Source organism: Dermochelys coriacea, chromosome 7 (assembly GCF_009764565.3).
Source record: "Dermochelys coriacea isolate rDerCor1 chromosome 7, rDerCor1.pri.v4, whole genome shotgun sequence".
In the NCBI taxonomy this organism is placed as follows: domain Eukaryota; kingdom Metazoa; phylum Chordata; order Testudines; family Dermochelyidae; genus Dermochelys; species Dermochelys coriacea.
In genome coordinates, this window is record NC_050074.1 from 83,294,235 (window position 1) to 84,209,923 (window position 915,689).

At 44.1% G+C, this 915,689-nt stretch overlaps 9 protein-coding genes and 1 long non-coding RNA gene across 51 annotated transcripts; 7 read left to right on the forward strand and 3 right to left on the reverse strand.

The window, feature by feature from the left end:
• The first annotated feature begins 41,240 nt into the window (after positions 1–41,240).
• Positions 41,241–76,829, forward strand: LOC119858935 (core histone macro-H2A.2). Of its 6 annotated transcripts, none has more exons than XM_043518577.1 (11): positions 41,241–41,581; positions 43,407–43,532; positions 47,836–47,947; positions 50,460–50,696; positions 56,481–56,587; positions 57,345–57,542; positions 60,307–60,417; positions 62,292–62,391; positions 68,139–68,228; positions 71,701–71,875; positions 75,093–75,540. In XM_043518577.1, exons 4-11 carry the CDS (start codon positions 50,525–50,527, stop codon positions 75,325–75,327), a joined length of 1,188 nt encoding a protein of 395 aa, XP_043374512.1. In that variant the 5' UTR covers positions 41,241–41,581; positions 43,407–43,532; positions 47,836–47,947; positions 50,460–50,524; the 3' UTR covers positions 75,328–75,540. The 6 variants fall into 6 exon arrangements, 5 of the variants coding, with proteins under 5 accessions (XP_043374512.1, XP_043374511.1, XP_038266425.1 ...); XM_043518579.1 differs by lacking the exon at positions 75,093–75,540 and adding an exon at positions 76,187–76,829 and having other exon boundaries at positions 41,403–41,581; XM_043518576.1 differs by lacking the exon at positions 43,407–43,532.
• A 792-nt stretch (positions 76,830–77,621) lies between these two features.
• Positions 77,622–98,063, reverse strand: AIFM2 (apoptosis inducing factor mitochondria associated 2). Of its 4 annotated transcripts, none has more exons than XM_038410489.2 (9): positions 97,750–98,063; positions 96,204–96,398; positions 93,515–93,630; positions 91,188–91,307; positions 85,098–85,190; positions 84,503–84,611; positions 82,096–82,248; positions 79,749–79,949; positions 77,622–77,872 (listed from the first exon to the last, which is right to left on the reverse strand). In XM_038410489.2, the coding sequence occupies exons 2-9, from the start codon at positions 96,376–96,378 to the stop codon at positions 77,718–77,720; spliced, it is 1,122 nt and encodes a 373-aa protein (XP_038266417.1). In that variant the 5' UTR covers positions 96,379–96,398; positions 97,750–98,063; the 3' UTR covers positions 77,622–77,717. The 4 variants fall into 4 exon arrangements, with proteins under 4 accessions (XP_038266417.1, XP_038266420.1, XP_043374515.1 ...); XM_038410492.2 differs by having other exon boundaries at positions 96,204–96,392; positions 97,750–97,873; XM_043518580.1 differs by having other exon boundaries at positions 96,204–96,395; positions 97,750–97,802.
• A 54,300-nt stretch (positions 98,064–152,363) lies between these two features.
• CHST3 (carbohydrate sulfotransferase 3) lies at positions 152,364–201,154 on the reverse strand. The gene is made up of 3 exons (XM_038411562.2): positions 201,027–201,154; positions 161,555–161,845; positions 152,364–160,337 (listed from the first exon to the last, which is right to left on the reverse strand). The coding sequence occupies exons 2-3, from the start codon at positions 161,689–161,691 to the stop codon at positions 159,095–159,097; spliced, it is 1,380 nt and encodes a 459-aa protein (XP_038267490.1). The 5' UTR covers positions 161,692–161,845; positions 201,027–201,154; the 3' UTR covers positions 152,364–159,094.
• On the forward strand, positions 199,088–203,263 carry LOC119859429 (myosin IC heavy chain-like). The gene is made up of 3 exons (XM_043519368.1): positions 199,088–199,214; positions 200,902–201,399; positions 202,118–203,263. The coding sequence occupies exons 1-3, from the start codon at positions 199,088–199,090 to the stop codon at positions 202,132–202,134; spliced, it is 642 nt and encodes a 213-aa protein (XP_043375303.1). The 3' UTR covers positions 202,135–203,263.
• Positions 203,264–260,151: 56,888 nt separating this feature from the next.
• Positions 260,152–294,685, forward strand: LOC119858395 (prosaposin). 5 transcript variants are annotated; one of them, XM_038408926.2, is made up of 15 exons: positions 260,152–260,305; positions 274,062–274,195; positions 275,534–275,608; positions 275,924–276,049; positions 276,645–276,839; positions 278,118–278,261; positions 278,875–278,931; positions 280,205–280,213; positions 283,194–283,310; positions 286,036–286,137; positions 286,432–286,615; positions 286,839–287,002; positions 290,721–290,801; positions 291,451–291,558; positions 292,246–294,685. In XM_038408926.2, exons 1-15 carry the CDS (start codon positions 260,266–260,268, stop codon positions 292,279–292,281), a joined length of 1,572 nt encoding a protein of 523 aa, XP_038264854.1. In that variant the 5' UTR covers positions 260,152–260,265; the 3' UTR covers positions 292,282–294,685. The 5 variants fall into 5 exon arrangements, with proteins under 5 accessions (XP_038264854.1, XP_038264856.1, XP_038264853.1 ...); XM_038408925.2 differs by having other exon boundaries at positions 260,156–260,305; positions 274,059–274,195; XM_043518185.1 differs by having other exon boundaries at positions 260,156–260,305; positions 274,059–274,195; positions 280,208–280,213.
• Positions 294,686–295,645: 960 nt separating this feature from the next.
• On the forward strand, positions 295,646–343,593 carry LOC119858396 (prosaposin-like). Of its 4 annotated transcripts, none has more exons than XM_043518183.1 (14): positions 295,646–295,729; positions 320,715–320,848; positions 324,115–324,189; positions 325,786–325,911; positions 327,700–327,894; positions 329,264–329,407; positions 330,564–330,620; positions 334,301–334,417; positions 336,073–336,171; positions 336,599–336,782; positions 337,017–337,186; positions 339,330–339,410; positions 340,097–340,204; positions 342,026–343,593. In XM_043518183.1, the coding sequence occupies exons 1-14, from the start codon at positions 295,660–295,662 to the stop codon at positions 342,059–342,061; spliced, it is 1,596 nt and encodes a 531-aa protein (XP_043374118.1). In that variant the 5' UTR covers positions 295,646–295,659; the 3' UTR covers positions 342,062–343,593. The 4 variants fall into 4 exon arrangements, with proteins under 4 accessions (XP_043374118.1, XP_043374119.1, XP_038264858.1 ...); XM_043518184.1 differs by having other exon boundaries at positions 336,076–336,171; XM_038408930.2 differs by lacking the exon at positions 295,646–295,729 and adding an exon at positions 298,590–298,775.
• Positions 343,594–351,553: 7,960 nt separating this feature from the next.
• On the reverse strand, positions 351,554–907,134 carry CDH23 (cadherin related 23). 16 transcript variants are annotated; one of them, XM_038408394.2, is made up of 70 exons: positions 901,321–901,340; positions 900,252–900,514; positions 879,818–879,889; positions 864,253–864,330; positions 766,939–767,081; positions 755,641–755,688; positions 754,988–755,080; positions 673,425–673,619; positions 662,116–662,244; positions 653,278–653,356; positions 624,827–624,939; positions 622,263–622,451; positions 597,678–597,827; positions 595,282–595,440; positions 547,433–547,497; positions 544,274–544,511; positions 541,388–541,493; positions 540,385–540,512; positions 528,815–528,887; positions 527,248–527,364; positions 524,974–525,086; positions 521,027–521,134; positions 517,156–517,345; positions 513,268–513,413; positions 512,150–512,369; positions 507,932–508,084; positions 505,237–505,350; positions 503,564–503,712; positions 483,529–483,589; positions 482,369–482,517; positions 480,643–480,778; positions 479,599–479,987; positions 479,396–479,497; positions 477,136–477,138; positions 473,230–473,379; positions 471,446–471,574; positions 470,257–470,385; positions 468,049–468,276; positions 396,791–397,012; positions 396,567–396,686; positions 392,524–392,704; positions 390,398–390,531; positions 389,026–389,235; positions 386,234–386,341; positions 384,557–384,659; positions 383,126–383,251; positions 382,708–382,911; positions 381,190–381,648; positions 379,879–379,995; positions 377,203–377,427; positions 376,438–376,607; positions 375,531–375,668; positions 375,078–375,197; positions 373,391–373,568; positions 372,141–372,352; positions 370,432–370,626; positions 368,285–368,395; positions 367,439–367,568; positions 364,956–365,219; positions 363,303–363,464; positions 362,473–362,729; positions 361,121–361,218; positions 360,287–360,407; positions 359,762–359,841; positions 359,135–359,175; positions 358,653–358,713; positions 356,531–356,660; positions 355,533–355,655; positions 354,890–355,003; positions 351,554–352,680 (listed from the first exon to the last, which is right to left on the reverse strand). In XM_038408394.2, the coding sequence occupies exons 2-70, from the start codon at positions 900,337–900,339 to the stop codon at positions 352,357–352,359; spliced, it is 10,170 nt and encodes a 3,389-aa protein (XP_038264322.1). In that variant the 5' UTR covers positions 900,340–900,514; positions 901,321–901,340; the 3' UTR covers positions 351,554–352,356. The 16 variants fall into 16 exon arrangements, with proteins under 16 accessions (XP_038264322.1, XP_043375427.1, XP_043375437.1 ...); XM_043519492.1 differs by lacking the exons at positions 900,252–900,514; positions 901,321–901,340 and adding an exon at positions 906,578–907,134; XM_043519502.1 differs by lacking the exons at positions 354,890–355,003; positions 468,049–468,276; positions 470,257–470,385; ... (34 more) ...; positions 900,252–900,514; positions 901,321–901,340 and adding exons at positions 420,700–420,750; positions 421,218–421,419; positions 422,902–422,960.
• On the forward strand, positions 409,779–480,649 carry VSIR (V-set immunoregulatory receptor). Of its 5 annotated transcripts, XM_043519508.1 has the most exons (9): positions 409,779–409,992; positions 424,334–424,780; positions 426,253–426,309; positions 431,261–431,368; positions 447,436–447,463; positions 454,856–455,043; positions 471,932–471,997; positions 472,482–472,560; positions 473,193–473,324. In XM_043519508.1, the coding sequence occupies exons 1-8, from the start codon at positions 409,908–409,910 to the stop codon at positions 472,556–472,558; spliced, it is 1,056 nt and encodes a 351-aa protein (XP_043375443.1). In that variant the 5' UTR covers positions 409,779–409,907; the 3' UTR covers positions 472,559–472,560; positions 473,193–473,324. The 5 variants fall into 5 exon arrangements, with proteins under 5 accessions (XP_043375443.1, XP_043375442.1, XP_043375444.1 ...); XM_043519507.1 differs by lacking the exons at positions 472,482–472,560; positions 473,193–473,324 and adding an exon at positions 480,493–480,649 and having other exon boundaries at positions 471,932–472,003; XM_043519509.1 differs by lacking the exon at positions 473,193–473,324 and having other exon boundaries at positions 409,780–409,992; positions 471,932–472,003; positions 472,483–472,505.
• Positions 431,376–437,520, forward strand: LOC122461154. The gene is made up of 2 exons (XR_006282924.1): positions 431,376–433,287; positions 435,127–437,520. It is a non-coding gene; the product is annotated as an uncharacterized LOC122461154 (long non-coding RNA).
• C7H10orf105 (chromosome 7 C10orf105 homolog) lies at positions 488,248–497,369 on the forward strand. 8 transcript variants are annotated; one of them, XR_006282923.1, is made up of 4 exons: positions 488,248–489,440; positions 489,872–490,030; positions 492,107–492,204; positions 496,149–497,369. XR_006282923.1 is itself a non-coding variant. In XM_038408398.2 (4 exons), the coding sequence occupies exon 4, from the start codon at positions 496,154–496,156 to the stop codon at positions 496,571–496,573; it is 420 nt and encodes a 139-aa protein (XP_038264326.1). In that variant the 5' UTR covers positions 488,248–489,440; positions 489,872–490,092; positions 492,107–492,295; positions 496,149–496,153; the 3' UTR covers positions 496,574–497,369. The 8 variants fall into 8 exon arrangements, 7 of the variants coding, with proteins under 7 accessions (XP_038264326.1, XP_043375449.1, XP_043375447.1 ...); XM_038408398.2 differs by having other exon boundaries at positions 489,872–490,092; positions 492,107–492,295; XM_043519514.1 differs by having other exon boundaries at positions 489,872–490,092; positions 492,107–492,208.
• Positions 907,135–915,689: the final 8,555 nt, after the last annotated feature.

Here is a 915,689-nt window from a genome sequence, read left to right on the forward strand (position 1 = left end):
GTTAAGTAGCTGCTTGAATGCCTTGATGAATAGAGACGTATATGAATACTTAGTGTACATACGAATACACATTTAGTGTCAATCATAGGGTTACATGCAAATTTGCAGAAGAAAATAATCTTAATTTGCATATGCACATCTTAAATACTCTTCTTGGTTTACCTATATTAATTTCTCAATTCCAAGGTGCCCACTCAGATTAAACTATGTTAGTAGGTTAAAGAGAACATCACAGTGTATGTTACAGAAGCAGTAAAGTAAAGAAGTATGGACTGGATGACTGGACTATAAGGTGGATAGAAAGCTGCCTAGATTGTCAGGCTCAAAGTGTAGTGATCAATGGCTCCATGTCTAGCTGGCAGCCGGTATCAAGCGGAGTGCACCAAGGGTCGGTCCTGGGGCCAGTTTTGTTCAATATCTTCATTAATGATCTGGAGGATGGCGAGGATTGCATCCTCAGCAAGTTTGCAGATGATTCTAAACTGGGAGGAGAGGTAGATACGCTGGAGGGTAGGGATAGGATACAGAAGGACCTAGACAAATTAGAGGATTGGGCCAAAATAAATCTGATGAGGTTCAACAAGGACAAGTGCAGAGTCCTGCACTTAGGATGGAAGAATCCCATGCACTGCTACAGACTAGGGACCGAATGGCTAGGCAGCAGTTCTGCAGAAAAGGACCTAGGGGTTACCGTGGACGAGAAGCTAGATATGAGTCAACAATATGCCCTTGTTGCCAAGAAGACCAATGGCATTTTGGGATGTATAAGTAGGGGCATTGCCAGCAGATCGAGGGACGTGATCGTTCCCCTCTATTCGACATTGGTGAGGCCTCATCTGGAGTAGTGTGTCCAGTTTTGGGCCCCACACTACAAGAAGGATGTGAAAAAATTGGAAAGTGTCCAGCGGAGGGCAACAAAAATGATTAGGGGACTGGAACACATGGTTTATGAGGAGAGGCTGAGGGAACTGGGATTGTTTAGTCTGCGGAAGAGAAGAATGAGGGGGGGATTTGATAGCTGCTTTCAACTACCTGAAAGGGGGTTCCAAAGAGGATGGATCTAGACTGTTCTCAATGATAGCAGATGACAGAAAAAGGAGTAATGGTCTCAAGTTGCAGTGGGGATGGTTTAAGTTGGATATTCGGAAAAACCTTTTCACTAAGAGGGTGGTGAAGCAGTGGAATGCGTTACCTAGGGAGGTGGTGGAATCTCCTTCCTTTGAGGTTTTTACGGTCAGGCTTGACAAAGCCCTGGCTGGGATGATTTAGTTGGGGATCGGTCCTGCTTTGAGCAGGGGGTTGGACTAAATGACCTCCTGAGGTCCCTTCCAATCCTGATATTCTATGATTCTAAAAGAACACAATGGGTGCCACACTAATGTAGCAACTGACCTCCATATGTAAAGACCACTTGAAAGAGATTGCTAAACCATCAATCTTAATTTGATATAATTATGCACAAGCCAAACTGTGATTCTAATAACATACAAACTCCATTCGTGCTTGTGCATTTCATGTTGTACACAACAGACCAAATTCAGTCACAACATAATTGCAATTCCCACTGAAATAAATCCATTTATGCCTTGGTTGAATGTTGCCCACTGTGTGTATTATGTATTGGAAAGAAAGGGATGATGTGAAATTTCTAAAACTTGTGCACCTTTTGTAGCCCATGTCTGAAAGGTGAAATACTAGGAGTAAAGTTTGCCATTCAGAATTCTCAGGGGATAGAAGGGAAGCTAATAGTGTCAAAAAATCACAGTGGAGATGAACAAAGAGTACTCAATCAATTAAACTAAACAGAGGCACTGAAATCAATCTGCTTAATGCAATACTGCAGGTCTCTTTTACAATTGTGCTATATATTCCCTACCTCCAATGTACTTGCAATACTGTATGTATCAGTCTTACATAAAAAGAATCTCATATCTATGCAGTATAAGGAGGGTGAACACCTGGTTTGACAAACTGCAAGTTAAAAAAGCCCCAGTATACAGCATGTATCGTATCCAGAGAGCTCCCAATTTGTTATCTTAGTCAACAGATTCCTCTTTATTGCCAAATGGAGCTACAATATAAACAGAACTGCCATTGCCCTGGGTTAAGAGCACTTTGTCTGAAACGGTGTAGCATGAGAACTGAACTGACAACTATATAGCACTATTTTTTCATAAAAACATTGATATCAAATCCAGCTACCTGTTACAAGGTTGTGGAGCGTGGCTGGTATCGGCAGCAGTTATCTGAACACTAACTGGTACTACCCAATTCTAGTCTTATAATTGGATCAGACACAAAAAGGTCAGCACATACGAAAGTCAAAATAAATCCCTGCCCTAGTAGTAACCCTATAACTGAGTCCTTGTAGGGTTGTTACAGCATTAGAGAGGAATCCTTTTGCTAACCTCATACCAAGAAACAACCAAGATGAATCAGTCCAACCCTTTCTAAAAATGGTGGCTGTCCTTAAACAGCAGGCATTGACAAAATCCTAAGAAAATTCACAACTGTCTGCTTTTTGTCTGCCCCTATCCTGTTTTCTGAATGTGTTCTTCTTTTTTGCATGGCATGGATTAGTCACGGTAAGAATTTTTTTTTAATCTAAAAGAAAACAAAACAAAACTTACATCTGTAACATTGTTTTACATGGCAATTGAAAGTTAATGCATGTGCTCAGAGGAGTATGATATTCCTTTATTATTTCTCAGGCTGTTTTTCAGCTGATAAATTTATGGGGAAGGAACCTGTTGTTTGAGGCATCAGGGAGCTTGAAACACAGTTACCAGAGCTCTTGGAAGCCACTAAATCATGACAGTGAAATACGGTTGCCAACTTTCTACTCGCACAAAACCGAACACCCTTGCCCCGCCCCCTACGCCACCCCTCCTCCAAGGCACCACCCCTATCCTACCCCTTCTTCAAGGCCCAGCCCATTGCTCACTCCATCCCCCCTCTCTCTGTCACTCACTCTCCCCATCCTCATTCACTCGCTCATTTTCACCAGGCTGGCTCAGGGGGTCGGGGTGCAGGAGGGGGCTCCGTGCTGAGGCAGGGAGTTGGGGTGCGGAAGGGGGTGAGGACTCCGGCTGGGGGTGCGGGCTCTGGTGTGGGGCCAGGGTTGAGGGATTTGGGATGCAGAAGGGGGCTCTGGGCAGGGACTGAGGGGTTCGGAGTGCAAAAGGGGCCTCTGGTTTGGGGCAGAGGGTTGAGGTAGGGGATGTGAGGGCTCTGGGATGTGGCTGGGAATGAGGGGTTTGGGGTGCAGGAGGGTGCTCCAGGCTGGGATCGAGGAGGTTGGAGGATGGGAGGGGGGTCAGGAGTGCAGGCTCCAGGCAGCACTTACCCCAAGCAGCTCCCGGAAGCAGTAGCACGTCCCCCCTCTGGCTCCTATGTAGTGGCTCTGCATGCTGCCCCGTTCACAGGTACCACCCCCGCAGCTCCTATTGGCCGTGGTTCCCAGCCAGTAGGAGCTGCAGAGTTGGGGCTTGGAGTGGGAGCAGCGTGCGGAGCCCCATGGCAGTCCCTACGTGTAGGAGCCAGAGGAGGAACATGCTGCTGCTTCTGGGAGCTGCGCAGAGCCATGGCAGGCAAGGAGCCTGCCTTAGGTCTGCTGCGCCACTGACCAGGCTTTTAACAGCCCGGTCAGCAGTGCTGACTGAAGCCCTCAAGGTCCCTTTTCGACTGGGCATTCCGGTCAAAAACTGGACACATGGCAACCCTACAGAAAAAAGAGAGGTTTTGGGAGCTCTAGACAAAATGGGCTTGATGTTCCTGTTACTTACTCCTTTATTGCACCAGTATAATTCCAGTGTCTTCAGTAGAGTTGCTACTGCTTTACACCAGTGTACGTGAATCAAAGACCAATAGCTGCAGCTAAAACCCACTTCCTTTTAGTCAGCAATGTGCAAGTACACACACCTAGCAAGTATCAGTTCATGCTCCTCTCACCACTTTGTTCAGCTTTACTTCAAACAATTCCATTCAGAGTTTTGGGTTGGCCTGTTCTCTAAATAATTTCCAATATATCACTGGGCTGTGAATTGCTGAGTCTGGATATCAGATCTTAAGCCTTTCAGGGGTTTGTTTAACATTCCCTCTGTGGTTTCCTAAAAAAGTCACTGCACATTTTAAAAATGTCACTGCAGTTTGACCCACACCCATCTTCAGTGGCAGTGATGGAGTAAAATATCAAAGAGATCAGCACATCCAGAGCCCATGCACTGAAGGGGTCCCCCCAAATAATTATTTTCCAATAGCAACAATTAGTCTCCCCCTTTGGTCCCCTCCAATAGTAACAATTAGTCTCCTTCCTAGTAATGCCTCTAGCCCTATGCAGAGAGTGGTTTGGGATTTCTGTTTTTTCTACTGACCTGCCCCATCTTTAGCCTTCCTTCCCTACCCATTTGGAAACTAACTTTGTGTGCTGCTCTTCCTCCATATCAGGACCTCCTCAGTTCAGTCCTCTATTCCCTGGTATAGTTCAGTTTTCCTTCTTCCCCACAATGTTCCCCCTGCAACACATAAACATCCTCTGAAAGCTTACGTTCAGGTCTAAGCATTTTAAATCTAAAAGCATGTATTTTTCAAGACTGAGGGCAGGTTTACACTTAAAACGCTGCTTTGGCTGCACCGCTGTAGCGCTTTAGTGAAGACGCTCTACGCTGACGGAAGAAGCTTTCCCGGCGACACAGCACTGTCTACACTGGTGCTTCAGTTGGTATAACTACATTGCTCGGGGTTGGGATATTTCACACCCCTGAGCAATGTATTTATACCAAAGTAATTCCGTAGTGTAGACTGGGTGTGGTTTTGCTCGGAGTAGATTCCACCGACTTTACAAATTAGTTTTATTTTTATCTTTACATGAAAAATAGCAAATATTTAGAGGCAAAGGGGATTCGTAGACTTCAGTTTAAAAGAAAACTTGGCTCTTAAATACTAAATACTTATTTTAAGGGAGTTTGGCACTTAACTCGCTTAGGTTCTTTAAGGAGCCATAACATCTTTGAAAATCTGTCCCTGAGAGAGTCTGACAGAGTTAACAACAAAGAAGCTACAGGAAAAGTAGAAGAGTGTTACAAGGTATACAGAAATCTGAGAGTGCGAGAAGCGAGTGTTCTTTTCAAGAGGAGGAGGCAATGATACATAGATAGCAGGCAATTCACAAAGTAAAAAAGGGGAATTGACTTCTGTTAAGGAAAAAAAATTGAATTTTCTCCTTTGGTTACCCTAGAAAAATTTGGGCCCGTCAACAGAAACTTAAAAATGCTATTATGTCTTCACAAGATAAAGCTCTGCTAGTGATGAGGGGAAGATTCAAAGGGCCACACTGCACTACTGGAAGTTCCTGAACACGCCTTCTCTCAGTTCCTAGGCCTCCTTCCTCTTGGGTGGCTAGCAGCTGATAGAAAGGCACAGGGCATGGTCTAACTCCATTCAGAGTACTTCACATTGCTGGCAGCACTAACACTCCTGCTGCCTTTGCATTCAGGAATTGCAGAAACCGGTACTGTGGTCCACCCCGTGCTCTCCTTGTGCACCAATACAGGGCCAGCCATGATCTAGTCCTGCTTTATTAGTGCTGCAGTGAGATATCGGGTACACGATATTTCCACCTTCTTAGTCTAAAATTTTGGTTGAACAGCTATTCTTACAAGATTTCAGACCCTTACAGTTTTGGATTAGAACTAGAACTCAGATCGTAGAGGCATTTTGTCATCAGTGGAATCAAATTTGAACCACCCTGAAATTTGAAGGTTTGGATTCAAGGTTCAGATTTTGGTCTATTTCTACTAAAACCTAGAGCAATAAAAAGCAGTGCTAGTATTAGGTATTACCTTTGATAGGACATTTTCATATTAAATCATTTGTCTACCACTTCAAGGGTCAAACTCCTTGGTTGATAGCCAAAAAGTGAGACAAGCTTGGGGGATGACTGCAACAATGAAAGGAGAAGAACATCCTGCCTGAAGATGTTTGCAAATTACCAACCAGGAGTTTGAAGGAATTCTTCAGTCACGCACACCAGAGTATTGTCCTTGACCAACATGCATGGTGTGGCTACTGGAGATAGGCATACCAACAGTTTTTGCTTTGTTTTTTTTTTGACCCCTCCTTCCAGAGGCCAGCAGCAGAGCTAGAAAATTACATTTTTTTGGATCATTTTCCCAAATTCTATTTTCAGCATCAGACTCTTCACATGAAGAATTAGGTTTGTTTTCCAGCAGCCAATATGTAAAGTAAGTGTAACATACAGATACAGACAATAATTCTGTGGGACTCTCAGTACAAGAAGGAAACTCTTGAACAATCATCTCTTTAAAGAAAAATGTGTATATTCATTTTGGAGAGCAGCTCCAAGAGGACATGATAAAAGCTTTGCTACCTTTCCTGGTTACAAGATGACAAACTTCCGTCTATTCCCTTTGATGATTCCATCTTTAATCCTTTCATAGCCTTTGTTCTCCCCACAAGCAATACATTAATGAATCTTTTGCACACACACAAACAAAAGTTCTATCAAATTTGTACAGTCACATTATATCCTGGCATGATAGACAAAAATTCTGCTGTTTGATGAAAGTCTGTTTTCATTAAGAAGTTGCTTTGGATACTGGAGTTCCATTCAGTTTCAGTCTTTCATGATGCAAATTGGAAGTATTAGTTGGCACTTCACACCAGAACAAAATAATGTTTATGATGTCTTTAGATGTCCAGAAATGTTTCTTATGTCCTGATAAAGCACTTAAGTAAACTTTTCTGTGGGTACATTTTAACAGAAGTATTCCAAGACTGAAAGGAAGAATCACAGTGGTACAATTTCTAACAGTTATGAGATACTAAGGGTTTCAAGCAGATTTACTGGAGAGAAGAAAAGATTAGGCAAGGAGTTAAATGTCACAGACTACATTTCCCTCTTCATATGAAAGTCTGAGTGTACAACACTGGAACCTCAAGTGCCTCACAACGCATCCGATGAAGTGAGCTGTAGCTCATGAAAGCTTATGCTCTAATAAATTTGTTAGTCTCTAAGGTGCCACAAGTACTCCTTTTCTTCACACAAATACAGCATCCCCTATTTTATTCCTATTACTGAGAGTGAAAGAAACTCTAATAATATATATATTTGTATGGAGTAACACTACTATAGAGTTCTTGCAATAAAACAATCAGCTACAATTTATAAAATAAGTACAAATATTGCATTGAGTGCACTAATGCCCCAATTCAGTAAAGCACTTGTGTGTGAGTAGTTCAATTAAACTCAATGGGATTACTCATATGCTTAAAGTTAAGCATGTTCTTGAGTGCTTTGCTGAATGCATTACATTATTTTAATCACTAGAGAAATCAGGCTTATTTGGATAATGGGCTAGCAATTCATGTTGTAGTTCAGCTACGAGGGCTTATCTTCAGAAATCAAATCCAACGTGATTTATTTTTTATCAGAACAAATCCCAGAAATAAGATACTTTTATATATACCCATATTAAGCATCTCTCACTTCAGCTGGCACTATCATGCCTACTTTGGGGTTTATTTGTTTTTAATCAGTGTTTTACTAACTGCTTTTTAGCTAAAATGCACCTTTTGTTATCATCTATCTCCATGAACAAGCTTGTGATTGGCTGCTAAGACCGGACATTGAGAGATGTGGTGGACTTAATTCACCAGGAAAATGAATGATCCCATTTCACAGGTTTAGGAATCATGATTAGTGTTAAAAAGCCCACTTCAGAGTTCCATAATCTAGTGGCACTATTCTTACAAAGTGGCAGTACAGCATTTTGGAGTTGCTGAGACTTCAAGTTACTAAATGATCCAGGATATTTTGAAAGCAATATTCCAGTGCTTTTTCAATAAGGGGAATACAGAACACTTACTTGTAATTTGAAGGGTAGAAGAAGACGCTTCCTGCTTTGGTCCTAACTCTAACTACTATGTATCAGGGTAGCTTCATAAACAGGGATGTACCAAGTATGGCAATATTAGTCTGAACAGAGAGCAGGCCCTGAAATAACTAATGAGAACACAAACCTATCAAAGTTTGTCATTGTAGGGGAAATTGTATGGGATACTGGAATGCCCACAGGAAAGGCACACTTGTGATTATCCTAATTTGCCTCTAGGCACTCCGAGTGCATTAAACCCATCCGATGAAGAGCCTTTATCAGGCAGCAAAAGCTTTAAACAGATGATACCTTATACAGTATCCACCTCTTCTCATCCTTATGCAGAACCTTTTCAGAGAAAGTCTACTTTCAAAATAATTCAAGGATGAAGGGGACAGGAAATATCTTCATTTAAAGAATATGGGATGTAAAATTCCCTTAAATAGTGTGTCAGACACACAGATTATGCAATAAATGTATTGACAAAGGGGAGAAATATCTTCAGGTTAATGAAGGGGTTAATTTCTTTTATTTGTAATTTTTACTTTTCGGGGTGTAAGATCCTGACCAGAACTGCAGGCGGTATGCCTTTTGTTTTTTAATGAAAAAAGTTATATTTATAGTTTGATAATGTTAATATCACTTTTCTTTCTGTTATTAATAATATTATTATGGCAATACATTTGCTCTTTTTTATTTCATTGTGTTTTCTTTTAGGAGTACTTTACATGGGACTTTGGAATACAAGGATTATAAATACTCCCCACCCCAAAGTTCCTAATGACATTTTTGCCCTGTTTTTCCCCAGTTCATTAGCAAACTGGTGCTTTTTACTGACAAGTTAATTTTCAGTGCAAAGAAATATATCCACACAGACCACCCATGGGGACCAGGTAACAGTGACCTCTCATACATATGGTCTCTCTAAAACACTGTATTTACATTTTCAAAAAAAAAACAAAACAAGAACATATTAGGGACCAGATGACAAAAAGTGGTCTCCTCTCATACCAGGTGGTCTATCTTAAAGAAGGTTGTCTTGAAAGTTTCTCTGTGTTATTTTTGCTAGTGTTCTATGGAATCTCAGACTCATTAGGAATATCTGAAATGCTGATTAAAAAGAAACAAATTTTCAGTTATGACTTGAAAACAGTAGGATGTTGGTAGTTACCTTCTAAAATTATCCTGTTTTCTCCCCTGGTTCTCCCTGGCCCCAATAAAGCAAAGCACTTAAATTGATGCTTAACTTTAATCCAGTGGGTCTACTCACATGTTTAAAGTCAAGCGCATGGTTACATGCTTTGCTGGATCAGGGACTCTGTCTCTTTTCTATTTCTTTGTTCTCTGAATCGTTTTCCTATATTGTCCCTTACTGTTTCCTTCTGTTTGTCTCTCATGATTTTCTTTCTTTCTTTCCATTTCATCTTTCATACCATCTTTTCTTGCAACATCTTGTTCATTGTTTTATCCCCCCCCTTTTATTACCTTATCCTTTCTGCTACATTGTTTTCCAACCATTACCTCTCTCAAATCAGATATTTTGAACTGATGAAAGTATCAAACCAAAACATCAATAAAGATGGTACAGTTTTTATAGTTTTTTTTATTTAGTATTTAAAATACTAGAGAACAAAGACCATTTTAGTTTTACAACTAGTTTCTGATTTTTGTTGTTGGTCACAATTAAATAATTGTACAAATTTGGTTCTTTGTGAAACAGACTTGCTTAGAATCATTTAAAATTTCACTTGAAAAGTACTTTCACCACAGATCATTATATTTTTTAATTTATGTCGTTTTGAGATTTCAGTAGGTCAGATGGTGGTGGTATATGTGACAGTTTGGTGGTGAAACTTCTAGAGATTATATTGGATTTTTCCTTTCTTTTGCATGGCTCTGTGTGCAAATACAGTGTCCCTGGCTTGGGGCATGCTGGGGAGTGTGGAATTCCATTTTGCGATAATTCCATTGTTTTCTCACAGTAACATCTCAACAACTGCTTCAATAAATCCTCCCCTCTCCTGCAAGTGCTCATGTTTTCCCTGCTGTTACATATAATGAACAGAGCAATGACCAAGCAGTGCATCCCTCTCATGTGATGAGACTTTCAAAACAAAGCACATTTTTATTTAAAATCCATAGCCCTTACTGCAATTGCTAGATTATCTATTGCCTCCCTATCTTCAGTATGGGACAAGTGTCTAGTCTTACTATGACAATGATCCTGAGACCACAAATAGAATGTACTTCTGCCATCCCAGTCACTGATAACAGGGTAAGAGTCTGTGCTTCATGTCTAACAGGTGTATTACAGAACTTGAGATCTCTGGGGGGAATGCTTATGGTGATTTTTGGTCACCTTTGCACTCTTTTGCTCAGCTTGTAGCTCTGCAGCCACCCCACTCCTGCCTCAGCCCGACCCCAGCATACCCCTATGCCCAAGCTGGTGAGAGGGTCCTCAGAAGACAGCTTGCTGGGCTTTTAGAGCTCTTTTATGCCACTCTGGCCAGTTTATCCTGCGTAAAGGTGCTGGAGGGGGTGTGAGAATTTCGCCCCTGGACTCTCAGTCACTTCTGACTCCTTTTGGAGTACACGCATGCCATAATATTATGGACCTTCAGAACTAGTATGTAGCAATGCTAAATCAATGAAGATGAAAATTTGAGGCACATTTGGAGCTCAGTCCTTCAAGGTGCTGAGCACTCTGGCCCCATTCCATCAAAGAACTAAGGATATGCTTAAGGATAACTATGGACTGCAGCCAAAGTGCCCCAGAGTGCCCAACACCTTGCAGGATTGAGCCCTATGTAACATGCATTACAGAATGACAGATTCTTTCCATCATTCTTCTCATTTGTCTAGCCAAATGGATGTTGTTTCATCTTGCCCCACCATTTACTTTGAATTTAAATTGCCATGTTTAAACAGGGTAAGTTAAGACAGATCTTTGTCCTATACACAAAGAAATAATGTAGCCACCTCTGTGATGAAGAATAGGAATCAGTGGCCTGATCCAGCAAAATTCTCATTGACTTCACTTGTGCAGGATAAACCCTCAGATTAGCAACTGGTAGACAAGACTCTGCACAATAGTGTATGGAGGGGATATTTTGGCCAAGAAAAATGGGGAAAATCCACCTGCCATGGAATTTTTTATGTCCATGCAGAACCGACAGGGCCTTGGTTTTTAAGGTCTCATCCACCTAATGACATACTTTAGTCTGTACAGTCCCAGAAGCAATAGAAAAAAAAAATCACAGTATTTTTCAGTAGTATAGATTATATTCACATCATTTGCATTGCTGCAGTTTATTATTTCTATATCTTTTGGGTGCCAAATTCATCTAATTTGGGTATCTTGCAATTAAAAGTCAGTAATTTCCTTTCAACCCACTAATGTCAGTCAAATGTTAATTATGGAATTAATCTGTGCAGGAGAATTATTTATTGAAGCAATTTGTTGTTATATATCTAGTTTTCTTGACTCTTACAAGAGATGTTTCACCTTTTTTTAATAGAATGTACAATATTTAAATGTACCTGTATTAAAATGATGAATTATGGATATGTTGTGATGGGGCATTGTTTCTACACATTTCTTGTACACATCAATTGATTTCTAAGACATTTAAATCTTTATATACTTTTTACATTTGGTACGCTGAAGTTTTCAGCTTGTATGTTAGATGTTCAACATAATTACTTGGAATACACTGGCGTTGTAAGTGCTGTAATATACTTTTTATTAATAATAATCTTTATTATAATTATGATGATTAGAGAGGTGTTTTTCGCTCCTTTTGAATTAGTTCAGATAGCTAGAAATGTTTAAGCTTTAATACAGATTCTTTACTTAAATTATAGCTAGTAGGAGGAGAGCAAAAGTTTATTTTTTCTATATCCTTTACTACTTTATTATGTGCTTTTTCAGCCAAATCAAGCCTTTGATTTTCTTCTTGATGATGTAAGAGCACTGATTTATGTTTTGCTTTTAATCTCAATAATGCAGAACATTATTCAGAATTATTATTATGCCAGTCTGAACATTTTTAAGAGTGCTTTCTAGACGAGTACAGATGACATTTTGGAGGAATAGACACTGAACTACACCTCTAGGAGTTGACCTTGGCCATGGAATTTGAAATATTGTATTTTTAAAATCTCCCAGTATATTTAAGTGTTGATACGTAAGACAGGGTTTGTTTATTTTTTAATAAATAGATACTTTTTTACCGATTCACATTTAACAAAGTCAGTAACCTAGTCAGGAAAAGAACCCAGAGTCACAGTCCAGTAGTCCATCTACTAGTTGATGTATAGTCAAAATTAGAGACTAAAGGTTTAAATATTCAGCATGTATGGGGGAATAAAGATTTAGTCAAAGGACTTCCATCCATGAAGTGGGGATAATGGTACTTACCTCCTTGTAAAATGCTATGGGATCTATGAATGAAAAGTACTATACAAGAGCTAGATAATATTATTATTATTGTTATTATAAATGGCTTGGCCATTTCACTTAATTTTAAGAATAAATATGAGAATTTTCAGGACAAAGGAGATTTTTCTGAAAATTTTCAGTACAAGGTGTCAACAACAGGACTTAGAATGGATTGCTGGTCGCAGCCTTAAATATGGAGCCATGACTATGACTTCATACCTGGAGAAGTCCAATTCATTCCCATGAATCATGCTGAAACTTTACTGCCAAGTGTCTGAGCAGCAGTGGGGATTTCCATTTCAATTAGTGCGCTGTATGTATTCCTGTACTATTTGTGTTTGGTACATATGTTGTAAATACTTTCCTTTTTCCTTTTATAAAGTAAATGTAAATGTTTACTCATATTTTTTCCTGTCATTTGTAAACAACAGCTGATCTAACCAAGAAATCATAAAACAATTTACATGTCTTGTTTCAATTTTGGGATGAGTTTTTCTTTTTAATTACTTTTTAAATTATGTAATTATTATGTGTTGTTTAGAAGGACTTTCAAGTAGTTTAGGCCCATCACTTTTTACTGTTCATAAGGGCAAGCAATGGGGGAAGAAGGGGTGGAGAGGAGCGAGTGGGGTCTTAGGGGGGGAAGAGGAGATGCAAAGGCAGAGGCATGGAGAGAAGAGGTAGCGCAAAGGCAGGGGCTCGGGGAGAAGGGGCAGTGCAGGGGGGAGGCATGGTTCAGGCACCAGTGACCCCTCAATTTTGGGGAGCTTCTGCCGCTCCTGATGGTGGGCAAGCTGCAACTTAAGCAAACTTGAAATGACTGGCTTAAAATTGAAGGTTAAATTGTGCAAACTACCTGCTACCCCAAGAAATATAAGTCTCATGTTTTCACCCCCAAATTATTAACAATACATTGTTTTTTGTGTAAATCAAATATACCATGAATAATATGTCTTTCACCCCAAATGAGAAGCTGCCATTTCTTTGCCTTGTGAGTCAGCTCTACATCCTTCTATATATGGATAATGTCTCTTGTTCCATTGTAAGTCCCAAATAAATGTGAAATGCTTATGTATAGTACAATCAAAAAATGTATGGCGTATGTCTGCCAAATTTAAAAGATACAAGGGAGTTTGCTGGTTTTCATTGCATATAATTGTTGCGCTCTGGAAATAATAGGAATTGTCGAGCACAAGAAAAAAGGAATGTAGAAAGATATAAACCAGTATATAACTTTGGAATAAACAAAATTGCTTAAATTGTTAGTAGCATTAATACTGAAATGCAATCCTTGAAATGAATCAAACATAAAAAGCCTCCGATAAGAAAAGGATTGAAGAAATTGGTTATACACCATCGCCATCTACTGAATGGAAGCAACAGAGAAAGTGAGCTAAAATCTGAGCGCTCACTTGACAAGTGTCCTATAGAAATCAGAGAGTGGTTCCCTGCAATAAGCCCTGAGACAATCACGTGCAACTTGAGAGCTGACTGAATTCAGCAACCAGCTGCAGAATCCTAAATGTGACCATCACCAGGACTATCTGTGTGGAAAGGACTCTCCCCCAACCCAGGGTTCAGAGGATAAGATGTGGTAAGATTTCATGTAAATATTTTATTTCCCCTTCTATTCTTTAATACAAATAACTATAGGTTACCTTGCTAAGTCTACATCTTCCAGTGAGACATCACATAGCCATATTTTAGATTTTAACTCCTTTATAAATCCAAGCAAATTGACCTAACAGAGCTTGAAAACAACAACTTTAAGCAATTGGCTTTGAAATTCTCAATGTGTCTCTTTTGGACCAATCCATTCAAACAATGGTAATCACACTCTTAAAAGTGCCTTAAAGACAAGTGCATCCTTGGAAATGTGATAGATGTGTTAGGTACTAAAGAATTGATGATCATAAGTAAATGTCATACGAAATCTTGGTAATTTGCATTGTTCTTTAGTACAACTACCAAGCCTCAACTCCATTCTGTGATAATTGCTTTGCAGTACACACCTAGAACGTTGGTTGTGTCTATACTGCAGTGGTGAACTGTTGATTGTATACTAATGTGGTTCTGGGTGAATTAATAAATTGTTGGTTGATTAAGAATAAGAAAGTGTCCTGATTTGAGATATACTGTTCAAGATAAAAGTTGACCTGAAAAGAACCCAGAGTTAGAATTAGAAAGCAATGCTCCCTGAACTCAATAAAAAGGGATTATCCTATTAGATTCCATTCTATATTGGCTATAAACTCTTATTCAATTGGCAAACCTAGTTTGTTAGATTTCAGCTTTAAAATCTAACTGGCACTTCAGCAAAATGCATAAAAATTGACCCCCTTTCATGCTTACACCAGGGAGAAGGTTGGTGCTAAGATGCCCAAATAGGAAACCTCTTCAATTTAGCCTTTTAAGTCAGTCTGCCTGAAGATTTCCTGCTTTAGAACGGAATGTCTGAACCTCAACTGAATAGCTTTGTTTGGTGTACATCATCCAGGCTGTTACATGTAACAAAGCTTGGTCTGGGTGTTGAATCTGACCATTTTTCTGTCAAACTATGTCAGGCAGGGCCAGTAGGGTGATAAGTTTTGTTGGACATATGACCAGGGAAGAGTATAAAAATATTGCTCGGGCATGTAGGAAAGATATCAGGAGGGCCAAATCGCACCTGGAGCTGCAGCTAGCAAGAGATGTCAAGAGTAACAAGAAGGGTTTCTTCAGGTATGTTGGCAACAAGAAGAAAGCCAAGGAAAGTGTGGGCCCCTTACTGAATGAGGGAGGCAAGCTAGTGACAGAGGATGTGGAAAAAGCTAATGTACTCAATGCTTTTTTTGCCTCTGTTTTCACTAACAAGGTCAGCTCCCAGACTGCTGTGCTGGGCATCACAAAATGGGGAAGAGATGGCCAGCCCTCTGTAGAGATAGAGGTGGTTAGGGACTATTTAGAAAAGCTGGACGTGCACAAGTCCATGGGGCCGGACGAATTGCATCCGAGAGTGCTGAGGGAATTGGCGGCTGTGATTGCAGAGCCCTTGGCCATTATCTTTGAAAACTCGTGGCGAACGGGGGAAGTCCCGGATGACTGGAAAAAGGCTAATGTAGTGCCCATCTTTAAAAAAGGGAAGAAGGAGGATCCTGGGAACTACAGGCCGGTCAGCCTCACCTCAGTCCCTGGAAAAATCATGGAGCAGGTCCTCAAAGAATCAATCCTGAAGCACTTAGAGGAGAGGAAAGTGATCAGGAACAGTCAGCATGGATTCACCAAGGGAAGGTCATGCCTGACTAATCTAATCGCCTTTTATGATGAGATTACTGGTTCTGTGGATGAAGGGAAAGCAGTGGATGTATTGTTTCTTGACTTTAGCAAAGCTTTTGACACGGTCTCCCACAGCATTCTTGTCAGCAAGTTAAGGAAGTTTGGGCTGGATGAATGCACTATAAGGTGGGTAGAAAGCTGGCTAGATTGTCGGGCTCAACGGGTAGTGATCAATGGCTCCATGTCTAGTTGGCAGCCGGTGTCAAGTGGAGTGCCCCAGGGGTCGGTCCTGGGGCCCGTTTTGTTCAATATCTTCATAAATGATCTGGAGGATGGTGTGGATTGCACTCTCAGCAAATTTGCGGATGATACTAAACTGGGAGGAGTGGTAGATATGCTGGAGGGGAGGGATAGGATACAGAAGGACCTAGACAAATTGGAAGATTGGGCCAAAAGAAATCTAATGAGGTTCAATAAGGATAAGTGCAGGGTCCTGCACTTAGGATGGAAGAATCCAATGCACCGCTACAGACTAGGGACCGAATGGCTCGGCAGCAGTTCTGCGGAAAAGGACCTAGGGGTGACAGTGGACGAGAAGCTGGATATGAGTCAGCAGTGTGCCCTTGTTGCCAAGAAGGCCAATGGCATTTTGGGATGTATAAGTAGGGGCATAGCGAGCAGATCGAGGGACGTGATCGTTCCCCTCTATTCGACACTGGTGAGGCCTCATCTGGAGTACTGTGTCCAGTTTTGGGCCCCACACTACAAGAAAGATGTGGATAAATTGGAAAGAGTACAGCGAAGGGCAACAAAAATGATTAGGGGTCTAGAGCACATGACTTATGAGGAGAGGCTGAGGGAGCTGGGATTGTTTAGTCTGCAGAAGAGAAGAATGAGGGGGGATTTGATAGCTGCTTTCAACTACCTGAAAGGGGGTTTCAAAGAGGATGGCTCTAGACTGTTCTCAATGGTAGCAGATGACAGAACAAGGAGTAATGGTCTCAAGTTGCAATGGGGGAGGTTTAGATTGGATATTAGGAAAAACTTTTTCACTAAGAGGGTGGTGAAACACTGGAATGCGTTACCTAGGGAGGTGGTAGAATCTCCTTCCTTAGAGGTTTTTAAGGTCAGGCTTGACAAAGCCCTGGCTAAGATGATTTAACTGGGACTTGGTCCTGCTTTGAGCAGGGGGTTGGACTAGATGACCTTCTGGGGTCCCTTCCAACCCTGATATTCTATGATTCTATGATAAGGGGGCTGAGTAATCTATCAGATTCGAATACCAGAACTGTCTGGCTCATGCTGGGGCTATCATAATTACCAGTCCTACATCTTGTCTCAGTTTCCTCGGTATCATGGGAATTGGTGGAAAGACATGCATCAGTCCTGGTGTCCAGGGAAGGAGGAAGACATCTGTCAGGGAGTCTGGGTAGAAACCCTCTGGAGCAACATGTCCAGCACTTCTTGTTCTGGCCTCTGACAGGTCTATTTCTGGGAATTCCTACTTGCAAAAGACTGGGTAGGACCGGGTCTTTGACAGACCATTTTGTGATTGTCTGAGAACTGCTTGCTGAGTTGTTCTGCCAACTGAAGGTAGGGGGAGTCTCTCTGGATACCAGCTGAAATTGGAGCTAGGAGCTGGGGCAAACAGGAGAAACTTCCCCAGGATTCTGAGTCATGTTGGGTAAACACCCTGAGGAGACATGACCTGGACCAGTCCGAGCTAGTTGTACCTGCCCTCTGCCTCCCAGCTCTGCCCTGGCCCTTAGCCCCCTGCACCAGACTCTGGTAGCCTAAGACCTAGGCAGGCCCTAAGTCTCTACGCCCCAGACGTATAATCTCCCCTTCTTCTCTCTGTCCCCCCCCAGCCTCATCCCTCACTTTCTGCCCCTTTTAGTCAGTGGCATTCTGGTACCTTCAGATTTAGGACTACACCAAGTGCTCCTTTCTGCCCCTGTCAGAAGAGGTCAGCACCAATGTAGTGGAAGGCAAATGGGGCCTTTGAATAAATGTAGCTCCGGAGCTTGGGGTGGAATCGTGACTCACTGGGGCACTAATAGAGAGAGACTGACCAGAGGGCTGAGACCTGGCTACAGCCTTCCTCTCTGTATGAGAGAAGGCTTGCTTGGTCTCCTGAGGAGGAACAGCTTCATGTGGGCTTTCCTTGCTCTCCAACTGTGCTTGGAGAAAGAGCGACATGCCCTCTTTTCTCAGCTTACATGTTGCTAGAGTCAGCATTGTGGGACTGCTATAATGAAAATGATGTCGTTGAACCTATAAAGGGGTGAGAGGTGCATTCTAACTGCGTGAAATAAAGGTTACTTACTTGTAACTATCAGAGGGGTAGCCGTGTTAGTCTGGAATGCCCCTCTGCTATGTACAGCGGCCAAACTGGAAGTCCCTACATAAAAGGATAAATGGACACAAATCAGATATTAGGAATGGCAATATACAATAACCTGTAGGAGAACACTTCAACCTTCCTGTACACACAATAGCAGATTTAAAGCTAGCCATCCTGCAGCAAAAAAACTTCAGGACCAGACTTCAAGGAGAAACTGCTGAGCTTCAGTTCATTTGCAAAGTTGACACCATCAGCTCAGGATTAAACAAAGACTGTCAATAGCTAGCCAACTACAAAAGCAGTTTCTACTCCCTTGGTGTTAAGATCTCAGCTGCTGGAAGAACGCCTCATCCTCCCTGGTTGAACTAACCTCGTTATCCCTAGCCTGATTCTTGTTTGCATATTTATACCTGCCTCTGGAAATTTCCATTACATGCATCCGACGAAGTGGATATTCAGCCATGAAAGCCTATGCTCCAATATGTCTGTTAGTCTATAATAGGGGTTGGCAACCTATGACAAGCGTGCCAAAGACGGCACGCAAACCGATTTTTAATGGCACGCTGCTGCCTGCCGGGTCCCAGCCGCCAGTCCAGCTCAGCCTGCTGCCGAACCCAGGCCGGCAGTGGCCTGAGTGGGGCCGGTGGCCAGGACCCCGGTAGGCAGCAGCATGCCATTAAAAATCCTGCCCGCCCCGACCTGCTCTTCTCCACTCCCCGCCACACACCCCCACCCGTGGGGGCACAGTGAAGAAGCTTGGTCCTGCCAGCTGCTACTGCAGGGCAGATAAAATCCCCCATCCCCCAGCCGTGCTGGGTTCCTGCCCCTCCTCCTCTCCCTCCCTGCTGCCGATCAGCTGACGGCCCTTGCGGGGGAGGGGAGAAGTGGAGCCACAGCAGGCTTGCTGCTCCAGGGAGGAGGTGGAGACTGGGCCTTGGGTAAGGGGGATGGAATCAGGGCATATCCCCTCCAGCCCCCTGCCATGAGCCGCTCTGGGCAGGGGGTTTGGAGCACCCCCATGACCCTAGCCCACACCCCCAGCCCTCTGCCCTGACCCCTACACCCCCCCCCAACACCCCAGCCTCCTACCCTGACCCCTGCACCTCCTCACACACACCCAGCCTTCTGCCCTGACCCCCACACCCCAGCCCCCTGCCCTGACCTGACCCCTGCACCCCCCTCACACACCCCCAGCCCTCTGCCCTGACCCCACACATGCCCTCAGCCCTGACTCTTGCACCATCCTCACACACCCCCAGCCCCCTCACACCCCATGCCCTGATTTTTGCACCCCCACATTCCCACACCCATCCTAAGCACCAAGCGGGCGCTCCTGCACACACACCCCCATTCCCACCAGCACCCCTTGCAACAAATGGGTGCTGCCCTGGTAAGCACTCCACACCCAAACCTCCTGCCCCAACTCTGAGCTCCCTCCCTCATTCTAGCTCCTGGCCAGACCCTACACCCCAACCCCCAGCCCTGTGCTCAGCATGCTTCTGCCCTCATCTCAGTGCAGAGAGGAAGAGGAAGAGAATGGGCTAGAACCAGGGAGAAGGTATGTACCCACTCTATGTGGGCAGAGCCGGGATCCCAGACAGGCAGCAGGCTGAGCAGGGCCGGCAGCCAGGACCCTGGCTGGCAGGAGCCAGCAGACAGAACCCCAGACCGGCAGCAGGCTGAGTGGCAGCGGGCTGAGCTGCCCAGCCCACTGCCGGTCTGGGGTCCCAGCCGTCAGCCCCGCTCAGCCCGCTGCCAGTCTGGGGTTCTGGCTGCCGGCCCCTTGCCAGCCGGAGTCCCGGCCACAGGCCCCGCTCAGCCTGCTGCCGGCCTAGGTGAACAGAACCCCAGGCTGGCAGCAGGCTGAGAGGGCCGGCGGTGTAAGATCAGCATTTTAATTTAATTTTAAATTAAGCTTCTTCAACATTTTGAAAGCCTTGCTTACTTTACATACGACAATAGTTTAGTTATATAATATAGAGACTTATAGAGAGAGACCTTCTAAAAACGTTAAAATGCATTACTGGCACGCGAAACCTTAAATTAAAGCGAATAAATGAAGACTTGGCACACCACTTCTGAAAGGGTGCCGACCCCTGGTCTATAAAGGTGCCACAGGACTCTTTGATGCTTTTACTTGTAACTGAGGTTCTTCAAGATGGACTGAGCATGTTCAATCTCTTGGGATATGTGACTGGTGCAGCTGAACGGTGGAACCGCTGTAAGCAGTGCCTGTTAATAGCCTTAGTACTTGAGTGCCCCTTCCTGTCCCTCCCCTCAGCGTTCCAGCACATTCAGAGCATGTGACGGTGGTTACATCCCCAGTTCCTTCCACCACTAATGTGGAGCCTGGCTTAATTTGGACTCTGCAGAAGAGGGGAAGGCAGGCTGGGAGCATGAATATGCAGAGTCCACCTCGAAGTAACCTTCTTCTTTGAGCGTCCTCTGCATATTCCCACTCTTGCGACAGTTTGGTCAACCATATACTGACATGGTACCCTAATTAAACAGATACTGGAGAACAGCTCTGCCAAACTGTGCATTAGACCTAGTAGTCGTATCTAATGCATAATCTTTAGTAAAAGTATGCATCCCGGGCCGTCCTTAGGCATATGCGGCTAAGGTATAGGGCACCCAAAAATTTGGGGAACCACCCTCGCTGGCTGTGGTGCGAACTCCTCTCCAACCCCTCCCCACGCTGGGCCCACAGGCTTCTCCCCAACCCCACGCCCTGGTCCTTCCCCTCCGCCCACTCACTCCTCAGGCAGGTGGCTAAGGCCTGCAGCTTGGGCAGGGCCTCACAGGGCCAGGAATGAAAGTTTGCATGTGAGTGAGCAGGGGGAGCCGGGCAAGGCTGGGAACAGAGCTGGGGGGATACCCGGAGTCTGGGAAGAGAGAAGGGGAGCCAAGGTTGGGGGCGTAGAGGTAGGCATGGTACTTTATGGGGTGGGGAGGTGGAAAAGGAACTAGGCTGGGATAGGCTGTAGGGAGCCAGGCTGGGAAAGGAAAAGAGCAGGGGGGATTCTTTGTCTGGCTTAGTGAGTGAGCAGTGAATGTGCTAGGGGCTCCTGGGGAGCAGGCTGGTGGCCCCAGGGGGGAGCAGCTGTTCCAAACAGCCCCACACTGTACCTTCACCTCTCCCCTTCTCTGCCCATGTGCCCTGCCCCGCCGGCAACTCCCTGCAATCTCTCTCCTAGTCTCCTTTTCTCTTTGCCTCCCTCTTCGCTGAAGGTTAAGCCCAGATGCCAAGAATCCCTATGGACTGTCACCTTTTCCTCTCCTCCCTTCCCCAGCCAGGATCAGCAGCAGATGGGGCTGGGAGAAAGGAGATGCACACACACAACCGGGCTGGGGAGGAGGGAAAGTTAAAGAAAAATAAAAGAAGGTGGCCTTTGCTTTTCCTGCCCATTCACAATATTCTGGTGTCAACAGGAGGAAACTGACACAAACAAAAAGGAGGGGGATGTACCTGGAGCAGAAAAGCAACAATCAGGGCTGCAGAATGCAAGGGAGGGAGTGACCTCTTAGCTGGGGAGGAAGAAGAACTCGCACTTGACAAGGCTGGAGTAGCTGAAAACTTTTATTTAGGAAAAAGGGACATGATTTTTTTTTCCCTTGTGGATCCAAGTTACTCCAGGGCTCTCTCTCAAGCTGGTAGCATTTTGATCGAGGGAGAGTTGTAAACAGTGCAGAGTTGCATGGGATTTTAAAGATCCCTTCAAGAATGCAGCACCCCTTCTTCCTCACCCATGGGAAAGACCTTTAAAAACTGCCTTAAATAATCCAAAACAAGAGCCACTATTCAAATGAGACTTGGCTGGTTATGGCTCCAGCACCACTGTTGAAACAGCATGTTGAGTTATACACAGTACAATCTCACTGAGCCATGTGTGGCAACAGGAATGTAAATCAGGGCAGAAAAGACTGGTACCTGAATATAATTCCTTTTCTTATTAAACTGCACATCCCAAGCACCTCTTTACTTTTCTGGATTAGAGGGAAATGCTCTAATTTAGGGAGAATAAAAGGCCATTTGGTAGTTGATGGTCCAGAGCGGTGACAGGCAAGGGCCAGGATGAAGGCGGGACTCAGCAACTGGTATCAGCCATTTCCTTTTTGTCATTCAAATGGATTTTGGGTCATGACTGACATCCCAGCCATCATGTAAAATGCTTCCCTTTGGCCTTTTGACGTGCACACAGAGGCATCTCACTGCCAAGTCCCTATCCTAGCAGGGGAGGGGAGGGGAAGGCTGCAGGGTGATCTACCTCCATGCAGCCAGTGGCCTCTGTTTGCCACTGTCATGCTGGAGCCTCCACATTTATTTATTTACAAAATTTGCAGAATTTTAAAATATTGTGCATAGAATTTAATCTTTTGGTGCTGAATTCCCTCAGGAATATGGGGTGCTGGGCAGTTGGAGCTGTGAGAGGGGTGCTGGGCAATAGAGGAGGTCTGTAGGTAGGAGATCGCTGGGCATAGGGATGGGTGGTAGAGATCTCTGGGTGAGGGGCCACTGGGCATAAAGGGGGTGGGGGTAGTGGGCGGTGTGGTGGGGCATGCTAGCAGTGCAGGGCTGGGATTGGAGGCGCAGGTGGGAGGGAAGTGTAGGGGTTAGGGGTGAAGGCAGCACTGTGCAGAGGTTAGGGGTGAAGGCGGCACAATTAAACTGTTTTTAATAAAGTGTATGTGGCAAGTTTTCCAATACTGTAAGCTTATGGTTGTGTTGCTAAGAGCAAGAAGGGCATAGGGGCACCAGTTTAATAATACTGCATAGGGCCCCATAAATCCTAAGGACGGCCCTATATGTATCGAGCTCCATGTGGTTGTTTTAGATTTCAGTTAATGGAACATGTGTAAAGCATACTGCTGAAGACACCGACTGTCCTGGTAGAATGTGTTTTAATGCACAAGGACTGTTTCAAACAAACATTCTTATATCTCTCTCCTATGCACTGTCTGACCCATCTCAGGTAAAGTCTGAGCAGAAACACCTTTTCCTTTACAATTATCTACATAGGAAACAAACAGTTTGTGAGGTCTTGAATATTTCAGATCTATCCAAGTAATAAGATGTGGTGTTTAGATGTTGCTTGTAATTATTAGAATTGGGAGCACTAGCTGTTGGGAGTCTGAAAGGACAGGAAACAGGAAGGAGCGGGGAGGAGTTGAAGAGGCTGAGGGAGAGCTACTGAGGGTGCAAGCAGCAGCTTGGAAAAGAAGTTTCCACTTTAAAAAATAAAGTCCCGTTGAAGTTTGTTAGTACCTTGCCTGGCTACTACAAAATATTGGCGACGACGATGGATCTTCTGCCTCTGAACCCACCTGCACGCTTTCTACAAAGCCCAGGTGAGCCTCCAATGGCTTTTACTGCTTGGATCCATATGTTTGAGACTTATCTGCTTGCAATCAGTGCTACAGAGATTTCTGATGTAAGAAACAGGTTTCAGAGTAGCAGCCGTGTTAGTCTGTATTCGCAAAAAGAAAAGGAGTACTTGTGGCACCTTAGAGACTAACAAATTTATTAGAGCATAAGCTTTCGTGAGCATCCGATGAAGTGAGCTGTAGCTCACGAAAGCTTATGCTCTAATAAATTTGTTAGTCTCTAAGGTGCCACAAGTACTCCTTTTCTTGATGTAAGAAAGCGTGCTCTGCTAATCCACTGACTTGGAGCAGAAGGGCAGTGTATATTTTACACTTTTGCCCTTGCAGACGATAAATATGAGACTGCACTCACTGCATTAAAGAACTTTTTTGTACCAAAAGTGAATATAGTAGCTAATCGCTACAGATTTTGCCAGTGTGAGCAGAAACCAGGGGAGACTATAATGCAGTATATTGCTTCCCTGAGGAGCCTGATTATAACTTGTGACTTTGGGAATATGGGAGATGAGATGATTAAAGACCAGCTCATTGAGAAAACAACCATACTTCATGTAAGAGAATGTTTACTTCTAGAACCACAACTTACACTAGAAAAAGCAATAACCACTGCTAACCAGATTGAGTCAGCTACAGCTGAAGCCAAAATAATGAGCATGGACACAGGAGGCACAGTCCAGGCTGTGAGCCCTTTGCAGAAAAGTTCACTATCACTGCAGACAAACAACTACAGGAGGAAAACTAATGAAAAACCACCAAATCAGCACATTCAAAATACTGTAAAAGCATGCTTTCACTGTGGATCCCCAAAACACCTTGCAAGCTACACAGGATGACCGGCAAAAGTAGCTCAGTGCAATCATTGCAAAAAGATTGGGCATTTTGCTAAAGTATGTCGCAGCAGCCAGTTTAATCAACAGGTGCATGCAGTTACAATACCAGATGTTACTGTGCTGAGCATGGACAAAAAAAATCACTACTGCACATATTCCAGAACAAATAAAGTGCACGGTAAACGTTTCCACCATACCCTCAGGCAAATCACACTCTATTCAGCTAATGTTGGACACTGGCTCAGCAGTATCTATACTACCTAATTCCATCTATTTGTATTACTTTAAAGATGTGCCTCTTACTGAGCCCAAGCTTGACTTGGTGTGCTATTTGCAAAACCATATTCCAGTACATGGCTGCCTGCCAGCAATAGTTACTTTTGGTGATTGCTGTGTAACTGTAGAGTTCTACGTTGTCCACAAAGGCACCCCTATCCTTGGCAGAGATTTATTGGCTCCTTTAAATCTCAGGGTAATTAATGGACGAATTGATCTTCCTCAGCAAAGCACTCTTGCGGTACACACACCAATTTCAGCTGGGTTCCAACACCAGGTTGAGGAGAAACTCAGCTGTGCTTATGGGTTTCTGCATAAAGTTAAAATGCAGAATAATGTGATGCCTGTACAACAGAAATTACAGCGCTTACCATTTTCAGTCAGGGAAGTTGTTTCAGAGGAACTTAAAAAACTTGTTCAAGAGGACATTATTGAAGAGATTGACTCCTTGGAATGGGTTTCACCTATAGTAGTGAGGCAGAAGAAGGGTGGAGGCATTCGCCTTTGTGTGGACTTAAGGGAGCCAAATAAAGCTATTGTGATTGACAGCCATCCTCTTCCTCACATAGAGGAAGTATTTGCAGATCTCCGTGGAGCAAAGATGTTTACTACTCTTAATTTGCAGAGCACATGCCACCAGGTTATGTTGCATGAAGATAGCAGAGACCTCACAGCATTTATTACACATAAGGAACTATTCCATTTTAAACTTGTTCTTTACGGTCTTGCATCAGCCCCAAGTGCCTTCCAAAAAATGTCATTGATTTTGAAGAATCAACATGGAGTTCAGTGCTATTTGGATGATATTATCGTGTTTGGAAATACTTCAGAGGAGCATGACAATAACCTGCAGTCTGTACTAAACTGCATCAGCAAGAGCAGGCCTCATGCTCAATAGGTCCAAATGCAAATTCAGACAAACTGAACTCTCCTTTCTGGGGCATACAATTTCACAGGCTGGACTAAAACCTAATCTGGCTCATATCCTGGCAATTTCAAATGCTCCTCCTCCAACAGATTTGCAAACCTTACATTCCTTCTTGGGTCTTACCTCCTGGAATGCAAAATTCATTCCCAATTATGCTTCTGTCATTGAACCGTTATGAGAATTACTATGGGGAAGTTCAACCTTAGCATGGACAACGGATGCACAAGCTAGTTTCGAAACGGTGAAAGACTTGATTAGTGCAAGAACTGGACTATGTACATTCAGTCCTGCATTGCCCACAATTGTAACTACTGATGCTTCTGATTATGGACTTGGGGCTGTCCTCACACAACTTCATGAGGACAACACAGAGAGGACTGTTGCATTTGCTTCAAGGACACTAAGTAATGCTGAGAGAAAATATTCTACAGTCGAAAAAGAAGCACTTGCTTGTGTCTGGGCTACTGAAAAATGGAGAACTTACCTGTGGGGCCGCACGTTCAAGTTGCGCACAGACCACAGCCCTTTGATGACATTGCTCACCACAAAAGGACTGGGAAGAGCATGATATCGTATTGCTAGATGGTCTGTAAGACTACTCTCTTTCAATTATGAACTGGAATATAAGCCTGGAAACCAAAATATGGTAGCCGATTGCCTTTCTCGCCTGCCTTTGCCTTCACCAGATTGTCCACTGGAGGATGAGGATGTAGTAGTTGCGCTTATTACAAGCGCTCTTACTGCAGTTAGAAGAGAACAATTTCAAGCTGCTTGTTCAGCATGTCCAATTCAACAAAAACTATGGGAATTGCTGACAAAGAGATGGCCCAGTAACCCTAAAAACCTTGACCCAGTTTTGCTGCCTTATTTTAGAGTTCGGGATAAAGTTTCTTTGCTCCATGGCTGTGTGCTATAAGGTACACACTGGCTACTAGTGCCAGAAGAATTACAGTCAAAACTCATATACCAGGCACACGATACTCATCAAGGAATTGTCAGAACCAAACAATGACTACGGGATCTGTATTGGTGGCCAGGGATGGACTCTCAAACTGAAGCACTCATAAAATCCTGTGTCACTTGTCACTGCTGTCTTATGCATTTGGCATGTACCCCTCCATTACAGCCTGTTCCTCTTCCTGAATCTGCATGGGAAAAGTGGCGATTGAAATTGTAGGACCCTCCAACTGACTGTCGTTATGCCATCACCTTAATAGACTATTTCAGTAAATGGCCTGAGGTAGCGTTTACATCGCAAATCTCTTCTGCTCCAGTAATGAAGTTCCTCTCTTCAGTTTTTAGTAGGGAAGGTAATCCCAAAGAACTGGTTTCAGATAATGGTAGTCAATTTACTTCCCTGGAGTTTGAAACTTTTCTAGCAGAGAGGAACATTTTACACAGAAGATCATCCCTATACTACCCTCAAGCCAATGGGGAAATCAAACGGTTTAACAGAAGTTTGAAAGAGTTTGCAAATGGCTAAACTGGAAGGGCAATTGTGGATAACCTTCACTACTGATTTCTTGTAAGCATACCGGGCTACACGACATGCCACAATGCAAAGATCACCAGCAGAATTACTGCATGGGAATAGATGAATACTAAACTGAACATTGCTGGATTGTTAAAGGCACGACCTGAGGCCCCAGCCGAGAATGATGTGAGAAAACAGTTGAACAGAACCAAGCAAAGTATAAGGCTTTCACAGACAAGCGGTGGGGTGCTAAGGAACCAAAGTTTCAGTGTGGTTCTTTTGTTAGAATACGAAAACCTGGAATTTTACGCAAAGGGACCATAAATTCACAGCTCCTCTTAAAATCTTAGAGAAGAAGGGACTTTATACCTATCGACTTTCTGATGGGTGGGTATGGAATGCTTCTTACCTTGCACCTGCCTATGCACCAAGAGGAGACTATGCCAACACGCAGTCTGCATTGGATGACTTCACCGTAGTATCAACACAACAAGACATTGCACTGGAACCGGAGCTTGAGAGACGGCCTGTCAGACCCAGAGGACCACCTGTCTGGACTAGAGACTATGTTATGTAGTATCTATAGTGTTTTTAGTGTAATAATTCTGTCAACAGTATAGTGCCTTGTTTCCTATTTGTTCCTGTGGTTAGAACGTTTATTGTAATTGGGAGAGTTTCTTAAGAGAGGAGGGCATGTGGTGTATAGATGTTGCTTGTAATTATTAGAATTGGGAGCACTGGCTGTTGGGAGTCTGAAAGGACAGGAAACAGGAAGGAGGAGTAGGAGTTGAAGAGGCTGAGGGAGAGCTACTGAGAGTGCAAGCAGCAGCTTGGAAAAGAGGTTTCCACTTTAAAAAAATAAAGTCCTGTTGAAGTTTGTTAGTACCTTGTCTGGCTACTACAACATAAGATAAAACTCTTTTCATATACAAACAATGTAACTTTGATTCACTCTTGAGTATGAAGTTTTGGAAAGAATACCGGAAGGTTAAGTTGGCACATTGATTAACATGAAAATCATAAATTACTTTAGGTAAAAACTAAGGGTGCAGTGAGAGCACTATTTTGTCTTTATAAAAAGACTATAAAGGGAGGGTCTGCCAGTAAAGCATGCAGTTTGCTAATCCTTCTAGTTTATGTAATTGCAATAATAAAAGCTGTTTTAACAGAAAGATGAAATAAAGAGCTAGTTAATAAAAGTTTGAATGGCAGAGACATGAGTTGTGTTAATACTACATTAAAGTCTCATAGAGAAACTGGGTCCCTTATGGACAAGTAACAGTTTAACAGACCTCTTAAAAACCTTTCTACAATATAATAAGAGGAAAAAAGATTTCCCCTTTGAATAGGGTTTGCTGAGTCAGGAGCTGACTCAGTGCCTTATCACTCAAATTCCCACCAGTATATGTTAATTGGGATCTGATTGAAAGACAGGCAGTGGGCAAAAGTTGCCTATTAACTGAGTGGAGATACAACTGAGGGGCTAACTGAGTGGAAGTAATCCCCCAGCAGCTGGTACTATATAAGTAGACAGGAAGGAAGTGCTAGAGAGGAGAGTAGGGAGCCTGAAGGAAAGGAAGAATTGATGGGACTGGTGGCTGCTACTACTGTACCCTTCCCCAGAAACATGTGGGGGAAGCTGGATACTGACAGTAAATAGTAGCTGTGGCCTGTTGAAGTGATAATAAAGTATGATGGTTAAGAACACCTGGAGTTTTGGTGGTAAGTTACAGAGCCTGGAAAAGACTCTCATGGGACCCCATGACCTCCTCCACAGGACTATGAAAAGCCTCCATTGTAGCTATATGGGCTGTAAAGAATCAAAAAGAATCTCTGTTTCTTTAGGAACAGCAAGTACTCTTTAAAAAAAAAAAAAAAAAAAAACAACAAACAGCCACTTGCATAGGAGTGGATACTGGATCAAAACCGGATACTGGATCAAAACCCTTATCCGATACCCACAGTAGAAACTGCCTCCATTTTTAATCAGTATTTTCTAGTAATTGTTTTCTAGAATTAATCAATACATGCTGCATTTCAAGAGAAAAAGAGTTCTCAAAATCTGAGTCCTACCACTTATGCCATAAGGTGCAGTGAATGAGAGTCTGGATGGTACAAACTCGTTCCCCTTGTTATGATAGTAGATCTGGTGATAGAAGTAAGCACTTGTGTGATGTTATATGACTAAAATATGACCATGTAGATTATTGCTACCACTGTTATATAATCACAAAAAATCTTGTACAAAGTGTGTCAAGTGAGGTGTCACTGCAAAAGTTATGGTTTGCTGAATATGATTATCCTATTTGTAGGCATGTATTTTTTTATTTGAAGTTCTGAATATTGCTATGTACCTGTATTTCAAATTTGTTTGCTCCTGTGGTATCACCCCCAGGGTAATTTGCATTCAGTCTGACCAGCACATTGTGAAGGGACTGTTCAAGCTGAATGGCTCATTAAAGAACACTTAACTCACAATGGACCATAGAAGAGGCTTATCCACACCTGATGGACTTTCATGAGAACCTCCTAACTAGAGTATGGGTAATGACCTCTGCTGTGACTTAGCGAAACATACAAGGGCATATGACTAGATCATGTGACCCTAAACTCCATCTTGTTACCTGTATTCTTCCACAAACTGGGCTGAGGGCTTTGTTTGGAACAATGGGTTTCCCTCCACAGGACAGAAGCTATAAAAGGCCCTGGAAACATCTCCATTTTGGCTCTTTCCTGCTTTGATCTCTGGACTATGAGCTTATATTAATCGGAGCATTCTAACCAAGGGACTGAGGACCTTCCAATTAATTGGGAGCAACAAGAGACTTAACCAGTTAGCAGTTTGTGCCAGCACTGCTTCAAGTCTGATCCAAGAATTCTTTGCAACATGAAATCTCACCATCTCTACTATGAAATTGACCCCCAAACTGTATTCATTTAACCATTTTTTTTTTAATTTTTAGTTTAATAAGAATTGGCTGTAAATGTGTATTTGGGTAAGATCTGAAATATTCATTAACCTGGGAGGTAATGTGTCTAATTCTTTGGGATTCGTAGGACTTTTTTTTTTAATATGATCAAGATTTTCAGTAATCCTTGTCATATTTGACTGGGTTATCTGGGTGGAAGTCCAAGGCTGGGTTACTTTAAGGGAACTGTGTTTTGGCTTCTGGGTAACCAGTAAGATTATAGAAGCGGTTTTGTGGCTAGCAGATGGATCCAAGTATTGAAATGACCACCAGCTTTGGGGATTGTCTGCCCCATTCCTTGCCGTTTGCCATAATGTCAGTGTGGCCCCCTGGGACCTCAGTCACAGCTCGAATTTCCCCTTGGAGAAGAGAAGCAAGTCCTGGGTACTCTCTTGCTCCCTCTACCATGCTAGAGTAACAAGTATCATTTTGGCAGAGTCCTGCCTGATTTTCTTTACAGCTTTCAATATTAACAGAAAAAGTGGGAAAGCATCCATCAAATCTATTCCCCAATTGAGGAGAAACATAACTGTCAAGAACTGAGCATCTCCCCTATTCTCAAAAAATGTTTGCATTTGTGCATTGGGCATAAAGGAAAAAGCGTTTGGAGAACATCTAGCATCGATGGATGCTACCACAAATTAATAAGATCAGCAGTATGCATTCTTATCTGATTATTCCTTGATTTATTTAAAGATCACAATTATTTCTCTGAAAAAAAAGCCTTCAAGGATTTTAATGCAGGCTATTTGATTAATTAGTAATTGTGTATCACAAGGATAGTGCAATTATTATAGCTGGAAAAATCAGAGCGGTCAACACACTGCACTGCAAAGTTTCTCTGCAGGAGATTTTTATGGCACACTGTTCCTTTCAGGCAAGGTAATGTGCCTGTAAATTTCATCAGAGAGAAAAAACATCACTGCATCAGCAGTACCAGAATATAACAAACAGTGCAACTACAGAGTGACTGTCCAAATAACTACCACCATTCAGAGACTTTACCAAGAAGAAAAAAAAAAAAAAAGCAAGAAAACAAATATAGTTTCAGAGGGAGTGAGTGAAACCACTATCACTCGTGCTACGGACTCGTCTACACTTGAGCCACTACAATGGCATTGTAGAACTTAAATGTGGAGACTACATACGCCAACAGGAGGAGTTCTCCCATAAGTGTAGGTTATTCACTTCCCTGACAGGCAGTAGATAGCGCTATGTCAACGGAAACATTCTTCCATCAGCTTATCTACACAGGGACCTAAGTCTGTGTTACTACATCACTCAGAGGTATGGATTGTTCACGCCCAAGTGACATAGCTGAGTATCTAACTTTTTAGTTTAGACCAGGCCTAAGAGTGGGATATAAACTGGAAAAAAAAAAAGTACCTATCATCTTCTCCCCTCCCCATGGCAGAGCAATAAAGCACTTGTCCTGTACCAGAAGACCCAAGAGACATATTTTGGATGCACAGAACTCTGCATCACTCCCCATATGCTCTCTAATCTGTACTGAAAACACCTAGAGGTCCCCAGCAGAAGGGCAGGCTCAAGTAACTTGTTGAGAAAGGGTTGATTGGATTCTCTGGCACAGCTCCACACAGAGATATAGATGATGTAATGCTGAGTATCATGTCACTGCACCTGACTTTTAGCAACTAGAAAAATTACATGAGTACACTATGAGCCACAAAGACTTGAGTTAGAGACCTAAGTCCCTATACAATGAATGGGGAACAACAGGAACCTTATAAAACGATCCATAAAGCCAGCATGGCAGGTCCAGAGGCACCTAAGCTAGCTAATGGGAGATGCCAACAAGAGGGTTATGTTCTGTGCCCTGCCCCTCTCAAAGATATTCACCTATGACCAGGCTACAGGGAGGCACCTAACTGTTTAGCAATCCATGAACCGGAATTCATCTCCTGTAGTCAGGTGGCTTAGGCACCTAAGTAATTTCTTACAGGAATGAGTTGGATGCCTGTCTCATTCTACATAAAATGGCCAAAGGAGAACAAGCCCACCTCCTTTTTTAGCCCAGTGATTAGTTCGCTTATCTGGGATGTGGAACACACAGGTTCAATTCCTCATCTCTGACAGAGGGGAGAAAGATGGGAAGATCGCTGATGAAATCCTCTCAAGAGAGTGCTCTAACCACTGAGCTATGGGACATTCTGATGTGGGGCTCCCTCACTCTTTCCTGTTGAAGCCATTCCATGGTGAATAAATAATGAGTAGTTGGAGCAGGGGGACTGGAGCCACAGGCTCCCACCAACCAGCTAGGTGGTGGACCTAGCCACTGGATTAGTCATTTTGTGTCAGTGACTATTTAAGTATTTATCCACAGTGGATCAGACATTGGGCCAATGAAAGAAAGACTATGACTCTATCGAACGGTTAGGATACCACCTGGGAAATGGGAGACCCTGGGTCCAACACCCTGCTCCAATCACTTTATTTATCCACAGTGGAACAGCTCCAAAAGGAAACACTGAGGAAACGCCACATCAGAATATCCCCTAGCTCAGTGGTTAGAACGCTCTCCTGAGAGGTGGGAAACCCTTTTCTAAATCCATTCTTGCCCTCAGACTGGGGAAGAGGGGGAGGGGAGAGATAGGGAAGAAATTTAACCAGGGCATATTCTAAGACCACCTCCCAGATCAGGCCCTGCATGCAACTTAGGCTGCTGAACACCTATTTTTCCTAGTTCATGAATCACACTGGGGCTTAAGTGGGAGATAGGCATTTGGATGCCTATTGGGAGGCAGCAGCATGCATGATCAGAGTGCCAGAAATATTGATGCCACAGGAACTTTTACCCTCAAAACATAAGTGCTGAATGAGTTTAGGCACCTACAGGGTTCAAGTGAGAGTTTTGTTGATCACAGTGGAGCCAAAATTCGGACTTTGTGTCTCTACCTTGCTTGTCACCATGAAAGGTTTTCCTCCTTTCCCCCCCCTGCTGCTGTTGATGGCTTATCTTAAGTGATCACTCTCCTTACAGCGTGTATGATAAACCCATTGTTTCATGTTCTCTGTGTGTGTGTATATAAATCTCTCCTCTGTTTTTTCCACCAAATGCATCCGATGAAGTGAGCTGTAGCTCACGAAAGCTTATGCTCTAATAAATTCGTTAGTCTCTAAGGTGCCACAAGTACTCCTTTTCTTTTTGCGAATACAGACTAACACGGCTGCTACTCTGAAACCTGAAACATAGGCACCTAAGTACTTTTGTAGATCTAGACCTCTGCCTCTTTGAGTGGCAATGGCTGTTCATCTAATCTATGTGATCACATGTATCACTCACAAATTAGCCATTTTATCCAATTAACTTTGCTTGAGCCAGCCTGTCCTTTCATTAGGGATGCATGTTTTTTTTTTTATTCAGTTTTTTAAATCCACAATTTATATAATTTTTTTATTGCAGACTAGGAACTCCTTTTGCAGCAGCATAGGGCAATAAGCCACAGGAACCAATTGTGGCATCACTTCCTTTGAGAAGTCATAATAAAAACATATTGTGATTTCTATGAGCAATTTCTATAGAAATCGTAGATAGTACCAAATGAAATAGCTGACGTAATTACATGTCTTAGCTATCTTGAGAGAGAAGTATATAAGGATACTCTCTAGAAGTAGTATCTAGCCAACTATCCACAATACCCCCACAATCAAGAACCTTCTACAGTCATAAGAAATTGTATGCAGTGTCCAGTATCCCACAAAATCATTTTTCTGCATGCTTGTCATAAACATACAGCTAAGGGTCACATAAAATCTCTCCTTTACCTGTAAAGGGTTAACAAACTCAGATAACCTGGTTGGCACCGGACCAAAAAGACCAATAAGGGGAGAAGATACTTTCAAATCTGTGGGGGAAGGTTTTTATTGTGTGTTCTCTCTAGGTCAGCAAGGAACCAGGGCAGGGAAAATACATCTCCTAAAGCCATATCTGAACTAAGCATCTAAGATTACAAATTGTAGGCAATAGGAAGGAAATGCGTTAGATTATCTTTTGTTTTAGCTTGTGAATTTTCCCTGTGCTAAGAGGGAGGTTTATTCCTGATGGCTGTTTTTTTTTGTAACTTTAAAGTTTTGCCTAGATGGGAATCCTGTTTTGAATCTGATTACCCTGCAAAATTACCTTCCAGCCTGATTTTAGAGAGGTGCTTCTTTCATTTTGTTTTTATAATAAAATTCTGTTTTTAAGAACCTGATTGGTTTTTAGTGTCCTAAAAACCCAAGGGGCTGGTCAGTGCACACCTTGTTTACCTAATTGGTTGATATTATTCTCAAGCCTCCCCAGGAAAGGGGGTGAAGGGGCTTGGGGGGGATATTTTAGGGAAACAGGAATTCCAAGTGGTCTGTTTCCTGAATCTTTGTCTAACTCACTTGGTGGTGGCAGCATTACCCATCCAAGGGCAAGGAAGGATTTGTGCCTTGGGGAAGTTTTTAACCTAAGCTGGTAGAAATAAGCTTGGGAGTCTTTCATACAGGTCCCCACATCTGTGCCCTAGAGTTCAGAGTGGGGAGGGAACCCCGACAACGCTGAATAGAGCAGCCACCGTTTAGCAGGAAAGAAAATAGATGAACCGGTATTCAAAAGCACTCTACTATCCACACCTGTCCTACGTCTGATTTCCTTTCTTGCTGAGCAGTGGTCATAGCATCTGCTTTGAAAAGATATAGGTTTCAAAAAGTTCTTAAGCAAATTCTAAACTGTGCCACTTTCTTCTGGCTAACCATAAATATTACCCCTCTGATGCATTTTGTCATGTATAATTAAAGCCATTGTTCCAACAGCAATCAAGGATATACAAAGATGGACAGAAAATGATCCATAAGACATTATGTATCATCCATGAATAGTATAGAAATGATCCCATATATGTACACAAATAAATTAATTATAGATGAGATTTTTCACCCCTCTCTAACCCCTTCATGCTGGATAAAAGGGCAGGAGTTGCATAAAGGGGCTCTAAAACTTCCTGATCCACCCAAGAGAGAATTAATTACTCGAACACAAGAACTGATGACAGCCACAGGCTGCCTTCAAAGGACCCCCTTGCAAGCCCTAGCATATACACTGTGCATTGAGATGTGGCTCAAGATAGACGGCATGTTAGGGGTGAGGCCAGTGCTGCTACCAATAGGGAAGTCCCAGGGCTGTCTATATAAAACCAGGAGCTTGGGCATCCAAGATTTGGGAGGATGCAAAAGTGGCTTAAATCCACCTTAGCACCCACACCCCTGGGCTGTGAGTTCTGTGTGCTATGCCTCTTAGGTCATCTATACCGAAGCTGGAAGCGTACTTCCCAGCTCAGAGACAGACACACACAAGGTCTGCTTCAGCTAGTGCACTAAAAACAGCAGTGTAGCTGGGGGAAGCACAGGCAGTGGCTTGGGCTAGCAGCCTGAGTATGTACCCAAAGGGTGAGGGCAGGTTTGTACTCAGGCACCTAGCCTGAGCCACTGCCAGTGCTAACCCCAGCCACTCTTCTATTTTTATAGTGCTAGCACAAGAAGATCTAACACATCGGTCTACCTGAGCTGGGAAGCATACTCATAGCTACAGTGTAGATGTACCCTGAGAGGAGTGGCACAATCTTACTCTATGTATCTTGAAATGCTCTGGGGAGCACCTCTGACTTTGTGATAGGTTGGTTTTAATCTGTCCTCAATTCAAACTTGATATAAAGCAGAATTAATATCAAGAATGAATTATCAGAATTATATAAACCCATTATCTTTAAAAACAAACAGACCCTGTAAACACTGTGGGCATTTGAGGGCATTGCACTGATGTAGTTATACTGATGTAGCTGCACCAGTGCAAACCCCTCATATAAACACACCATGCCAGTGTAAACCATGACTTGCAGTGGTGCCGCTGACCCAAGCATAGATAAAGCTTCAACTGGCTTCACGTTGATGTTCTAACCAACACCAAAACTTGCAAAATGAGACGAAGTGCAGATAGTCCTTGGAAGGGGTGAAAAAGGTAAAAAGATGCAAAAGTGGACTGGGCACATACCTTCAAGGAACATTTTCAGTTATGGAATTAGTAAGAAAAAGAGGATCCTAAATTGTTTGTTAACATGAAAATTACAGTGATGAATGACTGATAAAAGGATGTGAAGCAGACTAGTATGGCCCTCTGCAAAAACACTTGGGGATGCTGGTAAATTAATAAGCTAGCAAAATCAAAGAAACATAAGAAGTGTAACAGTGTTACAAGCTGAGTCAGAGTGGAGAGGGATAAACTGAGAGGAGTCTCTTATATGCTTAGTGCAAAAAGAATCAGCGAAGGAAAGGATTCAAATTTAAACTGATGAAAGGAAATACCTTTTTTGCATAATCTATGGAATTCATTGCCACAATATATCATTGTAGCCAACATCTTAGTAGGATTCAAAAGATTAGATATGCACATGAATAATACTAAAAAAAAATATATATATATAAAGGGAAAGATATAACCATTCATGCTTCAGGGCTCTAACTACTGTGTGTTAGGAAACACAGGAAAGTCAAATACTCACCTGCAACTACACACACCACAGAAACACTAACCCAGGAACCAATCCCTGTAGCAAACCTCATATGCCTACTCTGTCCCCATATCTAATCTAGCGACTCCATCAGAGGACCCAACCACATCAGCCACACCATCAGGGGCTCATTCACCTGTATGTCTATTAATATTATATATGCCATCATGTGCCAGCAATGCCTCTCTGCCATGTACATTGGCCAAACTAGACAGTCTCTACGTAAAAGAATAAATGGACATAAATCGGACATCAGGAATGGTAACATATAAAAGCCAGTAGGGGAACACTTCAATCTTCCTGGACATTCTATAACAGATTTAAAAGTAGCCATACTTGAACAAAAAAGCTTCAAAAACAGACTTCAAAGAAAAACAGCGTAACTAAAATTCATTTGCAAATTTCACACCATTAATTTGGGCTTGAATAGGGACTGGGAGTGGCTGGTTCACTACAAAAGTAGCTTTGCCTCTCCTAGACTTGACACCTCCTCATCAATTAGTGGGAGCGGACTACATCCACCCTGATCAAATTGGCCCTGTCAACACTGGTTCTCCACTTGTGAGGTAAATCCCTTCTCTTCATGTGTCAGTATATAATGCCTGCATCTGTAATTTTACTCCATGCATCTGAAGAAGTGTTTTTTTACCCACGAAAGGTTATGCTCAGATAAATGTGTTAGTCTTTAAGGTGCCACTGGACTCATTGTTTTTGTGGATACAGACTAACACAGCTACCCTCTGATACTGGACAGGAAAGTTATGGAATTACTGCATCCGATGAAGTGAGCTGTAGCTCACAAAAGCTTATGCTCCAATAAATTCGTTAGTCTCTAAGGTGCCACAAGTACTCCTTTTCTTTTTGCGAATACAGACTAACATGGCTGTTACTCTGAAACCTGCCTACTGCAGGGTTTCTTACAACTTTCTCTGAACTATCTGGTATTAGCCACTGAACTAGATGGACCACTGGTCTAATCCAAGTCCACTATGGGATTTCCTATATTCCTATAACCAGCTGGGGGAAAGAATATGTTCTCTAGAAACAAAAGGCTTTGGTTTCTTTACTGCAGCTAGCCCTCCTGAACCTATCTAGTTGAGCTCTTGTAGTTTATGACTAGATATTTTATACAAACCATTTATTTTGTTTTAATCTGAACTTGCTATTGCTAATAAATTCTATTTTTAAGTAGACTATTTGAATCTTAGATTGCTTTGAGGTATGGTCACTGCACTCAGGATAAACGGAAGCAACCTAAACACATGTGGGGGGAGGTGCAGTTGCCCAAACAGTGGCCCCACCCCATCCCATGCCCCTCTTCCTGAGGCCCCACCCTTTGCTTGCTCCTCTCCAACCCCTCCCCCAGTCACTCACCCTTACAACCTCTAAAAAGTGGGAGGGCCATGGCTCCCAGTCTCCCCTCCTTCTGGTGCCCCTGACTGCAGTATGTGTTGTTAGGACCACTTATGAGAGGCAGTTGGGAAGAAAACAGTCCCTTGTCTTGACCAGTCAGTTGACTCAGCCTTCACCAAGAAATGAACCCCATATCAGATGCAGATAGTAGGAACAAGGGAAAGCCAGCTGACCACAAGAAATAGGAGAATGGAAGACAAGACTCCTCTAAATGCCTTATCTTGATCAGAGCCAGGGAACAAAATTAGCATTTTGGCCTCAACAGAAAACTAAAACTGGGCCTCATCCAAAAGCTGGCAGTCTGTGCTCAGGAAAATCCTGGGAAAAGGATTAGCATTAGCATACTTTTGTTGGGTATATTGATAACAGCACTTGCCTACATTATGTCTGGATCTAGATGCTTCACGTGTGCTGATAGAGATTTGATTATACTGAAATATAAAAAAACCAGACATGCACACAAAGTATAGTACAGATGTGCTACCCCTTCTGCCTTCCCTTTATAATTCCTATTGTTGCCATAAATTAAAGAAAAAAGATTAAAACTTCAGGTCAGATCTCCAAGGTAGTCTGATTTTTAGGCTAGTCATATCTGAGTATTCTTTTTTGGTGAGCTATATTTCAGTGGCCTCTTTTATTCTTTACCTTATAAAGGTCAAGCAAAGTTCACCTATCCTTTTGGTTGAGAAAGGCTATAACAGAACTCCCTCAGGAGTGTTAACAGTACCCTTGGAACAGCTGAACAGTGTCATTCAAGTCATGTACCATGCTCCCTCCCACCTAAAGGAGAAAGATCCAGATCCTCAATGGAATTTAAGCCCCTAACTCCCATTTATTTCAATGGGAGTTAGGGGCTTAAATTCCATTGAGGATCTGGACCTAAGTCACCAAATTCAGATCCCAACTTGCATTTCCTGCATAACAGTGCACCAAGCTATCATAAATCCACTGTGATGGTCAAAACTGTAGTTTAATTGAAAAAAAGTCTTCAACTACTATTTTAAAAAGTCTACAAAAAATTGTACTGGGTTTTAAAAGGAAAAAACTCATAATAATGAAGTAATTTTAATAGTTAATAAGACTCTGAAGTTATGAAATAGTCAGTACAATTCTTTAGGAGTAACAATTTCTATTCACCAGTAAGTGTGCCATATACAAACACTGTGACTCCAATAGATTGGGAGCTAGGCAATCAGCAATTCAAACACCCCCTTCAATAGATATGTTATTTATTTTTACAAAGAAACAAATCTGTTTTGTAGTAGGAAGTCAACTGGCACATGGTCTTTGTAGAAACAAACAGGACTAACTCCATTTGTGTGAATAAATTTCTATTATCCAAAATTTGTAAATTTTAATCTTAAAAGATTGCTGAACAGTAATACCATCTTTCCCTAAGACAGAGATAACTGACAAGGAACATTTGTTTGGGTGGAGAGCCAAATGTTGTGTTTTGTCTGCCTCTCTTCCTTGTACTATAGCTGTTGTCAAGAAAACCCTGGATGCTTGATAACACGCTGCATAATAGCAAATGTGAAACTATACACCAAGACTCCAGGATCATTGCCTAGAGCAATCCATCACCAAAAAACTATTAAGCCATCAAATGTCATTTTTCCTATTGTTGATGTATAATGAAATGCAGTTTGCTTTTAACTCAGTTGGTTATCCACTAATAACTTTTCTAGTCACTCTATTCTAGTCATGTTTTTATACCACACGCATCACTGTAGTATCTGAATGCCTTCCCGAAATGCATTCAGGGATGTGAGTAACAGTTGTAACTTTGTTAATGCACATTTAAGAATAAGAATGTGTTCTACCTAAAAAAAAATTATAGTATGGTACAGTCGTTGATAATTTAAACACTAAAAAAAGAAAAAAATTCTCAATTAAGATTTCCACACCTAGGACAAGTTCAAGAATACCAGGAGCACACACTGTAAAGCTCTTTCAATTTCATACCCTCTCCAGATTCCTATACTATGCTAGGGCCTGCATTATCCCTTTTCATAGAAAGGAAAGAACCAGGCTTCTCGGAGAGGTTGCTAGCTCTTCTCGAAAGACCCTTGCAAATATTATACTATTTTATTCCAGGTTTCTGCTGTAACATTTGTTAATTGATACCAGAGGAGCTTGGAAACTGCTTCTAGATACGTAACATTCATAAATGCCTAACAAACTAATCTCTGCTATCCCCAATTCGCACATAGATTATAAATCTTTGAGTGAAATTCTGCCCCTACTGAAGTTAATGGGAGTGTTATCATTTACTTCAATAGGATCATAATTTCACCATTACTTCTTATATGATGCTTTATATACATCACACTGCTGTTCAAACATTAAGCAATTGACAGGTTTTACTGAGACTGAGAAATTGTCCTGTGCCCTTGTTCTCGTGAAGGTGTCCATAACAGAACAAGCAGTTTCTTGAGTTGAGAAAAGTATTCATTTTCCACAACCCTTTAACTCGAAAATAGTTTGTTCAATTATCCCCTATTATGCTCCTTTAAAATCTTATATATGGAAATACTACTGATGACTCCATATTCATACAAAGACTAATAATTATAACTGCAATCCAGCATGATTTTTGTTTATATAATCCATTTGAATGACATTTTTACGATAGCATACACTGCATCTATAGTTTGTTCATAATTCAAAATACAAAAATATGTATATAAATGAAATAAGGTGAAGAAAATAATTTGATACAAATAAAATGGCTCAGCCTAATTACAGAAGTTTCTGGTGCTACACAGGAGCCCTAGATTTTTCTGTTCTAGTCTCCCCCTCTTTTTGCATTGTTACTGCATAGCACCTACCTGTGCTAATCTAGAGTAGTTAGGAAACATTTTCAAATAATGTTGTATTTTCTTGTCTCAAAATAGTATTTTTTAATCCGTCTTGTTTATTTACAAAAGGTGTGTATTGTATTATGGTTAAACAATGCTATCAACTCTTGTGACGGCAGCACCGGTCTCACAATATTTGTTGCTTTCTGAAAGCCCCAACTCCTCAATTGATATAACTGAACAGCTCTGCTTTCATTTTGAAAAAAGGCAAGTCTGTAGCTTTTGTGGTTATGGCAACAAGCTTGAAAATACTAAATCCTAAACACTTCCAACACCATAGGACAAATAAAAAGAACTCCAAAGATTTATTTTTAAAGCCAGTTTTGTGAAGTTTGAACATATAGGGTTGACAATACTGCATACTGACTTCATGCAATGCCCAAAATACTCTACTGGCTGGCTGATCACTCCCCCACATTTTGGGAGGAGTGGCTCCATTAATGCCAATTGGGGCATCAAACCCATCCCTGGATCTGGATGCTATGAACCAGCCCTGGATATGATTTAATGTCGAACCAAAGATGTCATTTAAAGGACCCCTAAGCCTCACAATGGCGCCAACTCTCCCTGCCCCCCCCCCTTGCCAGGCCAGACTGTTCCTGCACTCAGGAAAGCCGCTTTTACTGATGCACTGACCCCCGGCACCCCCGCAGCCAAGGCCGGGGAGCCCTTTCATCATCAGCGGGTCGGTTTTGGAAGACAGGAGCCAGCGGGCCCGGCCAGGGGAGGCAGCGCGCTGTGTGAGGGCGGCAGGGGCTGTTGCAGGCAAGCTGCAGTGACTCCTCCTAGAGGCGGTATGTGGAGAAGAAGGAGCCCCCCCTCCGTCCCCCTCCAGAGCTGCCGCCGCCATTGAAACATACAATACAAGAGAAAGCTAGCGGCAGGCGAGAGCAGCCCAGGGGAGTCAGCGGCAGCAGGAGCTTCCCGAGGCGGGGAAGGCGGCGGCGACCCCCGGGCAGGTGAGGAGAGAGGCCCGGCGGGGGTGCGGAGCATTGCGGGGGCATGGCGAGGAGAGCGAACGATCGCGCGCTCCGTCTACCCAGGCTCGCCACCCGCGGCGGAGGCAGGGCAGCTGCCCCAACCCGCTAGCCCGGGGGGGAGGGGGGGAAGGAATCCTCCGAGCCCCAGGGGCAGGCCGGCGCGGGGGCCGGCACCAGCCGGGGGCTGACCCGAGGGAAAGGCCTGGCCGTGGGCGCGGAGGGCCGAGGCGGCTCCCAGCTGTGGGAGGTCTGGGCGCAGGGTGGTGACCGGAGCCCGGGGACGCGGAGCCGGCGTTCTGCAGGCTGCGCTGTGCGGCGCCAGGAGCGAGTCCCAGCGGCGCGGTCCGGAGGGGGTGTGCGCTCTCGCTCCCTCCCTGTGTGACTCTCCCCGGGGGAGTGGGGCGAGGCGAGGGCACTCCCCCTCCGCTTCCCTTTCCGGGACGCCCTTTCGGTCAGAGCCCGGTTAATGGCAGCCCCCATCGAGCTAAGCTTACAGCCCCCCGCTGGAGCCGTGCTTTGGGGGCGGGGCTGGCAGCCGACCGGCACCGGAGACTCGATCTTTGGGGGGTTTGCGCGGGAAGATTCCTTCCCTCCGGCGGGCGCGCGCCCTTTCCCAGCTCCTCTCCTCTGGTGCGCGCCCCACTGGGTCGCTTGTGCGGCCCCGAGCCGTTCGGAGCGCGCCTCATACCTAGGGCCCCCTTATACCCTAGTCGGCGCGCGACTGTCACCACCCACGTCAGAGACGATGTCCTTCGCGTGTCCGAGGCGCTAGCGCTCCGGCCAATCACTTCACGCCCCCCCTAGCTCTCCCGCGGTGCGCGCCGGTGCTTTAATCTCAAGCGCGGCCAATGAGCGCGCGCACCATGCGTTGGGGGGGGGGCGGGTCTGTTGTCTGGCGTAGAGCGCCGGCCGCCGAGTCGCGCGGGAGGTGCCGGGGAAGGGGCCTTGGCAGTTTGCATTTGAAAAAAAAGGCGGGTTCAGATTTGACAAAAGGCGGCTGTTGGACTAGAAGCCCGGCCCCTTAAAGAGACAAGCCTCGCAGAGGCTACCGCGGGGAAAACAAAACAATCTCAGCCCGACACTGCGGCGGGGAGACGGCAGGGCCTGCTCTAGTTCGCTGGGCCGGGTCCCCGCCTGCGCTGAGCTCGGACCCTGCGTGGGGTCGCTAATCGAAACATGTCCCTGTGCAGAGGCACATTCGGAGCCGCGCCGAGAGAGCACCCCAAGGATCCGCCTGCGCTGGGCTGCCCTTTCCACCAGGGCAGCGTGTGGGGCGCCCGCGTGGGCTGAAGACGATCCCTCTATTCAGTTGCCCTTTGTGGCAGAGCTGCGGCGGCTGCTCTCTTGTCTAATGTCTGTATTAGCCTGTGGCACAAACTGCTGCCAGCCTCCTACAAACTCACCTGGGGAAAGGGAGACCTCATTGCTGGCTGCTGATTATCCATCCTCTGGTCAACCACATTCATCAACTCCTATTTCTTTTCCACCACCCCTCAACTCCCACATTGCACTTCATCTCCATCATTGGGGGCAGAAATTTGCCTGCCATCAACTTCAAACCATCTCAAACAGTCACAGTTACTCTTGTGCTGAAGCTCCTACTGACTCCATATTTTCTTATCGTTACTCTCATTTTGGGCCACAAATAATTTCACACAAATATTTATTCCACTGTGAATAAATAATGAGTTATGAGAGCAGTGGGACTGGACCCAGGTCTCCCACCTCCCAGGTGAGTGGCCTAACTACCAGGCTACGGAGGCCTTCTCTCCTGATGGCAAAATGTCCCTATATTTATCCACAGTGGAACAGCTTCCACAGGAGAGACTGAGGGAGCCACACATCAGAATATTTGATTCAGACTCCTGTTCAAATCCTTTCTCCCCCTGAGTCTGAGGTGGGAATTGAATCTGGGTCTCCCACATTCCAGGTGAGTGCTCTAACCACTGGGATAAAAGTTAGGTGGAGGTGCCAGTGCCCATCTTCTCTGGCCATTTTCTGTGGAGTGATGCAGATGCTTTGCAAAACCCTTACTCATTCTCACAGCAAATGCCTCCCTGCAGCCTAGACTCAGATGCCTATCTCCATGAAAAGTAAGGTGCTTAGGACACACCTAAGTATCTCACATTAGCTAGCTTAGCTACTGTTGTGCCTTTTGTGTATTTTTAGGCACCTGTCTCTCCCCATTCATTGCATAGGGAGCCTAGGTACCTAAAAGTCAGGCATGGCGACACTGAGCACAACACTAAGCGTTGCAACCCCTAGGTCCCTTTGTGCATCCGGGCCATACTGCCAACTCTAAAAATTATGAAGTGGAACGAAAAGATATCTGGAATAGTATAAAAAATTGACTGGAGAATAGGAAAGAGTAAAGTGGAGAAGGGGAAAAGTTCAAAGTGTATCTTGAATAGGAGTGAGATTTTTTAGTAGATTCTACAACAGACAAGAAACCTGTGAAAAATTAACAGAAAGGGAAGTTATTTTTCATTTTGTAGACACCAGTAAGAAAAAAAGTTATTGCATGTACAGGCAGGGGCTTGAAAGTTAGGACAACTAAAACCATTATTTGTCAGAAAAAATGTTTACCTACTATTGCCAAGATTACCATATCTAAAAGTGATTCAAAAATATTGTTTTCATTTTGCTTAATTTGTGTACTTGGTTTTTTTATACTGACAAAAGTTTTGCTGACAGAAGTCCTAGTGTAGACATAGCCTAAGTCATAGATTTAGGCGCCTGAGTCCCTTTGTGGATTGGTGTCTACATCCTCATTTGACACTGTAGTCACTGCCTGGGACAACCTTTCTATACCCAGTTTGACTTCCTGAATGACTTCTTGATTTAGTTGGGGATTGGTCCTGCTTTGAGCAAGGGGTTGGACTAGATGACCTCCTGCGGTCCCTTCCAACCCTGATATTCTATGATTCTAATGTTTTTCATATTCATCCCTAAGTAGGTGAAATATGGCAGTATATTCTTAGAGGCAACTTTTGGCTGTGATGTTGGATGTTGCAATGCATCAATAGCATATGTAAAGAGAGGAATGTAATAGGAAAATGCTTCTTTTGGGATGACGCGGTAGGAGTCCTATAAACTCAACTCATGCTGGCAAAACGGCTTGAGAAACAGCAACTCAGAGCTCACTTAAATTAATATACTTTGATTGGGACTGGATGAAATAAAGGGAAGTCCTACTTTTATAACTGAAGCTTTGGTGCCACAAACATATGTGCACGCACATGCAAATCAGGTTGATTTGTTTTAGTGATCATGATTTTGAGGGGTAACATCACTCGCTAGAGCCAGGCACAGGTAGATATGTTTAAACTTTCTTTACTCCATTTAGCCAATGAAGCTCAATCCTGACCTCTAACACCTCTTTCATGTTCAGGTTCTCACATGAAAAAAAATTCTTTTGAATAAGAAGGAAAGACTGTTGTAATCCGAAAGTTCCGTGACAGTTGGGAAACAGCAGTTGGGGAGAAGTGCAAGGAACTGTTGCACAGAAGTGTATGACAGTTGTGGGAGAATTAGGAAAAAGAATGATCACGAAAAGGGAGAGGATGGAAAATTAGACACAGTGAGGGAAGAGGGAGTCAGGGAAATGATTTAATTGCACAATGAGAGAACATATATAATGTAATAATTTCTCTCATTACTTTGTAGTCAAGTACTTTTTCTTATCCACAGCTCTACCAATGTGCTTTGATCTTTTAACACAGATGCTGAATGCAACCACAACATTTCTGATGGGCCAAATCCTGCTCCTATTGCAATTTTGTCATTGACTTAGAAAGAAGCAGGATTTTGTCCTGCAAAAACAATGGCAGAGAGATTAATGTATTGTGAGTTTGAACTAGATAGATAGGTTTCAGAGTAGCAGCCGTAGTCATTTGAATGGCAATTATCACAAAAACTGAAAGGATGTGTTAGAGAGATTATTCAATGTTATAAAACAAAGTGCTGAGTTTAAGATTGGCTTGTCACAAAATAAATAAGTTTGGCAGTTTCATTTTAGTTTTTATTACAGTATGCTATCTCATGTCCTCTTTTGGTCAACATAATTTGTAAAGTAGCTTATGTAATACTCCTTCCATCTTGTCGGGAACTTGCTTTCAGCATTATTTTGTAAAATGCAAAAGTTTACTGAACAGTCACTGGACCTGAAAACACAGAACAATTACCGAGGGGAAATTCTGTTAAAATGTTGTGAAATAAAATTGCAAACCTTTGTGCAGCACTGCTAAAGTTCAGGATTGAGGTGCAGTGGCACAGTTGTGTGGCAGTATATGGATGTTTCCTGAAGCCTGGCATAGTGTTTATCACAGTATTGCATCCATCACCAAGATATCCCTAATGCAATTCATCTTTTGCTGCCAGAGGGTTAAATTCAGCCACAGAATTAAAAAGGGGCAGGAGGGGAAAAAATCAGTTAATGACATAATAAAATAGCATTGTTGTGGGTTTTTTTATTTTTTTCATTTGGTAGCCTCACTACTGACTTTTTAGTGCAAATATTTATCCAGTAGATTAGATTAGAATTTAGATCAAATGGCAATTTTATTAGATCCCATACTACAGCACTTGATTCAAAATTGGTAATTATTTAGGAACTCATAATGAGGTCATGGCTATCTTAAATTCTTAGTATGTGTGTCTTTCAGGCTATTAGTTTATTCTCCTTTAGTTTTCGTTACTCTACCTATATAATAAACACATTGAGAAAGGAAAATCAGCAGCATGGTAGACGAGGACAAACCGGGAGTATTTTAGACCACTGTTGACTGTCTGGTGTTTTTCTTTCTTAAATGTGGCGTAAGTGTAGCTAGTATTCAGTTTAGATTCTCAAAGAAAGTGTACTTGATTTCCCGATGAGCAGTTTTTTTGAACATCTAGACCAGTATTGGACGGGTGGACTTTTTCATATAGTCACTCGCTTGGAATAAACAGAACAACTAGACCTGGATTTCACTGTTCTCAAATGGATTTTGAATGTGTCTTTGTGGTGCAGTGATATCAAAAAGAAAAGGAGTACTTTAAATAAATAAATAAATAAATGAATTTGTTAGTCTCTAAGGTGCCACAAGTACTCCTTTTCTTTTTGCGAATACAGACTAACATGGCTGCTACTCTGAAACCTGTCATTAGTGATATCAAAGGCTGTTAAGATCCTGATCGCAGTAGCACAATATATTATGTTGTTATTCCCGGTTATAGTTTTGTCCTTCACTCCCAATCTGTCAGGGATTGCAAGAGCTGTTGAGGCAACAAGCTTAGCTCCTGCAATGAGTGAACAGCACATGTTGCAAAACAGTGCCCTCTCATCAATTCAAGAGGTCTGGGGTTTCATATGTATCCCTCCTCAGCAAGTTTGGTCATGATAATGTAGGACCTTAAATTACACATGTAAAATTGGAAAAGATCAGTGTGTCTGTGGCAACCCCCCTTTTAGGGCATAAAAACTGAAAGCAGGCTGAAAAATGTGGGTGTTAAAAAGTAAAAAGATTTGAAGGGAATGGGGAGAGAGTTCTGTGTTATGTCTTCATCGTGCTTTGGAACTCAGAAATGCTCTTATCTCCAGCCATAGAATAGATTTCCCACAGTGCCTCACTTCATGTCACCACAATCCTTTTCAGCTTAACTTTTTTCTTGTTCCATTGTTGTGAATGCATATAAGAGAAATTCTATGCATATGCCTTCATCAGCAGAAGCATCAGGTGCTGCAGCCAGATTCTTCATATACTTCAGTAGAGTGGCACTGCACTTACTGCGGTATAACTGGGATCAGACTTAGGGCAGGTCTACACACAATGGCAGGGATCGACGCTCTGAGATCGATCCACCAGCGGTCGATTTAGCGGGTCTAGTAAAGATCCGCCAAATCGACTGCAGATTGCTCTCCAGTCGATCCCTGTACTTTACTCCCAACGAGAAGAGTAAGGTAAGTCGACGGGAGATTTTCTCCCATTGACCCCCTGAGGGGTAACTCAGTCTAAGGTACGTCAACTCCAGCTACGTTAATCACATTAATCGACTTACCGCGGTAGTATAGACATAGCCTTAGGCAGTAAGGTGGACAGCTATCTTTACAAAATTAAAATGTAGCAATTACTTGACTAAAAGCTGAAGCTGTATCTGAAGCTAAAAGCCTTTTATACTGTTTTAAGTAAAATGGCTGACTCCAGAGCTGTTATAACATTTACCTGTGAAACTTTATTGTTTCCACAAAACAGGAAGAAGCAAGGAGGGAGCTAGATTTTATTTTCTTTGCTCCTAAACCTAGCCTAGATTGGCTCTTCCCATGGAAAACTTCTGCAGAAGGAAGCCAGAGGGGCAGAAAAACTGGTAATCCTTCCCTTTAGGGCAAGAGATGAGAGACCTCCTCCCAGGTCCATGGAGGTTGTGGCTGCTCAGTAGCAGCTGTGAAGACGACCCAGAGGAGAGTGTTAATATACCTCTGACCCATATAATTTGCCTCCCAGAGTTCCAGCTGAAAAAGCAGCAGCAGAACAAGGAGGGGGTGGTTCTGTGGAGTACAGCCTGTTTCCTGTTTCTCCCTATCTCACCTCAGTTCTACCTCCTGAACTTAATGGGCCTCCATTCACATACGACACAGGAAGAAGGATAGTGTTACAGAGGTTGCTCTCACTCTCTGCCTCATGTAAGGGAGGAACGCTAAATATAACCTTGGCAGAATTTGATTTTTTTAATATCATTTCAGTGGATAAAAATCAATGCTTATTTATAACTTATTTTTATCAATTTAAATTTTCACAGTTGCAGGAAATTAAGGGGGGGAGGTGTCAGGCAATATTTATGAGGTGACAGTAGACGATGAGATTCAAAAGGTTATAGCTTTATAACTGTTAAAAGACAAATTGTCAATATCACGTCAAAACATACATGGTAAATATCCTTAAATGAAACTAATATGTTCTCAGCATCATATTTCTTACTTTGCCTATCTGTAAATTATGGATGGAAATATTTTTCATTGGCTTGCATATGTATGTTGAAATCAATGTTTGCCAACATTCACTGATAAAAATCGAATTCTTTCAAGTTTAACTATGTACACATTCACAAGGGATGTCCAGCTCCCTGTAGTTATTATAGGCAGAACAGACAGTGATGCCTGTAGTTCAGCTTGCCTTCCACCCTAACACCCTGCTTTTGTTTGCCTTTAACTGCCAAACTTAATCACTGGGGCTGCAATTTTCCATGCTGGTGTCTACCTCATTTAACAAAAATGGTTCAGCCATTTTAGAGAATGAGGTTGGGGAGAAATATGTTGCTTTGTGCATGTTAAAAAAATGCTTACAGACTTTTAATTGAGAAACTCTAGTTCCTCCATGCTTTGAGGTGTGGCAGGAGGATTGCTGTGGTGCCAGGAGACCTTTGAAAATCCACCCAGCTTTGACCGAACCCTGCCTGATTTAGTGCACAAGGTAGATGGAGTTCAAGGAATGAATCAGGGTTGAGTAGTGAATGAGGCTGTTGTCTGTAGGACCCTGCCTCATTTGTTATCATAGTGGGAAGGTGTGTAGTGAATGAAGCAGGGAATTGCAAGAAGAGGAAGGATGGTTTCATGGTTAAGATAGTTGAATGCCATTTTTGAGAACTGGATTTTATCTGTATCTGCCAGAGTTCCTATGGAATGCAGGGCAGGTCACTAAAATCAAAATTTTCCACAGGTGGCCACTTGTGTGTTCCTCGCGATCTGAGTACCCAACTTGATTGAGAAACTGGGGGCCTCTTTTGCAAAAGTGCTGAGCACTCACCACTGCAAGTAAAGTTAATGGCATCTATGCTTTGAACATATGAAGTACTATAAAAATACCAACTACTCTGAAAAATCAGATTTTAAGCATCTAAATTTGGGCACCAAAATTAGTGGACATATTTGACAACATCAGCATTAATCTCTCAGTTCCCCATCTATTAAATGGGAATATTACCACCCCATCTGATATGTGTGTTATAAAGAAATTCATTAATGTTTGTGAATCACTCAGATGTAATGACAAGTGCCATAAAAAAGCCCATACAGAGGTTTTGAATGGTATACAGTAATTAAAGCATGTATCCATACACTAAATGGTGAGGATAAAAAGAAATATGAATAGCTACCCATTCAGTAAGCATTGCCTTTTTTGAGTACTAATGAGACAGGGGCCCTAAAGGAAAAAAAAAATATGTGGTCATTTAATGCAAGACTATATAAGAATGTATCTACATAAGGCAGCTGAATTAAGGTTGCATGGGCAACCTTACTTCTGGCATTTCCTAATTTTTGAGTGTTTTACTTTGCAACTGTAACATTCTTTTAATGTAGTTTATTTTTATGTAGTTTTATTTACCATAACAAACAGAACCAAATGAAACTTTCTTAAATAATGATGAGTGTTACATGCCTATCTCCCACCACGGTATGCTGAAAATATCCCTCTCACTTTGTAAATTGATTTTAAGACATTTAGCAAGAATGAAATCCTTCCACTGCAGATGCATCATCACCTGCTATGCACAACAAAGAGATGTTTACAGATATATTGAATAGCAACAATTTTTTTCTATATTATAATTAGTTAATGTGCATTCAGTTTTCTTCTATTCCCCAAACTGCTCTTTCTGATCTATTTCTGTCTTAATATATAGCATTCAAAAGAACACAGATTATAGTGTTTTTAGTGCTCAGATTGTATGCTGTTTGATAAATGATGCTTCTGCTTTAATATCTGTATTTATTGAGGCCAGATCAATGGCTCTATGAGAAGGCGCAAGCTGGTCTATATTGATACTGTTCTGTAGAAGTTTCTGCTCTACTCACCATCAATCCATCTCTTTTCCCTTGCAGCTTTTGTGTAGGTGCAAGTAAATAAAAACTTTCTGTCAGCAATTTGAAAGGAATATAGCAGCAAGATGTCTGCCCGAAGTGGGAAAAAGAAAATGTCCAAAATGTCACGCTCAAGCAGGGCAGGTGTTATTTTCCCTGTGGGGAGGATGATGCGCTACTTGAGGAAAGGAACATACAAGTACCGGATAGGTGTTGGAGCGCCAGTCTACATGGCAGCTGTCATAGAATACCTAGCAGGTAAATTAAGAGCCTCATTTTAGAAGTGCTGATCATGTACAGAGCCAAGTGAAGTTAATGGGCTATGCACACTTCCGGGACGGGGGAGGTGGAGGCAAACAAGCTGTAAAACAGTATAGATATACCAAAATGCATTTAATGGGTTGAGGTGGATTCCTTCACATATTGGAGCTGCAGGGGCAACATGCTTGATCTCTATGTGGAAGGATTGTGTTACTGTTCTGCAATGATCTCTGCCTGGTCTAAAAGTGTGATGGGCCATAAAGGGAGTTGCATTCAGTACTTTTTTCACAAAAGAGAGACCAATGTGATGATGTAGGACTTTGAGAGAGTTGGATGAGTATAACAGAAGAGAAAAAATATTTCACATGTTACTCTAATAGCATGTTCTAGTTAAATTCTCTTTAACTCCATCTACCCTTACAAAAAAAAAGTCCACAAACAAAACCCAAAACAAACAAACAAAAAACTTGTTAAAGTGGCTGTGAAATTTGGTTGTGGTTCAACTTTGTTATGAAACAGTTTCTGCTTGCTTATATGGCCAGAAAACAAACAAAAACCCAACCACCATCACCACCCCTACCACTCACCACCATCATCACCATCTTTAATGATGTTAGAGAATGTGTTTTAACTTTAGTAAATAACTAAGCTTTATGTCGTGCCATGAAATTGAACATAATGCACCAAGGCTAGGGGTGGGGCAGGTGACACAGGTTGCTGTTGCTGCACTAGGTTTCTGCTATGAAGACATTCAAGTTCATATTCTTATTAAGACCTAGAAGAATTTAGTCTCAGTTTCACCATAATATAAATTTGTCCATATCACAAAATAGCCCCTCAGCATAATGTCATTGTACCTATTGTGGGGAGGTTCTCAGGTTGGAATTACAGGGATGTCACAGTTGAAGACTGAGGTGTATTCGGAGATCTGTGAGGAATCTGAGGCCTGGACTAGTTGAGTGTGCTGCAATTCACAATTACAGTTTATTGCAAGAGCTACATGGGGGAAACTTGCATGAAGCCTGCCCTCCCACAGTATATGTGTCTGTAGCAATGGCTATCTAGTCCCTTTTACACATATTTGATGCACCCTCTGCTACAACTCCGCTCTTTGTCAAACAAATCATAAGGAATAAGTTTCCTTTTCAATGCATAATACAGAAGGATTATTTTGAGACATTGAAGAAATAAGTAAGTCTAGATTTCAGGTTTTTGATTATGTATAACAGGAGGGAGCAAAGTGCTGGTGACACTTAGTATTCGCCATAAAGCAATTCTGGAATCAGAATTCACCTTTATCTGACACCGTTTTTGATCATGTGCTACATCATGTGCCAATCTCTCCCCTGATGCCTAGCAGCTGCCTTGGGCCTTCTGAAGTTGCTGTAGTCATTAGGCTGGAATAACTGCTCCACAGTGGCTCTGCTGACTCCCTACAGCCTGGGAAGGATTCCTTGACCATCCCCTTCTCTATAGAGATCCCCAACACTCAGATTAGTTTTTTGGCTTGGCACTTGGGGATTTTCTCCTAAAGACTTAATCCTGCCCTGATCTATGGCAGCCATTACAAGGAAGTAGGAGTATGACATACCTTGCACAAGGGGCTTCCAGCCTTGCAAGGCAGAGTGGCTTATGGTGAGCTGTGATCATGTGCTACTAGGTACTGTTTACTTGTCCTTTGAGCTAGAGCAATTGACATACTGGCTCTGTTGATGGCTAGTAAGCTCAACATAATAATTTTAAATAAAAAGAAAAGGAGGACTTGTGCTCAAATAAATTTGTTAGTCTCTAAGGTGCTACAAGTCCTCCTTTTCTTTTTGCGAATACAGACTAACACAGCTGCTACTCTGAAACCTATAATTTTAAATATTCACTTGAGAGTGGTTGATATACATGGGTCTATTACATTTTGGAAAACATTATAATCAATTAGTCAAGTAAATCGATAGATTATAATTTATTTGATACTCAAAAATATACAAAGGAACGTTTTCAGAAGGTTGATTAGACTGAGATTAAATAAACAGTAATTAAGAGATAATATATCTGTCAAACAGAGAGGAGTAGCATTTCAGCATGTTGTTTAGGGCATTAAACAAACATCTACTCTTTATTGATACTGGCATTTCCAAACCTAAATTCCTGCACACTGTATTAGGGAGTTTTATTAGACAATCTTATGAAAAGGGGTAGTTTAGTTGAAAAAGGATACTGTAATTTCTAATGCTGTTATTGTGGTAACTCTTAATACTCAGACATGAAATCCTATATATGTTTTCAGGATGTCTTTGGAAACTAGATACTTCTCTATGAACCTGTCATGAAATAAGTAATTATAGATGAGGCTGGTATTATTATTAAGACTGTCTGATACTTCCCAAAGTTATAAGCAAATGAAAACAAGGACTTCTAACAGGAAGCTAACTGTTTAGGATGAAGTTTTCCATGCTGGCTGCTGCCTCTAACTGAATTGGTTTTTTTTATTTCAGCCAAAATAATTTATCCATTTCCAAGGGGGGAAAAAAGTGTTATTTTGCCCATGTTAAAAATCATGAGACCTTTTTTTTTTTTTTAAATGCTCCAGTGCTTTGCGGCAGGTACTTGAGATTTGGCAGAGGATGACCTTTCTGTCAGGAATGTGCCTTTTGCTCTCCCTGTGAAAATTTGTCCAAATTTGGCCAAGTTGTAAGTAAGCCTTTGAAAAAACTGAAGTTTGCTTATACTCAGTAGAAAGGTCTTTGATTTTTAACAGTTAAAATCCTTGTAGAGTCCATCCTCACTGAGCATGCTCCAGCCTCACAGCTCCTGCATGTGACTGTACAACGCATGCACCATCCCCACACTGTCCCTGAGCCTGCTACTGCCCAGGGCTCAGAAGGACTTTCCCTGTCATTGCTGCTTCTGACCAGGGTGAAGCTGGGTACTGGAACTGAGAACAAGGAGCCTGTCTCTCCTGTGCTCGCAATGATCCCTCTGCTGGTACCCAGGCTGTGGAGGAGGAAGTCATCTGAGCTGAATATAGAAGGGACAAAAGCTGGACTGAAGGAAGGAGGGGGAAGAAGTACAGCAGAACCCTGTCTATCTGATCCAATTGGTACCAGAGCCAGGTCAGATAATCAAAAATTCAGATAGTCCAGAGAATGGGAAAGTGCAAGGCTGCAGCACCGTCTAGCAGCCAAAGGAGAGATCTCCCACTTCTGGACCTGTGTGCACTGGTTGTTCAGTTAATAAGGAGAGCCGGATAATGGAAGGTCGGATAAACGGGGTTCTACTGTATATTGGGACAAGTAATCTGGTGAGATTGGGACTGTGGGGGTAGATTGGGACTGGTTAGGATAGGAGACTAGGAGCCGGGAGAGTGAAGGCAGACTGGGAATAGCTGGGCAAAAAGATTGGGACTGGAAGTTGCGGGAAGGGAGGTTTGGACTGATTGAACCAGGAGATGAACTATAAGTAATGGTGGGCAGTTTGGGATGAGGAGCCATTTGGCTGGGGAGGGAGGAGCATTGAGATTGAACAGAAGACACTGGAACTGGCTGGACAAGGAGACTGCAGCTAGGAACTAGTAAGGAAGATTGGGCAGGTGGGGGAAAGAGACAGAACTGACAAGGAGATGGAGTGCTGGGGGAAAAATAAGACTGCTGGGCAGAGCTACTGGGACAAGGAGCCGGGGGAGATTGGGATTGGATGAGGAGCCTAGTGAGAGAGACTGGCAGCCAGTGTTTAAAAGAACATTATTAAAGTTGCAAAGTCAAGCAATCAGAAGTTAGGAAACACCAGAATGAAGGTTGCGTGTGCAAACTAAACATTCCACAGGTCCCCTGCCTCCTTCCATCCACAGGATGAACCTGCACTGGGATGAATGTATATGCATAAGGGGGCCAGATTAAGGTCCCACCAGCAGTCTTAATTCTAGCATCTAATTCTTGAGTGCTTGATTCTGCAACTTTAATAATGTTCTTTTAACATAGAGTGTGTTTAATAGTTTATATATTAAACAGTTGTTAATAATGTTTCACATAACTCATTACTAATAATTCCAAACAACTTTTAGAGCTTTAACATTCATATTTTGCTGCTTAGGGTTTATTTTGTGTACTAAGAAGTAGTAAAAACTGGAGGACAGGCTTGCAGTATTGAAGACCTCTTTTCCTCCTTTGGAGTTAAACCTCCTGTCAGGGGTGCTGGAATAATTTTTACAGTGGGGTGCTGAGAGCAATTCACCGAACAGTAAACCTGTATATGATGGAAACCACTTCAAGCCAGGAGGTATGGCAGCACCCCTAGTTCCAGCACCTATGCTTTCTGCTGTTTTCCCTGGATTATAAAACAACTAGTTTTCTATAGATTTCCAGTGAGTTTGCCTTGGAGATTTTTGTATTTGTACCTCTTGCAGTTATTTTTTTTTCTATGAGAAAAAAGTACAATGTCACAAATGAAGGACTGATGCAAATTGAGATTTGAACCCCAGTTAACAAAAAAAAAAAAAAAAGCAAGAGAAGAGCGGGACATTGGACATTCTTAAAATGAATCAGTGCTCCAATATTTTTATGCTTGCTTAATGCAAAAAGATACCCAACCAAACAACCCCCCCATTAATATACTAGTAGAGGTATCTGCCCAAGGAACAGGTTCTTCCTGTTTTTCACTATATACAAGGTTAAATTTGAGAAGTTAATGAGTCCCACTGATTGAATTGAACATCATTTTGTAAATGTAGCTAAAAATCACATCTGCCTGTGTGTTACATCTAGATAAATCACAAAAAAGGTAACTGAGGTTGTAGGTCACAGCTGAAACCTTATTGCAAATCTAGAGAAACTACTTTTCACATGAATTGTGGCATGACCATCAATCCCTGAAGTTTCAGGAAGGGATTCGCAACCAACAGTTCATGCAGCCCGAATCTCTAAGTTACCTACTTGCATCCAAACCAAAACTCTTCCTTATGTAAAATGAATCTTCACACAGCTTTGTTAGTGCCCCTCAATCTAGACTTGTAGCATTTCCTTTCTGTTCTATTCTACTGGCCTTCAACATAATTCTATCAATGCATCTCAGTCCTTGTCAGCAGCACTTTTACTTGTCTAGTCCTAAGAATCCTCACTATCAAGACTCTCTTTACTATATTTTTGTTTTTTCCATTGGATGCGCACACTGCTTTGTTGTTGTAGGATTACTTGTGAATTTTGGCTGCTGACATTTTTTGAAAGAGCATTTTAACTTGAGATTTGAAGAAAGCAATATAGAATTACATGAACCAATTTTTAGCACCCTAGCTTTTTACAGTGTCTGTTTAGAAAAGTAGGAAAGGATCACAAAATATTTTTGTAATTTTACATAAACATTGACTATTGTTTTGTTTCTATGTTTTTCAGTAAGGAGTGGTGGATTTTCAATAAAAAGATTTTTAGCCCGATTTTCCTTTACATTAAGACCACTTTACACTGCTTTGGCAGTGTAAAGTGACCTTAGTGTAAATGAAAGTCAGGCTGTTTTTATCTTGAGAACATTTGCCACCATAATAGGATAATTTCTAAATAGATCAAACCTAGGATTACAGTTATTTGCCATTGTGCCTTTAAAGCCAAACCCCCTCCCCCCACATCTGGAAATGATACCTTACAGGAAAAGTTAGTCAGAAAAATGCTGTGATACTGCACATCAGATTCTGGGGTAGGGAACAAGATGCTTGATTATTCTCTGAAGAAAGTTTGCGCTGCAATTTTGCTAGATTTGTTGCTTTTCTGTTGCTGATTTTTACCCCCAATGTGTTTGCAGCTGAAATACTAGAGCTAGCGGGGAATGCAGCGAGAGATAACAAAAAGGGAAGAATTGCCCCCAGACACATCCTCCTGGCAGTTGCTAATGATGAGGAACTGAACCAGGTATGCTTTCAGTCTTTTAGTGTATGGTTGTCTGTACACTGTAGCTCAAGTACAGCTGCCATACTTAAAGTTTAGAAACAGTCCAGTGTGGTATTCAGATGAGTCCAAGATGGTTCCCACAACAGAATATGAAACAAGAATCTGTCTGCCAACATAAGAACAAAAATGACTTTTATGCCATGGACTCTTATTTGTGTAAGGAATGGAAAAGGACACTGTAGCTAATCCCTTGTTCTTTATGTCTTAAATGGCCACCTGCATGTTCTGTCAAGTGATTTGCCAGCAATATATGAATGCGTAGTTGACTTTATGGGCGAGATTTTATTGGGTGTACTTTAGGACCCCATTCGTTCAGTGGTCCCATAAATAATGCCAGAATCTATCATTGTCACTTAGAGTTTCAGCAGTACTCTATTTCTAGTTTATTAATCTGATCCGTAGCTGAGTTATTTTTTATACTAGGCTTGCCAGATGGAGAATTCCTTAATTGCTTTTAGGTCTGTAATTCTGTATCCCTAGCCAGCATCCTTTAATTTCAGGCTGTTTACCTTTGCTATTAAATAATTATTGTGAAGTGCATTGTTACTTTTGTATGAGCATTACAGTACAAATTCAACAAATAGAATAAAATGCGTGTTTTAAATATTGTATACTCTGCTTGTGTATAGTGCAGTGTAGTCTATGAGGACAATTCTAGTCAAGAATGAGGGATTTTAATCAGATAAGTCATGCTTCTTTATACTGCCTCTCCCTGCAGTTGCTAAAAGGAGTGACCATTGCAAGTGGAGGGGTCCTGCCCAGAATTCAACCAGAGCTTCTTGCCAAAAAACGAGGTGCCAAAGGAAAATCTGAAACTATCCTTTCCCCGTCTCCTGAAAAGAGAGGGAGGAAATCCTTGGTGAGCAAGAAGAGTGGAAAAAAAGCAAAGGCTACCAAAGCCAGGGCACCCAAAAAGGTAAGCAGGAACTAGGTTTGGTGTTTTGGAAGGTGGGAGAGACTGGTTCAATGAAGAATGATACAGGGGAATAGGAGAAGTTAGATGGTTGCCTTCCCATTGCTTATTAGTTGATTGGTATCTTGTTTGTGACAACAGGAAGTGGGAGGTAGGGGTTGATAATGAGTGAGAAGTACATGGTCTAGGATTTTCTCTCAAATTAGCAAAAGTGAGTGGAGAAATGAGCCATCAGGTTATTTCTGTAATGAGCTTCCAGAATCGTGGCAGACAGTGTTTAGAGGATACTTTTCAGGTACATTCACATTACCTTCTATGATACCTTCACAAAAACCTATACAGTCACTAGGATCCTGCAACAGCTTTGTGGAAAGGATACTCTAGCATGTAAAATACACTTCCTCATCACCCACCCTTATTTTTTCCACCCTCGTTCCCAAGAAGCCCAACAACAAAGCAGCAGACCATCACTACTCTTTAGCTGACAACTGTAAAGTTTTCAGCCATACTACCATGACAGGATTTCTGGTTAAGATTTCCAGTGGTCAGAGAACTTGTCCTGACATGGGATCTATACTTGGTGCTGAACAGGATGCATTATTTCAGCCTTTTGTAATTCTCTCAGAGTAATGTCTCTGCGTATTCACATCAGTCTCCATCTTCTCCTCTTACCTTTTGATCTCTTGCTGGAGACACGATTTCAATGCTTTTTTTTTTTTTTTTTAAATTTAATTGCAATTACATCTGTGAGAAGAATGAATGGGTTGGAGGTTTGACTGCTAAACTTTCCTTCACTCTCTAGGCCATGGGGACAAAGCTGTCCTGTATCCCCACCCAAAGTTTTTACCAAAAGTAGTCACCATGAGTGCACCCCTTTGTGTTAGAGTACAGTGCTGCCAGAGATGCTTATTTCTAGCACTCCTTGCAGACCACTAGTCTTTGCACACTGGTCATCTCTAGGGTCTTCTTTGGCTTGGTCTTCTCATCAAGTCACTTAGAAATTTAAAACTCATTCCATGGTAGCAAAAGGGTGCAACAAGGGCCAAGTAAATCTTTAATAACTTTTCCACCCCTCTCAGGGTCCATTGAAGTGCTCTTGCTGGACCTACCTCAGGGCCTCCCCCACAGAACCCTAATCTGCTTCTGCAGAGTTTTGTCTTTGTTGCTTTTTGTCTAGCAAGTTTTTCCCTCCACTGACTCCCCTCTCTGGGGACTCTAGTTGCTTCCCTTAAGGATCTCCCTGCCAAGGCCCTAGTTTAAGTCTCTCCACCACAGGAGCCTACCCCGCTCCCTGTATGTCTCACAGCCTGCAGGAGAGTCCTGCCTTCTCTACCCTCTTGAGCTTCCTTTGTCTGTTTATAAGGTCCAGGTATCTAGTGGATCATCACCTACCTCTGTCCCTGTCTAGCAGGAGGCCATCACCCCACAAGCGGAGCACATATGTAATTGGGTTTTTTTCCCCATCGCTAGCAGCTGAAGGGGATTCTGAGTTCCACCTAACTCAAAACATTACTCTTGTAGTCTCATTTGGTTTTTCTTTCCAAAATCTAATGAGATTACATATTCTGCATGTTAAGAGGTGTATGAGATTTTGTTTGGATAGGACTAAGTCATTTAGGTCATCACCTAGACTTTTTGAAGCCTTGGGGGATAAATGTAAAGATAATGCCATTTCTGTACATCATCCATTGAAATGGATGAGATTATGCATTTACATTTTAGCCATAGTAACAGTACCTAAGAACTTTAGGGCTCCCTCTACAAAGGCTACAGTGGTATCAATTCATCCTTCTTTTATGTTTTCATCATAGAAAACTACTAGAGCTGCTCCCTGGAGTTCTGTTCACACCTTTATGCAGCACTGTGTTCTTGACTTGGCACTTAGATCCAACACTTACTTTGCAATCCTTGTTTAATTAGGATTGCTCAGCTCATCTTTGGGTTTGTACTGCTTGCCATACTGCCAGAGCTGGGAACATGCAAAGACCACCTCTAAGAAGAAAATAGAATTACTTAACAATAATTGTAGGTCTCTGAGAGTAATACCTCTACATATTCACATCACTAGCCACCTTCCCCTCTTACTCTGAATTCTACATTCTCAAAACTCTGGGGTTTAGCAGGAGGAGTTGAGGTGTTGATCTACTTGGCCTCTTACATCCTTTGGTCTGAATGTTCAGAACCATGAAGGGCATGGTTTTTTTCCTAGAAGACACCTGAAGCTAGGCTGCACCAAGGGGTGCATCCCACAGGTGTGAATTTGCAGGTGCAACCCTCTTCAAAAACTACAGTTACTGGTGAGTAATTTTTCATCTAGGTCATCGGTTGTGTGATGGGTAATTGTGTGATAGAAGTGCCATTGGATTATGATTTATTTTCAAATTCTAGTGGCTGCTCCCAGTTTGTTTTTCCATATAAATTAGAGCATTTAACTATGTTATTTAGTTTGAATATTCATAAATTAATGCAGCATAAGTAAAATAACAAAAACAAAAATCCTCAATATGCTACAGATATATATGTGTACTACTAAACCTTAAAGTACCACAAACCTCCACTGTGCTCCATCTTTAACTTTTACTGTGTTTAGTAAATAGTAGAGAACTCTTCTAATACATAACTTTTGGGTAGTAAAAAGCTATGGTTTGGTTGTCATCCTGTGAAGTTTAGATGAAAAGGCTGTTGCTTTTATCTTTTGAAAGATTATAATCACAGACTTCTTTTTCCTGATTGTTATTTCTTCATTTTGCCTTCTGCCCCCCAATAGAGCAAGCAGAAGGAGAATGAAAAAGAAGGGGCCTCAAATTCAACATCTGAGGATGGACCTGGGGATGGATTCACCATCCTGTCTTCTAAGAGCCTCGTTCCAGGACAGAAGGTAATAGAAGTCAGAGAACAGATGTTATATAGTAAAATATGATGGCACCATGGAGTCTAAAATCAGCAAAAGTATATTTCCCATCCTGCATGAACACAAACTCTCGCCCAGCATTCTGGCTCAGTTGTTTGGAATTTAAAGATGGATCCAAACCCCACTGAAGTCAGTCGGTTTTGGATTAGGCCCTTATAAAATTTGTCTGCAGACTGAAGGATTACAAGATCAAGACTGGATATTCTTTCTTCCTGGTGAGAGTGAAATGATGATTTGGGTCTCCCAGTATAGCTATGGGGAAAGAGGGGGGCCATGTTTAGTTAAGGCCTGGCTACGTTGCTTCTGGTTATGTTAACAAACCATGTTTAATCTTCTAGCTAAAATGATTTCTAACAGTTTGGCTGCCCAGAATTCTAAAATGTTTCTAACAGGATTTTACCATGTCCACATTGTCCAGCTAAAATGTCTAACAAAACTCTCTCCTTCCTCTTTTTTTCGCATAGTGGGCAGGATTTTTTTTAGCTTCCTTAACCTCTTATTATCATTCTATTTGAAAGATACTGCATAATTTCTTACAGACTTAACTATGGAGATATCCTTCAAGCTTTTTCATTTTAAAGGGTAGGATCTTTCAAAGAAAAATATATTTCATGAAATTTCTTCTGCAAATCTCCCCCTCCCCCCCGGAGGAGTTGCATGCCTGCCTTATGAATCTCAGAACCTTTTAAAAATATTCAATCATTGGAGCCATATGTATGCTTTGTCAGGCCCTCTTTGTCACTGACTCCATTTGAGATCAGCACCTACGGCTGTTGGCCTGGACCCCTTAGGCACAGGGACCATATGCAAGTTGGCACCAAGCCAGTAGCACCTATTTCAGGTTTCAGTACTCCAGTGTCAATTTGGTTTGATTCACCAGAAACTGGACATGTTGGCTCCCACTCCTTCAGGTTCGTCAGTTCCTGCTAATCCAGTGCTTTAGCATATGAAGGGATAGCCCCAATTTACAGATTGCATACCACAGCATATATATCTGACAGGTTCTTTTGGAGCAATAGTGTAGCTAAGTGGATGAGCCTTGGGTCTGCTCTGTTTGACATATGAGTCCTGTTCCCAATTCCACCAGATGTGACTTTGTGCAGCCTCCCATTTACTTCTCTAAAATGGGGAAGTCTGATACTTACCCTGCTACTAGAGTAGAGTTATTAGGCCTTGCTCAATAATAACAGTTGTGAAGTGCACAGAATTCCACTCAGTGGAATTGGTAAAACTCACTGTTTTCTGGCTACCAGCCCCGCATATCTTCCCCAGACCAAAGGGCGTTTTCAACAGAAGAAAAATCCATTGTGTATCATCCAGAATTCAGGTCTGTGTTTCTTCTTCAGAATGAAGTAGGGAGACTCAGTGAGGTTAGGGAGCATGCTCACTGCAAATGAAGTAGTCACAGAATTTAAGAGCAAGTCTCCAGCAAACTCTACTTAACATGTGCAAATGGTGAGTTTCCAAAGCTTATAGAGCTGTGATGTCATTTTTTGTGTGATAATCTCAATATTTCTGTCTTCTTTTTTGTTGTTGAGATTGAACAAAGAGAGAAATGAGACTGTAGAATCTGTAGAAGGGCTTTTTAAACTCTCATTAAGGCTTCAATTATTGGTTGTTTCCAGTTCTGTGATTGATGTGTGGGTGGGAATTAGGCCTGGTCTACTCTAAGAGCATATAAAAGAAAAGTTTAAAAGTTGGAATCAGACAACATGACTACAGTAAAATGAATGACCCATGAATAGTCATCTGTCTTCTCTTGTAGTAATTTGGTATGAAAATGATTTCACAGTTAAAATTATTAGTTTAATTCTTTCTACATTCTCATTCTCATCTTGCAGCTTTCTCTGACACAAAGTGATGTCAGCCATATTGGCTCCATGAAAGTAGAAGGCATTGTTCACCCAACAACTGCTGAAATAGACCTCAAGGAGGAAATAGGTAAGGCTCAGCTCGAAGCAGCAAAGGCAAATCTAGCATTGGACTGATACCTGGTCTACTGGCTGACTACTGAAATTGAATACTCTTTCATTTCTGTCCTGAAAACCAGGCTGGAACTGAGCAGATATTTGCAGCTAATCAATGACTTGCTAATAATAGCCTATATACAGATGAGATGACAAATGCCATGATCAAAATAGTATAGGTGTGATATCTTATCATTCTCCCTTCCAAGTCAAGGCTTATTAAATCTTCTGTGGTTCATAGTATTAAGACTAAGGGTATGTCTATACATACAGTGCTGTAGTGGTGCAGGTGTATCGGGTCGGATGAAGACGCTCTATGCTGATGGGAGTGAGCTCTCCCGTTGGCATAAAAAACCCACCTCTGCGAGTCGTATAAGCTACATTGGCAAGAGAAGTTCTTCCACCAGCATAGGGCTGTGCACATGAATGCTTATGTTGGTGTAACTTATGTCGCTCAAGGGGGAGGAATATTTACACCCCTGAGCGACATAAGTTATGCCAACATAGGCTGTAGTATAGATAGCCTAGCTGGTCCTTTTTTACTGCCTTTCTTTCTCCTTTATTATTGCTTTTTAAAAGTTTTCATCTTTTTAGAATCCATGGTCGCTAATGCAGTTAAATAATCAATTGTTCTTCAAGTATTTTTCCTATGGGTGCTCCACCTCAAGTGTGCATGCACCTCTGTAGCCCTTGATCAGAGATTTTCAGTTAGCCGGGCCTGTCCAGCCCATGCACCCTATGCCTCCTCATGTTGACAACGAGGCTATAAAGGAGTGCGCAGATGAACTGCCCTCAGTTCCTTCTCAACTGCCTTGGTCTGAGATGTAGCCTTGATGTGTGCCCCTTGAGCATGCCTCACTTTATCTTTCTTAGAATACTTAGTGTAGTTAGTTGTTAGTTTCTGTGTTATTATAATTAGTTAGTACAGTTAAGTAGGAAGAGGATCATTTCTCCTCTCTTTCCCTCTAGGGGACTTGTTTCCTCCTGGCAGGGCATTCCTGGCTTCTCTGGGCTTCAAACGCTGCCTCTCCTGCTCAGAGACCATACCGGTGAGCAATGGCCCCTCTAAATACTTCCATTGCTTGGGGGAGTCGTACATTGCCAAGAAGTACAACTTCCATCTCAAGCCCAGGGCAAGGAAGAACAGGGAGATTAAGATCAGACTGTTTATCATGGAGCGCTCCCTTCAACCATTGTCTGAGCCAGGTCAGGAGACTCCCAACCCCTCCCCCTCGGCACCTAGATCCAGTGCCTCTTCTAACTTGGCACAACCTTCTCCTAAGAAAGGAGAGATGTTGGAAGTGTCAGGGAAAACTTCCAAAAACAGGAGCACAGACTCTCATCTTAAGGAGCCAGCTCTGAAAAAGACCAGGTTTCTGGAGAGATCTACAGTCTCTGAAGCCTCAGCTTCTTGGCTTGGTACCATTGACTCAAGGGACTCCTCCTCCGGTACCAGCGGGTCCGTGAAGCCCTGGACCTCCAAGGAATAAGACATTGTTCTGAGAAGACCTCATTACCATCTTTGAGCAAGGAGGGCGAGCATAGACACTTGGGATGGGAACCATTGGGTTTGGTCCCAGCCACTGGTACCTTTGCGTTCATCCCAGCTGTTACCTGTGTATTCTGTCCAGCCGTTGGTACCTATGCATTCGGCACCCTTGGCACCAAGCATGTAATATAGAGTCAGGTATCATTATCATCAACTTTTGTACGCCCACCAATGGTACCATCAGCAGCTCTGTCAATGCAGCTACTGCATTGGTACCGATCTCTTACTCAGTACCACAGGGGGAGGTATACAAGGGACCTCTCAATAACGGATGAGCGAGAGTCCCCACTCGTCCTGGGTACTGAGCACCTGTAGGTGCTGAGACTCTGATCTCTGGATTACCGCCTCCAGTACTGCAGGACTTTACACCATTTTCTGTGGGTGTTACCCTATGGGACTTGATGGAGGAAGATAAGGAAGACTTTCAGTCGGTCTCTTCTATTTCTGTTCAGGATTCTCAGACATGTCTCTCCAGGAAGCCCTTGTCTGATAGTTACAGAGAGGATTGCGCTTGCTATCAAGGGTGGTGGAACCAATCCTGCATGCCACACCCACTTCTATATGGGACCCGCAGTGGGGCATATTGGGCTGCCTTTTAACAGCAATTTGCCAGACCACTGGTATCATCTCATACAGAGGCCAGAGTTGTTCAGCTCTCCCATCCCCAACCTGTCCCCCCCACAGGAAGAGACAATTGAGGAACAGGAGGCTAAGGTGAACAAGGAGGTTACCCCTCAAACATATATTTCATCCTTGTCCTCAGACGAGGCCACCAGTCCTTGGGAGATGTTTTTCTTCTATTCTGGAGGAGGGGACTGTTCTATGCATTCCCTCCAGTGCCACTGATATTAAGGGTGATGAACAAGATCAGATAGGACAGGGTTATCCTTAGAGTGCTGACCTGGCTGAGACAAGCTTGGTACTCTTACCTGCTTCACCCATGTGCTCTACCGTCATTCAAGCTCCCAGTCATTCCTCATCTCCTGTCACAGGATGTGGGTCATGTGCTTCTTCCCACCCTAGAGGTTCTCTGCCTCAGAGCATGGCTCCTAGATGGTTCACAGGATTATAATCCTCCTGCTCTTCGGAAGTACAGCAGGTATTACTGAATAGTAGAAAGACATTAATCTGTACTACTTACCTGCAGAAATGGAAGACACTCTTCCATTTATGTTGCTGCCTTCTGCTTGAATCTGTGTCAGTTTCAGTCATCCTGGATTACCAGTTGGATCTAAAGAAATCAGGGTTATCAGTTAGCTCAATTAAGGACCATTTGGCCTTAATATCAGCCTTTTAACCTCCAGTAGAAGGGTTCTCCATATTTGCTCACCCTGTGTCATCTTAAGTTTGTAAGGATTTGGGGAATTTCTATTCCCAGATTCAAGACCCCATCTCAACATGGGACCTCAACCTGGTACTTAAATACCTTATGAGATCTTCATTTGATCAACCTATGGCAACCTGTTCGCTCTTGCATTTGTCTATGAAGACGGTCTTTTTAGTAGCCGTCACGTTAGCCTGAAGGGTCAGGGAGACTGGAGTTTTGATGGCAGGCCCCCTGCCATCTCATGGCGTTCTTTAAGGACAAGGTCTCTTAATGTCTATTAATTCTTGCTTGAAGTTCTACTGGAGTTCCATCTCCATCAGTCCATTCATCTGCCTGTGTTTTTCCCAAAGCCACGTAGTTCCCTATAGGAATCCTGCTTACATACCTGGACGTTAGAAGGGCATTGGTGTTTTACTTAGATAGGACCAAGCAATTTAGAAAGTCATCATTTCCTTTGGAGATAGCTTCAAGGAATCCTCAATTTCCAGTCAAGGACTATTGAAGTGGATTTCTGGATGTATAATTGCTTGTTATAAGATTGCCGGTGTTCATCCCCCCAGAGGGTTATAGCACATTCAACCAGATCACAAGCAACTTCTATGGCACTACTGAAGAATGTACCAATATCTGAAATATGTAAAGCCACTACACGGGCCTCAATACATACATTTTAGAAACATTAGGCCCTGATCCAAGCTGTCAGATTCGAGACAGCACTTGGTTCTGCAGTCCTGTCTTCAGTTCTGGACTCTATTCTGAAATTCACTCCTCCATTTGGGGATACTGCTCAGAAGTGGAGGACTGATAGGGACGTTACTTGAGGATGAGGTTACTCACTGTGGTTCTTCAAGATGTGTCCCCCTATGGATGCTCTACTGCCTGCCCTCCACTCCCTCTTCTTCAGACTGTTCCTTAAGGGATGTTTGGGTGGAGAAAGAACTCAGTATGGTTTGCCTACACACTCCTATATAGCCTTGGTGCTCAGCACGAGGACACATTGGGTGCCTATGCATGCTGAACGGATGCTGTTAACTAAAAATCTCTGATCAAGGGCATGAAAGGCATATGCACACCTGAAGTGAAACACCCATAAGAACACGCATCTTGAAGAACCGCGGTTACTGCACAAGGTGAGTAACCTCTTTATATATCCCTTTCTGTGTTACAATTATTTTGTATTTGTATTTTAAAAAACTCAGAAGGAAATGAAATGTATTCATAATACTTCTTATCATGTCTTTCACTGTAGATCTCACATGCTTTGTAAACATCAGTGTCTTAAGCCTTACACCACTCCTGTGAGATAAGGAAGTACCATTTTATAAGTGTGGAATCTGAGGCACAGGGCAGTGAAGTTACTTGCCCGAGATCAGTTGCAGTCAGGATCCCAGAAATAGGCACAGGGTCAGGGCTTCATATAATCATTCAGCAAGGATTTCATCCCCACTGGCATCTCAACTGTTTGTTTATTTTATAAATTATTGCAGAAAAGTAATTGGATCAGTTACCTCAGCTTATTCTGGAAGTCCAATAAAATATAATTTCTGCTGGCACAGTTTTCCTGATTGTCCACTTTCTCCACCAGGGAACTGAAGTTACACAGTAGAGATAACTCTGCCAGTAACCACTGTATCATCTTCTAAATTACTGAACCTGACTTTTAGGTTAGCAGTTTTGGGGTATTCTTGGAAAATTCTTGCAAGGCACATTTTGTATTTTCATTAGAATTTTTTCATATACTGTGCACATCTCATTTATGATAGTTTCTAGTATGAGAGATCTGGTTCCCATGTTTTCATCCTTCTCAGGGCTATCTGAGGAGCAAGTACCGCAAACTCTACTATGCACTTTTCTTTAAACCTCTACGACAAAAAAGGTGGCATATTTTATAGAGAACTAAAGTTCAGGTACTTCAAATAATGAAATACTAACTAACTCACTGTACCAAAACCAATAAAAAAAAAAGTGTTACATGCAGTGTTATTTTCAAGAACTCAAATAATAAGCAGCCATGTTGGACAGTACAAAAAAGGGAAAGGAGTATTTGTGACACCTTGGAGAGAGACTAAGGTGCCGCAAGTTCTTCTTTTCTTTCTGCAGATACAGACTAATACGGCTGCTACTCTGAAACCAGTACAAAAAAGCATACCTTAACTTCAAGATTTTAACAATAAGTTCATTCTGCTGGTATCTCATATTATCGAGAGATGATTTAATTTAATTATGCATATTAAGAACCATGATGGTCAAATGTAACTGGCATTTAGAAAAATTTAGCACATTTAAACCTTTTCAATTTTCTATTCATGTATATTCTCTTACTTTTTCTTTATTATCATATCAGGAAAAAAAATAGAGATGGCTTTCTGTTTGTGATGTCAGAATCTCATTTTTACGATATATCCGGAGAACTGAACAGGCTTCACTTACAAAAATGCATTTTTAAAAAATTAAATACAACATTATTTCCTCTTGGTTGTTTATATACCAACCTCTTTTTGCTGAGTGTAGTAGGAAAGAGGAAATGTTTTAGTTTGTGCAAGGTGAAGAATACATGATCATTCCACATGGTTTAAACATACAGTATTTATTTCATACATTTTTAGTTCACACATGTTAACAAACATTTATTCATTTGGTTTTTGTACAATGCATAAATGTTAATAAAAATAAGTATTAATAAAAACAAGCAGTTTAGGATTGATAAATAAATCCTGTTGATTAAGAGTGAATCAAGATAATACATGTATAATTTTTGTTCTTGAAACAATTTGCAGTTGTATTTTATTTTTAAAAGAAATACAGTTTGTTTCAAATAAAAGCCTTTTGCTTTGTTTCCTTGCAGGCAAGGCTTTGGAAAAGGCTGGAGGGAAAGAATTTTTAGAAACAGTAAAGGAGCTCCGCAAATCACAAGGACCTTTGGAAGTTGCTGAAGGTAAAAAGGGTGCTGTATTATCTTTTTGTGTAGATCAGCTTTTCCTCCTCCCAAATATTCATTCCTTTCTCCTGCCACTCTGATCTGTTCTTGGGTTAATCTAGGGCTTTGTCTACACTAGGAAATATTTTTTAAAAAATCTCTCTGGTAATGTAGAGGCTCCTATGCCTTCTTTCTAACTGGTGGTAGTATAGGGGACATACTTGGATGAAAGAGAGGGGGCTAGGATGCCCCTGTTCTATGCCCATCATATGGCTTTGTTTTTTAGCCCCTTGGCAGTAGTTAGGCTGCCTTAACTTACACCAGGGGACCATTTCTGCCCATGTCAGCCCCAAGATTGGGGGAATGCAAAGGTGAGCTTTATGACCTTTGACCTATCCTGCACCCTCAGACTTGCACATTGTGGGTTCCTCAGCCATAGCTAAGGATCTAGCTCACAGTATAATATATTAAATATAAAAAGAGCAGTAGTTCATAAGTTACCTTGTGTTAAACCAATTTTATTAGAACTAATAATCAAAGCAGAAGTTTTCCCTTACTGTACTTTAATTCTTTGAATATAATATAGATGTAAATCTTGTGATTATCTTTTTCCTTAAATTGCTATTCTCCCACCCCTGGCACAATGGCTATATTATAAAAAATATAATTCTGAAAGAAATACTTGTTGAAATTTTAAAATATCTGTGGCAATATATAGCTTTGGGCTTACTTTGTGGAGGTTGCATCTTACTTGTGAACAAAATTAACTGATTTATAGGGGTTGAAGATGGAAAAAAGATTATATACAATGTTCCCTATAGTACATTTTCTAATACACTGTCCAGTCTAGTGTCTCAAAACCACAGAGACTGGATGCTTTAAATAGTCTAATTTTAAAATTTTCCCAAATAAATAGCCTAGTTTTAAAAGTCCCAAGCAAAGGGCATCCACAACTACCCTAGAGAGACTTGCTACAACTTATTTTACCTCACTGTCACACTGAGTCTTAAACACTTTTGGAGTAAACTACTTTTTTACCCATTAACATCAATGGAAAATAAATGGTCTTCATTCAGGTAACCTGTTGCCAGGGAAGATAACAACCCCAATGAAATGAATGTATTTTACCATTTGTGTTGTCACATGCTATGTTGGTATTTTTAAAATTGCCACTTTCATTATTTTAGATGCTACTGTACAATACTAAAAGTTTTTTAAATGGCTGGAGCTCTCCTGTAAATACTGTGCTCCATCCCAAAGGTGACTGACTGTTTGTTAAGTAGTGGATCAGAAAATTCTTGTGTATATTTTAAGTAGCACCACTCATAGGTCACGTTTCTCAACATTTTCCATTATAATATGAGTAAGGAGTAGAGATGTTATTTTACCTCTGTTTTTGGCACTGTTGTGAATACTGTGTCTAGTTCTGGTGTCTGCAATTCAAGGATGTCGATAAATTGGAGGATTTAGAGAAGAGCCATGAGAATAATTAAAAGATTAGCAAATGTGCCTTATATTGATACACTCAAGGAGCTCAATGTATTTAGCTTAACAAAGAGAAAGTTTTAGGGGGTGACTTGATTACAGTGTATAAGTACCTGCATGGGGAACAAATATTTAATAATGGGATCTCTAATCTAGCAGAGATGGGAATAACACAATCCAATGGTTTGAAGTTGAAGCTGTACGAATTCAGACTGGAAATAAGGTGTACATTTTTAACAGTGAGAGTAATTAACCATTGAAACATCTTACCAAGGATCTTTGTGGATTCTCCATCACTGACCATTTTTAAATCCAGATTGGATGTTTTTCTAAAATATAGTCAAAGAATTATTTTGGGAAAGATTCATAGCCTGTGTTATAAAGGAGATCAGACTAGGTGATAACAGTGGTTTCATCTGGCCTTCTAATCTACGAATAAGACTCTGTTTTCAGTTGCTTACAACTTTTCCAAACTTTATCCATTTCCTTGAAGTTGAGTGGGACCCTGGAGAACTGGATTCTATCGCAGCCTCTGCCACAAAGTTCCTATGTGATCCTGGGCGAGTCACTTAAACCAGACTTTTCATAGTTGGGCACTAATTGTATATTCCTCGTTTTCTGGGTGGACAATGTGAGATACCTGGTGACAGATTTGAAGAAGTACTAAGCACTCACAACTGCAACTGAAGTTGATTGGAACTGTACTTTCAACATATAAAGTGCTATCAAAATATTAAGTACTCTGAAAAATCACCTCCTAGGTGTCTCAAGTGGACATGCAAAACTGTTGGACGCTTTTGACACTTTTGGCCTTAATCTCTTTGTGCCTCTATTTCCCATATGTGAAATGGGAATAATAAAACTATCTAATCTCAGAGGGATGCTGTGAAGATAAATTCATTAAAAATCTATGAAGCATTCAGATATAATTGAGAGAGCACCATAGAAATGCCCATCAGAAAATTAGTAATACTGAATTCAGTACAGAGTTTGAATGATGTGTGTTAAATAAGGCCTGAGACCACAGACTGAATGAGGATAAAGACAAATATTAAATAACTAATCACTCACTGAATGAGGCCCAGATCCTGTGGGAAAAGTATCTGATCATGTAATTAAACAACTGTATCTTAACATATAGCACAAGGGGGGCAATTAAGGTTGCAAGTGCAACCTTAATTCTGAAACATATCCTGATTTTTGAGTGCTTGATTTTGCAGCCTTAATGTTCTTGTAACAGTTTTCTGGAGTGAACAATAATTAGTGTTGTGAGTGAAGTGCTTTGGGATGGAAGGTGTGATAATTATAAAATGATTATATTAGAACAGGGGTGGGCAAACTTTTTGGCCTGAGGGGTTGCAAAACTATATGGAGGGACAGATAGGGAAGGCTGTGCCTCCCCAAACAGCCTGGCCCCTGCTCCCTATCCGTCCCCTCCCACTTTCCGCCCCCTGACTGTCCCCATCAGAACCCCAACCCATCCAACCTCCCCCTGCTCTTGTCCCCTGACTGCCCCTTCCTGCGACCCCTACCCTGAACCGCACCCTGGGACTCCACCCCCATCCAACCCCCTCCCCCTCCGCTCCCTGTCCCCTGACTGCCCCAACCACCTATCCACACCCCCATCCCTAACCGCCCCCCAGGATCCCACCCCCTATCCAACCTCCCCGTCTCCTGACCGCCCCCCGCCCCATCCAACTGCTCCCTGTCCACTGACTGCCCCCTGGAACTCCCTGCCCCTTATCCAACCTCCCCACCCCCTTACCATGCCGCTCAGAGCGGCAGGAGCTCACAGCCACACCGCCGCACTCCCTGGCAGGAGCAGTGAGCCAGAGTGCTGGCGGCACAGCAAGCTGAGTCTGTGGGGGAGTGGGGACAGCGGGGGAGGGGTTGGGGGCTATCCTACCTGGCTGAGAGCTCAAAGGCCAGGCAGGATGGTCCTGTGGGCCGTAGTTTGCCCACCTCTGTATTAGAAACTAATCATCGCTTTTTCTTTATGTGTTAGCTGCCCTCAGCCAGTCCAGTGGACTAGCAGCAAAGTTTGTGATCCATTGTCACATCCCACAGTGGGGTTCAGACAAATGTGAAGAGCAACTTGAGGAGACTATTAAGAACTGCTTAACAGCTGCAGAAGACAAGAAGTTGAAGTCTGTGGCTTTCCCCCCTCTTCCCAGTGGCAGGTATGAATCTTTATCCAGAAGAGGCCAATATATTATTGCAAATTGACAGCATCCATGGCAGGAAGGGGGATTATTATAGAAGCCAGATTCTACTTCCATTGAAGTCAGTGGCGAAACTCCAGTTGACTTCAGTGGTGCAGGTCCAGACACAAAGTGCTCTTCTTGAGTAAAATGGAATGAAGTGTCATTTTTGCATGAAGTTATCAATAAAAAAATCTTTATAATAAATTATGTAGAACATAATCTAATAAAAAGGAGATTCAAATCTGGTAGATCAAAAATTGGGCCTACCAACTATGCTTTGTGTTGTTGGTGAATAATTCTTTCTCTCTGGGCCTAATTTACGACTGCGTTACTTCAGTTTTATGCTACCTAATCTCACAATGGTGTTTCTCACTATAAAACTGTTAGCTTCAATGCCAGCAAAACATTAGACATAAATAATAGTGAACCAAGCACCTAGTCTACTTGAGCATCCTGTGCCTGAGCAGTTTGATAGAAGAAGGTAAATTTTGGTTTGTTTATATAGGTTTTCCCAAGAGCACCCATTAAACCAGATAGTGGTTCAAAATCTTTTCTTTTAGATAAAAATTGTTTTGTTTTTAGAGTGTGATTCTGCTCTGAAAAGCAACTTAAAAATCATTGTGGGATTGCAGGTTTGTCTCCCAATAATTTGTAGATCAAATATGCTTGGTTGACAAGTAAAAACACTGTTTTGTTATTTTTTTAACTGCCTACCCACTAACCCACTTTGGACTCTGTCAGTAACAAAGCTTATGCAAGCCGATTTAAGCCTTCATTTACACTTATGCAACGCTGCTGGCTACAGCAGATGCCTTTAGTTACACTTGCACTATCTTTTATGTTTGAGTTTGTAGAGTTTTAAATGATTGGACCGAAATAAACGATTTTGTTGGTTACTTACAAGAAGGAGTAGACATTAGCCTACTCTTTCTCATTAAGTTGGCTCTACTGTGTTAATAGGGAAAAAAAAGTAAAGAAAACCTTATTTTTACTCCTAAAATGAGCAGATGTGTGTCTGAATGCACAGAAAGAGCTGATCTGATAAGTAATATGCTATTTTTACAAAATCACTTTTCAAACTAGAATCATATTTTTAAGGGCTCAGGATATAAGTGTAAATGGAAATGGAATAAAATTTTAATGCATGTGTTGTTTCATTCGCTGTTTCCGTCCTTGGTTTGACTGTGTTTTAGTCCGAATCAGGTTTGATAGGTCAATAGTGTTCTCTCTTTTTATTATTAAATTGTAGCTTTTAAAATAAATTTGATTTATAGTTTTCAAAATAGTGTAATCTCCATTGTGACCCTCTTCTTTAGAGTGCTTGTTCATTATATTCCATGCTTAGTGCACATGCACCCCATGCACTCAAGATTGGAGTTTTTGGCCAGTAGTGTCCGTTGGGGCTGCACATGTGCCGACTGTCCTTGTGCTTCTGTCCTAAAGACATAAGGGGCGGAAGGACCCAACTGCCACTTCTCACCATTCATGACTGTGAGATGGAGCCCCCAGTATCTCCCTCTCAATGTATCACTTGTTTCATAATCTCTAAATGTAATAGATATTTATTAGTGTTCATTAGGATAGTTAATGTTAGTTGGATAATTATCTGTTGGAACATTCTGAATAGGCTTTCTTTTGTTGATAGTTTAGGAAGTTTTTATGTTCCTTCTTTATTATTTTCCTCACTGAGATCTTTTTCCTGTTAGTGGCACTTAGGGATGTCTCATCCTAAATCACATGATTTTAAATATTGCCTCTTTTGTGAGACAGCAATTCCTGTCTCTGCCGATGTCTTTTTTGTTTGGGGAATCCCATATCGCCAGTAAATGCTTGGTATACAAATCTTTTTCTAAAAGGACTTTAAAGTCTAGGGAGGCAAATCTAAAAATGATTTTATTAGACTGCTCCATGGGACCAGCCTCTGATTTGGGCACAGTTGGACAAGTTCCACCATAATCCAGAAGTGCTCCAGTGAATTATGGATCCACTAGATTCGAGGCTCCATCTTCAGATTCCAGTAGGATGATTATTAAGTCCTCAGAGGAAAAGGAGCATTGCTGCTTTGCTAAAGTGAAAGGTAGATCCTCTCCGGAAACTTCTAAAAAGATGTCTAAGTCTACGTACTGCTCCCATTCAGAAGAGGCTCCATAGCCCAAATTGGGTACTGTGGGAGCTTAGAGGGAAAATGGTGAGAGACTTTGGTATTGTATGGCAGCCCAAAGTTAGCTGCCTCAGGTACTCAGACTAGAGCATCAGAGGTTACTTGAGCATCGAGTGTCAACCGAGAATTGCTCCAAGTGAAAAGGACCCAAAATTCCTTGACTTATTTGGTCATGAGTGTTTCTCTACCATCTTACAATTCAGAAATTTGAATTATCAAGCATTGTTGGTTATGGTTTTTTGAACTAAAACAATTTTTTGGATTTTACTGATAAACTACATCAGGAAAGCAGAGAGGAATTTAAATCTTTAGTTACAAAAGGAGACTTAATAGCTAGAACATCCTTACAGGCACCTCTAGGCGCTTCTGACCCTGTTTTGCAAGCCACAGCAACACCAGAAATTATGGGATGGGCACCCTGGCTCCAAAGTTCTGGCAGACAACTGTGGAGAATCTTCTTTTTGAGGGCTCAGACCTTCTTAGCTTTAAGACTGTTGATGGGCTCCACACGTGAAGAGATTCCCAAATCACACTTCACTGTCTTAGGGTTCATATACCTGGTACTAAGAGAAAACGATTTCCTGAGTTCCCACCCAAGGTAGTTTCAGACTTCCATTTGAATCAAATGATCTGTCTGCCAGTTTTCTTTCCCAAACCGCATTCTAATCAAGGAGTGTCTAGGTTGCACACTTTACACGTTTGCATGTTCTCAGCGATTTGCTTTCAAAGGACCACGGCCTTCAGAGCTTTCCCAAAATCATTTATAGCATTAGCTGAAAGAATGAAAAGGTCAACTGATTTCAGGCCAGTGTATGGGTTTCAGGGTGTGTTAAGCTTTGTTATGAGTTAACTAGTTTAGAACTCCCAATTATATTAGAGCCCACTCTACTAGGGCACAGCCAGCCTCTGCAATTCCTTGTAAATCATTCTCATTTTGGACATCTTTAAGGCAGCTACTTGGGATTTAGTACATAATTTTACCAAGCATTACTCCATAGTGGAAGCATTGAGGTCTGATGCTTCCTTTGGCAGAGCTGTGCTGCAATCTTTAATTAAATGGACTCTGAGCACCCACCTCCACGCATCAGATCACTGCTTGGAAGTCAACAAGAATGGAATATACATGGACAAGCATTCGAAGAAGAAAAGTTACTTACCTTTACAGGTAACTGGAGTTCAAGATGTATTATTCATATGTATTTTGCGTGACCCACCCTCCTTTCCCACTACTATGGAGTCCTATTGCACTGGGATTCTGCAGTGGTGAAAGAACTCAGTGGCGAAGGAACTGAGTGACCGTTGGGCCCACACCATCCTTTATGTCCTCCGTATGGGAGCATGAGAACATGCAGGGCACAGGCGCAGCCCCCACAGACACTGCTGGCCAAGACACCAATCTCACCTGCATAGGGAGCATGCACACCAAGAGTGGAATATATATGGACAAACCATCTCAAATGAACTTCAGTTACTGAAAAAGGTAAGTAACTTTTACTTTCACTTACTCTTAAATTTGAGAATACATCCTGCTAAACAAGCAAAGGAACTAGTCCTGAGAATTATATCCATGCCAAGTTCCAGATTTCAAACATTTTTGCTGTAGTTTTGTTCAAAGGAATGTTAGGGATTTTTGCTGGCATTTTTTTTAAAGGAGGAGAGGGAGGATGTTTGGGTTTGTTGTGTTACAGCGAGAAAATATTTTTTCCATTCCCCTTTGAGTGGGAGAGGAAAAGTTGCTTGAACTTCTATGCCTGGGGAAAAAAAATGTAGGCATAGACCATTGATGGAAAAGGTCAACCCTAAAAATGAACATTTCAGAAAGATGTGTGAAAACAAGTGATAATTGAAACTGTTTTGCAACATTATAGTAACTGCTGCTGGTGAGTATAATAGTATAATTGAGTTCATGTTGCTATGAGAACCTAGAGTTTTATTTCTTGACTTGTGTGTTTTATATTTGCAACTAGTGTTGCCTTAATGCAGGATTTCTCATGTAATAGTATATATACACTCATTTTGAAAATGCATTTTGTTCTTTTCAGTGTCATGAGTAGTGTTTCCATGAACAATTAGAATGACTGAATTTGAGACTAACTTCCATCTTTTCCTTTGCTTCTGCTGCATAGAAACTGCTTCCCAAAACAGACCGCAGCCCAGGTGACTCTCAAAGCCATTTCCACCCATTTTGATGACGCTAGTTCTTCCTCCTTGAAGAACATTTACTTTCTGCTCTTTGACAGTGAGAGCATCGGAATCTACGTGCAAGAAATGGCCAAGCTAGACACCAAGTAGCTATGACAGCCAAATGAAGCTTTATTTTTCAACATAAATTTGAGTAGCATTAAAGAATTAGAGGTGGGTTTTATTTTTAAAATGTGGTGAAGAGGGGGAATGTTAGTAGTTTGATGTTTTGTGACTTAATGGAGAGCTTTGCTATGGAGGAGAGGGTTTAGTCTGTGATTAATTCTTGCTATAGATACCCCCTACCATTTTATATCACCTTAAAGAAATCTTGAGTAGTTAATTTGACAGCTCTCTTCAAAAGTTTGTTTAAATGTGTCTTGCTTTTTTTCGTTTAGGACTCATTTTAGATTTGTAGCTTTGAATTTTACACACACACAATTCTTTGTTCCCCTTCCTTTTTTTGAGGGTGGATGGCAAAATGTTAATTTTTTTTGTCTACATTCCATGTTGGAGAGAGAATTTTAAAGATGTACTAGGACCTTCTATTTTGTTTTACCCCATAATAATCTCTGTAATTACTGAGAATATTTCATCTTTGTTTTTTGTTTTATAAGAAAAAAGAAAAGAAAATGTGTCCAGTGTATTTATTATAAACAGTACCCTAATTGCATACACTTTTGCCTTAAAATGAAAGTCAACAATACCTCCAGTGTGTGGAAATATTTGACATGTGAATACTTAGGGTACAGATAGTACCAAATCTATGGCCACAAGATACTTCCATATAAAAGACACTGAATTAAACCCTGTGTGGAATTTTTGCCAGGTAATGGATGCAATGCTGTGGATCGATTCAGGATGGCAGCCATCTGTTCTGAGTGTGTCTCAGGGCCAGACTCAGAGTATTACTGTCTTGAAGACTTAGGCAAACCAAGCCCTTCCCTTGAACTACAAATTCTGCAAAAGCAGCTCTCTATGTTGTGAAGAGATAGGATTTGCTGTTGGCCTGAACCAAACCGAGCAAAAATAGCAAATGAGGACAGTGAACTTGCAGAGATAACGTATCACACATTTCACTCAAAAAGAGGACTGGTAGACAAAAATGAATGGACTTTTGAAAACAGCATATTCTGCTACTTATTTTATTTTAAAATCCATTTAAATTGAATTCCTTTCTCAGCTCCATCTTAGCATGTGAACTGAGTGTTGAAAAAGTTTCAGCAAGAAATACAGTTTCTGTGCAGATCCACTTAACAGAGCCACTTTAAAAAGAGTGTGCTTTATATTATTATAATGCACCATGCTAAAGAATGGGATTCGTAATACATGATGTTTTGGTGCAGTATTGTTATCAGTCAAAGAGCCATATAGCTTGTGTCATTTTGGTAATGATGAACCTTTTATTCTTTTCCAGCTTCGTTAATGCCAGTCAATACATGTATTCCCTTGCTACTTCATCATTGTCCTTTCTATCTAGCAGGGCATAGTCTGTCCCATAGTCTTCCAGCTCTTAGAAACAAAAAGGTCCCGGCTCTTTGCAATAGTCACTAACAGACGTCCCACGTAGCATCCATTAATCTGGCCTACCCCATCATTCCGGCCCATCGACAGCAGGAAGGTTAGTGATCCTAGAAGTGAGAAACATACACAGTTAGCTGTCAAAAAAGTTGCAAATGTGATCAAACAGCATGATCAGCACCTGTGTGCTTCACAGCACAATGGGACCAAATTACATGGCAAGAAATAAAAGATTTTTTTTTTTTTTTTTTTGCTGATTCTCTAGAACGCCCAGCTCTGTGGGATTCAGTTATAGTGTTTTCTGGGCAGCCTGGCTTAGAATCTCCTCCCCCCATGTATGCCAGGAAAGTGGGAAGCTTGTCAGCTTCAGCAGTTTATCTTCTCACCTCCGTGGACCTCAGCCACTGCTCTGTTCTCTGGGTAGTCTAGCTGCCCAGCCAGCATTTCTGGCTCCCAGACCCTGCACAGGCTGGTTCTACATAACAATGAAGCATGCACTGCTATCCAGTTGCTTCCCCCTTGTACAGAGCACGGACTTCCAAACAGGTCCTTCGGGGCCAGGAGAGAGAAAACAAAATGTTTGGTACCAGGCTCCAGCAAAATGAATTAATTCTGTAGTATCTTGGACAAATGCTAAATTCCACAGCTGTGGAATCACAAACTCCATGGAGCCCTGCACTAGCTAAATTGGTCAATTCACAACCTCACAATCAGAGTCTCAGGCTCCTTTCAGACTTAAATGGGCATCAGTTGCACTCGATTCACATTTTTAATGTTTTCGCCCCACAGAGGGTAGACACCTATTTTTATTATTATAGGTATTTATTATGAAAGCTGAGATTCTGGAGCATAGTTCTCCAACAAAGGGAAAATTCTGCTGCAAATGCCAAGGAAACATAGAATACACAGGACTCTGATGATGCTTTTGCACAGCTATATCCTTTATTCTTATAATTTGGAAATAAGGGTGGGAGGTGAAACAAGAGAACCTTGTTTTCTCCCTCTCTCCTAAACCAGAGTTAACCTTCAGATAACATATTTCCATTTATAGAGGACTGATTCTTATCTTTTATGCTGCGGTAACTCCATGAACTCTGAAATTATTCCTGATTTAGAGTAATATAAATCAGAGGAAAATTAGGCTCATGGCATTGTGACATGTATGCACCTCTTGTCTTAAGCCTTAGCATTAGAGTGGGTCAATCCAAGCCCCTGAAATGTAATTTAAGAAGATCTGGAAAGCTATTCCAGAGTGCCTGGAGAAATATGTACACAGACTGGCATCAAAAGCAAGTGGGCAATGCACTGTGGATGTCCTATTATCCCACTGCTACAGCAACTAGCAAGGAAAGGTACTGACTTAAATGGAACTAATTGCACAATAAAAGACTATGCGATTAAGATTTTTCAGGTTCAGGTCGTAAGAGTTTTAAGTCATGACATTTTGCTGTTCCAAGGATTTAGTATCATAGTTTGATAAACAACTCATTAAGATAATGGTTTCCTTTATAAACTGTGCCTTGCATAATGACAGGTTTCAGAGTAGCAGCCGTGTTAGTCTGTATTCGCAAAAAAGAAAAGGAGTACTTGTGGCACCTTAGAGACTAACAAATTTATTAGTTAGTCTCTAAGGTGCCACAAGTACTCCTTTTCTTTTTATAAACTGTAACCACCATATCCTCCCACCAATATAACAGTAATCAATCAGCAGCGAAAGGGAAGAACATTTCTAAGTACAGAATAATCAAATTGTGTACTTGTTTTGTTTGTGTGTCAAAAGGATTGCTGAAGAGTTGGCAAGAATCTTTTTTTTAAGAGGAAGAAAGTAAGAATAATGTCAAATATATAATATTCAAATCCAAATTATTTCCTTCAGCTCTAAATACAGTCCTGTGCAAGTTATGGATTTCTTACAAAGAATTCTATATAGAGATGAAGAAAGGATCTCATCAGCTAAGACTTGTTATGAGCAGAGCCCAGTTTTACCTGGCTGGTAGGTTTTAAGAGGTTTCTGTGTCAGACTGTTGATGATGTTTGTCACCACAATATTGGCATGGAGCCCAGCATGGTATGCCATCTTCGGTTCCTTTACATCAGCACAATCACCAATAGCATAGATATTATCATACCCTTCCACCTGGAGGTACTGGTTGACCTTTAAAGCACCATTACTCGCCAGCTTGTCCTCTGTTTAAAAAAAAAAAAAAAGTGCACTACTTTAAGGCCTGAGGAGTTGAACAACAATGCATATTCAGTGACACAAAGCATTCAGGTGAATCACTACCAACAGCTATATCATTAAGTATTCAGTAGAGTAGTTGTGTAGCTTACCTTTGCCACTGCAAGAGAATGACACTTGCCTTGCAAGAAGTCACTCCTACGTGATGCATGATAAATCATGTTTAATTGATACTTCAGCTGGTACTATCATCTGAGAGCCAACAGTGTATGTAAACCAGGAAAAGAATGGCCAAGTCTTCAGCTACCGTAAATAGTTATAGCTCCATTGAAGTCAGTGGAGCTATGGCAATTTATACAAGTCAAGAACCTGATCTGAAAATGCTAACTTTTAGTTCTCAGTATCAGGCTCTCTGAATTGACTTTCAGGGCTAGAGTCAAAGGATGGCCTGAATAGATTTGGTTGTTGAGAAATAACAACACTCCCAGCTTTGTCTAATGGTAACAAGTGATTCTAGTGAGAATTACAGAATTTCAAATCTATATTGTAGCACATTAATTCTAACACACACGCACATCCCTGCTCCGATTTTCAGGCACTTATATTTTTTTCTGGGTGATAAGTTACACTTTGGACTTGAAATTTTTTTATGAATTTTCTCAGCCAAAATTAAGTTTTGGTGGAAATTTTAGTATCTTTTCCATGAACAAATGGTGATTTTCACTGGTTTAAAAAAAAAATCTGAATTTTTTTCCACCTGGATGACTCAATTACCCTTTTAAAACAGTAGATAATGCATGGTTTTCATCCTCTGAGGACTAGTGCCTTTCAGATGCTTGAAGGTATTTCCTTTGAAAGTTGTTCATTGTATGTGTACAGTATACTAGTTTCTATTTTAACCACATAAGATACAATTCTGCAGATATACAACTGAAATACAGTTTGAGCCAGACTATTCTCCCTTCATTTGCTCCCCTCAAATCCCTTTTACCATTTCTATTAGAAGGTGATCATTTGAATGTGCAGCTGGTATAATATAAAATTACTACGCCCTTTCTAATGCTGTCTAAAGGAAGAGTGGGTTAAGGATGTGCAAAATTTGCAAAATTGCAAAATTTTGAATTAGATGTGCACTTGTTAAATCACACGTTTAAGAAAATGCTCATTCTCACATTTTGCACTAATTGCAAAATTCTTGCATTAATTCTCACATTTTATTGGTCTTCCCCTTGAAAACACGGAAGACAGATGAGTGATATTTACTATAAAATATAATTGGCTTTTAATTTTAAAATGTAAAATACTTTAATTGAAATATAATATCCTGGGAAATATTTTGTTGCATAGGTTTTTAAATAATTCACCAAGTAGGATTAGCTGAACACCAGGGCGCAGATCCTCAAATAGTTTAAAGTATCCTAGCTCCATGACTTCAGTGACAGTGTTACAACAGCAGAGGATCTGCACCCAGCATTTTAATAGGGGTTAACCATTTGCATTTACGTGGAGAGTCCTAAAAGTGTTACAGGCCCACTGCTAAGTGCACGAGCTACTAAAGTTCCTTCCTAATTTCCCCCATTCGGCTCCAAATGCTTTGTTTCTAGAGCACTGTATTACCGGCACATTGATGGATTCATCACACTCATAGACAATACTTGTTCTTATGCTACCAATCACAATTTAGCACATTTGGCATTTCTATATAGGATAGCTCCAGGATTGGAACAATGGGTGTGCGGGCTCAGTTACCATAGTGCACTGACAGACGAGTTTAGCAGCAGGATTGAAATCCTGGCCTCACTGAAGTCAGTGGGAGTTTTGCCGTTGACTTCAGTGAGACCAGGATTTCACCCAAGACCACAACAATAGGATATATTGGGAGTCTACCTAAAGTTAATGGTAGGGGAAGGTGAAGAAATAATACAAACCACTTAGTGCATAAATATATGCCCTCTTCCACAAACTTCCACCGAAGGGCCACTTTCTTTTTTTGAAGAGTAATTAAGAGACTAAATGTGCTCTAACTGTACCAAGTTAAATGTCAATACCACTTGCATATGGTCTCTAAAATACTGAATTGGAATAAAGTTTAAAACATTTTATTGCTTGTGCTGAAGAATCTTATCCCCACCCTGTCCTATGGTTTTAACTTACCAAATGCATTGCTGTATGCTGATGAATTGATCTTTATACCAGTGCAGAGAATCACCATGTCAGCAGCAACCTCCGTGCCCTTTTCCGTCTTGACTGCCATATTCTCTTGGAATCGGTTTAAAGTCAGCATATGCAAGTTGCTGACTCTGTCACCTGTCATAAGAAGCAGCATAGAGGTCTTTGTGATCATTAGCAGGGATGCTGCTACCCTCTAAGTCAGTGACTCATCCTTTTCAGACTACTGTACCCCTTTCAGGAGTCTGGTTTGTCTTGCGTATCCTCAAGTTTCACCTCACTTAAAATCTACTTGCTTACAAAGTCAGATATAAAAATACAAAAGGGTCACAGCACACTATTACTGAAAAATTGCTTACTTCCTCATTTTTACCATATAATTATAAATCAATTGGAATATTTTACTTACATTTCAGTGTATAGTATATAGAGCAGTATAAACAGGTCGTTGTCTGCATGAAATTTTAATTTGTACTGACTTTGCTAGTGCTTTTTCTGTAGCTTGTTGTAAAACTAGGCAAATATCTAGATGAGCTGATATACTCCTTGGAAAACCTGTGTACTCTAGGGGTACGTGTACCCCTGGTTGAAAACCACTGTTCTAAGCAGCATAAGCTGCTTCCTTAGGCACCGAAGCCTAAGGAGTGCAAAGTGTGTTATTTTTAACAAAAATGCTTATAAAGCTTGTACATTTAGAACAGAGATTACAATATCTGTTCTACGCAAGACATACTAAAATATCTCCCAAAGTTTCATTTCAGAGAATCATGTTTAGTTTCCTCCATTTGTTCCTTTCCTGGAGTTTACCGTGTTTTCATCCTGAATTCCCACTGTCCCTTTTATCTTCTGTGAAGTGCCTTCACATCCAATGGCAAAGCCTCTTGTCTCTGCAGATAGTCCAGTCACTTTTCCATTGCCCAGAAAAGCCTGATCCTGTAGCATGCTGACTACCTCTTGGGTGATGCTGAGTGCCCTTCCATTGAAGTCAATGAAAACTGCCAATGCTCAGAACCTCTGAAAATCACTTTGGTGTTGAAATGTGAATTTCAGAACTTAACTTTAGGACCTAATGTTTAAAAATATTGGCCAATATATATTACAGTCAGAGCTGGTAGCCTGACTATTTTAAGACCCTCTTTTCAATTCCTTATATATAGCTTTGCCAAACTGTTTAGGCTGAAATTTTCCATGCCAGGTGCCTCCATCAAACTGATTTTTCCCCCTCCCCAAAGCTTCAGCTAAAATTGTTCATGCAATTTCAGAAAATAAGACTCGGGCGGGGGGGGGGGGGGGGGAAGAACAGGGACAACATTGTTTTGTCCGTGTTAAAAATAAAATTCTCAATCTGTTTTGTTGAGACACTCTAGACCCTCCATGCTTTGGAGCAAAGACATGAAATTAGGCAGGAGGGCTGGCTTTTTGTCAGATATGCCTTTTGCCATTCCTGTGTACATCCAGTGAAATGTATCCAAGTTATAAGCCTCTGAAAAACTCAGTTTGCATATGTTCAGTAGAGGCTTAAGAGTGTGTCAGCTAAATTCTCTGAAGATGCATCTGCTCTGGGCATGCTCCATTCCAGGCCTGCAGGGGCTGAGCAGGACTCTCCTGTAATTGCTCCTCCCAGCTGTCATGGTATACTGTGCTGCCAGACAGAAACTGAGCAAGGAGACTGTCCCTCCTGTGCTCTCAATTCTTCTGCTAGTGTCCAGGCAGAAAGGAAAAGGAGGAGGAAGCAGCGGATTTGAATGCAGAGATGAGAAATGGGGAAGGCATGCATGGCTCACAGGACCAGTTCTGCCAGTGCAAAAAATGTTTTCTCCTGCACTGCCTGTGGCAACAACTCCTTTTTCCAACATAAGATCTCTCGGGTATTTTGGAGGTGTTTATCCCCACCTTAGCTGCTTCTCACCCCCAAGACTAGGCTGAGCCCTGGTCTACACTAGGAGTAGTGCATGTACTTCATCTCTACATTTTGTTTCCATACTGCTAGTTTTTTCCAACTGACATGGCATGTTCAGGCCCTCACTTCTCATGAGCATGAAATCACTCTAGAAAGGCATTTTATGCTGGTTTACCTAATGTGACTCCAGAAAAGCTATCAAAGGGAATGTGTATTGTATCCCATTACAGGAGCAATTGATGGGTCTTCTGCTTTGCCCTGGGAAGCAAGGGAAAGTCCAGTGAACCCTGATTCACTCAGCAGCTACCTTATAGCAGGTATTGAAGAGAGCCCTGTTCAGTCTTTCTCACCAGAAACAAGCATCAGAGACAAAGGCTCCTTATAGGAGGAGGAGTTAGAGATGGGGGAGTGGGGCAGGAAGCTTTGAGGATTTGTAGAGACTCAATCTGAGTTAGTGAGTTAAATATTAAGTGAAATTGGTTAAGAACATACTTAACAAGAGATGCACTTCTTTCCTGAGAAGAATCTCCTTCACCACCTGCCGGACACTTGGTAGGAGCTCCACATCAGCCAGTGCAATTTTTGAGTGAATGAGGGTGACCTGTGGACAAATGCAAAAGAACTACAGCCAACTGGGGGAAAACAAAAAAGAAAACAAAAACAAACCTGAGACAGCCAGGAACAAATACTACTTAAACAGGATTGCATCTTACTGCTGTCCCAGCAAACATGCAAAAGCAATAGCCAAGCCTTAGGTTTCTGGCTTTCAGCATGCATTTCTTGGCAACAAAGGCAGAGTAGGGTGGATGGGTGAGTGGAGGATCTTGGGAAGAACACTAAGCTATTCTGCTTCCAGCCAACCCCAGCAGCAGGATGCACTGCATGAATGCTGGCTGTGAGGGCGTTCACAACTGCTCACTTCCAGCCTTGCTGAATTTGAGGCTCTATGGAAAATGGTTGTGAGGGAGTTTAGCTACGGCAAACCCAAACTGCTCTATCAGGGGCAATGTGGAAGAACACATTTAAGTCACCAGATGAAGGAAGCAGCTGGTGGAGCATTAATTATTGTGTAGGTAGTTTCTTGTACCTCTTTGGCTGGATATTCTGTTTTGATCTCTGCAGCCATTTCCACTCCAGCAGCACCACCGCCTACTATCACAATACGTGGAGATTTCTGGAGCTTGCAAAACCAAAAGAAAACAAACAAAATTGTATCTCCTTGTTGCATTATTTCATACATACAGTAACCTAGAGTGAAGCATTCAGCCAGAACACTCATTCTGGCAGCATCAGCCGTGCACCTTCCCAACTTGTAGGAAGACCTTCTTATTAAAGCAGAGTCCACACAGAAACTGTTATCAATAGATTAACTGTTATCATTGCTGATCAAATTCTCAGGCCTGGGTCTGCTCCCAAAGGCTGTTTCTTCTGTTGTCTTAAGTGAAAAAGAGATTTATAGGAAAAGATATCTTGGGGTGTTTTGCCCCTCACTTTGTAGTCCTGTTCCCCTCTGAAATGCATTTTCCTGAGGTGTACCCCGAGATAAAGTTCATTACTGCTGTGAGGCTGGAGTTATGGAGTCTCTTGGTGAAAGGTTTCATGCTGTTTTCTAAGATGCAGATCTGTTTGTTCCTGCTTCCCCTTTCTTGCCATACAATGGCCACTTGTCACGAGATTGCACATCAACTTTGATACTCATCTAGAGTCATTAGCTTGTCCTTTGTCTTTGAGAAACTGGTTTACCCAAACTTGTCTGATAAATACATTTCAAACCTTATTTTAGTTCGTTACTACACACATTTCATCATGATATTACCGAAGTTGAGTGAGTTAGTTCAGATGATACTCAGCCCTGGTCTACACTACGAGTTTAGGTCAAATTTAGCAGCATTAGACTGATTTAACCCTGGACCCGTCCACACGACAAAGCCATTTTTGTCAACTTAAAGGGCTCTTAAAATCAATTTCTGTACTCCTGCCCGACAAGGGGATTAGCATTGAAATCGACATCGCTGGGTCAAATTTGGGGTAGTGTGGACGCAATTCGACAGTATTGGCCTCTGGGAGCTATCCCAGAGTGCTCCAATGTGACTGTTCTGGACAGCACTTTCAACTCAGATGCACTAGCCAGGTACATAGGAAAAGCACCAGGAACTTTTGAATTTCATTTCCTGGTTGGCCAGCGTGGCAAGCTCATCAGCACAGGTGACCATACAGTCCCAGAATCGCAAAAGAGCTCCAGCACAGACCGAACGGGAGGTACTCGATCTGATTGCTGTATGGGGAGACAAATCCATGCTATCAGAACTCCGTTCCAAAAGATGAAATGCCAACATATTTGAAAAAATCTCCAAGGGCATGATGGACGGGGACCCGCAGCAGTGCCACATGAAAATTAAGGAGCTCAGGCAAGCCTACCAAAAAACCAAAGAGGCAAATGGCTGCTCCGGGTTAGAGCCCCAGACATGCCGCTTCTATGATGAGCTGCATGCAATTCTAGGGGTTGCCCCTACCACTACCCCACCCCTGTCCGTGGACACCTGCAAGGGGGGAGTCTCACGCAACAGGCATGAGGATTTTGGGGAGGAGAAGGAGAACAGGCAACAGGCAAGCGGAGAAACCGTTCTCCCCGACAGCCAGGAACTGTTTATCACCTTGGAACCAATACCCTTTCAACCCTCCCAAGGCGAGCTCCCGGACCATGAAGCTGGAGAAGGCACCTCTGGTGAGTGTATTTTTGTAAATATAATACATGGTTTAAAAGCAAACGTGTTTAATGATTAATTTGCCCTGAAGACTTGGGATGCATTCGCGGCCAGTACAGCTACTGGAAGTCTGTTAACATGTCTGGGGATGGAGCGGAAATCCTCCAGGGACATTATTAAGGGGACATTCAGAGGTGGCCGTTCCTGCTGGGCTGTTTGCCTGTGGCTGAAAAGAAATCATCCCTGCTGTTAGCCACGCAGTGCGGGGGGGCCATTCACGCTGAGCTGTTCACATTTGGCTGGCAGGGATCTTCCCTGATACTGGTCATGCGATGGGAGGAGGAGTGAAGCGATCATCCCAGAGAATTGGGTGTGGGGGAGGGGGTGGGGAGGTTAGTTGGGTTTGTGCTGCATGTTCCCGAAAACCGCAGCCCCTCCTTTTAAATGGCCAACCCAACGGGTAAGGGAAAGGAAGGTGCTGCTTTTTGGAACCATTCCCATATGTTATGAAGGTTGAAGAAGCTGAAAGACTGTGGCTTACCATGGCTGCATGCAAGCCGAATTCTGTTGCTCGGCCCTGCATGTTTGATCTCTCACACCAAACCGGCAGGCCCTCAATATAAGAGGCAAAATGCAACCTTGTATCAAAAGCATGTGCTATGTAATGTTAACAGCTTGGTTCACAGTGAAAGAGCCTACCCATTGTTCTCTAAAATGTGTCTTTTTAAATACTACTTTCTCTTTTTTTTCCCTCCCGCAGCTGCACGTTTCAACACTTCCCCTATCATCTCCGTCCCAGAGGCTACCACAGATAAGAAGGCAAAAAAACCACACTTGCAATGAAATGTTCTGAGCTCATGCAGTCCTTCCGCACTGAAAGAGCTCAGCAGAATGCGTGGAGGCAAACAGTGGCAGAGTCCAGGAAAGAAGAAAATGAATGCGAGGACAAGAGGGACGAGCAAGATGAGAGGTGGCAGGAGCAAGAGGAGAGGTGGCGGCAACGTGATGAGAGGAGGCAGGATGCAATGCTGAGGCTACTAGGGGATCAAACTGATATGCTCCAGCGTCTGGTGGAGCTGCAGGAAAGGCAGCAGGAGCACAGACCATAGACCTGTGTAACCACCCGCCCTTCTCCCCAAGTTCCATAGCCTCCTCACCCAGATGCCCAAGATCGCAGTGGGGGGGCCCCCCTCCGGGCACCCAACCACTCCACCCCAGAGGACTGCCGAAGCAACAGAAGGCTGGCATTCAATAAGTTTTGAAGTGCAGTGTGGCCTTGTCCTTCCTTCCTCCCCTCATCCACCACCCTATCTGGTGCTTCCCTCCTCCCCCACTCCTCCTGGGCTACCTTGGCAGTTATTCCACTATTTGTGTGATGAATTAATAAAGAATGCATGATTTTGAAACAACAATGACTTTATCGCCTCTGCAAGAGGTGATCGAAGGGGGGAGGGCGGTTGGCTTACAGGAAAGTAGAGTGAACCAAGGGGGCGGGTTTTCATCAAGGAGAAACAAACAGAACTGTCACACTGAAGCCTGGCCAGTCATGAAACTGGTTTTCAAAGCTTCTCTGATGCGCAGCTCGCCCTGCTGTGCTCTTCTAATCACCCTGGTGTCTGGCTGCGCATAATCATCGGCCAGGCAATTTGCCTCAACCTCCCACCCCGCCATAAACGTCTCCCCCTTACTCTCACCGATATCGTGGCACACACAGCAAGCAGCAATAACAATGGGAATATTGGTTTCGCTGAGGTCTAACCGAGTCAGTAAACTGCGCCAATGCGCTTTTAAAGGTCCAAATGCACATTCTACCACCATTCTGCACTTGCTCAGCCTATAGTTGCACAGCTCCTGATTACTGTCCAGGGTGCCTGTGTATGGCTTCATGAGCCATGGCATTAAGGGGTAGGCTGGGTCCCCAAGGATAACTATAGGCATTTCAACATCACCAACAGTTATTTTCTGGTCTGTGAAGTAAGTCCCTTCCTGCAGCTATTCAAACAGACCAGAGTTCCTGAAGATGGGAGCTTCGCGTACCTTTCCCGGCCATCCCACATTGATGTTGGTGAAGCATCCCTTGTGATCCACCAGTGCTTGCAGCACCATTGTAAAGTACCCCTTGCAGTTTACGTACTGGCTGCCAAGATGGTCTGGTCCCAAGATAGGGATATGCGTTCTGTCTATTGCCCCACCAGTTAGGGAATCCCAAAGCCATCCACTATGACCTGCACATTTCCCAGAGTCACTACCCTTGATAGCAGCAGCTCAGTGATTGCACTGGCTACTTGGATCACAGCAGCCCCCACAGTAGCTTTGCCCCCTCCAAATTGATTCCCGACTGACGAGTAGCTGTCTGGCGTTGCAAGCTTCCAGAGGGCTATCGCCACTCGCTTGTGAACTGTGAGGGCCGCTCTCATCTTGGTATTCTTGTGCTTCAGGGTAAGGGAAAGCAAGTCACGAAGTTCCATGGAAGTGCCCTTACGCATCCAAAAGTTTCTCAGCCACTAGGAATCATCCCAGACCTGCAACACTATGCGGTCCCACCAGTCTGTGCTTGTTTCCCGGGCCCAGAATTAGCATTCCCCGGCATGAGCCTGCCCCATTGCCACCAGGATGTCCAAATTGATGGGGCCCATACTTTGAGAGAAGTCTGTGTCCATGTCCTCATCACTCTCGTCACTGTGCTACCGTCGCCTCCTCACCTGCTTTTGCAGGTTCTGATTCTGCACATACTGCAGGATAATGCATGAGGTGTTTACAATGCCCTTAACTGCCGCGGTGATCTGAGCGGGCTCCATGCTTGCCGTGGTATGGCATCTGCAGGAGAGCAGAGTTGCAGCAGAAGCAGTGGCTGACAACGGATGCCACGAGAATAGATATTTATAGAGAACGACGAGAGGACTGCGAGGTGGATTCATGAGAGCAGAGTTGCAGCAGAACCAGTGGAGGACAACGGTTAGCACATTTTCCGAGGAAGAACACAAGTACCGAGAACCCATGACAGACAACATGGAGAAATTTGCTATTGAGACTATAGCAGCAAAGCAGAGTTGCAGCGGAAGCGGTGGATGATGACGGTTAGCAGTCCTACTGCACCGTCTGCTGAAAGTAGTATGGCGTCCGCACGGAAAAAAGGCGCGAAACGATTGTCTGCCATTGCTTTCACAGAGGGAGGGGCAACTGATGACATGTATCCAAAACCACCTGTGACAATGTTTTTGCCCCATCAGGCATTGGGAGCTTAACCCAGAATTCCAATGGGAGGAGGAGACTGTGGGATAGCTGCCCACAGTGCACCACTCCATAAGTCGATGCTAGCCAATGTAGTGAGGATGCACTCCACCGACTTAACGCGCTTAGTGCAGACCTACGCAATCGACTGTATAAAATCGATTTCTAAAAATCGACTTCTATAATATCCACCTAATTTTGTAGTGTAGACATACCCTCAGAAGGCATATTTTGTACAAAGATTACTACAATAGCGCGTAGGGTGTGAATGCAGGGTTGCATTCTCCACACTCTGGCCCCATCCCCATACAAACCAAAGAATTTACAATCTGAGACTTCTGCTTGTGTAACCCCTATATCTTTTGCACTCCAATATTTTATTTGTTTAGAGACAGAAGGAGGCAGTTGAGAAATTAATGGATTTATATCAGTCTGCATATATAAGCAAGGAGATTGAACAAGCCCATTTACTTGAAGTGCCCAGAACCATGCAGAAGCAAGGGCTGGTAGTTACTGGGCAAATCCATGTTTTTCCATAAGCTGGAAAGTTTTGATGGTGGGTGGAGTCAGAAGCATTCCTCATTTGAGATCGGATCTTATCAGCACTGAGGTAGGGAGACACTATAAATAAGAGTAGAAGACCACCCAGGTGGGCTTAGCTGATGATCCTGATGAGATACATGATGGCATCTCCTTGAGAGTGAGTGAGGCAGGCTGTGATGACTTTACCAGTCTCTCACATCCATCAGCACAGCCACAGGGTCCCTCACAAGATCGATCCCTTAATACACTACATGGACCACTGTGCCATATTTATAGTTTGATCTCAAAAGTTAGAATGTTTTCCCCTGATTCCCTCTAGAAAAGCAGCTTTTAACTCAGTTTTTGATGGAGGCTCATGGATTCAGCATTTATTTAAAAGTTTTGAGATTAATGCAAAATGTGCTAAGGTCTAAAATTATAATAATTCAAATTTCATTTTTAAAAAGAAAAAACCCTTCAATTTGATTTAAATAAAATATATCCATTTTGCTAGCCCTCTCTCTGATCCAAGCACCACTGCACTATAACATCCCACTCACCCCTGAACTCCAAATTTGGATGTTGCCAGCACTCGTTAGTTTCATCCTCCCTCATCTGGATACCAACAAGAGCTCTCACCATAACTATAATTTCTTATATCTTTCTCAAAAAGGACAGAGCCACCCACCACTTTTTCCACTGATGGTTTTCAATCTCACCTCCTTGACCATGTCTTCATATGTCTGAATGGCAGTTTTCATGTCAATGATCTGGTTAAACTTCCCAGGGAAAGGCCCATCACTGCCTGTAGCAAGGATGAGGTGAGAGTAGAAAAGCTCCTACAAGGGGAGAGAGTGGGATCAGACATCACTTTGAGAAGTCCAAGGTAAAGGATACCGAACACTGAAGTCGTTTTGCAGGTGGTGGTCTGACCGCTCCCCCTGCCCTGGAACTAAATAGCAACACTCAATTCAAAAGCAAACACCTTTTGCGGAACTAAATGATTCATATAATTGTTTACCTGCATTCAATCTGAAGATATTAATGAGGACTGGGTGAGTCTAAGTTTGTAATGGGATATCACAGCCTCTTTTCTAGGTGCAATTGCTATGCAAAATGGGTATTGTGGCTACAGTCCAAGTTGAGACAGACAAATGTGTACATGACAAGTTACCAGCAGAGCTGGCCCTTGTACTGGCCATCTCTACAGAGTCTAGAACCTGAATGGAAATAGTGCAGACATAGCTACGCTCTCCTTTTAAAGGTGGTCCCTCCAGAACAGGGTTAAAAAGCTTTGGAAGAGCAGTCCTGGGAAGTTTACACTGTTGATGTCCATACATTTATCCTGTGATTGAGAGACTTCTGGACTATTAATTTAGCAGTTCTTACCAGCAACAAGGAAGGGAACAGCTTGTCTGAGGGCCTGACTGGAGCTGTGGTGCAGCATTCAGTCCTGGCTTACTGCGTAGTTGCTGTGCTCCGCTTCCCAGCTCAACCCTACGCCCTGTCACTTTGATAAGTAGGAAGCTGCCACATGAGGCATGTTTTGGGAATGAAGGGATGCAGAGGTCTCCCTGGTGAAACACTAAAATTAAAGCTGGGCGACTACTCTGAACTATTCTCTAATCATTGGCTTGAGCTGTAAACTGAGTTTGCTTGGGTCATGCCTTGCCCTCTTTTGTATGGTCACTTTGCACAACAAGTGAATTATTTGCAGAGACTCACATAAAGTGAGTTTTTAGCTTGAACATCTGAGTACTCATAGGCTCTGACTCCATGGGTGCTCTGGGGCTGGAGCACCTACAGAAAAAAAAAACAGTGGGTGCTCAGCATCCACTGGCAGCCCTGCAGGTCAGCACCTCCCTGTCCGCCCCCCGCCTGCCCCGGAATAGCTGTTCTGCAGTATGTAGGAGGCACTGGGGAAGAGAGGGAGTAGTGGGAGTGTAAAGAGGTGGGAGGGTATAACCATGAGGGGGCCGCAGCCCACCCACTTAGCATCCAACTAGGCCCACCCAAATCAGGGCCGGAGCCCCCCAAATCCACAGGCTGTGACTCCTGACTCTGGTTCGGTGTCCGTCCGCCTGGCCATGTCCCTTTCCTGCCAGTGCTGCACGCTGCTGCCCCAGTCTCTGGCCCCAGTGCATTGAGTGTGCCTCATGGGGGCAGGTCTGGGTGGGGCTAATGCTGGGGCCGAAGACCAGGGCAGCAACGCATGGCTGCCAGCAAGAGAGGGATGTGGCTAGGCAGCTGGAAACCAAGCTGGGGTTGTGAGGGGCAGGCAGAGCTCAAGCCCCGGCGGGGCTCCCCTCAGCCCCATGGGTGCATCCCACAGCCTATATGCCCCGGGCAGCCTCATTTTCAGGTGCCTGCTGAGCAATAAGGGCCGGCTAGAGGGGTAGGGGGAGGTGGCCCCCCACTTCCTCCTGCCACCCCGTCATTGCCCTCCCAACCCAGTTTTTCTGTCCTAGATACGCCGAGGCGGGAAGAGGCAGGGTGGGGTAAGGGCTTGGAGGAAGGGGTGGGGTGGGACCTGGGGCAGAGCGGGGCAGGAAGAGACAGGGTGGGATTTGAAGGAAAAGGGGTGGAGCAGGGGCGGAGCCTGGGGCAGAGCCAAGTTCGAGCACACACCCCTGGCAACTCGGTAAGTCTGATTGGGAAGGAGGGAACCAGTGCAGCACACAAAGCCCCCCTCCACCTCTCTGCCTAGGGGCCGCCCGCACTGCGGGCTCCTGCCAGCAGGTGGGTGCCAGGAGCTGCCTCAGGAAGCACCGCCAGCCCCAGGACTTTGGTGCGCGCAGTGACTCATGGTGAGCGGTCCCAGATATCGGGACAAAGGGTGTCCCGACCGATGTGCAGTCGGGACGCGGGACAGATGTCTTAAAATCGGGACTGTCCCAATAATATCAGGAGGTCTGGTCACCCTAGTAAAGAAACAGAGTAAATCTGAACATGAGAGTGAGAAGAAAATCATCTGCTCACTGCTGCATTTGCAGAGTAAAATTATTCATCGGAAGTCATTAAGTCAGTCTGTCTCCAATGCACTCACCTCATTATCATTCAGCAAGACTTTCTGCCTCAGTAAGTCTATTCCAACCACCTTAGCTTGTCGGAAGCTCTCCTCAAAGGTCACAGAGTAAGAGATGAAGGTTTTCTTGGCAAATCCTGCAATGAAAGAAGGTTAATGCCACCTATATACTGGTTAAGAAAAAAGGAAAGTAGGGGGACTAGAAAGCCAATTTTCAACTGTGTTTCCAGAAGTCCTATTCAAATGGCCCTCCTTTGGTTATAAGAATTTTGCTTTCTTGTTACATAGAATAAAGACCTGCTCCAGGACTAGTGTCCTGACATTTATTCTCTCTGCCACACAGTAGGACCCAGAAAGTTTTTGCTTCAGTTGACAAGAACTGAAAAAGGCAGGCATACAATTAAGGGTGTCTCTACACAGCGACATCTTGGAAAACTAATCAAATTAAGTGAAGTGTGAATTTGAAATGGATTAGTTAAACCACATTAAATACCTGTGTGCATACTATTATTAACGTACCTTTAATTCAGTTTAATTCACTTTCAAAGTGAATTAAACTAAAAGGAATTAAGGCAACTTTAATTCAGAGGGCTTCTTTTCACATACAGTGGTGTAATTGCACTGGTTCAGCTGTAGCGCTGTACATGAAGATGTCCCTATGCTGACAGGAGAGCTTCTCCCATCAGCATAGTTAATCAACCTCCCTCAGAGACGGTAGCTACGTTCACAGGAGAAACTCTCCCATTGACATAATGCAATCTATACAGGGAAGGGAGTTTGGTCGGTATAACTATGTTGCTCAGGAGTCTGGATTTTTCTTCCATTTTATAATCGAAAATGGTCTGTAGTGTAGACCTGGCCTCAATGACAATGTTCACCCAGAGGTTTAATGCTGTTTAACTAATCCACTTCAAATTCATATCTTTACTTAATTTGCATTAGTTTTCCTGGAAGTCTTCATGTAGCCAAGCCAGAAACCTCATTTGGAATCAAGTGATTGAGGGAAGAAGTGTTTCATAAGAAAACCACAACTTAAGCCAACAAGGCAAAGCCATCTTAACTTTGGGGATAGGTCAGCAATTTTCAGACTATGGTCCATGGACCTCTAGTAGAGCCCTGTGCAGTGAAACACAGAATGAATATTGACACCAGACTACTGGAAGGTTATGGGGCTGGATGGGAGGTGGGTCCCTGAAAGTCTCTCTCTTATGGTATGAAGTCAGATTTAGAATGAAAGAGTTGGAGAACCACCATGCTATTCCTTGCAGGGTAATCATGGGCCACAACAGGAGCTATTTTCCCTTAAACTGTCTCAGCTGCATGTATTAGACAAAGATATTAGATGTTGGGAGTCATACCATTTAAATATAGATCTAAATTTGGTCTCATGCTATTTGAGAGCATTTCTTTTATGACTTTTTACATTAAGTCCAGGACCAGGATACGTACTGGAACACTGAGGCAGGCTGAGAAGAAGGGAGGTTTTTTTAAACTAACTAATCACTATTGAGAAGCGAAAGTCAGTAAATTACCAGTCATATTTCACACCCGGGCAGCATGTCTTCAGTAGGGGATTGAACTGGAGTAGCTATATCAGTATTGCCAGCCCCAAACATTCTCTCACACTCACTCACAGAAAGCTACACAAGTCAGCTGCCACCCTACCCTCTCCTTCCTCCCCTTCCCCCCCACCTCCCCCCCAAAAAAACCAACTAAAGATGAATGGCTTTTAAATCATTTGATTTTTTTAGAAGCTGAAAGTTCTTATTTGCCTTCAGGATGTTGAGCTTTTGGTGTCACATTGTCAAGCCTCTCTCCAACCTTAAGGGCTAAAACTCAATGTAATTAAAGCTGAGATTCTCAAGTAATTCCATTACTACTGGAGCTGGGGCTCTAAAGGAAAAAACATAATATTGCAAGGCCCTCAGCAAAACCATGTCACTAAAACCTCAGTGCAGATGAGCCCTAAGATCCTGAGGAATCTCAGCTACCGGGCTCATGCCCCCGCTATTAGAGTAACATTCTAAGTATCAAAGAGGCTTAAGATAGCAATTTAGAGTAGCAGTCATCTTTCAAGTTCTTGTTTATGGTAGAAAGAAAAGGAGTACTTGTGGCACCTTAGAGACTAACAAATTTATTAGAGCATAAGCTTTCGTGAGCTACAGCTCACTTCATCGGATGCATCCGATGAAGTGAGCTGTAGCTCACGAAAGCTTATGCTCTAATAAATTTGTTAGTCTCTAAGGTGCCACAAGTACTCCTTTTCTTTTTGCGAATACAGACTAACACGGCTGCTACTCTGAAACCTGTTTATGGTAGAGTGATCATCTTTAAATCTTCACAAATGCCTGTGCGAACAGTGTTCCCTATTCCTGGGGAAACTCACAGCTGGCATAACTTTACAAATTTGCCTTTGCAGATAACTATTAGTGGGAACAACTGCATTTGTGCTGTCACTGTGTAGGTGAATCAGAAGTCTGCAGCTCAGGTTTCTCAGAAGGCAGTAGTGGTCTCAAGTTTTATCAGAATACAGAAATAATTTAGTTTAACCACAGCTAGAGATATTTTTCTATTTTGGAATCTTACAAGAGTTTTTTAAAACCTGTGCAGTTCCTCTTTCAGAAAGAAGCTCCACATACCCCAGTGGGGTAAACAGATCACAAGGGACCAGAGATGGTCTACAGACTTTAGGAAAAAGCACGTAAGTTACCGCTCTCTACAGAGGCCCGGAGAGCACCCACATTGTGGTGGAATGCATCTCTCATGTCCACAAGAACAAAGGGGATTCCCCAGGACTTTAGTTGTCTGGCAGCTGCGATTCCCCCGAAACCTCCTCCAACGATCACAACATGCACCGAGTCGTCCACTGAAAGCTTGGATCCCATCCTAGATAGCAGAGCTGCTTCTTCAGGAAAAAAAGAAAAAAAAAGAAAAAACACCACACTAAAAAGAGGGGAAACAATAAGGGTGTCACAAGAGCTCCTTACCTGTGGAAAGTAAGGACTTGATCCTGCAAAGACTTAAGTAGTCCCACTGAAGTCACTGTGACAAATCATGTACTTAAAGTACCAACAATGAGTAAAATAGAAGCCAGGATATGTATGGTCTGAAGACTAACTTTCGAAACAGTTTGAAGCAGGCACTACTACAGCTCAGCTTCTTACAGACTCTCTCTTGCCTCCCAGATAGCTGACAGGAGTGCAGCAAGGAACATGTAGATGGAAACAACAACACAGACATTTTAAGCAACAGGAATAGTTGCTTGAGATACTGAGTTTTATTCTTCCTCCAAAAAGCCATCACTTTGCATCTTGTGAAAAGGCAGAGGGGAATCAGGCCCTACCAGCTAGAGTTTTGTTGTCAACAGAAATCTGTTTTGAGATGGATATGATGTTTGTAGAAAATATTTTAATTGAATGTACCAATATCTCCCACAACAGGGGTTCTCAACCTTTTTCTTTCTGAGCCCCCAATATGCTATAAAAACTCCACGGCCCAGCAGTGCCACAACAACTGGCGTTAGAGGGTAGCAAGGAGAGCAATTGCCCATGGCCCCATGTCACTGTGAAGCTAAGTTGCTCAGGCTTTGGCTTTAGCCCTGGGTGGTGGGGCTTGAGGGTCCCAGGGCTGCAATCCTGTGAGGTGGGGCTTTGGCTTTCTGCCCTGGGTCCTAGCAAGTCTAGCACCAGCTACGCTTGGCGGAGCCCCGGAAAGCTGCTCGTGGCCCCACAGGGGGCTCCAGACCCCTGCTTCAGAACCACTGCCCTAGAAGAGCACAGCCTGTTTCCTGTCTAGGTCAGTGGTTTTCAACCTGTGGTCCGCAGACCCCCCCCCCCCCGAGGGGGGGGGGGGGAAGCTCAGACTATGTCTAAGCTTTCCAAGGGATCTGCATCTCCATTCAAAATACGGGAGTCCGCACACTTTTAGGAGCTGGAGGAGACTTTTTTTTTTTTTTTTTTTATAAAAACAAAAACATGCCCGCTTGGCTGCCATCCCTTCCCTTACTCTGCAGGGCGTATTGGAGAAGGCACGGCTCGGCCAGCACCGAATTCAGCGTCAAACCGAACCCCAGACCCCGGGGGGGGGGTCCACAGGCAGCCCCTTGGAGCACAGCGAGTCCACGGGCCAGCCCCAAAGCGCGGTGGCTGCCTCCGCTTTTAAGAAGCGAGGGGGGGCGGGGCCTGCCCGGCCCGCCGCCTGCCGGAGCCCGGGCGTGCAGAGGCCGGCTGGCTCCGGCGTCCGCCGGCCGCGCTCACCCCGCTCCTCGCACCACTGCAGACCCGCGGCGGGGGAAACGCAGCGAGGGTCCGCGCACGCCAGTCCCCACGGCTGGGGAGACCGCGGGGCTACGGCGCAGCCGCCGCGGGGCCCGGAGGCGAGCGTGGGCTGAGCCCCGTCGTTACCGCTCGTGGCCACTCGGCACAGGCGGCTCGGATCCTCCGGACGGAAGAGCCGCTCCCGCCCTGCCTGAGCCGACCCCTGCCGCTCTCTGCTGGAGCCCCGGGCGCGGTGCAGGGCCTCAGGGGACAGCTGGGGCCGCCGCGGCTCCCAGTCTCCTGTAAAAGCAGCAAGGAGCCCGGTGGCCCCTTGACGTCTAACACCTTTATCCGAGCATCAGCTTTCGTGGGTAAAAACCCCACGTCTTCAGGTGCGTGGAGTGAAAATGACAGATGCAGGCATTATATACTGACGCATGAAGAGAGGGGAGTTACCCCACAAGTGGAGAACCAGCGCTGACAGGGGCCAATTCCATCCGGGTGGATGTAGTCCGCTCCCACTAATAGATGAGGAGGTGTCAATTCCAGGAGAGGCAAAACTGCTTTTGTAATGAGCCAGCCACTCCCAGTCCCTATTGAAGGCCAGATTAATGGTGTGAAATTTGCAAATGAACTTTAGTTCTGCCGTTTCTCTTTGAAGTCTGTTTGTGAAGGTTTTTTGTTCAAGTATGGCTACTTTCAAGCCTGTTATAGATTGTCCAGGAAGATGGAAGTGTTCCCCTACTGGCTTTTGTATGTTACCGTTCCTGATGTCCGATTTGTGTCCCTTTATTCTTTTACGTAGGGACTGTCCGGTTTGGCCAATGTATATGGCAGAGGGGTATTGCTGGCACATAATGGGATATGTAACATTAGTAAAAAGAAGAAAAGGAGTACTTGCGGCACCTTAGAGACTAACAAATTTATTAGAGCATAAGCTTTCGTGAGCTACAGCTCCGATGAAGTGAGCTGTAGCTCACGAAAGTTTATGCTCTAATAAATTTGTTAGTCTCTAAGGTGCCACAAGTCCTCCTTTTCTTTTTGCGAATACAGACTAACACGGCTGCTACTCTGAAACATAACATTAGTAGACGTGCAGGTGAATGAGCCTCTGAGGGTGTGGCTGATGTGGCTGGGTCCTCTGATGGTGTCGCTAGAGTAGATATGGGGACAGACTAGGCAACAAGCTTTGCTACAGGGATTGGTTCCTGGATTAGTGTTTCTAACAGACACAGACAGACATCATCTTCCTCTCCAAGTGCAAACAGATGGACATCATACCATATGGACTGAAGGTAAAAAAATCCATTGCAATCAACATACTACACTGACTGTAGTGAGAGACTGCCAAACACTCTCAAAGAAACTGAGGAACCACCTGATCAGCATCCTGTAAAACAGATAGGAGAAGATCAAGAATGAGCTCTCAAAACTGAAGACTCTCATACAAAACCAACCTTCCACACAAACTTCCACGTGGCTGGACTTTACAAAAACAAGACAAGCCATTTACAACGCACACTTCACTTCTCTACTAGAGGAAAAAGGACAGTAAAGTATCTAAACTCTAACAGGCCAGAGGGGGCTACAACAGTGGTACCCTCAACTCATCTAACAATATTGTTAATCTATCCAACCACACACTTAGCCTGGCGGAAGAGTCTATCCTATCTCGGGGACTCTTTCTACCCCACCACCCCCACAAACATGATACAGTTCTGCGGTGATCTAGAAGCCTACTTTCGTCATCTCCGACTTAAGGAATATTTTCAGCACACTACTGAACAGTGCACTGACCCACAGGAACCCTCCTACCAACAATACAAGAAGAAGAATTCCGCGTGGACTCCTTCTGTCGGTCGAAATGACAGACTGGACTTCTACATAGAGTGCTTCAGCAGACGTGCACAGGCTGAAATTGTGAACAAACAGCATCATTTGCCCCATAACCTCAGCCTTACAGAACGCAATGCTATCCACAGCCTCAGAAACAACTCTGGCATTATAATCAAAGGGGCTGACAAAGGAGGTGCTGTAGTCATAATGAATAGGTTGGATTATGAACAGGAGGCTGCCAGGCAACTATCCTCTGACCCCACTGAGGAGTACCAAAAGAAACTACATCATCTGCTCAAGAAATTCCCTGCTACAGCACGGGAACAAATCTACACTGACACACCCCCAGAGCCCCAACCAGGGGTATTCTATCTGCTACCCAAGATCCATAAACCTGGAAATCCTGGACGCCCCATCATCTCGGGCATCGGCACTCTTACAGCAGGATTATCTGGCTATTTGAACTCTCCTGAGACCTTACACTACCAGCACTCCTAGCTATCTTCAAGACACCACTGACTTTCTGAGCAAACTAAAATGCATTGATAATCTTCCTGAAAACACCATCCTGGCCACCATGGATGTAGAAGCTCTTTATACCAGTATTCCACATGAGGATGGACTACAAGCTGTCAAGAACAGTATCCCTGATGAGGCCATGGCACACCTGGTGGCTGAGCTTTGTGACTTTGTCCTCACCCACAACCATTTCAGATTTGGAGACAACTTACACCTTCAAGTCAGTGGCACTGCTATGGGTACCCGCATAGCTCCACAGTTTGCCAACATTTTTATGGCTGACTTAGAACAATGCTTCCTCAGTTCTCGTCCCCTAATGCCCCTCCTCTACTTGCGCTACATTTATGACATCTTCATCATATGGACCCAAAGGAAGGAAGCCCTTGAAGAATTCCACCTGGATTTCAACAATTTCCATCCCACCATCAACCTCAGTCCACACGAGATCCACTTCTGGACACTACAGTGCAAATAAGTGATGGTCATATAAACACCACCCTATACCGGAAACCTACTGACCGCTACACTTACCTACATGCCTCCAGCGTCCATCCAGGACACATCACACGATCCATTGTCTGCAGCCAAGCCCTAAAATACAACTGAATTTGCTCCAATCCCACAAACACCTACAAGATCTTTATCAAGCATTCTTAAAACTACAATACCCACCTGGGGAAGCGAAGAAACAGATTGGCAGAGCGAGATGGGTACCCAGAAATCACCTACTACAGAAACAAGAAAAATAACAGAACACCACTGGCCATCACGTACAGCCCCCAGCTAAAACCTCTCCAGCACATTATCAACGATCTACAACCTGGAAAACGATCCCTCACTCTCCCAGACCTTGGGAGGCAGGCCAGTCCTCACTTACAGACAGCCCCGCAACCTGAAGCGAATACTCACCAGCAACTACACACCACAGAAACACTAATCCAGGAACCAATCCCTGTAGCAAACCTCGTTGCCTACTCTGTCCCCATATCTACTCTAGCGACACCATCAGAGGACCCAACCACATCAGCCGCACCATCAGAGGCTCACCTGTACGTCTACTAATGTGATATATGCCATCATGTCCCAGCAATGCCTCTCTGCCATGTACATTGGCCAAACTGGACAGTCCCTACGTAAAAGAATAAACGGACACAAATTGGACATCAGGAATGGTAACATACAAAAGCCAGTAGGGGAACACTTCAACCTTCCTGGACAATATATAACAGATTTGAAAGTAGCCATACTTGAACAAAAAAACTTCACAAACAGACTTCAAAGAGAAACAGCATAATTAAAATTCATTTGCAAATTTCACACCATTAATTTGGGCTTCAATAGGGACTGGGAGTGGCTGGCTCATTACAAAAGCAGTTTTGCCTCTCCTGGAATTGACACCTCCTCATCTATTATTGGGAGTGGACTACATCCACCCGGATGGAATTGGCCCTGTCAACACTGGTTCTCCACTTGTGAGGTAACTCCCCTCTCTTCATGTGTCAGTATATTTATGTCTGCATCTGTCATTTTCACTCCATGCACCTGAAGAAGTGGGGTTTTTACCCACGAAAGCTTATGCTCAAATAAATGTGTTAGTCTTCAAGGTGCCACCGGACTCCTTGTTGTTTTTGTGGATACAGACTAACACGGCTACCCCCGATACAGTCTCCTGTGTTAGAGGCCATGAGGGAAAACAACCCTCCTACACACACAGAAGAGACAGAGTTCAGCTGAGCTGCTCTGCCCCTGGCTGCCTGTTGGTCAGGCACGTGAGAGTCATGAGTTCCACCCAGGATTATTCGTGGGCTGCTTGGCTAGCTGCCCAACACTAGTCTAAGGTAGGGTGACCAGATGTCCTGATTTTATAGGGACAGTCCCTATTTTGGGGTCTTCTTCTTATATAGGCACCTGTTACCCCCCATCCCTTCCCAATTTTTCACATTTGCTATCTGGTCACTAGTCTAAGCTAGCTGGTTACTTTTGCATGGGGATGAGGTAGCAAACAACTGAACCAGCTGCTGAATTATAGCTATGTGGGGGTGTCTGAGTCCAGCTGGTGATTTGTCACATGTCAGTGGGATTAGGCTGTACACTCTTTGGGTTCAAGGGGGAAGTCACAGTGCTCACAAGGCTCGTGCAGCATGGCCTTGCACCTTGCAAAGGCCGCTGAGGCAGGAAAGTAGCACTGACGTAAAAGCAGCTGCCTCCATCTCCTGCATAGCTGCTGGGGGCTAAACCCATTGGCACCAGTCTGAAGTGATTTTATGCTGCTAACTGGATGCCAGTACATGCATCTATGCTGTGCTGTTTCATTGCAAATAAAGGATATTTTCATTAAAATAATTCAGTCAGTGACTAATGGTAATTTACTCTGAATGTGTGACTTTTGCCTGTTACCATGCCCAAGTTTTAGCTTTGCCCTGATAAAGCACTGCCCAAAACTCAGCATTCAGAATGTCCACAGGTTAAATTGCCTGTGTGTGGAAAGCATTTGGCCCAAACCACTGGGAGGTATTTGGTGTCCATCAGCATTCTGATCTGTATCACACTAATGATACTTCTCGTAGGTAAAAGTGCAAGAAGAATATATTGGAAGACTTCAGGGACCATAATAAACATTTTAAAACAGCTGCCTTTTTAATAGATCTTGGTGAGCAAATGGAAAGTAAACTTAAATTGTGAGTTGTAAAACCACCACCACCAGGGCTGAATTGGGCCCCTAAGTTTCCTTTGACAGAGGCAATGCACAGAGGCCATTTGTGCAGTTAGCAGTTGTATTTAAGAGCAAGTAATTTCGGCTTCGGCAAAACAAGCTATTCCAGAAGAGCAGTTGTTACATGACACATACAGTCTTGTGAATAGAAAAGGAGTACTTATGGCACCTTAGAGACTAACAAATTTATTAAAGCATAAGCTTTCGTGAGCTACAGCTCACTTCATCGGATGCATTTGGTGGAAAAAACAGAGGAGAGATTTATATACACACACAGAGAACATGAAACAATGGGTTTATCATACATACTCTAAGGAGAGTGATCACTTAAGATAAGCAAAAAGAAAAGGAGTACTTGTGGCACCTTAGAGACTAACAAATTTATTAGAGCATAAGCTTTCGTGAGCTACAGCTCACTTCATCGGATGCATTTGGTGGAAAAAACAGAGGAGAGATTTATATACACACGCACAGAGAACATGAAACAATGGGTTTATCATACACACTGTAAGGAGAGTGATCACTTAAGATAAGCCATCACCAACAGCAGGGGGGGGAAAGGAGGAAAACCTTTCATGGTGACAAGCAGGTAGGCTAATTCCAGCAGTTAACAAGAATATCAGAGGAACAGTGGGGGGTGGGGTGGGAGGGAGAAATACCATGGGGAAATAGTTTTACTTTGTGTAATGACTCATCCATTCCCAGTCTCTATTCAAGCCTAAATTAATTGTATCCAGTTTGCAAATTAATTCCAATTCAGCAGTCTCTCGTTGGAGTCTGTTTTTGAAGCTTTTTTGTTGAAGTATAGCCACTCTTAGGTCTGTGATCGAGTGACCAGAGAGATTGAAGTGTTCTCCAACTGGTTTTTGAATGTTATAATTCTTGACGTCTGATTTGTGTCCATTCATTCTTTTACGTAGAGACTGTCCAGTTTGGCCAATGTACATGGCAGAGGGGCATTGCTGGCACATGATGGCATATATCACATTGGTAGATGCGCAGGTGAACGATTAGATTAATTGCAAATTAATTCCAATTCAGCAGTCTCTCGTTGGAGTCTGTTTTTGAAGCTTTTTTGTTGAAGGATAGCCCCTGCTGCTGGTGATGGCTTATCTTAAGTGATCACTCTCCTTACAGTATGTATGATAAACCCATTGTTTCATGTTCTCTGTGTGTGTATATAAATCTCTCCTCTGTTTTTTCCACCAAATGCATCCGATGAAGTGAGCTGTAGCTCACGAAAGCTTATGCTCTAATAAATTTGTTAGTCTCTAAGGTGCCACAAGTACTCCTTTTCTTTTTGCGAATACAGACTAACACGGCTGCTACTCTGAAACCAGTCTTGTGAATGGCATCCTATCTAACAGATAGGCAGGAAGAGCTCTGGGCCTGCCTAGGAAGGCAGCAGGTCAAACAGCAAGCCAGCTCATGCACTTTCCTCCACAGCTCTGTACAGATTAATTGTATTTGATTGGATTTGTTGGTTTTTCTTTCCCACGTTGTATTTGCCACATCTTGTGCTATTGTCACATTCCCAGGGTTAGCCAGCTGGCATAGCAGTTCTTTTACAATGCTAAAGGCTAGAGCAGACTTAATTCTCCAGCTGTGAGGCTGGCCTTCAAAGAGAAACTGACCTCTATCAAGGAAGACAGGATAACCTGAGATAAGGAACTTTAACAGATGCTTCGCTCTTGCTTTCAGTGAAAACAAAACCATCTGGGGAATATTTCTCCAGACAGTTTGGCCTTTTTGAGTCCCCTCTGGAAAGGCCCTGAGGAAAATAGAAAGTGAACAGGCTGCCCCATGTCATGGCCTTTCAGGATGCCCTGAGTGTAATCTTTATCTCACAATCTCTGCTTTTTAAAATGCTAGCATGTTAGAGAGGCCAAATCATACAGCTGTGGGCTTTGCCATCTCCTCTATAGTAGAGTCATTAGGCTAGTTGACAGATTTCAGAATAGCAGCCGTGTTAGTCTGTATTCGCAAAAAGAAAAGGAGTACTTGTGGCACCTTTGAGACTAACAAATTTATTTAAGCATAAGCTTTCGTGAGCTACAGCTCACTTCATCGGATACATTAAGTGGAAAATACAGTGGGGAAATTTATATACATAGAGAACATGAAACAATGGGTGTTACCATACACACTGTTTCTTGGGCCTGTCCTGTAGTAGGTGACTTCTGGGTACTCTTCTGGCTCTGTCAATCTGTTTCTTCACTTCAGCAGGTGGGTATTGTAGTTGTATGAATGCTTGATAGAGATCTTGTAGGTCTTTGTCTCTGTCTGAGGGGTTGGAGCAAATGCGATTGTATCGTAGAGCTTGGCTGTAGACAATGGATCGTGTGGTGTGATCTGGATGAAAGTTGGAGGCATGTAGGTAGGAATAGCGGTCAGTAGGTTTCCGGTATAGGGTGGTGTTTATGTGACCATCGCTTATTAGCACTGTAATGTCCAGGAAGTGGATCTCTTGTGTGGACTGGTCCAGGCTGAAGTTGATGGTGGGATGGAAATTGTTGAACTCATGGTGGAATTCCTCAAGGGCTTTTTTTCCATGGGTCCAGATGATGAAGATGTCATCAGTGTAGCGCAAGTAGAGGAGGGGCATTAGGGGACGAGAGCTGAGGAAGCGTTGTTCTAAGTCAGCCATAAAAATGTTGGCATACTGTGGGGCCATGTGGGTACCCATAGCAGTGCCATTGATTTGAAGGTATACATTGTCCCCAGACGTGAAATAGTTTTGGGTGAGGACAAAGTCACAAAGTTCACCTACCAGGTTTGCCATGATATTATTGGGGATACTGTTCCTGACAGCTTGTAGTCCATCTTTGTGTGGAATGTTGGTGTAGAGGGCTTCTACATCCATAGTGGCCAGGATGGTGTTTTCAGGAAGATAACCGATGGATTGTAGTTTCCTCAGGAAGTCAGTGGTGTCTTGAAGATAGCTGGGAATGCGGGTAGCGTAGGACCTGAGGAGGGAGTCTACATAGCCAGACAATCCTGCTGTCAGGGTGCCAATGCCTGAGATGATGGGGCATCCAGGATTTCAGGTTTATGGATCTTGGGTAGTAGATAGAATACCCCTGGTTGGGGCTCTGAGGGTGTGTCAGTATAGATTTGTTCCTGTGCTGTAGCAGGGAATTTCTTGAGCAGATGATGTAGTTTCTTTTGGTACTCCTCAGTGGGGTCAGAGGATAGTTGCCTGGCAGCCTCCTGTTCATAATCCAACCTGTTCATTATGACTACAGCACCTCCTTTGTCAGCCCCTTTGATTATAACGCCAGAGTTGTTTCTGAGGCTGTGGATGGCGTTGCATTCGGTAAGGAGGAGGTTATGGGGCAAGTGATGCTGTTTGGTCACAATTTCAGCCCGTGCACGTCGGCGGAAGCACTCTCTATGTAGAAGTCCAATCTGTTGTTTCGACCCTCAGGAGGAGTCCACCCAGAATCCTTCAAAAAGAAGGACTTCTACATAGAGTGCTTTTGCCGACGTGCACAGGCTGAAATTGTGGAAAAGCAGCATCACTTGCCCCATAACCTCAGCCGTGCAGAACACAATGCCATCCACAGCCTCAGAAACAACTCTGACATCATAGTCAAAAAGGCCGACAAAGGAGGTGCTGTCGTCATCATGAATAGGTCGGAATATGAATAAGAGGCTGCTACGCGGCTCTCCAACACCACTTTCTACAAGCCATTACCCTCTGATCCCACTGAGGGTTACCAAAAGAAACTACACCATTTGCTCAAGAAACTCCCTAAAAAAGCACAAGAACAAATCCGCACAGACACACCCCTGGACCAGCTCAGGAAAGGCCTGTCAAGCATAGGGGAGTTAGGGGACTTAGGGAAGAAAGCAGAGGGAGAGTTGTGGAAGAAACTGGCAAACAGGGCAGTCAGGCTGATATCATTGACAGAATGGAGGGGATGTGGTTTTATAATAAGAAACAAGGGTGGATAAGGAGGAAAGGCCAGAGTTCTGCAGAGCCTTGAAGGCATTCAGTGTTGACAGGGAACTCAGTCCTCTGGAGAGGAGGTGGCAGGAGCAGAGAGAGAAATTTACAATAAAAGGGCACAGTCAGATCCTGAAGGGGTAAATGTGAGTCTTCAATGTTGTTCTGCAGCACAGAAATTATCCTTAAGAGATCCAGGTCTTGTGGCATTCCAGATAAATGTAACCAGGGCCGGCTCCAGGCACCAGCTTTCCAAGCAGGTGCTTGGGGCGGCATTCAGAATGGGGCGGCAGTCCGTGTCCCGCAGCGGCAATTCAGCGGCAGCTCCGCTGCTCTTCCCACCATGGCGGCTTTTGGGTACCAGTTCCGCCGCTCTTCCAGGCGCAGTGGGCAATTCGGCGGCAGCTATGCCGCTGTTGCAGGGCGGCAATTCGGCGACAACTGCTTGGGGCAGCAAAATTGGTAGAGCCTCACCTGAATGTAACCAGTCACTTGGATAAACATAGTTTTCCTCCACACTGCAGTTATTGTGGGCTGATAATTCTATATGAATCACTCTACAGAGGCACTCTCTCTCCAATTTCTAAGAGCCAATTTCTGCTCTTACACCTTGTGCAAACCCACTAACTTTGGGCCAAATGGTCACCATTGAGGCAACAGCAAAATTCTTATAGATTACAATGGGGCTAGGATTTGACCCTTTATCTTCAAGAAGGCTGCACAAAGTCTAAATCAGTACAGAATTTGGCTGTTCCTCCTGCTCCTATTTCTCCTCTTTTCTGTCCCCTTCCTCCTCATTTGTGAAGCGCGGCAGTGGATTGATAGGGCCCTCGGAACAGAAGTTCTTTTGCCACAAAGAAGGGACAATGTGGAAGAAGCGTCCTAACTTTAGGCCTCAACCCTATTGTTAGGGGGCCCCTTTTAGCCAGAGAGCTGTTTGTTTTCTGGGCTTATGGTCTAAGGAGTCTGGAATCAAAAGTCAGCTAGTGAAACTGTGGATCCTGACTTGCTCCTTTCCTTCTGGAGAGGTGACAGGAGTAATGTCTTTCTTTAGGTTCCTATGTTCCCTTACGTGGGCTGCACCTGTATAAAGGGCTGGCGGCAACTAAGCTTGCACCTCATTCTGTCAGGGGATAGGGTTGTCCCTGCATCCTTGGTGTAACAGAGTTCCCGTCCCCCCTTCCCCAAACCATAAAACTCGCATGGATATTGGGGGAATATATTAGAGGCCAAGGCCTGTCACATGGAGACCCAATGCCTCTGCACAAGGTCATAGCCGCATATGGTCCCTTGGGAGTTCTGCAGCCCTCTTCTGACAGCTACAGCTCATGGAGAAGTGAGTTCTACTGCAGAAGAGGAACCTGAGTATCACAAGAGTCCCTAGGAGTTGTGGGAGGGTGAAGGGGAGAATAACAAGAGAAAATGCCAGGAGCCTTACAATACAAGGAGGCTTATGCTGCCAGGAGAGCTGTAGGAACATGGCCACCAGGGGGCATAACTGACCCATCAGCAGCAAAGTCATCACACTCTTGGCCCGTCCAGCCTAGGAAGGAGAGTTGAGGGCAGCTCAGGTCTGTGTTTGTCAGTCAAAAATAAAAATCTGGTATATATAGGGTGGCCAGTTGTTCCGATTTTATAGGGACAGTCCCTATTTTTGGGTCTTTTTCTTATATAGGCTCCTATTACCCCCCAACCCCTGTCCTGATTTTTCACACTTGCTGTCTGGTTACCCTAGGGTGTATATCTGGTGTCCAGGCTCAGTGGAGTTGTTTTTTAAATACAAAGATGTAGAATTGGAGGCAATGCCCGTGTTAGAACTGCAGAGCAAATGAAAGCCTTTGAATTCAATTTCCTAAATCTCCTTGTTAGCCACTGAGTGAGCAAGGCACCTCAAGCCCTCTCCTCTCCCCACTTTCCCTTTCACTCTCCTTATCTTTCCCCTGTATTCTTCTCCACCCTGCTCTACCCCTCCCCCCCTTTGAAGTGAGCTGTAGCTCACGAAAGCTTATGCTCAAATAAATTTGTTAGTCTCTAAGGTGCCACAAGTACTCCTTTTCTTTTTTGCGAATACAGACTAACATGGCTGCTACTCTGAAACCTCCCCCCCTTTGTAAGTGCATGGTCTTGGTTCATCATTGGCACTCCTGAGCCACCAAGAGCAGGCTTTATAGGAACAAGGTTGCTTTGGAAATGTTCCATCACTCCGCCCACCTCCTCCCTCTCTCAACAAAGCCCTTGGGCCCTGGGGCAGCGTGTTCCCATGTGGAGGGTGATAGGTTGTGTTTTCTGTAAGCAAGGGTATTTGCAGGAGTGGGTTGTGCTGTGTCTCAGAGGGGAGTCACTGCTGGTGGAAGCTCCCAGGTGTAGCACTGTGGCCATTTAGTGAGTGCTCCTCATGGCTAAGGGTCACTTAACAGGTACCCTGTCCCTGTTAGCCCATTATTGGAGGCCCCTTAAGCACTCCATATACTCTTTGTTGCTCACAGCACTCCATGCTGGGGCTGGTTTAATATCAAATAAAGCTCTAACCTCAGAGTCCTGAATCACAAAATAATCCAACAAATCCTCAATGAGTCCTCAACATAAAATCCATAATCATAAATCAACAGTTCAGAGCTAACTCCAGTTCTTCAGCCACACCCAGAGATTTCTCCATCAGCCTGCTCTGCCTGAAGCTGTGAGTCCCCAGCCCTTTCTGGCTAAAGAGCTCAGCTGTCTGACCTTGCTTCCTTCTCCTCTATCTTCCAATTCCTGAGCTTCTCTCAACCACACCCTCCCCATCGTTTTCTGCAGCCTTTTATATTTGAATTACCTTATTCCCTTCAAAGGGGGCTCATGGTGTAATCAGGGTTGGCTTAGCCTCAGGCCATGGGGCATGCCACCCTGCTACAATTGGCAATAACAGATTCATCCTAAAAAGAAAAGGAGTACTTGTGGCACCTTAGAGACTAACAAGTACTCCTTTTCTTTTTGCGAATACAGACTAACACGGCCGCTACTCTGAAAGATTCATCCTAGAATTTCTCCTGAGTGCAAAAGGGATTTGACATGACCAGGAAAACACCGCTACAAATACCTCTATTATCTGTCTATCTGTTTAGTATGATCCATGGTTTATGTGAAGGGAGGCTTTTGGAGTACTGTAGTCTTAAAAAATACTGGTATACAACAGGTTTCAGAATAGCAGCCGTGTTAGTCTGTGTTTGCAAAAAGAAAAGGAGTACTTGTGGCACCTTAGAGACTAACAAATCTATTTGAGCATAAGCTTTCGTGAGCTACAGTTCAAATGTCAAGAAGCACTGAAAGCAAAGATTTGGTTCTGATTTTTACTGAATAATTGAAAAAACCCAACACTAACTATTTTTTAAGCATTTCAGAGCTTTGAAAGAGTAGCTTAACATCTTACACATGATATAGTCATTTCCTGCAAAGAGACTAAATACATTTGTTTTTCCACCCTGTGTTTTTTAACCCATCCCTTTTAACAATAGGTTTGTCCTTTACCCTCAAAACACCCATCTAACCTTTCACCCTGCTATAATCTTTCCAGGCTGGAGAAACTGGTTAGGTCATGACATCCTAAAGCTTGGCCAGTAAGGATGACAGAATTTGGGATGAAGTGAGCTGTAGCTCACGAAAGCTTATGCTCTAATAAATTTGTTAGTCTCTAAGGTGCCACAAGTACTCCTTTTCTTTTTGCGAATACAGACTAACACGGCTGCTACTCTGAAACCTGAGAATTTGGGAAGAAGCTACAGTTTCTTGACAGCTAACTATTCCCCTTATCCTAATATGTGCCCACATGCTCAGCACTTGTCATTATGTCCATTCTCCTGGCAGGAACACCGAAGCGAGTACTGTTCAGCATTCTGCTAATGGCTCTCCTACTCAAGAACGGCACCTACAAATTGAGGTATGCCAACTCACTGGCTACTTTAAAGACTTTGATCTTAATATTTATATAGCTCCATGTGTGACATGGCACTTTACAGGGCAGATCTTCAGCTGGTTTAAATTATCATAGTTCCATATGACAATGTACACTAGCTAAGAGGATCTGACTTTACATAAAGATATAATCCCTGCCCCACAGAGTTTTCAAATCTAATTCAATTGTATCCCTGTAATCCTATTAACTAAACTCATGGCAGACTTCTCCAACCTGGGAACACTTATGCAAGCCAATAATCAACTCTCACTAAGGTAAAAATGTGCTTGTATATTGACAATGCTTTTTTCTTAACCTACCTTTAAAGTCAATACAATATAAGTGAAAATAAATAAATCTTTAGCACCCAGAAGGCATTTCTCCAACTAGATAATAAATATTTTTAAGGTAGATAAAATTTTAAACCAAAGCTACTCTACAGTGTGCTTTTTCAGCACTTGGCAAAGGTCAACTTTTGCTGCATCAAAACAACCTTATGAAACTTGCATGCTGTAGGTCTGGAGCACAACCAACAAGGGAGACAGGGCCAATGTCAAAAAATGAGCCCAAACACAACAGCTGATATAAAAGGAGCCTTTATGAAAGGAATAGGAACCCCAGATTCTGAGGCAAAGCATCAAACTACAGAAAAATGGTAAGAAACTCAGAATGCAGAAACCAGAGTGGTCGGATTGGAGACTTATGTGCACTCTGCAGGTTTGTTTCCATGCTTTTCAAATATGGTTGCATACCTCCTTGTTTTGATGTTATTTTTCCTACAGTTGGCAAACAAGACACCATAAGTAATGGCCAGTCTGCTTCAGAGAGAGATTTGTCTTATTTCAATGGTCTGTAGTACTGTAAAAATACATTTTTGGACTTCAAGTGAGATCAGGAACAGTCTGGGGGAAATGGGTAGCCATCTATTTTTGACTCACATTTGCCATGCTCAGAATCCCAGACTGGTCACGCCCACAAAGTAAAATATGGGAATCCCTGCTTCCTCTCCCCCCTGCTCCCCATTGCACTGATGCGAACCAGAGATAAAGAGCGGGGCAAAGGGAAGGGCTATATCTGGAGCACTCCTGTCCCCTTCTTTGTTGACATTGAGAGCAATGGTGCAGCGGGGCTGCATAGTATCTCTGCTTCCATGCTGAGCTCTGGTGAAAGGAGGAAGAATGTTGTGCCACCCCACTCCCTTCAAGGTGTAAGTGTGATGCAGATTGCTGAGAGTACAAGCGTATGATGTATGCTGGAGTGTGAACACTGTATGAGACCGTGAGCTGGCCCCAACCCTTAACTTAGCCTGGGACAGTGAACTGGCCCCAGCCTCAACCCTCACCTGAGTGATAACCCTAAACGCTAGCCGGGCTCTCCAGCCAGGCCCAGTGCTAACACTTGCCCAGGACCACAAATGGGCTCCAACTGTAACCACAGCCAATGCCCACAATTCGTTCAAACCCAAGCTGGAAGCACAAATTGACCCCACCATCACCCTCGCCTGAGTCCACGAGCGAGACCCAACCCTAAAAGTCACCTAAGCTAACAATCTGGTCCAAACTCTATACCTCGCCCTGCCTTTCAAATTGGCCAATCCTTATCTTAGCTTGACCACACAAGATGGTCTCAATCTTCACCCTAACTTGAGCTTTCAGACTAGCTCCAATTTAGCCAGATCCACAATCCTGTCCCCACTCTATGATTAGATCTGCCCCTCAAACTAGCCCAAGCCCATGAACTGGCATTAACCCTACTCCAGGTTCCCAAGTCAGCTCCAATTTAACCATAGCCTGAATTTATGAACTGGCACAAAACGAGTAGACATGCAAATGATGCCTGTGTTATGAGCTTGATGCAGAAATTACTGGGTAAGTTACTGTGATATACAAGAGTTCAGATTATATTATTTTAGTGGTCTCTTCTGTCTTTATAATCTACAAATCAATGAAAATATCTGACTAGCAATCTAATAAAATAGCATATTCTGCAGCAAGCAGTGTCTGCTTCATTCTTTTTACAAGGTTCAGCCCCGGTAACATATGAACATGCACACACAGGAATACACTGTAGCTGGTATAGTAGGATGGTTACCCCACTTTTGCCCCTTCCCACCCTTTTCTGTCACACTCATCCTTGTTTTCACTCTGGTTGTTAAACGCCATATTTTCTGTAACTGCTCATTGTTAGATAAACATATTTCTGTCTGTTTCTTTTACACAAACTCCATCTGTAAAATGGGGATAATGATGCTGAATTCCTATTATTAATAATAATAACAACAACATAGTACCTACCTTTTAAAAATGGGGAACAAAGAGGATCTGGGGATTTATAGACCCGTCATCTTAACTTAGATACCTGGAAAGATACTGGAACAAATGATTAAACAATCAATTTCTAAGCACCTAGAGGATAGTAGGGTGATAAGGAATAGTCAACACAGATTTGTCAAGAACAAATTGTGACAAACCAACCTAATTTCTGTCTTCCATAGGGTTACTGGCCTAATGGAAGTAGGAAAGATGTAGATGTAATATCTTGATTTTAATAAAGCTTTTGACACAGTTCCAGATGACAGTCTCATAAGCAAACTAGGGAAATGAGGTCTAAATGTAATGACAATAAAGTAGGTGCACAACTAGTTGTAAAATCATACTCAGAGTAGTTGTCAATGATTTTCTGTCAAACTGGGAGGATGTATCTTGTGGGATCCCACAGGGCTCTGTCTTGGGTCTAGTACTATTCAATATTTTCATAAATGACTGGGATAAAGGACTGGAGAGTATGCTTATAAAATCTGAGGATGACACCAAGCTGAGTGCGGTTGCAATCCTTTGGAGGACAGGATTAGAATTAAAATGACTTGATAAATTGCAGAATTGGTCTGAAATCAACAAAATGAAATTCAATAATGAGAAGTGCAAAGTTCTACATTTAGGAAGAAAAAAATCAAATGCACAACTATAAGATAGGGAATAACTGGCTAGGCAGTAGTACTTCAGAAAAGGATCTGGATCACAAATTGCGTATCAGTCAACAATGTGATGCAATTGTGAAAAAGGCTAATATCAGTCTGGAATGTATTTACAAAAATGTTGCATGTAAGACATGGGAGGTACTTGTTCTACTCAGCACTGGTGAGGCCTCAACTGGAGTACCATGTCCAGTTTTGGGCACCACACTTTAGGAAAGATGGGAACAAAATGGTGAGAGTTCAGAGGAGAGTAACAAAAATGATAAAAGGTTTAGAAAACTTGACTGACTAGGAAAGGTTTTTATTAAAAAATGGTTATGTTTAGTTTTGAGAAGACTGAGTGGGGACCTCATAACAGTCTTCAAATATGTTAAGGGCTGTTATAAAGAGGATGGTGATCAAATGTTCTTCATTTAGATATTATTTCTAAAAAAATATTTCTAAATACTGGGGAGTTGTGGAATCCTCATCACTGGAGGGTTTTAAGAACATTTTGGACAAATAGCTGTCAGGGATGGTCTCGAGGTTTATTTGGTCCTGCCTCTGCTCAGGGGGATGGACTACATGGCTTTTCAAGGTCCCTTCCAGCCTTATGTTCCTTGATTCTTTTCCTAGTATTGAAATGAGCTACCACTTTTGTATGGCGTTGTTAACAATGTTCAAGGGATTGGGCTCCCTCACAGCCTGAATCCCTATAATGCCACATCCTAGGATTGGCTAAGACTGAACCATCACAGTCCATGCTTGGTGACTTATAGACCTCACTGCAGCAAAAACAAAAGGTTCTTCTTCAAATGCACATCATTTCCAGTCTCGAAGAAGGAAAGGAAAAAAAGCCCACTCACCAGTATAGAGTACAAATGTTTGACCTGTTTCTAGGGATCAATTCGTTAATGATCTACAACGTAAGGTTCATCACAACAGGAGACTGTGTGATAGTCCAGCTATGCTTTTTGTGGCATGTAGATTCCTTTGGGGAAATGGAGCAAGGAGCGTTTATGTGTCTGGGGATGGAGATCACCCAAGTAGTAATTAATTTTGTTTGACCGGCTGCGTCGTTTTTTCTTGGCCTATTAGCTATGATCACGGATAATGTCTGATACAACTGTCAGGTGACTATATCCTGCTTTTGCCTGGGAATAGATGTGATGATCTAATAAGTCTTTGCTATTCCTGGCATCTGTGCTCATATTCTGGGGGATCAAATCAGGTTAAAGCAGAACAGAAAAGTCTCTGGAAAAAAACAAGTTCAGCCTAGTTTCTGATTGTTCTCTCAGAATCAACACTGGCTATTTTTACTTTATAAATAAATCCCACTTTTAACAAAAACCAACTAACTTCATTTATTTATTCTTTTTCCAAACAACTCACTTCTCATTTCCATTTTTTCTATGACATCAGCCAGAGAGCCCTAGTCATAGGCTCATTTCCACATCCCACACTCCTAGGCCAAAATCGTCCTATATTTGTTGGGCGAGGTTAGAATGGTACATCTATTTATAGATAGCATGTGTGTCTGTGTGAGATCATATGGGGTTGTAGAAATCCCACTGGAAAAGGAATTCTGACACAGAAAAACCCAAAGGGTGAATTAAGCCCCTTCTAAAATATTGAACTAATCTTTGTGTCTAATATGCAATGAAAAAAAATGGCATGGGTTATTTGCCAACAGGGGGTCTGGTTTGTCGTCAGTTTTACCACAAGACTATTCTCCCTGTTCCAGTGTTATGAAAAAGGCTTTGTGCAGCAGGATGGATGTAGGAAGGAGCTCACTGTATGCTCTGTGGCTGGCCTAGACAGAAGGGCTCTTAAGAAGTCCCTCCACTCTTTCTGCCTCCCCCACCCCACTCTATATTGCAAAACACATGCTATAAAATCAAACACCCCTCCCTAGTCTGGCCCTTCAGCTCCTATTTTCTGTTTCCCCTACATAAAACAGGAGAGAGCAGATAGCTTTTGTGGGTATTAACTTTCCTTGTGCTGTGACTGAGCATCTGAGTTCTAATCCAACCCACTGTTACAAATGATGAGTTTTCCGAACTCAGCTGAACCCTGTGTGTGTGGCCATCTGCATTAGAAACAGAATAGGACTGCCCTCTTTTGTTTATATCCTGATATTATGCTGAATCAAAGCAGATGCCTAGTCCTTCCCAGTCCCCAAAGAAAGGCTGGTGTTTCTGAAAAGTGCTGAAAAAGTGAGGAAGCTGAAGATGGAATGAACATGGAGATTGGAGAGTGAATCCCGTTGTCACTCCAGCAAGAGCAGGTTTCTCCTGGCTTTCGTTAAAGTATCATGTTAAGGAAACCCAGAAGTATAAAACCATGGAGTAGAATTTCCCTCCCATGTATGAGAAGGACACATCCTCTGTGGGAACATTCCCAGAGCTTACTGCAGCAACATACAATTTCACAGAATCATAAAAACGTAGGACTGAAAAGGAACCTCGAGAAATCCTCAGGTCCAGCCCCTGCACTGAGGCAGGATCACATAAACCTAGGCGACCCCAGACAGGCGTTTGTCCAACCTGTTAGAAATGTCCAGTGATGGGGATTCTACAACCTCCCCTGGAAGCCTAGTCCAGAGCTTAACTACCTTTAGAATTAGAAAGTTTTTCCTAATATCTAACCTCAATTCCCTTGCTGCAGATGAAGCCCAGTACTTATTGTGGTCCTACACTGCATAGTATGGAAGGGAGGAAATAATTTCAGGGGCCTGCAAAATGCGAGTAGGTCATATGTACCCACACCCATGCCATGTGGTGTTCTGTCTCCCTCTAGTGGTGCTGCTGAACTCGTATATAAGTTGATGAGCCTGCTACAGCTTTGGCAAACAGACCTGGGTCTTTTAGTTCAGGTGAGAGCAGCTCGTGCTTTAAGATGCAGAAGGACATGGCATAACTCATGCAGATGGAGAGCACAGAGGAGGGACTCTGTGCCAACATACTGCATGTGTGTGTGCACACACCCACAATCCTACAGAATCTTCTTTACCCAAATACAATGATTTTCAGAAGTGCTGATCCCCTGCAGTTCCCACTGACTTCAAATGGAGATTTGGTGCTTGACATGGCTGAACATCAGACCCCATATGACTGGGATACACAGGGAGGTGAGCCAATTTTCCTTATGAGGTGAAGGACTAGGAGCAGGGTTGAGAGTGGGGGTGGGAAGAAATTCTGACCATGGTTCTACTTAAGGAGTGAAGAACTAGAAGGTAGACTAGTTAGCTGATGTTTCTCCTTAAGGGACAGAGAACAGACTGGGGTTGCAAGATAATATTGGCCATTAATTATCCTTAAGAAGTAGAGAGCGAGAAGGTGTGGTGGGGGGTGCTTTTCTCTAAGGAGTAGAGAAGTGGGAGGAGGTGGGACTGGATACCTGCTGCACTTTCTTCTCCACATGCGGAAAGTTTCCAATGAGAGCAAGTTTCACTCCCTTGTTAAGGGATCACTTTTTTTTTAGCATTTCATTACAGCAAAAACAGGGCATATAATAAAACTGTGTCCTTAAATAAAAAGTCAGCCTCACAGACAGATGGCCTTTGTCTGAAGATGTAATTACAAGATAAATATGGGATGCTGACCAAGAAACATGGTCTGGTGAGGCATGCAGTCTTTTTAAATAGATACATTTTCTATTTAATTCTGGCATATTCCTGTGTGCTGCAGCCACTAGTCTCTCTTTGGCCCAAAGGGCCTATCTCTGGCCCACAGGAGGAAGCAAAAGTCCAGTGGGTTAGGTGTTACTATATAAATAAATGAACTCTAGTCAGGGATAATGCATATTTAAAGTGTTTTCTACCCAGGAATGCCTAGCTATTCCCAAGAGTGAATGAGCCAATTTATGCTCCTCTTTCAGGCATTGCTTACATGCTCTTTATGTTTCTAAACCAAAAGGAATAGAAAATATAGCTCAGTAGGGCAGTGCATGTCCCAAGTGCCAACATACAATGGTTCTTCTCCTTGTTCCCACACTGAGTAATGGGGAAAAAGTGATTTCTCTGTGGACTGGATGGGAAACAAAGAGATACTCCAGCCCAGATAGACTGTAACTTGTTAACTAGGAACAGTTGGCATTGAAGTTGGGCAAACAGTTTTCTCTCATCACATGGTGTTCAATATTCCTTACTTCTTGTGCCTCCAAGGTCACTTCCTGTGTGTGGCAGCCAAAGCAGGATGAGTGTTGGAAATGAAAAGGCTCAGGCTAAACCTCCATCTTCCCCGGCTTCGTGCCAGCACTTGAGCTGAGGTCCTCAGGACTGGATTTGTATATGGATCTGACATGTCTGCTGCTTCAGGCAGATGCTAATCAATAAATTGCTTCTCAGAAGTGTTTCTCAAACTGCCCGATATAGAAACCCACCTTGATAATGTTGAGAGGGACCTAGAATTAAACTAGGCCATCCTTCTTAATCAAGTGGGAGGGGGTGGAAGTGCTGGTGGGGTGGGAAGTGGAGTGCTTCTTTCTCTGAAAGCTTATCTCATAGAAGTTTGGCGAAATCCCCCACTTGTCCAGATCAGCCTCTTTTTGACCTTCTAGTATGTCAAACACAAAAACACTTAATTGTAAAAATTCATCATTTAAAAGTTAAAAACTTTACCACACCTTCAATGAAATAATCTTCTTCGGCATTTGCCATGCATCTTCGTATATCATCGGCACATGCAATCACTGTTGTATTTATGTACTCCTTCATGCTGTGGTGAATAATATCCACAGCCAAATCCCTATGAACTATGACATCTTCCTTTTTTGAAGTGATACCATTAATAATCCAGTATAACTGAGTCAACTAGCTATTTTGACCCATTGTCCGGACAATATTCTCTACCTGTTGACCTAGAGTGGTCCATGTAGGTCTTTCATCTTACATAGTTAATGTTGGCACCTTCTAATGTTTTTTTCCCTATGCGCTTGCATAACTCCTTTATGCACAGTTGTTGCTTTTGGCAGAATGCATCCCACACATTATTTGCCCTCTGCCTAAAGAAGCTTGTCCTGAATTCCTTTCCTGATCAAGGCTTACTTAGCTTTTACCTAAACTGTTTTGGTTCTGACCCTGTTCCCCTCTCACAGTGTTGTTCATCATCCACCTTCCCTATACAGCTCAGAATCTCCCTAACTGCTCTTTTCAGCTCCTCTAGTCTAAAAGACAGAAAAGCGTGATTTTTTTCTAACTTCTCACCATGACTATAGCTCCCAAGCTCCTGAATCACCTCTAACATAAACTGTACCTTTCAGTTCTCCAATATCCTTCCCTTGATAAGAATCCCCAAACTGTACACAATATGCCTGTCTCCACTTCTTTTTCTTTCTGTCCATTTACTCTTATGTCTTTGTATACATTTGTATTCTGTATTTTTCTATGTGTCTAGACAGTTGTCTGGCTGACTTGCTGTTAGCTAGCTGTTTGTCTGTGCCTGCTGACCTCCCTACCGTGTACTTACTTTACCTGAGTGTGTAGACTGGAGTCCTGGCTCATCTTATTTGTTTCAGACCCTTGTGAAAAGGGATTCAAACAATAACATGAGTGAAATAAATATCCTCCTAGTTTAAAGCCAGGAGGAAACTGGACTTGGATTTGAAAGGAAAATGCTAATGTTCTCCAAGCTGCTTGGTCTCATTAAATTGTTTAACAAGGGTTTTTTTTTAAATGGCTGTTGATATTTTTCCTGCAGGTGAAGGATCCTTGGAATTTTCTCCAGAACCTGCTGTTGGAGCCAACTTAAACAAGAATAGTCCACTTTATGGCAAACCTAGCAATGCCAGGACAGCTCCGGAACAAACCCTGAGTGTCTTAGAGAAAGAAGGAGGGAGGAAAAAGGCAGGGCATATTTGCTGGTCCAATGTCAAGTTTGAATTAGATGGGTAAGGGGAAAACACCAGTCAGACAGGTTACATTTAGTCTGGAACGAGGGTATTTGTAAACTCCCCTCAGCTAGCAATCCTACACCATCTCCCACAGCAACTTCTTCTGGACAGGGATGGCACTGGAATAATTGTGAACACCATCACTCCTATTACATAGATTCCAGTTAGGAGACATTAGGATTTGTATAGCTGCATACAGCCCCCCTAAATCTTCTACAGCTACAGCACAGCCACTGCTCTTACACCACCCCCTAAGGGGTGATAAAGGGAACATGGTTCTCTAGCTTTGGACTGTTTTGTTGAAGTATTGGCTGAAGCACTCATGAATTCTCACATTCACCCACCCCAAACTATTTCTTTTTAGATTGCACCTATACCTACTCCTTCCCCACCACTAATGTTCATGTACCATCCTCCAGAGCTCCTCCACAATCGGTACTCCCATACTATCCTGAACATTTCCCCCAGAGCTCCTATACCATCCTGTACAGCCCTCCCAGAGCCCATGCTCTTAAATTATTCCCTACAGCTCCCCATAGCCAGTGCTCCTATACCACTGTGTATAGCTTCCCCAATGCTCCTATACCTCTCTGTATAGCTTCCCCACAGTCACTACTTCTGCATTATTCCTAACAGTAAAAAACTAACTTCTTATTGACATAAATAGTTTCCTTTATTAGGCAAAAACTCTCTGTGAGTGGAACAGTGAGATAAATGATATCATGGAGATATGCTATTTGCATTCAGATGTTTGGAGAATCCATGTCCATTGCCTTAACTATCTGCCTCTATTTTACAGCCTAACTATATCTGCTTCTAACATGTGCATGTGTATCTGTTGTGGGGCCTGTATACTCTGTCACCCTTTGGGGTGGTGGCTGTGGAGAAGGGCATTGGGCCCCACGATCACATCACTAGGGCTGTCTTTAGCCTGAAGGCTGCGGGGCCTAGTGGCCAGAGTCAATAGGGCTTTGGTGGGCTGTCACCCCAAACAGTCTGGAGGGGACGGGGGTGAAGAGACCCCGGCCTGCGGTCCGGGCAGAACCATAATCCATCTAGGGAGATCAGTTCTCTGGCGGGGCAGAATGCAAACAGCCTGCCATCCTATCTCTGAGGGGTGGCAGACCAATGCAGGCATCTCAGTCTCAGGGGTGGGATAACAAGGGATAGGGGAACACGGACCCCCCCATCCAACTCCACCAACGCCCAGGGCCCTGATAGTGGTGAATGGGTTTGCTACTGAGTTGGCGGCGGGGGTCCGACCAAAACACACCACTCCTCAGGGGACAATGCCTAGTCTCCCCATGGCTACTTTCTACCATGAGTCCTGTCATCGTGCTTTGGGTGTCAGTGTCTCTGGGCTCAGCTGGCTGCGCTGCTCCTGGTGACTGCAACCTCCCTGGGGCATCTGCAGACACTTGGGCATCAGTCTGGGGTGTGGCACCTCTGGCTCTTGCAATCCAGGCGTCCTGCTGTTCCTCAGCTGGAGCCAGTGAGGTGCATCCTTCCTCCTCAGCAGTCAGCCCTAACTGGGCTTCTCCCCTTTATACTGCTAGAGCAGTTGGCGCATGCTCAGCAGGGATGAGAAGGCATGGCTTCCGCTGCCAAGAGTGCTGCCTTAACCCCTTCATCTCTGGTACAGGGCCTGTATACCCCATCATAGTATCATTCATCCATCCTGCCATCGGCGCCAACTTTTCCTGGTGCTGGTGGGTGTTTGTGCCCCCCCCGCCCCAGCCTGACTCCACCCCGTCCCTGCCTCTGTCCTGCCCCCATTCCAATCCCTTCCCCAAAGTCCCCGCCCCAACTCCCCCTCCCTGCCCCTATTGGACTCCTTCCCCAAATCCCCACCCCTACCCCGCGTCTTCCCTGAGCACGCTGTGTCCCCCTCCTCCCCCTTCCCTCCCAGCACTTGCCGCTGTGAAACAGCTGTTTCGCGGCGGGAAGCACTGAGAGCTAGAGGGAGAAGCGGCGCGCTCAGGGGAGGAGACGGAGGTGGAGCGGAGGTGAGCTGGGGTGGGGAACTGCCAGTGGGTGCAGAACACCCACCAATTTTTCCCCGTGGGTGCTCCAACCCCGGAGCACCCATGGAGTTGGCGCCTATGCATCCTGCCATCTGTTGTGGTGTATTTACTTCCCAGCGAACACCAACACTTCCATTTCAACCTCTTCTGCACTATCTGGCAGTCCTTACCATAGTAATGGGTAGCATAGCATATACAGTAATAATGATTGTCTGAGCGAGACTGGTATGCTAAGACAAGCCTAACATATTTGATATACATAGTCTCATCACAGAAAATCACTGCAGGGGACCAAAGATTTTCTGGTTGAAGCACAGGCCTAAGAGTCAGGAGATCTGGGTTCTGTTCCCACTTCTTCCAGAGACATTCTGTGCGACCTTGAACAAGTCACTCAGCCTTTGATTCATCCCTCTTTCGGGGTGGTAATACTGTCCTGCCCTACTGGTGGTATTGTAGGGCTTAATCCATTAATGTGTGTAAAAATGAATGAAGTTCCTCAGCCAGGTTCCAATTCTGCTCCCATTGAAGTGGCAAAGAATTAGACCTATGAAAGGTGCTATATACGTGCAAAGTATTTTCTTAACCCTGGATACCACGCTGGACTCTGTCAAATTCTCTGTCAAAGTGTGTATTTTAGTTTGAGAGCAGCTGTTTTATCATTTTCGTGGGTGTTTTTTCTTTTTGCCGCAGTTAAAATAAATACCAAGTGTCCTTAGAAGCACTAATCACATGTTATTAGTGAAATTACTCATCTGAACGATGATGAGAGGTTTAGAGGAGACTAAACATCCGTGTGCCTTCTTCATCCTGGGATCGCTGCCTCTTGCTGTGGCTTTTGTAATTCACCATATGAAAGCAGCCCTCTGTTGGTCCTCTCCAGGTAACTGATATAATCATTGTTGATGTTGGATATAATCGTCATCCTCCAAACTGTGTATGCTTGGGCAGGTTGCAGCCATCTCAGAAAAACAAGCTACTGCTTCTTATTCACATACATGACAGTGGAGATTGTGTTACTAATTATTCTTGCTGCTCAGTATTATAGTCTTAAGACATCTTAAGCTTTCTTCTAAGACAGCTCTGCTCCTTGATTTGAACCCAGCATTTGGAAAGATCAGAAGGTACAAGTGAAAAATGCTTCACGCCCTGGGTGGCGTGTGAATGGGAACTGCCAACAAAACAAATCGGACTGGAGTTCTTGAACACTCTGTTGGCAGTTTCCATCTTGCTGAAAAATTACACCCTTTGTGACAACTCCATTTTAAATCAGGTTTCAGAGTAGCAGCTGTGTTAGTCTGTATCCGCAAAAAGAAAAGGAGGACTTGTGGCACCTTAGAGACTAACAAATGTATTTGAGCATAAGCTTTCGTGAGCTACAACTCATCCGATGAAGTGAGCTGTAGCTCACGAAAGCTTATGCTCAAATACATTTGTTAGTCTCTAAGGTGCCACACGTACTCCTTTTCATTTTAAATCAGTTTCTCTTTGACCTTACTGCTGACTCCCAAGAACTGTTTTACTGTCACCTTTTAAGCAAACAGTTTTGTATTGGATTAGGGCTGTAGTTCTTGCGATTGTGAATATGAGAGTAAAGCTAGATGGAACCTGGCTTGGTTTCCCTGGACCACTGAGCCTGGGTTCCCTTTGAAGGCTTCCAACTTCCTTTTAAGTTCCTAGTGCAAATCACTCATCCTGAATTGTAATGAAGGCTATATATTTTTTTGGTTTTGACACCTGTTGTATCCCTTTCTAATGTATAAAAACCATAAGTATGCCGAATAAAGCTTCGTTATATTAGCCATGAGATCAGGCACATACCACTGCTGCTCTCGCTATGGGACACTGACAGCTGGAATTCACTTTTGATGGCTCATTACACATCCATTAGCAACTTCTGTTCTGTCCAGTGAGAATCAACCTTGGAAGCCTTTAGTGATTATACCACACACTGGCAATTTACCTTTTGATTGCCTCACAGAAAACCCTCACCTTCTGCTAATCTCTCTCTCTCTCTCCATCATATGCAGAAGCTGCAGTTTCAATTTCATTCTGAAATAACAAAAGAACACAAGAATGGCCATACTGGGTCAGACCAATGGTCCATCTAGCTCAATATCCTGTCTTTCCCCACTGGTCAATGCCAGATGCTTTGAATGGAATGAATAGAACAGGGCAATTATCAAGTGATTCATCCCCTGTTGTCCAGTCCCAGCATCTGGAAGTCAAGGCTTAGGAAAACACAGAGCATGGGGCTGCTGACTAACAGCAGAGGTTACCTGTGGAGGGACATGCAGTGAGTGTCACACATCCCACCAGATTTGCTGCTTGGCTTGTATCGAGCATGCTAACTTGACCATGCTCAGGAACACTGATGCTCAGGAACACTGACCATGCTCAGGAACACTGATGCAGTTGGCTGCCCTCACTCTGTCCCGCCACTATTGACAGTCACAGGATAACTCTGGGTAATAGCCATTGATAAACCTATCCTTCAGGAACTTATCTAATTCTTTTTGGAACCAAATTATAGCTTTTGGCATTCACAACATCCCCTGGCAATGAGTTCCATAGATTGATTGTACATTGTGCAAAGAAGTATTTCTTTAACCTGCTGCCTATTAATTTCATTGGGTGACCCCCTGATTCTTGTGTTGTGATGTGGTAAATAACATTTCCTTATTTCCTTGCTTTACCTTATTCATAATTTTACAGACTGTGATGGTGCCCCCCATATGGCTTTTTGAAAATATGCTTATGAATATATATGACATAACTGGAATATGTTCAATGCTACACATGCCATGTAACATATCTATGTAAAGGTTATGATCTACTGAATATATTAATCCTATTTGTATGCATGTATCATTTTTGTATTTGAAGTTATGAATATTGGCCCTGTACTGGCTTGATTTCTAAATAACCTTAGTAGAGCATTTGGTCAGTTCCTGGAGAAAGGAATTTGCAGTTAAGTGCCCAGTCAAGAAGCACTTAAGGAACAATTTCAGAGTAGCAGCTGTGTTAATCTGTATTCGCAAAAAGAAAAGGAGTACTTGTGGCACCTTAGAGACTAACAAATTTATTTGAGCATAAGCTTTCGTGAGCTACAGCTCACTTCATCGGAATGCTGTAGCTCACAAAAGCTTATGCTCAAATAAATGTGTTAGTCTCTAAGGTGCCACAAGTACTCCTTTTCTTTTTAAGGAACAATGCATCTTGGAATGCTCCAATCCACATAAGAAGTCTTCCTGGAGATATTCAAGATGCCAGGTCCCCAGTGGCTTCTGTCTGTAAAAACTGTGAGTCATGCATGGACATGTGACTTGCCCAGGTGACTCCAGAACTCCATCTTGCAGCTGGACTTTGCAAAGGAGAGAGGACCACCCACAAGAGAAAATCTATTTAAGCCCGGGGGGAGACCCCTCCATTTTGTCTTCACCTGGCTAAGGAGATAGCCTCTCCACCTCCAAGGATACCTGAAAGAAACTGGAACAAAGGACAGTATCTACAGGGGGTGTGAGTGCTTGCTGGACCCAGACTAGAAGGAGGCTAGTCTGTAAAAGAGAGCTTACTGGAACTGGTGAAGTTTTTATCTGTATTTAATTTGATTAGACATAGACTTGCGTGTTTTATTTTATTTTGCTTGGTAATTCACTTTGTTCTCTCTGTTACTACTTGGAACCACTTAAATCCTACTTTCTGTATTTAATAAAATCACTTTTTATTTATTAATTAACCCTGAGTATGTATTAATACCTGGGGGTAGGGGAGAAATAGCTGTGCATACCTCTGCATCAGTGTTATAGAGGGCAAACAATTTATGAGTTTACCCTGTATAAGCTTTATACAGAGTAAAACGGATTTATTTAGGGTTTGGACCCCATTGGGAATTCGACATCTGAGTGTTGAAGACAGGAACACTTCTGTAAGCTGCTTTCAGTTAAGCCCACAGCTGTTAGGGGACGTGGTTCAGACCTGGGTCTGGGTTTGCAGCAGGCTAGTGGGTCTGGCTCAAATCAGGCAGGGCACTGAAATCCTAAGCTACCAGGACAGGAAAGCAGTAGTAGAAGGAGTCTTGGCACATCAGGTGGCAACTCCTAAGGGGGTTTCTGTGATCCAACCTGTCACACAGACCTCTAGCATATCCCCCCTTAGTCATCTCTGTATGGTCCCAGTCTTTTTAATTTGTGTTTATATGGAAGCTGTTCAATAACCTTAATCATTTTTATTGCCCTTCTCTGTATTTTTTCCATTTCTAAAATATCTTTTTTTAGATGGGGTGAGCAGAACTGCACACAGTATTCCAGCTGTGGTGTATCGTAAATTTATATAATGGCATTATGATATTTAATGTCTTATTATCAATCCCTTTCCTAATGGTTCCTAACATTCTGTTCACATTTTTGACAGCTGCTGCACATCGAGTGGATGTTTTCAGAGAACTATTCACAAGGACTCCAACATCTCTTTCTTGAGAGGTAACAGCTAATTTAAATCCTATCATTTTATATGTATAGTTGCGATTGTTTTTCAATGTGCATTACTTTGCATTTATCAACATTGAATTTCATCTGCCATTTTGTTGACCAGGCACCCAGTTTTGTGAGATCCCTTTGTAATGCTTCACAGTCTGCTTTGGACTTAACTATCTTGAGTAATTTTGTATCTACAAACTTTGCCACCTCACTATTTACCTTTGCCACCTCACCTTTTTTCCTGATCATTTATGAATATGGTGAACAGCAGCACGGGTCCCAGTATAGATTGCTGGGGAATGCTGCTATTTACCTCTCCATACTAAAAACTGATCATTTATTCCTATCCTTTGTTTCCTGTATTTTAACCAGTTATTGATCCACGAGAGGACCTTCCCTCTCATTCCATGACTGCTTAGTTTGCTTAAAAACCTTTGGTGAAGGACCTTGTCAAAGGCTTTCTGAAAGACCAAGTACACTATATCCTTGGGATCACCCTTATCCACTGTCGTGAAGCAGAGAAACTGCCTGCCAGCACACTGGCGGTTAAAGAGAGCCTGTGGGCCCAGCTAGCCCAACCTTATATTTGCAGCTATCATAAATATAAAGGGAAGGGTAACCACCTTTCTGTATAGAGTGCTATAAAATCCCTCCTGGCCAGAGGCAAAACCCTTTCACCTGTAAAGGGTTAAGAAGCTAAGGTAACCTCACTGGCACCTGACCCAAAATGACCAATGAGGGGACAAGATACTTTCAAATCTGGAGGGGGTGGGGAACAAAGGGTTTGGTGTGTCTATGTGCTGCTTTTGCAGGGAACGGATCAGGAATGTAAGCCTTCCAACTCCTGTAAAATTAGTAAGTAATCTAGCTAGAAAATGCGTTAGATTTTCTTTTGTTTAATGGCTTGTAAAATAAGCTGTGCTGGAGGGAATGTATATTCCTGTTTTTGTGTCTTTTTGTAACTTAAGGTTTTGCCTAGAGGGATTCTCTGTTTTGAATCTGATTACTCTGTAAGGTATTTACCATCCTGATTTTACAGAGGTGATTCTTTTACCTTTTCTTTAATTACAATTCTTCTTTTAAGAACCTGATTGATTTTTCATTGTTCTTAAGATCCAAAGGTTTGGGTCTGTGTTCACCTGTACAAATTGGTGAGGATTCTTAACAAGCCTTCCCCAGGAAAGGTGGTGTAGGGCTCGGAGGGATATTTTTGGGAAAGATGTCTCTAAGTGGGCTCTTTCTCAGTTCTTTGTTTAAAACGCTTGGTGGTGGCAGCATACGGTCAAGGACAAGGCAAAGTTTGTTCTTTGGGAAAGTTTTAACCTAAGCTGGTAAGAATAAGCTTAGGGGGTCTTGCATGCAGGTCCCCACATCTGTACCCTAGAGTTCAGAGTGGGGAAGGAACCTTGACAGCAGCAATGCCAGATCTGGATGGGAGAGAAAAGTATGGAGCCTGGCTCAGTATGAGGCTGACTGGTAAAGAGGCAGGAGCTAGCTGCCTCCCTACCTGAGGGATGGATCACCAGCCTAGCCAAGGAAGCCACCAGGAAACAAACAGTGTCTTCCCGGACAACAGAGACTGAGAAAGATTCTTAGGAGCACCCGGCCTAAGAGGAAGCTGGGTGATAGAAGTGCAGAGACCTTACTGGGGGGGTCCAACCCTGTCAAACTTATGGCTGGAGGAATCTAGGACCACAGCAGGATGCTGCCCAGTGCCCACTACTAGAGACAGCAACTTAGACTATAGTGGCCATGCCCCAAACTGAATAGACAACGGTAGGAAGTAGCCCAGGGCAGTGGGCATAGACTTGCCGCTGGAAGGTCCCCTACCCAGAGGTTGGCTTACTCAGGGCCCTGGGCTGGGACACAGTGGAGTGGGAGGGTCTGGGTCCCCCTACCCTCCCTGCCTTAAAAGCTGAGGTATCTTGACCAGGGGACTAGAAGTGAAGTATTCCAACAACTAGCTCCACCTGACCTTCCAAGCCTCCTGTTACCTCCGCATGTTCTTTGGCCCCCTCAAAGAATTCTAATAGATTGGTGAGGCATTATTTCCTTTTAAAAAAGCCATGTTGACTCTTCAACATGTCATGTTCACTTGTATATCTGATAATTATGTTCCTTACCATAGTGTCAACCAATTTGCCTGGTACTGAAGTTAGGCTTACCAGCCTGTAATTGCCAGGATTGCTATTGGGCCTTTTTTAAAAATTAGCATCACATTAGCTATCCTCCGGTCATCAGTTACAGAATTGGATTTAAATGATAGGTTACATACCAAAGTTAGTATTTGTGCTATTTCATATTTGAGTTCCTTCAGAACTCTTGGGTGAATACCATCTGGTATTAGTGACTTCTTATGGTTTAATTTATCAATTTGTTCCCAAACCTCCCTTAGTGACACTGCAATAGGGACAGTTCCTTAGATTTGTCAACTAAAAAGAATGGCTCAGGTGTGGGAAGTTCCCTCACATCCTCTGCAGTGAGGATCAAAGCATAAAATTAATTTAGGTTCTCCACAATGGCCTTTTCTTCCTTCTCAATTGTCCATGGTCCCACTGATTGTTTGGTAGGCTTTCTGCTTCTGATGTACTTAACATTTTTTTTGCTGTTAGTTTCTGAATCTTTTACTAGTTATTCTTTTCAGCCTGCCAATTATACTTTTACCCATGACTTGCCAGAGTTTGTTCCTTTCTATTTTCTTCAGTAGGATATAACTTCCAGTTTTTAAAGGAAGTGGTTTTGCCTCTTACAGCCTGTTTTACTCTGTTTAGCCATGGTGGCATTTTTTGGTCCTCTAACTTTTTATTTTTTTTAATATTTGGGATATATATTTAATTTGAGTCTCTTATGGTGTTAAAATGTTTCAATGCAGCTTGCAGGCATTTAACTCTTATAACTTGTGACAAAATGGCCAATGTTGGTATGGTGGGTGTCTCACTTTTCTTGGTGGGTGGGGGCTAATGCACCACTCCTTGCCCCTGCTCTTGAGGCACCAAGGGCCGCACTAGTGGCCCAGGAAGATGGTAGGGTAGGGAAGGGAAGGGGGTCTGGGTTTGCTCCTCACCCCAGCCACTCTCAACCCCAGCAGGATTCTTACCCTCTTCCCCTTGGGGAGGGTTACCCTCAGTCTTTGAGGCTGCGGGAGGGAGTCTCCCTACTCTGCTGGAGTAGGGTCTCGCATCCTCCGGTTCTCTGGTCTTTCAATTCTCAGCAATACACCTTCAAACTCCAGTCCTCTCTCTCCTTCCTCACTCCACCCTGTCTGCCTGAAGCAGGGGGGGGTTTATTAGGTTCCTGACAGGGCCTTAAGTGGCTACAGGTGCTCCAATTAACCTGTAGTAATCTTCCCTAGTCTACAGGGAACCATGCCTTAATTAGCCTAGGGATTATATATCTCCCCTCTCCCACTCTCCCTGATCTTTCTGTATCATAGACTGTTTCTTTTAATGTCTATTTAGCTAGCTTCCTCATTTTTGTGTAGTTCCTCTTTTTGATGTTAAATGCTATTGTGTTGGGCTTCTTTGGTATTCCCCACTCCCTGCCCCCCAACACAAGGATGTTAAATTTAATTACATTATGGTCACCAAAACCAAGTGGTTCAGCTATATTCACCTCTTGGACCAGATCCTGTGCTCCACTTAGGACTAAATCAAGAATTGTGTCTTCCCCTGTAGGTTCCAGGACTAGCTGCTCCAAGTAGTATCATTAATGGTGTCTAGAACAGGAGATCTCAAACTGGGGATTGGGACCCCGCAGGGGGTCATGAGTTTATTACCTGGGGGGGGGATTGTGAACTATCAGCCTCCACACCAAACCCTGCTTTGCCTCCAGCATTTATAATGGTGTTTTTATATATATATATATATAAATAAGTGTTTTTAATTTATTAGGGGGGTTGCACTCAGAGGCTTGCTATATGAAAGGGGTCACCAGTACAAAAGCTTGAGAACCACTGGTCTAGGAACTTTACCTCTGCATCCCATCCTGAGGTGACATGCACCCAGTCAATATGGGGATAGTTGGAATCCCACATTATTATGGAGTTTTCTATTTTTATAGCTTCTGTAATCTCTCTGAGCATTTCACAATCACCTATCCATCCTGGTCAGGTGGTTGGTAGTGTATTTCCTATTGCTATACTCTTATTATTCAAGTATAGCATTTCTATCCATAGAGGTGCTATGGTACAGTTTGATTCATTTAAGATTTTTACTATATTTAACTCTGCTTTCTTTCACATATAGTGCCACTCTCCCACTAGCATGACTGAAGTTAAACTAAAGCAATGCCATTGATCAGTGTCTCCTGATCAGCAAAATATTAGCTCTTCCTTTAATAGTGTTACTATTATTTACAGTGCCCAGAAATCTGATAGGGACCTTGTAGAACAGATAATTAGACATGGTCCTTATATCTGATAGTCTCAGACTGGAAATACCAAGCGGAGGGATTGGACAAGGTTACATAAATATGATCATGCGGTCCATTGTAATACAAGTTTGTTTTTATACAGCACATGGCAGGATCTCAGCGTGCTTTGCAAACATCGATTTAATGCAAGCTGTGAACATCCCCTGTGAGATAAGGGAAGTGTCACTCTCTTCAAGTGGTTAAATGACTTGCTCAAAGCCACACACTAAGTGGGGAGCAGAGCCAAGAGCAGAACCCAGGTGTCCTACTACTCTCAGACCTTCCCCATCCTTCCTCCCCACAAGCCAGCCAAGATTTGAGCCCGCTTTTGTTGGAAAACAAGGGGAATTTTGCCATTGACTTCAATGTGAGATTGGGCTCAAAATGTGGTGTTAGACATTAAAAGGAAATTAATTGTAGTTCATACATGTATTGTTCTCCCTTCAGAAACAGCAATAAATTTGTAAATTTATAAATGGAGTAGGGCAGTATCACACCAACACTGGCTAGTCGTAGTATATACTATATTAGAAGCTAGTTTCCTCCAAGCAGAGAAGGTCACAAGGTTCCTGAGAAAGTCATCTCCTCCGGATCCATGAGGGGGGTCCTGTCCTCAGCCAGGAGGCAGGTGACGTGCTTTTTGGCCCCCCTCCTTTTTCCAGGGCGTAGAAGAAGCGGGAGCCGTGATCCATCTCCCGAAGGAGGCGGATGCAGGATCGAACAAAAGCGCCCCGGACTTGATGGTCCTCCATGGCCTGGAGCTCCTCCCGGTACACTGCGAGGAGGGGTGGATCCCCGGGGCTGGAGGCGAGACGCCTCTCTAGCTCTAAAACCTCCCGCTCCAACTGCCCTATCACCGCATCCCTCCGCTGGGTGGCGCCCCGGGTGTAGTCGCAGCAGAAGAGCCGTGCACCCACCTTTCCCACATCCCACCATGGCCTCGCCGAGGGAAAGGCACACCGCTGCCCCCGCCAGGCCAGCCAGAATTAAAATGCCAATAGGCCGGCCCCGGCCTCTCCGAACTGAGAGAGGCTGTCACGGCCACCAAGTGGTGATCTGAGAACGGGGCCGGCCGGATGCCAGAAGCGTAGGCTTGTGCCAGATGGAAACTCGAAATATAAATGCTGTCCAATTGGGAGTGGCGCGACCGATCCCCTTCCACCCAGACATAAGTAAAGGTAACATCGTCGTCCGGGTGGTGGTCACGCCAGACGTCCACCAGGGAGTGATGATCCACGATCTCCCTGAGGAAGCCCGTGGCTGCCTGGGATGTCTCGACTCCTGAGCAGTCCCGGTCCTCGATGGTGGTGTTGAAGTCCCTGCCCAGGACCAGGCACTTGTGAGGATCCAGAGTGCTGAGGAAGGCCGACACCTGCCAATAGAAACACACTCATTCCAGGCCCACGTTCGGGGCGTAAACGTTGACCAGGTTTTATATCAGCCCCTCCATGCATGCCCGGACGTGCAGCAGGCGACCCAGCATGACCTCGGCTACCCCCAGCACCTCGGGCCATAGCTCGGGGGAGAACAGGGTAGCCACCCCAGCCCAATGGGCGCCGAGGTGGCTAAAGTAAACCTCGTCCCTCCACTCCAGCCTATAGCTAGCCTCGATGGCTGGAGCCGTGTGGGTCTCCTGCAGGAAGATCAGAGTATCCCCCCTTCCAAAGGAAGGAGAGCACCTGGCTCCTGTGAGACTCATGCTACAGCCCCTGGTGTTCAGCGTAGCAAAGATGGTGTCCTACATGGGGAGGGCTGGGACGAATCCTCACGGGCAGGGAGATCAACGGCCTCCAGCGGGCCCCGCAACAACCTATGTTCGACCCCAAAGGTCATCAGGGAGTCGCGGAACTTACGGGCCCACTGGTAGGCCGCGGGGCTCTGCCTCCTGGTCCCTCTCCCCTCCCCCAAAATGCCCTTCATGGCCCGGAGGACGTGGTAGAAGTCCCCCCAGCACTGGAGGGCGAGCTGCACCTTGCCCTTTGAGCCAGGAGTGTCCAGCAGGAAATGGCGCAGCTCTTCCCTTGGCGCAGAGGGGGATGTGGCAGCCAACCCACTGCCATCCTCCAGTGAGGCCCCTAAAAGATGAGCAAGCATGGACCGGAACCCCGGCGCAGTTGCGCCGGGCAGCCTGTCCCCACCCCGGCATGGGAGGAGGGGGCATAGGGAATAGTGCAGCCCCCATGATGTTGGGAAGAGGGGACATGAAAACCGCCCCCTCAGAATTGTCTGTAGACAGAGGAAATGAGACAACCTAGGGGGCGGCAATAACCTAGGAGGTGGCAGGGAAAGGGGCAAGCGACTCATTGGGGATGGAAATAGGATCAGGGCAGGGACGGGCCAGGGACGAGGACAGAAGAAGGGACGGGAGCAGGGACAAGGGCTAATATTGGAACCGGGGCAGGAGAGGGGCCGGGACCAGGGGTAGGAACAGGAGCGGGGACACTGATGGGTTCACGGTCCCCGGCAGCCGGGCTATTGGGGTGTGGCTCCTCTCGGCAAGGATTGGGGGGCAAAAGGACCAGGGTTAGAGAGGGGCCTTCACTGACGTCGGGCACAGCCACGGCGTCAGGCACTACGGAAACTTCAGTGGGGTCCCCTCCGGAGGAGAAGCCAACCGCTCCGTCCAGATGGTGGAGGGCACGCCCACAGGCTCGGGACCCGAATGCTCGGCATCGGCCGTCGCCTCTGGGGACTTGGCAGCCTCAGGTGAGGTGCCATCTGCGGTCGTGGAAATAGGGAGAACCAGAGGCGCCCCCAGGACCAGAGCGGGGGCTACAGCTGGGAGTGAGGGGCAGGGAGAAGGAGGAGGGGGCGGTGGAACTGAGCCACCGCCCAGATCGAGGCCTGCTGGGTGACTGGGGTCAGACCCAGGGCCTCGATCTCCTCAAATATGGAAGTAAATTCAGTCCCTGCAGCCCCAGAGGCCTCCCCGCCAGGAACCGGGGCAATAATAGCCCTGCTATCGACAGTGGCGGGGGGCACAGATGGCAAAGGAGCCAGGGGAACTCCTACAGAGGCCTCCTCGGGAGGGGACTTAACAAGGGGGGCGGTGACACCTCCGTCTGCTGCCGTGACCGGCGTCTCCTGCTGGGCTCTATCCGGGGGCACGGCAGAAGATGTAACAACGTCAGCCCCCCGCAGAATTTTTTGGGGGGCCTCCTCTCTCTCATCGTCGGAGGGGAGGGATCGAGCCCGCGATTTACGGGCGCTGCACTTCCCCCGGACGAGCACCCAGCCCTCCGAAGTGGAGGTGGAGGGCCAGTCAACAGGGGCAGGGCCAGGGGGCAAGGGCGACTATTTTGGGGATCGGGGTGGCAAGGGTGGGACAACAGGAGGGGAAACCTCCCTCTGGGGGGGGCGGGCCCTCTCCCTCAGCTGGCAGAGGTCTTGCCGTCCTCTCCTTCAAGGGAGTGGCAGCCGGGCTGCCAGGGATGCCGGCAATGACAGGGCCGGCGTCCTCTCGGGGGTGCAGTGGACACCGTGCTTCCTGGTCAGCAAGGGAAAGGGGTCCTGGCCACCAGGAATGGTACTGGAGGCAGCAATCGGGGTAGATGGCGTGGCGGCATGCGGAGGGGGGGGCGGCAGCCACCTGGGTGTACACTCTGGGGGATAGGGATGGAGCGCCACCAGGGCTGGTGGAGGGAATGGCTGGGGAGGAAGGGGCCACGGCAGATGTTGGGGCTGCGGCAGGGAGGGCAGCCCCGCCAACAGGAGGTTTAGTTTTCCAGGCAGAGCCTTTGCCGTTTTTATTCCCCGACCCTTTTTGCCGGTGGAAGAGGCAGCCATGGCAGCGGCGGAATCTAGGCTAGTGGTGGCCAAGAGGGTAGCCACTGGGGTGGGCAAGGGTGGTGGCAAGGGAGGACCTATGGGAGCAGTAGGGGCAGGAGCCGGGCCAGGGGCAGGGCCAGGGTCCTCCTCCATAGTGGAAAGAGGCAGGAGGAGGCCCTAAATCGGGGGTGGGACAATGGACAACTGCTCCACCCCACTAGACAACAGGCAGGGGAGGAGGGTCCAGCAAACATGGTATTGGGAATAGGGAAAGTGGGACAGGGCCAACCACTCCTCCCTGCTAGACTGTATGCAGAAAGGAGGGCACCAGCATGGACGGGGGGAACTGTAGGGGGGCACCGGGGGAAGGGAAGAAGCAACCACTCCTCCCCGCTAGGCTGCAGGCAGGGGAGGAGGGTGCTAACAGCAGGAGGACAACAAAGGAGAGGGGGACAATCACGGGCGGGGGGCCGGCTCCTCCAGCTGCACTCGGTTGAGGAGGGACTACAATTGCATCAGGGGAGGTGCAGTGATCAGGGTAAATAACTTAAAAAATGGAGGGGGGCACAAGTGCTCCGAAAGGGGACATGGGCACATCAAACTGTGGGTTGGACGGGGCAGGGGTCAGTGGGAGACAGGGGGAACAGCAAACAACTGAGGGCAGGGCAGCTAGAGCACAAGGGGGGGAACCAAACTCCTGGGGAAGGGCGGGGCAGGCAAAGTAACAAACTTGCAAGGGTTGGGACGGGGCAGGCACACTAACAAACCCAGGAACCTAGGATGGGATCAAGGTGGGACAGGCAAACCACCAGGGAAAAACCTTCCGGGGAACTACAGTAGGAAGGGAGGACAAAAACTGGGCTGGGGGGTAGCAGGGAGGCCCCCCACCCAAATGCAACTAAGGGAGGGGGGCCAAGTCCAAAAAAAAGGAGGGGAGTGCACCCACGAGCGCTTGTGGGGCTCACTCCAGTCCTTGCCTGCTGCTAGAAACAGTCCCAGATGGTGCTGGGCGAAGAAGCAAGCAGCCCCATGAAGGGGTGAGCAACAGGTGTTGATGGTCAGCTGGGTTGGTGGAGGGGGCGGTAGCAAAAAGGGATGGTGGTGGTGAAGGAAGATGTGGCGGGGGGCAGCAGGACTGGGGTATGGCTCTACGCCTCTCCCCTGGCCCCCCACAGCAGGAAAAGGCTACCACCACCCCAGGAGCACAGCTGTTAAAGCTGTAAAATTCGCAAAAAGAAAAGGAGTACTTGTGGCACCTTAGAGACTAAGAAATTTATTGGAGCATAAGCTTTCGTGAGCTACAGCTCACTTCATCGGATGCATTTGGTGGAAAAAACAGGAGAGATTTATATACACACACACAGAGAACATGAAACAATGGGTTTATCATATACACTGTAAGGAGAGTGATCACTTAAGATAAGCCATCACCAGCAGCAGGGGGGGAAAGGAGGAAAACCTTTCATGGTGACAAGCAAGGTAGGCTAATTCCAGCAGTTAACAAGAATATGAGAGGAACAGTGGGGGGTGGGGTGGGAGGGAGAAATACCATGGGGAAATAGGTTTCAGAGTAGCAGCCGTGTTAGTCTGTATTCGCAAAAAGAAAAGGAGTACTTGTGGCACCTTAGAGACTAACAAATTATGCTCTAATAAATTTGTTAGTCTCTAAGGTGCCACAAGTACTCCTTTTCTTTTCATGGGGAAATAGTTTTACTTTGTGTAATGACTCATCCATTCCCAGTCTCTATTCAAGCCTAAATTAATTGTATCCAGTTTGCAAATTAATTCCAATTCAGCAGTCTCTCGTTGGAGTCTGTTTTTGAAGCTTTTTTGTTGAAGTATAGCCACTCTTAGGTCTGTGATCGAGTGACCAGAGAGATTGAAGTGTTCTCCAACTGGTTTTTGAATGTTATAATTCGTGACGTCTGATTTGTGTCCATTCATTCTTTTACGTAGAGACTGTCCAGTTTGGCCAATGTACATGGCAGAGGGGCATTGCTGGCACATGATGGCATATATCACATTGGTAGATGCGCAGGTGAAGGAGCCTCTGATAGTGTGGCTGATGTGATTAGGCCCTATGATGGTATCCCCTGAATAGTATATTCACCCCACCCCACCCCCCACTGTTCCTCTGATATTCTTGTTAACTGCTGGAATTAGACTACCTTGGTTGTCACCATGAAAGGTTTTCCTCCTTTTTCCCCCCCCTGCTGCTGGTGATGACTTATCTTAAGTGATCACTCTCCTTACAGTGTGTATGATAAACCCATTGTTTCATGTTCTCTGTGTGTGTGTATATAAATCTCTCCTCTGTTTTTTCCACCAAATGCATCCGATGAAGTGAGCTGTAGCTCACGAAAGCTTATGCTCTAATAAATGTTAGTCTCTAAGGTGCCACAAGTACTCCTTTTCTTTTTGCGAATACAGACTAACACGGCTGCTACTCTGAAAACTCTCCTTACAGTGTGTATAATAAAACCCATGGTTTCATGTTCTCTGTGCGTGTTTATAAATCTCCCTACTGTATTTTCCACTGAATGCATCTGATGAAGTGAGCTGTAGCTCACGAAAGCTTATGCTCTAATAAATTTGTTAGTCTCTAAGGTGCCACAAGTACTCCTTTTCTTTAAACAGTGGATGTAAGGAACATGGCCCAGAATTAACCCTTGGTTTCCTATATCTTGGAAAAATTAGAACAATAGAATCAATTGCCAAGCTCCACTCTGTAAAAGAATAAAAATAAAGCATTTGCTGTACTCCTGTGGCTCTTAACCTTTCCAGACTAGTCTCTACCCCTTTCAGGAGTCTGAGTTGTCTTGTGTACCCCCAAGTTTCACCTCACTTATAAACTACTTGCTCACAGAAATCAGACATAAAAATACAGAAGTGTCACTGCACACTGTTACAGAAAAATTGCTTACTTTCTCATTTTTTCCGTATAATTATAAAATAAATCAACTGGAATATAAATATTGTACTTACATTTCAGTGTATAGTATATAGAGCAGTATAAACGTCATTGTATGAAATTTTAGTTTGTACTGACTTCGCTAGTGCTTTTTACGTAGACTGTTGTAAAACTAGGCAAATATCTAGATGAATACCCCCCTTGGAAGATCTCTGGATACCCCCAAGGACACGCATACGCCTACGCCTGGTTGAGAACCATTGCTATATGCTAGTCCGAGTTGCTTTTCACAATTAAATCCTATAGCCTCGTGCACAGAGGAGGTTGATCAAGATGTCAGTCGATACATTTTGCTTTGCTAATTGACCATAACTACCAGCATAGAGATAGGTCACAGTAATGATTCAAACCACAACAGCCCGCAAAAGTGTGTAAGTGTCACTATAGTGTTTGAGGCCATTGCTGTAAATACTATGTGTAGTGGCAGTTGTAACAGCACCAAGGATTACAATACTTAATTTATTAAAGGAAGTAGTGTCTGGTGGGTTAAGTGCAGGACTGGGATTCAGGTGATCTGGGTTTGTTCTTGGCTCTTCCACAGACCTTGGGCAAGTCAATGAATCTGTCTGTGTCTCAGTTTCTCCATGTGTAAGGTTAGGAAAATGATACTTCCCATTCTTAGAGGGGGTCGTGAGGCTCAATTCATTAGTGTGTGTAAAGTGCTTTATAGTCTGTGGATGGAAGGGGCTCTGGAAGTGCACACAGTATTGTTGCATTATCACAGTTAACAAATGTTAGTGCACCTGTGAGAATTTCCCCTTATTTTAAAAGCAGCTGCTAGTGATGTCTGCAATGTGGAGCACCGGTCTGTGTGGGCTCCCTATGTCTCAGTGTGGAGTAGACATCTGGGGTGAGATGTGGCTGTGGATCTGTGCCTAACCCTGTGGTTAGGAGTGAAGCAATCATTCCCTTCACAGAAGGGAGAGTAGCTGACACTGATCCATTTCCCTGTGGATGTTCAAGTGGCTCTAATGGTATGCCACAGCCTGGGATTCCTTCCCCTTTTATTCTTCCATCAGATTCTTCACTGTTTCATGTCTTTTATTCTTAGAACAATAAAGAATATGTCAAAACCCCATGGGTACAACTGGGCCCCAAATAACTGTTTCTTAAATGTACACAAATACACAAGGCCTAGCCACATATATATTGCTGCTCCAACTAGTTTCTAGTGGCTTCTAAAACACAGAACACAGTCAGCACACTAGAGGGCACTATTTAAAGAGATACTATGCAGTACCTTTACACTACCTATCCTTACAACAAAGCCTGATGCCAACTCTGTCCACATATTTATTCAAGTGAAACCATCGTAGGACCTAATCACATTAGCCATGCCATCAGGGGCTCGTTCACCTGCACATCTACCAATGTGATATATGCCATCATGTGCCAGCAATGTCCCTCTGCCATGTACATTGGCCAAACTGGACAGTCTCTACGCAAAAGAATAAATGGACACAAATCTGACATAAGGAATCATAACATTCAAAAACCGGTAGGAGAACACTTCAACCTCTCTGGCCACTCAATAAAAGATTTAAGGGTGGCAATTTTGCAACAGAAAAGCTTCAAAAACAGACTTCAATGAGAAACTGATGATCTTGAATTAATATGCAAACTAGATACCATTAACTTGGGTTTGAATAGAGACTGGGAGTGGCTGGGTCATTACACATACTGAATCTATTACCCTATGTTAAGTGTCCTCACCTTCTTGTCAACTGTCTAAATGGGCCCTCTTGATTATCACTACAGAAGTTTTTTTCTCCTGCTGATAATAGCTCATCTTAATTAATTAGCCTCTTACAGTTTGTATGGCAACTTCCACCTTCTCTGTATGTATATACATCTTCTTACTATATGTTCCATTCTATGCATCCGATGAAGTGGGCTATAGCCCACGCTCTAATAAATTTGTTAGTCTCTAAGGTGCCACAAGTACTCCTCTTCTTTTTACATTACAGTTACACAGCCCAGTCACTGCCGCCTCTCACGGAGGTGGAGTAATTATGCCAATGGGAGAGCTCTCTCACGTTGGCATAGAGTGTCTTCACCAGATGCGCTACAGCTGCATTGGTGCAGTTGCACCAATGTAGTGCTTCTAGTGTAGACTAGCCCTCAGTTTCAGACTACAGATATAAGGACAGTAGGACACACTGTCAATTTCCAGCATTTTGAACAGAGTGACAAAGCTGCACTTGGCTTTTCAGTAAAGAATGTCAGTGGAATTGGAATCACTGGCATGACTAGCAAGTCTTATTGGAAATATCCCAGGGGTGAATTTGGCATAGTGTCAGCACTCAAATCTTCCACAACTTGAAAGTGAGTTGCCCCTGCTCATGTGGCAGTAGGGTCACAGGGTACATTGTTCACTCATTTGCATAAGTGAAAAGTGGGTATAAAATGCTACCATTTGTTTTGGTGGGATTTTTGCCCTCATTTTGCACAGGTGTAAATGACTACCCATGATGCAAGGCAATGCAGGGCTGGATTTAGACTTTTAGAGGCCCTAAGCACTGAAAAGATTATAGTGACCCCCCATATGTAATTCAAAATAAAAACAATACTATACCGTAAAATAAAATTTTATTTTTTGAAATGACACAAAAAACTTACATGTATGCTGATATTAAAATAGGTTCTTTCTAGATTTTCTGATTGCAAAATTCTGGATAAGTTCATCGAAGCTCACTCAACGAAGCATGTCCGCTTCCATACACAATAGGGAAAGTGAATCAAGTCTGTCCTGACACACTGTTGTTCTCTGAGGGTTTTTTATTCTTTCCAGCTGAGAAAAAAAGCATTCTGCGGAGCAGCTAGTAATCATCAATGTTAGAAAAATACATAGTGCGATATCTGCATTTGGAAATACACATTGTATTCCGTCTTTCAGTATTGTGTCATGAAGATCAATGTGACTGAATTTCATTTTTCCTGTTTCATTAAACTTTGTGTGCATATAACAGTGGAACTGCCATACTTCTCCACAGAGATTCATGTTCAAGTCAACAGGGTATGAGTCAATTAGCTTTTGGGAACCTTGTGAATATTGTGAGTCAGATAGGTCCATATCGTTTAGAAAAGAAAATCTTTTTCTTTAGAAAAGAAAATCTACTTGATACTTCTTTAAAAGAAAAGGAGTACCGGTGGCACCTTAGAGACTAACAAATTTATTAGAGCATAAGCTTTCGTGAGCTACAGCTCACTTCATCGGATGCATCCGATGAAGTGAGCTGTAGCTCACGAAAGCTTATGCTCTAATAAATTTGTTAGTCTCTAAGGTGCCACCGGTACTCCTTTTCTTTTTGCGAATACAGACTAACACGGCTGCTACTCTGAAACCTGTTGATACTTCTTTGTACACTTCACCTCTCTTCATATGAGCTTCAAGTGTATCAATTATAGCGTAGTAAGTAGATACGCAAAATTTGTCTCTAGAATTCAATGCTGTTTCTGTTGCACTGCTATCATTTGCTTGTTTTTCCTGATTCGCTTGCGGGACTGGGCTTCTTTGTAGTTAGTATCAGGCAAAATATCTTTTGATATGTCTTCAAATCTTTCGAAATCATTCATCAAAGCGTGTAAGTGGTCTGCTAATGATCGACAGAAGTCTGCACATGTTTTCAAATCCAATTCTTTTTCTTGGTGGGCTTGACTTGTGTGGTAAAAGTATTGTAAAATTTCATTCCACGTGGTCAACATGAATACAAACTCTAGTTCTTGCATCTTATTTGCAACGTTTTCTGCCTCTCGTATAGTTTCTCCCTTTTGTGATTGGTCTTCAGCTATACTTTCTAATGCATCCACAATCTTTGAGTAGGACTCCAGAATTGCAGTTGTTGCCACTGCATGTGCCTGCCAGCGAGTATTAGAAAGAGATTTCAACACACGATCATTGCCCAAATATGTTTTAAGAACTGCCCATCGGTGTGTTGAGGCAGAGAAAAATGTATAAAGTAACTGGACTGTTGAGAAAAAACTTACTGCCACCGGACAACAATCAACAGCACTTCAGCCAACAAGACTGAGAGAGTGTGCAGCACAAGGTATGAATATGGCATATTTGTTCTGTTCTAAAAGCTTCTTCTGCATTTCTTGATAATGCCCTAACATGTTGGCAGCGTTGTCATAAGAAAGAAAAAAAACCGAATCAAGTACATATAACTTGGAAGAATATATCAATAATAAAACAAATTTATTGCAATACATGACAGGATCTGATTTCCTCGCATTATTTCAATCTATGTTAATAGGATGCCCCCCTGCTTTAGGTGGGGAAAAGTAATAAAAAGAGAACAGAAAAACGAGGAAAGAGTGCGTAGTGGAGTGTAAGGAAGTCTTACAAAGTTCTGATTTTTTCCATGATGACTACTTTGATGCTTTTTTTGAAATACCAAATTTAAAAAAAAAAAAATCTCAGGTTTTTTCGTGCCCCCTGCTTTGCTGGTGCCCTAAGCAAGTGCTTAGTCTGCCTATTGGGTAATCCAGCCCAGAGGCAATCATAGAATATCAGAGTTGGAAGGGACCTCAGGAGATCATCTAGTCCAACCCCCTGCTCAAACCAGGCACAATCCCCAATTTTTTTTGCCCCAGATCTCTAAATGGCCCCCTCAAGGATTGAACTCACAACCCTGGGTTTAGCAAGCCAATGCTCAAACCACCAAGCTATCCCTCCCAAATGGCATGTCTGACCCAGAATCTCCATGTTACAAGGATCATGGCAGAGAGCAGGACTTTGCTTAAGCATTTAGTCTCCAGGAATTTTAGATACACCGCAATATCGAACTAGATAAGTTAAAATTTTATTCTATGCTTGGTTCATCACATGACTGGAATTAGTCCAAACAGCATCAGGAAGAAGATAAGGACTCTTTAAAAGGTCTCAGAAGTGATTCACCATTGGAGTTGGCTGCACTGTTGAGGAAGGGAGTTGTGTTCTTGACAGACATTTTATTAATCCAAGTGCTGATCTGTCTAAACTGGTTTCCAAGGGAAATTATAGTTCATGTATTTGTCTTGCTGCATCGTGCACAGACAAGAACTTCCAAGATAGTGATACTGTCTGTTGCAAACACTACACAACTGAAAGTATTCTCCCCATCTACATGTACACAGCCACCCCACCCCAGGAACAAATATATATTACAGTAACATATAACTCTAAGGCTAGGTGTAAAATAAGACGTGACAAGCCAGAAGCCATTCCAGCAATTAAGAAATAATTTCAGGCCCTCAAGTAGCTGCCCCTGGTACCGTCACTTTACAGTTTGCTGGAAGGAAGCTCTCTTTTATTTGCTTGTGGTCTTCCAGGGTATGCCTACACTGCAGTAGGGAGTGAGCCCCCAGCACGACTCAGTCTACTCCAGCTAGTGTGCTAAAAATAGCAGTGTGGATGCTGCACTTCAGGCTTTCAAGCCCGGGGCTCTTGAAAGCCTAAGCAACAACCTGAGCTGCAATGTCCATGCTCCTATTTTTATCGCATTAGCTCGAGCACAGTTCAACAGCTGGATGGAAGATGAAGCTAAACAAATCCAAACTAGAAATAAAGTACATATTTTTAACAGTGAGGGGAATAACAACTGGAACAGCTTATGTAGGGAAGTGGTGGGTTCTCCATCACTTAAAATCAAGATTGGAGTATTTCTAAAAGAGATGCTCTAGCTCAACCAGAAGTTATGGACTGGATGAAGGAATTACTGGCCATAATATCTCCACAGTCTATTCATCTATTTAATTTTATTGCCAGCTACTCTCTTTGTATTTCCTTTTTCTGTCTGTTTTCTCCATTTTTTGTTTTTTTATTTTACAATCGCTTCCCCTACATGTCTCCCCTTTTCCTTTCCTTGTAGGATGCAGTCCCCTCCACACTAAATGCCCTTTTTCTCCTTGTCTCCTTCAGATCCCTTTGTAACTCTCATGCTTAGATACCCTCACATCAGGAGTTATGCAGGAGCCATTGGAGTGCGAAGGACACTGTAAGAGCTTCTGCCCATTGGTGATGTGAGATGAGGGGGGACACTAAAGGTAGGTCAGTGGCTCCAGCGACCCCTCTGCCTTACTTTATGTGAGGCTTAGGTGTGTCTGTGCTAGGGCCTGATATGCAGCTGCCATTTCTACCGTCCAACTGAGCTGTTTTCGTGCGCCCTAGAGTGCATAGCCATGACATGATTGGTTCTGCTTCTGGATGGAGCTATCCAGAAATCATAGCAAGGAGCGCAACTGAACTGTAAAGGCAGCAACACAAAGGGATCCAGCCATGCAGCTCATGGCTGGGCCCTGCAATATCCATTAAGGTAAGGAAGGGATGTGAGAGCAGAGGTGGCCCCCAAAACCCACCTATCCCAATCTGCCCCTACACACTTGCATAACTCAGATCCTGGCTCTACTTCTACATCCTCCCTGAGTCCATGTGAAGCGGACAGTACATTTTCCCTAAAACCTCACAAAGCTTCTTACAGCATCCAGTTCCAGACCAGTGCAGGCTGCAGGAATAGCTGGCTTCCAACAGATTTAAGTTAAAGTGTTTGGCCAGGGCAGACTAATTAGGGTTGAATTTCAGCTGAATTCAAAGCTAAATGCTGGTACAGCATGCAAAGCCAACTGAACTCTTTTAAAGGGAGGGAGACCCAGACTGGGAAACATTTCATGACAAATGCAGTTTACAGTTGCGTAAACCAGTGATAATGTGATGCAGTTCTCCAATTTACACACACATCTTGAATGTGTGCTTCCAGACCACATTGACAGGGTGCACAGCATACACTCAGCAATGCAAAGCAAGGTTGTGCAGCTTGGGTTAATATCAGATTTATATTAATGTTTATTTTAATCTTTCCATTTGCTTGTTTAACATAATACAAACTAAAATAGGAATTCCTGAGAGAGACACACTAGCATGGAGAAGGTGGTGTTCTTCAGCCTAAAAGAAAAGGAGTACTTGTGGCACCTTAGAAACTAACAAATTTATTTGAGCATAAGCATTCACTGAATGCATCCAATGAAGTGAGCTGTAGCTCACGAAGACTTATGCTCAAATAAATTTGTTAGTCTCTAAGGTGCCACAAGTACTCCTTTTCTTTTTGCGAATACAGACTAACATGGTTGCTACTCTGAAACCTGTCATTATTCTTCAGCCTAAACATCCTTTTCCTCCTCTTTACTGTTGGGTGGTTTGTTTAGTCTTTTATGTCAATGGCCTAAATATGTCAATCAGCTCAGACATCTAATCCTCCATTTTCCTGCCCACCAGGCATTTCAAATTAGCTGGAAAATATAGGGTCCTTCTCCCTAATCTCCATATGAGGAAAGAGATCTTCAGAATGATCTGTTACTTTGGAAAGCAAAGAAATTAGTGAGCTTTCTGGGAAAGAAGAATTCTACAGATAGATTCACACTTTTTAACTGTTCTAATTGGACTGGTCCTACGCCTATTGTATTGTAAATCCTATTGTAAATGTAACAATAGTATCGTGTAATTGCCCACAGAAAAAGCCTCTGTCTTGAGAAGCAAAGGAAATAATTCTCCGTTCTCTTGACTGACAGTGAAATGGAGTCATGTATTAGAATTCTGAAGTCAGACCCCAGGGAATTTAGTCTTTCTTGGAACAGACCAAAGTGCAGTGAAAGCTCCCAGTTATGAAGTGTTTCCTCTTTAATAGGGCACAAGTGCTTTAGAACAGTGTTTCTCAGCCTTTTTGATAACAGGACAATCAGTAGCAAGAGCAGCCTTCTAGTTCTGTTTGGCAGATCTGGTGTGGAGGGCTCCAGGTTTCAGGTGAGGCAGTCAAGAAAGGACTGTGAGGTATCACAACAGGGTCTTTTTCATGTTGGCAGCACTTAGAGCATGGGGAAGAAGAGGAGAACCAGCTAAGCTGAGGAAATCTCCACCCCCATCCTATTAAAAAAAAAAAAAAAAGTGAAACCAAATGTAGCTTTTCCTTGCACCCCTTTCCATTTGTGTCTACTGTAGGTCTCTGCAGTCATGCTCCCCTAAGACCAAAGCAACCCCATAATGGCACCAGTGGTCGCCTTGATGCCCGAGGTCTTGCTCCATGTACAGCCGCAAAACAAATGTTTTTTGGTTATTAACCTGGCTAATTGCTTTTTTGCCTTGTCCCTTACCCCTGCCTCTCAGGACCGCTTTGTGTTTCAGTTTAGGGGAAAACAGTTCACCTTCATGCAAGTCCCCATGGAATTTCACAATGCCCCCTCAATTGGCCACAAGCATGTGGTGGCCATGATGGACAAATTGCCCCCGAGGTTCGTTGCCACATCATTTCGTACGTGGATAATTTGTTGGTGCATGGGGAAACAGAACCCCAGGTGCAAAATATCACCAGGATGGTTCTAACTAAAATTAAAAAGACACGATTCAAGATGTCGTTAAAAAAGGTGCAATTGGTCCAGTAGTCAGTCATCTACTTGGGTATCACACTGGGGGAAAAGGGTAGGCTACTAAATGTTTGTAGGCAAACAGATTCGTGCATTGTGTAAGATGAAAAAGCCCACCAATTAAAAACAATTGTGCACCATGGGGGGCTTTAATTTTATTCAAAATCACATTCCCAGCTTTGACTCCCTTGCTCACCCCTTATGGGCGTTGCTCAAAAAAAAGGCGCGGTGATGCTGGAAAAAGCCGCAAAAAAACACCTTTAAAGCACTGAAGCGAGCGGCCTTGCGAGCCCCGGCCCTTGCTTTTCCAGACACTGCCAAGCCCTTTTACCTTCGGCTGTCATGCGGTCTGGAGGCACTGGGGGCTGTCCTCCTCCAAAAAAATGCAAAGGGCTGGCTAATCCTGGTTGCATATAATTCCCAAGCGCTGCAACATCCGGAGGTAAAATATATCCCCTATAAAAAGGAGCACTTGGTGGCAGTGTGAGTGGTGCAGGCTTTCCAAGTATACACCAAAGGGCCGCCAGTAATACTGCAAACCTCATACACACCCCTGAAATATATCATAGTCGTGTTCAAAATAAGTTCAGTCTCGAATACCTGCTTGGCACAGTGAACGCTGTTCCTCGCCCAAAGGGTGGTGGCATTGAAGACTGTGCAGTCCCCGGACCTGCTCAGCACAGTGCTGGTGGAGCAGGGCGCCGAGCATTCCTGTAAGGTAGCAGAGCGGAAACACACAGCTGCCCGAGAATGGGACCTCCTTTTAATCCTTCAAAACCAAACCCAAACTAACCACTTATGGTTTACAGATAAATCCTGCTTTTTCCACTAAGAAAATCGGTACGTCCAGTGGGCAGCCTTGAGTGGCGGGGGGGGGGAAGTAAGCCTTACCAAAAACTTGGCGCATGGTTCAGCACAAAATAAAGGCAGTGCTCCAGGTTCTAAAATATAAGTCAGCTGGGGAAGAACTTCATGATATATCTAGTAGCAAACAATAAGTATGTGGTATAGGGGGTATCAATGTACGTGTTCTATTAAAAAAAATAATTAAAACACTGCAAACCGTAAGCCCATCAAACATCAAAAAAGTGGCAAAAAATAATGGCGTTGTATAAAGCACAAAAGGGGTCTACATTGCTTGGGTAAAATCGCATGCCCATAAAAACAATAAATAACTCCATAAATAAAACAAACAAGTAAATAAACTAACTCAAAATCTTTCAAGTAAGGTAGCGGCATTGGTCACAAAACTAGCACTGCCAAACAGAAAAACATTGTTCAAAAATTGCATAAGTGGGCACATAAGGGGGTTAAAAAAACCCTGTTCAAAGTGAAGCAGGTGGCACAGTGGCCAAAACAAAAATAAATAATGCAACAAATCGTGAAGAAATGTCTTCAGTGCACCCAGGTAAAACAAGGAGCTCAGTTCCCCATTTTACAGAGGCAAAAAACCCAAGGGGTATGGCACCATCTGCAAATAAATTTTATTAATCTGCTACAAACAACAGAAAAGGGTATAAATACCTCCTACTAATCATTAATATGTTTTCAGCCTAAACAAAAGCATCCCAACCTGGGTTAATATGGCAGTCGTGGCGGCCAAAAAACTCTATAAAAAAATCTTCTGCCAATATGGCACAGCCCAAATTATTGGCTTGGGCCAGGGGTGGGGCCTTTTGTGGAAGAGGTTCTTAAATCCTTGCTTGCTGCCCTAAACATCAAGCAACAAATACACATCAGTTATCAGCCACAAAGCAGTGGCACTGTGAAAAAGCAAAACCAAAACCTTAAAAATGCCCTCTGTAAAATGTGCTCTGCTTTGGGAATGAATTGGCCCCAAAAGCTGCCGAGTATTTTGGCAGATTTACGCAATTCTAACCGCCTAGGTACCCCTACCATATCCTTTTTGCTCATCCAATAATGTGGGGTAATCTGTGAAAATGGGAGGGAAATTTACTTGCCAATTCACCAAACATTCGGTATATCGCCCAGCTAAGGAAAAAGCTCTGTAAAACTCGCAAAGCCGTAAAGGCTGCTTTAAATAAGAAAAAGGCCAGACACAAAGGGCTCGTCGTTAAAGACACCAGGGGATGGCAAATTAAAAACAAGGTAATGTTGCAAAAACTGGGAAAATCGGCCCACACCCTAAACGTTAAGTGGGTGGGTCCGTACTCCATTGTAAACCGCATCTCCCCAGTAGTGTACCAGCTTCAGCTACCCGGTAAACTAAAATGGGCGCATTCCAATCAGCTCAAAACATATGTTTCTTCCTAGGTTTCTGGTCGTGGCATCATGGGCCACAGTTGTGAACCAGCCACCTGCCTGGACCATCCAGGTTTCCATCTGTCAATGAAATTATCTGGATAATTACAATTATGGGGAGAGAAAGTACCTCCAAAGGCTCTCCAGGGTTCAAGCTACTGATGGGGCCCAAGCCACAGTGTGGCGCAAGGCTGAATAAAAGAAGCCGTGGGGGTAATGCATAGTCCAAATAAACGCCATAGAGCCTACAGCAAAATATCTGGTGGGTGACCCCAAACCTTCCATAAATCCCCCAAAAAACAAATCCTGTTCCTCATGTGGTGACCTCGAGCGAAATGAAAAGCCCTTTGGCGAGCAATAATAGTCCCTAATCCCTGGACAAAATATTGCCGTTGTAACCTCCTAAACCAGGCAAACAATCTCCATGACAAAAACCAGAAAGGGCTGTAAGAAAACAACTAATAACGTTAAAAGTTTTTATATGTGCCTCAGTTTCCCCAATAAATGCATTTATGTTGTTCTTTTTCTTTCCATTTTGCTTTGTTAACAAAACAGGCAGTAATAGCAAGAGCCCCAAAACACCCTAAACAGAAGTGGTGAAACCGCTCTTGCTGCTTCAGGTCTGCAAAATTTGCCAGTGTAATACAATGTATGTATGGTGATACATATCTGTAAAAATCCTCAGGTATCTGACACTTTTGTCATCCTTTGTTAACTTTAATACTGTTCAAAATTGGCCATTCTGAAAAAAAAGGTCAATTATCCATTGGCAGGGGGGCAATTGTAGCTTAGCATCCTAAAAGTGTGGCATCACGTATTACTTGGATATTTTTCCAGGGGCTGCCCTCTGCCAAGAGTCCCACATCCCCTGGCCCTGCATAGCCCTCCCAAATTGAATCCCAGATGGGATTAACCCAAAAGGGCCCTCTCGCCAGGCAACACCACATGGGGCAACACCACGTCCCATCGCTACCTAAACCTCCCTCCCAAAAAGTTTGTGTCTACCTAAAAACAATAGCCCCTACCTCTGAAAAAGAAAAATCTCCATCCATACTGCCAACATTTACAGCTCCACAAAAAAGGAAAAATCTAAAAAAAATTGCTCAAGTAAACTACCAATGGGAGGGTACATGGAAAGGTGTTCAATGTCATAAAAAAGTTCAATATGCCATCTGAGTCAATGCTCCACATTGACAGCTGGCATCAAAATGTGGTTGCAGTATTAGTCCCCAAATGGTGTAGGGTTCAATCTAACCCCCACAGTTCCAAATGTTGGTATCTCACGCATATCACCCACTCATCCACACACATGACTCACCAGTGTGGGGAGGTAAATATTACATGCCCCAAACAATTTCCAGCATCCCTTCTAAATTGTAGCCTCCTCTGCTCAGCCCCTGGTTTTAGTCTTCAAAAAACAGCCTGCCCCTGGAACTGAGTGGTCCATCACAACGTATGGAAGGTGGTGCCCCCCAATAACACAACTAAGTGGTTTGTGCTGACTACATCTTCTAACTATCAGTACATATGGATTGCAAAGGGCAACACTTGGCAACTGTGGCCTCTAAAGCCTCCTCAAATAATGTGTTAAAAAAAAAAAAAAAAGGCAATGCCAGGCCGCTTTTATAAGGTGGGTCAGCACATCTGCTGGGAAGGGGAGGCATCGGGATACACCCCCACTAAAGCCCATGCGTTTGATTGCTCTAGACACCCTGGCATTTTCTTAGCCATCATCAACTGCTCTGCCACTCCTTGCTGGTCTGACCTGTCTTAATGGGGAGAATTACTTGCCCTATGCCTCGACTGAACCATTTGGCCTGCTAACACCAGTCTTCTGCAGCTTTTTGGATCACATGACAAGTTACTTTTGCTGCTTAGCTGTGGCATTACCAGGCAGTGAGGAGATGGCCTGTAGGATCAGTTTGTGATTTTTGGAGCTAGGTGTTGAATGAAGTGTTAGTGTACACACTGCAGACATCTTCCTTTGTCACAGTGGAAGGAATTCATAGTGCCCCAGTGCATAGGATATGCATGAATCACTACAGACATTTTTTCTGTTGCGAGGCCCATAATGTGTACACGCACCCTGCCATTTGCTTGCTTATGCATATTCCCAATTGCTCACAGTCACACACAGATATACACACAGACTTTTGTGCATGCACATACAAACGATCATGAATTTGCATATTTGCAGACGCACATGTTGACATACATCTGCCTGCAGATATGCATACATGTTCACAGACAGATACATACACTTTCATACAAAGACAGACACAAACAGGCATGCATGCACATGAACAAACGGGCAAGTCCATATCTTTCAAGGAGTATAGCCATCCCTTGTCCACCTGTCCCAGTGAATGAGACCTGCTCGTCCTTTCTTCTCCAAGCTCTGAGCACTTGGGTAAACCTTGTCCTGCTGAGCTTTTACTACCTGCCTGTTCTCTCAATAAACTGCAGGGCTGCATTTAGCAAGTCTTTTACTAGCTATTAAAAGATTACACCTCCAGGGGACCTCTTTACTATTTGGAGCCTGTGTCCAGCCATTTTGAAATTTATACCTTTTACGAGCATTTGTATACAAGCTCATTAATAGATCTGTGTGAAATTCACAATTGTTGTTTCACAAAGTTTGGCACAAACACTTTCACTGATGTCTTCTTGTGGCTCAGTTTTATTGACAATGTTTGTAAAGTGGCTATTTTAGCAATGGAAAGACAGGAACATGTAAATTTTCCCATTCTCTGGGCAAAATCACCCTTTCTCTAAAAAACGGGTCCATTTCTTTTGTGTTTGCTGTTGCATTCATGAGGTGAGGACAAAGTACGCTGGAGACAAGAGCCCTTGTTACCCTTTCTGCTGATCCCTAACAACAAGGAGTCCTTGTGACACCTTAGAGACTAACAAATGTATTTGGGCATAAGCTTTTGTGGGCTAGAACCCACTTCATCAGATGTATAGAGTGGAAAATACAGTAGGCAGGTATAAATACACAGCACATGAAAAGATGGGAGTTGCATCACTGGGGGAGGGGTCAGTGCTAACAGGGCCAATTCAATTGGGGTGGATGTGCCCCATTTCCAACAGTTGACAAGAAGGGGTGAATATCAACAGAGGGAAAATTACTTTTTGTAGTGCTAACGTGGCCAATTCAATCATGGTAGATGTGGCCCATTCTCAACCGTTGACAAGGCGTGAGCTAGATGCTTGCTAGGGATGGGTAGGTTCCAACACTTCACTACAGCATCTTCCTGCACTGGTTCCAGGGCTGGTCATAGGTATGCAAAGCCCTGAGCAAAGTGAGACAGAGCCAGTGGCTGTCTCCATCCCATCAATTATCCAGAATAACCCAGGATGCCTTCCTCCCACTGCCTCTGAGCTGCAGCTAGTCCCACCATAGATGCTTGATTATGGGTGAGGAAAAGAAACAGGATGGAGCGAAATGATTCCCTCTGGTTTGTAAAGTCCTCTTGGGTACCTGAAGATGATATTTCCCATATTCATTTTAGCCTTTTCTTTTCCCTTTGATGGGTGGTAACATTCCTCTCTATATTTCTGATGGATTTGAAACCAACTCTTCTCTCCATCTCTGCAGTATTGGAGATAGCACCAGCCCTTGCGCACACAGCTCTGCTACCAAGGTTTGCTAAACAGCTGCCGCACCGCCCTCCTGTCTGGAAATGAGCACTTGCAACTTCCATTAGAGTAAATGGCAGTTGAGTGCTTAGTACCACTGGGGTTGAGGAGGGCGACTAGCTCATGTTTAAATTCTTGTCAGCAAAGCAGTTTCTTTTTTCATGCCCAGGTCTTATTTTCCTGAGTGTCTTCCAATGTGTTGACTCTAGAGCGCTGTTGCTGCTGCTACATGGATAAGGAGAGCAAGTCACTGCCCCAGGGGAGCATGTTACACAGAGACTCTTACCAGCTGCTGCATCTGCTGTTGTTAATGTCTACACTTCTCCCGCTGCCAAAAATAACAAGTGAATAAATGCCAGACACAGGAGATGCCTTTCTGGATTCTGCTCCATTGTGTTTTTAATTAAATAAGTCAAGTCAACCATCTTCTAACCGGTTACAAGGTTCACATTCATTTCTGTGCACAGAAGATTCAAACTAGAGTACTGAGTACTCTCCTCAGAGGACGTGTGTGTCAGTGCTTCCAGCGGCTGGCAGACCACAGTGGCTCCGGGAGTATAACAAACCCTGTGTAATGTCACTGCTATGGAGCCAGGCAGGCCTTTAAGCTAAACCCTTGATACAGGGCCAGTAAGAAAATAGCTGGACATTGGTTTAGCTAAAAAGAAAAGGAGTACTTGTGGCACCTTAGAGACTAACAAATTTATTAGAGCATAAGCTTTCGTGAGCTACAGCTCACTTCATCGGAAGCTTATGCTCTAATAAATTTGTTAGTCTCTAAGGTGCCACAAGTACTCCTTTTCTTTTTGCGAATACAGACTAACACGGCTGCTACTCTGAAACCTGTGATTATGCATTGGTTTAGCTGTTAATTTAGTTTTGTAAAACCCCCTAGGTGGCAGCACAGAGTTGTTCGCATGGAGATAAATAAACGAGGGATGCTGGACTCTCTTAGGTGCACACTTTCAGCTGCCCAAGGAGCCCCATCCCAGTGCATTTCCCTTTGAAGCCTGTCTGATGCCCTGGACAACCCTCCCTTGCCTCCTGTCCCCTTGGATTTCCCCCCACAATGTGGAGAGCCCCTGCAGGTAAAGTTACGTCTGCTTTCCCGGAGGCAGGCGTTCTGATTTAAACACATGGGACAGCTCTCCTGGGCTGTGTGATGTCAGCCATTGGAGAAGGCCAGGCGCCTGAGATTCCTCCCTTTGAGTTGACAAGCAAAGACGGATGAGAGGAGGAAGAAGGGAAGGAAGAAAACAAATGAAGTAACAAAGCAGCTCTTCATTTTACAGCCTTAGGAGCACAGATGGCAGTTGTGAGCCTTCCTCTCTCTACCCTGCTAGGCTGACACGCAGCATAGCAGCAAGTCAAAGGCTCCATTCAGACCCTGCTGCCAGCTCCTTCTCTTTCTCCATGCCTCTCCCCACCCGAAATGTTAGTGAGTGAAGGGCCCTCCCCCCATGAACTAGCCTGATAGCTGGAGGTTGCAATGCTGCAGTAGGGCAAGGCAGCTGGGGTTCAGGAGAGTACGACAGACTGGCTGCATGCAGTGCTTTCTTCTAGCACCTGAGCCTGGTCCCTGTCCTATAGGACAGAGAAGGGGAGAGAATGTGTAGCTCTATGGAACACAGCAGAGAACAAATGTGGTGTTAGAAACTTCCCTTTTCATATCTAATAACTGGAACACAGAGGAATAGTCCTTTTATGTGCCAAGGTCAGAGACTGTCTCGCTCCCCCAGCCTGAAGATACGTTCATGGAATGAGAGAGAAAAAAAACCTTTAAATAAACAAATAACTGGTGAATGACTCTCTTGTGCTTGGGACGGTCAAGTGACTGGCTGAGCAGAGAACTGACTCCTTCTGTCTATCCCGGGGCTACGTACAGAGAAGGTAGCCATCCAGCGTGATTCCCATGAGCTGCTAATGAATTCAGCCCAGCCCTGAGGGACTGCTCCTGCAATGAGACAGAATTCCTGTCTCTAGGCCAAATCCTACCCGGATTTAAGAACCACTGAAGTCAAGTGGGATTGCAATAGGTGTAAATCATGGCAGGATTTGGCCTTCCATATCTAGTCATATATCCCACTTTCATCTACCAAATAAGCTCAGCTCTGACTATTGCAACCTTCCTCCCCATCTCTTAAGATGTGAGGACCTGGTATCAGTTCCCAACTCTGTGTGTGGGGGGGTAATGGATGAAACCCCCATATTTACTTCTCATTATGCATAGGTCTGATTCCAGATGGGCTCCCCAGAGGCCAACAGCCACTCTTTTATGCCACTGTGGCATGTATCCTTTCACTTCCTGTGTATTTCTGTTTTCCCTGGCCATAAAATTATATCCAAAGCTTTTGTCCTGTCTGGGATTTATTGTGTGTCTCAGAGCTAGTCTACACTAGAACGCTACAGCTGCACTGATGCAGCTGTGCCACTGTAGTGTGTCTGGCGAAGATGCTCTCCCGTCAGCACAATAAAACCCTCTCCACAAGGGGTGGTACCTATGTCGACCCAGCGCTGTCCACACCGGCGCTTAGGTCAGTGGAAGTTATATCGTGCAGGAGGTGGCTTATTCACACCCCTGAGCAACATATACCGACATAACGCTGTGTCAACAAGTTCTCAGCTTGTGAAATGGGCCATTTGAAAGGCTGTAATTTTAAAAGTGCTACAAATAGTTTCATGTCCTACACAGCCTGAGTTCGCCAATTTTTGAGATTTTTTTCAACCATGCTTTCCTTAAAAAATAAAAGATTTTGCTCCCTCCTGTTGCTGTGTGAAGCCCCCTGACTCCCCCAACAACAGGGAACAGTGAACCTAATCTGGTTCAGTTATAGAGTGTGTAGGTGTTAACTTGTAACAACAGCAGTTAGCAGTTTCGAGACAGAAGTGTGATTTTTGTTTGTTTCTAGGTGTTAAGAAAACAAACTTCTCAAAACAACAGCATTTTGTTTGAAATCATAACTGTGCTGCTCTGAGTTTAATTGTTTACCTTATTTCCATTTCTTGGGATATTTGTTGTCTGCCTGTTTTCGAGTGTAGCCTCAGACTCCCTGCTAATAAAATATTTCCCCTCTTTTCATATAATAAATAAATAAATTCCCCTTGCAGTTTACAATATTAAACCCTCCATTCTCTGAACGGTTCCACACGTTGCAGGAAGTGGCAGCCTCTTTCCTGCCAGATTGCAGCCGTTGTAAACAAACAAAATAAAAATAAACTTTTGAAAAGCACAAACAAAACAAACAACAGCAATAATAATGCCTTATTTCATCAGAACCAAAGTGCTGGTTGGAGCCCCAAGTAAACACTCTCTCTCCTACCGACTGCACCAGGACCGTTTCCACTGGGGGCTCCCTCCTGGAGTTGGCAAAGTAAGTTTGATCAAGAAGCGGTGTGGATCTGATTCACGGTTACCCTGCACCTTGGTGCTGATCCAAAACCTGCCAAAGTCAATCTTTCCATTGATTTAAATGGGCCTTAGCTCAGGTCCACTGGGTGGTCATATTGTATAAATCATAACTATTTTGTTTTGGGGACCTTTTACAGCCACTTTATACTGATGCAAATGATGACACAAGGTAGAGGGCAGCTGCAAATAGGGCCCCTCGTGCTGTACCTATAGCTCTTGTTGTCTTGATTATATTGAAGAAATGCTCCAGTATGCATTAAGGCCCTTTTTCTGGAAAGCACCTCTATTCAGGCCAGCTCTTATGCACACGCTTAATATTAAGGTATGCTTAAAGTTATGCCATGCTTAAGTGCTTTCCTGAATTGAGGCCTAAGTCTGCTACCTTTCCAAAGATAAACAAATTATAATACAGGATGTGGCAGTTAGAGGACAGATTGTGAATATTAAAGAGAGAGAAGTCAAAACTGATTGTGTGCATCAGGGGGTCTGTGAGCTTGAAGGAGGAAGCTGTTGTATATTTGCCCTTTATGGTTTATATACCTATAGGTAGTAATTTAAATGTGCTCTTCAGTGGGTGCAGAGTTTGGGTTTCACAAACAACTCCACATGTGAGTTGCAAGGGCATATACAGAAAAGCCCCCATTGAAGCATGTATTTGTTAATTTCTTTTCACTTCTCTAAGCTTCATTAGCCATAAGTAATTCCTTGAAAAACTGTAAAGATGTAAAGGTAGTTTAGGCTGAAAATTTAGGGATAGAAATTTTTTTATTTATTTATTTTTTTACAAAACCTGCTATCAGTCAATGTTTTCATGATGATTTTTAAACTCCATTGGAAACAGTTTCCACCTTTTTGTATCAACATTCTCTTTGCAATATCTGCAACCCAAACACTGCAGAATTGTGCTAGTACAAGGGAGCTGAAAAGTGAAACTGCCTGGCATAGGTGCTGGAACTGGGAGTGCTGCTGCAACTCCTGGCTTGAAGAGGTTTCCATCATTTACAGTTTGGTTCAATGGCTTTCAGCAGCCCCATTATAAAAAATTGTTCCAGCACCCCTGCTGCCTGGTCTGTTTTCACTGGTTACTTTCTGCCTCACAGTTTGGACAAACTGCATAACTAGTGTAAAATAAATTCATATCTTTAAAAAACTATTTTAGTTTAACAATATAAGGTGTTGTTAGTAACCCTGGGAGGGAGATGTGGATTGTTGCTTTTTTTAAAAAGAGAACTGTGATGTGGTGTGTACGCCACACAGGCCCTGAAAGGGTTAATGTGGGCCTGAGGAACCAATTACGGTACCTGGAGGGAAAGCCAGGCTTAACTGAACAAGAGACTCTGCTGGGCTGGAGCAGGCTAAATTATAAAGCCAGGAAGTTTGCTGCCCAACGGGCCTGCAGGGAGACTGTCTGACGTTTCTCTCTGGGAGCAGAGAGGAGGGGAGGTTAAAACCCAAGAGGGAGAAGCAGCACCAGGGTTCTAACCCTAAAACAATGGTTAACTTCAGAGGAGCTGTGGGGAAAGGAAGCCCGAGAGAGCTAGGTGGGAAGAAGCCCAGGGAAAACAGCAGCAAGGGGTAGGACCATGCAGACCGTGGCTGCTTGTTACAGGGTTCCTGGGCTGGAACCCAGTGCAGAGGGCAGGCCTGGGTTCTCCTACCAGTGGCTTGGAAGCGGCACAGAAGCACTGGAGAGGACCTCTAGACAGCTGGTTTGGAGATTTATTTTGTTACCCTGGAAGGGAAGGACTATGGTGATCTGGTTGGAGGGCCAAACCACAAAAACAGAGCTCCTTGAGTCAGACAGTGAGAGACAGCAGGGCATGCAGTGAGCAGCGGAAGGGGGCACTGGAGTTGGACAGAGCTGTTCCCCCAGAGTGACCAGGAGGAGGTGCCACCTCACTCTCCCTGTGACAGGGATACACTGTCCATTTTTTTCTTTTTTTACATGGGTGAAGGTTAGGGGCATACACTATGTTAAAATACACTGAGGACTGAGAATTTCAGCCATTACCCTGCATTTATTTTTGCATGTTTTTCTTTCCCTTGCCGATTTCATATCGGTTGCTCAAACTGGGGTGTGCTCTGGCACAACAATGGCCATAAACAGGATGTGCCTGGATCCCTCTCCTGCATTAGCGTCTCCCCTATGCTGATCACCCATGTCAGCAACAGCTTACTCCGTCTACCTGCTGTCCAGCTCCAGTTTACCAGTGCTCCCAGGCCATGTCCATGGATCCATGGGAGATTAGGGGAACTGCTCCCCTGCCCAGCTGTGCCCGCCCCCACCCTTGTGTATGAGAATTCTGATATTCTCTCATGCTAGTGCATGAGATTAGGAAGTGAATCCGACCATGGATGAAACTGCCTAAAATATTGATAAATGCACACAGTAAACACACTGAAAAACAGAGAAATGTCTCTTGCAATCTCTCTAAATTTGAATAATTTGTGACAATAGGAAGTAAAGATAAGTTCAGAGAGAAGTTTGTGTTGACAGTATCCCTTTAAATGTGATTTAAAACAAAACCCTGATGCTGTCCCATGAAAAATTACTTAAAAAAAAAAATCACTTCCTGCTCAGATCTTGTTCCATGTTTCTTCCCTGAGGATGTATTTAAGGGTGAGGGGACCCAATGGGGGCATCAGAATAATGATGGGACTGAAAAGGAGTCTGAAGACCTCTTCTGGAGTAGCCTCTGGGTTGCCCCGGGAAGAGATCAAACTCCAGGAAGCAAAAACCAAACCTAACTGTGGATTGGACAAGGGGTGAAACAGGCTAGGAATTTGTCTGTTGCAATCTGAGACCATCTCTTTCTCTTATGGAAACTATTCCTATTGCCTAATTTTGGACGAGTTCCTACTTGCCTGCATCCCAGTCTCTCTTCTCCCCACTCTCCGGCCACAAAAAGCTAATTGGTACAAACTATTTCCCTCTGCTTTGGGCAGGAGAATTGCTGGCAGTCTCCAACCAGCACTTCCAAAGATATACAAACAATAGCAAGGACAAAATATAAATACAATTACAGAAACACCCTGCCGCCCCCAGCCAAGAAATCTTTCAGTATCGATCTCTAGACACCAGCAAATGATCATTGAGGTACCCAGCCTCTGTGGTGGTGGTGGAAGACAAAACAGCTGATGGCACCTTGGAAGGAGACCAGTTGAATCCCCAGGGATAGAGAGCATTGCTTTCACTTTCTCTCTCTCTCTCTCTCTCTTAAATAATGTTTTCATTGTCTCCCTGCCATCTCTCAGCTGCTGGTTTTGGTACACTTGATAACAAGCAGCTGAGGTTGAAAATGCTGCACCAGTGCCAGTGATCATGGTGTGGCTGTTTGCTGGCTCTGCTACATGTTTTCCCGATGTCCTGGCATTTTGCTCTTCCGAGAGCATGGTCTGAGGGAGTGTGCTCACCCTGGTATGATTCAGTCACATCTCTCAAGGTTTAACAGGGTGTTGGTAGATTTAAAGGTCCGTAGACATGCACAAAGTGTCCTAGACATGAGTGTTTGTCAGCGTAAGGTGGCAGCAGTCAGGATGGGAGAAAAGAGTTCCCCCAACTCCTCTCCCTGGGATTTACTAAGAGGTTTCTTGGCAACAAACCCCAACCAAGTCCCTTTCTGACAGTTCCATCAACCCAACCAAACACAGCTTAGCGAGGTCTTTAAGTTTGCCCAAGGCAGTATCAGTGCAACCCTCGGCTCCTCTCACCTCCTCGCTCATGCTTGGCGAGATGAGGGATTTTAAAGTGTACGAATATTTTTAAAACATACAATTCTCTCTTTGGATGTTTAGTGCAGAAATGCCCTTTGAAAGAAGGGTGGTGCTTGTGCAGAGAAGAAAGCTAAGAGGTGAGGTATAGAAGCTAGTACCTATTGCTTTGGTTCTCCCCACTGCCAGCTTCTGAGCTCCATTTAGTTTCAAAGGATGGCCACATTATAATCCATCTAGATGAGCCAGAGCTCCTGGATATTACTGCGTTCCCCCTGCTGTCCACAGAGAATCAAAAAGCACCTCGCTAGAATGAGGAGTGCATGGCAAACACAAGCCTTATAAACGAGGATGTGATACACGTCAGCAAGGGACAGTGGCCCCTTTCCACTTGCCCTTTTCTTGCTTCCCCAGCTGTTCTTGTGCTCAGGTTTTTCTTTTTTCAGTCTAACCATATGTTTCTGTATGGAAACCCAGTGATGAGGGATCTTACGTGATCCAGAAGGCCCTCCTTTCCTCTAGCAAACTGATGGATCTGTTTGTGAGGGTCTCTTGGTCGCTAGCCAGTTTGTAGCCAAACAAACTCATGGCTGGGCCGCAGACGCTCTGCACCACCTGGGCCAACTTGAAGGGGATGCTGAAGCGCCACTTTTCGAACTGCTCCGAGGAGTTCTTCTGGGTGGAGTAGATGCCATTGCTGTCCTGAGGTGCCTGGGTGTTCTTCTGGATCCATTCCTCCACCTGTTGAGTGAGGCTGATGCCAGCAAACTTGTACATCTCCTTGGCGTTTTGGAGGGGTGACCTGGCAATATCTTCATAGCGGATCAGCATGTAGCGGCCCCGCAGCCACGCTGGCTGCCTCAGGCCAAGTTCAGCTGAGAGGCGGATGCTCTCACAGTTCCCCCGCAGCCTCTGCACCTCATCCTCCTTGAGGGGAGCTGCTCCTTCTGAAGCCCATTTTTTCCAGGTTTCATATTTGCCTGAGAAGGCCACAATGCGAGAGGCCAGCACCGCTCGGGGGTCCCGCACCAGCTGGATGATCCTCATGTCTAGACGAGGGTCTTCGAGCAGGGGTCGTAAGAACTCCAGCTGCCGAATTCGCACTGTCTTGAGTGTCATGTGATTCTTGTGCAGGCAGGCTTCTGCAGCAAGGGTCATGTTGAGGGGGCCACAGCGGCGGTTTTTGCAATGGTACTTCTCGAAGACCTTCTTGACGAAAGGGGTGCAAACGGGGTCCTCGCACAGGGAGCGGCTTGAGCCCCTCCGGAACATATACGGGGTCAGATGGTCCTCAGGGAGCGGGGTGATGAAGTTCTCCAGGATGTAGAGGTCACAGAGGAACAGCTGCTTCAAGACATCTCGGTAGACGAGGGCCGACCCCACTGCATTTGCTCCGCCTGGCTCGAATGACACTGTCCTCTCAATGTGCCACAGTGGCTCGAAGAGATAGAAAATGTTGCCCTGTTGGTTGAAGAACTCTCCCACGAAGGAGGAACCTGTGCGGGTGGTGGCCATCAGGAGCACATGTCTGCGGGGTCCCTGTGCCAGAGCAGGCTCCCTGGTCCCTCCCAGCTGCAGGGTGACATTCTGAAGCCGGCTCTTGAGTTGAGAGAAGGCAGAGTCCAGCTCGCTGAGGGACAAGAGGGACCCATTTTCTGACAGCACTAGGCCAGGGTCTGTGCTGTTGACTTCCATCAGTGATTGTGGGGCTTGCTTCAGCTTGTCTGATACCCTGCCAACAAAGAGAACAAAACCACAAACAATGAGGCAGTGGTTAAAAAGGGGGACATTTAGATTTTCACCTCTAAGCACCTGAATTCATCTTATTTCACCTGAGGCCTAACGCGTTCAGTAGTTTCAATTTACTCTCTTGTGCCCCTCTGTCCATACTGCAAAGCCAACACAGACTGGCACAACTGGCAGTCTCTTCAGGAGAGGTACAGTTTTGGAGTAGCGTACGAGCTGCAGGTCAGGATTAATTGGCAGTGGCAGAGCTGTAAGGGAACCCAGGAGTAGAACAGCAGGACATGCTGCAGGTCAGGACTGAGGTACTTTTGGTGTAACTGTTTAAGGGAAGTTTGCACAGCATACATCCCCTCTATTCATCCTTCGTTTTCTCAACTGCTAACATTTATCAGCTTTTAAAAAAGAAAAGCCCTAGGGCAGGTCTTCACAGGAAACTTACATCGGCATAGCAACATCTCACCCGGATGAGAAAAATCCACACTTCTGAGAGATGTAGTTAAGCTGACCGAATACAGTATAGACAGCACTGTGGCCAGAAAAAGTCTTCCATTTACCTAGCTACTGCCTCTCAGGGACGTGGATTAACTGGAGTGAAGGGAGAACCCTCCTGTCACTATAGTGAGTGTCTGCACTGAAACGCTGTTGCAGCTGCACTACTGCAGGTGTGCCACGGTAGCATTTTAAGTGTAGACACAGCCTAAATAAAAACCCTCCCCATTCCCTCAGTATGGGCAAGTTGGCAGCTTCAGCTAGACACTTTGGCATCTCCTCACTTGCCATAGTCTACCTGGCTGTGATCTTCTATGATGCCCCTCTCCAGTGTTATTTGTTTTGCGCACTCTCAAAGCATGAGTAATCCAACTATCCTGGGGGTCACTGGAGAGAACCAGAAAACTAAGGCATAAAAATGTTTGAGTTGATGGGGGCAGGCTTTTTACTGAAAGCGGGGAAAGACCTGGAGGAACCAATGCGAAGCACTGCTGGGAAGAAGAACTTTCATTGTGAGCAGTTCTAGTGACTGACTGAGATTGTAATGGAAAGAAGATGATAGGCATTAATGGGCTTCACATTCCAGGAGGGAGAAATGTACCTAGTTGTAAATGGCTGGAAGGCTGGCTGCAGAAAGGTGAGGTGAAGGCTACATCAAGGATGAAGAGAAATCCCCTCCCAGTATAGCAAGAGCTTGCTCTCCTTTTTTCCTACCTCGATATGATGTTGTTTTCCTTCTCGATAATGACAAGAGCTACAACAAACACCAGGAGAATGGCATACTTGCTCTTCATTCTCAGGCAGTGCCGCAGGTCCCGGATATCCTGGGGTAAAGCGTGTCCTTTGTCCATGGGGAGAGACTGGGGAGTCCACGGTTTTGCCTCAAAGTCTCTCCCCCTCCAAGGAGAATAAAGGAGCACGTCCCCGGCTCCTAGTGCTCTGCGGCTACCTAGAAGGCATCATCCAGTTTTAATACTTCCTGATCAAGCAGGTGACACCCTTGCCCTGCACAGAGAGAGAAAAGGGGAAGTGTTAGCGCTGGTAATGAGAAGATGGGTTGCCTGGAAAAAAACAATTTAAGAACTTAACTATTGCAGGGTCAGCACCTTTCATATGGTGGATGCTTTAGTTAGATTTCAAGAGTTACACAAAATGCCAGCCCAGGGAAATCTCCATCGAGATTGATCCCCCCCCGAATCAGTGTGATATTTTCTCCAGTATCTGCTCAGAGGCTTTAATAGGACTGCACCACACAAACATAAAGCACTTTTCCTCCCTCTCACCCACTGCTGACTCAGAGAGTCAATAAAGCATCTCTTTACTCTCTCGGGAATTTAAGAGCGAGAGAGCAAGGCTCTATATCACGGGCCTGGTCAGGATCCCATTGCACTGTAAGAATAGGATTTCAAGTAACACTGATGATGATAATTGGCAATTCTCAATTTAAATCAAAACTCACTCCTGCCAAGCCCACAAATGCTACCCACTGCAGTCAAAAATAGTTTCACACCCCTCCCCAAGGCAGTAAAGCATCCCTAATGTTGTGTCTCTCTGTTTACAGTAGACTGTGTGCTCCTCAGGACAGCAACTGTGGGCTTGATTCTGATCTTACACTTGTGTAAATCAGAGCAATTCCACTGAAGTCAATGAACTGGGGTGAAACTGGGGTGAGGTCAGAATCAGGCCAACAGGTCATCTTCTGTGCCTTGTAGAGCGGTAAGCAAATGGTCAGTGCTTAGGCATAATGATAAAATGTAATACACTTTAGATAGTCAAGAGGGGCACAGGATTCATATTCACTATTTCTAGAAGCTTTGCCTGGCATCAAGCTGTCAATTCAAAGATACAGACTTTAGCTATTAGAGCTCTTGTCCTCACTTTCATTTCTCCTGCCCTGACTGTTTCTCAGTAGTTTTAAATAGAAGTAGGACTAGCTGGCCCAGGTGACTGAGTATCCACCTGGGGGAAAATTTGGATCAGGTCAGTAATGTCAGAAATCACTGCACCAGCGCAGCTGCTTAGCTTTTCTGGATAACAACTGGCAGTATCCCATCGGTGAGGGTGGGTTTTCGATGCAGACCCCCCCAAACACAGCTTGCAGTAAGTAGCACACTTCCAGACAGTCTCAGCAGAGGAGCCAAGGATTCTAAATAATTCACCCTCCCCATGGCCACTCTCTCAGGCCTGAACACAGGCCTTTCAGGTCAGGTTTGAGGCACCTTGGCCAACCCATGAGTGACAGCTTGCACTACTGGGGCTATGCAGTGTCTCTAGCCATGACACCTTTCCTGAGAAACATCAAGTCCTTCCAGTGCAACTGTAATGCTTGTTCCCAGTGGATTTACTTTACTTTCGCAGTTCGGCATTTATCAAATGCAGCCTCATCTTTTCCCTCTAGGGACTGGCCTTTCTCTAAACACAGACCTTAAAAGCAAGGGGCCAAATTAACTCTTGCTGTATCTTCACTGAATTGCAGGGATGGATTGATTGAAGTAGTCTACACATCTCACATAGATAGATAGAAAGCAGAGGTCAGGGAAATGAAAAGCATCTCTAGGCCTTAGATATGGGGAAGCAGAGACAGCATTGCAGTGCACCGATAATGCTTCCTGTCACCTGACGACTATCATACTGTAGTAAGAGAAGAAGGTGGGGAGGGGGATTCCCTAATTATAAGTGAATCAAAAATGTCAGGACTTGATGTTTTGGAAACATACTGCTCTGACTAGTCCCTGGAAAGAACTGCTCCAACAACCATGCAAACATCTGCTGCTCTCAACATCTGGAGAGTTGGTGTTAAGGGCCTGTAAACAATTCCCTTCTGCTGGATGAACAAAATTTCAACTTACAATAAGAACAATAAAAACATGAGTGGCCTCCTTCTCTTTATAGCCTCCATCCTGCTTGGGAGGAACAGCTGTTGAGAGCCTCTACCAACCTCTGCCCCTCATATCTCTGTTCCCAAAATAAATCTTGTGGAAGAAACCCCTTGCTGCACTTCCCCTCTGGCAGCATCCCTCCCCTGCCCCCATCAGAGTCTCAGTTCCCAGAACTGAATACAAGCACCTACATTTTAGGAGCACAGCTTTCCACCCCTCCAGCTGTTCATGTGTTGTGCCCTATAGGCTTCCTTGTGAACCCCAATCAAGTGCTGGAGAAGGAGGGCAGGATGACACAAAAGGGGAATCCCAGAATGGAACAGGCAAAGGAAGGCAGCCATGTTTTCCTTCATCCTGCCAATGGACAACAGCCTTTGCTCACTCTGATTTGTTGGAACAGTTCCAGATCCAACAAATTTTGTGTTTGAGTAAAGGCCCTGTTCCTTTCACACTTGCCTGTCAGGACTAGCCCTGGGAAAGAGAGAACACCTGAAAGTGCCATCTCTTGGCAGCTTGGTGCAAATGAAATTCCTGTTACATTAGTCACCATTCCAGCCTGATGCTGTTGTTTTATGCTCAAGTCCCAGCCTGGGGGCAATATATTTTTGGAAGGGAGTTTTATAGATTTTCAGCTATTAAAAGGAAACAGTGTGGAGAATCAAAGTTTTCTGTTCTCCTATCCTTCCCACTTGATTTCCTAGAACACAAACAGCATTCTCATTTCCCAAGAAATTTCACCAGTTCTTTGCCTGTTGTATAGACAAGTTCCTTTTGGGTTTTTAAGTGATCATTTAAAAATGCTTTGTTGCTAATTTAGAACTCAGTACCTGTACAGGGACTGTAATTCGTACACATGCCCAAATGTATACTGTTTTGAAGAGCTGCGTATGACTTTTCTCTGTTGCCAAGACTTCAGAGACCTTTTCTATGGCTTCACTCTGCATAGGCTCACCAAGAGGTTTGTGAGATGCAGCAAACTTTTCAGTGAACGCTGGACCAAGTACTCGTTTAGTAATGAAACCCCCATACTTGGCAGATTTGGCTTGAGTTTAACGGGTTTCAGTACAAACGTGTGCGCAGCTCCAATTGTGATTCCAAGCTACAGATCCATATGATCACAAATATGAAGTTACACAGTACATGGTTCTTCCTTTGGATTAAAAGTACTTCTTAAAAAGTTACAAACACAGGCTGTGGATGCAGCATATTCTTCCCCTGGGGACAAGGCATATTGTAGAGTAGGCCCAACACACGTGTTTATCTTGCAAGTCATAGCAATGTGCTCAGCAGATTTAAAGGGGACTTTTTCTTAACTAACGGCAGCTTCTTGTTTTGGTGATACGAATATAACAATAGTTATACAGTGTTTTTCCATTTTAATTATGTGGAAGCCATCTAATATTTTCTTATGCCCAGAGATTATGCTGTTCCCCAAACGTTCCTAATGATATTGTCACATTTACAAAAGGCAAATATACAGGCAAGCTGTGAACTGTCCAGTCTCTCATATGGCTTAAGTAAATGGGAGTCTTGCCACTGACATGAATAGCAGTTAAATCTTTGCAGTGCTGTGTTGTCCTGTGCTCAGGCCCTTTGACAGGGAACCAGGAACTTCTGCATGTTAATCTTGGCTTTAACAATGATTCCATTTGTTGCCATGGGCAAGTCACTTAACCTTGCTGCCTCAGTTTTCTCCACTATAAAATGGGGATAATAATTCTTAGCTACCACAAAGGAGATTTTAGATTACACTATATCTGTAAACCACTTTGAAGATGAAAGGTACTACATGATGTAGGCGCAAAGTATCCTTATTACGAGAACGTGAGGAAGAAGGAGTAAAGATAGTCTTGTGATTAAGGCATGGGACTGGAATGCAGGAGATCAAAATTCAGTTCCTTGCTTTCCCACAGACTTTCTACATGACCTGAGTAAGTAATGTAATCACTCTATGCCTCAGTTTAACAATAAATGGGGATAATACGTCCCTGTGTTACAATGGCATTGGGAGGTTACATTTGTTGATGTCTGTGAGGTGTTCAAATACTATAGGGATGAGAGCATGTAAATTTCTATATGGATAGTTAGGGACAATTACAATTTATAGACATGATCCTCTTACATCAATAAAACACACTGCTGCTCTCTTTAAAACTGGCACCTAAATTACGGTTTCTTTGCAGTTCCCTGATGTGTACTTGCAGATTTAATCCACCCTCCTTTTGTCTTTGCTTGTACATTGCCTGTCAGTGTGAATACAGAACAATTAAAGTGAGAATCTCAGTCACCAAACCAATGTAGAGCAGCCTGGGGCATTTTCTCCTTGGCTTTTGTGTGGGGGTGTCTGATTTGTTATTTGCACTCAGTCTCTCTCCATTAGGTGAGAGCAGGAGAGACTCGTGAAAAGCACAGCGCAGAAATGTGCATTTGTATCACTGTCCCTACAGAGGAGATTATGAAACTGATACCTGGGAAGATCACACACACTGCTTTGTAGAGACTCTGCTTTGTCCTGCTACACAACTGCACAGAACAGGGAGGCCCCTGCACTTAGTGTCACAAAAACTTTTGTTTTGCTGTTGGTCTTTGAATATCATTTTGTTTCTTTTTATTTATATATGGGTGCCTGTTTCCACAGTACAAAGCCATCTGCCTGCAACACTCTTTCAATTCCCCACTAGTTAGAGCACTGCCCCCCCCCCCGCCACACACATAGAGTGCTATAGATTTCTGTCAGTTTCTCAGATTGTGTGGCTATAATGAGAAACCTCAGTCATTTCCTCAGTCATAGGAAATGTTTCTATTTGAGTAGTGTCTAAGAGCAAAGGCACTTAGTTTTCTGCAGCAGCTTTGGTTGTGGTGGAGGAGGGGTATACACAGATTCAAAATCTCACAGTACATTTTATATTTGGTACTGTTTTTCACATAGTACTTTTATTCCCCTTTCTACTCCATAAATAATTAATAAAATAATTATGGACAGTACAGGGAAAAACCATTTGCCCCTCTGTATGTACTGGGGGCAAACTTCACCTAGATTTTTTTTCTTTTTTTGGTTTGATTCTCCATTGCCCTGCATCTTGTGCAGTTGTTCACACCAGTGCAACATAAATGAAAAATGGATATAAAATGTTGCCATATTGGAATGGTCAGTATTTTGCACCCACCTTTGCACTGGTGTAAATGCCTGCACAGAGCAACTGAGAATCACACACTCAGTATTTAAAACCAAAAGAAAAGGAGTCAATGTGTCAGGGCCAGAGAGTGGAACAGTTTGCCTAAGAGAGTCAATCACTAGCTATCTTTAAATAAGAGTTAGATATGTTTGTTGGAGAAAATGATACATATTCATAGACTTCAAGGTCAGAAGGGACTATTCATGATCATCTAGTCTGGCCTGCACATCACCGGCCACAGAACCTCACCCATCCACTCCTGTAATAGACTCACAACCTCTGACTGAGTTACTGAAGTCCTCAAATCACGGTTTAAAGATTTCAAGTTACAGCAAATCCACCATTTACACTTGTTTAAACCTGCAAGTGGCCCACACCCTATGCTGCAGAGGAAGGCAAAAAAACTCTAACATATGTTCTGAGGCAGGGGGTTGCAGTAGATAATAAAAGAAATTCATAGATTCATAGATACTAAGGTCAGAAGGGACCATTCTGATCATCTAGTCCGACCTCCTGCACAGCGCAGGCCACAGAATCTCACCCACCCACTCCTATGAAAAACCTCACCTATATCTGAGCTATTGAAGTCCTCAAATCATGGTTTAAAGACTTCAAGGAGCAGAGAAGCCTCCCTCAAGTCACCCATGCCCCATGCTACAGAGGAAGGCGAAAAACCTCTAGGTCCTCTCCAATCTGCCCTGGAGGAAAATTCCTTCCCGACCCCAAATATGGCGATCAGCTAAACCCTGAGCATATGGGCAAGATTCACCAGCCAGATACTATAGAAAATTCTTTCCTGGGTAACTCAGATCCCATCCATCTAGTAAAAAGAAAAGGAGTACTTGTGGCACCTTAGAGACTAACAAATTTATTAGAGCATAAGCTTTCGTGAGCTACAGTGAGCTGTAGCTCACGAAAGCTTATGCTCTAATAAATTTGTTAGTCTCTAAGGTGCCACAAGTACTCCTTTTCTTTTTGCAAATACAGACTAACACAGCTGCTACTCTAAAACATCCATCTAGTATCGCATCTCAGGGGATTAGTCCTATTTACCCTGAATATTTAAAGATCAATTACTTACCAAAATCCCATTATCCCATCATACCATCTCCTCCATAAACTTATCGAGTAGAATCTTAAAACCAGATAGATCTTTTGCCCCCACTGCTTCCCTTGGAAGGCTATTCCAAAACTTCACTCCTCTGATGGTTAGAAACCTTCGTCTAATTTCAAGTCTAAACTTCCTGGTGGCCAGTTTATACCCATTTGTTCTTGTGTCCACATTGGTGCTGAGCTGAAATAATTCCTCTCCCTCTCCTGTATTTATCCTCTGATATATTTATAGAGAGCAATCATATCTCCCCTCAACCTTCTTTTAGTTAGGCTAAACAAGCCAAGCTCCTTAAGTCTCCTTTCGTAAGACAAGTTTTCCATTCCTTGGATCATCCTAGTAGCCCTTCTCTGTACCTGCTCCAGTTTGAATTCATCCTTTTTAAACATGGGAGTTATTTGGGTATAAAGTTTAAGTTTGGGAGCTATTTGTAGGTATAAACAAATCCTAACCTGAAATTGTTTTATTTGTACTGTGATGCTTTGACATGTGAAAATTTAACAGAAATTCATAATGGAAACACTGCCAGTCTCTCTCTCCAATGCCTTTCCTCCATCTACAGTCCAGCAAAGCTCAGGACAGAGACTGGTTTTGGCACTATCACTGCTCTCCTCCCTCTAGGATTTTAGAACCAGTTCCTGGCCCATCCCAAGTCTCCTTTGTCCTGCTTTGACAGCACAAAGGGAGGTAAAGATGCCCTCAAAGGGCAGGTGAGGATGCACATGGGAACCTGGCTACTTTTCAGCCAGGGTAGCAACAACGTAAACAGTGACTGTTTCAGAGCAATAAGTCTAGCTAGGATCTTATGACACTATCGCCCTTCTAACCATTTCAGCTATGATTATGTGAGGTTTAAATAATGTCATTTCAATTATTTTTTCAAATGAACTATATATTAATTAAAATGGCAGGAGGCTGGTAGCACCTTCTCTATAATGAAGACATTTTTCAGTCCGTTTGGATTCTGTAAACTGCTGGAAACTGTTTTTGGTAACACTCGTCTGGAATTTATTTCCAAAGCTACAGAAAGTTTATCACTCTCTATTAATCTGATAGAATTTAACAGAGAATTACATCCCTGCTATAAAATTTTATACAAGATGGTTTAAAAACCTATGGGAAGAATATTGTTCTCTATTAAAGTCTATTTTGCATTATTGATTTTTATGCCTATTACATTCTATAGCCCTTTTCAGTAAGGGCTGAATGTGGACTGAGATAGGGCCAAGGCTGGTTTACTTAAAAGCTGAAGGATCTGCTTGCAAGTGACTGAAATTCTAGAGCAAGGCACCTGATTACTAATGCATAGTTATTTCTGCTATAGCTAGTGAGTGAATGCTACACTTGCTATTACAGCATCTCAGGAGTTGTGCTATAGTTATGAGTGCAATGGCACTTCCATTCTAAATCCCATCTTTCCAGTCACCTACAACTTTCTCAGAAACTTATCTTTAGGCTGAAATTGCTAATGTTTAAAACAGCCTTGTCTGCCTCTTCCCACACCGGACACTGGTTGTCTTCAGAGGCCGGACACTGCCTTTCTCCTCCTGGATGCTACTCTGATCTCCTGCCCCAGGTATAATCAGAACTGTATTATTCCAGCCTCTGCCTCAACCATCGAGCAGAGATAGGGCTGGGAAATTCATTTTCAATCTAAAATAAAGTTACTTATTTAAAAAACAAAAACAAAAACACAATGGGGTCTTAGCCTAAAGGCTCCTCTGTATTCTGCTAAGCATGATTTTCAATGAGAACCAACTTTTAGCTTTCCATCTAGTCACCCAGCCTGTGACTGATGACATAACCAACTCCAGGAGTGAAAGAGCCTGTTGTATAGAACATAAGCAAGGATGCAGAGTTCCACTTGTTGTGAAAACCATGGCTCTGACTATGCTGGCTATTGTGCTACTAAGATCTCAACTGTAATGTTGTGGTAACAGTTTTGTGCATGAACTTTAAATGAATTCCAGGTGTTCCTGAGGAAAAGGCAAAACAAACCCAGGTGAAACCCACAATGAAGTCAAAACCCACTATTTGGAATCACAAGCATAATGGGTTTAATTTCATCTCTAAAATAGGAACTTTTACAGGAGAGTAAAACTCTTAAGGGGGTGTGTCAAACATCCTCAATTGTCTAGAAAGAGGTCTTTGTCTTTTAATCCCTTCATTATGTTTTTCAAACTGACAATGAACACCACCTTTGCAATCTTCACCCATACAATGCATAGCTCCTCCTTACTAATTATGCACACATGTCCTGTACATTGTGCTGGTACTCCCTCTCCTGGGCTGAGCTTTTGCTTTTGATAACATGACACATCCTGGCCCTAGAACAAACATCTAGGAAGTAGCACAGAGACATCAAATTCAGCAGTCTCTTTTGGTGACTTGCTTCGCTTTGAACTATCTTGTGTGTCAGAGACAATGTTACACACAACAGCCATGAATACAAAGTCATTTAAAAAGCAAAAGAGAGAGACTCAAATGTGACGTTTCTTATTTCAGATCGTCACTTGTACAACATGCTCTGTGTTGCCGTGTGTTCTGCCGTTTATCACAGAAAAATAGAGAGCAAGTTTCCCTAGTGCCCCATATCTCTCTCTCTCATGAACCCATCCCCCTTTTCAATACTCTCCAGGTTCACTCAAAATATCTAGTTTCAGAGTAGCAGCCGTGTTAGTCTGTATTCGCAAAAAGAAAAGGAGTACTTGTGGCACCTTAGAGACTAACAAATTTATTAAAGCATAAGCTTTCGTGAGCTACAGCTCACTTCATCGGATGCATTTGGTGGAAAAAACAGAGGAGAGATTTATATACACACACACAGAGAACATGAAACAATGGGTTTATCATACACACTGTAAGGAGAGTGATCACTTAAGATAAGCCATCACCAGCAGCAGGGGGGGGAAAGGAGGAAAACCTTTCATGGTGACAAGCAAGGTAGGCTAATTCCAGCAGTTAACAAGAATATCAGAGGAACAGTGGGGGGTGGGGTGGGAGGGAGAAATACCATGGGGAAATTGTTTTACTTTGTGTAATGACTCATCCATTCCCAGTCTCTATTCAAGCCTAAATTAATTGTATCCAGTTTGCAAATTAATTCCAATTCAGCAGTCTCTCATTGGAGTCTGTTTTTGAAGCTTTTTTGTTGAAGTATAGCCACTCTTAGGTCTGTGATCGAGTGACCAGAGAGATTGAAGTGTTCTCCAACTGGTTTTTGAATGTTATAATTCTTGACGTCTGATTTGTGTCCATTCATTCTTTTATGTAGAGACTGTCCAATTTGGCCAATGTACATGGCAGAGGGGTATTGCTGGCACATGATGGCATATATCACATTGGTAGATGTGCAGGTGAATGAGCCTCTGATAGTGTGGCTGATGTGATTAGGCCCTATGATGGTATCCCCTGAATAGATATGTGGACAGAGTTGGCAACGGGCTTTGTTGCAAGGATAGGTTCCTGGGTTAGTGGTTCTGTTGTGTGGTGTGTGGTTGCTGGTGAGTATTTGCTTCAGATTGGGGGGCTGTCTGTAAGCAAGGACTGGTCTGTCTCCCAAGATCTGTGAGAGTGATGGGTCGTCCTTCAGGATAGGTTGTAGATCCTTGATGATGCGTTGGAGAGGTTTTAGTTGGGGGCTGAAGGTGATGGCTAGTGGTGTTCTGTTGTTTTCTTTGTTGGGCCTGTCCTGTAGTAGGTGACTTCTGGGTACTCTTCTGGCTCTGTCAATCTGTTTCTTCACTTCAGCAGGTGGGTATTGTAGTTGTAGGAATGCATGATAGAGATCTTGTAGGTGTTTGTCTCTGTCTGAGGGGTTGGAGCAAATGCGGTTATATCGTAGCGCTTGGCTGTAGACAATGGATCGAGTGGTATGATCTGGATGAAAGCTAGAGGCATGTAGGTAGGAATAGCGGTCAGTAGGTTTCCGATATAGGGTGGTGTTTATGTGACCATTGCTTATTAGCACTGTAGTGTCCAGGAAGTGGATCTCTTGTGTGGACTGGTCCAGGCTGAGGTTGATGGTGGGATGGAAATTGTTGAAATCATGGTGGAATTCCTCAAGAGCTTCTTTTCCATGGGTCCAGATGATGAAGATGTCATCAATGTAGCGCAAGTAGAGTAGGGGCATTAGGGGACGAGAGCTGAGGAAGCGTTGTTCTAAGTCAGCCATAAAAATGTTGGCATACTGTGGAGCCATGCGGGTACCCATCGCAGTGCCGCTGATTTGAAGGTATACATTGTCACCAAATGTGAAATAGTTATGGGTGAGGACTTAGGCTTGAATAGAGACTGGGAATGGATGAGTCATTACACAAAGTAAAACTATTTCTCTCCCCCACCCCACCCCCCACTGTTCCTCTGATATTCTTGTTAACTGCTGGAATTAGCCTACCTTGCTTGTCACCATGAAAGGTTTTCCTCCTTTCCCCCCCCCCGCTGCTGGTGATGGCTTATCTTAAGTGATCACTCTCCTTACAGTGTGTATGATAAACCCATTGTTTCATGTTCTCTGTATGTGTGTATATAAATCTCTCCTCTGTTTTTTCCACCAAATGCATCTGATGAAGTGAGCTGTAGCTCACGAAAGCTTATGCTCTAATAAATTTGTTAGTCTCTAAGGTGCCACAAGTACTCCTTTTCTTTTTTCAAAATATCTAATGAATCAATAAAAATATTGTCCTTCCTTTATCCTAACACTGACCTGGTAAACAGCTTATTGCAAGAGATCAACCAAAAAGACTAGAAAAGTGTGACAGTCACTGTTTGCCTTGACTGTGCTGATTTTCAGAGAGAAGTGTTTTGTGACAGAGTTGGGGAAAGGCTCAGAGGACAGTGGCTTGGTTGTAGCATGAGAAGTTCAGGGATATGTTAGGGTAAAGATCAAATCCCCACCAGCAGGGGCTGGGGAGAACACCAGGACTGAATGAACATGGAGACTCAATTTCCCTCTAATGCAGGTAGAGGGGCTAGTTAACATCCCATGTGCCAGGGTTGAAATGAGGACAAATTTAAGGTGAGACAGGTTGTTCATAGTGAGTGATTTTAATTAACTCTGGCCTTCCGCTTTGCTTCAGAGGAACAGCTCTAAGGATGGAACAAAAAACAAACTAGCAAGAGTATTTTGCTTCTTTCCGTTTACAGTCTTGCCGGAACATGTCTAACGTGGATAGCCAATAAAAAGTCTAACCCAGGTAACATATAAAAAGTGCCATGGCTAGAAGATTAATTTCAAACTCAGGTCTCCTTCACAATCAGAGAGATAACAAATATCTTACTCAGTTTGGGAAAGCAATTGCTGTGATTAGCTGTGAAGTTTGCAAGTCGGAAGTGAAGTACTGAGCTCCAGAGAGCAAAGAATACATCATGAGGAAATCGGCTACCCCTCACCTTGCCAAAGCTTTTAAACTGGACTAGCCTCTCTACCCTCACATCCTTCTGGCCTGGTCTGTTGTTCCAGGGCAGGGTTTCATAGACAAACGGCCTCCCTGACCTCTGTCTCACCACAAGCCTCCTTTTAAAAGTCATATTTCTGTTTATGAGCATTACTCTGGATTGTTAAACGTCTGCAGTGGCTCACAAAGCAACATGAGCTGCAGTTCAATTTGACGCTCTGCTTGAGGATGTGCCTCCAAACAGATTTTCTCCCAGGAAAAAGAGAAAGTCAAGGGCAAGTGACCAGACAGAACCTTCCCTAGGCCCTTGTTCCTCTGACTGTATCTTAAAATATTTGGAGTCAGAGAGGAGTGGCAGCTGAAAAAATTCCCAGTTCTGTCAGCAGTTCTGTGTCCAGAATTCCTATCCTCCCCAAATAGGCAAATTCCAGCGTGACTCTGAGAATCCCTAGTGTCTTTGCATGTCCTAGCCAGGGACCCCACAATTCAGTAGCTATCCTCTGCTGTGGTCAGAGGAGATTCATTTTCCATGTTATTTCAGTTCTGCTCACGTTGCTCCTCCTATGGCCCTGAACTATAACTTTACCTTTCTGGGAGGAGTCTGCACACAGATTCTCCAGTTCCTTTTCACCACTCCACCAATGTATCACCCCCAACATGCCCAGAAGGAGATACTGTATCTCTGCACTCCCCTGATTAACCATGCTTCTCTGTATCACAATCTGACCGTTTTGAAGAGATGCAGACGAAATGCCAGGATACAGCAGCTGCTGCCAGGTGGGACAAAGCTAAGTCTCAGCTAACAATCCGTGTGAAGCAAAATAGCAACAGTTGCAAAGTAACAAGGAACTGATTTATCAGGCAGGATTTCAGCAATACACAGTAAAGTCATACACTGTGACAATCTAACACATATCCAAGAAGTTATTTACAGAGTCCAGTTTCTATGACTACAAAACCCCATGAAATCTATATCTATACAAGTAGATTTAAGTGATACTCTTGCAGCTTGATGTCACAAACTGCAACAGAGCAACAAATTGTTATAGAAAAGGATGTCATAATTAGCACATCATGTAGTTCTGAACAGTATTCTACATGAGAATCAGAAATTCTAGAAACGGGAAAGACCATCTATTTCATCCTTTTCCAAGGCAGGATTTCTCCCTACTGTACTTGTAGTGCTCTGTTCAGTCTAGTTTCAAATGTCCCAAGCAACAGGTCTTTCCTAAGGACATTAATAGTTACTAATTTCAATCACTCTGCCTCAGTAAAATATCCCTTCCCACCCCAGAGGCAGGTGGAGTTCACTGTGCTTTGTTTCTGGTTTGTAAAGTGCTTTGGGATCGCTGATATTAAAAGTGCTATATATGTGTGCACTGTTAGTTTTTATGGAACATCTTTGAATATCTCCAGATTTAGCACTTTTTCTCAAGAGGAGGAAGATAGATTGGGGGGTGGGGAGGGGAAAGATGTGTAGATGAGCAAATAAATATAAATACACTAAGATACCATATTATATAAATGATGAGATTTTCCAGAGCTCCTAACTCCCTTACGTGCTTAAGTCCCAATGATTTGTAATGGGACTTGCGCTCCCATTACATGTTTGAAAATCTTCCCTTAACTTCTCTAAATAAAAAACAAATTACATTTTACTTTGTGTCTGTTTTTTGTTTGCCCCAAAATATCATAAACAAGTTTACACACACAAACTGAATATAACATGTGGCTTCAATTTCATCTCAAGGTTCCAATGATTTGAGCTTTCCCCTGTGGTTTATATTGTCACCACTGATGAAATAGTACAATTGGATATAAGTTATTCCCTTCGTCTTGTAGGGGAAGGACCAAGCCTGTATAGTAGTTATTGTTTGACTGTGACCTGCAGCAGAATGTGAACTAAAAAAAAAACTCTAGTAGACATTGCATCAGGCCAGAAAATTCTTGTACTTGGTCTTAAAGCCAAAAAATTTCTGGTGTTGTATATCAGCTGTCGCTCGCTATATACCCTTCCTGCTGTGAAGGAGAAACAACAGAGAAAGAAAACAATGCAGAGAACAAAGAGCAAAGGGTTAGATGGAGAGGGATGAAAGAAGAGAGCGAAAACTGACTCAGGCCTTGTCTACACTGCCATTTTACAGCACTGAAACTGTCTCGCTCTGGGCTGTGAAAAAACACCCCCCCTAAGTGCTACAAGTTTCAGCACTGTAAAGCTCACCAGTGCAGCTCCCAGCACTGGTGAGCTACTACCCTCATGGGGGTCGTTTTTTTACAGCCGCGACTGACAGTCTGGTGCCACGACTACACAGCCACGTTAAAGCGCTGCCACAGCAGCACTTTAACGTTGATAGTGAAGACATGCCCTTAGGTTAGGGACTGGTGCAAAAGAGCTATTCCTAGAAGACAGCAATATTTTTTTAATGTCACAAAAAAGGCAACAGAAAGACAGGTATGTTTTGAGCTGCTGGAGAAAGAACAAAGGTTCATTCACCAATTGCAATTCTCCAGAACAGTGGAGATTCCTTGTTCTCTGCAGAAGAATCTTCAAAGACAGACATGAGAATTTACTGTGTTAGAGCCTCAGTTCAGCATGAGTGAAGTCAATGGGAGATTTCCCACTGAAGTGAATAGAAAGCAGGAACAGGCCCCCACTCAATAATGAAGTAGTAAACAGGAAGCTGAGGATGGTAAGCAGAACAAAACAAAAACACATAGATGCTTTCCTCTCAAAATAAACTCAGTGGTGGAAAAGTCCTTTGTAACATAAGAAAATTCACATCATAATAGTCAGTCTGCTTTTAGTCAAAAGAAAAAGATTTGCATGGCAAGTGAGATAAGATGTTCCCCCTTCTGAGAGCAACTTTTCTTAAACCAGATGTGTGATGGCTGGTAAAGCATTTGTTTTCCATTGTGCAAAAGGATTGTCTACTAAATAACTTAGGGGAAGGCAAATAACTATTTTTGTGGACATTTTTTCCCACCTGGTTCAACAAGTTTTGCCCCATCCTTTCCCCATCACTGTACAGTTCTATGCACAAGGCATAATATCCTGTGGAAGCAGAGCCAAGTAACTGTCTTTCTACCCAGTTCCAAAACCATTCTTTTCTTGTGCCAGTGTAAAACAGGCATAACTCCACTAAAGTCACTGGTGCAGGTGAAAGGAGAATTGACCCCTTGGATTCCCAACCCATTCCTTGCTTTCTGTTTCTCTTTCAATAGCTGTCACTCGTCACTGAAAGGCGCAAAATCAATCAATGAATCAGTGTCATCATGAAGTGATGCTCTAATGCCATGGAAAGTCTGGCTGTTCCAAAGAAATGAGTCGTGTACACAATGTATTTTGTAACCTTTGGGAAAACTGACTGATGGGTATTCTGTAACTACCTGAACTAAACAGATGGTTGTTACTGGGTTTAAAGTTTATATTTACATACAGACTTTTGAATATCAATTGGCTCAGAGGGAGTTGCTTGCTTATATTATGCTCAGATTAGTGTAAAAACAAAACTGCTATAAGTGGAGGATCCGTGTACTGCAATTGTAGTTTTACACATTGCAATGCATGGGAACAATTCAGGATTTTTGCTGTGCATCAGAGCTATAACTGGGTTGAGTGTATTTCAGTTAATGGAATGAGCTTGGCACAAATATATTTAGCTTTATATACACATATTTTGGAGATATTCTTGGAGATTTGCACATTTGACAAAGATGTGTATATGTGTGCAAAGTTTAATACTATCACTGACAAAGGAACTATTTCCATTGGTGGTAAAAGCCCATTAATTCAATTACTTTTGTTTGAAATGCAAATCTGCCCTTGTGGCTCTAATTCTTAGTATAGAGGCACCCGATATAGGCACAAGATCTCTATACACCCACATGATTTATGGAAATCACATTCTAGTTTTCAAATGTAAGACTACAGCACAACTACCCAATAATAAATCCACAAATCTTGGTCAAGTGTGATACATGGCCCTTTCAAGAAACACTTCATCTAAGAGCTGCAGTAGAAACAACTATACACAGTTAGAAAAGGAGTACTTGTGGCACCTTAGAGTGCACACATAACTATACACAGTTATTTCACTTTGGGTCATACTAGTCAATTGAACACAACTGGATCCAAATGTTGTTCGAGTGCTTCCACTTTCTGGCTCCATGTGTATAAAGCAGCCTATTGAGAAGCTCAGTACGTCTGCCACTTAGTTCTGAAATTTTGGTTGCTTTACCTTTGCAGTGATCAGTAGTGAAAGAATCATGCATCAGTTTGTATATTTAAAGCTTTTGTTAGTTTAATTTGTCAGCAAACCATTCAGAGGGAGTGTGTGTTTGGGACAGCTGCCTTTTGGTTTACTAGACTCTAGGGTTGCCACCAGTCAGTTTCAGCCAGACAGTAAAACTTTCAATGTTCTGCTCAGTGTCGAGTGATGACAGAACTTGTCAGAATATTTGAGCAACTAAAAAAGGAATAAAATATATAAAACCCTTCTAAATATCCCCTCAACTCCATTTTTGCTTCTAAATTTAGTAAGGCTTAAAAATCTCTTCTGAGCCTCTGATTTTTTTGTTGTGAGAGAAATGTTGTTTTCCCTTCCATTACATTATTAAAAATAAAAATAGCTCATTGTGGAGTTAAGGAGCCCAATGCAGTCAAGAAGACAGGGCAAAAGTGCACTGTGCTTTATTCCTTCTGTCTTTCTCATGTAGGGTTGGGAGGGCAGGCCAAGGGGCAGAGTGGGGAGTATCACATTGGTTGAGCTGAGCAATTACAAAAGCATTTTTTGCAAATAGTTGCTCAAATAAATAATCAAATTTGCTGTGACTGTGTTTATGGTACTTTTTTGTTTGCTTGTGGAGGATATTGCTGCAAATGCGTTTATTGGCAGAGCATTCACTGTTTTTGTGGGCATTCTAAGTGTATATGGGAGAATATTTAAAGAAAATGAATTTCAAACCCATAATCACAGATATCTGCATCAGAAACTTGATTCTAAGGGTCAAACTCATCCAGTCAGGGAACTGAACATTACTATAAATCCAGGGTGGCTGGTCAAAACTAATTAATGATGCTTCAACTTCTGATACTCACAGCAAATGCCCTGCAACTAAGGCATTGCCAGAAATTATTCACTGGAATTATTCAGTGAATTATTTCAAATAATGACTATGTTTGAGAAAACTGATCTATTCACAGACAAGTCACAAACTGAAAAAGAGGCCACAGTAATTAAATTATTTGTTACAAAATATGCACCCAGTTCTATCCATCGGGAGGAAGATTATGCTGATACCCCAGAAAAGGAATGAGTCTTCAGCTATTGTGGGGGAGAAAAGTTATGTAGACTATTGCCCTCTCGTTTTAACTGTACAGAGAAATGTGAGATAGTTGATGATTAGACAGAACAGGAAGCAGTGCTATGCCTCCGGACCAACCTCACTTCACTCTAGAATGGAACTGCTGACCCTCTCATTTTCTGTATATGCAGCAAAAGAAGTTTTTGAAGCTCAGGCCATTCCAGACACACACAAAGCTTGTTTTCAGGAAAAAATCCCCACTCTCAATCCCTCAGTTACACAGCCGTCCAAGTGCATTATGGTTTGTGCCTGACCCTGAAACATCAGATGTCCACCACTTCTGGAGACAGGCTACAAGCTTGGATGGGCCAATGATCTAGTAAAGTAGAGTATATAGTGACTGGTAGCATTCTGGTGTGTGTGTGTGTGTGTGTGTGTAATTTTGATGGATGAGACCATTTTATACTTTGTGTGCAAAATATTAAGTGACAGTTGAGCCACCTTCTTCCAGATGAGATGTAAAGTGAGAGTCATGACTTCTTGTATTCATTTAGCTCCCATGTCACTTCTGCCAGGAGTAGGGATTGTGATAGATAATGAAACTACATGCAATATATCTTTGGGGACCATATTGTATATAGCTTATGAATGGTTTATGTATGATTGTGTTCTACTCTATGGGGGAGAGCTACCACAGTTCCTAAAGGAACTAAAGAACTGCATGGGGTTGAGAGAGCAGTGATTAACGCAAATCACTCTTAGGTTTCATATACTGATTCAAACTGGACTGTCCAGAGACCAACAGACAAAGAGCTTTTAGCATAAACAGACTGTGTTCTTTCTGATCCAGCATGTCACATTATCCCTTTTGGCCACAGCATCGCATTGGGAGCTCACGTTCAGCTGATTGTCCACCACAGTCTCCAAATCTTCTTCAGAATCATTGCTTCCCAGGATAGAGTGCCCCATCATGTAAGTAGAAACAAAGACTACAAGTCATAGATGTACACATTTACATTTAGTCATATTAAAAGCATATTTTTTGCTTGAGCCCAGCATACCAATTGATCTAGATTGCTCTGTATCGGTGATCTGTCTTCTTCATTATTTACCATTCCCTCAATTTTTGCATCATCTGCAAACTTTATCAGTGATGGTCTTATGTTTTCTTCCAGATCATAAATACCAATGTTAAATAGCAAAAGATCAAGAACTGATGCTGTGGCACCTCACTAGAAACATACCCATTAGATGATAATTCCCCATTTGCAATGACATTTTGAGACCTATCAGTTAGCCAGCTTTTAATAAACTGTATATATGACGTGTTAATTTTATCTTTTCAGTTTTTAAATCAAAATGTCCTACAGCACCAAGTCATACACCGTACATAAGCCTATTATGTTGACATTATTACCTGTTATCAATCAAATTTGTAACTTCATCAATAAAAAAATCTCAAGATCTATTTCCATTAATCCATGTTGACTGGCATTAATTATATTACCCTCTTTTCATTTGTTATTAATTGAGTCCCGTATCAGTTTTTGCATTATCTTGACCGGGATTGATGTCAGACTGACAGGTCTATAATGACCCAGGTCATTCCATTTACCCTTTTAAAAATATTAATACAACATTAGCTTTTTTCCAGTCTTCTGGAAATTCCCAGAAGGTTCCAAGGGGTTCCAAGACTTATTGAAAATCAACATTAACAGTCCAGCGAGCTCCACGGCCACCTCTTTTAAAATTCTTCGATGCAAGTTATCTGGACCTACTGATTTTTAAAATATCTAATGTTAGTAGTCACTGTTTAATATCATTCTGAAACACTAGTGGAATGGAAAGACTGGTATCATATAATATGTCTACATCATCACCTATTTCTAGGAAACTGAAAATGGTATGTCAAAGTATATGAGATTTGAGCCCTAATGCACCACAAGTCTCTACTGACAGCCACAGCAACAAGGCACCGAGAGGTCAGCCCTCTATCACCACAGTGATGATCATTCAGAAACTGAGCCTTGCTGTTCCTGTGATTGCAGGGGAGAGGCAAAAGAGTAACAATTTGCTTTCCTGCTCTTCTCCCCTAATCAGCATAGCAAAAATACCTATGTAGATAGTATGCAAAGGGCAGGCAAAGGAGAGTGAAATTCTAACTGGGCAACACATGAGTATGTAGTCAGGTTGGAAAAACTGGTGAAAAGAAGTGTGTGCTCATTGCTGGCATACCGGGACCTCATTACAGAGCAGAGAACCTGGGGACAAGAGGAAATTCTAGGTAAAAGAGACAGATGGTCTCCCTAACAGTCATCCTCAGTAGAGAATGCAAGGCCCAACTCTGTCCCTCCCACTTATTTCCTCTTCTTCAGTACTGGAAGTAAATCCTGAGCATGTGTGCCTGCCTGCCGGCTGGGTGACGAAACAGAATGAAAAGTCATCAATGGCCCATTGTTAGCTGAAACAGAGAGGGTCTCTGTGCACATTTAATACTTCCCTCTTGGATAAATTACTCCAGCTGACATTCAATCTCCTAACTCAGTTAGTTTTATCCAAGAGACTTAAGTTTTATGGGTGGAGGAGGATTGTTTTCTTGCAAATCGAACTCAGTTCGTGTTGCTGATGAAGGTTTTGGATTTGGTACTTCGGGAGTGGGAGCGGCAGGCTTGGAAGCTCAATCAGGTTGGAGGACCGATGCAACAAACCTGTGAATCTGTAAAAACCCAATGCTGGCTAGCCTGGGATCACAGGAAAAGGAAAACGATGGGCACCAGCATGGCTGTATCTAACCTGATTAAATGCTTCTGTTGTTAACCCAAATCTGTCTGAGAGATATCAAACTGCACCCAAAAGGGGAAAATAAATGGGATGAATTGTGCTTTTCTTCTTTTTCAAGGTACAAACTGATCTCAGTGTACCCAATTTCTAAACTATTTTCATCATCTTCCAAGAGGCATGAATATAATTATATTTGTTGCTATATTAAAAATACATGAAAAATTGCTATCATCTGCTTGCATGGAAAAGAGAGGCCACTGATATTTTGTTTCTTGCCATTTTTAATACTACCTTGGGCTCACTGGATATCCTGGCATCTGGCAAGATGAACTGATTTCAGCAAACAAAGTCATTTCTTCACCTTGTATTTGGCCCTGTTGCTGCTGAAAGCAGAGAGATTTCAAAAGCTCTAGGCAACAAACTATACATGGACTCTATATTCTGTACAAGCAGATGACAGGAATTTTTCATGTTTTGAAAACAGAAGTAAAAGCGTGTTCACACTCCTGGAAGGTAACAGAAATAACTAGCATTGTCTAGCCCTGTTAAATGCTTCTGCCACATAATCTACACCCCTGGACAGTCTTTATTTTAATAGCTCAAATATCCAGCGATTGTTAGCTTTCCTCAGCCACATACTATGTTGTTCGAGGTGTCTCAGAGCAAACAAAAGGAGCATAGAACATTAGAAACAGAAAGAAAACCCCTATCACTAAGTACCGGTGGTTTGGTGAGCTTTCCCCCTGCTTGTGATGGTCCTGTGCTTGACCCATCTACTGCCTACTGCTCTCTCCACAACTAGAGCTGGAAATGTTTTTCAGTTATGGCCCAGGTTGTTACAACTGATACTGACAAGAAAGTCAAGACTTAAACTTCCAGATAAAAAAGGGTTAATAAATACTAGTCAAAGAAATGCAGTTCTTAAAAGGAAACCTGTGGATAGGGATATACACAGCTATATATCCTCAGGCTAAAAGGACAGGCTGGTACAGTGGCATTGTGGAAAATTACTGATACTTGATACTAAAGATGTAACCAAATCATCACAAAAGCCCATGAAATGGGTTACTAGGAGTTGGCGTGAGAAGGGTTACATCAGGCACCAGAACATACAATCTTTCATAGGTCTCTGGGGTTTAGAAAGCTGTCGGCCAGAGTTGACATTGAACATAACACTGATGATAGTAAGAAACAGATGTAACTGGTTTTAGCCACATCTGGGGCGGTGGGGGGGAGAATGTTAGAATGAAACCTTTTTTCCTCCCTAGATCACCTCTTATATCTCCAAGTATCTGGGCATGCAGTGACTGTACAGGCACAACCAGCGCCCATCATTATGTGCTCAGCAGTAGCTCACGTGCTGCCTTGAATATGAAAACTAGTTTAAGGGACTGATCCTGAGAGGTGCCCAGAGATGCTTAGTTGTGCAGGCCCTTAACAAGACAGGTTTCAGAGTAGCAGCTGTGTTAGTCTGTATTCACAAAAAGAAAAGGAGTACTTGTGGCACCTTGGAGACTAACAAATTTATTTGAGCATAAGCTTTCGTGAGCTACAGCTCACTTCAATGGATGCATTCAGTGGAAAATACAGTGGGGAGATTTATATACATAGAGAACAATGGGTGTTACCATACACACTGTAACCCGAGTGATCACTTAAGGTGAGCTATTACCAGCAGGAGAGCGGGGGGGCGGGAGTGGAGGAATCTTTTGTAGTGATAATCAAGATGGGCCATATCCAGCAGTTGACAAGAATGGCTGAGGAACAGTGAGGGGTGGGGTGGGATAAACATGGGGAAATAGTTATACTTTGTGTAATGAGCCATCCACTCCCAGTCTCTATTCAAGCCTAAGTTAATTGTATCCAGTTTGCAAATTAATTCCAATTCAGCAGTCTCTCGTTGGAGTCTGTTTTTGAAGTTTTTTTGTTGAAGCACTGCCACTTTTAGGTCTGTAATCGAGTGACCAGAGAGATTGAAGTGTTCTCCAACTGGTTTTTGAATGTTATAATTCTTGACGTCTGATTTGTGTACGTTTATTCTTTTACATAGAGACTGTCCAGTTTGACCAATGTACATGGCAGAGGAGCATTGCTGGCACATGATGATGGCATATATCACATTGGTAGATGCGCAGGTGAACGAGCCTCTGATAGTTTGACTGATGTGATTAGGCCCTATGATGGTGTCCCCTGAATAGTTATGTGGACACAGCTGGCAACGGGCTTTGCTGCAAGGATAGGTTCCTGGGTTAGTGGTTCTGTTGTGTGGTGTGTGGTTGCTGGTGAGTATCTGCTTCAGGTTGGGGGGCTGTCTGTAAGCAAGGACTGGCCTGTCTCCCAAGATCTGTGAGAGTGATGGGTCGTCCTTCAGGATAGGTTGTAAATCTTTGATGATGCGTTGGAGAGGTTTTAGTTGGGGGCTGAAGGTGATGGCTAGTGGCGTTCTGTTATTTTCTTTGTTGGGCCTGTCCTGTAGTAGGTGACTTCTGGGTACTCTTCTGGCTCTGTCAATCTGTTTCTTCACTTCAGCAGGTGGGTATTGTAGTTGTAAGAATGCTTGATAGAGATCTTGTAGGTGTTTGTCTCTGTCTGAGGGGTTGGAGCAAATGCTGTTGTATCATAGAGCTTGGCTGTAGACAATGGATCATGTGGTGTGGTCTGGATGAAAGCTGGAGGCATGTAGGTAGGCATAGCGGTCAGTAGGTTTCCAGTAAGGGTGGTTATGTGACCATCGCTTATTAGTACCATAGTGTCCAGGAAGTGGATCTCTTGTGTGGACTGGTCCAGGCTGAGGTTGATGGTGGGATGGAAATTGTTGAAATCATGGTGGAATTCCTCAAAGGCTGCTTTTCCATGGGTCCAGATGATGAAGATGTCATCAATGTAGCGCAAGTAGAGTAGGGGCATTAGGGGACGAGAGCTGAGGAAGCGTTGTTCTAAGTCAGCCATAAAAATGTTGGCCCACCTTGATTATCACTACAAAAGGTCCCCCCACCCCGGCTCTCCTGCTGGTAATAGCTCACCTTAAGTGATCACTCGGGTTACAGTGTGTATGGTAACACCCATTGTTTCATGTTCTCTATGTATGTAAATCTCCCCACTTTATTTTCCACTGAATGCATCCGCTGAAGTGAGCTATAGCTCACGAAAGCTTATGCTCAAATAAATTTGTTAGTCTCTAAGGTGCCACAAGTCCTCCTTTTCTCTTAACAAGAGAGAATTTTGGCCAGGCTTTCCCACAAAGATTATGCCTCTACTTTCTGAAAAGTGCTGGGAATTCTTCAACTTCCACCTGCACAGCAGCTGGAGCCAATGTCTTGAGAAAAGGTTTGCCAAACATCTGATCTGAACGACCACACCTCCAATTTGTCCACACCCTGCTTGTCCAGACCCCACCCTTATACTTCATTGCAGTGTTTACACTAGGAATAAGCTGAATTCCTGATATGGGAACATGAAGCCAAAAGCCAAAATGGTACCAGATGAGAATTCCTGCCACCGTATTAGGGGAAACTTCCTCTAGAGAGAATGGCATCTGCATGATAGGGCATCTAAGAGTATGTCTACACTGTATTTTAAAACCCATGGCAGCAAGTCTCAAAGTGCAGTTCTACAGAGTTGGGTTTGTGGGGCTCATGCTACGGTGCTAAAATTGTGTATACATTCAAGCGTGGGCTGGAGCTTGGGTTCTGTAGCCTGGGGGAGTTCACAGCCCTAACTGCAATGTCTACACTGGTCCCCACTCCACTGAATCAACACGGCTGAGAAGAGTTTACTTTTGCAGACAGGCCTACAGAACTGTTCTGAGCAGCCTACACAGAGTAATGATTTGTAGAAATTCTTTTTTTGTCTACTTTTTATTTCTTTTAAATAGTTAAGCTGTGCCAATCCCAAGCCTGGATAAAAAAGAGAAGGGTTCTGCAGTTGTGTCTGCAACCCGCTCAGGTAAAATCATACTGTAACCCAAACTTGAGAATGGTAGGTGCAGATGAAGCACAAAACCAAGTATCCTGGCAACCAAATTTGTAACAAGAGTAGGCACAGGGAATGTACACACTTTGTATAGTACACGAAAGCCAGCACAGGTTACACAAGAAATGAAAAAATACCATCTTAATATAGTTGGTGTTGGTGATACAAAACGGGCAGGGAGTGGCATGGTGATGTCTGATGGTGCTACAATCTTACACTCGGGTGGAACAATGCATGAAAGAAGTGAAGGAATTATATTTGATAACTTCACAATCAAGACTCTGCTGCCTTAGGAGCCAATGAACAACAGAATCATAAGTCATGCTGCAAACAAGACATGACAAGTGTACAATAATTCAAGTATATGCACCATAAATGCAGCAGGTGACAGTGAAAAGGATACATTCTATGAGCAGGTGCAGCAAGTACTGGATGACATGCCTAACTGGGAGTCTTCAATGCACAAATCGTCAACAACTCTACTAGCTGGGAAGGAGTCATGGGCACAGTAGTTGGAAGGCGTCCAAGCTGATAATGGCAAACGGTTCTTGAATCTCTGTGACACAAGCACCCCAGAGATAGGAGAAAGGCTCTTGCAGCACAAGAGGACTCACAAGCTCACATGGAGATCACAGACAATGCAACTCTCAACAAGATAGGTATACACACAGACTAAGAGTTGGGCATCTTCTTTGAGAGACATCAGAATCAGCAGAGGAGTAGATGTTGCCTCCGATCATTTTCTTTTAGTGGCCATGTTTCAATTTAAACTTAAAAAGATCACAAAGACAGACAAAAAGAGTGTTTATAGCAATAGAGATGTTCAAGGACAAAGAAATGCAGATCAGATTGCATTTAGCAACCATTCCAGTGATTTACAGGGTCAGTTGATGAAAGTTTAGAAGACAGCTGGTCAAACTACAAGAAGACAGTAGTTTAGACAGCTACCACTGAGGGCACAAGAAAGATGCTTGGACATGGATTATATGTGGAACATAAGCAGTGACTGATGAGTGGAAAGCTCTGAAGGCAAAAAAGGAACAGTGCATGATGAAGGCAGAACAATTAGAGGTGGATGCAAGATACAGAGAAAAGGACAAAGAAATAAAGAAGGGATGCAGTCCAGATAGAAATGCCTGAGTTCAGGAGAAGGCTGCAGGGGCAGAAGCAGCGGAACAGAGGAGAGATTACAAGCAATCCTAAAGAATAATGAAAGACTTCTCAGGAAGAACCTGACTGTCACAGGTGATCCCCATCAGGGACTCTCACAAACAAATGTTGAAAACGCATGAAGAACAAGCCAGACAATGAAAAGAACATTTCCATTCCACATTAAACTGCCTAGAGCTGACACTTATGTACTGGTTTGAGAGAAATTACAACACTAAGGTAGAAATAGAAGAGGCACCAATAAGACCAATGAAATGAAAGCAGCCATTAGCGGCCTTAAACAGGGGAAAAGCTCCTTGGGTTGACAGAATTCAAGCACAGGTACTAAATGCAGGAGGCAAAATTCTAACTGAGTAGCTAATAAAACTCTGTAAAAAAAAAAAAAAAAAAAAAAAAAAAAGAGTGAAAGAACAAGTGTCACAAGACTGAAAGATGGTATCATCATGGCATTGCCAAAAAAGGGTGACATCATCAGTGCGTGAACTAGAGAGACACTGTACTGCTATCAATCCCAGGCAAAGTATTGGCTACCATCATACTGAATGGAATGAAGAAGGCAGTGGATGGAATATTACAAGAAGAACAGGCTGGGTTCTGTCCAGGTAGATCACATTGTGGACAGATATTCACTCTTTAACAGGTCATTGAAATAGCTACTGCTTGGCAAAATCCTATCTTAATTAACTTTATTGACTTTATGAAAGCGTTCGATAATATCCACAGATGCACGCTGTGGAATACTGCTAGACACTATGGGACACCAAACAAGCTGATCAACAAAATAAGGAGTATATGATGTCAACAGATGCATAGTAAGATCAGATACAGGCCTGGGTGAGTGGTTCAATATTGGGACTGGAGTTAGACACGTGTTGTGTTACCACCAATCCTCTTTGGATTAGCAATAGACAGGGTGATGAAGCAGGCAACAAATGGCATAATGGACACTGTAAAATGGGTTAGTGGAGACAAGTTACACAAGATTGACTTTGCTGATGAAACTGCTTTACTAAGTATGACCTGAAACAGAATCACTGCTCTTACACAGGAGAATAGGAAGCAGGAAAAACTGGATTGAAAGTAAATGCAAAGAAACCCAAGATAAGGTAGGAAACTGGACAACCGATGCAAAGGTCTACATGGATGGAAAACAAATGAAACAGGTAAAAAAGTGCTGCTCTCTTGAGAGTGTGATGACATTTGAAGATGGCTGTGATATAGATATTCATACAAGATGAAGGAAAGCAAACACCACATTTGGAAGGATGAACAAACAGAGATCTCCACATCAAACTAAGGTCAGACTATACCATGTGATTATACTGAGCAGGCTATTGTGTAGAGCAGAGACTTGGCCAATGACAGTGGCTAATAAAAAGAGATTGGAGGCTGCCTGTGACAGTTGGCTGAGGAAGACACTAGACATTTAATGGGAAGACAATAACAAATGTGAAAATAAAGGAGCTGACAAGAGCAGGACATGTTAGAAAAGATCATCAAAGAAAGCAGGCTCAGGTGGCTGGGACATGTACACCCTATTGAAGGTGGGAGACTTGCTAAGCAAGCACTGACTGGATACTCAAAGGAGGAAAGAGAAAGCAAGGAAGGCCCAGGAATAACTGGCAGAAGACAGTGACAGAGGATACTGAATGTACTGGCATCACCTGGGATGCACCACAATTTGGTCAGAAGTGAAAATGAGTCCCCAGTGCACGGCTGTCCCATCACAGAAGGTGGCAAATGATTTTGTACAACTGAGGAGGGACACCGGACTGCAGGGCATGCTGCAAGTCAGGACTGAGGTGCATTGGTACAGTTGAGCAGCAGAGGCCAGAACTGGAACAGTGGCATGCAACAAAGAAAGGACTGAGGTGTGTGGGCTGCCCTGGATGGGAATTGCAGCAGGGCTCCAGAAGAGGATTCTCTGCCTTCTCTCTCCCAGTTGTGCACACATTCACACATCTCACTTACTACTCTGCAGCTGCACACTCATGGTCACATACTCCATCTACCCCAGCTGATGGACCCTTGAACAGCATAGTCTGCCCCTTGAGGGGCCTGGGGCCATCCAGCCCTGCTGGAGTGTCAGACCCCACTTTGAAGGGGTCACGTGATGCCTGTAAATGGCTGAGAGAGCTGAGGAGGAAGGTTGGCACCTGTGAGAAAGGGGAACAGAATGAAAGGCCCCTGTAAACTGTGTCAGTCAGGGGAATAGCTTTGGTTTGGGTTATTTTACTAGTTTTGTGTGTGAATTAATAAAGTGTGCCTGAAAGAGACTGGTATGGTTAGTCCTTCCTGGGCTGGGGAAACAAGCCAGCAGCACTACAGATCCTATCTGTGCAACCATCAGTGTCAGCTCACTTCTAACTCCCCCTGTTCTGAGTATCTGGGGTGGGGGGGGGGAAGGAGGAGTACAACAGTAAATAAAAAGTCCCCAAACCAAGTAGTCAGAACAGTTTGGTGAGTTCTCCCTGCTCTTTTGATGGTTCAAAGCAGCACTTTCCAGCAAGGCCCATCTGCGGTTCTTCCTACAGCCAGAACTGCAAATGGTTGCATCAATAGTACAATTACAGCCCTGAAGAATTCATTTCTTCTTTCCTGAAGCTGTCTGCTGTCACCATCTCACCTAACTGAGCATAATTATATACTAGCATCACTTGCAATTCTCTGTAAGCACAAAACGCACAGATGGAATTGCTGTCTTATATAGGGAAAGGGAGGGAAATGAAGGTGTCAAGGAGAAAAGTATGGAACAAGAGACTAGGTGGACCAGGTACCTGCCAAAGTCAGTCGAAGGGAGTTTGCTCATGTCCATCCGTTCCTCCGTGTTGCAGACTATGGGCAGCAATAAATGGGAGACATCATATAGGAAAGGAAATAAATTTAACAGTTCAGATTACTAGGGCAAACCAGTGGAAGATGTGAATAAATGGAGTGACATTTTTCCCAAATGACTCAATGGTCAGTGAAAGAGCTCCTGAAGTGTGAACTGTGAGCATCTAGTTCTAGGTCCCATCCCCTTCTTTCTGGGATTCCTTAATTAATCCATCCTTTCTTTCACCTCCAACCCCTGCTTTTATCACTGTCCTCGGAGACAAAAATCTCAGTGGAAATGAACCTGTAGCATTAATTACTCCTCTCCAATGCCCTGGTGCTACTTCTTTGAACTTGATTGCGGTGCCAGCTGGTTAATGCTGCTGTAGAGTATTAATGTTCTAGAATCAGAGTACTCCAGCGTCAGACAGGGCGAAGGCTCCCGTTGTCTTGGAGTAATGGAGTCTGCGTTGGTGTCAGTTGGGACGAGGATCACCTTAGAATGGAAATTCATCTAGCACAAGAAATCTTGAACTGGTTTCTATGTGTTCATTTTGCATAGACTCTGCATCTCCTCTGCTGTGCACATCGCCATCCTTCTATTCTCCATCCCCAGCACTCCTCTCATACACACTCTCCAGGGATAAGCGGCACTCAATGGCTAAATAGTCAATGATGTTTTATAGCTTGATTAGTGCAGGGTAGAGATGTTTCTTCAAACCCACATCTGAACTGGCTGACTACAGACTACATTGGTCAAATTCAGACCCACGTAAGAGGGTGTAACTCCAGAGAAACTGCAGCCTGCTTTAACCAACTCTGAATTTCATCCCATCATTCAAACTGGAACTGTGACTACAGCTCCTGGAAATATTTACAGTATATATAAGTTCACAGACAATCTGGAGTGACTGCAAGAGCATAGATCACTTGAGAGGCTCTCCTAATGCCATAAATGGCAAAAAAGCAGTCCACTTAATGGATGGATTGGCTGTGTACTATTTATACTTGTGTGGACTGCATGTGATTCACTGCCTATAACAAAGACCTGAAGCAAGAATATCCTTGAATAGGAGTATACTGGAGAGCTTACTAGGACACATGCCCAATCACAAAGGGAACTGATGCCCCAGCCCAAAAGTCTTGCCTTCAGCATGTAGTTTTTGAGGGGGCTACTGCAGGACTTAGTGGCAGCCAGAGCCAGGCAGAATGCAAGTAACTCCCATGTAGCTCAATCCTTTTTCCAGCATTCCTGCTATTTCATACCTGGGCCTCCACCAAACAGACCACCAGACCTGATGTACAGTGCTTAACTGGATGGCAGTTTTGTGATGCGAGCAAACATTCACTGAAATCAGCAAACATTTAATTTGTAAGCCTAAATAGGATTCAAACCTTGCACACCAACAGGGAAGTCTTACACACTAATGCACTGTGCTACTTATTCCCACTTCAAAGAATCGTATGGAACAAAATACATAGACTAGGATATTCCTGCCAAGTTGGAGTTGCTTTGTTTCTAATTTCTGGCTGTACATTATAAGTGCTGCAGGTAGCACTGCAATAATTAAGGCTGACCAACTCCTTCCACTATAATACTCTGTTTTCAGTGGCTTATAATACATATATTTCATCTTTTTACTTTGTCGGCTTAAAAAAAATAACTGAGAGCTAATGAGAAAAAAACACTGTGAAAATAGCAGTGGGATAAGAAGTATAGTCTTAGTTGTGGTTTCTGATGCTATTTTTGTTCACTGTCTGAAGAAAACCTTGTAGCCTATAAGTCGCTTCTAACTTGACTGTCTCTTCAGACTATATTGTATTAACCACTATAGTGGTTGTTCAAACTCTTACGCCTCCTTCGGAAACATATGACAAATTCTTCCTGCTCCCTTTCTCTAAGTGAAACTTTGATGCTGTCTCTGGACTTTCTCAAGTTATGATGTTACTAATGTAAAAATAAAATAAAGTCTGGGTGGATTGCACAGCTTGTTTTCAAAACATATCCTCGGAAATATCAGCTTGACTTAGGGATTCTAAGCATGTAAATGTGGCTACATGCCCTCGAAATAGGAACACTAGATAAAGAGGGTGGTGTGTGTGAATTTATATTCACTAGGCCATTCTCACTGTAGGCAGACAATCTACTACTCTGTAGCCACCATCTTGCCAGTTAAGATGGGAGCAGCCATGCAAGAAGGAGTCCCATTAACAAATGCATAACATGAAGCAGCATGAACATGGGACCAGTGTTGCTTGATCACAGGGTGAAAGCCTTGGCTGGGTTTGACTGACAAAGCCGTTTTGTTTTGTTTAAGATGATGGCCAAGCAGAATTTTATTTAAAAATTAAAATCAAAGAGTATCTATGTGAGTAAAAAAGTTGTCGCACTGTACATTTTTAAAGCTTCCTGAAATGGGACCAACTCCCATCCAAATAAAGTAGCCAGTGTTCTCCTGGAAAGCCTCAGTAAGAGCAGAAAGGTTGGGGCTAGTGAATGTACAAGTAACTGCTGCACCACCCTACCTATGACTCTTCAGCATGGATATAGGGGACTGACTTTCAGTGATTTTCAAGGTGGCATCCCTGGAAAACTCCCAGAACTCTGTAACTTTAGGTTAAGAGCATTTTTACTCTCTCTCCTACTTGATTCTGATGCAGTCTCTTGATGCAAGGAAGAGAAACTGGATGGGTTTATACCATCTCTCCTCTAAGCAAAAAAGAATTCTGGCGTCTCTGTTTCAGCCAGTGCAAGCAAACAAGACTCCCCCACACCTCTTCCACGCATTATTTACAGTATTGATTCCATAAGCAAAGAGTCAGGGAATCCAGTCTCAGTAGGTCCTCAGACTCTCAATAACTCCTCTGTTTTGACACAGCTTTGGCATGAGTTAAACTTGGATCTCCCTAGCTGCCAGCTATCTAGATGGTTAGATGGCAACATGTATGCTTAGGAGAGGAATATAGGGAAGGAGTACATAGGTGGGTATATATGTGGATGGGATGGGTTTGAGTGGAAATGTACAAGTTGTGTGGATGCTGCCACATGGCAGTGGCCTTGCATAAAGGATGATCAAAGGCAGTCTTGTTAGTAGAAATATATAAGTGACAGCATATGTGCACCCAGTGTTGAGAGCACAGCAGATATCCGATATGGGCAGACTTTTGTCACTTCTGAATTGTTATTAGCAAGTTCAGAAAAAGAAACTGAACCTTTAAAACTCCTTCTTCCCTCCCTATGTTTCCTACACCAGTCTATCTTCCTCTGTCTATGCTGCTAATTTTCTTAAAGCTTAACAATTCTCCTGAGTTCTAGGTTCTCTGTCATCTGGGGCAGTTCAGGTTTTTTTCTTTCTTTCATTGTTTTTGATTTTGTTTTCAAATAAAAGTAGTCCATGCAAGGCCACAAAGAGAAGAATGGACCATTGCTTCCTCTTTATTCTCTGTAGTACTCTGGAGGACAGAAGCAAACTATGGAGACAGAACATTCACTGCTCTACAAGTCACTCATGTTGCAGTCTATTTATTCATACATTTTGTAATTAGATTTTTTTAAAAGCTACTAATTCCTTGATATTGCTTGCCCTGTTCTTCTCATTTGCTCATTTTCCCATCATCCACTACAGGCTAACAGCTGTTTCTCTCTCTTTTAATATTTGTTTCATTATTTTGCTAGGGTACATGTATCAGATATTATTTGTATTATGGTAACAGCTAGAGGCCCCTGTTTAGATCAGAGCCCCGCTGTGCTAGAACCCATACATACACACAGCAAAAGACAGTCCATGCCTCACAGACATTACACGAAGACTACTTTGAATAGGTTTTCCATAGCCCTGTTAAACTAAATGTGCTGGACACTGCAGCAGTCATTGTTAAAAGAAAAATACAAGTGAGAGAAGGGGCGTGTTCTGGCTTTTGTTTCACAGGTGGTTGCTGAGGCCCAGAGAGATTGGGATTTGCCCATGGTCAGGCAGGAAGTCTGTGGCAGAGCTGGGGATTGAACCCTGATCTCCTGAGGCCAGACCAGTCCAATATTCATGTCTATTCTTCTTTTTCTTCTATCAATTTATAGTAATTAGTTGCTTTAAAACTCCATGGTAGTGGTTTTTACATCCTATAGCTTGGTACATGGTCTGTGGCCAGCAGACAATTTCTGTCCAAACTTGAGATGATTTAAGTAATTAGTTTTTGAGATACAGAACTCAGACAATCAATTTTTAATCCTGCTTTTAAAAATTTGTCTAATTCCCCCCCCCCCCATCTTATCTCAGAAACAGATTCTTCTAGAAACTTCAGATGAAGTTTATTGAGAAGCTTTGGGCAAGGTCTAGTGTGTGTGAACAAATCTGACACAGGGAAAGGCATATTTGTAAGCTATTCACTGGCAAAATAAGGACCATCAGCATGAGGTGTCAGGCTCCAGCAGAATGTAAAGGGCTATCAGTTGACTGGTGCAGACTTAAGCTTTCTTTATTAGTTTTCAGTACATTTCCAACCCTTCTGCTTGTGGAGAGAGCCTTCCAAGTGGAAACTCTTTGCTTGTGAGTTCTGTAATGGATTCTTCTGAAACATCAGAGATGGCCATGGCAGGAGATGGGACACTGGGTGGGATGGGCCAAGGCTTTAAGGTGGTACTGAGCTTTCGCTCTCTCTCAGGTGCTTGGCTGGCTGGTTCTTGGTCACATGCTCAGGGTCTAACTTGATCGCCGAATGTGGAGTCAAAAAGAAATTTCCCAGGTCAGATTGGCAGAAACCTTGGGGTCTTTTCACCAGCCTCTGCAGCATGCTGGTCATTCGCCAGGATTATCTGGGTGTATCTTGCTTAATTGTTTCCCTGCCATTGTGGGAGCCTCAGGCCCTGATGCACCTTGGTCCACCCTATTCTCTGCCTATGGGATATAATTGTCTATTCTCCTGGCAACAGTAAAACTTTGGTCTAATGTCAGTTGCTGGGTTATTGTGTGGCTGCTGAGCGGGGTTGGTGGCCTGTGCTATACAGGGAGGTCAGACTACAGGATCTGGTGTTCCATTCAGGCTTTAAACTTTATGACAGTAAAAGAACAGAAAAATTCTGGTCCACTCCCCCTTGTTAGCTATGGCCTTGCCCAGGCTCCTCACTCACTCATTTGCTACTGACATCTTCTCCTTCCAGGTGCACCCCACGCCAGGCCAAAGGCGACAGGCACCATCAGAGTCTTCATTACCCACCCACTCCTCTCTGATAGCTGCTTTTTTCTTCAGTGGCTCTACTAGCAGTACTACCAGGAGAAACTGTCCACTCCTCTCCCCTACTACAGTACATGAGCCAGCCCAGCACCTCCCTTGCCCTTATAGAGACTGAAGACTTCTTAAAAGCCTATGGAAAAATCTGACAACAGAACATCACAAGTCCCACTCTCAGGAGCCTTACGTTTGCAGTGGAAATCCCCTCCCAACAGGACTGGAGAAGGGCTTAGAGACATGTCAGGAAAGAAAAATGAAATATTTTCCTGTCTTGGTTAAGCTCCCAACCTCTATCAACTGCTGTTTGAAGAGAAAGTTGGTATTACCCTGCAGAGAGAGAGAGAGAGAGGGAACACACATCCCAAGGTTCCTCAGAACTAAAATAATCCAATTGTACCTTTCACACCACAAGAAATGAAGCTCACAAATAAAGCCATGAACCAACCATATTCTATAACAGCATCTGACTCTTTACAGTTTTCCCAGAAAACTGCATGGGCATTCTGTGGCCCACTCCTTATCCCACTTCCTCCCTCCCTCAATTCTAACACATCTGGCCCTGGTGAGTTTAGAAAGAGAAAAGGAAGGACTTGTTTCTGACTCACATACCAAAATTTCAGGATAGAGCACTGGACTGGGACTCAGGAGGCCTGGGTTCTATTTCCAGCTCTGCCACTGGCCTGCTGGGTGACCTGGGGCAAGTCACTTCCTCCTTCTTTGTGGCTCAGTTTCTCCATCTGTAAAACTCAGGGATAATGGTATTGACCTTCTTTGTAAATCCCTTTGAGACCTACTAATGAAAACTGCTATTTAAGAGCTAGTTATTATTTATTATATGTTGTGGGTTACATAAAGAATCAAATCCTGCAGGTAAAACTCCTATTGACTTCAGTGCCTAAGTAAGGACTCCAGAATTTCTGTGTCTCGTGTGTGTGTGTATGTGTGTAAAGAGAGAGAGACCGTGCAAGGGTTATACTTAAGTTTAAAATAGATGCCAGTAGTTTTCTTCTCAGCCTGTTTACTCACTGGGGTTCATGGGAGGTCAAGCTGGGGACTTGCTTATTTATTTTCCTCACTTTGCCTCACAGTCCTCCTCCAGACCGCTCTGGATAGGTTTTCCACTGCCCTGATAAACTGACTAAGTGTGCTGGGTACAGTAGCATACACTCGGAAGAAAAAAGCAAATGAGATGAGCATTTGTAAGAAAAGAAGCTGCATTCTGGCTCCCAACGCAGCCCAGACTGGGGAAACAGGAAAAAGTGCTGGTAAAAGCCAGCAGATCTGTACTGGTATTTTTATAAAAATCTTTTTATGTATTTACTTCAAAATTCTGGATACAGATGGACTTTCTAGGCCCATTATTTATTATTGTGTCTGCCTTGAAATAGGAACTGATCGGTGATAACCAGAATGGGATTTGCTTTTCTGTCATGCCTTTTATACTCATGGAATCCCAAAGGGCTCTACTAAGCAATGACTTGGGCGTGAGGGGCTTTATTAATAATGGTAGTGCTGCCATGACTCTGTAGTTCAGATGGATCACTGTGTGTTCTTTTTCCTCTAGAGCAGAAGCACACCAGCCTGATAAGGTGCTGTGCTATGGCAGGATGCTGGCCCTTTCTCCAGGGACAACAGACCTGGGCTAGCACAGCTCGCACTAACACTCTAAAAAAAGCTGCATAGACAGAGCTGTGAAGTTGCAGCTGGGGCTGGAGCTCAGGCACTGAAGACTAAGGAAGGACTTCCAAGCTCTGTCTCCAGCCCAACCCACAAGTTCAAAGAGCTGTCTATACTGCTCTAAACACTAGTGTGAGCCCCACTAAGTCTGTTAACCCGGGCTGGCAGGCTTGCTCCAAAATGTGTGTTGACATACCCATAGTGCACACCTGAGAAGGAGAACTGTCTCTTCTTTCTTTCTCTAGCAGTTTTGCCTTTCTCTAGCAATTTTGTTTGACTTGTCATCTGCCCCCCCCTTTCTGGTTGCCTCCACTGGGCTTTGTGCCAGGGAAGTCTGTTGAAATGAAGCAGAACCCTGTTATTGTTTGCTGGATCTGACTATAAGTGAAAAGTGCCTCACTGGATATTTTTGCTGCCTCCAAAAATACTCCATTGACTCAACTACAGTTAAATGAAGATGGACTTTTCAGGGAAAGACATCAACACTAGACAGAGGGCTTGTTCCAGGTAGCATTTAGATAGCTGCTCTCCAATCCTCCATCCCCGTCATGGCTCTGTAAATACCTTCCAACTGGTGTCTTGTAAAGGAGGAAGCCCTTAGCAGATTGTGCTCTAGTTTTGTCTTCATTAGCATTACTAATTAACTCAAGTTAGCGAACACATTTGTGCATGTCAGCCTGGACACCACAAATATTTGTGGTTTATCCTAGAACAAATGTTTGTGTCCTGGAGCAAAGGTTTGGGGCGTGTCCAGACTGGTAGCTAACTTAAGGTAACTGATATAATCAACCCTTTGGAGTTAAAAATCCTCTGGTGTAGACATACACTATGTTGCTATGTTATAACCCTGGTATAAAGGGGAACTAAAAATGTAGTGGCCAAGTGCCTCATGTTCAGGAAGCTCTGACAAAGAACTGCAATTGTGGAAGAGCTTGCAATGTCTCAAATCCACTCCAGAACAAACGAAACACTAAAACACAGTGTGCCATACCAGCTCATTACATGCATTGGCCAGGTCATTTCATGTTATAACATTACAAGTCCAGGCAATGTAATAATGCCCTCAGAAACCCTTTACTCAGAAGGAAGAAGAGTAAGGAGGGCTGGGAAACAATTTTAATAGGAGAAAAACTGATGAGGGAGACAGAGTTAGGAGCTTTGGGTTCTGCTTGTTTTACAAATATGAAAGGCTAGACCCTACCTCACCTCTTCAGTGTCCTGGACACATTCAAGCTAAGGGTTCTGCCATCAGACAGTTTTTAAGCAGGAGAAATGAAAACCACACAAGTAACAGAGAATGTAACTCCCTACAACTGTGAGGTCTTTGTGGGGCAGATGGAACAGTAGGGACGGACAGGGAATGAGATGGCAAGTTATTGGGAGTCTTGAGGAATGTTTCAATTTCTACTCTTCTATCTATTAAAAAGCAAGGGTAGCAGGAGACTGCTTCTCCTGATCACCTCTTGGGCCATATGCCCTTGAAGAAATTATGTAGGTATGTGATTTCTATAAAAAGGTGTGATACAGGAAATGGTTTGGGAAGGGGAAAGAACAATACAGCATATAATTTACTAGTTATTCTGTAGACTATTTAGTAAGAGAGATCATCTCCTGGACCCATCTCCCCTCCCAGCCCAACCCTCAATCACTGCCTCCTTAGTTCCCAAAGTGGTTCACTGTGCAGACTGCCAAAAAGGGCTAAGAGGGGCACTGCTGAGCCATGAGTAGGCAGGCCTGAGAACTACTGGTTTACACCCCATCATATGTGCAGGTAAAGAGGGAATGAGTTGCGCCTGGCTGCTGCTGTTTCTCTGTAGCACAAGATACAATGTTGACTGGTGTGTGCACGCTCTTCCCACTCCGTCCCCAGAGCACATTTGGAACAATGAATGTATGTCTTTGTCTCAGTAAGTTCTCTCTCAAGGATATGTATTTTATGTATTGCTTTCAAACCCTCCTACAACTCAGGTTCCCTCTCTCCCACTCTGGGAAAATGCCCTTCTAGACAGTCACCCAATTTCTATGGGAATGGAATGTCCTTTTCTATTTCTCATAATCCCCCTGACCCATTCCTGCACTAAGAGAACAGAGAAACTGCTAAGCACTGTGCCTGTTCAATAGGCTAGTCTGAGACCCGCATTGCTCCAGTTTTATTGTGTAAACAAAGCAGTATGTTATGCAGTATGATCCCACTATCCAAGCTCCTGCAGATAGGACAGGAAGCAAGAAGTAGTGTTAAGAAATAGAGCATTCCAGCTAGTAAATATATCTGTTGTTGTGCTCCTGGGGAATTGGAATGAATATCCCAGAATGCATCTGTGTGCATATAGCACATTTCCAGGAAACATAGTGTCCCCCCCAAAAGCAACAAGTCAGGTGTGTGTGTTACTGACTAACATCATTATCTCTTCATCACCCTGCTCTGGACCCATAAATCACCCCACTTAGTAGTGGAAAAGGACAAGTAATGCAAAAAGGGACTTAGATCCCTTGGGGAAAAGAGGTAAGTCAAGATGAAATCCTGTGGTTTATACATATAGGGATCTATTCTCCCACTGATGAATGAGGGATTTATGTGGATAAGTTCTCTGAATATTAAAAGGAATTATTCACAGAAAGCCTCACATGCTCCGACAGAAGAATACACCCATGTGTCTGTTTCTCCATCTCAGAGTTTGGCTACAGCAATCAGCTAAGTCAACAGGAGTCAGTGCTTCCGATAACTGTGGCTGAAGTCTAAAATGGAGGAATTAGCAAGATTTGCAGTGGACCTGCCGATGCCAACTCTGCATCAGAACTCTCTGGATGGAACTTTCAGACATGGACTGGTGCTTAGCCCCAGTCTGCATCATGGAGAAAGAGAAATAAGTGAGGAGAAGTTTCCACACCTCTGAGAAAGAAAACAGGGTTGACAAGAAAGATGATGCAATTCCAAGATACTTATGAGTAAGTTCCCTTTTCTAGACCCAGACACATTGCTCTTTTTGGACAGAAGCTCACAGAGGGGGACTGCCTGTCCTTAATTTTTAACAAAGTAACCAAAAGAACTACATGGTGTGGGAGGTTCCATTGCTAGCAAGATCTTCTCTCCTGAAGAACTGCATTCAGATCTAGCTAACTACAGTAGTGAAACGAAGTCCTCAAGGGGCATTTGTCCCCAAAACCAAGACGTGGTTTAGGGTAGTTGACATTCTCTGCCCATGAGAAGCCCAGGAATTATCAGAGGCTGCTGCATGCCAGGCCTGCCTGAGGTGGATTGTCAGAGGTGGATTCTCAAAACTGTCTATAGTAGCCAAGGCCAGGAAAGATGCTGCAGCTAAAGTCTGAAGTGAATTGGTAGAGGTGGGTGGGTGAGCCCATGATAGAAACTGAAGAAAGTAAAGAGCTAAGGGGGAACATACAACATTTTAGCTATTAATATTAAACAGGAATAGCATCTGCAGCTACCCTAGCTAGGATACTGTTACAAAGATCATCAACCTTTCTGCTTCAGAGTTGATACTGATCATCAGCTGGGATCAGGAAGAAATCCCTCCTTCCTCTCCCTGTATAGCACTATGTGGTGCATTAAAGAGATTTTAAACCTTCCTCTAAAGCATATGACCATTGTCAAAAACAGGATATTGTACTACTTTAGATAAAGGGACTGCCAGGTTTCTGATATAGTTGCACTTCCCTATTCTTCATGTCATGGAAAAAGAAACCATACCTAGCACCGGTCCCTTTGTTTCCACCTACCTGGATGTGTGAGTCTTCCTTAATTCCAATGAATATATTTTTATTTAGTAGGTTACATATAGTTAACTGGCCAGATCCTCAGCTGGTGTAACTAGCATAGCTCTGTGCTGGCCCAGCATATTCAAGGCAAGCATTTTAGCCTGTGCTTTGAACTGCCTTTCACGCCCAACAATGCTGCTTCATTTTAAATCTGGTGGCAATTTACATTCTGGAAGGAGGTTCCATGAATCATTCCCTAAAACCGTCCATCTGAACAGGCCGCGTTGCACGGCACACACACAAGTTTTCCCGAATTGAATCCCAAAGTTGGAAGGACAATCAGTGCAATGATTCCTGCCCGGGGAGAGCTGCAACCGCTGCTCCCGGCTTTGCAGGAGAGCCTGACCCTACAACTCGCAGCCTGGCTTTGGGCTGAACGGCTTTTTATCTTCTCCTCTTTCTGCTTCATGCCGCTTATTCCTTTTTTGCAGCGTGGCCTTCGCAAAGCCAAAATCCGGCTAGTTGCTCCCAGGGACCCACCGTGTCTAGCTTGTTCTTGGGCTCTCTTCTCTCCCTGCCTTCTGGCCGCCCCGGTTCGTCCCTGGGGGAGCGCTAGGAGCACGCGGGGTGCTGCGGGACAGACAGACCGACCGACCGACCAGGGGCCGCGCGCCCGCCGGCGCAGCCCGGCTCTCCCCGCCCCACCGCGCCCGGCCTGTGCTCGCTCTTCTCTTCTGGGCGTGTCGGGGGGGGGGGGGGCAGGGGTCCCAGCCGCGCTCCTCGGGGCACGTTTCCTGCCCCCCTCAGGGAGCAGCTGGACGGCGCCTCCCCCGCGCAGGGTCCCCGCCGAGGCTGAGCGCGCCGCGGGCATCCGCGCACGAAGGGCCCCCCCCCGCCCCGCCCCACCAAGGAACAAAAGCGGCAGCGAGGCGTCGGGACCGTGCACGCGAGCGGCTGCCTTACCCGGCCCGCCTCGCTCCTCCCGGGGACGGCCGCGGGGCGCTCTGCCCGGCGGGACGGGCTGCGGCCGGGGGACCATCCGCGCTCGCTCCTCCAGCGGTGCAGCGCCCTTGCTCCTGCGGAAAGCGCCGCTGCTTCCCCGTGCCAGCCTGGGGCTCGCTCCCTCCCGCAGCCGGCGGCTGGGCTCTCGCCCCGGGCTGGATGCCGCGGGGGGCGGGACGAGAGGGTCGCTCTCAGAGCAGCCCCCGGGGGCGGAGGAGCGAGCTGGCCTCCCCCCAGGCGCAGGCACAGGAGCCTCACGCCGCCGCCTGGAGCCCGGAGCGGCTCCCGGCCCCTCGGAAACTCGCTGCGACGGGCGGCGCAGGAGAGTTCTCAAGTGAGCCAGAGTCACCAGCGGGTCCCCCGGGCTAGAGGAGGAGACAGGGGAAGGGAGAGGCGCCTGCTCCGCCCCGCCGCGCCCCGCCGCGCCGCGCCGCTCGCCCCCTCCTGGGAGCAGCCCGCTAACAAGGACCCTTCTGTTGGCTTTGTTCGAGACCTGCCGCGCCACGCCGCCCTTCGCGTCTCCGCCGCCGGCCGGCTCTCCAGGCGCAAAGCTGCGGCGGAGGCGGCCGGGTGCGCCTCTGGCCAGACGTGCAGAGGCGTACAGTGGCGGCGGGAAAAGAAACTTGGCGGGAGGGGGGGGGAGGCGTGAGACAAGGTGTGTGTGTGTGTGTGTGTGTGTGTGTGGGCGGGGGGGGGATGGAGCGAAAGGACAGGACACACTAGTGAGCTGTAGCTCACGAAAGCTTATGCTCTAATAAAAAGAAAAGGAGGACTTGTGGCACCTTAGAGACTAACACATTTATTAGAGCATAAGCTTTCGTGAGCTACAGCTCACTTCATCGGATGCATTTGGTTGAAAAAAAAAAAAACAAGTTTTTCCGATGAAGTGAGCTGTAGCTCCCGAAAGCGTATGCTCTAATAAATGTGTTAGTCTCTAAGGTGCCACAAGTCCTCCTTTTCTTTTTGCGGATACAGACTAACGCGGCTGCTGCTCTGAAACTTCATCTGTGTTATCTCCGCACTTCTGATTGCATTATCCCTCCCCTCTGCAGGCGAGGAGATAACTTAGGAGGGAATCGCCCGTCTGTGAGAGCCAAAGCTCTGAAGTCACTCGGATCCTGACTTCCCACTTTAGTAGGAGGGATTTCAAGCGCCTTTTCAATCGGACTATTCCAAGGCCGTTGTCGACCCCATTTATTACGATTGTATCAATGGTAATTTTGCACATGGATCATGGGTGGGACAGGACGCCCTTCTCCTCGCTGTAGTATGCACAAAGGGAAAGAGATTACACAGAAGGAAAAGCGGGAAAGCGTGCATATCCTCTCTCTTTTTGAAGGAAAGCGCCTTTGTGACTAAACAGTTTCCATATTAGTGTGGCCGGGTTGTATTTCATATTTTCATTATTGTGTATTTTCTGTTGCTCCAGGGCTCTTCAGATTATAGATGATGGACTAAATTTGTAACCCTTCTTGCTCAGCTTGTGGCAATAATGCTTCCACTGTGTTTCCATTCCAGAGCAAGGGATCTGATACAGTACTGTGAAAGCTTTTTTCCAGTGGAGAGTGTTGATCTCAGATCAGCAGCTGCTCTTGGGAGAGGACACTTCCTTGCACTCAGGTGTTGTGGTTTTAGTGTAATACCTGGATGGAGCAGATGCAGGATGCAGATCTGAATTTCAAACATCCCAGAGTTTATGGATATTTAGAGACAGGGTTTAGATTTGGGGCCATTTTTAGTTGTTACTGATGTGGTGACCCAAAACCTGCAGTTATTAAAAATATCCTTCATTGTCACATTTATACTTCTAGCACTATAAGGTGTATATGCACCCCATGTATTGAAATACTTTAAGGGATAACAGTAATAGGTATATAAGCATGTATACACAACTTTAATTCCACTTGAGCATTCAGATTACATTATAAACCACAAAGCAGCATTCAGATCACCAGAACCTGTGAGATGGAATTTATTTGTGTGACATTGCAGCAAGTCAGTTATTTTGGAACAGCTGGGTGTATATCAAAGATTCAGCAAACACATGAGCCTCAGATCCTTGTATTTTTTTGTAAAAACCCTTCAGAGCTTGTAAACTTGCTCCCACTCTCCCCTCCTTTCACCGTAAACCTCAGTCTGCAAGCCCACAATGAGTGAGATCCTCAAATAAATAATAAATAAACCACATGGAAAACTGCTCCACCAAGAGGTCAGGAAATTCAATTTATCTCCCTAAAGCTCCTATTTAAATTGGCTTCTGGCTCCAAATGCAGAAGCTAAGCAAGCTGCTGAAACATTGTAATGGTAATGTTTTTTCTAAAATTGCTTTATCAATTTCTCACTATAAATGAGATTGTGTGAGAATTTGTGTGGGCATTAATGCATATGCAGCTTTATATGTGTACACCACTTTGTATATGTTCACATTTATGCACATGGAATGTGTGTGAATGTATGTGTGAGCATATTTTTGTGTTATGGTGTGTGTGTACATAAGCGAGTTTGTAACCGCATATGTATGTGTGCATGAGTATGCAAGTGTGTGTGTTTGTAAAAAGAAAAGGATTTGTGGCACCTAGAGACTAACAATTTTATTTGAGCATAAGCTTTCGTGAGCTACAGCTCACTTCAGCGGATGCATACAGTGGAAAATATAGTGGGGAGATTTTATATACACAGAGAACATGAAATAATGGGTGTTAATATACAGACTGTAACTAGAGTGATCAGGAAAGGTGAGCTATTACCAGCAGGAGAGTGGTGGTGGTGGTGGAGGGAACCTATTGTAGTGATAATCAAGGTGGGCCATTTCCAGCAGTCTACAAGAACAGTAGGGGAAAGAAATAAAGAAAGAAATAAGTAAAGAATGGGGGGGGCACAGCACTCATAAATAAATAAAGAAGGGGAAATAATTTTACTTTGTGTAATGACACATCCACTCCCAGTCTTTATTCAAGCCTAAATTAATTGTATCCAGTTTACAAATTAATTCCAATTCAGCAGTCTCTCATTGGAGTCTGTTTCTGAAGGTTTTTTTGTTGAAGGATTGCCACTTTTAGGTCTGTAATCGAGTGACCAAAGAGATTGAAGTGTTCTCCAACTGTTTTTTGAATGTTATAATTCTTGACATCTGATTTGTGTCCATTGATTCTTTTATGTAGAGACTGTCCAGTTTGGCCAATATACATGGCAGAGGGGCATTGCTGGCACATGATGGCATATATCACATTGGTAGATGCGCAGGTGAACAAGCCTCTGATAAGAAAAGGAGTACTTGTGGCACCTTAGAGACTAACAAATTTATTAGAGCATAAGCTTTCGTGAGCTACAGCTCACTTCATCGGATGCATTTGGTGGAAAAAGCAGAGGAGAGATTTATATACACATGTTCTCTGTGTGTGTGTGTGTGTGTGTATATAAATCTCTCCTCTGCTTTTTCCACCAAATGCATCCGATGAAGTGAGCTGTAGCTCACGAAAGCTTATGCTCTAATAAATTTGTTAGTCTCTAAGGTGCCACAAGTACTCCTTTTCTTTTTGCGAATACAGACTAACACGGCTGCTACTCTGAAACAAGCCTCTGATAGTGTGGCTGATGTGATTAGGCCCTATGATGGTGTCCCCTGAATAGATATGTGGACACAGTTGGCAACGGGCTTTGTTGCAAGGATTGTGAATATGTGTTTTTGATACAATATATACCATAAATGTGAAGATGCCCTCCATGTGATAAACAGCATAGATGTGATAAATGTAGTTATCATTCACCTAGGACTGCATTATCTGCTATCTGTCTCCCCAGGATTTATTCTAACATCTAACCCCTTGTACAGTTGCCAACAACTTCTTTTTTAAAAACATCCATGTGCCACAAGAATGTTCTCTGCTTCCTCCACCCAAAGTACTCCAGCCTGAGGCCTAGGACAGGCTAGATTAAGGCCTGAGCCAGTGACAGCTTTTCTGTACATATAAATGTTGCTGCCCCACAGGGCTTGAAATGTGAGCTATTTATCTCTGTGAAAGGGAGATTCCCAGCGTACTAATGGGGGGCACAGCACTCATTTCTAGCCTTGCAGAGCCACAAAGTATCAGACTTTAAAGCTGCAATGTTTCTCTGTATAAAAAAAGGCATTTTAGATCTTGTTTAACGAGCTCCCTCTGAGCCCTGTATGGTTGGACTCATGGTAACTAAGGCATCTGGCTTTATAGAGAGAGGGATACAACAAATAGTCCCAATAAAAAGTTTAAGCATTCTTTAACAGTCCCAAAATATTTTTTTCTGTAACACACATGGGGTTTTACTGGCATTCATTTGGGATGACCAGCATAATTTACTAGTGGCTTTGCTACTCCTGGGTAGACCACCCATCTCAAACTCAGGCTGATAAAATCTTTTATATAAAATCTATATATGTGTGTTTGTTTAATGTAAGCATGTGTGCCTTTAGGAACAGTTTTCAGAGTGGTAGCCCTGTTACTCTGTATCAGCAAAAACAATGAGGAGTCCTTGCATATGAAGGTTTGTCTTTAGGTATGTGTTTGTTTGTACATGGAGGTGTACATGGGTGTCTGTATAAAGGGTTGGTGAGTGCATACACATGAATGTGTGTTTATTGCAGCCTCAGCATACTGTGTGTCAGGTTACAGCCTCCACCTATCAGTGCTGGTTGGTTATTAGCAGCTCACTACCCTTGTCTTCCACAAAGAAGGCTGTTTAGTGGATTCAGGTAACGAGGTGCATGTTAGGAAAAGGGCTTGTTGTAGTAGATGGAAAGCATCAAGATATTTCCACATCCTCCAGCAACCACCGGGTGCTCCTTAGCTTGGCTTGTTTACCCTTCCTGTCTACATTACAGCCAGTGCTGTTTTATTAGACGTTGCCTCTTCATTCGTGTCACACCCACCTTGTTGGACCAGTGAACCTACTACTGGTTGTATTGTTTGGCTTCCTTCATCTTCAGTTCATACCAAGGAGCCAAAATGTTGGTATTGAATGACATTGCAGTTAGATATGGTAGCCCAAATAAAATTCTGGTACTGTAATTGTGTGGCTGGACACTATGCAGTCATGAGAGTCTTGTATAGAATGCTGGTGGGGAGGGTGAGAGGGATGGACTATATCTCTATGGGTTTATATTTAAAGAATGAAAGACATTTGTTGCCTGATCCTGTAAGCCTTTTATGTATAGTGTTCCCATTGAAGCAAGTGGTAGTTATGCAGAGGGCTTGCAGGATTGGGTCTACGTAGATAATGAGATTAGACATATGTGAAAAATGATGGTTATCTGGATTGATTGTGCACCATTGGGATTTATATGTGATTTCTAGACATAGTTAAGTTGCAGGATTTTTGAACTTCTCACTTATTGTTTCCATTGTAACAAGGGGCTATGTCGTATATGTTGTGGTTAAAGAAGATTCTAATCAAAATATATACTGTTACTTTAAAATTATAATAATGTTGAAATGAATGCAGAAGGAAGAGGGTCTGTAATTGGCTATGCATGTTATCTGAGAGTGATGACCTGTGTAGGCTTTTAGTACTCTATCAACAGGAGTAGCAGTATACTTGGGGAGTTGAAGGAGAACCAAAATCTTTTGGCGCTCAGGTTCTGTAAAGTCAGAATGTATGCCCTTGCTTTATTTCACTTTTAAATCTGTATGATTCTTGCCAGATTTCAACTCACTTAACATGGAAATACTGAGAGCAAGCCTCTTCTCAATATATTTTCAGTCACAAAAATAACAACAATTCTCTTCCCATTTATTGAACCCGCCTTCTGAGGATCTCATAATGCTTTACAAACGTATGTTAAGTCTAACAATCCCCCCTGTGACATAAGGATAATTTCCCCCATTTTACTGATGAGTAAACTGAAGCCCAGGAAGCTTAAGTGGTTTTTCCAAAAAGTAGATTAGGGCTAGTGCTGGGAAAAGAGCCCAGGAGTTTGGATTTGTACTGTCCTATTCTAGCCACTACATCATACTCCTTTCCTAAACTACTCGGCCTCCAGATGACAACAACAGCTCTCCACTCCGCTGGACAAGTGTTCAGTGTCCCTGACAAAGTGATCACCTTTGAGTTCCTGCAGGAATTGCTTTCTTGGAGTCTGGATTCAAACATAATATCTCCCCAAAGCCCAGAGAGCGGGTTTATGGTCTGTATTTCCAGGCATCACACCTCCTTATTCCAGCTGCTGTCCCTACTACATTCCAAAGCAATGCCCTCCAAGAATGACATCAGAAGGGAGGCATGGGGAACGAGTTGTTAAAGCAACCAAAATGCTTGGGTCTTGTTGGGGGAGGGACCCCATCTGATTCCAATTATCTAGCTGGAGCTCTGGATACCTGCACTTAGTCCAAGCTGATGATGTGTCTGCAACATCACTCAGTTTTATTTTAAAAAGTGCTGGCTGTTCTTAAATTAACCCTTACCCAATTGGTTTTTAATCCTATCAAAGATACTGCACGAATTTGTCCAGATACAGGAACCTGTATTCCCTACCAATTGCATAGGATAGCACAGCAGACTATAAACATCCAAATAGTCTTCACTCTGTAATTTCTTTAAAAGACGTTTTGGTGTCACATGATAGTACAGGGTTGTCATAAAACTAAAGGGAAGGGTAACCACCTTTCTGTATACAGTGCTATAAAATCACTCCTGGCCAGAGGCAAAACCCTTTCACCTGTAAAGGGTTAAGAAGCTAAGATAACCTCGCTGGCACCTGACCAAAATGACCAATGAGGAGATAAGATACTTTCAAAGCTGGCAGGGGGGGACAAAGGGTCTGTCTGTCTGTGTGATGCTTTTGCAGGAAACAGATCAGGAATGCAGTCTCAGAAACTCTGTTAAGTTAGTAAGTAATCTAGCTAGAAATGCGTTAGATTTCCTTTTGTTTAATGGCTGATAAAATAAGCTGTGCTGAATGGAATGTATATTCCTGTTTTTGTGTCTTTTTGTAACTTAAGGTTTTGCCTAGAGGGATTCTCTATGTTTTGAATCTGATTACCCTGTAAGGTATTTACCATCCTGATTTTACAGAGGTGATTCTTTTATCTTTTCTTTTATTAAAATTCTTCTTTTAAGAACCGGATTGATTTTTCATTGTTCTTAAGATCCAAGGGTTTGAGTCTGTGTTCACCTGTACAAATTGGTGAGGATTTTTATTAAGCCTTCCCCACGAAAGGGGGTGTAGGGCTTGGGGGGATATTTTTGGGGAAGACGTCTCCAAGTGGACTCTTTTCCTGTTCTCCGTTTAACACCCTTGGTGGTGGCAGCATATGGTTCAAGGACAAGGCAAAGTTTGTACCTTGGGGAAGTTTTTAACCTAAGCTAGTAAGAATAAGCTTAGGGGGGTCTTGCATGCAGGTCCCCACATCTGTACCCTAGAGTTCAGAATGGGGAAGGAACCTTGACAAAGGTTAATATATTGCATTTGTAAATAATGTATACATAAAAATGCAGTATAGATAAATTTGGTTCTTTCCCACTTTTTCATTCACTTTAAAGTCATAAGAACATAAGAATGGCCATACTGGGTCAGACCAATGGTCCATCTAGCCCAGTATCCTGTCTCCGACAGTGGCCAATGCCAGAACTTCAGGGTAATGTATAGAACAGGGCAGTTGGAGTAATCCACCCAGCTTCCCTCCTGGCTTCTGTCACTGAAGTTTATGGTTGTCCTGAGCATGTGGTCACTTATGGCTTTTATATTTATGGTGGGTGGTAGTCTAGATGTGGAGACAGCCACTTGGAGGAAGTCAGGCCAGAAAGCTGGGATTTGGTAACGAGCTATAGGACCTGTCACTAGTCCAGACTCAGCCCAAATTAGTAGTGACAGCAAATCATTTAGCATTTCATGGCTGCTCAGTGGCCTGTTTAAAATTAGTTGGTGGTCTCCGTTCTTCTCCATGAGCTGTCTATATCACAGCTGGCTGGCTCATTGGCAGTTTCATCAAAGAGGTCAAAAAGTGAATGAAGACAGGAGGGAACTATTGTCTTGTCCTTAGGGGAGTTCTGTCCAGATCAGGGCTGAAGCAGGTTTGAAGACTTGAAGTGTAGGGTCATTCTCCATGGTTGTTCCCTGTACTATACATTTTGGTGGATAAACAGAGGATTTCAGAGCTGCCAGTTGGGTACTTAATGTTTTCAATATATTCACTGAAAATTCATTGAATTTTTTTACTCCGTATCCGCTCCCCTAGTTTGCATCAGTGGTTGACCGTTTAACAGCTCATCAGGAACACTGGAAAACCATGTGACACAGAAGCAAACCCACCATGGCTGTGAGTCAGTCAGTGGGGAAAAACTCAGCTAGGCTCAAAATTACATGGTTGAAAACAACCTGATGATTTAGGTGAGTAAAAATAACACTAACCCGGTGTTTCTGAAACTTAATTTTGTGAGCAAGGTTTGCTTGCATTCCACACACACAACGGAATTTGTGGCATTCACACAGAAGAAAGTATAAGACTCACACATCATAGGCTCACAGCAGTTCAGAAGGATGGCTACCACATCAACTAAAGGTAGACACATACACAGTTCTGATGAAACAGTGCAATGTTCCTCGTCATGGACACAGGTGTCTGCAGCAAACATCGCAGAGTGGTGTGTCAGAGTTTAGGACATATTGGTGATGGAAAAAATAACTGGGACCAAATGGTACAAATATGTCAATTTTCTTCTGATTTATAGCCTTTCATAATATGCACTGAAAATTGAAATTCATTAGTGGCTTAACCAGGACACATTACTGGATTTCATAAGTTCAGCAGCAAAGAGCTGATTACCACAAATCCATGTGCAAATGACCAATTAGATACCTAATTCACCGTTTGTGTGCATAACTGTGATAATGGCAGGAACAAACTAGACAAGTATATTATTGTGCACAGCCCATGATAGCTATCTTTGAATGCTGATCAGTTCTCAGTAATATGATGAAGACTTGTATTTCTGTGTATGGTGTAGAAGCTTATGGATAGGGAAATGATAGACTCAATTTCAATTCTGGTCAGAATGAAGGAAAAGAAGAACTTAACATGTTGAAGTTGAAGTTTAAAGTGCAGTTCTGCTCTGAAAAGTGACTCAAAAGTACCATCATGGGGTTCCAGGTTTACTGTCTTTCAATAATTTCCATATCAAATGTTCTCAGTTTACAATAAAATACTTTTTCCTTTTATAATTGCTAACCCTACAAATTCACCCTGGGATCTGAGAGCCAAGCAGCTTCTTTTATTCTTATATATCATCACCAGTAATAAAGGTTTCGGAGGCCAACTGATATCTATGCACCCCCATTATCTTTAGATTATACCTTCATAGACAACTGTGCAATCTCTGTTTGCCTTCTTTGGGGCTACACCGGGGTAACTGTTTATATCTGTAACTGGAATTTAGCACCCAGTTTTGTTGATAATGCACAGATGGAACAGAATCCAGTTTACTCTTTCTTAGCTATGCAGGGCTAACTAAAGGTACTAAAAATGTATGTTTTAAACTGGAATCAGCAGATATGACTCTGAATTGATACACAAGGAGCAGATTCAGTGAGTAAAGAGGTACCATTTTCATTCAGATGCTTTTCAGAATAAAGTCATGTGTGTAATTTGAGGATTGTTCACACACCACAGAAAGGGTAGTGTGTCAGTTGTTGGGGCACCCAGGACTGTGAGTCACAATGTTATCCCCTATCTCCAATGAGAGTGAGTCTTTCTTGTGGTATTTGGGTGTCAGCTCCCTGACACTGCCAGTGCTTTGGCCACTCAAGCACCCTCCTCTGGGCTTATGCCAGCCCGTTCTTTGTCAGGAAGGTTAACACTAGGTGCGTGCCAATTCTTGAATCCCTTTGAATAGTTCCCCTGTGATATGCAGCCCCTGACATTGGCTGCTCACAGAACCTCTACACCCAAAGGTGCAGCATACCCCAGTTCACCAGTTTTACCTTAAATCCCCATTCCTGTAAACCACACAGCACTTGTGAGCACTTAAAATAAAACAAAAGAAGGTTTATTTAAGAAAGAGAATAAAAATTAATGAAAGAGTGGTGGAAACAAGTAGTTACAATACAAATTAAAAACATAAAACATGAACCTGGGTCTACACTTATCAATAGTTATCTTTCCTGTCTAATAAATAGATTTTCCCCCCAAAGTTCAATCTGTTGCAGAGCTGGCTGGTTTCTCGAGAACAAGGAGCAAAATGTTCAGGAAAGCACCCCGTTCAACCGGGGGTTTCCTCAGTGAATGCATCCAGAGTGCTTTTCCCTATGCTCTGTGTCAAGGTTCCTTCCCCACTCTGAACGCTAGGGTACAGATGTGGGGACCTGCATGAAAACCTCCTAAGCTTACTTTTACTAGCTTAGGTTAAAACTTCCCCAAGGTACAAACTATTTTACCCTTTGCCCTTGGACTTTTGCTGCCACCACCAAACGTCTAACACCAGTATTATTATTATTATTATTAGGAAAGAGTTTGTTTGGAAACGTCTTTCCCCCCAAAATCCCCCCAAATCTTACCCCCTTTTTTCTGGGGAAGGTTTGAAAAAATCTTCTCCAATTTGCATAGGTGACCACAGACCCAAACCCTTGGATCTTAAGAACAATGAAAAAAGCATTCAGTTTCTTAAAAGAAGAATTTTAATAGAAAAAAAAGTAAAAAAGAATCACCTCTGTAAAATCAGGATGGTAAATACCTTACGGGGTAATTAGATTCAAAACATAGAGAATCTCTCTAGGCAAAACCTTAAGTTACAAAAAGACACAAAAACAGGAATATCCATTCCATTCAGCACAGCTTATCTTCTCAGCCATTTAAACAAACAGAATCTAACGCATATCTAATCTAACTAGATTACTTATTAAGTTCTAAGACTCCATTCCTGTTCTGTCCCCAGCAAAAGCATCACACAGACAGACCCAGACCCTTTGTTCTTCCCCCCCTCCAGCTTTGAAAGTATCTTGTTTCCTCATTGGTCATTGTGATCAGGTGCCAGCAAGGTTATTCTAGCTTCTTAACCCTTTACAGGTGAAAGAGTTTTTCCTCTGGCCAGGAGGGATTTTAAAGGTGTTTACCCTTCCCTTTATATTTATGGCACTCTATTATACTGAAAACCGTTTTTTGTTTCTATTCACAGACAGGGAGAACCCCTGCCTTGTTGTAGCGTTTCTTTCCTACCTTTAGGAATTGGGATTGTTTCACATTTTCTCTGATGGTTTTCCCTTAGCTGTGGCAAGAGTAGACAATAGAATCTTGCATTACCTCTCCAGCTGATTTGGGAGGGGTGACAATGGACTTTTGCTTGAATTGGTCATCACAGAGGCACATCGTCTCCTAGTGACTAATTTCTACTGCAAGTCCATAAAGCATGCTTTTAATATAAATACATTATTCCTTAAATATTATCCATACATATATCTCACAATGATTATGAGTCTTGAAAAGTTCTGAGCTTTCTGTAGATACCTTATGTGTTACGCTTTATGGATAAGTATCTTGTAAGACGTGTGTTTGGTGTAGTGAGTATATCAGGTCTTAGATGAGAGCTGTGTGCAAGGAACAGGGGACCCTTTGCCAAGGGATCTCTGTTTTACAGATAGTCTAGCAGGGTGAGCTCTCTGGAACCTATCCTTTCAGTGTAGACAAAATGAGTGCCACCCAGTTTACTGTGAGAGGTTTTTCAGGATGATATTCTTAAGACTCAGGTCCTGTCTGCTGTGTGTGGATATTAAAGATCCCACAGCACTTTTTGTAGGAATAGAAGTTTGCCCAGGTGTTTTTGCCTAAATTGTCTTCTTTCTTCACTGTTGTGTGTTATACTATTGTCTAATACCTTCCATACCAGAGATGTCTGCATTTCAGTGGTTCTGGATGTTCACAGCCCAATATTTCAGACCCAAGTTCCTAAACTTAGGTTTCAGCTGGATCTGTGAATGCCCAAGCCCTGAAAATCAGGCCTCACACTTAGGTACTTCTCTATAGATTTAGGTGCCAAACCTTAGGCCTCGACCTCTAAAAATGTTTGCCATAGTTTGTAAAGCACTTTGGTAATCTTTGAGATGAAATGCATTATAGACAAGAAAGTATTATTATTAGATTCAGTTTCTTTGCTTTTTTTCTAAAGAAAGTTAATATAATCTATTTAGTCCTTATGTGTACAGTTTCCATTGAAGTCACAGCAGTTTTGCATTTAAAAAGTCTAACAGATCAGTTGTTATTTTTACTTAGTTTAATATATATTGGTATTAGAAGGCCTGTCTCATGTATGTATGGCTAAGTATATATTTTCAAGCTAAATTAAGAGGAACGATAGTCATATGTTAAGGTCCTGGACTGGAGACTTGAGAAATCTGGGTTTGGTTCCTAACTATGCCAAAATTTCTGAATGACCTCAGGCAAGTCACTTAATCTTGCTCAGTTTTACATTGGCAAAATGGTGTTAATCCTCCTTTGTCTGTCTTGTCCATTTAGTTTTGAAGACCCTTGAGGCAGAGCTGTTTCTTGCAGTATGTATGTACTGTGCCTAGCACAATGGAGCTTTGATCTCAGCTGGGAGTCTAGCTGCTATTATGCTACTAATAATATACATTTATTTTTAAATCGCTACTAAATCCTAATTCTTGTTATGGAAGTATATAGTATACTTTGCCCCGACATTTATATTCAGCATATGAAAATACACTTTTCATACATATTCTTAAATACACACTTTAAATGTATGTATTTTCAAATATTTAATGTGTGTGTGTGTATGTATATATATATATGTATGTGTATATATATATATATATATATATATATATATATATATATATAGTCATAGGTATAGCTTTATATTTATTTATTTATATATATAAAGTGTTGGGGTATGTAAGGGTTAAGTAAAAACCTGGGGAACTGCTATAGGGAGGAAGGCACAGGCAGGCACTGTCTCTTCACTTCACAAAGTTGCTACCCTTCTCCCCCTTCCCCTGCCTGCTTGTTAAGGATAGATAAGCGTTGCAGTTGCATAAGGAATGTGGTTGTCTGAGGGATACCCTTAAGTGAAGAAGTGTTATCTCCCCCCTCCCTTCCTTTCCCAGCTACATAAACAAGCTCAGGGTCATGGCCCCTTCCTCCCTCCCCTGTGAACTACTGATTAAGGAAACCTGTAGCTACAATTACTGCAAAGAAATGTATCTTCAAGGTAAAAATGTCTGTATAATATGCATAATGCTGTAAACAGTAAACAGAGGCGGGTATAATTATATTCAGTATATAGCTATTAATATTCATTATATGGGTGTTTATATTACTAAATAAGGGTTTTGGGGGTGTTGTAGTAAATGTGGGTATTTACATATTAACTTAGATAAAAGAGCTTGATGTGATTAACTCAGTGCTTACTTGACAATCGGGTCTAGGGGAACAAGTACCACAATAAAGAAGCCCATTTACTCAATCCATCTCTGGGTCCCCCTGCTCATTCTTCTCATCTCCAACAATAAGATGCCAACAGTGTGGCAAAATTAGAACCAATTTTGAAGCTGCTATAATCCTGTGACGTTGTACCCCATAATGCTTTATGGAAATATGCTTATGAATGTAAATATGACATAACTGGAATATGTTTTATGCTACATATGCCATGTAACATATCTCTGCAAAGGCTATGATCTACTGAATATATTCATCCTATTTGTATGCATGTATCATTTTTGTATTCAAAGTTATGAATATTGGCTGTGTAATTGTTCGATTTTAAGTAGCCTTAGTAAGGCATTTGCACAGCTTCTTTAGAAAGGAATTTGCAAGTTAAGTGCCCAATCAAGAAACACTTAATGGACAATGGATCTTGGAAGGCTCCAATCTACATAAGAAGTCTACCTGAGTTCATTCAAGGTAGCATGTGAACAATGGCTTCTACCTGTAAGTTCTGAGTCATGCATGGACATGTGACTTGCCCATGTGACTCCAAAACTCCATCTTGGAGCTGGGATTCTACACAGGGAGAGGGAGGGGTGTCCACCCACAAGAGAAAGTCTATTTAAACCCCTGGGAGACCCCTCCATTTTGTCTTCAACTGGCTCAAGAGATAGTCTCTCCACCCCCAAAGGATACCTGAAAGAAACTGGAACAAAGGACAGTAACCACAGGGGAGTGAGTGATTGCTGGACCCAGACTAGAAGGAGACTAGTCTGTAAAAGGAAGCTTACTGGAACATCTCTGAGGGTGAGGTTTCATCCGTAATCACTTTCTTATTGTATTAGGCATAGGCTTGCATGTTTTATTTTATTTTGCTTGGTAATTCACTTTTATTCTGTCTGTTACTACTTGGAACCACTTAAATCCTACTTTTTGTATTTAATAAAATCACTTTTTACTCATTAATTAACCCAAAGTACATATTCATATCTGTTTGTGTGTGGGGGGCTTTATACAGGATAAAATGGATTTATTTGGGGTTTGGACCCCGTTGAGAGCTGGGCATCTGAGTGCTGGAGACAGGAACACTTCTTAAGCCATTTTCAGTTAAGCCTGCAGATGTTAGGGGACATGTTTCAGACCTGGGTCTGGGTTTGCAGCAGGCAAGTGTGTCTGGCTCAAACCAGGCAAGGCAGTGAAGTCCCAAGCTGCCTGGGGAAACGGGCTCAGGGGTAGTCTCAGCACATCAGTTGGCAGTTCCCAAGGGGTTTACTGTGATCCAACCTGTCACACCCCCATGCCATTCTTGAGCTTTTCTGTCTCTAAGAACATCAAGAATTCTCTATGAATAGCAAATATTTAAGAACATCAAAAGAGTATAAATTCTATAAAAGGCCATATATTTGTCCAGAATATCTCAGTAGAATTTTTCCAATCTCTTCACCACCACCACCACTAACCATACCTGCCATCACCAGACTTTCTCTATAGTGGAAGAATTGTTTTCATATTGTGATTTATAGCATACTGACTCTACCCACCAGGAGGAAGTCATTAATAAGTTTTCTTAATGATCCAGAAAAGTTGGTTTGGATTATCTCACCAGAGACTGATGGAGAAACCTCTGACTGAAAAGATACTTTTCCACCTAGTCCAGTCTCCTTCCCTGTCTATTATCTATACTTAGCACTCTGGAAGAAGGCAATTGTGGAAGTTTATTTAAGACAGTCAATATGACTGACTCTATCTGGGGGATTATACAGCTGAGATAAAATCTGAAAATATCATTTTGTTAGATTGCAGGTCACAATGCCATATTTCATACTTTATTCAAAACATGAGCTCAGTTGTCCTGAGAGAATTCATCTTGGAAGTTTCTTTCCCACATCATCTGATTGTTTTGCCTCATTTGCCAATGGTAGTCTACTTGCCAATCTAGTATAAAAATATAAACTTAAACTTTTACAACAACTCATCATGACCTTAAAATAGATCTATTATGTCATCACTTTAAGAATGCAAATCTCATGCATGGGCCTAGTCCTGGGGACCAACAGAGTTGTGCTTGGCACAACTGGTGGCAATGATGGTGAGGAACCGGACAAAGATGGCTGGATGCCATCTCTATGCTCACTTGATCCCTAAGGTTTCTAGGGACCAGTTTTTCATGCCCCCTCGTGCAATTTAAAAAAGCCTCAGGGTTGCTCTAAATTTTGCCAGCTGATAATGTGCCTCAAGGGGTTATTATATCAGTGTGGAAGACAGGGCTAACAGGGGTAGGGTGCTGTAAAATTATCCCTGACCATGAGGGGGTGCTCTGTAAGTGCCACACTGTGCTTGGTGACAGAGTTGGCTATGCTGGCTTTTACACCACAGTAGGGGAATTCTCAGCTGCTTGGTTAAGGGAGCTTCATGGCCACATTGCACAGGCAAAATAGCACACGGGGCTGTATTGGGGATGAGATGTGGCCTCTCACCTATGGATCACTTCATCCAAAGCAGCATAGAAAGGCTGAATAGTAAAGGACTAAAACAGACAACAGAAGAAACTGGGCTGGGTGCAAGACTGGAATTGCAGTGACAGACTGTACCTAATCGGAGAGATAAGACTGAAATCAAGCAAGTGCAGCTTCTGTCACACCAAAAAGAAAAGGAGTACTTGTGGCACCTTAGAGACTAACAAATTTATTAGAGCATAAGCTTTCGTGAGCTACAGCTCACTTCATCGGATGCATTTGGAGAAGTGAGCTGTAGCTCACGAAAGCTTATGCTCTAATAAATTTGTTAGTCTCTAAGGTGCCACAAGTCCTCCTTTTCTTTTTGCGAATACAGACTAGCACGGCTGCTACTCTGAAACCTGTCACACCAAAAGATTGCAAAAGCTACCATTTGACTTTACGATCAATGGTATGAAATGGACCTGGAGACTGTTCCCTTAAAACCATAAACTAATTTAGTGCTTTTGAAAGTGCCTTGCTGGTGGCCCCAGAGTAAACGGCTAGTCCACAAATCAAGCACAGTACATGCTACAGCAGTGCAGGCTTCCTTATACAGTGCTGTCAATGTGCCTTAACTCTGGGCAGGAGGGGCCACCTGTTGGTCAAAGAAGAGTTTAGTCTCCGTGGCCTGTTAGTCCACAGCCTCTCTGCAGAGCGGCAGTTATTGCCAGTTCAACTAATGTTTCTAAATCAACTCACTCTCATGCAGAGACCAAGCATGGAAAACATCCACTCCAAAGGAGAAACATTTCAGATGTTATGACCAACTGGAATATGGGATAAGAATGGAAATAGTCACAACCACTTCCCCCACTGCAACGTTGCCAAACTGGCCACTATCAGATTAAATGGCCAAAACTTGCTTGCCTGTATCTGTAGGGGAGGGGGAATTCACCCTGTGCTTCAGGGTCCAATATAAAGTCTATGTACCACTTATGTCTCACGTGATTTTGGGAACTCAAATGGTGCTTGGGCCTGGTGCTGGACTCTGCATGGGTCGAATTTCACCCGAGGAATAATAATTGCACTTAGATCAGTGGGACCATTTGCTTGAGTATTGTGAGCAGGATTTGTTCCAAAAGTAAGATGTGTAGCAAGACACTTGAAACATGTCTCCTGAAATATATTTACCCTGTTTGATTTTAACATTTATTTTGGCTACATTGATATTAGCCAGCGATGTAACATTGTAAATATGAGCCACTCATATAAAATATACAGGTTTTTATTTGCCCTGTGGGTATGTAACTACACAAGTGCGGGGGATGATGTGAGGGATAAACACAACTCAGATAGTCCAAGCAGAGATGACAAGTCACAACAGGTGACTCAAGTGATGAGCTTTTGCAAAACTAGAGTTTTGTGTTTGCAAAACCCACAAGGGTGCCAGATACAGGTTTCATTTTATCTGGACCCCCCAAAAACTTGGGGAGTGAGGTGGGTAGTGACTCTTGTTGGCTTCCATCCATCCAGATGCCTGTTACAGTATCTGGGTTCCTCCCAGAAGTAAAAAAATGCCGGCAATAACATTTTGGAACACAATGGCATTTTGTTTCAGAGTAGCAGCCGTGTTAGTCTGTATTCGCAAAAAGAAAAGGAGTACTTGTGGCACCTTAGAGACTAACAAATTTATTAGAGCATAAGCTGTAGCTCACGAAAGCTTATGCTCTAATAAATTTGTTAGTCTCTAAGGTGCCACAATGGCATTTTGATCCGTCTCTAACTCCAAGCTATGTGAGTTAGCGACAAGGCAGATAATCATATGATAGATGGCTCATCCTTGTATGCTGATCACTGGGGACTGCTCCCCTGACTCATTACATTGTCCTTCCACACATCAGCACTCTTATTCCTTTCTCCTGGCTTGTGACTCCACTACTGGAGACCCACTTCTTTAGGATCCATTTACTCTTTGGCTAGCCCTGCTGCTTCCGCCAGGCTGTCATCTGACACCAGGGGAAGTTGTGGTGCCTGCAAAAAGCTGAATGCAAGGAAACAATGCCTTATGATCCTTTATGGATACACATTGTAAGCTGCTGTCTTGGCTGGTGTGGGAAAAATAAATATTATGCCTTAGCTAAGGTCTATCAGATTACAATAGCTGAGAAGCTCCCATGGCCAGCCTGGCTAAGTGACTGTCTAGGTTGACTCCTGCTGGGAATGCTGTTGCTCCTACATCTCAGAAGACTGACTTCTGATGTGGCCAGTATGGAAAGACTGGAGAGCGAGTGTTCCTTCATCATTCTCCACAGTGGCTCCTGCTGCGGGAGGATGGGCAGCAGTGACCTCTGCCCTCCACCCCACCACAGTGCACAGCCCACTTCCTTCAATGAGTACTGCTGGGGAAGGCTGGGGTGGGTGGCTGTTCTCTTCTTACAGGCTGTAGCCAGAGCTGGTACACCATTCTCTGGACTAGAACAACAATCTTTAATAATACTTTGCACTTACATAGGTGCTTTTGCTCTAAGGATCTCCAAGTGCTTTACAGACAGTAATGAATGAAGCCTCACAACACCACTGTGAGACAGAGAAGTTGTATTATCCTTCAGCTGAGGCTCCAAGATGTGGTGACTTGTACTGAATTGTGAGCTTGGACTATGTTACTGGCATGGCAAGCAAACGTAAAAAGACAGGGGGAATGCTCAAGTGTATGTCAAAGATAGATACAATCTGCCCAGGATTGGGCAGGCTTTATGGGGTGCTTGGTTGGGGACTTATCCCCTATGTCCTTTTATTATTGTTATCCAGGCCTGATTTGGAGGCAGGTTCTACCTAGCCTGATGCTCTTTCACAGTCAGTTGGTAAAGCTAATATAGCAGCAGCAGCCATGACACCCAGTGCCAGGCTTTAACCACTAGACTAATGCTTCCCAAACCTAATCAAATCTTTCTACTAAGGGGGGAACTACAGTTCTACGCTGAGCATAAAATCAGTCCCGGTTATCGAATACAATTGTGCTCTGCTGCCGTCTGGTGGCTGATGCAAGCACCAGGAAATGACACAATTCTTGACTTAGGGTATAAATAAAGTGAGGCTGCCTAGGAGGTTTCAATGTCCATCTTCTGGTACTGGGGCCGCCCTTGTTTTGAACACGGGCTTCTTCTCCGTTTCTATCACTGTACATCAGTTCAGAGGCTAACAGAAGAAATTACCCGGAGTGCGTTTATCCATAATGGATTGGTCAACTAGAACATGCTTATTGTATTTAAAAATAAATAAAAAAATCAATCCAGTATGAATAAAAAGTGCCTTTCCAGGACTCTTGCAGTCTTTGCCAAAAGTTAACAGTGTAATCAGAACAAGAGTAAAGACCAGCAGCTTCCACATACCCCTCCCAAAATATAACCAGGCATGAGAGACCCTGAACCCCACCTCCCCTCACAAAGAACCCTCGTCAGGGCCCTCCCTCTTCAGCAGTCTTGGTAGACAGAGAGAGGCATTGCAGTGCATCCCAAGGGGAAATACATTAGGGCTATCTTGGACCTGGGGGGAAAGGAGGAGATTCCAAAGCGCCTCACAAAGAATGCCCTGCTGAGAGATGACCCTCTGTTTAATCAAAGGATCTCCAGCCTGTCAGAAAGCAGGGCTGGCAGCACAGCCAGTCTCCAAGTATCCTAATGAGAACACCTGGCCTGTAATAGGCTGCCTGGAAGAATCAGCAGATGGGCTCTTAGACCCAGCAGCAATTAAGTGGCTGCTCAAAACACATGCCCATGGCTGTGAAAACTCCTGTCTGTGTGTTCTCAGCCCTGCTCCTGCTTTACCTCATTCCAGGTAGCCTGGCTCTGGCAGCCAGCCTCTGACTGTGCGTTCCAATTCCTGGCTGCTGACTTCTGCTCTGACCACTCAGAATGACTGCCCACATCCTGGTCACTGACGTTACCTCCACTCATTTATAACTGTGACAAATGCATCCGATGAAGTGAGCTGTAGCTCAGGAAAGCTTATGCTCTAATAAATTTGTTAGTCTCTAAGGTGCCACAAGTACTCCTTTTCTTTTTGCCAATACAGACTAACACGGCTGCTACTCTGAAAACTGTGACAGTAAATGGATGCACTGTGTTCAGTCTAGCTGGGGTGGGGGCAACCTCCCAGATTTCAGGTTGGATGGAAACAGCCACATTACCTCCCCTCTGCACCACCACACTCTCTGAGGGTCATGTTGCACTGAATACCCTGTCAGTACCAACTGTGCCAAAACCGACCCAGTGAAATCATCCTATCAGGTTTTATATGCAAAGTCCAGGGCCTTGCCCTTAAATAAATCATGGGCAACTGGAACATTATTAACCAATGATATTACATTTAATAGTAAAAAGAAAAGGAGTACTTGTGGCACCTTAGAGACTAACAAATTTATTAGAGCATAAGCTTTCGTGAGCTACAGCTCACTTCATCGGATGCATTTGGTGGAAAAAACAGAGGAGAGATTTATATACACACACAGAGAACATGAAACAATGGGTTTATCATACACACTGTAAGGAGAGTGATCACTTAAGATAAGCCATCACCAGCAGCGGGGAGCGGGGGGGGAGGGGGGAAGGAGGAAAACCTTTCATGGTGACAAGCAAGGTAGGCTAATTCCAGCAGTTAACAAGAATATCAGAGGAACAGTGGGGGGTGGGGTGGGGGGGAGAAATACCATGGGGAAATAGTTTTACTTTTGTAATGACTCATCCATTCCCAGTCTCTATTCAAGCCTAAGTTAATTGTATCCAGTTTGCAAATTAATTCCAATTCAGCAGTCTCTCGTTGGAGTCTGTTTTTGAAGCTTTTTTGTTGAAGGATAGCCACTCTTAGGTCTGTAATCGAGTGACCGGACAGATTGAAGTGTTCTCCAACTGGTTTTTGAATGTTATAATTCTTGACGTCTGATTTGTGTGCATTCATTCTTTTACGTAGAAACTGTCCAGTTTGGCCAATGTACATGGCAGAGGGGCATTGCTGGCACATGATGGCATATATCACATTGGTAGATGCACAGGTGAACGAGCCTCTGATAGTGTGGCTGATGTGATTAGGCCCTATGATGGTATCCCCTGAATAGATATGTGGACAGAGTTGGCAACGGGCTTTGTTGCAAGGATAGGTTCCTGGGTTAGTGGTTCTGTTTTGTGGTGAGTGGTTGCTGGTGAGTATTTGCTTCTGATTGGGGGGCTGTCTGTAAGCAAGGACTGGCCTGTCTCCCAAGAACCTCTCCAACGCATCATCAAGGATCTACAACCTATCCTGAAGGACGACCCATCACTCTCACAGATCTTGGGAGACAGGCCAGTCCTTGCTTCTACCTGCGCATCTACCAATGTGATATATGCCATCATGTGCCATCAGACCTAAGAGTGGCTATCCTTCAACAAAAAAGCTTCAAAAAGACTCCAACGAGAGACTGCTGAATTGGAATTAATTTGCAAACTGGATACAATTAAACTTAGGCTTGAATAGAGACTGGGAATGGATGAGTCATTACACAAAGTAAAACTATTTCCCCATGGTATTTCTCCCCCCCACCCCACCCCTCACTGTTCCTCTGATATTCTTGTTAACTGCTGGAATTAGCCTACCTTGCTTGTCACCATGAAAGGTTTCCCCCCCCCCCCCGCTGGTGATGGCTTATCTTAAGTGATCACTCTCCTTACGGTGTGTATGATAAACCCATTGTTTCATGTTCTCTGTGTGTGTGTGTGTGTGTATATATAAATCTCTCCTCTGTTTTTTCCACCAAATGCATCCGATGAAGTGAGCTGTAGCTCACGAAAGCTTATGCTCTAATAAATTTGTTAGTCTCTAAGGTGCCACAAGTACTCCTTTTCTTTTTGCGAATACAGACTAACATGGCTGCTACTCTTACATTTGATAGTGTGAGCCCGAAACTGGGATCTTCTCAGGTAATACCCAAATTCTTGAGTTTACTCTACAGGCCAAAACCAGTGGTTGTGAGATTATGCAGCTCAGTTCTGATGTTATGCTTATAAGAAGCACACGTGGTCTTTTTCAGGGGAAAAGGCAAGACACCACATTTATTGAAGATACAACAATTGGCATATCCATTCAATTACACCACACACACACACACACACACACACACACAGAGTCCCGCCAATCAATGTTATAGTTACCAGTTCAGAGTCCAGATCAATCTAGTGACCAGCTAGGTTGATCACAGGTAGGGAGGAGCCGGGTTCCATCGGTTGCGACACTATGCTCCAGGGAAGTCTTGGCAGGACGAACCCAAAGTTTCATGGCAAGGCACCCTGTTTATATAGTGATTTTCCTTCATTTCCTTCCAATGAGTTTTGCACTGTTATGCTGTAATTAATTGTTGTTTGATGAGTGCTTGTTTTCTTAAATTGTACTTCTCATCTTTTATCTTGTTCTTTTATTAAGTTCCTCAGTGAGTTAGCCCATGCTGGTTTTGATCACAGCTATTTTGTCCCCATTGATAGGTGCCTGTCTCTTTTTAGAGTCCTCAATCTGCCCTCTTCTGACATTTCAATGGGGGCATTGTAGTAAGGTGGTCACCTGCTCAAGCCCTGACAGGGTTAAAGCCAGCCCTGGGAGAGGGCTAGGGACTGGGAGAAAAGCCCAGGCTGATTAAGGGAGCAGCCACAGCTGTGGCCAGCTCAATCAGGGCCCAGCTGGCCCTTATAAGAAGGTGGTGGGCCAGGAGCAAGCAGTCTCTCTCTGACTGCAGAGAGGAAAGGACCTGGCTGCCTGGGAGCTAAACAGAAACCTGAGGTGGGGCAGCACTGGGGGAAGGCAAGAGGAGCTGGGGAGCTCCTGTCTGGAAACCCCCCAGGATGCAGGGCTTTCTGCGGGGCCTAAACAGGTTCTGGGGCTGCAAAGGGGCAGCCCGAGGCTGGGTAGAGGCAGTAGGTCCTACCCCCCACCCCTTGCCTATGATGACTGGCTTATACAGACTGCAGTCGGCCACAGTGAAAGGGGGCTAGATGGTGACTGAATCATAGAATATCAGGATTGGAAGGGACCTCTGGAGGTCATCTAGCCCAACCCCCTGCTCAAAGCAGGACCGATCCCCAACTAAATCATCCCAGCCAGGGCTTTGTCAAGCCTGACCTTAAAAACCTCAAAGGAAGGAGATTTCACCACCTCCCTAGGTAACACATTCCAGTGCTTCACCATCCTCCTAGTGAAAAAGTTTTTCCTAATATCCAACCTAAGGACCCCCCCCCACTGCAACTTGAGACCATTACTCCTTGTTCTGTTATCTGCTACCACTGAGAACAATCTAGATCCATCCTCTTTGGAACCCCCTTTCAGGTAGATGAAAGCAGCTATCAAATCCCCCTTCATTCTTCTCTTCTGCAGACTAAACAATCCCAGTTCCCTCAGCCTCTCCTCATAAGTCATGTGTTCCAGTCCCTTAATCATTTTTGTTGCCCTCCACTGGACGCTTTCCAATTTTTCCACATCCTTCTTGCAGTGTGGGGCCCAAAACTGGACACAGTACTCCAGATGAGGCCTCACCAGTATCAAATAGAGGGGAATGATCACGTCCCTCGATCTACTGGCAATGCCCCTACTTATACAGCCCAAAATGCTAGCCTTCTTGGCAACAAGGACACACTGCTGACTCATATCCAGCTTCTTGTCCACTGTAACCCCTAGGTCTTTTTCTGCAGAACTACTGCCTATCCATTCGGTCCCTAGTCTGTAGCGGTGCATGGGATTCTTCCGTCCTAAGTGCAGGACTCTGCACTTGTCCTTGTTGAACCTCATCAGATTTCTTTTGGCCCAATACTCTAATTTGTCTAGGTCCCTCTGTATCCTATCCCTACTCTCCAGCGTATCTACCTCTCCTCCCAGTTTAGTGTCAGCTGCAAACTTGCTGAGGGTGCAGTCCACGCCATCCTCCAGATCATTAATGAAGATATTGAACAAAACCGGCCCCAGGACCAACCCTTGGGGCACTCCACTTGATACCGGCTGCCAACTAGACTTGAAGCCATTGATCCCGACAATCTAGCCAGCTTTTTATCCACCTTATAGTCCATTCATCCAGCCCATACTTCTTTAACTTGCTGGCAAGAATACTGTGGGAGACCGTGTCAAAAGTTTTGCTAAAGTCAAGGAATAACAAGTCCACTGCTTTCCCCTCATCCACAGAGCCAGTTATCTTGTCATAGAAGGCAATTAGATTAGTGAGGCATGACTTGCCTTTGGTGAATCCATGCTGACTGTTCCTGATCACTTTCCTCTCCTCTCAGTGCTTCAGAATTGATTCCTTGAGGACCTGCTCCGTGATTTTTCCAGGGACTAAGGTGAGGCTGACTGACCTGTAGTTCCCCGAATCCCCCTTCTTCCCTTTTTTAAAGATGGGGACTACATTAGCCTTTTTCCAGTCGTCCGGGACCTCCCCGATCGCCATGAGTTTTCAAAGATAATTGCCAATGGCTCTGCAATCACGTCTGCCAACTCCTTTAGCACTGTCAGGTGCAGCGCATCCAGCCCCATGAACTTGTGCTCATCCAGCTTTTCTAAATAGTCCCGAACCACTTCTTTCTCCACAGGGGGCTGGTCACCTCCTCCCCATGCTGTGCTGCCCAGTTCAGTAGTCTGGGAGCTGACTTTGTTCGTGAAGACAGAGGCAAAAAAAGCACTGAGTACATTAGCTTTTTCCACATCCTCTGTCACTAGGCTGCCTCCCTCATTCAGTAAGGGGCTCACATTTTCCTTGGCTTTCTTCTTGTTGATAACATACCTGAAGAAACCCTTCTTGTTACTCTTAACAACATCTCTTGCTAGCTGCAACTCCAAGTGTGATTTGGCCTTCCTGATTTCACTCCTGCATGCCTGAGCAATATTTTTATACTCTTCCCTGGTCATTTGTCCAATCTTCCACTTCTTGTAAACTTCTTTTTTGTGTTTAAGATCAGCAAGGATTTCACTGTTAAGCCAAACTGGTTGCCTGCCATATTTACTATTCTTTCTATACATCGGGATGGTTTGTCCCTGTAACCTCAATAAGGATTCTTTAAAATACAGCCAGCTCTCCTGGACTCCTTTTCCCCTCATGTTATTCTCCCAGGGGATCCTGCCCATCAGTTCCCTGAGGAAGTCAAAGTCTGCTTTTCTGAAATCCAGGGACCATATTCTGTCAGTAGCCCATAGGCTGAGGCAAGGTGGGATTAGGGGGTTTGGGGGTTCCCCATGGAGGGGAGACCCAGAGACTGGGGGGGATACAGCTGGGGCAGAACCCCCAGATAAAGGGGCACCTGAGTCCGGAAGGGACACGGGGGGCTAGTGACAGGCGAGACATCGGCTGGCAGGGGCCGCTCCGGAGGCTGGTGAGCTAATTCCCTGGACGACCAGCAGGAGGCGCCACAGGCATGTTGCAGCCTCCTGGCACCATTGCATCTGTTTCTGGTTCCTCCCTCATACATTTGATTCAGCAATCGCCTTCACACTTATCTCTTAACACATACATTCCAAATTCAGACACAAAACAGAATTAATTTACAAAACATTTTGAACAGGAACATCAAATTGCAATGCAAAAGAAAACAATCATGGCATTCTTTTACTTATTTTAAAATGCTAAACCTACAACAAATTGGTGACCCTCAAAGGTCTGTTACTGCTCTGAAATCAGCCCAGACACAGATTCTGACTGATGTGTCTACCCACTGGCCCATTAGGCCATTCCTTTCTGTTATTCAGAAAGGGTGGCTGGCAGGATATGATCAAATCATACACCAATACATCTAATACATGCTACATTATTATTATTTATTTAAAATTATATTTATACATGCTACATTATTTTTTATGCTAAATTACATAAAATACAAACATAAAATCCTACTACTACACTGATTTGTGCCAAACCACTGACTTCCACCCACCTGTCTTCCGTGCCTGTTTCCAGAGGGACCAAGGAACACAAGCCTCATAACTCTTTCCCCACTGGGCCTCCAGAGCCACCATTTTGGGATACAGTGCCCAAAGCTAGGTGCTAGCATGAGAATCCCCAGGACAAGATGCAAAAGACTTCCATACAAAATGCCTCACACCTAATCAGGAAGGGGAGCAATCCTGACTGTGTGGGGTGCAGTGGGCCATTCTTGAGCTGCACCAGTATTGTGGCCTCTAGACCTGGCTGCCTTGCTGCTGCTAATAGTGTTAGGGGCTCATATGAAATCTGCAATGACTGAGAACTGGGGGTAGTACAGAGAGGATTCGGGCTGCATTTTTTTTTTTTTTTTTTTTTTTTTTTTACTGTAGGGGCTGGAACACTGTATCGAAAATGCAATCTCTTGAGCAGTGGTTCCCAAACTGGGGTTCCCGAACAGGGGGTTTGCCAGAAAAATTTCACAAATGGCAGCCAGAGGACCCCAGGCATTGGAGGCAGCAGGTGGGATCTGTTTGCAGGGCAGATAGCCTGAGCCCCAGGAAGAGTAGGGCCAGGCAGTTGGGGCTGGCAGCCTGAGCCGTGCCCCCATCAGTGAGGAAGCCAGCAGCCCGAATCCCAGCTCTCCACGCAGGACTGGCAGCCTGAGCCCCAGGGAGAGTGGAGCCAGGCAGTTGGGACTGGCGGCCTGAGCCTCGCCGGTCAGCAGGACCTGCAGCCCGAGCTCAGTGGAGCTCACTTGACCAGGGCGGTCAACGTGGTCCAGCAGCAGGAGCCCCACGGAGTGTGGCGCCAGCAGCCCAGATCCCGGCGCGAGGCCAGTAGCCTGAGCTCTGTGGTGAGCAGGGTAGCAGCTGAGACCCCAGTTGCACAGATGGCAGCTCGGACTCCGGTCCTTGTCAGACAGGGGAAGTTGGCATTGAGGGCAGAGTGAGCTGGGGCTGCGCTGTACGTGGGGGTGGTCCAAGCTAATTTGTCCCTCACAGGGCACCCTCGTAAGGACAGACCTCTTGACAGAAGAAAAGCTGTTTGTGAGCCAAACCAGCAAGAAGCACATTGTAGCCAGTGTAGCAGTCTTCAGGTGCCTCAGTAATTGTCATTCTCTCTGGAACGCTGTTTTGCTTCAGTGAGACTTGAGTGAATCTTCTCATTTTCTGGTTTGTTGGTTGTTAGCAGTGTTATTTTATTAAATTTTTTGTACACAAGTTCAATGGATAAGTGGCGGAAAAAGGAAAGTGTAGAGACGCAAGAATCAGCTAGTGTTTCCTCAAGTCCACACTGTGGAAAAACTAAGTCTAATGATCATGATGGTCCTGGAAAGTCACTTACAAAGAAAAGAAAATATGACGATGATTATATAAAATATGGCTTTACATGCATTGGTGATCAAGAACGTCCAAAACCACTGTGTGTGATTTGTGGTGATGTTCTAGCAAACAGCAACCTCAAACCTTCTCTACTTCGGCGCCATTTAGAAACTAGACATCCTGCACAACTCGACAAGCCTGTTGATTTTTTCAAGCGAAAATTAGCTGAGGGGAAAAGTGACTTGACCAGTTTTATATCCAAAGCAAGTACTGATAATGAAAATGCATTTGAAGCATCATACCACGTGAGCTACCAAGTAGCAAAAGCATCAGAAGCCCGTACCATAGCAGAGAGCTTGATTGGTCCATGTATAAAAGACGTAGTTCATTGCATGCTCGGAGAAAAGGCTGCAAAAAGGATTGACACGATACCTTTGTCCAATAATATGTTGTCACGAAGAATTAATGACATGTCAAATAATGTAGAGACCACAATTGTACATAGAGTGAAAAATAGTCCATATTATGCTATACAGTTGGATGAATCAACTGATGTAGCTAATCTAGCTATTTTGCTACTGTTTGTACGTTATGTGAATGAAGGTATGGTTGAAGAAGACTTCAGTTGTACATTCTTCCAATGGTTGGCAAAACAACAAGAAGATATCTTCAATCTGACTAATGAATATTTTCAAGAAAAGGAAATAGATTGGTCTCGTTGCCTAGGCATTTGCACTGATGGGGCCACATCAATGACGGGGAAGTATACTGGATTTGTAGCTTGAACAAAAAAGGTTGCATCAAAAGTCTCTTGGACTCATTACAGCGTCCATAGACAAACCCTTGCAACAAAATGCATGCCCGAGGGACTGAAGGAAATGCTGGACAATGCAGTGAAAATAGTGAATTTCATAAAATCACAGCCAACAAATTCGAGAATATTTCACGTACTTTGTGAAGAAATGGGTAGTATACAAAATTGTCTGTTGACCCATACTGAAGTTAGATGGCTCTCACGGGGTAAAATCCTTGTGCGCTTGTTTGACCTTAGAATGAAATCCTAGTTTTTTTTTTTTTTCCCCCCCCCAACAGCCACTCTTTCCACCTTGTCAGCTGTATGGAAAATAATGTCTGGCTCCAGAGCCTAGCTTATTCACTAGATATTTTCTCAAGAATTAATGACCTAAATTTATCTCTTCAAGGCCTCAGTATAACAGTTTTCAATGTGCAAGAGCGAGTTGAATCCATGATAAGTAAGTTGCAGTTCTGGGGAAATTGTTTGGAAAACAATCAAACTGAGTGTTTCAGTAATCTTCATGACTTCCTGGCAAAACACAAACTTCAGTTGGATCAGTGCACTAAAACCAATATAATTGCACACCTAAAAAGACTTTGCACAACTTTCAGGGAATACTTTCCAGCTATGTCAGACAATAATGACTGGATTCACAACCCTTTTGATGATACCACTTTCTCAACACAGATATTGAACACTGAGGAAAAAGAGAAATTGATTGAGAACTCCTGTGATTACGAACTGAAAAGGAGTTTCAGAAATCTGTCATTGATCAACTTTTGGCTGAGTTTAAGAAACAAGTACCCCCTTCTGGCAGAAAAAGTTGCTTAAGTTTTGTTACCATTTTCAACAACATAACTTCTGCAAGAAAGCATTTTCCTTCTATGCACATCTGAAAACCGAATACAGAAACAGACTTGATGCCGAACCAGACCTGAGACCTTATCTGTCTCCAGTGGTTCCGGACTTCCAAGAGCTATGCAGAAGAAAGCAAGCACATCCATCACACTGAGGAAATTTAAACTTAAATCCCTGGAAATATTCATTTTTAGGAGGGGGTTCACGAGATTTCACAATTTAGTAAAAGGGGTTCGAGGGCTGTTAAAGTTTGGGAACCACTACTCTTGAGGCAGCTTTTTCTTCCAAGTGAACTTCCCCTCAGCTAAAAGAAAATGAGTACTTGTGATACCTTAGAGACTAACAAATTTATTTGAGCATAAGCTTTCGTGAGCTACAGCTCACTTCATCGAATGCATTCAGTGGAAAATACAGTGAGGATATTTATATACACACACAGAGAACATGAATCAATGTGTTTTATCATACACACTGTAAGGAGAGTGATCACTTAAGATGAGCTATTATCAGTGGAGGAGGAAGAAAACCTTTTGTGGTGATAATCAAGGTGGGCCATTTCCAGCAGTTAACAAGAATGCCTGAGGAACAGTGGGGGGTGGGGTGGGGGGGGGAGAAATAACATGGGGAAATAGTTTTACCCCTCAGCTGTGTAGGTTTAATATTTCATCCAGCCTCATGCAGTTTGGTATAGTCCAGTGAAGCCTGATGCAGCAAGATTCAATTTCCTTTATTTGAGCATAAGCTTTCGTGAGCTACAGCTCACTTCATCGGATGCATATCCACCAAATGTTAGTCTCTAAGGTGCCACAAGACTCCTTTTCTTTTTGTTGTGAAAGTGCAACTTATAAATGTAGATTTTTTTTGTTACTTAACTGAACTCAGAACCTAAACAGTGTAAAACTTTAGAGCCTACAAGTCCAATCAGTCCTACTTCTTGTTCAGCCAATCGCTCAGACAAACAAGTTCATTTACATTTACAGGAGATAATGCTGCCCTCTTCTTATTTACAATGCCACCAGAAAGTGAGAACAGGCATTTGCATGGCACTTTTGTAGCCGGCATTGCAAGGTATTTACGTTCCAGATATACTAAACAGTCATATGCCCCTTCATGCTTCGACCACCATTCTAGAGGACATGCTTCCATGCAGATGATGCTCATTAAAAAAATAATGCATTAATTAAATTTGTGACTGAACTTCTTTGGGGAGAGTTGTATGTCCCCATCTCTGTTTTACCCGCATTCTGCCATATATTTCATGTTATATCAGTCTTGGATGATGACCCAGCATGTTCACTGCAGATTTGACAAAACGCAAAGAAGGTACCAATGTGAGATTTCTAAAGATAGCTACAATACTTTACCCAAGGTTTAAGAGTCTGAAGTGCCTTCCAAAATCTGATCGGGACGAGGTGTGGAGCATGCTTTCAGAAGTCTTAAAAGAGAGAACCGGAACCACCAAAAAAGAAAATCAACCTTCTGCTAGTGGCATCTGACTCAGATAATGAAAATGAACATGCGTCTATCCGCGCTGCTTTCGATCGTTATCAAGTAGAACCCACCATCAGTATGGACGCATGTCCCCTGGAATGCTGGTTGAAGCATGAAGGGACATATGAATCTTTAGTGCATCTGGCACGTAAATATCTTGCAACGCCAGCTACAACAGTGCCATGCAAACATCTGTTCTCACTTTCAGATGACATTGTAAACAAGAAGCATGCAGCATTATCTCCTGCAAATGTAAACAAACTTGTTTGTCTGAGCAATTGGCTGAACAAGAAGTAGGACTGAGTGGACTTGCAGGCTCTAAAATTTTACATTGTTTTATTTTTGAATGCAGGGTTTTTTTGTACATAATTCTACATTTGTAAGTTCAACTTTCATAATAAAGAGATTGCACTACAGTACTTGTATTAGGTGAATTGAAAAATACTATTTTTTTACAGAGCAAATATTTGTAATCAAAAATAAATATAAAGTGAGCACTGTACATTTTGTCTTCTGTGTTGTAATTGAAATCAATATATTTGAAAATGTAGAAAACATCCAAAAATATTTAAATAAATGGTATTCTATTATTTAACAGTGCGATTAATTTGCGCTATTAAAGTTTTTTTACTTGCTTGACATCCCTAGTTTATACTGTTTGTGTTGAACTCCCTTTTTCTTGTGGACTTTATTCCTACTTGTAAGACCAAATAATAATTTTGTTTGACTGTTTTTATGTCACTGTATTCACCACTGGTCATAGCTCCCTGTAGTGGAGTGGCTGCCCCACTCCCACAGAAAAAGGGGTTAAAAGCAGCCCTGTAGAGGGCTGCTGCTGGAAATAAGGGGAGTGAGAACAGCTGGGGGAAGCTGACAGTGTAGCTGACCACTGCTGTGGCCAACTCAATTAGGGCCCAGCTAGCCCTATAAGAGGGCTGTGGGCCAGAAGCTGGAAGGAGTCTCACTCTAGCCCTGGAGTGGAAAGGGCTAGCTGCCTGGGAGCAAGGTACCTGAGTTGGAGCAGTGCTGAGGAAGGGCAAAGGGAGATGGGGGCCTCCATCCTGGTAAACCCCCCAGGCTGCAGGCCTTGGTAAAGGCCCAGAAAGGTACTGGGGCTTCAGAGGAGCAGCCTGGGAATAGGCAGAGGCAGCTGGTCCTACCCCTTTGCCTGTGATGAGTGGCCATTACGGACTGCAATCTGCCCCAGTGAACGGGGGCTAGAGGATGACTGGCAGTAACCACTGAGGCAAGGTGGGTTTAGAGGGTTGCTTGGGAATTCACTTTGTTCTGTCTGTTATTACTTGGAACCAATTAAATCCTACTTTTTGTATTAAAATCACTTTTTACTTATTATTTAACTCAGAGTATGTATTAATACCTGAGGGGGAGGCAAACAGCTGTGCATATCTCTCTATCAGTGTTACAGAGGGTGAATAATTTATGAGTTTACCCTTTATAAGTTTCATACAGGGTAAAATGGATTTATTTAGGGTTTGGACCCCTTTGGGAGCTGGGCATCTGAGTGTTGGGGACAGGAACACTTAAGCTGTTTTTAATTAAGCCTGCAGCTTTTGGGGGATGTTGATCAGATCTGGGTCTGGATTTGTAGCAGGCTAGCGTGTCTGGCTCAAACTGGGCAAGGTTCTGAAGTCCCAAGCTGCCAGGGAAGTCAGGCTCAGAGGTAGTCTCAGCACATCAGTTGGCAGTCTCAAGGGGATTTCTGTGATCCAACCCATCACAGTTAGTACACAGGGTACCATGGGACCCAGACTGAAGAGTGGGAGAATTAGGGTTGCCAGGAATCTGGTTTTTGAGCGGAATGCCCAGTTGAAAAGGGATCCTGGTGGCTCTGGTCAGCATTACAGATTGGGCAGTTAAAAGTCCAGTCGGTGCTCCCTGCCTGCCATGGCTCAGCACAGCTCTTGGAAGTGACCAGCACGTCCCTGCAGCCCCTAGATGCAGGTGTGATCAGGGAAGATCTGCACACTGTCTCCGCCCCAATGCTGTCTCCACAGCTCCCATTGACTGGCAACCATGGCCAATGGGAGCTGAAGGGGTGGCGCCTGCGGCAGAGCCGCCTGGCTATGCTTCCACCTAGGAACCAGACATGCTTCTGGGAGCAGTATGGAGCCAGGGCAGGCAGGGAGCCTGCCTTACCCCCTGTAACTGTGCCTTTGTGGATTACAACTGAGAAAAATGAAATTCAAGGCAAACTCTGAGAAATAGGGCAGACACACCCTAAACTGGTGGTTATTTCGCCATAAGATATACCAAACCAGCAACAAAATTAAACTTCTGTCTCAACACACTGGCTAACAAGAAGTCATAAAGGCAGTTCCTAAGTATTCCAGTCCTTGTATCACCCGCAAAAACACTGGATTTAAAGACGAGTGGTTCTTTACAACCAGTCTCATCAAATAAAAGGTTCTTCTGATTCCAAAGGACCAGCCATACACCCAGGTCAATATATAACTTAGATCTTACCCAAAAATCACGCTGATGCCAATCCTTTAGTATTTAAAATCTAAAGGTTTATTCATAAAAAGAAAGAAAGGTGAGAGTTAAAATTGGTTAAAGGAATCAAATACATACAATAAATCAAAGTTCTTGGTTCAGGCTTGTAGCAGTGATGGAATAAACTGCTGGTTTAATCAGCCTCTGGTTGCTTCCAAATCACTGGAAGGTCCTCAGTCTCTGGGTTAGAATGCTCCCATTAGTATAAGTCCATAGTCCAGAGGTTTGAGCAGGAAAGAGGTAAAATGGAGGTGTTTCCAGGGCCTTTTATAGCTTCTGCCATGTGGTGGGAAACCCATTGTGGCAAACAAAGCTCTCAGCACAGCTAGTGGAAAATTACGGGTAAAAGATGGGGCTTGGAATCACATAGGCAGGTCCATGTCCATGCATAATTTTGCTTAGTCACAGCAGGAAATCGTTACCTGTACCCCAAGACAGTATTTGCAGGACAGTCCATTCAGTGTAGATGGGTATCCCCTATGGTCCATTGTTAGTTACGTGTTTTTTGATGAGCCACTTAATTTGAATAGTCCCTCCAAGAAGTGCAGGCTAAATACCTTGTGGGCATTACCCCAGGAGCAAACATTTGAAATACAGATATAGAGCCAAAAAGAAAAGGAGGACTTGTGGCACCTTAGAGACTAACAAATTTATTAGAGCATAAGCTTTCGTGAGCTACAGCTCACTTCATCGGCGAGCTGTAGCTCACGAAAGCTTATGCTCTAATAAATTTGTTAGTCTCTAAGGTGCCACAAGTCCTCCTTTTCTTTTTGCGAATACAGACTAACACGGCTGCTACTCTGAAACCTGTCATTAGGTATAGAGCCAATACGCCTAACTTCAATTAAAAAATGATACATGCATACAAATAGCATAATCATATGCAGCAAATCATAACCTTTCCATAGATATCTTACATGTCACATTTTGTACAAGATTTATTGCAAATATGTAACAGTGTTTGCAACAATGATTTATATGGTTATATTTTAATCAGATAATGTCATACCCCTGCTGAGCCCCAGACTGTGAGCCGGCTGAGGTAAGCGCCGCCTGGCTGGAGCCCGCACCCTGAACTGCCTGCCCTAGGTCAGAAACTCTTCCCACACCCCCACTCCCTCCCAGAGCCCACACCCCAACCCCCTGCCCCAGCCCTGAGCCCCCTCCGGCATCCCAATCCCCTGCCCCAGCCTGGAGCCGCCTCCTGCACCTTGAACCCTTCATTTCTGGCCCCACCCCAGAGCCTGCATGCCCAACTAGAGCCCTCACCCCCTCCTGCATCCCAACCCCCTGCCCCAGCCCAGTGAAAGTGAGTGAAGTTTTGGGAGAGCAAGTGACAGAGTGATGCGGGCTGCAGTGAGTGGAGGTCGGGGTCTCAGAGAAGGAGCGGGGCAGGGGGCAGGGCAAAGGTGTTCAGTTTTGTGCAATTAGAAAGTTGGGATCCCTAGGGAGAATCCACCCTGAGAGGTGAAGGCAGGAGGCCAGTCACCTGGAGGGACTTGCACTCATACAAACTGAGAAGGGGGGTCACAGGTGCAGATAACATATGTGCCACAGTTCAGGGCTAATACCCACATTATTGTGAAAAGCTCAGTGGGATGCTTGATTACCTTGAGTTGTCAGGGCCTAGATTTTATGTCTTATACAAAAGACAGGATTTTCACCAGGACACTTGTTCAGGTCAGCTTCCCTCTCTTCAGAATATGAAACAAGTAAATAATAGCTGCTGTCCACAATGCAATCAGGCTGGGATATCCTATATCAAGTCTCTGGTTATTGCCATCCATATCCGCAATCCCAACAAATCCCATCATCTCCAGTTCATCAGCAAGATTTTTAGTTGAAATTTTTCAGCAAGTCTTGCTTTTTTAAAAAAAAAAAATTTAAATGTACATTTTAGGGTAGGATAGCTTCAACATCTGTGATCAACACTAACTGTGTCTCTAACGAACCTTGCAAATTGTCCTCTCCTAGCTGTACACACCCACACACTCACATATCTGCTCTTGAAATAATTCAGCAATAGAGTTTCTGTTCCGTTTTCATTTCTGCTTCTTTAAGGCTGCTGCGGGAAAATAAAGAAGTCACTGCACCACTTTTTCTTCTTTCACAATACACATTCCCCAAACCACAGCTGAGAAGAAAAATCAGAAACTATGCAAGAATACAAGGACAAAGGCAATGCCTCCTACACAACTTGCTTTTTCTCTTTGACCTTTCCTTGCTGTAGTCTTTTAACATAGAAAATATGAAGAACTAGATTTGTAAAGGTTAGGATAAATCAATCTGGATAAAATGTCCCTTGATGCCCCAGATGCCATGTGGGTCAGTGGGAAAAGCTAGAAGAACCAAGATACTTTTTCATATACTGACTGCATGTGCCCTCAGTTTGTCAAATACAAATATCTTTGATTCTGAAGATCTCCTCAGTGGAGTTGTGTGAGACCAGAGACTTGCTTCAAGGAACATTAACATCAGTGGAAGTTTTCCTATCTCCCTTAATTGGAGTTGGGCTGGCCTCCAGGAGCACAGTTCAGCAATAGACAGTACAAAGGATAATCTTTGTTGCTTCTCTGTGATGCTCCATTCCTCATATTGGGCAGAAAGGTGCCTAAAACATGGTCCCTACTTCAGATATAACCATATAGTCCTAACGAGGCACATGGCTATGATCTTCAAACCAGAGTCATGAACTATGGGGGCAGTTGTCTCTAACATGCTATGTCCAAAGCCCTGAGGACAGGGAAGCATGCACCGCAGGACCTAAATGTTGCAGCAAGGTTCTTGGGTTTGCAGCACTCCAGTGCTGGAAGGCAGGCACTGACTTTAGATAACGCAGTACTTAAAAGACAATGCCATTAAAGCATTATGTCAGGCAATGCTGGGCCAACATCCTTGGCTTGGGACAGGGGAGGTGGCCTGCAGGAAAACTGAAAACAAGAAAATTGAAACAAATTTCTCACAGAAAGGAACCTCTGAAATTTTTCATTTTGGAAAAATTGAACTGTTCCACTTTGACACCACCATTCCCCCGCCAAACAAAATGGAGCAGCAAGCTGCTCCCAAATCCCCAGGGGCAGCTAAGGCATTCTCTTAGAATTGGGGGCAGCCCAGCTCCAATTGGGCCTCCCACGGTTTCCAGGACTAGTGTCCAATCCCTGACCTTGGGGCTGTCTACATGGTGGGGCTGCCACAGAGCTGCAGATCCTGGAAGCCCAGGCTCCCCAGCAGCCTGCCAAGTGAGCTGACAGAAAACCAGCCAGGTTCCCCTGAAAACCTGCCTGTGGTTCATAGGAAATTCATCAAACCTGTCTTGTGAGTGGGAATATTATGGGATTCTGCCCTGAGAGGAATGATAGCACAACACTTGTCACTTGAAAGAGTGCACTCTACAGAGACTTAGGGCTCACAGGTACAGCTAACCATGACATGGGACAAGACTGGTGGCTTATAAAACTGATGGTCCACTGGGACAGGACTTGAAAACAGGGGCATGTGGTCATCACAGGGAAGCCATTTGAGGTATGGGGGAAATGTCAGTCTGCTACGATCCCTGAATGTAGTAGTAGAAAGACGGGAACTGATGGAGGTGAAGGAAGTTAATTTTAAGTGAACGTGGAACACCTAGAACAGAGGTTTGAAAGAGAAAAGAGTGCGTCTCCACAGTTCCTTTATTGGCCAAAGGGGAAAAATAAAGTGCTTATCGGAGTTGCTCTGTGAAGAGTCTGGATTATCCTAGCTAAGAGGTACCAATTCCATCCTTACTGTCATGCACAAGCACCTATTTGGGGCAACCCAGACTTGCAAATTGGGAACAAACCTGTAATTTGGGAGAACTTGGTCCCTTTTCTAACACTGAAGCAATGCTATGACCTGCCATCCTGAGCAGAGTAGCAGTACTTAACAGCTAAGGGCTTGTCTACACTGGCAAGTTTTGTTGCCAAAAAATACCTTTTGGCGACAAAACAGCGATAGCGTGCACACTGCAGTGTGACTTATTTTTTTAAAAAAGCCCAGTTTTGGTGACAAAAAACTTCCACCCCTGCGAGAGACTTTTGTCTTTCCCCCTCCCTTTATTGACAAACAGCCAGTGTAGATACCACAGCTTTTTTTTCCGATTTTATCGGCCTCCAGAAAGTGTCCCACAATTCCCCTGCTGCCGCTCTAGTCTGCGGTTTGAACTCCGCTGCCCTGTAGCAAACCCGCCCCCTCCCCCTTGCGAGCCCTGGGAATTTTAAATCTCATTTTCTGCTTGCTGGCTTCTTTGATGAGCTTCCCAGGTGGCTTCCCAGGTGAGCATGGCTGACTGTCGCACCAAACGCGCTCCCACTAGGACCACCCCTGAGTTGTTGGATCTGATCAGCATACGGGGAGAGGAGCCTGTTCAGTCGCAGCTGTGATTGACCAGTAGGAATTGGGACACATATGGGCAAACTTCTCGAGGCTTGTGTGAAAAGGGCTAAGATCAGGACACGCAACAGTGCAGAGCGAAGATAAAGGAGCTGAGGCAGGTGTACCATAAGGCACGGGAGACAAACAGTTGCTCCGGTGGTGCACCTAAGACCTGCCGCTTCTATAAAGAGCTGAATGCTATCCTTGGTGGTGACCCTGCCTCCATCGCCAGTAGCCCCATGGATACTTCGCAGGCAGCAGAAAAAAGGGGTAACCTGAAGGCTGAAATTCTGGATGAAGAAGTCGAGCTAGAAGAGGATGTGGAGCTCCCACAGGCTCACCCGGTGGGAGAGGCAGCCAGGAACTTTACTCCACTTCAGAAATGATCAACGGGGAGCAGGAAGCAGATGAGATTCCCGGTAATTTGCTGTGGCTTGTGTAGGGAATTGAAAAGTGGAAGGCAGGTAGTATTTTCTGTGAGCTGGACATTGCCCTGTGTAGCTAATCTGCATGGCCAAGCAGGATGTTGATGGACATCGAGACCTGCAGGGAATCCTCCAGAGAGAGGCTCTGGAAAGTTTCCAACAGGTACTTGTTAATTCTCTGCTGCAGATTCCAAGGGATTGCAGCCTTGTTAGTTCCCTCATTGTAGGAAATTGTACCATGCTATTTAGCAATCACTGGAGCTGGGATCAAAGCAGCACATAGCTGAGCTGCATATAGACCTGGGTGAAAGCCGCAAGCATGCAGTAGTTGTGCCCTGATTTACCCTGGTTATCCACAGCAGCAAGATGTCAGCCAGCAGGTTGGCTGCCTGTGAAAAAGTGTGTGATAATTTTAGAATGAGTTCCCTGCAAAGCTGCCCTGCAAGCCGTGACTGTTTTGTCCATACACACAACTACCTTCCCCCCACTCCCAGAACTCACCATGACTGGGGTGCTTGCGGAGCTGTGCGCCTCCCTAGAGTCTCAGAGAGAAAGTGATTTCTACTAGTAAAAGGCCCGTTACTAAAATGTTTCAGTCGTTTGCTGGAATGTAACAATCCCTCTTCTGTTCAGCACAGACCTTGAGGAACACACCCCTGCCGACTGGCTTCGGCAGATAAGGGGGAACCCTAGGCGCAGCAAAGAAGACCTGTTCCGGGAGATGCTGCAGCGCAAGGAGAGACAGACCAGGGAACGCAAAGAGTGCTGGGAAGCCAAAAGTCAGGACAGAAAAGAGAATGCAGCATTTGCTAGGCAAGTGACAGAGCTGATGATAAAAGTGATGGAGGATCAGACAGAGCTGCTCAAGTCTTTGATACAACTGCAGACTGAGCAGATCCGTGGTAAACCTCCACTGCAGCACCAATGTACAATTCTTTGCCAAGCCCACCCCCCTCTATGCCCACTCATTCCTTTTCACTTCACAGCCCTCCTGAGTTTCCCCATCACTCCATCCCCTCTCACAGCTCGCACAATGATAGCTGGAGCTACACACAGTTGTGAGGTTTTACCCTTTTTATCAATAAATAAAGGCTAAGGTATTTAATGGTACACCGCTTTTATTGTGTTCTACAAAGCGTATAGCCATCAATTCACTCTTGGGAACAGGCTTTTAAAGCATTTTGTTGCATGGATCTTGGGCCCCAAAATTGTACATGGATGCACCAGGGAAGCAACTCCAAAGCAGACGTGTTACTGCCCCTCATTTTCAAAGTGGTTCCTCAAAGCCTCTCTGATGTTAATAAAAAGAAAAGGAGTACTTGTGGCACCTTAGAGACTAACAAATTTATTAGAGCATAAGCTTTCGTGAGCTACACGAAAGCTTATGCTCTAATAAATTTGTTAGTCTCTAAGGTGCCACAAGTACTCCTTTTCTTTTTGCGAATACAGACTAACACGGCTGCTACTCTGAAACCTGATGTTAATAGCAGCCCTCTGGGCTCCTCTGATAGCCCTAGCATGTGGTTGTTCAAATTGTGCAGCCAAGCACTCTGCCTCAGTGCTCCACGCCTGAGCAAACATTTCACCTTTAGATTCACACAGATTATGCAAAGTACAGCACACAGCTATGACCACAGGTATATTATCCTCTGTAAGGTCTAGCCTGCCATACAGACACCTCCAGCGACCTTTCAAAAGGCCAAAGCCACATTCTACTACCATGTGGCAACTGCTCAGCCTGTTGTTAAAATGCTCCTTACTGCTGTCCAGGTGCCCTGTGTAAGGTTTCATGAGCCAGGGCTATAAGGGGTAAGCCGGGTCTCCCAGGATTACTATGGTCATTTCCACATCCTCCACTGTGATCTTGTGGTCTGGAAAGAAAGTCCCCAGCTGCAGCTTTCTGTGCAAGCCACTGTTCCTGAAGATGCGTGTGTCATGCACCTTTCCAGACCAGCCTGCATTGATGTCTGTGAAATGCCCCTGGTGATCCACAAGTGTCTGCCACACCATGGAGAAGTACCCCTTCCTATTGATGTATTCAGAGACAAGGTGGTCTGGCACTAAAATGTGTGTGCCATCAATCACCTCCCTGCCCCCCGTTAGGGAAACCCATCTCTGCAAAGCCATCCGCTATTTCATGCAGAGTCATGGTCCTCCACAGCAGGATGCGATTTATTGCCCTGCACACTTGGAGTAATAAAGCCCCAACAGGGGACTTCCCTACTCCAAATTGATTTGCAACTGACCGGCAGCAGTCTAGATTCGCCAGCTTCCACACAGCGATTGCAACAGGCTTCTCTATTGAAAGGACAGCTCTCAATCTGGTGTCCTTGCGCCACAGGTTGGGGCCAGCTCAGCACATAGCTTCATGAAGGGTGCTTTACACATCCTGTAATGTTCTGTACCCACTGGTCTTCACCCCACACCTGCATGACAATGCGATCCCACCAATCTGTGCTTGTTTCCCTAGCCCAAAAGTGACTGACTACCGTATGCAGCTGCCCTGTGAATGCACAAAGCACTGATAAATAGCTGCTGTCCATATCATACTCGGGTGCCTGTGATTCATCCTCTGTCAGTAACTTCGCGAGTAACTCTGCGAGGAACTGTACTGCCATGTCCTCAAGACAGTTAACAGCGCATAGGAGAGAAGTGCAGGATCTATCCTCTCTCACTGCAGATGCTGGCGCACACTACAAAAGACTGATGCTTGGAAAAATGGCACGAAAGGAAGCCAGAAACCATTGGAGGGCTGGTACACAAAGTGATGCGTGACAGTACATTTTGCATATCCCAGGGTGCGCCGCGCTCTGTTTCTGCATTCCCACAGTCCATTGCTGTCACAGTCGACAATGGTACCCCAAATGTGGACACAAGCTGTCGACAGAGGGAGCAAATGTAGACATGCTTTGGCGACTTTGCTTTTGAAGATTTTTCCTTGCTGACATTAGTTTCATTGACAAAACTTGCCAGTGTAGACAAGCCCTAAGACATTGCTAAGATAACATATCAGTTTAATCTGGATTCCCTAGGAATGCCAGAGGACCCAGAACTACTGGGCACCTTAGAAATGCTTCATAAACTCTGCAGGCCTATGTCCATTATGTATACTTTGCTAATGAAGAAGAGCTCCATTAGTTTGGAATTCATCACAATCCCTAATAGAATCCCAGTGGCAGAACATATTCCATAATGTTAAAAGTTCTTTTCTGGATCTCAGGTTCTGCTTGATACACTAAAAGATTGTATTCAAAATGCGTTGGGTGCCACAGAGGTTGCACAAAAGCTAGGCTTTACCCTTTGAAGTTTGTTGGCCTTGCAACAAAGGAAAAGGTACCCTGATGTGTATGCTATGGGATTGGCCAATGGTCAGACAGCAGTGGAAAGAGGTGGGCACAAGAATTAAAACAGTGTTCAGCCTCAGCAGCCAAACGTCAGCCAGAAATTATATCCTAGATTATTTACCTGCTAACCTGGGAATAACTCTGCTGCAAAGACTTTGGTTTTTTGAGGACTGCAATGATCACTAAGTGGTGGTGGTAGGGGAAGTTTTTTTTACAATGGTGGGAGAAGCTTTTTTTTTTTTTTTTTTTTTTGCAGTGATCACTAAATGCTGGTGGGGGAAGGGTTGGTTTATCCCTGGAATAGGGCACTGGTATTCAGACCTGTCTGAGTTAGCAAAGAAAAACTAGCTTATTGACTTTTAGAGCAATTACAAGAAATTTAGTCCCCATTTCTAGATACACTTGGATACAAAATGTTGAGGTGGCTCAAAGAATAGCAGACCTCTATTCCACCTAACCCCTCCTCCTCCCCCGTTCATGTAGGTCTTGCTTTATTGGTTACCCTCTCTCTAACATGTTATGTGTATGTAGTATTGTCTGGTCTTGCAGCTTTGACAAGTTGTAAAACTGTAATTTTATTGGAGAAATGTATACAAGCTGTAAATTTACCTTTTTGTACTCTTTACTGTCTTTATGAAAATTAATCACACACACAAAATAAATAAAATGGAGCATGGGAGAAAAATCTATAAATGTCTGTAGAATCCGATGCATTTAAAATTGGTGAAATGTTCCAAGGAACTTTCTGACTGCTATACAGCGTCAGGAGAACCAAATCTGGGCAGAATACACTCGCATTCTGAGGGTGCCCACTAAACAGGAGAGGTTAAGCCCAATAACGTTTGTTTCTATGGAAAAGTGTTCCCTAAATCACTCATTAACCCCCACCTGCAGATCTGGTAATGAGGTGGGGTCAAAACTCTGCTGCACCTTATCTAATAAAGCATATGAAGAGAGAGCATTTGCAGCTGGATAATCCAAGGTACAGACTGGGGGAAGATTTACAGCAGTGGTTCTCAAACTTTTGTACTGGTGACCCCTTTCACATAGCAAGACTCTGAGTGCAACCCCCCCTTATCAATTAAAAACACTTTTTTGTATATTTAACACCATTATAAATGCTGGAGGCAAAGCAGGGTTTAGGGTGGAGGTTGACAGCTCAGGACCCCCCCCCCCCCATGTAATCACCTCATGACCCTGGGAGGGGTCCTGATCCCCAGTTTGAGAACCCCTGATTTACAGAGTGGATTCAGTGCAACAAACAGAGGTCACTGACAGAGAGTGCTCTGTTTTCCATGTGTTTGATACCAGTCTGATTTGAAATACTGGGCCATTTTTATCTCACTATAGTTTAATTAGCAGCAACTTTGGCTTAATGCATCCAGCTGATCAGATAGAAAAATGTAGTGTTTTATTGCCAAAATTGATATTTATGATTCGTCAAGTTGCACCTTCTTGTGTTTATCTGTTTCCGTTTTAGGCCTTTATCCTGCAAAAGTTTTTGTTGGGGTGGGACCATAGTGTCTGGAGCTGGCAATGTGACTCTCTACACCTCTGTCCCTGTACCAGGGATGGACAGAGCTTTCAAGTTTCCTTTCTGATATTCTTTCCTGGTGGTTAATACCTAAATATTTACTGAGTATAAACGAACGTTCCATGGGTGGTGTATGTTGAGTTTTCTCAGATCTGATTTTTATTTGTATTTATATATTTTAACCATACATATTCTCCACATACATTCACTTTTTGGGACAGTTTTTTTCATCCTTCATCTCTTCCCAGAACATATCTTTGGAAAGTTACTACAGCTATTGAAAAGAAGATCTTAGGATGGTATTGTCTCATCTCATCAGCCATAACACTTGCATTTCTGGTATGAATCTATATTGAGTTAGCATCAAGTCTGATGGTCTTAATATAAGAAGGTGCCTTGGTACCTCTCCTGAGTCATTGTCAGACTAAATGAAAAAAGACCCCTTTGAATTCTGCCAGCTGAATACCAACATTGGTTAAATTGTAAATCTACATACTAAAGACTTGGCTTGCATAGTGTATATGACTTTACGGCTATTGCACGTTCAGTTGCTGTATTATTGGACATTCTCATACGAAATGCAAACAGAAGAGTATTGAATTATAACTGTCTGGCTTCCTTATTTGTGGTGCAACTGAGCAACTTTCTTCCTGATTTTTTTTTGCACTGCAGAACTGAAAATTGAAAATCAGCCTGATAGAAACACCCTATGTTGCAGATTTAGAGGGGAAAACCCCACAATGTTGTGTGGTCCTACTTGTTTTTAAAATGGATTTCCTTGAAACACAGTACTGGACAAAGCAGATAGACTTATTTGAGCTCTGTCCCAATTCCAGAAGAATTTGCGGGGGAGGGGTGTTGAGCTCTCTAGCCTAAAAGGCCAGATTCAATTGTGACAATCTTGGCTTCTGACACATTTGTATTTTTAGACTTTCCTGCAGAAATGCTGAGTTTGACTCCTCAGACCCTTAAGGCATAGATCGCAGCAGTGTTTATTCTGTCATGTGACATGGTGAAATAATTATCAGCGAGAAAATATGTTAAAGTTTGTGGTGAGTATCTAGACTCATCAGTTCCTCCATTTTACCCATGTAGCTTTGAGTCAATCAATTTATTTTCATAGGCTCCAGTGGACATTGTTATCTGGATCAAAGTCTTTGATTTACAATGTTTGAGTATGGTTTGATGGCATGGCATTGCTTTTCTGAGTAACTCCTGCTTACATCTTTGCTTAACCCTGACCTAATTGATTGCAGGTTTCACAAGTCTAGGAGCCAAAAAGGAATTTGTTTGACCTCCCACTCCTTCATTGGGACCTCTTATTTTTAAAATCTCAGACCATATGATTACCTTGTCCTAACCCTGCAAACCAGCTCAATTCGCTATACTTGTTCGGTTTTTTTGCTCTTTTGTTTTAGGGATACAGGGGAATTATTTGGTATTGACATAGCCTTCAAAATAAAACCAAAAGACTTTACTGCAGTACAGCTGTACTAATGTAACTCTGTCAGGTCTCCCATGTAGCTGCTTTATGCAGACAGGAGAGAGCTCTCCTGCTGGCATAATTAAACCACCCCCAACAAATGGCAGTAGCTATATCGGCGGGAGAAGCTCTCCTACCGCCATAACACTGTGCCCACTACCACTTATGCTGGTGAAACTGTCACTCAGGGTTCCCCCCGGAGCAGCAAAAGTTCTCCAACAAAACTTTGCTAGTACAGACATAGGAATTAGGCTCTCTCAGGTCCCCTGGTTTGGATCATCCTCTTCATAGCAAAATTTCTTACCCTTCCTTTCTTGGCAATGGGGAAGCAGAAAGCAAAGGTTTCTGTGGGGGAGGAAACTCACATGGATGAAAGGAGAGCAGTGTTAGCTTCTGTCCTTTAGACGGTCTTGGTAAAGATACTACTGATCATAGCTTTTTCCAGCAGTGTTGCCAACTCTTTTTTTGATTTTTATTGCAAATCTTCCAATATTTGTCGTGGTATTTTTTTGTAAAGCCTCAGTTCCTAGAGTCACGTGAAAGTCTTATGTTCACTTAACTTTCATTATTTTAAAAAGTGAGTTTTTAGCCTACATTGTCAAGATTTGAGACACTTGCAACAACGTAACCCCAAAAGGCTACAACACCAGAAGGAAAATAAAAATCTAAAATATATTTTTAATTGAGATAGGGAGCTGTGTCTGACTCTCAATTTTTGAAAGCTGGGGTTGGCAGGACTGATAGTGCAAAGCAGTGCTGTGGCAGGTGATACATTGTCAAAAGCTAAAAGAAAAGGAGTACTTGTAGCACCTAGAGACTAACAAATTTATTTGAGCATAAGCTTTCGTAAGCTACAGCTCACTTCATCGGATGCATTCAGTGGAAAATACAGTGGGGAGATTTATATACACAAACAGAGACCATGAAACAATGGGTTTTATTATACACACTGTAAGGAGAGTGATCACTTAAGATGAGCTATTACCAGCAGGAGAGCGGGGGGGCGGGGGGGAGAAAACCTTTTGTAGTGATAATTAAAGTGGGCTATTTGCAGCAGTTGACAAGAACATCTGAGGAACGGGGCGGGGGGGGGGGGAGGCTGTAGACAATGGATCGTGTGGTGTGATCTGGGTGAAAGCTGGAGGCATATAGGTAGGAATAGCGGTCAGTAGGTTTCCAGTATAGGGTGGTGTTTATGTGACCATCGCTTATTAGCACCGTAGTATCCAGGAAGCGGATCTCTTGTGTGGACTGGCCAGTCCTTGCTTACAGACAGCCCCCCAACCTGAAGCAAATACTCACCAGCAACCACACACCAGGCAACAGAACCACTAACCCAGGAACCTATTCTTGCAACAAAGCCTGTTGCCAACTCTGTCCACATATCTATTCAGGGGACACCATCATAGGACCTAATCACATGAGCCACACTATCAGAGGCTCATTTACCTGCGCATCTACCAATGTGATATATGTCATCATGTGCCAGCAATGCCCCTCTGCCATGTACATTGGCCAAACTGGACAGTCTCTATGTAAAAGAATAAATGGACACAAATCAGATGTCAAGAATTATAACATTCAAAAACCAGTTGGAGAACACTTCAATCTCTTTGGTCACTCGATTACAGACCTAAGAGTGGCAATCCTTCAACAAAAAAACTTCAAAAACAGACTCCAACGAGAGACTGCTGAATTGGAATTAATTTGCAAACTGGATACAATTAACTTAGGCTTGAATAGAGACTGGGAATGGATGGGTCATTACACAAAGTAAAACTATTTCCCCATGTTATTTCTCCCCTCCCACCCCCGCCCCCCACTGTTCCTAGACGTTCTTGTTAACTGCTGGAAATGGCCCACCTTGCTTGTCACCATGAAAGGTTTTCCTCCTCCCCCCCCTGCTGGTAATAGCTCATCTTAAGTGATCACTCTCCTTACAGTGTTTATGATAAAACCCATTGTTTCATGTTCTCTGTGTGTGTATATAAATCTCCCCACTGTATTTTCCACTGAATGCATCCGATGAAGTGAGCTGTAGCTCACGAAAGCTTATGCTCAAATAAATTTGTTAGTCTCTAAGGTGCCACAAGTACTCCTTTTCTTTTTGTGAATACAGACTAACACGGCTGCTACTCTGAAACTTGTCAAAAGCTGTAAATGAGGGCAGTGCCAGAGGAGGGCTGTAAAAGGTGACAGCAGAAGCAATATTAAAATAAAAAAAACTTGTATGTCTGATGCACTTTTACGAGGAAGAACAAAGGGATGGAGAATATTGGGCTGGTGATAGTGGTTAATCCTCTGCTCAGTCACACAAAAATCCAAGATTCAGTCTCTCATCCACAGGGTAGAGAGGCCTGTGGAGATAAAGCAACTTGTTTTTAAAACAGATTTCCTTCAAGGTGAAATACATAATGGAACAAATCCCCTGGAGGTTGGGAGTGCCTCAAATAAATTGCTCTGCGCTGATCCAGAAGCATTATTGATTAGCTCTGAAGAGAGACCCCTGCAGCCCTACTCATCCAAAAAATGACAACAGAGCCTTCAGGAAGAATGAAATTCTCCTGCATAGAGAACTTTCCACTAGGTTTCCACCAAAACAGACACACACATGCCACAGAAAAAGCTTTTAATTTATCTCTTCCGCTGTTTCCTGCTGTCTTTCAGCTATGAATTCCCCGCCCCAAGAGCAGAACAGTGTAGTGAAAGAAGCACATATACCCTTCTTTCCCCTCACCCCCCCACTCCCAACTTGGTCCGATCATGCAGGCTTTACTCTCTTGAAATTCCCATGGGAGTTAATGAGAGAGACTGCAGGACTGATTCTTTTTAATTTCATTTGTAAAACTTTTAAAATACAAAATACACATGTTCTGTTAGCCACAATGTTCTCTGCGGCATATGTTAATACTCTATTAATACCTTTCAGGGGCAGTTCCAAGCTCTTTCAGTTTTGGCTCTGTGCCTCAAAATACAGCTGTATGCATTAAGGGCCCTTTAATGTTCTCCATGTCCTGAGATATTGATTAAGTAGTACTTTTTCCATAAATGACAGTTATCTTGCTGTTGAACCCTCAGCAAATAATGATGAAAGGCCAGGCTAAGCAGAAATGTAACTAGCAGACAGTTCCTTTTGAAAGTGAAGGAGCCCTGCTGCACTGCAAAACCAGCCATTTGAAAAATGACTTTAAAAAAAAAAATAGATTTTATATACCGGGGCGGCCAACCTGAGCCTGAGAAGGAGCCAGAATTTACCAATGTACATTGCCAAAGAGCCACAGTAATAAGTCAAAAGAAAAGGAGTACAAGTCAGCAGCCCCCCCATCAGCCCCGCCCCCAGCACCTCTGACCCACCGGCTGCAACGCCGATCAGCACCTCCCCCCCTCTCCGCGCACCTCCCAGTCAGCTGTTTCTTGGCGTGCAGGAGGTTGGGGGTGGGGAAAGAGGAGGAGCAAGGGCATAGCAGGCTCAGGGGAGGGGGAAGGAAGGGTTGGAGTGGGGGCAGAGCCTGTGGCAGTGCCAGGGATTGAGCAGCGAGCACCCCCTGGCACACTGGAAAGTTGGCAGTTGTAACTCCAGCCCTGTAGTTGGTGCCTATACAAGGAGCCGCATATTAAACTTCTGAAGAGCTGCATGTGGCTCCAGGGCCACAGGTTGGCCACCCCTGTTAAATACAGTTTCAGATGACATGGCTGTGATGCTTCTGGTCATAGGGTCTAACTTGGTTACAAATGACATTGAGATGGCTTAAACCAAGGGCTGGTCTAAACTGAAAAGTTACATAAGCATAGCTAATGTCAAATCCTCTCTTAAGGATTTGAAAAAATCCGCACTGCTGAGAGATGTAACCGTGCCCCCCCATAAGGTTTTAGGGAAATATGCTTCTAAATATATAACATAACTGGAATATGTTTTATGCTACATATGCCACGTAACATATCTATGCAAAGGTTATACCCTACTGACTCTATTAATCCTATTAGTATGCATGTATCATTTTTGTATTCAAAGTTATAAATATTGGCTGTGTACTGGCTTAATTGTTAAGTAACCTTTGTAAAATGTTTGGTCAGTTTCTTGAAAGAAAAATGTGCCAATTAGGTGCCCAGTGAAGAAGCACCTAGCAAACAATGGATCTTGGAATGTTCCAATCCACATAAGAAGTCTACCTAAGGACGTTCAAGGAAGCATGTAAACCATGGCTGCTACCTGTAAGTTCTGAGTCCTGCATGAACATGTGACTTGCCCACGTGACTCCAAAACTTCACCTTGGAGCTGAACTTTGCATAGGAGAAAGGAGGGGGTCTCCACCCACAAGAGAAAGTCTATTTAAGCCCATGGGAGACCCCTCCATTTTGTCTTCAGCTGGCTAAAGAGAGAGAGTGCCTCTCCACCCCCAAGAATACCTGAAGAAACTGGAACAAAGGACAGTAACTACAGGGGGTGTGAGTGATTGCTGGACCCAGACTAGAAGGAGACTAGTCTGTAAAAGGGAGCTTACTAAAATTGGTGAGGTGTTTATCTGTATTCAGTTTTATTACTGCACTAAACTTAGACTTGCATGTTTTATTTTATTTTGCTTGGTAATTCACTTTCTTCTGTCTATTACTTGGGACCACTTAAATCCTACTTTCTGTATTTAATAAAATCACTTTTTATTTATTAATTAACCCAAAGTATGTATTAATACCTGGGGGGCAAACAGCTGTGCATCTCTCTATCAGTGGTATAGAGGGCAAACATTTTATAAGTTTACCCTGTATAAACTTTATACAGGTCAAAACAAATTTGGGGTTTAAACCCCATTAAAAGTCAGGCATCTAAGTGTTAAAAACAAAAACACTTCTTACGTTGCTTTCAATTCAGCCTACAGCTTCTTAGGGGATGTAGTTCAGACCTGGGTCTGGGTTTGCAGCAGGCTAGTGGGGCTGGCTCAAACTACTAAGCAGGGCACTAAAGTCCTAAGCTGCCAAGACAGAAATAGTCTTGGCACTTCAGTTGGCAGCCCCAAGGGAGTTTCTGTGATCCAACCAGTCACAGATGTAACTAAGCTGACCTGACCCCCAGTGTAAATAGTGCTAGGTTGATGGAAGAATTCTTCTGTTGACCTTGGTATTGCCTCTCTGAGAGGTGGATTAATCACACTGATGAACACCTCATGTCACTAGAGTTAATGCCTACATTTAAAGCAGCTGTGCCACTGTGACATTTTAAGTGTAGACCTAGCCCAAATTACACCTTGTCTACAGAGATTATACAGGTGTGATAGCAGAGGCATGTACTGAAAATCAGCTTTTTGTAGGAGCCTGAAAAGAAGCAGTGCTGTTCCATTGTATGTTGGCCACTCCAGAAATTCAGGATGGAGCTTCAAACTAACAATGTTGGCTGCTTTAAAAGTGGCTTGCAATGGGGAAAATTAGGCCTGTTCCATCTTCTGCCTTTTAAATGATCTACTATGAAGGCCTGAAAGCTGGTGGGTTTTAAGGTAATTTTTTCTGCTTGTATTTCACCTTAAGAATTTCAAGAATGATAAAAGGGAAGACTTGTCTTTCAAGTCCTCTGTCTCAATATGTTTTAGAAGTTTCCTTAACTCCTGACTGAAGAGGCGGGAGTGCCGACTCCTTCAGGGAAAATTATTTTTCTTCCAATTGTATGAACAAAACTAAGGATAGAGAGTATTAATAAAAATTTCTTCCCTCAATTGCTCAGGCTTCAGTTCTTTGGCACTGTGATGTCACAGTACCACTACCTGTCCAATCATCTATAAGATCTCCCAGAATAAACAAATCTAAACTTGTAATGGAAAAAAAAATGCAGTTGTCACAAATAGGCAATGATAAGCAGAAACTTTTTTTTCTTTTGCAGATCATCTTTAAAGGCTGGTTAAGAGCCAATCATTGAGGCTTGTTCTCAAGACTTCTTTTCTTTGCAGACACACAATTTGGTTGCTAAAATGCAGGATTGGAAAAAAAAAGGGGGGGGACTTTGTACTACATGCTCCTGAACTTGTCAAGGGTGTATTGGTTCCAGGCTATCTTCCTCTTGCTTAAACAGCAAATGCTTTGAGCTGGAATAGGATTCACCCAGCACTTTGCTGACACTATTGTTACCCTCTAGGTAACATGTTAAACTCAACTATTCTGACATCAGTTGCCAAATCTAATCACTAGAGATGAAAATATTGCTAGTTTAGCATATTTACTTTGATATTGTTTACTCATGTTTGAAAGTCCAGTACTGCATTGATGGTGCCCTTTCCAGTTATTAAACCTTGATTTCTTGTTTGTGCATAATGTTAATTTGGAAGCAGCGTGGTCCAGTGGACACGGCACTTGGCCAGGAGTTGAGACCTCTATTCTATTACAGGCTCTCCCATTGACCAGATACATGAGAGTGGGTAAGCCACTTCACCTTGCCTCTGTTTCCCCATCTGTAAAAAAGGGAAATTATACTTCCCTTCTTAGATAAAGCCTCAAATGCTTCTGAGGTATCGGCTTCTAGTTTTGCAGTTCTTTCACGTTCTCCCCTGCTGGCTCAGGGCGGTCACCACAGAACCCTTACTTATTAGTGTTGTTAGAGAAGCCAGTCCATTGCATTAAGTGAAGGTGCTTTTTAAAGCGCTTACAGCATAGAGCTTGTTCAGACAGACTGCAACACCTGAGGCTGCAAGGGCCCTTGGATGGGTTCCCAGAGTTTCCAAATTGCAGTGTCATGCTGCTGCATATGCAAATGTAGGAGATCACCAGGAGGAGCTTGAGGAGGCAGCAAAGGCAATTTGTGTGCCCTAGGGCAGCACATGAAGTCTCAGCACAGAGCATACTCTCTTTAGTTTTTCATGCCAGCGGGGATCTCTTGTATTGGATCTGTCAGTCTAGGTAGGAAATTACATCAGAAGCTGTGCTGCTGAATTCATCCCATGAGAATGAGTCATGTTCCAAACTGGGGACTCCCTTGACACTCATCCACCCGCCTACAGTTGGAAAAGGAGCTTTGGATCAAAACAAGGGCTCCTCCTGTTTTGCTGCAAGGCTTCTGAGCCTGTGAGGTGTTTCACTTGCATCTCTTCTCTACACTAGTTGAGAGTGTTATTTTCCTGCTTATCTCGAAAAGGAAATGTCCCATGGAGAGCATCCCACCATCTGCAAGTCGGGCCTCAAGTCAGAGAGATCAAAGCAGGCCCTTACATTTGAGGGATGTGAAAAAGAGGCCAGGAGGGAGAGAAATCTTGGTGTGGGTCAAGAGGCTAACTGATGCTTCAGCAGTGGGTTGCTAAATTTGTCCCTGTGAGGACAAGCCCTCAGGCTGTCCTTTGCTGTAATGGTGGCACAGAAGATTACCGTATGGCTAGTTTGATAAATTGGTAAGGGATCAGGTACCATACTTCAGTGATGGGTGCAGAGTAATTCTCTAGACGTCTGCTCCAAAACTTGTGTGTGTTGAGTCGAACCATATACGTAGTCACTTTCATGAAGTACCATCTGACCAATAAACTTAATTAAACAAACTAAAGCACAACTTAGTTCCAAGTTGGAGAATATTTGAACATATTTTTGATTTGTGTGTGTTGTTTGTAAGGCTGGCTGGATACATGTTTGTGATTTTTAAGTGACAGATGAGGCAACTTATATCATGGAACCTGATGTTTGTAGATGTTCCTGTAAGGGTGATAAAGGGACATTGCTAGGCTTTGGAAGACAGTTCTGATTTTATTTTAAAATAAATAAAAAATAAAGCAACAAGTCCAGGAAAACTGCAAGATAGAGAAGGACAATAGCACAGGGTATCTCCAGCTGTTTTTTTTTTTTTTTTTTTTTTTTTAAAAAGGAATGCAGGAGGGGCAGAAATTTGCTTGAATTGGCATAGTTCCAAGTCATCTTCACTATCATTAGTCACCTCATTCTTATTGCTGACCCTGGACTATGAAATTGTGGAACTGCACTGAGTAGCTCTGTCCTGATGTACAATAGGGAACAAGATATTCTTAGATTCCAAAAGCAGCAAGTATAGTAAACACCACATAAACTTACCATACTGTTGACTTTGTATCATTTCTCAGCTTGACTCCTAGAATATTCTGCTACTTCCTGTGTTCCAAACACTGTCTTCCTTCAAATTCTTCCCCAAAACCTTTCTTCTCTTTTCTGTATTAGCTGGGGGAAATGGCTTTGTAACAAATTGCAAGTTCAAGGTATTGTAATCAGCAATATCTATATATCACACATATATATGTGTCCACACACATCAGCTGTCCTTGGCCTTTTACAAGCATTAGCTGTATTAGAGTGCTGTAATGCCAAGATGGAGGTCTTTTGGTTTAGTCTGGCTAAACCCATGCAGTCTGCAATGGTTTTGCCCCTTTGTAGACAAGAATTTACAAGTATGTGATTGCACCTGTTCAGCAAGATCTAACTCACATTGCAGTGCCTTGGGTTTGGAAAGCACCTAAAAGCTCCAGCTGTCAGCAACACCTACTGAATTCCTGGGGGGGGGGGGGGTCTGCTTCCAGCAACAGGTGAGCACAATGGAAGTGTAATGATGCTGCCCTTGTTGGGACACAACCGTGAGTGCCAATTCAGGAGAAATTGCTTAAAGCAGGGCAGTTACAGCCCAAGGCCGTGGTTCTTTTGCACACTAAGGGAAACCCAAACCAGTCAAACAGAGAAGACTTAAGTTTTACCCCACTGGCTAACCACGAATCACACAAGCAATTCCCTTAGACACTCCACTTTCCCTGTATCACTACTAGTGCCACGAATGGTTATGAAAACCAATACCCCAGTAAAAGAAAAAAGGTTCTCCCGATCACAAAGGACCAAGCCCCAGACCTAGGTCACTATACAAATTAGATCTTACCCACAAATCACACGGTTGCCAATCCTTTATAATCTAAAATCTAAACATTTATTCATAAAAAGAAAGAAATATAGATGAGAGCTAGAATTGATTAAATGGAATCAATTACACATAGTAATGGCAAAGTTCTTGGTTCAGGCCTGTAGCAGTGGTGGAATAAACTGCAGGTTCAAATCAAGTCTTTGGAGTACATCCACAACTGGGATGGATCATTCAGTCCTTTGTTCAGAACTTCAGTTTGTAGCAAAGTTCCTTCAGAGGCAAGAAGCAGGATTGAAGACAAGATGGAGATAAGACAGCTGCCTTTTATAGTCTCTTCCAGGTGTAAGGACACCTTTTTGTTCTTACAGTGGAAAATTAAAGCAAGATGGAGTTTGGAGTTACATGGGCAAGTCACACGTCCATGCATGACTCAGTTCTTTACAGGTTTCAGAGTAGCAGCCGTGTGAGTCTGAATTCGCAAAAAGAAAAGGAGTACTTGTGGTCCCTTAGAGACTAACAAATTTATTTGAGCATAAGCTTTTATGAGCTACAGCTCACTTCATCGGATGCATTCAGTGGAAAATACAATGGGGAGATTTATATACACACACGCAGAGAACATGAAACAATGGGTGTTACCATACACACTGTAAGGAGAGTGATCACTTAAGATGAGCTATTACCAGCAGGAGAGCGGGGGGTGGGGCGGGGAAGAAAACCTTTTGTAGTGATAATCAAGGTGGGCCATTTCCAGCACACAAATCAGATGTCAATTATTATAACATTTAAAAACCAGTTGAAGAAAACTGCAGTCTCTCTGGTCACTCGATTACAGATCTAAGAGTGGCTATCCTTCAACAAAAAAGCTTCAAAAACAGACTCCAACGAGAGACTGCTGAATTGGAATTAATTTGCAAACTGGATACAATTAACTTAGGCTTGAATAGAGACTGGGAATGGATGAGTCATTACACAAAGTAAAACTATTTCCCCATGTTATTTCTCCCCCCCACCCCACTCCACCCCCCACTGTTCCTCAGATATTCTTAGAGACTAACAAATTTATTAGAGCATAAGCTTTCGTGAGCTACATCCGATGAAGTGAGCTGTAGCTCACGAAAGCTTATGCTCTAATAAATTTGTTAGTCTCTAAGGTGCCACAAGTACTCCTTTTCTTTTTGCGAATACAGACTAACACGGCTGCTACTCTGAAACCTCAGATATTCTTGTTAACTGCTGGAAATAGCCTACCTTCCTTGTCACCATGAAAGGTTTTCCTCCTTTCCCCCCCCTGCTGCTGGTGATGGCTTATCTTAAGTGATCACTCTCCTTACAGTGTGTATGATAAACCCATTGTTTCATGTTCTCTGTGTGTGTGTGTATATAAATCTCTCCTCTGTTTTTTCCACCAAATGCATCCGATGAAGTGAGCTGTAGCTCACGAAAGCTTATGCTCTAATAAATTTGTTAGTCTCTAAGGTGCCACAAGTACTCCTTTTCTTTTTGTGGATACAATTAACTTAGACTTGAATAGAGACTGGGAGTGGATGGGTCATTACACAAAGTAAAACTATTTCCCCATGTTTATTCCCCCCCCCCCCCCCCCCCCCGTTCCTCAGAGGTTCTTGTCAACTGCTAGAAATGGCCCACCTTGATTTTCACTACAAAAGGTTCCTCCGCCCCGCCCTCCTGCTGGTAATAGCTCATCTTAAGTGATCACTCTCCTTACAGTGTGTATGGTAACACCCATTGTTTTATGTTTTCTGTGTATATAAATCTCTCCACTGTATTTTCCACTGAATGCATCCGATGAAGTGAGCTGTAGCTCACAAAAATCTTATGTTCAAATAAATTTGTTAGTCTCTAACATGCTACAAGTACTCCTTTTCTTTTTCAGTTCTTTACAGGTGGCAGCCATTACCCACATGTTATGTTGAACTCCCCAGGAAGACTTCTTATGTGGATTGGAGTCTCCCAAGGTCCATTGTCCATTAAGTGTTTCTTGACTGGGCACTTAACTTGCAAATTCCTTTCTCAAGAAACTGACCAAATGCTTTACTAAGGCTGATTCAGAATCAAAACACACTGATATACAGGTACATAGCCAATATTCATAACTTCAGCTACAAAGATGATACACACAGACAGCATAATCATAATTAGCAAATCATAACCTTTCCATAGACACCTTACATGACAACCTTTGTACAATATTTGCTGCAAATATATAAGAGTGGTTGCACCAATGATCTATACAGTCACAGGTTATATTAATAACGTCACAGGAAGATAATGTGCTTCTTCATTCTCAACAATTGTAAGCAGAGTTGTATGTGAATGCATCAAAGTGTTTTTGTCAAAACCAGAGTTGCTTTGTGGACTTGCTATATCCTGCAAAGACAAGGAAGGCAGCCACCTATTTCTGCAACTGATATCCCTGCAAGGGTTTCCATTATTAGAATGGACACTAGCTGAAGAGAACTTTCACAATGCAAACATGTGTAGTGTTGACCTTGTGAGTCTGCTTCAGGGTGGATTGATTTTAAATCAAGGTGATTTTTAAATCAGCAAGTGGAAACCTCAGTTTAAATAATTGATTTTAATCAAAAAGAAAAGGAGTACTTGTGGCAACTTAGAGACTAACAAATTTACTCCTTTTCTTTTTGTGAATACAGACTAACATGGCTGCTACTCTGAAACCTGATTTTAATCAACTTTTCCATCTTCATTTACCCTATTGTCTAAAGAAAGGTGCATTCTCATTGGTTGATTAACAAATAGAGCCTTTATATTAAATTTTGTACATATCTTTTTGATATGTAGGAGGGTACACTGTAACTATATACATTTAAGCAAGCAATTATTTAGCTAAATATTTTCAGATTCTTAACTGTACACTTTTACAAGCTTAGAAAATGGTGAATGATATATTTCTTAAGTAGATAACATTTTGTTCACGAATTACTGTCAATCTGCATTAGGAAAGTAACTGGAATTTAATTACACACCATTATATACAATTTATTTTTGTTAAACAAAACAACCTTAAATGTTTTGGAAACAAACTTATCAAAACATGTTTCACATTCAGAATTGTCTTATTAATCCCACAGTTCCTTTAACTGTAGTTGTGAATTAAATTGATTATTTCAGGTCATCCTGGGAAGATATTCAAATATGCCTAAGTGAAAGTATCTTGGAGCTTAAGTTCTTACTAACCTAAGTCTCTTGAAAATGATACTCTCCTAAATTACTTAGGCTGATTTATTGAGCCATATTTATAAAGCTTGACCTCAAAAGTTGGAATCATGGGGAAATATTTTTATATCTTTTATTTTTTTAATGAAAGTAGGTTTTTTTTTAAACCTCCCCCCCCCCCATGTATTTAAATCTCAGGTCAGTTTTGTTTTAAAATGTTGCAGAGTAAAGGTTGAAAACATAGCTCTTAGGCTCAAGAATGAGAAGACACATACAACCCAATTTTCTTTTTGAAATCTCTATTTTTAAGCCACTGTGTTTAGGGATGGGAGCAAAAAAGAGGGCTGACACAATTTTGGATTCTGCTGAGATATTTTTCAAGGTTTCTGTTTAATATTCAGAGCCTCTACAAGGTTGTCTGCCTGCCTATACTCCCATGGCAGTTATATGCTGCTAACACAATGAAACTGATGACTCACAGGCAGAGATTTATAAGGGCAGGAGGGGAGGCAGAACTTTCAAAAGAGCCAGCCCATGAAAGAAGTAAGAATGAGCATGGACCTCTGAGTGTTCAGAACCAAATGCTGAATTGATCTTTGATTTACCTTTCTCATAAGCAGCTCACTACTTGATTCTGTGCTTATCTGGAACAAAACAACCCCTCTTCTTTCTTTCTCCATGGAGTGCAGAGAGAGACTTGTGGTTGTTTATTTCCATAGGAGGCATTTGGAGGCTAGCGATGGCGGCCACATTAGCACTTACTAAAAGAAAAGGAGTACTTGTGGCACCTTAGAGACTAACACATTTATTAGAGCATAAGCTTTCGTGAGCTACAGCTCACTTCATCGGATGCATTTGGTGGAAAAAACAGAGGGGAGATGGATATACACACACAGAGAATGTGAAACAATGGGTTTATCATACACACTGTATGGAGAGGTTTCAGAGTAGCAGCTGTGTTAGTCTGTATTCGCAAAAAGAAAAGGAGTACTTGTGGCACCTTAGAGACTAACAAATTTATTAGAGCATAAGCTTTCGTGAGCTACAGCTCACTTCATCGGATGCATTTGGTGGAAAAAACAGAGGAGAGATTTATATACACACACACACAGAGAACATGAAACAATGGGTTTATCATACACACTGTAAGGAGAGTGATCACTTAAGATAAGCCATCACCAGCAGCAGGGGGGGGAAAGGAGGAAAACCTTTCATGGTGACAAGGAAGGTAGGCTATTTCCAGCAGTTAACAAGAATATCTGAGGTTTCAGAGTAGCAGCCGTGTTAGTCTGTATTCGCAAAAAGAAAAGGAGTACTTGTGGCACCTTAGAGACTAACAAATTTATTAGAGCATAAGCTTTCGTGAGCTACAGCTCACTTCATCGGATGTAGCTCACGAAAGCTTATGCTCTAATAAATTTGTTAGTCTCTAAGAATATCTGAGGAACAGTGGGGGGTGGAGTGGGGTGGGGGGGAGAAATAACATGGGGAAATAGTTTTACTTTGTGTAATGACTCATCCATTCCCAGTCTCTATTCAAGCCTAAGTTAATTGTATCCAGTTTGCAAATTAATTCCAATTCAGCAGTCGCTCATTGGAGTCTGTTTTTGAAGTTTTTTTGTTGAAGGATAGCCACCCTCAGGTCTGTAATTGAGTGACCAGAGAGATTGAAGAGTTCTCCAACTGGTTTTTGAATGTTATAATTCCTGACATCTGATTTGTGTCCATTTATTCTTTTATGTAGAGACTGTCCAGTTTGGCCAATGTACATGGCAGAGGGGCATTGCTGGCACATGATGGCATATATCACATTGGTAGATGCGCAGGTGAACGAGCCTCTGATAGTGTGGCTGATGTGATTAGGCCCTATGATGGTGTCCCCTGAATAGGTATGTGAACATGTTGGCAACAGGCTTTGTTGCAAGGATAGGTTCCTGGGTTAGTGGTTCTGTTGTGTGGTGTGTGGTCTCTAAGGTGCCACAAGTCCTCCTTTTCTTTTTGCGAATACAGACTAACACGGCTACTACTCTGAAAATTAGCACTTACTGAAACCTATAGTCAAGCGTGGTCAACTACAGCAACCCTGACAGGTAGAGGTAGTCAAGCTTAGAAAACTTCCGCTTGTTAATCTTAGAAGTAGGTCTACACTGCAGGGCTGGCTTCTGTCAGCTGACTGGGCTTATGGGGCGGTTTAATTGCAGGGTAGATGATGCGAGTCTGGGCTCTCGGGAGGGTTAGGTTTGAGCCCCAATGTTTACACGTTTCAGAGCAGCAGCCGTGTTAGTCTGTATTCGCAAAAAGGAAAGGAGGACTTGTGGCACCTTAGAGACTAACACATTTATTTGAGCATCAGCTTTCGTGAGCTACAGCTCACTTCATCGGATGCATTCGGTGGGGAAAAAAAAATGTTTACAGGGCAATTAAAGAGCGCCTTAGCCTGAGGCAGCGGCAGGGGCGAGGTGTGGGGCGCCGAAGCGCCGCGCAGGCGGAGAGCCAAGGCGGGGATGGACCAAGGTCTGTTTTCCAGCGACTCCAGTTGTTCCTCTTCAGGTCTCCTTCCCGCGGCAGGACCGCAGCCCCGCGGGGGGGGGACCGCTCTGGGCTCTCCCCACTCAGAGGCGGGAGGGAGGCCGGGCTCAGCAGCCCTTAGGAGCTGAGGCATGACGAGGAGCTGACACCCCCCCCCACACCGCGTGGGACTCGGCCCCGGCTAGCCCCGCCCAGCCCGAGCTAGCCCCGCCCACCCCGAGCTAGCCCCGCCGCACGGGTCACGCGGCCGCTGAACGCTCCGACGCGGCTCCCTCCCTCCCGCCGCGCCGGCGGCCGCTGCTGGCTGCGGGGCCAGGCGTCACTGGCAGGAGCCGCCCGGGGGTGGGTGCTCCCAGCCGGCCGCCTGCAGCCCCAGGGGACGTCCCTGTACAGAGATAACGGGCCCGGCGGGGCAGCGCGGCCTGAGCCAACCGCCCCTGCCTACGCCCCTCGGCTTGCCCGTCACGTGGTGTCTGAGCACCCCCCCTCAAGAATCCCCGCATCTGCTCCCTCCTGCGCATGCGCCTTCTCCCCGCTCCGGGGGAGATGATTCAGCGTCAGACGAGCGGGGCAAAAGGAGCATGCGCAATGGTGGGAGGAGGCGGTCTCCCGAGCGGGGTGGGCAAAGCATGCGCAGTGGCGGCCTCGGGCTGGCCTTATATAGGCTGCGGTCAGCTGATCGGCTCCGCATTGCAGAAGGTGGAGTTCCGGAGGCGCAATGATGCAGCTGCTGCTTCTCCCGTGTCTGCTGGCCGCCGGTAAGCCGGGCCGGGCCGGGCCACTGTTGGGAGCCACTCGCGGGGTGGTGGCAGCTGTAGGGTAGACTCTGGCTTGGGAGAGTCCCCGGTTTCCTTGGTGCCCGGGGCTCGCCCCTGCGGGTGGAGGAAGGGCGGGGAGCGGCTCCAGCACCGGGAGCTGCCCGGGGCAGCGGGGCTGGTGTGTGTATGTATAGGGGGCTGAGCGGAGCCACCCCGGTCTGGCGCCCGGGAGCGCTGGGCCAGGTCCCCTTCCCGCCGCGGTGCGAGTGGGTCGGGGGCGGGCTCAGAGGTGTGTGATCCAGGCCAAAGCCCGCACTATCTCGTGCAGCCGGTGCTACACAAAGAGACTAGGTAAATACTGTCCTCGGAGCTTCGTCAGATTCAGCAAATGCAACCTGGGTCATGACCCCGTAAACGCCAGAGACTGGAGCTAATTAATCAGACCTGCCGTGGAGTGAGAGGCACAGCCAGTGTCCCCCATCTAACACTAGAATCTTTAGCTTTCTATCTTAAAGGTTCTTTTGTCTACACAAATTTTTGGTATCAAGTTTATGGGCACGTTCTTCAACAGATAAAGCCGACTCTTGCTATAAATGATACAGCAGTGTAAAACGATGCTGACTGCCAAAGCCCTGAAGAAAAGAAAAAAGCATACAAGAGAATGTTGTAGGTGGAGAGTTGGGAGAAAATAAATCTTGCCTGGAGCCTTACTGTTGTACTAATGACACTGCATTACTCACCATGATGTAATTTAGTTTGATATTCAATGCTTCCACAGTGCTGTGGGTTTAGTATTTTACTTAGTAAGTAAGTAAATGTTCTGTGCCCCAAATAGTCTGTTTTCCTAATAAAACAGAGTACTGGGGGGAGTTGACAAACAAGGTGATAGATGAAGAAAGGAATAAAAGATTTTTTTCGGGGGGGGGGGTTCTTGAGGTATAGTGTTCATCATCACAGGTCTTTCATAAAGTCATATCTTAAATCTACCAAAAAAGCTAACAGATCTTGAAAAATTAACCTGGTACCTAATTCAAAAACACATACCCTAAATAGGAGAGCATCGTCTGGGGACAAAGTGCAGATGAGGAGAGGCCAACCTCCACACCCATCTGAAGCAAATACTCACCGCCAATTACACACCACAGAAACGCTAACCCAGGAACCAATCCCTGTGGTAAACCTCGTTGTCTACTCTGTCCCCATATCTATTCTAGCAACACCATCAGAGGACCCAGCCACATCATCAGAGGCTCATTCACCTGCATGTCTACTAATGTTATGTATGCCATCATGTGCCAGCAATGTCCCTCTGCCATGTACATTGGCCAAACAGGACAGTCCCTATGTTTAAAAAAAAAAAAAAAAAAAAAAATCTGGACACATCTGACATCAGGAATGGTAACATACAAAAGCCAGTAGGAGAACACTTCCATCTTCCTGGATATTCTAGAACAGATTTAAAAGTAGCTATACTTGAACAAACTTCACAAACAGACTTCAAAGAGAAACAGCATAACTAAAATTCATTTGCAAATTTCACACCATTAATTTGGGCCTGATTAGGGACTGGGAGTGGCTGACTCATTACAAAAGCAGCTTTGCCTCTCCTGGAATTGACACCACCTCATCAATTATTGGGAGTGGACTACATCCCCCCTGATTGAGTCAGCCCCCTCAACACTGGTTTTCTACTTGTGAGGTAACTCCCTTCTCTTCATTTGTCAGTATAATAATGCCTGCATCTGTAACTTTCACTCCATGCATCCAATGAAGTGGGTTCTAGCCCCTGAAAGCTTATGTCCAAATAAATGTTAGTCTTTAAGGTGCCAGTGGACTCCTTGTTAGTCTATATCCACAAAAACAGCACGGCTACGCCCCGATACTTGACCTCCACACCCGTAACTGAAAAATAGGATTGTGCTAAGACTTCTGGCAGGATACTGTATCTCATCAGGGATTCTATGCTACAGGTTGGAGGCAGATATACTTAAAGTTTGGAAATCCTACAAACTTTTTTTTTCCTAACTGTAAAGGCAAAGAACCCTTCTTTGTTCTTCCACTTGCCAACCCAGACTCCTGCTAATGGCTGTGTCCATTACCCTGTTCCTCTGACAGCCTCTTTGCTGCGGATGATGATGAGGTGTTTCTAATCTACCCTTCAACGGGTCTCTATGGCTTAGTTCCCCCCCCCCCCCTTCAGTGAGGAACTCTGCTGCCTTTGTTGGCTACTGTTCATAGCCTTGCCAAGTGTTGGGAAAATGAAAATGACATTATTTTTGTCCGTTTCATAGCTACCCACAGGGTTATGAATGGTAGAAGTGAAAATTAACAGTACTCAGTGAATCCTCACTCTGTAGCTCTGAACAGTGGCAGAAATATTGCAGTTGTCTGTAGACTAACTAGGGAGACACAGCACAGCATCACTCTGACTGGAAAAGTATTTTTTGCGACCAGTGGCTAAAAACTCTTGTCAAGGTTCCTTCCCCACTCTGAACTCTAGGGTACAGATGTGAAGACCTGCATGCAAGACCCCCTAAGCTTATTCTTACCAGCTTAGGTTAAAACTTTTTCCCAAAGTCCAAACTTTGCCTTGTCCTTGAACGATATGCTGCCACCAGGTTTTAAACAAAGAACAGGGAAACAGCACACTTGGAGATGTCTTCCTTCCCCCAGCTCTACACCCCCTTTCCTGGAGAAGGCTTGATAAGAACCCTCACCAGTTTGTACAGGTGAACACAGACCCAAACCCTTGGATCTTAAGAACAATACAAAATCAATCAGGTTCTTAGAAGAAGAATTGTAATTAAAGAAAAGGTAAAAGAATCGCCTCTGTTAAATGGTAAATACCTTACAGGGTAATCAGATTCAAAACATAGAGAATCCCTCCAGGCAAAACCTTAAGTTACAAAAGACACAAAAACAGGAATATACATTCCATCCAGCATAGTTTATTTTACCAGCCATTAAACAAAGGAAATCTAATGCATTTCTAGGTAGATTACTTACTAACTTAACAGGAGTTGTAAGGCTACATTCCTGATCCGTGCCCAACAAAAGCATTGCACAGACAAACCCTTTGTGGCCCCCCCCCCCCCCCCCAATTTGAAAGTATCTTGTTCCCTCATTGGTGATTTTTGGGTCAGGTGCCAGTGAGGTTATCTTAGCTTCTTAACCCTTTACAGGTGAAAGGGTTTTGCCTCTGGCCAGGAGGGATTTTTCTAGCACTCTATACAGAACAGTGGTTACCCTTCCCTTTATATTTATGACAACTCTTCTAAACTATAGTCTGCAGAAACTGATGGTATTGGTGTCCCCCCCCCCCCCCCACGCATCCAAAAGCTTCTCCCTTGTAAATGAGCAAATAGATTTTTAACCCTTGAGTACAAAGGAGGTTTTAAGCCATAACTCGGTCACAAATTGTTCTTTAGGTGACTTTCTGGCTGTTTAGAAAGCCATAGAAATAACTGATTAGGAGACCGCAGCAAGTCATGCTGAAAAGATAAAGTGCATAGTTGGCCAGTGGTATGAGACAGCTTTTTTTGTTTTAATATGCAACTATGTTCTGAGAAACGCTTTCAGAAAAGCTTCAGACTTTATGTACAGTATTTAGGTAAACTATGATAGTGAGGGTGAATTAGTCTGGTTATAAAAGGTAGGTGTGTGTGGGGGGCGGGTGAGGGGGCTGCTACAGGCTAGGAAGGGGTAGCTTGTTAGTTCCTGTTGCCGTTTCTTGATGCCCAGCTTCTGGTGCCCTTTCCCCCACCTCTGTGCATGCTCCTGCCCTTCCCCTGGGTTGGGTGTCTGGCTACAGTGGCTGGAAGGTGGGGAAAGGAGAGCTGTTTCAACCTGCTCCCCAGTAGCTGGCCTGATGTCAAGCTCCGCTGGCCCTGTATATGTGTTATATAAAAACATTGCTGTGTCCTGTTCTCCTCTGAGCTATTGTGGGGCTGGAAAACTTTTTTTTTTTTTTTTTCAGGGGAGAGAATGTAGATCAGCCTCCCATGCTTCAATTGGGGTGGTGGGGGAGGTGTGCTGCAGTGGGCCCTGCCTGGTTCAGCTGCCTCTGTGAAACAATTGAGCACAAGAGAGGACTCTTGTTAGACCTCTTTGTTCTATAAATATTGTTCTGACACCATTCAGTGCTCTGTGGTTGCTCACATGAGTCTTGCTATGGTCACTAATTGACTTCTCCATGACAGAATCATGCAGATTCAAATGTTGCAGCGTAGTTTGACTTCATGAGCTAGTTTTATTAAAGTCTAGCTTTGGTTGTCATATCTCAAAGGAATTGTTTGGAAGCTCATTTTAATGTGGCTGATAGACTTAAATTTTTACCTTCCGTTATTCATACCCATGCATTCATCATGCTAATTTTAAAAAAGACACTATAGAAATCCAACTGGAATTTTAAGACCTTCTTATATTACAAGGCAAGTACTCTTCTCAGATACAGATGCCTTTAAAAATATACTTGCTAAACTGGGTGCCCCATGAATCATCTTGGTCTTTTGGTGTGGAGCTCTGACAGCTGCTGCTCTTCTTCCTCAATCCTTGAGCTATCCCTTTCTGCTGTGTTTTTTTTTTTTTTTGGATGCAGTTGGTAGGTATCAGTTGGCATGCAGTAAATGGAGTATATGAGGTGGACCTATAACTGAAGAGAGTCAGTCAGAAGACTGAGGCCAAGTCTACACTATAGACCTATATTGGTATAATTACGTCACATAGGGGTGTGAAAAATAAACCCTCCTGTAGACAGCACTATGTCAAGGGAGGGCTTCTCCAGCTGACACAGGTACCGTAGGAAGGTGGATTAACTACATCTGCATAGTAGTTTATTATCTTTATTAAAGTGCTACAGCAGTGTAGCTGCACCAATGCAGCTGAAGCACTGTATGTGAAGACAAGCCCTGAAGAACTGGGCATCTGGGTGAGGCATAACAAATGTATGTTGCTTTACCTATAAGACTTTTACTCAACAAGATAAAATGGCAGGTAATGTAGAATGAAGAAGCTTTTAAGAATGTTTAGACTTGGATTGAGCAAACCTTTTGGCCTGAGGGCCATATCTGCATGGGCCATTGTATGGCGGGCCATGAATGCTCACAAAATTGGGGTTGCGGTGCAGCAGGGGGTGACTGCTTCAGCTGGGGGATGGGGCTCTCAGATGGGGCCAGAAATGAGGAGTTCAGGGTGTGGGAGGGGGCTCTGAGCAAGGGGTTGGGGTGCTGGGGAGGGAGGGGGAGGTTCTGGGGGGCGGGTTTGGGATGCAGGAGGATGCTCTGGGCTGGGATCTAGGGGTTTGGAGTGGGGAGGAGGAGCAGGAGGGGATCGGGGCTGGAGCAGGAAAGGGCTCACGGGTTCAGGCTCCAGGCAACGCTTGCCTCAAGCAGCTCTTGGAAACAGTAGCATGTCCTGCCTCTAGCTCCTATGCAGAGGCATGTCTGGGTGGCTTTGCATGCTGCCCCGTCTGCAGGCGCTGCCCTTGCAGCTCCTATTGACTGCAGTTACCGGCCAATGGGAGCTGCGGGGGTGGCGCTTGGGGTGGTGCAGCATGTGTATATATAGGAGCTAGAGTGGGGACACGCTGCTGCTTCTGGGAGCCATGACATCCACATGTGGAGTGGCCTCAACCCCGTTTCCTGGCTATAGCATGGAAGCGGGGCAAGCCCCAGATCCCACTCCCCAGCAGGAGCTCGGGGGCCAGATTAAATTGGCTGATGGGCTGGATGCAGCCCACGGGCCGTAGTTTTCCCATCCCTGGTCTAGACAGACTGTACTTCCTCTAGATTCTCGCATAATACATGAACTATCAAACAGCACAAGTGAATTCATTTGTGGGAGGAAGGAAAGGGGCAATAGTTGAAGACAACATAATGGGTCTTGAGCATTCTTTCCAATGTAATAATTAGGACCCTACCAAATGCATGTCTATTTTGGTCAATTTCATGGTCCTAGGATTTTAAAAATTGTAAATTTTTATGATTTCAGGTACTTAAATCTGAAATTTCACATTATAATTGTAGGGGTCCTGACCCAAAAACGACACGTGTGGGGGGGGAGGGGAGGGTCACAAGGTTATCATAGGGGGAATTGGGGTACAGCTACCCGTACTTCTGTGCTGCTGCTGGTGGCAGCCCAGCCTTCAGAGCTGGAGAGCGATGGTTGCTGCCCAGCAGTTCAGCTCTGAAGGCAGAATCGCCACCAGCGGCAGCACAGAAGTAAGGGTAGCATGGGATGGTATTGCCACCCTTACTCCTGTGCTGCTGCTGGCGGGGCGCTGCCTTCAGAGCTGAGTTCCTGGCCAATAGCCACCACTCTCGGCTGCCTAGCTCTGAAGGCAGCACAGAAGTAAGGGTGGGAATATTATGATGCCCTCCCCCCAATAACCTTGTGACCCCTGCAACTTTTTGGACCAAGATCCCCAATTTGAGAAACACTGATCTCCCCCCATGAGATCTGTATAGTATAGGGTAAAAGCACATAAAACCAGATTTCATGGTCCATAACCTGTGTTTCATGGCTGTGAATTTGTTAGGGTCCTAGTAATAATCTGTTGGAGGATGTTGCTTTTAAGTCACACTTCTGTTTATACCAGGCCTAATTACCTGGCTTTTGTACAGATTCCTCTATTTTGGTCAGGGTGTGACTTTTTTTTACCAAAATAGTTGTATTGATACAATCTCGCCCCTTAGGCTAGATGCAATTACCTTATTATAAAGATGTCATATACCTAATGTATCGCATAGTTCCATAAGGGAAGGGGGAGTAAACTGTACTGGTATAAGCACCTTATACCAGGATAACAGCATCTGTGCAGGGGGGATGTACTCCAATCATGCTGGCATAATTAAAATGGTACAACTTGCGTGTAGACAAGGCTTCAAAATGTCTTTTTTGTTTAAAATGGTAGGTCTAGGGCTAAAGAACTGTTCTTTCTGAGGGTAGTTCAGAAACATGAAAATAAACAATACATGGTTTCAGAGTAGCAGCCGTGTTAGTCTGTATTCGCAAAAAGAAAAGCAGTACTTGTGGCACCGTAGAGACTAACAAATTTATTGGAGCATAAGCTTTCGTGAGCTACAGCTCACTTCATCGGATGCATTACATGTTGACTGTTGAGTTCTTGGAGAGCAAAGTTGCCCTGCAACTTGTTGACTGCTTATGTGTAGTGAACAGTTGCCACTTGTACAGAATTATTTGACTCTGTAGGCTCTTCTGCTTGGTTTATACAAAAGCTAGCTGAAGTTGTGTACATAGAATTAAAATAACAGTTTTATAAACTTGTGCTGAGTACTCCTAAAGCACAGGGGGTGGGAGCATTAAGCAAACAACTGATTAGAAGCTTAACAAAAAGCTTGTCTTCCTCCATCAAGTAGTGTTGACCTCTTTGATATTATAGTTAGTTAGTAAGAACTCTCTAGGAACAGTGGAGTCTGGTCTGTGGTGGCTCAGATAATGAGGGTTTTTAGCATGTGTATGCTGAAAGTTCTTGCTTTACCCATTGGGATATATGAACTATTACTACAGCCTGTCTTTGGTCCCAAGGATTGTTCCTGTTTCAGCAAATTTTATACTAGCTGTGACACACAGTATATATAATTTTGAACACCTGCAATAGAATCAGAGGGTATGATGGACAGGAATTCTGAAAAGATCAATTTACAACTAGTTTCTCAGTCCATTCTGGTTAGGGAACAGTTAGCACATTATTGTACAACTGTCTTGTTTTTCTTCTAGAGACAAGGTGGGTGAGGTGATGTCTTTAACCAACAAAAGTTGGGCCATTAAAAGATAAGTTTTCAAACTTACACAGAGCTCTTCTTCAGGTCTGGGCATGTCTACACTACAAAATGAAGTCAACGTAAGTTAGTTCAACCTACAGCCATTGCAGGTTAAATCAGTGGGAGGAACATTGTAGTGTAGATGCTTACACAGTTAGGTCAGTGTAAGCTGCTTTATGTCAGCCTAACTCTGTGGTGTAGACCAGGCCTATGAATGTCACCGCTCAGTACAAGGTGGAACAGATAAGGAGTTAACACACATTGCGGTAGACCATTCAGGGTGAAGCAGCAGTTAACACCTCTACAGTCAGAGGACAGATAGTTATTATGATTCATAAATCTAGTGTCTTTATTAAAGCCATGATATTTGGTGTCTGACAGAGTTCTGAATTGAAGATCCCAGGCTCATTTTTTGAAGGTGGTGTTGTGGAGTGGTCATCTTGTGAAAAGCATTTGCCCATGCATGAGGGGTGTGTTTTGTCTTATCACTTTTCTGTGAGGGTTGATTCTTCCAGAACATTTTTGTAGTTAACTATCTGTTTAGAAACCAGTGTAGTAAAGAGTTTCTAAACATTGCTAAATTGAAGCAGTTCTTATGTGTAGGTAAGGCCAAAGAGCAAAGCTTAACTTTCTGCATCAGATAGCAGCTTAAAGGTAACATCCTTTCATTCCAATATGAAGGGACACTTGAGTGTTTGCACGTTTTGCTCCTTTAACTTTTTTTTTTTAATCTTTCTGATTTTGTTTTGCATTAGGAATTCTGGTCTCTAAGTACTCCTTTTCTTTTTGCAAATACAGACTAACATGGCTGCTACTCTGAAACCTGTCACATTTCTCTAGAAGATCATGCATAACTGGAGAGCTAGCAGGCTTGGAGAACTACCAGCCTCAGATTTTGGGAGTCTTTGTTTCTTTCTTTCTTTTCTTTTTTTTTTTTTTTTTAAACCAAAAAAAAAAAAACCCACAGAACTTTTATCATTGTAAGTCTCCTGACACTTTCAGCATTAGGATGAAAACTCTCTTAAATGTGCACACAAATTTCCTTCCTCCTGTTATGGGCTACTTCATACACCCTTTCCTCACTCCCATGGCAGAACATTCTCTCATTCTCACTCCTTAGTCCACATTACTTGATAGTCTCCAGCAATTTGCCCTAGTCTCATTCCTCTTCCTATAGTTATTTTCTCCCCCACCCCACTACTCCCCTCTCTAGTCTTTGGCCTTAAAGTTTTCCTCTTCCCTTGGCATGCTGTATTCCTGACCCTGCTCCCAGACCTCATGCTATTCTTCCCCTATGGCAGGTTTGAGCATGTCTGCCTACCCTGTAGGGGGAAGCTGCTCTCATGGTGGCGGTGTGAAAAGGGGAGCTGCACTACTGGGGTTCCATCTGCTCTCCCTTCTTTCTGTGCTCATACCTGGAATACATGCCCTGCTCTGTGGTTCTGGGAACACAGAGGTGGTGGATCCCTAGTGCTCAACTTGCCACACTAGGACTCTTAGTCTGCAGTTACTGGCCTAAAATCTCAGCTCTTCTGTGAATCGGTGACTAGCCTTGATGCAAGGGAAATCCAAATGCTTTGTGTTCAAACATCTTTCTTCTGCAGCCACTGATTTTTGGGGAGGTGGAGTGGGGGAGGAAGGAGGCATGGCCAAAATGCAGCATATTTTAGTTAGACATTTCAGCAGTCACTCCTCCTGCTTGCACTATTCTGTAGTGTAGAGTTGGGGAATGTGAGTTTGGCTAGATGAGGTAGTCATTGCTACCAGCTAAAGGCTGATTACTGTGCCAGAGTGAGATTGGTGGAACTAGAATAAACCAATGATCTGTGTCCACAAAACTCATTTGGTTAGTCACCATCACTATAGCCACTGCGAGCAACTGATTCTGTAGTTCATATCTCTATTATTAATCTTGCCTCCCATACTGTGCTTTCCTGTTTCTTGGTTCTTTACAGCTGAAAGGATACTGTTAGTCAGCTGACTGTCCACCTGCCTCAGCTTCCCCACATGAATGTCTTGTTCATTCACCTTCTAAAGCTTGTGGCTTCTCCTGATACCTGACAGAAGAACAATCCCTAGCAGAAAAGTCCTGTGTGCCATGATTGACTTGACTGGCACTTGATATACCTCCTCTTGTATTGCATTGCATTGCTCTGCTGCTGAATTCAGGAGTGTAAAGCGGACACTAAACCAAGTTCACTTCTTTTAAAGCTACTGGTGAAAAGCTGTGTGGGGATGCTTTGTTGTGACCTAGAGGCTCAATCTGAGTGTCCATACAGACTATTGTTAAAAGCACTGCAGAAAACTCATAATCTACACAACTTCAGAAAATGAGTTAAATGTATTTTTGGATACTTTACCTACCAGTTTCTGTGGTTTTTACAATCATATTTCCAAATTTTGTGTCTTTCCAAGCAAACAGGGGAACTCGCTAAAAAGGAAGTAGTGCTGTCAAATGCGTAGGATACAATAATACACTGAAAGCCATATTTTATAAGTCTTCTGTTTTTTACTTTCACCATAAAATTATTGGATGATGTTCCTTAAATCTTATTACAGCTGGGTCTTGCTTTCTGTAAGAAGTACAAGAGACTTGCATCACTCTTAGTGTTCTTTATATCAGCCTGGTAACCTGAAAAAAGCTGCTTATTCCCACCCTTTCTAATCAAAGGATGCTCATTACTTGCATACCTTGCTGGCATATAGAGCAATCCATAGCTGCTCCCGTTTTATGACCCCCTGTCCAATATAGAGCCAAGGAGCAGAAATTTGTATTAAAGGTATGCAGCTGAAAGCTGCTGCATGTGTGGTTAACAAATGTTTGTTCTGTCAAAAGGCTGTAGTGGCCACTTAAACAACTAGGCACAAAAAGAATAGGACTGACTCTTAACCAGAAAGAGAAGTTTGTAGAAAAGATCTGATGGACTTGTCTCTGAGTTATACCTAAGTTCTTATCTAAACACAATTATCTGGTTTAACAAAAGGTGGTTTTAAAAAAACAAACCTGTTAAACCAGTGCAAACCCCTCTGACTTATATTTGGTTTAAAGCAGGCTCATTGCACTTTAGTTTAAAAAAGAAAAAAATCAAAAGCCTGGTTTTAATATAAAAATCTGCACAGAAGATTGCACTGACATAAGACAATAGGTTTAATACCCCATTTAATCTAGTGCTCTTATTCACTGTATTGCCATCATCCCTATCTAGTTAAACTGATCCACTGCTACACTTGTGCTTTTTCAAAAAACTTCTGAATTCATTACTTCAAATGTTTCAGTAGTATAGGCCAGTAGACTGCCTTGTTTGTAACCCAGCCTCTGTGCGAATGGAATTTTTCTTGCTATGGAAGGATCCCCAAATACAAGCTGTACTTCAGTTCCAAAGGATTAGGGGAGCCTTTTTGCAATGTCTGTGGCTGAGACTTGGTAAATGCAATAATGGTTAGGGCCAACTAAAGTTTAGGGAATGAGGATTGTCAGAAAAAAATAAGAACAGCCATACTGGGTCAGCCCAAAGGTCCATCAAGCCCAGTGTCCTGTCTTCCAACAGTGGCCAATGCCAGCTGCCCCAGAGGGAAAGAACAGAACAGGTAATAGTCAAGTGATCCATACCCTGTTGCCTGTTCTGGCAAACAGAGGCTAATGACACTGTCCCTACCCATCCTGTCTAATAGCCATTGATGGACCTATTGTCCATCAATGTATCTAGTAATAACTTTATAATATCTCAAAAGGTGATTCTGCCATTAAAATAACATGCCATCTAATAGTTCCTGAAGCTACTCTGAAGGGTGCTGGTCTCCTACCCATCTTCATATTACCCTCCTCATATTTTCCTCACTAAACCTACATCCATCATAATGAAGAATTAGTAAAATATCTGTAACAGATATTACTTGTCTTGTCATGCTCCATAGTAGCAGTTGCTATGCTTTACCTTGTACTAAGACTGACTTCCTCAAAAAACATAAACCACACAAGCGAGGAAGAGGGATGTCATAATTAACCATTCCCTTGCAATATATTCACATCGAGGAGCTGATGCCTCTACCAAAGCAGCTGCCAAATCAAAGGTTTTACTAAGCAAATGGGAGGGGAAAAAAATGCCTCTGTAGATTATTATCCTATAAACCACCTGAGATGGTCTCCCAAGGAAACTTACCACCTAGTAGAAGTATACTGCAGTTGAATGATTTTTTTTTTAAGTCAAGTTCAATCAAAATTTCATTAGACATGTAAATTGGACACTATATGCTAAACCTGACTCTCATAATAAATGAATGAGGGAACATCAGACTGTTGATAAAATCATTAGAAGGAAAACTAGTCAGGTCTGTGTCAAAGAAAAGGCTGTAGCTTTAGAGGAAGATTGTATCAATTTGAGAGTATAGTTTGACTAGATGGGAGCAGTCTAGGGCCTGAGTTTTAATAGCCCATTATGCCAATTTGACTAAATGCAAATAGAAATTTGACAAGTAGCGTTCTGCAAACAAATATATACAGGGGCTTTAGAAACAATGACTGCAGAGCAAAATGAGGACAGCTCCCCTTACTAATCAGTGGGCAGAAAAGAACATTCATCTTCTGATATCTCTTCTATAGAAGTCAGTAACTATTCACTAGTGAATCAAAAAGTAAATTTCAACCAGAAACGTAATCCACTCTTATTCCCAAATCTCAACAATATGAATCTCCTGATGCATGGAGCAAGCAGCTTCACAAGACTTTCTTAGTAAGTCTTGTGACTGTCTTACTGATCTTAAAGATGCTCTGATCCAAACAGTTTGCCTATAAGTAAGGGCCTGTGGATGGATTACATAATGCTATGAACTTCTGCAGAATCGTACTCTGAATATAAGCTTTTGTTTTTCCAAAAACTTGTTTTTTAGATTTTATGGTTGTGAACGTAATCTTCCAGACAGTCACTGGGGTAAAGTTATTTAAAATTGTTTTTCTGAGTCTATAGACAGCCTTAAACTATAGTGATAGGTGTGAACTGTTCTCCATCCTACTCAAGGGAATGTCCATTCTGAAATCTAATGCAAACATTGCTTTTAAAAAAAAAAATCACAGTTGCAGTATCGCAGCCCAGGAGGCTGTGGCCGCAGGAAAAGTCTGCAAATTCTAATCCCTGATGGCACTGTGGCAACATTTGAGAAACGTTGATTTAGGTTATGTCTACGCAAGAGACCTTATAGCAGCACCGTGGTACAGATGTAGCTGTGATTCTGAAACATCTCTCACGTAGCCACCGCTTTATGTGGGTGGCAGAAGCTCTGTACTGATGCAGCACTGTGCACCGTATCCCTTATGCCAGCAAAACTGTTGTTTGGGTGGGAAATGATGTTTTCACACTGCTGAGCGACCTAAGTTTTGCCATCGTAAGTGGCAATGTAGACATTGCCTTAGTATGACACTAGCTTGTTTGCATTGGTGTCATGGTCTCCTTATGAGAAGACTATAATCTCACAGGTTAAGTATTGGGGCAGCTGCCCAAATGTTAATACTGCCCCTAACTAGTTCAATGTTCAAAAGGATCATCGCTTTTCCATACCAGTTTTCCAAGTTTAATTCACTTTGAGGAAAGGTGGGGGAGTAGGGGAAATAAAGCGGCCTAGTTGGAGCACTGTGGTTCTTCAGAAACCCACACTTTAGAAATCTGGTTCAAGAAGTGCTTAATTGATCTGATGGCATATTAAACATACAAAAATATGTATGCATTAGAACTTGGCATTTATTTTGTGTTGAAGGTATGTGTAGGGACTGGTAGTAGGTGGGAAGTAGAGGGTGATATCTGTGTATAAACCTGACTACAATCTGCATAAGTTTCTACCCTAAAACGTAAAGGCATCAATATCTTAAATCTATTTTAAAAAGCTAATTGAACTTCTCTAGAAGTTCATGTGGAGTAACTATTTACTTAGGGTATGAGAGACCTTCAGATGTGCAATTTTGCAAATTTACTTCTCTTCAGCAGCTGTGGCAAGCCCCCTCTTGTGGGAGAAAAACTGCGTGAAGGGTCCTGAGATATGGTGTCAGAATTTGCGGACTGCGTCACAATGTGGAGCTGTGAAACACTGTCAGCAAACTGTCTGGAACAAGCCTTCTGTGGTGAGTGTAATTGAGACTTGTTCCACTCTACTGTTCAGTTCATCGGTATTTTCATGTGCTGCTTAACTGTTTCTAAAGTTTGTGTCTGACTTGGAGGAGGAAGGTGCCATTTGAATCACACTTTTTTTCTAGATGTTCAGGCCATCCAAAATTGTTGCATCAAAGACTTGGTTACAATGTGTTAACTCTGATCCTAAAAAGAAATAGGATTGTCTTATGCAAGCTATGGAGGGAAAGGAAGACCACTCTGCTAACTTCTACCTATGTCAGTCCAATCACTGTTTTGTAAGTGATTACAGGACGGGGAAGAATAACCTAGAGACCATCCTGGGACAGAGACCAAATGAGCTATGAAAACTTATTCCTTTTATGCTTCCAGGAGTGAATCCTATAAACTAACACCAGTTGTCTAACATCCATTATGGCTGCAGAGATCACATTGAGTCACGCTAAATTTAACGCTATCACAATGGAAAAATAAGTAAAATTGTAATTGTATATATGCCTGCAGTGTGTCCTAAAACTTACCATGTACTGCATTTTCTGTGGAATCTTATATTGTGGCCATGGCCTTCATCTCCATAATGGCACAATCAGTATGCTTCCAAATCTGTATGCTTGAGAAAGTATATCTTAATTGGTTAACATTTTGTGTATAAATGCATCAGGAAATGTGTTGAGTAAAAGATCGGCTAGTTTTACTAGACCATCTGTTCCCACCTCCTACCCCCTCGTTTTACTCATTGCTACAGACAGGACCAAAAATTGATTGACTTTCGTGCCCCCAGAGACAGCATATTAGGTTGATTAAAAAAAAATTGGATATGGGAAAATTTGTCCATAACACTAGTTTTGGCCTATTGTTTTTGTCACCCTGATCTTATTTCTATTCTTCTTCCTCAACATAAAGCATTAAAATCAAATGATATGCTTTCCACCTAATTCCTAAACCGAGCAGTCAAAAACAATCTCAAGAGTCTGAATGCCTTGAAGGGGAAGGTGGAACAGGAAAGTCCCTCTAAGATGGGCATATCAAAAGCAAATTTTCACAGAGTTGTATGTGAAAGAGAACATGTTGTATTAGTGATATTTCTTACTGCAGTAGATGTGCTATTGTTTTGCTTTCTTCCACCAACGTATGTTGCTTTTGTATCTTTGACATCAGTCTATCCTAGAAACTGGAACTTGATACATTTTTGAAATGGCATTAACTTTGGGATCAAACAGGAAGAGAATTAAAGCACAAGACTTGAAAAATGCGATGTGCAAGGAAAGCTTAGTATATTTATTAACTGTTAGGTCCCTCTGAAGTAACTTTTGTTTCCTCTTCTTCCTCAGAAAAGCATCCCATGTGACTTATGTAAAGACGTTGTAACAGTGGCTGGGAATCTCTTGAAGGACAATAGCACCGAGGTAAGCTTAAAGGCACTATGTGACTTCCTTTTAGTAGTGGTGATGCTCCAGGGAGGGGGAGTGATCTCCAAATGGGGCTTAACAGTTTTTAAAAACTAGTGTTGAAAGAAGTGTTAGTGCAGTGAGTGTCAACACTGGCATCTCTGAAAAGATCTGGTACTAGAGAGCAAAGACCTCTACCATCACACCCCACTCCACTTCAGAGTTCAAGTGTTTCCAGATTGTGTATAGTCATTCTCTGAGAATGAAGAACTGGCTCATCTCTCTGCTGCTGCATGCATGAACATAGCCAATAACCCCCCTCTTATCTCATAGGGTGAGATCCGTTCTTATATAGAGAAAATATGTGAGTTCCTTCCTGACCAAGACCTGGTATCTGAGTGCAAGGAGACCGTGGATGCCTACTTACCAATTGTCATGGACCTGATCAAAGAAGAGTTAGTAAGTTGACTGTAAATAACTTTTGAAAACCTTAAATTGAAAAATTATGCCATGAGTTTTGTCCCTTGTAGTATAAGTGGTGAGTGGGCTTAATCCTTTAAGCAAATATGAATGAGATTTATGGACTCCCCTAATGTGCAGACGGTTAAAAATCATTACAATAAAATAAAATCTAAGTAGTGGTGTAGGTTCAGATCTTATCTTTGAACCCCTGTTATCCAAAACTCCCTGTTCTTAAATTTTGTTCTCAATATCTCATAATTTCACTGCTGCTGATAATAATAATATAAATGTTCCCAATGTTCTGAAATGTCTTTGATATAAATTGGGTAAATCCAATAATAGAAATTTAGAACTTTTCTGGCTGCATTCACTTGCCCAGACAATGTCACATTATAAATCCAATGGAAGAGTTTCCATTTCACGAAGGTGCAGATTAGGGATTACAAGGAAACAATTAACAGGCTTAAATCCTAAAACCACTTTTTTGCAGTGAATCTTAGCTCACTTTTAATGTGCATGTAACCTGTGAGATTGAATATGGCATCAGACTGGTGCTTTGTCCATCTTTCTAATTTTTTTCTCTTGTGTTCAGGATGATCCTGAAGTAGTGTGCAGTGCCCTCTGCTTGTGCCAATCCCTTCAGAAGCACCTTGCTCCAATGAAACTTCAGAAACCGCTCCAGTCCAACAAGATACCTGAACTGGACTTCTCAGAACTGGCATCTCCCTTCATGGCTAATGTGCCTCTTCTCCTTTATCCTCAAGACAAGCCCAAGCAAGAGTCTCAGGTAAGGATGCAGAGTATCTCTAGGCACAGGAAAAGTGCACATGTTCCATTCAAGTATCAGTGGTTTTTATAACAGTTTATTGATTATTTAGGTTAACAGGCAACTTTAGGAGTTTGGAAACCAACAGGCATTTAAGTGGATGCCACACTATAAATAAATTCTGTTATACATATGAGGATGATATAGCCCTTTTGCTGGCTATGCAATATTTGTTATGATTTGTCTTCTGCATTGTTACAGTACGAGGTAATGATACTGCCTAAAATTAGGATTGCCTGACACTTTCCATTATAGGATCCTACTTTTTAGTTGCTTATAACTTTTTGCCAAACTAACTCTTTGGGGTGAAAGTCTTCCAGGCCAGGTGTCTGCCTCCAGCAGAATTGTTCTCTCTGAAAATTTCAACAAAAAAGGCCCAGCTGTTTCAGAGAATGGGATGAAGGGAAAATGTTTTGCCTATTTTTTAAAAAAAAAAAAAAAACCACTAAAAACTGATGTTTAGTACCTCTTCAGGCTTTCAGACAAAGGCTTGAACTTTGGCAGGGAAGTGCTTTATTGCTGTTAGTGAAAAAACACCCATACCTGGCCAAGTTATAAGCCCCTGAAAAATCTTAAGTTTGCAATGCTCAGTACAAACTCGTTAGAGTTTAGCAACTAAATTTGCTGAAGGTTCTGTCTGTACTGAGCATGCTGCAGCCTGGGGCTGGAGGGGCTGAGCAGGTCTTTCCCTACAACTGCTTCTCCCAGTGGCACTAGACCTGAAAGCAAGGAGATTACTGAGACCCCAGGAAAGAATCTCCCTGCTGATGCCTTGTTGCTTCCTCTTCCACCTCAGTCTAGTGCTGAGGCAACAAGAACTGGCTTGCAGGGAAGGAACAAGGTATGTTGTATAGGGAGTAGACGGAGACAAGGAGCTGCAGAGGACAGACTGGAAGGATCTGAGGCAGAATGGCCTGTGACTATATCAGAACGTTCCCCTCCAGAGGCAGGAGTGTCAGTATTCCTGTGCTGTCAGCAAATAGCTATGACACCTGCTGACAATGTGTATACCTCATCTCTCCTCAAATGGCTGGCACACACAGTGATGACAGACTATTCCTGTCAGTTACTCCATTAGCTCAAGTGTATTAGTAGAACTTATGATTTTATAAAGTACTTTTTAGAAGAAGTGTTAAAGTTCTTAACATAGAAGTGGTAATTGATACCAGTGACACAAGTCTGGCAGATATTCCTGCATAAGAAGCTTTAAGGTAGTATTTTCCTTTTCTCCCTTTTCAGGGGGCTGGGGATGTATGCAAAGACTGTGTTCAGCTAGTCACTGATGTTCAGGAAGCTGTAAGGACCAACTCATCTTTTGTGAATTCCTTAATTGCTCATGCCAAGCAGGAGTGTGAACGCTTGGGACCTGCTGCAGCTGACCTGGTAACAAAATCTTGTTGATTTGATTAAGGAAATTGTCCATAGTGGAGACATGAAATGGCCTCTGTAAATGTCAGTTTTCAATGAGATTTATATTTGGTAGAAACAAGGTAGATAACGTTAGGTGCAGCTCTTGAATTTCATTTGCTGGCCCAGCACTTACAAACCATAGCTTTTTTGGATCAGAAAGCTTTTCTACTTCTTTCCTCCTCCCAAAATTAAATCCTCACTAAAGTAAGCATCTTAATGTTTTGAAAAGCCTGGAGGATTGTGGCAAGTAATCTTGGAGCTAATAGCAATTATCAGGTGAGGTAATGCTGCAATAGTTAATATTTTTTTTCATTTAAATAACAAAATGGGGTGATGGGGAACACGTGGTGTACACAAGTCAAGAAATTTTGTTTCCTATGTCCAAAAGTGCCACATTGTGTACTTAGTTTCTTGAAAGATAACTGCTTACTTAATGTGGCAAAATATGTTGGGGACAAATTAATTTTTGTGGGAAACATTACTTTGGATTTTCCAAGATGTATGTAATCTCACCCTAATATGGCATTAGCAGTTGCATGTATGGGTAAAGTGGTTTTGTTTACTAGCCTGTATTTCTCTCCCACAGTGCAAGGACTACATCTCCCAGTATTCAGACTTGGCTATTCAAATGATGATGCACATGGTAAGAGCATATGACCTCAAACCTCCTCTTGGTATAACTTCTGTTTTGTGTATCTTCCTCTTACATTGTTCTGGAGAATTGTTAATATCCTAAGCCTGCTAAAGGTCATCGGGACTCCTCCAGATTCATTTTGAAGTGCATAAACTTCATAGCTGATGTCTTGAGATCCTTAATCAAGTCATATTGGTATACTTGGCAACTAAAGTCTGAATTCATTCTTTAGCTGTTTCCCCTATGTATCTGTCTCAGCCATTCTCAGGATACATAGACATCTTTGTTCTTGCAGACCTCAGAGTGCATGTAATAAGTGGCTTTTAAATCTTCCATTGTTTATACTTTCTCTCGAATCTGGCTACTTTTTTCTCCTCTATTCCAAAAATGCTGCTTACGGATACCAGAGCTGGTCCTTCCCAGGGGCCTGACTTGATAACAAAACCTGGTTGATGGAATGGATGTGACACATCTACACAGTAGTAAGCATTGTCAGAAGAGTGAGGCTTCAGATAGCTGAAGTTCTAATGCATCTGAGGTTGGGATGTATGCAGTGGAGAAGAACTTTGTTGTTCCATTGATACGGGTATTGTGTACAAAAACACATACATTTTGTTTGCAACAGCTTACATAGCACTTTACAAGTGGTAAAGCCTTATTATCTCTGCTCTAAAAATAGAGGAACTGAGATACTGGGATGTGTCCAAAGTGACATGTTCACTGGCAAAGTAGATCTCTGAATGGAGCCCATGACTGACTTGATCACTTGTTCTAAGCAATAGACATGCTATCTCGCTTTAAATAACCTTACTTAAATTGTGTTCAGCGTGTCTCAACAGTATATTGTGGGCCTCTTATTTCGGAGTTTGTTAGTTAGAAGTGACTTTCAGGAGTTAAGGGCACACACTATGCAAGAAAGAAAATTAAAATGCTCATTCCAATTAAAATTGGCTTCCAATTTTAAATTCAAAATTGGAACATGAATGCATTTTAACATTCTGGTTTGCCCAGAGCAGTGTTTACATTTTGTCTGGATGTAGCCTTTCCCAGGGTGCTTTATAAATGTGATAGCTTGAAAAATGTCTAATGTGCTACGAGCTATTCTGGAGTGAGCAATTAACTAAATGAAGGGTCGTCCTTGCACTGCCTACCTCATGCATAGAGGTAGGGGCACTAGCAAGATTTTGTAAAAACCATATATACACCGCTCAACTGCTTTAATCAAACTGTTATGTCTTTCATTTCTTTTTTTTCTTTCTCTGTCTCCAATCTCTATCAACAGCAGGACCAGGTATGTGAGAAACTTGCCTATGGTGTTGCCTTGCTTTTCAGCTATAGGGCTGTAGTTCACCTCTTGCTAATTAGTTGTTATGTGGTGTGACTGCAGTCAGCTTTGACAGATACAAGGGATGTTTGGGGGTGGAGTGAAAAAGAAGGGGGAGAGATCATGGTTCCTGCTTCTGATATCCGCTCTTCATTAAGATTTCAACCTAATGGTGAAACCACCAGTGGAGTGGATTGCTTTCTCTGGGGTAGAGGTGAAGATGTAGGAAAATCTTGATGCTGCCTCTAATCAGTTTCTGGTTTCACTCTTGAGTCCTTGAGCTCTAAGATGAAGTCAGCGCTGTGACAGGTTTTCTTCTACGATCACCTTTATAGGTCAGGGCAATAGTTGTAGAGAGCCACAGTATGTGCGTTGGGAAGAAAATACAGGGGGCCTTCAAATTTCCACTCCTCCAGTGCCTCTTAGTTTCCTGTTTTCAGAAAAGTCCTGGGGGAGACCTTGTGTCTGTCATGTTTCAACAAGAACATGTTGCATGTATGTGGTGATGCTGTAGCATTAATACCTTGAAACGCTTATTATAGTGCATGAACCAGGGAACTCAACTAAAAGCAGTGCCTGGCTGACCTGAATCTGTGTAATCTGAAGTGGTGCTTTCTGCATGAGGTATTGCTTCTACCTGTGCATGGAAGTCTTATGGGCGAGAGGCATGATAAATAAAACTGTGTGGCACTGAAGCAGTAAACCTCCATTGCCTGAAGTTGTTTGACTTGGTAGAGGATAGAGATGGCAAAACACTTTTATCTCCCTTTCTATTACTACTTGATAGTCAGACTGCCTGTGTAGTGCGGGGGGAAAAGGGGCAGTCTGTGAGTGTGACCACATCTAAACTAGACTGCTTTTTCTGCTAGCCTATAGTGCTGACAAGAGTTTGCCAAAAACCTATTTGGAAACAAAACCCTCTCGCTTTGTACCCTGTGCTGTTTTCACTGTGTTGGCATGAGGTATCCTATTTGAACAATTTGTTCCCTGTTTCACATGTCTGGCATTAGTCTTTTTTTTTTTAATAGTTAGTTAGTAGTACCACCAGTTTCAAAGGACTTCTAGTGACATCTGCGGGTATTAAACAGGAAATCAGCTTATAAAAACCTCCCCTTCTAAAGGGGGAAAATATTTTGGACATGTTTCTAACACACTTTTATGGCATCATGAAGTGCACTTACGGCTATGAGTGTTCGAGTACTGCAGGTCATAGGGTCCTGGGTTCTACAAAAGTTTAGATAGCACTTCCTCCAACCCTTCCCTAGTCCTCTCTTAACCATACACAGGATGGAGCAAACGGTAGTAAACCTAACTTGGGAGAAGAGTGAGGCAGGAAGTGTCTTAGTTCAGAGAATAAACTAGTCTTTTAAGAATTTCAGACCAGTTCATTATGGACATCGGCCTAAGAAGCCCCTTCATCCTTCTTCCACTCTCATCTCACTGCTTCCTCCCCAATCCTTCACAAACTCTTCTTTCTGGATTCCAGGTATGTGGGAAATGCCCATGAAGGGTGTGGGTGGGAGAGAATGCAGTCCCTTTTACACAGTAAGCTCTCCAGTTTTGGTGTATATTAGTTCATTGCCTGTGGCGGGTAGAACTACAGATACAATAGCTCCAGTCTTGCTGACTTGTTCCCCACCAGTCGTGGTCTGAGCACGAAGGTCACAGAATCAGCTAAACGATGTTCAGTCACTTGGTTACTGTCATGTAGGCACAAGTTCTTAAGTGGGCAACATCACTTTAAAATGTAGTCAGTGTAAAGAAAAAATGTTGTCCTTTATTGCTTTATGAAGAATTAACACAAATGGGATCTTGGTAAGAGTTGTAAAATGCACAAAATAAACAGAAGAAATAATTCCCCCCCCCCAAATCTTTGGTATAGGCATATTAAGTGTCCACTATAATACCTAATTAACATTTAGGTAGGGGAGTTGTTGGTGTACCCATTTGAATACCTTTGCTGCCCTGTGCTGTAGCAAGATTGGAGCAGATAGCTGTAATCCATTCACCATCATAGGGATTGCTGAGCTGGAATAGTTGCACTGTTGCAAAGAGCTGTAGCAGAATGGCTTCTGTACCACAGGGAGGGGCTCAATACAAGAACCTACATTTGCAGAGCCATGTTTGCCAGTGATCAAGAGCTTTTGCTTCTATTTGGTTTGCTCCATCCTCTTTACGATTTGATTAGTAACTTGGGTTTTATAGTATAAATATTGCAGATACTCAAAGCCTTGTGTACAAATAACTGGTTTCTGCCTAGCTTTTTTGTGTTTTGCATTTCTTGATAAATTAGAGAAGTATGGGCTATGTTCCCTGCTACTTTAGAGATAGTATATTATAACTGCATAAAAGTGATCTTGTTGGAAGCATCTCTTCATGCCAACACTTTATTTACAGAATTAATCACATGACACGGCATCTAGTGAAAGTAACAGATACTTTTACAGAAAATAGTTGATTTTCCTGGATGTCAATCAATATTGAACTTCCCAGCATTTCTTGGATCTTGCACAGAGTCCAGATAAAATGTGTTCTTCACTCAAACCTTCATAAGATTAATGGAGAAATAACAGAATATCCTCTCTCCTGTGATCACATTGGCCACTGAAGAAGATACATGTCTGTTTTAAGGGGTTGGTCATTTGCAGATGCCTAAGAACTAGCCCATAATCCCAAGTAGTTTCAGATTAAAAATTACTAAACCTGATCAGTTTGTCCTGCCTATAACAGTAATGGCCAAAACTTTTGTTTCCTTCCACAGTACTTGAATCTGAGAACAATCTTCTTGCACTTTTAAAGCTCCTTTGTTGTATTGCTGCTTTTTCAATTCTGGCCTATCTTCTCCCCCCCCCCCCCCCTTTTTTATGGAATCTGAGGTTAAATAGAATCTGTGTGGAATCTCTTAAATTCTCTCTTTAGCTGATGTGTGTGTCTATCTCTCTCCCAGCAACCAAAGGATATTTGTGTCATGGTTGGATTCTGTTCTTCCCTGAAATCTGTGCCCCTCCTGACTCTGGTGCCTGCAAAAGTGATGCATGAAGTGAAGATGGAGTCTGTGGAGGAGGTAAGATATGGCTTTCAACACCACCTGCTGCTTTCTTGTAAAAGGATCAAGGCTACTTGAGCTAGATGATGATGATGAAGTAAAGCTATATAGATGAATGCAGACTTCCAGATTTCCATTTCAGTGCACAGAACTAGTCTCCTAGCACATTAAACTATTGACCATCGCTGGTTAGTGTTTTAGTTTAAGAAGCTGCTTCCTTTCGGAGAGTTGCATTTTGGGGCAGGCACAGAACAAAGCTATGAGGTACCATTTTAATCTTTAGTCAAATATGAATTATAGTACAGTACTAGACTATGTCCAGGACGTCTTTCAGTTGCTTATAGCTTGAATTTTGAACAACCGTTTTTTTTTTTTTTCAAGCATTATTAGAGGCACTAGGCCTTATTGAGGACTAAATCTTTGATAAAATTGAAGTTTAACCTATGTTTGGTGTTGGATGCTTTTGATGATTTTACCTTCTTTAAAAAAAAGACCATATTCATACATATAACTCAATCAGCTCAGTTATATTTATTTTGTTCAAACTTTCTGATAATTGGTTCCCCATCACCTTTTGTCTGAGGTGAAGGATGAGAAACTTTAGCCCAAAAGAGAAGTCTTTTCAGATAGTTACAATGCACTGGAAATAGGGACTTTGAGAAGAATGTCTTTTACAGTAGACTCTCTGGTACAGGAAACTGGAGGATGCTTGTAGTTCAAATTGATTTGGTCCTGAAGATCTGAGTGAGCTCTGTAGCTTTTTAAAAATCAATGCAGATAATAGAATCCAAGTTTCAGAGTAGCAGCCGTGTTAGTCTGTATTCGCAAAAAGAAAAGGAGTACTTGTGGCACCTTAGAGACTAACAAATTTATTAGAGCATAAGCTTTCGTGAGCATCCGATGAAGTGAGCTGTAGCTCACGAAAGCTTATGCTCTAATAAATTTGTTAGTCTCTAAGGTGCCACAAGTACTCCTTTTCTTTTAATAGAATCCAAGTAATTGGAGTGGGGAAAAATTGCCTCCATCAATCGATGGTTATCAAACTGTGGGTCAGGACCCCAAAATGGGTCATGACCCCATTTTAATGTGGTTGCTTGGCCTGGCTTAGACTTGCTGGTGCCCCAGGGCTGAAGGCTAAGGTCCTCGGCCCTGGTTGGCAGGGCTCAGGTTATGGCCGTCCTGCCCATGCCTGTGCCTTCTCTCCTTCCCCCCCTCCCCCCCTCCACTGGAGCAGTGGGGCTCTGGCTTTGCCCCACCTCCCTGAAGGGCAGCAGGGCTTGGATTGGCTCAGGCTTCTGTTCTCTTCCCGCCCCGCCCCGCCCCCTTCCCTCCCCCCCCCCCCGGTAATGTAGTAATATTTTTGTCAGAAGGGGGGTTGCAGTGCAATTAAGTAATTAAGTTTGAGAACCCCTGCACTAGATAAACACATATCCTCCTGCCTTTGCAAGTTTCAGTCCACTTCACATAAACTTTTCATTCAGTGTTAAACTGGGCAAGAAGTGACCTTTCCAAGAGCCATTCCTTTCTTTGTAAGACCTTTTTGGAACTTACAAATAGACTTTACATTTCAGTTCACCCATGGCTTTTTGTCCATACTGGCTCCATCATATGCAACTCACTTTTTTCAGCAATTTATCAGTGGTAATTTAGTGTTTTACTTTGTCAGCTCATGAGTCAACAGTGTGCCCTTGTTGACAAGAAGGCTAACGGCAATGCTCCTACTTATACAGCCCAAAATGCTAACAGTTCGAGGGACGTGATCATTCCTCTCTGTTTGGCATTGGTGAGGCCTCATCTGAAGTACTGTGTCCAGTTTTGGGCCCCACACTACAAGAGGGATGTGGAAAAATTTGGAAAGAGTCCAGTGGAGGGCAACAACAATGATTAGGGGGCTGGAACACATGACTTGTGAGGAGAGGCTGAGGGAACTGGGATTATTTAGTCTGCAGAAGAGAATGAGGAGGAATTTTTGATAGCTGCTTTCATCTACCTAAAAGGGGGTTCCAAAGAGGATGGATCTAGACCAGGGGTAGGCAACCTATAGCACACGTGCCAAAGGCAGTACACAAGCTGATTTTTTCAGGCACTCACACTGCCTGGGTCCTGGCTACTGGTCCAGGGGGCTCTACATTTTAATTTTAAATGAAGCTTATTTACTTTACATACAATAGTTTAGTTATATATTATAGACTTCTAGAAAGAGACCTTCTAAAAATGTTAAAATGTATTACTGGCAAACGAAACCTTAAATTAGAGTGAATAAACGAAAACTTGGCACACCACTTCTGAAAGGTTGCTGACCCCTGATCTAGACTGTTCTCAGTGGCAGCAAATGACAGAACAAGGAACAATGGTCTCAAGTTGCAGTGGGGGAGGTTTAGGTTGGATATTAGGAAAAACTTTTTCATTAGGAGGGTGGTGAAGCACTGGAATGTGTTACCTAAGGAGATGGTGGAATCTCCTTCCTTAGAGGTTTTTAAGGTCAGGCTTGACAAAGCCGTGGCTGGGATGATTTAGTTTGGGATTGATCCTGCTTTGAGCAGGGCACTGGACTAGATGACCTCCCGAGGTCCCTTCCAACCCTCATATTCTATGATTCTAAGTCTAATATGGGGAAGCAAGCTGTCATGCTGCCCCTGAACAAATTTCATATTTGGTGGGTGATGTTGGTGTTTTCTGGATCCATTTAACTTTAAAATATTGATACCATAATCATCTTCTATAAATATTGCCTTATACTCAGATGCAGAAAAACCTGGTGCAAGCGGAAACCATCTCTGTCTGCAATATATGTGAGACAATGGTGAAAGAGGTGACCAACCTGCTGGAGAACAACAGGACAGAGGTGTGGTTTTGGTCCAAAGGACAACTCTTGTACTGTGACGTTTTGAAATAGAACGTGCTGAAATGATGCAGCTCCTTGCTTGTAGCGTGTACCGCTGCTGTGTTAGGGATGGGGGGGGAGAGCTGATATGTGGTAACTTTGTATTGTCCTAATAGTGCTCTCTGGGTTCCTCATGCTCCTGGAACAGTGAGATCTGTCCCCCTCCTAAGTGGGATCAAGGGCATAAATGGGTACTAATGGGATTGATTCCATGGATTCTTCCTTCTCACCATGTCTCCCACTCTCTCTTTCCAGGAGGAAATAGTGTATGAAATGGAGAAGCTCTGCTCTGTGTTCCCTCAAAGTATCAAAGACCAGTGTAAGGACTTTGTGGAAATCTATGGCAAAGCTGTCATTGATATGTTGTTGGAGGCAACTAGTCCTGAAACTGTGTGCATCATGCTGAAATGCTGCAGAAGCCGCAAGCCTTCTCATGAAGGTAAGCACTGGGTAACCAATATTGAGTATAAAACACACACTTGTTTAATGTGTGATCAGATTCCCCTGTAGAGACTATCTTTTACTATACTATTTACCTGGACTTCAATTGTTAGCCTCTTGGCTATTCTTTAGTCTAAGAACTGGACCAGCTGCAAGATAGAGGTTTTCAATATAATCGCTCTAACAAAAAATACTAATTGTCGGTCTCTCTCTTTGATCAGTGAGAATTGCTCCAGAGCCGTTGCAGGCTGGTGGCTTCTGTGACGTGTGCAAGCTGGTTGTAAGTTACTTAGATAAGAAACTGGAGTCGAATGCTACAGGAGCTGAAATTGAGGCTGCACTTGAAAAAATCTGTCACTTTGTACCAAAACCTATCCTCGAGGAGGTAAAGTACCTCATCTGGGGAGGGTAAATAGACGTAAAAGTGGTGATTTAGCCATTATGAGGCTAGAGGATCTGAGTGTCAAAATCTAGACCCTATCACCTATCGGAGTGCTTTTTCTCTACCCTGATCCTTAACCCTTCAATAGATTATCCTTTCTAAAATGTAGCTGGGACCAAATGCTTGTGCCCTGTGACTGGATATTAACATCCAAGTCTTCACAGTGACTTCTTCTGTGCTTGAGATGGCTCACTGCCTCCATCTGTGGCAGGTGATATTTGAAATATTATGGAAGGGCTCATGGGCTGTTGACTGCTTTGAAACTAGCCACAGTACAACTAAGTCTCTGGGGAGAGTGTGTGTGGTTCTAAATTGCCCCCAATTGGCAGCCTGATCCTTGATGGGATTTCTGATGCTTGATTCAAAGGATATAAGCTTCCTTTTTGTTCGCAGTACACTGCACAAGTGAAGAGGAAACTTGATCTCTGGCAGATCAGATGGCAGCACCTGCCTCTGGATGTGTGGCAACCTGACTTGTACCAGAAAAAGAGCAATACGAATTGGATAAATGTATAAACCAACTAGCCCAGCAAAATAGTATAAAGACAGACAAGTCACACATTGACTAGTATGAAAATACTGTCTGTCATGCTAAAGCAATTATTGATCAGTCAATTGCAGAAAGTATAATGGTCACAGTGAAGGAATTTGTCCCTTCTCTGGACAGTAAAGGAACTGGGCAGTTGTCTCCTGTCCCATCTTGAACTGAGAGCAGTTTAAAAATCCACCTTTTATACTGAGGCACAAGTTGCTGGATTGTTTCTCTATTAGCTTTCTTGAGAAACTTTTGTAATGACTAGTTTGTGATGCCCTATATCTGAGGTGGAGGGGTTGGAACAGATCACATGTTAAACTGCAGCTGCCCTTTGGTACAGTTTAGGGGATTAACAAAGTTGTCTATAGTATACTGGCTCGTGAGTTAGCAAAAGGCAATGTGATAGTACACCGCTGAAGATATTCTGGTAAACCTTGATTGGGTGGCTGAAGAGTGCTAATGGGCTATAAAAACGAGGAGTCCGGTGACACCTTTAAAGACTAACAGATTTATTTGGCCATAAGCTTTTGTGGGTTAAAAAAAACCCCACTTCAGATGCATAGACCCTGTATTGGATTTGGACTGGTAACCCAACTAAAAGCAGTTATAAGTTGTTGGAGTCACTGGACCGCCTGTAAAGTGAGCTGGTAATCACAATTGGCAATCTTGTTGCAATTCCTCGGCAGAAATCCTAGACTTAATGGTCGTGGAGACTGACAGTCTTCTTGCCTTTAAAGATGGCATCTCCAGCAGAGAGCTGAGGGGTATTGGTGCAGTGGAGTTTGCCCTGCTGCTGCCTGTGCTCAACCTGTTGAGTTTCCATTTCAGATACTTGTCTAATCTCATCAATTTCACTAAATTTTGCTTTAAAAATGTTGAGTTGACTTTTTCTCTCCATAGTACTGTGATTGTCCTTAGAATACTTGTGTGTACTCTGCCTTTCCTCCACCCCTCTGTTCTTTCATGCTTGTGATTGTATTCTAAGCTACTGCTCCTTGAGTTTTAGTTTCAGTGGCAGGTCCGATTTGACGCTCCTTCGAAATTGTATTCAGATATCTAATGGCAAACACTATGATGGTAAAACTTATTGCCTCAGTGAATGCTGTTTGGAGGAAGGAAAGGAGTGTCTTGTAAATTTTTTTTTTTTTCCAATAAATCCCTTCACATATCACAATCTAAGACAACAAATGTTAGTGTAAAAAGGGGAGGGGAAAAAAAAAGAAAAGGTTGGGGGTGGGGGAAGACTTTAAATTAGACCAAAAATAAAGGCCTATTAATATAACACAAGGACCGTGTTAAAATCACAATTAATAAACAAAAGTCAAGCAGAAATTTAATACACCAATGTTGGTGTGTCAAATGAGGCCTGATTGGTAGACAAATTTGGTAGGCAAAAGGATGGGCTAATCTTCACATCACTCCACATTTGGGTCCTAAAGAAAAAGATTTTGGGAGAAAATCTGGCTAAAAGTGCAAGCTTCACCATCCTAATTGCCTCTGCCATATCTCCTGAACCCCCAGCATTTATTCCAATCCCAAGAGGTGTCCTGCCCAGACCAGGTCAAAGTGAGGGACCAGATCTCATTGCTGCCTCCACTAACTCTGGCTGAATCATGAATACCACCTGGGATGTGAAACTTTTTTGGCTTTGTCTCAACTACGCCGTTTTTTAATCAACAAAAGTCAGCTTTCATTGACAAAACAGTGGAGGTGTACACGCTGAAATTCCATTGCAACTCCCCTGCTATGCCAACATCATAAAATGACCTCAACGTTAGGCATAGGACTTATGCCTGTATAGTTAGGGCAATGCAGTGTCTTTGTAGAAACAATATTCCCTAGGTTGGCTATCATTCTTGTCAATTTCACAGTGAGCTGTGAAATTGACAAGAAAGCCAGCAGCTAGAGTCCAGCAGCCCTCTGCTCCCAGTGGGGATCCCCAGGGTTGCTGGATCCCGCCCCTAGAGGGGCACATTGGTTGTCTTGTCAATTTTGTGGCTCTAGAGGGGGCAGCCAAGCTCCTGGTAAGGAGCTGCCAGCAGAGCTGAGACCAGGCTCCCACACTGCTCCTCTTGGGTCAGCTGAAGCTCTCCTGGTGAGGACCCACACCACTGACCCATAGAGGATAGATTGCACATCAGCTACTGCAGTAATTAATGCGGTGGCTGTAAATCAACCTAAATAGGTCAACTTATCTTTGTCATGTAGATGTAACCTTTGTCTCTTTCCACTGACCCCGTGTATCCTTTTCCTTCCCTGCCTTGTTTCTTCTGTTTCCTATCTCTCTCCTTTTTTTCCTTCTGTCTAAGTCTGGCTTTAGGCCTCTAAACAAAAAAGATAAAATGCAATGCCCCAAACAGCCTGATGCCGGTATGAGTTTCTCAGGTCTCAGGGTGACTGATAAGACTGTGGTACATGTGTCTTTGAGCAGTGAGGCTGAAAGTTAGCATCAGAGACAAGCTGCATTTTTTCTTTTCTCTTTTCTTTTGGCTTCATCTTATAGCGAGTGGATTGGACTTTAGCAACAACAGCTCCAGCCCATCTCGACTAATTTCTTCCCCTTTTCTCAAAAAGACAGTTATTGCCATCTTAGTACTCTCTAAACGACAGTCTAACAAGGGGAGACTTCCTTCTGTAAACTCTCTCCAGCTGAAGGGAAAGGAACAACCAGCAATGTTACAATAAAAGCCTTACTTAATACTTTGCATTTCAGATGCTTTAACCATTTTTCCTTCTTTTCTGTAACTTAAGATATTTACCATGGTAGTAAGGCTAAAACAAGGGTTCTCAAACTGTGGGTTGGGACCCCTCAGGGTTGTGAGGTTCTTGCATTGCTGGGGGGGGGTCGTGAGCTGTCAGCCTCCATCCCAAACTCTGCTTTGTCTCAGCAGTTATAATGGGGGGGGTGCTTTTAATTGATAAGGGGTGGTCATACTTACAGGCTTGCTATATGAAAGGGGTCACCAGTACAAAAGTTTGAGAACCACTGGGCTAAAGTCTCTCTATATATCAAACCCCTTGTTTAACACAACTGAATGTTACAGTGACAGGGTCTTAACACCTTTAGCCCACATATTCCATCTAAATTTAATACAAAATGTCTCAATAACCTATGTCTTGTTACAGTGTGTTCAGTTTGTGGACCAGTATGAGCCGATACTTCTGACAATCTTGACAGAGATAATGGACCCAACTTTTGTATGCATTGTAAGTAATTCATGTAGCGAACAAAATTTCTGTGTAGAATAAACTCTCCAAGGCAGGGACTGGGCTGGACCTTTGTGTGTATGTACACAGTGCCTAACATGCACAGGCTCCGCTCTAATGTACATAATAAGTACACCATCAGCAGAGTGCATTAGGCCTTGCAAGACTAGTCTTCTGGTCTTTGGCAAGGCTGAAGGAGAGCAGGGGGGTTACAGTATCTCTCCCCTTTGCATAAGTGAAATGATCAGATCTGTATTTCCAAAATCTTAAGTACAAGGATTTTACCTTTCGTGACTAACTCAGACTCTCTCCCATGTGAGGTCTCCTGCTTCTGGTAGGATCTTGTGTATTAAGTCGAGACCAGAAAACAGCATATAAGCTGAAATTGTCTAATGTCTGAGACCTGGTGCCCTCTGAAGGGGTGTCTCAGAAGTCTGTTAATTCAGTCTGTAGCTGAATGGTCAGTAGCAGTCTGGCATTGCAGGTGTGGAAGCTCCTAGCACTGCCTCTGCTTTGGCTACATCTTCCAACCCCTGTTGGCAACAGTCATAGCTGTACAAGCGGGACTGAATCATGAGGGAGGAAGTGAGATTACTGAATGTAAATGGAAGACACCACTTACCTTTCTCTCCTCTCTTTCACTGCTCAGAAACTAGGAGTCTGTGTGTCAACTAAACAGCATCTCTTAGGGTCAGAAGAATGTGTGTGGGGCCCAGGCTACTGGTGTAAGAACTTGGAGACTGCAGCTCAGTGCAATGTAAGTCATTAGGGATTTCCTCTTCAATATCCACTCTGAGGTGGTGCTGCAAAAATAATGCTCAAAGCTGAAGAGAAATACAACAGCTTTTGTTAGAACTCCTACAAATACTATGTTCTGGCTTCTGTAACATCCTTCAAATTCTAAATTCCAGTTTCAGAAAGCAAACAAGTGGGTCCCATTAGACAAGGGTGTCCTGGGATTAATTATAGGCTCTTTCTTACCTGTTGTTGACTTGCAGCAAGAATGTTTCCCATCACCTTAATTTCCTATCCCCAACCTTTCATATGGTACAAAACAAGCCCTGTATTTAGCCATGTATTTTTAGCCAAGGAGGATTTAACATGGCTCCTTAATGGATGGATTCAACTGGCAACAAAAACAAGCTGGAGGAATTGCAGTTAATTGGTGGGGGATGTTTCCTCTGGCAGGATGCAATCTCTAGGCCCTGATAAGAAAATGACAGATTTCAGCTGCTGATTCAGAGGCCTCTAATGTTTGAGTTCCTGTCCTCTTGTCTTTCCTTGTGAAGCCCCTCACAATGAATTTGATTCAATAAAAAAAAACTTTGCCCACGGAGTCCTGGGTGTTGTGGAGAGGCCACAAGCTGTTCATGTTGGTGGTTTCACTTAAAGCTAGCAAGCTGTCTTTTGCCCTTCTTCTACTACTCCTTTCTCTCTTTCCTAGGCTGTCGAGCACTGCAAACGTCACGTGTGGAACTAGAAGAAATCTTTAATTCTGAAAATGCGCAGGGTGTTTGTGTGTGTTTAAATTGTGGGGTAAGGTTGGCAGGAGAGCTGAATCTCCCTCCTCTCCTTGCCTTCTTAACTTCCCAATCCTGAAGTTCCTTTGTCATTCTTTTATAGTAGTGCTGCAGAAGGTTCTGATCTGCAACATTGACATAACAGAGGCTATTTTTGATCATACAGTTTAGTTGATTATACGCTAAAAGAATATGCATTATACTGTGGATTTTGACCAGTAGGGTGGAGTATTTACAATCCTGGAAGGAGTGGCATACAGTGAAAGTGAAACGAAGACAAAACCTTCTTGTGTCAGTTCTAAAAAGAATCGGGATAGTGTCTAAACTTTAAATGTTTTTGTAGTCACTGGTTGGGAAGACCTCCATATGCTCTCGAGTGCTCTGCATAAACATCTGGCAAGAATATTAAATTATACAGTAATTGTAAAGTTAAATTTTCCTTGTGTAATCTGCGGAGGGAACAGTGTTAGGGTAAATAAGTCCACAAATCCCTTGGGCTGGAATTTTCAAAGTTTTTTTTATAGTTATGTAAAGAATATGCACCTAGAAAATATTTAGGGGTGGGTGGGTGGGGGTGTGTGTGTGTGTGTGTGTGTGGTCTTTGTGTGGGGTGGAGCAGCTCTTGTGTTGAGCTCATGGCCAAGGTTTAAAGGTGTGATCCAGTGTAAATAGATCGTTGATTTCAGTAGACTTGGGGCCTGATCCAAACAAGTTGTTGGGAGTGGGATTGTGCCACATAAGGCTTTATGAAGTGAAAAGTTAGAAATCCCAGAGCATGCCTGGGCAGTGCATTCTCCTTGGACCTGGCCAGTGCTACAGAGACTACTTGTGGGGAATTTCAAATATATCTTATGATCTGTTGGGGGGGAGGGGAGGGTTAATGTAGATCAAAAAAGCAAAGCTGTGTGCTATGAAAATGAGCTCTAGCTAAAAATGTATGAGGGAAGAAAGAGGAGGGATTGAGGTTAGGTCTCCAGACACAAATGCCCTGCAGATGAGCCGTGCTCATGTTTGCTTCCTTGGATCCATGATGTGGGCCTTGGTACCTAAGAAGCTCTCCTCATCTGCTGGGCAACCAGAGGTGTCTACTCACCTCATGAAGTCTGGAAATGGTAATGATCTGGGGCATTGTGGTGCCATCACTACCAAGAGGAGGACTTGCTGCGCTACTCGGGAGTGCCTCGGGAGTACTCGGGAGTACATGTCTGCCTCCTTTATAGAGCCTCCAAGCTGCCTGATGGTAAGGTGCTGGACCCTGTTCGGGTGGAAAATCCAGACTGCAGGAGCTTTGAGCATCCTGGCCATTTCCTCTGGACCTCATTCTAGAGGCTCTAGTCCAGTGTCCCACGCCACAGGCAATAGGCAAACATTTAAGGCACAGGTCATCCCACTCCCATTGAAAGACTCTAAACTAGTTTGTTGTTGCTGCTGCTTTTCACCAGCCTCATAGCACCCATATCGATGTACAAAATGGTCCCAGTAAGCTAAATCAGTGGATCTAGCACACTTTGGTCAAGGGAGTGTATGAAAGAGGGATAAGAAGAAGGCAGTGATTAATCTAAAGGGTGGGAACAGAGTGGTAAGGTTTTATTTCAGAAGGGCACTGATCCTTGTTTTGAGGTTCACCCAGACAGCTGGTGTTAAGATGGTATGTTTTTCAGTGATCCAGGACTCTAGAACAGCTACCAGGCTCCCTGGCTTTGCCCAGAGCTGCCACCCACTTTCATCCACCCCTCAATCTGTCAGCATCACCAGTGCTCCAGGAGAAACCCTGCAGGACACCCATTAATATACAGAAGTGCTCCGCCTGTGGAAGGCGCACTGAAAATAATAAACACTTGTACTATAGATCTGTTTCTGGCAGCTCTGTTAGCCTGCAAGGGGGGGGGAAATCTTGTTAATGCTGAGCCTATGCAGCGGACCGCATCCCTGCCTAGATTCATGCAACACCGAGCCTGGATAATGTAATAGTACCATATTAGAGCAGTGGTTCTTTGCGCACCAAAGAAATGGGGTCCTTTCTATAGCCTGAGCATTAGAATAATGGAAGACACATTTCAAGAATGTCAAGGTACATTAAACCCTAGCAAAATATGGTAATACATTCCTTTATTTGTAACCTTTCATGAGCATTTTTTTCATATTCATTTCTTTAGAGCACATTAAACCCAATGGCATACGTTCCCTTAGCACGCGGTGAGGAACAAACAGGCACAGAACACCTCAGCCTTCTGTTTTTCTAGAGAATAGAAAACTGTCAAACCATTGGCAAAATTCCATTTATGTGGACATTGACTAGCTCCCCAAACTGGCTTTGCACCACACAACTAATTACCAGTGCATAGTTCTGAACAGAATTTGTTTGTTTTTTTTCTTTTTTTTTTAAAAAAAGACACCTAAAATAAACGTTGAAAATGTCTCTGGAGAAGAGAATATGTATGGCTGAGCACATAACTCTCAAAGTAGGCATAGCTAGAACTTTGAAAATTCCAGTTTCAGCTTATTCAGAGAGCTGCCCGTGATGGTCTGCTTCTCTGTCTGGGCATTCTTTTGGGGTGGGAGTGTGGAGCGGAGGGCAGTTCTAGCAGCACACTTCAGGAACAAGCAAACTAATGCTTTGAGTTAACTTAAAACCACTCAGTTGCAGCTTTACTTTCTCTAGCTGTACATCCTAGTTGACTGAGATCAGTGATTTTATGTTTTTTTTTTTTTTTGTTTGTTTGGATCTGTATACAACTCTGGAAGTTTTTAATCAAAAAAAGGCTGTACAAATACTAAGCATTTGCAGTTTTTCTCCATGATTGCAGGTTTGTGCAGTGGCTTCTGTCTCATCAGGGGTTTTCCTACCCAGAACTGGGGGGAGAGATGTTTTCAGGAAATAGTGAGTTCTCCTTAACAGTAGCATCTCTGCCCTAGAATTATAGGATGTACGATACTGCAACCTTAAATCTTTTAAACTACATGGCATCCTTTTTATTGTGGCAGGGGATAACATGTTGGTTTTCTATAGGTGACAAGGTTTTAATTGTCTCCCTTTTTTTTGGGAAGCAAATGATTAACATAGTCACATTTGGTGAAAGGTGAATTGGAAGCTGTTCTGTGTAGTGTTTCAATACTGGTGTTAGGAACTTTTTTCTTTCTCCTGTAGAACAATAGCATTGTCTTCCTCTAGACTGGAGGGGAAAAATATGCAGTTGCTTTCTGTAGAACATTGTCTTGATTTTGCACTAAAGCTTCTGTAATTAACAATAAAGACTTCCTGAAAACCTGACCTCTTGTGCTTTTTTGCTTTCCTGAAATCTTTTACTGGCTTTGGTCTGTTGATCCAAACATTGTGCATGTTCCTCTGCTGGAAGTTCCCAGGAAGGCCTGAATTTAGAGATCAGATCTTGCCATATGCCTCTAAGGGTTAGATGTCTTGCTAGAGATCCCTTAGCATGTGCTCCCCTTCATGCAATAGCTTCTCACAAAACTGTTGGAACATAGAACAGCACTGACTTTTTGATGGGGTTTCCATCCTTGTCGGAAGAAGGATACATATCGACCTATTTGAGTGGTATCATGGTTTAGAGATCAAAATTTTCTTGTGACTTCATGTGGAACACAAGGCCTGTGGAATGGGAATTTATGCACTGTGAGTGGAGGAACTCGGTGTGGCTGGACTTGTTTCAAGTGATTACCTAATAACTTAAAGCCACTGAGGCTGCTTCTTTGGTAACTAAGCATCGTATACTTGGACAACAAAGGATTGAGAGCCATGCAAATTCCACACCTTCCCTGCTGGAGTACCATGTGGCAATATAAAGAAAGGTCACATGGCCGTGGTAGCTTAACTATTCCAAGCGTATCTACCATGCCAGTGAGCAAACAGACCCGGGGGCATGATGCTTCCTTTTGTGAACTCTGTAGCTGTTCTCTACATTACATCTCCCAGTGATAGAAGTATTTTCTAAGAGGAGACATGGCACAGTAACTGATGTGCACCAGTAAAAGTGCCAACTATCCAGTCGCTGTCTTAATTCAGCTTAAGAGAGACATAGGGCACTGAGGTAGGGAGAGGAAGGACAGAAACTGAGCCCAAATCTTGGGTGGGAGGTATTCAAAGCTATAGCTGAATTGAAAGCGTTTATGGTATAAATCAGGGGTCAGCAACTTTTCAGAAGTGGTGTGCCAAGTCTTCATTTATTTACTCTAACTTAAGGTTTCACATGCCAGTAATACATTTTAAAATTTTTAGAAGGTCTCTCTCTACAAGTCTATATTAAGTAACTAAACTATTGTATGTAAAGTAAACAAGGTTTTTAAACAGTTTAAGAAGCTTCATTTAAAATTAAAATGCAGATTATATCAGTTTAGTGCAGTGGTTCTTAATCTGGGGTGCATGCACCCCCTGGGGGTGCAAGATGCCCTTTCTGGGGGTGCGAGACATGAGGCTTTTTTAAGAAGGTAAATCAAAAGTGCAAATTAAGCACTGGCACATAGGTTTGATGAAACAAAATAGTTGTACTTATGTGTTAACATTATGAGTTTTTTTAATTATTACTGTAATATACAAAGTTTTTAAGCTAATTGTAGTGTAATTTTTGATAAGGAGTGAGAGAACATATTTTGAGAACTCCAGACCGTCAGTGGGCAGAGCAGGATTGGGTGTAGTGTATTAAATTGCTCCCCATAGGAATGTGCTACTTCCAGTATACTACTTATGGCTGCCAGTCCTGATGCTCTGTGCGGCATGGTAAGGGGACAGGGAACAGGGGTGATTGGATGGGCATGGGAGTCCCATGGGGCTGGTTGGGGTGTGGATAGGGGTTAGGGCAATCGGGGGACAGGGAGCAGGGGGGCTTGGATGGGGGAGGTAGGCGTGGGGGGGATCCCGGGAGGGGGCAATCAGGAGACAAGGAGCAGGGAGGATTGGATGAGTAGAGGGTTCTGAGAGGGGTGGGCAGGGGGTCCCAGGAGGGGGTCATCAGGGGACAAGGTGCTGTGTGTGTGTGGGGGGGGGGGGGTTGGGTGGGTCAGGGGTTATGAGGGGGGTGGGAAGTGGACCGGCTGTTTGGGCAAACAAAGCCTTCCCTACCCTGGTGTAGTGTTTAAATTTCCCCCTGTAGGAATGTGCTACTTACTTACAGCTGTCAGTCCTGGTGCTCCACAAGTAGCGCATTTCTACGGGGAGAAATTTAATACACTACACCAGCAGACCAAACCCCAGACCAGCAGCAGGCTGAGCGGCTCAGTCTGCTGCCAGTCTGGGGTTCTGTCCACCGGCTCCTGCCAGCTGGGGTCCCGGCCCCGCTCAACCCGCTGCTAGCCTGGGGTTCTGTTCACTTGGGCTGAGCAGGGGCGGCGGCTGGGCCCTGCGCTGGCAGCAGTGTGCCAGTAAAAATCAGCAGCACACATGCTGCAGGTTGCCGACCCTTGGTATAAATCCTCTTCTTGAGATCTCAAACTATGAACCTTTTCTCCAGGGACAAAAGTAGTGAGGAGTCCATATATGCTGGCCTTTCCTCCATGCTCCAGTACCAGGATTCCAGGCACTGCAATTGGCTGGCAGGAGTCCACTGTATCATCCATACTGAGCAGGAGAAGCCTGTAGATTAGCAGGCTCAACCATTCTTGCCAACACAGATCCCCTCTCTGGGCTAGTGCACGTTGTGTCACAGGACCCCAAAGCAACATTAAGGTGGTGCAATGCCATGGCTGTGCTCTGGAGACACAAGGCAATATCCGTCTACAAGCTTGACTTGCATTTCAAATGACTTCCCTCTCTGTTCTCTACCCTTGCTGTCTCTTACCTGGATGTGTCCTGGTCAGAGGGATGCTCTTAGTCTCAAATATATGAACTGGGTTTTCATAGGTGGGGGGTGGGGAAATGTCTTTAGTCATCTGGGAAGTAGCAAGTTGGCTGCCTCTAAGCATAACATTTCACCACCAAGAATCTGCTTGCTCTATACTCAACTACAAAAATAGTATGGAAAGTGACCTATCAATATGGGGTGAGGCAGGGGAGGCTTGTGTGCTGCTGTGTTCAGTATGAAATAGCCAGTCGGTTTTAGCCACCACTTCTCCACACCCCCACTGATTGCAGGAACCAAGACAGGAGTAGGACAGTCTCCTTCCACCTGCAGGGAACAGGTCATTGTGCTGAGCAGTATCGGGTTGTTCTTCAGCTGTCCTGGGGACGCACTCAGTTCTCGCTCCTTCCTCAGCATAATTTTGGTAATTATTACAATGATGTGCAGGGGAATGGGTGTGGCGATGATCTTGTGGGTGTCAGCTCACTCCTCGCTGCCTGTCTCTGAGCTGCTCAGTGTTGGAGAGGCACAGCAGAGGGTAAAGCCCTGGAGAAGTTAGCTCTGATTCCAGCCACTGAAGGATTTTTAACCAAGAAACAGCATGAACCACATGTGGAAGGGCTGGGTGCTGCTAATCGCTCTCTACTTGGCTTCCTACCAAGGTAAGGTCAGGCTGGTTTTTCCTCTCCTTAAAAGAGGGCACCAAAACAACCACCACTCTTATTGTATCTGCTGTTGTCTGATCTTAGAAAGATGAGTGTTTGCTTTCTGGCCCCTCCCCAGCCCCCCCAAATCATGTTCCGAGAGATTGAGGATGTGCAGTATTCTATAGCTTTTATTTGTGGGTTAACCCTTGCCCAGCTAGGAAGCAGGCACAGCACATTTGTCCTGCATTCTAGGGGAAGGATGTACTTGGTTTGTTCCCATGCAGCAGAGCAGGGACAATTGCATCTGAGTTCATAGCAGACTTTTCCTGCAGTCTAGAGAGATGCTCTATTTGCGTCTCATTTCTGCAGAGGTGCTATGTACATAGGAGTGTTAGATGTCCCTTCTGATTGATTCTGTGAGTGGGTAGAACGCTATTCAGAGCTGCCTTTGCATTGATTCATGAACGGTCTGCTCCCGTTTTTATTTATTTAAAAAAAAAAATGCTGGCTGACCAGCTCTGAAGCTTTTCATAACCTGATCAGAAGAATACTTGCATATAAGCTAATGCTGGTCATGGCGCCAAACTTCAGCGGGTCTTTGGGTGAGTTCTTGTTAGGGTTACCATCTCATGTGGAATCTCCAGAACTTCACTGGCTATAGAGAAATCTCACAACTGCAGCTTTGGATATTTGCTAGTCAAAGTCATGCACTGAAAATTAAAGCTGTGACTTACCAGTAAATAGATTTGGATTGAGAACCCAAAGTCCACCAGACTCCTTGTAATACTAGAAAACTGATTGTGAGATACGTTCAGATCGGATAAGTATGTGATCCCTGTTGCAGCATTAGGGAGAGGCAAAGAAACACCAAATTCCCCAAGGGAAAATCGCATGCAGTCCCAAAGCTGGCAATCGGTTTTACTCTGTGTAGGCAGAAATACTTGTTTAAAATGGAGATGAAAATTCTTTCCCAGTCCACCTACAACTACCTTGGTTCTACCTGTCAGTTTGCCTGGTATCTGGGGTGTGCTGTTTGGGTGTGGTGATCTGCCAAAACACTGACCTTTAGAGCAGGACAAGTGCCAAGAGCACCTCCCTTGATTTGAGGAACCGGGAATAAAAATATTCAAAGCAGAGTGAGAAGTAGCTAGCTGGGAAACTCAGGAAAGTTTGTCAGCAGCTAGCATGTCAGTGCCTGCAAAGCCAACAGCCAGAGCTAGAGTGCTTTTCAACCTCCTGTGCTAGTCTGGCCAATGAAGTGATGTAAGGTGGCAGGGTGTGTAACACACAACTATGCAGGATACGCCAAATCAGGAAGTGAGTTAAGCTAAACCAAATTTAAGGCCATTCTAATTCTGACTGAGAGGATCTACACAGGTGTTTAATTCAGTTTAACTAATCCACTTTAAAATCACTCCTTTTAGTTTTGATTTTTTTTATTGTCCATGTGTAGACCAGTCCCATAAGTTTGCACGGGAAGATATTGCACTCCAAATTTACACCCTATTTTACTCTAGAATAGTGGTGTGTGTGTGTGTGTGTGTGTGTGTGGACAAGATTTAGCTGGCACCTTTACAAACTCATAGGTAGATTAGGTTATCTGCATGTGCAGCTCTTCCTGAGTACCTACGTAAAGAATACTGGGGAGCTAGGCACTTGGTGCAGTATAAATGCTAGACATGGCATTAAGGAAAGGGGGAGGTGTTTGATTCCCCTGGAAATCCTTGTGGATTTATATGAGCTCTTGAGAACCCATCTCCATATACTGGGCAAATGCCAGACTATGGGGTAGTGGTAGGTCAAACAAGGTATTGGGTATATCTTATGTTTGGGTACCTGGTGTTTCTGTTAGATCCTAAGCATCAGGTCTGTAACCCAAAGAAATCTGAGCTCACAGGTTTATTCTGTACTGTAGGGATTTGCACTGATCTGCCATTTAAGGTAATATAGATAAACTTTGAGTTCTCTGTAATTTGAGGTCTGATCAGCTGTGCCCTCCCACCCAGCTTTTGTAGCAGGGAGTCAGGCTTACTCCTGTTAAGTGAGAGAACCTAAAGATCTCATCTCTGCCCCCAACATCACCCCCATATGGGGCTGTTTTGGGATCATTTTACAACATGTAGTTGGGATAACGGGAAGCATGGCTCTAGGTGCATGGATTGATTTGGGATGGGTGTCTGTGGAGGGAGTTTATACAGAGCTATCTGTGGGGTGTGATCTGATTATCCATATGCATAGATTCTAAGGCCAGAGGGAACCACTGATCATCTAGTCTGACCTCCTGTGTCACACAGGCCATAGGACTCTTCCTTCCCCCCACACCCCAATAATTCCTAGAGCAGATTTAAAAAAAAAAATCCAATCTTGATTTAAACATTGTCTGTGATGGAGAATCCATCATGACCCCCAGTAAGTTGTCCCAATGATTAATTACCCTTACTGTCAAATATTTACACCTTTATTGGGTGTAGCTTCAACTTCCAGCCATTAGATCATGTTATCTAGTAGCCAATATTTGTTCCCCATCTAGTTTATGTATAGACCAGGGTCTCAAAGTCCCAGCCTGCAGCCCATCTGCAGCCTGAGAACCTCCCCACTGCAGCCGTGGAGGAGAGATGCATGCAGTCATGCTGCCTGATGTCTGCTGTAGGCGCTGCTGCCTGCAGCTCCCATTGGCTGGGGGAGAGGGACAGAGATACCATCACTAGTCACTGGGCAGAGTCAGCCACGGAGATGGCATCACTTTTTTCCACAATGAATATAAACAAGTCAAAATACCGAGCACAACTGTCTGATGCACCCCTTGCTGCAATCCTGAAGGTTTCAACTGCTCGGTCTCTGAGGCCAAACACCAACACGCTGACAGAACCGAATCATTGCCAGGTGCTGGGCAAACGCTGAAAACTCTCTGGTAGGTGAAAAATTGTACAAAGTTGTATGACAGTTTTATTTCTAAGAAATTTGAAATAAAAAATGCACTATAAATATTTTCTTTTCTGAACACCATCTTCAGTGACATTATTGGCCCACGGGGAGGATTTGAGGACTGGCACTGGCCCTAACTGAGTTTGAGACTCCTGGTTTAGACTGTAATTAAGCCACTCCTGGAACATCTCTTTGAAAAGCTAAATATATTGAGCTCCTTGAGTCCATAAGGCTGAAGGTTTAGTTTGAGATTAGCTGAAGATTCTGAATTGCATAAACCACACTGCCACTTGCATGAGATTGCATCATACATGCCTACGATTTTGCAAGCTGAACAGACGCAACCTTGCCTCCAGGAACCTAGTATTATTTAGTCAAATACAATACCAAACACAAGATCAGAAGAGCGGTGTTGAGACCTCACTAAAATCAAAACTGCTCTCAAAGCACAATTGTATGGGTTGATGTAACTGCAGTGTTCCAGGCACCCATGCTGTGTGGAGGAAGCATATACTCAGATCAGGTCTACACTACAGACTTCTGCCAGCATAGGTATGTGGGTCAGGGATATGAAGAGATGTGATCCCCAACAGTCATAAGCTGTGCGGGCAGAAGTCCCTAGTGTAGATGCAGATATACTAGCAAAACTGCGCCTTTCCCAATATAGCTTACTCTGCTCATGAGCTGAGGTTTTACTAGACCAGTACAAAGCATAGCTTTGCTGGTCTTGCTATGCCCACACTAGGAACACTTTTTGCTGGTATGGACTACTGGCATTTCTATTCTGGTAAAGCAATGCTGGTGCGGACACAGCCTGAGTCATGTCTGAATGCTGCTCTGAGCGCCTGTCTTATTCAGGGAGCTGAATTTTGCCCTCACTGCTTTGACTGAAAATAGCTTTGGCTTTTGTCCTCCTTCTGAAATGCTTTATTTCGGATCCCTTAGTTTGAGGGTGGTTTGTGGGTTGTATTATTCACCTTCTCAAATCTTTCAGAGCAAATACTTACTTTATTTGGAAGGGCCAGATCCTTGGCTGATGTAAAATTGACACAGCTCCATTGATTTACTGACCAGCAAATGCAGACTCACTGCCAGGACTGAAGCAGGATTGTAAAACTACTTTGGCTACCAAATGCTAAGGGCTTGTCTAAGCGACTCTAGAAAGCTACGCTGCTTTAACTACTAATGTGGATGCAGTTTATGCCTGCAGCAGGAGTGGCCGGAAGCTCCCTAAAAGTGTGGATGCCAATGGCACCTGAATTGTGGCCCTGCCCTTGTCAAGCTTCTCCCCCTCCCCCCCAAGACCCCACCCTCCACTTGCTCCTCTCCACCCACTTCCTCCTGTCACTCATCCTTACAGCCCATAAAAAGTTACGGCCATGCCACCTTTGCCACTCCCCACCCCCCCGATCCCATTCCGGTGCCCCTGGCCAGCATAAAGGTTCTAATACTGTATAGCTGTTCCCATGTGAGAATAAGCTACACTGGTATGTCATCTTCATACTGATCTAACTGCGTCCATGCTAGGACTTGTACCAATATAACTATTTTTGGTTTTAAAAATTTTTTTTACTGGTGTGATTTTTTTTTTTTTTATTTGTTACAGGGTAAGTCTTTTAAATGCAGACCAGGCCTAAGTGTCACAGGTGTGGTGAGAGGGGAGGAAAAAAGTACCGATGAACCCACAGATTGGTGGGAGGTCGATGTGGTTGGGGGGGCAATACAAATTCCTGGTGGCAGAGCATGTTCTCCCCAATAATGTTGCTGATGGATCATGTAGCCTGATAAACTGGGCTGTGCTCTGTTGTTGGTGTAAGATCAATTTGTCCATGTTGGCTAATACTGCGGAGGCAGGGTGTTGCTTGAGGCATCCCACTTAAATGCACAGTAATATCAGAGTAGGGGTGTGCTCAATTTATTTGAACTAGGGTAAGAAGGCTTGGTTTGCTCACCAATCACATGATTAAATCTGTAATAGCACACACCCAGTTGCTATTAACTATACAGTTTCCACTGTATAAAATAAATTACCAGGTGGTTGATGGTGCTTTGCTCCATTGAAGAGACAGTGGTTAAGGCTTTGTTGGATAATGTTACAGCGATCTCCTACCTCAACAGGCAAGGAGATGCCATGGGCCTGACTTTCATAATTACTGAGTACCTACAACTCCATTGGAAGTGAATGGCAGCTCTGAATGACTGGCAAATCTGAAAGTCAGTGCCCAGAAATCTGGGAATGACTAAGGAGGTCAGCTGTCTTCCTAAATCCTCCTCGGCATGTAGCGTTAAATACCAGGGAGATATGTTGTGAGGACAATTGGGCAAAGGAACAAACTGCCAGTGGAGACTGGAATCTCCACTATTGGAGGAAAGTTAGGCTTATGCTTGGCACCATGTATTACACTGTTCCTATCCTAACCAGGCCAATTAGATCTCCCCACAGTACAGAGGGAGGAATGCAATGATATGCTTGATGTTCCTTCCAACCCAAATGATTCTGAGTGGGGGCAGGGGGAAGGAATGACTTCAAATCTTCTTCAGAGGAGTTTGGACCAATGGCCTAGTTAATACTTGCTACTTCCTCATTTTGACTACAGACCATTGGCTTTATAACAAATCTATAGACAAGGCTTGGAAAATCCATTCACGAGTGGGAACTTTCCCTGGTGAGTGCAGGCCCTGAACTGAGGAATTGAAATTTCATTTAAAAAAAAAAAATGGTATATAGGTTTTATGGCTGCAAAGAGAACCTTCCCAATGGTAACTTCAGCATTATTTGTACTGGGGCCTCCAGGCGCTAGGCAGCAGGGCCTCCTTATGCTAGGTGCTATGCACCTAAATAATGAAAAAAATGGTTCCTGACCCCAAGAGCCGTATCTCTGGTTTGTGCATAATAAAGTTACACAGGGAGACAACAGGTGGATATGATAAACAGGGAGCACAAGGGAACAGGGAGAGGGTTATGAGTAGCGTTATAAGCAGTGGACTCAGCACACTTAGCTGCATAACTGAGGCTATACTCTCTTCCAGTGCTGGACCTAGTCATAGCAGAGGAAGTCCCAACAAATAGAGGCGAGGCATAGAGCACTGGAGATTCCCCTCTCTCTTAGCCAGAAAGGGTAGAGTAGCAGAGACCTGTGAACTGCCAGGGGGCTCTAGGTAAGGAAGTAAGAGTAAAGGGTGTGAGAGAGAGAAAGAGAGCAGCTTGGAAGAGAAGGGAAATCAAATGTCACTCACCAAGAAGAGGCTGATGTACAAGATGTTAGCTCTTTAGCAGGTGTCAGGATCATTACCCAGGCAGGAGGGTGGATTAATTTGAATCAAAGCAATTTAAATCGGCAAGCAGGAAACCTTGATTAAAATCAGCAATTTTAACGGTGTTTTGCATTCATACTTTCTCCTTATTTTTCTAAAGAAAGGTTGATTCTTATTGTTGATTTGCAACTAAATATAATCTTTACACTAAATGTGGTGCTGCTTTTTAACCATGAGGATACACCATAGCTATATGCATTTATTTAAGCAATTATATAGTTTAACCTAATTTTTTGTTTTCTCTCTATTATGTAAGAAAATGGTGAATGAGATATTTCTTATTTACTAGATTATTAATTTTTACTTGTGATTTCTGTCAAGCTCTCTTTGGGTGGAAATTTGAATTGTTAAAATGTACAAAACCAGCGTTTTAATTTTTTTTATTCAAACTATCTTAAATGTGCTGGATACATAAGAAAAAAGTTTATCAAATTCCCCAAAACAGGTTCAGCATTTAAAATTAACTTATTTACTAGACAAAAGGAATGTTATCTGTAGTTAGTGAACTGAACTGATTATTTCTGGTCACTGTCCTTCAAGATTTTAGAATGAGCAGATCTCATCCTCTTACCTAGTGTTTATTCCTAGATTGGAAGAGGAAAACAAGCTTCGCTGCTTTTTCAGCTCCCAATTGGCGTCTTATCATTGAACTAAGGTTGTCACTGAACTGAACTAATTGAATAAACTCAAATGAAGGAATTATTCTCTCTGCACCTTCAGAAGAGGCTACTGCTGTCCAAAGCTTGGTTAGCACTTCAACAAACTCTGATTCCAGGAGCTTAGCCAGTGACTTCCGCCAGTCCAGTGGTCTGACTAGCTTTAAAACTTGGTGCCAAACATTCTTCTCAATATTAGTTTTTTGCATTTGTGATTTTAATGGATTGTAGTAAGTTTAGGCTTTAACATAGGTTGTCATTTTTTGAATTTAATTTTAAGTATTTTTATTTAAAAAAATTTAAATAAAACCCATTTAAATAAAAAATCCAATTTTTGTTTTTTAAATCATAGATTTTTATCCACCCTGCCTGGCAGGAATCCCAGCACCCTCATCCTTCCCAGCAGCTGGAAGTGAGTGGAGGGGCAGGTTTCTCATCAGGGAAATGGCCCTGAATTTCTATGGCCTTGCCATAGGGCTAGTATGTGATAGCTTGTTGCCAGGACAAGGCTTTGAAACCTAGAACAAAGGCATCAATTTTAGAATGAGACTTGTATAGCTTCCCTATGTGTAAGATGCAATACATCCTTCCCTGTAATGTAGCAACACGAACAATTGCTTTATTGAAAGAGTGGGTGTACAGCATGAAATTCAGAGCCAAGGCTTCAAAAAAGGTATGACACTTACAAAACTGAGGGGTAACCCTGCTGAGGCTAAGGTAAAAGATGAGAGAAAGGCCCCATTAGTAATGCTCTGGTGAGAATCCCATCTCCACTACCTCCTCCATCTGCTGGAAGGTGAGGATACTGGCATTCCAGCAATGGTGCTGTCCTTATCCCCAGATCAGATTCAATCTTTCATATCCATCTCTGGCTACTAGATATCTGATCCATGTAAGACTTCACCCTGCCTACTGTAAGGGACAAGGGGCTTTTAGTTCAGCAGCTACTCAGATCAACCTTGCTTTAGAGTGCATATGAGGTTGTATTTTTTGTGTGGATTCTGTATTGCAAAGCCATATACTTTAAGAATCAGCCTGATCACGTTACCACAGTTGAGCATGTTGAAATTTCATCGCACCTTCACCACTCCCACCCATAATCAAGGCAGAAGAGTTCTAATACATGAAATGCATATATTAAAGGTTTGCAACATCAATCAATCAAAATGATACATATTTGAATAGGGGTATATGAGGAGGAGGGTTTGGGGTATAGCACAGACCTCAATTTTCATTTGATAGCGACCACTATTTTTAATGTGAAATAATTCAACAAATCATAAGTATATAGATTCAACAAAGTTATAATTTTTAACAAAGTGCTTCATTCTGGAATCATTATAAATGATTACTAGTGTTTTTTTTCCCATTCAAACTAAGTTGAGTGTCTTACTATATGAGTAATACAGGTTGCTGCTTGTCATTGCTGTTTTCATCTGCAAATGCTAAAGCTGATTTTTGTCACGTCATCGCAACACAACACACCTTAGCATGCACACAATATGGTACATGGCAGTTTGGCACTCTTGCATTCACAGTTCATAGATTTACAAGATGCATTGCAAGAGTACTTGATTAACTTCCAAGTCTCCCTTTCCAAAAACTTTACCATACTTGCTCCTCCAGATATTTGGAACGGTCATTGTATATCCATTCATACTGCAGTTGATCAACTGGGGGGCAGGGGTGGATCCAAAGCACTTTTTCCACACATACATCTGAAGATGTGCTCATTTTACATTTGCTAGAAGTGCTTCAGTTGGTGGTGGTAAGAATTGAGCTTTGGTGTTGATGTGGCACCTTTGCCATTTTTTTGCTGACTATGATTTCTGCTGTGCTTCTGACTTGGTGGAACAATTTGTAATTGTTCATCGATGCAGCCATGAATTTGGTTGCCTTTTCAATGACATCAGGCATTGCTGCATTGATGTCACTTGGCAGAGAGAGGCAGTTTCCAGCTAACAGAATCTTCAACACTGTGTCTTTGCGGAGACCAAAATAGGAAGCTACTGTATCACAGCTTGAGAGTCCAGGGGCAGCTAACGGTCCTGCTACAATGTTCCTGTGCTTCTCTGCAGCAGCATGATGTCTATTACAATTCTCTCTCGGACTGAGGGTTCTATAATCACTAAAGATGTTAAGCCGTGTTCAAGGTAATGGTGCAAGAGTAAGACTAATGTCAGTGTTGTCTGATAATACCGATACTCCGACCGGTTTCTATTTTGCAACCCTCACCATTTACTGTACAAGGATGTTGGCTTGCTCATTCGAGGTGGCCATATCTTTGATCACCACATCTCTCAGGTTCATTTCAGCTGGGGTGTTGTCTGTGTGTGGTCAGTGCTGTAGTGCCTGTTGATAGGGGAAACTTCTTGCCTTGAATGAGTGCTGGACAAATGACATCAATTGACTGTTTCTTATTTTCGGTAACTGTCAAGACAACTTTATACAGAGGCAGCTGTGTACATATCTTCAACTGATGCACTCTGCTTGCCATTGTATCTCTGCTAAATATTGTGGCACTCTTTGTGTTTAAAGTCTTTGTATCTGTCTGACAAGGAATTCATCACGTGCTGCTAACTTTTGTGTTCCGTGTAGACTCTGAAATTGGTCACAAAGTCCTTGATATCATTTGTTGGCTAGCGTACTACCCAAAGAACTGTGGAACCATCAATGACTGTGCAGATGACTTTCTGTGAAGTATCTCAAGTTGATACCTCTGTCTGCAGCTGTTGCCTTGGCAATCCTCATGTCACCAGAGTCAGTGAACACTGGCTGGTACAGGAGCCAACGTGTGGCAAAGTATTTTTGATTTCAATTTATCAGACTACCAGTATTCTTGATGTCAACCAAAATATTCTTGATGACGAGAGGCAGTGCTGTAGGAAGATGAAGTCAGAGATGACAGAACGCCATTGCTTGTTTGATGGGATGGGACTCTTCTTGTCCCTGTCTTTTGGGGTGTGTCTCTACTTTTAAGGGCGATGTCAGTGGACACGTTTTCTGTGACATCATATTGTGAGAGTGCTATCTATCTGCATCAAGTCATGCTTGGAGTTGCTCACATATACCATCACCAAAGTCCTTACATTTAATGTTTTGTCTGTCGTCTTATTGTACCAGTGTCAGTCATGTTTTGTGGATCAGGCTGGCAGTTGAATATCCATTTGGAAAACCACTCTCAGCTTTCAAATCTTATGATTGATTTTTTTCAGAAACTTAAAGTGCATCTCAGTAAACACTATATCATATTTTTGTAAATATAGATCACAAAAACAGGTTCAGCATGTCCATATTATGCTAATCAAATTCTTGTCAAAGATAAATCGAACACGCATACTAAGTGAGGCATAAACAAGCTGCAAATTGCAAGCAGGTAGTGAGAGCTGTCATGGAAAGTTTAAAAAAAAAAAAAAAAAAAAAGAGAAGCATAAAAAGAAAACAAAAGGTAAAAACACTGCTGTCCATGTATGTGGTTTATAATCTGTTACTGTCTATAATTGTCCAATATTTGAAAATTAATTCTCATGAGTGAATATGTAAGAATTTTGTCAAGAGCATGCTCTGAGAGTATAAGAAAAATATACCTTGTGTCTTGGTTTGGGAGAGGTGGGAGGGGAAGATGAGAGGGGGTACTAGCAGGGTATACCGCTAATACAAACCTAACATATATACTTCCTAGCTAATTATGTTCCCTAACAAAATATTAGCATGAAGCTTTCATTGAAATATAATTGAAATTCAATGAAATTGCTTTCACTGTCACTTCACTTAAAAATCTGAATGGGGTTGATAACTGGCACATATTTCAAAATGTTCAGTAGTAACAAGGTGTTGTTGTCAGGCAGTTTCTCTGAATTTATGGTCTTGACATTCAGAATCTAAAAAGAAAATTCTGTGAACACTAAAACAAGATATTGTTGAAAACTTGCATTTGGCCACTGGACTATTTCTCTCTCTTCTCATGGTCTCCCTCACCCTGAGGTTTCTGTTACTCCCCAGCCTCCATATTTTTGGATCCTGCTCCACTGCAAAGTTTCCCCAATGTCTCTGCTGTGTAGCTCAGAGCCTTCCCCTGGGCACTAGATTGACAAGGATCATGTTGGTATCAGTCGTGAGCCATCTTTCAGCTTCTTGCAGAATATTAACTAGAGCTGGTCAAAGTTTTTTGCACAATATTTTTGTAGAAACCTGCCTTTTCCAATATAACTCTCTGTGGAAAAATTGCCAACACTACTGAAATGTTTTTTGGGAATTCTTCTATCATTTTTACTGCATTCATGCTCAATTTTTTGTTTACCAATAGCTGCATTTTCTTACAAAAATTGAGTTTCCAAGTAAAAGAGAAATTTTAAATAAATCAATCTCAGAAAATTTCATGGAAAATGGGTCCATTCCATAGCCTGTGAAATTGGAGCTTGATGTTTCTAAAACTTTTGCCCAAAGGTGGTTCTGTATTTTGACTAGCTCTAACATTAACCTGTGTCTTTAACAAATGGAATGGAAGTACCCCCGCCTTCCTGCAGACACTTCCTACTAAGTTTACTCAGGGTTGCCCCCATGAGTAAGGCATTTCCAGGTCTAGGACCTCTGACAGGTAGGAAGCACAACAAACAGAGCAGGGTTTGAAGCATGAAGCCCTAAACCATTAGAAGCCATAGAACATACATAGTATGGATGAAATAATAGCCCCTTTGAAGTCCATTGGAGTTTTGCCACTGACCTAAGTGGAACCAGAATACACCATACAGATCTTTAAAAATAACTCACTCCCACAAAGGCAGACATGGATACTCCATAGAGGTGTAACAAAAGCATGATCTAAGACCAGATTCTGGCTGCTACTTTGCTAGTGCAAAGATGGCTGGAAAAGTGCCCTAGCAGGGCAGGTTGAGAATTCCTCTGGTGTGGGGGAATCCCAGCTACTATAAAGCCACCCCTCAGCTTCCTCCTGACCTCAACCCAAAGCAAAGGGGATGTGCCTGGAGAGTGCAGTGCTCTGGTGATACTCAGTTGGCTTAAGGGCCTGTAGAGTTGTTCTAAATAACTCGGAGGCCAAACTGGCCATGGTGACCAAGAGAGCACAAAGGTGGCTTAAATTGGCCTTTGCTCAACCCTCTTTCCCCCCCAACTGTGGCTCTGACACGGCTAAAAGTCTGGCCCTCCATCTGTAAAAGTAACAGACCATTGGTACTAATGCACAGCTTGTTGATTAGCTGTTGTGGAACTGTCAAATGGCACAGGTACTTCCAAACAAAATACAAGATGAGAGCCAGAGGCTAGGGTGACCAGAGTGAGTGGGTGAGATTCTGTGGCCTGGGATGTGCAAGAGGTCAGACTAGGTGATCATGGTGGTCCATTCTGGCCTTAAAGTCTGAGCCTATGACCATAGGACTAGACCTGGATTACTGTTTCCATCCCAGCTAGAAATCTTGGCTGTTCTAGGCAAAATGAGCCCCATTAAGAATACACAGTGAGCAAGTGACTGAGTGCATTTTGAAAACACGGACTGCTTAGGTAACCCATGGCAGACTTGTGATTAGTCTTTAAGGAGAACAACTTGATCATGGGACAGATTGCAGCACCCGGTTTGTAGGACTGGCTGGGCTGAAAACAAATGGACAACAATGATTAGCTGCTTTGCCCTTCGCTTGTATAACTGATAGAGAAAGAGATGAATAAGGGTGTCAACCTTGCAGATGAATATTTGTAACCAAACTGAACAGTGGTATAGCTCATTGATCGGTCTGAGACCTCAATTAAAAAATAAATGGTGGCTTTTTTTTCCCCCCTCTCCTCCCTCCTGCAGTTTACTCTTTTTTTCTTCTTCCAGGTGTTCTAAAATAGTTAACCTTTTCACTGTTACTGCCATTTTTCCACCCCAGCACTGGGGCCCTGGCAGAAGGCTCAGTTGATTAGTCTTAAATACACCACTCTTAGGAAAAGTGTGTGGGAGGTTTTCTGTGGGAAACCTGAATTACTAATTCCAGCCTGGAGCCTTAATCCTACCATTGATGCTTCATTATGAGCTATGGTGCAATTCATTCTGATTTAAAATCTACCAGAGGTTAGAGAATAAAAGTAGTGAAGAAACCATTTACAACATGGTGCTAAAGTTAGGTGCTTACAGGCCTGGTAAATGACTTGGTTTTTCAAAGGTGCTCACAAATCTGACTTCTATAGGGCTTGTGGGTGTTCAGCGCCTCTTAAAGATCAAGTCACAAATGTAGATTCCTAAATTTGGGTCACTTTTGGCATCCAAAGCCTGAACATTTTGGCTAGTATTTCTAGCTTGTGGTTTATGGTTAATATTATCAAACTATTTTAATTGTATTTACAGTAGTATCTTGAGGCTTCATCCCAGAACCCAGGTCTCATTGTGCTAGGCACTGTTAAAACTAATCCAAAGCCAATTTCCACAATGCAGCATTTTGAACATAAACATTGGGAAGTTTTAAAATTGCTATTGGGAGTTTTTTCTCCCTCCTGCCCCACTCTTGACTTTTTCTGTTTTTGGATTTGTCTTCTGATTTTGTTTTTGAGAAGCTAAATAATACATTAAGAGCAGGAGAGAGCTATTTCTAAGGAAATGTGTGTGTGTGTGTGTGTGTGTGTGTGTGTGTGTGTGTGTGTAAATTATAGGCAGCATGAATATTTGAACTGTCCAGAGAGATTGAGGTGTTCGCCTACTGGTTTTTGAATGTTCTAATTCCTGATGTCAGATTTGTGTCCATTTATTCTTTTTCATAGAGACTGTCTGGTCTGGCCAATGTACATGGCAGAGGGGCATCGCTGGCACATGATGGCATATATCACATTGGTGATGTGCACACTCAATAACAGACCGAAAAGTGGCAATTCTTCAACAAAAAACTTCAAAAACAGACTTCAACATGAAACTGCAGAACTGAAATTAATTTGCAAACTGGACACCATCAAATTAGGCCTGAATAATGACTGGGAGTGGTTGGGTCATTACAAAACCTAATCTTCCCCCATACTAATTTTCCCCTACTGTTACTCACACCTTCTTGTCAACTGTTTGAAATGAGCCACTCTCATTACCACTACAAAAGTGATTTTTTTTTTTTTCCTCCCTTGGTATCCTGTTAATTGAATTCTCTTTAGACTGACCTCCCACTTGTCAAGGCAACTCGCATCTTTTCATGTGCTGTGTATTTACACCTGCTACTATATTACCCACTCCATGCATCTGATGAAGTGGATTTTAGCCCACAAAAGCTTATGCCCTAATAAATTTGTTAGTCTCCAAGGTGCCACAAGGACTCTTCATTTTTGCTGATACAGACTAACACAGCTACCACTCTGAAACTCATTTTTGAGGGTTTGTCACTTTGCAGCCATCAGGCAACTACAGATAAATTCATGTTTTGTATGGTGCCCCTTTGTAACTAGACCAGTGGCTGACTCTAAAAGCTCAGGGCGTATGCTCCCATCTAGGACAGCAAGGGAGTCTTGTTGCTAAACCTGTTTTTCTCCAAGGTGTGGCATGTCAGTATCAGTCAGAGCTCTAGGCTAACACATGAGTCTTGCTGAAGCCATTAATTGCAATCTGCACCATCCTGTCCAGGATAGATCCATCTGGGTTTAGTTCATTGTTGCATCATCTGATAGGTAGTCTCTGACAGTCTGCCCACTCCTATGGGTGGTGTTGGGTGACGGCTTTTAAAAAATGTTGCATCTGTTGCTTACTTGGAAAATTATTTAATGGCCCTGGTAGTGGACTGTAAAGTAATCGGGTGGACTGTTTGAACTACACATACTGCAATCCTTGGGTGCACACCAGCCATTTTAAAGAGAACCAAATAAAATTAGAGCAAGGCTTGAAATTCCTATTGCATGTCCCAGGGCAGGTCTGCAATGCAAATATCGCTGCTCTTAAAATATTAGCAGTAGGGTACCTAACTCAATACATCTGTCCTCTACCTCATGTACAGAATTACTCTTGCAGCTCTGCTGAGATTTTCTTCTGCTCTCTCTCCTGCTCCTGTTCTGCTTTATGAATGTCACTGGTAGGTTTCTCTTGGAAGTATCCAAAAAGCAGAACAGATTGAGAAGTGACGGAACAGTGAGACAAGTGGAGGACACGGATGAAAATCACAAGAATGGAAGGGGAGCTATGGGGGATCATGGAAGAGAAGAGGAGCATTCAGGAGAGAGAAACAAACAGAGGGGGTTGCTGCTCCCTCAGTAAGAGACTGAGGGAAACTTATAGGAGTGAGCAAGACATGAATGAAACTTAAACCAAGGCAGTGTCTATAAATGAAAATCAGGTCCTAAAATGAATCAAACAGACATTTCTGGCAAATTCTTGGCAACCCTGTGGGGGAGAGAGGAGGTGATGGCAGAATGTTAACGGCACTTTACTGTGGCTTTACTATGAAAAGTGGCCATATAAAAACACCACCATCTGACTCAACATATCTGCTATCAGCACACCTAATGCAGAGTGATCTGGACTTTTCTCATCTTTGTGTGTCATCAACAGAATTATTTACTAAGTACCAGTTACAGGGCCAACCTGTGCAAACCAAATGCAGGCAATAGGTTTGCATAATGTAACTGAGGGTTTTGCTTGGCCAGCAGACTCTTTTAGTAATGGTGATAGATAAAATGTGAGCGATGAAAAGAACCCAGCTTGACTTTCAGAGCCCAGCATGAGTTGGCAAGACCACCAGAAACAATATATATTTACTATACACTGCACGTATCTTATAAGGAAGCTATTGGGGGAGACATGGAGGCCTATGATAGCATTCTTACAGCATTCCTTTTAGATTACTTTTAGCATGCTTTAATTTCAAGACCTATGGAAGGACATTGTCTTTATTTCACAGCATTTTTGTTTCCAATTATTGGTTGATCTGAGCCTCCTCTTTCTGAGAGGTTTATGGGGATTGCATCAATAATAGGCAATTGACCACTTGATACTCAAGTCTCAGGAGCGTAAATGTTTCCCAGGAACAGGCTCGTTGCTCTACACAGAGGCATGTGTTGTGTACACAGCACAGTTGATTCCCTGAGATCTTTGTAAACAAGCTCACTGATTTTGTGTAGCTTTTGATCTAGTTATGGACAGTTAACTGTGTATGGTACACAACAGGGGATCTCCATAATGTCGTGGTGGAGAAATGACAGCTGTGAATTGTATGCTGAGAGCCCCTGAAAGCAAAAGGTGGAGGTCACTGAGTAAATAACTCATGAACAAAAAGGTGTCACCTTTGTCACCCTATGCACTGGCTTGGCCGCCTTTTGCTGTTATCACAATTACTAGGAACTCTGCTGGAGCCATGGTAATGGCCCACAGAGGCTCCAGGGAAAAGGTTTATTTTCACAGGCGTTTAAGATTTTTTTTTCATATTTCACTCATGGGAACAACATAATTAAATCTTTTTTTTTTTTTTTTTTTCAAATTACGCTGTAAACTAAAACCACCTCTGGCCTTTGGCCCCTTTGGTCAACTACTGCTGCATTAGACTTCACAGTAGCCTGGCATCACAAAAATGCATATGGGCTATCACAATAGAGCCAGCTGGTGAGATTTGGTTGGGAATGTGACATGACCTTCTTAAATGTCGGTTTACAATCATTTGTTCCGTGCATTCTGCCCCTTGCTGTCAGAATTTAGCACACAGCTATACTTACTATTTATTTACTTGTAATGTGGTAGCACCTAGGGACCCAGCCAGAGATGGGGGCATCATTGTGTTAGGCGATGCACAAATACAGAGCAAAAAGATAGTCCCTGTCCCAATGAGCTTACCAGATAAGTAAAAGATACAAGGCACTGAGTGGATACAGCCAGGCAGATGTGGGGAGCCAAGGAAAACAATGAGACATTACTGATTAGCATGATGGGCAGTGGTCTCAGCACACCGGCTGCCTTAACCATTGTCAAGTCTTTTGTAGAGATCACAGCAAAGGAGACAGCCTGGGACTAGCTCTGACCTGAATTCCCGAATCTCTCTTTTCCTGGCAATGTGAAGAGCTGGGTTCTGCAAAGAGTACTGGAGCTACTTTCCAAATGCTCTGCTACTTCTCTGCTCTCAGTTGTCTTCTCAGTCAGTTGGTGCCGCTGTTTCAGGTGCTCGTGTTGCTGGTGCCAGTGGAATAATTAAGGAGGCAGGTTAAATGTTGCAGGCCAAATTTATCCTTAGTGGAAGCCCATTAGAGTCAGTAGAGTGAAACTAGGGATGAATTTGGCTTTATGAGGGTTACTTACATGACCCTCTCTCTTCAAAATGGCATATGCAATTCCTACATCAGATCAGCACAAGCAGCAGTTGGAGGAAGCTTTATCAGGCCGTAAAGAGTGAGGCCTAGCTATGTCCATTTCTGAAGACCTGGGAAGCCGTACCAATTTCATTGAGTCTTTGGGTTAAGATGCAGGGGCTGGCTGTGTGCCCAGCCTTCACTCCAATTGCTACACAGGAGATTGGAAAACCAAGGTGGGGCAAATGACACACACATGTGCAGGCCTGTAATCTCTTTGCCAGCATTGCCATTGTGAAAGGAAATGATTTACTACGGAGAATAAGTCACCAAAAAAAGCCTTCTGTTGAGCAAAACACAAGGGTATGGAAAAGAGCCTGGAGGCCGTTAAAGTTCCATGCATTAGCACATTGCAAGGGTCCTAACTAGGCTTGTGAGGTGACACTTTATTGAGGCAAAGGACCTGCTGAGTGTAGGGAGTAGAGCTGATGCTTTTCCTGCTGCTGTGCAGATCAATATGGTTTTATTGTCGGCTACGTTAGCAAGGTAATGGCTTAAACTGGGAAGGTGATCACTGGAGTATCAGAGATTTTAATAAATTAGAATTGCTTCTGTGGAAAGAAGCAAAAATTTCTGCAGATGTTAAAATTGTGGGATTTTCCCCCGCCCCCCACTACTTGCCTCCTGACAGTAATGCACATTGGGTGGATTTAATTAAAGCTAGATGCGGGAAGTATGTTTTCTTCACATGCAACCTTTTACGTGCTCACTGGATTGTAAACTCTCAGGGCAGGGTCTTTGTCTCCTTCCCATTCTGTACAGCACTGAGCATCCTGTCAGAGCTTAGCACAGAGTAAATACAGGACAACGGGTGAAATTCTGGCCCCAATGAAATCAATTTTTGGCCACTATGAAGTCAATGGCAAAATTCCCATTGTTTTCAATGGGGCTGGGACTTCACGCCATGTTTTCAATTTCTGTCTTGTTTATGTGAATGTGGGTGGGACACAGAGGAATCTCTAGGGATGGTGCTAAACTGGCAGCAATTCCAATGGGGTGAACCAGTGACTGAATGACTATTATCGACATTAAACACAACTTGCTTCCCATAGTTCTCTGAACCCAGGACCTGGTTGTGTTGGCTTGTGATATCAATTTGTTTCCTCCTGAGTTTCACTCTCTAAATCTTCCTTCTTTACCTAATTTTTTGTCTTTGTCCCAACTCACATTTAACTTTCTCACTGGGCCTAAATGAATCGGGCTATTTCTAGACAGAAGTTAACACTTCCTTTGGCTTTTAAAGTAGATTCAGCATCCAGTCTCTAAGATAGAAAGCTAACCAGTAACCATCACTAGTTCTTGGGCAGACAAACTAGTGAGGCTGGAGTTGGTATAAGAATGAGACTGAAACCAGAAGTAACCAGCAGCACATTTGGTGTGACAGTCTAGCCAATTGAAGTCACTGGGAGTTTTGCCCTTGACTTCAGTGGGGCCAGGATTTTTAACTTGGTTCTCCACAGTCCACTTAATCTTTCTTTAGACAGCGATGCCCTCTGAACAGATTATTCAGTGATGTGCAATGGGGTATCTTATACGTTGGTAAGATCTGGGGAACTGGGACTGATCTAGGGAACAGGGACTCGTGCTACGGCCACTATCACAGTAGATCAAGAAGACTCTCCATTAGATACCTACAAAATCTGGTACCTAAGGATTTGAGTCATTGTCTTGCACTCCTAAAATAAAGGAATAAAACAATAACTAGACTGTCATTCACTCTAGCCTGGAAGATTTATAGCTTATCATACCCTCCATTTTGGAATAAACTCACAATTCTGTTCCTCCCATTATATTTAATAAAAGCAGGAGTAGTAGTTATAATAATAATAATAATAATTAATATCTAGCTCATCTAGAACTCCCCTGTATGAATTACTGCTCGGGTGAGGGCTCAGTAATGTGTCAATAGCTCTGACCCTCTTCGCTTTCCGCAAGGAAGTTGCGGTGTGGACCAAACCCTGCTAAGTGAACTCTAGCATATATGTGGGTCAAGTGGAATTTTCTTCTTGAGTTGTTGTCACTGTTGTGTTTAACATGAAATTTGCTATGTGCCAGTCCCACTCTGGCTTTAGCAAACCTCACTTTGTATATTCTGGACTTCCTGTTCTTGGCCAACAGCATAGGTTGAGTTGTAATATTAAAACAGGTCATGAATGTTGAGAGGGCCAGGGAAAACAAGATGTGACTAAGAGGAGGAACAAGTTAGTTGAGTAGTTTTATTTGACAATTATTTATAATACCACCACAGAAGAGCCAAGAGGCAGGATGGGAGGTATCTTCTGTCCTCCATCACCTTCTCTCCTTGGAGTATGGGAGAGTCTGGGAAGAATAGTAGCAAAAGTGCTTAAATTCTCCAATTTCCTGTAACTTCTGATTTTTCCAGTTCCTGTTCTTTGCCTCTTGCAAAGCCTAGGTCAAAGCCTATGCTACTGGCTTAGTACAGCTCATCTACCGAGCACTTCCATTGTTCTATGCACATGTTCCATACAAATAAAGTATATTACAAGAACATTTTTAAGGTTGGAAAGGCAATCACTCAAGCTAGGAATTGCCAGATTTGTGGTTGCCTACACAATTTTAGTTCTGCCCCTTTGCGTATATGCCTTATAAGAGAGTCTTCATGATCATAGTGTTTTTATCTACAGGAGCCATGCCTCATTCAGTGCACAGGATGGACAGTGCTCAGAGAATGAGGTTGTTAAATATTTTTTTATCCTCACTCAATGAATGGCCCCATGTGTTACTTACTGGACACCATCCACAGTATACATTGAATATGTAATTATTAATTTCTTCATGGGCTTTTCTGTGTGTTCACCATTGTCCAGGAATACTTCACAAACATTAATGGATTTATCTTTACAACACTCCTGCGAGCTAGGAGTTATTATTCTCAATTTACAGATTGGGACCTGAGGCACAGTAAGATTAAGGTAAAATTTTGCAAAACTGGATGCAGTGATATCTTCCTGTGTCTGCAGAAAGTCTGAATCAAGAGCTCCGAGATGGTGATCACCCTGAAGCTTCATGACTATTTAAATGAAAAATTTGTTCACGGTTTCACTGCTGATCACTTATCCAAAACTTCCAGCTCACAGGCTTATTCCACTGTCGTGAACGGCTTCCCACTACATCTTGGCTGCAAAAAGCTCCAACTGTTCTGTCCTCTACCTAGCTGTAAAAATCTCCTGGCTCTCCCCAGCAACTTCTGCAATGAATTTATAGATTGCCAATACAAAAATGTCTGGAGAGCATAAAGTATGCTGGATGCAATCAAATGAATAACTCAGGGACCGTGGCCTGGCTCTCATTATTCATTTAATTCATTAAAAAACTCCTTTTTAAAATGAAACTTTAATAGATTTTCCAATGTGCTGCAGCAGAGTGCGTAGGACCTAGAGATCCCACCACAGCATTTGGTACACACTTTTGGTATTTGTGTTAAAACTGGTTTGGTAATTCCTCAGCAGACTTAATGAGAGACGCCCTAAAGGGGCCAATTGTTAATAAACATTCCTCACTAGCCTTTTGTGAATAACACATTTAGGTGCTAATTGTGAGTGAGAGGAGATGGGTTTTTTAACTGGAAGGGAAGGTAAGAAGTAAGTTTGAGGCATCAAAGTGTGGGTTTTCCTTAGCCAGTAGGACTCGGAGGTTAAGATTCTGTGTACAGGGGAAACATCTTACTGCAGTAAATGAGGCCTTTGTTCTGGTTATGTCTTCCTGAGTCTGCAGAAAGTCTGAACCAAGAGCTACGAGAGGGTGATCGCCCTGAAGCTTAAAGATGCCTATTTAAACAAAATTTTTTCAGTTTCATTGCTGATCGCTTATGTGAACTTCTTGCTAACATGCATATCCACAGTCCTGAACTGCTTCCCATGGCAAAACTTGATTTCAAGTCACCCTGAGGGAGTGGAAGCCTTGTCTGGTAGGGTTTGGTTGCTAATGGGCTTTGGCTAAACCCTAAAGAGGTTAAAGAGCAGTTTTCTGAAGGCAAGTGCTCAAGTTTGTTCTTATACAATGGCTGAGTTTTCACACACTGCTGTTCAGATGCTATCCACATGCAATGTGCACTCTTTGTCCTGAAATGAACTAGCCTGCATTGATTTAATTCCCCCCTTATGAGAAAATTATACATTGCACAGGAAAATATAAGGGAAACTTCCCTGAAGTTACTCTAGTACTAGTACTCCAGTTAGCTAGTTTAGTGCTGAAATGCATATCAGCCAGGAATGTTAGCCCTTCAATAATAGTGAAAATACTTTTAATATTCTTCCTTTTCAAGGCATACTTTGTGTGAAGGAAGGCAGTGGCAGGGAATCCTGGGAGACTGAGATCTAATGGAGGAATGTTGGGGCTTAAGTTTCTGGAATCCTCTTCCTAAAGTTCATCTAATTTCTCTCTGATGCTTCTAAATTCTTTTGGGTAGACTCTTACATGGTTTTTAGCATATTGGAACCAGGGGTTTCTTGTGTGCTGGAGGTATAATTTAACATAGTAATTGGAGAAGGAAACAAATCAGTGTTTGGGGTTGGGGGGTTATTAGGACCTACAGAGTTATGTGGGGCAGCCTACGTAATACATGCTGAATTGGCCTACACTGCTGTCTAACACCTCAGGGTAAAATATAATATAGATGTCTTAGAATGGAGACATATGGGCAAGGCCTCCACATGGAACAGTGTGTGGTAACTCCTCTTCAAAGGTTGAATATCCTCTTAATTATGCAGTTTGAAAATGGACTCTCTCTCTCTCTCATTGGCAGCTGTGGCGAGCCCCCTCTCCTGGCAGAAAGAGTGCACGGAGGGTCCTGAGAACTGGTGTCAGGATTTGCAGACGGCTTTGCGGTGTGGGGCTGTGGAGCACTGCCAGCAGACTGTTTGGAACAAGCTTCCCATGGTGAGCATGTAGTCTGAATAGGGTTGTTATCTTCTGCCATAGCCCTTGTATTCCCATGTGCAGCTCTCTGGAAAGTTCAGGCCCTACTTACAGGAATGAGCTGACATCTGAATTGCACTTTTCTGTAACTGTTTGTGTCCTCCAGAAATTTTGTATCTTGTCTTTCTTTGATACCATTAGGACTGCATGAGGTGAATGAACTAAAGGGAGAGAGTGACTGGCTGACTTCTCTGTCTTTCAGTCCCTTTGCCTTGCGTGGTTCATACCCTTTCTACAACAGGCTGCCACCAATCTAACAGACAGCCCTATTTCTTTGAAGTTTACAGGAATGAACATGTAACTCTCACACCTATCAGAAACAATGCATAATTCCAGAGGTCACATTAGGCCACTGTAAAACTTATGCTGGCGAATTTGCAGGCCTTCCAATAAAAATAAAAAGCTTGTGACTATGTACAGATGCCTATGCATTTTCCCAAGAGTTCCCATGTATGGAACTTTTCTGTAGAAACTGAAGATAATTGTTTGGACTAGCCTAGATCTCTCTAACTACACAATTGTCACTGTGTGTACTGGAAAAACTGCAACTTGCTATGGCCAATAAAACTTATTGGCTTCTGTGCACATAATGAGTGAGGGTCTGATTCTCAGTTGCTCCATCCTTGCACTTGGGACAGGAACAGGGTGGATGGTTAAGGTGTCTTTTAAGCTACTTGTATGTCCTCCATATTGTGGGGATGCTCAGGGCACTGCTCAGTCTCTGATGTAAGCTAGAATTAGCCTTGGGGCTGCTCTAAGTTACACTCTATTTCCCATGGCCCCTTTTCTCTACCTCCCAAAGATTAGCTGAAAAGCAGTACACTCCAGTCATTCCCCCGGCCTGCACTGACATGCCCCCAAAGTTCCCCTACACTGCGGGCTGGGAACAGGGCTGGCAAAGAGTCGTTAGACCAGTTCTGTCAGTGAGGAGCCCCTGTCTCAGTCTCCTGGCTCCTTTAAAGTCTCTTTCTGCTGCTAGAGTAATGTCAAGAGGCCTTGGTGTAAGTGGGAATTGGGCCCTGTGTATGTCAAAGAGGAACGGGGATATCAGCTGGCTAAGCGTGAGGAAACTGGCAACAAGTGTAAAGGTCACTTTGAACTATAAAAATTGTTTTGCACAGAGTGATGACCCCCCCCCCCCCCCACACAACACCAGATGTTCTCTTCCCTCAGCCCGGTGTGGGGAAAATCTGCTTTTCTATGACCTCATGACTCATCCTGACTTTGTGTTTAATTCCCTCCTTCCTCTTTCCATGCCCTATGTCACATTGCACACCAATCAGTCAGGCCAAGAGACAGTTTCTTTTTCACTTCCTTCCTAAATGGGAAATGCACTGACCCCCCCCATCCCCCAATTCTCCCATAGAAACAGTTAGCACTGGCTGGAAGCCTTACCGGGTCATTGCTAGACTTGTTAACATATTGGGCTGTATTTTGTGAAGGTGTAGGTCTTTAGTAAAGGAAGTCTGATACCATTTTGGAGGGTTAGCATGCTTCTTTTGAGGTGCACTTTCGTCCTTTGCTCTTTTAAATATGAGCCTTTTTGATTCAGAGTTTCTCTGTGGGTTGTTGGGGTTTTTTGTATTAGTGCCAGAAGTGCAAGCTAGGTTGGTGTATAAAGTCTGCCGGCAGGATCCCTGTTCTGACAGATTTCACAAAGCCCATCAGAGATAGGCTCCCCCTTGCAGGTGTTAGCTAGTCCCGGGAAATTATGTGGAGGGGGGGGGGGGGTGTGTGACACCTGGGTGGGGTCTGGGAGTGGTAGAAAGCTGGGAGCATTGGGATGGCAGATGAGATGAGATCCATTCTATAAAACTTAAGTGCTTGAAGTTTTCTACATCTAAAATGTCTAGTTTCAGAGTAGCAGCCATGTTAGTCTGTATTCACAAAAAGAAAAGGAGGACTTGTGGCACCTTAGAGACTAACATATTTATTTGAGCATAAGCTTTCGTGAGCTACAGCTCACTTCATCGGACGCAAGCAAGACATTACACAAAGTAAAACTATTTCCCCATGTTTATTTCCCCCCCCCCCACTGTTCCTCACATGTTCTTGTCAACTGCTGGAAATGGCCCATCTTGATTATCACTACAAAAGGTTTCCCCGCCTCCTGCTCTCCTGCTGGTAATAGCTCACCTTACCTGATCACTCTTGTTACAGTGTGTATGGTAACACCCATTGTTTCATGTTCTCTGTGTATATAAAATCTCCCCACTGTATTTTCCACTGAATGCATCCGATGAAGTGAGCTGTAGCTCAGGAAAGCTTATGCTCTAATAAATTTGTTAGTCTCTAAGGTGCCACAAGTACTCCTTTTCTTTTTGCTAAAATGTCTAGGAATTCAAAGTGTTTAATGGGATAAAACTCCATCTTTCTGTCTCCTGCAGTCACCTAGGCCCACTCCATGCCACTTGTTTTCTGCCCCTGTTTCATTCTCCCTCTCCTAGCCCCATCACCAGGTACCTTATACCCCTTTATATTTCCCCCCCTTTCAGTCTTCTGTCCCATCTCCATGAAGCTCCTCTTCCCTGCCCATACCCCATTTGAGATCGAGAAACATGGCTCCACATGCCACCCCTCTATCTCCAGTCCCCAATCTCTCTACTCTGTGCTTCCATCTCTTTACCCCACCCAATCTCCTGCCCCTTCTTATTTACCCTTTCTCCTCTCTCCATGCCCATCTCTGCCTTCACACCTCTGCCAGCAGCAGGTCAGTGTACTGTAAAGGGTTTTATATTTATAAATTTTCATGTTATATAACATACATCTCTGTATGGAGATGAATCCAGTTCTTGTCATCTTCCCCCCCCCCCATTGGACCCCTACTCCAAAGACCCCACTAACAGGCAAAGTAAATATGAGTTTGGAGATTGGAGGACAAAAAAGTGTTAAGAAAACTTTCTTGGAATAATGATAACAGGAATTTTTGGAAGCAAGCTAGCTTTAAAACTCCTTTCTGTCCATCCCCCCCCGTCTGTCCCTCCCGCCCACAAAAAAAAACCTTCCCAGAAAAATTCTGTCCTGGGATGAGATGGGGCATGTGAGATTTCAGGGGAATTGGGTTTCTTAGAAGTTTGGGGGAGCAGAGATTGAAACTTGGGCTTATGTGAAGCTAGTTTCCTCCTTCACTATATGATACAGAGACAAGAAAGGGAAAGGAAATTTTTCATTATATACCAACATTCAGGTCCCTCTCAAGTAACTTTTTTCTCTTTTCTATCCCCCAGAAAAGCATCCCTTGCCATTTGTGTAAAATAGTGGTATCGATGGTTGGAAAGATCTTGCAGGACAATCGCACAGCTGTAAGTAGCTTGAAGAACCCAGCAACCTTTTTTGGCTTTGGGCACCAGATGCCTTTACACTATAGCGGTGACCCAGGGAGGGGCAAGGAAGGGGGAGAATATCATGAATGGCTTTTGTTATGAGAGACTGCTGAATTGGAATTAATTTGCAAACTGGGCACTATTAAATATGACTTGAATAAAGACTGGGAGTGGATGTGTCATTACACAAAGTAAAACTATTTCCCCTTGTTTATTTTCACCCCCTTCTGTTCCTCACATGTTTCCTGCCAATTGCTAGAAATGGCCCATCTTGATTATCACTACAAAAGTTTTTTTTCTCTCCTGCTGGTAATACTCGCCTTAGCTGATCACTCTTGTTATGATGTATATGGTAACACCCATTGTTTCATGTTCTCTGTGTATATAAAATCGTCCTACTGTATTTTCCACTGCATGCATCCAATCAAGTGGGCTGTAGTCCACGAAAGCTTATGCTCAAATAAATTTGTTAGTCTCTAAGGTGCTACAAGTACTCCTGTTCTTTTTGTTACCTGAGTTTCACAAAGGGAGGAAAAGGAAAGCAACTGTAAGATCTTCTATCCGGTGTAAGATCAGGATGTTCACAAAACCTGAGACTGACTTGGGGGTTGGAAGTAGATTAACACTATTATTACCTACCTGCTAGTCAGGAATTTCCATGCAGACGTTGGTCGAGAGTGTCATGTACGTTAAGGCCCCTTTACACTGTGCTGTCTCTGGCAGTGCAAATGGTTACACTGCAGTGCAAAGGTGCCTAAAAAGGGAATTGGTATAAGTGAGAATCATGGGATAGAGGGAGGGGTTGGGCTTCAGCATCTCTAGCAAAGGGGGTCTCTTTCCCTGCCTCTCCCATGGGGAGATTCAGAGCTCTTACTTCTGATATGCCACTGACTTGCTGTAAAACACTGTTATTTGAATGTTTTTGTGCTTTCCTCCCTTACCGTCTTGGAGTACTCATTTAGCTTTGGGTAGGATGGTGTGTTAATGTGCAGTCCTCTGAAGAAGCTACAAAGATCTGGTGTGTGATATGGCAAGGGGATTCTGGAGCAGCTATGTGTCTCTCTCCCTCTTTCCCTTTGATGCAAATGCCATTCCATCCGGTCAGCAGTCCATCCATGTAGTCAAGTGTTTTTTTAGCCTCCTTTCTTATCTCTATTTGGAATTTGGGTGTCTATGAAACAGAGAGAACAGATAGTGGATCTCCTGGATTGTATTTTATAAACTAGAGAGCTTACTTCTTATGAAGCCTTTAAACCTACAGGAATTCTTTCTCACAGTGACAGGTCTTGCAAGAAATCTTTCTCTTGCCACAATGTAGTAGGTGCCAGCACTGGCATTCTTTCATCCCCCAAAAGATCTGGGATTGTCTGTTTTTAAATTTGGGACTGGAGAAATAAACATATTTCACCCATCCATACTCCAGTTCTGCTAAAAGTCTGTCTTCCCCCAAAGTGGAGCTTAAGAATTTGCCCAGATTTTCCAGTCTCTCCTAAGAATGTGAAGAACTTACACATCTTTTTGTCATGGTGTATGTGAACACAACCCATAACACTCCCCTATTCTCTTGTCTCCTAGGAAAGGATCCGTGCTTTCTTGGATAAGTCATGCCAGTACCTTCCTTTCCAGGACTGGTCAGTCAAGTGCAAGAAGATGGTGGACACTGGCATGATAATGATCATAGAGCTGAGCAAACAAGTATTGGTAATTGGTTGGGGGAAAAACAATGGTACAGATTTATGATGTAAAACTACTAGGTTGACTTTCTGCATTTTTGTCCCTTTTAGGACATAATAATGTATAATATGGTAATAGGCTTCTGAAAGAGCATATAAGCAAATTCCAGACCAATACATTAATTTCTGTAATAAAAAAAACCAAAATCTTTAGATAGCTGATAAACAAATTCTTCATTACCTGCCAAGATTTGAATTCAGGGCCCTATTGACCTGCAGCAATTGATGACACCATTAAACCTAATTATTTAAGGAATGGAGCCTTAAAACAAAATAATTTCTGCTTGTTTTTAACACTAGAAATATGAGGAGTGTCAAGGCCTTCTCTGATTTTGCAGGAAGACATGTTGGAGGTCTCAGGAATGTAGATGCAGGACCGGCTCTAGGCACCAGCAAAGCAAGCACATGCTTGGGGTGTCACAATTCCAGGGGTGGCATTCTGGCCACCTTTTTTATTTTATTTTTTTTTGCTTGGGCAGTTGTACTCTCAGAGCTTGGGGCGGCAAAAAAACCTAGAGCCGGCCCTGTGTAGATGTAGAACTTTCTTGGACCTTAGCTGGAGGGTAGAGGGGTTTTGAGTTTTCCAAACTTCCTTCTCAAAGGGCTTCTCAGTCATTTAAGTTTTTTAACAGTCTGAAGAAACTCCCCCTCTCAGTTAGTCAGGTTTCATGTCTTTGTTACTTCTGATATCACTATGTTCTCCAGCTACCATGGAGACTTCCAGGGTAGACAACACCAGCATTTCTAATATTAAAAAACAAACTTCCCAGGCCTCTTCATACGTCATAATGAAGAAAAAAGGGGCACAAATGCCTCATTTCCCTCTTTGAAGGTTCCTTTTATGTGTTAGTGAGGTATTTACCATTAGAGCTGGTCAAAAAGTTTTGTGATGAAAAATGACCTTTTGTAGGAAATGGATATTTCTGATTCCTTCAAAATCTTTCATTTTTCCTCCAGTGAAACAAAAATGTTCATTTAGTTTAATTTCAATTTGAAATTTTCTTTTTTTATTTCCCAGCCTGCTCCACCCCAAAAAACCCAAAACAAAAAAATTCAATATGAAACAAAATTAACATTTTCATTTTGTTTAGTTAAACAAAAAGCCACTAGAACATTTAGTAAAGTTTCAGTTGAAATCAATTTTTGGTTCAAAATTTCCATAGAAAATACTTGCCATTTTTCTACCAGCCCACTGCAAGAGCAACACAGAGACCAGATGTCCTGACTCAGGGTCTAGTGATAAGTCTTTACTTAATTTTCCCTCTGTCTCCAATGTTATTTCTGGATAACAATTTGATGCCTGCTCCAGCCTTCTACCACTGTATGGTGTTTTAAAATTTCATTTCCGTTCATCTTTAAAGCACTTAGCTTGGCTGGCTGCATGTCTTCTAGTTGTCACTTTTTATTCAGAGGGTTTAAACCTATAGGTTTAAAGGCTTCATAAGAAGTAAGCTAGAGGGTTGTATGGGACTGCACCAGGACTACAATGGAATAATGAAACAGGTTCCAGTGCACAAAAGTGTGGGGGGGGGGGGAAGATTGCCAGGGGAAAATAAACCTTTCCATTCTGTAAACAATTTCCTTGCTGGTTATCTTAGTAACTGTTGCTTTGTTCACTTTGCTGCTCTGCGGGCACTAAGTAGCTGGGACGGGTGCTGCTTTTTATTTGTATCTATCTCCTTCCCCAAGATGTAACTTTGATTAGGACTGTGGATATCAACAGAGCGATGACTTGGCCTTCCTTTGTTCTTTTTAGTCCAACCCTGACGTGGTATGCCGTGCCATCACCTTGTGCAAATCCATGGAGACTCATGAGGATGCTCTGAAGATTCAGAAGCCAGTGCAGTCCAATGAGAGACCTGTGATGGACTTCCCTGAAATGATGTCTCCCTTCCTTGCTAATGTCCCTCTTCTCCTTTACCCCCAGGACAAACCCCAGCAAGAGAGCTTGGTGAGGATGCAATACGGGCAGATTAGCTTCCTCAGTTAATCAGCTGCACACAAAGGCAGCATGCTGTGTTCTGTTCTATTTCAGTGTCACAATGCTTCTCAATAACACATACCAAACTGATTACACTTGGGAGCACAAACACATGGCTTTAGAATGCAAGACAGCAGGAAGCCCACTTAGGTTTCAAGTTGCCAACTGGACTTCAGAAACATATTGGGCCAGTTCCTGAGCTGCTGTACATTGGCATAGTCTCACTGAAGGCAATGGAGCCACACTGATTGATGTTGGCTGAAATACTGTTCCAGTTTTGGCTTAGAATGAACAGCAGCCCTTTGAATTAATGGGGTCTCTTTCCTTCCCTTTGCGGTGACCAGCGGTAGAGTATGTGACTCTCCACAAACACACTTTAAAATGCATGTTAGTGGGTATTTAAAAATAAATAATATCAACAACTAAGGTGGTGTCAATAAAAGAGAAAATTTAACAGCATTGTTGGTCATACAATAATTTGTATTGTTTCTGAATTTTTCATCACATGTAAACAACAAGAATTATCTCAGAGTCTAGTAGAGCTAAATGAGCAGCAGTGGCAAACAACCAATTTTAAGACCTTGGCAATAAAATTCAAAGTGTCGTGTGTATGAGCAGATTACATCATTAAGTGAAACAGCTTTATATTTGGGAGAGTAATGTTCATTGGAGCGGGGATTGTCATTTACTATATGTTTATGCAGGGCCTAGCACAATAGTTGGTCTCTATGTGCTGCCATGATATCAATGTTAAACAGTAACAATGTACAGATTAGCAAGTAACAAGGGACAGTTTGATTAGATATGGAACCATTCCTGGCTTATGCTAATGTGTTTTTATTCTTTCTCCTCCACTGCTAGAACTTGTACCCTGCTTTCTGTCTCTGACTTTCTTATTCCCTCCCAGTGTATAATTACACAGTACCTTTTACTAACTCTTTTGTGTTGCACATACCTCTATTTTTTTATCGACGGGAGCGCGGCTCCCGTCAATAAAGTACTGTCTATGCTGGCACTTTTCATTTGTCACTCGGGTGTTTTTTCACACCCCTGAATCACAAAAGTTTTAGCATTGAAAGTGGCAGTGTAGACACAGCCTTAATGCTCTGACAGGGCCTCTCTCTGTTTCCTGGACAAATGACTTAACCTCTCTTCCTGGGTTTCTTCATTTGTGAAATGGGATAATACCTCCCTCCTTGTAGTGCTGTGAAGATTAGCTACGTTATAAAGAGTGTTGACGACAGAACTGCTGTGAATGCTTCCTCTGTTAGTAGTGAGGACAAAGCATTAGTGTATGGCCGTGTATCTTAATTTTTGGCTCTCCCTTATCTTTCATCAGGAGGGAGGACGCTTGTGTGAAGACTGTGTTCAGCTGGTTGCTGACATTCAGGAAAAAGTGAGAACAGGGCCTTTCTTCACTGAGTCCTTAGTTGCTACCACCAAGCAGCTGTGTGAACACCTGGGACCTAACATGGCTGATGGGGTAACAGAATTTTGATTTCACTAAGATAATTGAACTGCCTCCAGTGGTGGCCAGGGTGGTTCACGGTACTGAACAGTTGTTTGCTTGGTAGAGGCCAAAAGGGCTTTGCTGTGGAATCTTTCTTCACAGTCTGCACCCATTCGCTTCCTGCTCTTCCATGTGGGCAGAATGTTTGTGGCTGGATTTGTCCTTAATGAAAATGCTGAACAGTGTTCCTGATGAAACGTCTGTAAGGCCTCTATCCTCTCCTCCTTCAAATCCTTCCTCCACCCACTTCTGCCAAGATCCCGACAAGAAGTTCACCAATTAACATTAGCTAGGCTGAAGACGAACTGGGGAGAGACAAAAATGATTGGTTTTAAAGTAATTGAGGATACACTAACTGTGTGTTATCCCTCTCCACTGTCCTGCCTACTTGCTTATGTTCATAGATTCGGGCTCTCTGGGATAGAGGCTGTGTGTCTTTGTGGGTGAGGACAGTGCCTTGCACAAGGTGCTACTGAAATACAAATAAATAATAATGCTGTTGAGGGCGTAGGTAACATGATATCATTTTATTTACTGAGCCAACTTATCAAACACAAGGCTTTGGGTTCTAAATGGTTAAGACTGGGCTCTTCAAAGGCATCTGGGGGAGCTAGTGCCCAACTCCTTTGGTCCTTGGTAAGAGGTCAACACTGTCAGTATTGGTCACCTGACTCCCGTAGGCTCTTAAAGGTCTTAGTTTCCTGTTCCTTCTCTCTCCCCACTCCTAAAATATCATCATTTCTGTACATGGAAAGCATCCCAAAATGCTGGATACATTTTAGAGGGGAGTGGCAATTAATTCCAGAGCCAGGTGAGGTAACACTAGGGATTCTTTAAAAAGCTAGGCCCAAAAATGCAACATTACATGCAGAAGTTCATTTCTGATCGCCCCCCCCCCCCCCCCCCGGGTGACTGTGTGTCTTCCACACTGCACACTTCTGATAAGGTTTGAAAGGTAACACATAGAATAATTCAAAAAAATGTGCATTGAGGTCATGCTAACATCTGTGGGAACCATTGCTTTGAATTTCCAACACTGGTGTAATCACCTTCCTAATGTGGCATTAACAGTGATGTTTGGCAAAAAACGGTTTGTCGGTATTTACTGGGATGTTTCTCTCTCCCACAGTGCAAGAGCTATGTTTTTGAATATTCAGAGTTTGCTATCCAGTTTATGAAGCGCATGGTAAGCTGACTATGATGTTAAATACATCTTCTTTCTATCTTTTCTATTCTTGGTACTGGTTCTTCATCAGAGCTCATTCTGGAAAAAGTTATCTTATTACCTTTAAGCCTTCAGAATGAACCTTGAGGAATCCTAAGGCAGTGTGAAAACTACATGGTTAATGTCCTACGGATCTTTTTAGGCCATGCAGGAATGATAGAGAATTTTGGAAAGAATAACAGCTGAAAGTTTTTTATTTAGGCTTTTTTAAAAAAGAGTCTAGTTTTGCCAGGTCTCAATTCTAGGTGGCTCTGTCACTCTGGGTGCAGAAGGCCCCCTCTTGTGTTGTTAGAGTTCCATCTAGCGTGGCTCTGAAATTTTCCCGCTCTGTAGATTTCGCCTATATTTTACACACTTTCAGCTCTCTAGGCAAACAGAGAGTTTCACACATGTACCTGAGTATGTCCCTCCCAATGGAACAAATGATAAATGCTGCTGTGGCACATCCCAAAAATACTTCACTTTGTGGAGGCTTTGAGACAGCTGAAATCTGTATGTGGGTGGTATGGGTTGGATTGAAAGCTATGGAGAAAAGAAGAGAAATGTCATGGCAGTGATGGTGAGGCCCTGCCGTACACTGCGAGATGAAAATCATTGTTCAAAGTAGCACTTTGCACTTACATAGCACTTTTCATCCAAGGTCTCAAAGTGCTCCAGAAATGTGGCTAAGCATTATATACCCATTGGGGTTGGGGAAACTGAGGCACAGTGGTTGACTTGCCCAGTGTCACTTTGAATCAGTGGGGAACAAAACCCACTTTGACTTTCATTCCAGCTCTAACTGCTAGACAGCATGCTGTCTTTAAAGTAAAGAATTTTATTTTTTTAAAGAATAATCCAGATTTAAATTTACATGAACATAACCCTTTTCAAATTTGAAAGGATGTTATGAGGTCCTGTTTGGGATTTGTTCTTTCAGTGCCATTTGGGGATGTGGAAACATTATTCTATATAGTAACAAGAACATTCAAATATTTATATATTTGGTCCAATTAAATGTGGATTGTAGCTAGTACTTGGGGGTAATATTTTAAGGTGAGGAAAAGAACACGTGGAAAATTTTGGGTTTGCCCTTGTCAGTGCTCAACTTCTGTCCTGAGTTAGTGACTGAGGGATGTCCCTGTTTTAATCGCATGAAAATTGGCTGTTAGCGTGTTGGGAACTAATCTGGAATGGACAATGCCAATGAAACCATTGCTTTATGTTTCTAATAAAGATGACTGGGATCCAGGTGGACTGGTGGGGAGGGGGTGTCTTCCTTAGCAGGTTCCCATTTTATTTGTGGAATTTCTATAGATATTGTGACTGCTTGGTTTCTTCTGAATTCTAATTGTTGTTTCATCTTTTCTTTCAACAACCCAGCTTCTCCACCAGCAGAACAATAAGTTATTTGTTAGACTTGCCTGCGGTGGTGCATTTCTTTTGCTTTTCATCTAAAAGATTCACAGAAATGTAGGATTGGAAGGGACCTTGAGAGGTCATGAAGTACAGCCCCCTGTGCTGAGGCAGGACCAAATAAACCTAGACCATCCCTGACAGGGGTTTGTCCAACCTATTCTAAAAACCTCCAGTGAGGGGGATTCCACAACCCCCCATTCCAGAACTTAACTACCCCTTATAGTTAGAAAACTTTTCCTAATATCTAACCTAAATTGCTCTTGCTGCAAAATAAGCCCATTACTTCTTGTCCTACCTTCAGCAGACATGGAGAACAATTGATCCCCATCCTGTTTATAACACCTCTCAACATATTTGAAGACTTATCGGGTCCCCCACCATCTTCTTTTCTCAAAACTAAACATGCCCAGTTTTTTAACCTTTCCTCACGGGTCAGGTTTTCTAAACCTTTTATCAGTTTTATTGCTCTCCTCTGGACTCTCACCAACTTGTCCACATCTTTCCAAAAGTGTGCCGCCAAGAATAGGACACAGTACTCCAAATGAGGCATCAGCAATGCTGAATAGAGGAGGACAGTTACCTCCTGTGTCTTACATATAACATTCCTGTTAATACACCCCAGAATGATATTAGCCTTTTTTGCAACTGCATCACATTGTTGACTCATACTCAATTTACGACCCACTATAAACCCTAGATCCTCTCCAGCAGTACGACCACTAGCCAGTTATTCCCCATTTTGTAGTTGTGCATTTGATTTTTTCCTTCCTTGCATCCGATGAAGTGAGCTGTAGCTCACGAAAGCTTATGCTCAAATAAATTTGTTAGTCTCTAAGGTGCCACAAGTACTCCTTTTCTTTTTTCCTTCCTAAGTGTAGTTCAACTCTTGCTAATTAGTTGTAGGTGTGGTGTGGCTGCAGTCAGCTTTGACAGATACAAGGGATGTTTGGAGGATTAGGGAGAGATCTCCTATGAGTAGATCTTGGTTCCTGCTCCCAGCTCAAATGTCAGTTAAGATTTCAACCTAATGGGGAGGAGGTGAGCTGGGAAGCAGGTATGAAGGCCTTCCTGTGATAAAGGTGAGAACATAGGGTAATCTCCCTGCTGGCTCTAATCAGTTCCTTGCTTTAACTCTGAAGTCAAGAAGGGCCCAAACTATATCTGATTTAAATTTTCCAACTCACTCTTTTCATCCAAAATAAATAAATAAATAAAAGTGCTGTTTTCCTGAAACTGAAATGTTTTGCTAATACAGTTCTACTTTGACTTGTCAGTGAAAAATATCTGAAATGAAACATGAATTTTTGTTTGCTTTGGAGTTGACATTTTTGTTTCATTTTCGTGTTTGAAAGCTCTGACCAGCTCTCCTCTAGGGTAACCTTTATGGGTCAGAGCACTAAAATGGGTAGCGTGAGAGTCCGAATTGGGAATTAAAAATGGGGCCTTCAGGTTCCAGCTTTCCCAGTGCCTTTCTGTTTTATAACTAGTCATTTCCTGGGAGACCTTGGGTTTGTTCTGCTCTCACTTACAATGACTAAATGAGGAATAACTCCATGGAAATTAATGGGGTTACACTAGGGTAAAACCAGGGTGAGATTAGCATTATGCATCCTGTGTCTGTCATGGTGCAGTGTGAGATCATGTTGCAGGGACATGGGGCTGCTGCTGCAGAATTAAGTCTTGAAATGCTTATCCCAGTGTGTGATCCAGGGAAAGACAATGTCTGGCCATGTAGTCAGAAATTTGGCTACATCTTGGAGGCATTGTTTCTCTCTATGCACAGTCTATGGAGTCTGGGTAACTTGTCTATTATTTATCTGAGGTTGCACAAACTTCTGTCAAGGATATCTTATACTTTGAGAAATAAGGTATTAATTGGGAGGATGCAACAGGGATTACACAGCTCTGCTGGCACACTTGTGTGGGGTACTGAAAACAAGACATTTTACAAAGCTGCACATAGTACCTAAGAGCTAGCCTTAAATCCAGACTATCTAAAGATCCAGTGTCATCTTGACAGTCAGTATATTACAAAGGAAATCTGATCAGACTGCTGGCCTAGTAACCTACCTTCAACCACCCAATTCCTCCAAGAATGTATAGAAAGTACAGTTGCCAGGTGTATTGAAACCTTTATAACACTGGTTTGGGTTGTCTCCTCCCTCTTTAGGGAATTCTTCATAGAGCAGATATAACCGCATAGAGCTTGTCCTTACTTGATTTGTGTATCTCTCTCTCTCCAGCACCCGAAGGATATTTGTGGCAGAGTTGGATTCTGTCCTTCCATGAAATCTGTGCCCCTCCAGTCTCTGGGTCCAGCTAAAGTGATGCATATGTCCAATATGAAGGAGCCTGTGGAGGTAAAATGAGTCTTTCAGCACCCTCTGTTGTTTTGCTGAAGAAATAGCAAGGCTTGCATATTACCCACATGAGGTGGAGCAGGGGTTCTCAAGCTGGGCAGTCATGACCCCTCAGGAGGTCATGAGGTTATGTGAGGGCTCGCAATCTGTCAGCCTCCACCCCCAAATCCTGCTTTAACTCCAGCATTTATAATAGTGTTAAATATAAAAAAGGTTTGCAGTGTGAAAGGGGTCACCAATACAAAAATTTGAGAACCACTGAGCTGGAGGAAGGGTCAAAGTCAGGCAATAAATACAGACTTCCTTGTGTACTGAACAGCCTGAATCTCTGATATAAAGTACCGATCTCACTATTCTGGGGTTAGATTGTGAAACGGCTTCCCTTTGTAGAGGTGGTATGAAATGCACTACAGAACTAGGGCCTGGTCAGGATTAGAACTGATCAAAACTTTCAAATTTTGATCTTTTGGTTTGTTTTGCCAAAATGTTTTCACTTAACCCCTCCTTCCCCAGCTCTAGTCAGGACATCACTTTCAGTTGCTTCAAACGTTATCTGTGATGTACAATTCTACATCATCATCAGAGGAACTAGCCCTTAGTGAGGGCTAATCTCTGGTAAGGTTGAAGTTTAGTCTGAGTTTTCAGTTGTCAGAATCCCAGAAGCACCTTTTTTTAAATGTACAGTGTTCACATGCACATAACTCAGTCAGATCAGCTTATATGTTAGAATAATAGAAAAATAAGGCTGGAAGGAACCCTGAGAAGTCCTCTGGCCCAGCCCCTTGCAATGAGGCATGGCCAAGTAACCTAAACCATCCCAATGACGGGGATTCCATAACCTCCCTTGGAAGACTCTTCCAGTACTTAACTATCCTTATAGCTAGAAAGTTTTCCCTAATATCTAACCTAAATCTCCCTTGAAGATTAAGCCCATTACTTCTTGTTCTACCCTCAGTCGACGTGGAGAACAAATGATCACAGTTCTCTTTGTAACAGCCCTTAACATAATTGAAGATTGTTCTCATGTCTCCTGAGCCTTCTCTTCTCTAGATTAAACGTACCCAGTTTTTTTAACCTTTCCTCATTGACCAGGTTTTCTAAAGCTTTTATCATTTTTGTTGCTGTCCTCTGGACTCTCACCTATTTGTCCACATCTTTCCTGAACTGTGGGGCCCAAAACTGGACACAGTACTCCCCCTGAGACCTCACTGGTGCTGAGTAGAGTAAGACAATTACCTCCCATGTCTTAGAGATGACACTCCTGTTAACACACCCCAGTATGCTATTAGTCTTTTTCACAGCTGCATCATGTTGTTGAATCATATTCAGTTTGTGATCAACTGTCATCCCCGATCCGTTTCACCTGTACCGCCTACCCAGTTGTTTCCTACTTTGTAGTTGTACATTTGATTTTCCCTCCTACATGTAGTACTTTGCACTTGTCTGTATTGAATTTCATTCCATTGATGCAAGACCAATTCTCCAATTTATCTTTTGAGAGATTTCAGTGCAAAAGCAGTGTCTTTCAGATCACTGGGGAAAACACCATATGGACTTTAATAGAGATGAAAGCAATAGGGTTCTCTAGAAATGACTGTATTCCCTACCCCGTATGATTATTGTTTTACATGAACTTTCTGTTGTGCTGTAATAAGCAGGAAAACCTGGGACCAGAAAATAAAACTCCCCTGTGCGATATGTGTGAGATTGCAGTAAAGGCAGCAGAGAGCCTGCTGAACAACAACATGACAGAGGTATGTGGCCTTTTGTTCAGTGACGCAGAACTTGCATAGACTATTTATGGGTGCAGCTCCCATCTTAGAGCATGTCCTGCTGCTGCTATGGGGGTGTAAGAAAACTGGTATGTAGCCCTGGCAATAGCCCTAGCTGTGTCCTGTATTCTCATTTCCGTCGCTTAGGGGTTTTTAGGGGGAGAGGGAATTCTGTGAAAGGCTAAATGCTGCTTGCAAGCTCCTCCCAAAGACTGGTGCAGGAGAGGCCTTGGCTTAGACACTTTTTAGGGTTAGTGGGTGAATCAACACAGTAAAACTTCTGTCTGCAGCAGAGGGAAGAATTGCACAGAAGATTGAGATCTATCTACCCCCTACAGAGGTACTATAGAGGATAGATTGCATAGATTTATTCTCTCTTCTCCTGACACCTGCTGCTTTTGTGTTCCAGAAGCAAATAGTCCAAGAAATGGAGAAGGTCTGCTACATGCTACCTCATAGTGTCTTAGGGCAGTGTAAGGACTTTGTGGACTCCTATGGCAAGGCTGTCGTCATCATGTTGTTGGAAGCGACTAATCCTGAAGTTGTATGCATCATGCTGAAATGCTGCCCCAAGAGTAGCCCTTCATACATTGGTAAGCACTGGGTGACCAGTATCCTGTCCAAAGCATGCTTGTTTACTTGTGAAGAGTCCAGTCTCTGGATATATATATGGCACTAGTGCAATATTCATCTGAGGCCCCTTGCTGGGGTTGGAGGAAAGGAGCCTTTCACTGGTTCCTAGGTCTGGGACTAGAGCACACTAAGCTGCTGAGAACTCTCACTAGAAAGGTGGCTATCTAACATTCTATGTTCTGTGTGTCTGCTAGAGAGAAGTGCTCTGGAGCCGTTACCGGTAAATGCTGGCGAGTTCTGCAACGTGTGTCAGATTGTTGTAACTTATATTGACAATGAGTTGGAGGAGAATGAGACACAGGCTGAAATTGGGACTCTGCTTGTGAAGGGCTGTCATTTACTGCCAAAACCCTTGACAAACAAGGTAACTGCAAATAGCTGTTGTGGGGATGGAAGATCTGATGTCTCCTACCCATCTGGCTAAAACGTACGTCTTGTACCCCAGTGGCTCTCAACCTTTCCAGACTACTGTACCCCTTTCAGGAGTCTGATTTGTCTTGTGTATCCCCAAGGTTCACCTCACTTAAACCTGCTTGCAAAATCAAGCATAAAAATACAGAAGTGTCACAGCACACTGTTACTGAAAAATTGCTTCCTTTCTCATTTTTGCCATATAATTATAAAATAAATCAATTGGAATATACATTTTGTATTTACATTTCAGTGTATGGTATATAGAGCAGTATAAACAAGTCATTGTCTGCATGAAATTTTAGTGTGTACTGACTTGGCTAGTGCTTTTTATGTAGCCTGTTGTAAAACTAGGCAAATATCTAGATGAGTTGATGTACCCCCTGGAAGACCTTTGCATACCCTCAGGTACCCCTTGTACCACTGGTTGAGAACCACTGTTGTACCCCATCCGCAGTGCCTGTCACCTATCTGCTGCTCCCCCCCCCCTTAATGCTTTACACCTATATATTTTAGATTATCCTTTCTAAAATCCAACTGAGAACAAATTCACATGCACTGAGGCTGGGCATTAATATCCGAGTCTTCGCAGTTGCTTCTATGCTTGAAATGGCTGACTGCCTCCGTCTCCAGCAGATGATTGGAGAATCATGAAAAGGTTCATGGGCTGGTGACTTTGCTTTGAAACTGGCCACAGTGCAACTGAGACTCTGGAATGTGTATTAGTTCTAAATCCCTGCTGGGATCTCTCTCCTCTTACTCAGCACCAAATAATATAGACTTTCTTTTTGTTCAAAATAAACTGCGTGCATACAGAGCAAGTTGATCTCTGGCAGATCAGATGTCAGCACCTGTCCCTAGATATGTGGCAGCCTGCCTCCCAATCAGAATCAGAGCACAATACAAAATGGACAAATGTATAAAGCCACCTAGTCCAGCATCACTGCAGAACTGTTCTAGAGATAAGGAGGACTTGTGGCACCTTAGAGACTAACAAATTTATTTGAGCATAAGCTTTCGTCAACTACAGCTTGTGCTCAAATAAATTTGTTAGTCTCTAAGGTGCCACAAGTCCTCCTTTTCTTTTTGCGAATACAGACTAACACGGCTACTACTCTGAAACCTGTTCTAGAGATAGACGCCTCATGTGGTAACTCAAGTGTGCATCGTCCTGCCCAGGAAATGTATCCTGTACGGTCCTTTATTGTCATTGCACCGTATCTGAGTTGTTCAGTCATTGCAATAACAGTCAGAGGGACGTGAGGAGGAGGGTAAAAGGAGTTGGCACCTATCCTGAACTGTCAGTCTAAAAGGTTTCAGAGTAGCAGCCGTGTTAGTCTGTATTCGCAAAAAGAAAAGGAGTACCCATGGCACCTTAGAGACTAACAAATTTATTAGAGCATAAGCTTTCGTGAGCTACAGCGATGAAGTGAGCTGTAGCTCACGAAAGCTTATGCTCTAATAAATTTGTTAGTCTCTAAGGTGCCACGGGTACTCCTTTTCTTTTTGTCAGTCTAAAAATCCACATTTATATAGCAATATGAGTCTGTGGATCCTTTTGCTGTCTGGGTAAAAGCTGTCATGGCTGCAGTCTTGGTGCCGCCCTTTTGCATCTTGGGGGGGAAAAGGTCATACCAGAACTACAGACTAGCTGCCTAAGAGCATTTGGTTGTCTCAGTACTTTGGCACTGCTGCTCAGAGTAACTGACACATTTATAGCATGTGAGTGCAGGGCAGGGCCAGCTCCTGCACAGGAGTGCAAGTTTTGTGTTTCAACATAAGGTCATAGGAGCTCCCTCTCTTCCTCCCTTTCTCCTACCTGCCTCACTGCATAGAGCATGTGGGGTGAGGAAGGAAGGAAACCAACAGCCTGTACATTTCTTGTACAATCTTCCTGATCTGTAGTGATGCACTGCATGCTTCTAAAGGGCTGAACGACTCTCCCTAAGCACCTCCTCCCCAATCGCAATGGAAACGTGTTCATCTATAAATCACGAGACAATCTAGGGTTCCCCTGTTTGAATCAGGGTACTTTGCCTTCATCTCGTCATAGTCTAGCAGAGCATTCAGTCTCATGCCATCTCTTCTTGTTACAGTGTGATGAGATTGTGTTGCAGTATGAACCAGAAGCCCTACGACTCCTGGTACAGATAATGGATCCTTCTTTTGTTTGCACTGTAAGTAGTTCCGCTAGCATATGCTATGGGGGCAGTATACTACAAGTTTAGCTGTCCAATTGCATGGATTCACGAAAGGGCAGCTGTTCATAGACTATTGCTTTTTTGCCAGTAAAGAAGAAATAGATTTACACCGAATGCATCCGATGAAGTGAGCTGTAGCTCACGAAAGCTTATGCTCAAATAAATTTGTTAGTCTCTAAGGTGCCACAAGTCCTCCTTTTCTAGATTTACAGTAGTTACCTTTTGCAAAGAGTAAACATGCAAATAGTTATTCTCCTCCCTGCCCTGTGATTCAATTGCAGGAAATGTAACTGTCATGTAATGCAGTGTGAAGTGCATGTCTCTGCTTCAAATGCAATCTTCAATATTAGATCAACAAATCTGCAGCCAGGATAGAAGCTGAAATTATCTAAAGTCTGAAATTTGGTGTCCTCTCAAGGGGCTTCTCACAAGTCTGTTCATTCAGCTACAGACCCAACTGGCTATAGCAGTCTAGCACTATGGTACTGGAAACTCCCGGCACTGCCTCTGCTTTGTCTATACACTCGAACCCCCACTGGAAATAGTCATTGCTGTGTAGGCAGCACTGAATCATGGTGGGGAAGAAGTGAGATCACTGATGTCAATGGTAAACAGGAAGACATAACTGCACCTTTCATTCTCTCTCTTCTTTCACTGCACAGAAAATAGGAGCTTGTGTATCATCCAAAGAAGATCTCATGGGTAAAGATCCATGTGTCTGGGGCCCAAGCTACTGGTGTAAGAACATGGAGACTGCAACTCAATGCAATGTAAGTCACCAGAGATTCCCCCAGAGGGGAGAGTCTGAGATGCCATTAAATTAATGGGCAACAAACTAAAGTACCAGTACTTTAAAAATATTGAACCTGATTCTCCTTTCATGTACACTGGCCTAAATGAGGAGTAACTCCATTGAATTAAATGGATTATCATCATTGAAATGTTGGTGTAAATGAGAGGAGAATCAGGCCACATTTGTGAGAAAGAACTACAAATGCCTGGTCTCTGGTTGTTGGGAAAGGGAGGTTTACCTGGTGGGAATAGACTAGAGGCTTGTCAGCTCTTGCTTACCGCTCAGGTCCTTTCAGAAGAAGTGTAAATGTGCCACTGCTAGAACACTTACAATTACGCTGGCCAAAGGATTAGATATTCTACTGGAGTGACCATCCTGTGCCGGCAGTGGGATTGATCTAACGGGACTCTTCTGCTTCTAAAACCTGAGGCTTCACTGTCGATAATTCACTGATGCAATTTCGAACAGTTGACTCTGAGCTGAAAGGGTCAGAAGGTGTAACCAGCTCACTCGAATGCTTTTTAACCCCTTGGGTGCCAGGAATTGGAGATTATTTCGAAGAAATCCACAAATGCTAATACAGAGGAGTTAGATTAGAGTTTTGACTATGGGACTAAAAATACATCCTAAAGGAATGAGATCATCTGGGAAGAAGGCTGGTCACATCCATAGATGAAATAGAAGGAGCTAGCTTAGCCCACATCTGGCTTGGCCATTTCCTCTAGACCATGAACTCTTACCTGTCCAAAGGACAGTCCATAGTACAAAGCATCTTCATGACCTGTGACAATTGTCTGGCTCTGCCCAGGAAAAAGCGAGGGGGGAGGTTTTATGGAGAACAAATATTTGCCCTGCCCCAACCAGGGTCAGGAGTACTGGGTGAGACAACATGGCAAGTTAATGCTGCAGATCCATGAGCCTCTCTTCTTCACTGGCTAGGTAGAAAGTCTTTCAGTTGCTGAATACTTGTATGATCAAGTCTCTTTATTCTTTTCCCATGCTCCAGCCTCATATTGGATGACTGTTTCAGTCACAGAATGGTTGCTGATGCATATACAGATGCCTATACAGGCTGCTAATTTCAGCACAGCTTCCTGTAGAAAACTCCACTGACTCACTAATACTAGAACAAAGGGTTAGCACAGCAACATAAGCACTTAGTGGCTGTTACCCAATAGTACCAAGGGGTAAGTTGCATAAAGCAGAACTTTAGTTTGGGAATAAACAATATCCAATTTTAGCTCTGTTAATGTTTAACTCTGTTCGTATGGGAGAGGCCTTAATTTTCCACTCCCTGATCCCTTTGTCAATAGTTCACACTCCCTATTTAAGGTATAAATTGAGCCTTAGCTTGTTTGACTGTCTATCCTTCCAGTTGATGGAGCCAGTTGATGAGCTGAAGGGATTGTTGTTAACTGATAAGAGATGCGCAGGTACCATGGTGATAAGAGCAGTGCAAGAACCTGAGCAGGTCAATGAGCTGTAAGTTGTTTCCTGTGGTGGGATGCAGTCCTCCTTATGCCCTGGCAATGGAGTGGTCAGAATCATACATCAAACCAGGGCTTTCCTGTATTTATGGCTTCCTTTGCCCCAGTCTTTCCTGGTGAAGCATCTCATACAGAACTAATTAGGACCACTAATTAGAAAAGAAGAGCAGGAGAGTTTGATTTAATATCAGGTTGCTCTGAAATCCTGAATTGTGCTGGTGCTCCAAGCTATTCATGCAAATTGACACTGGCTATGTTATAATATGTCAATACAGGCTTCTCTTTCACACCTCTCTTCCTCTTTCTCCTAGGCCGTTGAGCACTGCAAACGTCATATATGGTACTAGAAGAAACCTTTCCAGCTGAAAATATTTGCCATGGTTTTGATTAAGCATCCTAGATTTGTTTGGGTGGGGACAGGAGAGATGTCCAGGTCGGTTCAAGAACTGTCTCTGTCCTCTCCCTTCTGAAGGTCCTGTGCCTTCAGGTTTGTTCACAGTGCTGCTGCCATTTAGGGAACTCCTCTGCAATGCTGACTCAACAAAAGCCTTAAAACTGTACTGTTCTTTGTGCATTTGGAGCAGAGGGATTGCTGGGTGGGGAGTGGTGTAGCATGGGGTTTGTTCCATTGTGAATTAACAGCCTTGTGTCTAATTGTAAAATAAATAAACCAGAGTAGGCTGACTAAATTGAAATTCCATGGTTGTTTGGTTTTGACTTTACTGCAGTGTTCTTGAGCACTCTGCCCTTACTTGGGACAAGGCAATAAAGGCTCAGATTTTTAAAGCTGTCTGAGAGATTTAGGGATTGCAAGTGAATGTGACCTGGGCCTCTCAATCCCTTGGGTTTATTTAAACATCCCATCCTAAATTTTACTGACTTGTAAGTGAAGACTAAAACTGCCTTTTTGAAATGTTTCTTGTATAATCCAAAGAAGGAAGGCTTGGGGTTTGACTCCACTTGCAACTGGAAATAAGTTTAAGAGCCAGATCCTCATCTGGTGTAAATCGGTATAGCTCAACTGAAGTTAGTGGAGTGATGTTGATTTATACCAGCTGAGTATCTGGTCCTAAGTGCCTCGTCATTGTAGCAAAGAAAAGGGCAATCTAAAAGCACAGCTTGTGTGGCAAGAGCTGCGGGAGCTGTCTCAATGTGGACATGTTCGTGTTTTGTGGGGGATGCTTTTGGGTAGACATCTTAGGAAACGAACTTGATTAAATTTAACTGTAATTCTTACCTTTCCATTACTTTCTCCAGTGGTACAGCCTCGATATTGGGGTTTTTTTAAGTTGAATGAGATACAAAACCATGATATATAGCTTTTCTGTTGGAATTAGTACAGGATCTGAAAGTACTTCATGTTCAAAAAAGATACAAAGCAGCTGCAGTTTTTCACTCCATGTGATGAAAGTTTGTGTAGTGGCTATCAAAGCATCTGCCTTGTATGAGGTTTTCTCCTGTGCATCAGTGAGGAGAACATTCAGCTCTCCTTAGCTGTAGCATCTTTCCCTTAGCCTTACTGGCTGCATGACATTTATCCTGATAGCGCAGCCTCATGTCTATTAAACTAGATCCAAGCCCTAATCCTAGTGAGTTTTTAAAACGTTCCTCCTCCTTGTCAGGAATGATTGGCATAAAAAACTTGGGCAAGGATGCTCCTTAAAGTCATTCAGATTCTGTTATGCAAGCTCAGTATAAATACCTGTAGAGACCTTATTTGTGAGAGGAGCCATTTAACTCAGCAGGCAGAACTCTTGATCATCCCTTCTGCCCTGCTATAGATGTGAAGGGGAAATTGACAGCTGCTTTCAATAGAAGATGGTCTTAATGGTGCACAAAAGCTTCTGTAATTAAAAATAAAGACTTCCTGTAAACCTGACATCTTTGTGCTCTTTCCCTTTGTACACAGTAGTCCTTGAAGGCTCTCACTGGCTTTCATTGGTGGGTGATCCATCCATTATACACTTTCTACTGCAAGTCCTCATTATTGCCTGAATTTAGATAAACTCTCTGAAAAGCTGAACATGTTATACAGGTGGCTTGAACATGAAGGGTGTGTTTTCTACTGCTTGGCAAAAAATCTGCATAAACATAGGGTAGCACTGACCCCAGGGTGTTGCTCAGAAAAGGGTAGACTGTTGAATACATACAATTGGCCAGCAATTCAGTAAAAAAACTTTTCCAAGTTATTTAGAGATCAAAACTAACTTTAACTGGCCCAGTCACCTATGGTACCACTATGTTCAAGTCAGGCATTATGTTTCTCAACTTTCTAGAAAAACTGGTTTCAGACCGAAAGCTAATTTGAATAGAAGTGATGGTGTCTTGGCAATTAGGAAACAAAAAATTTATAACTAATTGCTATGAATCTTTGCAGACAATTTTCTTAACCAAGAAATGTCCATAGGTGGCATGCTGGGAAAATGTCCTAGATAGACAAATTATCCCAGAGGAATGGGATTTGATCTGGAAAAGAGGACCAGCAACTGTTTCACTGGCGTCTCATAGCAGTCAGATTAAACATACAGTATATAAAGAGAGACTGAATGGGAATATATGTTGGAGAAACTGTGGTGAAAGAGGAGATTTTGTGCATATATGGTAGACTTGTTCAGTCATTAGAAAGCATTGGGATGCAATTTGTAACCAAATACCATAAATTGTTGGATAGTCATTACAAAATGACCCTTTGGTAATCCTCCTAGAGGGTTCCTTGAGGAAATTGTCACACAAAATGAAATAAAGAATTAGTTCCTCATCTGGTAGTAACTTCTTGGTTATTGGTAATCTCTTGCTGGAAAAAGGAAAAATAATCCAGCTATAGAGGAATGGTTAAAAATATTGGAGGTTATTGCTATGGAAAAATTAATAGCAAAATGGACAAAGGAAAAATAAATACATAGATATTTGGTTACCTTTTAGTCAATACTCAAAATACATTCACCTAGTAGGTTTTTTTTTAATATTAACATTTGATTGAAATCTCAGATTACACATTTAACAGACCAGACATGTCACTCAATTTAATTAGATCACTATAAGTGACATGCAACAGGTGTTGTGATGATGCTTACTCTGTTAAATGGTTACGCCCTGTTAAATAGAGAGATCTAATGACTATATTCCTGTATAATGGCTCTTTAAACAGAAGCCAAATGTTGTAATGACTCTTGTTTCAGTTTTGATATTTACATGGCAAGGATTTTTAACCCTATTAATACATCATATATAAATAAATAAACAAACCAAAGAGTAGACCTAGCCTGTTCGGGTGGAATTGCGCTGTTCAGCTCTAATAAGGCAGCTTGGGATTGCCCTGAAGAAATCCAAATAGTCTGTGTTTTCCCATTGTACTGCCTGTATGCTTGAACCATATTTGCTTGGAACTTCTAGTCATACCTGCCTAGGTTCTAGTGCAGAGGTTGGTACCCTTTCAGAAGTGGAGTGCCGAGTCTTCATTTATTCACTTTAATTTAAGGTTTCGTGTGCCAGTAATACATTTTAACGTTTTTTAGAAGGTCTCTCTATAAGTCTATATATTATATAACTAAACTATTGTCGTATGTAAAGTAAACAAGGTTTTCAAAATGTTTAAGAAGCTTCATTTAAAATTAAATTAAAATGCTGATCTTATGCTGCCAGCCTGCTCAGCCCGTTGCTGGCCTGGGGTTCCGTTCACCTAGGCTGGCAGCAGGCTGAGTGGGGCCTGCAGCCGGGACCCTGGCTGGCAAGGGGCTGGCAGCCAGAACCCCGGGCCGGCAGCGGGCTGAGCAGCTCAGCCTGCTGCCACTCAGCCCGCTGCTGGTCTGGGGTTCCATCCGCCGGCTCCTGCCAGCCAGGGTTCTGGCTGCCGGCCCCATTCAGCCCACTGCCGGTCTGGGATCCCGGCCTTGCCCACATAGCGTGGGTACCTACCTTTTCCCTGGTTCTAGCCCATTCTCTTCCTCTCTCTCTCTCTCTGCACTGAGATGAGGGCGAAAGTGTGCTGAGCACAGGGCTGGGGGTAAAGGAGAAGGCTGAGGGTTGGTGTAGGGTCTGGCCAGGAGCTAGAATGAGGGAGGGGTCTCAGGGTTGGGGCAGGAGGTTTGGGTGTGGAGCATTTACCTTGGAAACTCCCATTTGGTGTGAGGGGTGCAGGAGCTCCCGTTTGGTGCTCAGGGTGGGAGTGGGGATGTGGGGAGTGCAAGAGTCAGGGCATAGAGTGTGTGGGGGCTGGGTATGTGGGGGGGTGCCAGAATCAGGGCTGGGGGTGTGCGGGGGGGTGCCAGAGTCGGGGCTGGTGTTGGGGGGGGGAAGCAGGGGTCAGGGCACGGGGTTGGGCTGTGTGTGGGGTGCAGGGCAGAGGGCTGGGTGTGTGTGAGGAGGAGTCAGGGCAGAGGGCTGGGGGTGTGGGCTGCAATTGTGGGGGTGCTCCCAGCCCCCTGCCCTGAGCGGCTCACGGCATGGGGCTGGAGGGGATATGCCCTGATTCCACCCCTTTCCCCAAGGTCTCTGGAGCAGAGAGAGGTGCTGGGGTTCTGCTTTTCCTTCTTCCCCTCCTTAGCAAGGGCCATCAGCTGCAGGGAGGGACAGGAACCCAGCATGCTGGGGGAAGAGGCAGGGGGAGGGTGAAGCTTGCCAGCCCTGCAAGGATAGAGCGGTGGCCAGGGGGTGGAAAAGAGCAGGCCGGGCCAGGCAGGATTTTTAGTGGCAAGCTGCTGTCTGCCTGGGTCCGGCAGGCAGCAGTGTGCCATTAAAAATTGTCTCGCATGCTAAAGGTTGCTGACCCCTGCTCTAGTGGACTCTCCCTCACCCTGGCCTCCTATAGCAGGCAGAGATGAGGTTGGCAGATGAAATTCAGTGTTGATAAATGCAAAGTAATGCACATTGGAAAACATAATCCTGACTATACATACCAAATGATGGGCTCTAAATTAGCTATTACCACTGAAGAAAAAAGATCTTGGCGTCAGCGTGAAAAGTTTTCTGAACAGTCAACAATCAGCCAGGGGGTGTTGTGAAGGCCATATGTATAACTGGTTTCAAAAAAGAATTAAATACATTAATGGAGGATAGGTCCATCTATGGCTATTAGCCAAGATGGTCAAGGATGCAACCTCATTCTCTGGGGGGGAGGGGGTGTGTGTCCCTAAACCGCTGACTGCCAGAAGCTGGGAGTGGATGACGGGATGGATGACTCGATAATTGTCCTGTTCTGCTCATTCCCTATAAGGCATCTAGCATTGGCCACTGTTAGAAGACAGAATATGGGGCCAGATGGACCATTGATCTCCCCCAGTATGGCAATTCTCATGTTTAAAGAGACAGTGAGTGAAGAGGTGAGTTTCACAGCCACTGCTTTGAGGGACTCTACGAGGCCTGGGGAGCAGAGACATGGTCTAATGGATATGCCCATGGGACAGTAAAGCCAATAGGATAAAGATTGAAACATGGAGGTGTTCCATTAACAATAAGGCTGTCTCTTTTCATGAGCATTCTTTTGGGGAAAGAAATAGTCCTTTCAGCCTCATTTTCCTCCATTTTGGAGAATGAGGGTGCATGTCACTGGTGAGGAGCATCTTGCCAATGTCCCTAATGCTAGTGTTTTGGGCCCTGACACTGCAAGATCTAGATATAGGTTTGCAACTTGAAAAAAATCTTTTATTTTTGTGTTCCATTTCAAGGTGCTTCTGTGTGCCTGTCCGTGGTAGGGAAGGGGCTGTCACACCTGCCTCATTACAGTGAAAACCTTCTGTTGGCCATTTCCTCTTGCAGCCTTTATTCTGCTGAAGCAGGTTATTCCCATTGAGTGGTGGACTCACTCCTACATGAGGTCTGAGGTGCTGGGGTCCCAAGAGATTTATATGCCGGGATGTTTTTTGATGGAGAACTGGGATTTTCGATTCATTTAAACTTTTTACAAAAATATCTGCTTCCCGCAGAGCAATTCAATTTTTTGGTCAAAATATTTTGGCCAAAACCCTGGCTGCTGCAGTTCCTTGAGAAGTGTCGTTCAGTTGTCTCATAGCCTCATTTTCCTGTGGGGGGGGCGGCCGTGGATGGACTAGTTCTCCCATAATGCACTGGGGTGAGGGTCTCTCCTGATGAACTGCATCCCCTCACCAACAGAGGAAATCATGTTTTGTCATAGGTGATGTAGTCCAACAAGGGAGCCCTGCCTCTAGAAAAGACTAGGAGTACGGGGCACCACACCAGCCTTTCCAAATCACAGGTGGTTGCTTTTAATATTTTTGCTGAAAATTAACCTTGTCTGGGGGAGAGGGATATCCCATTTTTTTTATGAGTTCTATTTATAATATGAATGACTTCAGGCTCTTGGAGTTTGTCAAGGGCTTGGCTGTGGTTCACATGCCTACCCACATGGCCGAATCCTTCACCTTGGCACTCATGCCAGAAATGTTGCTTAAACCGGCTAATAGGACATACCATATGCACCCATCATACATGTCACAAAGAAGACTCATCCAAGTGCTTCCTGTGTATCAGGGCGTCACGGGATTAGAGAAGGGGCTCATTAGATTTACCCATGACAGTGGCTATGCCTCCCAGAGCTCACCTTAAACCTGTCCTATCTGGCTTTAGACAAGACTAACCACTCAAATCACGCTCTATGACACAATTTTATTCCAATGCTTAACACAGTATTTTCAGCTTCCCACTTCTTACATTCAGCCCTCTGAACTTCTTTTACGTCCCCCACCACCTCTTTTACTGTCTGATGCCCTGCTCTGCTTTACCCATGAGGTGACTGCAGTGTTCACACCCAGCCTTCTGGAGAACATAACCTCATGTTTCAATATTACAGTGTCCATTTTTAAAAGGTCTCAAAGAACAATAAATGTGTCTCAGCCGTACAGTGAAAACTGAGGCTGGAGGCATGTGCGTGTTCATGCTCATGCAGGAGATGGCCAGTGCACCCCTGGTTGGTTGAATCGGATTTGAGGATGGGACTGTTGACATGCCCAAAGGAGCTCAGCCAGCTGAAGCCCCTGACCTGGAGACAGAGGGATGTGGGTGTCGGCTCTGTAAGAGCCTCATCAAGTAAGGAGCAGCGCAGGCGACAAGTCTCTGCTTCTGCATCGTCTCCGGTAGAGGAGGAAATGGGTGGCGGGGCAAGTTCATATGACTCTCTCTCTCTCTCACACCCTCCCACCCCCTGGCCTGTTGTGTTGGCTTTTGTGGATGCACTTGCCCGTGAAGCACAATTCTGTAATCTTGTATGGGGAGAGTTTTTGGCAAACCACTACAGTGCCTAAAACCACTATGGCTTATTGCTACTAGTAGCAGGGGTGAAAGTAAATTAAAGTAATTTATTGAAACATGAGGTATTCTGGAGTACTGAGCAGAGTGTGTGGTCTTGACTGGAAGAGGTAGGGCCTTTAAATACCCAGGCCCTTTAAATCACCCCCAGAGCTACCAGCTGCAGAGGTTACTGCTACAGAGCCCCTGGCCCTTTAAATCGACATTGGAGCCCTGCTGCCGCTACTTCAGGGCTCCAGCAGCAGGGTTGGGGGGGACACTTTAAAGGGCCAAGGGCTCCCCGCAGTGGCCGGAGCCTTGCAGCCGCTACCTCGGGGCTCGGGGGGCCTGGGTCGCTCATCTTAGACGCAGTGTTTGTTAGCCAGTGAGACTGTTGCTCTCTTGCCCAAGTCATTTGATACATGACTTACCCAACATTCTTCAAAAGAAACCAAGCAGCACCTTCTAAAGGGGGAGGAATAAATAGCTCAGTGGTTTGAGCATTGGCCTACTAAACCCAGGGTTGTGAGTTCAACCCTTTAGGGATCTGAGGCAAAATTGGGGATTGGTCCTGCTTTAAGCAGGGGGTTGGACTAGATGACCTCCTGAGGTCCCTTCCAACCCTGATATTCTATGAAAGTCTATGAAAGACAAGGTCCACTCAGGACACAAAAAAAAGCCCAGTAGATGCGTGTTCTCCTGAGGGAAAACACAGTCTCTGAGTGGTCAAAAGGATGGCTGGAAAATAGGACAATACCGTGGGGGCGGGGAGGTCCAGGAGAAAGGCCTCTAGGCGTGTACATAGAAGGGGCCCCACTGTGAGGCAAGGAGGAACCTATGAGGCCAGACAGACAGAGCTAGTGACAGCTACTTGTCCTATGTGGACAGGAAAGCAAGGCTGATGGCATGTCACTTAGCTAATTGTCCCCAGGCTTGCAAGCTCCCCTGGCCTTTTCTAAGGGTTTTGCTGTGTTCCTGTCCTCACGGCTCTTTCATTCTTTATGCAGAGAAACAGAAAGAAAAAGAGCATGCTGCAGCCATGCTACCCAGGGTGAAAGTTAGTGAGCTCAGCCTCAATCTCTTTAGGGCTAACAACTCCTCTTCCTGCCAGGAAGCAAGAGATGAGTGCCATATGACAATGCAGAATCAGTGTAACAGAGAGAAAGAGGTTGGGCAGCTGTGACCAATCCATGCCAATGGTCTGTCATATCAAATAGCCTTTTTGTAAGGGACCCCACATACTGAAGGGAGGTTTCAATTTTCCTCCCTTTTTGTAATAGATTCATAGATACTAAGGTCAGAAGGGACTATTCTGATCATCTAGTCCAACCTCCTGCACAGCGCAGGCCACAGAATCTCACCCACCCACTCCTATGAAAAACCTCACCCATGTCTGAGCTATTGAAGTTCTTAAATCATGGTTCAAAGACTTCAAGGAGCAGAGAAGCCTCCCTCAAGTCAACCATGCCCCATGCTACAGAGGAAGGCGAAAAACCTCCAGGGCCTCTCCAATCTGCCCTGGAGGAAAATTCCTTCCCGACCCCAGATATGGCAATCAGCTAAACCCTGAGCATATGGGCAAGATTCACCAGCCAGATACCCAGGAAAGAATTTTCTATAGTAAATGAATGACATTCACTTTGTGCCAGGGATACACCACCTGTGCCACTCAGATTCTACAGTGAGGTGCACCTGTGTAGGTAAGGTGGATTCAGAACTTATTTGTGAGCTGATGCACTTTAACCCAAAAGTCAGGACCCTTCAAGATCAGTCATTTCCAGTTGCTGCTGCCGAGCTGTAGATACGGGGGGCCGGGAAGTGGGGAAGGAGATGCAGTTGCTTTCTACAGTGTTTTGATTTTGCACTAAAACTTCTCTAACAATAAAAACTTCCTGCAAGTGGTACACGCTTTTTGTTCCCCTCCCCCCAAGTAGCACGCAGTAGTAGCTGAAGTTCTTTCTGGTTTGCATCTACTGTGATCACCATGTTCTTCTGCTAGATGGCCCCATTATGGCCTGACTTCAGCTAAAGCTGAATCTTACCATGTGTCCTACAGATTAATAGTGTGTTCAGAGATTTTGAAGGTCAGAAAGGACCATTATGATAATTGAATCTGACCTCCTGCATAACATGGGCCATAGAATTTCACCAGGTAATTCCCACATCAAACCCAATGCCATGCTACACAGCTGGCTCCAGTGTGCACCATGCGCATGCTATTGCTCAGCAGCATGCCTGCAGGACTGTGGAATAACACTGACTTCTTCAAAGGGATTACATTCCTTTGCTAGAAGTCTGTTAGAAAGGAGTTTCTTTTGGGTAGTATTTTTAGGGTTCTGTGGGGGTAGAGATTAAAGTATTCTTGCCACTTCCTGTAGGGTTGCAGATTGGGAATTTAGATACTATAAATGGTGAGTAGAGGAACTGAGTGAGGCCACACACTGTTCTGTGTTTAATCCACAACAAGAAATTCAGTCACAATAGTTCTTTGCTAATATACAGCAGTGAATACACAGATGAGTGAGCACTCAGAGGTATGTAAACTCAACACCTTCCCCAGTGAAGTGCCCCTTGGTAGTGAGAAAGAAACAACGGACAGGTTAACCAAATCCATATTGTATTTCTGGTTCATTTAACAGACCATTCCCAAAACTCTCAACAAGTTACTATTAGAAACGGAACAAACAAACAAACAAACAAAAAAAATTACACACGAACACTCTACATTCAAAACCCAAGTTAATGTCAGTCTGTTTCCGGTTGACGTCATATATGATTTGGTAAGCCAGCAAAATGGAGAAATGTCTTCGGTTTGTTTTCTCTTCCTGTAAAGGTGATGACACAGATTAATGCCAAACAGATTCAGACTCCCTTTATAGGCTTCCTGGAATGCCACACCAGCCCCAGAACCTTCTTCCCTCACCCCGGTGTGATGTGCTCCTGTCCCATGCATAGTAGGAGGATGCAGCCATGGGCGAGTTGAGGATCTAGGAAACATGCATGTCTTGAGTCTTTGTACCCACTGGGGGTGCAGGTCTTTTTGCAACACTAAACATTAGTAGCTCGTGTCTCGATTCCACAGGGCTTCCCTTCTTCTGTTTTGAAACTTTTAATCTTTCATATTTTTTAAAAAAATAAAAAAATATGAATTTAATGATCAAATGATGTGCACTTCTAGTAAAGCACAGTCCCGAGAGGCCTCCACCACGGCTCTCCAGGGCTGCTGTATCAAAACAAAACAGTTGGCTATCTCTGTAGGATTAGTTTTGGGGACTATGGGGGCAGTGATTAGGGCACCAGGTTCTCTTTTACCCTCTTGCCCCAAGTCTGTGTTTTCTTTTTGCAGTGATGGTCTGCTTGGCCATGCTTTCTTGGAATGCTAGACAAGTGATGACACTTCTAGTCATAACTCTGTGATCTCCAGTGGGCTCTCCATAATCACCTCCCTCATCTTGTGCATGGGAGTGGATTTGGCAGACTCGGTGCGAGCACTGCGGTCGTTATAGCTTCCGCAGTCCGTGCTCAGTGTCTCCAGGGACCGACCCAGCACTTTCTGGTCATCCTCCGGCAGGCTGTTGAGATCAGAAGGTAGCAGAGTGCCTGTGCTGCCATGCACCACATGGATACCATCTGGGCCTTTGAGCTCAACAGGTTGCTTGTGCCGGAACCGAAGGCTCCCCTGGCTCGGGCTCTGCTCCTCCTCTTCATCCAGGTCATTCTGAATCAGCTGCAAGAAGCCCAAGCACAAATCAACAACATGGGTTCCAATACTTGTGTCCCTTTCCCTCCCCTGCCTCCCTTAGCATCATTGCCAGTTACCCGTTGTCTCCTTGAAGGCCCTAAACCACTTTTCCTGAAGCATGGGTCCGCATGAGGAGCAGGTTCCACTAACTATATTTGTAGGCAGTGTTTTCTTTGCCACATCTTAAAGCTAAACTGGAATCCAAGGTAGATCTTACATGGTCTATGAGCATTAACACAAAATCTGTAACTATGAACTCCTCCACTCCTCCACAGTGGCACCCAGAGGCCTCAGCTGGGACCAGGGCTAAGTTGTGCTAGAGGCTGTACAGAAATATAGACTGAGACAGTCCCTGCCCCCAAGGAGCTTGCAATCTAAATGAAGTATTTATTTTTTGTATTACAGGAGGCTCATGGAATTGGTTTCTGAGCTGTGTTGGTCTTGGAGCAAAATACTGTGCAGTGGAGAGTGCAAATGGGGTGAGTTCAAGTGGGAGATTTCAACAGTAGATTTTCAGACACTTTTCCTTCTGACAGGCCTGAAAGAGACTCCGCTGGTTTTTGAGTACCAGGTCTGGGGGTTCTGGGGCAGATGGTGGGAGCAAAGGCCAACGTAGGCAGGGGAGGCCAGGAGGAAGGAGCTTTTTGCACTATCTGGGGTTGGGTTGAAGGGAGCTGAGGAGACTTTGGGAATGGAGGAGTCTTAAGTGGGAGGGGTGGGTTTGCCAGCATGACTGACGAGAAGTGAGTGGGATTCTGAGGGAAGGTGAGTGGAGGGAATGGGGCTATGTCAGGGAAATGGTGCTGTGTGTGAATGAGGGTTCAGAGTTGTGGGGAAAGAGATTAAAGGGAGCTAGGAAAGAAAGAACTGGCTCTGAGCTGGGGGTTTGTGGGGAGGGAGAGGAGGAGGCTGATTCCTCTTGTCTCCCACCACGCCCTGTATAACAAGGTTTTTCAGATTTTCATTCAGAAAGGGGGAAGGTGGTAGAAGAGGCGTCTCTTTTCCTCTCACCTCTCCATCAAACCCTTCCCCATAACCTCCACAGCCAGGTCTCAGCTTTTCCACTTTGAAAATCATCTTAACCTACAATGGTGGGGGTGCGGGCGCTGGTGAGGGGATAGGAAAAAGCAGGGGAGAGGGCTCTGCTCCCTGCAGCTCCACCATTAACAGGAGGCACTAGCTGCCACTGGCCGCTGTTTAGTTGTGAGCATAAAGAAGGAAGGATGGATATTTGACAATATTCTACAGAACAAACACCAGGGAGGAGTAAAAATCTAGCCTGAGGGCAGAAGAAGAGAAGCTGAATCAGAGAGGTGGCAAGCCTGGGAGACAGGAGCAAAGGGGGCATAGGAAATGAAATGTCCATGAATGGGGAGGAAAAACAAAAACCTGTGCTTTGGAGAGACAGTTTGAGATTTTGGTTGGAAGTGCAGGAGGAGATGTGAGACTGGATCCAGAGAGAGGCAGGCCTGGGAATCCTTCACAGAGACAGAGCTTGAAGCTGAGAAAGTAGAAGATGCTGCCACGAGAGAAGAGGACAAAATTCTGAGTCACACTATGATGGGGGGCCAAGAGGAGGAAAGCCGCCAAATGAGATGCTGAATGAGCAGGCAGCAATGTCAGAGAACCAGTAGAACAGAGCGCTGCAGAAACGGAGAGGCTGATCAGCTAACTATTATTATTGGAATGATATATTCTAAAGGATAGTTCCAAAGAGCAAATGGTCCAAGCAAACAGGATAAAGGGGAACTGGTTAATCATGGGATGTCACATTAACCAGGGGATGAAAAGAAGGGTCAGTGTGGACCTTTAGAGAGAAAAGAAAGACACTGTCTTGCTGTCAGACCCATCCTGCGGGAAACATACTCTGGTAAGTGGCATGCCATCAATTCCACTGTATTCCAGCACCATTCCATTCTGCACCTTGGTGATGAGATGGGCAGGAATGTGGCTATGGCTGGAATCTCTATTTGTGCCAAGTCAGAGTGTTTTTGTGAGTATGGTCTCCAGTAAAAGGTGGAGGGAGCCCCCTCCCCTGCATCTGGTTAAACTGGCAGCCATGAGCTCACACAACTTTAGGGGACAAAAGGGTCACCCAGCAGAGTTTAGAGCAGGTCAAAGGCATGGAAACAGACACTCCATTCCAGAGGGCACAGCAAGCATTTCCTCTCGTGTCCATGCACACGCTTTCTACCTCGGTAACCGAGGACTGGTCCCCCTGATGGGTGGTGGCTTTATGCACCATCCTCTGGGCAAGCAGTTTTTTCAGCCGCATATAGTCGTCCAAGACCACCTTCAAGAGAGAGCCCTGGATGGAGGGGGCAACAGAGAGATTATACAGAGATTATACCTCTCCGCCAGCCCCAAACTCTGAAACAACCTCAGTGAGGAAGTCCAGGTGTGAACCTAACTCCATCCAAGAGGAACCAGGCAGGCACTTTCCCCTAAACAAAAAATGATCTCAAAAGAAACTTTGTGCTTTCACGTCAATCCAGTGTCATCACGTTTTAAACATGGGATTGGCCATAGTGCATTTGCTATGGCTGTCACAACAGTTAGATGCCAAGGCTGGTATTCTGCTCAAAGATTGTGCTGTGTCTAGATGGGTGAATTTCAGAGCTGCGTTCCTGTTATGTTCCCAATAGGTACATGCAGCAAAGACTAGTCTGCACTGGATTGTGTCAGGGCAACGTTCCTCTCAGCTTCGGCGAATCTGAAGCTATTTTGAAACCTCACTGTCTCCTGCTCCTTTCATAAAGAAGGGCAATGACTAAGATGGCATAGGACCGAAATGTGAAGGCTATTGGACAAAAATGGAGGAAGCCAACACCACTCACCTTGATGGGCCCTTCCCGCATGATCTGACCTAGTTTGGCAATGTTGTCATATTCCTGGATGGCTGCTCGCAGGTAACGGTCATCATCAGGTTTGACAGCAGAGGGCTCTCTTCCAAATGTTCCCTACAACGGACAGGAGTTTCTGAAAACAAAACCTCAGCAAAAATGGGCCAGAACCATAAGTGGTGGGTATGAAAGGCTGGGGAGGCTGTGTCTACCCAAACAGCCCTGTGTGGTCCTGCCCACCCTCCACCCTCCTGCTTCCCACTGGTGTTCTGCAGGGCTGTGGGCCGGCTCTTTCCCCCAGAGCCCTGGACTGGGGCCGGCCTATGGTCAGGGACTCCGGGCAGCTGGAGCCGTGCTGGCGCCGCCCACCCGCCCTCCCTGCGCTCCGGGGCCGGGGGCCACGCTGCCCACTCTCCCTGCGCTCCGGGGCCGGGGGCCACGCTGCCCACTCTCCCTGCGCTCCGGGGCTGGGGGGCCACGCTGCCCACTCTCCCTGCGCTCCGGGGCTGGGCGCCACGCTGCCCATTCTCCCTGCTCTCCGGGGCTGGGGGGCCACGCTGCTCACTCTCCCTGCGCTCCGGGGCTGGGGGGCCACGCTGCCCACTCTCCCTGCGCTCCGGGGCTGGGGGGCCACGCTGCCCACTCTCCCTGCGCTCCGGGGCTGGGGGGCCACGCTGCCCACTCTCCCTGCGCTCCGGGGCTGGGGGGGCCACGCTGCCCACTCAGGGCCAGGGATGCTCGGGCGGCTGGGGCTGTGTGTGCCCTCTGGGCTCTGGTGGGGGAAGAGGGGCAGGAAGGGCAGGGCCTCGGGCAGACGGGGCGGGGCCTCAGGCAGAAGGGGCGGGCTGGGCTGGGGTAGCTCTATTAACTACAATGGAATTACTCCTGATTTGCACTGGTATTAGTGAGATGCGGACTCAGTCCATCTGAATCTGACTGAGCTGGCACCCCCCCCCCCCCCCGGAAGTAAGAATAAGCTGGCAGTATCTCACGTGAGTCCTGGCTGGGCTGTTCCATAGGTCTGTGATTTCACTCAGGTTCTCAGGCAGGTCATCCTCATGCTCTGCCTGCACTGCTAGCTCCATATTCCTGCAGAAAGGATCTAGCCACACAGGGTTAGCCCTACACAGACACACAAAGGGCCGAGGTGAATGAAGGGAGACAGTAAGATGGGGCCCGCTATTGCTGCTTCTCTGAAAATAACACATTGCTCTACTCTAGGGGTTTTATGCACTGTAACCACCCCTCCCAAAAAACAGATTCTGACAAGGGCATATCTCCTCCTTCCATCACAAACAAAATATGAACTTGCTTCAATCCTCCATTTGCCTTCAAGCTGTAGTTAAATTAGGAAGCATTTCTGTAGGATTAATTCTAAAAGCCTGCATCAGGCATTTAAACAACAACTTCAAGCAAAAACCATCTGGCCCAGACCCCTTCCTGTAAGAATCTATAGGTGATAAACTGTAGAATTGTAACATCTGCCTGCAAGTGATTTTCAAAGTTCCGTTGTGCCGTTCATCAGTAGGTGCCACAAGTCTGCACTGCTTTGATGCTGATGGTGCTGGATTAATACGAAGGATGACTTGCAAGAGAGATCCAGGTCTAAATAATGTTATGGTGTTTCCCGATACTACCAGGCTGTGGAATCCTAGCTTTCAGTGGCAAGTGGCTACTGAGATGATTTGTGTTGAAAGTGGTAGCACAGGGGTCGGCACCCTTTCAGAAGCGGTGTGCCAAGTCTTCCTTTATTCACTCTAATTTAAGGTTTCGCGTGCCAGAAATACATTTTAACATTTGTAGAAGGTCTCTCTCTATAAGTCTATATTATGTAACGAAACTATTGTTGTATGTAAAGTAAACAAGGTTTTTAAAATGTTTATGAAGCTTCATTTAAAATTAAATTAAAATGCAGATCTTATCAGTTTAGTGCAGTGGTTCTTAACCTGGGGTGCATGCACCCCTTGGGGATGTGAGATGCCCTTTCTGGGGGTGCGAGACATGCAAGATTTTTTTAGAAGGTAAATCATCGAAAACACAAATTAAGCACAGGCACATAAGTACAACTACTTTGTTGCATCAGACCTATGTTTTTATTAACATTATACATTTTTTAACAATTACTGTAATATACAAAGTTTTTAAGTTTTCACATTTTTAAGCTAATTGTAGTGTAATTTTTGATATGGGGTGAGAGAACATATTTTAAGAACTCCAGACCATCAGCAGGCTAAGTGGGGCCAGGTGTAGTGTATTAAATTGCTCCCCATAGGAATATGCTACTTCCGGTGTACTACTTACGGCTGCCAGTCCCGGTGCTCTGAGCAGCATGGTCCGGGGACGGGGAACAGAGGTGATTGGATAGGTGTGGGAGTCCCAAGGGGCCGGTCAGGGGTGTGGATGGGGTCAGGACAGTCAGGGGACTTGGATGGGGGGGTGAGGTCGCGGGGGGTGGTAAGGGGTGGGGGATCCTGGGTGGGGGTGGTCAGGAGACAAGGAGCAGGGGGGGTTGGATGGGTGGAGAGTTCTGAGAGGGGCAGTCAGGGGGCAGGGGGTCCTGGTAGGGGATGGTCAGGGGACAAGGGGTGTGTGTGTGTGTGCGGGAGGGGGGCTTTGGATGGGTCAGGGGCTATGAGGGGGGCAGTCAGGGGGCGGGAAGTGGGCCAGCTGTTTGCGGAGGCACAGCCTTCCCTACCATAGTGTAGTTATTAAATTTCTCCCCGTAGGAATGTGCTACTTATGGTGTGCTACTTACAGCTGCCAGTCCTGGTGCTCTGCAAGTAGCACATTCCTATGGGAGCAATTTAATACACTACACCAGCAGACAGAACCCCAGACCAGCGGCAGGCTGAGCGGCTCAGCCCATTGCCGTCTGGGGTTCTGTCCGCCGGCTCCTGCCAGCTGGGGTCCCGGCCGCCAGCCCCGCTCAACCCGCTGCCAGTCTGGGGTTCCGTGCCAGTAAAAATCGGCTCGCGTGCTGCCTTTGGCATGCGTGCTGCAGGTTACCAACCCCTGTGCTAGCAGAAGCCAGTGGTGGTACTAAAACACTTGTTCTGCCCATGGAATTCCAGAGATTCTTCCTGGTGTGCCATGTAGAGTGAACTGTGAACTCACCCATCAAAGGAATATTTATTTGTATTTGGCATGTCCATGATGTCCATGAAGCCTCGGTTCCCTGTGGAAGGCAGCAGGTATAGGTTAGACATTTATATAGGCTAAGTATAAGACTACAGCATGGCTGTGGGCACAAATCCACACATCTATTTTGAGGGAGAGATGGGGAAGCACCCTAGATCTTGAAGAAAACAACAACCAGCACCCTAGATCTTGAAGGAAACAACAATGCCAATGGGGGAGATATTATGGGGCTGATAACTCAAAGCTCTGGCAACTAAAAAAATTCTCCCAATGTCATATCTATATTTCTGATTTATTACCCACTAGCAGCCCTAAGTCTCTTTCAACAGATTCCTGGGTTTCTCCCCACTGCCCAATATCTATGTTTCACACTATTTCCCGCATATTTATTAGCCTGCATGTCTTCAGGAAGGATCTCATATTGTTATATCAACAAAAAAAACCCCAAAGTCTCCCACCTGTTGAGCCGGCCACGATAGCTTTTAATTTCCTTTTATGTCTGGGGAAAAAAAGGAAAAAAATTAAGTCAATTGAAAGAAAGACTTAATGGATAGAAGTGTGAGGAACAATCACGTGAAATGGGACAGTGCTTGCAAATCTCTTCCCATGTACAATCATAGGTCGCTAGACAGCAAGGACATGGCCTATGGTTTCAGGATGTTCTCAGAAACAATCCATTAGCTCAGCTAGTGCCTTCTTCTCTTGGCTGGAGCTCTAACATTTGTAGTCTCTCGCTGTAGGTATATTATTCCGGTGACTGCAGAAAGATCCTTTACATCAGTATTACTCAAAGGATTGTGCTTCTTGGGCTCCTGGTAATATTTTCAGCAATATGTGAGCTAGGAGCCTGAATTCCATTGAAAGACTAGGTACATTTAAAATTGGTGCCCATCATTTCACCCTGCAGTACCCAGTATCTTAAATTAGCCATTCTGGCCTATCATTCCCAGGTTGCATGGGTTACTCATGATGTTCTGTCATTTCAGATTATTGTTGTCATTTATTCTGCTCTATAATATCCAAACATTTAGGTTTATTCATATACTTGCATTATCCTGCAGTCCCAGGTGCTTAGGGTTACTCACACTGTTCTGTAGTACCAGTTCATGAGGATGAAGAGCATGGCAGCCAGGAAGAGGAGAATAGCCAGGATGATAATTGCCATCTAGAAAAGATAAATTATTTGTAACAGATGTGAGCAATTTTAAACCTGCAGATGGAGAGCAAACAAGCAGGATATTAATACAAGAAGAAATATTTCCAAGTTTTAGGCCCACTAGCAGCCCAAAGGAAGAAAGTACATACTGTAGAGAAGGGACGGTCCATCACCTGCTAGTGGATGCAGTAAAGCAACAACTCATCCCACTCCACTTGGGTGACATAATTCCTGGGGAAATAATTCCTTCTGCTTCATGTCAGCAGCTGTAAATACCACTTTCCTCTTTTTTTTTAAAAAAAGGCAATTTGGAGGCAATTTGCAAGTGCAAGAGGCACTTTCCTTTAGTGTCACCCAGTGGGTGGGCTGGACAGCCATGTCAAGTGATTTGCAGGGATGTGAAATGGTGGATGGCACAGGCAGGCAAGGAATCAAGGATGCCCCTCTTCTTTACCTGCAGCGCTGAGAGGTCATCTGGGGCCCTGGCAGTGATGGCAGGCTGCACGTCCAACACATTGTAATTCCTGAAGAGATTCCGCAGCTGCTCCTTATTATCATCAATCATCTGGATCACTCTAGGAAGAAAGAAAAGAGAGCGGAAGTTTGAATAGGGGCTCCTCTCATTTCCTGACCGCCAAAAATACCCTTTAAGAGTTTAAAGAAAAGATCCTGAACCCTCCTCCAGATAGTCCAGGGCACAATGGCATTGGGAGGCAGAAGTGCATGTTGCTTTGGGCAGCTTGGATGGTACCAGAAGAGTCTTTAAAAATGAGGTGATCAACAAGTGCCTGGCTGTGTAGCAAGCTAACCAGATTTCAGGGCTAGCAGATGTTTCTTAAAAAGTCAATATTGGAGTCTGATGGGCACTTGTTCTGGTGCTGGCAACAAGCTTTGCTGGTGGAGCTAAAGCAGCAGTCATGAACAGTTGGGGCAAAGTGGGGTATGTGCAGCTGTTATTTCATTGCCCTCACTGCTCTAGAGATGGAGACAGGATGCCTAAGTTGGAAACAATGCCAAATACGACTTCACCTTGTTTACATTGACCACTCAGTCATGATCAGACTTGTGTCACTAATGCATGTTTAAACACAGTAACATTTCCTTGGGAGGACAAGCCCATCCATACAGAAAGATGCATTAGACCCAGTGTTACTGGCATCAACCTTCTGATGCATTGAAATGAAGCATGCTGAGGTATAAAACTTCCTTATTGATTCCAAAAGCATGAATTCCCCTCCTCCTGCTTCCTTCCCTCTCCCATCTATGCATACGAGAGGCAGTAGCTTACCGCTCCACGTCCAGAATCCTATTAGTTTCTCTATTCACCACGTGAATCAGCAACTCTGTCTGGGCAGAGTTTACGCGGCCCTTTTTGTCCACATGGAACTAAGAGAGAGAAAACAGATGCTCATGATATAGCCACAGGGAACATGTCACCTTCTAGGGCAGCCATCCCAGGTTCTAGCACACCGAAGAGCTTTGTGCATGCTATCAGTTCTTTCATGGCACAGTTTGTCAGGAATTCAGAGATGGGGCTGAAACCCCGGTTCAGAACACATTCCAGAAAGGTTCTCACTAATAGGAGATTGTAAGCCAGGGCTTCTTGCAATGCCCCATTTGTCTTTTTAAAATTTTCATTTTGGGCTCACCTCTGCAATTTGCTCACCTACTGCTTTGACCATTCACCTCAGTCAGGAGGTCCTACACCATTAGCCAGCAAATTAAGGCCACTTTGGGTTTGAAATAAATGGCTGAGGCCTCTTCCTTGATTCAGCTGTTATACCTCCTTTCCTGCTCCACAAAGAGACAAACTGCTGTCCCAGAAAGGGCTGCTGTCATTGCCCATGCATGCAGGGGCAGCACAGACATTTGGGTTGAGGAGGAAGCCAGGAGCTGTTGAGTTCTAATCCCAGATCTTCCACTGACTTCTTGTGTGAGCTTGGACTGGTCACAACCCCTGTGCGTATCAGTTTCTCCATGTGTAAAATGGGGACAATATTACTTACCTCCCATACAGCTGTGCTAGGAGACTGAATTAGTCTGTAAGGCACTTTGAAGATGCTCATACTTTATGTAACTGCGAAGAATTATTCATATAATAGACCAGCAGAGAAGTGTGTGTGGGGGGGGGAGGGGAAACATGTCACCTCTCACATAAGCACTCTCCTCTTTCCAGAACAATAATAAGATGATATTTTTGTTGGCTCTATCCTGCAGTATTCCCACTGATCTGATACATTCTAACAAATCACAATGATCAAATGTCCCCAATCTGGCTATATCCCAACATGCTAACTTGTCTATACTGAGACATTAGATGCACATGTTTTACTCCTGTTTCAGGGGAGACCAGTTAAAAATAAAATAGGGAGGGGGCGGTTCTTGAACCATCCGTGGTAGATCAATCATTTTGTGACTGGATTTCTGTTGTAAGTCATAAAAACAGCCATACTGGGTCAGACCAATGGTCCATTTAGCCCAGCATCCTGTCTTCGACACTGGCCCGATTCCTCAGAGGGAATGAACAGAACATGGCAATTTCAAGTGATCCATTCCCCATCATCTAGTCCCAGATTCTGAGCAGTGTGAGCCATGTTATGGCACATCAGGGTGTGTGCATGGCCCAGGAGCTGTTATTACCTGCACATCATCTGAGTTGACAATGGCTCCTGTGATATTGGACAACAGACTGATGAACTCTTCCTCAAACTGCCGCACCTTGTCTGGGATCTCGTTGATGATGATTTTCACCCTCTGGTCATCCCGCAAGATGTAGATTCCGACAACGGCAGTGTCATTATGTCCTGCTAGGTCTGAAGCCATGATGTCCACCACAAAGTAGCCAGGGTTGTAGGCTGTGAAAAGGTCAAAGGTTCGCAGGATCCCATCCAAGTTACCTTTGGGGAAAGCCAATCACAAGTCAAGAATTAGCCCAATAATTTTAGATTACCATCAGTAAATAAACAGACTCCCAGCTTCCTTTGTGCTGTTCAGGCTGGGTGGGGATTTATCCATAGCAGACAACCTGGCCCATATCATCATCTCCGGTGTGAACATTATTCCTCTCCTTGTGCCTTGAAGGCTGTTGCCTCCTCACACAAACCCACTCCTACTTCAAATGGCTCCCCAGCAAGGGACTGTTGAAGCCATAGCAGAAGAAATGAGAAAAAGGAAAAGGTGCTGCCTATCTGTGTGGTGGACAGCACTGCATACCCACTCTGAGCCACAGAAACAGTGCATCAATTTCAGCCACTGCTATGGGAGGCTCACACATGGGACCAAAGAAATCTGAGAATGGAGGTCTGGCTGTAAACTTATGGCACCCTTAAACTTCCCCACTCAGACTAGCTAACTGTAATTTCAGTCCCTGCTTATGGGTGGGAGGGAGGGGAATGAGAACCTTTGGATCTCTGTGCTGTCTAGTGAGACATCTCTGCTAGAGGCTTGTGTGGTGACAAATGGGTACTTACCAATACTGAAGACACTGGCCACCTCCTCTGAGTCGTTGGAGTGCTGCTTGATGTAATGGATCCCCAGGATGTTGTACAAGACCAGGCTATTGTTCCCCACATCGGAGTCCAGTGCCACTACCTTGATCAGCTCTGAACCCACCTTGGCATCTGTCGCAACCCCTTTTGGGGGTGGGGGGCAAGAAAGGAAGAGAAGAAAATGGAGTAGGGTATGTAATATGAATCTCAGGCCACACACCCCGGAGCGAGGAGGTACTGTAAGGAAGAGTTTCCCCTGAAAATGCCAATTGCCATTGTGGCAGAGGGATCCTCCACCCCTGCCACCCCCCAAAATAACCCCTCACCAAGAAGTTTCCTTACCAGTCCTGTATGTCCCATAGATTCATAGATACTAAGGTCAGAAGGGACCATTCTGATCATCTAGTCCGACCTCCTGCACAGCGCAGGCCACAGAATCTCACCCACCCACTCCTACAAAAAACCTCACCTATGTCTGAGCTATTGAAGTCCTTAAATCATGGTTTAAAGACTTCAAGGAGCAGAGAAGCCTCCCTCAAGTCACCCATGCCCCATGCTACAGAGGAAGGTGAAAAACCTCCACGGCCTCTCCAATCTGCCCTGGAGGAAAATTCTTTCCCAACCCCAGATATGGCGATCAGCTAAACCTTGAGCATATGGGCAAGATTCATCAGCCAGATACCCAGGAAAGAAATTTCTGTAGTAACTCAGATCCCATCCATCTAATATCCCATCTCAGGGGATTAGTCCTATTTACCCTGAATATTTAAAGATCAATTACTTACCAAAATCCCATTATCCCATCATACCATCTCCTCCATAAACTTATCGAATAGAATCTTAAAACCAGATAGATCTTTTGCCCCCACTGCTTCCCTTGGAAGGCTATTACAAAACTTCACTCCTCTGATGGTTAGAAACCTTTGTCTAATTTCAAGTCTAAACTTCTTGGTGGCCAGTTTATACCCATTTGTTCTTGTATCCACATTGGTGCTGAGCTGAAATAATTCCTCTCCCTCTCCTGTATTTATCCCTCTGATATATTTATAGAGAGCAATCATATCTCCCCTCAACCTTCTTTTAGTTAGGCTAAACAAGCCAAGCTCCTTAAGTCTCCTTTCATAAGACAAGTTTTCCATTTGGAAGAACGGACAATATGCCCATTTGACCCTGAACCAATTCAGTTTGCCTAGCTTTGCCAGTAACCCTTCCCAAAGAGGGAGAGAAGCCAGGGCTATTATGGAGCTGTACAGCCAGACTCCTGTGTCAAATAGTCTTCATCAGCAAGTGAACCTCCCTGGGAAGCTTGCAGCTGACTGTGTAACCACCTGCGGCTGTCCAGGGCTTTGCTGGTAGATTGTGATTGGCTGTGCAATATGGCAGTTCTTGGGAATGGAGCTTAGCTTGGTGGGTTAATCCAAATCCCCTCCACTATCTCCTTGGAGAAGTTGGGTTTCTCCTCTCGTACAGTTTTCCTTTCAATAGTTCCCATCCCAGGCCACGGTGATCTCAGCCCTCGTCAGCCCAGGATGCTCAGGACTTGAACTTGTATCCCTGAATGGCAGCCTCTGTTTTTACCCCAGGGAAAACAGTCACCCAACCAGATGGCCATGTTCTAGTAACACCATCCCTTACCTGCCGTGTAGTCTGACTTAGAGAACCGGGGAGGCTGATCATTAATATCATCCAGAAAGATCCGGACTTCCTGCAGAGTGGTGTCTGTGCTGGGGTCCAAGGCCTGGATTCTGGCTGCCCTGTGACCCCTAGCAGGTGTCCAGTTCCTGTTACTGGAGGCTTTGACAATGATGGAGTAATAGGTCTCTGTCTCTCGATCCAGGTCTCGTAGCACCTGCAGCTTCCCATCCTGGCTTAATTTGAAATTGTTCTCCCTGTTACCAGCTAGGAAGGGTAAATGGAATGCAAGTCAGTCTTACCTGTGCCCTAAAATTTCCCTTCTGGATCTGGAACATGGTTGAGGAGAACAGATGGGCACAGAACTCCAGTTCAGACCCTAAACCTGGCCTTTCTCCCAACTGCCCTCCCCTCCCACAGGATTGCATTGGGTCTACTCCAGGCAGGCCCAGAAATGGTGTCCAGGTCTCCTTGTCCTCACAGAAAAACATTTCAAAATAATATATCTAGTTTCATACATTTACAGATCTTTTACAAACACCAAGTAAGACATATTCCCTGCCCTAAACAGCTCACTGAGTCTGCTCATGAATCCTGATTCTGGTTCTGCTAACACCAGGGAATCATGGGCTCTATAACATCACCAGTTCTTGAGAAATCATGTGATATTTTAAACACACGACAGGATATAAATAGAACACTCTGGATCCATTTCGGTATCTCCTAGAATTAGCCCCACTGATGCCATGACAATGGCTCCTCACATTCCCCTTACCATGTTACCTCACATCCACTGGTAACTCCCCTCTTTGGATAGCCTTTTATGTATGAAAAGTCCTCTGCATAAATACTTCTAAACCTGCTAGGAAAAAGCAGATGGGAGGGGTGAGCAAGTCCCCCATGGGATGTACACATGAAGGCCACACAACTGATATCACAGCTCTTGCCTAGGATGCTCCTGTGTGGCATGGAGGGTACTGGGTAAGGGCTCACAAGCTGTGCAAGTGTGTGTGTGTGTGTGTGTGTGTCTGTGTCTATTCCATGAATGCCAAGCCTTCAAAGTAGATGTCTGTGTCTCTTTCTCCCACCTGATTTTCCCTGGCCCTTTCTTCTCCTTCCTCTCAGCTGAACTAGCCTTTCAGTTTAATTGTTTCATTTTCTTTAATTCAACTCACGAGCTGAGTTTCCCATCTTATGAAAGAGGTTTAAAAACTATCCACCAAGAAGCGTGCTCACCAGAATAGGCTGTCACTGTGTGAAACATCACTGAGTTCATGTAAGGACTGACATCTCCCTACCAAAGGTTTAAACAGCTGTCAATGCACATACACACACACGCCGGTTGCTTTTTTATGGCACCCTGCTACAAGCAATTTTCCTGACATCCCTTTTTTCAGCTCCTAATTAACCTGTGTAACTGCTGGATGGTGTTTCTCTGGCTTAGTGATGCAGCTTCATACTTCATGCCTGGTAAGATGTGTTGGGGTCCTTGATACAGAGTGTCACATTGCCAGATGGAATGTGATACTGCCGCTAGCAACCTGCTCTGTGTGACAGCTGCATTTTTCATAGGGTGAGGAGAGCAGGCACTGCCACTACTGCATTTACAGAAGCAATATTGTGTTCATGCCAGGGTAAAGCAATACCTTATGGATTTTATTTTAGGACAATGGATGCCCTCTGCCTCTGCAATAGCTAAAATAACAGTACAGCCCCCTCAGGCAGGAGATGGGTTTGGAGGGGAGTCTGTGGGGGCCATCTGAAGAGTTCTAGGTAGAAAAATGGACACACATGCTGTAAGTTTCTAAAGGCAGTGAGTTGACAGGATTGCCCATCCACTTGGATTTTAAGTCATTTTAAGTCACCCCTGGAATAGCAGCAGAGTTGCAAGTTAAGATCAAGGAGTATCTTCAGGGCTGTGTGATGGTCCAAGGGCTAGAATAGCAGCTTTGCTCCCAGCCAAGATTGAGATGCAATAGCAGAGTTTAGGGGGCGCAAGACTGGAATAGCCAGGGACTGATGAAGGTCAGGATTTAGGTGCTGGGGCAGAGATGTGTTGAGGAAGCTTGCACAGCAGCTATCATTATACCTGGCTCTAGGCATTGCTCTCTGTCCTGCACCTTCACCAACACTGAGGCCTGGTCTACACTAGAAAATTAGGTCGGTTTAACTGTTGGTCAGGGTGTAAAAAATCCACACCCCTGAGCAGCCTTGTTAAACTGACCTAATTCCCCATGTAGGCAGTGCTAGGTCAACAGAACAACTTTTCCATTGACCTAGCTATCGCCTCTTGGGGAGATGAATTACCTACACCGATGGGAGAACCCCTCCTATCGGCATAAGTAGCATCTACACTGAACTGCTACAGTGGTGCAGCTATGCCACGATAGCATTTTAAGTGTAGACGCCCTTAATTCATCCAAAATTAAAGCAGCAGCACAAAACAAACAACACCCCAGAGAAACTGAGAAGGAAAGCAACCCTACCTGCTATGAAGTAATAGACGATAGCATTGGATCCCTCATCTGCATCCATAGCACCAGTGACATTCCCCACAATGGTACCAGGGCGGGAATGTTCAGGAACAGACAGAGCTTGAAACTGAGGGCTACCTCTCTGCCAGTGTGGGCCCAGGGAGAAGAGAAGGAGTGTTACAGGGGAAGGTAGTAGAGTAGTAAGAATAAACAATGATCGAAATGTTATAGAGCTTACTCTGACCTCAGGGATGGGAGACTTTTTCTCTCTTTGCTTTAAAATGCTAATAATAGACAAATCATAAACTTCATTCAAGCAACACCAAGAGCCTCAGTTAATCCTCAGGCACCACATTACTTATCGCATGTACTATACACTGCACCCCCCGGGCACCACAGGGACGGCTCAGGATTGGCAGCTGGATTGAGATGAGAATTTTTGTTTTTGTGGCTAATGTTCATTTTCACTTAGCACATTAACTGTCTGCTGTCTCACTAACTCCAGTGTGTCCTATGTCTACACAGGGATTAAAAACCCATGGCTGGCCTGAGTCAGCTGACTTGGGCTTGCGGGATTTGGGCTCCAGGGGTGAAAAACTGCTGTGTAGATGCTCAGGCTTAGGCTGGAGCCTGAGCTCTGGGACCCTTTGAAGTGGAGGGTCTTAGAGCTTGGGATCCAGCCTGATCCTGAATGTCTACACAGCAATTTTTAGCTCTGCAGCCCGAGCCCAAGTCAGCTGACCCAGGCCAGCCGAGGCTGTGCTGCTGGTCTTTTTTCACTGTGTAGACGTACTCTTATAGTCCATATCCCTTCACCTAGAACTGTCCACTGCAAGGAGACAAGATAACTCTGCTTACAGGTGGTCTCAGGAAGATAGGTTCATTGTCATCAATGTCATCCAGTGCCACCTGGAGAGGCTGCATGGTCTCATATGCGGGCTGGCCCTGGTCACATGCCACAATGATCAGCTGCAGGAGAAACACACACATAACTTTGATCCATACTTACCTTTTAAGACTCTGCAAAACACTAGCAAATGGAGGGGCCTTACTGCAAGCCAAGAGGTTAGTGTTATGCTGTATGATTGAATATGAACATTTATATCATTGATATTGTCACTGTTAGACAATTGCAACAAATCTTGTACAAAGTATGTCATGTAAGGTGTCAATGGAAAAGTTATGGTTTGTGAAGTATGATTATCCTGTTCATATGTATCATTTTTGTATCTGAAGTTATGAATATTGGCTATGTAGTGGCATCATATATATGTGTTGTATTCCTGGGTAACACCCACCAGGTAAAATTTACATTAAGGCCAGAGAGTAACGTATTGATGGCCCAAAGACACTTGACCCTCACAATGGGCCATAGAAGAAACTCATTCTGCCCAGACAGATCTTCCTGTGGATGCCGCAACAAGAGTATGGGCAATGGCTACACCCGGTGAATCATCAAGCCCTGTAAGGACATGTGGTATGGTCAGGTGACCCTGGACTCCATCTTGAGACAATAAATTTCCAGGCACATGGTAGAGGATATAAAAGATCTCTGAGATATCTCCATTTTGCCTCTTTCCTTCCCTGATTCTGTGGACTTACAACTAAAAGGAGCATTTTGAACTATGGACTGAGGACCTTCCAATCTTCTGGAAATTACCAGACAGACTTTACAAGCCAGCAATTTATTCCATCACTGCTACAAACCTGGTGTAAGGACTTTGCAACTATTTGTATGTAGATGATCTATGAGCCATTATTAACTCTCCTTTTCTTTTATTATAAAACCTTTAGTTTTAGTTACTAAAAGGATTGGCATCAGCGTGATTATTAAGATCTGAGTTATATATTGACCTGGTTAAGTGGCTGATCTCTTGGGATTAGAAGGACCCTATATTTGATGAAATTCGTTTTCAATAACTACTCATCATAGAGTCCAGTGTCTGGGTGGTGAAACAAGGGCTGGAATGCCTATGGAGACTGCATCTTTGGCTTCTTGCTAACGAGTGTGGTGAGACAGAAGTTCACTTTTGTTACTGGCTTGATGTAACCCAATGATAGAATAGCCACCACTTTGGGATGAGTCTGCCCTATTTCTCAGCACTTTGTCCTGAATTTGGCTTTCCCAGCTGTCACCCACTGAGGCATGGTGACAGTTAGGGACTGAGAAAAGGGTGAAGGCTGATAGAAGAGGTTTTTTTCTGGGTTAGGTATGAAAGATAACTGTGACCTTCTGTCTTAGAGCAAACGGAGTGGAATCGGAGAATGTATTAATATCATGTTCCCTTCAGCTGTCAGGCTGGTAAATCTTTTGATACATTTGATAAACTAGGGAAGTTTGTGCTCAGCAGCCTGGGGTGAGCTGAAGGACTAAAATTACTACAAGTCAAAAAACATACAGTCCCAACATTTACACCCCACCCCCCAAGGTCTGAGTTCAGCGTGCGTATCACCGTAAAGGTAGCTGGATTGCTCTGGGACAGATGATTTCTTTGGGGGAAGTTGCAATGGCAAACAGCAGCTCATGACCACAGTTGGACAGGGACAAGGATTGGGAGGAATACACCAAAGTGTCAGAGAAACAGTTAATAATCAGGACTTGCAGTTTCTAAATTACTGCTTCCTGCTACTTTTATTATTTGAGAGGTGAGGTTTTAATCATGAAAGTGGGAAATGCAGAGACAGAGCCTAACACAGTGAGTTCAGTCACTGTGCAGGACTCACCCATACCACTCTGGGGCAAGGTTTCAATCCTGACCTGCTAACAACCCCAGCTATTTCAGTCCTGTCTCCACCCACAAATCTGCCAGTGTACCCCGTCCTTTTCTGCTGCATGACCAGTCCTGAGCATCCATATAACTCTCCCTCAATCATAATATGTTCCATTCCCTGTGATGCCAGGTCTGAGACAGAGAAGGACAAACTTGGTAACAGTTTTGTGATATGGACAAACAAGCATGTGGACTAAATCCAAATCTAGTCACCACTCCTTTTCCCAGACTTACACTGTACACTGCTTGTTTCTCTCGGTCGAGCCTCCTTGCTGTCTGGATGAGTCCACTGCTAGAGTCGATGCTGAAGTACTCCCAGTCTTTATTCCCTGCTCCGGTTTTCAATAAGTTGTACTGTACAGCTCCATTGAGACCATCATCCTTGTCTGTGGCATAGACTTCATACACATTGGACCGGAGAGGTATTTCCTATTCACACCCACAAGCCGAATATCAATCCACGTACAGGGGGAACACACACCAATTAGTCTCCCAATTCCCCTCTCTACAGACTATGACAAGAAAAGTGGCCTGCAAAGTACTTAATGGGAGCCCTGTCCGTTTCTGTAAGCACCCACAAACATTTCAAGAGTGTCCCTGTTATGTCCTGTAAGGTGATCCAGGACAAAATACTGGCTTAAATCACACCAGTAAAATTCATGCACATCTCCACTGTACAGCTGCACTGCTGACAATGTCACTAGGTCTCTTGTCTGTTTGCAATGCTGCTACCTTGTGGCCACGACTGCTGTTACAGCTTCAGACATGCAGGAGTATATGGGACAGCTTCCAAAGGAACACAAACAAAGGCATCACTGTCTACACCTGAAAAACAGCCTCATTGCCTATCTGGGCTCTGTATGAGCTAAGCAGAGTTTCACGTAGACAAGAAACTGTTTAAAATATCAGTGTTTCAGTCCCCAGATTGAAGACCTCATTTATAAATACACTTGGCACCGACTGATCAGTGGTTTCCTTATTTTGCTTGTCTCCTGAAGTTTCTGTTCACTAAAGCTACCCTGAGAGTCCCCATTAATTTGCTCTTCTTGAACTCCTCATAAGTTCCTGTGATAGGGACAGGTTCTAGCAGGCTACAGTGATGTATTTTCCCAATATTTTAAGTAAAGGTCTTTAGAGAAAGGAGGACCCCATTCTTAGGGGAGGTATAGGCTAAAGGCAGGTTTGGGTCCTTAACAGTGGAGCCTCTCAAGATGGCTGAGTGGAGACTTCTTCTGATTATAGGAAGAAGCCCCTTTGCTTAAGGTGAGTGCGAGCAGTTCATTGGGGCAAGAATGAAGGTTTGGCAGTGCTCCGGTGCTTCTGGGTGCTCTTGCATGAAGCCATCCCCACAGCAGTTACTAACAGCCTGAGGTAGAGAAGGGCATCCTGGTGTTGACAAACAGGACTTTTCAGTCTCCTCTTTTCCTTAGGCTGGCAGCCATCATCTCCCTCTCTCACTCCTTTGTCTATTGTGCAAAACTGCAACTTTCAAAAGTGCAGTCCAGGAGTGCCACAGACACAGACATAGCAATTCCAGGCTAAGAAGGATGGGGCAGGGTTTCCTTGAAAACCTGTGTATGCTGTGCACTGATTAGCCTTTGGGGGTGTTGCTGAGTGAGGTGAAGGGATTCTCTCCAATTTTTTTTCCAGTGCCTCATCTGGGCTAGAGAGCTACCTTGGCATCATGACCAGTGCTAGCCAGACAAGGGAGTGAGATATTTGATCAAAGAGTCAGTCAAAACTAGGACCACAATAGCTAATGGATTGCTCCTTTGGAAATCTGGTTTGTCACATGACATTGCTGTCCAAGTTAGTGGGGACACAGTTGCTTCTCCTGCTTTAGCATCTTCCAGTACAAGCCCTTCTGTTGACACCTTAATGACACAGGGCAGTAATCACCAGTTCAGACATCTATACCACTGCACCATATTAGCGGAGTTTACCTCTTTAATATGCAGGATGGTGCCATTGGGTGGCCGGACAAACACTGGTCGGTTATCATTAATGTCAATGACCTCCACCTGGAGCATGGTAGTTCCCCACAGAGGTGGCCTGCCTTTGTCTGTTGCTACCACTGTCAGGTTGAACCTTTCGTAAGACTGCAGGTGTCTTCGGGATGTGATGAGCCCGGAGTCTTTATCAATCTTGAAGGCCTCTGGGGACAGAAGAGACAAATCTATCACTCTGGGCCCTCTGCAGGAAAGAGAGTATTATAAATTATTGTATGGTATAAATTAGAAATCAGGCTGGGAGAATGGAGCAGTCTAGCCAGCTAAGGGATTCTGGCAGACAGCTGAATACACCATAATTCACGGGTTGAAAATCATTGGATGCAGCACCCTCGGTCATATCAACACACTAAATCTGAATTACTGTAAGCTTCAGGACCCTACAACCATGAGTATATTGTTTATGGGGCACAACACATTTCCCACTGCTATCCCTGTTCCAGGTACATATGCTCTGAAGTGCTGACATCCCAGTGGCATGCTGGAGTTTCAGAGACTCCCTTAAAGCCGCAGAGAGGCTGTGGCTGATCTCACTAAATGATTTAAAGCTCACAGGTATTCTCATGTTATTTTCAGTTCTTCCTCTATTCCACCTGCAGCCCTCTTGATATTGTGGCAAATTGGTTTCAGAAGGTTTCAGAAAAATGGGGTTTTCCCTCCCTTTTCTATATACATATGTGGGCTCTGACCTGGTACCTAACACCCCTCAGTGTGACTTAATATTCTGTAATTCATGCATTGTCAGTATCCACCTCAAAAAACAACCTGCCCTCCACCCTTTCCTGGTTTTTATTTATGTAAGAGGATGTGTAGCGGGCCCATTCCAGGAGCAGGAACTCGGGAAACAGTTTACATTTGTGTAATTAGGAAGTCTGGGAAGTGGCAGCCTTGGGTGTGGTAGACAAGAGAGAATCGGAGATTGAGCAGAAGTGGAAAGGTCTGCAGGGCTGCAATGCATGACCTAGAAGGGAACAGAATATTCTGTGGTGCAGTCATTGTGTGTGCATATGGCCCCAATGCTAACTTATTAGCATGTGAAATGGGAAAAATGATTTGGTCTTTGTGTCCTCTTAGCTCTCTCCAGTTTTAACTCTGTGTTTCTGTGTTTTCCATATCTCTCTGGAAACATCCTGTGTGTCTCTCTCATCTCCTAAATGCCTAGCTTTGCTAGTGGGGATGCATACCCACTCCAGGACCCTCAATGCTGTAGGTCACCACTCCGTTGTCACCCTCATCGAGGTCCATGGCTGTCATGGTGATCACAGATGTTCCTGCTGGCTCATTTTCATACATACTGGTGCTGAACTGTCGCTTGGCAAACTGGGGCCTGAAGTCATTGATGTCCAGAACTGTAATCAACACCTTAAGCAAAAGCAAACTGGTCATGTGGATAAAGGCAGAGGCGATCCTACAGGGGCCAGAGAACCAGACGGCTGCAGTGATCCTATCAGACAATTGGCTGCTCTTCCATAATACTTTTATCCCCCTTCTTGCTCTCTATTTAATTTTGGTAAACAAAATGCTGACTGACTCCAGCAATAACAATGGCCATTGCCATGTCTCCAAGCACTGCTTGGAACAATGACTACAGCAGCCCGCACCTAGCAGGAAGGGAAATAGCTGTTTCAACAGAAGCTCCCTGCTAGTTACCAGACAGCCCAGCCCCACATCAGGGACTTCTTCCCAAGCTGAGCAGCAGCCTCTCTACTCGCACTATGGAAAACTGTGCTTTGACAATGGTGTAGGAGGCATGACAGACTTCTCCAGTGATGTGGTCAGGTGGTGGATTATTGCTCAGGGACAACCAGGCGAGATAATTTTACCAGTTAATAGAAAAGCAGGGGGCCTAGTCAGAAGTCCCTGCCCAGAAAACTCAAAATCCATTGCTCCTTACAGGTTCTTAAGAAACTGCCTTGTCCCTATAACCAGCTGAAACTGCTGCACACATAACTGATTTACAGGCAGACATGTGAGCAGGAGAGGGTAAAGAAGCTAGATCCACATATTGTGGCAAGTGCTCTGGCACTGGCATGAAAGGACAGAACTGAGAGCTCAGAGCCACTGAGTTTCTTTTCTACCAAGCCTGACTTCCACGAAGCTATAGCATGTTCAGCCGTCCCTTCCATGATCCAGGTCAGGACTTAGATAGTCTGTGCAGTGAATTTAGGCAGCTCTGGCTGTGTTCGTTTCTGGGAGCTAGAGATCCAGAGAGAACTACAGGGTCTGTCAGTGTCCAGTAGCCTCAAAAAATAAATAAATCCTCTTTATATTCATTACAGCTGAGACCTGTATCTTACTACACTCACTACATAGCCCAGTGGGATCTGCACTCTGCATGCTCCTATCTCTTGGCCACACTGTATTTTCTGGGGTTGATTAAAATAAAGAGTGCAGTAAACTTGCAAAGTCATATTGCTAGAGAACAGATGTGATATGATCACAGCTGCATCCATTAATCCCACAACTGCACTGTTGGGCTTGTCTGGACACTGGCATATAATCACTTTAAATACTACATTGTCCCCTTACAGCATAACATACCAATGACTCTGCCCCAAGGTAACACCAAGAGATTTCATCTTGAACTTCTGGCATGTTCTTGTGGGCGCTCCCTTTTTTATACTGTTTTTTTTCTCGGGCTTCTCTGCTATTTCCCTCATTCACTTGCTCTCTGAATTTTCTTTTGCCATTTCCTTCTTGGACTCAGATGCTCCCTCTCTCTCTCACATACATGTTGCTGCTCTCTTTTCCCATACTCTGTACTCTGCAAAGGCCTTTCTACAGTCTGAAGAATGCTCACAAACCCATGGAGCTTTACACCTATGGCATAAAGATGCATCTTAAACCCATCCCAGTATTGTGGCGTGGTACCTGCACAGAGTTCTCTCGACGGTTACTAGAAATGTCCCCGGGGTTGTCCCTTGCTACAGCAGTCAGCGTGTAATGATCCTTCTTCTCTCGGTCCAGGGCCGACAGGACATAGATATCACCCTGCAACACACAGACCTTCAGAAAGCGAGTGGTTGTTTGTATGCCATTTCTATGGTAAACTGACTGCTGGCTAGTATCAGGTGATTAGTGTAACAGAAATAGGAGAAAGTCAGAAGGGAAGGGGAGAATCCCCTTCTTCAGGCTTGACTCCTCTTTCCCAAAAGGGGAGGGGGACTTCAAGAGTTCCTTCTCCTCCCCCACAATTTCCCACAACATATAATGAGATTTTGACCCTAGAGGGCATTCTGTCAGCAGCAGTCCCCTCCCATTTAAAGTGCTCCTGCCCCATATCCCTGTTGTTAGTGCAGTACAGCTCCATTCTTCACCTCTTACCGTGTTGGGGTTTATCCCAAACTTGCCCTCTCCATCTCCCAGGTTGTACTGGATAAGGGCAAAGCGCCCGGAGTCTGCATCAGTGGCCCTGACCCTCAGGATGACCGTACCCAGTGGGACATCCTCAAAGACTGGCTTCTGCAAGTGCAGAAAGAAAAGGAAGAGAGAGAGGGCAGGTGATTGAGGGTTTGACCCACCCACCCACCACTAGAACCAACAAAGCATTCAGAAAAACCAGTGTGTTTGGAGGATGAGTGAGTGGTCTCTACTCTTTTTATGCAGGGGAGGTTTTGCTCTGGGGCATGAGGGTGGTGACTAAAATGCTCTCCAAATTTTAACCACCAGATTCTGCAAATTTAAAGCTTTCATTTAAAATTTTAAGCTTTCATTTAAATTCTATGAACATTTAACCCTTCTGGATGGGAACAATACCCCCAAAACTGAACTCAGTGCAGCACCTATTAATCCTGAGTCTGCAGAGAGAGAGCCTGAAATAATGGCCCTGAGATAGGTGGGAAATGGAATACACACCACACTAGGTGCTCACTCTGGAACCCAATGATGACAAGGTAAATATCAACATTATTATCTACCTCACTGCTTACCATTTTAGCATAAGCATATAGTTAACATTCTGCCAATCGAATCTGAGCTAAACATTCAGGGCCTGATTGTCATTTGCACCAAGACCCCTTAAGAAGTGTCAAACCAGCAGCTTTGCCCTTGGTTTTATTAGTGTTTTGATCTCCCGTGTATGGTTCTCATGGGATTTTAACTAGCAAGCACCGTGTAGTACACAATATTTTGACCTGCACACATCCAGCCTGCCACAATGGCCAGGTATGTCTCTCTCCCATCACATCAGCCCCCAGCAACACACACATTCTGACTGTTAAATCCCATTCACCTGGTAAGACGTCTGGCTGAAGATGGGATTGTTGTCATTAATATCCACAATCTGGAGATACACTGGAATCTCAGCTGACCTCCGGGGAGAGCCATTGTCTGAGGCCCGGACAGTGAAGTTCAGCCACTGCACCTCTTCATAGTCCACAGTGCTATTTGCAATAATCTTCCCTAGAGAGAGCAGACTTTGAAATGAGAACCCCTCTGAGCCCTTTCACTGCTGGCCTTGCCATACAAGACACAGGCCGATAACAGTCATCTCATTTCTATAATGTCCATTATGGAGGGAGGGAGAGGACGTTCTTATAGTTCTACATATGCATGGATCATGAAAACTTCCATAGGATGGGTTCCACTACTTGAGACAATCACTTCCTCAACACCACTGGGATCAGGATCAACAAAGTTGACCAAGACTCTCTGAGCAGTGCCGCTGTGGGGGCTGGGGTGGGAGAGAACAGGGAAAGTTGGTCTAAGATTGTGCTAGCTGTTCAATGCTGGTGCTGACAGCTGTAACGAGACAGCCTTGGTGATCAGCATCATGCCTTCAGTGAGCTCTTGGCAGGTGAAATAAGGAACCATTCAACGTGAGTAAGGATGGCTGTAATCTGGTCCTCTGTGAATCGGGCTGTGTAAGGATTGTACAAAGGTCACCAACAGATTAGTCCTCACCTCAGCATCTGCATTCATCCCCTCCCCACTGTCCCTTTGATAGGATTTAGAGGTTCACAGGTGAGAATAGGAACTCCTAAATTCCCCCACCTACCTGCTTGGAGGTCTTCAAGTCGGGCATACCCTTCAGGTGAAAGGTTCAGCAACTCATAGGTGATGTGTCCATTGGCACCTTTGTCTGGGTCCACGGCAGACACAGAAATCAGGGTGGTCCCCGGCGTGGCCCCTTCCACGATCCGCTCAGTGAAATAGGTGGCCCCAAATGGACGGAATCGGGGAGTGTTGTCATTGACGTCCAGGACGTTCACTGTCAGCTTAGCTGTGAGGGCAGGGGAGGCGGAGATGGGGGGTGAGAGTAGATGGATGGGGACCAGATGAAAAAGAGACAGGATGAAAGAGACACAAGTGGAGAATGGGAGAGAGAGAAAGAAAGGAGGGAAGGTAAGTAAGTAGTGTGTTAGATCCTCAGCTGATGGAATTATGCAGCTCCACTAAAGTCAGCGGAGCTTACTTTACAGTCAGAATGTGTGTGTTGCTGGGGGCTGATGTGATGGGAGAGAGACTTTACTTTACTTTACTTACAGATTTGAGGATCTGGTCGGAAAGTTTAAGTTTATTTTCATTCCTTCAAGGAGAGCTCTGGGCTTGTGCAGAAGCTGCTCTACCCATAGCCTGAAGCCCTCGCTTTGTCTGGTTTTGATGCCTAGCTCATTGCTGGGAGAAGGGAAGTGAAGTTCCACCAGCTGCTTCCAGAAATAAGATGGGCCTAACTTATTCAATGACCCTCCAGCAGACTTGAAAAATTCTAGTCATTCACATGCCCAGGGCAAGTCATTTTTTCTGATAGGAAAGTAAAAGATGAGTAGTTTTTCCATCACCTTGATCCTGGTAAAGGCACTTGGGCCTGGGCTGGTGAACTCTCGCAGGAGTTTTGCAAGGTTGCCACCACTTATAGCTTTCTCAAAGAGCTGTAGTCCGTTCGACAGAATACTGGAGTCTTCCCAGGCCCTCTCACAGCAATTCCAGGCCCCAAGGTAGAACAGCCAATGGGCCAGGCAACGTGGGCCTCCTGATATTTGGGTGGTGCTGCACCTGCGTTGACTGGTGCCCAGCGAGCTGCCAGCTGCGCTGCTGGTTGGTGACCAGTGAGCTGCTGGTACCGCCAGGGTTCCCACATGCCTGCCCGGGACGGTTGCCAACTGTCTAATTGTGCAAACCCAAAGACCCTTGCCCTGCCCCTGCCCTGCCCCTTCCCTGAGGCCATGCCCCTGTTCTGCCCCTTCTCCGAGACCCTGCTCCTACTCACTCCATCCCCCCCCTCCCTCTGTTGCTTGCTCTCCCCCACCCTCACTCACTTTCACTAGGCTGGGGCAGGGGGTTGGGAGGGGGTGCAGGCTCTAGGAGGGAGTTTGGGTGCGGGAGGGGGGTGAGGGGTTGGGCTCTGGGAGGGCGTTTGGGTGTGGGGTACGGGCTCTGGGTTGGAATGTGATAGGAGTGCGGGGTGCAGACTTTAGGCTGGGGTGCAGGAGGAGGTCAGGAGGTTGGCGCTTACCTCGGGCAGTTCCCGAAAGTGACTGCCCCCCTCTCTGGCAGCAGCTCCTAGGTGGGGGGACAGGGGGGCTCCATGTGCTGCTGCCCACAGGCACTGCCCCTGCAGCTCCCATTGGCAACAGTTCCTGGCCAATGGGAGCTGCAGAGTCGGTACTTGGGGTGGGGGCAGTGCGTGGAGACCCCCCTCACCAGGGCTGCAGGGACATGCCATGCTGTCCATTTCTGTGAACAGCGCGGAGCCAGGAAGCCTGCCTTAGCCCTGCTGTGCTGCCTGTGGCAGCCAGGGGCCCCCAGACCCTTTAAAATTGCCTGGGCCACTGGGCAATTGCCCCCTTTTTTCTCCCCCCCTCCCGTCGGTGAGTCTGACTTTTCCTACCCGACAGGTAGTAGGTCATCAAGGCATCCAAGAACTTAGGACCAGTGACCTCAGTAATGGGCATTACTAGCTGGGGTACATTATTTATACAAAATTAAATACTAGTTCAGTCCTACGCAAAATCTAAGAATGCCATGGTTAAGGCAGTGCTAGAATGGGGTAGGATACCCGGCTTGGTCAGTTATAAGCACATATCCTTCCAGTTGCAGACCTACCAGCAGCCTGTAGAAATAGAGACGCAATGAAGCATACCCTCGGGTCACAATATACCCTCCCGCCTAACAGCACTTTTCTCTTAGTCACAAGAGTTCTGTTCTTAGTTCTGTTACAGCGCATATGAGCTTTCTTTCAGCCTGGGGCCTGCAATATAGCAAGGGTCTATTTTGTTAGGGAAAAAAATTGATTTTAAAAATAAACCCACGGGGATCAGCAGGAGGAATAATGCAGCTATAAAGTGGAGGAAGCATCCCTGCTATTCGAGGTTTTGGTCCTCATCCTGCTCTCCATCAGAACATCTCCCTCATGCAGCATTTGCTGCTTTTCTAGTTCTGGGTCCCTGCTTTGTCCCCTGACCTGCACTCCCACTTTTACTCTATTCCTGTCATCCCCCTTAGCAGAGGCTGCAATCATGCCAAACTGCAGCATGGTTTGATAATGTAGAAATACAGCCATTGGGAGCCTTGCCTGAGAATTCATCACTTCCTTCAGGCGTAACCACCAACAGGGTTTGAAGCCAGATCCTTAGCCAAAAAATGCCACAGCCCCACCTGATCTGCGGCCCAGCCCGACTCTCACACTGGAATGTGAACTGTCTGGGCTTGTCTGCAGCAGGAGTTCTCTTACCATTAGGCACGCTGACGGAATGGTCAACAACATCGCTGGCATTATCATGGACAGAGATGGTGACTTCATACGTGGCCACTTGCTCCCTGTTTAGGGAGGACTTAACCTTCACAGCTCCTGCAAAGCAGAAAAGGAAAGAAAGCCACCACTTACATAGATTGTAAACTCCACAGCTGCCCTGCCTGATTCCTCTAGGCAGAGGGGCACAGAGCACCAACCCCAGGAACCCCTCTATTACCCCATAAGCCTCTCTGCCCCTGTGTGGTGGCCTCCTGCCTTCCCCCATGTCATTTATAGATTAAAAGGAAAAAAGTCAATAGGCAAAAATTCAACTCTCAGCTAAAAGCACTCCCACACCACCCTGCCTCACGACGGAGCTAAGTAGTCTGCTTTAGCAACTGTCTGTGTTTGTGCTGGGGACAGGAAGAGAATTCTGAACTTTGGGGCCAGATCTTCAGCTGGTGTCAATTCTGTAGCTCCATTGAAGCCATCAGAGCGACTGCTTCACACTGACGGGGATCTAGCCCTTTATTTCACTCAAAGTCCTCGTCATAGCCATGGGGGTGAGACGTGCAGGTCTCTTCAGCCTTTTTTAAGAGTCAGCTTTCCACACCTGAGCTTGCACTAAATCAGTCCTGTTGTTCCACAGCACAAGGCCCTGCGTCACAAAGAGACCGGAGGCGCACGATCTGGAACTGCGGTCTCACCAGCAAGTGAGATGTTCCTTACGCCCACCTCTACATACACCAAAATATGGAGAGCAAGAGATCACTTACCCGAAAGATCCCCCCCACCCACCAGTGAGACGCTGCTGAGGGGGTGTCTGCATTCAGTCTGCGAAGGCTAAACAACAGCCAGCTGCATGTGCCAGGGCTTCTCCCTCACAGCGTGAGGCAGCCAAGCACCCAGCCAGTGATGAGAGTGATCATGGTTATGACTGAGATGGAAGGGAGACAATGGATGAAGCAGACAGAGGACTGATTGAGATTGACACACAAACAGAGAGATCAAACCTGCCAGGCTGAGAGCCATAAGGAAAAGAAAAGGATTAGTTAGTTAGTTAGTTGGCAGTGTAGTGCTGTCAAAGGGCAGCTGAGAGAGCAGACAAGGAGAGTGAGGAAGACTTAAGAGAAAGGAAGAAACAGACAGAGAAGGGTGGCAGGAGCAAGAAAGGGCTAAAGAAAGACAAAGAGAGAGAAAGCATGACAAAGGGAGGGGAGGGAGGGAGACAGAGAGCAGAAAGGGATGGGAAGAAGTAGAAGTGGGAAGAGAGAGGCCCAGCCATACAAACAGTTTCTCTTGTTCTTGTACCTGTTTTAAAATCCACTGCAAATGCTCCTTGCTGGCCCAGCACTAGAGCATTAGTGTCATCCTTGGCCAGAATCTCAATGATGTAATATTCTAGACGGGGGTTGAGATCTCTGTCTATTGCTGTGACCTCAGCGATGATGGTGCCAGGCACTGCTGACTCGAGCACGCTGACCGTCTGGATCGGGTTGATGAACTCTGGCCGATAATCATTGACGTCATCAACAAGGATGTTGACGGTGGCAGTGCCAGAGAGAGGGGGCATGCCTTGATCCACAGCCACCACTGTCAGCCTGTAGGTGTCCCTTTCTTCCCTATCTATGGTGATGTTGGCCACATGGATTACTCCTGAGTTGGCATTGATCAGGAACTTATCCTGAGCTCCACCCTCAATCCGGTAGCTCAACTGCTGGTTGAGGCCGCTGTCTGCATCTGTAGCCATTACCTGAAGGACAGAAAAACCTGGGGGGGGAGGAAACCCATACTCTGACATTTGAGGCTTTTTCATTCCCCTAGGTCATTTTCAGCAAGTGAACCGCCAGGCTGGAACAGTCCAGTGGTTCATCTAGTCCACCGTTCTCTCACTGTGAGTGGCCAATGTTGGAGGCTGCAAATGAAGCTCTAGTACCTCTATAACTAAACTAACTGTCTAACACTTTACAACACACGGAAATTTCTGCCTCCCCAAGCTATGCTCTAAGCATGGGGAGTGACAGCCCTTGCAAGCACACAGATGAAAACCAACAGACAGCTGCAAGCAAAGCAAATAAAGGCATAGATAAAATCAAACTGGTGTCTGGCTTATTCATCAGGTGTCAGAGGAAAGTGCAGAGGGGAAATCACAGTTTTCTGGTGTAATACAAACACGAGAAAAACCCAGACAACTTTGTAAAGATGATTGGCAAATTCTCCTTACTGAGTCCGACCCATGAAATTGAGAGAAAACTGAGCAACATACATGTACGTACACATTTGACATGCAGTACCAGAACTATCTGTACAAATCCACATTAGCCAGATGGCAACAGGAACATCATGTTCTCGGTGTTACTGGAAGTATGGAGAAGTGCCCTACTGTGCACAACCGCATTATGCCAATGGTGACATCAGTGGTCTGGATTGTGAAATCAGACTGTGCACAATGTAAACACATCACACCTACATTATGAAAAGAGGAAACATGCAACCCTGTAAAAAAATGAAATTGAGCTTCTCTCTGGTAGGTCAGCTCCTTGATGGAGTTGTAGTCCATGACTATTCCTATGGTCAGAAGAGACTTCCTCAGCCACCTGCTCCCTCACCTATAAGCTGTCATGCTACTGGCGGGGCACTGCAAACATAGCCCCCAAGTCCCCAAACTCCCTTTATGCAAAATCCTTTCATCCTCACAAGCTGAAACCCTGGATCCTCCCAGCCCTGATATCTTCTGTCCTTTTGCTTTCCCCACAGTTGGTTTCTCCATCCCAGTCCTCGTCTCCATTTCTGTCCTATTTCCTTCCCATACAGTGGTATCAGTCTGACCTGGGGGGCTGTTTTCCTGCAGTTGCACTGTCACCACCGCTGGGTTAAATGATGGCCTGTTGTCATTATCATCCAGGATGGTCACAGTGAGCCTAGCAGTGCTGTTCAGCTTGCCAACATCCTCTGCCACCAGTGTGAGCTCAAGGCGTGGGTTCAGGAAGGCTTCCCTGTCAATCACTCTGCCGGGTTTTACCAAAATGACACCTGGAGGATAGTAAAAGTCAGCCAGCAAAAAAACCACCACCAAGAGGCAACTTCAAGAGAGGGTGCAAACTGGATTCAGGTGCAATCCAACAGCTTTCAAGCACTGGAAACATCAGTGCTTTGGAAGGGACAATGCTACCCCGTAGCTCTATATTTCAGGCAGAGCCTGTTTTGACAGGGCGCCTTATAACCAGGGTGAGCATGGCTAGCTTACCTGTTCTGTTGTTGACAATGAAGAGGTCTGTTGACATCCCCAGCAGCTGGTACCTCACCAGTGCATTGATGCCCTGATCATTGTCCAAAGCTAGAACTGGACCATTGAGCACTGTGATGGGAGTTCCTGAATCAAACAAGAAGTGTTAGCAACTGGTGGCAAGACCTTCATGGACACCTCCTCTATTCCTCCCCCGCCCAGTGACCTGTGACTGATAGCAACAAATGAATGAGGCAAACAGAGTGAGGTGACATGAGACAGTGAAATAATGGCTGTTGCAGCCTTGGCAGACTGAATCAGGAAGCCCGTAGGGAGAAGTCTAACACCCTGCTAAAAATAAACAAACAAACAAAGCCATCAGGCCCTTTGAACCGACCATGGTGACTTGAAAGGTACTTCCCAGCATGCTTTGCAGCAGAGGGTCTTGCTTTCCTGATTTGTCCCTGAACTCACCCTAATATATATGTCTGTGTGTGAGCATGTCTGGCAGGGACATGGATCAGGGCTTGTGGGAGTTTGCTAGCTATTTTGGACGCACATTAGTCTCGAAGAGTATTTTTGCAAATGCGTTGATCAGCCAAGTTGTTACCAGTGTCCAAAAGCCTTTAAGGAGTTTATGTTCCAAGCCAAACAAAGACACTTGCGATCTCAGAGTGGGAGTTATTTTAAGGGGAAAAAGGGGGAATATTACTTGTGACTGGGGGAGCTGAACAAAGTAGTTATCTGGTATAAAGTGCAGAAGCCAGACATTTTACTATACTACCTCTAAAAGCAAACAGTTCCAGCAGTGAGAGTTACTGAAGGCTATTCCCTACACTAATGAAACATATAGCTGCTCAACTTGTCCTGCTTTATGACAGACAGAACTCACTTAGTCTGAAATAACAACAACAAAATGCTGCCATATTTCAGCAAAACATGACAATAGACAGTTGGGTAGTTCGGTTGTCCTAGAGCAATTAGCTTCAGTTCAGAACACATGGCAGGCTTTGCACCACAGTCTATGACTTCAGGACATGGAGTTCATCGGCCAGATAACAGAACAGCACATTTGCCTAATGCCACCCAGATGTTTTATTTCTAAAGGGATTGTCTTGTTGTGGGACAAGCAGCTGGCTAGAGTGTTACTTTGGTGGAAAAAACATCCACTTGCATAAATTGAGCCAGCCTTCTCTCCATGTTTATCTTCAGCACCCTGTACCAACATCCTAGCCCACATCAATACCCCCTCTGACTGATCTAAAACGTTTCATTGCTCAGTGACATTGTCGGCATTCAGTTAACGATGTTCTATAGGACAGCTCATGGAGAAGGGACTTTCTTTCCCAGTGGCCATCTCCTTCTTCTGGCTGGAGGTAACTGGGATGGGTTGGGAATCAAAGAAAATTCCTGCAAGTTTAGAATCATATATTAAAGGGAGGACAGACGCACCTGCTGGGGAGTTCTCCATCACCTCTGCCTGATAAGAACTCTGAGTGAAAAGTGGCCGGTTATCATTTTCATCTGCTATTGAAATCACCAGCAGGTCAAAATCCTAAGGGTGTATGAATAAAAACAAAGAAAAGGAGATAGTGACTACAATACCTGCTCCTCAGCTCACTTCCTGAATCAGTGTCTGACATGTACCACCTCATTCATTTCAGCACCATGGAGAACCTAGGCCATGTGCAACCATGGAACTGCATCACCAGAACATAACATAGGATCTGTAATGCCTCTACTCGGATGCCTGGGCTTCATTCCCAATATCATACAGCAATATGAGGTCTGGGACAGCAGAGTAGGGGAATTACACATCCTTGGCTATCATTCTGTAAATGCAGTTCCAGGGCTGAACGTGGCCAGCCCAGATGCTGCATTACTATGATACTATGCCATTTGGAATATAGGCTGCGCACCAGGGAATGTAGGTTCTCATCATGAAAGGGTTTAAACCATACACACAGAGTCTGTGGAATTAAAGAAAATATTGTCTCCCATGTCCTGTTTTATTTCAGGCAGTTAAAGAGTTAATAAAGGGGAAAGCGTGACTTCCCAGCAACCTCCTACCCACACTCAGCTCTGCAGGCAGCAAATGGATGCCATCTGCAATCCTATTATACCACTCCATTTGGTCTGACTGCATTACTGCTGCCATACTGCAGTACTGCATAATGTAGTCTACATACAATGCAAAGACATAGCCTTGCTACCTTCAGACTGATACTCTTATGTAACAATATATTCCTCCACTTAAACAATCAGAGCAGAATTATACATCCGATGCATCCGATGAAGGGAGCTGTAGCTCATGAAAGCTTATGCTCAAATAAATTTGTTAGTCTCTAAGGTGCCACAAGTACTCCTTTTCTTTTTGCAAATTATACATTGTGCCTCTTTAAGGGAGGTTGAGAGATTGTGAGGTCAATCAGGTGGAAGAATGTGCTGCTTCCAGAGATGGCAGCAGGCCACTTGCAGTTTCTATTCCTTCTATTTCTAGAGAGGAGAGGGGGCTGGCCCCTAGAAGCCTCCAGGTTCTCTACAGGAGAGCCTGGACACACAGGCCATAGCATGTCTGTTCTGTTATAACACAATAGTGGGTCCAGTAAACCATGTTACTCAGCCACAATTGCAACACCCGCAGTATGTTACAACACAGAATCCTAGAACTACAGAGCCACACACTAGTATATCATCTGCACCATGTTCCAGAATGATGCCCAGGAATTTATAGCACAGAAATGCTGCATTCTCTCTTCTAGCAACACAGCACCTTGTTCTCTCTTGTACTGCTGTATCTCATTGTATTTCAGAAAGGCCAGGTAAAGTGAGTTGTTGCTGGGAGACCATTACTAAAGTAAAGGTTGAGTAAAGATCTATTAAGAAAATTCTAACCTGCATGAAAAAAACGTTGGAATGGTTTTCTGACCTGGGTGGGAACCGACGGAGATATGAGCTTGGGTCATCTGCTTGGGCTAGGGTCATCCGCCTCTGGAATTCGGAAGTTAATTTAGGGGAGAAGGTTGCCCTATAAGTGTTTTCAGTGAACAGTCCACCCATCCCCTGATAATACAAGAAGCCTCCACCCCTGCTGCTTCAATGGAGAACCCCAGCATTGTCCATAATTACCCGCCTGGCATTGCGAGTGTTCTCAGGATTGTCCTTCACTGTGACAGTCAGTCTGTACTCAGCCACCTGCTCCCTGTCCAAGGGACGGCTTACATAGACGATGCCAGTCTGGTGAGAAAAAAGGAAGGAGAAAGTTCCAATAGAGATGGGCCTCCCCATGCCAAACTGCTGAGAAAAACCAGCTATGGGTGAGGAGCAGAGAACCCGGAGCTCCACAGGCTCAGTACGTGGGCTACACTGAGTCTCTAAGTGACTTGCCACATGGTCAGGCCACAGAGCAGTTAGTGGGAGTCCCCAGAGGAATTCTGGCTGACTCAGCTGAAATTCCACAAGAGGAGTGCTGGAGCTGTGTCACCTTTTGAAAAGGCACAATGCACGCTCCCCTCCATACCAGTCCAGCTGTGCTGACCAGTGTGCACAGAGGTTTGATGTATCATAGCTTCAGCACTGCCCCTCTCAGGAGCAGGAATCTACTGCCAGCAGTGGTGCTAGACAATCACACTGTCCTACACCCTCTAGTGTGACTAGAGCTGGCCTATGCAGCAACAAGAGATGGGGAAAACTGCTCTATGCTCTGTCTACCCCCTTTTGTGCACCCACACAAGCTGGAATCTGGCCCTTTGTAAATAATGCAGGTGCAAAAGTTTGTGTGTGAATGGTAACAAGGCCAACATTTTCATGAAACATGAAACTTTTGGGTCCCAATAGAGCCTTATTTTCAGAGGTACTGAACACTGCAACTTCACTGACTGAAGCTAGAATTGTGGATGCTCGTTGCCTTGGGAAAACCATGCCTTAAGACCAATAATTGAGGCACTCTGAATGATGGGCCGCTTGGAAAATTTGGCCCTAAATAGGGTTGCCAACATTGTATTTCAAAAATAAGGGACTTTCTTCTTAGCACCCCGACCCACCCCTCCTCTCAAAATTATTAAGTATTATTAATAATAATAAGCAGTACTCACTTGCATTCATCAGGGGTATTTCTTGCTGCTTTTTGCAGCACTCAGCAACTCCCGATCTTGTTGTACAGAGATGAAGAAATAAGGGACTGTTGGCAACCCTAGCCGTAAATGACCATGCCAGGTTTGAATTTTCATGCAGTAAGTTTCTCTGTGGTCAGGCCTTACCCTGATTGTGTGTGTTGTTACTGTTACCATGGTGGGTACATGCTTTCTCTCCCCTCTTTGGGCATTTTCATACTGACATTCTTTTGAGGAATTTTTCTGCAGGGAGGGTAGGGTGTGGTCTCAACTCTAGAGCAGTGGTCCTCAACCAGGGGGACATGTACCTCTGAGGGTACACAGAAGTCTTCCAGAGGGTACATCCACTCATCCAGATATTTGCCTAGTTTTACAATAGGCACATAAAAAGCACTAGCTAAGTCAGTACAAATGAAGGCCACATCTACACTTACAAGCTTACAGCTGCACAGTTATACTAACATGGGAGAGAGCTCTCCCATCAACATAATAAAAGCAGTTCAATGAGCAGCGGTTGTTATGTCAGCTGGAGAGTGTCTCCTGCTGACACAGCACGGCACACATGAGTGCTTATGTTGCTCAGGGGGGTGTTTTTTCACACCCGAGTGACAAAAGTTTTGCCGACATAAGTGCTAGTGTAGACATGGCCTTACATTTCATACAGACAATGACCTGTTTATACTGTTCTATATACTATATCAGTGGTTCTCAAACTGTGATTTCATTTTAATGGGATCGCCAGAGCCAGCTTTGGACTCGCTGGGGCCCAGGGCAGAAATCCAAAGCCCGAGCCTCGCTGCACAGGGCTGAAGCTGAAGTCTGAGTTTTTAGGCGAGGTGAAAATTGGGGTATGCAAGGCAAATCAGACTCCCGGAAGGGGTACAGTAATCTGGAAAGGTTGAGAATCACTGGTCTAGAGAAATAGTTTGTTCCCTATTTGGGAGGGATTATTATGTGGTGTGCCCCTTAAATATTCTTGTTATAAATAATTAAGAGATGGAGGTCTGTGTCAGAGAGTTGTGTCTCTCTCCAGCCATAGCATGTGATGACTGGCATGCAGTGCACACTATGCGTGTAATCTGTAGCTTGTTAATGTTTAAAAGATGTCACTTCTTGTGCAGTGCAAAGCAGGAAGCACCAGTTTGTTGTGCTCCAGTGCAAATTGGTGCAGATAATGTGCACAGTCCCCTGCACTGAGTGGAAGTCAGTCTCAAGCCCTTGCTCACTAACTCCCTTACTTTGAAGAGGTCAAGGTAAAAAAGAAACAGGTGTGAGCATTTCTGGGGAGAAACTAGAGGAAGTGCCATCACTGGCATGCAGATGAGTTGTTTAGCTATTCTCTCCCTTCCTAGGCCTCTCAGCTGCTACTGGGAAGGAGTACCTTGCTTGGTGTATGGGTAGGGTCACTCTCAATAACATAGGACCTGGGTCTCTCATACACCCTGTCTTGCTAATCAATTTTTGCCTTGCGCTCATACAGGCAACACTCAAAGCCCGTGCTATGCAGAATCAAGCTCTGCATGAACTGCTGGTGTGTCATGCAGTTAACATGTAGGTGTGCACGATTTGGGTTGGTACATGTTTCTTTAGCCAATGCGTGGCAGTATCTGCATCTGTATTCTGTATGCAGTTATGTTTGCACCACTGCCTGTAAGGCATATGTCACAGCATGTGGGAACACCTGTCACTGTATGTAGTGAATAAACCCTTTGCATAGTTCATGTTTGTACCCATACATGTAGTGTGGGATGGCCTATCCGCAGTCATGTGTGTCGCTATGTGTAGAAGAAATGAGACCAGGAGACTTACAGTGCCATTGATGTAAAAGGTATTTTCTGCATTGCCGGCTGTTATGTTAAAGGTCAGGAGAGCGTTTCGCCCACTGTCGGCATCGTGGGCAAGAATGCGGGTCACAAAACTGGAGATGGGGGTGTTCTCGCTGAGTGTGAGATTCATCGGCAGGTTGACAAGCACAGGATCATTATCGTTAATGTCCAAAACGCACACTCCCACCATGACCTGAAATATGGAGAAGAGGATTCTGGGTAGCAAGACAAACACCATCTGCATTTCAATGTCTCCTCACTCTTTGAATTCCTGAATGGACTCTCACTCTTCTTCCATATCACATTCAAGCTTTGTGCTTCCTTCCAGGTAGCCTCATATGCCAGAAATTTGCTACATGACCTGCCATGATCTCCTCCCTCACCTGCTTCAAGTCACTCCTTAACACACAAGGACAGTGTGAGAAAATGGAATACACAAATAAATAAAACAGAAATCAATCTCTAAATAAAAATCATGGAATTTACAAGGAATGCGCTAACCCTACCACTTAGTCATAGCGGTAGCACATCCCCTTAACCCTTTCGCTAGTTAGATTGCAAGCTCTTCGGATCAGCGACGTTGCCTCCATATTTATCTATTTTTGCCTAGTACATGGAGGGCATTCAATAAATAATGACAAATCTGCTTCTCCTCCATTTCAAAGCATCCATAACTCTGCCCCACCAACATCTCTGCTCTAATCTCCTTCAATACTCTTCCATGTCAGACTCTGTCTAAGGTTCTCTCCTGATAGCTTCCTTCATCTCCTTCGCATATTCCTGGACTGTAGCTGTGGATCCTGGGATTTGGTCTAATGACAAATAATAGAAACAGCAGAGCACCAAAGGCTAAACCTAAATAGGAAGAGAGTAATCAAGTGGTGAGCCCAGCTCTACAAATGTGGCCTCCTGAGCCCTGCTTGGGACAGGACATGTCTCTTGTGATGTGGGAGGAGGGGTCTCCTGCAATGCAATGACAAGACTGATGCCATAATTATGAAGTTACTGGCATGCCCCGAATCACAAGCCTCAACAACCTCTAGTTCACTGACTAGTGAGCTTCCTGTGCCTGACTTCAGTACATGCCAGCACTTTATTAGGTGACGTAGGTTCAAGGAGGAAGAACCTCTTCAAGCTCCAATTTGAGGCCTAGCAGAGGAAAAGAAAGGGGTGGTGGTTCTTACATAACAGGAAAAGAATGGAAAAGGTGGGAGAGGGAAAGGAGGGAGAATCAGGGATTCCTTTTTGTTCTCTGGCCTCTCACTTTTCCTATTTGGTGTACAAAGCATGCTGGGAATGAGATATGTCAGGAAGGCCCAAATATCCCAGCCTCATAACCTGCCAACAAGACTCACTGTGGAGCTGAGAGGAGGTGTCCCTCTATCCTTGGCAGCAATGGTGAGATTATAGAATACAATGTTCTCTCGATCTAGCTCAGTGTCCTTCCGAACTCGCAGCTCCCCCTCCACCGGAGAGATCACAAATTCTCCTTGAGAGAGAGAGATCGGGGAGAAAAAGGGGGTCAGGATATTTTCCAAAGGAGGTTTGCTAGAACCAAGCAGTGAGGAATGAGGCACTCACATCAAGACAAAAAGGCAAGGCCTTGCATTGGCTTCTCTAGTGCGAGTGGGTAGGGCTCTGGGGCATGTAGCTCCCTTGATTATCACCAGTCAGTTTAGGCTCTGGCCATGAAAGGGTTTCAACCACACACAAAGTTGGGTTGGGTCTGTGGAATTAAAGAAAATATTGCCTCCCTTGTCTTATTTTATTTCAGCCAACTAAAGCATCAATAAAGGGGAGAGGGTCACTTCCCAGCAACCTCCTATCCACACTGATCTCTGCAGGCAGCCAGCAGACACCATACTCTTTCCCCAAATGGTCACTTTGGTCAGTGATTACTGCTGTGATTCTCCCCAGACAGCGAACCTGATTGTGGGAGTGGCTGAGCACTCTGATGTGCTAGGTACCCCCATCCAGGACTTGTGTAAATATCAGTCTCCTGAACCTTTCATGAATCAAAGCCATTTCTGTGACAATGACTTAGTTATTGTGTTCTGATCTATAGGACATTTCCAAAGAGATTAGCAAGTGGCACAATCACCTCAGGGCAAACATACTGTGCCCAGGCTATTTAGGAGACTCTGAAATGTGGGCCAGCTGGCACTCGGGCTGTCCTGTCTTCTAGAAAACTTACTTAAGTAACCATGAAAATGGGGGTGGAAATCTATTCCCTGATGTTTGTTAGTACATATTGCTGCACACACAATCTGGCTTGATTAGGAGTCTGTGCTGAGCAATGGTCCAGGACTGGGATACCAGGGGTCCTGCAGTTCTGGTTTGAGGTGTATCGGCAGAACTGTGTATATCTGTGGGAAGCCTGCACAAAGGCAGCTTGCAGCAGGCCTGGTTGGAACCAGGGCCAACAGACTCTCATTTTCCCTCTTCTTGTTCCCTGGATTAAACCCAAGCCCAAGTCCCCTATGAATAGGCAATAACAGGTTGAAATGGTTCCTCGCAGAGCGGATGCTTCTCGTAACAGGATTTCCTGATGTAGAGACTCCAATTTCTCAGAGAAACAAGTTGAGAAGATAGTTTTTGAAATGCTTCCTGAGCTTTCCTAAACCATTGCAGCCTTTTCCACTCTCTCCCCAGCTCTCTGAAAGGTTTGTGTTTGAAAAAAAAAAAGTATATTTTGAATGAAAGTGCTAGTGTGGGACTCTCTCTTTCCAGGATAACAGGGTCATCTGAATGAGGAGGGGGAAAAAATCATGGATGCTTTCGCCTATTGCACTTGGTCTGGTCTTGATCTCTAGGAAAAGTCATTCTCCTTTACACCCTCCCTTTGCCTGCAGCTGTCCACACAAAGCTGTGATCTGGACTTTTAGCCTGACCCCTTTATTCAATGATCAGATTATACAGCTGGAGTTTCTACTGGTCTTATACATAGAGTTGGGCCTGTATCCAAACATATAAGTGCAAGTTCAGTGGACAAGAGAGAGTGTATGTGCAGAGAGGTGTTTGTCAGCAAATAGCTGTGTATACACAGGGAATTGTGTGAGTGGACACAGGGATATACAGAAATGGGCATGTGCAACAAGAAGTGTGTATATGCATTTCATTTACTTACAGGCATGTCTACAGCACTTATCAGTAGCTGAGCACTTCACACATAATAATGATGTTCCCCTCATAACCCCTGGGAAGTAGGGAAATGTTATTCATTTATATGCTGAGGCAAGGATACTTGAAGTGACCTGCCTAAGGAAGTCTGAGGCATAGCCAGGAATAAAATCCAGACAGTTTCTGAGTACCTGTCCTGCCCTTTACCCACAAGAACATCCTTCTTCCTCAACCTGTACTTACCTGTTTGTGCATATGTGGGCAAGAGGTATTGCACAGGCATGTGTGTTCAATGGGTGTGGGAGTAATCCAAAGGAATCCCAGATATTAGCTTCTGCTTCTCCCCTCCATCCCAACTCACCAAGAGGGTCCCCTCCTATGATGCTGTACTCCACTTGTCCACTGGGCCCTGAGTCCCCATCATGGGCCAGGAAAGTCCACACCCTTGGGCCAGGCTGACCTTCTGTGATGTCAAAGGGTCCCTCGTAGGCTCTTGGAAAAGTAGGCTGGTTGTCATTGATATCATTCAGGTTCACCAACACCTGCAGTTAAGACAAGAATGTATACAGTGAAGGAGAAACCAGGGAGAACAGTGGAAGTGGAGCCCACCTTTTTTCCTCAGTCCCAGCCTGTGGTATCTAATATCCTGGTCAGAGGGTGTGAAGCAGGCACCGTGACAGAGGAGTCAGGGAACATTCTTCCCCAGATTGTTTTCTTAGACTAAAGTGGTGGCACCTCCTTTGTCTTCTCACTTTATTAAAGGTCTCTGTATATTTGTTTAAAACATTCCAGGTTGTCTAGGTCATATTCAGTCTAAAGCATAAGCAAAACACTTCTGGATTTGCTGTTTTCAGAACATACTGACCAAGGAGACAGCAAATTATCTTCCTCTCCTTCTGGTTTACTGAACCATCCAAAATTCAGTAGAGTCACTAAGTTTAAAATTAACATGGTGGTTTGACCCTGAGCATGCTGGTCATATTATGGCTGTGTTCTTAGCCAAACTAAATATAGTATGAAGAAAACAAAGTTTGTATGGGTAAGCAAAGAACCTACAGATCCCACAGATTTGTGATGTCCCTCAAGCTTTTGCTGTTTAGCAAAGTCCAAGTAAATCACTGCCCTGCTGTCTGATTGGCTCTGCAGCTTGACAGACTGAGAGACAAACAGCACTAGCCTCCTTCTGATCTGATATTTCCACGGAATGCATCCGATGAAGTGAGCTGTAGCTCACGAAAGCTTATGCTCAAATAAATTTGTTAGTCTCTAAGGTGCCACAAGTACTCCTTTTCTTTTTTTCTTCTGATCAGTGACATGTTATTCTGGTACTTTAAAAACAGACACCACCACTCCATTGTAAATGTTGGAGCAAATTAAAGCAAAAATCAGATGATTTACATGGTTTCTGCAGCATATACAGATACAAAGCTGGACAAACTGGCTACCTGAGTTATGCTGAGAAATGGATGGGTAATGCGGAATCCTACACCTTACAAACAGACAGTAACAATCTCAAAAAACTCCTCTGACCACAACAATCATCAGCTTGATGTGGAAGACCAGGTCCTCATATGAGTTTGCATGCAACTCTCTTTTTAGTAGCCCGTTGCTTTACTTCTCCTTTATGCATCATACACTCAAGAGTTGTTTCTAGCAGTGTGCAAACCTTAAAACCTCTGGAGTTTGGATGCTTATCCAAAACAAACCGAAAGGCATGGATACTTTGCTGAAGCGTATCTCACTACGTGAATCTCTTGGTGTTGTGTGTTTCTTTTTCCTGATTAGATGAGTTATTTTTATTATTCTTATTTACTAATATTACATCAGTGTCTATGGGCCTCAGCCAAAATCAGCCCCCATTGTGCTAAGTGGTATAGTAAGAGGGAGTTTCTTCCATGAAGAACTTACAGACAAGACTTGCAAAGGATTGCAGAAAGGAAGCATTATTATCCCCGTTGGATTTTTTTTTTTTTTAAGCAGATGACCAATGCACAGAGAGATTAAGTGACTTGTCTATGCTCACACAGGGATCCTGTAGGCAGAGCTGATAGTGGAGCCCAGATTTCCCTAGTCTCAGTCCAGTGCCTTCACCACAAGCCCACCCTTCTTCTTACAATCAGGTTTCTCGTGCAAAAGTTCAAGGTAACAAATTTGAGATTCACTTTCTACAAATATTTGGCAAAGAATACACTTAAAATTCACTGTTTGCACAAACCTTCTTGCCAGTAAATTATTCACCAGAATATTCACAAAAATGAACCCTATGGGCAAGGGAACACAGCTGAAGACAAGAGATTTACAAACTGGAGGTGAATATTTATACAAAGTCATTCACAGTAGATACTCAGCCCTTGTTAGATACAAAGCCTAACAATGTTCTAGCACATTAAAATAGTATTAGGGAAATGGAAGTCTGGGACTGGATGGCTGGGGTTTCCCATTCCTATTATTTATTATTGTGATTTATTACTTCCATTGTGGTAGCACTTAGGAGCCATAGTCATGGATCAGGACTGTGCTAGGCACTGTACAAAGACAAAGCAAAAAGATGGCCTCTGCCCCAAACAGCTTATAATTTAAGCACATACTGAAATATACATAAATATACATATTCCAATTGCACATGATAAAAACAGCGATGAGGCTAGTTTAAGAATTATGGTTGATGTTCGGAGGAGATGTGATATCATTCTGGACATGGAGAGATGTTGCCATTTAACTCCTTGAGTTTTGTTTTAAGTTGCAAAAGAAAGTTGGATGGACTATTCCAGTGGTTCTCAAACTATGGAGCAGGCATCCCAAGGGAGGAGTGGGAATGTTAAGGGAGGCATGAGCTTTGTGTTTTAATTTCTTTTTTAAAAGAACTCTGGCTGTCAGCCCCGAGTGGCTGGGGATCGTGCAGAAGGGCTGTGCATATCTGAGAGGCGGGGATCAAGGGGACAGCCGGAGCCCAACCCCCGAGCTTGGGCTTTCCTCTCCCCTCCCAACAATCCTTCACCTGGAGGTGGCGGGGCTCCAGCTGTCAGCCCTCTGGTAGAAGTAAGGGTGGCAATGGGGCACTAAGTCTCCTGTGAAAAGCAATATTGACGAAAATCACTTTTCACATCACCACCATTACTTCTGTGCTGCTGCTGGTGTGGTGCTGCCTTCAGAGCTGGGTGCCCAGCCAGCAACCGCTGCTCTCTACTCTGCCTTCAGACCTGGGGACAGCATATGTACTTGTGGAGACAGGGTACAAACAACTACAGACACAAAGAAGGGGGGCACAAACAAATAAGTTTGAGAACCACTGGTCTATTCAATTCCAGTAAAGAAACATTCTCACCATAATGACAGGTTTCAGAGTAGCAGCTGTCCCCACTGTATTTTCCACCGAATGCAGCCGATGAAGTGAGCTGTAGCTCACGAAAGCTTATGCTCAAATAAATTTGTTAATCTCTAAGGTGCCACAAGTACTCCTATTCTCACCATAAGTTGCCCCTTTATACCTTCACCTTGACAACTGTGTCCAATTCCGGTCAATAAGGATATAGCACAAATGGAAACGATCCAGACAAAGGCAACAAACGATTGGAGGCCTGGACAAACTTTCACATGGGGAGATTAGAAGGAATGGGAATGGTAGGTTTAGAAAGGAGATGAATAAAAAGGTGACTTGATAGAGGTATGTAAAGTAAGAGATGATGGAGAAAAGCTCAGCCAGGCTCTGCTATTTCTCCTCCCCAAATACAAGAATAAGGGGATACCCAAAGAAAAGAAAAGGGGCAATTTAAAAAGGATCAAAGGAAATAGTTTTTTTTCTAAACATAACAGCACACAAATAATCAGGTTAATTAGACATGTAAAAACACTCTTCCTTTCATCAAGGAAACACAGCAGCTGTTTAACAGGACACAACAATCCTGCACAACAGCTTAGATCAGGAAGTGATGGAGAATGAAGCTGTTAGTTGAAAAGTCTGGGGGAATTTTGATTGCTATAACTAGGGGCTACAAAGTAACACGGGTGGGAGATAATATTAGAAAATGTGGGGTGCTCTGATGATGGAACAGAAATGGCTCATGTCTCAGCCCATTTATTCAGTGTGAATCTGCTGCTCCCTTTGTGGGGGAATTATCGCAATGAACTCGCCCCCTTCCTGTTCTCTTTCATATTTTGCAACAACATTTAGGATAATAGCGTGCAGCTGCCACACATTGTTGAGCAAGGACTACTAGACAAAATGACCTAATCACCCCAGATGTGTAGAACTATTTGCACTCCATAGAAGGGGGATATGAAACTTCTTAAAGGGGCACTACTGCACAGACTGTTGCAAGCCCCACCCCTCCAGCGTCCCACAACACCCCTCTCTCTAAAGGTCTAGAGTAATTGTGGAACACTGCTGCCATAGCAGCTACATACCGTTGTAGTGGTTGTGAGACGGCGTGATGGGATTGGACACTGGTCTGTGGCAGTGATAACCAGGGTGTAGCGTCCATGGCTGATCTCATAGTCCAGCTCCTTCACAGTGCAGATCTGCCCCTGAAAAGATGCACAAGAGTGGTGGGTTGTCTAGTGTGAGGGAAACTAACCAAACAAACAGGAGAAATAGGGTAACAGCATGAAGAGATTAAGTTATTACTAACTGTGGTGCTGTTTATGTGAAAGGTGCCCACGATATTCCCCTCTGTGATGGCGTATGCAACTGTACCGTTGGGCCCTTCATCCCAATCCAGTGCCTTGATGGTAATGAGGGTGGCGTTAAGGGTGGCCGGGCCCTCATCCAGCGTGACTTCATACTGCTGTTGCTGGAACACTGGAGCGTTATCATTCTCATCCAGGATAGTGACACACACTGTGGTAGTGGCCTGCGGGCAAAGAACTAACGCAGTTAGCGTCATGTGCTAAAAGAAATGTACAAGTTCTGGCTGCAGATCAATGATCTGGCTAGGGTTTGGTGCTGCAATGATCACAGGATGGAGACTTCTTCTAGAGATAACAACGGTACATGTGAATTATTGCCAACAAAAAACTATGCTTTTCATATCTGTTGCACTTTTCATCTGAGGATCTCAAAGCACCTTACAAACAGTAGCTAAGTAAGTCTCACAATAGATAAGCATTTAACAAATCGGTAAACTGAGGCCCAAAGAGGCTAAGTGACATGCCTGTTGTCGTACAGACCTTGCCTAGTTTTGTTTCTTCCACTGTTTTACTATTGCTGGTAGCAACACTGGGAGTTGTACTGGAGACTGGCTGCTGCCTAACCCTGCTCAGAACAGGCCTACAGGACACTGTGGTTAAAAAGGAGGCCCTGACTCTGCACCAGAGCTTCTATTGTTGTTACCAGGGATGGCAACAACAATAGATAGGAAAAAAAGTCTAATGTTGGCACTGTCAGAGCAAATCAGAGGAAGAGCTAGAAATAGGATGATGGATTTCCAGTCACATGTTCTAATCACTAAGCCATAGTCGTCCACTGTTTAAACAGAGTGTTTTTAGAACCCTTCCAACTTCTAATAACAGTGACCAAGTGTCTGGAAATTTTTATTGCATAGTCTTTGTGGTCAGTGAATCACTGCAAGTTCTTCCAGTCACATCTCAATGGTAGATGATAACTGAAGTGCACAAGGACTGTCAGGATAAGAACTGTAAATCCAACAGTCTTCTTAATTATGCCCTTTCCTCTTTTAACAGGAGAAACATTCGACAAATGGCAAATGCACCATAAGTCATGCAGAGATGAGTTTCTCTTATTCCATTGGCTGGTGATGGACAAAAACATTTCTCAGGTGGGACACTTGGCACGGTGGCTGACTTTCCTCCTACGTCTTAATGGAATGCTCCTGTCCTCACCGGTCCCAGTCTCTGAGCGAGAGGAGAAGGCTGGAGAGACATTTTTACTCTGTCTTGTCACCTGCCACAGGAAAACTCACTCCGTAAGAAAGGCATGAAAGCGGAACATGTCAATCTCACCCTGGCACAGGTCGATGATAGGGTGGGCTCAGTGACATTAGCACCCCAGCTGTGCACTTGACACAGGAAGGAGTTAGGGTAAATTAAAATGGGATAGTTGTGGGTCCCTCTGACCAGATTTTAGTTGCCAGAAACACTTGACTTTGTACTAAATCTCTCTCTAATCAGAAGCCTCTTGTCCCTCAGGGAATAGTTTTCACAAGAGCTCTGCAAAAATGTTGCAACAAAACCTCAAACCACACAATAGTCAGGTGGTTTCCTCTTTCCATTACAGACTCAAAATTTGGGGCAAGTGAATTGGAGAGTTTCTCTACAGGGTCACACACTTTGTTGGTTATGCACACTGAGCTGGCAGGCAGCGGGAGGGGCAGGAACACAGTTTCTACCCAATAACCTGTTGCAGTTTTACAGGACACTGCCACTAAACCTACATTTTATTGTTAAGATATCTCAACCACTCCTCTTCTCTTTGTTCTTTCATCAAATTCATAAACAACTTCCCCTTGACAATGCCTGTCTGGTGCTGCAGGCAGAGGAGCTCTGTGACTAAGGGCTTGTCTACACTTACCAGAGGATCGATGCTCTGGTGATCGATACATCGGTGGTTGATTTAGTGGGTCCCGTACTCCAGCTGATCGAGAAGAGTAAGGGGAGTCGATGGGAGACCATCTCCCATCGACGTTGCGTAGTGTGGACCCCACGGTAAGTAGATCTAAGCTATATCGATTTGAGTTACGCTATTCACATAACTCAAATTGCATAGCTTAGATCGACTTTTCCCTTTAGTTTAGACAAGGCCTCAGACAGTCATTACTTTCTTCCTCCAGTGACCCTAATGCTGCACAAACACTAACCTTAAGCCCCAACCCTACTGCCTGCCTTGGTCACCTCTCATCTTGACAGTGTCCATTCGGTGCTGTAGCCAGGTAGGCACTGTTTAGATGAACCGAACCCGTTTTGACCAGGCATAGGTAAATGATCTTGCCTGAGCCAGCCATTGTGTGGAGGGAGCCACAGTGCAAATCTCCAGCCAATATTGCTTCTGATCAGAAGCAGCCCCTGCTATTCCAGTCCTGACCCACTCCATATCCCCAACTTTCTCAAAGCACCTCGGCCCTGACCTGAACTGTCATTTGCTGACTCATTTCAACCAAATGGGATTGAAGTATGCAAAGTAACTGGAAGGAGTGAGAGACAAGTAGCTCTGATGCCATAGTGTTCCTCTGTCTGAAGCCCCAAATAACAGTGTGTGGAAAGCAGGCTTTTCTACTCTTCCGGTTTTCTTACTTGTCACCAAAATCAAAGGGATTCTTCCCACTGATGCCTAGACTGCATTCCCTGGCATTTTAGAGTTGAATCATCTCTGGTCTTCTAAAGTTATTGCATTACAGACAGAAAGACTAAGGGAGAAATGCCAAGGAATTAAGTGTTAGGCTCCACTTTGATTGGCTTCACTAACCTTGTTTGATCCTTGGGCCCAGTTTCTAGGTAACTCCAGCTGATTACTTAGTCACAATTTTGACATGAAACAAGTGGAACTCATCAATTTTGGCTATATTTTACTTTGAGATTTTGAGCTTGTTTGAACCTGTAATTCAAAATGAAACTCAGACAACAGATGGGGAAGTTGCAAATTTAAAAGTGGATCAAAATCAAATGTTTTATTGACACACTGTGAAGCAAAAGCAGCGAGTGCAAAACTTTTGTTCAAACTGGGAACAAGGTGCAGGCCCTTTTTACTCTACAAAAATGGAATGGTAACTGGGTGAGGGGAAAAACAGCAAGGCCTCTCAGAGAGATCACTTTATCTTACTCCAAATACTTAAACAGAAAGAGGACATTAGGTTAAAAAAAAGTGAAAATGTGACTTGCGTATGCAATGATGTGCAAAGAAGGCAGTTGCCCCAATCCCCACCTTGTAGGATGAGGTAGGAACTGAAGCCATGGCCTGTAATAATATACCTTTTATCTGATGGATAAGTCAACATGTGGAATATAAAAATTCTAATAAAAGAGAAGGATTTAGGATGCTTTGTCCTTTGAAGCAGAGATTTGCTCTGCCTGTGTAAGGCTCTTCACAAGGGCACCTCATGAACAGTCTAAAGAAAAAACAAACAAACAACATTCCAAACATACCAACTAACCCAGCAGATCAGGATCCCAAGCAGAGCTGGGAGGATGGTGCTTCCTGTTATGAGTACTTTGCTACCACTGGGGGGATGTGATATAGTAGTTCTTTGAGGAGAGAATTAGGTTATAAAGTGCTGTGCTCCAGCACGCAGTGACTATGCAGCTACTGTTTTCAGACAGCTCAAGAGAAACATTACAGAACACTTGGAATGGGAAGGGGGAGAAAAGAAACTGAGCCTCCCTGACCCTCACAACATCTACAAAACTCAAGTTATCTACAGTGAAGGGGGATTTCTGTAAGTGGTTGGAGAATAGAGATTTTTAAATGCAAATACTACACATAATGGGACATGTGTTCTTGACACTACTGTTAAAACTAGTGAAGGTTGGAGGAGGAGGAAGGGGAGGTTGATTAGTTAAGATTCATTTGCTGTTGTGTATATTTTCCCATTCCTGCTCGCCATCTCAAACCATGCATGAGTTAGACCCGTTCTCTGTAGGGTACAAGATTTCTCTCCAGGCAAAAAATAAGGGACAGGATTCATTATATGCCCCTCCGCCCCGCTAGCATCTTGGCACAGTTTCATTCCAAATGCATTTAGAAGCTTGCCTGGCATGGGGGATGGTCTCTCCTTTACCATTCACCAGTTCACTGTGTCACACAGCCCAGTCATATCTCCTAAACTGAACAGGGTGACACCTGCATTATAACATCACCACAATTGCCACTATGGGCCTGCTTTTAGAATAGTGCCATATGATGCATTACAGTGTGATGAGACAACATCAGTATTGCAATGCCACACTCATAGAGTCTTTGCCCAATGTCTCCTGCCTCCATTGACTTTCACTGTCCAGCTCTCCTTGGGGCTGAATGAGCACTAACCCCTAGACTCTAAGGCCTGACCCACTGACTGCTGTTTGGGAGGCCTGGGTCATTGACTGCTTATTTGTTTAGGCTTCAGTTTCCCTCCCAGTCTGATGGAAATGGAGAAGTTGATAAAGTGGCTCTCCAAGAGCTAGCAACAGCAACAGGCAGTCCAGCTCCAGGAGCAACAGCAGCTCCTCCAACAGCTTGGCAACCAACAGCAACAGCTGATTCGGGAATTGGGGACCCAGCATCGAGATCAACAGCAGCAATGCCTGCAACAGATGGCTGCTATGTTGCTGGCTGTGAGACCAGGTCCCGTGGGACAGGCAATCCAGACAGCCCTCCCTGTTCTTGTGTGCCTGACCAAAATGAGTTCTGATGATGCCTTTCTGGTCACATTTGAGTGGGTTGCCTCAGTGGCTCCCTGAACAGTGAGCCAGCCTCCTAGCACCGTATTTGACAGGCAACTGAAAAGCATGATCCTCGCCACCATTGACATTACATCTGATACATTCTGGCAACAGTTCTGTGGAGAGATATACTCACTGGGGGTCAGACTGCAGATGGTCACGCAGCAGCTGAAGGACACCTATTGGTGGTGGCTCTAGCCCGAGCAGCACACCAGGGTCGAGGTCACCAATCAGGTGGTCCTGGAGCAATTAATCACATCGTACTGCCACAAGGAAGGGCACTGGTCCTCTGCCTCAAGCTAGAGACCCTGAGCAAAGCAGTCATCTTAATGGAAAACTATGTGGCCACCGAAAGCCCAGTCTGCCCTTACTCTCAGAGCCCAACCCACAGACTTTGCAGCCAAAAGAGGAACAACCCCTAAATCAAGGAACCTCCCAAGCTGTTGGCTAAGATTGAGTGAGAGTCATACCAACAGACAGTATCCCAGGATTTGGCGGCGGTCACCTGGAGTGTCAAGGAGGGCCACAGGGTCCACTGACCTAGTAAGGGAAACCTGGATACCTGGAAGCCCCACCTTCTCGACAAGTCCCAGAGACTGGCCCAAGCGATCAGAAATCAGCCCATGTTTCACCTGCAGTTGCCTCGACCATCTCTGCTGAGAGTGCCCAGTGATGGACTGTGACTTCGGGCAAGTCTGGACCAGTGAGGCTCGTGCTTGGAAACAGCCTTCCAGCAAACTGACGATCCTTGTGGAAATGGATGAGGTCTGGGTCCCCATTCTCGTGGACTTGGGGTGCCGAGACTTGTCCGATGAGACCTCACCACCCCAAATCTGCAGTGGGAAGTCATCTGCTTACAATATATCCATGGGGACGTGAAGCTGTACCCCAGTGCCTAGGCCATCATGACAGCGAATGATGAGACCAGAACCATGACAGTAGGCCTGGCCTCGAGACTGGCCTACCTGATCATCTTTGTCTGGAGCTGGACGGGATTTTTGAAGGTTCTGTGCACTGTGAACCTCAAACCAGGCACACTGGAGCCCACATTCAAGGGGGACCTCCTCAAGGAAACAGGGGCGACATCCAGTAATCCAGACACTGACATCGAGGGAGCCTGGGATGGTAAGCTTGACATCCCTGACAAGAAGGCAGGCCCAGTTCAACAGCATGGGGAGGATCCACCAAACCTGGGAGCTGACTTTGGCTGAGATCAGTGAGAAGACCCTATGCTCAGTTGGGAGTATGAGCAACTGGCCAGCGTAAATGGGAGGGTCATGGAGCCCCGATGAGAAATGCAGTACTCCTAGGTTGAGCTAAAAGGGACCTGCCTATACCGAGTGGACCACAACCCGCAGATGCAAGAGGCCCAGACCCAGCTGGTACTACCCTGATGCCACAGGCAAACTGTCTTGAAGCTTGCCCATGACATCCCCACTGCTGGGCATTTGGGCCACAAAAGGATGTTGGTCCAAATTTTGGCCTGTTTTTTTTGGCCAGGAATCCACTGGGAAGTCAAAGACTTTTGCAGCTCCTGCCCAGAGTGCCAGCTTGTCACTCCACAGGGAGCACTGAAGGCTCTGCTTCTCCCACTACCTATGGTGGGAGTTCCCTTTGAGAGGCTTGCCATGGAGGTGGTGGAAATCCGTGAGAAAAGCATGGTCAGTTTCAGGTTCATTCTGATGATCCTGGACTATGCTACCTGCTTCCCTGAAGCAATCCCACCCTGTAATACCACAGCCCGGACCATTGCCGTGGAGATACTCAAGGTCTTTGCTTGAGTGGGCCCTCCTTGAGAAATCTTGACAGACCAGGGGATGAACTTCACATGAAAGCTGCTTAAATAAGTCTGCAGCCTGTTGGGCATTGAGATGATTTGGATATCTGTTTATCACTCTCAGATGAATGGCTTAGTCAAACACTCAATCAAACCCTAAGGGCATGCTTTGGAGATCCTCCCCAAGAGAGCTCCACTACTGGGACCAGCTCATCCCCCCTCTGCTACTCGCAGTCCAGGGAGTTCCCCAATTGTTAACCAAGCGCTCTTCATTTGAGCTGCTTTATGGGAGGCAGCCATGGGGAATCCTGAACCTGGTTTGTGAGAAGTGGGAGAAGGCATCTTCCCTGTCGCAAGGTCTCCTGCAGTATGTTCTCTGACTGTGGGACCAACTTGAGAAGGTGTGGGCCTTAGCATGCGAGAATCTCCACAATGCACAGAAGTCACAGGAGCAGGCTTATAACCAGGAAGCCTGGGGAAAGGGCCTTTGAACCCAGAGATAGGATTCTCCTGTTGCTTCCCTCTGAAGCATCAAAACTGCTTGCCTGAGAGCAGGGGCCCTACAATGTTATCGCCCGAGTAGGGCCTATTAATTACAAAATCTGGCAGCCAGACAAGAGAAAGAAACTAAGGATGTATCATTTGAAGCCCTGATGGGATCGAGAGGGGTCGCTGACTGCTCAGTATAGCCCTGAGCCAGAGTTGGGCCCACAGGCCCCAGTCCTGACAGACTCTGAGGAACCTCAAATTGGTGACACCCTGATTCCCAAACAAAGGAAGCAAGCCAGGAGTCTATTAAAAGCATTCAGCAAGACCTTTATGCCTTGGCCAAGACAAACCACCCTTGTGCAGCACATGATCCTGAGAACCCTGGAGGAGATCGTCCGAGAGAAGACTTGGCCCATGACGTGGTGAATGTGAGAGATGGTGGAGAAAGAGGTCCAAGCAATGATAGAACTGGGGTGATTGAGGAGTCCCAGTCTGAGTGGCGTAGCTCCAGTGTTCTGGCCTCTCAGATTCTGTAGAGACTTTAGGAGGTGAATGCCATATCAAAGTTTGATGCATACCCGATGCCCCAAGTCAATGAATTGCTTGACTGGCTAAGCAAATCTTGCTAGACCCTCACAAAAGGGTACTGGCACATTCCGCTGGCTCCAGCCTCCAAGGAGAAAAGAGCCTTTGCCACCCCAGTGAAACTAAACCAATTTATCAGATGCCCTTCTGGCTCCATGGGGCTCCCTCCACCTTCCAGCAGTTGATGGACCACATCTTATGGCTCCATGGCACCTCTGCCACCATCTACTTGGACAACGTGGTCATGTATAGCAGTAACTTGGAGGACCATCTCAACAAGTGGTGGCCATCTTTTGAGCCTTACACACAGCCGGACTCATGGTGAATCCCAGCAAATGCAAACTAGGCTGGGAGGAGGCCACCTATCTAGGATACATTCTGGAGCATGGTCAAGTCCACCCCTTGTGGGTAAAGTCCAGGCCCTTCAGACCTATCCACTGCTACAACCAAGAAAGGTTCCTGGGGTTAGCAGGCTATTACTGCCATTTTGTCCCCAGCTTCTCATTGATCCTGGCCCCCTTGACAGAACTTCTGAAGGACAACCCTGATGAGTTCGCTGGACAGCAGACTGTGCTCGAGCCTTCCAGACACTTAAGGACCTCCTGTGCCAACAACCCATGCTGTTCAGCACTAACTTCTCTCAGGAGTTCGTCTTTCAAACCGATGCCTCAGAAGTATCTCTGGGAGCAGTCCTCCCCTGAGAAGTCAAGGGAGAATAGCACCCCATGATTTACATCAGTTGGAAGCTGTTTCCACACAAGTGCAACTACTCTGTTATTGAAAAGGAGGCCCTCACTGTCAAGTGGGCCGCAGAAGCCCTGCAATAGAGCCCCCTTTCCTCTAGTGACTGATCACTGCATACTGCAAAGAAGACCAAACTGTGGTTAATGAGGTGGCATCTGATCCTCTTACCATATGCCTTCTGAGTTCAACACTGAGCCAGTAAGGCACACAAACATGGATTTCTTTTCCCGGGTCAGAGAAGGTGAATCTCAGTTCCTTGGAGATGGACTTAAGGGTGTGTGTGTGTGTGTGTGTGTCGTGTGTTTGTGTGTATAATGAGGTGGAATGGCCTCATTCTCACACAGAGGGGGCTAACTCACCCTGTTGGGCTTAGCTAAACCCTCGCAGGAAGCATGGGGGTGGGGATGGAAGTATAAGAGCAGGGCCCTGCAGTTCTGTTGGAGTCAGATGTCCTTCTCAGGGAGCCGAACCGCCAGCACAGCCCATGACCGGCTGTGGCAAGTGATGACTCCCTTGAGCCAGCTGCTGCTCCAGGAGATGGAGAGACCCAGAGAGGAAGTGGAGAGTGAGCTGTTTGGTGCAGAAACAAGGAGCAAGGCCCCTGATGCTGTGGAACAGGCCCACCAGATGATGGTAAGAAGTAAAACAGGGAAATGAGGCATTGACTCAGCTGTGGTGCTTGGAGGCAAGGCAGGGACCCCACACTTCCGTGCCAACCCTATGATGGGATAACCTGTCACTTCCAGGGTGCTGGGGTGGGTTGCAGTGGAGCAGGGTGGCCTGGGTCTCCCTACCTCTGGCCCCCACTTGGAGCTGGTTGAGCACTAAACCTAGGCCCAAAGGCCTGAGCCATTGACTGCTCGAATTCTCAATCCTTGAGCCTGAAGGACTGATCCACTGACTGTCTGCTCTGCATGTCTCCTCTCCCCTGTCCATGGAACCTGAGCTACCACTTGCTCAGTGACTTGACTGCAAGCCCGGGTGCCTGATAGACCAACCTGGCACGATTCTCCATGGCTGCCAAAGGGGCCGTCCCTAACCCTGAGACACAGGATCCTTACAAAAAGAAAAGAAGTACTTGTGGCACCTTAGAGAACTGAGCTGTAGCTCCCGAAAGCTTATGCTCTAATAAATTTGTTAGTCTCTAAGGTGCCACAAGTACTTCTTTTCTTTTTGCGAATACAGACTAACATGACTGCTACTCAGGATCCTTAGAGAATCCAGTAGTATCTCTGGAGGAAAAAAAAACATGAATATGCTAGGAAACTATTTCCCCATGGTATTTCTCCCCCCCACCCCACCCCCCACTGTTCCTCTGATATTCTTGTTAACTGCTGGAATTAGCCTACCTTGCTTGTCACCATGAAAGGTTTTCCTCCTTTCCCCCCCCGCTGCTGGTGATGGCTTATCTTAAGTGATCACTTTCCTTACAGTGTGTATGATAAACCCATTTCATGTTCTCTGTGTGTGTATATAAATCTCTCCTCTGTTTTTTCCACCAAATGCATCCGATGAAGTGAGTTGTAGCTCACGAAAGCTTATGCTCTAATAAATTTGTTAGTCTCTAAGGTGCCACAAGTACTCCTTTTCTTTTTGCGAATACAGACTAACACTGCTGCTAGTCTGAAACATGCTAGGAAAGGGTCACTTATCACCAAAAATGGTGGACTCTGGATTCTGATCCCGAATGAGCCCCTCACACAACTTGTGCTTCAATCAACCCAACTAGAAATTGTGTTTTTAAAAAAAGCACAAACTTCACTGAAACCTGGATAGTGCGTCTGAGTTGTACTTTCTTGTGAGGAAAAGCATAATTTGAAGTGTCTAACTGGCTACCTCCAAATGTAACAAATCAGCCTCCTGCCACCCTAATCCACTTATTTTAAAACCAGTAACCTATAAATGGAAAACAGAATGAACTGCTGCATTTCACAGTTGTGGGTGTGCATGTGGCCACCTAATCTCAGTGCATGTGTTTTGTGTGCCACGGAAGTAGACTGCTGTGTGGGAACACGGTGTATCTGTGAGCTAGTTAAGAATATTTATGAGCTAGTCAAGGCTGTGGTGAACCTTTAATGAGCTTTGAGAAAGAGTTACAGGCTGGAACGTGATCCAGGCAAACTGGCAACACCTGACTTTGTTGACAACAGATAGCAGACAGCTGTGCTCCAATCAAGAGGAAGGAAGCACGTGTATGGCCCGTGCTGAGGCTGCTCGACCAACGAGATGTCTCCGCGACCGGGTGATGGACTTTGGAGAGGGTTGAAAATATTATGTAAAAGGAGTGTATAAAAGCAATGAGAAAATAACGGCTTAGCTACCAACCATATTGGCTGTTGTGCTTTGTCCGGCTCGCATGAAAACCCCAACAAATGGTGACCCCGACGGGATCCCTTCTGAAAAGGCGAGGGTTCTAGCCGCGGCAGGAGGCACCGGCTTTTTGGCTCCTGGGCGTCCGAGAGTGACGCAAGTGTGCACAGGTGAGCGGCTTTAAGTAGCAATGGGTACCACTGTATCAGCTGAAGAGAAAACCGTGCATGAATTTTTACTTCGTATCATAGAGAGACAGGGCGAGAAAGTAACTGCAGAATCCTTGTCTCATCTGCTGAAATGGGGACAGAGGAGAGGGTTTCTGAAGAGGCCAAACCATGCTTTTGATGGACAAGTGTGAGAGCGATTGGGACAGGATCTTTGGGACTCCGTTGCCCATGGGAATAAGGAGGCTGTGTCCCTTAGCCAGACCTGGCGCAAGGTTAAGAAAGCTATAGCGGCCCTTGTAGCTGAGGCGGAGGTGCAAGCGACGGTTTCTGAAGATGTTCCGCCCCAAACCTAAGGATGATCCCCCACAGGTTCTTCCTGTGGGGGCTCGAGACTTTTTCGGTACCACCAAGACCGTGATTCCTGTGGTTCCCTCCTTGCCCGTCCCGGCGCCAGACCCAAGTACTGTTCTGCTCCCACCAGATGATGTGCCTATGGATGCCACCGAGTATGTCGACCGTTCTTGGGTTAGAGATATGCCTACATATGACCCCCACCCTGTCGTTTCAGATATGCTTCAGTGGGATCCGGGGCAGTCAGTGCCCTTTGCAAATACTTCTCCCGCTGTTGTTCCCCAACATGCCTCCCAGCCTGCCTCTCCGGATTTTACTAAATTGACTGAATCCGACGCGTTTCTGCAAGAGATGCGCCGGCAAGGCCAGCAGCTGACTGACATGCTTCGGCAGTTGGCCCTTATGGCAGGCGATCTGCCTCCTGGCCCTTCTCAGGTGGCGAAAGCATTAGGGACTCGGGGTGGTTCGCCCCCACCCCCGGTCTACTCCTCTGATGAGGAGAAGGAATCCCCTGAGTTCCCGGGGCAGAAGCGGGGAAAGGGCCCCCCAAATCCGGCGCGACGCTGGCACGGGGTGATAAAGGATGCGATTATCGAGGGGGAGTTTTTCCCTTCGGCGTACCCAGTAGTGCTTGAGTCACCCGTGCTTTACCCTGCAAAATACGTGTTCCACCGATGTTACCTTATATAGTCACTCGGAATATTTGGCTTTGATGAATGCCGTTGCAGGCATTCCTGGCTTTTCAACTTATTACACGGTACAAACCTTGAATGCATTAGCTTGTTTTGCTATTAAAGCGCTTAATGCTACATCACAGGCAATTGCTCTTTTAAGTATGGAACAGCAGGAATCGAGAGATGCCATTTTAGATAATTGAGCAGCGATTGATTTTCTATTGCTTAAGCATCATATGGGATGTGAATCTTTTAAACATATGTGTTGTTTTAATCTTACGGATAATAGCCGATCCATTGAGGAGCGCCTGGATGAATTGACTTCTCTCACTGAGCACATCCGTCAAGATACCGGGTTTGCAGGATTTTGGGACTGGCTTACAGGGTGGTTGCCTTCTTTGGGGTGGCTTCGGCAATTATTTGGAATTATAGTTTTTGTATGTATTGGTCTTATTTGCCTTTGTTGCTGCCTGCAATGTCTCCCCTCCTTGTTTGATATATTCCATAAAATGCATCGCTCCGCCCCCGTTAGGTCACCCCTGTTAATGAACGAGAATTGGATGGAACTACGCAAGTGACCGGTGGTCCGTGTATCATGTGGTAAAAAGGGGGGAGATGTGGGAACACGGTGTATCTGTGAGCTAGTTAAGAATATTTATGAGCTAGTCAAGGCCGCGGTGAACCTTTAATGAGCTTTGAGAAAGAGTTACAGGCTGGAACGTGATCCAGGCAAACTGGCAACACCAGACTTTGTTGACAACAGATAGCGGACAGCTGTGCTCCAATCAAGAGGAAGGACGCACGTGCATGGCCCGTGCTGAGGCTGCTCGACCAACGAGATGTCTCCGCGCCGGGTGATGGACTTTGGAGGGGGTTGAAAATATTATGTAAAAGGAGTGTATAAAAGCAATGAGAAAACAACAGATAAACAGCTTAGCTACCAACCATATTGGCTGTTGTGCTTTGTCCGGCTCGCATGAAAACCCCAACACTGCTGAATTTAGCAGTCCTAACCAGTCACAGTCCTCTGGTGATTTCAGGAAACCTGCAGGGAATGGACCATTGTGTTCAGCAGCACAAAGTTTCTTTTCTTTCTCTGACCTCATGGGGGTGCTCTCATCTCCTCTCTCAAATTACAGTAGGCATTATCTCAGTGAAATTTCCTGTGTATGCAACTCTCTTGCTCCTTCTGTCTCAGGGTTGCTCAGAGTATGCGTGTAAGACACAGGAGAGAAAAATCCTGGAGAAGGGCTAGCTCCAATTTCAGTGAGTGAGGATGGATGTTTACCACAGTCATTCAATGGACAGTGTATGGAAGGGCTGGGTGCTGCCAATCGCTCTCTACTTGGCTTTCTACCAAGGTAAAGTCAGGTTGGTTTTTCTCTCCCCAAAAAGGAGAGGAAAGGAAAACCTAATTTGCTATCCACTTTTTGTATTCACCCTCTTTTTGTTTGATCAGAAGTCAAAAGAATTTCAGCTTAGGTAGATATGTGTTATTTACTTTCTCACCTTCTTCCCTGCGTTAAGGTTCAAGGGAGATTTCTCAAAGACTCTTAAGGAAGGGGCTCTCTTCTGGGGATGGCTAAAGAGTGCTGTTTGTGTGGGAGTAAGAAGAGGACCTGCTGTATTTTTTAAATTCTACTTTCCTGAAATTATTGTCCTCCTTTTTCCTTCACTTTGAACTAATTTGTGCGTTAGAACAAAGCCAAGTCATAAACGAAACAGCAGCACTGGTCCCATAAAGGGATATCGAGAATGTGCAGAGATGCAAGGCTAGATTATTTTCTATTTGCTGCTTAACCCCAGCTCTTTTGGAGGTGTAAGCACAGCACATTTGCCCTGGGTTCTAGGTGGATAGAGTCTCTCATTATTAACAGAGTGGCAGATAGAGGCAGTTTGTTTGAGTTCAAAGAAGACTATCTTTGTAGTCTATAGAGATGCTCAAGACTGCGCATGCGTTTGTGTGCACACATTATAAAGCTGTCACTTCTGCCTGCTTCTCTGGGCATACAGGACACCAACCAGGATGGACTTTGCATTGATCTATTAACTGGGTGCTCCCCAGTTTTCAGAAACTGAGCTGTCGAGAGATCACTCTCGGGCTCTGAAGTTTTCTTTTCTCCAAGTGTCTTGAATATTTCCAGATAAGTTGGTTACCAGCCAAGCTGCCAGCCTTCAGCTGGTACTTTGGTGCCCTCAGCTGGCCTCGAATCAGGGTCACTTATCTCATGCGTGATGTCTCACGGCCTTTGCTGAATACAGAGAAGAGTTTTGTAATTGGGGCTTCTGATGGTCGGCAAATAAAAGTTGCTCAGTGAAAATTAAAGACAGAACAGGTTAACAAATGAAGGGCTACAGACTGAAAGTGGGAAGGAGTGGGGTTCTATAATGATGCCTGAAACTGTGGGGAAATGATTTGTGGGACATGATGCTCTGATCCTAATACACGCTCCCTGCTCTGTTGCTGCCAATGTAACCTAAGGAAAAATCCATCCTGACACCAAATCCGGCAATCAGCTTAACACTGGGCAGCCACAAGTGTTTGTTTAATATAAAGAAGAAAAAAACCTCATGTGTGTCGTCCCCCCCCCCCCGGCACACACACCTCATCTCCCATTTCTTGGTTACTGGCTAGCAGATTTACTGATGGCTGTGGTGTGTGAAGGGAGAAATCTGCCACAAAATAGGTCTTTTTAGTCAGACAATAATGGCTAAGAACAACTCCTATGGTTTAGGATGATAAATAACTGTTATTGTTGTTTCTGCATGCCACACACCAAAGCCCCCTTGCATCCCTCTCATTCCCCTCTGTAAACTCCCTGTGCTACCCTCCCATCCCCCTCTATTTCAAGGGCTCTCTGCACTGCCACCCCTTCTCTTATGCTAGGGACCCTGTGTGTCCCCCAATTCTCCTCTCCCTGCCATACCAGGGTCCCCAATTTTCCTTCCAGGAACTCTGTGTGTATTCTTTCCCCCCATCCCCTTATTTCTTTTCTTTCTTTCTGGGAGATAAGTCATTCAGAGAGTCAACATTTTAAAACTGTATTGGAAAGAAGGGCAGAGCTGAGATGGGGTACTTTTATGCTGGGAGATGTTAAAAGTTGCCATCAGCTGGTTCTTTGAACTACAGACAAACTGAGAAATGACACTGAGTTGAGTGCAAGACTTCGCTTTGCTCAGCCAAAAATGCCAAAATCCAGAAACTTCATGCAGCTGGCTGGAAATTGATCAGATACTGGCACACATCAGTAAATACACGATCAGGCCATGCTTTTTAGCTCCAAACTATGCCAGTCAGACCAGTGGAGTGCTGGGATGTGGATGGGAGTGTAACACAGAACATGCAGGAGACTGGGATTCAGGAATAGAGTTGGCAGATGTCAGAAAGGTCAGGAACACAATCTCTAGCCAACTTTCTAATTGCACAAAACTGAACACCCTTGCCCCTCCCCTCTGCCCCACTCCTTTCCTGATGCCCTACTCCCTCCATCGCTTGCTCCCCCAACCCTCACTCACTTTCACTGGGCTGGGGCAGGGGGTTTTGGTATGGGAGGGGGTGAGGGCTCCAGCAGAGGGTGCGGGCTCTAGGGTGGGGCAGAAATTAGGGATTCAGGAGGGGGCTCCACATTGGGGCAGGGGGTTGTGGTGTGGGAGGGGATGCAGGCTCCGGCTGGGAGTGTGGGCTCTGGGATGGGGCCAAGGGGTTTAGAGTATGGGAGGCGACTCTGGGCTGAGGCAGGGGTTGGGGAGCAGGAGAGAGTACAGGGTGTGGGAGAAAACTTGAGTGCGAGGAGGATTACGACCTGGAGCACAGGGTTGGGGTGTGGGTGCGAGGTCTAGGAGGGGGTTTGGGTGTGGGTGGGTGTTCTGACCTGGGGCAGGGGGTTCAGGGTGCGGGCTCCTGCTGGGCGGCGCTTATCTCAGCCAACTCCCGATTGGTGGCACAGCAGGGCTAAGGCAGGTTCCCTGCCTGCCCTGGCTCCCGGAAGCAGCCAGCATGTCCGGCCCCTTGGCTGGAGGCTCTGCGCGGTACGCTCTGCCCATGGCCCACCCCCACAGCTTCCATTGGCAGCATTTCCTGGTGCTAGGGGTGGGGGCAGCATGCGGCACTTCCCTGATTGCCCCTGCGCCTAGGGGCTGGACATGCCGGCTGCTTCCAGGGAGCTATGCAGGGCCAGGGCAGGCAGGGAGCCTGTCTTAGCCCTGCTGTGCGGACGATCGGATTTTAAATGGCCCAGTCAGTGGTGCTGACCGGAGCAGCCGGCGTCTCTTTTCGACCAAGCGTTCCGGTCGAAAACTGGATGCCTGGCAACCCTAATGCTGCAGGCAGAGGAATCTCTATAGATGAAATAAAACAGTTTTGACTGGGCAAAGATAAAAGAATTTGCCGGAGCCAGCCAAGAATGGTGTGGAAAGCTCCATGCTCACTCCAACTCAGCCAATATTGCTCCTGATCTGAAGCAGCCAAAAGCTAGTTCAGTCTTCAGGACCTGCACTCTCCAACACTCATGTCAAAGCACTTCAGTCCTGGCCTGCAGTTTCATTTGCTGACTCATTTCAACCAATGGGACTGAAGCATGTAAATAACCTGGAAGGAGTGCTTAATGACAGACTGAGTTACCATTGAGGTCACAATGCAGCACCAAATGGGCACTGTGTGGAAATCAGACTTTTTCCGTGTTCCGGTTTCCTCATTGTCACCAAAAATCAATGGGCTTCTCCCCCAGTGACACCTAGAATGTTCCCTGACATTTTGGAATTAATTGGACTTTTCCTTTAAAAGTTTTCTCATTACAGACAGACAAATGCCACTGAGTTGAGTCTTAGACCTCACTTTGCTCAGCCAATAAGCTGAGCAGTCTGTACAGTGCCCAGCACGCTAGGGACCTGTTTCTGACTGGGGAATCTGGGTGTTAATATAGTACCAGTAATAATTTACCCTGGTGAAAGAGGGATGGTTGCCCTTGTGGAAATTGCCAATTGCACCTTCCTCTGAACACATTTACATGGATAGTTAAGCAATCAAACAAAGATTTTCAAAGTTCAACAGAAATTAAAACTAGTCCTTGATTCCAACATAACATTTCTTACTTGTACCTCTAAGGCAGTGGTTCTCAACCTAATTACTATTGTGGGCTGCATATGTAGCTCTCTGTGTGTTATGTGGGCCACATCCATACAATATATATATACTATCTGTATGGCCCTGAGGATGTCACACGGGCCACAACTATGTGGTGATTGGGCCGCAGGTTGAGACCTACTGCTCTAAGGCAACCTTTCTGCTGTTCACACTCTGGGCATGGCCTTTCAGAGCACAGACATCCTATCTTGGGCTCAGGTGCTTGGGAGGCTCCTGCAAACACTGTTCTTTCAAAGGTGTGTCATGCCAACAGTCAGACCTCCTGCAATCCAGGATTAGTACTGCCCTGCCAGGCATTCAGGCATGCTGCACAGAACAGATTAGTGGAAGGGCAGGTTGCAGAGCATTGGTTAGGACAGGAATGAACCTGGAGTGTCCATCGCTCTGTGGATGAGAATAGGGGGAACAGAGAGAGACTACCCAACTGATGGTACCCTGTGCTACTAAAGGGGGTGAAGATAGCACAACACAAGGGGCAAAGAGTGGGAGGGTCTCCAGGGTAGTGAAGCTCTGCTTATAGTGTCTTGTGTAGATTAAAATGCACTTTACTGTGCACCTGATCCAAAACTCACTGAAATCAAGGAGACTATTTCAAATGTCTTCAGTGGGTTTTAGATTAAGCTCTAAGTGAGGGATTCACTTTTGGAGCTAAACATCAGGTCGCGTTTAAAGTAATGCTAATTCAAGTTTATTATTATTTGTCTTTGGTAATGCTCATGATGGGCTAGATGTTTTTCAGACAGATGAGAAGAGACAGTCTCTGTCCTGAGGGGATGCCAGTCTAAGGGCTTGTTTATAGAGCCCTGCAAATCTGCAGATATCTGTGGGCCATATTTGCAGATCATATGTGGATACAAATTTTGTATCTGTGCAGGGCTTTACTTGTTTATACAAACAGTGCACAGCAAGCTCAGCTGAAAATCTACCCTGACCCAGCCTGCCACATAGTAAGTGAGTGCCCTTGTGGACTCTGCTGCCATGCACTAAAACTTCCATAGTGCACTTTATTTGACTCGTGTTTCAAAGTGGGATAGATTAAAGCACATGACAGAACTTTTACTGTGTGGCAGCAGAATTCCCAAAGGCAGTCAGTGCACGGTATGCTAGAACAAGGCAGATTTACACCCTAGCTTGCTGTGCCTTAATTTCATACAGACAAGCCATAAGAACAGACAGAGCTTAGAGGAGGGGCCAAGATGGCCAGGGATGCAACCCTATGCTTCGGGTGTCCTTAAACCTCCAATTGCCAGAAGCTGGGACTGGACGACAAGGGATGGATCACTCAAAATTGGCCTGTTCTGTTCCTTCTCTCTGAAGCATCTAGCACTGGCCACTGTCAGAGACAGAATACTGGGCTCAGTGAACCATTGGTCTGACCCAGCCGGGCCGTTCTTATGTTCTAATGGAAAAGGGATCTCTGTCTAGAGCCAAGCAAATAACATATTTTTTTGGTTTGCTGGCAATTTAAAAATGTCCAAAAAAATTTCAGGGTGGACAGAAAATGAAATGAATTGAAAAGTTTTAAAAATGTAATTCAGATGAAATGGAACATTTTGTTTGCTTGAAATGAAATATTTTGTTTCAGTTTAGAGCATTTTTAAATGTTTGACATTTAAAAAAATAAAACTACTCAAAATTTTGAAAGAAAAGCTAGTGTCAAACCAAAAAATTATAGGTTTCAAAAATTTCAAAACAAGACATTTAAATTTTGGGGGATCTTTTTTAGGGCTTTTTACTTGAATAATTTGGTAAAGCCAACACAAAATTCACAAAACATTTTCATGTAACTGAATCTGCACTTTTTGCTGAAAAAATAGGGTTGGTCACAAAATTTTGCCCATCTCTCTTTCTGTCACACAAAGTCAATTAGGATTCCACCTAGAGCTCACACAATTTTCTTTGTGAAACCCCAAAAGAAGCAACACATGATTTCTAAATATGTCTTCACAGACTTGAACATCAGGTCACATTTGCTATGGCTCATAAACCTTTCAGCAGGCAAAGTATGGGCAGCATTGTGAGCGAAGATAACACTTCAGGTAGAAACAATGAGAAAGTGAGTGGTTTCACATGTAGTTTCAGCAGAGTTTCATTTTGAATTTTTTCTTGGAACCCGAAACAAAGCAAAACTAAAAGACGAGGCCACCAGAGAGACAGCCCATGGAAAATTCTATGATAGGTCACAGAGAGCATCTTTGTGGATTTGGTGTATTTCCATTGAAGAATTTAAACAGGATTCTAAGTTTTGGTTGCAGGGTTTCTTCTGAAAGTAAATTGATGCAGTGACGGAATGCATGGGTAAGGTTCTATAGGAGTGGTGAGTGAGGTTCTGTGGCCTGCAATGTGCAGGAGGTCAGACTAGGTGATCATGTTGACCTCTTCTGGGCTTAAAGCTTATGAATCAATAGACAGATTGAAAGAATAGATCTAAAGTGACCATCTGCATTGTGAAAATGACTAATAGTTGACAATGGTGTCAACAATGGTTTCTCCCTAGCCCTTCCAACCAATTTTGAAAACCGTTTGGCTGCTAGTGTAGGTGGGTTAAACCTATCAACACAATCTCACTTGCTGTAATGATTTGATCCAATCTACACTGGCAGCTGATCTGTATTCAACACAATTGAGAGGAGGCCAGGAGAGGCACTGTCAATACAAGATGCTTTTCCAAATGTAGATGTGTCCTAACAGAAGTATGAACTCCCCACATTTATCTCACCAGGGTGAAAACTCTGAAGCCCAGTGATACAAATTAAGACAGTCTTGCAACATTCATGAAAATGTACAGCCTGGGTACAAAATCTACCTACCTACCCTTACTGTCACGATCAGGAGGGGCATAAAAGTTTCCCCTCTCCCACTAACAGCAGAGAGAGAGCACCCCTCCTTCCCCTGGTGAGGCAAAGCACTGCTTCCTCATGGTTCCCCCTCCTCCTTGGCTGGTGGGCTAAGGGATCTCGATCCTCTTGTTAAAATCTACTTCAACCACTGGTCATGGAGAAGATGATAATGATGATGATGTTTTACTCAATTGTTACAAAACTAAATAAATAAAATATTGTATTTACCTGCCCTGGGAAAGTGAGTGAGCAGAATGTTGCTATGCCGATACTGGGAGAGAAGGGAATAGCAAAAAACAAGGGGGATTGAAAAGGGAAGAGCTTTGGAAGATCTCTTAGAGGGCATAGAAATTCTCAGATAAATGAGGGGAGGAGCTTTTATTTGTTTAAACAAAATTCTAGATGAAATTTTATTTTAAGAGATTCAATGGTGATGCAAAGTTAATTAAGTGACCTTAGGGTTTTCCTCTGCATTTTGCTTATTGTCTTAAAAACATCCTGAAAATTTAGACCTCAATGGTGACGAGAAATCATGCCTTCCTTGATGTCCCCAGGATGCTTGCATCCAGGACCGGCTCTAGGCACCAGCAAAGCAAGCACATGCTTGGGGTGGCACAATTCCAGGTGCGGCATTCCGGCCATTTTTTTTTTTTTTGCTTGGACAGTTGTGCTCTCGGAGCTTGAGGCGGCAAATTTTTTGCTTTGGGAGGCAAAAAACCTAGAGCCAGCCCTGCTTGCATCATTCTCTGTTGCACGGGCTCACCACAGATTGCAGAAACATGGAACTAGATTTCACAACCAATGCCACAAAGCTGTGTGTTGGTTGGGCTGAGGCAAAACTATTCGGACCGAAATGCTGGAGGTGAGGTGGGATGCACTGAGACACTCGTCTCTTCCAGCTGTAGGCCAGATGCTCCTGAATACCCCCAACCAGCTACCAGAGACACCAGCAGCCTCACTGTATTCCCAGGGCTAGATAGGCTCAATGTATGACCTGCATCCCTCCCTATGAGAACAAGGGCTACTGTGAATTCTAGGCAGCAGCTCTGTCAGCTGTGCAGAAGGACCCCCACATTACTGTCTAAACTAGCAGGATATTTCTCTCAGCTAGACACTACTTGGTTACTACCCTACAAGCTGTTTTTTCCAGATTTGTATTGGGTTACTATGGTGCTAGTTATCTGCTAAGAGAAGGGCTCCCTGAGGGCATACAAAAGCAAAGGTCATTTTGTGCCCTTACTTCTAAAACTAGGTCTGAATAGGGGTAAGTGAAAGCCACAGATCCGCCTCGCTATGTTTGTGTCAGATCTACCACCTGCGCTGATTCCAGTGGGAAAGTCCTGATTAGGATGGGGCAGCACAACACTTTGTCAGTCAGGCCCTCTGTGCCATCAAAACCTCCTGAAATCGCCGAGAGGCCAATGCCATGTCAAGATATCACAACATGATTTGGTACCACATGATACTTTAATTAGGAAAAACTAGAACAATATAAAATTAACATGGCACACATTAGATGGATTAAAAACTAGCTAACTGATAGGTCTCAAAATGTAATTGCAAACGGAGAATTCTCATTGAGCAGGTGTGTTTCCAGAGGGGTTTGCAGGATTGATTCTTGACCCTACACTATTCAATTTTTTATCAATGACCTGGAAGAAAACATAAAACCATCACTGATAAGGTTTGCAGATGACACAAAAATTGGAGAGATGTAAATAATGAAAAGGATAGGTCACTGACTCAGAGCAATCTGGATTGCTTGGTAAACTGGGCGCAAGCCAACAATGTGTGTTTTAATATGACTAAATGTAAATGTATACATCTACTAACAAAGAATGCAGGCCATACTTACAGGATAGGGGATTCTATCCTGGGAAGTAGTGACTCTGAAAATGATTTGTGTGTGGGATAATCAGATAAACAAGAGATCCCAGTTTTATTTTGTGCCCCAAAGAACTAATGCAATCCTTGGATTCACAAACAGGGGAATCTCGAGTAGGGATAGAGAGGTTATTTTAGCTCTAAATTTGACACTGGTGCAACTGCTGTGGGAATACTGTGTTCAGTTCTGGTGCTCACAGTTAAAGGAGAATGTTGATAAACTGGAGAGGGTTCAAAGAAGAGCCACAAGAATGATTAAATGATTAGAAGATTAGTGATGGACTCAAAGAGCTCAATATATTTAATTTAACAAACAGAAGGTTAAGGGGTAACTTGATTAAAGACTATAAGAATCTACATGAGGAAACCTATTTAACTATGGGCTCTTCAGTCGAGCAGAAAAAGGTATAACAAGATCCAAAGGCTGGAAGTTGAAGCTAGACAAATTCAGACTGGAAATAAGGCATACATTTTTAATGGTGAGAGTAATTAACTTTTGAAACAATTTACCAAGGGTTGTGGTGGATTCTACATCACTGACAATTTTTAAATCAAGATTGAATGTTTTTCTAAAATATATGTTCTAGGAATTATTTTGGAGAAGTTAAATGGCCTGTGTTATACAGGAGGTCAGACTAGATGATTACAATAGTCTTTTCTGGCCTTGGAATCTATGAAATCTATGTCAAGACAATTTAGTTCAGAAGGAGGATGTTTGATAAGTGGCAGGCCACCAAGGTGGGACTAGTTTCTATTTGTAGATTTTTCTATTCATTCAGTCAACAAGCACAGTTGAAAAACAGTAAAATGATTTATCAAAAAAAGATGAAATTTCCAAGTTATTTCCATTTGTTTTAAAGTTAAAAATGGACTAATTTTCCATTTTGTAAAAACTGTGCATGATTTTATTTATTGGCATTTTAATCAAAATCTTTACAGATTTGTTTACCAAAACCCCAGTTTTCAGTGAGAAAACAAAGTTTTTAGTAAACAAAACATTTAAAAATTTTAATTTAAAAAATTGATTTAAAACATTGAGAAAATGGAACATTTTATAATATTGAAAAACTTTTTTGTGAAAAATTAATTTTAGAAAAGACAATTTTCAATAAAAAACCTTTTTGTACGAAAAAATTTGAGTAGTGGCTCCCTTGGTGTCTTTTCACTGTCTAACCTGTTCAGTGTGATGGATATGACTGTGGATGTATATATACTTTCAGGTGCTAGGCTGCGTCCTTTCTGTTTGCATGGGGCCTTTAACTCCAAATGGGGGGGGGGGGGAAGAGAGGCAGGAGAAGAGTCAGGGCAATGAGAAGCCTTGCCTTGGATGGAGGCAAACAGGAATTGTTCCACCAGTCACTTAGGATTGTTTGAAATATTAAGGTACCAAATATACACTTATAGGGGGCTATAATAGAGACAAGGTAAGAGCTTGAAGGGGAGAGTGATTGGATGTTTGAATATACATGAACCTTTGATGCCACGTGGAAGAGAGAAGTGTGATAAAAGACTGTTTATATGTATAGTGGGGATGACATTTGTTAATCAATTGAATTATAAAGGGAATTCACCTCATTAGTGAGGCCATGCATCATTTTGGGGAGAGAACACCAATTTACAATAGAATTTCCTAAAGACTACGCCTTGTGCTACTGGTACAAGGAGAATGCAAAGAGTATCAGTGCTACCAGCTGCTATTTTCCCCTCCCCCAGTCTTATCTACAGAAGGCGCACAACTATTAGATAGCTTTAAAGAACTCTCCTTTGAGCTTAGAAAACAGAAGGAAAATACATAAAGCCAAACACCGTGGGCAGCAGGTGAACCCCCCCCTTAAAAGAGACTAGCTTCGCAGCCCCACCCTTTTTGCATGAGCCACGCCCTCTGCGGCAGGAGCCCTGAGCCCCCACGCCACCCCACCCACCCCACTCCGCCACCAGAGGACCCTTAGGCCAGCCAGCTGACCCCAGTCATGCTGGCCGGTTAGCCCAAGCAGCCCCAGTCCCAGCCCTAGGCTGGCGGGCCAGAGCAGCAGCCCTAGCCCCTGGTCAGCCTGACCAGCTTCAGCCCAGTGTCCTGTGGCAGCTGTTGCAGCCAGAGAAGGCAGAGCCTTCCCTGGCCTATTATACCCACCACCCATGCCAAACACTTCACATATATGGTAACCTCTGCCCTGCACGACTGCTGGCATAGGATCGCTTACCAAATATGTGGGTTGTGTTTATTTTCCACTGTAGATGGGTTCCATGAAATCCTGTGGGTGAAGCAAGAGCTGTTTTAAGATGCAGAGTAGGCAAAAGTACGTACTTTCTTTTCAGTATTTAAACCTCACCCCCCGCACACACACACATCGTGGACTTCCCTACAAGTGTCAAAGTGGTTAGGCAGATCCTAGCAGTGCACTGACTGTATAGGCAAAAACAGCAACTTAAACATGCTCAACAATAGCTCAGACCTAGCCTTGGACGTTTTAACTTTTCTTATTCAGTAAGGGAGCGTTGGGCAGGGCACTGGGGCAAACATCCACTCCTTAAAATAAAATGCCACAAGATCTGTAATGTCCACCTAGATTAACAGATAGGTAGACGAAATGTTGCCTCATCTACAGGATGGAACCTCAAACAGTGCAACACCCCAGTAGTGCTGTAATGCAATGTCCATAAGAGATATAAGCCCAGCTGCTTGACTCAGCTTCCCAGTCCAGAGGTGAGAGCTACTCACACCAAAGATTGCAACTGTGATCACAGATTTATAGGGAGAAGGACGGAAAATCCTTGCTAGGCTGTCATCCAGTCCATTCCATATGCTGGCAATGCAGAATGCTCTGTCACAGGGCTGACCCTTCTAGGTGGAGTGGCCATCCATTTCTCAGCCTCTAGGAACTAGTGTTCAGTGCAAACCCAATAAGATATTAAGGTATCCACTGTGTGCAAAGAGAGAAAGCCATGGCATGAGTCCCTCTGATGTGGGGCTTCAGTTTGATGGTCCAGCTTTAAAGGGGGAAAATTGGTGGGGATGTGCAAGACTCCTCTGATTTTCAGGGGACCTCATTAGGGAGGTAAGAAACACAAAGAATCCCATGGACACTTGTCAAAGGTGTTGCAAGTGTAGTTTCCTCCAATGGACTCCTACCTTACCTGTCCCTCACTCCCCGAAGGCCCTTTTTGTACTCAGACCTCATGGAATCAGGATTAAGAACCACTCTTTGATGTTTGCACAAAAATATGCAGAGTGCCCAAGGTACTGAGATTGACATGCAGAGACCAACCCAGGAATTTTACTGTATCAGAAAAAAGAAAAGGAGTACTTGTGGCACCTTAGCGACTAACAAATTTATTAGAGCATAAGCTTTCGTGAGCTACAGCTCACTTCATCGGATGCATCCACAAGTACTCCTTTTCTTTTTGCGAATACAGACTAACACGGCTGCTACTCTGAAACCTGTCACTGTATCAGAGTCCTTCTAACTTTATTTCCCCCATTCCCTGCATTGTCTGCTGAAATTTAGAAAAAATAGTATGAAAATAAAAGTAAATAATACACTTAAATGATTCAGGTGCACCAGGAGGTTCCTAGTCCAACAATGTTCTAAATACAACAAGTAAAGGACAGAAACTGAAAGACTTTAAGGACATTTTTCACTTCCATTTATCCATGATCAACTCTGCTATTTGAGCTAGAGGTCTGTTATTGGCTAAGAAAGTCACATGACCCTGCATAGGTTAACATTAGTTCTGCATTAGAAATTAAGTTCTTGTCAATGTAAGGACCTAGTCTAGAACATAATTTTCAAAGTATTTGAACAAAGTTTGTCTGTCTTCTGCGGGACTAGGCAGTATTTAAACCAAGTGAACTTGAGCCTGTTTCAATCCTGAAATACTTTTGTGGTAGTTCGGAGCAATGTGTTTCATTGGCTCCTGCGAAGTACATCAAATGAAAAACCTCAAATCAAATAAAGGTGCAACCAACAGAACAACAGGATGTAACTGCAGTGAGAGAACATCTTGTCCTCACAACACCATCATAGTTGTAACAAATTAAACCCCAGAGACATCTCACCTAGTGTTTCAATAGTTTATCAATAGTTTCAAAAATACAATAAAGACATCCTCTTTTTTCCTCTCTCCAGTTTTTGAAGGAGCCCCTGGGAATATTAATGCTTCTGGGACATTAGGCTGGCTGGAGGCTCAGTTCGGCAGAACCTAGGTGGGCACTGTTCCAGTCTTCCTCTAAACATTTGCACAGGCACTGCAGTATTGACCTGCAGTACCCAGCCTCACCATGTCAGTCCTGGTACCTCACAGATTTGCCAGTTTACCACTACCTGATCGATAGCACCCCAGATATTCCAGTCCTGGGTCCCCACCCAACTTTGCTCATATACCTTAATCCTGATTTATATCACCTTGCAAGCCCCAGAAACAGCTCTGCTAATACATCTCAGTTTGGAGCTACAAACATTCCGCAAATGCATCCGATGAAGTGAGCTGTAGCTCACGAAAGCTTATGCTCTAATAAATTGGTTAGTCTCTAAGGTGCCACAAGTACTCCTTTTCTTTTTGCGAATACAGACTAACACGGCTGCTACTTTGAAACCAAACATTCCCTGCTGTTCCTTTGCTGGGCCTCTTCTGAGCACAATTTTCAGTAAACAGTGATGAAGGATTTCCAAACTCTGCAGAGAACAACTTCTCCCATTACGGAATTTGAGTGTCAGCCGGTGCCACCTCTGCCTTTAGAGAAAATGGAAAACACAAGCAGTCTTGCGTAAACAGGGTGGGGTTAAAAACCAGGCTGATCTTTGGGTGGGGGTGGGGACATAAACTGTTGCTATTTCTTTTTTTAACAGGCATTAACAGAGCCTTGTTTGGGGGTAGAAGGAACTGAATCTAATGCCAAGGATGAGGACTTGTAACTGAATCATAGGCATTGTGAAATTTCCTCATTTGAGAACCATGTACTCCCCCTCCCATCATCCTTCCTTCACAAACACAGAGGCTGCTGATCCACTTTGATCTCTCGCAGCAAATTTTACAGTGCTAAGACATCACACAACTGCATCCCACAGCCCTAGTTTCAGTAAATGAGTGACCTGCATAACACTCTCTCTCTATCTCCCTCCCCCAAATGTATAAAAGATACACACACACACACACAGAAGTGTATAAAGCATATTAACTTGCCAGCATTAATATGGAGAAAAAATATCCTAAACAATCAGGCAGCTAACGGAGTAGAGTTAGCCAGCACTGGAGATACCTTAAAATTTTAGCTCCTCTTGGTGAAATTTGTCTTGTGAGGGTTTTTTTTTTTAATAACTTCTTTAATAGTTTGCACCAAAGAGCAGTAGTAGCTGCATGGAATGAGGGAGGCTATAATGTGGAATAGTTTGGTCACTCATATAAAGGGATTACAGCACAGTGGAATGACAAGATACACAGTGAGACCTCAGGACTAATTCTTAGGGGAAAGATGATTTTCAAACATTGGTGATGTCCTGTAAAGCATGTTTGCCTGACCAAAGGCAATGTTTTCCCAATCTAATGCACTTAAAACTAGTGGTTAGAGCACAGGAGTGGGAATCAGGACTCCTAGATTCTAATCTCAGATCAGCTGCAATGACACACTGTGTAACCTTGTGTGAACTGCTTAACTAACCTCTGTCTGTTTCAGTTTACTCATCTGTAAAATAGTTATAGTACTTATCTACCACACAGGGCTGTTGCAGGTGTTTGTTTAATTCTATCTTCAAAGCAGAACAAAAAGAGTTGTTATTCTCAAACACCTGGCCATTTATCTTACATTTTAATTGCCTAGCGTTTCTTTTCTCCATGTAGAACAGACAACAGCTTTCATGATCACCACTCCTTACTCACTCTACGTCTGCCCAGAAGGACAGAATGTTACCTTGACATGCAAGCTCTCTGGGCCACTCTTTGCTCGACATGACTTGCTTTACAAAATTTGGTACTTCAGCAGCAAGGGAGATCAAAGCTGCTCTGAGAAGCAACATATCCGCAATGTAACCGAAAGGGACCTGCATCATGAGCCAGGGAAGCATCATAGCAATGTCACAGAAAGGTACTTCCATGGAAAACAAGCAAACCACCATGGGCTGGAGACCACCTCGGACCACCAGGGGACATTTCATATCATCATGATGAATCTGACTCTGCAGGACAGTGGCAATTACTGCTGTTACGTGGTAGAGACTAAAAAGGAACATGGCAAACAGTATACCAAGCAAGTGGCCCATGGCTTCATGGAACTCCGCATACAGAAAGGTAGATGTAACTGGGAAACATGCGCAGAATGTGTGTGGGAGGGGTCTTTACAAAGAAAAAATAGCAGCTAAATTCCTGTGCAACTTCAACTTACACTGAAATCAGTAGAAAGACTCCCACTGACTTTCGTGGGAACTGGACTGGGCTCAAAGTCAATAGATAAAGATGGTGCCGTAGGTCAGAATTGAAGAGCAAAGGCTCAGTTTATTTAGCCTTCAGGGCTTGCAGGCCAGGGGGTGCTGTAATCAGAATCCAGGTGCATTTGCAAAAATATGTGGGGTCCAAGCCTGGAAGAGCAACAGATGTTAAAGGAAAAAAAGATCATAACTTTAAAAAAAAAATAAGCAGCTGGAAAACACTTTCCCCCCATGCTTAGATAATAAAAACAAAATTACATAGTTACATTGATTTTCTTCAACCTCTTTCTGGAAAAAAAAGTTCACATTCAGGCCCAAAATAACAGAAATAGACTGTTTTTGGATGCAAAATTTATTTTTAGTCCTGGACCAGTGACAATTTGATTGTCCAATATCTTGCAAGCATCAAGACCTAGAAATTAAAGCTGTATCTTATTGGACAGCTAGAAGGCCTAACATTCCAATGGTAGAAAGCATTGCCATCTTTAGAATTCCAATAATTGATTTATCATTTCTTTTTGGATTTAAGAAAAAAATAGTTAACTATTTGCTTTAATTACTGGATTCCTGGCAACTGAAATAATTTGGGTTTATAAACACAATAGAAGTGAGAGTGGTGTAGCATAAAAAAAGCAAGTCTCAAACAGTGGTCCGTGGAATACTATGCTATAGGTATGCAGAGAACTGGCTGGGCACATGGTGCACGTTCTCTTTATCACTTACGTAACTGCTTTCAGAGAAAACTAAATATCAGTATTTCTTTTCCATGCAAACAATTACTGTCATTGCCGCAGGGATGTTACCCAAGTGCAAATGGGCGGTTAAGAGGTCTGGGTGGTCAAGAATGGGTGCAGTGATCCATGTGATCACAACTGAGAGGGAAGCTGGTTGTCACTAGACAATCCCTCCATTAAGATAGGGCCTCATGGCAAAATCATTTGAGAATCCCTGGTACAATTATTTTAACTGGCACTTGTATACATTGCTAGTGGCAAATGTGTAGTGCTAGTGACAAATGACACATTGGTACCTTTGCCACTAGCAATTTGTAATGTCATATTCCAAATGTGTGTCAATAAATCCTTTAGATCACATCTTCTCTCTGCGCTGTAAGTGGATTAGATGGAGGGCAGGTCAGAAATAGCAGCCATAACTAATTGTCATTGCCATTTTTAAACCCTAGCTGATTTTCTTTATGTCAAAAAGAAAGACAATTGAAGAAAAGTTAAATGAAATTCCTTGGTTAAATTTTAAGTAGGATTTTCTATCTGACTAATTACTGGATGAGAACTGAATCCCAGGAGATTTAACCAATTCTTCTCTTTAATTCCACAGCCAGAGAAGCATTTCCAAACTGCACAGTTCATCCTGGTGCCAGCAAACAGAAAGAAAGTAAGCGTTCTCTATGATGCCCTGCTTATTATTCTGTTCTATGTATTTTCCTAGGCACAGGTGTTCATTTTACACATTTGCATTTCAGTCAAAACCTGGACAAAACAATCTGCCTGCAAGAAACAAACTCCAGTTAAATTCCTGGGAGGTTTATTCCCTAGCTTCTACACAGTAATAGCCATTGGGACATTGTGTAATCTGCAGGACGGTTGTGTCCTAGGTTCCTGGAATCTCCTCAGGCCCAAACTCTCCATGCAGACTACAAATAATTCCCACTGAACTCAATGGAAATTACTCATAGCACATACCGAGAGAATTAGGATTATGAAAAAAAGCATGCTGGGCCAAATTCTCTGCTGGTGTAACTAAGTATAGTTCCATTGACTACACCAATCTACACTAACTGAACATTTGGCCCTGAGGCTTTATTGTGGCAGTATACAGTTGCTAGCTTTCACTGCATGATTTTACACACAGTACTAACTAATCTCTCAAAGCTGTGTCCCAGCACGCACATAAAACTTGGGATAAATTATTTGGGGGTGGTCTTGCCTGTTGTTGCAAAGTCCTGGTGAAGAATGTGGAGAGGGGTCTTTCCAGAACAACAGATAGGACAGCTGTGCTTTCCCCCTTCGCTGTGTTCCTGTCAGTATCCCATCATGTCTATTCTAACTCCTGGTTGGCATTCCCTAACCCCACACCTGAAGCCATATCCAGCCATTTATTTTTACACAGAACTCCCTCATTTATTTCATGGAGATTTCTGTCTGTAGATCAATGGCAGGGTAAGGCCCCACATGGCTAGTTGAGTCGAATGTGAAAATGCTGTAGCTATTATATTTTGTGGCCCTCCAGCTATTTTCTGTTTTGCCCCTTCCTCCATATCAGTGTATTATGGAGTGTTTTCTAGATGTTCACTTATTCATCCGGAGTGGTTAGTATTTCTGCAGCACCAGATATGTGCATGGTGCTTTACAGAGAAATAAAATACAAAGGCCCTTTTCTGAGGAGCTTATGATACAAAAGAGCTGAAACCATCTTGGGAGTAACTCATTGTGGCTGATTGGCTAGACTGGTTTACCATCACCCAGTTATCTGTGATTGCTGATCCAAATCCCAAACTGCGCAAGCCGTGAAAATAGGAAGTGAGCCATTAAAAAGAGGAATTCTGCAGCGTGCTACCCTGTGAACCACCCTATGCAGCGCAAACACACAAAAGGACTGGATGGAGTAAATACGAGAGTCCAGTTCAGGGAAACACAGAACACAAGTCTGAGATTTAACTGCTACTGCCACAAGCAGAGAATTGAGCAGCAAATTAATTTAGAGAGTCGAAGAGTCAGAGAGAAACCTTTTCCTGTGTGATACCATGAAAACTCTGTTACTATTCTGAGACTGAGTCATCTCCTTTCTGACATAGAAACTATTTTAATTTGAAAATATAAGTATCTAAAGAGGAAATCCAAATCTCATATGAGTGATCAGACCAATACCTCACATTAGTAAATAACTTATTTATGCACCTAAATGCCAATTTGAATCCTCAAATGTGGTATCCTAAAAAGGATGTCCACATTCAAAAATGAGGCCTCTGTGTTAATACAGATAGCTTCCCCCTCTGGTACAAGTCACTTCTCATTCCTGTTTTAGCTTCATGCCCTAGAACATTGCGGAACTGGCTCTTATGCTAAAGAACACCATCAGACTTTGCTGCAGTGTTTAACACTGGGCAAATTCCAATATCAAGCACCAAAAGGCTAATGGCAGCCAAGGGACTACCTGTTTGAATTTGACTTTAAAACCCCACTGTCAGGCAGAACGCATTCAAGCACAGTCCAGCATCCTGCAGGGGGAAAAAGCATCAAGTTGAATGTATAGAGCAGTTCCAAGGAAAGCTTCACTTACTCCTTGTGCTTTTCAGACCTTTTTTTTCATGCTATCATGTCATTCTGAGAGTTGATCCACCATGTGCCTTGCAATTACTTCAGCCACAGGCCTGATGCCTTCACCTGTCATCCTTTAGATTGGGAGATTGCAAATCAAAGTCTCTGCTACTTGTCTCTAGTGATTGTGGAAATGGATATGAAATATCTCATGGCACTTTCCAGAAGAGATGGGGAATAATCACCAATGTACCCCAGCCAACATTTTCTCTCTCAACAGGGATCTAATGTCCTGTGGGTTTGAGCTGTTGCTGGGCACAAAATAGTTCATCTATTTGTCCATGCAGTCACTGAACTCCAGGTATCTAACTTTTTTTTTTTTTTTTTTTTTTGAAGATACCTTGAGACTGGAAGATGCTATGTAAAACTAAACTGTATTCTGCAGCACCACCCCCGCCCCCACCTAGAATTCTTAAATCTGCAAGATGATGCTAATTCTGAACCAGATGCTATAGAAAGAAATGGGGGAAATCACTGTCCTACTGAAAATCTGTTTATACTGAATTCAACGAATCATGCACCAGTAATACATTTGGCCGCATATTGATAATATCGCCTATCAAAATCCTGTTCTGACCCATTTTAAAATAAACCTGACTTTTCAGGAAAAGGAGTCAGGGAAGGGTCCCCAGTGACAATATGAGATTCTTTTTTCATTTTTTTAAAATTAATTAATTTCTAGCCCTCATGATTGTGGAGAAAGGTTTTCAAACCTGACCCATAAAGGCTCAAGAACCAGAATGCTAATAAAAATAACTTCATTTTTTATTTTTAAGCCACACTCATGATCTTTGGGCCTGACTCATGGTTTTTGAGTGCCAGGAGTTGGCAGTACTGTAAATTCACAGAATATATTATATAATATTCTATGAATTTACAGTACTGCCAACTCCAGTCATTCAAAAACCATGAGTCAGGCTCAAAGATCATGAGCCAAATTCAGACTTAGAGAAAATAGAAGGAAATCTACTGATTTCAGTAGAACTTTTACCCTTGCACAGGAGCTGAATATGGTACATTTAGAATTAAATATATTCTGTATTATAAATAAGGATAACATAATCAGAAAGCTCAAAAATATACACCAACTTCATCAAAAATTTCCTGTCTGTCACACTGCACGAAATCAGTTCTAAATTTGCCAGAGCATTCATACCACTATATCACGAAGGTATATTTAGCCCAGATGCTGATGTTCACTTGCTTAATATGCTCCTCTTTGTTATAAGAGATGTTCTTAGCAAGAATGGTCTGCACAGCTTGAAAATGCATTGCTTTCTACATCTTGCAATACATTGTCTTCTGCAGCTAGCCTCCCACACTGTAGATCACTTGGAATATCACCATCAGCATGATCCTCCTCCCTTCTCCTGAATCTCTGGGCATTCCCAGAGAAGATGCATCAAATCTGCTCTCACTTTTCTGCAGGTCCAATCAGACACTGACTGATTCTGAATCATAAGCAACTTGCTGGGTCACTAGCCAGTCCTGAAAGGAATTTTTTGCTGAATTAACTCCAAACCCACATCCCAATCTAATGACTTAATATTTTTGCACAATCTCTGCCTATCAATTCTGCAGCTCACATATCTGTCCTGACTTACTCCCATTACATTTGCTGAATTTACAGTAAATTTCATTAAAAATTACAAAGGCCAGAGATCAAATCTTTAGCTTTCCACAGAAAATCAAGAAAATTCCTTAGCTGGATCTGAGTTATAAAGTTATTTCCAGTACATAGTCAGTTGACTTATTACTGCCCATAATTGTAACTATTGCTAGTGGTCCTGAACCTCTTCTCCATATTAAAAACAGCACCAAGCTATATGACTGAAGAAATTATTCCACCACAATATGTTGACATACTGTACATACAATTTCCTTCTTAATCTAGTTGAATGATAAAATTTTCCCTTTTTGTTCAGAGAGTTAAGTTATCCAAGAAGTTTTCTTCTCTAGGTACACAGGAAGACACCCATTTGTAGGCAAGTCTGAACCTGGCCTTTGATTTTGCAGGCACAATTATTTGTCTGTAAGTAATTATACCACAATTGTGATCCCGCATGCAAATACTAATATTTGTATGTCTACCTATCTGACTTGCAACTACAACTTTGTAAGTAGGTGTCTAATTAGTAATATCTGTGCTCAGAATTCATTGCTGGTGCAGTTATTTGTGGGCTCAGAATTCTGTCTGAAAAATGAAGTCATCACTGAAAATGACAGCCCTAGGATAATCTGTCTAGTGAAGACAAAGAGGGACTAATTTTTATTAGCTGACTGGGGGTATGATCCCATGCTCATTGAAGTCAATGGGAGTCTTTCCACAGGCTTCAGTGGACTTTGGATCAGGCATTTTATCACTTGTTAAATAATTTTCTACTTGTATCTGTAGCACAGCTGGGACTGAACAAAACCCACGTATCTGAGCACTCCCAGAACTTGGAGAAGCTTGGTTTGGGAACCAAACTTCATGGCTTAGACCCAGCTCAGTTCTATAGGCAGAAGAAATAATGCCACTCGCTACTCCTCCAAAGCAATGTCAAGCCTTCCGTTAAGAGAAGTTTGATAGGTTACCCAGGTTTCACAGGAGTAATGGTAGCATATTTGCATGAGACTTCTGGGAGCATCAGTATTACAGAATGTTTCTGGAGTATCTAGAGAAAACCAGTAAATTCTGGAGGATTTCACAGACAGGAAACGGTAAGTTAAATCTTATTTTAGTGCTGAATTCCCTCATTGGCCTGTTTAAGGGTATTCAGTACAATGTTTTGCACATTGCTTGCTTTTCATTCTCGCTTTGCACTTCATGTATGAAGGGAGGCCTGAAACCACAGAACCTTTTCCTTTTTACTTCTGAATGCCTTGGCAGACGAGAGATTCCTGAGAATTAGAACTAGGAGTTTTTAATTGTTCATTGAGAAGAGGGCCTGACTTTAGGCCATGCAGTTTGAAACAGCTCTCACTGGCTCATGTATTTGACCTCTGGCTTCTTTGTTCTGTTTCAGACATCACAGCAGCTGCGCTGGCAACAGGGGCATGCATTGTGGGCATTCTCTGCTTGCCCCTCATCCTGATCCTCATTTACAAGCAGAGACAAGCAGTCAACAGCAGGCGTATGTATCAAAATGTTCCCCTTCCCTCACTCCTTCCCTTCCTCATTTTTATTTCAATATCTCACTGAAAGGATTAGCATTAACTGATGTTGGGATTATGTCTTCCTGGGTTCTCTGTCTTAGTTGGTTATTGCTAGGACCTTTCATGAAGAGGACACTACGCTCTGAAAGCCCTAATATCTGCACCAATGCAGAAATAAGTCTGCTCTGTCATTGAGCCTGTCAGGGGTTGAACTGAAGTTAGCCGAATGATCCCTGTCAATATTAAAGTGTGCTTTGTGGCTAAACACCCCCCTTCTCCCCGCAATGAAAATGTATCCATTAGCCACCTGTGTGCATACACAATCAGGCCCTCTGAAGCCATTTTCATATTGCCCATAGGAGGCATGCAGGGCTAGAACAGTCAAAGGCTCATTACCAAGTCCACAGTGATGTACTGAGATGCTGACTGTGACACATTGAATGAGTTGGGCATCAGGAAGATAATTCTGGTCACCACATTATTAACAATGGATGTCACTCATCCTAGACCCATATTTATCTCTGTTCCACACAGGCTTGTGTATTCTTACTGCTTCTTATTGTAATTTTACATCAGAATGTAAGCAGAAGCAAATTAAAAATGATGGGAAACCAATAAAACCTGGGGGAGGGGAACACATCCTCACATCTCCCAGTGGTGGCATTTATGCAAAAGAAACGCTAATTTGCAACTGTGGTTATGGAAAGCTGCACATACTGTATATTAAAGAACTATAGCTCATCAGTTTCAGCTTCCTCCTTTATAGCTCTATGCTGTGGCCTTCATTATGTAACTTTGTTAAGCATCCTAAAGGCCAGCATTTCACATCTGGGTCTTAGCAAGCTATCAGATATGAGGCGGCGGCTGTCTACCTTGGAGAAAACAAGCTAGTTCATGTAAATCTCTTGGGGATTAGTGATGGAGTGGGGAACACAGATTGAGGGCAGGGCAGTTTAATAAAACCAAATATGCAACAGCATGTTTTAAAGTGTGCCTGGGTGTGGCAGGGTATTTTGATTACATGACACCAATTCTTGGTCACATCAGATCTCTTACACTTTTGCATCAACATTTGCTGAAATAGAGTGTTAATTTTCTTACCACCTAATTTGAGTTTCATTATGTGACAGAAATAGCTTTTCTATTCTGCTTTTCTTCTACTGAAGTGATTGAAAAAATTAGTTACTACTATAACTTTCTTTTTTTAAAAAAGCTCCCTATATTCCACATTTCTATGGCAACAGAATCTCAGAGGAATGCTTCTTCCCTCCTGCCCCCTACAGCCCTAGGAAAGCATGTAGCTCCAGGGAGGAGTTGGGACCCAGGCAGGGCCGGGCTCAGACTCTTCTAGGGCTATCACTCATTTTAATGAGAGACCAGAAAGAGACATCACCTTTTGTAGTGGTCCGGGCTTAAATTCAGCCTGCAGGGCTGAAGCCCTGAGCCCCAAAAGGTGAAAATCTTGACTGCTCCACTGCTTCAGTTTTTTTTTTAATTTTCAATCCAAAATGAATGATATTTAGCAAGAAAGTCCTAAAGGTGCCAAACAGCTTCAGATTGTATAACAATTGATATTAACATTTACTTTACCACTTTACGCAATATGTCACAGTTATTCTCTCTTCGGCCGAAATCAAAATTTAATATACAGATACAAAATTACAACGTTTTTTGGAGATATGTTTTATTAAAGAATCAGATAATTCTCAGACATCTGGCAGCACTGCAGACTGCTCCCACCCTTGTGCCAAGGTTAGGTGAGTATGTACTCGCGTAGATTAGTTAGATTAGTATGTGTTGATACTTCTTTTGTAAGGGTTGATCAACGAGACCCACTGAATGCTGCGATTACGGAAAAGTGTGACGCAAGATGCAACATTTAAGATATCACAAACAGGTATATTGCAAAAAAATAATGTTTTTGTTTATTGATATATTAAGATTTCACAAGAGATACTAACCACTTAAGTTCATTTCTCACATGGGCTCCCGTTACTGGTACATTTGTTCATTTGTACATGCTCCCGTATCACTCTGGCAGACTTATTTTATATGTCATCTGTTCAACGGTCTTTTGGTAGTGTTGTTTGTAATTTTAAATTAACTGAAAAAGTCACATGCAGCAGGCATATAAATATACAGTAAACATTTTTGCATAAATTAGGCATGATTTTTGTGATATATCCAGAGTGACTGGAAAATGTCCAACACAACTTTGGGGGTAGAATTCTAGGTCATTTTAAGAAAAAACATTTCTGTGAACACGTGTCCTAAAATTCTTCCTAAGGGAGCTACAGTCCCTTCAGGAGGTGATGAAAAGTTAATTTCTGATTAATATCTCAAAAACGCTTTAATATAAAGTAATGAAATTATGTCTGTGTCTTAGCGTTAGTATGTGCTACCATATTATATTATCCAAAATTATTTAAACAATAGGCATCCCAAACTGGCGGTTGGTCATTTTTATTTCATATTTCAAGAAAGGCTTGTCGTCGACTACCCCTGGCTACAAGCAGTAATATTATGTTCCATAATAAGTTGAATAATTTTGGCTTATTATGTTTAAAATTTATAGTCCAAAGTTAAAAATAAGTAATAAGTAAAATTGTTTGTATCATTCTAAGCATCTAAGCAGATTAAAATTTTTAAACAGTTTTCTCAGAAACAGTTAATTATACAAATAAATTAAGAGTACCATTTTAATGTATGTTTTAGCATTAAATCATATTCCAGGGTCGTATCTGTTAAATAGTCGAAGATTTAAAAAATATTAAATAAAATTGGCCCAGTCACCCCAGTTCATGACGCCTGTAGTTTAAATAATTTTATTTGAATGATATTGTATGATAAAACGTTGCAAATAAACTTTAACGGGAAAAGAAAAGGAGTACTTGTGGCACCTTAGAAACTAACAAATTTATTTGAGCATAAGCTTTCATGAGCTACTGCTCACTTAAGCTGTAGCTCACGAAAGCTTATGCTCAAATAAATTTGTTAGTCTCTAAGGTGCCACAAGTACTCCTTTTCTTTTTGAGAATACAGACTAACATGGCTGCTACTCTTTAACGGAAAAGCGGATTCAAATTGAAATCAAGTTCCTTTTTAGTAAAGAGAGCAAATTTTCAGAAATATGTTTTTCCTTCATCAGGCTGGAAACATTATACAAGATAGAACCTGTTACTTGCTCTATCTTGTATAATCTATTCAGGCTGATGAAGCAAAAACATATTTCCAAAAATTTGCTCTCTTTACTAAAAGGACTGTGCTTGCAATTTGAATCCGCTTTCCCGTTAAAGTTTATTTTCAACCTTGTAACGTGTAGCCTCATTACTTCCCAACAATTAATGTTGTAGAACAGCGATAGCATGTACTAACACTACGGTACATTCCAAATTTCATTGATATATCTATATTAAAGCATTTTTGAGATATTAATGAAAAACTTGGAAAATATTTCAAATATTTTTACTGCAAAATTTCATAAGAAAAACTAACTTGCAATTTATAAATAAAAATTTATATTAATTATATATTAAAAATACTTTTTACTTCATTAAAACTGCAATAAACCTTAAAATATTAAAATATACTTTAATAATAATTTTGTGTAAAAAGAAAATGCAATCATTTTTGTCCAGAAAATCCAAAATAAATTCAAAGTACCTTAAGTGGTTAAGATATCACAAGCAGGTACATTATAAAAAAATGTAATGCTTTTGTTCATTGCGTTTTGAAGATCATAACAAGAAACATTTGGATGCGATAACAGCACAAGAAGATTTGGCCATGGCTTCAACAAAAAAGTCAAATCTGCTCCCCAGGATTGATAGCCGATTTACAGAAAAGGATCTCAATGAATTTTGAATTTGAAAAGCCCAAATTTGGGCTTTTGGGAAAAGCAAAGAAGAAATCGGCAATGTGCAAGGTGGAAAAGGAAGTGAATGGCAAGCTCAAACCATATAGCTTCAAGACAAGTGAAGCAAGTACCATGAAAAGTTTCAACCTTTGGCAGCATGTAAAACATAACCATCCTGAAAACTATGCGGCTCTGGTTACAAAAAAGGACCAGGAAGATGAGGCGAAACAGAAAGCTGACACGGCTAAATGACGTTCATCTGGCTCTTTGAAAACTCCTGGAGAAAAATTTTTTTGCGGAGCTTCATCTGAAAAGAAACCCAAAATTGAGCAAACAAAACTTGACTCTATTTGAAGTCCTCAAAGGTTACGGTCACCATGGATGCCAATACTTTCCGTGAAGGGCTGATGGAAATGTTTTTTTTGAGTTCAACACTGCTCACTACCTTCAGGCTAAAGAACAAAGGATTCCAAAAAATTGCAGGTGAAATGGGTTGGCAGCTTGGTGTTTCAACAGGGCACAATGTGGTTTGTCATTTAGTTGTCAGCACAGCTGAGTCTGGTCGCAAAGAGCTCAAGAAAGCTTTGGAGCAAAAATTGTGCTGAAAATGAACGCGGCAACCCGTGGAAACAGAAATTTCCTTGCAATCAATCCTCAGTACTACGAAGAAGGAAAAGATAAAGCTGTGGTAAAAACCTTGGACATAATCGACACTGAAGTGACACAATTCTTCGTACGTGAAAAATCAAGTAAACGCTATTTTAGAAAAATTTGGGATCAGTGAAATGCAAGTGCTGAGCATCTGTGTTGACAATGCAGCAAACATGACGTGTGTCATCAAAAATTTCAGCGAGGACAATGAAACCATTTCTACCTCTGAGAACAGGGATGTGGACAGAACTGAAGCTATTTTGCCTGATGAAGGAACTAAAGGAATGGATGAAATTGAACTCAACATGGATACTGCTGCGCAATGGGTTAATGATCCTAGCCTCATACTTCCAACATGGCTTCATGAGGACGACTCAAAAGTCCAACTGATGAGGTGTGGTATTCACACTCTTCAGTTGGCAATCTGGGATGGACTGAACAAAGAATATGTGAAGAAATTTCTGGTAAAAATTCGACAAGTCGTTGTCAAACTATGAACCCCAAGTATTCAAAGTGTTCTGCTTGATCTACATGGGGTAACTCAATCATTGGATACTGTGACTTTCTGGGGTTCAACATTTGCGATGATTGATCAACTTCTCGTTTTTCAATCTGACTGAACAAGTGACTGTGAACAAGAGAACTCAAGTTAACAAAAGCTGAATGAGACTAAGTGAAGAACCTGCAAGATCTCTTGGCAAAGCCAAATCAAACAACTGTGAATCTTCAAGCTGTCAATGTAACCCTGGGAGTTTTAATGAAGGAATGGCGAAAACTGTCAAAATTCTTGCAAGAAAATGGTGGACAAATTGCAGAAGGAATTCTATCCTCCATGCAGAAACGTGAAGAGAAGCTTTTTGACAATATTAATTTCCTGGCTGGAGTTTATGTTGACCCACAGTATCAGATTTTTCTTACCTCAAAGGAAATACCAAAGGCAAAGGAAGGGCTCCTTGATATTGCTTGATGACTCGAAAAACAAAATCTATTGCTACATTTGAACTCGGTGAAAGAGGTTGAAGAAAATGAAACAACAAAAGGAGTCATCAAAAATCAAATATGCGGTTTCAGAAAGTTCACATACTTCAGAAATAGCAGGGTGTTCTCAAACTTTCGTCTCCACTCTGAACTTGTTTGAGTGTCCATCCCTGAGACGTCTTCAACCACCACAGGGAAATGGAAAGAAATCAAGCACCAATTCTTCAGGAGATGACGCCTTCGAAAAGGAATTGGATAAACAAGAAAGACACCGGCAAGTTTCTACGATTCATAATTGTAATGAAGCATTATTCGAGAGAAACTTTCGGGAAGATTGTGAGGCAATGGAGACTATTGGTAGGCTAAAAGTTAAGTCTGTTTTTGAGGCCATTCACAGCTACCCACCCTGCATTCAGGCTGCCTGTAGAATTGTTTCGAGCATGCCAACAACTCAAGCTAGTGTAGAACGACTGTTTTCGGTTTTCAAGTTCGTTTTAAACGATTTGCGGCAGGCTATGAAAGATGACTTGATTGCTGCAATAATTTTTTACAGAATTAATCATGAATGATTCTAGTTTGTATAATTGTTGCTGACATTTAAATTGTTTTAAAAGTCTGAATAAAAATAATGTTTTTTCAAAATTACAGTATGCACTTTTTTATTTAGTTAAAAAATAATTTGAGTTGGAGCGCAGAGCAGAGATGGAGTGGAGCTGGAGCAGTCACTATTGGTGCCAGAGTGGAGCTGGAGCGGAGCAATTCAAAAATTTGATTGCTCCAAATCCCTGCTTAAATTTACTTCTTTGCTGAATGCTTCCCCACAACTCTGCTCCATTTGGGACCAAAATCCGAGTTTAATTTGGGGCAACTTTTGCTTTGCAAGCCACCTTTAAGCAGAGGTCTAGGAGAAAGGGCATGAAGCAATGACAGAACAAACTGACTGGGGGAGGGGTCTTGTGATGGGTACAGCTAAAGAGGGGCAAATGTTTCATAACTGGTCACTAGACAAATGTTGCCCCCTTTCCTGTATGCATATTGTCCACAAAACACAGTGCAATCTCCCAATTACTCAACATTAGTGAACAGAATTCTCAGGGCCCAATAGCCCATTGCCCTTATGTGGGTGCATGACGGGGGAGGGCACCTGGATCCTTCCCACTCCCACACAATTACAGTCCCTGCCTTTGGCAGGAGTCAGAAGGACTGTGTCTTCTATGTGCTCCCAGGGAGATGCAGCATCCCAAAGGGAGCACGGGAAGTCAGAAAGGAGGCAGGGCCAGGAACATGCACTCTCACTGAACTGCGAAAACTAGCTACTACCATCTTGAGGAAATTTGGGGCTGAAAGAATCTTAGCAAGTTAGAGGTTGTACAAAACAAATTAATAAGGAGAATGCCCAGCCTCCCAAATAACATATCAGCGTCTTACTCAGGACAGGGGTAGGGGAATGTGAACCCACAACAGCAGCTTCCAAAGTCATGTCTGGAGAAACAGTTCAACAAGATAAATTCTCTAAAATTCCTTTGGGTTTTGCAAGTTCACTGTTCCTTCCATTCTTTGGACTTTCCTGAACCTGACTTGGAGTTAGGACTGTAAGCAAAAGCATGAAAACCTTAATTAAGCTCAGAGCAGAAGATATCTGCCACCAACTGGCCATGGCAGTTGTTCATACAGCAAATATGTTTCCTTGGCATTCTCACTTAACGAATCAAAGAATATCAAGGTTGGAAGGGACCTCAGGAGGTCATCTAGTCCAACCCCCTGCTCAAAGCAGGACTAATCACCAATTTTTGGTCCAGATCCCTGAATGGACCCATCAAGGATTGAACTTACAATGCTGGGTTTAGCAGGCCAATGCTCAAACCACTGAGCTATCCCTCCCCTGTAGCCATAGTTTTGAGGAATATTTGGAACTACAGTAAGTTAAGGAGGGCCTTTACAGTTGTCTGTTTCCAAATTATGCAGATAGCCTATTTGGAAGGGAGGTATGTTGACACTGAGATAAATAATTGTCTTTGTCCATGTGGGTCTGGCGAAGTCGAAGACTTACCACAGTATTTATTGACTTGTAACCTATACTGCTACCTGAGAGACAAATGGTTCTCTCTATTCCTGGCCCAGATGCCTTCTACAATATCACCTCAGATATTAGAATTCTTCCTATGCAGTGCAAGTGTTTCAATTATACAGGCTGTTACTCTATTTGCCTGGTTGGCCATAAAAATAAGAAGGTATATCAAAAGGCTACTTTCGACCTCAGTGAAGTAATGTACTCCAGTCCTAATATTAATTTAAATCTTACTTTTGTATATTGTTTTAGGGCTAGTGATTTTAAAGGTGTAATTGATTTTAAGGAAGTGTTAATCTTGTGTTTTTAACATTTGTATCTTTTTTGGAGCTGCGCCAATTTAAAATTTTTATTATTCATTGTATTATAGCCAATGGCCTACAGCTAAGATGCTATATTAAAAAACTTCAGACTAGCACCATGTTAAAGGGAGATAGTTGCCTACAAGGTCCCTCTATGCACCTGTGAGTCTGGAGTAGAAACATGCCTCCTCAACTGTCCTTTGAGAGAGTGTGGCTCTGCACAGTCCTCCATGCATGGCAGCTTTCCCCGAAATGGTAAAACTTAGCTCTTGTTCTCAAGTATGTTCTGTGAGAATTTGTTGTTCAAAATCCTTTTTGTCTTGAATTAATACATAGGGACACTGATACCATGGTGACAGGCCCTATGGGATTATATCAGGGTGGTAGCGCCACTCTAGTTAAGGGTGAGACTATTTACTGTCTGACAGACAATATTTTTCAGTGGTCTAAAATCCACATGCATAACCAGATTTCTTTGAAATTTGCTATGCTTCTTCAGGGTTTTGGGTAGAGTTAGTGTTCAAAGTTTGGAGTCATTTGGGCAAGGGGCTCCAGAGATACAGCTCGTCTTTAAAAAGAAAAAAAAAGGCATCAAAATTTACAGTTATTACAGCTTGCAAACACCTGGAGCTCAAACTATGGCTCTGATTCTCCCCAAATGATATCTCCTGTTCAGGTTTGATCCTCAATTAGTGTCTGGGGCCCACTGCCCCACAAAATTTTAAAAGTTATTCAAGGTAAAAGTTGGCTCAACAGTGTGGCTCAAGTCAAGCTGAAGAGCCAGAGAAAGTCATTTGTGCATATGCAGCAGGTCTGGTGCTCTGTTGGTGGCTGAAGGTGATGTGCTGTGGCCACTGAACCTGAACTACATTCATATACTGTAAGGATGAATAATGCCTTTGGCAGCATTCTGAGAATATTTTGTTTGACCCAAAACAATTTTTGCCCCCCAACTTTTCAGTTTGCTAAAAATGTCAAAAAAAATTCATTTTGGGTCAGCCTGAAACTATTTTTCAGTATGGTTGACAAATTGAAAAAAATCTCATAGCTCTATACACAAGTGACCCACAATCACACCCCTTCACTAGCACCACTTTCTTAAAAAACCCAAACCAACAACAACAGAAATTCACTGCCCAAAAGCTTCATTAATACAGACTTAAATTTGACTGGCAATATCTTGTACCCTTCCAAAACATCAAATTCACCTATACTGAAACTCTGGAAATAAAAGAAAATATTCCATCCAACAAAGTTAAGGTGCATGCCATGGCTACCATACAACCTCAATGCTGCTCTCCTGTAGCTAGCAATGATGCCACAATAAATAGATAGAAAGAATGACTCAGGCAGCTCCTGCCAGTGAGTTTCATTGCAGGAAGACTCGTGAGAAGAGAGCACAGAGGGGTGTGTACACAGAGCCAAAGCCAAATGTTCTAAAATCCAAATTAATCATTTGGAATTGTTATCACAGTATTTGCCCAGCTTTTTCCACCTCCACCACACTCTTACACAAAACACACTGAACATACATGATCGCATGTCTACAGGCATGAAAACATTTGCACACAGACCTTCACACGTGCATGTGCAGCATATACATCTGTACTCATACACAACCAGTTCACACATGCAATAATTATGTGCATACTTGTATGCACAATACCTACTGGAGTTGTATGAACTTGTGCATATATACAAGTGTATGAACAAAGAGTTTTACTGGATGAGGCTCTCTTGAAACCCTTTTTAAAATCCTCCCCCCGCCCATTTAAAGGGAGGCGTGAGATCATTTCGCTGTCTGTGAATGAGTTCACCATCCATGCCAGAGGTCACTAATTCCTGGGGGTTATAAAAGTACTTCTGAAGAGCAAGTATTTTGAAATTGGAATACACCAGACTGCACCAAGTCTCAAGTATTTAATTTATTTATTTATTTTAAATCTCAGAGATGATATCCCCCTGATATCTCATTAGGGATATTTTATTTATTACCTTTATCACCTTTATTACTTATATATTGCTCAGAAGCAGAGTACAAATATTTGTAGTATGTGCATTTAATATAAAGTGTGCTTGTCAAGAGGTGTTGCATTTTCAGTGTGGTCATGAGAAAGTGTTGTGTTTTTTTTAAAATGGGAAAACAAATAGATTTCCCTGTCTGGCACCACTATTTTTTGCACTGCCAAGCAACCAGGGGACATGAAGTTTACCACAGGCTAAGGGCATAAATATTTTAGGGCCCCCTTATTAAAATATTACCTGCATGAGCACAGATAAATGCATGGCTGTCCTTAGGGAAAATGGCACTCTGGAAGAATTTATATTTTGGTGCCATTTCTTTGAGTTTGAGAACAGCAGTGTGGAGCACAGGGACCAAGGATCAGCTCCTGGCCCTGGAGCTCGGTCAGGCTGCACAGGGAGGAGTTTCTGAGCCTGGGGGCTCCCCTGGTCATACACCCTCCTGGTCACCTAACAGGAGGAGAGCAGGTGCGCGGGCACGGGCAGGGGGACCAGTGTCTGTCCCTTCCCACCAGGCTGGCAACTTCAGGTAGCATCGCCTGCCCCTTGCCCAGCTGGCCCTTGGCTCCAGCCCCTGGCCCGCCCGCACTCACCACTGCTCCAGCAACCCAGGCTTGCCAGTTTGTGGCACTTGGAAGGCACCCCCTGGCCCTATCGCCCACCTGTAAAGTCAGCCGTGGATAAATACATTATATAGAGCATTATTTCTCAAACTGGGGTCTGCGAGAGTACTCCAAGGGGTCTGTGGGCCCTGCTGACCAGTGCCTCCTGCATGCCAGGGAACAGTTGTTCAGTGGCGTGCAGGAGGCGCTGGGAGGGAGGGGGAGGAGCGGGGACGGGGCGTGCTTGGGGGAGGGGGTGGAAAGAGGTGGGAAGGAGGAGGAGCAGGGGTGGAGCAGTGGCAGGAAGAGGTGGGGTAGGGCCTTGGGAGAAGGGGTGGAGCGTGGGTGGGGCCTGGGGCTGAGCAAAGGACGTGAAGCTCTGTGAAAAATTGTATATAAAAATGGGGGTCCTCGGGTTGCTAAAGTTTGAGAACTGCTGGTATAGAGCATGCACCCAGGTACAAACAAGACTGCAGTAGCCCAGCTGCAACCTTGTATCACACTGTGCTAACTTCAGAAACAGAAGGCCCCACTCTTCAGAACTAACAACACAGTAAACCACAAACATCAAGGCCTCTCATTTCCGTTGAGTTCAAGAGGTGGCAGTTGAACACTGGAGACTTTAAGATGTGAAGATATCAATGAACACAACAAAACAAAACAAAAAACCCCACGACTCCTATAATGCAGAATATTCCTCTTCTTCTCCCCACTCCTAAGCTGGTTTTATGTCCTGTGGAGCTCCAAGCAATTTGAGACTCCAGGTTACTGAGTGAGGGGAGGAAGATCAGGACATGAGTTGCCTTCCTCGGAGGGGAAGAATCTGCAAGCCTGGGCAGTGCTCCAAGCAGTTTGTTTATTTGTGCATAAAATGTGTGAAATCCCCATTCCACACACCTCCAACCCATTCTGTATGCAAAGATTCCCCCTTCACCCCAGTGCAGAAAATCAGGATATTAAATTGGATCCTAGCAAATGTAATCTACTCCTTCATTCTTGGACCTGCATTTCAACTTGTCCCTTCCTATCGCTCTCTTTATTCCAGGCTTTCATTGAGCAGGGTTTCCTTCTAGCCAGATTGATACTTAGCACAGCATTGTGTCTTTCTCAACAAGTGTGGCTCAAATTCTCTGACAAAGCTGCCACTAATCCCAGAGCCAGAAGGGGTCACACCACAGCAATGAGTACACTCCTCTATGCTAGGGCAAGGTGAGGGGGAGTAGTAGATGTTTCAGGTCACTCCTGAACATAGATCTTCCCATCAATGAAACTGCTGCAGAGTCATGCTATTGTTATAGCAGGTGAAAATACGGCAACAGCTGCACTTTAAATTAACCCACTGGAGTTGGGATTCTTGAGAGCTGGTGAAAACAATAGTTAACGCTGATGAATTTTGCATCATGGAATTAGAGCACAAAACTTTCAGGGTTAATACTAGGAAATATACCTGCCACAATCCAATCCTACAAGCCTGCAGAACGCTCATTCAATGAAGATCAGGGACTGAAATGGAATGGGCAGGATGGAGCCCAGGAGCCAGCCCACTTAAAATGAGAGAGAGAAGAATGGATTGACAGATGGGAGAAAGGGAAGGATAAGAGCAATGAGAAATGAACAGGGAAGAGGCACAGAAAGCTAGACAAAAGGAGACATAGTAAGAGAGAGAAACGAAGAGGAGAAACTGAGAGAAATATTGATTGCTCTTATGACAAAGTAGTATAGTTGTTACACTTGATGTATAATGATATCCACTCCATTTTCAATGCACTAAGAAATTCCAGTCATGAAATAATCTGCAGACGAGCCAAACATCACTCCTGCTCTATATTTATTGCGGACAATTAACCTGGTGTAAAGGTCATGCTAGTTTAAAACAGAGGAGCTCCTCTACTCACGTCTTTATGGAAAAGAGACCTTCTGTTGGGGCTTTGTCACAGGGATTGAAAGCAGCGTCCAAAAGCAGCAGTACATTTGTGACAAAAACCTTCTGAGGGAGCAAATGCTGCTTCAGAAGGCAGCTGTGTGTCAGCGAAGTGAACGTTCCCCTCAGTCCCAAGGGAGCTCTCTGCAGAGTTTGTACAGCTTGCCTTGCACACCTACATGGCCACAATGCACAGAGCCTATACAGATGTGACACGCAAGGGGCACAGAGTGTGAATTCTCCCGTAAAACTGGCAGAGTAGGCCAAGCATCTGCTCTGTTGATGTTACTATGATCTGGAGACTAAACAGTAGTAATAGTGATGTCACTAGTCCTAATATAACTACTATTAATAGGGATGGTGCTGAAATAATTGAAGTTGAAGTCAACTTTATTAACACTAATACTGACATTACTAAAATTGGGTCAATCCTGTAGTCCAAGCTCAGACAAAATTCCTGTTGATGCCATGAGCCTGTTGAGAGCATGGCCAAATTGTGAGACTCTCTCACCAATAAGCCCTAATGGAAGAACAAATACTGTAAAATGCAATTGCCTTGAAAAGATGGCTCTAATTGGTACAGTTGAGTGCCAATGCCGCTGAATCAGAATTTGCTTTGATTTAGTTTTCCTAAGGAAATCACCAGCTGTGCTGTGTTTGCACGGAGCATGAACTGCATACACCCACCCTAAGAAATCTGAGCATACTACAGAAATCAAATCCAAAACAAAATGCCAGAAAGCCCCCCACTACTTAGAATGTCCCCACAAGAATCATCATGGGACACTCTCCTTATCTGGATGCTTTCCATTAGGACAACCTTGTTACACTGCCCACAGAAAGTGCTAAGTTCAAACGTTAACACCAAAGAAACTCAGCTGTTTATATCTATCTGTGCCTGGATAGCAGAGAGAAAAGGAGTACTTGTGGCACCTTAGAGACTAACAAATTTATTAGAGCATAAGCTTTCCGTGAGCTACAGCTCATTTCATCGGATGCATTTGGTGGAAAATACAGAGGGGAGATTGATATACACACACAGAGAACATGAAACAATGGGTTTATCATACACACTGTAAGGAGAGTGATCACTTAAGATAAGCCATCACCAGCAGCGGGGGGGGGGAAAGGAGGAAAACCTCTCATGGTGACAAGCAAGGTAGGCAATTTCCAGCAGTTAACAAGAATATCTGAAAAAAGAAAAGGAGTACTTGTGGCACCTTAGAGACTAACAAATTTATTAGAGCATAAGCTTTCGTGAGCTACAGCTCACTTCATCGGATGAATTTATTGGAAAAAAAAATTAGCACCGTAGTGTCCAGGAAGTGGACTGGTCCAGTCCACACAAGAGATCCACTTCCTGGACACTACGGTGCTAATAAGCGATGGTCACATAAACACCACCCTATATCGGAAACCTACTGACCGCTATTCCTACCTACATACCTCTAGCTTTCATCCAGATCATACCACTCGATCCATTGTCTACAGCCAAGCTCTACGATATAACCGCATTTGCTCCAACCCCTCAGACAGAAACAAACACCTACAAGATCTCTATCATGCATTCCTACAACTACAATACCCACCTGCTGAAGTGAAGAAACAGATTGACAGAGCCAGAAGAGTACCCAGAAGTCACCTACTACAGGACAGGCCCAAAAAAGAAAATAACAGAACGCCACTAGCCATCACCTTCAGCCCCCAACTAAAACCTCTCCAACGCATCATCAAGGATCTACAACCCATCCTGAAGGACGACCCATCACTCTCACAGATCTTGGGAGACAGGCCAGTCCTTGCTTACAGACAGCCCCCCAATCTGAAGCAAATACTCACCAGCAACCACACACCACACAACAGAACCACCAACCCAGGAACCTATCCTTGCAACAAAGCCTGTTGCCAACTCTGTCCACATATCTATTCAGGGGACACCATCATAGGGCCTAATCACATCAGCCACACTATCAGAGACTCGTTCACCTGCGCATCTACCAATGTGATATATGCCATCATGTGCCAGCAATGCCCCTCTGCCATGTACATTGGTCAAACTGGACAGTCTCTAAAAGAATGAATGGACACAAATCAGACATCAAGAATTATAACACTCAAAAACCAGTTGGAGAACACTTCAATCTCTCTGGTCACTCGATTACAGACCTAAGAGTGGCTATCCTTCAACAAAAAAGCTTCAAAAACAGACTCCAACGAGAGACTGCTGAATTGGAATTAATTTGCAAACTGGATACAATTAATTTAGGCTTGAATAGAGACTGGGAATGGATGAGTCATTACACAAAGTAAAACTATTTCCCCATGTTATTTCTCCCCCCCAACCCAACCCACCCCCCACTGTTCCTCAGATATTCTTGTTAACTGCTGGAAATAGCCTACCTTGCTTGTCACCATGAAAGGTTTTCCTCCCCCCCCCCCCCCGCTGCTGGTGATGGCTTATCTTAAGTGATCACTCTCCTTACAGTGTGTATGATAAACCCATCGTTTCATGTTCTCTGTGTGTGTATATCAATCTCCCCTCTGTTTTTTCCACCAAATGCATCCGATGAAGTGAGCTGTAGCTCACGAAAGCTTATGCTCTAATAAATTTGTTAGTCTCTAAGGTGCCACAAGTACTCCTTTTCTTTTTGCGAATACAGACTAACACGGCTGCTACTCTGAAACCTGGATGGCAGAGAGTTCATGCCTTCTGAAAAGGGCACCAGCAAGCTTTGGAGAAAGGGTTCATGCATTATGAGCCGCCCTTCTCCTCTGGAGTCGCATGTTCAAAACATGATTGAAATCAGAAGCAGAATGAGAGCTTGGAGATCTCAGGCTGCTCCATAGCAAGTATCTGTTGTTTTTACAAATTGAGAGGGTTCCTCCTCCTCATGACAATGCAGAGTTGAAATCCAAGAGAGCTCTGCAAGTCAGACTCAAGGTCCATTAGTAAAGCTGTAGGAGGATGCAGGAGGAGCTGCAGATCAGTGTTGTGTCAGTGGGATAAAAAGGCTGGTGCTATGACTGTTCCACTTTTATTCATCTTTAAAACATTTTAATGAAGAAGGAAATGAAAGAGGAAAAAGGAAACAGCTCCTGGCAAGCTCCAGAGCACTCGATTTGGTATCCATTTTCCAGATGAATTGGCAGTTTCCGTTCCCCTAGTCCAAACCACCAAATCAGATTTATGAGAACAGTAAAAGTTGCGCAGGAAAACAAAAAACAAGCTAATCAGTGAAGAGGAAAGGAAAGGAACTTGAGGACTTAACCACTCATGTGCTGCACTTTGGAGCACCTCATTTCTATTGTATTGCATTGCCTATTGCTTCAGTTTCATCAATGCATTCTGGTCACCATGGCTAGGGCTGGAATACGTCCCCACACTTAATCCTTTCACTGCTGATGGAACGTGCCCATGTTCCAGCCTTTTATGTGTAACATAGAACTGTATATCTGACACCTTACATGAGAGCTCTGGGCAACTGTCTCAGTTACAAAGCAGCAAGAACGCTCACCTTTAGAGGGAGACTATGCAGACGGAGTTCTGAATTTGCAGCATTAACATTTTTGCCGTGAAATATGACTGTAAATAGCAACAGTTGTTTTATATTAGTATAATAAAAGCATTTTTTTGTCTTTTTGCAGGTGCTCATGAACTTGTCAGAATGGAGAGGTGAGGAAATCTTAAGTCTTTCCATTTTCCACTAGCCTGTTCATGCTCCCTTCCCTCTTTGTGACCCTGGAAACGGCCTGCTTTTCTTCTTCTTCCTCGGATAATGACCTAAACTCTAGGTTGGCAGACTGCCAGTGACACTGGGCTGTACTTACATCCTTAGCATAGTGGTAGGGATGATGGAGAATCCATCATTTAGATAACTGCCCCACTACCACAAACTTCTACCCCCTCTTCCCAAATGGAAACTACCTACTTCTTTTGTAACCCTGTCATGTGAGAGTCAGAATCTCCCTGAACCATGGAGGCTCCCAAATCCCCACTACTAAGGCTTCAGAGTATGAGAATGAGATGTCAAGGACATGTGTGAGGCCTCCAGGCTCCAGCATGGTACAATGGCTTGGCTCCTGGACCAAACGGAAGGGAGAAAAGGAAGAGGTGGGAGGGTATGAGGACAGAGGGGGAGCCACAGAATGTGAACAGCATTAGAAGTAGTGCTGACTCTCACAATTTCATCAAGTCTCTGATGATTTTTGGGTGTTGTTTTTTCTTTTTAAACAAGGCTGCCAACTGACTTATTTTCCCTTGCTCAAAATGGCAACCATTTCCTATTGCTGAAGCCAGCAAGGTGGCCACCATTTCCCTACAGTCTATCTGCATGTGGCAGTTAGGCTGCCCTTCATAACATTGGCTTCCAACTCTCATTTAGGCTGACACATAGCAAGTGTCACAAATCGGAATAGGAGGTGCGGGAGGGGAGGGGGGGTAATAGGTGCCTATGTGAGAAAAAGACCCCAAAATTGGGACTATCCCTATAAAAATCGGGACATCTGGTCACCCTGCTCCCATTGTTTCTTCCAGTGAGACTGAACTTAAGCCATGCCCACTGGCAAAATGGCTGCCACTCCATAGTATGGGAGCTGGCCAAGACAAAGGGAATATAAGGAGCAGAAAAGTGAAAGGTGAATGGGGAAAGTGAGGAGGAGCAAGGTGCTGGGGGAGCAGTAAGTGGATTTAGGGGATACAGGAGGATGCGAGGGGCAGGAGGGAAGCCTTGGAGGTGCAGAGGATAGTGATGGGCATGGGAATGGAGGGGATAGACTTGCAGCTCCCCAGCCTGGGGGCAGTGGTGGAGAAGGGGAGTCCCATTGAATAGCCAGGGGAAGGCAGTGTTGCCAAGTCTTGTGGACTGATCTGGAGCCATGGGATTTTGGCACCTGCAGGAGGAGCTCTTGCAGTGACCTGAGAAGCCCCCCCACCCTCCCAATCCTTCAATTTTCAGGGCTGGGCATGTGGGCAGAGCTATGTGCAAGAGCCTCAGGACTGGGGACACGGATCTGCTCCACCACTGGGACTTGCCTTCAGGTATGGCCTTATAGCAGAGTGAGGGACCTGGGGCAGTGGGAGGCAGGGAAGTGGTGCTGCTGGGAACCAGGCAGAGGAGAAACCTAGGGGCAGGGATGAGAGAAGTCAGGTACTGCTGAGTCCCAGCTGGAGAAGTCTGGGGCAGCAGGAGTCAGGGAAGCATTGCTGCTGGATCAGCAATAAGAATTTGATAGCAGTTCCCCTGTCTTAGGGGTGAGGAGCGGGTGAGGGGAGTACATCTGAGCAGTGGGAATAGGAGTCCATTTGTGTGTTCATCAACGGTTGACTTTTCAACCTGAAATAATAACACACACACATACACACCCACACACACACACTGGCAGAGGAATAGAGAGGAATTAAAAAGACAGACTATAAAATATTATTTGATTTTAAAAAAAAATCATGGTTTTGGGTACTCCGACTCGAGATTTTTTTATCTCTTATGTTTGGCAATACTGCATTAGGCTGTGGGAAGAAATAAGGAGAAGGACCTGGGGTCACAGTGACTAATCAGAGGCATTGTTGACAACAGATATCAGTTGTGTCTTCCTTTTGATCCGTTAGTACAGACTAAGCCAAACTATATTCACCACCTATTATAGAAAGTGTGGTTGACGTCTTGATCTACAAGAGGAGTAAATACAGTGTCCACCCACACTACCTTTTATTTTAATGCTTGCTTCCTGGCTTTTCATTTTGAACTCTGGTAGCCTGGAGGCGGCATTCTCCATCCCCACTCTCCTATATGCATAACTCTCCAACTACCCCTCATCTGGCCCTGTGACAGATTTCCTACTTTTTCATTTTAAGTCTCATCAACTTGGGCCAGACAGGCCTTGACTAAAAGGCTAAACTTGTTGCCTGCCCTATTGAGCTGTTTCAAGCAGTAACTGAAACTGGCAGGATAAATCAGAAACTGAAATGAGAATGCAAATTAACCTTGGTTTTGTTTATTGACATTGCTGGAACCTCAAAGGACATCTGGCCACTTTGGCCTTAAAATAAACAACACCTCTCATAGTGGAGGAAACATCAGGAAAAAACAGTTAAACAAAAATTAAACACGTATGTAACCCACACACCTCCTGGGTGTGGTGTTCTGTCCTATCTAATGGCACCAAGACACGAGACAGAGAAAGAAAAAGTCTGCTCTACAGCCTTGGCTAACAGCCAGTTGACTTTTAGCTCATGTGGTAGGGGCTCATGCACTAAGCTTCAGAAGTCCCAGGTTTGATCCCACCCACTGACAACCGGAGTCTGTTGGCGTTATACTTAGTTGGCCTGTAATCCTCTGCAGCTGTCTTGATTGTTAATAAGTGCTGAAATCCAGTCAGCTGATTATAGCACAAGACACTCTAGGGAGCTACGTGCTTTCTTTCTTCCAAAGGGATAGCATCTCATGTGGAAGGAACTGAAACGCAGCTTAGGGTTGAGGTTGATATTAGGGGTACTTTTAGCAATCACAAGCGTGATGAAAAGATATACACATTGGAACTGACTAAATGTGACATTCCATTTGGTCAGTAACTGCAAGGGAGGGTTAAAATTACTATTTTCCTTCTCTACGGGTCTGCAAAAGAAAATTAATTTATTTACAAAATTTCTCTCCGTGTTTCAGTGCTTTATTACATTGTATTTGTAGGGGCTCCCCTGCCTCTCTCTTTCAGGTATTATAAACTGCCCTCATTTATAATACCAGTAATTGCAAGAACTGCTCAGTTGCATTTCCTGGTTGTGGATGTTGTTCAGGTAGCTTGTGTTAGCACTTTATATTGCTAGAAAGAGGCACCTGAGCCCTTATAAATATATTATACCTAATCTAGGGCCAACTAGAGCTTTGTGATTGTGATTATGCTGCATGCTATGGTCATTTGGAACTTTTCATTATCAGTGGAATTAGCATTCATATCCTGGTGCTCCAAAGACTCAGGCTCCCACAACTTGAGTTAAAGAAAAATCTCCTTTACCTGTTAGCAGTGATGGGTCCATGACACACACAAAATAGTGTTTAAATTCCAGCCAGCCAGGGGTAGGGTATCTCAGGATGTACCAACACTGTAGCACTGCCTGCTAACTAGTGTGGCGCTACAGGCACTCCCTGCCTCAGTTTCCCTTCTCTCAAGGTCACAATTCCACATGGTCCAAAAAAGGGTAAGACAACATTCTCCTGCTGGGGTTCTACTTTATTAAATACAAATAAACTTGAAATAAAGTATTTCCCATTGGTCTCAGGGGCATGCTCAGCTTGTATCTCTGGAAGATCCTCTCCCTTAGGAGAGTTTCTTTCCAGCAAACAGGGGGTCAGCAACACTGTGACATACCTTCCCCCAGCAAAGCCAACCTATACCAAAATGTAGGCTTAAAAATGGCTAACGTTTGGTCATGTTCTCAAGCCAGGGAAAACTTCCTCTTTAGGAGCAACTAGGAAACCTATTAAATCCTTGGCAATATTTTTGTCCCCCTCTGTAAAATATGACATGATCAGGACTTGCGTCCCACTATGTTGTAAGCGCCTCATGCGGTGATCATATTCCTTCATAGTTCTCGGCATGTCATAGTTCACCACATGCTGTACCCTCTGAAAGCCTAGTTCCCCAGCTACTTCTGGTATGGTCAACACCACAAAGCTTTCACCATAGTTAAACTGACTTAAGGCTACTACTTGGTCTCTGGGGGAGGAGCCTCCCTGGATACAAACACAGGCATAGCCATTGGGATTAAAAATAGCCCTATTCAAGCCCGACTTCCTTTCAGGGCTTCCAGCCTCTAAGGACTGGACCCTTTTTCCTACTGTTCTTAACAATCCACTCAGCAGCATGCATTTCTGCTATTCCTGGACCTACAGTACCTTTTGAATGATGTTCTGAACCCTAGCACTATCTGGGTCTCCCTTTTTTCTTGGGGTGGACTTTTTTTTTTAAGCAGGGGTTTGGCTGGGAGTTGGCCTTGCAGCTTCGTCATGCCATGACAGGGCAGTTCTTAGCTTCAGAAGGCTGTTCTACAGGAATATGTATTGAGCAAGAAGGTACTAGTGGCCTCACACCATATGATTCCAGCTCTTTATCCTTAGTCAAGTTGGAGCTCAACCCCAGTTGGATCTTAAGCAGGTTCTGGAGCTTAGTCAACTGCCTCTGCAGCAGCAAACACTGCTGCTCTGTAGTCTCGTTTTCAACTTTGAGGCAGATCAGCTGCTGCTGCTCCTGCTTCACAGCTTGCACTATATCCTTCCCCCCGAGGAGCACATCTGTTCCAGTGCCTCCCATTCTTCAGCCATCTGCGCCTGCAGTTCGAGGATTCCTATCAGCAGTAGCAGCCTTCTCCTCCAGCTCACTCTAGTCCTTTACTAGAGAGGTCTGCTGTGTAGCTGAGGGGGCAACTGGCATTACTGAAGCTTCTGTTGTGTTTTGGATCTCAGGGTTTGTGCCACAGGACACCCAATCCATTGTCAAACAGTTGACTGCTCCTCTTGGAAGGTCTTTCTGGAGGCCCTGCTTCTCAGTCAGGCCCTTTTAATCAACACAAGTCTCTCTAGAATTGATTTCTGTGCTCTCCGTCTTATTGCATGTCTCTATATGGGCTTCAGCACCCTGGTCCTGCACTCCTACACAATCCCCAGCCAGTTTTCCCTGCAAACCAGCTGCCAGGGTGTGTAAGGCTACTTCCTCAATGGCCAGTTCCTGGAGCTCACTAGTCAGTCTCCAGCTCCTTTTCCATCTTAATAACCTGCTGCTCCAAGGTATGCTTGCCATTCTCTAGCTCCAGCTTCTGTTTCAAATGTTCGCCCATTGCTCTGCTAAAAGAGAGGGTCGGTCTCACCTGTTCGTGTATTTCTATTTCAATATGTTTTCCACTTGTCTCTGTAGTACATTCCTTCTCCAAAACAAGCAGCTCTTCCAACTCCTGTTGGTCTGTCTTTTAGGTTGAAGACCTCTTTTTCAAGGTTTTGATTTAGCTCGGCACCTTCACATATCTTCTCATCCTCCATCTGTTCCACCTGGGTATGGAGACTCAAATTTCTGGTGTTTTTCTTCCTGCAGTAACTCCTGCATTATACATAGTTGAGCTCCCAGGTTTGCCAGTTTATCCACTGGCTTAAATTACTTGCTCTCCAATGGGTTTGGCTGTCCAGAGTCACTTTTCAAGATGACTTAGAACTCTGTCACTTCCTTCCATGAGTGCCAAGTATTTCCTTTGCCAAGGAGAGGAATCTTTCTCTCACTGATCAGCCATACCCATTTGCTCTGCCACGGTTGCTTTGCCCTTTCAAGCTCTGCTTCTATTGGCCTGGTTTGTTTCTACTGTATTATCAGCCCCATCTGTAGCTTGAGAGTGTTTCCCACCTCATTTCTTGAATTTGGGCCTCCTAACTCTTTGTACAGCCATCCAGTTCCTGGTAGAAATCTACCAGCTGGACCTGTAGTTTACTGAATTAACAGTCACATCATGGCTCTTGTGCCTCCATTTCCCTGGCCTTCCAGATCATTTGAGTCAAGTTCCATATTTTTTCTAGCCTGCTCAACCCCAGAATCCTGTCATCCTTTAGGGCAGCTGATGGATCCCCCCTTGATGGAATCTTCTTCTGCTTTCTGGGTCTGCCCTGGTTCTTTTATTCAAGTTCCTCAAGCTCTAATACTCTGGGGCTAAGAGTCATGTAAGGGTATCTCCCCTAACTAATGGGTAACAGTGAAACCCACAGCCTCCCACCTTTAATTTTACATCCATTTGCCTAGTCTTATAGGGTCTTGCTTCCTCAGAATTATAGTCCATCTACCCAAAGTAGTCATTTTTAGCAGGGCAACACCATTCTATATGCCTGTTCTGCCCACAGCCAAAACAGACTGACCCTGGTTTACTCTTCCTTGCCCCAACTGGGTCCCCATAGTCCTTTGCTCAGACGTCACAATAGTCCTGGTCCCAGCAGTTCCTGTCAGGGTATCTTTGATAGCCTGGCTCTCCCTGGTTCCTCTGGTGCTCAGAGCAACCACGCCAGCCTTATAATCATTGTTCATACAGGAGAAAACTCATCGTGCATGCCCCACTTCTTCACAGTCGAAACATATAGCTGGTCGAGCCTGTGCCTCTGTCCCTTTTGGTGTTTAGGACGATTGACTCTTTCTCATCATGGAACCTCCTTGACAGGCCTCTGCTGCTGCTTGAGCACTCCCAAAAACTGGATCTGGAAGTCCCACAGCTGTGGCAGCCCCTCTATATGCTGACATGGAAGGATCAAAATCTCACAGCCAAGGCAGTGTTTACACCGTGCTGCTCAGTCATCCCTCATTGACTGGGGGCGGAGGGGGGGAAAAGGATGTCTTGGAATCCCACTCTGGCGCCTATTGTTGTAGGGCCTGCCCTGTAGCACCCCCTGCTGACCTAGTGCTGCAAGTACTTATTGCTTCAGTCCTAGCCCCTTGTCTCTCTCTTTGGGCTCGGGGTGTGTGCACAGCCCTCCTCCTTGGGACTTGTGGTCTCTGGAAGGTCCTGTCCATTCGGAGAATTTCTCTGAAAGCACCTCACTGGAACTGAGCCCTGATAGCCTTTTATCAGGCCCAGGTGCTCATTATTCAATAAAATTCCTATATGGACTCGTTTCCTTTAAATTTGATTATCCATGGTAACCTGGACCCAGATTCCCTTTAAAGGGGCCAGTGACCCCATGACAAGGGTTACACCACTTCTCATTATAATGTTTTTATTGAGATCCTGCCTCCTTCAGAATCCATGTTTTCCATCAGCAAGATCCCATGCCTGTGCTTGTATCACATCAGAGTTGTTTGCTGTACAAAACAATGGTGGCATTACAAGGGAAAGACCAGGTGCTAGGAAGCAAGCCCTAGAAAAACAATAAAGGACAAACACAGGAGAGACCCACCAGCTTATGTTTAAGTCAGATACATAGGAACTTCCATACTAAGAACAATAAGTTCTACTGTTAGAATGGAAGAAAGTCTATAATTCTGGAGTTCTCCATAGGTGTGAGAGAAAGAGGGAGAGCGAGGACTGACACTGTATTTTCTCCTGTAGTAATGCTCAAGGCATTGAAAACCCTGTCTTTGAGGCTGTTTCATCCACAAATACAGAGTCCAGGCCCAAGCCGCAGATGATGTACATTGCCAGCCGCCAGCAGTCAGAATCAGGGCGGCACCTTCTCTCAGAACCAAACACTCCGCTGTCTCCTCCAGGCACAGGAGATTGTTTCTTCCCAACACTGGGTAAGTGTCCATTTTACGAAAGATTTCTTTGGTTAACCCGGGCTAAAGCTGTCATGACAGAGGCACCAAGAAGCCAGCCATTGAAGAGGGACATGAGAAAGGAAAAAGAGGCAGAAAGGGAGGGGAGTGATCCCTTGTTAAATATTCAGTTTGAATCTAACCTCTCTCTTAACATGAAATGTACACTCTTGTGACTTTGGGGAGGGGGAAAAACACTGCATCTCTGCCATAGTGTCTCATTTTATACCTACTGTGCCTAATTTTGGTCTCAGTTACAAAAGCATAGACCTGGAGTGATTCCACTTAATCCAATGAAGTTATTCCAGATTTACGCTGATGTCAATGAAACCTGAATTTGGCCCACTGACCTTTATTCATAGTTATTTGGTGTCTCAAGAGAAATTCTGATACAAACCAAAAAATAATAAATCTTTGGCTTGGAGGTAAACAGGGGAACTTGACAAGATCTCAGGTTTTTGGAGAAAGAAACACAGCTGTGGCATGATTGGCTCTTTTTGTTTGTCCTGCAGCATGGGGTAATGATGAGGTTTGCTCTTCTTTCATACAGGGAGTTCTCACCAGCCAGTGAGTCTCTGCAGTGCTCGAGTTCCAGGTGTGGACTAGCAATGTTAAACTGGTGGACACACTTGTCAGTCCATTATCCCTGCCCCCAGAGTATCCCCATATTAATCTCCCAGAGCCGGCCTGACATTTCACATCCTGTTACTACTAACATAGTAGATGCTGTTACACATAGGGAAAGCTAACTCAACTCAATACCTGCTAGAGAAAAAAAATCCTGCCAGTTTCCCTAAGAAATGTTGCCTCTAGGAGATTTAAAATTGTGAGCCATGGAACATTAGGGACTGACCCAAAGCCCAGTGAAGTAAATGGAAGTCTTTCCATTAACTCCAACAATGTGCTTTGGATCAGGCCCTTAGTTCCCTTTTCCTGCCACCTTTGCACCTGTGACATTTGGCTGAATCATTCTGCTAAAGATGCCTGAAAACGGCAAGGTATGCCCGCAGCAGCTTGGATCTTCTAGAGACTTGTCTATAATGGGGGAAGAATTTTCTGTTAAACACATAAAACCACAGCTACAGAAATGCCCAGTGAGCTCCACATCCATAAATAACCTCCAAAAACTAACAGACTTGTCTCTCCTTTTCAGAGCCTGTTCCTGATTCTCCAAATTCCATGAAAGTATAAAATTACTGAAGAACAACAACTTTCACTGAATTTGTTGTCAGCAATACGGAAGAAGCTTTGGCTATTGCTGAAGCAAAGGCTTTATAGACAAGGCCACTTTTGAGGGGGAAAAATGAAAGACACTTTCTATAGCTCAGTGGCTTGAGCATTGGCCTGTTAAACCCAGGGTTGTGAGTTCAATCCTTGAGGGGACCGTTTAGGGATCTGGGGCAAAAATTGGGGATTGTGCCTGCTTTGAGCAGGGGATTGGACTAGATGATCTCCTGAGGTCCCTTTCAACCCTGATATTCTATGATTCTATAGTATTCAATGCTTCCCCTGGCACTTCAAATTCATCACTGCACTCATCTTCCTTAGAAAGGTTTCAGAGTAGCAGCCATGTTAGTCTGTATTCTCAAAAAGAAAAGGAGTACTTGTGGCACCTTAGAGACTAACAAATTTATTTGAGCATAAGCTTTCGTGAGCTACAGCTCACTTCATTGGATGCATTCAGTGGAAAATACAGTAGGGAGATTTATATACATAGAGAACATGAAACAATGGGTGTTACCATACACACTGTAACAAGAGAGTGATCACTTAAGGTGAGCTATTACCAGCAGGAGAGCGGGGGGGAGGGGGGGGGTGGAAAAAACCTTTTGTAGTGATAATCAAGGTGGGCCATTTCCAGCAGTTGACAAGAACGTCTGAGGAACAGTGCGGGGTGCGGTGGGGGGGGGGGGAGAAATAACATGGGGAAATAGTTTTACTTTGTGTAATGATTCATCCATTCCCAGTCTCTATTCAAGCCTAAGTTAATTGTATCCAGTTTGCAAATTAATTCCAATTCAGCAGTCTCTCGTTGGAGTCTGTTTTTGAAGTTTTTTTGTTGAAGGATAGCCACCCTCAGGTCTATAATCAAGTGACCAAAGAGATTGAAGTGTTCTCCAACCGGTTTTTGAATGTTATAATTCTTGACGTCTGATTTTTGTCCATTTATTCTTTTACGTAGAGACTGTCCAGTTTGACCAATGTACATGGCAGAGGGGCATTGCTGGCACATGATGGCATATATCACATTGGTAGATGTGCAGGTGAATGAGCCTCTGATAGTGTGGCTGATGTGATTAGGCCCTATGATGGTGTCCCCTGAATAGATATGTGGACACAGTTGGCAACGGGCTTTGTTACAAGGATAGGTTCCTGGGTTAGTGGTTCTGTTGTGTGGTGTGTGGTTGCTGGTGAGTATATGCTTCAGGTTGGGGGGCTGTCTGTAAGAAAGGACTGGCCTGTCTCCCAAGATCTGTGAGAGTGATGGGTCGTCCTTCAGGATCGGTTGTAGATCCTTGATGATGCGTTGGAGAGGTTTTAGTTGGGGGCTGAAGGTGATGGCTAGTGGCGTTCTGTTATTTTCTTTGTTGGGCCTGTGCTGTAATAGGTGACTTCTGGGTACTCTTCTAGCTCTGTCAATCTGTTTCTTCACTTCAGCAGGTGGGTACTGTAGTTGTAAGAATGCTTGATAGAGATCTTGTAGGTGTTTGTCTCTGTCTGAGGGGTTGGAGCAAATGCGGTTGTATCGTAGAGCTTGGCTGTAGACAATGGATCGTGTGGTGTGGTCTGGATGAAAGCTGGAGGCATGTAGGTAGGAATAGCGGTCAGCAGGTTTCTGGTATAGGGTGGTGTTTATGTGACCATCGCTTATTAGCATCATAGTGTCCAGGAAGTGGATCTCTTGTGTGGACTGGTCCAGGCTGAGGTTGATGGTGGGATGGAAACTTCAAAAACAGACTCCAACGAGAGACTGCTGAATTGGAATTAATTTGCGAACTGGATACAATTAACTTAGGCTTGAATAGAGACTGGGAGTGGATGGGTCATTACACAAAGTAAAACTTTCCCCATGTTTATTACCCCCCTCCACCCCCACTGTTACTCAGACATTCTTGTCAACTGCTGGAAATGGCCCACCTTGATTATCACTACAAAAGATTTCCCACCACCCCCCCCCCACTCTCCTGCTGGTAATAGCTCACCTTAAGTGATCACTCTCTTGTTACAGTGTGTATGGTAACACCCATTGTTTCATGTTCTCTATATATAGAAATCTCCCCACTCTATTTTCCACTGAATGCATCAGATGAAGTGAGCTGTAGCTCACAAAAGCTTATGCTCAAATAAATTTGTTAGTCTCTAAGGTGCCACAAGTACTCCTTTTCTTCTTCCTTAGAAAGTTTCTTAAAAAAAAAAAGCAAGCAAGCAAGAAAAAAGATCACTACAACAACTATTGAAACTCTTGCTGTTTTTTCTTCACTGCACAAGGAAGCTTACAATTTAATGACCAATACATTGCTAAACTTACTGTTGGTGTGCAGTTCCCCACACCATGCTTATTTACAACACTGGCACCTAGAGCAGAAATAAGAAGATAACTTATTAAACTGGAGGGAGAGGCTGAACAAAAAAAGAAGCCTTACAAACTGAACTGGAGTGTGAGAACCACTCTCCACATTCTGTATGCCCCACCACAATGGAAATTTCTGAAGAGGAAAACAAGTCGCTCTTCAATGGGTTTAGATTTTTGCTACCTATTTCCTTAGAGGTGCGTGTGTGTGTGTGTGTGTGTGTGTGTGTGTGTGTGTGTGTGTGAGTGAGAGAGAGAGAGAGAAACTGTATGGTGTGTTTATAACTTGTGTCCCTGTCTGAAAAGATGTATGACTGGAAGATTTGTAAGAAAAATGATATCAGCTGCCAGCTACAATATCCAAAGGATAAGAAGTCATTCAGAAATAAAAGACTGGCTTAAGTCATGGAGTTTGGATCTGGATTCAAATCAAGATCCAAAGTTTTCAAAAGTTCAGGAGTGTGGGGAATCACTGCTCTTATTCAATCCTATTGTAGAGATGGACCTTAGCTGTGGAGTTTGAACCTAGATTCAGATTCCAGCTTGCCTGAAGTCCAAGTGGGTAGGAATCTGATTTTCCAGTCTGAGCCCATCTATATTAGAAATGTGGCAAACATCTCACAGAGAGCCTGAGTCAGAGATACACCAATCACACCAGTAAACATTTCAAGTGGTTTAACTTATTAGCATGGTTTAATCTGTGTTATGTTCTTCTGTTTTCATCTGGGACTATGTGAGCGACCACACCAAATACCCATAGGCAGAGTACCTCAGAAACTCTGCAAGCATTTAGTGTTTCGGAATTGTCTCCTGTGGGATTGCTAGGAGAACTAACACACACTGTTCGATAATACACTCCAGTTAGAGGTGCACCCATGAGAACCAGCTTGAATTAAAGTAATGTGTGTTCAGCAGAGGTCTCATGAGGGGGTCAGATGACTATTGGCAGGTCATAAAATAATTTTAAAAACTGCAGTCATGATCGCGGTGATAACCATTTTCAGATTTGTTACTCTGAGTTCCTTAACATGGCTGAAAAAGGTGCAATGTGGAAAGGGCTAAGGAGATTTGAGAAACAGAGAGAACGCTATGGAGAAAACGGTTTTTGTCCAAGGGTCACCTGCCCTGTTTGGCATAGATGTACAATAGGAATGCACGAGTCTCAACGAAACCATAACATAACCTTTCTGTAAATGACCCAGCTTTGTGAGAGTTTCAGGTGAGGTATAGACTGGTGGAAAAAAATATACACTGCCAAGCATGAATGAAGACCTGAGTTTGAGTGCTGGACCATGATGGCTCATAGATAAGGGACAGATCCTGATCCAATCCTCTCCCATCATTCCTCTCATATTCCCTCAGATGGGATGGCATGTCAGTTATTCTATCACGTTAATGATGCCAGCTTAGAACTATGCAACCAAAGAGTCACACCGTCAGTAGATTGAGGCAGCAGGGGAGGGGTGGGCAGAAGGGAACGGAAAAGGGTCTCATCCTACTGTGGGAATCACACCAACAATTTTTCAGTGTAGCCGAGAACTTTTGATGCTTTCATTCTGAGGCCAGTTTTTAAGCTGGTTTAGAACCCATCCATCTCTATTAGAGAGTCACTCCAGCTGGCAGCTTGAGTCTCAGTCTGGGAGCAGAATATTTCATTTTCCTACTTTTTAAAAAAAATCATAGGCATTGATGAAAAATAATCAAGATTTTGTGCTTTAAAAAACACCCCCCCTGCTGTAACATAAAAACTTTTTTTTTTTTTTTTTTTTTTTTTTTTAAAGAACCCTTTCCAGGTGATAGGACTCATGGCAAAGGCTGATGGGAGGCGAGAAGGGGCCCATTTGGTACTTCGTAAAGTTTAGAAACTTCTTTCAACTGTGGAGAAAGATATGCAGCTTGGAACTGAGCTGCCCCCTATACCTTTCATACTATGAGGAAAGAGGAAAAGTAGAGTGGGAACTATCTGTTTAAAAGCATATTTTACATTTTGTTGCCAAGAGATTCCCCTTGGCAGGTTTTCTCAGTGTTCTCCAGCCCAGAGGAATGCCAGCGAGTCTCCATCTCCCACCTAGACGCTATCCTCCCTGCCACCTAGCACGGAGAAGCAGGTCAAAGGAGGGAAACTTCCTAGGAGTCTCTGCTCCCTGACACCCTCAGGTGCCATCTATAGGCTGGGCTAAAGATGACCAGAGAGAAAACGGAGTTTCAGTAAGATCATAACATGTAATTTATACAAACCACCACCAAAATACAGAACACAAATAGTGTTCCTGAAATGATTCCAAAGTCAGCAACATGACTCCCACAGTGTCTGATGTCATGCCCAGCTGACTGCCATGTCAGAGTTGCACAGCTATGGCTTACCAGCAGACGTTAAAAATAAAAAAAATCTAAAAAGTCAGAGAAGAGAATATGCTCCTGGGTAGATTTCCAGCCTACTGACAAGTCTGGAAAAGTTAAGGCCTGAAAGCTACTTGTTGTGATGATTGTGTCATTATTGAGACTCATTGGTTGTCATAGTGTGTGGCTGGCTTCAGGCCATTAGGAATCCAGCTACAGTGCCAGCTGCGTTTTATCTCACCTTATGTTAGATAAGCATCCTGAGATGACCCCGACTAGCACCCCATGTAACTGACTACCTTATCTATGCAGCCATCACAGCCCGGCAGTCGTCATAACCTGGGATTAGCAAAACGACTCTTCAACACTCCAAACAGATGACAGGATAAAATCTTGCAGCAGAAACTGCTACCTAAGGTTTTGATTAATTTCAGGAAAAAAATCTCAGATTATTTAAATAGACTGAAACTATAAGGCCTGTTATAAGGCAAAAAGATGCTCCTGAACCACATTGTCAGTCTGTGTCCATCTGAGAAGCTGCAGCCTTTCAGAATTTCCACAGTCGTCCTCTTTGTTAACTAACTCTTTGTTAACAGGGTGATACTTGATGGTACATGGCTAGGGGCAAAATCTGCTAATTCCTTTAGTGGGCTCGTTTTAGAGGTACCCCATGTAAAGATGCCCATTGAGGAAACCTGAAAATCTGTGTGAAAGCTGAAATCTTCTATTGATTAGCAAAATTCTCTGCATGATCATCACCAGTCTTGTGGATCCCACAGCATGGGGACATCAGCATGACAAGTGTATACATATCTGATCTGGGGATCTATTTGCTTAATGGGTCCATTCCTGTGTCAACTGTTAACTGCTTCCCTGCTGAGCAGTGCACTAGATAATTCTGAGAAACAAGCCCTTGAATTGCTAGAGATTTAAAAAAGAAGCAAATGAGAAGCCTTGGGAGCATGGAGGCCTTGCCCAAACCAGCTGCCACTGGTCCCAAAAGTTACAAAATAACCTCCTGGTTGCAGAAGGTACCCAGCTGTGTGCTCCCACCCACTGACTTGCTCCCACTCAAGTTTCAGTTCAAAGGATTCACTAGCTATCTAAATTCCCAACTCTCCTCTCTGAGCATGTGGGAAGTGTGCAAAGGCATGATAATGCCTCTGCCTTCAAAAGGAAGACATGAATCTGATGGGAACAATGCACGACTAAAGAACTATGTATCAGATCTGGAAAAGTGGCTCTCGATACTGCTTTTTAGTTTTAATGTTGATATTCTATTTTAAAAAAACAAACAAAAAAATCCCCCAACCACCTTCTCTCCATGGCCAGGATAAAATGCTCACATTATGTGTCTCCTGAGACCACTGACAGCAGGGTGGCATGTTTAGAGATTGAAGGGGGGTGAAGCGAATAAAACTAAGGGAATGGTATAGGGGATAATCAACTGCTTTGGGCTATTTGTACATTCTGATTGCTGTGACATTTTCTCCAGATTTGTATGCATTTGTTTATAAAATACTGATTGATGATAAAATAAAGTTTTATTGGAAATATTATTCTCTTATGTAACAGAAAGAAATCCAAAACCGAATAGCTCAAAATCTAGCCAGCTACAGGGAAGGAGGGGCTAATGACATCAAATATCAGTGGCTACAAAGATAATGGTGAGGTTATTAACAGCACTAGGATGATGCTATGTAAACTGGGCAAGCAGAAGGAAGAATGGAGTGGGGAACCGTGAAGAGACAAGCTCCAAGTTGCCAAGGCACAGTGGCCTGCATGGCAAAACCAAAATTCTTTTGCTGGAATAGTTTTTCTTTATCATCTTAGATCATTTCCAGAAATGACAAGTCTTTAGCCAGAACCGTACAAGACTGTCCCTCGCTTTCTGAATCTGTATGGGGTTCTGTCGCAGACTTGTGCTGGGGTGCTACAAACCAAGTTACAACCAGGACTGCAGAGTAAGTGGCATAATCTCCTCTAATGGAACCACCCCTTTCCACACCACACCTCAACCGACATCTGTTTTAACTTAAACATCCACTGCCCTGATTCTGCAACTATTGTGCTAAGTGTGTAGGGAGGAGAGCGGAAGAGAAGTGCTGCCATACTTCCTTTATTCTGTTTCCTCTTTTGTCTTTGAACATGTTTTTACATTGTGGTTTTCCTGTTTTCAGCCTGCTAAGTCTTCTTTGTAGCCCTGACTAGTCTCAGCCATTTTCCTTTCTGCGATCATTCGGACGAGGAGTGGAGACTTCAGAAAGGTGGCACCGACAGTATCCCTTTCTCTCTGTTGCACAGGGAAAATGGCCTCAGGACTGGCCTTACGGGTGGGCAACCATCCAGGGGGGCGCCATCCGAGTGCCGCAAGATGGTGGGCTTGGGCTGCCGGAGCAGGGGTGAGTGCGGGTGAGCCCGGGGCTGGAACTCCTGGCCAGTGGGAAGAGGGCAAGTGATGCCGCCTGGAGCTGCCAGCCTGTCAGGGAGTCACAGACAGCAGGGTTCAACTCTGCAGAGCCAGTGAGCCAGCCCCTAGGTCCCCTCTTCCCACGGGCATGGGTGGTGGCTGCAAACCCACTCTCCTCCTGCGAGGTGATCAGGGGTCATATGATTGGGGGAGCCCCCAGGCTCAGAAACTCCTCCCTGTACAGCCAGACCAGGCTCTGGAGCCAGGAGCTGGTCCTTGTACCCTGAGCCCCACACTGCTGTTCTCAAACTCAAAGAAAGGGCACCAAGTTTGTCCAGGGCACCATTTTCCCGTAAGGCCAGCCCTGCATGGCCGGCAATATCTCAGTGCTCCACGAAGGAAGACTTCAGCACAATGGGAACAGCAATGTGCTCTTCTTGTGACTGGCAAAGGGCACAGCCCATTTTTGTAGTAAGAGGGACTAATGAAAATGGCAATAGCCGTGAGCCCTTCCCGTGACTGTTGCTGGGGCACAGAGATCCTGTACTTCTAGCAAGGGGCATTGCATTAAGATGGCACCAGCACTGTGCCCCTCCATCCGAGTGGCAATGGAGCATAGATACGAACATCTCACTTTCCCAATGTGGGAATGACATCAAAGAAAGAGCTTCCCCTTTGTCCCCCATGCCTCCCTAACCCTTCCATGGCAGGGGCTCTGTGTTACCCCTACTCCCTTCTATGGCACAGTATCAGTTCTCCCTCCCCCTCTGCAATTCCCTCTTTCCCAGCACCACTTTCCCCTGCTATGGGTCCCTGATCCCCCCCTCCCCCGGTCCCTGTTTTCCCCTGCCCCCACTCCAGGTCCCTGCTTCCATGTCCACCAATCCACCCACTCCCCGCCCCTGGGTTCCTGCCTCCCTCATCACCACCACTGCCCTACAACTCCATTACAAGTTTCTGCTTCTTCCCCCATCTACCTACTTGCCCCTCTGAGTCCCTGCTTTCCCCACACCAGGTTCCTGCTTCCACCAGCACCAACTACACTTTAACCATTGCTTGCACACATTCTACTTTCAGCACATTAGCAGCATAAGCTGGGAAAACTGGAAAACTGTGCAAACAAATACAGGCTGCTTCTCCACACAAATAAAAGGAGCAAGCAGATTATAGAGAACATGAACGAGGCATTAAGTTATTAATACCAGCGCTAAAGCACTAGATGTGATTTGATATCAAAGGTTGCTTTCAAGGCATTTTTAAAAAACGAAGCTGTTACTAGGCAATTTAAGAAAGTGGAAGCATGGGACAGGATAGAAGTTTTACAATCACAGAGTGCAGAACTCAGTGAGTCAGGAAAATCCACCCAGAGAGAGGCAGCAGGGAATTGCTAACACAGACCACCATCCCCCTGGGAACAAACAATGCACTTGCAAATAGAAAGGGGGCAAATGAGAAATAAAGAAGGGGAAAAATTGGTCACATGCAAAAGCTCTTGCTGTCCAGTATGCTTTGCAGCGATGTTTACTATCACAGTCCTAGGCCTCTACATGTATGTCTACATTGCATTGTAAACCTGGGCTCAGACTCAATTTCAGTCCAACCTCCCGACCATCCACATACAAATCATCTGACTCGGATCCACAAGATTTCTTTACTTTGTTGCCTGAATACGTTTACTAGGTTCCAAGCCAAGATTCTAAACCAGATTCACTGGAGACTTGCTGCAAGTTGGCTTCTGAAATTGAAGCTACTGAAATGAAAAGTGAAAGAAGTACAGCTCCACTCATCATTTTATCTCTGACTTGACCAGGAAAGGATATAGGGGTTGGGCAGAGAATGAAAACTCAAGCAGGCAGATCCTCAGCCTCACAAGATCTTTTTATTTCTATTTTTTATGCATTCAGAGAGGTTAAATTTAGGCCACTGCTGTCCCATGCCCTAGGGTCACCAGTCAAAATCATCATCCAATGCTATACAAAGAGACGGATGGCTGCTGTGATTATTCTCCTTGGGTATGTCCTGGGAAGCCCTTACTGTGTGAAATAATTTGTTGTCTCACTTGTCCTTAGCACATCCCCATAGCAACACTGTTTCTGCCAGAACTGTTTTGGTACCTCCATGCACATCATTCCTCATTATAAATGCTTCTACCAGTGCATTCTGGGACTCCTGAAGCATTTATCCCACAGGGCTCAACATAGTCACTGTGCTTTGGCATGCAGTACTTTAGGCATCCTGTCCCCTTTCTTCACAAAGTACAAATTCAGCAGAACTTAAGCTAACACCCTTCTTCTAGACATTGCAACTACTTGATACAGCCCTCATTAGCAGCTCAGATATTTTGATAATGGGTTTGATAGATAGACTGACTTGTCAAATGTCTGGGATCGACAGCTGGTGTAAATGCAAGTCACAGTGCAAGTATTGCAAATTCACAATGTTCATGCTTGTTACAACATTTCCTCCAAAAGTAGAACAAGCTTCTGCACCTCCAAGAGCTTCACAAATACCTGAGAGAGATGGTATGAGATAGCAGGAGATGGGGCCACAGAAAGAAAAAAACTTGTCAGTTTTTCCTCTGTGGGTTTGAAGGTATGATCCTGAGGAATACTTGTTTACTAAAAGTGTGAGTGAATGATTTCAGTATAAATACCTAAAAACCAGAAGTGATCAGCCAGAGGAAGAGATACCATGTGACAGAGTCCACTCTTAATTATCAGGTCCAGGGAAGGAAGGAAAGTGAAAATATTTATAGTAAAATCATGTTTTTATTTCCGATTGACAAATATTTGTTTATCAATGTGTTTTAGTATGTCCATTTGATATTGTGGTCTAACAATCTGGGCTCATCTAACGTTTATTCCACAAAGGGGAAGTATCAGATACATGCGCGCGCACACACGCATACAAACACACAACTGGGAATGCACCAATCAAAAATTCAGGAGCTGCAAATGGTAAAATTGGCTTTGGAATTTAAAATTTGTCACTGGTAGTATATTTTCTTGATTCTCACAACCTGACAGCCTCCCTTTTGCTAGAAACAAATGGAATTAGATTTTCTTACAAGCCACCAATGAGTACTCTTAAATATGTGCTCTGGGAATGGACAGGTATGAGAAAGACATGCAAACATTCTGCAACAATCTGGACACTGGAGTGTAAAAATATGATTTGGCATGTAGAATAACCACAGCTAGTGTGTGTGTTAATCTTTTAGAGTGTGCTTCCTGGGTAGGGGTTATGATAGCTTGGGAAATTTAATGTATATTAATTTGCATCAGGTTGATTATTATTCTGCGTGCATTTTAACCACCATACAAGCACCTGGAGGTAGGGAAATACCCTGTACGTCTAAACTGAAATAAATAAAACAACACAGTTCTTAACTCTCTCCTGCTGTTGATTCTCACATTGCTATAAAAATGGGACAGCAGCTGCAAATGGCTTTTGTTCCACTCCCACTGCTTATGGTGGTCTCCAAACTTGGTAACTTGCTTCCTACTACCAGGCAAAAATGAGACTTATGAACAAAATGGCATCAGGATAGCTCTGCTAATAGACCATGGCTGTCAGCTGCTGGGTTACTGATTTTGAATTATGTGTTGCAGTCTGTGAGGCAAACTATATGTTTTTTAAGAGTCTCCAATGCCCACTCCTGTCCCTAGTGGTTCTGCACAGTGGAGACAAGCAAGACAAAAAGCTCTAGGTAGATAGAGCCCTGCATGTCTGACAGAACACAAAACAGTGCTTGTGGAGCAGGATGTCCCCTGTAGTGGCTGGCAAGTCGGGGACTTTGCTTGTGTTTTTAGTACTCACAAGGATGAGGTAAACTATTCAAGGCTTATTCTGGAACTATGCCAGAACAGATTTATAAAAGGTAAAAAGCAGTGACACCAGGACATGCTGGTAGACTGAATAATGACATTGCAGCTGTGTGCTGACAGTAGTCTTAGATTCGGTTTTGAAAGCTCCAAATGAGGAGTAACTTGCATGAGGACCCTGAACACATACGAGAACTGCTGCTCTCCCCGAGATGAGATGAGCTGAAACTCCCCACTGCAAATACAGTGCAGAAAGCATTTACCTTTGTCAAGAGGTTCATCATTGTGCTTCTCCAGAAAGGACACTTAGAGGGCTTTTGGGGTCTCTGAGTCAGACGGCTCACTTGGCAGATCCTGAGCTTGAATAGTAATGTCACCCCCTCCCCCCACACTCCACCCCTTCTCTAATAGTCACACATACTGGAAGCAAAAGGCTGTTGTGACTCAGGCCTGCATAGGAGGGAGACCTCATTTTGCTCCTGGCCTGAGTTCTAATATGCATATCATTACTGGTGAAGTGAATCTTTACTGAATGCTTTAAGTCCCTGTATATTGACTGGGTAAATCACGGAAATGAAAATAACCACCATGAAGTGGGTGCGCTGTGGGCTATTGGGGTAGCCAGCTATTAGGTATGGAGGAACCATTTACACTTAAACTTGGATTTACCCACACTGATCAATATCCACAAAATAAGCTCCTGTTTTCAGACCTGGATACAGATATGCACCCTCTTACCCATACAACTTCTCAGGGGTAACCTTGTGAACAAACAGCACTTCCCAATCAATTCCAAGCGCATTTCCATACACAACTGTAAAAGCCCCTCCACCAATACTTACTGAAAGGGATGGGTTTCCCTCATCCTCCACAGTGACAACCAGCTGGTAGAACTTCTGCTGCTCACGGTCTGGTGGGGACGGGCGGGTGGCGATTTCCCCAGTGACTCGGTCCATGCGGAAGATGAGATCTTCATTCCCCTGGGTGATGTAGTAGGAAAGGACGCTGTTGAGCCCAATGTCCCTGTCAGTTGCTTGCACCTGAGCCACAGCACTGCCTCCACCAACATTCTGGAGATCCATAGGGGGAAAGAGAATGGAAAGAAAGAAAAGTCAGCTTCTGGCACAGACTCATCTGAACAAAAAGGTTCACAGCGAAACAGGTCTCAGCAGTGCCCTCCAACACAGTGAATGGGGGAAGGCTCCTCCGGCATTTTCATTATAAATCTCCAGGTACCTCATCTGCACAGCTCTACACTAGGTGAAAACTTGACCAACAGAGAGTCAGCTTGAGGGAAATTGGACAATGTTCTCAATATTTTTCCATGGCACCTACCAGGCCTGGAGATCAAAGTTCTCTGGGGAAGATAGAGCACGAGCAGGTGAAGTACAGTCCTCCCAACACCACTCTGCCTATGTGCTTCAACCTCAACTTGCAAGGATTATCTCTAGGGCTGAAAGATTAGTTCAGTTACCAGATCAATCCAGGCCTGCTGCTGAGACATGCCAGCAAAGGTGATAATTACTTTACCGCCACTCATGATTGTGGTTTTTCTAGTGCAGACACTGTTATTTTAGGAAGTGAGACCAAGACTACCAGCTCATTTCTCACAGGCCTGAAGAGCTGTCAGATGGAAACAACATTTTGCCATTATCTGTTCAGATGAGAGTTAAACCGCTGAGCTGGCAGGGAAAGCTTCGTACCTTGTTACAAATCCTCACCTTTGTACAATTCTAACTAAAAAGTAACTTTTAAAATGAAATTTCACATGGTGTCATTTCATTACTTGCGCCACTTACAAAACAAACCAGCCTGTAAGGACAGTGCATAGAGGACTGCCTAGGCGTGTCCCACCAATCACACAGAATGGCTGGCTGGAATAGTGCTGAATGCATTTTGTTCTGGCCCACACTTGCACTGTAGCCATGTACAGCTGAACAGATGTTGAGCCTGTGGTCAGCAATGGGTAACTCTTCTAGTGTAGCTCAAGCCAAACAAAAGGCAAAGCCAAGCAGATGATTTCCCAGGGCCAGTGGTACAAATGATTCAGATACAAATTAAATAGAGAAGAGTGTTTGGATAAGCTATTATGTTTAATTCAAAGCTATCAATCATATACACCATGCAGATATAACAAGGTGTCACAGGCTACACACACATTATTTGTATTTTATTTTTCATAATCACATTGAGATATCCCAGTTCAGGAAATAAGTTTCCTTTTTCCTGCTTGGTTGTGTTTTACTGCTTAATTACCAAACTTTCAGAGACTGTTTCCCAATAGCAATTCATATTCTGGGGAGGCAATTCTCTTAATTACATGTGATTTTCTGGAAGTTTCATCAGCCCATTAGGTCATTCACTTTTTCCTGGCAGTTGTATGATGCTATTTAATGAGCAGAACAATGGGTTCAAAACATCCTCCAAAGAATTTTGTTCCAAATGAAGTTATCCACATCTCTTGTTCAGAGGAATCAGGAATTGGCATGCTGTTTTCTGGAGGAAATTGTTTGAAAACCTGGTCCCTTTTGGCAGATCAGCACGGATCTCAGCATACACCAGGACAAGAGTCTGAGAGTCCGATTCCAGGCTATGGCCAACCTCAGAGTTACATCTGAGAGGAGTGAAGAGGGCTGTGGGCCAAATTTTTGCCTCCTGGATTTGGCTAGGGACTGGACAAGTCCTGTGGCAAGTTATAGCCACTCCAAAGACTGTTCTATAATTTATGCTGCCTCCAATGGCTCCCTGTGGAGCTGTCCATTAGCCCAGAACAAGAAGAGTGCATTGTGCTGGGACCATGTCTCCTCTGGTAAGTACCTATGCTGAGGATTGCAAGAGAGGTAGCGGAGCCATACAGCTGGCCCTATACCACTGAGGAATCCTACTGATACTGACAATATTCCCCAGTGAGAAGATCCACTGGCTTTACAGCCCCTAGGCTGGATTCCCAGGAAATCAGTTTACAGCGCTGCAGCGGGTCCTCTGTGCACGCATGTTTCATTTTGGGGGAAAACTGAGACACTGTTATATAAGGCAGCAGAACTACTTACCTCATTAACACTAACATTGTATCCAAAGGGATTCCCAATGATTGGTGGGTTATCGTTGATATCCAGGATATTAACTCTTAGAGTATGTTCTTTTCTCCGAGGCGGGACTCCGCTGTCAGATGCCTGGATCTGCAGTGAAGCATAATGGTTACATCTGGGCAGAAGCTTTTTTTTTTGGTCAAATCTCATTGAAAAAAAGACACCTATAGTGCCAAAAAAAAATATTCCATAAATAGGCACTGCCCAATAGGTCAGATCCAAAAGTTAAGTTTTGCATTAAAAGAAAAAGCTTTAACAAAATCTAAGAGCAATAAAAACAGTGTAACCAATTAAAAAGAAACTGAATTTTTAAAATTATACAATTTTTAAGAACGCTTCTTCCATTCCACCAACAAACAAACCTTTACAGCTGTCTCTGTTCAGCATAAAAAAAAGCACTGAAACACAATTTTTTCCTTTGATTCCCCTTTTACATGATGACGCTCCTTAAAATACTTTGAGAACCACCTTGAAAGGCTATCGAATGTGTCTATATATTTTTGTTTCTAATGTACAGCCCTCGCTAGCTAGGTCCAAACAGAGGTACCATGGCTATCACCTGGGAAGAGGATGAGAGAATAAACACATGACAGATATAATTTCTTAATGCACTGGAAGGCACTCAGATATTGTGATGATACGCGCATTATAAGAACCCATACAAATGAGAACAGAATGTTAAAATTGCTGCTGCAGTACAATTTTGCACCTCTACCTGGAGCACCAGCTGTTAAAATACTGAGCTGTAAATAACTATATATTACAAACCATCCAATTTTGTGACAATTAAAATAAGTGCCATATCACCAGCTATTCAGCAATGCACAGCATTGTATCATTATAGTTACATATACACAGACACAGATATGCAATACTTTGCATGAAATAAGCAGCACATACAGGGAAACTAATATTTTTGGTGTGGAAAATTTCCCAATGATTAGTTCAAATAGCCACAAAAATACCTGCAGTATCACATGAATGATAGTCAGAAACTACAGCTTCAGGCAGTCAAACTTTCACCCACTAAAGGCAACATTTGGAGTACCATCTAGATGGATATTGAGTTTCTGTATCTTGACTGTTTGCCTTGCCCAGTGAATGCATATTGCAGAAAATGCAGCTAGGATGGTGGAAAACTCCAGGTTACCTTTAAGGTGTAGTGGTCCAGCAGTTCTCTATCCAATGGTCTTCCCACAAACACCTCTCCATAGGTATTGTTGGTGGTGCGGATCTCAAAGACGTTGCCTATATTTCCTGATGTCAGAGAAAAGGTCACCTGCAAGAAGGAAATAAATAATGGGAAGTGTGGGGAAGTGAGGAGCAGTGAGGTTAGGGAACGGGGAAGAAAAGGGAGAGAGAAACAGTCATTACAAAGTGACCATTTCTTATTAAACCTGGCTCCTTCTTGCCTTGTGCTGAAAATCCAACACAACAGTCTCTCTCAGAGTTTTTTGTACATGTGCTGCTGGTTTCGGGTGGAACCAGAAAAAGTTCAGAAAAATAGCTCTTAAAAACATTAACCAAACTTCTAACTCCAATCCAGGTTCCAGTTCAGATGCTGTGAGAGTTCTCAATTTGGGAAAGTTTTTATTCTATGTGAATTGATTTGCTCATCTCTATTCTGTTTGACCAGATGTTCCAGGTTTCTGCATAATTGAGGCTGTCACTGAGGCATACAGACACAGGACCAAATTCATATTATTAGGTAATGATAATAATAAATAAATTTATTTATTTATTAGCAGTAGCACCCAGTGTGTGCTACATGCTTTCCAAACACTGAAGAAAGATGGTCACTCCTTGGAAAACCTCAGTCTCAAGAAAGAAAAGGAGTACTTGTGGCACCTTAGAGACTAACGAATTTATTTGAGCATAAGCTTTTGTGAGCTACAGCTCACTTCATCCGATGCATGCTCACGAAAGCTTATGCTCAAATAAATTTGTTAGTCTCTAAGGTGCCACAAGTACTTCTTTTCTTTTTTGCGAATACAGACTAACATGGCTGCTACTCTGAAGTCTCAAGAAAGGAACTCTCTGACTTCAATAGGCTTAGAATGTGGTAAATGTGAAGTAACATCTGAATTCAGCAGAGTTACTCTGGAAATACACTGCGAAGGATTAGGGCTGATTAATTTTGAGTAAGAAACTCACTGGAATCTCACAGCATCTAATTAATTCTTCAAGCAGATTAAAGGAAGTAACAAAGAGGACAGAACTTCCTGTTTTAATCTGGATAGAAATCCCCTGCTGTCCATTGTGAAGGTAGAAAAAACAACATCTTCCCCCCACCCCCATTTTTAGGCCCACTGTTGCACATGGCAGCTGTCACAGCGTCTTGGCTCTGAAGGGAATGCTTAATATGTCCTTCCTCTGACACCCTTCAGTCACCAAACCAGCCCCTACCGCTAGTATTTTTGGCACTATCCATCCCACACTAAAGAGCAGCCCTATTGCCAAAGATTATGGTGTTCGTGTTCATAAGGATCAGAGTTCAATACCCTGATCTTAGAGACCCAGAGCAGGGAGTAGCTGGAAAGGAGCTTGCTGAGGTTCTAGATAAATCTGGTTTGAGAAACACTAGTGGGGCCTTGTAGGATTGCCATAAGAAGGTTTTGCTCTTTGGGAATATGGGCAAGGTATGCAGGAAGCAGACATGCTGAGGTATAAATTAGGAATTCCATCCTCCCCCTCTCTTCATGAAGCTTGTTCCACAATTGGGCCTGAGTCACTGTCAAAGCACATATCTGAATTCAGGAGTTCCTGTCTGTCAGTCATGTCCTCAGACCAACAGCTCACAGTGCCTCATAGCTTGAATGGACATATTCCCTCATAAATTGGAATAAGCAAAATCTGCCTCCTCCATCCTACCCGCTCACCCATCTTCCTTTTTGTAGGTCCCAGTATAGCTTATAGCTGCAGAAGCATTGGTACCTGACCGTTGCTTCCTGCATCTGAGTCTCTGGCCAAGACTACAGCTATTCGCCTCCCAATGGCGCTGTCCTCTGCTACGCTCACTGCAGAATCGGAGGTGATGTCGAACTGTGGGCTGTTGTCATTCTCATCCAGAACGGTGATGGTTACCTGTTGAAAGTGAGTACAGAGATTAACAAGAAGCTTTATCAGGAGCACGGCTCTTGATAATTTTCCTGAAGGCAACCGTGCTGGATGGGATAGCCTTTCAGGTGAAACTGAGGTATGTGTAGAGTATCTTAAAGATCATTTCAGTGTTGCCTTCCCATCCCATTGTATTAAATCTCACCACTCAGGCCTAGGTGTGCTGACAATGTCAGAAGAACCAAAGATTTTAATGAAAGGCTTGGAAACCCAGGTCCTGCTGAGTGGCTGGGGACTCCCTTTTCACAATCTTTGGCATGCGGTTAGTGATAAGTGAATTTGAGAGCTCCTGGAAGGGAGGGACGGATGCACTGGTGACAGCAGGCCATATGCAATCCTTCCTCACTTGGTGCTGCTGATGGATCTCAGGCTTGACTCACTGAGGGGGCTGCTACAGTTCAGGAACTCGCCTGAGAAGGGATGAACAACCGTGATCACGTCACTGTTGTTGAGGAGCATGGATACACGTCCGTGTCGCGAGGGATAAGGATGGGACCCAGGATGCTCACTTTATTTTTTGAGGCCAAGGTCTCAAGAGTTGAATGGCTGCTGCACTAACTCCTCCAAACTTACTGAAGATGTCTAATTCAAACAGGAATTAACTGAGGGAATTCCTATGGCCTGTGTTATACTGGAGGTCAAAGTAGAGGATTACGCTGGTCCCTTCTGGCCTTATAACCTATAATGTAGGACTCTTCTGCATATGCATGTAAGGTAGACAAAGGAGGGGTGAAGGCTGGCATGAGAGGGGAAGACAGTGTGGCACTTGAGGGGGTCCCCTCCACTCAGAGTTCTCAGTTTTAACTGGTTAATTAGAAATTGTATAGACCAGAGGTGGGCAAACTGCAGCCTGCGGGACCATCCTGAGCTCCTGGCCCTGGAGGCTAGCCCCCGGCCCTTCCCCCACTGTCCCCCCTCTCCTGCAGCCTCACCTTGCTGTGCCGTCAGCGCTCTGGCCCGCTGCTCCTGCCAGGCAGCGCGGCGGCGTGACTGGCTCCGGCATGGTAAGGGGGCGGGGAGCGGGGGGTAGGGAGGTTGGATAAAGGGCAGGGGGTCCGGGGAGCAGTCAGGGGACAGGGAGCAGGGGGCAGTTGGATGGGGCGGAGGTTCTGGGTGGGGGGTGATCAGGGGATGGGGACCAGGTGGGGTTGGATAGACATGGGAGTGTCAGGGATCCTGTCAGGGGGCGGGGGTGTGGATAGGGGGTCAGAGTAGTTAGGGGACAGGGAACACGGGGGGTCGGTTAGGGACGGGGGTCCCAGGAGGGGGCGGTCAGGGGACAAGGAGCAGGGGGGGTTGGATGGGTCAGGGATTCTGAGGGAGGCAGTCAGGCGGTGGGACGTGGGAGGGGGTGGATATGGGCAGTGGTGAGCTGGAGCCGGTTCACACCGGTTCACTAGACCCAGTTGTTAAATTTAGAAGCCCTTTTAGAACTGGTTGTCTTGCAAGGGGAGGAGGCTGAGTGGAAGTGAGGTGAGATGCCAGTGGGTGCTCTGCACCCACCAAATTTTCCCCATGGGTGCTCCAGCCCCGGAGCACCCACGGAGTCAGTGCCTAAGGCGCCACTTTTGATGTGATCAGTGTGGAGAGCGGCTGCTCCTCCTGCTCCCCCCCAGCTATGCTCCCCCGCCCCTAGGACCCAGAGGGACCTGCTGGATGCTTCCTGGGAGCTGCCCCAGGTAAGCGCCGCTGGGACTCCCCATCTCGCCCCCGGCAGGTCCCTCTGGCTCTTAGGGGCGGGGTGGGCACCCACTACGGTGGCCCTGCCCAGTTCTGGGGGCAGTCAGGGGACGGGGAGGGGGGTGGATGGGGCAGAGGTCGGGGGGGAACGTCAAGGAACATGGGGGGTTGGATGGGGCAGCAGTCCCCGGGGGCAGGGTTGGGCCACGACCCCCTTGTGGGGTGAGGAGGGAACCAGTTGTTAAGATTTTGGCAGCTCATCACTGGATAGGGGGTGGGGGCCAGGAGGTTTGGGGAGGCACAGCCTGCCCTACCCGGCCCTCCATACAATTTTGCAACCCCGATGTGGCCCTTGGGCCAAAAAGTTTGCCCACCCCTACTATAGGCCCATCCTGGCAGGGGATGCTCTGCTAGTACTGTGCAGGCCCAGGCCTTTGCTGTTAAACTCATGAGAATTCATAGGCCTTGTCTACACACAGGCTTGCACTGGATTATTTTGATTTCATTTACATTGGGAAGGATTTGCTATAGACTAAATCGACATAAGCCATTTATAAACTGGCCTGAGTTTTCACACAGAAGTTTGCATCCATTTAACTAAACTGCTGCAACCTGGGCAAGTTTTGGGTGTGAACAAGCCCAGAGTTTCTTCCTGGGATGATGGATACATTTCTTCCCTGTTAGAGGGGATGATACTCTGGTCCACACAAGATGGATCCAAAATTCTATGGACAGATGGGTTCCATGCCTAAGCTGCAATCTGTGTACCATTCAGCAGTGTCAGGTAAATGGCAATGCAGAGAGGCAGGAGGGATGGATACAGAGAAACCAAATACACAGAGCTCCAAAAATAAAATCAGTTGTGATTCAGCATTCATAATTATAGCTACAGCACTAAGACCCAACAGCAGCAGCAACATCAGCAGGAAAGAAAAGTGTTAGATACAGATGTAGCTCAGCTGTGGTCAATGACTCAAAGAGGAGACAAGCGTCTGCCTCTTTTGTGACGAGCCAGAGGAAATACTGTCATCATGTTCAAAATTAAAAACATATTCACTATATATAATGGGAGAGAAAGAGAGGAAGAACATTTTTGTTCTCGAGGCTCTATTTATGGGTGCTAACAGTCCCCAGGTGCAGAGCTCGTCAATGTGATCACGTCCTGGAGGAAACCTGTGGGGTTTTTTTTGAGTTTGGGTGACTGCTATTGTTGTAGCTAAAAAAGAAGGCAGGAGTGGGGAAAACCCAGTCAGCTCAAGAAGAAAATCTGCAGCTGCTGAGGCAAGCTGCCACTCACAGAAGCCAAACCTTTCTGTCTGGAATGAGTGCCACTACACAAGGGAGGGTATGTTTCTTGGAAGCGGGCTTACCTTCTTTCCAGACCCTTTAGTAAACTTAGTCTACCTTCCTGGTACACCTACTTGGATGGCCACAGAGGGGCCAGATGCTCAGCTGGTAGAAATCAGGAGAGTTCCTGGACTTCAGTGCAGCTATGCTGATTTATGCCAGCTGAGAATCCGGCCCCAGATGTGTTTTTTTTAAAATACTCCATCAAAAAACCCAGATTAAGTGAACACGAAGGCTGTATTGCTGAGTAGTCATGAGTCAGGAGACAGCAAAGTTGAGGCTGCAAGGGTGGGGGAAGAGTAAAGAGGGTTCAAAGAGCCTCCCCCACCTCTGCACAAAGGCCAGGATTGATCATAGTCCTTGAATTCCCAAAGCACACGGACTGTGGAACCCTACTACCAGCAGCAGCACTAGAAACCTCACAGGAGTGGAGACGAAAGGGTCAAAGCTCTAGCTCTCCTTCACCCCAGCCTTGGCTGGTGGAGCTGGGCAAGGGCACTGGGGAATGCATGCTGTGCCCTGTTAAAGGATAGAGTAGATGCTACCACTCTGTGTGGTGCCCAGTTCTCCTGGAGCTGCCCCCTATTCAGGACCAGACACAAGTTTTGCACAGCTACCTATGCAGCGACTATCAGAGGGGAAGGCAGGCAGGAGGAAGGCAGGTAGATATACAGAACTAGGAATAAACACTCTTACCTTCTGTTGGAGGGAAGCAGAATGGGAAAGAAAAAGAAAAAAATACAGTTAACAGATCTTTCCCTTCTCTTTTAAAAACATGGCATAAGTTAAGTGCTTTAGAAAGGGAAGGGAAGGGGAGGTTAGTGGAATCAGGACAGTGCAGGCAGGTGCTGTGCAAACTTCCCCTCCAGAGCTTTGCAAGTGCACCTTAATCCACGCCCAGAGCACCCAATTGCTATTCCAGCTCGGAGCCTCTCCTGATCAGGGACTGCCAGGCAGATTGCGTTGTGCGAGGTTCCTTTTTCTTGAGCAGCTTTGTGATGTGGAGGCAGGACCCCCAAGGTGAAAGGCAAACACTTCTATCAAAATTCAGATGATTTTATCAGTATGAACACTCCCTCCGCCGCCCCCAACACTTTTGCAAACCAATGCATATTCCATGAGTAATTCGCTTCACCCCACCCTGGCCACTTGCTCTAAAACCTCAATCTTTGGACTACAGAATTAACCCAGAAATTACTATGAGAGTGTCAAGAGAGAAAAGAAGCTGGCACCCTGACTGCTGGAGTCCAGTATCAATTGCCTGAGCACACATAATTTTTAAAGGCAACAGATGTACCAAAATTCAAGCTATTGGAGTCCTTTAAACCACAGCATACTATCTCAAATGACATTCAGTGTCTGATTTAAAACAAAAAGAAGAAAATTAGGAGTTAAAATCTCTAGATCAGATCCTTAGCTGGTGTAAATCAGTATAACTCCATTACCTTTACACTAAGGATCTAACCTGTAGTTCCAATCCTTAGTGGACTTTTTGTGTTAGTGTTGTAGCATATATGGCCTACAAGTTGCTTGCAGATCATAAATCTTTGCAACCCCAAGGACAATGGTGGTATTCAGGAAGGAGTGTCAACTACACAGTTATACTATGAAATATTTTAGACCCCAAATTTTACCTACCTGAAAACTGTTTTAATCTGGTGAGTAATCTCCTCCAAACTCTAAATATTTCCTTTTTTGAAAAGCCCAGCACTCTGTTATGTAGAAATTAAAACACCACACCCCATGTTTATGTACAAAGCCCTATAATACAGGGCTCTTGTACTCACTAATTTTCTGGAGGGCTTGGTAAGAGTGCATTGCTTGGTTTGGGAGTGAGATCAAGACTATATGCCTAGGTCCCAACCAAGAGACCTCACGGAGGTTATTCAAGGAAACTTCAGGTTGACAATCACCTCACCATACAACCCATGAGTTAGGAGTTCAGGAGATAGCACTGTAGAGAGTTGCCAGGAAGAGAGAGAGAGAGGAAGGCGTGTACAAAGAGAAAAGGGAAAACAAGAAGGTTCTGTGACCATCCTTATAGTGTGTGGGCATTCTGTTGGTATGGGAAAAAGCTCTTGGAAGCATGGTGAGCACTGTGCTGGCATGGTGGAGACCCCAATTATGGTGGTGTGGTGGGCATGATGCTGCCACGGCAGAGCCCCCAGTCTTAGTACTGTTAGAAGAGGAGCACGACCACAAAAATGATTCGTGTTTAGTAGAAAATGCACATCTGAAAGTACCTGGATGGTTGCAGACCAGGCACATTACAGTGGACATTCACCTGGCCCTTGGGGAATTGGAGAGGAAGAGAGGTGAGATTGTGAGTTGCAAAACTACTAGAGTGCTAGCTCCTTAGGAAGCTGTAGTTGCAAGCCTCCGAGGAAGCCACTGTAGTCTGTCTTCCCAGCAGCAGTGCTGCCCAGAGGATTCAGGGGGCCTGGGGCAAAGCAATTTCGGGGGCCCCTTCCATAAAAAAAAGTTAGTTTTGCTGCCCCAAGCAGTGAAGAAAAAAAAGAAAAACCCAAGTCGTGCCGCCGAAGAAAGAAGAGGACAGGAGGACCCACCGCTGAATTGCTGCAGAAGACTGAAGCGGAGTGATTGAGTTGCTGCTGAAGTGCTGCCGAAGAGGAAGAGAGGTACTGAAAGACCTGCCACCAATTGTTGCCGAAATTGCCCCTGCCTTGTCTGTGGGGGCTGGGGCAAATTGCCTCCACCCCCTCTGGCGGCCCTGCCCAGCAGGGCAGCTGCACTCTGGGTAGATGGATAAAGATTAAGCGGGTCAGAAGTAAGAAACAAAAGGAAACCCTTCAAAAGGAGAGGTGGTGATGGCTGGCTGGGGTATTCCCTCCCAAACAAGAGAAATAAGAGGATGTTTTCGTGTCGTCAGCTCTTGTTTGGCTTGTACCAGGTCTAGGATAAAGGACTACTGTGAAAACAGCTAAAATCCACTCACCACAGTAGAGTCAACCTTTGGTCCTCCATCATCTGCCACTACTGTTAAAGTGTAGAAATCCCCCTTCTCTCGATCCACCTGGCCTTTGACTGTGATGACACCCTACCAGGGACAAACAACGACAAAGATCGTGAATACCCATGTCATGCTTACTGCTCAATCACCTAAAGCCTTGGCCGGATCGGCCATTGTTAGCTACGTACAGTGATTCCATTGATCTTGAACAGGGACAGTGCCTGAGTATTGGTGTTGGGGTCAAACTTGTAGGTGATCTGGTTCAGGTTGTCAATGGAGCGTGCCAGGACGCGCAGCACCTCTGAGCCTGTGGGAATGTTCTCTGTGATAACTGCCTCATAGGTGAGGTTTGAGAACTGCACAGCCTCATCCATTTCATTCAACAGGCTGACATAGACGCTGCAGAAACCTTGGTTGTTGGGGGGTGCCTGGTCTGTGGCAGAGACATTCATCAGGTAACTGGTTTTTGTCTCATAGTCCAGGTAGTCGATGGTAGTGATGAGGCCAGTGCTCTCATCAATTTCAAACTTCCCCACAGAGCCAGACAGGATTTTATAATTCACCAGACCTCCATTCCCTGGGGGAGGAACAAATTATCAGAGTTAGACTGGACTTCACAGAGAAGCAGACAAGGCCACAGGACCCCTAACTTTGCCCAGCAGGTCAACTTGCTAAAGCCTGAGAGGTGCCCCTAATCTATTTAAAATGAAAGAGATTACAGATATTCTTATATCTAATATGGAAGTGCAGCCCGAGTCCCAGAATGTAATGTTCCATCTTAATCTGAGTTAGCCAAAGCACTTTAAGCCAAGACGGTTAACCTCACACACAGCACAGCTGGTTTTATCATTTCTTTTACCGTTTCAGTTACTTTTCCCTCTAAACTGCCCAAAGGTACTAATGAGATGGTATGACAGACCTCCTCCCTTTCCTGAGAAAGCTTGGGACAAAGCAATGGCTAAATGTCCATCTATCAATGGACTAGCCTCTCTGTGGTCTGGAGTAAAAGAATCCCAAATCAGAGGAACTGAACTGGTCAGAAGCTGCAGGCTTTAGTCTCCCTAACCTCTCTCTTATTTCAGGCACTAATCTGCATCCTTCACACTCCCATATCAAGAGTGGGGAAAGAAAGGCAAGAATCCACTCACACAACCAGAGACAGATGATGTGATCCCACAAGAGGCTGGGGAGCAGTGGTGGCAGATTTTTGCAGCTCACCACAACGTTCTTACCTGTGTCTCGATCTGTTGCCCGGACAACTGTGACAGAAGTTCCAATCCCTGCAGTCTCTCGCAGCCCCAGACGGTTGTACTGCCGTTGGGTAAACACAGGCACCTCATCGTTTACATCTTCCACATACACTATCACCTGGGGGAATCCCCAAAACAAACCATTAGTGTACTGCACACTGCCTAGAATTTGTCCTGAAGAAAACAATGAGAAAGAGGTTTCCCTGGCAGAAGGAGCTGCTCTCTTGCATTTCAAGGACTGGGAGCCTCTCCACAGACCAGTACTATTAGAACACAGATACACAAGCACTCCCCGCTTCAGTGGACACCACTCGGAGAAGTTACAAGTACAAATTGTGACATTCCCCCATGAGTCCATCTCACGTAATTCCAATAAAAAGAAAAAAAATATAGCTGGGAAGTTAATAATAGTAATAAAGTGGTTGCCCAATTTAGTGGGTTTTTTTGCCAACTCGTCATCACATTTATGAATTATGTGAGTTTGCTTTATTTGCTGGGGAGATGGCAACCACTAGTTCAAATCCTGGTAGAGTTGACTCAGCCCTGCCTCCTTCTGAGGTAGACACAATTTGAATTCTATGCACTTCACTGTGTGAGAGTCAGCGGGACGAGACCTTAAAAAGTGAGATCTTGTTTGTGCCACATAGGCATTAATGATCCTGTGTTAAATTTTGTAAGTGTTGCGGTCCACTCCAGTGTGTAGACCAAAATATACTTTCTCCACGAAAGGTGTGCTGTAGACTGGCTATCTGATAGCTTGTTCCTGGCCTCCTCTTCCACAGTTGAATGGTGGTGTTTGTATATAGGCCTCAATCCTATAATTGCATCCACATAGGCAGATTCCTGCATCCATGCAGAACTCTGCTGTAGTCAGTGGGTCTGCATGCTACAGAGGTTCACCTAAATGGACCTGACTGCAGGATTGGGGCCTGGATCATGAAGTTCTTTGGGATCCTTCAAGAAGAATGGAGTTGTACCTATAACGAATATTACTACTACTGAGATCTTTTTATTTAAATATGTCACTGGCCACACACCTGTATTTTCAGACAGATCAAGAGTACAGCTACCTTACAAAGCTACAATGTGAAAATAGAAGAAGGAAGCTAAGTAAGCAAGACTGTACATTCAAAAAGGAGGAGGAAAATTTCCATACCTGGACAAATATTGGGCAAATGTAACCATACAGTTAAACAGTTCTTCAATATCATGTTGTCTGTGTATGCATATTGTGTTCTGAAGTGATTATGTATCTTCTTTTTTCTAACTTGTAACTAAATAAATTTAGCATAACACATTTCTAATAGCTTGAAAAAAATTCCCTTTGCTGAGGATTCTCTTGCCAATTTTCAGCCTAATTACGTTATGAAATGGCACAGAAAAATATCCTCCACTCAAAAGCAATACCCATAGAATTTCCATCAGTCATTTCTGCAGCACTTTGCTGACATTTCCATCTCAGCTGACACTGCACCGCAATGAGTGGAAATTACCAACATTTGATGAAACCACTAATATTTTGCACTAAAACACGTTTCACAAAGTTTTGTCTGGTTTTACTATTGCCCTCTTGTTACTATAGGCCCAGGCATGAGCTCTTCATCAATTCTGCTGATCCCCCTCACTCACCCAGTGCCAACCTTACTCTGATGTAGCTCCTCACTGGTTCTGAAGCACCCCTCCACCTTAACCTCAGTGATGTCCTTACCCTAACGGAGCTCCTCATTGATCCGTGTTCACTGTTGTAGGCTTCCACGTCAAGGACATGGGAGGAATTGTTTTCTCTGTCCAAGTGCCGTAAACCCCGCATGACCAGCCCACTGCTGGGGTTGATCCGAAAGTGGTTGTAATTGTTTCCTATCAGTAAACAAACAAAACATAACAAAGTACATATCAATCAGTTTTCCAAGTGGAACAAACATCCTGGGATCCCCACATGCAGCAAAGTAGAATTGTGGAAAAGTGACTCAGAGGTGACACTTGTGTTATTAATTACTGGAATGGGCATACATCCCCATAGCATTTGTTCATTGCCCTTGATTACCAAGCCTCATCCATACTAAGCACAACTCAGAACAACTTTAAAGCTGGTTTAACAAGAAGAATTTAATCCCCATCCACACTACCGAGAAACTATACTAATGAAAGCATTTTCAACAAAATGTGCTCAGGAGACTTCCTTTCCCTTTGCAGGGCCCAATCAAGGCTCTAAAATGTGGTTGTGACAAGTTAAAAAAATATGTTGTGTGGCTGCATATCACAGTAATTCCCTAAAATGGCTTAAGAGGTAGTAATGTGGAGCAGGCTGTAATGGGTCAGTGTAAATGCAGGGTAATTACACTGGAGCAGTGCTTTTTGAGAGCTAACTACCACTAATTCATATATCGGGAAGTTTTACATCAACATGCAATTACTTATCCTTACTCCTTTGGATTCATATTTAAAACATATGTTGTTAGAATTTAGGTGCATTAACTACATTATTATGCTGTCACCCATCTCAGTGATATAGGTAACAATATTTATCTTATAGCTATTGCAGGTATCAAAAACCAAAACGACAATGCAACTAGAGTGTAATTGCAGTCTAATACAGTTACCATAGCATAGTCCAAATTGTCAAGGACTTATCTCTTCCAAGCATAAGTATTAAAACAGATGGGGGAGAGAATGATGAAGTTTAATACATAGGGAAAGAGGTGTTTCTGTAGCTGTAGGGCAGGCCAAAGAAGGTCAAAATGTGATGAAATAGTTACATCATGCAAGTTTGCCAGTGTGCTTATCTGGCCAAAAGGTGATAGCAAAACTTCAGTTAAACAAATCACATGGACACACAATTCCATGTTGCAAACAGGCACCTAGACTTACCCCTGACAATCCTGTACCACACTCTCCCATTAACACCTTCATCTGCATCTGTGGCTTTCACCTTCAAAAAGAAAAAAGAAGCCAGTAAAGGCCAGTGATTTTCAGATTGTATCAGAAGCTCTTTCATTCTTCTGCTCTTATGCAAGGCCAAAAGCAAAAGTCCTCAGATACACAGGATTGTCTTGTTTCCCCAAAATCCTCTGCGTCACAGGGGCACATCTTTAAATGTCCCTATTTCCCAATGCGTTCAGAATCAGAGGTGCCCGTCCCATCTGGAAATCTCAACTCACCAGTGGTTTAAGTTTTAAGTGTATGGATAGACCTTTCTGGTGCTCTGTACTGTCAGTGAGGAAGCATTGCTCCTTGGTCTGCTCTGCCTGTGGCAGAAAGTAAATATATGAAATTCAATAAGGACAAATGCAAAGTACTGCAATTAGGAAGGAACATTCAGGTGCACACATGCAAAATGGGAAATGACTGCTTAAGAAGGAATACTGCAGAAAGGGATCTGGGCGTCCTAGTGGACCACAAGCTAAATGACTCAACAGTGTAACACTGTTGCAAAAAAAGCAATCATTCTGGGATTTATCAGCAGGAGTGTGATAAGCAAGACACGAGAAGTAATTCTTCCTCTTTACTCCATGCTGATTAGGCCTCAACTGGAGTATTGTGTCCAGTTCTGGGTGCTACATTTCAGGAAAGATATGGACAAATTGGAGAAAGTCCAGAGAAGAGCAACAAAAATGATTAAAAGTCTAGTAAACATGACCTATAAGGGAAGATTGAAAAAATTGGGTTTGTTTAGTCTGGAAAAGAGAAAACAGAGGGGACATGATAAGTTTTCAAGTACATAAAAGGTTGTTACAAGGAGGAGGGAGAAAAATTGTTCTTCTTAACCTCTGAGGACAGGACAAGAAGCAGTGGGCTAAACTGCAGGTTTAGGTTGAACCTTAGGAAAATCTTCCCAACTGTCAGAGTGGTTAAGTACTGGAATAAATTAAGAAGGGAGGTTGTAGAATCTCCATCATTGGAGATTTTTATGAGCAGGTTAGACAAACACCTGTCAGGGATGATCTAATACTTAGTCCTGCCATGAGTGCAGAAGACTGGACTAGATGACCTCTCGAGGTCCCTTCCAGTCCTAGGATATATATAATTAGCCTAAGCTAATTGGGTACCCCAAGGTTCCACATGACTGATGTTCATTAACACATTTGTTAATTATCTGGAAAAGGGGGAAATATCTATAGATAACACAAAGTAATTTAGGTTAGCTAAGACTAGGGAAGATGCCAAAGAACTTCAGAGAGATCTAATAAAGCTTGGGGAACTGGCAGCATGATGACATATGAAATTTATTCTTGACACATGCAAGGAAATGCACACTGGAAGAAATAAGTTGAATTTCTCCAGCACATTGCTCTAATGATTTGGGAAAAAGAAGACCTGAGTGTCACTACAGACAGCCCAATGAAAACCTCTGCTCAATGTGCTGCAGCTGCTGTCAAGGAACGGACAGAATGTTAGGATACACATAAACAATAGGATAGAAGAGAACACTGAAAATGTTATAATGACATAATATATGGCTATGGTATGCCATCACCTGCAGTACTGAGTTAAGTTCTGGTCAACCTATCTCTAAACAGATACAGCAGAAACAGAGAAGGTGCTCAGGTGGGTGACAAAAATGACAATCAGCATAGAATGACCAGATGAAGAGAGACCAGGGCTGCTTAGTTTAGACTGGGGATGATAAGAGGGGGAATGAATGAAGTATACAGCATGGTACAGAATGGTACAGAAAAGGGTAAATAGGAGCACTCACCTGACCTTTCCCATAATGCAAAATAAAGGTGACATTAAATTAACTTAAACGGCAGAAAATTTAAAACTGATAGAAAGAAATACTATTTATGCAAGAGAGCCAGCAACCTTTGGACTCAAATCATAGAGCTTTCATTAAAGCTTCATGTAGATGATGAGACCATCCACAGTTACGTTAGGTAGGATATATTATATATATTATGCTATATATAGGCAATATAACCCTTTATGGTTTAGGGCAAAAACAAACCCTAGTTGAGGGGATTGTGAAGAAATGTCCTTTCTTGGCAGGTTATTCCATAATTGTCCATTATGGGGTTTTTTTTGCATCATGCTCTGAAGCATCTGGTTTTGGCCAGTATCAGAGACAAGTTACTGGACTGGATGTATCATGGAAGGATAATTCCTATGTCTTAGGTATACAGTGTTGAATGAAATGTTGCCACACTTGGGGAGACTTTACATAATGGGTCCACCTGGTGTTTCTACGGAACACTGCAGGGTTTCCCCTCCTCATGAGCACTTTCCAGGAACCCACCCCCAAGCATCCTTCTTGCCCCGCCTCTGCCTGACCTGCAGAGCTGCTACAGCAAATCTGCCAACACCACAGCCATTAGCAGCCTTCAAGCAGGATACTGAGGGGGTGGAGTGTATGATTGTCTCATGCCTCCTGCCCCAGATGAATCAAAATTTTCTAATTTCCTTTCAAGAAGAGAAACAAATGCCCCTCTTCTCCCAATATGCAGAGGAAAAACAAGTGTAAATTGTGGCTACTGCTTTCAAAAAAGGCCTGAAGTAAAAAAAATGCATGAATACACAGGAATTTGGGGAATTTCTCAAACATTTTTCTTGAGCTGTTTTGCCATGTAGGTATAAAGGTTTATTCTGCCAAGGCTGTATGTTTTGGTTGAAAATGTTACTGAATATTCTGGTTTAACAAAGCAGAAAGGGGATTTGCAACAAAAACTCCAAAAATGGCATTACACAAAGGGCTCTATTTTCCCTGTTGCAAAACAGATGTAAGGCCCAAATGATCAGAAGCAGTCACTACACTGGGGTGCCGTAATTCATGGGTGTCCATCTTCAGACACCTTTGGGCTGGTTTTCAAAGCAGCCCCAATTCTAAATGACATTAATGGGAAGCACAGGCTCAGAACCTCTGAAAGTTGGGTCCTAGGTGCCTTCAATGGGACTCCCAAAAAAGTAAAGACAGCCCAAGTTAGTGGTCACTTTTGCAAATATTGACCCCGCAACCTCAAATCATCCAGCATCCTTCCTGTGTCACACTCAGACCCACGTCTCCTCCTCAGCGCCTGTCCAGTCCATATCCCACAGTGACGCACCTTATAGCACAACTCAAAGTGCCCCCATTCCCTCTTCTCCATGCTGAGAAAAATACAATTGTTAGACATTTCTAGCTGCAAGCACAAAGCTAGTTTTTCTGCTGGCAAAGGGCTGGCCAATGCACTCTGCTGCCTTCTCAGCTACCCTTGCATAGTCTAATTTTCAAAACACACCTTAGCTTGATCTGGGTCCATTTTTATGTACCCGTGAGCTCATTTGGTCTGAAAAGGGGACCTATTTCCTAGTGAAAAGTGTGTAAAATATAGCATATTTTGGGGTGACCTGAAACCATTTTCAAATTAGTAATGACATGGGGGAAAAGCTCACATTGCAAGCAGCTTTGACTTTCCTGCCAAGCAAACTATTTAACGTGCCTGTGCCATCAGGCTTTAAGTCTGTGAGCTCATTTCTGGGACAGGATTGCATTGGCTCTCTGTTACCATGCCTGGATATTACAAACCAGATAAAATAGAGGGCAGTATGGATCAGAGATCTATGTCCACCGGCTGATAATTCCTAAGCATATCCAGAATGTCTATGTGGTGATATCAGCTTGCCTTCTAAGATGCTGGAGCTCCCTTCTCAGAAAAGCTGAACAAAGGAGAGGAGTCAGAAGAGGCAGTGGTGAGGAAAACCAGAGGAAAGGGAAGAAGAGAAAGATTCTTAGCAGAGTTTAATGCAGTTCCTTGGGCCGCCATGCAGTGGGTGTGTTTAACGAGAAAAAGATTTCAGTTTTACAGTGAAGACAAAAAGGTGGGATTTTCAGAGCCCATAGAAATTAACTAGAATTGGGCATCCAGATCTCCTAGGCCAAGGTGAAAATCCCACCCAAAAAGATTTCCTCATCCACCTTCTGCACAGGATGTTTTTTCACAGCTCATCCCAGGTTATTTGATAAAGCCACAAGGGCAGGTATGCCCTGCAGGGAGATGTGCAAAATGGGTCAGCAGGTGAAAAGAGAAAGCTTTGGCTCTAAAGCGATTGGCTTCCATCTGCATTTGTTAAGCTACTTGTTTTCAATAAACTTGTTTGGCTGCACTGCCCAGCTTCTCTCTCTGCTGGAACTTCTGGTGAAGTCGCAATCAGGTGCTTGCAATGCCACTAAAATGACTGAAGCAATAAATCCAGCATTATGGACTTTAAGCAGAGGAATAAGGAGAATGGAAGGTGGGCAGGGGGAAATATTTGGTTAAACAAACAGTCAGATTCAAATATCCTTATTCATGTTGAGTAGTATCTTACTCTTCATATAGTCCCATTGATTTCAACAAAAGCTACTTGTGCAGTAAGCTACTACTCCTGGGGAGTGAAGGTGGAACAATCTGGCCCAAATAAATTTGATACTTCTCAAATGTAGGAAAGGCACAAACCAAAATCCACTTTCCTAATATGATAGATTTTTAAAGTTTTCTACAGTATGAAAATCCTGCTTTAAAGCTGCTAAAGGCAACTTGCCAACAACTATTTGTGACTTTTTCTGCCTGTTTTCTACATGAGAAATTTAGATCTAGTCTTCCCTGTTCTCTCCTGAAAGATTCTATTGCTGACTGGAGAAGCAGCAGGATTAGGACATCACAAGTAACAACAGACAAAGCTGAGCAGGTGAGGGGGTAGGGCTATTTAGTTGGACTGCTTAAATGTTAAAACCCATTTAATTCAAAAGGGTGGAAACACTTGGGAGAAAAGTTCTCTTTTGAAAGATACAACATTCCTTCTTTTGCAGCCAGTCCTGTGGTGAGTGCTCCAGAACAAACTGACAAGACAAGATGAGATACTCCCGGTAATGCTAAAGTAGATAGCAGGGAAAAGACGCCTTTAAAAAAAAAACTGTCAGGGCTTCTTTGCATATCAAAAAGCAGAAAGAATACACAAAGAATTTCCCTTTTGCAGGTTACCTTTAAAAGACCAATAGATACAGGACAGAAGTGAGAGGCCAAAAACAGGTAGTAAAAGGAGAGAGAGTTAAGCAGGAGAAAGAAAAAGCAAAGAAAGATTAGGGAATTATTTTGAGGAAAGAAAAATAGAAGAATGAAAAGAGTAGAAGAGAAAGTGTGTTTGAGAGAGAAGAAGAGAGTGCAAAGGAAAGAGGCCTGCTTCCATTCCTCCCCCTCCCCCAGCTGCTGATCCCAAATTGGCTCCCAGAGTAACCTAACTGGCATTCAGTGAATAGCATCTAGCCACCAGACTGTACCATTCAGACTTTCCACAGGGGAAGGTGAGAGCTGCTCAAAGAATTACAATTTAGTCCAATATCCCTTCCCTAAAGGGACTACATCCAAACCTCCAAAAACAATACAAACCTAAGGAATGACCAAACGAGTTTGTTGATTGTAAAGTGCAGGAGCTCTGTAGGTTTGGCTGGTTCATTTAAGTTGTTTTGGCTTTGTCTGTTCCTGCTATTCCCATCCTAGCTGCCATCTCTCCCTGCATCCTACCTTACCCCCCTCTTCCCTCCCCCAAGAAGTAAGGGTCTGGAAGACAAGAGAGAGCTATGGAAGGGCAAGCAGCAAGAGGGAAAAGACAGGAGAAGGTAGACAGCCCTGTGCAGCTTGAGTATTAGTGAGAGTATTAGTACAAAGCCAGGGGACCGGCTGCAGCCTCATGGGATTGTTCTGAAAAGATAACAGCAGCTGTAGGAGCACACAAGGGGGAAAATGATCAATCAATGATCTGCGCTAACTCTGAAGAGCTATCCTGCAGCCTGTGTTATGCAGCATCTCTTGACAGCTTCTAAGGAAAAGGTCAGTGCTCTCAGGTCCTTCTAATCTGGACAGCCTATCCCCTCTTCCCATCTTTCAAGTTTGATTTCACAAAGATCTAGAGAAAAGCAAAAGGCTTTAAAGCAGCCAAGGCATGAGGATGTGAGATGATCTGGGATGCTGCTAAAATAAGGTGATCACAATCAAACCTGATCTTTCATGATTACTGTCTCCATCCAGGAGGGAAACAGCTCTGTGAATGTATCACTTACTGGTCTGCAGGTAGGGTTTTTGGGCAGTGGGATGGGAGATTAGTCAAAGGGAAACATATTTTAAGTGATTGTTCTGCATTGATTAGGTACTAAAAGACCGAGTTTTCTGAAACTTTGTTTGTTAGTACAAAACTGAGCCACTGAATTTTACATCCTTCTCCAGACAGGTAAAAGGTGGTTTTTTGTTTGGGTTTTTTGCAGTTTCTTTTCCATATTAAGACAAGCCGAGGACACTTTCCTAGCGTTCACCAATTTCAAGATACAGTGAGAAGGGAAGAGGAAAGCCCTTTTCCATCAGCACTGAGTCACAAGTGCACAAGCAACTGAGAACGACTTTCTTCTAGCAAAAGATCAGAAAAGGTGATGAGAACTTGTGAAAACGGCTGCAAAAATGCACAAACCCATCCCAGACCTGCTATTTGGTGAGACCGAGGAGAGGAACTTTTTGTTCAATTTTTTATTATGTTCCAAAACTATGACTTCTTCACTTTTGTGGTGAACATTTTACAAAATGAAACCCTTCACAATCTTCATCTGTGTGCAACAAAGATGTGATCTGAATCTGAATCATGGGCATATGCCAGTCTCTTCATACCATATTTAATCAGATAGGGACAATGTTTTGTATGGTTACTGGCAGATTGTTTGTTCTTCAACAGGCCTTTTATTAATACTGCTGGATTTCACTAGCTAATTGTGCCTGCTGTGGGAGCAATCACAGAATGGCAACTTTGGTGTGCAGGCAGGGTTGGGGGAAATGGAGTGGCTAGTATTTTTAAAAATACTGCTGGGCAAATACGTTGTTAACATATTTACAGAATAATTTATCCAATTAATTTAATGAGATTTTACAAAAAAGAAATTAAATTCTAAATTATTTGCCACCTCTAGTTGCATATGTGGCTGGATTGAATTCCACTTTCAATTCAAATGGATACATGCCAATTTTATATATATATCAGACAAGTTGCTCAGCAGTAGTACAAAACTAATTTCAAATTGCTAGCTGCAGCGCTGGCCTGAATCTATCTGTTACACAGAGCAGCCATTTCCTCCTGCATTGAACAGTGAACTGATGAAGGCCTTTGACTTTGTGTGATATCAAAGTGTCCCGCTTAGTATGTGGTATATGGGGGAGGTTCCCCTTCCTGCTCTGAAAGCCATTAATATGGGAAGTCCTTCACTCTAGTGAGTACCACACAGTAGTTCCCAGCATTAGCTTGCTTTGGGGTCCAGGCTCTGGCAACACTATCTCAGAGAGAGAGAGAGAGAGAGAGGGGCATGCAACTGGAGATGGGATGAGAGAGGTACAAGCAATTAGGGGAGGAAGTGATGAGATATGGGAAGGATCTGCAGAAAGAGAGCAGGAATATTTCTTCCCAGACTTGTGAGTCTGTTTTAGTTTACCTGTGGATTAGAATGAGCATTCAGCAGGCTTTGATGGGAGAAGGGAAATCAATACACGGTCTCAGGAAAATAACGGTGGACATTAAATTGGGAGTGGATATTAAAGTGGAGGAAAATAGACATAACGGCAATATAGACTGTGCACAAAGTTGTCAGTTCAGAGCTCAGGGGCCAAATGCACTCAATTACAGCAGTGTAAATTTGGAGCATCTCCATTCAAGTCAGTGGAGTTGCAAGGACAGCCAAGAGCAGATATGGCCTACAGCTGCTAGTGCTAGGACTTCCCATTGCTTATGTTTCCAAATCCCTTAGTGTATTCTCAGCCTGAGGTACTGGATATTGGCTGTGCAGCACTCTATACTGTCAAGCGCAAGAATTCAAAGCTCTTGAGACAGGACTCCACAAATGAAATTGGCTTAAAATCTAACACATTTTGGTTTCTTTTTCTTTGCCTTCTGGTTTTTGAACCTCTGTGCTGTACATGGGTTCATGTTTTCAAGCTTGGCTCTGCAACTGTGAAGGCTAGAAATTTTCTTTTTCTTCCTTCCTTCCTTTCTTTGTTTCTTTCTTTTGAAAGCTGAGATTCTCATGTAATGACTTGAATCCAGGGACTGGGTCCTAAAGAAAAAATACCAAATATTGCAAGTTTTGAAACAGAATCACAAGAGCTGGCAAGACTAATCTCTGGTAGTGTTCACGTGAGCCAGAACCCTGTGAATCATGCTGAGAATACCACTCTGGAAATCAAAATGATTCCCAACTGACTCAGTCAGGTGAAGAAGGACATGACTCAAAACCTCCCTTACCCCCCGTGAATGGCTGGGAATGGAATTGACACTAAGGCCGTGTGAAAGGAGTGCTTTGGGTCACTCTCCGGTGAACACTGACAATAATGCTGGTGGTATCCCTGGGGGGCCCTCTGCCACTTCTCCAATGGAGTTGTGGTAGCACTGCAGTGATGCCAGGGTGAGGGGGTGTGAAGTCCGGAAAGTTTACATTTTTTTAACATGAAAAATCTTTCCACTGAAGGTAGGCAGCTGGAAACCTCCAGAAGCACATCTGAACTTTGTGAAGAGGACTTCTGACCCTTCACTTTGCCACGTGCTAAAGGAAATAATCTGATCTTTGTAGGTAATTCGGTTCATGTGGTTTTCTTGGAGCTCTCCAAGTGAAGTCTGAGCTGTTTTGGCTGCAGCAGGGCAACTTTGGAAACTACAGGTAATGTGGTGGCTTTTCCCTACATGTATTGAGGGCAGTTTCTCCATCTGAAATAATTGTGAATAAACCTCTTTCATGAGAATCACCACCAGAAGGTGCAGGAAGGGCAGAGGGTGAAACAAAAGCAAACACATATCTTACCAACCTGAAAAAAGGCTTCCATTGATGGGGGAAGGGACCGCCTCAGATCTAACATGACATTTAGTAAGATAAATGGGCCTAAGAAGCGATCCAGGGGAATGAGATTCTGACACAGTGTCACAGGGGGACTGAATTATAGCTGTGTACATTGAATCTGAAGTCTGGTCATTCTCCATATGTTCTTCATCATACTAAATAGACACCGTCAGCCACAAGTATTTTTAGGGAGGGACTGGTTGGTTAAGTCAGTATTAATGCTGGAATATGATGTGATTGCTTAATGATTGAGAGAGAGAGAGAGAGTGTGTATGTATGTAAAATGCTGTTGTCTTTTTTATTATGAGTAATAGATATGCCTTAAAACTTTATAGGCAATTTAAAAAATTGTGGATTTTTATATTTTCACGTTTAAAAATGTTATGACTGCATATTGTGCCATTCTAGTACCTAGAGTATTTGCATAGCAAACATTTTGCAATCGTGATTTAATCTTTGTAGAAATATGCAGTAGAATATTTTTCCAACTCTCAGTGTCACTGGTGTCAGGATATAGTGTAGTTCACACGCAGAATGGATTTGCTATATTGGATGTAGGGATTAAGCTAAAAGCTGCAAGTAAGCATGACTTAGTACACTCACCTTTTCCTGCTTCTCTCATAGAAATGGGGATTTAGACTGAGTTGGATAGCTCCTCTACAGCCACCTTGATAACTGTCCATCATGACTGTTGCAACAGTACAAGCCTCAAGCTTCTATAAAAACAGCCATTTAAATGTTAGCTTCATAGATAAACCATCAAGGATATATGTGGGAAATATCCTATATTGTTCTGTGCATGTTGCTTGATTCAGCTTTCATTTGGATAAATTCATTGTATAGTTAAGTCCCTCCACTGACTTTTACACCTGGGAGTTGCCTATTTATCAATGGCTACTAGCAATTCCACTGAAAACCACCAACTGCAGCCTAATTCTTATCTGTGGGCCAGATGTTGGCCCAGCTATGCCTGCTTTGCACTGCTCTGGCAATTCAAAGCAACAATAAAGCTGGCTTAGATGGCTGGTGAAGGATCCCACTAGCATGGGGGATTTCCTGAGTGATATCGAGCTGCTGCTCCTAAGCTAACTTCTTTACTGGTCCTCAGTGTCAGGGGCATGGCTGGGGAAATTTTTTTATAAGCTGGCTAAAGTGTAAAAATTGTGAAGGAAACTAACTCATTAGCATGATATGAAAAACAGGGTTCTAAAGATAAAGAGAGGAAAAGACAGTCTTGTGGCTAAGGCATTGAATGGGATCAGGAGATCTAGGTACAATTCCTTATTCTGCCACAGATTTCCTGTGTGACCTTGGACAACCACAGAATCTCTCTGTCCCTCAGTTCCCTATCTGTAAAATGGGGATAACATACTTCTTTTGTCTGTCTTACTTATTAAAGGCAGGGGGCAGCATTGCCTATTATTAAGTGTACCAGGCATTTTGCATTATAAAGTTCCTGTTTTCACTTACTTATAACTTTGTCAAACTTCAACCATCTGGGCTGACATTTTCCATACTGGATGTCTGCCTCAGACTGAATTTGTTTGGAAAATTTCAGCCAAAATGGGTCAGCCATTTCTGGGAATGAGGCTACGGAAAAGTACATTGTTTTGCTCACATTAAATGCTTGAGATCTTTTCTTTGAAAAGCTCTAGCTTCCCTTTGGAGCAGGGACTTGAAATTTGGCAGGAGATGGCTGTTCTGTCAGGGATTGCGCCTTTGCCATCCCCATGGAAATCTGTCTTGATTTGGTCATGTTATAAGCCTTTCAAAAAATCGCAGTAATAGCTATGAAACCCCCTGGCAAAGAGTCCCATCTCCCTCTTCTGCTCGTCCACATATTGGATGACAACCTATTATTGCTATCAGTTACTTCAGGTCCACGCGGTTGATCCATCCCCACTGACAATGCACTTGAGTGTCATTTTGATGCCACATGGTGGAATTTCTGTTTTTTCAGTTTGCATTTTTTTTTAAAAAAACAAGGACATTATCCATAAAACTACATTAAAATAACATTATTAAGTTTGCAAAAAGTCTAGCACTCAAAATCAAGAAAATGCCAGAATTAAGGTTGCCTGTGTATATGCATTATTGAGAGTCTTAAATGACATGATCACAAACTATTTTTTTCCACAGCAACCCTGCCCCATTCAGTGCACAGGATAGACAGTCCTCACTTGATGAACTGCTTATTCAAGATTTTTCTCCTCCTCCTTGTTCACCATGTGGCCTCATGTATTATTGACTGTGTTGGGGCTTCTCAGGACTACTGTAATATAATTATAATAAACCAATTAATAATAATTTTAAAAATATTTACCCAACCCTTATATTTCTTGAAAATCCAAGCAGCTCAGTGATGAAAAGAACTATGTCTGAATATTAAAATGAGTGTTTGAGAATGAGTTCACATAGCTGCACGGTTGTACTAAATGCCTTTAGAATGGCCTTGGTAGCAATATTTTCTGGAGTTTCACTGAAAACAATCCCCAAATTTTCCAAACCTCCCCCCAATTATATTTGGTGAAAAATTCTGATGAATCAAAAAGACATTCTCTCTCTGTTTAAAAATGTTTTGATGGAAATGTTTCGACCAGCTCTAGTACTCCCTTACTTGCACTTCGCTGCTGAGCTTTATATAATGGAATTCCATTGGAATAGCAGCACTAGAGATGTGACATGCTAATTACCCAGGGCAATGCGGGAGGGGTGTGTTTTGCTCCACATACCAATATGTGGCTATATATTCCCTTTAACAGATATTCCTGTCAGGGGGCTCAGTTGTTTTATATATATGTATTTTAGTTCAGTGCACAGAAATCGTATTTAATAGATCTAAATCCCACCTTTTGTTGCACTGTCCCTACTGGTGTATTGGAACAAACAGTTCCATAACCTCATGACACAGACTTGCAGCCCTGTACTTCATTTCTAGAGAGTCCAAACTCTGGACTATCAGCCAGGGTCATTCAATTGATTAAAAATAAAAAGCCAGATGCTTGTTAGAAGGTGTCAGAGTTACGAGTAGAACGAGAAGATGTGCACTTTGCCCATGTGATGATGGGCCTCATGAAAACTTCACCTACCCTCACTTTTACTGGGGCCAGTGGAAGCTTCCTGCATCATGTTTTTAGGTACATTTTAGTACTGGTGAAAGGCGCTGGGCTGGCAGCCTGGCAAACTGAAGTCTTCTCTTTATCCAAGGAACACATATATGACATGTTTCAGAGTAGCAGCCGTGTTAGTCTGTATTCGCAAAAAGAAAAGGAGTACTTGTGGCACCTTAGAGACTAACAAATTTATTAGAGCATAAGCTTTCGTGACCGAAAGCTTATGCTCTAATAAATTTGTTAGTCTCTAAGGTGCCACAAGTACTCCTTTTCTATATATGACATGAATCTCACACACTGGCCCACTGATGTGCCTCAGCCCAGTTCTGGAGGAACCATCCTCTAAGGATAAGAAGGTCATTCCATTTCTAATCCCAAGTCGTCATCCTTCTTGCTGATGTTACTCACGTCAGTGCCAACTGGCACCAGTCATGAGGGTGGTGTTGGTGATGTGCACACCTCTGTGGACTGAGGCCATCAGTCAATTTTACAACAGCTATGGAACCGCTTCTAGACGGTAATAGTTTAAATCACCTTATTTCTGTTAATGTTCTGCATTACAGGAAAGATGAACACAGAGGATGTTGGGAATGAGACCTCTCCAACAACTAGTATCCTTGGATTCCTTGTAACCACCACCAAGTTGGTCCGACTAAGTCCCGTGCCCCCAGGGGAGAAGCCAGACCCTTTGCCTATTATCATTGCATTCATCTGCATCTTTCTCCTCCTGGCTACCTGTCTCATCTTCGTCACTCTATGCAAGCCAGCAGCACTCGACCAGGCCCGCTATGGGCCACATGAGTGCATGCCCTACCACTCAGAGGATGCCAGTGAACCACAGCTAAGGTTCTGGAAGCGACTGGGCTCCCTAAGGCGTTCCATAAACAGCTTCAGGCGGACCCAGCCTGTCTCACAGCACCATGGGACCTGCTCAAGAATGCCACCAGCCACCCAGGACTGGGACTTTATGGAGTCCACTAAAATGTGACAGCTGTTTCTCCACCATTCCGCTGCAAAAACCAACTCACCTCATTGCACAAAACACCCCATTCACTGCTATCAATGAGATCTCAAATTGTCCAATACCACTTTGCAGAGCACAGAGTCAGGGCAGAGACCTTGGGAGAGCAGAGTGGCAACAATTCCCAAACCTATGGAAATCTCTAAAGGAGTCCCACAGCCCACAATGTGGAAGCATGAAATTTGTAAAGACCAGCTGATGAAACCAGATTACACCAATGTGGTACTGTTTCTTGGGGCCCTACAATCTGGAACTAACCAGCAGTGAATGACATAAGACCAGCAACGTCTGCTAGGGAAAGCATTTGACAGAAGGCATCACTAATTCTAAGGCTCCTTGGAAAGTGTCTCCCTGGGGTTAAGGTATCTATTTCTCCAAATTTTGGTAGTTTGAAGTTTTTCCTCCATTTCCTTTAATATAAAGACCAAGGGGTGCACATGCTGATGTTAAAATATCTGTCCTCTGTTCACAAACAGAAGCATTAGGGTATGTCTACATGTAAACCACAACAGTGGCACAGCTGCACCTCTGCAGTTGTATTCCTACAGGGCTTCAGTGAAGACACTACATTCAACAACAGGAGGGGTTCTCTCATTGGTGTAGGTACTATGCCTCCCAGAGCGGCAGTAGCTAGGTCGATGGGAGAATTCTCCCATTGACCCAGTGCTGTCTAGAGTCAGGGTGGGTATATCGGCTTAACTTGTCACTTAGGGGTATGGATTTTTCACACCCCTAAGCAACATAGTTGTAATGACCTAATTTCCTAGAGCAGACCAGGCCTTAGTCATTACAGCTCTTAGTTCATGGAGAATAGAAGCTCTCAAAGGTTTTGCCAAAGTCAGATAAAGACCCCAAATGCAACTGTTTTACTTATGAAAAAGCACATGGTCCCTGTAAGTCAGGTGTGGGACTGTGGCTAAGTGGTCCTGTTCAGTTCACTGTATATATCCTGAGCCAGTACAGCTGGAGGGAAACAGATCCAGTGCTAGGCACTGTGTTGAATTTGCAAGGAAGTGATGGGAGCAAGTGCCTTGCAGGTCTTGCATTCAGACCTGATCTCCCTTCAAATATTCAGCAATGGATGATTCAGAAGTGGCACTTGGGCTGCCACCATTTTAAAGTTTGTTCTCTGGGACAAACAGGTCATGGTCTGATGCTGAGCCACCGTGTCACATCTCCCCACCCCCACTAATGCCACCCCACAATGCTGTGATACATCACTGTCACCTTTTGTAAAAACATAACCTGCTGACATTGTGACAGTCTGGATGTTTTCTAGGAAACAATAATGTCCTTCAATCCTCACTTGCAACACGTGTGCCATTTTAAAACAAGGACATACAAGCTGGGCTCCAAAGGGTGCTGTTTGAGCACACTTTGTGGTGGAGGGCCCCTGGGCTTTGTGAGGGAGAAGACAAAGAAGTGAAAAAACTAGTGGGGATACTGGATCCCTCTCTAGGTCACAGAGAATAGGGAGTTCGTTAACTCCCCTCCTCCTCCCATATTCACCAAATTCAAACATTTTCTTGAGGGCTCACTTATTTGCACCATCTGCATTAAGCACTAGCCTTTAATACTAGTAAGGAAAGTGAAATAAATGCTATTCTAAGCATTTCTGCTGGAAGCCTTGAGAATTTCTAACATGGGTGTCCCTGGGATCTTTTGTCTTTTAACCACTAACGATGTCCCTTTCTGGGACGCACTGAGAAATGGAGCTTGAGGATGGGTGGAAGAGGATGTGAAGTGGTGTTACTTCAGTTTTAATATGTGTCTTGAATATTGCAATTAAAATATTCAGGATTGCTGTTTTCTGGTCTGAAAGGGGTAAGTCCAAATGACACCCATGGGAAGATTTCACAGATAGCTTAGAATCATAGAATATCAGGGTTGGAAGGGACCTCAGGAGGTCATCTAGTCCAAACCCCTGCTCAAAGCAGGACCAATCCCCAATTTTTGCCTCAGATTCCTAAATGGCCCCCTCAAGGATTGAACTCACAAACCTGGGTTTAGCGGGCCAATGCTCAAACCACTGAGCTGTCCCTCCCCCTTTAGAAGGTGCTGCTTGGTTTCTTTTGAAGAAAGTTGGGTAAGTCATGTAAAATCTGTATCAAATGACTTGGGCAAGAGAGCAACAATCTCACTGGCTAACACTGCGTCTAAGATGAGTGATCCAGGGTAAATCTATTACAGAAGTGTATTTCCTGAATTGATGTGTAGTCCTTTTAAGCAGATGTATTCCTTTATGTTTTCTATTGGATTTTACATTTTTGTGCCCTTATAAGCTTATTCTTTTAGCTGGTTTATTCTGGAACTGGGGCTTCATTATAATTCTGTAATGGTTTGGAGTTTATGCATGGAAAATGTTTTCTCTCAGCTGGCCTATTCCTAAACAGGTGCGTGCTAAATAAGCTCCACTGTACTCACTCTCTGTTCACCATGTAATGTCTATGTACTCATCCCCATGATACAATCTGTACGTTGTTATATGTTTATATGTATAAAAAATCTCTACTGAAAAACCGCTTCAATAAATAAGCAGCAGGATCAGGTAAACATGCTTGTGAATGCATTAAAAGGGCCTCTGGAGGGTTTCAACCACTGGCAAGTTGGCTGTGCAAGGACAAACCCCTCATTTCTGCTGTGAAGGACATATGACTAGCACAGTAATCTGCCTTCCCTTTTACAAAGAAGCTCTCTAAAAAGAGCAGTATAAATAAAAATAGCACATTTGTATCTTAGGGACAGGTTTTCCAAAAAGCTCCACACCCGGCAGCTCCCATTTAGCTACTTAAATGAAGTGGCCATCTTTTCAAAAGTGCTCAGTGCCTAGCAATGGAGACGCACTCTTTCCACCTAGCATCTTGAGAACAATGAGAACTGCTAGGAACTCATTTAGCCCGAAGGGTTCATGACACATAATTTAAAACACGGGGAAACATTAAGGGAAAGGAGAATGCATCTTCTTTAACTTACTCAGCTGTGAACATTTATTTTAAACTAAACCCACAAAATTATTTGCAAAAAGAAAAGGAGTACTTGTGGCACCTTAGAGACTAACAAATTTATTTGAGCATAAGCTTTCGTGAGCTACAGCTCACTTCATCGGATGCATTCAGTGGAAAATACAGTGGGGAGATTTATATACTTAGAGAACATGAAACAATGGGTGTTACCATACACACTGTAACCAGAGTGATCACTTAAGGTGAGCTATTACCAGCAGGCGAGCAGGGGAGGGGAGAGAACCTTTTGTAGTGATAATCAAGGCGGGCCTTTTCCAGCAGTTGACAAGAACGTCTGAGGAACAGTGGGGTTCTCTCATTGGAGTCTGTTTTTGAAGTTTTTTTTGTTGAAGCATTGCCACTTTTAGGTCTGTAATCAAGTGACCAGAGAGATTGAAGTGTTCTCCAACTGGTTTTTGAACGTTATAATTCTTGATGTCTGATTTGTGTCCATTTATTCTTTTACGTAGAGACTGTCCAGTTTGACCAATGTACACGACAGAGGGGCATTGCTGGCACATGATGGCATATATCACATTGGTAGATGTGCAAGTGAATGAACCTCTGATATTGTGGCTGATGTGATTAGGCCCTATGATGGTGTCCCCTGAATAGATATGTGGACAGAGTTGGCAACAGGCTTTGTTGCAAGGATAGGTTCCTGGGTTAGTGGTTCTGTTGTGTGGTGTGTGGTTGCTGGTGAGTATTTGCTTCAGGTTGGGGGGCTGTCTGTAAGCAAGGACTGGCCTGTCTCCCAAGATCTGTGAGAGTGATGGGTCGTCCTTCAGGATAGGTTGTAGATCCTTGATGATGCGTTGGAGAGGTTTTAGTTGGGGGCTGAAGGTGATGGCTGGTATGTGTATGGTAACACCCATTGTTTCATGTTCTCTAGGTGTAAAAATCTCCCCACTGTATTTTCCACTGAATGCATTCGAAGAAGTGAGCTCTAGCTCATGAAAGCTTATGCTCAAATAAATTTGTTAGTCTCTAAGGTGCCACAAGTACTCTTTTTCTTTTTGCGAATACAGACTAACACGGCTGCTACTCTGAAACCTGACAAAATTATTTGTTTCCTGGGTTTGTTTATATCATCACTCTGACATTATTTAAACCCAGTTTAATGTATTTCATTTCCCTTTGGTTTTGTTTCAGGGAAAACAAGCTTTCCTGGAAGGTCATTAAAGCCTGTTTTACAGGCAAATTCTCTGGGGTTACCATCTTCTTTCCTTTCCAGACTTTCATGTGCATTTCATTTCAGGGAGTATTTTAGAAAACACTGTATTGTCTTCTGCAGGAAAGCCGTGACTACCAGGTTCAGTTTTGTTTTCTAGTTATTATTGCGTTGCTCCACAATATGTTATCATCAAAAGACAGGCAATCAGAATAGTTTCTGCATAAACATAGGGCAATTGTCAAGCATGTATGTTCCTTCTGTTTAAAAACATCTTTTGATTTGCAAACATATTTTTGTTTCAAACTCATCAAAAGGGGCAAATCCATGTGATGAGACAGGGGCCTGCCAAGTTTGATTAGGAAAAACAAAATAAAACACATTTTGAAGGTAAAGCATGGCCAGTCTATGCTCATCCAGAGCAAATCCATCAAATGAATGAAAATAGGGTTAAGTTATGGGATTGCGCAGACTATATGAATTCCCGCAGGGGGTCTGAACAGCATCACTACATTACCCCGAAGCAGAAAGTTAATGCTGTGGCTGCTCCTCCAGAAGGAAGAGGGCTGGTTACAAAGATGGGAGGAAAGTCCTTGGCACCCACCAAGATTCCCTTGTGCTTTCAGAGTGGCACAAAAGAAGCCTGTAGTCAGGTCTATGTGGGAAACTGAGGATTCCCCTTGTATGGGAGAATGCTCAGCCCTGAAAAACTTGCACAGGGAGCTTTATACCACTTGCTCCTCACTTCCTGGTACAGAGGGTATGGCCAGTGCAGCAGGGGCAGAGATGGAGTACAATGTATTTCAGCAATCCTGAACAGCAGAACAGTCCCCAGTCCCTGGAAGTTAGAGGCTGCTCTATCTTTACAGGGGCTGGTTTACCTCCTAGCCAATCCTAAAATCAGAACAGGTGGAAAGAAAATGCATTACGAGAGAGCTTCATGGGGCTTGAGTGCAGCATTATAATTCTAGGCCTTTGCCTGGAAATGGGAGGTCGAAGAGGAGTCTGCAGGTGTATGTGAACACACACTTGAGAGAGGGACGTTTCCTAAGAATTCCATAAGAATCTGGGTGTTACAAGTGTCCAAGTACAGACTGGTTACCAGCCCCATAACTAAGGGTGTCTTCATTATTCCCTCAAGGCAATCAGACATGCTTTGTAATCTCTTCCCCTTTCGTCCGCGGGGGGTAAAGGCTGGAGTCATCCATTTTTTACTGATTATATCTTTTAAAAGTTTGCTTCTGGATGTGGTGCTGAATTGACAGCCTGGAGAGCAGGGTCCCATATGAATTCAAAGATCAGGCACAACATGGGCAGCAACAGAGCCCAGTATTTCTTCCCACGCTACCCTGGCAACGTGACTTGGCACTGATCTAGAGGGATCAGCTCTAGGGTAAAAGAGCAACTTAGTCTCCAGGCCTATTCAACCCTCGGATTCTCTACCTATGTATTTAGAGGTATATGCACAGAATAAAAAGGGAACCAACTGTTATGCTCTGAGCACACTGGCATAATTTAAAAACTACTCACACATCAGAAATAACACTGCAGCATAGCTAAGGCACAGCAAAGCCATTCAGCATAACCGAGAACCAGGCACATAAAAAGCTAAAATTCAGACAAAGCAAGAGCACCATTTGTGGTGATCTTTTTTCTGTAGGGTTACATGTCCACTAGGAACTACACAGACAGAACTCCTTTCACAGATGGCACCTTTGATAAGGGCCATCAGATGATAGTGACTTCCAGTTACTACCAACCTGGGTGGGATTCAGCTAGTGACCAAGAGGTGAAAGGCTCCACTATTTTTTTCCCCAGTAAATCACTTTGCCATCTCCTTCTCCTCCACGTGACAGGGACTCCTCCTCCACCTCACTGCCCCTTTTCTAGCACTAAGAGATGCATTAAAGGCATAAGAAGGCCTCACAGAGCATACTCCAAAGACTCCTTGGTGCCCGCTCCAGAAAACATTTGGATTTGAAGTGAGATTGGAAACCCGCAGAGGCTGAGTGAATACATGCATTCATTCCCCAGCTCATTCAGCCATTCAGCTCTACTGATGGCTAGTTCCAAAGGGGAAACAAAAATAAAAATGAGACTCCAAACCCTTTTTTCTCTCTCTCTCTTTGAAGACTTCTATATCCTCTCAGCCTGTTAGCTCACTGGGAAGAGAAAAAAGACAGTGCAGCCTCAGCCAGTGTTGCAATGAAAGCGGCTCTGTACTGTGGCACTAGCTGCCTGCTATTCCCTTTCCCACCTCCCCATGGAAAATGTTACTTTACCCAAGCAGAATGGAAACTTGCAGAGTGCAGCTCTACTGCTGCTGTGTTCGTAGCCACATATACCAGCTGGGCGGGAAAGAGAAGAAAAGCCAAAGAAAGAGAAAAGAAGAGGCTTTCACAAGCAGAGTTTTTTTTTCCCTCAAGAAGTGGGGTAAAGCAGTTTCCTGTTTTTTCTCTTCCAGGGTACCCTCCCATTCCCTGCCTTGCTCAGCATCCAAAAAATGAATGACTTCACTTGCCCAGCTTCCTTTCTCCGAGCTTCTCTCTGGTGTTTTTAGTCCATCAATGGAGAGGAAGGACTGGCTAGTGAGTGTACAGAATGGAATAATCCTAGACTAGCAGGGAGATGGATCATAGCTAGAGGTGGAAAGACCTATTAAGTTCTGTACATCTTTGTCTTTGCAGCTAACAGTCAGAACGTGGCAAGAGGGAAGGGAGGTGAGATTCTCTTTCACACAGTAACACTCTTCCTTTGGAGCTGAGAGACAGGAGGGATACATGCCTGGACTATGCTGCTGGAGTCTGGGATGTTCTCAGGTACACTGGCCTCGTAACTGCTCTGAAGGAAGATAGGCCGATTGTCATTGACATCTAGTACAGTGATGTGCACGGTGGCTGTCCCAGTCAGCCTGTTCCCTGAGGGGCCATTGTCTGTGAAGAATAGAAAACACAAGGTGGTTCATCTCACCTCTCTCCTTCTCACAGATAGGAAGCACATACTTCTCTTGTTGGGTGTTGACTATTCGTTGAGGATTACATTTCTACAAGATGAAAAGGCCTTTCCTCTTCTTACGCCAAGAGGTGGGACACAAATGAGGGAGCTCCAATTATGCCACACCTTCCACAGGGAAATAGACTATGGCATCATAAAAAAGGCATGCACACCTATATTCTACACGGAATGGCCAATTAATCACCCATTAAACAGAAACTGTGAAAAGAAAGAGGCCCACATTTTCTCTCTCTCTGCCCCCAAACTCTCTTTTCTTCTTCCTCTTCTGTGCAATTTCAAAATCCATGCAGTTATTTTTCCTTTTTAAGGCAAATGTTCTTTTTCAATTAACCAAAAGAAAAATAGGAAAATAGCATCAGATGCCCAGCTCTGATGCAGCAGCATAAATCAATATGCATGACAATGCAGGAAACAAAATGATGGCATGAAAATACAGTTTGGTTTCAAGACTCCAAGGGGTTACCATGAGCAATGAGAAATAAGAATTTAACATATTTTTAAAAACATGCCTTAACACTTATCAGTTTTAAATACAGCAAACTGGGGGCCAGGAGACCTGGCAACTTAGAAAGACAGACACTCTGATAACTGCCTGAGGATCAGTGCTTATCCTTTGTTATTTCAGAAATGGTCCCAAATATCCAGCTGACTTGTATTACCAAATGCCAGCGTAACCCTGCATGGGGTTCTTTGGAGATGGAAGGAGACAGAGGAGTTCCCTCTGCTTCTGTAGCTAAAAGAGGGCCAAAATCCATAAGAGGGAGATAATATTATCCACAGCCGCAAACACCGGGAACTGCTGGTCTCCCAATATTGTTCCGCCCCCTATATCATCTGGTTTCACATGCATTCCAACAGTTTTGTGGTCTATAGAAAATTCCTACCTTGCCATTGATCTCCCCTTCCAAAGAATGTCAAGGCTCCTATAAACTAACACAGCACTGTAAGCCCTCGGTGATAATGGCCAGAAAATAGTTGGCACTGAGTCCCTTTGATCATGCCAGCTGGCTCCACAGTGTTAACTGGCAGTAAGTGAATCAGGTTTTGGCATGGCACTTTCAGACTGATCTTGTTTCACCATAATTCCATAGTGAATATTTTCATTACAGCAGGATATACAGTAACAAGAGACTGAACTGCTTCCTTACTCGAAGGAGAGCTTTCCCCCCAGATCACAGTAGAGCAGTGCAGGGAAAGCCCTGGACTGAATGAAGACAAATAAAGAATCCCCCTGCCACCCAGTAAAGGCAGGTCCCTCCACACTGGGGCTGAGATATATTAACAGAAGTGGGACATGAGTCATTATTATTAAAACACATCTACCGACATTGATTTACATGATGCTTACAGACAGTTCTCTCTCTCTCCAATGCACCCTAACGAAGGCTTGTATATAACCTAAATTGATTGCTTGAATAACAAAAACTGAGGGAAATCCTTACCTATGGCCTCCAGGACTAGGGTATATGATGCCATAGTTTCTCTGTCGAGATTCACCACTGTTCTGACCACACCATCTCTGAAGCCAACACTGAACTTACCATCCTGATTTCCACCTGCAGAAAAGCAAATGAAAATGTTTCAAAGACAGAGCGAGAAAACAGACACAAATTAAACAGTGACTGGAAACCTAACCAGTATATTCTATTGGGAAAACACCACAGTAAAACCAAGGAGGGTTTTCTAGTTATGGTTCCATCTAATGATGACAATAATTATTACGCTATTTGCACAACATTGTCTTGTACCTACTCTGCCCAGATCACATGAAGAAAGCAATCTCCAGGATACTGGATAAGGTAACACAACCAAATTACGTCAACTGTAAGAAACATAGCACATTTCCCACAACCCTCAGGGCTGCCCAATGTAATGCAATTAGCTCAATCCCTCACACTACTCAGCGCAACACATTGCTACCCAAGTAACAAAGCAAATGTCACAATGCTATGGGTTAAGCAGTGCAAACCAACATAGCATGTCCTGATCTGCGATTCAGTCGGATACACCAGAACAACTCGATATCTGCACTCTTTGGAAGAGGATGGGAGTGTTTTTATGGAAAAGAATGAACAGACCAATGACTGCTGAAGTAAATGGCTCCCTTTTCCCCATCCCTCCAATTATTGGCCCAGGGCCTTTATTAGACAGGTTACAGCCCAACATAGGTTACGGGGAATGCTGTGCTAAGTAAAGAAAGCCCAAATGGACACTTTCTGCCTCTGAAGAAAAATGGGTCATTTCATACAATTTTCATAGTGTCCATGGGGAAATACATATGTATTTTTTTTTCTTGCTGGACCATAGGGACTGTGGGACAAAACACAATGCAGCTATAGTAAAAAGAGTGATCATAATGTGATGTTACTGGTTTCTCTGTGTTTCCCTCTTCATGTCCAAGTCACATGTGCTCACTTTGCAAGTCAAAGTACTGGAAGGGGTTTTGTTTTTCTTTTAACTGCAGGTGCAGAAAACTCAGCTTGGGATATGAAGACCAAGTTGTGGAGTTTATTTTTGGCCTTTTTCTTCACTTTCACTTTCAGTATTAGAGATTCTGCAATAGAACTCAACTGACTATTTTGGTGATGCTCTCCCATCACACTGTTGGCTCTGCAGTATTAACAGAAACAAATGCATGTTTGTTTCAGTAATGGGAGCGGATACAACCTCGGGGGCGGGGGAATACGGTATTTCGTATAAGAAAGTGCTATTTTTACAGACATACTTCCAACCATAAATGCCCTTTAAATGAATTGTGCCTTATGACTTAGTTGCATATCTCACAGCTGCATTCAGCCAATCTTCTTGCTTTCATGATGCTGAGAGGCAAGATGTGGCAGGGGGAGAACTGGAAAGAGTTCTGATTTTGAAATCAGAACCATGTGAGTGAGAATCAGAATGTATAAGAAGAATTCAGAGAAGTAATGCAGGTACAGCACTTCTATCCCGGCTAAAGGATGGAACTACTTAACAGCTAAAGCTAATATAAATTTGGGGCATCATCCTCACTTCTGTACAGAAGAGGGCGATAATGCACAACGTTTGGAACCTCTGGAGAGAGCAGAGCTTATGTGTGGAACATCATTCCAAATCTTTTCAGAAGCGTGAACAACAAACTTTCTGTCTTGCATATCAGAATGACGCAGCAAACTCCTCAGAGAGCACCATCTCCAATAACACCTACAAATGCCACAAAAACATTGCCATCAAATAGACAAGTGCCACCTCTGCAAACCAAAACATCCTTCTCCACCTCTCCCATACAAAACACATCAGCACATTCACACTCCCTCTAGCTCCTCTGTCCCCATGCCATTGCCAGCATTCCCACTACTCCATGGGGGTGGAGCCATCTTAATAAGGAGTCTCAAATGTCTATTTCCCCATCCCTAGGTGTCACTGGAAGTTGTGGCCAGCTGGAGCTTGTACCTCCCCTCCAGAGGGTTGGGTCTACTCAGTGCTCGGTATAGTTGGAGTTATGACAGGAGTAGTCCAGAAAAATGGAAGTGGAAAGGGACCTGACCCTAACAGCTATATCAACCGTGCCCTACGAGATAGGAGGCGGCACATTTTCATGTCAAAAACAGGAGGACTTGTGGCACCTTAGAGACTAACAAATTTATTAGAGCATAAGCTTTCGTGGGCTACAGCTCACTTCATCGGATGCATAGAATGAAACATATAGTAAGAAGAAATATATATACATACAGAGAAAATGAAAAGGTGGAGTAAGAGATGTCATCTTCCATGCCTGCCTGAATACAGCTCCCTTGGCAATGCGTCACCTGACCTTGCAAAGGAGACCAACAATTCCTGCTTCAAACCCTCATGCTCATGTTGCGCAGACACACACAGCTGATTACGCTTTCAGGTTGATGAAGCATAGATAATTCTCAGCCTCAAACAGTTTTTCAATCATTTGCAAAGCGTCATAGGAAAATGTAAGCAAATCAGCCTTACAAAGCAACAGCAGGATGAAAAGCCCTTTTGGCTGTCTGATTTGCATATGTTTTACCCACAGTGCTTTGCATCATGACTCTGGAACAGGTCTAAGGATGGACTGGTGTTCTCCACTGCACAGAGATTAACGGCACAGCCAAGATATATCAGAGATAAGAAGACAGAAATATTTGGTACCAGTGATGAAGTAACTGAGCTCAGCATTCAGACCCACATCAGCATCAGTGCAGTTCAGATGGACCACTTTGAAGTCCCGGCGTATGTTCTCAGGTAGGGAGACATTGTAGACAGCTGGGAAGAAGGTTGGGTTTTCGTCATTCACATCCAGAACTGTAACAGACAGCGGAAGGTCAAGCATGCGCCTTGCCTATGCACCCAGTCTAGTCTGCTGTTCTTAAAAGGCCACTGCCAACTACCAACCTCTCAAACTCATCCCTTCACTGGTGATTGTCCTGAACTTTCCATTTTTACAATTCCTTTATTGTTATTTATTATTTGTATTGAGGGGTTGCCTACAGGTGCCACTCAGGATCAGGGCCCCATTGTGTTAGGTGCTGTACAAACACAGAATGAAAATACCATTCTTGCCCTGAAAGGCATACAAGAGTTTACAGTACAAGTAGATTCTCAATCAGCACAGGGCAGGAGACATTCTGAGGGAAAGACATACAGAGACAGTCCCCATTGCTTCTTAGGGCACGAGGGAAGAGCATCTGGGGCCTAGAGGTAGATGGCCTAGCCAGCTCCTGGTGCATGGCAGAGAGGATGCTGGAGCTATAGGTGCAGACAAAGATCCTGCCACACACTGGACTGAAGGAACGGTTGGGTTATTTCTTTTCTCATTTCTTATCATGTTTATCGTAGGCTCTAGGCACCAGAATGTAATTAAATGTAACATCCTTGTAGGGAGAAAAATGCCAAATAAACCCACCACCATAGAATTTAAATTCAAAAAGGGGAGCTACACAAAAATGAGGAAGCTAGTTAAATGGAAATTAGAAGGAAGAGTCACAAGGGTGAAATGTCTGCAAATTACAAACAAACAAGCACAAATACATCAAGCTGTAAGAGGACCAAAAAACTAAAAAAACTAAAAATGCCACCATGGCTAAACAGCAGAGTGAAACAGGCAGTTAGAGGTAAAAGGGCATCCTTTAAAAATTGGAAGTCAAATACTAGTAAGGAAAATAGAAAGGAGCATAAACTCGGGCAAGTCAAAAGTATAACAAGGCAGGCCAAGAAAGAATTTGAAGAGCAACTATCTAAGGACACAACAACTAACAGCAATTTTTTCTTGAAGTACATCAGCAGCAGAAAGGCTGCTGAACAGTCAGTGGGGCCACTGGATGCTCGAGGTGCTAAGCGAGCACTCAAAGAAGACAAAGTAATTGAAGAGAACCTAAACTAATTCTTTGCATCGGTCTTCACTGCAGAGGATATGGGGGAGATTCCCACAGGCAAGCCATTCTTTTTAGGTGACAAATCTGAGGAACTGTTCCTTACTGAGGTGGCAACAGAGGTGGTTTTGGAACACATTGATAAATTAAACAGTAATAAGTCACTAGGACCAGATGGCATTCACCTAAGAGTTTTCAAGGACCTCAGATATGAAACTCCAGAATTACTAAGTGTTGTATGTAACCTATCACTTAAATCAGCCTCTGTGCCAGATGACTGGAGGGTAGATAATGTAACACTTGTTTTTAAAAAGAGTCCATAGGTGATCCTGGCAATTTCAGCCTGTTAAGCTTAACTTTTGTACCAGACAAATTGGTTGAAACTATCGTAAAGATCAGAATTATCAGACACAGAGACAAACACAATATGCTGGGGAAGAGTCAACACTGCTTTTGTAAAGGGAAATCATGCCTCACAAATCTATTAGAATTCTTTGAAGGAGACCACAAATATGTGGACAAGAGTTATCCAGTGGATATAGTGTACTTGGACTTTTAGAAAACCTTTAATAGGGTCTTGCACCAAAGGCTTCTAAGGAAACCAAGCAGTCATGGTATAAGAAGGAAGGTCCTCTCATGGATCAGTAACTGGTTAAAAGGTAGGAAATAAAGGATATGAATAAATGGACAATTTTCACAATGGAGAGAAGTAAATAGCAGGGTTCCCAAGGATCTGTACTGGGATCAATGCTGTTCAACATATTCATAAGTGATCCGAAAAAAGCGGTGGAACAGTGAGGTGGCAGAATTTGCAGATGATACAAAATAACTCAAGATTGTTAAGTCCAAAGCAGATTGTGAAGAGCTAGAAAGGGATCTCACAAAACTGGGCCACTGGGTGACAAAATGGAAGATGAAATTCAATGGTGGTAAGTGGAAAATAGTGCACATTGGAAAACATAACTCCATTTCATATACTGTGACAGGGTCAGACCAAATGGCTAAAGGAGAGTAATAGAAGGCAGATATATTAGCCCCAGCCTAAGCAGGTTTCTTTTCCCTGGGTAAGGTAACAGGGAAGGTTCCAGAACAATCAGGAACCTTCTGGAGACAATTAAGACAGGCTGATTAGAACACTTGCATCCAATCAAGAAGCTGCTAGAATCAATGAAGGAAGGCTAATCAGGGCACCTGGGTTTTAAAAAGGAGCTCACTTCAGTTTGTGGTGTGCGTGTGAGGAGCTGGGAGCAAGAGGTACTAGGAGCTGAGAGTGAGAACACGGACTGTTGGAGGACTGAGGTGTACAAGCATTATCAGACACCAGGAGGAAGGTCCTATGGTGAGGATAAAGAAGGTGTTGGGAAGAGGCCATGGGGAAGTAGCCTAGGGAGTTGTAGCTGTCGCACAGCTGTTCCAGGAGGCACTCTAGACAGGTGCATTCCACAGGGCCCTGGGCTGGAGCCTGGAGTAGAGGGCAGGCCCAGGTTCCCCCCAAATCCTCTCAACTCCTGGTCAGACACAGGAGGAGTCTACCTGGACTGTGGGTTCAGAAAAATGGCCAAGCTGAGGGCTGCTGTGAAGCTCCAAGGTGAGCAAATCCGCCAATAAGCACAAGACCCACCAAGGTAGAGCAGGAACTTTGTCACAATACAAAATAATGGGATCTAAATTAGCTGTTACCACTCAAGAAAGAGATCTTAGTGTCACTGTGGATGCTACTTGTGAACATCCACTCAATGTGCAGCAGTCAAAAAAGCTAACAGAATGTTAGGAACTAGTAGGAAAGGGATAGATAATAAACATCATAATGCCACTATATAAATCTATGGCACAACCACACCCTAAATACTGCATGCAGTTCTGGTCACCCCATCTCAAAAAAGATACATTAGAATGGTCAAAGGTACAAAGATGGGCAATGAAAATGATTAGGAGTAGGAACAACTTCCATGTGAGAAGAGATTAAAAAGATTGGGACTGTTCATTTTAGAGAAGAGAGGACTAAGGGGGGATATGATAGATGTCTATAAAAGCATAAATGGTGTGAAAAAAGTGAATTGGGAAGTGTTATTTTCCCCCCCTCACATGACATAAGAACTAGGGGTCACCCAATGATATTAATAGGCAGAAGGTTTAAAACACACACACAGAAGGAAGTAGTTCTTCACATAATGCATAGTCCACCTGTGGAACTCATTGCCATAGGATGTTGTGCAGGCCAAAAACATAACTGGGTTAAAAAAAGAATTAGATAAGTTCATGGAGGATACGTCCAGCAATGGCAATTAGCCAGGATGATCAGGGATGCAACCCCATGCTCGGGGTATGTCTAAACCTCCAACTGCCAGAAGCTGGGACAGAATGACAGGGGACGGATCAGTCGATAATTGCCCTGTTCTGCTCATTCCTGCTGAAGCACCTGGCACTGGCCACCATCAGAGACAGGATATGGGGCTAGATGGACTATTGGTCTGATCCCATATGGCTGTTCTTAGGCTTGTGTATGGCTATTAAGTAAACTTACATGAATTAAAACACTAGGTCAGCTCTGAGAACAAAAGGTCAGCTCTGAGAACCCAACCCCCAAGCAACACAGAAACTCAGTCCCCTTCAGGCAAAGATCCAGGTAAACAGACTGTCCTTGCAACAAACCCTGAAAGGAACAGAAATGCCAGGGTAGTCAGAGCAATGGAGGAAACAAATCCACAAATCTAAGTTCTCCCCATCTCCACTGACAGTGCCATGCCTTCATTTTCTCAGTGCTCATGTCTGGGCATGGCTAGCAAGAGCACCCCAGATGATCTCACTTATGAGGAAGACATACTCCCAAACTGTGTGGAGACAGCAGTACGAGGATAGCCCCCTCCTGATGCATGGCAGTGGGGATTCTGGGACTAGGGGTATTAAAACAAGTTCCGCCCCACCAGTCAGATCTAGGAAAGAACGCCAAGTGTTGGCGTGAGAGTAATGGTCTTGGAATGCCCAGCCCTGCAGTTACCTCTGACAGTCAGGGTGCTGGTAGAGCTCTTGGACGGCACTCCCGCATCACTTGCTACCACCCTGAGGTAATACTCGGAGATCCTCTCCCTGTCCAGCACTGCCGTGGAGTTGATGAGCCCACTGCTGCTGTTGATGAGGAAGTCCATTCGAGGCATGCCCACCTGCATGCGGTAGGTCACCTGCCCATTCAAACCCTCATCCAGGTCTATGGCCACCACCTAGTGAGGATGGAGGGGAAAAGCGAGCATGAGAAAGAAACCGACATCACACTTCTCATATTAGAGCCCTGAATGTGTTGCCTTTGTCAAAATAAGATAAAAATACATAAACTTTAAACCCAGAGAGTGAGAGAGTCCATTTCCCACAGTCTCCGAGTTAAACACAAAGGGTACTTTGACCGTCACATCTGCTAGTGGTTACAGTACATAGAACCCATGGTGTGTCACATCTGTGGGGAGAGGTTTCAGGAGTGGGAGTTCTGCTACTTAGTACTTACAGAGAGTGCTTGGCAAACGTTACTTAACCCCTGCACAGCTTAGATGGCCAGTACTGACATTTCATTTCTGCAGGTGGAGAAATGAAGGTACAGAGATGGCAAGTGACCTGCTACAAGCCACAGCATGAGTCAGTGACAGAGCCAGAACCTGAGCTCAGGAGTTCCCCATTTTTAGCCCTGTGCTTAAACAACCGTACACACACCTCTCTCACAGAGAAAGGGGCTAGTGAGAGACAGAGGCTGGGTGAGGAGAAAACAACCCCTTTATCACCGTCACAATCGCATGTAAATTAACCTGAGCCAGGTTCCTGGCATTTGGTTAGGTCCCTAATATTGCCTATCTTATGGAGTCTGGGGCTCAGAAATGAACAATCATTTACTATATCCCCATTTTATACAATGCTGGCTGCTGACTCTGGCCATATTTATCTGCGGGAGGGTACTGACTTCACAGAAGGCTCTCACCAAAATGCAGCAATGATAATCATACTAAACAATTCCATAGCACTGGCACTTCCATAGCACTTTTATAAATGGTGGTGGTTAATACAGGTTAACATGGCTACACCACCACTGCAAAATACAGGTTGAAACAGAAATGATGAAAGCAGCAGATTCACCTGGAAGACAGAGGAACCTGCTGGAAGGCCTTCAGGGATCTCAGCAATGGAAGGCAGGTTCTGGAAGGTGGGATCATTGTCATTGAGGTCCAGCAAATTCACAAAAACTGTGGCACTACCAGTAGCCCGTAAAGGAGGTCTCCCATCTGCAGGAAAGGCACAACTTCAATCGACAAGCAAGGTTAATGGCAGAAATCCTCCAGAACAAATGTCACTGACAGTTCTACAGGGTCACCTTTCTTTCTGAAAGGAGAATGATGTAGGATGATTCTCCCCTGGCTGGACCTAGGAGAGATACCACTAGGACTAGAATTGGCAGGCCACAAATAAGAGCATAAGAACGGCCATACTGGGTCAGACCAAAGGTCCATCAAGCCCAGTATCCTGTCATCTGACAGTGGCCAATGGCAGGTGCCCCAAAGGGAATGAACAGACAAGTTATCATCAAGTGATCCATGCCCTGTCACCCAATCCCAGCTTCTGGCAAACAGAGGCTAGGGACACCATTCCTGCCCATCCTGGCTAATAGTCATTGATGGACCTATCTTCCATGAATCTATCTAGCTCCCTTTTGAACCCCGTTATAGTACTGGCCTTCACAACAACCTCTGGCAAGAAGTTCCAGAGGTTGATAGTATTCTGTGTGAAAAAATACTTTCTTGTGTTTGTTTTAAACCTGCTACCTATTAATTTCCTTTGGTGGCCCCTTGTTCTTGTATTATGAGAAGGAGTAAATAACACTTCCTTATTTACTTTCTCTATACCATTCATGATTTTATAGACCTCTATCATATCCCCCCTTAGTCACCTCTTTTCCAAGCTGAAAAGTCCCAGTCTTATTAATCTCTCCTCATACAGAAGCTGGTCCATACCCCAATCATTTTTGTTGCCCTTTTCTGAACCTTTTCCAATTCCAATATATCTTTTTTGAGATGGGGTGACCACATCTGCACGCAGTATTCAAGGTGTGGGTGTACCATGGATTTATATAGAGGCAATATGATATTTTATGTCTTATTATTTATCCCTTTCTTGATTACTCCCAACATTCTGTTCACTTTTTTGACTGCCGCTGCACACTGAGTGGATGATTTCAGAGAACTATCCACAATGACTCCAAGATCTCTTTCTTGAGTGGTAACAGCTAATTTAGACCCCATCATTGTATATGGATAGTTGGGATTATGTTTTCCAATGTGCATTACTTTGCATTTATCAACATTAAATTTCATCTGCCATTTTGTTGCCCAGTCACCCATTTTTGTGAGATCCTTTTGTCGCTCTTCGCAGTCTGCCTGGGTCTTAACTATCTTGAGTAGTTTTGTATCATCTACAAATTTTGTCACCTCACTGTTTACCCCTTTTTCCAGATCGTTTATGAATATGTTAAATAGGCTTGGGCCTAGTACAAATCCCTGGGCGACGTCACTATTTACCTCTCCCCATTTTGAAAACTGACCATTTACTCCTATCCTTTGTTTCCTATCTTTTAACCAGTTACCAATCCATGTGAGAACGTTCCTTCTTAATCAAAATAAGCAGTCATGGGATAAGAGACTTTGGTGAGGGACTTTGTCAAAGGCTTTCTGAAAATCTTAATACACTATATCCACTGGATCTCCTTTGTCCACATGCTTGTTGACCCCCTCAAAGAATTCTAGTAGACTGGTGAGGCATGATTTTCCTTTACAAAAACTCTGTTGACTCTTCCCCAACAAATTATGTTCATCTATGTGTCTGACAATTTTGTTCTTATCTATAGTTTCAACCAATTTGCCCGGTACTGAAATGAGGCTTACTGGCCTGTAGTTGCCAGGGTCACCTCTGGAGACCTTTTTAAAAATTGGCATCACATTAGCTATCCTCCATTCATTTGGTACAGAAGCTGATATAAATGATAGGTTACAGATGACAGTTAGTAGTCCTGCAATTTCACATTTGAGTTCCTTCAGAACTCTTGGGTGAATACCATCAGGTCCTGGAGACTTATTACTGTTTAGTTTATCAATTTGTTCCAAAACCTCCTCTAATGATACCTCAATTTGGGACAGTTCCTCAGATCTGTCACCCAAAAAGAATAGCTCAGATTTGGGAATCTCCCTCACATCCTCAACAGTGAAGACTGATGCAAAGAATTCATTTAGTTTCTCTGCAATGGCCTTATCATCTTTGAGAGCTCCTTTAGCATCTTGATCATCCTGACTTCAGATACTGGGTCCCCATGCTGGAAACTAACGTCAACTAGCTCTAGTTTAAAATAATCCCCTGGAAACAACAGACAACGTGATGACAATATGTGTATGTGGTTGCAGAACAAAAAATGTCTATGTTCACATGCATCCGATGAAGTGGGTATTCACCCATGAAAGCTTATGCTCCAATACCACTGTTAGTCTATAAGGTGCCACAGGACTCTTTGCCACTTTTATGTTCTTAAATGATGTCCATTATACAGCTCAGCTGAAAAATGTGTGCTGGTGAAACTAACACTGTGCAGTAGTAATGCAAACATGGAAGGGACAGGATTAAGCTTGGAGCTTACAGTCAGTGATGGAGACCACGATCTTTCTCATCAGGATTAAGGCTTACATACAACCTTACTTTGTCATTTTCTGACTTTTGAGTACTTAGCTGTGCAACTAAAAAAACAACGGTCCTCATAGGATATTCTTTTCAGAGAAAAAGATTTATTTATTTTTAATCACTCAGCAGCCCTTTTCCCCTAAATGATAACATTATTTAGCTAGATATCACTGGAATGTCATGCCCCATGTATCCTGCAAATCCTGCAGGAGGGAGCCCCGTCTCCTGCAGACCTTACGTTCTGTGGCATGCTTGACTTCAGAGCAGTCCCCTGTGCCCCTGGGATCTTACAAGCCTCACAGAAGAGACACCAGCCTGGGGCTGCAGCACTCGTGATATAGAACACAGAAGCAGGGTTTCCCTCTTGCACATGACAGCAGCTCCCCTTGAATGGTGTGCAGTAGCAGAGGTCCCCTCCTGCTGACCTCCTACAGTCTGCAGAAAAGGAGCTCCTCTCATATCCTTCTTATGGGTGGAAGGAGGTTTGTAAAAGCCCTGCCGCAAATCCTTACAGAGAATACCTGGGTTGGGGCAAAGGCTCTTAAAGTTTCCCTAACTTTTACTTTGTAGGACCCAGTTAAATTAACCACATGTGCAAACACCACAGCCTTTGCCAGCTGCACACTCTACACGCTGAGTGAGCAAATCCTTCCGAAACACACTGTACATGCACAAAGTGCAATCTGGTCATAACTTAATGAAAGCAAACTCAGTTTTCACCATAACACTCAAAAGCACTTCTTCTCAGGAAGGGTTAGTTTTAGGCCAATTTCACCTCTCTCATCTAATTTGTCTGCGCTATTAAACAAAATCACAAAAACTGTATTTTTTTTTTTTTTTTATAATTGGGCAAGTATTTCCCCTCCCGCCTCATTCTTCTCCTCAGAAATGGCTCATCTATTTTGTTCAAAATAAAAAAAAACAAAAACAAAACCAAAAAACCCCTAAATTGCCTTTAAGCAGAGACCAGACTTGGAAAATTTTAGCCTGATATGAGAAAGTTTCAGAAAAGTACATGCAAGTGAAAACAGAAGGTTAGAATGGAAATGCTTATGTACCCTTAGCCACAGTGGTTGCTACTAGTCCTGCTATGTCAAAAACAATATGCAACATGATAATTTGCAGGGGAATTCTATCATGCCACTCCAGTAACTTACACTCTGCTTGATAACGGTACAAAGAGAAAAAAACAGGATGCAAAAATAGATAGATCCGATATTTGGAGCAACAGGAGAGACAAATGGCAAAGGCATACAGTAAGTGAAGAGAAGCAGCATGGCACAGAATAACTGAGTTGGAGCTTACGGTCAGTGACGGAGACCACGATCTTTCTCATCAGTTCAGCTTCTTGGCGGTTTGGGTTCTCTCTATCCAACACGACCCCCGTGGTCCGGATCTTTCCTGTGGTGCTGTTGAGACTGTAGAATTTATTCGGTGGCCTGATACTGTACACAAGGGAGCCATTCTCAGCCAGGTCCGGGTCAATAGCAACCACCTGAAGAGACCAAGTGCAGATGTCAGTCTGCTAAATCAGGGGAACCCTGTTTAGTACAGCGCATCCACGCAGCCAACTCTTGGATCTGAGATGAAAAACTGAAAAGGAAATTAAAGCAAACCAAAAAGGAATAAAAAATTAAGTGCACTAAAGAGCTTGTGTTGCCCCATGGGAAACTTTGAAAAATCACCCTCTTTACGCATTATTCTCTTCTGTGTCATACATTTTTCGTTTTATTTTTCTCCCTTGGAGTTTTTAATTCTCAGGGATATTTACATAAAAATAAGAACTTTGTTACTTAGGACTTTACTGCTCCTGTGGCTTGTCCCTCACCTGAATTAGTATTATGTTGGTGATATAATTATTATTTTTCCAGCAACTAATTGTGATGTCAAATGCAAGATGACTTTCAGTGGGGAATAAGCAGCAGGAGAGGTGGCATGCTGAAGAAATACAGATTGTGTTTCATACAAGACATCCCTACAGATCAAAAATAATGGAAGAGAAATATGCAACCCCTATATGGCACCTTCCATCACAGCATTTTACTGAGACTAATCAACCTGCACAATATCCCTGTGAAGTAGACGAGGATTATTTACCCACCACTTAAGTGCAGCCTCTTTCTTGGGTGGAAGGTGGGTGCTGGAACATAGTACAGCAACCTCATACAACAATTTAGGAGAGTAAATAGAGAAGAATACAGCATCCAACTCAAACTGCAAGGGGAATTCAGACAGACAAATTACCCCCACAGAATTTGATATGGACACTGGGGTTAATTTACAAAAAGTTCCATCAGAGTTTTAATTGTCACAAGGGAGCAGGGCCTTGGTCGTACAGCTCATCTGTGTTGGGATATAGAAGCTGGAGGATTTGCCAACTGGCAACAGTTGATCTTTAGGAGCCAGTGGCCCAGCCCTGTAACCTCTAAACCCTGAATCTTTCTGTTCAACTCACCCCATTTTACACAGAAATCATCTCACAATGGCAGATAATATTGCCTGGATACCACAGCAATAGCAATGACAGAGATTTATTATTTGTATTGTGCCCCAAAATGGTTTACAATGGTGCACCTAGCACAATAAGGCCCTGATTGGGTCCCTTGAGCATCACTGTAATGCACCAAAATATGTATATGAATAGTAATGAAGTGTACCTTAGTACTGTACTATACTATACAATGTAGGTAAAATAGGTTGGATTATGGGCAGAGTGGAAATTGCAACTCTGAACATCGTAGCTTTTACCAGGCCTCAAACTCCGTACAAACTGCCGCACCCAGATAGATCAATGGTCAACAAGTCCAGTATCCTATCCCTGAGGATCACCATTGATGGAAGCTTCATAGTAACAAAGAGCACAAGAATATTTAGAGATGGAAGGAAGCCCATCCAGCCCCTGCCCAGTTAATGTGTGTCCATGTGATCTAAGTGTCTGTTCCAATTCCTTCAGGCTTGTACTTACAAGTGCAGAGATCTAGTGGTAGAGCAAAGGGTTACAAAGCAATATGCCATAGGAATCACCACCTTGGTTTGCCTTTATCAGCCACAATGCTTCATTTTAATTACACAGGAATAAATTATATTTGCTCAGCATAAATAATAATAATTTAACACATTATTAATCCCCTCTGCTTTCCCTTATCCTGCTGCCGACAGATTCTTCCCAATAGGAACAGATGCAGAAGGAGCCACAGCCATGTGTCCAAGTGAATCGTGCACTCAGAAAGCATAGCTTGCTCCTCCATGGGGAAGGGGAAGCAGATAGGCCAGCTAAGGTGATGCAGAGTTAATTTCTGCAAAGTGGGAATCCATTCCCCCTCCCGCTCCAAGATTAATGTTTCACTACAGGATTTTTTTCCCCCGTCTTTCCTGTTTGATGATTTTGTGGATTCTTTTCACTTTTCCCTCATTTATTTTCTGTTTCACATCTGTCATTTTTCTCTCAGCATGATGGAAAATAATTCTCTCTCCTCCTTTCTTTTACTTTGCTGAAGAGACTTGAAAGACTTTAAATCAATGCCTTTCAGAGAGGTCTTTGAGGGGGGTCACAGGAGAGGCTAGGAAAGCAGAAGTTAGCCAAAAACATTGTTTTAAAGAAACACACACACACACACACACACACACACACACACACACACAGAGGAAAGACTGCAACATGCTTGGGGTGGGAAGCATGGCTTCAGTTCAAGGACTGTGTTCTCCAAATGGACTTTCATGCCTTTATAATCATATCAGGGCCCAGACGCACAGTGGAGGACACAAAGTTCAAGTCCCATATTGCACATGGATCAGATTTCAGTCTCATGCTTTAGAGAGCCTGCACTAACTCTAAGGAAATTGTAGTGATTGCTGTAGTCTCAACATGTTAAACTCTGATCCTGCAAAGACTTAACTTTCTGCACTGTAAGAACAGTCCTATTAGCTTCAATGAGATTACCTACAGAACATAAAGCTAAGCACGTGTATAAGTCTTGGCAAAATCAGGGCTTTAGATTGATAAATGAATATTTACTAGAGGAAGCAAGTACATGGGATAACTCCAGGCTAGATCCTCAGCTGGTGCAAATGGACAAATCCACCTAGGGCAGTGGAGTTACACTGATTTACAGCAGCTAAGGACTCACTTTTCAATTTTCATTTTTTTAAAATGAGAAGTATCTGCCATGGTGCTGAGATCTTCATAATTTTAAACCGCGCTGGGGTCCCTGAATGGGAGCTGCCATTTCACAGGCACTTTTCAGCAGGAAAGCCAATCAGCTGATAGAGTCCCCTCTTCTGCAGTGGAATCTGCTCACGCAGACCCTCTCACCCACATGGAGTCCCACTGACATCAAGTAGCTTGAGACAAAGCAACTGCTCTTTAGTAGATAAATGAGTGAAATGGCTGGGGACTTCTGTTTTAAGGTCTAATAAATAATGATATTTATTAGAAAATGGTTCAAAACATTGTAGAGACATTTAAACCATTGTTAAATTAACAAGAAAATCCTTTAATAGACAGCAGAATTTGGCTTTAATCAGCCAGGAAAGCCTCTAGCCTTGTTCCTGTATTCATCTGCTAAACAGCAGTACAAACTTTTTCAGCAGATATGCAAGATGGTGGCTGTTTCATTTATTATAGTTAATAATGATTTAACCTTATTGGTGATTTATCCAACCAGATGATGTGGTTATTGCATTTTTACAATCAAAGTGCAGTTTTCCTTTCAACAAAGGCCTGTTAACTCCATGACTTTAAGCACCAGGATTTCCTGCCTGTATCCCACTTTCTGGCAATGCGAACACCACTGGATTAAAGGAACAGATTTCTTAGAAAAACTATTCTCTGCATTGTGCCAAACACAGTGAATGTGGCAAAAATGAATTTGGCACAGTGTGCCAAATCCTGCCTGGGAGAGTGCCAGGGCTGGCATGATGGAGGGGACTGGAGATGGCAGGTCAGGATGGAGAGATATATATACGCAATGGTGCTGCAGGGCTCAGGGCTGGTATAGCAGGACTGTGGCAGCACTGTGAGGCAGAAGCATGCACAGATCTTTGTCTCCAGTTAAAGGCATCAGCCCTTCAATAGTACATATGCTAAAAGTTAGTCCAGACAGCACAAAGATTAAAACTAGTTTATTTGTGCTTCTGGATTCAGAGGGTGCATTCTGTTGGCTGTCATGGCACATACCGTTGTGACATCGGAGTCTGGGGGGGTCATTTCCACCAGGTTAATGAAGTACGGATCATCCTTCCACATGGGATAGTTATCGTTAATGTCCAGCAAAGTGATGTTCACCTGCAAAATGATAAGTGTGAATATGGACTCTCCTATCCAGTAAGCAGCACGGTATGACCCTAGAGTAGCTGCAAATCTACCTCAGTGCTTCTGCATATTCATGTCAGATAGGGTTGGGCTTACAATGTCTGACCCTGGTCCCTTCAGCTTTCCCTCTGAGCCAGTGTCACAAATGAGGTCATTTTAGCAAGATGGCTGTCCCTGTGGGTGGCTCCGAAATGATGAGTATAATTAAAAGGATTTCTTCTTAAAGCCAATTCAATGTCTCTACCACACAAGAAGGTGCTTCTCACCATGCGCCATTTCAGGAGCACTGTGCTGAGTGCCATGAGAGCCTCTCCATAAACACTGCTTTCCTTTCCTCTCCATAAACACCGCTGTCTAGAGCCAAGTGAAACAGTCACCACAAAAACAGAAATTTGACCAATTCGGCCAAGCCAATCTCTGATGTTTTCATTATTTGAACTTATTTGCTGAATAGTCTCAGTCTGTTTGTTGTGTGGCATGTTCCATATCTAAAATCCGAAGAAAATTGGTTCATTTTGTATGGATATATAGGTCGCATGGCGCTGTTTCCTTTCCTTGACTGGACAAGCGTAACACTTTGATTCAGGTTTAGAGTGAATCCTTGAGTGATGAATTCAGAGTGAGTTTTACATGAATATTCTTCTACATTCCCTTAAAAGTTGCTGTTTCCACAAACATTCCTATCTGTGAACTCACTGAGTAGGACAGTGGTTTGGGTATTTTCCACACTGGGACCCCATGTTACAACAGAAGAAAATTGCAGAATTCCTAATGCCTAGTCATAAAGGGACGGTTCTTGTGATCATTGGGTTAAGAACCACACACAAGCAAATTCATGGAAAATGGACACTAAAGGCACAGGGAAAGGGAATTTATTTGAACATACAAATAAATATTTGCAGGATATTTTTTACACTCTTCCCCAAACTCTCAGCCTTTCCTGGGCTCTGGTCCACATACCCCCTGCTATGGCCCAGAATCAAACAAATCCTGGTCAGCTTACATGAACAGCCCCAGTAAGTCAATGGCACTACTTCCACGAGTAAGGCCAACAGGATGTAAACCTAAACTGGACCTCCAGATGTTGCAGTTTGAGGGAGGCCAAGGGGAGCTGCCTGATTTCCCATGGCAGGCAGTGCAATGCAAGATAGCCAATGTTGGTAAGGGCTGTAGCTGGGGTGCCATTGTTCATTACAACTGCCCTATTAGAGTTGTATTGTAGCAAAGTTAGCCATTCTCCATTTGAAAAAGTTTTGGCAGGGCTGAGAGCAGCTGCTTCCCTCATAAACTCTAATCAGAGACACTACAAGATGCAGTCTGAGCAATTTCCTTGATCTCTCACTACCCTGGTAAATTATTTACAGAGTTTGAAATTCCCATTAATTTAGTGGCCTGGGGCTGCTGCTTATTGAACAGGACATTTTACTGTATTTCTGAAAGTTCTCTTCCCAGCAAGGCACCTAACTCAGTCATTGTGGCAGGATGTAGGGATCACAGGGGAAGAATGTTAGGAAAGGGAGGAAAAAGCAAAGAACAAGATCATTAAATGAAAGAAGCAAGAAGGTAATGAGCGAGGGATAGGCAAGGGGTAAGAGAACATGGATGATGGGTGCAGAGCAGGGAGCAACAGAGAAACAGAAAAGGGTACAGAATACAAAGCAGGAAGAGAATGGCACTCTTAAGAGTTAACTTGTTTTTCCAATGTAAGAAAAGGAGGTGGCTGGGGGTGGGTACACAGGGTCCAGATGGCTCATGGGATTGGCGGTGGGGATGCAGAGCCTTTCACACGCTAGCTCTCCGGTTTAAATCCAGGCCAAGTCAAGAGCGATCAAAATAAAAAGTCTCAGAGGGGAAGAATAAATAAAAGGGGAGGAGGGGCGACAAGAAAAGGCCTGCCCAGCGCTTGGTTAGTGAAATTACTTCTATACATTTATGTGCACGTTCTGCTTCCAGCTTTACCTTGGGGCTGTGTGGAAAGGTCCCACGTTTCTGCTAATCTGTGAGGGATGGAGGTGATGGCAGAAGGTTGCTGCTGAGGAAACCTGAATCAAAGCGTAGTTTAGCTTTGGGAGGGTGACTAGGCTAACTGGGCAGGCACAGAGCAAAACACTGTCAGGTAACCACTTCTACTGAATTTCAAGCCCTGGTTCATGAGGCACCTTTCTTTTTAAAACACAAACCCTCTTAAAATTTCCAGTACATTTTTCCTTAGTGCCAAATCCCACTCTTTTAGTCCTCACGCACACCAGAAAGGAAGCATACATACACATACGCTGACTGTAAACCAGCTGTTGACTGTAACAGCTTTAAGAGTTTTAACCAGCTCTTACAAGCTCTCTCTAATACCGTTCATGTGCAAGAGATGGCCTACTAAATGCAGAGTGGGGATGTAGGAACCCTATCATGTCTGTCCCAGCATTCAGGGCTCAGACAGCTGTCCCCAGCTGCTGGTTGCTTCTACAATATTGCTCCAAAGCTCGAAGAGATGCTAAGTCAAGATCAGGGTTTTAAGATTAGCAAATATTCTCCTAAAACAAACCAAAGCAAACCGTGCATGTGTCTATTTAGCTCAAAAGAAGACTGAGGGTCAGATCACGCAATTCAGAGAGATGCACATTCGTTCAGCCACACGCATGTGGAACACGGGTGCCATCCAGTGGTAGGTCAGGAGAATCTCAAGTTTGTGATCTCCAGGGCTATGCCAGGCACAGTTTTCTATTTAAGGCACAGAAGAGGTTTGTTAGGTGAAGCTCAGATGTGTATTCCCAATGGATATCCCAGAGGATTTGCACCTGGGGCCTGCTGATGGTTTGCTGAATCACAAGCATAGGCTCTTTAGGGCTGTTTCATAACATCTGAGAAAGAAAAGACCTAGCAAATCAACTGCTCCATTACCTAGGGGCAGATGCAGAATTGTTCTCTACAGCACATTCTCTCTCTTTCATGTCCTTTCCAATCCCATTTTAAGGCCCCAAGCTTACACTGCTTCCCTTCGAATATTTACCCACAGCTAAACTGTTCCATTTCTCCTAGGTGCTGTTCTATTTCAGGACACTGGAGTGTCATGTCAGCTTATTCCGGGGTGTGCATGCATTCACTGTGTGGATTTCTGGGGCATGTAAAGGTGGGGTAGTAGCTGCTGGTCAGCTGGTGTGAATCCCAGCATGTTCATTCTCTAGGGTTATCACAGGCAATGTTTGCTATTTAAAGGGCACTAGCATGGTTTGTTAGGGAACCCCAGGCATGTATGTCCTATGAAGATCCCAGTAGCCCTGGGTTTTGGGCTCTTCTTTCCTATTCAAAAGGCGGTGCAGTGGCTGGTGAATCCTGAGTGCATATTCCAGCTAAATGCAATAGTCAAACTTTAATCAGACACCAACTTCCCACCAAGTTTTCAGGTTCTCTAATTACAGATACTTTTAGGAAATAAGTTAAGGTAACTTTTCTCCATTCCAGAAACTGTGTTTGCCTTTTAATGAATTTATTAGGAGACTGGTCCTCTCCCATGTAGCCTCAAAGAGGACACGGCAGCAGACATGCCAGCCAGTCAGACACAGCAGGACTGTAACCTGCCTGCCCCAGATTCAACAGGGAACATCAAGCTATCAAGGGGCCACTGTACCCAGCACCAGCGAGAACTACCTCAGAGAGCTCTCCCCTTTAGCACTGCAAAGACACTTCCAGCGACTCGCAAGTGGAAGAACAAATTCAAGAAAGCCTGTCATCCTTATATTAATACTGGCTGCTCATTACATCTCTTGTACTATCAGAGCAAGGAGCAGTTTGACTGAGACAAAAGCATTTGAACTCACAGTGGCAATGCCTGTTTTCTGGTTGTGACCCACACCACCATCCATGGCCCGGACAATGAGTATGTACTCTGATTTGGCCTCCCGGTCCAGCAAAGAGGTTGTGGTGATTTCACCTGCAGAAAGGGGAAATGGGAGAGACATAGGATAATAGTGATTCCTGGGCACATGCCCAGATGGGATGAAGGGAGTGGCATGAGCATTTGGAAATACTAAAGCACAAAAGTGTACACAAGCCTGAATATATGAGTACAAAGAGAGAGATCATTGTGAAGGGATGAAAAGTTCCCATTTGGAAACGTGATCAGTTTCTTCCACAAATGAGCACACGCAGAGAGCTGAGAGACATGGACACTGAAAGAGAAGCAATGTCAATTCCATGATTCTGTTTAAAACAGACAACTATAATTTTCTAGGGCAATCTTTGTAAATCCTCAGAGGGGTCCATTCCATCCCTTCCCCCAGCAATGTCAGGGTACTTAAGAGGACTGGTATCTTCCCACTCTCGATACGTTTAAGTATTCCTAGTAATGACCATGTTTTAAGTTTTGTATGAGGGCATTAGAGTACTCCGTCACTTCAGTAACACTAGATGAGTGACCAGTCTATATTTGTAATTAGCTATTGGAACTTGAGATTCCAGCCATGACCTAGGGACAATGCGTCATGGTGACACTAACGATCCCCTTGAAACAGCCATGGTGAGGACCAGATCAGTGATGTGGTTGTGTAGTAGCGTGTTCTGTGATGGAACACTTGTACAAACAGTTCCACTCTGCAATGCACTCGTCCGTCTTTTTGCTGCGATTGCAGACTCAGGCTGTGCAAAGCTTGTGAAACAGCTTCAGCACAGTCTGGAAATAATCTGGATGAATTTAGGCTCTGCTTTGTTGCTCTCAAAGTTCAGATATATTAACCTAGATGACAGGTAATCTGTGACATCACTGTAATGTTACCTGGCTTGAACTCAGTGACTTCACAGCCTTGTGAGGACATCACTGTCTCTTAACAAACATGTAGAAAAATAACACAGGAATCTGACGGCTGATATTACCAAGGTAATAGCAGCTCACGGGAAGGAGCCAAGCCTTAGTTTGATTTGGACAGCATCTGTATCAGATCACAATGACATTATTTCTGTTATCTCCTCAACCATCTGTAATCGCCTTTCAATACCAAGTCATCTTCCCGCCCATCACCTCTTCTTCTCCCTCTACTCCGCATTCCAGTTGTTGAAAGGAGCTCAGCACGGAGGACTGTGCTCCACTATGGAGATTTTATGTGATGGGTTGTCCAGGGCAGCAATAGAAGGAAGCAGGAGGAGAGGGAATATTAATCTAGATGAGAAAAATTTAAAAAGTTAAAAGGTCTTCTTAAAATATATTTGCTTCCAAAGTTTTGTGGCATCAATTCATTCATGGGCTGAAAAAATTAATCAGTAAAAAAGTTTTAAATATGAATGTGTCACAATGATGGATCACTCCGCCTGTCCACAAAATTGCATCTAATTAAGCGCACCTTTACAGAGCAGGTTCAGCTAATTTGAATCAGGAACATCTCTAGAAAGTGCATACACCTCGAAGACACTGAGCAGGCAGACACAATTCTGCAGTATCTTTCTTTTCCACCGTTTCTTAAATGCCCTTATGTACCAATATATGCTACAATGTACCTTGATTTGCAGTGAGGCTATAAGTGAAAGGAGTTCTTGGATTGCACTGGATACTCAAATTTTTCCAGAGAGCTTCCTCTCAGCATTGCTAGGTCAGCAACAGCTTAGAACAATGTGATGTGAGCTTCTTCATAATCATGGCCAGTTATGTCATCTACACTAATCCCAAAACAGCCCTGGGAAATAACCACCTTTCCCTTCTCCTAGACTGAACAACAGAGTAGAATGTTGATTAGAGTTCCCCTTGGACCAGGGCCCTTTGTTTGCTAGTCACTCTCCCACTTCCTTCTAGAAAATGGCTGTGGATTTGGGAACCCTGTACTATAGTGGCAGGATGGGTAATTGTGCCTGAAGTCCTGGGACCAGGGCCACTTTATACTCTCTTAGGCTGAGTTTCTCCTACAATAAACACAGTGGGGAACATGAGAGAGAAAGATCGTGGAGAGGGGGAGGAATGGAGGGAGGAAAATGACAAGAATAAAAGGATGGATGGAAGGAAGGAAGACAGAAAGATGTGAGAGAGGTAGAAAAGGAGAGAATATGAAAGATGCTGGAAGGAGGAAGAGAGGTGAGGGGAAAGAGAAAGATTACATGGGGAAGCTCACCTGAACGAGCGTTGATCCGGAAGTGAGAGGAACCTTCCAGGGAGTAGATAATTGACTCTTGACCATATTCTCTGGACCGGTCCAAATCAGTGGCATTTAAAAATAGCACTGTAGCTCCTTGGAAAACACCAGAAATGAGGAATCAAAGATGTATATTTGTTAGCAAACTGATGGACAAGGGCTGGGTCAGAAAGCACAGCACCCCCAAACCAGGAAGCATTTTCATAACTATTTCCGGCTGTTCTTTTAATAGGTCTATGGTTTTCTATCCTGCGAACTGGTCCATCCCTCATAACTGATGGCTGTATTATCAGCAGCTCTAACATCCAATTCAAACTTATCACTGTGTCCAGGAATCCCAAAGTGAGAGACAATCACTTGGCAACTCTTAAAGAAAGTACACAGGCCCTCAGGGATTTTAAGTGCCATGTTAGTGGCATTTTAATGTTAATTCAGGGGAATGAGGCTGCATGAGCCAGCTCTGGTCTGATGTGTAATCACTACCACCACCAGCTCAGTCATGACCAGTGAGCAGTTCACGATGGATTTGCTACTTACATGCCCCAGGAAAGCTGACAAAGATAAACTCTTTAACAAAAAGGTATTTAATGTTGAAGGAATTTAAGTGCCACGGTAAGAACCTTTGGTTGCATAGCTGGGAGGAAGCTGGGAGACTGTTTCTTTCACAAAAAGAAAAGGAGTACTTGTGGCACCTTAGAGACTAACAAATTTATTAGAGCATAAGCTTTCGTGAGCTACAGCTCACTTCATCGGATGCTTCATCATTTTTTTCAACTTAAAAAAGGGACCATCACACAAATTCTGGATAGTGAACAACGTTAACAAATATATGTAACCCACTGGTCAGCACGTGTTGTGTCTCCCCCTTTGTGCCTGGTCCAGAGGATGTGAGCATTACAGTTCCAGCTGCAGAGGCTGGCTCTTTAGCTCAAGCTGTGGAGACGCAAGCTTTCAGCTCTGGAGCTCACTGATTCAATCTCCAGTGCTGGCTGAGATGGAGGCTGTCATATACACTTGGTAATCTGCTCATAAGTGTCATCCATCATTGAGCTATACGCCTTCCCAAATCTCACCCACTAGGCAAATGCCAGAGCAAAAAGATACTCTTCATGGCTCAATGGAAGGCCTAACAGTTTGAATCTGTTGAATCAGCAGGGGAAACAAGACCCAGAACCAATGGCCTTTCCTCAGAATGCCCTTCCTTCAACTCCCCCATCTCTGTCTGATGCTAAAACACCCAAGCGGGTTAAGCTGCTACAATGGTACGTGTGGAGAGAGGCAATGTGCATGACTGCACACATCTCATGTGTGTACAATGCATTATGTATGTATTGAAATCAGGAGGTCTGGGCATTAGGCAGCTAATTCTCTCTCTATGCAAACTTGCTTCTCTTCAGATGCTGAAACCCTCTGTCAGGTAGTTGGGCTCTTTTGGAATCTAGTGCCACCTCCCTTTTGGCTGAGTAGGCAGCCATATAAAATATTACCATTAAGACACCACAAATGGGAAGCTACATAAAGAGAGTGGGAGCACACTTTTCCATACCTGCCATGATGTCCTCCATGACAGTAATGACATAGGATGGCCGGCTGAACGTGGGTGGATTATCATTTTCATCCTAAAGAGAAAATGAGAGATGTTGGAAGACACTGACTTGGAAAAAGACAACAGAACAATGACAAAACTCTGGTATGATAGGACATGGAAATGTCTACCTCCTAGTGACTTGCTGTCCCATTTGGATGAGAACAGTACAAAAGGGGGAGGATTGTCTTGTGGTTAAGGCACAAGGCTACAGCCGGAAAGATCTGTTCACAGACTTCTACTGCAACTCTGGTCAAGTTATGATACTTTGTCTTTCAGTGCCTTAGTTTTTTAATCCATAGGATGGGGACAATAACATCTCTCTCCTTGGGGGTGTTGTGAAGGTTAATTAGCTAAAATAGGAAAGTTGTTTGGAGATAAGAGTCCTATGTAAAGGGTAGGCATTATTATCTGCTAAGACTGTCTAGGGGTCATGCAAACACTGGGAAAGGAAAGGCACCTTATTTTGTACATCTCTTTTCTACTCCATTTTTTCTACTACTCTCATCAGAAGCTTGAAAACAAAGGGTTCACCTCCTCTCTGTTTCCAAATTGTGGTCAGCACAAAAGGAGCAGGCAGGCATAAGGGAGCCACTTACAGCGCCCTGATTCTGTTTTGTTTGGGACCGTATGCCAGTCAAAAAGAAAGCTTTGACATGGCAAAACATAGCTCCAACAATGCTCCTTCCCTCCCCAGGTTCTTCGCACCATGGGTAGGGAGTGCACAACTGGCAAAGGAGCCAGCTTTCCCAGCTTTATGCCTGCAGACAGCTTACCTCCCCTGAAGGGAATTTCTGCTTGCCACTTTGGCCTGATCTGGCCACTCTGACTCAATGGTTCAAAGCGGCTGGAGTGGAAATGAGACTCTGGCCAAAAGTGTCTTTCCCTACTGATTTTTTAAAACACACATCTGATAAACACCAATTCCCTCCACCCATAGGCACTGACTCCATGGGTGTTTGGGGACTGGAACACCCACGGGAAAAAATAGTGGGTACTCAGCACCCATTGGTGGGCCCTGTGATCAGCTCCTCCTCTCCCTCCCAGTGCCTCAGCTGTTCAGCAGTGTGCAGGAGGCACTGGGGGGAGGGGGCAAGTGAGGGCAGGGCATGCTCGGGGAGGGGGTGGAACAGGGTGGGAAGACATGGGGCGGGGGCGGGACCTTGTGGGGAGGTTGAGTGGAGGTGGGGCCTGGGGCAGAGCAGGGATCGAGCACCCCCAGGGAAATGAGAAAGCCAGCTCCTGTACCTCCACCACTCACATTCTTCATCTATAGACATTTCAAATGGAGCAGAAGCATAGTGGCTTCCTTTCGTTAGCTTCTCTGCATGTGCACAAGTACCAGTAAAGATGTTAACAGGAATGTCTATTAATTATCTGCCTCTGCAGAGTCACTATAATTCTAGAAAAGTGGTGGATTCTCTCTTTTGTTTTGCTACTGATCGAGCTTACAGTTTCTGGGAGGGATAGAGTGGGAAACTGATGTACAGAATCCCAAGGAGATTCCCTCTCTGATTTAAACATTTTCAATTAATTAAGTCTGGTACTATAAACTGCATTCTTTCTGTTATTCATCAGAGAATATCTGGTGAGCACCTCCTCCTCCTCCTCCAGCACAGTTTTAGAAGGAAGCAAAACATTACAAGAGCCAAAACCAAATACAAGCAACATCTCCTTCTCCCTCTTCTTTCTTAGAGCTGCACACAGAGATCTTATCATTCAGGATCACACTGGCCAATGACACATGCTCCTGGAAGTCACGGTATCTAAGGTGCCCATCCTGCTGATGTCTTTTTGAAATAAAATGGATGTGAGCAATACACATTTAATAACCACCAATATTTCTTGCAATGTATACATTTTGCAATGTATTTAAATTAAATTATCTTCCCCTCCACCCAAAACATGCACGCCTCTGAGTGACACAGTTAAGCTGACCTAACCCCCATTGTGGACTGTGCCCTGTTTACAGAATAATTCTGCTGTGAGGCTGCAGTTGTGCTGATGTAGGGCTTCCAGTGTAGACAAGATCTGATACTGATGGGCATGAGCTCTGCTCAGTGCAGGGCCTACAGCACAGGGAATGAAGGGAGGTGATTTTATACAGCTTTGGAAGGCAGGCCAGTCCTCGCTTACAGACAGCCCCCCAACCTGAAGCAAATACTCACCAGCAACCACACACCACACGACAAAAACACTAACCCAGGAACCTATTCTTGTAACAAAGCCCGATGCCAATTCTGTCCACGTATCTATTCAAGGGACACCATCATAGGGCCTAATCATATCAGCCACACCATCAGGGGCTCATTCACCTGCACATCTACCAATGTGATATATGCCATCATGTGCCAGCAATGCCCCTCTGCCCTGTACATTGGCCAAACCAGACAGTCTCTATGCAAAAAAATAAATGGACACAAATCTGACATCAGGAATCATAACATTCAAAAACCGGTAGGAGAACACTTCAACCTCTCTGGCCACTCAGTAACAGACTTAAAGATGGCAATTTTGCAACAGAAAAGCTTCAAAAACAGATTCCAATGAGAAATTGCTGAACTGGAATTAATTTGCAAACTAGAAACCATTAACTTGGGCTTGAATAGAGACTGGGAGTGGCTGGGTCATTACACAAATTGAATCTATTTCCCTATGTTAAATATCCTCACTCCTTCTTGTCAACTGTCTGAAATGGGCCATCTTGATTATCACTACAAAAGTTTGGTTTTTTTCTCCTGCTGATAATAGCTCATCTTAATTAATTAGCCTCTTAGAGTTGGTATGGCAACTTCCACCTTTTCATGTTCTCTGTATGTATATATATCTTAATACTATATGTTCCATTCTATGCATCTGATGAAGTGGGCTGTAGCCCACGAAAGCTTATGCTCAAATAAATTTGTTAGTCTTTAAGGTGCCACACGTACTCCTGTTCTTTTTACAGCCTTTGTGATTCCCTTATTCTGGGTCCAACCAGGGAGTGGTTCGATGGCAGTTGCAAGTTAGAGCCATCTCAGCCAGCATAAAGGGGCCACTGGACAACGGTGAATTGGGTTCATGATTCACAAGCAATGACTTTGCCAGATGCAGTAAGAGGCAGCCAGCACAGTCTACTGACAGCTTTAAAGTGACTAATTTTAAAAGATTTCAATTTCTCAGTGAGCCCCCTATACATAATGGAACCAAATTAAACATAAAATCCCTATAAACATTTTCATAAAGGAATTTCTGCTCATTTCTTGGTGGTTATGAGGTTGGGAGGGGCATTAAGCAAGAGAGAACTCAACTAGCTGACTCTGCAGGAGAAGCAGTGAAGCTTACTTCACACAAAGTGCTAGCAGATACACCCAATAAATAAACTCAAAAAACAGGTTTTTTGCTCACTTTCTTCAACTGATTCTCACATCCGAAAGGCAGCTACTGCATTTGGCCAACTGGCCAAGAATGTGTGGGATAATATGAAACTAACACTGAACACCAAGATACCGGGCTATCAGATGTGTGTTTTCAGCATGTTGCTTTATGGTGGCAAGATCTGGACCCCATACTGCAGGCATGATGGAAGGCTAAACACCTTCCACACCTGCTGTTTTTGTTGTACTCTAAACATCAAGTGGGAAACCAGAGTTCCTGACACTGAAGCATTTGAGAAAGCAAAATTGTCCAATTTAATCTATGCTCAAACACAGATGTCTCCATGGGCTCAGTCATCTGCATCAGATGTATGAAGGATCTTCTGTACAGAGAACCTGCAGATGCTCCACAGCCACCAGTACAACCTTGGTTCAGGTTCAAGGATGTTTGCAAAAGGGACTTGAAAACTGTCAACATCAATACCACAAGCTGGGAAGAAGCAGCTAGTAACAGGCTACATTGACTCCCTGGTGCAGTGCAGCCCTCCAAAAGAGGCTGAACAGAGGTGGCTGAGAGAAAGAAAAGCAGAGAGAGGAGAAGAGGGAAGAACAGCAGGCCTCAAGTGCTAGTAGTACACTAGTTTCATCCTCTGACCCTGCACCATATGCCTACAATATTGGTGGCAAGGACTGTCACATGAGAATTGGACTTTTTAGCCACTTGTGATGCTGCAGCATGACATACAGTAAGTGAACAGCTTTTGCGCTTACACGATAGTCTTTCAAGACAGACGATTGCCACCAACATGTTCACTTACGATAATGTTAAGCGATCCTATCTCTACTAGTAGATACAAAAAGGTTCAGACAAAAAATATGATTTTCTCATGAACTAGATAAACAACACTTGGTTTAAAATATTCCTGAAAATGGAAGGATCAGCTTAAAGGTGTTTTAAATGCCATTCAAATAACGTTAAACTGACCAAACCCAACAACAGAAAGGAATTAAAGATGGAAACTGCCAGAAAATAAAATACCCCATTGCTTGAGTCCTTATGTCAAGGATGAGCTTCCAGAGGCCTCTGATAGCCCTGTAGCCTTGACTGATGCTTTTGCCATTGAACTTGATATTGGAGGCCATTTCACATGCCAGTAGAAAAGGAGTACTTATGGCACCTTAGAGACTAACAAATTTATTTGAGCATAAGCTTTCGTGAGCTACAGCTCACTTCATCGGATGCATTCGATGGAGAATACAGTGGGGAGATTTATATACACACACACAGAGAACAGAAACAATGGGTTTTATCATACACACTGTAAGGAGAGTGATCCCTTAAGATGAGCTATTACCAGCAGGAAGGGGCAGGGGGAGGAGGAAAATCTTTTATGGTGATCATCAAGGTGGGCCATTTCCAGCAGTTAACAAGAACGTCTGAGGAACAGTGGGGGGTAGGGTGGGGGGGGAGAAATAACATGGGGAAATAGTTTTACTTTGTGTAATGACCCATCCACTCCCAGTCTCTATTTAAGCCTAAGTTCCACATAAACATGGACTACAAGCTGTCAGGAACAGTATCCCCGATAATGTCACGGCTAACCTCGTAGCTGAACTTTGTGACTTTGTCCTCACCCATTACTATTTCACATTTGGGACAATGTATACCTTCAAATCAGCGGCACTGCGATGGGTACCCGCATGGCCCCACAGTATGCCAACATTTTTATGGCTGACTTAGAACAACACTTCTTCAGCTCTCGTCCCCTAATGCCCCTACTCTACTAGCGCTACACTGATGACATCTTCATCATCTGGACCCATGGAAAAGAAGCCCTTGAGGAACTCCACCATGATTTCAACAATTTCCATCCCACCATCAACCTCAGCCTGGACCAGTCCACACAAGAGATCCACTTCCTGGACACTACGGTGCTAATAAACGATGGTCACATGAACACCACCCTATATCGGAAACCTACTGACTGCTATTCCTATCTACATGCCTCTAGCTTTCATCCAGATCACATCACACGATCCATTGTCTACAGCCAAGCTCTACGATATAACCGCATTTGCTCCAACCCCTCAGACAGAGACAAATACCTACAAGATCTCTATCATGCATTCTTACAATTACAATACCCACCTGCTGAAGTGAAGAAACAGATTGACAGAGCCAGAAGAGTACCCAGAAGTCACCTACTACAGGACAGGCCCAACAAAGAAAATAACAGAATGCCACTAGCCATCACCTTCAGCCCCCAACTAAAACCTCTCCAACGCATCGTCAAGGATCTACAACCTATCCTGAAGGATGACCCATCACTCTCACAGATCTTGGGAGACAGGCCAGTCCTTGCTTACAGACAGCCCCCCAGTCTGAAGCAAATACTCACCAGCAACCACACACCACACAACAGAGCCACCAACCCAGGAACCTATCCTTGCAACAAAGCCCGTTGCCAACATGTCCACATATCTATTCAGGGGACACCATCATAGGGCCTAATCACATCAGCCACACTATCAGAGACTCATTCATCTGCGCATCTTCCGATGTGATATATGCCATCATGTGCCAGCAATGCCCCTCTGCCATGTACATTGGTCAAACTGGACAGTCAAGAATTATAACATTCAAAAACCAGTCGGAGAACACTTCAATCTCTCCGGTCACTCAATTACAAACCTGAGAGTGGCTATCCTTCAACAAAAAAACTTCAGAAACAGACTCCAACGAGAGACTGCTGAATTGGAATTAATTTGCAGACTGGATACAATTAACTTAGGCTTGAATAGAGACTGGGAGTGGATGGGTCATTACACAAAGTAAAACTATTTCCCCATGTTATTCCCTCCCCCACCACTGTTCCTCAGACGTTCTTGTTAACTGCTGGAAATGGTCCACCTTGATGATCACCATAAAAGGTTTTCCTCCTCCCCCCTCCCCCTTCCTGCTGGTAATAGCTCATCTTAAGTGATCACTCTCCTTAAAGTGTGTCTGATAAAACCCATTGTTTCATGTTCTCTGTGTGTGTGTGTGTGTGTGTGTGTGTGTGTGTGTGTGTATATAAATCTCCTCACTTTATTTTCCAATGAATGCATCCGATGAAGTGAGCTGTAGCTCACGAAAGCTTATGCTCAAATAAATTTGTTAGTCTCTAAGTCACAAGTACTCTTCTTTTTGCGAATACAGACTAACCCGGCTGCTACTCTGAAACCTGTCACATGCCAGTGATGCTCATCATACTCTAATTAAATTGCCATCCTCTGCTAGCTTTGCTGGAAGCAGGTGATCTTTAATCAGCCTTTGCATCACTTCTGTGATGCTCAGTTTTGCACATTGTCCTCCACACAGCGTATGAACCTTAATGTAGAAATCCCCTCCACTTTGTATCTCTGGTTTATACTCTCATTCTTGGAGGGCATGGCTATTGGGAAACCGTATCAAACTTATTAGTGTTGCATTTAGTGTTTAATTATGGGAACTCAGTAACAAACTTGCATATTGTGAAGTGGCGGGAGGATATCTGAGGATGGTGAAAACAAGTGAAAAAATGAGAGATTATGGAATAAATTCCCACCAATTCTCGGAAAATTTATTCCGTCATTTTTCACTACTAGTTTTTTTTTCACTTTTCCCCAAATCATCTGGTGTTGGCTACTGTTGGAGACAGGATACTGGCCTAGATAGCCACTGGTCTGAGCAGTATGGCAACACCTAAGCTCCTTCAAAAGAATTGATTCACCCAAACTGGGTAGTAAGAGCCCCACTTTCTGCCCACCACTAACCCTGCTCCCAGGCTCATTATATTTGGCTCATCGGCTTCAGAGAAACTGATTTAAAATGTTTCCCCACCACTCCACCTTCCTCGCCAAAGGCTCTAATCCCTTTCTCAAAGCAAACAGCCAGTGCTAGCATCCTCTCTTAAGGGGAGACTTTGTCAATCACCAGCACCTCTTTTATAATATACTTCTATATAGATACAGTTACTGGCTCACTGTGCAAAACAGCGTCTAGAATGTCAGTGACGGAGAGCTAGGCAGAAACTTATTAGTGGTGATATTTCTTGGGATCCTGGCATCATACTTGCTATTAGTTCTAATTCAGTGGCTCCCTCTACAAAAGCTTATTGTCCCCTAATGGGAAATCTACAAAGCAAGTTTGACTTCTTTATTAAAAGCCAACAAGCAAAGGATGAAAAAAAAAAATCACCTCTGTCCACACTCTCAGTCACTCTCTTGTTCTGTCTTTTTTGCCGTAAGTGCCATTGTGAGCCACTTCATCATCATTTCTTTTTTTTTTCTTTTTTTTTTTTTTTTTTTTTTTTTCAGTTGAGAGAAAATCCCTTTGGTTGCAAGTGGAGAAAGTGACAGCTACTTAAGAATCACCAATGTACAAAATCAGCCAGAAGGAGATGACCTTTTCAAGTGTGGTCTTTAGACAGATGTGATTACACTGTCCATAGAACAGCCAGGGGAGGAAGTGTTCAGCCACTACTAAATTCCCTTATTTCTCCCTCTTATTTCCCCCATGATATTATAAAAAGAGATGGGGGAGGGAGAAGAGGGAAGAAGAAATCACTCAATTCTTATAGAAATGAGTTCTTCCATCTGCTGGTCCGTGCACTGATGCCACATACAAGTAAGATCAGATCAGATCATAATAAGACTGAAGGGTTATCAAGTAAACAGACTCCATTGCTGATACCTTCCTTGAGCTTTTGTCAAATCACAATATGTTGCAAATCGACAATCTGATCTAATCCTGCAGAGCAACATTTATAAGCTAAATTCCCCATCAGCACACACATACCATCTCTGATAAGAACACCTGTTTCAGGGTACAAAAGGCAAAGGAAAGCATCTGGTAAAATGCAGCAACCCAAACCTTATCCAGCCAGGACAGCTAGCATTTGAAAAAATAAACAACTGACTGTGACTGATTCAGTGACTGATAATTTCAGACACTGGAAGTGCTAATGCACATCTGATATTCATGTCAGACTCTGTGCCGTTTAGTTTCAGGAACCTTTAGCTCTTTAAAAATGAGGAAAATGGGGGGAAGAAAAAGGAAAAGAGCCTCTATTAATCCTTGAACTTTGCAAAGATAGAAATGAATGAAGTCACTCTCCTGTTAGGCATCTGCTCTCTTCACCCCATTCTGATCTCCGTGTTCCACTGCTTTGCAAGCAACTCAGTGGAGGAATCCCCCAAGGCTTCCTGTCAGGTTAGTTGGCATAAGAAGGAGAAAAGGATGACATCACTCTTACCAGTCAGCTCCTGGGATATTACCAATATCAATTCCATATCAGGTGAATCCATATATACTACACTCTGCTGAATGTACACCTTCTGTTCCTGTGTAACACCAAGTGCCCACAGCATGAGTAGTTAAGAGAGTTACAGTAAGATCCAGGATGATTAGCTGATAACACCTTGGGGAGACCTAGCAGTTTCCATGAAGAAGACTCAGTTTCCCAAAGAAATCGTTATCAGGTGCTGAATACACATGACCTCTAGAGACTACGTCAGGAGTCTAGTGGGCTGAGAACAGACTCCGAGCAGGAACTATGGTCTAACCCTGAGTGATTACAGACTCTTTCTGTAGACTTGGGCTAGTTTACTTAAATGTTTAGTTTCTCTTTTTGTAAAACATACATAATAATTTTTGTTGTTCAGCTGTTTGAAGCCAGAAAGCACTTTATAACTGCTAAATATTATCCTTGCACCCCTAACCACCCCCGCCTTTTGTGCTCCTCACCCTGCTATAAGCTCAAGCTCTTTACAATTAGATTTGCATGCCTGGGTTCCAATGGCTTTCACACAGTGAAAGTAGAGAACAGGCGAATGGGGTCCTGATGATTGACTTCTGTTTGACTGTTTCCATGAGACTTCAGAGAGCAGCTTGGTCTCTCCACTTTGAATCACCCTCTGTTGCTCAGACATAACAAATGTTAGGGACAGCCTGAATTTATTTAGCCACCAGATTTTAACTCTCTCCTCAAAACTACTATAATGTATTGGAGAGAATCTTGTAGGCCCCTAAGGATTGGGTTTGCAAAGCATCTAAGGGAGTTAGGTGCTCTACCTTTCTATAAACTGGATTCCTAACTCCTTTAGGCACTTTGTAAATCCAGCCCTAAATTACTAATTTTATTTTTGTAAAGGAACTCTCTACAATAATTTTTTTCACTCTGCTTGTGGCTCACACCAAAATCAGTTTATGAGCTGCTTCCGCTACCTCTGCAAGAGAAGATTAAAAATTATTCCTGAGATGTGCATGTACCTGCTAACATCACTGATGATGCCAGTGCTTATACAAGGCTAATTCTCAATTAGAAACACAAAGGGTGGGGTAAGGTGGTTTTTATTTAAAAAAAACCCTCATTTGAGAGGGAAAGGAATGCTATTTCTTTAGGTTCCTATTAAGAGGGAATTTCAAAATAATGGAGAGATGAGTGTATGTGCATGCATATATATTTATGTTTGTACATATAAATACAATGCATGTACCATATTGTTGCACATGATATATTACATATATACCCACAGGTGCTGGGTGATCTCCCTCTATGATGCAAAGGCAACATCTGATGTTTACAACAGGAAACTGCAAAACAGGACTCCTGAGCATTACTCTGGTTCTGCCACTTATGTAGTCCGTTGGCTTTGGCAGGTCACGTAACTTCTCTGTGTATTATTTTACATATCTAAAGCATGAGCAGAATGGTACCTATCTACCTCACAGGGCTTGTAAAGCCCTTTAAGATCCTTGGATGAAAGGTGCTATGTAAATGCAAAGCAGTATTTACTCCTGGAGGAATTCTGTGCCACTGCGCATGTGCAGAATTTATGTCCCCTGCAGATTTCTTTGCTTCCCTGCAGAAAAATGACTTTCTGATGGGGAAGCAAAGGGAAGCCACATGTGACCCTCCCAGCAGTATTTTTTGTGTGCCCAGGGCAGCCGGCAGAGGTAAATCTCTTTGGGGTATGGGATGGGACTGGGGAAGATCCAGCTGGTAGCTCCTACTCTCCGCCAGGCTCAGCTGTTAGTCCCAGATGGCCTGGGGAGGACAGGACTTCCTCTTCCCCTGCACGGCATCCGGGGCCATTTCAGATCCACCCCCAAATTTCTCCCCCAGCTGTAAGAAGCTCTGCAAACTCTCCCTCCCCTCACACTTCCTGCACCCATCGCTCCTCAGCTGCAAGAGGAGGGATCACTGTACAGGGAGCTGCTCCCCTATCTGCCCAACCCCCAGACACCCTCATGCTCAGACATTCCTGCCGAGCCTCACCCCCCTTGCACCCAGAACCCACGCGACAAGTCCCAATGAGCCAGCTGCACCTGGATCCCCATCCTACCGAGCTCCAAGTAGCTACACCTGGATCCCCACCCCACTGATTCCCACTCCCCCAGGATCTGGACCCTCCCACTGAGTCCCCCACACCAAGACCTCCCTGCCAATCTCTATCCCTGCCCTGCTGAGCCCCACCACCTTCACCTGGACCCCCCTGCAGAGTCCCATTACTGTTGTACCCAGAACCTCCCAACAAGCCCCTGTGCATCCTGATCCACCCTGCATCCAGATCCCCCTCTGAGCCACCTGCACCCAGATTGCCCCACACAGAACTCTCTCAACCATACTTGGATCTCCCCATATTAAGCCCCTCCACACTTGAATCCTGCCTTGCTAAGCCTGCCTGCCCACACCTGGTGCACCTGGCATGGAGGGCAGGGCCCTGGGTTGTTTCTGGGGCAGGCCTTGTCCTTGCTCTGTGTCAGGGTTGGATGCAGCCTCATCGCTGATTCTGTGTCACAGTGGGAAGCTGCACAGTGATCTCCCACCTCCGTGCAGCCAGTGGCCTGTGCTCCCCAATGCCATGCTGGAGCCTCCACATTTATTTGACAAATAAAACTTGAAGATTTTTTGCAGAATTTTAAAATATAGTGTGCAGAATTTTTATTTTTTTGGTGCAGAATGTTCTCACGAGTAAATATTCTTACTAAAGTAGAAAAACGGATGGGTCACTGACATTAAGCATGCAGACATACTCATCTAGCAGTGCCTGTGCTACTAGCCATTAGTATGCCATGATGAGAATTTCCTGCTTGGAGTAGGACTTTGTGGGGAGGGGAAGAGTTCAATGGCAGGCACGGCTGGTACTTACAAACACCTCTATGGTGATGGGAACAGTGCTGTTAAGTGATGGGACACCAGCATCCTTGGCCATCACAGTCAGATAAATAACTCCATTGGAGACTTGCTCATAATCCAGAGGACGAGTCACACTTATCACTGAAATGACATAAAGCACTGGAGTAAATGCAGCTGGTACTAGCCCACTTAACAGCTAACACACGTACCGAATGCGCACACATACACATGCACGCATTGAACAGCAGCAGAACAAATCTGTCTGGAACACTCCTGGAACAACCCATTGAGATCTTATCTATACTAGGAAAATCTGTGAGTTTTTATTCCTCACTGATATAACTGCACTTGCGCTACCACTGGCAGCAGCTGGTCACTGTGCTTACAATGCGAGAACCCACCATGGCTAGCACTGGGGAAGTTGCTCCAGTGCAGATAACCACAAATGTTTCCAGGATCGATGCACCCTTAGTAATCTACAGAAGCATTTTCTCTGAGTCAGCCTCAGTCACTCAATGGAGTTATAGCCAGCCACTCTTTAGAGCGAGCACCAGTTCTCACCCCTCCCAGTAAAGCAATTGCATTTCTTAGCAGAATGCCCTGATTAAGGCCAAGATTTTCAAAAGTAACAGATGTTGTGGGGAGGTCTCAATTTTGAACTCCCAAACTGAGACACCTTAAAGAGACCTGATTTACACCTTTGGGGAGTCAGGGACCCAAACTTTTCTGAAAATCAGCTCTCAGTAAAGTGGTCCGAGTTGGGAACCTAACACCTGAAGCACTCAAAATCACTAGTCACTTTTGAAAATCTTGGTTGATTCTTCTCCTGATCCCAGGAGTCAGGAGACCAGCGCCAAATGGCATTTCCACACTCCACCTTCCGAATGCAGCCACTGCTGCAGGCTCTAGCCTACGCCCAAGCAGAAGCGTAATGTGGATAACCAAGCCACCACTCCCCCACGAGTGCCACTCGGCCCCTTGCCCCTCCACTCCTGGAGCACCCTACCAGTGCTCACCTCCATACCCTTCAGAGACACTAATGTCAAACGAATGGCGGAAGGCTGAAGCTTGCACGATGCTGTAAGTGATCTGGTTATTTGGAGAGGAATCTTCATCAGCTGCCTAGGTTGAAGCGGAAAAAAGCCCCAGTGTTACCATATAAACACAGACACCATCTCTCAGAAAGGCTGCAGCCTAATATGCAGAGAAAAGAAGGCAAACAATTTTGGGGAAAAGATGGGAGGGAAAGGGGCTAGGGGGAAATGAACAGTCATGGGGTGTGGGGGGGAGGCAGTAGTGGTAAGAGAATGGATATCTGAAAATGGACGTTCCTACGGTTTATACCAGCTTTTGCCTTAGCCTAAATATGGTCATAACTAACTATAGATCAGGGATTGGCAATGTTTGGCCGGCGGCACGCCATGGTAAGCCCCCTGGCGGGCCAGGCCTGTTTGTTTATCTGCCGTGTTCACAGGTTCCGCCGATCGCGGCTCCCACTGGCCGTGGTTCCCCGATGCAGGCCAATGGGGGCTACAGGAAGCAGCAGACAGCAGACTACCTCAGCCCGCGCTGCTTCCCACAGCCCCCATTGGCCTGCATTGGCGAACCGCGGCCAGTGGGAGCCGTGATCAGCCGAACCTGCGGACGAAGCAGGTAAACAAACCGGCCCGGCCCGGCCCGCTGGGGGTCTTACCTTGGCAGGCCGTGTGCCAAACATTGCCGATCTTTGCTCTAGGTGGTGAGTGTGGCGGTCTGTGGCAGCGTACCCCCTTTAGGCTATGTGGAAAGTGCATGTATGTGTCCAATTATTCCATCTTCACCCCAGCTGGTGCTGCAGGGTGTCTTTTCAGCAGGCTGGTGCTCACCTTCAGGCTAGGGTCTTTCATTCCTTCTCTGTGTCCACAGTGATGCCACCAAACAGCCCGTAGTCAGCAAATGAGGTTAAACAAAAGAAAGGCAAAGAAAAACCTGCAGGCAGCTCCCTCCAGGAGCGGGACCTCTCTTACTTCAGAGGGGCCTGGGAATATCAATGTCCACTTCAGAGTTCTCTAGGTGTGCAAGCCTCAGTTCTTTCCCCCTTCAACTCAGGGGTTCTGCACCCTCCTTCTGCAAGGGCAGGGCTCTGCAGCTGTCAGTGCTCTCTCCAGGCCTGCCCAGTCTGAGTGGAGTTCCCTCTTTTTAACCCTTCCTCCAGTCCTGGCATGAGTTGCAAGTGTGGCAAGGCAGAGCCCCTCCAGCCCAAAGCAGCTTCTTAACCCGTTCCATGCTGGGGCGGAGTTTATATACTGCATCAGAGGATCCCTTACACTGTAAGGAGCAGAAAGGCTTGGTTTCCACTTGCTGGTTTCTTCTGGACTACCCTTTCATCCTCATGCTTATGCCAAATGTCTTTTGCTCCTCTCACTTATGTGTGCCTTGGATAAGGTGTCCTCCTTCCTTCTGGATTGCTTGCCAGAGTTTGTGAGGGCAAGATAGAAATATTCACTAATGACAGACACCACCTTGCTCTGTGAATTGGTGAGCAGCAATAGCTGACAGGGTTTTGAAATCATCATCTCTCTTCACATCCCACCTCAGAGAGAAGAGTCACTGTGTCTTAAACGCCTCCTCTCCAGTCCCTCACACCTATAAAGAATAGAAACTTAGATCTAAAATATCTAAGAGATGACCACATTACTCTTACAGTACTCACACAGCCTGAGTTTACTGAAGACAGATACCAGCTTGAAGAAAACTGCAAAAGGCCTAGTTTATTATTGTCATGCTCAAGGAGAAAAGTGGGTTCCATCATCTCTTTTTTCAAACAGAAAAAGCTTACAGTTTGATCAGCAACAAACTGTTCAACTCCCACAGGTAAACGCTGATTTCATCAGGAAGGGATCCGATGATAATGAAAATGAGTTTGCATTCTGGAGAAAGCTTTGCTAGTGGGTATGGTACATTTCAGGGGTAGCTCTGGCAATGATACAGCTAGGATGGGAAATTCTTGTGACTCTCCTCCTCTTTGCTGAGCATGGCTTGTCTACATTGGTGGAGCTTGTCCACCTGTGTACAGCTTGTCATGCCAATGATGAATTTTGAATAAGCTTGTCTCGAATTTCAAACCTGTCAAAATGGAAATTCCACTGCCTTCAGTAATCCTATATTTCCCTTTAACAGTACGTTCTTGTCCTTCTATAGCCCTGCATTTCACAGGAACACTTAAGCAATGATTATACAGACACTCCTAATGGAAATTCATCTCTCCAAACCTCACACACTTTCTTTTCCTTACTTAGCTGAATTCATTAGCATCTTTCCAATCCTGTCAAAAAATCCAGAGCGCCTTCAGGGAAGTCCCAATCACTCAGTGTAATAAAGTCTGATACAGTAAATCCTGAACACATCCAAGGAAGCCAGGGTGGGAGGAGGGGAGGAAAGGGACATGGAGAAAGTCTAGGCAGCTAGAGAAGCAGAGTCAGTTGCATTTCACAATAAGGAGTAATTAAAGCATTCAAAGGAGCAGATGGTCTGCAATTCCTTCTCCTTCTTCCTCCCCTGCATATTCCTGACCAGTAATACTCCTGTTTAATTGCATCCATAAAGGGTTTAATTACAGTGGCTAGCTCTCTCCATGGGGCTTCATTGAGGTACAGTAGCATCACCCTGGCTTCAGACTGGTTTCAAACAGGAGGGGATGACAGAGAGCAGTGACGAGTAAAAGAGAAATTAAAAGAGTGAAGAGGAAAAAAAAGAGAGACTTAAAATGCACTTTATGCTGTTTCTCTCCTCTTCCTGGCCCATTTGAGACTTACCCTAGCTGGAGAAATCCTGGATCACAGGTCCCCCTAATAATACTGACCATTGTGGATCTGGAGAAAGGGAAGTGTAGTAGAAAGTGAATCGGTGCTCCCATTTCTTACCCTGAGACGGACCACTTGAGTGACTGAAGGCTCATTTTCCCGGAGAGCCCCCAAATAGGATTCTTTCTGGAAGGTGGGGACATTATCGTTGACATCCAGAACGTTAATCCTCACTCGCCCTGTAGTCTCTTCCCCACCCCCGTCCCTGGCAATCACAGTCAATGTGTAGCGCTGCATCGTTTCAAAGTCTAACCGGGCGATCAGCATGATCATGCCTGTGTCTTTATCCAGGGAGAACCTGCAAGCAAATAAGGAGGGGGAGCAGAGGAGTTACCAAGTCAAACCCTCATTTCAGGCAGACAGGAAACAGCAGCCTGAAACAACACCATAAGAAAGAGGCATAGAGGCACAATTATGCATGTTTCTCTTTAAGCACAGGCTTAAAGATTGATTTAGCAGTTGATTTAGCAAGCCATAAACCTTCATCTAGTAATTCATAGATTCATAGATACTAAGGTCAGAAGGGACCATTCTGATCATCTAGTCTGACCTCCTGCACAACGCAGGCCACAGAATCTCACCCACCCACTCCTACGAAAAACCTCACCTATGTCTGAGCTATTGCAGTCCTCAAATTGTGGTTTAAAGACTTCAAGGAGCAGAGAATCCTCCCTCAAGTGACCCATGCTACAGAGGAAGGCGAAAAACCTCCAGGGCCTCTTCCAATCTAATTCCTGTACTGACCCCAATAACTTGTGGCTGAACAAGAGCCTATCTTTTAAAAAAAAACACCCAGCCCAGATTTAAAGACTCAAAGTGATGGGACGATCCCGCACATCCCTTGGTAAATTATTCCAAAAGTTAACTATCCTCACTGTTAAAATTTGCACTTTATTTCCAGTTTGAATATGTCGAGCCATAGATGATATTACACCTTTCCCTGATATATTAAAGCTCAGTATAGTATCAGAAAATTTCTCTCTGTGCAGGTACTTATAGACTGCTTGAGTCTTCTCTCTGATAAATTAAATAGATTGAGTTCTGTAAATCTCTCATCTTAAGCTGTGTCTGCCAAACCTCAAACCATTCTTGTAGTTCTTTTCTGAACCCTCTCCAATTTTTCACTATACTTTTTCCAAGTATGGACACCAAAACCAGATACAGATCTGGACTGTTATGAACTGGCAGAGATGGGGGTGGCTTGAACAGTATCTGCACTTAGTATAGGGATGATCCCATTGAAGTCAATGGAAGTTTTGCTATTTACCTCAATAGGAGTAAATTAGTTAAGGACATTGAAGTCAATGGTAAATGGGACAAAATACAACATGGTTTTACAAAAGGTAGATCGTGCCAAACCAACCTAATCTCCTTTTTTGAAAAAGTAACAGATTTTTTAGATAAAGGAAATGCAGTGGATCTAATATACCTAGATTTCAGTAAGGCATTTGATATTGTGCCACATGGGGAATTATTAGTTAAATTGGAGAAGATGGGGATCAATATGAACATCAAAAGGTGGATAAGGAATTGGTTAAAGGGGAGACTGCAACGGGTCCTACTGAAAGGCGAACTGTCAGGTTGGAGGGAGGTTACCAGTGGAGTTCCTCAGGGATCGGTTTTGGGACCAATCTTATTTAATCTTTTTATTACTGACCTTGGCACAAAAAGTGGGAGTGTGCTAATAAAGTTTGCAGATGATACAAAGCTGGGAGGTATTGCCAATTCGGAGAAGGATCGGGATATTATACAGGAGGATCTGGATGACCTTGTAAACTGTAGTAATAGTAATAGGATGAAATGTAATAGTGAGAAGTGTAAGGTTATGCATTTAGGGATTAATAAGAATTTTAGTTATAAGTTGGGGACGCATCAATTAGAAGTAACGGAAGAGGAGAAGGACCTTGGAGTATTGGTTGATCATAGGATGACTATGAGCTGCCAATGTGATATGGCTGTGAAAAAAGCTAATACGGTTTTGGGATGCATCAGGAGAGGCATTTCCAGTAGAGATAAGGAGGGTTTAGTACCATTATACAAGGCACTAGTGAGACCTCACCTAGAATACTGTGTGCAGTTCTGGTCTCCCATGTTTAAAAAGGATGAATTCAAACTGGAGCAGGTACAGAGAAGGGCTACTAGGATGATCCGAGGAATGGAAAACTTGTCTTATGAAAGGAGACTTAAGGAGCTTGGCTTGTTTAGCCTAACTAAAAGAAGGTTGAGGGGAGATATGATTGCTCTCTATAAATATATCAGAGGGAAAAATACAGGAGAGGGAGAGGACTTATTTCAGCTCAGCACCAATGTGGACACAAGAACAAATGGGTATAAACTGACCACCAAGAAGTTTAGACTTGAAATCAGACGAAGGTTTTTAACCATCAGAGGAGTGAAGTTTTGGAATAGCCTTCCAAGGGAAGCAGTGCGGGCAAAAGATCTATCTGGTTTTAAGATTCTACTTGATAAGTTTATGGAGGAGATGGTATGATGGGATAATGGGATTTTGGTAAGTAATTGATCTTTAAATATTCAGGGTAAATAGGCCAAATCCCCCGAGATGGGATATTAGATGGATGGGATCTGAGTTACCCAGGGAAGAATTTTCTGTAGTATCTGGCTGGTGAATCTTGCCCATATGCTCAGGGTTTAGCTGATTGCCATATTTGGGGTCGGAAAGGAATTTTCCTCCAGGGCAGATTGGAGAGGCCCTGGAGGTTTTACGCCTTCCTCTGTAGCATAGGGCACGGGTCACTTGAGGGAGGCTTCTCTGCTCCTTGAAGTCTTTAAACCACGATTTGAGGACTTCAATAGCTCAGACATAGGTGAGGTTTTTCGCAGGAGTGGGTGGGTGAGATTCTGTGGCCTGCGCTGTGCAGGAGGTCAGACTAGATGATCAGAATGGTCCCTTCTGACCTTAGTATCTATGAATCTAGGAGTAGGATTAAGCCTTCTGGTAGGATCCAGCCCTGTTTGTCCCTCAATTTATGAGCACCCAAATCACATGAGAAATTTAAATAGAAAACAAGCCATGTAGAAACTGGACTAGGTCTTCTATTAGGGTCAATTCGCCCTCCCTGAGACAGTTTATGGTAGCCTCTCTCTCAAGAGAAATTTCACAGATTAAAGTTACCAACATTCCAATTTTGTAAATTCATGGCAAGACTGAAAGGGGTTTTTAAGGAAATGAAACTATCTGAGAAGGTTTGTGGCACTTACCTGTCAGGATCATCACTGAAAAAATAGCTGACTTTCCCATAAGTGCCCACATCATTGTCAGTTGCCTAAAAAAGTTTAAGTACAAAAGGAATATTAATAATGTTTATGAGAATTTCAACTTAAAAAGTAAATTCTTGATTAGGAAAACATTAAAAAAATCTATGGAATCTTAATTCAACCTCTCCTTCCTATGGCTGCTGCATTGGTCAGATGGTTCCTTTGACATCCTTCTAGGTTACCTATATGCTCCCTGTTGTCTAGGATTTTTTGCAGAAAGGGTGGGGGTACAGGGTTGTTACACTTCCCTCAGGAATTCCTCTGAGGGGATAACTATTTAACTCTGCTTTTCTGATCCTCCAACCCGCCATGACTACCTATAGCATGAGCTGCACCCAAAATCCATTCAAAGTGAGTATACAAATCCAGTGCTGCTTTCTGCCCTTTCTCCTTACAAGTGAATTAATAGGCTAATACCAGTGCAGGTTTTGTTAGCTGACATTTTTCACCTGATAAATCTGGGACTCAGATGTTTTTGCTTTCCTGAAACATATTCTGTGCATGTCCCTGATTCATAGTCTGCCCTAGATAACAACACTCCATCAAATCCTCTTTACACCACTTCCACAAAACTTTAGCAGAAGGAAATTTTTCATATACTCTAACTTACATACCAAGAGCAGCTGGCAGAGTAAACAGTACACACAAAAATATATCTGTGAACAATGGGGCATAATAAAAGACACAGAAAATTGAAAAGAACATTAATACAATACTTATGAAAGACAAGCTGCTTGAATGGTCCATGATACAATCCTGCAGAAAAAAAGCATTTCAAAAATCCACACAATAATGAGGGGCAGTTACACTAACATGCAGTGGGGGTGGGGAATGATTCCAGAGAAAATTGCAAAGCCTGATTTGCCAAGGAAAGGAAATAAGACATAAAAGTGTGGCATTTACAGAAGGGAGTCACAGTCCATATAATTGGGGTCAAGCAATCTTCAATTAAAAGTAGGTAAAAGGGCATTCCCATATATTGGGCCATTTACTGTTCTCATTTCTCATGTTCAATGGCAATACCCATTGATGCCAGTCTCAATTATGTGAAGATGCAGAAGTACTGAAACTGAGATTGAGGCACATTTTTACTATTTACTCAGTGTTGACAATGTATTTGGGGCCATACAAAACATAGACGAAGACAGATCCTACCCCAAAGCTCTTACAGTCCAAAATACAGATACTCTAGGCAACCCAGAGAAGGGAACAATTTAAAGCTTTGATTTTTATGCCAACTCACTTTACGTGGCCTTACAAGGACAAAAGTAGAGGGAAAATACCAACAAGCATGTTCCACAGCAGATTGCAGCATTTTGTATAATATCATTTACATTTTCTATTCCCTGTTCAAATGTGACCTGGGAGATAGGTCAAACACATGAAAACTGGTTTTCACTCATCCTGGATCTTCACAACAGATCTGGCACTCATTGTCTTTTGGGACTAGTCCATTGTCACATTGTTTTATTTTTCCTTGATAGCAAGTGGAGTCACTGCGGTTTATCATTCAATACAAATATCTGGTAGAACATGCTGCAGTATGAAGGAAAGAAGCAAAACCTATTCATTCATCTGAAATATGAAATCATATCCTGCTTTCCCACTAAGGGGCTCTTCTGATTCCTGCTGGAGGCCAGAGAAAGCTCCCATAATTGTAACCTCTATGCTTACCCTCCACACTCCCTTAACAACCAATATCTCTCTCCATGACTGAGGAGGATTAGACAGTCAATTTTCTCCCTTAAACTTCTGGACAAGTCACCACTGGTCAATGCTAGATACTCACCCCAGCCCACAATTTTCATGGTGTTGTTTTTTTTAAATTAGAGGATCCAAAATACCAGTTCTCAGACAAGTAAGAACCCAATTCTGAAAAGTATTTTCCTGGAAAAAAAGGATGGCTCCAGTGGGACTCTGGACACTTTACATGCAGGAATTCTGTGGCAGAGCAAGGAACCATGAGACGTTGGGCAATCCACTTAGTCTCTCACTACCTCAGTTCCCCTTCTCTGAAAAGACACTATTAGCACTCACCTACCTCACTGGAGTGTTGTAAGGATAAATACATCAAAAGCACTGAGATACCATGATAATGGGAGTCAAATAAGTATCGAAGATGCACAGACAGAATCCTAACTGGATACTTAAGGTTCCCTTTTTGTAGTAGCAACAGACACGTAATAAGAAAACCTTTGCAAAACTGTCCTACTTCAATACCCCCATGATCACTTTTTCTGCACTCTTATGTTTCTGAATTATCCAAACAACAGTAGACACCATTCACTGTCAATATTTCACCATAACAATAAAATGCAGACTCTGAAAGGGACAGCTTCATGGTCTACAGGTCAGGTTGAAAACTCCATCTCGTTACAACAAAAGATTCAAATCATAGTAGGGTCAACTCAGCTCTTTACCCTTCCAAGGTAGCTAACGTGAGTGACATGCACTTCTCTGTGTGTGGGGCCCGTCAAGTGAAACCTTAACAATAAAAAAAAACCCTCACCCTGGATATTAAAGATCCCAAAGTACTTTTAGTAAGAGGAGGGATATGCCTTGTTGCCCTTATTCCAAAGTCTCCCCTTTTCCATTAATGTGCCAAGTGCCCTCAGAGGAGCTGCACTGCAATCATGCTCATGCATATGGTAGCTCATAAATGCATAAGAAGATATATGGGGACAAAATGTAAAATGTCACTGCGAAGTGCATGCACCAACTACCCAAAAAACGTAGTTTTTAATTATCCTGGAATGCTGACACATTCCTTGAGAGAGAGAGAGAGAGAGTGACACTGTGGCTGTATGAGAGACACATATGAACACAACCTCTTTTAGAGCCACACAATGTTCTGAAAGGAAAATTATGCAATGTTGCAAATGCTCTTTGTTTAGAAAGGAAAATTTTCTTTATGTAAGAAGCAGTTTGGTTAGGACACAAGGGGGAAAGAGGGGCTAAGCCGCTGTTACTGTACTTTTAGCTCCTAGCAGAATCTGAGGCCTTCCACCATCACCATGTAAATCGTTTGGAGCTGTGACAGGTTTTGCAGGCTGACCATGGCAAAATAATAACAAGCTTCCCAGCAAAATGTGTAAAACTCAAAGTGTCACTCTGGGTGAGCAAGGCAAGATTTGTGGATGTTTTAAAGTCTTTTCTCTAATGAATATATAAAATATGTATGAATGGCAGCAAAGGAAAAGGACCAGAAAATTTTATTTTAAAATGAGAAAAATGGAATAAAAATCCCAAACTATCTTTATTTTTAAAATGTCTTTTCTAATTGAGCCCTTGTCTGGGTTTCTTTGGTTCCAGTGGAACAGGGAAAGGCAGGGGCAGAAACACATTTAATTTCATAATGCCATCAAAGGGCTGTATTTTAGGGCTGGCTTGGAATAGAACCCTCTCCTGCAACCTTCATGATTTATATGCCCTTGATTATCCTTGATAGAACAGATGTCCAAGAGTATCACAGAGGGAGGAAACCCTTTTAACGGTGCTTAGCTTGCCTAACGGTTATGCGAGTGGGGAGGAAGAAGGGGGTATGAACAGAGAGAGAGAAAGAGAGAGAGAGAGAGAGAAGGAAGAGGAGGAGAAAGTGTGAAAACTAACTGGAGAGAAATCATATATTTCTCAAATACCTTCCCAACTCAGGCAGTAAATTCTTAATGCCTAATGCTAGTTGAGTGACACTCCAGCAGTGCACACCTTTAACATCTGCTAGTACATTTAGCTGAACCGCCTTCTGCCTACTAAATGCTGTAATGTTTGATTTATTTATTCTGTACATTATAATTTCATTAAGCAAACCACCCCCTGTCTTCAATTACAACCCAGTAGCCAGGGAGAATCCCACCAGGAGACTGATGATTCTGAAAGGGTCTCTCTCTCTCTCAATCCAGGCTGAAATCACTGAGGAGGCCTCTTACTACACACAGAGCCTGCCTCTAGAAAGAAGCAGGAAGCTTTCAATTGCACTCAGCAAATACTGCATGGGGAACTGGATGTCCTGGGGAACTGTGCGGTCCTGGCTGCTTTGTTTGCAGTTGGTGCTACAGGATGTAGCATTTACACTGAAACTGTGATGGAAAATGCCTCTGAAGTGGGTTCTTTGTTGCATTAAGTTCCACTTAGTTGAGTCAAGGGAACCAGACCCCTAAATGTAACAGGGGTCAGTTTTGCAATCATTCTTCCCTTCCTTAGTCCAAGCACATGTCTCACTTCATTTTCCCCTCACAGTGGGGAGTAGCTGACACAAAATATTTATTTCTCTTACAAGCACAGCTCCCACCACAATAAGCAAGGAGAGGTTCCTTACCATAATACCTACATATTTTTCCCTCCTATGAATGAAAGTCCTAGAGGAGGAATATGAAGGAACAAAAGGGAAACCTTTGCAGGAAATGTCTCTGGTTTTGTTCTAATTCACAGCACCCTTCTTGAAGGGTACATCACAGTGCTGCATCCATATCCCTAATCATTCTGCATTAAAGAGGCACCCTCAATGCAGAGGATCAGAGCTTTATCAGACAGGAAGGAGGACAAACAAAAGTAATTACTGCTTGACTCCCTGTTCCTTCTTTCCCTTTTCTTCATTCACCCTCCCATCCCTCTACAGTAACTCCTCACTTAACGTAGTTATGTTCCTGAAAAATGCTACTTTAAGCTAAACAATGTTAAGCGAATCCAATTTCCCCATAAGAATTAATGTAAACGGGGGGGAGGGGGTCGTTAGGTTCCAAGAATTTTTTTCGCCAGACAAAAGACATTATATACATATACAGTATACATTTTAAATAATTTTGAACAAACAATTTAATACTGTACTCACCAGTGATGATTGTGAAGCTTGGCTGAGGCCAGGGCAAAGCAGGGTCGGGGGGTGGGAGCTTGCCCCGCTCCGCCTGCCCGCCCGGTGTTCCAGCCGGGGAGCGGGGTTGGGGGCCTGCTGGGCGGAGCGGGGCAAGCCAAACAACCTTATAACAGAACATTGCGCGACTTTAAACGAGTATGTTCTCTAAGAGATCAGCAACCTAATAACTAAACAATGTTAACCAGGACAACTAAGTGAGGAGTTACTGTATTCAGTAGAACTGCTGTTTGGTCTGGCCAGGATTGCACCGTAGGAAACCCACATACCTATCAAATTGTGACAGCTCAGCTCCCCCCAGCAAGCCTTCCAGGTGTTTATCCTCTGCCAGCTGGAAGCTGAAAGATTGCAATTTCCTGCTGGGGTAATCGTCCCGCACGGTCTTTCAGCATCAGGCTTCAGTTTTTCTTGGCTCAGAACCTGGCTTTGAGAAAGGGTTCCCTGAAGTCTTAGAGCAAATGCATTCCACCCCATTAGGGAGAAGGCTAATGAGCAGTCACACAAGCAGCAGATTCCTCCTTTTTGATCCAACCTCATCTTTGCACAGAGAGCTTTCAGGCTGCCCTGAGTTAATGTGGCCAGTACATCTATCCACAGGTGTGCAGATGGCCCTTCAGCCAAATGGTTTTCAGAGCCCCAACTGTTCACTGAGAGGGAATGGATTTTTGGCTATACCTTTATACAGCACATCAGTACCCACTTTAGCAGGCTGCTCACAAATGAAATAGCACAAGGTGACAAATTCTGTGCATTCCAGGTTCCCTTTATATACTATTAGTATTATTGTTTTAATCAAAGATCCCTTCTTCAGTTCTTGTTGCTCCTGTCTCTTGCTCTGTTCAAATTCATTTCCTGTCAGTCTCTCTAACAAACCCACCATGATTGCTAGCTATATTACACAAATGTGGCATGGGGACTGAACAGAACCTGGACCTTCTGCTCCAAAAACACAGGCTTCTGTAACTCCGGGGACAAGAAATTCTCCATGAATTATTAGTTGCTTTCAGTTTCAGAGTTTATTTAGGCCAACCTTGTAAATGCCAGGCACACTTGAGTCGTTGCTGTTACAAAGTGTCTAATAAATAAATATATTCAAAACATAAAATAAGTTAAAAATAAAAGCCAAATTCATGCCTATGGTATCAATTCATGCCACTGAAAACAATGGAGTTTCACCAGCATACCATGTGGCTCAGTGGTTCTATTTTTGCTAAATTGGATTAAATGGGAAGGTGATCCAGCCATATTTGTTGTGGGCCCACGGATGATGAATTCAGGATGAATCAATGCAGACCTCAGAAATCTGCATATTGTACAGTTACTGAAAACATCCTGTGTTATGGTGACTCTATAACCACACAGCAGCCATCCGACTCAGAGAGAGATCATCTTTTATGTTGGGCCCTCAAGATCCCCATTATCACAGACGCAGTCCCCCATTTTGATAAACACTGCAATTCAGTTTGAGGCACCAGCTCTAGTTCCTGGGTCAGGAAAAATATCACTCTGCTGGTGTTAAGAAAAGGAAAAGAATAAATCTGAAATTGTACATGTTCAGCAGAAATCTTCATTATTTCTCCTCTCTTTCTGGGGTTAGGTTGGAGGATTTTTACTGCTGTTGAGAGTGAAGAAGTAATAGCACTAAGCATAGAGCAGGCAAATGTTGTGCAAGCTTCACACGCATTGCTCTGATATTACACCTCAATTTTGACATGCAATACCCCCTATTATTTCAGTCCTGGGCTCCCCCACAGCTCTGCCAATGCACATCAATCTTTAGCACTCTAATAGTCCAGCCCTAGGCCTCTCCTGAGCAGACACTGCCAATAATACTACACTTGTAGAGTGGATTCATAGGGCTTAATTCTTATCTGACACTGATGTAAATCAGTAGTAACTTAATTGAAGTAAATGGAGTTACACTGGTGAAACTGAGATCAGTATCAGATCCCTGCTGGGGAAAACTGCACTTTATACTGCATGCGCATATCTATACATTTTTACCATGCATGTTCAAGTCTTCATTTTAAGTGGTAGAGATTGCTACAGTTAAGTTGCATGTTCTTTTCCATTTTAATTGCACCATCTTCCATTTGCTTATTACTTTCCCAAACTTCCACATAATACACTGAAATTTTCTAAGGGTGGTCACTGATCAAAGATAGATCTGCACAAAAATCAGTTACCCTTTATTTAAAAGCAAAGAGTGAAAAATTACCCTTTACTCATTCTTAACAAAAAGGGACACCATCATAGGACCTAACCACATCAACCACACCATCCAGGCCTCATTCACCTGCATATCTACCAATGTGATATATGCCATCATGTGTCAGCAGTGTCCCTCTGCCATATACATTAGCCAAACCAGACAGTCTCTACGCAAAAAAATAAATGGACATAAATCTGACATTAGGAATCATAACATTCAAAACCAGTAGGAGAACACTTCAATCTCTCTGGTCACTCAATAAACAGACCTCAAAGTGGCAATTCTTCAAAAAAAAAACTTCAAAAACAGACTCCAACATGAAGCTGCAGAACTGGAATTAATTTGCAAACTAGATACCATCAGATTAGGCCTGAATAAAGACTGGGAGTGGTTGTGTCATTACAAAACATAAATTTAATTTCCCCAATTCTAATTTCTGCCTACCGTTACTCACACCTTCTTGTCAACTGTCTGTAATGGGCCACTCTCATTACCACTACAAAAATGATTTTTTCCTCCCTTGGTCTCCTGCTGTTAATTGAATTGTCTTGTTAGACTGACCTAACACTTGGTAAAGCAACCCACATCCTTTCATGTATTTATACCCGCTCCTGTATCTTTTACTTCATACATCTGATGAAGTGGGTTCTAGCCCGCAAAAGCTTATGCCCAAATAAATTTGTTAGTTTCTAAGGTGCCACAAGGACTCCATGTTTTTTTTCTGCCCCCACCCCTCCAGCAAATTCAAATCTTGCTGTTAAATGTTTTGCTTTGTTTTGTTTTTAAGAGCTCTACAGTTGAAATGATGGGGTAGAAAGATTAAATTTGGGAAATAAAAGTCAGTGCTAAGCATGAATGCCTTGGGAGTGTTTATTGTGACAACAGGGTTTAAATTCACCACATTAGGATCCAGTGAAAACTCACACTTTGCACATGTGAAGCACAATTAGAATGGGATTTTGTCACTCAACTTGTCAGGTGAACCAACCTAGACAGCAGTTTGTGTATGCATAGGGGGGAGGGGCTAATTTAGCTGCATAATGAAAAGGGTCCTTTTAAACACAGTTATATTAGGTATCAAAATGCTTTTAAGGGTGGGATTTTCAAAAGCACCTAATAGGATGTGTGTTCCTGTTTCAGGCGCTTTAGAAAAATCACACTCTTAAAAACATTTTGGTACCAAACATTTTTTTGTTAGTAATAAAACAGCTTGATACAACTGAATCTTTGCACTCTGACATCTATACGACAGATATTATCATTGCTATAACAACATCTATATTTTACTGTGAAAAGATCAGACCATTATTATTAAAAAGTCACCATATACACATAGGTACTGCTTGTCATTTTCAACAGACATGAGATTACACCAAAGCCTATGATCTGAACACTCTTTGACCTTACAGGGTCTGAAAACCTGATCCACTCTAGTTTTCCATGTGCACGTCAATAATATCATGCCCAGAGGTGAAAGTAAGCCGTTGGTGGGCCGTACCGGGACCGGCTTTCCCAGACGGCAATTTAAAGACCTGGGGTAATGGTGGTGGGGCTCTGGCAGGGATTAAAAGGGCCCCAGAGCTCCAGCCGCCGCTATCACCCTGGCCCTTTAAATCCCCGCAAGAGCCTTGCTGCTGAAGCCCTGGGGTAGCGGTGGCAGCCCAAGGCCCTTTAAAATTCTGCCAGAGCCCAGAGCCCCAGTGTAGCGGTGGCAGCCAGGAGCCCCCAGAGCTCCTCAGTGATTTAAATGGCCTGGGGCAGCAGCTGGAGCCCTGGGCCCTTTAAATCACCCCGAGCTGGTAGCTTGGGGGTGATTTAAAGGGCCCCATGCTCCCAGCCACCACTACCACAGCTGGAGCCCTGGACCCTTTAAATCAAGATTTAAAGGGCCGGGGATTTAAGGCCTTGCCTCTTCTGGTTAAGGACACACCTCTTCCGGTTGAGGCCATGCACCCTGCTCAGGACTCCAGTGTACCGGTAAGTCCTCTAACTTACTTTCACCCCTGATCATGCTTATCCAGAAAAAGGATTTTCCCTATGTATGCCATGACAAGGATTTTCAAATGATATTCACTGTGGGTGCCCATCTTCTTCAAATACTTTTGCTCTCCAGTTGCAATGCTTGGTGTGTTCCCCTCATCCTGCCATAATCTTTAGATGTATTATATTCATTAATGACTTGCTTTGTGGGGGACTCTTACCAGATGTGTGAGAGTCATCTTGGCAACTGTTTAGATGAGAAAATTACAGAACCAAGCTGAACAGCCCCGACATCCAGCCTGCCAATCAAGTGACACTGAGGTCTGATATGAGGGGGCATGAACTTTTAGATATTAATTTACAAGGTGTTCTTTATTTACAACTTGCTATGATAAAATCTTTCAAAAAATAAAGTATAAACCATTTCTTTTCCCCCAGAGCTTCCCCTCAGGAATTAGGAAATGGAAAATTCCATAAACTCTTTTAAAACAATGAAAGAGGAGGGGTTTTTTTTTTGCCTGTCGGAGCCCCGTGTTTAACCAACCATCACTTTGTTTCCTAAACCCCAAGTGCAGCGTAAAAGGACAGTAACAGTCAGATAAGAAGGCTTTTCAGAATGCTTAGATTGGCCAGTGATGAGGTAATGATTTATAACAGGCTTGACAATGCTACTGAGGGCTGGCATTACCAGCAAAACTAATTCCCTCATTTGGCCCTTTATAATTGCATTTGTAAGTGCTTATTTCAGTGATGGACAATGCTGGGGAAGTGTAATTTTCTTCTGCTGACAAAAAACCAACCAGGGGAAAAAAGAAGGTTAAAAGAAGGTTAGTGTAGTACAAGGTGAGAAGAGCTGCTCCACAGGACCGCAGCATGTTGAATGTGAACTTTGGCAGCCCCTAGAAATATCAAAATCATGCTCTGTACAGAGCTTAATTCTGTGATTTCCCAGCGTGTAAAACAAAACTACTAACAAATTGCACAGAAAGAGTCGTTGGTAATTTTCATGGCTGATTTCCTTCCTTCTGAAAAAAACCCTCCTCCTTCTCCAGCTTTTTCCACACACTTAAGTGGCAGAAATGCAAGGCCAGGTAGTAGCTCTGATGCACCCAGCCTGCTGGCCCAGAAACGGCTTATGCTACATGTGCTAGCTACTCCAGGACAGTGCTAGCATGTTACTGCCATGCTAAAATACCAGCAAGCTGCTGAGGTAATCAACACTTGGCACTTTCAGTTGCAATTGTTTCTAATGGAAACAATGAGCCCAATTCTCTTTTCCCTTAAACGAGTTTTCCAGAGTAACATCAGTGGCATTATTTTTGATTTACACCAGTGTAAATGAGAGGAGAATCAGGCTCAGTGGATGTTCTGGTGATGACAGGCCCATGTCATGTCATGTGCACACTCCTGTATCACAAAAAGGCAACCAGGGAAATAATGCAGGTTCCTGCTGTGTGTGACAGGAGACATGAGAAAAGGAAGAACACACACTTTGGACATATTTAATCTTTGTGGTTGTCATAATGTGTACCTTACAGAACCTTTTACTTTTAAGGTTGAAGTTCCTTAGTGGTTCCTAACCCACAGGGAAGGACACAGAACTACTGGGGATTCTAAATCTGATTAGCAAAGCTACCACAAGGACTGAATAAGAAACCCACACACACTGGAGGACATGCAAACACATAGAGAACCACTTACTCGGTTTACTACCCCTACATAATTCCTGGGCTTCAGCTCTGCCCCATTTCCCCTGCCTCCCCCGCACCCCCCAACACACACACAGCCCTAACAATCTGACGCCAGATACAAGAGGAAAAAAAAGCAGCTGGGTGGATGATTCTAGGGGGTCCACATCAAGAATCAGTCAAATGTTTTTGTGGCTGTTCATTTCCTGCACAAAATATTCAAATACAGGCGAGTCGCATCATACGCACATTTAACGTACGTGAATTCAACTACACGCGCTTGGCAAAAAAAAAAAAAAAAGAACAAACAACAAGATACCTGTAAATAGTGCAGCCGATTCCACCCACCATTCCACTCAATGAGAGTATGCCCCAGAGTGAGCGTGAGATGGGAGATGTGAATCTGCTGTTTTCTCAGTTGGTCTCAGTTCCCACTCGCCTCTCAGTGTGAGCATCTTGCCGCGCTGAGTGTGATTTTAGTGTTTAAAGATACATATTTTTCATACAACATGGCCCCTAAATACAAGCCAACTACTTCATTTGGTGCTCAACCGAAGAAATAGCCATCTGTTCCAACGCTGGAGGAAAAACTGGCTGTGTTAGACTTATTGAGAGACGGTATGTCAGTCTTCAACTTGGTGCGTAAATATGGCTGCAACGAATCTAGCATCCATGCCATCAAGATTTGAGAGAGAGAAATTCATCAAGCCTTGGAATCAAGTGCTCCAATAACTGCTAAAGTGACGAGCCAGGTGTGTGATAAGACTTTAGTGAAGACTGAAAATGCGTTAAACTTATGGCTGGAAGTCATGAACCGTAAACGTGTGCCTATTGATGGCAACATGTTGTGAGAAAAGGCTCTTAGCCTCTACGCGCTGTTCAAACTTCCCGCCAAAGAGGGACAGCCTTCTGTTGAGAAGGAATTCAAAGCCAGCCAAGGTTGGCTTAACAGTTTTAGGAACCGCTTCAACGTTAAAACGTGCAGACTACTGGTGAAGCTGCATCTGCCAATGAAGAGGTAGCAAAAGCCTACCCCGAACAATTAAAGAAAATCATAGAAGAAAAGGGCTATCCCCTGGAACAAGTTTTTAATGCCGACGAGACTGGGCTTTTCTGGAAAAAAATGCCCAACCGCATTTACATTTTGAAATCAGAAAGACAAGTCCCTGGCTTGAAAGCAGCTAAAGACCGTGTGACTGTATTATTTTGTGGCAATGCGGCTGGGTATTTAATAAAGACGGGCTTGCTCTACAGGGCTGCAAATCCCCATGCCCTAAAAGGCAAGAACAAAAATCTCCTGCCTATGTTCTGGCAATCAAATAAAAAGGCTTGGGTGATGGCAGCATTATTTCTGGATTGGTTCCACAAGTGTTTCATTCCGGAGGTCAAGCGGTACCTCAAAGAGAAAGGGCTTGACTTTAATGTGTTGCTGATCATAGACAATGCTCCTGGCCACCCTGCGGCACTCCAGTTTGCACATAACAATGTTGAAGTCATCTTTCTCCCCCCTAATACCACCTCCATCCTCCAACCTCTCGACCAAGGCGTGATTCGCTGTTTCAAGGTCACATACATGAGGCTTATGTTCTCATGGATACAGAGCACTATGGATGCTGATCCCAATCTTAATGTTGGAAGTCCTTCAACATTGCTGATTACATCACTTATATTAAACAGACAATGGATGCAATCAAGCCTGAAACAGTCAATGCATGTTGGCGAACCCTATGGAAAGAATATGTGAATGATTTTAAGGGTTTCCCAACCATTGACAAAGAAGTGAAACGCATTTTTCAGGTGGCCAGGCAAGTGGGTGGTGATGGCTTCGTCAACATCCTTGAGGAAGAAATTGAAGAATTAATTGAGAGCCATAGAGAAACACTGGCTAACGAAGAGTTAGAGGAACTGATAAAATAGTCTACAGAAGATGAAGATGACGACGATGAACAGGAAGAGCCAGCAAGTTGGAATCTTCATAAATTTGCTGAAGTGTTCCAAGCAGCAAAACACTTGAATGATTTAATTTCTGAATACGATCCCTCTATGGAATGAAGTCTCAAAATCACATGTAGTATTATGGACGATTTGAGACCGTATCAAGAAATGTTTGAGCAGCTCAAGAGACAACAGTGAGTTGCCGATCACCATGTTTTTCAAGGAAAAACAACCAGCAGCAGATGAGCCTACGCAATCAACTTCTCGAGCTAAACCAGAGCCAACCACTTTGTCTACGACTCACTCTCCGTCACCCAAGCTCTCTGTCACCTCCATCTCCTGGATCGACATCAAGCCCTGATGACCCCCTGTAATTACCACCCTGTAATTAAAAATACAGTCTGTAAAATTATATTTTGCATATATACTCTTTATTATATACTGTGCATTACTGTATACATTACACATTTATACATATTACTGTACAGGGTTGTATACACAAAACCATGTACAGTATACTGTACTTTATGGGCGATTTAAGGGATTTTCAAGGGTAATTTTGACTATACGCAATTTTCACCTTACATGCTGACTTTAGAACCTAACCCCTGCATAAGATGCGATTCTACTGTAGGGTCTGCCCAATGTCAACTGCAAAGGTCAAACTGAAAACATGAGTCTATATCTGTACTTTTATGAGCTGTCACCGCTGCAGTCCATTTCTAGAGACCATTTATGTACAACCAAACTCCAGAAGAGTGCCAGAAAGACAAGATCTAAAGAAGACAAAGGAGTAACTCCCTGAACCACACTGCAGTGAATTAATATGCTCATGAGACACTGTGCAGCTACAGTGTATTACATGTGTGTACTGTGAGTTATATTTGTGGATAGAGACTAGCATATTGTGGGTGCTACTATAATACAAACACACTTTACATGTATGTGTGTATAAAGCATACATCTATACAAACATACACACAGAGGCACATCCCCTTCTCTTCTGGGTAGTTTTATCCAAATATATAAATATCTCTTGTACTCTCCCACAGACCACACACTCAGTGATACATATATTCAAAAATACCCGCTCACACATTCACATCCCGCAGCCAATGCACAAACATTCCCTTCTCAAACATACCTATCTTGCACACATGTGCATTCTCGCAACACCTTGCATCTATCACACATGCATATACTTTCCCCCCTCTATTCCTAGGCACCTATCACCCATACACACCAGCAGGAAGCTTGTGATGGGAATCAGCATGAGAGCAGCTGCTACTCTAGACCTGCTACAAGACAAAAGTGGACGCCAAAGCTATAGAGCAGTTCTGCTCTTGTGCACAAATCTGCAGAAAAGGGCATGTCATACAATTTGTTCAGGAAACAATAGCAATGTTTGACATGTCATAAGGATTGATGGAGCAGAAATTTACATGGGAGAATGCATTTTTAAACAGCTCCACAGAGCCCTGGTGTTTTGCCGGTAATGGTTTCAACATTCATCATTCACTGAGCCCCACTGAGTAACTCCTTAAACGACATAAGATTAACTCTACTCACAGCAGCTTCAGGGAGGCACAAAGAGATGAGGAAGGAAGGAGTTTAAAGATACAGAAGCATTTTCTACAAACAATGGGAGCAGAAGAATGTCTAGACTGTGAGAGCCCTTTAAAATACAGCCTCTAAGCTCTGATGGTGCTTCTTGAATGCTTCCTCCACTGCCATGTTCACCCATCATCAATATGGGGGGACCCTCCCAATTAAAAGGTTAGACTAGCAGTTTTCCAATGAACACTTAACCCTTATGTGGTCACAATGTGCAGCACTGGATGTTCTCGAAGTACTGCCCAGATATCAATTCATCTTCGCTGCATCCTGGTGAGGGAGGGAATATTATCCCCACCCCCATTTTATAGCTCAGGAAAAAGGCTCAAGTAATGTACCCAAGGCCGCAGAGGGGATTAAAACCCAGGAGTGCCCTATGTTGAATCCGCTAGACTATGTGGCCTTCTATTTGCTGCCCAGACTGAATCTCCTGTGACCAACTCTCTCAAGACATCTGCGGGATCTCTTATGGAACATCTATATCCTGAGGTCCCCCAGTGCTCAGAAACATGCTGACATGGGGAAGGGGAGGAGTGGAACACTGAATATACCTCAGTATAAGAAACAAAAATGCAGACAGACACATGTATGCACAATCCTCTGCTGCAACCAGTGTAGTGTGCATCACTATGTCTACACCAGTGGTCGGCAACCTTTGAGAAGTGGCATGCCAAGTCTTCACTTGAATTGAAGGTTCTGCGTGCCAGAAATAAATTTTACATTTACCAGGGCCTCACAACGGAATCCCAGACTGGTAGCGGGCTGAGCGCTGCTGGTTTGAGGTTCCGTCTGCCGCCCGCGCTGCCAGTTTGGCCTTCCGTCTGCTGGCCTCTGCCAGCTGGGGTCCCGGCCAGCAGTCCCGCTCAGCCGGTTGCCGGCTCGGGGTTCCGTCCATCAGACATGGGTGATTTATATTTCATTGATCTAACAGATGATCTACCTGAACCAACCTGCCCCAAAGAATTCAGCCTCACTACTCATTTGGTCTGGGCTCCCCATTTCTGCTGATAGATTTCACCTGTAACCTAGAGGGACACCTTCCCCAGCTCACTTTTTCTGGAATGAGATAGGAACTCTTCCCTACCCCAAGTTAAATATAGTTTGCCATGGAAATGGATCTTTGAGGTGATTGGCTAGCAAAAGCACAGTGGAAGAATAATTAATTCCCTTTGACTTGGAGGAACATACTATGGAGTGGATGTGAACTTGTAGGGTCCTGCTACAGGATGTTCTCGTAATTAGAAATGAAAAAAGCCCTGAAGAGGTGGAAGGAGAAAATGTTATCTAGGAAAATAATGTTCCCATTCCTATTGAGTCCCAATTACTGGGACTGGGGAGAAGGACAGCCACAAGCTGGAAGTGTGTGGGGTAGGGTAAGGAGTAGGAGAGGGTAAAGGATGGACTAATGGGAGGAAATGGAAGAGGTGAGAGGAGAGGAAGGAAGGGAAGACAGAGAGGATGGGGAGAGTGAGAGAAGAAATGCCAGGGGATAGAAGTGGGAGGGAGTTGCTGCGGGTTTGCAATTTAATCCTAAAAACCATCTCACCAAATCTGGAACACAGCACATACTGTATAATGAAGCCATAAATAAAATCATCCCTTAGGGAGATTTAATTCAGCAAATCAAATTAAATTTAACCCCTCGCATACAGTTCCTTGACCAGGTCATTTAAAAAAAAAGAATGCATGTTTTTCTGAGAGGGAAGGTGACCAACCCACCCTTTCCCTTTGTGGCGCACACACTCTTGAGGGAAAGGGTCCAGTTTCAGATGTTATTGTTATTAATAATTGCTGTGCAAGTGCTCAGTGCTGTACAAGAGACAGATATCATGTCAGTCTGCACCCTGGAGAGCTTGCAATCTAGCAGAGAGACATGGAAAAGACAGGATGGACTGGGAGACTCAGAGGAATGAATTATCTTCATTCATTGCAGCTCTGTCCAATGGGAAAACCCCCTTCCCACCAACTGAATCTCTCATGTTTGAAAGTATGAGGAGTTTAGTGTCTCTCTTCTCCGTCACCCCATGGGGCATGGTCATAGCTGACTCTAGCTTAAGGAAATGGGGAAGGCTGAATGACAAAAGTCAAACCCCAATCCCTCCCTCGCACCTCTCCTCCACTGCCTGCTACCTGAGCATAACCCACACAGGCTTCACCCACCAGATGTAACAGTAGCCACCAGTCAATGGATATGGATCATGTAACCTAGTAGGGGTATAACCTCTTGTAGTCTACCACATCGCCTGACACAGGCTGTTGTTGTAGAAGAGCATAGTCCTTTGACATTGTGACTTGGCATCCTTACACCAACCCTCCGTTCATTTGCCTTTCAGAAACTGCTGGAAGAAAGATGACAGAAAAATATTGAGACTGGAGGAAAAAGTTTTGGGCATCTTTTTGGGGGGTGAGGACCTCCCAACCTTTCCAGTTCTGAAATCATCTTGGAGTCTCCCTTCACGTTGACATTATCGGGTTATACACATCAGAAAATGTTGCACAGGAAAATCCACGTCTGAGTAATCACATGAGGATTCTCACTTCTAATTGCAAAACACAGAGATTTGCCTGTCAGCATGACTAGTGCCTGCTGGTTGACTCCAGATCAGTGTTCTGTCCAGCATGATGGGGACTCAGTCTGGGACTCTGAGTGCTACTGGAATACTCAAACAAACAAACCAATTAATAATAAATGATGCATCAAGAACGTCATAATAAGAGGGTTGAGCTGATGATTACAGCTGCTAGGCAGATGTGGAGGAGGCGCTGGATTATCTGGGGAAAAGATGTCCCAAGAGGAATGAGGTGCATAAAGCCTTAGGTATATCACTCAGAAATGTTAAGGGTAAAATTTTCAAAAGGGCGTGAGTTACTCAGGAGCCTATGTCCCATTGACGGGTCAAAGAAAATCTACTCTTTTGTCACTGCCTTTGGGAAGGCTTGGCTCAAGCTTTGTCCAGGGAGCAAGAGAGACAAAGAGTCTGCATGGAGGAGGAAAAGCCGGCACTGTAATACCTGGTGAACCCCTGCTGGACACAGACAACAAATTAATGACACTTGTGGCCTCTCCTGTGCAGCCCGCATTGCAGGCATGACAAATGGCCCTGGCAGGGGTGATCTTTACAGAGGTGTGTGTGTGTGTCTGTGTCTTTATTCTCCTTCCTGCCTCTCCTCCTAATCATCGGTTGCATCTGATGAAGTGAGCTGCTCATGAAAGCTTATGCTGAAATAAATTTGTTAGTCTCTAAGGTGCCACAAGTACTCCTTTTCTTTTTGCGAATACAGACTAACACAGCTGCTACTCTGAAACCTCCTAATCAATAGCAATTCTAAGCAATACATATCAACTAAAAATAATCCTTCCCCCAAAAGTCCACAGCAGGTGAGAGTATGGCCATGGTATTTGTTTAAAAAAAGGGGGATTCTGTTCATGCCACAACTGGCGGCTACAAGGAGTAGGGCTAGGGAGAAAAAGGAATGAGACAGCAGCCACAACAACCTCAGCTAATGAGAGAATTCCATTTAAGATGTCACTCTGCAGGCTTGGCAGGGCTGCCCAGGCAAAAGGAATGAAGCCTGACACTAGGGCTGTTAGATAAAGGAGTTCCCAGGTTTGTTTGTTTTTGTTGGAGGGTTTTTAATTCTCTTTTTTATTTAAAAACCAGGAAATAAAAATGGATGGGAAGCAAATTGCTTTGGCCAGAAGCTCTCTGCTTAAAAGAGTTGTAGCAAGAAAGCAATTACCTAACGTCAAAAACCTGTCAAAGCATCAGTGTGACCCTTTAGCCTCCTGATGATACTCTGTGGGGTGAGCAGCAGCGAAATGGGACCATGAAAAAGGAACGAGGTCTGTCTACAATATGCCAAATTGCCTGCCTGGTTGAAAATACTCCAGTCCACCTCTCACAGAGCCTTAAACTTTAACATGGAATGTTGGGCCTTAGCCAAGAAAAGAAGACAGCAAAAGGAAGATTCCCCCTCGCCCCTTTTGTAGGCTTTTTTAGGAAGTAAATTGGGCAAAGGCATTGTCTTATATTCACTCAGTTGTACAACACAGTTAGCTGTACTCTGTACCACAGCCATTTTGCTCTGTACCTCAATACTGATCTGAGGAACCATTTCCAGAGATGAAAGAGTAGTTAACTCTCCTCAGACTGCCGACAAAGGAGCAATCAGTACCAGTTCCAACTGGGCTTTCGTGGACATTTTTCCACTAGGAACTAGATTTGAGAGTCACACTGACCAATGAATGACCCATCATCAGGTGGTAATACCTTGCATTACTGATCAAAGCCAAATTCATAAAAATGACTTAGAAATGAAAAGCTCTGAATTTCCGTATGAGCTTGCCAAACCATCCAATCCCACACACTGGGCAACTTCAAAGCAATATTCGAAAGGTGAAACATTTTACGTGACAACTTCTGATCATAACTGACCAGATTCAAACCAACATCCTAGAGTTAAAAAGGTTACAGATGTCACCGTTTGTTCCCCAGACATCCATTTCCCTCATTGTGGCCACAGCTGAACCAGGATCTAGTGATGATTAGTTCTTCTATGTACTGCTACCAGGCTCCAGCATCGCGCAAACTTCATCACTGTTTCTAGAATGTTAGCGAACAAATAGCTCTTCTGTAAAATATCTGTCGGAAGTTGGTGTCCTAGCAAATAGCTCTAGTGATATTCACTGAATATTGTACTACCTGAAAAGCAGCATACACATTGATTGTAACACAACTGGATATTTGGAAAGAGAGAGACTGAATAGTTAACCAGGGGAATAATCATTTGGATACAAAAACAGATCAATATCTGGTAGGAATTCCACCTAAACTATTATAAATTCCGCAAATGAAAACTACATCTTCCCCAGTATCACTTTCAGGAACCTCTCTCTTCCTGTGGCATCTAAAGAGTGGAACCTGGGCAGGAGATTATAATCAGGAGCTACCAGAGGTGACCTGCTGATCAGAATTAGTGAGCTGGAGCGGTGTAAAGGTGATTGGTTGTGGGAGAGGGAGGCGGAGAGGAAAGAAGCAGGAAATCGAGGAGATTGAGGGCTGCTAAGAGCAGGACACTGTGAAAATTTAAAGTGGTGCTTGAGCAGCCTGAGAGTGCAGAGTCTGAAAGGATGTGCGGGGTTAAAAGTAAACTAACAACCCAAGAGACCTCTTGCTGAGACTGGCATGGGGAAAAAGGCCAATCAACCCCCCTGGGAATCACAAAGCTTCTTCCACCTCCTCTCCCAGCTGTTAGAAAAAACAACAGCTTCCCTTGATTGTGTTTTACAACAGCAGTCCCCTCAACATCAGCCAGCCGCTAGAGCAGTTAATATTGTTATCCATGCAGCAGCCACCTCGATTTAGCACTGAGTAATTTACTGCAGTCAGGCTGTTAGCAGTTGGAGATTATGGTCTAAAATTTATTCAATAGTCATGCTATATGAAGGCAGCCGTTTCGTAGAGAAGTAGACATTTACTATGGTGTTCCACATACACTCATTCTCTCCCCCCCCTTTTATTTTATTCCCCAAGGTGACACCAATACAATTTAGACATTCGCCTCACCAGGTTTTATTGGAGCTCTGTGATTGGGCCAGGCACAAGTTCTCTGCTAATGAACCGTATTGATTTCATATTCTCTTGTTGTCCACCTAAATGGCAAGCAGCACATCTGATAGATTAAATAACCACACAATTGCCTGGTTGACATCTCAATCACTCTGCTGTTAGGTCTCTAATGAATTTTACAGCCCAGCAAAATGAAAGAAATTAAGGTCAAAGTCCGATGCAGGAAATATAAATCACCAACAATCTTTGAGATATTCACAAGTGCTCATACATATAATTCTTCACTTGCCTCTCTCCCCATTGCCGCCATTAGCAACTCCATCTTATCCAGAGAACAGAGCTGATAAAGCACTAAGAATCAGGAGTTCTGTCTTGGCCTGAGGAGTGGGAGGGACAACCCATTTTGGAGCAGGAGTGAAATTACAACAAGATCCCACCTAGAGGAGCAGAGACCTAGAACCAGTCCTAATTTGAAGGTGGGTGTGTACAGGTCAGATCCCGGTTGGGAGGAATGGGACAGCATGGCCCAATCTTTGTCCAAAAGGAATGAAGGTAATTCAGCCAGGTATCATCTACAACTAATAACCCCTCTTAATGTTAAGCAGCACGTAGGTATAATTTGTGACAGGAATTTTATCATTTAATGTCTACATTAATAAAAACATTTGCTGCCTGCAGTCAGAAGCAAAAAAGGTGATATTATGGCCAGGGCTGCTTCACGCAAAGCTAGGGGTTCTTACAAAGCAATTCAATTTCCCTGAACAGACATAGATGAGGAAGCCCAAGAGTCAATGGGCAGCCACCCGCCAAGCCAACTGCATAGGGAGTGGAGAGAGGGGCAACAGGAAGTATGTTCAGAACTGGAGTGTGCATTTCTGTAGTTAGAGAGACAGTGGATGGAAGCTTAACAATAATCAGGAAGGGGTGAGGAGGAACTTGTGATTTCATCCAGCTAAGGCATTGAGGTGACATCCCCTGATTCCCCAAGGGCCTGAAATTACTACTCACACAGAGGTCTCAGTTGTACATGAGCAGCCTGAACTGCACACCAAGCAGCACTGGAATATGCACAGTAAGGATCAACTTCACCATAGACATTTCAACTTCTCAATGGTGGGGTGGGAGCACCAGCAGTTGCAGATTTGCCAGCACTGTCTGAACTGGCCCTGACTGTGGGTCAGGTGTATGGAGCAGGCAACGCCAGGCACAGCTCATTGCACTAGCGAACATGGAGAAACTGCAGAAGCAGCAGAAGAGGCAGTATCAAAATATCTGAGAGAAAGAGAAGGGACCCTCCCCCCAACACTTTTCAATGTCACTCAGGTGTGGGGTCAGTTTCAGGTTTGTTCCCATGATTGGGCACCTCCCCAAAAAGCAGCCTGAGCCTAGTTATTGGACATACCACCATTGGAACTGTTAGGTGGATAATGTTCTTGAATCAATCTCAGAAGTATAAAGTAGTTTAAGTAGGTGTAATTTCTACAGCGAGGAGCTGGAAGGAGGTGCAAGTTATAGTGTGTTCCCCCCATCCCTTAATGAATCCTTCTTCTGAGTTCCTCAGCATGCACTAATTTACATTCCCTTACACAACCACAGAGTGTGTGTAAGCAGGTCTCAGAGAGTAGGTGAGCAAGCATGTGGGGCTTGGGAGTGGTGTCTAAGGCCTTGTCTACAGTACAGAGTTTTGTCAACAAAAGTTATGCCGACACTCAAAAAGAGCTATAATAAAAATCAGTATTACATGTTCACACTCACTCCGTCTGTCAGCAGAGCACATCCATACTTGGGGCACTAACATCGACAACGTGAGCAGTGTACTGTGGGTACCTATCCCACAGTTGAACTCGACACCTTCTGCCACTAGGTCTTGTGGGAAGGCGGAGCAAATCGCGGCACATCTTGGGACTGGGCTCAATGTCCCATGCTGCATTGCTTTCTGTCCCAGCATTCCATGGACTTGCTGCATCGTTCAACGGCCCTTCTTTGCGTGCACTCCGGCATCTTTGTGAGAAGGGATGGATCCTGCACTGCTCTCCTATGCTCTGATAACTGTCATGAAGACATCACGGATGACAGTACAGTTAATTGCAAAGTTCCTAACTGAAGAAGACTCCCAGTTGCCTGACATGCTGCGTGATATGGATAGGAGCAACTTTAGATTGCTTTTGGCATTCACTGAACAGCTGCATAGGGTAGATCGTTGCTTTTGGGCTTGGGAAATAAGCACTGAATGGTGGGATTGTACGTCATGCCGGTGTGGGATGATGAGCAGAGGCTACAGAACCTTTTGTATGCGGAAAGCCACCTCCCCGGAACTGCGTGCGGAGCTTGCCCAAGCACTGTGGTGCAAGGACACCAGAACGATAGCTGCCCTATCAGTAGAGAAGCGTGTGGCAATCACTCTGTGGAAACTGGCGGCAATCACTCTGTGGAAGCTGGCAACTCCAGACTGCTACTGATCAGTCGCAAATCAATTTAGAGTCGGGAATTCGACCATTGGGGCTGTTAATGCAAGTGTGCAGGGCAATAAATCGCATTCTGCTACGAAGGACCGTGACTCTGGGAAATGTGCATGAAATAGAGGACAGCTTTGCAGAAATGGGTTTCCCTAACTGTGGAGGGGCAATATATGGAACGCACATTCCAATTTTGGCACCAGACCACCTTTCAATGGAGTACTTCAATAGGAAGGGGTGCTTCTCCATGATGTTGCAGGCACTTGTGGATTACCATGGGCATTTCACGGATATAGATTCATAGATTCATAGATACTAAGGTCAGAAGGGACCACTCTGATCATCTAGTCCGACTTCCTGCACAGCGCAGGCCACAGAATGTCACCCACCCACTCCTATGAAAAACCTCACCCATGTCTGAGCTATTGAAGTCCTCAAATCATGGTTCAAAACTTCAAGGAGCAGAGAAGCCTCCCTCCAGTCAACCATGCCCCATGCTACAGAGGAAGGCAAAAAAACCTCCAGGGCCTCTCCAATCTGCCCTGGAGGAAAACTCCCTCCCGACCCCAAACATGGCAATCAGCCAAACCCTGAGCACATGGGCAAGATTCACCAGCCAGATACCCAGGAAAGAGTTTTCTATAGTAAATCAGATTCCATCCATCTAATATCCCATCTCAGGGGATTTGGCCTATTTACCCTGAATAGTTAAAGATCAATTACTTACCAAAATCCCATTATCCCATCATACCATATCAATGTGGGGTGGTCCAGGAAGGTGCATGACACCTGCATCTTCAGGAACACTGGCCTGTATAGAAAGCTACAAGTGGGGACTTTCTTTCCAAACCAGAAGATTACAGTGGGGGATGCTGAAATGCCCATAGTTATCCTGGGAGATCCGGCATACCCCTTGCAGCCGTGGCTCATGAAACCTTACAAGGGAAACCTGGACAGCAGTAAGGAGTGGTTCAACAACAGGCTGAGTAGGTGCCAGATGACAGTTGAATGTGCGTCTGGCAGATTAAAGGCACACAGGTGATGCTTTTATGGCAGGTGAGACCTCAATGAGGATAATATTCCAATGGTCATAGCCGTGTGCTGTATGTTGCATAATCTTTGTGAAGCTAAGGGTGAAAGGTTTGCTCGGGGTGGAGTGTTGAGGCAGACCGCTTGGTTGCTGATTTTGAACAGCCAGATACCAGGGCTATCAGAGGGGGCCAGAGGGGGGCAATTCAAATCAGGGAGGCTTTGAGGCAACACTCTGAAAATGAGAACCAGTAATGCATACCTCTGTGATTGGTGCTGCAATGTTACATTACATGTAGTTTTCCAAGGAAGCAAGGATGACATTTGGGGCCTTACATTCCAGTAAGCAAATGATTAAACTGCCTGCGTAGGTATTGGTAGTGCCTGCTATCTCAATTTGTAGGAAACAAATAAAGATGAGTTATCATTCAAAACCTTTGCTTTTATTGCATAAGAAACAACACATACAAAGATGCTTGGTGGGAAAGGAGGTATCAGGGAAGGGCAGATTTTCACTGCTGTGTGAGGGTCCAGCTATCATTTTGAAAGTTGTCCAAGGGGGTGGAGTGAAGGGGAAACTGAGAAGTCCCAGAGAGTGGAAAGGAATGTGCGGGTGGAGTTTTTTTTGGGGGGGAAGGGGGCATGGAAAACAGTTCTGGATGTGCTGCAGGGGAGGGCGGGCACAAATCTGCTCGTTCTGCAGCATTATTAAGGACTTCAGCATCTGCATTTGCTCCTCCATGACTTTAATCATCCGCTCAGTATTGTCTTTATTAAACTCCTGATTTTCTTTTCTGTCCTGCCTTTTGGCTTCCCTCCACTCCTTACATTCCCTTTTCTCTGATTGGAGAAGTGCAGTACCTCCCGGAACATGTCTTCTTTGCTCCGTCTTGGGTGCTTTCTTATCTGGCAGAGATGCTTAGCCGGGGTACATGTGGTGTTCCTGAAGGCCACATCGGCCGAAGCAGAAGGAACAATGCACTGATGCTAAATTCACACACAGCATTGAAACAATTCAGTAAAATACATCTTTTGTAACATAATCTCTTTCTCACTGACCCTTGGCAAGCGCACATCTCTGCGAACACCCAAAGCATGACGAGTGTTGGCTTGGGTGTGTGTGTGCGCTCTACATGGGGAAAAGAGCACTCTATAAGGGTTGCGGTGTAGCAGACTAGGGAAAAAATTCTAAAATTCTCCCGCACTTTTCCACAGGAGGGGGTCATTGTAGCAGACATCTCACTGCTGAGGGTATGCAGGGAACTGAGGGTACATCTACTACATGTTTGTGGCTTCTACCCTGGTGCCTATGCTACTCGCCTGTGTGCCGCTTTTGTCCCACACAAGTGATTGCCGAATGACATGGAAAGTTTCGTACAATGGGGGAAAGAACAAAGCAGCTCTGCCAAGGAACCTTCGGCAGAAGATTACCGAGAACCTCCAGGAAACTTTCCTAGAGATCTCACTGTGCATCAACACCCTGTTTCACTGTATTGATTAGCTACACAGGGAAATGTCCAGCACAAAGAAACACAGCCACCCTTGTACATTTCTATACCCTGAATCCACCTCCGCACTACACAAACCACAGCCACTTACCAGGCGTCTCCTCTCCTGCTTCTTGCTCGTCGGACAGCAACTGCTGAGAATGGCTAGACACCTCTGGAGTGGTGAACCGATCCTGGCTGCCTGCTCCACCAAGCAACCCCGCTGGAAGCTCCACATCATCTAACTCCACCTCTTTATCAATAACTTTGTCCTCCAGGATAGATACCTCTTTCTGCCACCTCCAGGCCTACCAAAGTATCCACGAGGCTCTTGGTGGTGGAGGTGTGGTCACCACAGAGGATAGTGTCCAGTTCCTTATAGAACTGGCAGGTCTTAGGTGCCACATCAGAGTGACGGTTTGCCTCCCTCGCCTTATGGTACACCTGTCTTGGCTCCTTTATCTTCACTCTGCACTGCAGCATGTCCTGATCATAGCCCTTTTTGCACAAGCCTTGAGAAATCTGCCCATAAGCATCCCAATTCCTATGGCTCAAGTGCAGCTGGGACTACACAACCTCCTCTCCCCATATACTGAGCAGATCCATCAGCTCCACAGTAGTCCAAGCAGGAGAACATTGCTGCGATGACCTTCCATGGTCACCTGGGAAGATGCAATGAGATCTCTCCAAGCCAAGCAAACAGGAAATGGAATTTTAAAAACGTCTGTGGCTTCTAAGGGGGAGGGGCAAATGGTGGTTTACCTGGCTGCAGGGTTGTGGAGTTCAAACAGCTGAACAGAGTGGTCACAATGGGCATTGTGGGATACCCCCTGGAGGCCAATTAAAGCGATGAAATCAAGTGTGGCGTCTATACTGGCACTTTGTGGACAAAAATTTTGTGCAAAAAGCCTTATGTCTCTTGTCAGGGTGGTTTTATTTTATTGCCAAAATAGGGCATTTTTGCCATCAAAAGTCGCATTGCAGTGTGTACGCATTCACTGTTTTGTCGACAAAAGCTGCCTTTTGTCAACAAAACTTTGTAATGTAGACAAGGCCTAAGTTACAGCACCTTTGGCATCACTTGTGCATTTGAATGTGATCCATTCCTGGAGATCAGTTTCACAGGCCACTTTTTCACTTGAGGCCAATTAAGTCAGTCTTGCCCTACAACACACTTACATCAGGCGCTGTGGAGGAATGCCAGATGGGATTTTTGGGCAGTGAAGGGTCTAAATCCCAGGGAAAGAGAGATAGGGTCCCTGAGTACTTTTAATCTTTGGAGGGAAAAACCTCCTTTCCCAAGTCCAATGGGGCAGGCGGTTATTTGTGCTGGTATTTGGCACATCTCAAAGTTGTTAACTGAACACAACATGCAGTAGCATCAGGACTTCTCAGTGTGTTTATCTGAAGGAACTCATTTAAAACAAAGATACAATTTGCTTTTCTACCAGTGGACAAGAGCAGCAGAATTCAGAAAAAAAAAATTGTGTCTGGGGGCTTATGGGCCATGGATTACTAAATAAATCTGTTCCCCTCTATGATATTAATGTACTAACTGAACCCATAGAGATTTGGATTCAAGTTATGATTAAGCCTCCAATGTCAGGGCTGGCTCCAGGCACCAGCATTCCAAGGGTGGCAGTTAGCAAGGGGCGGCAGCATTTCCGCAGTGGCGGCATTTCGGCGGCAGCCCCTCAATCCCGCCGGCTGCAGCGGCAAATCGGCGGCAGCTTCTCCCCTTTGCTGGCCGCGGTGGCAGTTTTTTTCACTGCTTGGGGCAGCAAAAACTGTAGAGCTGGCCCTGTCCAATGTAAATGAGTTTGGTGGAATCAGCCTTCTCAGTAGTGGACACATGTCCACATCACAAATACACAGCATACCCGGCAGACTGCCTATGGGAGGTCTCATAGCAAAGAGTTGTTGCAGGTCAGAACTAAGAGGCACTGGCAGAGTGAAGGGGAAATCCTGCAAAACACATGCCCTGCACTGTGCATGCCTCTAAGGAGAGCTGCCTGCCCTTTGAACCAATACAAACACTACACGAGTAATGACTGTACTGGTATTTTTGGGGCCGTGTGTGTGTGTGTTGGGGATCATACAGTAGGCCTGGTGCAGGGCAAAGGGACAGATAAGTCTGGATGAGGAAAATCTATTGAAAGATTATTACTGCCATATAGGACTACTAGTGGCACCTTAGAGACTAATAAATTTATTTGAACATAAGCTTTCGTGAGCTACAGCTCACTTCATCCGATGCATCCGATGAAGTGAGCTGTAGCTCATGAAAGCTTATGCTCAAATAAATTTGTTAGTCTCTAAGGTGCCACAAGTACTCCTTTTCTTTTTGCGAATACAGACTAACATGGCTGCTACTCTGAAACCTGCCATATAGGACTGTTACTTGTATTTGTGAAGCCTGGCTTTTAGAAACTTTTAGCCCACCAACAGCCTAAAACAGAGCAACACCTCTCCTTGAACAAGAACTCCTTTTAACTCTCAAAAAGAAAAGAAGTACTTGTGGCACCTTAGAGACTAACAAATTTATTAGAGCATAAGCTTTCGTGAGCTACAGCTCACTTCATCGGATTCATTTGGTGGAAATGCACCAAATGCATCCGATGAAGTGAGCTGTAGCTCACGAAAGCTTATGCTCTAATAAATTTGTTAGTCTCTAAGGTGCCACAAGTACTCCTTTTCTTTTTGCGAATACAGACTAACACGGCTGCTACTCTGAAACCTTTCAACTCTCAGTTACTCCCAAACTACTAGCACAGCAAAAAATAATAATGGAAAGCAAACTCTAAATCACAATACTCAATGAGTGACTCCTGTTCACTTGTTTGTTTTTTAAAGGATATAATTTGGACAGGTACAAATGTGTGTTTGTTGGTTTGTTTCATTCCTTTTCCTTTCTCACTTTTTTTCTGCCTATGTACTGTGAAAGTGTGTATTTATCCTGACAGCTCCATCAGGACACACGGCGGCTGCAAAGGCTGCAATAAGTGTCTCTCTCTTTAGCGCTTGGGCTGTCATGATTCCTATTCCATCCCATTTCGGTTTTACAGATTGATATTTAGATTAAAGAGATAAACACAACCGAAGAGCACTGGGCCCTGACAGACAGACGAGAACTTCAGATCTGTCAATCATCTTGCTACCTAGTAATTCCTCTTTTCCCTCTCTCTCTCCCTCCCTTTCGCTTTATTTACCAAAATGAATTGATAAGAATATTTTAAAAGAACAAGGGGCTTGACCAAATAACAATTAAAAAAAATTGCATTTAACTTTCCAGACAATTTGGAATCTCTTCTTTGATTATTTAACTGTTTACTGTTTCACGTGTTTGCAGTTTCTCTCTCTCATATCGCAGATAAAGAATTCAATTTTCTTTTAAATGGTGGGGAAATTGGAAGAGATTTTGTTCTGTTTAAGCACAGCTGGAGTCTCAGGACTCAGGGGGATTGAGAACAATGAGATCAATTAAGATGCCAGTGGAGAAGAGAGCTGGGCAGAAAGGATAGAAGAGGTGGTGGGAGGGGAAAGAACAGGGCTCAGAGGACATCTGAAGAGAACAACTCCTCCCGACCATTCCCACACCTCCATTTCTCCTGTTTGCAGCAGAGGAGTCAGGCTGCCCTATCCAAGAGGTTTCCAGGGGTTCACTCTGACAGGAGAAAAACATTTACAACCAGTTTACATACCTGAGCCTTCAGATGCTACCTGAAAGCTAGTCTATTATACCCATTCCACCCTATCTCTAGTCTGCAATCACAAATCCTCATCCTTCTCCTCTCTATCCTGTTACAGGTAATCCAGCCCCCTTCCATAACATATCAGGATTTCTTTATCATCCCACATTGGGCTCTAAATTATATGCTATGGTCCCTAATCACACACCCCCCCTTCATCCCAGTCCTGGCTATCCCAGGCTTCGCACCTAAAGCGCCCAACCTCACCCCTGATGGTTAGTCTCCCATCTCCTTACCATTCATGTTCTTCACATCCACATCCCCTACTAATTCCCATTGAATATGACTAAATTCCTTGTTTGCCTATAGTGAAAAAAAAGGAACAAGGCAAATTCCATCTTCCAACTCTTAGGCATGATGTTTGGGTCACTATACAGCTGAAGGTGCCATCCCTTATACCTGATCTTTCATCACCATCACACATGACATCATGGTGTCAGTGAGTGCTGTGCAAATAGATACCATTACCTTTGTGGATAGGAGGGGTTGTACTACACTTCAGTCCTAAACATTAAGAAAGCCTCCTAGGCAGGGCCGTGTCTACCAATTCTGGGGCCCTAAGCAGCCCCACCCCGGGGGGGAGGGGCAGGCCTCTGAAGGGTGGGAGCAGGGGGCTGGCCCCAGATCTCTGCGGGGGAGGAGTGCTGGCCCCAGGCCTCCACGGGAGGCGGGGACTGGCTTGGGGGGCAGGGGGAAATCACCTCCCAGCACTCACTGGCAGCACGGCTGGGGCCAGGTTGCTGCACTTCCCGCCTCTGGTGAGTGCAGGCCCAGCCCTGCTGCACCCCTCAGGGGTTGGGGCAGGGCTGGAGCAGCACACAGCTGCGCAGGGCATCAGGAAATTGCCCCAAATTTCCTGGTGCCCTACACAGCTGCATGCTTTGCGTATGGGTAAGGACGGCCCTGCTCCTAAGTGGTACGGGAGTCAGACAATAGATTCTCTCCCATCCCAATTTCCATTCTTCCATACAAATGCCAAAAGAGCACTCATTTCCCTAAAGCAGAGACTCACGATTACAAGCCTTTCTGCACTTTCCTTTGTTTTTCCCCCACCCATTTACTGAGTGAGGTTTTTTTCCATCATACTGCTGATTCTCTCTACTTTCTGTAACTTCTAGAGTCAAATATTAACCTACAAACTCTAGGAAAGGCAAGCTAGCTATCCTCCCAGAGAATGACCCAGTCACTTCAGAAATCCTAGTGCTCAGGTACCCAGAGATTAAGAGTCTTGAAGCTGTGATGCACCGAAGAGGCAGAAATAACCTGGTTTTTAGGCAAAATAAATAAATAAATTAAAAAATTGGTGAACACAAAAAAGGAGTGGAAGTTCCATAGCCTGGAAACAGAGTATGCCAAGCAACTTCCCAAAACGTACTCAATGCAGTGATCTTATCAACAGCACTGGATATGGAGGAGCCTAGCTCCCTGATGGCTATGAACAAGAGAGCCAAGTTTCATCTCAAGCTCAGTGCTGAGTCAACAGCAGCAGAGAGTAGCACACAAGTGGAAGTAGCAAGGAACAGCATCCGGCCCCCTGGTGACAAGATGCTGTAGAGGCACAAGCTGCGGTGAAAAAGGCTGAGGCTCTTCCTTGCTGGAGAGTCAAGCAGGCTCAAGCAAACAAACAGACCATATCCCCAGGGTTGTCTCCCAAAGATAAAACAGAACTTCCCTGTCAAGGTTTTTCTATTCTAGCCCTTCTGAGTTGGCAGGTCTTGCCCTAAAGGTTTTGTTGAACAGTTTCTTTCTTCCCAAACAAGAATAATAATAAGCCAAACGAGTTACATTCCCTTCTTCTGGGAGAAACCTCTTAGCTCTCTGCAAGTCTCTCCCTATTCTGAGCAGAGGGAGCTTCTTAAATACTCTGCCCTTTCCCAGCATGCTTTGCCAAACACTTAATTACAGTCCCAGCAGCCCTAGGAACTACAGTTCCCAGAAGGCCCTCAGCAGTGAAAAGAATTCTAGCCCACCACTCTGTGCATGAGAACTGTGGCCCTGAAGAGAAACAGCCGTGTGGGATTTCTTCCCAAATTCCCACTGCTCTCCTGAAAACACTTCTCCCTCAGTGGTACATTCTTCATTCCACAGTAATCTTCCACAAAATCATGGAATGGGGTAGTGCTGGCCCCAGAGGCTTTTCTTAAGGTCTCAAAGAACCAATACACTACATTATTGTCCTGTGAGATAGGAGCAAACCTTGATGAGGGGAAAAAAACCTAGGGAGAAACAGCACAGTGGAAAGGATCCAATGAAACCCTGTCTGTATGGTAACACCCATTGTTTCATGTTCTCTGTGTATATAAAACCTCCCCACTATATTTTCCACTATGTGCATCCAATGAAGTGAGTTGTAGCTCACGAAAGCTTATGCTCTAATAAATATGTTAGTCTCTAAGGTGCCACAAGTACTCCTTTTCTTTCAATCAAACCCTAGCGACACCCCAGACCACAGGCTCAACTCAGAAGCAGACAGACTACACCTAGCCCATCTGCTAAGACTTTTACCGGCAGAATGGTATTGTTATGGTTAGTACTTAGCATCCTATACTATTTCTACCTGCTATAACTCACAACTTCTTAAGATATAATCGCTAGCTCATACCAACCAGGGATGTTCCTTACATGTGTTTTTGGGAGTTATGTTGAACAAAGATAGTGGAGATGCATGTGATATCAGAAAGGGAGGTGTGATTCCCCCTCCCTGAATGAAAGTAAGCTGGAGAGAACCAGTGTAGGCAAAGGGAGATTTGAACCACCTTAAGGGTGGTGAACCTGATTAGCAAAGGCCTCAGGTTTGGAGTGCAGAGTGGGACTGGCAGTAACCCTGGAAGTGTATGTTCCTGTGTTTGCTTGAGAACAGATGAAACCCTGGATCAGAATCTGGGATGACAGGAGATGGAGTAGCAGCAAAAACATAACAAGAAAAGTCCATTGTAACAAGCCCACTTGCAGGAATAGCTGACATCCAGCAGACATGTTCCCATTTGCTAAACTATGCCTTATTTACTTTTCAGTCACCAAGCTGAGATTGCTGGACAGAACAAATCCCTGGGGAAGGTATTTACAGGGGTTTAAGACTGTGCCTGCCCCTGCAGACCCCAGCACCAAGTCACAGAAGCCCCTTATGCAGCTGTCAGGAAGCAAGAGCCGATAGCGGACTGACAGCTGATTGAGAAAGTGATTTGCATTTTAAATATGAGTTTATTGATGTCTGGTGCTCTCTTTCCCAGTGTGGGACAATTACATTATTACTTTTTTGTTGACTGGTTTTTACGGCTGGCTGGAAAGAACAGAAAAAAATTGGACTGGGATCGATTTCCTTGTCCCTGGTGGGAGGACAAGGGGAGATCGAAGAGATAGAAGAAAAGTGATGGCCGAAATGGTAAAAGGGAGAGACTTTGTCAACTGAATTAAAGATGCCATAATGAGAGGAGCAATGAAAGGTTAATTAGCACATTTACTGCACTAGGATCTTTCTAACAAGGCGTCTCCCAACTATACGCAGATATTGGGAGAGGGTTATGTGTGTGTGTGTGTGTGTGTGTGTGTGGGGAGGGGGGGAAATGAGAGAATATGGCAGCTGAGCAAGTGTGTATTTCAAATATGGGGGAACATACACGTATGAGAGAGCGAATAGGAGTGTGAACATGGAGAAAGGTGTATATGTAAACATGAGTCTAGATACTGTGTGATCGTGTGTACATTCAGACACTTGTATGAGGGAGGGTGTAGCAGATTACATGCCTGCGTGCTGGAAGGATCTGGAGCACATTAAGGGAGGTGGGTCTAAGCAAGGAGTAAAATAACAAGATTGAGGTACCCCACAGGTCTGCACTAGGACCAGAGCTGTTTAATGCAGTTATTAATTTGAGCAGTGAGGTAGCAAAAGTTTCAGGTAGCACAAAATTATTTAGGTTTCTCTGAATCGGAAGGACGGTGAGGAACTTTCAGAGGAAGATGGTGTGAATAAGCAGCATAATGGCCGAGGAAGTTCAATGTTTGCAAATTCAAGGCAATGTGAATTGAAGAGAATACCTTGAACTATTCATACACTTCATTGGCTTCTATTAACTGCAACGACTCAAGAAAGGATCTGAGCATCACTGGGGACAGCTCAATGAAAACCTCTGCTGGACGTGCAGTAGCTGTCAAAAATCAGTGAAATGTTGGAAAGCAGGAGGAATGGGTCAGAAAAGAATACTGAAAATATTAGAATGCCATTCTATGAATCAATAGATGCCCTCCCATGGAGCACTAAAGTTCCATTCTGGCCACTATGCTTCAAATGAGATAGAACTGAAACAGAATGGTTCCGGTGATAAGTGGAAGGATAATTGGATGCATGGAAAACTTCTTCATGAAGAGAGATTTAAAAACTTGGGACTATTTGGAGAAGTATTGAATCTGAAGGGCTATGATGAAAGTATACAAAATAATGAGTGGCGTAAAGAAGGTTTATCTGGCATTTCTGTTTATCCATCATCGTAATACAAGAGCAAGGCAACAGTTAATTATACTGAAAGACAGTACATTTAAAACTGAAAAAAGGAATGACTTTTTTTGGTTAAACATAAAACATTATTCTAGATTCATAGGTTTTAAGACCAGAAGTGACCATTATGATCATTAAGTCTGACTTCCTAAAGGCTATAGAATGTCTTTTATACATCAAGTCCAATAACTAAAACATGTCTGAGAATTAGCCTTTGGAATTCATTGCCACAAGATATCCTTGAGGTCAAGACGTTAGCAAAAAATTACTGGTCATTTATATGGATAATAATGAACGCCTAGAGTTACATTAGTAGAGCCTCATTGTAAAAAATCCCTAAAAGTTTGGAAGGGTGAGCGCTCATGCTTTGGGACATAAACCAACCTCTAGCTGAAAGGACTAAAAATAAACTTTCCCCAAGGACAGATCATTCCATAATTATCTTCTGTGAAGTGACTTGCATCTTCCTCTGAAGCATCTGGTTCTGGTCAGTGTCAGAGACAACTTAAATGATCGGATGGATTACTGGTCTGGTATGGCAATTCCTAGGTTTCTATATATTAGTTTTCTCTATAGGAATAGTCCAAAACACCGTAGTGTCTCTATTGTAAAATGTACAGTTTTGGGCCGTGACTGTAAGACTCTTGTGTATTGTTTCAACCAGAGCAGTACCAAACTGAAGTGAAGGAGAAGGGGCACTGAAGCTCCTTATCTGTAACTGAAACATATCTTCTCATTTTTTCCAGAGTAATTTCGCTCTACTTGTCATTATTTTTTGACTAAGAAGAAAATATGGGCTCAGTGGGGAATACACAGCAGAGTTCCTGGAAGCTTAAACAACAAATCAGCTGACTTACTCTGGTATCAGATGATTCAGGCAGCCTAAAGCAACTGATCTGAGCCTAAACAGCCTAAAAATCATAGAGAGAGATCCTGGAATCAATGCTACCATATAAAAGAACGCTTTCCGGTGGAATCATTTCTCTGCAGACTCTTTAAGGCTAGGCAAACTGAATGCATATTGAGTTAAAAACAAACTTCATTGGTTCATCTCAGTTTTAAATATTTCAGTTATCAGCATTTTTCAGATAGATTCAACTGTGCAGACCTTAAGAAAATGAGAGTCTTAAGACTACCTCCCTACCCATTAATTCTCATCTCCTATAAGCTTTCTTACATCCATTCCCCATCTCTGTAGGCTTTGCTAATGCTATTGCCAAATGCTAACAAGATGCTAATTAGGCCATTCTGTACACCCCTAATCTTAGCCCTGGACTACACTGGCAGGGGTGGGGGGGAGGGGGTCGATCTAAGTTATGCGTGAATAATGTAGCTGACGTCAACGTACTTAGATCAACTTACTGTGGTGTCTTCACCGTGGTGAGTTGACTGCTGACGTTCCCCCATTCACTCCACCTGCGTCTCTCGCAGCGGTGGAGTACAGGAGTCGACAGGAGAGCGCTCGAGCATCAATTTATCGCGTCTAGTCTAGTCTAGATGCAATAAATCGACCCCCGCTGGATCGATCACTGTCCGCCAATCCGACGTATAGTGTAGAGATACCCTTAGAGAGGAAGCGCCTGATTGGCCCCAGCTCCTGGCAACCCCTGACTGACTGAATAATGATATCCTACATGAGTGCACCGAAGGCAGGTTTGTTGCATGACTATTTTCTGCCCCAAAGCTCTTCTCATTCATGAAACAAGAGGGACAGGATGGATGTAGTGAAACTGCACTTACCAGGACTGGAATTTTATCTGTGTTTCCACTTTCTCTGTCCCATGTATAAGAGCCACGGACTAGAGAGGAATGGCCTAGAATTCTTGATCATACAAAAGGGACAACTGTGGCCTCAATGAGAGGGAAGAATAGGAAATGCATTAATGGAGAAATAATCATACAGAGGAAGGTTCGTACTCCTATTCACACCAGGGTACTAGTGCTGGGACGGGGCTTGTATACACAAACCCCTTATACCCCCCACTGTTGCTACCAGTGCAGCTCCAACAGTGGTAGCAACAGGGGTAGCACTAATACAGATTGGTGACTGGAACTCTAGCCACTGTCTCATCTAGATGTGCTCTGGGACCATATGGTGGTTGAAATACTAGTGGGTGTGCTACACTAACACTCCCATCATTGCTCCCAGATGCAGAGCTGAACCAATGGGAGCAACAGAGGGAAACTGTCAGGAAAAAGGCTACTGCAAACAACCTCAGTGACTGAAAGCAGTGGTACAGCAAGGCAAAGGTCTAGGCAGCCGGATAGAAACTTAGCAGCATTCATGTACCAGGAATCAGGCTCTCAGCCTCTGAGAGCAGCACTATACATACAGCAGGGCACTAGTGGTACGATCCACAGTTTCTGAGCAGAATGGATTAAAACTGGCTAGTTTTTCTTCACACTAAAATTTGGATCTGCAGCTTCAAGCTCAAAAAGATCAGCAATAGGAGTGAAAAAAACAAAAAGAAAAAAACTCTGAGGGGCACTGTACTCCTGCTATGCTGGAATAGTGATCTGGGCTGGTCTACATGGAAAACTTACATCAGCATAGCTACATTGCTCCAGGTGTAAAAAATCCACACCTCTCAGAGACGTAGCTATGCTGATGCAAGTCCCGGTGTAAACAGTGCTAGGTCAATGGAATAATTCTTCTATCGGCCTAGCTACAGCCTCTCAGGGAAGTGGATTAACTACAGCTGTGGGAGAACCATTCCTGTCTCTGTAGTGTCAACAGGGAAGTGTGACAGTGGCACAGTTGCAACACTGCAGGTGTGCCACGGTCATGTTTTAAATGTGAACATACACTCGGACCCTCACACAATGGCAGGAGCAATTTATCAGTGTCCTTCGCTGAGACCTAGACAGCTCTGCCACTTAGCACAACATGACAGCACTGCAGTCTGATCAGATTGGCAATGGATTGCTGGCTGCTATTTGAGCTCCTGGACTTATCATCCAGCAGGACCAGTCTGACAGTCCCGCACTGTTACCACCCTCCTCTGCTCTTTCACATATATTTTATTTTTGCTTACATGCAAGAGAAAGAAAAGGGTCAGTTGCCCTTAAGGCACCAACCACAGATGCAATCACCTAGCTTCTATCTCAGTGACAATACTATCAAGAGAAACACTGGCCATCCTTACTGCATAGGAGTAAAACCAAGGGGAGTACCTAGGTTATTTCATAATGTGCAGATGGACACATTGTTTCTTCTCCCACACTTTCTCACTGCACCCATCTGCTAATCTCTCAGGTCAGATCAGAGCCATATACATGCACCACAGAAGAAACAGCCAGGAAAGCTGTGGAGACAGAAAGGGCTCTTGCCACTCCTCCTCTCTCTCTGTAGGAATTGTCTAGACAGTGTGGGTTAACTGAAACAGAGATATGGCCTTTTCTTCTATGACTTCCCCTCACCATATCCTCATCTTTGCCAGAAGCTCTTGTTCCCCCTTTCCCCACTGAAAAGGGCCTCCTTCAGATAATGCCATCTGGTGGCAAAACACTTCTCCTCCCCCCTTCCCCAAATCCTGGATGGATCAGAAAGGGATCTGTGCTTTACCATTAGATACCTCCAGATACTTTACTCCATAGCTTATCCTAAACAGCCCCTAGATTCCACCTGCGAAAACCCCTTCACTGCACCTTCTGGAGGTAGCTTCTACAGAAGGCAGAGGGAGGAGCATCAAGGGGCAAGAGCTCAATTCTCATCTAATGCACATGTTCACAGTGTCACCTCTCTTCCCATAGGGAGCCCATCAAGGACTCTGGGATCTTATATTCCACACTACCAAGACTTGTCATTCTGCTCCTCTAAGGGCTGCTGTGCTCCATCATCTGCTGATTCTGATTCTCTCCCTTCTTCCATACACTGGGTGTCCTCTACTATATACAGTATATGATGGGGGAAATTTGCCATTTGTGCTATAACTTGTTTCCTGTAGGGCTTGCACTGATATTTGATGGAGTTTTGGAATTTTGGCCATTCAATTTTACCTACCCCTCTTTCCTCTGTCTATTGAGCTGTTCCTCTCTTCAATGGATTTATCCTCCTGTCTGGTCTAAGGTCTATCTATGTGCCTCTCTTTGATGTTACAGCTGCTCATGTCTTGGGAATTTTTTCTAGCCTATCAATTCATCTCCTCCCATCCCCTCTAGTCTATCCATTCACAGATTCATAGCTGGGAAAGGCAGGGCTTGGAAGAGACTCCCCTGCCCTGCTTCTTACTATACACACGCACAGCAGTAAAGACAACAGAAGACTGGGAATTGCTTTGAGGATGGTCACAGTAGCAGTACAGTACTCATACATGCCCTCTTCTGTATTGATGGCTATGGGTCTTGTAGTTGTTCTGGGGATATTTCAGTGATTTGGTCCCAGGACACTAGGTAATACCCTGTTTGCAGCCTGAGGGACATAGACCCACATGAAACTTCTGGTCGTTGTAAAAGCCTATCTTATGATAGTCACACAGCCTGTACAGCTGGTTCTCACATGACATAGAGCAAGCAGAAATCAGTAGCTCAGTCTGTCTCCCCTTGTCCTTACCTCAGAGGAGGACTACAGCTAGAGAGCTTTCTTCATTGCTTCTGCAGAACCCCCTATATGGAGCAAAACTGTTCCCAAGCTGGTGCTGTCTAGTGCCTGTAACCTGGTGCTCTCACTCATACACAGCAGAGTCACCAGGCTCACTCACAGCCACTATTTTAAAGTGCACGCTTCCATTCATCCCACTGGGACTGTTTCTGATCTCTCCCACAGCATGTTCCAGCAAGTCTCTCTATCCAGCATACAGACTTCTTTGTCTGTCTGCCCCTAAACTGTGCCCCATTGTGAAAGGTAGTACATGGAGACAATGAGTTAGACTGAAATGCAATGCTACATCCAGTGATGAAGAAGCAAAGCAAAGGGTGTAAGCAGAGTCGGCTGTCCAGTCCCTAGGCTGGAGGGATTGATAGGTTCTGCCCCAGCTACCAGCAGATATTGAAGTTGTTGTTTTTTTCTGAAACAACTAGCTGTGAAACCTTTTAATAACATAACAGAAAAGGTCAGAGCAGGAATTTCACACTTCTTGAGCAAGCTGGTCTGGTATAACTTCATGCCCTCAAGAAGCAAGAGGTGCTGAGAACACATACAGTTCCCTAAATCAATGGGGGTCCTTTCACACCCGGGACCAAGTGCTAGGAATTGTTGGCCAATCTCCCACTTTGTTTTGTTGCTGGTGTTTGTAAAGTATTTCAGGTGTTATGAAGGTGGTAAGGAGTAAAGTTATACATCCAGAAATCAAGTGCAAATGAGACAGGGCACATTACTGTTTCTGCACTGTTGACATTTTCAGCTGTAAACTTCTCACCAGAGGTAGAGCTGTTTGAGCAGAGCCTGGAAGGGGAGTTACCAAAAAACAAAACAAAACAAAAAAAGCCACATCTAATGTAACAAAGGAGACTAATTTTCTTTTCAAACAAGGAGACCTTTAAAAAGATTTTTAAAAAGAATAGAGTTTAAAATGGAAAAAACGAAGGAGTGGGAAATGGATTTTGCTTTCTCTCTCTCACATACACATGTATATGTTCATCATGCAGTAACCATGAGTAACCATGCCAGGGCAGGTCTCTGTTGTCACACTAACCTCTGAAACCCCGAGATTCTTATTTTCAGAAGGGCTGAGCAGTTTAGTTGAAGTCAATAAGAGCTCTGGGTGCTCAGAGCCTCTGAAGAAAACTGGTCTCCAAACTTTTAGTTAGTGAGAAGGATGGACAGGAATAATTGCAGCCCTCAGCGGGGAGAACAGAACACTTTGGCTTCCAGTCTCATCGCTTACAACATAGCTCATCACTGCAAATTGCGCCCTTTGTTAAATATTTTAATGCAAAAGGGCTAAGGAGATTTTGAGTTTCTCTTTCAAACAAAGCCTCCATTTTTGCAAGTGCAATCTGTTACTTGCAATAAATTTACACATGTATTGAATGGCCAAGAAGATGCATGAACAAATGTGCAGATGAAAAATTACATGCTCAAAGTAGGTCTAGTTCAAAAATACATTATTATTGTAAATGGCTGATGCTCAGTCTACCAAGTTTGTAAGAGGCAGCATGGTCAAGGGGATAATTCCCTGATAATTCACTGGGCTCTCTTCCTCGCTCTGCCACTTTGTGGCCTTGGACAATGCACTTAACCTTTTTGTGCCTCAGTTTCCCCATTTGTATAATGAATATTGTGACGTTATCTGATTAAAATATAACCATATTGATCTTTGTGGCAACCACTGTTATATATTTGCAACAAATCTTGTACAAAGGTTGTCAAGTGAGGTGTCTATGAAAAGATTATGATTTTCTGGTTATGATTATACTATGTATATGCACAAAACATTTTTGTATTTGAAGTTATGAATATTGGTTCTATACCTAGATTTCAAATGTTTGCTCCTGGGGTAACGTCCATGAGGTAGTTAGCCAGCACATCTTGGAGGGACTATTCAAATTGAGTGGCCCATCAAAAGGACACAACTCATAATGGACGATGGGAGATGCCCATCTACACTGAGTGGTCCTGTGCTGTCTGGAATATAGGTAATGGCTTCCTGCAATGACTGAGTGAAATTGGGCATGAACATGTGACTTGCCCATGTGATGCCAAACTCCATCTTCTTGCTGTAATTTTCCATAATAAGAACAAGGTGATACCCTCCACATGGCAAAAGCTATAAAAGGCCCTGGAAACACCTCCATTTGATATTCAATCCTGCTTCTTACCTCTGAAGGAACTTTGCTACAAACTGAAGCTCTGAACAAAGGACTGAATGACCCATCCAAGCTGTGGATGTACTCCAGAGACTTTACTTAAGCCAGCAGTTTATTCCATCATTGCTACAAGCCTGAACTAAGAACTTTGCCATTATTGTGTGTAATTAATTCCTTTAACCAATGTTAACTCTCACCTTTCTTTTTATGAATAAACCTTTAGATTTTAGATACTAAAGGATTAGAATCAGTGAGATTTTGGGGTAAGATCTAAGTTATATATTGACGTGGGTGTGTGGCTGGTCCTTTGGTATCAGAAGAACATACTATTTGATGAGAGTGGTTGTAAAGAACCACTCATCTCTGAATCCAGTGTTTTTGGTGGTGGTGATATAAGAACTATAATGCCTGAGAAAACTGCCTTTATGTCTTCTTGTTAGCCAGTGTGGTGAAACAGAAGAACATACTATTTGATGAGAGTGGTTGTAAAGAACCACTCATCTCTGAATCCAGTGTTTTGGTGGTGGTGATATAAGAACTATAATGCCTGAGAAAACTGCCTTTATGTCTTCTGGTTAGCCAGTGTGGTGAAACAGAAGAACATACTATTTGATGAGAGTGGTTGTAAAGAACCACTCATCTCTGAATCCAGTGTTTTTGGTGGTGGTGATATAAGAACTGGAATGCCTGAGAAAACTGCCTTTATGTCTTCTGGTTAGCCAGTGTGGTGAAACGGAAGTTTACTTTTGTTGCTGGTTTGGTATATCCTCGGGGGGATTAGCCACCAGTCTTGGGATGTATCTGCCCTCTTTCTCAGCAGTTCATCCTGAATTTGGCATTCTCAGTTGTGATCCCCACGGATGCACAGTTACAAATATAAGCAATACTTTGGTGTTCTATTACAATAGCATCTAAACCCTCAACTAAAATCAGGGCCCCTTCGTAGTGGGAACTGTACAAATACATAGTGAGAGATAATCCCTTACCCAATAGGTTTACAGTCTAAACAGACAAGACAAAGGGCAACAGGGGAAACTGGCATAGAGATGGAATGGTTTGGCCAAGGTTGCACAGCAAGTCAGTGGCCGAGTGTGGAATAGAATCCCTGGTTCCTGGGTCCCAGCCCAGTGCCTTCTCCTTGGACCATACTACTTCTCCAACTTTTTTAAAAGCACTTTTAAACCTTTGGATGAAAATCACTATATATAATTATTATTATTGTCCTTCAAGCCAGGCACTATTCATAAGATAGGCCAAATTCAGAGCTACTGTAAGAGGAAACAACTCCCTTGACTTAAGTGGGTTGCAACATGCTCCATCAGGGCTGAATTTGGCCCAATATCTCTCCATGCTTAAATATAGCTCCATAAATGAATGGGTCTCTTGAAAGGAAATCTTTTTCATGCCCCGAGGGACATGCCTTCCAGCATGTTTCAGGTTCCTGTGCACGCTGAGGAGCTGCTTCCAGAAAGCCTGTATTTTCCAGCTGTTCACATGCAGGCAAATCATCCCCTGAATTTATATGATACGTGTATTGTATGGAAAGAATTAAACAGATGGACAGGAGAAGGAAGGGAAGTCAGAGAATGTGAAATAGAAAGAGTGCAGCACACGTGAACAAAACATTAGAAGACCGCACAATGTTACATGGTGACTGGGGAGGAGGTTGGGGGCTCTGCAAAAGCAGCTAGACTTTCACCAAGAGCCTCATGTGGAGACATGTATTTGAACCTGCACATACTCTGTGCAGGGAAGGGATGGAGGAAAGCAGGGAGCGGGAATAAAAGGAGGCTCTGACTCTGCTGCTTGCACCTACTGGTGATTTATAAGGGTAACAGAGTTACCCCGCTGTCAGGGACGGTAGGAGGTCAAAAGCTGCAGAAACAAATAGCCATCTGTCATCACAAGTGAAGTCTCTTTCTTTTCCATTTTCAGATGTTCAAGCCTAGGGAGGAGTTACAGGGAAAGGGGGAATTGCGGTAGGGAACTTGTGCAAGTGCACATTTTGATTGGAAGGCTCAATTTTCTTACTGGATCACTAGGGACTCCTCTTTTCCCTCCCCTACCCCCAGATAGCTAAATAACAGTGATGGGAGGTGCGTCAGGCTGGGCACTTGGGAAAGTGGGCTGAAAGCCCAGAATTTCAGAACAGTTGGGAGTAAACACTTTCCCTCCTCAGGAAGTAGAGAAAAGTGGCTTTTAATCACTATTATATCATGCAGAAGAGCAGAGATTTCCTGTTCCCCAGACCTCCCCTATTTTTGAGCCATCCATGTCTCTGCCTGGAACAAGCTTTAGGCGCTGCAGTGCCAGCTGCCGTTCTCCCATCTCCAGAAAAAGGCTGACACATACGCTGGGGTCCTGGAGACTGCCCTCCATTATTCAAGGCAGAGAATATGCACTCACCAAACACAATGGATGCTGCAGTTAACAGAGGAACCGTTACTATGTTCACTCTTAGAAGCCCATGCATAGAGGACACGCAGAGCTATTTGAATCACGTGATCACCTCAGAATTTGGGAGGATAGGAGGAGAGACAAAGAATTCCTGTTCACATTGATTCTTGAACATGTGGCTTGCTTTCTGTATTAGGTTTGTATCCGTCTAGACTTCTGTTATTCCTCTGAAATGTATGAATGTTCAGCTCTCTGATGGGATGAGGCCTAATTTTGAAATCATCTCTTTCTGCTCCCTCGACACCCTAAACCAAACCTCCACTGAGCAGGGTTAGATGGCTCGGTGGTTTAAATTCTGGTGGCTGATCTACACTAGCGTTCCCGCTCTTGCTACCAGCTGCAGCAGTGGTAGTGCAAAGGTGGAGAACGTGAGGGGAAAATGCACGTGTAGACAAGGCCTCTGTGACAAATGGCCAATCCCTCTGAAACCACTGTCCTGGTGCTGGACTGTCTGTGACAGTGGGATAATGCCAATGGGACTATTACCCTCAGTGCAAGACCATCTATGATTGAAGATTAATCCTTCAGAAACCACTGCTCAGTGCTGCTGTATCTGGGATGGAAGGTAATCCCTTTGGAAACTCAGTCCCAGCATCTGACTATCTCTGCTATAGGGCTAATCCCCTGGAGACCAGTTTTTTCTACTCTCCAAAACATGTTTATAAGTAAAAAGAAAAGGAGTACTTGTGGCACCTTAGAGACTAACAAATTTATTAGAGCATAAGCTTTCGTGAGCTACAGCTCACTTCATCGGATGCATTTGGTGGAAAAAAAATGTGACCATCGCTTATTAGCACCGTAGTGTCAGGAAGTGGATCTCTTGTGTGGACTGGTCCAGGCTGAGGTTGATGGTGGCATGGAAATTGTTGAAATCATGGTGGAATTCCTCAAGGGCTTCTTTTCCATGGGTCCAGATGATGAAGATGTCATCAATGTAGCGCAAGTAGAGTAGGGGCATTAGGAGACGAGAGCTGAGGAAGCGTTGTTCTAAGTCAACCATAAAAATGTTGGCATACTGTGGAGCCATGCGGGTACCCATCGCAGTGCCACTGACTTGAAGGTATACATTGTCCCCAAATGTGAAATAGTTATGGGTGAGGACAAAGTCACAAAGTTCAGCCACCAGGTTAGCCGTGACATTATCGGGGATACTGTTGCTGACGGCTTGTAGCCCATCTTTGTGTGGAATGTTGGTGTAGAGGGCTTCTACATCCATAGTGGCTAGGATGATGTTTTTAGGAAGATCACCAATGGACTGTAGTTTCCTCAGGAAGTCAGTGGTGTCTCGAAGATAGCTGGGAGTGCTGGTAACGTAGGGCCTGAGGAGGGAGTCTACATAGCCAGACAATCCTGCTGTCAGGGTGCCAATGCCTGAGATGATGGGGCGTCCAGGATTTCCAGGTTTATGGATCTTGGGTAGCAGATAGAATACCCCAGGTCGAGGTTCTAGGGGTGTGTCTGTGCGGATTTGTTCTTGTGCTTTTTCAGGGAGTTTCTTGAGCAAATGCTGTAGTTTCTTTTGGTAACTCTCAGTGGGATCAGAGGGTAATGGCTTGTAGAAAGTGGTGTTGGAGAGCTGCCTAGTAGCCTCTTGTTCATACTCCGACCTATTCATGATGACGACAGCACCTCCTTTGTCAGCCTTTTTGATTATGATGTCAGAGTTGTTTCTGAGGCTGTGGATGGCATTGTGTTCTGCATGGCTGAGGTTATGGGGCAAGCGATGCTGCTTTTCCAGAATTCAGCTCGTGCACGTCGGCGGAAGCACTCTATGTAGAAGTCCAGGCTGCTGTTTCGACCTTCAGGAGGAGTCCACCCAGAATCCTTCTTTTTGTAGTGTTGGTAGGAAGGTCTCTGTGGGTTAATATGTTGGTCAGAGGTGTGTTGGAAATATTCCTTGAGTCAGAGACGTCGAAAATAGGATTCTAGGTCACCACAGAACTGTATCATGTTCGTGGGGGTGGAGGGGCAAAAGGAGAGGCCCTGAGATAGGACAGATTCTTCTGCTGGGCTAAGAGTATAGTTGGATAGATTAACAATATTGCTGGGTGGGTTACGGGAACCACTGTTGTGGCCCCTTGTGGCATGTAGTAGTTTAGATAGCTTAGTGTCCTTTTTCTTTTGTAGAGAAGCAAAGTGTGTTGTAAATGGCTTGTCTAGTCTTTGTAAAGTCCAGCCACGAGGAAGTTTGTGTGGAAGGTTGGTTCTTTATGAAAGTATCCAGTTTTGAGAGCTCATTCTTAATCTTTCCCTGTTTGCTGTAGAGGATGTTGATCAAGTGGCTCCGCAGTTTCTTTGAGAGTGTGTGGCACAAGCTATCAGCATAGTCTGTGTGGTATGTAGATTGTAATGGATTTTTTACCTTCAGTCCTTTCGGTATGTCGTCCATCTGTTTGCATTTGGAGAGGAAGATGATGTCTGTCTGTATCTGTATGAGTTTTTTCATGAAGTTGACAGATTTCCAGTCTATACAGCTAAATTCAGTGCCTTGCATAATGACAGGTTTCAGAGTAGCAGCCGTGTTAGTCTGTATTCGCAAAAAGAAAAGGAGTACTTGTGGCACCTTAGAGACTAACAAATTTATTTGAGCATAAGCTTTCGTGAGCTACAGCTCACTTCATCGGATGCATCCGATGAAGTGAGCTGTAGCTCACGAAAGCTTATGCTCTAATAAATTTGTTAGTCTCTAAGGTGCCACAAGTACTCCTTTTCTTTTTGCGAATACAGACTAACACGGCTGCTACTCTGAAACATGTTTATAAAAGTGTTTTCCCTCTACCTTTCCAACTACAGGGAAGTTTAAATTTAGAGAAGTTACAACTTCAAAGTAGCTGTCTAAAATGCACCCACAAAATCTGTGCACACATCCACTGCAAATATAGATGTGGTAAACCCAGGACAAACAGCTACAAAGGCGGGGTTAGTAATTAGTTCCAGGGTTAAAAGGCCCCTCCCTATCCACTGAGGAGAGAGAACCACAGAGCAATACGGTTCAGCTGGAAAAGGGGTTGCTAGGGCACCAATTAGGGTTAGCTGACTCCAACTACTTGAGACCTTTTTAAACCCTCCCCTGCCTGGAAGGGAGGGGAGAGGGAACGGCGGGGCGGGGCGGGGCGGGGCGGGGCGGGGCGGCGAGTAAGTTGTTTGCAGCAATTCACCAAACCTTCCCAGTAGGGAGGCTGCACTCCTTCCCCAGAAGGGAAGGCAAACAAGCACAAGGGACTGACTGAGGAGAGGAGTAGCAGGACCCTGTGCCACTATAAGGATTTGCCTTGCCCCAAATCTGAGTCTCCAAGGCTAAAAAGGGCTGAGCCTGCTGAGGCGAACAAGGTATTTTACTGCATAGAACACAGTCTCATTTGTGCAAAAGGGCATTTTTTAAACACAGAATGGGGAATAATAGACATAAGGGGCCTTTTGCACATTTAATCCATTTTCTGCACTTTTGGGGGAGGTGTAAAGAATATGCACTAAATTTAGATGGCTAGTTTTAAAAATTTGTCCTTAATAATCACCCACTTCAGATACCCAGGAAACTCTTTGAAAAAACTTAGTTTATCATTACCAAAGGCAGCCCTCCTCGCATGGTTCATTTTGTTTGTGGAGCGTGGGACAGTTGGTGGAACAATCATGTTAAGTGAACAGTATTTCTGACACATACAGAGTGCTGTATCTCATATACAAGAAGTAGTAGTATTTTATGAGGGTTGTTAGAAGTTTGGGATCAGCTGGGAGGACAATCTGGATTTCAACGCTAATTGCATACATTCTATGATTTATCATAGAAGATTCAACTCCTGGCATTTTGTGTTTGCACCAAAATGCTGGCATAGCTGGAAGTTGGAAAAAAGATGCTGTAACAATCTCATTGTTTAGTGTCTGATGGCCTGACTAGCTAAACATCTGTTTGAAATATTAATAACTGTCAGATGGGAACTGCTCAGGGGCTCTATATAGTCTCACACCATCTGTTTGTAGAGTAAACACACTTACACACCCCAAATCATTTTGTCGAAGCTTTCATTCTCTTATCTCTGTGCGCGTGTGTGTTGGGGGAGTATGTCTGTTCAGGGGCATGGGGGCTGATGGGAGAGAACATGTATTGTGGAATGGAATGAGGGAGAACTAAACACATGTGAGAGAATGAATTCATGTATATTTAACTAAATCAGCACAGGAGCACTCACCAACCAGAAATACTTTGAGTTTCCAGTGATGTTATTCTTCCTAAATGGCAATTAACATCTGTTTTAAATAATTTTTAAGATGGGGTTTTGTTTCTGGTTTGCTGATTTACTCTGCGCCATCAATAATTCCTTCTTAGAAGCTAGAAAATGCATTTTCTTGCTTTTCTAATTTTCTCATTGCCCATTTGGTGAAATGAAGCATAGAATCCAGTTCCCTACCTTTCAGTTACTTTTCTGCTTGGGTACATCTGCCCTTCTGGCTGCGGGTCTGATTTCCAGCTTGAGGAGACATACTCGCACTAGCTCACATCAATCTAGTGTGCTAAAAATAGAAGGTAGCTGCGACAGCGCAAGGAGTGGGAAGGGCTAGCCACCCCAAGGACGTGCCCACCGCATATCCTAGGGATACATGTGGGGTGGCTAGCCCCATCCACTTCCCACACTGCTGTGGCTACACTCTTATTTAGCACACTACATTGGTGGGACCTAGCCCAAAAAGTCTCCTCAAACTGGGAATCTCACCCCCGGCTCAAAACGTAGACATATCCTTTGTGCACCAGCCAAGAGGTCATTGGGAACATGCCTTGCTCTGACAATGATATTTGTTAGCTAATTCTGAAACCCAACAGGAGGGGCATACACATACCTTTTCTCTCAGTCTCTAGCTCCACCTGTTTTGTCTAGGTATTGCACCACATACTGGGGAGCAGGAGCCAGACTTATCTCTACAACGATGCAGGTGTCAGTTTAGGAAGGCATCTTGCACCTCTCCTGATTTAGCACAGGCTAGAATAGCTGGTTCTGCGACAAAGGCCCCTACAGGGCTTTGTAGGGCCATATAATTTCAGGTCTATCTCAGCCCTCCCTGCTCCCCTTCCAGGCTTTGATATGCCCACCCCTCATCTGGCTCACCTATTCCCACCCTTGCTCTGCCAATAGCTTGCCCCCAAACAACCCTTGTGCCTGGGGCTTCTACAGAGCTGGCAGGGCTATTCCCTAGGGGCCCTTGTGCCTGTCCTGTGGCTCCTTTGTGACCACCAGGCCTACTATGTTTTGGCACAGTTTTTCAGATGGCCTTGTTGTGAATGTGGCACCCACAACAGGGATAATCAATCACCAGGAATAACTAGATAAAAGCATCCTGCACCCGGGATGTTACCAGTTATCAGAACCATGACCCATTTGTTCTGATGGCACAATTCACAGAGCTTTCATTTTCATTGGCGATGCATTTGGTGGGGTCAACGTATCACAGCTTTGAGGACAAGGTGTAATAAAATGCATATTGTAACTTAAGAAAATTCAAAGTTGTTTCTACTTACATGGACCCTTAAGACTGTGATTCCCACTGTGACGTTCTCAAACAGGCTGACGTTGTACAGGACTTGGCTGAAAATGGGGCGATTGTCATTCTCATTGATGAGGTTAATCTTCACACGAGCAAAACCAACGTGGTCTGGCACGCTCTCGTTTGCGAACAGCTGAGCAGAGACAGGAGGCAAGCAACACAGTCGGCGGCTTCATTTGTGTCTTTTTTTAGAAGCAAAAAAAGCATCAGTGATCTCCTCTGATGCTCTGTTACTACAGCAGCATGCCTCTGGTGGTAGGCCATGCAGCTAACTCAACGCTGAACATGATGCTGGAGGGGGTTCAAGGCAAATTGCTCCTAACCATTCCAGGCAACCATGCCCGTTTACCAGACTAGAAGATCTTTGTTATACTAGTCAGAGTCAAATACCCTCCCCACATTCTTTTGTGCACTCTAACTAGCAATGACACCAAACCTCAGTCTTGCAATCCTGAGAATACACCAAGATCCACTGCAGGTGAGACCAATGGTAAGGAGTTTAGAATAACCAGTCACGTACCACAGAATACAATATTGTTATGCACACAAAAGTGTGGAAAACATCTGTTCTATGAGCATGATAGCATCACTACTGTCTCCTCCTCATCCTCACCCTTTAAAGACACCCTGAGCGTGATATATCTAAGCTTCAAGCCCCAGGATCATGGCATTAGGAGCTGCCACTATTTCACCATCTAATCAGCGAGCTGAATGGGATTGGAGCATTGGAGTTTCTGGTTTACACTTTGCACTGCTCAAGGAAGGCAGGTTTTTATTTATGCTTCTTTATTGGTGTATAAAAGCCCCTCTGCCAGGACTAATAGCAAGAGGAGCTGCGGGCATGATCAGGAAGCTGCTTTTCCTGCCAGAATTTATAGCTGAACCAGACAGTGGGACGCAGCTCAAGCAGGCTGCTGGAAAGAGGTTTGCTGGCTGATAGGTGCATTTAAAACAACGTTTTATGCTCTATAAAGCTTTTATGGTCCCACAGCATGAGGGTGGTGGTGGGGGAAAACACATGTTTTGTTTAAGCTCTAGTAGCTGAGGCTCTAAATTTTGAAAAAAGAGGGAAGACTCAGAGCAAATATATTTTTCTTCTTCCCTTTCTGGGGGGTGGCTGAGTAAATGTTAATGATTTTGAATCTGATAGCTCTGACTAGAGGCAGGAGCAGATTGGGCAGGTACTATAGAAGCTTGCATACACAACTCTACTAGGGCACTCCATCCCTGAGCTTTGGCAGGTCTGACAGTCTAATCCTGGGCTGCTCCCACAGCCCGGACACTCCATCTCTATGCTGCCAAACAGTATGGTAGGTTTGTGAGATCAACCAATGTCTACTGCCAGCCAGAACGATTGACACAATCAAAATCATATCATTTAAGTCAGGTGTCAGACTTGGCTCCCCAGAGGTGACAGGCAAGGCAGGGGTGTCAAATATACAGCCTGTAGGCAGGATCTCATTCTCAGGACCTGTTTGTCTGGCCCACAGATTCCTCTACAAGATACAGAGTTGGCAGCTGCTGGATAATGCTGCTCAAAGAAGGCAGGAAGGCCCTGGAGACAGAGTGAGAGGCGGGAAATTATGCCTGCTTGTGGACAGGCAATGGAGGCCCTCATCCCTCCCTTTCCTCCTCCTCACCCCACAGCAGTCCTTTGTAGAGCCCCCAGTGATCCATGCCCTGTGCTCAGAAGAGCTCCCTTCCCCACTCTGCTGTTGACCTCACAGGACCAGGTTCAGGGAAGCAGCTCCTTCTCCACTTCCCCTCCTCTTCCAGAGAACAAGACCTGTAGAAAGAATCCCCACAATGGAGGGTGGGAATCGCCAAGGAGGAAGAGAAAACAGAGATGGGGGAAGAAAAAGAGAAGGGAAAAGGGTGGAAGGAAAAAAAAGGAGAGCAGGGACAGTCCCCAAGGGGAGAGAATTCCCCAAAGCCGGGGGCAGTAGGAAGTAGGAGAAGTGAGAGGAAGGGGCTATCCAAAGAGAGGGATGCAATGAAAGGGGGTGAAGGTCCAAGTGTATGTATGTGTGAGAGAGAGTGTGAGTGTGTCTGAGCGGATGACAGACACACAAAAGTGTGATGGGGTGTGTGACTGGTCATGGGAGGATGCTCAGAGGGAGAAATAAGATGTCTTAAATGGTCTTTAAATGCAGTAGTTAACTTTGCTCGATGAAGAGGCATATTCTGCAGTTGGACACAACTGCAAATTATCCTCTTGCCAGATGAACCTTTTACTCTAGGCTGATGGTTTCTCACTGAGTGAGTATGCCACTTGTGGGCTAATGCATTATCTTACTGCATAATGTAGCCCTCCCACCTCCAGCCCCTCTTCCCACTGCCCATTCACCTCATATTTGGAAGAGTTCTTACAGAAAATTCATAGCGAGGAATTGTCTCAAAGTCCAGTGGCACTGCAACTCGAATGCGGATGTCTGCCTTTCCCTGGATCGAGGTTGGAGAGATGATGAAGTGACTGGAGTTGTTTCCCACCAAGTAGACCTCAAAAACACTGTTGAGTCCCTAAGAACAATATTTCAAAATAATACAGAGAGGAACATTAACAATGACATATGCAAAATGTACCTGGGACACCAGCTCAATGCAGGGTGAAACAGCCCAGGCTAAAAGCACGATAGCTGAAAAATAATCCAATGCTGGCAAATCCAACAATACATATGAATAAAAGGTGAAGGGAAATGAAATCAAGAGACAGGTAGAGAGAAGAGACAGACAGATAAATAGGAAGAGAGGCATGGAGGAGCCAGCCAGACACAAGAGAAGAGAATGGAAAGACAGGCACCTAGTTAATGGGGAGAAGTCACACAGCTAGAGATAGGTATGTCTACCTGGAAGAAACATACCATTTCCTCTCTATTTTCCTGTGTCTTTTTGTTCTGCATTTGTACAGCAATTAGCACAATGGGATCCTGGTCCATGACTAGCCCCTTTGGTAATACACATTAAAATAAAATAATAATAATAATAATATTTCATCAGTTCCCTTGTACATATGCAGGAAGCAAAATATATGCGGTTGGTATAATCCTGACCTTATTGCACAGTATATACATGTAAGAAATGAAGCTTGCCATATTTAAAGATACAGGATGATTCTGTACACACCACACATATTTTGCCTACATACACCATGTTATGGTAAGTATAGCACATGTGCTTCCCCACGTGTTTTATCTGTAGTTGGACTTGTGCTCCCTTCCAAGGAACACTACTGTTCTCCACTACTCAGCCTCTGCATGACCCGACCAGCCTTCATCATTTCAGCCTGGATCTACATTACCAGTCCTACCTTTTACTGCCATGGTGGCAGGATGCCAGGAAAAATACAAGCCTGATGTAAAGTGTGCTACCCATATGCCAAGCCACAGACAGTGCATGTACAGTATGCCATGCTCATGATAAACCCATAGATGGCACACATCTAGCATGCCACTCGTGTGCCAGGCCCACAGACACCACATGTCCAACATACTACACGCATGCAGACATCATAGATGTCACCTGTCAGACCGCTGCCTACACATATCCAGTGCAGAGCCTGCATGCTGCACCTGAATGCAGCCAAAACACAGCCGACTACATCACTGAGGGGATCCTTTAACCTCCAGCAACGCAAATGTTGATTCTAAACAGTTATTTCTATAGACAAAGCTTCACTTTCCTCAGGCACAGCTGAAACTGGGGACTCAAGGGCTCCCCTCTCCCGAAGCCTTCTTGGGAGGCAAGCAGGAGCCTTATCCCAAATACTGATAGCGACACTTCAGGACCTTCCAACCAAGCAACAAGCTCCTTCCCTTGGTGCAACCCAGCAGAGCACATTACAATAAAGTTCAGAAACTGCCAGAGCTGAATTTCCAATTTTCCCCCGAATGGTCTTCAGGATGTTAGAAGGAGGGACCAATTAAATGCACGAAGGGGCACTAATAGCAAAAGCTGGCTGAGCGTGACCGCTGAGAGCAGGTGACATGCCAGAAAGTCCCCTCTCTATTTTCCCCTCCCCCTACCAAAAAAAAAATAAAATAAAAAGATATTCCCATGAAGAAGGGGGGAGAGATCTGAGTATTCCTGATACTTCTACAGTACCAAAGGTATGTGTGCCACGCATGGCACTTCATGGACAAATTAAGACGACAAGCTCTCTGCCCCAAGGAGCCAACAAGCTAAATGAGACCAAAAACTATGACAGTTGATGGGGAATGTACACAACAATAAAGAAAACATGAGGCAGTCTGCTCTTAGCAAAGCTCTGGTTAGAGGTTGTAGTACTGCACTTTTGAGTGCTCCTACTTTCACATACACTATAGATGCCCCATTGGAATTTTTTTAGAATACATTCTCAGGGAGAGGAGATGTGATTGTGCTGGAGTACAGACTAGTGAAGGATGGTGAGCTGGAAGAAGTGAGGATGAGAGAGCTTTTTTCACTGGCTGGAACAACTGAATGCCACTGGACTTCCTCAGAATGAGGACGACGCGGTAAAGGCCCCCAAAACTAGGTTTGGCAGAACTGGATTATATGGAGGAAGTGGGAAGAAGTAGGAAAGTTCATGTATAACCCAAATGGAGGCCAGGCTTTTAGCAAGAACAAAGAAAAGTTATTAACAGATTCCTTGCTCCGAGGTCTTCTCACTTGTGTTGTAAGCTGCATCCAGAAAAGAGAGAAAAGGGTTTTATGATGACTTGCAGACCTTGTATCAGAGTCAGTTCTACTAATGGGGCTACGCCTACAGCATCTCTGCCCCTATATAAGGTGAAGACAACTGTGCAATTATGTTGGAGGGGAACGGATACTTCAGAAAGAGAAAGGCTGCAGTGTAACCCAACAGGTGACCGACCCCTCCTTTTCTGTTGGCCCAGGAATTTGAAAATGTTTTGAAAGGACATGGAGTTGGATCATCGGGATCCGTCCACTTCTGTGGCAGCTACGGTATGTATGGTGTCCGCTGGTCAATTCTCAGTAAAACACAAGCATCACTAGTCTCATTTGATGGGCTTATTGATTCTGTTGAGTTCTAAGGAGGAATCTGCAATGTGCCTCCATTAACTATGATGAGCTTTATATTTCCTACTCTGGGGAGTGGAGGGGGAGGCAGGAAGGGAGATGAAGACAAGGAAGGGAGACCAAATCAGACATTAACTCTTGCAGCAAGAGTGACTAGTGTAAAACAAGATTTGCTTGGCTTCTGCCGTTTCCTTTGCGCAGGCAGCTTACGAAGAATGTATGGGTATGTCGATACCTTTCTTTCAGCCTTCTAGATACATCATAAAGCAGCAAAAAGGGAACAAACTGAAAAAAACAAACAATTCCTTTGCAGGTTACATTTAAATAAGAGTACTTTTCCTATTCCTATAGCTTCCTGACAAATGCCGAGGGGCTTTTTTTCTGCCCCTCCATGCAATTTTCAATCCTATCTTAATATAGGAATTTAGTGCTTAATACCCTTTGCTTGTTTGCCTTTAACCCCTTCAGCATCCCTGGCACAGAGGGCACATGCCCAGCAAACTCATAGATCACATACGCCTCCTTGCATACCATTTGTCACATTCTAGCATCTCAACGAATAGACTGTGCAGCCTGCCAGGGGCAGACAAGGGATTAAATTTCCATACTTACTGTGAAACAAACACATTAACAACCACCACCAACTTCTAAATTGTGCCAGTGCAGGTAAGTGAATGCACTGCCGGATGTCTGAAGGTGCTCCTGCAGACACTCATCCCCACATAGTGAATGCTGAGTATATACCTACCAACACAGCTAGGACATTCTAGACACACTGGTTCTGAACCCTGCCTTTCAGGGCAGCTTTTTAGAAGTGGTCAGGAGAGGTGGAAGGTTAGTAATGAAGCAGTAAAAGTGGGCACCTGTTTAAGAAGATATACATGTTATGTCAGTTTATACTCTCTGCATTAGAGCACATTCAGTATTAACACATTTGAGCAAAGGTCCTTTTTTCAGTTCAGAAAGGGATTACTAACCCGGAGCAACAGCAATGATTTGCCTACTCCAGCATGACTCTGAGAGCTAGATTTCTATATCCTGCCTCACACTTAGTGGCACCTTATTCCACAAGTGGTCCCCTTACCTTCAGTAGAGCTATATGTGGAGCTGTGTTCCATCCAGCATGGGCTAGGGTATCCGAATCGGGCTCTCAGATGTTTTTCGCAGTAGCCCCTCATTTGCACTGAGCACTTACATAAAGAGTTTATTTATTTTTTTATTGGCAATTCTATAGCGCTTAGCAGCATAGCAACTGAGTACCTACTAACAAGCCATACCTGCGTCTGCAGTGTCCCAAGCTGGAGACTTGGAGAAATCAAGAGGATCCAGATCTGCATCCTCCAATTTTCCCTCTAAACTCTGCAGCTGTCCTTTAATGTGGAGGCCATGGCAGCCAGGACAGTGTCAAAGAAAGCCCTCTCCCCACATCTCGCTGGAGCCTCTCTCTAGTATCTTGTGCCAGCATCCTTGTGTGCCAAGATGCCTTTCATCACTGTAAAATGCTGTGGATTTTCTTGGAACCGAAGAGGAGTGATTTTGTTGGGATGCGAGATAAAGTTGAACATCAAAAGGAATCCCAGCATGTGTGAAAAGGAGCTGGGTAGATTAGTTCCCCTCCAGCTGGGAAAGCAGATCAGTCTGTTGATATTTGACATCCCTAATTACCAACTACTCCAATGCCTGAGCCTCCCCACATGAAGTCTTGAGGACTGGAATTCATCTGCCTTTTGGGAAAGTTGCTATAATTTTCAATTATTTATTTATTTTGTTATTTATTTTTTGTTTCTGCCCCCATGCTGCTTTCCTTGCTCCTAGTTACTGGAGCCTTTGAACCCCCTGCAGATGCAAAATAGCAAAGATAGCAAATCCAAATATTCAAATTGTTATCAGCTGCCCACAAGAAGGGGCGGGCTTAGACTGGAACACAGCTGTCTCCACCCAGTACACACATTACCCTACAGGAAAAGAGGGAGATTTGGGAGAAAGATTTTTCTCTATTGTGTTTTTAAAAAAGACATCTTCCTCCTTCCCTACCCCATCCTACATATGAAGCAAAGGGAGGACCTGCGAAACATGGGGAGATGAGCAGAAATAAACACTGTCTCTTTGGACTGTTTAAAGATTCTCTCTCATAAAGGCAGGTTCACAAATGAATCAGCTCTGGCAGACAAACTTACTTATGCTTTATAAGATCAGTAAAGGATACATGGGTATTAGAAGCATCAATTTGTTTGTGACCTGAGTACATCTGGGTTTAGCCCATGTCTCTGGCTGTAAAGGAATGCTGTTTAAATTGGAGGCCCAACCTTTTTCTGTCCTTTTCCCTTCTTTATACTTAATCTGTTTTCAAAGACCAATGCTTTAGATTTTTTTTCCCCACTCCTGCAAAGTAAATGCTTAAAAAGAAAAAAAATCGAGGTCAGCTTATAAACAACTGTAAAATAATGTACCAGCATGCATAGCCCAGTACTTGTGTGTAACCCTATAATAATAAAACAGCCTGTTTACATTCTATGGAGGAAACAAATCATTCCAGAAAGAAACAGCTCAGAAATAAGCTTATTATTAACAACAAAAAGCTAGAAAATGCAATTAGTATTTATTTTAATAATGCACTCAATCACTTTAGTATCTGTGGTAGGTTCTAATGCAAAATTAAGAATTACAATTAGTTTAAACCGTGAAGCACTCCACTCACTATACAGAGCACAGGGTTCTTGGGCTTTCTTGTCCTGCTCTAGGAAGACCATGACTTTCACATGACCTATACAAACAAGGAGGAAGGGCATCTGTCCCTGGACCGCCTAATTCAAGATACCAACCATTCACAGAAGACAGAGGTCATTCTCGGTACTCCCTTCCCCCCACTAAAGAATGTTAAAAATTAAAAAAAGGCAATAGGATAGGTACAAGCCAGGGAAGCAGCTACAAACAATTGCCCTCATAGACTTTCCTCTTGCATAGACTTTTCCTGTCACAACCTGGTACGTGAACTTGCCACCTCTGATTGAAGTTCATTGGGGTCAAGGAGCACAATGGGCATCCAAGGGCTGCAGCAGCTGTTACAGCAATTAGCATCCCTTTGCATAAATCCAGCTGTAGTAAGATCTTCCTATTTATTTAAGTAAAATGTACATAGCTTTAGTAGTGCATATTTATTAGTGCAGTGTCTACCAAACTTTCTTGGTTCACATACCACCCTCTTCAAAATTGTTGTGAAGGGAACGGAAGATCGTCAAGCTTAAAAACTATGGGTTGGGGACCCTGCATTATTTTGGTGATGATTCATCTGAGCATTATATTGTAGCCACCTTGTGCTCTAGGGGTCTTTGCAATAGTTACAGTTATCAGTCTCGTATCTGTATCCAATAATAAACCACTCATTCCATCAAAAGAGATAACTAGCTATCCTATGCCAATAACCAATGAAAAATCCCCCTCAGAAAGGCCGCTCCTCAAATTCCAGGGGGGGGAAGATGAACTTAGCCATGTGTGCAGACAGTAAGAGAACAAAGACTCTGGGGCAAATGAGTTCCAGCATTAGATACACCTTCATAGAGAACATCCACCAGCAGCCCCCTTCTCTTACAGCAAGAGGGTCTAACTTGACTGCCTCTCTTGCAGTATGGCATGAAGGGAGACAACTCAAACCACTTAGGGCTCCACTAGGCCAGGGAACAATGAACGGGCCTTGTCATTCTGGAGGCCTTGCACTAAATCCAGAGGTGAGTCTAGCTGGCATACTGGGGGCTTACTTTTTCTTGTGCTCCCGTCAGTATGTACATTATGCCAACACAGCCTCCCTTAGACATGTGCAGTGTGGGCACAAGTAAATATAGAAGTCTAATTGAACACAAGGGGGTCTAAGCTACATGCTGTCTCTGAACGTGAGCCTTGGGTTCAAAATTCTGGGCCTAGATCACAAATGACCAGGAATGCAGTGGCATCTCTAAGGGCTTGTCTACACTGCCATGGCAGCACTTTAACACGGCTTGTGTAATTGTGGCACAGTGAGGGGAGAGAGCTCTCCCAGCGCTCTAAAAATCCACCTCCATATGGGGCGTAGCTACCAGAATGGCTCCCAGCGCTAGTGCACTGTTAATACAGGTGTGGTTTTTCACACCCCTGAATGAGAAAGTTGCAGCACTGTAAAGTGCCAGTGTAGACAAGCCCTGAGTGTCTAAAATGTGAGTGTGCTGGGGGGGGGGGGAGTGAGGATGTCTATATGTATCTGTATGGTGCTCATTACTTGCTTAACAACTTTCTACCTTCCTAATCTATTGTGCAGAGAGACAGAAAAATCAAACTATACAGTATTTCTGCTCTTCATCACTCCAGTCTCTGCTTCATTTAATTAAAGCCCAATCAAACACCCAGAGTGACCACACACAGAGTTGAAAAATAAGAAGCCATCTTGCCTTGAAAGAAGAGGTGAGAGGGATTTTAGGCAAACAAAGAATGGATTAGAGGACCATTTTAGAGCACTTCATTGCATAAGCAGCATTTTATTCTCCAAAAACTACTGACTAGCTATTTTTTCCTTTTGTTCAATAACAAAGCAGAGGTGATTAGCTTATAGAAAGTCCCTGTTGTTCCTAAGAAAAAGAGAGGAAGGGATTCAGATCAGGCACTCCAGCTGTGACACATTGACATGTGCATGTGTGTATACAAGTGTACACAAGTGCTCTGTAGCAGAATAAAAGAGACTCGTTAATATAACTGTTCCCACTCTGAGTCATGGACAAATTTCTGCTCTAGATAGATCCTGGCTCTAGTATTCCACTCTCTCAATACATGGAACTTCCCCTGACAACAGGGCCTGTACTCAAGAAGGCAGCACAGAAAGTCAGTCATGTTCCATCATTCCATTTTGATCTGAGAAGGGAATATTGCTCTGATGGTTTTTGTACAGATTGCCCTTGAACACTGAATGTGTTCAAAATTTGCTTGCTATTAATTTAATTCTGTCTTTAAAGCATGAGTAGGAGATAACCCTTGCGATCCAATTGCTACCCATACCCTGCTTCAGCATCCCAGTGCATGTTGAACAAAGCCAATATGATATCTTATACTTCTCCAAAGGATTGGGAAATGATTTACAAACTGATTATTTGCCAGCAAAATGCAGCCACTACTGAGTAAAATGCAGCAGACTAACAGCACATAGCAATTGCTACACAAGAATTTAATGTAAATAAATAAATACAACCACCCTGTATCCAACTGAAATTACTGGGAAATTTAGGTAGGCAGACTAATCAACCACACCTGAATATGGCCAGGACACAAGAGCAGCATCCCTGTTCTTTGGGAAAACATCATGGGATCTTTAATTACCATAATCAGGACTCATGTTTACATTTCCTTCAAAAGACGTATACACACATACTGATTCAATGTAACTCTCTTAAGTTCTTTCTACACTAACTAAGCCATTGCTTCAGCTCACAGGGTCAGAGCCCCAAGTCTTCGGAGCCCAAGGTCAGTTCATACTCCTCATCCTATCACAGCCTTATGATGGTGATGTGCATATCCTAGGCACAAGACTATTGCAAGGAGGGCAGTCTCCAGCAAGAGGCAGAGGAGATGCCAAGGCTCGCAAACAAATTGTCTAGCTGTCTTTACGAGTTTTCTAAGGATATTTTGGCAAGGGAGAAAGATGATCAGACCTCTGAACAAAATGTTTAAGAAAACAGCTGCCCATCTGCGTGAGAATATCCCCCCCTCCTAATATTCAAATCCTTTGGCACTCCTTCAAGGTATATTTAGACCACAAAGGTTAACATCGGAAATGCAACTGAATAGCTTAGACGAAGGGCTACTGGCAACACTTTGGCCTATTCACTCAGTGTTCATCCAGTAGCAGATGGCAGTACAGCTACGCCCGACCCAAGTGTCTTCTTGAACTAGCCTTCCCAACCAACGATGGCAGTACATCCACACTGAACTACAGACAGGGCATAGGTGAAGGCACTAAGAGTCAGGAATGAGAGAGAGAGATGGTGATGAGGAAGGGAGATGGTCCTATTAACTTCTGTATAGCTGTGTGCCAGAGAGAGAGAGGGGCACAAGCTGGGAAAAGCTGTTAATCTATTTGTCTGATGTCTCTGACTAGGGAGGATGGGGATAAAGGGTAGGGTTGGTGGTGATGCAGTTCCAGAGGTGGTGAATTTTTCACGGGAGTGTATCATTTAGGTTCCTCTCTTCTTGCCATCACTACCACTCTCTTGTTCTTATGTGGCTTTTTGCATACACCTACATTTCTCTTGCTCTGCTGCCTTCATCTCTTTTTGCCCTGCATGTACGTCTTTGCAAAACCCCTTCTCAGTCAGCATCACAGGAGGCAGAGAAGGGACTCTGGAATATCATCACAACCTTTCCTTTGACGGAAGAGGACATTCCCTCTTCCCCCACAGAAAATGCCCATCCTCCAAAGTAGCACTTCACAGTTTGCTTTTTTAGTTTCCATAAAAAGAAAAGGAGGACTTGTGGCACCTTAGAGACTAACAAATTTATTTGAGCATAAGCTTTTAGGAGCTACAGTTCACTTCATCGGATGCATTTCCATAGGCATTCCTGTGGCACCCAGCATTGTATCACAGTGCCTCTCACAACTAACCAGGAGTGGGTGGCCAGAGCACATTTTGGTGCCTTTTCAATTCCCATTCATACTGTAGTCTCCTGCTTTTCCTCCACTCTCCCCCACTCCCTTCTTCTACCACCATGTCCTATTCCATCCAGTATTTCCACACTCTCCTTCATTTCTCCTCACCCTCACTCTCTTATTTAGAGCTCCTCCCCTCCACTGCCCTCATCTTCTCTTCCAGTTTTTCAACAAACATTACAAATGAAGTTCATTCCTTTCCCCTCAGCACCAGAAAGGCATTTTCACATTTCTCCCTCCCAGTCACTGTCCTGACCACAGAGGCCAGTGAGAAGGGAATGAAGACTCTCTCTCTCTCCCTCCAAAGGCTGGTCAGCCTGAGGTTTGGAAGAAAAACTGTCTGCACTGGCTGGTGCCTGTAGTCATCTGGCTGTTGTCAGAGATTAAAAGAATCCGCATTTATTCCCAGGGCCCAAAGTTCCCAAAAGGGAACATTCCCCACATCCGGCATGCATTGGGCTTCACTCAGCCTTCCACTTCCGCTTCCCTAACTCTGAGCCCCTGCTAATCCTTCCAGCTGCTCAATACTCCCACACACCTTTTTCTGTAGCCTTTTGCCTGCTTCAAGTGCCTCTTTCCACACTCCTTGCCTTTCTCCCCTCCCTCCTTTCCTGCTTTCCCCCAGTTATCTGCTGAATTCCACACACACTTGCACAGACGGGATCAATCAGAGACTGACTCGCCTTCAGTTTATCTCTGCTCCAAATGATTGATTCTCCCTCTTTAAGGGTAATTTGCTGGTGAATTTCATGTATTGCAAAAAACCCTGTGAAATTTAATTTAATCCAATTGGCAGCTGGCACTTTTGGGAAGGAATACTGGAGAGCTGTCAATTTTCCTTTATAATTATGCACTATGTATATCATATTTATAGTGTGTGTCTGCCTATATGCATACATACAGTATATATAAGATTCAGACATTACATGCATATATTCATATCCACATACACATAACACAACAGTCTGAGGCTACTTTATGCATTGTATATTTTTAGATTCCGATAGTTTTTTTTCCCAATCTTTTTAATAAGGAATATTTAAAAATATCAAATCAACATACTTGCAGTGGTTTATATACTAGATACATTGTCTCTCTCCCTCTCTCTGCAGTCAACCATGATCAGTAAATAAAATCACAGCCAGAATAGAAAAGTTTGTTTCTCTTCATGCCTGATTCCACCTTCTGTTTAGGACATCCTCTGTTTTACTTAATGTACTTCTGCAGATACTAGGGTGATGAAGACAGTTTAAGAATCTGGACAGAATATAATTTGGTGGGAAGAAGGGTTTACAGCTACATGAGGGATGCTGCAAGTGTCAAACAGATTATTACGGGAGTTGGTAATGCAACTGGAACGCTTTGATGGAGCAAAGTTAAGCCAATTTTTGAAAATCCCACCCTATCTGTTTAATAAGAATTTCAGTTACTTCAGTCAGCAAAATCTCCTCAGAAGTCCCCTGAGTTACCACTTCATAAGAAAAACAGTAAGAAAAATGTGCAGTTCAAATAAATGTTGTACAAAATACATGGGGGAAATGGCTAGCTATAAAGATTGGGTTATACCTGACAATTATTATAGCCTCAAAGATTACATGCCTTTCTCCTTCTTTCCCTTCTCTCCTCACAATGGGTTCTGGCCAAATCTTGTTGTTTACATCCTCACTGTCAAAGCCATAGTTCAGTTCCTCTCATCCAGACCACCGAGACTCCCTCATCTCTAGCTTCCCTAATTGTGCATACTCCTTTCTTCAACCTAGCCAACATTCAGCTGCTAAAATAATCCCCCTTCCCTTGGTCTGCCTGGGTCCCTTCCCCATCTCAAGCATTTTTCCTTGCCTCCCTGTTTCTCCCCACATAAAAGTTTGAGCCCTTTGTCCCCACTGTCTCACAGCTCAGCTCTGCCAATCTCTTTGCTCACCCTCTGCCCTTCTGTTTCCTCTGCCCACTCTTTCACACTGCTCTCTACACCTGGAACAACATCCCTGTTCCAGTGTGCCAAACATCCTCACTCCTCTTCTTTCAGAGGAGTAGCCGTGTTCATCTGTATCAGCAAAAACAACGAGAAGTCCTGAGGGCACCTTAGAGACTAACCTTCCTCAAAACCAACTTCATCTTTCTTTCCAAAATTGACTCCCACCCCTTTGCTCTGTACTCATCCCCCTTCTGTCTTACCTCAGTTTTAAAATATCAGAATTTTACATGCTACAAGCCTCTCTTTATTCCATGTATTGTAACCCTTATCTCTCTTTCCCTAACCCCCTCTTTTTTCTGTTATTGTCACATTTTAGGTTTGCCTAGTTTAGACAAAGTTCTTTGGGGCAGTGATTTTACCTTTTTAATCTCTGTAAAGTGTCACACAAAATGATAGTATTAAAGAGTAACAATACAGTATTAAAAGGTGCCTTCTTCAGTGTCATCTTCACCAAGGACTAGTGGCTGGCTGAATGACTCTATAAACTAATTGGAACCTGATCCACCCAGAATGATTCCTGGTCTCAGAACTGAAACAAACCTTTCTGTAATAATAAATAATATTAGGCCTGAATCCCCTCTCATTCACACAGGTTTTACTCTTTCGGCGAGTCAATCCTGATCTACAGCAGTATGTGACAGGAGAAGCCAGCCGAAGGCGTATATTTGATGTATATATGATTACTCCTCTGTAAAGTGCGTAGTACAGTGCTGGTGGGAATGACTTCCATTGTCTTTCAGAAGAGGCTCTCAATCAGCTTTAGAAAACATTCAAATAGATCGCTCCCCATTTTGCAGATGGAGAAACTGAGTCACAGATAGGTTAACTCATTTTCCCAAGTTCACATAGGCTTGACCAAAGAAAACTGAAGTCAGTGAAAAGACTGCAATTAAATGTAATGTGCTTTGGATCTGGCCTTAGTGAGCAAGTGGCAAAGTCAAGAACAAAATACAGGCCTCCTGATGCTCAGGCCCCTATTCTAACTGCTAGACCACACTGGAGGCTGCATAATGATTTGATGGCTGAACTTGCACTATCAGTAGAAAAGCAAAAAGGGCCAATTGAATTAAGATAGCACAGGGGAGTGTTAACACACGTGGAAACCCCTAGCTAATTACTCCTCCAGAAGAAAATATCAATCATATGGGCAGAGGTTGAGCCATGCTTCTACAGGAATCTCATCAGATGCCAATCTCCTTCCCTCCTTTGCTCTGTGCAGTGAAAACAGGCCAACTCAATTAACACCACATGGAATCCATGTCTGTGGTCGTTCTCAATTCTCTAACAGATTTTCCTCTCTGACAGGTTTCAGAGTAGCAGCCGTGTTAGTCTGTATCCACAAAAGGAAAAGGAGTACTTGTGGCACCTTAGAGACTAACAAATTTATTTGAGCATAAGCTTTTGTGAGTTACAGCTCACTTCATCAGTTGCATGCAGTGGAAAATACAGTGGAGAGATTTTATATACACAGAGAACACGAAACAATGGTTGTTACCATATACACTGTAACAAGAGTGATCAGATAAGGTGAGCTATTATCAGCAGTACAGCGGGGAACCTTTTGTAGTGATAATCAAGGTGGGCCACTTCCAGCAGTTGACAAGAACATGTGAGGAACAGTGGGGGGAGGGGGAGAGAATAAACACGGGGAAATAGTTCTACTTTGGAGTTTTACTTTACGTTGGAGTCTGTTTCTGAAGTTTCTGAAGTTTTTTTTGTTGAAGAATTGCCACTTTTAGGTCTGTAATCAAGTGACCAAAGAGATTGAAGTGTTCTCCGACTGGTTTTTGAATGTTATAATTCTTGACGTCTGATTTGTGTCCATTTATTCTTTTACATAGAGACAGATTAACAGAGCCAGAAGAGTACCCAGAAGTTACTTACTACAGGACAGGCCCAACAAAAAAAAGAACAGAACGCCACTAGCCATCACCTTCAGCCCCCAACTAAAACCTCTCCAACGCATCATCAAGGATCTACAACCCATCCTGAAGGACGACCCATCACTCTCACAGATCTTGGGAGACAGACCAGTCCTTGCTTACAGACAGCCCCCCAATCTGAAGCAAATACTCACCAGCAACCACACACCACACAACAGAACCACTAACCCAGGAACCTATCCTTGCAACAAAGCCCGTTGCCAACTCTGTCCACATATCTATTCAGGGGATACCATCATAGGGCCTAATCACATCAGCCACACTATCAGAGGCTCGTTCACCTGCACATCTACCAATGTGATATATGCCATCATGTGCCAGCAATGCCCCTCTGCCATGTACATTGGCCAAACTGGACAGCCTCTACATAAAAGAATAAATGGACACAAATCAGACGTCAAGAATTATAACATTCAAAAACCAGTCGGAGAACACTTCAATCTCTTTGGTCACTCAATTACAGACCTAAAAGTGGCAATTCTTCAAAAAAAAAAAAAAACTTCACAAACAGACTCCAACGAGAGACTGCTGAATTGGAATTAATTTGCAAACTGGATACAATTAACTTAGGCTTGAATAAAGACTGGGAGTGGATGAGTCATTACACAAAGTAAAACTATTTCCCCATGTTTATCCTCCCCTTCCACCCCCCACTGTTCCTCAGACGTTCTTGTCAACTGCTGGAAATAGCTCAGCTTGATTATCACTGCAAAAGGTTCCCCCCGCTTACTGGTAATAGCTCACCTTACCTGATCACTCTTGTTACAGTGTATATGGTAACACCCATTGTTTCATGTTCTCTGTGTATATATAATCTCCCCACTGTATTTTCCACTGCATGCATCTGATGAATTATGCTCAAATACATTTGTTAGTCTCTAAGGTTCCACAAGTACTCCTTTTCTTTTTCCTCTCTGATAAGCTATCACACCCAGCTGTTTCCTCTTTGTTTCCAAATTCGGTATAATTTCTTCTGATGCAGAAACAACTCTGTCATTTCACCCATTCAGATCTTTCTGCTCTGGATGGCGACGAGAGAAGTGTTATATTTATCAGGAAGTGAATGTCAGTAAAAAACATTTTATGGCTGAACTTGAAGCAGAATCCATGTAGGTTATTTCTTATATTCACCCTATTCAGCACTGCCTACACTTGGCAATGCCTCTTTTACTGTCCACATTTTCACTGTCCACCTCAAACCAACATCTGATTAAGTACAAACACACTTGGCGTTATTGCACACACCAAATTAGTGCATGCAAAACCTCGTAGCTGTGTATATAAATGGGTACTTACATTTTCCATCACCTGATCTACATTCACTATTTCTTGTTTGCAGGCAAAAATGTGGGCTGTGAGTGCACAAACAGATATAGAATCATCTGATTGGAAGGGAGCTTGAGAGGTCATCTAATGCAGTCCCCTGCACTTGTGGCAAGACTAAGTATTATGTAGACCAGGGATGGGCATCACTCCCCAGAGTTTGGTAAATTGTCATGGGCTGCACATTTCTAATATATTAATGGAGGGAATGCAGGGTCTGGGAGGTAGTTTGGGTGCAGGAGGAGGTTTTGACCTGGGGCGGGAGGGGGTGTGAGGTGCAGGTTCTGGCTGGGAAGCGCTTACCACGCCGCTCCCGGAAGTGGCCGGCTGCTGCTGGCATGTCTCTGTGCTTACAATAATCTTGTTAATACCTCCCAGAATGATGTTTGCTTTTTGTTTTGCAACACTGTTGATTCATTTAGCTTGTGGTCACTATGACCCCCAGATCTCTTTCTTCAGTACACCTTCGCAGGCAGTCATTTCCCATTTTGTAAGTGTGTAACTGATTGTTCCTTCCTAAACAAAATACTTTGCATTTGTCCTTCTTGAGTTTCATCCTATTACTTCAGACCATTTTTCCAGTTTGTCAAGATCATTTTAATCCTATCCTCCATGTGGAGTTGTGCACATGCAAAGAAGCCACTTGTGGAAATTTTGCTAAGGAACAAGCTTTTTTCAAGCTTTTTTTTCCACTGTGCTCATTTTTTTTTTGAGCAATAGTAGATGGATTTTCAATATGGCAAGGTGCTGATGTTTTAATGGAGGTGGTTTTGGATTCAAAACATCCAGATTTTCTCTTTGTTTGTGTTTTTGGTGCTAATGGAAACCCCGATTCAGCAAAGCACTTAAGCATGTGCATAAAGTTAAGCACGTGCTTAAGTCCCTAACTTCAGTAGAACTTAGACACACACGTAAGTGTTTTGTTGAATTAGGATCATAATAATTTTATCAACATTATGTGTGCAAAATCAGATGGGAGGAGTGGAACAAGCAAAATTCCACCAATTTTTTAAAAATGTCACACAGTTATGAAACACGACAACATATTAAAATCTTTCTTGCTTATAATAGCACCTAAAACATTTTAAAAGGGGCAACCCCACCCATAACCACCCCTTCTACAAGTGTTCAAAGGCCGCACACAAAGCTAGGGACCCTACAAGCGGGAGTGTGGGACTGTGATTTGAATCAAGGGCTAATTGTGTTTGCAGACAGCAATGACCCAATTTGATTTCAGTGACAGGGTTGGGGTTTGTTTTTAAAATGGAAGAAGGAAGGGGCTGACAAGGCCTTAGATAGAGAGCTCTTTCTTTCATCAATCCTTTGTCTCCTTACTTCCATGTAGGGAGAGAAATAGCACTGGTTGTCCCTGTCTTTCTGTAGGATAGGGGAAGAGAGATGTAGAATAATAGACAATTCTCTCACCACTGGTCCAGTATTAGTATAGTTGCATTGGCATTAGCAATGATGGGATGGATTCCTGGAGTTTTTATTACTATGCTGCCTAGCCTTGCTCAGAGTAAATACCAACGAGGCACCAAAAATAAATAAAAATGAGCTAATGTGATTTAGAGCTGCCTACACGGCCACGTCACAGATCAGAGGGTAATTCTCCCTCCCCTCTACATACTCTAGTGAGACTGCAACTTGATGACACATCTCTGGGCACCTCAATGACAGAAAGATGTCAACAAACTGCAGGGAATTCCAAGACCCGGAACAAAAAAATCACAAAGGAGCTGGAGATGTGAGAAAAGAATGAAAAAATCCACCTATCTATAGTTTATTTAAACAACAACTAAGGGACCGTCCCTGGAATTATAACATGGGGTGGGTGATGGGGCATAAAATAAGGGATAGAATTGGTCTTTCTAAATCTGTTAAAAAAATCTTGCCTTGATTTTGTCTATCTCTGTCTATACTTATTTATTTAGACTCTTTCCCCAGTGAGTTGAAGAATTCTCTTTTAATTTCCCTTTGCTTCTCATACAAATGAAGCATGTCATCTCCTGCATGAAGGCCATGGTGCTAAAATAGCTTCCGTCAGATGCATCCTCATTCACCTCTGTGCCTAAAGATTTCTTCCCCTCATGCTCCCCCCATTCCCATTTGAAATCCCCATTGCTAATGATAACATTGGAGACAAGGGAAAGTGGGGCTCTCTTAGGGCTTGTTGACACAATGAGTTGCTGGCAAGCTGGGGTGTGAATCTACCCCACAATAATGACAGGTTTCAGAGTAGCAGCCGTGTTAGTCTGTATTCGCAAAAAAAAAAAGGAGTACTTGTGGCACCTTAGAGACTAACAAATTTATTAGAGCATAAGCTTTCGTGAGCTACAGCTCACTTCATCGGATGCATTTGGTGGAAAAAACAGAGTGTTTTTTCCACCAAATGCATCCGATGAAGTGAGCTGTAGCTCACGAAAGCTTATGCTCTAATAAATTTGTTAGTCTCTAAGGTGCCACAAGTACTCCTTTTCTTTTTACCCCACAATAAATCGCTTAGCACTAATTGTCTGTGTGGACCCTGCTAACACACATTAACAGTTTGTTAATGTGCTTTGATCTAGTCCTCTTTGAAATGGCTCTGGATGAAAGCACATTAACAAACTGTTAATGCACATCGGCAGGGTGCATCTGGACAGTTAGTGCACAGAATGCTAGTGTGGAGTAGATTCATGGCCCTGCTTGCTATGAACTAAATGTTTGTGTTGACAAGCCCTTAGTGGAAACTACTGTCCCTACCCTTGGTTATGGGGCATGTAGTTCAGTCATGTCTAGGAGCCATTTGACCAGCTAAAAGAAGAAGAGTACTCCATTTCTCCATCAGAAGCCCCCAAAGAGGACACGTGTGGACATATTCAGGCAGTAAGGAGGCAAATACAGGAGAAGAAAAAGGGAATGGAAAGAAAGAATTAACAGGAAAACAACAAGAAGAGACAGGAGAAAGTCATGATTTGGACCTTAATATTTTGCAAACAATTACATTTAGCTATCTTTATAGCTGTGAAAGAATCAACACAGGCCAAGAGACTGGGGGTAAAATCCTGACCCTTGAAAGCAATGGGAAATTTGCCGTTGACTTCAACAGGGCCAGAATTTCACTCTGTAAGACAAAGCTAAGGCTCTGAACTCACAGACTTATGTGGGGGGAAATACTCAAAGCCAGCAGGTTTACTGGTACAGTACTTTGAAAACACTCATAGAATCGTAAAATCATAGAATGTCAGGGTTGGAAGGGACCTCAGACGGTCATCTAGTCCAATCCCCTGCTCAAACCAGGATCAATCCCCAACTAAATCATCCCAGCTAGGGCTTTGTCAAGGATGACCTTAAAAACCTCTAAGGAAGGAGATTCCACCCCCCACCCCCACCCCGGTAACACATTCCAGTGCTTCACCATCCTCCTAGTGAAAAAGTTTTTTCCTAATATCCAAACTAAACCTCCCCAGCTGCAACTTGAGACCATTACTCTTTGTTCTGTCATCTGCTACCACTGAGAACAGTCTAGATCCATCCTCTTTGGAACCCCCTTTCAGGTAGTTGAAAGCCGCTATCAAATCCCCCCTCATTCTTCTCCTCTGCAGACTAAACAATCCCAGTTCCCTCAGCCTCTCCTCATAAGTCATGTGTTCCAGTCCCCTAATCATTTTTGTTGCCCTCTGCTGGATGCTTTCCAATTTGTCCACATCCTTCTTATAGTGTGGGGCCCAAAACTGGACACAGTACTCCAGATGAGGCCTCACCAATGTTGAATAGAGGGGAATGATCATGTTCCTCGATCTGCTCGCAATGCCTCTACTTATACAGCCCAAAATGCCGTTAGCCTTCTTGGCAACAAGGGCACACTGCTGACTCATATCCAGCTTCTCGTCCACTATAACCCCTAGGTCCTTTTCTGCAGAACTGCTGCCTAGCCATTCGGTCCCTAGTCTGTAGCGGTGCATGAGATTCTTCCGTCCTAAGTGCAGGACTCTGCACTTGTCCTTGTTGAACCTCATCAGATTTATTTTGGCTCAATCCTCTAATCTGTCAAGGTCCCTCTGTATCCTATCCCTGCCCTCCAGCGTATCTACCTCTCCTCCCAGTTTAGTGTCATCTGCAAACTTGCTGAGGGTGCAGTCCACGCCATCCTCCAGATCATTAATGAAGATATTAAATAAAACCGGCCCCAGGACTGACCCTTGGGGCACTCTGCTTGATACTGGCTGCCAGCTAGACATGGAGCCATTGATCACTACCCGTTGAGCCTGACGATCTAGCCAGCTTTCTATCCACCTTATAGTCCATTCATCCAGCCCATACTTCTTTAACTTGCTGGCAAGAATACTGTGTTCATATAAATCAAAACTTTAATGCAAAAAAAGGTTTGGGGGCGTGGGGGCTTTTTAGCAGAGTAAACAAACTGTTCATGAAAGATTCTAAAATGAGTCTCATTCCCCAAGAAGGCTGTTCAGATGAGTAATCTTGCCATTTCAAATGCATGTCCATCATGAAAGCCTGTGTAATTTACCCTTTACAACACTGCAGTACTGCAGGTCACTTTATTGGATGTAAGGTGTTACAAACACAAAGAAACAAAGGTGTGATTTTTTGGTACAGAATGACATTATCCAACAGTAGATGCATGCACTACTGGGCAGCAAGCTAGGAGACTTACTGAAACCCATGGGTGGCCTATGCTGATCCTTTAGGTCTCACTGTCACTGTCCCTCAGGGTATGCTTGTCAAAGAGGTACTCTGCCATCCCATATTTGGGTGCCCCTATCTTGAGCAGGTTGGTCACATGCTCACCCAGTTCAAGCACCTATTTGAGACCATGCTAGAAAGCATGACTGTTCCATGACCTGTCTGTTCCACACAGTCTCCACACCGTTTAAAGCCGTCTCACTTCCCAGACTGTTGCCCCAATAGATTTTTAGAGCTCCACCTTCCTGGTTAATCTATCTAGTTGCTGCATATGTGCAGGTAAGCATGCGAGTGACTACTTTTGGAAAACATGATGAGTGCAGAGACATATCATGCCATTTCTACACACAGTAACTCCATTGGTTTTATTAAAATCAATTGTAAGAATCTCATCGGCTTCAATGGAAGAAGAGTTAGGCCAGGGCCAAATGATTTTGACAACTGCAACCAATCTGTTTGGGAGTTACAGAAGCTTAACGCAACTTTACTGCAAACCACAAAACTAGTTTATTTTCTGCTCTCATTACTTAAATGGATGCATGAATCTCGCCCCTCCCTTTTATTTTTTAAAATTAGTGTGACTGAAAGACTGGAGTGAATTTTGGGACTCCTATAAACAGAGCTTTGAAGCAGAAACAATGACAGAGCCTTCACTCTATTGACACAAACAGCCTTACCATAATGTCCTTCAATTAAAGAGCTGCTGACACTTCATGGAACACCATGACAAATATTCAATTTAGAAACAAACAATCCTGACTACCCATCATCTTATTTGTAATTCTGTTCTTCGTTTGCTGAGGACATTTGCAAGAAAACATACTCTTGTTAGCTGTTTAAGTTCTCACCTGCATGTCTCCCAGCGGAAGTTCTGTGGTGACCTAGAATCCTATTTTCGACGTCTCCGACTCAAGGAATATTTCCAACACACCTCTGACCAACATATTAACCCACAGAGACCTTCCTACCAACACTACAAAAAGAAGGATTCTGGGTGGACTCCTCCTGAAGGTCGAAACAGCAGACTGGACTTCTACATAGAGTGCTTCCGCCGACGTGCACGAGCTGAATTCTGGAAAAGCAGCATCGCTTGCCCCATAACCTCAGCCATGCAGAACACAATGCCATCCACAGCCTCAGAAACAACTCTGACATCATAATCAAAAAGGCTGACAAAGGAGGTGCTGTCGTCATCATGAATAGGTCGGAGTATGAACAAGAGGCTACTAGGCAGCTCTCCAACACCACTTTCTACAAGCCATTACCCTCTGATCCCACTGAGGGTTATCAAAAGAAACTACAGCATTTGCTCAAGAAACTCCCTGAAAAAGCACAAGAACAAATCCGCACAGACACACCCCTGGAACCCCGACCTGGGGTATTCTATCTGCTACCCAAGATCCATAAACCTGGAAATCCTGGACACCCCATCATCTCAGGCATTGGCACCCTGACAGCAGGATTGTCTGGCTATGTAGATTCCCTCCTCAGGCCCTATATTACCAGCACTCCCAGCTATCTTCGAGACACCACTGACTTCCTGAGGAAACTACAGTCTATTGGTGATCTTCCTAAAAACACCATCCTAGCCACTATGGATGTAGAAGCCCTCTACACCAACATTCCGCACAAAGATGGACTACAAGCCGTCAGGAACACTATCCCTGATAATGTCACGGCTAACCTGGTGGCTGAACTTTGTGACTTTGTCCTCACCCATAACTATTTCACATTTGGGGACAATGTATACCTTCAAATCAGCGGCACTGCGATGGGTACCCGCATGGCCCCACAGTATGCCAACATTTTTATGGCTGACTTAGAACAACGCTTCCTCAGCTCTCGTCTCCTAATGCCCCTACTCTACTTGCGCTACATTGATGACATCTTCATCATCTGGACCCATGGAAAAGAAGCCCTTGAGGAATTCCACCAGGATTTCAACAATTTCCATCCCACCATCAACCTCAGCATGGACCAGTCCACACAAGAGATCCACTTCCTGGACACTACGGTGCTAATAAGCGATGGTCACATAAACACCACCCTATATTGGAAACCTACTGACTGCTATTCCTACCTACATGCCTCTAGCTTTCATCCAGATCATACCACACGATCCATTGTCTACAGCCAAGCTCTACAATATAACCGCATTTGCTCCAATCCCTCAGACAGAGACAAACACCTACAAGATCTCTATCATGCATTCCTACAACTACAATACCCACCTGCTGAAGTGAAGAAACAGATTGACAGAGCAAGAAGAGTACCCAGAAGTAACCTACTACAGGACAGGCCCAACAAACAAAATAACAGAATGCCACTAGCCATCACCTTCAGCCCCCAACTAAAACCTCTCCAATGCATCATCAAGGATCTACAACCTATCCTGAAGGACGACCCATCACTCTCACAGATCTTGGGAGACAGGCCAGTCCTTGCTTACAGACAGCCCCCCAATCTGAAGCAAATACTCACCAGCAACCACACACCACACAACAGAACCACTAACCCAGGAACCTATCCTTGCAACAAAGCCCGTTGCCAACTCTGTCCACATATCTATTCAGGGGACACCATCATAGGGCCTAATCACATCAGCCACACTATCAGAGGCTCGTTCACCTGCGCATTTACCAATATGATATATGCCATCATGTGCCAGCAATGCCCCTCTGCCATTTACATTGGTCAAACTGGACAGCCTCTACATAAAAGAATAAATGGACACAAATCAGACGTCAAGAATTATAACATTCAAAAACCATTTGGAGAACACTTCAATCTCTCTGGTCACTCGATTACAGACCTGAGAGTGGCTATTCTTCAACAAAAAAACTTCAAAAACAGACTCCGACGAGAGACTGCTGAATTGGAATTAATTTGCAAACTGGATACAATTAACTTAGGCTTGAATAGAGACTGGGAATGGATGAGTCATTACACAAAGTAAAACTATTTCCCCATGTTATTTCTCCCCTCCCACCCCACCCCCCACCGTTCCTCAGATATTCTTGTTAACTGCTGGAAATAGCCTACCTTGCTTGTCACCATGAAAGGTTTTCCTCCTTTCCCCCCACCCCGCTGCTGGTGATGGCTTATCTTAAGTGATCACTCTCCTTACAGTGTGTATGATAAACCCATTGTTTCATGTTCTCTGTGTCTGTATATCAATCTCCCCTCTGTATTTTCCACCAAATGCATCCGATGAAGTGAGCTGTAGCTCACAAAAACTTATGCTCAAATAAATTTGTTAGTCTCTAAGGTGCCACAAGTACTCCTTTTCTTTTTGCGAATACAGACTAACATGGCTGCTACTCTAAAACTCTCTGTTTGTGATTTACATCACATGTAGACTATTCTGATTAGTGCTTTGTCATAATTGTTTCACACATGAAAACAAATATTTTGGCAAGTTTTTGAAAGAACTTGTGAATTTCATGGAGGCGGGGGGGACGGGGAGAATCTGCCATTTCCACCAGCAAACACAGTTTTTGAGATAAACAATGCTGGAGTTACATCCTCAGAACAAAGTTTAAATCTCCATCCTTTTGCCACAAATGAAAATTTTCTAATTTTACAGAGACATTGTACATTTTAATCAGTCATTTAATTTTCCCCCCTCCAATATTCCAATATAGTAAATGGAATAAATGCTAGGAACAGAATAATTGCAAAGAAATAAAGATCTCATTTTCCTGAAATTCTTCTTTATACTGTGACCAAACAAAAAACAAGAGAAGAAAAATATAGATACCCTATGCTACAGCAACAGGATTGTTTTTAGATATTTTAGAAATTTCTCCATGTGGTGCCAGCAGTTTTTTTTTTTTTTTTAAAAGGAGGCATTGTAGACTGTGGCATGGTTTTAGGTTAGGATAGTAAAGAAAAAAAGAAATAAATTGCATGAGTCAAATATGAGGAGTAATTGAAGAGTATAACCCTAGGGCTGGAAAACCTAATGGAATTCCTAAGTGAAATGGTTCAGTGCTATAATACATAGAAGGTCCATTAACAGCAGCAAAGAACAAGCCACTGATGCTGCAGGCAAATGTTACGAGGGGTAACTGCAGCCATTGAAGAGTGGTAAGAAAATAAGTATCCCAATCCCCCTTGCTGTCAAATCATCAAGTAAGCGTCATTTAGGATTAAAGGTTTAATAGGGTGGAGGATGGGGTACACAGATACCTGCTTGTAGCTGCTTCTGGTATCTCTGTTGTTAAAGTCTGTGGTCTCTCTCCTGGATAAAGCTGCTTACACAGGGCAGGTAGGATGCACGAAACGAAACAAGAGTCAGAGGGTCTGCACTGATTTCCTTCTATAACTATTCATTTGTTGAAGTTCTCTGGTTACTGATGAACTTTCTTTGCTCCATATTTATTTTAACTTCACCTTCTTTACAATGGGAACTGAAAGAGGTTTGATAAAGGGGTTGGAAGCTTGTCTGTTCATTATCATTTCTAGAAGAGCCCGTGTATTTTGGCTGAAATTCTAACTCTAAATTTTTAAGTAATATTCTGAGAATCACTACCTCTATCCATAAACTCCTACAACAGCACCTAGTGGGACTTCTTTTCCCTTTTTCTTCCAACAGAGACTGTACTACTGTCACAAGACTTGTTCCATATTACAGGGTTTAGTCTCTTCCCTGCACTGATACAAAATAGGCCCTTTACTTGTCTATTTATTTAAAAACTAAAAAAAAAACCTAAAAAAATAAAAAAGACCAGACGGACACATAGGGATGAGTACATATTGCCATAGGAAGCATATCTTCAACTTTCACAATTCTCGTTCATTTAAATGTTCATTGAACATACTGTATTAGTAGATATTTTATGCATAGATAACTGTTTGGTAGGGTTCTGATGACTGAGTTGTGTCTCCCTCCACCCATCGCAGTTTATGTCACCACCAGAATCCATCCCTCTGTCACCAACAGAATCCATCTGATTACCTGACAGGTGCTCTGAAGTACACAAGAATTGGTATGTGGCACAGCCATATTTGTTGGAACTCATCAGTCACATTATCCTTATTTTACAAAAGCAACAAGAGACCTCATGAAAGTGTCTGCACTTCAGGGACTGACGGGCTAGAGTGATGACTGTAGAAGATACTGAGCAATACCCAAGGCATACAGGTATCATGGGCATAACCATGCACATATTAGTGCCCACTTCTCTCTCCATGGTCCATGTATTATTCTAAGTAGAATGTGCAATATACAGAAACAGAAGGCATCAGAGATACAAGACAGAGGATTCATGAAATCACCTGGAGTGCCCGGAGGGTGTATCTGCAGCAAGTGGCCATTGATATTTATTCTGATGTCTTACCTCATCTTTATCCTGCACCTGGATGAAAAGGGGAAGGGCAAAGCCCACCTGGGCCAGCTCCGGGATTCCAACACTGTACTCAGAACTATTGAACTCGGGGGCATTGTCATTTAGGTCTATGACAAGAATGTTGAAAGTGGTGATCACTGTAGCATTGGAGGGGGTGCGGTCATCATTCAACTCCGTACCCTGCAAGGGAAAATATCAGTGTGGCCTTTATTTCAAAGAACAAGCATAAGAGAAATGCAGAAGATTGTGGACCATCATACAGAAATTGCATACAGGCAGTGCAGTTGACTGCAGTCATTGAGACAAAGTCAATGGCACAGTAATAGCCTTCCCTTGTCTTTTACATCATGGATGCAGCATGATTTGATCGAGGCTTTAAATGTGCATTTGTGGTGCAAGTTTAGTGTTCAAAGTGATAGACTGATAACTGTGGCTTTAGTCCAGCACAACATAGTTACGAGCTGTGCAAGCTCCCTCACCTCTTAGGTCTGCCAAGGATGGGCACACTGAATTTTTACCTACACCACCTCTACTACTCGAGTACCTATCACTCTGATTATACTCGTTACTACTGACCTACAAATCTGCCTGTCATCTGGACTGCCACCTTTAGGGATTTGCCTTGTGGGACCAAAACTGTTGTCTCTCATTATGATACGGTGCACTGTAATGACACAAACTCATAATAGTATGATGCATACAGGAGATGGTTTTCTCCACTAGCATTAATGTCAAGATTGTTAACATCTTACAAAATAGCCTGGCAGGACATGGGAGACACTCCTCAAAACCAGGGTTTTTCCAGGACTTCTGAGGGAGGTGGTGACATCAGGTTTACTCCTGGGCCTTGCCTGAACTGAGATTAGCAGCAGTGAAAATCATGCTGTGATGTGATGGAGACAAACATCCCCTAGAAAAATAGGACAAGACCAGCAAACTCATTTTACTTGTGACTCAAAATAGGTTTGGCTGCAAATTACTAGACATGAAGGGTCAGTGCACCGGCACTCTATGTGATGAGTTCCCACCAGACATCTTAACTTATACAGGGTTTTTTAGTGGGAGGAAGGAGGAGAGAAGGGAGGTGGGTGGCTGGAGCATGAACCTTATTGTCACAGAAACAAGGGTGGTGAAGGACATTTGAAAATAAAGTTCTTCCTCTTGTATTTTGTATAATCTAAAAAAAACAGAGACAAGACCACATGGGGAGGAAAGAGCCCCTTGCAGCTCCATGGAACACTGGAGGGCAGGCAGATGGGGCTGCTAAAGATCACCCTGAGGCTGATTGTGGAGTTGGTAAAATTCAGCATTTCCACAGATTGGCATTTGGGACTAATCTATTTTACTTACACACACACACACACACACACACACACACACACACACACACACGTTTTTGACCCCAAAATCAACCCTGCTCCCTCCCTGCCGAGAGGAAAGGGAAAGAAGCAAGATTCCAAGGGATGATAATAGTATATTGACCGTGTAGAATTCCACAGAAAGACCCTCACCACAGGTCAAGCCAAGTAATTACATGTCATTTTCTCTCCCTGACAAAGTGCTGCCCCTACCACAGCAAGGAGGTGAGCTGTACTCTTCCAGTGCTGGCTGCCATCCTCCCAGTCAATGACTTCTCTAACAAGCGGATTCTTTCCTTCAGCCCAGTGGAATTCACCCTTCTAAATGTGTTTCCAACCAACTGGCTGGCTTGGTATTGATTTTGATTAAAGAGCTGAAATCGGAGTTGGGAGAGCAGTTGTCTGGTGGGGCCTCATGGTGTTGGAATGTTATGCTTCGATATATTTTCATGATGAAGCGACTTTTAGCCCTTTCTTTTTAATCCTTGTACCATGCAACACAGACACACATGCAGCTGAAGAATCTGCTGGACACCAAAAATACAGGTGACCAGTGAGATGGGGGGAGGGGAAAGACCCATTTCTGTCAGACAGCATCTGTCTTTGCCCTTCTAATTCTGTTGCATCTCACAGTCCCTACTAGCTCCATCAGTATGTTCCCCCTTCATTAATCCACAGCACACTGTTTATCTTGCTGCTCAAAGGGGTTCTGGCATGCAACATGTATGTGTCTAGCCTCCTCCCACCCCGAGGTGTGCCACTGAGCCAGAACAGAGCAGTACATACACTGCAGAAGATAGAAACCACCAAAAGAGGAGTACCCCAGAGCAGAAGTTCACGGAGCTTTGGAAGAGCTAATTGAGCTAGCAGCAGTCAGGGTGAATCAGAAGAAACAGAATATGTTAATTCTACAGCCCAGTCCCCAATCTAGGGATAATGGGGTCTGTCCCTGATGCCAACAGGGAGAGAGAGAGAGAGAGAGGTCCTGCAGTGGGAATAGCAGAGGTCTGCCCTGGTGTCAGATAGGGAAAGAGTACTTCCAGTGTGCTTCTTCACTTGAAATAAGTCAGTATTAAGCAGCACAGAGCAGCAACACATTCACAGATGATCCTCTGTCTGAAGTGCCTTTCCTCTCCCTTCAGCTATGCTGATCCTTCTCCTTCTCTCCCCAAAGGGATATTGCTCTCAGTGTCTCACCTTCACTGTGAGAATAAATCCAGTGCTATAGAAAGGGTTTTCACGGTCCAGTGGCCCATTCAGGGTTAAAGCTCCACTGATGTAGTCCAGTGCAAAGATGCTGTTGGTGTTACCTGGCAATGAAAACAAACAGGATGAGCACAAGCAGCCCATATTGCTGAAGACACAGAAACTATGGACTTAACACAGAGGAAAGCCTGATGAGACAAGCCTCTTCTCCCTACCCTTCATGCATGACCAGATCATGCAAAAAGCGATTTTAGAATTCAGAACTGTAGTCTGGTTTAAGACCCCCAGCCGGGTAACAGATTATACTAGTATGTGCAGACTTAAAGCATTATAAATGCATTTTAAAATTAAATGGCTGTAAATCAGTTCCTCCTTCACTTACCTACCCAATACTGGGCTCAGAACTGGGCTTTCCTTGCAAGAGCTGATAGCATCACAAACATTTCAGGCAGTGTAGGAATTTCAAAGAGTTTCTGCTAAAATGTAAATGCATTCATCATTTTTTTGTCCATATCTACTCTGTTACTGACTTGGGATCTCAGACAGCGTATTCAGACTGCCACTTTGCAGTTTACCTCTTAGCAATTGTTGAAGTCTGAGCATAAAGAGAGAGCGGCCGCAGTGGGGCAGCTACTCCCATCACATGAAGGTGGGAGAGAAATGGTTGGACAGGGCTGGGGGTAAGCAGAGCCTTAGTTCTATCCCCGCCCTCATGCACCAGCTGCAGAGCTAAGGTGGTGCAGAAAGGGAAGTATGCTGAGCTGGTGCAGGTTGTTTCTCCCCTGAAGTGAAGGGGAAGCAGGGACCCAACTGTGACCTGGCCTGCTCCTGGAACAGGAATACATTTCATGCTGCCCTTGACTTAAGGCTTGTGATATAGTATCTTCATGGTCTAGCCCCACATGGTTTTAGGACAGAGCTAAAGCAGCACAACAAAAAGGCAAAATCCAGTTACTGAACTGAACAGGCTTTGGTTTAGACGGCTCCTCCTTTAGCATTCTCATCCCCTCGACTGAACTCTGCCATTGCTGCTATGTCCCCTGGATGGCAGACTGCCCCTTCTCAGAGTCTCCACTTCCCTTTGGGATTGGGCTGGACCCTTTCATTTGCTCCCATCTAGTTTGTAGATGCTCTTTGTTCCATGCTTTTGGGTGCCTTTCTATGAACTTGTAAATCTGGTATCCCCGAAGGTTACATGTGTGACTAGCCACATGCAATGCCGTCCTCAATGCCTCACTATTTTGTGCTTCATCCAGAAGAGCCTGTCCTGCTCTCATGGCAACCTGGGTCAGTTTTCGCCTTCTTTAGAAATAGACATTGGCGGAAGGTTAACTCTGTATTGCTGAGTCATACAGCCTACTTGCCAGCAGATATTAATAAGCTGAATCTCACGGGACTGGGGCTACCCTCATAATAATCTCATCTCCTTTACCTTTGTCAACCGAGACAAAGAAACCAGTTGTCACTTGGAGCCTTGGAAATCTGATGCTTGCCTTATGCAATATCCAAGAAGGAGGCTATTGAATTAATGATCAGGGGCTTGCACATACATACACTCCTGCAAACACACACATACCTCTACACCCTACACTCTCACGGTGTGTAAGAATTCCTGATCCCAAACACGAAGACAAAGGAGGAGGTGGGGGATTGTTACATTCCATCCAGCTGAGTGGGGGGGGTGGGGAGAGAAGAGAAAAGACACCCAACTTCTCAGTACTTTTCTATGTTAAAAACTATTGGCCAATTTTCTGGAAATGCACTTCAAGAAAATTTGCCATTACAAAAGTATCCTTTCCTTAGCTCTTGACCAACTTGCTCTATTCTGATCCTGTACCTCTGCCTGCCTGACCTAGCCACTTTGATATCACTTTCATCATATTGATATTCCCTTACATTTGGTGATTAATGACCCATTTCTTGCTTCTTTAGTTACAGTTACAGCTGTCTTCTCATGTGACTTGGTTGCAGTGTAGCTTTCAATCCTCTCAGACATTTTACCCTCCAGGAGCACCAGGAGCGAAGAGAAACCAGGGTCTCCTCCTTGTCCTGGACAGAGTCCTAACTCTATAATTGTACATTTCTCCTTTATAATAGAAGGCTTACATTTTCCCTCAGGCCTCCAATTACAAAGTGCCTCATGATTTTGTCCTTGGGTCCTCTTCTCTATTCCATCTGAAATGGCCCATTGATTGCTTCAGTGACAGAGTTCACAGCTTAATGAACTGTTAAGGATCTACTTATCAATATTAAGTGATGTTCAGTAGCAAATCATAAAAGGTACCAATAGTTTCCACCTTGTACTTTACCTCGATGTGGTGGTCATCAAACTCTACAATCTTTCTTTTGGAGCTTATTCTCAGACCTCTCTAACTAACATCTACTTGTCTGTCTTGATTGTCAGTTCCTGGCTACTGCATGGTTGATTAAATCCTCTTTCAGAATTGACAGAGAAAGAAAACACCCTTGCCACACATCATTGATCCTATTTAAACTATGACCTACTTAACCCACTGACCTCCTAAGTCAAGCCAGAACTTTGTTACCTAGGCTAGAAATGTTATAATTTTAGCCAAGAAAGATGTGGGAGGAGAAAAAGTTCAGGATCATGAAATATTACAGCACACATTTCAAAACATTTCTAAATTTGTCCTTAGCACTGTTGAAATCCTTCTTCGTGCCTTATATCACTTCCTATCTAGAACTATTGAAGTAACGCACCACCTACCTTCCTAGATTTTTCGCTCTCTAATGTTTTGGGAGCCTTGGAAATCTTAAAATTTCTCCCTTCTCACCAGGATCAACCAATCATAATTATAGATAGAAAAGACCTACAGTATTAAGTCATCTTGTCCATGCCAGTGGCCCCCCCATCATGGATTCCTATTCATCTCCAAATCTAATCCAAAACTTTCCTCCTGATTTTCAAAGTCTTCACATACTTCATGCTACCTCTCCAATTTCATATCCACCAACTCCCTGCACTCACTATGCTTCTCCAGTCTGGGCTTCCTCCCCCATTCCCTCTCTAACAGTGGGGTAAGGAGGTCAAGTTAGGAGGGTTCATGTTTTTACTTTATGCTGCCCCCCAAGGAACATTTTGACCTTCTTCCCCAGACACAGAGTCATTTCCTCTCTTTGAAATTATATTGTCAATTTTTTTCTCTTTTAGTCAGACATAATAAAGTTATTTTGTGATTCCACATTTGAAGAACAATGTATAAAAATATATTGTATTGCACTGCAACAAGTTTAACTGTCCTAAGATGCCAACCATTTCCTTGGCTGCATATTGCCCTGATATATTATATATTGGGGCAGCCTTTGTACAGTCCTCCAACATTACATGCCATAAATATATATTTTAATAAAAAAACATTGTCCTGCCACTAACAATCTGCCAACCGGTGCTATTGCCAACATCAACCTCAGACCAATATGTTCTAGTCGAAGTGGGTCAATGGGGCTTATTCTGAATTTGGCCAGAGCATGAAGGACCTAACAAAGCCCTACAGTTTGAGCACTGGACCCCTCATTCCAAGAGTCACCATGAATTCAGCTCACAACCAGAATCTGAGTAAATGTAAGGTGATTTTTAAGAATAAAGGGAACAACTTAAGGATCCAAATGCTCTTCAGCTGTGCACATCAGAGGTTTTCCTTTAGCTCAGCCTCCCAAATATTGTTCACACTAAAGACATGCATCTGATGTACTTTTGGGAGCATTTTTGCTTACACAGAGTTGGTTGGCTCTAAAAACAGCCTTTGAGTAGGAAAGATATGTCTCCAAATCTGTCATTCAAAGTCTTTTAATAATTTTCTCTACAAAGCCTCTTCAACCATCAATTCATTCGTCCTCTGACCAATGGTCCTCCATGAAGTACTGCACTATAGAACAATGCAAATTCCTGCTCGGTACTTCTCTTCGGAAACTCTCTTGTTATCTTTATATTTTCAATTTCTTCATCTTTTTCATGGGGGGAAAATAGCCATCTTTGCTTTTCACTCCACATTTGCTGTCACTCAGCCTTCCACTCTCTCCACCCTTTCTCACTATAACATCTCTCCTTCATCCTTTGTCCTCTCATTATCTGTCAGTCTTTTGACCCAGTAAAAAGTCCCAGCCTGGGTTAACTGCAGTATAGTGTGTGGCTGACTGCGTGTACTGCAACACAGGCTGATGGCTTTCAATTGGTTTGTCTGCTCCACTGCTCTAACAACAATTACTTTCACTCCTCTTTCTCCTTTCCCTCTGTGTCTGGAAAGACAAAGAAACCAATCCAAACCACTAGGTCTCTGCATCAACCCACTCAGAGGCAGAGGGATTCCATGGATGCAACAGAGCCACATAATGTGGAGATGCTGAGGAGCATGGATGACAATCTGGCACGTTGCTGCTCAGACTCCGATCACTAGCTGCTGGACATTCACCCGCGTGTAAGTCTGTTACTCCAATGGCCTCTGAAGCAGATAACTACTATCCAATGAAATCTTATGAGTTAGTAAGGGTTTTCTCTCTATTACATAAAGCTGGCAAGTGACTCATATATATAGTGCCATATTCAGACACAGTTGCAGATCTGGTGCCAGTGTTCTTTGCGTTGCTCTATCCCACTATCTCAATCAAACAAAACCTGACAGACATCCGGAGTCTGTTTCATGGCACTCTGAACTCTGATCCTGTCTGCTGCTCTCAGTGCTGCCTGCCTGTCCAAAGATCCCTGGTTCTTTTGGCCCTGCCTTGCTGCTCAGACCAGTGTTACCTACCCATATTATGCTACCTGTACTGTCATGCCCTTCTGACCCTGGTATTGTCTGACTGATGCTGCTAGTGCTACTCATCCTATCCTGCCTCCATGACCCTCTCTAATGGGTGTGCCAATACAATGAATTGCTGTTCCTCCGATGACTATATTGTTGAAGCAGCACTGTAATACCCAGACATGAGAGAGAACACAGTGGATACACAGAATCCTCTCTGGTGTATTTTAAACGGAGCATATTTACCAAGTTTATTCTCAAAAAGAAAAGGAGTACTTGTGGCACCTCAGAGACTAACAAATTTATTTGAGCATAAACTTTCGTGAGCTACAGCTCACTTGTTAGTCTCTAAGGTGCCACAGTACTTCTGTTCTTTTTGCAGATACAGTCTAACACAGCTGCTACTCTGAAATCAGAGATTAGATAGCAGCTCTTTTTCCAAAAGTTCTTCATAGCTTTGGAACAGACTATCTCATAGCTAGTGGAAATGTATTAATAGTGAACCTGCTGCCTCTTAGTGATCCCTGAACCTATTTGCGAGGACTTAATTACCTGGTCAGAGCAGGGAAAAGCTAGCTCTCTGGCTGATACATTAAATGGTACTGGAATTTTTGTTTAGAAGTGAGTGCGTTGTGTGACGGTTGTGGCACGAAATGTGAAGAGAAATATAGCAGAGAGGACTGTGAAGAGAGGCTTTGAATGGTACAATTTCCCCCTGAAGGGAAGTCCACTTTGAACACTTTGCTGTCAAATATTCATATGATCATTCTATATCAGGTTTCAGTTTTAGGTGCTGATATTCTCTGTCTGGGTCACAAAGGGTTTGTGTACTGCATTCTAAGATAGCAGTAACACAGAGTGAAAAGCTTGCTCCATCTTACAGCCTCCAAGCAACAGAATAAACTTGGTTTCAGAGTAGCAGCCGTGTTAGTCTGTATCCACAAAAAGAACAGGAGTACTTGGGGCACCTTAGAGACCAACCAATTTATTAGAGCATAAGCTTTCGTGGGCTACAGCCCACTTCACTGAATGCATAGAATGGAACATATAGTAAGAAGAAATATATACATACAGATAAGTTGGAAGTTGCCATACAAACTGTGAGAGGCTAATTAGTTAAGATGAGCTACTATCAACAGGAGAAAAAAAAACTTTTGAAGTGATAATCAAAGATGGCCCATTTAGATAGTTGACAAGAAGGTGTGAGGATACTCAAGGAAATAGATTCAATATGTGTAATGACCCAGCCACTCCCAGTCTCTCTTAAAACCCAAGTTAATGGTATCTAGTTTGCATAGGTTTCAGAATAGCAGTTATGTTAGTCTGTATCCGCAAAAAGAAAAGGAGTACTTGTGGCACCTTAGAGACTAACAAATTTATTTGAGCATAAGCTTTCATGAGCTACAGCTTATGCTCAAATAAACTGGTTAGTCTCTAAGATGCCACAAGTACTCCTTTTCTAGTTTGCATATTAATTCAAGCTCAGCAGTTTCTCGTTGGAGTCTGTTTTTGAAGCTTTTCTGTTGCAAAATTGCCACCCTTAAATCTTTTACTGAGTGGCCAGAGAGGCTGAAGTGTTCTACTGATTTTTGGATGTTATGATTTTTGTCCATTTATTCTTTTGCGTAGAGACTGCCCGGTTTGGCCAATGTACATGGCAGAGGGGCATTGCTGGCACATGATGGCATATATCACATTGGTAGATGTGCAGGTGAACGAGCCCCTGATGGCGTAGCTAATGTGATTAGGTCCTATGATGGTGTCACTTGAATAAATATGTGGACAGAGTTGGCATCGGGCTTTGTTGCAAGGATATGTTCCTGGGTTAGTGGTTTTGTTGTGTGGTGTGTGGTTGCTGGAGACAATTTGCTTCAGGTTGGGGTGCTGTCTGTAAGCGAGGACTGGTCTGTCTCCCAAGTTCTGAGAGAGTGAGGGATCATTTTTCAGGATAGGTTGTAAATCTTTGATGATGCGCTGGAGAATTTTTAGTTGGGGGCTGAAGGTGATAGCTAGTGGTGTTCTGTTATTTTCTTCGTTGGGCCTGCCCTGTAGTAGGTGACTTCTGGGTACTCTTCTGGCTCTGTCAATCTGTTTCTTCACTTCAGCAGGTGGGTATTGTAGGTTTAAGAATGCTTGATAGAGATCTTGTAGGTGTTTGTCTCTGTCTGAGGGATTGGAGCAAATGCGGTTGTATCTTAGAGCTTGGCTGTAGACAATGGATCTTGTGGTGTGTCCTGGATGGAAGCTGGAGGCATGTAGGTAAGTATAGCGGTTACTAGGTTTCCAGTATAGGGTGGTGTTTATGTGACCATCACTTATTAGTACAGTAGTGCCCAGGAAATGGACCGCTTGTGTAGATTGGTCTAGTCTGAGGTGATGGTGGGATGGAAATTGTTGAAACCATGGTGAAATTCCTCAAGGGCTTCTTTTCCATGAGTCCAGATGATGAAAATGTCATCAGTGTAGCGCAAGTAGAATAGTGGTGTTAGGGGACAAGAGCTAAGGAAGCGTTGATCTAAGTCAGTTGGGTCATTACACATATTGAATCTCTTTCCCTAAAGTTAAGTATCCTCGCACCTTCTTGTCAACTGTCTAAATGGACCATCTTGATTATCACTACAAAGGATTTTTTCTCCTGCTAATAGCAGCTCATCTTAAGTAATTACAGAGTAGCAACCCTGTTAGTCTGTATCTGCAAAAAGAAAAAGGAGGATTTGTGGCACCTTTGAGACTAAAATTTATTTGAGCATAAGCTTTCATGAGCTACAGCTCTCTTCATCGGATGCATTCAGTGGAAAATACCTGAATGCATCCGATGAAGTGAGCTGTAGCTTATGCTCAAATAAATTTGTTAGTTTCTAAGGTGCCACAAGTCCTCCTTTTCTCTTAACTAATTAGCCTCTCACAGTTTGTATGGCAACTTCCAACTTATCTGTATGTATATATATTTCTTCTTACTATATGTTCCATTCTATGCATCCGATGAAGCGGGCTGTAGCCCACAAAAGCTTATGCTCTAATAAATTCGTTAATCTCTAAGGTGCCACAAGTACTCCTGTTCTTTTTATCTAATCTCTGACGTTCTGCAAGCGGTCTTCAAACCCACACTCTGACTTGTGCTATGCCACGGCTTGTGCTCTCCCATGGCTCCACCTTGGAATGAATCAGGAGTGCTGGCCTCGGTCTAACTCTGGACTAAACAGAAACAGGATGTAATGAAACCTGAGAAGGACCAAAAACCCCAGTACCATTAGCACTTTGAAATGAGCCAGGCAGCCACTCAGCTGCTTTCCCTGCAAAGTGCCTGGAGAGCTCATGACTGTAATAAGAATCTGCTCATTCTGCCTGTGAGCAGAGCATCTATCATAGGCAGGAGCTCTTCTGGCTCAGTCAGATTGAGCAGGCAAATTTCAGGAACTGATGGGTCCTTCAGCAAAAGACTGAAAGGGATTCTTATACTCCTGGTGGTCAACAGAGATCCTTACCCCTCCTGGGAAGGGCGTCTCCCTTTCTTCCTCCCCTACACTGAAACACAAATGAAAACCCGCTGACCTGGAAGAGGTCCGGGGTGGAGCAGAGTACAGCCCTGGAGGGCAGACTGAATGGCTCCAAGGGGAGAGCAGAGCAGTGAGAGGAAACCTAGGAGATCCAGTTGAGGTAAGAGGCAAAGAGGAATCATAGCAGGAAAAGGCAGGGTGGTCCAAAGAGCTTGGAGCAAGAATTAAAATGGAGTGTAAGATTTAAAAATATATTATATATATAATTTTAAAAAACAGATGGAAAAGTGATGGTAAAATAGCTCAGGGTGGAAGGAAGAATCTGAAAAATAAAATTGTCACAGAAAATAATATATTGAAATTTGAAAAGTGTAAAATAGGCAAATAGAGACACAAAGACAGGGAAGAAAAGATGCACTAAGTTACAGAAGAAAAAGGGAAGTGTGTGAATAGAAGAGACAGATGTCCACAGTAAATAAAACTGTACTAAATCTCTCCATGGATTTTGTGGCAGTCTGTCTGAGGTATGACACAAGATTTAACAAGAGGGCCTTCAAAACCTAGGGTGATCCCTGCCCACTTTTCCAACGCCCAGACCACATGCTAACTTTGTAACATACACATTTTAATTTGAGGGAGCTTCACAAGAACCAGTTCAGCTCCCTGCTCTGGCACCGACTTCCTGTGTGATCTGGAGCAAGTTATTTATTCTCTCTCTGCATCGGTTCCTCATCTGTACAATGGGGAGGATAGTACTTCCCTACCTCACCAGGCAGATGTGAGGATAAATACATTAAAAGACTAAGAGGTACACAAATACAATGGTAATGGGAGCCATATAGTACCTTAGAGAGGCAAGGTGGGTGAGGTACTATCTTTTATTGGACCAACTTCTGTGTAGCTTAAAAACTTGTCTCTTTCACCAACAGATCTCTTCTTCAGGACTGTGTAGCTCAAAAGCTTGTCTCCCTCACCAATAGAAGTTGGTCCAATAAAAGATATTACCTCACCAACCTTGTCTCTCTGATATCCTGGGACCAACACAGCTACAACACTGCAAACACATAATACCTTAGACAGCTATATGTAATCAGCACCATTTCTGCTAAATCCTTCATGTACCATTTTGTTTTTCTTGGTCTATAAGGATTTTTCCAGTAGGGTATGGAGATTTAAAAAGACAGCAACAAGAACAAGGATCAGGTCAATCTGGCTAAAATATAAGTTACCTTTGGGAACTGTCAGTTATAAATCCTGTCCAACTCATGAGTTCCTTTCATCTTCTGGGGTGAGGAAAATTGAGATGAAGGGAAAAGAGCAGAAAGGAAGCCAGATCTGGAGCAGCAGGGCTATATCACAATAGCAAAATTTCAGTTCTCTTCTAGTCTCATTGTGAAGAATGGGTCTTGGTGGAGATGCCATTTTGGAGAAACAAAGATATAAAGTGGGATTTTGTAGGACCATGATTCTTAATACCTTCTGCTGACTCTCTCAGTTTAAAGATGCTATTTAAAAGTACTGGACTGACTCCAGAAAAGGAAGAAAGATATTGAAATCTCCTCCCTGCCTCCTTTGCTATTGGTAGCTCATTACTTTTCAAATTATGCACAAAGAGAAAGATTTGGCTACTCTCCATCTTTAATTAAGGACTGTCTCTCAGCCAGCACTGTCCAACCCTCTATGCCTAGGTGAACGCTCTAATAGTCCCCCTGTGAAGGGACGTTTGTGGCTGAGAGATGCATTGTCAGAATGGTGGGGACTTGCTGAGCCACTGAACTTGGCTGTGAATGACTTTCATGAGATGTGAAAGGGGAACCCATCACACTCCTTGTGCTGGATAATTTATTAATCAAAATGTGCTCCGTCAGGACTTCTCTGCACTGAAATAGATGCTGTTGGACGTGGTTCACAGAGTCGGCAACAGATACAGTTATTACAGAAATAGTCCATCAGCTGCTTTGACCACCTCGCTGGTTTTCACCTTGAGTTTTTGCCCCTATGCAATATGGAGAAAAGTGTTTCAGGGCAGCTTCTCTTCTGTATTCATCAACACATCCATAACTGATCAGTAAGAGCATTCCTCGGTCTCTGCCCCTACTCAGTTTTGAAGGGAACTAGACATTTCCGAAGGGTAGAGGATTACATCGTGTTCTTTATTTCATAAACTACACCCTCAGGAACAGAGATTACAAGTTCATCATCTCCAGTTCTAGAAAAAAGCATGTGTTCTCCCTGATCTAGAATCAGATTACTGCTTGTTTCTAGAAACACAGATTCCTGCCATGGCACTCAAATCTAGATTGGGAATTCTGTAGAAAGCCCCCCATACGCTTCTAGAACCAGGAATTTTGGTACCTTGTCTGAGAGAGAGTTAATTCACCTGTTTAGCATAATAGATCCATCATTTCTAATTGTGGTTTCATTGTGGTTTCTAAAAAGAATAACCCTTCCTTGCAACAAGCACAGGTAAAATTTACCTTGTGCAGAGTCACAGGTACACACAAGGACCAATTCTACCATCTGATATACTGACACAATTCCCATTAAAGTTAAGAGGAGCTGCAGTCATGTATTGGAGAGAAGGATAAAGTCCACAGATTCTAAAAGATATTGGATTTCTGAGCTAATCATAGTTGGGGCTACGATTTTGGCATGGAAATTTTTAACAAATTTCATAGCAGAGGTATGGAGGAAAAAACCTGTAAGTCACAGAAAAATCACCAAATAATGTAGTTTTCACTACCTCAACATACACAAGAGATGAGTGGGGGTGCTGAAAGGTGAGTCCAGAGGTGTGGAGGGAGAGTGAGCCCACCCCCAAACTCACCCAGCAGCAGCAGCTCCCCACTCTGGGCACTGCAACCTGGCACACTCACACTCACTCCATAGATGGAGACAAAGGGCCAAGCCTGAGTGGCACTGTGACCCCATTCACAAGGTTGCAATTCCATTCAGTTTGGAATCCTAATCAAATGCATTTTCCCTGCCATTTCCAAAGCAGTGGGAGCCCAATTTCATGGACTTTATTCAAATTTACAATTTCCATGACCACTATAACCTCTGTGACAAAATTGTAGTCCCAACTCTAGTTTAGCACTGTAAGGTGCTGGGTGTTCCACAGCCCACAGAGGACCTACTGATTCACCCAGGGTCTCTTTCCAGGCAGAGTTTTATTTTTCAAATGTAGGAAAAACACAAACAACCCTCCTTAAGCTACAGCTCTCAGGGGATTGTCCCCTTTGCCTCTTTCAGTCCTTCCTGCTTCAGGGCCTTGTGCAGGTTCTTCCTTGCCTTTTTCACTAAACATCACATCCCAGGGTTTTATCCCTGGAGGCCCTTTTTCCTCAGTGGGTTCCCACTGTCTTGCCTTCTAGGGAACTCTCACGGCCTCTCCTAGGAAGCTCCTGTTGCCCCCCCCCCCCTTTATTGACAGCCTGGCTCTTTATAATCCCATGAGTTTCCCCACTCTCTTAATTGGAAAAACTGAGAGCACCTGTTCTTGCAAAGGAGCTACTTCATTTAAACAGGCCAGCCACCCTGTGGCAATCATATTCAAGGATTCTGAATCCCAAACCACAATATTCTTTTACAAGCACATTTTAGAATTCAGCAGATGTCTAAAATTGAAAGTAAATAACCAGCACAGCTTTGGACCCTGGACCTGCTTTTTTGCCTTTTCCTATAGTCACTTTTGCTTTATCTGGAGATAGGTTTGTGACATTTGTGGACAACTCTATATGGAGGTATCCACTCTTCCTCCCCAACATGGGTACACATAGCAGCGTGATAAGTATGGTACAACCCTTCAAAGTGGTACTTCTGGGAGAGATAACATAGCAGTCATGGATTGACTATGGTTGTGACATCATTGTTTTGAAACACCACCTTAATGGGTAGCCTTTCATTAGATGCATAAAGAAAAGGAGTACTTGTGGCACCTTAGAGACTAACAAATTTATTAGAGCATAAGCTTTCGTGAGCTACAGTTCACTTCATCGGATGCATTTGGTGGAAAAAACAGAGGAGAGATTTATATACACACACAGAGAACATGAAACAATGGGTTTATCATACACACTGTAAGGAGAGTGATCACTTAAGATAAGCCATCACCAACAGCAGGGGGGGGAAAGGAGGAAAACCTTTCATGGTGACAAGCAGGTAGGCTAATTCCAGCAGTTAACAAGAATATCAGAGGAACAGTGGGGGGTGGGGTGGGAGGGAGAAATACCATGGGGAAATAGTTTTACTTTGTGTAATGACTCATCCATTCCCAGTCTCTATTCAAGCCTAAGTTAATTGTATCCAGTTTGCAAATTAATTCCAATTCAGCAGTCTCTCGTTGGAGTCTGTTTTTGAAGCTTTTTTGTTGAAGTATAGCCACTCTTAGGTCTGTGATCGAGTGACCAGAGAGATTGAAGTGTTCTCCAACTGGTTTTTGAATGTTATAATTCTTGACGTCTGATTTGTGTCCATTCATTCTTTTACGTAGAGACTGTCCAGTTTGGCCAATGTACATGGCAGAGGGGCATTGCTGGCACATGATGGCATATATCACATTGGTAGATGCGCAGGTGAACGAGCCTCTGATAGTGTGGCTGATGTGATTAGGCCCTATGATGGTATCCCTTGAATAGATATGTGGACAGAGTTGGCAACGGGCTTTGTTGCAAGGATAGGTTCCTGGGTTAGTGGTTCTGTTATGTGGTGTGTGGTTGCTGGTGAGTATTTGCTTCAGATTGGGGGGCTGTCTGTAAGCAAGGACTGGTCTGTCTCCCAAGATCTGAGAGAGCGATGGCTCGTCCTTCAGGATAGGTTGTAGATCCTTGATGATGCGTTGGAGGGGTTTTAGTTGGGGGCTGAAGGTGATGGCTAGTGGCGTTCTGTTGTTTTCTTTGTTGGGCCTGTCCTGTAGTAGGTGACTTCTGGGTACTCTTCTGGCTCTGTCAATCTGTTTCTTCACTTCAGCAGGTGGGTACTGTAGTTGTAGGAATGCATGATAGAGATCTTGTAGGTGTTTGTCTCTGTCTGAGGGGTTGGAGCAAATGCGGTTATATCGTAGCGCTTGGCTGTAGACAATGGATCGAGTGGTATGATCTGGATGAAAGCTAGAGGCATGTAGGTAGGAATAGCGGTCAGTAGGTTTCCGATATAGGGTGGTGTTTATGTGACCATCGCTTATTAGCACCGTAGTGTCCAGGAAGTGGATCTCTTGTGTGGACTGGTCCAGGCTGAGGTTGATGGTGGGATGGAAATTGTTGAAATCATGGTGGAATCTCTGTGTGTGTATATAAATCTCTCCTCTGTTTTTTCCACCAAATGCATCCGATGAAGTGAGCTGTAGCTCACGAAAGCTTATGCTCTAATAAATTTGTTAGTCTCTAAGGTGCCACAAGTACTCCTTTTCTTTTTGCGAATACAGACTAACACGGCTGCTACTCTGAAACCTGTGATTAGATGCATAGTTCAATGTGGTAGGCTTACATATCCAAACATGCACCTAAAAGATTTTAAGAATCAAGACCAATAGGTCTTTCTTCTCCATGATTCCATGAACTGAATGCAATGAAAACCTATTGCCAGAAAACTGTACTCATTTGCTCAACCCAGAAGCCTGAAAGTTCCCTGAGAAATTAATCATCATGAATGAACTTGCAGAATTCATGTACAAATAAAATATTACCTTTTACAATGGGCAGTGTGTGTCTTCTGCCGGTGGCAGTCACCATGTGTGTGACACTAATATAAGGGATTATGAATGAGTACACCAGTGTAGTATAAAAAAGTATTAAGCAGATTGAACCTGTTTCCAACCACATTTTAACGGAAAGAAAAAATTTAATGGGAAATATTCACATCAAGTCATTGTGATACAACACAAGATTCCATTCAGTTCTGTTTCCTTCTCACTATTTTCTCTCATTCCCAAAGGATGACATAATTCATAAATGTTCATTTCATCCTTTTATTTAGCCTCCTGTTTAACTTGCAGAGGGCTTCATCCAAGTAAACAGGGAGCAGAAGGCAAATATAGTCCCAAAGTGTATGTTCCTTGTACACTTGGATTTTCATGCATTTATTGCTTGACTGGAGTTTATAGAATGAATTTTCACAACCCCGCATACAAAAGAAACACACACATTAAATGCTGGGGGATTTTTATGCAGATTGTTTCTGCACTGGACTACTGAGGTTCACAAAATGTCTCTCATTCCCCTCCTCTGGCAGCAAACATACTCATACAGGGACTTATGGATGGGTTGCACTTCCACATATCCAACAGCTGCTTCCTGCTGACATCAGAAGCCATACAAGGGGCCATTTAACTCAACATAACCCCCAAATGGCATTTCTACCTTTGTCATTTCTTCTTTGATACATTTTTAATATAAATAAATCCTCTTCCTTGCTACCTTTCTGGAAACTCTTCCAGTCAAGGCCTGAGTAAAAACATAAGAACTCTTCTATTTTTCCTAGTCCCCTTAAACAGACAGACAGACAGACATTGCAATCCCACTACGATTCAGTCTTCAATATTTTAATTTTTTTTCCTGCATGTGTATTGTTTTTAAAGAAAAACAACAAAAAAAGCCAGAATCCAACATCCCAACTCTCTACTGAGGGATCTGACTTTTAAAATGTCAAATGGAATGATGTTTACTTCTATTTGGGTCACTGTGTAATTATTTGCATCTTGCCCACCCAGTACAATATAACTTCACACAATTTAGACTCAAAATTCTTTAGGGAAGGGGAAAAAACAAACAAACACTTTAATGTAGCTCTCTGGCTTGGTTACTGAAAAAGTTCAGTCTCTCTCCAATTCAGATTGCAAGTATATTGGGAAATAATACCAATCAAGTGGCCCTATACTAACACCAAACCCCTTTCTAGATGCAGACTTCAGCGCCACTTCTCCCTCCAAAAAAGCCTGCCAGCCCCTTTCACACACTTTTCAGTCATTTCCCAAACTGATGCTGACTTATAGTTTTAATTACTGAAGACCATTTGCTGGGGAAGCACTTTGAAATTAAAGCAGCTATTATAGAAGCTGTATTTACTATGATTGTCCCTGGATTGACAGCAGGCCAAAGCAAGATGCCAAAGTAACAACACAGCCTGTTGGTTCACAGCACCAGAGAAACACCCAAGCTGCCTAATAAACTAGAGCCAGAGCATCAGCCGCCACCTCACCCTCACTCGCATTCCCTTGCTTTGGCAGTGTGGAAAACAGCCTTCAATCAATAATTTGGTCTGAGGTATATTTCTACCCATCAGCAGGTCTTCCTACAAAAAGGTTCTGCTCTGATCACACAAATCACATAGGAAGTCTTCCCCCAGCAGGTAGAATTTGAGAAGACTTTAACACACTGGTAGTTCGGAGTGATTTGTATATGGGGAAGAAGCCAGCACAATTTAGGCCAACCAGCAATGGATATATTAAACTAATTGGTCTTATTTCCAGGACATGCTGTCCCTTCTAAAGTCCAGTTTAGGGACATGGGGCAGATTTTTAAAGATATTGACACACCGAAAGATGCAGATGGGTGCCTAGTGGGATTTACCAAGGGAAGGCTAAACAACCTCCTAATTTGGGGATGTGAGATCTCATTTGGCCAAATGATTGACTTAAACAACTGGAAAATAAGGGGGCATGAGTTCCATTTGCCTTTGGAGAAAGATGCTTCAGGAGCTACTGCATGATTTTAAAACTATTATTCTCCAATAGTACAAGCAGCAGGGGAAGCACTACTTTCAAGCAATATCCACACTGCTTCTCTATCAAAGGCTCCTATTTAGTTGGACAAACACAGCATCACATTTTTTAATTCACACTTCCCTTGGAGTACAACAGCTTTAATTAAGGGGGAGGGTGGGGGGGATTTTTTTTCCCATCTTCAAAATTTAGCAAGTTTCACAAAAATCATTTAAAAAAAATGTTCTAGAGGTTTCACAAAACCTCTGAGCCCCACCAGCTCCCTGAAGCCCTGGGCCTCGTTCTTCTACTGTCTTTTACAAAGGCTCTTCAAGTACAGGGAAAGGCATATTGATTGTCCTTGTGTAATCTCCCTGCTGTCCATCCATCACTGAACCTGAAATTTGTCAATCGCATGGAGATTGACACTTTGACATCAGGGGTAGCCGCTGCTTTTCCAGAGCCTATGAATCCTTCTGTCTGATTTAACTCTTTGGTGTCCACCCTTATGGTACAAGTTGGTCCTATGTATGTGCATCAAGAATCCTGCATCTCTATATAATATTAAGGGGAAAGTTTTGTGCAGGTTTTTTTTTATTTTAAGATCAACTTGAAAACAAAGTGAAAGGGTTTTTTTTTCTAGGGAGGAGTAAAAGGGATGGATTAATTAGGAACAGACAGGGTTGGACTTACTTTCACTGTGGAGACCTGGGTCAAAACTCAAGCCTTGAGTAACCTGTGAAAAGGGGTTTGATTTGGGTAACTGGAATCAAGCCCACCTGCAAGGCTTAGATTCTGTTTAAAACCAAGTCTCAACTGGGCAGGTTCAATTTTTTTGGTTTCCAACATATCCTTCCTATGCCCCTAAGGCCACCTCCCTCTGCCATCACACCACACACCTGGATTTCCTCTACGTCACATAACAATCATCAGTGAGATGGGGTATAGAAGTCTTTATTCCTCTGCCCCTCCTTCTACTCTCTGATGTGGGGAGACAATTGGCTACTCCTTTGAGACTACCAAACAGGGGGAAGACTAGTAAACAGGGGCACCATTCCAAGCTGTTTTCTGAGTGTGTGGTAGGTGTCCTCCCAATAGTCCAGCAGAGATTGGCACAGTCACAATTCCTATTGCAGCTCCCCCCCCCCCCATCTCTTCTATAATTTCTTAGCAATCACAGGTGGGTGTCATATCCAGCCAAATTGAGGAGGAGGGTCAGAAGCACCTTACAACCCCCACTCCAGAAGACCTCATGAAGTTCTGGAGCAGTTATATGATATCCCAGAAGATCTCAGGAGAAGAGGGAATATATAAGGAGCTGGTAAATGGGATGATGTGAGGGAGGAACCCAAGCATGTAGAGAAGAGAGGGAAATATTCTTGTGAGATTTCTACCAGTTTGGTTCTGATGCTCCAGTCCAGATCCTGAGAAGAGCTGTGTCTCGGAGGCGGGCGGGGGGGACCCAAATCCTGAATATTAACCTTTTTCAGGGAGTGTCTAGAGCCAAAACATTGTCACTTGGACCCATCCCTGATTTTAGCAAGCCGGGAGGCTGACTAGCTGAATGGCGGATGTTGGAGGTGTGAGAGCTGGTTTACTGCATTCTTCTATTCACTATGAACATTAGTAGTCTGGGTTCTGCATATTTATTTCATGCCCCTCCATTTTAGAACACAAGCAAATTTAAAGGGAAAAAGGAGGTTATCAGTTTAACTTAATAATGTTACAAAGGAGGATGAAGAATAAAACATACCATGTCACTACAGACCATAGATTGGATCCTCCCCTCAACTGTTCTACCAGCACAAAGCTGCCCTAAAGCTGCCACTTCACCAGCCAGAGGAGGATCTGCCCTGTATAAAAGGATTCTCGGGTAGCACTGAGCTGCCATACTGGTTTCTATGCTACCCTTCCCCCTACAGCCAATACAGGGGATGTGGCTGGGGGAAAGAGCAACTTGGCCGACTCATCCCTGCACCCCAGATTGCTGTAACAACTATTTAGGGTCCCTGGCAACCAGTGTAAGCTAGAGCGGTCTACAGGCTGCTCTCACCTGTGGTGGGGGACTGGCCCAGCACAGAACAGCCCCAGGGGAGCACCCACATCCTCTCAGTTGCTCCAAGTCACAACTCAGGATGCAGGCCCATGAATGAAACATCGAAACCAGAATGATTTGTTTATGCCTCTTGAAAAAGTGAAACATGATGGAGTTTTGCATACACCAAACTACAACTATCCATATGCAATGGAGAAAGACTTAGACTAGGCCCCAGTGCTGTACGTTTTTCACTTTACCTGATTTCACAAAAAACTAGTGGTATTTTTATCAAATACACCATTTAGATATTACCCCCATAATCGCTGGAAGTTATTCTATACAGGTGAAGGAACATGCTTTCCTAATTTGATTTACGGTGTTCAAGCATACATATGCTTGTGCCTCTGCACTTTTGCATTTACCATCCCATAGGCTTTTAGGGTAGCAGAATGGAACCATTTTGTAGTTCTCACCCCTTGTAAATATACATGGCAGGCCAGAAGATGTGGGGAAAAACCCCGATTTGAAACAGATGCCCACTGATGGGTAAGTCATTGGATTTGGGTTTTACATATAGGGGGACCATTAAGTTTGCCCTATCATGGCTTGACTATCATCAAAGTTCCTTTGGTGTCTACTTAGTTATGAAAATCCTGCTGTTAAAATGCCATTAAAATCACCGTATCTTAGGTGGATTCAGGAGCTACTAGTATGAAAACATGCTGCTCTCCAATGAGCTGTTCCTGCAAAGTACTAAGCAACCTCAATTCCCACTGACTTCAAGAGGAGTTAAAGGTACTCCATATCTAACAAGGGGTGCTCAGCACCATACAATTGGTTCCCAGCTAAGGAACTGGTAGGTGAGGTTCTGTTCTGAAATGCAGCTCCTTTTCCCCCTCAGCTTCAGTTCTCAGTGTTCTGTACAAGTACGTAAAGTCAGAGTTGCGTGAAACCAATTTTTTTCAGAGAAGTTTCACTATTTCCATAGCAAAAGCCATTTTCTGAGGCAAGATGATAGTTCTCCACCTGCAAAATCTCCCTTTCCTTTTCCAGAAAGGCTCTGGGTGAAAATGAAAGTGTTCGGCTTTTTGTTAAAGTCCCAAACCCCAGGATTATGCTCCGGCTGTGTCAGTGCGGAGCATTTCCTTATACAGCTCTGCTAACAGCCCCAGTTTCTCATTAGCAAACCGATAGACATTTTTCATCTCAGTGTGTCACATGAGTTAGTGTGTCCTTCCAGGAGTTGCAGGTTAGGGGGAGGACGACTCCCATTGGCGGAACAGCAAATGAGGAAGCTCAGAACTGAATGAGCAGAAACTCTCAACCAGTCCCCAGGTGGTGGTGGTAGGGTGGGGGTGAGGGTGAAGTTCTATAGGTGAAAGCCAAGTCCAGTTAGTGGGGCAGTGGGAGAGAGAAGCCAATGTGAAAACATTAGGGAAGAAGTAGTCAGCTCGTGGTAAGTACTGAGGTAAAGATGTAGAACAGCCTGGAATCAAACACCAAGAAAATAGGGCCAGATCCTCAGTTGGCATATCCTGAATCTCTCACCTTGCCCACTGCATGCCTCAGATTACCCCAACAATGAAAGCTCTGGTTCTCACACACTAGTAGCATTTCCCGCAATACATTGGTGGTCACTCTGTGCCTAAGCCATGGGGGGCAAGTAAAAAGCTTTCCCCAACTTGTATGGCCTTTGCACAGCCATGGACAGCAGCAGTCACTGGGTGCCTTGCAGTCTGGAACACTGGGGCTGCTTGCTCCCACTTCCCCCAAGGGGGCAGGATGCTAAAAACAGGGTTAGGAGGGGAGGAACAATAGTTAAAATGGCACAACGGGGTTCTGAGAATTGTAAATGCAGCAGCTAACATCCAGCCAGCTTTAGTTTCTGTCTTTCTTGAGGCTAATAAGGCCCTGAACACCCAACACTAGTTTTGCTGCCTTCCCATCACCTGATGCACCCTGGATGGTTCCAGGAAATCAATCTCCCTTAGCCCAGAGAGCTCCCCTAAATGAAAAGTCTTATCTAGAACATGTCATGTTATATAACAAGTCACTTGCTTTGCCTGGAAAATGAAAGATGATGAGGCAGAGTCCTCGGGACAGAGGCTATCTCCATAAATCTGCCACAAAAGGAGTCGTGGATTACTTTGCTGAATTAATGATCTGTCCTTCAAATGGAGCCCTGACCTCAAGTGCTGAGCATCACCAACCTGCCAAGGCAGCTAGTGAACTTCGATGATTCTGTACAGCAGTGTGAGAGAAGGCTGCTTGCAGTCTGATTTTTGGATGGTGTTCAGTGTTAACTAGCATGTACCCCCACAACCATCATTATTTTCACTATTGCTCCCTACAAGAACCTTGCTCTTGTTCTTTCAGGCTCAGATGTTATTTATTTTCTCTTGTTTTTAGTATTGTTGACCCGCTTTGTGAGGAATCAAGAAAGGTTTGACCGAGTTTGTGTGTTAATTGCTTGTTAGGAGAGAAATGAGTGGACTTAGATCAAGGACAGTCTTTTCCTAATTGAATTCCACTTACTGTATGCACAGGGATCCCTATTCCCTTGAACAATGTTGGCTATAACCAAAATCATCAGTAAAGATTACACTGCACAGGTTTAGCCCCACATGCAGAATTCAGAAAGTCAAGAAAAACAGCCTGCCTCCTTACCCCTCTAACATTTTTTCCCACTACATTGCTTCTACAGACATGACCTCTCTAGGGAAAACTTGCAGAAAAATTTCCCATCATTGCTATCAATAGTTCTGCTGCACTAATGGAAGCCTTAGTGTAGACAAGCCGCTGGTGGCTTCTGATATTGCTATCTCCATACCGGTTAAGTGTAGAGTTTAGAGAAAGTTTTAAAATGTAGATTTTTCAATGAAATTATTCATTAAAATTCAAATTTCAAAAAAATTGTCAAAATAGTTAAATGTTTACATGGAGAGAAGCATATTAATTAACTCAGGAAAAACAAATTTAAAAAAGGATTTCTTCATTGAGGGAAGAAATCTTTTAGTTAGTATGTAGACAAGCCAGCCAGCTAGCTGGAAACAGTGGACTCCTCAGCTATGCCAACCAAAAAAAGGATGAGAATGTTGAATTCTGTATGATTTCATACTACAATCTCTTTGTAACCAAACAGTATGTGATTACACCTTAAGACTTATTTTATATGGTTAATCTTGTAGTGTTATTGTTTTTCTGTCATGAGAACCTTGTGCTTGTAGATAGCTGCATAAATAAGAGTGTCTGCAGTATATCCCGAAGACACAATCTAATGCACATCTAAGAGAGATGGGGGGCTGAAATGGACAATGTCAATTTTTGATTCCGAATTTTTTTTTAAATGTGCTTCCCAGTGATATTAACACCATAATTTATTAAAATGGAAAAAATGATAAACATCCAATTTACTTGTTGCTGTACTTTCACAGTGGACAATACAAACAGATTAAATTAGTAGATAGAGATAGTGTTGCCTAGACACTAGCACTGGCAAACTCAGGAGACCTGGGTTCTATTCCCAGCTCTGCTACTGGTCTTCTGGTTGACCTGGAACAGGTCACTTCCCATCCCTGTCTTGGTTTCCGCATCTGTCAAGTGGAGATAGTGAGGTTTATCTTCCTTTGTAAAGCACCTTGAGATCTACTGATGAGATGTGCTGTATAAGAGCTAGCTAGCTATTGTTATTATTCTTCATTTTCACTTTTGCTTACAGTCACTTGCTAATTCAATTAACTTCCTGATACCCATATGTTATACAGCTTTGCAAAATGGTCATGAAAATTTACCTGCCTAGGCACAAAATCTACTCATTGACTTTTACTATAATGATTAAGGATAATGACAAATTAATGATGTTTTATTTGACTGCCAGAAAACTATTTGCCTTGTGTGAGTAGAATTTTGCAAGGCTGCATTAACAGAATGTTTCAATGTTTGGAATATAACATATGAGAAGGTAACGTATTCCTCCAAAAAAACCACCAAAAGGCACAAACACACACACGCACTATTGGCCTGGAAATTTTAAAGAGACTTGATTCAAAGAAGTCAGAGTCATTTCTGTTCATGCTTATTTTTATAACATTTAAATTTTGAGCCTAAATTGACCTGCCAGCATGAGTTTAATGAATCATGAATTTAAACCACCTCTTTCTTAAGTGGAAAAGACAGAGGGCTAGTCATCAGCAACAGGGATTTTGTAACTAGCTCGAGGAAGCATCCTCTTAACAAGTTACAAGTAACTGTTCAGGCTGTGGCCACATCACCACTTTTCTGCCATTAAAATTAAACGTGTGTACCCCCACATGCCATACTTCCTGACTAGGTTTGTATTAGAGCATCCTGCAGACATAACGGGGAACTACCCCTTAATGTTTCAGCAGTGGATAGAGTGCCCCAAAGACATGACTATAGAGCAGTACCAGCAACACAGGGGGCAATGCACTCTGGGGTGTCACAATCTGGCCAATCCCATTCCATAAGCACTGTTAGGAGGTCCACAACTAGAGCATGCTGTGCTGGTAATAGATTCCCGTGAGTTTAATCTTGGTCTCTGGCATGACTGAAACACTGTTAGCAGATGAAGATACTAACCAAGGTTCAGTCATGTCGTCGTTTGTGGACACAAACCCATGTCAATAATTGGTTACAACTCAGTTAAAAGCAGAAGCTGGGAACCTGGAGGTTTTATCCCAGAATACAGGAAACTTTTGGTGTAAACCAAACTGTAAAGGCATAGTGAGGGACTCGGAGTGAGGGAGCAACATTCCTTTATCCCATCTCAGGACACAGATTACTGTGAGTCTTCCACTGCTTTATATTTCAACCCGGTACACCTGATTCTGCTGTTGCGCTGGGGTAAATGAGGAGCAAAAATTAAAGATATGCCATTTGAAACTGATATAAATGAGATTAGAATAGGCCCAATATGCTTCAACTTATTCTCTGGCATACATTAGGCAGTCCATTCACTTGGTGCTCCATACCTACCTTTAACTTCAAATCCTTCTCTTTTTCTGTCCATGAATGTGCTACTCCTCAGACCTCAGCAACACTATCATACTGGAAAGTACTTAGGTTATCAAGAGGGATGACAGATGGACAGTTTCAAAAATATTTTTAACTTCCTGTGTTTTCGGCTTTCTCCAAAAATGCAAAACAGTTTAATCGCTTGTGGCTTTAATGTATTCTTGATGATTAATTGTCTCCTACAATAGCTGCCCATCCCCTCACCCCACAAGGCTAGATCCAGGGGTAGTGATTAAGTTATTGGCATATTCAAGCAAATCCAAGTGTCTTTGCGTATATCTGACTCTGACTGTCAATTCACAACACCCCCCCACACGCACACGCACTCTTTTGGTTTATTCCCACTATATCTTGACTGGGTAAGGGTTGGACCAGCACAGACAAGACTGACACTAGCCAGGTCATGGGACACATTCACAAAACAGGTTAATGGCTACTTTAAGAAAGGAACAAAACAAAAAATATAAACATAGCATATGTTAAGCTGAAATTTGGGGGTTGTTTGCTTGCTTTTAAAAATCAGCCATGGGGTTTTAATAGAGTAGAGAGCCTGACATGAACATGAGCAAACTTAGCTGACCTGTAAAATGCATGCACGCTCATTTGTTTTGCAGATTTGGGCCAGCAGACAGAAAAAAATATTTGAAGTCTAGCCACAGTCTGTTTTGTATAGCAGTTGACAAGCTAAAAGAAAATACCTAAAAGTGAAGAGAAGAGAAAAATCACATTTCTTCAAAGCTAAAACTTCGACTTCCCATATAGATCTGTAATACTGTTAGTTCCCTTTCACACCGACTAGAGCAGTGATACCGAGACCTCAGTGGTTCAGGAGCCAAATTAGCGATTACCCAAAAGAGCTACAGTAGTGTGAATTCATTTTTCCATTTATTATAGTACTATAGATTCATATTTAAACAGTATGACAGGGGAAATATTTAGTTTATATATATTATTCTCACAGCAAAATGACTAAGTATTATTTTATCAACAGCAATTGGCTAATAACATAGTAAAAACATCCTAATTGGTTAATAAACTTAGATTGGTTAATAATTAAATCAGTGTTTTAATATCATGTGGTATTGTTTTTAAAAGGATCGTCCACTTGAGGGGGTGGGGGAATAAGCTATTAAGAATTCTTCTGTGACATAAAAATCAATCAAAATTCAAAGTAAAGAACGAATGTGAGAAAATCAGGCCACAACAAAGAACTTGAGATCGCTTGGGAACCTGTAGGAGCAGAGAGAACAGGCCAAGTGGGGTTCATGGCTAAAATGTTGTCAGCGTACAGCCTTTTGGCAAGAAGGGTGACCTCTAGGTGACGGCAATTACAGAATATTCCCCAAAAGTCAGAGGGATGAGAAAGGCCATGTTCACACCACAAATGTTCCTCAACCCTAAACATTTTTCAAGGCCAATCCAGGGCTGTGCTTCAGGGAACTTGATTTTAGAAGTACAAGGCAACCTGTGTGGAAAGAGAAATGTTGTTGGAAATTCTGCTCACGCATGATATAGCTGAGCACAACAGGTTGCCGAAAGCAATGAAAACATGCAGTATCACATAAGGGCTGAGTCTACACTATTTATTGGGAAATCTCCTACTGTTCCATTATTACCATTGAGACTCCTAATGTAGTCAGTAGCACTAATGTAGGCAGGACATCGGGGATATTACTACCGCATAGTCTAATTCTCCTTAGATTAGGCCTACAGATCAAATGGGTAAAAATGCTTGTGATCATTGGCGCTTTGTTTACACTTGTGTTCCCAGCATTGCCAACACTAGGGGGAAATTTCCCCTAAAAGTCTAGTGCATAGAAGGCTGAGGAGGAACCTGCCCCTCTCCCCGACATCTCCGGGCCTCACGCTGGCCACATAGGAACGGATAAAAGGGATAGGAGCAGCAAAGCCACGATTTAGGAACACAGGCAAAAGCTACAATTTTGTAAGTGGGAAAACCGAGTGTCATTATTAATGGGAATACACACTTATCCCAAGACAAACTCAACAGCCATGCCAACGCAGAAACGTAAAGGTGATAGCTATATACTGAGCAGCACTCGGAAAATGACATTCCAGAGGATTAGCCTATACAATGGACCTTGGGAGAGGAGTAATTGGATAACAGAGCCTTTCACTTCTAGGCCATGGGTTTGAATGCAGCACAGGTCAGCAGTTGCTCAACATTTTTTACCATCTGAAGGTTGATTGATGGCCTCTGTGAAATGATTGTGGTCCATGTCTAGTTCCCAGTGAATCAGTGTCTACATCACAAAAAACCCACCACTGCAATTTGCTCTGATTGATATCCCTGTGTGACAGGTCAGCATCAATCGGTTAGTTAATACATATTGTATGTATATCAGAAAAAAAACGTTAAAAGGGAATTATACAAATGTATAATCCCAGTATTTTTAAAGACAGATTGAGCTGAATTCAGACTAAAACTTCCAGCCAGGGACAATGGACATGAAAGCCAGCATCAAGCTGCTCTGACACTTCAGGCTTATTGAGGTGCAGGCAATATCAAAGACCTATTTGAAACACTAGGCTTTGAAAAAGAAAGCTCTGAAGTAACTCCAGAGTGAGATGTGGAGGAGAGGGTGGGAACAGTGAGCATACACAGGGTACAATAGTCATTGCATGGAGGACACAGATTGTTACACTTCACCAAAGAGACGACACCTGCTCAAACACTCCATTGCTGAAATGCTGCTGTAACCTAGCTTTGCATACTTGATTCATAGATACTAAGGTCAGAAGGGACCATTCTGATCATCTAGTCCGACCTCCTGCACAGCGCAGGCCACAGAATCTCACCCACCCACTCCTATGAAAAACCTCACCCATGTCTGAGCTATTGAAGTCCTTAAATCATGGTTCAAAGACTTCAAGGAGCAGAGAAGCCTCCCTCAAGTCAACCATGCCCCATGCTACAGAGGAAGGTGAAAAACCTCCAGGGCCTCTCCAATCTGCCCTGGAGGAAAATTCCTTCCCGACCCCAAATATGGCAATCAGCTAATCCCTGAGCATATGGGCAAGATTCACCAGCCAGATACCCAGGAAAGAATTTTCTATAGTAACTCAGATCCCATCCATCTAATATCCCATCTCAGGGGATTTGGCCTATTTACCCTGAATATTTAAAGATCAATTACTTACCAAAATCCCATTATCCCATCTCCTCCATAAACTTATCGAGTAGAATCTTAAAACCAGATAGATCTTTTGCCCCCACTGCTTCCCTTGGAAGGTTATTCCAAAACTTCACTCCTCTGATGGTTAAAAACCTTCGTCTGATTTCAAGTCTATCCAGTGATATGCCACTGGATTCTGTCCAAACCACCATTATTAAAAAGGCATCACAAACTTTGAAGGGCTGGGATCCCAGAGAACGAGAGAGAGAGGAAGGGCAACATGGGACACCTGAGATGCAAGGCCATGTCCCTCAAATAGAGGCCTGCAAAAGGGGTCAGTGTCAAGCTGAAGAGAAAGGATGTATGTATGGTAAACAGAAGATAATGCTTATTTCCTTGTAACTACCTGCATGTATTTTAGCCTTGAACTAGTGGAATCCATGCAGAAAGGAGGACAAATTGCATTCAGGTTTTTTCTGAAATCAGATTCTATCTTTATTAATCAAGCTTTACTATAACTCAGGTGGTTTTAGATTGCTCCAAAGAAGCAATTAAAGGGCATAGACTAAGCAAACCTCTCCCACAAGCAGTTGTTTTCTGGCCCATTGTCCCAGTGGAGCATGGGAAATGTCTACTGACCAAGAAGAAGAAGAAGAAGAACCACCGAGGGCATAATGTGATGGCAGCCCCAGGAGAAGGAAGAATATGTATGAGGGAGTGAATTACTCCCTCACTCTTTGAGGTGGTACATACAGGTAGGATTAAGAGAGACTGGTGGTGGGAGGTGAAAGCCAGCTCTTACACAATTAATTCAGCTTCTTTCACCAGAACTAAATTCATTCAGAAAATAGCATGTAACCATACCAACTTGTGCTGTAATCCTACTAAATCTCACAAATTAAGCAGAGTCATGCCAGGCCAGGCAAATACTTTAATGGGAGATAACTAGGGAACACTTAGGAGCTACAGAAAATGGTCTCAGTAATTCAGTAGGTAATAAATCACACTATTTCCATAACTATATCAATAACATGACAACTGTAACAACAAAATGCTTATGCCTAGCCATCTGCAGACATCCTCTTTGGTGCAGTATGAAATGGAACTATTCCTTAGTTATGACCATACTTAAACTTTTGTTTTACTCCATCACTTGTAAGTTATTCAGTGATCCTTAACTCATGAAAATAATTGTGTACTACACTGTCCACCATTACATATATTCTTTTTCTAAAAGCAACACTATCATGGCCAAATGCCTAAGGGCTCTCCTAATCCCCTTGCAGACCTGCTACTTTGTATAAGGTGAACTGCATACAGCCTTGGGCCAGTGGAATACATCCAGAACAGTGAACTGCATTCCGATATGAGCTAGACCAGAGGTGGGCAAACTATGGCCTGCAGGCCACATCTGGCCCACGGGACTGTCCTGCCCCTGAGCTCCTGGCCCAGGAGGCTGCCCCCCGTCCCCTGCAGCCATGCTGCCGTGTGGTGCAACACACTGAGCAGCAGGGCTGCAAAGCCCAGCCTGACCCAGTGCTCTGTGCTGCTGGGCGAGGCGGCCTATCCTGGTGCAGCTGCGCTGCCAGCCACTGGTGCTCCAGGCAGCAGGTATGGGGGAAGGGAGCTGGGGGGGGCTTGGATAGAGGGCAGGAGTCCCAGGGGGGCAATCAGGAAGAGGGACGGTGTTGAATGGGATGGTGGGGGACAGTTAGGGGCAAGGGGGCCAGGGGTGGGGGTGGATGGGCCAGGTTATGCCTGGCTGTTTGGGGAGGCAGAGCCTCCCCCTAACCGGCCCTTCATACAATTTCAGATACCTGATGTGGCCCACCCCTGAGCAAGAGACTCATCCAAACGTGCACAAAGCAAGTAGTGCACAGTTGGTGCTGGGAACATGCAGAGTCATGCTGCATGTACCTTGCATGTTACTAAACTCTGAAAGGTCACAATATAAAACAGTGGCAAAAAGTAGGTAAAATAACCATTTCCAGTCAAGAGAATTGAGACATCACTAACAATGGATTGTGACATCACTGAAGGCAAAAGAGGTTCATCAGAAAACAGAGATTTCAGTTATTCCAGTAGACTTTGGTAATCAGCATGTTTGGTATTAAAGAACTGACTACAGACCAATAAAATCACAAATAAGTAGTTAGTTTAATAAAAATAGTTTTTCAAAGTTTGGACAGAGTAAGTGAAAGCTCTTTAAGAGGCCAATTCTTCCCTCACCTCCAACATACGCCAACCATGGGCTCATGATATGGTCTCCATATGACTTACCTGAGACAATGGTGTATCCAATACCCCTGGGCCGTCCTTTGTCCTGGTCAATTGCCGTTATCATACACACAGTTGTACCCTAGGAAGGAAAGGAAGATGTCAACGTTCCAGGCCCTGTAGACTTTCCATTGTATCATTTTCCTGTGTTTTATTAGACTGCAGGATGTGCAAGACTTGTCTCACATGCACTGAGGGGATGAGAAGAACTGAGTGAATCACAGAACTTCATGACAAAGCAAGTATAACAGTTGAAGTACATTGCTAATGTAATTGTTTGGTTTTTTTTAATAGCGTTCTAAGTATATGTGAGAATCAGGAGCTACCCATGAACAGGACAAGGCACGGTGCAGAAAGGCCCTATAAACGTTTCCTGCACACAGCTCCACCAAAGAAGATTATTTCTGTCCTGCAACACCCTTTGCTATTCAAGTCCTGTGCCTCCAACAAAACTGTGCCAACATATCTTGGTCTTGACCTGTCATACCCAAGGCAGAACTAGATCTGTAACACAAGGTCATCTGAGCAGATTGAGACAAATCATGTGGTAGTTTTGTGAAGTGAACAAATGTGCACCAGGGACTATGATGACACCAACAAACTCACTTCACTGTCATTTGCCACCTTTACCTATAGTAGACGAATTTGAAGCTAGGTCACCAAGGTGAATGTTGCAATTAATGCTTGAGCTGAGAGGGTCACTTAACACTGGGAGCTAAAACAGAGAAATCTCAGCAGAGGGTAAAGGAAGCTGTAGCACATTCAAGGCAAAAAGACTAAGACTATAACAGATACACGAACTGGAATTTTTAAAGTTTATAACAAAACATATAGACTTTAATTTTAGAAAAATAGCTTCCATTGAGCAATAACTTCCTCAGCTTGGGGCTTCAGCCCTCATATCCCAGACGGCAATCGTTCTTCCACCCTACATCTCAACAATGGTTGATACATGGATTCTACCTGCCCTGAGATTTTCAGTTCTGATTTCTTTTGGTTTTTGTCTTCAGTGTTCTTTGAATGAGGCTTTCTTGGCAAACAGAGATACTAATCAGAGCTGGCCAGCTATCTGATTGACTGGAAGAACTACAAAGATTTGTTACATTTTATTCGAAAGCTATAGACAGAACGAGGGTCAGAACAAAGCTCTGAACAGGGGTCAGTCTATGGATGGTTGCCTCTGTCAGACAGCCACTTACACCAGCTCCTTCAGGAAAGTCACATGACAGGCAGTCCCATGAAAAGCCAAAAGCATGGACAAGCCTAAGAGCCCCAAGTAAACAGTAAATGGACAAAGACTGACCAAGGATTAGTTTTAGGACCAGAAATGTTATTCATGTATGTGAATTCGCTATCTGGCTTCTCTAGCTTTGGCTTCATTTATGAGACTGCAGTAAGTCCATGCATGGGCACATCGCATATGCACAAAACAGTAATTAATGTAGTGTGAACACATTTATGATTTTAAGCTGCTCTGTTTTCATTGGTTTATTGAGAGCGGGAAAAGAGGCATTTATTTCACCCTGAGAGAAAATGTCAGTAGCATTTGCATGTCTAATGAGGAAGCGCAACACACTGGCATTGGCTGCATTCCACCAATGTCACAATTCATCAGCTGAAGGTTGGAGCCCTCGAGTTTCCACCATTTATTTAACTAACCTTACTGGTTCGGTTTTTCTTTACAACTACAGCTTTTTTTATGAACTGCACTGAATTTAAAAAAAAAATCTTGTCACTGTGCATGCATGACAATGTGTGTATTTAAGTGTATGCAGTGCATATATGTGCATATTTGGGTCCCTAGGTGTGGGTGTCTAGGTGTATGCATACTTGGTCCTGTGTATGTGCTTACATACATATGAGTGTCTGTGCATGCCTGCCTAAGCATGTGAAAATATTTAAAGCAGGCAAAAATGCAATACCTGTCAGTGTCTGTGTGTTTGCACAAATCAAAGTACACAAGTCAAACAGAGGGGAACCTCATTGACAGTGCAGGAGATAGACGTGATCCCATGACATCAAAATCTCATTTAGAAATTAAAAACGGCCTTGAGCTACCTTGGAGAAACCACTGAGAGAGCGTCTCCCACAGAAATTCAGACTTTCCGTCCCCCACTTTCAGAGCAGCAGTCTGACTCAATGAAGCACAGAGGGACTAAGTGGAGAATATATGAAACTGGCTGTAATAAAAGTGAAGTTTTTTGGGCCATGTATATTTCTCTCCTCAACCTCCAATGGCATTTCAACAAACTCCACGTAAATCTGCAATTTGATAGCATTAAGCATTTCTGCCAGGTAACTGACCTTTGAGCAGCACTCAGCTACTGGGATCCAGCAGCCATTAGAGCACCTTTAAATCACCAGGAGTAATTGTGATTTCCAAATCAGCAAGTACAAAAAAAAAAATGGTATTTAGCAGCTGGTGGGGGGGGGGTAGGGAAACTGAGGCAGGTGGGAGCTAAGAGCTGGGATTTAGAGAGGAGAGGGAAGAAAGCAGAAAGGAGGAAGGGAGAGAGAAAGAAAGAGAGACTTCAATGCATACAATTCAGTGCTCACTTCCCAAATGTGGTACACTTCAATTTACTATTCCCATGGGAGAGGAGCCTCCAGTTGCTCAATGGCAAACTAAAGTGCTTCTCCATTCCAAAGACACCGGATTCGGCATTGGCCTATCTGACAGTTCACTCATCGCCTGTCAAAAGGGAAGGAGCAGCTCAGAATGATAAGTGTCACAAGTCGTGCCGTACATTTCAAAGGGAAAGCAACTGCTGGGGAAGGAGGGCTAGTGATGGTACAGGAATAGTACCGTTTATGTTGGTGCAGGTTTATCCTAGGAAAAGCCATCTTCTGTGGGTGCCATGTGGGATGATCGCGGCCAAAGGCAGAAGCTAAGAGTACTGATGCTGCTGTCAGGATTTAGAGATTTTCTTTTTAGAAAACCCACCTGCAAGAGTCAGGGGGTAACCCACAAGATAGATGGTATTTCACCATCTGGTCATGAGGATTAAAGGACTGGCAGCACGGGAAACTAGGGCTTTAGCTGGCTCGGGAGAGTCTGACAGGTTTTCATGGAGTTGTTTTTGAAGTTGCGGGTCAATCCTCTCTACTTCTCACCACTCCCGTTTACAAGCCCTTCTTTGTGCCCTGCTGAAAACGATTCACACTTTAACCATGGTAGTGAAACACACAGTATAGTGGATATTTTTGCCTCACCTCCACTGCTCAGACATCCATTTCCTGAAAGCAATTGCTACCTGCTACACTTCCCTTTATGGCCTACCAGGCTGTGACTGTCATTCGTGCAGTCCTGTTTATAGGATGCTCCCCCAGCATCAATGTGACTAGTGGAATGAAACTCCCAGCAGTTTGTAGGTCTCCCACTAACAGCCTGATCCAAAACCCAAAAAGTCATGAAAGTCTTTCTACTGAATTCAAAGTATCAGGTCCTAAATGTCATATTTCATTTCACACGAAGCAATTAATTGAAAATGGACAATATAGTCATGACCTACCCTCATAGCTGAGAGCCTGGATAACAGCCTCAAATACAGAGCACTTATCCACTATCTCAGATCAAATTGTGATCTGCAGAAAAGCACTTACAGAGCTAAGCAGCAGAAGGTTGGAAGAGAGCTGGATCTATGTGGACCTAAGAAAGGCCTCTTTTTACACCCTATATTTTCTTTAGATATCCTCATGTACTAGGCTTTTATTACATATTCTGATGTCCTGAAAAAGCCAAGAAATCCGTCCCCCCAAAATATGCCCTAATCTGTCCCATGTTTAGTTGGCAAATTTCAGGAATGATAGACACATCTGAAATCACGATAGCTAATTTCTGATGCTCCAATAGAAACTTGGCACCAACTTGGGGCAGGTTCTGTTTACGCCCGTCTATGTTCTGCTGTGTCTCAGAGTGCACGTAGGGGGAGGAGAAATGCAAACTGATGCAATTTCTCCACTTACTGCAAAGATCAAATGGGAAATCAAAAAAATACTTTTGGGGCCCCATCCAGAAACATCCTCAATATGTTAATAAATACAAAGGCAATCCAGGGTAGCTGTACAGAGTGAAAGTGAAAGTCCTGACAGCTCCATCCTCGTTAGGTGCTCCCTCATATGAAGAAACTAAGTAATTGGTAAGCTTCCTCCTCACTTACTCTGTTTCTCTTAACTCCTCTTGGATTGGCAGCTAGTTTCTTCCCTGGCTCTTCTTACAAGACACCCTAACTTGGTCTGTTGGATCACCACAAGATGAAAGCCTATTGTTCAGGAAATTCCAATAGCAGGCAGGCAGTTACCTCCATCTCTAAATCAGAGGTAACTCTACCACTGTCACCTGGAAGAAGTCCTCATTGTTATATACTAGTGAGGTTCCTAAGGTGAATCATGAAGTTCATGTCTACAGGTGATAATCATCCATGTATCTGTCAGGTAAACTGGTGGCTGCAGCTACTCTTGAAAACTCCCAATATTCTTCAAGGGATTAACAACTCATCTGACTGTCAAGGAGGGGTGAGGCCATAACGTAAGGCCCCAAAGTAGAGGGAAGCAGAGTGCTGGAATACAGAATAACCCACTCCCACATGGATCGGAGGAGAAGATTTAAAAAGCAATAATCTGAAACAGCCCCTTGCTTAAAAACCAGAAAAAAGGAGAATTTTACATTAGCCAAATAAAGTTTGAGGGGTTTGGGGGAGGATAAATAAATCCTTTTTTAATAAAACCCTGAGCTTTTAATAAAGCATTCCCACTGATGGGCTGGAGGTATTCTAAGAAGGAATTAACTGAGAGCTATTGATACTCTGGAGCCAAGGTGGTACGGCTTCTCCATTATTTCTTCGATTTACTGATTTGGGGGTGGGAGGAAGTTTGGAGGTGACAAAGAAAGAATTAAAAGTATTTTAATTCTATTTTAAGGGGGGGGGAAGAGATAAATGCCACGCTGCAATAAGGAACACATTATTCACTCACCTTGGAAAACCCAGTCAGGGACTGATAATTACCGGGCCTCAGCATCTTTCACGGTTGCAGTTTCCTGTCTGGGATGCCAGTGTGGAATGCATTCAGGTGTGCCTCAGCTTACCTCTTGCTGGGTGGATCATTCCCATGTCCCCTCTGGAAAAGAAGCTGGTGGTTTCTTGATTTAAAGTTCTTGGACAAGAGTGAGCTATGGTCTGAACACAAAATTAGGAGCCTGGAAGTCCTGGGTTATCAGACAGTGAGTCAGTCCTCTTTATGACTGGGGGTAAATTCCTCTTCTACACCACCATTTACCTGTCTGTAAAATGGCCACAATACTTACCAACTGATACAGGCTATGAGGATTAACATCTGCAAAGCATTTGGAAGAAGAAGAACTCTATCCCACAAGTGCTGAGCATTACTGTAACTAAGTATTCTGTTTTGGTTGTCTAGGAACCAGGGGAAATTTGTACTATCCCCTTTGAGAATACACACTGCATCAAGAAAGAATATGCAAGGCTTAATGAGAAGACAAATGCTCTCCCCCTCTTTGCCCACTAATGAATTCTAAGTGGAGGTGGAGGCAGGGGGAGGAGGGAATTTCTTTCTTCCCTGAGTCTGAATAAGTATTTGTAATATGATTTTGAATTCTGGTACAGCACCCTGAGCTCAGAAAAATAACCACAGCAGAACTCTTCTCCTCTCTTTCTTCTTCTGTCACAGGATTAAGGACTTGAAAGGTGAACCTTAACCCCATGTCAAGGCAAGAGGAGCCAGGGGGAGAGGGAGCACTTCACAAAGTTGCCATGGCAGAATCTGAGGGGTGGAGGGGAACCCCCACAACCCTATTTCTCCCTATTTCCAGTCAATTCTAGTCAAAGGGCTGATAGGACTCTGTTTTCAGTAATTTGCTGCAGTTTATCCACTCCTTTCACCTTCTATCGGCTCTTCACTGACAGGCTGGCTGACATGCTGTTACTTGAATGAGGAAATTAAAATTTGATGCAGTAATACCAAAGAAGAAGATTTTATTAGGTAACATATACACTTTAGATTAGTCACTCTTGCCTGATACGTAGATATAGAAACACAGTCATGCTGTGCACCACAGATAAAAAGGGAGCGAGAGAGACGGACAGAGGCAGAGAGGTTGGGGAAACTATCAGGAACCTTGTATGCACCCTTATGTCTACAACATCAGAAACAGCTTGTGAATATATTAGCCCAATGTGCCTGAAGAGGGATGCATATATCCGGTCAGTTTGCATGGTACACAGACCACAGTGTCCAGGTTAAATTGAAGCCTATTTTGTGGCAGAAATGAAATAAGCCCGGATGTCTCATCAAAATCCCTAGTGGACTTCTTTTTTCACATAACAAAATCACCACACAGTTTGATGGTATTCAGTTGTGGATGTGCCAAATAAAAACGAAGGGTGTTATAGGTCAGGATGGAGGTGCATTTGGGAGGCTGTCACAGTCCATGTACGCATCATAATAGGTTCTAGAGAGGTGGTTCTCAACCTGTTTACCACTGTTGGCTGCATCTAATACCACCTGTATTACCCTGAGGATGTCATGTGGGCCACAGCTGTGTGCTGATTGGTTCTCAACCTGTGGCCCATTGTTCTAGACACTATATTGGTGCCTGATTTCATGAGGTTCAAAAGTGACTAAGTAGAAGTCAGTGGCAAGCTATTGTACTGGTACTTTTTTTTTTTAAAATCACTTCACTGTTAATCATGATCACTGTTCTTGCAAGAGAAAATTCTAATGGAACCTCTAACTACAGTTTTTCCATGATTACATCAGAATTCGCTTCACACTAGTCTCCTGATCATATATACAGGGAGACTACTAGGTCACAAAATCTCCAAACCAGACCTACAGGGAGACAGCTTGGAGATCTGAAAGGAAAAGAAAAATAGTCAGAGGTGGTGTCAACAACAACAACAGCAGCAGCAACGCCTGGCTGGTGCTTTGATGAGCCATTTTCTTGTCTTGCAAAAGTGGCACAGCCAAACTTCAGCATGTGCACAGAGATTTGTGTTCTTATGCTCTTTACAGGCTTTGGAAGTTGTTCCCTGAAGCGAAACTACACCTGTCTTTACACTCCATCATTCAATCAATCAAATACAGATCCTCTCTGTACTCCCATCTATTGCACACACCCCAGTGATGGAGAAAGCAAAGGGCGAAATCACACAATACACGCTGTACACTCACATTTTCTATGGAGGATGAGGACAGTTTGATGGATCAGAATTTTGTTTCCCCCACTTTTACTCTTTAATTCTATTATATGCTTTTTTCAGATGCAATAGAAGAAGAGAAATTAAATCTATAAATAAACTGGAAATCTGTTAGATTATGGCTTAGTAGTTTTGGGTTGATTTCATATTTCACGTTAGACATGGATTTATTGAGGCTGAGTACTATACTTTCAGAAAGCAATTGTTATGTACGTTAGTGTAAGGAACAACATGAAGGGACCATTTAGCTCCGGTCTTACTATACTTCATTTAATTTAAGAGAGAGAGAGAGAGAGAGAGAGTGTCTCCTTTCATGGATACAAGGTCACACTGTGAGGATGAGTCGGTCTATGATCTTTGATAATAGCAAAAAAAAGAATGATACGAAATGAAAATTCCCACTAACACTCTAAGTAGGAATTCTTCTTCTTCACTGTGTACACTGTCAAGTGCTGGGAAATGCTTAATATAAACAGGACAGGATTTCATGTGAGTGTAATTCATGTAGCCATTTGTATCTTTCAACTGCATCTTCCCTCTTGAATCACTTCTCAGCCTTTCCTCTGTGCTTTTTCTGATGGCATTAGACAATCCCACCATACACTCAGAGAATGCAAAAAATGTGTCCACCCTGCATTTCCTGCCCAGTGTGCAGGACTACAAGGCCCATCCATACAGACTTGAAATGTTCTAGTTAGTATGTAGTATTTTGGAAATTCCTCAGTATGAGCATACAATGAATGCAGAAGAAATTACTTGGGAGTGGGGGAGGATTGAGAACATATGTAGATGAATGTAGAATTATGAAAGTGAGGCACATGTGACCCAAGTCTCAGTTAAGGAGAGTGGAGCCTGGCATTGGATGAACCTTCTCCAATATCACCAATCCACCTTAACTTTGATTTGCAGCCACTGCTCCTATTCCAGTAATGAGCCCTTATACAGCTTGGACATTGCACTCCAATCCTGCACTACATTTATTCTAGTCCTTGGTTGTTCTTGAGCACGTTTATGTTAACTTGTGTAGCTGGATGAGATGAATGAATTAAACTGATCTGGAATCCTGCATTCAAATACCTGATTAGAAGTGATGTGCGAGTGCGTGGAACTCTAGCACATGATGATTTTAGGACAAAATGTAGTTTTCCATATGTAGAGAACACATTCCCTATGGGTAAAATCTTCAAAAGTTATTTTGGAATGTAAGTACCATTGACTCTCAGTAATATTTAGAGTACAGAGGTTTTTGAAAATGTTACCATATGTCAAGCTACCCTTCCCCAGAGTGAGCAGATACCTTGCTATTGTCATAACTCACACCTTTACCAACCTCAGACCAAGGACTGTCTGCCATTTCCCCTATTTTTTTCTGCAGAACAAACACTATGCTATGGTGTTTGCATTTGGATATCATGAAGCTGCAAAGAAGATAGCGTTCCTTCCCAGCCCAGATTCAACACCTGAAAATTGGGACAGAGGAACCGAAGAAACCATCCTGAGAGGAGGAAGCCACAGTACTTGACAGGAGAGGATTCTCCATCCCCAGCATTAAGATGTGTAGTGTTCTTTATCCCCTTAGCCACACCTCCCTTCCCTTCTCACTGCAAGAAAGAGAGACCCTTACCGGAGGTGAGTTTTCATAAATGTTTGTGCTGTAAGGCAGGTTGATGAAGACTGGATCCATGTCTTGCACATCTGTGATAGTGATTGCCAGGTTAGCCAAAGTGGACAGGGGCTTGCTTTTATCTTGGTCCTTGAAACCAGGAGAGGAAAAATAATCATGTATGACAGGAATAGAAATGCCCAGAATAGTTCATCCCACACAATGGTCAAGTGTCTCAGATTTGCACTTACAGAATTCCTGCTATCTATAAATACTCCAGAAAATCGCTTTTTCTTAAAACTGTCTTGTGAAATTGTCTGAACTACATATCTCGGAGCTGGAAAAATAATATGTTTTTCTCCACAAGATTTGCCCTTTTACAATTTAGTAGGCAGCATGTGTTTTTCACTGTGTTTTGAGTCCGCTTTTTGTTTAAAACACATTTCAATCCATAGTTTGTTTTCTTATATTGAAATGTCTTAGTTTTAACTAAGGCTATATATTTTGTTAACTGCTGCTGCAGCGCCAGCCAGTAGCTAACAAGGGCTCATAACACGGTCATTTATGTGGGATCCACAAATAGCAACCCTTGATTTTAAATTTCTACAATTGGAATAATGGGTTAAAAATAAATACAAAACATTTAACCATGGAAGAACATACCCTCATGATATTAAAATCATTTGCAAGAGGGTTACATTTTTAGTTTAAAAAAGTCAAAAGTCACCCACCTTTATTATATATTAAAAAAAAAGTTGGGCAAGATTAGTACAACTGCTGCTCTCTTTCTATGTAAGGCAAATCGCTTCCTGTGTTGTAGTGGGGTGAGTGCTTGGAACAAGTATGCAGGAGGTCCTATTATGAAAGCCTTTTAAAGCAACAACCTTGGATTTTCAAGCCAGGGTGCTGGAGGGTGATTGAGCTATTGTATGCTTTTCTCTACTGGAAGTCTGGGTTCAAACATGGCTTAGCTTGCAAGAGAAATAACCTCAATGGTCTCAAGATAGTGAAATAGGCACCCTTACTACTGAGTCCTCTTACTGTCAACCAGGACTGCCACAGTATTATAGCCACAGTGCCTGAAATGCCACAAATGTGAACTTCCTAACTACAGTGTCTTGTGAGCAATAGTTGGGACTACATCCATATGAACGTCCTCACAGCACTGCTCTGTATCAGGTGAAGTCTGCCGTACTGGAGCTTTCTTGCACTAGTCCCTCCACAACGGGAGCCTGAAGGCTGTGCTATCCCATATAGCCCTTTGCCAGATAAAGTACTAATGCCGTGTTACATATTCTACCAAAAAGATGGATGACACATGAAGGGAGATAAAAAAGTCTCTTTATACCCTACCATCAGTCACAATGGTAAAAGGCAAACATTAGAGGTTACTGCACACTTCTGCAAATGGTTTTGAACAGCAGCAAGGGCTGATTGCCAGGAGATTCATGTTAATTTAAACTTCATTCAACACCACAGCTTGCATATTACTCTCAACACAGAGGCCGGTGCGGGCTGGGGAAGACGTGGCAGCACTGGAAGGTGGTATCTCCCCTCCACGGGAGTCCCTCCCCTCCAAGGCCCCCGAGGCTCCATCTGAAACCTGAGTGTGCCCCGAGGCAACAGTCGCGTCAAGTGGCAGCGGGGAGAATCCCGGGGTGGCGGAAACTGATCTCCCATCAATATACGAGGAGATCGAGGCCCTGGGTCTGACCCCGGTCACCCAGGGGGAGGACGACCCTATGCCAGCGGGCCTCGATATAGGTGACTTCACTCCAGCCCCCCTTTCACCATGCTCCCTCCCCCTAACCGTTGCTTCCGCTCCCACCTCCGAGAGGCCCCTGGACTCCTCCGTCAACCCGGCTGCAGATGGCACCCCACTGAGGGCCGCCGAACCTGTTGAGGCGATGGCCAGTGCCACGCGGCCGAGATCTGAGCCACCAGGGTCACCCGTCGTTGGTGAGGAGCATTCGACCTCCTTCCCGGGAGAGGGTCCTACAGGAGAGAGTCCACCCCCTGATGCTGTGGCTGCCAAATCCACCATAGAGCCTGTGCCCGGCCTCACTGAGAGCCCCCTCCCCGCCCAGAATCTCACTTCTAACCCTGCCCCTACCCCGTCCCTATCCCGTCCACCTCCCGAGAGGTTATTGCCGCCCCTGGGGCTGTCTCCTTTCCTTTGCCAATAGATGACTCCCAGGGAGCAGTCTTTATGTTTACCCATCCTGACCCACCAGGGGCTGCTATCTTCCTTCCGCCGGCCCCTAACGCCCCAGTGTTCAAGGTACCAACCTATCAGGAGCCCCATCGGGGGTCCGCACCCTGTCTGCCCATCTTGGCGGGTCACGGGGCTGTACCAAGGGCCCCGTCGGGAAGTAACCAGGAGACCTTAACCCCAGCCCCCCACCCGCTGCGAGAGGAGTTGCGGGAGTTTCTAGAAGACGTCTGTGGATCCCACAACCAAGTACAGCTTGCTTTCCAGCCATGGGGGGATTTTAATCAAATCCTCTGGGCCACAAGGGCCCTCATGGGGGAGGGGAAAAGGACCGGGAGGCAGGGCGCCATGGCCTACTAGCGGGTCCGTCTCTTCCGTGACTCCTTACTCACATACAGGGTAGGTCGCGGACTGCTGAGCGGCCGGTCGGGAGCCACAAGGGTCCTTGCCGGCGAGGATCCCCCCCAGCCCTCCTCATGGTATCTCCTACCATCGCAACATTGAACACCTGCGGCTGTAGGATGGGTCTCCACAGGACCCAGGTGCTCTCCTTCCTTTGGGAGGGGGGTACTCAGTGGTTTTCCTGCAGGAGACCCATATAGATCCGACCGCCGAAGACAGCTGGCGGCTGGATTGGGGGGACAGGGTCTACCTTAGCCATCTCAAAATTCGTACGGCTGGAGTGGCGACCCTGTTCTCCCCCGACCTACGGCCCGAGGTGCCAGGGGTCGCCAAGGCTGTGCCAGGCTGCCTGCTGCACCTCCGGGTCTGCATGGAGGGGCTCGTAGTCAACCTTGTCAACATCTGTGCTCCGGCAGCAAGTCCGGAGCGTCTGCAATTCTATCAGCAGCCGTCCGCTTTCCTCGGCGCCTTGGATCCTCATGAGTGCCTGGTCCTGGGAAGGGGACCTGAACATCACCGTAGAGGAACGGGACCGCTCAGGGACCGAGCAGAGCCCAGCCGCCGCCACCGTCCTCCAGGAGATAGTTGAACACCACTCCCTGGTGAACGTCTGGCGCGACCACCACCCAAATGACACTTCGACGTTCACCTTTGTCCGGGTGGAGGCCCATCGGTCACGCCACTCCCGGTTGGACCGCATTTATTTAACACGCTTTCATCTTTCACGAGCCCACTCCTCCAGCATCCGGCCGGCCCCATTTTCTGACCATCATATAGCCACCATGACAGCCTCCCTCTGGGTGGAGAGGCCGAGGCCGGCCTATTGGCATTTTAATAACAGCTTGCTGGAGGATGCGAGCTTCGTGGTGTCCTTCCGGGAGTTCTAGCTGGCCTGGCGAGGGCAGCGTCGTGCCTTTCCCTCAGCATGGCGGTGGTGGGACCTAGGTAAGGTGCGCACCTCGCTCTTCTGCCGTGACTAGACCCAGGGCGCCAGCCGACGGAGGGATGCGGCGATAGAGCAGTTGGAACGGGAGGTCTTAGAGCTGGAGAGGCGTCTGGCCGCCAGCCCCGAGGATCCACCCCTCTGCAGAGCTTGCCGGGAGAAGTGGGAAGAGCTCCGGACCCTCGAGGACCATTGGGCCCGGGGTGCCTTTGTTTGATCCTGCATCAGTCTCCTTCGGGAGATGGATCGGGGCTCCCGCTTCTTCTACGCCCTGGAGAAAAATAGGGGGGCTAAAAACATGTCATCGGCCTTCTGGCAGAAAATGGCACCCCCCTCATGGATCCGGTGGAGATGTGCGAGAGGGCGAGAGCCTTCTACGCAAGCCTTTTCTCCCCGGATCCGACTGATCCTAACACTTGCAGAGTGCTCTGGGATGAGCTCCCGATGGTCAGCGCGAGCGACCGAGACCGGCTAGAGCTGCCTCTCACTCTGGCCGAGTTCTCGGAAGCCCTCCGTCGCATGCCCACCAATAAATCTCTGGGCATGGACGGGCTGACCGTGGAGTTCTACCGCGTGTTCTGGGACGTCCTTGGCCCAGACCTAGTCACTGTCTGGCCAAGTCTTTGCAGAGCAGGGTCCTCCCTCTTTCGTGCAGGCAAGCCGTGCTCACCTTATTGCTGAAGAAAGGGGACCTCCACGATTTATGAAATTGGCATCCTGTCTCGCTCCTCAGCATGGACTACAAAGTCGTGGCAAAAGCCATCTCGCTGTGGCTAGGGTCCGTGCTCATGGATGTGGTCCACCCAGACCAGACCTACACCATCCCGAGCCGCAGCATCTTCGACAACCTATATCTGGTCCGGGACCTTTTGGAACTCTGGTGTAGGGACGGTCTGTCGTTCGCCCTCCTGTCCTTAGATCAGGAGAAGGCGTTCGACAGGGTGGATCACGGGCATCTCCTGAACACTCTGCAAGCGTTTGGCTTCGGACCCCAGTTTGTGGGTTTTCTCCAGGTGCTGTACGCCTCCGCAGAGTGTCTGGTCAGACTCAACTGCACCCTGACCGAACCGGTCAGCTTTGGGCGAGGAGTACAGCAGTGGTAACCCCTCTCGGGCCAGCTGTACGCTCTGGCGATCAAGCCCTTCCTCTGTCTCCTCCAAAGGAGGTTGACAGGGTTGGTGGTGCGGGAGCCGGAGCTGCGGCTGGTCCTGTCGGCATACGCTGATGACGTGCTCCTAGTGGTCCAGGACCTTGGCGACTTGGTACGGGTGGAGGCTTGCCAGGCCATCTATTCGGCAACCTCCTCCATGCAGGTCAACTGGGTCAAGAGCTCTGGCTTGGTGGTAGGGGACTGGCAGTAGGCGAGCTCCCTCCCACCCACGCTTCAGGCCATCCGGTGGAGCACGGGTCTGCTGCTCTATCTCAGCGTTTACCTTTCTGCCACGCATCCATCTCCGCCGGAGGACTGGCAGTATTTAGAAGGCGGGATGATAGAGTGACTCTGGAAATGGACAGGACTACTCCAGTGCCTCTCCCTTCGAGGGAGAGTGCTGGTGCTTAATCAACTAGTCCTGTCCATGCTCTGGTACCGGCTCAACAACCTGGTCCCGGCCCCGGGTTTCCTGGCCAACCTCCGGACATCAATTCTGGAGTTCTTTTGCTCAGGACTGCACTGGGTCCTTGCAGAGGTTCTTCATCTACCTCTGGAGGAGGGAGGGCAGGGCCTAAAATGTCTGTTCACTCAGGTCCACGTCTTCCACCTCCAGATCCTGCAGAGGCTCCTTTATGGTGCAGGTAGTCCGGCGTGGAGCATACTGGCGCATGCCTTCCTGCGCTGCTTCCAAGGACTCCGATATGACCGGCAGCTCCTTTATCTCCATTCGAGAGGTCTTCTGCGAGACCTCTCCGGGCTGCCGGTCTTCTACCCGGACCTCCTCCGGACCTGGAAACTCTTTACAATGACCAGGTCCGTGGCGGCCACCGAGGGGGCAGATCTCTTCGCGGAGCCCCTGCTACACAACCCCCAGCTCCATGTGCAGGTGGCCGAGTCCCGCTCGGTGCACCAGAGGTTGGTCATGGCAGAGGTCACAAGAGTCGGAGACCTCCTGGACTATGACCAGGGAGACTGGCTGGATCCCCTGACGCTTGCTCAGCGCATGGTGCTCTCCAGACCTTGTACTCCCCGGCACATACTTCAGGAGGTGAAGGCCGCTTTGCCGCCCGCTGCTCGGGTTTATCTCGACTGGGATCCTGCACGATGGCATGCCCCGCCCACCCGCTACCCCAGGCCCTCCGGACCTTTTAATTGAACCCTTGCCCCGTGGACCCAACCGATCCCCTCACCCCTGCACTGTAAGCCGGCTGCAAGAGATGCAGCCGGTCTGTTTTCAAACCGCGCCAAGGAAACATCTATACATGCTCGTGCTCCACACCCTTCACGCCCTCACCCTCGTGTCCTGCCCCGATACAAAATGGTGGAACCTCCTGCCACCTTTGGAGGGTGAGGAGTCCCGGTGGGCCAGCCTATATCCCACCTTAGTCCCGAGGCCTGCCGGGGATGTCAGTTGGCGGCTCCTTCACAGAGCCGTGAGCACGGGCATGTACTTGGCGTGGTTCACCTCAATCCCAGACACCTGCCCCTTTTGCGGCATGAGGGAAACCCTGGCACATATATACCTGGAGTGTGCCAGGCTGCAGTCCCTATTCCGGCTCCTCACCAATATTTTATTACGCTTTTGGTTGCACTTTTCCCCTCACCTTCTTATCTATGCACTCCCTATCCATGGCCTCACAAAGTCACGGGCTCTCTTGATCAACCTCCTCCTGGCCCTAGCTAAAATGGCCATCTACAAAACCAGAGTGAGGAGGTTGGCTGATGGAGTCTCCTGTGACTGGGGGGCCTATTTCCAATCCTCGGTCCATTCACGTATCCAGGCAGAGTTCCGCTGGGCACCGTCCTCTGACTCCCTTGACGCCTTTGAGGAGCAGTGGGTGCTGTCCAAGGTTCTCTGCTCGGTGTCCCCGTCCGGTTCCCTTCGTTTGACCCTTTGACCGCACTCCTGTCCCTGTTATTTCATTAGTTGTCCCCCGGAATTTTTTGGGTATCTAGGTCCTGTGGATCCCCCTTTTAGGCTGGGGGGGATCCTTTAGCGGTGGACGGGCTTCGCCCGCCCACTTCCCGGATCCCAATAAGACTACTTTTCTATAACCAGCTGGCCTTGCCCCGTCACATGGGCTTCAGGATTTTATTTTCTTCAGATAATAACTTCTACTTTTTTGGTTTTGGTTTTAAGTCTGGTTAAGTTGGACTGATAAGGCCTGGTGGCCTGCACAGTGCAGGCCACCATTGCCCAGGCGTCTGCATCTGAACAGGCTTTGCCTATGCAACCTCAGTTCTGTCAAACAGAAGCCCAGACCCCCACCTCAATGCTCCTGTCTATCCCAAACCTTGACTTACACAGCTCTGCCTGTACAGCTCAAATTGAATCTACATCATTGTTGAACTGCAGTTCTGGGCCTCTCCTGAGTGCACACAGACAATTCTGCTATAGCACATGTGTTTTTGTAATATGACAAATAGGCACTCAAACTGAGGACAAGATCACTGAACTCTCTTCACTTGTGTCTAGATATGGGATGCGTGGGCAGTGGCACCTGTCCTTAAGGAGTTGGAAAGCCAAGTCATTAATGAATGGAGTTGTAGGAAGTCACAATATACTCACAGCATGACTTTGACATTGAATTGCAATGTTTACTTCATGTCATTGTATCCTCATGACTTGTAGCATCACTAATTGACACATCCCAAGGCAGAGATCACGAGACAGAATCAGGATGCCAAACTGTAATTTACTGTCTCTGCAACTCTATTCCCTTCTCTGCCCTCCCTCCAGCCAGGGGTACCTGCTGGGAGGACCCAAGCAGCTCAACTCTTCCATACCTGCTAACAGTCCCAGTTTAGCTGAAATGGTCTCAGGTATTCAACACTTGTCCTGGGGAACTGATCAATGTCTCTTCAGCCCCTTCCCCTCCAGGAAAACAACTAGCTCCTGCACATAAAACTCTCCAGCAGCTTGCGGGGGGAGGGGAGAGGGGGAGGCTGATGGCTCCCAGACATCCAGCTTATTAGATGAACTGCTCTTGGCAAAAAACCTCTGCCCCACATAGCTGCAAACTACCCTGCTTCTCCTTCTAGGGCCTCTTCTGCTGCTTGCTGCCTTCACTCCAGGGCTCAAACGTCTTCTCCGTTGGGAGAGGGTACCCACAGCCCTGCTTTCTGGGACTGTGCTATAGTCCTCCCTAATATCCCTAGCTCTCCCTCATCAGGGTTCATGTTTTGCTTCAGCAAGTCTCTCCCCTCCACTCCTCTCCAGACTGTAGGGTCCCCTCACTGAGCTCCACAATGTCTCTTTACCTGATGAGTATTATAGTCACCTGACTAAAACACCTGGTCCCCATTCCCAGCTGGACCACAGATCCTCTCATGGAACACCTTTCTTTAAAGGATCATGCCTTGGACCAAGGGTTGGCTGGTCTGGGCCCCACTGCCCTTAAAGAGTACGTCTACACTGCAATTAACACAACACACCACCATGGCTGGCCCATGCCAGCTGACTCAGGCAAATGGGCCATTTAATTGCGGCATAGACGTTCAGGCTCGGGCTGGAGCCCAGGCTCTGGGACCCTCCTTCCTCGCAGGTATCCCAGAGCCCAGGCTCCATAGAATATCAGGCTTGGAAGGGACCTCAGGAAGTCATGTAGTCCAAACCCCCAGCTCAAAGCAGGACCAATCCCCAACTAAATCATCCCAGCCAAAGCTTTGTCAAGGATGACCTTAAAAATCTCTAAGGAAGGAGATTCCACCATCTCCCTAGGTAATCCATTCCAGTGCTTCACCGCCCTTCTATTGAAAAAGTTTTTCTTAATATCCAACCTAAGCCTCCCCAACTGCAACTTGAGACCGTTACTCCTTGTTCTGTCATCTGCTACCACTGAGAACAGTCTAGATCCATCCTCTTTGGAACCCCCTTTCAGGTAGTTGAAAGCAGCTATCAAATCCCCCCTCATTCTTCTCCTCTGCAGACTAAACAATCCCAGTTCCCTCAGCTTCTCCTCACAAGTCATGTGTTTCAGTCCCCTAATCATTTTTGTTGCCCTCCGCTGGATCCTTTCCAGTTTTTCCACATCCTTCTTTTAGTGTGGGGCCCAAAACTGGACACAGTACTCCAGATGAGGCCTCACCAATGTTGAATAGAGGGGAATGATCATGTTCCTCGATCTGCTCGCAATGCCCCTACTTATACAGCCCAAAATGCCGTTAGCCTTCTTGGCAACAAGTTTCAGAGTAGCAGCCGTGTTAGTCTGTATTCACAAAAAAGAAAAGGAGTACTTGTGACACCTTAGAGACTAACAAATTTATTTGAGCATTAATTAATTAAATTATGCTCAAATACATTTTTTAGTCTCTAAGGTGTCACAAGTACTCCTTTTCTTTCTTGGCAACACGGGCACACTGCTGACTCATATCCAGCTTCTCATCCACAGTAACCCCTAGGTCCTTTTCTGCAGAACTGCTGCCTAGCCATTCGTTCCCTTGTCTGTAGCGGTGCATGGGATTCTTCTCTCCTAAGTGCAGGACTCTGCACGTGTACTTGTTGAACCTCATCAGATTTCCTTTGGTTCAATCCTCTAATTTGTCTAGGTCCCTCTGTATCCTATCCCTACCCTCCAGCATATCTACCACTCCTCCCAGTTTAGTTTCATCTGCAAACGTGCAGTCCACGCCCTCCTCCAGATCATTAATGAAGATATTGAACAAAACTGGCCCCAGGACTGACCCTTGGGTCACTCTGCTTGATACCGGCTGCCAACTAGACATGGAGCCATTGATCACTACCCGTTGAGCCAGACGATCTAGCCAGCTTCCTATCCACCTTATAGTCCATTCATCCAGCCCATACTTCTTTAACTTGCTGGCAAGAATACTGTGGGCGACCGTATTAAAAGCTTTGCTAAAGTCAAGGAACAACATGTCCACTGCTTTCCCCTCAGCCACAGAGCCAGTTATCTCGTCATAGAAGGCAATTAGATTAGTCAGGCATGACTTGCCCCTTGGTGAATCCATGCTGACTGTTCCTGATCACTTTACTCTCCTCTAGGTACTTCAGAATTGATTCCTTGAGGACCTGCTCCATGATTTTTCCAGGGACTGAGGTGAGGCTGACTGGCCTGTAGTTCTCCAGATCCTCTTCCTTCCTTTTTTAAAGATGGTCACTACATTAGCCTTTTTCCAGTCATCTGGGACCTCCCCTGATCACCATGAGTTTTTAAAGATAATGGCCAATGGCTCTGCAATCACATCCGCCAACTCCTTTAGCACTCCCAGATGCAGCACATCTGGCCCCAGGGACTTGTGCTCGTCCAGCTTTTCTAAATCATCCCGAACCACTTTTCTCCACAGTCGCCTCCTCCCCACGCTGTGCTGCCCAGTACAATAGTCTGGGAGCTGACCTTGTTCGTGAGGACAGAGGCAAAAAGCACTGAGTACATTAGCTTTTTCCACATCCTCTATCACTAGGTTGCCTCCTTCATTCAGTAAGGGGCCCACACTTTCCTTGACTTTCTTCTTATTGCTAACATACCTGAAGAAACCCTTCTTGTTACTCTTAACATCTCTTGCTAGCTGCAACTCCAGGTGTTATTTGGCCTTCCTGATTTCACTCCTGCATGCCCGAGCAATATTTTTTACTCCTCCCTGGTCATTTGTTTAAGATCAGCAAGGATTTCACTGTTAAGCCAAGCTGGTTGCCTGCCATATTTACTATTCTTTCTATACATCAGGATGATTTGTTCCTGTAAAAAACCAATATGCATTCTTTAAAATACAGCCAGCTCTCCTAGACTCCTTTCTCCCTCATGTTATTCTCCCAGAGGATCCTGCCCATCAGTTTCCCTGAGGGAGTCAAAGTCTGCTTTTCTGAAGTCCGGGGTCCATATTCTGCTGCTCTCCTTTCTTCCTTGTGTCAGGATCCTGAACTCTACCATCTCATGGTCACTGCCTCCCAGGTTCCCCTCCACTTTTGCTTCCCCTACTAATTCTTCCCAGTTTGTAAGCAGCAGGTCAAGAGGAGCTCTGCCCCTATTTGGTTCCTCCAGCACTTGCACCAGGAAATTGTCCCTTACACTTTCCAAAAACTTCTTGGATTGTCTGTGCATCACTGTATCGCTCACCCAGCAGATATCAGCGTGATTGAAGTCTCTCACGAAAACCAGGGCCTCACCTGAACGTTCGCACCACAATTAAACAGCCACTTGGCCCGTGTCCCATGGCATAAGCCAGACATGGGCATCTAAGTGCACTGTAGACATACCCAAAGGGGACAAACCACCTTGATACAGGGTTTCCTGGATTAAGGGAGTTATCTAAGTGCAAGCAAAAGATTCTGAAAGACAATTTGGAGACTCAAGTCCCAATATGAGTTGAAAGCCACCAGTGAATTTGTAAAATAATTTATAAAACAAAAAAATATTTGAAAGAAATGTATGTACACACTTAAAACACTGGAGGCACTTGGTAGTCAAACCCAAGCCTATGTGACCACCAAAAATATTCTAAAATAGAATTTGACTGTTGCAATCCACAGGAAACTAGAATTCCAATGGGGAAGTAGAATGAGGAAAGATAAAACAAGGCAATAATAGATTCTTTCCCCTGCTGCTGACGAGTCTTAAATGCCAAGCAAAGAATTAAATGAAGCAGATGGCTGGACTCACCGTTGCATTGACCTGGAGCTGGTAGGCCTGAGTGATTTCATAATCCAGCCCTCGTATTACCGACACAATGCCGCGGCCACTGTCAATGGCAAAGAAGCTCGACGGCGGCTGAAAGGAGTAAAGCACACTGCCTCCTGCCCCCTGGTCTGGGTCTGTGGCATTCACTATGAAAATTGGAGTTCCCACTGGTGTGTTCTGGAAATAAAGAAGTGAATACAATAAACAAGCTCTCTGTGTTTTTAGAATGTTTATATGGTATACAGTTGCTTACTTTTATTACAGCATTGCCGTAGCTATAATAGGTCAAATATGGTTATAATAATAGTTATACAGTTGTGGTCGAAAAGACACTTTCATTCTAAATGCCTATTTTCAGACACTTACGACTTTCCAGAAAAATCACTCTTTTAGCTGAAACTCTCGTTTGTTCTCAGCCCAAAAGGCACATTTATTTCAACTTTAAACTACTCCATTTTTCACCTCCAGCATTTTAAAAAAAAGCAAAAAGAATTGTATTAAATGTAACGCTATGGTTGGAATTTTACATGAAATTCAGAGTTATAGTTCCTACAGCAACTGAAACCTGGCCAGATTACATATGTATTAAAGTCTACATTTTTATAAATGAATAACTAATCTACATATATACAGCTGAGCATACAAAATCAGCAAATACAGTTTGGCATTTTCCTTTTGTTAAGGAGCACAATTATCCATTTTGGGCAGAATTACTGCATTTTGTACACATGCAACTTGGATACACATTCTTGAAAGTGGATCTTTAAAGGCAGAAAAGTTATACAATATGCAGCAATCAAAAATGCTACATACGTGCAAGAGGGTTAATTTAAATCTACTTTGAGACTAAGAATCCAAGTGAGATAGGCACGTATATTTATACAGCATTCCTAACGGTGTTAGGAAATGAACAATGGGCAGGATTAACATTGAACTAACACTAGAAAGGGGACAGCGAAGGTCATAACAAACAGGCTTATTAGTGGCTGATTATGACTAGCTTGGATAATACACATTACTTCTTCAAAACCCTTCTAAAGGCTCCCTATTTTACTGTTACCTCACTTACATTAAATCATTCCTCCTCCATGCAAATGGAGGTACTGCAAAGTACAAATGACTGCAGAGTCTGGGGTTTAATTCTGAACCCGAGTTGATACTGGTCCTTTGTTCACGCACAGGCTTGCAAGAGCTTTGTAACAAACCTGCCCATGGTCACGTTCCATGTCAAATCTCCTCCTCAGGCCAGGGTTTACGTTCACAAGCCACCCAATGAATCAGAGCCAAAGTTTCCAGCAACCCTGGTTAGAGTCATATGTTTTGACTGAAAACATGAGTACTTTTCACATACCAGATTGCACATACCAGTAATTCAGTTTTGCCTGATTTAGGGCAAATCAGAGAGGTTCAATTGAGCTTTACTTTAGTTCTTGGGTGGGTTCAAACCAACAACTCAGGAAAAAAAGAATTCAGGCATGTAAATTCATACCCATCAAAACCCACAAAGTTTCATATGGACCTGGTCAGTTGAGAGTGGTACTTTAGGACACTACCTGTAATTTACATTTGGGAGCATGGGCTCTTGTTACATGAGCAAGAAACACAATATCAGTTAGCAAGGTGCTAACACAAATACACCACATCTGCTTTTTTCGGAGGGTTGGGAGGATAAGCACAAAAAGGTAATACAACATTACAGTAAGTGTCTTGACACATTAATTTGCCCCAGGCTCAAACAAAATGCTAAGTTTTCTGCTACAGTCTCACTTCTCTGAAGTGAGAGGAGTTGCAGATAGCAAAAAACAAAACAAAAAAACCAAAAACCACAAAACAAAACCCAACCACCTTTTATTTTCTTTACTAAATATCAAAATACTAAAGGAGGTCTTACAAGTCATGGCCCGGTTTTCTGGGACCATCCAGAATTTGTGACGGGAATCCTGGTTGACTGAATGGTGTTTCATCATAACTGCAGTATTAAATCAGACAGATCAACTAGTTTCCTTTGGCCAGAGGCCCATCCATCAACATGAATTTTGGGCCCAGATATGTCTGGAAAGTGTTGTGCCTCTGGAACATATGCTCTGTATCATGGTTCCATGCACTCTGGGATTTGCAGCTTTCCCGACTCCTTTCTGTACCATACTGGGTAGCTACCTTTCTAATGGCTGGTAAGGAGACCCCAAGGCTCCCCCCCCCCCCGATCTGCTTCTTCTCCACAAGGCCCTGCCTCTGTCGCTCACAGGGTCTTCACCAGAACAGTTGTGGCCACTAGGAGCTGCATGAGCAGTCTGGCCCCAGAGGTGGCAGCTGCTGCTGCTGCTCTGCCTCCTTCCTTCAGCTTAAGGTTGCCACCTTTTCCATAGATTAATACCCCCCCCCCCCCCACACACACACACACAAGACATCAAGGCTTGTCAAATGGCACTCACACACACAAGCTGAAACCCAGACTGTCTGGGTGAAAACTGGATGGGTGGCAACCCTAGTACCAGAGTGTGCAGCAACTCAGGGAGGAGGTCCCATGTTCCCCCAACACTGGCATACCTAGCCCCAGATTTATCCCTGAAGGCAGGAAATGAGAGTTGCAGAGTAAGAGAAGGAGAAATTGCTGGATGCAGAGACTGGGGAAAAGGATGGGGAGCAATGATTATTAAGCAGGAACCACGCACTTACCATCATAAAAGAGCCTCCATTCCAAACACCATTCCATTCCTCCCCCTGCCAAAACCCTGCTGCACCACCCCCTTTGACAGGAGAAGTCAGAGAGCCCCCAATTTCTATTTTGGGAATCTAGTCCCCTTAAATTAGTACCAGGGTGGGACTCCAGCAGTGTAAGCTGCCTGCTAGCAATGCCTAACCGCCACCACCTAGGATTCCATCTGTTCAATAGAGTCATAGCTGCATCAGCTACGACTCCAATATTATACACTTCCCGAGAACAGTGTCCTTACCAGTGTCATTTATAATTCTCATATTATGAGCTTCCAAACAGCAGCATTCCAATACACTATCCCACCGCCTGCCCTGCCCCTTAACAGCATCCTTTCAAAGCCAGCTACGCTTCCGATGCAGTATGCTACTGTCAGAGAGCGCCTTACAGGCTCCTTCTTTAATTCCTTCTGGTGAGCTGCACAGTATCAGGGTTAAGACTCAAACCATTACAAATTAATCATTAATGGGGAAAAAAAATTGAGTCTAAATGCAGGCCTGCTCTGATGAGGTCTGGGGGTATTGTCCCTGAGAATAATAATATTCATAAGGATAAAGCTAGCCTTGATGAATAGGTTTCCTCTTCTTTTTAAGTGTCTCCAGTCATTCCTTTTAACATGCAAATCTGCTCTGGTCACCAACAATTATCGGGCTGCATGGCTAGCTGTGAAAAAGGAGAGTTTGATTTAGCCAGTATTGTATTTCATATAATAGCCAAAAACAGGCTTTGAAGAGAATTCATTCTCTAGCCCCGAAGGCAGCACAGTTGCTCCAAAAGAGAAGCCGCACTGAGGATTCAGGGTTATGGATGTGATAAGTTTTGGTTTTGTCAACTAAGGCACCAGCAGCCATGAAAAGGAGGTTGGAATCAAGACAGCTATGAAGCCTGGATTCTGGTTGGGGATTAAAATCAGTTACTCCCCTATCTCAGTAATTCACTGGCCAGCTCTCCCTCTTGTACTTGGTCTGTATAGAAAGTTACACATGAACAGGGCTTCAGAGTTTGTATTTTTATTTTATGTTACCCACAAGGAAGGGGGCCCTGTGCATCAGTGCTAAAGCTACAAATACCTCAAGGAGACATGCAGCTACAGGTAGGAGAGAGGTAAACAGTGCTGGTGAAGTTTTAGGAAGTGAGATATATAGGACTAAAAGACAAGCAGAATAGCAGAGCTGCACATTGAAACAGACCAACAATGCTGCTTATTCAGTTTATCTAACTTGCTTCAGGTTGCATTGACATTTATCATCATCACCACCATGTTGCAATGCAATGGTGGTATCATATCACACTGCACAAACCATCACATCATGATGACTAGAGCTGTGAAAATATATTTTTTGTTTGCTCGCCACTCCAAATCTGGAGGAAATTGTTTCGGGTCAATCAGAAAGAAAAGTTTTTCAAATTTTTTTCTGAACCAAAAAAAAAAAGTGACCCAAATTTTTTTTAAAACAAAATAGCTTCACATTTAAAAAAAAACTGAAGTAAATTTGACACAAAAAGTTTTGATTTGAAATGTTTTGTTTAAAAAAAAAAATGCTGAAACCAAACATCTTGGGCTTGTTTGGGTTTTCTTGAATTTGTGTACCACGAGAATTCTCTGACTCCAACATGAATTTATGAAATGTTTTGATCGATCTAGTGGACCAATTTTGCCCAGTTCTAATTGTGACCTCACATCACAATGTCATTCATTACTCAGGCTCCCCAAGTTATTTCAGGTTTCAGAGTAGCAGCCGTGTTAGCCTGTATTCGCAAAAAGAAAAGGAGTACTTGTGGCACCTTAGAGACTAACAAATTTATTAGAGCATAAGCTTTCGTGATGCATCCGATGAAGTGAGCTGTAGCTCACGAAAGCTTATGCTCTAATAAATTTGTTAGTCTCTAAGGTGCCACAAATACTCCTTTTCTTTTTGCAAGTTATTTCATGCGCCTTATTGTTCAAGCTAGGCAGCAGGAAGGATATGGGATTGTGAAGCCAAAAAGTGTGATGGGCATCAAATCTCTACAAATCTAACTGTCCCGTTGCTAAAGTACAGCCACTCTCCTTGGTATATGACCTCTGTTAGCTTTCCTATTCTGCACCTGCTTCCTTCATGGGCAGAAACGACAGCTACGGTACAAGTAGACCTACTGACTGGAGACCCAATGCAAATCATTGAATTTTATGAAAGAGCAAGAACACATCCTTAAAATGTCAAGGATGCGGCATTAGAAAATAAGCTGTGTTTGACATTTTAAATGCCATTTTAACCATTGATTACATATCATAGTGCAGACTAATAAAAACAGGCTTGCTGCAGAATATTTGGTTAAGCAACAAAATGTTAGTAGCACGAAACCTGAGTACTAAGGTGCTGGCTGTGCTATTAAATCTTTGCTAAGATGTAGGAAGATACAGCCACATATTTGATGCAAGTGGTAGAGGTATGCATAGGTTTATGTAAAATCCTGCTTCCCTCTCTGAACATGTTGATTGGCCCAAAGTTCAGCAGAAGCATTAAGGTTCTGCTGCAGAGGGCAGATTTTGAAAAATTTTCTCTGGGCACTCTGTGCCCCTGCCAACCATAAAACTGTGCACTACACTAAACACAGAGATGTTTATTGGGAGCAAGGTAGGAGCAATAGAATGGCCAATAGGTCCACGACTACATGGACCAACTGACCCAAACACCTTATGGAAAGGGGAGCATATGAGCCACCGCTACTACTTCTGTTGAGATAGTAGAGAAATTATGGAGCATCTCTATTAAGACTCCACGGCCATGAGTTTCGAGGATGATTCTAATCACCCCATGCTTTGCTGAGAATGCTTGTCCTAAGCCTGTTTACTCAGGCTTGAATGCAGGTCAAGGATTTGGACCTATACCAATAAATGTCCCTGGAAAAGTCTCTTTTCATATTAGAGTGTGTTGAAGTGAGCAGTTCTGGTGACAGCAAAACAGTTAGGAGGCATAGACTGAGAACACGACAACACTCCACTAAGAAAGGAGATATCTGCAGATTTTAGAGGAATTTCCATTAGTATTTCTTAAAATAAACAAGACGTTAAAAATCCTCTTCCATTCCCTCCCAAGAGCGACAAAGGAACAGGTCACTAGACTATTCCACAGCAAGAGATGGCATCTTATGTCTACAAAAAGGCATCCCAATGTTTAAACAATGGTGTGATGCATTTGGGTAAACATTCTGGAGTGATTTAGTATTTTTCATAGCTAGCTGGCTGAAGGCAGAAGACATGAGTATCTGTAATCAGTAAATCACACGAGATGAGTCATGTTTCTTCATTTGAGTGCCTGCCCCATTACAAAACACTTACATAGTTTCCCTTGTAACTTTTGGTCTCCTCAGCACTGATTTAAGAGTTGCTTATCTCAACTCAAAGTAAATGCAAAAATGTCTAATGCATTCCAAAAAGAATCAAATCACTGACCAAGTCTAGACCCTACAGATGCTCACTGAAAACTGGTGCAATATTTGCCTGCTTCACAAAATTAAAAAAAAAAATTTCTACTCAGTCCATGACTGATAACTGAACCTTAAAAATTACCACCAAATGGAATTAGTGGGAATTAATCATCATCATTAAAACCAAGTACCATTCCCCCAGATACAGGATAGAAACAAACATGCAAACCAGTTCCTCCAGGCAATTAAGAGGTGTAAACGGGAACGTATCCTATGCTTGACCCTCCTCAACATATACATCAATACCCTAATCCAGGACTTCAACTAAACAACCTGGAGATAAAATGCCTCTTCTATGCTGGTGACCTAATCATTGCTGAACTGAGCCATTGCAAGGGGGCTGCTGAGTGCTGTGGTGTACCAGACCTTAGATGTCTGGAAGAGGTGTGTACACTGAACACCTAGAAGCAAGTGCACTAGGCACATCTAGCATTAGGCTTTAGCCCTCCCATAAACACTTAGTCTGATGAATAACAAAGGGTTGTTTTATTAGGGCTGTCAGAAAAACACTGCAACAATCCTGAGCACAACGACTTTAAGTTACAAGCAAAAGATGAACGAACAGCTTCGAACTGAGCCCCTCAGGTCAGTCTCTCTGGCCTAATGCCAGGGATGCTCCATCCTGGAGGCAATCAGACACCGGCTCGTCGATCCCTGGTCAGAGTTCAGTTATTTTGTCCATATTGTTTGGAACAGACTGCACAACTCTCGTTTGTCGGCTATTTCTGAGGATCCATCTGCTATGGCTACAGCTCCCTTCCTCGCCGGTAAAAGCTGCTTCCCAGGGCAGCTGTCAGCCTTTCAATCCCAGATCTCCACTGCCAGCTCCCAGACCCTTGCCTCAAGGAGCAGCAACTCTTGTTCCCACTCAGCTTTCAGCAACCTCCTGAGCCAGGTCTCCCTGGCCTCTAGTGTTACTTCCCTCTTCTGTGCTCTGGAGGTCATGGAGTCCTTTACTGGCTAGATGTTGCACTGGGGGTTAATACTGTGCCTAGTAATAAGCCACCAGGTTCTTTGCAATATTCTCACCTACACAAGACAGTCACCAAAGAAACATACACCTGCTAGGACCATATCGCAGTACATGGCCCAACAGGACAGCCTGGAAAGAACAAAAAAATCACAGTATTGCAGAAAAAGCCCCCAAATCACCACCACAAACTCAAAATGAAGCCCAAAGTTGAACACACCTATATTGAACATGCCTGAGCCTTACAATAAATACATCAAGAGTTTCAGAATGGCTAGAAAACACTACAAGAAAGAGCTATGTGGGCCACTAGAAGATAGTCTTCCACTGAACCTATGGCTAGAACTAGTCTGCTGTATATTTCAAATGCTTTTACTACACAGGAGTAAAATCTGGGGTCCAATTGTAATGGACAATTACACCAGTTAGGACAAAATCCCAGTAGAAAGCCTATACCTGCAGTATTTATACAACTGTGTTTATACAGAAGCTGCAGCAACAATGGCTGCAGAGCCAAACTGGGTTCATTCCCCATCTTAATCAACACAAAAGAAAATTGAACTTCCGGTGTCCTCTCAACCAAAACAGCAAAACACTCCACAGCAGAGCACTAAATCAAAAGCTAAATACAGATCAAAGCATGCTCCATTTGTTTGTCACCAACAACACTAACCTCCCAAGGCAGCAGAGCACACAATCCGCTCCACACTGAAAAACGATTAAGAGACTAGAACCACACTGAAACACATGAATATACGAATCACTGGGAAGGCCTATCAAAAAACAAGCTACACTACTACAGATCTCTGAGCAGAACTATTACACTAGCAGCCTACCTCATTGCCGTGAAATATTGTAAAGATTCCCCTGAAAGTTTTATCCATCATTTCTTACTCTAAACATACCTTGATGATCTCGGAGCTGCCCAGAGCAAATTAATTCAGGAGTAATAAGTGGTTTGCATTCTGAAATACCAGCTATATTGATTCTGCAGATGAACTGGCGGGGATGGGTAGGTAGATAGATCATATAAGGGTTTTCTTGAAGTGCCTGTGCCTATGCAGCGTGACGTGACGTGCCATGACTGGAGTGGCCCAAGAATATGATGAAATGATGCACACTGAGCCACTTAGAAGCACAGATAAGTTGAAAGTTGACTCGTCTCTCAAAGGCTAATTATAGATTCTGTTACAATGTAACAAAAGCTGAGAGTCGCATTGAGTTAGCAGATATTGAGTAACAATATTCACAGCCTCTGACTGAATAGATACCAGGATATGGCTTTGCACATATGCACAGCCTTCAAAATAAGCTAGAGGAAGAGCTGGACTTCCTGGAATGGATTCTTGTTCTACATGCACCATCCTATCACCTGTCAGAGCTTTCTTCAGTACACACCTCTGATCCATGTTGTGCTTTATTGCATCTGTAGATCATTCCAAGTGGACATCTTTGCTGACAGCTAAACTGCACAGTATTCTGGCAAATCTGGAGAAGGCAGTAATGGGATATTTTGATTTATCCTGGACAGCCCTAGCATCATGTGTCACAAATTCACTTTTCAGAAAAAAGGGGGAAGCGAAAAGGGGGAGGGGAAATCCACCTTTCAAAAACAGCCCAGACAACGGAATACTCCAAAATGGACACCAAAATATGCCAATCATTCTTCAAAGAGGAAACTGCAAATACTAGGAAAATTCAGAGGTCAATTCTCCCAAGGCATCAGTAAGTCTGTTGAGCTAACTTCTCACTCAGTCGAAACGCAACTAATTTGGGTCTTTTTTGAGGAACAGTTCAATTTACATTTCTCTATGGACTTGTTTCTCTGCTCCACAACAGACTGTGTGAGAGACCTTGTGCAAGTCACACAGCCTCTCCGTGCCTTAGTTCCCCATCTGTAAAATAAAGATAAAAGGGAGGATCTACATAATAAGATTCCAGGATTGTCACTCTGAAGCCTGAATATCTGTAGAGTCAGCGCAAAGTGATGGAAACATGTACAAGCATGACTGAGAACTTTTGTTGTTCAGCATATCACCAGGTTCAGTCATCACTGGGATTCACAGTCTGTCACAGTCTGATTTTTAAGTTCTCAGCCATTTTGACTTTACAAAATTATACACATGCAACAGCAAATGCCATGAAAAGAATCCTAGACATTGTGATATCAGAGGTAACTCAACCAGTCACCACCCTTACTCTGCAACTAATTTACATGCAATCATTTCAGTGGTTGCATAAGGGAGTGTAAAAGAGCCAGACTCACTCCTGCAGTGCCTCCTGCTGGTGGTTAGGAATTAGCTCTTTTCCAACCTGGAGCGCCCTCTGCAGGCTAGTGATCCACACAACTCTGGCCCATGTTCCTCACAGACCCCGGTGCCCCTTTCTCTGGGGTTCTGCCCCCTTGAAATACCCCCACACTCTGCCTCTGGGTCTCCCCTTCCTGGGGAACCCCAACCCACTAACCCCACCTTGCCTCAGTCTGGGCTACCTCCAGTCATCACCAAGCCCCCGCTCCCTTGGGCAGACTGCAGTGTAAAGGTCACTCATCTTAGGCAAGGGGGTTCGGACCTGTTGCCTTCCTCTGCCTCCCAGTACACCTCTATGGGCCTTGGACCAGGCCCTACAGCCTGGGGAATTGCCAGCCTGGAGCACCCCCGCTCAGCCTGCTCCTTCCCCAGCACTGCACCACCCTCAGTATCCTGGCAGGCAGACAAGTCCTGCTCTTTCCCAGCCTGGAGAGAGACTCCTTGGGCCTCTAGCTCACAGCCTTTTTATACAGGCTAGCTGGAGCCTGATAGGGGCGTGGCCCAGCTGTGGCTGCTTCCCCAATCAGCCATCCCCAGCCACAGCCCTCTCCAGGGCTGCTTTTAACCCCTTCTATTTTAGGAGCAGGGTAGCCACCCCGCTACAGGGAGACTACACAGATCATGGATTACTTGGCCTAACTGCCACAGTTCTTCAAAACCACCCACACAACAACACAGTCACCACATACAATAACCCCAAACACACACTGCCCCCCTCATGGCAGCACACACCTCTCATTCATCACCAATACCTATCAACACAAATCTCCCAGCACAACAACCCACATGCAAATCAACACAACCACTCCCAACAAGAGAACCAGTGCATGCAATAACCCCAAACATCACTCTGAAGACTATAATGTCAGAGTCAGTGTGAAGCAGTGGAAACATGATTGAGGGCTCTTTTTTGTTCAGAATATCACCAGGTTCAATCATCACTAGGATTTGTAGTCTGTTACTGTCCAATTTTTAAGTTCTCAGCCATTTTCAGTCTTTTTATTTTTTTAATACACACATGGACTTTAAAAAATGATACGCATGTAACAACACAAGCTTTCAGACAGTGAGGCACTCAGATGTTCTGGTAATGGAGGTACCATACTTAAGATACTTTGTCACCTTTAGTGCTGAAGCTGAATTCTTCTGTTATGAAAACCTGAAAAACTAAATGAATGAGGAGTCAGAATTTCCATCCTGAGAGTCTGCCACCCCCAGTTTTGAACATTCCATATGCTGTGTATTCTGACAACAGGCAGGTACTGGGTTAAATCAAGAGACCCTTTCACAATATAAATCTGGCATCAAGAGCCCTTCACAAGGCCCAAGACATTCTCAGGGGCAAAGTCCAACTCTCTATAAAAACCTAAGGTAGACAGAGAGGTACAAGGGAAGCCCAGCTAAATGAATAAACATGTTAAAGGAATAGATTCACACTATGCTTTTAAGATCTTTCCACCTTATCAAAACCATTTCACGGGCCACAAGCCACAAACATCTAGAACGTGACTTGATCCAACCAGGTCTCATCCAACTGGCTTATTGCCCATCTATGTGAAGATGAGAGAAAGAGAGAGTTGATTCTTTTATAACAGGATCAGTATTTGATACAAATAAAGGTGGGAGAAGAGGAGACAGACTTTGAAAAGTAGATTTCCCAGTTGCTCCCTTGATTATATGAATCAGATTTTGCTTTAAATTAATTCTTGCAAATTTTGGCCAGCCACTTGAAAACCCTTTTGGGCTTTCTAGCTCTGGGTAGAGAAAGAGCTTTGGAAGTAACAAACCCACAACCCTGTGAAACATGCACATGAGCACACAAAATAATTTTTCTATGCAAATACAGTGTTCATGAAGATGAGGAACAAGCAGTTCCGATTTGAAGCAAGTAGAATGCCAGGAAACTATTGTGCAAATTCTTCCACACAGCTCTGCTAATGCCCCAGAATCCTGATCTCAAAAACCTCGTTGCTGTTGGAGTCATGTGCCTCACACAGCTCTGCCATTCGTTCCATAATCCTGCACTTCAGCACTCTGTATTGCACAGGGCTTAAATTCTCATATAGTATTTCCTGGAGCTCCCCTCCTCACCCCATTCAGTGCTCTGGACTTCATCTGTTGGGTGGGGAGTTTCAGGGCTCCAGTCCTGCAGGAGGCGCCAGGGCTTCTGCCCCATGGGTTTAAAAATATTTATCGGAGCTCTGGTATTGCGCTATTCCAATCCTGGATATTTCCTGAACAAGAGCACCCTATTGTGCCTCACAGTGGTGGGGTTTTGACATACTGGCAGGTATCTACTTGTGCCTTGTTGACTAAGAAAACCAAATTTGTTTCCATCAGGTCTGCAAAGACATAAGGCCAGGCATCAACCTTGCCTCACTGAGCCCAAAAGGCAGATCCTGAAGAGGCATAATTCTGAAGAGGCATAATTGTACCTCACCTAGTTCCTAAACAGCATGAGATACAGGTTCATGTAGCAGCTGAAAGGGAAAAGATACTTAATGCCATGTATACACTCTGGGGAGGAGAGAGAGTTCTGCTCTAGATCAGTCTTCTGCTCAGATATGCTATTCTCATGTTATGACTCCCAAATCGAGATGTCTGCAGCTGTGGTTTGGGGTTTCATTGCTAGCACAACTGTGGGTCATGTCTGTGACTCCTCTGGAGACTGTTGAATGGAGCGAGGACCTGCATGTGTACCAGGTTGAAAAGTGAATGACAAGGTCACTGGCCAGCTCCCTGACTGGGTAAGAGAATGGACATCTTCCTGTGGTACAGTCACTTTAGGTGTTTTATTCGGCCTACCGCGCCAGCAGGAATCGGATCCAGTAAAATGTGGCTTGCCTCACCCACCAGCAACCGGAGGAACTCAGAGGACCACCATATGACCACCCAGGGCAAAGTCACCCAACATGGAGGAAACAGAAGCTGGCAAAAATTATTAGGATGCGAATGCACTCCCACTGTTCCAATGCAAATAATGTGTAAAAATGACAGGCAATCTGGCCAAACAGCGGCCTGAAGGTCAATGAAATTAGAGAAAGTAATAGAAACGGACTGATGGGTGCATACTGACTGGCACTGGGGTTAGGACAACAGGCAGCTTACAAAGCAGGCTTCACTCTGCTGTTTCCAAAAGCAGGCTTCTGCCCAGCTAAGGCTTTCAGCCAGACAGGTTCCACCATATACTGGATTCCTCTCCCCTCCCAGACCAATCCCACATATCAGGTGGATAGCTGATCACTCCTCTGATTCAAAACACTCGCCAGGGTCTGTCTCTCCTATAAAATTATAAATTTCACACTTATTAATATTGTATTTCTAAAATTAAAGGGGATTAGCTTCCCTTCCTTATGTCTCTTGGTCCTACTATCCCTTTTCACTCCTTCCCTTTTCTTACCACACTCCTATGGAGCAGAGAGGATGGAGGAGGCATAGAACATTTTTAAAGACTCTTTGGGCCTCCCAGTGCTCAACTGGAGGGCTTTCTTGTTGAGTCTGTCTCATCTCATATCACAAGGCAAGAGGGAGACTTTTAACCACAGGCCATGTTCCTAGAAGGCACAGTATGAGGTGCAACAGATAACCAAATTCAAGTGCTCTTCTGTGACCTGGTATTCCATTCCTGCTGCATCATCAACAGAATCCTACCTACCCACCCCCAGTCATGCCAAACAGAAATTTAAGATGACTAGCTGGAGTGGGGAGAGAGAGAGAGAGAGAGAGAGAGAAAGAAAGAGGGGGCAAGGAAAAAAAAAGCAAAGGAAGCAAAGGTGGGGGAAGCAAACAGAAAATGAGAGAGGGAGGAAGAGGGATTATTCGTTTATTTCTTAAGAGCTCCATGATGCAAGGCATATGTCCTCAGCTGACTGGTGAGATGTTAGAATCCACCCCAGCTCCCAGATCTGCAGATTTCGTTCATTCTGTATCTCCATTTTCCCTGGTCCTGGAGGGCTTAGCAAACAAAAGCAGAGAGAGAGCCTTATTGTGAATCTGAATCACCTCTACCCTGAGATCCATCTCTCCAAACTCCACAGACAGGAAAAATGAGTCCTGATCTGAAGATTCATCTCTCTTCCTTGGCTCTGTCTTGGAGGTCACCTGCCTGCCACACTGAATCAGCCTCTTGCCTCACACGCATTATACAGGTACAGTACATTAAAAATACACACACACACACAGTCCCCAACCTTCTCAGAGATTTCCAATCTACTTGTTAAGGATTTTTTGTATTATTATTATTATTATTCCACATGCATTAATAGTAGACCTGGTCAAAGAAATTCAAAATTTCAAAAACAAAATTTATTTAGAAAATGGACAAATATTTTGGTGACAATTTTGCCCCTTTTTTCACACCAGCTCTATTTAATATGTATCTCCTGTTATCTCTGCTAAGTGACCTCTCTCTTTATAGGGTGACATTGGCAAACAGCCATTACAGAGCAATAATTCAATTGAGGAGCTTCTGAAAACATAATAAACACAGCTGGAGTATACATGTTAGCAAAACTCGAGGTTGAATTACAGCCTGGTTAACTGTTCTCATCTCAGTGTGCTGTTATTCAAAACATAAACAGTCCAATTCAATGCAAAATGCTAAAGAAACAGACATGATAATGAGCAGACCTTAGCAGGAATTTGACACACTGGAAGCCAGTTTGTTCTGCATCTGGTGTCAGGGAATGCTGCTTATGGTGCACTGGTCAGAGCAATTACTAGAACGTCTGACTGCATGCTGGCAATTAGTCATGGATTACAAGGATATAATGGTCCCCTATGCAGTGAAATATTGTAACATGCACATAACTTCTCACAGGCATCCCATTGTGGAAGGGGTGGCAAAGGAAAAATTGCTGTAGCATGATAAATGCTCTCCCAACACTCTCAAAGCACTTCTCAATACATTAACTGCACACTGCTCTGCCACACACTTCATAGATACCAACAGCAGCAGAACTTAGCAGGTAGGCTAGGTGATTTAAGGCAAGCAGGGGGAAAGCTAGTTTGGGTCATTGCTCCATTATTGTGTGGGCAGAACATCCCTCTTCTTCAACCCTATGCAGCCCCTTCACATCGTCTCGTGGAGGAAAAGGAAGTTATCTTTGTCCCTGATGGCACAACTTCCAGTGCTTAGCCTGCTGTGCAATCCTTCATAAACCAAGTCCAATATAGCAACAGTAATCTCTGTCAAGCCACACTATTGTACACAAGGCACATGACACCAAGTAGCTGGTGGGTCTCCATTGCTGGCACCTCGCTGGTTTATTTGTGGGGAAGGCAGTTAAATACTACTCCAAACACCATACCCATCTTCTATTTGTTTGTCTGGCATATTATAGGTGCAGGAGAGGGAGAAGAAAGAGGGCAGATGGAAGAGAAAGAAATAAAAATGTTTCTCTTATTTATAACTCCCACTGCTGTCCCTCCCAGGAACTGACATGATAAGTGGAACCTGTCACTTGCCCACTCTCCACCCTTGGGAGCAACAAAGCTGCATGGAGGCTCACACACGCCTCTGGAATCTATTTACATTTTCAAAAGATATCCAGGGGAGGGAGAAGCAAAGTAAATCTCTGACAAACAATGCAACTTCAAAGAAGGGCTCTGTTTGACCAAGATTGCAGCAAGTTTGCCAGCCAGGCACAAAGCGTGGCACCTGCCAGTTCCAGCTTTAAGTCTTGTGAAGTCTGGGAAAGTAACAGGATCAGTTACAATTCTAAAAGTGAAAAGGACAGAGTGGGGGAGAAGATGAAGTGAGTTGATGCATCAGCTTTTCAAAATCATAGGCCTGGATTCAAGTCTAGCCTGAGTCACAAATGAAATGCATCTTATGGTAGTCTCAGTCTCATCCACAATTCACCCACATCACACAAACCTCACACTATTAAGAACAATTCAGCATCATTGGCAGACTCTGCTCAAGCCAGGCTAGAGAACAGAATAGCTAGGGTGCTGCAGGTCAGGACAGAGATGCACTGACAGATACATGTGGGAGCCCAGGACTGGGATAGCTAGAATGCTGCAGGTCATGACTGAAGGGATAAGGTGCATTAGCAGAGCTGGGATGCAAAAGGAGAACCAGATGGATTCCAATAACAGTGGATGTTTGCGGTGAAAACTGAGTATGCTAGCAGAGTTTTGCAGCATTCCCATTATCTTCCTTTATGGGTTCTAGTCACTGCTACAAAACATAAGTTTTCCAAACCACCAAATTTATCCCTAAAGATTCTTTGCATTAAAAACCAAAGCAAAGAGAAAAGGAGCACTTATTTTGTTTGTTTGTGTGTGTCTCTCTCTCACTGAAATCTTGTTGCTCCTTGGTATTTGGATCTCTCTCTGCACCCAAGCCAGATGGCTCTATAACATGAACACCACATTGTTTAACAACTGCTGCAAAGACAAAAGAAGTAAATAAAAGGCAGCTATGTTAGCACTAAGAAACAAAAGGGAAAATGATTGGTTGTGGTCAAATGGAAAAAGGACAAAAGTGATGTACCAGCTTTTTAAAATATCCTCCCTCTGCACTGTACCTGGGCATTTAAACAGACCAGTAGGTTTAGTCTGTCAAAGTTCATTTTCCCCCGCCATTTTGCAGAAACTAAATGTGTTGCTCAGAGCTCTCTGACTATTTACACAAGCCTATAAACCTGTGCACAGAAACAGACATGAGCACATACAAACACCCCCACAGTTAGAGCTGTGTCAGAAAACTTTCAATGGAAGAATGTTCCATCAGAAAACTCAGTTCCATCAAAATCTAAAATCATGTTGATTTTGCTGAAATTTAGTTTTGGAGAAAAAAAAGGGGGACGTTCCGACAATGTCAAAAGAGGACTTGAAATGTCCCATTTTGACAATATCAGATTGAAAAGTTTCAGTTTTTCCTTTAAAGACAACTTTTCATTTCAAAATGTTTAAATTTTGTATTACAATATAAACTTTAAAAAGTCAAAATCACAACTAAACGTTTTCATTTTGTCCAAAAGAAATATTTTGATCTATCTCAAAATAATTTTTCCCCAGAATTTTCTCTCATGGAGAATTTTAAAATTTTCAGGCTTTGTTTCAAATTAGAATACAAATTTCAAAATCTCAAAATCCCCCATGAAATTGAATTTTTGTTCTCTCCCGTAGTCTACCCACAGCCCCCCCCCCCCCCCCCGCAACACACTCTTCCCTTGTAGCTGTCTCTGTACTAGTCTACAGCATATCAGCAGAGTTCACATCAGCAGGTAAAGTAAAGAGCTCTTCATTCTAAGACAGTTGTGAAGATAGCACATTAGCTTTTTCCCCCACACAAACAGACCAGGGGATCCCACTCCTTTCTGACAGTAGGACAGCCTTCCACTGGTAGCATTTCTCACCTGTAATAGTCACAGGAAAATTCTGGACTAGCAGCCTCATCTGAAATTAACCCTCACAAAGCCCCTCACATACTGTACATCGGGATGGCCTGGGCACTTGTCTGAAGTGTCAGTATAGTTCTGGTTGTCTGCAGAAACAGCATCAGACACATTTGTGAATGAACAAAGTCCAGGTGGGATTCCTTGGAAAGTAAGTAATCAGGCACCCTTGACAAGAAATTAGCACATTACAGATATACTACCAAGGAGCTATCCAGGAAGCTTGATCAAACTACTAAATCAAATCTTCATGCCCTTTCCTCCATCTCCACCGGTATAATTTTAAACATTTTTCTGTAATTAAAGATGCATTCTCAGGATAGTAAAAGTGACAGACTGAAGCAGGCCTAGGAGGATGGGCCGCAACCTCCAATACAGTTCTCTGCTGCATGCCCCTCTGTGGCAGTCTCTATATTGCCCCACCAACTCCAGCCTTCGCCAGCCTTAATACTGACAGGAAGCAACCCCTGCTATTCTATGTCTGAGTTCTTTCAGGAAGATGGATTGAATAATGAATAGAGATGTACATGATGCAAGAAATTCTGGTGCAGCCAGCCTGCACTCTGGACTAGGTGGAAGTCTCCAGATTCATTTCAGTTGAACCAAAGTCTCCACAGATTAAAGGAAAGTTCATTAATTCACTGTCTCTCCCGGTGCCCTCATCTTTAGCATATTTGAGAAAGCATATCCTTTCTGAGGTGAAGTCCATAAACAGGTTCCAGCCCTTGAGAAGCTGAAAGCAGGGCTGGGGAAGGACCGTGAGGGTAGCCTGTTTTAATGTTCTGAGTTGCTATAATGTCAGCCCTGATTTAGGACAGGACAGATGGGAACTCAGGCTGGCCTAATGAGACATTTGAAAGTCAGAAGCAAATGCTGAGAATGTGAAAACCTGTCAGTCACAAAGCTCAGGGCCTCACAATGGCAATTCATTTGCTCTTTCTTGTCCCCTACTATAAGCGAGGCAGTGGATTTTCAGTTTCGGAGAGCTCTGCTTGAGAGCTCATGCTTACTGTCCCAGCAAGCCCTCTGCTCAGATGGGGGAAGGGAGCCCTCCTCCCTCCTTCAGCTTCTGCCTCCAGATTTAGGTTTCCAGTCATGTCACAACAGCTTTATCTCATTCATGCAATCATGCACAAACCAACCCCCCTTCCTAGGTAGAATGCTGTTCTGAGGGAGAGAAAGATTTGAGAGTGCCTGTCTCTGGTTTAGCTTCTGACCTCATAGATAACCTACCTCAGAGTCAGACAGTGCGTGGCCATAAAATGTCTGACAAAGAACCTCTGAGTAATACCACCAGGTCTCAGAATCAGCTCTGTGGTAAAGTCAGTGGCAAGACAGGCTGGTCTAGCAGCATCACATTCTCCCCCTACCCCACCCCTGTTCACTTGGGGTGACGAACACCTGCAGCTCCCACTGAAATCGAATCATGCCCAGGTACTATTAACCTGGGTTTTTGGATGCAGAAGACTGACACAGAGAAATAGGAATGTGACTTCCCCAATGAATCAATGGCAGGGCTGGGAATAGAACCCAGGTCTCTTGACTCCGGGTACTGTGCTCTAACCACTGGATGATATTGCTATCTTCCTATACCAACAGATGAAATTTCACTACGATCCTTCCTCTAATATCATAATTCAATAAGCAAAGGCAAGAAGTCTTCAGTAAGATTTCCCCCTACAGACCAAAGCGCTTTTAGGACAAACTTCTTCACTGATCCCTGCACTAGGCTTTGTGTCATGATCAGCTAGATCCTATTCGTTAGGTAATATTTTATATACAGTGGCTGCTTACATTCATGAATACATGCACCTTATGAAAATGGGGCAGGGAAAAGGGCTATTGGCTGTAAAGTGAGTAACGTCAATGTATCTGACCAGAATGTAAATGTTGATTTAGGACACCAGTGAAACTACTGCCTATCACTTTACAGTTACCTCAACTTCCTACAGTCCCATCCCCCACTCTTTTGTCTTTTCCATTCCCTCTGTTGCATGTTGTCAGATACCTAGATTGTGAGTTCTCCGTGGCAGGGACTGTCTTTATTACTCCTTTGTACGGGGCCTAGCACAAGCAGGGCCATATTTCTTGATTGGGGCCCCGGATGCTACTGCAACACAAATAAAAAATAAAGAATAGACCCATCCCTAGTCACTAGTGGATATGTAAACAAATCCCAATATTGCTGCACAATTCAGCAAGAATGGGTAAAGTTCAGGGACTCAAAGAGCAGAGATGCTACAGGTCAGGAATGAAGGACAATTAAAAAACAAACCCAGGCCAGCTTTCTCTAATCACTTGAAATGGACACTCGGCACAGCTCTTGAGCAGGAAGAAGGACAGAATTGGAATTCTGAGTAGTCTGACATGGACTTGAGGTGAGGCAATAATGAGTATCACTTAACAGTGTTCTGTCATTATCAATTCATCTGGGTAACCCTTTCTGGATAGGTCCATGAGCTCATGTTTAATGTTGGCACTCCTATGGAAGCCTATGCGGTGATACTCTGGATTGCAAACGTCTTTCATTAAGCAAAGTGTTAATACAATAACTTACAAATGAATCGCTAATGATAGGACACTAGAAGTATTACCTCTACTTGATATTAATTGGGTGACACTTTATTTTAATGGTACATTAATTAATGCAGAATTTCAGCGGAAGTCCACATGACACCTAACATTAATACAAATGAATTCATTATCATCTGTGTTATTACAAGAAATGACAAATAAATCTGAAACAGTGGGACCCTTCAAATAATCACGAATCATTAGGTACTGCATTCATTTATGCAACATATTGCAAATATATACATAAAATCTAAGGATGTTTGTCTGTGAACACATTTTCCTTTGCACAGTAGTTTGGTATCTCATTTGCTTTCCCTGGAAAAAGTGCCTTTGTATGCCTCTGACAGCAAAGGATATTCCCTCTTTTCCCCCCTCCCACTCCTAAGGATCCAACCACCGTTCATCCTGGCTGAGGAGCATTTGGACTCCCTTCGGAGTTCATCCTCAATAAACTTGAAGGTACTTCTCCCTCTTCACCAAGGATTGCACCCTGAAAGCTTTGCAGCACTCCTGGCACATTTCCACCTGGGCTGAGAGAGACTGGAGAAATTGAACCCTGGTCTCCTGCAGAGCATGACTCTCAAAGTAATAACTAAAAAATAGGACCAGACAATACATTTTATTCACAATGCAAATCCACAAAAAAAAAGAAAAAAAGTCTCCTTCCCGGGGAAGTGCCCATGAGGATTCCCTATCCACAACTCCCATTTCATAGCCCTCTAACTGCCTTTATTACCCCTCAACACCTGCACTTCTTTTTTTCCAGACCTTAAACTGCAAAAGCCCCACTCTGCTGCCCCTCTGACAGGACCCCAGGTCCTCCTCCCCAAACCCCAGCAGCCGCCCTAACTTTGCTGATACGTTCCTGTGTGTAAGGAGACAAGAAGAATTGTCAGATCTGAATGGCTGCTATACTCCAAGGGTCAGATGAAAAAGCAGTACCTTGATTAATGAAGCCAGAGGGCTCCTAAAAGAGCTTTCTAAACAGGAGAAGTGACTAAGGAATGTAACAAGCAACACTGCAGGAGATGAGTTACGATTTCCCTCTCTCTTTCACCAAAGTTTCTGCCAGACCCACAAAAAGTGAAAAACCATACCCCCGCAATAAATTTTATGCTCTGGTAGCATAGGCTAAAACTGCCTTTCACCTTAGCAAAGAGCTGTGCAAAAATGTTCCACCTTCATGGGCACAAAATATCTGTTCCACCTCTGATCAGAGATGGAAAATCTTTTTGAAGTTTAGGACCTGTACATTCTGATAAACCACTCTGAAGAAAACCTCTTAAATTGAGAAATCTCTGGAAGACTGTGAAGAGGTACAATTCCAAGATGCTCTAACTAGAACAAAAGCCATACATTGGGTAGAGCCAAAAAACTCAGATTCCTGGGGATGGCTTTATTAACAAAGAAGTTATCAATAAAGTTCAGCTCAGGCCTTCTCACCAGGCTTGGCTGCTCTAAGATGCCTGTCTCAGAAAGGGTCAACCCTAGGCTATTCATTCTCTCTACTCCAATAGACACATTCCTATCTACTCTTTATATCTAAAGGGGGTAATGAACCATCTGCCTCAATAGCTCAGCCACACACACATGTAACCCTGTCCCAGCAGGATCAAAATTCAAAACCTAATGACAGGAGGGGGTATTTCAGGTAAACACTTTCGCACCCACTCCTTGTCAGATTTGTAAATTCTGGATATCCTGACAGACTAGCAGATGGGTTCTATAAATTCCTTCTCGCCAGTGGTCTGCATGAGACACAGTTGGCACCCAATGCACTCCAATTCACAACATCCACAAGTTTTGCCAAGAGCCTTAGCAAGTTTTGTTTAAATAAGTGTTACAAAATACATGTTTAATTAATGGTACTGTCTCTAGGTGATCTGGGGAAAGGAAGATAGGGCACTGATGACTGGGAATAAAAATGAGCATGAGCATATAGTCAGCGCAAAGGAGGAGGACTTTAATATTCAGAATAACGCAAACAGCAGTACAAAGCAAAGAAATTGTTCATATAAAGGAGAATTATGGCACTATGAATAGCAATACACACAGTCTAAAAAGGCATAACTAAAGCACATCTCAGGAAGTTCTGCCATGCAGCCCATGGACTTCAGCCTCTTTACTACAACATTACCGCATGTATATGAGAGTCTCAGTGCCCAATATCCAGATTTATCAGAGTAGCAAATATTCAGATCAAAAGAGAGGACTTGAAATTGGTGGGGGCTGAATGTCAGTGCTAAAGATGAGCCAGCATGGGAGCAAGGTTTCTTCACAGAGAACCCCAGTGTCCAGCCGGGGTATTTGAGCACAAAATTCCCCCCTTAACATACAGCTCCATAGATGATATGCACTGCATACATCTGTGAAGGCCAGAGTCAAAGACCCCAGATAACACCACTGTCAGGCAAGACCGGACATAGGCTTGTGACATCAGGGACAATAGCAATGAGCTATCAGTCAAAGAGGAGGGTGGTCAGAGGGACTGTGTGGAAGTGGAGCAAAGGGAACTGAGCTGTCTCAGAAGTAGTGAGAGAGAAAAAGCAACTGAAGAGAGCAACACAGCTGAGCAGCTAGTCAGAGGGAAGGGGTAATTCATCATCCTAACTGATCTCAGCCACATAAATTATGCCTTGGGAAAAGTGACCAGCTGAGCCTCAAACTAGGCCAGATTCTGGCCCAACAGAACAAGCAAAATGCAGAGAAATGCCTCAGGCAACCACAGCAGGAACATCGTTTCCTTTTCATTTGAGTGTGTAATACAACAGCCTGAAAATAGGTGTGGGTAGGTTTCCTTGTCAGAGAACCTAATCTTAACTGCCTCTGGGCAAGTAATCCATCTGGGACTTTTCTCCTCAACCTGGTCAGTGCCAAACCCTTCAGGCTGAGACTGACGTATGGAAAGTTCCTTCATGGTCACAAAGCTCTTTGAATTATTCAAACCTCTGGCTTTAACTAGTCTAGGGTCTTACCACAAAACCAGTTATATACCTCAGATACATCAATTATATTTTCATTCTCTGGACAGACAACCTAAACTCCCGCATACATTTTCACCACAATTTCAACAACCATCACCCATTCATTATATTCTCTCTAGAACACTCAAACACAAGAATCAGCTTCCTGGACACCATGATCAGCTTCAACAATGAAATCTTATCAACTACTGCATATGACAGATCACCACACCTACCTTCAGAGATACAGTAACCACCCCAAACACACCAAGAAATCTGTTCTCTACAGCCAGGCACTCAGATACCACAGAATATGTTCCAAAGAGAAAGACCAGGATATACACCTTAATATACTTAAAACTGCCTTTACCAAGCGAGGACACTCCACCAGAGAAGTAGATCACACCATGGAACAGGCCACCCAAATATTCCAAGAGAACCTGCTTGAACACAGAAATAAAACCCTTTACAACCACACACCCATAGTTGATACCTATCACTCCACACTGGAATCAATATGGGGTATTATTAAACAATTACAATCCATACTCAATGGGGACCACATTCTGAAAAAAATCTTTCCTGAATCCCCTCTTCTGGCATTCAAACAACCCCCAACCTCTCCAAGTTCATCATCAGAAGCAAGCTCCCCACAGACCAGGATACTAAATGCCCCAACAACGACAAAGTGGATGAAATGAGACAAATCACTACTCTCTCAAATGAACTCACACAGAAAAAAATGATTAAAAACAAATACCACGTCACTGTGTGTGAACACTTTTCACAAAACAATCATTGATCTCTCAGTCCTCCTCAAAGAAAATCTGCACAACACCTTCAAAAGATGAGCCTGGAAGCTTAAAATCACAATTTGGCTAGACACTAAAAATCATGGACTGAATAGAGATACTGGATTTATGGCTTATTACATCAATCTATAACTCAGCCACTAACCAGCACCCCCAGTATTTTTCTCCTTTCCCCACTCTGACTTGAGATGTGTTAATTAACCACCACACCATACTACTTATGCTAAAAAAATCCATCCCACCTTGTATTTTGCTGTGACACTCAGTACATTTCCCAGACCTAAAGAAGAGCTCTGCGTAAGCTCAAAATTTGTCTCTCTCACCAACAGAAGTTGGTCCAATAAAAGATATTACCCACCCTGTCTCTCCAATAACTTTGGACCAAGACAGGTACAACAAATGCATCCGATGAAGTGAGCTGTAGCTCACGAAAGCTTATGCTCTAATAAATTTGTTAGTCTCTAAGGTGCCACGGGTACTCCTTTTCTTTTTGCGAATACAGACTAACACGGCTGCTACTCTGAAACCTGTCATACTACATAAATAGGATCTTACATACCACTTTAGATATTTGTGTTCACTTGACCTTATTTCTCTAACATAATTCCTGTTTAAAAGGATTTCCCAGAGGATCTAAACATTATTGATAAGGATACGATTCTGTCACAGAGATGATAGATTCCGTGACTTTCGGGGACCTCCGTGACTTCTTCTGGAGCAGATCTGGAGCAGCTGCCAGCCCTGGGGCTGCCAGAACAGCTGAATGGCAGCCAGCCCCAGGCCCACCAGAACAGCTGACCGGCAGCCAGCCCTGGGCTCAGCAGAGCAGCAGTCCCGGGCTCAACGGAGCAGTGGCTGGGGTTGGATCAGCCGCCCCGGGGATGGAGCAGCAGCAGTCAGCCCATTACATGAGCAGCAGCGGCGGGGCTGGAACAGCTGAAAGTCCTGGAAGTGCTCTGTTTGCCTTTCCCCACCCCCCGTGGTATTTTTACTAAAACTGACAGGTCACAGGCTTCCGTGGATTTTTGTTTATTGCCCATGACCTATCCCTGACTTTTACTAAAATAATTGTGATAGAATTCAAACCTTAATCATTGATTTCTGCCTATATGTGAATTAAAGCAGCAAAGTTTTGGAATTCCTATATTTCATTTTAAACAATAAAATCCAGACTCAGGAGGGTGTCTCTGGCTAGAAATAGATATGTTTTAAGTGTCATCCCTTCTGGTACCCATTTAGGAAATAGGGTGAACACTACTCTTTTTGGATAGGTAATTTAGGTTCTCCTCTTTACCTAGATGTGCTCCTGCTGACTCCTGTATGTCAAATGTACATGGGATTCCTCCAGAGAATAATTCATCATTAGAGATAGGGAAAAAGGCAAAAAACTAGGGTTGTCGATTAATCACAGTTAACTCAGCAATTAACACAAAAAAATTAACTGAGATTAAAAAAAATTTGCGATTAATTGCACTGTTAAACAATAGAACAACAATTGAACTTTACTAAATATTTGTGGATGTTTTTCTACATTTTCAAATATATTTATTTCTATTACAACACAGAATACAAAGTGTACAGTGCTCACTTTATATTATTATTTTTATTACAAATATTTGCACTGTAAAAATGATAAACAAAAGAAATAGTATTTTTCAATTCACCTCATACAAGTACTCTAGTGCAATCTCTTTATCGTAAAAATGTAACTTACAAATATAGATTTTTTTATTACATAACTGCACTCAAAAACAAAACAATGCAAAACTTTAGAGCCTACAAGTCCACTCAGTCCTACTTCTTGTTCAGCCAATTGCTAAGACAAACAAGTTTGTTTACATTTACAGGAGATAAAGCAGACTGCTTCTTATTTACAACGTTACCTGAAAGTGAGAACAGGCGTTCGCATGGCACTTTTGGAGCTGGTGCTGCAAGGTATTTATATGCCAGATATGCTGAACATTCATATGCCCCTTCATGCTTCAGCCACCATTCCAGAGGACATGCTTCCATGCTGATGATGCTTGTTAAATAAATAATGTGTTAAATTTCTGACTGAATTCCTTGTAGGAGAATTGTATGTCTCCTGATCTGTTTTACCCACATTCTACCATATATTTCATGTTATAGCAGTCTTGGATAATGACCCAGCACATTTCGTTTTAAGAACACTTTCACAGCAGATTCGACAAAACGCAAAGAAGGTACCAATGTGAGATTTCTAAGGATAGATACAGCACTCAACCCAACGTTTAAGAATCTGAAGTGCCTTCCAAAATTTCAGAGGTACGAGGTGTGGAGCATTCTTTCAGAAGTTTTAAAGGAGCAACACTCCAATGCGAAAACTACAGAACCCGAACCACCAAAAAAAGAAAACCCGAACCTTCTGCTGGTGGCATCTGACTCAGATGATGAAAATGAACATGTGTCAGTCTGCTCTGCTTTGAATCGTTATCAAGCAGAACCCATCATCAGCATGGATGCCTGTCTTCTGGACTGGTGGTTGAAGCATGAAGGGACATATGAATCTTTAGTGTATCTGACACAAATATCTTGTGACATCGCCTACAACAATGCCATGCAAATGCCAGGTGACATTGTAAACAAGACGTGGGCAGCATTATCTCCTGCAAATTGTAACCAAACTTGTTTGTCCGAGTGATTGGCTGAAATAGGACTGAGTGGACTTGTAGGTTCTAAAGTTTTACATTGTTTTATTTTTGAATGCAGTTATTTTTGGTACAAAATTCTACATTTGTAAGTTCAACTTTCATGATAAAGAGATTGCACTACAGTATTTGTATTAGGTGAATTGAAATATACTATTTCTTTTGTTTTTTACTGTGCAAATATTTGTAATGAAAAATAAAGTGAGCACTGTACACTGTATTCTGTGTTGTAATTTAAATCAATATATTTGAAAATGTAGAAGATATCCAAAACTATTTAAATAAATGGTATTCTATTATTATTTAACAGTGCAATTAATCGCAATTAATTTTTTTAACCATTTGACAGCCCTACAAAAAACCCATTGTAGGTTATAAATGGAGCAAAACCTAGAGGCACAACAATTATAAATAAATCACACCTTTGCCCTCTGCCTTCTCTTCCCCCTCCCACCCTCTCCCTTTCTTTCCCATCACTGTCAAAAATTGTTCTTGATGTCTGATGGGAATGTTGTGTGTGTGGATGCAACAGTAAAACCAGCCAAAGTTTATAAAAGCTTGTCTTCACCCATTCCTCTCAGTCTTCAACAGAATACTGCCAAGAGGAGTAAGACAGGATTCCAGCAACCTGTCTGTCCTGTGGTTGGCAGCAGGCACAATTAATGAGCATTGACCAAATTAAGCATATTTCTGGGCATTTACTCTCAAAACAATGTTGAACTGAGCATGTGGTGCTGCTAATTCCCACCGCAGGCTATTACTGAATGAAATAATTTCTTAAAAATGGGAGACAAATGTTAGGTGCTTAAGTCCATACTCAGGGATTTGTATAAGTGGCTTTATTTTTAAAAAGCCCTGAGGCTCACTCACTTCAATGTGAGCTGCTGGGTGCTCAACCCATTTAATCCTGAATGTAGGAAGTTCCTGTGCCAACCTGATTTCTGGAGGAACTAAGTTTCACAGCCATATGCTTGCCTCATATACCTGCCCCAGCTCATAGAAATGTAATGCTGTGCATTGTCACCTTCACAGACTCTGACTGTCCCTCTCAGCGCTACACTGAGAAACAAGTAACCCATTGATGACTGGTGTTGGATCTACTGGTGAACATGGACATAGAGAACTGATCTTTACAAATATTATATGTTCATCAGTACTTCCCCACAGTTCAAATAAGTGAGCTTTGCCATAGGCCCTTCACAGCGCATTGGAGCGGGTGCTTGCTGTGAAGAAAATGTTATGGGGTGGGATGAGGTGTGAAAGAGAAAATAAGGAATGTCAGTTGTACTTGGTTTTATAGAACTGTTAAATAGGAAAAGGTCTATCTCTGGGTGGTTACAACAGGATGCCTGAATCCACCCTCCCTGCCTCTCAGAGCAGCAGAGGAAAGCAGCACTGCTTCATCTTCTACAGCAACAGCAGCAGTAATTTTTTATTATTGATCCAAAGTCCCGGGAGCACAAAGCATCCAGAAGCTTGGGAGAATTTTTAAGCCTTAGAGAAGTTTAAAGCTAAAATAAAGCAGCTGTAGCCACACCAGGAGTGTGGAGAGAGTGTCCAGAAACATCAGAATCACGATGGTTGGATACTGGCGACTTTCCAAGGCTTGAATTTTGGTTTGTTAAGTAACTATCACCAAAACCTGCCACAGTATTTAAAATCTTAGTGTATCAGAGAGAAACCTGAAATATAACGTGTAGGGCTTGGCTTGCACACACACAGCAGAAAAATTTCTCTTCTTGATTTCATTTCTCAACACCCAGCTAACAAACCTTAGTTTCCTCCTTCCAACCCCACCATTTCTCTTTCCCCCCAGGGTCTCTACCTCAAGAGAGAATGAAGCGGCATGAAATACAAGGACTGGCTGAGGTGACTGTGCAGGCTTTCAGTAGTAATGATTCAGGTAAACATGCATTTATTCAGGCTAGCTGGAAGCCAAGACATTGACTAAAATGAGGAAATAAAGATTCTCCTCATCTCTACCTGCATTTATCTCGCCTGCCATTGCCCACTGCTCTGTTCTGAATGCCAGGCACAAGACACTTAGCACCTACTGTTAAGAGAAAATCTATTACATGTGAGAGAGACACTTCTTCATAAAGCCAATGACAAACAGCAAGAAGTAGCCACTTTCTCTTTCATATTATTCTTTTCCAGGCCACGGCCATGAGCACGAGCTCCTAACCAAACAAACAGCTTGAATTATTCATTTCTCTTTCAGTCCCACCTACAATAAGAGGACTTTCTGTATAGGCTCATCCCTAACTGAAGATGAGAGAGTCTTCTGGCTAAGGGCTTCAAACACTCACACTCTGTCACCCTCCCCTATACATTACTCTTGGCCTGACCAGTTGGACCAGAGTACAGTAATTGTGAACCCCCTCACAGCCAGCAACCTTACACCACTCCCTATTCCAATCCATTGACTCCTGCTGGGAGAGGATGGTACTGGAGCAGTCTGTCCCCACTACATCTATCGCCTTTCATTCATTATCAAGATGTCGACTCCTGCCTCTGATCAGTCCATGATGCCAGCTTCCATTGCCCATTCATTAAACTTTCAAGCAAGTACCTCTGTTCTTTCTCCCATGCTACCTCTCATGTTTGGGAGGAGCTCCCCCCCCAAAATCTGCAAAGCTACCTCATTATCCTTCTTCAAAACCCTCCTTAGATTTTCCTTTGCTGTGATGCCTCCAGAAACTTGACCACAGTTAGGCTTCTGGAGTGCTGAGACGACTGCCTATCACACTGACCAATACTGTCTCATTGTTTCTTTGCACTCCCCCGTCTGTCTGTACCGATCAACTGTCTCTTGTCTTATACTTAAATTGTAAGCTCTTTGGGGGCAGGGACCATCTTTTTGTTCTGTGTTTGTACAGTGCCCCTAGCACCATGATGACCAGGTCCTTGACTAGGGCTTGTAGGTGATGCAGCAATACAAATAATAAATGATGAATTCCTGAACCAGACAGCATTCTTATTAATGTATGCTACTGCGAGAGGCTGAGGCAGTGATAGCTACGATCACTTTTGCAGCCAGAGTTCCTATAGCAACAAATTGCTGCAATGGTGGACTGCACACCAAATATGGACTGTCACGTAGGTACAGACTGCCATATTATCTCATTGTTCTTTGATGTCAGCTGATATAGACCCTCCAAAGCCTTGGCCACAGCATTAGCTGCCACAGAATTTAATGAATTCCACTTCTCTTGGGCAATTCCATGGTCTTTCTACAGATCTGCACTTACCATTTGGTACACACAGGTTGGAGTGACAAGGCCATGAGATGGGGAGAAGGGAACCTCAGAAACCGCATAGCTCCATGCTCCCAGAAACCCACCTTCACATTTCGTCCCCCAGGAAGCACATTTTCCAATAGTCACCGCATAATGTCCCCTCTATGCTCCCCGTTGGAAGCAACCATTCCTTTTTCCTCTCCCCACCGCTCCGTGTCGCTATTGTAGCATACAGTAACTCCTCACTTAAAGTCGTCCCAGTTAACATCATTTCGTTATTAGGTTGCTGATCTATTAGAGAACATACTCGTTTAAAGTTGCACAATGTTCCCTTTTAAGGTTGTTTGGCTTGCTCCGCTCCGACCCGACTCCACCCCCTGGTAGGGGTGCCAGGCGGGTGGAACGGGGCAAGCCCCTGTGCTCCGACCCCGCTACACCCCTGCCTCAACCAAGCTTCACAATCATCATTGGTGAGTACAGTATCACATTGTTTGTTTAAAATTTAAAACTTATACTATATATGTATATAATGTCTTTTGTCTGGAGAAAAAAATTTCCCTGGAACCTAACCCCCACTATTTACATTAATTCTTATGGGGAAATTGAATTCACTTAACATCGTTTCGCTTAAAGTCGCATTTTTCAGGAACATAACTACAATGTTAAGCGAGGAGTTACTGTATTATCCCACCCTTCCTGAGCTGCTGCCTAGTGAGCAGCCAGCTCTGGGAGTGAAGGCTGGAGACTGACTGAGACCTTGGCAAATGTACATTGCTACCTATTACAAAATAGTTGGCTTAAAATGGGAGCAGCGGTCTTTTTTAAAAAAATGGGGGCAGAAGCATTTAGCAAGTTATTAAAGGGATTGTTCTTTAAAAGACCAAAAAGCTAATTTTGAACGGATTTTGAAGGTGGACATCAAGCAGTCAGCTGACGACAAAGTGAGTCAGGGGCTCTTTTTAAACAGTGCTCAACTTGCAACACTGGCCCCCCTCCCTGTAAAACATACCTGGACACCAGAACTTCCCAAGAAATCAGTCTGGACCCTGGGCAAGTATAATTCTTTAGCACTGCTATAGTCCCTCCTGCTAGGAGCGTCTGGGCTGTAACTGATGGCATTGAAGCACTGACTTGGAAAGTATAAGTGCTCCAGGAAGAGCTCTCTGGGTTTAAGTGATGATGCATTCTGATCCTCTATTAAAATATAGAGGGGTTTCCAGTTCCCACTCCCAGCCCAAGGATTCCTTCATTTTCCAAAGATGGTGCAGCTCTTAGCCCAGTTAGTACCCTACTGAAGTCAAAGGAAGTTGTACAACTGAAACCCTATGCATCGCTTTGAAAATATATCCCATCATATTTTATTTGCTAAAAATGCCCAACACGAAGCAGTTTACTGCAGCCAACATCTCAGACTCCTGAGTTCTGATGTACGGCCAATATCAGGCAGAAACCTTATCATTTCAACCAGGTGCGTACCTGAGGACCATAATAGAGTTCTGATTCATTTTTCAGCCCATGAAAAGCAACCTGCCTGCAGAACAGCTCTGAAAACCCCTCTCCTCTCCTCCCCTTCACCACTCCCATTATAGTCCCTGTTTCCCACACCACAGTGATTGTTCTGCTGATTAGAACTGATGTCACTAGTTTGTTCCTGCCACTTCAGTCCCTACCCTCTATTATTAAAGGGTTTTTTAAAGTTTGTTTTTAACAGCTCTTTCAGTTCGGTTGGTGAATTTATTTTTCCACTTTGGCTCTTTCCTCCACTGTCTTGATTTGCTGATGGATTTCGGTGGCTGCCAGAGTTCAGTAAAACCAGGCTTGCAGAATAGTATTAACTTCTAACCCCTGTATAAAAATAGCTGTAATAAAGCAGCTTCACCTAATATAAGGCTTCACCTACTGTAACTTTGATTAAAAAGTGCTACCTGCTTCATCGCTTCTCTGTGGTAACCCCAGAGAAGCAACAGGAGTTCGTCCTTTCAGAACTCTGAAAAGGCTTAAAGGTTTTGGAAATGAAGTCTGATACAATGCGTGCACATCTTTGGGCTTGTTTTAGGAGGGTTTAGGACCTTGTTTCCAAAGCTTGGAAAGTACCCTGCACCTCTATCTGTAGAAACACACCTGTTAACTAAGTGCAGAGTTCAAAGAGGTGCTTACCTGCTTTAAGAGCATTCTCTACCCTGAGAGGCAAAACAGGTCCTGTCACAGGCTAGTGCCTGAATTAAAGATACTATGTAGAGGGGCAGTAACACAGGGATATGCTGCAAAATTAGCAGCAGGTGTCCAAAGCAGAGACCAAGGAGGAACATTTCCCTGGAAGACCTTCCTTCAGAAACAAAATCTCCAATTATTTAAATATTCTCCTCTTTGCTCTCAGTATCACCAGACTGTGGAAGGAACTGTTTTATTACAGGGAGAAGGGGGAGGGAGAAAAGGTTTTAATTTCACGCCTTGCACCAGGTGTCACAACTCTGGACACTGTTTGTTATCTGACTTCTGGCCCTCTCTCTGCTCCCTGCATGCCTGAGGCAGACTCGGCGAGTTGGCGTTTTAATTTATTCTCTGCTAGGATGGGGATTCTGTTCAAGTGAGAACTCTCACTGGTCAGGCGTACCGTTTTAATAACAAAATGCCTTCGAGTTTGGAAGTGGAACTTTGTATCACGTTAGGGAAAATTCTTCTCACTTCTGGAAGGCTGCAAGTTATATAGTACAGAGTACAGGAATGGAAATCCAAAGAATAAAGGAAAACCCATTGCCTTATTTCTCCATTTACTTCACTATCCTCCACTACATTTATCTCAAATAGATGCATCTCAAAAGGAGCTGAATAGTAGTTATTCCAAATTAATTCTCTCTCAGGCTTTCAAGTCTCTCCCCCGAACGCTAATCCTGGCTCAAAAGGGACCCCCATCCTCTCCTGGGAAACAAAAGGAAGGACACCCCATGAATTCCTTTCTTCTTTTGAAACCATTTACCAATAAGGGTTAAGAGTTCAAATCTGCTGCGCAAGGGCCTGACGCTGAACTCTTCCTGGTCACAACCATGTACATCTTTTGACTTGGATTAGAAGTGCATTCATCTCCCTGGGCAAATGATTTCCCTCAGAAAAGGCCTCTGAAACCCATGAAACCTGGACTGTGGCCACCCCACTCTCATGCAGGATTTTAGGGACCTAGAAATGTCAGTATTAATCTCAGTTTTCATTTATTTTTAAAGTTAAGTTTCTAACCCTTTTTCCTTGTAATTGAAATAACAACGTGAACAGATCACAAGCCTGGAAAGTGTATCAGTATATTTTCCTCATAATCAGAGATTATTCAAATTCCTAACCTCTTTCCCACTCACACCACCACACATCCATGGCTGGCCTTCCTGCCTGAAAAAGCCATATTCAGAGGTCCTTTTGACTTTGGAACTCATTTCAGTTTGCAGCTGTTGGGGGCAGTGTTGCCCAGGCGGCTGCAAGCTCCCATAGATCGCTTGCAGCTAAGTCGGCAGCTCTGAGAGCAGCCAGTATGACCTCAAGCCACAAAGTATGGTAGCTTAATAGCATGTTTAGTGGCTCAAGCAAGAGACTAATCCCAGCTCTGATACAGACTCCCTCTGTGGAGATAGTCAGGTAATCTTTCTGCCTTTATTTCCCCATCTGTGAAACACATAAACACCACCCTATACCAGAAACCTATTGACCGCTATTCATAGATTCATAGATACTAAGGTCAGAAGGGACCATTCTGATCATCTAGTCCGACCTCCTGCACAGCGCAGGCCACAGAATCTCACCCACCCACTCCTATGAAAAACCTCACCCATGTCTGAGCTATTGAAGTCCTTAAATCATGGTTCAAAGACTTCAAGGAGCAGAGAAGCCTCCCTCAAGTCAACCATGCCCCATGCTACAGAGGAAGGCGAAAAACCTCCAGGGCCTCTCCAATCTGCCCTGGAGGAAAATTCCTTCCCGACCCCAAATATGGCAATCAGTTAAACCCTGAGCATATGGGCAAGATTCACCAGCCAGATACCCAGGAAAGAATTTTCTATAGTAACTCAGATCCCATCCATCTAATATCCCATCTCAGGGGATTTGGCCTATTTACCCTGAATATTTAAAGATCAATTACTTACCAAAATCCCATTATCCCATCATACCATCTCCTCCATAAACTTATCGAGTAGAATCTTAAAGCCAGATAGATCTTTTGCCCCCACTGCTTCCCTTGGAAGGCTATTCCAAAACTTCACTCCTCTGATGGTTAGAAACCTTCGTCTGATTTCAAGTCTAAACTTCCTGGTGGCCAGTTTATACCCATTTGTTCTTGTGTCCACATTGGTGCTGAGCTGAAATAATTCCTCTCCCTCTCCTGTATTTATCCCTCTGATATATTTATAGAGAGCAATCATATCTCCCCTCAACCTTCTTTTAGTTAGGCTAAACAAGCCAAGCTCCTTAAGTCTCCTTTCATAAGACAAGTTTTCCATTCCTCGGATCATCCTAGTAGTCCTTCTCTGTACCTGCTCCAGTTTGAATTCATCCTTTTTAAACATGGGAGACCAGAACTGCACACAGTATTCTAGGTGAGGTCTCACCAGTGCCTTGTATAACGGTACTAAAACCTCCTTATCCCTACTGGAAATACCTCTCCTGATGCATCCCAAAACCGCATTAGCTTTTTTCACAGCCATATCACATTGGCAGCTCATAGTCATCCTATGATCAACCAATACTCCAAGGTCCTTCTCCTCTTCCGTTACTTCTAATTGATGCGTCCCCAACTTATAACTAAAATTCTTGTTATTAATCCCTAAATGCATAACCTTACACTTCTCACTATTAAATTTCATCCTATTACTATTACTCCAGTTTACAAGGTAATCCAGATCCTCCTGTATAATATCCCGATCCTTCTCCGAATTGGCAATACCTCCCAGCTTTGTATCATCTGCAAACTTTATTAGCACACTCCCACTTTTTGTGCCAAGGTCAGTAATAAAAAGATTAAATAAGATTGGTCCCAAAACCGATCCCTGAGGAACTCCACTGGTAACCTCCCTCCAACCTGACAGTTTGCCTTTCAGTAGGACCCGTTGCAGTCTCCCCTTTAACCAATTCCTTATCCACCTTTTGATGTTCATATTGATCCCCATCTTCTCCAATTTAACTAATAATTCCCCATGTGGCACGGTATCAAATGCCTTACTGAAATCTAGGTAAATTAGATCCACTGCATTTCCTTTATCTAAAAAATCTGTTACTTTTTCAAAAAAGGAGATTAGGTTGGTTTGGCACGATCTACCTTTTGTAAAACCATGTTGTATTTTGTCCCATTTACCATTGACTTCAATGTCCTTAACTAATTTCTCCTTCAAAATTTTTTCCAGGACCTTGCATACTACAGATGTCAAACTAGCTGGCCTGTAGTTACCCGGATCACTTTTTTTTCCTTTCTTAAAAATAGGAACTATGTTAGCAATTCTCCAATCATTCGGTACTATTCCTGAGTTTACAGATGCATTAAAAATTCTTGCTAATGGGCTTGCAATTTCAGGTGCCAATTCCTTTAATATTCTTGGATGAAGATTATCTGGGCCCCCTGATTTAGTCCCATTAAGCTGTTTCAGTTTCGCTTCTACCTCAGATATGGTAATATCTACCTCCATATCCTCCTTCCCATTTGTCATGCTACCATTATCCCCAAGATCCTCTTTAGCCTTATTAAAGACTGAGGCAAAGTATTTGTTTAGATATTGGGCCATGCCTAGATTATCTTTAACCTCCACTCCATCCTCAGCGTTAAGCGGCCCCACTTCTTCCTTCTTAGTTTTCTTCTTATTTATATGGCTATAGAACCTTTTACTATTGGTTTTAATTCCCTTTGCAAGGTCCAACTCTACTCGACTTTTAGCCTGTCTCACTTGATCCCTACATGTTCTGGCCTCAATTAGGTAGCTTTCCTTGCTGATCCCTCCCATCTTCCACTCCCTGTATGCTTTCTGCTTCTTCTTAATCACCTCTCTAAGATGCTTGCTCATCCAGCTTGGTCTACAACTCCTTCCTATGAATTTTTTCCCCTTTCTTGGGATACAGGCTTCCGATAGCTTCTGCAGTTTTGATTTAAAGTAATCCCAGGCCTCCTCTACCTTTAGATCCGTAAGTTCTTCAGTCCAATCCACTTCCCTAACTAATTTCCTTAATTTTTGAAAGTCAGCCCTTTTGAAATCAAAAACCCTAGTTGCAGATTTATTTTTGTTAATCCTTCCATTTAGTTTGAACTGAATTAGCTCATGATCACTTGAGCCAAGATTGCCCCCTACAACCATTTCTTCTATGAGGTCCTCGCTACTCACCAAAATTAAATCTAAAATGGCATCCCCTCTAGTCGGTTCAGCAACAACTTGATGAAGTATTCCTACCTACATGCCTCCAGCTTTCATCCAGACCACACCACACGATCCATTGTCTACAGCCAAGCTCTACGATACAACCGCATTTGCTCCAACCCCTCAGACAGAGACAAACACCTACAAGATCTCTATCAAGCATTCTTACAACTACAATACCCACCTGCTGAAGTGAAGAAACAGATTGACAGAGCCAGAAGAGTACCCAGAAGTCACCTACTACAGGACAGGCCCAACAAAGAAAATAACAGAACGCTACTAGCCATCACCTTCATCCCCCAACTAAAACCTCTCCAACGCATCATCAAGGACTTACAACCTATCCTGAAGGACGACCCATTACTCTCACAGATCTTGGGAGACAGGCCAGTCCTTGCTTACAGACAGCCCCCCAACCTGAAGCAAATACTCACCAGCAACCACACACCACACAACAGAACCACTAACCCAGGAACCTATCTTTGCAACAAAGCCCGTTGCCAACTGTGTCCACATATCTATTCAGGGGACACCATCATAGGGCCTAATCACATCAGCCACACTATCAGAGGCTCGTTCACCTGCGCATCTACCAATGTGATATATGCTATCATGTGCTAGCAATGCCCCTCTGCCATGTACATTGGCCAAACTGGACAGTCTCTACGTAAAAGAATAAATGGACACAAATCAGACATCAAGAATGAACATTCAAAAACCAGTTGGAGAACACTTCAATCTCTCTGGTCACTCGATTACAGACCTAAAAGTTGCAATTCTTCAACAAAAAAGCTTCAAAAACAGACTCCAACGAGAGAGTGCTGAATTGGAATTAATTTGCAAACTGGATACAATTAACTTAGGCTTGAATAGAGACTGGGAATGGATGAGTCATTACACAAAGTAAAACTATTTCCCCATGTTATTTCTCCCCCCCCCCCCACCGCACCCCCCACCGTTCCTCAGATGTTCTTGTCAACTGTTGGAAATGGCCCACCTTGATTATCACTACAAAAGGTTTTTTCCGCCCCCCCCCCACCCCCGCTCTCCTGCTGGTAATAGCTCACCTTAAGTGATCACTCTCTTTTTACAGTGTGTATGGTAACACCCATTGTTTCATGTTCTCTGTGTATATAAATCTCCCCACTGTATTTTCCACTAAATGCATCCGATGAAGTGAGCTGTAGCTCACGAAAGCTTTTATGCTCAGATAAATTTGTTAGTCTCCAAGGTGCCACAAATACTCCTTTTCTTTTTGCGAATACAGACTAACACGGTGCTACCCAGAAATAGATAATTATCTCATTCCCACCATTACTAACACTGGTCCAACTCCACCAATGCTAATCACAGTGGGAGCTGTATTATAGAAAAGGTGCCAGCAAAACCCAGAAGTCCAAACAATGTGATCTCTGGACTTGCTCTGAGCAAGATGAGACGATATGATGGTGAAAACACCAGTGGCAGCTTGAAGTCCTGTCTGCATTAGCCTCCTGTTTCTACTCTTGTGGAGCTGACCCAGCATGAGCAAGGATGGGAAAATGTTGGCCAAAAAGCCTCGTGTAGACCATCACTGAAGGGGTGTATTGATTGAATAATGTTTGCAATGTGCTAGAATTCTGAAGCGTATCTTCCAAGTGCTCTTCTAGCAATTCACAAAACCACAGCTTGGATAACTGCCCCTTGAGTAACATTTCAAGATGGTGGCAGCAATGCACAGACCATAGGCAGACAGGTTCCATTCCTTCTGCAGCTGGAGGCTGCTGCTGATCAGTCTCCCCCCATATTTTAATATAAGTCAATTAAGTTTGGGAGTACCCCCAAAGAATCCCAGTCTCAAAGTCTCCAGGCAGCTCCTGTGCAGAATGGTATGATCATGGAGGTTAAGAATCTCTTATGTTTTCAGTATGAACAGGGAGGTGGGGAAAGTTTCAATAATCTGATTCACAGGCCTCTCCAGGGCTCTGTTACCCCATGCAATTCTCTCTTCCTCTTTCACTGGTCATGTAGATTCCACACAGTGGTGAAAGGAGAAAGTGACATGACTGAACTGCACTGTGACTCCGATCCACGGAATATATACTTTAAAATCTTTCTGTATTTCTTTTACATGGGAGGAAACTCTTCTCAAAGTTTGTTCTTTAAACTTCTTCCCACCTTCCACCTCCTTCTTTTGCTACTGTGATTTGTCAACACAGAGTTTAGATTTCTGGCAAAGGACTCAGGATGAAAGAAATCAAAGCAGGTAATTGCTGCATGAAAATAATAGCACAGCAATTTATACAGACAAAAATGGGCCATGGAATACCAAGAGACAGCCAACGGTGGGGAATCAATACCTCCCAAGGGGTGGGATTATTAGCGAGAGAAAGGGGCTTGAGAGATCCATAAGTGTCTGATGACCGACTATTTCCAAAAAGCCATCAGCTGAATGATAAGTGCTTTCAGAGCTGTGCCAGAGCCCTTTCTGGGTAAAGGAAGTAGGACAAGACAGCCGAACTGTGTCTCACATCTCTAGAGAAAAGAACAGGAGCCACCGTCCCCCTCCCCAGCATGCCCTTTCCTGAGGCTTTATATCTAATGACTGCCACCATCACATTTCCGTGCCGTACTGGAAAAGCTGGGTGGAAAAGCAGCCGGGCCACCGCCACTATTGAATTCTTACTCTCTCACCCTCTGAAAGGATGCCAAGTAATATCCCACAATGCCAAGTAATGTCCCACTGTGGGCCTGTAGTAGGTTAGACCTTTCTGGCACCCCCTTGGGGACAAGGTGAGCAGTCCTGCCATCTTGGAGATCCCTCCCCTCACCACAGCATCGATGTCCGATTGTTGGAGTCTGGGGCACAGCCCTCAAGCTGTGCTGCTCAGGGCACCTGCCCTGTACAGAGGGTAAAGCAGTCCAAACAAAAAAAGTCAGGATGCCTCTATGGCCCACAAAAGGCAGAGTCCAGGGCTTTTAGAAAACTAAAAAGCACAGGCTCCTCTCCTTTCTGACAGGCTGCCAAGTGGTTTCCCCAGGCAGCAACCCCTGCTTCCAGGGGCTAGGGAGCTCTGGAGCCCTACTCCTCCAAAGTGCCACCCCAAGCTGTGCAAGGATCCACCTTTTAAGGACTCCAGGCTTGACAAGCCTCACTGGGGTGCTGGATTGGGGCTGGTTCCCAGAGGAGCTCTTTACTGCCTTCTTTACTGGTGTAGGCCTCTGCCCTGCCACAGGACCTCAGTGCACTGGAGAACATTAACCTTCCATAGAACAAACTATTTTCCCCAACTTAAAACACCTCCCTGTGAGTTCTATTTGTCTTATCCAACTAGGCTCTCTTTCTGGCATGCATGTTAGGAATCATCCCAGATGTGCACAAAGGAGGCCCTTTTGTTGATGGTGTTGTTGACATTTTATATTTTTTATTTTGTCATTATTAACATACTTGAGTTTTTCATACAAGCATTAACAAATCTTATTCATAGTCTGTGTTCGTTATCTTTGAAAGGACCCATTTATGTTTGGTCAACCTCTTAGAATTATCTGGAGACATAATTTTGTTTATATTACAAAAGTGGTAACTGTACATGAGGCACTTTTTTCAGGGAGCAGGGACTTTCCCTACAGAAGAATGAGTATCTCCCCATATCTCTCCACTTTCCCCTCAGTCCTTAAACCCCATACTGCAGCCACCATAATCTATAAAAAGATCTCTCCCCCCCCCTTTTTTTTTTTGCCAAAAACTGGGCATTGGTGCCCACACAAAGCACTTCCCCCCTGTTCTCCAGGGACTGTAGTGCCTCCAGCCTTTCAGTCTGGCACAAAGATGTTGCAATACACTTTAAAGACAACTAATTACAAGATCATGCTTTTCCCAATTATCCTTGAGTGAAGTACTAGGGTTCCGGTGCCACCAGAAACCAAGGTTTCAGAGTAGCAGCCGTGTTAGTCTGTATTCGCAAAAAGAAAAGGAGTACTTGTGGCACCTTAGAGACTAACAAATTTATTAGAGCATAAGCTTTCGTGAGCTACAGCTCACTTCATCGGATGCATTTGGTGGAAAAAACAGAGGAGAGATTTATATACACACACACACACAGAGAACATGAAACAATGGGTTTATCATACACACTGTAAGGAGAGTGATCACTTAAGATAAGCCATCACCAGCAGCAGGGGGGGGAAAGGAGGAAAACCTTTCATGGTGACAAGCAAGGTAGGCTAATTCCAGCAGTTAACAAGAATATCAGATTTCAGAGTAGCAGCCGTGTTAGTCTGTATTCGCAAAAAGAAAAGGAGTACTTGTGGCACCTTAGAGACTAACAAATTTATTAGAGCATAAGCTTTCGTGAGCTACAGCTCAAATGCATCCGATGAAGTGAGCTGTAGCTCACGAAAGCTTATGCTCTAATAAGAATATCAGAGGAACAGTGGGGGGTGGGGTGGGAGGGAGAAATACCATGGGGAAATAGTTTTACTTTGTGTAATGACTCATCCATTCCCAGTCTCTATTCAAGCCTAAGTTAATTGTATCCAGTTTGCAAATTAATTCCAATTCAGCAGTCTCTCGTTGGAGTCTGTTTTTGAAGCTTTTTTGTTGAAGTATAGCCACTCTTAGGTCTGTGATCGAGTGACCAGAGAGATTGAAGTGTTCTCCAACTGGTTTTTGAATGTTATAATTCTTGACGTCTGATTTGTGTCCATTCATTCTTTTACGTAGAGACTGTCCAGTTTGGCCAATGTACATGGCAGAGGGGCATTGCTGGCACATGATGGCATATATCACATTGGTAGATGCACAGGTGAACGAGCCTCTGATGGTGTGGCTGATGTGATTAGGCCCTATGATGGTATCCCTTGAATAGATATGTGGACAGAGTTGGCAACGGGCTTTGTTGCAAGGATAGGTTCCTGGGTTAGTGGTTCTGTTGTGTGGTGTGTGGTTGCTGGTGAGTATTTGCTTCAGATTGGGGGGCTGTCTGTAAGCAAGGACTGGTCTGTCTCCCAAGATCTGAGAGAGCGATGGCTCGTCCTTCAGGATAGGTTGTAGATCCTTGATGATGCGTTGGAGGGGTTTTAGTTGGGGGCTGAAGGTGATGGCTAGTGGCGTTCTGTTGTTTTCTTTGTTGGGCCTGTCCTGCAGTAGGTGACTTCTGGGTACTCTTCTGGCTCTGTCAATCTGTTTCTTCACTTCAGCAGGTGGGTACTGTAGTTGTAGGAATGCATGATAGAGATCTTGTAGGTGTTTGTCTCTGTCTGAGGGGTTGGAGCAAATGCGGTTATATCGTAGCGCTTGGCTGTAGACAATGGATCGAGTGGTATGATCTGGATGAAAGCTAGAGGCATGTAGGTAGGAATAGCGGTCAGTAGGTTTCCGATATAGGGTGGTGTTTATGTGACCATCGCTTATTAGCACCGTAGTGTCCAGGAAGTGGATCTCTTGTGTGGACTGGTCCAGGCTGAGGTTGATGGTGGGATGGAAATTGTTGAAATCATGGTGGAATTCCTCAAGATCTTCTTTTCCATGGGTCCAGATGATGAAGATGTCATCAATGTAGCGCAAGTAGAGTAGGGGCATTAGGGAACGAGAGCTGAGGAAGCGTTGTTCTAAGTCAGCCATAAAAATGTTGGCATACTGTGGGGCCATGCGGGTACCCATCGCAGTGCCGCTGATTTGAAGGTATACATTGTCACCAAATGTGAAATAGTTATGATGGCTTATCTTAAGTGATCACTCTCCTTACAGTGTGTATGATAAACCCATTGTTTCATGTTCTCTGTGTGTGTGTATATAAATCTCTCCTCTGTTTTTTCCACCAAATGCATCCGATGAAGTGAGCTGTAGCTCACGAAAGCTTATGCTCTAATAAATTTGTTAGTCTCTAAGGTGCCACAAGTACTCCTTTTCTTTTTACCAGAAACCAAGTATCAAAGAAATAAATGTCCCAGAAGGAGGGAAAAAAGCACCATGAGGAAAAATGTCTGTTCCCGGAGAGTCCTTCAGGACTGCAGCAGGTGGCTTTAAAATATATCTTTAAAAATAAATAGAAAACGTATTGATAATATATCCTGACTGCTACACTTCTACAGTGTCTCTCATGATCAAAACAGGTTTCAGAGTAGCAGCTGTGTTAGTCTGTATTCGCAAAAAGAAGTGAGCTGTAACTCATGATAGCTTATGCTCAAATAAAATTGTTTGTTAGTCTCTAAGGTGCCACAAGTACTCCTATGATCAAAACAGTTGCCTTGTCTCTCCAGATGTGTCAGGTGCACAGACCTCAAAGTGGGGGTTGAGGTTCAGAGCCTCAGCTGATGAAATCTGCATAGTTCCACTGAGGATCAGGCCCACAAAGTGTTTGAGGCCAGGCTCCCAAAGAGCTGGGAAGACTTAGCAAGGTACATCCCTTTTGCATGGATTTAAGCATCTTGAAGTCATTTGTCTCACAAAAGGTATTTTGGAAAATTTGACCCAAAGAGCTTTTCCTTTGCATTGAAGAAAATCTTTGTACAACTTAGCATTAAGTATTTTCATCACAATTTCTCCAGGGAAAGAAAGTGGCAGGGAGGGTGTGGGTGTAGAGAACAACATTTTCTCACAGGATGTTCTCTCCACTCAGCAGATTAAACCCGATAATCTCATATGCTCAGAGCACATCTGGGAGGAAGAAGGGTTAAAAATAAAAATCCCAGATGGTTAGGTAAACTCTCTGCAACCATGCCAGCAGCTGCACTGCATGCACACCTGCTTGTTCACCATTTAGTGGAAGTGCAAAACAGATAAAATGTCCCTCCCGGTAGGGAAGGGGGGGAAATAGAGCAATACTTGAAATGCCACAAAAGCGGGGGGGGAGGGGAGTTTACAGTGGCTTGCCCCAGAGATGGCAGGGACAAATTGCATTTTTCAGAGGGAGATATAAGGAGCTGTTATATCTCTGGTTTTGCAACATTTCGTTCATCGGGCCTGATAAGTGTCTAACAAACAGAGCCACAAGCGGCAAGAGTGTGTGTGCAAGAGAGAAAACCTTTTGGAGATTTGGAGACACAGCTTACCCTTCAAGGGGTTTTCCTGTATTTTTGTTGTATTATTTATTTTTCCCTCCCTTAGATATCTACAGAGAAAAAAAATCAAACTCTTATAGGAAGAGTCATTTTACAATTATATGGGTCAAGCAAAGGAAAGATGAGTGAGCCTTAAATAAGGATTTATTAACATGATCAGACTGAGAGATAATGAGAGAAGCATGTGCATGTACACACCCCTGAGCATTCCTGCAGGGGTGGTTCTTAAAGCACTGGTTGTTGGCACAACTAGGAAAAAAAAAATAGTCAACAAAATAATGCTGAGAAGGAAAGCTTTCTGGGGAGTGACAGATGATAGCTTGTTATCTATTGTACCAGTACACGTATAGGGGGAAAGAAGGGATGTTGCAACTGCCGTGACAATACAGTATTAAAGAAAAATAAAAACCTAGTTGCAAGAGGGAAAGTTAGTATTGACCTCACTGTCTCCATCTGCTGAGGCACCAAAAATCCCCTAAAACATTTTTTTTTCTAGAAGCATCATTTTACATTTGCTTAAAAAACAGCACTAGCCAGCAAACATTGTACTGGCTAACTAAGATTCAAGTGTTCTTCTTCTCCCCATCAGTCAGGCTCAGTGAAGGATTAATGCTGTGTGGGTTTTGTTTCGTTTATTACTTCTAATGACTTTCTCATTATCATTTTGCTCTGACACAAACGATGGTTAGGGGAGAAATCATATTATTTGGATGACTTTATTAAATTAGAGAGCAAATTGTGTATATTTCTGGCTCAGGACAAATGTCTGAACTTCTGGTGTCAAAATTCATTTTCAGACAAAGCAGCTTCAAGAAGCACTAGAATCAGAGGTTAAATTGACCTTCAGTCTCTGGGGAGATGAGTAGGATAGGACTCAGTTTACCCCACTGGTCATTTAGCCAAATCACCAAGACAAAACCTAGTTCGATCTATTCCCATGCACAGGAAGCCCAAGACTAAAGAACATAATGGGGGGAAACCAGTGACAACAAAGCCCGGAAAAGGAACTGCTGCCTCCACTGCCCCATAACGGTATATGGGAGACTCCACTGAGTTCATGGCAGAGCTGGAAACAGACATTCTTGTGCAGGCAGCATCCTCCTCACTTAACCTTATCACATGTAAATCCCCGTCAGCGCTAAGTAACCTGGGTTTCCTCCATCTTGGCACAGCTCTACTGCTGTACATCTCCCACTGTGTGGAACCCACTCCAAGTAGTTCCAGAGACACCAGGCAACAGATAACTCTGTGGCAGCGCAGCTCCTAGTTCAGCATCCCTATTGCAGCATGCCACCAGAAAGGCTCTGGTGGAACCCTAGAAGGAAACAAAAGCTGCCTTCCCATGGCACAGCTCCTGAGGGAGAGTGGAAGTCTAACACTGCTTGTTCTATTGCATGGGCAAATCCCCTCTTAGTGCAGGAAGCTTCATTGGCAATAGGAGAAAAAAAATGGTGATGCTGTTTTAAACGGTCTGTTTCTGATCCAAGGGTAAGTAACCTAACAAAAGGAAAGCACCAAATGGGAAATCCATATGCACTATGGTGCATAATTCATGCCCTGCCTAGCTAGCTGGATTTTGTCTGCTCTTGTCTACATTAGCAAAACTGGGACCCAAAATTCACTATTAGTAATTATTATTTATTACAGCAGCACCTACATACTCCAATAAATAGCGGGAACCCATCAAGCTGGGCACTGGAAAAATACCTAATAATCACTGCTTAGTGTCCTAAACCCCTGTAAAAGGCCATCCACATCCAAGCACAAAGATGTTCCCAACAGCGCACGGAGTCAATCATGTCATCACTTGCACAAGACTTACTTCAAGAAAGGTTAACCCTAGTGTTGTCTACCACCATGCCAATTTACATTGCACAAAGCCATCCCGGACAGGAATCACTGATCTAATAGCCCCAACAATACAAACAGTCCTCCCACCACCAACCCACAGTGCACCAGTCACTACTCAAGTGGCCTGTCTGATCTGGCTTCTGCGCTCTGCTGCACTCCATTGTCAGAAGCTACTTACCTGTAACAAAAGCACAGTTTAAGCCATGATGCTCATTTGCATAATTTCGAGGTGCTTTGAAACAGCAACAATTACCTCACAGGATCCATCACCCATTTCCACACCACAATTTTGAGAATATGAGCACAAAGCACAACACCTTCAGACTGCTAATAATCAGATCAACCTCAGGTGCAACAGGTTGTCTGTTTGGCTAGGTGTTAAGTTGCTTCACATCCTGCTGCTTCCTCCCTCCACTATGTAAGGAACACCACTAATCCAGAACCCGCTAATTGGCAGATGAATAGATGTTTCTTCATGTCTGTGTAATTCTGATTCATTAGTTATGGCAAAAGCACGTATCAGAGGTCTCTGGGAATCACAGTGGGAGCTGAGATGCCATTAATGTCAATGTCAGGCAGTGGGAAGAGAGTCTTCCTTCTACTGCTCTTGAAAAGTCAAGAGTTTTATTTAAATTCTAGTATCAAGTACCTTACCTGGCCACCCTTCATGAACCTGTCAGAAAGCTCCACTAGGGCCTTTGTCACTATTGGCTAATACCTCTTCCTGTTAATGTCCTCTGGAAATTGTTGAGGAGGAGTAAGGGCACAGAGCTGGACACAGTTTCCATCAATAGCTCCTAGACAAATTAAGAGATCCCAATTGTATGAATCCTTCAATTATTTCTTGCCCGCCTTGCCTGCATGTCCCTGCAACATACTGCATATTGTCATTCACACCTCCCCGGCAACCCCATCCACTGTGGACTTCCCAACCAATAAGTAACTCAGAGTAGCCCACTTCCATAGAGCAACTGCCACATTACCAAAAAAAAAGGGGGGGGGTGAAGAGACCTCTCATCCTGGTAATTTAGCGCTGCAAAGTCAGGGTTAGCTGACTGGAAAAGAGACTCTTTCCTCATTCTGAAGTTCTGTATTCATTGCTGCTCGTCCTCAGTCTTCAGAGGAACTCAATGCAACATGTTTGTCATTGTTATCCAGATCCCAAAGTGGTACCTCAGCCAGTGAACTTCACCCTCAGGTACTGCAGAAAGCAGGCTACTCTTCAGAAGGAGGATGTGTGTGGCCATTGCAGCACTCACTCAGTGCGCTGAGTAGCAGAACTGAGGTGCCCCGCAGAACCACCTCTGCTACTTGGTGACTGCTTTTCAAAAGGTCAGGCGGCAAACTTCTTCCTCATCAAGGAGTAGGTGGGTGTTCACCCTAGCCTTCAATTTGAGAAGACAACCTGGAAGTAACACTGGTTTACAGGCATTTAGGGGAGTGTCTGAGAGAACTGTGGGAATTTGATTTTTTATCCTACAGTCCTCTTGGGCTCCTAGAAAGCTGTTTAAAATCTCCCACAAGCCACTGCATTAGGGAGCTTATCACGAACCGTGGAGTACGTACTCAGAGAGCAACGCAACTGCAGTGGTGTAATACAGTTTGAATGTGGGACGAAATTACACCCCAAACAGGATGGCTAATGTGGTGCAGGAAGACACTGCACCTCTGCTACTTACATTTTCCTTGATAACGAACTTACAATGTAAACACCATGTTCAGGTGAAAAGGGCAAGTTCTCTCAATGATATTCTGTTTTTGGTCTGCAGATTCAGAAAACATCTGCAAAGTCTTGTCCACTCTAAGTTTATCTCTACACCAACGCTTGTTGTCTATAACACCAGTTCAGCTCCACCCCGGTGGTAACAATGTGAGTTACAAGCGAGTACCAGCAGCTCCTGATACTCTGAAACCACCTGGTCATATAGATCTGCTCTGCACAGAGATGGAGAACACAGTGCTTAAAGTGCAAAGCAGCCATCGGATGCCCTGTCTATACTAGAGTTCCCAGCATTAGTGCCTCCAGCGGAGCTGAACTGTAGAGACAATGGAGGGAAATTTGGGACATAAAAGCTCAGTAGAATTACTCACCCCCAAAAGCCTCTTCCATGCAACCAGAAGGGATAAAAACTTGTTTTATAAAAAAAAAAAAAAAAAAAAAAAAGTGTAGATCCTGGGGAACATAGAAGATTCCTAATTCCACACATTAGGTGTTGCTTCTCTATGCCCAAATAAAGGAAATGTATCAAACATATTAGCCATTTACTCTGTGCAAAACACAAGGAGGAAAAAAATCAGAAAAACAATTAAATGGCATTTTCCAGCTTCTCCAGTGATTTTATAACCGTTACAAAGCTATCTAAAAGGTACTTAGCTATGTCCCTTTAAACTCTTTCTCCCATATATGGTATCACTGCAACTATCCAAACTGAACAAACCCTACCGGTGATTAGGGAGAGAATACTGAGGCTGTAAAGCCCTGATGTAAGGTCATCAGTGTCTTTCATTTCCAATGTTAGACTGTTTGTAAAATACTCACCAAGCTGCCTAGTAGTACAATGGAACCCACTTAGATGTACCCTTGTTGCAGAAGCAAGCCAGTAACAGAATAAATTTTCCACACAGAAAATCAAATTTGTCCACAGAAATACGGAGAAGCCCTTCAAAATAAAATACCTGACACCGGAATAAACCTGTTAAACAAATACATTCCCCCACATGTGCCCAAAGGAAAAAAGCAACAGGAAATCAACCCAATAAAAGATGTTAAATGAAAGCACTTTCCACGCACCAAACTAAAATATATGACATGAAACAATGAAGCCCTCTGAGAGACACCCCTGCTGAAAAAATAGTTAAGAAAATATTTTGGGGCAGCAAGGTTATCTGTTTAGTGGGGTTCTTGATGGTACTTGCAACATTGCCATTTGTGACCTCACAAAGCATACACAAATGGTGTAATTTACACAGTGTCTCCATCCTGTTGAGAGGTCAATAAAACATGCCTGCCCTTCCCTCACTACCATGGCTGTCTTTCTTCTGACTCATAAACCCAGATATTCATGCTGTAAAATGTATAACAAGCAGTAAAAAGGTGGTGGGGAGCAGAGAGATGCCTTTAAAAGACGACCTGTTGTTCTGTTGCACAGAGACTTCTATTCACAGACTGGCCAACTACAACCCCTCGAGGATCCAACAGACCTGCTCTCATCAGAGCTTTTCCATCACATCTTTACAAGTCTCTTGGTAATGCTTGGATAAAAAAATATGCAAACTCCAATCATTTTACCACAAGAAAACCATTAAAAGTGGTGTGCAATTCCCCATACCTGTTCATAGACAGCATTGATGGGTAACTCTCTCTTTTCTCATCAGCTGACTCCTCCTGCCTTGGTCAGTTAATGAGATCTCAGATCATTCTTTGGGACATCTCAATTTATCACTATAGCAGAGAATGTGATATTACAAACAGTGGACCTTGACATCACTGAAGGAACTGGGACAGAGTAATCAGAAAGAAGAAATCAATATAAACACACCAGTAGCTTAGTAATCAATTATGGAGATTCTTCAATAGTTCAAGAATTTGGTATTAGAAGATGGAGACAGCAAGAAATTCACCTGTTAAGGGGAAATAAACGGCAATGGGATAAGAAATGCAGAGAGTGTGTGCCAGTACAAGCCATCAAATGGGAATTAGGTAAAAGCCATTCTTTTATATTTGTTGAGGATGGCAGGGATTTTTAAAAAGGGAAGGAGTGGCCTTGGAATCTTTAAGGGTATGGAGGGGTGCATCAGTCTTTTCAGCAAACAAGTTGGTGCCTTCAAAGGGAAGGTCTTCTCCACCTCTTTAGGGAAACCAAATAGGTGTAACCACAATGCATAACCACCACCAAGGAGACAGATTGGGCTGCTGGGTTGGCTGCATTGAGGGCTGACTGGAGCACTGTTTTGGCTACTAGTTGTCCCTCTTGAATAATAGATCAGAACTGGCCATAGTGTGACTCTGGGAGCTGCTCAATAATGGTGTTGAGCTTTGACTAATTGACAGTCATATTTTGCCATTCATACTTGATAATTTGCAATTCTAGATTGCAATGTGGCAGAGGAATAGACCTTTCTCCCAAAGGGCTCCAGTTGTTTCCAATCCCTATCATACGGGATGGATTTCATTTGGTACTGGCAGCCCCAGAAACTTACTGCGTCCACAATGATAGAGTTATGTGGAAGGTGATAAAAAAGGAATTCTGTCTCCCTAGCCAAGACACAATATTTTTAAATCGGCCTGTTTGCAAATAGGCATCACCAATACTGGGGTTTGCCACATAGTATTGCCCAGGTCCAGAAGGACTTTATTGATGGGGAGGGCTATTCTGGAGGACGAGGAAGAATGTAATTTGTCAAAGAGCTTGTGATGGATATCTTTTACCTCCTGCAAGGGTATCTGTAGGGTGTCTGCTACCCTCTTAGCCAAGTCTTGGAAAAATTGTCAGCCAAGGATGGTGGCAGGGACATCCCTGCCTCATTTGGAGATGAAGAGATGTTGATTCTCGGTTTCACTCCCTTCTCTAATCCACCCTTCTGTTCCTACATGATTTCCTCTGGAGGTTCTGGATGCTGTAGCTGAGGGAGAATGTCTCGGGGCTCACTGTGAGTCAGGCTGGAAGCCCGAGAAGTGTGGAGGTGATATGCCACCCAGAGATCCCAGTGGTGTTGCCCATGGCTGGCTGTACCATGGTGATGGAGAAGCAGGTTGAGGGTATGGCTGATGAGCCCCTTGATAACAGTCACCATAGGGAGCATAGGAGGAGTGGTGTGAGATTACCTCCTCTTGCTCACTGTCTAGTTACCACAAGAAAGTGGGGGTGTATGGGGGACTTCAATTACCCAGACATCTCTTGGGAAAATAACACAGCAGGACACAGATTATCCAATAATTTCTTGGAATGTACTGGAGATAATTTTTTATTTCAGAAGGTGGAGAAAGCTACTAGGGGAGAGGCTGTTCTAGATTTGATTTTGACAAATAGGGAGGAACTGGTTGAGAATTTGAAAGTGGAAGTGATCATGAAATGATAGAGTTCATGATTCTAAGGAATGGTAGGAGGGAGAACAGCAAAATAAAGACAATGGATTTCAAGAAGGCAGACTTTAGCAAACTCAGGAAGTTGGTAGGTAAGATCGCATTGGAAGCAAGTCTAAGGGGAAAAACAATTGAAGACAGTTGGCAGTTTTTCAAAGAGACATTATTAAGGGCACAAGAGGAAACTATCCCACTGTGTAGGAAAGTATAAAGTATGGCAAGAGACCACGATGGCTTAACCAGGAGATCTTCAATGATCTAAAAATCAAAAAAAAGTCCTACAAAAAGTGGAAACTAGGTCAAAGGTTGATTATAAACAAATAACACAAGTATGTAGGGACAAAATTAGAAAGGCCAAGGCACAAAATAAGATCAAACTAGCTAGAGACATAAAGGGTAACAAGAAAACATTCTACAAATACATTAGAAGCAAGAGGAAGACCAAGGACAGGGTAGGCCTGTTACTGAAGGGGGGTGAAGGGGAATAATAACAGAAAATGTGGAAATGGCAGAGGTGCTTAATGACTTCTTTGTTTCGGTTTTCACCAAGAAGGTTGGTGGTGATTGGACATCTAACTTAGTGAATGCCAGTGAAAATGAGGTAGGATCAGAAGAAGCTAAAATAGGGAAAGAACAAGTTAAAAATTACTTGGACAAATTAGATATCTTCAAGTCACCAGGGCCTGATGAATTGCATTCTAGAATACTCAAAGAGCTGACTGAGGAGATATCTGAGCCATTAGCGATTATCTTTGAGAAGTCATGGAAGACAGGAGAGATTCCAGAAGACTGGAAAAGGGCAAATATAGTGCCAATCTATTAAAAAAGGGAAATAAGGACAACCCAGGGAATTACAGACCAGTCAGCTTAATTTCTGTACCCGGAAAGATAATGAAGCAAATAATAAAGCAATCAATTTGCAAACATCTAGAAGATAATAAGGCGATAAGTTACAGTCAGCATAGATTTGTCAAAAACAAATCGTGTCAAACCAACCTGATAGCTTTCTTTGACAGAGTAACAAGCCTTGTGGATGGGGGGAGGGGGGGAAGCGGTAGACATGGTATATCTTGACTTTAGTAAAGCTTTTGATACTGTCTCATATGACCTTCTCCTAAACAAACTAGGGAAATGCAACCTAGATGGAGCTACTATAAGGTGGGTGCAAAACTAGTTGGAAAACCATTCCCAGAGACTAGTTATCAGTGGTTCACAGTCATGCTGGAAGGGCATAACGAGTGGGGTCCCACAGGTATCGGTTCTGGGTCCGGTTCTGTTAAATATTTTCATCAATGATTTAGATAGTCGCGTAAAGAGTACATTTTTGTAAGTTTGTGGACAATACGAAGATGGAAGGGGTTGCAAGTGCTTTGGAGAATAGGATTAAAATTCAAAATGATCTGGACAAACTGGAGAAATGGTCTGAAGTAAATAAGATGAAATTCAATAAGGAAAATGCAAAGTACTCCATTTAGGAAGGAACAATCAGTTGCACACATACAAAATGGGAAATGACTGCCTAGGAAGGAGTATTGCGGAAAGTGATTTGGGGGTCATAGTGGACCACAAACTAAATATGAGTCAACAGTGTAACGCTGTTGCAAAAAAAGTGAACATCATTCTGGGATGTATTAGCAGGAGTGTTGTAAAGAAGACATGAGAAGTAATTCTTCTGCTCTACTCCACTCTGATTAGGCCTCAACTGGAGTATTGTGTCTGGGCGCCACATTTCAGGAAAGATGTGGACAAATTGGAGAAAGTCCAGAGAAGAGCAACAAAAATGATTAAAGGTCTAGAAAACATGACCTATGACGAAGATTGAAAAAATTGGGTTTGTTTAGTCTGGAAAAGAGAAGACAGAGGGGATATGATAACAGTTTTCAAGTATGTAAAAGGTTGTTACAAGGAGAAGGAAGAAAAATGGTTTTTCTTAACCTCTGAGGATAGGACAAGAAGCAATGGGCTTAAATTGCAGCAAGGGAGGTTTAGGTTAGACATTAGGAAAAACTTCCTAACTGTTAGGGTGGTTAAGCACTGGAATAAATTGCCTAGGGAGGTCGTGGAATCTCCATCCTTGGAGATTTTTAAGAGCAGGTTAGACAAACACCTGTCAGGAATGGTCTAGATAATAATTAGTCCTGTGACAAGTACAGGGAACTGGACTAGATGATCTCTCAAGCTCACTTCCAGTTCTATATTTCTATGTGTGGGCCGAACGGACACTGCTACCAAAGTTCTCAGATCAGCAGCGCAGGGATGCAAGCGCACCTACAGCAGAGCATCCGTAGGGACACACATCTCAAAGATGAAACTACCATTATTTCATCTAGGTCCTCTCTATTTTGGCAGGCCCAGCTCACCTGTCTGCACATGTATATAGTGGTGTTAAAGGTGCTCAGATAATCATCCATTTCTGCTTTATATTCAGCTCCTGCAGTTTCAGTCCTGGAGTTCTCCTGAGCAACTCTAAGTGCAATTGGGATTAATTGTATGTTGGTTGTGTAGTATACAGCAGCCACAGAAAAGTCAAATTATTTGTGGCCAAATCAATATTTGAACCCTGGCTTATCGTAGTGAAAGGCTCATAGATAATATATTATCTTTACCAGGTTGGCTCATCCACAACCAAGTTAATTCCATCAAACTCCATCTTCACAAAGAGGGGTGGGAGACTTTCCATTCTTGTGACTGTGCTCTCCAAGGCAATCACACCAAGTGCAACATCGCATTAGCTCTCTTCTCTTGTATATTTGGAAACAGGGCATCAAAAAAAAAATACTCAGAACAAGATGAATCTGTAGCAAACTGAAGATGTGTGACATTTATAAAAGAACAGATCAATTAATTAAGGCTGTATTTCTCAACCTTTCCAGACTACTGTACCCCTTTCAGGATTCCGATTTCTCTTGCGTACCCCCAAGTTTCACCTCACTTAAAAACTACTTGCTTACAAATACTTGCTACACTTATAGCTACTTGCTATAAAAATACAAAAGTGTCACGCTATTACAGCAAAATTGCTTACTTTGTCATTTTTACCATACAATTATAAAATAAATCAATTGGAATATAAATATTGTACTTAAATTTCAGTGTATAGAATATAGACCAGTATAAACAAGTCATTGTCTGTATGAAATTTTAGTTTGTGCTGACTTTGCTAGTGCTTTTTATGTAGTCTGTTGTAAAACTAGGGAAATATCTAGCTGAGTTTATGTACCCCTTGGAAGACCTCTGTGTATGTACCAATGGTGAGAACCACTGAATTAAGGCATCCTTTCTTCAGATCTTTAGGGGTCTGCATTCTGCCATCACATGCACTTGTCACCAACACAATTTCCATTCAACAGATTCCCACTGGTATGTTAGAAAGCCTGAACAATCATACCACATCTCCTCCTCCATTGCAATAGCCTTTGTTACATTCAGGCAAACTTAAAATAAATATCAACATTTCAGTAAACTGCCCTTTCCTTTTCCCTGTATTTTCTTCATCATTCTTGCTAATTGCCAGGGTATTTGTGTACAAACGAGCTCTCCTCAGTCTCATGCTCAAGCCTGAATCATTTAGTGATGTCACAGCCTACCATTTGTGAAATCATCTGAAATAATTGCAGTATCACAATCAAAGCATTGGCCCATGGCTGAGGAGCAGGCTGACTGTTAGATGCAATAAAACACTGGTAACAAATATACCTTGCCAATTAGCACCAATAAACAAAGAACTTTAAAAAAGAACAAAGGTTCAATCGAAGTATGGTGAAATAATATCAGTTTGTCCAAGTGGGACATGGGCATTTTAAGTCAAAGAATTTTTTTCTTTTTCTGGGTATCTTGCGCAGCAGGGGGAGCAGGAAGTGAACATTTCCTCTTTCAATAAAATGTATGCTCGTTATTTGTAAGATGACACTATATCTTAACTTCTTATGTGTCTGGCAGTTAAAGTGGGAGTCGTTACTTATTTCTCCAAATGGGGGAATGTAGAAATTTCACTGAAGATTGAGAGGTTAAATTTCCCTCAGATAGGTAGTGATGGAAAGTTTTTATTACCTGCTGGCTATTTGGCTGGTGTCAGTCTGGTTCTCAATGGACAAGGGCCCACATAACTAATATCACAATCCTAACTGGTGCTCTTGTAGGCAGTCCCCACATGAAGAACACTAATCAGATGGGGCACTGAGCCTGAACTAGATGTGGTCCCTCCAGATCAAGATTGGGATCCTTTGCCATGGCACTTTCTGTACCTACTGTGTGAATAGGCAAAGGAGTATAGTCAGCGTCCAGGTCTCTCAGTCTGGCACCTTTTACAATTTGACACAATTTCTTACTTTTAATTTTTCCTAAATGCTTTGAGAACAAAATTCCTGATCTGGAATTTGATGAGTTATTGGAGAAAACAAAGAACAAACAATCCCACCAACTCTGACAAAGTAGCTACATTCAACTTTATGTAGTTTGTGACAGGCTGTGCCATGCATCAGAGCTCCCAGCTGGCCAGATAGTAACATTTCAACTGCACAAGACACAGCAACAAACACATTTCAAGCGCATGCATGCGGAGGAAAGGGTATACACCACAGCTTCCTAACCTGTGGTGGATTCCTATGGTTAATCAAGGCACAGGTTTAGCTAACAACTGAGGCTGTCACCATATTTCTCACATTTTTTTCATAACACTTCTAGGAATAAAGCAGTGGCATCAGAAATGCTGATTAGGCAAACGACTCTGTCCAGGAATGATGTCCTATTATTTCTGACAGAGAGGTGCGTCTCTCTCTGAGATGGAGTGTGAGTTTGTACATACATACACCCTTAAAAAAAATTCCAGATACCAATTGGCTAACCAAATCTTTTCCTAAAGGAAGCTGTGGATCCAAATGACAAAATGGTTGCTCAAATTGCTAATGTCTGGGTGGTTCGGATTTCCTTCCTATTCACATTCCTCTCTTTCCCCACTTTCATGTGCTTTTGGAGGAATGTACACTCAGGATGAAACATAGTGAATATCAACCTTGCCCACAAAATAAAGGCCAAATAAGAAAAAGATCCTAGTGGACAGGAAGACATAGAAGCTGAGAATGGGGATAACTACCTAGGCCAGATCATAGCCTTCCAAACCAGGAAGAACTGAGGTAAAATTGGGGTTTGGGGGGGACGGGGGAGTAGGGTGAAGAGAGGAACTGAGACTTTATGGGAAGCCTTTGAAAGGTTCAATGTATCATGAAAAGTAAGTTCTGACTCTGTTTAAAAGGGTTTTTGACAGATATTCAAATGTAAATGATGGGGAAAAAAAGCAGTTTTCATGCTCCACAACCTATACATCACTTCACAGCAAATTTGAACCCAAAATACCATTCAAATACCAGAAAAGTAACCGTGTTACAACAGCTTTTTTCATTGCTTTTGGACATCTTTCATTTCAGAAACCATTTCCAAGCCTGGGAGTGGATGCAGCAAACTTATTGGATAACACTTAGAGGGAAATAAGATCCTATTGATATACCACCAATGATTCTGACTTAGCTAGAGAATATCTGAAAATACTTCACACTCATGACATCAACAACTGTTCCGCACAGCAAATTGTTTACGCAGCCCTCTGGTGACTGCTTGGTTACTATAGGCATATCCAGCCCAACAACAAAGCATGGTTATACAAGACATATAAAGAGGTGGATTAGTACCTTGCCTGTTAAAACTGCAGTCAAGGTTGAAAGGTTTATGGGTTTGGTTTACACAGAAAAGTTGTGGTAAAGCAAATTTTTAGCATACAACACTGTACTTGCTCCCTCATCAAATGGGAAGAGGGACACATGGGGTTACCATGTGGTGATGTCTATAACAGCAGCTTAGTTTTGCATTTCTCCTATAGATACCATGGCAGAGCAACCTTTAAGCAATACAGCAAAGGTGTCTGCATTGAAGATCAGATATAGGCAGGAAAGGGAAAAATGTAGACCTATTGTTTATGTGGTAAACCAGCTTCCATAGAAATAGAATGTGATACAGCGGGTAGAACCATTTCTTTTACTTCTTATTTAGCATCTAAAAGATGCAAACTAAACAAATGGGGTGAAAACCTTTGAACAAAGATTTCCAAAAGTTTAATATATCATGGTGCATTATAATAAGAAACAATTGACAGAAGTGATTTCTGACACATCTATATCCTTGACATGCATCCAACTAGCCATGCAAAGAAATTGAAACATGAGCCTGTGGAGAGAACTGGGAAACTTCGGATTTATTTTTATGTAAAAAGTGTGACTTAGTTTCCCCTCTCACCTTGTATTGTTATCTGCCAGGCATGAAGAGATTAAAACAAGACAAGCAACACAATGACTGGGGGAAATCAGGTAACCACGAATGAACTAAAAGAAAAGGAATACTTGTGGCATCTTAGAGACTAACAAATTTATTTGAGCATAAACTGAATGCATCCGAGGAAGTGAGCTGTAGCTCACGAAAGCTTATGCTCAAATAAATTTGTTAGTCTCTAAGGTGCCACAAGTACTCCTTTTCTTTTTGTGAATACAGACTAACATGGCTGCTACTCTGAAACCTGTCATGAATGAACTAGAGAATCACATTATATCCAAAGATCATTGTATCAACTTGATAAAAAGTGTTGTGTGTGTCTATATGGACTAGGGAGATAATTAATGCAAATCTTGCAAATTAATGCAAATATGGAGAAGCATCACTCAGCTGGGGGAAATTTCACAGACTAAGTTTTACCTGGCGAGAGAAACTTGGCAAAGGACTGAAAAGCTGTAAAAAGTGACTAGCCTGATACAGGAGATGGGGTTGCTCTCACTGTGACTGTGACTACAGGGCAAGACTCTGCAGAAAGGGCCTGAGGAATTTTGAAAGCTGGCTAGATCATCGGGCTCAACGGGTAGTGATCAATGGCTCCATGTCTAGTTGGCAGCTGGTATCAAGCGGAGTGCCCCAAGGGTCGGTTCTGGGGCTGGTTTTGTTCAATATCTTCATTAATGATCTGGAGGAGGGCATAGATTGAACCCTCAGCAAGTTTGCAGATGACACTAAACTGGGAGGAGTGGTAGATATGCTGGAGGGTAGGGATAGGATACAGACCTAGACAAATTAGAGGATTGGGCCAAAAGAAATCTGATGAGATTCAACGAGGACAAGTGCAGAGTCCTGCACTTAGGAGAGAAGAATCCCATGCACTGCTACAGACTAGGGACCGAGTGGCTAGGCAGCAGTTCTGCAGAAAAGGACGTAGGGGTTACAGTGGACAAGAAGCTGGATATGAGTCAGTGTGCCCTTATTGCCAAGAAGGCTAATGGCATTTTGGGCAGTATAACTAGGCACATTTCCAGCAGATCAAGGGACGTGATCATTCACCTCTATTCGGCATTGGTGAGGCCTCATCTGGAGTACTGTGTCCAGTTTTGGGCCCCAAACTACAAGGAGGATGTGGAAAAATTGGAAAGAGTCCAGTGGAGGGCAACAACAATGATTAGGGGGGTGGAGCACATGCTTTATGAGGAGAGCTGAGGGAACTGGGATTATTTAGTCTGCAGAAGAGAAGAATGAGGAGGGATTTGATAGCTGCTTTCAACTACCTAAAAGGGGGTTCCAAAGAGGATGGAGCTAGGCTGTTCTCAGTGGTAGTAGATGACAGAACAAGGAGTAATTGTCTCAAGTTGCAGCTGGGGAGGTTTAGGTTGGATATTAGGAAGAACTTTTTCACTAGGAGTGTGGTGAAGCACTGGAATGGGTTACCTAGGGAAGAGGTGGAATCTCCTTCCTTAGAGGTTTTAAAGGTCAGGTTGACAAAGCCCTGGCTGGGATGATTTAAATCGGGAATTGGTCCTGTTTTGAGCAGGGGGTTGGACTAGATGACCTCCTGGGGTCCCTTCCAACCCTGATATTCTATGATTCTATGAACCCCATGAGATTCCTACGTGGTAGACAAGTACTACCTGGTGAACATGTGTATCAGCTGTTTCTTGTTTTATGATATGTTTTCTCTGCAATGTTTTTGTTCTGAATAAATAGTACTTTGCTTTGTGAAGGCTGGCTTAACTCTGTCATTGCCCAGGAGAAAACAAGACTACAGGGGCTGAACTCAAGTCAGGCCTGCCAAGGTGAGCACAGTGAATTAATGGCAGGAAGAATTGCAGCCTGGATTCCCCCTCCCCCACCAGTCCAGAGGGAGAGGAACACAGGTTTTTGCCCCAAGAAAGTGAGGGCCAGAGACCTGAGATTTGGGCAGGTGCCCTAAAGGAGGCCACAAAGGGGTCAGAGGTGCAGTTACCTCAGTAACTATGACAAGGACCTCACTAGCAAGTCAGAATGGGAGCTAGGCAGTGGCCATCGAAGTATGTAAACAGGTCAGCTGAGCCTCCTGCAGATAGATACAATAGGAGAACAAAAATGAATGAGAGCAAACTGGAAGTGACAGTGGCCTGGCAATGGCACAAGAAAAGATAGAAAATGGATGACCATAGGGTTTCAAAACCCTTAATACTGTCCCTAAATACTGTCTGCAGGTCTAAAAAGTCATACTGAAAGAGAGTGACTGAGTAATCAGATATCCCACTATCCAGCTCATGCATATGCATTCAAAAGTTGGGGGGCATGGATCAGCATTCACGTCGCACTCCACATCAGTACCTGGCCCGGACAAGCTAATAATCCAACTAGCGGACCAAACTGGGTGATGGATCCTGGTCACGTGCCATCACGTTGCGCATATGCTAAGAAGATGATGCTGATTCAAAAGTTTACCCCAAGTTAACCGCACATGCAAATTGTCCATTTTGATAGATTTATTAATCTAGCTGAGCAAGGCAGTCAATATTTCAGCTGCACATTATTGAACATTGCTTTAAAAAAATAGCCTTAACGGCCTTTCAACTGAATTTCTGTGATTTTGTGTCAGCTTCTCAAGCTCACTCTTCCTTCTGAAATCAGGGAAAGTGTCCCAACTGTTACAAAGACCGGTTTTGTCACCAGCAAGTGGAATCCTCTAGAAAGAAAACCTGCAAGAGAGAGATAAGAAGCATCTTCTCCACACATCAGAGTTTAGGGAAGGGACCAAAACAAATATTAATGAGATACATTTAATGCTGCCTGTTTTGCAATCAATAACACCTGGCAAGGTGCACAGTCATATCAACCATTTGCACGTCAGTGGGTGGGCTTGAAGGAGAGGAGTTTTCTGATGTAGGGCAGGTAACTGCATAACCTCATTTGCTGCAGCATGTTACTCACCTGCATTAAAGGCAGGGAACGTGACTACCACATTCATGCTCAACGAGTTATACCTGATAACAGCACCCATCCTGGCCAGTCAGATTCCATCTTTTTTTCCACCCTTTCAAATAATTTAAAATACAATGCATCTGGCTGATCTAGTCAATATTATGCAGCCTTTTACAGAATGTACATGGCCAAAGGAATGTGTGACCAGCACTAGGATGTCAAGGGGATACTCTGGAAATGGTGAGAGGGTACAAAAGGAGAGTTTAATCATGAATCAATGACACCATCACCAAAAAGAGAACAAAGGAAGATGCAGTGAGAGGAGAAGGGACTAATTCAGAAAATGTTGTGAAGCTTGTGGCTGCAGAAATGGAGATTACGGTCCAGGGAATCTATTTACCTTTGTGTGCTTATTACACACAAAACTTTCATCTGTCACTAACCCAGCTTCTCCCAAATTCTATTCCTTTAAAGGTCATCTCTTGTGCAACTAAAAGCTTGGGGTACAGGGACTCAGCATGACCTTGGGGGACAGGATAGACTGTAAAATAAAACCCTGGGTGGCATTCTGCAGTTATGAACTGGAGACAGTCACTATACAGGAAAGAATTGTGCTTCCCTCTCCCTAGTTCCTGCTCCTCCCTTCCCCCTCTTCTCCAGCTGCCACACGCTCTTCCATCAGCATTCCCAGGCTGGTGTTTGAGGGAGCTTCAATCACTCCTATCACGCCGACTGCAGGAAGAGAATGACTTTCAGCTCAATTACCCTTCACATTCCAATTCCATAACGCTCCAATGAGGCTTTTTAACCAAAAACAAAAAAAGCATGTCTGCCGCAGCCCAGCCTGAAGCGCAAACGTGCAGAATGGACGTGACTAATAGACCTCCCTGCTCACCAAGCCTGCTTCCTGGCCCTGAGATATTTGCTTGCCCTCTCGTCGACCCAACTTGCCTCAGTTTCCCCCTTCTCTTCCCCTCCACCCGCTAGCTGTCCTTCCCCAGGGGGAGTCCAGAATGGAATCATTTCACTTACACTCCAGCCTTTGCTCCTCCACCAGATCCCAACCCCATCTAGGGAAAACCAGGTTCCAGAAACATGTGTTAAAGTCATGTGATTAGGGCCAGGAGGAAGCACTATCCCCACTGTATTGGTAACACGTCTGACACTGAACAGGCCGTATATCCCAGAGAGATTTATATCCCCAACGATGTTTCAAGGATGCTCCCTCCAGCAGGACACAGCCACTCATGCCCTACTGTGGAGACCTGGGCAGAAAGGGTTGGCCAGAAAACCCAACATACCATGGACTCTTCACTCCTTGGCAAAGCTTCAGAAAAGTACAGCACAACTAGGAAATGGATCTGCCATCTTCTAAATGAGTGCTAACCCCCTACTGGCACTTCCAGCGTCCTTATTAAAAACCTACACTAGGTCAAATACAAGCCTGCGTAAGGAACAGTACATGACAAGGATTCATGCCTAGTGTGACAAGCCTTGGGGTGCATGCTGGTTGAAAAATGTAGAATTTTCAGGGCAGTTAGAGATAGATTGTGCTTTTAGGGCCTGATCCAGAGCCTACTGAAATCAAGCCAGTAAGGCACAGCCCAGGGAGATCCTAGAGGCATTGCACTGAAGGCAGGCTCTGCATCTCCAGAAGGGCTGAGGGAGCTCCTGCTACACCCTGCTAAAGACTGCAGTATCTACTCCCCAGAGATGGGGCCAGCTCCAATCCCTGGCACTGAGAACTGGGACTCTCTCTGAGGAGGCTTGCAGTGCTATCGGCACTAACCCCCAACAGTCAAGGACTGAGATTGTGTCTGTGCAGGGGCACAAAGGAGGAGGGTAGGTTCCTTCTGCTTCCTCTCTCTCACCTTCCCTCCCCCGCACCCACCCATGCAGACATAATCTGGCCCTGAGCCATTATAATACATTTCTAAATGGTTAGGGGCCACTAAGACCCCGCATAAACTGCGGCGTTTCTGATGTTCTGAGCTGCAGCTGCACCAGTTTCCTTAATCTCCTATTGCCTTGGGAATTCATTAATTGTGGTAGCAGCCTTTTTACAAAATCTCCCTCATCAAAAGCATAAAATACACAATGCAAAAGAATAACCACCTGTCTTCCCAGCCTACCAGCAAATTGCAAACTGGGGCAGACACTTCACGGACTATAAACTAGCCACTGCATTGGAACAGCTTTATGCTTTAACATTCTCGTTCTCCCTTGACCAATCGTCAGAAATAAGGACTGGCATGCAGTTCTCAGGGTGGGTAACATTCACTCCAGGGATACATGAGAGCAAATGAGACTCTTTAACCGCATATCTGGTCATGTGTCTTTAGCATATATAATAGTTATTTTTATGTGTTGGCTCAGTAGTTCCTGCCCCATGTTGGGCTTAGATCCCACAATTACACAGATCAGAATTTCTGTTAGCCACTCAGTTTGTTCACTTATTCCAAGCCATTGTATGAAGCAGAGATAGGCCCAAGCTGCAAAATTCAGCTCTGAAGCCACACTTTTCCAAAGTTCAGAGGGGCTTGGATCCTAGGGTTTCATCCTGGACCCGTTCCTAACAGAAAGATGCGAGTGTTTTCTACTAGCACACTGTCTACTCTGGCAAAGAAACAGGAACTGGAGTCACTAATCTGATAGGTTTATCAGCATATTCATAACCAACTCTTATTCCCTTCCTAAATCTGAAAGTCAATTTAGTGCTTATGGCAACACTGGCTTAAGCTAGATGTAGTATGTCTAGGCTCGAGCACTAGCAATATGGAGTATGCATGCAAGTATCTACAGGTGGCAAAAGCCACTCATACACTGACTGAACAGAAGGTGGCCAACTTAATTACACCTCTGCTTCTCTTCCCTAGCTCCCATGCTTCCCTCAGTTTGATTTACAACAACATTTTATATTATCCTTGCAGTAGGTCCTACAGAGTTCCCACAGACTACAATCCCTCTGCTCTGGTCTACCTCCAGAAGCAGAGCCTCCAATTTACAGACCATGAAGTGCTGCTCAATGCCATCTAAAGGAAGGAACAGAAGCACCTGGCACAGAAAGGACCAAATACCATCCTGTGATCTGATTTTGCAAGTTAGAGTCAAAAACCCATCATCACCTCAACATGGCATAATTGGATTTGTTTCAGTGGCAATAAACTAGGGGCACAGCTCCTCATCTCTCTTCTTCTGACCATATCACCAGGACACATTAATTCTGTCTGCAGTTACTTGGATTGTATTAAAATACAAAGCTTGTGTGCAGGTGCACTTTTTTGGTGTCTTGAGTCTCTCTCGCTTATAGCCATTTGGCCAGATTTTGTGTGCGTGGAAGGCTACCTTTAAAGCCCATTGTGTACTATTAAACTAAGAGCAAAAAGCCAAAAGGGGAAGAGAGCTGGTGCTGGTGACTGAGCCAATAGAATGGGAACCACTGGAGCTGAAAAATAAGGAGAGAGTCTGACATTTGGAGAGCAAGGCAGAGTGGGGGAGACACAGCAGGAGCAAAGAGACAGGGAAAAAAGAAAAACTGAAAAAGCATATTTACAAAGCTCATTTACTGCACATTTGCCCAGTTCTGTTGCTCAGAAGGGAACGGGTCTGAGATCAGCACCACAGCACTGGAGATGATCAAAGAGGTGTGTGCACTGCTGCTCAGCATCAAATTTTTTTGAAGCCAGGGATGGGGTGATATGAAGACAGGCCTTCTTGTAGGAAACAAAATACCTGGACTTAGATGCAACCCAGTTTAGGTAAAGCTTGAACAGTCACTTTGGTTTGATCTGGGCCCTGATTGACATTGTCATTTTTATTTAGTTAGTTATAAATAGGAAGGACAGATGAGTTAGATGAGGCATAGGGAATCACAAACTAGAGGAGGCTGCATGAACCGGGCTGGGGGTGTAGGGCGGATAAGATGAGAATAGGCAGATCAAATCTAAAGAATCCAGTCCAAAAAAATGTTTTCTGCTTCTAAGTCCAGATTCTGTTTGAGATTTTGTCCAGTATTCATGTGACACTGAATATCATTACAGGACTACTCATCATTAAGTTCAGGCAGCAAATTATTCAGCCAAATGAAACCCAAACAAGCCAGGATTGAAGTGGGCAGTAAATGATTCTTCACATGCAGCAATAGGTAACAACCAACCGTGTTCCTTGGTGACTGTGCAATTTGTGAGAGGCATTTGGGAACACGAGCGCTGAGGACAGTTTCACATTTGTGAGAAATGGACATACAAGACTGGCATCTCCAAGGCTAAAGGTCAAACATTGTCAAATGTGACTTCTAATTTTAGGTGCTCAACCAGAAAGATCCACAGCCTGATTTTCACCACAACTCTGGTTAAAGTCAATTTAAGTTGTGAGTGCTTAAGCCACACTGAAAGTGAGGAAAGTGTCTCAAGTCAGCCACCTAAGAATTATGGCACCCTAAAATTATAGATCCTTTAGAAGTTTTTGGCCTTAACCTCACTGTGTCCCTATATAATGGGGATAATATGTACCCACCTCAAAAGACTGTTGTGAGGCTCAATTCATTAATATTTGTAATGAACTTTGATCTCCTAAGATGAAAGGCACTGTACATATGTTCACAGAATTCATAATTAAAGGGGTAGAACTCTAGATAGTGGGAATATTGAAGGGACAAGTAGCAGAAGGGGGAGTGTTTAAAAACAAAATCAATAGTTTAAGTACAAATGTGTTAAAGAGGGGCAGGCCCAAGCAAATCTAGTTCAAGGTTTGGTTTTCAGGTCAGATCTCCATCTTTTTAGACAGCCAAATGGGAACACCACACAATCAATCATACTTCACCCTGGAAATGATGGGGATCACCTGCTGCTGTGCTGCAATAAATCTCCTTCCCCTTGTAGGTGTGATGTTGATATAAAGGAGTTACCTTGCCCTTCTTGCCTAAGGAAGATCACCACAACGGAAAGTTTTAAAAGGATATGGATGCATATTTAAGAGGTGGTGGTTGATCTTCTGTAAAGCATTCTGAATGGGCACTCAAAGCAATATGGTCCCAAATTTGATCTACCCAATAATAATGGTTTCAAGTATTCTGTACATTCAAAGGTTAAATGTTCAAAACTTGATACCGAAGTTATGCCTGCAAAATATAGACCCATGACAACCATATATCTGCATGTACATAGACCAGGTATTGATCTCCATATCCAAGTGTCTGTTTAATTCACAGAGTTCTGTGTCAAGAGTGTATGCACACGCATATTGTGTGCAACCAATCTAGGCCCCAAGCCTGAAAAGATATCCCCAAAGTATCTGTTTCTATAAGAATAAATCATATAACTGGCAAAAGATTTTTTTGGGGTAATGTTCTTTGGTGTTCCACACCATGTGAGCTCCCCCTGCTGCCTGATTTGCAACAAACTGTTAACAAGCAAACCAAATTTCCAGAGTGAGCCGCACACCTATGGACATAACTGCTGATGCCAATACACAAAAAGAGAAAAACAAAAAGGAACCATGTCATTTCATTAGAAATTGCAGTGCAAGGAATCAATGTTTACTGATCAGAAAAAAAGGACAACTGGTAGCAAAAGATATTTCATTTTTCAAGCTACTAGGAGCATGCTATAAACGGTGCAGAGCAAATATGTAAAACCAAAACTAACAGCCAACAGCACTTCTCCGTTACTTCGTCACTCCATCTCCATCCTTTTCTAGACTAGAGATGTCCTCCTTGGTGCTGTGTGGTCTGCAACATCTTGAACTAGCCTGTATTCACTCATGGGCTTGAACTAGCCTGTATTCACTCATGGAAAGTGTCAATACCACAGGCTATCACCAGGCTCCAAAACCAAGGTCTTAACAAGAATGATTTGCTTCCAGTTGGGCTGAGGGCTGCTGAGAAGCCATCATTGCTAGAAATAAGTGGTGATGCCAAGCTCACAGGTTTCCCATGAATTCAGGTGGGTCTTGAAAAGACAGACATCGTTTTTCCCAGGAACTGAAAGGAGCTATACTTTGGGTGACTTTTAGTGTTTAACTTTCTACTACTTTTTTCCCCTCTCTCTTGCTTACTGCGACCCCCAAAAAACAAAAAAGTGTTCAGAGTCGTGAGCAATGTCTCAAGAAGATTAAAGTGGAGAAGAAGAAGAATGGTCACAACTTTGGAAGCCAATAAGAGGGAAGAATTGGGGCTAGCTTTATGTGCAATGATTAATATGGAGTATATATGTACTGCGGATGAGGGGCTTGGAAAGCGTGTTCATCTTCACTGTGCTAATGCTAGAGGGATGACTGCCTGTTTATCCAGGTTCATCTCTCACCTTTCCCCTCTCTCTTTCAGGTGTGCATTGTTTGAAGAATTCTTCTGGGTATAGTTTTTCTTATTCTGCCCTGAAATGATTCCTTTGGCTCTACGAATCTTATTTTCCCAAGGTGACAGCTTCAATGCAGATGCATAGAATTATCTGCTGCCCCACATACTCCTCTCCTTGACATCTAAATCTGCCGTTTTCTCCCCTTTCTTTCTCTGTCCCCCTTAATCCACCCCAGGGGATCTACGTTGGTTGGAATGGAATGATTATTTTTAATTTTTAGCTTGTTTTTCCCTCCTCTTTTGCTACAGTATCCCTCCCCACACAAAGCGTTGTCTCATGGAAATGACTGTAATCTCCAGCGCACTTTAGACATTACTTCCACGCCATTTGGAGTTTTCCGCCCCAGTAGTTTCTGTTGCATTTCTCATTTCACTTCTTGGGCACATGTTTTAAAGAGTCAGGATCTTGTATATGCCAGTGAACTGGGAAAAATGGCAGGACTCCCAGAGGTGGAGAATTTTTATCCTCTGATTTTGAGGAAATAGTTCATTCGGGGAGGGGTAAGTCTCCAGAAAGGTTTTGAAGTTTCTGCTATGATTTATTAGCACATGCACCACCAAGAGAGACAAGAAAACCTATATGGCAACAATATTCAGGGGCCGGAAATTCTCAGACTTGCCAGGCACTCTACCTTGCCAGAGCTTCTTATATAGACAACAGGACTCAAGCGATGGAGCAGGGATATTTGATAACCTCTGAATCTTGTGAAAGACCTTCCTGCCCTCCAGTATCCATCCCCATCACGAAAATTCCCCCATTTATTCTTTTCTCTGTGTGGCACAACTCACCACATTTTTAAGAAACTACTTACCCACTTCAGAGGTTTTAACATTTGGATCCTATTGCAAACTGAGCGGGTGCACATATGTCTGACAAGAACAGTGCAGAATCCTTTGGGCCAAATTCTGCATTTGTTTACACCTGTGTAACCCCTTTTACTTATGTTCATCTGCCAGGGGAGGAGAAATTGAAGGCCAAAGCTAGGTTCTGGTCTTAGAACAATAGCCTTTCATCTCGGAGAACCTCCATCAACCGGAAGTCAGCAAACCCAAAGCACCTCACGAACTTCTCTTTGCTTATGCAAACAGTGAAATTTGTTTGTTGTGAAAATGGATATTTGTGAATATTTAAAGTTCAACTCTACAGCCAAGTGTCACCCTTTCTGCCAGCACACTCAGCATAACACCTTTCCCAAATCGGGAGGTACGTCAGAGTAAACTCAGCCTGCTGATTTCTGCATTATTCAGGTTCTGTGCTCCCTATTTATACTTGCTGGATTCTGTTTGCTCTTTTTTTCAATGTCTGTGTGTGCACGCATATGAGACCTGGGAGAAGTGGGGCTAGGATGTGGTCAATAGCACAATCTCTCAATAAACCTATGAAAGGGATCTTGCCTTGCCTCGACTGGCAGAACTCTGACTTTTACAATTTTTCAAATGTAAAGACACATTTTAGGGTTCAAACAATCAGGGCAGTACAGAAATTGACCAGTCTCCACGAATCATACACAATCTGGTGGGGTGAGGGGAGCTGTGAATGTTGCTTCTTTCTGAGATATTATATTCTACCTAGTGATTACAGATCAAATGAAACCTTCTCAAAGACATTATCTAGCTAAGAGATGGCTTTTTCACAGATGGACATGATGCTTCCATTTAAAGTTATTAAAGGAAAGCACATCCTTCTCATGGCATGCCTCACACTGCCACTAGTTTGCTGTACAAAGTTGAGAAGTAATTAAAGGTTGCTAAGAAATCAAATAAATGATTACCATTCCACCAGCTAGGAAGGAGGAGAGCTTGGTGCCCAAAAAACACATCAAAGTGGGCCCATTGTGACCAGCTCTTCCAGTGTCTGAGAGAAAAAGATGTAAATCTAGCCTGTTGTTTTGCCCCCAAATTAACCTGTCAGAGCTAATAGGAGCTGAAATTTAAACCCAGCAAAAATACATACAAATTAAAAACAACACAGCAGCAGTATATAGAATAAAAAAAGCCCCAAGGCCTGGTGCAAACAAAATACTCAAATGAATCTAAATCCATGATAAGTCTAAAATTTACACGCATTCTGAATGGATGGCACATGGCACTGGCAATGTCTAACATTCACTTGCTGCAGGGAATTGTTAAACTTCTGTGAAATGGGGACATGGCACAATGTGGAGCTCCTGTGAGGACGAGTGGAATCCATCACTGTCCTGTCTTCCTACATGCATCCCAGGCAACCGAGAGTGGGGTACTTCCATTGGTTTCCAGAACTGGCCAGACTGAAGCAGCACTGCTCAATGAGGATTTCCAAGCCGTGAAGCACAAAAGCCTACGTGGGTCAGGGAGCTTTAGGCAAGATGTGGAAATATTTTATCAAAACAATAATGCTGGACCAGGCATGTAATTACATTGTCTGTCTGTCTCACACACATGCACATCCATCAAGTGTACTCAACAGTCAACTTCTTGCCTCCCAGCACACCCAAAATATGTCAATACAGTGTGATATACTTTTAGCCATACTTTGTGCTCTCCACCTCCTTTCACAAAATATAAGCAGAGATTCTTTCCATCATCTGCCCAAGTGCAGCAATCACAAAACTAAGACTAACACACACTTTCCAAACCAACAGCATTTTTAGAGGGTTTGAGGGCACTAAAATCTAAATAAACTCCTTGTCCTGACACTGTGTGCACACAGCTCCCAGTTTGCTCTCTCACATACAGTCCACACACCTTAGACATAGTAAATTATTCCCCTAACACTATAGGTGCGCACTGTAAATCATCTAAAGACAATGCCTCCTTTAGGCTCACTCTGTCTGATAAAGCTTTAAGGCCAGTCTATGGATGGCACGGGCAATCGCCTAGAGTGTCAAAAACCAGCTGTGTCAGGGGAATCAGACAATATCAAAAATGGAGTCAACCATGAATCTGAACTACAAAACAGACTGCAGAACTACAAACTGCCTACCAGAGTGTCAGGACATTTTTGGAAACTAAATCTGTGAGTTGGAAGAGAGCAGTACTTAGGTTGAAGGACTCTCCCACTGACAGCAGTTTGAATCCAGTTGAAAGAGTCTTGCTCTTCACTTCACTATGTGGGCTTTATTCCAGAGTAAGCACACTGGAATTGTTCACGTTTCACCAGTATAAAACTAGCATAAGAGTTCAGCACTCAAACCCAGGGACTCTAGGTATGGTTGTATGGGGCAGCACAAACTGTTACCCTTAAGGTCCATGCAAGACACTCCTATCTAGAGTGTGCACTGGGGATGGGGAGGTCTAGTGGAATCCAGCATCTTCCTAGAGGATGCTCTATTACCTTCATTTCTGGCACAACAGGGAGATTCTGCTGACTGCACTCTTAAAGTTCCCACACAGCAGTACAAGTGAATTCAATGAGCAAGTGCCACAGCACTGGCAGCTCACAAATATTTCTGCCTTCATCTGGTCTAGTACCTCCTTCCAATGCTTGCTTACGCCATGGCCCTTTCGCTCTCCATAATTCAGGGTGCTTTCTGTTTTTGACTCAGCCCTCCAGCCTAGTCAATATATAGTTTTCCCTTCTGGGGTATCAAAGTCCCTCTGGACCAACTGTCTGTATGCCATTCCAGGCAGTCCTCCTTGGCATTTCCTGGTCTGTGCCACTTTCTCAGTGGCTGGTAAAGGATCCCAGGCACACCCGCTACTTTGGATTCTAGTCCTGGGACCTGATCAGCAGCAACCAAGGTCTAAATAGTCTCAAACCTTTCTGCTTTTTCTCTGGGCTTTTTCCTACTCTGCCTTCCACAGGCTCTCTTCTGCAAAACTCCTCTGAGTAAACCCTTCCCACAGAGCTAGGATTCCAGGAATTTTGTTCCCCCTGGGGTTTATTCCTATCCATTTGTCTGTATCAAAACAGTGACTGCAGACTCTCTCCCAACAGCCCCTTTCTGCTGAAAACTTCCTGGTTTTATACAAGCTCAGCCAGCTGTTGCCCATCTGGGCTTCATCATCAATTAACTTTATCAATCAAGCCTGACTCCTCCCCATCCTGCACAGGTGCAGCCTGTAAGGTTAATTGGTCCCTTGTGAACCACCTTAACCCCTTGAGGGTTGGTGTGGGGTGAACACCCCATCACAAGAAACAAGAGCTAGTGGCTGATCTCCCTAGATTTCTGCATGCAATCCGATTTCTTCCAGCCCTCTCTGGGACTTTCAATGTGTCAGACTGCGTGCTGTAAAAATAATTCCATAACCTGTGCAAACATCTCTCTGTGTAAAGTTTATAAAACTCCAAACTGTCCCGCTTTCTAGTATTTATTATGCAGAATTATCCTCTCAAATTATAACTTTTCCCATGTTTGCATCCCAAAAACATTTCACAGTGACAAAATTTGGCAGGACTGGCAGTCTCTGCTAAAAGAGATTTATGACTGAAGTAACAGTGTTGCAGGTCAGAACTGAACTATTTTTGTAGAGCTCTGAGAGTTCCTAGAACTAAAATAGTATGAAGAATTGCAGGCCAGGATTAAAAAGTGCTGTCAAAACTAAAGCCTGCATAGAGCATGTCCAGCTAATGCAGTTCCTCATTTCCATGGGCACTAAAAATTCAAACAACATTTTAAAGGCAACAGTGAGGACACATTTCTGTCAACAATGTTAGCAAGTCACAGAACCTTTGAACCTGGAATTTCTAGTGATACAGGAACTCAGTACGTTATATGACACAACAGATCTAATGATACAAAAACTCATCAAGTCTCTAGACCACCAAGGATTTGTGCATGTTACAGGGGCTCGTAAAGGGATACAAGCTCTTTCAGTGGGATGGCACTAGTTCTGAAGTCCAAAAGTTATCACCTTCCAGTCCCTGTTCAGTAGCCTTTGTGTAAAACGAACACAAGGGCTCAGTTTAGTTCCTCGGGGAGAGGTGTCCGTACCCAAACAAGACAACACTGCAACTGCATTCTCAGTAGTAAACCAACAGGCCTCCTCTCTCAGCACTAGGTCAGGGTTGAAGAACATGCTGTCATGGAGGAAATCAGTTTTTAGGGCTTTCACTCTGGCACTTATTACCAGAACTAAATTCACTCTCCCATAAAGAAAGTGACATGAAAACAGAGAGATTCATATGCCTGACCAGTGAACAAATGTCTTTCCCTCATCTTTGGGCTTTTAAATCCCTGCATAATTGAGCAGTGATTATTATATTTTAAATAATATGCTAGAGTTGGGTGGATTCTACAAAAAATATTTTCCAATGACTATTCTTTTGAATGTTTAAACTCATTCTCTCAGGCTGTGCTTGCATCCTTCTTTGGTGTTCACTTCCCATGGACATTTGTATCATTGACTGTTACTGGGATCGGTGTTTGCAGAAAGTGAATTACAAAGTTACAAGATGAGTAATTGAAAAACCAAAGTTTATATTCACATAAGGGAGTATTTGTGCTGGAAGTGCTTGCATACTAATCCAAGAAACAGAACCATATGATTTCTGACCAATCGTAATTAACCAACCCAGTCTGAATAGTGAATATTCCACAGCACTGTTTGTGATCAATCCAGAAAGTTTTAAAAACGTCCATCAGATAATTTTGCATACTAAGTACATCTAAGGAAATCTTGATCTGCTTACAAGTATCCTGTGAGCGGGGCAGGGCCAGGGGGAGGAGAATAGATTTCCAGATAAATTATTCACGGCCAGTTATTTGTGCAGCTCTAAAAAATACACAGAAGCAAAAAAGAGTCGATAGAGAAGAAGGCGGCAAGCAGGCATAAAAACGGAAAAGAGAGAGGAAAACGGCCAGCACTGATTACTGACAGCTCTACAGAGTAGCAGGAATATCTGTCCTATCAGAGCTTTTTCATCTCCTTCAATTTAAAGGTTTTTTATTTAAAGAAAAAAATAATCAAAGGTGGCCTGGAGTGTGTAAGAGAATTACTAATGTGTCTGAACTAGAAGTTCACACTCATTCCAACTTCTTCATATTCACAGCATCAGGCCTTGTAGCCATTGCAATAGAATTGCATGGGTCTCCAAAGACTCCTCGGCAGGATTGGCTGGGAAACTGATGTAATTACTAACATTATTACCATTAAAATAAAATAATCATTTTAATTACATCTGGGACTTTGGTTTTTTTGCTCCCCACCCTCTCCTACAACTATCGCATTCCAGGTAAGGCAGTGTGATGATGACCCTTTCCTGCAGCCCCCACTCTGGGCAGCAGCACACCTTTCCACCCAATTTTTAAAAAAGAGAGAGAGAGAGAGAGAGAGAACGCGCTGCTTCAGCAGCATCAATACAATGAAAATGGTAACCCCAGGCTTGTGAAGTTTCATTCCCAGAGGCTTTTGCTTGAACAGCAATAACTGCTGTAAATGGCAAGTGATTGCACCCTCACCACATTCCCAACTAAAATAAAGTGGCAATCAAAGCCACAGTCAGGGGACACAACACTGACAAGATGGTCTGTGGCTGCAGAGGCAGGGCTGTACTTTGCAGAAACTTCCTTCGGCTATGTTTCTATCTGTAAAAGCAGGCTGGAGTTTTCCTTTTCTTCCAGCTCTGTCTCATACTGGAGTTTGTTCTTATTTATTTGCTTTGAATGAGACAGATACAGTAGATGGTTCAAGTCTGCAAAGATGTCTGTACAGTAAAGGCTAGAATACAGACTAGCGAGTTGATAGTGGAAAGACTTGCTGCTTACAATGCAGATACTGGGTGGTTGTTTTGTTTTTTGTTTTTTTTTTTTAACTGGAAACCACATATGCATGCAGGCTCACACCACATACACACATCCCTTCTTATGCCTGATGCTTTTTAATATGCTAAACTGCTGCAGACAAAAGTCACGGGGCTACAAAGCCAAAGGTGGCAGATTTCTAAATGATGTCACCTATCTGATGTTTAGAGGAGTTTTCTCATTACCTCCCCACCATACTAACAGGAGGGAAAGGTCAAAGAACCTTAGCCCACAAAATGCCCTTTAGACTGGATGAGAGATATTTAGATTCTGTAGCCCAGAGGCACTGGCAGCTGAATGGCTCACTCCAGCAGTGGAGAAGTTTGGAGATGATTTATTGGCCTCTGCTCCTCTCTCTCACAGATCAATAGGCAGATGGTTATAGATGCAGTGGAAGCCTCATTCTTGTGCTGTAAACAAAGCCCTAGTATAAATTAATATGCCCTGTCAAGTTACAGGTACTTTTTTTGGTGTGTCATCTCATGGGCCGTTGAGGTACTAAGTGGCAGTCTGGCACCGAAAGCGTGACTGAGAAGACAATCTTATGCCAGAAGATGTAACCCAATAATACACATTACTCTAAAAATTATCCATTGTGTTAAATAACAGAATATAGCAGACTCATAGTAGTCTGCAAAAAAATAAAATAATCTAAACCTGCCTCCAAGGAACTTAAAACCCTGAAGCAGAAGAAGAACTGAAAGATGCCCACAGTCAAATCAAAATGGAACGTTGAAAACTGACTGTTGCAATGCTAGTCCCCACCAGTTTCTAGAACTCCTAAGGAGGCACCAACCTACAATGTGTGATCTAATGAGCAAGAAATGAATCTGCAGATTTCCTTTTTTTAAAAACCCATCCTCTTTTCTAAAACCTGTGGAAATAGCTGATTCAAGAAGTTGTTGACAGATGGTTAGTATGTGTCTATCAGTAGCTCCTTGGTTCACCAGCTGTTGTCAATCAAGCAAGTTGGCAGACGGAAGGTAAGGCAAGAATGTTGCAGCAGAACATTCTTTGCTGTTGTCACACATGACATCACAATAAACTTATGCACGCACACACACACACACACACACACACACACACACACACACAGAGAGAGAGAGGCTGGTACCATTAGCAACATTGAGAGACTCGGCCAAAATCTCTAGGAATTTTGATTTGTGGGAGGGGATGGACAAAGGACTTTCACCTGCTAAACAACCAGTGGGGCCACTGGACAATCGAGATGCTAAAGGAGCACTCCAGGAAGATAAGGCCATTGCAGAGAAACTAAATGAATTCTTTGCATCTGTCTTTCCAGTTGCGAATGCGAGGAAGATTCCCAAACCTAAGCCATTCTTTTTAGGTGACAAATCTGAGGAAATGTCCCAGATTGAGGTGTCATTAGAGGAGGTTTTGTAACAAATTGATAAACTAAACAATAATAAGTCATCAGGAACAGATAGATGGTATTCACCTAAGAGTTCTGAAGGACCTCAAATGTGAAATTGCAGGGCTACTATCTGTGGTCATTTAAATCAACCTTGTACCAAAATGACTAGAGGATAGCTAATGTGACACCAATTTTTTAAAAGGGCTTCTGAGGTGATCCCGGTAATAACAGGCTGGTAAGCCTGATTTCAGTACTGGGCGAACTGGTTGAAACTATAGTAAAGAACAAAATTGTCAGACACAGATGCACATAATTTGTTGGGGAAGAGTCATAGTTTTTGTAAAGGGAAATCATGCCTCACCAATCTACTAGAATTCTCTGAGGGGGTCAACAGGCATGTGGACAAGGGGGATCCAGTGGATATAGTGTATTTAGATTTTTAGAAAGCCTCTGACAAGGTCCCTCACCAAAAGCTCTTAAGTAAAGTAAGCAGTCATGGGATAAGAGGGAAAGTCCTCTCATGGATTGGTAACTGGTTAAAAGATAAGAAACGAAGGGTAGGAATAAATGGTCAGTTTTCAGAATGGAGAGCGGTAACCAGTGATGTCCCCCGGGCGTCTGTACTGGGTCCAGTCCGAGTCAACATATTCTTAAATAATCTGGAAAAAGGGGTAAACAGTGAGGTGGCAAAATTTGCAGATGATACAAAACTACTCAAGATAGTTAAGTCCCAGGCAGACTGTGAAGAGCTACAAGAGGATTTCTCAAAACTGGGTGACTGGGCAACAAAGTGGCAGATGAAATTCAATGTTAATAAATGCAAAGAAATGCACATTGGAAAACATAATTCCAACTATACATATAAAATGGTCTAAATTAGTAGTTACCACTCAAGAAAGAGATCTTGGAGTCATTGTGGATAAGTTCTCTGAAAACATCCAACATTCAGTGTGCAGCGGCAGTCAAAAAAGCGAACAGAATATTGGGAATCGTTAAGAAAGGGATAGGTAATAAGACATAAAATATCATATTGCCTCTATATAAATCCATGGTATGCCCACTCTTGAATACTGCATGCAGATGTGGTCGTCCCCATCTCAAAAAGATATATTGGAATTGGAAAAGGTTCAGAAAAGGGCAACAAAAATGATTAGGGGTATGGAACGGCTGCGATAGGAGGAGAGATTAATAAGACTGGGACTTATCTTATCTTGGAAAGACGACGACTAAGTGGGGATATGAAAGAGGTTTACAAAATTATGACTGGTGTGGAGATAGTAAATAAGGAAGTGTTATTTGCTCCTTCTCATAACACAAGAACTAGGGGTCACCAAATGAAATTAATAGGCAACAGGTTTAAAAAACAAACAAAATAAAGTATTTTTTTCACACAACGCACATTCAACCTGTGGAACTCTTTGCCAGAGGATGTTGTGAAGGCCAAGACTATAACAGGGTTCAAAAAAGAACTAAATAAATTCATGGAGGATAGGTTCATCAAAGGCTATTAGCTAGGATGGGCAGTGATGATGCCCGTAGCTTCTGTTTGCCAGAGCAGGGAATGGGCGACAAAGAATGACTGCTCTGTTCATTCCATCTGGGGCACCTGACATTGGCCACTGTCGGCAGACAGGATACTGGGCTAGATGGACTTTTGGTCTGACCTAGTATGGCCATTCTTATGTTTTTATGTTAAAGAAGAAGATGAGGAAACTGCTGCTACAGAAGAGAAAATCCCTGTTGGAAAAGACCTCATGGAAGGTTCAGCCAGGAAGGAAACAGTCAACTGACATTTCTGTCATCCAGTCAGGACTCTCAGTTCCCTAGTGATTATAGAGAACCATGCCAAACTTAGCAAGGTAAGAGTGGTTCCGGACAGTGGGAAATTAAGAGCACTAATTGGCTCTACAGGAAATCAGAATATAGGCCAATGCCTTGTGCTAAGGGCTACCAGAGCTACTGTGGTTTAACCATGCTCTCTATTGAACCAGTTAGCTCACCACGTACAGATGTTATGCATGGAACCTGCAGGACCGAAGACTTAATCTTGTTGATAGTGAATACATATGGAGTTAATAGCCACAAAATCTGGGTGTGCAGAACCACACTATTTTATGGTGTTGGCTCCCATCATGAATGTGATACATAACCCAGTGAATGGGGAGGCACCTGCCCCTGAAAGTTACATATATGCAGACTGAACTGGAGAGGCTTTGATGTACCTACAGGAAATATTCTGTGTCTAGCTTTGTACCATACCAGGACCAGAATCTAGAAATAAATGTTGGTTCTGTTCTGTCTTTGTTAGCTTGTTTTACATAGAATCATTATACCACGTCAGGCTGGCTTACCAGACTTATTTTCCTACATGTTATGTACAATGAAGAGATAGATGGCTAGCTTACATTTAAAGATACACAAGAGTTTTCAGATCCAGGAACATCCACTATTCCCCACCAGAGTCTGGACAATCCCAAAGCTTGGCTAGATCTGCATGAAACTGGGTTTCTGGCATTTACTGATGCTCCATGTCTATTTCCAGACAACACAGAATAGGCAGAGGAGGATCTCAGCATTATACATTTTTTATTTAAAATCCAGATTCTGGGAAAAGTGGAAACAGAAATACAGGGGGGGGGAAGGAAGAGATTATGAAACTTCTCTAAAGTGAGTGCACAACTGGTTGAAAGACCATACTCAGAGTAGTTATCAGTGGTTCACTGGGATGATGCATATAGTGGGATCCCACAGGAATCAGTCCTGGGGCAGGTGGTACTATTCAATATTTTCATTAATGACTTGGATAATGGAGTGGAGAGGATGCTTATAAAATCTGCCCATGACACCAAGTGGGAGGGGTTGCAAGCACTTTGGAGGACAAGGTTAGAATTCGAAATGATCTTGATAAATTGGATAATTGGTCTGATTTCAACACAATGAAATTAAATAAAAACAAGTGAAAAGTACTACACTTAGGAAGGAAAACTAATGCCCAACTACAAAAAGGGAATAACTGATTGTTAGTAGTATTGCTGAAAAGGATCTGTGGGTTATACAGGATCACAAACTTAATATGAGTCAGTAATGTGACATAGCTGCGAAAAAGGCTAATATCATTCCGGGGTGTATTAACAAGAGTGTTGTATGTAAAATACAGAAGGTAACTGTCCTGCTCTACTTAGCACTAGTGAGATATCATCTGGAGTATTGTGTCCGACTCTAGGAGCCACAATTTTTGGACAAATTGGAGAGAGTCCAGAGAAGACCAGCAAACATGATAAAAAGTTTAGAAAACCTGAGCTATGAAGAAAGGTTAAAAAACTGCACATGTTTAGTCTTGAAAAAAGACGATGGAAGGGGGACCTGATAACAGTCTTCAAATATGGTCAGAGCTCTTAAAAAGACTACAATGATCAGTTGTTCTCCATGATCTCCTCTTTTGGGGTCGGGAAGGAATTTTCCTCCAGGGCAGATTGGAGAGGCCCTGGAGGTTTTTTTGCCTTCCTCTGTAGCATGTGGCACGGTTGACTGGAGGGAGGCTTCTCTGCTCCTTGAAGTTTTGAACCATGATTTAAGGACTTCAATAGCTCAGACATGGGTGAGGTTTTTCATAGGAGTGGGTGGGTGACATTCTGTGGCCTGCGCTGTGCAGGAGGTTGGACTAGATGATCAGAATGGTCCCTTCTGACCTTAGTATCTATGAATCTATGATCACTGAAGGTTGAACAAGAAGTAAGGGACTTAATCTGCAGCAAGGAAGATTTAGGTTAGATATTAGAACAGACTTTCCAACTATAAAGGTAGCTAAGCTCTGAAATAGGCTTCATGGGGAGGTTGCGGAATCCCTGTCACTGGAGATTTTTATGAACAAGCTGGACAAGCACCTAACGGGGATAGTCTAGGTTTATTTGGTTCTGCCTCAGTACAATGGGCTGGACTTGATGACTTCTCAAGGTCCCTTCCAGCCCTATGATTCTCTGTAGTAGGGGCAAGGAGAACACAGTGAAAAAATGCATCTTAGAGAACAAACCCTGAAGGTCAGTGTGGCATGCACGTGGGTGCCTAACTAATGTACTACCGAAGCACTGTGGGGCACAGACGTGGGCAAACACGTTTTAGCAAATTGGAAAACCATAAAAGTCTATTATAGCAAATCAAACAGCAGTCAGCATGACAGCCATTAGCCTGAAATGAATACACGGGAACTTAATGAGGTCTGTCAAGGCCAGCTTGGTGAATTAAGTTGCCAATTCTAGCTGGATTCCCCTTTCTTTACAGACTTGAAAGCATCCGTGCTGCCTCATTAGAGTTTGACAAGTGAATTGCAGGCCCTTTTGCCCAGATAAAATGGATAATTGCACTGGAACAGCATAGTTAGGAGTTGGGGGAGAGACCCCCCCCTCCTTCCACAAACACACACACCTGCTCTGCTATTACAAACAGGTGACTATGATGTAATTAAGACATGACAGGCACTGAAGACCACAATGCCACAGGCACCGTACCGAAGCATAAGGCAAAGAGGCATGATTGCTGGTCCAATAATCAGAACAACACACGGAGCTTAATGTTAAGGGGTGCATTTGCTTCCCCACTAATCCCACTCTCACATTCCCTCACTCACATGCACTCACAAACTGCACTACATGGCTCATGCCCAAATAATTTACATTCCTGAAACAAATGAGCTTTGTAAGGCACTGGTATACCTATTCAGAAGCAGTACCTTTAAAGGGTGGGGTTTTTTTTTCATGTTCCATTATTTATGCACATTATTTTTGAATTCTCTATTGCCATACAGTGGTAGTAGGCTTAAATAGCCCTTCCCCTGCTGCTCCATCTCTTAGCTGGGACTACTGCTACCAAGATGTTTATTTATCTCAAAATAAATACAGGAATAGAACCAGGGAAAACCCTCAATATCTACGAAGTGTGCCAACAGCTAATCTAGGGGAAATCACATTTGCATTTGTTAGCCCAGTCTTCCTCCCCAACTTCCCAGTCCCATTTGTTCATTGTGTCTGTTCATGCCTGGTCTTAAACTTGGATCATAAGCTCTTTAGGGCAGGGATCATCTGACTAGTAGTAACTTCACTGTTTATCAAAAGCATTATCATAGAGAGGAGTTTGCTAATACCCTCCACAGCTGTGTCCCATGGCAACTATGTGTCCACATTCCTTGGAACTACAGTTGTTTCAGTGGAACATTGGGCACTTCAAAGCAATGTACCTAGCATGAAGCAAAGCCACCTTTTTGTGCCAGGGGCCTGATTTTCCAAGGTGAACAGAACGTACGCCTCCTTGTGAAGTTAACGGCAGCTCTAGGTACTCAGCACCTGGTGATTGTAGCAGCACACAGCTAATTAACACATTCAACTGTCTGCTTTAAAAATGAGAAGCTATCATCTCTCTTGCTTGCTCTGTTTTGGCCAGTAGGTGGGCATGCGACTCCTCCCCCCAGGATTCCCACATGAACAGGGATGAACTGACAGGCTTCAGAAAATGTAAAGTGATACTGTGGTGGGAAGAAGGACATGTTCTTGCCAACCCAAAGTTACTACAAAATGAAAATACCCTCCAAAAAAGTGTAAGCTTGAAGCCAGACTGTGGCTTCCCAGGGGCACCAGAACCTGTAGTATAATAAGCTAAAAGTGACTCCACCAGCAGTGTTATGGAGGAAAAGAGGACAAACAATAGCAATGACTTTTCTAGCATACCGATACCTTTAGAAGGCCCTATTGGATTCAAAGAAGCACGCCCTCCCTTTTTCTCAGTACTTTACCACACATTAAAAAGTCACCATGGAAATATTATCTCTTGATAGAAGAACAGAAGTGCTTTCAGCACACTGGCTGAATGATGAGTATGTGGCTCATTACCTCTGATCCATGTCCTTGCTTAAAGATCATGGATAGAGATTACAAATTGGCACATGAACACTTAATTACATTAGGCCAATTTCCAAAAAAGCATGAGCTCTGAAAACTAAGTTTCAATGTTGGTCCGATGTGGGTAACATGATGCTAACTACAACCAAAACTAGCAAGATGGGCTGAAAGACGCCTCACTGCAGAGCAGGTGACTCATATCCAGAAGAGGCCAGCAAAGAAAGTGTGTGACAGATTATTTTTTTGTCTCTTCCAGCACTGCTGCCACAATGCTTTTTTCCCCCCAATCAAGTTTAACGTTCACATCCATTCCTGAACCTTGGCCCTCCTTCTTCCCCATACTCTATGACAGTAAGTTAAATCTCCATCCTTCCATATATCTGAATTTATGATTTGAGTTCTCAAGATGGAGGTGACAAGGGAGAGGAGAAATGGCATGGCTGCTCCAACTATATAAATATAGGAGCTTAATCTAGCATCAATTCCAGATGGGTACAGAAATGCAGTTTCCATTCATTTCTTCATGACCAGGAGGGAGCCCTCTTTCTAATACACATCATAAAATATTTTAATAGGTTTTATGGGGTGACGTTGGGATGGAAAAGGAGGAGAGAACATTCTCTTCTAGTCTTACCTAGTGTTCCAGGGGGAAGTACATTGCTTCTGTAGATCGAGAAATAGTTTGAAAAGAGAAGGAGAGCAATAGAAAACAAGGGTCTGTGTTCAAGGATTTAGGTGAAGTCACCTAAAAGCCAATTTCCTCCTTTCCCATATCCTAGAGTGGCTTTGTGGAGACAGGACATGAAGTTCTCACATGGATTGCCAGTACACTTTGCAGACCAACTAAAATACCCTCCCCTTCAGACATATCACCGTACAGAAGATCTGCAGGATGGAGATCCAGTCACTCCTCATTCATTTCAAGAGGTCTGGGCATACAAAGGGAGCAGCAATTGGGTTATACAACTATTGCTGACTTTTTTTTTTTTTAAGTTTACACTTAAAAAGGAAAAGAAATGCCTCTGACGCACTGTCATTCTCAAAGGGGTGTTTCAGATTATTTACTTCACATAAAAGCAGACAAAGCAAATGGGAGACAAACTCCAGGCCAATTTATCACAAACAGCCTACTGAAGGAAACTCACCCACACAGCAGAGGGACTGTGAAAGATCCAAACTCCAGCACAGCAGGGAGCCTGCAGCCAGCATATTAACCAACCATTTGTAATCCAATAATTTGTACTTCTCAATTACCAAAGACTGCTCAGGTTTCAGAGTAGCAGCCGTGTTAGTCTGTATTCGCAAAAAGAAAAGGAGTACTTGTGGCACCTTAGAGACTAACAAATTTATTAGAGCATAAGCTTTCGTGAGCTACAGCTCACTTCATCGGATGCTCTAATAAATTTGTTAGTCTCTAAGGTGCCACAAGTACTCCTTTTCTTTTTGCGAAAGACTGCTCAGTTTCACATACACTGATGAACTCCCTTATCTGCACACAGAAGCATGCTTCAGGAATAACAAGAGCCTGCCCGGGGTCAGACAGGGAGAGGGCTCCCCTAGTCTGGGAATAGCAGGGCCCAGAATCAGACAGGGAGAAGGCTCCATCAGTCATTTCTCCATTTCAAAACTGTTAATCATTGGATTAAGACTAGGACCAGCCATGGTGCAGCTTGTCGGTCTCCATCCTCTCCCTCACTAAAAACTGGCTGCTAGGCTGTACCCAGCAACTCTGAAATCAGCCTGAAATCTCCAGAGTGAGAAGTTCCTTGACCATGCTACTTGACTGAGTTGACACAACTTTACAGAAGTTTAGGGACACATATAGGAGCTATCTTCTTCCCAGCAGCCAGCATGGCCAAGCCACCCTGGAAGGAGCACAACAGTCTTCTCCCGAGGAGAAGAATCTCATCACTACGGAGAGGTCTACAAGGAGACCAAATAGCTGAGAGGGCAGAGCCATTCAGGCAGAGCATTCCCAGAGTTTGCCACTAATCTAAAAAGGCTTGAGGGAACATTTACTTCTACACAAAATAGCCTCCATGGAGACACTTCTTCCTTTGTCCCAAGAAGAAAGCAGAAGCAAAAAACAGATTCCTATTTTGGGCTGCTTTCAATCTTCACTCTTTCCCAAAGCTTGCTCCTGAGTTAAAGCCCCACATGGAGTGTGTGTTTCATTTCTTTGAACTCACAACCCACTCCTCCACCTGCCTTTTCCCAACAGATATACTCTGCCTATGGAGCGTTATCACTCTGCTACTACCCATTGGAACAAATGGTCTAGACTTTCAGGGATTTCATCCCTCACTGAACCCCAACGACAGGACAGGTGGAAGAGACCAAACACCCCAGAGGGCCATCACCATCACCACAGAGCTAGACAGAAAGCTCTGCTCTTTTTACAATTAACTGAAACAAATGGGCAAGCTCTGCCCATAAGAAGAAAAAGTATCCAGGGAAAAGGTCTCCAGAGGAAATCCAGGCTCCTACCTCTGCAATGCGAACACTGTAGGGCTGATTGTGAAACCTTGGAGCATTGTCATTCACATCTCCCACTTGGATATTCACTGTCCCCTTGATCACCTGTGGCCAGAAGAATAAAAACATACAGCTGGCATTAGGCTACTGGGTATTTTCTTAATTTTCAAAGGATTTCAGAGAAGGGACAGATGCAGAATTGAAGATCCAGGAAGGAAGGAACTAAAATTTCAGCAGCTGTCACTCCCCTAGAGCCACAGCTACTGTACACCATTCTCTTTAGATCCTCAACAGCCAGAGGTCCAATGGGACTTACAATGCCCCCTGCTAGTAGATGCTGGGACTAAAGTACTTCTCCATTCCCCAGTAGCCACTCCACTCTTTACAGCTCCCCTTCTAAGAGGGGTAGCATTGTAGTTGCAAGATCTCCTGAGCCAGTGCTTCTCCACTACTCCCTGCAGCTCCACAGCTTTTATATAATGGTAAAAACGACTTGTATCTGTATTTCTACATCATGACCTACAGTGCTCTCCTGTTCACTCATAATGCCCCTTTCAGGGAGAGGCTGGGATTGCAGTGGCTGTGAACTCCTCAACAGCCGGTGCTCTCCCAGTCTCATTCCATGCTTCTTCGGTCTCAGATCATGAAATGAAAAAGTCACTTACCCCCTGGCTGTCACTGACAGAAAATTCAACTGTGAATTCTGACTTAGTCTGAAATGAAAAGAGAAGAAAAACATATAATTACAGGTACTGTAGCATTTATCTGTGGATGGCAGGCTTTGAACTTTTGCCAAATATTATTACATGCAAAATACTGCTGTGGCCTTGAAGAGAACAGGGAGGGGTCCCAAGCCCACTTACATACACTGTATATGAGTGCAATTGCTCAGAAATATTAATCACATAGGACTCCTGTACATTATCTGTACACACGAGGCAGCTCTTCCCCTGTGTCAATAGGTGGCAGGTACTGAAGCAGCCAGCTTGCCAACTGGCAGTTGAGTACTCTAACCAGAGGTGGGTACTTCATGAAAGCCATATAGATCAAAGGAATCTGCTGTTTGACCTCCTTCATTGTGCCCACCCCCTCCAGCATATGATGTGACCCTGGCAACAAAGGCTGTTTGCAATGGCAGTGAGGATGAGTAAGAGAGGGAGAGACAGACCTCCTGTAGGACAGGGGTTCCCAGGCAGTAGCACATGGACCACTAGTGGTCTGCAGAGAGCTGCCTGTCCTCTTTGGTTCCAGCTGAGAGATACATCACAGATGTGAGGGGAACAATCTAGTGCCTTGCCTCCAAACAATTGGTGGCATCAGATGCTTAAGAAGAAGGTGGGGAAGAACTTTCCTTCCAGACCACCTCTTTTCCACCAGGCACTGTCCCATTTGAGGGCCATAAAATCTTGACAAAGAAATCATGTGGGGCTAGGGAGTGTGACGTAAAATATTAAAACGGAACTATCTGTTACCTGGGTACCATCTGGTTTCATTTAAACCAAGTCCCATCCAGCCATCAAACAATTCCTTTCCTTCTCCGATTCCTCCTTTTACAACTTCCTGCCCCCTAACCACTACTGCTGCATGAGTTGAGTGACACATGATCTGGAAGCATTGCATAGGAATGATCTGAAAGCAAGTTTGGAATGATTCTATGTGCTACAGACTTGGTTGATTTATTCTTAGTTAGGAAGCTCAGAGATAGCAGGCTCTGGTTCCCCAAACTGCAATTTAACCTTTCTTACACCAGGATAGTTGTTTACCTTGGAGGGGGTTTCAGGGATGGTTTACCAAAGCATATATGCCCCTCCATGAAGGCTCAGGTAATACAATCTGAGAAGGCCTCAGGGCAATGCCTGTAGCCAGTCTGAGCAGCCCAAATGCCAAGGACACAGGAGAGAGATCCATTTTCCTTGCTGCAAGACTCTCCCACATCAGCCTTTTCATCACCACTTCTCCCACCCTCTCCACCCACAAGTGCAACCACAGGGAAAAAAAGTTGGGGAATGGGGACCAAGTCCAGATTTCGTTGAACATAAAAAAAAGATAAGCCAGGGAAAAGCAGAACAGACAGACAGGGCTTCCCCCAGCTTACTTTCTGTCCCCACAGCTCATTTCAATCACATCCCTTTTTAGACTGGGTTATTCAGTGCATCGTTTTGCATATAATTCTTTCTATTCAGTAAGTCTTTTAAAGCTTACTTTATCTCCCTTTCATTTGTTCTTTTCCCTTTTACTGTTCGTTCCCTTTCTATTGCTATTTATTATACTAGTTTTCCCTCTGTCTTTTTGCCCCTCCATCTCATTTTCCTACATTGTGCAAGAATTGATATATTTTCGTTGTGCCCCTCCACTTTGCTTTTCTTATGTGGTTTTCTCTTCTTCCCACTTAGTAATCTCTCTTCCCTTCTCCCACTAACACTCTTTTCCTTTCTCACGCTCCTCGTTCTGTATACTCTTCCCACCTTCATCTTCTTACACACTCTTACCCCACTTGCTTACGTACTCCTGTTTACCCCACCAGAAACACTCTCACACACTTTTTCCCCTGCCTATAGAAATCACACACACTCCTGCCTGTGCCCCCAAAATATCTCTCTCACACACACACACACACACACACACTAGACTTGCCCTCACAATCAAGCCAATACATAAACACTTGTTGATACCCCCCCCCCAAGATCAGTTCATATATGCAGACTCCTCTCCCCCCAAATCCAGTCACACAGTCATACAGGCTCTCCCCAACCACAACCCATGTGAGATTTGTTACAAGGCTAATTCAAAAAAATTCACAAACACTCCAACTCCTTGACACAAGTAGCCTCCCCTCCTCCCAGTCTCCACTTGCATTCTACATTCCTCTGCAAGCCCTCAGTTTCCCTCCTTGCACACAGATTTCCCTTGTCTATTCAAGACCTTCATGCACCCCACATCTCCCTGAACTTTCTAGACTCTCCCCTGCACATTCTCAGTCCCCTCCTGCTTCTCACATTCCCCCATCTCCTCATAACTCCTGGTCAGCCCCTCGCTCACAGAATGGCAGACATCTTCCTGAGGGCACCTTGACTTCAGTTCCATTGAAGACAATGGCAGAGGACAGTCATCTTCACTAGGGGCAGCCTTGCTTTCCTGCAGTTTTGCATATAGATTCATAGATATTAAGGTCAGAAGGGACGATTATGATCATCTAGTCTGACCTCCTGAACAATGCAGGCCACAGAATCTCACCCACCCACTCCTGCAATAAACCTCTCACCTATGTCTGAGCTACTGAAGTCCACAAATCATGGTTTAAAGACTTCAAGGTGCAGAGAATCCTCCAGAAAGTGACCCGTGCCCCATGCTACAGAGGAAGGCGAAAAACCTCCAGGGCCCCTTCCAATCTGCCCTGAAGGAAAATTCCTTCCCGACCCCAAATATGGCAATCAGCTGAACCCTGAGCATGTGGGCAAGATTCACCAGCCAGATACCCAGGAAAGAATTCTCGGTAGTAACTCAGATCCCACGCCATCTAACATCCCATCACAGGCCATTGGGCCTATTTACCATATGGAATAGTGGCCATCTTGACTAAAGACTGTTTGGTTTCAGGCCTATTGAAAATAATGGAAGATGGTGACTACTTTGAATACGGGAAGATTTGGGAGTTTGATGCCAACAGTTGTGAGGTCATCGTAACTGAGCAGCTCACCAGCATGAGTGGATTTTAGCCTCACACGCCTCTGTGAGGTAGGGAAGTACTTTCTCTGTTTTATAGATAGGGAAATGAGGCACAGGGAAGATTAAGTCCTTCGCCCCAGGTCACACAGGAAATCTGTGGCAGAGCGGGAAGAGATCCAAAATCTCCAGAGTTCCACCAGTGACTTCATCATAGGAAACCATCCTCCCTCTCATCAGAAACAGGGGAGATGCAGCAGCCAAGGAACCAGCAAAGCTCAACTTTCAAAGATGGGCACATAAATTGGGCACCTAAATAGGACATCTATCCCTTAGATTTAGACACTCAAATAGGCATTGCCTGGGAGTATGTAAAATGGTCATTTATCTATGAGATCATGCCAATTTTAGTATCCAAGTGCCTGATCTTGAGAGAAGAAGCCATGTACACACAGCAGAAGTCAATATGAGTAGTGACACCCAGTATCTCTTTAAATAAGATCCTAAATGCAGGTTCAGATTTTCTTTAGAAGTTAAAATTGAACTTGAAGTGTAGGCTTAAAAGGGGACAGGCTGAGCACGTAATCTTCCCTGAGCCTCTGAGTGCTGTGCTCTCTGGCAGTTAGTGTTAATTTAATTTTTTGTTAACATTACAGTAGATCACGACTGTGAAATCCAGCGTAGGTAATGAGGCAGAACTAACCAGTTACTTCTGCTCCAGACCTTGCCTTGCTGAGGATTCTATAGTCCAGCTTCTGACAATATTCAGAGTAGCAGCCGTGTTAGTCTGTATTCGCAAAAAGAAAAGGAGGACTTGTGGCACCTTAGAGACTAACAAATTTATTAGAGCATAAGCTTTTGTGAGCTACAGCTCACTTCATCGGATGCATTCGGTGGAAAATACAGTGGGGAGATTTATATACACAGAGAACATGAAACAATGGGTTTTTATCATACACACTGTAAGGAGAGTGATCACTTAAGATGAGCCATCTCCAGCGGGGGTGGGGAGGGGAAGGAGGAAAACCTTTCGTGGTGACAAGCAAGGTGGGCCATTTCCAGCAGTTAACAAGAATGTCTGAGGAACAGTGGGGGGTGGGGTGGGAGGGGAGAAATAATATGGGGAAATAGTTTTACTTTGTGTAATGACTCATCCATTCCCAGTCTCTATTCAAGCCTAAATTAATTGAATCCAGTTTGCAAATTCCAATTCAGCAGTCTCTCCTTGGAGTCTGTTTGTGAAGTTTTTTTGTTGAAGCATAGCCACTCTCAGGTCTGTGATCGAGTGACCAGAGAGATTGAAGTGTTCTCCAACTGGTTTTTGAATGTTATAATTCTTGACGTCTGATTTGTGTCCATTCATTCTTTTACGTAGAGACTGTCCAGTTTGACCAATGTACATGGCAGAGGGGCATTGCTGGCACGTGATGGCATATATCACATTGGTAAATGTGCAGGTGAACGAGCCTCTGATAGTGTGGCTGATGTGATTAGGCCCTATGATGGTATCCCCTGAATAGATATGTGGACAGAGTTGGCAACGGGCTTTGTTGCAAGGATAGGTTCCTGGGTTAGTGGTTTTGTTGTGTGGTTGCTGGTGAGTATTTGCTTAAGGTTGGGGGGCTATCTGTAAGCAAGGACTGGCCTGTCTCCCAAGATCAGTGAGAGTGATGGGTCGTCCTTCATGATAGGTTGTAGATCCTTGATGATACGTTGGAGAGATTTAGTTGGGGGCTGAAGGTGATGGCTAGTGGCGTTCTGTTATTTTCCTTGTTGGGCCTGTCCTGTAGTAGGTGACTTCTGGGTACTCTTCTGGCTCTGTCAATCTGTTTCTTCACTTCAGCAAGTGGGTATTGTAGTTGTAGGAACGCATGATAGAGATCTTGTAGGTGTTTGTCTGTGGGGTTGGAGCAAATGTGGTTATATCGTAGAGCTTGGCTGTAGACAATGGATCGTGTGGTGTGATCTGGATGAAAGCTAGAGGCATGTAAGTCGGAATAGCGGTCAGTAGGTTTCCGATATAGGGTGGTGTTTATGTGACCATCGCTTATTAGCACCAAAGTGTCCAGGAAGTGGATCTCTTGTGTGGACTGGTCCAGGCTGAGGTTGATGGTGGGATGGAAATTGTTGAAATCATGGTGGAGTTCCTCAAAGGCTTCTTTTCCATGGGTCCAGATGATGAAGATGTCATCAATGTAGCGCAAGTAGAGTAGGGGCATTAGGGGATGAGAGCTGAGGAAGCGTTGTTCTAAGTCAGCCATAAAAATGTTGGCATACTGTGGGGCCATGCAGGTACCCATCGCAGTGCCACTGAAGGTATATATTCTCCCCAAATGTGAAATAGTTATGGGTGAGGACAAAGTCACAAAGTTCAGCTACCAGGTTAGCCTTGACATTATCGGGGATACTGTTCCCGACAGCTTGTAGTCCATCTTCGTGTGGAATGTTGGTGTAAAGGGCTTCTACATCCATAGTGGCTAGGATGGTGTTTTTTAAGAAGATTACCGATGGATTGTAGTTTCCTCAGGAAGTCAGTGGTGTCTCGAAGATAGCTAGGAGTGCTGGTAAAGTAGGGCCTGAGGAGGGAGTCAACATAGCCAGACAATCCTGCTGTCAGGGTGCCAATGCCTGAGACAATGGGGCGTCCAGGATTTCCAGGTTTATGGATCTTGGGTAGCAGATAGAATACCCCAGGTCGGGGTTCCAGGGGTGTGTCTGTGCGGATTTGTTCTTGTGCTTTTTTCAGGGAGTTTCTTGAGCAAATGCTGTAGTTTCTTTTGATAACCCTCAGTGGGATCAGAGGGTAATGGCTTGTAGAAAGTGGTGTTGGAGAACTGCCTAGTAGCCTCTTGTTCATATTCCGACCTATTCATGATGACGACAGCACCTCCTTTGTCAACCTTTTTGATTATGATGTCAGAGTTGTTTCTGAGGCTGTGGATGACATTGTGTTCTGCACGACTGAGGTTATGGGGCAAGTGATACTGCTTTTCCACAATTTCAGCCCGTGCACGTTGGCGGAAGCACTCTATGTAGAAGTCCAGTCTGCTGTTTCGACCTTCAGGAGGAGTCCAACCAGAATCCTTCTTTTTGTAATGTTGGTAGGAAGGTCTCTGTGGGTTAATATGTTGGTCAGAGGTGTGATGGAAATATTCCTTGAGTCGGAGACGTCGAAAATAGGATTCTAGGTCACCACAGAACTGTATCATGTTCGTGGGGGTGGAGGGGCAAAAGGAGAGGCCCTGAGATAGGACAGATTCTTCTGCTGGGCTAAGAGTATAGTTGGATAGATTAACAATATTGCTGGGTGGGTTACAGGAACCACTGTTGTGGCCCCTTGTGGCATGTAGTAGTTTAGATAGCTTAGTGTCCTTTTTCTTTTGTAGAGAAGCAAAGTGTGTGTTGTAAATGGCTTGTCTAGTTTTTGTAAAGTCCAGCCGAGAGGAAGTTTGTGTGGAAGGTTGGTCCTTTATGAGAGTATCCAGTTTTGAGAGCGCATTCTTAATCTTTCCCTGTTTGCTGTAGAGGATGTTGATCAGGTGGTTCTGCAGTTTCTTTGAGAGTGTGTGGCACAAGCTGTCAGCATAGTCTGTGTGGTATGTAGATTGTAATGGATTTTTTACCTTCAGTCCTTTTGGTATGATGTCCATCTGTTTGCATTTGGAGAGGAAGATGATGTCTGTCTGTATCTGTACAAGTTTTTTCATGAAGTTGATAGATTTCCATTCTATACAGCTAAATTCAGTGCCTTGCATAATGACAGGTTTCAGAGTAGCAGCCGTGTTAGTCTGTATTTGTTAGTCTCTAAGGTGCCACAAATACTACTTTTCTTCTGACAACAGTTTGTCCCCGACGCTGCTATCTGCCTGCTGTCTGCAACTTGGTACCTAACCCTGACTTCCTGGTACCCTGACCTGACTCGATCCCAACCCCTTTACTATTCTCCTGCCTGCAACTTGGTAACTGACACATAGACCACTCACCACCTTGTCCTAAAAGTTTGCTCAGATCAGCTTTGCCCACTCCCATCCCAATCCAGCCCCTCCACAGGTGACAGAAGTGAAACCCTGGACAACAGGGGCTAACCAGAAGGGAGTAGCTTTAAACCAGAACCTCGGGCTCCAAGTATCAAAACTATCTGGATGTGTTTGGAAAGAAAAATGTGGGTTTGTTATTTCCTCACAGGGACCATGACTGTCCAATAGACCTATAACCCTGGGAAAAGGTGCCCTATGGATGGATATACACCATGTCTAAACCAGAGCTAGGGGCACCATGTGCATATAACCAGGAAAGTCTCGTCAGGGGCTTCATTCAGAGATCCACCTCTCCAGTGGGGACACGAGTCCTCTTTGTGCAAAAAAAAAAAAAAAAAAAAAAAAAAAAAAAGGATAGGTCACTATACCTCTGTGTAGACTATCATCCATTGACACAGGTGACTATTTGAAACTGGTACTCCCTGCCCCTCATCCCAGAATTGTTGGACCACCTGAAGACTACCAGGATCGTCACTAAACTAGATATTTAAGGGATATACACTCTACTGTGAATAAGACCTATGGATGAATGGAAAAGCGCTTTTCATATCCAATATGGGCACTTCGAATACTTAGGAATGCCATTTGGATTAACCAATACCCTGCCCTGCGACATTTCAACATTTCCTAAGTGATGTGTTCAGGGACATCCTGGACCAGTGTGTGATCATCTACCTTGATGGTGTTTTCTGAGAACTCTGAGCAGCACAGACATCATGTCTGTTCTGTCCTTGAGAGACTATGGAAACATTGTTTGTAAGCCAAACTACAGAAGTCCACCTTCGACCAGACCACCATGGAATTTCTATGCAACGTCATCTCCTCGTAGGGCATTCAAATGGACCTGAAAAAGGTGAAAGCCATCCACAAACAGACAGCAGAGGTGGACCCTCAAAGGATTTCAGTGCTTTCTGGCCTTTATGAATTTTTCTAGGAAATTCATCTCCAACTTCTCTGAACAAATAGCCCCACTGATTTCCCTCCTTCATAGAGCCATTCAATTCATATGGCTGCCTAAAAAGTTCAGCTTTCTTTTGGACCAGTTCAAGACCACCTTCACCATGGCCCTGATTCTGGCACACCCTGACCCAATGTGCCCTTTTACAGTGGAAGCAGATGCATCCAACTTAGGTCTTGGGGCAGCACTCTCACAGCTATTTGGACCACAATCAGTTCTGTACTCTTGTGCATTCTACTCTCAGAAACTCACCCCCACAGAGATGGACTATGAAATACTGGACTAGGAGCTGCTTGTAATCAAAACCGTATTTGAAGAATGGAGTCATCACTTTGAGGGAGCTCAGGACCCAGTACAGGTTTTTACAGATCACAAGTACCTTGAGTACCTTCACAAGGCCCACGGTTTGAATCAGAGGCAGTTAAAATGAGCCTTGATGTTCTCTCAATTCAAGTTTACAACTACCTACTGCCTGGGAAACTGAAATGGGAAAACTAACATATTAGGAAAGAAGTAATACTACTTGGAAACGGACATTAGTGCAATGATCTTCCCACTTTATGTTGAGGATCTTCTGAAGAAAGTGCTGATGCTGGCATTGCAGGTTTTTCAGGTGTTTTCTGTAAATCACCTAAATCTCACAGCCATAGAGGAGAGTGGGATTACCACCGATTTATAAACTAAAAGTCTAGTATGCATTCTGATGTTATTGTTGAACACCCAGCAAGACAGTCTGCCAAAGGCAAGGCTGGCATAGTGAATTCTGTGCTGAATCTCGATGTTTATGTCGCCCTCTGTGAGAGATGGCTGCCCAGATAGGCAAAGTATTCTACATTTTCCAGTTCTTCTTTGTCAATGTAGATCTTCCTTGCTGGATCAGATGATTGACTGGGGACCAGCTGATGGAAAACTATTGTTTTGCTGATGTTCAGAGTTAGCCCTAGGCTATTATAAGCTTCAGAGAAGCAATTAAGGGCTGTCTGAAGATCCTCCTTTGAATGTGCAACTACAGCACAATCATTTGCATACTGGAGTTCAGTTATTGTTGCCAATATTACTTTAGTTCTGGAATGGAGACGAGAAAGGTTGAAGAGGTTGCCATCAGTTGCTGTATGCCCAGTTTACCAAAGGAGAAAGGAAAAGGGCAGGCCAAAAGAAACACTTTAAAGACACCCTCAAGATAAACATCAAGAGATGTGGCATTAACACAACGCACTAGAAGACAGCAGACCAGGATAGGGATAACTGGTGAAGACTTGTCAGAGAGGGAACATCCACTTTTGAGGAAAGTCGCCTTCCCCTAGTTGTAGAAAAATGCCAGAAAAGAAAGGAAAGACAACTGTCATGTAGCAATTGTGGCCCAACCCTATTTTTCCAACACCATCTCCAATGTCTGCCAATGAGCCTGTGGTTCAAGAATTGGATGCCTCAGTCACCAAAGGACCCATGAAAAATAAAACCTGTGAAAGAGATCATCCTTGACCTTGAGGGATCGCTGCTGCTGACTACTTGGAAAACAACCTTTTCAACCTCCCTACCTCCTCAAACAGAGTAATTTTGTCAAAATCACAATTCAGCAAGACGTACTTTCCCTTATCCGGTCTATTCAAAAGAAGACCCTGCTTGCCCAAGGATCACAGTCTATGCCATTAGAGGCTAAGATGCATTGTTCCATGAGGGACAGGAGAACATACTTCAGCAAGTACATACATGTCCCCCAGGGACATGCCCAACTGAAGGTGCTACGGCTGTTCCCTTTTGCTTCATTGGCAGGTCACTTTGGCTACCTTAAGATTTCCCTCATGGTTGCCTCTTTTTAATGATGGCCCCACATGCAGGCCAAAGTCCAAGCTTATAATACACTCCTATGCACATACCAAGATGTCCTGGACCAAACCCCTCAGCACCTGGAGACTCCTGCCATGTGCAGAGTTTTCATACAACACTGACCATGCCTCTACAGGTCGGAGCCCCTTCTTGGCTAATTAGAGGTTCCACCCCTTTTCACCCGACACTACCAGCAGCCTCCCTGAATCCAGCTGCCACCAATGGGTCCAACAGATCCACGTCATTCAGGAGGAGCTCAGGAACCATCTAGAAGAGGCACCGAAGGCTTGCAAGAGGCATGCAGACCATCAGCGACAAGAAGCTCCAACATTTGCATTAGGCCAGAAGGTGTGGCTCACCACCAAACATCTCCATACCAGTTGACCCTTCTGGAAATTGGTCCACCAGTTCCTGGAACCTTTCCTGATATGCCAGCCCATTAACTCAGTTACCTTTAAACTATAGCTTCCCCAGTCTCTCAAAATACACCCAATTTTTTATGTTTCCTTTTTGAAGCCCTTCCTTAATCAAACCACACACTGCCTCCACCAGCTGAAATCCAGAGTAATAAAGAGTATAAAGTGCATGCTGTCCTCGATTTCCAATGGACGCATGGCCACCTGCCCTACCTGGTCGCTATGGCCCCAAGGAGCACACTTGGGAGCCTGCTTCCTCTGTCCATGCCCTTGACCTGCTGGAGAAATTCCACAGAATTCATCCAGACAAGCCTGGACCAGCAACACCCCAAAGGGGGACTTGAAGTGGTAGATGTAAGAACCTGTGGGACTAAAACCTGGGACCATGTGGGTTCTGAGCCACTGACACATCTGCATTAGCACTGAAAGCTTAGGCTGGGTTTCTGCTGGAGAACCCTGTGAAGTTAGGCACTGCAGAAAATACCAGAACGCAGGGTCTGAGTGGTGGCTCCCCACTGCCCATTGATTGGCTCATGCTGGTATATAAACCACAGCCCAGTCCACACACACATTTGCAGAATTGGGTATCAACACAGCTCCTTACACTACCATGAAGTATGGATCAAGGGTTCAGAGTACCAGAAGGGGATGTGTGCCCACCTTGTTATGGAAAGGCTCATTTAGGGCTGGACAAAAATTGTGCACTGAAAGTTTTTTCAACAGAAAATTGGATTTTCAATTCAATGAATTTTCATCACACACAGCATTGGCTTTCTGTGGAAAATTTCGATTGATCATTTAAAAAAAAAATGAATGCCTAAACTTCAAAAGTTACCATACAGGGAGAGCTCACTCTTCACAGGTAGGGCTTTGAGAAAGCTCCTGATCACCCCATACAAGAAGCAGAAAGAAAAATGAGCAATAATTTCCATTCTGATATTTGGTCAAGGCCTCTCCATTTGCCCCTTCCCTCCGGTTACCAGGTGCCTTCGAAAGGGAATATTTCTGACAAATAACACATCAAGGTGTAGCAGCTTGTCTTCTAGCAGCAAATGACATTACCTCTCTGTCCAAGGGCTGCCTGAGCCATACAACTCCAGTCACACTTTCCACTGCGAAGAATCTGCTGGCCTCCTCCCCGACCACACCAAACACAAGATGGTCATTGTCTAGGTCCCGGGCAAGCAACTGGGTCACTGACGAGCCTAGAACAACATAAGCAAGAAATAAAGAATGAGTGGAAGAACAGGAGGAAATGTCAGACTCATGGAACTAATCAGCTTCTTATTGCCAAATGGCATTGTTCGTCTTTAGAAAGTCTGTGTCACGGTCCCATCTCTGCTCACTTTAAAAATTTACCCTCAAAAGATATTTAAGTATGTTGCAATTTTTCAAACAAACAATCCATGCTCTAAGTAGCAGGGGTGGAATTGAGGATGGCTTTACTGCTCTCTTCAGCAAAGCTACTACTGCCATGCTGAGTGTACATTTCCTAAAGCTGCACCCCTTGTAGGGAAGGAATTGTTGCATATGGGAAAGTCGAATTAGTTCAGTAAAAGTGGCAGCATCCAGCTGTGCCAATCACTAGAAACAGAGATAATCCATGCAACTTTTTTGGTAAAAATCTGCCAACATCCATCCTCAGAGCTGTCAGGCACTTTACTTTCATGTTGTTTAAGTTGTTGCTACTGAGTTTTACTGCTTATGGAAGTGACAGGAATAATAATAATAGCTAGACTCTGACAACTGAACAGCTACTATGCATGCTTCCTTCACACAGTTCTACCAGTGCATCCACTCTCATTTCAATCCTAGAGCTCCATTTCACCCATCTGTCAATGTCTCTCTCGGTCTTCACTGGCAACATGCTCTCACTGCATTTCTGGGCCTTGAGCAGAGACTGCTAATAACACTAAATTGTACCAAATTGCAGGGTGCTTTTTGTGGACAGACACCCACTAGGGATTATGGGGATACCAGACTAACTTTCACTATGCTTGAAACAGAATTAGTATTCAAGAAACTGAACGTGGAGCCCAGGAGGTTAGACAGCAAAGGTGTCTTTAAACCACTTTTGTGCCACTCAGATTCTGGGCTGACTGAGCACAGAGTGGCCCCCACAAAAAACTACAGCAGACTTGGGGGCTATTCTAATTTACAGTTGCCTTACGTAGGCTGCCTCACAGCTCAGACCAGCCCAGCATCTCTAACATTCAACGGTAGGGAGACAATTCCTCCCACACCCGACACACCTCCTCCTTCCATCCCTCCCTCCCTGCCATGGGCTGCAAGGAAAGCAGCACAAGAACAGATAACATGTTAACAATTCCATACTAAGAGCACCACCACAAAACAAGGGGTGCACACACAACCACTTCTCGGGTGCTTGGCTAGTCACTGAGGCATGAGCATACAGCGCATTGTTTTTAAACAAGAGGCTAGAGAGGGATAAATGCAAACATCTGTTGGAATGATCATAATGAGGGCAGATCTTCCTTGAGGATTTAGACTGCAGATACCTCAGTAGTGTGAAGGGAGGTAGGACAGGACCATCATTAGTTGTCACCAAACCTGTAATTTTTATTACTTTTATCCATTTTCCAGCAATTATCCACCTCCAGAAGCCATCCTTTTCAGCATCTTGAATAGCTTAGCATAGTATTCAGAGACTCTGCTCACACCTCTCTTTGTGCATGTAATTGCAAGTGACGTTTCCTGAGTACATTAATTGAAGGTGGACATTTAGTATTATATTTAAGATTTTAAATGATCTAACTGCCTGGAGTTGCTGCTGACTTCCTACTGATGTTAGATACATAGGATGTTGGGAACATAGGCTCTTCCCTGCATGTCTCCTCAAGTATATAATATCCTACTGTGACACCCTGTACCCCATGTTCACAACTTTTATAAGGTGTGACAAAGCTCTGTCCTTGCCTCCGTGGGTCCCGCATTTCCTGGTGGACTTTGCTAGCCTCAGAGGCTCACTGTGACCCTCCACGTAACCCTTCTTTCTCTAGAGAAAAGGGTCACAGTCTAGTGAGCCAGTCTCATCATAAGCCAGCAAGGGAGATGAGGAGAAGTTATCCTTCCTTGCACAGTCTCTATTGTCTCCCAGTCTCAGTGATTAATCGGGGCAAAGATGTGGGAGGAGGAGGATCCCAGGCCCACCCTCTACTCTGGGCTCCAGCCCAGAGACCCTAAGAGTATCAGCTATAGTAACTGACCTTTTAGAAACATGACACGTACAATACCCTGGGCTACTTCCCCCATAGCAGCCCTTGCTTCCTCAAACTCCACTTCACCCTTACCTCAGGGCCTCCTTCCTTGTACCTGATATGGGGTGTACAACTCAGCCTCTCTAACAACACAACTTCTTCCCACAGCTCCTGACATGCACACCCACCTGACTAACTGGGAGGCTTTTAACTAGTTTCAGCCAGCCCCTGATTGGCTTCAGGTGTCCCAAAAAACCTAGCCTTCTCCCTGCCTTCTGGAAAGTTCTTAATTGGCCCCAGATGTCTTAATTGACTTGGAGCAGCTTCCATTTCACTGATCCCGGTACCAGGGATTTGTTCAGCCTGGAGCGAATCTCTCTCTCTCTCTCCCTCCCTCCCTCCCCCACTGCTCTCCCATAGCCTTCTAGCTTGGAGGGAGGTGGGAAGCTACTATTCCTGCTGCTACTAGGCCCGAAGCTCTCCCTCCTGCTCCAGCTGCTCCCCTGGCTGCGCCAGACACCACCCCTACTCTGCTACCTGGCTGCTAGACCCCCCACTCTCAGGTGCTGCTACTGCTCCAACTGCAGCCCCGGGGGGGGGGCTGCTAGCCCACTCCCCAGAGAGGAAGAGTGGGAACCCCAGCCACTGCTGTTGTGGATACCACCACCAGCACCACCACCTGAGAGGGGTCCATTCTGCCTGCCTGGACGACCACCTGGAGTTCCTGGAGCTGCTGCTGCTGCAGAGGCCGCTGCCTGGAGCTGCTGAAGCCCGAGGAGGAGAAGAAGAGGATCATCTGCCAGTGAGGCAGCACCTAGAGACTTTGCAGACCACCGGGGAGGGGGCCCTAAGACTGAGTAATTTCCAAACTGTGCTCTTGTGGTGGGGGTTTTGACTGTGTTTGTAGGGACACAGGGGGTGTGGTGTGGAGCTGCCCCCCGATCCATCTGTGTGTCCCCCCCAACCCCCACCACTATTACCACCACCGCTGCCCCCTCCACCACCCCCACTGGCTGTATACCATCTGCCTCAGCTCCTGCCTCTGGACTCAGCTGCTTGCTTGGCTTGCCACGCCCTATTTCCACCCTTTGGGCCAAAAGCAGCAGCCAGCTAAAAAAGACTTGTGCAAGTGCACATGGGCACATGTGCCCCCCCGGACTGCCTAACCCCCAGCTTTGCCCTTTACTACCTGCCCCATTTGCCACTTGCTTTGCCTCCTCTTTTGCTCCAGCCCCCCTTACTAGCTTCAGTTTGTTTGCCTGCCCCGCCCATTTCCTTCTGCAGCCTTTGTTTGTTTGCCCCGCCCCAGCCTCTGAAGCTAGCCCCTTGGTTTCCCTGTTCTACCCCCAGACCGCTTAGCCCCTAGCTCCGTGTGCCCATGCCCCCTCCCATGCGCTTGTGCAATTCCCCTTTTTAGTTGCAACCCTCTTCACTGCACCCTCAATGTTGTTGAATCCCCCCCCCCCCCGTAGTGCACCAAGAGGAGCCGGAATTTCCACCTTGTGTCGGTGACTGACCCCTAACCCCTGATTGCCCCCCGTCCAGCCCACCCCTTTTGGCGCCCTCCTCCCCTGCCTGCAGCCTAGCGGGGAGGAGTGGTCGACCTGCTTCCCCTCTCCCCTCCTCCTTTTGGTGTCCCCCCTTTCCTCCTTGCTCATGATGGCGGGGGATGAGACGGGTGAGACCTCTCCAGGAGCCCGAGCTCCCCCTCCCCCGCCTGCCCCTCTGTCACCCCCCCAAGCTTCTACCTCCGCTGCCAAACCATCTGCCATCGCCCCCGCTGGGGCACCAGCAGCGACGGACACCGGGGTGACCTCCACTGCTGCCACGTCTCTCACCCCCTCAGATTTGGGGGGAGTCCCCCCAGCCGGCGGGAAGGCCAGGGGAAGAAGAAGGGGAAGGGCCCCGCTAAAAAGGCCAGGCCCTCCATGGCAGGGGCTGCCCCCAATGCCCCGGCCCCATCTCCAGCTGGGGCGCCCCTCCCCGCTGTTCCCTCCCCCAGCTCTGCAGGTGTCCCTCCCCAGGCCCCCAGAGCATACGCCCAGGTGGCGGCAGCCCCTTCGCCTGCCACTACGTCATTTCTCCAGCCCACCACCTCCGCTACCATCTATAGCGGCCGGGGCCCCTTTCCCACCATGACCAGGAAGCACGGCGTCCGTTGCCTCCTGGTGCCCGCTTTACCCCACGTGGAGACCTATGTGCGGGCGTTGGCGAGGGTGGTGGGGCCCACGGCCATTGTGGCGGCCTCCAAAATGTATGGCAAGGTCGTCTTCTTCCTAGCATCGGAGGCTGCCGCCCAGGAGGCGGTGGAGAAGGGCCTGGCGGTGGGGGGTGTGTTCGTCCCCTTAGAGCCGCTAGAGGACCTGAGCGTCCGCCTGGTCCTGACCTCCGTCCCTCCCTTTCTCCCCAATGTCGCCCTGTTACCCGCCCTTTCTACCTTGGGAAAGCCCATCTCTGTCATCAGCCCTCTCCCGTTGGGCTGCAAAGACCCCGCCCTCCGTCACGTCCTCTCGTTCCGCCGGCAAGTGCAGCTTCAACTGCCGCCGGCGGCGCGCGACGGAGAGGCACTGGAAGGGTCCTTCCTAGTCCCCTACCAGGGGGCCCGTTACAGGGTGCATTATTCCACGGGGGAGGCCCGGTGCTACCTCTGCCGGGCGATGGGGCACGTCCGGAGGGACTGCCCCCTGGCCCAGGAAGAAGGGCCATCCAGGATCCCCGAGCCCCGGCAGGGCACCGGCCCCGTCATCGCCAACGCCCCTGGCTGCCCAGCGCCCGAAACCGCCCCTCCTCCTTCCCAGTCCACCGTTGCTCCCACTCGGGCCCAAGGGGCACCTCCCCCACTATGCCCAAACGAGCGGGAGAACCCCGCCCCCGCTGTTTGCAATCTGGCGGGGCCTGTGGAGGAGGGTGCGGCAGGGACACCACCAAGCATGGGAGAGGGCCCGCCCCAAGGGGAATCTTCCCTCCCTTGTGCTGCCCCACCGTTACCCCCTCGAGTCCCTGAGCCATCGCCTCTGCCCCCTGACACAACCCCTGCTAGCCAGCTCCCGGATGATGCCATGGAGGGCTGGGCCCTAGTCCAGGGGAAGCGGGGCAAGCGGAAGGCTCGAGCTCCGCTCCTCCCATGTGACGCGGAGGCCCCCCGGAAGACCAGAAAGGGGGGCACCGATGCCGAGCCTTCCGCTTTACCCACGGGTGTGTTCCATCCACCAGAGCCGGCTAGGGAAGACGTGGCAGCACTGGAAGGCGGCATCTCCCCTCCACGGGAGTCCCTCCCCTCCAAGACCCCCGAGGCACCATCTGAAACCCCAGTGTGCCCCGAAGTAACCGTCACGTCAGGTGCCGGCGGGGAGAATCCCGGGGTAGCGGAAAACAATTTCCCCTCTATATATGAGGAGATCGAGGCCCTGGGTCTGACCCCGGTCACCCAGGGGGAGGACGATCCTATGCCAGCGGGCCTCGATCTGGGCGACTTCATTCCAGCCCCCCTTTCCCCATGTTCCCTCCCCCTAACTGTTGCTTCTGCTCCCACCTCCGAGGAGCCCCTGGACTCCTCCATCAACCCGGCTGCAGAGGGCACCCCGCTGAGAGCCGCCGAGCCAGTTGAGGCGACGGCCAGTGCCACGCGGCTGGAACCTGAGCCACCAGGGGCATCCCTCGCTGGTGAGGAGCATTCAACCTCCTTTCCGGGAGAGGACCCTACAGAAGAAAGTCCACCTCCTGATGCCATGGCTGCCAAATCCACCAGAGAGCTTGCGCCCGGCATCAGTGAGAGCCCTCTCCCGACCCAGACTCTCACCTCTACCCCTGCCCCTGCCCTTCTCCCACCCACCTCCCGAGATATTATTGCCACCCCTGGGACAGTCTCCTTCCCCTTTCCAACAGATGACTCCCAGGGAATGGCCTTTGTGTTTGCCCGTCCCGACCCACCAGGGGCTGCTATCCTCCCTCCGCCGCCCCCTATCGCCCCAGCATTCCGGTCAACCCATCAAGAGCCCCGTCGGGGGTCCGCACCCTGTCTGTCCATCTCGCTGGGCCAGGGGCTGTACCAAGGGCCCCATCGGGAAGCAACCAGACCATAACCCCAGCCCCCCATGCGCTGCGAGAGGAGTTGCGGGAGTTCCTAGAAGACGTCCGTGGCTCCCGCAACAAAGTCCAGCTTGCCCTGCAGCGATGGGGGGACTTTAATCAAATCCTCCGGGCCGCAAGGGCCCTCATGGGGGAGGGGAAAAGGACCGGGAGACAGGGCGCCGCGGCCTACCAGCGGGTCCGCCACTTCCGTGACTCCTTACTCACCTACGGGGTGGGTCACGGACTGCTGCGCGGCCCGCCGGGAGCCACGAGCATCCCTGCCGGCGAGGATCCCCCCCAGCCTTCCTCATGGCACCCTTTACCATCGCAACATTGAACACCCGTGGCTGTAAGATGGGTCTCCGCAGGTCCCAGGTGCTCTCCTTCCTTCGAGAGGGGAGGTACTCTGTGGTTTTCCTGCAGGAGACCCATACGGATCCGACCGCCGAAGACAGCTGGCGGCTGGATTGGGGGGACAGGGTCTACTTTAGCCACCTCACAGTTCATATGGGTGGAGTGGCGACCCTGTTCTCCCCCGAACTACGGCCCGAGGTGCTGGGGGTCGCCGAGGCTGTGCCGGGTCGCCTGCTGCACCTCCGGGTCCACATGGAGGGGCTCGTAGTCAACCTCGTCAACATCTATGCCCCAGCAGCGAGCCCGGAGCGGCTGCAATTCTATCAGCAGGCATCCGCCTTCCTCGGCACCTTGGATCCTCAGGAGTGCCTGGTCCTGGGAGGGGACTTTAACATCACCCTTGAGGAACGGGACCGCTCGGGAACCGAGCAGAGCCCGGCCACCGTCGCCGTCCTCCAGGAGATAGTCGAACACCACTCCCTGGTGGACGTCTGGCGCGACCACCACCCGGATGACACTTCCACGTTCACCTTTGTCCGGGTGGAGGCCCATCGGTCGCGCCACTCCCGGTTGGACCGCATTTATTTATCACGCTTTCATCTTACACGAGCCCACTCCTCCAACATCCGGCCGGCCCCATTTTCTGACCATCACATAGCCACCGTCACAGCCTCCCTCTGCGCGGAGAGGCCGGGGCCGGCCTATTGGCATTTTAACAACAGCTTGCTGGAGGATGCGGGCTTCGTGGCGTCCTTCCGGGAATTCTGGCTGGCCTGGCGAGGGCAGCGGCGTGCCTTTCCCTCGGCACGGCGGTGGTGGGACCTAGGGAAGGTGCGCGCCCGGCTCTTCTGCCGTGACTACACCCGGGGCGCCAGCCGACGGAGGGATGCGGCGATAGAGTAGTTGGAACGGGAGGTCTTAGAGCTGGAGAGGCGTCTGGCCGCCAGCCCCGAAGATCCACCCCTCTGCGGAGCGTGCCGGGAGAAGTGGGAGGAGCTCCGGACCCTCGAGGACCATCGGGCCCAGGGTGCCTTTGTTCGATCCCGCATCCGTCCCCTTCGGGAGATGGATTGCGGCTCCTGCTTCTTCTACGCCCTGGAAAAAAGAGGGGGGCTAAGAAACATATCATCTGCCTACTGGCAGAAGATGGCACCCCCCTCACGGATCCGGTGGAGATGTGCGAGAGAGCGAGAGCCTTCTACGCAAGCCTTTTCTTCCCGGATCCGACCGACCCTAACGCTTGCAGAGTGCTTTGGGAGGAGCTCCCGACAGTCAGCGTGGGCGACCGAGACCGGCTAGAGCTGCCTCTCACTCTGGCCGAGTTCTCGAAAGCCCTCCGTCGCATGCCCACCAATAAATCTCCGGGCATGGACGGGCTGACCGTGGAGTTCTACCGCGTGTTCTGGGACGTCCTGGGCCCAGACCTACTCACCGCCTGGGCCGCGTCTTTGCAGAGCAGGGTCCTCCCTCTTTCGTGCAGGTGAGCCGTGCTCGCCTTATTGCTGAAGAAGGGGGACCTCCGCGATTTACGAAATTGGCGTCCCGTCTCGCTCCTCAGCACGGACTACAAAGTCGTGGCAAAAGCCATCTAACTGCAGCTAGGGTCTGTGCTGACGGACGTGGTCCACCCAAACCAGACCTACACCGTCCCGGGCCGCAGCATCTTCGACAACCTATATCTGGTCTGGGACCTATTGGAACTTGGGTGTAGGGATGGTCTGTCGTTCGCCCTCCTGTCCTTAGATCAGGAGAAGGCGTTCGACAGTGTGGATCACGGGTATCTCCTGAGCACTCTGCAGGCTTTTGGCTTTGGACCCAGGTTTGTGAATTTTCTCCGGGTGCTCTATGCTTCCGCAGATTGTCTGGTCAGGCTCAACTGGACCCTGACCGAACCGGTCAGCTTCGGGCGAGGAGTACAGCATGGGTGTCCCCTCTCCGGTCAGCTGTACGCTCTGGCGATCGAGCCCTTCCTCTGTCTCCTCCGAAGGAGGTTGACAGGGTTGGTGCTGCAGGAGCCGAAGCTGCGGCTGGTCCTGTCGGCGTACGCTGATGACGTGCTCCTCGTGGTCCAGGAACCGGGCGACTTGGCCCAGGTGGAGGCTTGCCAGGCCATCTACTCGGCATCCTCCTTCGCGCGGGTCAACTGGGTCAAGAGCTCTGGCTTGGTGGTAGGGGACTGGCAGCAGGCGAGCTTCCTCCCACCTGCGCTTCAGGCCATCTGGTGGAGCACGGGTCCGCTGCTCTATCTGGGCATTTACCTTTCTGCCACGCATCCCTCTCCGCCGGAGAACTGGCAGAATTTAGAGGGCGGGGTGATAGAGCGGCTCCGGAAATTGACAGGACTACTTCGGTGCCTCTCCCTTCGAGGGAGAACACTAGTGCTTAATCAACTAGTCCTGTCCGTGCTCTGGTACCGGCTCAACACCCTGGTCCCGCCATCGGGCTTCCTGGCCAACCTCCGGACATCGATTCTGGAGTTCTTTTGGTCAGGACTGCACTGGGTCCCTCCAGGGGTTCTTTATCTACCTCTGGAGGAGGGAGGGCAGGGCCTAAAATGTCTGCTCACTCAGGTCCATGTCTTCCGCCTCCAGATCCTGCAGAGGCTCCTTTATGGTGCAGGTAGTCTTGCGTGGAGCATACTGGCGCACGCCTTCCTGTGCCGCTTCCGAGGGCTCCGATACGACCGGCAGCTCCTTTATCTCCATTCGAGAGGTCTTCCGTGAGACCACTCCGGGCTTCCGGTCTTCTACCAGGACCTCCTCCGGACCTGGAAACTCTTTACAACGACCAGTTCCCGTGGCAGCCACCGAGGGGGCAGATCTCCTTGCGGAGCCCCTGCTACACAACCCCCAGCTCCGTTTGCAGTGGGCGGAGTCCCGCTCGGTGTGCCAGAGGTTGGTCCTGGCAGAAGTCACAAGAGTCGGAGACCTCCTGGACTATGACCGGGGAGACTGGCTGGATCCCCTGATGCTCGCTCAGCGCATGGGGCTTTCCAGACCTTGTACTCCCCGGCGCATACTTCAGGAGGTGAAGGCCGCTTTGCCGCCCGCTGCTCGGGTTCATCTCGACCGGGTCCTGCATGAGGGCACGCCCCGCCCACCGTCTACCCCAGGCCTGCTGGACCTTTTAATTGGACCCCTGCCCCGTGGACCCAACCAACCCCTTCACCCCTTCACTAGAAGCCGGCTGCACGAGATGCAGCCGGTCTGCTTTCAAATCGCGCCAAGAAAACATCTCTACACACTCGTGCTTCATGCCCGCACCCTTGTGTCCCGCCCCGATACAAAATGGTGGGACCTCCTGCCACCTTTGGAGGGTGAGGAGCCCCGGTGGGCCAGCCTATATTCCACCTTAGTCCCAAGGCCCACCGGGGATGTCAGTTGGCAGCTCCTTCACGGAGCCATGAGCACGGGCGTGTACTTGGCGCGGTTCACCTCAATCCCAGACACCTGCCCCTTTTGCGGTGTGAGGAATACCCTGGCACATATATACTTGGAGTGTGCCAGGCTGCAGCCCCTATTCCGGCTCCTCACCAATATTTTATTACTTTTTTGGTTACACTTCTCCCCTCACCTTCTCATTTATGCACTCCCTATCCGTGGCCCCACAAAGTCACGGGATCTCCTGGTGAACCTCCTCCTGGCCCTAGCTAAAATGGCTATCTATAAAACCAGAGTGAGGAGCTTGGCCGATGGTGTCTTCTGTGACTGGGGGCCTATTTCCGATCCTCGGTCCGTTCACATATCCGGGCAGAGTTCCTCTGGTCGATGTCCTCTGACTCCCTTGACGCCTTTGAGGAGCAGTGAGCGCTGTCCGGGGTTCTCTGCTCGGTGTCCCCGTCCGGTTCCCTTCGTTTGACCCTTTGACTGCACTCCTGTCCCTGTTATTTCATTAGTTGTCCCCCGGAACTTTTTGGGTATCTAGGTCCTGTGGATCCCCCTTTTAGGCTGGGGGGGATCCTTTAGCGGTGGACGGGCTTTGCCCGCCCACTTCCCGGATCCCAATAAGACTACTCTTCCATAGCCATCTGGCCTTGCCCCGTCACAAAGGTTATGATATATTTTGTACAAAGTATGCCTTGTGAGATATCATTTGAAAACTCAATCTGCTGAATATCACTGACCTGTTAAGATGTACATAACAGCACTGTGTATAAAACTATGATATTTTACTGTATGATTGTTAGTGAAATATGTTATAGTTCTGTGTAATACCCACAAACCAATTTCTCAATGACAAAGACACCCTAGCACACCAGCAAGATGCTAAAGGGACATTACCTGTTTAATTGGCCATTTGCCAGCCGAGATGGCAGATAAACAAAATCTTTACATTTCCTCCCAGAAAGGCTTCAACCCTCACATACACCGGAAACTGTTTGTCTGTACCCTAGCGGAGAGTAATCCCCAAAGAAGGGAGTAGGATATAAGAATGAAATACAGTGACTTCCACCTCACCTCTTCCCCTCCATCTGTACTCATGGCAGATGGATCACTTGAAAGACAGAAGCAGCATCATTGAACTGGGGGAGTGGCCCTGGCATGAAGATTTTCCAGCTAGTAAAGAAAGCTGTAAGCTTTTGGTGAGGAAAAACTCCTTTTTTGTTTTTAAACCTATTAGGCTTGGTAAAGTTAGAGACTAGCTCATGTTTTTATCTTTTTACTTCTTTTATAACCAATTCTGACATTTATGCCTTATCACTTGTAATCACTTAAAATCTATCTTTCCGTAGTTAATAAATGTATCTTATTGTTTTATCTTAACCAATGTGTGTTTCGATTCAAGTGTGTTGGGAACCTCTACTTGATAAACACGGCTGATGCATAATCATTACCAGTGCTGGAATGACAAACTATCTATGAGTTTGTATTGTCCAGGGGGCGAGTAAGCAGTATAAACCACACATTTCTGGGGAGTAAGGCTAGGACTGGGGATATGCGGCTGTTACCCTGTATGTAACTCAGGGATGGCTGGGCATAGCATTCATGTATTCAGCTGGGACTGATTTTACATGCTAGTGGATGTGAATGAGCAGAGCCCGGAGGGGTTGCTGTTCACCGGCAAAGCAGTATAAAAGGCATCACAGGCTGGAGAGCTGAGGGGACATGTTAGTATACAGGCTTGTTGTTAGTCTGAGATAGAATTTTGGGTTTGATTTTTGATACTCTTATGTCCTTACTAATACTTGTGAACAAAGAACAAAGACACTGTTGTGTTGCGTTTCCCACAACCAGATGAGGGTTTTAGTACAATGAAAGGAGATAAGGAAGAGAGTTAAAGTGTTGTTGGGTAGCGTGGGAATATAATATATGGACATACACTTGAAGACTGCCTCGACTCTTATTTCAAGACAAGGTCAAGCAACCAGTTGGGAAGGGTAAGGAGGATGGAGCGGGAAGGTACAAGAAACACTACAAGCCAAAGAAAAGCCTGGCTTTGGCCAGTACACAACCTCTCTCTCATAAGATATAAAAGAGGTGGTATCGAAGTCCCCCAGACCCAAGACCCTCCAAAATGGAATATGACTATAATTTGTAAGGGGTAGGATCAAGGGCACGCACTACAGGTATAATTATGCCTGCTAAGGAAAGGGAAACTGGGACACTGGGAAAAAGGTTCTTCTGGCGTGCAGAGCTATGAATATGCTTGCTTGATTAACCCCAATAAACATTGCATTGCCTGCATTTTGGACTTCCAGTCTTCTGCTTTCTGTCTGCATGACAAGAACTGGGGAGGGGCGAAGGGAAAACCCCTAACAGGACACGGCAGTCCACCTTGTACCCTGGGGAATGTCACAGCTACTCAACAGCACCACGCACAGGAAGTGCTAGAGTCAGGAACCAGTGCAGACAAACACGATCAGAAATTTTAGCACTAGAGCATTTAGGCCCTTTTCTCCTCCTCAGGTACATTGGTAATAACATAATTGTGTTTGTTAGCGAGTAGCAGAGCAACAGAGTATTTTTGTTGAATAGAGGGGAGATCTGGGCAGTGTGAGGGAATTCTAGTGCCCAACGTGAGAGACAATTAGTCCTGGTTAGAGCGAGACCTTAGCTATATCTGAGCTTCTGCATTGCATCTCCATCCCAAACTTCAGTACCGTCTGCTGTTCCAGACTTGGTCACCTTCTGAACTGGAAGTCACACCAAATCATGCAGCGGTTTTGTGATGTGGACAAGTTAAGAATTAGACCCAGGACTTTATTTTTTCCCCTACAACACATAACCCAGATCTTGTGCAGTGAAAGGCTCATCATGTTCCTTTGGTGAGGCATTATCCAAAAGTGCTAACAAGCACGCCACATAATTTACAGTTTCATTCACTAGATTCCCTTTATGGCAGTCTCTGTAACCATCAAACAACTCACTTTCTAGGAACGCTGCAGTTGCTAGCGCAGAACTTTGCCTATCGATATTGTTGATATTGTACAATACAAACAACAGGTTCAGAGTAGCAGCCGTGTTAGTCTGTATTCGCAAAAAGAAAAGGAGTACTTGTGGCACCTTAGAGACTAACAAATTTATTAGAGCATAAGCTTTCGTGAGCTACAGCTCACTTCATCGGATGCATTCGATGAAGTGAGCTGTAGCTCACGAAAGCTTATGCTCTAATAAATTTGTTAGTCTCTAAGGTGCCACAAGTACTCCTTTTCTTAATACAAACAACGTGGCCTAAATCCTGCCTGAGTTATAGTTGTGCAACCCCATGCCCTACATTTAAAAACCAATTAAAGAGAATAGGCCTGATTTGCCCCTTATTTGCACTAAATGTACACAAAAGTAATTCCACAGAATGCAACAGAGTTTATTTCTCATTTACACTATTAAAAAAACCATACCCTACCCTCTGGCCCCCTGCCAAAACTCTACCTCACCTTAAAAACAAAAATGTCCAGCATTGCTCTCTGCTCAAATGTTATTGATATTTGTGTGTGTGCAGACAACATGGCTGAGAGTGTCATAAATGTTATACATGCACCAGGCATATATGAGTTTACGCTTGCCCCATGAATGTGTCATGTATGAAAGTCTGTACATATCTGCTTTTGAGGACAGAGGTATGTGATATAAGGTATGTGTGCAATGCACATATGAGTATAAGCGTGCATGGTTTTACCATCCATATGAGTTGTGTGCATGTGTGTGGCTGGAGGGTTGCAAACCTTTTTCCTCATGCATTCGAGGCAAGATGCTGAACTAGGAATACAAAAAAAGTTTGGTATAAAGCAGTCTTACAAAAAAAAGAGTGGAAGCAAGAGGAAGACAGCTATGACTTTGATTTCATCACTGCAAGAGAGAAAACCTCCGCAGATGCTTGGTGAAGAGAAAGCGAAAACATCAAGAGCAGGAATGAAATGAATCAAAATGCACAGTATGTTTCTGTATCAAAGTCAGGGAAGCCCTGAAGAATTCCAGCCCTCAGTCAGACCATGTGACATACATAAATCCCCCTATATTGCCAGAGGCCATTTCTCAGCCAAAGGAAAGCAGAGTAGGGGTTGTGTGTGCAAATGGGAGCTTAGATTCCCCCTCACATTCATGGGAAGAAAGGTCAGGAAGGTCACATCTCAGTGGAGGCTGACGCTCCAAGCACCACCTATGCCCGTGCTAAGTTTGCTAATTCTTGCCTGCACGGAAAACTCCCTCCCTTGCATAAGGTATTGCAGAAAGATCTCTGCTTCCTAGTGGGGTTTTAGATGTTGCTTCTCCCCTAAACTGTACATCTATTTACAACACTGTATAAAGCAAGTACCTGATCCTATATGAGGCTGGTACTCTTTGGCTCACCTCCACTGGCACTCTGTATTGGCACTCAGGAGAGCTCGATTTTGAGGCAATGGAGGGGTGAAACTTGGTTTCTAGAGTGGAAGTCAGGAAGGCATATGCATAGAGTGACATTAAGGCAAGTAAACACAAGGAAAGCAGAAAAGGAGAGAACACTGCATTAATATTCTTATGGATCAAGACAACCTCAGAGTATAGTTAATGGGCCTGACTGCCCCCTCAGAAGTTTGTTTTTCAACTGCCAGTGAAGCCAGTGGCGTTAGTGGGTGTGTATCTAAGGGATAATCAGAGCTGACAGTAGCACCTACAAGAGTTGGACCTTGTTAGGATATAGTTATTCAGGCCTGTCTGTAAAGGCCTATACTCTAAGAATTTAGGTGTATTCTTATCACTTAGCTAGTTCTAGAGGTATAAAAGAAAGAATCAAAATCACTGTCTGCCGGTGTAAGAGCCTTCTCTTACTGTGACAGTCTGAGGCCCTGTGCTTAGGCTAAGGCCTTTGGCTAAGCAGCAGAGGCAGCCATAAGCTGGGAAGCGACCGGTCACCTCTTCACATTCCAAACCAGTCACATTGAAATCAGGGGCCTTTGGGCTGTTAGGAATACAATCCTGTCCTGATAATGCCTATCGCCTCCAGAGAAAGGGAAGTGCCTAGAAGATGTAAAAGGAAACTTAGTTTGATAGCATCCTGTCTGGCACAAACTCACTTATCAATAGCTGGGATATGAAATCCTCACTTCTGTATTGTTTTGTCATTATAGTTACCACTTTGCTATTGTTTATTTGCATGGTCTCTGTCTGGTTCTGTGATTGTTTCTGTCTGCTGTATAATTAATTTTCCTGGGTGTAAACTAATTAAGGTGGTGGGATATAATTGGTTACATAATCATGTTACAATATGTTAGGATTGGTTAGTTAAATTTCAGTAAAATGATTGGTTAAGGTATTGCTAAGCAGAACTCAAGTTTTACTATATAGTCTGCAGTCAATCAGGAAGTCGGGGGGGAGGGGGGAGGATGGGAACAGGGAATGGGGGTGTGGAAATTGGACTCATGTCCTGCTAAGGGCAGGAATGGGAACAGAGCCACAGGTAAGGCTCTGTGGTGTCAGAGCTGGGAAGGGGGACACTAAGGAAAGAAACTGGAATCATGCTTGCTGGAAGTTCACCCCAATAAACATTGAATTGTTTGCATCTTTGGACTTCGGGTATTGTTGCTCTCTGTTCATGCAAGAAGGACCAGGGAAGTAAGTGGGTGAAGGAATAAGCCCCCTAATAGACCTATCTTTTAAATATGAAAGAAAGGTAGCACAAGTGACAGCCAGTTTTTAATCATTCTGATAACAGTGCGCAGCTGGCCAGCAGTAAAGTGTGAGGGACAAAAATTCCTTGGTATTACAGCAAGGCCATTCCTACCTATTCCTGGTACAAATCTAAACACATTGGTAAGTCTTAGGGCCTGTCTACATTACCAAGTTGGTGTAAGGCAGCTTACGCTGGCCTGACTATGGAGGTGTACACACTGCAATGCTCCTTCCACCACATAACTCACCTGCTACACCGACCTAATAAAACCACCTGGACTAGATGCATAGAGCTTTTTATGACGTAGTTAGAGCAGTGCAGTGTCAGTGTAGACACTGCATTGCTTACTTCGCCCTAATTGGCTTCCAGGAGGTGTCCCACAATGACCACCAGGACCACTCTGGTCACTGCTTTGAACTATGCTGCCCTGCAGCCAGTGCACAGGTGAACGCCTCTCCCTCTTTAAAGCCCCAGGAAGTTTTAAAATTGCTTTTCCTGTTTGCGCAGTGTAGAGAGCAACTGCCCAGCTGACCATGCCGGTTCCACACAGCAAAGACGTGCCTGCCCAGAGCACAGGGGAACTGTGGATCTCCTGGGTGTGTGGGGAGAGAAGGCTGTGCAGTCACAGCTCCACTCCAACAACAGGAACTTTGAGATCTATGGCCAGATCACTTGAGACATGGTGGAGAAGGGCTATGACAGGGACACCCAGCAGTGCCATGTGAAAATCAAGGGGCTGAGGCAGGCGTACCAGAAGGCAAGAGAGGCGAATAGATGCTCTGGTGCGGATCGCAGACGTGCTGCTTCTACAAGAAGCTACACACCATCCACAGAGGCAACCCCACTTCTACTCCCAAGAGCCCCCTGGATACTGTGGGGTGGGGCTGGAGTCGCTGGCTACTGGAGTGAACCCAGGGGATGCTGTGCTAGACGAGGAAGTGCAGGCAGAGAAGGATGGTAAATAGGCAACAGGGAGATCCAGTGGAATGGCAAGCCAGGACTTCTTTATGAGTCTTGAGCAGCAGCCCAGCTCTGCAACGCCTGATGCAAGGGAGGGAACCTGGTAATTACTCTGTTTCAGTACTGCAGGGACACATCTGGTCATGTACTGCTTTTTTCAATTGGGCTACAAGAGGTAGTGAAATAACCAACACGGGAACAGTTTCTATCTGCTTCTCATTTCCTTATACAGCTAGGCAGAGGGGGCCCTGCAGAAAAGTTTGTTTATGCAGAATGGGATGTCCCATGAATCCTCCATAGAGATCTCTAGGAAAATTAACCTGCAATCCTCTGCCAAAGGTTTCTTGGGAGGGCTGCTTTGTTTCTTCCCCTCGGTAGGAAAGTTTGCCACGTAACACAGCAATTACTTCAGCTGGGACCATAGCAGCACTCAGGGCAGCAGCATACAGTCTCTGTCTGCAGCCACATGCATGCAGGGGCTGGACCCTTGCAGCCTTGGTTAACCTCAGGATTGAGATACCAGCTGCAAGCGAACATCCCTGCTCCTCAAGGAGGAGACTGGATGCAATTCTTTCCATAGCTTGTCATTCTGCTTAGTCCTGAAATCTACCAGAGACTCCCTGGAAATCAACAGGAGGCACTCCTTGCCCTGCAGGGGCTGAACATGCTGCTTCCTCAGCATTCCTAGCCCCTGCCACTGGAAGACAAGCTCAGATCCCTGCAAAGCATCATGTTGTGCTAGATTGCCCTCCAGCCTGCGTAAATCAGGCTGCCCTTGGGCCTGCATCTCTTCAGCAACAGGGAGAGCTTTTTCAGGGGAAATAAAACAGAGATACACATGCAGAGAATTCAATATTCACACCCTCTTCATCTTTCTAAATGCACTAGAAAACAAAAGGCATCATTAACAAATAGTTAAGGTTCAAAGTCCACCTAATACAGAAAATGCATTACAGTGTTAATTTCCATAGGAGAGTTCTACTTCAAAGACAAACCCTCGAAAGGGAGATCCTGGAAATGAAAAGCTAAGGGGCAGAACCATTTCTCCAGTGTAGGGTGACCAAATAGCAAGTGTGAAAAATCGGGACAGAGTGTAGGGTATAATAGGAGCCTATATAAGAAAAAGCCCCAAATACCGGGACTGTCCCTATAAAAATCGGGACATCTGGTCACCTTACTCCACTGCCAAAGTCTTTCATCAGTGAGCACCACCACACCACCCACCCAAACTTCACATAGTCTCCCAATTATATATACTGGGATACTCTCCTGCTGCCCTCTGGCCTGCTGTGTTAGAAGGGAGCCTTATTCCCTGTAGAGGGAAGAAAGTTTGCTATAGATTAATTAAAGCACCTGAAGCCAATCACCTGATAAAAAACCCCTGCTTCAATCAGGCAAGAGGAGGAGTTGAAGCAGAGTGGATTGATGTTGGAGTAGAGAGCAGTTTGGAGGGAAGCGGAGGAGAGTTTGGAGAAGTGCTGCAGTGAGCTAAGTAGACCAAGACCCTAGGTAAAGGGACACCTGGTTTGTGCAGAGGGAGGGCAGGAAGCCTCACAAGCTGAAGGGCAGGAGAGGGAAGTAGCCCAGGGGAAGGAACCGCTACTTCAAGTGGTTTACCACTATCCCTAGGGCCCCTGGGCTGGGACCCAGAGTAGAGGGTGGGCCTGGGTCCCTCCTTCTCCACTCCCCTCCTCTAGGACACTAGTGGGGCAGTTAATACCCCAGTTCAAGGGCAAGAAATGGTGCCCTGAAAACCACCCCTCCCCCCAGCAAGAAAAGAAAGCGCAAGACCCATCATAGTAGTGCTGGCAATTTGCCACAATACATACACACACACACACAACTGCACAAAAGTCAAAACAACAAATGACTAGGAGATTATTAGAAATAGATCGCCTGAATAAAAAAAAAAGGGGGGATTTTATAAATTCATAGTCATTTTGTTATTTTGACCTCTGCATATATTTTTGCACATATTACTAGGAATCCATGTTAAGTTTGGGTATGCAGTGTAAATCAGGTGTGGCAAGAATGAGTGATGACCTATTAGAGCGTGGTGGGGAACTTCACCGCTTACTGTCAGACCTTCTCACATTTTGCTCTTTTAAAAGTTTTAGAACTTTTTCTAAAGAAAGTGTTATATTAGGCCCTAGATTTGAGCTAGACTCCAATGAGACTAACTCAAACTTAATTCGTTTTTAATCCAACTTTTTATTAATTCCCCTTTTTGAGTGCATGCAAAAAATTTAAATTATTTTGATGTATAAATGCCCCTTTCCAGCCCCAAGCATAGAAAAATCTCGAGCCAGAACCCACCAAACGATCATGTGTGTTTAAAATAATTTTAGAGTTCTTTTTATTTGACTTTTTTATTTTTGAGCCTCTAGAGGTCATGCTTCCAACTTCTCTGCAACCAGGAGGGCTAGAAATTTACTTTCAAAGCTGAGCTTCTCATATAATCCCAAGACTCCAGAAGGTTGGGCTTTAAGAAAAAAACACCAAATTTAGCGAGAGTATGATAAAATTGTGAGAGTTAGCAGCAGTGGTCCTGCAAGAGGGGAGCCTGGTTCAGATAGAACTAATGAGGCCTACCAAGTTAGGTTTCCCCTCCTCCCAACGTTAATAACTCTACAGCTGTTTGTAATGGTGGAACTGTGTTATTTGGTTGGCTACCTCCTGCATGTCCCCACATGTTCTGAGGTCACGCTACAGGCTGCCGGCCTCGGTTTCCCCATTCAAGGGGCTCCTTAAATAAAATTCACTTAGTTGTTTTTTGTCCAATAATGTCCCTTCGTCCCAGGTCTAATTTATTGACCACAAACAAAACTCAGTCTGGGGGCTTCTCTTCTCCCCGAATCTGCTCGTTGCAGCACTTCCCTGCCTTGACATTCCATCCTTTCCTGGTGGGAGTGTTTTTCTCCTCCCATGGAGTCTTCTCTCCCTGGCCCTCAGCCTTCTTCAGCCCTCTGGCTCTGGCTCCCAGGTCCAAACCCTTCTTCTCGGTCAAGGGTCTCCTACAAAAGCCTCCTGCTCACTGCAGCTGTTCTGCAATCTCTGCCACAGCTTCATCTAGTTCTCTCTCCCTGGGTCTCTGTGATGCTAAGCACTCCTGTATTCACACCCTACACACTATTGTAGTAATCTTAGTATAAAATATGCCTGTGAGATATCATTTGAAACCTAATAACTCACTGGTCAACAATATCATGGTGAAATGTATGTAGCAACAATGTGTGTAAAGTTACAATATCCCCCCTGTATAACATTAAAGGCATATGTTCAAACTCCCATGGCACCAATTAAGGCAAAATGGGCCAAGCAGGTCTTAAAGGGATGTGTTAACCTCAAATTTACATATCAACTGTAAACAGAGTCCTCAGGCAAGGAAAGGGGGAAAGCAGGAGATAAAGAAAATCTGCATATCAGCAAATAGGGGAGGGAAAACAGCATGGGACTTTTTCACTGGGAGACTTCATGCTGCCTTGCTCTCAGCTGGAAAGAATTTTTACCTAGGAGTCACTCTCAAGAGGAAGAATGCCAAGAAGGGGCAGGTGGCACAGGCAGGGTGGATGAGGAAGAGGAGGATTAAAGACCCGGGTGGCTCCCCCTGCTGGGCAGCCTGCACTGCTGTAGCTCTCAATAAACCAGTTTGGAGGAAGAAAAAGAGAAAGAGCTTGCATTTCAAAGGGGGAATGAATTATAAGAGTGAGGAGAAACATCCCAAGTCTCTCTCTCTCTGTCACTCATTCTCTCTCTGCACCTAAGACGACAAAAGAAACAGCCTTTGGACTTTGTGGAAGAGATCCTGACCTAAAGAGTTTGGTCAGTAATGCTGTTGGAAGCATGTGGTAAGACCCTTACCTTCATCCAAGTCTAGTTTGTCAAGTTTTAGTATCAGAAAGCATTTTCTTTTTATTTCCCTTGTAACCATTTCTGACCTTATTGCCTATGCTTATACTCACTTAAAAACCATCTTTTTTGTTAATAAACTTGTTTTATTGTTTAATCCAATCCAGTGTGTTTATGTTAAATTGTCCTGGTAGCTCCGTTTAAGGTGGCAAGTTGTTGTGTATTGTTTGCTTAGAAGGATAATAGACCTAATATCTCTGGACTGTCCAGGAGAGGGCTGGACAGTACAGAATGCACATTTTGCTGGGGATGGGGAGAGGGGGAATCCAGGACTGGGGGAGTGCTGGGGTCACCCTGTAGTAGTAACCAAGGCAGGTGAGAGCCAGAGTGTGACCAGAGCATGACTGACAGGCTGCAGTTATACACAGATACTCAGGGGTGCCTGCATGCTGGTGGCGGTTTGTCAGCGCTCCAGGTTGGGAGCTACAGCAGCAAGGTGTTATAGGGCAGGTGATAATACAGTCCCTCACTGGTCTGGATAATATCCTGGATATCACAGCCCCTTTCTCCAGCTTGCTGCTGTTCTCATAGGGGAAATCACTTGATCACCTGTGACTCCATAGTAACCAAGGTTGGTTAGCCTCTAGGCCTTCAAGGTGGCAAGGAGCCTGTTACAAAGTTATGCATGTGTGGAATACAGAGGTGGTATACAGCAAAGGAGGAAAAAACTTTATCCATATAAAAGCTTTAAACTAACTCCCCTGCCCACCCCCACCAATGCTCCAGAAGATTTCTGTTTCCTGAAGAAGCTCAGGCTCTGTCATTCTGAGCTACCCCTGGACAGTTCTTACAGAGCAAGGTCTACCTCAGAGCATTTATTGGTTTTATATGAGAGTCCGTGGAGATAGCAGTTTCACATTTTGGTTTCACCAAATGAAAATGGGTCTCAGTGTTGCCTCAGTCACTGCCTCTGACAGCTGCAGAGAGATAGTGCTGCACTTATCCTCACCACAACTGAGACTAGAGAATGACTTCAGCTAATCAAAGGTCACCCATGGACAAGGACACTGCCTGCTCCATTCCTTTACATAGGGCCAGGTAAAGGATGCTACAAGGGGAAGCTGTGCTGAGAGGGGAAGGAGGTATTGCCTCTGGGGTCATCATGCCTGTGAGAGCAAGGTGCAGGCATAACACCTCCAGGGGCACCCACCAGCAGCCTCTGTGACAACTGTTCTACAGGTGTAGACCATGCTCCCACCAGCACAGCTACCAGTTTGTGCACAAGGAGGCAAAACTAAGGCTATGGCCTTGCCACAATTCACATATTCCATAGCAGCATGAATTAGCCACCCCAGTACCATCCTGGAACACATGCAGCCAACTTATCACTGCTTCCTGCATGGGAGGTCTGCGGTGGAAGGGATGCTAGCCGTGGGCTCCCTGTGCCTTCTCCCCTCAGCACACTTGTACTACAGTAGTTGTAACTTGAGATTTCCCCCCATTTTTTGCCTTTGTAGACCACAGGAAGCAAGAATGCAAAGCAACAGTCTTTTGCACTCCTTTGCCTCTGCTGCTAGATACTGTGGTGACAGGGTCCAGATCAAATTAAGCTAATGTAGATATAATCTTTCTGAACTCTTGTTGTTCCTCCTCCCCACTACAGCTTCTTATGGCCCGCACTTGTCTGCTCACATGGCAGGACACATGGCAAACTTCCCCATGGAAAGCTCTGCTCCTCTGGGCTCTTTATTAGCCACACAGCACTCCTGTCCTCACCAGGTACCGCTCCTCTCTTTTCTTCTCCAGTGGTCCCCAAGCCCACAGAGCGCACTGTGCACCGCTCCTTTTTAGGAACAACATAGGAATTGCCAAATGGGATCAGACCAGTGGACAATCTAATCCAGTATTCTGTCTCCAACAGTGGCCACCACTGGATACTTCGGATGAATGTGCAAGAAACCCTGCAATCGACAGTAATAGGATAACCAGCCCCCTGGAACATTTCCTCCTGATCCCCAAACCCAGAGACTGATTTATGCCCTGAAGCGTGAGAATTCATTTCCTTTCCAAAGCTAACTTCCTGCTATTGTGGAGACTCCAGGGAGAAGACAGACCTCCAGGACCCCAAAAACCTGCCTACCCCCAGGTTCCTGAGTTATAAACAGCCAGCCTGTGGGGGGTGAGACAAAGAGCTTGATTGACACACCATACCAGCCAACTACAGGCCCTGGATTATCTGCATGAGAATAGGATCACCTAGTACTCATGAACTGAGCCTGGAGCAACGTAGTATTTGGGAGACAGGAGTTGGTTTCAAGGAGGCAGCTTCCAAAAACAGGGGGAGAGACAGCCCTTCACTTGTTCTTGGAAGGAAGGCACAGAGAACCCAGGGCCCATTGGTCCCAAGGTGGGCCACAGAGCCAAGATCAGGGATACTAACCCTCCTGCTAACCAAGGGTGTTCCAGAAGGGGGCTGCATTTTAAAACAATTACAATACCAACTCTGGGTAGTCTTCTCACCCATCCCAACATCTAATCCTGCTCAGCTCTAGGCCTTCTGAGCTGCTGCTGAACCTGGGATTTTTCTAGCTGAATTATGGAATTATTGTAACTCATCCCTTGCTATACCTGGTAGGTACTTCTCTAGCCTCCTGGTATGTTCGCTCTCAGGCTGCCCAGTACAGGAACGTTACCAGCAATGCAAAGATTGGCACTTTGTAAGTGAGCTCAAATGCCAAATAATACACACTGTCCAGTCTGAAAAAGTCCTAGTTAACCCCCAAGGCCCACCAGTTTGGTTACTAGTCATCAGTGCTACATACGAGGAGGAAGGACCATCATGGGAGGCAAGGCAAAGGACTGCCATTCAGGAAACCTAGCTGTTACTGCTGACTGTGCCACAGACTTCCAGTCTGGCTATGGGCAAGATGCGCACCACCTCTGAGCCCTCATCTGTAATACAGGGATATTAATATTTCCTTGCTGGACAGAGGCATTGTGAGGCATAATTCATGAATATTTAAGAAAGGGCTCAAGATCATCAGATGAAGGTTCCTGTATCATTAGAAAATTTTAACATGGATTCATTACAAGGAGCCGTATTTCCTCTTAGATGGGCTATGCAAGGACTGAACACAACTCCATGTGTGCAAAGGTGAATACTGTGCAAAGCCCACTTTTCAGGGGCTAGAGAGGAAAAGGAACATGACATCTCACCAGTAATGTGCTGGACATTGAGAAGAACGGAATAGTCTACATGTGTCAGCTGCTTTAGCAGAAGGACAAAGGAAACCAGGACAAATGATCTTTTTGTAGTGCAAAGTTATAGGCTCCATTTGTTTCCCCTCAGGAATCAGACAGGGCAGTTAAGTGTCTTGATTTCTCCAGATAATCACAATTTATCTTGTCATCTTTTGCTTTCCGTCTTTCAATCATGGCTGCTTCTCTCTCACTTTTTTCTTCTCGGGTTCTTGAACTTACACTGACCTCTGGGGATTTTTAACTTTTCAAGTAGAAAACTCCTATCTCAATGTCTTATTTTCATCTCTAAATCTAGGGTTTTCTAGCACAGCAAATACCGATTATCACAGACCACAGAGCGCTGGGATTGACAGAATGACCTTTCAAAGGTTGCCAAGTTTGCCTCACCCTTCCCCCTGGAAACTAAGAATCTCTTCAGAGAGGGTTGCTTGGTAACTCAATGCTTTTATAACTTCCCCTCCCTCCACCTGCATCAGAGCGGCAAGTTTTGAGGAAAAAGGTGCTGCTTTGTGTCCAATTGCCTGGAGTGCACTGTTCCCTCTAAGCTGCGCGCGTGCACACAAATCCTAAACCCTGCGCACACAGTGAAACACTGCGCGCACAAAAATTTGCACAGAAGCACAAAAATTTGCACAGAAGACATATTTTGCGCACACGGCCTGTCAAAAATTAGAGGGAACTTTGCTGAAGTGGACTTTCTAGCATCACCATTAACACCTTATTTTTTTAAAAAAGAAAGTGATTTGAAAGATGAGACAGTGAATTCCCTGAGAAGAATAAAGATCCTCAAAATGCAGCAGAGCTTTCAAAAATATTGGATCTCAGAAGCAGGAAAGAACCAGAGGTTACAACATGGAGAATTACACCAGGAGAGGACCAAGATGCTGGGAACTGGTACAAGAGGTGGGACAGGGCACTGGGCATTGGTATGGAGACTTGGGAGGATGCTGGGAACTGGTACAAGAGGTGGGTCAGGGCACTGGTATGGAGACGGGGGAGGATGCTGGGAACCAATACCAAAGATTGGATTTTTAGTTATTTGGTTTAAAAAACACTATCAACGAGACTGTTCCAAAGCTCATTGGAATCAGTGTAAGACTCTCTACTGACTTCAGTGGGCTTTGGGTCAGGTCTTCTCACCCCAAGTACATTTAATATTTATGTTTTAAAATCTCATTTTAAAAAGGCACTTTGTTTCCCTAGCCTTAGCCTCTTCATTTGTCTCACTCCACCTGGCCTTATGACTGAATGTTTTAGCACAGTCTCTGTATAGTTTCTTTACACCACTGCTTCTTGTCATTTATACCAGGGGCATGCCAGAATCTGGAGATAACTCAGCAAATCTTCAGCTTACGGAGAAGATTTACTAAATAAAACTGTATACTCCCAAATGGAGTGGTGGGAAAGAAGGAACCAGCACTTCATTCCCAAACTGCATAAAACACATTGAAGGAGGGGACAGAAGGCAGAAGAAGCTCTTTGTACCAAGGCCGTTGCCCATATTTGCTTTCCAAGGGGGCTGTCTGAGAGCTCTTTAAGACAACAGCTATTAGAGTACTCTGGATAAGCATAAGTGTAAGTTCAAGATACTTCAGATCTTTCTGCAGATTCTTACACATGACATATATAATATCACTATGTGGCCCTCCCCAGCAAAGGGCAATCCTGAGGAGCACTCAATACATACAGCATCAGGTATCAGGGCTTCATTTTATTATAAAATATCTTGCTCCAGTAAAAGCTTCCTGTCAAAACAAAGCTAAAAGGGGGGTGGTACAGTCAGCAAAATTCTCTGCTGGAGGTGATCAGCAAGTTAAACACTGGTGCTGTCTTTTCTGCATTTCTTTTTTTAGGACTAGATAATGAACAACATCATTTAGGGCCTCTGTACTGATGCAGAGACCCATTAACTTCAGTGGCAATCCAGGCTTGGCATGAGAGCCCTCACTTGAGTGACTCTGATTGCAGGACTGAGATATGAGTTATGCATGCTGTGGTCAGGACAAACACACCTCAGGTGTTAGGACATAAGATGATCATCGTAGGGGCGAAGAAGCAATCCCCATTCCACAAGCAGCCCAGTTCATTATAGCAGGGAGGATCCTAATACACCTGGAGACTGAGTTTGCAGGATCTAATCATGAAAGGCAAATCCTATGTTCCTAATTCTTCACCTGTTCCATTTTCCTTCTATGTTTGCAAAATCCATGTAATTCTTCCCCCTCCCCCCCAGCACACCTTTAAAAAAAAGGCTTCCTCCCCTCACGTTTAAGAAAAATGTTTCTTTGATGTTTTCCCTAAAAATAATTTAATGCCAACATTTCTGCATCACTGGGCAATCCTACGACAGCCAACCTGTGTGCCCATGAGGGATGGAGGGGACAACAATTCTCTTAGGGGAAAAAAAATCTGGTTTCCAGCTAAACAACACAGCAAGCAAGAAATGGTCCCACAATTTGTACATTGATTTATTCTGCTCTTTGTCAGGCTCACAGAGATGAATGGCACGGTGCAAAAGATATAGATACATGGAGAATGGGAGTTGCCCTTCTAGATGAAAAAAATATATCAGGAATATGGGATCAGCACAGCAGGCTCACAAAAAACTAGCACCCCAATATATACACTAGATAGGCAAATGCAACTGAATAAACTGGGTGGTAAAATCTAGGTAAAGGATATTGATATATTTAATAACAAAACCTGACAGTCCCACATGACATTCTCATAATGAAAACTTAAGTTAAACATTTTCAAACTGGATTCCTTATTTACACTTACTATCTCAGTTTAAAAGATATATCACTGAGGAATTATGTAGTTTCTTATTTTCATTGTGTTTCCTGTTCTGGGTCCAGACATCTGAGCAAATGGAAAAATCTCTCCCCCCCTTCCCAAAAAATTCTTACTAAAGTTGCCATTTTTTTAACTGCATGGATTTGTCCTCTCTCTGAGTCAGCTCCCAATTTCATAGAATCATAGAAGTATTGTGTTGGAAGGGATCTTGAGAAGTCAGCAAGTCTAGCCCCCTGCTCTGAGGCAGGACCGAGCACACCTAGACCATCCCTGACAGGTGTTTGTCTAACCTGTTTTTAAAAAACTCCAATGATGGGGATTCCACAACCTCCCTTAGAAACCTATTCCAGAGTTTTGCTACCATTATAGTTAGAAAGTATTTCCTAATATCAAACCTAAATCTCCTTTGCTGCAGATTAAACTCAGGTCTAGTGGACATGAAGAACAATGGATCACAGTCCTTTTTATAAACCACCCTTAACATTTTCCTGGTTGTGCAGTAGCAGTTTGTTAACAAACCCTTTTCCCGATGCCAGCCATGCCCCTCTGCCATGTACATTGGCCAAACCGGACAGTCTCTACACAAAAGAATAAATGGACACAAATCAGACATCAAGAACTGTAACATTCAAAAACCAGCAGGAGACCACTTCAATCTCCCTAGACACTCAATAGCAGACTTAAAAGTGGCCGTTCTTCAACCAAATAAACCTTCAAAAACAGATTTCAATGAGAAACTGCAGAACTAGAATTAATTTACAAACTCTACACCATCAAATGAGGCCTGAATAAAGACTGGGAGTGGCTGGATCACTACAAAAAGTAATTTTCCCTCTGTTGATATTCACCCCTTCTTGTCAACTGTAGGGAATAGGCTACATCCACCCTGTTTGAATTTGCCTCGTTAGCATTGACCCCCGACTTGTTAAGGCAACTCCCATCTTTTCATGTGCTGTAATATATATACCTGCCTACTGTATTTTTTACTCCATGCATCTGATGAAGTGGGTTTTAACCCCCAAAAGCTTATGCCCAATAAATTTGTTAGTCTCTAAAGTGCCACAAGGACTCCTCATTGTTTTTGCTGATACAGACTAACACAGCTACCCCTCTGAAACCTTTTCCCAAACTGGCACATTCCTGCTGAGATTAATCAATGACGTGGATGCACAAATAAGGAAGTAAGTAACAGGTAGCATTATTGATTCCAATTCCACTAGAAACCCCCTGGCGTGCTGGAGTGGGATGTGGGAGAATATAAACACTTTGCTAAATTGAAAAAAGTTTAAAAGAAATTGAAAGACTTACTAGCTTTAAAGAAGTCACTGTGAAACTACACCCATATTCATCACAGAAATATTACATGATATAATTATGGCATAATTAGGATGCATTTTGTACAAGATGGGTCATTGGAAAGTTATGATTTGCTCAATAGGATTATCCTATTTGTATTCATGTATCATTTTTGTATCTGAAGTTATGAATATTGACTGTATCTGTATTTCAAATGTGGGTACACCTGGGTAACACCTACTAGGCAAAGTGCTTCCATCTTAGACAGCTAGTGGTGAAGGGCCTATTCAGGGTAATAGGCCATTAGAAAAAACAACAGGCCTTAGGAGAAGCTTATCCCCCACCTGGTGAGCCTCCCTGAGAATGCTCCAGACAGCCTGTAAGTCATGGCTGCTATGACTCTGCAAGGGCATTTGACCAGACCACATGACTCTGGACTCCATTTTGGGTACCTGTATTTTTCCATAAACTGGGCTAGGAACTGTTTTTTAAACAAAGGGTTCCCGCCATATGGAAAAGCTATATAAGGCAGGGAGTGGCATCATCTGTTGTTCTTCACTCCCCCACAACTCAACACCTGAGAGAAGCTCCAAAAGAGAAGGACTTGGAATGGGGATGGGGTTGGGGATCCCAAGCTGCAAAACCAGTGCAGCTTGTGCCTTGAGAATCTGCAAGCCTGCTTGTATCATCAGTCAGGATGAGAGATTGCTAATTCATATCCAATCTTTCTGATATTTTAGGCTTAGTTTGAGGTTTTGTTTATTTACCAAGTAATCTGTTTGATCAGTTTGCTATCACTTAAAATCTATTTTTGTAGTTAATAAACTTGTTTTATGTTTTAATCTAAACCAGTATGCCTTTAAGTGAAGTGTCTGGGGAAAAATCTCAGCTCTGTGAGCAAAGGCTGTTTCATACCCTTCCCACATTGAGGGGAAGGCGAACTATATATTAATTATCTTACTTTGTACAGATCCCTGTGCAATGTACAGCAGTATAATTATGGGTTTATACTCCAATGGTGAGGGTGTTCCTGGGGAGCTGGGGATTATTTTAGCTATAGCTTCCACAGGTGCCGACTTTCCAAAGTGCCAAGGAGTTCTCAACCCGGCTCTGCCCCAGGCCCCACCCCCACTCCAATTCCAATCCTTCCCCCAAGGCCCCACCCATGCCCCACCTCTTCCTGTCCCTGCTCCACCCCCCCCACTTCTTCCCACCCAGTTTTGCCCCCTCCCCAGAGCGCGCCACAGCCTCCCTCCTCCCCCCTCCCTCCCAGGCTCTTGCACGCCACAAAACAGCAGATTGTGGTGGGCAGAAGGTGCAGGGAGGGAGTGGGATGCACTGATCGGCGGGGACCGCCAGTGGGTGGGAGGCACTGGGGGGATGGGGAGGAGCTGATGGGGGGCTGCCGGTGGGTGCTCAGCACCCACGAAGTCAGCACCTATGATAGCCTCTCTATTGTTGGTCCATGCAGTGGCTGGCCAAAACCTACATGTAACTGCAGCTGGGTGTGTTCCTGCCTGTGTGAATGTTGGTGGGAGGGTAGGACTGGGAGCGGTCTACTGCTTGTCACAGCAGCACAGTGTGAGAGGGAGCTCTGGCTGGTGAGTCAGAGGGCTCAGTTGTACCCCAGTTCCAAGTAGCACCCTGGGGGGTAACCTGTCACAGCATGACAAACAGTAAGATCAAATTACAGAACAATAAGGAGTAGAAAAAATGAAATACTGTAAAAGGATGGTCTCAGTGTCTATTTGGCCATCCCCAGATTGATAGGAGTTCCTATGCTAAAAAGCCCCTTTAAAAAAAAATCATTTCCTCTCCATACTGCCTGGAAGCCTAATTACCAACAATGATCACAGAACCATATATTTTATCTTAAAATTAATACATCACATTTGAAATGACATCACATTAATTTATCACAAGATTTATGAAACTTGCACATTTTCTAATGAGATTTATGCAAATATTGCTCCATCCATTGTTTGTGCCATAAAAAGTTCCGTCTCAGAAGCTGCACCGTCAAACAATCTCATTCACTTTTATGAATATCCATCCTTGCCCCTTTAGTCTCTTGCAAAGATGATGGATCAAAGAGTGGCTATAGTTTAAATCTCCGTTTGCACCACAGAATGATCATATAGTTCCCAAATTAGCCATCAAAACAAGCATAAAAAATTCTATCCCCATATCAGTGGATGATGGCTCATCTAGGATAAGGTTGGGATCCCTTAATAAAAACAACATTTCAAGGGACTTCAAGAGAACATTTTAAACTACTCTGAAGGAAATTAGCTAGCAAACCACTTTTGAGAAGAGTTGGAGAACTATAGAGGTACTAGGGAATTGGAAAAAACAAATATTTACCCTCTTGAAAGTCTAAAGTCAGTCCCCGGTAAAGTAATAGAATAAATATTATGAGAAAAAGATGTAAACATATAAAGAAACATGAGCAATGAGTATCATGGAGTTATAAAGGAAGAAATCACACCAGATAAACTTGATTTTTATGACAGAACTATAAAATGAGTAGAGGAAAGGAATGTACAAGATGTACCCTCAGTTGTACTGTCTTACAAAGTCTTACAAAATTAATTCGAAGTGGCTCAGTTATGAAAACTCACTGAAGGACATTGTGAGAGGGTGATATTCCCACTGTGTTCCGGGTAAAATCTGGTCACGCTGTATAAAGTCAAATGTACTCCCCAGCTTGGGTTACCTTAACTGGTAACACAAACAACGACAAGACCCAAGCCTCAGCCTAAGCTTCTCCCCACCTCTAGCAGTTCCTAAGGTTTCTTAAAGGCAAATGTGATTTTGAAGGGCATAGACAAGGTGCCATGCCACGAAGCGGGGGTGTGATAATCTCTAATTCAACTGTAGTTGGACTAATGCATTTGTTTCTGGGCATCTCAAATTGGACAGTGTACAGTGCTTAATTTGTAATGGAAGAAGTGCCAAGGCTCAAGCAAATTTTTACTTTCATAGCTGACGTGGCAAGCCCAGAGGTGCTGGCCTCTGCCCTGGCAAGCCCCCGCACAAATTAAGCGCTGAGAGTGTGCAGAGAAGAGTATCAAAAGTGATTAGAGGGCCGGGTGGGAGATTTTTCTTTTTTTTTTTTTTAAATCAGTCAATTTCATATAGTTTGGCTTCAATGGAGCCATCCTATTGATATACCATAGCCATATACAACTATTTGCAAGGTGTTTCCACCAAGGATGAAGAGGAATTATTTAGGTTGGGGGGAGCAGAGTGACTAGAAGTAAAGGAAAAAATGTGGATGGGATATTAGCAGAAAGTTCCTCACAGCGAGATCTATTAGGGTGCTGAAGGATCTCCAGGAAGCAGTGGAAAAAGCCCTATTCACTTGGAACTTTTAAAACTAAACGGGGAAGGGGACATAAACAAAAAAGAAAAAACCTCGAGTATACACCACTGGGAACAATCCTGATCTGGCCCCACATGCATGGATTAGATGCATAGTCTTTTCCATATCTAATTTCTATTATGCTATGAATATTGCAGTGAAGGGGGGATGACAGAGAGAGAAATGACAATCCAGGAATGAAATCAACATGGAGATTAAAATCCCTTTCTCATACTAAGAGAGTAGAGGTCCCCTCCCCTCCAGCTCAAGGTGGGGGGGGGCAGAGAAGAAACAGTGGGAAAGAAGGGTTTGCCTGGGGACTGAATAAGTATGGAGAGTGAAATCCCTCTGGTTTCAACCCTAAAGTAGATTGTGTGTTTTTCAAGATATGGCAGCACCCTCTTTATGGAATAGGTGTTAGGGTGGTGTTGGTAATCCTAGGACTGACTTAACATGAAAGTGGAAATCCCTATTTACTGTTGGAAATGTCAAATCAGACAACTTGCCTGGCATGGAATGGCCACCTTGCACTGTTTTTTAGTGAACCCTCCAGACCAGAGACTCAAACCAAGTGATCTATGGCTGTCTGCAGTGTGGGTGGGGAGAATCCTGTGACTCTGGATGCTCTTTTGGAGGAAAAGAAATTTATTGAATTTTAGGGCTAATTTGCGTTACTTGAGATGGCTTTGGCCAGCTGGCCAAGAAAAGAGGTTCAGAGATCAAATCCTACTCCTGTGAATACACAACCCTCCCCTCCCCCCAGCTCTGTACATGTGTACATACATATATGTACATATATTCCTGCACCTACATCAACAGAACCTTATAAATAGCCTACTTAAGTGCACTATATGCACATCCACTCACTCCTCTTGGCAAAGCTACTTGAAGTCTTGACTAACATTTCTGACACAAAGTTTGAACGCTAAGTATATCGTTGCTTTATAACATATAATGAGGGAATCTTACTGTAAGTGCTACTGTGGAGAGGAGAAACCACACACCCCTCTCTTCATTTAAATGTCACAGACCATGTGGAAATATATAGGAAAACAAATGTTAGGGGTTATAAATTGTTACTGTCAGTGTGTGCACTCAGTTGCCAAACATTATGGAAGTCTGACTGTAATCTCTAAACCAGAGAAGAATGCTTTGGGAATTGGGAAATTAGATCACAAGATGGCTGGTGAAATATTAACTGAACCCAGAAGTATAACCATTGAAAGGGAGAGAGGGGGTACATGTTCTCAACTTTTTCAATCCTGTTGATGTTCTCTCAGAATTACTGCAAGGCTCATGCATTTTCACTTTTAGTCCCCTTTTTGTGCCTTGGTTTCCCCAGCTGTAAAATGAGGATAATGATATTGACTTCTTTTGTAAAGCACTTTGAGATCTGCTGATGAAAAGTGTAACAGAAGAGCAAGGCATTATTAATAATTATTATTATAAGACTTTGTGTGTTTGCACCTCTGAATTGCACCTGCCATTTTTCCTCTCCAAACCTCTCAATTCTGTGACATCTCTCTGAAGTTCCAACACTACACTTCATGATCACCTCTTAAAACATGCATTTGTGTGCACAAACATGCACATGTGTCCAGCTAATCCTCGGATAAATTGATCCATGTGTCAGAGGGTGTGCAGATCCAAAAGGTCTCTCTAAAACACACAGAAAACTTTGCGTGCCATGAAAGCAGCTGATTCCTGGCCAACAGAAAAGGATGTAGAAAAGTGGACACCTGGAATGGCAACACCAGCAACAGTCACCTACTTTTATAGGGAGCTTTTTGGCCTGACATCAGTATTCAGATTTTATAGTATTCGGAGTTTTGACCAAGTGTAGTCTGAACCAATACTTTAGGAGATGGTCCCATTTTACTTTACCACTGAAATGTAACCACTTATGGGATGGGGAGCAGCAGCCAGGCAGACAACAGATGCACAAGTCCTTTCAGAGTCTCTACAGTCTTATTCTGTCCTTTTTCCATTAGTCAATCCATGTGAACTGCGTGTCATATGTATTTTTCTCATGTCCAAAGCCTGTTGGAACAGGGAACTTGGGAGAGTGGATTGGAGCCAGCAAGGGAAGGTCCATCCACAGTACCTTGGAAGAACATGTGAAATAGAGCTTGGACGAAAAGGGAGCATTTTTGCTGCAGTAGGTAAGGACAACACAGACTTCTTGCTGTTCAGACTGAGCAGAGATAGAGATAAGGTAAAGAGCCTTTAAAAGACTTATTGGGCTGGAGCTAACCAGGATTATAGATGGATGAGGGGTAACCCCCTGCATGAAACTGGACAGGAGCATATAAATAAGGGCAGGAGGGAAGCATCTAAGGAATGATTTATTAGAGAGAGTCAGAGTTCAAGGCCAGAAAGAATCACCAGATCATCTCGCCTGACCTCCTGTATAGCACCCACACATTAAACCCAAATTAGACCAAAATGTTATAGCCCACAGGAGACTAGACTATTATGTGCCCCCAGTAGCTAAGAGAGGGACCAAGGTGTACCAATTCCTGAGGCCCCTGCAAAGGCAGGGAATTGATTAAGTGAGAAATACCCAGATAATCCTGGCAACTGACCTGCACTGATACGCTACAGAGAAAGGCAAAAACCTGGTCACTGTCAATCTGACCCTGGGGGAAAATTACTTCACAACCAAACATAACACATGAGTAAGAACCAACCAGGCAAACACCTAAGAGACAGAATGCCCAGTGCCACCTCAGAGCCCTGGCCCTCGCCATCCAATGTCTCATCTCCAGCCATGGCCATCTCTAAAACTTCAGAGGAGGGAGATTTAAAACATTTCTCCCAGAATATATATATTGTGGCCCGGGGGGGGAGGGATAATCCCTTCCTGATGTTCTGAAGCATGAGCTTTTTGGAACATGCACTGGAAGTGAGCCCCAGGGCTGCTGAGCCCTGCCCCCTACCATCGCAAGCAGCCCCATCATACAACTGAACTCATAAACTTGTCCATCTCGCTCTTAAAAGTGATTAAGTTTGCTCTTAAATGGAGCCTCCGCCTTCCTTTATTTTTATTCAGTTTTGTGACAAGAATCGGGCTCTGAAGTCATACTACAGAACACCCTGAAACTCATTTACATAGAATTGTATTATAATGGACCCCCGGCTTTTCTTAGATAGGCCTGATACTGTGCAAAAAAATGGTGCCCAGAAGTTTTGGAGTGCTGGTAACCAGTGGCGTAGCCAGGTGGAGAAAACAGGGGGAGCAGAGATAAAAAAGGCGCCACCTGCTTGTACTCACCAGGCAGCACTCCGGGTCTTCAGCGGCACTTTGGCGTCGGTCCTTCACTCAGGTCTTCGGCGGCACTGAAGGACCCTCCCCTCTTCGCCACTGAAATGCCACTGAAGACCGGAGCGAGTGAAGGACCAGATGCTGAAGACCCGGAGCGCCGTCTGACCTGCTGCCGAAGACGGCTGGGTGAGTAAAAATTAAAAAGGCACCACTTGTGCTCGGTGAGGGAGCAGCTGCTGCCCCGCTCCACCCCAGCTACGCTACTGCTAGTAACCATGACAATCACATCACAACACCAAAGGGCAAGCACTATGGTTGCTTCTGTTAGCACTATAGAATCATAGAAAATTAGGGTTGGAAGAGAGCTCATGAGGTCATCTAGTCCAATCCCCTGCTCAAAGCAGGACCAACACCAACTAAATTATCCCAGCCAGGGCTTTGTCAGGCCAGGTCTTAAAAACCTCCAAGGATGGAGATTCCACCACCTCCCTAGGTAACCCATTCCAGTGCTTCACCACCATCCTAGTGAAATAGTGTTTCCTAATATTCAACCTAGACCTCCCCCACTACAACTTGAGACCATTGCTCCTTGTTCGGTCATCTGCCACCACTGAGAACAGCCGAGCTCCATCCTCTTTGGAACCCCCCTTAGGTAGTTGAAAGCTGCTATCAAATCCCCCCTCACTCTTCTCTTCTGCAGACTAAATAAGCCCAGTTCCCTCAACCTCTCCTCGTAAGTCAATTGCCCCAGTCCCCTAATCATTTTCATTGCCCTCCGCTGGACTCTCTCCAATTTGTCCACATCCATTCTGTAGTGGGGGGAGGGGGACAAAACTGGACGCAATACTCCAGGTGTGGCCTCACCAGTGCTGAATAGAGGGGAATAATCACTTCTCCCAATCTGCTGGCAATGCTCCTACTAATGCAGCCCAATATGCCGTTAGCCTTCTTGGCAACAAGGGCACACTGCTGACTCATATCCAGTTTCTGATCCACTGTAATCCCCAGGTCCTATTCTGCAGAACATCTGCTTAGCCAGTTGGTCCCCCGCCTGTAGTGATGAAAGGGATTCTTCCGTCCTAAGTGCAGGACTCTGCACTTGTCCTTGTTGAAACTCATCAGATTTCTTTTGGCCCAGTCTTCCAATTTGTCTAGGTCACTCTGAACCCTATCCCTACCCTCCAGCATATCTACCACTCCCCCCAGCTTAGTGTCATCTGCGAATTGAGGGTGAAATCCATCCCATTATCCAGATCATTAATAAAGATGTTGAACAAAACCGGCCCTAGGACAGACCCCTGGGGTACTCCACTTGATACCGGCTGCCAGCTAGACATCGAGCTGTTGATCACTATGTGGACAGCTAATCACTGGAGGGGATCTCTCTCTCCCTTTCTTCCATGTCATGTAATTTAATTAACCTTTACTCTCAGACCAACAGAGACTCAGTAAAGTCATATGTAACAGGGTGGTCTTCCCCTTTAAGAGCAAGGAGAGGAATCCAGCAGTCAAGAGCTGGGCATCAGCCAACCCAGCTGTAGAGCATCTAGTGATTGGGACAGATGAGTCCCAGGTGTGGGATATAAAGGAGGCTCCCAGGTCCATGCAAAAGTCTAGGACCCAAAGAAAGGTATGAGCACACTCTTGTAGCTACAGCAGAGGATTGTAAAGAGACAATAATAAACTGAGCCTTGAGGCAAGGGCTATACACTGAACTGGGCGTGGCCAATTGTTTGTCCCAGGCTGGTGATTGGTTCCTCCAGCATGGTTAGAGAGAATGCAGGGTAGTTCAAGGGGTTACACTCAACAAATTTAAAACACAATTCTAACAACAAAAGGCTCATGGTGACCATTTGTGGACCAGATCAGTTCTAATACCCAGTGTCCATTCAATGTTGATTGTTAAACACATGCTCCTCCGGGGAAAAAACAAAAACAAAAAAACCATGGCTGTTAGTTATGAGCATCCTTCTTAAATCAAGGCTTATCTGTAACAGGCAGATGTCATTCTACCCTTGTCCTTTTTACTCTCTGGGCTGGGTCTTCCAATGCTTCCTGCAGGCTGGAACTTTGAAACAACACTTGCTGACATCCCTGGACTAAAACTTCCTGCCTCTAGTCCTAAGCCTTAACCCAGCTCTCTAGCTGCCTCTGAATTCTAACTCTAAGATTCTCCAGAGACTTCCAGGAAAAACTACCTCATACAGGAGTTCTGTAAGCATCCTTTTTGTGCTTTTGAAGAAAGGAAGCTCCTTAAACAGGTTTAACTCAGGTCTTTCCTTGTACGTGCTGGATATATACTGGTTCCACCCTCTGACATAATCTGATTGGGAGCTGCAAGGGAGGGCATAACAGGATAGCCTGCCCCTTTAAGGACCAGGTGGTCCAGGGCTAGCCAATCCTGTTTAATTAGCTGTGTCTTGCATACCTATGTTGTGCATAGGGCTTAAAAAAGGAAGAAGTCCACCAGTTAGGGGCTGGTTGTGGAGGAGAGGAGCTGACCTAGATTGTGACTGGAGAGCTGAGCTACAGGAGTGGAGCTAACTTGAGAATGTCCCCTTGGACATGGGGTGGGATCCACAGAAACAATCCTCAGGCCAGTATGTGACAGACTAACAACATCCTGCAGTGACCTGAATGAGCTTTATTGAATTAAGTTAAACCTTGTTGAATTAGTTTTAATACCTTTGGGGTGCATTGTATTAAAAATGTAATTGTGTAGGTGTTATTGTGGAATTGTATATACTTGCTCTTGGAGGCTGACTAATGCAATCTCTGCAAGGTATTAGGAACTTCAAAGGGCTTTTTGGAACAATTCCCATGAAGAGAATTTCCTATGAAGTACATAGGGGTAAGGGGAATGCAAATGACCCACTTGTATCTTCAAAAGGGTGGATTCAAAGTGTTTTTCTCCATAGGGTATCTGTGAGTTACCTATTGCTGGAAAACTCCAGATCAGCCCCCTACCCCACCCCAAATCGTACAGGTGTGTTCTAAATGTGTTGTGAGGGCACTTATTCTGAGCTGAAGCAGTAACCATAAGGAATCCTCTTGGGTGGAGGTCTGAAGGACTTCTCTGGCAGAATCCATGATAGGGTTGGGGTGATCTCTGGCAAGCTTATTAGAATGCATGTAGGTTCTTGGTTTTAATACATTTTCTCTGTAGTGCTTTTTACCTTCAGAATAAAATGGGCGTACATAGGAAATGCTGTGTGGTACTTTTAACTGTTGACAATTACCAGGTCAGCAGTCTCAGAAGAGAAAGCAAGCAGGTGTGCTTGGGCAGCCTGTCTCTGCTGGGAACAACACAGTGAAGGCAAGGAATGGTCCAGCCTGGAAATATCCTGGTCACAAGGAAGCGAGATGCAGGTCTCTACCCAAGCAAGACAATGGCTGGGGAGCTGGAGGTGTGAAAGTGGGTACCCTTGCTGGACCACTGAGGGGAAATGCAGGTGAGGTTGCCCTGAACTGTGACACAGTGTTCTGCAAGAGGAACAGGGAACTGAAGATAAGCCCAGGAGGGGCAGAAGACCATTGTGGTTTATGTTGTACATGGACTCCCAGTGGGAAAAAGCCCACAGAGCCTGTGCTCTGATCAGAGTGAGAAGAACTGAGAGTTGAGCACAGGAGGGGTGCAAGACCTATGTTAACTTGGGATTATTGTGGAAGGTGGTGTTTATTTTGGGAATACGAGTATCCCAGAGGGCGACTGAACTTTTAAGTGACTTGGCCGGAGGGTTAGGCTATGGTAGACCCAGATGACTGACCAACAAGAAGAGGAAACCAAGGGGAAGAACCACAAACAACAACCCCAAACCCAGCTACAAGGGGGCAATGACTGGTGAATCATCTCTGTGTAGATGGGACCTTACTTTGGGATGGGACTCTGATAATGGAGGGATTTAGTGGTTCATCAAAACATCCTGATCAATCCAAGGATAACAACTTGATCCCCTGCTGGAAAGACACTAATGTCCCCTTCAGAGTCCATTACAGTATTACTGATAGTGCTGTGGAGAAACGCTGGGCTTTCCTGAACAGTAAGTACAAGCTTTGCTTGAAAGAAAAGTGTCTGTCAGACTGACAAGTGGCATCAGATGTTGCTGCCATAACAGAACTGGGCAGCAGCTATGAGCTGCACAGCCCCCAGAATGCACCTCTGCACATCTGCACCTCTGAGCAGTGATACATCTTCAAGCTCCACACAGGACATCATTCCTAGGAGCTTTATTTTGCATAATATCAAACACAGCAGCAACAGAATCGCAGGCATAGTTATCAAAGCACCAACCCTCCTATTGACATACAGGTATGGCAACAGGAGAGCAAGCCCTACCAATCCTTTGGAACACAAATTTCAACCATCACACTCTTCCTCAATCATTCTGTCTAGTCAGTTCTTTAATAAGCAGGAGATAGAGAGCTCCTGTTACCAACAGTTCTTCAAAGGGCAACATAATCAATTATAGATATTTCTCAATAAGGTATTTAGTAGGTGGTGGAAAGAGAAAAGGAGTACCGGTGGCACCTTAGAGACTAACAAATTTATTAGAGCATGTCTAGTTTTTGTAAAGTCCAGCCACGAGGAAGTTTGTGTGGAAGGTTGGTTCTTTATGAGAGTATCCAGTTTTGAGAGCTCATTCTTAATCTTTCCCTGTTTGCTGTAGAGGATGTTGATCAGGTGGTTCCGCAGTTTCTTTGAGAGTGTGTGGCACAAGCTGTCAGCATAGTCTGTGTGGTATGTAGATTGTAATGGATTTTTTACCTTCAGTCTTTTCGGTATGATGTCCATCTGTTTGCATTTGGAGAGGAAGATGATGTCTGTCTGTATCTGTGCGAGTTTTTTCATGAAGTTGACAGATTTCCACTCTATACGGCTAAATTCAGTGCCTTGCATAATCACAGGTTTCAGAGTAGCAGCCGTGTTAGTCTGTATTTGCAAAAAGAAAAGGAGTACCGGTGGCACCTTAGAGACTAACAAATTTATTAGAGCATGTCTAGTTTTTGTAAAGTCCAGCCACGAGGAAGTTTGTGTGGAAGGTTGGTTCTTTATGAGAGTATCCAGTTTTGAGAGCTCATTCTTAATCTTTCCCTGTTTGCTGTAGAGGATGTTGATCAGGTGGTTCCGCAGTTTCTTTGAGAGTGTGTGGCACAAGCTGTCAGCATAGTCTGTGTGGTATGTAGATTGTAATGGATTGTAATAGATTGTAGGTGGTGGGTAAGGGAATTGAACTGCTGTCCTCTCTGTTCTCCCACTTCAATTAGGAATCCAGGCCAATTTACAGTTTTTCACCTAATCAACAGTTTTCTTGGCTGGTTCCACAACCAACTTGTTTTTCTACTTACTCAGTGAAGTTTCATGGGGATGAGTGGAGACCTGAAAGAAGAGGAAGAAACTGGATGGCAGCAGTGACCAACTGCAGACAGTTCCAGGGACAGCGTGGAAGAAGAGAGAAGAGTCTCAGACGTGCTATCATACTTTCCTTCACACAGATCCTCATTAAAGTTTTCTTCTGTTCCACATGGGGTGTGTGGGGTGTGCGAGAAAGGGGGGCAGGACTTCTAAGTCGAAGTTACAAACAATGGAGGGCAAAACACTGGGAAGAGAAAACACTTGTATAAAATCTTCATTTTCACACAGTCTCCCTGTGGCAGTTACACAGAGCACCAAGATCCAATTTTATCATTTACATAAAGCTGTGCCTAGGGTGATTTTAATCTCATTGTGTGAATTATCAGTGAAAAGTGCTTGTGAAGAGTACTGGACAGCTTTGGAAACTGACAAAGTCCCATTTGCTTACAGGACAGGTAGAATGATCTTTCTGACCCACGTGCCTCAACCCTGATCTGAAGTGGGACATTAAAGGGCAGTGTGTGGAACAGCATACCAGCATTTATTGACGGCTCTCCATATTGGCACGGGTTAGATCTTGTGGTTTACTCCTGCTTATATGCAACTGAGGGCAGCTCACAACATGCAGCAAGTGCACTTCTCACTGTTTCAACTCCCCTCCCACTGCTGAACCCCTCATACTTCCTTATTCCTTCCTTGGGGATCTCTGTCCTGGGTCCTAGCATAATCATGTATTCATGGCCAGCCATTTCTTCCTCTCTAAATTAGGTCATGCTACCCATTAAGGATATGCGCACATCCCACAGTTTCTATTCAGTAAACTAATTCTATAGCTGATGGTGGCTGGGGCAGAGATGGGGGTGGCACATGTGGACACAGCACAGAAATAGACGCACCAGCACCAATCGAGGGAAGGGAAGGAGCAGCAGCAGGAAGAGAGGTGTGGGAAGGTCAGCAGCGCCAACGGGGCCCAGATCCAAAAGTCTGGAGTGGGAGGAAGAGAGGTAAAGGAAGGAAGGCAGAAGGCTGGAGGGTTGAGGAAGGGGTAGGAGGAGGAGGTCTATTGAGTTTGGAGGGTAGGTAGGAGGAAAAGGAAATTAAGAAGGAGGGAAAATGTGGGGTGGCCAGACAAAGGCAGAAGAAGCACATCAATCCATTGAGAACTGGATTGAGTCCACAGACTAACTCTGCACTCCCAAGCACCAGACAGCAAATGACTTTCATTCCTAACCCACCTGTGTCAGGCCTCAACAGAGTTTCCATATTGAACTAGAGGTTCTCTGAGCTATCCAGTCCCCCAAGTGTTTAAATGGCATGGCTTTGCCAAATATGTCAGAAAGTCATCTTGCAGTCACCAAGTTTTGCATTTGGGAAAACTCATATCAAATAGCAACTGCAAAATGATTATTTCTCAGTAGAATTCCCAAACTGGTTTGGGTTTTGTAGTGGTTGATGTTATTTTGGATTCATTATGCACCAATTTCCAGAAACACGAATGATTTGTATAAATTATTCAGATTGCCACAAGGCTAGTTGTACAAGGAATCACGGAGATTATTAATAGGCAGAACTGCAGTACTTGTGAAGGGTTCCAGCTTGAAAGTACAGGGAGGAAACTGGAGAGGTGAGACACAGGTTTTCTAGATTCAGATTGGGAAGATTGTGCTCATTATTGTAATTGCCAATTAGCAAGCACTCAGGGGCAAATTGAGGACCTTGGATCCAAAGGCTCCTGATTACAAGATCTGCAAACAAGACTCAAAGTTAGGATCCTCACAGACTGGAGGTAGCAGCTTTACCAGGTGAACCAATGGAGAATATTAATCATTTGCAGGTTTACAGCATCTTCTACCTGAGCATTTCAAAGTGCATTACAAACAAATAATTTAGCCTCAATGTTCCTGCAAAGTAAGCACATGATTATCCCTCCTAGAAACTGAGCACAGAACTTTTCAGGGCCGGGACTCTGTCTTTCTATTGTTTACACAACACGTAAACAACAGTGTGCTGCTATAATACAAACAAGTGAGGGACAGCATTGGGAGTAGGATCCAGGAGACCTAATTCCCAATCCCCCACTCTATTCATTGGCATACTGAACCAGCAGGCATGGCACACCGGTTCTCCCCACTGGAGGTCACCTCTCTCATATCACAATGCTTTGAGTACTGTGCATAAGGAGAAAAAAAGGTGAGGGGGATGTCACAGTCACTGAAATCTTCCATTCAATGTGAAATGGACTCTGGAAAGAGCAGACTGATCTGGCACCCTCAGATTCATATAATATTGACCAAGATTTGGCTCTGGTGACCTGAGCTGAAGGAGAGGAAGTGAGCTGATCCCTTCTGGAGATGCTTTGGCTGGAGGCAATGTATAGCTTTTATTACACATGCTCCAAAGCAAGGGCTCTCCCAGAAATCTTATTTTTTTCCTGGCAAGAAGATGAAGGGGCTTTAAGGTTCCTACTTCTGCCAGAGGGAAGAAAAGCCACAGTGCTGCAGAGCTTTGCTGTAGCCCTGCCTCTCCACTACGCTACTTTGAACTGCTGAAGAGAAGGGGCGTTGGTTTATACACATACACACAAGGATAGTGCACACCTAGCTGGTGGCATTTTCACCCTGCTTGTGTATTCTGTCTAGATTGTGATATTCTGCTCCAATACAGGCATGCCCTGGCATTTGTCAGAGTGCCTCAAAAGGGGCTCCATTGGCCAGAAAGCTGTGTGGTGTGTTCCCAATCAGGATGTTGGTTCCTATCCAGTGTGTATGGTGTAGTCTACTATTAGGCATATGGCATAGTGTGAGAAGTACTATCCTTTGGACAAGGTCCCTTCTGCCCACAATTGGTGGCTGCTGTTCAACTGGAAGCTACAAATCCCTATTTTAGAGCAAAATCAGCTAGAGAAATCAAAGTCATGCTGGTTGTCTGAAGTCAAAAGGGCATGGGGACAATGGCCAAAGCTGTCCTATATGAGTCCTTAACTAAAGTAGGCTTTTACAAGTAGTGACCATTACTAAACTAGTTTCAGGGCCTGAACTTGCACTAGATGATTCAATCCACTTATTATGAAGTATATGTATTTAAGATGCAACAAAAACCTTACTGCTTTGCATCCTTCCTCTACACACTGCACAGATGAGAGTTTACAACCCATGATCCTCAAGCTACAGCTGTAGTATGAGTGGGACTCATGGAAATAGACCAGGAGCTGGCAGGACTCACTTTTAAAGAGTTACTTCTTGGTTAATCAGCTATATACTCTCCATATCCCCTTCTCCTCCCCTACCACAAAAACAAAACAACCAAAAAAACCAACAGAAATAACCAGCCACTCAACAGTTAATTTAACAAATTGGAGTGTAGATGAATACCTAACAAAGATAGTGGCAAGAGCGGCTGAGGACATTACAGGACTAGGGAGATGCACATACACCATCTTTAACAAAAAAACACACCTTGCCTGTAGATGCTTCTATGCTATTCTTGCATATGGCTCAGGAACACCTAAGCTATCAATTCTAGCTCTGAAATGGCCTTGCACAGAGCAGAAGCTAGTTCCAAGGCTGCTGGGAGGAGATGGCTGCTCACAACAATGGAAGTCACGTTTCAGGTTTTTTCCAGTGTTTCTCTCTTTCTTCCCCTCTCCAGCAGAGAGATGCCAAAAGAGAGGGTGGGGAGAAAGACTTTGCAGGTGGCGCATGGTATCTCAGCCATGACTGCTTATCTGCGTCCCTGCCACCACTCCACGGTAAATTGCTTGTTGATAAATGAGGCTATTTAGGAGCGAGTGATGCCAACATTACGGTTATTAATGACACCGATGTGGAGAGACATTTAAGAGCGGCCTGGTGTTCTATTGTCCTCTCACATGTGAATAATGGGGCAGTTCAGTTACAGGACTTTAAAAACCAGCTTGGAGTGCTTAACAACAGAAACAAAATAAAACTGGGGGAAATGAATGAATTACAGTGTACTGATGATTCACTAATGAACTGATAAATCCTTCCTCATTTAGAGAGGGCTGGTCAGAGTTCTGGTCTCCAGCTGATCTCAAGTCTGGACATTCCAGCTTTTGTAACAACTTCATATTCAAGCCGTCTTCCCACATCCCATAAGAAACCACAATTCCACTCATAAATTCAATGCATAAGAGCAGGACAAACACAAGCCCTCTCAAAGCTGAGAGACTGGGGAATTCATCATCCCTCTTTCCTACAGTTATATCTAGAAAACCCAACCACATAACACAAAAGTCAAGATCCAACAGTTGGCCTGCACTGGAGGAGCAAGCCTTCCTGATGTACTAATAATGTGAGGTATGCCATGGAGGGCTGAATTAGCTGAAGCATTAAAGGCTCACACTGGGCTCTTCCATCAGTTTGCATGTGTCAGATGCCAAATGTGGCCAGAAGAACGATGAGCAGGAAATAAAGAGTTTTTGCTGGAACAGGCTCATTACAATAGAACTTCTCAGGTGCGGGTGAGAGTGTGGAAACATACAAGTATGCACCAGAAGTCTGCTTCTGAGTTAATGTACCCAGAAGTATTTTATCCATGAAAGAGTATACTACTGCAGACAAACATCTGGAGGTCCTTGTTACAGCTGGACCACTATCCCTAGTGAATGTTTTACTCAGTGAATTTAACTCACAAACAGTGAGAAGGGCTATCTGCAAACAGACTTGTATTCTTATGAATGTATTCGTTATTTGAGTGTATTCAATGAGTGGTTTATTAAAAACATATTTCAGTCTATGGATTTCTTGCTAACTGCTCATTATGACTATTGTTCTGAGTATTGGCAATTTGCAATTCACATTGCACAATTAGTCAGCTAAAGCACATGGGATTGTTTCTACCTCTGGATTGAATGATGTCTAAATCCAGAAACAGCTTTCAAGATGGCCACATGAACACCTATGCAAACATGAGGAGTATTAACAACACTGTCTTTCTGTGAATTTCCTTGAAAACAAAGTGTCATTTACATGAATGTGAATACAAAGTGAGTAAGAGGAGCTGTGAAATACCAAAATGAAGTCACATCGTTGTATTCAGAAGAGCATTCATGAACTTCTCACTAAAGCATTCACCCAACTCTAATTCCATCTGTGGTTCCTTACCCAGCACCCCAGCAATACATTTCTGATTTCCCTATCTTGTTCTCTCAGCTCTTTGTCTCAACAACCCAAGATACATTTACCGCACAACAATGGGATAGGAAAGGAAATCAGGAATGCAAACAGTAAAGACTCATAAGAGAAATCTCAAAACACCAAGAGATTCTCCATGGAAGAATCCCATCAACTCTACAGTAATCAAATCTCCATATAAAGTAATCTATGTGCCAACTCTCCCTGGAGAGAGTTACACTAGTCCCAGCCTCCCCCAGCTAGATATTATGTTACGTGGTGCAAACACCAGGTTTGAAAAACCTAATTCCATTGGAACCACAGGTTTTAACCCCTGCAGGACTGACTCAAACCTTCAACTCTCCGAAGCAGATAAACTATAGTAATGTGCATAGGTCTATGTGTCAGCTCTACCTGGATATTAACGAAACCCATGGCACCTTTTGTACATTGTTGCTCTGTGACAGCTGTCCAACTGATTACCAGGCTTCACCCCAGATTCAGTTGCATTTCAGTAGAAGGTGAAGTTATTCCTGTATGGCTTGTAAAGCATTCTAAGTAGATTTGGAAAAACATTACTATTCTGGAGCAAGTAAGTTTTATTTTTAGGAAAGACAAGTGAAATCATTTACTTTTTCATTATCTTCATCACTGTGGTAAAAGGTGGAGAAAGATTTGTGCATGGACTGGTAAATTTGTATAATATTGCAAGCTTGAGGTAGAGATACCTCAGAAAGAGAGAGGTTACGCAAGTGAAAGATAGTGGGCAAAATCCTGCCCCATTGACTTCAGTAGGTCCAGAATTTTCCCTAATATTTTTAGGGAGTGTCCCCCATCTACAGGGAAAGTTTACTACTTCTTCAGGCACTGCAGAAGTAGCTGTAGGGAATACAGGAGAAGCTCTGACAATACTGGAGCTCACAGCTTTCTAGTCCAGCACTTAGAAGTAGCAAATCTGTGCTGCACATCAACAGTTCATTAAAAATAACTGTTAGGGGGCGGACAGATGGCTTGAAAAGTAGGACAGTGCTCAGTCCCTAGAGACATTAGTGCAGGAGCTACTATACTTTGCATTTCCATTCCTTTTTCCTCCTGGAGGATAAAGGTATTACCCAGTCAGGTTCTTCTTCTTACAAAACAGCATGTCTAGGGACATACTCAACATCTCATACTTCACATAAACCTCCATGACCATGTAGGAATGTGACTATTATAGAATGAAGAGAAGTAGCCATTTAAATGTAGGGGAAATAGGGGCTTAGGAGCAATGGGTTTAGTTAGACCTTCCTCTGCCTGGTTCTCTCTCAGCCCTGTTGAGACAGAGAGGATGGAGTAAAGGAGTCACTACACTCTGGTCCCATTTGACTGTAATGATACTGAGGCTTGGTCTAGACTACAAACTCCTGCTGATATAACCATGTCACTCAGGGGTGTGGATTTTCCAAACCTCTGAACAACATAGTTAGACTAACCGGTGCAGACAGCATTATGTCAATGGGAGAGCTTCTCCTGTCAACACAGCTATCGCCTCTCGCGGAGGTGTTGTACCTACGCTGATGGGAGAAGCTCTTCTGTCAGCGTAAGTAGCATCTTCACTAAGCGCTGCAGCTACAGCATTGTAAGTGTAGACAAGCCCTAAATGTGAAATAAACTAATGATGTGTCATGCAATGGAATCCTGAGCCTGGGAAAAGGTGAGATGCTTCAGACTAACGAATGGCCAAGGTGACCTAGAAAAGTCAGACTGATAAGAAGCAAGTCATGCAGCTTCTACTGCACTCAGGTTTGCAGCTCCAACATGTGGTTTTGATTTTATGCATGTGTCTCTCCCCTGTGCCCAACCCAGCCACAGCATAAAAACTGCCTCAGACAAAAATTTTAAAAACCCAAAATAAAAAAAACAAAACCCACATGAAATTCCAGCTGTCTAGATGTTTGAAGGAGGCGGGGGGGGAGGGGGAGTAATCACACTGGTTTCATGGACTGTTCTAGAAGTAGAAATCTATGGAGGGGGAAATGATCCAATAAGTCACCGTTTTAGACTTTTTTTTCTTCAGTTTCTCAGAGTAAAGCTTTTTTCCCCCCTTGAAGCCCTAATTGCTTGTCGTTAAGAGAGAGATGGATGTTGACCACTAAATTCAGCATATGCTTGCTAACAGCTACTTGTAAACATCAGAGAGGAGAAAAGTGCAAGACACAGCAGCCTGCATACTGATAGGTATTGTGTTCAGTATTTTTTCATCTCATTCAATACTATCAGATTCCATAATACCGCTGACTCATGTGTCAAACCAGCTCACTCCCAGCACCTCCTTAGTCTACTGTATCTTGAAGTGCCCCTCAGCTAAGCCAGTCTTGTTTCATGAACTCCTAAAGGCCAATTTCTTAACACACTGCACTATACGTACATTGCCAACAGAGGTGAGAATCCTGGGCTAGGGTCCATATGAACTCCCTGTACTGGCTATGTTCCAGCCCCATTCCCGACCGTAAGAGGTTTAAGATGGGACTTGAATTAATGAGTTCCCCTATATGACACATGAGCAGAAAGGAAGGGAAAAGTTATTGAATACAGATTTTAATTCTGAAAACTGATGCGTTTGCTGGAAACTGAACCCTTCCTGTGCTATTTAGCCATTCTTGAAGCACAGAGAAAAATCTAACAACTAGGTTTGCAGAGTGCAAATCCGTATTTAGTATTTGTCCTTTCCTACTCAGTGCCCACATTCCTTATGGAGAAGCTCACTGACTCTATCCAGCCCTAGCTTCTTTCACAATTGCCTGTGATGATTTCCAATGCAGGAATACTGGCTGTAGTAGTTTGTAGAAGTGGTCACTGAAGGGAATATCAATCCAATAGGCATTCTGGGATTTTGCTCACGTAGTTATCAGAAGTGTTAAAAAGCCCCAACAACTGGAAGATAGAGTTGAGCTCAGAAGCTGAAGTCTCGTATAAAACCCTGACCTGGGTCTGGCTTGGCTCTCTGTCCCTAGATAAAAATCAGCCAGTGATAAGATGAAGGAACCCAGTAAACATTTTAAGGCTAAAGGTGGAGCCCTACGACTGTGTAGTATGGGGCCATGGCATTGTCCTGAGACAAGCACTGTCATACAGGAAACATCACACCTGGTACAGCTCAGAACAGGGCTTAATTTCATCTTTACATTTTTCTGCCTCACTCAACAGTTGGTTTCCAACTAGAAGCACAGCTATCTAGTATCATGCCAAGGAACAACCACACAACTTCTCTCAAATGGACACAATTCTTGGGAAAGGTTGGTTGATTTTCATGTTTTTGCCTCTTCATGTCACAATACTCCACTGGACTGAGTCTTTGTTTGAATGAGGTTCACAGAAACACAGGGCTAGAAGAGACCTAGAGAAATCATCAAGTCTAGTTCCCTGTGCTGGGGAAGGACCAAGTAAACCTAGACCATTCTTAACAGGTGTTTTTCCAACATGTGCTTACAAGCCTCCAGTAATGGGAACTCCACAGACTACTTTGGAAGTCTATTCCAGAGCTTAACTACCCCTTGTGACACCTGCATGCCATACTCTGAATCAAATGGCAGGATAAAAGTACCCATAATGAGGTTCTGGAATGTAGTCATGCCACAGAGATTGAAACCATCCTTATCGCATCACAGTTACGCTAAGCTGGTCATGTGTTGAGGATGGATGATGTAAGAACCTGCAGGGCTAGAACCTGGGACCATGGGAATTCTGTGCTGCTGATGCCACCACATCACTATTGGAGGCTTAGACTGGATTCCCATGAGAGGACCTTATGAGGCTCAGCTTGGAAGGAAGTACAGCCCAGCAAGACCTGAGTGGTGGGCCCTTGTAGGGCTGGTACCAGTACTTAGACTAGGAAGCCATGACGAGAAGCTGTCTGAGCAACACAGACTGCCTGCCTGTGACCACTCCAGACCCTGCTCACAACAGATCCTAGATTCCAACTTCTGACCCCGGTTTGTCCTTGGCTTTGCTCTTCAATTTCTGTCTGCAACCTAGCGCCTGACCCTGATCTCCTAGTAAGCTGACCTTGCCTGTCTCCTGTTGCCTGATTCTCTGTTTGCCCTCTGGACCTGTTTGCCCTCTGACTTCCCAGTACCTGACTCGGCCTGACTCCCAACTCCTGCTCTGGCCACTAGGTCTATCTGACTTCATTCCAGTCATGAGAGACAACACCAGATCACCATGGCAGTTGCTGTATGGCGATCTGAAAGTGGTCAACTGCATACGAGGCAGTCAGAAGAAATGTTTCAAGGACACACTGAAACAGAATGTGAAAGAGTGCATCATTGACGTTGACAACTGGAGGGAGTCAGCCACAGATAGATCAGGCTGGTGAGCAGTAGTCAACATTGGGATTACCCAGTTCAAGATTAACTGCCGTATGGATCTTGAGGCACAATGTCAGACTCAGCAGGCACAGACTGTACTCCCTTCCTCAGCATCGAGCTACCTACACACTTCATGTGGGAGAGACCGCCACTCGTGCATCAGTCTTTTTAGCCACAACAACCACACTATCCTCTAGACGGAATACCATCATCAGCACCATCTTCAGTCACAAAGGAAAACAATCACCACCCTTATAGTTAGAAAGTTTTTCCTAATATCAAATTTAAATATCCCTTGCTGCAGACCAAGCCCACTATTTCTTGTCCTACCTCCAGTGGACATAGAGAACAATTGATCACAGTCCTCAACATATTTGAAGACTGCTATCAGGCCCTCTTCAGGATTTTTATTGCTGGAAGCACTGGCAGGAGACTAAATGGTGCAGTAAATTAATGCACTAACCTTTCACCTCTGGAGACCTGGGCTTACGATTGTGGCAGGATCACAAGTGAAATAAACATGGCAGGCTCAGCCTGTCCATAGCCCCTATTGGACTTCTGTTTATGTTACTGCTTCATGGCAGTGTGGCAGGGTGGTCCCCCCACCAGGCCTTGTAGGGCTTAAAACAGCCCTGGGAGAGGGCTGAGAGGGAAAAAGATGGGCTGTTTGGGAAAAAAGCTACAGCTGTAGCCTGTGTAATTAGGGCCCAGCTGGCCCTTATAGTTGAAGATGGAAAGAATAAGGTTGATTGCAAAACAGATGCAATGAGGAAAAGTTCCTCATTCTAGCCAGTTATCACTCCTTTTTCATCAACATGAAACACACCCCTTTTCCTTCCTCCCTCCCATTAAAGGACAGTCATTTTAGTACGAGGTAACTAAGGTATGGAGCACTGCAAAAAGGTGAATGGTTGAAACCTCTTGATTCTGGCCCTTGTCCTTGTGAGAATGAAGAGAGCACTATTGCCTCAGCACCTCCGAAATTTTCTCAGATTTGGTGTGAAGCCTGAGATTATCATTATCATTATTAAAGACTAGTAATAAGCCCTATTAGCCAGCAGTGAATGAGAAGGGAATAAAGAAAGGATTTTCTTAGCAGAAAGAACTGCAAGAGATTCATAACTTTCTTAATGCCTATACAAATAAAACGCTTTTCCTCATTGCATCTGTTTTGCAATCAACCTTATTCTTTCCATCTTCAACAGGAAAATGCTTCCATTCCTCTCTTCCTTTTTAGAGAAATTCTTCACAAAGGCATTTTTGAAAGAAAAAAAATAGCTTTCTGGTTCAAATACAATTGAGTTTTAACTGAAGGAGCCTGGCAGGCTACTCAGCCCATGACTGCCACTAATGCAACATGGTGACCCTCCCAAGAGGAAACCCATGTAGCATCCTATTGACCACACAACAAAGAAAAAGACAAATGTATGGAAGCAGCAGCATCCCTGTGGCTTGGAAGTTCTGAGGACAAATTAAAAGGGAGAGATTGACACTAGCACTGATTAGAGCTGGGTATAGTGTGAAGTGGTGTACAAACTTCCTTCAGGCAGTTATGCATGTGTACTTCAGAATTGCTATGCCTCAGTACTACCACTTCAATTCTGAAAGACACACAAAGCTCTCCTCCAGTGTTTCAAACCTTAGCCTCTTATTATGAGGAGCTAGGACTCCAGAGGTGAAAGGTGAGTGCATCAAAACCTTGTACAAATTGGCTTTTCTTATATTAAGGCAGATTTTCTTGTTTCACAGTTATAATTTTCCCAGTGCACAGGTACACCCTGTTATTTCTTCTCTCTGGGGTGGCAACCCCAAGGCAGCCTTCTATCTCACATGCACACACAGATAAACACAGCTTGCAGTCTTCCTTCAACCTCCTGGTAGCAGCAACAGGATCCGACATGTCTCAAATGACTGATGAATCAGTATGTTGTTTTCGAGCAACTTGCGTGCCTAGCTGGCATGCAGATGACAGACCTTGGGAACCGGGGCATTAATACTAGAGATTTATAGTCAAATCTGTCACGGATGGGGAAGTTTTTCCAAAGAACTACTCTGCCTGAAGGTCGCTTTTCCTGGGTACTAAGTGCAAAGAAACTTTCTCATCCACCACTCCCCCAAGCAAAGAGAGCGTCAGCATGCCGGAGCAAAGGCAGGGACATGCTGCCAGCTACTGTGCTCTGCCTTCTGTTGGTGTAAGTTTTCACAAACTCTGTATTTCCAGGGATGAGACACTGATTTCCACAGGGCATTTGAAGCATCAGGCAGGATGCTCACACATGCTATTATTTACAGAAGACTGTTTTAACCCATTGGGTGTTTGTAGTTAGTTATTTCCCACCTCTGTAATCTCAGAATTTTTGCATTTGTGACTGGCACTGAGATTCCCAAAACCAAGAGATGCAATAGAAGCTTAAGTGAATTTTGGAAAGACATCATCCTAAGGAATTCACCATGAAAGGAAACCAAAGGCATGTCTACATTGCCCCACAGGTCAGACTATGGGGGCACTAACATGCTGTGCTGTGACTCCCCCATGTGAACACTGTGGGCACAAGCTGTAGCTCACAAAAGCTTATGCTCCAATAAATTTGTTAGTCTCTCAGCCCTGGTCTACACTAGGCATTGAGGTCGAATTTAGCAGCGTTAAATCGATGTAACCCTGCACCCATCCACATGATGAAGCCCTTTTTTTCAACTTAAAGGGTTCTTAAAATCAATTTCCTTACTCCACCCCCAACAAGGGGATTAGTGCTGAAATTGGTTTTGCTGGGTCGAATTTGGGGTACTATGGACGCAATTAAATGGTATTGGCCTCCGGGAGCTATCCCAGAGTGCTCCATTGTGACCGCTCTGGACAGCACTCTCAACTCAGATGCACTGACCAGGTAGACAGGAAAAGGCCCGTGAACTTTTGAATTTCAATTTCCTGTTTGGCCAGTGTGGCAAGCTGCAGGTGACCATGCAGAGCTCATCAGCAGAGCTGACCATGATGGAGTCCCAGAATCGCAAAAGATCTCCAGCATGGACCGAACGGGAGGTACGGGATCTGATCGCTGTATGGAGAGGAATTCATGTTATCAGAACTAAGTTCCAGTTTTCGAAATGCCAAAACATTTGTGAAAATCTCCCAGGGAATGAAGGACAGAGGCCATAACAGGGACCCAAAGCAGTGCTGCATGAAACTTAAGGAGCTGAGGCAAGCCTACCAGAAAACCAGAGAGGCGAACGGCCGCTCCGGGTCAGAGCCCCAAACATGCCGCTTCTATGATGAGCTGCATGCCATTTTAGGGGGTTCAGCCACCACTACCCCAGTCGTGTTGTTTGACTCCTTCAATGGAGATGGAGGCAACATGGAAGCAGGTTTTGGGGATGAGGAAGACAATGAGGAGGAGGCTGTAGATAGCTCACAGTAAACAAGTGGAGAAACCAGTTTTCCCGACAGCCAGGAAGTGTTTCTCACCCTGGACCTGGAGCCAGTACCCCCCGAACCCACCCAAGGCTGCCTTCCGGACTCACCAGGCAGAGAAGGGACCTCTGGTGAGTGTACCTTTTAAAATACTATACCAGGTTTAAAAGCCAGCATGTTTAATGATTAATTTGCCCTGGCATTCGTGGCTCTCCTGGATATACTCCCAAAGCCTTTGCAAAAGCTTTCTGGGGAGGGCAGCCTTATTCCATCCACCATGGTAGGACACTTTACCACTCCAGGCCAGTAGCACGTACTCGGCAATCATTGTAGAACAAAGCATTGCAGTGTATGTTTGCTGGTGTTCAAACAACATCCGTTCTTTATCTCTCTGTGTTATCCTCAGGAGAGTGATATCATTCATGGTCATCTGATTGAAATAGGGTGCTTTTCTAAGGAGACATTGAGGTGCCCGTTCCTGCTGGGCTGTTTGCCTATGGCTGAACAGAAATGTTCCCCGCTGTTAGCCACACGGAGGGTGGGGTGGGAGGCAAAATGCGACCTTGTAATGAAAGCACATGTGCTATGTATGTAATGTTAACAGCAAGGTTTACTGTGAAAGAGTGTACCCATTGTTCTATAAAATGTGTCTTTTCAAATAACACTGTCCCTTTTTTTTTCTCCACCAGCTGCATGTGTTTCAAGGATCACAGGATCTTCTCCTTCCCAGAGGCTAGCGAAGATTAGAAGGCAAAAAAAATGCACTCGCAATGAAATGTTCTCTGAGCTCATGCTGTCCTCCCACACTGACAGAGCACAGACGAATGCATGGAGGCAGACAATGTCAGAGTGCAGGAAAGCACAAAATGACTGGGAGGAGAGGTGGCGGGCTGAAGAGAGTAAGTGAAGAAAGGGCTGAAGAGAGGGCTGAAGCTGAAAGGTGGCAGCAGCGTGATGAGATGAGGCAGGATACAATGCTGAGGCTGCTGGAGGATCAAACTAATATGCTCCAGCGTATGGTTGAGCTGCAGGAAAGCCGCCCTCCTCCCCAAGTTCCATAGCCTCCTCACCCAGACGCCCAAGAACGCGTTGTGGGGGCCTCCGGCCACCCAGCCACTCCACCCCAGAGGATTGCCCAAGTAACAGAAGGCTGGCATTCAATAAGTTTTAAACTTTTAAAGTGCTGTGTGGCCTTCTCCTTCCCTCCTCCACCACCCCTCCTGGGCTACCTTGGTAATTATCCCCCTATTTGTGTGATGAATTAATAAAGAATGCATGAATGTGAAGCAACAATGACTTTATTGCCTCTGCAAGCAGTGATCGAAGGGAGGTGGGGAGTGTGGTTAGCTTACAGGAAATAGAGTGAACCAAGGGGCGGGGGATTTCATCAAGGAGAAACAAACAGAACTTTCACACTGTAGCCTGGCCAGTCATGAAACTGGTTTTCAAAGCTTCTCTGATGTGCACTGCACCCTCCTGTGCTCTTCTAACCGCCCTGGTGTCTGGCTGTGCGTAACCAGCAGCCAGGCGATTTGCCGCAACCTCCCACCCCGCCATAAATGTCTCCCCCTTACTCTCACAGATATTGTGGAGCGCACAGCAAGCAGTAATAACAGTGGGAATATTGGTTTCACTGAGGTCTAACTGGGTCAGTAAATTGCGCCAGCGCGCTTTTAAATGTCCAAATGCACATTCTACCACCGTTCTGCCCTTGCTAAGCCTGTAGTTGAACAGCTCCTGACTACTGTCCAGGCTGCCTATGTATGGCTTCACGAGCCATGGCATTAAGGGGTAGGCTGGGTCCCCAAGGATAACTATAGGCATTTAAACATCCCCAACGGTTTTCTGGTCTGGGAAGAAAGTCCCTTCCTGTAGCTTTTGAAACAGACCAGAGTTCCTGAAGATGCGAACGTCATGTACCTTTCCCGGCCATCCCATGTTGATGTTGGTGAAACGTCCCTTGTGATCCACCAGTGGTTGCAGCACTATTGAAAAGTGCCCCTTGCGGTTTATGTACTCACTGGCTTGGTGGTCCGGTGCCAAGATAGGGATATGGGTTCTGTCTATGTTCCCCACCACAGTTAAGGAATCCCATTGCAGCAAAGCCATTCACTATGACCTGCACATTTCCCAGGGTCCTTACCCTTGATATCAGCAGATCTTTGATTACATTGGCTACTTGCATCACAGCAGCCCCCACAGTAGATTTGCCCACTCCAAATTGATTCCCAACTGACCGGTAGCTGTCTGGCATTGCAAGCTTCCACAGGGCTATCGCCACTCGCTTCTCAACTGTGAGGGCTGCTCTCATCGTGGTCTTCTTGCGCCTCAGGGCAGGGGAAAGCAAGTCACAAAGTTCCATGAAAGTGCCCTTACACATGCGAAAGTTTCTGGGAATCGTCCCAGACCTGCAACACTATGCAGTCCCACCAGTCTGTACTTGTTTCTCGAGCCCAGAATCAGCGTTCCACCGCATGCACCTGCCCCATTAGCACCATGATGCCCACATTGGCAGGGCCCGTGCTTTGAGAGAAGTCTGTGTCCATGTCCTCATCACTCTTCTCACCGCGCTGATGTCGCCTACTCGCCCAGTTTCGCTTTGCCAGGTTCTCGTGCTGCATATACTGCTGGATAAGGCGTGTGGTGTTTAATGTGCTCCTAATTGCCAAAGTGATCTGAGCGGGCTCCATGCTTGCCGTGGTATGGCGTCTGCACAGAAAAAAGGCGCGGAACGATTGTCTGCTGTTGCCCTGATGGAGGGAGGGGCGACTGACGACATGGCTTACAGGGAATTAAAATCAACAAAGGGGGTGGCTCTGCAAGAAACTGAATGGCCGCCTCAAGGATAGAACTCAAAACCTCAAGGATAGAACTCAAAACTGGGGATAGCAGGCCGTCGATTTCACAGAGGGAGGCAGGAGAAATGAATACAACCAAATCTGGTCTATTTCTTGTTTTGAGCCACTTCATCTATCTCTATACATCATGCTGGCAGCAGACTGTGCAGTACGACCACTAGCCATCATCACCTCCTGGGTGCTCGGCAGAAGATGGTGCAGTATGACTACTGGCCATCGTCTTCTGCAGGCTGCAAATTAAAAGACAGTGCACTGCCGGTAGGACTCAATCACCATGAGACGTAACAAGGGAAATGACCTGGCTGAGTCACTCCCATGTTTGCCCAGGCACCCGGTTAAAAGAGCACCCAGGACTACATCGACGACGGCTACCAGTCTTACTGCACTGTCTGCTGCCAAAAGGCTATAAACTGCTGCTGTGTAGCAATGCAGTACCATGTCCGCCAGCACTCAGGAGACATACGGTGATGGTTAGCTGAGCGGGCTCCATGCTTGCCATCGTAGGGGTGTCTGCACATGTAACTCAGGAAAAAAGGTGCAAAACGATTGTCTGCCCTTGCTTTTACGGAGGGAGGGAGGGAACGGGGGCCTGACGATATGTACCCAGAACCACCCGCGAAAATGTTTTAGCCCCATCAGGCACTGGGATTTCTACCCAGAATTCAAATGGGCGGTGGAGACTGTGGGAACTGTGGGATAGCTACCCACAGTGCAAAGCTCCGGAAGTCGAGTGTTGCCTCGGTACTGTGGACACAGTCCGCCGAATACATGCACTTAGAGCATTTGTGTGGGGACACACACACCTCGACTGTATAAAAACGCTTTCTACAAAACCCACTTCTATAAATTCGACCTAATTTCGTAGTGTAGACATACCCTAAGGTGTCACAAGTACTCCTTTTCTTTTTAAAAGGTTCCTAGTTCGCACTAGTGTGGTCCCCTTCAAACAGGACTACATTAATGCAAAGTCAGTGCCTTTTAGATTGTGCTCAGTGTCCACACATGGGAGTTACAGCACCTGCTCTGCACACACCCCATAGTCCGAACTGTATCCCAAATCACATACTGTGGCCTGACGTGCACTAGGCCTTTTTTTCCTACATTTTCCCATTAGTGGGAGCTCTAGATTAGACAAGGTGGCAGGGTTTTAATTACTAAGTTATCTAGACCTGCTCTAAGTAAGGTGTATCAACATGGTAGTTAAAAAACATGCAGTGATCTGGAGCCCAGTCTATATATTAGTAGCCTCACTATTGCTATCAGTACTGACTGTGACTGTAGCAGTGTGAAATTTTAGGGAACAAATCTTGGTGTTGATGCAGCCTGTGGCTGAATTTCTTTTTGCCTTTTTTTTTTTAAAGCTGCATAATCACACGGTCAACAACTGATCTAGATAAGAACGTTCAGATTTCATACCTGAGAGCTTGAAGCTGATCACCTGCAGAGATCAGCACAATCTGCTAAGTGCATTTTAGTGGGTTTTCTTCTTCTAAAAGAAGCAGTGTTGGACTCTGCCAGAGCAGATCCCAGACTTAATGGACCCGTGATTTGTTCTGGTAAGGCAAACCCTCTGCTCCTAGACTATGCACACGTCTAACTCAAGTTTGACTCAAACTAGTCTCCAGGCAACACGATTACACACTTGCACTCAGGACTGAGACCATAGTATGGCACCCCTGCAGATTTTATTCTGGAAAGGAACAGGCTTGTAAAAGATGAGCTTATACCAACAAGCCCAGCAGTCAGGGACACGCCTCCATAATTCTAGGCTTCTCTCTGAGCTTCCTAATCACCTTCATAGACCATATCTAGACACGGAAAAACAGTGTTTTAAAAGTGTTAGTCAACATATTTTAACTAACATTTCACAGGCAGGCGCAGACAGGATTGAACACATTTAAAAACATGTTCGCTGGCCATGGCCAACCCTCAAGGGAAACCTTAATTTTCATGTGGGTTTAGTGTGTTGATTTCAACCTATAAAAGCCTAAATGGTTTGGAACCTGCCCAGGTAAGAACCTGCCTCTCTCCCTAGACAATATCACATCATTTGTGTTGAACAGTAGAGCAATTAGCCTCATGTTTTCAGAGGCTGTCTTAGGGCAACAGAGCATAATGTGATAGATCTGCTAAGGGTCAGCCTGCTGCTGCTCTTTTCTTTCTGCTGAGGAGAGTTTTAAGTCACTGGGAGCATGATGGCTGATGAGGAGTAGGTCAAGAAGGCCAGATGTCTGGGGCCCTTACAAGGAGTGTGATGGTTGGAGGCAACTGGCAGACTGCTTCTTGGGACCTAGCAACCTACTGCACATTCCAAGGTTAAGTACATGTGACATGATACCAAGGACCAAGATCATTGACCACAGCACTCCAGCAAAACCACAGAGCCCAAGGGCTAGGATTGCAAAAAGAAAGCCACTTTTGGCAGGCCATTTTCCATGAGGGGCTCTTGCGTTTAGAACTCATTCCCCATTTTGGTCCAAAACGGCCTGAATGTGGTGATATTCAGGGCACAGGCACACTGAAAAATCTATCTATTTTCCGGCTTTTGAGGAGGCACAAGTACAAGGATGTCAGTTATAGAAATTCATCAGACAACTCAATGTGCAGCTCTGCTAACCTTCTCAAAGTAAATTTCAAACTGTAATGGCAATGCAAGTATTGCTCACCCCTCTGCCCCAGGACAGCCTCCTTCAGACACAGGAGAGGACTAAGAAGCAGTACAGTGGTTAGAACAAGGTAAATAAACTGTAACAAATAATTTACTCAATTCATTTTGACTCTGTCTCTCTGTTGGCAAACCGTCTGCAAACAGACTACAACTGTCTCAACCATATTGCCAGAATTATTTGTCAAATACTCTCTGAATAATTCTTGACCCCTGTATCTCTTTGGGGAGCAGTTGGTTTCAAAATTTGGTACCATTCTTTCATATGGTATGGTCCTGTTCCCTGAGTGAATGAACCAGAGACTCTGATTTTCAGTGCAAATAGTTATGACTATCAATTTGAAATGTGCTTTCCATGAATATTCTGCAGTATTCATGGACTGGCCAGGCCAGCATACTCAGCAGAAAGGAAACACAAACAGGGTGCTGACAGTGACTGAGCTCGTTCACTACAAATTCCAAAGACTATTTGTGGATGTGTGTTTGGATCTACGGAATCTGTGCTATTTAACAGCCTGTGCTTCAGTGTGCCAGATCTCACGGCTTCAGCACCTCCAAGACGGAGCCTCTGAGATCCAGCACTCTTGTTTCTCCCCAGGAGTTCTGCCAGCAAGTCCAGCTGAGATAGGCTCCTGTACAGTCTTTTACCCTCTTCAGGGATCAATGCACCTCAGAAAGTATTTGCAGCAACTCCATGCAGCCTTTTCAAAACAGGGTAGGGTTTAACACAATCAATTGGAGTACATCATCGGAAGTCCTTAGGTTATCACAGAGAAGCAAAGGTTAAGATGTAGCCCTGGCATAGGCCTGTATGGATTCCCTTGAGTCATGATGCTGTAGGGACCATCTTGGATTCCTTTCTCTGTCTCCGTCCCCTTATCTTAGGGCTCATCTACACTGGAAACTTACCTCAACATAGCTGCATCTCTCAGGGGTGTGAAAAATCCACATCCTTGAAAGACATAGTTATATCAACCCTAATCCCCAGCTGTGCCACTGTAAACTCTGTAGCGTAGACATAGCCGGTGTTCATGTGTGCTCCACTCAGGTAAGCTGGGAGCCTCACATTGATAGGTATCAATTATTCAGTCTTTGGGGTTTCCATTGACTCTGTAGGGTCCCAGTTGGCCCTTAACAATCTAGTCAGATTACCCCACACAATTATATGACAAAGCAGGAAACATGAGGTGCTCTTTACACTCTGTGTGCACAGCAACACCAAGCACTGAGGGAAACTTGAAGTGCCTACTGGAATCATAAAAATATATCCAAAATTCCCACATCATGGCTTGCCAATGGTTGCCCTGCTCTTGTCAGAAGATAAAAGCCCAGCCATATAATTTCATGATAGAGATGCCATTGTAAGGAGTTAGAAGGAGAAAAGGAGTCCCTGTAAAAGCCACCATCATCTAATGTGCCCAGGTACAGGCAGGCTGTTTTGTCATCTCCTGCTTTGAACATTTTCCAGACCAGTTTCTCTGCCTTTTCATCAGACACTAGTTTGAGCACAGGTTGGGGAGGGCAACACAGAATATATAGTGCAGGACTTCAAAATATTCCTCAAAAGCTCCCAATGAGGAGAAGAATAAATTACTTTGCCAAAACTTCCCTTCAGGGCCATTTCCACCTTTCCCCCCATGCTTTTTGCTGAGAACTCTCCCAATTCTTTCCCCATCCCATATGGTTCTTATTGCAGTCGCAAGTTTTGGGGAGAAGCTTCCCTGAACCACTTGCAGAGAGCTAACTTTTTAGCTCTATAGTTACAGTGACATCCAGCAGGCTTGCCTGTCCTCATCCCCTTTGCATTAATTTTGTCTTGTCAAGCGCTGTTGATTCACAGCTGGCCAGCTCTCTCTCTTAAATGCAGCAACATATGAAGTCCTTTTTACAGCTTCCACCGCTCCTCCCGCCCTCCAGCCATTCTTGCTTCACCTGATCAACTGCAAAATCACTAATTCTTTTCAGATTGAACCAGGCAACATCTACAGTCTGCAGCATGCAGCGGTTCAATGAAGTTCCTCCCCACCCTTCCCAAACCTGCCACTGAAGCAACGTAGAAATGCACGCACACATACACAGAGCAGAGAGGTCACACATGGGCACAGAATGGTCTTCATAGAATGAATGGATGCAGAGAGCAGGCAAGTGATAAATGAAAGCATGGCAGAGATGAAGGAAATGCAGATAAGAGCCAGATTCTCATTCTCAGATGCTGGGCATGTGATCTGCTCCTTGCCTGAGTTACAGAGGAGTTAATTCGTTGTGACATTCATTAGTAGCAGCTCCTAATTACTGAAAATTAATGTTGGTTTTGATAGAGATGTTGGCTAAAGCTTACAGAGGCAAAGGCATTATTGACCTTGTCATTCTATTAAACAGCTAGTTAAGTAGCAACACTGGTTTGAGTAGGATGCACACACGCTAACGGCCCTTGCCTGGCCACCCATTGCAAGCCACAGCACAATCCCCTTTCCCTCTATCCAGTCCCTTCTCTGACATTCGCTATTGTGCTGATGTTGCAATCTCTGCTGTTCTATCCACATTTCTGCCAAAGTACCATGTATGATAGCTGTGATGATTCAGCCAGCATCATCTGTACCACTCATCACTGTGGAGATCTGCAGCCAGTATCCCATTCAAGTCACCACCACAGTGGTACCCTGAATCCGCTGTCCCACCAGCGTTGCTGTTCTAAAACAATCAGCCAGCTCTAATGGCAGGGAGCGTGAATGCCTCTCTCTGATGTTTCAGCCAATCAGGAGCACATTTACCATGACTTCCTTTTCTTAGGTTCAGAAATTCTAGCATTGCTATGCTATAAGCACTGGGGCTCTCAACGCCACCACCTCCACCTCTCTGAGGAACAATGGCAGGAGCAATTGGAGCCATGAGATAAAAAAAGGAAAGAAAAAGAGAAGTGTTTGATAAGCCCAGTTCTATTCTCTGAGGCAGGCTCAGAATCCAGCTTAGGATAACTAAGGGTATGTCTACAGTACGAAATTAGGTCGAATTTATAGAACTCGCTTTTTTTGTAGAAAGCATTTTTATACAGTCAAGTGTGTGTGTCCCTACACAAATGCTCTAAGTGCATGTAGTCGGCGGACTGTGTCCACAGTACCGAGGCAACACTCGACTTCCGGAGCTTTGCACTGTGGGTAGCTATCCCACAGTTCCCACAGTCTCCACCGCCCATTTGAATTCTGGGTAGAAATCCCAGTGCCTGATGGGGCTAAAACATTGTCGCGGGTAGTTCTGGGTACATATCGTCAGGCCCCGTTCCCTCCCTCCCTCCGTAAAAGCAAGGTCAGACTATCGTTTTGCGCCTTTTTTCTTGAGTTATCTGTGCAGACGCCATACCATGGCAAGCATGGAGCCCGCTCAGCTAACTGTCACCGTATGTCTCCTGGGTGCTGGCGGACGTGGTAATGCATTGCTACACAGCAGCAGTTTATTGCCTTTTGGCAGCAGACAGTGCAGTATGACTAGTAGCTGTCGTCGACGTAGTCCTGGGTGCTCTTTTAACCGGGCGCCTGGGCAAACATGGGAGTGACTCAGCCAGGTCATTTCCCTTGTTACGTCTCATGGTGATTGAGTCCTACCGACAGACTTTTAATCTGCAGCTAGCAGAAGACGACGGCCAGTAGTCATACTGCACCATCTTCTGCCGAGCACCCAGGAGGTGACGATGGCTAGTGGTTGTACTGCACAGTCTGCTGCCAGCATGATGTATAAAGATAGATGAAGTGGCTCAAAACAAGAAACATACCAGATTTGGTTTGTATTCATTTTCTCCTCCCTCCCTCCCTCCCTCCCTCTGTGAAATCAACTAAACCCAGTTTTCAGTTCTATCCTTGAGGTTTGGAGTTTTATCCTTGGGGCGGCCATTCAGTTTCTCGCAAAGCCACTCCCTTTGTTGATTTTAATTCCCTGTAAGCCAACCCTGTAAGTCATATTGTCAGTCGCCCCTCTCTCCATCAGGGCAACAGCAGACAATCGTTCCGCGTCTTTTTTCTGTGCAGACGCCATACCACGGCAAGCATGGAGCCCGCTCAGATCACTTTGGCAATTAGGAGCACATTAAACACCACACGCCTTATCCAGCAGTATATGCAGCACGAGAACCTGGCAAAGCGAAACTGGGCGAGTAGGCAACGTCAGCGCGGTGAGAAGAGTGATGAGGACATGGACACAGACTTCTCTCAAAGCACGGGCCCTGCCAATGTGGGTATCATGGTGCTAATGGGGCAGGTGCATGCGGTGGAATGCCGATTCTGGGCTCGGGAAACAAGCACAGACTGGTGGGACTGCATAGTGTTGCAGGTCTGGGATGATTCCCAGTGGCTTCGAAACTTTCGCATGTGTAAGGGCACTTTCATGGAACTTTGTGACTTGCTTTCCCCTGCTCTGAGGCGCAAAAATACCAAGATGAGAGCAGCCCTCACAGTTGAAAAGCAAGTGGCATAGCCCTGTGGAAGCTTGCAACACCAGACAGCTACCGGTCAGTTGGGAACCAATTTGGAGTGGGCAAATCTACTGTGGGGGCTGCTGTGATGCAAGTAGCCAACACAATCAAAGATCTGCTGATATCAAGGGTAGCGACCCTGGGAAATGTGCAGGACATAGTGAATGGCTTTGCTGCAATGGGATTCCGTAACTGTGGTGGGGCCATAGACGGAACCATATCCCTATCTTGGCACCAGACCACCAAGCCAGTGAGTACATAAACCGCAAGGGGTACTTTTCAATAGTGCTGCAAGCACTAGTGGATCACAAGGGACGTTTCACCAACATCAACGTTGGTTGGCCGGAAAAGGTGCATGATGCTCACATCTTCAGGAACTCTGGTCTGTTTCAAAAGCTGCAGGAAGGGACTTTCTTCCCAGACCAGAAAACCGTTGGGGATGTTTAAATGCCTATAGTTATCCTTGGGGACCCAGCCTACCCCTTAATGCCATGGCTCGTGAAGCCATACATAGGCAGCCTGGATAGTAGTCAGGAGCTGTTCAACTACAGGCTTAGCAAGGGCAGAACGGTGGTAGAATGTGCATTTGGACATTTAAAAGCGCACTGGCGCAGTTTACTGACTCAGTTAGACCTCAGTGAAACCAATATTCCCACTGTTATTACTGCTTGCTGTGCGCTCCACAATATCTGTGAGAGTAAGGGGGAGACATTTATGGCGGGGTGGGAGGTTGCAGCAAATCGCCTGGCTGCTGGTTACGCACAGCCAGACACCAGGGCGGTTAGAAGAGCACAGGAGGGTGCAGTGCACATCAGAGAAGTTTTGAAAACCAGTTTCATGACTGGCCAGGCTACAGTGTGAAAGTTCTGTTTGTTTCTCCTTGATGAAATCCCCCGCCCCTTGGTTCACTCTACTTCCTGTAAGCTAACCACACTCCCCACCTCCCTTCGATCACTGCTTGCAGAGGCAATAAAGTCATTGTTGCTTCACATTCATGCATTCTTTATTAATTCATCACACAAATAGGGGGATAATTACCAAGGTAGCCCAGGAGGGGTGGTGGAGGAGGGAAGGAGAAGGCCACACAGCACTTTAAAAGTTTAAAACTTATTGAATGCCAGCCTTCTGTTACTTGGGCAATCCTCTGGGGTGGAGTGGCTGGGTGGCCGGAGGCCCCCCCAACGCGTTTTTGGGCATCTGGGTGAGGAGGCTATGGAACTTGGGGAGGAGGGCGGTTGGTTACACAGGGGCTGTAGCGGCGGTCTGTGCTCCTGCTGCCTTTCCTGCAGCTCAACCATATGCTGGAGCATATTAGTTTGATCCTCCAGCAGCCTCAGCATTGAATCCTGCCTCCTCTCATCACGCTGCCGCCACCTTTCAGCTTCAGCCCTCTCTTCAGCCCTTTCTTCACTTACTCTCTTCAGCCCGCCACCTCTCCTCCCGGTCATTTTGTGCTTTCCTGCACTCTGACATTGTCTGCCTCCATGCATTCGTCTGTGCTCTGTCAGTGTGGGAGGACAGCATGAGCTCAGAGAACATTTCATTGCGAGTGCGTTTTTTTTCGCCTTCTAATCTTCGCCAGCCTCTGGGAAGGAGAAGATCCTGTGATCCTTGAAACACATGCAGCTGGTGGAGAAAAAAAAAAGGGACAGTGGTATTTGAAAAGACACATTTTATAGAACAATGGGTACACTCTTTCACGGTAAACCTTGCTGTTAACATTACATACATAGCACATGTGCTTTCATTACAAGGTCGCATTTTGCCTCCCCCCACCACGTGGCTAACAGCGGGGAACATTTCTGTTCAGCCATAGGCTAACAGCCCAGCAGGAATGGGCACCTCTGAATGTCCCCTTAAGAAAAGCACCCTATTTCAATCATGTGACCATGAATGATATCACTCTCCTGAGGATAATACAGAGAGATAAAAAATGGATGTTGTTTGAACGCCAGCAAACATACACTGCGATGCTTTGTTCTACAATGATTGCCGAGTACGTGCTACTGGCCTGGAGTGGTAAAGTGTCCTACCATGGTGGATGGAATAAGGCTGCCCTCCCCAGAAAGCTTTTGCAAAGGCTTTGGGAGTATATCCAGGAGAGCCACGAATGCCAGGGCAAATTAATCATTAAACATGCTGGCTTTTAAACCTGGTATAGTATTTTAAAAGGTACACTCACCAGAGGTCCCTTCTCTGCCTGGTGAGTCCGGAAGGCAGCCTTGGGTGGGTTCGGGGGGTACTGGCTCCAGGTCCAGGGTGAGAAACAGTTCCTGGCTGTCGGGAAAACCGGTTTCTCCACTTGTTTGCTGTGAGCTATCTACAACTTCCTCATCATCGTCCTCCTCGTCCCCAAAACATGCTTCCGTGTTGCCTCCATCTCCATTGAAGGAGTCAAACAACACGGATGGGGTAGTGGTGGCTGAACCCCCTAAAATGGGGAGCAGCTCATCATAAAAGGAGCATGTTTGGGGCTCTGACCCGGAGCGGCCATTCGCCTCTCTGGTTTTCTGATAGACTTGCCTCAGCTCCTTAAGTTTCACGCGGCACTGCTTCGGGTCCCTGTTATGGCCTCTGTCCTTCATGCCCTGGGAGATTTTCACAAATGTTTTGGCATTTCGAAAACTGGAACGTAGTTCTGATAACATGGATTCCTCTCCCCATACAGGTTTCAGAGTAGCAGCCGTGTTAGTCTGTATTCGCAAAAAGAAAAGAAGTACTTGTGGCACCTTAGAGACTAACAAATTTATTTGAGCATAAGCTTTCGTGAGCTACAGCTTACTTCATCGGATGCACCAAATGCATCCGATGAAGTGAGCTGTAGCTCACGAAAGCTTATGCTCAAATAAATTTGTTAGTCTCTAAGGTGCCACAAGTACTCCTTTTCTTTCTCCCCATACAGCGATCAGATCCCGTACCTCCCGTTCGGTCCATGCTGAAGCTCTTTTGCAATTCTGGGACTCCATCATGGTCACCTCTGCTGATGAGCTCTGCATGGTCACCTGCAGCTTGCCACACTGGCCAAACAGGAAATTGAAATTCAAAAGTTCGCGGGCCTTTTCCTGTCTACCTGGTCAGTGCATCTGAATTGAGAGTGCTGTCCAGAGCGGTCACAATGGAGCACTGTGGGATAGCTCCCGGAGGCCAATACCATCTAATTGCATCCATAGTACCCCAAATTCGACCCAGCAAAACTGATTTCAGCGCTAACGGGGGTGGAGTAATGAAAATCGATTTTAAGAGCCCTTTAAGTCAAAAAAAGGGCTTTGTCATGTGGATGGGTGCAGGGTTACATTGATTTAATGCTACTAAATTCGACCTCAATACCTAGTGTAGACCAGGGCTAAGGAAGTAACTGATACATTGAAACAAAGAGAAAATATTTGCCAGCGCAGAGTTTATCAAAATACCAACATGTTATTCACACATTAATAATAATAAAGATGTCAAACTGCCAGCTAAGAAGTTAATCTAATTCAGATCACAATTAAAGATGCTATTATCCTGCCACCTGGGGCCACTTCTGCTTTTATAACACAGCGGGTTTAATAGATAAAGGGACGAGAACACGATTGGAGAAGCGGATTGCACAGCCGAGCCCCTTGTAACCATCACTTGTAATCATAACTGCTGCTCTCCAGCCAATTCAGCAAAATATTTATTTTGTTATTTCTCAAAACAATTCCCACAAAGAGTCACACTACTAAAGCATTTAATTACACAGCTAAGAGGATGCTCAAAGAGTGACTTAAGGAAAAGTGTCTCTAAGCAGATGCCTGCTTTAGACAGCAAGGAACACAATCTGACCCTCTGTTTATACATGGAATTCCAGCTGATGTCGGGAGGATGGGCTCTGGTTGCGCTGAAGGCCATTTATGGCTCTCCGTTTGGTTTGGATGACTCAGAGATTATCAGCGATAAGAGGCATTGTGGATTACTATGAAAATCATCAAACCACTTGTGCCATTATCAAATCACTGTCTGTATCTAGAGAGTCATCATAAGTTTCTGAGAACCAAAAAACATCCATTTTTAGAGATTCTCTCAGGTCAGCTTTACATCCAGGTGCCCACTGAGAACAGTGGTTTTAGTGCTTGGATACCAAAATAATAGGCATTTTGTAGAGAAGACCTGGACAGCAAGCTCTTTCCTCTGGATTGCTAATTAAACCAACAGAAGCACTGAGCTGGCAGAGTTTGGTGTTCTCAGCTCAGTCTCTATAAAAGAGTACATGAAAATGCAAACCACAAGGACTAAATTCTGGATGATTTGATTATCTTGGTATTCCCTGTGAAAAGGGTGCTGTACAAAGTACAGATAAATCTTGGGAAGGAAGAGTTTCTTCTAGATCAGGGTTACTAGAACAGTGCCATTGTTCACAAATCTGTCAAACAATGGAGAGGAGGAGGGTTAAAGTTCTGAGCAAATGGCAACCCTTAGTGTTTTATTGTGCAGTGTCGAAGAGTCCCTAGAAAATTAAATTGGTGACCTATCAAGATAGCAATACCACTGATGTTCCATCCAACACACATACAATTTGTGGAGAATTCTTGAGGAGCTGTGCTTGATTATATCAGCCCAGTGGCTCTGGACAACTGCTCCTGAGCTGCCAGGGGAAATGGAACCCAGGAGGAAGGGCTGGAAGATGTTTTCCTGTTCAAGAAACAGTCCCCTCACTTGGCACTGTCCCAGCTAATCTAGGGCTCCAGGAAAACGTGATCTGCTTAAATTCCCTGGAAAGGGGGACCATCATTATGCTGGGAGTTTATGGGAAGCATCCCCATATTAATATTTAATTACCATTTATTCAGCAAAGACAGTGTATCCTATCTCCATGAGGATAGGGTGTACTCAGTCTAGTACTCCCAAACTCGGCAGCAAGACAAGATGCAGCAGTAAGTATTGTGACAGGGTCGGGCCAGATGGCTACAGGAGAGTAATAGAAGGCAGGCTGGGGCTAATATATCTAAGTAGGTCCCTTTTCCCTGGGTAAGGTAACAGGGAAGGTTCCAGAACAATCAGGAACCTTCTGGAGACAATTAAGACAGACAGGCTGATTAGAACACCTGCAGCCAATCAAGAAGCTGTGAGAATCAATTAAGGCAGGCTAATCAGGGCACCTGGGTTTTAAAAAGGAGCTCATTTCAGTTTGTGGTGTGCGTGTGAGGAGCTGGGAGCAAGAGGTAGTAGGAGCTGAGAGTGAGAAAGCATACTGTTGGATGACTGAGGAGTACAAGCATTATCAGACACCAGGAGGAAGGTCCTATGGTGAGGATAAAGAAGGTGTTGGGAGGAGGCCATGGGGAAGTAGCCCAGGGAGTTATAGCTGTCGCACAGCTGTTCCAGGAGGCACTCTAGACAGCTGCATTCACAGGGCCCTGGGCTGGAACCTGGAGTAGAGGGCAGGCCCGGGTTCCCCCCAAACCTCCCAATTCCTGGTCAGACACAGGAGGAGTTGACCTGGACTGTGGGTTCATGAAAACAGCCAAACTAAGGGCTGCCGTGAAGCTCCAAAGCGAGCAAATCTGCCAATAAGCGCAAGATCTACCAAGGTAGAGGAGGAACTTTGTCACAGTATCTTGGTTATCTGAAGTAGTTGTTCCAGTTCAGGGCAACTGCACCTGTATTTCCCCCTTGTGGTCCAGCAAAGGCACCCACGCTAGGCTCCCAGATTCTCAGTCCCACTCCAGACCAGGGTTTTTTCCAGCCTGCAGTTTCCTGTCTATATTGTGAGTTCCCGCAGCAAGTCTGACTGCAAAAGCAGGCCTCCTTTGCATGCTTTTCAGAGGCTATAAACAGCTTAATTTGCCACAGTTATATGGTACCATACAACCCTCTCTAAGCAAGCACATTTATTCTTAAAGGTAAAAGCATTACAGAGAAAACACATTAAAAATAATAAAAGAACATACACACATGCTAATAAGCTTACCAGAGATCACCCAACTTCAACAAGGGCTCTGGTAGGAGTCAGTTCTCTCCCACCGAGGATTTTTTCTGTGATTTACAAGTTCATAACGGTGTTTAGCTCAGAACAAGCACCTCTATGCATAGGTTAGGCTTTCCTTTATACAGTCTGGGTCTTTGATCTGCAGAGACCATGAACAGGTAACCAGCCAGACAATGGTTCTCTCCTCAAGCTGTAGCTTCAAAAGGCTGGGTTTTTGTACAACCTTGGGTGGTACATTTCCATTCACCTTCCCCTACAGATTTCCTGGGAAACCCACTTAACTTTGTCCCAGAAATCCACTCTTGTCTAGCACATTGTTTCAAATAGTCCCTTGAAGCTCATGACACTTACCTGGGTTTATAGTGGTCAAGTCTCCCCCCCTAGAGACTTTACACACAATTCCACAATAATATATAAAAACTTTGCATTTTTAATACAATGGACTTCCAAGTTAGTTAACCTTAATTAAAAAGGGGTTTTCAGGGATTTTTCAAGAAATTGCCATTTCTCTCACAATAGTCCCCCCATGCCATTTCCCCAAAGTTTTCTCTAATATGATGGTATTCTTCTAAAATGCAGCCTGTGCAGATTCCTGTTATTTCAGGCTCATAATGACATTGTTTTATATTGAGCTACCAGTAAAGATTGAGAAAGAGGATAGTAGCCAGTTATTTGTATTATAGCAAGTTCATGGCTTCAGGGAGGACTGTGCCTTAGACCTCTTTTAGTCCCCATTAAGTGCATCACTCATGTGATAAGCCTGTCTGCCTAGAATTCGCTCTGGGTGGAACTCAGACTATATCTCTGGGCAGCAGTGCCATGGTTCCCAACACAGGTCTAACTTGGTCGTAAGAGTTTCCCTTTGGCAGCCTGTGACAGCATGTGTTTGTTACGAAGATGCTGTTTCTGTGCCTGTGCAAAGCATTATTTATTGCTTCCTCAAAAGGTACAAGCATATCGAGCAAAGGGTAAAAACAATAGACAGTCTACTTGTGTTGATATTATTTACACTTTTGTAAGTTCCACTCAGCCCAGCCAACTCCATCTCTAACAGGGAGAAACAGACTGCCCCTGCTCACAACATCTATATCTCTATGTCCACGTGAGTTTTGCCAGCCTGTCCATGTTTCAACAACACACACTGGGCAGCCTCTCCTTGCTCACTCAAAGCCCCTCCCTTTTCCACTGTGGCAGATCTTGAAACTGGGTCTGCAGGGTTCCCAGCTGACTTTTGCCTCCCTGCTCTCTCCCAGCAGCTTGTTACTAACCAACTGAGCAGGAGAGACCATGAAAGCTGAAGTTACATCAAGTAGAGCTTCCCTGTGCCTGACTGGAGGAACACCGTGAACTCTGATTGGTCAGGACTTCCTATTTAAAGCTAAAAAGAGAGGCACAGGAAGTTGTGCACACAACTGGACTCTGCCGGGCTGCTACACTGGTCCCTGCCTTCTTGCTTTGCCCCCAGTTCCTGCTCTTGACCCCTAGTCCTCAAATCTGTTTCTGACTCTTGGCTTGACTCTCTGACTCAGACTGTTACTCCAGCCACTAAACACAGACACCTATGTCTCAGCCCCGATACATGGTCTATGAGGTGTAGGTCTCCTTTGATCCCAGGCTTAGGTATGTCTATATTACAAGCATTACAGCAGCACAGCTACCCCACTGTAGTGTAGACATTCACTACAGCAATAGAAGAGTTTTCCATCACATTAGTAAATCCACCACCTCAGGAGGTGGAAGCTAGGTCCATGGAACAATTCTTCTGTCAGCTTAGCAGCGTTGACACCGGAGCTTAGGTCAGCTTAACAACATCACTCACACCCCTGCATGATGTACCTAGGTCAACCTACATTTTAGGTGTCTATCAGGCCTAAGCCCTGGGAAGAGTAAACTATTCTAGCCTGGTTGGAGTCTGTCAGGTAGCTTCTTCCCCATTGGTTGCTCAGCCATTGTTATACAAGGGATATGTCTATGCTGCAATTAAAAACCTGAAGCTAGCCCCATGCCATCTGTCTTGGGCTTGGGCTCATGGGGCTCAGGCTAATGGGCTGTTTAATTGTAGTGTACAAAATCAGGCTCAGGCTGCAGTCTGAGCTCTGGGACCCTCCCATCTCACAAGGTCCTAGCATCCAGGCTACAGCCCAAGCCAATATGTCTACACTGCACTTAAACAGCCCTTTTAGCCCATGCCCCACAAGCCTGAGTCAACTGGCATGGACCAGCTACAGGTTTTTAATTGCAGTGTAGACACACCCTTAGTTGCTTTTGAAGGACTATACCGGAGGCTGTCTTATCTTTGCCATTGTTCCATTTCCTGTGATTTCCCCATCTACAACCTCCTTTGATTTAACTCCATTTCAAATAGCCCATCATAACCAAACACATAAAGGCCTGCACAGTCATAAAAACAATTTCCCCGTTTGTTACAAGTAGCACATAGACTCCAGGCAAGATCAGGGTGCCATACAACAGACACATGTGTAACAAAAGACAGTCCTTGTCATGAAGAGTTTTCCAGTCTATGCAGACGGGATAGACAAAGGGTGAGAAGGGAAACAGAAGCACAGAGAGATGACATCACACAGCAGGTTAATGGCAAAGCTGTAGGACTCACCACCTTCCTCATATGCAGTGGATATCTGCACAAATTAAGATTTTCCTAACAGAAAAAGTGCCAGATTTTTTGAGGCCTAATTGTCACAAAAAGTGCCATAAATTCTGGCCCCATTTGATTAGACCAGGCCTAGAACACCTGCCCACAGTCCAAAGCTTTTAAGAAACACTAAAATTCATACAATCCACCTGACAGAAGTGTGATACCATCTCTTATTCATCAGATCAAGAAACACAAACCAGCAAAAAGTATTTAAGATAAGTCAAATGCTTGCTCTGCAACAGACTAAAATACATTCTCTCTTCTTCCATTAGGTGTAAAGCAAGCAATGTGAAGGGGGATATAAGGGGGAGGAAAAAAATCTTAAATACAAAGCACCTATTAAAAAAATTGAGGTATCAACAACACCCTTACCATCTGCCAGGAGAAACCTCTTCTCACCACTGCTGTCTGCCAGACTGTTGTGAAGTGGCCCATGCTCTCTAGATCCCTATCCCACCCTTTTCTGCCTCCCACGGACAGGACTGTATGTAAATTTGGAAGAGGCATCAGAAGTTTAAAGCTATTATCAGAGCATCCTATTCCTCCCCCAAAGAAAACTATGACTTTACCAGGGGCAAGGAGTCCTATGGCACCTTATAGGATAACAGACGTATTGGAGCATAGGCTTTCGTGGCTGAATACCCATTTCGTCGGACGCATGTAATGGAAATTTCCAGAGGCAGGTATAAATATGCAAGCAAGAATCAGGCTAGGGATAACGAGGTTAGTTCAACCAGGGAGGATGAGGCCCTCTTCTAGCAGTTGAGGTGTGAACACCAAGGGAGGAGAAACGGCTTTTGTAGTTGGCTAGCCATTCACAGTCTTTGTTTAATCCTGAGCTCATGTTGTCAACTTTGCAAATGAAGTGAAGCTCAGCAGTTTCTCTTTGAAGTCTGGTCCTGAAGTTTTTTTGCTGCAGGATGGCTACCTTTAAATCTGCTATTGTGAACCGGTGATGGTGTGGCTGATCTGGTTAGGTCCTGTGATGGTATCACTGTGTAGATAGCAGATTTAAAAGGTAGCCATCCTGGGAGGCTTCTGGGTATATGTCTGTTGATCAGATCAACAGAGCCAGATGTGTACCCAGAAGCCTCTTGCTGCAAGACAAGCCCAAGAAAGAAACCAACAGAACTCCACTGGCCATCACATACAGTCCTTAGTTAAAACTACTCCAATGCATCATCACTGATCTACAACCCATCCTGGACAACAATCCCTCACTTTCACAGGCCTTGGGAGGCAAGCCAGTCCTCGCCCACAGACAACCTGAGGCATATTCTCACCAGCAACTACACACCGCATCATAGTAACTTTAATTCAGGAACCAATCCATGCAACAAACCTCGATGCCAACTCTGCCCACATATCTACACCAGCGACACCATCACAGGACCTAACCAGATCAGCCACACGATCACCGGTTCAGTCACCTGCATGTCCACAAATGTAATATACACCATCACATGCCAGCAATGCCCCTCTGCTATGTACATCAGCCAAACTGGACAGTCCCTACGTAAAAGGATAAATGGACACAAATCAGGTATTAGGAATGGAAATATACAAAAACCTGTAAGAGAACACTTCAACCTCCCTGGACACACAATAGCAGATTTAAAGGTAGCCATCCTGCAGCAAAAAAACTTCAGGACCAGACTTCAAAGAGAAACTGCTGAGCTTCAGTTCATTTGCAAAGTTGACACCATGAGCTCAGGATTAAACAAAGACTGTGAATGGCTAGCCAACTACAAAAGCCGTTTCTCCTCCCTTGGTGTTCACACCTCAACTGCTAGAAGAGGGCCTTATCCTCCCTGGTTGAAATAACCTCATTATCCCTAGCCTGATTCTTGCTTGCATATTTATACCTGCCTCTGGAAATTTCCATTAAATGCATCCGACGAAGTGGTTATTCACCCACGAAAGCTCATGCTCTAATACGTTTGTTAGTCTATAAGGTGCCATAGGACTCTTTGCTGATTTTACAGATCCAGACTAACATGGCTACCCCTCTGATGCTATGACTTTACCAGTTTGGGAGTTTTATTTTTCTTCTCTTCGGCATGGAAGATTAATTTATGACTATTTTTCCAATTCCACAGAAGTAAAAAGGTAATAGCTTTTAGCCATTTTGCTTTCTATAACCTGCCTTTCTCAGCTATGTGCCTGACAGGACTGCAGACAATGTCCCAATCACAGGGACAATTTCTCCAGGAAAGTGAAGAATTCATATTTGCCATGGAGATTTTTCCCCTCTTTCCATGCCAGCAAAACTGCAAGTAAACAGCTGTAAAAATTGATAACCAGAAGGACTGTGCTATCTGCATGGGGAATCTCTTGCATAGTTGCATCCTTAAGCAATTCAGCAGAGTCAAGCTGAGATATTATGAAGATTATCAGACCTCAAGTCTGACATGCTCTACTGCATGCACCATTTGGACAAGCAGAAAATCCAGATGGGTTTCACTGGTGAGTTGAGTCCCCCCAGCTCCTAGATGAACTTGCTCTGTATGTTTGTGCAACAGCACGTCCAAGACTCTGACTTTCATGGTCCTACCAATTGCAGCTCTGTATGGGGAATTTAAGAGAGCACCCCTTCTAGTCTAGGCCTATGGGACCTGTGCTCAGTCATCTGCCAAGAGAAGTGTCTCTTGCAGACAACACAGGCTGCTTTAATGGGGCATTGCTGTGGGAAGACTATTCTAAGCTGACCTTTGTCTTTCACTGGTTGGATCCACACATGCTAGCAGTGGCATAAAGGGGGAAGATCTTGGACCCCAAGATAGAAGTGATAGACCACCTTCTCCTTTGTGTGTGGTCAGTTTACTGTCAGCGACACCAAGTGATTAAAGTCTTGCAAAGTCCATGGACTTTCTAGTTGTCTGGATGGGTGACTTCAATGGAACTAGGACTACTTACACCACCTGAGGAGCTAGGTCTCAGAGATCTTAGCTACATGGAACTGCCCAAGACTTCAGCCAATGTCAGGAACTTCGAAAGAAGGTCTAAATCCCATAATGCATCTCACTGTACAACAGGAAATTTTGTCCTGGTCTCCAATTTCTTCCTAAATAGTTTATTCTCTGAAGGATATTCATTAACAACCATTAAAGTGTAGCTAAATGCATGCTGTTATTATACTGTTATGCCCAGACCTCAGCAAGATTCACAAGCACATGCTTGCTTTGAAATCAATATGACTACCCATATGCTTCAAGTTAAGCATATGATATGCCCATATACCCTGCTGAAATCAGGGTCAGGAACTTTTGATACTTTTAAGGCTCATTGCTTACATTTTTCAGCTATTTGCCTTAATATCCTTCCGCATTGAATTCCACATGTTAAAACTCTGCAAACAGAAATGCTTATTTTAACTGTTTAAAATTTAATTAAATTTCATTGCCTCTTGTATTATGGTAAAAGGTAAATTCCAGAAAGCAGATTGATTTTCTGTATACCCTGGTCATTTTATATTTCTCTGCTATACCTATTCCTTCTCCTCTCCTTTCCAAACTCATTAGTCTCTACCTGTATGAAAGCCCCTCCCTTCCAGGGCCTGGATCATTTGTTATCCTCCTCTGAGCCTTTTACATTTCTGCTAGGTCTGGGGGTTTTTTTTGTCTGTTGTTTTGTTTTGTTTTAATTACCTGACCAAAATTTATCAACAGTATTCAAGATGAGGCTGTAGCAGATTTATATAATGGTATTATGGCACAATCCATAATATTCTATAGCTCCTTGTTCACCCACTACAGGGTGCCACCTTGTGGCTTCATCTGGGGTTGGGGATTAGCTCTTTCCCATCTGGTGCCCCCTCCTTCAGTTTTGCACCCCATGGTCTCTCTCGCTTTCTGAACTCAGGATGCTCCCTCTTTGTGACTCGGTCCTTTGGAACAGGTTTCAGAGTAGCAGCCGTGTTAGTCTGTATTCGCAAAAAGAAAAGGAGTACTTGTGGCACCTTAGAGACTAACAAATTTATTAGAGCATAAGCTTTCGTGAGCTACAGCTCACTTCATCAGATGCAGTACTCCTTTTCTTTTTGGTCCTTTGGAAGGTCACTGTATGGTCCTCTCCTTCTGGGGAATCAAACTCCTTTCAGAGCAGCTGTCCGGTTGACATCTTCAACAATACTGTGCCACTTCCCAGTGGGTGGCAGAGGAACCCAGGTCTGCTCTCTACACTGGATTCCAGACCAGGGACCCTATAACAAGCAGCCACGGTCTATGCAGTCCCCTTTCCTTGCTGCTGTTTCCTTTGGCTTCTTCCTACCTTGCCTTCTCAGACTCTCTTTCCCCACAACTCCTCTGGGGTTAACCCTTCTTCCAGGGTTAGGATTCCATGGCTTCTTTTCCCTGTCGGGTTTTCATCTCCCCTCTCCCTCCTTGCTCCCAGAGAGTGACTTCAGCTTCTCCCCTGGGCCCCTGTCAACTTCCTGGTTTTATACTAACCAGTCTGCTCCTGCCCAGCTTGGCTTCATGTTCAGTAAAGCCTGGCTCCTCCTCCAGGTGCAGCCAGGTACCATAATTGGCCTTTCAGGCCCTCATTAACCCCTTCAGGGCCTGTGTGGGGAGCACATCCCATCATATTCCTTTAGCTGAATATTCATTTTTTTAAATAGATCATATTCAAATAGTAAACAAACAAGAGAAAAATAAGACTCAATTACCTTCCTAATTGCACACACATGGAAAGACAACCAACACAATATAATATATGAGACTCAAAAGAGCAATAATTTGACAAAGCAATACAGATGAATGGAATAAAATTGAGTTACTAACCACTAAAGGTCAAGTGTTTGAAATCTTTTCCCCTTGAGTAAAATGCAATATTAATACATCTTTAAGAAATGGATACACCGATTATTCACTCCCGCCAACCTTTTTTTTCCTTTTACAGCTGCTGCAAACTGAGGAGATGTTTTCACTGCATTGTTCACAATTCTGTCTCAATCTTTCCCCCCAAAATAATTACAGCTAATGCAAAAGCCATCAGTGAGTATGAGTAGTCTGACATAAGGAACCAATTTATTAACTTATACTGCCAATCAAACTGTTAAATGCAAGAGTATGTTAGTTTTGTGTTAAGGTTGCACAGTTAAAACGTTAGGAAGTGCTGACTCGTACAGCAATATTAGCTTGAGCACATTGCACTTACTGTATTTCCAGGTTGTACAATAACATTGTGAAATTTTCATATATTAAAAAGTTTACATTTCCCTATTTCTTTAAAACAAGGAAAGGATTAAACTTTATCATTAGGCTGCTTTAAGCACTGAAGGTAGCATAAGGAATGCTTTAACAGCTATAAGGAATTAAGAATATAATGTCCACATCTACAGATATGCACTAATCATGTCTGTGGTTTACTTTATGAGTATAAAGAAAAGGAGGACTTGTGGCACCTTAGAGACTAACAAATTTATTTGAGCATAAGCTTTCGTGAGCTACAGCTCACTTCATTGGCCGTAGCTCACAAAAGCTTACGCTCAAATAAATTTGTTAGTCTCTAAGGAGCCACAAGTCCTCCTTTTCTTTTTGTGGATACAGACTAACATGGCTGCTACTCTGAAACCTGTCTTTATGAGTATAAACTCCCAGACATGAAATTTTGTGGACATGCTCAGTACAAAACAATTTCAAGTGTTCATAACTGTTCATTTTCACCCAATTAATTTTCCTACCTAATTAAGGCCATTCTCCTCAACAAGGACTAATAACATTCCAGTTTTCAAGCTCAGCCATCTTTGAATTGTGTTAAAAGAAGAGTGATCTTTATATATTAAAACAGCAGGAAACGGCTTAAAAGGCAACTGAAAGGATTTTGCTTAAGCTATTGAAGAAAAAAGCCCACATTTCAATTGAGCACAAGCATAAAAAAGTTTAATTAAAGACTAATTTTTAGAAGGTTAAGAGTGTGAAAATTGAGTAAAAATGAGTGCAATTAAAACTAGTTTGCAGCCTTAATGGTAGTTTTCACTACAGCTCCTGCACTGTAACAAAACAAAGCTCGATACACATTTTTGCATTATTTCATTGATAAATTTATAATCTTGTGAATTACTATTTGTCAGTACAACTCTGAACCTTCTATTCCTATCACTTTTCATTTTCCACACCTGTCATTTCAACTACAATTTTAGTGAAGAGCAGTGGGGGGAAGGAGGAGTACACAGAGATGGGAGAAGGAAGAGTACACAAATGAGGTTATACGTAGGGCTCTGTGTCTGTCACAGAGATCGCAGAAGTCATGGATTCCATGACTTTCCGCAACCTCCGTGATTTCTGCAGCGGTCAGGGTGGCTGGCCCCAGGGCCACCCAAGCAGCTGGCTCCAGGGTTTAACTGGTGAAGTCAGCAGAGTTTGTAAGGCATATAAGCCAGTTAGTATCAATCAACTGTTTCAATTTTTATTTAAAAGACAAAATAAATATAAAAATTTCACAGTGTAACATGAGAAGTTGTAAGATCTAACACTCAAAGATCAGGAATTACAAATATAAAGGTTACTCCAGTCTGATATTTGGTCCAGGTTGCATATATAGTATTTTATTCCACTTTTCCTTGTTACATGTAAACATGAATGTATTACTCTGTTAGTAGACTATAAAATAGGCCACACACACATAATTGCTGATTTCAAAAATTTAAAGATTAATTTTTAATTGCCTGACTTTTTGAATATTTGATCACTGCCTTAATATTGTATACACTATAGGGATTTTTTAAAAAAATATAGAAGAACAAGAATGCAATGCTATCAAGGAACCCACTAATGATATCAGAAACCACGAGAAAAAAGCTTGTGTCACAAGAACAGAAATGGAATATCCTTGTATTACACCATTTCATAGTACTGTGTTCACATATATTATCATTATAGCACTCACAAGTGTGCCTGATATTTCACAGAACAAACAAGAGGGCACTGTCCCTGCCCCAAAGAAAGAGTTTGCAGTGTAGTTTTAGACAGAACATAATGGTTGAGGGCAATACTGTGACCTAATAACAAATACTAAGGGGGGGATTAAGTTCCTTCTAATTCCCTGCTAAACACCAGATTATTGATAACTTTTTTCAGACATACCTAAAAAGCATTTTGTGAAACTATCCAAGCAGATTTCATATTCAGTAATACCTCAATCTCTCTCTGTCAAGATTCCTTCCCCACTCTGAACTCTAGGGTACAGATGTGGGGACCTGCATGAAAACCTCCTAAGCTTACTTTTACCAACTTAGGTTAAAACTTCCCCAAGGTACAAACTATTTTACCCTTTTCCCTTGGACTTTCGCTGCCACCACCAAATGTCTAACCGGTATTATTATTATTAGGAAAGAGTCTGTTTGGAAATGTCCTTCCCCCAAAATCCTCCCAAATCTTACACCCCCTTTCCTGGGGAAGGTTTGATAAAAATCCTCACCAATTTGCATAGGTGAACACAAGACCCAAACCCTTGGATCTTAAGAACAATGAAAAAGCATTCAGTTTCTTAAAAGAAGAATTTTAATTAAAGTAAAAAGAATCACCTCTGTAAAATCAGAATGGTAAATACCTTACACGGTAATTAGACTCAAAACATAGAGACTCTCTCTAGGCAAAACCTTAAGTTACAAAAAGAGACAAAAACAGGAATATCCATTCCATTCAGCACAGCTTATTTTCTTAGCCATTTAAAGAAAACAGAATCTAATGCATATCTAGCTAGATTACTTACTAAGTTCTAAGACTCCATTCCTGTTCTGTTCCCGGCAAAAGCATCACACAGACAGAGAGAGAGGCTTTGTTTTTCCCTCCCCGCAGCTTTTGAAAGTATCTTGTCTCCTCATTGGTCATTTTGGTCACGTGCCAGTGAGGTTATCCTAGCTTCTTAACCCTTACAGTTGAAAGGGTTTTTCCTCTGGCCAGGAGGGATTTTAAAGGTGTTTACCCTTCCCTTTATATTTATGACACTCTCACAGTCAGAGACCAGCCTATTCATCTTGAATTAACCTTTGTAAATGCCAAATTAATTCTGCTAAGTGTATACACACACACGCAGAGTAATGGCACACATGTGTGGGGGGTGATGAACATATATACACGCTCTGGCATAACTGGTATCACTTCTCAAGAATAGGAAAGCCATATCCTTTGAATGGAGCACAGACTGCTCATTTCTGCGCTATGGCTCAGCGCCAAGGAGAACCTCAGAACTTGAAGCAGCCAAACCACTTTGCACAAAGGCCTGATCTACATTAGATACTTTGTATTCTATAGTTCTATGTAACCCTTCTCCTAGGTGTCAATGTAAGCAGCCAAGAGCCAGGTTCCATCTCTCTGTGGTCCTTTTCTACAGTAAATAAAAGCATGGCTCAAGGTTCCACCCAGAGCTGCACTCCTATTTCTGTCTATGGCAATTAAAATGTTCATTCCTCCTTGCAAACACTCAGGAGTCTAGGAATATTAGGGCTAAGAGAGGAAAAACAACAAAAGAAACTTAGTAACCACCTATATTTTTACATACAACCAAATGAGCAAATCCAGGGTTTGGGCAGGGATCACTGACCCCACAGTCCAGCTCACCATTCAGCTTGTTGAGCTTCAGCTTTCTCAGTCGCACAACAATCCCCACTCACCTAAATCCCTACTCTCGAGTCTAGTTACACTCCATAGTAGTCATAGGGGAGCATTGAAAAAAAGCCACAGCTGGCTTTTCTTTCCACTTTTCTTGTGTAAAGGGAGCAGAGAGTTCCATCCCCCTACACCTAACATCTAGAGCTGCTTGCTTACCTCATGGCTGAAAGTGGCGTAAACTGCACCAGTGCAAATCACAGCTTTCCTGATCTACAGTTGGAGCTTGCTCTGGTGCAGCTGGTCACCAATTGCTGCAGTTGGGATAAAATTGTCAGTGCAGCCAAGGCACTGGCAGCTGACAACGTTTTAGCCACCTTGTCATCTAGACCGGCTATGGGCAAGGGTAGAGAAAACAGCAGAGATGGTCTGCATTAGGGCTTTCACAATTGTTAGCACAGGTGGAACTGCCCCAGTTACATTGTAAACAAGTTACAACTCATTTCGGACCTGTCCACACAACACATTTTAACCATATAATAAATGGGTCCTCTGATCTGCTTGTTTTGTAGTGGAATTGGGTACCTTAATGGAGAATATTTAAATGCAGTATGCAGGTATTTAGGCTCATGGAGGAAGTGCCCTTTGATGTACATGGAAGTTGTGTGGTAATTATCGTCTATATATTTCCTCTTACAAACAAGCATATTTTCTAAAGCTTCTCAATTTTTCTTCCAGTTTCATCAAATTTTGCAAATTCAAAATTATTTTATGAAATTTTGCTAAACATTTCTTTTTAACAAAGCAAAGTCTCCGCCCCTCCTAGCAAGTACCAAAGAAACAGTATGGAGAACATAACTTGGCTGGCCCACAAATGGGTGGTCTTGGTGTGCACCATGCCCACAAATACACACAGTAACAAGAACTGAAGCCAACGTAAAAGTTCAGCTTGTCTCAACAATGAGTTTACAACAGCTTTGCAACCATCCTCTGTGCTTCATTTAATTCACACCTGGTTAGTACCCAATTAGTATCTCATTAACAGTACGCCTGAAACACTTTCTTCACACTAAAAGAAAAGGAGGACTTGTGGCACCTTAGAGACTAACAAATTTATTTGAGCATAAGCTTTCGTGAGCTACAGCTCACTTCATTGGATGCATTCTTTACACTGCTGCTTTTAGCCTTTTTCACACATTTATTAGGCACCATTAGCAACAGCCACATATACTTACCTTATTCTAAAACTGTGCAGTCTGGTCCTGTTGGTGGGATTGGCAGAACACTGTCAACTCCCCTCTACACCAATGTGATCTGAAGGCATCCCATGGCAGGATTAGGCCCAATCATGCAGTTACTACTTATCAGCACTGTACAATTATAAAACAATTTCAGGTCCAACAAGTACCTTCCTTTAATAAACACCTCAACTGTTCCAGGGAAATCTACCCAGTTCAGCAAGTACCTTGTGGGATACTTTGCCCAGGCCCCTATGTGCATCCGTTGTTATTTTTCAAATCCTCTCACTGGCACAGTTCCCATAGCTCTTACAGCCTCATACCCTGCAAGAAGGCCATGATTTATAGGTGAGAACAGCTAGGACTTGGAGTACAAGCTACATCTTTGTTACTGAAGAGTTAAACAAATAATGATTTTCCCTGTTATGTCACTAGTATTTCACCTAAAGCATCTAGTACATTGGGTGACTGGGGATATTATGAACTAGACCTATGCAGCAGGGAACCCATTTCACAAAATTTCACTTTTATTTGCATCAGCTTGTTTTGGGTGGTGTTAGGAACAGGTAGCTTTGCTTTTCTTCTCTCAGAGCACTGGCTTTTTTCAATATGATACATGCTAAAACAAAGTAACATGAGAAAAATTCAGATAAAACACCTTTGACTTACAACTTTGTGCTCGTGAATATCAGGTGGCAGTGGCCACATGCCATGTACTTTTGCACTTGAAGGTGAGAAGGGAGGCAGGGAGAGACAGAAGAAAGAAGAAGTATGCTGCTAATGATCCCCTTTCTCCTCTCCAAGTTTCATCCACAAAGCTCCGCCCCCCTGCATTGGGCATTCACACACATACAGTAGTAAGGGTCCAACAACTGGTTCATAAGTGTCTATTGTGAGGAGAGTTGTTTTACCACAGAGATTCCAAAAGTCAACCAATGGGAATAGCACCTGAATACTGACTACCACTGTTTTTTCCCTAGCTTTGCATTAAGCAGAGCACCAGACACCAAGATCAGTATTACTCAGCAAAAAATGCCAGCAGAACCTGGGGAAGGGAAGGAAACAAAATAGGCTAACTGTAGATGAGAAAGTATACGCACAACTGCATGGAGATATCACCAGAAGCAGCAGATAAAGTGTTCTGTTGCCCCCCCCCCCCCCGGATCCCACATGGCTCCCAGAGCATCAATGATTCTTGTGACCCGAACACTGCACAAAAAGAATCACAACAGTGATGATCCATTAACGAACATGGACTAGAAGATAGATACTAAATTCAGGATAATGCAGTGGCAGCTGCCCCTGTATTGCATAGACCTTTGGGTCTGCTCCATATCCAGGATCTCTCCTCATTGTCATAGGTGTGTAGCCAATGCATTGCTAAATCTGAGCGCCACATGCTGCATTGAACACGCATTGAGAGTACAAACTGAGAGTCAGGTACATTACTCCACACAGCCACTAGTTGTGGTTTTCCCATCCTCCTTTGTGAATCCGAAACTGTGAAACTTTTCCCACATTAAATAATTCTTGCCTTGATTCTTGTACTATAAGAGGGGAATACAGTAAAAATCCTACAAAACCAAGCAGCAACTAGGGTTACCAACCCCCAAGGATTGTCCTGGAGTCTCCAGGAATTAAAGATTAATCTTTAATTAAAGATTATGTCATGTGAGAAAATCTCCAACAATATATCCAACCAAAACTGGCAACTCTCACAGTAACCTAGCCAAAACAAACATAAGCACATACAGCAAAGTAGCCTCATCATAGCACAACTAAGTTATGGAGCCACAGTTGCAGCTCCGTAGATAAGGCTGAGTGAAGTTTTGCGAACTTCAAAGACTGAGAGTTCAGTTCACATAGCTAGGCCTCCAAAGTTCTGGATACCTCCATTATCCAAAACTATGAAAGACTCCATCAGGCCAGACAGTTCCCATCATTTCTGTTTGGCATTGTTCTTTTCTACTCACTCCCTTAAGAATAGAGTGGCCTACTCCCTTGCTCTGGAGTCTTGGGCAGGCAGTAGGTCCGTTCTCTCTCTGGTGTTCATGGAGGACCGACTGACCGACCAGTCAGTGAAGGTCAGTGCCTACCTCATCCCACTGCATCAGGGTCTTCATTTTGTACAGTTCTTCTCTGAGCTTACATATAACAGAACCTCTTAAGGTAAATTTGAAAACTCATCAAAATGGTTCAAATGATGTTTCCTACTCCATTTGTTCTACCTGACGCAGTGGAGATAGGTGTTGGAATCCAGAAGAAATAGTGTTTTAGGCCAGGAATCCTGGTGATACAGGCATCAACAAAGTAAAATAATGTGACCTTTGGGTCCTTTGCATGTCCTGAACAGGACGTGGAATTGGATACACACAGACCCCAGTTCTTTGCTTTGCAGCATGCTATTGGCTTGAATGGGGCACTGTGGGTGCAGGAGTGTGTCCCTGTTATTCTTAAAGTGGGATTGGAACCTTAAATCCTAATTCCCTTCCTTATGGGAACACTCAGGGTTCCCATAAAGTTCTAAAGTTACGCTGAAATGCAATGCCAGCAAGGGATATTCTGGCAGCCAAGGCTCACAGAGTCCACCAGCATTCTGTTCATGGCTGTCATATCTGGTCACCAACAAGCACTATATGTTCAGGCTGTGCCAGCTTTACAGCATAAGCAGGAAAATTCCTCTATGCAAGGGGAATCCCCAAATGTCCATTTAGTATGTTTTAAAGTCTCCTTTGTGCAGCGCAAGCCGTGCAAAGCAGACATCCATAGAGAACAGGATCTGGCCCACAGAATTTAGTAGAGAATTATCTCTGCACTATTGAGTTCTATAGGTTGGTTTAAAATTTTTGTAGAAAAGTTTAAAATTCTCTCAAATTCCATGGGATGTTTCCATAAGATCAGTAGCTGGTCCTTGTGTCACAGTGTCCAATGGAAGGTTTCTAGGTTATCTGGAAAAACATCTAAACTTGTAACATCAAATGTATGAGCTCATCCTTGAGTTTTGATCTACTTTAACCACAGTTACTGGAGCCAATAACCTCATAAAGGCGGGACACCTTGACATCAGGAACATCATGCTAAAGTTGATGATGTAATAACCTCACAGGCCTGTGCCTTCACATAAGCCTTGCAAGCTGTGTGCTATCAATGACCTCACAGATGCCTATACCTTGACAAATTCAGAAAAATTAGAGATGATGAGCCAATAACTTTACAAAGGCCTGTGCCTCAACATCAGCTAAGTAAAGGAGAGGTTCTGAGCTAGTGGCCTCACAGTTGCCTATCCCTGAACTTCAGGCCAGCCAGCTGGAGTTGCCAAGTTAGTGAGCTCACAAGGGCTTTGCCCAGATGTCAGACATCCAGCAAGCTACATGCAAGGACTCTGTGACAAGAACCCAGGTCTACAGAGCCTGGGACAGCTGGTAGTCCTACCATGCCACCGGAAGGCCATACAGAGGCACAGCCAAGGAGTACTATGGAGAGTAGGCGCTGCAGGAAGTGCTGCCCAAAAGACTTAGATTGACAGTACCCTGCAGTCTGCTGATTAGCCAAGTGCACTGTTTAATCCCAGGGGTTGCTACAGGAAGTTGTTTGCAACACCATACCCTGCTTGAGCTCCTGATCTCCAGCCTCCGACCCAGCCTGACTCTGACCCAGATTCCTGCCCTCTCAATTCTAACCTGGTGTGACAGTGCTCCCCATAAGGCTTTATTGAAACATGCTTATGAATGTATATATGACATAATTGGAATATGTTTTATTGCTACATATGCCATGCAACATATCTTTGTAAGGTTATGATCTACTGAATCTATTCATCCTATTTTATATGCATGTGTCATTATTGTATTCAGAGTTATGAATATTGGCCGTATACTTGTTTGATTTTAAATAACCTTAGTAAGGCATTTGGTCGCTTCTTTAGAAAGGAACTTGCAAGTTAAGTGCACCAATCAAGAAGCACGTAATGGACAATGGATCTTGGAAGGCTCCAATCCACATAAGAAGTCTACATGAGGACGTTCAAGGTAGCATGTGAACAATGGCTGCTACCTGTGAAAACTTAGTCATACATGGACATGTGACTTGCTCATGTGACTCCAAACTCCATCTTGGAGCTGGACTTTGTGTAGGGAGAGAGGAGGGGGTATCCACCCACAGAGAAAGTCTATTTAAACCCCTGGGAGACCCCTCCATTTTGTCTTCAGCTGGGTCAAGAGAGAGCCTCTCCACCCACAAGGATACCTGAAAGAAACTGGAACAAAGGACAGTAACTATAGGGGGTGTGATTACAATACAATAGTGATTGCTGGACCCAGACTAGAAGGAGACTAGTCTGTAAAAGGAAACTTACTGGAATTCCTCTGAGGGTGAGGTTTTTATTTGCATTTAGTTTTCTTACTGTATTAGACATAGACTTGCGTGTTCTATTTTATTTTGCTTGGTATTTCACTTTGTTCTGTCTGTTACTATTTGGAACAACTTAAATCCTACTTTCTATATTTAATAAAATCTATTATAAAATAATATTTATTTATTTATATAATAATATTATAAAAATAAAATTTATTAATTAACCCAGAGTATGTAATAATACCTGTGTGGGGAGGGGGGGCAAACAGCTGTGCATATCTCTCTATCAGTGTTATAGAAGGTGAACAATTTATGAGTTTAATCTGTATAAGCTTTATACAGGGTAAAACAGATTTATTTGGAGTTTGGATCCCATAGGGAGTTGAGCATCTGAGTGTTAAAGACAGGAACACCTCTTAAGCTGCTTTCAGTTTAAGCCTACAGCTGTTAGGGGATGTGGTTCAGACCTGGATCTGGGTTTGCAGCGGGCTAGTGGGTCTGGCTCAAACCAGGCAGGGCACTGAAGGCCCAAGCTGCCAGAGCAGGAAAGCAGGGGCAGAAGTAGTCTTGACACATCGGTTGACAACCCCAGGGGGGTTTCTGTGATCCAACCCATCATACCTGGTACTGCCTCTGATCTCCAGTCTTTGACCACGGCATGCCCCTGACTCTTGCTTACAGAACCTGTCTCTTGCTATTCCTACAGCTTCTGCCCAGCTATTACTGTCCACTGGTGGACAGACCTCAGCCCAGACGTGACCACTGGGCCAGACCACCTCTGCACTGGTCCATTACTCTACAAATGCTGAGCTACTAATGTTCAAGAACTGCGACTTGAATGCCCAGGATCCTCTGGAGACCTGGGCCTTCCCATCAGACCAGTAAGCTAGAGGTGCTGAACCAGTGAACTCAGAGAGGCCTGTAACTTGCCATCAGTTCACATGCAGAGAGATGCTGAACCATATACCAGCAAGCTATCATGGCTTCAGGTCATTCCAGTAAGTCAGCAGTGCTGAACAAGTCCCCACAGAAAGTCTAGTGCCTTGGCATTTTCCCAGCAAGAGGTGCTGAGCCAGAGAGTTCATAGAGGTCCAGGCCTTCACATAATTCCAACAAGCTAGTGTGTCTGTTCCAGTGATCTCACAAAAAAGAAAAGGAGTACTTGTGGCACCTTAGCCGTATAGAGTAGAAAACTATCAACTTCATGAAAAAACTCGTACAGATACAGAGAGACATCATCTTCCTCTCCAAATGCAAACAGATGGACGTCATACCAAAAGGACTGAAGATAAATAGTCTCTAAGGTGCCACAAGTACTCCTTTTCTTTTTGCGAATACAGACTAACACGGCTGCTACTCTGAAACCAGTGATCTCACAGAGACTCTTACTTGGATACAAGCCCAGCACTGAAAAACTGTTGAACCAATAACTTTGTGGAGTCTTACACTTTCCCATCAGATCAGAAAGCTAGAGATGCTGAGTAAGTGAGCTCAGAGAGACCTGTGCCCTGACATCAGCCCAGCAAGCTATAGATGTTGAAGCAGACGCCTCTCAGATATCTGTTCCTCTAAATCTGCCCAGAAAGCTAGAAGTGCTTAGCCACTGTCCTCACAGTGGTCTCTCCCTTGAGATCAGCAGACCACACTCAAGCAGCTTAGCTAGTTTGCTCCTGAACAGTGCACAGGGGCCTGAGCCTTGATGTGTAAAGCTAGAAGTATTGAGCCAGTGTCTCGTCATGAATGCAGCAAGCTAGGACTGGGGAACATCAGCTGTGTTCATTTTCCCTGCCCAGAAATATATGATGAACTCAGATATCTAGGTAGGAGTTGCCTTTTGCTGATGCCCCAGTGGCAAGCTCAGTCTCTCCACCTGTATGAAATGCCAGCAAGTGTGCTATATTCTCCTGGGCAAATCTCCCAGCAACAGACAGGTTTCTCATCCAGAGCCAAACACAACTGAAGAGAGAGTTCCAGCAAGAACAACAAAAATACCATACCCTGGCCTCTTTTCATGTTGAAGTTACCCATAGATAGTCAGACTGCACAATGAAACTCTGGAGTATTCATCTATATTTGCCATTTTATTATAGCAGCGTCAACCTCAGTTTTTATAACTGTGGTTGGAATAGGCCCTCCCAACCTGTGAAAGGAGTGTGTAAAACTAGAGTACCCAACAGGTAGCACTGCTTGACCAACCCTCCTATCCTCTGCTCCTATACCAAACCTTGTAGTTACCCACACACAATATACGTTCATCATTTTCACCCTGAAAATGGAACAGTCCTAAAGTATGTTGTTGGAGTCTATCCTGACAGCATAAGCAAACACTTACTACTACTTGAAGATGGCATTATCCCCAATTACATTTAAATGCAGAAGCCAAGATGAAGGGAACTCAGAACCATAATCATTTAAAATATCACCACCATATTCCTTTCCTGAGTTACCTCTTCCATTGGATATTTGCAAGGCTCCAAAGCATGCAACTTTCCCAGAAATCAGAGTAGCAGCCGTGTTAGTCTGTATTCGCAAAAAGAAAAGGAGTACTTGTGGAAATTTGTTAGTCTCTAAGGTGCCACAAGTACTCCTTTTCTTTTTCCCAGAAATGTGTGCAAAGGCAATACAGCTAATTACAAGGTTGCTCCCTGTCCTGAAATTTGCTAGGCAATCTCAGTTTTCTCACGTCTGTCTCACATCCTGTAAATCCATCTTGCAGGGCAATTAGAGAGTCATGTCTTGATTCTCAGTTATGACATTGTAACCGGGTGAACACATCATGCATGACAGTGTGTGATGATATTCCAGGATGATGTGAAAACACAGATGTCATATAATCAGGCTGCAGCACCATGTGATTATTTGGTCCCTCAAATGCCATACCAGGAGGTGATGTTCCCCATTTCTTACAGCAAAGGAAGGTTCAGGGGTTGTGCATTTTGTTTTTCATTATATAAAATAGGAGAAATAGGAGTCAAGAACTGCCAGATCCTAATCCCATCATAACATTGATTCCCTCTGTAGTTCTGAGTAAGACACTTAAGGGCCAGTATTTTGTGGTGAGGGGTTAAAGGCACCTAAAGTTGCAGACAGGTACTGAGAGTGTTTTCAAAAGGATCTATCTGGGGCTTTGGGCACCTAAGTACCTTAAATAATCTGGCCTTAACCTCTTGCCCTCATTCCCCCATGTTCCCGTCTATAAAATGGGGATGATGACACCACTTACCTATTTCTTGTGAGGATTAATTAGCAAAATGTTTTGGAAGTGATTTTAAGAGTAAAAGCAACTGCTAACTATTGTCACTATATTTGTGGATACCCATAGTATGACAAACTCCATTCCACTTTGAGGCAGATGCAAACACAGCAGCCCCTCCTACCCAGTCCTCCCTAATCTTATGCTGAACCATTCATCTAATCACAGACAGCTGCACAAATATTTGTCCTGCATTATCATCCAACCGGTTCTCAGTTATACATGCAAAATCAGAGGCCTTGTCCTTCATCAATTCATAGATGGTGATAACCTCATTAGCTACTGACTTTGCATAAAAGGGTATAAGAACAGTGAACAGGAAATTCTGGTTCTCCACAACTTGCCTTCAACAAGGTAAAACCAATGAGACCAAGATTAAACATCTGAGTCCAGGTTTATGCCCCATAGTTTTGTCTTCTAGTTTGTCTTCCCTCCTTCCCATCACAGGGATTGAGGGGCCCAAGCATTTGCAACCAGTCCCTCCAGCTAGTTCATAGCTCCTGCAACTTCAGCCATTTCAAAACAGACCTTCCTTGTCCCCTGTGCTGCCACTACCCACTTCTTGTTTGCAAGTAAGAAGTCTCTGCCATGGCTTTAGGCCGGCAGCCCTGTGGCTGGTTGATCCCCCCCTCCTTTCCTCTCTTTAAACCAGCCTCTTGTCATGCACATCATAGAGTACCTAATATTCCTGCACTTCACTCATTTCTCTATTGTCCTTCAATTTCTTCTCCGCTGCCTAGCAAATTCAATTGCTTTTGTATTCTTCATATTTGTGTTTTATATTCCCCCTCCAATTCTCCCCCTCCCCAGTTCTGCAATGCGTGCATGTGTGTTTCATTACTTCTGGGTGAAATAACTGACGAGGGGGATCAGTCCACCTGAAAATTGCTCTCTCTGGACTTAAATGAAACAGATGGGCATTGATGGTGTTTTCAGAGAAATTAATCAGCCTGGACTGGCGGCAGTGCCAGGAGCTCCATAGGCCCAATCTAGCCTAATGAATTCCAAGCTCTCTGTCTTAATAGCTCCTGACAAGACTAATTTACTCATGTAAGTGATCAGAGAGGGAATGATCTCTTTAATTGTTGCTTAAGACTCTTTTAGGCATCACATGAGGGAAGAGGAGGCTGTTAATTTCTAGTCAAGTAAGCGAGAATACAGGGGGCTTTTTTGGGAGGGAAGAGGTTAACAAAGAGAAGGGAATGATGCAGATATTTTGGCACTTCCTCCTCACTCCCCCATCTAGAGTATTCCAAGTTGGGTGCAGTTTGGAGGACATTTGTCCTGCCTATGGATGACTGAATTCACTGTCCTGATGATAGAGGGTTACCTTTGGAATCAACTGAACATCTGAGAAAGTATCCATTCAAAGATGCAGCCTGAGTTTGGTTTCTGTTGCACGAGTGCAGCTATTGGAATGATTACTGTATTCTTTAGTAAGTCTACATCAGTAGCATTCTTGCCTGAGAGTGTCACAACGTCACAGGTTCAAATCTCCCACACCGTAATTTCATGTCTAGTAGTAACACCTCAATGTGGGAGAAGAGGATATTGCAGCACTGCTATGCTGTCCTTTGCATGCAACATTAAAGCAAGGTCCCTCATGCCCACTGCTGGTAGAATTTAAACCATGACAGTGCTGAGTAAGCAGCTGGGGTAACCATGATCAAAATTCCCAAAGGAAACACAGGTTCCAATATCCACGATGGTGTGTCAACTCTTGCCAAGTATATAATGACAGCTATGTTTGTCTATAGTCACTGCAGACCCTATTTATGTAGCTCCTTGTATAGCATTTGGGAGTCCATGAGTATGATGTGCACTTTATAATTCACTACTGGGGGGCTGTGCTTCTGATACTGTGGTGAAATATCTGCTTCCAGCTAGTTGTGCCCCAGTCCAGGACATTTATAGTTTTCAGACAACTTTTTTTAATTTGAGAAATGTATGCTGTGGGGGGGGGGAAGAAAAAAGAAAACAACTGCTCAACCAGGGAGGACAACCAAAATTCTGCTTTGTGAAGGACTGAGATATTTGTCTTCATTCCAGTCAGGAACAAAACTTGCAATTTTCAAAAAATTCTCCATAAGAGAATTTTAAAAAAAATGTTGTTTTGGACTGATTAAAAATTTCATTTTGTTTTTGCTTTGCAAAACCATGCAAAATAAAAATTTAGATGTGAAAAATCAATTCAAAATGAAGAAAAAAGTAAAAATGTTTCTTTTCAATGTTGTCAAGACATCCTGTTTTGATATTAGAAGAAAAAATGTGAAAAAAGTTCTGACAAATTTGGGGCAAAATCTACACAATTTCGTAAACTGTTTCAACTTCAGTAGAACCATATTCTCCATCAGAAAACATTCCATCAACGTTTTTCCAGTCAGCTCCACCTACCAGCTCCATTTACTCCATGTAGCTGCTTTCTTCATCAGAAGTTTCTCTGGGGAAAATTCCATAGTGATTGTATTTGAAGGGGATAAAAATTAGAGGGGTAGCAAATACACAGGAAGATAGAAATAGTCTGTAAAGCGATCTACAGATATTAGTGCTTCAGTAGAAGCTGCAGATAAAGTACATGCAAATAAACCAAGTCCTACACAAGGAGAGCAAGTAGAACTGCACAGATACAAAACAGCAGGACATCATCATATTTAAAGGATTTTTTTTCTTGTTTCCTTTATACCATCTTCATCTAGCTTTTTCAAAGGTTGTGAAAGGAGGTGCCCATTAATATCCATTTTAAGAGGTCATCCACCATATGAAGCAGTTTGACATTCACGGCAGACCAAGAATCACAAAGACCAAATTCTGTTCTATTGCACTGCATTACAAACCACTGATAGGCACAGCTACTGACGATGCTAACCATCACACTTAGGGCTCACATTCCACCACGATATTGACTTGTTCATTGGGCCTGTTGGGATCCTGGAAGTGGGCGGGCAGAAGCCCATCCACTGTGAAAGGACCTCCCCCAGCATAAGGGGAGAATTCATAAGGTCCGGGATCTCAAGTAATTACAGGGGACAACTAAAGATAACAGAAATGGGAGTGAAGTCACAGAACCTGACGGGGACACTGAGCAGAGAACCCTGGACAGCGCCCACTGCTCCTCCAAGGTGTCAAGGGAGCCAGCGAACACCGCCCAAAGGAATTCCGCCCGAATATGTGAGCGGACGGAGGATCGGAAATAGGTCTCATTCAGTGGGAGCAGGCAGCTATTCTGTTTCATGAGGTGCTTTGTTTCAGATAGACTACAACACCTAATGCATGCTTTTGTCTGGACCATCACCAAGTTAAAACTGGTGCTAAAATACATAGCTGTGATTTGCTAAAAGTCAAGTGACCATCTTTACTTGGATCCGGCCAGTCCTCTGTGAATTTGGGAAAGGATCATCTTAGAGCAGTGGTCTCCAAACTGTGAGGGGCACAAAGGAACTTTGGGGGGAGGTGTGTGGAAAGGCCTGGGCCAGCCCCCACTGGGGGCAAGAAAGAAGCAGCATGCTTCTAGCCCTGGTCTGCCCCCAACCCCATTCAGTCCCCTGTCCTGTTCTGCTGTCCAGGCGCGGGCCAGCCCCATGGAGGATGGGGAAGGAGCATCATGCTTCCAGTCCAACTCTGCCCCCAGCCCTGCTCTGCATTTGGGCCCAGGCCAGCCTCCATGGGGGGCAGGAAGGGAGCACCACACTTCCAGCCCCACTTTGTCCCTGGCCCAGCTCTGACTCCAATCCCCTTCAGTGCCAAGTCACTCACTGCCCCCAGGTCCAGCTCTGCCTTCAGCCCAAGCTCAGCTGCTGAGGAAGCCTTGGCTGTGCAGTAATGGGGACGGTTGGGGGGTGCACGGCAGACAGATTTTGTTAATGGTAATGGGGGGATGCAACTGGAAAAGTTTGTGCACCACTGTCTTAGAGCTTCTCAAGCAAGGTTGTCCCAGGTCCATAGGCTCTCTAGGGGTATTCCAGGAGGGCTTTGCCACTGTCCGAGAACATTTATAAATGTAGTGCAACACCATAGGCTGTGGGCAAGACTCAATTTGAGGGCCTGTCATGGAACCACAGGATCTGTGCTATGCCCCATCTTTTAAACAGTCTCTTGGAGCAACCCCTTTAGTGTGGAAGGCCTCCAAGGTGTCCCACTCCTTCCCTCAGCATAGGCCAGGCAGCCTCACTGCCTTGCAGGTGAGCATCTGGGTTCCAGCACTTCTGTTTCACGCTGTGATTTCTGCTCAGTGAGTCCAGATGAAATAGACTCTTGATAGAGACTTGTACACTCTTCCATGACTAATGCACCTCAGCAGGTATTTACAGTGACACTCAAGCAGTGTTTTCAAAACAGAGTAGGATTTATTAGACAGCTGGCACACAGCACTGGAAGTCCCTAGGTTAGCACAGAGAAATAAAGGTTAAAGTATAGTCCATTCTGGCCGAACCAGCACAAACTACCAGCCAGGTTACAGTGGATCGCGTCTTCGGCTCTGTCATAAATATAAAGGGAAGGGTAACCACCTTTCTGTATACAGTGCTATAAAATCCCTCCTGGCCAGAGGCATCCTCCTGTTACCTGTAAAGGGTTAAGAAGCTCAGCTAACCTGGCTGGCACCTGACCCAAAGGACCAATAAGGGGACAAGATATTTTCAAATCTTGGGATGGGAGGAGGTTTTTGTTTGTGCTCTTTGTTTACATGGTTGTTCTCTCTTGGGACTGAGAGAGGCCAGACAGAAATCCATCTTCTCCAACCCATCCTAATCCAAATCTCCAATATTGCAACCAGTATAGGTAAGCCAGGCAATAGGGTTTAGTTTATCTTTTGTTTTATATGAATTTTCCCTGTGTTAAGAGGGAAGTTTATTCCTGTTTTCTGTAACTTTAAGGTTTTGCCCAGAGGGGGATCCTCTGTGTTTTGAATCTGAATACCCTGTAAAGAATTTTCCATCCTGATTTTACAGAGATGATTTTTACCTCTTTTTTTTTAAATAAAATTCTTTTAAGAACCTGACTGATTTTTCCATTGTTCCAAGATCCAGGGGTTTGGGTCTTTGATGATTTTGGAACCAATTGGTTAGGATATGATTCTCAAGCACCCCCAGGAAGGGGTGTGTGTAGGGCTTTGGGGAATATTTTGGGGGAAGACGTCTCCAAGTGGGCTTTTTCCCTGTTCTTTGTTTAAAACGCTTGGTGGTGGTAGCATACTGTTCAAGGACAAGGCAAAGTTTGTGCCTTGGGGAAGTTTTTAACCTAAGCTGGTAAGAATAAGTTTAGGGGGTCTTTCATGTGGGTCCCCTCATCTGTACCCTAGAATTCAGAGTGGGGAAGGAACCCGACAGCTCTGCCTCTCTCTCTCTCTCTCTCTCTGATTCCTTTGCAGCCAGCTTCCTCCAGGAGACAACTCCTTACTCCCTGCCTGTGTCTCAGTCTTTTGTTCTCAAGCTGGAGTCTCTGCTCAGCTTCCCTGCTGAGAGGTGGGGGGCAAATCTCCTTCCTCTTGCTCAGTGGGTTTTAGGTGTCACTCTTTGGTCACTGGGACTTTTCCATTGTCTTTTGGGGATTCTGCATCGATATGGGTCACTTTCAGTATGTTCCAGCCAGTCCCTGAACAGCCCTATTCACTGCGGCCCAGACAGCAAGGTGACACCCTCGCTCACCTCATGTCCTGCTCTGCCCTCGCACTCTTAACTGTGCAAAGCGCAGAGGGAAACTGAGGCACACAGGATTCATAAAAATATTACAGGAAATTCCCACTTCATGACAGGTCCTCACAAAACTGACGTCTCTCCCTGAGGTGGTTGGAAAGACCTGATTCTGGTGATCTGTGCTGTTTTAATCTCTTCACACAAGCACCCTTGACTGGGATCTCCTATAAATTTTGGGAGCCCTGCTGATGTTTCAGTAGCTGCTAGGTTCCTATTGCATGAATCTGCAGTGTATAAGTGTGAGGAAGGGTGGAACAGGCGGGGGAAGGAGGCAGTGTAAATGGGGCCCCGATAAGATCACAGCTATTCGCCTGCAGATGGAGACCCAGACCCACAGTCGTGCACACACTGGGCTTACAATCAATTCCTTCAGCATTAAAAGACAGCCACCAGCCCTGATTGAAGAGCACAAGTTTAATGGACTGAGAGCCTGGAAAGAGGCCAAGAAAGGCCCGATCAATTTCTACATTTACTAAAACTGATCACTAGCAAAACAAATAAATAAAATAAAAAACTACATCTGTCAATCAAAAAATTGCCAGTTTTCTCCAAGGGCACTATACAAAAAAAATCTCTTCTCTACCCAAACTCTCAGCTCTTTTGTGACTGACTCTGGCAGCCGGATTGAGTGACTGTGTGTGCACGTGCACATTTGGGGAGTGGGGGGAGGGAGTTACTACTGTCCAACAAAAGCCTCTCACAGAATTTACACTTGTTCTAACCTCCCTGACCTAACGTCTCTCTCTCTCATTCCCCCACCTCAATTTCTTGTAACTGCTTCTGTGAAAGCTTCTAGGATTTTTTATTTGCTGCAATGGGAAGCAGGAAATGAGAGGGAAGTAGGCAACAAGTGACAAGAAACTCAGGGGAAATATTGGCTTATTAGTACCGACAGTCAGCTGCGACCTGACATCGTCGTCACCAACAAGGCTCAGAAAAAGATCATCCTTGTTGACGTCACAATCTCCTTTGAGAACAGGACCCTGGCCTTTTGCGAAGCCTGAGCTCGTAAGCTGGAAAAGTACGCGCCCCTGGCTGATACCCTGAGAGCAAAGGGCTACAAGGTGCAGATGGATGCCCTGATAGTCAGAGTCCTGGGTGCTTGGGATCCCTGCAACGAGCATGTGCTGCGGACCTGCAGGATCAGTCAATGCTACGCATGGCTATGAGGCGCCTCATAGTCTCAAAAAGAAAAGGAGTACTTGTGGCACCTTAGAGACTAACAAATTTATTAGAGCATAAGCTTTCGTGAGCTACAGCTCACTTCATCGGATGCATTTGGTGGAAAAAGCAGAGGAGAGATTTATATACACATGTTCTCTGTGTGTGTGTGTGTGTGTGTGTATATAAATCTCTCCTCTGCTTTTTCCACCAAATGCATCCGATGAAGTGAGCTGTAGCTCACAAAAGCTTATGCTCAAATAAATTTGTTAGTCTCTAAGGTGCCACAAGTACTCCTTTTCTTTTTGCGAATACAGACTAACACAGCTGCTACTCTGAAACCTCTCATAGTCTCAGACACCATCCAATGGTCCAGGGACATCTACATCGAACACATCATCACCGGCCACCAACAGTAACAGGAGGCATGAGCCAGAGCGAGATCGTGCATCGACTATGAAAAAGGGACCGAGAGACTTTTTCCATTGGACCATATGAACTGGAACCATAAACTCACTGAACGTTAAATCTCACCAAATAAGGGTCAATCCATCCTCATCATCGTATCCGCTCATTATACTCCACACCTGAACATAGCCATTATAACTTGTACTTTGACCCATTAACTTTTTACCCCCCATTGGGGATATTGCAGACTATGTATTCCTTATGCCATCCGATCTTAAATCAAACTTCGCACCCCTTGATAATCTGTATGTTATTCCCCAATTACCAGAAACTTCTATGCTTAAACTCTGTACTATTCACTTTTTTTAAACATCATCTTAAAAATTTTAAATTTATTGTATTACAACAGCACCTAGAACCTTTACTCATGAACCAGGACCCCATTGTGCTAGGCACTGACATTTATTTTACTGTACTATCTATGCAAAGCCAGCCAAAATAAGAGAGAGAGACTGAGGCAATCTGAGAGCATACATGCAGTTTGTATAGTACACAACATTATTTTAGTATAAAAGTGCAACTGGGCTACAACCCATTTCTGTGGATAATTTTTCCTCCTCTGGCCCCTCTCAGAGCAGTTCTAGTTATGAGCTACAATTTTATTTAAGAGTCTATTTTCATCCCCTAATGCCTTTAGAAAACTCCCACTAGCACCCAGGACTCCGATCCTCTGTTGCCCTCCACCTAAGCTAGTGCAAAGTGTGTGTCAGACACTACCCTTCTGGTCTGGTAACAGTTTACACTGTGCATGGGTGCAAGTGACTAAACATATTGCTCAACAAAGAACTGGGCCCCCAAGTGTCCCAAGCTTGCTGCTGCGGCTTGGCCTGTCAGAGCGCTGCGCTGAGCTCTCCCTGGGCGATGCCACTTTGAGAGTGGAGGGCATTCAGTACTTTTTTTAAAATCAGATCCTTGCTCTGGAAGATTTCAGAGCAGAAAGGCATCCCCCTCCTCCCTTGTTTGCATATAAAGCCAATCCAGCTTCCCTACAGGAGAGAAGGCACACAGGATCTGGTGGAGGATGAGCCACACAGTTCGGTATCCTGCATCAATATCTTAATCAAACAGACATCACACACTTCCCAAGGGAATGTTGCATATTTCTCCCCACTTCTTTTCTTTTGAAAAAGTTCCATTGTCCCAGGTGGTCTGGATCTTTTCCCCAGTTGGGCAACTTCAAACACACTTCATAGCCCATGTGATGGGTGCCTGTTAGCCATTCTATGCTCCTCGTCCTCCTCCCGCTTTCACACACCGCAAACAGGCCTGGAAACACAATGCAATCTGCTCATTAACGTAAGTGAGGCGCACTCACCCACGGGGGTATCCTCATTGATCAGCAGGTATGTGTCAAAGAAATAGTTGATGAAGTACGGCAGCCGATTGCTCAGACCTGAAAGGATGAAGAAGAAAAATATGGTTTTTAATTTATTTTATCCTATTTCATTTGATTAGAAGGAGGTTGTGGTAGAGGAGTGCTTGAAACAAACAGCTGGCAGTGCCCTGGGGTCAGCCCTAACTCTCCTCAAGGCTGGCAGCAAGTCATTCAGTCTTCCTGTGCCTTAAATCAGCACAGCTTGAGGGACTCACCTGGTCCCATTCCTCACCCAACTGCCTGTATAGCAGACAAGGTCACATTGTATGCAGTAAAAAGAACGAGGAGTACTTGTGGTACCTTAGAGACTAACAAATTTGCAGTGTAGCTGTAGCCATGTTGGCCCCAGGATATTAGAAAAGAAAGGTGGGTGAGGTAATATCTTTTATTGGACCAACTTCTGTTGGTGAGAGAGACAAGCTTTCGAGCTTACACTGAGCTCTCCGGTCAGGTCTGGGAAAGGTACCCCCAGAGTCACAGCTAAATGCAAATTTATTTGAGCATAAGCTTTCGTGAACTACAGCTCACTTCACCGGATGCTAAATGCAAGGGGAAGCAGATTGTTTAGCATAAGTAGTTAGCACATACTGTAAGGGACCAGTCATGGTAGAGTGCCCCGTTAACACCTCTGCAGTTATAGGACACTGATCACTCTATATCTGACCTCTCAGTCCCCATCCTCAAAGGAAACCGACACAACACTTTCAAAAGATGAGCCTCGAGCTTACATTTATTATTCTGCTAGGCACAAAAATCATGGGCTGAATAGAGGCACTGGATTTATGGTGCAGTGGCATTAACAGGGTACTCTACCTGTTAGTCTCTAAGGTGCCACAAGTACTCCTTTTCTTTTTTACCTGTGTAAGCTCAACCAACAGAAATTGGTCCAATAAAAGAGACTCCCTCACCCACCATGTCTCTCTAGGGTTACGCTGTCTCATTCCTGAGAAACAAATTAGGGCCCATTATTGAATTTAGTTTTCATGGTTCCATGTCTGAACCAGAAGCTGCTGAACAAAGTGGGAAGCTTTCATTTTACACACAGGGTGTTCAGCTATCCCAACAGGGAGAACTGCAGAGATACTTAAGCTAGTCTACACCTAAAACTTACGTTGACCTAGCTACATTGCTCAGGGCTGTGAAAAATTTCAATGCCCTGTGTAATGTAATTAGGTCAACCTAACTCCTGCTGTAGATACAGCTAGGTCAATGGAAGAATTCTTCCTTAGACCTAGTTGCCACCTCTCAGAGAGGTGGATTTACTACAACCACAGAGAAAACCCTTCCGTCGCTGTAGCATCCGATGAAGTGAGCTGTAGCTCACGAAAGCTTATGCTCAAATAAATCTGTTAGTCTCTAAGGTGCCTCAAGTACTCCTTTTCTTTTTGCGAATTCAGACTAACACGGCTGCTACTCTGAAACCTGTCACTATAGCCATGTAACTGCAGTTGTAGTGTTTGGAGTGTAGATAGACCCTGAGACACCATGCAAAGGAAATTAATGACAGGAGAGGAAGGGATGGTAAGGACATGAAGTGGGCCAGGAGTCTTTTAATTCAGTTGTGTCTCTCCCCCGCCCCGGGGGCCCAGGTGAGGAGGCAGAGTAGATAAAGCACTAAAGCAGCCCAGAACAAAACAGAGCGAAGAACACCCTAGCAGCCCAAACCTGTCACAGCGCTGCTGCTGGCTCAGAGCAGACTGATGTCAGAGGGGCGCAGAGACAGGGATTCAGAGTGCCGTCACTGGTCAGGGCCTTTGTGCAGGCTGAAGGCAGCGGGAGCAGCAGTGCAGGGATGGGAGACAGCAATTATTGTTTTAGCGCATGATTAATATCTCGCACTGTTTCCATGGCTGGGAGCCTTTCGCCTCGTCAGCCTTAATTCTGCCAAAGCATCACTTTTCCCCCGTTGTGCTGTTATAATGGCCTCCTTTCGCCTTTAATAACGAGGCTCAGTTATTTCAACTCCCTGTTTACTTTGTGAGAGCGAGGCTGAGAGCACGTGCACCCGTCCCCAGAACCACAGAGGTTGCCACCCCATGGGCTGAGGCTTATTAGTTCTGAGAAAGTTCAGGCCAAATCATGTGGACGAGCAACTGCTGCCTGAGCAGTGGGAAAGATTAACTATTGCGGATTTATCATGGGAGCAAGGGCAGAGATGGGATGCAAGGTGGCAGGAGAGAGGTGCAGCAGGTTTCCAAGAGGGCCTAGTGCATTTGACAGATGGGTTTCCCTTGATTTCCAGCCAGGGCTGAAATAGCCAATACACTCACTTATTAAAAGATGCAGTTTAACTGCCAGACAGCAAACACTATTGAACAAGGGAAGTGGAGGTTTTAATTGGCCTGTCAGAAGTGTTTTGCATCTGATTTCTGTGGGTTCCAGTTTCTGGCTCACCTGAAAAGCAGGGGTGAGTGACTGCAGGAGTCAGGTTCTGTATACAATGTCCAGCTGTCTCTTGGAGCACAGTGCAGTCTGACCCGGAGGCAATTACCAAACCAGCCGGGGTCAACTCAGCCAGTCCAGATCATTGCCTCAAACGTTAGCCCAGCCCTATTAGAAAAGCCAAGGAAATGCCACAGATGCCATCCAGGAGGAAGGATGAGTATGGCCCAGGATTGAGACGGAACAGGTCTGGGTTCAATTTCCTGGCTGTGCACAGACTGCCTGTATAACCTCTGATCCATCACTCTCTCTGTGCCTCAGCTCCCCATCTTTAAAAACGGGAACAATTATACTTTTGTTCTACTACTTTGCCTATTTATTCTGAAAGCTCTTCAGGGCCACCTAGCACACCAGGGCCTGTATCTTGGTTAGGGTCTTCAGGCACTATTGGAAAACAAAGTAATAGAGATTTCCCTCAAAGTCACTTTACACACTGAAACTAGGTCTTATCAAACAGCAACAAAAGGCTGGTGAGGAAGTGCTGGAGGATGGGCCATACTGCCTTTGAATAGTTCCCCTGCCTTTGAATTTCCTGCACTGTTCTCTCCCCATGGCCCGTTAGTTTTGTGTGGTCCCAGTCAATTCCATGTTGAAATATGAATTTGTGAATGCGTGAAGTAGCCACATTGAATAAGCAGTATTGCTAATGCCAGGTATTCAAAAATCATGAGTCAGACACCCCAAAATCATAAGATTTTTGTAAATAATACATTTAAGGATGTTTTATTTGCCTTCTGGTGTTTGAGCCTTTATGGGGTCCACATTTTCAAACTCTCCTCCTTGACCGTGAGGGCTAGAAAGTTTGTTTTGTTTTGCGGGAGGAGGGAGCTTAAAAAAAGGAAAGCTGAAATTCTCACTAGCGCCATGGCTCCAGGAGCTGAGGCTTTAAGGAAGGTAAGTCTTGTGACAAAAGCACAGGAGTTGGCAAATCTGTAAGGAGCTGCAAGGCAGGGATCTGAAATGCAGGGTGCTGCAGTAAACGCCAGGCCCTAGTGGCTGCTGTGTTAAACTTATATCAGGTTTAAATAAAAATAATTTTGTAGTGTTAAATACAAGCTCTCCATGCCTTCCTAGGGAGGACGCCACAGGCAGGAGCTTGCATTCAGAAGGACATAGGCCAGATAGGGCTAAAGAGACATAGGGCCAGGACATAGGGCTAAAGAGAAGCCAACAGGGAGATGCCTTGACAGCCATGCTGAGCCCATCAAATCCTGGCTGTGTACGTCTGAGACAGGTGGATAGACAGAAGCATATGTCTCAGGAGCACGTTGGAGCCTGCAGACTAGAGCCTAGCCATCAGGCACCCAAAAAAGTCATGCCTGGAGAGTTCAACTTTGGGGATTGATATTTCTTTGCTGGAAAACTCAAGAGAGAAAACAATGAAATTCTGGGCATTTCATTGTCAGGCGATAGTGACAATGAAATTGAGAAGAGGAACAGAACTTCCACTCTCCAGCAAGCCAACTGCTAATTCAGCAGAGAATGGCTGTGAAGAACTGTCTTCCTGCAAAGCTTAGCAACAGCTTACACTTGCTTTCCTAGCTCTTGCCTGCTTCCTCAACACTCTGTTCACTAGCATCCCAGCATCCTGGCAGCAGGGGACGTTTCAACACACTCAGTTGCCACCCAAGGATCATTAGTGCCCTCTAGTTGCATGGACTAGCAAGGCCACACTCATTTTGAGACAAGAGCGTCCTGCTTGTGCACCAAATTCACCTTTCTGCAGTTTTCTTGGCTTCACCTTCCTCCTGAATGTCCCTTAGGGAAAAGTAGAAGGTGATAAAACAATTATACCTTTTCTATAGGGTTTTTGAACAACTCTGTAGAGAAGTGACTCTGCTATAAAATTCTTTAGTTACACAGTTACAAAAACCCTATGTAAGTAACCGAGAAGAATATCCTTACTGTAAGTATTTTCCATGGAACCCGAATAAGTTTCTGTAGAAATGTATTAGTTTCACCTCAAATTTGATAGGACTCATTCTTAAGAAACCTCCAGGCTCTATGCTAGCTGCACGCACAGGATGAAAGGAGAGCTGTGTGCTTAGATCCCTTATACATTTGCATGCCTCTGAACTTGGAGGCTCATGGCCTCCATTTCCCCCAACCACCCCAGCTCCTTATCTCCATGGGCCCACCTCTCGATGCCTGATCTGTACTAGAGACATCCTACAGCTGAAGTATCTGTTGTTCCCTGGTGCTCTCGCAACAAACAATGCCTGCTGCACTGACAGCCACCACAGTCAGTGGGGACTGAACCTAGGATCATCAGCACTGCATTCTCACTCCAAAAAACAAACAAAATAAACCACCACCTCATAGGGCTCTACCACTGAGAACTCCGTTAGCTGTGAGTAGCAGCTATAGGGTCACTAGGGCCAGCCACCAGAGGGAGACAGGACCCTCATTACACTGCTCCTACATGCTCCCAAAATACCTGTGAAATCAGTTACAAGGAAACATTTATCTCTCCCCAACTAGTATCTTGGTTCTCACCTCAGGTAGCTACCCTAGATCAAGTCTTTCCATTGGCTGATCAGCTGTGATGTCATAGTTTGTGAGCTTACAACAACATCCATGAAGTGTTGATAGGAGTAGGAGGTATAAACACTGGGTACTCTGTCCTGCCAGTAGAAGAGGTTGACTGATGGACACAGATGCTGGCCTTAGCCTGATGGAGAAGATGGGAAGGAGCAGGGAAGGGTTGCCACTTAACCGGAGAGAAGTACTGGTTTCAGAGAATCATAGAATATCAGGGTTGGAAGGGACCTCAGGAGGTCATCTAGTCTAACCCCCTGCTCAAAGCAGGGCCAATCCCCAAGTAAATCATCCCAGCCAAGGCTTTGTCAACCTGACCTTAAAAACCTCAAAGAAAGGAGATTCCACCACCTCCCTAGGTAACCCATTCCAGTGCTTCACCACCCTCCTAGTGAAAACGTTTTTCCTAATATCCAACCTAAACCTCCCCCACTGTAACTTGAGACCATTGCTCCTTGTTCTGTCATCTGCTACCACTGAGAACAGTCTAGATCCATCCTCTTTGGAACCCCCTTTCAGGTAGTTGAAAGCAGCTATCAAATCCCCCCAAACTCTTCTCTTCTGCAGACTAAATAATCCCAGTTCCCTCAGCCTCTCCTCATAAATCATGTGCTCCAGCCCCCTAATCATTTTTGTTGCCCTCTTCTGTTGGTTCATTACACAGCAAAAACTAAAAGAAAAAGAAATCCAGAAATAATGATTCTGGGAAGGACCAAGTAGCTTGAACAAGGTGCACTGATTTCAGTTTCTGAGTTTGGGGATGTTTATAGCAGTGAATGGTGAATTGCTAGCATTGGAAGTAAAGGGCAAAGGGGCAACTGGAGTGAGAAAAGCTCACAATCGTGTGTTTGCAGGAACGTGATGTATTGCCAAGCTGCCAAAACCTGTAGTGAGAGAGAACTGGAAGGAAAACAAAAAGCCTTAGCAGCCTTAAGGTCACAAACTTATAACAGGAAAGAAAAATGGGCAAAGAGGAGGATTTAGCACTCACAGATTAAAGATACAGAGTGGAGAAGGGATTGGGGGCAATAGCTAACATCAGCGTTTTACCTCTTTGAAGACTGGATTCAAATTCAGGTTGTCACACCAGCCAAAACAAGTTTGGTGCTTTCAGTCTATTCCCAAGTGTCTGACATCCCCGCACAAGTGAGCACGACAGACAGACAGCTTGGGAGAGGCTCCCAGCCTAGGGCTGCAATGAAGTGAAGGGGCAGAGATCTTATAGGTGCTTATAGGTACTTGAAGTAATTTGCATTATATACAGGGTTGACAGTTTAGTTCAAAGGTTCTCGGCACTCCTGCTACAAAAATTGCTCCAGCAGCTCAGAGATCTGTGTTGGAAGCTTTGATGTGCCTGGTCCTAGCTGGTGCTTTCGGATGCACACTTTCCAAAGTGCCAAAATTCACCCTCTAGAAATACGGAAACAAAAGCAACCTAAGAGGCATCAAGCATTTAGCATACAGGAATGGAGTTGGGAAACCTACGTACTCACTCATCTGGGCTCCCACAGTCACCTCCTGTGTCACTTACCCTCTCCCTAAAATAGGGATAATGCTTTTCCCATGGCTACTTCACAGGAGCATAGGGAGGGTTACAGGATCAGTATTTGTGAAGTGCCTTGAGGACTCCAGTACTAAGCACCTGGAAAAGTAACAACACACACAGACAAAATGGTTCATTCAATGCTAATTACTCTTCCGGAGGGTTGGAAGTCAGCACGCACTGATTGGTGTTCCAGGGTGGGAGGTTACAAGGCGGAAGATAAAATTCACAAAACCAAAAAGACCTTCTCTGTGGCCACGCAATTTTTTAAAATAGTAGTTGAAAGTACTTGCCGATAATCGACCACTAAAGTCTCTGCATGCCCTGCTGGGCAGCAGCTTTCTGAGATCACCTGCCACATACAAAGCAGACCTCTGAATAACAGGCATTTCATTTCAAGCCCCTAGTGGGCAGTTTTTCTAAAGACTGAGTGGCCTTGGCTTTATAGAGGAGATTCGTCTTGATTCGCATGATGCCTTATTTATATTATACACTACATTAGAAATCATGGTTACAGCTTCTAAACCAGCTGTATCAGGATGTTTGATGTATTTGATCAGTCAGATCACAGACCATCTGTGATCCAGCTATGATGCTTAGATACCCCAGGGATAGGAACCTGGGATAGACAGGACAAGGGCAAGGAGGTGGGGTCCTGAAACATGACTTCTCTCTTCTTCTGTGCATCCCAGTATAAAGAGTGAGTTGTGTCTCTGACATGATGCCTGTCCCCAAGAAGATGGGCTGTCAAAATTCAGATGAGAAGGAAAAAGAAGTGCTGGGGGGGGGGGCGGATTTGGGATACAAATAAATGTAAGTCAGAGATACAGAGCCTGAGAACAGGAGTCATCTGGAAACCATTTGGAATCAATTTAAATATATACATATAGGCTCGATTCTCAGCTGCTCATGGTAGGCACAGCGCTCAGGAGAAGGCAACAAAGGTGGCTGTAAAGCACCTCTCCATTCCCCTAAATACTGGGGCCAGCCAGGAGATAAACAGGCCCCCAGAGCATGTTAGAGCCCTCTAGGGCAGCAGTTCTCAACCAGGGTTCCCAGGCCTCTGGACAGCTGTGAGCACATTTCAGGGGGTCTGCCAAGCAGGGCCAGCATTAGACATGCTGGGGCCCAGGGTGGAAAGTCAAAGCCCTGCTTGTGGGGTAGAAGCCCAGGGCCCCAAGCCCCACCACCAGGGGCTGAAGCCAAAGCCTGACCAATTTAACTTTGTGGGGCCCTCTGTGGCATGGGGCCACTAACAATTGCCCTTCTTGCTACCCCGTAACATCAGCCCTGGTTTTTATATGCAGAAAAACAATTGTTGTGCCATGGGTGGGCTGTGGAGTTTTTCCTAGCATGTTGGGGGCCTCAGAAAGAAAAAGGTTGAGAACCCCTGATCTAGAGAGCATTCTACTTAACGGGGATGGCTGGCAGGGACTGCACTCCTGACCATCCCTTCTCCCATCCCTGGCCATGCCCTTGCCTGTGGCCAATGTGAAAGGAAGCAGGTGTCAGGCAAGTATGCAGGCTTTATGCTCCTGAGGGAAACCTGTTCTTTCCCTTTGGGTCATCTTTAAATCCTCACTGGAGTGGCACAAAGGGGACTTAATCTGGGCTGAGTATGTAGCTCTTATTTTTGCTACTATGTCTTAATGGGGAAACAATAGTTACTTTAAGTGTGCGGTGTTATCAAAGGGAGACATGCTTGCTGTTGTTTCTCAGAGTCACATACAGGCAAACAAACCCCCATACAAAGAGTTTCCACCCCACCAATTATTCCTGCACCAATCCCAATTTTTCTGGGGTGGCGCCATACGCTTTAACAACAGATAAGCAGCCACTTGAAACTTATTTGAGTCTGACATGACCCTGCACCATTTGCAGCAGGCTCATGACATCAGAGGTGCTGGGACAATTTGTTTTGTGGGGGTGCTGAGAGCCATTGAACCAAACTGTAAACCCTGTATATAATGGAAACCGCTAAAGGCCAGGGGGTAGCACCTTTGGCACTCCTAGTTCCAGCACCCATGCCTGACATGACGATACAGAGATCACAACAAGCTTATTCTAGGCAGCAACATTAGAGCCACTGAGCCTCCAGACAACAATACACTAGGGAGGAACAGGAGTTGCTTCTCCTATATCCCCAGCATTGACGACACATCAGCTTTCCCAAAAAGCTGGACACTACCACTCTGCTTTTACGGCTACCACATGGGCCCTGTTTAAGTACAGACAAAAACAACTTGCTTGAAAAGCTAAGCCTTGGTGTGACGCTTGGGAGCCTTCTCACGGTGCCTGGGATCTGTATTATGTTACATTGTTAGCTTGCCAGGTGGGTATTTTAGAGGGCTGCTGCTGATCTTGTTGACCCTTTGTCACTAACCGTTTTTGCACATGTGAGAAATGAGCCAAACTGCTGCTAACATCATTAGCTTAGCAGGAGAGAGGAGGATTTCGGGGGGGGGGGGGAGGGGGAGGGTCCACAGCAGAGCAGTCTCCTTTTCTTGCTGTGAACCTGTAAATATCCCATTGGGATTATAAAAAGAAAAGGAGTACTTGTGGCACCTTAGAGACTAACAAATTTATTAGAGCATAAGCTTTCGTGAGCTACAGCTCACTTCATCGGATGCATTTGGTGGAAAAAGCAGAGGAGAGATTTATATATACACACACAGAGAACATGAAACAATGGGTTTATCATACACACTGTAAAGAGAGTGATCACTTAAGATAAGCCATCACCAGCAGCAGGGGGGGGAAAGGAGGAAAACCTTTCATGGTGACAAGTAAGGTAGGCTAATTCCAGCAGTTAACAAGAATATCAGAGGAACAGTGGGGGGTGGGGTGGGAGGGAGAAATACCATGGGGAAATAGTTTTACTTTGTGTAATGACTCATCCATTCCCAGTCTCTATTCAAGCCTAAATTAATTGTATCCAGTTTGCAAATTAATTCCAATTCAGCAGTCTCTCGTTGGAGTCTGTTTTTGAAGCTTTTTTGTTGAAGTATAGCCACTCTTAGGTCTGTGATCGAGTGACCAGAGAGATTGAAGTGTTCTCCAACTGGTTTTTGAATGTTATAATTCTTGACGTCTGATGTGTGTCCATTCATTCTTTTACGTAGAGACTGTCCAGTTTGGCCAATGTACATGGCAGAGGGGCATTGCTGGCACATGATGGCATATATCACATTGGTAGATGCGCAGGTGAAGGAGCCTCTGATAGTGTGGCTGATGTGATTAGGCCCTATGATGGTATCCCCTGAATAGATATGTGGACAGAGTTGGCAACGGGCTTTGTTGCAAGGATAGGTTCCTGGGTTAGTGGTTCTGTTGTGTGGTGTGTGGTTGCTGGTGAGTATTTGCTTCAGATTGGGGGGCTGTCTGTAAGCAAGGACTGGTCTGTCTCCCAAGATCTGTGAGAGTGATGGCTCGTCCTTCAGGATAGGTTGTAGATCCTTGATGATGTGTTGGAGAGGTTTTAGTTGGGGGCTGAAGGTGATGGCTAGTGGCGTTGTGTTGTTTTCTTTGTTGGGCCTGTCCTGTAGTAGGTGACTTCTGGGTACTCTTCTGGCTCTGTCAATCTGTTTCTTCACTTCAGCAGGTGGGTATTGTAGTTGTAGGAATGCATGATAGAGATCTTGTAGGTGTTTGTCTCTGTCTGAGGGGTTGGAGCAAATGCGGTTATATCATAGCGCTTGGCTGTAGACAATGGATCGAGTGGTATGATCTGGATGAAAGCTAGAGGCATGTAGGTAGGAATAGCGGTCAGTAGGTTTCCGATATAGGGTGGTGTTTATGTGACCATCGCTTATTAGCACCGTAGTGTCCAGGAAGTGGCTCTCTTGTGTGGACTGGTCCAGGCTGAGGTTGATGGTGGGATGGAAATTGTTGAAATCATGGTGGAATTCCTCAAGAGCTTCTTTTCCATGGGTCCAGATGATGAAGATATCATCAATGTAGTGCAAGTAGAGTAGGGGCATTAGGGGACGAGAGCTGAGGAAGCGTTGTTCTAAGTCAGCCATAAAAATGTTGGCATACTGTGGGGCCATGCGGGTACCCATCGCAGTGCCGCTGATTTGAAGGTATACATTGTCACCAAATGTGAAATAGTTATGGGTGAGGACAAAGTCACAAAGTTCAGCCACCAGGTTAGCCGTGACAGTATCGGGGATACTGTTCCTGACGGCTTGTAGTCCATCTTTGTGTGGAATGTTGGTGTAGAGGGCTTCTACATCCATAGTGGCTAGGATGGTGTTTTTAGGAAGATCACCAATGGACTGTAGTTTCCTCAGGAAGTCAGTGGTGTCTCGAAGATAGCTGGGAGTGCTGGTAACGAAGGGCCTGAGGAGGGAGTCTACATAGCCAGACAATCCTGCTGTCAGGGTGCCAATGCCTGAGATGATGGGGCGTCCAGGATTTCCAGGTTTATGGATCTTGGGTAGCAGATAGAATACCCCAGGTTGGGGCTCCAGGGGTGTGTCTGTGTGGATTTGTTCTTGTGCTTTTTTGTTTCACAGTTAAGGAATGGATGTTACTGCATGGACTATATTAAACAATTAGTTTAATAATCTTCTTGCTGAAGTCTACTTAAACAGTGAGGAGAAAGTGCTGCCACACGCAGTGGTAATGGTCCCACTCTTGTGTAGCTACTGTTGACTTCCACTTTACATATTAGCCTTTTGTCTGCTTGTTTTAATTTCCTTTAAGTTTTATTTACTCACCCTTTAATCTTGCTGCACAGACAAATAAACATCAGAAGGAAGAAACAGTATTTTCCCTTCCCCCCACACTCCTTCAGCACAGTGTTTACCTACCGCAAGATCATCGGGGTAGATGAGAACGAATGGCTAACTGAGAGGCCCTGTGCCCCTCTTACTGGAAAAGGCTTTTGACTCTATCTACCCAAGGAAAATGCTCCTCTGTTGCTAACAAGTGTTGTTACTGGAGAGTGATTTCCTCCAGCCCCTCCTCCACTGGGGTTGAAGATTAATTATTTCCTAGTTTAGACGGGACAACACCATTCGTAACACCATTAAAGAAAGGCTTCCTGGCTAGAAATTCTCAGTCTGGACCAGAAGTGAGAAAGCCAATGCTACCCCCAAATCTCTCCCATTTCTGCCCTGCTAAGGGACAGTTTGGAATTTCTAGAAGTTAGCAGGCATGCTAATGTTCACTGGGCATCGCACATTCCCCTCTGGGCTTGATCCACAGAGGACAGGAGTCTGTTACAGTCCCAGCTCTGGGGCTTAGTGCATTACTTCAGGCTGTAGAGGCTTCTGCTTGTTTCTCTGGAGGTTCCCAGTTACGATTAAGATGACGGTTGTCACAGTAGGAAACTGGGAAAGGGGGCTGAGAATTTTGCTGGGCGGAAACCTGTTTATTGGTCCTTTTAGGAGTGTCTTTTTGTGATGTGAACGCTTGTCTGCTAGGACAATTTGTGGGGGCTGGGCACCTCTGGTAATCATGCCACATATTTAAGTTTCTACATATAGGTGTAAGTGCCTGTATTTAGGTATCCACATTTGAAAATTTTGAGCTAATTCCTTCCTACTTGAGTATGTTAGAGATTTCCACCACTGCTGGCTTCAGCTAGAAGTCCCTTCCCTCACTTAAATCAACCTCCACTCCCACCAGCCCCCTTCCGAAAAAGCAGGGTGGGGTCTTCAATTTAATTTGTGGGGCGGAGGTGATGGGGAAGTCTCCCATATTGTGCTTGCTCCCTTTTGAGATGTGTTTCTTACAGTATTGTTAACAAACCCTGCGGTGCAGGAGCATGCAGGTAGATCATGTGGCTATTCAGGAAGGTAGAAGATGTGATGTTCAAAGACGATACACTGAAATGAAAAGCAATTCAGTGATCAGTGCCAATGGTATTGCCGCCCCTCCACCCTGATAATATTGCTTTAGTATTAGATATGTACTACACAGTCAGTGATATTAACTTTTGAGAGACACAAAGCTAAAGGGATACTTACCATGACTGATAACAGTTCCAGCACAACTGGCTGTATTGGGATTAAAGAGAGGACTAGAGAAAGCCCAGTCCCTGCCCTCTACTGGACAGAATGAGAAGCTCCCAGAGGCGCACCTCCAGATTCCTCAAATTGGTTGAGGTAGGGGAGCCATTTCTGTATTTCTTGAGCCTCCTCCTCCACATTCCTTGTCTCACTGCTCTTTCAGGTCTCAGAAGCTTTTAGTGGGGACTCTTTTGAGAATGGAGAGCTAGAACTCACGCTGTGCACAATCTGAAAGTTTGTAATCCCTTTAAACCCAATTCTAGGAAATCGTGAGGAGAGGAGCTACTAAAATCATGCTGGAGTTGAAGTGCAGGAGAAAAACAAGACAGCAGTCAGAGGGACATAATCTTATTGTCTGGGTCCTTAAGGAGGGCAGCACTGCTGGGGGCACCCTATAGAGGCAGGCTGCAGAATGACATGTGCACCCAGCCTCAGTTTCCCTTTTTGTCTGTCCACAGAAGGAACATAGTCTCTCTGTGGTTGACACAAAGCCTGCTTCTGGGCATAATTTATTCATATACATGAGTGCAGTAATTCCCTTATAGTAAAACCACTCTCCAACTCCCACAGTAAGCAGATACAAACATGGCAGATTTTCCATTCCTTGCCCCAGTCATGGCCTCCAAATCGCCCATCCAAGAGTCAATAGCAGTACTTTGTTCCTGGGCCCCATACTCCAGCCTTCCCGCTGAAAGGGACCAATCGCCTGACTCTTCTACCACTATCTCCCTGCAATGAGCTCTCCCTAGTGCTCCACTCCCCAGGCCTCCTGGCCTGAGTCTCCAACCCTGGCTCAGGGAACATTCCTAGTAGACCAAGCTCTTGTTCCCGGGCTCTTCCTGCAGGTCCCCACTCAGGTCTTCACCCACAGGGCTCCCCCTCCTGCAGTGTTGCACTACCCAGGCCTCCCTGCCTGTCATTTCTATGCCTGCACTGGGGATCCATCCTCCAGCAACAACCCTCTTGCTTCTGGGCTCAGCTTCCCCCAGCCAAGCTGAATCTTCCCTTTTCCCAGAGGGCCACTGCCCAAGCCTGCTGTTTGTCAGGTTCCAAGTTTGGTCAGTTGCAAACAGCAGCTCTTTTCCAGGTCTCATCAGAAATCCTCTCTCTTGGGTCCCTTGGAGCTTTCTCCCAAGCACCTCTTGACAGCTCTCTGCTGCTCTTCTGTCCTTTTCTACTCCAGCAGCTCTCACCTACCACTTCCTGATTCTCTAGGTCTGCACTCAGACAGGTATCTCCTACCTCGGACTCCTCTCGGACTCGGACTCTCCTAGTCTCCTCCGACAGAACCTAGGTGTGCTCTCGTCAGCCTACTTGGGGGACAGTCAGGATGAACCACAAGGGCAGTAGGCCCTGCTCCCTCTTAAAAGGGCCAGTCACCCTGTGGCAGTGTGTCACCTCACTTATTTATCTCAGTACTTTGGTTTGTTGAATGTTAGAGATGTAAAACTGCTTGCAAGTTTGTTTCACAAAGATGAAGTCAGTGGGCCAGATCCTCAGGTGCTCTGCATCCAGCCTGAGTTCTGCTGCCAGCACAGTCTGGCTACCAAACGTGTGTGGCGTGTCCAAGGAGAACCACACCGGAGTGAGAATGAGCCTGCTGAAGCACGACAGCCCCTGGGTAAAACAGACTGAAATCTGTGGGGGAGCTCTCACCACCCTAGCCAAAGTTCCCTCCTTAAGCATGAATGGCCATGTTCAACAGCTCAGCTGATTGTCTTGCATCATGCCTCACGCTGGCAGGCAATGGGTATAATACACTTAACACTCTCCCACATGCCAGATGATGAAGGATTTAACCTACAGTTCTTTCTAGTATCATTTAGGGGTTAAAGCCCCACAGTAAACTCGGGCTCACAGGGCCTAAAAATTGCTGGACCCTGAGCTCTTGGCCCCTCCACCCTGGCAGGATCTCTGAGCTCAGACTCCAGCCTGAGTCCAAACAGCCACATGGCAATTTTTCAGCCCCACGAGCCAGAGTCAGCAGACAGGCCAGCCGCAGGTTTTTATCCCTGTGCAGACATATCCTTAGTGCTGCCCTCTAAATCTGAAAACTGGTCAGCGGGAGGCTGCGACAGAATAGCATACAATATTTGGGATGTAATTGGTCCACAGTGCATGAACAGAGAGTAAACACCCACTACCAACATTGGTACAAAAACTGCCCCCAGGAGCTGCCAGCTGGTTTGGCACGTACCTATAGAGCCCTGCAAATCCGCGGGTAGCCACTTTATAGCCATGGACCATTTTTGCAGATCGGATGTGGATACAAATTTTGCATCTGCTCAGGGCTCCATGCATCTGTAATGCATGAAAGTCTGCAAGGATTTTGACCCCTCATCCAATACCTTCCAGCAGAACAATATGCAACAAACAAGGTACACACTGCATGTAGTTTCTAAGTAGGTCTTATTTTCATAAGGGAACATATTTCCCTCTCTCAGTCTAACATATCACAGTGTGAAACTGAGAAAACTGCAGGTCCTGATTCTCTTTTGGGACTACTTTTACAGCAGACCCTGTTGGCAGATAAGCATCAACTATCAACAACTGACAGAATCAATCAGAACTGATCTCCACCAATATAACAATTATATTCTTATGGTAGTGCCTAGGGACCCCAATCACAGAGCCGGGCCCCATCATACTATGCATATAAACACATAAGACAGTCCCTGGCCTACAGCGCTTAGCATCTACGTACTGCCCAGCCTCCGTTTTCTGGAGTCGTGGCTGGTTTCTTCTGTGACTTTTCTCAAAGGCATCTATCTAACAATAGTTTCAATCACAGTATAGCTGGCTAGAGAGATCACATACTCGGTAGAAAGATGAAGCCTTTGACCCCCAGAGATAAACCTCCAGACATGCAACTGTTAAGCTGTTTCAGTGCTACCACAAAGCTTGAAATAGAAAGATGGGTCAGGGAAAAGGAAAGGATAACTGAACAGAGAGAAACTTTACTTACCCAAACAGATGAGCTCCAAGACCAAGAGGGAGTACAGAAAGTTGCTGGCAGCAAAGCGACACTTCATGGTTCCTGACAAAGAAGAGGAGAGGCAAATTAAATATTTCAAGTCTCGTCAATTCTGTGGGTGACTTCTTTACCGCAAAGCACACTTGTGCAGCTAAGGTGGGGATCAAAATCCCTTCCCAACATGGGTTACAGCAATGACATTGCAAACACAATTATCACACACCCAGGCAGCAAGTCCAAAACGTATTGGCTGAAGGAGATAAACCAGGGTCATTCTATTAGGAGGTGGGAACCCCCTGAAAGCCTCAGTCTTCACCCCATGCAACAAGTATGGGGAGACAGAGAGAGAAATACAGTCAGTCCATGAAAAATACTATCTGACAGTTACTGCTGCCCATCCTGCAGTCATCACCAAGCTCACCCAAGAAACTGGTTAAAGTTGGCAGTGCGTGGTGATATGTTGTTTGGGCACAGGAAGAAGAAGGATGCTTCTTGGTGGGCATTCAGATGATGTGAACAGAGATATCTATAAGCCACAGTAAGTACTGATCAGGTCCAAAATGCTAACTTACACAGCTTCATGAAAATCTTTCCTGATGCCCAGGCAATTTCCGTTTGCTCATTTTAAAATTTCATTACTCCTATTTATAGCCCTTTGGGTTATTCTAAACCACTCCTCTCCCTCTTTGGTTTTAAATTCTTCACATACAGTCATGTCTCCCTTCAGAATCCCAAACTATATTTAGCTCTTTTAACCTTGCTTCATTAGTTATTCATAATAGTTATTGGTTTCAGAGTAGCAGCCGTGTTAGTCTGTATTCGCAAAAAGAAAAGGAGTACTTGTGGCACCTTAGAGACTAACAAATTTATTAGAGCATAAGCTTTCGTGAGCTACAGCTCACTTCATCGGATGCATCGAATGCATCCGATGAAGTGAGCTGTAGCTCACGAAAGCTTATGCTCTAATAAATTTGTTAGTCTCTAAGGTGCCACAAGTACTCCTTTTCTTTTTGATAATAGTTATTGGAATCTCTCTAGCATTTACTGAGGTGACCTGAACAAAACCCTGTATTCCAGGGGCAGGCTCGCTAGAGCCAAAGGGGGTGATTAGCACCTTCCTGCTCCAGGTAGTCCAAAACCTGCATTCTTTACAAAATTCCTCTGTGATTGACAAGCCATTACTTTTCAAATTCCAAAGTTCAGTGACAATCTGCATCTGAATAGCACTAGGACAAAAAGAATGTCTTTACTACTCTTAATTGTCTTGATCCAATCAGGGTATGTCTAGAAGTATTACAGGTATGTAGCCTTATGACTGTATGCCATAGAACACAGACCTCATTACTCCCCCACCTCGCACATCAACATACAAACCAGGTGTGGGAATCAAAGGGTTAAAATGATTGTGTCAGAGTCATCCCTGATTTAATTCCATGAAGTCAATGGAGTTACACCAGGGATGAATTTGTCCCATTGTAGCTGGATACCAGGGTCAAATGACTGCTCATGTCACAAATCAAAATGAGAGCAATGTTTTATTCTTAGTCTCCAGTGGATGTTTGCTCAGATCATAAGAATCATTACACAGTTCAGCATGATCAGCAGTGTCTACTCAGGAGACAGCTCTCCAGATTCTGGACTGGCGCAGCAGGAGTGCTGCATGTCTGGCTAAGATGCACAAGACACGTTGTTAGGAGGGAGATGATTGGGATAGCAGTGAAATGCTGGAGGTCAGGATTAAAGTTGTGTTGGCAGTGCCGTATGGGAACCCAGGATTGGTATAGCAGTGAATGATCAAGTTGTACTGGCAGAACCGCGTGGGAGATCAGGACTGGAATTGCTAAAAATTCACTAGGAATTTAGAAGTACAATGTAGAAAAAAACAGAAAACACATGAGCACATCCAAAGCTCTCAAACACCAGCACTGCTGTGAAATAGTTATGAGCTGGAAGAACATTGAATACATTAGCATGCAAATAAGCACTCTAGCACCCCACTTAGCTTCTAGAATTTCCCAGGCTAGTATTAACAGAGCACATGGCTTACAATGAAGCCACAGAATTAAAAAGGCAAACAGAAATGGTTAGAACGGTCAGATGCTTACATTGTTTTCGGATGACTAAATAAAAGAGACAAGGAAAAAAAAAACTCGAAAACTTCCAAACCACAGAAAATTTGTATTTTAAAATGAAATCAAAATAAAATCAAATTATATGATTGATAGTAAAATATAAACTGTCCTGGAGGCAAGTATACATTATTCAGGTATTATGCGCACACAGAGAGTATGTGTGTATGTATAGACATTTAAACAGAAACAAACCCAAAATGTACATGTAACAATCAAGTGATCTTATTTGTAACCATTCTCATCTCCATCTCACGTTACCACTCCTTCCTTTGTTATGATCTCTTGTTATGTCTTGTCTTGTATCTTACATCCTGCAAACAATCTGATCAGGCAGACTCAAGCCTCCGTGGAGTCCCACTGATTCAGCATGGGTAAGGATTCTCCTCAGAGGGACTGAGGGCCTTAGTCTAAGTGGTTGGGGATAGATCAGTCAGACATGGGGACTATTTCTGATGCTGTAAAATTAAGGCCAAGATCCTCAGCTGTTGTAAATCAGCATTCCCCACTGTCTTCAACAGAGCTACACTGGCTTATGCTAGCGGAGGATCTGGTCCAATAATTGGAGCTGGACATAAAAGCATGTATATAGCTACTAAAATGAGCTAAACTTCATTTCATGTAACACCTGTTGTGCTCAGGGGGTAGATTAATAAAGCAGTAGATCCTGGATGAAGTGCTTTGATATGGGGAACTCCCACTTGGACTGCAACCACCACAAACAGGCAGACAGGACCTTACTTTAATGACTTATCTGTAAGATGGCATCTCTTACCATATAGAGGCACTCTCCCTCCCCCCCCCCCCCATGACTCGCTCCAGGACTGCATATCAGCATTTAATTTGTGCCACCCCACCTCATAACGACAGCTCAGTGTGTGTGCAAATGAATCTATATTATCATCATCAAGTTACTTGCTATGGTGGGGGGGTTTCCACCATCCTGCCAAAATTGACATAATTGTGCCTCAAGCTGTGAGGGCCCTAAATGTCTCTGTCCTACTTGAATTCTGGGAAGATTTCCTACACAACAAGTCATTGAAGTTAATCCTGCGTGGTACAATAACTCACTTAAGCACATGCCTCACTTCCCAAGGGCTGCTCATGTGCATAAAAGTTAAGCATGTGCTTATGTGCTCCTTTCTCAATTGCCACCAAAGTGCTCAGCATCTTGCAGGATCAAATCTACTGAGCAACTTCCACTGCTATTGCCCATCTATTTAGCTCATCACAGAACAAAGAAGTTCCTCTTCTCATCATGCATGGCCTTTAGGAATGGAAGAGCCAGAGAATGCAAGGTGCAAATTCCCCCACTCTCACTAATCCTGTACATCTGAATCCTTTCCCCCAGTACTGCTGCTTTTTCAAACCTGCTCCTGTGACCAAGGAGGAAGTGAACTCACGTGGAATCCAGCAAGGCTTCTAACTTGGGGGTGGTGAGGGGGAAGGGGAGGGCAGAGTGTGATCACAATGCAATAAGAGGGCCTTCTATTGTGGTCCTGCTAAAGGTCAGCCAGGAACAGCTCCATGGTCAGCACCTTCAACCCAGGTTGTAAGCAATCAGAGTTATGAACCTACTCAGGGCTCTCTCTTGATTGTGGAGCAACCTTTATGCTTTTTTCCCCTCATCTGTGATGAAAGTTTCCAGGATAATATTCACACACCCTCAGCCAAAGAGCGTCCTCCCTTCTCCTTCTCTAAAGTCGCGTCACAACATAGACCAAAGGAGACTAGAAATAACACAATGAAAATGAGCAAGAGATGGTTTGCGCCCAGTAGTAAGAAAGGTTTGGGCACCAACATTAATTTAAAAATGGAAAGGTATGTAAGGGTTCATTTATTGATTTTCCCATTTTTCATTCACCTGTCCAGCTTGGAATGGAAGCTGAGAAAGCATTGGGAGGCTATTGTTTGGAAATTTTCAGCCCACCAGAACAGAACTAAAAGGGTCCAACCTAATCAGAAATGCCAAAACTTGTGAGGCCAACTCACCACTATTAGAACTGGAAGTGTTCCCTATCAGACAAACATGTGGAATAGCTCCCCTCCAAGGGAAGTGTTGGATACACCATTATCTGATTCATAAAACTAGAGCACTCAAGGATATTCTATAGGCAGCCACACTCCACTGGCTCCTGGGCACCAGACAAGATGACCCGAGAGAATTAGGGCCTGATCCAAATCCCATCTAAGTTAATGGAAAGACCTCTGTTAACTTCACTGCCCCTACTGGCATCAAGCCCTTAGACATTCTCCAGGGTGGCCCACTCAGGCTACGGCGACGCAACAGCAGCGCAGCTGTGGTGCTGTAGCACTGCTAATGGAGACGCTGTAAACTGACAGGAGAGAGCTCTCCTGTCGACTTAATGAAAAGGAGTACGTGTGGCACCTTAGAGACTAACAAATTTATTAGAGCATAAGCTTTCGTGAGCTACAGCTCACTTCATCGGATGCATTTGGTGGAAAAAGCAGAGGAGAGATTTATATACACACACACACAGAGAACATGAAACAATGGGTTTATCATACATACATACATGTATGATAAACCCATTGTTTCATGTTCTCTGTGTGTGTGTGTATATAAATCTCTCCTCTGCTTTTTCCACCAAATGCATCCGATGAAGTGAGCTGTAGCTCACGAAAGCTTATGCTCTAATAAATTTGTTAGTCTCTAAGGTGCCACACGTACTCCTTTTCTTTTTGCGAATACAGACTAACACGGCTGCTACTCTGAAACCTGTCGACTTAATGACTCCAGCCCCTGCGCACGGCAGTTGCTAGGATGGTGGGAGAAGCTCTCTCACCGCCATAGCGCTGTCCACACCGGTGCTTAGGTCAGCATAATTTACATCACTCAGGCTTATTCACCCCCCTGAGCGATGCAAGTTATACCGGTATAATGGTAGTGTGCTCATAGCCTTGTTCTTTCTCAATTCTAAACTTACCTCTGCAGTAAGGGGGCAGATGCCAGGTGTTGGGAGATCATTTTATGTTGATGGTAACAAGGCAAATATTTCTTCACAGTAATCACTAACTAGATTTTATTTATTTATTTTATGTAAGGGAGGTGTCAGAATAAACTTAAAATTAATGTTGTTATACTCTTGGTGGAGAGGCCCTCTAGAACTCTGAACTACTTCATCATTAAGAAATATTTAAATGTGATTTGCAAAGAAAAAGAAACTGATATATCCATGTGTGTTTGGGGAGGGGGAGGTGCTTAGTTATGATATTTAAAGTAAATCTGAAAGGTTTCTTCAGGAAAAAAACTGTGATAAATTCTGCCTTATTTATTTTCTAAAATGTAACCTTTTGAAATCATAAACCTCAGTGGAGGTCTCAGATGTGAATTGAGAGCTCTCGGCCTTTAACTAAAAGAGTAGGGATGTTGAATCTTAAATAAACTAGTATTTTCCCCAAATGTTTCAGTCATCTGAGTTATAGATATTAACAAAAGTCTGACGTGTTCGAATATAAATAAATTCCTTCTCTTAATTCATCAGGTTTCACTTGCATGGTATTTCTTACCAGTTCAGCCCCCATGGAGTCAACCAGGAAAAACAAGCTAGACACGACCTACAACAAACCACCCCACGACACAAAAGCCTTAAGCCATGTGGCAGGGCCTGCTCACTCCTGCCTCTGCTCAAGTCCACACACACAGCTCAGAGACCTTTTTGCTGGTAAAACACCCCATGTAGTTTGTTTACCGTGTGGATTCCAATGACCCTGGTATGCTATAGAGCTTTATACCTACAGACCCTGGGAGTCCTCAGCTCCTGAGACAAGCAGGGGAAAGCAATCTGCTTCTTCCCATTCCAATTCCTTGCTGTGCCTTTTGTATCATCTGCCTGGTGGCTTAAGTAGCCACTTAGTTCTCCTCACCCATCAGTTAGGCACAGCTCTCCTTAAGTGAGATCTGCTGTCAAGATTCCTTCCCCATTCAGAACTCTAGGGTACAGATGTGGGGACCTGCATGAAAACCCCCTAAGCTTATTTTTACCAGCTTAGGTTAAAACTTCCCCAAGGTACAAACTATTTTACCTTTTGCCCTTGGACTTTATTGCTGCCACCACCAAGCCTCTAACAGATATATAACAGGGAAAGAGCCTGCTTGGAAATATCTTTCCACCCAAAATCCTCCCCAAACCCTACACCCCCTTTCCTGCGGAAGGCTTGATAAAAATCCTCACCAATTTGCAAAGGTAAACACAGACCCAAACCTTTGGATCTTAAGAAGAATGAAAAAGCAATCAGGCTCTTAAAAGAAGAATTTTAATTGAAGAAAAAAAGTAAAAGAATCACCTCTGTAAAATCAGGATGGTAAATACCTTACAGGGTAATCCGATTCAAAACATAGAGAATCCCTCTAGGCAAAACCTTAAGTTACAAAAAGACACAAAAACAGGAATATACATTCCATTCAGCACAGCTATTTTATCAGCCATTTAAACAAAACTGAATCTAACGCATATCTAGCTAGATTACTTACTAAGTTCTAAGACTCCATTCCTTTTCTGTTCCCGGCAAAAGCATCACACAGGCAGACAGACCCTTTGTTTCTCCCCCCCTCCAGCTTTGAAAATATCTTGTCTCCTCATTGGTCATTGTGGTCAAGTGCCAGCAAGGTTATCCTAGCTTCTTAACCCTTTACAGGTGAAAGGGTTTTTCCTCTGGCCAGGAGGGATTTTAAAGGTGTTTGCCCTTCCCTTTATATTTATGACATCTGCTCTGCAGTGATTAATTAGCACTGCAGTGACCAGAGGGCTGGCTCAGCTGCTATTGCCCAGCACTCTGTCACAAGCCCCACTTATTGCCTTCTTACTCCCTCCCTCCCCCCACAACCTATCAGGCTGTATGTTACGGGGCTGAGGAAAATCCAAAAAGCCCACAAACCCATTTTCTTCCATTGCAGGTCCCCTTTAAAGCATTGCCATTGTGGGTGACACATCATAACCGAAGTATGAGTGTCCCATTCCAGCACGCAATCAAGTAACCCGAATTCCAGAGTGGCGCACGTTTTGCTGGCACCAGAGAGGATGCTGCTGTGGCACAAATGGAGACATCAACAAAACATCCCGTTCTGCTGCCGTCTGCTGCATGAGACTCACGAGAGGAGAAAACTGCATTTGTGGTTTTGACGTGGGGCCACCACAAGCCAGAGAGGGTGAAATGTTATTTTCCAGCTTCTCAGACTGTGTTTCTAAAACAACTGGCAGTGGAAAAACCATTCAAATTATTTAGAAGTAAAGACAGTTGACAGCCTCTCTTTTAAATTGAATGATAATCTGAATGTTGTATATTCTAAGTCACTTTTTCATTACATAAGTAATTGCTTGAAATGCCATTTTGATTGTCTGTCTTCATTAATATTGCATTTCTCCACACTGGTTTCCAGAGATGGTTGTGTTTTGATATTGTGGATTTCGGAATGTCAAGGGAGAACTTTAAAATTCTGCGTTGGAGAGAATATTTAATTGTGCCTTGTCCCTGAAAGAGATTCTTTGCTAAAAGGATTCACTGTAGAAATATAGTTTCTTTTATATATATAAATCTAATAAGGGCTCAAGATGGGTCACCTGAGGGAACTGAACCTGGGACCTCTGGATCTAAAGCATGAGGTGCTACTGTTTAAGTTAAATGACAAGCTCCATTAGCTTAGGGCCAGTAGCAGCCTCGAGCCGCTAAGCAATCAAGCCACTAAAGGGTCACACAGACACACCTGCTCAGCATGTTACTTGAAACTTCTGCTCACACTTTGGTGCTCTGACCACCCAACTATGGTGTGCTTTGAAGATGTACAACTCACTTCCCAGTGACACCCATTTTGCTACACGTGTTCATCTGTGCTCCCACAGGGACTTTTAGTGAGACAATATTGGCCCCTTACTCATAGCCTTTTTCCTTTCAGTCTTTCCTAGGTCTACAGTGGTGATTCTGTGCTGCATGTTTTGATAGAGAAATGTGAGTGTTTCATTGTGACATTTGCAACACCCTGATGACCTTGGCTAGAAGTGGGGGTAGCACTTTAGATAACAGGCCCCAATCCTGTAATCAGATCTGCATTCACACAGTGTAGAGCCGCACTGACTTTCTGCCCACATGGACCAGACTGCAGGAGTGGGGCTGCAATTAGTAGTAGTACATCTTCTGTGTTTATGGTCTTGGCTCAGTTCCTGCCTCAAAATCACTATAGGTCACCTCTGCCTTTGGTTCAGAAGCCTGTTGTTATGGGGCAGAGACTGCAATGATAAAAATGCTCTTTCAAGGGACTCAGTCTTCTCTTTGCAACTTAACATAACAGTCACCCCAGGAGGTGCATGCTCCAGTTCCTCATTCCATGCCCTCACTGTAAATTAATCAAGGTGAAATTGGCAACAAGTGGTGGAGAAGCTGCCAACGTTTCATCTAGAAGAATTATGGACTTGATGCACCCGCTTACGCCACATCTGGATTTGATGTTCTGTGTATTGTTATCAGGCTGGGAAGAGGCAGTTTATAGCGCTGTGCACCTGTACTGGTTATTTTAAATGCACTGTTGGGACACTTCTGTGTGAAAGGAGTTGTTATACATACAAAGTACCCTTAATTGCCTCCGTCAGAACAGCAGCAGCTTCTGCATTGCCTGTGCCCTGTTGGCAGTCATGCAAAAACATTTGGGCTGCTGCTGGCATTTTTATAATCCCAGACCTACAAACCCCTCCTCCCTTTCCCCCACCTGGTCTTCTCTTTCCCAAACACCACCACAATATTTGTGTCTTTAATTTACAGTGTCAGTCTTTCTATTTGCTGCATGCTGTTCCAAGAGCATAAAGAAGAAATGAAAGTATAAATCAAAACTGTCTCCCAAACGGCTTTTGTGTGAGGAACTGCTCACTACACAGCCCATCTCAGCCCCCTTCCCCAAACCGCCTCTCTAGACGCACATCAAGCAATTAACGAGCCTCCGCTCCATGCCCTTTCCCCCTCCCCACATTCACAGAATAATTGCAGCTGGAAATCAACAGCTGGGGCTTCCCACTAATGGTATTTGCTTCCTTTAGAAAAGATAAAAAAAGATCACTGGCAACCCAGTAGGGATCTCTGTGTGTGTGTGCGAGTGTGTGTGCACGTGCATGCATGTGGCATTCATCCACCTGTCAAGGAGTCTTCTTCTGCGGTGGCATTCTGACTGCCACCATTGCAAAGATTTCCCCATCACACCTGGCTCTCTCTCTTCCTTCTGCTCCCAATTATTCAGGAACAAAGGGAGTGGAAAACACAGGTCTCTCTTCCTAACCCATGGAGACTTCAACATGACTATGGTCTTTAAAATGTAGACAGAAAGACCCCTAAATGGGGAAACACATAAGCAATGACAACAACAAAATATCCACAGTGGAATTATGGTATGAAGCAGGGATTTAAAAAAAAAACAAATGAACCAAAAAAAAAAAAAAAAAAAACCCCACACATACAGAGACATCAGTAGGCTATGAGAGGAGAACTTCTTTTGTAAAACTCTATTAGATAGCCACATACAGAACCATGGCATGGGACTTATGGACAGACAAAAGACAACTTTAAATTGGGCTTCTCAACACTTTTTAACCCATATTTAAACACTTAAGGCCAAATTCTGATCTTCAGTATGCATATACTATTCTCCTGTCTTCTCTAAGAGAGGACAAGCCCCTCACTGTGGTTCCCAAACTTTGAATCTACCTTGCTACTCAAGCTTCTCTATAATGGGTTTGAGCCAAAACAATTAACCTCAACATCTTCAAACTTGGGAGAAGTTTGGATTCAAATCAGATTCCAGTTCTGAACTTCAAGCACCTCTTTCAGACATAAATGAAGGACGTCCCTTGATCTCTATCAATTCTATGGACTTTTGTCTTAGTTAATGTTTGTCCAGAGCTTGATGATCACTGGGAAATCATCAAGTGCATTAAGACAAATACTTAAGATACTGCCAGATTTAATCAGGGCAGAGCTAAATTTGGATCCCAAGTGATCCCACGGCACCTCAGGCCATGTCTACACCACAAACTTATGCCAGCATAGCTATGTTGGCTAGCACACCCAGGCCCAGCTGAATAACTATGCTAGCAAAACCCCAGCATAGGCACACCTATGCCAACAGAAGAGTGCTTTTGTTGGCATAGCTAACATTGCCTAGGGAAGTAGTGTAGCTACCCCGGCAGAACTCCTCTTTATGTTGGCACAGGCTGCATCAAAGGCCTAGTCTAACCTAAAACTTAGATGACCTCACTACATTGCTGAAGGCTGTGAAAAATTTCATGCTGTGTACACAACTTAGTTAGGTCAACCTAACCCCCACTATAAATGCAGCGAGGTTGACAGAAGAATTCTTCTATCGACCTAGCTACCAGCCCTCAGAGAGGTGGATTACTTACACTGACAGAGAGAACCCTTCCATTGACATAGGATGCTACATACATACATGCCATAGCTCTGCTGCTGCCACTGCTGCAATGTAGACATACTCTATGCCAGCATAGTTATGCAGTGTAGACATGGCCTCATAATGAATCTTAATTCAGAGATTTGTGCATACTAAAGCCATGCAACCATGACCAAGTCCAGCTGGAAATTGTTTTTTTTTAAACTGTTAGTCTTTGAATTAACCTCATGGTGAGAACATGTGGGACAGAACCGGTCAGCTTTGACAGAACCAAGAAGTGGTCCTACTGAAAGATACCAGTTTCCCCATGTGACCTCTAACTGTGAATGCAAGCTGTGTTCCAAAAAGCACCAGCAAATTGCAGCTTGCAAACATTCACTAGTATCTACAGACTGCAAACACGTTTGGATTCAACTTGACAAGAAACTTGTGCAAAGTTTGTACAAACCACTGCTGCTGCATAAATGCAGGTCCAGCTCCAACCAAGACCAGTTCTATGAATGGAACATTTCTCACACCTCTACTATGTACCTGTCACAGCTCCCTGATCAAATCCTTGCCCCATTATACTACTGTTGCATCAGAGCCCTAGCTCTTACTCACACTAACACACACACTTCCCTCCCCGCTTTCCTCCAATAACTTGTGGCTCTTTTGCAACACAAATGGTTCGCTTTTTGTCACAATTTGCCAGTAGCTCCTCCTGCTGAGGAATCTACCACTAGTTTATAGCTAGGTGTTTAAATAAATACATTTTACAGAAAAGTAAACCAAAGTTTTAAAAAAATTATATTGGCATGAGCAATGCACAAATCATAATTCCTGAAAATAACAGATTGCAGAGCAGGGTAATCAGAAGTAAATTGATATTGATAAATAAGCTTTTCTTCCTCACAGTAGGTGTCTTATTTTAATCTAATGAGTTTTAGATTTTCTGAGCTTTCAGATTCCATGATGAAGAGCCATCTGCACTGGAATTACAGAGCGCTTTGAAATATTGTAATTTTATGGCTCATTTTGTCAGGACTCTTGAAAATGAGATTTGTTCCCAGTGAAGAATTTTGCCCTCTTTCTCCACCCCCCACCTCCAACCCCATGGTGGTGGTGGTGGGGAAACAAAAAAAACAAAAAAACTTCCCTTGTTAAATAAATACGGGCCAACATATCTGTAGACATTTGGGGGAGGTGCAAGGCACAGGGATGTGAGAGAAGGGAGCATGAATATGGCCAGTGTGTTTTAGGAGGCAAGAATACAACAATTTTTTTGCAAATGCCACAGCGGGGCGGGGCAGGGGGATGCTTAAATACAGATTCTTGTCTCCCATCTATGTACCCTTCACCACGACATCTCTCTCCCTTGGATATCAAGACAAGGCAAGCAATTTCACAGAAGAATTGGGATCCCCTGTTATCCCATGGGCTGAATGGCCAAGATACACCCGCTTCTAAAATTATCGCAACATGGCTGAGGACTAGGAAGAAAGAAGGAAAGAATAGCTGATCCAGGGGGTGATACTGCAATAAGTCCCCTCCTGAATTGTATCTGGCAAAACAGAGCTGCAGCAATCTACCCTTAAATCTTACAACAAAGCACACCCCCAAGATCTATATCCCAAACAGAGTCAGAGCAAGTAGCTATGACAGATAGTCCCATGCATCATAGGAGAAAAAGCACATTTGAAAACCTTCCATGAAATCAACTCCCTCACCTTCCCTCCTGACTAGGGTGACCAGATGGCCCATTTTTAAAGGGACAATCCCACATTAAAGCCCTCCTGCAGGTGTCCCGACTTTTCTTAAAAATGGGTAAATTGTCCCGTATTTTCTGTCTCTCCCCCCCAAACACACATCAGTACTGGTGGGTTCTGCTGCTGGCCAGATCCCTGCTCACCAGCCACCCACCCACTAGCGGTTGGGTGGGGAAGAGGAGGAGGTAATCCAGTGGCCGACGATGGGGGAGGGTGTGCAAAGCTGGTGGCAGGGCAAATCTTCAATATGCAGGGCCGGCTGCTCCCCTTTCTGGTCGGTCGGCGCAGCGTCTGCTGCATGCCAGCTCTCAGCCAGCAGGTCCCTACCCCTGGCCTGTTTCCGGCAGCCACTGACTGCATGCTGCAAGCTGCGCTGGCTAGTGAGTGCGGGCAGGAGCCAGCGGGTTGCGTGTTGCCTCTGGTGCCCACCCATCGGCTCTTTACGTGCTTCCCCTCTCACTGTCCTCTCCCTGCTTTGCCCCTTCACCCCCGACCCCTCTACTTCACCATATCCCGCTCCCAGCGCTGAGCGGAGAACCAGCCCCTGGTCGGAGCGCTCAGCTCACGGACAGCCTGGCCAGCAGGCTCCTTCCTTCTCCCACTGCCTCTGGCTGAGCCAGTGCCCCGGGAAAACCCAAAACCCTCTGACCCAGGGCACTGTCCAGGAGGAGCCAAGCGCTGTGCGAGGCTTTGGCACACTCAGGGCTGGCACGGGGAAGCCTCTTTGCCCCTCAGCTAAGCTCTGGAGTGTGTGTGTGGGGGGGAAGCAATTTCTAGCCTGTTCATGCCCCAACCCTGCAGGCTTCACAGCAGCCCCCCGGGCAGGGACATAACACCCTCTTCACCACCACCCCCTTGCTCCTGCCCGAGGGAGCACAGGGCTGCTCTGTTCTCTAGGCACCCTCCTCTGCTGACCCATCTCTCTGGCCGGGTTTGCTGAAGCCCCTACAGTCAGGTTCCCTGGGCCCTGGTACACAATGCATCTTTAGGGTTTAGGGCTTAACCCCTTCCTGCCCATGCTGTAGCCAGGCGACAATAGGCAGCTGGGTTATGTTGGTGGCCAGCAGCAGCCTGGAAGCGTTAGCTGCCTTTCTACACTGTGCAGGCAGGAAAGGACAAGCTGCTTCAAGCCACAGGAGAGGGTCGGGGGGGGGAAGAGATGAGTTCTGCAAAGACACAGGCGAGGTCGTCCCTCCTCTTGCCACCGCTGTGGCTCGAAGCTGCTCCCTTCCCTTCCGCACAGTGCCGAAAGGCTGTTGCTGGCCACATTCTGGTGTGAACCATGGCAGAAAGCTCGGGAGGGGTCATGTGACCTGGCATGCCGTCCCCGCCCAATGTGTTGACTTGGGAAGGTGCAGTGGCAGGTACCAGGAGAGGCAAGTTTGTCCCAGGGGCTCAGCCAGTCATGGAGGGTGGAGAGGGCCAGATAGGGAGGGTCGGGTCAGTTGGTCAGCCCCGTCTCCCCGTATGAGAGAGGTGTATGGTAGTGTGTTTGTCACCCCACCTGGTGTGATCCCTAAAGCCTTAAAGATAAGATGGTAAATAAAAAGAATCCAGCTACACAGTATTTCTTTTTAAGAGGGGCTCGGTCAACTTGGTGTTAATTTGAACATTTGTAATGCATAGTTCTGATTCATTGCCACTGAATTCACTCGAATACGAGTAATTTTACCAGGTGTCCCATATTCAGCATAGGGAAACATGGTCACCCTACTTCTGACCAGTGCACTAAAGTGGGCAGGAGGAGAACATACATTTGCACTTTTCCCCTGCCCATCTTGGCAGAAGAGAAAGGGGAAAAGAGGGTGTTCTCAGTATAATCTGCAGCGTATGACCTCCTGCTTCAATGATGGGCATGCAATCAACTGCAACATGTACTAACACTGAGAAGCATAGTGTCTGTTCAGAAAGCCATTTTTCCTTTAACACTCAGTTGCCAAATGTAAGATTCATCTCCTTCCCCCCACCCCACTCCATTTCCCATTTACAATGCGAGACTGAGGGAGGTAAGAAAGATCCACCTCCTTGCTGGGCTAAGTGGCTGCTAATAGGCATCCATTCAGCCATATTGGATATTATTACTGCTATTTATTATTTGTACCATGGTAGTGGCTAGAGCCCCCTCTCAGGGGTCTGAGCTGCACTGTGTCAGGCACTGTACATACACACACACACCATGAAAAAAGAGCAACCCTGCCCCAGTATGTGGTGTATTGAGGACTGTTGGAATCGTAAACTATCACTGTAAGAGCAGAGGTCGGGGGCAGCAGAGTCTGGGGGGGGGGGCAGACGAGGGGAGGACAGTGGTCCTGGTCCTGGTGCTGCTTGCAGGCTATAGGGCCCCTGCAGAGTCAGTCTGTAAAGAACCATCTTCATGCCAGGTGAGGTGAGTTATGCCTCACAGCCTAGGGAGCAGCCAGTTTTCCCTCTCTCTGCTTGTGGGTTCTTGTGTGATTTTGAATTCTAAGAAACAAGTGTGTCATGTTACAACCTTCCAGCAAGAGTATTCCTGTTTTTCATCTCTGTCTTCGTGTGTATGCTGTGAACACAAACACAATACTCAGAGGGAAAGGAGATCAATGCCTTGGGTAAAGTCCAATGTTGCCTGCACAGTATCTCTGCCGTTGATCTGCTAATTACCGTCTAATTCCACTGTCATTAGCAATCACCCTCCCCTTGGGAGGCCACATGCTCTCCGGAAGGCAAACATTTCCTTCAGGCGACACTGAACATGAACACAAACATGAAGTCAGTGTGTGCGGCTTGAGTTGGTTTGTGTTTTGAACGGCAGGCGGACTCGACTCAGCAGAGGGGGCTGTATTTAAAACACACAAATATGGCAGCAGCACAGTGCCCATGAGGTGCAAACCGCTTCAGGAAAGGCTAGGCATTTGAGGCCTGATCCAAAGGCTGCTGAAGTCAAGGGGAGACTCTCCGGGCTCTTAGAGCTTAAATCTGCTCTGATAAAAGTCAACGGGAGTTTCATTATTTACCTCACAGACAGAAGGATCCAACCCGACCTGAACAGCAGTTTGTAAGGACATGGATTCCCCCTCCTGCTCTGAACTTGATACTTACACACACTGCATGTAGTCCAAACTCACCTCTTCCTGGGCTTCGGTTTCACTACAGTGTCACACACTTGGCTGCGTGTGTAGACCAAGCTCATTGCACACATCAGCGGCTTTTTGCATCCCTCCACCCCTCCCCATAAGCTCCCAGTTGGTCACTCTCCCATCCCTCTCTATCCCTCAGGGACTTTCTGCAGCCCCTCCCCAGCATCTGTGCCTTCCCATTCACTCCTCTGCTGCTCTGTCTGCGCCATGTGCCTCCATACCATTGTCCTTCACTCTCCCCACCACCCATGCCTGGGCTCTGTGTGCACCCATGTCATAAATATAAAGGGAAGAGTAAACACCTTTAAAATCCCTCCTGGCCAGAGGAAAACCCCTTTCACCTGTAAAGGGTTAAGAAGCTAGGATAACCTCGCTGGCACCTGACCACAATGACCAATGAGGAGACAAGATACTTTCAAAGCTGGAGGGAGGGAGAAACAAAGGTTCTCTCTGTCTGTGTGATGGTTTTGGCGGGGACAGAACAGGAATGGAGTCTTAGAATTTAGTAAGTAATCTAGCTAGATATGCGTTAGATTATGATTCCTTTAAATGGCTGAGAAAATAAGCTGTGCTGAATGGAATGGATATTCCTGTTTTTGTGTCTTTTTGTAACTTAAGGTTTTGCCTAGAGGGATTCTTTATATTTTGAATCGGATTACCCTGCAAGGTATTTACCATCCTGATTTTACAGAGGTGATTCTTTTTACTTTTTCTTCTATTAAAATTCTTTTTAAGAAACTGAATGCTTTTTCATTGTTCTTAAGATCCAAGGGTTTGGGTTTGTGGTCACCTATGCAAATTGGTGAGGCTTTTTATCAAGCCTTTCCGGAAAGGGGGTGCAAGGTTTCGGTGAGGATTTTTTGGGGGAGGGGGGAGAAAGATGTTTCCAAACAAGCTCTTTCCTAATAAAAAAAATATCAGTTAGACATTTGGTGGTGGCAGTGAAAGTCCAAGGGCAAAAGGTAAAATAGTTTGTACCTTGGGGAAGTTTTAACATAAGCTGGTAAAAGAAAGCTTAGGAGGTTTTCATGCAGGTCCCCACATCTATGCCCTAGAGTTCAGAATGGGGAAGGAACCTTGACACCTGCAATTCCCCATAGCGCTCAAATTGTTTTACAAAAGAGGTCAGTATCATCATCCCCTTTCACAGCTGGGGAAATGGAGGCACAACCGTGACTCCGATTTCAAGTCCCAGTCCAGTGTCCTATCCACTAGGTCACACAGACTTCAGCCTAATTTCTTCCCTATACTTAGCTGTTCCTAGTATTTTCTCTGCAGGACTTCTCTGTTCCAGACCCTACAGCCTTTCCTCTTATACCCTGGTAGGACCTAACAAGATCCACCTGCTAGTATGACTTATCAGTAATTACACTGCACTTTCATGCTGCTTTCCAGCAGCGATCATCAGAATGACTCAAAGAGGAGCCCTGAATGCTCATATATTGGCCAAGAATCTGCCACCCTGTGGCAGTGTATTTGTACATACAAATATTCTGCACGGAAGCTTTCCAGGATGGGAAATTCTGGCTACTCACAACAATTTATTTTGCACCTTTCAATGACATCCCCAGAGGAGACTTGATTCAGAGGCAGCAGCTTCACTTTTTATGTACTGAATAAGAATGTCATCTTAGTTTCAAATGCACATGAGTCAGATCACTACTCACTCAGGATTGTAGTCTGTAGGTTACTGGCCCGAGGTGCAGCACTGGAAGAGCAGCAGGGAGTTGCAGGCCAGGATTGCTGGGCATTGACATCACTGTGCGGGGTGAATTTGCCCTGCGCTTGCCTAGAGCAGTGTTCCTCAACCTTTTCGATATCAGGGGCCATCTTGCTGCCATCCTAAACTGTCAGGGAGATCTCAGAGACTGGCGCCAGACATTGAGAAACACTAGCCTAGAGTACATCTTTCTGTTGTTTCGGCCCAAACACTTAACATTTCCTCTCTCCCAGCAAAAAGAAAAGCCTCCTCTATTTTGCTTAAGTTGTGCTTTCCCCTGTGAAGAATTCTGGATGCAAAAGCTAAACACAGCAAGTTCAGTAAAAAAAGCTTACTGATTTAAAAGCTGGACATTCGCAAATATCAGAAATCAAGCTATATTTTAAAGCCCTTCCAAATTTCTGTTCCTCACTGCCCACCCCAGACTCCATCTGAAATCCATTTCAGTATCCGTTTATGAACCAGACACATGCAGATGATACAGTGGGATGAACTCCACAGATTTCATCATTCTTTTCCATCTCTAACTTCTCCAGTTCCAGTTTTGGAGTTTGCAATAAACAACCTGCATGGCTATTGTCCATTCTTGCAACTGTGGAGCAGGGGGCTGAAAGGGCAAATCTCAAAAAACCCCAAAGCGTGCTCCAAAAGCACAGGTCGCTCTAAGCAGTCTCAGCTGCAAAAGCTTTTGACCCATTTTTCTCTTCATCCAAATCAAGAGAGAGAGTGTCTTTGCTGATTTTGCACAAAGCTCACTTAACTCTCAGAGAGAGGCACTTTTCTGCTACAGACCTTTCCAAGGCCCACTAGCTGTTCAAACTAATGAAACTGACACTTTGCCTGAGATAGTAACACTATGGGCATGCTGTGGCTAATCACTTGCTTGTTGAAACCTTTTAGAAATTGGGGGTAGTAAGAGGAAGGGAAGAAGGGGCTACTTAGAACAGTCAGACCAAAACTGACACCTCATTTGCTCAAAGAAGGATAGATACAAAATGAAAAACAAAATGCCTACCATGAAACAAACTATTTTTCAACTTATTAGATGTTCAGTAGTTAAACAGCCACAAACAAACACACTCATGCAAACATTCCCTGATCAGTTGCTGAGATCCCATTAATCTGTCCAGTCATTTTTTCCCCCATGTTTCCATTCCTGTCATTACAATTTACCAAGATTTATGTATAAAATATTATTTTTCCTTCCTCCTCAGCCTCATTCCTTCCTCGATTCTTTCATTTATGTTACTCTCAGGTGAGACCACAATTCGCTTCTCAGAAGCAGTGATTATGTCATACCCTCAGACTGGGATAAGGAACGGGGCAAATCAATGTGGATTAAAAACAGAACACCTGAAACTTCAGCCTTTGTTGAGATTTGAAGGCCGTCAGGTAGCTTTTCACTACATTCCTGGCTCTGTCCTTCCAATCAAAAGAAAAACTATTCTTGTTTCTGTTCAGTTCTTCAGGTTCAAGAGAAGATTTTGATTGACGTTCATGCAGACTGAGCCTATGGCTGCTTGCCCAAGATGAGTCTCAGACACTACATTATTTCCATTGCAGCCTTGTCTGATCAGCTTTGGACATCCAATAAGCAATGCAAAGGACTACCCAAGTCCTAACCCCATATACAATGGGTCCAGTATGAAACTTGGGTTAATTTGTGTTTTTTAAAAAGAGGGACAGCCTTCTTCTTCACTTGTTCCAGACCCCTGGTCAGGAATTGGGAGAGGATCTGCACAAGATCATGTTACAACACCAACCTCTGGATAATCAGTAAGGAAGCGGGGGAGAGGAAGAAGGAGAGAGAAAAACAAACACTTAAACACTGAGAGAGAAGTGGTGGTGTGGGGAGAGGGGAGAATTACCACTTCCTCAATCCTTTGCTTTATCCGAGTCCCATCTCTTGTCTGCCCATCGTATCTGGACTGTAGGTCCTTAGAGCAGGAATCTTGACCCTGTGTTTGAGAAGCCCCTAGCACGTGTTGGATGCTAAATAAACAAAAATGGGGAAATAAATACAGGTCGTGGACCAGGATCCCATTGTGCTAGGTGCTGTACAAACATGTGTTTGAAGTTAAGCATGGGTCTACATGCTTGCAAGGCCCGGGCCTAAACACACAAAGTAGCATTATTATAATAGTTGCCACTAGTACAGTGAAGGGAATTTTACAGGATAAAAATTCCAATGGCTGTTGTGAACAATTGGGGTCAGTTGCCCAACGAGCATAAAAGGACATGTAATCAGAGAGCAAGCACTACGTTTAAAATTCTACAGTGATGATGTCAAGACATATGTTGTCCCTGCACATATATGCTCATGACAATAGCAGCAGCAACAGCTGGGACTCTATGTTCTAAAGAAAGAGAAAGGCACAGCCACAGATCAAGCAAATCTTGTATCCTAAATTATTTAAATTTAAAAGGGTTCTGTGTTTAAAGTCATCTGCACAGAGGGCAGCCAATACATTTAAAAAACTTGACATATTAAATCAATTTTAAGATACAGTTCTCAGGACTCCTTTGAGGCCATGGCTGGGGGGGCGGGGGAGAGAATACACAAAACATCTCATTTCTTTTATTTTTTTTTAAAAAAGCAATATACATGAAGTGTAGTGTTGTGGAGCAAGCTTACCCTTTAATGGGATTCCCATGAGCAGAAAGGTAGCAGAACACAATCGGTGCCTTGGGTACCTTGTTAACCAATTGAACACAGCTCTCCCCCAAATCATTCAGGGCTAGAGGCATGTAAAGCAAATCCAACAAGCCCCACAGTTACTCTCAGAGCTGTGTGGAAACCAGAATTTCCATGTCATGGGAAATTCCATGTTTTTGAAATTTGTTTTAATTCCAAATAGGAATGAAACATCAAAATTTTGACATTTCCCACAAAATGATTTTTTTGGGGAAAAATATCATTGAAAACAAACCATTTCATTACAATAAAAACTTTTCATTTCAATTTTGTCTTTATTTTATATTATAATGGGTAACAACATTTAAAAATGAAAAAGTCATTTCAACTTTTTTTTTCTTTTAATGGTTCCAGAATGGAATGTTTTGATACTTTTTTCTAAACAAAATTTCTTCTAAACCAACACATTCCCACAGGCTGCCTCCCACATGCCCCCTTCTGGCCAGAGGTGATACTGCAGCATCTTGCCTCAGTTTCCCCCTCACACAAGACTCCACCTCACAGTCCAGTGGTAATTAAAACTCTCCCCTTCTGAGGTTTAATTTACTTAGTCCTTACACTCTTTCCCTCCCGGTCCCAGCCCCAGTTTAGTGCATCTCCCCTGTACTTGTGTCAGGAGACCACCAGTCCTCCTTCTCAGAGCTGGTTTCAGTTCCTTTCCTCCATGCAGGAGCTAGTCCTGCTCCCCACAGCATGCACCAACAGCTGTTTCCTCAGCCCAGCTGCAGCTTGTCAGGCTTCTGTCCTGTGTTGAACATCTGGCCCCAACTAGCTAGAGTCTCCTGGATTCTACTCTGGCCCCTTTTAAATCCCACACCCAACACAGGTGGAGTGGGGCAGGGATAGTTAGATAGGGATGCCTGTCAAGGCCTCCAGTCAAGGTTCCTTCCCCACTCTGAACACTAAGGTACAGATGTAGGGACCTGCATAAAAACCTCCTAAGCTTACTTTTACCAGCTTAGGTTAAAACTTCCCCAAGGTACAAACTATTTTACCCTTTGCCCTTGGACTTTCGCTGCCACCACCAAACGTCTAACCGGTATTATTATTATTAGGAAAGAGCCTATTTGGAAACGCCTTTCCCCCCAAAATCCTCCCTTATCTTTACACCCCCTTTCCTGGGAAAGGCTTGATAAAAAGCCTCTCCAATTTGCATAGGTGACCACAGACCCAAACCCTTGGATCTTAAGAACAATGAAAAAGCATTCAATATCTTAAAAGAAGAATTTTAATAGAAGAAAAAGTAAAAAGAATCACCTCTGTAAAATCAGAATGGTAAATACCTTACAGGGTAATCAGATTCAAAAACATAGAGAATTCCTCTAGGAAAAAACCTTAAATTACAAAAAGACACAAAAACAGGAATATCCATTCTATTCAGCACAGAATATTTTCTCAGCCATTTAAAGGAATCATAATCTAACGCATATCTAGCTAGATTACTTACTAAGTTCTAAGACTCCATTCCTGTTCTGTTCCCGGCAAAAGCAACAGACAGAGAGGCTTTGTTTTTCCCTCCCCCTAGCTTTTGAAAGTATCTTGTCTCCTCATTGGTCATTGTGGTCAGGTGCCAGCGAGGTTATCCTAGCTTCTTAACCCTTTACAGGTGAAAGGGTTTTTCCTCTAGCCAGGAGGGATTTTAAAGGTGTTTACTCTTCCCTTTATATTTATGACACCTCCTTAAAGGAGCAGGACACACTCTTATTTAGCAGAACATTTTGATTAGATGAAACAGCATTTTCTGATGGAAAACCGTTCCACAGGAAAATTTTCAGCCAGCTGTAGTTACTCATTACACTCTGCTGCCTTCACAGCCTCCTTGTTACTGGGCAACATGTCAGGTGGGCTCTGTTGGGAAGGAACAGAGCAGGTGACATCCTTTGCCAGAATAACTGAGGAACAGAGCAGATGACAGGGAGCTACGGGCCCTGATGACATTTCACCCCATTTTACACTTGGAGTGAAATCTAGGCTGCTCTATGACACACATGATCTCTCAAGCTCTACCTGCAGCACTACTAGATAGCAGGTCCTCAAACCTCCCCATATCCTAATCTTGAGGACCCCAGATCCAAAGCATCCTCTTCCCCTCAAACACAGTTATGGTTCCAGATCAGAAACAACTGATTTACATGGGCCTGAAAACTCATGAAATCTGCAGCATCGCTAAGGCGTGGTGAGGAGCACCAGCACCAGACAAATTGGAGGCAGATGGGGATAAGGGGAGAGATAAGAGGAATGTGAGAGCGAAAGAGAAGGGGATTCTCCTCTCCACTTAACTTGGGACTTCTCTGAAGAGTCTGAATCTGTCATTTTGCATTGAGAAATCTGTGCCTAACTACATAACTGGAGAGTTTACAAGGGACGCTGTGTTGTGCCAGAGAACCCAAGAGTTACACAGAGAAGTCCCCAGGCACTGCACACAGTTTGGAGTTCAGCTACATTGTCCCTTCTTTATTGTTCAGCACCAGACTCTCAAGGAGTCTTGGTAGAGCTAATTAATGCAATGGCCTTTACCCATCTCTGGGCTCTAGTCCCTCAGTATCCACAGAGCTAACTCTAAGTTGCTGTTTTTTCCTCTAATAGCTCAGTTGTTAATCTAACACAAGCAGTAAATTGTTTCATGTTTCTTAGTTCGTCTCATCAACCAGGCTGCCTTAGCCCATCACCTTCTTGCTTCATACTTAGGAAGAATAAAACTTACACTGTCAAGAATTTTGGTTATTTTTTAATTGAATGTTAATAACTAAACTGTTTTTCCTCAGCCATGTTTAAAATGGCAATTAAACATGTTCTACTAATTATTTGTATTACAGTAGCACCTAGGACCTCTTGACATGGACCAGGACACCTACATCTCTCTACACCTAGTATAGCCATTTACAACTGTGCAAAGTGGGTGTAAGACTCTCCCAAATCAGAATTTGGTTCTCATACCGGCAGTAGTGTTTTACACCCACATGGCACAGGAAGGATTGAGGGTGGCACTTACCCTGTCTCACTGGGACAGAGTTCTTTACTTAGCCTTTATCATTATAATGAAAATCCCCAGGAAAAGCTCACAGATAAAAATAAAAATCTATAGCTATGTCTTTTGGCACCCAACCAGGGATCTTGAGTCATGGGAAAATACTGGCCTCTGTAGGACCTCCGTTTGAGTGAATCAACTTTCTGATGTCTTTCTAAGGGAGAAAAGAAGTTGCCTCATGCAATAATAATAATAGATGGATTGTTCTATTACTACCATTGCCTGACGGCAGTACTCCTTTGCTTTTACTTTTCTACAAGGCAATTTAAAACTTCTCCAGGTGCTTTAATGGCTTCATCTTTGTCATGGTGATCTCAAGGCAAGAAGAAATACTCTTCTTTGTCTTGTGATCATTTTGGTCTTCCTGATTTTTTCATGTGATGGTACAGCTATGCTGGGTGCATCTACAAATAATGATATCTCCACTTTAGTAAGACCCTGTGGCACTAAGCAGCTCTTTCTGGAAACTCTGCTACTGGCAGATAACACCACATTAAAGAGGTGATTATGAGCCCTCAGAACTGGAATACCCTCCAAGAGTCTACATACCACACAGCTTTCAAACTGGTCTCCATTCAGATATCCTTTCATGGCTGACCTCTTGCCTTCTCTCTTAAATATTAATTATTATTGGTAAGTACTTATGTTATGGTAGTGCCCAAAGATTCAGAAGAGGAGCAAGACCCCATTGTGCTGCACAAACAAAGAGATAATCCCCGTCCTGGAGAATGTACAGTCTAAAGATACAAACAAGCAAAGGATGGAGGATGTGGATACAACATATAAACAAAAATAGAGTCATAGACATTTTGAACTGAAAGGGATTTTGAGAGGTCAGCCAGTCCAGTGCCCTGCCCTGAGGCAGGTCTAAGTACATTTGGATCATCCCTGACAGTTGTTTGTCTAACCTGTTCTTTAAAATCTCCAAATGATAGGGATTCCACGGCCTCGCTTGGAAGTCTATTCCAGAACTTAATTATCCTTATAGTTAGAAAGTTTTTTCCAACTATCTAACCACAATCTACCTCACTGTAGATTAAGCCCATTACTTCTTGTCCTATCTTCAGTGGACATGGAGAACAATCAATCACTGTCTTCTTTATAAAAAGCCCTTAACATATTTGAAGACTGCTATCAGGTTCCCCCTCCATTCCCCCTACCCATAGCCTTCTTTTCTCAAGACTAAACATGCCCAGTTCTTTTTAAATCTTTCCTCACGGGTCAGGTTTTCTAAATCTTTTATCATTTTTGTTGCTCTCCTCTGGACTCTCTCCACATCTTTCTTAAAGTGCGGCTTCCAGAACTGGACACAGTACTCCAGCCATGGCTTCACCAGTGCCAGATAGAGCAGGACAGTTCCTGCCTGCCTTATAGATGACACACTTGTTAATACACCCCAGAATGATATTAGCCTTTTTCGCAACTGCATCACATTGTTGGCTGATATTCAGTGTGTGATCCGCTATACTGCAGTACTGCTACCTAGCCACTTATTCCCTATTTCGTAGTTGTGCATTCCCCCCCCTTCTTAGTTGTAGTACTTTGCAATTTTCTCTATTGAATTTCATCTTGTTGATTTCAGACCATTTCTCCAATCTGTCAAGATCATTTTGAATTCTAATCCTGTCCTCCACAGAGCTTGCAACCCTCCCATTTGGGACTTATCTGCAAATTTTAAGGATACTTTATATTCCATTATCCAAGTCATTAATGAAAATATTGACTAGTAGTGGACACCGGACAGACCCATTGGGACCCCACTAGATACAGCCTCCCAGTCTGAAAGTGAATCATTGATAAATACTCTTTGAGTATGCTCTTTCAACCAGTTATGCACCCAGCTCTGGGTAATTTCCCTAGTTTGCATACTTATGAGCATGTTAAGAGAATGTCATATGGGATTGTGTCAAAAACCTTACTAAAATAAAGATACCACAACTATGGCTTCCCTACTGTGTGGTAGGCTGTTAACCCTGTCAAATAAAGAAAGTAGGTTGGTTTGGCATGACTTATTCTTAATAAATCCATATTGGCTATTACTTATTACTCTACTGTGCTCACAAATTGATCGTTTCTATTTTGATTTGTTAGTATGTTAACATATTAATTCAAATTCACTTTCCCCACTCAAAAAAGATACTCCAAACAAACAGGGATCATCCAAGGTCCTGATCCTGTCATGAGTTCCATGCAGGGGGAAGGCCACTTCGTGGTTCTCATTGCAGAATCAGGGCCCAAATGTATACACAATGAGAGCCTCTCTCCTGGTCCTCATCCACCTTCGTTTTAATCTTTGCCCTCCATTGTCTAGCTTAGATTGTCCTCAGGACAGAGTTTGTCTGGAAATCATCATGCACCCCTCGGGCACTATAGAAATAATAAATATTAACCTTTTTGTACAGGAGAAATTGACACGGGGACTAGTGGTAGGTTAAGCAACAAAATCCAGTTATCAAACTATCCTTGCAAAGAGCCTTCCCTCCGTATGGCTTATTCGTTTTTAAACAGACCCGCTTGCGCGATCTGGCGGAGTTACCCACTTGTTTGCGCTAGGGGAAGAGTGGTGCCCGTTTGATGCCGCTCCTACACACGGCGCCCCATTAGCATCCCCGAGCTGAAGAAAGGGAGCCGAACCACCCCCTGCCACAACCATGCCAGGACGCAGCCTAGCCTGCAACAGGTACGCACCCCTACAGCTAGTTCAAGCGCAGGACCGGCAGCAAGGCGCTACAGGGTCCCTGGTCTGTCAATCGAGGCTTCCCCGTGTGGCGTTTGGAGGCCCAGCCGCCGGGACTGAACGTGCCCCCAAGCGAACCCCGCCCGCCCGGCGAGGGGCTGTGCAGCTCCGGGCCCCGGGGACACTCCGCTCGGCCAGCTGACAGCACATGGCTCGCCCCTTCCCCTGCCCTGCGGATCGCCGGTTCAGCTTGTCAGAGCCGGGAGCCCAGCGGAGCGGGCAAAGATTTCCCCTGCTCTGGCACGCCGAGAGGTTGGGCTGGAAACCGAGGCGCTGGCCATGGACACCCCGTGTTTGTACAGACAGGCGGTGTCTGTGCTGTGATCGCTCGCCAGAGCGGGGCTGTTCCTACGCACAGCCTCTGCATTGCCAACGTTGTGAATGAGCCAGGCACCCGAAGAGCGATGCGCATCCATGGCACCATAAACATAAGATGCAGCTTGTCCTTGGGGGGAAGCGAGTTTCTTCTGCCCATCACCTAGAAGGACTGCATGCACAAGCGGGGGAGGGAGGAGGAATGCCAGGCCCTCTAATCCCTATCCAAAGTCATGCAGCTCTCCGGCATGGCCCCAGACTGGCACAGCCCGCACACCGCGATATCGATCATGCCCATAGCGATAGCTGCATTGGGAAGGTAGCTACAAGTTGTCAGAAACTTACAACCATTGAGGGATGCCCCATCTCAGCATACTGCCAGGTCAGCGGAAGGGCTAGGGGGAAGGGGTTAACATATTTTTAAATGATCGCAGGCACAGAAATTAAATAGGGGCAACCCCTTCGGAAAAACCCCTCCCGAAATTGCCCTGGGGCAATTTGACAGGGAGAATTTTTTTTAAAAAAAAAGTGTCCTTGCAAAACAGAAAAGAAACGAGATGGGGGCGGGGGGGACAGAGGGGAATTAGTTCGATTGTTGCTTTCACTTTGTATTTAAAATATTGATCTTCCAAGCTAGGCTGGCTGCCTCCCTCCCGCCCCGCACCAAAACACAGCGCAACACAAAGACGCGAAATGAGGGGGTTCGTCTCTTCACATAACAGCTGAGGGATGCGATCCAGAGAAACAGGCTGCGAGGTAACAAGTGTTTCTCCCGTCTGCTCCGGACTAGACACGATCACACCGACAGCTACCGAGTGGAGGATGAGACAGAGACTGTAAAACTTTGCCTTACCTGGCGCCCGGGAGCGCACCGCGTCTGGGGACCGCTTGCTCTATCACGACGCGGGAGGAGGCTCACTCTGCCCCTTCGGGGGCTACAAGGTTGGAAATTCTTCCCTCCTCCGGGCTAACGAGACCCTTGCAAAAGATGGAAAGTTCAGGGCCGGCAGGCAGAGATCCGTCATCAACTCCAGCTCGGAGCCCTTCCCCGCCACTTCTAGCCCGTTTCCATTGCTCACCAACGATAGCGTCTCCGCTGCGCTTACGGAACGTTCACACGGCTTGATTCGGAGCAAGCCACCCCGCGGCAGAGCGATGCCCTCACAGCCCAGCGCACCCTAGAGGAGTCCTGCTGTAGCCCGGCGCCTCGCTGACTGCTCCGTCCGAGGCCATGGCGTCCGCGGGCAACTTTAGCTTCTTTCTCTCCCCCTTAGGTCCGTTTACACTGCTTCCCTCCGCGAGAGCCGCGGAGCAGAGAGCGGGGGCAGCGCCATCAGGGACTCCCGGGGATTGGAGCGCACCCCGGCTTTGGAAACAATAGGAGTAAACTGAGCCCCTCGGATGCAAGCGAGAGGGAGGGGGGCGAAAGAGTGCAGGCAGCACAGCTGCTGCTGCTGCTGATCACTTTGCAAGGAGGCAGCGCCTCAGTGCCAGGCAATGAATATTTCAGTGCGCGTTAAGCTGCCCTCCGCTGATGTCATGGTAGTTGCTGCTTTGGCGACTCTACAAATCCCCCCGAGAGGAGGGCGAGCGCAGCGCAGCGCAGCAACCAGACTCAGGTGCAGCAGCTGCCGCTGTTTGCCAGTGAGTTTCCTGCCTCTCCGAGCCTCCCTCGCAAGGGGAAGGAAGCAGCCCGGGCTGTCTCCGCTCTCACTCGCTCACAGGGCGGCTGCGGCTTTTTACCTGCCCAGGGAGCAGGAACGTAGCTAGTTAAATAACGCTGCTCGCTGTAAAGCGACCGTCCCTTCCTCGAGCCCCTGGGAGTTTGCAGGACGACGGAGGCAGCTGGCAGGGCAAAGCCCTGAGACTAACCCAGGTACCCAAGGGGCAGGTGCGGATCCCTCCAGAGGCCGGGGTAAAGCCAGAGCAACTCCATCAATGCCACGGGGGGGCTATTCCGGGTTTACACGGCCGTAAGGGAGAACAGGCTCTGGCCCAAAGCACCTGGCCAGACGTGCAGTTTGTAAACGGGGCTGAAGAATTCCCCAACCTGCTCGGGGAAATAAAGAGACGAGCTGCCGCTGCCTTTCTGGTGGGGTTCAAAGTTCACATTTTAGCAGGGTGGGGAGCTACAGGTCTGAAATTCAACCTTGCCTCGCCTCCACCTCCATTCTCAGCCGTACTCCGCTTCTCTTCAGTGCGACCCCCCTTCCCGCTAGAACAGTTTAGTCATGCTGGTGTCTGAAGAGCACACGCAAAATTTCCTCAGCTCTTGGATATTATTTTTTTTTAAGCGGTATACACGGATTTTTAAAAAACATCAGCTTCTAGAGTCATTTCCTATTGCCTTGGCTCCTTCTCCCTCAGTCAGCTCTGGCTCCATTAAACTACCATGTTTGAATAGAAATTTGGTTTTTCAATTATGGAGGCTGGAAAATCTAAAGCATCCAACATTTTTTTTTTTTAAAAATAATTCGGGTTGGCCTCTGGCTGAGAGCTCAGCATTTAAAACAAAAACCACCTAGAAACGGGCTAGGTTTTGTTAGCAGCATAAACTGCATTGGAAAACAATTATCTCTAATACCCCACCACCCTTCTTCCTATAATTCTAAATTAGTCATTGTGCATGTAGGTAAAGTTCCTCTTGGCCTTGATACTATTATCTACTTATAAGCCCTGCTACAACCATAATATTAAAAGCAAATGAAAATGGGCATAGAATGACTTGGATTATGGGGACTGACATGAATCAGAGATGAACATGAAATAGCAGATCCTGGCATGGATTGGCATCACTTAGCATACAGTGGCATACAGCTGTAATAGTGCCATGTTACAAGAGTACTGTTCACCTCCTCCTTGCTCTCTGATGCCTGAGGTTCTGGCTTCTATAGGCAATGTCTCCCCCCTTTGTGACAGGCTGTTATTTCTATCTGGCCTGTTACTAGCACTTTGAGTTTGGCACCTGACTTCCACTAAGGAAGAGGGCAATTAAATCTTCTCTGCACTTGTCTTGCTCCATGAATGCCACAAAATTAGTTATTTCCAGTAACTCTCAATACAAGTAATGGAGAGAGATTTAGTTTTACATTTAATGACAAGTTACTCCCTTAATGATGCTAAATTGCATCCACTAAACATGGCTTGTCTGAGGACTAGCAAAATGTACAGTAAAACCATCTCAATCCATGTGTTTTCTTGCATGTTGGCAGAGCAGGGATACAATGTGACAACAGGATTCAGTCTGCTTGCACATAGGACCAAATTTAAATCACACAAGCAAAAGCAATAGGTGACTAAAGGGACTCAAGCTGAAAGGAGCATTTCCGGATGCAATTAATGCAGCCGTGAACTCATTTGTTTCCCATGATAAGGTCTCTAAGCACTTAAGTGCACTGGGCAACCTTCCCCACTCCACGCTGACAATATACTTCCATCCTAATGCACATCAGCTAGGCCTGCTATTAACTCTGTGTTGCCTCTTTTATTCCAGTACTGAATTCTCACACCTTGCGGCTCTATTAACACCCTTCAGTCTGAACCTTTAATGTCCTTTCTGCACTAGCCCTGAGTTTCTTTTCAGTAGAGATTGTCAACTCGATCTCTTTGACCCCACACTTGGGCTCATGAGAGGCTCAAGAATCATGGAAGCAAACCTGGAATAGCATAGCCTTTTAGTTAAATTCAGAAGAATTCTAACTTTCCTTTCTAAAAAGGATGTACTAATTTTTCAAAAGTGAATAGTGATTTTGGGGGGCCCAGCTTGAAGACAACTGATTTTCACAAAACAATGAGCACCAACCCATCTTTCAGGTGTCTCAAGTGGACCACCCAATAAACCCTAGTAATTTTTGTAAATCTACATCTGTATTCAGCTTTATACTGTTACAGAATTCTTCCTGGATGCTTTGTTACTCAAACACACCCTCACCCTTTAAGAACATCTTTGGATGAGTGATTCATACAGATGATTGAAGTCGGTCTGATAGCATTGATTAATCCTAGGACTCTCCTGAACATCTGTGGACAATTATATTATTACCAAACTCTGTGGTGCTTATTGATTTGGAGTGGACAAATAGCTATTGTGGTCTAAACTGATGTTAGTAAATCATTTTGCCTGTGAACAATTTGAACTGAAGGTGAAAGGTTAGACTAGAGCCTTCATTTGCTACAACCTGGAGATCTTTTTAATTATGCATTTTGAATAATCATGCTTTTCAAAAGCACAAAATAATGGTGCATCTGACTAGAAGTAATCAACTATTTACTCTCTGATATCCACAAGCCAGTTTGATTTTGGCAATCTGCATATCACAAAGCACCCCAAGAACTGTAAATGAAGTAAGAGTTTGCATGACACCAACAACCATTCAAATAGGTCTGGTATAAAATATCAGAGGCAATTCACTTAGATAATCTGTAACTGTGCAGTCTAGCCTTCACGGTGCATGTGTGAAATACCTGCTCCAGTAGGGAAATCACATAAGCCATTGTTTACAATGGCCTCAGGTTAACCTGCTTCTCTGCTGTGATGCAGCTGTTGGCTCTGCAGGTTCTTGAAGGCTCAGACTCTGTGGCCATTGTTATTAGTTCAAGTGAAGGAGAAGTGAACAGGGGAGCCTATATATAACCTTCCATTCTCAGACTCCTTCTGAGTCCAATGTTGTACCGTAGAGCAAGCCACACTGTAAATCTAAGCTGCCAGACCTGTTAGACCTTGAATTATGAAAACAGCATTATAAAACACCCTCTCAAGAACAGTTGTCTGCAGCAAGAAAGTTCCTCATTGCACCAATGGTAAGGAGTGATGACAAGGTTGGACAAGACTTCCTGGCTCATCCCATCCACCTTCCTTCCTCCCTCATGATCCTCCCCTACAGTGATAACTATACAACCATCTAATCCATTTTATGGGCAAAACAAACACCATTGATCTAGCCCCAATCAGTGGTTTCAGGGTTTAAATACCTACAGTATCACACTGGGGAAACTCTATACCTTGCGGAGACGGATTACCTCTGCTGATGGGAGAGCCCCTTCACATGTTGCTTGTTCTCTTAGGTTAGGAGCTCTTTGGGGCAGGAGTGGTCCAGCCCTTAACACGAGGTAAGTGCTGCTGGAATATACAAAAAAACAGTACAGATAGATTTCAGTCACATCCATAGAACACAGACAAATAATTAAAGTAGAGAACAGCAAGAGACAAAATAATCAAGAAAAAAAAATGCACACAAAGCTATTTGCAGACCAGACTGAGAATTGGCCATTTGCAGTCATTTTGACTTCGCACAGATGATGGCTTACTTAATGACTCACCATGATAAATTCAGGGCAGTGTTTCTATTTAAAGTGCAGCTCTCTTACACTTAAGAATCATTGTCCTATACCTCTCGTTCGTATTCTACAGCACCACAGAGCACCATTCACCATATAACCTTGACTGGCTTGTTTCAGGTCATATACACACCAGTTTGCAAAGCTCTGGTCTGTTTAAGCCAGCCAGCAGGTCTTTTTCTTTTTTTTTTAAAGTATCCTCCAAAGTCAATGGTTCCCAAACTTTGTCCTAAGGTGACCCGCCAACTGCATTTTGTTGTGACCCACACAGGGTACAATTTGAGGGAGGGTGCATCTCCGAGCCAGTGTCGTCCATCTCCACCAGTGGCCTCTTCCTTGCCCCATCACAGGGCCATCAACCACCTGCAGCAGCACCCTCCGTCCTGGCATCACAACCCGAATCCCAGCCCAGTGTGTAGGGAAGGCCCGAGGAGAAGGGGTATTGGATAGCAAACCCACCCACACTCACAGTGCAGTGACAGAGGGACTGAGCCCAGATCCCTGCTCTGTGCATTCTGACCAGGCGTACAGGTTCACGGTGCCAATTAAGTTTGGCGACAGATCACAACACCACTCATTCAAAATTGGCCAGGCTGCCCCTCCATGATGATGTGCTGATGTGACCCCACGCACAGGTTGCAATGGCTGGGTTAGGGACTCTGGCCCAGGCCTGTGAGATGGGTGCCGCTGCTGTGGGGTGAGTGCAGGGGAGGTTTGCTCTCCAACTTCCCCCAAGGCTTCTCCTCCACACTGGCCAACAATCCATCTAGAAACTTCCCACAACCCACTGGTGGATTCCCACCGTTTGGGAAACACTGTCCTAAGGAACTCCACAATACTGTGGTATGACTAAATATTGCATCATATGCATAGCTCCTTTACCTTGTTTTTCTGCAACTCTTCTTTTGCTAAACAGCCTAACATTGGAATTTTGTTAAAAACGTATTGCTATGTATAAAAGCATATTCAGATCAAATATATCTCCCAGACGCCATCACTGTAACCAAGGTGATTGTATGGGCCCAAGTTGAAATAGTTATCCATGGTTCAGATCCCACCATGAACCCTAAATTAATTCTTCATGCTGTCTGAGGAAAAGTGGGGGGGGGGGGCGGGAATTTTGGCATTATTCTTGCAAATCAGATTGATTTGCTTTGTTGATGTTCATGAGCTCTGGTTTGAAGAAAACAAAGGCATTGTGAATGTTATAATGAAAAAATGTCCACCAGAATATTTGTGGAGGATGTGCCATCATGGCCATTTGAAAAATTCTTTATTATTGGCATGAGAGAGACACTGAAATTATGGAATATTTGTAAAAAAATTTGCAAATAAAAAAAGAAGAGATGTCATCTGATCGTGTCATTCAAACAGGGAACATAAACTATACCATGAGACTTAGGTGACCAGTCTTACAGTGCAAATAAGCAAAGCAGCTAGCACAAGCTACAGCCAAGGATACAGGGGGATAGACTGGAACCTTCCAGATGTCCCTAATCTTCTCACCCACCTCATTCTGGACCCTGGTAGCAATGGTCCCAGTAGCTTCCCCTCAGTATGGAGAAGAGCAGCAGCTAATAAAAATCTTCACAGCCTCCTGAAATCATAGATTCATAGATACTAAGGTCAGAAGGGACCATTCTGATCATCTAGTCCGACCTCCTGCACAGCGCAGGCCACAGAATCTCACCCACCCACTCCTGCGAAAAACCTCACCTATGTCTGAGCTATTGAAGTCCTCAAATCGTGGTTTAAAGACTTCAAGGAGCAGAGAAGCCTCCCTCAAGTGACCCGTGCCCTATGCTACAGAGGAAGGCGAAAAACCTCCAGGGCCTCTCCAATCTGCCCTGGAGGAAAATTTCTTTCCGACCCCAAATATGGCAATCAGCTAAACCCTGAGCATATGGGCAAGATTCACCAGCCAGATACTAAAGAAAATTCTTTCCTGGGTAACTCAGATCCCATCCATCTAATATCCAATCTCAGGGGATTAGGCCTATTTACTCTGAATATTTCAAGATCAATTAATTACCAAAATCACATTATCCCATCATACCATCTCCTCCATAAACTTATCGAGTAGAATCTTAAAGCCAGATAGATCTTTTGCCCCCACTGCTCATCAGTCAACCCTGCAATTTGAACTCTAATTTTTTTCTCATTTGCTGTCTAGCCATTGAAGTTGGTTCTCGCCCATTTCATATCACCTCTCTCCTACCATTGCAACACTTCAGCTGTCCAAACTCATTATCCCTGCTTCTCATCCTTCTTCCTGCCATAAAATGTGGTATCATAGTCAGTATTTACCAGGAGGAATATATTAAAGAAAACAGCTACAAATACAAACTGCTCCCACACAGCTTGAGTTCCAACTTTGTCTTCCTTGTTTCCGGACATCCTGTCTGTAATCCTGTGCAGCACACAGAGACATATAATTGCTGAAAAACACTGCAACTACACTTTTCCTTTATTCTCCTTACCTTGCTTCTGCCCACCCATTTCTCTTACTCCAACAATCCCTTACTCACCCACTCTCCAACCCAGAGCACTCACCTCCCCACCCCCCAAAAATGTTTTTGTTCAATCAATAAAACCTATGAAACTAAAGCTGTGAAACTAAGGACACCTGTCATGCCTTGCCATTTCCCCGATTCTTTTGCTTGTATGGTGTAGCCCTTTCCCCTACCTTTCATCTGTATTTGTCTTTTTAAACTGTAAACATTTCAGGGACTGTCTCTTCCTATGTATTTTACTGTACCCAGCACAAAGGGGGTCTTGGTCCTGATTGGGGCTTTTAGGCACTACTGGAATACAAACACCACCACTTCATAAGCAACCAGTTAGTAAAGAAAAGCCATAGGTGAAAATGTATATGAATGAACTATTTGAAAAGGAGCAGAGAAAAGAGCTAAACTGATCAGTTAATTATTTGCTATTAATAATTCCACCATCTGTAATCATCATAATCCGTCATTTTGGTGACAAAGGGAGGGCATTGCCCTCAGCAACATGGAATTAAGCATCATTTCATGTTTCTACACAAATGGTCATTAACCCATTCAGGTTCATCAGAACTATCATTTGAAGACCACACAGGGCACCAGAAAGCTACATCTTCCAACTTGTCAGGCAAAGCATAGAACTGGCATTACCCACTAGAAAAGCCAATAGATTAAAGTCCATAGAAATTCCCAGCATTAATGCTATTCTTCATTCAACAGCACTTTAAAATGGGGATAGCATATGGGTGATGGCATCTTTCCCACCCCAGCTCCAGCCCCTCATGTCTGGGACAACCCATTTGATACAATCAAGTCAGGTTCACTAAATGCTGTGAACAACTTTGCATTGAACTTGTTTGATTTGGTAGTCCATGCAACATATCTGAATGTTATGGTTGACAGTGACCCATTCTTCCTGCGTGAAATGAATTTCTAGGTTAATTTTATGCAGCATTTTAAGACCAGTATTAGAATCATGCTATTTATTTGGGAAATTATAAATGAATGAGGCAAAGAAGAAGTCTGTGCAAAGTTAAGGGATAGTCCACTCTGGTGATTAAAGAGATGGAGAATATATTCCTTATATATAAGCTGATCTTTCTGCAGTGAAAAAGATCATATTTTTATTCTTTAGGAAAATAATTATCTTTAAAAATTTTATAAAGTATCCATTGTGAAAATCACACATGTTTAAACATGACCGAAAGACTAAAGGCTGGGTACACAAAAGACCTTCGGGCTGGGATATCTACCTATTCTCATGGATCCCATAATTCTTGGCCAGTGATTGGATGGCTTGCATTCTACAGATGGTACAATCTGCATTGCACTGCTTTAGGGATCTCTCAGAGTCTCTTGGTAACAGGAGTTAGATGTTCTGGAATGTGCCTCATGATCAGTAACAGAGCATTATATCATGCAACCAGAGGCATAGTGATGTTAACTGCCCGGGAATAAGCATTAGGACAGGAGTTCTAGGTCCCCATGGGATGTGCTTGCAGGTGCAACTCTGAACATTCTGCCACTGCAGACCCAAAAGCATAACTTTACTCCAAAGACTGAAGTGTGTTTGTCCAAGTAGACAGTGGAGAACATTTAGCTAACTGCAGTTTATCTAAATTGAAGAGAAGCTGAAGGAATAATCTTTGTTTACACTCTAATTTAGATTATAATATCTCCATTTTAGCAATTTATCATATTTTTCTGGTTTTTACAGTGTTGTTTACATTAGATACATTCATTTCCATAGAGATAAATAAATTTCCTAGCTTTAAAAGTGTCTATTTCTCATACACTAACACATGAGGGGTTAAAGAGCATTATGTCTGGCATAATTTTACAACTCCAATCCAAGTAGCTAGAGACTTTTTTCTCTAGCCTCTGAAATAGCAGTTGTAGTAATTTCCTATAAAGGGGAGTGTTAGGAGATTGACAGAAAGGCAACTATTCAATGATTCAAAATCTCAAGTGAGGAAGGAGTTATGGGCAGGGAAAGGCAGAGTTGGAGTCCAAGTCCCTTTATTTGGATCTGGATGGCAGCAATCTGGAGCCATTGCTCCAGATTAGATTAGATGCCACGTTAGGACAGTCCTAACATTTCCCTTCTCCCTCTCAGTTTTGAGCCTT

Excerpts from the sequence above, each read along its gene's own strand:
- CDH23 (XM_038408394.2), bottom strand. The coding sequence starts at position 900,339 with ATGCTGTGGGGAGCAGGACTAGCTCCTGCATGGAGGAAAGGAACTGAA. Across the intron at positions 755,689-766,938 it reads GGCAGCCCTTGGACAGAGAG|ACTAAGTCAGAATTCACAGT; the intron begins GTAATGTCATTT and ends TTTTCATTTCAG. Across the intron at positions 375,198-375,530 it reads TTGGGATAAACCCCAACACG|GGTGATATCTATGTCCTGTC; the intron begins GTAAGAGGTGAA and ends TGTGTGTTGCAG.
- VSIR (XM_043519507.1), top strand. The coding sequence starts at position 409,908 with ATGGATGTTTACCACAGTCATTCAATGGACAGTGTATGGAAGGGCTGG. Across the intron at positions 426,310-431,260 it reads TGCCAGCAAACAGAAAGAAA|ACATCACAGCAGCTGCGCTG; the intron begins GTAAGCGTTCTC and ends GTTCTGTTTCAG. Across the intron at positions 431,369-447,435 it reads ACAAGCAGTCAACAGCAGGC|GTGCTCATGAACTTGTCAGA; the intron begins GTATGTATCAAA and ends GTCTTTTTGCAG.
- LOC119859429 (XM_043519368.1), top strand. The coding sequence starts at position 199,088 with ATGGAGGAATTAGCAAGATTTGCAGTGGACCTGCCGATGCCAACTCTG. Across the intron at positions 199,215-200,901 it reads TCATGGAGAAAGAGAAATAA|GGTCCCCGCCGAGGCTGAGC; the intron begins GTGAGGAGAAGT and ends TCCCCCGCGCAG.
- AIFM2 (XM_038410489.2), bottom strand. The coding sequence starts at position 96,378 with ATGGGATCCAAGCTTTCAGTGGACGACTCGGTGCATGTTGTGATCGTT. Across the intron at positions 85,191-91,187 it reads ATGAAGACATGGTCAAGGAG|CTCCAGAAATCTCCACGTAT; the intron begins GTGAGATTGAAA and ends TGGTTTTGCAAG. Across the intron at positions 82,249-84,502 it reads AGAAGTGCATCTCTTGTTAA|GTGACAGAGTCAGCAACTTG; the intron begins GTATGTTCTTAA and ends TTCTTATGACAG.
- CHST3 (XM_038411562.2), bottom strand. The coding sequence starts at position 161,691 with ATGGACAAAGGACACGCTTTACCCCAGGATATCCGGGACCTGCGGCAC. Across the intron at positions 160,338-161,554 it reads GAAAACAACATCATATCGAG|GGTATCAGACAAGCTGAAGC; the intron begins GTAGGAAAAAAG and ends CTTTGTTGGCAG.
- LOC119858396 (XM_043518183.1), top strand. The coding sequence starts at position 295,660 with ATGTTCCTCTGCTGGAAGTTCCCAGGAAGGCCTGAATTTAGAGATCAG. Across the intron at positions 320,849-324,114 it reads TTTGGAACAAGCTTCCCATG|AAAAGCATCCCTTGCCATTT; the intron begins GTGAGCATGTAG and ends TCTATCCCCCAG. Across the intron at positions 336,172-336,598 it reads TGAACAACAACATGACAGAG|AAGCAAATAGTCCAAGAAAT; the intron begins GTATGTGGCCTT and ends TTTGTGTTCCAG.
- C7H10orf105 (XM_038408398.2), top strand. The coding sequence starts at position 496,154 with ATGAACACAGAGGATGTTGGGAATGAGACCTCTCCAACAACTAGTATC.
- LOC119858935 (XM_043518577.1), top strand. The coding sequence starts at position 50,525 with ATGTCTGCCCGAAGTGGGAAAAAGAAAATGTCCAAAATGTCACGCTCA. Across the intron at positions 62,392-68,138 it reads AGACCTCAAGGAGGAAATAG|GCAAGGCTTTGGAAAAGGCT; the intron begins GTAAGGCTCAGC and ends GTTTCCTTGCAG. Across the intron at positions 71,876-75,092 it reads CCCCCTCTTCCCAGTGGCAG|AGCTGTGCTGCAATCTTTAA; the intron begins GTATGAATCTTT and ends TTCCTTTGGCAG.
- LOC119858395 (XM_038408925.2), top strand. The coding sequence starts at position 260,266 with ATGATGCAGCTGCTGCTTCTCCCGTGTCTGCTGGCCGCCG. Across the intron at positions 286,138-286,431 it reads TGGAGAACAACAGGACAGAG|GAGGAAATAGTGTATGAAAT; the intron begins GTGTGGTTTTGG and ends CTCTCTTTCCAG. Across the intron at positions 291,559-292,245 it reads AGACTGCAGCTCAGTGCAAT|GCTGTCGAGCACTGCAAACG; the intron begins GTAAGTCATTAG and ends TCTCTTTCCTAG.